Below are 1,153,433 nucleotides of genomic sequence, written 5' to 3' on the forward strand. Positions count from 1 at the left end.
TTGGCACATAGTAAGCACTTAAAAAATACGTTATTATTATTATTCTCTGTGCCTCAGTTAACTCATCTGTAAAATAGGGATTTAAACTATGAGCCCCACCTGGGACAACCTGATTATCTTGTTCCCGCCCCAGTACTTAGAACAGTGCTTTGCACATAGTAAATGCTTAACAAATATCATTATTATTATTATACAAGATAATCATATCCCACATGGGTTTCACAATCTAAGTAGGAGGGAGATTGGAATTGAATCCCCATTTTCCAGATGAGGAACTGAGGCACAAAAAAGTTAGGTGCCGTGCCCAAGGTCACACAGTAGACAAGTGAGCAGGGAGCAGCATGGCCCAGTGGAAACAACACAGGGCTGGGAGTCAGAGGACAAATACCACAGCTACTAAGTGATGGAGCCAGGCATTATTATTATTATGGTATTGGTTAAGTGCTTATTATGTGCCAAGCACTGTTTTAAGCGCTAGGGTAGACAAAAGGTAATCAGGTTGTCCTACGTGGGGCTCTCAGTCTTAATCCCCATTTCACAGATGAGGGCAATGAGGAGAAGTTAAACAGCTTGCCCAAGGTCACACAGCGACAAGTGGCGGAGCTGGAATTAGAACCCACGTCATCTGACTCCCAAACCCATGCTCTTCCCACTAAGCCACACTGCTTCTCTACAGAACCAAGGACCTCTGGCTCCTAGGCCCGTACTCTTTCTACTGGGCCACACTGCTATCTTCCCCACTGACTTCTCGATTTCTCAAGGGCAAGGACCATGTATGTCTGTTCTGTCAATTCTCCAAGTACCTTGTGCAGTACTTTCAAATACTGCGTGTTCAATTAATACCACTGCTAGCACATCAACAGTCTCTTGTGTTGCTGCAGCTCAGCACCACTGTCACCACTGCCACTGGCTTCCCAATTTCTCCACCCACTTCCAGGTCCTAATAATAATAATAATTATGGTATTTAAGCATTACTATGTGACAAGCACTGTTCTAAGCCCTAGGGTAGATACAAGGTAATCAGGTTGGACACAGTCCTTGTCCCACATGGGGCTCACAGTCTCAATCCCCATTTTACAGATGAGGTAACTGAAGCATGGAGAAGTTAAGTGACTTACCCAAGGTCACATAGCAGATATGTGACAAAGCAGGAATTAGAACCCACATCCTCTGACTCCCAGGCCCAGGCTCTTTCCACTGGGGGGGAGAGGGGGATCACCTTAAGAATTCAAGGCATCTCGTGGCAATAGCTGTGACTGCACTGACTGTTTGACTTGACTTTACCTGCCCCTGCTGCTCAATTCTGCAACCAGGATGTCTTTGTAGATAAGTTTATAGAGGAAGCAGCATGGCATAGTGTATAGAGCACGGGCCTGGGAGTCGGAAGGTCATGGGTTCTAATCACAGATCTGCCACTTGTCTGTTGTGTGACCTTGGGCAGGTCATTTCACTTCTCTGTGCCTCAATTACCTCATCTGTAAAATGGGGATTGAGACTGTGAGCCCCATGTGGGACAGAGTCCAACCTGATTTGATTGTACCCATCCCAGCACTTAGTACAGTGCCTGGCACATAGTAAGCACTTAAATATGGTAATTATTGATTATTATTATTATAAATTGGTCCGGTTAAGTGTGGAAGTGTGTTTTTCCTGTAAATTACTGTGTGCCTCACTCCTTCAGTTCACTTTAGTTTGGCTCTGTGGATTATCATGCTTCTCTAGAAGCCACTTTGGTTAAACAGCCTTCATTTTACAACTTATTTAGGAAGCCAGGCAGACAAGGGAACCCTTAATGAAGAATTGCTTCAAGCTCAATTGCTTCCCTTCACCTTGAAGGTGTGTGCCTTCCAAATTTACAGAGGTATGCAATGAACCTATTGGGGTTTAAAAGGGCAATGAGGAAATAATTTGACTGTCAAGTGATATCTCTCCACTCTCCCATATTATAAATTTTGGGGAAAAGAACCTTTATTACAATTAATAACTTGGGTGCAAAAATGTAATTTCATTAATGGGCCTATTCTTTTAAATGGTGAGCCTATCCCATAGTTTCATTTCCCAAGGAGGTATGAGATACAATAAAGAGTGGATGTTTTGACCAAATTATTCTTTTAATATGTTGTTTCTCAAGTGTGTGTGTGTGTGTCTGTGTGTGTGTGGTGGGGGTGGGGGACCTGAAGTGAAAGGAGAAAGGAAAAGGGAGAAAAAGTGGAACTGAGGGAAAGGAGTGGAATGGTGGATGGAATAACAATAATAATAATAATTGTGGCATTGTTAAGTGCTTATTATGTGATAGGCACTGTACTAAGGACTGGGGTGGATACAAGCAAATCTGGTTGGACACAGTCCCTTTCCCACATGGGGCTAACAGTTAATTCCCATTTTACAGATGAGGTAGCTGAGGCACAGAGAAGTAAAGTGACTTGCCCAAGGCCATACAGCAGACAAGTGGTGGAGCTGGAATTAGAACCTGTGATCTTCTGACACCCAGGCCCGTATTCTATCCACTATGCCATGGAAGAAAAGGGAAAGAAAGAGAGCAGTGAATGCTGGCTAGATGGTTTTGGTTACAGGGAGGAGAGGAAAAAGTGGCACAGTAAAAAAAAATAAAAAGGGGTGGGAAATATTTCCAGAGTTGATGGCTGAAGGCAGGAGAAAACCACCACCAAAACTGCCATTTTGAGGTGGAGTCACAGCCAGTCTATGGTTCACCACAGAGTTAGGAAGATGCTTTTATTGAGTCTGGAGCCAGCACCCTGCTCCTCAGGTCACATGATATCAAGTCGAGAGCATAAATACATTACCTAAGTGGCAGGATCAAAAGAGTTTGATATAAGTTCCAGAGCAGAAGTGCATATGATTTCTTAAGGAGGAAAAAAGAAAGTAGCAGGAGGAATAAGGAAAACATAATTGGAGAAACTTTGTAGGTATCTGTAATTTATTTATATTCATGTCTGTTTCTCCCTTAGACTGTAAGTTCGTTGTGGGCAGGGAATGTTTCTACCAACTCTATTAGGTTGTTATATTGTACTCTCCCAAGCACTAAGTAGAGTGCTCTGCATGCAGTAAGTGCTCAATAAATAAGATTGACTGATTGGCCCAAAAGCCTGGTGAAAAAAATCACTTCTTGACAAACTGCCCTGTGCTCAGCTACTACGTCTGTAGATTTTGCCTGGTAGAACCTCTCTGGCCCCACCCTCATCCTCACCCTACCCTCCCCATTCTTGAGTTGTCACTGAGAAGGCTTTTCTGTCCCCAACTCATCACAGCCCATACTCTCCTCCTCCTCCTCCAACCCCAAGCTCTCCTCACCTCCCTGGGGCAGACAAAGTGAGGTTAAAAGAAGAAACCAAGAAAAATGCAAGCAGGAACATACAGATTAGGCCAAGGAAAAAGTCATGGGGCAGGAAAAAAAGGCAAATAAACAGAGCTGAAGGAGATGGAGGAACTAAGTTCTGAACCGTCAACTCTACCATCAATTCCTAGAAAAATTCAGAAACAAGTAGAGGGACCAGAGATGTGCCCAGAGTTCAGCACAACACAAAGACTGGAGTGGAGAGAGAAGAGGGAAAGGAAGAGGCCAAAAGCCAAAATAAGCAGGAGGTTGAGAAGAGAGGAAAATGACACATGTTTTTAAATTGACACTACAAAGTGACCTCATAAGCTGAAGGGGGAGGTATGGGATGTTTTGCTAATACAAGAAACCTGGTTGTAGACTCAAGAAAACATGAAACAAGCCAAAGACTAACTCCCTGAGGGCAAGGATCATGTCTACTTAATCTATTTTATTCTCCCAAGGATTTAGTATAGTGTTCTGCACACAGTAAGCATTCAATAACTACCAGGGATTGACTGAGATGTGCACATGGGGTGCATTAAGGGGGGGCAATTCATAAGAGGAAGTGTTATCAAGTAAGGTGTTTTTTTTTAATAACCCATAATATAAAAATGAGGAGGGTGGTAGAATCTTGGGTGGGGAGGAATCTTTTAATGGACTTTACATGGAGAAGAAATAAACTTCCTGTTATTTACATCTATGCCCAGACATAAACCATGAGAGATGTGAACTTTTTAAAATGAAGCTGCCTTTTTTTTTTTTAAAATGAACTCCAAGCAGGGCCATCTTAAGAAGAAATTTTGATTGCAGGATGAATCAAACATTGTGGAAAGATCAAATGTTGATGAGAAGGATTGGGCAGCAGGCAAGACATCTGGAGGCAATTTGTCAAAAAACTAAAGGCACTGCCGATCAAGGCAGATGCCTCACCTATAAAGAGGGGAAGTTGGCCAGTAGAATTGGTAAAATATATGTGCAGGAGAGGGTGGAGGTTACAGGATATGAGGTGAGAGAAACTTGTTTCTCAGACTGTTCCGTGATTAATGTCACTGTGAACTTCGGGGTTAAAGTAAAATTTGGGAAATGGATTTGGAGGATGGGCACAGACTCTGAGATAGAAAAAAAAGGCAGAAAGGTCATAAAAATGAATAAAAGGGCAAGAGGTTTTTATTAAATCACTATAAAAAAATCAGAGTGGTGGGAAAAACTAACCCTTCCAATTGTTTAAATGTTCAGTAGGTTGTAACTGTTCTAACCAAGCACAGCTCAGTTTGGAGTGGTGAAGAGCCAAAGAACTGTTCCTTCTAGCAATGGTGAACTGGCTATTTCAAGAAGTATTATGGCCTAGTAGAAAGATCCTGGACCTGAGAGTCAGAGGACCTGGGTTCTAATTCCACTCTGCCACTGGCCTGCTGTGTGACCTTGGGCAAATAACTTTACTTCTTTGTGCCTCAGTTTCCCCATCTGTAAAATGGGGATTAACTCCTACTCTGACTGTGAGCCCAATGTGGGACCGAGACTGTATCTGACCTGATTATCTTGTATCTACCCCAGAACATTGAACAGGGCTTGATAAGTGCTTAACAAATATCATTATTATTATTGTAGGGTTAATTTTTACTGAATTTGCCTGGTTCTCTCATCTTGGGTGTCTGTCCTCAACCATTTAGACTATGAGTCACCTCTTGGGTAGGGCCTCTATCTGATTCAGTGTCCTTCTACCTTTTCCTAGTGCACAAAAGTGAGTTCTTAATAAATCCAAGAAACAATAATAACATGATATTGATGTGTTGTGGAAAAATTGTGTTGTGTTGTGGAATGCAGAATTGTTTAAGGAGAGGTAGGGAGGGAGGAAGATGGGATTGTGAAAAAGGCCATGGGAGATTGGCAAAGAAATTGAAGGGAATAGGGTCAAACAGTTCAACTGTGTTTCCAGATATTTTAACATAAATATTTGCATGAATGGCTTTTATTGGGTGATTTCTGTAATAACAGAAGAAAAAAATAAAGAAGAAGTGTCATCAGGTACTTATAAAGAGCTTCCAGTCTCTGCTACAGAGTGGCTTATGTTGGGACAGGATGAAAATACATATTTTTTTTCCAACACTTGGCAACACAGGGAGGGAGAGGAGGGAGACAAAGTGTGAAGGGAGAAAGAACAGGTGAAGACACAGGTATAACAGTGTGATGCAAGTTCAGAGACTAGCAGGGAAGAAACAGAGGTGGGAAGAGGCAGAAAAGAAAAGAAAAAAAGCAAATAGAGGAAGGGGGAGAAAAATTTAATCTTGAAGCTGATGTGGGGGCTAAGAGGTGGGCAAAGGAAATAATATACAATCAAAATGTGCAAAAAAAGAGGAGTCTTTCTATTGAAAAAAGTATATGATGGGTAAAAGAGGATGAAAAGGGTTAAGTATTGCAGAGTTTTATGAGATAAAGGAAAAGCATATATGGGAATATTTTTTAAAAAACATACCAATTCTCCAATCCTTGTTTTAGCAATAATCCTGTAATGTGGATTTTAGTAATACCTAAATAAGTAAATTTCCTGAACTACAACTCTAGCTCTGACTTCTCTCTCACTATTCAATCTCTCATTTCCTCTTGCCTCTACTCATATGGTCAGTTCTTCCAACTCAACATCTTTCCTCCTAAACCTTCTGGTCCTCACAATTTTTCCATCTCTATAGGTAATAGACTTGCTCCCTTTGTTCTCCCCTCTCCTAATCCCACAGCACTTATGTACATATCTGTAATTTATTTATACTGTATCCCATTTCCCCCCCAATTCCCCACCCCGGCTCTAGACTATAAGCTCGTTGTGGGCAGGGGAGGAGATGTGTCTGTTTATTATATTGTACTCTCCAAAGTGATTAGTGCAGTGCTCTGCACATGATAAGCCCTCAATAAATATGATTGAAAGTAATACCACTATTCTCCCTACCCCAGAAACCACAGTCTTACTGTCACTTTTTTTTTAACAGCATTTAAGTCCCCACTATGTGCCAGGCATTGTACTAAGTGCTGGGGTAGATATAAACTAACATGGATGGGCACAGTCCATGGCCCACATGGGGCTCATTTTACAGATGGGGTAACTGAAGCACAGAGAAGTGAAGAGACTTGCCCAAAGTCACACAGCAGAAAAGCGGCAGCAGAGCCAGAATTTAGAACCCAGGTCCTTCTGACTCCCAGGCCCATTCTCTATCCACTAGACCATGCTGCTAGAATTTTAAATAAGTTCTGCTGTTAAATCCTGTCAATTCTTCCTTCAAAACACCAGATCTCAACCCTACCCACCTTCAAAACTCTCCTAAAATCCCACCTTCTCCATTCCCTCCCACAAGTCATAGCAACACAATAGCCACTCCTAGCAATTGCATATATTATTTATAACCCACCTCAGCACTTGCATTTAAATGTATATTCAATTATACAGTTACTTATTCTGGTTTATCCTAGGGCTACTCTTTGTTAATATTTTTATGTCTCTCTCTACTCCATTAGGTCATAAGCTTTTTATGGCAAGGAATATGCCCTGTGCATCCTTCATACTTTCCCCAATCAGTGGTCTTTATTGAGTGCTTACTGTGTGCACAGTATACCCTATCAAACACTCGGTAAAGACAATTGATTGATTAGGGAAAAGTACAACAAAGTTGGTAGATGTGATCTCTGCCCACAAGGAGTTTACAGTCTACTTGGGGAGACAGAAATTAAAATATATTAGGGATAGTTGAATAAGTTGAATTTAAGAATATTTAGAGAAGTACTGGGCTGGGGGCCGAGAAGAAGAATCAAAGTGCTTAAGAGGCACACATCCAAGTTCATAGTCAACACTGAGGATAGGGCAGATGTGTGGGAAGGCCTCATGGAAGAGATGTAATTTTAGGAGATTTTTGAATGTGGGGAAAGTGGTGGACTGTCAGCTATCATGGGGGGGATGGAGTTCCAGGCCCAAGAGACAACGTGGGCAAGGGGTCAGTGGCAGGATACTTGAGGTCTATGTACAAGGAGTAGGTTGGCATTAGATGAGTGGAGTATGTGCAGTTGGGCTATGGTAGGTAATCAGCAAGATAGGAGGGGTAGAGCTGACAATGTCTTAAAACTGATGGTAAGGAATTTGATGTGGAGGTGGATGGACAGCCACTGGATATTTTTGAGGAGTGGTTCTGAATTGTTTTTTGGGAAAAATGATCTGGGCAACAGAGTAAACTATGCCCTGGAGAGAGGAAGAGACAGATTGCAGGGAAGTCAATGAAGAGGCTGACTCAGTTTTTAAAGTGGGATATGATAAGGGCTTGGGTCAGTAGAGTAGCAGTTTGAATGGAGAAGAAAGGGCAAATTTTAACAATACAGTGAAGGTGAAACCGACAGGGTTTCACGACAAATTGAATGTGAGAGATGAGCCGAGGACAATGCCAAAGTTACAGACTTGTTAGGTGAGGAGGATAGTGGTGTTGCCTACAATGATGGGAAAGACCAGGGATGGGCAGGGTTTTGGTGGGAAAATGAGTTTTACATTGGACAAGTTTAAGATGTCAGTGGGACATCCAAGTAGAAAGGTCCTGAGGAAATGAGAAATTGCTGAGGACAGTGTTTAGTAAGTGCTCTATAAATATTATTACTAAGGTTAGTCCTGTTAATTCTCATTTGCCTATTTCTGACTCTGAAATCTGCTTTTTGAACATCCTCTTACAACACCCACCTGCCCTGCCATCAGCCTGTTTGACTTGGATCCGCCCCCGATCCGATTAAAGTGTAAGCCCGTGATTAGACTGTAAGCCCGTCAAAGGGCAGGGACTGTATCTGTTACCGATTTGTACATTCCAAGTGCTTAGTACAATGCTCTGCACATAGTAAGCGCTCAATAAATACTATTGAATGAATATCTGTAATTTATTTATATTCATGTCTGTCTCCCCCTTTAGACTGGAAATTCATTGTGGGTAGGGAACATACCTACTAAATCTGTTACACTGTACTCTCCCAAGTGCTTAGTACAGTGCTCTGCACACAATAAGCCTCAATAAACATGATTGATTGACTTGCAGATCTTCAAAATGTCTTAGATCCAGGTTCCACACCTCAAAACCACAATTACAACCCAAGAGGAATTCTGTGAAAGCTTATCTCCCAGGATTAATAATGGAGTAACCAGAGAAAAGTTCACAATCACTCTTGTTATTATTAACCACCACCATAGTCTCAGACACAAAGGCTTAGCTAAATATACAGCAAGAAAAAAAGGGAAAGAGGGATCAGATTCAAATTTTCAGTAATTATATAGGCTTCAACAAATATACAACCTTCTATAAACACACTAGCAAACTTCCATAAATACCCAAAGTTCTATAAATTCTCTTGAGCAAATTACTCACAATTCTCCATTTTGGTCAGAGGAAACTCCATGTCATTTAAGCCCCACCTCATAAAAAGCATAATGAGTCAGCAAAAAGTTAGAAAGCTCTTCTCTCCTGGTGCCTGGTTGATTGGCCTCCCAGCAGGCTTCAATCTCCTGGAGAATTCTGAGAAATGTAATTATGCTAAATCCTGGGAATTTCAATTCCCTTTGGACTTAGTTTTTGCTTCCAAAAGAGGCCTGAATATTTGCATCTAACCCTGTTTTAGGTGTCCTGCTCTGCCCTCTGTCTGCTGGACCAGCCCACTTTGCCTGCAATCTGCCCAAGTCTCTGCCCGCCTGATACTTATCTGTTTTTATTCCAAATCTTTGCTCCATCTGGCTTTACCCTTTTTTTCTGGGCTACTGGGCTTCATTAGTATTTCACCAGCTGCTTCTGATACTCAAGTCTATACAAGGTCAATAATTCATATGGAGATCCTGAAATCAAATAGGCCTCTGGCCTATTTAGTTGAGGAAAATTCCTTGTTATGAGGTATGAAAGAGATCCAAATGAGATCACAGGATCATAGTAAAACAATTCTGGGGACTTGAGAAGCAGCAGGGCCTAATGGAAAGAGCACAGGCTTGGGAGTCGGAGGACCTCGGTTCTAATCCTGCCTCCTCCACTTGTCTGGGACCTTGGGTAAGTCACTTCACTTCTCTGTACTTCAGTTGCCTCATTTGTAAAATGGGCCCCACATGAGACAGGGACTGTGTCCAACCCAATCACCTTGTAACTACCCCAGAACTTAGAACAGTCATGGGCCCACAGCAAGTGCTTAACAAAAGCACAATTCTGGGGGCTTGGTAGGGCTTTTTAATCTACTTCAAATGATTTGAGTTAGTAGCAGTGTTTTTTCTCCTGTGCTCAGGCTGGTTTCCCAAAGGTAATTTCCTATATATTGTGGCTGGTCCCAGATATTTTCCCTTTCCTCCTATATTAAGTGTCAACACTGAGGTAGGCACAAATGACAATCCCTTGGGGTCAACTGTTTGTAAACCTGATCAGGACTCAGAGGCACTGACTATAGTCAGGATGATTTTTATCTGAAAAACACCTCATGAAGGACAGCTCTAAGTAGTTGCCAAAATATTTATCTGCTCTCACGTCTTTATTATTTCTTTGGTATGTTCCCCCAAGCACCTAGTAGAGTGCTCCATCCACATTAGATGCTCAATAAATATTGCTGATGAGAATAAACAGGCTTCCAAAATGTTTTTGTGTCTGACAGTACATTATCCATGCCTGGCTTTCATTTTGGATGGGGAAATCATGGTTTTGTGTTTATCAAACACTGAAATATAGAAACTTAAAATCACAGAGAAAGGACTTTAGAAATCAACAAAAACATTTTGATACGATATTCACATTAAAAGTATTGTATTATTTAAGCACAATCATTTCTGGAGATGATCAGAGGATGTTTCTAACTCATTTCTTAGTGGAGAAATAGCTTAGTTTAAAAATCTCAAGATCTAAAGGGAAAATCACTTTAAAGCTTTAAACTCCTCCTGAAATGCAGACACAAATTTAAACTAGTTTATTAAGACTATGAATGTATTACTTAAATCACCAAGCATCACAAGCAATCCAAACATTAGAACAGGTATTCTCACTCTTTCATTCTTGCTGTAGTACCTCCTATAAGATTTATAAATGCCTGACATAAAATTTATGTAATGTAGTTTGCCTCTTGACAGAGTATCCATCATAAAGAAATGGATTTTAAAAGAAAACCCATAAGGCATCTCCTCTATATGGAAATCTTTGCTAGAAATTATCTTAAATGAATAAACACATTAAAGGATATCATTTTAATGAGCAACTAAAATAAATGATACTGTTTATTTGGATTATTGTGCTCAGTAGAATTTTTTTTTACTGAATTCCAAATTAGGTGCAAGTTAGCTTTATGTTGGTTTGCTTATTTTCCATTTTATGTATTCACCTTTTGTGTAGTATTTGAGCAGTTCATTGACAGCAATCTGAAGCTGCCATACAACTTATTTCTGGGAAAAAGAACTTTCTTATTCTCAATAAAAACAGAAACAACCTGAAATCAATGCAAGCAGTAAGCACAGTGTCTCTCTCCAGGATACATTTTCAGATTATAATTAGCTATGAGGGTCTTTTCTATTCAAGAACCTCAAAATGCTTCAACAGAAGATAATATATTTTTAACCAAAAATGAATGTGAGTATAGTTAGTAGCATGACTATACATATATGAAACCCAATTAAAATGCACAAGCAAAGATCATTATAGCTAATGAAAGTCAGAAGTGATCAGAGATGGTGAAATTAATTCCTTAGGCAGATATACAAGCTTCCTTTCTTTTATGAGAAAATGTCAACAAAATGTGCATTGTTGTAATGTGAGGAAGTATCCATCTCAGTAGAAAGATTCATAAAATGTTCCATCCCATTAAAAAATATATCCCAATCATACCTGAGCTTAAATATGGTTATGATGTTTTGTATGGACACTTAGGTTTAAGTGTCTCTTACAAGAAAGTGCAAAGAAGATGGGGAAGAAGGGTATTTTGTAGGGGGTCATCAACAATTTGTTTTGAATTGATTGGATTCAACAAGCATTCAGTTCTAAAGCAGAGAACCAGTGTGAGAAAACATGCATTGCAGCTTCTAATCTCTGGAAATGAAGCATTTCTTTCTCTATCAAAAAAGAAGAGGAGGAAAAAGATAAGCAAGCTTGGAAGGCTGCTTTCAAAGCCTGCCACAGAATAATGATTTATGGTGTGTCATGCTAACAGTGATCTTTGTCAAAGAGGTAGAGCAGGATGATGCATGTGGCCAACAAAGTGGTAATGACTCCAATTGACCATAATCAATATCTGAAATATGGAGAGAGACAGTGGCACTACTAAAAAATACATATTACAGGGAGAAGGATTTATGGAGGACTAAGCATATTTCTGGATGGGTGCAAAGCTTTGAAACTCCATGTTAGCTTTCTGAAAAAGAAATAAATGGCATCTTTCACATTAACATTCCAATTTTAATTCCTAAACATCTCTGATGTAAGGCTTATTGATTTTTCCTTCAAGTAACCACAGCAAATAGCAGATAGCTGTGAAGTGGGAGAGAAGCAGTATGGCCTAGAGGAGACAAGCACAGGTCTGGGAGTCAGTAGGACTGGGGTTCTAATCCTGGCTTTGCCAATTGCTTGCTATGTGACCTTGGGCAAGTCACTTAATTTCTCTGTGCCTCAGTTTCCTCAACTAAAAATGGGGATTAATTACCTGCTCTGCCTCCTACTTAGACTGGGAGCCTCATGTGGGGACTGGAACAATTAATTAACTTTCACCTACCCAGCGCTTAGAACAGTATTTGACACATAGTAAATGCTTAACAAATGCCAGAAAAAAGGGAAGAGAGAAGCAGAGAAGGAACAGGAGAAAAGCAGGGAAGGAACTTGCTTCCTTATATACACTACTGTGCCATCTTGAAAGGAAATGTATAATGTTTATTTCTTGAAAGGTAAAGAGCTTATTCTTTCCACAACTATGTTAGCTTGTATTGCATTTGGGAAGCTTGCTAAGCTTCTTGCTTTGAGATAGATAAATCAGGTAAATGCAATGATAATGACTCTCCTTTCAAGAAGAAAATATTCAGCAACCTAGAACCCATGTCCTAAAACCTCCATCTTCTCTAGCAATCAAGAGAGTGGGAAACTGTTGGGTATTTTAAGAAATGGATAAGGCAGAATACTTTTTTTTAAGTAAATAGCATAGTTCTTCTCTCCTTTAATGGGTTGTCCTTGTCTGATTCTTTGAAAGCAAGGCAAGCTGCAGGTAACTGAAACACAACCACAGCATTTCACCATAGCAGTTTGTATTTGACAGACATTTCTTTCATGGCAGCTTTAGCTGTGGAAATATCTGGTTTCTATCCCTTTTCACTTTCCTCAGTCCTCCCCCAATAACAAGCATTTTTCTTCTCATGTTGATGTGTGCTTCAGCCACATTCAAAGGTTTGCCAGAATGTGACTAACCTTTCCCAGACTACCCATGTATAGAAACCTGTCGGATATTAGTTCTTGGCCAATTTGATGCTTCAGGGTATCTAGTCTTCATTTCTCATTGATAGTTCAAAGAAACAATAGAAATTTTTATGTTCATCTTTGATCATTTTTAGTCTTTGAACTGGATTCTCCCAGGGCCTAAGTAATTTTGGGACTATTAAATGAATAAGATTTGGAAACTGTATTAGTTATTCAGTCAGCATGTTAGTTATCTGTATATATTGTGTGACTACTGAGTGGAAAACACTGTTCTAAACTCGTGGGAGCATATTGAAAAAGGTAGGTAGACAGCCCCTGCCCTCAAGGAGCCTCACATCTAACGGGATTGAATATAGAGATAAGAAACAGGAAGATGAACATAGATATAATTAGTAACAAAAATAGGTCAAAAAAGAATAAACAAATAAGTGGAATAAATAAGCTAATAAATAAGCTAATATACCCATAAATGCCAAGGACAGCTGATGGGATGACCTGGAAGCCTCCTGGAAGAACAAGATGTGTAGGATAGTTTTGAAAGTGGGGAGAGAGATGTGTTTGATGGGTTTGATGGGGGAAGGGGGTATTCAAGGCAGGGGGAAGGGTGTGCACAATGGGTTGGAGAAGGGAGAGTTGACATTGAGGAACAATGATAGGATTACCTTGAGAGAGCAAAGAGCATAGTGGGATAAAAATGCAGTCGGGTAATAAGGAATTAGTTGGTGGAGAGTCATGAATCCATAGGTCTGTTTAATGTGAAGGTTTTTGAGGAGGGGAGTAATATATTTTGAAGCAGCATTGCCTAGTGGATAAAGCACGGGCCTGGGAGGCAGAAGGACCTGCGTGCGTTCTAATTCTGGCTCCACCACTTGTCTGACCTTGGACAAGTCACTTGGCTTCTCCGTACCTCAGTTACCTCATCTGTAAAATGGGGATTAAGACTGTGAGGGCCAAGTGGGACATGGACTGTGTCCAACCTGATTAGCTTGTATCTGCCCCAGTGCTTAGTACAGTGCCTGGCACATTGTAAGTGCTTAACAAATGCCACAGGAAAAAAATGATGTTTTAGGAAGATAGGACAGAAGAGTGTAGACTTAAGGGAGGAGAGACTGAGGCTGGGAGACCAATAAGCCAGGGAGTGATGGTGATGGGGTCTCCTGTTGTGAACAACAGATGAGTCTCAGTCCTGAGACTTTAGGACTGAGAACCTGCACAAAGGAAAGGAAAGTCAAAACATAATAGAATAAGTGCTTAGTACATTGCTCTGCACACAGTAGATGCTCAATAAATTCCATTAATTGGCACAGTAGGAATTATACACAGTGCTTCTCACATTGACTGACTACAATATCTCCATAAGAATTTTGAAAACATTTAAAACAGAGTTATAGCAGAGTTCAATTTTTAGAATACTTCATATCACTTCACTCCCCCACTTCAAAGCCTTATTAAAGGCACATCCCCAAGAAGCCTTCCCTGACTAAGCCCTACTCTTCTCTTCTTCCACTCCCTTCGGCATCTCCGTGATTTGCTCCCTTCATTCATCCCCACAGCATATATCTATATATATCTATATATATCTATATATATCTATATATATGCAATTTATTTATATAGATTAATATCTATCTCCTCCTCTAGAGTATGAGCTGGTTGTGGGCAGGGAATGTGTCTGTTTGTTTTTATATTGTACTCTCCCAAGTGCTTAGTACAGTGCTTTGCACACAGTAAGCATTCAATGAACGAATGCTCTGCACAAGATAAGCACTCAATAAATATGATCGAATGAATAAATCATTCATGAGTACAGCCTATCTGAATAAAAGGAGATGTGGATCCACTAAAAAACAAACTAAAACCCCCCACTGATCACCACTCAGAAATATATAAGTTCCTTTGGGGAAATGTACAAGATATTTCCAAATTTCTCAGTGGCCTGCCAGAATTATTGCAGGGTCCAGGGTTTGGCTAATTAAATTGCTTTTTAAAATGACCTCTGCCTAATAAAGACCTCTTGGACAGGATATTTGTTTTTGAAGAAAAATCACCAAATGGGACCACATTTCCATTTAAATATCCTGTGAATTGCCTGTAGTAAGAGCTGCATGAAAAATTGAAGGACTTCACCCATGGAGAGAGATTCTAAATAGGCATTTATTCAAGATGACATCAGTGCAATTGATTGTTACAGTCCTGAAAAGTACAGTCAATTTAGGTGTTTACTGAAAATGGTAAAAGACATTTAGACAATTGAAAGGCTGAATGCACTTTCCATTTTTCCAAATAATGCACATTTGTACCCATACAGCTATGATTTCTATCAAATATTTTCTTTCCAGGAACAGTGTAAGGAGGCTCTATAGCTGATTAAAACTAGGCCAAAACCCATTCTGTGCTGCTAAGGGGAAGAGGAGCACTTCATTTGAATCTTTTAAAAGCTCAGTTTTAGTAGAGCATACAATCAAGACCTGAATCAAATTACAAAGCAACACAAGTCTGAGAAAGATGGGAGACCATTCCTCTTGTTGACAGCATAATTTGGGATCACATTCCAAAGAAGACTTAAAGGCGCCTCTCCTCTCTAGGAAAACAGCAACTTCCTTTTCACTTTGGGGGTGGGGGAGTGGCGCGGCTAAAATGGACCACTGTAAAGAATCCTTCTTGTCTCTTCTCACTGTTCAGCATTTTCTACTGTAGAAAATTAAACTATTGTTGCTCTAATTAGCTAGTGTGTTAGGCAACTGCTCAAATTATCAAAATTATTCTCTCATGAAAAGAATAATAAAGGAAGCTTCTTTGCTTTTTTGCATAGAAGATAACAAAGAAGAATCATTGGCTTTTCTCTTCTGACCAATAGGCATTTTGTTAAACTTGGGACTCATACAGAAGCATGGATGCCGATTGATTTTTTTCAAACCAGAAATGACTTTCATGTAGGTTAGAAACATAAACACTGGCCTCTTCACTGATATCAAACATACTGGAGGGCCTCACAGCATTTTTTTTTCAATACATCCCATTATGGTGTATTCAAACTAGATTGGTTTGTTAAACTTTCACAAGACTTGCTTCCAAAACCTCAAATGTGTTTCACTAGAAATTAGTGGGGACTTGAAGAAAGGGATTTTGACTACCTGGGCTCTCCAGAGGCCCGACAAACCTACGCTATTTTTGTTTCCTCTTCAGGTATTGTCCTTTACATGGTTCCTTTTATTTTGATTTACTGTTGCTGGGGGCTTTTTCATTTATTTCTTTGTTTGGCTTGAGTGAGTGCCATATTCAGCAATGGTTTAGACAGATAAGGGTGCAACAATATCTGTTTGCCTACTGTTCCTCAGTCACAGAGCGCAGTCACATGAAGGGGGCAGGACCACTGAGATGAGGGAATATAGGTAGTTCAACAGAACTCTCATGACTCCTGGAAAGACAAAGCAAGTGCTTGTCTTGCTGATGGGAAAATAACCTTCTCCCACTCCCTGATATTATCTAAGTAGACAGCCTAATATTGGACTCCCATTGCTGTCTTTTGGTAGCATCCTTGGTGTCAGAGCAGCCCTATTTATAAATGGATTGCTCTCTCATCCTTGACATGGGGCTTAAAAAAGGGGCCAAAGTCTTTTCATGTTTACAGGATGGAAGAAATTGCCTTTTCTGTCACACCCAGACATCATACTGATGAAATCTCACTATCAGGAGTGGCGATTTTAAATACAAAGGAACCAGGTAGTTAGATATTCAGCATTCAGAGAAGCAGCGTGGCTCAGTGGAAAGAGCACGGGCTTGGGAGTCAGAGATCATGGGTTCAAATCCTGGCTCTGCCCCTTGTCAGCTGTGTGACTGTGGGCAAGTCACTTAACTTATCTGTGCCTCAGTTACCTCATCTGTAAAATGAGGATTAAGACTGTGAGCCTCACATGGGACAACCTGATTACCCTGTATCTACCCCAGCACTTAGAACAGTGCTCTGCACATAGTGAGTGCTTAACAAATACCAACATTATTATTACTATATAATTTCCTTCCCTGAGAGACAAGAAACAGAGATTGTTATTTCTGGTTTGTATCTACTTTGGTGGAGATATTGAGAGCCAGAGACCCCGCCAAGCTTCTCACTTGGGCTTCTCCCAAGTTCCTGGTAAAAAGCTCTGCACAAAGTGGACATGTTCATGAAAAATAGGAATACTACTGTTACTGCCTGCACTGGCTGGTTTGACCAACCCACGCCTTCCTTCTCACCATCAAAACTCTTCCTTCAGACATATTTTTCCATTGTCTTCCTAGAATAGGCAAAGATATTGCTTGATCTTTTAGACCTTGCTGTCTCCTTTCCATCCTCGTTCCCTTCCAGATATTTTTACAGATGAGAAGAAAGATTCATTCAGAATATCTTCTGTAAGTGGAATGTACAAATATTTGAGATGGAAGAGGAGAAAGGGATAGGACCCTGATGGACTGTCTTCTTGGGTGAGAAATGGACAGGTGCTCCAAAAAATAAAATCTGGTCTATTATCAAATGGAGATGAACAAAAGAAGAAGTTAACAGGTTGCCTTGAACCTTTAGAAAAATATGCATTTGAAGTAATACCTAAAACATTACCAAATTAAGGAAAACAGATGGATTATTTTTTCTTTTGAAAAAAGCATGGAAAACCAACCACCAGCACTGAAATAAAAATTGTGGTAGGATAAGTGCCCTACTACAATGGCAAGAGGCTCTGGTTTGAAGGGTGATACAGTTTGCACGGAACATATTTCAAAACGTTTCCTTCCTAGTCTAGAGCATTCCAATGATGTTGAAAGGTTTATCCTTTCTTTACTTTTGTCAAATGTCCCCATTTATAATTTCCTTACAAAGGCAGGACTGAAGGGTTTGAGTGCCTCAAAACTGCTTTCTCTACTAGCTTTCAGAACGTCTCATTCCTGGTCTTTATTAGTAAAAGCATAGAAATATTTACTGTGTAGAACATCAGCTTCTATTGAGAAACACTCAGAGGAAAAAGAATAGTGGATTGATGAATGCAGTGTTGACTCCACACACCATTCCATGAAAAGTAATCGCTGCCTGTTGCAGAAAATGTAAAGAAAAGTCATATGTGTTTATTTCATCTTTGAATTTCACAGACATCATGATGAGATTCTAGAGCTAAGAGAAAGAGACTTAAGAGGCTTGCTGTTTGGATGCCAAAAACCATAAAAGTTTTCTTATTCATCTATCTAATCCTAGCGACACATGATGAATTACTAGCATTAATCTATCTAACAATATCAGGCTTCAGAACTTGTGAGCCATATGTTCATGTCACTGCTTTTTGTAAATAGATTATTCTAAATATGCATTGATCTGGCACATTTCATTATTATTTATCAAAATGTTCTCTTGTCTTCTAACACATATTAATAACAATAATAGAGAATAATACTAAGTACTAACCATGCAGGGAGATTCCAAAATACATATTTAGTTTGCAAATTTAATGAATGCTATTTGTAATCATTAAAAAAAAAACCCAAAACATCATTTTTCTTCTCAAGTACAGCTACAAAAACAGCCTTAAATCTATTAGATTGCCCCATACTCTATCTAGGTGGGCATGACCAAGGGAAGGTGAAAATATAGCTGCATGTAAGGTGCATCATTTATTTCAGTAGGTCTCGGAAGCATTGTGGTCTAGTGGAAAGATCTTGTCCTAGGTTCTAATCCCTGCTCCACCATTTCTCTGCTGTGTGACCTTGGGCAACTTCTCTATACCTCAGTCTCCTCATCTGTAAAATGGGGATTCAATACCTGTTCTTCCTCCTACTTAGACTGTGACCCTAGTGTGGGACAGGGATTTGTTCAACCTGATTATCTTGTATTTACCCCCGCGCTTAGAATAGTGTTTGGGATCTACTAAGCACTTAATATAAATACTGCAATTATCATTTGTATGTGTGTCTACACCAAAACTATCTGTATTTTTATCCTTTGTGCTCCTTTGACATTTATGTGTTTACTAGCAGAGTTGCCTTACCTTACCTGGGGTTGGGAAGACAAAGGGCAGGACCTGCCCCACGGACACCTTATTACACCCAAATACTCAGCCACTCACACACACACACATACACACACACACACACACACACACACACACTTTAAGGGTAAGGAACCACATTGTCTGGGGTGGAGAGGAGAGAGCAACAGTGACAGAGGGACAGATAAAACAAGGGATGGGGAACAGCAAGTCAGAGAGAAGAGACAGGGGAAGGGACAGAAAGGAAAAGATAACATGTCCAAAACTGAGCTCCTTATCTTCCCTCCCAAGCCCTGTCCTCTTCCTGACTTCCCCATCACTGTGACCATCTTTCCCGTCTCTCAAGCCTGCAATCGTGGTGTCATCCTTGACTCAGCTCTCTCATTCACCCCACACATCCAATCCATCACCAAGACCTGCCGGTCTCACCTTTATAATATCACCAAGATCCGCCCTTTCCTCTCCACCCAAATGGCTATCTTACTGGTACAAGCTCTCATAATATCCCGGCTGGATTACTGTGTCAGCTTTCTCTCTGATCTCCCTTCCTCCTGTCTCTCCCCGCTCCAGTCGATTCTTCATTCCGCTGCCCGGCTCATCTTCCTGCAGAAACGCTCTGGGTATGTCACTCCCCTTCTTAAAAACCTCCAGTGGTTGCCTATCAACCTCCGCACAAAACAAAAACTTCTCACTCTAGGCTTCAAGGCTCTCCATCACCTCCCCCCTGCTACCTCTCCTCTCTTCTCTCTTTCTACTGCCCACCCCGCAGGCTCCACTCCTCTGCCACCCACCTCCTCACCGTCCCCTGTTCTCGCCTATCCTGCCGTTGACCCCTGAGCCACATCCTCCCGCTGTCCTGGAATGCCCTCCCTCCTCACCTCTGCCAAACTAACTCTCTTCCCCTCTTCAAAGCCCTACTGAGAGCTCACCTCCTCCAAGAGGCCTTCCCAGACTGAACTTCCCCTTTTCCCTCTGCTCCCTCTGCTCCCCCTCTACCCCCCCTTTATCTCCCCTCAGCTAAGCCCCCTTTTCCCCCCTTTCCCTCTGCTCCTCCCCCTCTCCCTTCCCCTCCCTTCAGCACTGTGCTCATCTGCTCATTTGTATATATTTTTATTACCCTATTTATTTTGTTAATGAGATGTACATCCCCTTGATTCTATTTATTGCTATTGTTTTTGTCTGTCTCCCCCAATTAGACCGTAAGCCCATCAATGGGCAGGGATTGTCTCTATCTGTTGCCGAATTGTACATTCCAAGTGCTTAGTACAGTGCTCTGCACATAGTAAGTGCTCAATAAATACTGTTGAATGAATGAGTGAATGAAAAGATAGGGATAGAAGAGGAGAAATTAATTAGTGGTATTTATTGAGTGTTTACTGTATGCAGAACATTGTGCTAAACGCTTGGGAGAGTATAATGCAACAGAATTGGTAGACAGTTTTTCTGTGCACAACAAGCTTACAGTCTAGAAAGTGAAAGAGGAAAAACAAGGGAGACTGAAAGACTGGATTCCTAAAAAGAGGTCTAATTTGTTGTTCAATGACCTGTCATGAAATTGGAATTATCTACTCTGGAATCCTCATCCTTCAGAAAACTACTTGACAATTCAAATATATTCATCTACCTTAGTATATACTCTTCTCATGCATCTAGATCAATCAATAGTATTTATTGAGCTCTTACTGTGTGCAGAACATTGTACTAAGTGCTTAGGAGAGTGCAATATAACAGAGTTGGTATACAGGTTTCCTGTCCAAAATGAGCTTACAGTCTAGAGGGGGGATACAGACATTAATATAAAGAAATGACAAATATAAACATGAGTGCTGTGGGGAGGAGAGAAGGGTGAATAAAGGGTGCAAATCTAAATGCAAGCGTGACAGAGAAACGAGTGGGAGAAGAGGAAATGAGGGCACACTCAGGAAGGGCTTCTTGGAGGAGATATGCTTTTAATAAGATTGAACTATAGACTGAAATGGATATGTTTTTGCCATCTTAAAAGAGGTAGCAGTAAAGATGGACAGACAGGAATGTTCCAGTTCTTCTTATTAGGGTAGTCCCTGATGACAGTAGACACTGCTGTCATAAGCACTGGTGTAGATACAAGTTTATCAGGCCAGATACAGTCCTTCTCCCACATGGGGCTCACAGTCTAAGTAGGAGGGAGAACAGGTATTGAAATTCCCATTTTGTAGTTGAGGAAATTGAGGCACAGAGAAGCAGTTTAGCCTGGTGGAGAGAGGATGGGAGTCAGAAGGCCCTGTGTCCTAATCCCAGCTCCACCACTTGTCTGCTCTGTGACCTTAGGCAAGTCACTTAATTTCTCTGTGCCTCCATTACCACATTTGTAAAATAGGGATTAAGAGTGTGAGCCCCATGTGGAATATGGACTGTGTCCAATAGCTTGTATCATCTCCAGTGCTCAGTACAGTGCCTGACACATAGTAAATGCTTAACAAATACCATAAAAACAAACAAAAACACCCAGAGAAGTGACTTGTCCACGGTCACATAGACAAGTGGAAGATCCAAGCTTAGAACCCAGGTCCCCTGGCTCCCAGACCCATGCTTTATTCATTAGGCCATGCTGCTTCCCAGGGCAGACCCCTAACTTTCTCCACAGCTTTTGCATTCCTCTCAGATTCTTCTGAACACAGGCATCACATCCTAGCTGTAGAAATCAGAGGCAAGAATCAAGATGGATGCAGCCCTGGAGGCTGAAAATCAAAATACTGGACATAAAGGTATCATCTAGGGTCATATCCATAACCAGTGGTGACAGATCAGCTGAAATCCAGACTTTCGGGTATAAAACTGGTTTAATGGCCACCATAGTTCGTAGCTGTTCCCTGATCTTCACATTGGAAAAGTTTATCTTTAAGAGAAGGATTGTCTACAGGAGACGGAAACTACTGCAGCAGAGATCAAAGGTTGAAAGCACAGCGTTCAAGCAGAAGAGAGCTTGACACAGGTTCACGGCTAAATGGTGTTGCCGAAGTTTGCAAGTGACGGTGAGGCCAACCCCAAGATGGCTGCCTTCATGTCACGTGAACAATTCCAAGATGGCTGCCTTCGTGTCACATGACCCATTCAAACTTCACACGCACGCCAACCTTGCGCGGGCTGGTCGGGTGGGACAGGAATCATTACGGGAACCGGTCAGGTGTCATGTGATCACAGAAGTGCTTACTGACTGGTTACTGCTCCTGCATTTCCAGCCCCCATTAGGCGCCCTGCATGAGCGTCGGGTTCTGCTGTACCAATAAAGCTGGGGGGCAGCCTCAGATCAGGGCAGCAGTACCCCACCAGGGTGAACAGGCTGCTCGCCACTTTCCTACTGCCTTTCTCTTTGACTCATTCTCTCGGAGTCTCTTGTCTCTTCATCGACTAAATGAACCCAAACCCATTCCTGTAGATAACAATAGTTCATTTGCTGGGGGGGAGGGGGCACCCAGGTTGGCTTCCTTCCTGACATAGAGTGAAGTCCCATCCCCTGCAGAAGCGGGGGAGAGTGAGCCAAATCAGGAATCACTGTGTCTTGGAGCCCCCACGCCAACTGGGACACCAGAATGGGTCAATGCCAGGTCCAGTTTTCTTTGTGCTACCTAATACCATGGGAATGAAGCCCCCTTCATCCCCATACCCACAAACACCACGGGAGTTCAGGGTAGACAGAAGCCAACTACAGAAAATGTTCGAACAAAATTGGGAGGGTTGTGGCTGTTTCTCTTTCAATCAGAAACTCCTTACCATCAACTTTAAAGCACTGAATCGACTCTCCCCAGCTTACCTCACCTCATCGATCTCCTAGTACAGTCCAACTTGCACACTTTGCTCCCCTAGTGTCAGTTTACACACTGTGCCCCAATCTCATCTATCTTGCCACCGATCCCTCTCCCATGTCCTCCCCCTAGCCTGGAATTCCCTCGCCCTCCATATATACCAGACCACCACTCTCCCCCCTTCAAAGAATTATTACAATCCCATCTCCTCCAAAAGGCCTTCCGTGATTAAACCCTCATTTCATTCAGTCAGTCAATCATATTTATTGAGAGCTTACTGTGTGCAGAGCATTGTACTAAGCATTTGGGTGAGTACAATATAACAAACACATTCCCTGCCCACAACAAGCTTACAGGCTAGAGGGGGAGACAGACATTAATATAAATGAATAAATTACAGGCATGTACATAGGTGCTGTGGGCTGGGAGGGGGGATGAATAAAGGGAGCAAGTCAGGGTGGTGCAGAAGGGAGTGGGAGAAGAGGAAAGGTGGGCTTAGTCAGGGAAGACATCTTGGAAGAGATGTGCCATCAGTCTCTGGCTCCCTCTCCCTTCTTAATCATCTATGCACTTGAATCTGTGATTTGGGGGCATTTGGTATTCGTCCTATCCTCAATCCCACAGCATTTATGTACATCTCTTTAAATTATATATTTTAAATTATTTTATATTACTATCTGTCTTCCCCTCTAGACTGTAAGCTCATTGTGGGCAAGGAACACATCTGCTAACTCTGCTTTACTGTACTCTCCTAAGTGCTCTAAACATAGTAAGCACTCAATAAATACCATTGATCAATTGAGTGCTTTCTCACCAAGGATTATTTACCTAGGATGGTGAAATACCTGAAGAAAGTTGTATACAGCTTGCATATTTTACTCAGTAATTTTGATGGTTGAATTTTGAATATTTTCAATGGCTGCTTGGATGATATGCTTATTGTTCTTCGAACCTGCCCTCCCCTACTTAACCTGTGAGCCCTTTGTGTGCCAGAGACCATGTGTGAATTTTTTTGTATAATAATAATAATAATAATGTTGGTATTTGTTAAGCGCTTACTATGTGCAGAGTACTGTTCTAAGTGGGGAGTAGATACAGGGTAATCAGGTTGTCCCACGTGAGGCTCACAGTCTTAATCCCCATTTTACAGATGAGGTAAGTGAGGCACAGAGAAGTTAAGTGACTTGCCCACAGTCACACAGCTGCCAAGATTCGAACCCATGACCTCTGACTCCCAAGCCCATGCTCTTTCCATTGTGCTACGCTGCTTCATCCCTGTGCTGAGAACATAGCTTTACATATTGCAAGGTCTGATAAATAACAGGAATAGTAGTACTAAATCACTTATTTCATTCATAAAACTTGTAGCGATTGGCTTCCTTATCAATAAAGATGCACAACACTCCATCTCTGTTTAAAAATAACACAGTGATTTCACTAAGTCCAAGAGCACATAATGATATTTAAATTATTTCAAAAACTACTGAAATTCTGTTCCTGGGTACTCCCTTCCATTTCAACCTCTCACAGGAGCTGTTTGAAATCACCTTGTCTTGTCATATACCAAGTTCAAGTAGGTAGCCAATCCAAATAGGTAATCAATCCATTATATTTATTGAATGCTTACTGTGTGCAGAGCACTGCACTAAGCGCTTGGGAGAGAACAATACAACAATATAACAGACACATTCCCTGCTCACAATGAGCTCCCAGCAATTCTTGTCTGAAGCACTTGTTCACACTTTCCAAGTTTTTGAGTTCTGCAAACAGTTAAAAAAGACAAGAAGGAATAAAGTTGGACAGCATTAAAGAGACAGAGACCCAGGAGCAAATGCAGAGAACTACACATATTGGGAGAGACACAAATACAGACAGAGAAGCCAACACAGAGACCTCTGTGCTCAGAGACACTGTGACAGCAAGAGAGAAAGGGGGAGGAGAGGCAGGTGAAACAGATGCATCATCATCAGTGGTATTTACTGAGCACCTACTCTGTGCAGAGCATTGTACTAAGTGCTTGGGAGAGTATAATACAACAGAGTTGGAAAACATGTTCCCTGCCCATAATGAGCTTACAGTCTAGAGGTAAGCATAATAATAATGTTGGTATTTGTTAAGTGCTTACTATGTGTAGAGCACTGTTCTAAGCGCTGGGGTATACAGGGTAATCAGGTTGTCCCACATGAGGCTCACAGTCTTAATCCCCATTTTACAGATGAGGTAACTGAGGCACAGAGAAGTTAAGTGACTTGCCCACAGTCACACAGCTGACAAGTGGCAGAGCCGGGATTCGAAGCCATGACCCCTGACTCCCAAGCCTGGGCTCTTTCCACTGAGCCATGCTGTTTCTCTAAGCATGTACACATACTCCCCCCGACTCTCCTCCCTCACCCCCCCAACACACACACTGTAAAATATACACACTTACACATACAGGAACCCTCCAGGTTATAATCATTTATGTACGCTCTCTTCCTCTCCCCACCCCCTTCTCCCTGTGCCCTCTTCCACAACAGCTGGGAAAGTACCATGTTGATATTCCATCCCCATCCCGGTGGTAGCAGTGGAGAAAGAAACAACTCGGTGCCTCCTCTCTCACTGCTGCTCCTTGCAACACAACTTGCTACAAGGAGCTGTTACTGCTCAAATGCACTGTGAGACTATTTGGCACATGATTCCCTGCACTGGAAAGTCCCAGAGAGCAGACTGTGGAAGTGAAAGGGCAGTGGGAGTAGTAGACCAGGGAAGCTCAACTGGACTATCTTCACCTTTATCACTGATCCAATATTGCTGTTAACCCCGGGCAAAACGTCCTGTCACTACTACTCCAGCTGCTATGGAATTTTCCCTCCACCCAAGCCAAATGCTGGGGCCTTTAATAGAGCCACTGGCTATTTTTCAAGTGGTGAGATCAAGCCTGGCTTCAGATGATAAGTGAGGTAAAATACTGCCTCAGGTTGTGATGGGACAGAAGTAGCCAAGTGAGACTTTTTAAATATCAGTCAGTCAATCAGTGGTATTTAGTGAGTGCTTACTGTGTGCAGAGCACTAGATTAAGCGCTTGGGAGAGTACAATGCAACCAAATTGGTAGGCACAATCTACAATATAGAGGGGGAGACAGATATTAAAAGAAATTGCAGACAGGGGAAGTGGCAGAGGATAAAGATTTGTACATAAGTCTTGTGGGTGGGGTATCAAAAGACAGCTACCTGGCCGTACTCGAAGAAGGTGGCAGAACCTCTGCCTTTCTCAAAGATGGCAGCAGGATGGAGCATAAGTTAAGCTGTCCGGGGCCTTTGGTTAAAGTGCATCTGCGGGGAGAGCAGCGCAACACACTTCCACAAAATGTTGCATATGATGTCTCTGTTTTTCGTCACATCCTCCCGTAGCTTGAGATGATGGGGTCAGGCAAAATCAATCAATCAGTGGTATTTATAGAGTGCTTACTGTGTGCAGAGCACTGTATTAAGTGCTTGGGAGACTACACTAGAACAGAGTTGGTAGACTGTTGTAGCAGGGGTGGCCCTTTTGGCCCCCCATAGGGCAATAGAATATTGGAAGCAATAGAATATTGGAAGTCAATCCTGTCTGGGATAGGAATTTACAGTTGTAGTCAGGCCAATCCGGGCACATTAATCAAGACAGAAAAGTGCACAACTTGTGCTGGAACCTGTACCCTTTTGTGAGCCCGGAACCAGTGAGTTGAGACCAATGCAAACTGGTGAGAAGCTATAGAACCATATAGGAGCACGTGGAGGTAAGGTTCCTTCAACACCCATTTTTTTATGGTTTCTGTTAAGCACTTACTATGTGCCAGGCACTGTACTAAATGCTGTGGTAGATTCAGGCTAATCAGGATGGACACAATCCCTGTCCCACCTGGGACTCACAATTTTAATCCCCATTTTACATATGAGGTACCTGAGGCACAAAGCAGGGAAATGACTTGCCCAAGGTCACCGAAGTGGCAGAGCTGGGTTTAGAACCTAGGTCCTTCTGACTCCCAGGCCCCTGCTCTATCCTCTAGGCCATGCTGCTTCTCTTAATCATCCAACTGCAATGACTAGATTACATCCCAGGCCAGAGGGCAGTGTAGGACTGAGGTAATAATTCAAATGATTCAGGCAGAAATATCACTAAACATCTAGATCATTGTCTTAATTACCTCAGAGATTTAAAAAAAAGGCCTTAGTCTTGGAATCCCAGAAACCTGGGACTGGGAAGAAGCACAGTAGGTCATTTATCACTGGATTAATTTCATGAATTAATCTATACCGATTTACAAATGGATACCAAATTCCTTCCCCTCAGGGCAACTGAGGTGCAGTTCCCAAATCTTTCTTGATTTTTGCTTGACTTTTTGACTTTTCTCCTCCAGAGTATATCCTACTACTGTAAATAGGTTTGATTTTTTTAAATTATCAATAGTGTTCAAATGTAGTTTTGATTTACTGGGCTCTTAACTGAAATTATATTAGTGCATGACCTTATAAGAAACAAGGACTGCCAATAGTAAAATATACCACACATGGCTTTTGTCATTGCCTCTCCCCTAATCCCAAAAACATTTATTTTTCTTGTTCTTCATGTGTATTCAATTGGGGAATTTTCTTAGATCCCATACAACAGTCTGAGTTTTGGGCCCAGATTTTCCTGAACAGCTATACATTTTTACAGTCTGCTGGATTGTAAACTCCTCGAAGATGGGGTTTGTGTCTACCATTTTGACTGTACCCTTCCAACCCCTTAGTACAGTGCTCTGCACACAGGAAGTGCTCAATAAATGCCAGCAATTGAATGATTTTTCATTTCAAAAAAACTAATTAAAGAGTTTTAAGGTAATTCTTGCCCTCATGTCTGTAAGATCATTAAGGGCAGGAAATGTGACTGTTAATTCTGTTGTATTGTACTCTCCCAAGCACTTAGAACAGTTCTCTGTCCACTATGGACTGTTCTAAGTGCTTGGGAGAGTACAATAAATACCACTGATTGATTGATTGATGTCTGAAACAAGATGATTACTTATAACTGGCTGTGGTGCATTTTTCTTTGAAGCATTTTTTTTTTTTACTAGCCAGGTGTAGTCTTTACTTGGAAAGACTTCAGCTATCTAAACATCATATTCTTGCAAAGACCTTCAGACTCTTAAGGCTTGTTCCGTTTCTTAGATCTTGAGCAAAGATATTTTGAACTTTTTCAAAGAGTGGTGTTTAAACACACACTCAGGCACAATTAATGATTTGAAAATTTACTTCCTACCACATCAAAATACTTAATGTAATTTTGACAACAGGCCAGAAATACCCTACTAAAACCATGAGGAAAATTTTCAGCATGGTTTTGATGCTTTGTGATACTTTCATAATGCATTTTAATAATCCTGACCATCTCATTTTTCTTCTCTAATAATGAATATTAATAATTGTTCCAGGTATACTGTCTAGTCTCATTTCTATTCTCTTATGGGAGCTTCATCACATGAGCAATTTGGCTAAAATAAGATTCAAGCAGTTTCTAAGCTGGCACAAAATGAGAATACTAATATAAAAAGCAGTTTCAGGAAAAGAGGGAGGCGTAGTGGAATTAAAGTAGGCATCTTGACATCGGGCAATATAATACCAAATGTAGATAAGTGTCAGCCTTATCAAAAGATTGTTGAGGGACTTCAATCCTGTAAAGTGTTGGAGAGATTTTGAATAAATGAGGCAAAACAGTTATTGTAATTCATCTATCATCTACTAAGCACCTGTGTGCAGAGCTCTGTAGAAAGTGCTGATGAAATTAGAAGGAAAGATAGAGCAGATCAGAAACATTATTTAATGGGATGTTAAAAAGAGAGACCCCCTACCATTTCTCTGTCACTTGATACCATATTTTATACCTCATCCCTTGATTTTCCAAGTAGTATAAAATAGATATAACCAGACTGGATAATGACATTGGTCCAATATAATGAATAAAAGTCAAGACCTACTAAAATCCATTGATAGCAAAGGAGACTCAATTGCTGTGATGTAAGGGGCTCATTCAGACTATCTCAATAAGCTTGATCAATTTGATCCAGGTTTTGAAAGGGCTGAAACTAAGGGGAACTGTAATTATTGAGTAAGTAGGATTTATCCAGCAGAGGGCAGCAGCACATCCATACAATGATTTTATCTTTTTATTGGTAAAAAGTACAAAGAGCCATAGATTAACCTTAAGCAATTATTCATTCATTCAATAGTATTTATTGAGCGCTTACTAAGTGCAGAGCACTGTACTAAGCGCTTGGAATGAACAAGTCGGCAACAGATAGAGACAGTCCCTGCCATTTGACGGGCTTACCGTCTAATCGGGGGAGACAGGCAGACAAGAACAATGGCAGTAAATAGAGTCAAGGGGAAGAACATCTCATAAAAACAATGGCAACTAAATAGAATCAAGGCGATGTACAAAATAAATAGGGTAATGAAAATATATACAGTTGAGCAGACGAATACAGTGCTGAGGGGATGGGAAGGGAGAGGGGGAGGAGCAGAGGGAAATGGGGGGAAAAGAGGGTTAAGCTGCGGAGAGGTGAAGGGGGGGTGGTAGAGGGAGTAGAGGGAGAAGGGGAGCTCAGTCTGGGAAGGCCTCTTGGAGGAGGTGAGTTTTAAGTAGGGTTTTGAAGAGGGGAAGAGAATTAGTTTGGCGGAGGTGAGGAGGGAGGGCATTCCAGGACCGCGGGAGGACGTGGCCCTGGGGTCGACGGCGGGATAGGCGAGACCGAGGGACGGTGAGGAGGTGGGCGGCAGAGGAGCGGAGCGTGCGGGGTGGGTGGTAGAAAGAGAGAAGGGAAGAGAGGTAGGAAGGGGCAAGGTGATGGAGAGCCTTGAAGCCTAGAGTGAGGAGTTTTTGTTTGGAGCGGAGGTTGATAGGCAACCACTGGAGTTGTTTAAGAAGGGGAGTGACATGCCCAGATCATTTCTGCAGGAAGATGAGCCAGGCAGCGGAGTGAAGAATAGACTGGAGCGGGGTGAGAGAGGAGGAAGGGAGATCAGAGAGAAGGCTGACACAGTAGTCTAGCCGGGATATAACGAGAGCCTGTAGCAGTAAGGTAGCCGTTTGGGTGGAGAGGAAAGGGCGGATCTTGGCGATATTATAAAGGTGAAACTGGCAGGTCTTGGTAACGGATAGGATGTGTGGGGTGAACGAGCGGGACGAGTCAAGGATGACACCGAGATTGCGGGCCTGAGAGATGGGAAGGATGGTCGTGCCATCCACGGTGATAGGGAAGTCTGGGAGAGGACCGGGCTTGGGAGGGAAGACGAGGAGGTCAGTCTTGCTCATGTTGAGTTTTAGGTGGCGGGCCGACATCCAGGTGAAGACATCGTGGAGGCAGGAGGAGATGCGAGCTTGAAGGGAGGGGGAGAGGACAGGGGCAGAGATGTAGATCTGCGTGTCATCTGCGTAGAGATGGTAGTCAAAGCTGTGAGAGTGAATGAGTTCACCGAGGGAGTGAGTGTAAATGGAGAACAGAAGAGGGCCAAGAACTGACCCTTGAGGAACTCCAACAGTTAAAGGATGGGAGGGGGAGGAGGCACCAGCGAAGGAGACCGAGAATGACCGGCCAGAGAGGTGAGAGGAGAACCAGGAGAGGATGGAGTCCGTGAAGCCAAGGTGAGATAAGGTATGGAGGAGGAGGGGATGGTCGACAGTGTCAAAGGCAGCAGAGAGGTCAAGGAGGATTAGAATGGAGTAGGAGCCATTGGATTTGGCAAGAAGGAGGTCATGGGTGACCTTAGAGAGAGCAGTCTCGGTAGAGTGAAGGGGACAGAAGCCAGATTGGAGGGGGTCCAGGAGAGAATGGGAGTTAAGGAATTCTAAGCATTGATTGTAGACGACTCATTCTAGGATTTTGGAAAGGAAGGGTAGTAGGGAGATAGGGCGATAACTGGAGGGGGAAGTGAGGCCAGAGAGGTGGGTGGCAGTACTGATGACAATAAACAATAACAAGCTAAATCACTAATATAGCAACATGGTACAGTAAGATACAATACAATAGTGTTAATAACCAGGCGATGACCAGGGTCGGGGGATGACCCGACCCTACCCGATCAGACTCAAAGTCAAGCGGCCAGCGGCCGAGAGAGTCCCAGAGCTCATGACCAAATGTCCCTGAGGCGGCGGAGGGGGCCCTGAGGTTGTCCGGGGTGGGTTGCGGCCATGGGCGGCGGCTAAGGTAAGGTAACACGGTGAGAACAAGGACATCGTCGCCCGGGGCGGGGGCAGGGGAGATGAATCACCTCAAGCGGGAAGAGGGAGTGAGGGCTTCCCAAAATGGCCACCTCAGGCAGAGTGGGGGCTTCCCAAAATGGCCGCCTCGGGTGGAGTGGGGGAGCGGTTGGGGACCACAATGTCCCCAGGCCCGAGCAGGGGGACACAATGTCCCCAGAAGACACAATGTCCCTAGGGCTGAGCAGGGGAGCACAATGTCCCCAGGGTCGAGAAGGGGAGCGCAATGTTCCCAGGCCCGAGCAGGGGGAGGTTGAATGGGAGCTGGTGGCTGGGGGTCTGTAGGGGCGAAGATCCTTAGTGTCGGAGTTCCCGAGCGGGGGTGCAGAGGTCCAGGTTGGGAAAGGATGAGGCGGCCGCGGGTCCGGGCGGTCCAAGGCTCAGCTCCCCGGGGGAGGTGGAGGAGGCGCAGATGAGTCGGCAAGCGGCAGGCGAAGGGGGGGGCTTGTCGGGAATTGGGGCCGGGCGGGCCAAGGCTGCGCCTCAGGGGAGCAGAGATCCCGAGCCCACGTGGTGATGGCTCCAAGGGTCCGGGCAATGACAAGGCTCAGCTTCCCGGGAGAGAGGGGCGGTCTCGGAGTGGATGAGTCGGCGGTTGGTGGCCAAAAAGCAGCTGAAGTCGGCGGTCGGTGGCCAAAAAGCAGCTAAAGTCAGCGGTTGGTGGCCAAAAGGCTGCTAAAGAGCTAGCCTGGAAATGGGGGGGCAGGCAGTCCAAGGAATCGCCGCCTGGGAGGGGAGCTCCCGAGTCCATGTGGTGGCCGATTCGGTTGGGAAGAGGGGGACCGGCGGTCTAAGACTCACCCCCAGGGGAGCAGAGATCCCGAGCCTACGTGGTAATGGCTACAAGGCTCCAGCCGATGACAAGGCTCAGCTTCCCGGGAGAGAGGGGCGGTCTTGGCGTGGATGAGTTGGTGGTCGGCGGCCAAAAAGCTGCTAAAGTCCGCGGTTGGTGGCCAAGAAGGCTGCTAAAGAGCTAGCCAGGAAATGGGGGGCAGGCAGCCCAAGGAACCGCCGCCTGGGAGGAGAGCTCCCGAGTCCATGTGGTGGCCGATTCGGCTGGGAAGAGGGGGACCGGCGGTCTAAGACTCACCCCCAAATTATTCATACCACCACTCTTGTGTCAGGTAGGACTGCACCTAAACTACCTTACAAATATGGGTAGCTTCCATATTCTTACCTCTGGAAAGGTAAGAGCTTTTCTTCTGTCTGGAATAGCAGCGTGGCCTAATGGATAGAGCACAGGCCTCAGGGTCAGGAGGACCTAGATTCTAATTTCAGCTCCGCCACTTGTCTGCTGTGTGATGTTGGGCAAGTCAGTTAACTTCTCTGTGCCTCAGTTACCTTGTCTGTAAAATGGGGGTTAAACGCTTAACTTCTCTGTGCCTCAGTTCCCTCATCTGTAAAATGGGGATTAAGACTGTGAGCCCCACGTGGGACAACCTGATTCCCCTGTGTTTACCCCAGCGCTTAGAACAGTGCTCTGCACATAGTAAGCGCTTAACAAATACCAACATTATTATTATTAAATCCCATGTGGGACTTGGACTGTGTCCAAGTCGATTAGCTTGGATTTACCCCAGTGCTTAGTACAGTGCCTAGCATGTAGTAGGCGCTTAACAAATACCATTAATAATTTTTAAAAAAAACATATCGCCTCACTCCACCACATCTTTCATTCGCCTGACTCTACTGTCAGGAAATTCTTCCTCATAGCTAACGTAAGCCATTCATCATCCATTTAGAGAAAATATATATTTTTTTCTCTCTCCAATTTCTTGTTAGAAAGTCCAAATTATTACGGGATCTTTTTCTAAGCCTGGGCCTAAATTTACCTTTCGGGAGAGGAACACAAAGGGATGAAAATGTGAGAGATGCAGGAGCGGTGGAATTTGGGGATGGCCTGACGGTTTACAAATGCTATTCTGATCAGGGGGCCCCTAAGTAAATTATTTCTACTTCTATCACATATAATTCTAAAACTTTGGAGTCCTATTAAAATTGCTTTAAAGTGAAGCTTGAACCTGTCACAGATGAAAATGAAAGAACTGTAGATACTGTCACCAAGTAATACATTTTTAATGGCAATGGTCTCAAAAACCACTTTTGAGACTGGGGTTTCAAAGTGAATTGGCAAGTTTCTTAATGGCCATTTTCAGATCCATCTCCCTTCACATATCCCAAGAGTACTTTGCTTTGACTGAGCAGTTTTTAATATTTGTCATAAGATAGCAGTAGAATTCAAAACAAAATGAAAAATATCTTGCTTTCCACTAGCTTGCTGTTGGCAATGAATACACTTGCATTACAATTTGGTACTTTTGTTAGATGCTGAAGCTCAGTTTTCACTGAAAGGCAGTGATCTCCAACAGTTACAAATTCTAGTCCAAATTCTTTTCTACATTTGGAGATGTGGTTAAATGCTGTATTCCTAGCAGATGTCTTTCAAATTAAAAAAAATGTAATTTCAACTCTGAATTTATTTTAGTGTTCCACAAGGACTTTTGCAAAATGGTTTTAAAATATAAAGATTGCTAAAAAGCCAAATTGAGAAAAGAAATTAGAGGAAACATCTGCAAAAGTTTTTCTACTCTTTCAGAATTTCAGGAATGTTTATGTAACATTCATCTCAGTGCAGATGAAATAAAGTGCACTGAATTATGTAGTGCTTCAAAATCAAAAACTGAAACCCTCTAGGTACAATTGAGCAAAGCATCCAGGGAACTGTGGCAACCTTATGGTTCTTGTTATGAAGTAATGTAAAAGCCTGGTTTTATTAAACTTTTAGCAGCCATGCATTTTTAATTCATCCTTAAGAGTGCTGAGTCCTTTAATTCTGTTATTGAACTTGTTAAAAAAATGAATAGATAAGTGGCATTAAATTTAGTACAAAGGAAAAAAATTGGACTGTTTAGGTACTAAAATCAAAGATTACAATAGAACAGAGTGCTATTAAGTTCCTCCATATGCAGGCTGTTGTGTTAAGAACTACACAGAAAATATTACAGCAGTCCTGCATTAATGCATTAAACGTTTCTCAAGACACTTTATTCTTGGGCTGTGTCTTAAACAAAACGGTCTTGAGTGGACAAGAAATCCCAGATGATAAAGATGAAAAGAAAGAAATTTGATACTCTTAATGGTGTCCAATGAGATCCAGAGAGATTATATTCTTCCAGACAAAAGGCTCAGTTGAAGAAAAAAAATTAAAAAGGATTTCAGAATAACTCTTAATGAGTGTTAAAAAGAATCCAATAATGGGTAAAACATATAGCTATATTAAACCTTTCCTTTGCAACATGTCTACTGATAGTAATTCAACCATATATCAGTAAAATTGTTTTCTGTCAAAGCTAAGGCCTCTAAGACCTTTTCTCATCTCTCAAAAAATGAATTCTTTAACCCCACCCCCAGTGTATGAGAGGTGGGGGAGGGCTCAAAAACTACATGATTCTGACTTAAATAATTGTTTAAAACATATTAAACATTGCTTAGTACATTTCAAAGAAATATCTATATGTTCGGGTTCCTTAAGCAGTAACCGAATATGATACAGATGATCAAGTGAGGAAGATGGATAGAGTAGAATTAATTATATTTTTCACAGCCTACTGGAACCTGAGAAAAATAGTCAATCAAGTAGTTATTTGCAATCTAAATATAGTGTTACAAACATCAACAGAATCTACCAACTCTGTTTCGTTGTCCTCTTCCAAGCGCTTAGTTCAGGGCTCTGCACACAGCAAGTGTTCAATAAATATGACTGATTGATTGGGCATCGTGGGCTCCTCCTCCCCCTCCCATCCCCTAACTGTAGGGGTTCCTCAAGGGTCAATTTTTGGTCCCCTTCTGTTCTCCATCTACACTCACTCCCTTGGTGAACTCATTCACTCCCAAGGCTTCAACTATCATCTCTATGCAGACGACACCCAAATCTACATCTCCTCCCCTGTTCTCTCTCCCTCCCTCCCTCAAGGCTCGTATCTCCTCCTGCCTTCAGGACATGTCCACCTAGATGTCTGCCCGCCACCTAAAACTCAACATGTCTAAGACTGAGCTCCTTACCTTCCCTCCCAAACCCTGTCCTCTCCCTGACTTTCCCATCACAGGACAGCACTGCCATCCTTCCCATCTCACAAGCCTGCAACCTTGGTGTCATCCTAGACTCCACTCTTCCATTCACCCCACACATCCAATCCATCACCAAGACCTGCCAGTCTCACCTTCACAACATCGCCAAGATCCGCTCTTTCCTCTCCATCCAAACAGCTACCTTGTTGGTACAATTTCTCATCTTATCCTGACAGGCTTACAGCATCAGCCTCCTGTCTGATCTCCCAATCTCCTGTCTCTTCCTGCTTCAGTCTATACTTCACTCTGCTGCCTGGATTATTTTTCTACAGAAACGCTCTGGACGTGTCACCCCCATCCTCGACAATCTCCAGTGGTTTCCCATCAATCTTCACATGAAGCAAACTCCTCATTCTTGGCTTCAAAGCTCTCCATCACCTTGCTCCCTCCTACCTCACTTCTCTCTTTCTACAGCCCAGCCCGCACATTCCACTCCTCTACCGCTAACCTCTTCACTGTGCCTCGTTTTTGCCTGTCCCACCGTCAACCCCTGGCTCACGTCCTACCTCTGGCCTGGAATGCCCTCCCTCTTCACATCTGCCAAACTAGCTCTCTTCACCCCTTCAAAGCCCTACTGAGAGCCCAACTCCTCCAGGAGGCCTTCCCAGCCTGAGCCCCCCTTTTCCTCTGCTCCTCCTCCCCTCCCCATCGTCCCTACTCCCTCCCTCTGCTCTACCCTTCCCCACCCCATAGCACTTGTGTATATTTGTACATATTATTCTATTTATTTTATTAATGATGTGTATATATCTGTAATTCTATTTATCTATTTTGATGCTACTAATGCCTGTCTACTTGTTTTGTTGTCTGTCTCCCCCTTGTAGACTGGGAGCCCATTGTTGGGTAGGGATTGTCTCTGTTGCCGAATTGTACTTTCCATGCACTTAGTACAGTGCTCTGCACACAGTAAGTGCTCAAAAAATACAATCAAATGAATGAATGAATGAAAAGCCTTTACTATGCAACAACTTGCACATGTTGCTGTGCTAAGATTCTGAGATTGCTTCAGGAAGGCATGACTAGTCGTGTCAGAGCTGGAGTTCCCTGGGTGATCCATTCCCCGTCAAAAGTGGTGTAAAGAAGGATGCATAGTGGGCTGGTCCTGTTCAGTATACTTTACACGGCTGTGTTAGAAGATGCAGGTGTTATAATACACTTCTGTTCCACTGAGAAACTCTTCAAACTCAAAAATCTCTGAACAACATCTAAAGTTCTAGAGACAGTCATTTGAGATATGCTATGTACCGATGATTTGCGACTCATACTGGAGTAGTCATACAAATGATTGTAAACTACTTTTCTGAATCGGACTAAGGCAAAACTGAGCTAATATATCAGCCTGCAACAGGGAAACCATACACACTAACAAAATTCAATATTAGAAGCACAGAGCTAACCAGTCACAGAATTCTAGTACCTGTGCAGCACAGTGACCAACAATATAACAGTAGACAGTCAATCAATCAGCAGTATTTATCAAGAGCTTACTAAGTGCAGAGCACAGTGCTAAGCACTTGGGGCGGTACAATATAACAGATTTAGCAGACATGTTCCCTGCCCATAACAAGTTCACTGACTATAATCAATATAAAATGGCAAGAAAGGGTCACAATGATCAGCCTTCTGTCACTGAAGCTACGCTCACCTCCCACAGCTTTCTGGGTCAGACATGTGAGGAGATTAGACACCACATGAATAGTTTCTCTCTGGAGCAGCTCTTTTTTGCAAGCGTTTTGTATGGATTATGAGACGAGGAGTCAGTCTCCCTACTCATGTTTCCCTCTTTTGTCAAACAAATCCATGCCCTCAACATCATCTTTTTCACAAAACTCAACTCCCTCACCCCTCTCTCCCTTTGTGTATCTCGCACCACCAACCCCAGTCCTAGATCACCTTCATCATGCTTCATCTGCTTTTGCACTCATGCCATAGAGAACTATTGGTAGAATATGGATACTCACTTCTGCCATTTCAAATTCCTCCTCACCTTCTCAGCGATATTACTTCTCTTCTGTCATCAATTCCCATGACCATTACCCCCACCAACAATTCCAGACATTAAACTCCCTCCTGAAACTCCCAATGCCCTCCCTTTCACCTTCCAACTACGAAATCAAAACTATTGGCAGGAACTCCACAAAAATCTCCCCCTCACCTTCCTATATCCTCCTACTATCACTTCGGTCCTTCCATACCACTTAAGCAGTTGGGTACTCCCATAGCATTTATGTGCATATCTTTATACTCTTTTAATTCCTCCTCTATGTAATTTATTTTAATGTCTGTTTCCCCCACTAGAGTGCAAGATCCTTGAGACCAGGGACCATGTTTACAATAGAAGGAGACACAGTCTCTGCCCACATGGAGTTCAGAGTCTAGTGAAGCCATACAATAATTTACAAAGAGGAGGAAGGGCTCAAATAGTAGAATATGTAAAAAGTGTATTAATAGTCTTTTTAACCTTATTATTATTATTATTAGATTGTGAGCACCTTGAGACTGAGGGAGTGTCTAATTTTCACTTACTGTATTGTACTTTCCCAAGCACTTAGTACAGTGCTTTGCACACAGTAAGCGCTCAATAAATATGATTGAATAAATGAATGAAAGAAGGAGAAGGAGCGGGTAGGTTAGGGGGGATTGATCATTTTTGAGGATGGGTTTTAGAGGGGCTCAATAGCTGATAAATTGAGAGGTACTTCTCAGATTAGCTGGGGGATATATCTCATGTTTATATTCAGAAAGATACCTTGATCGATGAAAAAAGTGACCAAGTTGCCCATGTAGTGACTGGAGTTCTGGAGCCGATTCAACTAGTTTCTGGGAGTTTTGCCAACAAATCGTTCAAGACTAAAAGGAGAGGGAAAGGAGTAGTTTTATCAACTGACTGTGCTCTATTTATAAATATCTTTAAAAGAGGAATCTCAAAGACTGATCCTCAACATGTAGAGATCATCTGACCTCTTCCTATGTCCCACCATAGTACGTAACAATCTCAACACCTTCCTTTTGTATTAGGGCACCACAATTACATGAGCTGGCCCTGCCTATTATCATGCCAACCATAACCCTTAATATATTGGCCTTCCTACTATCCCCGCCTGTGTCTATTTGCATCTGTCTCTCAAGTCTCCAATGACCTTCTTACGGACGGGTCCAACAGACTCTGCTCTGTCCTAATCCTCCTTGACCATCTCTGTTGCCTTGGACACTTTTGACCACTCCTCCAGGAAGCCTTCTCTGAGTAAATTCCAACATCCCCAAATGGTAACAACCCAACAGCCATCTTGAGCCTTTTTGCATTTATATCCCCCTTCAGCATTCAGATGGGGTGTGTTTTAGTGACCATTATTAATATATAATTCAGGCTTGCCTTGTCTTGTCTCATGCTGTTGAGTCATCTCCGACCCATAGTGACTCCATGGATACATCTCTCCCAGAACACCCCATCTCCATATGCAATTGTTCTGGTAGTGTATCCATAGTTTTCTGGGTAAAAATACAGATATGGTTTACCATTGCCTTCTTCTGCACAGTAAACTTGAGTCTCTGCCCTCGACTCTCTCCCATGCTGCTGCTGCCCAGCATAGGTTAGTTTTGACTTGTAGCACATTGCCTTCCACTCGCTAGCCAATGCCCAAGTTAGGAATGGAATGGGTAGCCTCTGCTTGACCCTCTCGTAGCTGAGACTGGTAGAGTAATGGAAGCTCTGCAGGTGCGATCCTGAGAGGGGATAATTCAGGCTAGTGAAACCTCTAAAACATCCCTTCTGCAGCCTGAATGTTAAATCCAATAAAATGCTTACATTTAAAATTGTCAATTCATAAAAATTAAACATTTAAAAATATACTTTATTCCATATTCTAAAAAATCAGGAAAATAAGTGCATCCTTAAAAAGAATATAAGTTTTGATATTTATCAATCAATCGTATTTACTGAGTGCATACTATGTGTAGAGCACTGTACTAAATCCTTGGAATAGTACAATATAACAGTTGGTAGAAATGTTCCCTGCCCACAATGAGTTTACAGTCCAGAGGGGGAGAAAGACATTAATAAAATTTATAATATATAATTTAAAGACATGAATAAATTAAAAGGGGACCTCACACATTGCTCTTTCCTCCTGTCTTTGTGAGCTTTTATATTAGAGTATTCAAATACAGAACTCTGGTGTAGCTAAAAGCTGCTCTGAGCACAACTAGACCCTGCTAGTGTTGCACCAGCTTAAATTTAATTTAAACAAATAGTGTCCTCTGTCTTTTTACATCTATCCAAGCCACCCCGAAGCAGCGTGGTTTAGCGGAAAGAGCACGGGCTTGGGAGTCAGAGGTTGTGGGTTCTAATCCCGGATCTGCCATTTATCGACTGTGTGACTTTGGGCAAGTCACTTAACTTCTCTGTGCCTCAGTTACCTCATCTGTAAAATGGGGATTAAGACTGTGACCCCCATGTGGGACAACCCAATTACCTTGTATCTACCCCAGCGCTTAGAACAGTGCTTGGCACATAGTTAATGCTTAACAAATACCATAATTATTATCAATTATTATTATGACCACTTCCTGAGGTAGTAAACCTGAAAATAATCCCAGGGATTAGAATGGAGAAAGCCTAGAAGGCAGTAAAACAGACCCAATAGGTGGGATCACCTAATCTGGTACCTCTTTCCATTAACAGGTCCAGCCCCAGGTCACTCCCAAGACCCTAGGGATAAAAATCAATGAAACTAAATAAATCTTATAATTAATGATTAATTAATTAATTAATCATTAATTATAATTAATTATTATAATAAAATATCATTGATTAATTAGCTGTAATGGTGCTAAAACACTAGAGTGGGCTACCAAAGGAGGTGGTGAGGGTTTCATTGTAGATCCACTGATACCCTGATACAGTGGCCATTTGTAACAACATTTTATCCACTTTTCCTAGCAGGTCTGTAACTTCTTGCTTGAGTTTCTTTCCTTTTTTTCTTTCAATTTGTGTAAAGGAAAGAAGTACTCAAAGTCAATTTCAGTGTTTGCTCTGAAGTTTTGTGTGAATCTTTTCCATAATATCTATATCTTTTTTAGAGTCTCATGATTCATTCAATTGACTAATTTTTGTTTTTCAAAATGTTTTCAAAGTTATACTGCTTCTGGTAGAAATTTTAAATTCCTCTCAAAATTTCAAAATCAAACTGAAATGCAGACTTTAATCATTCTAACATGTCCATTGCAGCCCATCAAAAAGTTATGACCTTACTTTTGAGTTTCTCAGGTTTCATGGCTTTGAGTCAGACCTTTAATACTGTGTGAATTTGATTCTCTGTGGCTTTAATAGTCACCTATGAATTAGTAGCCTACGAACAAATAGCCATATCATTTTCTACTTGAAAAGCTTCTAATTCTGTCATTAAACATTTTCTGCACATGGATCATACTAATAGGTCACAGAATGCTTATACATTAAATTAAAATTTAAGGGACAGGTATCATTGATACCAAAAGGGTCCCCACCTCGAAAGCCAGAGCTCTGTGAAATTACTAAAGGAATTGCTTCACTTGTTCAAGATGGCAGAAATCCTCTACCAAAATTAATGGCATATTCCTTGCAATAATTTTGAATGCATTTGTCCAGATTTATGAAGTGCAGGCTAGCCACTACAAGTCATCTTCTCAATCCTTTGAAGGACAAGGAAGGGGTAGGGCTAAATGAATCAGAAACAGATGAAAAATAAAATCCAAGTTTTTATGTCAACAATGATAAAAATCTGCACACAGATAAAGTCTTCAGGAAAAAAAAACACCTATATATTTTAGACAAGTCCATCTTTAGTTGTCATTTTCAGAATTTATAGCTGGATTGTCTCTATTGCTGAATTATACTTTCCAAATGCTTAGTACAGTGCTCTGCACACAGTAAGAACTCAGTAAATACAATTGAATGAAGAGAGGGGAAAACAAACGTATACTCAACTCAGCTCCACATTTATGCAGAAGGAAGCTTATATTTTCAGATTATTAAACTTTACTTCTAAGGAAATTAACTTTGTCATGCATACAATATTATTGAACTGCTTAAATTATTACCTAAGATTTTCAAAATCATGTTCCCGAGAGGAAAGCATGGAATTCGGTATGATGCCTACTTAATTTCAAGTTTTAATCAGCCTATAATAAAAACAAATCAGGAATTATTCCATTTTAGCTCCCAATAATGTCAATAAAGAACATCCACCACTAAGATTAAACTTTCCCTAACTTTTGCTTCCTTTTATAGGCATCATATTTTATTCTTATAGGGTATCTTTCTCTTGTGTACTTCAATAGAACAGAATTTTTAAAAACTGACAGAAAGAAGGCAAAGATATTCCTTTTTACTTTAAACAGGAGAGGAAGTTTCAGACATTTCTACATCTTATTGCAAAATCCAAACAGAATGCAGATTTACTATTCAACACCAAGAGGAAGGATTCAGTTTTCAGCCATCCTATTGAAGGCACTCAATCAACTCTCCCCCTTCCCCCTAACCACACTCCTCATCCACTACAACCCAGCCCAAGCAATTCACTCTTCTAATCTACCAATCTAATCACTCTCCCTTGCTTTCACCTTACCTGCCACTGAAACCTTGCTCACTTCCTCCCTCCTGCCTGGAACTCTCTCCCACTATCTGACAGAACAGCATTCTCCCCATTTTCAAAGCCTTTCTCTTCCAGGAAGCCTTCCCAGACTTCTCACCTGCCCCCCACCCTGTTTTCCCTCCCTATTGCCTCGCCCATGCACTTAGTCCCACCCCATATGCACTTAGGTACTCCCCCACACTCTCATCCCCACCTACACTGGATTTATGTCCAACTTTATTAGCTTATATCTATCCCAGTGCTTAGTACAGTGCCTGACATATAGTAAGCACTTTACAAATACCATAATAATAATGATAATAATGATTTATGTACACCTCCTTATAATCAGTTGTTTCCCTTACCTCTTCAATTAGACTGTAAGCTCCTCATGGTCAGGGATTGTGTCTACCAACTGTACCATACTCTCCCAAGTGCTGAGTACAGTACTTCCCAGACTGAGCTCCTCTTCTCCCTCTACTCCCTCTACTACCCCCCCCTTCACCTCTCCGCAGCTTAACCCTCTTTTCCCCCCATTTCCCTCTGCTCCTCCTCCTCTCCCTTCCCATCCCCTCAGCACTGTACTCGTCTGCTCAACTGTATATATTTTCTTTACCCTATTTATTTTGTTAATGAAATGTACATCGCCTTGATTCTATTTAGTTGCCATTGTTTTTACGAGATGTTCTTCCCCTTGACTCTATTTATTGCCATTGTTCTTGTCTGTCCGTCTCCCCCGATTAGACTGTAAGCCCGTCAAACGGCAGGGACTGTCTCTATCTGTTGCCAACTTGTTCATTCCAATCGCTTAGTACAGTGCTCTGCACATAGTAAGCGCTCAATAAATACTATTGAATGAATGAATGAATACTTGGAACAAAGTAAGTGCTCAAAAAAATACCAGTGATTGATTGATTACAACAACCAACAAAAAATCATTTGGGAAATACTTACAGAAATCATTTGACTCTTTGTTTTCATCTATCATTCCATAAATACAACTTGTAGCTTGATTTAGTGAGAGAAGAACCAACACAATCATTTACAAACAAAATCCAGTCATCATAGGTAATACAGTAAAACAGACCCAAGTTTGGGGAGTGCACATATTACCAAATAAAACAAAACAAAAAAAATTGACTCACAGTTTATGGAAACCTCAGATTGACTCACATTTACTTAAGGCCAAGTGCTGCTATCTTGACTATTTTCTTGTAGTTTTCATGGTCCTCGATGTTGAATCCATAGCTTTCTCTTTGGGGTTGGATACCTGCAGACTCTGTAAGACCATGCAGTCCCGCTCAACCATAAGCTCTTTAAAGGGAAGGCGGAATAGAGAGGCCTGTTGGACCCAGCTGGAGTAGATTTGGACTGAAATAATAGAGGCCAGATGGGAGCAGTGTGAGGGCAAGCTCCACAAGTGACAGAAGATGTGGCCTCTGTGGGAGAAGGGAAATCCCTGGCGTCTTAACTCAGGCCAGAGGAGGAGAGAGAGCCAAGAAGCTAGGTGAGAAGTGATGTTTCTGACTATTATCTATGTACAGCACCTACTAAACCGAGAACATGGTGTCCAAATGATTTCAATGCAGTTGTAAGGGTTGCACGCTTCAGTTATGTTCCCCAAGCTATTTACTAGTACTCTCCACTCCACACAAAGACTCTGGATGGAATGACAGTGCTTTATCCCATTATCCTTTATGTTCTTTTAAAACCTAAAGGCAATTCCTAGTGATATCATCTGTGATATGCAGCCTGGACATGTAAGTCATATAGGAAGTCTAAAAATGTGGTAATAATGCTGCATAATAAAATGTGGTCCCATTTTAGTTTAATATATGCTCATTATGCTTCCTTTGTGCCAAGGTGGTACAGCTCAGTATACTATTCAACCCCAAGTCAAATCGTGTAAATTTAACATGCCTTTCTTGTGCGTCCAACAATGTCTTGTTTTTTTGCAGTCCATCAAAACTATATTGGGAAGCAGCGTTGTCTAGTGGAGAGAGCATAGGCCTAGGAGTCAGAGGAACTGGGTTCTAATGCCTGCTCTGCCAGTTGTCTGCTGTGTGACCTTGGGCGAGTCACTTTAACTTCTCTGTGCCTCCATTTCCCTAACTGTAAAATGGGGATTCAGTACCTGTTCTCCCTCCTACTTGGACTGTGAGCCTCATGTAGAAGAGGGACCGCGTCCAATGTGATTAATTTGTATCCACCCCAGTGCTTAGGACAGTGCTTGACACATTGTGTTTGCTTAACAAATACCATAATAAATAAATGTTTAAAAACATGTAGAAATTCAGTTCAAATCATGCTGTGTTAAAAGGAATTATGGCACCTGCAGAAATAGTTTTGGGGAGCCAGTGACCCAGGGGAGGGGGCAAGACTGATGCTTGGAAGTTAGGGAGGTCTGGCATCCTACGCTCTTGTGGTTCCCAAGAAACTTCCTAGGCAGAGAGGATGAACTTCTAGTTGGAAGAATGTGGGGAGGACAGTGGTGATTAGTAGTGAATGAAAATAAGACACCAGCAACCATCATCTTGAGATCAACAAGAAAGATGAGGCTGTTACTGCTGTGTTTTGCTTTCTTTCCTTCTAATGGGGACTACAAAGAAGTCAGTAAAAACTCCTGGTGTTGGCTATTTTTAAGTTTTTCAGGTACATGATGTGTCATGACACTGTTATTACTGCTTGACACTATAAAATCTACCACATGCCACGATCAGCAGTTCAACTTTTCTCGTCGAGCAAAAATATGAAACAGGGATATTGATGGTCTTCTTCAGAGATGGAGGTTTGTGCCAGAAAAGAGTTTCCAGTCACAGCAGGAATAAATATATATTCAATTCTTTCCTTAAAAAAAAAAATCACTGAGAGATCAGGGAAGAAGCATGCCATTACCATGATTCAGCCCAGAGTATCCTTCTCACAACTGGTCTCAGTCCCCCAACAGAGAAACGCCAACTTGAAGTCCAAGGGTGTTTTGTCTGTATTATGAGGGGAAAAAAAATCAATCAATTAATTGGAACCATTCAAAAATTTGCCGCTGGGCAAAAACGACAGCCAGTTAGTCCCTTTGAATATGGAGTCCTCCAGACAATCAGGCTGGCCTGCATAGAACCTTTATGTGCCCCTCACACCCAGGAGCACTGTAAGATGGAACCTCCATAAATATTTAGAATGAGGTGGGAGTTGCTGTTTTTGGAGTATGAATGAAGGACCAAACCCTTAGTACAGTGCTTTGCACACAGTAAGCACTCAATAAATATGAATGAATGACAAGATGGAAAAATATGATTTTTAATGCTAAATTATCCATTCTTTTGGGTATTTATCTTTCTTCCATGTAGCCTACTCATGAGCAGGTAGTTTTTGATTTACATGCTTTTGTATGACTAAGCAACTAAATGGTGCTGTACATGAAGCAGGGATGCGACGAAGTTTTTTTTAAATCAAAAGTCAGCTAAGTATACCATCTTTCAGTTTCTTGTTTAATATAATCTTTTGGCTCTTTTTACTACTATAATCTTACACTATTGACTTTATTATTATTTTTATTATGGTACTTAAGTGTTTACTATGTGCTAAGCACTGTTCTAAGCACTGGGGCACATACAAGTTAATCAGGTAGGTTATAGTCCCTATCCCACATGGGATTGAGTCTAAGTAGGAAGGAGACATTAAAAACTGAAAGAAAGATGGACATATCAGGAGAGTATCCATAAATACAGACCAGGGAATATAAATTCAGAGTAAAGGAATATTTCTCAAAATGGAGAAATGTAAGTTAACAGCCTGAAACATGTTAAACATGGTTTCTGCATTCATTTTCTTGGAAGAGCTGCTATCCATTTTGTTTTGTGGAATAAGCTGAGGAAGGGTATGTGGTACTAGTTAGTTCCTATTGTGCCAGAAAAAAAAATAAAAGAATAAACTGAAAAGAGCTAATACCGGATGACAACTCTTTAGTACCAGTGAAATTCAGGCAACAAGATGACCCTTATACAAGTTATTTTTACTTGCCACTATAATATCAGATTTCAGGCTGTTAATAAAACCAGATGGAATGGAACTATAATTGGGAATTTTAGTGCTGGAGTACATGTTTCTGAGAATGTTCTTGCATTTAAGAGTCCTCATGTCACTGGTGTTAGCGTGGGGACAAGTTACGTATTCACATACACAGACTCTTAGAGTGTGCAATATTTACTTCCATGAAGCGCAGAGCTGTAAATCATTACACTCATTTTCTATGTATCCTTGCTCCTTCATTCCGATGTTTTCCCTATCTCCATATCTCCAAGCAATAACTTGCTTAGACCTGGTGCTCTTGTGCGCTGTGGGCAGTATAAATCAGTAAAGCAAATAAAGGACTGTGAGTATATTGTTTTTGACCCTGTAATCCCTTCTTTTAAATAGGTTGTTCCTGTGTCACATCATGACCAACCATCTTTATTGCTTATTTAAATTCTCTAATGAAATGGTCATGGTGCTCATTGTTTATTTATGAGGGAGACGGCCTCATTCTAAATTCTAATTCAATCTTCAGCCCCTGTTAGTAGGCTAGGAGCTATAATGACTGCAGAAGAAATGTTCATTGCCTCGGATGGAGCTATTAAAAGAAAACTGTTCCCAACGAAATTCTTATCTCCTGATGGGGTAGCTGAATTACTATAAATTATGAAAGAGGAAATTGCAAATGTGTCTTGCTTTTCCTTTTATTGGAGGAATTGTTTTATCACAACTGTCAAGTAAAGCATACACCTATTTTGAAAGCTTTTTACATCTTTGAATTAAAGACAAATGGGGAAATAAGAGGCTGTTCAATTGCGCAGGCAAATAGGGCTGACAGTTTTAGCATGGAAAGGCATTCACACATGTAATCACTAGGGAAAAAGAGACAGTGAGACAAAGAGATCACTGGAAATCAGGTCCAAGAATGGTGGATGATAATAACTGTAGTATTTGGTAGTATTTGCTTAGAACAGTGATTGGCACATAGCGCTTAATGAATACCATCATCATCATCATCACTGTGCAAAGCACAGGAGTAAATGCTGTATAATTAGGTTGGATTCAGTCGCTGTCCCATAGGGGCTCTCAATCTAAGGGGGAAGGAAAATGGGTATTTAATCCCATTTTACAGATGAGAAAACAGGGGAACAGAGAGACAAAATGACTTGCTAAAGTCACACAGCCGGCAGAGTTGAGAATAGAACACTACTTTAAGGAAGCTACTTATGGCTTATTGGAGTTCATTATTCCTAAGGCCAAGGATAAAAAGATCAGTCGAAGGTATTTACTGATCACCTATTGTATGCACTTAGTCCCACCTCTTAAGCCCTTAGGAACATTCCCCTCCCTCACAACACTTATGTACCTATCCTGATACTCAGTTGCTTCCCCTGGCTATGCTGTATTTTAATGCCCATCTCCCTCAGACTGTAAGCTCCTTGAGAGCAGAGATTGTGATTGTCACTTGCATTGTACTTTCCCAAGTGCTTAGGACAGTGCTCTGCATAGGTAAACACTCAGTAAATACCACTGACTGATAGATTGATGAGGTCAACAGTAATAAGAAACACATTTCCTATGTTGTCTACCAGTGCAGCGTGGCTTAGTGGAAAGAGCACTAGCTTGGGAGTCAGAGGACATAGGTTCTAATTCCGCCTCTGCCACTTGTCTGCTGTGTGACCTTGGGCAAGCCACTTAACTTCTCTGTGCCTCAGAGAAGCAGCGTGGCTCAGTGGAAAGAGCACGGGCTTTGGAGTCAGAGTTCATGGGCTCGAATCCTGGCTCGGCCACTTGTCAGCTGTGTGACTTTGGGCAAGTCACTTAACTTCTCTGTGCCTCAGTTACCTCATCTGTAAAATGGGGATTAAGACTGTGAGCCCCACGTGGGACAAGCTGATTCCCCTGTGTCTACCCCAGCGCTTAGAACAGTGTTCGGCACGTAGTAAGTGCTTAACAAATACCAACATTATTGTATCTACCCCTGCGCTTAGAACAGTGCTGGGCACATAGTAAGCGCTTAACGAATACCATCATCATCATCAATGCCCAACCAAGGACTGGGCCAATCCTAGGGGGGTGATCTCCTCATGGAATTGGCATTATAGGGCTGAAGCTCACAGCTTTTGTGGCTGGCTTTGCTTTTCACATGTCCCAAGCAGCATAGCCGTATTCAAGTTGAACACAGCTTTTATGTAGGAAACTGATTAGGTTCCTGAAATCAGAATTTGTTGGTTATGGCACCAATGTGGGGATCACAGCTCTGGAAAAGTTTGGACAGCCCTAGAACCCAGTGAGAGTCCTCTCACCTCTAGACGAGCTGTGCAAGCTGGGTGATGGTGGAGCCACGTGGCTGACCAGCCTCAGGAGCCGCCTCATGGAGCCAGAACTACCATCTTCGGCCTCCACCACCCTTTGTCACTACCACTACCAGCAGCTACCATCCAGTTAGCCCATTCTGGGCTTCTAGGCACAGCCTAACCTTTAGTTAGCCACAAAGGTTTCAAAAGACGGTAGAGATGGCATGGTAACAAAGGATGAATAACCTCACTTTCTTTAGCTTTTCTCCCTCACTCTTCTTCCCCACCTTCCTGTTCCCCTTCTCTCTCCTGCCTGCCCATGCTCCATTTCCCTTGGCCCCACCCACTTCAAACCCTGTCCCACTTGTATCTAAGGTGGCCAAAATCCTGCTTACCTTTGTCTCACTAACTGGTCCAGACAGGCAGCCTAATGGGTGGTATAAGGGCAAGTTGGAGGTCTTAGGGAGAATCCAGAGCCTCCTCTTTAATCAGTCATTGGTATTTGAGTGCAAAAGACTGTTCTGAGACTTGGAAGGGGTAACCTCAAGGAGCTCACAATTTAATGGGAAGTTGCATGGCCTAGTAGATACAGCACGTGCCTGGGTGTCAAAAGGATGTGGGTTCTAATTCCTCCTCTGCCACTTGTCTGCTGTGTGGCTCTGAGCAAGTCACCAAACTTCTCTGTGCCTCAATTACCTCATCTGCAAAATGAGGAATGAAGCTGTGAGCCCCATGTGGGGCATGGACTGTGTCCAACTTGATTAGCGTGCATCTATCCCAATGCTTAGTACAGTGTCTGAAGCAGCATGGCTCAGTGGAAAGAGCACGGGCTTTGGAGTCAGGGCTCATGAGTTCGAATCCCAGCTCTGCCACTTGTCGGCTGTGTGACTGTGGGCAAGTCACTTAACTTCTCTGTGCCTCAGTTCCCTCATCTGTAAAATGGGGATTAAGACTGTGAGCCCCACGTGGGACAACCTGATTCCCCTATGTCTACCCCAGCGCTTAGAACAGTGCTCGGCATATAGTAAGCGCTTAACAAATACCAACATTATTACATAATGAGTGCTTAGTATATATCATTAAAATAAATAAAAGAAATAGAAAAATTCTGTTCCAATTTACTTCTACATTCAAAATGAAAAGGTGGCACTGCTGCCTCTTGGGGTGATTGAGTATCCTGGGCCCAATCTGGAACCTCATGAACTACCAGGCAGCCTCTTTCCTCCCCTTGAAGAGCATGGAGTGAGGCACTCCCCAAACCTCCCAAGGAAGGTACAGAGAAATTTACGACTAGACAACCAGCAGTCCACATTACCATGAGGGCTCCAAGGGCCCATGGGAGTCCAAACCATCCAGTGTTCAGGGCAGCCTCCTCCTCCCCGCCATTGAACATCATGGAATGAAGCCTGGTTCTATGACTTATAAAATGTTATATATGTTCTGGCAGTTTGTAACCCTGGACTGTTGGCCTGCACAAAGGGTTCCACTTGTATATTTTACTAATGATATTTTTGATTGTTGAGTTGTAATTTCTTTTCAGAATTTTAATTATAATCTTATTGTTATATTTGTCCTCTCCCACTTAGATGGTGAGCTCTAATGAGCCAGGGATCATGACTTACTTGATTTTCTTGTAATTATTACAGTAGGTGGTTTGCACATCGCAAGTGCTTAATTTCCAGTAATTTTGTTACTACTGATAATAATACTAATGATGTGCACAGACGGATCTTGAGGTCAATAAAGTTCTATTCAGGTGAAACTATACAGATTCCTAATGCCAGGGAGGAAACTGTTGAAGAAGATTTGCTTGCTCTTAATTAGATAGCAAGAGGGCACATTCTGCCACCATTGTTCCTTAGAGACAGCAGAGGGAGCCCATGCTCAATGGGTGATTTTCAAAATTTCTTTAAATAAACTTAGGCATCAGTGATTCAAGAGCTGATTTATCCAACTGGGGAGTAGCATGGGCCCTTCAGTTTTCTGCCTCTCTCCCTCTGAATTTCCTTTCTGTGCAGTTCAGTTCTCCAGAATACCTCCACCAGTGGATAGGTAGGGAAGAATGACTGTAAATCATTTCCCTAATTCAGCCAGGTTAGTTCAAAGAAAACCCAGGTGGTGTATCAACCTGCACCAAGGAGGCCTTACCCATCCCCAAAATCAATATAAGCAGCTAAACTCTATTACAGAATTCTGTTACCTAGGCAGAGTCCTGACCAATGTTGTACCAATGATCAAGAAGGTCAGCACATCCTTTGGGGGTTGTCAAACTAAATGGGGTGGCCATTTGGTATCAGGTTTCAGCCAAGCAAAAGGGTGTTCAGTAGTGCTCTAGACTGTAAGCTTACTGTAGTCAGGGAATATGTCTACCAACTCTGTTGAAGCACTTAGTACAGTGCTCTGCACACAATAAGCACTCAATAAATACAACAGAATGAATGAAATACTCTCCCTAGCACTTAGTACAGTGTTCTATACACAGTAAGCGCTCAGTAAATACCATTGGTGATGGTGAGGATGATAGTGCCGTCCAACCTTCTCTAGAGCTGTGAGACTTGTACCCCACATAGGTGCCATAGCCAGCAAATTGAGCAATTCCATCTGTGTCATTTACAGGCCATACTCAATACCAAATGGCAAGACAAGATCATGAACAATGAATTCTGGAACTTAATCAGTTTTCTGCATCAAAGCTATACTGACTTCAACACAGCTACTCTGGGTGGGACACATTAGAAGAATGGAAATCAGTAGAATATCTAAAAAAAATACCTGCTGCATGGAGAGATGAAATTGGAAAATCAAATGCAAGGAGGGCAGCGGAAATGTTTTAAGAACATGTCAAATGAAGCTTTGGGCAATGCTGCATCCCATCTGAAAACTGGGAGTCAATTGCTGAGGATGGACCAGCATCAGGTACTGCTGCCAAGAAAGTGGTTCTTTTCAAGCAAAAGCTTCATAAAGAATGAGAGACCCAGAGGCAAGGGAGAAAATAGTGCCAGGTGCAGCAGATATTAAATATAATGACACAACAAGGGATAGCCTTTTCGAATGCAGAATGTCTCAGTTTGACCATTTCAGTCACCCACACATTCATAGGTGAATTTCATAGTCATTGGTGTTTCCTTCAGATACGAAGGATAGCTTTATGAGGCAGAGAAGGGGACTCAAAATCCATTTAAATCTGTTAATTTGCTAACTGTTCTGGTAAAACTTTGAAGGAATTTATTGGCTAAAATGAGTCAAGCTTGGAAAAGGGGCTGGGAGCTGCAGGAGGGTGTGGAACATTTATTTATTAGTATTTATTAGTGCTTACTGTGTGCAGAGCACTATACTAAGCATTTGGTGGAGAGTACAATATAACAAAGTTGGTAGACACATTCCCTACCCACAATGAGCTTTCTGTCATTGGCCTTCTCCCCTCCTCTCTCCCATCTTACATGCCCCTGTTCCCTTCTTGATATAGGGTTGATAAAGCACAAGAGGCTAGAGAGAGGGTACACATTCTCAGAAGGAAGCCTAACTTTGGGGGTTCACCTACCAAATCCAAAAGACCCAATAAGAAGCATGCAGTCCACAAGTTTGGGTAGGATTATCCTGATTTAACCCATTCCTGCAAGAAGTCTGATGAAAAGTTTTATTTATAAAGACAAGTACTTAATGTTTCTAAAATCTTAGTGTGGCCTTATTTGCAGAGGTGTGGCAATCAGAAAGTTTAAATAACTCCTGTAAGAGAATTGTGGCTATCATACACAGACTAAACATTGAAGGAAAATTTAAACCCCTATTTGGGAAAGAGGCTGGGAGCAGGAGTAAGGTCAGTGTTTCCTTTTCCCTAAAGTAGACCTCCTTTCCCCCATTGTCAAAACTTATTGGACAAAAAATATTTTTCTATTAGCGAATGCATATAGTTTGGTTTTATGATTGCCATCTAACCCTCACACTCTTATTTCCCTACAGTTGAAATTATGTGCACTCTGAAATAAATTGCAAGAACAAGTGAAAAAACAAAAACATTTCTGCCCTTCGGGACAAGCCCTTCAAATTCCACCTACAATGATGGCAGTGTTCAATGAAAAATGATAGAGAGCTCACTTTATTAGAAAATGGGTACTTCTCAGCATTTATCATGATCATAAATAAAAATGTCAAGGTTTATCAAACCAGGATATCTGTGTTTAAAGGAGAACTGATAAGGAGACAAAGCATGCTAGTTATCTCTACTTCATTTCCCTACATGAGGGAAGGTTACTGAAATAACTTTCCCAAACTGTAAAGGTGCAAGCCCAGCACAAATAGCCAGTTTAATGTACTATTCTCTTTCTCCTTTAAATTGATTATGACTAACAAAGAAAGGTGGGTCATTTAGTCTATATTTTCTATTGGAGTGAAATGGGATTTCTCTCACTGTGACTGTTTTTGTAATTGTCTAAATTATATTTGTAGAATCTGAATTATAAATTAAAGTGTGATGAAACCCAGAACATTTCCAACTGTAAGTACCCTGATAACTAGCCAAGGCGCCATTTTGTTTTTATATTTTGTTTCCATTTTCAACATTTTAGTAACTGGAAACAGAAATAAGACTGCTGTAAATTCACCCTTATATTCTGGATGCTTGAGCATTTCCTGATAAGGCTTATATAGATAACAGTCACATGTGGTCATTTCCTTGGATTTTCGAACATATTAAAATTCAACAATTTCCTTTTTCTCTGACAAACTATGGAAAAAAACAGCATGGAATTTTTACAAACATGACCAGTTGGACAGGTTGATAATTAAGTCAGTGGAAGAAGGCAATGGTAAACAACTTCCGTATTTTTACCAAGAAAACCCTATGGATATACTACCAGAACAATTGCAGATGGAGGTGGGGTCTGGGAGAGATGTGTCCATGTCACTGCTATGGGTCAGAGATGACTTGATGGCCTAAGACAAGACATTATTTTTATAGGTGTTTTAGCCCCATTTTTAGCCTCCCTTTTAAATGTTGTATATTCATAAATGCTTCAAATTTGTTTTTGCATGAAATACAAACAGTGATTTGTGAATTTAAGCTAAAATACTACTACATCCACAGTGCTCACTGTTAGATCCACTTTCCTTCCTACTGATTATCTTTCCAAGTAGTGGTTTATCAAAAATAATCATAATAATAATAATAATGGTATTTGTTAAGCATGTACTATGTGCCAAGTACTGTTCTAAGGTTTATGCAGTAGCTGAGGTAGTTCTGCTGTTCAGAGCAGTTGGCTGGCCCTAGAGGGTATCTATAGTCATAACGGTGTTTAAAAGGGGCAGTAAAAACAAGAATTCCTCTATTCAAAAAGGTGAAAAGGATATCTTTTTTAATAACCTAATTCCATGAAAATCCTATGTAAATACAACTTTGATAAACTAAAAGCACCAGTATAGGCTACAGCTAAAAAATATATTGCAGAGCTAAATATGAAAGCCCTTTCTAATAATGCATGCTAAATAGGAGTCAACATAAGGAAATGGTTTTATACCAGCGTACACTCAGGCCTTTTAAACTGGAATGGAATATTAATCTCTTACCATGTGTCTCCTTGAATAATGCCTACATTAAGCAGGGTTTGGTTATGGGCTGGCTACATTTTCCCCAAAATCTCTCTCCTGTCCTTAATCACCAGTGCAGTTCTAGAATATTTCTCAGAGATGCTCTTCTTGCCTATCAACGCTCTCTGGTTTCTCCATTATGTTTTCTTCATTTTTTTTCTTTCAATTCACCATATACCCCAGATAAAGCAAATATAAACTGTACCAATTACATGAGACAAACACTCTCCTCCTAAAGTCACGAACTCATTCCACCTCCTGAGAAATAGAAAAATGGCTAAGCAGAATGAAGAAGTTTTACTCCAATCTTAAAAATTACACAACTTGGAGTCTGAATACACCATGAATATACTAGCTCTCCTTCCCAAATTCAGTTTTGAATGAATTAGCACAGTTATATTGTTACTCTCCTAAGTGCTCAGTACACACATTAAGTGCTCAATAAATACCACTGCTTGACTGATATGGTCAGTGGTGTGACCAGAGGAGATGGATTTAGAGAGTAGATAGGAGACTTCTTCTGGGAAACAGCAGAGAAGTTGGAGAAAGACAAGACAGGGATAATGGAGATGATGCAGAAATTTTGGGAAGTTCTTGCCTGATGGTTTCAATTTTGCTTGCAAAGTAGTTGGCAAGGATGGTTAGGGAGCGTAGGGGAGGAAGTACTTGAGAATAATAATGCTTGTATATTTTAAGCACTTGTCAAGCACTGTTCTAAGCACTGGGGTAGATACAAACTAATCAGGTTGGCCACACGGGGCTCAGTCTTAATCCCCATTTTAACAGATGAGGTGACTGAGGCCCAGAGAAGTCAAGTGACTTGTACAAGGTCATACAGCAGACAAGTGCTGGAGCCGGGATTAGAACCCAGATCTTTCTTACTCCCAAACTCGTGTTCTATCCACTAGGCCTTGCTGCTTCTCATAGTTAAGAAAAGTAGTATTTAAGAAGGTAGTTAAAAGTTTCAAATTGTTGACTGGAGTTGTGGGCATGGGGTTCTATGTGGGAGGAATAGAAGAGTTGTTCAGCAGAATATAGAGCTGAATGATAGCAGGGCAGCGTAAACTTGTGATGGCAGAATTTGGAATTGTGCCAGGATTTCCACCACCTTCCTTCAACTGTGTTACCACGGAGCAAAGGAAATGGGCTGTGCAGGTGACCAAAGACAAAGGGGGTGGAGGTTGAGGGGGGCAAGTTAAGAAGCAGCATAGTTTAATGGATAGAGCATGGGCCTGGGAGTCAGGGGACATGGGTTCTAATCCATGCTCTGCCGCTTGTCTTCTGTCTGACCTTGGGCAAGTTGACAACTTCTCTGTGCCTCATCTACCTCAACTGTAAAATGGCAATTAAGGCTGTAAACCCTATGTGGGACATAAACTGGCTCCAACCTGATTATCTTGTATTTCCCCCAGTGCTTAATATAGTGCCTGGCACATAGTAAGCACTTAAATACAATTTTTAAAAAAGTTGATCTCGGCAGATTGAAGAGAATGTATTTTCACATTAAGGGAGGGGAAGGTGGGCATGGAGTCCAGAGGGGGTGTGACAGCCAGAGCCTAGATGTTGCCTGGGAAGGGATTGGACAAGGTGGCAGATGAGGAGGTTGTGGACAAAGAGTGGTAAATCAGAGTTGGTGAGGATAGAGACTGTGCAGTGTTTCCAGGGAATGTGTCTGTTAGTGCAGTGCACACAGTAAGCTCTCAGTAATACAATTAACTGACTGTTTCTGAAAATTAGATCTAGTGTGTGTCTGTACTGATGAGTGGCTGAGGTAGGGTGAACCCGGCGGTCAGCAGAATTGAGAAGTGAAAGGAAACATGGCTGGAAGGTCAGAGAGATCGTTCAGATGAAAGTTGAAATCTGCAAGGATACGAGTCAGAGAAGGGAGTGAACATTAGGAAAGCAAGAAAGACAGCAAAATCAGTCAGAAGCACAGAGATGGGACCAGGAGAGTGTCGTAGATAATGGCGACTAGTAGAGGATGGTAAAAATGATTGACGTGGGATCCAAGGAGGAGAGAGAGGAGGGAAGAAAGAGTGAAAGTGACCCTGGGGAGCTAGGAACAGGCCAACTCCCTTCGCTTTCTCTAAGAAATGGGGAGAGTGGGAGAGTGGGAGAATGCGAGAGATTGACAATGGTAAGGGAGACCATGAGATCAAGTGAGACACATTTCTGTAATTTATTTATTCATACTAATGTCTGTCTCTTCCCCCTCTAGACTGTAAGCTCGTTGTGGGCAGGGAATGTGCCTGTTCATTGTTGTATTGTACTCTCCCAAGCATTTAGCACTGTGCTCTGCACACAGTAAGCACTCAGTAAATACGATTGAATGAATGAATGAACAAGTCTCGGATATGACAAGGAGGAGGAATGGCAAGAAAGGTGAAAAGGATTTGTCCACAGTGGAGTAAGTCTTCCACACACAACAAAGAAATGGAGCTGGGGGAGGGGAAGGTAGAAGGCAAGGAAAACAGGGATAGGTAGGAGAAGTCAGATGGGAGAGGTGTGACAGGCTGAGTGGTGTTTTGGGGGATGGATAGTTTGAGGCGACAATGAGAGCGAAGAACAGGGAAGTGGAGAAAGGAAAGGAGCAAGTCAGATCATAGAAGGCAGACTGTCCAGTACAAACTTTGATCGATCGATTAATTAGGGAAGCATCATAGCCCAGTGGAAAGAGCATGGGCCTGGGAGTTGGTCTCAACTCTGCCACTTCCCTGCTGTGTGACTTTGGGCAAGTCACTTAACCTTTCTGTGCCTTCGCTTCCTCATCTGTAAAATGGGGATTCAATGCCTGTCCTTGCTCCTACTTAAGACTGAGCCCCATGTGGGGCAGCAACTGATTATTTTGTATCTACCCCAGCACTTAGTAAGTGCTTGGCATAAAATGCTTAACAAATATGATTATTATTGTTGTTATTCATTCAATAGTATTTATTGAGCGCTTACTATGTGCCGAGCACTGTACTAAACGCTTGGAATGAACAAGTCGGCAACAGATAGAGACAGTCCCTGCCGTTTGACGGGCTTACAGTCTAATCGGGGGAGACGGACAGACAAGAACAATGGCAATAAATAGAGTCAAGGGGAAGAACATCTCGTAAAAACAATGGCAACTAAATAGAATCAAGGCAATGTACAATTCATTAACAAAATAAATAGGGTAATGGAAATATATACAGTTGAGCGGACGAGTACAGTGCTGTGGGGATGGGAAGGGAGAGGGGGAGGAGCAGAGGGAAAAGGGGAAAAAGAGGGTTTTTAGCTGCGGAGAGGTAAAGGGGGGGTGGCAGAGGGAGTAGAGGGAGAAGAGGAGCTCAGTCTGGGAAGGCCTCTTGGAGGAAGTGAGTTTTAAGTAGGGTTTTCAAGAGGGGAAGAGAATCAGTTTGGCGGAGGTGAGGAGGGAGGGCGTTCCAGGACCATGGGAGGACGTGGTCCAGGGGTCGACGGCGGGATAGGCGAGACCGAGGGACGGTGAGGAGGTGGGCGGCAGAGGAGCGGAGCATGCGGGGTGGGTGGTAGAAAGAGAGAAGGGAGGAGAGGTAGGAAGGGGCAAGGTGATGGAGAGCCTTGAAGCCTAGAGTGAGGAGTTTTTGTTTGGAGCGGAGGTTGATAGGCAACCACTGGAGTTGTTTAAGAAGGGGAGTGACATGCCCAGATCGTTTCTGCAGGAAGATGAGCCGGGCAGCGGAGTGAAGAATAGACCGGAGCGGGGCGAGAGAGGAGGAAGGGAGATCAGAGAGAAGGCTGACACAGTAGTCCAGCCCGGATATAACGAGAGCCTGTAGCAGTAAGGTAGCCGTTTGGGTGGAGAGGAAAGGGCGGATCTTGGCGATATTGTAGAGGTGAAACCAGCAGGTCTTGGTAACGGATAGGATGTGTGGGGTGAACGAGAGAGACGAGTCAAGGATGACACCGAGATTGCGGGCCTGAGAGACGGGAAGGATGGTCGTGCCATCCACGGTGATAGAGAAGTCTGGGAGAGGACCGGGTTTGGGAGGGAAGATGAGGAGCTCAGTCTTGCTCATGTTGAGTTATTAGGGAAGCAGCATGGCTTAGTGGATAGAGGACTGGCCTGGGAGTTAGAAGGACCTGGGTTCTAATCCCAGCTCTGCCATATGCCTGCTATGTGTCCTTGGACAAATCATTTAACTTCTCTGGGCCCTCATCTGTAAAACAGGGATTAGAAGTGTGAGCCCCATGTGGGACAGGGACTGTGTCCAACCTGATTAACTTATATCTACTCCATGCTTAGAACAGTGTTGACACATAGTAAGCACTTAATAAGTACCATAATTATTACTATCATTATTATTACTGGACATAAAAATGGCCTGTCTGCCTTTGTGACCTTGGGCAAGTCACTTCACTGGGCCTCAGTTCCCTCACCTGCTAAATGGGGATTCAATACCTGTTCTCCCTCCTAGACTATGAGCCCCATGTGGGACCTAATTAACTTGTATCTACCCCAGAGCTCAGTACAGTGCTTGGCACATAGTAAGCACTTGACAAGAACTGCAATTATTATTGATTCGAGGGGCTTACAATTCGAAGGGTTGGTTTCCATACCGACATGTTTTTCTATTGACTTTCTACACCGAAATCACTGCACTGAAATCATTTTGAGTGTTGCTACTTTTTTTTTTCCATTTAAAAAAATTCTGCATTACTGAACTTCTACAGTTGGGCTTTGCCATTTTGCTGACTCTGGCTCTTGATGCTTGCTTCTTATCACCACCACTGCTCACTCACCTGCCACCACTGCTTGCTAGCTAGCCTCCTCTAGTCCTTCCTTTTTAGTTAGAATTTCTTTTCATTCATTCATTCAATCATATTTATTGAGTGCTTACTGTGTGCAGAGCACTATACTAAGCGCTTGGAAAGTACAATTCAGCAACAGAGACAACCCCTACCCAACAACGGGCTCACAGTCTAGAAGGGAGGAGACAGACAACAAAAGAATACAAAACAAGTAAACAGGCAATGACAGCATAAATATGATTAAATAGATTAAATTTATGATTAAATAGAATTATAGATATATACACAATTATACAATTATACATTTATGTATTTATGTATATTTATGTATTTATGTACATATATATATATACAATTATATAGATATATAATTATAGATATATAGATATAGCGAAGCAGCGTGGCTCAGTGGAAAGAGCACGGGCTTTGGAGTCAGGGCTCATGAGTTCAAATCCCAGCTCTGCCACTTGTCGGCTGTGTGACTGTGGGCAAGTCACTTAACTTCTCTGTGCCTCAGTTCCCTCATCTGTAAAATGGGGATTAAGACTGTGAGCCCCACGAGGGACAACCTGATTCCCCTATGTCTACCCCAGCGCTTAGAACAGTGCTCGGCACATAGTAAGCGCTTAACAAATACCAACTTTATTAGAGAAGCAGCGTGGCTCAGTGGAAAGAGCACGGGCTTTGGAGTCAGGGCTCATGAGTTCGAATCCCAGCTCTGCCACTTGTCGGCTGTGTGACTGTGGGCAAGTCACTTCACTTCTCTGTGCCTCAGTTCCCTCATCTGTAAAATGGGGATTAAGACTGTGAGCCCCACGAGGGACAACCTGATTCCCCTATGTCTACCCCAGCGCTTAGAACAGTGCTCGGCACATAGTAAGCGCTTAACAAATACCAACTTTATTAGAGAAGCAGCGTGGCTCAGTGGAAAGAGCACGGGCTTTGGAGTCAGGGCTCATGAGTTCGAATCCCAGCTCTGCCACTTGTCGGCTGTGTGACTGTGGGCAAGTCACTTCACTTCTCTGTGCCTCAGTTCCCTCATCTGTAAAATGGGGATTAAGACTGTGAGCCCCACGTGGGACAACCTGACTCCCCTATGTCTACCCCAGCGCTTAGAACAGTGCTCGGCACATAGTAAGCGCTTAACAAATACCAACATTATTATTACACATCATTAATAAAATAAATATAATAATAAATATGTAAATATATACATAAGTGCTGTGGGGATGGGGGTAGAGCAGAGGGAGGGAGTCGGGGCTTTGGGGAAGGGAGGAGGAACAGAGGAAAAGGGGGTTTAGTCTATAAGCTCATTATGGGCAGGGAACGTTTCTGCTAATTCTGTTGTACTGTACTCTCCTAAGTGCTTAAAACGGTGTTCTGCATCTAGTAAGCACTCAATAAACATTACTGATTGATTGATTTTCCTTCACTATTTCTGCCACTTCTGAGGCTGTTGCACTTTGCCAGTGGCTTTAAATAATACTAGCATGATTCAAAATCAGGTCTGCTTCATTTTGACCAATTATTGTGGTATAACAAGCCACTTGTAAACGAGAGCAGCTCTATAATTAGTGGCAGTGGAGAAGCTGTAGTGGCATTGGCAAAGGAAGAACCTCTCTTCCTGGAAACTCTCTTCAGCCTGAGGTTTAAGATCCAGTACAGAAGCAGTGTTGTCTAGTGGGTAGAGCATGGCCCTAGGAGTCAGAGGACCCGGGATCTAATACTGGATTTGCCACTTGTCTGCTGTGTGGCCTTGGGCAAGTCACTTAACTTCTCTGTGCCTCGGTTCCCTCATCTGCACAATGGGGATTAAGATTGTGAACCCCATGTGGGACATGGACTGTGTCCAACCTGATTTTCTCATATCTAGCCCAGAGCTTAGTACAGTGCCTGGCATGTAGCGCTTAACAAATACCACCCCCCCAAAAAAAAAGTACAGGCAGTCCTCAGACCTGACACCATTCATTCCTGAAAATCATGCCTTAAGTCAAAATACAATAATAATACAATACTTTATATCATAATGATAATAAAACAACTTGGAACTGATTTTTGAATTTATAACTGATACTATGAATGTAAGACTGGCTACCCAGATTACCCAGAATTGAGTACTCAATCAATACGAGAAGCAGTGTGGCTTAGTGGAAAGAGCACGGGCTTGGGAATGAGAGGTCGTGGGTTCTAATCCTGGTTCTGCTACTTGTCAGCTGTGTGACATTGGGCAAGTGACTTAACTTCTCTGTGCCTCAGTTACCTCATCTGTAAAATGGGGATTAAGACTGTGACCCCAATGTGGGACAACCTGAATACCTTATATCTGCCCCATGCTTAGAATAGTACTTGGCATGTAGTAAGCATTTAACAAATACCATTAGTAGAATTATTATTATATAAATAATGGAGTTACATCCATGTATTCATATTGAATCAGAGACGTTCCATGAGGCGGTAGCTGACTTTAACTTCATCATTAGTAAAATGGAGATGTCTACATTCCCTAGTGACTCCTCCTGGTGATCAAGTAACCCCACCCTGCCCATCCCCCAGGCTCTCCTGCCCTCTTGAAACTTTCCCTCTCTTTTCCCCTCCCATCACAGATTTTAAAATTATTTCCCCCTTTCCCAATGGCTCCCACATGCCCCCCAGATCTAGTGCCAAAAAGAGCACTAGTGATGGAGAGAAGCAGCATGGCATAGTGGCAGGCCTGGGAGTCAGAAGGTCATGGGTTCTAATCCTGACTATGCCACTTGTCTGCTGTATGACCCTGGGCAAATCACTTCACTTCTCTGTGCCTCAGTTACCTCATCTGTAAAATGGAGATTGAGATTGTGAGTCCCACGTGGGACAAAGGACTGTGTCCAACTCGATTTGCCTGTATCCACCCCAGTGCTTAGTAAAGTGCCTGGCACATAATAAGCGCTTAACAAATACCATAATTATCATTATTCTTATTATTAAAGTTAAAATTGATTTGTTGCTAAGTTGAAAGAGGGCACAAATTTAGAAATGCCATTTAACCTAACTTAAAACTATAGACCGAGGACTGCCTGCACTCTTCTGGTTTTTATCCTACCTCTCATCTCTCCTCACTTTCTGATTCCATTCCTTCTCCTCATCTTTTAACTGCAGATATTCCTCTGAACTCAGTTTTGGACACTACTCTTTTTACTTTGCACTTATTCTCACTGGGAGTGCATGGTTTCAACTGGAAAAGGCCGACAAGATGATAAGAGGGAATGGAAAAGCTTTCATATGAGGATTGACTGAATAAAGTAGGAAAAATGAAAGCTTAACAGCGACCTGCTTGGAACTTTAAAAATCATCAAAGCGTAACATGGAATTGTTTTTCACAGAACCTCACAACACGCGGGCAACAAGATGCACATTGAAGCTTGATGGTAGTTCAAAACAAGCAAAAGGAAACACTTCTTCACACAGTGGGCAGTAAACATCTGGAATTCATTGCCACAGGAATTTGTGTGGGCTGAAAATATCAGTAAATTTTGGAAGGGCTTGAAGAAATTTATGCATGAGGCATCCTTAATGACTTACAAGAGGAAAAGTTGGGGACATTAGATGGAACATCCATAACCTGTCTTTAAAGCAATCAATCAACTTCCCCACTCCTACTTATCCACTTTCTTCTCTCGCTACACTGTACCTCACATGCTTCAAGTCAACCTGCTCACTGTGCTTTGTTCCTGTCTCTCCTGCCCCTGACTACCTTATACTCACACTTTCCCTACCACCTAGAACTCCCTCCCCCTTACCTTCTAGCAGATCACTACTCAACCCATATTCAAATCCCTTCTGAAATCACACCTTCTCTTTCTGGAGCCTTTCAATCAGTCAATCAGTGCTATTTATTTAGTGCTTACAGTATATGGCACACGGCGCTAAGTAGTTGGGAAAGTAAAATCCATAGTTTATTTAGATTAATGTCTGTTTCCCTCTCTAGAGTTTACACCTTCCCGCTTCCACCACTTGTCTGCTGGGTGACCTTGGGTAAGTCATTTAAGATCTCTGTGTCTCAGTTACCTCATCTATAAAATGGGGATTATGACTATGAGCAACCTGATTATCTTGTATCTACCCTAGCTCTTTTCAGTGCCTGGCACACAGTAAGCACTTAAAAAATACCATTAAATAAAAGGGATGGGGGGAATGGCATCTTTAGGGAAGGAGAAACAACAGAGCCTACCTGTCAACGGCTTAGGGGCTTAGTCATGGAAGGCCTTTGTGAGATATGATTTGAGTAAGACTTTGAAGGTGAGGAGAGTGGTGATTTATCACATATGAAGGGGGAGGGAGTTCCAGGCCAAAGTGGGGATGTAGGTAAGGGGTCAGTGGTAAGATGGACGAGATCGAGATACAGTGAGTCGGTTAGTGTTAAAGGAGTGAAGTGGGTAGGCTGGGTTGTAGTACCTCAGCGAGTTAAGGTAGGATGGAGAGAGGTGATTGAGTGCCTCAACGGCTATGGTAGGGAGTTGTTGTTTGAGGCAGAGGTAGATAGGCAACCACTGGAGGTTTTTGAGGAATGGGGAGACAGACTGAACTTTCTTTTTAGAAGAATGATCCGGGCAGTAGAGTCAAGTATGGACTTGAGAGGGGAAAGAAGGAAGGGAGAGAGGTCAGCGAGGAGGCTGATCTAGTAGTCAAGATAGACTATGATAAGTGGATCAGTATAGCAGCAGTTTAGATGGAGAGGAAAGGGCAGGTTCTAGAGATCTTGTGAAAGTTGAACCAACAGGATTTGGTTCCAGACTGAATAATGGGGTTGAATGAGGGAGATGAGTTAGGGATAATGATAAAGTTATGGGATTGAGAGACAGAGAGGCTGGTGGTGTTGTCTACACTGATGGAAAAGTCAAGGGGAGGAAGGGCTTGGGTGGGAAGATGAGGTATTCTGTTTTGGACATGTTAAGTTTGAAGTGTTGGCCGGGCATCCAGGTTGAGATGTCTTGAAGGAAAGAGGAAATTCAAGACTGCAGAAAAGGAGAGGTCAGGGCTGGAGAGGTAGATTTGGGAATCATCCACTTAGAGATGGTTGTTGAAGCCCTGGGAATGGATGAGTTCTCCAAGGGAGTGGGTATAGGTGGAGAATAGAAGGGAACCCAGAACTGAGCCTTGAGGAACTCCCCCTCCACCCCGCGCCCAGTTAGAGGGTGGGAGGCAGAGAAGGAGCCCGCAAAAGAGACTGAAAAGGTGCAGAGAGATGGGAGAACCAGGAAAGAACAGTATCAGTGAAACCGGAGCCCATTACCAGCCTTGTCATGTTAGTGCAGCTGCTTTCCCAGGCCCCTAGTAACCAGGGTTGACTCAAATTCCTCATTTGGAAAAAAAAATAAATCTGACAGAATCCCTCCTCCCAACTAGCTGAGGTGCCTGTTGAGTAGATCAGGTCATTACTCTCATTTATTTGTTTACTCATTCAATCTTATTTACTGAATGCTTACTGTGTGTAGCACACTGTACTAAGTGCTTGGGAGAGTACAATATAACAATAAACATGACACATTCCCTGCCCACAACAAACTTATAGTTTAGAGGGAGTTTACAGTCTAGAGGAAAGGAAAACTTGGTTCCACTAGGGCTCAAACCCAGGACCTTTAACATGTAAAGCGGATGTCTAGTGGTTATCTCCATTACTTGGTGGAACTACTCTCCTCTTCAGCCTGGACTTTTTCTGGTCTGTTCAGCAGGCATCTCCCAGGGAACCCACCCTCATGGGACCTAAACCCTCAGCCAGAAGAGGAAGAGGAGGAGGAGAATGCTACTGGGAAGTTGAATGTGTCATTACAAGAGCCTGGATGTCCTTGTGGATAAGGTCCTAGGTCCTAGTGTACTCTGGCAGGTGGAGGAGGATACTGGAGATTCAGGGGGAGCTTTCTCTCCTCTTTCTGCACTGCCACTGGCCAATGACAACATATGCAGCATGGCATGATATCATATATTACATGGGTGGCCCTGCAAATAATAATAATTGTAGTATTCATTGAGCACTTACTACATGCCAGGTACTGTACTAAGCGCTGGGGTGGATACATACAAATCGGGTTGGACAGAGTCCCTGTCCCATGTGGGGCTCACAATCTTAATCCCCATTTTATAGATAGCTGAGGCACTGAAGAGTTAAGTGACTTGCCCAAGGTCACACAACAGACAAATGGGATTAGAAAGCAGGAACCTCTGACTCCCAAGCCGGTGCTCTATCCACTAGGCCTTGCTGTTTCTCCTAGCAAAAACTAATTAGTCTTGGGCTCAAGCAGGGCTTTACCCACTAGAAAGGGAGAGAAAGAGGTTAGAGCTAGAGAGGTAGATTTGGGATTCATCACCATAGAGATGGTTGTTGAAGCCCTGGGAATGGATGAGTTCTCCAAGGGAGTGAGTATAGGTGGAGAGTAGAAGGGGACCCAGAACTGAATTAGAACTAGACTGGGTCCAAAAGGTCTGTGGAGGTTGTTGAATGGCTTAGCCCCACCTATCTCTGTCTTAATCATTGAGTAATTGTCCCCATGCCCCCCCTCTCACTCTACCTTGCCCCAGGCAAGTTGCCTCTATTTGACCCAGGTTGATATAAGATTCATATTTTTTAGTCCATACTCTTTTTGAATTTAAATTTACAGTTGTTTAGCAGACTCTCTCCTTTCATTCTTCCTAATTTGCCCCACTCATTCTTCCAGCTCCTTCCCAATCCTTGGAGCACCTGAGCCTTATTTCAGTCACTGAAATTAGGACCATTTTCCAGAAGCTGCTGAGTGGAAGCCTAGTTATCCTGATATTTAAAACACTCTACTTCTCATGGTAAAAGAGTCAGTTATTAGTCATGTCAGCCTTTTATATGGTAGTGCCATTGCCTGAAATATTTGAAGTCTTTCCCCAAATAACTTCCAATTCCTTTGCCTAAACAAAATGGCATGCAGACAGTCCGTGAATTAATCAATTTCAAATTAGCAAGAATAATAATAATCACAATGATGATATTTGTTAAGCACTTACTATGTGTTAAATACATAGTAAGCATTTATCTTTTATCTTTTACCTACCCCAGCACTTAGCACAGTGCCTGGCACACAGTGAGCACTTAAATATTGTTTTTAAAAAAGCACTGTTCTAAGCACTGGGGTAGATATAACTTAACTATGTCAGACACAGTCCCTGTTCCACATGGAGCTCACAATCTAAGTAGGAGGGAAGGCAGGTACTGAATCCCCATTTTACAGATGAGGAAACTGAGGCACAGAGAAGTTAATAGACTTGCCCAAGGTCACACAACAGCCAATTGGTAGGGTTATGATTAGAACCCAGGTCCTCTGACTCTCAAACCCATGCTCTTTCCACTAGGCCATGATGCTTCCTACAACAAATGGCACTTCCAAATTTTCTAAATTTATACCGTTTTGGTTGATTAGTTTTAGTTGATTTAGTCCCTCTTAGGACAAAGACTGCATCCAGCCTGATAATCCTGACCTGCCTCAATGTTAGCATATAATAAGCACTTAATAGCATTATTAAGCTGATTATTAGTCAACCAATCAATAGTATTTGAGCACTTACTGTGTGCAGAGCACTGTATAAAGAGCTTGGGAGTGTATAATATGACAATATAATAGACACATTCCCTGCCCAAAATGAGCATACAGTCTAGAGGGGGAGATAGACATTAATATAAAGTACAGATACATATATAAGTGTAGTGGGGCTGGGATGGGGGCAGTTAATAAAGGGAGCAAGTCTGGGTGACACAGAAGGGAGTGGGAGAAATGGAAATGAGAGCTTAGTCAGGGAAGGCTTCTTGGAAGAGATGTGCCTTTAACGATGCTTTGAAGGTGGGGAGAGTAATTGTCTGTCAGATATGAAGGGGGAGGGCATTCCAGGCTAGAGGCAGGACGTGGGTGAGAGGCTGGCAGTAGACGAGATCAAGATACAGTGAGTAGGTTGGCATTAGAGGATCACTGTTTGGGCCGAGTTGTAGTAGGGGAGTAGAGAGGTGAGGTAGGAGGGGAGGCAAGGTGATGAGCTTTAAAGCTGATGGTAAGGAGTTTCTGTATGATGCAGAGGTAGATGGGCAAGCACTGGAAGTTCTTGAAGAGTGGGAAAACATGGCCTGAATGGTTCTGTAGAAAAACAATCTGGCCAGCCGAGTGAAGTATGGATTGGAGAGGGGAGATACAGAAGGCAGGGAGATCAGCAAAGGAGGCTGATATAGTAATCATGGGACAAGGTAAATGTTTGGATTAACATGGTAGCAGTTTGGATGTAGAGGAAAAGGCAGATTTTAGAGATGTGAAAGTTGAACTAACAGGATTTATGATAGATTAAATATGTGGGTTGAATGAGAGAGAGGATTCAAGGATAACACCAAGGTTACGGACTTTTGATTAGCTTGTATCTACACCAGCACTTAGTACAGTGCCTGGCACATAGTAAGCACTTAAATACCATAAAAAATTATCAGGTATTACAACTACATAAGTTTGAGCTTTACAACACTAATCTTCTTTATGGTGGTAGAGCTATTTACTGCCTGCAGTAAAGTACTTCACTCAGGTGGTAGACTGGGAAAATGCAGAAAAAAGGGGAAAAAATTAAAGTTATGATAGTTGGTGAAAAAGCTGGAAATCAATCAATGGCATTTATTGAGTGCTTATTATGTACAGAGCCCTGTACTAAGCACTTGGTAGAGTATGATGCAACTGAATTAGCAGATACATTCCCTGCCCATAACAAGCTAGTTTAAAGAGAGTTGCACTTGGATCTGTGCCCTTTGGACTCTGATAATCGCCCCACCCCCAACTCCACAGCACTTATATAAATATATCTTTTAATTCTATATTATAAATTATTCATTCACATTAACATCTGTCTCTCCCTCCAAACTGTAAACTCGTTATGGGCAGGGAACGTGTGTGCTAATTGCTGTACTGTACTCTCCCAGGCGCTTGGTACAGTGCTTTGTTCTTAGTAAGCACTCAATAAATACCACTGACTGATTGGCTGGGCAGAGGGCCCAGAGTGGGAGAAGCTACAGGATTGGTGCTACAGGATTGAGAGGTAAAGCTACCAAAGAGATTTGATAGGTTTAGTTCACTTCATATGAAGTGAAAGTCGGCTACCCTTTCACTCATTCAGCATGCATGGCTCAGTGGAAATAGCACGGGTTTGGGAGTCAGAGGTCCTGGGTTCAAATCCCTGATCTGCCACTTGTCAGCTGTGTGACTGTGGGCAAGTCACTTAACTTCTCTGTGCCTCAGTTACCTCATCTGTAAAATGGGGATTAAGACTCTGAGCCTCACGCGGGACAACCTGATTACCCTGTATCTATCCCAGCGCTTAGGACAGTGCTCTGCACATAGTAAGCGCTTAACAAATACCAACATTATTATTATTCATTCAATTGTATTTATTGAGCACTGATTGTGTGCAGAGCACTGTACTAAGCACTCGGGAGAGTACAACAATAAACAGACACATTACCCCACCCACAACAAACTTACAGTCTAGCGACAAGTTCACAGTATCTTGGAACCTCTGAACTCAATATCAATACATGAATGTAGCTATGCTATTCATCTATAACTGAGTATACAACCGTGAACAGTTCTGGCATAAATACGGTATCTGGCTGTACAGGAACCAATGCCTCATTTATAACATCGTTCCTATGAGAAAAGCCATTCCATTGTACAACATTTCCATTTAAGTTAATGTTCTCAGGAACCAATTGTGTTAAGTCTAAGGACTATTCTGCTTAGACATTTTCCCTAGAAGACTCATTTTAACATCTCTCTCTATATGTGTCACATTAACTCAAGCACTAGGGGTGGAGAGAAAGCCCTTTGCTATTCCTCAGTATTTGCTGCTTTTCATTTTCTTCCATGTCCTAACAATGGAAAGTTACTTTTTAAAACAAAAAAGTAAAAAAGTGACAATGCTTCTTCCTGTGGTGTACCTTAGTACAGTTAATGGAGCTTATGAAAGAGTGAAACATCTGCCTTCTCTCTGCATACATCCCAGCACAGAAACAAATGGTCACTTAATTAAATTAATGGCTGGCAAATCTTGAGCAATTAGGAGGAAATTTCTTCAGATTGAGTGTAGCAGGCCCCTGGAATCTTTGGGCCTTCAGAGGTCCAAAGACTATAGTCAAATGCCAGTTTATCCAAGCTAATTGGGACTAAAGATCCTTTGGCTAATTGACAGTTAAGATGACTGGCACTCACTTATCCACTGAGCCAGTGGAGGTTTCCAATTGCTTGCCCACCCCTTCCCTCACTGATTCTGCATTTGTTGGGCTAATTTGTTGCTTGATCTCTTCCTTTCTTTCTGCCAACTCCTGTGTGTATACTGTTAAATATTTCAACTTGCTAGGGAATTGCTTGAATGAGTAAAAACAAATATTCTGGGCCAGAGGAGGACCAAACCAGATAGTTTATAATAATAATAATTATTATTATTATTGTGGTATTTGTTAAGTGCTTACTGTGTGCCAGGCACTGTACGAAGCACTGGGGTGGATACAGGCAAATTGGGTAGGACACAGTCCCTATCATTTGTTCATTCAATCATATCTATCGAGCGCTTACTATAATAATAATAATAATGATGGCATTTGTAAGCGCTTACTATGTGCCGAGCACTGTTTAAAGCGCTGGGGTAGATACAAGGTAGATACATGGTTGTCCCATGTGGGGCTCACAGTCTTAATCCCCATTTTACAGATGAGGTAACTGAGGCACAGAGAAGTCAAGTGACTTGCCCAAAGTCACACAGCTGATAAGTGGTGGAGCCGGGATTAGAACCCATGACCTTTGACTCCCAAGACCTTGCTCTTTCCACTAAGTCATGCTGCTTGTGTGCAGGGCACTGTACTAAGAGCTTGGGAGAATACAGTGTAACAATAAACAGACACATTCCCTGCCCACAAGGAGTTTAAAGTCTAGAGGGGGAGACAGACATTAATATAAATAAATTGCAGATTTGTACATATGTGCTGTGGGGCTTGGGGTAAGGGAAGAATAAAGGGAGCAAGTCAAGGCGACGCAGAAGGGAGTGGGAGAAGAGGAAAGGAGGGCTTAGTCAGGGAAGGCTTGGGACTCCCAGTCTCAATCCCCATTTTACAGATGAACTAACTGAGGCCCAGAGAAGTGAAATGACTTGTCCAAGGTCACATAGCAGACAAGTGGCAGAGCCAAAATTAGAACCCATGACCTTCTGACTCCCAGCCTCATGCTTCACTAGGCCATGCTGCTCCTCTATTTTCTGTGCTTGCATCTATTTTTAGTTTGGATGACCAGAAGTTCAGGTGATCAGCATTAATTGCATTCATTAAGGTGTTGGGAAACCCCTAAACTAACAATAATTGATTATGGTATTTGTAAGGTGCTTACTATGTATCAAGCACTGGTCAAAGCACTGGGGTAGATACAGGTTTATCAGGTCAGACACAGTCCCTGCCCACTTGGGGCTCACAATCTGAGTAGGCAGGAGAACAGGTAGCGAATCACGATTTTACAGATTTGGAAACTGAGGCACAGAACAGTTAAGTGATTTGCCCAAGGTTGCAGAGCAGGCAAGTGGCACAGCTGGGATTAGAGTCCAGGTCTTTGGACTCTCAGCCCTTTCCACCAGGCCATGCTGCTCCTACAAATAGAAACAGCACAGCCTAGTGGATAGGGTGCAGGGCTGGGAGTCAGAAGGACTTGGGTTCTAATCCCTGCTCTGTCACTTGTCTGCTCTGTGACCTTGGGCAAGTCACTTAACTTCTCTGTGCCTCAGTTTCCTCATCTGTAAAATGAAGATTAAGACTGTGAGCCCCATGTTGGACAGAGACTGTGTCCAACTTGATTAGCTTATATCTACCCCAGTACTTAGTACAGTGCCTGGCACACAGTAAGCACTTAACTCATTTGTATATATTTTTATTACCCTATTTATTTTGTTCATGAGGTGTACATTCCCTTGATTCTATTTATCGTGATTATGTTGTCTTGTTTTTGTCCATCTGTCTCCCTCGATTAGACTATGAGCCCGTCATTGGGCAACAATTGTCTCTATCTGTAGCCGAATTGTACATTCCAAGCACTTAGTACAGTGCTCTGCACATAGTAAGCACTCAATAAATACTATTGAATGAATGAAGTACAATTAAAAAAAAAATCCAGCCTGTGACATATCAGAGGTAAAGTGATAACACCTGGGAAAAGGAAAGAATTCCATGATCCTATTTGTGGGTAAGGTATACTTGGAAAGAAAAGGATAAGCCTTCTTTAAATCAATAGGCCATAGACTGGTTCAAAAGAAGGTAATGGTATGATATGTTGTAACATTCTCTTTTTGGCTTGCGAATATTTTTTTCTTGATAAACTGGCACATTCTGGCAGCAGAAGCACCAGAGAAGCAGCGTGGCGCAGTGGAAAGAGCACAGGCTTTGGAGTCAAGGCTCATGAGTTTGAATCCCAGCTCTGCCACTTGTCAGCTATGTGACTGTGGGCAAGTCACTTAACTTCTCTGTGCCTCAGTTCCCTCATCTGTAAAATGGGGATTAAGACTGTGAGCCCCACGTGGGACAACCTGATTCCCCTGTGTTTACCCCAGCGCTTAGAACAGTGCTCTGCACATAGTAAGCACTTAACAAATACCAACATTATTATTATTATTATTATTATTATTGTTTATGGGTAAAAATTCTGCTGGTAAAATTACTCATACATGGTCTAGAATTAATCAGTCCTTGAAAACAAGAACTGCTAAGTGAAAATATTATGCTCCTCTATCAGGTCCATTCCTAATATATTTATATCAAGAGAAAGCATTCCTGATAGATATGCTATGATATATGAAGGGAGAGTTCTAATGTTCTCAGCTCTACAGCTAGATAACTTATGGGGTAAATCTATGGTTATTGTAGTAAGCCAAATGAACCAAGCTTATGACTTCAAATCACCCTAGGCTAATAGCAAACCTTGATTAATGAAAATTACCAGCAATAAATAGTTCATAGGGATTACAGCTTAAACCATAATTTTAAAAATCATGGCAGAAACATTTTGGAATCAAGATAAAGTTTGGAATCGGTGAAAAATGTAAAGCATATATGTCTTTGATACAGAGTATGGGAAACAGATGGGAATGATTCCTTGTACAATACAGCACTGCAGAGTCCAAAAAATTTTTAACTGAATAACCCTGATGTACTTTGAATGTTACAATCCAACCTGATAGAAAATACACTATAGGATACTATAGCCCTTATGGATATATCTGGAATTTATTTCAATGCCTGTCTCTCCCTCTAGACAGTCAGCTCCTTGTGGGCAGGGAAAATGTCTACCAACTTGGTTGTTTGTATCATACTCTCCAAGTGCTTAGTCCAGAGGTCTGCACACAGTAAGCACTCAAATACCACTGACTGATTGATTGAGACCTCACTGTAATGTCAACGCAGTAACTAAACACATTTTAAAGGAACTCAATCATATGGTGGTATGACCTAATAAAATGTGACTATCTAGTGATCCTCTTAAATTCCTCTTCTGTATGCCCTGCTTACCCTATGCTAATGGTTATCTTTTTCTCTCCTTCAAAGTAAATATCTACTCAGTGAAACCCCCAAATGTCACATGCTTTTACAGGAAAAAATAATTGAATTTTCCAGCCTGGCTTATGAAGTGCATGTACTTTGCCCAAACCATGTAACACTCAAGGGTACAGCTTAAAAATATGTACCCACACTGAGATAGGATTTCCACAGGTAAAATAAATGGTTTCATAAACAGCGTGGAATGGATTGTCAGGATATTTCCTCAGTCACACCCACCATGAGTAGCATCATCTTCTAACCTGAAAAACAGATGATATATATGCACATATGAAAAGCTGAGTTGATCATCCAGATAAATCAAGCCCCTAAAACCACTAATGAAGGGGAGAGAAAAAAAAGAGCAGTTTTAGGCCCTGAATTGTCCAGACTGATGGTCTACATCACTGTGGTCAATAAGATCTTGGAATATATTAGAAAATATTGATTGTTCAGGGTCTGAAATGCAATTATGAAAGTTCGGCTACATTATCAAACATATTTTGATGCTGCCTCTTTGATAGGAATGAGTAGCACGAAGCTGTTCAAACTTTAAGGCAACTCAATATGTGACTATTACCCTTGTTGATAAGGACTCCCAGTGGTTACTCCAGCAAGCCCTGATCTGGGGTTGATCCAAACTGGCATCGTATATATAGCATGGACCTGGGAGTCATTAAGTCCTGGGTTCTAATCCTGACTCTGCCATATGTCTACTGTGTGACCTTAAGTCACTTAACTTCTCTGGGACTCAGTTCCCTCATCTGTAAAATGGGGATTAAGAGTTTGAGCCCCATGTGGGACAGGGACAGTGTCCAACCTGATTAATTTGTATCTATCCCAATGCTTAGAACAGCACTTGGCACATAGTAAATGCTTAGCAAGTATCATAATTACTATTATTATTATTCAAAATAGCCCTCCTAGTCAAATTTGAGTCCCCTGAACATGTTAACCATGGAAGAATTATCAAAGGATAGGAATCGATGATGTTTACAGATCCTGATGGACTATCTCCAAATGTGGACTTTGGCAAAAATATTCTAGAACAGTGGAGCAGATCATTGTGTGACCTCTGCTCAGTTTTACATAAAACTTGAACGTTCTGAATCTCCAAAAAATAATGGGAAAGAAGGCTCATGGAAGATCACTCACACTAACATAGCTCTCCTCTTCTCATGATGCACATAGTGTATATAAAACAAAGGGTCATTGTTTAACTGTGCTAGTTAAAGGTTAATTATGAAGTTTACATTTGGCTGTTAAAATGTTCAGGATAGTTTCACACACACGTACACACAGCACCCCCTCAACCTGTCTCTCTTCTTTCTCTTACCTTGCCCTCTTACACACATTCTTATCTCTCTACAGAGGAATACTCATCAAAGCCAACTCTGCCATCTCTCACTGTCAGCGAGATAAAGAAAACTTTCAAAAAAAAATAAAAATCCAGAGGGTTATAGTCCCCCTAAATCTTCCAGTGTCTCTTTCCCTGCTATCTCACAGTGCCCCAACTTTGGTATGCATTATAAGGAAGACTATTTCCAGGGCTCAGTCATGCTAATAGAAAAGTTGTTCGTGGTTCTTTTACATCAGCCTATAAAATGAAAGCATATGAAAGCATTCATCACCCCTATTAGTAGCTTGTTAGGTATGTTTAGGAGACAAAGAGCCTGCTGTTTTTTGTTCTTCCTAGTTTGGGACAAGGCTCTGGAAACAGTTCCAAATAATCTCCGGGGGAATAAGGATCAATGTCACGCAGACAAAACAAGCAATCTTGAAAAACACTAAGTAAAAACACGAGTCGTCAAATGATTCGGGTTAAGACCGCCAATAAAAACTGGATGTGGGGAGCTTAATATTTTAGTCATTTATACTTGTATTGGTAAATGAGGGTTTTTCTTTACTTGAAAAAAACATTAAAAAAAGATTTGATCATTTTATTCAGTTTTAACGATCTTAATTATAGCCATGATTTCTGGCTTAACTCCAAAAAAAATTAGAAAAAAAGTGCTGGCAATTAGTCCTTTATAGAACCCAGTGACATGTACAGTTGAAAAGACTGTTTGAAATATAACATTTAAATACAAATTAGATTTTTAAATCGCCTTTCTAAGGCAACTCAGTAACTTTATTCTGATTTGCCTTCAACTCATTCAATAATGACATTAAAATGTTTAAGAAAATCCAGGAAGACAGTATCAGCAAACCCAAATCCAGTGATATATGATGCTTTGGCAAAGTATTTTTGTTGAAAAGCTGAGTGGAATCCAGATCTGATAAAAAACACTGTATCCATCTTTACCTCCAGCTTCTTTTCAAGTTTCAATCAAAATGTCACTGTTAAAATTATTTTTCTTCCCACTGCTTTGATACTCTCTGCCCCTTTCTCAAGCCCTCCACTGGTTCCTACCAATCCCTGCACTCAAGCCCATTCCAACTGTGCCAACTCCCTCTTTCATCATTAAAACATATTTAGCAATCAATTTACCAAGCAATGGTATTTGAGGGCTTACTGTGTACAGAACACTGTACTAAGCGCTTACAAGGGAATGTGTTTATTGTTATATTGTACTCACCCAAGCACTTGGTTCAGTGCTCTGCATGCAGTAAGCGCTCAATAAATATGACTGACTGAATGAATCAGTCAAGAATTGGTAGATGCATTCCCTGCTTAGAGTGCTAAGTCCTGGGCCAAAACTGTGATTCCAAGCCATTCTTCCCATCCACACTCCCTGGTGCTGCAGATAATAATAATAATGGTATTGGTTAAGCATTTATTATGTGCCAAGCACTGTTCTCCCCAAATGTACAAATGGAATTTTGGGGTTTTTTTTGTTTGTTTGGTCACTATAATTCTAAAAAATCTAGAGAAATCACCCCTGCCCATGTACTCCATTCAAGGTCCCCATTGGCTCATTCAACAGCTCGTATTTCTACCCCTTCATCAATGTGTTCCTTATGGGACTCTGGGAGAATCCTCTACTTGCCATCTTCCCAGCAAGTAGTCCTTGACTCAGAACTTACGTGAAATGCCTCCTCCTCTTTAGAATGTATTAGTTGGATGGACATGATGCTGTACACAATAGTGAATCATATTTATTGAGTGTTTACTGTGTGCAGAGCACTGTACTAACCACTTGAAAGAGTGCAATATAACAATAAACAGACATATTCCCTGCTCACAACAAGCTTACAGTCTAGAGGGAACTAGTAAAAAGACATGATCCCTGGAAGACTTTTACTCTCATACTTATCCATCTTGCTTATTTGTCTGCAAGTTTTTTGTCCCCTAAATAAATGAAAGGGAGTTTACATCTACATTTTAAAAAAATGATTTTATAGCTTTTTCTATCTTGGAGGGTTGGGGTTTTCATTCTTACAGACACAGAGTGAGGAAGTATGGAAGGAAGGGGATAGGTCGCAGGATTCATGGCTGTATTTATTTTAATGTCTGCTAAAGGCTTGTAAACTCCCTGTGGTCAGTGAACAAGTCTATTATGTTCTATACTCCCAAGGACTTAGTCTAGTGCTTTGCACACTTTAAGCACTCAATAAATACCACTGATGAGAGTAGGGAAAGTGGCCTGAGGAAATCTGGGGACCAAGTATAGAGGCAGAAATATAAATGCCAAAAGCAGACATTTTTACTTTCCATGGATGAACTTGCACAGTTGTGCTACAGGCTCTGCTTCCGGTTGTTCCTAAGCAGCTGGAGAAATCCTCCCTTCTAAATTGTGGGTGCTACCTGATCACAGTCTCTTACCTTTGGAAGAGAATGATTACATTTTGATGATGTTCATTCATTCATTCGATAGTATTTATTGAGCGCTTACTATGTGCAGAGCACTGTACTAAGTGCTTGGAATGAACAAGTCGGCAACAGATAGAGACAGTCCCTGCCGTTTGATGGGCTTACAGTCTAATCGGGGGAGACAGACAGACAAGAACAATGGCAATAAATAGAGTCAAGGGGAAGAACATCTTCTAAAAACAATGGCAACTAAATAGAATCAAGGCGATGTACATTTCATTAACAAAATAAATAGGGTAATGAAAATATATACAGTTGAGCAGACGAGTACAGTGCTGAGGGGATGGGAAGGGAGAGGGGGAGGAGCAGAGGGAGATGGGGGGAAAAGAGGGTTAAGCTGCGGAGAGGTGAAGGGGGGTGGTAGAGGGAGTAGAGGGAGAAGGGGAGCTCAGTCTGGGAAGGCCTCTTGGAAGAGGTGAGTTTTAAGTAGGGTTTTGAAGAGGGGAAGAGAATTAGCCTGGCGGAGGTGAGGAGGGAGGGCATTCCAGGACCGCGGGAGGACGTGGCCCAGGGGTCGACGGCGGGATAGGCAAGACCGAGGGACAGTGAGGAGGTGGGTGGTAGAGGAGTGGAGCGTGCGGGGTGGGCAGTAGAAAGAGAGAAGGGAGGAGAGGTAGGAAGGGGCAAGGTGATGGAGAGTCCTGAAGCCTAGAGTGAGGAGTTTTTGTTTGGAGCGGGGGTTGATAGGCAACCACTGGAGGTGTTTAAGAAGGGGAGTGACATACCCAGATCATTTCTGCAGGAAGATGAGCCGGGCAGCAGAGTGAAGAATAGACTGGAGCGGGGTGAGAGAGGAGGAAGGGAGATCAGAGAGAAGGCTGATACAGTAGTCTAGCCGGGATATAACGAGAGCCTGTAGCAGTAAGGTAGCCATTTGGGTGGAGAGGAAAGGGCGGATCTTGGCGATATTGTAAAGGTGAAACCGGCAGGTCTTGGTAACGGATCGGATGTGTGGGGTGAACGAGAGAGACGAGTCAAGGATGACACCGAGATTGCGGGCCTGAGAGACAGGAAGGATGGTCGTGCCATCCACGGTGATAGGGAAGTCTGGGAGAGGACCGGGCTTGGGAGGGAAGATGAGGAGCTCAGTCTTGCTCATGTTGAGTTTTAGGTGGCGGACAGACATCCAGGTGGAGACATCCTGGAGGCAGGAGGAGATGCGAGTCTGAAGGGAGCGGGAGAGGACAGGGGCAGAGATGTAGATCTCTGTGTCATCTGCATAGAGATGGTAGTCAAAGCCGTGAGAGTGAATGAGTTCACCAAGGGAGTGAGTGTAAATGGAGAACAGAAGAAGGCCAAGAACTGACCCTTGAGGAACTCCAACAGTTAAAGGATGGGAGGGGGAGGAGGCGCCTGCGAAGGAGACCGAGAATGACCAGCCAGAGAGATAAGAGGAGAACCAGGAGAGGACGGAGTCCGTGAAGCCAACGTGAGATAAGGTGTGGAGGAGGAGGGGATGGTCGACAGTGTCAAAGGCAGCAGAGAGGTCAAGGAGGATTAGAATGGAGTAGGACCCATTGGATTTGGCAAGAAGGAGGTCATGGGTGACCTTAGAGAGAGCAGTCTCGGTAGAGCGGAGGGGACGGAAGCCAGATTGGAGGGGGTCCAGGAGAGAATGGGAGTTAAGGAATTCTAAGCAGCGATTGTAGACGACTCATTCTAGGATTTTGGAAAGGAAGGGTAGTAGGGAGATATGGCGATAGCTGGAAGGGGAAGTGGGGTCAAGAGCGGGTTTTTTTAGGATGGGGGAGACGTGGGCATGTTTGAAGGCAGAGGGGAAGGAGCCATTGGAGATTGAGTGGTTAAAAATAGAAGTTAAGGAAGGGAGGAGGGCAGGGGCGATGTTTTTAATAAGGTGATAGGGAATGGGGTCCGAGGCACAGGTGGAGGAGGTGGCACTTGCGAGGAGGGAGGAGATCTCCTCTGAGGATACTGCTGGGAAGGATGGAAAAGTAGGGGAGAGGGTTGGTGTGGGGGAGGGGAGAGGCGGAGGGGTGACTTTGGGGAGCTCAGACCTGATTGTGTTGATTTTTGTGATCAGGTAGGTGGCCAGATATTCATAGTAGTTCCTGAATACTACAATTCAAATGTCAGACCATTTTAATAAACAACAGCAGGAGAAACTGACAAACATTTAACCGCATTATTGATGTGTTAGAGTATTTCTCTCCTGCTTATGCATGTGGTAGAAAATGGTACCTTGATAATATAATGAAAACTTCAATTAAATATTCTCTAAAGCCATATCCATTCTGATTTATTTTAAATGTGCAAAGTACTGATTACATTTCAGACTTTGAGGATAGGTAGTTTGATACCTCTTGATTTCCATTAGCAGGACTTGAATACACATGCCAGTTCTGACATTCACAAACATGAGTTTAGCTTTTAATTAACTTTAAATCCACTAGATTTATATTGTATTGAATTATAATATACTAAAGTGAAGGAAGATGCTGAATTTACCTCAAACAAGATGGATTTCAAAACGTAATCTGCAAATAGAGTGAAAGAGGGCATCTTGGCATATTTTTGAACTGGCAAAAACTGCAGTAGCTTACATTATTCAGTGAGTAATGTAATGTTAATGCACACTTATTGCCAGAGGGAGAGAACCCTCGATTTTAATCATTTTGCAATGCACTTGCATCAGCTATTACAGATTCGTCAACTGCCATAAATGAATAGCAATTTGATTCATTCTCTCATTTTGGGCTAACTATATTTTTCATCTGCAGCATAAGCAATTTAAAAATGGAATCTACTTAGGAATAAATAAAAAAGCACCCATTCAGAGAAATTCTGAGCATCTTTTTGACATGGCAGACTGCTGTAAGTGTGCCGTGGTGAACAACATTAAATTCTAAAACATTGGTTTCCAAAAGCCTTCTTTAATGCAAAGATCCATTTCATTCAAAAGATTTTTGTACTAAAAGGAATGCATAACTGATGAAATTTGGTTTATACATCTTACTCCCAGTGGTCTCATAGGCATTTTCACTGAGTCTGAACCAACACAGACAGTTTTAGTAGCTTTTGAGAAAAAAAAAATCCAATTCATGTGGTTTGAGTGTTTGCTTGTTGTTGTTTTTTGTATCAGTGATACTTAAACCTGAAAGAGATAGTACATTTTCTAATAGGCTACAAAAAGGTATCATGAACTGAATCGATGCAGTCTTATGAACGAGAACTAAGTGGAATTTATGTAGCAAGCAGTGACCTTCATCCTGTCTCACAATATAGTGTGGCTTTGCTTCGAATGAAATTGGCAAATGAAATCACCCCAAATGAATGATAACCAAAATGAATTTGAGATGAAAGTAAACCAAGAACAGGTTCATCTGCACCATTTACCTCCAGAGCGCACAATAATTTATACAGAAAATGCAGTCTATTCTTAGAGCAGGATGTCCTGATTTATAGATTTTGCATCTGTTTCACATAAAGTGGCTTAAGTAGAACAACCTCCTATGTTGTAGCAAAACAGAGAACATTTTTCATAAATCTTTCTACCTAGAAGATATGTTCTGCTAAATTTCTGTTAAAGCCAGTGAGATCTTTCCATTCCACAAACCATGTCCAGAATTTTTTACCCCATTAAAACCCATCTACGCCAAGATCTCTCCCCTAATTCCCAATACCTCATGTCACATCAACTCAGAACCCACCCTTAACATTTATTTATATTCATTTATTTATTCAGCTTTCTCACCCTGGTAAATTTGTGTTACTATCTTTTATACTCTTTTCCTTCCTCCTGCCCCCATTAATTGTATATAATTTAATTCTGCTTCATTCCCCATTAAACTGTAAGAACCCAGATGGTAGGGATCGTGTCTACTGCTTTTAGCCTCCTGTCCCAAGGCCTGAGCTCTTTACACAATAGTTACTCGATAAGTACTGATTGTGATTATCGGCATAGAAAACATATTTTAACATTTCAGTTTGTTTTATTTAAAACATCATGTCTGAGAAACGTGTTCCAATTGTTCTCCTTTTCAAAAGCAGTTCCTGCAAGTTAAAAGCATTACAAGTAGTTACTTTTTAAATCATGCCTAAATAATCCCATGGAAATTATTAGAAACCTTCAAAAGCCTGATTGTTTCCTTAAACATTATTTTAGGATTTTTCTTGTCACAATAATGCATTTTTGTCTCATCAAATGAGTAGTGTGTTATCTATTCAAATGTAAAAAAAGATAATTATTTTTAAACGAGAAATTACTTAAGCCAACATAATGACACAATGAATGATTTGGAACAGTGGGCAATGGCCTCAGTTACCTACCATTCAGTACTGACACTAAAATAAAATCATATTGCACACTTAATGAATTGGCTATGCTATTCATTCTTTTCTAATCACTGTCTTTGTCTACATTAGAAGGAATATAATTCAAAAAAATCTGGCCTGACCTGCACAATTGATCAATGGCATTTACCAAGTCCCTGCTGGGGGTGAAGCACTGTACTAAGCACTTGGGTGAGTACAACACATTCTCTGCCCTAAAGGATTTTACAATCTAATGGATCACAGAAGGAGGGATTAAGTGGCTCTCCCATAGAAGGTGAGTTAGCTCTTTCAGACTCCTAAAGGGAGTTTGAAAGTGCTCCCACTATAGACATGCTCCCACTATAGACATAATGCACTCCCCAAATGAGGTACCATTCTTTGCCATTCTAAGTACTACTGTAAGCTCATGGTTGGCAGGGAATATGTCTGTTTATTGTTGTATTGTACTCTCCCAAGCACTTAGTACAGTGTTCTGCACAGGGTAAGCACAACAATAAATACAATTGATTGATTGAGAGTGTTGAGCAGAGCCATCAGAAAAATCATTCTGGTGCTTTGCCAAATTGGGCCTCTTGCTCCTCTAGACAGCCCCTCTTGAAGGCTGATCTTGGCCAAGGTCTTCATGCTAGGGGAGCTGTTCTGAGTATTAACAATAGGAATAATGATGATGAGAGTGGGATTCATCAAGCACTTTACATGCGCTGGGGTAGATATAAGGTAATCAGACCACATCTAGTTGCCTATTCCAAATGGATCTCACAATCTAAAAGTTGTGGAGAGCAATTTTGCAAGTACATCCTGGAAGATAAAGTGTTGCTTTGTGGATGCCCCTCCCTTTCCAATGCCCCTGACTTCCAGCCGTCCATCACCCTCTGACTCCCTTCCAAGTGGGGCCTAACTATACTCTGCCTTTGCCAACTTCCCTGGCTGAGTCATTACAGAATGCTTAGAACGCCTTCCCCCTTTATATCCCACAGACGGTGCCATAATCCTTTGGAAAGAGAGTAAACTGGATTTTAGAAAAGCAGCCTGGCACACCTGTAAATAAAACGACAGTCCCTGGGGGATCAACTTTCAGCCTGGGAATTTCCGGAAAGCAAACTGGTCTGAAGGGCTGGGAAACAGGACACCCAGGTCTAGCCCTCAGGGACCCGTTTTCCCCCAAGGTGGAGGAGGTCACTGGAGCTGGGTGGCTAGCCGCCCCTTAGGGCCCTACCTACCTACCTGTTGACTTGTTTTGATGTCTGTCTCCCCCCTTATAGACTGTGAGTCCGTTGTGGGCAGGGATTGTCTCTACTGCTCAATTGTACTTCCCAAGCACTTAGTACAGTGCTCTGCACACAGTAAGCACTCAATAAATCCGAGTGAATGAATGAATAGTGGATAGAGCACAGACCTGGGCGTCATAAGGTCATGGGTTCTAATTCTGCCTCCGCCACTTGTCTCCTGTGCGACCTGGGGAAAGTTACTTTACCTTTCTGTGCCTCAGTTACCTCATCTGTAAAATGGGGATTGAGACTATGAGGCCCACGATGGGGCCAGGTACTGTGTCCCACCCAATTATCTTGTATCAACCCCAGTGCTTAGTACTGTGCCTGGCACATAGTAAGTGCTTAACAAATACCATTATTATTACTATTATTATTAATAAAGACCTACTCCTGAATTTTGCCCAGGTGAGACTCCAAAGGAAGTGACATTTGGTCATGAGCTCCAGGACTCTCCCAGCCGCTAGCCACTTGACTTTGAGTTTGATCGGGTCGACCCCCGACCCTGATCATCGTCCGCTTATTAACACTATTGTATTGTATCATACTGTATCATGTTGCTATATTACCGATTTCGCTTGTTATTATTTATTGTTGTCAGTGCTGCCACCCACCTCTCTGGCCTCACCAGCCGCTTGACTTTGAGTTTGATCAGGTCGACCCTTAATCAAGTCGACCCCTGACCCTGGTCATCGCCCGTTTATTAACACTATTGTAGTGTATCATACTGTGAGAAGCAGCGTGGCGCAGTGGAAAGAGCACGGGCTTTGGAGTCAGGGCTCATGAGTTCGAATCCCAGCTCTGCCACTTGTCAGCTGTGTGACTGTGGGCAAGTCACTTAACTTCTCTGTGCCTCAGTTCCCTCATCTGTAAAATGGGGATTAACTGTGAGCCCCACATGGGACAACCTGATTCCCCTGTGTTTACCCCAGCGCTTAGAACAGTGCTCGGCACACAGTAAGCGCTTAACAAATACCAACATTATTATTATTATTATTATGTTGCTATATTACCGATTTCGCTTGTTACTGTTTATTGTTGTCAGTGCTGCCTCCCACCTCTCTGGCCTCATCATGTCCCTCCACCCCCCCTCCTCCCTCCCACCCCTTCCTATCCTCCCCTTCCCCTTCCCCTCTCTCGCTCAGCTCTTTCCCGCTCTCTCCTCTGCCTCCTCCCCCCCTCCTCTCCCCCGCCCTAGAACCCCGCTTTACCAGTGCTACCCCTCTTCCCCCTCCCCCTACTCTCCCCCCTACCAAACCCCCTCCTCACCCCCTCCCCCCTTCCCTCTTCCCCACCCACGCCCCATCCCAGTCCTCCTGTCCCACCGCTACCCCTCATCCCCCTCTCCCCGTCCAGGGCCCCGCCACCTCCTTCCCATCCAAACCCTCCCCTCCCCATGCTCTCCCCCCTCTCCCCCGCGTGCACCCACAGCTACTTTCAAGTGTGGCCTCTGGAACCCCCGCTCCATTACAGGTAAACTACCTTTCATCCATGATCTTTTCCTTTCCTGCTCTCTCCTCCTCCTCGCCCTTTCGGAAACGTGGCTCACTCCCGAAGACACAGTCTCCGCCGCTGCTCTCTCCAGTGGAGACCTCTCCTTCTCCCACTCCCCCAGACTCACCGGAAAGGGAGGAGGCATCGGCTTCCTCCTCTCACCCCGTTGCCGCTTCCGCACTATCCCTCCTCCCCCCTCCCTCTCCTTCCCCTCCTTCGAAGCCCATGTCATTCGCCTCTACCACCCCCTCCAGATACTTGTTGCTGTCATCTACCACCCTCCTGGTCCCACCTCCGACTTCTTCAACCACCTTGACCCCTTCCTCACCTTCCTTCTCTCCTTCTCTCTGCCCACTCTGATCCTCGGAGACTTCAACATCCACATGGATGTACCCGATGACTCCTCTGCCGCCCGCCTGCTATCCCTCCTCGACTCTGCCGACCTCCTGCTCCACCATACCGCGCCCACTCACCGACTAGGTCACACCCTCGATCTCGTCATCTCCTACCGCTGCACTATCTCCTCCCTTACCAACTCTGAAATCCCTCTCTCTGACCACAACCTTCTCACCTGCCTCATCTCTCACACTCCCTCCGCCTGCAAATCTTTGCTACTCCCCCACAGAGACCTCCGCTCTCTTGATCCCATCCGTCTCTCCAAAAGCATCTCTCCTCACCTTGCCGCTCTGTCCTCACTTCCCACACTCGATGATCAGGTCTCCACTCTCAGCTCCACCCTCTCTACTCATCTCAACTCTCTCGCCCCCCTTTCCCTGCGCCGCTCTCGCTCCACTAACCCACAGCCCTGGATCACCTCCTCTGTCTGCCCCCTACGCTCCTTTGCTCGAGCTGCCGAGCGCTGCTGGCGAAAGTTCAAGCACCAAGCCGACCTCATACATTTCAAATTTATCCTTTCCTGCCTTAACTCTGCCCTCTCCTCCACCAGGCAAAACTACTTCTCCTCCCTCATCGGCACCCATGCCCGTCACCCCCACGAATTGTTCCAGACCTTTAACTCTCTCCTTAGGCCCCCTGTTCCTCCCCCGCCCCCATCCCTCACCTCCAATGATCTGGCCACCTACGTCATCACAAAAATCAACACAATCAGGTCTGAGCTCCCCAAAATTACCTTTCCCCCTCTCCCCTCCCCCCACCAACCCTCTCCCCTTCTTTCCCATCCTTCCCTGCAGTATTCTCAGAGGTGATCTACTCCCTCCTCGCAAGTGCCACCCCTCCACCTGCGCCTCGGACCCCATTCCCGCTCACCTTATAAAAACCATCGCCCCTGCCCTCCTCCCTTCCTTAACTTCTATTTTTAACCACTCACTCTCCAATGGCTCCTTTCCCTCTGCCTTCAAACATGCCCACATCTCCCCCATCCTAAAAAAACCCGCTCTCAAGCCCACTTCCCCTTCCAGTTATCGCCCTATCTCCCTACTACCCTTCCTTTCCAAAATCCTAGAACGAGTCGTCTACACTCGCTGTTTAGAATTCCTTAACTCCCATTCTCTCCTGGACCCCCTCCAATCTGGCTTCTGTCCCCTCCACTCTACCGAGACTGCTCTCTCTAAGGTCACCCAGGACCTCCTTCTTGCCAAATCCAATGGCTCCTACTCCATTCTAATCCTCCTTGACCTCTCAGCTGCCTTTGACATGGTCGACCACCCCCTCCTCCTCCACACCTTATCTCACGTTGGCTTCACGGACTCTGTCCTCTCCTGGTTCTCCTCTTACCTCTCTGGCTGGTCATTCTCGGTCTCCTTCACAGGCGTCTCCTCCCCCTCCCATCCTTTAACTGTTGGAGTTCCTCAAGGGTCAGTTCTTGGCCCTCTTCTGTTCTCCATTTACACTCCCTCCCTTGGGGAACTCATTCGCTCTCACGGCTTTGACTACCATATCTACGCAGATGACACAGAGATCTACATCTCTGCCCCTGTCCTCTCCCCCTCTCTTCAGGCTCGCATCTTCTCCTGCCTCCAAGTTGTCTCCACCTGGATGTCGGCCCGCCACCTAAAACTCAACATGAGCAAGACTGAGCTCCTCATCTTCCCTCCCAAGCCCGGTCCTCTCCCAGACTTCCCTATCACCGTGGATGGCACGACCATCCTTCCCGTCTCTCAGGCCCGCAATCTCGGTGTCATCCTTGACTCGTCTCTCTCGTTCACCCCACACATCCGATCCGTTACCAAGACCTGCCGGTTTCACTTTTACAATATCGCCAAGATCCGCCCTTTCCTCTCCACCCAAATGGCTACCTTACTGCTACAGGATCTCGTTATATCCCGGCTAGACTACTGTATCAGCCTTCTCTCTGATCTCCCTTCCTCCTCTCTCGCCCCGCTCCGGTCTATTCTTCACTCCGCTGCCCGGCTTATCTTCCTGCAGAAATGATCTGGGCATGTCACTCCCCTTCTTAAACACCTCCAGTGGTTGCCTATCAACCCCCGCTCCAAACAAAAACTCCTCACTCTAGGCTTCAGGACTCTCCATCACCTTGCCCCTTCCTACCTCTCCTCCCTTCTCTCTTTCTACTGCCCACCCCACACGCTCCACTCCTCTGCCACCCACCTCCTCACTGTCCCTCGGTCTTGCCTATCCCGCCGTCGACCCCTGGGCCACGTCCTCCCGCGGTCCTGGAATGCCCTCCCTCCTCACCTCAGACAATCTAATTCTCTTCCCCTCTTCAAATCCCTACTTAAAACTCACCTCCTCCAAGAGGCCTTCCCAGACTGAGCACCCCCTTTTTCCCTCTGCTCCCTCTACCTCCCCTTCACCTCTCCGCCGCTAAACCCTCTTCCCCCCCCTTCCCTCTCCTCCTCCCCCTCTCCCGTCCCACCCCCTCAGCACTGTACTCGTCCGCTCGACTGTATATATCTTTATCACCCTATTTATTTTGTTTATTTTGTTTAATGAGATGTACATCACCCTGATTCTATTTAGTTGCCATTGTTTTTATGAGATGTTCATCCCCTTGACTCTATTCACTGCCATTGTTCTTGTCTGCCTGTCTTCCCCAATTAGACTGTAAGCCCGTCAAAGGACAGGGACTGTCTCTATCTGTTGCCGACTTGTACATTCCAAGTGCTTAGTACAGTGCTCTGCACATAGTAAGTGCTCAATAAATACTATTGAATGAATGAATTTTAGCCTCTGTAAATTTGACTCAGACCCATATCACATCTATTAATGTGAATTAATAGTAGAATTATTGAAAAAAGGAGACCATTAAATGTATTTGTATTTCTTTGAGGAATAATAAAGTACAGTTCATTGATCTGATTTTTTAAGTTCATTTATTCATTCAATCATATTTGAGTGCTTACTGTGTGCAGAGCACTGTAATAAGCACTTGGAAAGTACAATTCAGCAATAGAGAGAGACAATCCCTGCCCACACCGGGTTTACAGTCTAGAAGTTCTTAGGGCTCATGATTTTGTAGAACTTAGACTGGTGAGTGTTAAAGTGCAGTAGCTATATTCCCAACACCAGACCTACTGAAACAATTTTCAGGGCTCCTTTCCACTGGCCCCAGGGGTGGAAGTAAGGTGGCATCGTCCAGAACAGAACCCTGGTAAAAGATAAGTCCTAGGTTGACAGTTCTGGGTGGAATTGTTTTAAAGCAAAAGTATTTTAATTTATTTTCCAATGCCAATCCAAGTCACTATCTAGGGGAAAAAAATCCTCTAGCTACAGTTCTTAAAAGAATGCTAGCAGATGGGAGCAGTGGGTGTGGCTGTATATCTGCATATGAATATCTTTGTGTATAGGTAAAGCCTTTGTATTTTCTGTGTGCCTTGTGTGGGATGCTCCTTGTTGAGCTGCTTTGGCTGATATTTCATCCATGTTTCTCTGTACATCTTCAGGATGACAAGCAATCTCACAAATTACACAAACTGAAAATGTGAAGCCTCTAGATCAGGCATCTCTCACCCACATCCTGCCTCTGTCCTGGAATGCCCTCCCTCTTCATATCCGACAATTACTCTCCACCCCTTCAAAGTCTTATTGAAGGCACATCTCCTGACTAAGCCTTCATTTCTTCTTGTTCCACTCCCTTCTGCCTTGCCCTTGCAGTTTAATTTGCACCCTTTATTCACTTGTCCCTCAGTCCTGCAGCACTTATGTACATAGCTTTAATTTGTCTATATTAATACTTGTCTCCCCCTCTAGACTATAAAGTAGTAGAGGGCAGGGACCATGTCTACCAACTGTTATACGGTAATCTCCCAAGAATTTAGTACCCTACTCTGCACACAGTAAGTGCTCAAATACAATGGATGGATGGATTGATTGATCTAACTTGAGGCTACATATGTGAGGTTCAATGAGGCCCATATAGGAGTTATGGCCCAGCTGTAAGGAAGCAGGAGGAGAGCCAGGAGCCAGAGTGACCCATCCCCCACCTTTGTTGGCAACTCACAAGGAAAGTGAAACAATGATAACTGTGGTATTATTAAGCGTTTACTATGAGCCAAGTACCGCAATAATAATAATAATAATGGTGTTTGTTAAGCATTCACTATGTGCCAGGCACTGTTCTAAGCACTGGGATAGATACAAAATAATTGGGTTGGACACAGTCCCTGTCCCACATGGGGCTCACAGTCTTAATCTCCATTTGACAGATGAGGGAACAGGCACAGAGAAGTTAAGTGACTTGCCCAAGGTCACACAGCAGATATGTGGCAGAGCCTCTAATTCCCAGGCCCATGCTTTTTTAACTAATAATACTCTACTTTTTATTAGAACTCATTTTTAAGTGACATTCAAAGACCAGATTACACATTCTTTTTTTTTTTAATGGAATTTGTTACATGCTTACTATGTGCCAGGTACTGTTTTAAATGCTGGAGTAGCTGGCTCCACCACTTGTCAGCTGTGTGACTTTAGGCAAGTCACTTAACTCCTCTGTGCCTCAGTTATCTCATCTGTAAAATGGGGATTAAGACTGTGAGCCCAATGTGGGACAACCTGATTACCATGTATCCCCTCTCCCCAGTGGTTAGAACAGTGCTTGGCACATAGTAAGCGCTTAACAAATACCATCATTATTGTACAAGCTAATCAGATTGGACATTCTCCCCATTCCCATGGGGCTCACAGTCTTAATCCCCATTTTACAGATAAGGTAACTGAGGTACAGAGAAGTAAAATGACTTGCCCAAGTAACACAGTGAACATGTGCCAGAGCTGGGATTAGAACCCAGTTCTTCTGACTCCCAGGCCTGTTCTCTATCCACTAGTCCATGCTGTTTCTCATTATTCCTGATACTGAGTGTCCACAGCAGGCTAAGAGTCCTTACAGCTGGCTTCAAGGTTCTACACCAATTCATCGCACTTTACTAAATATCTGCTCTCTTCAACTGTCTCTCCAAATATCTGCTCTCGTGCATATATGTACATATTATTCTATTTATTTTATTAATGATGTGTATATATAATTCTATTTATATTCATGCTCTTGATGCCTGTCTACTTGTTTTGTTGTCTGTCTCCCCCGTTCTAAACTGTTAGCCCGTTGTTGGGTAGGGATTGTCTCTATTTATTGCCAAATTGTACTTTCCAAGCACTTAGTACAGTGCTCTGCACACAGTAAGCACTCAATAAATATGATTGAATGAAATTCAACTGCTACCACTCAACCCATTTCCTCTCAAGCTAACCATCTCACTTAATTGCACCTTCATTTGCCTCTCTCACAATGTTCCCCCACCTTGGAAGTCCCGCATCCCCAAATCCATCAGAACACAGCCCTCCCCATATTCCAAAATTTCCTGAAAGCCCACTTCCTCTAACAAGCCTGCCATCTACAGCACTTCTGTACATATTTAGACATGTTATATATTCAATTCTTCATTCAATTATTTATTTTGATGACTCTATAAATACTTATGTCTGCCTCCCCCATTAGAGTGGAAGCTCCTGTGGTTAGGGAATGTATCACTTGCTTATTTTGTACTTCCCAAGGGCTTAGTACAGTGCATTGCACCCAGTGGGCACTCAATAAATATCACTATTATTATCATTATCATTATTACTACTACTACTGTAAGAATACCCTTAGGAAAAGCCACACATTTTAAAAGTAACAAACTAAACTCATAAAACACTCTTTGAAAATAACCACTGAAATGAAAATGATTTATATTTCTCCCTGCCACTACTCTCCCAGATTCAGTTCAGTCATCAGTTTGAAACTGCATTTAATTTGGACCAGCACATAAAACCGACATCTCCCAGTAATGGATCAATCTGCACTCTCATCCCAGGAGGATCGGGGAGGTGGAGAGTTGGGGATTAGGAGTAAAATGGAAGATGGTGGTTTGTTTTAGGTTTAGCCCCAGCCCAGATTAAATTTTGGCTTGAAACCATGAGAGGGCAAATATTTCCAAAATTATTTTTCCTGAAGATAAGGAAAGTCCAAGATTATCCTCTGCGACATTTGTATATAAGGAACAAATATTAAATTGAAAATAGGACAATACTAAACTGAGAGAAGGAAAGGAGAAATAATGGCTGGGATACATTCCAATATGCAAAATGTTGACACTTAGTCATGTACTATTTAGTGATGGATATATATTTTCCAGATCAATTCTTTGGATTCTAAGAAACCAAATTAACTTAATCTTCACAGCTTTCCTGAATGACTTTTATACCAAATAAAGCCAAGATGACAAAATTCAGCTGAAGGAAGTCAACCAAGAGTTGATATTATTAACCAGTAAGGGTTTTTTGGGGTATAAAACCATTTAAATATGGACTTGCTCAAATTACAGACTGTGTTACAATGCTATTCCACAAGTGACTGAAGCAGAGCTAACTGAGAAAGCAGCCATTCAAGTCATAATTCAGAAACAGCAATGAAACAGGATCTATAGAAAAAAAATCACCAGCACTTAATGAGAATCAGATGCAATGTAATATAAACTGCAGGGTATATTCTGAGCTCAATGCCCAGGGAATTACTTATAGAAACAGAATAGAATTTGATTTTACTCAGGACTTTTCAAACCAAAAATACCCAAAAGGTACTTTCCAAAAGAATGCTAATCACTGCTAGTGCAGTGACCCTTTAGGCAAACAGGGTAATCGTTATCCACTGGACATTAACTCACCTTTAGCCTTGGACAATAAAACAGGTTCTTTAGAGGAACCCTGTTCTCCAGGAAGTGGGGATGTGTGTGTGTGTGTGTGTGTGTGTGTGTGTGTGTGTGGTGGGAGGGGTGGGGGGGGGGGTGCGTGTGCTTAACACTATAGAATATGCACTCTTTTGCAGAGGGCGCAACACAAGGCAGGCAGTTTAATATTTACTTTGAATAATGGCAGCTGAACACTGCAACATTTCTCCTATGGGCTTCATGGAACAACACAAAAGCATATTCATTCAATCGTATTTATTGGGTGCTCACTGTGTGCAGAACACTATACCAAGCACTTGGGAGAATACAACACAACACAAGGCATTCAACACAATTCAAGGCATTTTTTTGCTTTGTTGAGGGCCCAGAACCCTTTTCATTCCAGTTTGGGCCCCCCAGCCTTTGCATTGCAGGTTTGGACCCGAACCCTTTTTGATCAAGAGAGTCTAGTCTTGAGCTTTCTTTAATGGTTAGGAATGGAGTCAAGCCAGTACTTCACTCCTGGGGGAAAAAAAAAAAAGACTTCAAATGTACCCACTTTAGCTCGATCCAAGTTAGCAATTTTGTCCAATTTTGCTTCTTACCAAGTGACATTAAAAACACCCTGTTGGTCTTATTTTACCTAGTCTTCCTGGCTGATTGCAGTTCTGTTCAATTCTGTGGCTTCATTAGCCTTCATTAGATCATTTATTCATATGTATAGTGAGAAGAAGAGAATTTCAGGATCATTGTCTATTGTACTTTTATCTCCCTGCCCCAAGCTAGAGTGTTTTCCTAACCCAGAAACTTTTTCCTTCCAAGCATTCACAAACCTTCAAGGTTGAAATGAATGACGAATGTATCTCACTTGGCAGAATGCCAAACTTTCTTTCATAGCAATTTCACAAGAAGCAAAATAAGGATGGTAAAATTATATATAGGAAATTTTTCTCATGGCCAAAAAAAAAGTGATATTTCACCTTTAGACACCACTTTGGTCATGGAATATCTCCTAACTTTATAATTAGTAGCTTAATGTTTCATTAAATTTTGGCCACATGCTATAGAGGAGAGATGGGAAATCTACTACAGCCTCTCAGACTTTTCTTTATTGTTTCATAATAGAGCAGTTGCACCTAGATTTACTCTGCACTTCATTCTGTAAACAAACTTTAAACCTGCATGTCACATTGAATTGAGCCTTAGTTTGCATGCTTAAATGATTGGCAAATTATTAAAAAATTACAGCTACTTTCTGCTCTCTTGTAAAGCAAGTATGTAAATAAAAAACAAATTGTTTGGTTTAAGGCTGCCAGAAAGAAAGAATGCTTATTAGAGAAAGATAACAGATGCAACTATCTAGTAATAATTTACTTAACACTCATCTTTTGAAAACAATGCAAAATTGACATTTTAAAATTTAGACGAAAATGATTTTTTTTTAAAGTTATGCTTGGGAGACTCTGTTCTTCCATAACATACATTTTCACTACCCAATCAGGAAGAATGTTGTAAGGGAGTTAAAGGAACACACATAACAATAAAATAAACCATTTTGGAAATAGCATGTCACAGTGTCAGTCAGTGATTGGTATGCATGCATTTGGCATAGGAATTGGTGAGTACTGCAGGGAAAGTTTTCCTTCAAGTGGGGTTGAAGGATGCACCCTTAGCATTATAGAAGTGGTTGTTCCTGAGAGTTGTTAAAAAAAAAATCACTCCCCCTTTGATTTGTGCATCTAATTCCCTGATCCTCAGAACTAAGTTATTGTTGGTAAAAAATAACAATAATAATAATAATTGTGGTATTTCCCAAGCACCGAACTAACTGCTGGAGATACAAAATAATCAGATCATTCATTCAATCTCATTTATTGAGTGCTTACTGTGTGCAGAGCACTGTACTAAATGCTTGGGAAAGTACAATACAGTAATAGAGAGAGACAGTCCCTGCTTACAACGAGCTCACAGCCTAGAGGCGGGGGAGGCAGACATTAATACAAGGAAACAGACGTCAATACAAATAAATAAAATTACAGATATATACATAAGTGTTGTGGGGCCGGGCGGGGGGGAGAGCTAAGAGAGCAAGTCAGGGTGACAAGGAAGGAGTGGGGGATGACGAAAAGTGGGAGTTAGTTTGGGAAGGCCTCTTGGAAGAGATGTACCTTCAGTAAGGCTTTGAGGGGGTCCCTGTTCCACACCAGGCATGCAGTCTTAGTCTAAGAGAGAACAGGTACCAAATCCTCATTTTACAAATGAGGAAAATGAGGCAAAGAGAATTTAACTGACTTGCCCAAGGTCACACAGCAGGCAAGTGGCAGAGTCGGGATCAGATCAGATCTAAGAAGCAGCGTGACTTAGTGGATAAAACAAGGGTCTGGGAGCCAGAAAGAATTGTGTTGTAATGTCAGCTCTGCCACCTGTCTGCTTTGGGCAAGTCACTTTTCTGTATCTCAGTTACCTTATCTGTAAAATGGGGATTAAGACTGAGAGCCCTATATGGGTTAGGGGCCGTCCGATCCAATTACCTTGAATCTGCCTTAGTGCAGTGCTTAGCACATAGTAGGTGGGGAAGCAGTGGGGAAGCAGCGTGGCGCAGTGGAAAGAGCTTGGGCTTCGGAGTCAGAGGTCATGGGTTCGACTCCCGGCTCTGCCACTTGTCAGCTGTGTTACTGTGGGCAAGTCACTTCACTTCTCTGGGCCTCAGTTACCTCATCTGTAAAATGGGGATTAACTGTGAGCCTCACGTGGGACAACCTGATTATCCTGTATCTACCCCAGCGCTTAGAACGGTGCTCTGCACATAGTAAGCGCTTAACAAATACCAACATTAATTAAACAAATACTACAACTATTACAATTATTATTACTAGGTTCTCTGACTCCCAGGTCCCGGATCTTTCCACTAGAGCATGCTGCTTCAGAAGACATTTTTGTGCTGCACTTATTACCTTCAAGGCACAGAGATAGATGCACCAAAACTTCAATACTGTCCTTCGGTTCGGTAATCAAAGGCACTGGATAGGCTTTCAGCAACCTGGTCAACCTCAATGAGGAACATGTCACTTCGTAGTCATAGAGCTGGTAGACAGGCAAGCCAAAGCTCAATTCCTGCTGTGGATCCCTTAACTACCACTAGATGTGGCAAATGAGAAGTAGCGTGACCTAGCGGATAGAGTACGGGCCTGGAAGTCAGAAGGACCTGGGTTCTAATCTCAGCTCCTCCACTTGTCTGCTGTTTGGTGTTGGGCAAGTCACTTCACTTCTCTGGGCCTCAGTTACCTCATCTGTAAAACGGGTATTGAGACTGGGAGCCCAATGTGGGACAGGGACTGTGTCCAACACGATTACCTTATATCTTCCCCAGCGCTTAGTACAGTGACTGGCCCATAGTAAGCACTTGACAAATACCATATTTATTATTATATTGAGCTTTATACTCAACAGGACCTATGCACACCAAAACACAGAATCCCCAAATTGGCCTGTTAACTGGTGTTACATAAGGAAACCTGGGCACATGAAGGGAGGAGTGAGAAGGGAGCAAAGCAAAAGAGAACCTTGGGAAAATGCACTTTATCACAGCCAACATTCCACATAATGTGACAAGTTGGATTTAAAATGCACTTAAGATCGATGACAGAGAGAGAGGGAGAGAGAGGGAGAGAGAGAGGGCTCCCAAGAAATGTTAACTGTAACAACTTCAAGGTGATGCTGTACCCACATGCCCTGTCACAAACTTGTGATACTTTTGAAAGAAAGGCCTAAATGGTTACCTTGATGTGATGACTATACCTAAACAAGGGAGCACTCAAATTCTACTGCCTAGTGGAAAGAGCACGGGCTTGGGAGTCAGAGGTCGTGGGTTCTAATCCTGGCTCCACTTGTCAGCTGTGTGACCTTGGGCAAGCCACTTAACTTCTCTGTGCCTCAGTTACCTCATCTGTAAAATGGGGATTAAGACTGTGAGCCCCACCTGGGACAAATTGATTACCTTGTATCTCCCCCAGCACTTAGAATAGTGCTTGGCACATAGTAAGTGCTTAACAAATACCAACATTATATTGGTATTGCTATTACTACCAGCACTGCTATTACAACTACTACTACTACTAATAATAATAATGACTGTGGTATTTGTTAAGCACTTACTATATGCAAAGCACTGTACTAAGTGCTGGGGTAGATGCAAGACAATCAGGTCCCACATGGGGCTTACAGTTTAAGTAGAGGGAGAACAGGTATTGAATCCCCATTTTGCAGGTGAGGGAACTGAGGCACAGTGGAGTTAAGTGACTTGCCCAAGGTCACACAGTAGGTATGTGGCAGAGCCAGGAACAGAACCCTGGTCTGTGGCTTTTCCACTAGACCATGCTGCTTCCTTTACTACTATGACTACTATCACTAATCTTTTCACAGACTACCACTTATCGGCTTACCACATATGGGTTGTTCATCTTAAATTAATTAAGGTGCTTTAGTATCTGGAAACTTTTAATGGCAGTAGGGGGAAAATACTAGCAAATACATTCTTTGATTTCTACAGAATTCTTTCCTTCTTAAAGTGCTTCCACCTGTATTTCCCCTAAAATCCTACCTGAACATTGGAGAGGGGGTTATTGGGTACTCAACAGTAAAGTACAATGGAACGTTCAACCAAACTGTGGAGATTAGAGGCTAGAATCCAGGGGAGTGGAGAATATGAACAGTGTTGCTAAAGTAAAAGAAATAACACAGCCATAGGGCACTAAAGCTGGCCACCTAAAAACTCTGTTGTAAAAGTTTGCCAAAAGAGTAACCCAAAGTATTAGCCTGGGAAAATGGGAGTGGACTTTGGTGTCGGCCTCTATTGTATCGTAGTCCATTCCCATTTTCCCAGGCTACTCCTGGGAGTGGACTGGGAGTCAGAGGACCCAAGTTCTAACCCCAGCTCCACAGCTTGCCTCCTGTGTGACCTTTTGCATGTCACTTCACTTCTTAGTACCTCAGTTTCCTCATCTGTCAAATGGGGATTCAGTATCTGGTCTCCCTTCTACTTAGATTGTGAGTTCAATGTGGGACAGGGACTATGTCCAACCTATCTTGTATCCACCCCAAAACTTAGTACAGTGCTTGACATATAGTAAGCGCATAAAAAATACCATCATTATTCAATCAATAATATTTAGAGTACTTACTGTGTGCAAAGCACTGTACTAAGCACTTGGGAGAATACAATATAGCAGAAGTGGTAGACATTCCCTGTCCACAGTGAGCTTATGGTCTAGAGGGGAAATTGTTATGAATTAATGATAGCAATAATAAATTATTATTGGGAGTAATATGGAGGGAAGTACACAATGCAGTTGACAAAGGCCATAAAAATGATGAAAATCTGGTTTGTAACACAAACCCTGTTTATCCTACACACTTGCAGATGTGGCTTTAGAAGAAGTGAAAATGTTTAATGCAGGAACTATGCATTTGAGAATACAGAACCATCAGCTATGTTTTAGTAAAACAGAATAAACAGAGCCCAAGTCGGAGATACTGGATTTATCGTGAAGAACATGATGTCATTGATAAAAAGTTGTGACATCACTCCTTCAAGAATAGTGACACTCATCCTTCACATCAGTGATCACAGCACTTTTAAAATAACTTGAGTGCCAAGCCCAGAGTCAGAGGACGAATAAACTCATGAGTTATACTAGGAAGTGTAAAATGTGAATCAAGAGATACCAACATGTGCCATGATAAAAGTAGATTTCAATGCTATAATGAGCCCTAAAGTGTGGAAATGTGGAAATGGGCCAAGGAGTGAGAAGTTCAATGTGTTGCTTTTGTGATGCCAAATATCTGTATGAAATATACACAATGTATCAAAAAGAAAAGCAAAGTCTGTAGAGCTTGAGAGCCCCAAAGAAACAGCATGGCCTAGTGGAAAGGGCAGACTTAGAGCCAGTAGATCTGAGTTATCTGGACTATAAAGGCATTGTGGGCAGGGAACATGTCTACCTACTCTGTTTTATTGTACTCTCCCAAGCACTTAGTACAGTGCTCTGCACACAATAAGCATTTAGTGAACACAATTGACCGACCGATTGATTGAGGTGTAATGCTGGCTCCATCACTTGCCTGCTATGTGACCTAGGGCAAGTCACTTAACTTCTCTGTAACTCAGTTTTTTCATCTGTAAAAATGGGGATTAAATACCTGTTCTCCCATCCCCTTTGAGTCCCACGTGAGACAAGAATGTTTCTTATATTCTTATATTGTATCTACCCCAATACTTTATACTGCTTGGCATATCATAAGTGCTGAAATATCACAGTTTTTATTATTACATACTATCAGACACGGAGAACACCTTTTCCAATGTCTCAGTAGTATATCAAAGTATCATTTGCTCTGGCTCAAACCATCAATTACTGCATTTTAAGATATGAATTGTGTTTATCCAAGAACATCAAATTAAAAAAGCTAAGTTATCAATGTGGGAAATACCAGTTTCATCAAGAGGCTGCAAAACAAATACACACATCATACCCTGAAAATATGTCTGCCTTATGAATATGACTATTATACTGTATTTCTAACACACCCTCAATTCATTAAGTAAAAACATAACATTATGTTTTTATTTAATGAATTGAGAGTGTGTAAGAAATACAGCATAATAGTGAAATCATAATGAAAACACCACTGGAAAGAGTTAAGAAAGAGACACTTAAAATTATTTCAAAAAGGATTCACGTAGAAATTAACCAAAAAAACTGAGTAATACAAGGCATTTTAAAGAGGATTAAAGACTATTATGGAGAGGTCATTCAAGAAGGTGAGAGTAAGAGTAGAAAATAAAGAGGGTTTGAAGAGAGTAAAAATAGGGAAATAAGCTAGATATAGAGTATTTAAGATGGATTAAAAGATAAAATGAAAAAAAGAATAAAACAAAATATTTACAAATTCTCCAATGACCTTTAATAATCTCAAGTCAGGGTAAAGCACATTCAGCCAGAGAGAAACTGGAAGCAATCTGGGAAATTATTTGGGTATAAGCTGAATTTTTGGAAACCCAGACTGAATTTCTCAAAATCAGGAAAATATCTGATTTTAAGAGCTAGCATGATGAGTCAACATATGCTTCATGAATAATCACACTCTGATAAAATAAAAAGAACAAAGCAATACCATGGGTGAAGAAAAGAGGCTCTGAAGAACTTTAAACCTCTGGCAACCTTTTTGTGCCGAAGAGCCAAACAAAATGAAACTTTTGAGCAACTGGTGCACAAAGAGCCTATCACACAATTGGTAGCCCTCCTCACGTGACTTGGTGTCATTGCATCACACTGTCCACTGTCCAATGTGATGTCACTGCACTGTGCAGCTTGCTTCATAGCAGCAGCTGTTGTTGACAATGGGGAAGGGAGGAAAAGAGGATGAAAGGAAGAAGGGGAAGAAGTGGCAGGAAAGGGAAGAAAAGAAGAGAAAGGGAAGGGGAATGAAGGGGAGGGGATGGAAGAAGGGAGAGTAGGGAAGGAAGATCTCACATCTCCCTACCCTATTTTCCTCCAGCTACTGCAACTTGAGCACTTTTGCAGCACCTTAACACTTAACACACCTTCCCTCTTCACCAGTCAGAAGCAAATACATCTCTTTACACTCTCCCATATCTGTCTTCCCCACTAAATTCTAAGCTAAATCAATCAACAGTACTTGAGGGCTTAGTGTGTGCAGCACTCTGTACAAAGCACTTGGGGGAGTATGACAGAGTTCATAGATAAATTCCCTGCCCCATATTCTAGAGGGGAAGACAGACATTTAAATAAATTATGGTTATGAACATAAGTGTTCTGGGTCTGAGGGTGAGGTGAACATCAAGTGCTTACAGGGTAAAGATCCAAGTACCTAAGTGATGTAGAAGGGATGTCCAGGAAGCCCTTCTGGAGGAGATGTGATTTTAGGAGGGCTTTGATGGTGGGGAAGAGTGGTGGACTGTTACATATGAAGGAGGAGAGAGTTCCAGGCCAGAGGGAGGATGTGGGCAAGGAGTCAATGGTGAGATAGATGAGGCAGAGATTCAGGTAAGTAAAGTAGGACGGGGTGAGCCGATTGAGTGCCTTAAAGTCAGTGGGCAGGGATTCTGTCTACTAATACTATTGTACTCTCCAAAATAGTACAGTGCTCTGCACACAAATTCTCAATAAATACTATTGCTTGGTCAAATGCTTGGAGAGGAGGGGAGAAGGAAAGGAGAGGAAAATGGGAGAAGCAGGAAGGGTAGGACCAGTGCAGTGGGCCAGCACCCCTTTCCTTGCTCCCCCTTTCTTCCCCTTGCATCAGGGCTCCACCTTCACCACCCAGAACCACCAGTGGAGAACAGAGGCCCTTCACTTACTTCACACAGGGTTTGCAATGGAGTTTCCAGACACAGGCAGGGTTCCCCCGATTAGACTGTGAGCCCGTCATTGGGCAGGGATTGTCTCTATCTGTTGCCGAATTGTACATTCCAAGTGCTTAGTACAGTGCTCTGCACATAGTAAGCGCTTAATAAATACTACTGAATGAATGAATGACTGAATATTCTCCCCAGCTTGTCTTATCCTGTGACTAGCAACAGGCTTCACCTATGGATTCCCCTCCCTCCAGCTGATTCAAGGGTCAGTCAGTCATGTCTATCAAGCACTTACTGTGTGCAGAGCACTGTACTGAGCAACTAGCAGAGAGTTTATAGACATGACCTCTGCCCACAAGGAGCTTACAGTCTAGGGGGTGTTGGACATTAATACAAGGAATTCCCTCCCCGGGAAGTACAAGGAGAGAATTTCCTCATCCAAATAGCAGAGGGTTGAGCAGCATTTTTCCATCCTCAATCAGGGTGAGCTCGTTGTGGGCAGGCAATGTGTTTGTTTATTATTGTATTGTATAATTTCAAGCACTTAATACAGTGCTGTGTACACACTAAGTGCTCAATAAATATGATTGAATGACCCTAGCTCCTTGGGGACACTGAGGCAGGAAATCAAATGTCTTATCCAGCAGAGAGTCCTGGGTGGGCTGCCTGCTGCTGATTCCTCTAACCTTTCTATCATTTCTGCACCTGAAGTGACGAGCTGGACAGAGCCCAGGGACCCCGTTCCATTTACTTCAGCTTTTATGTAGCTTTTAGGTTGGGGCTGCTGTGCCATGCATGGCAGTGACTCTGCATGTTATAGGGTATTCAGTGGGGTCTTCCTCTTATCACAAGGACATCCTTGAGAGCCGCAGTTAGTTTCATGAAGAACCAAGTATAATAATAAAAATAATGAGGTTTCTTTAATGGTACTTGGTAAGCGATACTATGTGCAGGCACTATACTAAGACTGAGAAGCAGCGTGGCTTAGTGGAAAGAGCCGGGGCTTGGGAGTCAGAGGTCGTGGGTTCTAATTCCAGCTCCACCTCTTGTCAGCCATGTGACTTTGGGCAAGTCACTTAACTTTTCTGTGCCCACAGTTACCTCATCTGTAAAGTGGGGATTAAGACTGTGAGCTCCACATGGGACAACCTGATAACCTTGTATCTATCCCAGCATTTAGAACAGTGCTAGGCATATAGTAAGTACTTAATAAATACCATTATTATTATTTCACTCCCATGGCTTCAACTATCATTTCTAAGCAGATGACACCCAAATCTACATCTCCTCCCCTGTTCTCTCCCCCTCCCTGCAGGCTCATATCTCCTCCTGCCTCTAGAACATCTCCACCTGGATGTCTGTCCGCCACCTAAAACTCAACATGTCTAAGACCGAGCCCTTATCTTCCCCCCCAAACCCTGTCCTCTCCCTGACTTCCCTGTCACTGTGGACGGCACTACCATCTTTCCCATCTCACAGGCCCGCAGCCTTAGTGTCATCCTTGACTCTGATCTCTCATTTACCCCGAACATCCAATCCGTCACCAACACCTACCGGTCTCACCTTCACAATATCGCCAAGAACCGCCCTTTCCTCTCCATCCAAACTGCTACAGTGCTGGTACAAGCTCTCATACTATCCCGACTGGATTATTGTGTCAGCCTCCTCTCTGATCTCCCATCCTCCTGTCTCTCCCCACTCCAGTCTATTCTTCATTCCGCTGCCCGGATCATCTTCCTACAGAAACGCTCTGGGCATGTCACTCTCCTCCTCAAAAACCTCCAGTGGATGCCTATCAACCTTTGCACAAAACAAAAATTCCTCTATCTTGGTTGCTTGCCAGCTGTGTGTCTTTTGGCAAGTCACTTAACTTCTCTGTGCCTTAGTTACCTCATCTGTAAAATGGGGATTAAAACTGAGCCCCACGTGGAACAACCTGATCACCTTGTATCCCCCAGTGCTTAGAACAGTGCTTTGCATATAGTAAGCACTTAACAAATACAATTTTTTTCCAAAGCTCTCCATCATCTTGCCCCATCCTACCTCACCTCACTTCTTTCTACTGCCCTCCCCGTGCACTCTGCTCCTCTGCCACTCACCTCCTCACGGTTCCCCGTTCACGCCTGTCCCACCGTTGACCTCTGGCCCACGTTCTACCGCTGTCCTGGAATGCCCTCCCTCCTCACATCTGCCAAACTAACTCTCTGCCCCTCTTTAAAGCCCTACTGAGAACTCACCTCCTCCAGGAGGCCATCCCAGACTGAGCCCTCCCTTTCCCTCTGCTCTTCCTCCCCTCCCCATCCCCCCCTCCTACCCTCTGCTCTTCCCCCTTCCCCTCCCCTCAGCACTGTTCATATTTGTATATATTATTTATTACCCTATTTTGTTAATGATGTGTATACCTCTATGATTCTATTTATCTTGATGATGTCTGCGCTAGACTGCTTGTTTTGTTCTGTTTTGCTTTGCTATCTGTCTCCCTCATTTAGATTGTGAGCCCGTTATTGAGCAGGGATTGTCTCTATCTTTTGCCGAATTGTGCACTCCAAGCGCTTAGTACAGTGCTCTGCACATAGTAAGCGCTCAATAAATACTATTGAATGATTGGGGTAGATGCGAGATAATCGTGTGGGACATGGTCCCTGTCCCACAAGGAGCTCATAGCTTGAGTAGAAGGGAGAACAGGTATTGAATCCTCATTAGACAGATGAGGAAACTGTGGTTCAGAAAAGTGAAGTGACTTGCCTAAGGTCACAGAGCAGGCAAGTGGCAAAGCCAGTCAGTCAATCATATTCATTGAGTGCTTACTGTGTGCAGAGCACTGTACTAAGCGATTGAGAGAACACAACAATAAACAGATACATTCCCTGCCCTTCTCCACTCTCTTTTGAGGAGCAGCGTGCCTTAGTGGGTAGAGCATTGTTCTGTGAGTCAGAAGGACCTGGGTGCTAACTCTGGCTCTGCCACTTGTCTGCTGTGTTACCTTGGGCAAGGTATTTAGCTTCTTTGACTCAGTTCCCTCATCTGTAAAATTTGAATCAAGACTGTGAGCCCTATGTGGGACAGAGACTGTGTCCAACCCAATTACCTTCTAACTACCCCAGTGATTAGAAGAGTGCCTGGCACATAGTAAGCACTTAAATACCATTATTATTAATTATTCTACTAGGCCACACTCCTTATAGGTACAGCTCTAGAGCCATAAACTGTGACCCTTGCTTTAAACTATAATTCAATAATTCTCCCTTCCAAAACTCTTCATCTACATGACTAAAAACTGCACACCAGCCAGAGAACCAGACCACCTATTCAGGACAGTCATCTACTGATCGTGTCCACTTCCTTCAGAAAAGAAACCAGATACCAAATCCCAGTTTACTTTGAATTTGCCAAATGCAAGAAATCAGCCAGCTCAGTGGAATTCAGTGCTGTTTTCGATCTTCTCACCAAAACTGGAATGGACTCAACAGATTTAGACTTCCAAAAAGAGATGAATTGCAGAATGGAAACTAATGATTCAACAGACAATGCTTGGGTAAAACCTACACAGAGGAATCAGGCAGTGGAAGATAATCTCCTCAAAGCTGCTCATAAAGGATTGGTTTTGCTCCCTATCAAACTCAATTAGGAAAGGGAAATCGGATTAATAGTGAATATTTGAAATACGTCCCCTCCCTGACATAGTTCTATTACTGTCAATTCCGGTATAGCCTCATCAGGGCTTAGTTCAGTGCTTAGCACAATGTAAGTGCTTAATAAATGTTTCTGATGACAGTGGTGTTATATTTTTAGCAGTGCTGCAGAAGAGGAAAGGAAAATGTCATAACTGCAACTGCAGTCTCATGGAATTGAGTCAGAGGTGAAACTTTTGCAGGCTAAATGGATATACACTGAATCTTGCCTGGAAGGAATTTATGAGGAAAACCTATGTCTACTAAGATGAGGAATAAATATGGCCAACACATATGATGGCAAAAGCAGCAGGAGGATCATCAAAGACATGCTGTATATTAATCAAAAACAAGGTGAGCAGATAATATCATTCACAGATGGTCTTCCTGCTAACAGATCACATCCCGTGAAACAGAGAGGTATGTTTGGCAGGCCAAGAATACTTAAGGGCAGATTCACTGCTAAAACATTTTAGGCAGAGATGGATACAGGGACCTTGAAACAGAACATACTGGTGTGTCGGTGCATTTTTAGAGGGGCAGATAGTTCAAGGATCCCCTAAAGATCCCTCTAAAAAACAGAAATTTTGGCCATCCTCATTTTACAGATGGGAAAAACTAAGGAACAGAATGATTAAGCGGCTTGCTCAAAGTTACTTGGTGGACAGAGCCAATACTTAAACCCCAATTTCTTGATTCCCATCCCAGAGCTTTATCCACTAGAACTAGATTATGCAGTTATATTCTATTAAACGTGTGCACTGACACACCTCCATAGAAGATGAGTCTCACCTTCAGCTTCCTAGGGCCTAAAAACACACCTTGGGCTGAAATATTTAAATATGACCAATATGTATTTTTAGGCATAAATTAGCTCTGTCATACAATAATAATGGTATTTGTTAAGCACTTACTATGTGCCAAGCACTGTTTTAAGCTCTGGGGTAGATACAAGGTAATTAAGTTGTCCCACGTGGGGCTCACAGTCTTAATCGCCATTTTACAGATGAGGTAACTGAGGCACAGAGAAGTTAAGTGACTTGCCCAAAGTCACACAGCTGATAAGTGGCAGAGCGAGGATTAGAACCCATGACCTCTGACTCCCAAGCCCATGCTTTTTCCATTAAGCCACACTGCTTCATTTGCACTTTATCTGCATTTGTACATATGAACATGGGCCCAAAGCCACATTGTGCATCTTTTTTCTGGGGTCTGTTGTCCATCATCTTGGAGGAAGCAGCATTGCTTAGTGGATAGAACACGGGCCTAATCGATAAAGCAGGGACCTGGGAATCAGAAGGACCTGGGTTCTAATTCCAGTTACCTGATGAGTGACCTTGGGCAAATCACTTCACTTCTCTGGGCTTCCTTTCCCTCATCTGCAAAATAGGGATGAAGACTAGGAGCCCCATGTGGGACAGGGACTGTGTCCAACCTGATGAGCTTGCATCTACCCTAGCGCTTAGAACAATACCTGGCACATAGTAAGCACTCCACAAATAGCATAAAAAAGAAAAAGGACCTGGGTTCTAATCCTCATTCTGACATTTGTCTGCTGTATGACCTTAGGCGAGTCACTTCTCTGTGCCTGTGCCTCATCTGTAAAATGGGGATTAACACTGGGATTCCCTTGTGGGACATGCACTGTGTCCAACCAGATTATCTGTATCTACCCCAGCATTTAGAACAGTGCCTGGCACACAGTAAGCACTTAACAAATACCATTTAAAAAAAGGCCCAGTATAAAGCATTAATGAAATAAGGCAGTGCAACAGACAGTTATACATTGAAGACCAGAAAGGGATTTAAGGGGAAAATGTCACAAGCCCCCGGTTCATTCCTGCCAGGACCCTCCTGGAATTGGGGGAGCCTCAGTGACACATAGTAGAAATCAAACCACACCTCTGATCACCAAGGCTACTGTAAAAGTTTTACCAACCTGCAAGGGAGTGACACATACACTCACTTCACTCCATCAAGGGTCCAATACCAGTCTGTGGTCAAAGGAGCCTATTCTGCCAATGCTGCTTCTTCCTGCTTCCAAGTGCTGCTCTTCTACTATTCTCATAAAAATTTACTTCCTTTCCATACTCCTGTGCTACCTCCAAATTCCCCCTGTGCGATTCAAAATGAGTGCCTTTTATCTGTCTTAGGTGTGGCAGCTGAGTCTCTACTTGACAGTCATTGATTGGTCCAGGCCTGTTACCGGGTAGAACAGGGAGTGAAAGCCACACCTCACTCCATACTCCGACCCCACAGGCCAGCAATCACCTGCTTCAGGTAGAGCTCATCGGTGGCTTTGCAAAGTCTCTTCTTTGTTGCTGTTCACGGGATCGTAAACAGTCATTAATAAGGCAATTTATTGTGGGCTCACCACAGAAAATGGATTGAATGCTTGGGAAAACTTGCCCAAGTGACAGCCCCGATGACAAAGTGTGTCCCAACCCAGTTTTTTAATATTTAAGATCTGAGAAAACATCATAAAGACAAGGCTGGTTTCCTTCCTTACATCCTAGATCACAGCTTGGATAGCCCTTTTGACATTATGGCACATCTGCTCTGCTAAGGGCAGATGGAGAGTTGAATAAGACAGCCAGGTAGATAATGGAAATATTGATATCCTCATCAGATTCTCAGTGCTCACAGGCAAGTTAATGACTTTTTAAAATGGTATTTGTTAAGCGCTTACTAAGTGCCAGGCACTGTTCTAAGTACTGGGGTAGGTAAAAGTTAATCAATTTGGACATAGTCCTTGTCCCATATGGGGCTCACAGTCTTAATCCGTATTTTATAGATGAAGTAACTGAGGCACAGAGAAGTTTGGTGACTTGCCCAAGGTCACACTGCATACATGTGGCAGAGCAGGGATTAGTACTCACCTCCTTCTGACTCTGAGTCCTGGGCTCTAGCCACTAGCCCACACAGCTTCTGCTTCTCACATATGTATCATGAAACGCGAAGATATAACTCCCGTGAAAGCAGCACCATTCTTCCCATAAGTTTTATGAGCAAGCTACAGTTCAAAGAAAACAAGTATCGCAAATTTGGTGTGAAATGCTATCAATCATCAGTTACAAAGCGCCTAAAATCTAAAGAAGGTAAACACAGGGAATTTCAATAGAGCACCATGATTCTTTTTACAAAGTCAACAAAAGAGTTATTTTTCTGAAAAAGAAATGTAGCCCAACATTCAGCAAAACATCAAAAGTTGGAGTAAGAATTTAATATGGGATGTGTCCATAGTAGCTCTTCTTTGAAAACAACACAGAAAATTACCTACAACCCCACCCCCATTCCCACCCCCCTCAAAACCACCAAGACTTTTCTAGTCTCGTGATTCATTGAAAACCTTTAAACTCTGCTCAAAATTTGCTAAGAAATGAACATTTCAGAAAGCAAAGGCCCTTATTTCACAAGTAAGCACTGCTGTACTGAGATGTCAAGAGATCAGATCTAAGCAATCGGTGGAAATCGTGCCAAAAGGATGTATTTGCTTCTACATGAGAAAACACAAGATAATTAAACTCAAACATGCTGTCACTTATTTTAAGTCTATAGGAATGAAAATGAAATTTTATGTCATTTTGGAAAAATCATTTATTATCTTATAAAAATATTTTCAGAGCAAATGTTGATTTCCTGTAAACACAGTATCTTGCTCAGAGCAAAAAAAGTACATCAAGAACAAGCAATGTTAATATAATTATTTCATATCAAATCCCCAAGTTGAGAATAATATAATAATGATGCTGTCATTTTTAGCAGCTGTTTATTGCACAAAATCCAACATTATACTAGCATTTCTTTAAACATCAAAAATTCAGGGGTACAAATACAACATGCTGCTGCTGGGGCTGCATTAAATGATGCCTTGTTGTGATCAGATATTAGAAGCTTGATGTTTAACTGTGAACTTAACTGGGTTGGGGCAATAAATGGAACATTCTATCAATTTTCAGATTTTATTGGCATTCCCCGAGTGATTGTCTCCTTTTGCTGAGGAATTCTTTGTATTGGGTCCACATCAGGAGCGATTTGAAAAGAAGTGGAAATCAATGGCTTTATGAGTGACCTGACATGTTGTAATTAGATTCATTACTAAAATGGACCTGAAATATTTTGGCTTGACTTCTTTTGTTCCATACCCATTTCCACACAGTGCAGTGAAGAGTTTTGATCAGGAAAGTCTGCTGATTGACCCACCATTCCACTGTCCTGACTTGCAAAACATTTTGTTGTTTAAGAATACGATTTATATGTCAAATTACACCTGCTTCTCACAAGGGGAAAGGAATTCAAACCGTAGTTCTGGATTTGGGAAAAATCACATTACATGAGGTGAGGCTTGGTTGTGAAATGAGCAAATTACTCATACACACCTCAGGGGGATAATGCAAGAGATAATTAACATTTATGAACTGAATTCAGTCCTCCACATAAAAGGAACCATTTCAGTGCATCACACAACCATTTTGGTAGCAGGTTGGGGCTCCACTTTGTGCACTTCCTTCAGGATCATCATTTTAAATGAGTTGTTCCTCCTGATTTTGGGCAGCCAGTTGCTATTGTTAGCTGCATTTCACAGATAAGAAAGCTGAGGGACAGGGAGGTTAAGTAAGGCACCCATGGCTACAAAGAATATCTGTGACAAAGAAGTTAAGAGATGTCACATTGGCACTCATGCAAAGCACTCAGTCATGCTTCTTCTCTCGATCTGAGAGAAGCCTGAAGCAGAGATTACCCCCACTGCCTATATTAATGCAGAAAGGAATCCATCTTCCCATTCTCTTCTTTCTCCTATCTGCAATTTATTTTGTATCTGTCACCCCTGTTAGACTGTAAGCTCCTTGAGGGTAGGGGTTGTGTCTAACTCTATTGAATGTCTCCAAGTGCTTCATATGGGGCTTTGCAAAGAGTATTTGTACAATAAATACTATTGATTGATAGGAACCCTGGCTGGTTACTGGCTCATTTTCCCTCAATCTTGTCTATCACGCCTCCGACCCCTTGTCCACGTCCCACCTCTGGCCTGGAACTCCCTCCCCCTTCATATCTGTCAGATTATCACTCTCCCCACCTTCAGAGCCTTATTAAAAACACATCTAAGCCCTCATTTCCTCTTCTCCCACTCCCTTCTGCATCACTCTTTCACTTGGATTTGCACCCTTTATTCACCCCACCCTCAGCCTCACAGCATTGCAATCAATCAATCATATTTATTGAGAGTTTACTGTGTGTAGAACACTGTACTAAGTACTTGGGAGAATACAATATAAGAGTTGGTAGATATGTTCCCTGACCATAACAAGCTTACAGTCTAGCAGAAGAAACATTAATTTAAATAAATTACAGATATGTACAGAAGTCTCCCCCTCTAGACTGTACACTCCTTGTGGACAGAGAACATGTCTACCAGTCCTGTTGTATTCTCCCAACCACTTAGTACAATGCTCTGCATATAGTAAGCACTTAATATGATTAACTGATTAGGAAAGCCAAAAGTTTCTAATCAATCAACATCTTGAGCAACAGCAGCATTTACTAAGGGCCTATTGTCGACAGAAGCACTTTTATATTAATAATAATAACTGTGGTATTTGTTAAGCACTTACTAAGTGGTAGACACTGTACTGAGTGCTGGGGTGGGCACAAGTAAATCGGGTTGGACACAGTCCCTGTTGTATATGGGGCTCATTCATTCATTCAATAGTATTTATTGAGCACTTACTATGTGCAGAGCACTGTACTAAGCGCTTGGAATGTACAAATCGGTAACAGAGACAGTCCCTGCCCTTTGATGGGCTTACAGTCTAATCGGGGGAGACGGGCAGACAAGAACAATAGCAATAAATAGAATCAAGGGGATGAACATCTCATTAAAACAATAGCAAATAAATAGAATCAAGGCAATGTACATTTCATTAACAAAATGCTCACGGTTTCAAACCCCATTTTGCAGGTGGGGATTACAACTGAGGCTCAGAGAATTGAAGTAACTTGCCCAAGGTCACACAGCAGACAAGTGGCAGAGCCGGGATTGGAACCCATGACCTTCTAACTCCCAGGCCCATCCTCTATCCACTACGCCATGCTGCTCCTCAAGGAGTTTATAATCTAATGTGGAGACAGAAAGATAAAGATAGTACTCGATAAAAATAATGGGAAAAACATGGTAAGAAAAAATGGTCAAGACAAAAATAAGTAAAAAATGAATGATTTAAATGAGTGGGCTAAATACATTTATATTTATTATTATATTTACATAGGTGCTACTGGTGGTTTCTACCCAGTCAGCCACAAACTCAAGGAGCAAACAAATAGAGAATGGGCCCAGGGGAGCTTCAGGGAGGAGCAGCTGGGAGTCAAGAGAGGAGTCAGCAGAGCTAGGCTCCTTTGGGTTGAGTCTTTCCTTTTTTTAAAAAAAAATTGGTTAAATGTTGTTAAGTGTTATGTGCCGAGAACTGTAGTAAGCACAGGGGTATGTATAAGATCATCAGGTTGGACACAGTCTTAATCTCCATTTTCCAGATGAGGGAACAGAGGCCCAGAGAAGTTATGTGATTTGCCCAAGGTCACACAGCAGGCAAGTGGAGGAGCCAGGATTAGAACCCAGGTCTTTCTGACTCCCAGGCCCGTGTTCTTTCCACTAAGCCACATTGCTTCCACCCACAGGTTTCTCTGGGCTGGTTGTCTCTTGCTTCAGTTTCCACTATCACCACTGTTTCACCTCTGCATGTGATTCAGTGGAGGCCTTAGCCTTATTTTGTTATTATTACCATCATTATTACTAATAAAAAATACCAAATGGAAACCAAAAGATTAGTATTTTCTCCTAGCCGGATTAGAATATTCCAGCCAGTGAAACAAGAAATTGGGGACAAGAATCCAACAAAAGGATGGGAGCTACTCAGTTTATTGGATCAGGTGCTACATGTAGGACTAACTGCCCCTGAAGGCAGTTTTCATTTGTGCACCTTGTCCAAACTGCTCCTGAGCTCTTGAGGAGAAAGCAAGCCTCAGGGAAAGAGAGACTATCTGGATTTAAAGGAGATAAATGGGGCATAGCTTCCTGCTGCCATCCCTGTGCCCTCTGCTTCCAAGGAGTGGGTCACTACAGGATAGACCAAAGCGCCAGACAATCATATATATTGAGCGCTTATTGTGTGCAGAGCACTGTACTAAGCACTTGGGAGAGTAAACAGTATAATAGACTCATTCACTGCTCACTATGAGCTTACAGTTGAGAGGGGGAGACAGACATTAATATAAATAAATAAATGAATTACAGAGATATACATAAGTGCCGTGGGGCTGGGAGGGGCGATGAATAAAGGGTGACGCAGAAGGGAGCTGAAGAAAAGGAAAAGGGCTTCATCAGGGAAGTCTTCTTCCTTCACATCCCACAGAGCACTATTCTCCCTATCTTTAAAGTCCTACTAAAACCCCATCTCCTCCAGGGAGCCTTCCCTGACTAATCTCTCAATTCCCTACCCTATTTCCCTCCTGACTACCCCATAAGCATCTAGGTACACATCCCAACCTATAGCACTTACATACATATCTTTACACTAACTTGTTTTCCCTACAAATTTATTTTAATGCCTGTCTCTCATGCTAGATTGTAACAAACTCTCTGAAGGGCAGGAATTGTGTCTATTTACTCTACTGAACTTTCAAGTGCTTAGTATACTGCTTCAGACAGAGTAAATGCTCAGTAAAATGCCACTGGTTGAGAATGCAATAGTAGGAAATTCAACTACCAATCAATCAATCCTATTTATCAAGCACTTATTGTGTGCAGAGCTGTGTATTAAGCACTTGAGAGGGTACAATGTAATAGAGTTGGTAGACATGTTCTAAACACAAAGACAATTTGAAAATATTTCATATGTTGGATGCAAAGACAGTGAATCTGTTGGCTAGAGACTGGAGAAGAGTCAACTGCTGTGGTACATTTAGACTATCCATGATATAGGGGAGTGAAGGAAGGAAGTCTTAGAGACCACATTTAGGTTTCTAGGCAGGAGTCTGAAGTCTAGGACCTCCACGGGAGCATCCAATTGAAGGGCTTGAAAGGCAAGCAGAGCTCCACTATCTCAATATGTTGTTAGTTAGTTAAGTGCTTGCCAAAGTGCCCATTAAGGAAAATTCTCCATGTCTGACACTGTGCACGACCATTTTTGCTGCTGATGTTCTGTGTTGTAACCAAGCAGATATACACTGTCGAAAGAACGTTCCTTCATTCTGCTGGCACATTCTATCCCAAACATTTAGTAATAATTCACATTCTAGGAGAATTCAGTGAATTCATTAAGTGGTCAATATGTACCAAACTCCATGCTAAGTACTGTGGTTAATGCAAGATAAATACATTAGACCCGATCCCTGTCCTACAAGGGACTCACAGTCTGCCTGGATAATGGTGCAAAGAGGAAGGATATAGATATATTAAGGGCTGGAGGACCATTAGGGACAAGTGGAACTTTTTCAAGAAGGATATTATTCTACCTGTACCAAAAAGGCTCAATGCTGCTGACACTAAAAATTAAAAAAACTAGGGGGAAGCCAGTGAGTGTAGTGTAAGCGCATAGTGGGCAGGGAACATTACTATGAACTCTTGTTATATTGTACTCTCCCAAGTGTTTAGTACTTGAATGAACCCAACCCCAGGAGGAAGGCCATGAGAGAGCTAAGGGGTGAGAGGGAACAGCAGTAAGAGGAGTCTAGAGAGAATCCAATGATATTTTTGAGGCAAAAGAGGAGGACAAATTACACTGCTTATGAAACAGAGAAATTGGCAGATGTGGAAATCAGCCAAAAATAAAGTCCAAATATATGAATGCTCCTTCATTAATCCTAATTGTCTAAAAAATAAAATGGGTGAATTGGAATGGTTGACAGCAGTGAGAAATTTAGGACCATTGCAAGCTAACCCACTCATTAGGCCTCATTCTTTGTCTCACTGCCAACCTCTTGCTCACATCTTTACTCCTGACAGCTTCCTTTCTCCCTTTCTCCTCTCCCTAAACACCTGGCAGACCACTACTCTTTGAGGACCTTCTGAAATAACATATCCTCCAGTAGACCTTCCCTGACTAATTTCTCATCTCCATCCACAATTTCCCCTCCATTGCTGTCACTTCAGCATTTTGCAGATCAGGGAACTAAGGCACAGAGAAGCTAAGTGACTTGCAGACAAGTGGCAGAACTGGGATTACAACCCAAGTCCTCTGATTCCCAGGCCCATGCTCTTTCCATTAGACCATGCTGCCTCCTCTGGCTTGATCATAATTTCTTCTTCTCTGTTCCTTTCCCAACTCTATTATATCGTTCATATGATTCAAGCAATTAATCAGTGGTATTTATTGAGAGCTTACAATATGCAGAGCACTGTACTAAGCTCTGGAAGCATAATATAATAGGATTAGCACTGACCAGAACTGTACACAGTAATCCAGGGAGCAAAATAAAATAGCATAATGTCTCTTTGGGGGATCCCCAGAATAAGAGGAGATTGAATTCCCTCCACAAACAAATACTGGATATATTGAAAAACCAAACTTGCACCTGTTCATTTTTATTACTAGGTTAGTGTACCCATGCAGAAAGAGGAGAGACCTTTGTATTTATTGAGCACTTACTGTGTGCAGAACACTGTACTAAGTGCTTAGGAAGGTACAGTATAACAGAGTTGGTAGACACATTCCCTCCCCACAACGAGCTTATGGGTGACTCATTAAGAAACCGAGACTGTAAACCAGAATTCACTCAGAGCCTCAAATTGGAATGAGGGGTTACTAGTAGTCAGAGCTGGTTTTAGGGGTGATCAAAAGAGGTGGTTGCCTGGGGCCACCAATTTGAGGAGTCTGACATTTCTTGGCTCATTCCCTCACCTCTGCAAGTAGATGAGTCCCTATGGGGTCTTCCTACTTCTCCCAGAACACCCAAGTGCGCAGCCGTTTGTCTAGTAGCTCCTTCCAACCTGCATTTTATAAGCACCCACAGCTCTAGGGTATGACAGATAGTGAGGGCGGTTGGGAAAGTGGAACTACTTTCTGCTGCAAGAGTCCCATTCTGCTGGGAGCCTGTGGAACCACAGACTCCCAGGATTGATGCTGGAAAGGGACAGTTTATGGGCCTGGGAGTTAGAAGGACCTGGGTTCTAATTGTGGTTCTGCCGCTTGTCTGCTGTCTGACCTTGGGCAAATCACTTAAATTTTCTGTGCCTCACCTCATTTGTAAAATGGGGATTAATACTGTGAGCCCCATGAGGGACATGGACTATGTCCAACCCGATTAGCTTGTATATAGCTTGTATCTTTAAAGCACTCAATCACCTTGCCCCCTCCTGCCTCACCTTCTACTACAACCCTGTCCGTACACTTCCCTCCTCTAATAACCTTCTCACTGTGCCTCGATCTTGTCTATTTCACCCCTGACTGCTTGCCCACATCCTGCTTCTGGCCTAGAATGCTCTTCCTCTTCAAATCCAACAGGCAATTAATCTCCTCCCGTTCAAAGCCTTACTGAAGGCACATCTCCTCCAAGAGGCCTTCCCTAAGCCCCTCCTTTCCTCTTTTCCTTCTCCCTCCTGCATCACCCTGACTTGCCCCCTTTCTTCATCCCGTCCCAGCCCCTCAGCAACTTTTGTACATATCTGTAATTTATTTGTATTAATGCCAATCTATCCCCCTCTAGACTGTAAGCTTGTTGTGGGCAGGGAATGTGTCTGTTTATTGTTGTACTCTCCCAAGTGCTTAGTACAGGGTTCTACACACAGTAAGTTTGCAATAAATATGATTAATAAATGAATCTACCTGAGTGCTTAGTACAGTGCCTGGGACACAGTAAGCTCTTAACAAATACCATTAACCCCTGCAAAAAACCCCCAAAACAAAAACCAGAAGTATTAAAGTGCCAGGTAGGTTTGTGCCTTAAACCTCGGCTCCTAATCCCTCTGGCCTGAGGCTCCCAAGTATCAACCTTCCTGGGCCACCAAACTACTTGCACCAACCCTTCCAGAACATAAACCATGAACACTAGCTTTGGTTTAGAAGTTCAGTAACAGGACTCCAGGTATAGCTTTGCCGATTTATTTCCTTTTCACCCCTGTCCTTTTATTTCAGAGAGGGTAGAAGCAGCAGCAGCTTTGCAGTCTCTCCAGCTGCTTCTGACCTCTTTCATAAGCAAGAAGGAAAACCAGGAATATTAGCTAGCAGACACAACCTTTTCCATCCTGGGGTCTTTTTTCACCTTCCTCTCAACCATCAGAAATTTAGGACGCTTTCAGTCCATTAGCAGTTGGCACTTGGTTGTTTCTCCTTACCTCAGACTCTGTCTCTCACTATCCTCTTCCTGGGAAAACTTTCTCCCCACTCCCAGGCAGCTTGCAAATCTCCAAACCCTACCAAAAATCCCTCTGTACAATAAATTACTTTTTCCTTTTCCAGCTCTCAGTGGGGAGAGGGGAGCCTTAAAGGGACAGCAGCCTACCAAAGTTATACGACTGTGCATGCAGTAAGGAGTTGGAGATTGGTGGGAAGTGAATTTTGAAGCATGGGAATAGTTTATTTGATCCAAAAATGTTCAGCCCGTACTGATAGTTGTGAAACAAATGTGCCCTTTTAACATCATTCAACCCAAAATCCAAGAATCACACCAGTAACATTCATGACCTCCTAGTACCCAAAAGGCAGAAACTGTGAGAAGCTCTACATATTTCCAAACAGGCTTTCTATTGTAGTTGCTGGATACTTTGTGACAGCACTCTGAAGGCAGCTCCAGAGGACAGAATAAGGCTACAGTGCTGCTTAGTGTGAACTTACAAAATGATATATTAGAAGCTTAACCCATGGGTCAAATAGCTCCTGTTCACACAAACACACATACACATGTATTTATATCACTGTCCTTCACTTTCGAAGATGATCCTGCTGATGGAAAGATCCTATACACTTGTGAAAATGTGACTGAAAAGACACACACACACATCCTCTCACACTATTTGCACGGGAAGGCTAGATCCTTGCTGCATTAATGAGTTTGTCTTGTACAGGATCTATCTGTTTTTGAGACTGCCTCTTGGCATCCTGATCTTTGAAAAGCCTTTGTTAAAGGAGAGCAACTCAGCTCCCGATTACTGCACACCAGGCTGGTCTGTCCACTGCATGCTCAGCTATCATATATATATATGTATATTTACAGCAAAACTTGAAAACATACTCTCCTGCTCCTTTGAGTATCGTTAACTATTTTCTCAAAGTTCAACAACTCTGTGGGCCTTTTCTTTACCTACCGCTGAAATGAGATGTGTGATTTCAGTCACTGATGAGCTATCAGATTACAATTTCCAGACCACAAAATACTCCACCTCTATTTGTTGATGATACTTTATTTTTGGATGTGCTAAAGCTTTGCAAAGGCAGGAGCTACATTTAACTCGCGGACAAAGTCAATCCTGTGCGCAGGGTTGGTAAACAGCTTTAGTATCCTCCAGGGTGAAAGGCACAATAAGAAATTCAAGTTGTTTGTTATTCCAGAAAGCTGCAATAGAAGCAATGTTGCAGCAATGAATTAGCACACATAAAATTTACAAGCCTCATAACTGTTCCCAAGATGTTTGCTAAATCTTAGTTTAAGGTACAGGATGGTCCAGTGACAGGCAATAAATCTGAGGCTGGCATTCTCTCAGAGGAACTATAAATTTTTTCATTTTTGGAGATCATTGCAGGTGTTCCATTAGTTGGCAGTGATAAATATATATATATATATACATATAAAAATTATCCAAGTATGTATTTTGTAAAAAAATCAATTGCTCTAGGATGATATATTTCTTACTAACATTCCATCTGACAAAAATACCACACACACACACACACACACACACACACACACACACACAGAGTTGGAATGATCTAGAAGACAAAAAGGCATTGCCTCATTGAGCCCGTTCATCTGGGGGCCCTTTCAAGAAGTTTTCCCACCTTTGTCAGAGTAAGTCACCGACACCCAGGGAGTTGAGAGGCAGGGTAGGAAGTGACCAACCTACCTAGCCAACCCAACTTGAGGTGGAAACAACAGTTCTGCAATGGAATTAAGGGCAGCTCTCAGAGCCACTGGACAAAACCCATAATTTCCAGGTTTCTGGCATTAGCTCTGAATATCTGTGGGATTTCAGGTCCCTCTTTGCTTCTACCATGGTTGTCTTGAAAAGTCCCATTTTTTAAAAACTCTCCATGTGACCTATACAATAGCTGAATGATAATGAAATACTAGTGGATCATTCCCAAAATAAAAATATTCTCTTTCTTTTAAATCAACAGTAAACTGACTGATGGGTTCATTACACCACCCATTTGACTGGGGAAATGTCAATCAGCTGTATTAGCCCAAGGAAACTGCTTTTACACGGAACCATTTTTTTCTCCAGCCTTAAGCTAAAGTCCAGTTCTTTAATAATGTTTCTTCCTCCAAATCTAAGTTAGTGGTTCACTACCAGAGTATAAATGCATCCTAAACTAAATGCATCCCCCAAGTTTTAGGTCAGTTAGTTACATAGAGTTCCAATGATGCAGTTGATTGAAAATGTGGTAGTTGGTCAACAATGCAGTTTAGATACACAAATCCAATATCGAAGAGATGCAAGTCACACACAAGGAAGTTTTAATAAGTGAAAAATGAAAGCCCCACCAATGATGTTCGTTGTCATTAGATGCACTTATGTACATATCCTTATACTCTCCCATTCCCCTATCAGTAATTTATTTTAATGTTGGTCTCCCCATCTAAACTGTTAGTTCCTTGTGAACAGGGAACATGTCTACCAACTCTACTGTATTCTTCTCTCCCATGCACCTCACACAATGGCATACAAGCAGTGCTCAATAAATACTATTGATTGATGCATCGTTAGTTTGACAGCATGAATGAGACAAGTCAATCACATTGTGTTTCGATTTTTGAGTTCATACTGATAGGTCAGGGGTGGCTAACTCTCAGGAATTGAAAAGTCTAAACCAATAACAGTTGTTCCAATCCTTCCGGCCCTTTGTGAAGACAGAATGACCATTGATAATGGTGGAGGGAAAATGTTGCTCCAGACATTGTCTAAAAATCATCAGACAGAAGAATTCTAGTTTAATCTGAAAGAAAAAGAGAAAAGCTAAATTCAAGTTTCTCATATTTGAACTGCAGGAGAAGGCTTCTGCAGTGGAAGCTAGGAACCCTTCCAAAGGGGCAGTTAACATGACCGTAGCCAAAACTCACACTGCTACTGTAAAAAAAAAAATCACTCAACCAAATGACCAGGTCCTAATTTATCTCCCCAGACCTCATCTCCCCACAACTCTGAAGTTACAGCAGTTAGACTTTCTTTGACCTGAGCCTAGATACTGAATCACATGAAAACGGTAGAGTACACACTGAATAGAGAGGGAAGGACAGAGAAATAAAGAGAAAGAGAATGACAGAGAGAAAGACAAAGAAAGAGAGGGAGAAAGAGAGGGGGAGAAAGGGAGAAAGTATGCAAGAGTGTGATGGAAGAGGATAGGGTTAGTAGGTATCTGCCTTGGTTGGTTCTCATTGATGGATAGAAAAAACACCCAAGGAGAAGGAGACAGCAGTTTTACAGTACAGAAAGAATAAACTGGAGCTCATACTGACCTTTCTTACTTACCAGGGAGACAGAGGTCAGTGGGTGTGTTTCCAGCAAGCCAGGTAAATAATGATTTATGACCTAATTATATATAGAAATCATTATGTGGCATTCAGAAGAATTTCTATCCACCATCTTCTTCTGTCTCACGAAAAGTTTCATTTTTCTCCTTCTTCTGCCATATCACAGGTTAAAAAACCTTAAAGGAACTTTATAAGGCCCTTTGGGGGGATATTTGGGATACTGTTCTGTTCCATAAATCAACTGGAAGGTTCCATAGCAAATGCATGAAGACATAGCAGTCATTTGGTATCATAGGTTACTCACCTTCAAAGAGAAGGAAAGAAGCACTAGGTCTAGTTATCTCGGGGCAGTGGGGGTGGGGGAGTGAGAGGGGTGTGTGTGTGGGGGTGAAGACTCCACCCATCAATTTCAGCCTGTGATCTTTGGCTGGAAATAAAGTGAGTCAATTACAAAGCACAGAAGCATTTGTCTATCTCTGTGGAAGGGGGATTTTCTACAACCTGGGGAATCCTTTGTGGTCCTTAACTCTGCTGCACGGATCATCTTTCTCAAAAAAACATTCAGTTCATATCACCCCACCCCTCAAAAACCCATCTACCTCCTTGTCCAACAAAACCACCTTATTATCAGCGTTAAAGTACTCAATCTGCTCTTCTCCTCCTACTTTTGCCTCTCTGATCTTCTAGTTCAACCCAACCCACACACTCGGCTCCACTAACCCTAAGCTACCTTCTTTACCTCTAACTTATTTATCCTGCCACCAAGCCCTTACCCACATTCTCCCTAAGACCTGGAACTCCCTCCCCTTTCATATCATAAAAGTTTCAAAAAGATACACATTTTCATAATTGGAGAAGTGAAACAAGTCCAAGTCACTTTGTAGCATAAACTGATGCACAGACCCAGCTCAGTAGTTCTTACCTTCCCTTAAAGCCAGTGTAGTATTTAAATAAAGAACTATGATATTTTCAATTTGGCTGCCAGCTGTATCAGTGATCCAAACTAGAAAATGCAGAGCAGAAACTCAGTGTACCTCAGTTGCAATTCTAGCTCTGCCATCAACTTCTTATGAGATCATAAGAAAATCAACTAATTTAATGCTAACATGCCACATGGGAACATTGTGAGGAAAAACTAATGAAAGCGATTGGGAAAACCCACAGATATATAAAGGGCCAGCTGTGGTTCATTATTATTATTTTTGCTCTTTTACTATTTTGTACTATGAGCAAGATTTTTGGTGCTCTTTCATCCTAGGGAATTACAATTCCAAGGAGGCATATTTCCAAAGGGGCAATATCTCTTTCAACATGAGCTAACTAATTGGTCTGGGCCATTTGAACCAGAAATATACTACCTATTGTTTTCTTGTTACACTCTGAGACAAGATGAGGAAGCTTTATATTCACATTGTGCGTGACTTTAACCACAATGCAGTAGTCTATTAATGGCCCTATTTAACAGATCTCTGAGTAACATAATATGATTATAAAACTGAACTTCATCTCTTACCTTTTAAAATATTGTTAAAATAAATTAGAGGACGCTATGAGCCCTTGAGGAAGGCCTCTAATTTGAGGCTCATATTTACATTTTGCTGTCATCCCAGGTGAAAGCAATCTACCATTTGGTGCACTTAACTCGGGAAAATACAGCCCTATATTCTTGGGCAGACTCAGTTCAAGCCTATGACTAGATTTAAACTATTTTAAATGAAAGCTTCTGGGTTTGATTCTATACTGTATATATTCTATATTTAATGACTGCCTTGGCCCATAGTCTGTGAGCTCCTTGTAGGCCGGAATAGTGTCTGCCAAATCTGTTGTATTATACTCTCCCAAGTGGTTTTTACAGTGCTCTGCATACAATAAGCACTCAATAAATACCATCAATTGATTGATTCCACATACATAACAGGGAACAACTAATCCACCAGAAGGATATCAGGAAAAGTCCAGTGGGTCAGTAACTTTGTGACCAGTGTGGGCTGTCTCTGGCTCCAAGCAGCTCTAGCTGTGAGCTTGAAGCAAGCATGGAGCACTCAGAGCCATTTAGAGGCAGGCAGTAGATGGAATTTAAGTAGTCTTTTAGTTCTGAAACTCTACTTCTCTTCCTTTCCCTTCATTCTCTTATTGAGTATTCCCATGAGAGTTTTAGAGTCAATCCAGATCGGCATTTATATGCAATTATAGAGTACTTTATTAACACAAATATAGGTCACTGCTGGGCTACTGGAAATTTAAGATTATTTACAAAGCAAAAACAAATGGTTGGGAGTCTAAATCACCACTGCATTCGATTTTAGGTTCTATTACCATGAAAAAGTTAGAGTAATAATTTGGGGAGGGGGGTTTAATGGGCTGTCTCCTTCAGTCTGTGGGCAGGGAAATGTCTACCAAATCTGTTATATTGTACTCTCCCAAACGCTTAGTACAGTGTTCTCCGCACAATAAGTGCTCAGTAAATACCATTGATTCATTCATTCATTCAATCGCATTTATTGAGCTCTTACTGTGTGCAGAGCCCTGTACTAAGTGCTTGGGAGAGTACAATATAACAATAAACAGACACATTCCCTGCTGACAATGAGCTTACAGTCTAGAGGGGTGAAGACAGATGTCAATACAAGTAAATAAAAATACAGATATGTACATAAGTGTTGTGGAGCTGAGGAGGGGAAGAGCAAAGGGAACAAGTCAGGGTGATGCAGAAGGGAGTGGGAGATGAGGAAAAGTGGGGCTTAGTCTGGGATGGCCTCTTGGAGGAGATGTGCCTTCAATAAGGCTTTGAAGGCGGGGAGAGTAATTGTCTAGCGGATTTGAGGAAGGAGGGCATTCCAGGCCAAAGACAGGACGTGGGCCAGGGGTCAGTGGTGAAACAGGCAAGATCGAGGCACAGTGAGAAAGTTAGCACTATTCATTCATTCATTCAATAGTATTTATTGAGCGCTTACTATGGGCAGAGCACTGTACTAAGAGCTTGGAATGTACAATTCGGCAACAGAGAGAGACAATCCCTGTCCAATGACGGGCTCACAGTCTAAACGGGGGAGACAGACAGCAAAGCAAAACAAATCAAAACAAGGCAATATCATCAAGACAAATAGAATCATGGAGATATACACCCCATTAACAAAATAAATAGGGTAATAAATACTATATACAAATAAGCACAGTGCTGAGGGGAGGGGAAGGGGGAAGAGCAGAGGGTAGGGGAGAAGGGGAGGGGAGAAGGAGCAGAGGGAAAGGGGGGCTCAGTCTGGGAAGGTGAGCTCTCAGTAGGGCTTTGAAGTGTGGAAGAGAGTTAGTTTGGCGGATGTGAGGAGGGAGGGCATTCGAGGACAGCAGTGGACGTGGACCAGGGGTCGACGGCGGGACAGGCGCAAACGGGGGACTGTGAGGAGGTGAGCAGCAGAGGAGTGGAGTGTACGGGGTGGGCAGTAGAAAGAGAGAAGGGAGGTGAGGTAGGAGGGGGCAAGGTGATGGAGAGCTTTGAAGCCAAGAGTGAGGAGTTTTTGTTTTGTGCGAAGGTTGATAGGCAACCACTGGAGGTTTTTGAGGAGGGGAGTGACATGTCCTGAACGTTTTCGTAGGAAAATGATCCAGGCAGCAGAGTGAAGTATGGACTGGAGTGGGGAGAGACAGGAGGCTGGGAGGTCAGCTAGGAGGTTGATACAGTAATCCAGGAAGGATAGGATGGGTGATTGTATTAACATGGTAGCAGTTTGGATGGAGAGGAAAGGGCAGATTTTAGTGATGCTGTGAATGTGGGAATGATAGGATTTAGTGATGGTTTGAATATGTGGGTTGAATGACAAATAGTCAAGGATAATGCCAAGGTTACGGGCTTGTGAGACAGGAAGGATGGTGGTGCCATCTACATTGATGGGAAAGTCAGGGGGAGGACAGGGTTTGGGTGGGAAGAAAAGGAGCTCTGTTTTGAACATGTTAAGCTTGAGGTGACAGGGGGACATCCAAATAGAGATGTCTTGAAGGCAGAAGGAGATGTGTGACTGGAGAGAGGGAGATACATCATGGCTGGAGTTGTAGATTTGGTTATCATCCTCATAGAGGTGGTAGTTGAAGCCATGGAAGCAAATAAGTTCTTCAAGGGAGTGAGTGTAAGTGGAGAATAGAAGAAGACCCAGAACTGAACCTCTAGGAACCCCCACAGTTAAGGAGTGGGAGGCAGAGGAGGAGCCTATAAAGGAAATTGAGAATGAATGATCAGAGAGTTAAGAGGAGAACGAGGACAGGACAGAGTCAGTGAAGCCTAGTTTGGATAATGTTTCCAGGAGAAGGGGATGTTCCACAGTGTCGAAGGCAGCTGAGAGATCGAGGAGGATTAGGATGGAGTAGAGGCCATTGGATTTGGCAAGAAGGATTGATTGATTGATTAATGGATTATCTTTCCCATCTCTAATATTCACTTTTGTTATAAAGAATCTGGCTCACTGGTAAGGGAAGGGAAGTGAGAAGGGGTAAGAAGTAACAGGAAACAACTGCAGAGTGAAAATAGTTCTGCCATAACGTGTTTTCACTAAGCATTTTGACTAGAACTCTGTGAGAGAACTAAGAAATGTTCAACAACAACGCAAGCCTATTTGGCTACAACATGTCATGGTGTCAGCAGAATGCACACGCATTGGATAGAATGAATGAGCACTACAGTACAGGTTTTCCTTAATGTGGGGTTTTGCAAGAATGTCCAATTATAGGAGATCTGAGTCACTCCTGTTAAAGGTAATAATACTTATTTTAAAGATTTGAAAGTTATATGGGAAGAAACTTTATGTTATTGATAATTATATACAAATTATACTAATAAATTCAAATGATCCTATATTTCACACATACTCACAGCCCTTTAAAAAATCCTGAGGGAGATCAATATTTAAAATGATTGCACATCCCTTGGTTCTGTAACCCTTCTCAGTGCCTGAGGTTCCAAGACTGACTATTTCTCAGTCCTCCAGACTTCAGTCTACATTTACCCTTAGGAAGTGAGCTATGGAACCAGTCCCAGATTTAGTTCCTGCTCTTAGGGCTCCTTTCCTAGGTATTACTATGCCAGATCATCCTTTGCTGCATTGATAGGGTTGGAGAAAGCAGGGTTTCATTATTGCAGCTCTCCAATGCTATCTTAGGTGTACCTAGGACTTAAAAGCATAGAAACATTGTTGACCTGTCAATGTTCATAACCCAGAAAAGTTGAAGACAGAAAGCACTCTTCCTTATTCTAGTGACAGTTTTGTGACTAGTGTCTTGAAGACACAAAGAACTCATATTTAATGCTCCTCAGATGAAAGTCTTAAAGGAAGATCAAAGTCAAAATGTATGCTCTCCAGGTCAGGATATAGAACTAAGTAGTTATCAAACTCCATTTCATAGTTACTATATATTCAATTGTGTTTCTCGTATTTTAACATCCAGGCTCAGCTTCAGGTTTCAGCTCTGTAGGCAAGGCTTGTTTTTTGGTTTTGTTGTTGTCGTTGATATGGGAAAATTTCAGAAGGAAAGAAGCCTAAAATATTTGGTTTAAAAAATTTATCTGAGTCACATATTTACTTGTAAGCTCCCTCTTAATAGTCTAAGGAAGATCACTCTCCCCACTTTCAAAACCTTCCTGAAGGCCCACCTACTCCAAGAGGCCTTCTCTGACTAAGCCCTCATTTCTTCTTCTCCCACTCCCTTGTGAGTCATCCGTGCATTTGGATTTGCACCTTTATTCACCCCTCCCTCAGCCCCACAACATTTATGATTATATCTCTCTAGACTGTAAGCTCATTGCGGGCAGGGAATGTCACTGTTTATTGATGTATTGTACTTTCCCAAGCACTGAGTACCGCGCTCTGCACACAGTAAATGCTCAATAAATACGATTAAATGAATATCCATAATTTATATATTTATGTTCATGTCTGTCTCCTCCTCTAGACTGCAAGCTTGTTGTGGACAGGGAATGTGTCTACAAACTGTGTTATAATCATCCACTAAGCACTCAAATACCATTGATTGATAGAATCTGTTTTGGGAAGTGGATTATTTTTTCCCCCTAGTTAGAACATCTACATGAAAGGGTCACATTTTGCTGAGGTGTTTAGAAGTTGCTGCTACTGTTCAAACACCATCTAAACACCATTATTAGTCATTGTTGTAAGGAACCTGTATACTTCTACTGCATCTCACAGACAAGATCTTCCTAAATATTTGAAATTAATCCAGAGGTGATTTAAAAATATGTCATCCATAGGCCAGAGTTACAAATCTTAACATCTCCATTGTGTGTCCTTTCTTTCCACCACCAAAAGCCACGTCCTTGTAAGTAAATCTATCATTGAATCAATCTTCTTGGTGACTATGATGGAGAGTCCTTATCCTACTCTGGTAAAACATTAAATTATCCAAAGTACTAATGGCAAATGCGACACTCGGAGAAGTTAAATTAGTGGCATCAAATCATTCATGAGGAACTGGCAGATTTGTATCTAGAATTCTAACCACCAGACTAAATTTCCTCCCTAAAAAGGTCACATACTTAGAAATTCAGCTTCACATCTCACTCTTGACATTTAGTTGGAAACCCATTAAATGATGAAATAGAGACGGCAGACCATGACTAGCTAAAAAGAGTGGATAGACACATAAGGAACTTGTTTGGTAGATTGGTGAATGACAGAAAAGGTTTCAACAGGAAAGATTTGGGAAACAATGTTGTACCATCCCCAGGGTAAGACTAAAAGACATATGCTTCAGAGAAGCTTGTAAGCAATTAAAATGTAAAGGGAGATTTATAATGTGGGGGTTTTGTTCAGGAAGAGCCTTGTGTTATGGGAAAATTGTATTAGAGTAACTCTTGATTCAGTGGGAATTAATGAGTTAGGCTTTGAAGATGCAGCCATAACTGATGATTTTTGCTCCAAATAACTATAGCATTGTAGGTACACCACCAAGCTTTACATAATTGGTACTCATTTTTATTATATTAAATGCTGTAAAATTGCAAAACACAAAGAATTCTCTGGAATAGTGTACTAAGGCTGAGGCAGTGGTTAGGAAATATGGCAGCATCATGCTTGGACTGGGCACACACACAGTCATTTCTTCCTACACTGATCTTGTGCTAAATTGTGAATCATGTTGTACCAGACTAGGCTATTACTTTGGGAAGACCGCCTTGCTAATTCTTCCACTGTATTATATCCAAATTGCATAAACACATGTTATTATAGAACTGGGAGTATTTGTAATTTAGGCCAAGCACCTAGTAGAGTACTCTGGACATAGTAGGTGTTAAATAAAATCTGATGATGATAATGATGAGAATATCTTTAGGAGAATTCACTATTACAATTGGCTTGATTGAGAGTCTCCTAGAATTGATAATCTTTACTTAGGAAGATGTCACTTTCTCCATAAGTAGGCACTTTCTACTCATAGGCTTTTCAGTGAATCATTTCTTCTCACTTTACACTTATTTTACACTCTGATCAATTAGCTGATAGTATTTATTGAGTACCTACTGTGTGCAGGCCACTGTACTCTGCACTTGAGAGAGTACAATAGTGGCAGAAGACATAATCTCTGCCCTCAAGGCATTTATAATCTAACAAGGGAGATAGACCCAGAATAAGGGAGAAAGAAAAGAATGGCAAGATGGATATGTGGGAAAACAAGTACATAAGAAGTGCAACCAGTGGCTGTGGGTGCATAAATCCTGAAGTGCGAATGTACAGAAAGGATATGGACTGGGGAGAAGAAAAATTAGTCAGGGAAGACCTCAAAGTAGGTAGAATTCCAGAAGGGCTTTGAAGATGGGGAGACCTGCAGTCTTGTGGATTTGAAGTTGGAGGGAATTTTGGGGAGGAAGGAGGGTGTGAGCAAGGGGTCAGAGGCAGGAGACTTGAGAATCAGACACAGTGAGAAGGTGTGCTTGGGAGGAATGAAGAACTTCTGCTTGGGTATAGTTCGAGACAAAAAAGTTCATAAAGAGGAAGGAGAAAGATGATGGAGTGCCTTAAAGGTAATGGAGAGGAATGACTATGTGATCTAGAGAGGAATGGATAACCATTGAAGGTTTTTGAGAAATGGGTAGATGTGTACAGAATGACCTTTTAGAAAAAGGATCTGGACAGTGTAGTAGGGTATTGACTGAAGCGAGAAGGGCTGGAGACAGGGAAACTTGTGAGGAGGCTACTACTAGACTGTAAGCACCTCCTCTAGATTGTAAGGTCCTTGAGTCTACCAGCTGTTGTTCTGTACTCTCCCAAGCACTTAGTATAGTGTGTCAGTAGGTCAGTAGGTGCTGAAGAGAAGCAGTGTGGCTTAGTGGAAAGAGCATGGGCCTGGGAGTCAGAGGACCTGGGTTCTAATCCTGCTCAGTCAATTGCTCTGCCAATTGCTTGTTTCTCTGTGCCTCAGTTTCCTCAACTATAAAATGGGGATTCAATACCTATTGTCCCTCTTACTTAAGATTGTGAGCCCTCATGCAGGACAGGGACTGTGTCCAACCTAATTAACTTGTACCTACCCCAGTGTTTAGAACAGGGTTTGACACATAGTAAGCATTTAACAAGTACCATAAAACAAATAAATACTACTCATTGATAATGATTAGTCTAGTGCATGAGTGCCTGTACCAGATTTGGATGAAGATAAAGGGGCATCTCTTGGAAATGTCGAGAAGGAAAAGAAAAGATTATATTTAGCCATAGATTGAATGTGAGAGTTGAAAAAGAGCTAGGAGTTTAGGTTGCAGGCTTTGGAGAAAGAGAGGATGGTAGTGTTGTCAGCTGTGATGGGAAAGTTAGATGGAGGACAAGATTTGGAAGGGAAGATGAGTTCCATTTTAGACCTATTGACCTTGGGTGTCAGTGGGACATCCTTGTAGAGATGAACTGGAGGCAAAAGGAAATGAAATATTGCACAGGGGGTTAGAGGTCAGATTAACAAGATAGATTGGGAGTTAGCTGCATAACGATAAACTCTCCAAGGAAGTGAGTGTTAAGAGATGAGTAGGAACCTTTAGGGTCACTCATAATTAGAGGGTGAGAGGCAGAAGAGGAGCCAGTGAAAGAGACTGGAAATGAGCAGCCAGAGAGGTAGGAGGAGAACCAGGAGAGAAGTATCTTAGTAAATTAAAGATTGGCTAGCATTTCCAGGATAGGTGAGTGACCTACAGGGTAAAATGAAGCTGAAAAGTCAAGGCAAATTAGGAAAGAATGGAGCCTAGTACATTTGGCAAGGATAACATTGGTGACCTTGGAGAGTGATACCCCAGTGGAATGAAGGGGGTGGGAACCAGATTGTAGTGGGTCAAAAGGGGGTTTGGAGGAGAGGGAGTATAGATAGTGGGTGTAAACAACCTGTGTGAGGAGTTTGGACAGGAACTGAAGCAAGGATATAGGGCAATAGCTGGAGGAGTACAGTGGGATCCAGAGAGCGCACTTTTGGTATGGGGAAACGAGCATTTTTGAAAGGAGGAAAGAGGAAACCATGAGAGAATGAGCAGTTCAAAGTGGCTAAAAGGAAGAACAGTGAGAGGAAGTGTTTTCAGGTTTGAGAAGCAGCATGGCCCAGTGGAAAGAGCATGGGCCTGGGAGTTAGAGGACTGGGTTCTAATTCCGGCTTCACTACTTGTCTATTGCGTGACCTTGGGCAAGTCACAACTTCTCTGTTCCTCAGTTACCTCATCTGTAAAATGGGGATTAAAACTGGATCAGCAACCATGCTGATCCAAGCACTTATCCTATCCTGCCTTGACTACTATATTTGCCTCCCAGTGGACTGCTCTGCCTCCTATCTCTCCCCACTCCAGTCCATACTTAACTCTGTGGCACAGATCATTTTTCTTAAAAAAGTTATTATTATATAAATGTCCATGTCTCCCTTTAGACTGTGTTTGTTGGGGGCAGGGAATATGTCTGCCAAATCTGATGGTGTTGAGGATGATGATGACGGTGGAGAGGAGCCCCATGTGGAACATGGATGGTGTCCAACTTGATTAACTTAAATCTAACTCAGCCATTCATTCATTCATTCAATTGTATTTACTGATAGCTTTCTATGTTCAGGGCACTGTACTAAGTGCTTGGAATGTACAATTCGGCAACAGATAGAGACAGTCCCTGCCCAACAACAGGCTCACAGTCTAAACGGGGGAGGCAAACAACAAAACAAAACATAAAACAAAACAAGTAGTCTGATGTAAATATCATCAAGATAAATAGAATCATAGATATATACACATCATTAATAAAATAGAGTAATAAATAATATGTACAAATATGCACAATGCTGTGGGGAGGGGAAGGGGGAAGAGCAGAGGGTGGGGGGGAAGAGGGGGGAGGAAGAGCAGAGGGAAAGGGAGGGCTCAGTCTGGGAAGGTCTCCTGGAGGAGGTGAGCTCTCAGTAGGGCTTTGAAGAGGGGAAGAGAGTTAGTTTGGCGGATGTGAGGAGGGAGGGCATTCCAGGAGAGCGGTAGGACGTGGGCCAGGGGTCGACAGCGGGACAGGCACGAACGAGGGACCGTGAGGAGGTGAGCAGCAGAGGAGCGGCATGTACTGGGTGGGCTGTAGAAAGAGAGAAGGGAGGTGAGGTAGGAGGGGGCAAGGTGATGGAGAGCTCTGAAGCCAAGAGTGAGGAGTTTTTGTTTCATGCGAAGGTTGATAGGCAACCACTGGAGGTTTTTGAGGAGGGGAGTGACATGCCCAGAGCATTTCTATAGGAAGATGATCTGGGCAGCGGAATGAAGAATAGATTGGAGTGGGGAGAGGCAGGAGGATGGGAGATCAGAGAGGAGGCTGACACAATAATCCAGCCGGGATATTATGAGAGCTTGTACTGACACTGTAGCAGTTTGGATGGAGAGGAAAGGGTGGATCTTGGTGATATTGTGAAGGTGAGACTGGCAGGTTTTGGTGATGGATTGGATGGGTGGGGTGAATGAGATAGCAGAGTCAAGGATGACACTAAGGTTGTGGGCCAGTGAGACGGGAAGGATGGTAGTGCCGTCCACAGTGACAGGAATCAGGGAGAGGACAGGGTTTGGGAAGGAAGATAAGGATCTCAGCACTTAGTACAGTACTGGGCATATATTAAGTGCTTTACAAATACCATAAAAAAATGGGATGGAATGGGGTTAGAGGCACATATCAAAGGGGTAGATTTATAAAGCTGATCAAAGATGTCTTTGGAGATGCCTAGGAAGGATAAAAGAGGAGACATATGGGTACTGGAGAGTTGGGGGGATGAGAAGACTTTGAGGAGCTCACACCTGACACTTTCAATGTAATTAACAAAATAGTTGATGAGGTGGTCATCAGGAGAAAGAAGGTGATAGAGAAACTGGGGGCTTAGGAGTCAGTTAAAGATCTGGAATAAACAAGGGGGGAAATGGGCATGGGAGTTGATGAGGGAGAAGTAATGTTGCTCGGCAAAAGAAAGGGGAGAGTTGTAGCAAGTGAGGGAGAATTTGAAGTGGCAGCTGTTGGTGTAGTGTCTGGGTTTTCATCAATAGTGCTCTGCGGCATGAGCATCGGAGTGGAGGTAACTGATTGCAGGGGTGACACAGAGCTGGACACTGGCAGGGTTAGAACAGTGAAGGGACAAGTGGGCAAAGGAGTTGCGACTAATGGAGAGGGCTGATGGTGTGTTCATTCATGTCAGTTCCACCAGCTCTATGACACCAGCATCCTCCCTGTCCCAGAAGACTGCATCAGCAGTGTGTGCTCTAAGCTCCTCCTCTAGGGAAGCAGCGTGGCTCACTGGAAAGAGCACAGGCTTTGGAGTCAGAGGTCATGGGTTCGAACCCCGGCTCTACCACTTGTCAGCTGTGTGACTTTGGGCAAGTCACTTAACTTCTCGGGGCCTCAGTTACCTCATCTGTAAAATGGGGATTAAGACTGTGAGCCCCACGTGGGACAACCTGATTCCCCTGTGTCTACCCCAGCGCTTAGAACAGTGCTCGGCACACAGTAAGCGCTTAACAAACACCAACATTATTATTATTATTATTATTAGACTGTACTCTCCTTGTGGGCAGGAATCATGTCTTGCAACTCTGTTGTGCTGTACTCTCAAGTACTTAGTATAGTGCTCTACACACAGTAAACACTCAAATACCATTCTTTGAATTTCATCCTTGACTCTTTGCTATTGTCCATCCTCATTCACGAGACTGCAAAATACCACATGTTATTACTACACAACATTTCCCTTATCCACCTATTTCTCTCCACCCAGATTGCTACTACCTTAGTCCAAGATCTCATCACATACAGCATGGCTATTGTAATAAATTCCTCACCGTTCTCCCTGCCTCCAGCCTTTCCCCCCTCTAATCTATCACTCATCTCACAGATCCAAAATTCTTAAATCTCCCCAATGACTTCCCATTTTCCTCTGCACAAAAACTCCTCATGATTGGCTTCAAGTCTTTCTACCAACTTTCCGCATCTTACATGCCATCTCTCTTTCCCTGCTACCCTCCAGATCATTCTCTTGATTCCTTCCAAGCTAACCTTCTAAATTATCTTACTCTCTATTTCTCTGCCTTCATCCCTCACCCACACTGTTCCACCACCCTGGCACTCCCTCTCCCTACTAATCGGACACACCACAGCTCTCCCCACATTCAAGGACTTCCTAAAACCACATCTCTTCTAACAAGCCTTTCCCAATTAACTCCCCAAATCAAAGTCACATCCACCCATCAGCCACCTCTAACATGGACAGATTTATTTATACTCTGCCACAGCATTTATATGTTTGGTTGGTTGAAGTCTTCCCCCAGGAAAGTGAAAGCTCCTTGGGGGCAGGGAATATGTCTCATGCTTCTATTGTACTTTTCCAAGTGCTTAGTGCTGTACACTGCACTCAGTGAAGGCTCAATAAATACCTTTATTACTACCACTAGTATTCACTGTCTCCATCTTTTCCACTCTTCCTTTTATTTTTGAAAGAACACCTAAATTTCTATTTTCTAAAATGCTGTACTGAGCACATCACTCCCCTCCTCAAAAATTTCTAATGGTTCTCTATTGCTTCTGATAAAACCAAAACTTTTCACCATCTCTTTCGAGAGTCTTCATCAGTTGCCCCCTTCTTACCTCTCTGTTCGTTGCTTCACCTATGTCCCAACTCATAAGCCTCACTCTTCCCAAATAAATCTTCTAACTTTTCATCACTTTCTCACCTTGGATACACTATTTACATATTTCTCCCTGCCTGGGACGCCCTGCTCTTTTTAACTTTACCAAACCACATTTCTCCTTTTCTTGAACACCTTCCCAAAAGTCATCTCCTACAGGAGACATCCCAATTAATTCCCACCTTAGCCTTCTTCCCCTTAGCCCCACAGCACTCAATCTGATTCAGTCTGCTATTGATTTATATATCCACATATATTTATTACTCGTATCTACCCTCGTACTATTTTACTTACGGTATACTCACCAGCTTGTCTTCCCCATTAGACTGTGAGCCCAAGGGTAGGGATTGCATCCTATATTTCTGAATGTCTCCCAAGTGCTCCAGTGCTCTGAGTATAACAGGATAAATAAATGATGACAGTGAAGATGATTCTTAGTCACATCAGGCTGTTTTCCAGGGTGCACTCATTCTCTGCCCAGACTTGGTCATGCAGGCACTCTGCCTGCTATGATTACTCACCTTCACCACAGCTCCTGCTTCCCACCATTGCTCTCAGTTCCAAACTGAAGGGCTTGGAGGATGGGTATCTTCATTTGCCATCAGTGAAAAGGAAAAAAGCACTGAGATTTGAGGTAAAACCACAGAGCATCCCTCCACATCTTTAAAAGCTTATTTCATTTGGTTAACAAGAAGTGTGGGCAGGAGTGATGGATAGAACAAGGGAGAAGATGCTGATGGAGCAATAAGAGGGGAAGGGAGAGGTAGTATTTGGGTTAATTGGAGAGGAAAAGCAATTAGGGTCCATTTTAGAATTAGTGCCAGAAGAATTGCAGTCTGGGTGCTTTATATGTACAAAATGTACAGCATATTTTCTCATTTTTTAAAGACTTTCCCATTTTCTTTATAACTTTACCAATAAGACCACTAGGGAATGAGACAGTTAATAGTCTCTAACTATTTTAACTTGGAGTATTTCCAAGTAGAAATGGCTCACAAGGACCTCATGGGACCCCATTGCTGCTATTGTATTTCTGGACAACAGGGGAGTAGCAGCTGTTTAGAGGTGCTTGTGACTCCCAGGGAGAAGGGATTGGATTTACTTGCTAACAACCTTCAATATCACTCCACCAGCTGTTTCTTTCTTACCTTTCTGCTCTCTTCACTCACTACAGTCCAGCTCATACTCTTCCCTCCTCTCAAACTATCTTAGCTATACACAGATCAATCAATGGTACTTCATAAGCATTTACTAGTAAGCACTTGGGAGAGTACAATACAACAGAATTAGCAGACATGTTCCCTGCCCATAACGAGTTTACAGTCTAGAGCACTACTCTCCTTTCTCTGACCAATTATAAACAACTTTCCTCCATTTCTGGAACTCCCTCCCACCTCAAATCCACCAAAGCACATTCCTTCTCACTTTCAATTCCTTTCTTAAAAAGTCACCTCTTCCAGGAAGCATTCCTTGACTAATTATGGCATCTCATCATCCATGATTAGCACTCATGTGTATAATCTACAATCTCAGGCTTAGCGGTTAGAGCCTGGGCCTGAGAGACAGAAGGACCTGGGTTCTAATCTGGCTCTACCACACCTGCTCTGTGACATTGGGCAAGTCACATAGCTTCTCTGGGCTCAGTTACCTCATCTGTAAAGTGGGGATTAAAAGTGTGAACCCCATGTGTGAAGGGATCTGTGTCCAATCTTCCCCCTCCTATCTCACTTTGCTACTCTCCTACTGCAACCCAGCCCACATACTTAGCTCATCTAAAGATAGAGAAGCAGGGTGGCTTAGTGGAAAGAGCCGGGCTTGGGAGTCAGAGGTTGTGGGTTCTAATCCTGGATCTGCCACTTGTCGGCTGTGTGACCTTGGGCAAATCACTTACTTTCTCTGTGCCTCAGTTCCCTCATCTGTAAAAATGGGGGTTGAAAAAAATGTGAGCCCCACGTGGAACAATCTGATTACCCTGTGTCTACCCCAGCACTTAGAACAGTGCTCTGCACATAGTAAGCACTTTATAAATACCATAATTATTATTATTAAACTTCTCACTGTGCCTCAATCTCATTTAGCTCATTGCTGACTCTTCACCCACATCCTGTCTTTGGCATGAAACGGCCTCCCTCCTTAAATCTGACAGACAATTACTCTCCCCCTCTTCAAAGCCTTATTGAAGACACATCTCCAAGAGGCCTTCCCTGACTAAGCCCTTCTTTCCTCTTCTCCCACTCCCTTCTGTGTCGCCCTGACTTGCTCCCTTTATTCATCCCCCCTCCCAGCCCCTCAGCATTTATATAAATGCCTGTAATTTTTTATATAAATGTCTGCCTCCCCCTCTAGACTTTAAGCTCGTAGTGGGCAGGGAATGTGTCTGCTTATTGTTGTACTGTACTCTCCCAAACACTTAGTACAGTGCTCTGCACACAATAAGTGTTCAATGAATACAATTGAATGAATAACTTGTATCTCCCCAGCACTTAGAACAGTGCTTGGTACATAGTAAGCATTTAACAAGTGCTATTATTATTATTTACTATATTATTATATAGTCACACCTATCTCTAGCTAAATTTCAGTTAGTGGCATCAGCTTCAGATACAAATGACAATTCTCTCTCTCGCTCTCTCTCTATATCGTATACACACACATCACTCCAAGATCACCCTAAAAATCGCCAGATTATTTAAAAAAAATCCTATATTGAAGATCAGGTGAGACCATTCCTAACACTAGATCTGTTTCCCAGATTATTTTAAGAAGTCTGGGATAATTATCATTTGGAATACTGTTTATTCCAAAGCATTCTCTGTACTACAAAAGTTCCTCTCTTTTGCTCTCTTCATAATCAATAAAAACAACAGTGATCATTTACTAAGCAATGTTGCAGATTTTAAAAAAAGAAAATTATGTCAGATACAGTCCCTGTTCCACACAGGGCTCCCTAAGAGCAAAGAGAAAGCATAGCTCTTATCCCTATTTTACAGATAAGGAAACTGAGCCTTAAATAGGTAAAGTGACTCGACAAAGGTCACAGCAGGTTTGGCGCAGAAGTGGGATAGACCCTCCCTTTTCCTGACCCCCAGGACCATGCTCTTAGGGACAAAGAGAGTACAATATTATAGGACTATACTCTGGGCAGGACTGATTCAAGATATTTTAGTGACCTTGACAAAAGAAAGGGCAGAAAGTTGAGCCAAGGAGAGACACAGAAGTCAGAATGAGAAAAGAGAGACCCCTCTAGTGGAACAGTACAATGGACCTATTTTGTAAATGTAGTAGAGCCAGACACCTGTAGTAAAGAAAAACCATAAGTAGAGACTCATTTTCATGTTGGAAGTTTGAGCATTAAGGAGCAGCACTGTCAGGACTGGTTTTATTTGGTCCTTATCAAAGAGCAACTCCTGATCACTGGAATCCTAGCTCTCCAATAGCTGTTTCCACCTTACCTTTCACCCTCATCACCCACTACAACTGAGCTCATTATTCTTCACTCCTCCCAAGCTAAGGTCCTCACTGTATCTAGCTCTCATCTGTTCCCTTCTCTGTGTCCCATTATTTATGTTCTTCCCCCTGCCTAGAACTTCCTTCTCCTTCAAATATGCCAGACCATAGCCCACCCCACTCTCAAAGATGTGCTGAAAGGTTACTTCCTCCAGGAAGCATTCCCCATCTAATCCCTACTTCCCCTGGTCATTTCAACCTGTTACCACCCTTAGCATTTATGCATATATTAGTTTATTCCATTTGTTTGTATTTTTCTTTCCTTTTTTGGCTTATTTTTGCTACCAGGTTTATCATGTGCCCCTGTTCCCCCTATATGTATACAATTGTGTTATGATGTTTTCCCTTTTAAATAATTAGGTCTTCAAGGTTAGGGATGTTTTCACTTTTTTTAATATCATATGCTCCCAAATATATGCTGTGGGCTCTGCACACAAGTGCTCAATAAATACAAATGACTGAATGGGACGCCCCACTGTCCTCTTCCCCATCTATTTTACAGGAAGCATCTTACCAGTTCTGGGAGTATTTCCCAAGATTCATTAAAAGTATGCTCCCTAAGAATTCAGAGAGGTCCAAAGGAGACATCTGCACCTCAAAAATATTCAAAATAAAAGATGGAAGCACCACACAAAAGAAATGATGGGGTGATTTCTAGCCAAAAAAATGAGGTTTTTTTTTCATCCACTAAAGTTGCCCCCTAAGAAGGGGTAGCTCTTTAAGGAACTGTTCATTAAGACAAGGAAAGCACATGACACTCACATGGACCCCAGATGGGCTCAAGCTGTCACCAAGGCAAACTGTGCCTCTTGAGAGAAAGATAGAACAACATGCTAACCCTGACCAGCTTCCCTAGCTATTCTGGACGACACCCTGATCTAGGATAATCTCACCAGAAGAGGTGAAAAGGGAGAAGTTTCTTTCCAACTGCTGGGAAAATCTGCTGGATAAACTAATTTCCCTGTGCCCATACTCTCTGTCAGCTCGGGGTTGGCCTCTGATTCAGAGTCCAAAGGAGACAGAGCTGGCAACGTGACTGACAGCAGGGCTGGCCACTAGCCTAGTGCAGTAAAGCAGCTTAGGACAGAGAGAGTACAGTATGTGTCCAGAAGGATAAGCAAATCCAAGCCCACCCACCCAGACATCTTCAGATTAAACCAAAATCCAGATTAATTTTGCTTTTTTTAAAAAATAGGGGCAAGATTTTAACCCTTCAGAAAATTGCTGGATTGAGGTATCTGTGGGAGAAGGGAATAAACCAAGGAAAAGGAGGTCGCTTGTGTTTCCTATGGAATGACTTTAGGACCCAGAGGAAGGAAGGCAAACTGGAATCTCGCTCTTAGAAGAAGAACGGGAAGGGGGGGGGGGGGGGAGGAGAGAGAGAGAAGGAGAGTGGTGGCAAAACGCATGCGCGTGCGTTTACTATAGCCGACCAAGGAGCTGTAGAACGGAATAGAATGAAATGTAACAAAACAAGCCGAGTCTTTGTATCTACTTAAAGGGACCGCTGCTACTTCCCTCCTTCCAACCTTTTAATGTTGGACAATCATTTTCTATTGATTGGAAAGTCAGATTGGAAAGTCGTAGGAAGGGAAGGCAATTTTTCTGTTACCTCGAGGCAGCCCAGGAGCAAGAGCGAGCCCAGGAGTCAGAGAGGAAGGTACAGCATTTAAAGTAAGAAAGAAAAAAAAAAGCCAGCCCCGAGTGGACTCTCGTCATTGGGGCAACCCAACCAGCGGTGTAACGTGGATCCAAAAGGACTGGAATGCAAACAAAGATCGCAGCCGGGAGTGGAAGGAGCGAAAAAGAGCTAAGAAAGTTTTTTTTTTTTATGATGGCTTGAGTGTGGTTACGTTTGGGAGGAGAGCCTGAAAAGTTTCTTTCTTCTAACTCTTAATTTGCGGGGAGCTTTGGGGAAACGCTTATGTGAGCCAACCGACGACGTGGGCTGCTGCTGCCGGGGGCCACCTGTTTCGCGTTCCTTTTAACTTTTGCGGGACAGATCACGATGTCGAAAGTGATCCAGAAGAAGAATCACTGGACGACCAAGGTGCATCAGTGCACCGTGAGCCGGGGGTCCAAGGGCGAGTTGTGCCTGACGGTCCTGGGGGGAGCGGAATATGGAGAGTTCCCCTACGTGGGAGCAGTGGAGCAGGGGCAGACGGGGCTTTCCAACTGCGATGGGCAACTGAGCGAAGGAGAACTCCTGCTGGAAGTGCAAGGGATCCGGGTGTCGGGCTTACCTCGCTATGACGTGCTGGGAGTTATCAACAGCTGCAAGGAGTCTGTCACCTTGAAAGCCGTAAGACAAGGTAAAGGCAGGCGCGTCCACAGTCCCTCCCCCAACACTTACTCCTGGCTTTTCAAAGGGAAACTGAGACGCTAATGGGGGGGGGAGGGGGGGTGTCCCTGAGCGCTCTCTCCCTTGCTGATCCCCCCCTCTCTCCAGGTAACGTTACCCCGCAGGGAGGTATTGTGAACTCGAGGAGGGAGTTGCATCCTGCTCAGGAAAAATAAGTTTTCACCTGTTCTGGGGGTTTCTCAGAGGAGGAGGGAGGTTGGGATGGGACACCGTAGAACCGTTCGAGGGGCTGGGAAGATGGATAATGCAAGGGAAACCTGATCAACCTCTCGCCTACCGCCTCGGCCGTAGAGTCCTTTAGCAAGCCGGGGCATCTCTGCTTAGGTCGGGTTAGCGTCGCCGCTTCGTCCGGCAGGAAAGTTGGGAAAGGGGGGAGCTGTAGATGGCGCCTCGGGTACAAGGGGGTGGGGCGGGCCACGAATGCCCGGTTTGGAACGGCTGGCCCTACACTGGACTCTCTCAGCTGGGAACTTGTGCCGCCTTCTCCTCGCTCCTCGGTCCTGGCACTGCAGCCAGGAGTCACCCGACCTCCTTACCAGCGTCTAACGACAGATGGGGGTCAGTCGGCTCCCGGATGATTTTGCCTTCTTCATCCCCTTGCCCTCTCCCACGCATGCGTCTCCTGATCTTTCTCGCCAAGCTGTCTGACTGCTACCTCCCGGACACGACACCCAAAGCAGCAGTGCATAACAACAGAGAAGCAGTGTAGCCTAGTGGATAGAGCACGGGCCTGGAAGTCAGAAGGACCTGGGTTCTAATCCCGGATCTGCCGCTTGTCTGCTGGGGGAACCTTGGGCTAGTCACTTACCTTCTCTGGGCCTAGGCTACCTCCCCGCTTCTAGACTGCGAGCCCGTTGTTGGGGGCATTGTCTCTGTTGCTGAACTGTACTTTCCAAGCGCTTAGTACAGTGCTCCGCACACAGTAAGCACTCAATAAATACGATTGATTGAATGAATGAACATAATAAACGCTTAACAAATACCATTTTTAAAAAAAAGTCGAAGTTTCTCCCCTGCTAGAATAGACCCTCACCTCAGGAAATAAGGATGAGGGTTCTGAGTCAGACCAGTAGATGTTTTTCTGTGAAAGCTAGGAGGACGGTGTGGCGAGGAGCTTGGGGGGACACCACTAGCTTTCTGAATCAGATTCTTTCAGGGGAATGCAGCCCCTTGAGTTGTCAAAAAGCAATACCCAACGTCTTCCCTTAAATCATCTGCTGGGCTTAGACCGCCTTTTTTTTTTTCCTATCTTCAGCCAGATAAGAAAGTTGATTCCAAAAGTACTCCAGCCCCGGCTAATGATGAAATACCTTGAAACGTTGCTGTTCGTTGGAGTTAAAGGAATGTACACGAGATAGATGAAGGCAGGTTGTAGAATGCTGGCAAGAGAATGTGAAAGGAAAACTTGTCCGTTCGTACCCCCACCGTCCCTCCCCCGCCCTTTGCTCAAAAAATACCACTGTGTTTTGTGAGGAGAGGGAACGATTGGGTCTAAACTATTCAAGAAAGCAAACACTTGTAATCTTCCTGAAACAAGGCATTTAGATAAAAGACATTTTCTAGATTGTTGTGGTTTTGAAAGATAACAGATAACCACCGAGAAGCCACTTCACATCTTTGATTACAGAATGGGCACTTAACAGGATTCCACGGCGGATCTGGTTAAGGCAGATTTTCTAGTTTTCACAGGGAGTAGATTTGAGGCTCAGGAAACTGTAGCAGCTATGCAGGGTATTGGGATTAGAGAGAGTTTTGAAATACGCACAGGAGAACATTAAATGGGAATACCTGAGGGTCTTTATGGAGTCGTGCAGTTGAAGTTCCGTATTTGGGAAGGTAATGAGGTCTAACTTCCTGCCCTGGGAGCTGAGTGTTCCCCAGTCTTTTGTTCATTTACAGTGTGACCTAGGGTGAGTTGCTGAGTCTATGTAGGGACAGTTTTCCCAACAGAAAAATAAAGAAGAATAATTCCTGTAACCTCACCCCACTAAGAGAAAGGAAGTTATTGGAAGGCTGACTTCTTGGGTGAAACACTAGGGTTTTTGGCTTATTGATATCATGTGAATAAAATTAAGAAAGTTGAAAATGGGTAGAAAGGAAGATTGAAGACTCGAATACTGTAATTGCAAACATTAGTGCTTCATGGGATAGTTATCCAGCAACAGTAAGCCTTTATAGCACTTTCAGGAACCATTAAGAGGAATCTGAGTCACTAAGGGTGGGTTTGGTTGCTCTATTAATCTTCCTTTTTTTCTTATCGGGATTATAATGTACTCTTTATTATTGTTACACAAAATCTACACTCCTGCCTTTTGACTGTATCAAAATAAAACTATTACAACCTTGTGGCTTGTGCCCTCTTATACAGGATTATATCTTTTACCTATGACTGTGCATTGTTGGCAGTATGTAAATGTCAAGATTGCATCATGAAAGAAATTTATTTGGCTGTCATAATGGACCACTGGAAAAAAAAATTTCAAAACAGTATGCAAAGAATATTATTTGGATCTTAAGAATGGATACAATATCTCCTGTGCTTAAAAGGACAGAAATCCCTCTATGCAGTAGGAGTGAGGACCGAAAAAAGAGAGTAGAGTGGATGAACAAAACTGAGGAAAAGCAGCATATGAAATAGAGGGAATTCAAAGAAAGTGCCCTTTCCTTCTCCTCTAGCTTCATTTACAGTGGGGAGCTTCATACAGTAGATATTTAATGATAGTAATAAGGTGTAGCGGCCTCAGAGTGAAGGCTGGCTGGTGGAGGATGGAAAGAGGAAAAGGAGGTCAGATTAATTACAGCTGACATCTCAGTTACTAATTGGCTAAGTGCCATTTTGGCAATAGAAAAAAAGTATTTAGATGGATTTCCAAGCTTAATTGCTAAATTTCTGGACATACCATGTGGTGGGAGGTTTGTAAGTCACCAAAACCATCACAGAAGAGGACCAAATGAGCATAGAACAGGTCTAAATTTGGGGAAATTCCAGACATTTAGAAGAAAGGAAATTGTGTGTGTCTCTTCTTTTAAATACCTGAAAGTTAGGGTGAATGTGTACACTGCATATTGTAGTTCAGTGCTGAATAAAGCACCCCTCACACCTACTTAGAAGTAATCAGACATCAGGAAAGGCCAGTCATACTTTCTTGATTTCTGTTCTGCTTAGTGAATGGCCTAAAAAAGAGAACATATTGGGGTCACTACGGCAGTGGTATGACAGACAGGATTGAACTGGTCTTTCAGGACTGTTGAAGGAAGTTTTTTGTGCATCTGTAAACACATCATCTGGCTATGTTGGCACGGCTGCTCCAAAAGTCGCTCGATTGATTGATTTATTTTATGGTATTTAAGTGCCTAGTATGTGCCAGGCACTATACTAAGTGCTGGGGTAGATAAAAGCTAATCAGGTTGGACACAGTCCCTGTCCCACATGGGGCTCACAGCATTAATCCCTTTTATACAGATTTAGTAACTGGAGCACAGAGAAGTTGAATGACTTGCCCAAGGCAAACAGCAGGCTAGTGGCAGAGCCCCGATTAAAACCCAGTCTTCTGACTCCCAGGACTACACATGGAAGCCTGGCTATGATATAACCCCCAAATAATCTGAACTTTTGTGTTTGGGGTGTAGAATATGCACATTAGAATTTGGGTTGCTCCCAGTGTGCTTGCCTCAACCTCAGAATTAAAATTCGTGAGGCACCTGGAAACTGAAACGTCCACTTTATCCCCATAATTCCCACCCTCACATTCATTGAGGTCCCCTTACAGACCTGCCCTGGAGCCTGAAACACCCTGTTTCACCCCTGAATTGACACCTTTACAGTCCAATATAAATCTAGTCACCCACACGGAATCAAAGATCAAGATGATTCATATAGGTCGACCATCCCCTCCTCCTCCATACCTTATCTCACCTTGGCTTCACGGACTCTGTCCTCTCCTGGTTCTCCTCTTACCTCTCTGGCCGGTCATTCTTGGTCTCCTTCACTGGAGCCTCCTCCCCCTCCCATCCTTTAACTGTTGGAGTTCCTCAAGGGTCAGTTCTTGGCCCTCTTCTGTTCTCCATTTACACTCACTCCCTCGGTGAACTCATTCGCTCTCACAGCTTTGACTACCATCTCTACGCAGATGACACGCAGATCTACATCTCCGCCCCTGTCCTCTCCCCCTCCCTTCAGGCTCGCATCTCCTCCTGCCTCCAGGATGTCTCCACCTGGATGTCGGCCCGCCACCTAAAACTCAACATGAGCAAGACTGAGCTCCTCATCTTCCCTCCCAAGCCCGGTCCTCTCCCAGACTTCTCTATCACCGTGGATGGCACGACCATCCTTCCCATCTCTCAGGCCCGCAATCTCGGTGTCATCCTTGACTCGTCCCGCTCGTTCACCCCACACATCCTATCCGTTACCAAGACCTGCCGGTTTCACCTCTACAATATCGCCAAGATCCGCCCTTTCCTCTCCACCCAAACGACTACCTTACTATTACGGGCTCTCGTTATATCCCGGCTAGACTACTGTGTCAGCCTTCTCTCTGACCTCCCTTCCTCCTCTCTCGCCCCGCTCCGGTCTATTCTTCACTCCGCTGCCCGGCTCATCTTCCTGCAGAAACGATCTGGGCATGTCACTCCCCTTCTTAAACAACTCCAGTGGTTGCCTATCGACCTCCGCTCCAAACAAAAACTCCTCACTCTGGGCTTCAAGGCTCTCCATCACCTTGCCCCTTCCTACCTCTCCTCCCTTCTCTCTTTCTACCGCCCACCCCGCACGCTCCGCTCCTCTGCCGCCCACCTCCTCACCGTCCCTCGGTCTCGACTATCCCGCCGTCGACCCCTGGGTCACGTCCTCCCGCGGTCCTGGAACGCCCTCCCTCCTCACCTCCGCCAAACTGATTCTCTTTCCCTCTTCAAAACCCTACTTAAAAATCACCTCCTCCAAGAGGCGTTCCCAGACTGAGCTCCTCTTCCCCCTCTACTCCCTCTGCCATCCCCCCTTTACCTCTCCGCAGCTAAAGCCTCATTTTCCCCTTTTCCCTCTGCTCCTCCACCTCTCCCTTCCCATCCCCACAGCACTGTACTCGTCCGCTCAACTGTATATATTTTCGTTACCCTATTTATTTTGTTAATGAATTGTACATCGCCTTGATTCTATTTAGTTGCCATTGTTTTTACGAGATGTTCTACCCCTCGTCGCTGTTTATTGCCATTGTTCTTGTCTGTCTTTATTGCCATTGTTCTTGTCTGTCCGTCTCCCCCGATTAGACTGTAAGCCCGTCAAACGGCAGGGACTGTCTCTATCTGTTGCCGACTTGTTCATCCCAAGCGCTTAGTACAGTGCTCTGCACATAGTAAGCACTCAATAAATACTATTGAATGAATGAATGAATGAATATAAGGCCTTTGAGCCATGTTTGAATTTGCTTTGACAGAGCAGAGGTTATATACTTTGAATGTCCTGAATCCTCTTTGACAATAATGTATTTTTTTTCTTCTTTGGGAGGTGGGGGGGAGGGGAATGGAAAACAGGGAGGAAGAAGTTAGCCTTTGGGCTCACTTTTCACTGTTGGTATCTCTTTAAAGCAATTTATTCTCTGATAAGATTTCCCTATCATTAAGGTTCACTGTGAGCATATAGTGTTCCTTTCACATAATGAAGGGTGTGTGGTTGGATGGAGGGTAACTAGAAATGGCTGTTCGACAGCAACAGGTTACTCTATCATCTTTCCTCCATTTACAGCCTGACTATATAATTTAGGTCCGGTAAAAAGGAACGCTACTCAAATTGTCGGGAGACTTGGCTTCTAGGTTCTCCTTTTATTTGGCTAACGTTCACATACCCCTTCTCAGTGTGCTTGACCCCTGTCTGCCTAATCACGCCGTGCACTCTGTGCCCCAGCAGGAGCATAACTGGCAGGGAAGAGAGATTGTGACAGTCGCTGAGCAACCCACTAGCACTGTAATCGGTTCTTGTTTTTTTTTTTGTTTTGTTTGTTTTATGTTTTTACTATTTGTTAAGCATCAATTAAGTGCTAGGGTAAGCACAAGATATTCAGATTGGACACAATCCATGTTCCACATGGAGCTCAAAGTCTTAATCTCCATTTTACAGATGAGGTAACTGAGCCACAGAGAAATTAAGTGATTTACCCAAGTTCACACAGCAGACAAGTGGCAGAGCAGGGATTGGAATACAGATCCCCTGACTCCCAGGCCTGGGGTCTTTCCACTAGGTTATGCTGCTTCTCTGTGCAGGTTCTTGGTTCTAAAGACTGAGGGCCAAGATCCATATGTTGTTCCTAATAGGGGACTAGACTATATCATCACATAATTTATGTTTGAAACTGAGGTAAGGGAAGAAGGCTCTGGTCTGCTCCACTGCTAGCTAACTTCAACTCTGTATGCCATGGTAGGATGGAAGGCACAGACTAAGTAGTAGAGCCCAAAATCAAGGCAGAGCCAACCAAACTGAGATTGAGGTATACAGATAGCCTCTTAGTTTACGATGATTTAACACCTCCCCCACCAAAAAAAGAAAAAAAATCCCAGTTGCATTCAAAATACGGAATTATTTTCATTTAAATTGGCTGAGTTGATAGCAACACTTGTCTTGATACAAGTGATGTGATGGAATGTGTTTTTTCAGAATGGCAACTGGAACTTTGTACAAAGTGTCTTTTCCCAGATTAAATTTCTTGCCCTGAAATGTTTGTTGGAATCCATCCACTTCATTCAACCTCTCTCACAGACAGGTATGTTTTACCATGCCTTCTCCTTATTTTACCTTTTGAGCATCTCAATTAGATGACATATCTTTGTGCTCATTGGAAATCTGAACGTTTCTATAGCAAATGAACTGGGTGTTTCATTTTAAACATAATTTTTTTCCTTTACTTTCCTGAGAGCAACTCATTTCACAGGATATTTCAAGGCCAGTCTTTTCTTTTCCTTTTTTACTTCTTGATTACTTGACAGTGTTTAAGCGTATATGCTTGTTGCCACTACAAACCAGGTATTTGCTAAAGAAAACTACCCAATTTGAATCCTCTGTGCTCTTTTCTTTCATGCATGGTTCTTATTTTCCCCATTGCAATGACAAAAATCAATATGTGTGCAGTTGAATGTGAGATCAGAAGATCTGTCTGTGTGAAATTCAACCTATTCTCAAATTGGAGGGTGGGAAAGGAAACCATAAAAGGTCTTTTTTTTTCTTTGTATTTTTCAAACTCCAGATTCAGGGCATACAACCCAATTTTGCTAAGCAGTAAATGTTCCGATTTTACCATTAGCTGCAGTATGGTATTTAGAAAAATATATTAACTTGATCCCTTGATGAATCTTAAATATGGTAAGAGCACAATATCTAGTGGCATTCATTATACAGTCACTTGAGGAATAGCTGAATCGATTCCATCCAGGAATGACAGTAAAATCATGTCCTCCCTAGCATTCCATTATCTCCTCATCACTATAACTTGAGGAGTTGTTTTCTAAACCCTGCTTTTTTTTATACAAAACATTATCATCTTTTAATGCGATGAGGACATGCAAATTAATAGAGACTGATTTTGTATGCACTGGGAAGGCTTTCAGATAAGTTAAGGGTTAACATCAAGATCCTAATTGGTTACTGCATAACTAACTGCCATTTTATGCAGCTTAGATGTGAGTGAGCTACATAACCATGAAATGTGTGCAATGTATTTTTGTCTCTCTGCCCATAAACTCTCAGTACATGCAGTAGGGTTAAGGATACAAGTTGAAGAATGCACTTTATTTTCCAATAGTGAATTCTTTCCTTCTGGTTTTGGTAAATATTTTAATTGTGGAATAATAATCTTTGAGCCAACAACTGAGTAGGTACTGTTCAAAACCTAGAAATAGGAACAGTCCCTGCCCAATTAAATTTTCTACTGAACATTTATAGTGGATACGGTTCTGCTAAATTAAATCAAGATCTGTGAATTTTAAGTTTTTTTTGTAATCTCATGGTTCTAGGTTTAATCAATTAATGGTGCTTTGTGCAGAGCACTGTACTACTACTAATAATAATAATTACAGTATTTGTTAAGTACTTACTCTGTTCCAAGCACTGTTCTATGTACTGGTGCTTGGGAGAGTACAACAGAATTAGCAGACATGTTCCTTGCCCATAACGAACTTATAGTCCTGACTGCTTAAATCTAGATCTCTTGGATATAATAATTGAACTCATGATACTTCAGACATGTTGTCATTTTTAAAATTCAAAAGTGTCTCCATAATGGAAACAAATCTGTAGTAGGCAAAGAGTATCAAACTTTTGAAGTTAACACACACCCTGTGCATGAACTTTTCTGTTCCCAGTCGCCAGTGAATTTAGAATGAGTCGCATAAGAAGGCTACATTGTGATTGCTTTGAATTGTAATATTAGTGCTATTCATTGTAAAAAATTACATTTAAGCATTCTTATGAATGTTTATTTTTTTAAACATCATGAGAAACCTAGGGTCTTTAGGAGCTGCAGGATTATAGAACAGTTAAATGACAATTTCAGAATAATATGCAGTGTTTCTATATTCTTGAGATGTAAGGTGTTAACCACCATAAAGTCCTTTTAAAATGATCCCGTGAATGTTAATATGTTCATAAAATGTTTCAGACTAACACTTAAAACATTCCATTTTAAAGCACGGGGGATATACGGAAGCCCATTCTGATTTTTGCAGACGTGAGGCACTTCAACTAGTTCCTGAAGGAACTTGTGGTATTTTGGTAAGTGTGTTTGAGTAGATCAGGTCCCAAATTTCTTGACATTTGCACATCTTCTGGCTGGAGTACAGGAGAAGAAATCCTCACCTCCCAACCCTGAAGAGGATTGGAGTCAATAACTGCCTTATTAAAGGCACTTCTCCTCCAAGAGGCCTTCCCTAAGACCCCATCTCCTCTCTCTCATCCTTGCCCTTGGGTTTGCTCCCTTTATTCACCCCTCCCTCAGCACTTACATACATATCTGTATTTTATTTACATTCATATCTGTCTCCCCCCTAGACTGTAAACTCCTTGTGGGCAGGAAGCATGTCTACCAACTCTGTTGTACTCTCCCAAGCACTTAGTACAGTGCTCTGCTTTAATACAGTGCTCTGTATTTAAGGGCTCAATAAATACAATTGATTGAATCAGCCATGGCTGGGAGGGGCAGAGATCTTGGTAATGCTGAGGCTGTAGACCCTTTACAATTTTTCCCGTACAGTAAGGGAGAATGCCTTGGCATTAAATGGCTTAGGAAGCCATGCCAGCCTATCACCTCTGCATATGGTTGAAAGATGACAGGTTTACTTTCACAACATTCCTAAATGCCATCCATGGGAACCAAGGTGTCAAGGCATGCCTTGAGGGGCCAAGAGAGTGCTATCCTTTCCTAGAAGGTGGAAGATTGGACTTGTAGGGAAGCTGCATGGCCTAATGTAAAGAGCACAAACCTAAGAGTCAGAGGACCTGGGTTCTAATCCCAGATCTGCCAATTGCTTGCCGTGTAGCCTTGTGCAAGTCACTTGATTTTTCTGTGCTTCAGTTTCCCCCGATGTAAAATGGAGATTCAGAACCTTTTCTCCTTTCCACTTAGACTATGAACCCCATGTGGGACAATGGCTCTTTCCAACCTAATTAATATGTTCCTACCCCAGAGCTTAGAACAGTGCTGGACACATAGTAAGTGCTTAACAAATACCATTATTATTCCTAATCCTGGCTCCACCTCTTGTCTGTTGTGTGACTTGGGGCAAGTCACTTAACTTCTCTGTGCCTGATTCCTCAACTGTAAAATGGGGATTAAATTCTATTCCCTCCTAATTAGACTGTGAGCTCCATATGGGACAGGGACTGTGTCCAATTTGATAATCTTGAATCTACCACAGTGCTTAAAACAGTGCTTGACACATAACAAGCGCTTAATAAGTACCATCATTATTATTACTATTGTTTGACAGGTTGGTCTAAGAAATCAAACGGACATTCCTAAACTGATCCCTGGCCTAGGGCACAGACCAAGAATATCCAAACCCTGCATCTCGAGATGTCTGTGGCCCTTTCAAAAAGAAAGAATTGCTCTGGAAGAACTCTTTGTGGCTCCTAGGCTCCTTGGCTCCCAGACAAGTTTCCTCCTCTTTCCCCTCTTCCCCCCTAATTACCCCTCCACATCCACACCCAACTGTGTCACACTGGGACCTTCTTGACCTAGTTCCTCTCTCCACCCATTACTCCAAAGCTAATTTCCCTCTTCTCCCCTCCTTCCTTGATGATCTATTTAAAAGGTGTAATGCTAGCAATAAAAAGTCTGGGAGCTTTGGTAAATGGCAGGCAGGAAAAGGAAGTGCTTAAGCAGGGTGCCAGGCAAGTTCTTGAGTCTGTGAGGTTCCCTTCCTCCCAGCTGTTTAACTTGCAGCCCATAGTTCTGAAGATGATTTTATGCTGCACTTTCTTTGGTTACCTCAGAAATTTAGAGGAGGCTAGTAATGGGCTACTTAATTTCTTGGCCTTGGGAATCTATGTAGTTTCCACCAATGTGCCTTATATGGCATGCCATGGGTCTTGTTTCATACTTCCTGAAGATCCTGTGAGCTAAAATACCCGTAACTTATTTTAAAGACCAATCATATGCCATATTTTTATATAATGACGTAAGATTGGTGTTTGCCAGTTGTAGCATTTTGAACTGTAAAGAAAATATTGAATTGAATTTGTGCTCAGGGCCTTATAAGGCTTTATTCTGACCAGATGTGTGCCCTGAATAAATCCAATTCCTGTGTATGTAGTTCAGATAGAAAGGCAGTGGAATGCATCTCTTTAGTTTTCATTTAAATGAAATCATTATTTCACCACCTGGATCTTTGGCCAAATGTCAGAGTCTACATCTGAAACAGAGTGTGTTCATTTCCTCTTGCAGCTACAAGCATGTTTAAATTTGTGACTTTACTTGAGGCTTAAAACTGCATATTAAAAAGAATCTCAGTTGTGGCATATGCCCATTTTTCTACCAAGAGCACCTGACCCCAAATCCCAATATTCTTTTCAAATGCAGAAAAAAACCCCTATGAATGATTCTATTTAGTTGCCATTGTTTTTACGAGATGTTCTTCCCCTTGACTCTATTGCCATTGTTCTTGTCTGTCCATCTCCCCCGATTAGACTGTAAGCCCGTCAAACGGCAGGGACTGTCTCTATCTGTTGCCGACTTGGTCATCCCAAGCGCTTAGTACAGTGCTCTGCACATAGTAAGCGCTCAATAAATACTATTGAATTGAATGAATGAATGAATGATTATAAACTCACCTGTAAACTGCAGCACACACCTTAAAGGATCCAGCTACCTTGAAGATCTCATTCTACCATATGCAACACAGGATCCTGAAGACTGAAGCTCTATTATAGTGTTATAATAAGTGCTTACAGTGTTTTGCACACAGTAAGTGCTCAATAAATACCATTGATTAATTGGGGCATTCTTACTGACATTTTTCAAATTCTGTCTAAATGGAAATGGAAGGTGGACATTTTGCATGAAGGGGAGTTGCAGAATTTTTCCTTAAACACTCCCCTTCCTCCACCCCTGCCCCCCCACGAACTGCCACCTTGAGACCTAGGTGCTAGACCCATCTTTTTAAAATGAAATTTTAGTAAGTTTTTTTTTGGTATATCTTGGTCATGGCTGCTATTCTCTTTATTTTAATTGATTCCCATTTTCATTTTTTGTTCTCAGATGCTTTTATCAAAAAATGCAAAATTAAAACTTTTTTAAATATGGAATTTGTTAAGTGCTTACTATGTGCCAGGCACTGTACTAGGCACTGGGGTAGATACAACAGATAGATGAACAGATATTCCTGTTCCGCACAGGGCTCACAGTCTTAATTTCCATTTTACAGATGAGGTCACTGAGGCACAGAGAAGTGACTTGCCCAGAGTAACACCGCAGACATGTGGTGGAGCGGGGATTAAAACCCAGGCCTATGCTCTTTCCACTAGGCCATGCTGCTTCTCTACTTAAACTTAAAACTCAAAATGAAACTTGTGTATTTTAAAGCATTTGAGAGTAAAAACAGGTGTGGTACTTTGTGGTGTAAGTCTGTGTTTATTCCATCACTGGGACTGAAAGAAATTTACATCTGTGGCTAGGTAAAATGATCAAGTTGCTGAATCTTTCCCTCCATATATCCTGTTCTTGCCTTCTTCCTGTTCTTCCCCTGTGACCCCAAACTAAAGTGCTCCGGAGAAAGGCCGTCCCTATATTGGTCTTTCTGGGAAGGCAGTACCTTGTAGGTCTGTACAAGTCATAGTTAGGACTGTGCGGCTCATGCCAATTAGTAAAGTGGCTATAAAAGGTGCCCAACTATTTTTGTGTGGAGGAGCCTATTTTAAAATTATTATTATTATTTTTATTCAGTCTCACAACCAGGGAAACCATTGGACCATCAAAAGCATCCTCCTTCAAAAGACTAAGAGCAGTGTATTTCTCTTGTGTCTTTTTTTTTTCTGTCACTCTCAACCTCCCCCCCCCCCCCCGCCCCCATTCCTTTCTGCGTGTGTGTGTGTGTGTGTGCGCGCGCGAGATTTCCTGGGGGATTTCTTGAATTTCAAGTCATGAAAAGGAAAAACATGGTTGAAGTTTTTCTGCAGTACAATAGTTTATTTGCCTTTTTAAAAGAAAGTGATGACTGTAAGGCAAATGTGAGCTCCGCAGGAAGGAACTTTATCGTCCAAGACAATACAATTACAAAGGGTGAGGCTGGGTCACCGAACGTTCTCATTCCAGCTTCCAAAACCAGAATAATTTAGTGTGACACAAATTGGAAAAATGGAGACTGGATACATGCTGAGCTTTGGTTTTCTCCTCCTAGGGAACTCTGAGCTACTAAATTCTTCTTCGGAGGATGATGATGATGATGATATCCTTAGGGCTGCCTGGCAAATGGCTTTATTTCAATTGCTAATTTCATTCATTTTATTACCTGTGTATCTTCTAGAGGGAGGGGATCTTTTCCACCGGGCCCCCTAAGGGCTATTCCTTATTGAGCAGTGCTTAAACCTTGATCATTTTAGACTGTTTGGATTGGGGAGAGGTAAGCACTCAATAAATACAATTAATGATTTGACATTTCTCATTGCTGCTTATTGGGCAATGCCAATTGGGCAATAAAAAATCCGCTTAACTTCCCTGTGCCTCAGTTGGCCCCTCTTTAAGACGAGGGAGCAGATGGTTTTATTTCAGCGGGGTTATGAGGCAGTGGAAGAAAAGTTCTATATCAATGGCTAATGTCTTGAGCTCCTTACTTTCACTCTGTGAGAAATGGAGACTACAATCATTCTATTTTAATTCCTGTTTGGCTTTTTTAAATACTATTTTTATGGCTGTATCTCTTTTTTCCGAGTCAGGAAAAAATCATCTACTCTTCTTAATCATCTCCTACCACTACTACCACTCACACTGCTTTGGTGCTGGGACTCTGTACGCACTTTTGTGGGTATTTAGGACAGAGAGATATGGTTGAATCTCGAAGACTTACTCAATGTAATTTGGTTAATCGACAAAATGTGGTGGATTATTTATATTTATTTATATTATTTATAATGGATATTTATTGAGCATAGTCTTGGGAGTCAGAGGACCTAGGCCCTAATCTCAGCTCTGCCACTAACCTACTGTGTGACTTTAGGCAAGCCACTTAACTTCTCTGTGCCTCAGGTCCTTCATGCCCAAAATGGGGATTCAGTACCCGTTCTCCCTCCTACTTAAATTGTGAGCCCATGTGGGGCCTGATGATCTTGTATCTACCCCAGTGCTTAGAACAGTGCTTGGCACATAGTAAGGGTTTAACAAATATCACAATTAGGGTAGTAGCACTTGGATCATTTAAGGAATTCTGTTAAGCGCTGATAGAGCCATTCGGAGCATTCAAACACCTGAGAGAAAATTAGACTTTCTGTAATGGAGACAGGTGTCTTCTCTTCATTTTTTCATCAACAAACTACAGAGCCCATCATTTTTTATCTTAATCTGCTACTCCACCCTTCTTATGTTCAAACAGAAGATGCTACTGTGTATTATATGGCCAGTAGCAGCCCCCACCTACTCTTTACATATTGGTTTCTGTAGGGAACTCCTTGGAGTTGGAAAATTGGCTTGAGCGTTCAGTTCCCAGTGTGCACAGCTGCTTTTTTTAATTATTTTTTTTGTCATATTCGTTAAGCACATACTATGTGCTAGGCACTGTACTAAATGCTGGGGGTGGATACATAATAAAAAATAATTATGGTATTTAAGCCCTTAACTATGTGCCAAGCATTGTACTAAGCGCTGGGGTGGGTACAAGCAGATCGGGTTGGACACAGTCCCTGTCCCACGTGGGGCTCACAGTCTCAATACCCATTTTACAGGCGAGGTAACTGAGGCCCAGAGAAGTTAAGTGACTTGCCCAAAGTCACACAACTGACAAGTAGCGGAGTCGTGATTAGAACCCATGACCTCTGATTCCCAAGCCCGGTTTCTTTCCACCGAGCCACACTGCTTCTCATAGCTAATCAGTTTGGGCACAGTCCATGTTCCACATGGGGCTCACAATCTTAACCCCCACTTTACAGATTCATTCATTCAATAGTATTTATTGAGCGCTTACTATGTGTAGAGCACTGTACTAAGCGCTTCGAATGAACAAGTCGGCAACAGATAGAGACAGTCCCTGCTGTTTGACGGGCTTACAGTCTAATCGGGGGAGACAGGCAGACAAGAACCATGGCAATAAATAGAGTCAAGGGGAAGAACATCTCATAAAAACAATGGCAACTAAATAGAATCAGGGTGATGTACATCTCATTAAACAAAATAAATAGGGTGATAAAGATATATACAGTTGAGCGGACGAGTACAGTGCTGAGGGGGGTGGGACAGGAGAGGGAAAGGGGGGAGAAGAGGGTTTAGCTGCAGAGAGGTGAAGGGGGGGTAGAGGGAGCAGAGGGAAAAAGGGGGGAGCTCAGTCTGGGAAGGACCTCTTGGAGGAGGTGAGCTTTAAGTAGGGATTTGAAGAGGGGAAGAGAATTAGATTGTCGGAGGTGAGGAGGGAGGGCATTCCAGGACCGCAGGAGGTCGTGGCCCAGGGGTCGACAGCGGGATAGGCGAGACTGAGGGACGGTGAGGAGGTGGGCGGCAGAGGAGCGGAGCGTGCGGGGTGGGCAGTAGAAAGAGAGAAGGGAGGAGAGGTAGGAAGGGGCAAGGTGATGGAGAGCCTTGAAGCCTAGAGTGAGGAGTTTTTGTTTGGAGCGGAGGTTGATAGGCAACCACTGGAGGTGTTTAAGAAGTGGAGTGACATGCCCAGATCGTTTCTGCAGGAAGATGAGCCGGGCAGCGGAGTGAAGAATAGACTGGAGCGGGGCGAGAGAGGAGGAAGGGAGATCAGAGAGAAGGCTGACACGGTAGTCTAGCCGGGATATAACAAGAGCCTGTAGCAAGTAAGGTAGCCGTTTGGGTGGAGAGGAAACTTAGTTTCAGATAAGAGGAAACTCAGTTGCAGATGAGGTAACTCAGTTACAGATGAGGTAACTGAGGCCCAAAGAAGTGAAGTGACTTACCTAAGGTCTCACAAAGCAGACCAGTGGTGGAGCTGAAATTAGAACCAAGGTCCTTCTGACTCCCAGGCCTGTGCTCTATCCATTACGCCGCACTGCTTTGTTTCCTTCCAAGAAGATGGGCTGAAATTTCTTATTCTTTTCCTACCTTAGTTTGTAGCCTGACCTTTCCTCTGATTAGCTGGACAACTTTGAAGACAACATCATTTACCTGGACTTCCAGGACATAGCTCAAGAGACAGGGAATAGTTTTGAGTGGATCTAGCCCTCCATTTCAAAAGGTCAGAAACATTAACCATACCCATGCCTTGGCCTTTGTAATAGTTTTATGAATTATGTTAGTGCCTGCATTCTTTTATGACTGTTCAATATCACCAGCAGGAAAGGGTTGAGACTTTCAAAAATTTATTATTCTAATTTTGTCGGGTTTTTAAAATATATATTGGGGGTTTATTGCATTTAATCTACTCTGTGTCTACCTGCTTAACTTTTTGATTTTTTAAAAAAGGACATCCATCCTCTCTGTTAGACTTTATGGAGCCTAGTTTGCTAGACAAAATTATAGTGCTTACTTAATGGAAATGTAATGCTAAATATACAGTATTTATTCCTCGGTATATTTCCAGGGTCATTTATTTAAAGATTAGATGTAATCATTGAACACAGATGAAGAAATATGACAGTTGAAGACCAATGACTTAAAATTTTTAGGTAAAATGTTCAGTGTTCAAGATAGTCCTAGTTTGCACAATTTAGTGTCTTGTTTTACAATTTTGCAACTACCCTTAATGTTAGAACAGTTATCTCTTTCAACTTTTTGCTTTCAAGAGATTGGTGTTAGCAGCTAATGCCAAAAATGCACAAGTCGTCTACTGTGTAATCCAGCGCTTAGAACAGTGCTTTGCACATACTAAGCGCTTAACAAATACCATCATTATTATTATTATTATTATTTTTATCCTACATTGATGTTTTTCAGAATGCACAAACAAGTCTTCCCGTAATTTACCCTATAAGGTTGGCCACCCATCTGACTGTGACAGCTGTCAGATGATATATTCAGGTCTGATAGCAACTTTGTCAGTTTCGATTAGGATTTGGAGGGCCCAGGTTTTGTTTTTTTTAATTTAATATTTGTTAAGCACTTACTATGTGCCATCCACTATTCTAAGCGTTGGGGTAGGTACAAGAAAATTGGGTTGGACACAGTCCCTGTTCCACACGAGGCTCACTTTCTAAGGTAGAGAGAGTGAGATTTAATCCTTACTTTACAGATGAGAAAACTGAGACACAGAAAAATTAAGTGACTTGCCCACGGTCACACAGCAGGTATGTGGCGGATCCAGGATTAGAATCCAGGTCATCTGACTCCTGGGCCTGTGCTCTTTCCACGCTGCTTCTCAGAAGAAATGGCAAAGCACTATTGTTCCCATTCTGCAGGGAACGTATCTACTGTCGCTGATATAGTTTACTCTCCCAAGTACAGTACTTTACACACAGAGAGTGCTCAACAAATAGGATTGATTGTATTTCTTGACCACTTACTCTGTTCAGGCCAATGCGTTATGGATGGGAGAGTCCAATAATATATGATCCATGTCCTCGAGTATACAATCTAGCAGGGGAGAAACACTACAATAAACTACAAGTAGGGAGGAGGGAGGCAGAGGGGAAAGCTAACTTAATCATTCTTTTCTGTTCTCTTCATTCCCACTGTTGATCACTTATTGACACTGTCACCTCAAATTCCCTCCACCTTCATATCCAGTGGAACACAACTCACCCCCATCTTCAAAGCCCTTCTAAAATCACGGATCCTGGAGGCCTTAACCAGTTAATTCCCATTTGTGGCAACTACCCTTTCAATGCTTTGGTGCTATCTAAGTAACTTCTCTTGGGAAAAAAGAGGAGGAGTTTTACAGAAGCATCTTCTGTAAAACTTGGGCTTGGCTTGGTGCCAGTTCAGGGAAATCTCAAAGATTTTCCCCCTCCCTTTTTCTTTACCCCTCAGTTTCTCCTCATCCCTCCCATTCACCCTCTCATTATTTGACCAAGTTGTATAGTAATAGTAATGAAAGTGGTATTTGTTAAGCACTCACTATATGCCAAGCACTGTACTAAGCCCTGGAGTAGATAAAAGATAATTAGATCAGTCACAGTCTAAGGGGGGAGGCAGAAATGAGGAAAGTGAGGCACAGAGAAGTTGAGACCTTCTCAAGGCCACACAGCAGGCAAGTAGTAGAACCAGGATTAGATAGAACTCAGGTTCCCTGGCCCCCAGGTCTTTGTTCTTGCCATTAGGTCTTATTACTTCCCAATATGCCATCCCCGACCTCATCTGACCACCATCCAATATTTGAGACCACAACAAATTGTACTGTCTGCCAGGTCTTAGGCGTACAAAATTTCCACTTTCAGTCTCTGCAGCCAAAGCACAGAGCGGAATTGACAATGCGATAAATGAAACCAGCAACTGAGTGCAGCTACCAACACTGCCAGCTGTTCAGAGATCCTGCCACCATGAGTCCTAGAGAAAGGCAACTGACAGGAACATTAGGGAGCAGGTTGCAGTGGCTGTGCACAGCACTGCTCCTCTTTCTCCATGCTGTATTTAGCGGGACTTTTTTCTTTTTTTTTTTGCCTCCTACAACTACCCCATACTTGGCCATTGGCCCTAGAAGCCTTCCCCCACTTTTTTGAGCTTGAGAAAATGCAGCTCTATCTAGATATAAGCAAATAGTGATATTTTTTCTCCTATTACAATCCTCCCCTTGATCCTCCAAAGCTATAACTTGAAGTAATAAAGCAAAATTAGGGAAAAAGAAAAATTTAGAATGAATCTTCAAATGATCCCTTAGGCTCCCCAAGAAGTGTGGGAAGCTATGCCTGTGAAGACTGGACAAACCACTGGAGAGCTTTTAGAGAACGATTTTTATCTTGGTAAGAGAGATGGACTAGATAGAAGGTGTCTATTTACACTTTTTTTTATTCCTTCCCTTTCCTTATCTATAAAAGGTTTATTTATGAATGTGGACAAATATAAGGTACAGGCAGCACTCCAAGTTACAACACAATCAGTTCCTGAAAACTGTCTTTAGCCAAAATATGTCAGAACTAATTTTCTCATACAATGGAGTCTGTCATCAAAAATGACCAATGAGCCTCGACCGGAGATTGTGGGGCTGAGAACCTGGGCAAGCGAATTGATTACAGTGATTTTTTTTTGAAAATGGTATTTGTTAAGTGCTTACTATATGCCAGGCAGTGTACTAAGTGCTGGGTAGATACAAAATAATCAGGTTGGACATAGTCCCCTCCCTACATAGAGTTAGCAGTCTTAATCCCCATTTTACAGAGGGGTAACTGAGGTGCAGATGTGAAGTGACTTGCTCAAGGTCACACAGCAGACAAGTGGCAGAGCTGGGATTAGAACCCAGGTCTTTCTGACTCCCATGCTCTATCCAGTGTCACTCAAACTCTTTCATTTCTAGACTGCAAACTCCTGTGAGTCGGAAACATGTCTGCCAACTGTTATAGTCTACTCTTCCAAGCGTTTAGTACAGTGCTCTACATGCAGCTCATTAAATACGATTGATCGATTGATCCCTGCCAGTCTTGTTTCTGTTAGGGCACTGAGTGAAATGAGTGAGTGAGTAGGGTGGGCAAAGATGTGGCCTACTGCAAAATGCATGCAAAGGTTTTTGTTTTGTTTTGTTTTTTAAATATAAGACCCATTTTCTGGCCAAGGTGGCAGCCTTTATGGACAAAGTGACCCTTGTCAGAAGTAATGAGCGGCAGGATAAAATAGTTCATAAAGCCCTCCACTGAAAGGATGTCATGAAAAAAACATCTGGAACTTTAGCAATCTGGTTTGCTCCTTTCTCTCCAGTGTCCTTAGGAGGGAGAGGTCTTGATGGGCCTTTGACTCATTCTCCCACTTGGCATTTTGGATTGAAAGCTAGTTGAGTGGAAACCAAACTAAACTCCCTGCTTTTGTATGTTAAATGGAATTGCTAAAATCCAAAGAGAGCCTCCGGGGAATTGTTTATATGGTGTTTGTGGGGCCGCCAGCCAGGGCAAGGCAACTACATTCACATTGCTGGAATCCATAGATAAAAAAGACTCCACTAAACCTGTAGGAGATGAATCGATAGCAGCCTAAGCCAAGGTTATGGGCTCGTGAGACAGGAAGAGTGGCGGTGCCGTCTACAGTGATGGGAAAGTCATGGGGAGGACAGGGTTTCGGTGGAAATATAAAGAATTCTCTTTTGGACATGTTAAACGTCAACCTTGAGGTGAGGGAGGGCATCGAAGTAGAGATGTCTTGAAGACAGAAGGAAACGTGAAACTGCAGAAGGGAGAGAGATCAGGGTGTATACTCCTTAAGCACTTAGATGCTAACCTACAACACTTATGAACCTGTCCTCATACTCTTCCACTTCCCTTATCTGTAATTTATTTTAATGTCCGTCCCCCCGTACACTGTAAGCTCGCTGTGGGCAATAATTGAGTCTACCAACCCTAGGATGATGATGATGATAATAATTGTGGTATTTAAGTGTTTACTATGTGCCAGGCACTGTTCTAAGCGCAGGGGTAGATACAATATAATTGGATTTACACAGTCCCTGTCCCACGTAGGGCTCACAGTCTTGATCCCTATTTTAAAGATAAGGGAACTGAGGCACAGAGAAACTCGGATTAGAACCCAGGTCCTCTGACTCCCAGTCCAGTGCTCTTGCCTCTAGGCTATGCTGCTTCTCAATGTTAAATGTTGTTTTTCAGGCAGCAGAATTCTTGCCGTCAACCACTACTTAGAAAGCAATTAAGAAGTTTTACATTAGCTCTTGCACAATTTCCCTCTGGCATAGACATAAGGCTTAACCTCACTGAAATATTTGGATTGTGCTTGAGAAGAGTAGGGTTAGGGGTTTTACAAGCAGCTTACTGATTCCGTTTGTTCATTATTCAGGCCCTTTGTTTTGCCACCGCCTCTTTCTGCTGTTGCCTTTTGGCCATTTTGCCTTCATTAGCATCTCCATCGGAGCATGGGAAAAGAAAGGAAAAGGAAGTCGAGGAATTTTAGTCTGTTAGCAACTCTGGTAGTATTTTGGTGTGGAAGGAGGTCACAAAGATTGGTTCAGATGAGGTCTCTGGATAGTTGTGGATTTCTTTAAGCTTTTATTTGTATGAATAAAATTAAAGTTTAGTACATTAGTATTTCACTACAATCTAGATTGCTTTCTGTATATGGCAATTGTGAGGCATAATCCCTCACATTTTTAGAGGCTGGAACAGGGAGGCAGAAAGTAGACGGTGAGAAGTAAGGCAGATGCATTAGCTAACCAGGACTTTAGAAGGGCATTCAAACAGAAAATGAGGTATTCTATAAAGCACCAGAACAGAAGAACTCCAAAGCAGGCAGTATTAGAGGGAAGGAAGTTAGAGTGAACTGATTTTTATTAGCTGTATCAATTACTCTTTTGCTGGTTGTATATTTGGTATGAGATTATAAATCCCTTGAGGACAAGGGCTGTGTCGTTTACTCCTACTTTGCATTCCCAAATGTCTAGTCCAGAGCTCTGCACTCAGTCTTTAAATTAAGATGTTGATAACACGATTAGGAAACTTTTGTAGGGAGTAACTGAAGAAGCTAGAAATTTAGGCTCTTGTGCTCTCACTTTCTCCCTTCCCTTCTCTCTTTTTCTCCCCATCTATTTTATAGGCATATAAATACCTGTCATTTTCATTAGTAGTATTTACTGAAGGCCTGTTGTGTGCAGAGTATTGTACCAAGCTTGGGGGACTACAATAGAATTAGTAAACATGATCCCTATCATCAAGGGGTTTACAATTCAGTGGGGGAAACCCACACCAAAATTATTTACAGATGGGAAGAAGGAAAAGGGGATATGCATAGGAATTAGTGCATTAGTGATAGATTATGTGAGAGGTTCTTCAAACTGCAAGTGTTTCTGTTTGTGAGTATGTGTGCATGTCCATGGTGGAGTTGCGCTGAAGTGGCAGTTGAGGGATATAATAATATGGTGGTATTTGATAAGGGAGGAGGCATCGGCTTCCTCCTCTCGCCCCGATGCCGCTTCCGCACTATCCCTCCTCCCCCCTCCCTCTCCTTCCCCTCCTTCGAAGCCCATAACATTCGCCTCTACCACCCACTCCAGTTACTTGTCGCCGTCATCTACCGCCCTCCCGGTCCCACCTCCGACTTCTTCAACCACCTTGACCCCTTTCTCACCTTCCTTCTCTCCTTCTCTCTGCCCACTCTGATCCTTGGAGACTTCAACATCCATACGGATGTACCCGACGACTCCTCTGCCGCCCGCCTGCTATCCCTCCTCGACTCTGCCGACCTCCTCCTCCACCATACCGCGCCCACTCACCGACTCGGTCACACCCTCGATCTCGTCATCTCCTACTGCTGCACTATCTCCTCACTCACCAACTCTGAAATCCCTCTCTCGGACCATAACCTTCTCACCTGCCTCATCTCTCACACTCCCTCCCCCTGCAAATCTTCGCTACTGCCCCACAGAGACCTCCGCTCTCTCGATCCCATCCGTCTTTCCAATAGCATCTCGCCTCACCTTGCCGCCCTGTCCTCTCTTCCCACTCTCGACGATCAGGTCTCCGCTCTCAACTCCACCCTCACTACTCATCTCGACTCTCTCGCCCCCCTTTCCCTCCGCCGCTCTCGCGCCACTAACCCACAGCCCTGGATCACCTCCTCCGTCCGCCTCCTACGCTCCTATGCTCGAGCTGCTGAGCGCCGCTGGCGAAAGTCCAAGCACCAAGCCGACCTCACACACTTCAAATTTATCCTTTCCTGCCTTAACTCTGCCCTCTCCTCCGCCAGGCAAAGCTTCTTCTCCTCCCTCATCGACACCCATGCCCGTCACCCCCGCCGATTGTTCCGGACCTTTAACTCTCTCCTTAGGCCCCCTGTTCCTCCCCCTCCCCCATCTCTCACCCCTAATGATCTGGCCACCTATTTCCTCACGAAAATCAACACGATCAGGTCTGAGCTCCCCAAAGTCACCCCTCCGCCTCTCCCCTCCCCCCCAACAACCCCCTCCCCTACTTTCCCATCCTTCCCTGCAGTATCCTCAGAGGAGATCTCCTCCCTCCTCGCAAGTGCCACCCCCTCCACCTGCGCCTCGGACCCCATTCCCTCTCACCTTCTTAAAACCATCGCCCTGCCCTCCTCCCTTCCTTAACTTCTATTTTTAACCACTCAATCTCCAAGGGCTCCTTCCCCTCTGCCTTCAAACACGCCCACGTCTCCCCCATCCTAAAAAAACCCGCTCTTGACCCCACTTCCCCCTCCAGTTATCGTCCTATCTCCCTACTACCCTTCCTTTCCAAAATCTTAGAACGAGTCGTCTACAATCGATGCCTAGAATTCCTTAACTCCCATTCTCTCCTAGACCCCCTCCAATCTGGCTTCCGTCCCCTCCACTCTACCGAGACTGCTCTCTCTAAGGTCACCCATGACCTCCTTCTTGCCAAATCCAATGGCTCCTACTCCATTCTGATCCTCCTTGACCTCTCTGCTGCCTTTGACACTGTCGACCATCCCCTCCTCCTCCGTACCTTATCTCACCTTGGCTTCACGGACTCTGTCCTCTCCTGGTTCTCCTCTTACCTCTCTGGCCGATCATTCTCGGTCTCCTACGCTGGAGCCTCCTCCCCCTCCCATCCTTTAACTGTTGGAGTTCCTCAAGGGTCAGTTCTTGGCCCTCTTCTGTTCTCCATTTACACTCACTCCCTCGGTGAACTCATTCGCTCTCACGGCTTTGACTACCATCTCTACGCAGATGACACGCAGATCTACATCTCCGCCCCTGTCCTCTCCCCCTCCCTTCAGGCTCGCATCTCCTCCTGCCTCCGGGACGTCTCCACCTGGATGTCTGCCCGCCACCTAAAACTCAACATGAGCAAGACTGAGCTCCTCATCTTCCCTCCCAAGCCCGGTCCGCTCCCAGACTTCTCCATCACCGTGGATGGCACGACCATCCTTCCCGTCCCGCAGGCCCGCAATCTCGGTGTCATCCTTGACTCGTCCCTCTCGTTCACCCCACACATCCTATCCGTTACCAAGACCTGCCGGTTTCACCTCTACAATATCGCCAAGATCCGCCCTTTCCTCTCCACCCAAACGGCTACCTTACTGTTACGGGCTCTCGTTATAGCCCGGCTAGACTACTGTGTCAGCCTTCTCTCTGACCTCCCTTCCTCCTCTCTCGCCCCGCTCCGGTCTATTCTTCACTCCGCTGCCCGGCTCATCTTCCTGCAGAAACGATCTGGGCATGTCACTCCCCTTCTTAAACAACTCCAGTGGTTGCCTATCGACCTCCGCTCCAAACAAAAACTCCTCACTCTAGGCTTCAAGGCTCTCCATCACCTTGCCCCTTCCTACCTCTCCTCCCTTCTCTCTTTCTACCGCCCACCCCGCACGCTCCGCTCCTCTGCCGCCCACCTCCTCGCCGTCCCTCGGTCTCGCCTATCCCGCCGTCGACCCCTGGGTCACGTCCTCCCGCGGTCCTGGAACGCCCTCCCTCCTCACCTCCGCCAAACTGATTCTCTTTCCCTCTTCAAAACCTTACTTAAAAATCACCTCCTCCAAGAGGCGTTCCCAGACTGAGCTCCTCTTCCCCCTCTACTCCCTCTGCCATCCCCCCTTTACGTCTCCGCAGCTAAAGCCTCATTTTCCCCTTTTCCTTCTGCTCCTCCACCTCTCCCTTCCCATCCCCACAGCACTGTACTCGTCCGCTCAACTGTATATATTTTCGTTACCCTATTTATTTTGTTAATGAATTGTACATCGCCTTGATTCTATTTAGTTGCCATTGTTTTTACGAGATGTTCTTCCCCTTGACGCTGTTTAGTGCCATTGTTCTTGTCTGTCCGTCTCCCCCGATTAGACTGTAAGCCCGTCAAACGGCAGGGACTGTCTCTATCTGTTGCCGACTTGTTCATCCCAAGCGCTTAGTACAGTGCTCTGCACATAGTAAGCGCTCAATAAATACTATTGAATGAATAAACAGAAGGCAGATGTTATCAGTTTTGAATCACTTTGGACACTACATTTTATAAGCAGTCACTACAAAATACGCATAGGATGACAACAAAAAAGACCAAACAATTTAACAGGCTTATAGTGATTTTTTTTCAATCAAAAGTCCACAGAAAATTTTACCAGCTCACACACACACACAAAAAAAATCAATGGTATTTATTGAGCACTTGCTATGTGCAGAGCACTATACTATGCACTTGGATGAGTACAATACAGAGTTAGCAGACACATTCCCTCCCCATAACAAGCTTACAGTCTAGAAAGAGAGACAGATGTTAATAGAATTAAATAATTTGTAATGTATACTTTAAATATATGTACACAAGTGCTGTGGGGTTGAGGGTGAGGCGAATATCAAATGCCCAAAGGTCACAGATCCAACTGCAGAGATAATGCAGAAGGGAGAAGACTATGCAGAAGAGAATTCTGCCAGTTTCTCCCTTACAATAAAATCGCAGCAATGATGAATCTGTTGGCAGAGAACATCAGAAGCCTAGAACACCACACACAAAAAAAGAGATATACAAAAAATGTCAGTGCTTACAAGGCACTTATTTTAATTACAAATTTTACTTGTCTGCAGCCTAGGACAGAGAAAAGTGAGATTCTCTCCTTCTGACCACCTATTCCCCTCCTTTTATAAATGACCTGATTTCTTGTCAGGTCATTCTGGGCCTAATGGTCTATTCTCATGTGTCTGCATGTGTGCCCATAGCTGAAAGAATTTCTATCTGGAAAATGAAAGCTATCTTGCACATGTACTTGATGAATTCCCATCATTGCTTATACCATATGGAAGGGAATGTCAGTCACAAGTCATCTCATCAGCCACACTCACACAAATGGATAATAATCTCACTGTCAGTTACGTCAGCTTCGAACCCAAGGCAGATTTTAAGTGAAAATGTTCACAAATCCATTTCTGCCTTTTGACAAGACTTGCTGCTTCTCTGCCAGCTCTTTCTCCTTTGACTCAAAAATGAAAACAGTGCCTGGCTCTCCAGCCTCTTCATGTCAATAAAGGGAATTTCATTAGTGCTCTTCAAATAGAACATTTACATCAGTACTTGCTCAAAAGCAAACTCATTCTTATTAACAATTCTTGATACACAGAGTGGTTCTTGCAAAATAGAAACAGCCACAACAGGATAAATTGTTCTTTTGCATTTTGTAAGCAGAGAAAGGATCACCCATTATCGTATGTGATCATAGATCATAAGGAATCATTTCAACCCCCCAAAAAAACAAACTCTAAAAAGGTCCAAATTGGCCTGGAGGGAGAGATGATATTCAGTGGTTACTGGGGTATCTGTTGTTGTGGTATGGAGTTAAAAATGTTCATATCTGTTTAAGCAAATGTTGCCAGGAATAAAATGGTACAATATAAATCCCAACACATCAAAGCCAACCTTATTCACTTCAAATTTATCCTTTCCTACCTTAACTCTGCCCACTCCTTTGCCAGGCAAAACTACTTTTCTTCCCTCATTGATGCCCACGTCCATCACCCCGCCAATTGTTCCGGACTTTTAACTCTCTCCTCAGGCCCCCTGTTCCTCCCTGTCCCCCATCCCTGACCCCCAATGATCTGGCCACCTACTTCATTACGAAAATTAACACTATCAGGTCTGAGCTCCCCAAAGTCACCCCTCCTCCTTCTCCATCCCCCCCACTCCCAACTTTCTCCCCTACTTTTCCATCCTTCCCTCCAGTAACCTCAGAGGAGATCTCCTCCCTCCTCGCAAGTGCCACCCCCTCCACCTGTGCTTTGGATCCCATTCCGACTCACCTTATAAAAATGATCGCCCCTTCCCTCCTCCCCTCCTTAACTTCTATCTTTAACTACTCACTCTCCAATGGATTCTTCCCCTCTGCCTTCAAACATGCCCATGTCTCCCCCATCCTAAAAAAAACCCTCTCTCGACCCCACTTCCCCTTCCAGTTATCTCCCTCCTACCCTTCCTTTCCAAACTCCTAGAACGAGTCATCTACACTCGCTGCCTTGAATTCCTCAACTCCAACTCCTGGACCTCCTCCAATCTGGCTTCTGTCCCCTCTCCTCTACCGAAACTGCCCTCTCAAAGGTCACCTATGACCTCCTTCTTGCCGTAAACAATGGCTCCTACTCTATTCCAATTCTCCTCAACCTCTCAGAAGCCTTTGACATGTCGACCAACCCCTTCTCCTCCACACCTAATCTCACCTTGGGTTCACGGACTCTGTCCTCTTCTGGTTCTCCTCTTATCTTTCTAGCCGTTCATTCTTAGTCTCCTTCGCAGGCTCCTTCTTCCCCTCCCACCCACTAACTGTAGGGGTTCCTCAAGGGTCAGTTCTTGGCCCTCTTCTGTTCTCCTTCTATACTCACTCCCTTGGTGAACTCATTCACTCCAACGGCTTCAACTTTCATCTCTACACAGATGACACCCATATCTACATCTCCTCCCCAGTTCTCTCCCCCTCCCTCCAAGCTCATATCTCCTCCTGCCTCCAGGATGTCTCCACCTGGATGTCTGCCCGCCACTTAAAACTCAACATGTCTTAGACCGAGCTCCTTATCTTCCCTCCCAAACCCTGTCCTATCCCTGACTTCCTTGTCACTGTGGACAGCACTACCATCCTTCCCGTCTCACAAGCCCACAACCTTGGTGTCGTCCTTGACTCAGCTCTCTCATTCACCCCACACATCCAATCCGTCACCAATACCTGCCGGTCTCACCTTCACAGTATCATCAAGATCCGCCCTTTCCTCTCCATCCAAACTGCTATTGTGCTGATACAAGCTCTCATACTATCCCGACTAGATTATTGTGACAGCTTCCTCTCTGATCTCCCATCCTCCTGTCTCTCCCCACTCCAGTCTATTCTGCATTCCGCTGCCCGGATCATCTTCTTACAGAAACGCTCTGGGCATGTCACTCCCCTCCTCAAAAACCTCCAGTGGTTGCCTATCAACCTTCGCACGAAAAAAAAACTCCTCACTCTTGCCTTCAAAGCTCTCCATCACGTTGCCCCCTCCTTCCTCACCTCCCTTCTCTCTTTCTACTGCCCACCCCTACACTCCGCTCCTCTGCCGCTCACCTCCTCATGGTCCCCCTTTCACGCCTATCCCGCCGTCGACCCCTGGCCCATGTCCTACCACTGTCCTGGAATGCCCTCCCCAATGCCCTCCCCTCTCCCATTTGCCAAACTAACTCTCTTCCCCTCTTTAAAGCCCTACTGAGAACTCACCTCCTCCAGGAGTCCTTCCCAGACTGAGCCCCCCTTTCCCTCTCCTCCTCCTCCCCTCCCCATTCACCCTTCTCCTACCTTGTGCTCTTCCCCCTTTCCCTCCCCTCAGCACTGTGCTCATTTGTATATATTACTTATTACCCTATTTATTTTGTTAATGATATGTATATCTCCTTGATTCTATTTATCTTGATCATGTTGTCTTGTTTTGTTTTGTTCTGTTTCATTTTGCTGTCTGTCTCCCCCGTTTAGACTGTGAGCCCGTTATTGGGCAGGGATTATCTCTATCTGTTGCCGAACTGTACATTCCAAGTGCTTAGTACAGTGCTCTGCACATAGTAAGTGCTCAATAAATACTACTGAATGAATGAATTGAATGAACCAAAAGGCTTTAGCAGAAAATCATGCAGAAAATATTCTTTCCATCATGAGAATTTTAGCAATGAGGAAAAAAAATGGAGGTCTGACAACATGAGAAAGTATCAAAGGACAAAATGTTGCACGAAATTAAGAGCTTGCAGATCAGCGTGATAATGGCAAAGATGCTAAACAAGCAAAGAGAGATAGAAAAAAAAAATAAAGATGCATTGAGTTTTTTCCTTTAAGAGACTTTTTTCAAATTTCCTCATGAAATGTCTATAACTTATACAAGGCTGAAGAAATAAGCACAAATATTTTCACAGTCCTAGAACAAAGATATCAGACTTAACACAAAAAGCCCATTTCTCCCCCAAATTATGAACTGGTCTTCAAGGAAAAAAAGAAAGGACTATTTACAAAGATCTTAAATTTAAAAGTGTATGTCTTAAGTGAGTTGTGGAGCCTTTAGACAGTACAGCATAGCTGATGTCTGATTTTACAATGTACTGCTCACTCCAATTGGCCATGGGTCTAAGAAATATACCAAGCTATCTGTAAGTGTATTCAGTGTGGAAGAAACTATTAAAACTCACCTGAGAGGCTAGCCTCATGGTTGGAAATCAAGATTAGAGCCCACTTACTTTTCTGTTTCTAAAAAATCATATCCATATATTGTTTTATGGGTAAAACTAGATATAATTTGACACTTGCATGTACAAGTAAATTGCACCCGTGTGCACAATTGCTACATAGCCTTCAAAACAAAAACTACCAACTTGCTCACCTTACCCAAAACTACATCATTTATACCCACCACTCTCCACCATGGCATAGTAGATTGAGAACAGGCCTGGGAGTCAGAAGGTCATGGGTTCTAATTCCAGGCTCTGCCACTTGTCTGCTCTGTGACCTTGGGCAAGTCACTTCACTCCTCTGGGCCTTAGTTACCTCATCTGTAAAATGGGAATTGAGCCTGTGAGCCCCATGTGGGACACAGACTGTGTCCAACCTGATTAGCTTGTATCTACCCCAGGCTTAGTATAGTGCCTGGAACATAGTAAGCACTTAAATACTACAATTATTATAAATTGAGATAATTAAACAGTTTTATACTTTTGCACATTTGATCTGCTTGCTATGTTAGTGTGGGAAAAGATTTTTAAAAAGCAAAGATGGCAAGAGTAGCTGTCACTGATATTGGAAAGGAAAAATGAAAATGAACAATACCGTGAGTGCTGAATATCAAAAGTAATGTTTTTGGCCTTTTAACAATAGAGTCACAAAACATATCATAGATACCAAGCCAAATTCCCATCTTCTTCCCAGAACTCTCCTCAGGGCTCTAGAGTCACTCTCTTGAATGAATGCAGGTCTCCATTAAGTCAGCAAGACTCCAGTGGCCATCTTTTTCACTGCCACTGAGTTTACAGGGATTGTTTTCCTTTCCCAAAGATATGCAAAGAAATCTTCACTGGCAAACACTAGCGACTGGGTGTGAAGATGATACACAGTCAGTAATGGAAAGCAAAAGTAGTGCACAACTACTTCCTTCATGTTTTACATGTGTAGAAGACCTGGATTTTTAGAAACAAATATGCAAATTTCTTTATTATTTTTTTCAATCAATGGTATTTATTGAGTGCTTATTATGTGCAGAGCACTGTCTTAAGCGCTTGAGGAGGCAGCGTGGCCTAGTAGAGTACGAGACTGGGAGTCAGAAGGACCTGGGTTCTGCCTCCACCACTTGTCTATGTGACCTTGGGCAAGTCACTTCACTTCTCTGTGCCTCAGTTACCTCAACTGTAAAATGGGAGTTAAGACTGTGAGACCTATGGGACAGGTACTGTGTCCAACCCGATTAGCATGCATCTACCCCAGTGCTTAGTACAGTGCTTGGCACATAGTAAGCACTTAAATTCTACAGTTATTATTATTATTATTGGGAGCAGCTTTATATTTTTATATCTGGGAAGCTTTCTAGAATGAATCCATAAAAAAGTCAATAAAAGTTACGGTTGAAGATGAAGATACTGCTTTCCTGAGTCCCTGGCAGTGAATAATACACCATTTCAATCAATCAGTAGTATTTATGGGGGAGTAAAATACAACAGAGTTGGTAGATACAGCCCCTGCACATAAGGAGCTTACAGTCTAAAGAGGGAAACAGGGCTGAGGGTGGGGTGAATATCAAATGCTAAAAGGGTACAGATCCAAGTGCATTGGCAAAACAGAAGGGAGTGGGAGTAGGGAAAATGAGAGCTTAGTTGGGGAGGGCTCTTGGAGGAGATGGGATTTTAATAAGTCTTTGAAGATAGGGAGAGTGGTCTGCCCTATATGAAGGGGGAAGGAATTCCAGGCCAGAGGAAGAACATGGGCAAGGGGCTGGTGAGATAGAGGAGATCAACTTACAGTGAGCAGGTTGATGGTAGAGGAATAAAATGCAGGCTAAGTGGTAGTAGAAAACTCAGCAAGGTAAGGTAGGAGATGGGGGAGAGCTAATTGAGTGCTTTAAAACCAATGGTAAGGAGTTACTGTTTGATGCATTTTTTTCTAAGTGTGCTCGCTAATCTTAAACTTGATTTAAGAGTCTACCAATTTGCCAGATATGCAAATAAGGCTCATTTAAAGCAGCCTGGCCTAGTGGAAAGAGCATAGGCCTAGAAGTCTAAATAGTGGCTCTGCCACTTGCCTGGTAGTAGGCCCTGGGAAAGTAAAATTCCCTGTGCCTCAGTTTTCCTCATCTTTAAAATGGGGATCGAATACCTGTCCCCCCCCCCTTTAGACTGTGAAGCCCACATGGGACAGGACTCAATCAATGGTATTTATTGAGCACTTACTATATGTAGATCACTTTATCAAGTACTGGGGAGAGTATAATACAGGAACTGAGTCCAACCTGATTATCTGATATCTACTCCAGATCTTGGCAGATAGTAAGTGCTTAGCAAATACAATTACTATCTATAATTCCCAGGAACACCCCTGGAACACTTCTTCTCGATGGACATTACATTGGCAATTCACCAGTCCTCCAGTACAATGGTGGTTTGTAAGGGTAGATTACAAACTTTTGCCAGGAATCCTGCAGGACCTGTTTCTCTATTGTATTATATTTTCCCAAGGTATTACTGTGTTCAGAGCACTGAACCAAGTGCTCGAATACCACTGATTGACACTGAATGAGAGGGTGAAAAAAATAAAATCAAAAGGTTAGAAGATTTCTTTGCCCCCAACACTTATGGGAAATGGGGGCTTACCAATAAGTGTCCCAGAATATCTCCATAGAGCAGACCCTGCTGGGCTCTCATCCAGTCTGTATACTGTTGTGAGACATTCACATTCACTGAACCAATCACTGGGGTCTGTGACCATGGACCAGATTATCTCTGTAAGCATCTCACATCACATCCCTCAGCCACAGACAACAAACACACATACTTTAACCTACCATCTCTCTTACAGTGGTGCTATAAGTTTGAGCAAGATCAGGCGAGACACTGTGGATGGGTGAGCACAAATCATCATTTTTCAAAAACTAAAATGTGATGCCTACTGATAGTGGGATAGTTCATACCTAGAACTCAAGAGAGTCTAATACAAGTACGTTATCCAGGCTATCAGTCAGGTAGTCGCTGAAGAGGGAGCCATGTCATAATAATAATAATATTGATAATAATTGTAGCATTTAAGTGCTTACCATGTGCCAGGGACTGTTCTGAGCACTGGGGTGGATACAAGCAAATCAGGCTGGGCACAGTCCCTGTCCCTTGTGGGGCTCACAGTGCCATTTCAGCAGGACCCTGGATGTCTGAGCAGCCCTACTTAGGAATATACTGCTTGCCTTGAATGGAAGCAGCATGGTCTAGTGGATAGAACATGGCCCTGAGAATCAGAAGGTCATGGGTTCTAATCCTGGCCTGCTACTTGTCTGCTGTGTGACTTAGGACAAGTCACTTCACTTCTCTGGGCCTCACTTACCTCATCTGTAAAATGGTGATTAAGACTGTGAGCACTGTGTGGGACAGGGACTGTGTCCAACCCAATTTGCTTATATCCCCACCGGCGGTTAGTATAGTGCTTGGCATATTCTAAGTGGCCGGTTTCACCTTTACAATATCGCCATGATCCGCCCTTTCCTCTCCACCCAAACGGCTACCTTACTGCTACGGGCTCTCGTTATATCCCGGCTAGACTACTGTGTCAGCCTTCTCTCTGACCTCCCTTCCTCCTCTCTCACCCCGCTCCAGTCTATTCTTCACTCCGCTGCCCGGCTCATCTTCCTGCAGAAACGATCTGGGCATGTCACTCCCCTTCTTAAACAACTCCAGTGGTTGCCTATCGACCTCCGCTCCAAATAAAAACTCCTCACTCTAGGCTTCAAGGCTCTCCATCACCTTGCCCCTTCCTACCTCTCCTCCCTTCTCTCTTTCTACCACCCACCCCGCACACTCCGCTCCTCTGCCGCCCACCTCCTCACCATCCCTCGGTCTCGCCTATCCCGCCATCAACCTCTGGGCCACATCCTCCCGCATTCCTGGAATGGCCTCCCTCCTCACCTCCGCCAAACTGATTCTCTTCCCCTCTTCAAAACCCTACTTAAAACTCACCTCCTCCAAGAGGCCTTCCCAGACTGAGCTCCTCTTCTCCCTCTACTCCCTCTACCACCCCCCCTTCACCTCTCTGCAGCTAAACCCTCTTTTCCCCCTTTCCCTCTGCTCCTCCCCCTCTCCCTTCCCATCCCCACAGCACTGTACTCGTCCACTCAACTGTATATATTTCCATTACCCTATTTATTTTGTTAATGAATTGTACATTGCCTTGATTCTATTTAGTTGCCATTGTTTTTACGAGATGTTCTTCCCCTTGACTCTATTTATTGCCATTGTTCTTGTCTGTCCGTCTCCCCCGATTAGACTGTAAGCCCGTCAAACGGCAGGGACTGTCTCTATCTGTTGCCAACTTGTTCATTCCAAGCGCTTAGTACAGTGCTCTGCACATAGTAAGCGCTCAATAAATACTATTGAATGAATGAATGGTTAACAAATACCACAATTATTAGTATTATTATGGAAGCTATGTGATGATGAAAACAGTCTTTAGCCTAGAAGAACAACTACAATTGTACCTGGCCAATTGCCAGTTCACACAAAAAGTTGAGATCGCAGCACTGTGAGATTTCCCAAGATCTCAGTACAGTGTATAGCACCCAGTGGGTGCTTAAAAACACCAGTAATACTACCAGATTACCAGACAGCCAGTTCACAGAGCTAGGCGTTGGACCACTGCCTATTGGAGAGGTCTTCCCACTTCAGATTCAGCTCATGGGAGATATCCCACAGTCACTAATATTGGGCCTACCAAGTCTGACAAGAAGTACAAGCTGTGCCTGCACCTGGAACAAAAAGGCTTTGCCACCATCAGAATATATGCTCCTACTGTGATAAAGAAAAATACCATTTCTACCAAAAAAAAAAGTTAGTCTCATTGCCAGAATGCCAACATCAAATATACTGAAGTTGCACAGCCTAGTGAAAATAGAATAGGCATGGAAGACAGAGGACCTGGGTTCTAATCCTGCCTCTGCCATTTGCCTGTTGTATGACCTTGGGAAATCACTTTACTTCTCTGCCTCAGTGGCCTCATCTATAAAATGGGGATTTAATAGATCTTTCTCCCACTCCCTTAAGATTGTGAGCCCTAGGTGGGACAAGTATCAGGTCTGAGCTTATCACCCTGTATCTACCCCAGAGCTTAGTACAGTGCTTGGCACATAGTGAGTGCTTAACAAATCCCATTACAATAGCCATTATGATTAGTTCTACAGGAGACTGTAATGCTACAGTTGGCATCAATACCAAGAATCAGCATAGTCTAATGAGCAGCAGCATGGCCTGGTGGAATAAGCCTGGACCTGGGAACCATAGGACGTAGATTCTAATCCCCATACTGCCCATTACCTGCTGTGTGACCTTGAGCAAGTGACTTAACTTCTCTGTGCCTCAGTTCCCTCAAATCTATGTTGGCATCAAAGACCTAAAGACTGTTATAGAATTCCATTGCACAGGTAGCACACTGACCAACATTAGACAGTATAGTAGAAAATGGAATCAAGAAAACCAGGATCAACGTGGGGAAGGAGAAGGAGAGATGGAAGAAGAGAAAGGCTCTGAAGTCACTCAGAAAAGCAGAGGTGGGACCAGGAGGGTTTACAGATGACTGCAGATAGTAACTGTAGTGGTGGTAGAGACTTCAAAGAAAGAGAAAATAATGGATGAAGTTAAAGGGAAGGCAGCATTGCCTAATGGATAGAGCAAGGGTCTGGGAGTAGGAGGATATGGGTTCTAATCCCCACTCAACCATTTACCTGCTGGGGGACCGTGGGCAAGTCACTTAACTTCTCTGTGCCTCAGTTTCCTCACCTGCAAAACAGGGATTCAATACCCTCCTGCTTAGATCGTGGGCCCCATATGGGATGTGAATATTTTGTGTCTATCCTAGCACTTAGTACAGTGTTTGGCACTTTATAAATACCACAATTATTTAAATGGGCATTAGGGGATCAAGGAGCAGGCCAACTCTTCCACCTTATCCAGTGAATGGAAGAAGGTGAGTGGCAGGGGGGATGGTATAACCTGGAATGATCCAGGTCTCAAGGATAGTGAGGAGGAGAGGTGATTAGGCTGGGAACAGACCAAGGATGAAAGGGAGTTTGCCCATACTGGAGCAGAAATTCCACGGGCTGCATTTAGCTGGGGGTTGTAGGATAGGAGGCAGGTTGGGAGTTAAGCTGACAGTGCATTGCAGGGAAAGGGTGATGCTTCATAGCTCCTCTGGTGAAAGGAGATGGATTTCTTTCTCCCAGTGTGTTTTTCTTGGGCACATGAAATTGTCTCTGGGCCATAGTCAGTCAGTGAGCAGACATACACACACCTTTATTTCACAAACACTTAGGGCACAGGAACTGCGAGGGAGGAAGACTGCAAGAGTAGGGCCCTAAAACTCCACTACCGAGCTGTTGTTTTTTTAAATGCTCTTTGTTAAGCACTTACTACGTGCCAGGCAAGGTACTAGGCGCTGAAGTAGCTACAAGCTAATCAGTCTGGACACATTTTAATCCCCATGCTACATCTGACAGACAACCATTCTCCTCCACTTTAAAACCTATTGAAGGCACATCTCCTCCAAGAGGCCTCCCCAAACTATGCATCACTTTTCCTCATCTCCCACCCTTCTGAGTTACCTGTAATTTCATTTAACCCTTTGCACTTCCCCTCTCCCAGTCTCAAAGCACTTATATACATATCTGTAATTTTATTTACTTATATTGATGTCTGTCTCCTCCAGTCTAGACTGTGAGCTCATTGTGGGCAGGGAATGTCACTGCTTTTTGTTGTATTGAACTTTCCCAAGTGCCTAGTACAGTGCTCTGCACACAGTAAGCACTCAATAAATATGATTGAATGAATGAATGAAGATGAAGAAACTGAGACACAGTTGTCCACGGTCACATAGCAGACAAGCGATGGAGCCGGGATTAGAACCCAGGTCCTTCTGACTCTCAGGCCTGTGCTCTATCCACTAGGCCATGCTGCTTCTATCTGCCAAACAACAGCTAATTGTTTGGCAATTACAACAACAACAAAAACAAAACAACAACAAAACAAAAACAAAACAAACAACAACAAAACAAAAACAAAACAAAAAAACAACAACAAAAACTGTTGCAAACTCAAAGGGGTGGGAAGGCTTCTACAAGCATGAAGCCCAGTTCAAATTAATCACTAAACTGTTCAATGAATCACTGAACCAGCCCAGTTTTTTGTGTTTGTTTCCCCCCCCCCCCCCCCAGCACCTCCATTCAATAAACCCAGTGGCCAGACACCCTCTTTCATTTTAGGTAAAGCCCATTTGACATTGTTAGTCATGACAAACCTTTTGTACCCTTTTATCATTGTAATCTGACACACTCTCAATCATAAACACAGAGCTTATAATGTACACAAAACTTGGCATTAAATGCACCAATGGAAGGGCTGGGCACCCATGAAATGGAACACCTCATCTCCTCAACAAACGAACTCTCCATCTACTTACACTGTGCTCTCTAGTTCCTTAAAGGGGTAACATCCATTCCAACTCCTCTATCAGAACATTATTGATGTGAAAGTAGTAGAATGGAAGCATCCTGGAAATAGCAGAGTGGGGAAATAGCAGGAAAAAATATGGAATGCTTCACGAATTTGTGTATTATTCCCACACAAGGGCCATGCTAATCTTCTCTGTAAAGTTCCGATTTTAGTATATTTGCTGCCAGAGCAAGCACATTTTGAGGCATAGAGAATCATTTTACTGTGATTAGACTGTGAGCCGTCACTGGGTAGGGATTGTCTCTTATCTGTTGCCGAATTGTACATTCCAAGCACTTAGTACAGTGCTCTGCACATAGTAAGCGCTCAGTAAATACCATTGAATGAATTGTAACCACTCCAAGGAATAATGTAAACTTTAAATATATCATTTTATCAAATACCAAAGAAAGATGGAGATCTCTAATTAATAGTGTTTATTGCATTTGAATCTGTGCCTTTTGGGCATTTGGTATTCGCCCCACCCTCAGTACCTATGTACACAGTTTTAAATTATTAGACAGTAAACTCATTGTGGGCAGGAAATGTGTCTGTTGTTTCGTACTCGCCCAAGCACTTAGTACAGTGGTCTGCACAGAGTAAGCACTCAATATGATTGAATGAATTACATTAATGTCTGCCTCCCTCACTAGGCTGTCTACAGACATGGAACATGTCTACCAACTCTGTTGTACTGCACTTTCCCAAGCACTTAATACAGTGCTCTGCACATAGCAAGCACTCAGTAAATACTATTGACTGATCGAGCACCTACCCTATGCAGAGAATACTGTACTAAGCATTTGGGAAACTTCAATTAAGTGATGCAGACTCATTTTTTTGGTTTTAAGGTGATTCTACTAGAGGTCCAAGCCATACCAGTTCTAAAAGGTTTACAATAAAAGCATAATCTACTGCTCTTGAAAAGGAGGTTTGCCATCTACAGGAGTCAGAAGACCTGGGTTCTAATCCCAACACTTGAGCAAATTACAAGTTCTCTGTCTCAATTTCTTCATCTATAAAATGGGAATTAATATAACTGTTCTTGCTCCCCTTGCTTCATTAATTCAATCACATTTATTGAGCATTTACTGTGTGCACGACACTTGTACTAAGTGCTTGGGAGAGTATAAGAATAAACACACTCCTGCAAAACCCATGTGGGACAGGGACTGGGTCCAACCTGATTATCATATACTGTAAGCCCATCAGTGGGCAGGGATTGTCTCTATCTGTTGCCAAATGGTACATTCCAAGTGCTTAGTACAGTGCTCTGCACATAGTAAGTGCTCAATAGTACTATTGAATGAATGAATATATCTACCCCAGCACTTAGTACAGTGCTTGGCACATAGTAAACGCTTAAATATATCACAAATAATAACAGTATTAAGGCCAGCAAAGTTAGTGGCCACTACGCTTCCTCAATATAAGAAACCTAAAAACATAAAACAAAGGCAACTCTTGACAACCTGAAAAGATTAACAAGTCCATGAAATTAGAGACACACAATGGACACATTTTATGAGGCAAAATGAAACTCTCAAGCAGCATTATAAAGGAGTGTTTTATGAAGTGAGCAATGGCCTATGAGAAAGACAAGCCAGGTTCATGAATTTTTGGAGCTCTCAGAGTGCTAGATGCTACCTTTCCTATAAAGCAAAGATGGCCAAACTGCACCCATGCATTTGATTTAAAGAGTTTCCATGGTGCTCACAGACTGCTCAATTAGAGTTTCTTTACAAAGCAACTTTCTGGTAGGGGTCTCCAGGGTCTTTTACAAGGTGTTATCCCCAGTTATATAGGTGAGGCTTAACACAACATAAATCACATCTCCTCCAGGCAGTCGTCCCTGATTAATTCATTTAATTGTTATTTATTGATCATTTACTGGGTGCAGAGTACTGTACAGGTGCTTGGGAGAGTACAATACCACAGAGTTGGCAGACAGGTTTCCTCTCTATAAAGAGCTTACAGTCAAGAAGGGAGAGATAGACATTAAAATGAATTACAGATATGTATTCATTCATTCAATAGTATTTATTGAGCGCTTACTATGTGCAGAGCACTGTACTAAGCGCTTCGAATGAACAAGTCGGCAACAGATAGAGACAGTCCCTGCTGTTTGACGGGCTTACAGTCTAATCGGGGGAGACAGACAGACAAGAACAATGGCAATAAATAGAGTTAAGGGGAAGAACATCTCGTAAAAACAATGGCAACTAAATAGAATCAAGGTGATGTACATTTCATTAACAAAATAAATAGGGTAATGAAAATATATACAGTTGAGCAGATGAGTACAGTGCTGAGGGGATGGGAAGGGAGAGGGGGAGGAGCAGAGGGAAATGGGGGGAAAAGAGGGTTAAGCTGCGGAGAGGGGAAGGGGGGCGGTAGAGGGAGTAGAGGGAGAAGGGGAGCTCAGTCTGGGAACGCCTCTTGGAGGAGGTGAGTTTTAAGAAGAGTTTTGAAGAGGGGAAGAGAATTACTTTGGCGGAGGTGAGGAGGGAGGGCATTCCAGGACCACGGGAGGATGTGGCCCAGGGGTCGATGGAGGGATAGGCGAGACCGAGGGACGGTGAGGAGATGGGCGGCAGAGGAGCAGAGTGTGCGGGGTGGGCAGTAGAACGAGAGAAGGGAGGAGAGGTAGGAAGGGGCAAGGTGATGGAGAGCCTTGAAGTCTAGAGTGAGGAGTTTTTGTTTGGAGCGGAGGTTGATAGGCAACCACTGGAGGTGTTTAAGAAGGGGAGTGACATGCCCAGAGCGTTTCTGCAGGAAGATGAGCCGGGCAGCAGAGTGAAGAATAGACTGGAGCGGGGTGAGAGAGGAGGAAGGGAGATCAGAGAGAAGGCTGATACAGTAGTCTAGCCGGGATATAACGAGAGCCTGTAGCAGTAAGGTAGCCATTTGGGTGGAGAGGAAAGGGCGGATCTTGGCGATATTGTAAAGGTGAAACCGGCAGGTCTTGGTAACGGATAGGATGTGTGGGGTGAACGAGATAGACGAGTCAAAGATGACACCGAGATTGCGGGCCTGAGAGACGGGAAGGATGGTTGTGCCATCCACGGTGATAGGGAAGTCTGGGAGAAGACCGGGTTTGGGAGGGAAGATGAGGAGCTCAGTCTTGCTCATGTTGAGTTTTAGGTGGCGGACAGACATCCAGGTGGAGACATCCTGGAGGCAGGAGGAGATGCGAACCTGAAAAGAGGGGGAGAGGACAGGGGCAGAGATGAGAAGCAGCGTGGCTCAGTGGAAAGAGCACGGGCTTTGGAGTCAGGGCTCATGAGTTCGAATCCCAGCTCTGCCACTTGTCGGCTGTGTGACTGTGGGCAAGTCACTTAACTTCTCTGTGCCTCAGTTCCCTCATCTGTAAAATGGGGATTAAGACTGTGAGCCCCACGTGGGACAACCTGATTCCCCTATGTCTACCCCAGCGCTTAGAACAGTGCTTGGCACATAGTAAGCGCTTAACAAATACCAACATTATTATTATTATTAGATGTAGATCTGTGTGTCATCTGCGTAGAGATGGTAGTCAAAGCCGTGAGAGCGAATGAGTTCACCAAGGGAGTGAGTGTAAATGGAGAACAGAAGAGGGCCAAGAACTGACCCCTGAGGAACTCCAACAGTTAAAGGATGGGAGGGGGAGGAGGCGCCTGCGAAGGAGACTGACCGGCCAGAGGGATAAGAGGAGAACCAGGAGAGGACGAGTCGGTAAAGCCAAGGTGAGATAAGGTTTGGAGGAGGGGATGGTCCCGCGCCTAGGTTCTATCAGCTAAGCAACACTGCTTCTCTAAGAGTGACTGACTGATCAAAGTATGGCAGGTAGGTTGGCGATAGAGGAGTAAAGAGGGCTATGTTGTCATAGGAAATCAGTGAAGTAAGATAGAAGGCAGAGAGCTGACAGTGTATTAAAAGCTAATGGTTGGTTAAGGAGTTTCTGTTTGATACTGAGGTTGACAGGTGACCACTGGAGGTTATTGAGGATTGGGGAAGACAGTGCCAGAACTTTCTGTAGAAAAATGATCTGGGAAGCAGAGAGAAGTAAGCACTGAAGCGGAGAGAGACAGGAGGAAGAGAGGTCAGAGAAGGGGCTGATGTAAGAGTCAAGGTGGGATCAGTGCTTAGCTCAGCAGAGGAACAGTTAGGATCTAGAGGAAAGGGTGGATTTCAGTGATGTTGTGAAGGTAAAACAACAGGATTTGGTGACAGATTGAATATGTCGGTGGAATGAGAGAAAGGAGTTGACAATGCCAAGACCGTGGGCTGGGAGACAGAGAGTATTGTGGTGGTGTTTATGGTGATGGGAAAGAGAGGGGCAGGACAGGGTTTGGGAAGGAAAATGAGGAGTTCCATTTTAGGTGTCAGCAGGATATCAATAATAATATAATGATAATATTATATTAATAATAATATTAATAATAATCGTGGTATTTGTTAAGCACTTACTGTGTGTCAGGCACTGTACTAAGCACAGGGGTGGAGACAAGCAAATCAAGTTGGACAGTCTCCCACATGGTCTCACAGTCTCAATCCCCATTTTACAGAGAAGTAAAGTGACTTGCCTAAGGTCACACAGCAGACAAGTGGCAGAACTGGAATTGGAACCCATGACCTTCTGACACCCAGGCCCGCGCTCTATTCACTATGCTATGTTGCTTCGCGAAAGCAGCATGTCTTGAAAGCAGGAGGAAATGTGAGACTGCAGAGAATAATAGTGTTGGTATTTGTTAAGCGCTTACTATGTGCAGAGCACTGTTCTAAGCGCTGGAGTAGATACAGGGTAATCGGGTTGTCCCATTTGAGACTCACAGTTAATCCCCATTTTACAGATGAGGTAACTGAGGCACAGTGAAGTGAAGTGACTTGCTCACAGTCACACAGCTGACAAGTGGCAGAGCCGGGATTCAAACCCATGACCTCTGACTCCCAAGCCCAGGCTCTTTCCACTGAGCCATGCTGCTTCTCAGGGCTGGAGAGGTAGATTTAGGTATCATCTGGGTAGAGATGGAGTTGAAGCTGTGGGAGTGAATGAGTTCTCTAAGGGACTGGGTGTGGATGGACAACAGAAGGGGACTCAGAAATGAGCCTTGAGGAGCTCCTACATAAGCCTCTTAGGGGCAGAGAACATGTCTACCACCTCGGTTAAATTGTACTCTCCCAAGTGTTCTGCACAAACTAAATGCTCAGTAAATACAATTGATTGATTAGAGGATAGGAGACAGAAGAGGGGCCTGCAAAAAGGGATTGAGAAGGAGCAGTGGGGGGAAAGGAGGACCTGGGTTCTAATTCCAGCTTCTGCCACTTACTAGCTGTCTGACTTTGGGCAAGTCGCTTAACTCCTCTGTGCCTCAGTTCCCCCACTTGCAAGATGAGGGCTCAATACCTGTTCTCCTTTTCACTATGAATGTGGGTTGTATCTACCCCAGTGCTTGGCACATGGTAAGTGCTTATCATTCATTCAATATTCATTCATTCATTCAATAGTATTTATTGAGCGCTTACTATGTGCAGAGCACTGTACTAAGCGCTTGGGATGAACAAGTCGGCAACAGATAGAGACAGTCCCTGCCGTTTGACGGGCTTACAGTCTAATCGGGGGAGACGGACAGACAAGAACAATGGCACTAAACAGCGTCAAGGGGAAGAACATCTCGTAAAAACAATGGCAACTAAATAGAATCAAGGCGATGTACAATTCATTAACAAAATAAATAGGGTAACGAAAATATATACAGTTGAGCGGACGGGTACAGTGCTGTGGGGATGGGAAGGGAGAGGTGGAGGAGCAGAGGGAAAAGGGGAAAATGAGGCTTTAGCTGCGGAGAGGTAAAGGGGGGATGGCAGAGGGAGTAGAGGGGGAAGAGGAGCTCAGTCTGGGAAGGCCTCTTGGAGGAGGTGATTTTTAAGTAAGGTTTTGAAGAGGGAAAGAGAATCAGTTTGGCGGAGGTGAGGAGGGAGGGCGTTCCAGGACCCGCGGGAGGACGTGACCCAGGGGTCGACGGCGGGATAGGCGAGACCGAGGGACGGCGAGGAGGTGGGCGGCAGAGGAGCGGAGCGTGCGGGGTGGGCGGTAGAAAGAGAGAAGGGAGGAGAGGTAGGAAGGGGCGAGGTGATGGAGAGCCTTGAAGCCTAGAGTGAGGAGTTTTTGTTTGGAGCGGAGGTCGATAGGCAACCACTGGAGTTGTTTAAGAAGGGGAGTGACATGCCCAGATCATTTCTGCAGGAAGATGAGCCGGGCAGCGGAGTGAAGAATAGACCGGAGCGGGGCGAGAGAGGAGGAAGGGAGGTCAGAGAGAAGGCTGACACAGTAGTCTAGCCGGGATATAACGAGAGCCCGTAATAGTAAGGTAGCCGTTTGGGTGGAGAGGAAAGGGCGGATCTTGGCGATATTGTAGAGGTGAAACCGGCAGGTCTTGGTAACGGATAGGATGTGTGGGGTGAACGAGAGGGACGAGTCAAGGATGACACCGAGATTGCGGGCCTGCGGGACGGGAAGGATGGTCGTGCCATCCACGGTGATGGAGAAGTCTGGGAGCGGACCGGGCTTGGGAGGGAAGATGAGGAGCTCAGTCTTGCTCATGTTGAGTTTTAGGTGGCGGGCAGACATCCAGGTGGAGACGTCCCGGAGGCAGGAGGAGATGCGAGCCTGAAGGGAGGGGGAGAGGACAGGGGCGGAGATGTAGATCTGCGTGTCATCTGCGTAGAGATGGTAGTCAAAGCCGTGAGAGCGAATGAGTTCACCGAGGGAGTGAGTGTAAATGGAGAACAGAAGAGGGCCAAGAACTGACCCTTGAGGAACTCCAACAGTTAAAGGATGGGAGGGGGAGGAGGCTCCAGCGTAGGAGACCGAGAATGATCGGCCAGAGAGGTAAGAGGAGAACCAGGAGAGGACAGAGTCCGTGAAGCCAAGGTGAGATAAGGTACGGAGGAGGAGGGGATGGTCGACAGTGTCAAAGGCAGCAGAGAGGTCAAGGAGGATCAGAATGGAGTAGGAGCCATTGGATTTGGCAAGAAGGAGGTCATGGGTGACCTTAGAGAGAGCAGTCTCGGTAGAGTGGAGGGGACGGAAGCCAGATTGGAGGGGGTCTAGGAGAGAATGGGAGTTAAGGAATTCTAGGCATCGATTGTAGACGACTCGTTCTAAGATTTTGGAAAGGAAGGGTAGTAGGGAGATAGGACGATAACTGGAGGGGGAAGTGGGGTCAAGAGCGGGTTTTTTTAGGATGGGGGAGACGTGGGCGTGTTTGAAGGCAGAGGGGAAGGAGCCCTTGGAGATTGAGTGGTTAAAAATAGAAGTTAAGGAAGGGAGGAGGGCAGGGGCGATGGTTTTAAGAAGGTGAGAGGGAATGGGGTCCGAGGCGCAGGTGGAGGGGGTGGCACTTGCGAGGAGGGAGGAGATCTCCTCTGAGGATACTGCAGGGAAGGATGGGAAAGTAGGGGAGGGGGTTGTTGGGGGGGGAGGGGAGAGGCGGAGGGGTGACTTTGGGGAGCTCAGACCTGATCGTGTTGATTTTCGTGAGGAAATAGGTGGCCAGATCATTAGGGGTGAGAGATGGGGGAGGGGGAGGAACAGGGGGCCTAAGGAGAGAGTTAAAGGTCCGGAACAATCGGCGGGGGTGACGGGCATGGGTGTCGATGAGGGAGGAGAAGAAGCTTTGCCTGGCGGAGGAGAGGGCAGAGTTAAGGCAGGAAAGGATAAATTTGAAGTGTGTGAGGTCGGCTTGGTGCTTGGACTTTCGCCAGCGGCGCTCAGCAGCTCGAGCATAGGAGCGTAGGAGGCGGACGGAGGAGGTGATCCAGGGCTGTGGGTTAGTGGCGCGAGAGCGGCGGAGGGAAAGGGGGGCGAGAGAGTCGAGATGAGTAGTGAGGGTGGAGTTGAGAGCGGAGACCTGATCGTCGAGAGTGGGAAGAGAGGACAGGGCGGCAAGGTGAGGCGAGATGCTATTGGAAAGACGGATGGGATCGAGAGAGCGGAGGTCTCTGTGGGGCAGTAGCGAAGATTTGCAGGGGGAGGGAGTGTGAGAGATGAGGCAGGTGAGAAGGTTATGGTCCGAGAGAGGGATTTCAGAGTTGGTGAGTGAGGAGATAGTGCAGCAGTAGGAGATGACGAGATCGAGGGTGTGACCGAGTCGGTGAGTGGGCGCGGTATGGTGGAGGAGGAGGTCGGCAGAGTCGAGGAGGGATAGCAGGCGGGCGGCAGAGGAGTCGTCGGGTACATCCGTATGGATGTTGAAGTCTCCAAGGATCAGAGTGGGCAGAGAGAAGGAGAGAAGGAAGGTGAGAAAGGGGTCAAGGTGGTTGAAGAAGTCGGAGGTGGGACCGGGAGGGCGGTAGATGACGGCGACAAGTAACTGGAGTGGGTGGTAGAGGCGAATGATATGGGCTTCGAAGGAGGGGAAGGAGAGGGAGGGGGGAGGAGGGATAGTGCGGAAGCGGCATCGGGGCGAGAGGAGGAAGCCGACGCCTCCTCCCTTACCGGTGAGTCTGGGGGAGTGGGAGAAGGAGAGGCCTCCGCTGGAGAGAGCGGCGGCGGAGACCGTGTCTTCGGGAGAGAGCCACGTTTCCGAAAGGGCGAGGAGGAGGAGAGAGCGGGAGAGGAAAAGGTCATGGATGAAAGGTAGCTTGCCTGTAACAGAGCGGGGGTTCCAGAGGCCACACTTGAAAGTAGCTGTGGGTGCAAGGGGAGGAGGGGGGGAGGGGCGGGGGGAGGGGAGGGTTTGGATGGGAAGGAGGTGGCGGGGCCCTGGACGAGGAGAGGGGGATGAGGGGTGGCGGTGGGACAAGAGGACTGGGATGGGGCGTGGGTGGGGAAGAGAGAAGGGGGGAGGGGGTGAAGAGGGGGTTAGGTGGGGGGAAGAGTAGGGGGAGGGGGAAGAGGGGTAGCGCTGGTAAAGTGGGGTTCTAGGGCGGGAGAGAGGAGGGGGGGAGGAGACAGAGGAGAGAGCGGGAAAGAGCTGAGCGAGAGAGGGGAAGGGGAAGGGGAAGGGGAGGATAGGAAGGGGCGGGAGGGGGGAGGGTGGGAGGAGGGACATGGCGAGGCCAGAGAGCTGGGTGGCAACACTGACAATAAACAGTAATAAACGAAATCGGTAATATAGCAACATGATACAATATGATACAGTACAGTGGTGCTAATATAGCAACATGATACAGTATGATACAATATCGTCGTGTTAATAAAAGGGGTGATGACCAGGGTCGGGGGTAGACTCGATTAAGGGGCGACCTGATCAAATTCAAAATCTGACGACAATCTAATTGTCTGGCATTTTTGGTATTACTGAAGTTTTGAAAATTTTTTAAGAAAGAACTATTGGATGTTTCCTTTGGGATAATTTGTGAAGGATGGGAGGAGAAGAGAAAGCTATGGTGTATACTGCCTAATTGCCCTCCCTTTGAGCTCTTCTAATTTTGCCTGCTTGCCTTTCAAGCCATTGGGATCACCCCCAGTTTCCTCCCTGTCTGACTTCTGCCCACCCAGAGCCACGGTTGGGCCCAAACCTCTCTGGGCTTTACTCCATTCCCATGAAGCTGTGGATGGTGGTGAAAGACGGGTCTGGTGGGATGTGTGTGTGTGTATTGAGTTGTTTGTTAGTTTTAACTTAAACAATATCTGACAGCTTTTAAGCTTTCTCATCTAGTTCTCATGCTTCTCCAGGCTTGGAGTCTGTTATGTTCTCTGACCACTCATTTAGTCATCTCTCTCTTCTTGCCAAATCGCTCCATCTGGCATCTCACACTGCTTTTGTCAAAGGTTCATATGTGTGTGGATGGGGAGAAGGGAAGAAAGGTAGGAAAGAAGGTAGCATAGCATGATGTTGCCATATGGAATGGGAAGGGAGTGGCAAAATTTTCCTCACTTCAGGGTGGACAAATGTCTGAAGTCGGCCCTATAGGCAGGCATGCAAAGAAAAAACAATGAATAGGCTAACCTTGGTGGAAGGTGGGATTGACATTACCTCAGTTTCCTCATCAACAAAATGAGGATTAAATCCTGCTCCCTCCTACTTAGACTACTTGAAGGATAGGGACCATGTCCACAATCTGATTACGTTGTACCTATCCCAGCACTTAATTAGTGCTTGGTGCAGCAATCAGTCAATCAGTGGTATTTATTAAGTGCTTACTGTGTGCTGAACACTGTACTAAGTGCTTGGGGAAGTGCAATATAACAATATAACAGACATATTCTCTAACCGCAACAAGCTTACGGTCTAGAGCACTTTAATAAATACCATAATTATTATTCTAATGGAAAATTCTGTTCAGTGTGCATGGACCACAAGTAAAGGATGCACCTTTTTGAGAACTGATGGTGTAGACTGTTTTGTCAAAAGGGAATTTCGAGTGTAGATGGACTCTCCAAAAGAAAATAAACTTTCTTATGGGACAGGATCCATGTCTAATGCCCACCTATGTACCCTTTCCCAGTGCATAGTACACTGCCCTGCACACAGTAAGAACTTAATGAATACTTCTACTGCTATTAATGTAGACAAATCCTAAGGCTCCGCGGGTGGCTTGGATGTACTCAGGTACAACTAGATGTTAAATATGGTCCAAATGGGTATCTTTGGGACGTGATCATGTGCACACACATTAAACTTAAAGATATCTGGAGTGAAAAGACACATAAAACATCAGAAGGGATGTTTTCCTCCTGTGTGTCATTCTCTCTTTAAAGTAAATACATTATAATTATTTTTTCATTCAATGGATCAAGTAATGGAAATACATTGACAGTTCTCCTGAGAAACTGTATATCTTCAAAGTTTAAACCGTATATCTTCAAAGTTTACTGCCTCAATTTTATGAGCTTCAAGGCTTTTTTGCACTGGATGAAAGGAATACTGTCATAAAAATTGCTGTCTTAGGTATTTTGGGTTGTACTCAGCATTTTAAAAAGAAGCTGAAGAAAAGTAATCAGATGGCTTCAATCCATAACCTGCAAAAGGACCAAGTCAGGCAATTGGTGGGTTTTTTTAGTCACTGAGACCTGAAATGACAGAGATTGGATTTGATGCTACATTCAGGTATAATTCAAAGGAAGTTAAAAATAGTTGCGCATGAACTCAGTGATTTCTCCTACCAAAGGCTTTGCAAAACACTTTTTTTTCCTCTGTTTGGTGAGACTTTCACTGGCCAAAATCCCAGAATTCAAAAGTGAAGTTTGGCCCACAATATTTTTAAATTGGTTATGCTATCACTGAGTTCCTTGGTTCATTTTTCTTTCTCATGAAACTGACAGCTAAGGCAGCACTTTGTCATTCTAAGCACAACACATACAAAATGGAATTGGCTTATGGATACATTTTTTCTGGCTTAGGCCTTGTTAGAATTTATGTATATAACATATATAGGTATGTTTGTACCTAAAGAGATTGCAGATTTGGGCTCATTCATTTGAAGATTAAATCTTTGTTTTGTCAAAAAAAACTTGGAGACCCCTTGAAGTTACGGATTTTGAGCCTCAGACAGAATGGGATAGGATGAATGGAAGTCTTGAGTTCTTCTGTTGCCTGCCCTTATCCCAGTAATGTAGATGGCAGGATTTTTTAACTGGATTGAGGAAAAAGGAGAGGGAAGAGGAGTCCTAGAAGCACTAAGGATGCAAAAGTGTGAACGAGAAGCAATGAGAAGGGAAGTTGGCTGAAGGAAGAGACAAAGCAGAAAAGGGATTATGCTAGGCAGGAGAGGAATGATTCTTTAAGTGAAATTTATAATGAATAATATGGGGAAATTGGGATTTTGGTGGGACTTTGAAAACTGCTCCTTAAAGAATAGGGAAATTTGGTGGTTGCTAAAATAAATGTTTATTAAAGAAGTGTTATAGAAGGTTAACTGTACCTCTCACCTAATTCTTCCACTTTCATTCCATGCTTATATCTTTGGTGCACAAGTGCTGGAGATGGCTAATGGTTTTATATGACTGGGGATGCTGGGAATTCCATGGGAAAGGGATGTTAGATGAGATGGATTTTGATGAGGTCTTTGAATATGGGGAAGGCTGTGATGTGTTGGATTTTTTGGGGGGGGTGGGTGTTGCAAGATGGCAGAAAGTGTAAGCATGGGATGGAAGTAGAAGAATTGGCTGTGAAGTACAGTTAATTTCTTCTAGATTGTAAACTCCCTGAGGGTAGGGATTGTGTCTACCAACACTCTTATACTCTCTCAAGTGCTTATGACAGTGCTCTGCACCCAGATGCTCAATAAATATTACTGATTGATGGCCCAACTAAAACTCTTTGGGTTCTGTGCTTGTGTATTTATTTATCTGCACCAAACCCTGAAGGGCCATTTTCAGTGATGTATAACAGAGCTCAAGACCAGGTGATCCAGCAGAGTAAGCATAGACTTAAGTGTCTCAAATGGCATATCCTAGTTCTGACTCATTTATTTTCTGTCTGGCAAGTCAGAGTATAAACATGTTCTCATCTGTGTAGGGAAATGTGTGGAACTACCAGATATGGATGTTGTCAAGTTGGTATCATTAAATGGCATAAATACAACTGTATGGTAACTGCTTACAAAAATGTAAGATTTAAAATTTTTACTGTAGTTATTTAATGCAGAATCTAATTTAATGCAGAGGTCTAGCCATTTGTACCAATAACCTCGCTTTTAACCCAGAAAGAATGCTATAAAAGTTTCCCCAGAGTTCCACCCAGCTTCATTTTCCTTGCCATATGCTGCAGTGTCTATTGCTGAGTCTGCCAGGGAGCACTTAGCAAATAGCAGGAAGCGTGGGAGTTCCACACCCAATTATGACAGACATGAGTGCCTAGGAACAAGCCAGCAGAAAAGTTAGTTCTCAGACTGGGTGGGTTACTTATGTTTTGGGTTGATTTGCTTTTGGGTTTGTGGTTTACCACTAATTTTTTCCATTGAAGAGAAAACTGGTGTGGCCATCCTGTCTTCTTTATCCTAATAATTATGACATTTATTATCCTGAGCAACTGTGTAACCTATGAGTCTGTGATTTTTGTAGGCTTGTAGGGGGTGAGAATTTTATTAACAAGGAAACTACTATTGTTTCCATTTTAATTTAGGGACTAGAGGTGTTTGTGTGAAATGTAAAGCATCAATTTTTTTATTTTTTTAGAGAAAGATATTACAGTTCAAAAAGTAGTATTGAGAATCAGCATCATGTAGTGGATAGAGCATGGACCTGGGAGTCAGAAGGTCATGGGTACTAATCCCAGCTCTGACACTTGTCTGCTGTGTGACCTTGGGTAAGTCATTTCATTATTCTGCACCGCAGTTACCTCATCTGTAAAATGGGAAGTGAGACTGTGAGCCCCAAGTGGGACAGGGACTGTGTCCAACCCAATTTGCTTGTATCCACCCCAGCACTTAGTACAGTGCCTGGCACATAATATGTGCTTAACAAATATGATAATTATTATTATTATTATTAGTACTGAGTGCTCACTGTATGCAGGTCACTCTACTAAGCACTTGGGAGAGTTGGTAGACAGGTTCCCCATCCACAATGAGCTTACAGTCTAGTGGGGGATGACAGATATTAATGTAAATAAATAATTTATAGATAGGTACATAAGTGTGTGGGGGGGGGGCGTGAATACCAAATGCCCAAAGTGCATCCAAGTGCGTAGATGACTCAGAAGGGAGAAGGAGCTGGGGAAAAGACTGTTAACCAGAGAAGGCCTCTTGGAGGAGATATGACTTTAAGAAGGCTTTGTAGGCGGGGAGAGTGGTAGTCTTGTGTATATGGAGGGGGGAGGGTATTCCAGACCAAGGACGAGGTCGGCAGTGAGACAGATGAGATCGAAGTACAGTGAGTAAGCTGGCACTAGGCGAGCGAAGAATGGGGCCTAGTCTGTAGTAGGAGAGCAGTAGGACGGGGGCAAGCTGATTGAGTGAGTGATTTAAAGCTGATAGTAAGGAGTTTCTGTTTGATGCTGAGGTGGATGGGCAACTATCGGAGTTTTTTGAGGATGAGGAGATGTGGACTGAACTTTTTCTTAGAAAAAAATATCTGGGCAGCAAAGTGAAGAAAGGACTGGAGTGGGGATACAGGAGGCAGGAAGATCAGCGAGGACGCAGATGCAGTAGTCAAGGTGGGATTGGATAAGTGTTTGGATCAGTTTAGTAGCAGTTTGGATGTAGGGGAAAGGGTGGATTTTACAGATTGGGGTAATGGCAGAGTATAGAGATATGTACATATGTGCTGTAGGGCTGTGGTGAATAAGAAAGTGCTTAAATTCAAATCCATATACAAATCTCCAAATTGAAATTAGCTTTATTCCAGCATTTTATGGGCACCCATTTAGGTGAAGTTCTCTGAAAACAAATGCACCTGAAAAATTGCAAATGGGAGTAGTGAGCCCTACATGTGGAATTAACATTTAGCTGGATGAGAAGTGGAGTCTACTAGACTGTGACACCCTAGGAATTCATTTTCAGTGTTTTAATAATTCATCGCTTCCCTCTTATCGGTGGATAACCTCAGGCAGATGTTTCTTTGTACTCATTATGTAGGTTTTGAGCACACTGCCTCAGTTGTGTCGATTCTTCATACTGATCTTAAGATCTTCAAGCAGGGTAGCTCTTTATAAGAAGTTTCAGAGCATTAAATCCCCAAGGGAAAAGATTAGGAAGAATGTGACCCTCTAGTCAGGCTTTAACTGTACTATTTTTAAAAGTTAAAATAAACTTCATTTTCTTGTGACCAAAACTGCCAAACATTTTTAGTCCAAGTCTGCCATATTTTGGGAAGTTGGGGGCCACTTACCTAATAATAACTCATTAAGTATTGATGGTAGCTAAGCATCTTATGGTATATGATCTATCTTTAGTCCATATTCTATCTGTTTTTTATGTAACACTTTTCTCTACTTCCTGTAATAATAAAAATAATGGTACTCATTTTTTTTAATGGTATTTGTTAAGCACTTACTATGTGCCAGGGACTGTACTAAGCACTAAGGTAGATATAAACTAATCAGGTTGGACACAGTCCCTGTCCCACATGGGGCTCCCAGTCTCAATCCTCATTTTACATATGAGACAACTGTTAAGTGCTTACTTCGCGCCAAGGACTGTGCTAATCGCTGGGGTGGATGTAAGATAATCAGGTTGATGCAGTTCCTGTCCCACAGGCTAATAGTCCAAGTAGGAGGGAGTAGGATTTAATCCTGATTTTATAGATGAGGAAACGGAGGCACAGAGAAGTTGTGATTTGCCCAAAGTCACACAGCAAACAAGTGGCGGAGCTGGAATTGTAACTGAAGGCCCCTGACTCCCAGGACCATGCTCTTTCCAATAGTCAATATTTTTTTTTAAATTTGTTACGCTCTTACTAGTGTCAAACACTGTTCCAAGTACTGGAGTAGGTACAAGTTAATTAGGTCAAACACAGTCGGTGTCCCTCATGGGACCTGCAGTCTAAGTAGGAGGGAGAAGAAGTATTTAATCACCATTTTACAGTTGAAGAAACTGAGACACCAAGAAGTTAAGTGACTTGCTCAAGATCACACAGCATGCAATTGGCAGAGCTGGAATTAGAAGCCAGGTCCTTTGACTCCCAGGCCTTACTCTTTCCACTGTAGGCCACGCTGCTTCCTGAGAACTTATTCTTCCACTTATTGTGAAGCTTAGAAAGAAGGCATTCCCAGAGAAGACAAGGAACAGCAAAATTTGCTGTGAGAACTTAATGCTTGTTTTAATGAAGCCGATATTCAAAGGGAGGAAAATATTTAGCAAATACTTCTGGAACATTTTGGCATAAATTTATCAGTAAAGAATTTTTTTAAATGCATATGGTTCATCAGTCAAGTTCTATAAACTACATTTTTTATCTCCAGATGCTTTGTGAAAATAGGTTCATATGAAGGCTCAGTTTGGATAATTAGCACTCTTTTGGAGACAGGCCTTTTCGCATACATTTGCAATAAGATGGTTATATCGTGTTAAATGTGTTTTTTGCCATTACCTACAGTAAATATTTGTAGAGATCAAACAGTCTTGGGGTACCAGCTTTTCTGTAAAAACTAAGGCACAATGTTATTAAATGTCTATAGTTAGTGTACATTTAAAGTAATTACTTTCTTGGAGGACTAAACACTTTACCATGTGATTTAATGAAAAAAAGCTACAAGAATTCACGCCTTATTGATTTTTCTCTCCAAAGAGAAAACATTTTCATCAAATATTTTGTTGCCATACTAATTCCCCAGAGCTTAAAATTGAGATAGAAAGGCAAATTGGTATATGTGACTTAGGCTGGGTTGCATATATGTTAAATCTAATTTCACAAGGTAGAAATCCCAGAAAAGGGGGTGGGAGAGAGAGGAGATGCCAAATTTTTTTTTTCAACATTTGTGTAAATATTTACCATGGATTGAATCTCTTCCCTCCCCCGCCCTCCCCTCCCCCCCAATCCCAAATAAGAAAAGGCAGGATCAGCAAGTAAAAGAAGATAAGCAGTATGGTATAGTGGCCTGGGAGTCAGAAGATCATGAGTTCTAATCCCAGCTTTGCCATGCATCAGCTGTGTAACATTGGGCAAGTCACTTCTCTGTGCCGCAGTTACCTCATCTATAAATGAGGATTGAGAATGTGAGTCCCATGTGGGACCAGAACTGAGTCCAACCCGATTAGCTTGAATCCACCCCAGCGCTTAGTACAGTGCCTGGCACACAGTAAGTGCTTAACAAATACTGTAATAATTTTTATTCATTTATAAGCGTGGGGAAAATGCAAAATTTGGCTCTGGTTATGCTTTTCCCATTCTCAGTAGTAACCCCCAAAATAAACACCATCTATTTAGTTAGACTAAGTTTTGAATTACTTGCATACAGTAATAATAATTGCGGTATTTGTTAAGCACTTTCAATGTGCCAGGCACTGTTCTAAGCTCTGGGGGAGATACACACTGCACTAGACCACACTGCACATGTATGTGCAATAGTGTTGTGAAATTCACCTTCATACATGTGCTAAACACCTAAAAAGTCTTTCCTTGGGGGAAAGACTGAAGTTAACATATTAACATTTAATACACAATGCCCCTGTCAAGCTATACATCAAAGCAAGATGGCTTTCTCCATTCCACTTAAAGATAATTAATCCCTTATTGGACTTTCATAGTTGTTGCTTTTCCTGTCTTCATACCCCTCTGTCTTCAGTAATGCTATGCTTTCACTTCATCTTCCTTAACAATGGTAAATTCCGGCACAGATTTGCTAGTAGATAAGGCAAATTTCATATTTCATTTCTAAGCCCCTGAAGAGGGGTTGAGGGGGAGGGATGTTACTTTTTTCCTTTTATCTCAGGGGAAAGACAGGTAGAGGGAGATGGAAAGACATGCTTAAGATCAAAACCTTACTACTAGGTTTTCTAACTCTTAAATTTATGCCACCACATGAAACTTGGTTGAGACTCATTCCATTTAGATCCTCAACTTTCAAAGTCATCACTTGATCATCTTCCCCAAGATTGGAGCTCAGCATTCAAACAGATGAGCCTACACAAGCAAAGTTTCATTTTTTTCAAAAGCATTTTCCGAAGAATAACTGCATGACTCTTGCTGCTTTAATAAAAAATATGGGGAAAATAAATCTTTTACATTAATGTAAAATAGTTTTGGAAAGGTCCTCCTGCAACATAAAGGGAAAATAATATTTTCTTTTGGGGGGCTATTTTAGGGATATTTTCATTGTTATAAAGTTATAGTGATGAAAAAGAAGCATGCTACTGTAGAGAAGAACATATCCAGAGAACAAAACTGATCCTGCACAGGACAGTGTAAGGTCTGTACTGGCCCGTGGGTATTGTATATATGCTTTGGGTGCCCCTCTCCTACCGTTGAGGTGAAGGCATTATTGAGGTGAGTTGGGGCACAACTGAAGATGTGTGGGAGAGTGAAGATCTCTTAATGCAGATATCTGTCTCTCTTGCCTCTCCCTACCACTGTTGAAGATACCACCACCCAAAGTGGCAGTGATGTTCTTGAGCAGGACATGTGTGCAATTAGGGGACATAGACGTAGGGAGAAGCAGTGCAAGATGCTATTTATTGAGTCATTCATTCAATCATATATATTGAGCGCCTACTGTGTGCAGAGCACAGTACTAAGCTCTGGGGAGAGTACAGTAGAACAATAAACAGACACATTCCTTCCCCACAATGAGCTTACAGTCTAAATGGGGAGACAGACATTAATATAAACAAATTACAGATCTGTACATAAGTGTTGTGGGGCTGGAAGGAGGTATGAATAAAGGGAGCAAGTCAGGGCGATACAGAAAGGAGTGGGAGAAGAGGAAAGAATTTATATCAGGACCCCCTGATAAGTACATCACAATGCATATGTCTAGCCACAGCCTTGGAGAAATCTTTTTCACTAGGGATCAGAAGTCCAGGCAAGAGAAGCTATTCTTCTGAAAACTGGAATGGTAATAAATATGAGTTTTCATTCTAAGCACCTATAGCATGTATACATTTCTTTAAGTATAATTCAAATTTTTTTTATCACTCTATCCAGCTTTGCAAAATAAGGAAGAAATATAACATCAGTGCTGGTTTGAAACTTCATGAGTGTGTTTGAGAATCAAGTAACAGTTTTGCTCATAGGGTTTTAGAGACTTCTGCCAAATATGGACAAACTTGAACTACAGAGTAACTTTTTGGCAGGCAACCATACTAAATGCCGGTCATCCCTGAGGAAACTGCAAACCTTTTTTTAATGTAAGATGTCTTGGTTGAACTGGCAATTATTTAGCTTTTTCATTTTTTATTTTATTTTCATAAATCAAATGGGTTAACCAGGCAAGGCTTCTCCCTTGGACAAAAAGACCCATCTTAAAATATAAGCTTTACTATAATTAACACTCAATATTAAATATAAATATGAATAGCAAATATATTAAACATAAAATTCCATATTTTTTAAATCTTAAAGGAAATTCATAATCTTCACGAATGAAGTAGTTTGAGAAATCTTGATAATGAAAATAATGGTAATCTTGCTAAATGGATATCTATTCACCCCAAAAAACATACAAATATAGAGCACACCTTTATATAATGGAGAACATATATTGATTACTGTATGGTTAATTATTATCAGTTCCTAACTGCGGGATATTTCCCTAATGCTTGAATTGAACAGCAGCTGCTAATTACCCACTGTCCTCTAAACCCTTCCTGATTACGGTTTGTAATGATGATGCTGTCTTCAAACTGGATTATTACTGCAACTCATGATTCATTTGCATGATAGGCTCGCAAATAATAGTCCCACCAATTAACGTCAAGAGCTGATTGCTGCAGGATTATTTCACTAATGGAGGAAAATGGTTGAATAAAGACCTTCTCTGTTACCATCTGTTGTTGGGCTCCATGGTGATACCTGAGTTTGTTTTCTTTGGGCCCATTGGCCTCATTATTGAAAAGACAATTGTGTCTCCCTTAACCTTGGTCTCTAGTGATTTCAAAAATAGCAGCAACCACTGTTCCAGTGAAGAAGAATAGGGTTATGAAATGGGAAGCTGTGGCTATTCTACTGCCCTGATATTCAGGGATGTCTGTGGATGCAAAGGTTTGAGTGAAGTTCTCACATGTTTCCTATTACTGACTCAAGTAACTGTTTGTTTAATTGTGGTAAATCCACTATTGTGAGTTTAAAGCCGAAAGAGAGCTTTTTTTCTTGCAAAAGGTTCCAGAATGAACAAGCCAGGGTTGTACAGACCTTATTTTTTTTTCCTGGACTAGATTAAGGCTCTGATGACTCCAAGCTAAAGGAAGCCTAAGAAATCCTCTCTCCCCTGCAACAAACCTTGGAGTATGTGTATATCTTAGTACAGAATAGTAGCCACAGAGGAAGAGAGTTGGGGAATGATGTTTTGAGGGTTGGGAGGGAGCTAACCGAATGGGCTTGGGATGGTCCCTTGAAAGAATTGGTGATACCAATATATTTGCTGAGTTGTTAAAATAACTCTGAGGATATGCATACCAAAGCAAGCGCCATGCCATTTTTCCGGAACTGGCCGTCTCCCGTGCTTCATACTTGACTTGAGCAGTAAAGGAGAGCTGATTGGATTACTGAGGCAGTACAAGAAAATTTGGCCCAGTGGCCCTGTAGCAACTGGCAATTCTAGGACTATCAGTATTAGTTCCAGGTTTTCAATTGATGCTGAACGATCCTGGACACCCCACTTGACTACTCCATTTTTTTCATCTGTAAAGTGTTTTTGACCACAGCCAAAATATGAATTAACAAAAAAAAAATCAATCTGATTTTTGTAATGGTGTTTGCTAAACACTTACTGTGTGTCAAACACTGTTCTAAGCACTGGGGTAGGTACAAGTGAATTAGGTTGGACATAGACTATAAGCCCCGTGCAGGAAAGGGACTAAGTGGGCTGGAGAACAGGCTAAATGAGGCACAGAGAAGTTAAGTGACTTGCCTAAAGTCACACAGCAAGCATTTACCAGAGCTGGAATTAGAACCTAGATCTTCTGACTCCCAGGCTTGTGCTCTTTCCAGTAGGCAATGCTACTTCATTTTTCTTTTTGCTTAGTTATTTTCCAGTCAAAAATGCAGGTATCCACAGAAGAGGTAGTGAAATGTAAAGGGATATCACCCCAAAGGACATAATTATAACATTGTTTTTTCCAAAGACCAGCAATGTGCCAGTCAAGAGGAGGTATCCAAATAAGCATGTTTCCTGATAAACACATTTCTTATTTTATTAAACACTTATACATTAGCTTTCCTCTGATAAGCAATTCCTATCCCTTTATTTTCTGGCTAAAATACTTACTATTGATGTTCCCTCTGTTTTCTCATGACCCCTGTTGAAATGGCTACAACAAAATAAGTTCTTCTTTTTAATCAATCAGTGGTATTTATTGAGCATTTACTATTGGTGGAGCACTATACTAAGTGCTTATCTTAATAAGGGTAGAAAAGAGCTAGTGCCTGAGATGATATCCCTTTCTGAAATGAAGAAAACAACACTATTTGAGTTAGTAGTTAAAATGTCTGCTGTGTGACCTTTGGCAAGTCACTGAATTTCTCTGTCTCCACTTGTTGTGGGCAGGGAATGTGTCTGTTTATTGTTATATTGTATTCTCCCAAGTATTTAGTACAGTGCTTTGCACATAGTAAGAGTTTAATAAACACAAATGAATGAATGAATGGATTAAATCCTACTCCCTATACTTACTGTGAGTCCCATGTGGCACAGGGACTATGTTCAACCTGAATATCTTGTATCTATCCTAGCACTTATTACAGTGCTTGGCACATAGTATTGTGCCTAACAAATACCATAATTACTATAATCTTTAATACATTAATTACTATAAACTCTTGCCTTTTTTGCTTTTGAATTTTTTCAGAGATCTCTTGATTTAAACATGGTTAAAGTAATGTCATAAGGATGACTTGTTTCATTACTATACATTTCCCCTTCTGCCTCAACATTCGAACAATCAACTAATTGTATTCAAGCACCTACAGTGCACAAAACTCTGTGTTATGAGCTTTGGAGAGTACAATAGAAGCAAGACACAGGTTACCTGCCCACAGGAGCTTACAATATAATGCAGGTGAGGCACAAAATTAATTTACACATAGGAGGAAGAGTAGAATGGAAAAATGGATCAGTTAATAAATGCCCAAGTAGTAAAAATTGGTATATAACAAAAGCATTACTGGCAACTGTGAGTGCCTAAATGTTGAGGTGATAGTTTGGGTTGGAGGCTCAATCAGTTAGTTGGAGCACTGTACTAAGCACTTGGGAAAGTATAATATAACAGTTGGTAGGCATGTTCCCTGCCCACAAGGACCTTACAGTTTAAAGGCTATGACCTGGAGAGAAAACATTTAATCCAGAAAAGCCTCCTGGAGGAGGTGGACTTTCAGGAAGGATTTGCAGATGGGGCATTTGAAGAGGGAAGGAGCTCCAGGCAGAAAGAGGTGAGAGAATGGAAAACAAGACATAGTGAGAAGGTGAGCTTGGAAAGAAAGAAGGGTGTGAGCTGGAGTGGGGTGAGGGAAGAGAATAGGTAAATAGAAAAAAACTGATGGAGTGCCTTAAAATTTCTGCTTGATGGGGAGAATAGGTAACTACTGATGACTTTTTAGGAGTGGAGAAATATGTAGAATGGCACTTCAGAAAAATGATCTGGGGTGTGAATTGCAAGTCTTTCCTTCTCATGTTTTCTTTCAAAAACTTAAATGGACCTGGAAATGTTGCTTCTTGCCCTATTTATAAAGGGGTCCTCCAGATTGAAGAAAGTAAGCAGGAACCTTAACTGGGGTAAACTGGAGTTCTAATCTGTTGTGCATGGAAGGAGATCTAGGGCAGCCTTCCTCAGACATCCTCTCCTCCAACATATCTGGGACTATGCCTATCGTATTCAGAAACTTACTTGAAAAATTTGGCCATATAAGCTGAATAGGTATATTATCATTTTAAAAGCTTCGCATATATCTAAGAGGGATTAAAATAGCCAACTGCTGTCCCAGGATGTAGCATTTCATATTTATTAACCACCTGCTCAGAGGAAATGGCACATTGTTTCAGAACAATGAAGGATTTGCAAACACAAAGTTGTTTGGCAGGAAAGACAATAACTGAACATTCAGAATTAGATTCTGTTTTTTTGATTTCAGTCCAACTGTATCTGAGTCCAGGTGAAAAGGATTGTCTCTGAGTAGAAAATTCACTGATTGGTAATTTGAAAGTTGGTCTGGAAAGTCCCTCAAGCACCATTCACAATGTGACTTGATTTACCAAGGAAAGGACCAGTGGTTAGAGAATGTAGTTTTAGCTATTGTATCATAAGCTGAGGGTTCATCTCCTTTTTCTTTATATTTACCCTTGGAGCAAGGAGTGAGTATTTTTAGTTTTTTATTTCAATATGAATTATTCTTCCCTAGAAACAGAATTCAGGATGTCTATTCCATTCATACAAGGAAATCCTGATGAAGTTGAAAATATTTATTTCAAATGTACTGAGCATTTGAAGCCTGTTTTCAGAAGATTCCAATTTGTGCTTGTTGCTCTTTGACAAAATTTATAGTTGGGTGGAAAAATTCCAGGGGCCACTCTGCTGATTAAAATTTCACCTAGGCCACACAATTCCATTGCCAAGGCTGAAGCTCACATTCTAGCAGGGAATTACCACCCCACCATCCCTTTTCAGAGGAAGTTTCTGATGAACACCTGGTTGGGATGGTTTGTTAAAGTCTTGAGACCATGTGCCTGATAGTCCTGAAACTGGAAAGCAGTAACACAATGGAACTCTGAAGCTGGAAGGGTGGGGGAGGTTGCTTATAAGAATGACTTGTGGAGATTTCTCAACTTCTGTAAGAGGTCTTAATAGCCAAACCATCTGCATCTTAACGTTAAATGATCTTGTCATTGGCTCTCGTGTTTCTCTCCTGTACTCTGCAGGTTATAGGCTGTTAGTAAATGTCATAACTACTATTCCTCCTGAACTAGTCTCCTAAAATCACATCTCCTCCAAGAGGCCTTCCGTGACTAAGCCCTCATTCACCCTATTTCCCCTTCCCTCCCTGTTGACTATGCACTTGGCTGTGTACACCTTGAGCACTTTGATACCCACTCCAGCCCCACAGCACTTATGTACATATCCTTATATTGTATTATTTCTCCTACTCATAATTTATATAGAATTTGTATTAATGTCTATCTCCTGCTGAACTCCATAAGCTCTTTATGGGCAGATATCACATCTACCAACTCTGTCATTTTGTCTTCCCAAGACCTTAGTGGGGTGCTGTGCACATGTGAAGCAAATGATTGATTGAATGCCATTTTCTCTTCCCTAGCGATGTGGAGTAATGCAAACTTGACTGTGTTTAATTATCTAGGCTTTATTTTCTCACCCAGTAATGTTCATCACACCCCCTTGTGAATATGGGTGTTAGAACAAATGCAATTATATTTGCAAAGCTCTTTGAGTCTCTTAGATGAAATCTGCTAGATAAGTACAGCCAGGATTGCTATTAATGTTATCTATGGATGGGTGGTGTCTTGCGCTTAGGGATTCTGCACTGGAGTCAAAGCTGTTTTATTACTAGAACAGAGGTATATAATTAAGTTAGAAGGATGCTATAGGGCTCAGCAGACCTAAAATTCGATCTCTCTGGATTGTTTCTCCCGGTGCCAGAGAACACATTACACTATCCTTCAGGAGAGCTACCTTTGCATACAATAAGATCCAAGCAACCTCAGGAAAGAGGAGTTGGTTCTTTTCTTGTCTTATGCCATTGAATCAGGGGACTCCAAATCACAGCAGAAATTCAGTGGAGTAGGCTGCTTTTGAGGTGCAGTCACTAATTTTGGAGGGCTCTTTTCATAATGTTTTAGGAAACATTTTAAATTAAACCTTCAGGCCATGTTGTTAGATTCTCGAAGGTTCTTATGGGATATGTCAAATCCTATATTTCAGGCGGAAACATTACCATCAGATTTTTAGGAGTATTATGCTGCTTTAATTGCTGGGTGGTCTTTGTAAAGGAAAGGAGAAATCTGGTACTGTCAAATTTGATTTGGTGAAGATTACTTGACAAGGAGATTTGTGGAAATCATTTAGTATCATATAAATGCAGCATTAATTTCACTGTGCAATTTCAAAACCTTGTATGTACCCCAGTGCTTAGCACACAGTAAGCACTTAATAGTTGTCTTTTTAAAAAACGTTTTTAGCAAGGACATCAACTTAAATATAGGTGGGTGGTGCAAAAAGAAGCAGTAGGGGAAAGAGCACAGACCTGGGAGTCAGAAGACCTGGGTTCTAATCCCAGCTCTGCCACTTGCCTGTTACAACCTTGGGCAAGCCACGAATTCTCTGTACCTCAGTTTCCTCAGCTGCAAAATAGGGATGAAATTCCTGTTCTCCCTCCTATTTAGACTCTGAGCTCTGTGTAGGACAGGGACTGTGTCTGACCTGATTAACTTGTATCTATTCCAGGCTTAGAACAGTACTTGATATGTAGTAAATGCTTAACAACTACCATAAAAAAGTTGGTGCTACTTTGTACATCAAGAAGGATTAGCATGTGTGCATGTTCTTTTTCCTCTCTCACCTTGATAGTTGTCAGTCTGATAGTTCATCTATTTTCTTGAAGATAGTGAATATGGTTGAATTTTTGATATCCTTTGTGATCTCTTCAGTGTATTCTATGTATAAGGAAAAGTTCATGTAAATGCTGAAGTACTGTATCACTTCCATGACTATGTATCTCAACAGATCACTGTTAGATTGAGGTGATTTTTTTTCCATTTTATGTGGCTTTATCTTCGATGGTAGAATGTGTATTCAGGAGGCTGCCAAACATTTTCTTCTTGTCTATGGTGACAGTGGAGCTAGCTTTGCTATTCAGAAGTGCTGTAGAGGTATGTTTGGGGCTGTGAAGCTTCTTTAGTGAGGCATAGAAATAATTGTGACTGTGTAGTCTTGGATCTCTTCAGTTTTGGCCACCTCTTGTCTCACAGGCCTCTAATTTATTGGCATGTTACAAAGTGGACTTTTCTACACCTTTCTTTGATCAGGGTCTTGACATACCATAAGTGAGATTGCATTACAGAAAGAGGCCAACAGGTAGAATGTGTCTCAGTTAAAATGAAAGGCAAGAGGAACATGACAGTAGGATTTTAAAACTGGCCTCCAAAACAGAAAGATGAGGTGAATAAAGACTTCTTTGGTCAACTCACGTTTTATGTCAGTATTAGGTGGGGATGGGAGATATCAATCAGTGGTCTTTATTGAGAAGCACAGTGGCTTAGTGGAAAGAGCACAGGCTTGAGAGTCAGAGGTCATGGAATCCTGGTTCCACCACTTGTCAGCTGTGTGACTTTGGGCAAGTAACTTCTCTATGCCTCAGTAAAATGGGGATCAAGACTGTGAGCCCTTCAGGAGGCAAACTGATTACCTTGTATCTACCCCAGCACTTGACACATAGTAAGTGCTTAACAAATACTATCATTATTATTGCACTCTTATCTGGTGCAGAACACTGTACTAAGCACTTGGGGGAGTACAGTACAACAGAGTTGGTAGACAAGATCTCTGCTCACAAGGAAGAGGGGGAGACAGATATTAAAATTACAGATAGGGGAAAAGGCAAAGTATAAGGATTTGTACATAAGTTCTATGAGGGTGGGGTGAATATCAAGTGCTTAAAGGGTACAGATTCAAGTGCATAGGTGATGCAGACGGGAAGATGAACAGGGAAGGGAAATGAAGGCTTGGTCAGAAAAGACCTTGTGGAGAAGATGGCTTTTAATAAGGGTTTAAAAATGGGGAGGGTAGCAGACTGTTGAATATGATGAGAGAGGGAGTTCCAACCCCTAACTAGGTCACTTTCTTTATTTGATCTGTACAAGCAGTTGAGAGTCTAAAGGTGGGTGGATAATATCTTTGAAGCAATCCCAAGATAGTTGAATTCAGGATTTTATGGGGAAATAAATAAGCAAGATGAAGTAAATTAGCCTAAAGAAATTTTAGTAGGCTTTAGGACACTTGTAGGATGGATCTGAAGATACTGAAATTGAAGAAAACAGGTTGTTTTCTAGAAAGACAGTTTTTCATGACCCAAACCAACTATGTCAATGTAGTACAACAACAATGTGGATAACTCGATACTAAATTTGTTAAACCAAGAACTCTTGAGGGGAGTGAAGGTAAATGGAAAAATTACCAGTAATAGAAAATTGGGCCGGAAAACTAAAAAGAATGAAGACAGAATGATTGTTTCAGAATCAGATTTAGAAAAGGAAATGTCTGAAAGGCAGTGTAACTAAGCATAAGGCTTAAAAGGGGAAAAAGTATTTGTTTCATTTAAGTAAAAGGCAGGTTGGCAGAACGAACTAGAACTGGGGAAGAAACAGTTCTAGAACAACCTTACAAAAGTGGCTGTATTTAAGTTAGCAGGACCTGATAGCCTGCATCCTAAAGAATTGTGGCAAGGGGCTATTGTCCCCCACTTTCCTTACCTTTTGCTCCTCTAACACCAACCTATTCACAGTACCTTGATCCTGTCCGTCTTGCTGCTGACTCCTTGCTCAAGTACTCCCTCTCTCATCATATCCAACAGTCTGCGACTCTCCCCAACTTCAAACCCTTATTAAAAACCATCTTCTCCATAAGGTCTTTTCTGACCAAGCCTTCATTTCCCTTCCCTATTCATCCTCCTTAGAAGAGTACAAAATTTTAGGAAGCAACCAAATTTAATCCCCTATGATAGTCAGAATTACTTTGGACAGTTTTAAACTTGGGTGAAACTGGACTAGTGTCAAAAGTGACAAAGAATGGACCGGAGAATAGGTCATATGAAGAATGACATATATGCCTGTCTACTTGCTTTGTTTTGTTGTCTGTCTCCCCCCTTCTAGACTGTGAGCCTGATGTTGGGTAGGGATTGTCTCTGTTGCTGAATTGTACTTTCCAAGTGCTTAGTACAGTGCTCTGCACACAGTAAGTGCTCAGTAAATACAATTTAATTAATTGAATGAATGAAAAGAAATGTTAAAAGAATTAGGATGTTTTTGTCTGGAGAAAAGAAGACTCAGGGTTGATGCAATTGTTTTCAAGTATATGTTTTTTACAGGGAGGATGCTAACTAGTTTTGTGGAAAATAAGAGGACTGAAAAAGAATAATTATAAGATGGAATGATTTTGGTTGGTTTGATGAAAGACAGAAACTTGAACATCTTTGTTTATATTAATGTTTGTCTCCCTCTCTAGACTGTAAGCTTGTTATGGGCAGGGAACATCTCCGCTAATTATTTTGTATTGTATTCTACCAAGTGCTCAGTACAGTGCCCTGCACATAGTAAGTGTTCTATGAATACCACTGAGTGAAGAAATAGAAGTTGACAGAACATAAAATAGGTGGTATCCATGCACAGATGTAATAGGTTCCCTGGAAGTAAAGTGTCATGAGAAGGCAAAAGGCAGCAAAGAAGCTCCCAAGCAAGAGTGTGGAGTTTCCATCCTGAGACCCCTAAGAAAAAAATAAATCATATTTATTAAGCACTTATTGTGTGCAGAGCACTATACTAAGTGCTTGGGAGAGTACAATATAACAGAGTTGGTAGACATGTTCTCTCACCACAGCAAGTTTACAGTCTAGAGGGGGAAACAGACATTAATATAAATAAATTCAATTACAGCTGTGTACATAAGTGCTGTGGGGCTGAGGAAGGGATGTATAAATGGTACAAATCCAAATGTAAGGGTGACACAGAAGGGAATGGGAGAGGAGGAAATGAGGGCTTAGTCAGGGAAGGCCTCTTGGAGGAGATGTGCTTTTAATAAGGCTTTGAAGGTGGGGAGAGTGATCGTCTGTGGGATGCAAAGAATAAGGGGATTGCAGGACATGGGCAAGGGGTTGGTGGAGAAATAGATGAGAGAGCAGTACAGTGAGTAGGTTGGTATTAGTATGCGGGCTGGGTTGTAGTAGGAAATTAGGGAGGTACCGTAAGAAGGTGCAAGGTGACTGCGTGCTTTAAAGCCTTATAGAAAGGGGTTTCTGTTTGATGCAGAAGTTCTTGAGGAGGGTGGAAACATGGACTGAATGGTTTTGTAGAAAAATGATCTGGGCAGCAGAGTGAAGTATGGATTTAAGATGAGAGAGATAGAAGACAGGGAGGTCAGCAAGGAGGCTAGTGCACTAATCAAGGAGGGATAGGATAAGCACTTGTAATAATGTGGTAGCAGTTTGGACAGAAAAGAGAAGGTGGATTTTAGTGATGTTGTAAAGGTTGAACTGATAGGATTTGGTGACAGATTGAATATGTGGGTTGAATGAGAGAGTTGTCCAGTCTAATGCCAAGGTTACGGGCTTGTGAGACAGGGAGAATGGTGGTGCTAACCACAGTGATGGGGAAGTCAGGGAGAGGGCAAGGTTTGGGCAGGAAGATAAGGAGTTCTGTTTTAGACATGTTAAGTTTGAGGCATTGACGGGATATCCAAGTAGATTTGTCCTGATGGCAGTAGGAAATAGGAGACCGCAGAAAAGGAGAGCGATCAGGGCTGAAGATGTAGATTTGGGAATCATCTGCATAGATGTAGATTTGGGAATCATCTTGTAGATGAAGCCATGGGAATGAATGAGTTCTCTAAGGGAGTGAGTATAGATGGAGAATAGAAGGAGACCCAGAAATGAGCCTTGAAAGACTCCCACAGTTAAGGGGTGGGAGGCAGAGGAGGAGCCTGAGAAACAAACTGAGAATGAGTGACCAGAGATATAGGAGGAGAACCAGGAGAGGACAGTGTCAGTGAAGCCACGGTCAGATAATGTTTCCAGGCTAAGGGGATGGTCGACAGTGTAGAAGATATCTGAGAGATTGAGGAGGATTAGGATGAAGTAGAGGGAATTGATTTGGCAGAAAGGAGATCATTGGTGACCTTTTGAGAGGGCAGTTTCGGTGGAATGAAGGGGGCAAAAGCTGAAGTGGAGGAGAGGAAGTAGAGGCAGCCAGTGTAGACAGCTTGCTCAAGGATATTAGATATTATATAAGATAAAGAAGAAAGAAGCCATCAGTCCTGGGTGGTTTATTATTCACTAGCCTGGGGGCAGGGTACTGGATTTGACAGTCTCTCCAGGTCCTTGAGCATTATGGTCCTATGATGTGATAGATATAATCATTGCCACTGGGCTAGAAGAGAAGTGAATGTCAAGGCTTTTCTTTTTGACCCCTGCTTTGAGGATTGTAAGTCTTAAAACAAACCAAAGATTAGAGAAAGGAAGAATATCTTAAAAGTCACAACTTTCACCGAGACCTCTTCTGGTGTTTTGAGGTGACTGTAAAAGAAAGATGGAACAATTGAGATTTATGGATCTCTTCAGGGAAGTGCTGACTTTCATTGCCATGACAGCCTGAGCCTCTAAAGAAGTTCATCACAGCTTCTTCTGGGTTGCTGGGTTACGTTGCTTTGAGGAAAAACAGAAACTGCCTTGAGTAATAAGAATAGCTAAAACCACATATCCCACAGAAATTACAGCCAACTTTTGTTAAAGGAAACAGATTTAACCACCAGTATCATTTTCATTGGATGCTGTTTTGATTGAACAACAGGCTACTTCCCAACACTTTTTTTCCTGTGTATCTAGACCTCAAAGATGATTTTTTTCTTCTTTGATGATAGAAATGTTCATGGAAAGAGAGATTCCTAGGAAGAAGTGGCATGTGACACTAGTCATGGTTCATTTGGTTAAATTGCCATGAGATAAAACCAGGTTTTGGGTTTTTTTATTTGTTTTTAAGAGTTTCCATTTATCCAGTCACTTATATTTGGATTATAATGAATGGACTAAATTTGGTTATTCTCATTTAACCTGCCTTGTTTTTCAAGAAAAATATAATCCAAAAAGTCAATTCTTGGACTTACTGATCCCTTCTCCTTAAACTGTAAATCTTACCCTCATAAGGACAGGACAGGGACCTGATTAACTTATATATATCCAAGTCCTTGGTACTTAATAAAGGATTTAACAAATGCCATTATCATCATTCATTCATTCAATTGTATTTATTGAGTGCTTACTGTGTGCAGAGCACTGTACTAAGTGCTTGGGAAAGTACAATACAATAATAAACAGACACATTCCCTGCCCACAATGAGTTTACAGTCTAGAAGGGGGATACAGACATCAATACAAATAAATAAATTACAGATCTGTACATAAGCGCTGTGGCGCTGGAAGGGGAGAAGATAAAAGCGAGTAAGACAGGGTGACACAGATGGGAATGGGAGAAGAGAAAAGAAGAGGCCAAGTCTGGGAAGCCCTCTTGGAGGAGATGTGCTTTTAATAAGGCTTTGAAGAGGGGTGAGAGTAATTGTCTGTCGGATTTGAGGAGGGAGGGCATTCCAGGCCAGAGGCAGATTGTGGGTCAGGAGTTGGCTGTGAGGCAGGCAAAACAAGTGATAGTGAGAAGGTTAGCATTAGAGCAGCAAAATGTGCAGGCTGGGTTGGAGAAGGAAAGTAGCTAGGTGAGGTAGGAGGGGGCAAATGACGGAGTGTTTTAAAGCCAATGGTGAGGAGTTTTTGTTTAATGTGGAGGAGGATGGGCAACCACTGGAGTTTTTTGAGGAGTGGGGTGCTATGTCCCCACTGTTTTTGTAGAAAAATATCCAGACAGCAGAGTGAAGTATGGACTGGACTGGGGAGAGACAGGAGGCTGGGAGGTCATCAAGGAGGCTGATGCAGTAATCCAGAAGGGATAAGATGAGTGATTGTATTAACGTGGTAGCAGTTTAGATGGAGAGAAAAAGGCGGATTTTCATCTTGCAACACAGATACGAATTAATACATTATTTCTCTTTTAAACTTGAGCTTATAATCAGTATTCCATATCTATGAAAGGTGACAAGGCTGAGAGCTATTCTTGTTCTTGTATTTTACCTAACTCCATTTTGTAAACAATTGAGGGGATGCTATTAAGCACAAAAAATATGATCCTATGTCCTCTGCAAATTACTGAAAAACCCACATGCATCTAAAGCAAAAATATATTTTTCCACCTAAAATTATGATTTTAGTTAGTGAAATTATGGATGTATTGTAACTCTGATCAGGGAATGGACGTTTGCAAATGAAGCTTCCTATAGGAAGATGCCCTATGGTTTGTGGTTTGGTTAACTTGGAAAGAGCTTGCACCTTATGAATGGATCGTTTGAATCAACAGTTCCATGTTTAAACAAAGCAATAATCACCTTTCCATGTCTCCCATTTAAGGGTTTCATTGTAGACATTTAGAACTGTTTTCTGGGTAACCCATGCTTCTGGTTTAAGTGCATTTTCTCTAGTTCGTTTGGAAATTTCTGCCTTGTTCAGAATGCTATACCAAGTTTGATAAAATGGGTTTCAAAAAAAACACCAAACAATGCAGCTTTGTGGCTATCACCATGCATTTGCACACAGTGGCTCAAGGCACACAGTTAATGATATTGGCTTGGCGGACAAGTAACCAGATGCCTGTGTGAAAGATCTGGGACAGACTGAAGTTAGTTTACAGGTGGACTGGTATGCTTCTATCATCTTTGTATTGCTGAAGTGGTAATTATGCTCAAAATATTTGAATGCCACCCTACTCAAACTGGGTTTTACTTTAAGGACATTGGAATAAACAAAGAGCAGAAAACACGTAAAATATAGTTTTCCACTTAATTGTTGAGTCTCTAAATAGCTGTTGATTTCTTCCCAAAAGGATTATATTCAAGTTAATCCCAATTTTAAAATGTCACCTAAGGCATTAAGCATCAATTAAACTAATTTGCCACAAATCAACCTTGGATGAATTAATTAAGAGATGAAGGAAGCATGCCCCATGTAGTATGAAATAGAAAAAGAACAACTCAGGGTAATATGCATATATAAAAGCAAAACTGACCAATTTAATTAGTAAACTGGTGGTGTTTTGCACCATGATGTATGGTGTCATGGATTAGTATTTTTTTGCAGCTACTATCATGGAAAGAAAATCTCTATCAGTTCTTAATTTTGGCCTAACGTTTAAAAGGAATGGGGTATCTTAAAAATCGGTCTGGTGAATTAATATACTTTGTTTAAATACTCTAGTTTTAAAAATAAGATAAAATTTTGTCTTTGCTAGAAAATTCTGTTGCAAGATTTTAGGTGTGCTGTGGGCAAAAAGAAAAGCTAGATTGCAATTTCTTGAAGACAAAAATAATTATTTAATGTAGCTAATTTCTCTTTTTGTGCATTTACAATATAAACCAGGTGGTTGCAGGGTTTTTACAATTGCAAAAATAAACATGCTTCTCAGAGTTCTTAGTTTGAAGTCTCAGAGCTTAGTTACAGATTTTAAGATGGCTTAATGAGGATCTGGGAACAATTATGTTCATTATAGCCTCACAGTAGATAGACAGGTATTATTGCTCTGTGCTTCTAATTCCCAAGATTGGAGCACTCTATAAAACAGTAAATTCTCTGTTTCTTTAATAAGCAAGAGATTATTAATTGTGTCTACCAACTCTATTGTACTCTCCCAAGCATTTAGTACAGTGCCCTGCACACAATAAGCACTCAATAAATACCATTGATTAATGTTATGGGGGCTTATATTGTTGGGAATATTTCTTCATAGCTGAATGTGGTAAGCACTGATCCTGGCTATTTGGCCATCAAGAACAATTCATTTTTAATGACCCTAATGAGCATTTTGTGACTAAAATGATTTTAAATCAACTAATAAAAATTAGACTTTTTCTTCTCTTTCCTCCTCCCTAACTGCTGTAACACACTCATTAATTTTTGCTGAGTGAATTGTATAGCAGTCTTATTTTTCCTGGGAAAATGTTTACTATTTCTCTAAGAAAATCAGGAAAACCAGATGGCATTTTAAGCTTCAAATCACACAATGTCTTGCTTGCAGCAAGTAAGGCATTTCGAGGTCAGCTTCACAAGCTCTACCACAGGACAGCAAATGATAAATGAAAGGTTCTGGTCATAGGTACCAGTTCCATGGGGCAATGGCAGTGATAGCCCCTGGCAGCTGTTGCAGCTGAACTCCCAACCTTGCATATCTCAGGTCTCTGAGTATTTTCCAAGTGAGGCTGGTAAGGCCCAAGATGGTGACTTTCTGGCTTGGTCAGCCCTTTGAATGCTGCCCCTCTTAAGTCCCTGATACTCCAAAACTCCGGGCCACATTTTCCCCCCTACATTTGAAATGAAATGTTTTGTTTTGTGTTTATGGTATTTAAGTGCTTACTATGTGCCAGGCACTGTACCGAGCAGTTGGGGTAGATATAAGCTAATCAGGTTGGACTCAGTCCATGTCCCACATGGGGCTCACAGTTTTCATCCCCATTTTACAGATGAGGTAACTGAGGCACAGAGAAATTAAGTAAATTGCCCAAAGTCACACAGCAGACAAGTGTTGGAGCTGGGAGTAGAACCCCACTCCTTCTGACTCCCAGGCCCGTGCTCTATCCCCTAGGCCTTACCGATACTAATTGCTGTTTCATGTTGGCACCTATTGTGAGAAGACATTTTTCTTTGTTTCAGATAGGTACCACAGATGAAATACTAAATAAGAAAAATAAGACTAACTGGGCCAAAGTTGGAGGGTAGAGGAGGGAGGGAAGAGTGCAGTGGTGGAAACTTTTTATAAAGAACTGTGTGTGTGTGTGTGTGTATGTGTCTGTGCAAGTGTGCTAAGCTTTAGTGTTATCTTCCTGGTGTCTACTAGTCTTTTTCTATCTTTAAATCTGCCTAATGCAAATGGAAATGTGTATCGGTTTCTTCTCCCCCTCCCATTCACCCCATCCATTGAGCATCTTGCTCTCCTTTAAGGTGCTCACAGCAGACTCTTTCACACTGAAGTATCTCTCCACTGATGCCACACTCCACATGTGCTAGACAATCCAGCAACTGTACTTACCTTCCCAAGGGCATCGCTTTCTTTGCCTTCTTTACAAATTGCTTACTCACTTTTCACTTAAAGGCTACAATTAAGGACAGTTACGTCAGGTGAAAAATGTAGAGCACTGTGATTGGCTGGTAATGGCATGAAACACAGTGTGATGGGAATATCAGGATGATCACTGAAAACTAGAAGTGACCTAAATACCTGAACTAACAAGGCACATTTAGAAAACTGAAGATGGAAATGAATCCACTATCCAAGGATACCATATATACTGGAAACTTAAAAAAAGTGAATAGCAACTCCCAAATGAAAAAGCATCATAAACAAGCAAGACTGCAATGTTTCTTTTCTTATGAAATTAAACCAAAAAATGCAAGCCCACTTTCTTTATAAACTGTCATGCTTTCCTTCCAGAGGCATTTGAGAATTGGAAACATGAAGTCTTAACATTACTGGCCTGTGATGAGTGAAAATCAATCAATGGTATTTATTGAGCACTTTCTGTATGCAGAGCACTGTTCTAAACACTTGGGAGAGTACAGTAGTGTAAGTAGACACGATGCAGCTAGTCCCATGATTTTGTGGTGTGCATGCCTTTGAAAATGGCATTAGTATATTATCTCCAGAGGAGAGAAAAGGGAAGGAAAAGACATAAATATGGCATGTGATAGTACTAGAAATGACTAGATTGTATCTGCTGAGACATTCCTACCTCTCATGATAGCAATTTGGTCCTTTTACAATTTTTGATGAGCTCCATGAAAGTCAGTGGCCCCTCTCTAACCATAATTCATTGTCTTGCATTATCCTTTTTTTCCTTTATAAGTAGATTTAGTGGGATTAGATAGAGTTCTATAGCTGAAGATTAATGCATTTTACTGTGCAACACAGATCTAGCAGAGGTTCCACTTGGGAATAGTGTTCTAGATGAATAGATTACCTTTTTTGACATGGATAGGCAATGGGATTCGAGAAAGCTGCCGAAGTGCATTTCAGTTCTGTTGGTCTTGAGCCACTGGGGAAAAAAGGAAAACTAACTCGTCTTTGGCACTTGCCAAGATAGTTTGACCGAGTATTTTTTTTTCAGTTTATGCAGTGCTGGAGATGTATTCTGCATCTATTAAAGCAAGGGAAATTAATGGTTTTTAAACAACCCATTCATTTTATAATGGGTTAAATGAGTTTTTCTAGTAATATTAGGTTGAGTCAGTGTAGAGCTCCGTGTTCTAATCCAATTGCTGCACTAAATTATCAAATCCATTTCCCTTGTTCGAGTAGCATATGGTCCATGACATACTGCAGCCTGCACAGTCAAATGGTAACACATAATTTAATCTGTCCTTTTCACCTTGATTTTGTTTTCAGGCAGTGTCTTCCAGTAACATTTCTTTTGCTAATAAGTTGGTGCTTTTCCTTTTGTTCTTCAAGAGAAACTCATAAATAAACCAGTGGTACCTAAACATTTCTTAATGTTTTGTCCTTTCCATTGAGTACCAAAAGGGTATCTTCCAATTCATCCTTGAGTTCAAGTGAATATTTGACCTCTGCCCCACGACAAGTTAGATGATCACTTCCCTAAAGAGGGAGCAATGAAGCAGAGAAGCAGCATGGCCTAATGGACAGAGCCTGGGCCTGAGAGTCAGAAAAACTTAGTTCTATTCCTGTCTCTGCCATTTGCCTGCTGTGTGACCTTGCATAAATCACTTAGCTTCTCAGTAACTCGGTTTCCTCAACTGTAAAATGAATATTCAATACCTGTTCCCACTCCCACTTACTGTGAATACCATGTGGGACAGGCACTGCATCCCATCTGATTTACTTGTATCTACCACAGTGCTTAGAACAGTACTTGGCACATAATATGTGCTTAACAAGTACCATTTTAAAAAATGGTATCTACTCCAACATTTAGTAAATGCTTAACAAAATACCATTATTATTATTGTTAAAAAAATTCTGCATTTGTTTCCCCACTCCTCAAAAACCTCCACTGTTTGCCCACCCATCACCATCTGGAGCAAACCCCTTACCATCAGCTTTAAGACAAGATCAGCTCTCCCTCCTATCTTACCTCGCTGATCTCCTGTTACAAGCCAGCCGGCACAACAAACCACCTTACTGTGCCATGATCTCTTTTTTCCTCACCATCGGCTCCTTGTTCATACCTTTCCTCCTGCCTGCCCTTCTAAAGTTACATTACATTTGCTCCAGGAGACTTTCCCCATTCACTCTCATTTTTCCCCATCCTGTTTCCCTAGCTGCTACCACTCCAGCACTCCCATTTCACCTAGACACTGGGGTAAACATCTTTAATATTTATTTTAGCATCTATCTCCCTCACTGGATTGTAAGCTCCTTGAGTGCAGGGATCAGTTCTCAATGGTACTTTCCCAATCAACCAATGGTACTTTCCCAATCAACCAATAGTACTTTTTGAGCACTTAGTGTGTGCAGATCACTATACTAAGTGCTTAGGAGAGTACAATGAAATAGAGTTGGTACACAAGTTTCCTGCCCACAAGGAATTTATAGTCTAGAGAGAGAGGCAGGCGTTAAAATAAATTACAGATATGTACATAATTGCTGGGAGTGGGATGAATATCAAGTGCTTAAAGAATACAAATCCAAGTGCAAAGGTGATGCAGAAAGAAGAGGGAGTGGGGAAAATGAGGGCTTAGTTGGGGAAGGCCTCTTGGAGGACATGTGATTTTAGTAAGGCATTGAAGATGGAGAGAGATGGATACAACAGATGGTGATCTGTTGTATATGAAGGGGGAGGGAGTTCCAGGCTAGAGGGAGGATGCAGGCAAGGGATCAGTGGAGAGATAGATTAAATCAAGGTACAGTGAATAGAAGGTAAATCAAGGTACAGTGAATAGAAGGTAAATCAAGGTGCAGTGAATTAAATCAAGGTACATTAGATGAGCCTATGCTCTTTATATTGGACTACACTGTTTCTCTATATGATTGGGAAATTACAAAAAATAGTTGGTATTTGTTAAGGGCTTACTATGTGCCAAGCACTGTTAAAGAATGTTCTCCTTAGAACGCAAAGCTGTTTAGGCTTGGCGTGCTACATTATTGAAGAAACTGCTTGGGCACATAGACAGCATTAGAAATGGGTGACTACTACAGCCCAAGGGTTTTTGTTTTTTCTTTTTCTTTTTCTCTCTTGCTCTTTTTTAAACACAAGCTTTTTCAAGAACCCAACCCTGGCATTATAGAGAAGTGAGTGTAGTTTTACAAATTGTTTATATCCTCATGCATAATTAAAGAAGGTCCTATTTGCTCAGGTTTTCAGCCTGTTGCTTCTACAGTGCCCGGGAGGCAGAAGGGTGATGTTTTAGAGAAGTGCTTGGTGAGGTTTAGATAACCCTTGTGATTAGGAAACTTTTCTGCCATCTGTGGTGGGATTAGGTAAACTCTTAAACTCCTCATATGTTTTGGAGAATAGGTGAATAATGTACCTGCATTTGGTGAAGAAAATATTTGGGATATTTGCTCTGTTCTGAGGATTGTGTTGTCTCTTTTCTAAATTCGTAGAGTTATATCCATGCACAGAGGTAAAATAGGGGAAACAGGTGCAGATAACTATCAAAATGGTTTCTCTAATGTGGAGTGCAGGCTCATAAAATGGTTTGGCTCCTTATCTCTTGACCTGAGCCCAACTGGAAAGAACATTAGATCAGCTGGACTTAATTTGATTGTGGAAACAGCATCAAAATGGACAATTTAGTGAGTCCATGAGAAGTAAATTTCCTTATTTGCCTGATTCTTAGAGTCTGTTCAGTGGGAATAGAGGTGTGAAACTGCTCTCAAAAAATGAACACAGAGCAATGAGACAACCACAATAAACAGTGAAAAATTATGATTTGAAAAGTATTGACAGAGATTCTCTTTTCTTGCCTGAAAATAGAAGCATATTTATAGACCCATCATACTGCTGCATTAAAATGTTGGGATGGCTGGATGCTCCCTGTGGGCAGGGCAAGTGTCTACCAACTATTGAATTGTACTCTCCCAAATGCTTAGTACATTTTTCTGCATGCAGTTAAGCGCTTAATAAGTATCATTGCTTGTGGTATTTTGAGCAAGTTTCCCCCTGCCCCCTGGTGTTCAGTGGTTTATAAAAGCAAGAAAAACCTCATGTTTTGTGCCTTGTTACGATGTCATAAAACTATTTTTCCTCTTAGGTTCTCTGATTCCTATTTAGAATCCAGAGAACAAATTAAATTCTGTATCTCACTAGCGGCATTTCAACCTTCCTAAGGTATACATTCTCCATATTCCCAATATGTTATCCTAACGCGAATCTACAGTGATTCTTCAATTTTGTGACACTGATTTTCATGGGTCCCATAATAAAGTATCAAACATAGAGTACCTAGATTGAAAATATAGTTAGTTCTCCCACATTGTGTATTTTCAATATGAGATATAGGTAATGTTCCTACAAAAACCACATGCCTATTTTGGTAGAAGACACTGTCATATTGGATGATTCTGTTGTGTGTGTGTGTGTGTGCATGCATGTGGCATAAGTCAATGCATTAATATCATAATGCTAGTTTTACTTGTTGTAGACCTGACCATAGTTGAAACATCTTATTATCTAATGCTCAGATTTCTAGAGTTGAATGTTGAACCCACCAACCACAACCCCGCTATGTGCAAAAACCCCACTTCTAAATTGTTCCTATCAATTTTTTTTCATAGTGGCATATGGGCCATGGATGAAAGGCCTCTTTTTCTGAGTAAACATATGCCACCCATAGGTGGGACCTGCAGTTTCCAGTAAAGGAAGTGAGTCCATCTTTCACTGACATGAATTCATATCCTTGGAAGTGGAAAAAAGGCTTAGCTATGTAAACTGCCAGTCCCAATCTCATCAATGGGAGTTAACTTGGCTAAAAATGGAGTCTCTCATTAATAGCTAGTGACTTGATCAGAAAAAGAAGTCAAAAGGAATTTTCCTTCAGTGGGAACTGGAAGTCCTATTGATGGGAAATCAATGATTGTTCTTTGGTGAGTTCATTTTGTTTTTCAAATCAAAAGCAAAAGCAAGTTTTTGATAGTTGAACTATATCTGTCTTGGATGAAATGTTATGATTTATCCCTTGTTATGACCATAACCCCTTACAAGAGAGCTATGTGCCATTATGGTCATGTTATTAGGAGGAAAGTGACAGAATTTTTTTTTCATAGTATTTGTTAAGCTCTTACTATGTGTCAAGAACTGTTCTAAGCACTGGGCTAGATACAAGTTAATCAGGTTGGACACAGTTCCTGTCCCACATGGGGCTCATGGTCTAAGTACAAGGGAGAAGAGTTAATGAATCCCCATTTTGCAGTTGCGGAAACCGAGACACAGAAAGGTTAAGTGACTTGACCAAGGTCACACAGCAGGCAAATGGTGGAGCCAGGATCAGAACCCAGGCCCTCTGAATCCCAGACCCCTGCTTTATTCACTAGGCCATGCAAGAAGTGGGATTGATTGCATTTTCACATCATAAAGACTACTTGAGGGCAGGGATCTAGTCTCCTAATGCCTAGTTCTTTCCCAAGTGCTTAGTATAATGCTTTACACACAGTAGGTACTCAAATACTATTGTCTGATAAGAGGAGTTAGGGCGGTGAGGTAGAAAGAGTATGGGGACTGGGAATCACAGAGCACAGGTTCTAGGCCCAGCTCTGACACAGGCCTGCTCTGCATCCTTGGACAAGTTACTTAGCCTTTCTAGCATCAGTTTTGCATCTGTAAAATTGTGATGCTAATCTCTGCCGCACCCTACTTCACAGAGATGTTGTAAGGAGAAGAATAAATAATGTGGAAAGTGCTTTTGGAGAAACAGCATGGCCTAGTGGATAGAGAACTGGCCTGGGAGTCAGAAGATCTGGGGTCTAATTCCAGATCCATCACTGGTCTGTTGTGTGACCTTTGGCAAGTCATTTAACTTCTCTATGCCTCAATTACCTCTTCTGTAAAATGGGGATTAAGATTGTGAACCCTATGTGGGTCAGGGACTGTGTCCAACCTGATTAGCTTGTATCTACACCAGCACTTAGTACAGTGCCTAGCACATAGTAAGTGCTTAACAAATACCATAAAAAGCACTGAATCAATTCAAGATATCTTTAAATTCAGAATAACTTTAAATTGAAACCAAGTGGGATGCCCATGCAAAATGTGAAATCATTGAATCTGTTCATATATTTCCACATATGCTGAATGGGATTAATAATTCCCATCTACCAGGTGAGTTTTGACAAAATGCACTGCAAGGAAGTGGCATTCTGAAGAGAATTTTGGGAAAAGTCATAAATTGTTATGAAATAAAACACCTTTTTATTCTTGAAATCAATTTCCAGGTTAATTTAAGAACATCAAAAACTAGTGGTTCTTTGACTATTTCCATATGCAAATAGAAACTGAAACCAGATAGTTGTCTGCTCATTGTCATATTTTTTTTTTGATGGTTCATTTAGATTAGCAAAACCTATTTCCTCTTATTTGCCTACAGGATAGAATGAGGGAGGAGGGTGGGGAGTTGACAGTTTTTTTTTTTTACAGTTGGGGTTGCTGGAACAGCTTTGAATTCTATGTAGTTCAGAGAAATAGCTATTTTAAAATCCTGCAATTCTTGATAACAAATTTCGTGTATGGATGGGCAGCTTGGTTTAGAGCTTGTGGGGTGGTGAGTTTAGTGGTGGTTGAATCAGACAGGGAGTGCTAGCCTAGGAGGTTGAAAGCCAGTGAAAGAGACTGAAATGTGAGGAGCCTCGTCCTTCTGCCTCTCTTCAGCTTCCTTAGCTCAGCTCCAGACTCCCCATCCTTGCTATTACTTGGGGAAAATGTCCAGACAGATTTAGAATGTCAGGAATTCCTGATGCATGTGCCAGAATTTCTGATAACTGACCCACATCCTTAATATAATAGGAGGAAATGAGCATTATTGATTATTACCCAGCAAAAAGCATGTATGATTAATTTTTTTGGAGGTCAAACCTCAGATCAAGGGCATAATTCATTTCTCAGGTGACTCCCAAGTGCTCTGCTTTGCCGGGGAATTTGGTTTAAGTTTCTTTTGTTTACAGTGCACAGTTCATTCATTATATTTATCAGCAAGAAAATGTTTTCAGTGCAGCAGAGATTAAGGGTGATAAAGGTGGGGGGGCGTGGGGGGGAGAGAAGAAGGAAGCACTTAATTATTAAAATGATTGCAGCCTTTGTTGTAAACTAGTGCAACTCATTGCAATTGTGTGATAAATCAGTACTACTTACTCAAAGACATTCTTTCTCACACAAACACTTGGGTTTTTTTGTTATGTTTCCTAAATTACTTAGCATACTGATGTTCTCAAAAACTGTAATCTGAAGGTAACAATGCTTAGTACATAATTGCTTTTAATAGAAATTTTGTAATTGCTATGAGCATGGTCTCAGAAAATACAGAATCTGGCAGTTAAGGTCCATGTGAATCTTTTATCAGTCAAAATCATTTACGGAACATGCAGTTGAGTACAGGCACTGTAATTTACCTAGCAAGTCTTGTACGTTTGATGATTTAGGAATAAAAGCAGCATGGCCTAATGAATGGAACATGGGCCTGGGAGTCAGAAGGACCTGGGTTCTATTTCCAGCTCTGCCTCTTGTCTGCTGTGTGACCTTGGATAAGTCACTTAACTTCTCTGTTCCTCAGTTACCTCTTCTTTAAAATGGGGATTAAGACTGTGAACCCCATGTGGGACACGGACTGTGTCCAGCCTGATTAGTTTGTATCTACCCCCAGTGCTTAGTAAAGTGTGTGGCACATAGAGCTCAATGAAATATATATATATATATATATTATATATGTGTGTATGAATACGTGTAAAGCAAATTTTTGTTAAATCAATGTAGTAAATGAGAATGCTTTGGTGTTCATTTTTTGATGAGAAAAATATACATGATCAATTAAACATCAAACCAGCACCATTCTGGAGCTCTTAAAGCATTAGGTGACTGATACACAGGCAGTTTTTGTTCTCATCTCCCCACCATTTCTCAGGAACCTTTAGTAAAATAAAACCTTATTCACTGTTCTCTCATACCCTTTAGAATTACAACCCATTAGGAAAATTATTTTCCTCAGAGCTGGTCTGAGTGGATTTTGCATTTGTAACATTGATTACCCTCTCCCTAACGATGGTCCAGAATGTGTGTCAGTAAAATAGTAAAAGCAGCTGCTGTATAGTGAGCTGAAATGGGGTGACCAAAAGCAAGAGGGACAGAAGTACTCTAAAGGACAGGGTAAAGCACAGGCCCAGAAATTTGGGAGATTCATTCATTCATTCAATTGTATTGAGTGCTTATTGCATGCAAAGCACTGTACTGAGCACTTGAGAGAGTACAGTCTAATAATAGGCACATTCCCTGCCCACAGTGAGTTTCCAATTTAGAGGGGATAACTTCACAGTTTGGTGCATGCTAAACAAAGAAGTAACTTTTTTTTCTTCCAAGCTGAAACTTGGAAAAGATTGAGAGATGGTGCAAACACATCTCTGGTTATACCTGATGTCCTTGGGATTGGTTTTTTTCAACCATGCTTGCACCAGTAGATATTTTTCTTTAAATACATAGGATAACTTTCACTACCCTTCCATCTCTGCAGAATAAGTGCAGGTGGAACAAATGGAAGTTATCTTCCTGCAGAAAAAGGCAAGAGGAATGGATTGTTTGGGAGGCAGTAAGGAGCTGTATGCCGGTCAAATCGTGATAATATGGGACTCATGGTTGCTGCTTCCAGAGCACCACAAGGTCAAGAAATCAGAAATATAGATGGGGTGTGGCTTAAATGGCTTGTGTTTCTCCCCACCCCCCTTTTACTCAGATGTCTGCCATACACACCACCTTTTTGACTCTTCTTGTTCTCGGATTAGCACTGTCCTCATTTATGTTATTTATAATAGCACCATTTACAAATGAACATAAAATTGGGTATTACCATCTAGCCTTTTCTTTCCCTTCATGCCATGAAGCAGTGTGACCTGGTGGAAAGGACAAGGACCTGGGTTCTAATTTTGTCTCTGCCACTTGTCTGCTGTTTGATCTTGGAAAAGCCATGTAACTTCCCTGTACCTCAGTTGCCCCATTTGTAAAATGGGGATTGCATAGTTCTCCCTCTGACTTAGACTCTGAGCCCCATATAGGGACTGTGTCCAACTTAATTGTCTTGTATCTTCCCCACACTTAGTACAGTGCCTGGCACATAGTTGGCACTTAAAAATGCCTTTTAAAAAAAGTATTACAATTATCATTAATCCCAGTTCCACCATTTGCATGTTGAGTGACATTGAGCAGGCAACTAACTTCACTGTACCTCAGTTTTCCCATCTGTAAAATGGGGATTCAGTGCCTGTTTTTATGTGGGACAGGGACTGTACCTGATCTGATTAAGTGCTTACTATTTTCCAAGCACTGGGGAAGATACAATTACCTCTCATTATTATTATTATTATTATTATTATTATAATCAACTTTGAATAAAACAAATAATTAGTGACAGTCTATATATGAGATTTTTGTTAATCACCATATTAAATGCATACTCCTTTAACAAGGTGTCTCTTGAAGGGACACATTGCTCAACTTGCAATAAAAACAAGTGATGAATCCTGGTCCAAAATGTGTTAGTGCAGGTCCAGTCTTCTTTCCTCTTCCCATCCCATTCCAAGTGGTCTGAAAGCAGTAATGCCAGCTGAATATGAAAATATAATCAAATGCAACTTGTGAGTCATTGCCTGGTGTCAGTGGAAGCACATGTAACCGGGATTATTCAGTCATGTCACACTGAGTTCAGCCACAGAACCTCCTGCAAGCACAGAGCCACCTCATTTCCATGTTGCTTGTTGGCAAATACAAACACTTTGAGAATGTTTAAACTATTTGAATGACTCACGAGAAAGGAAAGTGTAGATATGGAGTTTTAGATTTTTTTTTTTGTTTTTGCTTGTTAGCCTATTTTCTTACTAGCAAACTATCAAGTTCAGAAAATTGATGGGAAGAATCAGCCATACTGCATTAAAAAATACAGTTTGAAACTTATGTCATGAGAAAGTATACATTTCATTTTATTTTCTCAATAAAGCTATAAAATAAGACAATTTTGTACCCACTTTTCAGAAATAGTAACCGAGGCAATTAGAGATATGCCCAAGGGCACACATTGGTAGAACTAGGACTAAGAACCAGTTTCAGGGATTTAATTCAAAGGTCTGGTCATGTTTTCATTTCACTGACTGTTAGCTCATTGTGGGCAGGAAATGTGCCTGTTATATTGATGTTTGTACTCCTCCAAGAATGAGGTACAGTGCCCTACACAGTCAGTGCTCAATAAATATGATTGATTGACACAAGAAGAGATCCCTGAAACTCCATTTTGCCATAGAGTTGCATATTTTAGCAGTAAATACTGCCTTTGCTATGGTAGTAGACACACAGATCAGTAACCCTGTTTTTATGAGGGAATAGCTCAGATTTTTAAATATTTCTTTTCACACCTATCTTCAGAAAATTATTTCAAGGTGATTAAAAAGCAATTCAGAAATGATATGATACTTCTATTCTTTTCAAGTGTATATCCAGAGAGGAGACCAATTTTATTTGCTGAGAGACCCTAGCAAGAGGTCAGGAGTTTGTTAGGACTCTTAAGATGTCTCTGCTGTCTTTATTTCCATCTAATTCACCGTCATTTACTATAATTCGGCTCCTTCTGCTCTTTATTGTAATAATTGTGGTATTTGTTAAACCATTAGGTGCTGGGGTAGATACAAGATAATCAAGTTGGACACTCTGTCCTTCATTGGGTGTACAATCTAAATAGGAGGGAAAACAAGTATTTATTGTCCATTTTACAGGTGAGGAAACTGAGGTACAAAGAAGTTAAATGACTTGTCCAAGGTCGCAAAGCAGGCAATGGCAGATCTGGGATTAGAACCCAGGTCCTCTGACTCCCAGACCTGTGCTCTTCCCATTAGGCCACAGTACTCATTACCTTCAATTGTTCAGTCTCTGATGGCTCCTTTCCTTTCTGCCTTCAAGCATGCTCAAGTCTACCTCTTATCAAAAAAAAAAAAAAAGCCTCTTCTAGGCTTTCTCTCATGGGCAGAGAGCATATCTACTACCAAGTCTGTTATACTGTACTTTCCCATGATGTTAATCCAGTCCGCTGCATACAGAAATTGCTCAGTAAATATAACTGATTGGATCCAACTGCACCTTATAACTATCACCCTATTTCCCACCTCCCATTCCTGTCCAAACTGGATAAATTATACACACCTACCTCCACTTCCTTTCTTCCAACTGCCCTTTTGAGCCATCTAAAATCTGGCTTCTTCCCACTTTACTTCACTGGAACTACACTCCCTAAGATTGTTCCGGACCTTTAACTCTCTCCTTAGGCCCCCTGTTCCTCCCCCTCCCCCATCTCTCACCCCCAATGATCTGGCCACCTATTTCCTCACGAAAATCAACACAATCAGGTCTGAGCTCCCCAAAGTCACCCCTCCGCCTCTCCCCTCCCCCCCACCAACCCTCTCCCCTACTTTCCCATCCTTCCCTGCAGTATCCTCAGAGGAGTTCTCCTCCCTCCTCTCAAGTGCCACCCCCTCCACCTGCGCCTCGGACCCCATTCCCTCTCACCTTATTAAAACCATCGCCCCTGCCCTCCTACCTTCCTTAACTTCTATTTTTAACCACTCAATCTCCAATGGCTCCTTCCCCTCTGCCTTCAAACATGCCCACGTCTCCCCCATCCTAAAAAAACCCGCTCTTGACCCCACTTCCCCCTCCAGTTATCGCCCTATCTCCCTACTACCCTTCCTTTCCAAAATCCTAGAATGAATCGTCTACAATCGATGCTTAGAATTCCTTAACTCCCATTCTCTCCTAGACCCCCTCCAATCTGGCTTCCGTCCCCTCCACTCTACCGAGACTGCTCTCTCTAAGGTCACCCGTGACCTCCTTCTTGCCAAATCCGATGGCTCCTACTCCATTCTAATCCTCCTTGACCTCTCTGCTGCCTTTGACACTGTCGACCATCCCCTCCTCCTCCATACCTTATCTCACCTTGGCTTCACGGACTCTGTCCTCTCCTGGTTCTCCTCTTACCTCTCTGGCCGGTCATTCTCGGTCTCCTTCGCTGGAGCCTCCTCCCCTTCCCCTCCTTTAACTGTTGGAGTTCCTCAAGGGTCAGTTCTTGGCCCTCTTCTGTTCTCCATTTACACTCACTCCCTCGGTGAACTCATTCGCTGTCACGGCTTTGACTACCATCTCTACGCAGATGACATGCAGATCTACCTCTCCGCCCCTGTCCTCTCCCCATCCCTTCAGGCTCGCATCTCCTCCTGCCTCCAGGACGTCTCCACCTGGATGTCGCACCTAAAACTCAACATGAGCAAGACTGAGCTCCTCATCTTCCCTCCCAAGCCCGGTCCTCTCCCAGACTTCTCTATCACCGTCGATGGCACGACCATCCTTCCCGTCTCTCAGGCCCGCAATCTCGGTGTCATCCTTGACTTGTCTCTCTCATTCACCCCACACATCCTATCCGTTACCAAGACCTGCCGGTTTCACCTCTACAATATCGCCAAGATCCGCCCTTTCCTCTCCACCCAAACGGCTACCTTACTGTTACAGGCTCTCGTTATATCCCGGCTAGACTACTGTGTCAGCCTTCTCTCTGACCTCCCTTCCTCCTCTCTCGCCCCGCTCCGGTCTATTCTTCACTCCGCTGCCCGGCTCATCTTCCTGCAGAAACGATCTGGGCATGTCACTCCCCTTCTTAAACAACTCCAGTGGTTGCCTATCAACCTCCGCTCCAAACAAAAACTCCTCACTCTAGGCTTCAAGGCTCTCCATCACCTTGCCCCTTCCTACCTCTCCTCCCTTCTCTCTTTCTACCGCCCACCCCGCACGCTCCGCTCCTCTGCCGCCCACCTCCTCACCGTCCCTCGGTCTCGCCTATCCCGCTGTCGACCCCTGGGTCACGTCCTCCCGCGGTCCTGGAACGCCCTCCCTCTTCACCTCCGCCAAACTGATTCTCTTCCCCTCTTCAAAACCCTACTTAAAACTCACCTCCTCCAAGAGGCGTTCCCAGACTGAGCTCCTCTTCCCCCTCTACTCCCTCTGCCACCCCCCCTTTACCTCTCCGCAGCTAAACCCTCTTTTTCCCCTTTTCCCTCTGCTCCTCCACCTCTCCCTTCCCATCCCCACAGCACTGTACTTGTCCGCTCAACTGTATATATTTCCATTACCCTATTTATTTTGTTAATGAATTGTACATTGATTCTATTTAGTTGCCATTGTTTTTACGAGATGTTCTTCCCCTTGACTCTATTTATTGCCATTGTTCTTGTCTGTCCATCTCCCCCGATTAGACTGTAAGCCCGTCAAACGGCAGGGACTGTCTCTATCTGTTGCCGACTTGTTCATTCCAAGCGCTTAGTACAGTGCTCTGCACATAGTAAGCGCTCAATAAATACTATTGAATGAATGAATGAAAGGTTATTGGTGACCAAGTCTAATTGTGGCATTTGTTAAGCACTTACTATGTGACAGGCACTGTATAAGCACTGGAGTAGGTACATGATAATAGGGTTGGACACAGTCCCTTGTCCCACATAGGGTTCACAGTCTTAACCCTCATTTAACAGATGAGGTAACTGAGGCCCAGAGAGGTGAAATGACATGCCCAAGGTCACACAACAGATAAATGGTGGAACAGGGATTAGAACTCAGGTCCTCTGACTCCCAGGCCCATGTTTTTTCCATTAGGCAATGCTGCTTCTCTAATTGGTGCCAAGTCCAATGACCTCTACTTGATCCTAATCATCTTTGATCTCTCAGCTTCCTTTGACATGATGGATCACTCTGTCATCCTAAATGCTATCTAATCTTGGTTTCTTCAGCACAGTTCTCTCTTGACTTTCTTCCTACCTCTCTGGCCACTTTTTCAGTGGCTTTTAGTGGCTTCTCTTCTACTGCTCAGCCCCTAACTGTGGGTGTCCTTCAAGGTTCTATACTGCATCCCCTTAGGAAGATCATTCTCTCCCATCTCTGCAGATGCCTCCCAAATCTGTGTCCCTAACTTGACCTCTTTCTCTATGTACAATCTTGCATTTCCCTTGCCCTAATAGGTCATCTCCTTATGGCATCTCACACAGGCACGTGAAACTCATATATCAAACTGAAGTCCTCATCTTCCCCCACAAATTTTCTCCACCTAACCTTCTTATCACAGTCAACAGTGCTACCATCCTCCCTGTTCCTGAAGCTCACAAGCTCATGACATCTATCATCCTTGATTCTGGACTATGTGCCAGGCACTATACTAAGCACAAGGGTAGATACAAGTTACTCAGGTTAGATGCAGCCCCTCTCCCACATGAGGCTCACAGTCTTAATCCCCATTTTACAGATGAGGTAACTGAGGCCCAGAGAAGTGAAGTGACTTGCCAAGATCACAAAGTAGACAAGTGGCAGAGCTGGGATTAGAACCCAGGTCCTTCTGACTCCCAGGCCCCTGCTCTAACCATTAGCCCATGCTGCTTCTCTAGGCTGCTTCTGTTTCAAATCTCATTTTCAGTCTTTTGCTAAGTCCTTTTGGCTTTTCCTCCACAGTTCTCAGATCTCTTCCTTCTTCCCCATCCAAGTGTCAGGTGCTTGTCATCCTGGCTTTACTACTGTTTCAGCTTCTTCCTATATTTCTTACTGTGTGCCAAGCACTGTAATGAGCACTGGAGAGGATACAGGTAAATCAGGTTGGACACAGTCCCTGTCTCACATGGGGCTCACAGTCTTCATCCCCATTTTACAGATGAGGTAACTGAGGACCAGAGAAGTAAAGTGACTTGCTCACGGTCACACAGCAGACAAGTGGTGGATCCAGGATTAGAACCCATGACCTTCTGACTTCCAGGCCCGTGCTCTATCCACTACACCATGCTGGTACAGGGGAAGTGGTGTGGTGAATAAGAAGAGCACCAGTCTAGAAGTCAGAGGACCCAGGCTTGAGTCCAAGCTGTGCTGTTAACCTGCCATGTGACTGTGGGTGAGTCACTTAACTTCCCTGTAGCTCAGCTTCCCCATCAGTAAAATGGGGATAATAATACCTATTTTGTCTCCCTACCTCTTAGGGTTGTTGTGAGGGTTGAAATGAACTAATGAACGTGAGAGTGCTTTGGGAATAAAAGTGCTATAGTACACCAAATTTGAGAAGTAGCATGGCTTAGTGGCTAGAGCATGGGCCAAGGAGTCAGAAGGTCATGGGTTCTAAATCGAGCTCCTCCACTTGTCTGCTGTTTGTCCCTGGGCAAATCACTTCACTTTTCTGTGCTTCAGTTACCTCATCTGTAAAATGGGGAATGAGACGGTGGGCTCCACAGGGGACAGGAACTGCGTCCAACTTGATTTGCTTGTATCCATCCCAGTGCTTAGTACAGTGCCTGGAACATAGTAAGTGCTTAACAAATGCCATCATTATTGTTATTATTACAGAATAGACGATCGCTAGACAAAAGGGCCCTAAGGCCCGGCAGTGGAAGCAGAGCTGGGCTCCCCTCCAAAGAAGGAGGAAAGACCAAGGGGAGTAGGACCAAGTCCAGAATAGATAACCACCTGGTGAAAGGGACTCCAAGGCCAGGCAAGACCCCCCTGCACCATGAACAGCAGAAACTGAGCTTGGCTTCCCTCCAAAAAGGGAGGAAAGACAGAGGAGAGTAGGAAGACGAGGACAGAAAAGATAACCAATGATCTGGATAAAGAAACCCCCAAGGCCAAATAGAACCTCTCCCCATGAGAGTTGAAACCATGTGAGCAAATGAGTTCTCTTAATCAGTGGGTGTAGATGGAGAATAGGAGGGGAACCAGAACTGACCATGAGAGACACCCACAGTTAGGGGGTGGGAGGCAGATGAGCGGCCAGAAAGATAGGAGGTGAACCAGGAGAGGGCATCATTAATCATATTTATTGCACGCTTACTGTGTGCAGAGCACTGTACTAAGCTCTTGGGAGAGTACAATATAACAATATACAGAGTCACTAGACACATTCCCTGCCCGCAACAAACTTACATTCTAAGAGGGAGACAGACACCATTGCTTCTACTTCTATTATACCATCTCCCATGCTTAGTACAGTGTTTTGCACACAGGCACTCAGTATTATTAACTGAGTAAAAGGATGCCCATTTTCCAATAGCCTCTGAGAAAATTCTCAAGCGGAACTATGGTTGGTCATGTAATGTTCATTTGAAGGACCTCCTCAATGTCAAAATGAGAAAAAAAAATTGTCTAGACAACACTTTCTTCCTATCTAGAAAAGCCTTCCCAAGAGCTGGTCCATTTGATTAAGTCAAATCCAAACTTAATTAAAATTTAAACTTGCCTGGCAGAGAGAGCTTGCTTCAACTTCAACTAGTGCAATTACAAATCTCAAGCAGAGAAACAGAAAAATTATTTGTGAACATAATTTGTTCAGAGTCTGGGTCACAGTGCTGCTTGCCCTAAAATCCACTCTATATCTTCGTGTAATAATACTCGAGATTTGACATACTAGACAACCCTACTAGCACCTTACAAAGACCCTATTTGCTCTGTAATGGGGAAGACTGATTTCCTATTCACAGGGCGAAACATCTTTTTATAGCATGAGCTATTGTACCTTGATGTCACCTGTTTGGCCGTCGACCTCTCGCCCATATCCTGCTTCTGGCCTGGAATGCCCACCCTCTTCATATCTGACAGATGATCTCTCTCCCACCTTTAAAGCCTTATTAAAAGCACATCTCTTACAAGAGGCCTTCCCCGACTAAGCCCTCATTTCCTCTTCTCCCACTCCCTTCTATGTTGCCTTTGCACTTTGTTTTGCCCCCTTTGTCCTCTTCTCCCTCATTCCTACAGCACTTATGTACCTGTCTGGAATTTATCCTTTATCCTTTATTTTAGTGTGTATCCCCCTCTAAACTGTAAGCTCATGGGCAGTGAACATGTCTACTAACTCTGTTATATTTTATCTCCCAAGTGCGCATTACAGTTCCCTGCACAGGATAAATGTTCAATAAATACAATTGGTTGTGGAGAATGTTGTGCTCCAACACAGGGAAGCAGCGTGGCTCAGTGGAAAGAGCCTGGACTTCGGAGTCAGAGGTCATGGGTTTGACTCCCGGCTCTGCCACTTGTCAGCTGTGTGACTGTGGGCAAGTCACTTAACTTCTCTGTGCCTCAGTACCTCATCTGTAAAATGGGGATTAACTGTGAGCCTCACGTGGGACAACCTGATTACCCTGTATCTACCCCAGCGCTTAGAACAGTGCTCTGCATATAGTAAGCGCTTAACAAATACCAACATTAATTTCTTAGAAGTTTAATGGTTCAACAAAATGCCAAATTTTACATTATCCTGCTAGGATAGAAGTGTGTTTTTCAGCCCCAGTGAATATATTGGTAAATGATATTCTTGGTCTCTTTCTGGAGAAGATTAGTGATATATTTTTCTTTTGTTTTCCAAGTCAATTTTCATCTTTTTATGAATGGAAATTTTAAAAATATGGCTGGATGGTGAAGTGATCCCCCAACATGTCTGTTATTGCTTGTTTAGATTGTCAGGATAAAAAAAAAAACTTCCTGGGTGCCTGTTTTTCCTCCATACTTTATTTTTAGGTGAAGGGTATGAATATTCCTGCCCATTTTCTAACATTTTTCCATTGCAATTTTATACCTTCTTTGTTGAGGTCAGGGAACCAGAGACTTTGGACTGGATTAGCTTATTGATCCTCAGGTCACAGGTCAAAGCTCTGTCTCAATGGGACTGGAGTTTAAGCAGGATTTCTGTAAGGCTCCAGCCACCTCCCCTCCTGTTTTTTTCAAATGGAAAAGGTTGTCATAGAATACTAGAATTCCAAGCACGATTTCAAAAAAACAAACCTATAATTCAGATGGAGGTGGTAGTCTTCTTCTGTATAACAAAGCTTAAAACATAAACATTCTTAGCAGGATTGACATGGGGAGGAGAAAAGAACCATACCTCAGTCTCATTTGTAAACTGAACAAAAATTAGCCTGTTAACTGGTATTTTGCTTACACTTTTATCAGTCCAGTAGTGAAAAAGAAACTTCAACACTTCCACAACTGATAGGAGAAGAAAAAAATATCAGTGGCTCTTGGTTAGTTTGCTCTGGGGATTGGAATGTAACTGTGAAAATTGAATGGTTAATGATTATGTTTTGTTTATCCCAAAAGGTTTCAAATTTATTGAGACGAGATTCTCTAAGCCTTAGAAGCAAAGTGAGCAGAGTTTCATGGATTGAAAATGATTGTTTACTCTCATTCTCCAGTTTGAGCATAGGTTCAGAGTTCTTTTTTATGTTCTCCTGCATTTATATTGAGGTATCTGGATTAACAATGTATTATTGATGCACCCAGCCATAGAGGAGCTAACAGTACTGATTCATTCAATCATTCAATCATACTGAGCACCTTCTGTGTGCAGAGCATTGTACTAAGGCTTGGGAGAGTACAATATAACAATAAACAGACATATTCCCAGCTCACAAGGAGCTTGCACATACCTTAGAAAATCAGAGATGGTCAGTTAACTTAGAGTGTGAGCACTAGGCTTCAAAGCCTCCAATTCTGCTTTGTTCACTACAAATTAGTTTCTAACAATTCAGTTTCTGAGAGAAATTAAGGAAAATGACTACAGATTTGTCAAAGTATGGACCTAGTTGTTTTAGAATTTGCTTGGGCCCCCAAATATTAAGTGTACCATGCATATTGACATGTTTTCTTATAAATTATTCCCTTTTTTGCCCTTGTATGTGGGGCATTATGTAAGAGAGGGGTTGCTTGTAAAGTGTTTGTTGAGAGGAAATGAAGTCATTCAGTTTAGAATGACAGTGACCATAGGTGCTTATATCACCTCATAAGGTGGAAGTCAATCTGCCAAAAAAAGCTCACATTTTGGTAAAATAAATCTTAAAATATCATATATATCACTATTCCTTGAATGTATCAATCCCTAAAGATGCTTGCCTTGAATAAGTTCCCTCTAGTTGCACACAATAAATCCTCAATAAATAAATTGAGCATTTGCTATGTGAAACACTTCCAAAATCATGGGAAACCTTATTTTGACAAATTTTACCTGAGTGCTTGAAGTGTTAATAAATCAAAACTTTCCTATGTTAAGGAATTGTTTAAAAAAGAAATCTGTATCTGGCCTTCTCTGTGCTTAACTTTCAGCATTACAAACCTTCATTTGTTCACAGAAATAAAGAATGTAGCCTTGTACACCTGCATCCCTGGATACACCTGTCTAACTAGTTTCATCTGGGAGGAAATTTTACTGCTGAGTTGTTTAGACAGGCGGTGTCTCTCAGCCTTGGCAACAGAAGGTAAACAGACTGGACTCATAGAAACAGACTTTTCTGTGTTCTCTCTTGCCCTTAGATTGAGAGGGCTGGTGTTATGAAGTTGAAACTTGTCTTATCTCAAAACTCTGATTCTGCCTAGGAATTTTCTAGATAAGGGGATTGAAAAAGCCAAGCAATGTATCAGTTGTTCTAAGTTGATGAGTTTTCATTTGCTTTATAGCTAAAGTGTTTTATTTTTAATAGATTTACAAAACCTGTTTGTAAGTGGCCACCTCTTGAAACAACTTCATTGCATGAACTATTTAAGGTTTTCCACAAATTACTTAGGGTAATATAAGCTCAAAACTGAATGAATACAAGTTAGCTCGAAGCTAATAAGGAAAAAATTGAGCTTCTTGGCTGTTTGCATAGCAGTTATCATGGACTGCTGGGAAATATTTTCAATACCTTTATGAAATATCAAAATGATTTTTTGTTGGATTTTTCTCTTTGTGGAACTCCAATAAATTGAATACTCTGGAATAGATTGTCAAGTAACATTTGCACTGCAAGAAGATTAATAGAACTGTTTTCCCTGTGTTTGTTTTTCAACACATCTTCCTGCCTTTCCTGTTGCCTGTGCAGAGCAAAAGTATCGGAAAAAAACAAGGTCTTCCTTGTAAAATTGGTTTGACCGTGGTGGAAAACAGGAATCATGAGTCATAGGTTCCAAATGAATACTAATAGAGAAAAGTAAAATGACATACAAAAGGTGGGTCACCTCCAGAGTCAGGAAGAAAGCTGCATTGACAAAGTTTCGGGTGATTAAGTGGGTGGCTGTACGATTGGGTGAATTTTGAAGTTTAAAAATGAAGTGCTCTAATTTGAATTTTCTGCTCTTTCTGACATACTACAGAATATTTGCGTAGAGGAAAGAAAAGTGGAGAAGAGTGGAGGGATTTTCAAAGTGTCAGAAGAGTTTGTTCATGTTTATTATTAAATAATAATTTATTTAACTATAAATATATTTATTATCAGTAATGGTAATAACTGTGGTATTCATTAAGCACTTACTATTTGCCAAACACTGTCCTAAGCACTAGGGACATAAAGCAAAATACCAGTTAACGGCTAATTAGGTCATCAGGTTGGACACAGTCCCTGTCCCACACAGAGCACACAGTTGAGGTTAGTAGGAAGAACAAGCTGAAAAGCAACATGGCCAAGTGGAAAGAGCATGGGCCAGGAGTCAGAGGGCTTGGGTTTTGATCCTGGCTCAACACTTGTCTGCTGTGTGACATTGGGCAAATCATGTAACTTCTCTGTGCCTCCGTTTCCTCACCTACAAAATGAAGATTCAAAGCCTGTTCTCCCTCCTACTTAGATTGTGAGCCCCATGTGGGAACTGTTTATTGTGGCTCAGTGGAAAGAGCCCAGGCTTGGGAGTCAGAGGTCATGGGTTCGAATCCAGACTCTGCCACTTGTCAGCTATGTGACTGTGGGCAAGTCACTTCACTTCTCTGTGCCTCAGTTCCCTCATCTGGTAAATGGGGATTAACTGTGAGTCTCACGTGGGACAACCTGATGACCCTGTATCTTCCCCAGCGCTTAGAACAGTGCTCTGCACAAATACCAAATACCAACATTATTATTATCTACCCTAGCACTTAATATTGTGCTTATTAGCACATAGGAAGCCCCTAACGTATACCGCAATCATTATTGAATCCCCATTTTGGAGATGAGGAAACTGAGGCATAGAGAAGTTACGTGTCTTGCCTAAGGTCACAACATAAAGTGGTGGTGGTGGGATTAGAACCGAGGTCCTCTTAAATTCCAAGCCTGTGATTTTTGAACTAGGCTCTTCTGCTTTATAAATTATCTGTTCTGAATCGAACAAATGTGTAGCCTACGCAATATTACTTCTAGGATGATAGAGTTTATCAGCTGGAAAAGCTAAGAGTAGCCTTCAGGATTTAATATCCATTCGTGTAAAGAAAAGAGCCACATTTTTTGCCTTGTGCTATCCTTTGGTTTGTTTTTCAAATATGACAATAATTGAATTGCATTCATATGTGGATTCCAGTTTCATGTTTGATTTCCATGACAAAATTATCATCATTGCCAGATCATGCAGTTTAATTTGGCTTACACATTGTCCTTATAGTAATGAATGTCCTGGACTAGTTACCTGATAATCGAGCTCTTCATTTTCCTCTCTCCCACTGCCGGACCTTTTGCTCATGCCTCCCCCACTAAATGGAACTTCCTCCCTTTTCAGATCTGACAGACCACAGCTCTCCATGTCTTCAAAGCTCCTTTGAGATGATCTCTCCTCCAGGAGGTCTTTCTTAATTCATTTCTATTTTTTCTATTTTATATACCCCAATTGCCACTTCAGCCCTTCCATGATACCTAAACACTTAGGTTATCGACACCCTCATAGCACTTGCATGTATTTCCCCTTTTTGTAATTTAAATATCTGTTCTTCCCCCAGCTTGGCTTGACTCGACTCAGTTCTACCTTCAAAACATGGTTAAAATTCACCATTTCCGCTCCATCCAAACTGCTACCACACTGATCCAAGCACTGATCCTAGTTTTCCTTCATTAGGGCACCAGCCTCCTTGCCTCCAGTCTCTCTCCTTTCCAATTCATACTTCACTCTGCTGCCCAGATCATTTGTCTAAAAAAATATTCAATCCATGTTTCCCCACTCCTTAAGAACCTCCAGTGGTTGTCAATCCACCTCCACATCAAACAGAAATTCCTTAACATCAGCTATAAAGTACTCAATCACCTCGCCTCTTCACATCTTACTCCGCCATGCCCTCTCACTTCGCTGCTCTAAATGCCAACCTACTCACGATACTTCACTTTTGCCCATCGTGCATCCAAACCCTCATCCCACTATCTACTTTTGGTCTGAAATTTCTTCCCCTCTTCATATTTGACAAGCACTCTCTCTACCTTCAAAGCGTATTAAAATCACATCTCTTCCAAGAGGAGTTTACTAACAAAACTCTCAATTCCCCTACTCCCTCTCCCTTCTGCATTGCCCATACACTTGGATCTGTACCCTTTATTCATCCCACCCTCAGCCCAACAGCACTTGATAACTGTGGTACTTGTTAAGCGCTTTCTATGTGCCAGGCACTGTACTAAAAGCTGGGGTAGGTACAGGATAATTGGGTTGGACTCAGTCCTTGTCACACATAGGACTCACAGTCTTAATCCCTGCACCTCAGTTACCTTATCTGTAAAGTGGGGAAGTTAGATTTGCCCAAGGTCACCCAGGAGACATGTGGCAGAGCCGAGAATAGAACCCAGGTCCTCTGACTCTCAGGTCCGAGCTTTTTCCATTAGACCACAATGATATCTGTAATTTAATGTCTGTCTTCCCCTGTAGACTCTAAGCTTCTTGTGGGCAGGGAATGTGCCTACCAGCTATGATACATTGTACTCTCCCAAGCACTTAGTACAGTGCTCTGCACAAAGTAAGTGATCAAAAAATACTATTGATTGACTGGATAAACCTTGAGGATAGGGATCTTGTCTCCTACCTTTTCTATTTTTCTATGATCTTAGTACAGTCACCTGCAAACCGCAGGGGTCCAATAAATGCTGTTTATTGCCATAGTTCCTTCCCCCACTCTCCTTGCATGTTGTGAAACAAAGATACTTAGAAATCTGAGACGCTGTTTATTCAGAAGATGAGTAGATTGAAGAATATCCATCTCTCTGGTATATAATAAGCACTTAATAAATGCTATCATTGTTATTATTAGACTAAACCCCTTGTGGTTTGGGGTTCCATTATGTGACACTACTGTACTCTCCAAAGCATTTAGTACAGTGCTCTGTAAATGATAGTTGCTCAATAAATATTATTGATTGTCTAGTTTGTTCAGTATGATATCACAGACCTGGAATGGATTTGAGAGTTGTTTCTTAAATCCCATTTAACCCTTACACTACTTAGATTAAAATACAGAGCTTTTGACACATAGCTCCCTAATCAATCAGTTAATCATATTTATTGAGTTTTTACTGTGTACAGAGCACTGTACTAAGTGCTTGGGAGAGTACAGTATAATAGAGTTGGTAGGCATATTCTATGCCCACAGCGAACTTACCAAATCAATTCTAGTTTGCTGAATATGCAAAGTTAAGAAGCTTTCTATTTTAGGCATATTCAGACAGGTTTCACATAGTCAGGAATCAGGTGGTTTTGCCAAAAATTTGCTTCCTGGGTGTAATTCTTAGATTAATGTACTCTCTAGAAATTATGACATTGTGGCCATTATTCAAAAACGTTGCAGTAACTAAATGCTGAGAGAAAAATCTAGTTATATGACCAGTATCCAGAAATTATGCTTTCAGAATTAGACATAATATAATGGAGTCTCTTTTGTCCATTAAATTTTAATTGGTGTAGGTAGATTAAACCCCTGGCTGCAATGTTTTGCACTCAATAATAACAATAACTCTTTGTGACCACCCACAGTGTTATTTATGTATAATGTTTGCACCATATGGGTAGCAAGTTGTACATTTGTTGTAACATGGAATATTCCACGTTACAACAAGTAAAATGTATTTTAAATTAACTCAGTAAACTCTGTTCTTACGACCTTGTAATCAAAATATCATTTAGGCCAATTTGTTCTTGTTCGAGAACACACATTTTCTGCTGTGGCATATGTGGCTTCCTTAATTTGATTTATCTTAATTTAGTTCACATTTTCAAAACAAGATCCCATAAATTTTAAAACCAAATCCAGAAATGTTAATCCCATTATAAAGTTACAAACATATTTTAGAGGTAAAGTAAACAGAATACATGTGGATTTTAGTCTGATGGCACAACTTTAAAAGCAAGTATTTCACAAGTATGCATTTAAATTTTAAACTAGCTTTTTAGTGAATGTTAGTGGACATTTTACTATAATAAAAGTAAGAGAAGATACATTACAGGTTGCTAAAAATGCTATTTTAGGTTATTTTTCTGCAAAAACTCCAAATATCACTTATTGGTAAAGAATTTGTTATATTGTGGTGTTGCACTCTCCTAAGCAATTAGTACAGTGCCCAGCACCCAGTAAGTGTTTAATAAATATAATTGATTTTGAAAGTGTAATTTTTGATAGTGTGAAGTAGAATTGCATTTATATTCAGTTTCTCAAGGAATCATAACCCACGTGAATTATTATAAATTAAGGAAGGTCTGTGTGTGTGTTTGTGTGTGTGTATACACCTTAGAAAATCATTTCCAAGATGAAAATCTGTCATTGATTCTTTCAGTCGTATTTATTGAGTGCTTACTGTGTGCAGAGCACTGTACTAAGGGCTTGGAAAGTACAATTCAGCAGTAGAGAGAATTCCTGCCCACAATGGGCTTACAGTCTACAAGGGGGGAGGCAGACATCAAAACAAGTAAACAAGCATCAACTATATCAATATAAATAGAATTATAGACATATACATATCAAAACAAGTAAACAGGCATTAATATAAATAAATAGAATTATAGATATGTACATATATGCACAAGTGCTGTGGGGCAGGGAAGGGGGTAGAGCAAAGGGAATGAGTTGGGACACTGGGGAAGGGAAGGGGAGCTGAGGAAAAGGGGACTTTGTCTGGGCAGGCCTCTTGGAGGAGGTGAGCCTTCAGTAGGTCTTTGAAGGGGGGAAGTGTGATTGGCGGATTTGAGGAGGGAGGTCATTCTAGGCCAGAGGTAGGATGTGGGTCAGGGATCGACGGTAGGACAGACAAGAAGGAGGCTCAGTGAGGAGGTTAGCAGCAGAGGAGCAGAATGTGTGAGCTGGGATGTAGAAGGAGAGTAGTGAGGTAAGTTAGGAGGAGGCAAATTGATGGAGTGCTTTGAAGCCAATATTGACAAGTTTTTGCTTGATAAGGAGGTTGATAGGCAACCCCTGGAGATTTTTGAGGAGGAGGGTGACATACCCAGAACGTTTCTGTAGAAAGTTAACTCAGGCAGCAGAGTGAAGTGTAGACTGAAGTGGGGAGAGACAGGAGGTTGGGAGATCAGAAAGGATGCTGATGCAGTAATCCATTTGGGATATGATGTGATTGTACTAATGTAGTAGTGGTTTAGATGGAGAGGAAATGGCAGATCTTGGCGATACTGTGAAGGTGAGACCGGCAGGCTTTGGTGATAGATTGGATATGTGGGGTGAATGAAAGAACAGAGTCAAGGATGACACCAAGGTAGTGGGCTTGTGAGACAGGAAAGATGGTAGTGCTGTCCACAGGGATGGGAAAGTCAAGAAGAGGACAGGATTTGGGAGGAAAGATAAGAAGCTCTGTCTTGGACACGTTGAGTTTTAGGTAGCAGGACGACATCCAAGTAGAGATGTCCTGCAGGCACGAAGAGATGCGAGCCTGGAAGGGAGGAGAGAGAACAGGGGAGGAGATATATATTTGGGTATCATCCGTGTAGACATGATAGTTGAAGCCATGGGAATGAATGAGTTCACCAACGGAGTGAGTGTAGATGGAGAATAGAATGACACCAAGAACTGACCCTTAATCCCTACAGTTAGGGGATGGGAGGGGGAGGAGGAGCTCGTGGAGGAGACTGAAAATCAGTGGCCAGAGAGATAAGAAGAGAACCAGAAGAGAACAGAGTCAGTGAAGCAAAGGTTGGATAACATGTTGAGGAGAAGGGGTTGGTCGACAGTGTCAAAGGCAGCTGAGAGGTCAAGGAGGATTAGGATGGAGTAGGAGCCATTGGATTTGGCAAGAAGGGAGGTGATTCATTCATTCATTCATTCAATAGTATTTATTGAGCGCTTACTATGTGCAGAACACTGTACTAAGCGCTTGGAATGAACAAGTGGGCAACAGATAGAGACAGTCCCTGCCGTTTGACGGGCTTACAGTCTAATTGGGGGAGACGGACAGACAAGAACAATGGCAATAAATAGAGTCAAGGGGAAGAACATCTCGTAAAAACAATGGCAACTAAATAGAATCAAGGCGATGTACAATTCATTAACAAAATAAATGGGGTAAAGAAAATATATACAGTTGAGCAGACGAGTACAGTGCTGAAGGGATGGGAAGGGAGAGGGGGAGGAGCAGAGGGAAATGGGGGGAAAAGAGGGTTAAGCTGCGGAGAGGTGAAGGGGGGGTGGTAGAGGGAGTAAAGGGAGAAGGGGAGCTCAGTCTGGGAAGGCCTCTTGGAGGAGGTACGTTCTAAGTAGGGTTTTGAAGAGGGGAAGAGAATACGTTTGGCGGAGGTGAGGAGGGAGGGCGTTCCAGGACCGCGGGAGGACGTGGCCCAGGGGTCGACGGCGGGATAGGCGAGACCGAGGGATGGTGAGGAGGTGGGCGGCAGAGGAGCGGAGTGTGCGGGGTGGGCAGTAGAAAGAGAGAAGGGAGGAGAGGTAGGAAGGGGCAAGGTGATGGAGAGCCTTGAAGCCTAGAGTGAGGAGTTTTTGTTTGGAGCGGAGGTTGATAGGCAACCACTGGAGTTGTTTAAGAAGGGGAATGACATGCCCAGATCGTTTCTGCAGGAAGATGAGCCGGGCAGCGGAGTGAAGAATAGACTGGAGCGGGGCGAGAGAGGAGGAAGGGAGATCAGAGAGAAGGCTGACACAGTAGTCCAGCCCGGATATAACGAGATCCTGTAGCAGTAAGGGAGCCGTTTGGGTGGAGAGGAAAGGGCGGATCTTGGCGATATTGTAAAGGTGAAACTGGCAGGTCCTGGTAACAGATAGGATGTGTGGGTTGAACGAGAGAGACGAGTCAAGGATGACACCGAGATTGCGGGCCTGAGAGACGGGAAGGATGGTTGTGCCATCCACGGTGATAGGGAAGTCTGGGAGAGGACCGGGTTTGGGAGGGAAGATGAGGAGCTCAGTCTTGCTCATGTTGAGTTTTAGGTGGCGGGCCGACATCCAGGTGGAGACCTCCTGGAGGCAGGAGGAGATGCGAGCCTGAAGGGAGGGGGAGAGGATGGGGCGGAGATGTAGATCTGTGTGTCATCTGCGTAGAGATGGTAGTCAAAGCCATGGGTGACCTTTGAGAGGGTGGTTTCAGTGGAGTGGACAGGAAAGAAACCAGATTGGAGAGATTCCAGGAGAGGGTTGGAGTTGAGGAATTCGAGGCAGCTAGTGTAGATGACTCTCTCTAGGAGTTTGGAAAGAAAGGGTAGGAGGGAGATAGGGTGATAAATGGAACGGGCTGTGGGGTCAAGAAAGGATTTTTTAGGATGGGGAGACTTGGGCATGTTTGAAGGCAGAGAGGAAGAAGCGGTGAATGTTTAGTGTATTGATATTTAATTTCATTTAGGGGGATTTATATTGATGTCCTCAACATGTTTTTCTTCTTTTCAAACTCTTGAACCACACTTAACAGTGGAGAGTCACTGTTTGTGGTCATAAAGACAAGGCTTATTCTCTTAGTTGATGGCTTGTTTATTTTCTGGAACTTTGTTTTAAAAGAAACTTGTGTCCTTGATTCTTTTGTCCCTTTATGCCCCTTTAAAAATTATTTTAAATAGCAATAATATGAAAAATTGTATTTATGTATAAGATGTTCAGTCTAGCTAACATAATGTTTGTAAAGTAAAATTTTACTTGGCAATGATTTGCAAATTAAAATTAATTTGAATAATGTACTGATGAGAAAAAAATTTAAATTTAGGAATTTAGTGACTACTTTACTTTCATTGTTATGCCATCTTAGATTTTCATCAAGAGCATAATTGTACAAATATATCACTTTCACACAACCCTCTGTCCTATCCTATTTCATCCTAGCATTAAAAAAAGTATATATAGTTTACTGCTTCCAATCCTTGCTTGGTTATTCTTTTCTTTGGATTGGTCTTACCACTTTTCGTTGCTCTCTTACCTAATTGTCTCTGGTGGTAGCTCTTTCTCAGAATCCATCTTGGAGTGGAAGCAGGAAGAGTAACAAATTGATGATTGGAGGTCTTTTTGAAGTCTTAAATATCACAATATTTTGAAGAAATAATAGCTGTACAACAGTCAGTTGCCAATGATGCAAATTTTCATGTTTCTAGAATGAAAAGAGCTCCCTTTTCATCATATTTTATTCTTACACTTTTCTTATAACCATGAGAGTATTTTTGAAAGATCTCAAATAGGCAGTCCAAAAGATTACAGCAAAATTTTAATACTAAAAATCCACAAATGATATGATCAATTCAGTAAGACACATAAATAAGCAGTTTGAAGGAAGGGTAGAGATCAGCAAGTAACCAGATGTTCAAATGAGTTGCATATTCATATCTGTCCCATTCTTGGCCTTTTTTTGCTCTTTGCCAATAAAGTGAAGTGGATTACAATCCCTCTACCCTACCACTTTATCCCTATCTTCTTCCCCATTCGTTGAATTAGTAGTGTACAAAGTGATATTGAGGTGGACATTTGTGTTCTAACAATGGGAAATATTTACTGAGAAATAATATGCCTCTGAGGGTAGGGATGCCCATTCATCTATGACTGGATAATACTCTTTTTGTTGTTGTCCATTTGCAGATTGATGAGAAGCAGGAAAGTTAATAGGATCAGTCCAAATCACTGTAAGAGGCAGGCTTCCTATGCTAGAAATGACTTGCAGAAGGAGATTCCTGCTAAGGAAATAGCATCTCCAGAGCCATGTTCAGAACAAACAGGGCAAAGTATTGCCACTTAGTTAATGCTTGGAAACAATTCTGTGCAAATTAACTCGTGAAAAAAGGGTATTTGAAATCTATTAGCATTTACATAGCCCTTTTCAACTCTAATGTGCTGAGTAATGTTAACTAATAAATTCCTGTTAGGTTACCATGGTAAAAGGTACTGAAAGCTTCCACAGAAAGCCTGTCCCACTGTCAAACCCTGGCCCACATCTTACCTCTGACTTGGAATGCCCTCCCTCCTTACATCTGCCAAACTAACTCTCTTCCCCTCTTCAAAGCCCTACTGAGGGCTCACCTCCTCCAGGAGGCTGTCCCAGTTTGAGCCCGCCCTTTCCCTCTGCTCCTCCCCTCCCCATTGCCACTGCTCCCTCCTGCTCTACCCCCTCCCCCTGCCCACAGCACTTGTGTATATTTGTACATATTTATTACTCTATTTTATTAATGATGTGTATATAGCTATGATTCTCTTTATCTATTTTGATGGTATTGATTCCTGTCTATTTGTTTTGTTTTGTTTGGTTGTCTGTCTCCCTCCCCCTTCTAGACTGTGAGCCCGTTGTTGGGTAGGGATTGTCTCTATCTGTTGCCGAATTGTACTTTCCAAGCGCTTAGTACGGTGCTCTGCAAACAGTAAGCACTCAGTAAATACGACTGATTGAATGAATGAATGTGGGTAGGGAATGTGTCTACCAATTCGGTTGTTGTATTCTTCCAACGGTTAGTACAGTGCTCTGCACACAGCAAGTGCTCATTAAATACGACTGATTGATAGTGGGAAAATTAGGAGTGTTAGCAGGTACATCAAGGAGGGCAACCATCACACAGTATCGCATAGCATCCTGTTGCCACTGTAAGAGAAAGAAGGCTGGGCTGGATGGACCATCGTGACTCTTGACCCAGTAATTACCCCATTGCTTAATGTGGTACTTTGCAAATGATAAGCACTTATTAAATACCATTACTATTACCCAATAAAGGCATTTCTGATGTTCTTTTGGAAAACTGATTGTGTTGGTTTAACCACTATTAAAGCTTATTGCTGCTGGCTTTCATTTTTCATGGCCCCTGTAGGAGGTTTTGTGTTACTGATTTTGAGGTCCTACTTTCTGTCCATCGAGGTATTGTTGAATTAGTTTCAAAGTTGTGAGGTTTTTTGCAGGGGTGCTATTTACCTCAGTCTTGTCTTTTACCACTGACCTCTGGCCTGGAACTCCCTCCCCCTTTGTATATGGCAGATCACATTCTTCCCACTTTCACAGCCTTATTAAAATCACATCCCCTCCAAGAGGACTTCCCCAACTAAGCCCTCATTTCCCCTACTCCCTCTCCTTTCTACGTGGTATAGGGAAGTGGGACTCGGAAACTTTTCCAAAATGACCATGTTTCACAAATCGATTTGGTGAGGTTGAACCCCGGAATTAATGCTTCCTAGGCTTGATTTAGAGATGGGAATGTTTAAGGAGCGGAACTTCTGCAGTGGCAGATAGTTCTGCTCTATCAGCTCTTTGTCTTCTCACATGGTCTCTCTTCTTCTACTCCACCCCAGCTCACACTCTTCATTCAGTCATTCATTTGTACTTATTGAGAGCTTACTGTGGCGTCTTAATAATAATAATAATAATGTTGGTATTTGTTAAGCACTTACTATGTGCAGAGCACTGTTCTAAGCGCTGGGGTAGACACAGGGGAATCAGGTTGTCCTATGTGGGGCTCACAGTCTTAATCCCCATTTTACAGATGAGGTAACTGCGGCACAGAGAAGTTAAGTGACTTGCCCACAGTCACACAGCTAACAAGTGGCAGAGCCGGGATTCAAACCCATGACCTATGACTCCAAAGCCCGTTCTCTTTCCACTGAGCCACGCTGCTTCCTCTCATCATGACTTTCCCATGTCCAACCCTTGTCGAGTGCTTTTCCTCCTGCCCCCCTGCATAGAACTTCCTCACATTCACATTTGTTAATTTGTGCTACTATTGTACTGGTGATTTTGTTGGATTTTTTTTGCTTACAGTGAAAGCGCAAGGGAGACTAAGGATTAATCATCATGGTGATACAATGTATCATGGTCTTATCTAAAAGTGTTTAGAGATTTCTTTCTGTGTGGGCATTGTATCTAAGGCTCTAGAAATTTAATAAAAGTGGCCTTGCAGAGAACTGTAAGACTACAGCCAGAAGCAATTCATGATGGATTCACAGTAAAGAAGATTGACTTTTATTGAATTTTACCCTTTATACATCTTCTCTAGAGGTTGAGTGAGTGAAAAACAAAATATTTTTATGTCAAACTGTAAAGCTAAAAAGAAATAATCTTTTTTTTTAAAGCTAAAGAGTTATAACACAATAATATTGTGTTTTCTGTGCCTAGTTGGAGTCTCGCTAACTAATTAGTTAAACATGACAGGATATTACACTAGAAAAGTGTTCCTGCTATTAACCTATGTTTTTTTGTTGCCTCCTTGATAAATGCTATGCAGCTATACTCATTTATAAACATTGCATAGGAGGCAAGCAGGATTTTCCTTTGTCTCTGTGGAGAGCTTTTCCACTGTACCTTTCCTTTTGTCCCCATAAAATGATTTTAGTGATGTGGTCTTATTTCAGGAAATGCGTAACTAGCCTCTCTTAGGAATACTAAAAATATGTCATTTTTCTCCAGAAAGATAAATACATCCTCAGGTCTCTGATAATTATGTTGTCCCTCCTAAGCCACCTCAAAAGCATATATGCTCAAATGATACAGCTGAATGAATGAATGAAGTTCTTTGGGGGGAGTCTAGATTTTTTGATCCATTTAACAGTGATTACTCAGTTTCCCAAATCTGAAAATGGATGTTTTAAGTCAAAATTATGAGAGTGAGGCTGCAGTAGGATGCCATCTGAAAGATGTTCAGTGTGCTGGCTTCAAACATAGCCACAGGCAAAGCAACCAGGGCAGGGAAGAATTTCAATCCATTTTCAAGCCTTCTAAAGAGGGAATGGAAAGACTTCTGGAAAAAGTATCCACAACCTTCCTTAGGAACTCATCCCAGTATTTTACAGCCATCGTGATCATCAAATTCTTCTTCTGAGTTAATCTAAATCCCTCATGGCTTTCCATCTTTATCTGGTCACAAACCTGTCATAAACTTAATCAATCAATAGTATTTAATGAGATGTTTCTTTGTGCAGAGCCCTGTACTAAGCGCTTGGGAAAGTACACTAGAGATAGTTCACATGATCCCTGGATTGCATTATATCATAAAAATTTCTCTGGAAAATTTTAAAAGGAAAATTAGGAGGTATAAAGGAATTTAGGATGGGCTGTGCTTCAAGACCAGTGATACAGCAAATGGATATGCATCCAAATGCCACAGGTTGAGGTGATTTCCTGCCACAGGTCACATGCCTGGACCAAAGCAGCCAGGGTTGGCTGGTGAGGGAATCCATTTGGGCTCCCAGGGACAAAATATCATTCTGGATGCAGCCGGGCCAACTAGAGGAAAAAGCTGACCTCTAAACAATTTCCTGATAAAAATGAAGGGATTTCCTTAGCTCAGTGCTCTGTGTGTTGGCATTCTGAACCCTACAAAAGGTTCAGGCCTTGGGAACTAGAGACAATGCTTGCTAAATAGAGATCTAATACAAAGGAATAGAGAGAGTGAGTAATGATACAGAGAGCAACTTGTTAACCACAAACCCTTCAGAATCATTTCTCACATTTACGGAAAACTGCCCTTGCTTTGACAACTCTGTGAAAATGGAAAATAAGCTACTATCAGAATTCAGAGTCTTTGAAATTATTTATTTTGATAGTTTGCTTTTCTGAAATGATTACTTTCTTAATGTATCCAAATTGCTGGCTTTGCTGTTGACAAATATTGCCAACCTGCTTTTCTTCAGAAAAAGAGGTGCTGAGTGCTGCTTAGTGAAATAAATCAATCAAGACTTTGCATTTTTCCAGGGATTTCTGGTGGTGTGGCTGACAAATGGAACTATAGTAAACTGACCATATCTTTCTTCTCCCCTCTTAATCCTCCTTGCTATCTGTGGGAATTGGTGCATTTGTAATGTGAGACTCAATGTCTGGGAATTGCTCATTTGTTTCCCATCTACTGAGGAAAATTTGCAACCTAATTTTTTGAAATTTCATTGAAAGAGTCCAGCCCAATTTAAAAAAGACTTAAGTACTGAATCACTACACGCCCCCCTCCCCCCAACTCCACCCCCAAACTGCTTAAAGTACATTATTGTTACATTATGGAGAATAATTTTTCTGGACTAGACAAATGGAATGCATGTTCACACCTCTTGTATCATCATCCATCGCTTATTTAGTGCTGTATTTGACAGAGGGATTTAGAGAAAAGCCCTATTCTCAGAGAGCTCACAATGTGGTATTTGTTAAGCATTCATTATGTACCAAGCACTGTTTTTGGAGCTGGGATACATATACGATAATCAGGTTGGACAAAGCCCCTATCCCTCCTGGGCTCACGGTCTAAGCTTTTTAATCCCTATTTTATTAGATGAGGAAACTGAAGCACAGAACAATGAAGTGACTAGCCCAAGGACATACAACCAGCAAGTGGCAGAGCAGGGATTAGAACCAAGGTTATCTGATTCCTAGGATACTAGGCTACCTGCTTCATAAGGAGACAAACATTGGTACAGTTAATAGATCAACATTAAAGATTGCAAATTTCAAAAATTCATTCAATAGTATTTATTGAGCACTTACTGTGTTCAGAGCACTGTACTAGGTGCTTGAGAGAGTACAATACAACAATAAACAGACATTCCCTGCCCACAATGAGCTTACAGTCTAGAGGGGTAGGGGGGCAGGCACTAATATAAATAAATCAATTATAGCTATGTACATAAGTGTCATGGCTCCTCTCATGAAACCACTGCTGTATGGGGATATATAGGAAAAATGGATAGCAGTAAGTAACCCCCAAACACCTGTTATATAGTGAGCTGAAATGTGGAAAGCATTCACTAAAGATTCATTAAAGCAAAACAATATGGCACAGCTGTGGACTCTTGAGAGGGGCAGCAGTAAAAGACAGACTCCCTGGTGTACAATAATTAGAAATGGGGTGACTCAAAGCAAAGGCTTTAAGTAGATCATGACCTCAAAGGGGAAATAGAAAATGGTGCTAGTTACTGCTGTTAGCAAACCCGAATATGCAACGAGGGACAATCATTTACTGGTATGTAGTACTGAAGGAATTGTTGGTTGCACCTTATCAACCTTGTTCTTAAACATTGCTGAAACCTGATTGTCAGTACTCATTTTGGAGCCCTGAAGAATGGTGCACTTGTGCCCTCTCTCTCACTCTCTCACTCATATAGCCTAAAAAAGTAACCAGTTGCTAATTAAAAGCCAGTAAGAACATGATAGTTTTATTGTCTCTAATAGTGAAGTACTGTGCTAGTTGGCATGCCTAATGCACACCTGAGCCTACATACTCAAAAAATATATGCAAAAAATAGGGAAGGAGTGAGCAGGTTTTCTGCAGAGTAGGAACAACCACAAGCAATGACAACACAGGCTTGCCCATTACACCTACACACTTGTGTTTTCTAAGAGATTTTACCAATTTTAATCTCAAATTCTTGCATACCACACAGACCAAAATGTTGGTAAGCATGGTCTTCACAATCTTTGGGTAGAATTGCCTTTTAGGAGAATAAATCAGGATTTCACTCATCCAAGTTGACTCTCGTATTGTCAACTGAGATATTGGAGGAAGGGAGGGAGGCATTGGCTACCTCTCTGGGTCCTGGAGACCAGGGGAGGCAGAAAGCCACTTTTCCACTCCTTTGTCTTCATGATCTATCCAGTGCACCTTGCCCAAAGTCCCACTGCCGACAATTGGCTGGGCTGGGGTTAGAACCCAGGTCCTTCTGATTCCTAGGCCAATGCTCTCTCCATTAAGTCATGCTGCTTCATTCAGATTCTGGCTCCTGACGTTTTTGTGACCTGACTGAGGTACATTTGTGGTTTATGACAGGAAACTCCATACATCTATGGTGAAATATAATTATTATGGTTTTAAAGTTTATTTATTAATCTATTTCAAAATCCCTGTGTTTCTCAAGTTGGTATTTCATTGGGAAGAGTAACTCAGATTTGGCATAGAAGTAAAAGCTGAGAGAGTCAAAGTTACCTATTGACTATAATTTATATGAATTGCCTTGACTTCTTGATAATACTTCTTGATATTTGTCCCTTACCTTTGGGATGATTGAAATTTACTCATTTATTAAGTATAACAAACAAAATTTGATTTTGAGCATGACTGATGTAGAAAAATGTAGAAAAAAATCCAGTGTGTGTTGCCTTATTCTTTATCTGATAAACTGAAAGGCATCATTTGCTAGGTTCCTTTGCGCTTCATTTTTTCAGTAACATAGGATTTTTACCAAAGAAACTCAACGCAAATCACACCTTTATTCAAAGTTGTTTCAGTCATTTCCAATATTTAGTTAAAACACCTACCTTTCCATCAAGAAACATGAAGCTGAAAAGATTGCATTGTTTTACTTTAAAGACAAAATGATTGACATACCCCCACTGCTTTCACTTTTCGTGCATAACAACTTCTATTGTTATTCCTTACTGATTTGAAAAGGTAGAATTTTAAAATGTGAAGTACTCACTTTCTAAAGGCAAATTGGCACACTTGTCAGAAGAATATAACTATAAAAATTAGAGCTGGGAAAATAACCAAGAAAACCAGACCTGTAAAAGTAGATTTAATGTAATTCCTTTTTGGAAGTCCTCTTTTTTAATGCAACCAATTTTTTGGACATGCAGAATTAATAGACTCAGCAGTCAATTTATATTAAAAGTGTGGTACTAAGAAGTATCGAAAGTATATTTCCTTAAAATTTAGAATCTTCAAAAGTGGTGGATTGTTCTTTCCTGGGCCAGGAACCAAGGGCAAGGTGAGATTTCTTCCTATGCTAATTAGCATTATTAAGGTCACATTTCTTCCAAGATGCCTTCCCCGTATTAAGCCCCCGTTTTTCCCTTGCTCCCTCTCCCTTCTGTGACATCTATGCACTTGGATCTGTGATCTTTAGACATTGGATAATCACCCCATCCCCAACCCCACAGCATTTATGTGCATATCTTTAAATTATATGTTATGTATTACTCATTTATTTATATTAATGTCTGTCTCCTCCCTCTAGACTGTAAACTCATTATGGTCAGGGAATGTGTCTGCTAATTCTACCATTCAATCACATGTATTGAGCATTTACTGAGTGCAGAGTACTGTACTAAGCACTTGGGAGAGTACAATTGAACAATAAACAGACACACTCCTTGCCTCCAATGAGCTTATGGTGTAGAGGGGTGAGACAGACATCAATAAAAATAAATATGTACATAAATGGTGTGGGATTGGGAGGGAGGAAGAGTAAAGGGAGCATGACACAGAAAGAGATGAGTAAAGGGGGAGTCTTAGTCTGGAAAGCCTTCTTGGTGTTGTGCCATCCTTCAATAAAGCTTTGAAGGTGGCGGGAGTAATGACAGAGCATGGGCTTGAAAGTCAGAAAGTCATGGGTTCTAATTCTGGCTCCACCACTTGTCTGCTGTGTGACCTTGGGCAAATCACTTCACTCCTCTGGGCCTCAGTTACCTCATCTGTAAAATGGGGCTTGAGATTGTGAGCCCCATATGGGACATGGACGGTGTCCAACCTGATTACCTTGTATCTACCTTATCACTTAGAGCAGTTCTTGGTGCATAATAAGTGCTTAAAAAAACCTCATCATTATTATTATTATCATTATTGTTATTATTATTTGAAGAGGGAGGGCATTCCAGGCCAGAGTCAGGATATGGGTGAGAGGTCAGTGGTAAGATAGGTGAGATCAAGGCACAGTGAGAAGGTTAGCACTAGAGGAGCAAAGTATGCGGGCTGGGTTGTAGAAGAAGCGAAGCAAGGTGAGGTAGGAGGGGGCAAAGTGATGGAGTGCTTTAAAGCCAATGGTGAGGAGTTTATTTTTGATATGGAGGTGGATGGGCAACCACTGGAGTCTTTTAATGAGGAGCAGGGTGACATGTCCTGAACGTTTCTGTAGAAAAATGATCCAGGCAGCAGAGTGAAGTATGGAATGGAGTGGAGAGAGACAGGAGGCTGGGAGGTCAGCAAGGAGGCTGATGCAATAATCTAGGAGGGATAGGTTGAGTGCCTGAGGTGACAGGAGGACATCCAAGTAGAGATGTCTTGAAAAATAATGATAATTAAGGTATTTGTAAAGTGCTTATTATGTGCCAGGCACTGTGCTAAGACTGGGATAGATACAAGGTAATCAGGTTGGACACAGTACCTGCTCCAGATAGAGCTCACAGTCTTAATCCCCATTTTACCGATGAAGTAACTGAGGCCCAGAGAAGTTGAATGACTTGTCTAAGGTCACACAGCAGACAAGTCCTCTAACTCCCAAGCCTGTGCTCTTGCCATCCACCCTCAGCATTAACCTATACACATATTCAGTTATTCATTTGGTCACTTCATCCCAATATACTGGTAATTCTAACCACCACATCCTTGTTCTTGCTCCTGCTATGCCTACATGATTAACATCTGCCTGTCTCACCCAATGAGGCTATAGGCCCCACTACTCCCACAGCGGGGATCATGGCTTTGGCACATGGCTGCACTAACCAGAATAGTAAGCACTAAAATACCATCGACTGATTTGACTAACAATTAAACTCAATACAGACCAGTGCAGCCATAAGGTCCTGCCTGGTTAAAACTTGGCTTATGAACCTAATCTGGAAGAAGTGTGACTTAGATAACATTGTAGCGCTACTTATATCCATAGTCAATTTTCTCTTGATCAAAGAGGTCATTTCTTGGCACTGAATCCCCAGTTTTCTCTTCATCTAATTGTGTAGTTCAATAACAGTTTTGAATAAGCACAAATTCAATAGTCCTTATATTCAAATAATATCCAAGTCATCCACTAATGAAAATTGGAATCTCATAGTCCTCCCATCTATGCAGCCCAGGATGTTCAGCTCTTGGGTTTATGCAGGTATTATTATGGAGCCTCAAACCTGACCTAAACTCCAAGGTGTCTGCTGCAATAAGCATCTTCTTGCTTTAAAGGACCAGGATGCAGCCTTTGATAATGGCAGCTTTATTTGATTGCCACAAACAGCCTTCCAACGTGGCTACATTATTTCTACCACCTTTCAACAGGAGCTTGATGACCTGCTGAAATAGCCTACACCTGTTTTGAGTGGATAGAGCCCTGGCAGGTGAGAACAAATCAGCCACTGGGCAACCTTTCTACTTGTGTTGGACCCATTTTCCTTCATTTCGAGGACATGGGAGAAGAGCCGAGTTGGCTCCAGGAAACTGCTTCTTCCCAAATTCCAATGAAATAAGGAACACCATTGTCTGGAGCTGGTTCTCAGTCACTCAATGAGTGACCAAGGCTGGTGACCTGACACAGACAATTGACGGCCCTGGGGAGTTGGCACGGTTCTACACCTCTCAACATATGGGCTGAAAGGATTGTGAACTTTCTCCCAAAGTGCAGTGTAGTCTGGCAGCCAGTACAGTATTGATATTGACAAACACCAACAGTCATTATGACTAGTGTATGCAACTTTACATTAACACAAACAAAAAACAAAATGCAGTATCAATATTGACAAATATCAGCTGTCATTGTGACTAGAATATGCAACTTTACACTAACCCAAACTAAAACAACAACCCAAAAACCCACAGATGTTTTCTATGCCTGGATTGCAGATCTAGCCTAAAAGCTAATGCCCAAAAGTGGTTAGGTTAATTTGAGTTATCTATCACAATACACCAGAGGTCACAGTGGAAGTTGGAAAGCAAAATAACTTAGTTTATTAGTGGTAGATAATGGATTTCTTCATATTATATTTTATTGAAACCATAGCATTATCCACAGGGCCTCAGAATTTGATTCAAGCAGTGCAAAATATGGCCTGCCCCTCAAAAGAAGTACAATTTACTTTAGATAAGGGCATGTGTTAGGAAGACCAATTGGTTTCCAAGCATATTTCACCTCTGGTGTGAAAACATCCTTGGGTTGCTATAACTACTACTAATTAATAATAATAATGATATTTGTTAAGGACATACTATGCGCCAAGCTCTGTTATAAGAGCTGGGATAAATACAAGGTAATCAGGTTGTCCCACATGGGGCTCACACTTTTAATCCCCATTTTACAGATGAGATAACTGAGGCACAGAGAAGTTAAGTGATTTGTCCAAGGTCACACAGAAAACAAGTGGCAAAGGTGGGATTAGAACCTACATCCTCTGACTTCCAAGCCCTTGGTCTTTCCACTAAGCCATGCTGCTTCTCTGGTACTTATGGTACTTACTAATATTATATTATTTACCAAGCACTCACTGTGCTAACAGCTGGGGTAGATACAAGATAATGTAGTTGAACATAGTCCCTTGTCCCACATGGGGGCTCATTGTCTAAGTAGAAGAGAGTAGGATTTAAATAATAATAATGGTATTTGTTAAGCACTCATTATGTGCAAGGCACTGTACTAAGCACTGGATGGATACAATCAAGTTGGGCTGGACATAGCCCCGGTCTCATGTGGGGCTTAATCTCAATTCCCATTTTACAGATGAGGTAACTGAGGTCCAGAGAAGTGATGTGCCCAAGGTCACACAGCAGACAAGTGGTGGAGCAGGGATTAGAAAACATGACCTTCTGACTCCCAGACCTATATTCTATCCACTATGCCATGCTGCTTCTGTAAAAAGTCTATCATGCCATCTGTAAAAAATCCATTTTACAGATGAGGAAACTGAGGCCCAGAAGTTAAGTGACTTTTCCAAGGTCCCACAGTAGACAAGTGGCAGAGCCAGCATTAGAACCCACATCCTGTGACTTAGGGTCCATGCTTCTTCCACTAAGCCACACTGCTTCCCTGAAAGAGGACTGAAACAATGTAAGGAAATACAAAATTTGAGAGTCAATTCCATACAAAGGGGACTCAGTGTACATGGAACAAGAGCTTCAGCTACTTACTGCTCCAGCTCCCTAGAGCATTTAACTGCAAGGTTAACTTCATCAATATGCCTCATTTTAACATCTTTTGGCCACAATCCCAGGGTATAGTGTTAATTCTTCCACCATGCCACAATCTAATAATGTTGGTATTTGTTAAGCGCTTACTATGTGCCGAGCACTGTACTAAGCACTGGGGTAGACACAGGGGAATCAGGTTGTCCCACGTAGGGCTCACAGTCTTAATCCTCATTTTACAGATGAGGTAACTGAGGCACAGAGAAATTAAGTGACTTGCCCACAGTCACACAGCTGACAAGTGGCAGAGCCGGGAGTCGAACCCATGACCTCTGACTCCGAAGCCCAGGCTCTTTCCACTGAGCCACGCTGCTTCCCTTAATCTATGGGTATGATTACTCTAGTGCTTACAAGAAATGCTAGGGTGATGCAGATAGCACACCTGTAGGAATCACTGTGCCAACTAAATGCTAGATATTTACCAACTCACAATTATCTGGGATTGATGAGAGAGTTAGGGGCATATCCAAGCCTGCAAATTATTTTCCTTTTCCATCTTCTTGTTGGCACTTCTTCTGAAGGGTAGGTATGTGAAATGAAAAATCTGAAACTACAAACTGTCAATTTGATTACTTTTTGGAAGAGAAGATTTTAGAAAATTAGCCCTGAAAGGGACCTCAAGACATCAACTGATCCAGCCCCAATCCTGTCCCGCCTCATTTTTTTTTTGAAAAAGGTATTCGTTAAGCACTTACTATGTATCAGGCACTGTACTAAGCTTTGTCATAGATACAAGATAATCATTTTGGGCACCGCCCCTGTTCCACATGGGGCTCACAGTCTTAATCCCCCTTTTACAGATGAAGTAACTGAGGCACCGCAAAGTGACTTGCCCAGGATCACACAGCAGACAAGTGGAGGGGCCAGGATTGGAACCCAGATCTTTCTGCCTCTCAGGTCTGTTCTCTGTCCATTAGGCTATGCTGCTGTCCCTTGCTCAGGTGAATAAGTAAACCCAGAAATTAAGTTCATATTTTTCCTTAAAATTCTCCAGAGATGAGACCACAATTCCCCTTGGTATGCCCTGCCAACATTTTATTTTCCCAAGAATCAAGAAGTTAAATCTCATGTTGTACTAGCCTCAGTTTTCTCATCTGTTAAAGAGGATTCAATATTTAACCTCCCTCCTACTTAGACTGTGAGCCCCATGTGGGATGGGAACTGTGTCCAACCTGATTACCTAGGATCCACCTCAGTGCTTGGCACATAGTAGGTCCTTAAACACAACACTTATGTATTTTAGTTGTATGTCTTTCATCATTCCATTGAGACTGGAGTCAAAAGTTTCCAGTGTGCTCTATCTGTTGAAATCTAATTATCCCTTCTCTGCTCTAAGCCTCTTTGATCTTTCTAATGCTAGAAACTCTACCCAGTCTTGTTTTATCAACACAACACTTTTCCAGTTTCCTTTGCTGGCTTCTCTTTCCCTCCTCACCTTTTATGGGTGTTTCTTGGGATTTTCTGCTCTACTTACTTTACACTCACACTCTAGGGAGGTTCATTGTTTGCATGGTTTCCATTACCACTCTGTCTAGATGACTCCCAAATCTCCATCTTTAGCTCTGACCTCTCACCTGATTTTCCATCTATATTTCTTCCTGCCTTTGAGGCATCTCTATTTGCCAGCACCTTAAACTTACAGCACTTATAACTGAACTCTTCTTCATTAACACTCTCATCTTTCTAACTTTCCCACACCAAGATAATAATAGTAGTTGTCATATTTGATAAGCACTTACTATGGGGAGCAGCATGGCCTAGTGGAAAGATCACAGCCCTGGGACTGAGAGGACCTGAGTTCTAACTGAGCTCGTTGCCTGCTGTGTGATCTTGGGCAAGTCACTTAACTTTTCTGTAACTCAGTTTTTCATCTTTAAAATGAAGATTCAATACCTGTTTCCCTGCCCTAGACTGTGAGCCCCATGTGGGAAGGGGGCTGTGCCTGACCTAACTTGACGGGACAAATATTGTGATAATAAAGTGCCAAGGACTGTACTAAAGCACTGGGGTAGTTACAAAGTAATCAGGTGAGACACTTCTTGTGCCACACGGGGTTCACAGTCTAAGTAGGACAGAGAACAGGTATCGAATCCCCATTTTGCAGTTGCTTCTTGTCCCAAAAGTTCACAACCTTGGTGGCAACTTTGGCTCCTCTTTATCATTTACCTCTATCTGCAAGTTCTACCAGTACTTTCTGGGCAATTTTTCTTAGATCCTCTCCTTTCACCCCTCCTCTTATCACTATCCCGATACATACACTGATCCTCTCCTGGCTTAATTATTGTAAGAGCCTCCTTACTGGTCTCCCTTCTTCAGTCTTCCTTCAGGGGAAGCAGCGAGGCTTGGTGGACAGATAGATACGCATTAATTTGGTAGTTGAAGCCATGGGAGTGAATGAGTTTTCCATGGGAATGGCTGTAGATGGAGAAGAGAAGAGGAGCCAGACCTGACTCTTGAGGGACCCCCACAGTTAGGGGGTGGGAGGCAGAGGAGGAGCCCGCAAAAGAGACTGATGATGATCGATGATGCTCCTTTGTTCATATTCACTAGTCCTGCTTCTTGCTTCCCCTGCCCCTTTCATTCAAGTCCCATCCTCTACCAATTTAGAAATAAGTCCGTACCACTGTCTCTCTCACTCAACTGAAGTGGGCGATTGAGTAATAGAGAGAACAAAGAAACCAACAACAACACACAGTAGCCTCTTTGATCAATACTAACTAGTTTATTATGATATAGTTAAATGGGAACAGTTCAAAATCATGTAACAGGATTCAAATCTTGCCTGTGGTTCTGTTTGTTCATAAAAATAAAAATCTATTATATAATCTAGATCAGTCTGGGTGTCCTCAGTGTAGCTAACATTTGCTGGAAAAATGTTTTCATCTGAGACCCCCTCCAGCGCAGGAGTTGGTTGAGATTGCCTCAGAATTATAGAAGTGTTTTGAACAGTGCTCTTCATGGTCACAATGAGTAAGATTGATTTAGGCAGACTGCTTTTGTAGGCAGACTGAATATTTAGGTTATGCTCGCTTTCATAACTGGTCATTCATTTATTCAATTGTATTTATTGAGTGCTTACTCTGTGCAGAGCACTGTAATAAGCGCTTGGAAAGTGCAATAAAGCAAATAGGATAAAAATTTTGAGATACAGTAATTAAACATTTTATCCAGGCCATTTTGAGGCCAAATGGCAAAGTAAGAACGGGGGGGCACTATATCTATTGTTCTTTTTAAAGTAAGAACATAGTCACCCTACCATAACAAAGAATTCAATTTAAATATTTTAAATGTAGTTAGCAGAAATATTTATGGTTTTGGGTCTAATGATGAGGGAACTAAAGCATAAAGCCTGCACAGCAATTTAGGGTCCTATTAAGTTCCTAAATGGTATCTAGTTTCAATATGGGGACCCATATAACTAGTAGGGGAGCTTGGTTTTGGTTCATTTGACTTTCATTTTCTTTTTTTTCTGTTCATTGATGTGCTGTGGATTTCTAATAGAAGACTATCCTTCTTCTGATACTTTGTTATGCCATAATGCATATTTTCATGATGTGTTTGGGCTAGAACATTGGTAAGGAATTAGGGAACATTCTTTAGATAATACAAGTGTGTGTGGGCAGAGCATGCCATGGTAGTAAAGGAAAATGCCAGTGTGCATGCGCTGTAGTGCTAGTTTTCCTTAACATCGACTTTTGCAAGAGCACAATCCCCACATTATTGGGATGAGAATCAGGAGCACCTGTAATAGGTCTACTTATTTATCATTCTATTTTAGAGTTTGGAAGGACTCTATGACCCCAAGTTACTGAATGCTGTGGTAATGGTTTCTATCTAGTAAATGATAACTTCTTTAACAAAGCTTATGTTGTGAAGATCTCTCTCAGAATATACTACCTTGACATGATGCCAGGGCTCTGGAAGTCAGAGTGATACATTTTTAAAGTTAACAGGTTTAATTTTTAGGTGCTACTTGTAGTTTTCTGAATAAGATCATTATGGGGAGGACTGTTTCCATTATAACTCGACCTTTTCAACTGAGCTAATAATAATAATAATGTTGGTAGTTAAGCGCTTACTATGTGCCAAGCACTGTTCTAAGTGCTGGGGTAGATGCAAGGTAATCGGGTTGTCCCACGTGGGGCTCGTAGTCTTCATCCCCATTTTACAGATGAGGTAACTGAGGCACAGAGAAGTTAAGTGACTTGCCCAAGGTAACACAGCTGACAAGTGGCAGAGTCGCAATTAGAGCCCATGACCTAAGCCCAGTCAGACCTAAGTCTGACTCCCAAGCCCAGGCTCTTTCCACTGAGCCTCTCTGCTAGAGATTTAAGACCGTAAGCTTGTCCTCTAGACTGTAAGCTCATTATGGGCAGGGAACATGTCTGCTAATTCTGCTATATTGTACTCTCCCAAGCACTTAGTACGGTGTTCTGCATACCATAAGTGCTCAATAAATACCACTGATTGTTTGAGGTATTCTCTATTAGTTCTCCTGGCTCTGAGAGTTAATCTCCTGTTATGCAACAATGCAGGAATCAAGAGTATGATCCCAGGCAACAGCAGTGAAGCCGCTTTGGGAAGTCTTGATCACAGTGGTTTATTAGTGCAGCCACAAACAAAATAATCAAACAAAAATTAAAATGATAAATGATCTACTGGAAGACTTTACAGATAGAGTTCTTGCCTCAGTCACCTCAATCAGTGACCATGTTTAGGAGAGAATGTGGAGGCAGATAATTTCATCCAGGGAAATCTTGTATGACTCAATCAATCAGTGGTATTGAACACTTTTTGTGTGCAGAGCACTGTATTAAGCACTGGGGAGAGTATGATATGGGAGTTTGTTAATCTCCAGTCTAAACTAATATTATTAGACCATCCTAGGAATTCTCACATGACAATCCATTCATATTCACTGTAGTCCCACATTAGTAATTATATGTGGAGCTACTAGAGCACAGAAATATCTGTGGCCTGCAGTTTTAAATTGATAATTCATGAACAGTATGGGTCTTTGTTTCTTCAGCAATAAACATTAATACATTAATTGGATATTCCTTAAAATGAAAAAAGAAGTTTTTTCTAACCACTCATTGAAGCAATTTACACTTGAGAAATATGCAGTTATTAAATCATCTGCCTGTAGTGAAACCAAAAGCAAACAGGCATGATGCTAGTAGAATGGTGTCAGTGTGTAAAACCCACCACACATTTTAGAACCTCAGTCTAAGGTCACTGCAGAGACTTGAGGGAGAAATCTAAATACAGAAGAGATATAAGACCTTGCAACATTAATTCCTGCTTTATGTGAGTTGGGAATGCTTTTCAGTCTTTCTGAAACACTTGGTGAAGAATTGGCCCATCATTTGGTGGGTTAATTCAGTAATCTTACATGTCCAAATGGCTGTTTCCTCAAGAGTTTTCAGGATCAGTATTACAATGTCTGCCAAATCTGCATTGCAGAATTCTGTGATGGTTTGAATTGCAATAAAATACAAATATTGGCAATAGTTGTAAAATTATGAGAGATTTGGCAAAGGTTTCTATTAAAAGAGCAAAATTGCAGCCCATTTTTATTCAGTGTTTAGAAAAATTGCATGCAGCATATCATATAGGCTGTCATTTTGGATATAATGTTTGCGCCTATAAATCTTCATATAGACTCTGCAACTGAGCAAATATTTTTAATGCTTGGTGTAGATTTTTTGTTTGTTTTAAAAGGGAGCATAAAGGATAAGATGCACCAGATTTAATCACATCCTGTTTTGGAGGAAAATGTGTTAATGCCTAAGGGAGATAATGCAATGCAAGATAAAGAACGATTAGGGTTTCACTTGACACTTATTAGGGCCTTAAGAAAAAAATAAAAGATACCAAGGATCTCTAAACTATTTGTGTTCAGTACTGCCAGAAATAGATTAGAATTCACATATGTTCTGCTACACTCTGTTAGAAGAAATAATATGTTTTGGGTAATGAAGCTTAGAACATCATGTTTCGTTTCAGGTCTTAATTACAAAGATAGGAGGCTTGGAGAAGATTTCTTTTTACTGATAAAGTGGTTTCAGTTGATTCTCCAGCATAAGGGTTACAGAAATAGAAATTACTTCAACATTTCTTGGTGATATTCCCATAGGCATGGACGTATTTTAATAAATTAATGAAATTAAAGGAGAAACCGGGAGCAGGAAAGGTATCGTGGTCTAGTGGATAGAGCACGGGCCTGGTAGTCAGAAGGACCTTGATTCTAATCCCAGCTCCACCACCTGTCTGCTCTGTGACCTTGGGCAAGTCACTTTACTTCTCTGTGCCTCAATTAACTCATCTGTAAAATGGAGATTAAGGCTGTGAGCCCCATGTGGGACAGTGATCCTGTCCAACCTGATTATCATGTGTCTACCCCAGCACTTAGTAAAGTGCCTGGCACTTAAGAAATACCATAAAAAAATACCTTGAATTATTTATTCATTAGAGTCAAGTCTGTACTGCTAGATAGTGCTTGTCCTCAGGGGGAGTAACAAAAATGCACTAAATAACTCCTCCAGGATACTAGTCGTTAAAATATCCCAATCAACATCCCAATCAAATTTGCATGAGCAGTGCAAATTTCAGTCAATCAGTGATATTTATTGAGTTCTTCCAGTGTGCAGAGCACCGTACTGTGTATGCACTTGGGAGAATACAGTACATTCTTCCCTTGGGGGAGGCAGACATTAATGAAATAAATGAATTGCAGATATGTACATAAGTACTGTGGGGCTGCAGCTGAGCCAAATACCAAGTTCCCAAAGGGTGTAGATCCAAGTGCAGAGACGACAAAGTAGAAGGGAGAGGGAGTCGGGGGAAAGGAGGGCTTAATGATGAGAGAGCGTGCTGTATGCAGAACCACTGTACAAAGTGCTTGGGAAGCTGCAGATTTTGGGGGCTGTGCCCCAGTGTTAAATTAGGGTAAACCAAAAGGGCTAATAATAATAATTATAATGGTGATATACGTTAAGCGCTTACCATGTGCCAGGCACTGTACTAAGTGCTGGAAAAGATACAAGCAAATTGGTTTGGACACAGTTCCTGTCCCACATGGGGCTCAGGATCTAGAAGAATTGGGTGCAGTTTTGGGAAACTGCACTTCAGCACCCTTCCCAAACTCCTTTACCCAAGAACTCTCCCTTGGGTCTACCACTGGGGATTTCCCAGGGTGGGTTTGTATGCTTGATACCCCTACACTCTCCCCTTCCCATATTGCCTCCAGAAGCAGCAGGGGGAGCCAGAGTGGTAGTCTTCTCTGCTGCCTCCTGGTTCTTCTTCCTGGGTTCCATGGAGCACTAATTGGCCAAGAAATGCCTTCCAGGGAGCTTTGGGGAGTCAGGCTGTGGATCCAGGCACTCCACTATCCACCCCTGCTGTACTTACTGCCTCTGGAAAAACAGCACAGATTCCCAGAGCTCTCTTTGAGTCAGTTCTGTTTATTTCTCAGTTGGCAATGCCAGGGGGTGCTCTGGGAAGAAGACAGGTAAATTCGCTGTATTAGTCTGGGCCCTTGCTGTCCGCAAAGGGGCATGGGTACCACAGTGCACAGGGAGTGATCTCGTAGGCTGTATACACCTTGGACCTCCTGCTGTGTCATATTACCTGCAACTGGCAATGTGGGAGTCCCGGGGACTTGCAGGGTCCTTCAATCTTTCTGAGGGACGTGGTGGGCCCTGTCTTCACTCATTCAGTAGTATTTATTGAACGCTCACTAAGTGCAAAGCACTGTAGTAAGCTCTTGGGAGAGTCCAATATAGCAATAAACAGACATTTTCCCTGCCCACAATGACCTGGGTTGTCTGGATCTATGGTCCATCATATTGCTTGTGTATCTGGAACACTCGGTGTCCTTTGCCCATCTTTACCTGGGTTAAATCTAACATCAGTGACAGGATGGTATTCAAGAAAGCTCACAACTCTCCCTCCTGAGATTAATGAGAAGAAATGTGGTCTAGTGGAAAGAGGATGGACCTGGGAGTCAGAGGACCCAGGTTCCAATCTTGCCTCTGCCACATGCTTGCTGTGTGACCTTGGGCAAGTCACTTAACTTCTCTGTACTTTGGATCACCTGTTCTCCCTCCTACTTAGACTGCAAGCCCCAAGTGGGACAGGGACTGTATCTGACCTCATGACTTGTACCTACCCCAGCATTTAGAACAGTGTTTGATGCACAGTAAGCACTTAACAAATACCATAAAAAAATGAATGACCCATCCTCTTCCTCATCAAACCAACCATATTTTGGGTGCCTCCTAAGTGCAGAGGGTTATCCTAAGTGCTTGAGAACACATACAACTAGAAGTAAAAAATGTGCTCCCTGACCTCCCTGGGTGAGGCAGTGGATGCAAAACTTACCAAGAAAGCTTTCTCTATGCTTAGGGGATAGTTTTTTTTTTGTTTTTTTTCTAAGCAATTGTACCTGACTCAAACAAGAAATGACTCAAACAAGAAATGACTTGTTTCTTTTTAAGACTATGGGGTTGTCTGTTGAGAATGACAGAGGAACTTTATAATCAAGCACTGGGGTAGATACAGGTTAATCAGGTAGGATACAGTCCCTGTGCCACATGGGCCCAACAGCCTAAGTAGGAGGGAGAACAGGTATTGAATCCCCCATTTTACAAGTTAGGAAACTGAGGCACCGAGAAGTGATTTGCCCAAGGTAACAGAGTAACTGGCAGAGCCAGAATTAGAACCCAGGTCCTCTGACTTTCAGGCTTATGCTCTTCCACTAGGCCACACTGCTTCTCATTTTGTTCCTGAGACTTCAGGTTGAAGAACGCACGTACAGGAGCTAATGGATACTAGCCATAATGGTTTTGCACAGCACCCCTCCCACTCTCTCATCCCTGTCAGTCACTCAAACAATGGTATTTTAAAAAATTTTTTAATGGCAGTTGTTAAGCGCTTACTATGTGTCAAACACTGTTTTAAGCACTGGGGTAAATACAAATTAATTAGGTTGGACATAGTCCCTGACCTGCATGGAATTCACTGTCTAAGTAGGAGGGAAAGCAGGAGAACTGAGGCACAGAGAAGTTGTGACTTGTCCAAGGTCACAAAGCAAGCATTTGGCAAAGCTGGGATTAGAACCCACTCTGACTTCCAGGCCTGTGCTCTTTTCACTAGGCCATGCTGCTTTATTGAGCACTTAGTATGTGCAGAACACTGTACTAAGCACTTGGAAGAATACAATGTAACAGAGTTGGAAAACATGATCCCTGCCCATACTGAGCTAATAGTCTAGAATAGTGTTGTTGTTGCTGGGGTGTGAAGTTCAAGGAGTGAGTAAGCCAGCAGGGTGCAGCATATTATGAGGAGCAGGTAAAGATTTTTATATCTTATCCTGAGCAGGACCCATTTCTGGCCAAAGTAAACTTCAGCATAGGGCTGCCCTGCCACACCACCATAATCCAATACATGCTTCTAAATTCCTTGAGGGCAGGGACCATGTCTCCCAACTCCATTTTACTCTCCCAAGTGTTTAGTAGAGTACTTGGCATAGAGTAAGGCTCAATAAGTACTATTGATTAATTGAAGTGGTTGCCTTGGTAGCTACTTTTGCCAGGTAATTTTCAGAATCACATTTGAGTTTGTTCACCATGCAGAATGTCCTAGTGGTCAATAAGTCAATGATATTCATTGAGTGCTTACTTTGTACAGAGCACTGTACCAAGCTCTTGTCAGAGTACAATATAGCAGAATTAGCAGGCATGCTCCCTGCCCATAATGAGTTTACAGACCTTCACCATTGATGGCATAGCTCCAGCAGGTAGAACCCAGATTGGGCAGGTGTGGAGACAGGATTAGAACCCTCATCCTTTGACTCCCAGGCCTGGACTCTTTCCACTAGACCACACTGCTTCCCTGGCCCACAAGGAGCTCATGCTCTCTCTGCACTGGCTAACTGCTCGCCTGCAGTTTTCTCCTATACAACATCTCCTGCCTTCACTTGTTCCTCACCTTCTAGATGGCCACCTCCCCCTCTAGACTGTAAACTCATGGGCAGGAAACTTGTCTGCCATTCTGTTATATTGTACTCTCCACAGGGCTTAGTACATTAGTAAGGTCACAGTAAGCAATCAATAAATGCTATTGTTGATGATATTTAGAACTTCCGCCTATTGATTCCCAGAGCCATGGTCTTCCCACTCCACAAATGTTTTAAGAAAAGCAGAGGCAAAATGTTTTCTTCAGAAGTTTTCTCACTTATCACATAATCTTTGCCCACATAAAGGCTTAAAATACACAAAGTTAATGGTAAGACAGCTGATACTTTCCATTAGAATAACTTATCAGAGTTGATTTTTTTTTCTAATCAATTGTTAATTCAGAAGCAGCAAGGTCTAGCGGAAAGGGCACGGGCCTGGGAGTCTGTGGACCTGGGTTCTAATCTTAGCTCTCACTTGCCTGTCATTTGACATGGGCAAGTCACTTAACTTCTCTGTACCTCAGTTTCCCCCTCTGTAAAATGGGGACTAAATACCTCCTCTCCTTCCTACTTTCATTCAATCATATTTATTGAGCACTTACTGTGTGCAGAGCACTGAACTAAGCACTCTTTGACTGTGAGCCGCATGTGGGGCAGGGACTTTGTCCTACCTGATTATCTTGTATTTACCCCAGTGCTTAGTACAGTGCTTGGCACATTATTCATTCATTCATTCAATAGTATTTATTGAGCGCTTACTATGTGCAGAGCACTGTACTAAGCGCTTGGGATGAACAAGTCGGCAACAGATAGAGACAGTCCCTACCGTTTGACGGGCTTACAGTCTAATCGGGGGAGACGGACAGACAAGAACAATGGCACTAAACAGCGTCAAGAGGAAGAACATCTCGTAAAAACAATGGCAACTAAATAGAATCAAGGCGATGTACAATTCATTAACAAAATAAATAGGGTAACGAAAATATATACAGTTGAGCGGACGGGTACAGTGCTGTGGGGATGGGAAGGGAGAGGTGGAGGAGCAGAGGGAAAAGGGGAAAATGAGGCTTTAGCTGCGGAGAGGTAAAGGGGGGATGGCAGAGGGAGTAGAGGGGGAAGAGGAGCTCAGTCTGGGAACGCCTCTTGGAGGAGGTGATTTTTAAGTAAGGTTTTGAAGAGGGAAAGAGAATCAGTTTGGCGGAGGTGAGGAGGGAGGGCGTTCCAGGACCGCGGGAGGACGTGACCCAGGGGTCGACGGCGGGATAGGCGAGACCGAGGGACGGTGAGGTGGGCAGCAGAGGAGCGGAGCGTGTGGGGTGGGCGGTAGAAAGAGAGAAAGGAGGAGAGGTAGGAAGGGGCAAGGTGATGGAGAGCCTTGAAGCCTAGAGTGAGGAGTTTTTGTTTGGAGCGGAGGTTGATAGGCAACCACTGGAGTTGTTTAAGAAGGGGAGTGACATGCCCAGATCGTTTCTGCAGGAAGATGAGCCGGGCAGCGGAGTGAAGAATAGACCAGAGCGGGGCGAGAGAGGAGGAAGGGAGGTCAGAGAGAAGGCTGACACAGTAGTCTAGCCGGGATATAACGAGAGCCCGTAATAGTAAGGTAGCCGTTTGGGTGGAGAGGAAAGGGCGGATCTTGGCGATATTGTAGAGGTGAAACCGGCAGGTCTTGGTAACAGATAGGATGTGTGGGGTGAACGAGAGGGACGAGTCAAGGATGACACCGAGATTGCGGGCCTGCGGGACGGGAAGGATGGTCGTGCCATCCACGGTGATAGAGAAGTCTGGGAGCGGACCGGGTTTGGGAGGGAAGATGAGGAGCTCAGTCTTGCTCATGTTGAGTTTTAGGTGGCGGGCCGACATCCAGGTGGAGACGTCCCGGAGGCAGGAGGAGATGCGAGCCTGAAGGGAGGGGGAGAGGACAGGGGCGGAGATGTAGATCTGCGTGTCATCTGCGTAGAGATGGTAGTCAAAGCCGTGAGAGCGGATGAGTTCACCGAGGGAGTGAGTGTAAATGGAGAACAGAAGAGGGCCAAGAACTGACCCTTGAGGAACTCCAACAGTTAAAGGATGGGAGGGGGAGGAGGCTCCAGCGTAGGAGACCGAGAATGATGGCCAGAGAGGTAAGAGGAGAACCAGGAGAGGACAGAGTCCGTGAAGCCAAGGTGAGATAAGGTATGGAGGAGGAGGGGATGGTCGACAGTGTCAAAGGCAGCAGAGAGGTCAAGGAGGATCAGAATGGAGTAGGAGCCATTGGATTTGGCAAGAAGGAGATCATGGGTGACCTTAGAGAGAGCAGTCTCGGTAGAGTGGAGGGGACGGAAGCCAGATTGGAGGGGGTCTAGGAGAGAATGGGAGTTAAGGAATTCTAGGCATCGATTGTAGACGACTCATTCTAGGATTTTGGAAAAGAAGGGTAGTAGGGAGATAGGACGATAACTGGAGGGGGAAGTGGGGTCAAGAGCGGGTTTTTTTAGGATGGGGGAGACGTGGGCATGTTTGAAGGCAGAGGGGAAGGAGCCCTTGGAGATTGAGTGGTTAAAAATAGAAGTTAAGGAAGGGAGGAGGGCAGGGGCGATGGTTTTAAGAAGGTGAGAGGGAATGGGGTCCGAGGCGCAGGTGGAGGGGGTGGCACTTGCGAGGAGGGAGGAGATCTCCTCTGAGGATACTGCAGGGAAGGATGGGAAAGTAGGGGAGGGGGTTGGTGGGGGGGAGGGGAGAGGCGGAGGGGTGACTTTGGGGAGCTCAGACCTGATCGTGTTGATTTTCGTGAGGAAATAGGTGGCCAGATCATTGGGGGTGAGAGATGGGGGAGGGGGAGGAACAGGGGGCCTAAGGAGAGAGTTAAAGGTCCGGAACAATCGGCGGGGGTGACGGGCATGGGTGTCGATGAGGGAGGAGAAGAAGCTTTGCCTGGCGGAGGAGAGGGCAGAGTTAAGGCAGGAAAGGATAAATTTGAAGTGTGTGAGGTCGGCTTGGTGCTTGGACTTTCGCCAGCAGCGCTCAGCAGCTCGAGCATAGGAGCGTAGGAGGTGGACGGAGGAGGTGATCCAGGGCTGTGGGTTAGTGGAGCGAGAGCGGCGGAGGGAAAGGGGGGCGAGAGAGTCAAGATGAGTAGAGAGGGTGGAGTTGAGAGCGGAGACCCGCTCGTCGAGAGTGGGAAGAGAGGACAGGGCGGCAAGGTGAGGAGAGATGCTATTGGAAAGACGGATGGGATCGAGAGAGCGGAGGTCTCTGTGGGGCAGTAGCGAAGATTTGCAGGGGGAGGGAGTGTGAGAGATGAGGCAGGTGAGAAGGTTATGGTCAGAGAGAGGGATTTCAGAGTCGGTGAGGGAGGAGATAGTGCAGCGGTAGGAGATGACGAGATCGAGGGTGTGACCGAGTCGGTGAGTGGGCGCGGTATGGTGGAGGAGGAGGTCGGCAGAGTCGAGGAGGGATAGCAGGCGGGCGGCAGAGGAGTCGTCGGGTACATCCGTATGGATGTTGAAGTCTCCAAGGATCAGAGTGGGCAGAGAGAAGGAGAGAAGGAAGGTGAGAAAGGGGTCAAGGTGGTTGAAGAAGTCGGAGGTGGGACCGGGAGGGCGGTAGATGATGGCGACAAGTAACTGGAGTGGGTGGTAGAGGCGAATGATATGGGCTTCGAAGGAGGGGAAGGAGAGGGAGGGGGGAGGAGGGATAGTGCGGAAGCGGCAACGGGGCGAGAGGAGGAAGCCGACGCCTCCTCCCTTACCGGTGAGTCTGGGGGAGTGGGAGAAGGAGAGGCCTCCGCTGGAGAGAGCGGCGGCGGAGACCGTGTCTTCGGGAGAGAGCCACGTTTCCGAAAGGGCGAGGAGGAGGAGAGAGCAGGAGAGGAAAAGGTCATGGATGAAAGGTAGCTTGCCTGTAATAGAGCGGGGGTTCCAGAGGCCACACTTGAAAGTAGCTGTGGGTGCAAGGGGAGGAGGGGGGGAAGGGCGGGGGGAGGGGAGGATCTGGATGGGAAGGAGGTGGTGGGGCCCTGGATGGAGAGAGGGGGATGAGGGGTGGCGGTGGGACAAGAGGACTGGGATTGGGCATGGGTGGGGAAGAGAGAAGGGGGGAGGGGGTGAAGAGGGGGTTTGGTGGGGGGAAGAGTAGGGGGAGGGGGAAGAGGGGTAGCGCTGGTAAAGTGGGGTTCTAGGGCGGGAGAGGGGAGGGGGGGAGGAGACAGAGGAGAGAACGGGAAAGAGCTGAGCAAGAGAGGGGAAGGGGAAGGGGAGGATAGGAAGGGGCGGGAGGGGGGAGGGGGGGTGGAGGGACATGGCGAGGCCAGAGAGGTGGGTGGCAGCACTGACAACAATAAACAGTAATAAACGAAATCGGTAATATAGCAACATGATACAGTATGATACAATACGGTAGTGCTAATATAGCAACATGACACAGTATGATACAATATAGTCGTGTTAATAAAAGGGGCGATGACCAGGGTCGGGGGTAGACTCGATTAAGGGGCGACCTGATCAGACTCAAAGTCTGACGACAATAAACAATAACAAGCGAGATCGCTAATATAGCAACATGCTACAGTAAGGCACACTACAATAGTGTTAATAAGCAGGCGATGACCAGGGTCGGGGGACGAGCTGACCCTACCCGATCAGACTCAAAGTCAAGCGGCCAGCGGCCGAGAGAGTCCCAGAGCTCATGACCAAATGTCCCTGTGGCGGCGGGGGGGCCCTGAGGTTGTCCGGGGTGGGTGGCGGCCGTGGGCGGCGGTTAAGGTGAGGTAACATGGTGAGAACAAGGACGTCGTCGCCCGGGGCGGGGGCGGGAGAGATGAATCACCTCAAGAGGGAAGAGGGAGTGAGGCCTTCCCAAAATGGCCGCCTCAGGCAGAGTGGGGGCTTCCCAAAATGGCCGCCTCGGGCGGAGTGGGGGAGCGGTTGGGGAGCACAATGTCCCCGGGCCCGAGCAGGGGGACACAAACATTAGTAAGTTCTAAACAAACATAATAATAATTAATGTTATTATATCATTATGGCTAAAGGACATTTTCCAGCCAGGAAGCCCAGTTTTCCCCTTTGACTTAGAAAATCAGAGAACCACTAGCTATTTTTCTCTGCTGCACCAACCCCCCAAAACATTGAAATTTGGTATTTGGTACTTCAAAAGAAAATTGAAGAACTAATTCCTCCTATGAAATTACCTCCTCACTAGCCATAGTGTCTTTTATAGGCTGAGTAAATACCTTCTTAGCACCTAACAGTGTCATCTTTGAATTCTTTATTTACGTTCATGTCTCTCTCCTCTAGACTGTAACCTTGTTGTGGGCAGGGATAGGATCTGCCAACTCTGTTGTAATGTACTCTCCCAAGTGCTTAGAATGGTGCTCTGCACAAAGTAAGCATTCAGTGAATACCACTGATGATGAGCTCATTTTTTTTTTTTAACTTTCAAGCCACCAATGGTATTTATTGAGTGCTTACTGTTTACCGTGCACTGTAACAAGTGCTTTGGAGACTTAAGTCGAGGAAATAGACACAATCCCTACCCTCAAGAAATTTGCAATCTAGTCAGAGGGAGAGCAACGTTAAATGACAGTAGGAGAAGTAACTGAGTATAAAGAGTTATATCTAAGTGCTGTGGGGGTGGCCTAGTGGGGGAGATGTAGGGAAAAATCACAAGTGCTTAGGGGATAGGAACCCAAGTGCAAAGCTGATGCAAAAGAAAGGGAGAATTGGTTGTGGAAATGAGGGATTTGTCAGGGAAGGCTTCCTGGAGAAGGGGTGATTTTAATAGGACTTTGAAGATGGAGAAAATGGTGTTCTGTTAAATGTGAAGAGAGAGGGAGGTTCTAGGCAGGAGGGAGAGCATTCTTGGTAACTTGGGGTTGAAAAGAGAAAATCGTTCGGGAATAAACAGAGGTGATTGTGCTGGCCTGCATTCTGAATCAGAGTGTGATGGACATAAAAATGTTATTGAACATTTGCTTGGTGGTGAAGCTTTTTTTCTTCCCATCCATGCTTTGATGGGGGAAAAGTGAGCGTAGATCAGAATAAAAATTCTCAAAAAAGTTCTCAAAAGCCATCAGACTTCATGTATCTTGTTCTTGTTCTGTCAAAACTGCTTACAAATATTTATGTTTATTGTCACTCATTCTACATAATTCAGTGCAAGAATAAACACATGGTTGTGCACTAACTCCTTGCAAAAATAACTGTCTAGGGCTGTTTAGATTGCTGCAAAGTGCTAAATTCAGAAATAAAGTAAATGGAGAAAAGCCATACATATTTGTGATGGACAATGATGGTTTCTCATTCTTCTACATCTTTTAGCATGATTTAATGCACACTCTTGGCAATCGGCTGATCCATATGAACAGTGTTTATGGAGTGCCAATTGTGTTAAAAGTATTGTAGTAGGCATTTGAGAAACATACTGAAGCACTGAAATTCACAACAGCAAAGCTCGGACCTTCACTGTGGGCAGTGAGTGGGCAGAAACCTGGATGCATCCTGCCAATGCCTCCGTGTCAGCAGGGCTCTAGGTTCTGTGAAGGTGAGGGTGGCATGAAACTTGTATACCCGCTACTTCGGGAGTGAAATCCCACCCTTCATAGGTGCAGATGGAACATACCTGTACAACCTTCTGAACACTGGCAAGAATGTGGTGGTTTGGCCCTGCTTGGAGTGGTGAGGAGGCTGTAAGCTAGTTATGGACAGGGAACGTCTCTACCAACTCTGTTATACTGTACTCTCCCAAGTGCTTAGTACAGTGCTCTGGACACATTAAGCGCTCAGTAAATACGATTGTTTGATTGAGACCAAGGACTCCCAGAAATAATCTAGTTTATCTTTGACTTGTTGATTTTTTTTAACCCGTTATTTTTTGCTTTTTGTGGCTGTCCTTTTAGATTGTGATGCTCTGGTGGGTCAAGGACCACCTCTTTATAGGTTAATCATAAGAATTGAATCAATAACATTACTGGGTTGAAGTGTTATGAAGTAAAATATGCTGTCCCTGCCCTCAAAGAACTTATGCTCTAATGAGCAATCAATACTTAGGAGTTAGATACACGTGAATAAATAAGTAAGCAAATAAATACGTGAGTGCTTAGGTTACAATGGAATGGATGGTTTGACAAAGAAGGTGAAGATATTTCTTGTAGAGGAGTGACCTTTTAGAAGGGCTGTGCAAGCTGGGTGGGATGTGTTCAGTGAAGCTAAACCTATCAATCTCTCTGGCCCCTCAATCCTGGTCTCTTTCGCCGGCTCCTCCTCTCCCCTCTTCCCTGCCCCTCCCTCCCCCCCCCCACCAATTTAGGGAGGTCCTCAAAATTTAGTTCTGGGTCCCATTCTATTTGTTCACGAATTGTACAATTGAATGAATTAATGAATGAATGGTCCATGTACAGCCGCTCCCTCAGGGAACTCATTCATTCCCATGGCTTCAGCTACCACCTCTATGCTTGGCTTAGTGGAAAGAGCATGGGCTTGGGAGTCAGAGGTCATGGGTTCTGATCCCGACTCTGCCACCTATCTAATGTGTGACCTTGGGCAAGTCACTTAGCTTCTCTGGGCCTCAGTTACCTCATCTGTGAAAATTGGGATTAAAAAATGTGAGCCCCACTTAGGACAATCTGATTACCCTGTATCTACCCCAGCGCTTAGAACAGTGCCCTGCACATAGTAAGCGCTTAACAAATACCATAATTAATTAATTATGCAGATGCTTCCCAAATCTAGGTCTCCACCCTGATCTATCTCCCTCTCTGCAGTCTTCCATTTCCTTCAGCTTTCAAGACATCTCTACTTGAATGTCCCGTCGACACCTCAACTTTCACATATCCCAAACAGAGCTCCTTATCTTCCCGCCCATACCATGCCCTCCCCCTGATTTTCCCATCACTGTAGACAGCACCACCATCCTTCCTGTCTTACAAGCCTGTAACCTCATCATTTTTCTTGACTCTTTCATTCAACCCACATATACAATCTATTACTAAATCCTGTCGGTTCAACATTCACAACATCTTTAAAATACATCCTTTTATCTCCCATCCAAACTAGAACTTCACTAATCCAAGCACTTATCCTACTCCCCCTTGATTACTCTATCAGCCTTCTTGCTGACCTCCCTGCCGCCTGTCTCTCCCTACTCCAGTTCATTCTACATTCTACAAAAATGTTCAGTCCATGTTTCTCCACTCCTCAAGAACATCCAGTGGTTGCCCGTCCACTTCCACATCAAACCAACTCCTTGCCATTGGCTTTAAAGCACTCAATCCCCTTGCCCCATCCTTTCTCACCTCACTGCTCTCCTATATGTATATAGAAAGAATCAATCAATACTTTTCAGTGTCATGTGCAGAGTACTTCACCCAGTACTTAGGAGAATACAATAGAGTTAGTAGACGTGACCCCTGACCTCAAGAAGCTTATAGATAAGGTTTGCTAGTCTTATGGGGAGTGAATCGAAGGTTAATTTGCTTGTCTTATGGGGAGTGAATCCAAGGTTTGGGAGTAAAGAATTCACATGCCATACTATGGTGCTATGCTTAGTAGTTACAGTATTTATTGAGTGTCCATTTGGTATGATGCACTGTACTGAGCATTTGGGAAGTACAAAATAATGAAATGGCAAGTTAGCTGCCCACTAGGTGCTCACACTCAAATAGGGGAGACAAATGTAAAAGTATTTACAGCTAGCATGGTCTAAAGGAATCAGTTGAGCATAGATTGAGTGCAAAGGAGTGTGCAAATAAGTTTACAAGTGCTAGTTGGACCCTAAATTGCACAAAGAGTTGGCATTAAATAGTCCATTCCTGTATATAAAGTAAATGGTTTGATTAGACCTAGAAATAGAGTAATGTACTTTCAGATCATATGTAAATGTCAGTTTATTGTTGTATCGTACTTTCCCAAGACCTTAGTACAGTGTTCTGCACACAGTAAGCACCCAATAAATGTGTTTGAATGAATGAATGAATGAAATGGCCAGTTTTTATTAAAGACATGAGCTGCCTTGGTATATCTCTGTGAATGAATTCTTGCCTTACCCTTTGCATTTAGACTGTAACTGGCAGGAGACCATTAATGCTTGTTGTGTCTGTCAAGGCAGAAACATTATGAAATGGGGTGAAAAGTTGACAGTGACATTCTGACTTCTTAAAACCACATTTCATTTGAAAGCCCAAAATGTGAAGGAGGAATAACCAGTGGATGTAGTGGAAGATTTTTCTTGGATCCCTTGGAATATCTGTATGACTGAGTTCGCGACTTAATTTACACCAAATGGTGGAAACATGAGGGCCAATGCAGGCACTAATTTAGGAGTGCTGTACAGTAATTGTTTCAAAGTTTAAAGTTGTCCACCATCTCACTTTATCTGCTCGGACCAAGAAGGGGTCGTGGAGAGAAGAAAAGGAATAAAAATGATTGGATGATTGCGGATGGAAAAGCTAGGTGAGGATCATAACAAAAACGATTGAGTGAAGGATTCTGGAAGCTGCAGCTTCCCAGGCATGATGATAATGAGTTAGGCTACTGCAGATTGTGCTTGTTTACAACTTTGCACCTGTGTCAAATTGTTCTTGCAGATTTTTTTTCCTCCTAAGGGGAGCTGTTGACCTTCAGGGTGTGGTGAACAAACCCATTCTTATTACTCAATTTTTTGATAATAATATATTCCCTGATAGTCCTTTTGTAGTGTTATTCACTTAGGCTGTAATGAATGAATCCAGATAATGAGAGCATTTTGGAGTGATACATATATCAAATGATGGTGAGTTCCACATTTGGAGTAATCTAATTCCAGGCAGGATTGCTATCTGTGTCCATCTCGCCTCATCTGGGGATTGGCTGGTGCTGATGTTCAATTCAACTGGGCTAGCCTATTAGTAGCCAAGCACCAAGTACCCAACTCTGAGAGTGAGAGAAAATGGAAGCAGGAGAGGATATGAAAGTATTAAACAAAGTAGAAGAATGGAATGGAGGGATAAAGCGTTACACAATGAGGAAAGAAAAAGAGGAATATTGAAAGGTGAAGTGAATATGAGTAGAGACACATCGAAAAGGTAGAGTATAGGGAGAGGAATACTATGACAGAGAGAGGGACAAATAAGTAGGTAGAGGCAGCACTGTTTTTTTTAAGGTATTTGTTAAGCACTTATGTGCCAGGCACTGTTCTGAGCACTAGGGTAGATACAAGCTAATGAGGTTGGACAGAGCCTAGGCTATGCAGCTTCAGAGGTGGGGAAAAAATTGCTGCCTCTTTCCCTTAAATATGACACTATTATGTTTTACTCTGTGTGTTACTTTGAGTATGCAACATAATGTAGCATGGTGTAGTGGATAGAGCATGGGTCTGGGAGTCAGAAGATCATGGGTTCTAATCCCAGTTCAGCCACTTATCTGATGTGAGACCTAGAGCAAGTCACTTCACTTCTTTGTGCCTCAGTTACCTCATCTGTAAAATGGGGATTGAGACTGTGAGCCCCATATGGGACAGGAACTGTGTCCCACCCAATTTGCTTGTATCCACCCCAGCACTTAGTACAGTGCCTGGCAGATAGTAAGTGCTTAACAAATACCATTAGCATTATTATAATTATTACTATTATTATGTCACATGGACATTGTCCCGACTTTAGAGAGTTTCTCCAGGTGGGACCCCTGCACCTCTCTCTGCCCCTCCTCACCAACCCTCTTAACCCTCTTAACACCTGCGTCGCTTCCAATTTGAGAGGAGTGAGGCTGGTGGCGGGGGGAGGGGGAGCTTTCAAATTTTCAATGGTGACTATATCTCAGCTTCAAGGCTCTCCATCACCTTGCCCCTTCCTACCTCTCTTCCCTTCTCTCTTTCTACCGCCCACCCCGCACGCTCCGCTCCTCTGCCGCCCACCTCCTCACCGTCCCTCAGTCTCACCTATCCTGCTGTCGACCCCTGGGCCACGTCCTCCCACGGTCCTGGAATGCCATCCCTCCTCACTTCCGTCAATCTAATTCTCTTCCCCTCTTCAAATCCCTACTTAAAGCTCACCTCCTCCAAGATGCCTTCCCAGACTGAGCTCCCTCCTTTTTTCCCTCTGCTCCATCTACCCTCCCCCTTCACCTCTCCGCAGCTAAACCCTCTTCTCCCCCCTTTCCCTCTCCTCCCCCTCTCCCGTCCCACCCCCTCAGCACTGTACTCATCCGCTCAACTGTATATATCATCACCCTATTTATTTTGTTTATTTTGTTTAATGAGATGTACATCACCTTGATTCCATTTATTTGCCATTGTTTTTATGAGATGTTCTTCCCCTTGACTCTATTTATTGCCATTGTTCTTGTCTGCCTGTCTCCCCCTATTAGACTGTAAGCCCGTCAAAGGGCAGGGATTGTATCTGTTGCCAATTTGTACATTTCAAGCGCTTAGTACAGTGCTCTGCACATAGTAAGTGCTCAATAAATACTATTGAATGAATATCTCTCTCATGGTGCACCCCAAGGTGGCTGCCTCACTCATTGTCTGAAGCTGATCATAGGTACAGATCAAATGAGAGAAGATGACTCATGGGTAAACTGATCTAGATTAACTGAGGTAGACTAGCAGGTAAACTAAACAAGAATCCATGGAGAGAGGAGAGATTTACAAAGAGAGGGCAAAGACCAAGGGCACTGGGATAGAGATCAAGGAAAACTATAGCATCTATTTAAAGCAGGAAAAAAAAGTCATTATTTTTGCTAGTAATGTAAGCATTTTAAAAAAATGCTACGGAATTCACTGAAGACTTCTAATTCTCTGCTTCTATTGAAAACCACTTTCCATCAACTTGGCCTTCTATGCCCTAAGAATGGTGATGTGATTCTAGGCCAGGAAAAGGAAGAGGCCTTTGAAATACCATTGCATAACATAGTAACAAGGAAAAAGTAACTGGATGCATAAGGGGAGGAACAAAATAAACATTTTGCTGGAATATATATGTCAAGCTATCCAGACCCATTGAGCATCTCAACTTGAGAAATTAGAGGGAGAAAAAGAAAAAAGGAAAGCCTATTATTCCCTAAGAGCAGGAAAAGCTCAATTTTAAACAAATTTAGCTGAGTTTTCATTTTCTTCTAATAAACTGTCTTATTTTTTAAGACAAAAGAATATTAATGGGGTGTTTCAAAAGTCCCATAAACACTTATAAAGCTCCAAATAGTTTGGTAAACCTCTCTCACCACCCAAGTTGTTTTACAGTCACAAATGTGTATGAAGTTACTTGTGTAGGGAATAAATCGGCTTGGCCTTAGTGGCTGGCAATCTCTGTTAGCTATGTTATATGACTGTCAGACTTCTATGTTCCGGACCCCATGGATATTTGCTTCTCTTATGTGTTGGTAAAGTGTGTTTTTCTTCTGTATGTTTAACATAGCAGGCTTTTCCTAGAGGTCCCCAGTGAAGTGAAATAGCAACAGTTTGATCAGGAGCATGTACCTTAGGTTATTCATTCATTCATTCAATAGTATTTATTGAGTGCGTACTATGTGCAGAACACTGTACTAAGTGCTTGGAATGTACAATTCAGCAACAGATAGAGACAACCCTGCCCATTGACGGGCTCACAGTCTAATCGGGGGAGATAGACGGACAAAAACAAGACAACTTAATCACGATAAATAGAATCAAGGGGATGTACACCTCATTAACAAAATAAATAGGGTAATAAAAATATATACAAATGAGCACAGTGCTGAGGGGAGGGGAAAGGAGGGGGGAGGAGCAGAGGGAAAGGGGGGCAAGGGGGCTTAGCTGAGGGGAGGTGAAAGGGGAGCAGAGGGAAAAGGGGAAGCTCAGTCTGGGAAGGTCTCTTGGAGGAGGTGAGCTCGCAGTAGGGCTTTGAAGAGGGGAAGAGAGTTAGTTTGGCTGAGGTGAGGAGGGAGGGCATTCCAAGACAGTGGTAGAATGTGGGCCAGAAAATATATGGAACGCTTCTCGAATTCATAAAAACGTAAATAAGTGAACTTCCATGGTGGTGGGAACAATGGTCCAGGATTGGGGAGAGGGAAGAGGAATGTCAGGGAAGAGAGTTTCCCTTACTCTCCCCCCCCCCCCCACCCTCCGACCCCCTGTCATGTCCACCTCTTAATCACTGGTATTTGAGTGCTTATGTGCAGAGCACTGTATTAAGTGCTTGGGACAGTACAATACATGGTCCCTGCCCATAACATGCTTACAGTCTGCTCTTCCTCTCTTTGGTCCCTCCCTTAACTCACAATGTAATCCTGACACCAGTAATCAATATTCATACCAGTCCCCAGCTTTGGAGGAGTATTAAGCAAAGAAGTGTACTGGCTTCGTACAGTGAGCCGTGCCCACAGTGTAGGAGTCCAGCTACCTTCAGCCAGTCATTTGGGTCCCTCACACGGTTCTAGTTTTTTTTTTTTTTGCCGCGCAGATTATCCAAGTGATGATCAGAAATCAAAAGTAGTGGCAGCAGACAGAAATAATCATGGGAATGGCACAGCTATTGGCACTAGGATTAGTGCTCCAGTTATGTCAAGGGGTTGGCTTTGCAGTCAGAATGGCTTGGAGTGGGGACCGTGATGCATTTGTTATCTGATATCCAGTTGCACTCCTGCCCCAGTAACCACAGTGATCATTGGATCAAGGAATTGTCAGTCTTTCACTTCTGCACATTTGGAAAGAGCCTGCTAGGAATGATCAGTTATAAATCCCACACAGATACTGCTCCAATAACAAAATGAAATGTTCTTGTATATTTTTATTCATTGAGTCCAAGTGTGCTGGTCTCTTCCCCTATCTCCCTCTCTCCTTCTCTCCCCCTTCTTTTTCTCTCCCATTTCTTTCTTTCCCCTTCTTGCTTTCTTGCTTCCTCTCTCCCTCTTGCTTTCTTACCCTCTCATTTTCACTTTCTCATCCTTCTCTCTTTCTTACCCCATCTCTCTATCTCTCCCCTTCTCTCCCCTCTTTCTCTGCCTTTCTCCCCTCTCTGTCTCTCCCTTCTCTTTATCTCCCCCTCATTCTTTCTCTCCCTCTCTCTTTCCCTCTTCTCTCTCCCTCCTCTTTCCCCCTTCCCACTCTCTTTCCCCCACTGTCTTCCCCCTCTCTCCCACTCTCTTTTCCTTTATCTCTCCTTCTGTTTCCCCCCTCTCTCCCTCTCTCCACTCTCTCCCCCTCTAACTCTCCCACTCTCCCCTTTTCTTATTCTCTCTCCCTGTCTCTCTCTCTCTCTCTTTCCCCTTCATTCTCCTTGTCCTGCTCCCTTGCTCTCCTACTGTCCCTCCCTCCTCACCCTCTCTTCACTGCACACTCCCTCACACACTACCAACCAGGTGTTTCTAGTATGTCAATTCTTATCTCACCATACTTAGATCTAACAAAGGTGAAATTTGTAAAACTGGTTTTGATGACCGTTGACTTGACACACATTTGTGTGGTCTCTCTGTGCTTTCCCCCTTTTCAGTTTGCTGGGGAACACTAAAATATGTGCGTCTCCCAAATGGATTCTCATTTTGGGGGTGATGGAGGGTCGTGGAAAGGGTCTTTCTAGAGCCAATATCAAGTTCCATTCACGTTAGATTTCATTCGATGACATAGAATCAGGTAACTAATGAGTGTGTTTGAGGAAGTGGATTTGACTGGTCAAGTGTTCCATTTGCAATCTCTTAAAATTTGGTAATGAATCCATCACAGAAACCATGCTGGGCTCTTAGTCATTCCACGTGTGACTTTTATCAAATGATTTTCATTTGATTTCCATGTTAGGAAGTCATGTATCTGTTACGGGATGTTTGCTTCCAAAGTTCTAAAGACTGCCTAATAATCCTATGACTTGATTGCCTTCAAATCTAAACCTCAGATAGATGGAACTTGATTCAAATTCTCTGTTGGATTTGCTCCCTAATTGTTGATTGTATTAAATTATTAATACTAAATAGTTTTATCTCTGCCTCTCCTGTCTTTCTCTTGAGATTAATAATACTGTTCAAAAGTGAATACTGACTGTTTTCACTGTATCTGTGTTACAAGAAAAGGGTGTGTGTTGAATTTGGCTCTACAACAATGTCCTGAGCATGCTCAGTTCCTGTACTCAGGAAAGAAGATTTTTTTAAGCCCCTCCCAAATCTCGTAGTTTGAGGGAATGCTCTGGCTGAGGATCACAAATTAAACTAAGAGGAAGGGAGACAGATCCAGGTAAGACACTTTTTTAAAAACACTTTTGTTTAAAAACAAGTTTGTACTAAGGAAAGGCAAGATCTTGTGTACATTCCTGTGAAAGGAGCATGAACATTGTACTGAGGAATGAATGAATTGTAGAATTCTTTAATTTGGCTCTTCGGTGACTGTCACAGCAATCTAAAATCAATTTATATGTTACCCCTTGTTCAGTTTCATTTTGTATTTCATTGTTAGGAAGCCATCTTGACATATAGATTTTGATATAGTATTTTAAGTTGTGTTTCTATTCCAGAATGGTGTCAGGTAGGGAACTTTAAACCAATCAGATACAAAGGCTTCACTGCAAGGTAGATACCCTGGAGCAAGGAGAGCTCTTCCCTTGCTTGTGTAAACTAGAGAGAAAATTGTTTTTTCCTTCCCGGTTTGCTTTTTTGAGTTTTCTTTAATATCACAACTACAGGTTTCATTCAATCAATGGTATTTATTGAGCTCTTACTGCATGCAGAACAATGCAGTCATTAAACAATGCAAATTCAGGTGCTATAACTCAGTTTTTGTTAGTAGGAAAGTATGTTGTTTTGGTCTTTTCAGGTAACTAAAAGAAAAATCCCAAGTATGCAGTATTCAAAATTGCTTTGAACAATTAAAAAAAATATGGTATAGAAACTGAAGAACAAACCAAACCAAAATTCCTGAGGGTAAAGTCGTTTTGACACAATGGAAGTGTTCACTTTTGACCTAGCAGAGTTTTGATTTACAAATATGAGTAGAAAGAATATAGGTAAAATACTATTTTAAAAGCAGTGGTATGAGGCTCCTTTAGGTTCTTGAACAGTGGTGTTTTCAGTTGAGGGGTTTATTTTACCACATTGAGAAGAGGCAGGAATGTGTAAACAACAGCTAAATTGTATATTTTTTGTGGCGGCAAAATCTTTTACTTCATCACAGGAAACATTCATGAAAGTGGGCAAGATATTCATTCATTCATTCCATCATATTTATTGAGCACTTACTGTGTGCAAAGCACTGATCTAAGTGCTTGAGAGAGTACAATATAACAATAAACAGACATACTCCCTGCCCATGACGAGCATTTGTAATGGCATTTTAGAACTTGCACAGACATTGAAAATATAACTGATTAAGTATCTGCCCATAACTGGGGATTTACTATGTATGTAGTACTACACAGTTGGTAGACATGTTCCCTCTCCACAAGGAGGTCACAGTCTAGAGGGGGAGACTTTATCTTATATATTAGGTTTCATATTGGTAGAATGACCCTAATGGTGAAGAACTCAATAATTAGTTGAAGGGAATATTTGTTTTGATGTGTAGTACTGTATATTAGAATCCCAGTATATTATATGCTAGAGGTGGAGATGGGGAGAGCATAGACAGTGAGTGGAAAGCCAAACACATCTCCAAAACTTTATTTTGAACAATAAGTTCACTATTTTCTTATCAAATAATTTTAGCAGGGCTGCTAACTGTGATCATGATTTAATCTCTCTTTATTTCTCTTGCCTATCTTTTGGTTAAGGTGCTAAAGGGAGATGAAATTGTTTAAAGGCAGGAAGTCCGAAGAAGAAGGAAAAAGAAAGTCCTGGATCAATCAATCAATTGTATATATTGAACGCTATATGCAGAGCACTGACCTAAGCATTTGGGAGAGTTGGTAGGCACGTTCCCTGCCCACAACAAACTAAGTCACTAACAGCGTTATTCACCTATGAGTGATTCTCATTTGATTATAGATCATTCCATCATTCTGTGGCATCGGATAGATCCTTCTTCCATTGTAGGAATCAATCAATTGGAAAGATTTAGACATGGACAGAAGCATGTCTATATCCTTACCTGTCCACAGGGAGCTTACACTGTAATGGGGAGAGAAACATAAAAGTCTTTAAAAATCAGAATAATCAGAATAAATGTTCTGAAAAAATATATGTGTTGTGGGAGGTTATAAATAAATATACAAGTACTAGAGGTGGTCGATAGATTGCTATGATTTGGGATGTTTATCCTCAAGATCTGTGAAAAAGAGATTGCTTTTTAAAATTACACGCAGCTCTGCCAGAGGGTGTATTTTCCCAACACGTGTTAGGTACTGCGTAGTCAAGAAATTAGGGAAATGTTCACTTGACATCCCAGCCTGTTTGGATAGACTGTGACGCAGGTTCAGCAGAATGAGTTGTGTGAGGCATCAGACATTATGAACACTACAGTCTGAGTTGTCTGTAACATGGAGAAGCAGCGTGGCTCAGTGGAAAGAGCACGGGCTTTGGAGTCAGGGCTCATGAGTTCGAATCCCAGCTCTGCCACTTGTTGGCTGTGTGACTGTGGGCATTCATTCATTCATTCAATAGTATTTATTGAGCGCTTACTATGTGCAGAGCACTGTACTAAGCGCTTGGGATGAACAGGTCGGCAACAGATAGAGACAGTCCCTGCCGTTTGATGGGCTTACAGTCTAATCGGGGGAGACGGACAGACAAGAACAATGGCACTAAACAGCGTCAAGGGGAAGAACATCTCGTAAAAACAATGGCAACTAAATAGAATCAAGGCGATGTACAATTCATTAACAAAATAAATAGGGTAACGAAAATATATACAGTTGAGCGGACGGGTACGGTGCTGTGGGGATGGGAAGGGAGAGGTGGAGGAGCAGAGGGAAAAGGGGAAAATGAGGCTTTAGCTGCGGAGAGGTAAAGGGGGGATGGCAGAGGGAGTAGAGGGGGAAGAGGAGCTCAGTCTGGGAACGCCTCTTGGAGGAGGTGATTTTTAAGTAAGGTTTTGAAGAGGGAAAGAGAATCAGTTTGGCGGAGGTGAGGAGGGAGGGCGTTCCAGGACCGCGGGAGGACGTGACCCAGGGGTCGACGGCGGGATAGGCGAGACCGAGGGACGGTGAGGAGGTGGGCGGCAGAGGAGCGGAGCGTGCGGGGTGGGCGGTAGAAAGAGAGAAGGGAGGAGAGGTAGGAAGGGGCAAGGTGATGGAGAGCCTTGAAGCCTAGAGTGAGGAGTTTTTGTTTGGAGCGGAGGTCGATAGGCAACCACTGGAGTTGTTTAAGAAGGGGAGTGACATGCCCAGATCGTTTCTGCAGGAAGATGAGCCAGTCACTTAACTTCTCTGTGCCTCAGTTCCCTCATCTGTAAAATGGGGATTAAGACTGTGAGCCCCACGTGGGACAGCCTGATTCCCCTATGTCTACCCCAGCGCTTAGAACAGTGCTCGGCACATAGTAAGCGCTTAACAAATACCAACATTATTATGAGGTTTTGTGAGACTGCAACCTCCACATTTTAAGAGAATTGCTTCCTACCCCTTGAGAAATAGGGTCAAAAATTACTTAGGTCTAGACATGTTCAAACTCTCTCACTGTGGAATAGATTAACATGTTACTTGTTGGGCAAAACTAACTGAGGAAAGTTATTTTTAATTTGCTTTACCTAACATGCCTCAACCCATTTCCTCAGGTCTAATTAAAAATTGCACAGATGCTCAGACTTGTTGAAATGTATTTGAAATAGATGGACAGTATTGCCTGGGGTTGAATCGGTTGACCTGCACAAATTTAGAAAAAGATGTAAATGTCGGGGAAGTGGGAGTGTCCTGGCTAAAGTGCTCCACCTCACATCGACTCTCAGCCACTCGTGTATTCCATTGCCTGGACTTAAATGTATGGGCAAGAACACGCCTAGTACTTGTAATATAAGTGTCTCTGGAGGTTAGGGGACTTTATCTCTCCTAGCTTACTCATATTCAGAATTACCAGAGAGAAGAGAAAAGCACACACACTTACCAGGGTGTTATAATATTCCAATTTTGGGTAAATATAAGGTGGACCTTTTAATAGGAATCAAATTACAACTCACCCTGTGTTCTTTTGCTTATGTGCTGAAGCATCTGTGTCAAGATCTTGGCTTGAAATGAGTTCCATTGCATAAAAACTGGATGTTACTGCCCTTTCCCCCATCTGCTTTTCTGTTATTGCTGCTTGTATCTGACCTATTCTGACCTAGGTGGGTTAGCTATTAGAAGTTAATGCATTTCCATATTTCTCATAGTTTCTAAAATGATCCAATTTAATAATAATAATAATGCTGGTATTTGTTAAGCGCTTACTATGTGCAAAGCACTGTTCTAAGCGCTGGGGGATACAAGGTGATAAGGTTGTCCCATGTTGGGCTCACAATCTTCATCCCCATTTTACAGATGAGGGAACTGAGGCATGTTAAGTGACTTGCCCAAAGTCACACAGCTGACAAGTGGCAGAGCCGGGATTCAAACCCATGACCTCTGACTCACAAGCCCGGGCTCTTTCCATTGAGCCACGCTGCTTCTCAAATAATAGCATTTGTTAAGCGCTTACTATGTGCCAAGCACTGTTCTAAGTGCTGGGGGGATACAAGGTAAGCAGGTTGTCCCACATGGGGCTTACAGTCTTAATTGAGTCTTGAGAAGCAGCGTGGTTCAATGGAAAGAGCCCAGGTTTGGGAGTCAGAGGTCATGGATTCGAATCCTGGCTCTGCCACTTGTCAGCTGTGTGACTGTGGGCAAGTCACTTAACTTCTCTGTGCCTCAGTCACCTCATCTGTAAAAATGGGAATTAACTGTGAGCCTCATGTGGGACAAACTGATTACCCTGTATCTTCCCCAGCACTTAGAACAGTGCTCTGCACATAATAAGCACTTAACAAATACCAATATCATTATTATTATTAGTATTATTAATCCCCTTTTACAGATGAGCGAACTGAGGCCTGGAGAAGTGAAGTGACTTGCCCAAAGTCACACAGCTGAGACTTACTGACTTTGTGATAGGGGTTATCATTTCAGGTTAGACGTGATTGCAGCAAAAGCAGGCTCATAATGGACAGTTATATGGTATTAATCAAAATTGTAGAAAATAAATCCTCCCCCTCCCATCACTGGGGCAGAATTCACCTACTAGTTTCTAGAGAACAAATTCCCATTCTTATAATTTTGTCAGAGATGCCAATGCCTCCCTTCTTCCTTCCCTGACCATCATCTTTTCGATGGCTCCTTCCTCACTGCTTTTAAGTATGCCTGTGATTCTTTATCCTAAAAAGAAAACAAACCCCAACTTTCCCATGACCACCCCCCTGGCACCCTCTGGTTATTGCTCCATCTCCCTCCTACCATTCCTTTCCAAACTTCTCGATCAAGATGTTTACAACTGCTGCCTCAACATACTCTCCTTCAATTCTCTCCTTGACCCCCTCAAATCTGGCTTCTACCCTCTCCATTCCACTCCACAGAAAATGCCCTCTCTGAGGTCTCCAGTGGCCTCTACTTCATCCTTTTCCTCTTCAACCTCTTAGCTCCCTTTGACATGATATAGACTACTCATTTCTCTTGGACACATGATCTAACTTTGGTTTCTTTGACCCTGTTCAGTCGTGGTTCTCCTCCTCTCTCTGGCCTCTACTCCTAAGTGTCTTTTGTTGCCTTTTCCTTTGCCTCCCACCCACTAACTGTGGGAGTGCCTCAAGTTCTGGCTTCCCTTCTATTCTCCATCTACATCCACTCCCTCAAAGAACTCATTCGCTCCCACAGCTTCAACGTCTATCAATATGTGGATGATTCCTAAGTCTATCTCTCCTGCCCTGATCACTTTCTTTCTCTGCAGTCTCGTATTTCCTCCTGCTGTCAGAAGATCTCTACTTGGATGTTCCACTGAAGCCTCAAACATAACATGTCCCAAACTAAACTTATCTTCCCACCCAAACCATGGCCTCCTGGAGACTTTTCCATCAGTGTATACAGCATTACCATCCTCTGTCTCACAAGCCCCAAACCCTGGCATTATGCTTGACTCATCACTCTCATTCAACCCGCATATCAATCTGTCATCAAATTCTGTCTGTTCTACCTTCACAACATGTCTACAATATACCACTTCCTCCCCATACAAACTGCTACCTATGCTGATTCAAGCATGTCTCATATCCCACCTTAGCTACTGCATCATCTTCCTCACTGACCTCGCTTGCCTCCTGTCTCTCCCCTTTCCAGTTTATACTTTGCTGCCTAGATCATTTTTTTAAAGAAGTTCACTCCATATCTCCCCATGCCTCAAAATACTTCATTTGGTTGTCCACATAGAACAGGAAGTCTTTACTATCCACTTTAAGGAACTCATCATTCCTTCTGTCATACCTCACTTTGCTGATTACAAGCCCACATACCTCACTCCACTAACACCAGACTACACAATGTAGCTCAGTTTTGTCTATCTCGATGAATCCATCAAAGGTTTTTATAGAGTGCTTACTATATGCCAAGCCCTCAAGTAGTAAGTGCATGGGAAAGTACAGTAGAGTTGGTAGACATGTTCCCTGCCCACAAAGAGCTTACAGTCTACAGCGGGAGACAGTCATATAAATAAATTAATTACAGATAATTACCTAAGTGCTGTGGGCTGAGGAAGGGATGCCTATCAACCAGTCATATTTATTGAGGGCTTGCTCTGTGTGGAGCACTGTACTGAGCGCTTGAGAGAGTACAACACAAGTAGCAGGCATGTTCCCTGCCCATAATGAGTTTACAGTCTAGAGGGGGAGACAGACATTAATATGGATATATGAATAAATTATAATATATAATTTAAAGATGTGCTGTGGGTTGGAGGTGGAGCGAATATCGATTATCCAAAGGTCACAGATCGAAGTGCATAGATGATGCAGAAGGGAGAGTGAGCTGAGGAAAAGAAGGCTTAATTGGGGAAGGCCTCTTGGAGCAGATGTGACCTTAATAATGCTTTGAAGGTGGAGGGAGTGGTGGTCTGGAAGGGGAGGGAGTTCCAGGCTAGGGGGAGGAAGTGGAAAAGGGGTTGATGGCGAACTAGACAAGATCGGGGTACAGTGAGTAAGCTGGCGCTAGAGGAGCGGAGTGTGTGGGATGGGCTGTATAGTAGGAGATGAGTGGGGTGAGATAGGATGGGCCAAGCTAATTTTCTTAGTAGAATATTCTCTAGGGTTTTCACACAGTGTTAAAGAAAAATATGATTCTCCCACTTGACCTCACTATAAAATTGGTAAGGAGTTTCTGTTTGATTTAGAGGAGGATGGGCAGCATTGGTGGTTCTTGAGGAGTGGGGAGACATGGACTGAATATTTTTGTTGATAAGTGATCCTTGTAGTAGAGTGAAGTATGGATTGGAGTGGGGAGAGTCAGGAGGCAGGGAGGTCAACGAGGAGTCAAGGTGGGACAAGGTGGGTTGGGATAAGTGCTTGGATCAGCATGGTAGCAGTTTGGATGGAGAGGAAATGGCAGATTTTAGAAATGTTTAGATAGAACCAACAGGATTTGGTGACAGATTGAATAAATTTATCAGCATCCTTTCAAAGTGAACATGCAAATAGAAATCTTTTTTCCTGTTTAAAAGCCTTGGAACACATAGTGGGTTCTCAGTATCAAGAGATTGAAGACCCAGGCTAGGATTAAATAGGTGGCAAGAGGAAGGGTATTTAAGGATTCTGCCACCAACAAAGACTCTGGACCAACCTTGTTATAGTTTTACTGTCTCATTGTCAGGTTTAGATCCACAAATTACCAGTTCTGGAATATTTGTAGGAAGAGAGTATATGCTTAGAACAGTGCTTGGCACATGGTAACTGCTTAACAAATACCATTATTATTATCATTATTACATCATCTAGAAGCAGAAAGTCCAGTTTACTGCCAGCAAACAATAAGCCCTAGTTTTTCATTCACTAAGGTGAAAATGGACCTAGATAGATAAACTCAGGGATGTGGTGGCTAGCATTTTAGACCTAGATTTCTCTTATTATTTAAATTCTTCACATTCATTTTTACATTAGTGGCAAACCGTTTCCTTGTTTTTTTTTGCGAGAGGAGCATCACACATAACCAATGCACATTTAGCCTTTTGAAAATGGGTTTTTCTACCGTTGCCCAAAAATCTGTTTGCCTGCCACCACTTGTAAACTCAGTGGATTCTGCTTTCTTATCTGAACTAGAGGTGTAGTGAATGAATGTTTTCTAGTACCTTTCTAGAATCTTAGTATAGTCGATATATAGAGTTAAGGAATTTCTGAAATATTATCAGGCTTCCAGGGAGATGTTAATTGCCACTGTTGGATTCTCTTGCTTAATGTCAAATGCAATTTGATTATTAAAGAGTTATTTCAACCGCTCAAGGATTTAGAGGAAAATGAACTGGTAATACAAAACTATATCCATTTATATATGCCTGTATTTAACACAGAGGATAATTTTGCAACATTGATGATGAGATATTTACCACTATTAAAATACTTTCAGAATGATGTCAGCCATTAACTGCAATCTTGGCACTTAAAGAGACAATTAATTTAGATTAAGGTATTCCTTCAAAGCAGTAAGAAAAGCAGTAGAATGAGTGCTCATTAATCATCAAAAACATTTTAAGGGCCCCATCAAACTAAAGGAATGGTGGTGGTTGGGAGTGGGAGTGGGGGAAAGAGAAGCTGTGGGAATTGTAATAGCGGCTGTTGGGAAAATAGAAGCAGGCTAGGGGAACTGGAAGAAGAATCAATCAGTCAATCAGTGGTATTTATTGAGCGCTTATTATGTGCAGAGCAGTGTACTAAATGCTTGGGTGAGTACAATACAGCAGAATTAGCAGATACTTTCCCTACCCATAACAAGCTTGCAGTCCTGAGACTGGAGTGCTGGTGAGAGATCCAGCCTCTTTGTGACTGCCCTCATTCAAATGAGTATTTGACATTTGAGTTTATCCCAGACCCCTCTGCTTCTCGGGGGCAGCTACAAGTCAGTCAATCAAACATATATTTTGAACACCCACTGGATGCGGAGCCCTGTTCTATGCGCTTTGGAGAGTACAATATAACAATAAATAGGCACATTCCGTGCCCACAACGAGCTTACAGTCTAGAGGGGGAGATACAGGATCTATGTGGGAAAGTAAAGTAGCTAAAACAAGTGTTGGGGAAGAACTGAGTGTGTTGTCCAAAATATAATAGTTAATTGTGGAGAAAATGGAATTTCGAGTGTACTCAGTATTAGGGCTTGTGCCCCTTTATAATTTCAGGGCCCCGATCCAGGAAAATAATGAAGCTCCAGAATGGTAGCTACAGACATAAGCCATTTTTATAACTAGTTATTGCATATTAATCACACAGAATCTTTGGCCATAGATTCACAAAGAAACAGGTGTTTTATAGTGAGGTTAAGTGGGAGAATCATATTTTTATTTAAACACTATGTGAAAACCCTAGAAAATGTTCTTTTAAGAAAATCCTTAAATTGGCTGCATTCACAATACAATTTTTATGGGCTGTGTTTCTTTTAAGAGTAGCTGTTTTTGATGATAATTGTGTTTTATCTGGGAATGTAATTATCTTGGGTATGTGTTATTGTGATCTTATGTCAGAGTGCCATGGAAACAATAAGCCTTCATTAGGGAAAGCATTCATATTGCACCTTTTTATTAGACCAGGAATCTGGAATTATGCAAATAGATGCAACATGAAATATCTATTGTGAAATTCAAAATACTAGGAGGTCATATAGTTTGAACTGGTTCTATTAAGGCATTTGTTAATTAGGGTTGAGAACCCCATTACACATCTTGGCACTGAACAAAACTTGTAAATTGTTTTATAAGGTTAGCTAAGTTGCTCAACTGCAGTATGTCCAGTGCAGAAATTATTGGGTGTGCTTTGCACTGAGATTCGTTTTTCAGAGTCTTTCAGCTGAGTAGTTCCCTAATTTAAACAGGACCTATATGCTCGTTGTGAGCAGGGAATGTCACTGTTTGTGGTTGTATTGTACTTTCCCAAGTGCTCTGTACAGTGCTCTGCACACAGGAAGCACTTAATAAATATGATTGAATGAATGACTAGCTAGCATTGCTGCTTTTTTTTTTAAGAAAAATCCTGAAATGAAAAGACATTGTTCGATGCTAGTAGTAACCTCTGTGGTGACTGTGGTGATGGTGATGATGCCTTTATCCAATGATTTGTAGTCTAAATGTCTACCTTTAGGATTTTTACCTTCCCAGTTCTTTTCCCTGGGTTCATCCCTGGGTGCATAAATACCTCACAGTATGTTCTAATAGTATGGCAAATTCCTCATTCCCCTCTCCCCCTTCACAGGCAACATAAACATGCAGAAGCATGCACACAGTCTCTTGAGAACACAGTAAAAAACTTTGGTTTAATCCCCAGCTATAATTAATGAAAGCTTCATAGTTTTACACAGTGAATCATCAACTGTTAACATTATTTGATGCTTGAAAATACTACTGAAATTTGAGAACAGTTTTTATTGGTTTCAAGGGAGATTCTATTTGGATATGCAGCTACTAAACTTTAATGTTGGTATTTGTTAAGCGCTTACTATGTGCAGAGCACTGTTCTAAGCGCTGGGGAGATACAGGGTAATCGGGTTGCCCCACGTGAGGCTCACAGTTAATCCCCATTTTACAGATGAGGCAACTGAGGCACAGAGAAGTTAAGTGACTTGCCCAAGGTCACACAGCTGCCAAGTGGCAGAGCTGGGATTCGAACCCATGACCTCTGACTCCCAAGCCCGGGCTCTTGCCACTGAGCCACTCTGCTTCTCTAAGTTGTTCTCAGTTGTTGTTATCATTGTTGTCTTATTTGTTGGCGTTTTTTTCGGTTGGGAGAGTACACACACGAAGCTCGCAATAAATACCATTGATTGATTAATCAGGTGTTATCGTTTGGGTATTATTGGTTGAAAGCTTGTTTAATGGTGAGTTGATATTAAATACTCAACATGATGGGGTGCCAAGATGCAATTTCAAAGTACAAATGTGAAACAGCACAGCCTAATATAAAGATCATGGGCCTGGGAGTCAGAGGACCTGGGTTCTAATCTTGGCTTTGCCACGTGCCTGCTGCGTGACCTTAACTTTTCTGTGCCTCAGTTTACTCATCTGCATAATGGGGATTCATTACACATTCTCCCACCTACTTAGGCCATGAGCCTAGAGTGGGCAGGGACTGTGTCCAATCTAATTTTCTGGTAGCTCGTTGTGGGCAGGTAATGTGTCTGTTTATTGTTATGCTCTCCCCAAGCACTTAGTACAGTGCTTTGCACACAATAAGCACTCAATAAATACAATTGAATGAGTATCTACCCTAGCGCTTAATACAGTTCTCAGCCCATAGTAAGCTGTTAACAAATACCACTATCATTATTATTATTATTATTATTATTATTATGATTCAGTGCCCCGTTATACTTGCGTGGAGAACAACTTTATCATAAGGGGATTTCTGGGATACCAATGAAGTCCTTTTTAATCCCTTTGAATGCACGGTTCTGGTTCAGGTCTTGTTATTCATTCATTCATTCAGTCGTATTTATTGAGCGCTTACTGTGTGCAGAGCACTGTACTAAGTGCTTGGAGTGTACAATTCGGCAAGAGATAGAGACAATCCCTGCCCAACAACAGGCTCACAGTTAATTTAGGGATCATATTGTTTAAAATCTTATTATAAAAGTTGGAATTTCATGTGGAGATTAGGGACAGCACACTAACCCCACTTATCCAAATTAACATGGGTGAATAGGTGAGCCCACTTGTGTGTATTTGTATAGTTACCGGAAAATCAGTTACACTTATTCTGCTTCACTTAAATGGTATTTATGGAGTGCTTACTAGCCTATGACCACCATAGAGAGCCTGGGGTATGCTCAGGTGATGATGATCAACTTCATTTGGACCTCAGTGGCTTCAGTTTAATTGTTTGACTTTGACCTGCACGTGAACAGAGGACCATTGCTAACTGCAATTATAGGTGCGAGATGGGCTCTGATTCTGGCTGTGATATAAAGGGCATCCTCGTGGCTCAGTGGAAAGAGCACGGCTTGGGAGTCAGAGGTCATGGGTTCAAATCTTGGCTCTGCCACTTGTCAGCTGTGTGACTGTGGGCAAGTCACTTAACTTCTCTGTGCCTCAGTTACCTCATCTGTAAAATGGGGATTAAGAGTGTGAGCCTCATGTGGGACAACCTGATTGCCCTATATACCCCAGTGCTTAGAACAGTGCTCTGCACATAGTAAGCACTTAACAAATACCAACATTATTATTATTCTTTGGCATGATGGACCAGCTAAAGGTCTATACTGGTCTTTAACGTAGCCTCTTGTAGAAACACATTGTAGAAGCCCAGTATGGGGGTTACATCAGCATAGATAAAAGGGAAAAGTTGGCCTTGCAGGATATAGGTTAAGGTAGGCATTTTAAGAAGGTGGGGTTCAGAGGGAAAGGTCTGCTGGCTCCAGAAAGTAATGGAGGAACTGTATTTCCCAAAAGATTTAAAGGTTGCAACTCTCAGTTTGAAAAACATATGAATATATAATTCAGTTGCTCTCAGATTCTGTACCATCTGGGTTAAATAAGCAACTATAGATATGTATTTTCAGCATATATAAAAATCCTTCTACTTCCCAATTATTTCTTCCTATTTACTTTCTTCCAGAAATAGAAAATGTAAAGCTTTAACTCTTAATAGTTTGCTTTATTTAAATTTAGTTTAATTTTTAAGTTACCCATAAAGGAGTTCTTGTGACATTTTGTCATTTTACTTCTAGAATTTACATTCTTCCTAATCCAGTTTTTAATTACATTTTATAAAATGCTTCTCATTTAAAAATAGGGTATTTTCATAATCCATGCATATACATATTGCAAGTGTACTGTTTTCTGTCACATGGTTATGAATTGTAATGTCTTTAGAATATTTCTTCTTAATAGTTTTAGCAGAATGCAAGCATCAAATAGTTTTTTTTTTTATTGAGTGCCTACTGTGTGCAGAGCTTTGTACTAAGTGCTTGAGATTGTATAATACAGTAGAGTTGGTAGACACCATTTCTGCCTTCAGGGGGTTTTCAACCTAGCAGACAGGAAAGTAAGTTATAGATAGGAAATTTCAGATAGGAGCAAGTAATAGATTATTAGATTAGAGACACAGGTTCGCCTAGTGGATAAAGGATGGGCCTGGGAGTCAGAAGGACCTGGGTTTTAATTCTGGCTCGGCCACTTATCTGCTGTGTGACCTTGGGGAAGTCACTTCACTTCTGTGCTTCAGTTAAAGCACAGAAACAGGGATTAAGACTGTGAGCCCTTTGTGGGACAGGGATTGTGTCCAACCTGAGAACCTTGTATCTACCCCAGGGCTTAGATCATGCCCAATGCATAATAAGCACTTAACAAATACCATTTAAAAATTTATAAAGATATGTGCATAGGTGCTATGGAGAGGTGAGGGGATTTGTGGTAACTTCATTGTTTGTAGGGTGCAGAAGTGTTGAAATGGCAGCTGGGGAGATTAGAGGTTGATAGGAGAAGGCTTCCGAGAAGAGATGTGATTTCTGAAGGTTTTGAAGGTAGGGCAATGGTCTGTTAGATGTGAGGAAGGAGAGAATTGCAGACAGGAAAGAGGATATAAGCAACAGGTCATTAGCAGGGAAAACAACAATGAGGCCCAATGAGTAGGCTAGCTTGAGGGGAACTAAAAGGGTGAGCAAGACTGCAGTGGAGGAAAAGGGTGGATAGGTAGGAGGGAGAGAACTGATTGAGTAACTTAGAGCCAGGGGTCAGAGAGGAATGGGCAACCATTGGAGTTCTTTGAGCAGTGGGTTCACTTAAGTAGAATGATATTTTAGGTAAATGATATAGGCAGCAGAGCGAATTTGGAGATTTGGGAGATTGGGTTTGGGAGATTTGCCTAAGGGAGGTGTTAAGCCAACCATTAGGAAGTTCTTTTAATAGCAAATGTTTGAAATTTATGGCACTGGTAGAAAGCATGGTGAGGACAGAGAAAGTATTCCTAGTATATATAACCTCCAAGGTCCCTGTTCAGTAATTATGAAAAGGGTGTGTGTGTGTGTGTGTGTGTTAACACACACACAATATATATAGATAATATTTTTTCATGAAGATATGCTTGGTCCTTCGTGTAATACATGCAACCCACCATGAATTTGATGACCATTCCATTACCGTACAGTGGTGGACATAACAAGTACCAAAGAGAATACACCTCAGGTTCTTGATTCACAACAGGTCCTCTTTATTTAAGCATCTCTCTGCATCCTCAAGGCAGAGCTCACCATTGCAACATAACCCAGTAGCCCTAACTCAGTCACTATGAGAACATTGCCTCTTTATGTGCTACAAACTCCTCCCAAAGCCTCTTTAAACTAAATGCCCCAATTCCAGGCCTTTTGCCCTTTCCTCAATCCCCATTTACCACCACCCCCACCACCAACTGCCACTTGCAAACAAAAGCACTATAGCTCTTGAGGTTAACCTCAATTCAGCTTGTGGTTAGGAAGCAATAAAAATATGGGCACCCCAGCAGGGACTATCCTGGCCCAGGTATGACCAGATTTACTCATCTCCTCACATCCAAGTATCCATACCGACCAGCTGCAACCCTGGCCTTTGGTGCCACTGAATTTTTTTTTCATTCTACTCTGTTGAACAATTACAGTAATCCTAGTCCAGGAATTAATAGTCTGTCCCCACCTTTGGGTGACTCCCAAGGCTAAGAGATTGACATCAGGAAATGTGGGGCAGGAAATCTAGCTCTTCCACTGGAAGGGCACCTACCTTTCTTCCTCACCCTCGAAAACATATCTGCCTCTGCCTGAAAGTGATATTTTTCCTTCCATGTGCCATTTTTCCAGGATATTATAACCCAAGGAAATGGGGGGAGGAGTCCTACAGAGAAGGGTGTCACTGGAACCAATCAGGCATATTTATTGAGTGCTTACTGTGTGCAGGATGCTGTACTAAGCATTTGGGAGAATACAAACAACAATATAACAGGCATATTCCCTGTCCATGATGAGCTTGCAGTCAGTAGGAGGCGGCTGACATTAATATAAATAAATTACGGATATATACATAAGTGCTGTGGGGCTGGGGGTGAGGGTGGCGATTAAAGGGAGCAAGTCAGGGCAACACAGAAGGGAATGGGAAAAGAGGAAATAAGGGCTTAGTCAGGGAAGGCCTCTTAGAGGATATGTGCCTTCAATAAGGCTTTTAAGGTGGGGAAAACAATTGCTTGTCAGATATGAAAGGGGACGGCATTCCAGGCCAGAGGCAGGACATGCCTGAGAGGTTGGCCACTAGATAGATGAGATCGAGCTACAGTGAGTAGGTTGGCATTAGAGGAGTGAAGCATACAGGCTGGGTTGTAGTAGGAGAGTAGCAAGGTGAGGTAGAAGGGGGGCAAGGTGATTGAGTGATTTAAAACCAATGGTAAGGAGTTTCTGTTTGATGCAGAGGTGGATGGACAAGCACTGGAGGTTGTTGAGGATTGGGAAAACATGGACTGAATGTTTTTGTAGAAAGAAGATCTGGGCAGCAGAGCATAGAGTGATGTGGGGAGAGACAGGAAGCAGGGAGGTCAGCAAGGGGACTGATATAGTAATCAAGGCAGGTAGGATAATTGCTTGGATTAACGTGGAAGCAGTTTGTATGGAGAAGAAAGGATGGATTTTAGCGATGTTCTGAAGGTGAACTGATAGGACTTAGTGATAGATTGAATATGTGGGTTGAAAGAGAGAGAGAAGTCAAGGATAATGCCAAGGTTACAGGCTTATGATATAGGAAGGATGATGGTCCTGTACAGTGATGGGAAAGTCATAGGGAGAATAGTATTTGGGTGGGAAGATAAGGAGTTCTGTTTTGGATGTTAAGCTTGAGTTGATGGCTGGACATCCAAGTAGAGATGTCTTGAAGGTAGGAGGAAATGGAAGGCCGCAGAGAGGGAGCGAGATGAGGGCTGGAGATATAGATTTGGGAATTGTTCACATAGAGGTGGTAGTTGAAGTCATGGGAACAAATGAATTCTCCAAGGGAGTGGTTGTAGATGGAGAATAGAAGAGGACCCAGAACTGAATCTTGAGGGACACCCGCAGTTAGGAGTGGGAGGCAGACGAGGAGCCCGTGAAGAGACTGAGAATGTGAGGTCATAGAAATAGGAGGAGAACCAGGAGAAGATAGTGTCAGTGAAGCCTAGTGTTTTCAGGAGAAGGGGGTGGTCAACAGTGTTGAAGGCAGCTGAGAGCTCAAGAATTGAGAAGAGGCTATTTGCTTTGGCAAGAAAGAGATCATTTGTGACCTTTGAGAGGGTGGTTTCTGTGGAGTGAAGGGGATGGAAACTAGATTGGAGGGGATCAAGGAGAGAACTGATAGAGAGGAAGTGGAGGCAAGGTGTGTAGATAACTCACTCAAGGAGTTTAGAGAATGATAGAGGGAGTTGGGGTGATAAATGGATGGGGAGACATGAGCATGTTTGAAGGCAGCGGGGAAGCAGCCATTGGAGAGAAAACAGTTGAAGATGGTGGTCAGGGAGAGAAGAAGGGAAGGAGCAAGTGTTTTGATAAGGTATGAAGGGATGAGGTCAGATGTGCTGGTGGACTTTGAGAGAAGGCAGGCCACCTCCTCTTGAGATACTGCTGGGTAGGATGGAAGAGTTGAAGGGGCAGAAAGAGGGAGAGAGTGGAGAGGAGCAGAGGAGATTTTAGGGAGATGACCCCTGATAGTTTCAATTTTTTCATTAAAATAGGTAAAGCCATGTTATTAGGGGCAAAGGATAGGAGAAGTGGGGGGACGGGGGTTTGAGGAGGGAGTTAAACATCTGGAACAACTGGTTAGGGTAATGGGAATGGGTATAATTTCTTTCAACCTTCCATCAGCTAAATGTAGATATAAGTCCAATGCTCATGATTGGAAAATGTGCCTGTGATACCATTTCTGTGGCATTGTAAAATGTCCCCTGAGAATCTTTTGTCTTTTGACCCTATAAAAATGAAAAGGTAAGAGCAGTGTGGGGGTTGATAATAACCTATTTTAATAAATCATATGTTTTTTATGGGAGTACCTTTTCAACTCAACTGGAAAATAAAATTGTTTTAACATGTGTGTCTGATTATGGAGGGTCTTTCTACTTATTATAACTTTATTAACTATATATATCCAATCTCAACATCTTGGTCAATAGCCCATTTATTTTTTTCATTTTTCTCCTTGTTGGTTGATGAGCATAGTCTTTAACCAATTAAGGAGAAATCACTGACTGTATGGATGGATGTGTGCTTTGTTGTCTATTGAAGCATTGTCTATCTCCTAAGGCTGCTATAGTGTTGCCCAAATAAAATATTCAGTATTTAACAAGCTAAAAGTACTGCATTAGTACTTCCTAACAAAAATATCCCTTCAAACATCTGCCTTACCCATGTAATAGGTGTGCAAAGTTTTAAATGGTAGCAAAGAATTATAAAAACAAGATAGGATCCACACCTATTTCCCAGTTCACTGACTAAATGCCCCTTATAAAATACTAGCTTCCTTATATTTAATTGGTTCACACATTATTGGGAAATTAAATGAAAAATTTTAATTGTCTAAAAAAGTCATTTGATCATCTTACCTTTTCCTTTTGTGAATTTTCCCCCATTACTCTTAGCTGTATTCTCTTGTACTAAGCTACATGCTTTATTCTCCCATACAGGCCCTTGTTCTTCCCTGTATTCCTACTTTATTTCAGAGCTCTTCAGTTTGCTTCTTTTTAAATTAACACCAGTCATTTCTATTGCATATTTCTTCCATTATATGAATATGCCTATTTCTGTTCATGTTTCCTATGATAATGAATCCACCTTTCTAAATCACAGTTTTACACAGATCATTGGCTGTTTGATAACAAATGTTCCTTTCTGATAAATTACATTGTCTTGTCTTATGCTGTCTAGTCATTTCCAACCCATAGGGACTCCATGGACACATCTATCCCAGAATGTCCCACCTCCATCTGCAATTGTTCTGGTAGTGTATCCATAGAGTTTTCTTGGTACAAATACAGAAGTGGTTTACCACTGCCTTTTTTCTCAGTAAACCTGAGTCTCCAGCTTTGACTCTCTCCCATGTCCCTGCTGCCCAGCACAGGTGAGTTTTGACTTGTAGTAGATTGCCTTCCAGTCACTAGCCACTGCCCAAGGTAGGATTGGAATGGGTATGGCCCTGCTTGACTCCTTCTTGCAGTTGAGACGGGTAGAGTACTGGAAATTCTCCAGGTGCCATCCTAAGAGGGGAATAAGCTGCATTAGCTGCCAGTTATATTGTAGATGATAATAATGTTGGTATTTGTTAAGCGCTTACTATGTGCTAAGCACTGTTCTAAGGGCTGGGGTAGATACAGGGTCATCATGTGGGGCTCACAGTCCTAATCCCCATTTTACAGATGAGGTAACTGAGGCCCAGAGAAGTTAAGTGACTTGCCCAAAGTCACACAGCTGACAAGTGGCGGAGGCGGCATTAGAACCCATGACCTCTGACTCCCAAGCCCATGCTCTTTCCACTAAGCCACACTAGATGCTTTGATCCAATTAGCTAGCCTCTATCACCCTAGATAATAATCAGATTTACTGCTTTTTTGCACTCTGTATTTTGTGCTAGTTTCTGTCTCCTCCCCACCTGAACCTTACTTGGTTTTTTAATCTCTTAATGCAGTAATATTCTTTTTCTTTTTTTGTTCTTGGAGTAAGGAATTAAAATGCCTAGAACCTTATATATTTTTGATAACTTTCTTTTCAACTATGATTTATTATAAATTGGAACCATACTAATTTCTGCAGCCTTCTTTTTTGGAGTCACTTATTACCAAATTATTAAGATAAATCCATTAGGATAAAAAAATTCTTATTTCAGCCATATTTTTACTTCTGTTTGAAACGAGGGTGTCAACAAGAAGAAAATTCTGGTATTTCAGGGCAACATGAGAGTTAAGGGCCTATAGCAATCGTAGTTCCAGTTTACAGCAATGAGCACCCAATTGAAGAATCTGATGCCAGTGTTTGAAGCTAACCACTTCTGAGCCAATATTTAATTTTATTTCAACCAATGGAATGTTTGTAATTTAATGATTGACACATTCCATTTTAACTGGGTGGTCCATTTACATATACACTGGTCTTTCAGTTTGATGACAGGTTACCTGAGGTTTAATGGAATTCCAGGAAGAGTTCATTTTTATTATAAAGGATGATGTTAATTCTGTTCTCCCCCTCTAGACTATAAGCTCTTTTGGTCAGGGAATGTGTCTTTTCATTGTTACATTGTGCTCTCCCAAGCACTTAGTACAGTATGCTTAGTACAGTGCTCGGCACACAGTAAGTGCTCAAAAAATATGATTGAATGAATGAATGTGTTCTGCAAACAGTAAGCGCTCAATAAATACGACTGAATGATTTACTTTCATAACAATGTTTTGAACTCTTACCTTTACCTCCTTTTGAAATATCAGTTGCGTTCTTTATTGATTTGCCTTGGAAATGTCAGTTTTGAATTCTGAAGGTTGATTGGCTTTAGTATTATATTCCATTTCATTCTGATTATAAATGATATGTTCCTGTGATCTGAGTTTGTCTTTTTTAGATAAGTGGACTTTAGACTGCGTGAATTGTAATTTTAATAATGAAACTAGATTGTTTGCTTCTAAAATAGTGGATTTGCTCTATTTAAGAGCAGGGACAGGAACTGGGCCAGAGCACTCAGACTTTGCCATGAAGAATAGTTTTTACTGAGCACATACTGTGTGCAAAGCACTGTACTAAGTGCTTGGGGGAATACAATAGAGTTGGAAGACAAGTTCCCTGTTTTCAAGGAGCTCACAGTGCAGTTGGGGAAGCAGTGTGGCTTAGTGGCAAGAGCACGGGCTTGGGAGTCAGAGGATGTGGGTTCTAATTCCCCCTTGGCCATTTGTCTGCTGTGTGACCTTGGGCAAGCCACTTAACTTCTCTGTGTCTGAGTTACCTCATCTGTAAAATTGGGATTAAGACTGTGAGCCCCATGTGGGACAACCTGATGACCTTGTATCTACCCTAGCACGTAGAACAGTGGTTGGCACATAGTAAGTGCTTAACAAATAACATAATTATAAATTATATGTGGAAAAAAGAGAATGGGCAAATGGATATGTGACTATGCAAATGCTTGAATAGAGTATGTAAATTTATATGTATAAAAGTGCTGTGGGTGTTTTGAGAGCACAAGTGTGGAAGTGACACAAAAGAGCTGAGGTGGTATTTGGGAGGGTATATAACTTAGGGAGCAGAGCTATTAAATATTCTTATTACATTTCTGGCTGATTTTGGTAAAAATAAGCATCTGGTCTTGGTTCAGGAATCATTCCCCCATTTATAAAATTGTTCTTATGAGAAAATTGCTTCCAATTTGCAGTGTTTTGATTTGGCAAGATTTGAATCCAAGGATTGCCTGTATAGTGAATAAAACTGGTCACATTAAGCTAATAAGGGTCTGACAGGAGTAGAGTAGAAAGGAGCACTGCATAGAGGATAAAGCACAAAACTGGGAATTGGAAAACCTGGGTTCTAATCCCAGCTCCACCACACGCCTGCTCTGTGACCTTGGACAAGTAACCTAGTTTCCCTGCCCCTCAGTCTCCTCATCCCTTAAGTGGAGATAAAATACCTGTTGTCCCTCCCTTTTAGATTGTGAACCACATGTGGGACATGACTGTGTCCTATATGATTACCTTATTTCTACCCAAGTGCTTAGCATAGTGCTTGACACAAGTTTATAAATGCCATCTATAATTTTTACTGCATATTGACTCTTTCTAATGATGATACTACACCACTGACTCATATACTTTCCCAAGCACTTAGTAGAGTGCTCTGCCCAGAGTAAGTGCTCAATAAATACGATTGAACATTCAGCTTGTTCTTAACAATGTGGCATTTAGATCCTTTTCTTCTGAATATAGCCATTCTTTCTCCATCTCCTTGAGAACTTTATACACTGTACTGAACTTTCACCTTCCACTTCAATCACATTAGGAATATGAATTGAATTAAAATGACTGTTCTAATTTCAATTTGGTCCTAATGAGGTGTTTTTTTATGGTATTTGTTAAGTGCTTACTATGTGCCAGGCACTGTACTGTACTAAGCGCTGGGGTAGTTACAAGTTCAGAGTCACTTCATGTTGTATCGTTGCGTAGTGATGCTGCCACATTCACAGCATGACCTGTGAGCTGCTCAGAGTCTACCAGAGAAGCAGCATGGCATAGTGGATAGAGCACAAACAAGCCTGGGAGTCAGAAGGTCATGAGTTCTAATCCTGACTCCACCACTGACTAATCCTCCTCTTGTGTGCTGCGTGACCTTGGGTAAGTCACTTTACTTCTCTGGGTCTTAGTTACCTCATCTGTAAAATGGGGAATGAGACTCTGAGCCCCACATGGAACAGGGACTGGGTCCAACCAAATTTGCTTGTATCCACCCCACCACTTAGTACAGTTCCTGGCACATAATAAGCACTTAACAAGACTGTGAGCCCGTTGCTGGGTAGGGATTGTCTCTATCTCTTGCTGAATTGTACTTTCCACGTGCTTAGTACGACACTCTGCACACAGTAAGCCCTCAATAAATATGATTGAATGAATGAAATACCACAATTATTATTATTATTTACCATCCAACCCCAATAGGGCTCAGTCAGGAACTGGTTGGGAGGTGGTGGTGTTTGCTCAGAATTGCCCATCCTCTGAATCAGAATGCAGATAATTCTTTAGGTTAATGTTAAGGGACACGAGTGCTAAAAATAGTGTTTTCTGGAAGAGCTGGAAAACCCTGGCCCTATTCAGTTGTAGGCAGAATGCTTCAGTTGTGTTACCAATGGTCTGCATCACACTGGGCAAGAATACTGGTGTTGCGCTAGAGCATACCCTCGTTTTTCCTTTATTCCTCCTGGCCCATGCTTCTAGGCAAAAGGAAGTGGCACAACTTCCCTTTTTTCTACTCTCTGTGGCAACAGGACATACCTTTCCCCTCTTAACCATTAGTATTTGTGGATTGTTCACTTAACAGGCAAGGGGCCAGCAAAGAGGCAGTAATGTATTTTCTTGGACCTAGGATGCAAGTGGATATGCGATTCTCTCGCAAAGGCACGGACTCTCTTGGATGCCATCTCCCCATCAGCACCATTGCCTAGGAACAAAAGGGCAACTCTGTTAGTCCCAGAGGATTGATTGCTCTCCTGTTTGCTCCAGCACTGTAGCTAAGTGTTCTGTGTGGGTGCCTCTTTAATTTCTATGTAGGCACACCCCACAAGTGACATGTCTTAATTGGGTCACCAACTCTCTTGCCCTTCTGGAATGCTTCTGTTAGTTCATGTGTCCTGCCCCTGGCACCATTCGTTTTCTTCTGGATTTTGTTGCTAATTAATATTGCGATGTAGCAGTGGTGTGCTTTTGTGGTGCGCCACTGAGCTAGCTTAATGTGATGAAGTGACTTTTAATTTGTGTGTACCAGTTTGAGCGTGGTGCTCTGGGGCCTCTGGGAAGGAAAGGTTCAACAGAAAGGAACTGATACTTCTATGTATACAATGTGGAGGAGATGGAAATGCCTGTTTCTGAAATTGTTTTTATCATTTCGTTCTAGGATAATCATTGCCCATACCTTGTCCTCTACCCAAAGAGTCTTGGCTACTATGTGCCCAGAAGCCAGCAGCAGATATTGAATAAAACCCTCTTAAGTTTTTTTTTCCTTAGCTCAACAGAATATATTGTATTTTCATGTTTCTTCCGTAGGGTAGACTGCCCTGCATTGTATTCGTTCTCCAGGAACAGCTTCTTTTCCCCTGTTAGTGTAACTAAGAAAAACCCATCTAAAGAATTCTTCTCAACTCTGCCCTTCTATTTTCCTAACATTTTGATGGCTTAGAAAAACAATAAGTGGACTGTGTTCCTCTACAATTTGCTTCATCTTTGCTTCAGATTTCAGTGCCATAGCGATGACTTTTCATGGTATAAATGATTTAGTTTTGATACTCTGATCCTCTGCCCTTGGGTCTTGAATACCTTGCATGAAGGTTTGGAACAGATCTGTTATTTGTAGAAAAAACTAATAGTTGACATTCTTAGGCAGCCTTTCCTAATCCTGTTGCTTATTTTGCATGTTGGAAGATGGCATCATGCTGAGCTCTTCCTAACCAGCTACTGATTAGTGTACTGAATCTCAGAAGTTTTCTTCAGAGATATTTAGCCTATGTGGCGATCTAGTTCACAGGCATCAAGCGTCTCCAAGGGCATGCTAGTTGAGGTGGGGACTGATTGAAAGGATGTTTATCCTGCTGAGAGAAGTTTTAACTTTCTTTGCACAAAGCCTTTTCACCTGATATTTTGAAATGATTTTACCAGCTGCAAAAAGGAGCACACTATTCTTCCAGCTTTCAACCCGACACCAGATGATCACTTTTGTGCCGAACTCTGAGTTCTGTCTTGGAGTTCAGAGGATCAGAGTACCTAATTTCAGTTCTTGCATCAACAAGTTTGGAAACTTTCATGAGACATCCAGTCCAGGAGTCTCTGGTGAATTGATAGAGCTGACTCATCACCAATTAAATGCTGCCCTGTTGGGGATTGCCTTGTTTATCAAGACAGTTTTTTGTTTTGTTTTTTTTTAAAAGAGGTATTGATGGCATAGCAAGAGCTTGGAAACAGTGCCAGTATTTACTTTCATCACTCAATCACTCAGCTGAATCTGAAGCCCAAGTAATAAAGCATAGGTCGGATGAAAAAATGAAACCAGTGCCTTCCCTCCAGAAGTGTTTTTAGATACATTTGGAAGCAATGTGAGATGTTTTAAATGTGGCAGCTTCTGGTAAGAGCACACCATTAAATCATTGCACTGGGCATTCCTGTGGGCCCTGGTCATAAGTAAGATTTCCAGCTATTTGTAAGCTTACTGACAGGCTGCAAGTGAAGTGAAATATTTAAACTGTCAGAAAACGAATATGCACTACTGTTGTGTAACATATGTATTTTGTTCCCAATGAGGTTTCTGAATTTTTCTGATTATTGTTTGCTCCTTTTTCTCCCCCTCCCCAGAAACTATAACTGGCCAATAATTAGGACTTGTTTTTAGAAGGCGAGAAAGTGCCAGATTTGTTTCATCTTGATTAGTTAGTAAGTGTCCTCACAGTTCAGGAAGTGATTCTTGTTTGTATGCCTCAACTTTTCTCAGATAGGTGTGTGTGTGTCTGTCTCTCCCTCACTTTGCCAACGTGGGCAACAGTTTTGTGATGTTGCACCCCACTTTTCAATATTTCTGGGTGCTTGATGTATATGTGGGTAAAGTGAATGAGCAGGGCTGTTTTAAAAAATCCAAACAATAGCTTACACTCACTCGCCTAGATTTCTGGAAAGTTGAGGTGCTTATTTTTTTTTTAACTCCACCTTCACTCTGGTTCACTTAAAAAGATGTAAAAATGTGTCTAAGAGTAGTGTTGACTCCATGGGCACTCAGTATATATCAAATTTAGTTGGCCATTATCATTTCAAGGCACTAGCAAGGAAAAATGTGAATTCTGAAAACTTCCTTAGATACATATAGAACCTTTCTCCCTAGTACCATACCTTTCTGTGTGAGATATCATTGTAGCATCATTTAGGTAAGAAAGAACATACTTGTTTTGGTGGGGGGAAGTAAGGAGAACTTGCCAGTGGCTCTCTTTTTTCCTTAGGAGGTTTATTTAGCAGAGCTGAACATACTAACAGAAAAGAATTAGAAAAGTCAGCGGTTCCATGTGTACCACTGATTGAGTCTTGGGAAAGTTAACACTTGATGATTTCTAACACAACACACCTAAATAAGATTTCTATGTCAGTAGTGTTGTCTTCAAAGATGGACAGCCATGAGTTGGTATCGTACTCTATTACATGATGTGCTACCCCTGTAAAATTTAGTCAGATCCTTAGCACCTACCTTTTGGGGGATGATGTTTTCAAGCTATCACATACTTCCTTCTCTGCCCAACCTCAAAACATATTTTGTCATCCTTTCTCTGCTTTCCACCATGCAGCATGAGAAACTGTACAGCCTAGATGGAAAAAGAGCATGGGCTGGGAGTCAGAGGACCTGGGTTCTAATCGCAACCCTGCCACTCATCTGCTGTGTGACCTTGAGCAAGTCACTTTACTTCTCTGGGCCTAAATTTCCTCTTCTGTAAAATGGGGATTCAATGCTGTTCTCCCTCTTACTGTGAGTCCCATGTGGGACAGGGATTGGGTTTGACCTGATTAACTTGTATCTACTCTAGTGCATAGAACAGTGTTTGACACTGAGTGCTTAAGAAATACAATAATAATAATGATAATTATTGCTATTATTATTTTGCAGTATAGTCCACTGTAACATCAGTTAATTTTTCAGGTTTAACAGTTCTCCTTCACAGGGCCACACCTAGGCCTATCTAATTGCAACACAAGTATCATTAGCAGGTTAGAAATGAAGCCTTGTGCTTGTTGTGCTGGTAAATGTATTCCCAATCATTATAGGCATTTATTGAAATCATGGGCTGAAGCCCATGGCAGTAATAAATGTTTGGTATTCTTGCTGGCATAAATAGCTTTTTCCAAGAAGAGGTGTATTTAATGAAGAATGAGTAGCACAATTTGTAAAAGTGGCACAGTCAGTTGTAATGATAGCAAATGATGCTGTGCATGGTTGCCTGGGCCCCAGCAAAATATGTCATAGTGACTTAATGTTTTTTTCTCAACAAACATTTGAGAAAATGTTTCCCCCCCCCCCCCCCCCCCCCCCGCAAAATCAACATGCGGGCTGAAGCCTTTGATGGACAGGCTCGACATTGCAGACAACTTCCGGTTGCTCTCCCCTTCTCTGTGATTGGCACCTGACTTGATGACAGGTGCCTCTTTTCCCCACCTTCTATGAAGGTTAGCCACCCCTTCATTCAATCGTGCCCAAGGACAACATGCCACTCGTTCCAATGAGGAATTCAAACCTCATCTGCTAATGGCACAGCTTATCTTTTCTGACAGCCTTGATGCTCTCGGGTGGAGAGAGGATGGATGGAAGCTAAGAGAAAAAATGCACAAGTTGCCAACAAACAGTTATGTTTCCCTTGACTTTGTTACATGCAGTCAGAGCATATTAGGTAATAGCAGCTTGAATGGAAGTCTGCTTTCAGCCATTTGGGTTTTTTGTTGTTGTTGCTTTTGTGTCCTCTTTGGTGGCAAAGCAAATGATTTAGAGTGCAGACAGCTTAGGAGCAATATCCCCTGGTTGAGGGCAGCCACCTCCAAGACAATGGTTTTTAACATTCTGAAATGTAATGGTAAATGTATAGGTTACTCTATACATTTTCTTTTATTGTTGCCTGTGTTTTTATATTGGTTACAGGTGAGGAAAGGAAGACACAAATTGGCTAGATGACTCCTCCACTGTCACAAATTGTTTTCAGCCTCAGGACTGAGAATTGGAGTTGTTGCTTATGCTACTGAATCAGGGCTACCCTGCAGCACTTCAGAGAAAACTGTGGTTTCCTCATCGTCCTGATAACATTATCTCTAAATGCAGAGAAAACTGTGGTTTCCTCATCGTCCTGATAACATTATCTCTAAATGCTCACAGTGTGGCATGGGGATGGCATTTGATTTTTCCCCTTCTGTATTTGGCTAGTTTTCCATCTCGTAACTCTTAAAAAATAGCAATGAATCTATTATACGCCTTGGTTTTTCATTCATTAATCCACTGATGAACTGATGGAATTCATGCAGTGTTTGGAAGAGTCTGTGGTGGATAACAGCTAGCCAACTTCCAGTGGAAACGTTTGAAGGCTGGAGATTTTGTGCAAACACTGCTGCCTGCTTTTCTTCACCTTCCATTCTTTGTTGGGTGTTTCTCTTTTGCAATATGTTTTGCAAAGCTGTCCTTTGTAAAGTTAGATTAATTAGTAATATTTTAAGATAAGTGAAGCCTGACTGCTGCTCAGCATGTCCTGTGCTGGTTCCATGTAGTTATTTGACCAGGTGTCAGAACAAGTCAGCCAGCTCTGTATTGCTCGCTCCAGGTTTGAACACTTCTTTTCATTCCTGAGCTTTAACTCTTCTAACCGCCATTAGTTCATTAGTTGCCATGGAGTCCTTCCTCCTTTGCCCTGTTTCAAGAGACAGTGTGCAACATAAGGGTAGAGCTTTGAGAAATTAATTCAACCTTTTCAGCAGGAAAGAATTTTAGAATAATAATAATGTTGGTATTTGCTAAGTGCTTACTATGTGCCAAGCACTGTTGTAAGCACTGCAGTAGATGCAAGGTCATGAGATTGTCCCACGTGGGGCTCACAGTCTTTCCTAATCCCCATTTTACAGATGAGGAAACTGAGGCCCAGAGAAGTCAAGTGACTTGCCCAAAGTCACACAGCCGACAAATGGCGGAGGTGGGATTAGAACCCATGACCTCTGACTCCCACGCCCATGCTCTTTCCACTAAGCCATGCTGCTTCTCAATAATAACCGTGGTTTTTATTAAGCACTAACTGTGTGCCATGCACTGTACTAAATAGTGGGGTAGATATAAGATAATCCAGATGGTCACAGTCCTTGACCCAAATGGGGCTCACAGTCTAAGTAGGAGGGTGAACAGTGAGCCCATTTCTGGAGTGTGAGCCTGTTGTTGGGTAGGAATTGTCTTGTTGCCGAATTGTACTTTCCAAGCGCTTAGTAAATATGATTGAATGAGTGAATGAATTGTGCAGGGGAGGGAACTGAGGCCCAGAGAAGTTAAGAGACTTGCCCAGGGTCACCCAGCAGACAAGCGACAGAGCTGGGATGAAAACCCAGGTCCTCTAGTCCCAGGCCTGTGCTTTTCCCACTAGGCCATGCTGCTTCTTGTGGTGCACCTGCACCTTCTTAGAAGGTTTAGGAACTCTGTTGTATCTTAATATCTTAATATCTCAGGGACTTGGGCCTCTCTCAGATAATGTTTCCAGAATGGGGAAGTGAATTGAAACTTAATGGAGTACAGATTGGGGCATAAGAAGAGAAAATATAATTTTGATTTAGAGATATCACTTAGAGGGACCCAGGGGTTAGTTACTTGGTTAGCTGCTTTGTTTTCCTACCTGAGGTGAACTTTTAGTTTGCAAGTGCTGGCTGGCATAACATCCCTGGATTGTGCTTAAACACAATATGGATCATTAAGAGGGGACGTTTCGGTTATATTGTTGTGTTGCACTCTCCCAAGTGCTTAATACATTGTTCTGCACACAGTAAGCACTAAATAAATACCATTGATTGATTGATAGGAGACGTTATCCTGTTTTCAGGACACTTGGATTAATACTATATTGATTTTCCCTGCTGCAGACCTGGCCTCAAAAAAATGAGGTGTTAAAGTTTAAAAATCAAATGGCTGAGTCAGTGTCAGAACTCAAGTATTTTCTCACTCCCAGGGCATTTTCTGAGACCTTCTTCCATTAGCGGCAGAACACATAACCTTAGCAGCTGATGGTCTCACCCAATCCAGGAGGTTATACCTCAAGTAAATTTTGCTGACATTTGCTACAGTCTTTTTCTCCTTAAAGAAAGGACTGTGTTAGAATTTAGCATATCTTATCCTTTTCCAAGTTTCAAGTACTTCTGCAACCTAGCCCTCACACTTTGCTCCTCTGATGCCAAATTTCTCACTGAACCTCGATCTTGTCTGTCTGTCATGGACCCCTTGCCCACATTCTCCCTCTGGCCTGGAACTCCATTCACCTGCATCAATGACAGATGAACACTCTCTCCACCTTCAAATCCTTATTAAGATCACATCCCCTCCAAGAGTTCTTCCCCGATTAAACCCCCTTTTCCTCTACTCCTTCTCTCTTCTGTGTCATCTACAAACTTGGAGTTGTAGCCTTTAAGCACTTGATATTCACCCCACCCTCAGCACTTATATACATATCCATAATTTATTTTAATGTCTGCTTTCCCTTCTAGATTGTAAGATCTTGGTGGTCAGGGAACCTGTCTACCAACTCTTTTGTACTCTACTCTCCCAAGTGCTGAGAACAGTGCTCCGCACACAGTAAATACTCAGTAAATAGCACTGATTGATAAGGGGCATAGTATTGGGCTTAAGTGTTCTTTCTTTGGGAAATAAAGTGGACCAAACATGGTATAGAAAATTTGAATTTTTAGAAATCTTGAATTTTGCTCTACTGTAGCAGTTATGATTACAGTTAATGCTTTTGACATTCTGTGAATGACATTCAGCTGCTGAGATTCACCCGAACCAAACCATTAGTTAAAGGACACCTAGGGTCCCATTTTCTCTGCACTTTTACTCTTGGCATATGTCAATTTTAGTGTATTTTAAGTATGCATGATGTGCAGCACATTGTTCTTTGAAATGTTTCAAGAGTATATCAAGGTCTCTGTACCTGGTCTGTATCTCAAATCCCTCTTCTGTGGTAATAGGATGGTATGTTTCAAAGGGAAGAAAGACTATGTGGGCGGGGCGGAGGAGGAGAAGGAGTGGAATCAGAGAAAGTGAGCAAGTGGCATATATTCTCTAATCTCTTCCCCCAGAAACCTATCCTTTCACCCTAGAAGTCTTAATGAATCTAGATAAAACACAAACAGTTGCATCTTGGGAGAGCTGTCTAATTTAAGGAAACCAGGCATCCAGATTGCACCAAGATGGTTGCATCTCTTAGGATTTTATCCCTCCACTCTATAGGCCCAAGGAAGGTTAGGTTAAAGGGGCCCACAAATTGGCTGAGGTGGTGAGAAAGAACCCATTTGCTGTGGTGATGATGGTGCATCAGTGAGGAGGCAACCACCCCTACCATTCATTCATTCACTCAATAGTATATTGCTGCCACCATCACTAACAAGTTGAATCAGTTGTTCTGGTTCAACGACACCTGAAAAATCTCACCCAGCCACTTTGGAAACTCCCATGCCCAGGTGTGGCCAGGTTGCTGTGTTGATTGCTGCTGGCTTTCCCTGCTGCAACTGCCCTGCTGCAACTGCCCAGGCCAGGGGCGGGGACAGCATTAGCCTGCCTCTGAAGCTTTTTGCTAGCATCCTGCTGTCAGAGCTTGGGCAGTGACAATGGCTGGTATCTCCCTGGGGAGGTTGTGATCCATGCTTCTTCTGGGATGTGGTCGGTGGCCTCAGTAGCAAGCCCTGGACCACATGTAGATGCCCCAGGTGGTATGTTTTTATGTGTGTGTGTGTTTGTAAGCTATGACCTCACCCCTGCCTTCCAAACCCATTTTTTAACCTCCGTATCATCTGTCTTCCATAACTCTTGTGCATTGTAAACACCGTTTGTTTCTTTCTCATTATTCTGCTCAGTCCAGTCATCTTTTTCCTTTCCCCTTCTGTCACTCTTTTTTTCCTTTCTCTGTCTGAACAACTCTGGCCCTTCATTTTTCTTCTCTTTTCAGCCCCGTTCCCTGTTCCACTTTGAGCTGTCCAAATCTGGTCATGTAATTAGAGCAGTAAGACTAAATCATGCACAAAAGACATTATATGAAAAACATCCTTAAAAATCCTGCACAATTTGTGCAATTTACTCTCCAGTACATGCAGTTTGGCTGAATGTTCCTGGAAGACATCTTTGGTTGCAATCCCACGCCTCAGTGACCTTTGAAAATGTAGCTAAATTCACATAGTGGTGATAATCCATCAGTGGTATTCATTGAGTATACCTTATGTAAAGCACTGTATTAAGTGCTTGGGAGAGTATAATACAATAGAATTGGTAAGCATGATCCTTACCCAGAAGTGTGTGTGTGTGTGTGTGTGTAAAATAGCAGTTAAAATTACCTTAGAATATATCCTGAGTATAAAACATTGCCCCTCTCCTTCTCTGCAGCCTCACATTTCCTCCTGGCCTCAGGACAACTCTACTTGGATGTCCCACCGACACCTCAAACTTAACATGCCCAAAACAGAACTCCTCATCTTTCCACCCAAAATGTGTCATGCTCCTGTCTTTCCCATTACTGTAAAAAAAAAAAAAAAAAAAAACCCAAAAGCCATCACTATCCTCCTTGTCGTAGAGGCCTGTAACCTTGGCATTATTCTCGACTCATCTTTCTCATTCAACCCAATATTCAATCTCTCACCAAATCCTGTCAGTTCCACCTTCACAGCATTGCTAATATCTATCCTTTGTTCTCTATCCAAACTGCTAGCATGCTGATCCAAGCACTTATCCTATCTCACTTTGATTATGCATCAGCCTCCTTGCTCATTTCCCTGCTTCCTGTCTCATTCATTCATTCATTCAATCATATTTATTGAGTGCTTACTAAGTGCAAAGCACTGTCTCTCCCCACTCGAGTCCTTACATTCTCTGCTGCCCAGATCATTTTTCTAAAAAAAAGTTCAGTTCACACCTCCCTACTCCTCAAAAACCTCTAATGGTTGCCCATCCACCACCACATCAAACAGAAACTCCTTACCATCGGCAATAAAGCCCACAGTCACCTTGCCCCCTCCTATCTTACCTCCCTGATTTCCTCATACAACCTAGCCCACACATTTTATTCCTCTAAAGTCAACCTACTCACTGAACTTCAAACTCATCTATCTCCCTGCTGGCCCTTCACCCCCATCCTCCCTCTGGTGTGGAATTTCCTCCCCCTTAATATATGACAGTCCACCAGTCTCCCCACCTTCAGAGGTTTATTCAAATCACATGCCTTCCAAGAGGCCTTCCCCAATTAATCCCCAATTTCCCCTACTCCCTCTCCCTTCTGCATCATCTATGCACTTGAATTTGCCCCTTTAAGCACTCGATATTTACCACCCCCCCCCACTAGCCCCACAGCACTTATGTACTTATGTACTTATGCACTTATGTACTTATGACGAAGCAGCGCGGCTCAGTGGAAAGAGGACGGGCTTTGGAGTCAGAGGTCCTGGGTTCGAATGCCGGCTCGGCCACTTGTCAGCTGTGTGACTTTGGGCAAGTCACTTAACTTCTTGGTGCCTCAGTTACCTCATCTGTAAAATGGGGATTAAGACTGTGAGCCCCACGTGGGACAACCTGATTCCCTTGTGTCTACCCCAGCACTTAGAACAGTGCTCGGCACATAGTAAGCGCTTAACAAATACCAACATTATTATTATTATTATTACTTATCCAAAATCTATTTCAACATCTGTCTTCCCTTCTAGACTGTAAGCTCCTGGTGGCCAGGGAACATATCTACCAACTCTATTGACTGTACTTTCTCAAGGGCGTAGTGCAGTGCTCTGCACAGAGTAAGACTCCATAAATACCAGTGATTAATCGGTTGTCAGTCTAGCCCCTGTCATGACCAAGTCTTTCTAACCACAGCTGGAAGACAAAATAAAAGAGAGGTATAGACTAAGGCACCATGGGGGAGAGAGGCCCTCAGTGATCTTACATTTTAGAGAAAACAGTAAAGATTCAATTCAGTTAATTATTCAGTTTATTTAGTGCCTACTATGTACAAAGCACTATATTACGTGTTGAGGGAGGACAATAGAAATAATGGAAAAGATCCCTGACCATGAGTAACCTAATGCAGATGACACCCAAATTTACATCTCCTCCCCTGTTCTCTCCCCCTCCCTCCAGGCTGGTATCTCCTCCTGCCTTCAGGACATCTCCACCTGGATGTCTGCCCACCACCTAAAACTTAACATGTCTAAGACCGAGCTCCTTATCTTCCCTCCCAAACCCTGTCCTCTCCCTGACTTCCCTGTCACTGTGGACGGCACTACCATCCGTCCCGTCTCACAGGCCTGCAACCTTAGTGTCATCCTTGACCCTGCTCTCTCATTTCACCCCACACATCCAATCCGTCTACCAACACCTGCCGGTCTCACCTTCACAATATCGCCAAGAACCGCCCTTTCCTCTCCATCCAAACTGCTACAGTGCTGGTACAAGCTCTCATGATATCCTGCCTGGATTATTGTGTCAGCCTCCTCTTTGATCTCCCATCCTCCTGTCTCTCCCCACTCCAGTCTATTCTTCATTCCACTGCCCAGATCATCTTCCTACAGAAACGCTCTGGGCATGTCACTCCCCTCCTCAAAAACCTCCAGTGGTTGCCTATCAACCTTCGCACGAAACACAAGCACCTCACTTTTGGCTTCAAAGCTCTCCATCACCTTGCCCCGCCTACCTCACCTCCCTTCTCTCTTTCCACTGCCCTCCCTGTACACTCTGCTCCTCTGCTGCTCACCTCCTCACTTGTGTATTCATATAATATGCCATTTGTATTCCATTTGTATTCCTAGGATGATGATACTCTCAAAGAATATTGCCTTTTTTCTGTGGATAAAGTTGAAAAGCAGCCCTTTTTGTTTTGTGTATTTGTAAAGTGTGTCTTTTGTTGTGCTTTTCATTCATTCATTAATATTAAGCACTTACTGTGTGCAGAGCACTTTACTAAGCACTTGGGAGAGTACACTACAACAATAAACAGTCATGTTTTCTGCCCACAACGAGCTTACAGTCAAGAGGAGCGGAGACAGACATCAATACAAATAACATTACAGAGTGCTGTGGGCCTGGGAGGGGGGAAGAGGAAAGGGAGCAAGTCAGTGTGACACAGAGGGGAGTGGGAGATGAGGAAAAGTGGGATTTAGTCTGGGAAGGCCTCTTGGAGGAGATGTGCCTTCAATAAGGCTTTGAAGTGGGGGAGAGTAATTGGGTTTGAGGAGGTGAGATCGAGGCACAGTGAGAAGGGTAGCACTAGAGTAGTGAAGTGCGTGGGCTGGGTTATAGAAGGCGAGAAGTGAGGTAAGGCAGGAAGAGTCTTTAAAGCCAATGGTGAGGAGAGTTTGTTTTATATGGAGGTGAATGGGCAACCACTGGAATTTTTTTGAGGAATGGGGTGACATGTTTGGAACGTTTTTGTAAAAAAATGTTGCAGGCAGTAGAGTGAAGTATGAAATGGAGCGGGGAGAGGCAGGAGGCTGGGAGGTCAGCAAGGAGGCTGATGCAGTAATCCAGGCAGGACAGGATGAGTGATTGTATTAATGTGGTAGCAGTTTGGATGGAGAGTGATCATAATAGCCTAGCACTGAAATTTCCTGAATGTGTAGGAATGAAAGTAATGCCATTTCTGAGCTCATTCAGTGTTCTGTCTCCTATAATAGCTGTAAAAGATGCTTGGAGAAAGAGTGTGATGCTCCTGTGCTTGACATCCATTTTTCAAGAAGAACCACGCAGTTCAGGTTGGCCAGATCCTAGGCTGCTCAATCCTCCGTTGCCACCTCCCAAGAATCCAGTGTTTTTCCATATTGCTTGAGGTTGTGTTAGCAGTGTCTTTAAAATCTTTCTCCTGCCCTTCCATTTGCACTTCAGCAGCTGCTTTGTTATCTTTCTGTCATCAGATATCTCTATTGTATGCCTTATTACCGTGCTTCATTCCTTTTAGTCTACTGCAGTATTTCAGGACCTCAACTGGGGTCCTGTCTTGCTCGTTAGATATGGTGCAACAGAAGAAATGCTGATGTGACTGCTCAAGAGTTTGGATTCTGATGCATCTTTGGATGGTCTAAGTCCTGCAGATATATAGAAAAAGTTGGACATTACGTTTTTTCTTCCAGTTTGGATCTGTGTATCCTTTAAGCACTTGATGCAATGTTAGCTCCACACTTGGGTCATTTTCCACAATGACATACCTGTCCTCTTCATGGGCCATTTCATTTTTTGGGTCTATCAATGACAGTATGCACTGAGGCCAATCCTCCCCTATATGAGGGGATTTATAGGAAGAAATGTTAGGATTTTAGGAAAGAATCTGAGATAATAATCTCTTGTCCCCAGTGATCATTCCTCAAGGATTACTCTGTTGGAGGAGCTAAAACCCTACCTGCTACCAGGTTCTTCAATGAAAACATCTGTCCTGGGCTTCACACCCAGGGGACTATGTCCCTCTCATCAAGAAGACCTCTGGACAGCTGTTGCCATATCAGGGAGGGGGAGGTACGAGTGGTATGGTGCCTAAATGACCAGCCTCTCTCACTCCTGTGTGCATCAGCCAATTAGGTCCCTCTCCAGAGGCTTGAGAAGACTGGTAGAGTGCTCTTCCTCTCCTTACCTCTTCCCTACCACCCTCCCACCTTAAACCAATGGGAGCTGTAGGGAGTTAGTGGTTCCAGGTGTCTTCTCTATTTCCCCCCACACCCCACTTTGGGAGCCCTGCCCTTGTTTGTCTGCAGATGGGGGATTTCCCTGGGCTGTGTGCATATTCTGCCTTTGGGACTTTGTGAAATCTGCTACCTTCATAGAGAAGATCCTGTAGACAATATAGATTTGACCGATAAGGGAATCACCTCAGCTTTCCCTTAGAAATACACCTTTTTCCCCTCTAGATAAATGATAGTGTCTGGTAAAAATGAAACTTACCACCTACTTCCCCCTAGTGGAAAGATTAATTTTTTTTTTTAAATTCAGAAACTCAGCCATTGATTGACTGTGTTCCACCCAATTTGCTTGTATCCACCACAGTGCTTAGTACAATGCCTGGCACACAGTAAGCGTTTAAAAAATGCCACAGTTATTATTATTATTACATCCACCTTGACCAACAGCATACACTTGCACACAGCTATTACCTCCAACAAAAACTCTTTACCATCGTCTTTAAGGCACTCAATCAGCTCTCTCCCTCCTACTTGACCTTGCTGATCTCCTACCGCAACCCAATCTGCTCGCTCTGCTCCACTCATACAAACCTACTCTTCACCTCAGTCTTGTCTCTTGCTGCCGACACCTTGCCCACATCTCCGTCTGGCCTGGAACTCCTTCCCCTTTCATGTCTAATAGTCCCCCAGTCTCCCCACTTTCAAAACCCATCAAAAATCCCATCTCCTCCAAGAGGTCTTCCCTGACTAAACTTTCATTTAGTTCCCCACCCATTCTCCTCTCTGTCACCTACACACTTGGACCTGTATCCTGTGAGCACTTGGTATTCACCCCACCCTCAGCCAGGCAGCACTTATGTACATAAACATACCACTCTGCCATTCCCCTTTCTGAAATTAATTTTAATGTCTTTCACCTGTCTAGACTGCAAAATTCTTGTGGGCAGGGATTATATCTACCAACTCTATTGTATTGTACTTTCCCAAGCCCCTACTACAGTGCTTTGCATAAAGTAATCACTCAATAAATACAGTTCACTGTATTTATTGAGAAGCAGCATGGTGTAGTGGGTAGAGCGTGGGCCTCGGAGTTGGTAGGACCCACTTTCTAATACTGGTTCTGCCACTTGTCTGCTGTGTGACCTTGGGCAAGTCACTTCTCTGTGCCTGGGACACGGAGTGTGTCCAACCTGATTAGCTTGTATCTATCCCAGTGTTTAGTACAGTGTCTGGTGTGGAGCAAGTGTTTACCAAATAGCATTAAAAAAAGTCCTGCCTGATTAGATTGGCTCTACTCCAGCACTTAATACAGAGCCTGGAACATAGTAAGTGCTTAAAAAAAAATTAAAAAAATGATTGACACCACATTGTGTTCTATTAGAGAAGCAGCATGGCTCAGTGGAAAGAGCGTGAGCTTGGGAGTCAGAGGTCACGGGTTCTAATCCCGGCTCTGCCACTAGTCAGCTGTGTTAACTTGGGTAAGTCACTTAACTTCTCTGTGCCTCAGTTACCTCATCTGTCAAATGGGGATTAAAACTGTGAGCCCCATGTGGGACCTGATCACATTGTATCCCCCAGCACTTAGAACAGTGCTCTGCACATAGTAAGTGCTTAACAAATACCACAAATACCACAATTTATTCAGAGTGACAGTGTTGGGTGAATAATCCCTCAGCTGTATTTTTTCTAAAATGCAGAGCCATCACATGTGTTTTAGCTGTTTCATGCATTCATTCAATTGTATTTATTGAGCGCTTACTGTGTGCAGAGCACTGTACTAAGCGCTTGGAAAGTACAATTCAGCAACAAATAGGGACAATCCCTACCCAACAATGGGCTCACAGTCTAGAAGTGGGGAGACAAGCATTAAAACAAGTAAACAAGCATCAATAGCATCCATATAAATAAATAGAATTATAGATATGTACACATCATTAATAAAAAAATTAGAATAAATATGTACATATATACACAAGTGCTGTGGGGTGGGGAGGAGGGTAGAGCAGAGGGATGGACTCGGGGCAATAGGGAGGGGAGGAGGAGCAGAGGAAAAAGGGGGACTCAGTCTGGCAAGACCTCCTGGAGGAGGTGAGCTTTCAGTAGGGTTTTGAAGAGGGGAAGTGTGCTAGTTTGGCAGATGTGAGGAGGGAGGGCATTCTAGGCCAGAGGTAGGACGTGGGCCTAGGGTCAATGGCGGGACAGGCAAGAACGAGGCACAGTGAGGAGGTTAGCGGCAGAGGAGCAGAGTGTGGGGGCTGGGCTGTAGAAGGAGAGAAGGGAAATGAGGTAGGAGGGGGCAAGGTGATGGAGAACTTTCAAGCCAATAGTAAGGAGTTGTTTAATAAAATTCCATCTCGAATAAAGCAAGTTCATTGACCTTTTAATCCAATTACAATCCTATATTTTAAAGTGAAATAAATCAGTTCAATTGGATAATACATGTTTGATAAACCTATTGAAAATGCTACTTTCCTTAAATAATCAAATGTGCTTCTCAGTTATCTTCTATTCATTTTAATTAAAGATTGGTAGTCAGCCTTGTTGAAGTGTTTTATCATCATAAGTTGAGCAGTAATAGGCTCCAAGGGGGAAAACTAATGAACTTCAATACAAAATTAGATTCACAATCAATAGGTGGTCTACTGGAGCATCTGAGTTGTATCATGTAGAACCCTGCAGGTGGTTTGGGAAAAGGCAGGATGTTCTGCTGTATAATAACAGAATCATATCAGTGATAGGACTTGAAAGGGAACTTCCCAGTTTCGCTACCATTAGAGTTAATAAGACTAAATAAACTAATGCTTCTCTACTAATTCTATTGTACTCTCCCAAACTCTTAGTACAATGCTCTGCATACAGTAGGAACTCAGTGAATGCTAGTGATAGGATTAATTATGCAGGATACCTGATTCATTTGGTGATTAAATTGTGGTGAGGGTAGTTATTTGAGGAAATGTGTCCACAGCATTGAGATTCAGTTGAGGAGCTGAAGCTGCTCATCAAAATGAAAATGGGAGGTTACTTTTGCCCTTTTCTTTGTGTCTCTGGAACTGAGTGAGGAAAAGGACCTTCACCAGGTGGTGCTTAGCATTTTCTCATCCACAGGGATAGACTTTTTATTTAATGTTCTGTCTTTCTACCAAAGAGTTATGTGAACACTTTGCTTTTTCTTTTTTTTTAATTTGGCATTTGTCCATCTCCCAGACATAATGTTATCATCAATATTGGAAGTCTAGAGTCTTAAATCTGTATTTGATTTATGATTTGACATGCTAAAATTATTTCTTAGCTGATATGTTTTTTGTACTAATTGTGAAACAAAATGAAGCCCTAATTTATCTCATGGTTACCTTTTGCAGTTATCCCACTGTGATCAGTGCCGAGGTCCAAATGTGGAGATCTTGAAAAAGGATTAAGCAGCTATTTGGTTTAAAAAAAATGCTCATAACTTTTTATGTTCAGTTGCTTTTTGATGAAAGAGTATTTTGGATGAAAGGTAAAACTTCATTCCCTTTGGTGAGGAATAGGACAACACAGTCTAGCTGGAAGAGGAACTCAGTATACCTGTCAATGAAAAGGGAAGAGATGGTGATTTTATAAATACTCCAGAATAGAGTTTATGGTGTGAAATATATGCCCTAACCTGACAGATAGGCAATATTGCATTTGGCATGCTGACGAATCATACTTTAAATATTCGTTTATAATGAAAACATTAAACAACAATGTTCTATTCAGCTTGGATTTTCAGATACAGGCTGAAGCATAGTTATTATTCCTAATCATGTTTCAGCCTAAGCCAATCTGCGCAACTCGTAGAGGAGATCAAAGGCCCAAACATCTGGTGAGTCATACTGTGCCCATTAGCAACAGGAAAGATGCTCACCACTTTCCAGCACATACTGAAGAGAGAATGGTTTATGTAACTGCCTGCAACTGAAGTAAAAATAGAGTTAGCTCATAATGGTAGTGAAATCTACCAGGCTCTGTCTTCTTTTCCTAAAAGTGCATGTGTCGATTTCTTTGAGATTCAAGCGTTCCATCCTGAGGCCTGGGCATGGCAGTGCTTCTAAAGCTGGTTTCTAAAATCACAAGGAAGTTGCCTTTCAAGTCTAGACAGACAGAAGTATCACCATCAGATCTTTATTTGCTGATTTTTGTCGCATGAGTTTTTTTAAAGCCAAAAATCAAGTCAGCTGATAGGCCAAGACAATAATGACATTCTTTTTTCAACTCTGTAAGAGTGAACGTGGGTTGAAGTAAGGGCATGAGAAATAGAATGAGGGTGGCTTGAGGTATATGGGAGAGACACCTGGAGCCAACCTCAGCATGTCAAATGGATTCTCTAGCTGGTAAATATGATGGGTGACAGAAGCTTTGCTAGGATAAGCAAGGTGCAACTTTTCTTTATATTGTTTTGCCCCCTGTCTCCCCCCCCCTTAATTTAAAAAGTGCCTGTTTCCAATTTTCAGCCTCCTGTTTCATGCTTCAGGGTTAAATGAATAAAGCCATTGCACATGTGCAACTAAATAAGGGTCAAATGGTCAGCTCATCTCTGCCCTTAACTAGCCAGTGGCCTTTGTGGCAGTCGGGAAAGAGAAGGGAGACTTAGGGAATAACTATACTTTGGTCTGAATATTTCTTCCACCTGGGAACTAAAAGTTCATATAATTCCATTTAAGGTGACTAAAGAAGTAGTGAGGATGGGTATGAATTTGAATTACCTCCTTAGCATTTTTTGTGAACACACAGATGGTCTCCCATCAAAGCTACTGAAAGGGCGAGAAGACTGAAATGATTTAACATGGTTGATCCTAGGGGAAGAAGCAAACAGGAACCTTTGCAAATACTCAGTAAACACCCAATAATTACCACTCATTGGTATAGCATACCAGTATATTGGTACATTTTTAAAAAAGTACTATTCTAAACCTATCAGAAAATGTTCACCAAGATGCAGCCATTTGTGATACCACCATATTTTCAGGGAACATAGCCCTGTTGTATTGTGGAGTATGCTCAGAGTATGTTTATAAGATCCCATTGTATTTCAAAGTGACTTAGCTATTCAGAGTTGAGCTAGGTGTCATGTGTCTTACAGGCAACCTCTGGGAGCAGGGAAATTTTCATTCATTCATTCAATAGTATTTATTGAGCGCTTACTATGTGCAGACCACTGTACTAAGCACTTGGAATGTACCAATCGGCAACAGATACAGTCCCTGCCCTTTGATGGGCTTACAGTCTAATCGGAGACAGACAGACAAGAACAATGGCAATAAATAGAGTCAAGGGGAAGAACATATAAAAACAATAGCAAATGAATAGAATCAGGGTGATGTACATCTCATTAAACAAAATAAATAGGGTATTGAAGATATATACAGCTGAGCAGACGAGTACAGTGCTGAGGGGGTGGGACGGGAGAGGCGGAGGAGGAGAGAGAAAGGAGGGAGAAGAGGGTTTAGCTGCGGAGAGGTGAAGGGGGGGTAGAGGGAGCAGAGGGAAAAAGGGGGGAGCTCAGTCTGGGAAGGCCTCTTGGAGGAGGTGAGTTTTAAGTAGGGATTTGAAGAGGGGAAGAGAATTAGATTGACAGAGGTGAGGAGGGAGGGCATTCCAGGACCGTGGGAGGATATGGCCCAGGGATCGACGGAGGGATAGGCAAGACCGAGGGACGGTGAGGAGGTGGGCGGCAGAGGAGCGGAGCGTGCGGGGTGGGCAGTAGAAAGAGAGAAGGGAGGAGAGGTAGGAAGGGGCAAGGTGATGGAGAGCCTTGAAGCCTAGAGTGAGGAGTTTTTGTTTTGAGCGGAGGTTGATAAGCAACCACTGGAGGTGTTTAAGAAGGGGAGTGACATGCCCAGAACGTTTCTGCAGGAAGATGAGCCGGGCAGCGGAGTGAAGAATAGACTGGAGCGGGGCGAGAGAGGAGGAAGGGAGATCAGAGAGAAGGCTGACACAGTAGTCTAGCCGGGATATAACAAGAGCCTGTAGCAGTAAGGTAGCCGTTTGGGTGGAGAGGAAAGGGCGGATCTTGGCAATATTGTAAAGGTGAAACCGGCAAGTCTTGGTAATGGATAGGATGTGTGGGGTGAACGAGAGAGACGAGTCAAAGATGACACAGAGATTGCGGGCCTGAGAGACAGGAAGGATGGTCGTACCATCCACGGTGATAAGGAAGTCTGGGAGAGAACCGGGCTTGGGAGGGAGGATGAGGAGCTCAGTCTTGCTCATGTTGAGTTTTAGGTGGCGGGCAGACATCCAGGTGGAGACATCCTGGAGGCAGGAGGAGATGCGAGCCTGAAGGGAGGGGGAGAGGACAGGGGCGGAGATGTAGATCTGCGTGTCATCTGCGTAGAGATGGTAGTCAAAGCTGTGAGAGCGAATGAGTTCACCAAGGGAGTGAGTGTAAATGGAGAACAGAAGAGGGCCAAGAACTGACCCCTGAGGAACTCCAACAGTTGAAGGATGGGAGGAGGAGGAGGCACCTGCGAAGGAGACTGAGAATGACCGGCCAGAGAGGTAAGAGGAGAACCAGGAGAGGACGGAGTCCGTGAAGCCAAGGTGAGATAAGGTGTGGAGGAGGAGGGGATGGTCGACCGTGTCAAAGGCAGCTGAGAGGTCAAGGAGGATTAGAATGGAGTAGGAGCCATTGGATTTGGCAAGAAGGAGGTCATGGGTGACCTTAGAGAGAGCAGTCTCGGTAGAGTTTAGGGGACAGAAGCCAGATTGGAGGTGGTCCAGGGGAGAATGGGAGTTAAGGAATTCTAAGCAGCGTGGGGTAGATTCAGGAACTGTCTCTTGAGAAGAGACCTGTATTCCTAACAGAGTAGTTTTATTGAGACCTCATCTGCCCTAGTTTTGTACCAGTGGACACCTCCGCACCCTCCAAACACCTGGCTGTATGAAACTTTTATTTTTGTTCTTTGCTTGGAACTGCAAAACTCTTTGAAGAGCAAGAGCTCCAGTTTGGAAGCTTGACACTAGCAGGGAGTGTTAAGGATTTTAGAATGATTGAGTAAAGAAACCTAGACATAAAGTGGGAACTGCGTCAAAAGCTATGTGTGAAGGTGCTCACACAGGAGGGGGCTTAAGTCGTATCCTGCTCTTAGGGGCAGGCACCAATGGCTCTTATAAGCACCTCCCCTGTCCTGCATGTCTGGAACTTTTCATTTTTAGCATTGTGCAATGTAGTGGCATACTTTGAAGGAAGGACTAACAATCAGCCGCAGCTCCTAATGGAGCTCACTTCTTTCAACTTGCTTCAGGGCCCTAATTTTAAATTTAGGCCACTGGTGGAAACTCAGGGAAATGATTGCTACAGATGACTAGTTGGTTGTTAATCTTCACAACGCTTTTAACGTCTTATAAAATTAAGCACAAATCCCCCATCACCATGCATTTGAGAATTGTCCCAGCCCTTCCACATTTTAATCATCACTACTTTCTAATGATCCTTTAATGACTTAGCAGCAAAAACATAACTGCAGCCTGTACTATACCACCAATTAAACATACCCAAATTGACGAGATGCAAATTTCCAAGACTGGTGTCATGATTACGAGGAATTTGATTGATATTGAAAATCAACACCAGAGGTGTTGTGATCCATCAGTGGGATTTATTGAGCACTTACTGTATGCAGAGCACTGTAGTATAGTTTTGGGAGAGTACAATATAACTGAGTTGGTAGGCATCCATTCATTCATTCAATAGTATTTATTGAGCACTTACTATGTGCAGAACACTGTACTAAGCACTTGGAATGTATAAATCAGCAACAGATAGAGACAGTCCCTGCCCATTGATGGGCTTACGGTCTAATCGGGGGAGACAGACAGACAAAAACAATAGCAATAAATAGAATCAAGGGGATGAACATCTCATTAAAACAGTAGCAATAAATAGAATCAAGGTGATGTACATCTCATTAATAAAATAAATAGGGTAATAAAAATGTATACAATTGAGTGGATGAGCACAGGTCTGAGGGGAGGGGAAGGGAGAGGGGGAGGAGCAGAGGGAAAAGGGGGAAAAGAGGGCTTAGCTGAGGGGAGGTAAAGGGGGGCAGAGAGGCAGCAGAGGGAGCAGAGGGAAAAGGGGAAGCTCAGTCTGGGAAGGCCTCTTGGAGGAGGTGAGCTCTCAGTAGGGCTTTGAAGAGGGGAAGAGAATTAGTTTGGCGGAGGTGAGGAGGGAGGGCATTCCAGGACAGCGGGAGGACGTGGGCCAGGGGTCGACGGCGGGATAGGCGAGAACGGGGGACAGTGAGGAGGTGGGCGGCAGAGGAGCGGAACCTACGGGGTGGGCAGTAGTAAGAGAGAAGGGAGGAGAGCTAGGAGGGGGCAAGGTGATGGATAGCCTTGAAGACTAGAGTGAGAAGTTTTTGTTTCATGCGGAGGTTGATAGGCAACCACTGGAGGTTTTTAAGAAGGGGAGTGACATGTCCAAAGCGTTTCTGCAGGAAGATGAGCCGGGCAGCGGAATAAAGAATAGACTGGAGCGGGGAGAGACAGGAGGAGGGGATATCAGAGAGAAGGCTAACACAATAATCCAGCCGGGATATTATGAGAGCCTGTACCAGTATGAGAGCCTGTACCAGCATGCTTGCAGCCCTCAGGGAGCTTAACGGTCTAGAGCAGGAGACAGACATTAGATAGGTCTTTTATTCAGTTCTGTTAGAACAAAATCTCTGATATAATTTCTCACGCAATTTTCTGATCAGTGTTCATGCTGTGTGGTCACAGTACGTTCTTCCTCCGAGCGTAGAGAGAGCTGTTGTCCATGCTGGGATGTGACAACAGAGATGGGTTTGAAATCTAATATTTGTCAGTGATGTTGCCTTGTGTTATCTTATGTGAACCATGCAGTCTTGGCTGCTGCCCTACAACAGAGAGCTGGGCTTACAACTACTGATTGTTGAATAGGATTTTCAACCACAAAAATGCAAAATTCACAGATAAAGCAAAAATAAAGAGTATTCTGTATTAAGTACAACATAAATCAATTGTCTTGAAGCTTTCTTCTTCTTGGTTTATGTTGATTTTTATGTATTGAAAATATAGTACTTGCCTTATTGTGAATGCCTCTGTTCATTTTCTTTACGAGAGCTGTTTTGGGCAGGGAATGTGTCTGTTATATTGTTATACTGTATTCTCCCAAGAGCTTATTTCAGTACTCTTCCCACAGTAAGTACTCAATAAATACGATTGATTGACATACTAAGAGCAAGACAAAGTGCTATCTCTAGGATTTTAATGACTCTCCATGAATTTAGCTGATACTTGTAATATATGCCGGGCAATGCTGTTTTGTTATCCACTTTATTATTTTGAGCATTAAGGAGTCTTTGAATAGATCAACTTATTAAATGGGTACTTAGTAGATTTTTATTAATTTGTACACAGGTAAAGTGTTGGGCCTGAATGAAGAACAGTTGCGGGATCTAATTACCAGCAAAAAAAAAAAGAAGAAGGTTCTGCTCAATAAATGCATACAATCCCCAAGCCATAAATTCTTCCACCAGAGTAGCACCTGTGAATCCATGGCTAGTGCAAAAAAGCAATAGGTTAAGAAAAAAGAGAGATTGGAAGAGTTTTGTCATGATGGCATAAGGTGTGAAAACCTGTGACTGGCTAGGATCTTGACTTGAAAAGCTGTGGAATTGTGAAGCAGTGTGACCTAGTGGCAAGAGCCCAGGCTCGGGAGTCAGAGGACGTGGGTTCTAATCCTGGCCCCACCACCTGTGTGCTCTGTGACCTTGGGCAAGTTACTTAATAATAATGTTGGTATTTGTTAAGCGCTTATTATGTACAGAGCACTGTTCTAAGCTTTGGGGTAGACACAGGGGAATCAGGTCGACCCACGTAGGGCTCACAGTCTTAATCCCCATTTTACAGATGAGGGAACTGAGGCACAGAGAAGTTAAATGACTTGTCCCTCTCTGTGCCTCAGTTACCTCATCTGTAAAATGGGGATTATGAATTGTGAGCTCCATGTGGGACCACCTGATTACCTTGTATCTACCCCGGTGCTTAGAACAGTGCTTGGCACATAATAAGTGCTTAACAAATAACATCATTATTATAGAAGGGAAATAATTGAATCAAGAAGCACAAGAGGTCATGTGATGGACTCCACTCAGAGAGGAAAGATTTCTAAATGAAAAGCCCTTAGTGTGAGATGGTTACTATTATGATAGGTTGGTTGAAGCGAAGGCTGCACAGTAGATGTGAAAATATAGGGGAAAAATGAAAAATAGCAGAGGCGGTAAAATCGATAGTATTTTTAGACTTCTAGGCCAGATTTCAGCCTTGTTCTATCTCCACTGAAATGAAGGAAACCTTGGAAGGGGTGCATACTAATAGTTAAATATCCACAATATTCATAATAAGAGTAATTGTGGTATTCGTTAAGCACTTACTGTATGCCAGGTACTGTCCTAAGCACTGGGGTAGATACAAGCAAATGGGGTTGGGCACCGTCCCTGCCCCACATTGGGCTCACAATCTTAATCCCCATTTTTACATATGAGGTAATTGAGGCCCAGAGAAGTAAAGTGACTTACCCAAGATCACACAGCAGGCAAGTGGCGGACGCGGCATTAAAATCCAGGTCCTTCTGAATCCTAGGCCTGTGTTCTATCCCCCAGGCCATGCTGCTTCTCATCTAATCTAGGGACAGCTTGACAACATCCCTTATTTTGCCAGTTGTGGAAAACGACTAAAAAAACAATATTGTGTCAAGTCAATTTTAATGTTTCTCTTCGAGGTTAATGCATTCGATAAGAACACTGCATAATTATTTTGGGTAGTTAACCCAAAGAGAAACACTACCATGCAGTTGCTCCATACACTCTGTTGCCATTCCTGGACCCAGAACCTTGGCTGGGTTGAACCTTTGGGCTGATAGACTGATAGAATTTCTTGAGTTATGCTAAGGTAGAGTGCCTAGTTGGCACCAAGATTCTTTCCAAACTGAAGGTCTACCAGACCTGAACCCACCACAAGTGCCGCTTAAAATTCATAGTGCCGTCCTTATGCCCTACTCAGGAGTAAGACAGAATCACAAACAGTGACATTCCAGAAATATGGGTAAACCCACCAGTCCTGAAACAGTCTTCATTGAATCAAGCCTTCAATGGATGGGACAAATGGGGAGAATATCAACATCAGGGTACTGAAATAATTGGTAGATAGTGAGCTGAAGGTGAGCAAATCCTTAAACAAGGAGAATAGAGCAATCACTTTAGAGACTAGTAGTAATAATTGTGTTATTTGCCAAGTGAGTACTACGATCCAAGGACTGTATTGAGCACTGGAGTAGCTACAAGATAATCAGGTCCCACCTGGGACTCACAGTCCAAATAGGAGGGAGAACGAGGTCTTGAATACCCATTTTGCACCTGAGTGAACCGAGGCACAGAGAAGTGGAGTAAACTGCCCAAGGTCACACAACAAGCAGGTGGCTGATCTGGGATCATAACCAGGTCGACTGAATTCCAGGCCCTTGCTCTTTCCACGTAGCTGTGCTTCAGTGACATACACCTCAGGTAGCTGTGGTACAGTCTTGGACTGGGGGAGACAGCAGCAGAAGAAAGATTATCCTGGTATACTCATTTCTTCTGTAATGTATTAATTGTATTCTTAAAGGGCCTCTTATTTTAGGAAAATCATGTTATAATAACCTTTGATTCTATGGAATTTTGTAGATTCAAGTGTATGTTGTCTGATGATGACACCATGACTGACATTTTCTGATACAAATTCCTTTGTTATTACTAAATCCACTGCTAGCAGAGTACTTTACACCCTTGCTACTTTTATTTTGCTCTTTAAAAAACTGTAATCATTGCTGAACTTCAAAGAAAAATAAAGCTGAGGCAGAAATTTCGCAGCATCTGGCCTTAACCGACACCATTTGCAAACACACAACTGTTCTTTCCTACACAGGATATACTTGAACCAATTTGTGAATTCTTATTCCTGAAAAGACTCATGCTGTGCGAAGAACACCCCCTAATTCTTCCATTATGCTATTTCTAAACAGTGTAATGATAAGACATGTTGTAGCAGAACTGACTCTATGGCATCAAAATTAGATGACTCTTAAGTAAAGGCTTTGAGAAAATAAAAACTACCATATGGGTAACATTGCCAACAGGGACCATCTTTACATAGACATAATGTGACGGAAATTGTCCACATACATATTGGTTTCCTCGGCCGTGGTCAATTCACACTGATAAATCTCAGTGCTAAGTAACATCCCCTTCAAATGCTGTAGGATAGCTTGTGTGTTCACTTCTTTTCCAGGAAGGTGAAAACAAAATAATTTCACATTTTTACCTCTTACAAATAAAAAAAGTGAATGATAGATATTTAGTTGAAAACCTGAATCCTTTCATATGGTTAATTCATAATATAATTATATAGGTCAAAGTAGAACAGCAGGCATTGGAAAGTTTATGGAGAAGGATGGTGAACATATTAAAAATACTTAAAAGCCCTGAAAAGGAGAATCACAACCCTATTCTCTCTTCTAAACAATGGAAGAATGAGATTAAATCTTACTTGGTAAAGGAAACCTGCTTTTTTTTACATTCTTATTAAATAATTGGTGTTACTGAGAGTTTACTTTGTGCTAAGCACTTGGGAAAGTACACTAATGTTGGTATACACGATCCTTGCACTCAAGGAGCTCACAGCCTAACAGAGGTGACAGACATTAGAGTAAATTACAAGTAAGGGAAGCAACCCAATGTAAGGATATGTACATAAGTGCTGTGGGGGGCTCCGGGGGAGGAGGAGCACCTCAGTGTGTAAGGGGTGGGACTAAGTGCATCGGAGAGGCAGTAGAGAAGACAGATAGGGCAGAGGGATGACAGTTTAGTCTGGAAAGGCTTCTTGAAGGCTGTATGATGACAGTAGGGCTTTGAAGATTGGGAGAGTGCTGGTCGGTTGGATATACTAGTAGAAGGGGGGATGTGAGTAAGTGGTTGATGGCATGTGAGGTGAGAGCGAGGGGCACTTCTAAGTCTAGTGCTTAATCCACACCAAGGAAAGTATGTATAGTAATAATTGTATTATTTGTTAAGGGCCTTCCTAGTGATTAATCCACACCAAGAAAAGTATGTATAATAATAGTAATTGTGTTAGTTGTTAGGAGCCAAGCACTGTGCTAAGAACTGGGGTAGGTACAAGATAATCAGGTTGGGCACAATCCCTGTCCCCCATGGTGCTCATAGTAAAAGGGGAGAGAGAACAGGTATGGAACCCCCATTTTATAGATGAGGGAATTGAGGCATAGAGAAGTTCAGCCACTTGCCCAAGAGGCAAGTGAAGGAGCTGAGAAGCAGCATGGCCAAGTGGATAGAGCACAGACCTGGGAGTCAGAAGGACCTGGGTTCTAATCCCAGATCCGCTATTTGCCTACTCTGTGATCTTTGGCAAGTCATTTCACTTCTTTGTGCCTCAGTTACCTCATCTGTAAATTGGGTATGAAGACTGTGAGCCCCATGTGGGACATGAACTGCATCCAACCTATCTAGCTAGTATCTACCCCAGTAGATACTTAGAACACTGGCTGGCCCCTAGTAAGCACTTAACAAATACCATAAAAAAAAAAAGCTGGGATTAGAATCCAGGTTGCCTGATTCCCAAACCCATGCTCTTTGCCGTCGGTCACACTGGTTTTTTGAAGCTGGAGGTAGGGATGTCAGCGAGGAGGCTGATGCAGTAATTGAGATGGGATAGGACAAGTGCTTGAACCAGTCTGGTGACAGTTTGTATCGAGAGAAGAGAGTGAATTGTGGAAATGGAATTAACAAGATTTAGTGACTGACTGAATATGCAGGTTGAAGGAGAGAGATAAATTGAGGATTAGGCCAATGGCGCAGGCTTGTGATACAGGAAAAATGGTAGTGCTGTCTTCAGTAATGGGAAATTTGGAGGGAGGAGTTTGAGAGGGAGTCAATGGTATTTATTGGAGGTATTATGTGGAGCACTGTAGTAAGCCCTTAGGAGAGTACAATATAAAAGATGAAGAATTCAGTTTTGGACATGTTGAAATTGAGTTCATAGTGGGGCATCCATTGGCGTCCCTGAAGGTGGGGGAAATGCAAGTTTGCAGAGGAGAAAGGATGGGGCTGGAGAAGTAGATTTGGGAGTCACCCACATAGAGATGGTACTTGAATCTGAGGGAGCAAATGAGTCCTCCAAGGGAGGGGGCCTGGAACTGAACCTTGAGGGATGCCCACAGAGGGTGGGAGGCAGAGGAGGAGCCTGCGAAAGAGACAAAGTGGTGATCAGAGAGAAATATGATCCACATTTCTTTTGTTTTCATCTCCTTCTGTGGTGAGCTTTTGCTGGCTTATATTTCAGCTTCATTTCATTTGAATCTTCAGGAATAAATCCTATTTCTCTTGGCAGCCCCGAACAACAAGTAGGAGATGGACTGTTGTGGAGTTAAGCCCCCATTTCTCCAAATACGATGGCTTGGATAATCATGATGACTTATTGCACTTAGCAGGTCATAGTGTTCCTGCCACCAGAAAGTGAGAGATGAGAAGATTATTTATTGATTTTTGTGAGAAAGTATAGCAGGCTGAATCCGTATATGAAGGTACACATTTTACATTTTTCTCAAGCAGGTGAAAAGTTCAGAGAAATACATAACTGAGCCATTCATAATCAAAAAAATCATTTTTAATCTATTACTTTAGAAGTCAATAAAAAACCCAAAGTGGTGACACTCACAGGATTCAACTGTCTGAATTCAGGCAAGACTAATGTCCAGCCACTTGATCTGTTGTTTCATTTATTTCCAGGCATTTGGCTTGACTTGATATGTCTCCTTCTCGCAATACTAAATCTACCAAAAATGTTGATAATTCAATCAGGAGTGGGCCTTGTCGTTTAAACTCAGTGCCTACAGTCTCACAATCATTCTTTCTGTTCCAAATCTCTGTTTCTATAATGCATAAGTAATGGAGAGAAAACTAAAAGGTAGCCAGTCTGATGGGGGAGTCTTATCAATTTGAAGTGATTTTGTCCAGGCATAGTCGAGATTATTCTAAAGATGCTTATAAATAGTGGGCAGACTTGTTGGTACTTTGAGATTTGTTTTATTGATTGCTAATGATTAGGATTTAGAGTATTCTTCTAAGCTAAGTCACCTTAAATCAGTTTATTGATATCTGCAGCAGACTGATGGAAAGATCATATCGTTTACGTAAAGCAGAAACAAACAAGACGATTAATGAAATCTGTAAGGGAAAAGCAGTATGGTGGGTGAATAAAAGGGAATGCATTTCTGGTTCAGTGCATATTGGGGGAGGGACAGAGTCTATGTGGGTTAGTCAGTGCTAGAATTGTAAATATAAGTTTTAAAATCTGCCAAATAATGGCCTATAAATACTTTGTCAAGTAAGATCATCCTCATTTACATTTAAATAGTTTAGATTTCTTAGGGTAATGTTCTCTGCGTGATATACAAATGTAATATCAATGCAAATATGAGAGTAAATGCCATACTTACAGCTATTAATGTTTTGGATACAGTCATGCATTTTCAAAAATTGACATGGCATAAATGATCTTTATCATACTTATAAGATTTACTTGTAGAATGTGTGGAAATAAAAGCAAAGGGGGTAAAAATTCAGAGGACAAGAAAATGTATTGACCTTGTGCTAGGTGTGAGAGGTTTTCAAAATGCCTGAACTGCATTAACTGGTTGTAGAGCTAGCCTTCATATTTGAAGATAATATTTCTGATGGTGATATCCTCTCCTAGTTAATGGGTGTGACTGAAAAGACAAACCATTCCATATAGTGTGCCCATGAACATTTTCCTATGTTGTATTGATGTGTTTGTTACTTGTAGTACCTGTTGCTATTTTCATTTTTCTCTCTTCTGAGAGTCCAGAGGAGAGAAAACCCTTTTCCTAATTGTTTTATGCTAAACTAGTGTGCTACAGGTTTGTTTTTTTTAATGGTATTTGTTAAGCGCTTTCCATGTGTCTGGCAGTGTACTAAGTGCCAGGATAGGTCCAAGCTAATCAGGTTGGACACAGTCCCTTTCCCTCGTGGGGATGACAGTCTTAATCCCCTTTTACAGATTGCGTGGTTACAGAGGTAACTGAATCACAGAGAAGTGAAGCAACTTGTCCAAGGTTACACAGCAGACAAGTGGTGGAGCCAGGATCAGAACCCTTGACCTTCTGACTTGCAGGCTGTTGCTCTATCCATTTGGCCATGCTGTTTCTCAGAGAGAGTTTTTGTCTCCTTACAATTTGCTGCTGTACTATTTGGGTTTTATACTGGGCAGTCCAATTTCCAGCTGATTTATCCCCTTTTTGATACCAGTATGGGAGCTGGAGCTTTTATGTCTGAACCTCAAAATTTAATCTCTGAGCCTCTGTCTACTGCTGCTCCAGATGCTGAATTCAGAAACTCCAGTGTGGATATGAATTTCCTAACAACCTAAGAGGGGAATGGAATGGCTCTGAAGCATGTGGCGGAGGCCAGTGATCTCTCCAAAGAAATCCTCTAGAATCAGCCAAACTTAGCCACTTTTCTGCAAAATGGCACACTGGGGCATCATCCCTTTATCCTGAATGCCCAGCATAATGTGTCATGTCTTCTTGGTCTCCTTGTCTGGAATTCACAAGGTCCATCAGAGGCCACTTTATATCTAACATTTGAGAGTGGGCTTCACCATGTTAAGGTGTTCATTCTGCCTTAACTGGTCTGTCAGATATGAAGGGGGAGGGAGATCCAGGTCAGAGGGAAAACATGGGCAAAGGATTGGTGGTGAAACAGACAAGACTGAGGTATAGCGAGTAGGTTGACATTGGAAGAGTGAAATGAGCCGGCTGGGTTGAATTGTACATTCCAAGCGCTTAGTACAGTGCTCTGCACATAGTAAGCGCTCAATAAATACTATTGAATGAATGAATGAGTAGGAAATCAGAGAGGTAAGATAAGATGGGGCAAGGTGATTGAGAGCTATAAAGCCAGTTTCTGGTGGATGTGGAGGTGGATGGGCAGCCACTGGAGCTTCTTTAGGGGTGGGGAAACATGGACTGAACTTTTTTTTAGAAAAATGATCCGGGCAGCCTTTGCCCACATCCTCCCTCTCCCCTGGAATTCCCTCTGCTTTCATATCTGATAGACCACCACTCTAGCTACCTTCACAGCCTTATTAAAATCACATCTCCTCCAAGAGGCCTTCCCTGACTAAGCCTTCATTTCCCCTACTCCCTCTCCCTTCTTTGTTGCCCTAGTACTTGAATTTGTATCCTTCAAGCCAATGATATTCACCTCACCCTCAACCCCACAGCACTTAATATGTATTCGTAATTTAATGTCTACCAACTGGGTTATATTATACTCTCTGAAATGCTTAATACAGTGCTCTGCATACAATAAGCACTCCATTTCAACAGTTCCTTGACTATCTTGCCATCTATTCGATCTTCAACTCTCCCATCCAGTGAATCTATTGTGTGTTGCACTGTAATTTATTTTAGTGCCTGTGTCTCCTGCTTGATTGTAAGATCCTCAAGGGCAGGGAATTTGTGTAATTCTATTGATCTGAGTCCTGCATTCAATAGAGGGAGTTCCAGGGGAGAGGGAGGATGTGTATTATTGATTAATTGGATCAATGCTGCAATCTAGCTATATTCCAGGACTTCATTGTTGGTGATCCCGATAGGCAAAGGTTTTTTTTTAAAAAAAAACGGAAAATAAGGAGCCAGAAACAGGTTTGATGTGGGACAAAAACACAAGTCAACAGGGATCTATCCTTACTTGAAAACTATGCCAGAAGTATCATCATCAGTGAAACTTAATGAGTGCTTACTGTGTTGAGAGCACTGTAAGCAGTGTGGCCAAGTGGATACAGCACAGGCCTGGGAATCAGAAAGACCTGGGTTCTAATCCCTGCTCTGCCACTTGTCTGTGTGTGACTTTGGGCAAGTCACTTTGCTTCTCTGTGCCTCAGTTACCTCATCCGTAAAATGGGGATTAAGACATGAGGGACAGGGACTGTGTCCAACCCAATTTGCTTTTATCCACTACAGCGCTTAGTACAGTGCCTGGTACATAGTAAGTGCTTAAGAAAGACCATAATTATTGTGATTGCCATCATTATTGAAAAAACCACATAGTTTTTCATAGATTCATTCACATGTGCAATATCTCACAGATTGTAGTATCATCTTCAAAAATGAGGAGGATGTAGATATGTAGATACTTATCATCTATGTTTATGTTGTAGATTCAACCTTTGAATGGTTGACATGCATGTTTATGGTTGACATGCATGTATCTTGGCTAGTGCCAGATCTTTTCTACCTGACCCTTTTAAATATTTGAAAACAGATCTGTTCACCAATACCTGGTTTACTAACTGACACTGCTAACCATTTTGTCTGAAGCTTCATTCAATCTAGGCTAAAAGAGTTTTTCTTTTTCTACTTCACATCTTTCATGCTGTTTCCATTTTTTACATTTTTTCTTAGTAGACCACATTCCTATGATTTTTTTTTTAATGACTGAATTTCAAGTCCGGGAGTAATTTATTACTTCTCTTGTTCCAGTGTTTTGGCAGAACTCTTAACTGGAAGCATACCAAAAAAACAAAGAATTAGAGGCCAACTAAAAACTATATTAGGGAATAAGTGGTCCATTTCCTATCCTTTAGAAGCAGAGTATTTATATACGAGATATTAGTTGGAGGAGGTATAATATGCCCAACTCCTTTATTCTATTTGGTTTAGAAAATCAAAATACCTCAAAAATATTCAGACTTTTATTCTGCAGTTTATAGTATAAATGAGTGGAGTGGGAAATGACCACTCAAAGGAGTTAAATATAATGATATATCAATTTATTAAAAAAAATTGTGGTATTTAAGTGCTTATGTGTCAAGCACTGTACTGGCATAGATAGAAGATAATCAGGTTGGACCCAATTTCTGTCCTAAGTGGGGCTCACAGTCTAACTAGAAGGAAGAACAGGTATTTTGTCCCCATTTTACAAATGAGGAAAGTTACCTGCCCAATTTCACCAAACAGGCAAGTGGCCGAGGTGAGATTAGAATCTAGGTCCCCTGACTCCCAGGCCCATGCTCTTTCCACTAGGCCATACTGTTTTTAAGCCTATGCTTTTCTGAAAATTACAGGGGTATGAAGCCAGTCCAATCAATCAGTATCAATCAGTGACATTTATTGAGCGCTTACTGTGTGTGGAGCACTGTACGACATGCTTGGGAGAGTGGAATACAACATAGTTGGTAGGCTCATTTCCTGCCCACAGTGAGCTTACTATCTAGAGAGATCCATAAATCAAAAACGTTGAGGACATGTCAACCGCACCCCCCCCCCCCAACACTCAAAAATCTCCAGTGTTTGCCCATCCACCTCCATATCAAACAAAAACTCCTCACCATTGGCTTTAAAGCATTCCATCACCTTGCCACCTACTACCTCACCTCACTTCTCTCCTACAACCCAGCCTGCACAGTTTGATCCTCTACTGCTAACCTTCTCACTGTGCCTTGCTCTCACCCATCTTGCCACCGCCCCCTGACCCACGTCCTGCCTCTGGCCTGGAATGCCTTCCCTTCTCAAATCCAAGAGACAATACTATCCCCTTCTTCAAAGCCTTATTGAAGGCACATCTCCTCCAAGAGGCCTTTCCATATGAAGCCCCAATTTTTCTCATCTCCCACTCCTTTCTGCATTGTCCTGACTTGCTGCCTTTACTCTCTCCCCCCCCAGCCCCCAGCCCCACAGAAATCATGTATATATCTGTAATTGTATTTATTTGTATTGATGTCTGTCTCTCCCCCTCTAGACTGTGAGGGCATTGTGGGCTGGGAGTGTCACTGTTTATTGTGGTATTGTACTTTCCCAAGCACTTAGTACAGTGTTATGCACACAATAAACGCTTAAGAAATATGAATGAATGAATGAAATTTACTTAAATTAGAGCTATAGTAAAAAATAGAAAAATTGCAAATACAAAAGCAGGATATAGTTAAATGTGGTCTGAATCAAATGTTTTACTACGGTCATAATGCCACTGTTATATCAGTATTTCAAGTATTATGATATTCATTGTGGCCAAGGATGAACTGACTGTTTTTTAATGGTATTTAAGTGACTACTTTGTTCCAGGTGCCATACTAAGCACTGGAGTAGATACAGATAATCAGGTTGGACACAGTCCATGTCCCACGTGGGGCTCAGTCTTAATCTCCATTTTGCAGATGAGGTAACTGAGCCAGGATAAGAACCCAGGTCCTCTGACTACCAGGCCTATGCTCCTTCCACCAGGCCACCCTGCTTCTCAACTTTAGAATTACTGTGAAAATCTAGTCTCTGTGTGTGTCAATTTTTTCTTGTTTTTGTCTTTGATTTCCAGCTTGAATGTTAGCTTGTGGTGTTGGCAATCAAAGCATTATTGACTATGGAAAGAATGGAAAGAACATGTTGATGGAATAAGCTTCAAATGACAAAATGAACAGGACTGACGAGGAGTGTAAAGTTAACAGGGAAAAATATCATAGCTACTGATTAGAGAGTGTCTAAATTCCCCCCTCCACCCTCTGACTGGACAAGAAATTCCATTATGCAGATGAAAACCATTCAGGCAGACCAAGGCTTAGTTTAAATTGTCTTGAAACTCATCTGCTCTGTTTGAACTGGGAAGCAGATGGGCTGTTGTCACCACATGCTAAAATTATGTTAATTAATATATTATGAAACTGACTACAGATGAAGATATATTTTTTGCGAGCTTGTGATTTTCAGTATTTCTGGAAGATGAATTTGGGGTGAATTCTGGTTGATTTACTTTCACAATTTTCAGCATTGGACTCTAAAATAGCTTTAAGGAAAGATATGTTGCTTGTTTCTCTGCTCTTGCAACTGAAGATATTTTTCTGATTGTACCACGGCCAATTAAAAGGATCTGAAGGTAATTAATTTGAACTCTACATAAATATGATGTTTAGGCTTCAAACTATTGATCTATCTCTTGCTTCATTTTATCTCTCACTGAGAATTGAATGTTTGTTGTCTTATGCATTGGCTCCTTTTGTCATTTATGTATATCTCGGGATATGAATTTTGTATTACAGTATTTGGAGGTGATGGCAACAAAAACATTACCATTAGTTGTGGAGTAAAGTGAAGCTAATACATTTGGTTAGAATACCCTTAATTATAATCCTCTCCATCTCCCAACTCCAGTTCATCCCATAAAAGTGCTAAAATATGTTTGAAAAGATATCCTAGTATACTGTTGCACTTTGATTTTTATTTCTTTCAAGAAAATGAGAGTAGTTTCTAAATGCTAAGGGAACCTTGAAAAAAAACCCTTTTGAAATATTATTTTGGGTTTGAGGGGCAGAGAATAAAATAGTGGAGTTACACAATAAACTCTATTGCTCAATATCTAGTGTGCACAAAATCTGTAGAAAGTAAATCATTTCTTAAAGCCCCTCTAGTTTATCTTGAATTATAGAAAGTGAAAACAAAGGGTTTGTGTTAGAACCTCAAAGTGAATTGCTGAGTGTTTTTGAAGGGCTACCGGGGAATCAGGACAGTTGAGTTATTCCAGCTTAGGATACTGAGTCAGTGAATGTAAGAAAAGATGGAGAAATAGCAGGAGGGGCAAGTTGAGCAGGAAATACAACATTTTCTTTTTCTTACAGCAACTGTATCCCTAACCTGGGATATTTAGGTTTTGTAAGGCCATAAAATGATGTCCATTAGTCTGCTCCTTATTTTTCAGCTTTCTAAAAATGATCCAAGGGTGGAAATTTTCAAATGGTTTCCCTGGATAGAATCATGTATAATTTGAGTCAAATCTATTTTAAAGTGAAAATCCCTCATCTCTTTTTAGGTTTTCAAAGAAAGTTGCTATCCTTTCTCCCTTTTTTTATGCACAGCTCACTGTCAGCCATTTTGGAAAAGTGCCACGCTCCTTTCAGGAAGTGTCTTGTGGTCATTTAGTATCTGTTGAATCTTCAGAATTTCTTTGTAAATATCTCTGCTGATTGGTCCCCCTGAGAAGAGGGAAAGGGGCATATTGTTTCTCTTCTGTTCCTAGTTATTTTCACAATTTAAAACATTTTCACATGCCTGCTATAAGATTTAGTTATTGAAGTACAAGAAGAAAAATTGTGGCTCTAATATTTATGCTTCCTGCTTAAGAAGCCTAAACATCAAATGTTAATTTTGAAATGAAATTTACATGAGCAGTTTGGTTCGGAAGGAAACTGAGTGTATGTGAGTCTTCCATTTCTGCCTAACACTGAACATATGAAATAAGACGTTGAAAGTCCTTGGCAAAAGATTGGGTCTGATTAGGGCAGCATATGGACATAATTCTCCTAATGAGGGCTGCTATGATAGAGTGTGTTAGCTCTATTCATGCAATTTTCCTAAAAGCTTTCCAGTGCCTTTCATATGGTTTTAACTGCCATAGAAGAGAAAGTGAGTTAGGGTCACTGGGCTGCCTTGATTTTTTTCCATTCATGCAGCCCTCTTCATTGGTTTACATTAATTTAAGATGGAAAGCGGGTAGATCACAAATGTTCTGGATTGTTTTGGCACTTGCTAGGAATGTTTGAACCACAGAGGAAATGAAAAAAAAAGCCAGACATGATGCAAAAACGAACTCCAATCATGCGAAGGACACTAGATAAGGTAATTCAAAATCCTCTCCCTTCTGAGCTCTCATAAGTATCTAGGACAGTACATATCTGGGACACTGTAAGTATCTACATCTCCTCCCCTGTTCTCTCCTCCTCCTTCCAGGCTCGTATCTCCTCCTGCCTCCACGATGTCTCCACCTGGATGTCTGCCCGCCACCTAAAACTCAACATGTCTAAAACTGAGCTCCTTATCTTCCCTCCCAAACCCTGTCCTCTCCCTGACTTACCTGTCACTGTGGACGACACGACCATCCTTTCCGTCTCACAGGCCCGCAACCTTGGTGTCATCCTTGACTGAGCTCTCTCATTCACCGCACACATCCAATCCGTCACCAACACCTACCGGTCTCACCTTTACAATATTGCCAAGATCCGCCCTTTCCTCTCCATCCAAACGGCTATCATGCTGGTACAAGCTCTCATAATATCCTGATTGGATTATTGTGTCAGCCTTCTCTCTGATCTCCCTTCCTCCTCTTTCTCCCCACTCCAGTCTATTCTTCATTCTGCTGCCCGGATCATCTTCCTACAGAAACACTCTGGGCGTGTCACTCACCTCCTCAAAAACCTCCAGTGGTTGCCTATCAACCTCTGCATGAATCAAAAACTCCTCACTCTTGGCTTCAAAGCTCTCCATCACCCTGCCCCCTCCTACCTCACCTCACTTCTCTTCCTCACTGTCCCTTGTTCACGCCTATCCCGCCATCGACCCTGGCCCGTGTCCTACTGCTGTACTGAAATGCCCTCCCTTCTCACGTCCGCCAAACTAACTCTCTTCCCCTCTTCAAAGCCCTACTGAGAGCTCACCTCCTCCAAGAGGCCTTCCCAGACTGAGCCCCCCCCTTTCCCTCTGCTCCCCCCACCCTTGCTCCTCCCCTTTCCCCCTTCCTCTCCCCTCAGCACTGTGCTCATTTGTATGTATTATTTATTGCCCTATTTATTTTGTTAACGAGGTGTACACCCCCTTGATTCTATTTATCTTGATAATGTTGTCTTCTTTTTGTTTTGTTCTGTTTTGCTCTGCTGTCTGTCTCCCTGGTTTAGACTGCGTGCCCATCATTGGTCAGAGGTTGTGTCTATCTGTTGCTGAGCTGTATATTCCAAGCACTTAGTACAGTGCTCTGCAGATAGTAAGTGCTCAATAAATACTATTGAATGAATGAATGAATGGGACTCCAGAAACAAATGACAAAATGAGATGGTGATAGACTATCATCACATTTGGAAGGGAGTTGATTGATTCAGGGTAATTTGATTCAATCAATTAATCATATTTATTGAGCACTTACTGTGTGCAGAGCACTGTTCTAAGTGCTTGGGAGAGTACAATATAACAGATATGGTAGACACATTTCCAGCCCACAGCAAGCTTACAGTCTAAAGGGAGAGACAGCAATTAATATAAATAAATTGCAGATATGTACATATGTGCTGTGGGACTGAGCGAGGGTGCAAATTCAAGTGGAAGGACAATACACAAGCGAATGGTAGTAGATGAAATGAGGGCTTATTCAGGGAAAGCCTCTTGGAGGAGATGTGCTTTTAATATGGTTTTGAAGGTGGAGAGAGTGATCAACTGAATGTGATGAGGGAGGGCATTCCAAGCCAGAGGCAGGGTGTGGGTGAGAGGTTGGTGGAGACATAGACGAGATCGGGGTATAGTGAGTAAATTGGCGTTAAAGGAGCACAGTGTGTTTGCTGGGTTGTAGGAGGAGGGCAGTGAGGTAAGGTAGGTGGGACAAGGTGATTGAGTGCTTTAAAGCTGCTGGTAAGGAGTTTCTGTTTGATGCGGAAGTGAACAAGCAACCACTGGAAGTTCCAATTTCAGGTTTAGCAGAATCATTGGCTCATCTATGAAAAATCAGTATGCATGTACATATCTTAAAAAATTCTTACAAAACACAAAATTAGTGGGCATTTTTTTTCTTTGCAATCTTTTGTTAACTTTAACAGTTAAGAGAAAAGCACTCGGATAAATTTTCAGTTGCATTTATTGTATGAAGTAATGTGTATTATATACTGTATTGTGGAAGAACCCACAAAATGAATTAAAGGAGATGAATGACAAGAAGGGAGTGAAATTTGTAGGCAGGGAAGTGTATTATGGCTTTCTTATTTGTACAGAGTTAACCTGGAACTTTGTGAGAGGGGAATGGCAGTTAATGACTAATTTCCTGTAAACTGGTATTAGCCTTCTTCTTAATAACAGGTGGGCTTTGGATTTTCCAGTTTTTGCCAAGATCAGAATCAATCATAATATGTGGAGTCCAGGATAAAGCACATACACTTGCATTCACAGATGCAGTCTCCCTGCTGGCCGTACCATCTTCAAACTCTATAGAGTTTTGATTATCTTATTTGAAAAGAATATAGAAAAACTGCAGAGAATCCAAAAAAACCACTGGAGGAACTTAACAGTTCTCTCCCTTCTTACAAGAGGAGCAGGGAAGCAAGGGACAAAATGAACAGGCCAAATTGTTTGGAGCCCAACCCTAAGAGCTGGGACCCATCTGCTGAGAAGTGATAGTGGACACCACCCAGGTGATGTTGAACAGATGAATTTCCCAAGAGAGCAGGCAAAATGAAAGGAATGAAGGAACCAGAACTCAGCCTTTCAGGGCACCTACAGTCAAAGGGAAAACAAGAGGAAAAAGAATCAGCAAAGAAAACTGGGAAGGAATAGTTAATAATAATAGTAATGATAGTAATTATGGAACTTGTTGAATGCTTTCTATGTGCCACATACTGTTCTGAGCACTGGGATAGATATAAGTTAATCAGGTTGGACACAGTCCCTGTCCCATCTGGGGCTCACATTCTTAATCCCCATTTTACAGGTGAGGGAACTGAGGCACAGAGAAGTTAAGTGACTTGCCCAGTATCACACAGCAGACTTGGAGAGCTATGAAGAAAGCCAAAACCAGTTTCTAGGATGAGAAACTGGCCAAAAGCAGCAGAAAGGTCAAGGTGGATTAGGACAAAGCAGAGATTAGATTTCCTGGAAGGGGGTCATTGGAAACCTCCGTGAGGGTGGTCTTGGAGATTAGTTCTTCCAAATATTTTTATGTTCTGTACCCTATCCAAATATGCATCGTTAGACAAAGGAGTTGAAAACAGAATCAAGAAGACCAGCATATCCTTTGGATGAAAAACAGGATGCAGCGATAATGGGGCTTCAGCCTTCATATTAATCAAAAGGTCTACAGAGCTGTGTATAACCATCTGTTTGGCTGTTTCCTGGGATTTCTCTAAAATAGCAGTTTTATGGAACATGCGTTGCATTTAGTGCAGAATAATTGCTACTGTATATAACAGCTTAGCAGCTATATCATTTTCCTTTATCTGAAAAATTTGCTCTTACAACAATGAAGATTTGTTTTTGTTTGGGTGCTGATTAGATTCTACTGTGATTCAATTGTAGGGTCCACATGCTGAACTATTTGGCTATTGTTGTGGTTTTCTGAGGATATGTTTTGTTTTGAGTGTTTGAGTGTGTGTATATGTTCACACTGTGCATACACCACAGCAATATATGAAGATAGCATTGTGTTCATTTCAAATCTCAGAATTATGCTTGTCAATGATTAGCTATTCATTATGTTTGAAGAATTGACCTTATAGAACAGTGCAAAATACATCCTGGACTGTAGAGAAACAATTGATATTCATCAAGGTTTTTATTTCATTAAGCAGTGTTTCTTATATTTTGTTTTAATTTTAAATGATAGTTGTGGTATTTAAGTGCTTACCATGTGTCAAGCGCTATACTAAGCGCAGGTCTAGGTACAGGGTAATTGGACTGGGCACAGTCCCTCTCCTACATGGGTCTCACTGTCTAAGTAGAAGGGAGGACAAGTATTAAGTCTCCATTTTATAAATGAGGAAACTGAAGCACAGAGATGTTAAGTGATCGGCCAATGGCCACAGAGCAAAGTGAAGTCATATTAGAACCCAGGTCCTGATTCTCAGTCCTGTGCTCTTTTTACTAGGCCATGCTGCTTTTCAGTAGGCATTTAAGTTTTGTTCCATTAAATATTTTTTAAAACTAGCCTCATGATCACAAGACTTCACTTGAAGTATGAGAAGCAACATGGCCTCTCCTCCCTTCTCTCTTTCTACTGCCCACCCCGCACGCTCCGCTCCTCTGCCGCCCACCTCCTCACCGTCCCTTGGTCTCACCTATCCCACCGTCGACCCCTGGGCCAAGTCCTCCCGCGGTCCTGGAATGCCCTCCCTTCTCACCTCCACCAAACTAATTCTCTTCCCTTCTTCAAAACCCAACTTAAAACTCACCTCCTCCAAGAGGCCTTCCCAGACTGAGCTCCCCTTCTCCCTCTACTCTCTCTACCGCCCCCCCTTCACCTCTCTGCAGCTTAACCCTCTTTTCCCCCCATTTCCCTCTGCTCCTCCCCCTGTCCCTTCCCATCCCCTCAGCACTGTACTCGTCTGCTCAACTGTATATATTTTCATTACCCTATTCATTTTGTTAATGAAATGTACATCGCCTTGATTGTTTTTACGAGATGTTCTTCCCCTTGACTCTATTTATTGCCATTGTTCTTGTCTGTCCGTCTCCCCCGATTAGACTGTAAGCCCGTCAAACGGCAGGGACTGTCTCTATCTGTTGCCGACTTGTTCATCCCAAGCACTTAGTACAGTGCTCTGCACATAGTAAGCGCTCAATAAATACTATTGAATATTTAGTTGCCATTGTTTTTATGAGATGTTCTTCCCCTTGACTCTATTTATTGCCATTGTTCTTGTCTGTCTGTCTCCCCCGATTAGACTGTAAGCCCGTCAAACGGCAGGGACTGTCTCTATCTGTTGCTGACTTGTTCATTCGAAGCGCTTAGTACAGTGCTCTGCACATAGTAAGTGCTCAATAAATACTATTGAATGAATGAAAAAGCATAGACATGTGAGTCAGGGAATGTGGGTGGTTCTCCTAACGCTACCACTTGCCTGCTGTGTGACCTTGGGCAATTTCCCTGTGTCTCGCTTGCCTCAGCTATAAAAATGGCAGTATAATATCTCTTTTCCCTACCACTTAGACTGTGACTATGTCTGATCTGCCTATAGTGTATCTACCCAGTGCTTAGTACAGTGCTTGGCACATATTAAGTGCTTACCAAATACCACAACTATTGTTGTTGTGATCGTGATTATTAAGTAAATCCCTTGAGATCAAATTTTCCGCACAAGTAGAAAAGAAAGGTATCAACTCAATTTTGTTTTTCAATGCATAGTTCTTTCAGGATTTATCAAGGCATAATATAAAAAACAAACAATATATTTTTTTTCAGAAAATGCAATACAGGCTTTTGTTTTTTAAAAAATTGAATGAATGAATTTACTTATATTTTATTGGCTAAATGTAATTCAATATAATATGAAATTCAGGAAGTGAAAAAAAATCAACAGTTGATCATTTGAGTTCTATTTTATTGACCTGAGAATGAAATTATTTGTATGGGTAAACAAATTTTTCTTGTCAGAATAATATAGGTCATTGGCATAAAGCACTTTAGTTATAATAAAAGAATATTAAGTTTCTGTGTTAGAGGGTGGGTGGTGAGGTGAAGGGACAGGGTGCTTTAAAAGTGAGGTTAAATTGGAAGTGAGAATATTTGAATTGGAGCAAAAAAAGATTTTAAACAACCACAGATTAAATTTTCCTTTCTCAGCCATACTTTGGCTACTACAAAGTTACTTGGATTGGGCATAAATATTGTTTGCAAAAATTGAAACTGCATCATCCATATATCACAAAGTTTTTCAGTTTCTAACCCGATTACTACCTACCTACACTTCTGTGTCTTGGAATTTCAAGAAAGTGTGAACATCCATGACCCAAGTATGAAATACTGTAGGTTAAGGGAGCTGAAGATATTGATGGCTGACCAATCACTGGATTGGGTATGAGATCAAAATGAAAGTGATATTGTCCCAAGTGATCAAAAAAACACTAGGATGTTTCAAATCTGATCACATATAGCAAGGTGAATATGGGTTCTGAAAATAATTGGAATGGCATTCCACTCTCTTTTAGTGTTTGTGTGCTTCAGTTTCAAAGATAAGCCTTCTATTTGTGAAGGGTTTTTTTTTAAATCCTGTGTGGCAGAAAAGACTGGTGTGACTGACAAACCTTTCTGCACTGAACACATGTACAGAATGTCCTTTGCTGTGCCTGTTGTGTGGGTTATGTATGGTGTCAGGTCCTGCTTTCACTTTTTCCTCTTAGAATCACTATCTTCCTGGAGCTCCTCTTCAAAAGAGCCCCCTCATTCCTAATTGTCACTTGTCAGACAAGTCTGTCCACCATCATTTTTCTCAGTCTGTAGTTATGCTGCATCTCCCAATATTAGCATAGGGTATCCTTAAAATGTTGCTTTTTTCCCTCCTGCCCTTTTTGTTAGTTCTCCCCTAAACTTTAGGTTCATGATACCAAAGCTTCTTACAGCCATCTATTTTCATGAGTCCAGTTCTAAAAAAGTCTGTCCTGATGACCATTGCTTTATAGCTGTCAAATTGACTTGGCTGTCAAACAGTGGTATGTGTGTATCTGAATAAAGAGTGTGTGTGTGTGTGTGTGTATGAAAACAGAAACAATAAAATGCTAAATGGTCCCCTTTATATTTAAGTGCTGTTTGTTTCCACTGCATCATGAATTATTATGAGTATTCTTTCTCTTAAAGATATAGGATAAATTGGGGTTTGATATATTGGTATATTTTTATTGCTGTAGCAGTCAGATGTAGCATCTGTGATAAATCCAGGTTCACAGCCACAAAAAAAGGTTGGACACTACAACTGCTTTGAATGCTAAAGATATCTTGGCACTGACTGCACTTTTTTAAAAAATGGTATTTAAGTACTTACTATGTGTCAGGCACTGTACTAAGTGCTGGGGCATATACAAGCTAACCAGGTTGGACACAGTCCCTGTCTCACATGGGGCACACAGTCTTAATCCCCATTTTAAAGAGATATAGATATCTGAGATATAGAAAAGTGAAGTGACTTGCCCAAGGTCACACAACAAATGCATGGCAGAGTCGGAATTAAAATCCAGGTCCCTCTGAATCCCAGGTTCGTGCTCTATCTGCAAGGACACACTGCTTCTTTTTCTGTCAGATTCTCGAAGTACACACTAGAGTTGCCCAAATGATCAGAATGCTATTCTGAGCCCATACTCACTGTTGCATCCTCAAGTATTGCTGCATAGACTAGGTTGAACAAGACTGGTTCTACTATACACCCCTGCTTTAGATGGTATAATGGGGAAAGGATAAAACAAGGATCATCCAATCTGACAGGACCGTTTTGGAATGCAGTCTACCAGCATTGAAGCAATACTCTTTTTTACAACTTTGCTGGAAGACAGTGAGGAGAATAATTTCCCCCGCTGCCCTCCCCGCCCCAAACATACACATTTGACTCCTACCCCATCCCTTCTCATCTTCTGACAATGTTCATATCTACTCTTATTCATTTTCTGATCAGCATCTTCAACTGCTTGCTCTGTAATGGCTCCTTCCCCTCTGCTATCAAACACACCCACATCTTCCCTGTCCTAACCCCCCCCCCCCAAAGCCTGTTAGTCCAACTATTGCCCCATCTCCCTTCTCCCATTCCTGTCCAAACTGCTTGAACAGGTTATTTATTCATTCATTCATTCAATCATAGTTATTGAGTGTTTATTGAGTGCAAATCACTGTACGATGTGCTTTCACTGTATTAAGAGCTTGTATCTAATGCTTCCACATCTCCACTAAGACTGCTCTCTCCAAGGTCTCCAATGACCTCTTTCTTGCCAGAACCTGCCAGTAATAGATTCTTCTCTATCCTATTTTCCTCATTCTTTCTGTTTCCTTTTGTCAGGGTGGGTTGCTTTCTTCACCTGGAAATTCCATCTGACTCTGGCTTTCCCATTGGATGTAGAAATGCACATTTTTCAATTTTTGGTGCTCAGACTCCTTGTGTCACAAACTGTGCTGCTGAGTTCCATGGGTCAGACATTGCCAAATTTCACATTAACCTGCCAGGGGAATGCCAAGGATCGGCAGCAAGTGGAACTATTAAGATCCCCTGGGGAAACACTCCAGGATTGTGCAAAAATTGTGTACTTCCAGAAAATGGCACTGGTGGCATCATCTCTTGATGCTGTGTGCTTGGCGTGACATGTACAGCATCATGTATATCTTCTCGTCCAGTATGTGGGAGGGCTGTCAGTGACTGCCCTACTTATCCATCACACTTGCACACAAGGATGAAATCTCACTATCCATCATGTCATCTTCAGAGCTAAAGAGGCCTCCACCTATACTCTACTAGTATTTCAGGTTTCAGGCTGCCCATATTCATGCATTCCTCTCCAGTTTTAAGGCACATGCTTTGAGATTCGCCATTTGAAAACAGAGGGAAACTGTATAGTGCCCTTCTGCTTTAGAGGATGTTGCTCATTGCTATAGCCCTGAAGGAGCAAGGGAGGATCACAAGGAGTGGGTATGGAAAAAATAAATTGGAAAGAGCTGAGAACACACTGGGCCAACTCAAAAATAATAGACCAGACTTTGTACCGCTATGGGAATATCTTGGCGTGCAACTTGGCTACAGCATTTTGCTGTCTACATTTCTAGCAATATGTTTAGGGAATAGTTAGTGAGGTGATATGATTGAGCAAAGAAAAGTGAAAGACTGGGATTAGAGATCCACTGCTTCACTTTCTGTTTTCTTCACATAAAACACAGCAGTGCTGGTAAGAAAAACCACCAGACAGATCTTTGGGCCAGTGACTTAACTCAGGGAGATGAAAATGTTTTTCTATTTGCCTTTAAAAGCAGGCTCCAAGACATTGCAGTTAATGAAGCACTTGCTGTATCCTTTTTCCATTATTAATTTTCAGATAAATTTTATTTAAAACTTCACAGTCTTTCTATAGCTAAGAATAGGGTGAGTGCAGTGCCCCTTTTATTTCTAAGTATCCTAGTGTTTTTCTTTTCCCAACTCTTCATACCATTCACAGTTTTGTGAGAGTGAGCCTGTACTAAGTAGTCAAATTCATGATCTTAAGTAAATTAACCTAAAATTCATGTCATCAATGTGTGATCATTTTATATTTTGTGAATTTCTCGTTTGTCCTCCGTTTACACAATAAATTGATTATGGTAAGGATTGAAAAGGTGAGGAGGTCCACAAAGAGTTAATGCTTCTATAGGAGTAATGACTGTCAGCCTCAGCAGCCTAAGAGAGAGGCATTTAAATATGTGAATGAAAAGCACAAGACAAAAATTAGCATGCTCTGAATTGTTTGCATTTTATTTCCAGCTTTCTCACTTTTAAAAATATCCTATTTGGTTTTTCAAGTGTTAAGATTAAAATTCCATAAAGCAATACTGGTACCTTGGAGTTTCATTTCTGACAATTCGAGAGCTCTATTTCAAGCTATTATTTGCAAGTCTGAAGTTATTAGTCATAGTATTTGTTACGGGCTTACTGTGTGCACAGCCATGTACTAAGCGTTGGGAAAGAATATGCAGGGGAAACTTGAGCACTGTAGTCACTTGGTGAGTGAACACAACAAACCAGAATATTTCTCAGTCTTGAGGAGCAGAGAGTGGGCAGGGGACTGGCAACAGGTGGCCTGGAACTCTCTCAGAGTCTGGTTCTATAGGTGGGTTGGTGGGATGGCCCCATTTCTCTCACCCCCGCTCCCCACCAAACCACATTAGTGAAGATCATCTACCTCTGCAAGCTTTCCTTTGGGGATATTGGAAAAGTTGTGGAGATCTGGCCTTTGCTGACATGTTAATTTTACTGTTGTTGTACTTGAATTAATTTGCTGTTAGGGTTTTTTTGTCGTTGCTTTTCCTGTGTGATTGCTCTTCCCTCCTGTACATTCTTGGAATCATACTTCACTTACCAAAGGAGCTTAATAAATGTTATTATTGATTGACTAGGGAGAGGACTAGGGATTGATTGGTGACAGGGAAGAAACAGAAAAACATTTCCATCCCCTGAGTTAAGTCACTGGTCCAAAGATCTGTTTGGTGGTTTGGGGGATGGGAAGGGTCAGTTTTGGAGAGGATGAGCAACACATTTTTTTTTAAATGGTATTCGTTAAGTGCTTACTATGTGCCAGGAACTGTTCTAAGCATTGGGGTAGATAGTGTATGCTGTGCACACAGTAAGCGCTCAATAAATGTGTTTGAATGAATGAAGTTAATCGGGTTGGACACAGCCCGTGTCTCATGTGGGGCTCCTAGTCTTTATCCCTATTTTAAAGATGCTCATTGAGGGCAGGAAATTTGCCTGTCATTGTGATATTGTATTCTTCCAAGTCCTGGTACAGTGCTCTGCATACAGTAAGCACCCAGTAAATACAGTTGATTGATTGATACCGATGAGGTAACTGAGGCACAGAGAAGTTAAGGGACTTGCCGAAGGACACACAGCAGACAAGTGGCAGAGCTGGGACTAGGACCCAGGTCTTCTGACTCCTAGGCCCATGCTCTTTTCATTAGGTTATGCCGCTTCTCACAGTTCTAAGTGAGGCTTTCCCCTGACCTATTTAAACCTTTGCTTATCAAATGGAATTTAACTGTAGCTCCTTACTTAGGCAGCACACTGGTCACAGTGCATCAAAAGACAAGGAAGTTGACCATCAAATCCAAGAGGCCAACAGTGGAATTTAGGTTAGGTGGTGGGTTTAGGATTTGCCTCACTTGTGTTATTTTTATTTAGAAATAAAGTTGTCCCTGCCTGTAACCACATTATGCACCTTGAGTCCCCCCCCTTGCTTTACCCGTTGAGGACTGAGAGGTTCAAACAAGTTTTTTTTTTTTTTTAATGGTATCTGCCTGGCAGTGTACTAAGCACTGGCGCAGATACAAACTTATCAAGTGGGACACAGTTCCTGTCTCAAATGGTGCTCAGAGTCTTAATCCCCATTTTACAGATGACATAACTGAGGGGCAGATAAATTAAATTACTTGCACAAGGTCACACAGCAGACAAGTGGTAGAGCCAGAATTAGAACCCAGGTCCTTTTGAATCCCAGGCCCATGCTCTTTCCATTTGGCTAAGCTGCTATTTCACTCAGACATCTGACTGTGTTTTATTCTCTCTAAGGAATCCATTTCAGATTAATTTTTCCTTTGTCAGAGATCCTTCTGCACTTAAATTTTATGAATAATCAGAAGAGTAGGCGACCTATTCACTATATTTACTTCCATTTTTCTTACTGCATCTTTCAACATGGCTTCCTAGGTGAGTCCTAATCCCAAACCCTGCTTTATTCCATTAGGGATGGGGAAAGATTAGACAAGGCAAATTTGATGGGCTTAACCCTAGCATTATATAGGGAGACCACATAGCAGAAGATTGACTTATCACACAGCAATTGAAAATTCATTCATTCAGTTGTATTTATTGAGCACCTACTATGTGCAGAGCACTGTACTAAGTGCTTGGGAAAGAACAACAGTAAACAGACACATTCCCTGCCTACAATGAGCTTACAGTCTAAGGGGGGGGGAAGACAGACATTAACTGTTCAACCTGATGAACTTATATCTCCTCCACCGCTTAGGACAGTGCTTGACACATAGTAAGCACTTATACTAGTGCACTTATACTATTATTATTGTTGTTATTATGTTATTACTATTATGCACTCAATAAATGCCTTTCATTGATTGGGGCCAGGTGCTGCAAGTAGCAAATACATCATTCAACCATAAAATAATTTTTATATGCTCACAGTATGAAATGGGTTGTTTAACACGGATAGGTGTTTAACCTATCCTGCCTCATTGATATAATTTCTCCATCCTGGTCCAATTTGTATGTGAAAGACAGCTTTGCTACTACTTTGGTCATTAGGAATTTAATCCATTACAGTGATGGAAATGAGGTATAATGTTAAGGCTCTATTTGTACTCTCCCACTTTATTATTTTTTGTGTTTGCAATTGAAGGGTATAGCATCTCATTGTTATAATAGCTCTTATTCTGCACAAGGTCACTTGGTGCTCCTAAGAGATGTTCAAATCTCTGTTGGTGTTCCTGTTTTACAAATGTTTCTCTGAGGTTAAATATCTATATCATTGTGAATTCTTTCTGTAGTCCATTTTTGTCTACCAACTCTGTTATATTGACTCTCTCAAGCACTTAATGCAGTGCTCTGCACACAGTAAACGTTCAGTAAGTATGTAAGTATAAGATCCCGCCTGGATTATTGCATCAGCCTCCTCTCTGATCTCCCATCCTCCTGTCTCTCCCCGCTCCAGTCTATACTTCATTCTGCTGCCTAGATTATCTTTCTATAGAAATGCTCTGGGCATGTCACTCCCCTCTTCAAAAACCTCCAGTGTTTGCCTGTCAACCTTTGCATGAAACAAAAACTCCTCACTATTTTCTTCAAAGCTCTCCATCACCTGGCCGCCTCCTACCTCACCTCCCTTCTCTCCTTCTACAGCCCACCCTGTACACTCCACTCCTCTGATGCTAACCTCCTCACTGTGCCTCATTCTCGTCTGTCCCGCCCTCAACCCCTGCCTGGCCCACATCCTACCACTGACCTGGAATGCCTTCCCTCCTCATATCCGCCAAACTAACTCTCTTCCCCTCTTCAAAGCCCTACTGAGAGCTCACCTGTTCCATGAGGCCTTCCCAGACCGAGCCTTCCTTTTCCCTCTGCCCCTCTTTCCCTCCCCATTCCTCCTATTCCCTCCCTCTGCACTACCCCTTCCCCTCCCCACAGCACTTGTGCATATTTGTATATGTTAATTCTCTATTTTATTATTGATGTGGATATATCTATGGCTCTATTTATCTTGATGGTATTGATGCCTGACTACTTGTTTTGTTTTGTTGTCTGTCTCCCCATTTTAGACTGTGAGCCCATTGTTGGTCAGGGATCGTCTCTATCTGTTGCAGAATTGTACATTCCAAGCGCTAAGTATAGTGCTCTGCATACAGTAATCACTCAATAAACATAATTGAATGAATGATTGTTTGATTCTCTTTCTTCATCCTCATCAGTTTTTAGTGTCTTTGGTGTGCTGTGTTGTGGGGGACATATAAATGAAGTAGAAAATGTGATCCTTTAATCTTATGATATTCTTTTGGTATGACAGTTGTGCAAACCTATAATGTATAATCCCATTTTCAGCAGAGGTATTTCATTCATTCATTCAATAGTATTTATTGAGCGCTTACTATGTGCAGAGCACTGTACTAAGCGCTTGGAATGTACAAATCGGCAACAGATAGAGACAGTCCCTGCCCTTTGACGGGCTTACAGTCTAATCGGGGGAGACAGGCAGACAAGAACAATGGCAATAAATAGAGTCAAGGGGAAGAACATCTCATAAAAACAATGGCAAATAAATAGAATCAGGGTGATATACATCTCATTAAACAAAATAAACAAAATAAATAGGGTGATGAAGATATATACAGTTGAGCGGACGAGTACAGTGCTGAGGGGGTGGGACGGGAGGGGGAAGGAGAGGAAAAGGGGGGAGAAGAGGGTTTAGCTGCGGAGAGGTGAAGGGGGAGGGTAGAGGGAGCAGAGGGAAAAAGCGGGGAGCTCAGTCTGGAAAGGCCTCTTGGAGGAGGTGAGCTTTAAGTAGGGATTTGAAGAGGGGAAGAGAATTAGATTGATGGAGGTGAGGAGGGAGGGCATTCCAGGACCGCGGGAGGACGTGACTGCGGGATAGGCGAGACCGAGGGATGGTGAGGAGGTGGGCGGCAGAGAAGCGGAGCGTGTGGGGTGGGCGGTAGAAAGAGAGAAGGGAGGAGAGGTAGGAAGGGGCAAGGTGATGGAGAGCCTTGAAGCCTAGAGTGAGGAGTTTTTGTTTTGAGCGGAGGTTGATAGGCAACCACTGGAGTTGTTTAAGAAGGGGAGTGACATGCCCAGAACATTTCTGCAGGAAGATGAGCCGTGCAGCGGAGTGAAGAATAGACTGGAGCGAGGCGAGAGAGGAGGAAGGGAGATCAGAGAGAAGGCTGACACAGTAGTCTAGCCGGGATATAACGAGAGCCCGTAGCAGTAAGGTAGCCGTTTGGGTGGAGAGGAAAGGGCGGATCTTGGCGATATTGTAAAGGTGAAACCAGCAGGTCTTGGTAACGGATCGGATATGTGGGGTAAACGAGAGAGATGAGTCAAAGATGACACCAAGGTTGCGGACCTGTGAGACGAGAGGGATGGTCGTACCATCCACGGTGATAAGGAAGTCTGGGAGAGGACCGGGCTTGGGAGGGAAGATGAGGAGCTCAGTCTTGTTCATGTTGAGTTTTAGGTGGCGGGCAGACATCCAGGTGGAAGCGTCCTGGAGGCAGGAGGAGATGCGAGCCTGAAGGGAGGGGGAGAGGACAGGGGCAGAGATGTAGATCTATGTGTCATCTGCGTAGAGATGGTAGTCAAAGCTGTGAGAGCGAATGAGTTCACCAAGGGAGTGAGTGTAAATGGAGAACAGAAGAGGGCCAAGAACTGACCCCTGAGGAACTCCAACAGTTAAAGGATGGGAGGGGGAGGAGGCACCTGCGAAGGAGCCCGATGACCGGCCAGAGAGATAAGAGGAGAACCAGGAGAGGACGGAGTCCGTGAAGCCAAGGTGAGATAAGGTGTGGAGGAGGAGGGGATGGTTGACCGTGTCAAAGGCAGCTGAGAGGTCAAGGAGGAGTAGAATGGAGTAGGAGCCATTGGATTTGGCAAGAAGAAGGTCATGGGTGACCTTAGAGAGAGCAGTCTCGGTAGAGTGGAGGGGACGGAAGCCACATTGGAGGGGGTCCAGAAGAGAATGGGAGTTAAGGAATTCTAAGCATCGATTGTAGACGACTCGTTCTAGGATTTTGGAAAGGAAGGGTAGCAGGGAGATAGGGCGATAACTGGAGGGGGAAGTGGGGTCAAGAGCGGGTTTTTTTAGGATGGGGGAGACATGGGCATGTTTGAAGGCAGAGCGGAAGGAGCCATTGGAGATTGAGTGGTTAAAGATAGAAGTTAAGGAAGGGAGAAGGGCAGGGGCAATGGTTTTTATAAGGTGAGTGGGAATGGGGTCCGAGGTGCAGGTGGAGGGGGTGGCACTTGTGAGGAGGGAGGAGATCTCCTCTGAGGATACTGCAGGGAAGGATGAGAAAGTAGGGGAGAGGGTTGGTGGGGGGGGAGGGGAGAAGGGGAGGGGTGACTTTGAGGAGCTCAGACCTGATTGTGTTGATTTTTGTGATGAAGTAGGTGGCCAGATCATTGAGGGTGAGAGATGGGGGAGGGGGAGGAACGGGGGCCTAAGGAGAGAGTTAAAGGTCCGAAACAATTGGCAGGGGTGACGGGCATGGGTGTCGATGAGGGAGGAGAAGAAGTTTTGCCTGGCGGAGGAGAGGGCAGAGTTAAGGCAGGAAAGGATAAATTTGAAATTTATGAGGTCGGCTTGGTGCTTGGACATTCGCCAGCAGCGCTCGGCAGCTCGAGCATAGGAGCGTAGGAGGAGGACAGAGGAGGTGATCCAGGGCTGTGCCCTGTGTACCTCTAGTAATGAGGTACTAGAAAAAAAAGGTTAGAACTAGAATATTTTTTTTTTGCATGTGTGTCTTTGCACATAAATGTTCATTTATGAAGGACAAGGATTTCTATTTTGTTACAATATGAGCTACAAAATGGAAACTTTAGTTTTGGAAGAGACAATGGATTCATGTGCTAATGTGGGCTTTTATTTTAGACATCCTGAACTGAAATAACGAAAACATGCCCTCCGTTCCTGGGAAGAAAAGGAGTGCCTGCAGCCAGCTTTTCTCAGAGAAACAGCCTGTGCTATTCTAGAAACTAAGGGCAATCTTCTCAAACCAGAAGAGAGGCGACAGTTTCATCTATATTCCTCTTACTAACCCATTATGGACCTCTCAGAAATCAGGGGTAGGCCTTGTATTATAGGCTTCCTAATGATATCTGTTTCTCAGTTTTCTTCGAGGAAGTTGGACTAGTAAGTGAAAAATGGCAGTCAGTGGTAGGCTGATATTCCCTGAGGCCAAGATGAAAATGCACCAGCAGAGCAGAACAGGAGCTCAATTTCTGAATCCCAACCTTGCCCTGACCTGCACAGGATTGACAATTCTGCCTGCACTCTCCCTTACCGTGTGCACATCTTAGCTTTTGAGCCCAACCATGTCTCATTGCTTCATTCTTCCTATACAAATAGTACTATTTAAAAATTTGCTTTCCCTTTTTTCTCATCCTTCGAATAAAGTGAATAATAAAATTGCCATAAACAGCATACAAAAGCAGCAGTTGCCATTTTGGATGTCATGGTTATTAAAAAGCTTTTTGGTAGTGCTGTTCTAAGGCAAGGTGTCTAAAGTAGCATCTCCTCATAAAAGCCTGTTAGGGAGCTTCATTAGTTCTTACAGAGCCAGTGTTTTAGAAAGTGGAGGAGGAATTCAGAGAGCAGAGCACTTCAGCCAATCTGGAAGAGGAGAGCGTGGTCTGACCTTTTGTTGATTTTTGTTTTTTTTTCCCCAAACATGGAATTGCATAAACATCTCTGGATTTTATGGATTTGGCTCTCACATGGAGAAGCAGCGTGACCTTAGTAGATGGAGCATGGTCTGAGAGTCAGAAGGACCTGGGTTCTAATCCTGGCTCGGCCACATGTCTGCTATAGTGACCTTGGGCACGTCACGTAACTTCTCTGTGCCTCAGTTACCTCATCTGTAAAATGGGGATTAAGAGAGTGAGCCCCATGTGGTTCAGGGACTGTGTCTAACCTGATTAACTTGTACCTACTTCAGCACTTAGAACAGTGGTTGTCACATAGTACGTGCTTAACAAGTACCATCATCATCATGAGCATTTCTGGTACTGACTTGAATTGGCCAGAAATCGTCGACTCAGAGATTCATTCATTCATTCATTCATTCAGTAGTATTTATTGAGCGCTTACTATGTGCAGAGCACTGTACTAAGCGCTTGGGATGAACAAGTCGGCAACAGATAGAGACAGTCCCTGCCGTTTGACGGGCTTACAGTCTAATCGGGGGAGATGGACAGACAAGAACAATGGCAATAAATAGAGTCAAGGGGAAGAACATCTCGTAAAAACAATGGCAACTAAATAGAGTCAAGGCGATGTACAATTCATTAACAAAATAAATAGGGTAATGAAAATATATACAGTTGAGGCTTTCTCACCTGTACTTGTCAGATTTTCCAACCTACTTGCGTCATTGTAGGTTATAATGGTGGTAGTTGTTTATTGTAGTGGATGCTGCCTGTCTCTTTCCTCAGTGAATTTGGTTAAACCTTCTCTCTTCACCTCCTGTCTTTCTCTTTGATTAAGTGATTCTATGCTGGTTGATATAGAAATAATTGCAGAGAATGGGAGCTTTGGGAAGGGTTGGAGTAGCTCAGTCAATCAATCAATGGTATTTATTGAGCACTTACTGCATGCAGAACACTCTACTAAGCACTTGGGAGAGTACATTACAACAGATTTGTAGACATATAATCCCTGCCCACAAGAAGCTTAGCTCATAGAAATATGGGTACCTGCGTTGCTCATCTGGAGTAATTGCTTATTAGGCATAACAAGAATAATTATTATCATGCTTCCTCTCCACCATTTTTTTTCAATTCTGTTGAATGGTTGGAGATGATCACTTGAGATGGAGGAGAAAAGTGAGCAAGCATAGGAAATGCCTAAGTACTACCTCATATTTTACATGGATTCGTTGGGCTGATTTTGTAGGAGACCAGTGTGGGCTAATGGATAGAGCACAGGCCTGAGAGTCAGAAGGACCTGGCTTCTTATTCCAGCTCTGCCACTTGTCTGCTGGGTGACCAGGCAAACCATTTAACTTCTCTGTGCCTCAGTTACCTCATCTGTAAAATAGAGATGAAGATTGGAGCCCCATGTGGGACATGGACAATGTCCAATGTGATTAGCTTGTATCTACCCCTGTGCTTGGTACAGTGCCTGGCATATAGTAAGTGCTTAACAAATACCATTTTTTCCCTCTAGACTGAAAGCTCATTATGGGCAGGGACCATGTCTACTAATTGGGTTGTGTTGTACTCTTCCAAGTACTTAGTACAGTTCTCCGCACATAATAAGAACTCAATAAATACCATTGATTGAGAAGTACACAAAAAAAACAACCAAATATAGTTCATCTAGAGGTACCATTAGCACATCATTTTACTCCTATTGAAAACTATCTGCTGTTACTATTTAAAATAATAATAATTTTGGTATTTGTTAAGTGCTTACTATGTGCCAGGCACTGTATTAAGCACTGGGGTGGATAAAAGAAAATCGGATTGGACAGAGTCTCTGTTCCACATGGGGCTCAGAATCTTAATCCCAATTTTACACGTGAGGTAAGTGAGACACAGAGAAGTGAAATGATTTACCTGTGACTCATCAAGCACTAGAATAGTCTGACGGAGTACATAAACCAAGTCCTTGTTTTCAGGGAAACTAAAATTTTAAATGATGGAAGATGGGCTTATTGGAGCAGGCCATTCAAACTGAATTTATCATTGGTTATTGGTTCCTCTTTCACCAGTGGTTTTTGAATAGTTGGATTTAGAATAAGTTGGGCTATGCGACCCATTTCTTCCCTAATACATACTTTCATTGCACAGTTGCGATGAAATACATGGGAGTATTAGGGAACTTCCCCTTCCCATGGGTTCTGTTCTGGTGTCACACAAACCACAAATTGGTACAAATAGATTCTGTGTAGGAAGAAATGGTTGACACATGAATGTGGCGTCAGTCAAGATGTGATGCTGCTATGCTTCCCAGCTTGTTTCAGGCTCTATGCACTTTATGTTACTTTGTATATTTGCAGCTTTACAGTATCACTACTTTACAGAGTGGCAAGGTTGTAAGTCATGTCAGTCATGCTGCCATCTTTGGGGAAAAAAATTATTCCATTTAACCCATTAATTCCCATCAAATTCTTTTTATTCAGAAACTTGCATTAGAGGATTTTTTTTCCAAGAATTCAACCACTACATCTTAGCAGAAATGATTGTATTAACTCAAATTGTCAACCAATTGTCACTCCATTATTCCAAAATAGCATTGATAGTATGGAGGTCTGAGATCAGCTGCACATATTTCATTTTTAAACATGCATGTTTGAGTTTATAAAGTGAAAGGAATTCTTGCTTCCTGAACTCAAATTCCTGTGGGACAACTGGGTCCCTGTTAATTGTTGCATTATTCAATGTTCAAACATCAAAGCCTATTGAAATATGAGGTTGGCTTGATGATAGACTGAAGAGTAAAGCAGGTTTCTTCTAAGGAAACCATCTTGGCTGATGATCTATTAATGGGAACATTGATGGCAGCACTCTGAATGTGAATAGACCAGAGGAATAAGAAAAAAATAGGTTTAGGATAATACTAACTCATTCCTTGAGAAAAGAATTATGATATTTAACCCTAAAAAGCAGTACTCTCATTGTGGGCAGGAAAATTGTTTATTGTGTTATTGTATTCTCCCAAATGCTTAGTTCAGTGATCTGCACACAGTAGTTGTTCAATAAATATGATTGAATGAATGCATGAAAGTAATTGAAACTGCACAGTAGAAGCCTATTTAGTGAGTTTATTAATATACTTTGTTCATTTGTGTAGGACCAAAACTATTTATGATGGTGATCTTGACAGCTTGCTTCTATATTACAGTATACTGTAGTATACGTGTATTGCCGGTATGTAATCTAGTTTAGTTCTAGAATATTAAAGAAGTGTGGAACAGAGTATGTAATGTTTAATAATGGTGGTGGGAAGGAATTATTTAAAATACTGCCTTGTCATCACTGAAAACCTCATTTAACAATTACCATATTTAATATATATTTTTGTTTTGGGACAGGGATTTCAGTAATCAGGTCTGATTTGGATCTTTCAACAAAATTCTAAGAACTCTGAAAACAGAGTAGCAAGGGTGAAAGAAAGAAAAGATGAAAAGTGAAGCAATAAAAATGAGGGGGTAATGAAATGTATATACCAACTATATTACTCTATTATTCTTAACAGTGTCTTCATGGCTTAAGGTTGCTATTGTGGTTAGAAAATTCGCATGCAGTGTCTATGAAGAAAGTACCCTCTTGTGGTGGCATAAAGCATTTCTTCACGTTATTTGCTGCTGTTACTAATTATGGTATTTGTTAAGCACTTACTGTGTGCCAAACATAGTGTCGATGGGATTTAACATTATTATAATGCAAATACGATAAAATTCGTGTCCAATTTAGGTGATTTCATAAACAAAATCCTAAAATGATTGACACTGCCCAATGATCTCCATTTTCTGATTTATTGCAAAAATTCAAGAGAAATAAAAACAGAACCTGGCCAACAGATAGTGTTGTTTGCACATCCTTCCAACAAAGTGTTAAGCTTATATTCTAAGCCAATTCTAAGACAATTCCAGAAACTAAGCCTTCTAGTAAAAGGGACATGATAAAGATAGCCTTCCAATACCAAATGGTTTGTTTACTATCTTGATCTTTGTCAGAATGACCAAAAAGGGCTTTTAAGGCCTATAACTTCCCTGGCCTGAGGAATATTGTTGTCCAAAAGACAATTATTGCAATTGCTTCTTATCTAAGTATCTCAATGGGATGCTATATAGAATCTGCAGCACCCAGTTGGGGTGTTTTCAGTATTACTGTATTCAGTTCTATATCTTTCCCAAATTCAAATCCAGATTAAAAATGAGAACACATTCAAAAGGTCTATAACATCAAAATGAAACAACTTTCATATTCACTTTATTTCTGTGTCTTTTAAAATATCTCAGTCCAGAGATTTAACATTTTAGCATGTAATCTAATATACTCCACTAGGTTTTCCAGATTTAAAGTTGAAAGTAACTAAAATGATCTGCTTCCAGTACATTATTTTAGACCATTGTTCATCATTATTTCGGCCACTTCTTAATGGGTAATTCTAAAATGCCTGCTCTTAAAGGCTAACCTTCAAAATTGTATTTTGGAAAAATGCCTCATCTTAGATGTTGACTTTGATAAATTCTGCACATATTTAAGAGAAAAAAATGTATTCCATCTCCATTATTTTCTCTAGTTCTAACACTGAATGAGTATGTAGATCTCTCTGATCTCCCTTCCTCCTCTCTCGCCTCGCTCTAGTCTATTCTTTACTCCGCTGCCCGGCTCATCTTCCTGCAAAAACGTTCTGGGCATGTCGCTCCCCTTCTTAAACAACTCCAGTGGTTGCCTATCAACCTCCGCTCCAAACAAAAACTCCTCACTCTAGGCTTCAAGGCTCTCCATCACCTTGCCCCTTCCTACCTCTCCTCCCTTCTCTCTTTCTACTGCCCACCCCACACGCTCCGCTCCTCTGCCGCCCACCTCCTCACTGTCCCTCGGTCTCACCTATCCTGCCGTCGACCCCTGGGCCACGTCCTCCCGCGGTCCTGGAATGCCCTCCCTCCTCACCTCCATCAATCTAATTCTCTTCCCCTCTTCAAATCCCTACCTAAAGCTCACCTCCTCCAAGAGGACTTCCCCGACTGAGCTCCCCGCTTTTTCCCTCTGCTCCCTCTACCCTCCCCCTTCACCTCTCCGCAGCTAAACCCTCTTCTCCCCCCTTTCCCTCTCCTCCCCCTCTCCCATCCCACCCCCTCAGCACTGTACTCGTCCGCTCAACTGTATATATCTTCATCACCCTATTTATTTTGTTTATTTTGTTTAATGAGATGTATATCACCCTGATTCTATTTATTTGCCATTGTTTTTATGAGATGTTCTTCCCCTTGACTCTATTTATTGCCATTGTTCTTGTCTGCCTGTCTCCCCCGATTAGACTGTAAGCCCGTCAAAGGGCAGGGACTGTCTCTATCTGTTGCCGATTTGTACATTCCAAGCACTTAGTACAGTGCTCTGCACATAGTAAGCGCTCAATAAATACTATTGAATGAATGAATGTAGTATATGCCAGTGGTGGCCAAGATTCATGAAGTGAAAGAGCCACATCCCCGAAACATAATATGGCTAAAAACTGAGGTTTGTTTTTTTTTTAAGTGGCTTTAACTAGAACGGTGAGAGGCATTCAGGGTGGGAGGGTAGGGTTAGGAGATAGTAGGTGTGAGTGGCAGAGAGCAGGTGTTCCTGGCCTTAGTGGGGGGAATGGGGAAGGGATAGAAGGTGGAAATAAACAGGTGCGATCAAGAGACAAGTGGGACAGTGGCTGGGGGCTGGGCCAAGCACCTCATGCCTCTGTGACTTAGGCACTTGTGAGCAGGAACACTGCTGTGAAACGGCTAGAGTGGTGATACACTTCAGCCTGCCACAGCAGTGGCAAAATTCTAAGTAATTGACCATGCGTTACCTGACTTTTCATCCAGAGTTGCACAGCAAGGAAAGAAGAGCCCATCACTCCGTCAGTCAATCAATTGGACTGTGGTATTTGTTAAGCATTTATATGTGCCAGGCACTGCGCTAAGAGTTGGGGTGGCTACAAGAAAATCGGGTTGGGCATAGTCCCACATGGGGCTGACAGTCTCAATCCCCATTTTGCAGATGAGGCAATTGAGGCACAGAGAAGTGAAGTGGCTTGCCCAAGGTCACACAGTAGACAAGTGGCAGAGCCAGGGAGAGTACAACACAACAGTATAACAGGCACATTCCCTGCCCATGTGGCATGTGAGCTTTAACTTGCCCACAGCTGGTAAAATGCTTTCACTCACTTTGTTTCTTTCTCTTGTGCAGGAAAACATTCAGAGAATCCCAAGTTTGTATCTTCCAGGTGGTTTCCTTTTTAGTGAAATTTTTGTCCTTCAAGATACACTTTGTAAACTGCATTGTCAATGATAATCAGTAAGCCTTCCAAGACTTAATGCTATTGTTTCAAAAAACAAATACATTACCATCTCCTGAGCTATATGTTTTGGAGCTCTGTAAAGGAGTCGAGGGTTTTTTGTTTTGTTTTTTTTTGGCTGTTGTTGTTGTGTTCACATTTTGTAGGTAAAATCAAGAGATTGTTCCAGAAACAGATTTCTGGATCCAAAAATTTTAGAGTGATTTTAAGGCACATATCTATTATTATGTAACTCCACAGTACCCATTTGAAATGTCATCCTTCAATCATAAAAGTACTTGATGATAAGAGAAGGAGTGTGGCCTAGTGGAAAGAGCATGGGCTTGGGAGTCAGAGGACATGGGTAATCATAACGATGGTATTTGTTAAGTGCTTACTATGTGCCAAGCAGTGTTCTACATTCTGGGGTAGATACAAGGTAATCAGATTGTCCCATGTGGGGCTCACAGTCTTAATCCCCATTTTGCAGATGAGGTAACTGAGGTACAGAGAACTTAAAGTGACTTGCCCAAAGTCACACAGAAGACAGGTGGTGGAGCTGAGATTATAACCCATGACCTCTGACTCCCAAGCCCATGCCCTTTCCACTAAGCCACGCTACGTTTCCAGCTCTGCCACTTGTCTGCTGTGTGACCTTAGGCAAGCCACTTAACTTCTCTGTGCCTCAGTTACCTCATCTATAAATTGGGGATTAAGACTGTGAACCCCATATGGGACAACCTGATTACCTTGTACCTACCCCAGTGCTTAGAACAGTGCTTGGCACATAGTAAGTGCTTAACAAATACCATAGTTATTACTATAAAAGCACGGGCCAATACAACAGTAATTGGAAAATGGTATTGTTATGTTACAAACTCATTATATAGTAACAGCTTTGGTTATTTGGAGTTTTTGAAGAATGGGCAGAGGGGGGTGTCAGCTTGTTAAATTTGCTGGTTATCTAAAAGCCAGGACTGCCCAGGGACTAATCACACAGAGCAAAATCTAGCCCTAGGAAGAAAGACAGTAGAGGATATTTGCTAATCACAATAACAGGTGAACAAATCCTACTAAGACTCTGAGATCTTTGATAATTATGCAGAGGCTCAAGTAATGTCACTTCAGAAGCCCCAGTAAGTATTGTTAAGAGCAGTCCAGTGAGCACCTGGCCTTACTTAGGGTCAGCAGATTCCCGATCAGATTTTTGGGTAATTTCCAGTAGCATCCCAACTGTCTTACATTGTACTCTCCCAAGTGCTTACTGCCCAATACATACCATATGTTTTCATACACCTTAGCACTTCTCAATTGATATTGACTTACTCTTCCATACCTTTGATATCAGCAAGTGTACCATTTGTGAATTCCTTTTTTCTGTTAGCCTCCCTTGTTAGATTATATAACCCTTAAGATCAGAGAGTTTCCTACTCAGTTGTACTCTCCCAAGCACTTCATACCATTCCCAGTAAACAGGTACTCAATATTATTGTGTGTGTGTGTGATTGTGTGTGTGTATGCCCGTGTATCAATCAATGGCATTTAATGAGTGGTTACTATGTGCAAGAGCACTGTACTAAGCACTTGGGAGAGTATAATACAATAGAATTAGCAGAAACATTCCCTGCCCATAATGAGCTCACAGTCTAGATATGTCCTTTGTATTTGAAGAAGACATCACTGACAATGAAATTCACCTATGAGTGTATTTGTGACTAAAAAGGCCACTGTGGGACTCAGAGTCCCAGCTATATTGTACACAAAAAAGGAGGTCCCATGCCATGTTGTCATGCTTAGAGTTTGTAGCTTCTAATGCTCTTTTCTCTTTTGCCTGCTTGCCCCTCAAACAACCTCTTCCCTCTTGATAGTAGCATGCCTTATGTTTGGCCCTAAGTTCCCTGTTCAAAGCTGGGATGCAGTATTGTCTGAGCTATGTGTTGCTTTGTATTTAAAAGGTTTCCTCTTATTGCTTTGGATATCTCAATTTTAGCTCTTCCATGCAGCAGTTATTTGGGTATCTTATTACATTTCATTCTCCTCAAGTATCCCACCTAGTATATCCAGGTTAAGGTGAGCTTAGCTTTGATGTTAGGAAATTAGCTACATTTCAGAATTTCATTGTTTGTGAGCTATTGATTTATTGATTGATGCCCAGAAATTGCAATTAAAAAGAATGTTTACAAATCAAGGTTATACCCTGCTAGGACCTTAGGGAAAGGTTATCCCCAAGTCATAGACATGAGTGGTGTGAGCCAGCATACTAATGGGTAGTGAACTGAAGCAGTTTGCTATTCAGATTAGCAGAGAGTTTATGCAAACACTTTGGAGAGGATTCAAATTCCTTAATCCACATGGTAATAGTCAACCAAGGATGCCCCTTATGGGGGAATTCTGGTTGGTTAGAGCTCTTCAGTTGCTTGGTGCTGGAGAAAGCAGCTTTTCAATATGTGCAAAAGCATCAATGTTTACAATTAAAAAAGTCACTCCCTGTCCCGTGTTGATCTGGTCTAGGCTCTTTCAGAAACTAATCCGGACTTTCTTGTATCAATTTAAGATGAGCACCAATCAATTTGTTCGCCTCTAGTTGGAGAATAGGGCTGCTCGTATTAATGTTGGCCATGTCACAGACACATGATGGAAGAGGTCATATCTGCAGTAATGTGTGCCAAAGCATAAATTTAATAGTTGAGCAGAATGAGAGACTCAGTAAGTTGCTATTCTGTGGAATTTAAGAACTTTTACACTGCTTAGTGCAATTCATTTGAAAGTCAATGACTGGTAACCATCCCCTTGATGTGCTCCTCCAGTCCTTAGAACCTTTTAGCAATTTTGTTTTGTCTGTGTGTGACTAGCTGTGTTGAGAGTTGGTTTAAAAAACTAATTGCAAAACCATAAAACTGAAAGTGAATTCATACATTTCTTGATGCATTTTCAAATCTTGCTACTTTAAAATGTCGGAATAGAGGAACAGGGATAGACATTTAGTGCGAAGCATTCTTTTATTAAATCTATATGGGAAGTGTATATTTTCATGTATAAAATATGTATATGCAATTCACTGTACAAATGTTGACTAGTAATGCAGCCAGGTTCCCCGATAATGTTATCCCTGTGTTAAATATTGATAGCTGTTTTATGAATAAACAGGTCTATTTGAATAGATCTTGGATCAATTTTCCTATAATATTTATTCCTAAGTAACTAGGAAGTAAGTCTAGTGGCTAGAGTCTTAACTCCCTTTTAATGCTCCCCAGAAAGTGGGTATAATGGTAATTGGATTTTTCTTTCATGGCTAGTTCAGTCACATATAAATGAGGGTATGGAAAATACTTTTTGAACTCTTTCGTAGTTAATAAGTTGCATATAAAAATATTGCCAGTGTATGAATGAAATATCCAAAGGTTCAGTGTAAACAAAAAAATTTGAAATCTAGAAAGGAGGGTTTGATGGAAGAGATTGAATGACCCTTTGTTCATGAATCACACAAATGTCTTTCAGCTGCTTCTGGCTTTAGGCAGCATGTATGCATGTTTTACGTTAAAGCTGTGGTTACATTGAGGGGCACTGGTTTTCGGTGTTGTCATATTTTTTTTTTCATTTTGATGGTCTAAATCTGGCATCAATTATTTTAGCAGCGTGTCACCCCCAAATTCTTATGGGGTTGCCCAGAACCCTTGGGGTTGCCAAGAAAATTAAATATTCTAGTAAAGTCTTAAAATTGCTCCAGATGTCCTCTTATATCTGAGAAATCAGCCTTTACAAAAATGATTTGAAATGTACAAACAAACTAATCTGTTTGACAGAATAAGTCGTATTTTTTTAAGAGGAGATACATATGTTTTACTGCATATTCTGGAACATATAAGCCATGAAAGATATTTCAGGAAACAATATTTGGCTTCATTATCTTTGCACCCTGTAATTTTTTAGACACTGTGAAATTTGAGGATTTGATTAGTAGAAGACAGTTGAATAGAGCAGCCCTGCAAAGGTGTCTGTGTTTGCACTGTATGCCATTCACCTGATGGATATGCAGATTTTTACTGGTGATCTTAGAGAATGCTGTTTTGTATATTCCCTTGAGGAAGGAGAGTCAACCAACCAGTCAGTCAATCATATTTATTAAGCACTTACTGTGTGCAGAGCACTGTACTAAACACTTGGGAGAGTGCAGTATAACAGAGTTGGTAGATGCGGTTCTTGTCCACAAAGAGCTTATGGTCTAGAAGGGGAGACAGACATTAATATGAATAAATAAATTACAGATATGGACATAAGTGCTGTGCGGCTGAGGTGGGGAACAAATCAGAGCAACACGGAAGGAAGTGGGAGAAGAGGAAATGAGGGCTTAGAGTAGGCCTCTTGCAGGAGATATGCCTTCAATAAGACTTTGAGGGTGGGGAGAGTAATTGTCTTTTGGATATGAAGAGGGAGGACGTTCCAGGCCAGAGGAAGGTTCCAGGCCAGGGTGAGAGGTTGTCGGTGAGATAGACGAGATCGAGGTACAGAGAGTAGGTTGGCCCCAGAGGAGCGAAGTGTGCGGGCTGAGTTGTAGCAGGAGAGCAGAGAAGTGAGGTAGGAGGGGGCAAGGTGAGTGAGTGCTTTAAAAGCCGATGGTAAGGAGTTTCAGTTTGATATGGAGGTGGTTGAGCAACCACTGGAGGTTCTTGGGTAATGGGGAAACATGGATTGAACGTTTTTGTAGAAAAATAATCTGGGCAGCAGAGTGAACCATGGACTGGAGTGAGGAGAGACAGGAGGCAGGGAGGTCAACAAGGAGACTGATACAGTAATCAAGGAGGGATATGATAATTGCTTGGATTAACATGGTAGCAGTTTGGATGGAGAGGAAAGGGCAGATTTTAGTGATGCCGTGAATGTTGAACCAACAGTATTTAGTGATAGATTGAATATGTGGGTTGAATGCGAGAGATGAGTCAAGGATAATGTGAAGGTTATGGGCTTGTGAGACAGGAAGTATTGTGGTGCGCTCTCCAGTGATGGGAAAGTCCAGCGGGGGTGGGGGGAACAGGGTTTGGGTGGGAAGATGAGGAGTTCTGTTTTAGGCATGTTAAGTTTGAGGTGTTGGCTGAGACATCCAGGTAAAGATGTCTTGAAGGCAGGAGGAAATGTGAGACTGCAGAGAGGGAGAGAGATCAGCGCTGGAGGGGTAGGCTAGGGAAGCATCCACTTGCAGGTGGTAGTTGAATCCATGGGAGTGAATGAATTCTCCAAGGGAGTGGGTGTAGATGGAGAATATAAAGCGACCCAGAATTGAACCTTGAGGGACTCCCACAGTTAGGGGGTGGAAGGCAGAGAATAGATTAGTTAAATATACCTTGCACCCACAGAGATATTACAGTGAGTTTGATATTTCAGTTTAGTTTATTTTGAGTGGCCAATCCCCCTCCTACTCCCCCCAGCCAAGTCATCAGGCTAATTAATATCTTCCCTAAAATGGTTCATCTATTCAAGGGGCGGTAACTATTTGGACTGGATGGGCCACTTAATGAGTTTTAGTAAACTGTCTAGGGCTACATGTCTGCTATTCACAATTAATAAAGAAGGTTATGTATTTTATAAAGACCCCTTCATGTCATGTCCACTTAAAATTACAACGTGTATACATTTTATATCATATATATGTAATTTATATACATTATACACAATGTATATACATTTCATACAAGGCAAATGAGTTTTCATGTGCATTGTAGTCATTCATCATTGTATTTTAGTTGAAGCATTTTGGCTAAAGGATCCAGTTTATTATAACATGCTTTGACTAAGAACCAGTGTTCACCTACATCTTTAAATGTAAGTATAAATGTAAACTATGTATTCTATGAGGTTATTTTTTCCATTTTGCTTGTACCTTTGAGGCTATCCTTGTTCCACTGTTCCCTTGAGGTTCATAAGTAATTCTCATTAAAAGAAACCCGCACTACAATTTAAAATAAATTCTAATCATTATCACTAATTACAAAAAGGAAGTAATTGAACATTAGTGCCATGAAATATAATTGAAGAATAACTGTCAAATGGGAACCTGATAACTGAATAGTCCGAGAGAATAGGAAACTTGAAAATGTCGAGCCAAAGAATAATTGGGAAACAAATCAGTCTGGGGATATTTCATTGGGCGACCAACAGTAGTAGTAATAATAGTATTTATTAAGTACTTAACTGTGTTCAGGACTGTACTAAGAACTAGGAAATAATACACAATGGGAGTTAGGCATGGTCCTTTAGGGGGCCTCACAATCCAAAAATGAAAAGAGACAGAGGGGACTGGCAACCGACTCTGCCGCTTGTCAGCTCTGTGACCTTGGGCAAGTCACTTAACTTCTCTGTGTCTCAGTTACCTCATCTGTAAAATGGGGCTGAAGGCTGTGAGCCCTACGTGGGACAACCTGATTACCTTGTATCTACCCCAGTGCTTAGGACAGTGCTTGGCACATAGTAAGCCCTTAACAAATACCAACGTCATAATTATCATCATTATTATTAGATAAATAAGGAGAGATAAAACACAGTACTAAGTGCTTTTGCATAAAGACAAAACAGAGCTCAGTAGGGCACTGTGGGAAGCAGCATGGCCTAGTGGAAAGAGCTCAGGCCTGGGAGTCAGAGGACCTGGGTTCTAAACCCAGGTCTGCAATTTATCTTCTTCCTGACCTTGGGCAAATCATTTAACTTCTCTGTGTCTCAGTTCCCTCATCTGCAAAATGGGGATTCAATACTTGTGCTCCCGCCTGATTATTTCCCTCTAGACTGTAAGCTCACTGTGGACAGTGTGTCTACCAGCTCTGCTGTACTGTCCCAAGCACTTAGTACAGTGCTCTGCACACAGTAAGTGCTCAGTAAATGTGATATGATTGATTGTGGCTAGAAGAGCAGAATTTCAGGCTCCTTGTGGCTCAGAGTTCGCAATCACAATCATGGCCATAGTGACCACTACAGCAGCAGCCACCTCAGCCCTTGTGGAGGTGGGGTAATACCACGACTTCTTTTCTCTGTCCTGGCAGGATAGTAAAATGCAAGTCAACATGCTGGTGAATGGTGTAAGATCCTGGGGAGGCTGCATGGCACTCGGGACAGTAAGGGCCCTGGGAGCCGTGATGTGGGGTGACATGTCCCCTGAGGAGTCACTTGGCTCCTGGTGGTGGAGGTCTGGGGTGCATGTGGCCCATGGTGCCCATGGCATGTCAGAAGCGGAGCCTTGGGAATCAGAATGGAGGGATGGCAAAGCACCCATCAGGTGGTTGCGTGTTGGAGTGTTACCATTTCCATGTTCAACATCTTACATATTAGTTCTCTTTACCCGCTACCCACTCACTCCCTGTCTTTTCTCCTTCCGAGCTCATCTTCCAACTGTACGATGATCTCTGTTTGCCTGTGTCCAACTCCTGGCTCATTTTGTTCTCCCTACCAGGAACTCCCTCCCCGTTCAATATGCCAGGCCACAGCACTTCCCATTTTCTAAGTCAGTCAGTTATATTTATTGAGTGTTTACTGTGTGCAGAACACTGTAGTAAGTGCTTGGGAGAGTATAATATAGGAATATGACAGTCACATTCCCTTCTAACAGTGAGCGTACAGGCTAGGTGTTGGGGGACAGACAGTCCTATTAACATCCCATGCCTTCCAAGAAGCCCTCCCTGATTTAATTCTGTACAACCCAAACTGCATAAACCCAATAGGTATGTATTTTACCCATCCTTAATAATAATAATAATAATAATGATAATAATGTTGGTATTTGTTAAGCACTTACTATGTGCCAAGCACATTTCTAAGCACTGGGTGAAATACAAGGTAATCAGGTTGTCCCAGGTGGGGCTCACATTCTTCATCCCCATTCCTCAGATGAGGTCACTGAGGCACAGAGAAGTTATGTGACTTGCCCAAGGTCACACAGCTAAGTGGCAGAGGCAGGATTAGAACCCACGACCTCTGACTCCCAAGCCCGTGCTCTTTCCACTGAGCCACGCTGCTTCCTTAGAACTTATGTATTTACGTATTTTCAGAGCAGAGTACTGCTGTTGGTCCAGTGTCCACTGCCCTGGGAATCAGGAGACCTGGGTTCTAGTCTAGATTCAGCCTGCTGGGGCTCTGCCATCAGTGAAGAAGGTTTCTGACCAAAGGACCACCTAGGGAGTTTTGTGAGAGAGACAGGCCCAGCAAGAATCTCGAAAAATGGTGGGCTCCAAGACTGCTACGCCACAACATCAGCACTATGCTGAGCTCACTTTGGCCCTGAATTGGTCCTGCATGTAAAAAACAAAACACAAAGAAAACCTCATGTGCTGCAAACCCTGTCCAAAATGACTGGTAGGGATGAGAGAGTCTGATTTGTTTCGCCACTCTCATGATAGTCAATTTATTAATGCAAATTCTCAGGCCTGAAGTTGTTTCCAGTGTCCTGCTTGGGTAACAGGACTGTCCTGCTAGGTAACTAATTAATAATAATAATAATAATGTTGGTATTTGTTAAGCGCTTACTTTGTGCCGAGCACTGTTCTAAGTGCTGGGGTAGACACAGGGGAATCAGTTTGTCCCACATGGGGCTCACAGTCTTAGTCCCCATTTTACAGATGAGGTAACTGAGGCACAGAGAAGTTAAGTGACTTGCCCAAAGTCACCCTTGATGGTGTTTATTGAGCATACTTAATATACTGCATTAAGATTTGGGAACCATAATCAATAATGAAATATCTTGATTAGCATTTACGAACCCAAAATAAGCATGATCATGCTCATGACATCACAGTTAAAAGAACAAGGAGGTCTTTCACAGTATTCATTTTAGTGAACTGAAGGTGGGAAGTTAAATAGTAGAAGTGTCTGTATGTGTCTTGAGGATGCTGGTGACTATCAGACTGCATCAGTGTTGACCAACCTTTGTGAAGAAATGGCTGAAAGGGAAGTGTTTCCCAGGTAATGATGCTTATGGATACTTCCCAGAAGTGAAGCTGGTTGAGGAATGAATAGGGAAGCAGTGTTCCTAGTGCATAGAGCATGAGCCTGGGAGTCAGAAGGATGTGAGTTCTAAAATCAGCTTTGTCACTTGTCTGCCATGTTACCTTGGGCAAATCACATAACTTCCCTGTACCTCATCTGTTACCTCATCTGTAAAATGGGAATTAAGACTGTGAGATCCATGTAGGACAGGGACTGTGTCCAACCTGATGAACTTGTATCTACCCCAGCACTTAGTACAGTGCCTGGCATATAGTAAGTGCTTTAACAAATAACATAAGAAAGAAAGAAAGGAACATCTGAAGTCCAGTGGGGTATTGAAAGGTGAAATGACTGCTCGCCTGGGTGAAATTCCTGCACGAGAGGTTCTAGGCCAAGCACTCTACAACCTGGAGTAAAACTCTTTAAAGTGTGATGGTTTCACTCCACCTGCCAGTCTATGATTGCATATCCCCATAGTGAGGTTCCTGAGAGCAATAATGTCAAATGCCTGTAAATCACAATATTCCAGTCGTGGGACTCTGGAACTTGAAGTTGAGTTGATACAAAGAGAATGTAAGACTTGCTAAATTACAAAAATGTTTTGCTCATCCTAGTAAAACAAACTAAAATGTGTTTAAGGAACAAGGCATTTTCTTAATTTTAGGCAAAGTAAGGACCCTAAAGGACTAAAGCAATTGATACCACTTATATCCTCTAGACTGCAAGCTCACTCTGGGCAGGGAATGGGTCTACAAACTCTGTTATATTGTTATTTTGTACTCTCATAAGAGCTTAGTACAATGTTCTGCACACACTAAATGCTCAGTAAATACAATTGATTGATTGATTATTGTGCTCTTTGGGATATTCTCTATAAATGCAAGGAAGCATTATGGATTCCACATTCCTTTCCAAAGGATATAAATGCTAAGTCTGAGAGCCTCTTTTTCTCTTCTTGTACTTCACGTTTCTTTGAGCTGTAAATGGAAATCAACTCCTGAAATAGGGGGCAAAGTGGAAGACAAGTGATCACTCTACCGATCACTAGAGTGGAGTGATCACTCTCCACTCTACCGAGACTGCTCTCTCAAAGGTCACCCATGACCTCCTTCTTGCCAAATCCAATGGCTCATACTCTATCCTAATCCTCCTTGACCTCTCAGCTGCCTTTGACACTGTAGACCATCCCCTTCTCCTCCACACCTTATCTCGCCTTGGCTTCATGGACTCCGTCCTCGCCTGGTTCTCCTCTTATCTTTCTGGCTGTTCATTCTCGGTCTCCTTCGCAGGCTCCTCCTCCCCCTCCCATCCTCTAACTGTAGGAGTTCCTCAAGGGTCAGTTCTTGGCCCTCTTCTGTTCTCCATCTACACTCACTCCCTTGGTGAACTCATTCGCTCTCATGGCTTCAACTATCATCTCTATGCAGATGACACACAAATCTACATCTCTGCCCCATCCTCTCCCCCTCCCTTCAGGCTCCTAGCTCCTCCTGCCTCCAGGATGTCTCTACCTGGATGTCTGCCCGCCACCTAAAACTCAGCATGTCAAAAATGATCTCCTTATCTTCTCTCCCAAGCCCTGTCCTCTTCCTGACTTCCCTATCACTGTGGATGGTATGACCATCCTTCCCGTCTCTCAAGCCCGCAACCGTGGTGTCATCCTTGACTCAGCTCTCTCATTCACTCCACACATCCAATCCGTCACCAAGACCTGCCGGTCTCACCTTTATAATATTGCCAAGATCCGCCCTTTCCTCGCCACTCAAACGGCTATCTTACTGGTACAGGCTCTCATAATATCCCGGCTGGATTGTTGTGTCAGCCTTCTCTCTGAGCTCCCTTCCTCCTGTCTCTCCCCGCTCCAGTCTATTCTTCATTCTGCTGCCCGACTCATCTTCCTGCAGAAACGCTCTGGGCATGTCACTCCCCTTCTTAAAAACCTCCAGTGGTTGCCTATCAACCTCCGCTCAAAACAAAAACTTCTCACTCTAGGCTTCAAGGCTCTCCATCACCTTGCCCCCTCGCACCTCTCCTCCCTTCTGTTTCTACTGCCCACCCCATAGGCTCTGCTCCTCTCCCGCCCACCTCCTCACTGTCCCCTGTTCTTGCCTATCCCGCCGTCAATCCCTGGCCCATGTCCTCCCACTGTTCTGGAATACCCTCCCTCCTCACCTCCGCCAAACTAATTCTCTTCCCCTCTTCAAAGCCCAACTGAGAGCTCACCTCCTCCAAGAGGCCTTCCCAGACTGAGCTTCCCCATTTCCCTCTGCTCCCTCTGCTGCCTCTCTGCTCCCCCTTCATCTCCCCCCAGCTAAGCCCCCTTTCCCCCCCTTTCCCTCTGCTCCTCCCCCTCTCTCTTTCCCTCCCCTCAGCACTGTGCCCGTCCGCTCATTTGTATATATTTTTATTACCCTATTTATTTTGTTAATGAGATGTACATCCCCTTGATTCTATTTATTGCTATTGTTTTTGTCTGTCTGTCTCCCCCCGATTAGACTGTAAACCCGTCAGTGGGCAGGGATTGTCTCTATCTGTTGCCGAATTGTACATTCCAAGCGCTTAGTACAGTGCTCTGCACATAGTAAGCACTCAGTAAATACTATTGAATGAATGAATGAATGATCATAACACAAATGGAGTCAATGCTATGTCTCCAGTATAAATTGAGGCAATAATACTTTTTTAAGTGAACAAATGAGATGTCTTCGTCATAGCATGCCAGTGATTTGAATGCTAAAATGGATACTTGTCAGTACTTCTGCAATTTTGGTATCTTTCTTTTGCCATGCATAGCCTCACCTGGTATCATTCTGACATTTGGACAGAGTTTAGCTGCCTTTGGAGACTGAGAAGAACTACCACCACCTTCCTCGTCAGAGTAGGCTTTTAGAAGGAAAATGATATGAAAGGTCTTTTCCCTCACCTCCCTTTTTCTCTTTTCCCTGCCTCCTTCCCTGTCTCCCCACCCCACACTCAATGCTTTCTTCTCCCTCTCTTCCCTCCTCCCTTTGCCTCCCTCCCCTTCCTTCCCTCTCCCTCTCTCCTTCCTAGCTAATTACCTGTGGAAACATTAACAAGTTCACTATAGTCGACTCTGCAGCAAAAATACCCTGGGTCCTGATCTCTTAATTGAATTTTAGGCTAATCTTTCTTTTCTGGTAAAGATGCTAAAAGTGTAACCTGTTTTGGTTGTAAATTATTTAATAGATATGACTAAAGTCATTTCATCCCTCAGTTGAATTCATTATGTGGAACTGCAGAAGCCATGGTTTTTGCCAGAAAGTATTTTAACTTACTGCAGCTTGATTACAATAGGTTGTTTTATGTTCAAATAAAGCAAAAGATCAAACTTGATTAAGGTGAATGGCCTCATTATCATTCCTGGAATCTGGTATGGCAGACCCACTGTAGTTACATTAATTTCATTGCCTCATGATAATGTGTTTTCTTTAATAAAGTTAAGGCATTCACCTTATCATATATCTCCCCTTCACAGTCTGAGGGTTATTGGTAATTTATTCTCCACTTGCAACAGTGACAGTTTTTAAAACAAAGCTTTGAAAGTTATTGTTGTTCCTAAAAACTAGTTGTTTTTGATGATTTCTAAATTATGCCAAAGTTGTGTGGCAGACATGTTGTTAAACTGGGTGTATTTTAGAAGAAAGTGATGAATTGCTGGCATATAAGCACATAGTACGGTGTAAGACTAAGCCCTCAATAAATATACCATTGATGATTCTATCCCTGTTTCTGCCCTCTCCCTTTCTTCTTTCCCCTTCTCTGCCTTCACTGTCATTATATTGAAGAGGAATTTTTTGTTCACATTGTCTTTTGCCCTGGAGATAGTGTTGCTGGACTGTACTTAGCTATGTGGCTTCAATCTGCATTATGCAAAGTCACTATTTCCTGAAATGCCTTGATTTAGGAGATAGTTTCAGAGGCACTGGGGTCTATTCTGTCCACTGATTAAATTGTTAATTAGTAATAAATTAGATGTTTAGGGCTCACTGGGGTGATAATGCACTAAATGACTCATGGTGGCCCAGGGTGTAAATCTATTTCAGCAGTCACTTAAAGTTCTAGTACTTTAGCAGGGAGGGATTTAGGCACTCAGATATGGATCAAGATGAGGAAGGGGTCTTTAACTCAGTAGTCTTCTGAAATATTAGCAATTTCAGAGATTGTGTTTGACTATACTGATCCACTAATTCTCACGTGGCTCCTTATAGACTGTGGCTATTTGTTAAGGTGGACATGTCAAAAAAGTCATTTTTGACCAGAAAATTCACTGGACTTGAACTTAAATGAGGTATTCACCTTAGGACCCTTTGTCTAAAATATACTGAAGTTAGAAATTACCCATTTGGAGCCTCCTCTCTCCTTTGAGGAATTCTCCCACCTCCTATCAAAATCCCCTCCCCCCCCACCTGCACTTCTAACCCCATCCCTTCACACCTTATCAAAACACTTACTCCCTCTCTTCTCTCCCCCCACCCCACCCAAACTTCTACCTTTCCTCTTCAAACTCCTTGAGTGAGTTGTCTACAGCCGCTGCCTCAAGTTCCTCTCCTCCGATTCTCTCCATGAGCCCTTCCAATCTGGCTTCCACCTCCTTCATGCCACTGAAACTACTCTCTCAAAGGTTACCAGTGATTTACTCTATCCTAATCCTTCTCGATCTCTCAGCTGCCTTTGACACTGTGGACCACCTCCTTCTCTTGGAAAAATTATCCAACTTTGGCTTCACTGACACTGTCCTCTCCTGGTTCTCCTATCTCTCTGGCTGCTCATTCTTAGTCTCTTTCACGAGCTCCTCTTCTGCCTCCCTCCCCCTAGCTGTGGGAGTCCCTCAAGGCTCAGTTCTGGATCCCCTTCTAGTCTCCATCTACACCCACTCCCTTGGAGAATTCATTAGCTCCCTTGGCTTCAACTACCACCTCTATGCAGATGATTCCTAAATCTGCATCTCCAGCCCTGATCTCTCCCCTTCTCTGCAGTCTTTCATTTCCCCGGCCTTCAGGACATCTCTACTTGGCTGTCCCACTGAAACCTCAAACTTAACCCATGCAAAATGGAACTCCTCATCTTGCCACCCAAACACCATCTTCCCCATGACTTTCCCATCACTGTAGACAGCACCCCCATTCTCCCTGTCTCACAGGCCTGTATTCTGGACACTATCACTCCGGAATGAAAAGCATGTCAGTTTCTGTCAGCAATTCATAAACTATTGTACTCGAAAAGGAAATGGAACTAAAAGGCAGTGAGGATTCGAACCCAAGGTGGTGACGCAAGCAAGGAAAGTAACACTCAGAGACAGTGTTGGATAGATCAGAAAAGGGAGGAAGGTGACCGAGTGCCCGTTCACCTCTGGAGAGGTACTAGTGACACAAAGGCCCCCTCTCCTGTTTGGCTGTGCCTTTATTTGCAACGTATAGGAGAAGTAGCCAATCACAAAAGAACTCGGACAAGTGTGTTTTCTTCAACGACAAAAGAGACTCTTCAAGCAGGCCTTATCTGTTTTGGGTAAGAAGCAATCTCCTGTCCAAGCAGGCCTTATCTGTTTTGGGAAAGAAGCAATCTCCTGTCCCCGGGAATTTGGAATTTGCAGATGTGATATACATCCCACCTGAAATGGGGAACTTCCTGAGACAAAAACAGAGTCATTTAGATCAAGAGCTGCTATGCTCAGAATGCTGTTTTTAACAATCCCCCTTTTGATCCCAGCAGGGCCCAGACCCTGTGGACATCACATGTCCCTCCTCGAGGTACAAAGGTCTTCCTCAAGAAACGGCACCTATGGGGAGCTGTAGGTCTTGTCCAAGCGCTGGGTGATCTCGAGAAGGTCTTCCCATGGGAGGGGTGCTCCTGACGGGCGCAACAGCATTGGGCGCAACAGCATTATCGATTGGGCTGCCTTTTGGAAACACAGCTTTAGAAGATGAATGACACAGCAAACCAGGAAAAGGGCACATATAATAGGGAGGACAAAGGCAATTAGTCCACTGGTCAAATTTCCCAGCCAAGCAGGCATATACGAGAGTCCCAACCAATCCCACCAGGACCCAGAAGCGCAGTCACGCTGGGAAGGCAGGCGACCCATTTAAGTTGTGATTTTCTGAACGTCAGTCTCTATGTGACTCGACTCATCCCGGTAGAGAGAAACAACAGGACTGGTTTAGGACCATGCAGACCCCTCCCTGATTGGCGAGGAGTAGGTCTAAGGCCATTCGGTTCTGTAGGGCCACACGGGACAAGGAACTCACCTCCGACTGAAGGGCGGTGATGACGTCTCCTGTGTAGCTGGCTAACAGACGGAGCTCAGCAGAGAGATTGAAAAGAGAGCGAGAGAGACTTTCCATGCCCACAGTGGGGAAAAAGACCAAGAGCAAAGGCATGCCATCCATAAAAAGAGAGGTTTTGATGTACAGACAGTCCTGGAACAATAACCCCTAAGGCACAAATTCCAGGATTCTCAGTTAAATTGCTGAGGGTCCTGTGCTCCAAAGAGAATCGGGCAATTCTCCAAGTTCAGTGGTCCTCGGGGAGTTTCTTGGTGCCTGGACTACCAGGACCTTAGCTGCATTGTCCTGTTTCATAGTCTCTACATGACGAGCAATCCTTCTGAGTTCGGTAAGGGGTTTAGAACTCCATCCGGGAATAAATTTATCAAAATAATTAGAAAATTTCCCTTGTTTAACAAAGGCGGTAGCCAGAGCCCTGACGTCCTGATCATTATCCAAATTCAACTGTACTAAAGTCTCAGCCGCTTCACTTAATCGATTAAAGAATTCATCTGAGGTCTCTATGTCCTTCTGCCTCAGCCCATTAAAGGAATCCCAATCGGGAGGTTTTCTACCTATCTCCTGAATGGCGATTAATAGGGTCTGACGAGCCTGTGTAAGGTGCTGCCAGTCTCCTTCTTCATTCAAGTTCCAATTAGGATCTGCAACTGGCCAAGCCACATGGGGCTGGCCTTCACCTTCTAATCTTCGGTCTGGGCGCGTATACGCTGCCTCTCATCTCTAGTAAAAAAAGTTCCAACAGCTCCTCTACATCTGCCCAGGTTGGAGAATGGGTCCTAAAGATGCCCACAACTCATCTATGGACCTCCATAGGATTTTGGGCGAAGGGAGGAGTATTCTGTTGCCACAACAACAGTGTCTGGGGCTGGAATGGGATATGGGAAGGAAGGGAAGTAACGATTAACTGTCCACGCTCAACAGGGATCTGTTGATGAGATACCTGTACCAGGGCCGTGACTGCGGGAGGTGGATGCATCGGTGGGAGGTAGGACGGTGGGGAAGGGCTAAGTGAGGGGACAGTGGGCAACTGAGGATATAGTCCAGGTGGCTGAGAAGAACTGCACCCAAGAATAGACGTTTTAGGGGTGGCTAGTGCTTCTGGAACACTGGCAGGATTTTCTCTTGTTCCCGCCTCAGCCCATAAATACCAGTAACACATATCCCCAGCACGAGAGACACATAGGATCACCCGGAGTCTTTTGAGAATTTGAGGATCAAACGAACCTCCTTCAGGCCAGATATAATGGCCGGTTTGATCTTGAAACTGGGTCCATACTTTATGACACTGCAAGAATTTTTTTTCGTCATTCCTTTTTCTACCGGAAGGACACCCTCGTCCCACAACTTCTGCAGTTTAGTTAAACACTCATTAGGCTTACTGTGACCTGACCCCATACTGATCAACGGTCCCGCCTAAATGATTAGGATCCTGGGATGTCTCTCAGACCCTACCCTGGGACGTCTCCCAGACCCTGGGATGTCTCCCAGACCCTAGTGAAACGTCTTTCACTAGAAACCCTCCAACCCTACACCGGGAGGAGAACCCTTTCCCTATTTCCGGGAAAGAAACATCACTTACCCGCTCTCTGACGGGTGCTCCTAATTAAGCAGAACCAGGTCAAAGGAGGGAGGGAGGATCCAGGCCCTAAAAGCGGATCCCTTAGACTTACAATTGTGCTCTAGGTGGATTCACCATCCCCTCTCTGATCCATTCTGCATTGAAGTTGGTCACGGCACGAGGGTCCCTTCGTGGTCGCCAAGAAACTGTACTCGAAAAGGGATTGGAACTAAAAGGCAGTGAGGATTCGAACCCAAGGTGGTGACGCAAGCAAGGAAAGTAACACTCAGAGACAGTGTTGGATAGATCACTTAGTCATTTAGATCAAGAGCTGCTATGCTCAGAATGCTGTTTTTAACACTATTATTTGGTTATTCTCAGGTAGGGACATGCTGAGGGATACCTGGCATATAAGGGAGGTTTAATTATAAAGGACCAATATAGTCGGTTTTCCCTCTAATTCTAGCTCAGCATGTGTATTGCTGGTGAATGAGCTGATTGCATATGTAAGCAATTGTGAGCACTCAATGCTGCTGCTACTACTGTGAATATGACTACGACACTACTATCAATCAGTGGTTTTTATTGAGCATTCACTGTGTGCAGAGCACAGTACTAAGTTCTTGGGAGAGTACAATGCAACAGAGTTGATAGACATTATTATTATCATTATTATGGGAACAAGGACCCCTGAGTTTGGTAACCTGTTGTGATGTCAGCCTTCATGAAGTTGTTTAACTCTTCATTTAACATGAAGAGAAATAGCACTCACCTATCTGAAGATTAATTAAATTTGTGAAGTGCCTTGCAGATGGAACAGTGCTAAGAAAGTCTTGGTTAATTAGTATTAAATACTTTAGGAAAAAAATCAAATATCCGTAGTTGTTAATTAAACAAGTGGAGAAATATTAGGCATATTTCAACTTGCTCTATTTATCTCAATTAAAAAAGGGAACTTGGAAGTGGCTATGAAGTTATGAATGAAATGGCACCTTTTTATATGTGTGTAATGGAAGTAATTACAACATTACAGAATGTATTTGCTATTTCAAAAAGAAGAGGGAGTAACTACAATGTATTTACCATTCAGATGGTAATTTTATAGTTCATTCATTCATTCAATTGCATTTATTGAGCACTTACTATGTGCAGAACACTGTACTAAGTGCTTGGAATGTACAATTCTGCAACAGATAGAGACAATCCCTGCCCAACATCAGGCTCACAGTCTAAAAGGGGGAGACAGACAGCAAAACAAAACAAGTAGACAGGCATCAATGCCATCAAAATAGATAAATAGAATCATAGGTATATACACATCATTAATAAAATAAATAATATATGCAAATATACACAAGTGCTGTGGAGGGGAAGGGGGTAGAGCAGAGGGAGGGAGTAGGGGCAATGGGGAGGGGAGGAGGAGCAGAGGGAAAGGGAGGGCTTAGTCTGGGAAGGCCTCCTGCAGGAGGTGGGCTCTCAGTAGAGCTTTGAATAGGGGAAGAGAATTTGGTGGTTGTGAGGAGGGAGGGCATTCCAGGTCAGTGGTAGGATGTGGGCCAGGGTTGATAGCAGGACAGGCGAGAACGAGGCACAGAGAGGAGGTGAGTGGCAGAGGAGCACAGTGTACAGGGTGGGCAGTAGAATGAGAGAAGGGAGGTGATGTGTGGGGGGCAAGGTGATGGAGAGCTTTGAAGCCAACAGTGAAAAGTTTTTGCTTCATGTGAAGGTTGATAGGCAAACACTGGAGATTTTTGAGGAGGGGTGTGACATGCCCAGAGTGTTTCTATAGAAAGATAACCCGGGCAGCGGAGTGAAGTGTAGACTGAAGTAGGGAGAGACAGGAGGATGGGAGATCAGAGAGGAGTCTGATGCAATAATCCAGTCGAGATATTATGACAGACTGTACCAGCAAGCTAGCAGTTTGGATGGAGATGAAAGAGTGGATCTTGGCGATGTTGTGAAGGTGAGACCGGCAGGTTTTGGTGGTGGATTGGATGTGTGGGGTGAATGAGAGAGCAGAGTCAAGGATGACACCAAGTTTGCGGGCTTGTGAGACAGGAAGGATGATAGTGCTGTCCACAGTGATGGGAATGTCAGAGAAGGGACAGGGTTTGGGAGGGAAGATAAGGAGCTCAGTCTTGGAGCTCAGTCAACCAGTAGTTGAAGTATTGGTTATAGATAGTATATTTGCCAACTGGTTTTTCAGTCATATAGCTTCTGTCTGCCATTGCCAACTGAATGGAGAAAAAGAGAAGTCATATTGCCAATAGATGGGAAATTAATTCTCAAACCTGGGAATGACTCACTTTCTTGGGTTTAGTTCAGTTCCTCCCGTGCTGTAATCTAATGGAAAATGCCCAACATTCAGGTTTCCAATAATTTCCTTCTCTTCCTCTCTCAAATGTATAATTGTTTCTCAAGGTCCTAGTTCTTATGGGAAACTTGCTTTTAAAAATTAGAACTCCCTTTTTAGAAAAGGCTCAATTCACTGCCAGACAGCATCCTTCTTAAAATGGTCTGACTGAGCGTTTCTGCACCTGCTTCTTCCTCTTTTGGCAACCAAGCATTTTGTATATTGGCCTCATTGACCAAGACCTCCAAGACTCCCTGCCCGTTATGTTTTAAATAAAGTGATACATCCTTCCGTATTTAGCAAGGATTTTAATGTAGTAAGTGCAGGTACCATCCCAAAGGTAAGTGGTTGGTCAAGGCTGTTCAAAGTGGGATCTCCATGGAAAGTGTGCGTTTTGGATATATTTCATGCCCTAGGGATATATTTGCTCACAGAAACGGTACAGTGATGAGTCATTCGGGGACTTACCCTTTTTGTAATGAGCATTAAGCGGTTGTCACTTTCAGTCAGTCAATTGATCAGTGGTGTTTATTGAGCCCCCTCTCAGGGTCACACCTGGAGATTTTCCAGTACTCTACCAGTCTTGACTCTGGGAGGGAGAGTCAAGCAGAGGCATATCCATTCCATTCCTAGCTTGGGCAGAGCCTTGTGAGTGGAAGGCAATCTGCTACAAGTCAAAACTCACCTGTGCTGGGCAACAGCAACATGGGAGAGAGTTGAGGATGGAGACTCATGTTTACTGCACTGAAGGAGGCAGTGGTAAACCACTCCATATATTTACCAAGAAAACTCAATGAATGCTCTACCCGAATGATTGCAGATGGAGGTGGGCGTTCTTAGAGAGGTGTCCATTGCATCGCTTTGGGTCGGAAATGACTTGACAGCATAAGACAAGACAATTTATTAAGGACTTACTTTGTGCAGAGCACTGTAGTGAGCATCTGGGAGAGTACAGTACAACAGAGTTGGAAGACACTTTCCCTGTCCACAAGGAGCTACAGTACAGAAGGCTAATAATGGCATTTGGTAATGGAATTTAGTAAGTGATGACTATGTGTAGATAGCACTGTTCTAAGCATTGAGGTAGTTACAAGTTAATCATATGTATTGAGTGCATACTGCAAGCAGAGCACTGTACTGAGCACTTGGAAGAGTACAGCACAACAATATAATAGACACATTCCCTGCACACAATGAGCTTACAGTCTAGAAGGGGAGACAGACATTAACATAAATAAGTTATGGATATGTACATAAGTGCTATGGGGCTGGGAGGTGTGGCGAGTAAAGGGAGCCAGTCAGGGCAATACAGAAGGGAGTGGGAGAAGAGGAAAGGTGGGGGGCTAGTCAGGGAAGGCCTCTTGAAGGAGATGTTCCTTCATTAAGGCTTTGAAGGTGGGGAGAGTAATTCTGTTGAATTTGAGGAGGGAGGGTGTTCCAGGCCAGAGGCAGGATGTAGGTGAGGGGTTGGCTGCAAGATAGGCAAGAACAAGGTACAGTGAGCAGGTTGACATTAGTGGAGTGAAGTGAGTGGTCTGGATTGTAGTAGGAGAGTAGTTAGGTGAGGTAGGAGGGAGCAAAGTGATTGAGTCCTTTAAAGCATATGGTAAGGAGTTGCTGTTTGATGTGGAGGTGGATGGACAACCACTGGAGGTTCTTGAGGAGTTGGGAAACATAGACTGATCATTTCTGTAGAAAAATCATCCAGGCAGCAGAGTGAAGTATGGACTGAAGTGGGGAGAGAGAGGAGGCAGGGAGGTTAGCAAGGAGGCTGATACAGTAATCAAAAGGGGATAGGATAATCGCTTGGATTAATGTGGTAGCAGTTTGGATGGAGAGGAATGGATGGATTTTAGCGATGTACGAAGGTTGAACTGACAAGAGTTAGCGATAGATTGAGTATGTAGGTTAAATGAGAGAGACGAGTCAAGGATAATGCCAAGGTTACCGGCTTGTGAGACAGGAAGGATGGTGGTGCTGTCTATCTACAGTGATGGGAATATCAGGGGGAAGACAAGGTTTGAGTGGGAAGTTAAGGAGTTCTGTTTTGGATGTGTTAAATTTGAGGTGACAACAGGACATACAAGTATAGGGGTTTTGAAGGCAGGAGGAAATGCGAGACTGCAAAGAGAGAGAGAGATCCTGGCTGGAGATGTAGATTTTGGTATCATCAGCAGAGATTGTAGTTGACGCCATGAGAGCAAATTGGTTCTCCAAGGGAGTGGCTGTAATTGGAGAATAGAAGGGGACCCAGAATTTAACCTTGAGGGAGGGACCTCCACAGCTAGGGTGTGGGAGGCAGAAGAGGAGCCCACAAAAGAGACAGAATGAGAAGCCAAATGGCTCAGTGGAAAGAGCCCGGGCTTTGGAGTCAGAGGTCATGAGTTCGAATCCCGGCTCTGCCACTTGTCAGCTGTGTGACTGTGGGCAAGTCACTTAACTTCTCTGGGCCTCAGTTACCTCATCTGTAAAATGGGGATTAAGACTGTGAGCCCCATGTGGGACAACCCGATTCCCCTATGTCTACCCCAGCGCTTAGAACAGTGCTCGGCACATAGTAAGCGCTTAACAAATACCAACATTATTATTAAGCCAAAGAGGTGGGAGGAGAACCAGGAAAGGACAGTAATCATTTCGGACTGAGTCCCTGTCGCACATGGGGCTCACCGTTTAACTAGGAGAGAGGGAGGAATATTTAATGCTCATTTTACTATGAGAAAACTGTTAGAATGGCTAGAATGGACACTTTCCATTCCACTTTCCATTTCCCCTCTAGACTGTAAGCCCATTGTGGGCAGGGAATGTGTCAGTTAATTGTTGTGTTGTATTCTCCAAAGCACTAAGTACAGTGCTCTGCACACAGTATGCGCTCAATAAATACGATTGACTGACTGACTGACTTTAATGTATACTAGATAGAACCCGTGTCCTTATGGCCTTCACTAGTGCAAGTATTTGAGCGTTCCTTGAAAGTGGGCTCATGGTCCTTGGGAACCTTTGATACTCATTTTAACAACCAAAGAAAAAAATGCAGGGCAGATTGCCTAAAGTGGTGGCTTCCTCCTGAGAGTACTGATTTTGATATTGTGCTTACTCGTTTTTTCTTGTAAGCCCTCGGTACTCTACTTGCACTCTCAGGACACTGAAATGAAATTCCTATGTGAGCTTAGGTATTAAAGAAAGAATGAGCACTATGGAGGTAATACATTGCAAGATGGATGGGTTTCAGATTTAGTGTTCTCCACTGGCTACTCTGAATTTCAAATTCTAGGGTGCGGGATGAGAAACTCTGAGTAGCTGCCAATGAAAATGGCCTTCAGTGAGATATTCATGATTCTTTAATTTTTTATTTCATTTTATTAATTTTTTAATTTTTTTATTAATTTTCAATATAAGAAAATACTTGAACGGTGATTGTTCTGTGGATGGCCTGCCTAAACCTATGCAGGGAGCTTTCAAGTGGCTTTTATCCCTCAGCCACATGGGAATGCAATCATAAGCTGAGAAATTTAGCACTTAGAAAAACTGTAATAACTTACTGAAAATATTCCAAGACTCTCCTATTGATTACCTGAGCGCTTTGTGGCAATTAGGAATAGAATTCCCACCTTATTTCCTAAGGAATGGGGCCAGAGTCATAAGGCAACACTCACTTTGTGCTGCAGTGCTGGCCTATTTAGGTATTTGATTTGAAGAAAAAGCCATTTTCTGAAATATCCTTCCATTATTCATGTCTTATTCTTCCCCCTCCCTCCCGCCCCCAACACACACCTGACTTGTTTTCACAAGGACTTGGAAGCTCAGTAATCTTTGAAAGGAGTGGTAGAAATGGATTGCACATCTTACTAAATGGTATTGGTAAAGGAAGACAATCTGTGTTATCTACAGCCATCACTAGCATCTGTTTTTACCTGATTAGTTTAAATTGTGTATTCTGGACTCATTTTCAGACTATTAATGAGGAGCAACTATCCATGGAGTAATGACTTCTATTATAGCACTTTATATTCATTTTGTAGGTTGGTTATAACAAACTGCTGATCCGTTCTCATGTGTGCTTCCTACCCATCTTCCTTTTCAGGTATTTTTTGGCTCTTGTACTAAAATTAAGAGCCATAGACCAAGAAGAAATATTACATTGCTGCTTGCTGGAATTTTTTAACTAGTTTTCCAAATATGATTAAGAAATTTTGCTTCTCTCACTTCCAAATAACTGTCTCAGTAAAATAACTGGAATGAAGATCCTTGAAACCATCATCCTCCCTGTCTCACAAGCCTGTAACCTTGGCATTAGCCCCGACTCATCTCTTTCACTCAACCCACACATTCAATTTATCACCAAATCTTTTCAGTTGTACTGGAACAGCGTCTCCACAAGTCACCCTTTCCTCTCCATCCAGACTGTTTGTATGCTGATAATAATAATAATTGTGGTACTTTTAAGCACTTACTGTGTGTCAGGCACTGTACTAAGCGCTGAAGTAGATACAAAATAATTGGTTCAGAGTAGCCCATGTCCCACATAGGGCTCACAGTCTTAATCCCCATTTTACAGGTGAGGTAACTGAGACACAGAGAAGTAAAGTGACTTGCCCAAGGTCACCCAGCAGGCAAGTGCCAGAGCTGGGATTAGAACCCAGGTCCTCTGACTCCCAAGCCTGTGCTCTTTTCTACTAGGCACTTATCACATCCTACCTTGATTACTGCATCGATTTCCTCACTGACCTCCCTGCCTCCTGTCTCTCCTCTCTCTAGTCTATATTCCACTCTGTTCTTTTTCTGAAAGAACGATCAGTGCATATTTTCCTTAAGAACCTCCAGTGATTGCCCATTCACCTCCACATCAAACAGAAACTCCATACCATCTGCTTTAAGGCACTAGATCAGCTCATCCCTTCCTTCCTTACCCCACTGATCTCCTACTACAACCCAGCCCGCACACTTCGCTCCTCTAATGTCAATCTACTCTCTGTACCCCAAACTTGTCTATCCTGCCACCGCTCCTTTTGCTATATCCTCCATCACCTGGAGCACCCTCTCCCTTCATATCTGACAATTTATCACTTTCCCCATCTTCAAAACCCTCCTAAAAATCTCATCTCCTCCAAGAGCCGTACCCTGACTAACTCTCATTTCCCCTACCTGCCCTCACTCTGCATCGCCTATACACTTGGCTGTGTACCCTTTTAGCACTATGATACTGACCCCAGCCTCACCATACTTATGCACATATCCTTGCATTCTATTTCCCCTATCTTTAACTTTTTTTTAATATTTGTTCCCCCCAACTCCCAACCCTAGTAGACTGTAAGCTTCTTGTAGCCAGCAGATTGTGTCTATCAATTCTATTGTATTGTACTTTCCCAAGTGCTTAGTTATAGTGCTTTGCACAAAGTATGTGCTCAGTAAATTACCACTTATTGATTGATTGACTCCATATATAGATCAGGAATCTACAAAATAGCTAAAATTGAGAATTTAAGCTTTTTCAGGCTACTGATTCCATTCAGTTCAGTTGGGTTCTATAGAGATAATAATCTAAATTGCTTCACCTAGTGGTTTTAAATAAAACCCTCCCTCTCCATATAAATATAGATAGATCTTGCACATGTGTACAGCGTGGCTCAGTGGAAAGAGCACGGGCTTTGGAGTCAGAGGTCATGGGTTCGAATCCCGGCTCGGCCACTTGTCAGCTGTGTGAATTTGGGCAAGTCACTTAACTTCTCGGTGCCTCAGTTCCCTCATCTGTAAAATGGGGATTAAGATTGTGAGCCCCAAGTGGGACAACCTGATTCCCCTGTGTCTACCCCAGCGCTTAGAACAGTGCTTGGCACATAGTAAGTGCTTAACAAATACCAACATTCATTTTTTATTTATGTGTATATATAGAACCAACCTCCATAATGAAAATACCACTACTGATGGTCGTATTTCACACATCATATAGCTTATTGTCAACAGGAAAGACTTACACATTCTAAACTTGAAATGATCGAAGGACACACTTTGTGGAGCCATATTCAATTCGAGTGAGCAGTGCATTTCCTTATTAGATTTGTCACCTGTCTAGGACATCTCCAAAAGGGATCATGATCTCATCAGCAGCCCCCCAATCACACTTTCCCAGAAAGACTACTCTTCCTGAGATTTTAAGGGGTTTCTTTCTCCTAGGTGTCCAAAAGGTCTTGTCCTCTCTTATGCTGTCGAGTTGTCTCCGACCCATAGCGATGCCATGGACTCATCTCTCCCAGAATGCCCCACCCCCATTTGCAATTGTTCTGGTAGTGTATCCGAAGAGTTTTCTTGGTAAAAATACAGAGTGATTTACCATTGCCTCCTTCAGCACAGTAAACCTGAGTCTCTGCCCTTGACTCTCCCATGCCGCTACTGCCCAGCACAGGTGAGTTTTGACTTGTAGAAGATTGCCTTCCACTCGCTAAAAACTGCCCAAGGTAGGAATGGAATGGATATGCCTCTGCTTGACTCTCCCTCCTTAGTTAAGACTGGTAGAGTACTGGAAACTCTCCAGGTGTAACCCTGAGAGGGGTGTATAAAAAGTAGTAGTCATAATTAATAATCACGTGGTATTTGTTAAGCACTCACTATTATGCCAAGCCTTGTACTAATTGCTCGGGTAAAGACAAGATAATTAGTATGTTCACAGTTCCTGTCCTTCATGGTGTTCCTAGTCTAAGTAGGAGGGAGAACAGGTATTGAATCCCCATTCACAGATGAGGAAATTGAGACACAGAGAAGTTAAGTGATTTGCTCAGAGTAACAAAGCAGTAAGTGTTAGAGCCAGGATTAGAACCCAGGTCCTCTGACTCCAAGGCCCATGCCCTTCCCACCAAGCCATGCAACCTCATCCTTGGAGATGGAGGTGGCTCTTTCCATCAGCAGTAAAATTATAAATTTTGAAACATTTTCCCACCGTTTTGCAGGGCCTTTTATGAAACATAACAAATTTTTTTGAATGTATACTGTCACGGCTATATAACCAGTTATTAATTTATTGAATCTTCTGTAGTAACCTTTTTAGTGTTTTGAGAGCTTGTGATTGAATGGAGTTTATGGTAGGTTAGGGTGCTACTGATTGTGAAATCGTGTCCTTGGACCCTATAATTGCTAATCTTGTCCTGCCATCTGAGGTTGATTGTGACTTGCAGGTGGTTCAAGGAACTGGATGTCCACAATTTTTTTAGTCATAATTAGGATAGTACTGCAGTTTTACAAACCTGTAATTTTGTTTGACTGATGCATTGTTGATGATAAATTTTCATTTTGTTATGTATCTGTGCTTTGTTGAATAATATAGATTCTAGGTTGCAGAATTTGATGACAACATTGTTTTGCATTCTTAAAATTGGTGGACAGGTATGGTATTCAAGTGCTTACTATGTCCCAAGCATCATACTAAGCACTGGGGTAGATACAAGATAATCAGGTTAGACACAGTCCCTGCCCCACATGGGACTCACAGTCTATGTAAAAGGGAATAAATTTAATCTTCATTTTACAGATGAGGAAACAGAGGCACAGAGTAGTTATATAAAATGACTTCCCCAAGGTCACACAGCAAGCAAGTGGCAGAGCCAGGTGTGGAATCCAGATTCTCTGACTCTCAGGCCTGTGCTCTTTCCACTAGACCACACTGCATCCCATCCATATACAAAACCTATGAAGACAATTAAATAATTAAATTTCTCTAGAAGTCCCTGTACATAACACAACTTAACTTTTTTGTTTTTACTTCTATGCATTATTTTGCCTAGTTCTCTTAAGCAGTAACATATGAATTTTACTCCCAAATGTCTAGTGGGTAGCTCTTTTTCTATTTTATTTACCTAATTACAAATGGTAACTGATGATGTTAGTTACTATAGCACACTATTTACAAAATTAAATAATAATGATAAAAGAGGACATTTTCCGTGGGATTATTACTTGCTAAAGAGACAAAACTCTGCTCACTGATGTTGGTTCAAGTGTCTTACTCTTGAGGTGCTAAATGCTAACCGGAGGGTTGCATAAAGGACTTCAATTACAAGAAGAGAATGTTTGGTTAGTCATAAGGAAGAATTTCTTGACTTTAAGGTGATAAAATACACTGGAAAGGTTGTGGAATCGCTATCCCTGGAGGCATTTGAAAAAGAGATGATTAGTCATCTCTTTTGGATGGTTTAGGTGTTTAGCTCCTTAAGACAGTGGACCTTTTGAGCTTTCTAACAGACTTATTGATGGGGTGAGATCTGGTACCATTCATCTACCTCAAGTAGTTGTAATCAATCAATGTGCAGAGCACTGTACTGAGTGCTTGGGAGACTACAATATAGTTGGTAGACCAGATCCCTGCCCTCAAGGAGCTTTCCATTTAGTTGCAGTTTGTCAACCAGGTGGGTATACTCAAGTCAGGGTTCCTGAGGTGGGCTCTGAGATAGAAGTAATAGTATGTGATTCTCAAGACATTAGGTTCTTTTGCAGAGGGGAGTTCCCACAGATGTGCTTTTGGAACAAGAGATTTGTAACAGAGGAGATTCAGGGAGAAACTGGTAAAAAAAGATAATAATACACATGTGGCTATTACAAATCCATGTATAGTTACAGCAAAATTGTACAGTGAAATTAGAGTTTGTTTTACAATGTCGCACTTCAAAAGAGACTTTACCTAACCTTGGCTTCACGGACTCCATCCTCTCCTTGTTCTCCTGTTATCTCTCTGTCTGTTCATTCTTGGTCTCCTTCACAGGCTCCTCCTCCCCCTCCCATCCGCTAACTGTAGGGGTTCCTCAAGGGTCAGTCCTTGGCCCTCTTCTGTTCTCCATCTATACTCACTCCCTTGATGAACTCATTTGCTCCCATGGCTTCAACTATCATCTCTAGGCAGATGACACCCCAATCTACATCTCCTCCCCAGTTCTCTCCCCCTCCCTCCAGGCTCGAATCTCCTCCTGCCTTCAGGACATCTCCACCTGGATGTCTGCCTGCCACCTAAAACTCAACATGACTAAGACTGAGCTTCTTATCTTCCCTCCCAAACCCTGTCCTCTCCCTGACTTCCCTGTCACTGTGGACAGCACTACCATCCTTCCCGTCTCACAGGCCTGCAACCTTGGTGTTGTCCTTGACTCAGCTCTCTCATTCACCCCACACATCCAATCCATCACCAAAACCTGTCGGTCTCACCTGCACAATATCTCCAAGGTCTCCATTTCTTCTCCATCCTAACTGCTACCTTGCTAGTACAAGCTCTCATGATATCCCGACTGGATTATTGTGTCAGCCTCCTCACTGATCTCCCATCCTCCTGTCTCTCCCCACTTCAATCTATTCTTCATTCTGCTGCCCGGATCATCTTCCTACAGAAATGCTCTGGGCATGACACTCCCCTCCTCAAAAACCTCCAGTGGTTGCCTATCAACCTTTGCATGAAACAAACACTCCTCACTTTTGGCTTCAAAGCTCTCCATCGCCTTGTCCCTGCTACCTCACCTCCCTTCTCTCTTTCTACAGCCCACCCTGTATACTCCACTCCTCTGCCCCTCATCTCCTCCGGTCCCCCATTTGCTCCTGTCCCACCATCGACCCCTGGCCCATGTCCTACCACTGTCCTGGAATGCCCTCCCTCCTCACATCCGCCAAACTAACTCTCTTCCCCTCTTCAAAGCCCTACTGAGAGCTCACCTCTTCCAGGAGGCTTTCCCAGACTGAGCACCCCCTTTCCCTCTGCTCCTCCTCCCCTCCCCATTCACCCTTCTCCTACCTTGTGCTCTTCCCCCTTCCCCTCAGCACTGTGCGTATTTGTATATATTATTTTTTACTCTATTTATTTTGTTAATGATGTGTATATATCTATGATTCTATATATCTTGATGATATCTACGCAAGACTACTTGTTATATTTTGTTCTGTTTTGCTTTGCTGTCTGTCTCCCCCTTTTAGACTGTAAGCCCTTTATTGGGCAGGGATTGTCTCTATCTGTTGCCGAATTGTACATTCCAAGTGCTTAGTACAGTGTTTTGCACATAGTAAGCACTCAATAAATACTATTAAATGAATGAATGAAAAGAGAAGCAGTGTGGGCTAATGGATGGAGCATGGCCTGGGAATCTGTCCTACTGATTCTAATCCAGGCTTTGCTATGTGTCAGTTGTATCACCATGGGCAAGTCACTTCATTCATTTATTCATTCAATTGTATTTATTGAGCGCTTACTGTGTGCAGAGCACTGTACTAAGCACTTGGAAAGTACAGTTCGGCAACAGATAGAGACAATCCCTACCTAACACTTCTCTGCCGTTCGGTTACCTCATCTGTAAAATGGGGATTAAGACTGTGAGCTCTATGTGGGACAGGGACTGTGTTTAACCGGATTACTTTTTATATACCGTAGCTCATAGCACTTAACAAATACCATAAAAAACAACAAAAAACTATATGCTAAAGGAACAAAGAGCAATTCAAACAGCATTTATGTACATAATCTCTAAATTATATATTATAAAGTATTATTTATTTATATTGATGTCTGTGTTCTCCTGTAGATTATAAACTTGTGGGGGGAGGGGGGGGTTGTTGTTTTAAATGGTGTCTGTTAAATTCTTACTATGTGCCAGGCACTGTACTAAGTGCTGGGTTAGATACAAGCTAATCAGGTTGGACACAGTCTTAATCCTCATTTTACAGATGAAGTTACTGAGGCCCATAGAAATGAAGTAACTTGCCCACGGTCAAACAGCAGTCACTGGATTAGAGCCCGCATTAGAACCTATGTCCTTCTGACTCCCAGGCCCATGTTCTATCACTAGATAATGCTCCTTCCCACGCTTCTCTTTGAGGGTAGGGAACATGTATACCAACTCTATTATATATAGCAGCGTGGCTCAGTGGAAAGAGCCTGGGCTTCGGAGTCAGGGGTCATGGGTCCGACTCCCAGCTCTGCCACTTGTCAGCTGTGTGACTGTGGGCAAGTCAGTTAAATTCTCTGTGCCTCAGTTACCTCATCTGTAAAATGGAGATTAACTGTAAGCCTCACGTGGGACAACCTGATTACCCTGATTACCCTGTATCTACCCCAGCACTTAAAACAGTGCTCTGCACATAGTAAGTGCTTAACAAATACCAACATTATTACTCTCCCAGGTACTTAATACAATGCACACAGTAAGTGCTCAGTAAGCACCATTGATCAATGGATTGATCTGATTACTAACATTTTGTAATTAAAAAAAAATAATCAGTGGTAGTTATGTATTTGCAAGAAAAATGTATAAGCCACCTTTACTTCTCATTCTCCTTTTTTGAAAGAGAAAGAGAAACTTGGGGCTATATTTATTTGCTCATTCACTCCCACAGCTTCAACTGTCATCTCTACACAGATGACACCCAAATCTACATGTTCTCCCTCCCTCCCTCCAGGCTCGTATCTCCTCCCGCCTTCAGGAAATCTCCACCTGGATGTTTCCCTGCCACCTAAAACTCAACATATCTAAGACTGAGCTCCTTATCTTCCCTCCCAAACCCTGTCCTCTCCCTGATTTTCCCATCATTGTGGACGGCACTACCATCCTTCCCGTCTCAGAAGCCCGCAACCTTGGTGTCATCCTTGACTCTGCTCTCTCATTCACCCCACACATCCAATCCATCACCAAAACCTGCAGGTCTCACCTTCACAACAACGCCAAGATCCACCCTTTCCTCTCCATCCAAACTGCTACCTTGCCGGTACAATCTCTCATAATATCCCAACTGGATTATTGCATCAACCTCCTCTCTAATCTTTCATCCTCTTGTCTCTCCCCACTTCAATCTATACTTCATTTCGCTGTCCGGGTTATCTTTCTACAGAAACGCTCTGGGCACTGGTCACTCCCCTCCTCAAAAATCTCCAGTGTTTGCCTATCAACCTTCGCATGAAGCAAAAACTCCTCACTGTTGGCTTCAAAGCTCTCCATCACCTTGCCCCCTCCTACATCACCTCCCTTCTCTCCTTCCACAGCCCACCCCATACACTGCGCTCCTCTGCCGCTAACCTCCTCACTGTGCCTCGTTCTCGCCTGTCCCGTGGTCGACCCCTGGCCCACCTCCTTCCTTTGATCTGGAATGCCCTCCCTCCTCACATCCACCAAACTATAACTCTCTTCCCTTCTTCAGAGCCCTACTGAGAGCCCACCTCCTCCAAGAGGCCTTCCCAGACTGAGTCCTCCCATTACCTCTGCTCCTCCTTCCCTCCCAGTTGCCCCTACTCCCTCTCTTTGCTCTACCCCCTTCCCCTCCCCACAACACTTGTGTATATTTGTACATATTTATGACTCTATTAATTTTATTAATGATGTGTATATATCTATGATTCTATTTATTTTGATGATATTGATGCTTGTCTACTTGTTATGTTTTGTTGTCTGTCTCCCCCTTCTAGACTGTCAGCCTGTTGTTGGGTAGGGATTGTCTCTGTTGTCGAATTGTATTTTCCCAGCACTTAGTACAGTGCTCTGCACACAGTAAGCCCTCAATAAATACAATTGAATGAATGAATGAATTTAATGCTGATTCTCCACATGAGACTCTTTAGGAGTTTTTGGGGGGGTTTTTTGCAGGCGATTAAGACCATCTATTTTATCTACTATAGTACTTTATAGAAGCAACTCAAGTAAGGTTGTGAGATTAATCTCGTAAGATTCATGAAACTCTAGAAGTACTTAAGTGAGTAATTTTTTGAGGATCTTCTTAATTTGGCACCAGGTCATCAAACTCTTCAGACCTTTGCTATCTATGTAAGGATCAAGGTGATTAGTCATCAGAGAGCAGCCCCCAAGTCTATTATTAGTGAGTTGAGTTTCTGGCACTCTTCTGAAAAGATTGAGTGTTAGCCAAACACTAAAATCAGTTGAAAACATGACAAAGCAGCCACAAAAAGTCACTTTGGACAGAAATCTTATGGAGATGGGGCTCCTCTCTCTTCCTGCTAGGAAGCAATTAGTTTAATTAGTGAACTCTTAAGCATGAATTCAGACCAATAAAACTGATGCTCTTTGTGTGCCAGTTCAAACTGATATTCAATCTGCTGTGAAAATTAAAGAATTGAACCAATGGGGGAGATAGGAAAGTTTTGCTTTCAAGTTTATTGATAGGCCGAATTTGGGTAGAGATTTTTTTTTAACTATAGAAGATACCCTGATTGCCTCAGAAATTGTTTTGATGACAAATTACAGAAAGAGATTGGTCTTGAGTGAAATTCGATAAATTTTATAGTCTCAACTAAAAGCAGGTTACTTATAGAAATACGTTGAGGGACTAAAATATGGAACATAAAATTTTACCATTAGAAGTAGAAGCTCCACCTACCATTTGTATAATTGGATAAGTAAAGAATGCAAATTAGAGTTTGTGAACCATCTCTGGAGTAGTCTATTTGGCAAAGCTTTGCTAATTTGAAATGTAAAGGACTGGGAAAAAGTGGGACTTGAGTGTCTCTGTTGTATTGAAAAACAATAGGCTAGCTGGCTAATAGCCATTATTTTCAACTATTTGAAAGAGAGGTTAATGAGGTTAGCGTATTGATTTGTTCACAGGCAAGGGTGTGCTTTAGTTTCATTATTCAGGTTCTCTGATTTGGGTAGCTTTCATTACCATTCCCTGGGTATCTTATTTTTGTGATTGACAAGACAAAGCATTAAAAAAACAGTTACAAATTATGGGCATGTGAGTGTGCATTGGGGAGTTTTTATTTTAGAGTGAAATTAAGTATTTGAACATTTTCTGAACAGGTATATATGTTATGCTTATATGTTATCCTAATAGCTAAATTTACTAGTCACCTACTTCAGTTGCTAAATTCAAAATTAAATATCACCTCTCATCTTTTCATTTTTCTCTTCCCCATGCTCCTCTTTTATTCCTCCCACCTTTGGATAAACAACAAACATTATGCTTTTGTCATTAAAACAATTTGAATGAAATAAAAATGAATTCCCACATTTTTTAAATCTATGTTTAATTATCCTTTGTATTCCAAAGTAGCACCACTGATGGTGATGTTTGCCTATGGTACAACTGTGAAGAAATTCATAGGAATAGCATTTGCAAATCACTAGCAAACTAAGAAAATGGAAATCAATTGGCAATCACAGCATAGTGATATAACGAAAGCATATTCATTACCCCCACTTGCTTTGCTATTAATTTGTTTACATCAAATCTGCCTTTTTTGTTTTGCCAAAGTGGGGAGCAAAAGTACTTGAATACCAGGTTGACTTTGCATTTATTACATATAACTGCCCATTTCTTGTTGCTCCTTTTGAAAATATTGAGACTGCTTTAGAAATTAGCTTCCTTATGATCATTTCTTTATAAATAACACTAACACACATAATGCACCTTTACAGTGCCAGTTTTCTGAAAGGTGTGGAAATATCTTTTCTGCACTTAAGCGAGAGCTGTAGGTTCTTGGGAACAAAACAATTCAATGATCATAAAATCTGGTGAATGTTTTTGTTTAAATCTCTGAATATAAGTAAGTCTTTGATGGATATTTTAAATAGTTACCTTTTCTTTTTTGTCACTAATGATCCTTTTATTTTTTTTCCCAGCAAGTGTTACTAAGAGCGGGAAAGGAAATTAATTTTTAATGCACCATTGTCTTTGGAACATAGATGTTGGTTTGCATGTTGAATTGATATGTGTGGTGGTTTTCAAACTAAGTCAGCCTACAAAATAGGGTTTGTTAGCTTCTACTTACTTCTCTGTGCCTCAGTTACCTCATCTGTAAAATGGGGAGTAACTGTGAGTCTCATGTTGGACAACCTGATTACCCTGTATCTACCCCAGCGCTTAGAACAGTGCTCTGCACATAGTAAGTGCTTAAATACCAACATTATTATTACTCTGAAGTGATTGGTAAAGGTTTGTGTGCATAATAAGAATCCTTACTTTGCTAGTTTTGCTTTATTATATGTTGGGGATCAGTGTCTGAATGGCAAAAAGTACATAAAATAGGAATTTGAACCCATTATATTATAGTGGCATTTGTTCCATGCTTACTATGTGCCAATCACTGTACTAAGCACTGGGGTGGATATAAACTAATTGAGTTGGACACAGTCCATATCCCACATGGGGCTCACAGACTTAACCCCCATTTTACAGATGAGGTAACTGAGGCCCATAGAAGTTAAGTGATTTGTCCAAGGTCACACAGCAGACAACTGGCAGAGACAGGATTAGAACCCAAGACCTTATGACTTTGAGGACCGTGCTCTATCCACTAGGACATGCTGCTTCCCATTCACCTATTAGTGAGCCCAGTTTCCCCAGGGCCTAAGTTTATTACCTGATAGTAAAATGGTCATTTGGAGAGGAGTAACTAGCTCTTTTCCTACTACTTGGAAGCTATTTAATACCTTGCAATATATTTGCACACTCCAAATCCACCCCTTCCCCTCCCCACCCCCTGAGGCCTGAAACAGTTAGTGCTCCTCCTAACGTGCACAGTTTAGTATCAGGGTGTAAACTTTGAACACAGGGAATATTGGGCTCACAAATTCTAGTAATTATTTATCATCTTAAAATAATTTTGAACAATTGCAGTTTAGAGGGAATTGTTTACATTCTACTTTAAAATGAAAAACTATTAATGAATATGAGTGAATTTTAATAATTTGAGAAGCAGTGTGGCCTAATGGATTGAGCATGGGCCTGGAAGTCAAAAAGATCTGGGTTCTAATCCCAGCTCTGCCACTTGACTGCTGTGTGACCTTGGGCAAGTCACTTCATTTCTCTATATCTCAGTTACTGCATCTGTAAAATGGGGTTTAAGACTTTGAGCCTTATGTGGGACAGGGACTATGTCCAACCTGATCATTGTTTAGTACAGTGCCTGTCACATAGGAAGTGCCATAAAAGAAAATGTCAAATATTCTCATGATAGGCTAGGAATCTACTTTTATGTTGACAATTCTGGCTATTTTCAGCTAGGGATCCACAAATAGGTTTCTCAGTATTAGCCCTCATTTTGTTGGAATTACCTGTTCCATCCAAGTCTTATTGAAATGAAAAGAACACTTTTTTCCTATTCTTTTGAAAGGCAGCATTGTTCACTTTCCAGGAAATGATCTTTTTTTTTTTTTAAGAACGACATTGAATTCAGCCAAATTTTTCTTAAGGTTCTATCACTAGCAGCTTCATATCCTTAAATAGGAAAGTAGCACATAATGTAGTACATATGAAAGTAGTATCCTTACATAGGAAAATAGGCTGTGACACCCAGTTTCCCTTCTCTATGTGACATGTCAAAACAAAATCAAAATATTAACTTTCTCTGAAGATTATAGTGAGCGCTCAGAAGATACGATTGTATGAATGAATGAATGATAATTTTTTTCTAATGCTTTAATTGGCCACCAGGGAGCAGAACTGGTCTGTTTCAGTAATGGAAAAACTACCAGCATAGCACGTACCCTATGAAGCTCTTTACAAGCGCTATGGCAGACAGTCTTAAGAGATGGAATCAGAGAAGCTTATGGTTTCCAAAAGCCTGATGAGTTCATCTAGTCCAGCTTCTCGCCTTTCAGACAGAGGCACACTTTTCATTCATTCAATAGTATTTATTGAGTGCTTACTATGTGCAGAGCACTGTACTAAGCGCTTGGAATGTACAATTCGGCAACAGATAGAGACAATCCCTGCCCACTGACGGGCTTACAGTCTAATCGGGGGGAGACAGACAGACAAAAACAATAGCAATAAATAGAATCAAGGGGATGTACATCTCATTAACAAAATAAATAGGGTAATAAAAGTATATACAAATGAGCGGATGGGCACAGTGCTGAGGGGAGGGGAAGAGAGAGGGGGAGGAGCAGAGGGAAAGGGGGGGAAAGGGGGCTTAGCTGGGGGGAGATAAAGGGGGGAGCAGAGAGGCAGCAGAGGGAGCAGAGGGAAATGGGGAAGCTCAGTCTGGGAAGGCCTCTTGGAGGAGGTGAGCTCTCAGTTGGGCTTTGAAGAGGGGAAGAGAATTAGTTTGGCGGAGGTGAGGAGGGAGGGTATTCCAGAACAGTGGGAGGACATGGGCCAGGGATTGATGGCGGGATAGGCAAGAACAGGGGACAGTGAGGAGGTGGGCGGGAGAGGAGCAGAGCCTAAGGGGTGGGTAGTAGAAACAGAAGGGAGGAGAGGTGCGAGGGGGCAAGGTGATGGAGAGCCTTGAAGCCTAGAGTGAGAAGTTTTTGTTTTGAGCGGAGGTTGATAGGCAACCACTGGAGGTTTTTAAGAAGGGGAGTGACATGCCCAGAGCGTTTCTGCAGGAAGATGAGTCGGGCAGCAGAATGAAGAATAGACTGGAGCGGGGAGAGACAGGAGGAAGGGAGCTCAGAGAGAAGGCTTACACAATAATCCAGCCGGGATATTATGAGAGCCTGTACCAGTAAGATAGCAGTTTGGGTGGCGAGGATAGGGCGGATCTTGGCAATATTATAAAGGTGAGACCGGCAGGTCTTGGTGACAGATTGGATGTGTGGAATGAATGAGAGAGCTGAGTCAAGGATGACACCACGGTTGCGGGCTTGAGAGACGGGAAGGATGGTCATACCATCCACAGTGATAGGGAAGTCAGGAAGAGGACAGGGCTTGGGAGGGAAGATAAGGAGCTCAGTTTTGGACATGTTGAGTTTTAGGTGGCGGGCAGACATCCAGGTAGAGGCGTCCTGGAGGCAGGAGGAGCTAGGAGCCTGAAGGGAGGGGGAGAGGACGGGGCAGAGATGTAGATCTATGTGTCATCTGCATAGAGATGATAGTTGAAACCATGAGAGCGAATGAGTTCACCAAGGGAGTGAGTGTAGATGGAGAACAGAAGAGGGCCAAGAACTGACCCTTGAGGAACTCCCATGGGTTCTAATCCTGGCTCCACCACTTATCAGCTGTGTGATCTTGGGCAAGTCACTTAACTTCTCTGTGCCTCAGTTACCTCATCTGTAAAATGGGGATGAAGACTGTGAGCCCTAAGTGGGACAACCTGATTACCCTTGTATCTACCCCAGCGCTTAGAACAGTGCTTGGCACATAGTAAACGCTTAACAAATACCAACATGGTGAAGCAGCGTGGCTTAGTGGAAAGAGCACGGGCTTGGGAGACAGAGGTTAGAGGATGGGAAGGGGAGGAGGAGCATGCGAAGGAGACGGAGAATGAACAGCCAGAAAGATAAGAGGAGAACCAGGCAAGGACGGAGTCCGTGAAGCCAAGGTGAGAGAAGGTGTGGAGGAGAAGGGGATGGTCTACACTTGAGCATCCTCAGCAAATTTCAGCGAAGATTTCATAGCTTCATAGTTTATCAACTCTGTTGTATTGTACTGTCCCAGGCACTTAGTACAGTGCTCTGCAACAGTAAGCGCTCAATAAATACCATTGATTGGTAATGTTAACATCTCTGGTGATCGGAAATTCATTATTTGCATCCTAAATGTCCTGATGATTCAGGTAAAGCCCATTTCCTGTTGTTCAGTCTTCAGTGGAAGTAGAGAATAACTATTCTCCTTCTAGCTATATAATGTCCTTTCAACAATTCAAGACTATCATTAAACCTCTCTATACATTAGGACCATTTATAAAGGCATGGTGAATAACGGTACCCTTAACAGTTCTTCACAAGTCTTAATTTCTAATTTTATAATCCTCCAAACCTTTTCTAAATACCCCGGATCTCATTTTAGTTGGAATGCCTGGAATAGGAGACAGTAGTCAAATAAGCACCCAACCAAGGCTAGTTATAATAGCATCCTATGGTTGTCTTCCCACAATGATGCTTCTTTTTATATGTGTGCCATTGTTCTTTTTTTTAGTCTAGTTCTACATTGTTCAATTGAGTTCAGTTTGTTATTCACTATGATGCAGAGATCTTTTAATATTTCATTTCTGAAATTTTACATATCCAAACCCACCCCAACTTGTATTTTTGCACTTTTTCTTATTTTGCCAGGTACATTTACCTGCCCTTATATCTAACTGAACTTCATTCTATTTATTCTACTACTCTAATATACCAGTCTCTCTTTCCTTTAATGGTACTTGTTAAGCACTTACTATATACCAAGCACTGTACTAATATAGAAGATAATCAGGTTGGACACAGTCCCTGTCCCACGTGGGGCTCACAGTCTTATCTTATTCATCAAAATGCTGGCCATCTCTACCCTCTGGTTGCTGTCACCTGGCAATTGAATGAGTGTTATCCCTCTTGTCATTGTCCAGGTGATTGGTACAATCAGCCCTGGGTTGCCTATAATTGTTCAACACTCCTTGATAATGTCCTCCAGGGTAACACTCATATAATGGTTACCTCTCATTGGACTTGATCGTCAGCCAGTTGTGCATTTACTTCAAAGTTAAGTGGTTGAGGCCATATATTCACAGTTTAGTGATTATCAGAAAGAGCAATAAAGCAATCAGTGGTATTTATTGAGCACTTACTGTTTGCAGAACACTGTACCAAGGGCTAGGGAGAGTATAATATAGGCAGAGTCCCTGCCCACAAAGATCTTCCTTAGGATCTAATGAAGTGGAATCAAGAGGTTTGTTGGCATCAGCATGGACAGTGTCCATCACTGCTTCTCAATCTAACAGATTTATCACTGTTCTCCTTATACCCTCATTGTAGTTAATTTCCGAGTACAGTTTTAAGTGTCGTGTTCATTATGCTTACTCTCGTAATAAATCAGTTGCTGAAAAATCCAGAGCTCCACCGGCAAACTGCAGCAATATTTCCAATATGTATCTAAGTACAATTGTAATTCAGGTCCTGGAAGTTTAGAAATGGTACAGGCTTTTATTGCAATGCAAGTGGAGGGCTTGGGCATTTGTCTGATGGTTTCCCCTCTACATTGTAACCTCGTTGTGGTCAGGGAAAGTGTATATCAACTCTATTATATTGTGCTCTCCTGAGCTCTTAGTACAATGCTCTGCATATGGTACTCAGTAAATACAATCGATTGATTGAGTGATCGTTTCATCTGATATCCAATGGAATGTGTTTCCTTTTCAGTGTTAAATAAAAATGTTTCAACCCGACTTGTTTAAGTCTATTTGTGTTCCAACCATATCAATTGTACTGTTGTCTTTATTCAGAAATACAACACCTCATACTTTGTGAAGAAAAAAGGTACCAGAACTGTTGTATCCATAACTCTACAAAAATGGATGAAGCAAACCACATCTTAGTCAAATTAACCTAACCCTAACCTAACCAAAACTACAGCTAACCCAAATTGGAAGGTTATTCAGTGGTTAAAGATTTGAAGGAGGATTTCAGTGTCAATTTGACTTTCTGATTGCTTTTTCCTGAAACTGATAAATTATGGTATTAACTACTGTCAAATCTAAATAATCTTGGCTACAGTAATTTCCTACATCTGCATTATTCACACACGTATGCATACACACACACACACACACACACACACACACACATATACACAAGACATGTATATGTTCACTTGTTAGGAATGTTTACATTCAAAATGGGTTTAAGTAAAGTGGAAAAATATGCACCAAATTAGAAATATCTTACATTGCCAAGTCTACATGTCAAATGTAAAAAAACTGATTATACATGTGGCTAAAGATACTAAATTATATCAACCAATGCAGAGTAAATGTACCTCTATGTTATTTGTTTATGTTTTTCAGGTAAGAAATTATGTTTTGTTAACCATCACTGCTTAGGAGACTTGACAGATGCTGCCTTCTTGTGTTCATTTGTAAACTGCCAAATTAAGCACGGTATACTAGCCTGCAAAATTAGGGATTCTGATTGTAAGTAAAAAAACTATTAATTTGTAATATGGTGGAGACAATTTTAAAGTTGAGGCTCAGGAATATTTTGGATAACAAATGAATATGTGCTATATATGGTAGATCTAGAAGCAACATCTAAGGGAGAGAGATCCATTTATCAAAACAAGGTGAGATTTGAGATTATGTTGCTGAAATCTTTACTTTCAGATATAGAACTTAAATAAGAAGTCACATTATTACATTCCATTAGGGATGATTACTTGAATAATACATTGCGATGTATTAAAGTCATTATTCTTTGATGCCGAAGATGTAACAGAGATTGTATTTACACAGGGCATGCATGTTTTTTGAAGAGACTTTTCCAGTAGAAAAATTGTGAAATTTGTGAAATACCAACATCAAGTTAGTAGGGATTGTGCCTTACCAACAAAGTCCTTATTCTCGTTATTAATAGCAACAACAAAATGATAATTATGGTATTTGTTAAGCATTTACTATGTTTCAGACACTGTACTAATCACTGAGGTGGATACAAGCAAGTTGGATTGGACACAGTACCTGTCCCACATGGCTCCCAGTGTTAATCTCCATTTTACAAATGAGGTACATGCCACTGTTTCTGTGCTTTGGTCTCTCAATTCAGACCTCAGACTTCATTTCAAGGCTTTAATCAGTCAAAGACCTGTGAAGCCTGAAAAGCAGCATGGCCTAGTGGAAAGAGCGCACGTCTGGAACCTGGGTTCTAATTGTGCTCTGCCCCTGCTTGCTGTGTGACCTCATGCAAGTCACTTAACCTCTCCGTGCATGTTACCTCATCTCCAAAATGGGAAATAAATACCTCTTCTTCCTCCTATTTAGACCCTGAGCCCCATAAAGGACAGGGACTGTAGCCAACCTGATTAACTTTTATCTACCCTAGTGCTTAGAACAGTGTTTGGCATGTAGTAAGTTCTTAGTATACTGTAATTATTATTATCTTTCCACTAGGCCATCCTGCTTCCTATTAGTGATAGAATACCATCATTGAATTGCATCACATCTATTCAGCCTCCCTCTGCTGCCTTTTCTGAACCTAAATTCTCACGCTTCCGTCCTCCCTCTTGCTCTGCCCGCCTCCCAAACCTCCACATCTCAGTTCTTGGGACAAAGTCAAGGCCACAGGCACCTGCTCACAAGAGCTGGGGAGTCCCAGTGATCTCCCATTAAGATTTGTTGATATATAATCAATCAATTGTATTTACTGAGTGCTTACTGTGTGCAGAACACTGTACTAAGTGCTTGGGAGAGTACAAGACAACAATATAACAGACATGGAGCCCTGGTGTGGGAGTCAGAGAACATGGATTCTAATCCTGGCTCTGCCACATGTCTACTGTGTGACCTTAGGCAAGTCACTTCACTTCTCTGTGTCTCAGTTACCTAATCTGTAAAATGGGGATTAAGACAAACCTGATTAGCTTGTATCTACCCCAGAATTTAGAACAATGCTTGGCACATAGTAAGTGCTTAACAAATACCACAGTTATTATTATTATATTCCCTGCCCACTATTAGCTTTCAGTCTAGAGTGGGGCTTACAAGACTGAGGGTGCACTAATGTGAGCTGGGGAGGAGAAGGCTAGTGGTGCTATTAGTCATTCATTCATTCAGTTGTATTTATTGAGCGCTTACTGTGAGCAGACCACTGTACTAAACACTTGGAAAGTACAATGTGTTCGGACTGAATGATATCAAGGGAAGAGGCTAGTAGTTGGGAGATAGAGTCTTTAAACCAGCAGCCCACAGCCTCATCTCTCAGGGATTCCACCATCCTCGATCGCAGGCTGGGCTGAACAGGTTAGGTGTATGCTCACAGAAAGCCAAATGTTACCACCAGGCTCAGTGCAGAGAAAGCGTGGGGCTAAATGAGGGAGAGCCAGTTGGGCTAGGGAGACTGCTTCTTTGCTTAGCTCTGCCTAATAGCCGGAGCTTTGACACTGATTCTTTCAGCAGTCTCAGCCTCTTGGTTGCTGCAGCATCTGCATCCATTACTTCACTCATCCAAGATCTTTCGTTCCCTCTACCCTAACAGATTTTATAGGGATCTGGGGTGGAGTCCTCTATGCAGATGATTTCCAAATCTGCATCTCCAATCTCTCCATCTCTAATTTCCCACTACCACCTCCCATACAGTTCGCTTCTCTCACACCAACCTACTCTGCCACTTGTCTGCTGTGTGACCTTGGGCAAACCACTTAACTTCTGTGCCTCAGTTACTTCATCTGTAAAATGAGGATTAAGGCTGTGAGCCCCACGTGGGACAACTGATTATCTTGTAACTACCTCAGTGCTTAGATCAGTGCTTGGCACATAGTAAGCGCTCAACAAAAACCATAATTATTATTACCTCAGTCTCATCTGTCTCACTGTCAGCCCCTTGCTCACATCCTCCCTCCTGCCTGGAATGCTCTCTCTCTTCACATCTGACAAGCTATCACTCTCTCATCTTCATAGCTTTACTGAAATGACACATTCTTTAAAAGGCTTTCCCTCATTAATACTTAATTTCCTGCATTAAAAAATACCATAAACAACAACAAAAATATTCTCATGGAGCAAGTTGACCATTATATTTTAAATTGCCATGAAGAATTGCAGAAACAAATGGCGGATGATAGGAAACGTATAAGCTATTGTAAAATATAAGAAAGTCAGGCTGCCTTTCCAGCAGATAAAAAAAAAACCCCTCAGGCTTCATGTGGCACTATTTGCATTGCATTTTGCACCTTGGGAGACCTTTATTTAATACCATAAAAACATTCTCTTTTCTTTGGTTTATTGAAAAATATCACAAAGTTCTTTAGGGAGTGATTTTTTTGAAATGTCAAAATGTTTTTAGTTCAAACCCACAAAAACACTTGGAAAAAAAATCACAATTCTTTAGACCTTCATAGAATGAAGGTCTAATGCCTTGTATATATGTGGATGCCTATTTATAGTACTAATTATTCCATTTTAAAAAGAATATAGTCTTTTTAGCCATTTTCTTACATATGGATGGAAAAAACACTCAGTAGGGCCATCTTAGAAGGTTATATACATGCCTAATCTTACCATGAAAGTAGGAAAATCTAGGAATGGTTATATGGCACTAGTGGCCATATTTTGCTTTCTGAAGAAGAGAAACAATCTTGGAAGCCCTAATAAGCTAAGCATAATGATTATATTAATATCTGACAGTGGAGGCAATGTAAACATCTTCAGGTTTCACTTTGGGTAGTACTGAGTGTTGGACTGATTCATTCCAACCGTTTTACTAAAGATAAAATTAATGTTTTGGAAAGTGGCATCCAAACCACCAAGACCGTGGCTGTCTTTTTTTTAATAGTATTTGTTAAGCACTTACTTTGCACTAGCCACTGTTCTAAGTGCTGAGGTGGGCACAGTCTCTGTCCCGTATGGGGGTTACGGTCTTAATCCCCATTTTACAGAAGAGTAACTGAGGCACAGAGAAGTGAAGTGACTTTCCCAGGGTCACACAGCAGACAAGTGGAAGAGTTGGGATTAGAACCGGCCCGTGCTCTTTCCACTAGGCCATGTTGCTTGATTCTCCAGGTCAAATTCCTGGAGAATGAAGACACATGTAAGAAACTTTGCATTGGCATTGAACCAGTCCAATTAGAGCAAGAAACCCATCTGTTTCCACCAGTCTGCCCACTGAGTTAGAACTTTTGAAAGGTTAAGATTGACCAGGTAAAAAAATATATTGCACACCCAAATAAAAGCATAACACACATAGCATATGGCCAGTCCTTTCTAATTTATTGTATCTTTTTGAATCTCCTATAAAGCAATAATCCCATTGAGTCCTGTTCCATTTTTGAACAAGATGTTTGTTTTTGGAGAAATGACTTTGCTCTTAAAACGGGAAGAGAGTTTAAACCAATTTTCAGACCAACAGAAGTGAAAATAAGGGTAAGGCTAGGACCTACCTCCTTAATGGTTCCTCTCTGGAGCGGACCAATCATTACCACAAAGATTTGTAATAGCCACAGAAATAAGACCTTGTAACAGAATTTGTCAATAGATTTGTGGTTTCACTGCTGCCATGTCTTCCTTGGTGGTATTTTCCTGTTTTTCCTTGTGGTTTCCTGATTGAAAAAAGACGTGGGCCAGCTGTTTTAAAGATACTGAACTAGATTTTATTTTTCTATATGATACCGCTTCATTGAGAAACTAAAACAAAGCATCCCAGTATGAAACTGGAGGAAGACGTAAACCATTTTTAATTTAGAGCATCTGTTCCTATTAATACTATATTCTTTCACTGACTAGACCTCAAGCCAGTAGTTCCAAAGATTAATTATTTTTCCTTAGTGATTACTTTATTGTCTTCTTGATTTGGGATGTCCTTGTATCAGGAATTTCTAGTTAGCAATTAAAATTGAGATGGGAATTAGCTCTTTAAGCTAGTTTTACAAATCACATAAGCATTTTGTCTTAGAGAAATGATTTATAGCAAACAAGTCTTAAAGAATGCTGTTTTGATTACCCATGTATCTTTAAAGTTGATTTTTAAGGGAAAAATAAGCATTTTGGAGAATTGATTATACATAGCTACAAGGAAGTTGTAATCCTTCTGTACATTCTTTAATCATTCTTAAATACATGGTATGTTTAGCCAACCACGATTTTAAAGATGAAATACCCTGTATTTATGCAAAAAAGCAATATTCATTAGACTAGGCTAGAGGGGCAACATTTGGGGAGAGAAAGGACAAGATGAGAAAGGAGGAGATTGCTTTGTATGTGTTACTCTATGCTATATATTGTACGTGTTTTAAAAAAAAATTTATTTGTTCAAAATTCAAAAACTTCTGGCTTCCAGCATTTGTTCCCCAGCCTCAAAAGCTTGCATTACCTCCCCCAAGTTTACCAATTCCATCATTGTTTTTAGTTATGGATCCTCAAATAAGTAGGCTATTACTATCCAGTGCTACCAAGAGTATTCCATGAAATTGTAACCTCATGGCGACATGCCCTAACCTGATTTTAATCCCTGAGCTTTTGGGCAAGTGCTAATTCGCAGTCTTCTATTTTAGTAAATATGGATTTCGTAAAGCCAAAAGCAGTATGCTTACCTGTAGTATTTAGAATCATTGAATCACCAGTGGATCTGGGTCAAGTGTTTTTTATCAACAGCATCTTGCACTGTGGTCAGCATTTCATCATAGTTAGCTATCCTTTTCATCTTCAACCTGATCCTAGCTCCAGAGGTTAATAATCCAGTATTTCTATTCTTTGCAGAACATCTGCCCTACTGAAAATTCTTACTTCTGCATAAGATATCAAGCCTAGGGATAGGAACTTCTTCCTCGGGTTGCCACCTGCCGATAACCTGCCCCTAGGGTTGCTGTGTCCTGCTTCTGTGTCCTTCACACTGTTGAGCAGCACAGTAGCAAATGCCAAGCAGAAATATGGAGTAGCAAGACAGGCTGTAATTCTGAGAATCAGCATGGCCTAGTGGATAGAGCGTGGGCCTGGAAGTCAGAAGGACCTGGGTTCTAATTCTGGCTCCGCCACTTTTCTGCTGTGTGATCTTGGGCAAGACACTTCACTTCTTACTTTACCTCATCTGTAAAATGGGAATTACCTCATCTGTGAGCCCCATGTGGGACATGGACTGTGTCCAGCCTGATTAACTTGTATCTACCCCAGTGCCAGGCACATAGTAAGTGCTTAACAAATAGCTATTTTTTAAAAAGCAGAACTCTGGCAGCTCCTTGTGGGCAGAGAACATATTCATTGATTCTGTTACTTTTCACTTTCCCAAGTGCTTATTATAGTGCTCTGCACACTGTAAGCACTCAATAACTGATTGATTGATTCACAGTTGTGTTGAAAGATGATATACCAGATTGAGCGGTCTGAGACTGAATAATAATTTTGGCAATTAAGTGCTTATTACATACCAAGCAATGTACTTAGCACTGAGGCAGGTACAAGACAATCAGGTTGGACAAAGTCCTTGTCCAACATGGGTCACACAGAATAAGTAGGAGGGAAAAGAGGTATCGAATCCACATTTTACGTATGAGGCAACTGAAACACAGAGAAGTTATGTGACTTACATGAGGTCTCACAGCAGGCAGGTGGCAGAGCCAGGATACGAACCCAGGTCCTCTGAGTCCCAGGACCATGCTTCTTCCACTAGACCATGAGAAGCAGCATCGCCTAGTGGATAGAGCGTGGGCCTGGGAGTCAAAAGGGCCTGGATTCTAATCCTGGCTCTGCCACTCATCTGCTCTGTGACCTTGGGAAAGTCACTTAACTTCTCTGTGCCTCAGTTACCTCCTCTGTAAAATGGACATTATAACTGTGAGCTCCATATGGAACAGGGACTGCCTCCAACCTGATTATCTTGTATCTACCCCAGCACTCAATACAGTGTCTGGAACATAGTAAGCACTTAACAAATCCTATTATTATTATTATTACTATTAGGCTACTTTGCTACATAAATCTGCTGTAACTGAAACTGCAGTCATTTCTCATTTTTCATATCTGCACTAGAGGTAATCTAATCCCGATTAGACTGTAAACCCGTCAAACGGCAGGGACTGTCTCTATCTGTTGCCAACTTGTTCATCCCAAGCGCTTAGTACAGTGCTCTGCACATAGTAAGCGCTCAATAAATACTATTGAATAGAGCTGAAAGAGAACTAATTATACTCATTCTTAGTATTTACACCTCCAGGAAACCTATTTTTGTGTGTTTAATACCTAAAGAAACCATATCACTGTAGTTTGCCACAATCTTTTATCTGTTGTTTCTTTAGAGTAGGATGTGAGGCAGATGTTGAAAATACAAGAGCGTATATTGTTGGTGAAGCCATGTCTTAATTTTTAGTTGAAAATAAGGCCTCTATAACATTGGCAACAACAAAAAATTAAATCCAACACTATGCTTAATTAAATGATTCAGTACGCTAAGCTTCCCTATATAGTCAAATATCGGCACTAGGGAGCTTGGTATTTGTGCTAATTTACTTTTGCTCCCTTTGCTGCAATTCTTTCATTCCAAGTCTTCCCTGCAATACTGTATTTCCAGTGATGATTAAAGGGATAAAAAATCAGTCGTAAGAGGAGCAGCTTGTGAGACTTTGGTATTTGATATTCAGTACAACTTTTAGGAACTGAGGAAACTGCTCAAGAAATTGAATGTGAAGTCTGTTGTAGGGTCATGCCTCACAGTAATAAAGAAGGTAGGATATTACAATTTGCTTTGTAGGCCTTCAGCTTGATCTGAAGCTCAGTGTAACATTAGAGTACACTCAACTTCCCCCAAATCACTTTGTCTGTCTGTGTATTGCTAGTTTGATGCCTAACCAGCAGAGTAACATCATTTAGCTCTGGATTAATGAAGAAAATGTTTGGTTGTACAAAGACGTTCCTGGTGCACCTTGGAACATAATTTTAGCCTTCTTGGGTTTATTGTCAATCCACCATGCTTTGCTGGTTCCATAAATCAGATCGTAATTAGTTCTGTGTTTTATGCGCATGTCTGCTACCAGAGCTCAGATAGCAGCATATAACTTGATTTGCTGAATAGTTCTAGGTCTCTTGTAGCCTGTTAAGATGAGAGTGGCACTGAGATGGCAGAAAATGTATCCCAAAACCAGCATTCTGGTTCCTTCCTTACATCCTCAAGCATTCCCTTAGAGAAGAAGCTAAATGTAACAAAACCTGTTATAAAACCGATTTTACTCTATTGGTGGTAGAGAAAAGGTCAGACCAGACCTTGATCTCTGATAAGATAGGTCATGTCAATGTGGAACAACCATAAGATCTCCATAAACTCCTCAGGATAGACAGCTTTGTTTACTATCTGAGCCTGTCACTACTGGTGTTGTGTGTTTTGATATAATCTAATAATAATTGTGGTATCTGTTAAGCACTTACTACATACCAAGCACTGTACCAAGCCCAGGAGTTGGACACAGTCCTTGTCCCACACCGGGCTCACAATCTAAGTAGGAGGGTGAACAGGTATTGAATTTCCATTTTACGAAGGAGGAAACTGAAGCCCAGAGAAGTTGGGTGACTTGTCCAAGGTCACACAGCAGATAAGTGGCAGAGTTGAAATTGGAACCCAGATCCTCTAACTCTCAGGCCATGATCTTTCCACTATGCCACACTGCTTCTCAAATTCTATATAGAACTATAACCCTTTTCGTACATTTGGGGTTTTATTTTAGTTTTTATTTTTATGATACACATATAACATCTCAGCACCATGATGTATTATTTTTTCAGTAATATTACTCCTTTCCATTGTGTGCAAATATTTGGCATTGAGGTATATAAGCACTTATTGATCAGCATTTAAGTGCCTGGGTGCTTGGAGTGTAAAACTTTGAAGGCAGAATCCCTGGCCTTTGAAGAGCTTAAAAAACACTCAGCATCACTGTTACCAGTTGGTATACATAGGAAAGGTAAGGTCTATTTACTTATTTCAAGATATTACAACTTGAGTATCAATATAAACCCTATCCAAATCTTGGTTTTGATATGAGGACACTATATAGGAGAGAGAAAAATGATGGCATACACAGGTCATTAGGGAAAAAAAAAATTCACTTTGGGGGTAACATCCAAGGGCTCTTTACAGAGTTGAATGAAGCAAGATCTTCCAAAGACAATATAATACATTTAAACTTTCAGATACTGTATTCCAGATTCTACTGAGGACTGGAAATACTGAGAATTGCTCAGTAAATGGTAGTGGAAGGGTAAGGAAAACAATAAAATACTGGGAAAAGGTACATGGATGAAATAATAACTTGGTGCCTGGTCTCCAAGGGAATCACAACCAGGAGAGCAACCATCATTCAGGCCCTACATGCATGATCTTGCCACTCAGAGACTGAAAAAAAGGTTGGAGGGACCATGAACCTGATCTAGTAGTGCCACTGCTTATTAGCTGAAATGAGTATATATTTCATCAGCTATTTTTTTTTAAAACTTGGACAATAGAATCCCTGGTAAGCTTCACTTTTTCGGGGCTTTCCTGTCAAACTCAGAGTGTCTAATCTCCTTACCTCATTGGGGCTCAGAATTCCTCTTTGTATGTAACCATAGTGTCTACCTAGATTAGCAGTCCCTTGCAGGGGTCAGGCCTGCCCACCTCTTTCTTTTATCCTCTCCTCCTACTTGTTAGTTGAGTCTTGCTTTGGGGTTTAGCTGAGAGCTGAGGATGTGAGGCCATTTATGTGTGATGACTCACAGAAATCAGTCAATCAATCATATTTATTGTTTGTTTTGTTTTATGGTATTTGTTAAACTCTTAGTATGTGTCAAGCATTGTTCTAAGCCCTGGGGTAAATACAGGTTTATCAGGTTGGACATAGTCCCTGTCCCACATGGGGCTCACAGTCTCAATAGGAGAAAGTAGGATTTAATCCCTATTTTACAGTTGAGGAAACTGAGGTACAGAGAAGTTAAGCAACTTGCCCAAGATCACTCAGCAAGCAATTGGCAGAGCCAGGTCTTTTGACTCCCAGGCCCATGTTCTTTCCACTAGGACATGCTGCTTATTTATTAAGTGCTTACTGCATGCACAGCACAGTACTAAGCACTCGGGTGAGTACAGTATAACAATATAACAGAGTTGATGGGCAGGTTCCTTGCCAACACTGAGCTTACAGTTCAGAGGGGGAGACAGACATTAACATAAAGAAATTACAGATATGTACATGAGTGCTAATTCCATATCTGTCTGTGGGGATATATTTATATGACTCTCTTCATCCCTAAGACAGGCCCAACCAAATCTGGACCAGAGGCAGAGCAAGTGCAAGAGGCAGAAGACCCAGTGGCAGGTGGCAGGAAGGAGTGTAGCACATTGAGAAATGCGCAGAAAGGTCTTCTAAATGCAGGACCCACATATGGTCGAAGTGACCGCAGCGAAGTGTCACTATTGTATCATAGTGCCTTAACCCAATGAATGGTTGCCTTGGTAGCTGCTATGGTATCTGCTGCTGACATTAGCCAGCTACTTTCCAGGATTCCTACTAGGCCTGGCCACCTCACAGTACACTCTAGGTGTTCCTTTGGTCAGGACTGAAGGGGTAGCTCTGGTAGGCACTTCTCTACTTATAGATCTGGGCTATAGCCCTCTTTTACTAATTCCTAGGTTTGTGCTCCTCCTACTGGACGAAGGGTAACCTGCACACAGTAGAAGCTTGATTAATTCTGCTGCTGTTGAGGAGAAAAGGCCTGTTATTTATTGACTGACCATATAGGAATCTGGGCTTTTACCTACTTGATTAATGATACCTTTAACTGGGCAGATGAGCAACTCTGGGATTTGTTTCTGAGAGATGGAGCAGAAATATACTTGTTTGTTGAAAATGCCTTTCTTAAATCCAAAGTATCAGTCTCAAATTGTTAGAATAATTGTGGTGCCTGTGAAGTACTTACTCTGCACCAAGCACTGTGCTAAATGCTGGGATAGATGCAGTGCAGTAGGATCAGACACAGTCCCACATGAAAAGTGGATTTGACCCTGAGGAATGCAAGAAAAGCTGTTGTGATGCAGGATGGAAAAAGATCAGTTTGACATTTTAACAATAATAATGAAATAGACAAATCTGATTCGAATGAAATCGCACAACTCAGAAGTTCACTTGATTAAAAATGCATTTCCCATTATGAGATTCTGACATGGGGAACAATGGAGAGGAAATCCAGCCTGGGTAATTTTTGTCTCACATCAGGTTCACAGTCTGAGAGGGAGAACAGATATCTTATCCCCATTTTTATAGTTGAGGAAACTGAGCCCAGAAAATTAAGTGACTTGCCCAAAGTCACAGAGCAGGCGGGTGGTGGATCTGGGATTAGGACCCAGGTCTCCTGACTCTCAAGTGTATATTTATCCCACAAGGGCATACTGCTTTTCTCACACTGAGCTTTGTTACCAGATCAGATAGATAGTTCCGCCTTAAAGGCTGGATCTGTTTGTTTGTAAATGAATAAATTCGAATGAAACTTGGATGCTTTGTATTCATTCATAAGGTGCACAAAATCCTGTGATTAAATTTAGTATTTTGTTAAAATTATCTGGCATAAATATTTAATTGATGCATTTGCTGTCATTCGATTATTCTATAGCACGATTCGTGCCTGACACAAGTACAAAACCTAGTTTTTATAATGAATTTTAATGGCCAAATGCTCCTGCATGTTTTGAAACTGAGTGTACTTTAGCCAGCCGTACCCCTCCCCCCCGCCCCCCATGAGAAGTGGATGTGACCCTGAGAAAGAGGTTGTGATGCAGGACAGGAAAAGATCAGCTCTGCATTTAACTATAGCAGTGAAATAGATAAAGTTGATCTGGGTGAAATCTTAAAACTCAGCAGTTCACTTAATTAAAAATGCATTTTACATTATGAGGTTCTGACATATGGAACAATAGAGAGGAAATCCAGCTAGTATAATTTTTCTTTTTTTTAAAAAAAAACAGCCCAAAACTATGCTAGGGAGAAGATTTTTGGTAAAGAGAAGATGGGTGATACTACCAGGGGAAGGAGGGGCAGAACAAACCCTTATATAGACTTCTTCCTTTCAGCAATCAATAGCCTTTGGGTTATTACTGAAGAATCAATCAATTGTATTCATTGAGTCATTGCTGTGTGCAGAGCAGTGTACTAGGAGGTACAATATAAAAGAGTTGTAGACACATTCCCTACCCACAAGGAGCTTACAGTCAGTCTAGAGGGAGAGACAGATATCAATATAAATAAATAAATTATGGAAATGTACTTAAGTGCTGTGCAGGGGAGGGTGGGCTGAATAAAGGGTGCAAATCCAAGTGCAAGAACAACTCAGAAGGTAGTGGGAGAAGAGGAAATAAGGGCCTAGTCGGGGAAAGCTCTTGGATGAGGTGTGCTATTAATAAGGCTTGGAAGGTGGGGAGAGGGATTGTCTGTAGGACATGAAGGGAGAGGGAGTTACAGGCCAGAGGCAGGACATGAGCAAGAGGTCAGTGGTGAGACAGATGAGATGGAGGTAGAGTGAGTGGGCCCTCTGGGGAGATCCAGATTTCAGTGATAATGAAGAGCAGTGAATGCCTGGTTCAGGAACAGGTCAAGGACTGGATCTCATATTTGATTAAAAAAAAATTCCCCCCAAAAATAGAAAGACAAAAATTAACCAACTACGAACAACAAAGCAAGAAATGCATCAACATCTTGTGGATCATCCTGATTTTAAGAAACCAGAGACCCACAACTGACTGTGACCAATAAGATAATAATAATGTTGGTATCTGTTAAGCGCTTACTATGTGCAGAGCACTGTTCTAAGCGCTGGGGTAGATACAGGGGAATCAGGTTGTTCATTCATTCAATAGTATTTATTGAGCGCTTACTATGTGCAGAGCACTGTACTAAGCACTTGGGATGAACAAATCGGCAACAGATAGAGACAGTCCCGCCGTTTGACGGGCTTACAAGTCTAATCGGGGGAGACGGACAGACAAGAACAATGGCAATAAATAGAGTCAAGGGGAAGAACATCTCGTAAAAACAATGGCAACTAAATAGAATCAAGGCGATGTACAATTCATTAACAAAATAAATAGGGTAACGAAAATATATACAGTTGAGCGGACGAGTACAGTGATGTGGGGATGGGAAGGGAGAGGTGGAGGAGCAGAGGGAAAAGGGGAAAAAGAGGGTTAAGCTGCGGGGAGGTAAAGGGGGGATGGCAGAGGGAGTAGAGGGAGAAGAGGAGCTCAGTCTGGGAACGCCTCTTGGAGGAGGTGAGTTTTAAGTAGGGTTTTGAAGAGGGAAAGAGAATCAGTTTGGCGGAGGTGAGGAGGGAGGGCGTTCCAGGACCGCGGGAGGACGTGACCCAGGGGTCGACGGGATAGGCGAGACCGAGGGACGGTGAGGAGGTGGGCGGCGGAGGAGCAGAGCGTGCGGGGTGGGTGGTAGAAAGAGAGAAAGGAGGAGAGGTAGGAAGGGGCAAGGTGATGGAGAGCCTTGAAGCCTAGAGTGAGGAGTTTTTGTTTGGAGCGGAGGTTGATAGGCAACCACTGGAGTTGTTTAAGAAGGGGAGTGACATGCCCAGATCGTTTCTGCAGGAAGATGAGCCGGGCAGCGGAGTGAAGAATAGACTGGAGCGGGGCGAGAGAGGAGGAAGGGAGGTCAGAGAGAAGGCTGACACAGTAGTCTAGCCGGGATATAACGAGAGCCCGTAACAGTAAGGTAGCCGTTTGGGTGGAGAGGAAAGGGCGGATCTTGGCGATATTGTAGAGGTGAAACCGGCAGGTCTTGGTAACGGATAGGATGTGTGGGGTGAACGAGAGAGATGAGTCAAGGTTGTCCCACGTGGCGCTCACAGTCTTAATCCCCATTTTACAGAGGAGGTAACTGAGGCACAGAAAAGTTAAATGACTTGCCCACAGTCACACAGCTGACAAGTGGCAGAGCAGAGATTCGAACCCATGACCTCTGACTCCAAAGCCCGTGCTCTTTCCACTGAGCCATGAGAAGCAGCGGCTCAGTGGAAAGAGCACGGGCTTGGGACTCGGGGTCATGGGTTATAATCCCGGCTCAGCCCCCTTCAGCTGTGTGACTTTGGTCAAGTCACCTCACTTCTTGGTGCCTCAGTTACCTCATCTGTAAAATGGGGATTAAGACTGTGAGCCCCACGTGGGACAACTCGATAACCTTGTCTCTACCCCAGTGCTTAGAACAGTGCTTGGCACATAATAAGCACTTAACAAATGCCGTCATTATTATTATTATAAGATATGCATGCTAAACTGAGAAACGTGGGCAGGGAATGTGTCTGTTATATTGATTCATTGTACTCTCCAGAGTGCTTAGTATACTGCTCTGCACATGTAAGCACTCAATAAATAAGGCTGATTGATTGATTGATTGAATGATTGAGCAATTGTGGCATGCTATAGCTAAAGATATTCTGGAATATGCTGACCACTACCAAACTGGAGATTTTTACCCATCGCTAAAGAAGCTTTATGGTCCCACAAATATAGCAAAGACTGAGGCTTTTATTTAATGTAATTATACAATGACTCATCATCATCATCAAAGGTATTTATTGAGCATTTACTCTGTGCAGAGCAGTGTACAACAGAGTTGGTAGGCATGTTCCCTGCCCATAATGAGCTTATGACCTAGAGGGAGGGAGGCATTAATATAGATGAATAAATAATTTATTTCAAAAGAGTATTTTCAAAAGAAAGACTGTCATAAAAATATGCAAGTTAATTTCAATTTGATGTGAAATTAGTGGAGCAATTAAGTTGTAATAATAATAAAAAAAGTGACGTTATCAACAAAATCCCCAGTGGGTGGCAGTATGCTAGGCTTTTGACCAGGACAGCTGATTTTAGTCTCCGGTTGGTTTCCATGGTGATGATTGCAGCTTTAATCGGGCTTGTGTAGAAATGAAGCAAAGAAAAGAGGCCAATATTGCATTAAAGCAGCAGCTGAACAGCCCAGAGCTGTCACTCTGACCACAATGAGCAGCAACCACTGCAAGTAAGCATGTAATATAATCAGGAATTGTGACTACTGAAAGAGCCATCTTGTATGTTTTCCCCTTCCTTAAAACTGCTGAGAGTTATCTGTAAGCTCACTGTGGTCGGGAACATGTTTACCAACTTGAGAAGCAGCGTGGCTCAGTGGAAAGAGCATGGGCTTTGGAGTCAGGGCTCATGAGTTCGAATCCCAGCTCTGCCACTTGTTGGCTGTGTGACTGTGGGCAAGTCACTTAACTTCTCTGTGCCTCAGTTCCCTCATCTGTAAAATGGGGATTAAGACTGTGAGCCCCATGTGGGACAACCTGATTCCCCTATGTCTACCCCAGCGCTTAGAACAGTGCTTGGCACATAGTAAGCGCTTAACAAATACCAACATTATTATTATTACCAACTCTGTTGTATTTTACTCTCTCAAGTGCTTAATGCAGTGCTCTTCACACAGTAAGTGCTCAATTAATAACATTGATGATGACATCTGGCTAACTGAAGGGGCCGAAAGGTAAAAGCAAAGCAAACTTAGTAGTTATATGTATGATAGTGTTCACCCACCTTTTCTCCAAGAAGATTCAGTTTTAAGGTTTTTATATTAGATCACCGAAGGTGCAGCGATTTTCAATTCAAAGACAGTCATTTAAGTGATTTTGAAGTTCCTAGAACCATTCTTTGTTTGCCCTTTCTATAAATTCTTCAGTAAGCACTTGGCTTGTCAGTTAATTAAGAAAGAATCAATTTTCTTAGTCTTGAAATTAGTTATTTTGGAGGTGTAATTAACTTAGTCTTTGCCAGATTCCTGTTTCTGCTAACAGTTCTGAAAGTGGATAATTCTTGTATTGACTGATTCCCTATGAGCAGGGGAGATGCATCGACTATTGGGCTGCAGAACATAGCTCTTTCCCTGTCAAAAATGGAACAATCGACTAGAGTTGGAAGACTTAAGCAATCAGGGACCAATATTTAGATGTAATTGCCGATTTGAAAATTTGGAATTCCTAAAGGTACTATTAAGCCAAATATCACTCTGGTAGGGAAGTGAGGGACAGGAATACAGGGGAAGAAAATTTGTGAGCTTGCAAATTATCATGGAATCTCATTTACAAGGCTAAGAATCAAAATTGGTTAGGATTCATTCCATCTTCATGAGCCCTTACTGTGGATATTTTAATGATTTGCTTATGTCCTATATGAACTAACAGCAGCTAGATCCCAGGCTCCAAACTAGCATTATATTGAATGGCTCCAAAGCATATGATTGAAGGAAATTGAGATTAGCAGCACTAGCAAGCTGATGACCGATTTCATCAATTTAATAATAATTGAGCAAGTACCTTGTGATTAGCGATGGGTTATATATATAAAAAAGATATAGTGTCTGTCATTTTGGGGCTGCAGAATGCTTTACTGAGAACCTGTACCTGGAGGTTGACAATTTGAGAATATACATTTCCGGGAAGTTCATGTCATTTTGGTTAACTGTTATATTTGATATTATCTCTGGCTTTGTTATTTCTTGCCAGTCTAGTTCAATAAGTATTATCTGATAGTAATGCAGCTGCATTTGAAAGCTTAGATTCAATTTTTAAAATATAACTTTTATGAAAGAAGATGTTGAGAAAGGGAAGGAGGAGGAGGTGGGTAGTAGATAGTAACCTGGGTGTTGGGGACAGGAATGGCAGCTGTATTTGAGCACATGCCTGCATCATTTGTTACCATTCGTCTGCCTTGCTACCTTGTCCCATTAAGAGAACCAAGTCTCTGCCAGGAAGTCTCACTCAAGGGGCTCAGAGCCTTGGGCCTAGGATACATTATGGTGCCATCCAAGATTCTCTTGAGTGCTTCTTTTTTTTTCTCCTTTCCTCTAGTTTACTTCCCCACTCTCCCATGCTACTGTAAGCACAATGATCAGAGCTAGGTAGACTTCTTGAGTGGCTGGGTGGTTAACATACTATAATTACTATAAATTATTATCTGGGATTGGAGAGGATGGGGAGAGCAGGAACGTAATAGCAGGGACAGCAGGGGAACAGCTCAGAGCCAGCATATCCCTAAATGTAGGTTACAGTGAATGTATGATGTAGAACTTTTTATTATGGTATTTTTAATCCATCTTTATTGGCTTCCTGAGAGAATACTGTTAGTCTTCATTTACTGGTTTTTATGGGCTTTGGTGGTTGTGCCTACAGAATTCCCTTGGTTTTCATAGGCTTTGGGGAGTTGGCTTAGTACAGAGCAACTCTGTCACTCAATAAATTGTATTTAGTGAGTGCTTACTGTGTGCAGAGCACTGTACTAAGCACTTGGCCACTTTCAATACAACAGAGCTGGTTAATTAGATCCCTGTCCACAATGAATTTACAATCTAAATTGGGGGAGACTAGATTAAAATAGATTATAGAGAGGGGTAGGAGCGGAAGTATAGGAATATGTACATAAATGCTGTGGGGCAGGAGGGGAGTAGCAGAGTACTTAGGGGGGACAGATCCAAATGCCTAGGTGGTACAGAAGGGTGGGGAAATAAGGGCTTTGTCAGTTAAGGCCTCTAGCAGGAGATATGACTTTAATAAGGCTTTAAAGGTGGGGAGAGTGGTGGTCTTTTGGATATGAAGGCAGGAGTGAAGCCGTGAGCAAGGGGCTGGCGATGAGACAAAGGCGATTGAGGCACAGTGTGTAGGTTGGTGTTAGCGGAGTCGAGTGTGAGGGCTGGATTGTAGTATGACACAAGCAAGGTTAGGGATTAAAGGGAGAACTAATTGAATGTCTGGAATCCAGTGGTGAGGCATTTCTGCTTTATGCTGGGATGGATGGGAAGCCATTGGAGGATTTTGAGGAATGGAGAGATAAGTACAGAATGATTTTTTTTAGAAAAATGATCTGGTTAGCAGAGTGAAATATGGACTGAAGTGGGGAGAGGCTGGAAGAAGGAAGGTCAGCAAAGAGGGTTTTGAGGAAGGAGTCATGTCTGAAACTCTCTGGGAATTACACTAATCAATCAACCAGTGGTATTTACTAAATACTTACAATGTGCAAAACAATGTATTAAACGCATCGTAGAGTACCATTCAGTAGAGTTGGTAGACGTGGTCCCTGCCCACAAGGAGTTTACAGACTATTGAATTATACCCGCTGTCTTCAGCCCATTAGATTGTAGCCTCCTTGAAGACAGGGACTACCACATCTTCTACTTCTTTTATAATCTGTTCCCCCGTCCTGCTTGTCTAGTACAGCATTCCACACAGAGTAGGTGCTCAAAATACCCTGTTAACCACCAGAGAGATGATACAGCAGTGTGTCTGACTCATAAATAGTAAAGCCTGGCCATTAACTTTACCCAAAGTGACAAATTAGAAAAAAATCCTTACAATAAATCCTCCTGCAGGAGAAGAATGATGGCAGGTTTTCCAAGTAGCTGCTGAATTGGGAACTTAATGGAGGCATGCAAGCAGTGAGGACAGACAACTGATTTAAAGATAGTGTGAAGCAGTCTTAATATAACATAGCTGTATACCGATGGGAGCCACTGTAGTAGACAGATCAATCTGGAGCATGGCCCAGCAGAAAGAGCACAGGCCTGGGCATCCGAGGGCCTGGGCTCCAACTCTGGCTCCGCCAAATACCTGCTGTGTGATCCTGGGCAAGTTTCTTAACTTCTCTGTGTCTCAGTTTCCTCATCTGTAAAATGGGGATTAAATACCTGTTCTCCCTCCTACTTAGACAGTGAGCCCCGTGTGGGTCACGGACTGTGTCCAACATGGCTAACTTGTATCTACCCCATTGCTTAGAACAGTGTTTGGCACATAGTAAGTCCTTAATGAATTCCATATTTAATTAAACTTGGGGTGGGAACTGGTCTTTAGTGGTGGCTTTGTGAAGATTGGGATAAGAAGGAGTCTCAAAACCCCACAGATTCTGAATGGGGAAATGCATTTGTGCCGTAAGGAACTATATGCACACACAATGTGGAAAAGAGTTTCAATTGAATATTGATCTCACAAATAAATTTTACACCTATGATTTTATATATGTATACATATATATATATTTATCAATATATCACTTTGCATATTGGACCTACCCCTCTTGGGACTTCCGTATTATAGCAGTTGTTTAATTATACTTTTATACCATGTGGATGTATATTTAAAAATAAGCAATAAAAAGTATCTCAATATTTTAAAATCCATAATTTCTATCATTTTTATTGCGAATGCTATATTATCAGATATTTGCTTCAAGAATTAGTTGGACTGTAATTCAGAATTAACGGTGGAACCATACTACTATACATTAGTCAAAATGATGTGCCAATGATTTTCAGTATCTACTCTGAAGAAGATCTTAGGGGTCTGTTTTAGAACATCAATATTTTATTGAGTTTGTTTCTTTCAATACATTCATGAAAATGCAATTAGAAATCTTACTCAAAGAGTTTTCCAAATGTATTGAGAAGAAGAAACTTTTAATTGTTGGCCAGTGAAAGTATTTTCTCTCTGCTGTTCCAGGGAGTGTCTTTGCCAGTTCAGCAGTTCATTTTGATTGTTTTCAAAATGTGCCCATTATTTTCACTTTGGTATATCAACTCTGAAGAATATGAAAAGTAAGATTGGTTATTATTGGTAGTGATAGAATATTTAACTATAAGCTTACGAAAAGTAAATTTTGGTTTCATCATATGAACCCTGGCAATTATTATTGATAGGTAAATAGGACATTTGCCCCATGATCCAGCATCTGTCCAGACTTATAGAATGGAAGATTTTCTGCAGTATCTACATTTTCATTCTTGAAACTCCTTCATAATTTGCTCTATTTCCTTTCTAACCATTAAAAGAGGGTCACTCCCTTTAGCCTGCAACATACATATGATGTCTTAGGGAGTGAATATTTCAGTGTATATTTAAATACTTGCCTTCTCTAATGCATTGGTACAAACGATGAGAAAATCGAACTGTATTTATATGTGGAATTTCACTTATAACTCTTGATATCTAAAAAAATGGGGTGAAGGGAGGGGGTTGGGGGAAGGGAAGGGTAGAACTCTGTCCCATAGCAGGCGATGCAAATGTTTCCATATATAACCTCATTCAGGTCCCCTCAATCCATTTAGTTTGACAGGAGAATAAACAGACATGCCTGCTAGATGTTTGTTTAGTGTTCACCATTGCAGCTTGGCCCCTTTGTTTAATCTGTGATTGAATGTTTTGTTATTCATTTCATCTCTTTGGCCTTTAACAAAAAGTAGTAATTGAGGTCACCTACTCTCTAAATTATTCTGTATTCCACTTTGTGATTAGAAATTTACTTTCTCTTTAAAAAGATGATGAGGGAATATTTTAGTGCCTGTGTTATCTACAGTTTTAATTGCTCTTTTGTGTTATTGGAAACTGATCTTAGAAGATCCTTCTTTCTTTGTCTTTAAGTCTACATTTCTTTCTCCTATTTTCCTACATCTTATGCACATACTTGTCTACAAAGAAAAATATGATGGAATCAGAATTTGAGTTCACACTAAAGTCTGGAGTGCTTGCTTTAATGCATGCAGACTGACCTGAGTACTTAAGAAAGTACAATAGAGGGGGTGGACATGATCCCTGACCTCAAGAAACTTTTATGTCTTAACTGTCTCTTTCCAGGGTTCAGCCAAAGCCTGAGGAGACACAGGTTGTATTGCCCAGTAGCTTGATCATTCACTAAGTACGGTGTGGCTAGCACTAGGGCCACCTTGCTCTTGAATGGCAGCCAGGCAGAGAGTTCACTGTGGATGAGTAGATTATCAATCAATCCTTTAGGTTCTTGTGCATCCCCCTACCCCATTATGTGACCAGGTGATGTCATGCTACCTATGGCATCACAGACTGAACTGAGCCAAACTAAGCTTAGAGAGAGGGGAGGACCTGGAAACTTCCCTTCTTTGGGACCCTGCAGGCTTTGAACTCTGTCTTGCTCAGAACCCTGGTGGAGCCAGTGAACCTATTGAGAAGCGGTGTGGCCTAATGGATAGAGCCCGGGTATGGGCCTGAGAATCAGAAAGACCTGTATTCTCATCCCAGTTCTGCCATTTGTCTGCTGTGTGTCCTTGGGCAAGTCACCTTACTTCTCTATGCCTCAGTTGCCTCATCTGTAAAATGGGGATTAAGACTGTGAGCCTCACGTGAGACAGCCTGATTACCCTGTATCTACCCCAGCGCATAGTAAATATTAACAAATTCCACAATCATTGCCTCTTGAGACTGTAAGTTTGTTGTGTGTAGGGAACATGTCTGCCAACTCTGTTATAGTGTACTCTCCCAGACCCTTAGTACAGTGCTCTGTGCACTGTAAGCACTCAGTAAATATGATTGATTGATTGGCTGATCACATGCCCACCATATAGCAAAGTTAGTAGTACTCACTGGAGCCTGTAAGTTCATCAGGCCACTTGCTCCAGTCCTGGACAGGTCCTGCTGGGCCCTGGATGATGGGATAGGTGCCAGGCCGTGGGTTGATGGGCTAGATGCCAGGTCCATTGTGACGGGGAGCAGGATCATTGGCCCCTTTTCTTTCCAACACAGTGTGACCACATTTCCTGGCTCAGTCCCTGCTCTGCCCACTAGTAGCTGAGCTCTGGGCACCAGCTACCCCACTCCTAGAAAATCCCCGTGGGCAGCAAGACATGTCACTTGGGCACCAGAATGGGTACTGATAGCCCAGCTAACCTTTCCTCTTCTCAGTGTAGCTGAATCTTTCTGATTTTCCTCCCAGAAGTCTGCAGCGCATTGTCATAGACCCACAAATCCTTTGGCTGGTCCCACTAAGGCAGCCTGACCTGATTTCCACCACCCACTCCTTGCATTTCCCCTTTCCCTTCATCACCCACCATTGCCCACCTCCCTGACCCCATGCCACACCACACTGCTCTTCCTTGTCAGACTGCTGGGGAGCACCAGAGTCACCAGCGGGAAAAGAAAAGAGAGAGGGAAATCAGCGATCCAGTGGCCCTTAAAAGGAATGCTTGGCCTGGGACATACACAAGGGCCCCACCGCTGCCTCTGGCTCTTTGGCTTGTTCTACTGCCAGAGGATTCTCCTGCAGCCCCTACTAGTAAATGCATGAGTTGGAGCAGTGCCCAAAACTTCTGCCCCAGCCTTGAGCATGGCCAAGTCCTCTTGGTATCTGTCTCCCCTCAGCCCAGGTATGCAGCCTGGATTGCTAAAGATGCAGTCTCCCAGGCCTGTGGGGAGCCTGTGCCTAGTGGGTCTACTTACCACTGCCTGGATAAAAAGTAAAAAAAAAAAAAAAAGGCCCAAATATACTCTGGACAGAGATGCATTTATTTTAAGGGGAAGTGGAAGGAATGCTGAGGAAGGGAGGATTAATGAAAAATAAAACAAAGATGGCTGCCTCACATGCACAGAATGGAGGGGTTTCTGCCTGGTGGCCATCTTTATGTCATCTGGTCTGGGCCCCATCTTAATACTGTCCCAAGTGCTGACCTTCTCTAGTGGCTCTTGAGTTTGCCCCTGTCATTATCACTTACCTTGCTTACTATCTTAGGCTGGTCCTGTCCAATAGCCAAGATGCCATTAAAAGTTCTCCACAGGCCTTCCTCACTGGGGCAGCAACTTCCAGTCTGTCATTTAAGTTATGTCCTTTTTGGAAAATAAGCATTTTAGGCCTTTTAGGCAACAGGATCATGTTAATAGTCAAAAATTGTGGGTTGTTTTTGTTTTTTGTTTTGCAATCTCTTTGGTAAAACAAGGTGAATTCTAAAATGATTATTTTGCAATCTAGTTATGGATTTTTCCTTAAATCCATAACAGGAAATGTTACTGCATCCACAACACGAATCAAGGGTGTTTAGAAAAATGAATTTACCAAGGTTTCTGATTCAGCAAAAGCTGGCATGTCTTTGTAATGGAATCTAACCTTTTTTTTTTTGTTTGTTTGAATGTGAAGTGTTGGCTGAAATGGATATATCTATTGGAACCATTTAGAGGAGCATTTGAACATAAGAACATAAGAAAAGCCATTACCAGGTCAGGCCGATGGTGTCTCTAGCAGAGTATTCTGTCTCCCATAGTGATATTAAGAGGCTTGCTGGAGCAGTGTCATTTCAATTCAGTGGATTCCTGGGTAAGTTGAAAAAGCTGACCCTATGTTGAAAGACACTCTTCACATGACCAAGCAATTGGATAAAAGGATATGTGTATCTATCTTTAATTTGAAATAAGTATAGTGGGTATCCAGAGAATCATTTTTATATTATCTAAGCAACTAACTAGCAAATGGAGGGTGGAGGGTGCTGTATCATCAATAAGCACTGATTAACTGATGGATGAAATCATCATGTATTTTTGTGGTGCTGGTTTCTGCTTTCCAAGGCTACAGTGGGGTTCCCTAGGGTATCTGATTTCCTGGACATCTTGGGCCTAACCCCTCCACCCTGGCCCCCCCCCCCCCCCCATGCACACATGCACGCACGCACACACGCACGCACACATGCACGCACGCACACAATTCTCTCCCTTCCCACCTGCCACAATTCTTTTAAAAATTAGCTCGGGATAAGATGAATTGAGGTGGGGCTGTTAAATCTTTAACCAGGAGTTAAAACAAGGAAAAGGCTGAGGTTGGAAATGTTGCCATTCTAGACTTTGGAGGATTTTAAATTCACATTTTAACCCTTACTCCCATAGGTGCAGGTGTGAGACATTGACATTGGCTTGGCTCTATAACCACATCTGTTGTTCAGCTCTCACTCTCCTCTGATATTTGCTTGGCTTTGCAAGCAGCTCTACAACTAATGGGCCAGACATTACAAATTTCAGCATGCCATGCCCCCTCCACATCACTGTGCAGTGGGAGGATGCCTGCAAAGCTCTCCCTCCATTCTGCTGTCACCCATGTTAATGCTTAATATTTATGTCCTTGCCATCTTGTTGATCAGCTGGTAAATAGCTAGCGAATGTCTTCTTTTTGCATCACTCTACATGTCTCAGTGGGCTCTGCATCATGTGCTGATATGAAAGGATAGGAATCTTACCCTTTTTCACAATCCTGCCACAGTGACTGCTGCCGCTTCTTGCCCAAGAAGAACCCAGGTGATTTATTTTGGGGGTTGCTATTCGTGACATAGCCTTGTTGAGTTTTCTTTTAGGCCCATCTAAGCAAGGGAACCAAGAGTGGTCATCAGGCTGTGCAGGGCAATTATCAAGTGTTTTCACCCACCCAGTAGAATTCTTGGCACCTGCCCCAAGTCCAGACAGACTTTATTTCCCGAATCCCAATGTTTGGAATTCAATTGCATCTTTGACTTCTGGCATTGAACGTGTCCCCAGAAATTCATATGTGCTTATTCTTGAAAGATTAGATAGCTTGAATCTAACAGGACTAAGCATCCTGATTATAGTGGGATAACCAAATCACTCACCAACTTAGCATCCGTTTCCCTTGTTACTTTTGTATTTAATTCTTTATACAACTTCTCCTGTAATTCATTCAATAGTATTTATTGAGCGCTTACTATGTGCAGAGCACTGTACTAAGCGCTTGGGATGAACAAGTCGGCAACAGATAGAGACAGTCCCTGCCGTTTATGTGGAGGTGAAATTCTTGCAGAACCCCAACTTAAGGAAAACTCTAACTGTACTGAGAAACAGTTTGGCTTAGTGGATAGAGCTTGGACCTGGGAGTCAGAAGACCTATATTCCAATCCTAGCTCCTCCACTTGTCTGCTGTGTGACCTTGGGGAAGTCACTTTATTTCTATGTGTCTTAGTTCCTCCATCTGCAAAATGGAGATTCAATTCCTGTTGTCCTTCCTACTTAGACTGTAAGCCCCATATGGGTCCTGAGAATCTTATATCTACCCCAGCGCTTAGTAGAGTGCTTGTCACATAGTGACTGCTTAACAGATACCACAGTTATTACTATATTATTATTACCCATGCGGCTTGTTTACTCCAGATAACAGTGTCTCCCCTGCTGTTCTCTTCTAAGGAGATCCCACCTTTTCACAATCTCCTTCACCATGAAAGGAGGAGGAAAGCTTCTCCTCACCTCCAAATGCCACTTTGGCACCATTCTCCCCTATCCCTTCTCCATCTGTCACCATATCTTCCTTTACAACCCATATCATCTGACTCTATCACCCACTCTAATTACTATTTGCTGTCATATGCTGTCCCCAGGGTCCACCTCCAATTTCCCAAAGGATTTTTATGCCTTTCTCACCTTCTGCCTCTTCTCCTCTTTTCATACACTGATCCTCAAATAATTCAGTTTCCTTCTGGATGCTCCTGATAACTTGCCACCTTCCTGCTATCTCTTATTCCTCAACTCCACTGAACTCCTCCTCTCTCCTACCTCACCCACTCACCAACTTGGACATGTGGTGGATCTTATTATCACTGGTCATTCCACAACTTTGAAGTCCCACTCTCTTTTCATTTTTCAATATAACAGTATTCGTTAAGCATTTACAGACCCTCCCCTACTTTGGGCTCACAGTCTAAGATGGAGGAAGAACACATATTTAATTTCCCATTTTATGGACGAGAAAGCTGAGGTACAGAAGATGTGACGGGCCCAAAGTCACAAAGTGGGTGTCTGTGGAGCTGGGATTAGAATCCTGGTCCCTTGATTCCCAGACCTCTGTTTTTTCCACAGTCACACTGCTTCTTTCAGACCAGAAAGCCCTAAACCTCTTCCTCCCACACCTTCTCTCTCCCCAATTTACTGTAACCTGTCTTTCCCTGATCTCTACATCCCCTCCACTATCACAGGTTATCATTCCCCCTTTGGATTCTCTACCCAGCGCCTACTCTTTTGATACACAAATCCACACAACTCCACCTTCTCCACCGAACTCAACTTCCTCACCCCACTGTCCTTGAGTCTATCTTGCACCACCAACCCCAACCCTGGTTCATCTCCACAGGACACTTCCTTTGTTTCTGCACTTGTACCGCAGCCTGAGGAAATCCAGGCATCAGGCCAACTTCAGCCATCTCAGATTCATCCTCATCAGCTGTAACTCTTCCCTCTCCTCCAATCAGCGTCACTGTTTCTCTTCCCTTATTGACTTATGTCCTCATCTTGCCCCTGATGACCTCTGATTCAAGCAAAGTCATTCAAATATAAGTTCATTTGAGTGTTTGGGGACGTATCCAGAAGTTATTGTAGCTACTGAATCCTGCAATCTAACTTCCACTCTGCCAACTCCCTCCTTGACCCTCAACAATTCTGCTTTCCTGGCTTCCACCACTAACCACCTTCTTTATAAATGTAACATTCTCTACTCCACCCTCTTCCTTGTGGCTGCCTTCAATACTGTGGACTACTCTCCTCTCCTTGAAGCACTATCTGTCTTTGACTTTTCTGACAGTTCTCCCCTGCTTTTCCCTCTACATCTTTGGCTGACTCTTCTTGGTCTCTTTTTCTGACTCTTACTCTGCCTCCAACTCCCTAACTGTGGGTGTCCTTCAAGCCCATTCACTTCAACTCACCTGCCTTATACTTCTTGCTCCTGCCCTCCATTCTGCTTGGATGGCCTCCCTGTTCACATGCAGTATATCACTGTTCTCCCCATATTCAAAGCCTTTCTGAAATTGTATCTTCCCTAGGAGGCCTTCCCTGATTAATTTACTATCTTCCCATCCTATATTCCCCCTCAACTGCCACTTCAGCACCTCCATATCATCTAAGCAGTTGGGCACTCACTATCCTTGTAGCCCTAAATGCATGTCTTAGGTACTATACTACTTCCTCATATCTGTCATTTAATGTGGTGTCTAACTCCCTTGCCAGATTGTAAGTCCTTTGAGGGCAGGAATCATGCCTACTAATTCTATTGACTTTCCTGCCTGCTTAGAATGGTACTCTTCACACAGTAGGTGCTCAATAAATACTATTGATCAGTGTATTGATTAATTGAATAACTTTTGCCTGGCTCAGCACAGCACTGTGTGCGGGGAGACTGATGTGATTGGAACAACATTCCATAATTCTGCTAGCCAAAATATAGGCCGCTATACCCGAAATATAGGCAGGTATTTCTTTAAGACCTCTATCTACTGAGACAAGGGAGAGGAACATTGGGAAGGCAAATTGGTGGGCTTTTTTGACACAGCTGCGAGAGAGTCAGGATAAGCAATCCGCTTTGCAGGACATAACAAGGGGCTGTGAAAGTGAGGGTTGAGCAAACTGCAGAAGACAAACAAGAGGCCACAGCCCAAAAAATAGGTTGCAAAGCTGCTGAGGGGCAAATGTGCAAATATTGAAGGAGAAGGAAGAAAGGAGAATGAGGCTAAAAGGCTGTGGAATGGAATGAGATAAACAGAAGGCAACTATTTTGAGGTTCTGTCTCATGTCTGAAGTGATCGCTTTGGATGGGTATGGTGATTTGTGTGTCTTCTCTAGATATAGGTGAATATTTATGTGTATATAATTTTCCTCCACATTCCCCTGGAAACTCTCTTTTCCTGGAACCCTTCTTTCCCCTTAGTAATTTAGAAAATTAGATTTGTAAAATGGGGATTAAGACTGTGAGCTCCATGTGGGACAAGGACTGTGTCCAACCTGATTTGTTTGTATCCACCCCAGTTTTTAGTACAGTGTTTGGCACATAGCAAGGGCCTAACACATACCACAATTATTATTATTAACAATCGTGGCCGATTTGATGCATTGGCCTATTTAATAGAGAAGAAACTTGTAGTGTTTTGGTCCTCCCCAGATGAGTATTCATCTTTTTTGCATACTTTTTGCTTACATTCTCTGCTAATTTGATTTACAAGCAGCCTCATTCTCCCTTTACATCCCACTTCCATCTTTATTTCTCCATCCCTCTAGACCTTGTTTCCATCTAAAGAATTCTGGTCACCATGGTGACTCTCATGATCTCTAGCACTTTCATTTCCTCAATCCAATGAAGAGAATTAGGGTTTCATTCAAGTGTAAAAGGTCAGGCATTCAACAATATCCATGCTTCCCAAATTCTTTCCCCACACTTAACTTGGATAGTTGTGATAGTGTGTTACACAATGTGTTACCTTATTTGGATAACCTTTATCTTGGATTGATTATTCAAAGTCAGAGTAATTAAATAGAAATTGGAATTGGTGCAATTGAATTTGGTAATCATAAAATGCTTAAATGGATTATGTACAAGCATCATCAGAGACTTTTCAGCATTATTCTCTATTGCTGGAGTTCTGCTGTGAATGATTAAGTTTCCTTAAGGGAGTAACAGCATTGCTGGTATTGATTTTCTTTAATATTTCTTTGATATTTCTCATTTAGTGGACTTGAAGGGGCTCTATTTCTCTTTAATTAGAAATTCAGTGCATGTGACTTATCGTATAGGAGTGGAGGAAAACAGTTCCTTTACAAACTACAGAGTAGAAAATATGCAATATTAAAAGAACAGTTTGTAAGCATACTTTCTTGATATTTAAAATAGCATTTTATTATCTTTTCATAATCTTATGGAATTAGGAAAAGATAATAAAATGCTATTTGAATGGGCCTCAATAAGACCATAAGGATGCAAATCCTATTTCATTAGAAAATTATAGTAATTCTCAGATACTCATGGAGACTTTTATAAAAATCAGATTGAAAGTTATGTCCATTATTCGTGTCAGATAACTTGTTCCACTTTCTGACCAACCATAACACCTTTCTTTCCTTCCTGTGGTTTTTTTTATGGTATTTGGTAAGCACTTACTATGTTCCAGGCACTGTTCTAACCACTGGGGTAGATACAGTGTAATCAAGTTGGACACAGTCCCTGTCCCATGTGAGGCTCACAGTCTTAATCCCCATGTTACAGGTGAGGTAACTGAAGCACAGATAAGTGAAGTGACTTACCCAATGTCATACAGCAGACAAGTGGTGGAGCCAGGACTACAACCCACATCCTTCTTTCTCCCAGTCCCACTTTATATCCACCGTGCCGCACTGCTTTGCATTTGCTCACTTCCTTCACCTGCCCTGATGCTTCGGGACTTCCACCACTATGTTCATAATCCCTCTGACCCTCCACAACGTGCTTCTTTACGCTATTCAACTTTGCCAACCTCTTGCTTCACCCTATTTGAGCCATATATTAGCTTGGGCACACAAAAAATAGGCTTCAAGGCTCTCCATCACCTTGCCCCTTCCTACCTCTTCTCCCTTCTCTCTTTCTACTGCCCACCCCGCACGCTCCGCTCCTCTGCCACCCACCTCCTCACCATCCCTAGTCTTGCCTATCCCACCGTCGACCCCTGGGCCACGTCCTCCCGCGGTCCTGGAATGCCCTCCCTCCTCACCTCAGACAATCTAATTCTCTTCCCCTCTTCAAATCCCTACTTAAAACTCACCTCCTCCAAGAGCCTTCCCAGACTGAGCTCCCCCCTTTTTCCCTCTGCTCCCTCTACCCCCCCCACCTCTTCGCAGCTAAACCCTCTTCTCCCCCCTTTCCCTCTCCTCCTCCCCCCTCCCATCCCACCCCCGCAGCACTGTACTCGTCCGCTCTGACTGTATATATCTTTATCACCCTATTTATTTTGTTTATTTTGTTTAATGAGATGTACATCACCCTGATTCTATTTAGTTGCCATTGTTTTTATGAGATGTTCTTCCCCTTGACTCTATTTATTGCCATTGTTCTTGTCTGCCTGTCTCCCCCAATTAGACTGTAAGCCCGTCAAAGGGCAGGGACTGTCTCTATCTGTTGCCGACTTGTACATTCCAAGTGCTTAGTGCAGTGCTCTGCACATAGTAAGCGCTCAATAAATACTATTGAGATGAATAGATCTCATCATCTCTAGACATTACTCCATCTCTAGTCTCACCAACTCCAGTCTCTCACTGTTCATCCACAGCCTTCTGACCTGCCACCACACTCCCTTCACCTCCAAATTCTGTCCACATCCTCTCCAATCACCTCCAAATTCTGTCCATATCCTCTCCAGTTACCTTTCGATTTTGGACCCGCTCCAACTGTTCTAGGTGGTTACACTTCTTGGAAGACCTACCAATCATCACATCTCTTGTTGTCCATTGTAGGCAGGGAATGGGTCTACCAACTCTGTTATGTTATACTCTCTCATGCACTTAGTTCAGTGCTCTGAACATATAAGCGCTCAATAAATACGATTGATTGATGCTAATATCCACACTGTCAATACCCCTCTCTCCATTGAACTCAGTTCCCCTGTCTCCCTGTCTCTCCAATGCTCTTGAGCCACATACCTCCAGCCCTAGACCACCCCCACAGTTCGTTTCTATCATTCTTACACTCATACAGCCGAGCACTGCTGGAGAGAGTCCAGGCACCAGGCTGACTTCTGCTACTTCAGATTCACTCTGTCTTTAATTCAGGTCTGTCTTCTGCTTTTTACCTATTCTGTTTATCTTGCATTGATTTCCAAACCTGCAGACCCCACCAATCATTTCAGACTTTTAACTCCATCCCTAATGGGATGACCCCTTGATGACCTTCCAAGTACTTTGTTGGTCAGTCAGTCAATCGTATTCATTGAGTGCTTACTGTGTGAAGAGCGCTGTCTAAAAAATAAATTACCGTACTTGTTAAGTGCTTACTATGTGCCAGGCACTGTACTAAGTACTGGGGTAGATACAAGTTGATTAGGTTGGACACAGTCCCTGTCTGTCCCACATGGGACTCATACTCTTAATCCCCATTTTACAGGTGAGGCAACTAAGGCACAGATAAGTGAAGTGACTTACTTAAGGTCACACAGCAGACATGTGGAGGAGCTGGGATTAAAACCCCATTCCCTCTGACTCCCAGGTTTATGCTGTATCCACTAAGTTATACTGCTTCTCCAGCGCTGTACTAGGCACTTGGGCGAGTATAATACAACAATAAACAGACATATTCCCTGCCCACTATGAGTTTACAGTCTAGAGGGGGAGACAGACATTAATATAGTTGAATAAATTACATTGGTAAAATATAAACCATTAAAAGTGAACTTTCCATGGCCCCTCCCTTACTTTCTCTCTGCTAAATTACCCCATCCCCCCCATCTCTTCTGCTTCCCAGCCTCATCTCAGGAGATTCCTTTCTAATCCTCCACTGCCTCCGACCCCATGCCTTCTCATCTCCTCATTCTCACCCTTCTTCGTGGCCTTCAAACATGCTCAAGTCTCCTGAATGACTTCCTGGCCAGCAGCGAATCCCAATACCCACATTCAAGACACATTTGACAAAGATGGAGTTTTGTGTGGTTTGCTACCTAATATGCCTAGTGGTTAGGAAGAAGCAGGCCCCTCTCTCAAATATCCCCAAGCCAGAGCAAGAGTTAGTCACAAGCAGTCCATTTTGGCTGCCTCAGAGGGAGCGACCCCTCTCTTACTCACACACATATAGCTTTATACACAGTTTGCCCTTTGCCATGCAGGTATCCAGCACCTGCATTTTGTTTCTTCATGGTAAGTCCCTAATGCCTGAAAGCACCCATGTTTCATGTCCTGTGTATCACCAGTCAGTGCACACTGTCCTGGGTCTTCCTCCAGGGCCAGTCTTGCCAGTCTTGAGGGACTGGGCCTGGACTTTTGACAACATGCTTCAGAGATGTTTGAGTCATCAGCTTCCCATTAGATTCTCATGGCTCCCTGCCCCCCCACTCTGCCCCCCCCCCCCCCCCGACTCAGAGCTGGGCTTGTAGAGGGCATCCCCAGATATCAAGAGGGACATTTCTAAGTGTTTGTGTACAGTTTTGGGCTAGGGGGTAACTCATCAGAAGTTTTTCTTTTTCTTTTTTTTTTTTTTAAGACAAAGGAAAAACTCTTCATCAGACACACACGCACACTATCGCTCTCTCTTATTCAAACATACACACACACACACACACACACACACACACGTACGTACTTTGCACCAACTATCTTGAACTCTGCAGTCAGGATTTTGGCCCCTTTGCTCCATTAAGGCTGCGTTTTCTGAAGTCACCGATGATCTCCTCATAGAGAAATCAAATAGCTACTAGTGTCATAATCCTCTTCAACCTCTTGTTGGTCTTCTAAACTGTTGACTACCCTCTTCTCCTTGTAATACTATCAGATCTTGATTTTGTGGCTGTTGTACCTACCTTATTGCCCTGTTACCTCTATGAACCTCCTAGGTTCATTTCCTGGCCCCTCATCCACTGGAACCAATCTGGTTTCCCTTTCTTTTCATTCTACACCCTCTCTTTCAGGAAGCTCATCCACTATTATGATAATAATAATAATGATGATATTTGTTAAGTGCTAAGTGCCAAGCACTGTTCTAAGCGCAGGGGTAGATACAAGGTTCTCATGTTGTCCCACATGGGGCTCCCAGTCTTAATCCCCATTTTACAGATGAGGTAACTGAGGCACAGAGAATTAAGTGACTTGCCCAAAGTCACACAGCTGACAAGTGGTGGAGGTGGGATAAAAACCCACGACCTCTGACTCCCAAGCCCGTGCTCTTTCCACTAAGCCACACTTTTGATACTACCTCTAGGAGGATGACTTCCAAATCTAACTGCTTCTCTAGCCTTGACCTGTTTTCTGCTCTTCAATCCTACATTTCTCATGCCTCCAAGACATTGCCACTTCGATGTCGGCCTGACACATCAAACTCAACATATCCAAAGACTGTACCTTTTCCTTCCTGCTTGTCCAAACCCTCCTTAACTGTTCCATCTTCATCAATATACCACTGTCCTCCCTGTTTCAGAAGCCCTCAACCTTGGTGTCATCCTCTTTCGGCAGGCACATTCAATCAACCACTAAGTTCTACCAATTATTTCTTCACTTAATTTTCCAGATCTACATCTTCCTCTCCACCTAAACAGCCACCATGGATCAAACTCTCATCATAACACAATTAAACCCCTCACTGATCTTCCAGCCTCTCTCCTTTCCAGTCCATTCTCCACTGGATTTATCTTCATGAAAGGTCTCCAAACACGTCACTCCCTTTCTCAAAGGCCTACGATGATTGTTCATAATCAGCCACATCAAATCAAACCTGATTATGAAATTTGTTTTCCAATCATCTAAAATCACCCTGGAATCATCTAATCAAACCCACCTGTGCCCATTTTGTGTCGGGAAATAAAGGAAAGCATTTTTAAAATGTCTCAATTTGGCCCAACATAGGAAGGAAAAATATGTTTTGCATCTGTTGTACTTTCCAAATAACTTAGTACAGTGTGTCATATTCAGGAGTTGCTCAATATATACCATGAACCAGGACTGATTAGCTGTTGGGCCAAACAGACATTTTAAATTAATTTGGGATTTGATGGGACCACAGAGGAGTGAGTACAATATTTGAAAGTGGCTGAGTAGAGAAGAGAAATGAGAAATTACTAGGAAAGAAGAGCAGTGAGGAGATCACAGTTCTGAAGGAAGTACAGGAAGTCCTTCTAACAATGCATTTAGATTCTGACAACTGTGTCTGAAGTTGAAGTGCACTGGAAACCATTTTTCCAGAAAAACAATGTTACAAATGGGAGCTTGGTGAGTGAGCCAAGACTGGAAACTGTCTTCTTATCCACATTATCCTAGATTGTGTGTGCAATTATAGGTGAGTAATGCAGGTACTTTAATGTATTTTATGTTGTCAATAGCAATCATATTGACATAATTGTATAAAAAAGCAAAAATATAGTACATAAGGAGATATAGTACAGTATTAAACTCTATATTGTGAATTGTCTCTATTTTTCATCAAAACCTAGTGACATTTAAAACCCTTTACTTCTTCCACTCCCTCCCCCACCCCATCACAAAATGGGCTCAGGTGGGTTTGATTAAATGATTCCAGGGTGATTTGAGATGATTCAAAGAGACTTTTTAAAGGGCTGTAGCTGGCATCTTCCCAAGTATCCTACCACTGTTTTTTTTCTGAAGTTTTTGTCTGTATCAGGCAGTTGCTGTCCCTGTTGCCTTCTGCCTTCTGGTCCTGCCCCATTCCAGCCCCCTGGCTTAGCAGCACAAGGGGAGCCTGGCTGCGGCAGTGACAGTGAGTGTGCATGGGAGGAGCTAATTCAGAGTTTGGAAAGTGCTGTTGATTTTACCTCAGACTGTAAAGGATAGAAGGAAGAAAAAAGCTATTTGATCCCTTCTGCAAAAGACTTTGTTTATTACTTCTATTTGCCCACGCAAATTCACACTAAAAAAAAAAAGTTGGAATAAGCAATCAAGTGTGTTTATTGAGTGCTTACTGGGAGCGGAGCACTGAACTAAGCACTTGGTGAGTACAATATCAGTAGACATGGAGCTTACAGTCTAGAGGGGAAGATAGACATTAAAATAAATTTTGGATATGCATGTGGGTTTTGTGGGGTGAATAAAGGATACAAATCTAAGTGTAAAGGCAGTACAGAAGGGAGAGGGAGTAGGGGAAAAGAGGGTTTAGTTGGAGAAGGCATCTTGGAGGAGATGTGTTTTTAATAAGGGTTTGAAGGTTGGGAGAGTGATGGTCTGTCGGATATGAAGGGGAAGGGTGTTCCAGGCCAGTGGCAGATTGTAAGTTTGTTGTGGGCAGGGAATGTGTTTGTTTATTGTTAGTGCACTCTCCCCAGTGCTTAGTACAGTGCTTTGCACACATTAAGCACTTAATCAATAGGATTGATTGACTAATGACATAAAATTCTTAGTTAAAAATCTTATAAACTCCATTGATTTCTTCATCAAAATTTGCAACCTTTATTCTAAAGTTAGTTTAATATAAATTCATATGGCAACTAAAATTACTCAACCTGGGGATGTCCCCAAAGTCCTGAGGATGATTGTGGATGTAAAATTCAACCTGAATTTGTGTTGGTACTTTTGACTTGAAATTCTGATCATTTTCAGAATTGAGGAGTAGATATCTGAGAGACTGTATTAATTTAGAGCAGTTTTTCATATCAGAAAATTTTAGGGAAGGGAGATGAATTAGGGACATAAGGGAGATGAGTAGTCAGGGTAACTTTATAGATTAATATGTGGGCATAATGGTGAGGGAGGGTGTCTTGAACAGGGTATAAATGATTAGAAGATCAGGATAGTGAGAAATGAAGGGATGAAATTTAGGAAAGATAATGTTCTATTAAAAGTCAATCACCAATATATTGGAATAAACAACAATGAGTTTGAGTTGGGACATTTGAAAATGATCAATGGTATTTAGCACTTACTGTGTGCAGAGAACTGTACTAAACATTGTGGAGAGTACAATACAATAAAGTAAGAAGACCCAATCCCAGCCCTCAAGGAGCTTGCAGTCTTTAGAGAGAGACAGGCATTCAAATAAATTTAGGTAGGGGAAGCAGCAGAATTTAAAGAGATGCACGTAAGAGCTGTGGGATTTTTGTGAAATAACTTCTTTACCAATCTGAGCACAAAAGTTGTCCCATGTTTACTTTGAAGATAGTATATCTTTTAACATTTTACACGGTTACTTGGGTCTAGAGTAGTAGATCCTGTTAACCTTTTTTCTAGTTACAGTTAATGTGGCTCTATAAAGTGTTTTTTGAAGGATGATTTACCAAGAAGTCTTCAAAAACATATTTTGCCATTATAAGGACTTAAAGTTTAATTTACATAATGCTTGAGGTTTGAGGTTCTCCTTGTCAAATCCAACGGCCTCTATTCCATCCTAAATCACCTCGACCTCTTAGCTGTCTTCAACATTGTGGACCACCCACTTCTCCTGGAAATGTTATCCAACTTTGGCTTGACTGACTCTGTTCTCTCCTGGTTCCCCTCTTATCTCTCTGGCCATTCATTCTCAGTCTCCTTCACGGACTCCTCCTCTGCCTCCCACCCCCTATCTGTGGGCATCCCACAAGGTTCAGTTCTGGGTCTCCTTCTATTTTCCATCTACCCCCACTCCCTTGGAGAAGTCATTTGCTCCCATGGCTTCAACTACCACCTCTATGCAGATGATATCCAAATCTGCATCTCCAGCCCAGATCTTTCTCCCTCTCTCCAGTCTCACATCTCCTCCTGCCTTCAAGACATCTCTACTTGGATGTCCTCCCATCATCTCCGCGTGGCTCACTGGAAAGAGCACGGGCTTTGGAGTCAGAAGTCATGGGTTCGAACCCCGGCTCTACCACTTGTCAGCTGTGTGACTTTGGGCAAGTCACTTAACTTCTCGGTGCCTCAGTTACCTCATCTGTAAAATGGGGATTAAGACTGTGAGCCCCACGTGGGACAACCTGATTCCCCTGTGTCTACCCCAGCGCTTAGAACAGTGCTCGGCACATAGTAAGCGCTTAACAAATACCAACATCATTATTATTATTATCTCCTGAAAGAGGATCACTTATTGATTGCTCTACTCTCCTTCACATGCCATTATCAGCATTCTTATGACCTAACAATATTTGCTATTGATTTATTTATCCATATATGTTTATTTGTATGTACTTTGAAATCATTCAACTGTTGTTTCATCTCTTTATTTTGATCTGTCTCCCTCCATTTGACGCTAAGCTCTTCAAGGGCCAAGATTTTACAGCCTTACCTAATTGAAAGGGTACATGTCTGGGAATCAGAGGACATGGCATTCTTTTTTTTTCTTTTGTATTTAAGTGCTTACTCTGTGCTAGACACTGTAATAAGCATTGGGGTAGATACAAGCTAATCAAGTTGGACACAGTCCATGTCCCACATGGGGCTAACAGTTTTTTTTCCCCATTTTACAGATGAGTAAACTGAGGCACAGAGAAGTTGTGATTTTCCCAAGTCACAGAGCACACAAGTGGCTTCTAATCCCAGCTTTGCCTCTTGCCTGTTTTGTGACCTTGGCCAACTCACTTGACTTCTCTGTGGATCAGTTTCTTCATTCTGTAAAATAGGAATTAAATGAATGTTCTGCCTCCTACTTAGATTATAAACCCGTTGAGGGACAGGGGCTGTGTCTGACCTATTTATCTTATATCTACTCCAGTGCTTAGTACAGTGCTCAACGCATAGTAAGCACTCAACAAAGACCGCTGTTGTTGTTCCTATTATTATTATTATCAAGATCCTACTGCAGTGAGCTCTGCATATAATAGGTACTCTGTAAATACTGTTAACGATAGTGATAATGGACAACTTGAATAAAATTGATCATAAAATTGATCATAGATGATTCCTTTGAAAATCCCAGATCCCAGAATGACATTTCCACGTTTCCCACCACGTTTACCACCGTATCCATTGTCAGAGACCTTATGAAATGTGACCCTTGGTGACTCTTACTCTTTTCAGTCTCTACCAACTGTAAGGAAGTACTCCCTTATTTGCACATACCTTAGGGGTCAGAATAAGGGCAGTAAGCTTTGTGGCTGACCTTAAAAAACAAACATCTGAATCAAGAAGGAGACTGTGAACTTTCTGCTTTGCTTCTTGGAAAAAAAAGTAAATATTGAATTGCAGTATCCAAGATTCTGGCAAGAGTTTGTGTTTGCCAGAGAAAATCAGCAAAAGATGCTTAGGCTTTAAGTTATGATCCTTTGAAACCTGTCTGGCTAATGTAAATCTTGGTGTGCTGTTTCTCTGGGAACAGTAGATCCAGGGGATTTTATTTAATACTGATATCCCTCTACTTACAGATCCCACCTAATAATGGAAATTTTTTATCCTTAATCTCCTTTGCAGATTGTAATAAGATTCAGACCAGTGACCTTTTAGAATTGATGGAGAGGGAGATGCAGAATGTCTTTGTCTTGCATTCTGTGTACTGGAAAAGGTATTTTTTATTTGACGTAACATAATAAGGCAATTTGTATTTTAAGAGGGCTTTACCATGTGTATAATCATATCACTTACTGATAGCTGTGCAGTAGCTAAGGAGTTGCCTCTGTCTCTATTCGAAGACCTGAGATTCTTCTCTAAAAATAATGTTTGGACTAATATGTGTTGTACAGGAAAAGCGTTCTAGTACAGGTACGTTGATCTGTAATGACATAGGGTTCATCTTGTTCTACCATATTTGAATATTTCAAGTGACAGTGGAAATTCTTGTTGAAAATTCTAGTTAGTAGCCACATATGCAGATGCTATGCCTCTAAAACAAATCAGAAAACTTTCCCCTAATAACTGAATCTTGTGAAGTTTTAGGGCAGCGCAGAGCAGATAGTTACGGGTCATATGGGTTTGTGTTTTCTCTCTCACTCATCCATATACCTCTAATTGTTTGTTCAGCATGCTCAAAAACCTACAGAATTTAGATATTTGGAGAGTAATATCAAAAATGGAGGAAAGTGTGTGTGGGCATGCACTCTCTTTCCCTCTGTCATTCTCCTTCCCTCTGTTTCTCTCCATTTTTGATGCTACTAATGCTGAAATCCTTTGCATACATGTGGGTATGGCAGTAAGACAACAGTCAATTCTCCAATATGTGCTGTGTTCATACATTTGCTACCTACAGGCCTGTCTCTGTTTTGATACTGCTTTTTGGCATTGCAATCTTTGCAGAGTTTCAGCTCTAGGATAGTAATTAACCTTTTGATTGCTGCCCTCCAGGTTTGTTTGTCTGCTGTGGTGTTGGGAGAAGCTATGTAACAATAGGTCTTTAAAATATTTATTCTGCCCTCTGTGCTTGTATATGTCTTTTATCAGTTCCCCAAACAGCAGCTGCTTGGATATCCACTATCACCCATTCACTAGCACTGCAAAAAACTGCAACACATTTTCAATGAATGGGACATGTGAAGAGAATGGGTGATAGTGCTTAGCTGCTGTTGGGCAAACTTTACACTGTGAGCCCATTGTTGGGCAGGGATTGTCTCTATCTATTGCCAAATTGTACATTCCAAGCACTTAGGACAGTGTTCTGCACATAGTAAGTGTTCAATAAATACTATTGAATGAATGAATGAAAGGAGACATATACAAGCACAGAAGGCAGAACCAATATTTTAGAGTCCTAGAACAAGACTTCATGATTGATGCTCTTGCCCTGCCATTTGCTGTCATGTAGGTGACAGTGATAAAGCAAACCCAGAAATGAGATCGATCAATCCACTAGGAGTGCTTACTGTGCACAGAGCACTGTACTAAGTGCTTAGTAGAATCCAATACAATAGAGTTGGTAGACACGATCCCTTCCCACTAGGATATATGCCTTCAGTTCTATCCAGATCTTACAGACATGTAGAAGGTTGTCCATTCCTACAGTTGACCATCCCTACAGCTCTATAGACCTTTAATTTGAAGTGGAATGTCCTGTCATTGTGAACTCTGTTGTCAGTCTCCCAAAAGGCACACTGGCCTCATTGTGCCTTTGTCTATCAGAACATTGTTGGATACTGTAGTGCCTAAGCAGCAAAATTTATGGACAGCATTAGGTTCTGTATCATCAAAGAGAATCTTTGACAGCTTGCTAGCTTCCTGGGTACATAACCTTTTTTGAGTTTTTTTCTCCAAATTTATGGTCCATCCTTCAGAAGTAATTCATAATCATTAATATGTCTTTTATGTGTGCCTCAAGAACACAGTCACTAGAGTCAGCATTTAGGGGGTGATTCTTTGAAAGTGTTTTTAGACTTTTAGACTTGAGTTGGAAGTGTTTCCTGTTGGATTGGAAGCACACTTTGACTTCAGCTCACAGACCCCTCATTGCATTCCCAAGCATGGTAGCCTTGAACAGGACTATAATCTACTACACTGCATTGCTTTAATTGGGTGGTGATGGGTCAGTAAGAACACCCTCAACTCCAACTGGACCACTCATACTGTCTTGGAGTGTTCTTAAGAGCTTGTTGAACTTCTCAGGGTAACTACATGAGCTTAGTATGTGCCAAGCACTATTCTAAGCACTGGGATAAATACAAGTTCATCAGTCCTGTTTGTTGATGGTATTTAATTCCTTTCCATGTCTCTGAAAATGACCTAGAGATCTTGGAGTTAGGCTATACTCTTCTCCTGTATCAGTGTTGCTGCAAATATATAGTCTGCTCTGATGTTTTGTCCTGAAACCCTGTTGGGATTCATATTGGACATGGCTATCCATTTTCTTCAGTAGCCTTTCCAAAATGATTATATTCTAGTTAGTTCCCTATTGCGAATGGTGACTTCAACTCTGACCCTGCAGAGTAGAGCTGTAGATTATCTGCAGTCACATTTGTCTTTTCTTTTCAATTATCCCCTTTGGGAACAATTAAAATTGCCTTTTGGAAAATACGTTTTGTGATTCACTATTATTACAAGATTTTACATACCTTGCATTACAGGATTTAACATAGTCATTTCTGCCATAACTATGTTTTCACTCTGAAATTTGGAAAGATAGAGGAGCAAAGCTACCATGATGGGGCTGTGGATTGGCTATACCAGTTGGGGTTCTGCCAGAAATGCAATTTCAGGCATATACGGGAACCCTGTTATCGGTTCACCATTAACATCTCAAAGGGAACCACTGAAAATATTAAAAATTCATTGTTTATGGAAAATTGATTGTAAGCAGTGCAGGTTGGTTCATTATGAGGGTACTGATAAGTATCAGGTATCAAAATAAGGTCAGAAAAGAAGGGAAATGTGTAGTTTAAGCTTTATGAGGCCAGAACTTGAAAGAAACAAGTTTTATTAAAGCTTCTTTTGTCTTCCACAACCTTTTTGGATTTCACCTGGTGTTGTAGAAACCATGTAGTATTTAAGTTGTTTTCAGACCCATGCAAAATAACTTCTAGGCCTACTTTCAGTTTTATAGCTCAAGTTTCATATTTTGTTCACCCCCTCCCGTTTACCACATTCTACCATGTTAGTATTTCCACCCCACCCCTCAAGAATTCTGCCAATTCCTGTTGAGTTCTCCTTTGACTGTTTCCTCCTCTTTCTATTCCTTATATCTCTACCCCAGTTTCGGATCTCCCTAGCCTGGTATCCCACCCAGCCCCATAATTTGAGCTACAGAAGCCCTCACACAAACTACAGGGATTCCTCAGGACTGAACATAAGGAGTCATAGTGACTTGTCAAGGAGTCAGTATAGATGCCGGTGTGCTACCATTGTCACAGTAAGTGCCATAGCAACCCCAGTGTTCTGTTTCATTTGAAATGTAGTTACCATGAGCTGGTTGTTTAGGTAGGATGCTTAAAGAAAGAGGTGAGGAATATTGTAGTCAAGATGGAATAATGGTAAAATAGCATTAGAAAGGGTAAAAGTGTTAAAGACCTGGTTTGAGGCAAAAGGAAAGAATTGAAGTTATGAAAAAGAGAGGAGATAATCCAACAGGAAAAATAAAAAGCGCTGTTCTACAATAGCCACCTTCAAGATTGGGCAAGAATGCATATCATATGGCTAATTACATTATGCTGTCACTGTTATGAAGATTTGGCCAGGGAGTAAATAACAATGCTGTCATCAGTTGCTTGCCCTGAATCTTTTGATGCAATAAATTCAATTTAATGTGGAACATTACTACAATTTGGGAGAAGATTCTGTTTTGTAATTGTATCTTGGGATGGTTTAAGTATAATCCTACCTGAAGACAGTCCCATTATCCCTTATTTAAGCCAAACGTTTAGGTTAATGTTTAAACCTCTGGTAAATTATAGGAAGACCCTTTCCTTTACTCAATTGATTATTAGTGCCCATTTCTTGAGCTTTCTTCCTAGGGTAACAAGGAGGATCTAGAAATGTGGGTAGTGATTAAAAAGATCTCAGTGAATTTTTTCGCTCCACCTAGTTTAGTATACCTGGTAGAGTGCAAGTACAAGTACAGTTGTTTAAACATTGCAGATTAGCAGTTGAATTAGACATATGAATTAACGATAACTTAATATTTAGTGATGCTGAAATTGAGGTCTTAAACCTCTTTTTAATAATGCTTGTTCATGCCCCAAGGGATTGGGCACACTTCTTCCATGAGAGGCCAACACTGCAGTTCATGTAGAACTAGAAAAATTGTCTTTCTGTGGTGATGTAGGGGCAGAACTGCCTGGAAACTGGATAACCTGTATGATTTCTTGAGGCCCCTTCCAGAACTGTAATTCTATCACTGTTTGTCTTCTCCAAGTGTTTGTTTCATTGGAATACTCTTCCAGAGATCTGATCCAGATATGTAGACTTGTTTAAAATTACCTTTATAGATGAGTCAGTAAAAGAATCAAGTGAGAGAGCCAGAGCTATGCCAGCAGGGATGTGGATGAAGCACTGGGTGTAGAACCTGAAAATAAAAAAGTAGTGTGACCCAGTAGAAAAAGCATAGGCTTGGGAGCCAGAGGACCTGGAGTCCAATCCTGGCTCTACTACTTTCCTTCAGGGTGACCTTGGACAAGTCACCTAACTTGTCTGTGCCTCAGTTTCCTCAACTATAACATGGGGACTTAATAATTGGTGTCCTAAATAGACTGTGAGCCCCATGTGAGACAGGGACTATTGTCGTGCATCTACCTTAGCGCTTCGTACAGTGCTTGGCACATAATAAGCACTTAAAAACCCCACTATTATTATTTTTTGTTTTTATTTATATTTTATTTATTTTTAAAATTATTGTTATTATTATTATTACTTGGACAATAAAAGAAAGGTGAAACCCAGGAGGTACTTGGGGTCTACGTTCTCAGCTATCATGGCTAAGTGGAAAGAGCATGGGGTGGGAGTCAGAGAACGTGGGTCTAATACTGGCTCCATCACTTGACTGCTTTGTGACCTTGGGCAAACCATTTAACTTCTCTGTGCCTCAGGAACTAATCTGTAAAATGGGGATTATTATTATTATTATTAATGATAATAATAATGGTATTTGTTAAGTGCTTACTATGTGCCAAGCACTGTTATAAACCCTGGGGTGGATGCAAGGTAATCAGGTTGTCCCACATGGGGCTTACAGTCTTAATCTCCATTTTACAGATGAGGTAACTGAGGCACAGTAAAGTGAAGCGACTTGCCCAAGGTCACACAGTAGACAAGTGGCGGAGTCGGCATTAGAACCCATATCCTCTGACTGCCAAGCCTGTGCTAGATTGTGAGCCCCATGTGGGACAACCTGATTACCTTGTGTCTACCCCAGTGCTTAGAATAGTGTTTGGCACATAGTGAACCACTTAACACATGCCGTATTTATTATTATTATTATTATGTTGTTTTAGTAAATCATATTCTCTAGTGTATGTGGAAATCTAACAATAACTAGGGCAAGTATTAGCAGTTGAGCGGGTGAAACACTAAAACTATGTCTGGCTGTTGATTAGACTCTTCATTGGAAATCTCTGATAAAGGGTATACTAGTCTTTAGAGGGCACTTAGATAAATAATTGTGTGCAACCACACTTAGTAATTCCTCCTTAGTTTCTAATGCATTTTCTTCAAAGCCTCTGGCTCAGAAAGCTACACAGCAATCATTGCTGACATACCAGTAGAATGGTCATTGAAATTGATTGCTATGTTCCTAAACAAAGATTCATTGGTATGGTGCTGTAAGTTAAAATCTTAAAATGATGAATAAATAACCAAACACCCCACAAATGTATCTTTGAAATGTGCTTAGGGTTGCAAAAGCCTCCTTATATCAGATTTGTAGTTTATCAAAAGCTAACATGTGTGAGGCACATGAAAATCTTGTTCCTGCCATTAGGACTGTTCCCAACAGCTTCCCTGAATAAGAACTAAGGCATGTATCATTTTATGGAAAAAGTAGGTAGAATGTTTTATATCTCTAAGAGACTGTTATGGGGAAATGTTTTTGGTAGGTTTCTCTTTATTGATCATACCAATATTTTGGTCACCTAATATTGTCAGTCAGGGCTCATGAGTTCGAATCCCAGCTCTGCCACTTGTCAGCTGTGTGACTGTGGGCAAGTCACTTAACCTCTCTGTGCCTCAGTTCCCTCATCTGTAAAATGGGGATTAAGACTGTGAGCCCCACGTGGGACAACCTGATTCCCCTGTGTCTACCCCAGCGCTTAGAACAGTGCTCTGCACATAGTAAGTGCTTAACAAATACCAACATTATTATTGTCAGTGGTAATATGGTTCACAAATATGTCTTGTGAATATTAATATTTCTATTTTGGTGATACAAAATAATTTTGCTTCACTTAGGTTTCTGTAAAACAGATCACTAAAGGATATTTGTTGCCTGGCACATAGTGCTTAACAAATACCATAATTATTATATGCAAGCTCGCTCTCTCTCGCTCGCTTTCTCCATATATCTCTATCTCCATATATACGTAGATCAATGTGTATGTTTGTGCCATACAGAGCTGTCTGTTACCGAGCCTCTTGTAATTCTGGAGGGGGCTGAAGAGTTCTAGGGGACAAATATAAGTCTGAGTTTTGAGGGAGAAATTGGTTGAAGCCTAGTCTGGCACAGACTTCCAAGCCTTTGTCCTAGAGCCACACTCCTATAAGCAGGAGCTTGTCTGGGTACTGTGAAGCAAGATGTCCACTTAAAAGTCTGTATTTCAAGGAAATAACCAAATAATAATAAACATTAAAAACCCCAAAAGGTAGTCACCCCTCTCCCCTTAGGGTTCCAAGAGTAGGTGGGGTCTGTCTGTACCCAGTTCATTGTTGAACCATGTCTTTCAGATAAGCAGCATGGCCTAGTGGATAGAACATGGGCCTGGGAGTTGGAAGGACTTAAGGTCTAATTCCGGCTCCACCACTTGCCTGCTGTGTGACCTTGGGCAAGTCACTTCACAAGTAACTGTGCTTCAGTTACCTCATCTGTAAAATCAGAATTAAGACTGTGAACCCCATGTGGGATAGGGACTATGTCCAACCTAATTACCTCGTATCCACCCCAGCACTTAGAACAGTGCCTGGCACATAGTAAGCACTTAACAAATACTATAAAAATGAAAAGACTGGCAAGGAAGCTGATAGAGTTGTCCAGCCATGATATGACTAGAGTTTGTACCATAGTAGGTTGCTGTTTGGGAGGATTAGATGGGGAGGATCCTATCCGATCAGTATTTTGGTCAGTATTTTGATCAGTATCAGTATTCTGTGTGGAAGACAGATGAAGTCAGGAAGTTCAGTAAGAAAGCTTTACTTAATTGCAGCCTGATTTGATTAGGGCTTGTATCTGGGTTGTGGTATAAATGTGGAGAAAGTAGGGGCGGATCAGTAAACATTATTTGATATCCATATTCTTAAATATGTGATCTGAAACAAGTTCCCAAGCTTCATCAATACCTCTGAGTTTCAAATGATGGGAATGTTCTTAGTTACTAGCTGATCATCAGAAGCTGTAGTTAGAATCTGGGCATTAAAATGGAGAAGGGAAAATGAGTCTAGCACATTAGCTATGGAAGCTTTATGTTCTCATAGAGCAGACATGGGAAAGGCTTGAATATTTGAAGAACGGGAGAAAGGGACAGAACTGGGATTATCCAAAAGACAAGTGGAATATTAGCATGTACTAAATTATATATTTCCATTCAAGCTATTGCTACTTGAAAATGTGGCGTAGCTAAAATGTTGCTGTTAGCACTATTTTTTAACTTGCTACTTCTTTTTTTTTTACCTGGCAAACTATCTAGCTGGAAATACATGACTTGTTCATTTTCCCTTTTATTTAATGTATCAACATTGAACAAGCTTAACTCTTTATTTGTTTAGAAGCCCCTTGAGGTAGAGGTAAATATAATCTTTTTGTGAAGTGGCCCAATTTCTGCCCCCAGTAATGAAATTTTAAATGTTAATGATCACATTTGTGCCAAGCCATGAAAGCCAAGTGAACCAGATCTAGGTACACTTTCTACCTTACTACATAAAATCTGAATTATCATTTGAATAAAAACCATTTGGGCATCCTTGCCTGAATTATGGAATATATATATATATACATATATATATATATTTTTTTTTCCCTGCCTGCTTTTAGGGATCCTTCTTGGAAAAATGGTGAATAAGAGTAATTTTCTCTTTGGCTGCTTGAACAATAGTCTGATTTGTTAAGTGGCAAGAGGGCTTTGAATTAGATTCTTTAGACAAACCAAATTCTCCCTTGAGTAGAAGACAGCGAATATTTCCCTTTTTGAATGTAATCAGAAACCCAGTTGACCACTGAAGTTTATTTAAAGAAAAGGTTTGTTGAGGTTATCTCTTTGAGTCAGGTTTCCAAGTAATATACCATAAGAAGAGGAATATAAATTGTAATGTCTGTTCCAGCAACAGACGTAAACTTTAATTGAAAGCCCTTCTTTTTGTTGAAGATGTTTGGCTCCTTCATTTGGAGTAAAAAAGATGTAAAGCTCGTTAGGGAAAAACACACACATTATGCGGAGAATACTAACAGTTCTTTGTATATTTTCAGTCATGTCATGTTAGGAAACAGAATTGAAGTTATTTTCCCAGGGCCAGATTACAGAGTGGAGTAGAGTCTTAATGGAGAGATTGTCCAGGGGCCCCAGGCTTCTGCAGATCTTTGTGGGACACTGGAATAAATGGAGTGAACAGGAAGGACAGAAGAAGGGCTTCTGCTGATTCTCATCCTCCTCTTCTTTTTCTGTTCCCCCCGTTCCGAGACACTGAGTGTGATGAATTGCTTGGCCCATCCCATCGTCCCACTTGTTGGTGAGGCAAGGGATTCTGCATTATGTAGTATTTAAACTGCTGTTCTGTATAGGCCCCAATTTAAGGACCCACCCCAATGATTATGAGCCCACCCTCCAGCTGAGCCCCTAAACGATATCTGATTGGTCTGATTGGGATCTGATTGGTCCAGCTGGGCTTCAGTACAGATGGGGTAAGATATGGCTGTTAATTGTACATGTCTGGAGTTTGTCTTCCTGGCAGACCCACCTGGAAATAATAGCTCATGTGTACTGAGATGCTGAAGCCACTTCACTTGCCTAGAGCCAGGGTCCTTTCTGTTCAGAGTCTGCTGGTAGATGAAGCACAGTCCATTGCACCACAGCTGAAACTTTTCTGTGATCCAGCTTCCAGAGTGGACCCATGTGTATTGCAGAGCTGTAGTCCAAGGGCCAGCTCTGACATGGAAACATTGTGCCTATGCATTCCCAAGGGTAGCCATTGGACTGGTTTGATGCTGGGCAGTCTGGATTTTAGCAAGTTTTTCCCCTGTCCCGATGCCACTGTGTATATCTGGGAAGAGTGGGGGAGGTGTTGGCAAAGGGGTATGCAATAGTCTTGATTGCCATCAATGGCTACCCTATCCCCTCTCTTCCCCTCTATACACTGCAATTACCCTGGGAACTGGCTAGGCAAAGGGGAGACTAGTATGGAATTTTGGCTAATGTGTGTGGGGCCTCTTACCCAAACCTAGGTTACACCCTTCTAACATAAGGGCACTATAATGCCCAACTGTTATGAGGCCAACATTTCAAATTCCAATCTGAAAGATTTCAAGAGCCATGATAATAGGTTGCGTATATATTTCCAGAAATAAAGACCAAGGCCAAGGTAGGTGGCACCTTAGATGATGAGAACTACAATCCACCTCAGAAATGACATACATCTTAGAGGAAAATTGGTGTTAGACCCTAAGAAATACTTGGTTGACGAGAAATGAAACAAGACTGAGGAATGGCTGAGAAAGTGCTATATAATAATGAAGATGGGCAGTTTCATCTTGATGTGGATTACCTATTTGGACTGAAGATTAGCTGGTTCCTAAATCTTCAGTAATATGTCAGTGGAGGTATGAAATAGGTGCATTTTAATTAAAAGTTGTTAAATTGATAGCCAGAGGGTTGAAAAATTCAGTGAATACTGAATTCAGGGTACTGAATTTAACAGACTGCTAATGTTGAATTTTCAAGATAGAAAAGAAATGCTACAGCAACCAATAATTTACTTTGTAGAGAAGAAACATCATAGGCAACAAACTGTAAAAGAAACATGCATTGAAATTCAAACAAAAGATCAGACATAGGATCTCTTTCAGGACCCCAGACAAAGGTAGAAATGCAAAGCTCTGAACTTCCTAGAGGGAGTAAAAGGTAAAAGGAAAGACTGGAAAGGTGGCAGGATGGAAGGGAGCTAAGCAGAGAAGAGCCAATAGACCTGGCCTAATAGGAGGCTATTGCCTCCAAATTGGAAAGCACTGGGTAAGGTAATAGTATTTTTCAAGGGGGGGTGGAACAAAAATGCAAGAAGTAATAATTATAATGATTAATAATTATAATATTTAGTAAGTGCTTGCTATGTGCCAAGCACTGTACTAAGCTCGGGTGGATGCAAGCAAACCAGGTTGGACATAGTCCCTGTCTCACATGGGGCTCACAGTCTGAATCCCCATTTTACAGATGAGGTAACTGAGGCCCAGAGATGTGAAATGACTTGCCCAAGGTCACACAGCAGACAAGTGGCGGAGGCAGGATTAGAACCCAGAGCTTCTGACTCCCAGGCTCATGTTCTATCTACAACAGAGTAAGACAAAGAAGGGAGACAGAAACAAAGATGTGTGCAAGGGTGATAAACACGATAAACACAACACATGCAAACATAGAATCACTCAACCCATTAATGATTATAAGAATATTTGTAGTTGTAGTGTTTGTTAAGCACTTACTATGTGCTGAGTGCTCTTCTAAAGCCAGGGAGAGATGCAAGATAATCAGATTGGATGCTGCCTCTTTCCCACATGGGGTTTACAGTCTATGAGGGAAAGAGACCAGGTATTTTATCCCCATTTTGTAGATGAGGAAAGTGAGGCACAGAGAAGTTAAAGTGACTTGCGCAAGATCACACAACAGGCAAGGAGCAGAGCTGGGATTAGAACTCAGGGCCTCTGACTCCATGTCCTGTGCTTTTTCCACTGGGCCATGCAGCATGTGGAGGGAGAGGAAGAGGGAGAAGGAGATCGGGAGGGGCTGCCGGGCTGTCCTTCTTTCCATAGCACAACTCTGTGATTTTTGCTGCATTCATCACAGGTTTTTATCTAGAGGTTTCTGGTGTGATCTCTCCCTCTACAGTTAAGCAGTGGTAGATTCTGCTGTCCCCCTCTGGGCTTATTGCAACTGTTGTCTCGGCCCATATCAGATCTGAAGGGAGTCCCACCACCATTTTTTTTTGGATAAAGGACGGTTCTGCTTTTGGAGTTAGTCTAGTGTCTGTCTTAGATTTTTACTTAAAACTCAACCATATGGAGAGTTTCATTTAACCTTTGATTGTATTCCTAAAAGAATATTGTCATTTAATTTTCCTCTGGATTCTTGCATTTCAATGGTCCATTCTGCATGAGAGACACCTGCTGGATAAATGTATGCTAGGAGGATTAGGACGCATCGGTACATAATGCTCTTCCCCAAGATAATTTCAGACTCTTATCTTTCAAGATCCTGCCGGCCTGCTGCTTGAGTACTTTGGCACTACAGCTTCAGAATGTAAATGTGTTTCTTTTCCCTCCTTCCTCTTGGCCTTCCTGATTCTGAATCCAAAACATATCAGGAATGCAGATTACAGGGTCTATAGGAAGCTTAACGTTTATTTATTGACACAGAATACATCTGTTGGGATGTAGTGATGAGATTAATCCTCATTTTTAATATTTGATTTAGGACTGATTAATAGCTTCAAGCTTTTACCCTGGTATGAATCCAGACTACTAATGTACAGAAGAACTACAGAGTCTTGCATTATTCAGGAAAGTAGAAGATGTATTTCTAGTAGGCAACCAATAAAAACCAGAGCAGTGGGTTGTGGATGGAATCCAAGTGCTTGAATGGTCAAGTGCAGAGGAATTTATAATTAATTGATCACAGTCAGTTACAGATTTCTTCTCTCTAGACTTTGTATGATCCTTGTGGCCAGGGCAGGACTCTACTTACTATCTTATATTGTACCCTCCCAAGTGCATAGCACAGTGCACTGCATCCACACTAAACACTCAATAAGTATGATTGATTGATTAATCTTGTTGGAATGTTTTCGTACATTTCCAGAGTATGGTGAGGGCAGTGATCTTAAAAAATAGTAGTGCGCTCTCCCACCTAGAAAAGGCAGAGCTAAGGAATTAACACTCTAGATGGAAGAGATGGTTTGAATAATAGTTCAGGAGAATGGGGGAGGAGAAACAGAAGAGTCTATTTATTTGAACAGACTACTCCTCCCTCCATTCAAATAGGCTTTTCTTGAATGGACTTTCAAGAGCGGTCAAGGGTTTGGAAAAATTCCTTGAATGACATTATCATGAGATGGAAAACCTCATTGGGTGGGTAGAATTAGTCTTGCTCATTAAAGCAGTTTACTTGTTCTACCTTTCTAAGGTTCATGCTTCCAAGGGTACAAGATGGAGGGAGGCCCCATGCCAAGCTCATTTGGATAATAATAATAATGGTATTTGTTAAGTCCATACTATATCCCAAGCTCTGTTCTAAGTCCTGGGGTAGATACAAGGTAATTCAGGTTGGACACAGTCCCTCTCCCATATGGGGCTCACATTCTTGATCCCCATTTTACAGATGAAGCAATTGAGGCCCAGAGAAGTGAAGTGACTTGTCCGGGTCAAACAGCTGATTAGTGACAGAGCAAGGATTAGAACCCACTTTCTCTGACTCCCAAACCTGTATTCTTGCGACTAGGCCACACTGCTTCTCTAAGCAATGTGGAGTTGTCACCTCTGCAAAAGTAAGTCTAGTGATAGAAGGAAGAACCAGGATTAGGTGGTGTTGTTCCCCATTGGGAGCAGTTAGTCTTTGGAATTAACCAAGGATACAAATCGACCAGAATTATAGATGCATCCAATGCAAAGCAAAACTCTTAATCATTCCAGAGTTGCATGGTACCTGCAGTCCTCTCTCCAGGCCCTTGATGTATTAAGAAAATCTTCCACCTTCTAGATTGGAGACCAAAACCAAAACCAGCTCTCTATGAGCTATATTTGGTACAGTATTAATAAATTATACATTATGCTTGTAGTACCATTGTAGCAATACCACTAAGCAAAATTTAGGCCCCCTTATATCATTTAGCATTGTGGTGTATCTATGTGATTTGTTCCAATTTTGAAATCCAATATGCCTTCTATATTTGCTGCTTTTAAATGTGGCTCAGTGGAAAGAGCACGGGCTTTGGAGTCAGGGCTCATGAGTTCGAATCCCAGCTCTGCCACTTGGCTGTGTGACTGTGGGCAAGTCACTTAACTTCTCTGTGCCTCAGTTCCCTCATCTGTAAAATGGGGATTAAGACTGTGAGCCCCATGTGGGACAACCTGATTACCTTGTCATCGCCCCCACCCCCTCCAGTGCTTAGAAGAGTGCTTGGTACATAGTAAGCGCTTAACAAATGCCATCATTATTATTGTTATTATTGACTAAGTAGACATGTTACCTGCCCAAAAGGAGCTTACAGTCTAAAGGCGGAGGCAGACATTAATATCAATAAATACATTACGGATATGTGCATAAGTGCTATGGGGCTGACGGTGGGGTAAAGGGTGCAAAGCCAAGTGCAAGGGCCGATGCAGAAGGAAGAGGAAGTAAAGGAATTGAGAGCTTGGTTGGAAGGCCTCTTGGAGGCAATGTGTTTTAAATAAGGCTTGAAGGTGGGGCGACTGATGTCTGTCAGGTATTATTCATTCATTCATTCAATAGTATTTATTGAGCGCTTACTGTGTGCAGAGCACTGTACTAAGTGCTTGGAATGTACAAATCGGTAACAGATAGAGACAGTCCCTGCCCTTTGACGGGCTTACAGTCTAATTGGAGGAGACAAACAGACAAAAACAATAGCAATAAATACAATCAAGGGGATGAACATCTCATTAAAACAATAGCAAATGAATAGAATCAAGGTGATGTACATCTCATTAACAAAATAAATAGGGTAATGAAAATATATACAGTTGAGCGGACGAGTACAGTGCTGAGGGGAGGAGAAGGGAGAGGGGGAGGAGCAGAGGGAAAGGGGGGAAAAGAGGGCTTAGCTGAGGGGAGATGAAGGGGGGTATAGGGGGAGCAGAGGGAGCAGAGGGAAAAGGGGAAGCTCAGTCTGGGAAGGCCTCGTGGAGGAGGTGAGCTCTAAGTAGGGCTTTGACGAGAGGAAGAGAATTAGTTTGGCGGAGGTGAGGAGGGAGGGCATTCCAGGACTGTGGGAGGACGTGGCCCAGGGGTCGAAGGCAGGATAGGCGAGAACGGGGGATGGTGAGGAGGTGGGCGGCAGAGGAGCGGAGCTTGCGGGGTGGGCAATGGAAAGATAGAAGGGAGGAGAGGTAGGAGGGGGCAAGGTGATGGAGAGCCTTGAAGCCTAGAGTGGGAAGTTTTTGTTTCATGCGGAGGTTGATAGGCAACCACTGGAGGTGTTTAAGAAGGGGAGTGACATGCCCAGAGCATTTCTCCAGGAAGATGAGCCGGGCAGCAGAGTGAAAAATAGACTGGAGTGGGGAGAGACAGGAGGAAAAGAGATCAGAGAGAAGGCTGACACGATAATCTAGCCGGTATATAACGAGAGCCTGTAACAGTAAGATAGCCGTTTGGGTGGAGAGGAAAGGGTGGATCTTGACGATATTGTAAAGGTGAGACCAGCAGGTTTTGGTGATGGATTAGATGTGTGGGGTGAATAAGAGAGCTGAGTCAAAGATGACACCGAGGTTGCGGGCCTGAGAGACAGGAAGGATGGTCGTACCATCCACAGTGATAGGGAAGTCAGGAAGAGGACAGGGCTTGGGTGGGAAGATAAGGAGCTCAGTTTTGACCATGTTGAGTTTTAGGTGGCGGGCAGACATCCAGGTAGAGATGTCTTGGAGGCAGGAGGAGATAGGAGCCTGAAGGGACGGGGAGAGGACCAGGGCAGAGATGTAGATCTGTGTGTCATCTGCATAGAGATGATGGTTGAAGCCGTGAGAACGAATGAGTTCACCAAGGGAGTGAGTGTAGATGGAGAACAGAAGCAGGCCAAGAATGGACCGTTGAGGAACCCCAACAGTTAGAGGATGGGAGGGGGAGGAGGAGCCTGGGAAGGAGACCGAGAATGACCGGCCAGAGAGATACCAGGAGAGGGCGGAGTCCGTGACGCCAAGGTGAGATAAGGTATGGAGGAGAAGGGGATGGTCAACAGTGTCAAAGGCAGCTGAGAGGTCAAGGAGGAATAGGATAGAGTAGGAGCCATTGGATTTGGCAAGAAGGAGGTCATGGGTGACAGAGAGAGCAGTCTCGGTAGAGTGGAGGGGACCAAAGCCAGATTGGAGGGGGTCATCTCATTCTAGGAGCTTGGAAAGGAAGGGTAGTAGGGAGATAGGGCGATAACTGGAAGGGGAAGTGGGGTCGAGAGAGGGTTTTTTTAGGATGGGGGAAACATGGGCATGTTTGTAGGCAGAAGGGAAGAAGCCATTGGAGAGTGAGCAGTTAAAGATATAAGTTAAGGAGGGGAAGAGGGCAGGAGCGGTGGTTTTTATTAGGTGAGTGGTAATGGGGTCCAAGGCACAGGTGGAGGGGGTGGCACTTGCGAGTAGAGAGGAGATCTCCTCTGAGGGTACTGCAGGGAAGGATGGGAAAGTAGGGGAGAGGGTTGGGGGGGGAGGTAGGACGGGGAGGGCTGACTTTGGGGAGCTCAGACCTGACTGTGTTAATTTTCGTGATGAAGTAGGTGGCCAGATCATTGGGGGTGAGGGATGGGGGACGGGGAGGAACAGGGGCCGGAGGGGGCTTCAGGCCAGAAACAGGATGTGGGCGAGGGGCCAGCGGTGAGGTAGATGAGATAGACAGGATCAAGGTATGGTGAGTAGTTTGATGTCCTCTCGTGTTCCTATCCCAGAGTCAAAGATAATTTTAAAATTATACATAAAATAACTAGGGTAAAGTAACCTTGAGATCGTTGCCTTTAATTTAAGCCTTATTAAAATCACATCTCCCAGAGGTCTTCTTTTCCCCTACTCCCTCTCTCTTCTGTGTTCACCTTCACAGCATTTATATACACATCTGTAATTTATTAATTTCTGCCTCCCCCTCTAGACTGTGAGCTCCTTAAAGGCAGGAAACATATATACCAACACCATTGTATTGTAGTCTCCCAAGCACTTAGTACAGTGTTCAGCATACAGTAAGCACTCAAATACCATTCATTGATTGACTGACTCGTAACAGACATTAAAACAGATTAGTTTGGAAAATGCACTTTCTGTTGTTTAAAGTACTAGTTCATCAACAATATCCTCATTTTATCTTTAACTTTTAACTAGTGTTCACAGGTATAGTAATTGTAGCCTTACCGAGTTTAGCTGCAAATTTCCCTTTGATTGCTAACTCTACCATTAATTGCAGGACTCAGGTTGTGTAAAGATTTTTGTATAGAACTACCCACACTTATAACTAGTAAGTGTAGAGAAAAACATATTCTATGATGCAGCCATATTTGATAGATCTGTTTTAGAAGAATACAATGTGGCTGTATCATTGGGTATGCCTGAACGTAGTAAACCCTATTTCGAAGCTGTTCCTGGTTTTTTGAAACTGGATTTTCAGTGAAGCAGCAGTCATTTTGTATCAAGTGAGTTTGTATACTGAGAATTGCATCCTAGCTTTCTCAAAAGTGAGATGGAAATTACTGTTACTGACTGAGGGTGCATTAACTAGATAGGGACTATATCTGTTCCTCAGCCACCAATCAAATAATCAATAGCTTTTATTGAGCATTTACTGTGTCCAGAGAACTGTACTAAGTGCTTAGGTGAGTGTAATAGAAGTAAAGGACAAGGTCCTGGAGCTAGCAACATGTTTTTTTTTTCCTTCATTTTCTCTACAGGGAAGAATCTGTCGGATTCTTTTTTGGCTAAATTGCCTAATGGCTGCAAGTGATAGAGAAAAGATGTTTAAAACATGGTTCACTCTTTCTCCTTTAGGAATTGATTAAAATATTGATGTATCATATAAACAGATAAAAAGATTCAGATGTTTTTCTGTGTGTTTTTATGGAAGACAATAGCCAAATAAATATGAGATATCAAACTCTTCGATTGGAAACAGTCCCACTGCCCAGACTGACGTTGGTCATTCCAAATTTTACTGTATTTCTCTCCCTATTGCTCATCTGTTCATTATATTTCCCTCCATATTGCATCATCCAAGTATTCAAGTCCTTACCTGCTAAGGACTTTTGATACTCATTTCCTGACCCACCCCTCTCCCCCCACCACAGCACACTTTCTGCAACACAAAAGAGGCAAGAAAGTTTTAAAAATAAGAATATGTTCATCAAGTGAGGATGTATTTTTTTTCCTTTAGTATTAAATGGACTAAACAGTTCTCTTGCCTAAGCTGAGTGGATAGCTTTGGTGAGGAGGTCATGTGATGCTTCATTACTGGTGAACTGACTGGTTCACAACAGGCAAATGGCAGAGTTGGGATCAGAACCCTGGCCTTCTGACTTCCAGGCCCTTGCTCTTTCCTGTAGACCACTCTGCTTTATTTTTTTATCTATTTATTTATATTAATGTCTGTTTCCCCCTCTAGACTGTGAGCTTGTTGTGGGCAGGAATGTGTCTGTTATATTGTATTCTCCCAAAACTTAGTACAATGCTTTGCACACAGTAAGTGTTCAATAAATACGATTGAATGAATGAATGAATGAATGAATGGCTCACTAGACTCCCATTGATGTTAGCTATGGCTCATGATAGCCTCATCAAGAACTTAGTCAATGCTTTTCTGGAAGTTCAGGTCTCATGGCCCCATAGAAGGCTGGATGCTACTATAGTTTGATATGAGGTTTGATGCCCCATTTTGCTCCTACTCTGGCAGTCTCCCATAGCATCTATTGGTTGTCTTAAAGTAGGATTCAATGACTCCATTCAACTTTGTCTTACATTACTTGTGGATATACTTTTCCTCGTTCAGAATGGTCGTTGGCCTTCTGGCCTATTTCAATCTAACCTGCTGTGTCAACTCTACATAGTGCTTACAATCATCTGTGTGTCTGTGTGTGTGCACTACCAGAGACCAGAGTTATCAGACCATAGAAATTAGCACTTTTGATGAGGCTCATAACCTGCTGAGTTGGTAGATGATCCAAGTACAGTATTTATATTGGAATCACTTTCCCCAAGGGAAATATCTACCTTAATTTAAGATGAGTCAGACGGTAACCCTTAGGTTTATATAAAGGTTTTTAATCATCATGTGGTCTACTCCTGAATGAACTCAGTGGTGAGATATCAGAAGGCAGGAAAGTCCACAAGTCCAAGATGGAAAATGGAGATGGGATGGGATGGCCTCCCGTGTGTGCTGTGTTGTAATGAGGGGATGAACTTTGTGTACTAGATCATCAAAAACATTGAAATATATAGTAATTGGTTTCTGAGGGAACTGGGGGCTACAAGGATGATTGATCTAGAGTGCATAAAAGAATCAAAGGAAAGTCAGAGAGCATAAAACTGACAAACACTGAGCAGATCATATTGGTGGATTGGTCTGTCGGTCTCTGTGGCTTTGCTAGCAATTATAATGAAGATGAAGATTGTTAGTAATTAACTGTGGACAGAAGAGCCCTTAAGGCTCCACATGAAACACACATAAATTAACATTGAGAATACAGATACTATTTCTGATTGATACTATTTCATTCCCATTTCCCTCCCCAGTTATTCCAGACATTTAACTCCCTCCTCGAAACCCCGTCCTTTCCCTCGCTGCCACCCCCTCTCCCCTGCCTCCCCCATCTCTTGCTCTTAATGACCTGGCCACCTACTTTATTGGGAAAATCAAAACTGTCAGGCATGATCTCCCTAAAATTTCCCCTGCCCTTCCCCAGTCCCTCCCTCCTCTTGAACCTCCTTCAACTCTCCCATCTTTCCTAGCAGTGTCTCAAGAGAGTATCTACTGTTTTCTGTAAAAACCCACCCCCGCTACCTGTGCATCTGAGTGCAACCCTTCACACCTTATCAGAACACTTTCCACCTCTCTTTTTCCCTCCCACCACCATCTTCAACTGTTCACTCTCCAATGACTTCTTCCCCACTGCTTTCAAATATGCCCATGTTTCTCGTATCCTAAAAAAACCCTCCCTTGACCCCACAACTCCCTCCAGTTATCACCCCATCAACCTCTTAACCATTCCTCTCCAAACTCCTCCACAATATCGCTAAAATCCATCCTTTCCTCTCCATCCAAACTGTTGCCACATTAATTGAAGCACTTATCCTGTCCCTCCTTTATTACTTTATCAGCCTCCTAGCTGACCTCCCTGCCTCCTGTCTCTCCCCCACTCCAGTCCTTATTTCACTTAGCTATCCGGATCATTTTTCTAGAAAAACATTCAGTCCATGCTTCCCCACTCCTCTAGGACCTCCGGTGGTTGCCCATCCACCCCTGCATCAAATAGAAACTCTTTACCATCGACTTTAAAGCACTCGGTCACCTTGCCCCCTTCTACTTCACCTCGTTACTCTCCTATTACAACCCAGACTGCACACTTTGCTCCTCTAATGGCAACCTACTCACTGTATTTCTATCCCGCCTATCTTGCCGCTGACCCCTCACCCACATCCTGCTTCTGGTCTGGAATGCTCTCCCTCTTCATATCTGACAGATAATTACTCTTTCCCTCTTCAAAGCCTAATTGAAGGCACATCTCCTCCAAGAAGCCTTCCCTGACTAAGCCTTCTTTTACTTTTTTTCCACTCACTTCTGCCTTTTGTGTTGCCCTGACATGCTCTCTTTATTCATCTCCCCTCCCATCCCCACAACACTTATGTCCACATCTATAATTAATTTAATTAATGTCTGTTTCCCCCTCTAGGCTGTATGCTTGTTTTGGGCAGGGAATGTGTCTGTTTTACTGTACTCTCCCAAGTGCTTACAGTGTTCTGCACACAGTAAGACCCCAATAAATACGACTAATTATTGGTTAATTGATTTCTTTTTAAGAGATTTGATTCTTATGTCTTAGTCATATGAACTGATTTGGTTATCCTACCTGCCTTATAACATTTTTTTGAAGTGAAGCAATTTAAATAATTGAAATGAAAATCCAATAGTGTTCAATTATTATGAAATTCCAATAGTCAATTCCTCCCCTGCTCTTCAGGAAATTCCCAATGCTGTACTCTCCCGCCTGGGGATTCCCCACTCCACTGCTCTACCAACTGCTATCTCATGGTTCTCTTCCCTGCATTCTTGAACCTTGCTTCTCCCTTCTGCCTAGGGATTCCTATTCTCATAATCCTCTGTATATGGGGTGGGTTCCCTCCCTTTCTTATCCCTCCCTTTCTTATCCCTCCCTTTATTCCCCTCCCCTGTTTTGATTTTAATGGTATTTGTTAAACACTTACTAAGTGCTAGGCACTGTCCTAAACACTGGGGTAGATGCAAGCTCATCAGGTTGGACACAGTCCATGTCCCACATGGGGTTCACAGTCTTAATCCCCATTTTACACATAAGGTAACTGAGGCCCAGAGAAGTGAAGTGACTTCACCAAGGTGACGCAGCAAAGTGGTGGAGCCGGTATTAGAACCCAAATCCTTCTGACTCCCGGTCCAGTGCTCTATCCACTAGACCATGCGACTTCTTGTCCTTGAAGGACTTCCCCATTTATCTCTCTTTCCTTCCTCACTGGGATTCCCAGAGGCAGTAGCAAAACCGGCAATATACATTGCATCATCTGGGTAATTAATCTTTCTCATTTCATTCATTCAATCGTATTTATTGAGCACTTACTGAGTGCAGAGCACTGTACTTAGTGCTTGGAAAGTACAATTCAGCAACAGAGATAGTCCCTGCCCACAACGGGCTCACAGTTTAAGAAGGGGGGAGACAGACATAAAAACAAGTAAACAGACTTCAATAATATCAATATAAATAAATGGAATTATAGATATATATACACATCAAAACAAGTGAACGGGCAGTAATATAAATAGAATTATATATATGTGCATAAATACTCAAGTACTCTGGGGCGGGGAGGAGAGGTAGAGCAAAGGGAGCAAGTCGGGGTGTTGGGGGGGAGGGGGAACTGAGGAAAAGGGGGGCTTAGTCTGGGTCTTCAGTAGGGCTTTGAAGGAGGGAAATGTGATTGTTGGGTAGATTGGAGGAGGAAGGGCGTTCCAGGCCAGGGGTAGGACGTGGGCTAGGGGTTGACAGCGGGACAGGTGTGAAGGAGGCACAGTGAGAACTGTGATTAACTGTATATAACCCAGTGCTTTGTACAATACTTCGCACATAGTACATGACATATTGCCACATGACATAGTGAGAAGCAGCATGGCGTAGTGGATAGAGCATGGGTCTGGGAGTCAGAAGGTCATGGATTCTAATCCCAGTTCTGCCACTTGTCTGTGTGTGACCATGGGCAAGTCACTTCACTTCTCTGGGCCTCAAATACCTCATCTGAAAAATGGGGATTGAGACTGTGAGCCTTACATTGGACAGGGACTGTGTCCAATGCAATTTGCTTGTATCCCCCCCTGCGCTTAGTACAGTGCCTGGCACATAGTAAGTGCTTAAATACCATAATTATTATTTTTTTTTTCTTCTTCCCTTATTTTTCCTCTCCTGTGGGAAGGCTTGGAGGATGGAGCATTCAGTAATATTTATCATAACAGAAAGTCAGTAACAAATGCTACTTGAATACTGTAGTAATATTCTTTTTAACAAAAGATGTGGAAAAAAGTGAGTTTATGTTGCAAGATGAAGAGAATAGAAACTGTTTGAGTAGTGAATCAGAGGAACATATTGCCCAGGTTACACGGTCTTATGTGGAATATTTTGAAGAGCAGATAGTCAAATGTTTTCAAGATGATTCATAGGCATTCTATTCACAACATAAGGAAAATAGAAACCAAGTGGACTTTCCTATTATTACTCTAAGGCAAAATATATACAGTATTAAATGTTCAAACCAATTAAGGTGAAAAATAAAGATGCTTATTTTGTCCTGAAAATATACTTAAATCAATACTAGATGGTACCACAGGAATGAGGACTTTAATTTGTCAGTCAATCAATGGTATTTATTGAGCACTTTGTGTGTGCAGAGCAATCAATCAATGATATTTATTGAACACTTACTGTGTGCAGAACACTGTACTAAGCACTTCAGAGAATACAAAACAGCAATATAACAGATACGTTCCCTGCCCACAATGAGCTTACAGTTTAGAGCACTGTACTAAGTGCTTGGGAAAGTACAGTACAACAGAATTGTCCTGCCCGTCATGAATCTACAGTCTAGAAGGGAGATATACAGTCATGTGAATAGATAATGTATAATATATAATTTAAAGTTATGTACATAAGTGCTGTGGGGTTGGGGGGTGGGTTGATTATCAAATGTCCAAAGGTCACAATACAGAGAACTGTACTAAATGCTTGGGAGAGTACAATAGAGTTGGTGGACATGTTCCCTGTCACAGTGAGCTTACGCATAGTTGGGCCTTGAAAGTAAAAACAAACCCACCCCAAAATGGGTTTTTCTCTCAATTACATTTTAAAATGCCTATCACTTTCACCTCCATCTGTAGAGTTATTGAGCTATAAGCAACCTGGAGAGATCATTTTGTTCCATCCCTTGCCTCCAGGCAGGTGAATACCTACATCATCCAGGACATGTGCCAGTCTGTTTTTGTTTGTTTTTTTTTTTTAGTGAGGTTGGACACTTTAATTTAGCAACCTGGGCTCCAAAACAGTTATTCACTCTAATGTTAAATTATGGAACCACAACAGTGTCGAGATACAACATGGCCAAGTGGAAAGGGCAAAGGCCTGGAAGTCAGAAGACTTAGGTTCCAGTCTCAGCTCCTCCACTTACCTGCTATGTGAGAAATTAAACAAATCACTTAACTTCTCTGTGCCTCAGTTTCCTCATTTGTAAAATGAGAATTAAATATTTGTTCCTCTCCTATTTACAATGTGAGCCCTGGGTGGAACAGGGACCATGTACAACTATATTAACTATATATACCCCAGTGCTTTGCACAGTGCTTGGCACATAGTATGTGCAGAACAAATATCATCATCATTATTATCATCATTATTATTATTATCACTATTACAGTAAAAAAATTGGCCAAGTGCATAAACAATCGAGAGAAATCTACAGAAATATTTGACCCCAAATTCCCTCTTTTTCTTCCCATTCCTTAATGTAAGTTCTGTCCATTAGTATCATAAGTACATATACATTTGAGAAGATTGCCCTCTCTGAAGAAATAGGTGTGATGTATTAATAGGTGTGATGTACACATACACACACACGTACATACACATACACACTTTGATTCATTGTTCTATTTAACCTGCAGTTGATACCTATTCTCAGCTGATGGTGTGTTTAAGTACATTATGCTTCTTTAAATTTGGTTTGTTAAAAATTGTACCATTTTTGTATTACTTGTTTTTTTTTGTGGCACTGTGATCTTGGTAGAAATTTTGCTGTGCCTTTCTGTTTAGTTTGAAAGTTGGCATATGTCTTTTCTCTTTGGAGTGAAAATATTCATGAGTTTAAGTAGATATTTTTCTCCCAGTTTGTTTCTGTTTAATTGTAAACGTGCAGTGTATAATAAAATGCTTAATCCCTAATAATGTCAGGTTTATACCTTTAGTAGTAGGAAATCATTTATCTTGCAATTTACATATGGTAATAGAGGCACCACTTGAAATTTGCTTCTCTCCACAACCTATCTAGATTCTAGGCAGGGACCGAGTAGGCTTTCAAACTAGTGGAAATATTATAAAATATAAATATAACTATAATATAAACTAATGGAAATCATGGAAACCAGTATGGTGGCATCTGTATTTCTGTTTTAAATTGACTGAGAGCACTAGGCATAGTTTTATCACAAGCCAAAGCCAACTGATTTTTAATTTTTGATCAATCAGGATTTAGATTTTAAATATCAACTCCATTTCCCCAAGAAACTTGATTTCTTGAGGGTGCTTCATGTGTCAAGAAGCAAATTGCTATGTCCTCAAATGTTTGAATATTTTCTCTTTTTGGGAAAAAAACCTTTCAACTTGCAAATGAAGAGTGGTATATGATTTAACCACATGCTGTAGGCACCACATTGAGTCCATCAGTAGCAGCCTGTGGCCCCAGCTGCTTACCTGCCTGCATGTAAAGTTTGTGTATGACCTCCTGGAAGGATTTTTCTAAGTATCTTAGTGTGCCCATATATGTGAAATTGACACTATTTAAAAAAAAAACTACCAATTGATTGTATTTATTGAACGTTTATGGTGTACAGAGCACTATACTAAGTACTTGGGAGAGTGCATTATAATAGAGTTGGTAGACATATTCCCTGCCATCTATGAGTTTACAGTTTAGAGAAGAGCTAACAGTTTAGAGAAGAGTCTAGTTTCTAGACGTCTAGAGACATCTTATGATCTAGAGAAATGGAGAAGGAGGGGAAGTGGAGATACTAGGGTGCTGGGTTTTCCAACTGTGCTGGGGTCCCAGAGGTTGCAAATCTCATACCCTGTTTCCCTTATTCCCTGTGGTAAGGTATGTTTAGAAACCAATGGGGAATCTGAATTCAGGGCTTCGGGTGTTGAACTTTAGGGCTGAAGATGTCTGGGGAATTCTTTGAACGAGGTCCAGAACTAGAGTGTTGACACTTACAGATGCTAATATGGCCCACAGATATGGTGAGGACGTACTGTCCTAAGTGAATGAGTTAATTGGAAAACCTGAGAGTAAGAGTACCATTTCTTGAAATTGCCCTGGACACATGTTCTTGTCTTGTTAATTTCATGATCATTTATATATTTAATGTCAGCAACTTTTAGTGTAAGCTGTCTACTAAGTGACATCTGTAAAACGCTTATGGTAATTTCATATTCTATTTTATTCTTTATTATTGCATTTTTGGTTTTCTCCCCCTGTTTCTTCAATGACCTTTGCATACTCCTTTGCTTTTGTTTGTTCTCTCAGTTCATCTATCCCTTATCCCTAGTCCTCTAATAATACTGTCTTCCCTAAATGTCACCTCTTTTTGTCTCTGTCCCTTTCCTCTTCTCCTATGCTTACCTTTTTCTCTTCTCCCTAAATCTTGCATTTTTCTACCCATCTATCTTTGTTTCCAGAGCATGAGAAATGCCATTGTTAGGTCAGACTAGTGTTTCATTCAGCCCAGTATTGCATCTCTGAAATGGCAGTCCTTTAAATTTAGCCATGTACTATTTATTATACCTAACTGTTAACTCTCCCACCCCGCACTTTACAGTTCTGTTTAAATGTAGTCTCTGGAACTCTTGCTCCATCATGGGCAAACTCCCCTTTATACTCAGCCTGTTTCTGACCCAGTTACTTCTCCTTCTCATCATCACTGAAACCTGGCTCATTCTAGAAGACACGGTCTCCCTTGCCACTCTCTTTTCCAAGGGGACTGCATCTTCTTCCACTCCTACCCACTTAATAAGAAAGGAAGAAGCGTGAGGGGTAAATCTATTCCTTGACCCACTATGATGATTTTGCACTGTCTTCCAACACTAAATCCTTAACCTTCTCTACCTTTATCTGTCTGTACCAACCCACTAAGATGACTAAATGCTGCCATCTACCACCTTCCATTTTTTGAGTTATTTTGATCCTTTCACACCTTCCTTCTCTCCTTCGTCCCCTGAGTCCCCAGCCACCCTCTTCCTCAACTCCATTAACCCCATGCTCCACTCCACCTGGCCCACTCACCAGGTTGGATACACTGGATGTTGTCATCATAGTCACTGAACAATCTTTAACCTCACCAACATGCAAATCCCACTCTCTGACCACTAACAGCTAACCTACCTTGTCTCTTACACCTCTGTTCACCAAACAATTGTCCCTTCTCCCCACAGAGATTGCCCATCTCATGATGGCTTCCACTCATAGTAATAATAATAATAATAATAATGATGATGCTATTTGTTAGGTGTTTACTATGTGCCAAGCACTGTTCTAAGCTTTGGGGTAGATACAAGGTAATCAGGTTGTCCAATGTGGGGTTCCCAATCTTACTCCCCATTTTACAGAAGAGGTAACTGAGGCACAGAGAAGTTAAGTGACTTGCCGAAGGTCACTCAGCAGACAAGTGGCAGAGTCTGGATTAGAACCCATGACCTCTGACTCCCAAGCTCGTGCTCTTGCTACTAGGCCACACTGCTTCTCATACCAGGCCATCATGGCCCATTTAGACTCCCTACCTAAACTTCTCTCTCTCTCTCTTTTGGTGGACAAATCCACTCCTTCATCTCCACCCTCTGCCAAACTCAACACTCTCACTTCCTGTTCTTCTGTCTGTCTTACACTACCAACCCCCAGCCCTGATCATCTCCACAGTACACTTCCTCCACTCCTGAGCTCGTTTTGTGTTAACAGTGCTGTTAACAGAAATCCAGAAAACATGCTGACTTCATTTCAACTTCATCCTCACCTGCTATATCTCTGAAACCTCTTATGCTCAACAATGCTGAAGGCTCTGTTCTGGAAACCATTCGCAATTCCTGTTTGTCTTTTAGTGCTTCTCCATTGTTCTGCCTCAAGTGGTCTGCAGGGCTCAAATATCATCACTTAACCTGCAAAAGTTGCATTCCAGGTATGGTTTCATCTTTCCCAGAATGCTTTTCTGCTGCTTCACACTGACTTGCTCCATCACCTCATCCTCAGGAAACTCACCCCATTACATTCCAATCTTGCATAAGCTGGTGTTGCAGTCCCACTGTGTCCAGTCTGTCTCTTCACCATCTCCTATGCTAGGTCTTGTAGTACCTGTGCTTGATTTTGTAGTGCCAGCCCGAGCAGCATGGCTTAGGGGATAGAGTGTGGGTCTGGCAGTTCTAATCCCAGCTTCGCTACGTGTGTGACCTTGGGCAAATAACTTAACCTCTCTGGCTCTCGGTGGGCCTCAGTTACGTCATCTATAAAATGGGGATTAAGAGTGTCAGCCCCATATGGGACAGGGACTGTATTAACTTGTACCTACCTCAGCACTTAGATCAGTGCTCGGCATATAGTAAGTACCTAATAAGTGCTATTATTATTACTGTTATTATTATCATTGTTATTATTGTTTAATCATCTAACATATCCAGCCTCTTGGTTTCAGACCCACCCAGACTTTTCTCTCCAACCCCTAGCACCTCCAACCTCACTACCGAGACTGCTCTCTCTAAGGTCACCCATGACCTCCTTCTTGCCAAATCCAATGGCTCCTACTCCATTCTAATCCTCCTTGACCTCTCTGCTGCCTTTGACACTGTCGACCATCCCCTCCTCCTCCATACCTTATCTCACCTTGGCTTCACAGACTCTGTCCTCTCCTGGTTCTCCTCTTACCTCTCTGGCCGGTCATTCTCGGTCTCCTTCGCTGGCGCCTCCTCCCCCTCCCATCCTTTAAGTGTTGGAGTTCCTCAAGGGTCAGTTCTTGGCCCTCTTCTGTTCTCCATTTACACTCACTCCCTTGGTGAACTCATTCGCTCTCACGGCTTTGACTACCATCTCTACGCAGATGACACGCAGATCTACATCTCCGCCCCTGTCCTCTCGCCCTCCCTTCAGGCTCGCATCTCCTCCTGCCTCCAGGATGTCTCCACCTGGATGTCTGCCCACCACCTAAAACTCAACATGAGCAAGACTGAGCTCCTCATCTTCCCTCCCAAACCCGGTCCTCTCCCAGACTTCCCTATCACCGTGGATGGCACGACCATTCTTCCCGTCTCTCGGGCCCGCAATCTCGGTGTCATCCTTGACTCGTCTCTCTCGTTCACCCCACACATCCTATCCGTTACCGAGACCTGCCGGTTTCACCTTTACAATATCGCCAAGATCCACCCTTTCCTCTCCACCCAAACGGCTACCTTACTGCTACGGGCTCTCGTTATATCCCGGCTAGACTACTGTGTCAGCCTTCTCTCTGAGCTCCCTTCCTCCTCTCTGGCCCCGCTCCAGTCTATTCTTCACTCCGCTGCCCGGCTCATCTTCCTGCAGAAACGCTCTGGGCATGTCACTCCCCTTCTTAAACAACTCCAGTGGTTGCCTATCAACCTCCGCTCAAAACAAAAACTCCTCACTCTAGGCTTCAAGGCTCTCCATCACCTTGCCCCTTCCTACCTCTCCTCCCTTCTCTCTTTCTACCGCCCACCCCGCACGCTCCGCTCCTCTGCCGCCCACCTCCTCACCGTCCCTCGGTCTCGCCTATCCCGCTGTCGACCCCTGGGCCACGTCCTCCCGCGGTCCTGGAACGCCCTCCCTCCTCACCTCCGCCAAACTGATTCTCTTCACCTCTTCAAAACCCTACTTAAAACTCACCTCCTCCAAGAGGCCTTCCCAGACTGAGCTCCTCTTCTCCCTCTACCACCCCCCCTTCACCTCTCTGCAGCTTAACCCTCTTTTCCCCCCATTTCCCTCTGCTCCTCCCCCTCTCCCTTCCCATCCCCTCAGCACTGTACTCGTCCACTCAACTGTATATATTTTCATTACCCTATTTATTTTGTTAATGAAATGTACATCACCTTGATTCTATTTAGTTGCCATTGTTTTTACGAGATGTTCTTCCCCTTGACTCTATTCATTGCCATTGTTCTTGTCTGTCCATCTCCCCCGATTAGACTGTAAGCCCGTCAAACGGCAGGGACTGTCTCTATCTGTTGCCGACTTGTTCATTCCAAGCGCTTAGTACAGTGCTCTGCACATAGTAAGCGCTCAATAAATACTATTGAATGAGCTTTTCTTATCACATCTATACCAGAACACTTGTTTAACCTGCTGACATGCACACAAAGAGATGGATAACTATACTCCATATATTTTAGATATGCTTCCTTCAAGCAGTGGAATTTATCTTTGTTGCACTGTCCCTCAGAATGAAGCTGTAAGAACTACTAACATCTGTCTGAATGTTCTTTTCAAGGTTAACTTGATCATAAAGATCCTAGTTCTGAAGTCTTGTCAACTTCACTTATTGGTTTATGCTTCAAGAACGAAAATTAACACACACACACACACACACACACACACACACACACATTTCACTAAAATAAATTCCAAATGCCAATCTGAAAAATGAAGTAATAGTAACAATGATTTAAAGGGGTTTTGGACATTCCAGGAACATTTCTCCTAATGCCCTGCCAGAGCAATGAGCAAACATGGTGTTACCAGGACTTTAGACTGAATCAGGGCATTGCTATATTCTTATTTATGCACCAGGAACCAGAAACTGAAGGCTGGGACCATTCTAGGTTAATGCTTCTATTTGGGCCACTGAAGTCACTTGTGCGGCTCTTCTCTTTGTACAGGAAGAGCTCATCTTTTCTAGCAAGAGTAAGAAATGTCTAAACAGCATAGGGTTCCCATCTTTTATCTGGATGCTCTTCATTTGAACTCAGATTGTAGGTGCTAAGATTCAGTCATTACGATGAATGCTGGAGAAGGCTAATTAATCATGCATCACCCTGATCTGCTGCCTTATTCCCCCCTCTCTCAGCCTCACAGCACATATGTACATATCCCTAATTTATTTATTTGTATTAATTATCTATTATGTAGACCCTAAGCTTGTTTTGGGTAAGGAATGTGTCTCCCAACTGTTATATTGAATTGGTGATATTTGTTGAGTGCTTATTATGTGCAGAGCACTTTACTAAGTGCTTGGGAGAATACAATACAACAAAATTAGCAGCTACATTAATAATAATAATAATAATGTTGGTATTTGTTAAGCGCTTACTATGTGCCAAGCACTGTTCTAAGCGCTGGGGTAGACACAGGGGAATCAGGTTGTCCCACGTGGGGCTCACAGTCTTAATCCCCATTTTACAGATGAGGTAACTGAGGCACCGAGAAGTTAAGTGACTTGCCCAAAGTCACACAGCTGACAAGTGGTAGAGCCGGGGTTCGAACCCATGACCTCTGACTCCAAAGCCCGTGCTCTTTCCAGTGAGCCACGCTTTCCTTACCCATAACAAGCTTACAGTCTAGAGGGGGAAACAGACATTAAGTGTATGTCTCTTATGATGCAGGTTAGAACCATTATGACAAAGATTGCCCTGTGATGAGGAGGCTTTTAGTTCCACAAACCATTTGGTTGAAATGTGAACAGTTACAACCCTAGGAAAGCTCCACCAGATGGTGCTTATGGGCCAAAGTGAATTGTTCGTCAGCATTTGGAAGAAGCACAATCTAATAATAATAATAATTATGGTAATTGTTAAGTGCTTACTATGTGCCAAGCACTGAAGTGCTGGGGTAGATACAAGTTTATCAGGTTGGACACAGTCCGGGTCCCACATGGGGCTTACATTCTTAATCCCCATTTTACAGATGAGATGACTGAGGCCCAGAGAAGTTAAGTGAGTTGCCCAAGGTCACACAGCAGTCATGTGGCAGGGCCAGAATTAGAACCCAGGTCCTTCTGACTTCTAAGCCAGTGCTCTATCCACTAAGCCATGCTACAAAAAAAGTGTTAAGTCAATCTGGACTGTTGGAAAGGCAAACAATGGTAGCTAAATTTCATCCAAGCTACTACTTGGATGAGCACTGACTTTCCCTATTGTAAGAAAAATAATCGAAATGCATGGTTGACATTGTGGGCTCTGTCTGATTTACAGAATACCACACAGCATAATGCATTCAAATGCATCAGTGACCATTTTTTCATCACAGTCTCTCTATTCCTTGCTTTTCTGGACCATCCCCCCAAACACAGTAATGGCAAGTGTGGTTAGCACTGCTGTTGCCATATTTATTGTCCCCTTAAGAATCAGTAGTGACCTACCTGTCACAAACCCCACTGGCGCCAGAGGTCAGGGATAGTGGGATTGAGATCATGCTATGTGTGTTTTCTAAGTGTGATCCTTTCTCATGCCCTTATCCCCTTCCAGCTTGCCCATCACCCTGCCTGCAACATTTAGACAGACAGAATGATGGCACCTCTATGTATAGAATTGGCCTTTGAGTTGGCATTCTGGGTTAAATCTTGAGCCTTGGTAGATGGTGAATTGGAAAGGAATTTATTTAAGGTGGAGGGGGAATTGCTTCCTCTGTGATGCTTGAATGACTCATATTGTTGGTAACTTGGATGACTTTTTCTTCATTCTGTTTTGAGTTTTACGTTACTGGTACTTCCTCCTATTGTCACATCACTTATTTGGTACACCATGAAAAATAAACTAAATACAGGAATGAAAATGTTTGTTTTGTCTGGCTGATAGAAGCAGTTATTTTTTCCTTTTCTTTCAACCCCTATTACACTTCTTGAAATATGAGGTAATAATGACAAAAAACTTCAAAAGAACAACAACTATCTTAAATATCATTCCTGAAATCTCAAATTCAAGGAATCATTTTTGAATTACAACTAAGTGATCTATATGTGAATTTGGGTCTCATTCAACCTACCGATTGTGAAATCATATACCTAGTGATTGATTAGGAGGACTCACTTGGTTGTTTTTTGTTTTATTTTCCTCCTTCTTACTCCAGAACTTCCCCTTGGTCTTTTCCCTGCCTATTAATATCTCCAGCAGATGGAGGAGAGTATGGTAAGAATGAGTGCTTACTACATGCAAGCACTATACTAACTGCTGAATAAAATGGTGAATGAATCTCAAGTCGGTCAACTTCTACTTGTTAATAGTTCTGGCCAAAGTATAAACCAAAATGAAAATTAGGATAATTATGGATTTTAGCTATTCCCCAATATCAAAGGATAATTAAGATTGGATGGATTCAGATGAAAATAACATCTCATGTTCTGAAGATATTATTGGCTTTATTACATAAACTGTTTAAGTAATGCCACAGCACTGTCCAGCCCAATATGTTTGTTAAGTGTCCAGTAATGGACAGATCTGTTCAATGGTAATTTTAGGGGGCATATGCTGTTGTAATGAGCAAGTTCTTGTTAACACACAATGTAAATAGAAAATGATTTAGGAAGCATTAGTTTCATTTCAAGATCTGTAACACATGGCTTTTCCCCCTATCCAAAACTTGGGAATTCATCACTTCGTGATATCACTTAGCCTACTGGAGAGAGCACAGGCCTGGGAATCATAAGGACCTGGCTTCTAGTCCCGGATCTGTCAAGTGCTTGCTGTGTGACCTTGGGCAAGTCAGTTAACTTCTCTGTGCCTCAGTTTCCTCAATTGTTAAATGGGGATAGGATACCTGTTCTCCCTCCTACTTAGACTGTGAGCCCCATTGCAGGACAGGGACAGTGTCCAACCTAATTATCTTGTATGTACTCCAGTGTTAGAATAGTGTTTGACACATAGTAAGTGCTTAGCAAACACTATGAAATTAAAAAAAAACTCTCTGCTCCAAACCTAAATCTCACCACACCCACCTCCCCCTTGATTCCAGGTTTCCTTATCTCCCTTTTCTCAGGTCCCTACCTCTTATTCCCATTCCCTCTCCTCATCCCAGGCTTGATCTCTTGACCCATGAAAGCAGGATTTCCCTCTATTGCATCTGTTCAATTGTAAATTCTTTGAAGACAGGGACTTTGTATGGTATCTCTTTTGTATGTTTCCAAGTCTCTATCATTAGAGTGCTCCACTGCTGCTGTTGCTGTGCTTATTGATTTCTGATTTTCTGATTTCCTATGAACTGTGAGCTGGATCTCAGGGAAGCTGAAATCTTTCAAGAAAAAAACAAGAAGAAGCTTATTAAAAGCCAGTGTGAATATATATTTTGTGGATGGTATTATTCCTTTAATGACTTGAGGGTTTGATAAGTTATAATTATGGAAAGGAAACTGCTGAATTTTAATCAGCAATCTCTTCAACTGAGGTTGTTTTAAACAATGGCCCTTTTTAGTGCTATGTGCCCAGTCGAAGTACGTACAAACACTTTTCTAGGAGACCCATAAATTTTGAAAGTCTGCAAGACCTTAATTTGAGGTTTCCTTTGGAAATATTTTTGTTAGTAAAAGTATAGTTATAATCAGAATCAAATTTTTTTCTGACTGTTTCATTCTTTTGTGGGTTTATTTTATATATTTTTTCTGCAAAAAAGGAATTATAGGCAGCAATTAATAAAATTGCATTCTTTGAGATTCAAATAAAAAATGAGATGCAAATAATAATTTTTTGTCCTTTAAATGTTTTAAGGTCTTAGCAAATTTAAAGCTACCCGAACTACCACAAAGTAAGAAGATGCAAGTATGCAAGGTGGAAATTATTTAAAATACATTTTCATAAGAGAAGTTATAAATAGGTTCTTTATTACCTTCTCCCTGTACTCTTTTAGGTAGTTGTTTATGCTAGTTTGTGTACTGGATGGGCTGCTATCTAGTTAGAAACAGTTTTGAGATGAGCAGAAAATTTGAATAATGCTTCCACTTGGTTATTTACTTAAAAAGAAGGCTTACCATAATTTTCTTATTCACTATAGAAAGCAAAGTAATTATTTTGCTTCATCTCCTATTTTCATGACTTCAGTGCACTATAGAAGATGCTTCAAAGAACATTTCACAATTTTCACATTTTCCACCCAAGCCCTGTCCTTCATTCCCCTTTTTTGAAAAAAAGGTATTGCAAGAGTTACAACTGTCCTGAATGCCACATTAATACAATGAATCATGCCTCCCTTCTCATCTAGACCATGTGGAAGAGGCGGAGGAGAAGGGGTTTAGTGCAGGTGGATTTTATTTCCATTGGAATTGTATCCTTTCCTTTGGAACGAGATTAGTTGCATTATGCTGACAAACACTGATAAAACACATATGCTAATTTTAGTCTCTTAGAGAATTCAGAATACATGGCTGTATGTTCAGCAGTATTGAATTTTAATGTACCAACACTGTCCACCTGGTTAGTATTGGTTGCTCAGTTGGGAAATAAATTTCTAACCTTTAGAAATGATTCTCATCCAGTGTATTTATCTCAGATTTCCTTAGTTCATATAGGTTCACTGAACTATGGTTAGTCTAGAAGTGACAACCTTTGTGTTTAAACAAGTAAAGCAATAGGCCTGTTTCGTGTAGACTGAATAGTTTTTGAAAATGAAGCCCTCAAAGTTTTGTTTTTAATGATGGTTTTGAAAACAGCATGTGACTCTTTGTAACCAGATTCAAATTAGACTTTAATGCAAGCAAAACCTGAGGGTTCACTTTATACACAAGATAAAGCATCCCCCAAAACTTGGAGGGTAAATAAAGCAAAAGCTATTAGTTTAAGTATTAAAATACTCAGAACCAAATAGCCCTATGCTGCTGTTCAGATTTCCCACAAGGTTAATGAGAGGAACATATGTTTCAGAGCTTCTCTCAGTATATTGAGGAATCATGTTCCAGAGCTTCTCTCAATATATTGAGGAATATTTTCTCAATTTTGTTGGTAGAGTGGGATTTATCTTTTTGAGGTGTGGGTTTGATTATTGCTTGATAAAATTTTTGTTATGAAAGTGAAATCCAAACTTTTTTTATAGACTGTGATATATTTGGTCTTGGAGCTTTCCATAGTATTAGAATCTTTGAGGATTTAAAACAGGCTATGTTGAATTCACACAAAATAAAAAGAGTATACAGAATTTTTGGTTCTTAAATGATGTTACCTTCAGTCATCTCCAACAACAGGGTTGTTTCCTCTGAATAAAATGATATAAATGTACAACTTTCAATGTCTTTTGAAAAGAGCATTTTTTTCTTTACAAAGAATTCTTTTTTCTGTTGCATTTTAAAAATAAAATGATAAACTCTGTTTTCTATTTTTCTCTTTCCTCTGGAGACAGCAGTGAAGGAATCACATTTTATGCCACCATCAGAGACTGTAGGGTATTTTTCCCCCCATAGCCCTGCACCCTCTCCTTCTAGAACTAAGCTTTCAAACTGTTAAAATGCAGATGAGTTTAATCACAAAAAAGAGAGACTCCCACTGGTTATGCTTTCACATTGGTGGGAGAACCTCTTGAAGGCAATAAAGCTGGAGAATAAAGAGCTGTTAGTAACAGTTGCAGCTGTGCTTGCTGTTCCAAGGGGAAGACAGTTGTCGCTTTTCAAAAAAAATATAAAAAAAAGAGGATGATAAAAATGTCTGTTAAAATTTCTGTTCTTCAAATATGACTACTCTCTATCCTATGCATTTTTTAAATTGTCCACTTTTAAGGAAAGTCAACAACAAATAGCTTTGTCATATCTCTGGCAACTGATGCTGGTGTCTGAAGCACTAGAGATATAATGGAATTGCAGGTTTGTTTGTTTTTATTCTTTCCTACTGTGTTCATTTCTGGTTTGATTCTGTTTCATTCTTAAGTCCTTTAGAACAAAGATCTAAGAGAGTCTATTTCTAAGTGAAAGAAAATGATGTTTATTTGACCCAGCATGAAAAAAAAATCATTATGTTATTAAGTAGCATTTGTAGCGCTTAAGAATATTTTTTCGCAGGAAATATTTCTCACTGACTAGAAAATCATGAAGTCACCCAACTTTGAATATTAAAACCTGACCTTTCCTTCGCTACAGTCTTGTATTTCCTCCTACCTTCAGGACACTCTACTTGGATGTCCTGTGGACACCTGAAACAAAACATAACACGTCCAAAATAGACTTCCTCATTTTTCCACCCAAGCCCTGTCGTTCATTCCCCTGTTTTGAAAAAAAGGTATTTGTTAAATACTTACAACATTTCAAGCACTGTTCTAAGCAAGTCAATCGGGTGGGGCACAGTCCTTTTTTAGTGATATTTCTTGAGCACTTACTATGTGCCAGACATTGTACTAAGCGCTGGGGTTGATGCAAGCTAATCAGTTCCTGTCCCACGTGGTGCTCACAGTCCACCCCACCTGAGACTGACCAGTCCAAGTAGGAGGGAGAATGGTTATTCAATCCCCATTTTACAGGTAAGACACTGAGGCACAGAGTAGTTAAGTGACTTTTCATTCACTCATTCATTCAATAGTATTTATTGAGTGCTTACTATGTGCAGAGCACTGTACTAAGCGCTTGGAATGTACAAATCGGCAACAGATACAGTCCCTGCCCTTTGACGGGCTTACAGTCTAATCGGGGGAGACAGGCAGACAAGAACAATGGCAATAAATAGAGTCAAGGGGAAGAACATCTCATAAAAACAATGGCAACTAAATAGAATCAGGGTGATGTACATCTCATTAAACAAAATAAACAAAATAAATCTGGTGATGAAGATATATACAGTTGAGCGGACAAGTACAGTGCTGAGGGGGTGGGAGGGAAGAGGGGGAGGAGAGGGAAAGGGGGGAGAAGAGGGTTTAGCTGCGGAGAGGTGAAGGGGGAGGGTAGAGGGAGCAGAGGGAAAAGGTGGGGAGCTCAGTCTGGGAAGGCCTCTTGGAGGAGGTGAGCTTTAGGTAGGAATTTGAAGAGGGGAAGAGAATTAGATTGACGGAGGTGAGGAGGGAGGGCATTCCAGGACCGCGGGAGGACGTGGCCCAGGTGTCGACGGCGGGATAGGCGAGACCGAGGGACGGTGAAGAGGTGGGCAGCAGAGGAGCGGAGCGTGCGGGGTGGGCAGTAGAAAGAGAGAAGGCAGGAAGGGGCAAGGTGATGGAGAGTCTTGAAGTCTAGAGTGAGGAGTTTTTATTTTGAGCAGAGGTTGATAGACAACCACTGGAGGTGTTTAAGAAGGGGAGTGACATGCCCAGATCGTTTCTGCAGGAAGATGAGCCGGGCAGCGGAGTGAAGAATAGACTGGAGCGGGGCGAGAGAGGAGGAAGGGAGATCAGTCAGTCTTCCAAGTGACTTAACTTGGAAGAGCAGCATGGCTCAGTGGAAAGAGCATGGGCTTGGGAGTCAGAGGTCATGGGTTCTAGTCCCAACTCCGCTACTTGTCAACTGTGTGACTTTGGGCAAGTCACTTAACTTCTCTGTGCCTCAGTTACCTCATCTGTAAAATGGGGATGAAGACTGTGAGCCCCACGTGGGACAACCTGATAACCTTGTATCCTCCCCAGCACTTAGAACAGTGCTTCACACATAGTAAATGCTTAACAAATACCATCATTATTATTATTATTATTATTACTTACCCAAACTCACACAGCAGGCAATTGGCAGAGCTGGGATTAGAATCCAGGTCCTATGATTCCCAGGCCCATCTGACATCTGATTTTAGAAGGTTTTGAGGAGTGGGAAGAGTGGTGAACTGTCATATATGAGGGGAGAGGGAGTTCCAAGCAGAGGGAGGATGCGGGCAAGGAATTGGGGGAGAAATAGGCGAGATTGAGATACAGTGAGTAGGTTGTATTAGAGGAGCAAAGCATGCTGGCTGGTTTATAGTAGGAAATCAGCAAGGTAAGGTAGGAGGGAGAGAGTTGATTGAGTGCCTTATAGCTAATGGCAAGGAGTTTCTGTTTGATGAATAGGTGGGATGGGCAACTACTGGAGGCTCTTGTGGAGAGGGGAAATAGACCAAATGTTTTGAAGAAAAATGACCCAGACAGCAGAGGGAACTAAGGACTCAAATGAGGAGAGAGGAGTCAGGGAGATCAGTGAAGAGGCTGTTGCAGTAGTCAAGGCAAGATATAAATGTTATATTAATGTGGTAGTAGTTTAGATGGAGAGGAAGGGCAGATTTTAGAGGTTATGAAGGTTCCTGATGTTTTTTGCACTGATATTGTTTAAGCACTTTGGAGGTAATGCTGAATTTGGAACTTTTCCATGTTCACATTACCCCTTTCATAGCTTTTTAGTTTTTCTTGAGTCTATTAAGTAAGGATGTAGATTTTAATATATGTTTATATATACACATTCATGTATCATGTATGAACTGTAAATAAGCCTACATTGATAGGTAGGAGATGAAAAGAGCTTGCAATAATGAGTTCATCATTTTAAAAGTCAACAGAGATGTTATATGAACTTTATAGACAATTTTAAAGACAATTTTAGTAGATGAGAAAATGCTGACTTCAAAGGCAAAGGAAAAAAGAGAACATATTATTTCTTAAATACTTTAGAAATAATATGAAACATTATTACTACTTCTGTTGAAAGGTGTAGGTATAGAAAAGCATGTGCCACCATAATGGAAAATCAATTAAAGTGTCTTATATCTGTAGAAACTTACATTGAACAAAATGGAGAATTTTAACTGCAGGTAATATCTTGACATACCCAAGGAGTAATCTGTTTCTTTGTAGTGTATGAAACAAAAGCTCTCAGGACTGATTAAGTATCTCAGCTCTGCTTTCTTCATTACTCATTCTGAACACCACTTTTGGATGGAATGAGTGCACTGTTTTCAAGTGCACAATAAAAATCATTCTTGGTTCTTTGAAAATGTTAGGTTGCTTTCTTCTTGCACATGCTGGGTCTCTGGTATAATGAAATAGAGGGAAGGCAGAGAATTAAATTACTCATTCACTGATGTGAAGTCAGTTGATTCATGATGTAGCAGGTGCCTGATGTACAATTTCTGACGGAGTGGCTTTGATACATATGTACAGCTCTCATGGTTTGGAATTTAAACAGGTGGCAAATGAAAAAAACTTGAGGTACAAGTTGTTCCAAATATAAGACCAGTATAAATGGAAATTTGAAATCATTAGTGTGAGAACACTGTAAGGCACTACGAGGTTAGTCCAATCCAGTGGAAAGAGCCTGGGCTTCGGAGTCAGAGGTCATGGGTTCGATTCCTGGCTATGTCACTTGTCAGCTGTGTGACTGTGGGCAAGTCACTTAACTTCTCTGTGCCTCAGTTACCTCATCTGTAAAATGGGGATTAACTGTGAGCCTCATGTGGGACAACCTGATTACCCTGTATCTCCCCCAGTGCTTAGAACAGTGCTCTTCACATAGTAAGCGCTTAACAAATACCAACATCATTATTATTATTACTTGCTGATGGACAATTGCTTTCACCTTTGGTAATTTCTGATTTGCTACTTCCTAACTCCAATAGCCTACAATCTTGAAGTGTCTTAGTCACTGCCATTATATACCTTTCCTGGGAAAAATTTTGGTTTAGCCAAATGTGAGCTATTTGTTGCTTTAAGTGTGGATACATATTATAGTGACGCTGTGAGATGAGTTGAATTGGAAAATAAAAATAAGATGGGCAAAAATAGACTTCCATCTTGGAGTATTTGGTCCCACCTCTGATCCCCATGCCCCAGGAATACTTTCTTTGTCTCAAGATCTTGGTTTATCGATCTTTGTTAAGCTTAGCATTCCCTCTTGTGTTGACTGCAAATTAAGCTGCTCTATCTGCTGCTGTTGACTCTGTCTGCTACTCTGTCACTATCTTTGTGACTAAGATAGACTATGTCTTTAAAACATTTGTTCCACCCTCCCTGCTTTCATGTGTTCCATTTCAATCTACTGTACCCATTGAAACACCTTCAGTGGAGGCAACAGTATTTATCTAGCACCTATCACATCCAGAGAACTATAGAAATGCAGAGAAACTGTGGCCCTGGGGAAAATGCAAGAGAAATGAAAGATTCAATCCCTACCTGTGAGGCATTTACAATCCAGTGGTGTTTCGAAGATTTTGAGAAAGTTCCCTCAATTTATGTCTGCCCTGCCCTGCTAGGCTGGGTTGCAATGAATGTAAACTCTATAATGAACTGATGGCATTCCAGGACCTCGTTGTTGTTAATCGCGGGTTGCCATTTTATGGGAGGTATGGCTTGACAAAACTGCTCAAAAAGTGAATGTGCCTTCTTTGATAAGTCTGGGTTCCCTGCCCTGCCCTGTATATTTAGACTGTGAGCCCAAAGAGAGCCAGGAATCATCTCATTTTCATCTATCATTCTTTTCCAGTGTTTAGTGCAGTGTTTTGTACACAGGAAGTGCTTTAAAAATGCTGCTGCTATTATTACTTCTAGTTCTTTGTTGCACCTACAATTCGAACTTTGCCATCCATACCATATTGGGTATCCTTGGAATTTTGGTAATCTCAGGACATCTAAATTTGCTTACCAGTGGCCATAATTGTGGTGTCGCTCCAGACAAGTTATTTAACATCTCTGAGTCTCAGTTTCCTCATCTGTAAAATGGGGATAATCATTTTGGCTTCTTTCTCATGGGAATATTAAGCTTCTTGAAGGCAAGGATTAGGTATAATAATTTTTTTATGGTATTTGTTAAGCACTTACTAAGTGCCAGGCACTATACTAAGCACTGGGGAAGATACAAGCTTATCAGGTTGGACATAGTCTCTGCCCCTCGTGGGGCTCACAGTTTTTATTCTCCATTTTATGAAGTAACTGAGACACAGAGAGGTTAAGTGGCTTACCCAAGGACACACAGGAGACTAGTGGCAGAGCCAGGATTAGAACCTGGGTCTTTCTGATTCCCAGGCCTGAGCTCTATTCACTAGGCCACGTTGCTTCTCTTTTGTAGTCTGCCAAGTGTGTAGTGTTGTGACCTGCACACAGTGGGTGCTCAATTAATACTATTGATTGATCGGAGGATGTGAAATGCTCTTGAAAAATAGAAGGTCTATGAATAGAAGATGGTACTATAACGTGGTGGTATGGTGTCACTGGTTTTTATAAGATCCACAAATACACTATTGAATTCTGGGTATTGGATCCTGAAGTTTTCCTTTATCAGTAGTGCTGCAAAACTATGTCTGCTGTGTTGTGTTTTGGCCTGAAGTCACATTGGGATTAAGGGAAAGCATGGTTATTGCTATTCTATAGTAGCTTGTTCAGACATATTCTTGCTAGAATTTTCCCAGCAATAGGGAGCAGTGAGACATCATGGGAATTTTCAGGTTTGGCTGCCAAATTTCCTTTTGAAGATGTTGATTATGGCAAAATCTTTAAAGACTTGTGGCATTTCTCAGTGGTGAAGAAAAGCTGTTTCAAAGCAAGGGAGCCTTGCTCTTCCTTTTAACCCTGAGTGCTCACCCATTCTGCCAGAATGCATGTTTTCACTATGTGTTTTGCCTAGAACTTCGTGCACCACTAGCCTGTTTGGAATCAGGAAGCTGCAGTGTCAGAAGAACCAGTGTATGCCTATGGCATTGGTGAACATGAGCACTACAGCCTGAGTCTTCCTTATCATGGATTTTGTTAGAATGCAAACCCTACCTTGTAGAAAAGTTGGGTGTTTAGCAATTTTAACAGCACATAATCTTTGGTAATCAGAGCCTCTGTAAGATACTGACCAGGGCTCACTTTCTTGGCTATGCCCCAGAGTAATGTTTGAATGTAAGAAGGCAGGTATCTTTATAAATCTAGGAAAAATCTACTTAGTTTTGTGCTTTCCTGTATATCTGGAAACCACTTAAAATGAGAGTTTAATATTGGCAAAATGACCTCCAAAACCATTGGAATTATTAATCAAAGAGCAGAGGTCACTGCAAAAGTCCAGTTTCTCCTGCCATTTAAATGTCCATACAAGGGAGACAGTATTAGAAAGCAAACAATAAATGGAACTGCAAAATAGAAAATATCAACCTAGAAAGAAAGCTTACTGTTGGAGAAATAGCAATGGTAAATGGAGGAACCAAATACTAAATTTAAGCCAAGGAAAGATTTTTAAAAAGTTTTCCCCTCTAGTTTTGTCAAATGTATTCCTTGCCATATTATGTTAAGACTTGTTCTGCTAAAGCTAAGCAGCACCTTCTGCTTCTTCAAGCTCATTTGGCTTTCACAACTCAAACACTAAGCCCTTGTTTTGAAACAAAAGCTTTCTCTGGAAATAGATGGAGGTGAGCATTTAACTTTTAAATAAGTAATTCCTATTACATGAATGATAACTTTTTTCAGTGTAAGCTGCCTTTTTAGTACTAGGTTTTTTCCTTGTTTCATTTGAGCAACTGCCTAGTCAAGAAACTTTTTAAGCTTAAGGAGAAAAGCAAATGTTAACCCAATCCATTTGGGGTTAGAACATATAAAGGAAAATATGCAATGTAACCAACTTTTCAAGTCCTAGCCTGGCTTTAGTTGTGCAAATAAAAACAGTATAACTGAAATATAGATTAATAGGCCTTTTATATCCACCACCTATAGATAATATACATTTCTAGGACCTAATATTGTGAAATTACACATATAACCTAATGTAGGCTACTTTGGCTAAGAAGGACTTTCTGTGTTTCAGTAGTACCTTATTTCTCTGACAAATGTTTTTGGTTCCTTTTTACAATCTGGAATATGTCGGTGGTTTGTATGCTTAATCATGGAATTTGAAAATATATACATATCTTTAAATCTGTAAATTATGTATTTATATCAATGTCTGTCCCCCATCTAGACTGTAAGCTCATTGTGGGCAGAGAATGTGTCTGCCAACTCTGTTGCATTCTAATCTCCCAAGTGCTTAATACAGTGCTCTGCACATAGTAAGCACTTAATATATGCCAGTGATTATTATCTGAAGAGATATGCAACTAAAACTTTGGCTGCTTCTTGCTTGATCCATTCTTTAAAAATATGCTGAAAAGAAGGTATTCCACAATGGAATGTTGGAAACTTTTGGAAACTGTTGCTGGCATTATTTTAATATTTGAAGCTTAACAAGAATGTATATTCACTGAGTAGCAGACTTCTTGTTCAATGATCAGATTGGGTGTTAGAGATCAGTCGTCAAAATGATGATCCCATTAATGAAGCTTCCATTGCAGTGGTGAGTAGTTTCATGAGACCTTCTGTTCCTTTATTCTTTTAACTTCACTAGTTGTCCCTGAACTTTCTAATGGGCTGGCACCTCGTTCCACTTCAAGAATTCAGGCCTGTCCTTGGTATTTTCATTTCAACCCTGAAGTGTCCTGCATTTGTGCTCTCAGCAGGTCCTTTTTCTCACCTTGCTCTTTGGCTGTCAGTTACAGACATTTGAAAACCTAGTTCATCCCCTCCCATGTGTTTGATGTTTGTTCTTCAAAGAAAGGAATACCTGAACCAAATGTAAGTAATAGACAACTTTCCTCAAAAATTGGTATGGATGTGAAAAGTGTAGCTGAAACATCATAAAAGCCATGGAAGTAAACAGAAGTTAGTCCTCCAACTCAAAGGGGAAATTTTATATTGTGTTAATTTTTTTTTTCCTAGCAATGTCATTATTCCAGAACTGGAAACCCAACTCTGTTTAACATTGAGTAAAATAGACCTGGATTCTAATCAAGAAAATGGATTATAACAATATTTGTGCTCTCCCCACCATTATCTACATTGATAATTTTAAAATACTAATTTTTCCCTTGAAAATACTAATGCTCATTCTCTCTCCTTCCAATTTTTTGGATGAAAAACTCCCCCAAAATTTCTTCCTAGAAAATAATGGAGGAGACAGCATACATTGAGTACTTTGGACTAGATATGGCTTTGCTATAAATTGAGGAGCTCAAGTATATTTCTTATAGTCATGTTGAATTATCATTTAAATTCTGAATTATACATCTTCGCTCAACAGGTTAAGAGCTGCCTGAAAATATATGTATACCAGGAAAGCTGTTCTCAGCTTTTTCTTTTAGAATAACTTAGAAAACTTGGAATCGAATCCTCAATCAGATGCTTACTCTCATCCCACTCGCTTTAAGGTTAGATTCACTATAGAGGAGTGAATGGTATCTTGTTTCTCTGACAAATTTCTTCGGTCCCTTTGTATTAATCTGGAGTGTGCCAGTGATTTGAATGCTTAATCGTGGAATTTGAAAATATGGTCTTATTAGCTCATTTGGTGTCTTGTGGCACAGGTTCTAAAATGTTATTTTAGGAGTTTGTTCTGTAGGAAATATATTCTGCTAAATGAGGAAGCACTAGCTGAAAGGATGTTGCAACTTCACTTTTATTATTATACTGGATTCAGAAATCCTGAAAAAAAATATTTAGAGGAGTTAATAGTGAAAGAAAGTGAACAGTGAGGTCAGTGTTCTAAGGATTGAATTTGCTTTTGTTGTGTTATTACTGGTAGTCCATGTTCAAACTAATCATTATGGCCTTTCTTTAAGAAAGAAGTTAGGAATTATACTCATTTTATAGACAAGTCCTGTCCTATACACCCTGTAGAAACTAAAATACTTGTTTGGGTAATGATGATTTGTCAGGGACAAAGATGATGGAGCTAGAAATAAAGAGAGTTCTTGACTCTTATTGCTTGACCCACACCAAGCAAGGTATATAAATAATAATAATAATAATAATTGTGGTATTTAAGTGCTCACTAAGTGCCAAGCACGGTATTAAGCACTGGGGAAGATATAGTCACATCCCATATAGAGCTCTAAGTCTAAATAGGAGGGAGAACAGGTATTGAATCCCCATTTTACAGATAAGAAACTGTGACACAGAGAAGGTAACATAGCAGGCAGATGGCATAGTTGGGATTAGGACCTAGGCCCTCTGACTTCCATGCCCGTGCTCCCCTAGACCATGCTGCCTGCCTCCCTATATGCATATTTCTATCCAGCAAATTGAAAGTAATCTTTTCACTAATGGCATATGTGTTTGTGGTGCTCTTCACTTATACACCTTCCCCTAATAATAATAATAATAGTGGTATTTGTTAAATGTGTACTGTCTGCCAAGTTCCATGCTAAGTGCTGGAATAGATACAAGAAAATTAGGGAAGACATAGTCCCTGTTCCAGATGGGGCTCCCAGTCTATATGTTCCCAGCTAGTATAAATGGGTATGTGAGTACTATCTGATACAGTGATTAGGAATGGTACACAGATCTCAATTAGTTTGCAGATGTGTGTATGGAAAATGTAGCCTGTTTTACTTCTTTGTTTTATTCATTGAACATCCTTATTAGAGATTTAAAAAAAAAACACCCCACTGTGAGCAGAATAGTTGAGGTAAATAGTATATATAATACAGATAGGATATCCTTCAATTATAGTTACAGCCTAATCACCACCACGATCTTGTGGATAGTTATTTTTGTGTGTGCGAAGAATGTTTATATGTGTATTCTACAAATGTCTTCCCTAATCTTAGCAGAAAGATTTTCCAATGTATTTTTTGTCAGGAGTCTAAAATGTTTATTTAAAAAGGTTATCTGCGTTCTGTTTTCAAGGGGAAAAAAATCACACACAAAGGCGGCTAGCTATGCATTGCTGACCACTGCAGATCTTGGTTTGAAAAGTAGTCAACTAGGATAAGGACTTTAAAAAGCCTCTTGCTTTTGGGATCAGATTTTGTGTTTTTAGGCCCTCAGAAATCTGTTTTGATGTTTATTTGGGCTGTCTCCCAGATAATACAGAAGCCAAGAGCTTTGAACGGAGCCAGTTAAAAATTTATCCTGTGTTCTTGGGCGTGTTAAAAGGGAGGAGTGAAAGGGTGTACTAGACTTGTTTTACTCTGCTTGCTGGAGGAGGTGAGGGGGGCTGGGGAAGTTTTAGTGATTTTTTTTCTTGCTTGCCAGCGTGTCTGACTCCTATTCAGGACAAATATCTGCTAAGAAAGATGTTGAGTTATGACCTTAAAGTCCCATCAGTGTTGAAACTGAGCTGGCAGATGTGATACACTTGACTTACATAAATCATTCTCTTTTGTTGTGGCTGGCATATGGCCAGTGAGTGTCCTAATTATTGAATGGCTTTTATAGCCCCATTATTTATAATCACTTTTGAATAGCAGCTGGAAGACTAGCATGGAATGAAATGAAAGAGTTCAGAAATATTATCATTTGTGTAGCAGCTACTGGGATTAGAAATATTTGATGATATTGTTTGAGCACATGCTCTAGTTGAATGAGAAACCCACTCTACCTTGTATTTGTTGGCTCCTCTAATGAGCTATTGTTTAGGGATAAGTTTGACTAGCAGTGGATTTATTATAATAGTGAAAATATGTGATATCTACTAGAACACTCCACAGGATTTCAGTATGCACACTAATATGAAAAGTTTATAAATGTTTGTTGTCAGAATATAGCTTTTCACAGCTGATGGTGGCAGTGATGATGAGCTGGTTAGTTGCTCTGTGCCTTTGTTTATCTGTTGGTTTGTTTGAATTTGTCATCATCCCAGTGCCTTTCTGCTTCCTGTTTCTATGTTTGCTAATTACACATTGGGTTAAACGGGCATTTTTCACAGAGCACTAATAAGTAGAGTGTATTTGCTGAGCTCAGACAAGACTGATGCAAAGGGAAATAATTGCATTTCTGTTTGAGAGTTGCTACCTGATAACTAGTGTTTTCCAAGAACATTTCCTTTGCTTTGGCTGGGGTTTAGTTAAATCTGTTAATTTTAAGTCACCGGTTGCTGTTTTAAAATCTGGTCAGAGAAAGGAAGCTCTTGGATATTTATAGTAGTGGTCTTCCTATGTTATGGAAGTCTTTTCATTCTTGGCCTCCCAGTTCCATCTCCTCTGACTTCAGATTTGATGAGACCCTTTTCACAGCAAAAGCAAAATGTCACTAGCCAGTCTTTTTTCTAGGTGTGCACTTTGCCCTTATTTTCAGTTGGAACACCTGCCAAGTGGTTGTATTTCACAGCTGCCCTGTAAGCCTTTACATTCTTATGGGTTCGTGCCAGTAGTGATTGAGAGAGCATCCTTCAGATTCCCCTTTCACTCAGTCTTTGGCAAATTTAGACATCTTGCAGGAGAGAGGAATTGTGTTGCTGCTCCACTAATGGGAAATGGTCCTTGTCTCTTCAAATCTATTAGGCAAGTGAAAGGTTGCCACTGGTCTGTGCTCTATGGTTTAGGAAGAGATTGTGATCAGATACCAATGTGTAAATGCGATAGTGTGAGATTTCTAATGTAGGTCAGAGGCCATAGTGTTTTGGCCTCAACCTATTGCTGCATGAATGTGATTTGACAGTTTGGGACTTAGCTATGCCAGTCTCTGATAATAAATGGATGGGGAGGAGGAGAGGGGGCAGAAACAGCTGCGGTAATTACTATAAACGTTCAAGGCTGTAGAATGCCAATTGGATCCCAGATTGCACTGGTATAAAAACAGATTAAAAACATTTAAACACTTAATTGTCTGCAGAATATATGTCATGAGGCTCAAGAGTACAATGTTTAAATCCTGCCTGAAGATGTTCTGCCTATATAGAAGGTCCATTCACCTGAATGACTAGCTGAGCATTAGCATACTTGTTCTCTGAGAGCCTCATCCAGCTTACTAGATGCTCTTAGGATTCCATTTAAACAGGAGCTCCATTCAAGTGAGGAGATGGAAGTTTAGAAAGGTAGCTGGCCTCAATTCAGCACTCATGGAAAGCAACTTATAGTTGTAAATGTTTCTCATCTGGTGACTTTGACAATGTATAACTACTTGAGAAAAATTATGGAGTTGGGAACTGAGAGAATCGTGTTTTAGAAACATTTATCAACTTGCTGAACATTTAAAAGACTTTGGGGCAGAAGGTTGAGAGATGGTGGAGAGTGAGTAAAACACAGGCTTCTACTCAGACCTCTTAATTAATTCATGGATAAGTAAACTCATGTATAACATGTTGGATCAGTGAAATCTTCCCACTTTGAGCTCAGAAAACTTCACCCTTAAGCCTCATTCCCTTGATCTACTCCTGCAGATGGCTCTTCTGCTGGGCCCAAAAGGTTATCTGACTGAAGCTCTGCTAGACTCAAACAAAGAGTGACTCTAGGACTGTCTTTTCAAAGTGCTCAGCCTTCCGTCTTCCAGGTTTCAAACCCAGGAACTGTCTGCAGAAGTTTCTTTTCTGCTCTCAATTGTCTGAATGGTCGGAGGGCTGGAAATTTATTATTGCTGGAAGCAAGTTCACATAAGCAATATTACTTTCCCCTCATGGGTGTATTTTCTTAATGATTTCCTTCTTTGATTCATTTCTTTTTCTACTCTGAAATATTATTCTACTAACATGGTTTAACAGCAAAAATATAGTATAAAGGTCATAGCTGATGTTATAATGGACAAAGTGGATATGAGCAATTAAAGAGGGTGAGCTGAGCTACTTCATTTTCAGTTTTTAATTCATTTTTTTTTTCTGGAGGATGGAATTTATTTGGAAAAAAATGATACACCATTGGAAGAGAAAAAACAGACAAGGAGGACAGGAAATAAAAAAGGTTTCCTGAAATGTGACCAAAGGTTTTTATGCTAGGATGTCCATCTGTGTGAGCAATTAACTGTAAACAATTACATCTTTGCTTTCATCATTGTACTTCAATTTCTAAAACATTCTTCCTCTTTTCTATCACCATTGTAGATTTTCATCATTTGTTTTTTAAAAAGCAGAAAGATACAATCTCTGTACTACTGGTATGAATCTGGTCTTTGCTAAACTGATGAGATTATCACCTGTTTAAAACTACGTGATGTGCAGATTTATTTGTTTTCTGCCTTTGACGTGTTTTTGTCAGTCCAACAATTGATGCCAGTATGATAGGAATGTGAAAGACAAGAAACTCACCTTTTCATGGAACATTTAGGACGTGTAAGATCACACAAGTTTCTATTCTGCTTACCCACTTGCTTAAAATTCATATTTTCTATAGGAAGTAACCCAGCAATGTCCCTGTAAGCCTTCAAACCCTCATTTCCCCAACCTACCCTCCCCTCTGTGTTGCACTTATATACAAATTCCTATTTCCCCTATCTGTAAGTTATTTTAATGTTAGCCTCCTTTTGTAGTTTGTAAGCTCCTCATGGGCAGGAATTCTAACTACCAAATCGTATTTTACTTTCCCAAGCTTTTAGTACAGTGCTCTTAACATAGTAAATGCTCAATGAATACCATTGATTGATTGAAAAATGTGGGGATAATTTATTTCCAAATTTAGCATTGGGGGTTCTTAAATTTTAATTTTAGTAAAAGCATGGAACAAAAGAAGAGATCTTGCTACTAGACACAGTCTCATGTTTCATTTCTTCATTAGAGCAAATAATTTATCACAGTTTGAAAACATGCTGTTGCTATTTTGACCTTATATCAACCTCATTTGTGAATATTTATTTTTGTTTGGTAGTAGAATTTTCAGAACATGACATTATGATAAGACATATGTTTAATTCATGATAGTGAGAAAAGTGCACATCCACATAAAGGAAGAGTATGCCCTATTCATACCAAAAGCTCTAGCCAAACTCACTGTGATACCTCTAAAGATTTAATACTATAAGGCTCTCAAATTTGAAGACAAGAAAGCAATATAGTTCCATTTGTAGCAATGGTGTGGCTCATATCACACCTACTAATAAAAGGATAATAAATGACATTCACCCTCATTTGTTTAAGTTTAATTATTACCAAGGTCTATAATACTAATTCACAAGCTTTTATGGGCAGAGAGATTGAAAGAAACAAATTACTGTGTTATAGGAGAGAAACCAGCTTTTGTGAAGTGATTCACTACCCTGCTCAAAGCTCATTAGTGTGAGCTCGACTGCACTGATAAAAATGGCTTCCGTTTAGCTTCCAGAACAGTATCTGGAATTGGAATTCTTGAATAAAGTGGTGAAAACGATAACATGGTGGAATTTGTTTTTATCAAATATTTCCAAAGTCAGATTTAAAAACATTATACTTCCACCTTTTTGTGAGTGATTGCTAAATGGATAATTTGTTTATGGATTTAGAGTAAACGTCGAAGGAAAAGCCCAATAATGTTCACATTCTTTATAAATCAGAGATGCTGACCCAACACGAATTTGCTTGCATTATTATCTCATAATACAAACCATTTTAGTACATTTAATATTTTGACATGTAGGAAAAACTGAACTAAAGCAAAAAGCATCTGAATTTGGGATTATCTAAAGAGCATCATTTTTTTCTAGTTATTTCAGAATTGCTACTGTTTAGGTGGACTTTATTAAGGAACATATTCATTAGGATTGGATGATTCAAAGAATGATTGATTTGGTGATTTCTCGTTCAGTAACATTTAATAAAGTATAATTAAGTCTTAGTACCTACCAATTATTTGATGGAACATTACAACAAAACAAAAAAGAAAATGTTCCTTTGCTACAGAGACTGGGGTGCGTTTGTGTATGTGTGTGTGTGTGTATACACATATACACATATACAAGTGGTATATATATATATGTATATGTATAGGATTGGATGAAGATGAATGGGGAGTAAAGATTAGAGGAATGAATATAAACAACCTTCGTTATACTGATGATACAACACTACCAGCAGAAAGTGAAGAAGATTTGAAGGGCTTATTATTAAAAGTTAAGAAACAGAACAAAAAGATGGACTTTTATTTGAATGTTAAGAAAACATATATCATGACAACTGGAAGTTTTAACACATTTGTACCGGATGGAGAGAAGACTGAAATAGTTGACAATTTTTCCTCTCCTGTGATCAATAATCAATAATAAAAGAAATAGTACCCAAGAAATACACTGAAGATTAATGTTAAGAAGACTTACTATGTAGAGCCTGGAAAAAGTCATGAAATGTGCTGATTTAACAATCGCCACAAAAATGTCAACTCTGTGGTGTTTCCAGTGACGATGTATGGAACCAAAAGCTGGACAGTGAAAAAAACAGGATAGAAAGCACATCGATTCTTTTGAAATGTGGTGTTGGCGAAGGCTTTTACAAATACCATGGATTGCCTGAGCAACAAACAAATGGATTTTGGAGTGAATTAAACCAAAGTGGTCCTTGGAAGGCCAAATGACTCAGATTAGTGTATTTGGGATACATAATCAGGATGACTAATTCTCTGGAAAAGACACTAAGGCTAGGAAAAGTCCAGGGAAAATGTGGAAGAGGCAGACCAGCAGCTAGATGGATAAATTCCATAACAACGATAATGGAAGAACCATTAGAAAGGTTGTGGATTATGGCAGAGGACAGGATGTTCTGGAGAAAGTAGATCCATGGAGTCGCTATGAATAGGAAACGACTCAACGTCAGTTAATAATATATACACAGTGATATATATATACCACTTGTGTGTATACACATAGATAGACATATGTATATAATGAATGCTCTGTGTATACATATATATGTGTATATAGCATGCATTATATATACATATGTGTCCTTTTGGTATTAAGATAAGTACTGTGAAATTATCTCAGTATATTTAGATCCCCCGTACCATCTAAATATTGCCCTCTTTTCTTACTACCATTCCTATCCTAGAATAGGTCTTTTTCGTTCATTCATTCATTCAATAGTATTTATTGAGCACTTACTATGTGCAGAGCACTGTACTAAATGCTTGGAATGTACAAATCGGTAACAGATAGAGACAGTCCCTGCCCTTTGACGGACTTACAGTCTAATCGGGGGAGACAGACAGACAAGAACAATGGCAATAAATAGAATCAAGGGGAAGAACATCTCATTAAAGAAGTCTTTTTCACGAGTCCCTATTGTGTCTTCCACCCTGTAACTGTGGTGTTTCTCAAGACTCTGTCCTAGGTTCCCTATTCTTCTCACTTTATACTCAGTCCCATGGGGAGCTCGTCCACTCCAGTGCTTTCAGGTATCGTTCTGTGCAGAAGACTCTCAAATTTAATAATAATAATAATGTTGGTAATCGGGTTGTCCCATTTGAGGCTCACAGTTAATCCCCATTTTACAGATGAGGTAACTGAGGCACAGAGAAGTGAAGTGACTTGCCCACAGTCACACAGCTGACAAGTGGCAGAGCCGGGAGTCGAACCCATGACCTCTGACTCCGAAGCCCAGGCTCTTTCCACTGAGCCACACTGCTCCCTAATCTATCTCACTAGGTTAAATCTATCTCGCTAGTTTAGATCTCCTTCTGTCTATCTCACTTTTCCTTTTTCCAGTAAGCCATCTTCATACAGACATCCTGTTGGTACCTCAAGCTCAATATGTCAAAAATTGAACTCCTCATCTTCTCTCCCAAATCCTGTTTTCTGTCTAACTTTCCCCTCCATTATCCACTTGACTTCTAATTCTGCAACCTTGGCATAATCCTTGACTCCTCACTTTCTTTCAATTTTCACATTCAGGCTGCTGCTAAATCCTGTGATTTTTTTTTCAGCCACATTTCCTATAGTTGTCCTTCCTGCTCCATCTAAATGGTCCAAACAGTTACCACATCCCAGCTAGACTACCGTATCCGTCTCCTCACAGATCTTTCTGGCTCCAGCCTCACCTCTCTCCAGTCCATGCTTCACTCCACTGCTTGGATCATCATTCTGTACACAACTTTCCTTTCCTCACAAGCTTTCAGTGTTTACCTATTGCTCTCCGTAGCATATAAAAACACTTATCCATTGGCTTTAAGGCACTCCATCAGCTCACTCCTTATCTGCCCACTTATTTCTCTTACTAAAACCCAGGTCACACTCTCCATTTTTCCAAGATCACCTTCTCACTGTACCTCATTCCCAAGTCTCCTGCCTCCATTCCTGGCCTCATGTCCTTCCTCTTGCCTGGAACTCCCTTTCTGCCAGTTCTCCTCTCCCCAGTTTCAAAGGACTCCTGAAATCCTATCTCTCCCAGGAAGCCTTTCCTGATTAGTTTTTTTCCCAGGTTACATCCTTCTGTCATCTTTGCACTTTTTAATCACCTCAGCACTTTTGCACTCAAAAAATGCCATTGCACTTTTGATTTAAATACTGTACTATCTAAGCAGATCTTCCTCCCTTCTGTAAGTCATTATGTGGCTGTTTCCTAGGAGTTAAAAGTACAAATTGATTCATACTGGAACTGGGGCTGGGTAACACTTGCCACCTCCCTTCTTCCCTCCCTAACTACCATCTTCAACTGTTCACTTTCCAATGGCTTCTTCCCCACTGCTTGGATGTCCCTCAAGGTTAGGTTCTGGGTCCCCTTCTTTTCTCCATCTCCACCCACTCCCTTGGAAAACTCATTCGTTCACACGGCTTCAACTATCACCTCTATGCTGATGACACCCAAATCTACGTCTCCAACCCTAATATTTTTCCTCTCTGCAGACTCGCACTTCCTCCTGCCTTCAAGACATTTCTACTTGGATGTCCCTCTGTCACCTCAAACTTAATATGGCTAAAACTGAACTTCTTACCTTCCCACCCAAACCCTGTCCTCCTGCTCACTTTCCCATCACTGTTGATGACATCACCACCCTTCCTTTGTTGCTGAATTGTACTATTTGTTGCTGAATTGTACTATCCAAGTGCTTAGTACAGTGTTTTGCACACAGTAAGCCCTCAATAAATATGATTGAATGGATGAATGAACAAGCCCGTAACCTTGGCATTATCCTTGACTCCTCTCTTGTTCTACCCACATATTCAAGCCATCACTAAATCCTGTCAGTTCTACCTTCACAACATCACCAAAATCTCCTTCCTCTCTGTCCAAACTGCTACCATGTTAATGCAAGCACTTATCCTATCCCCCCTTGATTATTGTATCAGCCTCTTTGCTGACCTCCCTAAGACTCTACCTTAACCTGGCAGCTGAAAGAGTTGGACCAGCATTTCCCCAAGGAGTAGTCCCTGCACTGTGCCATACCTCCTTTCTGTGGGAGCCAAGAGCTGCCTGGCACCCCAGTTCAGCACCTGCTTCACAGCCTTGGACATAGGCTGGTGCTGCAACAGAGCCAAGTCTTCTCCCTTGCATACATGACTGTGAGAGGCATCCTAGCCCAGGCCTTGGTCTAGGAAGCTTGACTTGGCACCGGAAAAAACAACAAAGTACCCTCTTTAAAAATATTCAAACCAGAACAGGTGATATGACACTTTGTTCTTTTACCAACACCCCATTCTGAACCATTTCACTTTAATTTCACCCCTGCTGTCTTCTCCACTAGAGTGTAAGATTTTTGTGGGCAGGAATCGTGTCTCTTCTACCTATCCCCAGTGCTTAATATAATGCTCTTCCCACAGGAACTCCATAAATACTACTTATTGATTCATGGATGCAGATTAAGGAGGCACTACCTTATAGAAGACTGTGGAGCCACTTGAGAGTTACATAATGGAAAAACCTGGAGTTATCTACTGAAACCAAAGTTGACTTTAAAAAACAACAACACCTGAACTTTTACTAAAAAAAGGTTCCATTCTCCCACTTGGTGTTCTTTGTGTTTACATATATTCATATATATATATATATATATATATATATATATATATTTTAAACTTAGATTTCTAGGGAAGTTGGAAGGCTGGAAAAATATGACAGATTATCACTCTTGCAATTTATTCTTTCACTGGATCACTGCCCTTGACAATTAGGAGAAGATTTTTAGACAAATTCCCTGAGTAATTGGCAATTAATTTTAGATGAGATGCCAAAACTACAGTACTTTTACACGAACGGTAAGGTTAAGGGTTTTTTTCTCTCAAATGTCATGCAACACAGACTAAATTTTAACAGGCAGCAATGGTAACTCTGCCCTTTTACCATCTTGTTTTCTGATATTGGATCCTAGACCATGTAGACTTTCCATCTTTGCATCAGAAATCTTCACTGCGGTATTCTCATTTGGAATCATGACCTGTGAATACAGGTTACCCTAGTATATACGTAATTCAAGGGAATTGAATAGGAAAGCTTTCTTCTAAATTTTGAAAGTTAGAAGTAAATCTCTCAGTGTACATCTATTCATTTCTACCTTTCTCCTCCAATATTGTTTTGGGAGGTATGTTTGTCTATATATAAGGGCAACTCTGGGAATATACAGAAAGAAAACTCAAAATAGAACTCACTAAGCTTCATCCTTCAGAAGACATTTTAAACAAATTCAGCTGTAGAAGCCTAGGAAGGAACAGAACAAAGGAAGGAAAGCAATAAGGAGAGAGGAAGCAGTGAGTTGAGGAGCCAGGGATTGGTGATACAGAAGGCCTGCATAGAGAAATAAAAGTTGATGGCAGCATGCAAGTCCACATGCACTTCAAATTTGAGCCAGGCCTGTTTCCAGTCTGTTTTAGCACTTTTTAGGGTCAGTACTAGAGTAAGCTGTGGTTGAGGCAGCCTTGTTGGGCTGAATACAATCTGGGACTGGAGTGAACTTGGCTTCATGAGATTCAAAATTTCTTACATGTATAAGACTCCATCCATTCATGCAATCATATTAACAGAGAACTTCAAAATAAACAGACACATTCCCTGCCCATAACGAGCTTACAGTCTAGAGAGGAGACAGGCATTAATACGAATAAATAAACAAATAACTGACTCTAACACAGGTCAGTCCAGACTGATTCTTCTACCCTTCCACCCTTGGGAAATCTGAGCCAGAGGTTGAGACAAAAGTTCCAGATTTCTTTTGCCTTTTATCCTCGCTGGCATCATGTTGGCTTCTATTTCACATATTCGCTCTAGCCAGTTCCAGCTGTTAAAGACGCTTCTTCACAGAGGAAGCACAACCTGAATTTCAGAACTACTTCAAGATTATCTGTCTTCCGAGACCTAACTGAGGAGAAGGCAAAGGATACAGAACAAGTTGGAAGTGTGTTTGTGAGGGATTCACTCTGGAATTGAGTGAAATTTTATGGTGTCTATGATGTCATCATATTACACTGTGCTCTTGGCATAGCATGTATGACATTACCTGCATCTCTATGTCCAGAATGGCTAAACATGGCTACCCTAACCCCCATCTAGAACCTTTGGAACACTGATGGATGTTGGGTGGATTCAGTCACTCTTAAATAAAAGTAAGCATTATTTATTTTTTATCCAAACCATTGGCCAATTCACTCAAGGCCATATCCTTCCACTGCTTCATTCTTCACTTTTGCAAAACCCATGGGATGAGCCTATCACTATCGCCTGTCTGTATTGATATAGTGCTTATATGTGAAAGTTCCGTGGATGAGCTATTCTTATATCAGAATCTCACTTTCTGTGTATTGTCTTTGCTCAGACTGTGAGCCTGTGTGAGACAGGGCCTGTGACTGACCTGATTATCTTGTACCTACCCCAGTGCTTAGTACTGTGCTTGACACAGAGTTAGTGCTTAACAAATACCACAAGTATTATTATTTTTATTGTTATTGTTACATAGGTTGGACTCTGTATGCTCTACATCTGAGAAAGAAGATTAATGGTAGGACCTCAAAACATGGGCCATGTTAGCCTCTTGGCTTTGTAAGAATCCATGTGTCTCTTTTTTTTATGGTATTTGTTAAGCACTTACTATGTATCAATCACTATTCTAAGCACTAGAGTAGGTACAAGTTAATCAGGTTGGGCATAGTCCCTGTCCCTCATGGGGCTCACATTCTCTATTTTCTTGTCTGTAAATTTTATCTAACCAATCTTTGCCAGTCTTTACTATCACAGTCGGGATCATTTTCCTTTGGATATATCAGCAGCCTTAAGTGATGGATGAACGCAGCTGATAGTACTATTTTTTCAATAGACAAAATTTTGAGTAATCAATTTTTAGTTGGATTGTAATAGTTATATGCCTGCTATTCTTATTGTGCTCCCCAGATGTAGTAACAGTAGACTGCCTTCTTATGACATCTGCTTCTTCTCTATTCGCTGAATTGAACAAATGAAGTGAGAAATTGCAAGCTGTTTTAAGAGCAGCAGAAGGAACCAATGGCCAGTCAAATAAAATAGGGAGTTATCTAGGGATTATTTCTTATGGAAGTGGAGATGGAAAGAATGCATATTTTTATGGGACAAAGGAGGTTAATGGCAGGAATGAATGAAAATGTAGCTCTGTTAATAGGAGACAAAATAATGCAGAGTAGATGTGCAGTAAATGTCAACAATGTAAATGTAGAGAGTTTTTTAAGCAGCCAACCCACTTACTACTTTCACTACCAAAATGCTATGCGGAGCTGTCTAGCTCCTGGTTTGGGGGTTCAGTATTATGGGGGACACTCACTCTCCCAACCTCCTGATCCTACATCATACATCTAGGTTTTGACTGAGATCCCCTAAATCTTTTGGTGTAAAAAAAAAAAAAAAGCCTAGCTTGTGCTTATTTGTGAAGAAAAACCAACACCAAAAGATTAAATTACTATGTGATAATTGAGGTGGAATTATTTTGAAGCACTCATCTTGGATATGATCTAAAAAAGTCTGTTTTATTTGCAGGAAGTAGATTGAACAAAGATCTGAGACACTTTCTCAATCAGCGGTTTCAGAAAGGATCCCCCGATCATGAACTGCAGCAGACCATAAGAGATAACCTTTATCGCCATGCTGTGCCTTGTAAGTATTTGGAATTATATGCCTCACTGGGTAAGGTGGAAGGAAAAACAGATGGGATTTGTAGAAGACAACCAAGTGATCTAGACAGGCAACTATAGATGTGTCAATTGAAGACAGCTGAGTAGCAGGAAAGACCACTTTAAAGGATGACATTGATGGTTGAAGGAGATGAGCTTTATATCTTTTCTCTCCTCATTCCAACCATTTGCCAGTTCTTTTCCCTCTTCGGGGCTGGTGCCGAAGTAAATCCACTCGCCAGTGTGCAGAATGGATTTGGAGTGCCTCCTCCAGGTGTCCTTATAATTAACCATTCAAACTTATTCAGGTTGCATTTACTTCAAATAGCAATCACTCAGTGTATCCTGGGTGTATCCTGGCCTTGCATTTGCCAAAAGGGAGAGGTTTATCATTCTTTCAGTGGCATGGAGGGAATAGTGTTTTTGGGGTTTTGAATAACTTAGATGAGCAAGGCCTCCAAGAGTGAGCAGAGCAACAGACTGCAGCCTATGAGTCACTCTGTGCTGCCCCATTAGGAAGTCAGCTATGGCAGTCTAGTGGCTGCTAAATCTGGATTTGGGGGACCAGATCCCAAATTTCACCAAGACTTTTGGACTTGAACTGGGTTGGATCAGGCCCCAGATCCTAATCCCTGGAGAGCTCTAGCACTTGGAAGTAATAAAAATAGTTAATTTCAGTGGAATTTTACTATCCTCTTCCCAACAATTTAATATCTCTTATAGACCATGGGGGGTGTGTGGGGAATGTATTTTGGGTGAGGGTGGGGTGGTTAGTAAAATAAATTAATGGACAAGGACTTAATAATGGGATACTGGAAGTAAATAAATTATGGTATTTGTTATGTGCTTACTATGTGCCAAGCACTGTACTAAGTGCTGGGGTGGATACAAGCAAATCAGGTTGGACACAGTCTACATCTCCAAAAGGTAGTCTACATCTCTAATAGGTACTTAGAGATGTAAAGGAGAAAGATGAATACAGAGGGAACATCTCTAACCATTAGGCGATATGTAAAAGAGAATGGCCATCATATTATCCCCACCTTCAAAGCCATATTAAAATCACATCTCCTCCAAATACAATTGATTGGTTGATCCAGAAAACAGAATACTGGGCTAGATGGACCATTTGCTGGACCCGGTAATAGTATTTTTTATTTTCTTTCATTCTACCTTTTTGGAATTAAGCTGCTTAGTCTTCAGTAGCTAGAGCCAAACTGGCATTTAGAGTCCAAATCAGATTGATTAAGGTCAGAATTAGATATTCAAATTTTATTTAATTTTGTTGAACAACTTAGATTTCAATAAGTGCCGCTCACTAGTACAGCTTCCCAGTTGTGTTGTAGATGAATAAGACTCGTGGTGAAAAATACTTTGTTTTGGTAGATGTTCTTAGTCTTTAAGAGTCTTAAGCTGCAAAATTCCATTTGGTTTGAGTTTTTTCAGAGATATCCCTCCCATTAGATTGCAGGGCTGTAGCTTGAATGGAGTTCTGCAGAGTCCATTTGCTGCAGAATCCTGATTCTTCCCTATGTGATTTTTTTTTCCCCTTCCTACTTAAATTCCAATTTAAGAATCTAGGAATGAGGCAAATGAACATAATTCTGTTAAAGTATTTGCTGGGATTCCAAGGTTACATTTTGAAGTGCTTTCCATTGATTCTTTCCCCTGAGTTATTGGATTTGACTGTGAGCTAAACTGCTTGATTTTAAACTTACCAAAGGCTTTGATTTAGGAATTGGAGTAACCATGATTTCAGCCTTTTAAGGAAGGCTGGAAAATGTATTTAGTTTTTGTATGTATGGTTCTATCTATATTCACATTTCATTTATGTCACAGAGTACTAGGAGAGGTGATTAATTTATCAAGAAACGTTATTCCTCCTAAGAGAAAAATCTCATTTATAAGATAACGTTTTGTATTCCTTTCCTAAATGGTGAAAAAATTCAGAAAGGACTGTTTCCGGATGTGGTGGTAATGTTAAAACTACACAACTGAGCCATAATAAAGGTCCCAAAAGCAGGGTGACTTGCAATACTGGCTTAAGATCTAACGATTAATCTAGCTGCATACTTGTATACTGTGATTCTTTAGTTCATGTGACTGTTAAATCCAAAGCTCTGGACCTATCTCTAAGACTAATGGATTAAGAAGTCTTGTATTTTGAAAATGGAATTTTCTACTGATTATGTGGTAAACATTCCATAAGAGCACAGGGTCCATCGAACTGAGCATGCTTGAGCTACCTACAGCTGATACGGCACCGCTAATACCAGGGCTTTGATTTTTCTTATAAGAATGAATCAGAATTCATTCATGGTGGAAGTAGAAAACACACTATCAGTGCTCAATAAATGCCAACCATCAACAACAAAGAGAGGGTGTTGGAAGCTAGGAACCACTAAGTAAGGGTTTTAGGAGCCATTTTGTCCTCAACTACACCAAAGGATAGCCTTCTAGCTTTAGTAGCTGGGGCAGGATACAACAGTTAAAAGAGGTGATGATTACTAATGTATAGTTTGGCTACGTGGGGCTGGGGAAAAACCGGTTCTTTACCCCAGACCTGAAGGGATTTCTCCATGTATCCTTAAAACTTAGAATCAGATCCCTAGTAACCTAATGTGCATAAAGTCATAATTTTTCCAGTCTCATCCTCTTCCTCTAAGTGGAAGATAGTTACATAGCAGCATGAGAAAGATATCATTAATTTGTCTTTCCCACTTCAAAACCAAAGCAAATGTAAAAGAAGTGAGGAAGAGACTGGAATCTGGACCAACAACTAATTGTCACAAGTGTGGAGCATGAGAAAAGCAGATTCAGTTTCTGAGGTTTTACAAGTACTGTTCTCCTTCCCTGGGTATAAAAGATAAACTGTAAAGTGACTGTACTTGGAAAATCAATAAGGATATTAATAAAAACATGCATCCAATTTTCAAGCAAATTTACATCTACTGTTTTTCTTAAATATCCTATATTTTTCTTCTTTATTTATTGCTGCAATCAATCAATTGTATTCAATGAATACAATACAGTACTGTCCATCCGTGCTCTTTCTACTAGGCCTTTCTATTTCTTTTGACTCCACCTGTTTCCTTTGTTTCCCATCTTGGAAGTAGTCCTAATGGAAGCATCTTTACTAGACATTTGAATTTTTTTCCCCCAAAGTTCATTCCTCTGCAACAGCAGATGTCCCTGCTGCATCTCTTTAGTCTAGCAACAAACACAATGAAATCATGAATAGCATTTCATTTTACTTAATATCCCCTGGAGAAAATTTGAGCTTAGAAGAGGCTGACTGCCCTTAAGATATCCACATAGAGTTGGCATACCAACCCATACCGTATTATTCAGATTTCTTTGTACTTTATCCAGTATTATGTAACGTAGCATTTTTTTGCCTTCCTGTCTATAGCGACATTGGCTGATAGAGGCAAGTTGAGTTGGCCTCTTTGCTTAAAGCATTTATCTTACATGGGTTTGCCATTTTTTGTACAGCTCTGAAGAACTTATCCAGCACTTCATGAAGAACTTATCCAGCACTGGATCTCTGTAATACAGAGAGCATGTCCAGACCATCGTGAAACTTCTCTTTTCTCACTGTTCACCTGGAATTCTTCTGTCTTAATTCTTTCATCTTTCAAAGGCATATTTGTATCAGCTAGTTGAAGAAATGGCAGGTATATAGGCTGAGTGCTTTGCTGTTCAAGTTCTTGCATGATACTCCTAAAATTACATGAGAAATTAATCATCTATGAGAATAAAGTAAAAAAGGTTCATAAATTAAATCAATAACTAGTGTGTTACAATGGTTAAATCCCCATATACTTAAAATAAATATTTGAAAATTTAGACAACTTTTGAAACCTGGAGATTAGTTAGGACATACAGCTGCAGAAGTAGTTCATTCCTACTAGTGCGGATCTTGATTTTAAAATAAAAATGTTCAAGCTAATTTCTAAGTTGATGAAAGATAGCTGTAGCCCTGAATTTAGATGGCCTTGAAATCCATGGATTTTTGCAGAGCTTAGTGATATCCACTGAACAGATCATAGAAATGTCCAGGGAATGTTACTTACCTTGCATTCCTGGACCTCCACTTAGGCCACATTGGGCCCATTTTAGAATTAAGTAAAGCTTGAGTCTCTACATCCATGTCACTGAACAAGATTGATTGCCTATCAACCTCCGTATCAAACCAAAACTCCTCACTATTGGCTTTAAAACTCTTCATCACCTTGCCCGTTCTTACCTCACCTCCCTTCTCTCCTTCTGTATCCCAGCCCTCACAGTGTGCTCCTCTGGTGCTAACCTTCTCACTGTACCTCGATCTCGCCTATCTCACCACCGACCCCTGGCCCGTGTCCTGCCTCTGTCCTGAAATGCCCTCCCTCCCCAAATCCACCAAACAATCACTCTTCCCCCCTTAAAAGCCCTACTGAAGGCGCACCTCCTCCAAGAGGTCTTCCCAGATTAAGGCCCCTTTTCTTCAGCTCCCCCTCCCTTCTGCATCACCTCGACTCTTTTCCTTTGCTTTTTCCCCCTTCCCCCGCCATAGTACTCATGTATATATTTATATATCTATAATTCTACTTATTAATATTGATGCCTGTTTACTTGTTTTGATGTCTGTTTTCACCCCCACCCCCCGACCCCATCTAGAGTGTAAGCCCGTTGTGGGCAGGGATTGTCTCTCTTTATTGCTGTATTGTATTTTCCAGCACTTAGTGCAGTGTTTTGCACACAGTAAGAGCTCAGTAAATACAACTGAATGAATGAATCTTTTGTAGAAAGAACACTAGTGTTTGGGTGATAGGTCTACTGCCAAGAAAGCTCACACCACCATTCTGGTTAGAAGTGTGGTCACATCTTGTGGACGTTTAAGTTTGTAGGGTTAACAGTGAATTAAAATTTTTCCAGAATGGAACTGGTCTGACTTTTCCTTTTCTTTCTCCAGATCAATTCATTTGATTCTTCTATTGCTGCTCCTTTAGGACACTGTGTGCCTTGAGATTTATTCAGACAGTGAGTTCTGAGTTGAAGGACTTTGGCAGCTACAGTCAAGTTCTTGTTTTTATTATTGCTTGTATTCATTCATTCAATTGTATTTATTGAGTGCTTACTGTGTGCAAAATACTGTACTAAGTGATTGGGAGAGTACAATATAACAATAAACAGACACATTCCCTGGCCACAACAAGTTTACAGTCTAGATTAGTATGCCAAAACAGTGGTCATAGTCCAGAAGGGCAAAAGAGTAAAAAAGTAGAGGAATAGAGGAACACAAGATAGAGAATACAGGAATACACTCACCCTTGTAAGTGTATTTAGGGTTAGTTAGCTTTTGTGAATCAAAGCTTAAAAACTTGTTCATATGTGTTGATTTGGTTTCAGTGTAAAAGTCATTTTTTTCCATCATTGAATAAAATGATTTCAGATCATGGCAAGCTATTAAGTACGTATACTTAATATAGAACAGCGTGTTCCATGGTTAGGCTTCTAATATCTCCATTCAGTAGCAAAGTTAATATATTTAATTGCTTTTAGATGTCATTTTTCATTGCGATTTGTTGAAATTTTAAAGTAATTTATGAATGTACGTGGAACTTTCCATGTTATCCTTATACCCTTTCAATTTTTGTATCAATTAAATTTCACCATGTGCTAATTTCTTAGGTAAATAGTGAATCAGGAAAATGATACAGAATATAAAACAGCGTGGCTCAATGGAAAGAGCCTGGGCTTGGGAGTCAGAGTTCATGGGTTCGAATCCCGACTTTGCCACTTGTCAGCTGTGTGACTGTGGGCAAGTCACTTAACTTATCTGTGCCTCAGTTCCCTCATCTGTAAAATGGGGTTTAACTGTGAGTCTCACGTGGGACAACCTGGTTACCCTGTGTCTACCCCAGTGCTTAGAACAGTGCTCTGCCCATAGTAAGCACTTAACAAATACCAACATTAGTTCAAGGACTCCTTTTTAACAAAACTGTTAGATAATGAACTTTCAAATTCCTTCTGTAATATATACATTCACACACACACACACACACACACACACACACACACGTGTGTATATAGTAAATAGAGTAAATTCTCCATTTAGTATTGAATTTCCTTAACATTAGGTTATTTTCCAAATCTGAATTCCTAATGGGCTTGCTGAGAGAAGGAGTTGGAGAAGACTTTCCTTAAGAGGACCTAGAAAGTACATAATACATAAACCTAGCCCTGCTGTTGAACCAGTGGAAAGACCATGGGTCTGGGAATGAGGATACCTGGGTTTTAGTCCCAGATCTACATTTAGAGAATGTCTGTTGGGGCTGTCTTAAGCAACATAAGGTTGATTATGCTATATGTGTAGCATAAGAATTCAACTAGCTATGAGTTCTAATACATATTTTGTTGCCCAAGATATACTTCTCCCAAGCAATATACAGAAAAACCAGGTTTATGTTCGTTTGCAAACTGCAATGCTTGAAAATTGTATATGCCAGATTGAATCCACTGCAGTTAGATAATTGGTAGAGTAGTAAAGTATCTTTGTGCTTTACTTTTTGGGGGGCCTAATTTAGGAATAAAAAATTGAGCTGTCAAATATAATTAGAGAATAGAGTTCTTCTAATGAGCATGGAGTATTTGAAAAATGCTAGTTTATTCCAATAATAATACATTTTTTTCTTCACTCAGTATCTTTCCTCATAGAATGCAAAACGCTTGGCAAACTTATTTTGTTATACTCCATGACAACTTTAGGAGGTAGGTATGTGGTCATTTTACTGCAACCTTTCCCAGGAAGAAAAGATGGTGTTTATCCAGTCAGTCAATTAGTCCATGGTTTTTATTGAGCCCTTACTGTGTGCAGAGCACTCTACAAATTGTTTGGGAGACTACAGTAGAACAGAGTTGGCAGACATGTTCCCAGCCCACAAGGAAGTTACAGTCTAGAAAGATCACAGTAGGAAGAGATGGAGCTCAGCATAGAACCAAGGTAGATTTGGAACCTTAGCTCTTGTATATGAAGTCAGTTTCCTTACCCTTGCCTACCTTATTGGGTAGACTGAACCAAAATTTTAGAATCAAAGTTTGGCAGCTCAGACTTTTATTGATTTATTGTATGTAGTGGATGTTCTATCTCTCAGCCTGAACAATAATCAGTTCATGGCAAATGCAGCTGGGTGGCACATAGACATGCAGCCACAGTGTTTGCCCATAAAGACTTTGCCTTCTACAATCCTATTACCAAATGTCTGGCTCAATCCCACCTCACCCTCTCACCAACTTGGAAACATGCTCGATATCATCATTTCCAGTCACCTTACAATCTCTACCCTCACCAACTCTGAAATTCCATTCTCTGACTTCATCCTCCTCACCTATCCCCTGGCAAAGTTGCCCCATTCCCCTACGGAGTTCTCCAATATCTCAACCCCCTCCAATTTTCCAGTCATTATGCCTCATTTGTTCTCCAAACCCAAACTATGCTTTTGAAGCATAAATACACACACTCAACTCCACCCTCTCTACTGAACTCAACTCCCTTTCTCCCTTGTCCATACCACCAAGCAGCAGCCCTGGATGACCTCCATTGTATGCTTCCTCCACTCTTCTTCTTAAGCTGCACTTTGCTGCTCGCAGAAATTCAGACCTAGTCAATCTCAATATCATCCTCACCTACCCTAACTCTGCCTGTCAACAATATTTTTCTATCCTTACTGACACATTGTCCACACCAGCTGTTTCAGACTTTTAACTTCCTCCTCAAGTTCCCATCCCTCTGACTCCCCATTTCACCCCTAATAACCTTGCCACCTAATTTGTTGAAATAAATGAAACCATCAGGAGTGAGCTCCCTAAAATAATAATGTTGGCATTTGTTAAGCGCTTACTATATGCAGAGCACTGTTCTAAGCGCTGGGGTAGATACAGGGGAATGAGGTTGTCCCACGTGAGGCTCACAGTCTTCATCCCCATTTTACAGATGAGGGAACTGAGGCACTGACTTGCCCACAGTCACACAACTGACAAGGGGCAGAGTCGGGATATGAACCCATGACCTCTGACTCCCAAGCTCGGGCTCTTTCCACTGAGCCACGCTGCCCCACCCCAGGCCCCCTTCTGCCTCCCCCTTCCTCGATTCTTTCATACTTCTCAGCAGTGTGGCAAAAGGAGGTCTCTTTCCTCTTCTTAAATCTTCCCCATTCCTTTGCCCCTCATTAAAATCCTTGCCTCCTCCCTTCTTCCCTCCCTGACCACCATCCTCAACTGCTCAGTCTCCAATGGCTCTTTCCCCACTGCTTTCAAACATCCTCATGTATCTCCTATCCTAGAAAAAACCCTCTCTTGACCCATGGATCCCTCCAGTTATTGCCACATCTCCCTCTTACTATTCCTCTCCAAACTCCTGGAGCAAGTTGTTTACACCCACTTGCCTCCACTTGCTCTCCTTGAAACCTTGCAGTCTGGCTTCCTCCCCCTTCACTCTGCTGAAAATGCCCTCTCTAAGGTCACCAACGACCTCCTTCTTGCCAAATCCACAGATGAAGTAACTGAGGCACCAAGTAGTTAAGTTACTTGCCCAAGGTTACACAGCAGGCAAGTGGCCGAGCTGGGATTACACCCAGGTCCTTTGATTCCCAGGTCCACATTCTTTACCCCTTTACCCCAGGTCACACAGATTTAAGGCACTCAAATAATCTTACTCTCTCCTATCTTATTTCAATGATCTCCTACTACAACCCAGCCCACACTCTCTGCTCCTCTAATGCCAACCTACTTACTCCCTGTACCTTGATCTCATCTACCCTCCGCCGACCCCTTGCTCACATACACCAGTGGCCCTGGAACTCCCTCCCCCCTTCCTATATAATAGACCACGTTCATAACCCTCCTAAAATCACATCTCCTGCAAGAGGCCTTTCCTGTCTAAGCCCTCACTTCCCATAACTACCCTTCCTTCCACATCATCAATGCACTTGGGTCTCTACCCCTTACACTCTTTAATTTTCACCCCACTCCCTCAGCACTCTCATACAGAAACTTATTTGAAATTATTTTAATGGCTGCCTCCTACCCCCAGTCTTCAAATTCCTTGTGGGCAGGGACTGTGCCTTCTTATATTGTACTCTCCCAAGTGCTTTGTACAGTCCACTGCACATGGAAAGCGTTCAATAAATAGCAGTGATTGATTAATTGATTCTGTTGATGTGAAATTGCTGTTGAGGTGAGGCACTCTAAAAACATAAAGGGGCCCGCATTAGATACCTTGCCATTTATTAACATTAAGGACCTCTGGCATTATCAGAATAGTCCATTTAGTATTCAAAGCTCTCATGTTTTACCCTCATTAATCCTGAGTTGATGACCATCCATCAGTCTTCCCAAATGGATATCACTGGAGAAGTCCTGACTTAATGAGAAATTTGGCTGCTTATGTCAACAATCACCCACCAAAGTTTGAACTGTGTATCATCAGTAATGATAAACTCCTCCTTACAGTCATTTCAACTCTTTTTTTATGGTATTTGTTAAGCGCTTATATTTTCCAGGGTACTTTACTAAGTGTTGGGGTAGATAAAGCTAAGCACATTGGACACACTCCATTTCCCACATGGAGCTCTCGGTCTTATCCCCATTCTACAGATGAGGTAATAGGCCCAAAGAAGTCAAGTTACTTGCCCTCGGTCACACAGCAGACAAGTGTCAGAATGGATTCTAAGAATTCTGTTGCATTTGAGGTTGCATTTCATGGTTTGTGGCACATCTTGGTTCATGCCATCTTTATAGTAAATTATCTTATTGGGAAATTCTCTGGCTTGTATAGAAATGCACCGTAAAAATTGCATTTGGAAACACATTTTAAATAATGCATCTTGAAGAGCTATGTGTGAGAGTGGTAATTTGTGTCTGGCAGTCAAGGAGGTGTCAGAACCAAAAAATCAAAAGATAGCTTTAATCTTGATTTAGGAATGAAGTAATAAGTTAGGAAAAATATTGTAGAATCGATTATATGTAACAGATTTAGGGATGAAATTGAAGCGGCCCTATGTCCCACCAACACCTCAAATTTAACATATCCCAAACGGATCTCTTCAGCTTCCCACCTCAAACCCTCTTTCTGCATGATAAACTAGAATTCTCAAAATCTGTCTGACAGTTTATAATAAAGTATCTATTTTATTATAATGGGTTTTATGGTTTTATTCAGACCAAGGCAGGGCAAATATGCCACCTGATCCCAGGTGATCCATTATGAATTAAAGCATGGCTTTCTTGTGCTTTCAACTATATATGTTCATTCAATAGTATTTATTGAGTGCTTACTATGTGCAGAGCACTGTACTAAGCACTTGGAATGTACAATTCAGCAACAGATAGACAATCCCTGCCCAATGATGGGTTCACAGTCTAATTGGGGGAGACAGACGGCAGAGCAAAACAGAACGAAACAAAAACAAGACAACATTATCACGATAAATAGAATCAAGGGGAAGTACACCTCATTAACAAAATAAATAGAGTAATAAATAATATGTACAAATGAGCACAGTGCTGCGGGGAGGGGAAGGGGGAGGAGGAGCAGAGGGAAAAGGGGCTTAGCTGAGGGGAGGTGAAGGGGGGAAGGGGGAGGAGGAGAGGGTGGAGGGGGAGCAGAGGGAGCAGAGGGAAAAGAGGTAGCTCAGTCTGGGAAGGCCTCTTGGACGAGGTAAACTCTAAGTAGGGCTTTGAAGAGGGGAAGAGAGTTAGTTTGGTGGAGATGAGGAGGGAGGGCATTCCAGGACAGTGGTAGGATGTGGGCCAGAGGTCGACGGCGGGATAGGTGTGAATGGGGGACAGTGAGGAGGTGAGCAGCAGAGGAGCAGAGTATATGGGGTGGGCTGTAGAAAGAGAGAAGGGAGGTGAGGTAGGAGGGAGCAAGGTGATGGAGAGCTTTGAAGCCAAGAGTGAGGAGTTTTTGTTTCATGCGAAGGTTGATAGGCAACCAATGGAGGTTTTTGAGGAGGGGACATGCCCAGAGCATTTCTGTAGGAAGATGATCCGGGCAGTGGAATGAAGAATAGACTGAAGTGGGGAGAGACAGGAGGAAGGGAGATCAGAGAGGAGGCTGACACAATAATCCAGTTGGGATATCATGAGAGCCTGTAAGAGCGAGGTAGCAGTTTGGATGGAGAAGAAAGGGTGGATCTTGGCGATATTGTACAGGTGAGACCGGCAGGTTTTGGTGACGGATTGGATGTGTGGGGTGAATGAGAAAGCAGAGTCAAGAATTCATTCAATAGTATTTACTGAGCGCTTAGTATGTGCAGAGCACTGTACTAAGCGCTTGGGATGAACAAGTCGGCAACAGATAGAGACAGTCCCTGCCGTTTGATGGGCTTACAGTCTAATCGGGGGAGATGGACAGACAAGAACAATGGCAATAAATAGAGTCAAGGGGAAGAACATCTCGTAAAAACAATGGCAACTAAATAGAATCAAGGCGATGTACAATTCATTAACAAAATAAATAGGGTAATGGAAATATATACAGTTGAGCGGACGAGTACAGTGCTGTGGGGAGGGGAAGGGAGAGGTGGAGGAGCAGAGGGAAAGGGGGAAAAGAGGGTTTAGCTGCGGAGAGGTGAAGGGGGGTGGTAGAGGGAGTAGAGGGAGAAGGGAGCTCAGTCTGGGAAGGCCTCTTGGAGGAGGTGAGTTTTAAGTAGGGTTTTGAAGAGGGGAAGAAAATCAGTTTGGCGGAGGTGAGGAGGGAGGGCGTTCCAGGACCGCGGGAGGACGTGGCCCAGGGGTCGACGGTGGGATAGGCGAGACCGAGGGACAGTAGGAGGTGGGCGGCAGAGGAGCGGAGCGTGCGGGGTGGGTGGTAGAAAGAGAGAAGGGAGGAGAGGTAGGAAGGGGCAAGGTGATGTAGAGCCTTGAAGCCTAGAGTGAGGAGTTTTTGTTTGGAGCGGAGGTTGATAGGCAACCACTGGAGTTGTTTAAGAAGGGGAGTGACATGCCCAGATCGTTTCTGCAGGAAGATGAGCCGGGAAGCGGAGTGAAGAATAGACCGGAGCGGGGCGAGAGAGGAGGAAGGGAGGTCAGAGAGAAGGCTGACACAGTAGTCTAGCCGGGATATAACGAGAGCCCGTAGCAGTAAGGTAGTCGTTTGGGTGGAGAGGAAAGGGCGGATCTTGGCGATATTGTAGAGGTGAAACCAGCAGGTCTTGGTAACGGATAGGATGTGTGGGGTGAACGAGAGAGACGAGTCAAGGATGACACCGAGATTGCGGGCCTGAGAGACGGGAAGGATGGTCGTGCCATCCACGGTGATAGAGAAGTCTGGGAGAGGACCGGGTTTGGGAGGGAAGATGAGGAGCTCAGTCTTGCTCATGTTGAGTTTTAGGTGGCGGGCCGACATCCAGGTGGAGACGTCCCGGAGGCAGGAGGAGATGCGAGCCTGAAGGGAGGGGGAGAGGACGGGGTGGAGATGTAGATCTGCGTGTCATCTGCGTAGAGATGGTAGTCAAAGCCATGAGAGCGAATGAGTTCACCGAGGGAGTGGGTGAAAATGGAGAACAGAAGAGGGCCAAGAACTGACCCTTGAGGAACTCCAACAGTTAAAGGATGGGAGGGGGAGGAGGCTCCAGTGAAGGAGACCGAGAATGACCGGCCAGAGAGGTAAGAGGAGAACCAGGAGAGGACGGAGTCCGTGAAGCCAAGGTGAGATAAGGTATATAGTATATATAAGAATGACACCTAGGTTGCGGGCTTGTGAGACGGGAAGGATGGTCGTGCCGTCCACAGTGACGGGGAAGTCAGGAAGAGGACAGGGTTTGGGATGGAAGATAAGGAGCTTAGTTTTGGACATGTTGAGTTTTAGGTGGCAGGCAGACATCCAGGTGGAGACATCCTGAAGGCAGGAGGAAATACGGGCCTGAAGGGAGGAGGAGAGAACAGGGGAGAAGCATCATAAATATGTGTATATTTCATGCAGTAGCACAGCCATGCCACAGAAATACAGCTCAAGTCGTACTATGTTGTGATATCTTTGGGCATGTGTAGACATTGTGTAGGAGGGACATGGATTGGAGGTTAGGTTGGATGTACATGTGTGGGAGGTGCCTGGCACCATGTAGTCTTGTGTCTGCTCCATTAACCCCTTGGGAAGGAAGGAAGAGGTCTGAATCAATGGAAGATTCATAGGAGATGAAAATAGGATTCTGGCAGCAAGGGACCTCATTGTCAGATCAGTAACAAAGATGATGGCTGTTACTGGTGGTGTCCTACTTTTTTCCCCACTATTGGGAATTTGGAAAACTTGCGGATATAGGCTATATCCAGGACTTTTTAATGTATATTATGTTGCACTGGGAGAGGGCAACAGAATCGAGGATGATACCAAGATGGTGGGCTTCTGAGACAGGGAGAATGGTGGTGGTGTTGACTGAGATGGGAAAGAATAGGAATTCAATTTTGGATACGTTGAATTTCACTTGCTGATAAGACATCCAAGTGGAGATGTTTTGCAAGCAAAAAGAGGTGTGGAATTGCAGATCAGGACTGGAGAGAGGGATTTGGGAATCATCCACATAGATTTGGAAGCTAAAACCATGTGATTGAATGAGCTCCCCGAGGAAGCCTCCTTGCTCGATCCTAGCCTCTCGTCTCTCCCTGCTTCAATCTCCTTATACTATACAGTGCTGCATGGATCATCTTCTTGAAGCATTGCTCAGCTAGCATCTCTTCTCTCCTTAAAGTCCTATGCTGGCCTCCTGTGTCACTTCTCATTTCCCCTACTCCCTCTCCCTTCTGCATTGCCTGTGCACTTGGATCTGTATCCTTTAAGCTCTTGATATTCATCCACCCCTGCAGCACTTATGTACATATCCACCCTCTCATTTCCGCTATCTGTAAACTAAAATAGAATTATTCAATGTCTGCTCCTCCCTCTAGACTGTAAGATCTTTGAGGGCAGGAGATGAGTCTACCAACTCTACCGTATTATACTCTCCCAAGAGCCTAGTACAGTACTCGGCACTCAGTAAGAGCTCAAAAAATACCCCTAATTGATAGATTAGCTTTGAAGTTAATAATAATTTGTCTTAGATATTATTAAAAAGATGTGTTCTGTTTTGTGGTCAGGAAAAAACAGTAACTTCAATATCATTATTTTTTTATGCTCTGGCCCTTATTCCAGTCATGTATTCAGCCTAAATAATGTCAGATTTATTGGGACATTTTTGGTGCTTCCCTTCTTTCCAATTAAGCGCTTAAATTTTCAGATGAACATAATTTTGAGTTCATATTATGAATTAACTGCCATGGCCAATAGAACACTTTCAGTGCACAGATGTGTTGAGTAGAGTTTGTTGCAGTAGTCCAGAGAATATTCCTGATTGGGACTTTGTCATTTGTAGTTATATTTTATGACTATCAGCTTACCTCTTTCAATCAATCAGTGGTATTTATTGAGCACTTACTGTGTGAGAGCACTTTACTAAGCGCTTGGGAGAGTAAAATGTAACAGAGTTGGTAGGCATGTTATAAACTTGCACAGTATATAATTTGATTGTAAATATCCCTTGTTACAAATCTTTAGCAAGTTAAGAATAAAGGAAAGTGAAGCACCTGTTAGTTTTCGTCTTTTCAAAATCTAGACCAGGGAAATATATACCACTTACCAAACATAATTATGCTCATGATCACAGAAGTCCTTCTTATAAAGACTAGGGATATAATCTGTTTCTTTGTGTTTGTTTTCTAGTTGGGAAAATATAGTCTTCAAAACACAAATTAAAAATAATTTATATTCTTGTCAAGTACATTTTCAATCCACATAGAAGACATTTTTCTTTTCTCTACAGCAGATTGGTAGGCTTCATCCTTGAATACATATAGAAAAAAAAGTTCCCCTGCTTTCTTTTTATGAAGTAAATAGCTTTAGTATTTTTCCCTTTGGTACAGTATCCATGTAGCATCATCTGGAAAGAACAATTTAATTTGCTCTGTGAAATCGCTTTCTAGTGGAAAAACTAATAAAATGTAAATTCTATTTTTCAACATTAGGTTTAAGGCTAAAGACTTCTCAAGATATCATCTAGGATCTACTTCTCTTTTCTTTAGTTTCTCAATGTGATTATTTAAGCTGGTGATGTAAAATCTTAACTGCATTATGTCCAACTTGAGTAAAGCTAATTTCAGAACTTTTTTTCTTTCCACCAAAAAAACAAAATAATTCAATTCTGATGACATTTAATCTTTTTAAATGTAGATACAAAGATCAAATGACATGAACGTCACCATTTTACAATGTATACTACTCATAGAAGGCAGCCCTAGTCATTCTTTTTACAGCGAGAGCCTGCATTAGGTGACCCTGCCTCCTGTAGCAGTTCAAATGCAGGTCAAGGTCAGCATGTGTGCTTTTCCCAACAACTGTACTTTAGTGTTCGATTCTACTATGTCTGTTTCCAAGCTCTCTAAGAAGTGAAATGTTGGGATTTTCTAAATTTGATGGCTTAGGAGGATGCCTCCCAAGTAAGCATTGTAAGCACCAATGACTCTTTGGGAATAATAGATGCCAAGGTATAAGCGCGCATGGAAGTAGTTTGCTCTCCTCAAATACTGAAAGTGTGTTATTACTTTAACACAGAAGCAGCGTCGCTCAATGGAAAGAGTACGGGCTTGGGAGTCAGGGGTCATGGGTTCTAATTGTGGCTCTGCCACTTGTCAGCTGTGTGACTTTGGGCAAGTCACTTAACCACTCTGTGCCTCAGTTACCTCATCTGTAAAATGGGGATTAAGACTGTGAGCCCAAAGTGGGAAAACCTGATCACCTTGTATCCCCCTCAGTGCTTAGAATAATGCTTTGCACATAGTAAGCGCTTAACAAATACCATCATCATCAGTATTATTATTATTATTTCTACTAAGTTCCTTGAGGTCAGAAAACATATTTATGCCTTAAAACATATTCTAGGTATCTACTTTGTGGCCTAATATAGACTAGTTGACTGCCTGATTGATGTGTAGTGGTAATAAAATTCACTTTGCTTTTCATTGTAATTAGCCTGTGGTGGTTTGTTTTGGAGAGAGGCAAGTAGACAGTAGTTGCATTAGGTGGTTCATTTTCTTGGTTTTGTTTTTTGTTTTTTTTTAATCAAAGACTACTTTAACATGATTCAATTTTGGGAATTGACTTGTGTGATTGTCAAATACATCTGTTGTCTGTATCATCCTGCTACCTCCAAGGTCCTGCTCAGCCCCCACCCCCCCCGACCCCCCCCTTAAATCCCAGAAGATCTTAGACCCAACCTTTAGACAACACTGGCCAAATTTACAGCGTTTTTTTCCCCCATCTTCCCCTAAAAGGGGTGTTGGTTGCTTTCATATTTCTCTCCAGTCATTAGGAGTCCTCTGCCCAGCCTTAAGGTATTGCTCAACTTGGCCAGAACAGTCACTGTCATAGTGCAACACAAAGCATGGATTATCTTCAGAATTCTAGGAAGCCAGCCGCTCAAATGCTTGAATTCTTCCATAGAAGATATTTTTTGGCAAACTTAAAACACCCTGAGATGTAAGATCCAAACCCAGGGAAAATTTTTGTAATGTAAAAATGGCAGGATATGTTTACAGATTTAAAGGGAAAAATTTTGAACTAAAGGGAAAGGTAAAAGACAAAAATCTCTGCATTCAAGTAGACAGAAGTGTTTCCGTTCCTATGGGTTTTATTCTTGATCGTTAATATTACAGTCCATATTCAGTGGCTTCCTTTTTAAAAATGGAAGCGCTGGGGAAGAGATAAGACAGTAAGAGAGACAGAAAAACCTACAAAGAAGAGAAGCAGAGTTACAGTACCTTATCTTGGAATATGCCTGTTGAAAATGGAGTGCTGCATTTGCTACCGACAGAATTCTATCCCCTTTTTAGTGTCTTGAAAACAGGACAGTACCATTTTCATGGTTTCCCTGGGCACAGCCTCACCATTAGAAAGGCAAATGCAATTGAGAAATTAAAAATAAGGAGGGGAAATCAGTGCCCTGCTAACTCCCATTCCTTCGTACCTAGGTGCCTTTTAATCCTCTGGCCTACATATTCAGCAGGCTCTAGGAATAGAGGAACTGTGATGTAATGCTCTTTTCTCACACTCCCAGCTTAAATACAGATGGAAATTGTTGTCATGTGTTAGAAATGTCGCCAATAATATAAAAGGCGCAGGCTTCTGCATTTTCCCTTTTGCACTGTCAGCTGCTCCTGCCAGCTTATTCTTCTCTCTCAAACCTTTTGTCATATGGCAGAAATCCTGATGCAAGTAAGCCCTGTCCTCCCCCACTTCACATATGATCCCTGCATTTTTGATTTCCTTCTGCCGCAGTACTGAGGATCATTACATACCACGACTTAAGGCAAGACCTTACAACGTAAGGATTAATCTTGTATTTGTTGCGTGAATTTCGGAGGACTCAGGCAAGTGCAAGCGTTTCCTTTTTCTCCTCTACTCCTTCCGCCTCCCTCCCCCACTCCATCCCCCCATCCCCAACCACGGCCCCCACCCTCCAGATGCTAGCCCTAAATGCAAAGTAGGAAATCTGGTAGCAATACCAGCATTAACTTAACAAACCCAGAGGTTTATCAGCCTCAGGTTTTTGTGTAAATGGAGATTTGAGGAGGAAATAGAAAGAGTGGATGGGGGTGGAGAGGGGGGGTTAGTGGAGGAAAAATCTAACAGTTGTAGTCCAGCCTGGGAGGACAGATGGCTAGAACTGCTTTTTAATTCATCCAGCAGGCTTTACGTGAGGCCCATTCGCAAATGGGTGTGCTATGAAAAGAGAGGTCAATGGGCACAAATAGGCTGAGATCAGGACCAGATGCCTACCAAACAATGGGGCTTTTGAAAGAAATTCAGGAGGAAGTGTGGCGCTTGCTTTGTATTGCCTCTGCATTGCAGGTTGGAATTGGGCAGCTACATTTTAATGAAGTGCATTCCAAAGTGTGGTTGTCAGCCTAGGCTATTGAAAAGAGACATGTCTGAAAAGCAAGGGTATTGGGCAGGGGTGGAATGAGCTACTGATGGATTGTAAAGGAGGGGAAGAATGCTGCCTTGGTGTTCTGAGGGCTGAGGCAGAGGAGAGGCAATACATCCCTTTACAGCAGGTGTGGGTAAATGTATGTTCTAGCATTGTTTGGCTTTTAACTTAGGAAGGAGAAAGAGAAAAAGAGAGAAAGAAAACAAACTGCTCTACAAATTCACTGTTGCTGAACACAAATTCCTTTGCACTTAGGAAGCTTTGCCTTTTCCAAGGGAAGTAGAGAAAAAAGGTCTAATTTCTCTTTCTAGCAAGAAAGGAAGGGCAGCACATTGAAAGATTATGTTTTCTGGACATGAATGCATTCTCTCTAGATAAAAAGGTATGTGTCTGTAGGCATTTTGAAGGATTCAGTTAGAAAAGAAAGACTATGTCTGGGGTCTCTAGAACTATGTGCTTGTAGGTTGCATATGTATTCAGACTTGTAAGTGAATGGGCAAAGCAGGAGGAGCCTGGACATTTCCTTAAAGGGCCGGTAGACCTAGGTTACATGCTTCCCCCCCCTCCACTTGTGTCCTTAAGTTTCACTGACCTAAGTACAAGACCAGAAACCAGCTGAATTTGTGAACAGAACTCGCAGTTCCAGGACTCTAGTTTATATGCCCGTAGCATATATCATATATTATTAGACGATGTGGGTTTGTACTTGATTGGAAGTGAGGTTAGGGGCAATGCAGTATATTGCACATAAATTGAAAATGTATCTTTCCCTCACATTTGGTGACTGTTTGCTACCTGACATGGCAGTACCTTGACTAAATATCTTTTTTATGAAGGTTCTGATGGCTCTTCTGGAATGTAACTAATGCATATAGTCACAGCCATATTTGGGAATGCAGAAAAAAACTGAAGCCTTTTGATTGCAGATCAAACATTTTTACATTTTCTTGTCTATTTAAATTTGTATTTTTTTAATTCCCTAGGCTGTATCATATATCACCACTGTTTTTGAAGAAAGAAAATATGTGAAAAGATTATTTGTTGGGTTTTTTTTTCTTGTACTGCACTGCTTCTTTGGGGGAAAAATGTATTCTTTTTTGTAATTTTGGTTCAATACTTAGTAATGATGACTAGGTAGTTAATGTGGTTTGGGATTATTTTTGTGGTTTGATTTTTATTAGAATTCGATGGTCAGGTTAACCTGATCTTCGTAAAAGAGTCTAGTGCTGCTTAAAGCAGTAGCAGAATTATGCAGTCTTCACAACTTCATATCCTCCTACCTGCTGAGCAGACAGAAATGCAACTTTCTTTTACTGTCATGGCTTTTTTCCCTTTTCCCACCCAAGTTCTTGGAGAGAAATCAGAGAAGCCCACATGAAAATCTAGCTTTCAGCACTGAAACTATGAACTTTACCTTGTATGCCCAAGTAGTTGTACCTTAATCTGATTTACCATGATCCTTTCTCTCTTCCTAGTTTCACTACTGGGGGTTTTCAATTTTTTTTCCTCCAAATGATTTGATGTATTTTGGGAAAGCATTGAAAGAGAGGATTAACCATTTTTCCATCCTGTTTGTTCCATTCTGTTTAATTGCAGTCCTTCACTTGGTCAGAAAATGACCCCTAGATCAGTGTATGTTTATTCTCAGACAAAGCTGCACTCGCTGCTATATGTAGCTGGTTAACTGGAGTTTTGCCTGTTGCCAAACATAGCAATGACCTCTCTAGGGAGATCAACATTCCTAACTTCCTATTAAGTGAGTCAGGTAGCAGAGTAATAGCAAGTTGGTTTTGGAATTCCTACTAAGAACTGAATTGTACATCGCCTTGATTCTATTTAGTTGCCATTGTTTTTACGAGATGTTTTTCCCCTTGACGCTGTTTATTGCCATTGTTCTTGTCTGTCCGTCTCCCCCGATTAGACTGTAAGCCCGTCAAACGTCAGGGACTGTCTCTATCTGTTGCTGACTTGTTCATCCCAAGCGCTTAGTACAGTGCTCTGCACATAGTAAGCGCTCAATAAATACTATTGAATGAATGGGGACTGCTCAAATGTCTTACTCAGTAGCTATCAGATAATCAACTCAAATTTCTAGTACCATAAAGCAGCCCATGGCAGAGCACTAAGTAAACAAAATCAACTCTAGAAGCCCTCCAAGTTACTGCTGCTTTCCATCCTCTTCTTACTTCCCAGTATCACAAATTTACTTGCTTTCCATCTTAAAGGTGGAAATATTTTACATCTTTTTATTTTTACATTTTACACATGCAAATGGAAAACCTAAGAGGCTGTTTGAGGTTTCTATAAGCACAGTGGTTATTCTTGTTGCTTCAGATAGGAAACAATCACATCCAAAAGGGGCTCCAAAAGGACTTGGAATGCTCCCACTTCTATCCTTGCTTCCTTTCCTTTTTGATATGAGTGTGAGAAAGTATTGAAGGCATCAATAAGGGAGACCAGGGCAGAGGTCACCTTACAAAAGTTTTAGTGGTAGTGCTTTCTTGGTGTGGGGCATTGCACTAGGGACTTGAGATGTACTAAATTACCTGCCTAGAAGTAGCTTATGCTCTTCCAGGAGAGACAACCATAATAAGAATATTATTCAACTGAACAAAATTAATAATTGAATTAATTGGGGAAGGATGGTTGAAGGAGAGGGAGGTAAAATAGTTGTCACCACTGAATACTCTGAATTGGTCAGAGGCCATGCCCTGTTGGATATTGGCTGGGAGAGCTAGGCCATGAAAGGGCAGGAAGACCAGTTGGGAAGAATAGGAGAGGGTTGATTTGGCAGAAGTGTTGGAATCTGAGAGTATGGAGTCACCGGGGAAACTGGTGTGAGAAAAAGGTGGCAGAACTCCAGGAGGGGAGATAGACTGGTTCTGTTGACAGGAAGAATGAAAGGGGCAAGGATAAGTTCAGAGACAGCTGAGCATATTGTGGGTATTTCTACTCTGTATAAATCAAGAGTGTGAAAAGAGGTTCAGTTGGAGCTTCTTCCCTTAGCTATGAGCCAGTAACTACTTAGTGGAATTCAGTCAGTCAGTCAGTGGTAGTAGTTATTGAGCTCTTACTGTGTGCAAAGTACTGAACTAAGAACTTGGCTGAGTACAATGCAGTAGAGTTAGAATTACTGTTATTATTATTATTATTAGTAGTAGTTTATTATTTGTTAAGCACTTATATGTGCCAGGCACTGTACTAAGCACTGGGGTAGATACAATCAAATTGGGTTGGACACAGCACCTGTCCCATGCGGGGCTCACAGTCTCAATCTCCATTTTACAGATGAGGTAACTGAGGCACAGAGAAGTCAAGTGACTTTGCCAAGGTCACACTTGTACCCATGCATCAAGATCTGACTGTCTTTTAGAACTGTAGAAATGCCAGAGAATGAATCAATTGAATCAAGCAAAACTCCACGAATTGATCCAGTTGTTGACCTTTTTTCTTTTATTTTTCAGAGCGATTGTCAGGGTGATAATCATAAATTCCCCATTATGTTTATTCTTTAAAAAAATACTTCTGTTGGCAATCAAATGCAAAATATTTGAGCGTAAGCGCATCACTTGCAGTTGTACTAATACCCTCCAACAGTAGGGTAACTGTCAGAGCATTTTAAAAAGTCTGTTGGAAAGAAAAAAAGCAGCAAGTCAAGCCATTAATTCAGTAATTCAACAGATTAAATGGAGCAGGGTTCTTGACTCTGTGTCTGACAACACTATAGCTCATTGAATTTCAGTCATTTAAAGCAGTAAAATACAACAGCCTGAGATCTTGCCTTCACTTAACAAGTTCAGGTTGATGTCTTATCGACAGCACTTTGTGCATTTTCAGATTTTTTTTTCTCTTGGATACCCACACCAGAGAATAATGCATACTCAGTATATTTTTCATAGTGTTGTTGCCTGTCATTTTATTCTGTAATATGGGATTCCATATTTAGAAAATTGACACTTCATTATTATCGTTTCCTCCTGAATATTCTATCAAATGTGATGTCTGGTTCACTATGCTTTCTAGCTGAAGCTTTTCTGGAGTGGCTTCTGCATACTTGAGAAGGATTTCCCTCTTGGTATTAATATTTATTAATGTTTTGATAGGCTGTCAAATACATGCACAAAAAAGGAGATGAAAACCTTATGCAATTTATTTTTACCTTTTTTTGACCATAGAGAACATTCTTGAAATTGAAAGATGGGAATAATAAATTACTGATTTAAAACTAGTGTGTAGTGAATTTTGATTAATTATTGTTATACAGGAAGACACTATCTAGGCTGTGAGGCATGGAAAGGAGCACCCTTTTCAGTAACTTTAAGGACACCAGAACAAATCAATGGCACTTACTTATAGAGCGCTTACTGTGGGCAGAGCACTGTACTAAGCACTAAGTACAGTACAACACAATTGGCAGACACGTTCCCTGCCCACAATGAGCTTACTGTTAAGAGAGGAGACAGGCATTAATATAAGTAAATAATTTATGACTATATATTGTTTTAACATAACATACTCTTGTTCTACAATCAAGTCGAACAAAACATAATTCACACATTGTTCATGAAAAATGATATAGCCCTCTTTCACCATGGACTTTTGGGTCTTTTCACATCTAGTTCTGAATATATGCATGTGCTTTTCTAGGACAGGGCTAAGCGCTTAGTACAGTGGTCTGCACACAGTAAGCGCTCAATAAATATGATTGAATGAACCTTATGAAAATTTGAGCCAGATGTATCAATATGTTCCAAATGTTCAAATGGAAGTTGGAAGTTCTCCTGTAAGGCCATAAGTGATGTTATTTTTAATTAAACAAATTGCTATATTTACAAAGAATTATCAGAATTGTTTTTAAAGGTAGATGTAGTGCTCTAAAACCAAAATGTGCTTCTCTCCCCAATTTTTAGTTCTATAAAACACAACATAACCTTAAAATTACTACTAAGCAATTACCTTCAATTATCTGCACTAATGGAGAGGTATCTGTATGCAGATAATTGAAAATCAAAGAGTCATTTGCTTCTCTAGAAGGAAAAATACTGACTGTTAAATCTGGGGTTGTGTTCTGTGCCGATTTTAGGGCTCACCAGGACACCTACAAAAGACAGCATAGATCTTCACACACAGTTTAACTAGAGAGAGCCAGTAAATGACTGGGAAAATTTGAGTCACTCTTGTCGGGCGTCAGAGTAATTTTAAACATAGCTCGTGACAAGTGCTCATCTTTTTACTATGAGGTAAGCTTAGCTGTATTTTCACATGAAACATAAGCTGAGTAGTTGTGGGCATTCATGTGTGCACCTGTGCCTATAAACATGTTTGTGCATGTGTGATGGTCCCTTTGGTGGCAGGGAGGCCACCTCTGAAGGATATATATCTATATTTAATGGTACTTGTTGAGCACTTACTATGTGCCAAGCACTTTACTAAATAATAATAATAATTATGGTATTTGTTAAGCGCTTACTATGTGCAAAGCACTGTTCTAAGCACTGGTGTTGGTACAAGGTAATCGGATTGTCCCACGTGGGACTCACAGTCTTCATCCCCATTTTACAGATGAAGTAATTGAGGCACAGAGAAGTTAAGTGACTTGCCCAAAGTCACAGAGCTGATAAGTAGTGGAGCAGGGATTAGAACCCATGACCTCTGACTACCAAGCCTGTGCTCTTTCCACTAAGCCACGCTGCTTTGGGCTAAAGGTTGGGGTAGATGCAAGATAATCAGGTTGGGCACAGTCCCCATCCCACATGGGGCTCACCATCTATGTAGCAGTGAGTAGGATTTAAATCTGAGCTAATTGAGGCACAGGGAAGTTAAGTGACTTGCCCAAGATCACACTGCAGAAAAGTGGCACAGCCAGGATATTTGTTTGGAGAAGAGGATGGGGGGCGATTATGGCTATAGTGGAAGCAATATAGTCATAAAGGCTTCATTAGAAGTGGTGAAAATGTCTCTAAGGGATTCACTGAGACAAATTAAATATATGACAATATGTCAAAATATTACATTTTATTACTGAAATGATAATATTTAAGATTGAACATATATTTAATTTCCTATATTTCCATTCTGAAAGAGATATGATGGAAAGTTCATCTTAAATTCAACCTTATGTTGGGTTCATGGTGATCATTGACTAGCTCAGGGGTCAGCAACCTATTTCTGCAAAAGAGCCAAGCAAACTGTACATTATTCTCACCTCTCTCAGCAGCGACCTCTTGCTCATGCTTCCTTCCTGCCTGGATCTCCCTCCTTCTTATATCTGGAAGACCACTGTATTCCTCATCTTCAAAGCCCATCTAAAATCACTTCTCCAGGAGGCCTTTCCTGAATCATCTCTCATCTCCCCACCCTATTTCCCACTCCTACTGATAGCTCATATGTACATTTCTTCATATTCAGTTGTTTCCCCTATTTGTAATTTATTTTAGTGGCTTTTTTTCCCCCATCAGATTGTAAATTCCCTGGGCAGGGATCATGTACTCTCCCAAGCACTCAGTACAGTGCTCTGCACATAACACTCAGTAAATACAATGAGTCGATTGAATGACTAAGACTTTAAACTTATATATCAAGTAATTATGTTTGAGCTATTCTTAGATTGAGTAGCAGGGCTAATAGTATCTTTCCAAGCAGTATTTTGTCCAATACTGTGCTCTAAAGAGATCTTCCCAGACTAAATCCTTTATTCCCCTATAACCGTGCTTCGCTCTGTGTGAAACTACAAAGTTGGCTGTGTACCCCTTCAGCACTTTGATGCTCATCCCATCCCCAGGACTTACATAAATATTCCTATATTCTATTTTAATATCAGTCTCCCCCTTTAGACTGTAAGCTCCTTATGGGCAGGGATCATGTCTGTCAACTCTTTTGTAGTATACTTTCCCAAACTTTTAGTATAGTGCTCTACATACAGTAAAGTCTCAGTAAATACCATTGATGGAGTGATTGATGAAAGTGAAAATATCAAAATATATTTAGGTTGTTGTAATTAATAGAAGCTTGTCACAGCACCCAGAACCAAAGGAAATAAGGCAATAAACCTAAGATAATCAGGCAGCTGGTCTAAAAGATAGTGATTATATCCAGTCCTCCCCACCCACAATCAATTTACTTTTTGCTAGACTTTCAAGGGAAGTGATTTTTGAGAGAATGCTCAAACAGATAGATACTTAGATAAAATGTAATAGAAGGAGGTAATGGAGACAGACGGGTAATAGTTGAATCAAATTTTCACATTTCTAATGATTTTTGAGAACATTTACAAGGCTTCATTGTACATTCATCCCTGTCCAAGCAGTTAATGAGAGACTTGTCGGGGAAGACTTTAAAAAAGCACATATTTCCCTTGAAGGAGAACTTTTGAATTACCATTCACAAAAAGAACAGTCTGTTCTTTCATATTGACAACTTGTATTTGTAGTTGTTGAATCAGGGAGTTAGCTAGCACCATCAAAGTGACAGGTATAGTTGATTGTGATTTTTCTGTGAAATTGCCTTAGGTTTCTAGAATCAAGCACAGAATATAATGTCCAAATGTTTTTCAGTCTTCAGTAGGTGCTATTTGGGACCTATCTGGAAGCATCTTTCTACTAAATTTCTTTCTTTTCCTACCCTATCAAACACCTGATTTCAATCAGGTAGAGAACCAGCTGGTAGGAATCAGGATATTGAGTTTTTGGTGCAGCTCCAATGCTGAAGCAAAGGGTAGGTAGAGCCAGTGCGGTTAGATGGGAGATGAAACAATATTGCAACAGACTGTTTATCTGGAGCAGCGACAGGCGAAACAGGAAGGTGAACAAGCTGGCATTGGGTCAGGCAAAATGGTCAACTAGCAGGAAGCAAACAGGAATCAGTGGGGAGGAAAGGGGTAACAACCTCTTACTGAGACGCACCATGGCCTAGTGGATAGAGCACAGACATGGGAATCTGAGGGACCTGGGTTCTAATCCTGACCACCACTTGCCTGCTGTGTGACCTTGGGCAAGTCACTTCATTTCTCTGTGCCTCAGTTACCTCATCTGTAAAATGGGGAATAAGACTGTGGCTTGGATTATGTCCAATCTTATTATCTTGTATGTACTTCAGTGCTCAGAACAGTGCAGTACACATACTGTAAAAAAAAACACCTAACAAGCAAAATAACCTCAATCATCTGGCCCTGAGAGCACTTTGGAGAGTTCAGTAGAATTAGTACACTCCCAGTTTAAATATAAATGGAAATTGCTGTCATGAGTTAAAAATGTTGCCCAAAACATAGTAGATGCAGAATGGCATTCAGGATTAATAGTATTTATTGAGTGCTTGCTGCATGCAGAGCTCTGTACTAAGCACTTGAGTGCATATAATATAAAAAAAAATTGGTAGGCACATTCCCTGCCCACAAGCACATACAGTCTAGAGGATGGGATCTGACAGATCCTGGTTATTAACCCTTGGTGCAGTCACTGAATTTGGGTGCCTGACACCTATTTATATCAATCCCATCAATCACTAATAGTATTTAATGAGTGCTTATTGTGGGCAGAGCACTTTTCGGAAGAGTACAGTGGGTTTAGGAGACACAATCCCTGCCTTCACGGAGCTTTTACAATCTCCCCTTCACTCATTTAACAGATAGCTACATAAGAATAGGAGTTAATATCAACTATTTTCTCAGAAAAAATTGAAAGGCTCTTATCCTTAGTTTGCAGGTTTTAATGTGCATCATTTTAAAAAGAATAATTCATGAGACTGCGTTTAAATAGTCTCCATTCTAATTGCAACAACTCCTTCCTGTTTTTTACATGCCTAAAACACCTGTGTACTTAATTCACTATTGTTTCCTAGTATACCTAACATTCTTTTGCTTTAGTTAGTAAAAGGCCAAGACTTTAACGGGGTCAAATTCAAGATTGAATGATTCACACATGTAACCTCCTGAGTTTCTGTTCTTGAAAACTGACACAGAAACTGAGAGAATACAATGTCTCCAGTGGTTTCCCATTTTTATTCTTACACTTTTCACTTCATTCTTTGAATTGCCTGCTGTATGGGTTTTCAGAGAAACGTCTGTAGCCAGATGAGCCACAGATCTTGTGCTTCCTTCACTGAAAAGAGAAGAAGGAAAAGGGTCTTCAGCTTCCAGGAAAGAACTGACCAGCATATGGACTACAATCTTTCTTTCACCCTCAGGCTGTATTAGCTGCATTCACCAGTTAAGTGCTATTTTAAATCACTACCTGATTAGGTACTAGTATTTATTTTCTCTCTCTCCCTCTCTCGGCCTGTACTATAATAAATAGCTGTGAATGCCTGAGAAATAATAGCAGGAAAGTCAAAATTTGTATCTTTTCACAAGCACGTAGTATCAAATTTTGAGGAAAGGTCGGCCAGTTGCTTATACCAATGAGAAGTTGGCTCCCTTTAGGCCCAAGTTGGACCAAAGAAATATTACCAATTATCAGTTGACTAAATAATTGACTGTCCTCTCAGGTTCACACCTGAAGAGTTTCCAGTACTCTACCAGTCTTGACTACAGGAGGAAGAGTCAAGCAGAGGCATACCCATTTCATTCCTAGCTTGGGTAGTGGCTAGCTAGTAGAAGATAATCTGATATGTCAAAACTCCCCTGTGCTGGACAGCAGCGGCATGAGAGAGAGTCGAGGGAGGAGACTCAAGTTTACTGTGTGGTAGAAAACAATGGTAAGCCACTTCTGTATTTTTACCAAGATACTCTACCGGAACAATTGCAGATGGAGGTGGGGTGTTATGTGAGAGATGTGTCCGTGGTGTCACTGTGGGTCGGAGACGACTCGACCAGCACAAGACAAGACAAATAATTGACTAACTAAATAGGGGTCAGTCTGAACAAAGCCCTTGAAATTAAGTTTCAGTATCAGTTCTCTGTACAATTGAATATTATTTAGAGTATAAAAATGCTCCACTGTCCCACAGTGTTTCCTCTTTTTGCTTTCCAGTGTATTAAACATATACAAGTATATATATATATATACTTGTATATACCTATACAGCATTCATATTAGAAGATGGCACCACTTAATGGTGAAATTCACCTATAAAGTGCCTGGCACTGAAAAGCATAATGCAGAACCCACAATCTCACCACAGTGGATGCACAAAAAGGTGATCCTTTGTTGTGTTATCGTGTTTGATGTTTTCAGCACTTGGCACCATTTTCCATTGTATCCTTCTGTCTCATTCCTTGCAAAGCTTTTGCTTGAAAAGAGCTGCTCTTTTCTTGATAGAGTGTCATGCTGGCATATTCTTAGCAGTTTAGTCCCAGCTTTAAGATGGGATGCAGCATAGTCTGAGGCTTTGTTTTAAATGTGTCCTAAAATATTTTCCCTACCCTCCTTGCTTTTGATTTCCTATTTACAGCTTTCTATATTGCAGTTGTTTGGGAATTCTGCTGTCATGCCTTCTCCTCATGTATCTCACCCAGTATAGCTATGTTGAGGTGATCATGTTTCAATGCTGGGAGACTGACTTAGTTCCAGACATTGTTATGATCCTGACTTCCCATTTGATAGTACATAAATACAACTAACAATTCTGCAGTTGCTAGAAAAGGTATTTTTATGGTATTTCTTAAGCGCTTACTATGTGCTAGGCACTGTACTAAGCACTGGGATAGATGCAAGCTAATCAGGTTGGACACAGTCCATGTCGCACTTGGGGTTCACAGTGTTAATCCCCATTTTATATGAAGTAAAACTCAGGCCCAGAAAAGTTAACTGATAACTGACTTGTCCAAGGTCACAAAGCCAACTAATGTCTAATTATTGCCCAATCTAATATGTGCTTTTCAATATTTTATAGCTATTTTTTTATTATAATTTGAACTGATTTCCAATCTCTAGACCTTGTTCACTTATGCCAGGCGATCGTATCCCACTTGGACTCCTACCCAACCTCCCATTTCTTGAGGCATGCCCGCAACACCACTTCTTGGTTGAAACTCAACTCCCTCACCGCCCACCACCCGCTCTCCCTCCATTGGTTTCACAAAACATGATCCGGCCCTGGAACACCTCCACAGTACACCTTCTCAATCCTGAGCTCATGCCATAGAGCACTTTTGATAGAAATCCAGGCCCCATGCTGACTTCAGCCACTTCAAATTCACCATTGCTTGCTACAACACTGCTCTCTCTTCTGCTTGGCTACATGTTCTTTTTTAGTTACATTCACTAAGTGTATTTTACTTTTTTATGGTAAGTGCTTACTAGGTGCCAAGCATTTGGGTAGATACAAGATAATGAAGTTGGGCACAGTCCCTTTCCAGTATGGGGGTCACAGTCTAAGTTGGGCAAGGAATGTGTCTGCTATTGTTATATTGTACTCTCCCAAGTGCTTAGTATAGTGCTCTGCACACAGTAAGTGCTCAATAAATATGATTGAATGAAAGGAAGGCGGATTTAATCCCCATTTTGCAGATGAGAGAACTGGGGCACAGAGAAGGTCACACAGCAGACAAGTGATGGAGCTGTGATTAGAACCCAGGTCCTCTAACTTCCAGGCCCATGCTCTTTCCACTAGGCCAATGCCATTTCTTGACTGCTACTGCATTGAATATAGTAATGTAAAGTTGCAAAAACACAAAGCAACATAAAGCATGGTTCAGTAAGGCTGATAGAGTTCCATAAGGCTGAGGGAGAGACTGGGAGCGACACACTGTGAATGACACCACTAAGCATGTGCACAACTCCTTTTTTGGATGCAGAGTCCCTACTTACACTAAGGGAACTCCCAATTGTCAGAAGAACTTATAATTCTTAGTAGCATTCTATCTAAATCATATACTGTAAGAACTCAGTATACAATAGATCCCAAGATCTTAGAGAATCCTCATGGCCTAGTGAATAGAGCATGAGTCAGAAGAACCTTGATTTGAATTCTGGCTCTGCCACTTGTCTGCTTTGTGACCTTGGGCAAGTCACTTAACTTTTCTGTGCTTCAATTACTTCATCTGTAAAATGGGAATTAAGATTGTGGTCTATGTCAGACAGGGACTGTGTCCAACTTGACTAGCTTGTATCTACCTCAGTGCTTAGTAGAGTGCCTGGCATATAGTATGCGCTTAACAAATACCATAAAAAAAGCCATGGAACCTAGCCTAAGCAGGGCAAAGTGCCATTTATCTTTGTAGGACAAATACCACTTCTCAGAAGTCATTCCAATCCATATTTCATTCTGCTGCCCAGATCATTTTTCTTAAAAAAAAAAATTCAGTTCACATCACATCACCTCTCTAGAATCTCCAGTAATTGTCCATCCATCTCTGCATCAATCAAAAACTCTTTTTCATCACCTTTAAAACACTCAATCAGCTCTCCCCCTCCTATCTTACCTCACTGATCTCCTTCTACAGCACAGCCCGTACACTTCACTCCTCTGTCGCCAACTTAATCACCATACCATTATCTCATCTATCTTGATGCAGACCTCTTGCCCACATTCTCCCTTGTGTCCAACCTGATTAGCTGTGTCCAACTAAATTAGGTTGTATCTAGCCCAGTGCTTAGTACAGTGCCTGTCACATAGTAAGCACATAACAAATACAAAGAAAAAGTACTCTCCAGTTTCAGTGATTTTTTTTTCCCTCCAGTCACATCTTTTTCATGGCTGTTAAATTCAGTTGCTTGTCTGTTCATTTCATTGAAAGAAATTCTATCTTTCTTTGAAAAGAATATCACGAAACTTAAAGGTGCTGTTTGGAATGTACTCACTTTTTAAAAAAAACTTGAATTCTTTTCTTTGAGGAGTCCACCGACATCCAAAACTTTTTAAACTTTTGCGAGTGGTTTTGGTGTTTAATTTTGTGATGATGCCTAAGGCTTTTTCTTTCCTTATCTTTTGTGCCTCAAATTGACAAAAACATGTGGTCAATAAGGGTGATGTCCCTGATTGAATTTTAGAGATAAAAGCAAAGCTATTGCTTTCACCCCCATGGTAGTTGTTTCTGGCTTCTCAATCTTGCTCATTCCAGATACATGACAAAAATTGTGAGCTCCTCAGCATGAAAGAATAGCCTGAATCAGTCCTTTCCGGCCTGTCAGCTCTTTGAAACCTGACTGCAGCTCATGCCAAGCTTTGTTCCCTTTTCTCCACTGCTCTCAAAGTGAAAATTGGCACCTACAGGGAAAAATAAGTCCAGATGTAGAAAAATAAGATCTGGAGTAGATTTAAAACTAGGTGACCATTTTTTGTTTAATCAATAGGAATTTTTTTTTTAAATAGTATTTGTTAAGCACTTTTGTGCCAGGCACTGTTCTAAGCTCTGGAGTAGATAAAGCTAATTGATTTGGACACAGTCCCTGACCTACATGGGGCTAACAGTCTTAATCCCCATTTTACAGATGAGGTAACTGAGTCATAGAGAAGTGAAATGACTTTCTCAAGGTCACACAGCAGACAATTGGCAGAGCCAGGATTAGAACCCAGGCCCTTCTGACTCCCAGACCCATGCTTTATTCACTAGGCCAAGATGCTTCCCTATTCTGATATTGCCTTTTACAGTGGAAGTTGCTGGTGCCTGTCTTCAAAATCTTCATTGACCTGTAACCAAATGTGGGAATAGAAATGGTTTGCTCATTTGTATGAACTGAAAAATTTGCATAGTGGTGAGCTCAGGAGAGCTCAGAACTCCATTTGTCACATTTCAACTGAACCTAAACCTCACATTAGCACAGTTGTGTATCTGCCCTAACTATACTCCAGTGACCTGAATAATTTAGGGAGATTTCGGTAGGCATGCAGGTAATAACTTCAATCTCATCAAGTGACTTGGAACTCAGTAGACATGATTTTCGATAACAGATCTAGAACAGGATAGCCATTCCATCAGTGTATAAAGAAGGCTTATTGGGAAGTGGCTTGCGAGGCTATTTCCTTGGCCAGCAACCTGCCAGATACCTTTGATGGGGAAGAGAAATCTCCCAAGAATCCAAATTGGAGCCTGCAGAGGTGGAACAGCAAGAGGCATTTTCTTGTCTCTTTTTCAGGCTGGAACCTCCCACAGCTGGTAGTTTCTAAATAGTTTTTACTGTGAAAATGCTGGTATTTTGACTTCCTGCTATTTTTATCAAATACAATATGCCCAAGAACAAAACAGAGCCCTGTTGCAGTGTGAGTTCTCTGGCAGAAATGGTGGAATTCCATCTTTGGATACACTTATGAGAATGGGGAAAGAAGAGAAACATGGGTTTTGGCACTTAGGAAATGAAAACTGGTATTTGCACATAGATTTGCTGCCAGAGACCCTGCATCTTGGCAGTTTAAGGTCCTGGGAAATCTGTAACAGTTGATGGGGTCTTACCACTTACAGACAGTCAAAATTAATCTCTAAAATATTTATAACTAATAATTATAAAAACTGGCAGCAGCATGAACCATCTTTTACGTGGCTACAGGAAATGAAAATTACCAAGTAACAAACGAAGCAAGCCCAAATCACAGATTGCTGGCAAAGCTCAGCTAACAAATCTATAATGCCCCTGGGCATATGAATCAGATATAAAATTTCCTTTTAAATCAATGGAAGGCAATTCAGTCAATCAGTTGTATTTATTGAGTGCTTACCTTGGGCAGAACACTGTAATAAGCGCTTGGGGGAGTATAGTATAACAGAGTTGGTAGACTCATTCCCTGCCTACAATGAGATTACAGTCTACAGTCAGACATTGATATAACTAAATAAATTACGGATCTGTACATAAGTGCTGTTTGGGCTGAGGGAAGGGTGAATAAAAGGTGCAAATCCAAGTGTAGATTTTATCCAGAAGTCCATTTGGGAAAGGATGGAAGTGGCGTGAGAAGCAGCGTGGCTCAGAGGAAAGAGCCCAGGCTTGGGAGTCAAAGGTCATGAGTTCTAATTCCAGGTCCGCCACTTGTCAGCTGTGTGACCTTGGGCAAGTCACTTAACTTCTCTGTGCCTCAGTTACCTCATCTGTAAAATGGGGATGAAGACTGTGAGCCCTACGTGGGACAACCTGATTACCTTATATCTACCCCAGTGCTCAGAAGGTCATGGGTTACAATTCCAGTTCTGCCACCTGTCTGCTGTGTGACCTTAGGCAAGTCACTTTACTTCTCTGTAAAATGGGGATTGAGACTGTGAGACCATGTGGGAGAGAGACTGTCCAACTTGATTTGCTTGTCTCCACCCCTGTGCTTAGTACAGTGCCTGGCACACAGTAAGTGCTTAACAAATACCACAATTATCATTATTATTATTATTAATATAATATAATTATATTATTATTGATATCCTGCTGACACCTAAAATGGAACTCCTCATTTTCCTAACCAAACCCTGTCCTACCCCTCTCTTTCCCATCACCATAAACACCACCACAATACTCTCTATCTCCCAGCCCATGGTCTTGGCATTGTCAACTCCTTTCTCTCATTCCACTGACATATTCAATCTGTCACCAAATCCTGTTGCTTTACCTTCACAACATCAATAAAATCCACCCTTTCCTCTAGATCCTAACTGTTCCTCTGCTGAGCTAAGCACTGATCCCACCTTGACTCCTACATCAGCCCCTTCTCTGACCTCTCTTCCTCCTGTCTCTCTCCGCTTCAGTGCTTACTTCTCTCTGCTTCCCAGATCATTCTTCTACAGAAAGTTCTGGCACTGTCTTCCCCAATCCTCAATAACCTCCAGTGGTCACCTGTCAACCTCAGTATCAAACAGAAACTCCTTAACCAACCATTAGCTTTTAATACACTGTCAGCTCTCTGCCTTCTATCTTATTTCACTGATTTCCTATGATAACATAGCCCATACACTTTACTCCTCTATCGCCAACCTACCTGCCATACTTTGATCAGTCAGTCACTCTTAGAGAAGCAGTGTTGCTTAGCTGATAGAACTCAGGTGTGGGACCATTCTCTCCTCCTCCACACCTTATCTCTCCTTGGCTTCGCGGACTCTGTCCTCTCCTGGTTCTCCTCTTATCTCTCTGGCCGGTCATTCTCGGTCTCCTTCGCAGGCGCCTCCTCCCCCTCCCATCCTTTAACTGTTGGAGTTCCTCAAGGGTCAGTTCTTGGTCCTCTTCTTTTCTCCATTTACACTCACTCCCTTGGTGAACTCATTCGCTCTCACGGCTTTGACTACCATCTCTACGCAGATGACACACAGATCTACATCTCTGCCCCTGTCCTCTCCCCCTCTTTTCAGGCTCGCATCTCCTCCTGCCTCCAGAATGTCTCCACCTGGATGTCGGCCCACCACCTAAAACTCAACATGACCAAAACTGAGCTCCTCATCTTCCCTCCCAAGCCCGGTCCTTTGCCAGACTTCCCTATCACCGTGGATGGCACGACCATCCTTCCCATCTCTCAGGCCCGCAATCTCGGGGTCATCTTTGACTCGTCTCTCTCGTTCACCCCACACATCCTATCCATTACCAAGACCTGCCGGTTTCACCTTTACAATATCGCCAAGATCCGCCCTTTCCTCTCCACCCAAACGGCTACCTTACTGCTACAGGCTCTTGTTATATCCCAGCTAGACTACTGTGTCAGCCTTCTCTCTGATCTCCCTTCCTCCTCTCTGGCCCCACTCCAGTCTATTCTTCACGCCGCTGCCCGGCTCATCTTCCTGCAGAAACGCTCTGAGCATGTCACTCCCCTTCTTAAACACCTCCAGTGGTTGCCTATCAACCTCTGCTCCAAACAAAAACTCCTCACTCTAGGCTTCAAGGCTCTCCATCACCTTGCCCCTTCCTACCTCTCCTCCCTTCTCTCTTTCTACTGCCCACCCCGCACGCTCCGCTCCTCTGCCGCCCACCTCCTCACCGTCCCTCGGTCTCGCCTATCCCGCCGTCGACCCCTGGGCCACGTCCTCCCGTGGTCCTGGAATGCCCTCCCTCCTCTCCTCCGCCAAACTAATTCTCTTCCCCTCTTCAAAACCCTACTTAAAACTCACCTCCTCCAAGAGGCCTTCCCAGACTGAGCTCCCCTTCTCCCTCTACTCCCTCTACCACCCCCCCCTTCACCTCTCTGCAGCTTAACCCTCTTTTCCCCCCATTTCCCTCTGCTCCTCCCCCTCTCCCTTCCCATCCCCTCAGCACTGTAGTCATCTGCTCAACTGTATATATTTTCATTACCCTATTTATTTTGTTAATGAAATGTACATTGCCTTGATTCTATTTAGTTGCCATTGTTTTTATGAGATGTTCTTCCCCTTGACTCTATTTATTGCCATTGTTCTTGTCTGTCTGTCTCCCCGAATTAGACTGTAAGCCCATCAAACGGCAGGGACTGTCTCTATCTGTTGCCGACTTGTTCATTCCAAGCGCTTAGTACAGTGCTCTGCACATAGTAAGCGCTCAATAAATACTATTGAATGAATGAATAGAACAGTGCTTTAGTAAGCACTTTACAAATACCAAAATTATTATTATTAGTAGTAATAGTGACATTATGACTCTATTGTGGTACCTTCATTGGATTGGAATTGTTAGCATCACACTGACTCCAGCATGAAGATGTTGACATCAGCACTGCCTCATTGCTGTTATTCTGGCCTAGCATTGGCTCTAGGCTGGATGCCATTATGTGGCTCAATGGGACTAGTTTGTGTGCCTAACTAGAACTTAATGAATCAATGTGTAGAGGCAGCACAGTGATGTTGCCTGGTAGTAAGCCTGAAGTAAACAGAGGGTATGTACCAGCCAACACGACCAAATAGTATAGCTGGTATAACAGAATTTTAACGTGGACATCAAATTCAACTACCTTGACAGATTCATGAAGAAGGAGCAAAACAGATCAAAAAATAGTCCCTGTGGCTTTGGGAGATTTACCATTGTCATCCACAGCAGTAGTCATATTTATTAAATGCCAACTGGGTACAGAGTCGTAGTAATGGTATGTATTGAGTACCCCCAAAGTTCAATGCACTATACTAGGCACTTGGAAAAATACAAGAGCAGTACAGGACACACATCCTGCCCCTTAGGTGCTTTCACTCTAACTGGGAAGACAGACATAAAGATATTTAAGTACTATATTACGCACTTGCAATTGTGCCATAGAAATAAAAAATGAATTTTTTGCCTTTGATAAATTTACAATCTATGGGGAAGACAAAAGAGCACAGATCACCAGATGAATAAAGGAGCCAGAAAATAGATGAAAATAAGAGGAACAAGTAAACAAATTGAGAATTAATAACATGATGGTTTGACATGAGCAAGAAGTGCAGACTTAGTCAGGGAATGACTCCTGGAGTAGGTGATTCCTTAGCAAAGCTTTGAAGGTGGGGAACTACAAAATGTACAGAAGGGAGGTGGATAATCATGAGCCATCAAGCATCAGTCAAATTTAAGGTCTTTAAAGCTGCAGTGATGTCCACAATTCCGTATGACAGAGACCTGAACATACCAAAAAAAATGTTTGCCTTCTTAAGCAGTTCCATCAGTGATATCTATGAAGTCTTGCACAACATTAAGGGACAAAACGAAATTAACAACAATGAGGTCCTGGAAGTCAAAACCTGAATCTGAGAATCTGCTCTGTGGTGAACTAAAAGCAAGGAGAACAGAATAAATGCCTTAACATGAAGAAGAACAGTCTCAAAAATATGATATAGTAGTGGACTGTTGGGGCATTGCCACAGAAACAAGACTAGTCTAACACTAGTAATAATAATATTTATTCATGCAGGAGCCAAAGTGTGTGGAGCACTACCAAATCTTGGAAAGACTCCATCAAACAATGATATTTACTGAGCCCTTTACTGTGTGCAAAGCACTGTAATAAGCACTTGGGATACCATTATAGAGTAGGTTGCGCAGACATATACCATCAGGGAGTTTACAATCTAGCAGAATACACAGATGAGCTAGAGGGGCACACTCTAAGAATCAATCAATCAGTTGTATTTATTGAGTACTTACTGTGTGCAGAGCACTGTCTTAAGTGCCTGGGAGAGTACAATACAACAGATTTGGTAGACATGTTCCCTGATAATAATAATTGTGGAATTTGTTAAGCGCTTACTATGTGTCAGGCACTGTTCTAGGCACTGGCTTTGATACAAGATAATAATAATAATGGTATTTGTTAAGTGCTTCCTATGTGCCAAGCACTGTTCTAAGCGCTGGGGTAGATACAGGGTAATCAGGTTGTCCCACATGGGGCTCACACTTTTAATCCCCATTTTACAGATGAGGGAACTGAGGCACAGAGAAATTAAGTGACTTGCCCAAGGTCACACAGCAGATAAATGGAGGAGCCGGGATTAGAACCCACGTGCTCTGACTTCCAAGCCCGGGCTCTTTCCACTAAGCCATGTTGTTTTTTTAAGTTGGACACACACAGTCCCTGTCCCTTATAGGGTTCACAGATGAGGTAACTGAGGCATAAAGAAGTCAAGCGACTTGCTCAGGATCAACACAATGGACAAGTAGCAGAGCTGGGACTAGAACCCAAGTCCTTCTGACTTCCAGGCCCATGCTTTATCCACTAGGCCACACTGATTCCATGCCCACAAGGAGCTTACAGTCTAGCTGGCAAGATGGACATTAATATAAATAAATTAGAATGTGTGTTTAATTGCTGTGGGGCTGAGGATGGGGTGAATATCAAGTGCTTAAAGGGTACAAATCCAAGTGCACTGAAGACATGGAAGGAAAAGGGAGCCGGGAAAAAGAGTGTTTAATTGGGTAAGACTTCTTGAATGAGATGTGACCTTAAGAATAGGACGGCATAGAGGAGCTGGCAATACACACATCAGAAATGATGAAACAGAAACATTAAATGTAAGGACAATGATAAATATGACAGGGGCAGGAAGGTTTCAGGCTTCTCACAGCCCAGACAACAGTCATAGAACTTGCAGCTGCAGCTGTGTCTGACTTCAACATTCTAAAGGTTGAGAAGGTCTCATACTGCCCTTTGAGCCCTTCCCTGGAAGGAGCAAAGGTCAATGGGAATCTTGGTGGAATATGAGTGGGGAAGCTTCTCCTGTTTACTAGTAGAGAAGGGTGGGGTGATGTTATTGCTGCTGCTACTGCTGTCTAAAACCCAATGGGCAGCAGTCCTTGAGCTGAGACATGACGATTAGGATCAATCATATTTATTGAGCACTTACTGTGTGCAGAGCACTGTACTAAATACTTGGGAGAGTACAATATAACAGAGAGTACAATATAACAGAGTTGGTAGACACATTCCCTGCCTACAACAAGGTTATAGTTGGATGATCCCAAAAAGCAGTCTCAAAAATAGAGCCTCACTAGGTAATCAAGGATTGTTTATTTACTTATGGTATTTGTTAAGCATTTATTATGTATCAGGCACTGATTTAAACACTGAGGTAGATGCAAATTAATCAGGTTGGACAAAGTTCCTGTCTACGTGGGGCTCACAGTAAATGTAAGAAGATGAAAAGCAGCAGGGCTTAGTGGAAAGAGTACGGGCTTGGGAGTCAGAGGACGTGGGTTCTAATCCTGCCTCTGCCACTTGTCTGCTGTGTGAACTTGGGCAAGTCACTTCACTTCTGTGCTTCAGTTACCTCATCTGTAAAATGGGGATGAAGCCCTACATGAGACAACCTGATTACTTTGTATCTACCCCAGTGCTTAGAACAGTGTTTGGCACATAGTAAGCGCTTACCATAAAGAAAAAAATGTGTTTTGAATCCCCATTTTACCATTGAGGAAACTGAGGCACAGAGAAGTTGAGTGACTTACCCAGGGTCACACAGCAGGCAACTGGCAGAGCCAGGATTAGAAGTTAAGTCCTTGAACTCCCCTCCCCAGGCTCTTTTCACTAAGCCATACTGCTTCCCCAAAGGATCTCCCTTTACATGCATTGAATGTGGAATATATTGTTGGTTGTGGATTGCTCTTGTCATCAATACTCTCACACAGTAGTAGGATCTCACTATTGGTAGCAACATCTTTTAACATGAAAGATAGCTCTGTGTGTGTGTGTGTGTGTGTGTGTGTGTGTGTGTGTGCGTGCATGTGTGAATAGAAGCATAGTTACTGGAGAAGTATTTGTATATGGTTCTATATATATATATGCTCAAAAAGCTGTTTCTTTTTGACATTATCCTTGAGTGTGACTTCAGTAGCATTGTCAGGAAATCAATGAAAAATTACATTAGACATCTGAATTCCAGATTTATTTTTTTAAGTCTGTGGCCTTACAATGTGTCCTGTGTAAAATCTGGAAACGTATGTCCTCGAGGGAGTAAAGTTGAAACTGAATTCAAATAAGTTTCTCCCTTCTTTCCAAAGCAAAAGCAGAAGATAACTTTTGTATTATGTATTTATATAATGTTCCTGCAAAATTGGTTGCATGCACTCAGAATCTTCTTTAAATTACAAAATTTTTAAAAGGGAAATCAAAACTTCCTTTCAGCTTTCAGTCAAAAACTTGCTGCTTTTTTAATAATGAAAATTTCCAGATAGTTATCCCTGGATGTGGGTTTTTACATTTTGTATTTTTATTTTCCAGGAGCCATTTCAAATTGATAGTTACTTACAGAAAATAGTCCAATATATGTCTTCATAATAAATGGTCATCAAGACTGATTATTCTGTTAGGCAGTAATCATAGAAGCATGATGTTAAGCACAATAATTTCTAATATTTAAAATTCAGATTAAAATGTATGTGAATATAGGAAAATGGTTTTTAATGTTCAAAACCAAGGGAGCTGGAAATTTAGGTGTGATGAATGATCTAATTCTAGGATTTATAACAATTGGCTACTGGGAAAAGTTTACATTTTATTTAAGGGTTTTGTATATCTTTTATTGAAACATGACTGCTAAAAGGACCCGGAAACAGCAGGTCATATAAGAATGAATTGGAATTTAGACCAACTTAGACTGAAGTCATTATTGTCTAGGAAATTTGGACCTTTTTATATTTGTACTTTTTCGTTTGTTTGGGTGGTGAATAACATTGGTGGTTTTAGGTTGCAGTCTTGCTTAATTCGTCTGCTTCCTTTCACTTGATTTCATTTTCTAGCCCAGAGGATATGGAAAATTGCCAACCTCTATTTCTTTTTCTTCATTGAAGTTACCAGTATCTGGTCAGTTTCCATTGCACAATTTAATTTTTCCTTTCAAATTGAACTGATTAAATGTATTATTGAAGGTGGTAAAATCTCAGAGAAGCACATAATGCCAAAGCAGAAAAGTCCTAATAAAATACCTAGATGTAGAAACCTAAGGTTGTTGCTTATAATAGCCTTAGATGGTCTTTATCTTGATAGGAACATAAAAAAGTCAGTACTAGGTCAGATCAAAAGTCCATCTAGACCAGTCTCTATAGGAGTTAGCAAAATGGTTCGAGGAGTAGTGTGGTGGTGGCCCTCCTTGTTACCCATCTTAGTGGTTAGGGATATCCCTTTAAACATCCCCAACTTTCCTTTCCACATCTCTAGATTTCCCTACAATAACCCTTTATGGAATGGAATTCTCATCCACAAATTTATCAAAACCCACTGTGAACCTATGATACTTTTGGGCTGCACAACATCATATGGTGTCAAATTCCATACATGTGCAGGGGGAAAAGGTGTGTTGTTTTATTTATTTCAACCTTCTTTTGTTTATTTGAATCTACAAATTTCAATACAAATTCATAACCGTTTACCCCAGTGTTGGAAGATTAGGGGAACAATGTTTACTCTGTCAACTTGCTGTATCACTTTATAAACTTTAATCATATCACTTAACCTCTTCGGTTAATACTCCTGTATAAGCTGTTTTACTCCTCTTATTCTACTTTCTTCAACTCTATTGAACTTTTTAAAATCAATCAAATTTACTGAGCACTTACTGTACCAGGGACTTGGTAATGGATGATACAACAAGGGTTGGTAGACATGTTCCCTGCGCACAAGGATCTTATAGTCTAGAGAATGTAACCAAAAAATGCTTTCAGTGTTCCTGGAGTGAGCAGGATTTTTTTTAAATCAAATTTTGTATTCCTATCATGGTTTTCTGTAATGGCAAAATACACCTTTTGTTTTGTTTTTTTATTACATCATTGGTTGATCTTTTTGGCTGTCACCATATTGAACCGGTGATTTGAAAGAAGAATCCTCAATGACCCTGAGGTCTATTTCTTGAGCCCTGACTAATAGCTCAGCTTTGTGATGTCTTCCTACACTTTATCACTGTCTGCATGCGATTTAGTACAGAAAGGCTTAGTGCAAATTTGGAGATTTCACTTTGTCTTGCAGAACATTTATGAAGTTACTAAACAAAATTAACCCTAGCCAGATCGCTAGAAGATGCCACTATGTATACATCTCTGTCCCCCAAATTAAGCAATCATTCCTTCACAGTCAGTCCTTTCTTTTGGCTCATTTTCTGTCCAGACTGATTACAAAATGTGTAAATGTATTTGAAGGCTTTTTGAAAGATCAAAGTATATTATGCATGTATGTTGACTTGTCCCACCTCAATAATTGAAAGAAACAAAAAAAGATATAGGATTCATTTTTTTTTGCTGGGTAGCCTTGCCTCTGATTTGAAGCAGGGAAAATTAGTTTCCTGAAGATCAGGAAATAAAAGGTATTCAGGATGCGATATTAGGGAACTCCCCCCCCCCCCCCCCCCCCCAAACACACAAAAGGACTCACAAATACGTATAGTGCAGTAGATGAAGCCAGTGTTTTATATACCCATCCATGTTGGACAAGTGACCATTGAAAGATCAAGGCTGTAGAAATTAGAGATGTTGATACTAGATGACATAAATAGGACAAACCTTAGGCTACTAAAACGTAGAGTAACAAAACCTATGAAATGGACTGTTTTTTAATATAAGTAGCTAATGGTCTGTATGAAATGTTTGGGAGGGTATAATAGAGTTCAATCAATCACACTGATTCAGTGCTTACTGTGTACAGAGCACTGTACTAAGTGCTTGGAAGAGTACAGTATAGCAGATTTGGTTGACGTGATTCCTGCAAAAGGTAATTATGTACCGAGCACTGTTCTAAGCACTGAAATAGGTACAAATTAATCAGGGTGGGGACAGTCCCTGTCCAACATAGGGGCTCACAGTCTTAAGTAGTAGGGAGTAGGATTTAATCTCCATTTTCCCATTTTCCAGATGAGGTAACTGAGGCATAGAGAAGTTAAGTGTCTTGCTCAAGTTTACACAGCAGACACATGGTTGGTCTGGAATTAGAACCCAGAACCTCTGACTCCCAGGCATGTGTTATTTCCACTAGGCCACATTGCTGAATGTGTTATAATGTGAATATTGCAGAAAATAATGAACTTCAAGCATAATGACCTTACTGATGGCAAAATTTACCCATAGGTGTAAGTGTGTCTGAAAAGGTCAATTCAGGACTGACAGTCTGGACAACACCAAAACCCAAGGGTCTTGTTTGCTGTTTCCAGTGCCCAGTGATGTTTTTCTTTTTCCTTCATTCTCATTTTCTTCTTGCATCTTTAATCGAATGGCATTTTGTTGCTTTCTACATTTCTTCTAAATTGTTGGGGGAAGTCACGTAGTCTAGAGTTGCACTACAGTGCTACTACTGTAACTATTGTGACTAGTTTCTATTGTTACTATTCTTCTAAAAGTGAGTTCCTACAATGCAAATGCACACATCCTGCCTCTTGCCAGGAACTCCCTCCCTTCTTCATTTCTGACAGACAATTAATCTCCCCCTCTTCAAAGCCTTATTGAAGGCACATCTCCTCTGAGAGGCCTTCCCTGACTAAACCTTATTTTCCTTTTCTTCCACTCTCTTCTGTGTCACTCTGACCTGCTCCCTTTACTCATCCTCCCCTCCAAGCTCCACAGCACTTATGTACATATCTGTAATTTATTTATATTAATGTCTGTCTCTCCCTCTAAACTGTAAGTTCATTGTGGGTAGGGAGCATGGTCTGTTTTATCATTATAATATATGCTCCCAAGAACTTAGTATAGTGCTCTGCACATAGTAAACCCTCAGTAAATAGGATTGATTGATTGCTTGATTAGTGTCATCCTGAGAGCATGGCAATAAATGTTGATGATGATGCTAATGATGATGACTTAATCTCCAACTGGAAACTATGGTCGATGCTTCATCCTGGTTCTGAAACTTCAGGACTGAAAACTTGTGCAGAGGAATTGATTATTAAGCTATTGGCTTGTGTGGTTTCTCATACTTTCCCTTGAGGATGGGTGCCCATCCTATGGGTGGCCATACATCGCCACATCAAACATAAACTCCTTATTATTGGCTTTAAAGCATTCAGTCGTCTTCCCCCTCCTACCTTACCTCTCCGATTTCCTGCTACAACCCAGCATGCACACTTTGTTCCCCTAACACCAACCTATGTTTTGTACCTCAACCTTCTCTGTCTCTCTGCCAACCCCTTGCCCATGTCCTCCCTTGGACCTGGCACTCCCTCCTCCTTCATGTATGACAGACCATGAATCTCCCCACTTTGACAGCCTTATTGATATCATATCTACTTCAAGAGGCCATTGTGGATTAAGCTCTCATTTCTCCTACTCTTTCTCCCTTCTGTTTCACCTGTGCACTTGGATCTGTACCCTTTAACCACCTGCTATTCACCTAAGTCCCACAGCACTCATGTACATAACAGTAATTTATGTTATTATCTGTCTCCCCCTCTATACTGTAAGCTCTTTGTGGACAGGGAACGTGTCTACCAACTCTCTTGTACTCTACTCTCCCAAGCACTTAGTACAGTGCTCTGCACACAGTAAATACTCACAAAATTCCATTGATTGATTTATTGCTTAGGAGAATAAAAACTTAAATGCATAGGTGACATTTTATTTTTACTCTCCTTTTATTTTTACTCTCCATAACCTCCTTAGTGTTTCAGAGAGCCATTTTCCCAGCTATCTACAGGCATTTTTATGTCCAAGAATATTCAAGATAATAATAATAATAACAGTGGAATTTGTTAAGCACATACTATATGCCAAGCACTTTACTAAGCGCCAGGGTAGATACAAAATAATTAGATCCCATGTCCCACATGGGGCTCACAGTTTAAGTGGGAGGGAGAACAGGCATTGAGTCTCCATTTTATAGATGAGGAAACTAAGGCGCAGAGAAATTAAGTGGCTTGCACAATTTCAGACAGCTCAAGTAGGAGAGCTGGGATCAGAACCCAGGTCCCTTGACTCCTGGGCATGTGCTCTTTCACTAGACCACCCTGCTTCTCATATAGTAATCAAGATAATTACATTCCCCAGTGGTTTTCACAGTGGAAATTGTCTGACTCAATAATGGGGTGAAACCAAGTCAGGGCACAGACTACATCCCTATTCCTGACCATACATTTCTCAATATCTGCTACTTGTCCCTGAAGGGTGATTAGGCAAGAAGATTGGGGTGGATCACTGAAGACCATCACCTCTGGAAAACAGTTCCAGCATCTGTCTTGCTGTCAGGTGGTTTCCCTCTAAACAAAAGTCCTAAGCAACTAGGTGGCTCAGGATTTTGATTGTCCACCCATTGATGAGGAGTAGAGACATTTGGTGATAGCTCAGGTGCCTGAGCAGTTCAATTTAAGAACATACTTCTCATTCCAAAGGGTATTGCCAGCTTTATCAAAAACAAAACCACCTTGCCAGAAGACCTCACCTGGTAAGCTTTTACCTTGCATAGCACTTGCTCCTAGAACCTTAATGCCTAGAAAGCAAACAATTATTACATCATGGAACATCAGGACACTGCTGAACACTGATTACATATCTGTCTCCATATCTATTACTTGTGAACTGGTCAGGTGCAGAGTTGACATAGTGGCATTGAGCACTAGTCTGTCTAGACTTTAATCTCACTGTGGGCAGGGAAGGTGTCTACCAATTCTGTTATGTTGTACTCTTCCAAGTGCTTTGTACAGTGCTCTACACACAATAAGCACTCAATAAATTTGATTACTGATTGAATACATTGATTAAGACTAGGGTCCCTCATGAAAGTAAGCTCAAAGAAATGTTTCCAAGTACAACTTCTGGGGTGGTCTCTCCTCTTAATAATAATAATAATGATAATGATAACAATGTTGGCATTTGTTAAGTGCGTTAAGACTATCAAAGCAACATGGCCTAATGGATAGAGCATGGGCCTGGGAATCAGAAGGACCTAGGTTCTAATTCTGGCTCTGCCACTCATCTGCTGTGTGACTGTGGGTGAGTCACTTAACTGCTCTGTGCCTCAGTTACCTCATCTGTAGAATGGAGATTAAGACTGTGAGCCCCACGTGGGACGTAAAACTGTGTCCACCCTGATTAGCTTGTATCTAACCCAGCACTTAGTATAATGCCTGTAACATAGAAAGCACTTAACAAATACCGTAAAAAAATGACTAGTAGTAATGTAGAGAAAAATTATTGAAATATCTGAATAGACTATAGCAATCCAACAATCATGGGAGATTTCAAGGCACCAGTGGGTAGCGACACTGAAATATGGGGAAAAAAAAGCATGTGGCTTTTTTGGATTGGAAAGCCCAATAGCAATGGTCAACATCTATCAGTCAGTTGTATTTATTGAACACTTACTGTGTGCAGAGCACTGTACTATGCGCTTGGGAGAGTGTAATATAACAGTAAACAGACACTTTCCCTCCCCACAGTGACTTAGAGTGAATATGTCAAACACCAGCTTGTTAACTTCAACACTCTCTTCCTGCCTTCTAAATAAGAGAAAGACATCTTAGATGTACCCAAGATCTAACTAAGCAGTGGCATCTCAAAAGTTATATTGTTATCTTTCAGCAGACTTGAAAGATGTATGGATCGCTACAGCCATGCATGGAGCTGAGTCCTGGGCTGACCATTGATTCATATGCTCCAAACTCAGGCCATCAGCACAATAAAGAATAATTATAAGAAGAGTAAAGAAATCTGTAAAACACCATGTGACATCACAGCAGCCCTATTGAAATACAGATTGTGAACAGCTAAGGACAACTTCTCAGAGATACTATGCATCAGGCAGTTATTCAGACTGTGGGTATGATAAGGAGACGGCCTCAAGGCTGATTTGATATCAACAACTCAGAAATGGAAAAGCAATCAAAAAATTTGTCAGCTATATCTTGTAACTCCTGTGAAATGGAGGGCTATAAGTGTCTGATATGCATATCCCTGAAGAGATGCAGAGATATGCTGACCCACTACCAAACTTAGGACTTTACTGATGAGTAAAGGGAAGCAGTGTGGCCAGATGGATGAAGCACAAGTCTGGCAGTTAGAAGACTTGGGTTCTAAGCCCAGCTCTGCTACTTGTCTGCTGTGTGATCTTGAGCAAGCCACTTCTCTGTGCTTCAGTTACCTCATCTGTAAAATGGTGATTAAGATTGTGAGCCCCCTGTGGGACATGAACTGTGTCCAGTCTGATTAGTTTATATAATAATAATAATGTTAGTACTTGTTAAGTGCTTACTATGTGCAGAGCACTGTTCTAAGCACTGGGTAGATACAGGGTAATCAGGTTGTCCATCTATGCTAGTGCTTAGTACACTCCCTGGCACATAGTAAGTGCTTAACAAGTACCATAAAAAGAAGAATATGAGAAGGCTTATGGCTTCCAAAAACTGCATCAGTATAGTAAAGGTCTGTGGTTGTGAGACCTGGACCCCACCAGCTGTGAAGCCATGCTCATGCAAAGACATAGGAAAATGAGAAACAATAGAATACCTTAACAGCTGAAAGTGGGAAACCAAAAACAAGGAGGGCAGAGGAACCATTTTAAGAACACGGTAAAACAAAGTCACTGACAATGCTGCATCTCAGCTTAAAACTGGGAGTCAGTTGCTAAGGATAGGCCGGCATGGCACATTGCCATTGAGAAAGGAGTGGCTCTCTTCAAGCAAAAGCTCCATATGGAATGAGAGACAAGGAGCCAAAAGAGAAAACATTGTCAAACGCTTGTGAACATTAGCTATAACAACACAACGGGAGGCAGACGTTTTGTGTGCACAATATGGCTAGGACTATGGGTCCCACATTGGTCTTTCCAACCACACATGCACTCATAGGTGAACTTCATCAGCAGCAGAATCTTCTTCTAATGTGACAACTATATGCCCCTGTACTGATGAAAATTACACATGGAATCCCCTTCACCACAAAGAGGGAATCTTATGCAAATGGTAAGAATGCTATAATGAGTACATGAACAGCCTTTTCCTCATCAAGGAAAACATACTTTGAAGTATAGAAAACAAGCCAAAATGCAAAACATGACCTTACCTCCAATCTGATGAAGTACCAAAATGTAGGCAAAGAGGGACATCGAAGAGGGAGGCAGAATGCAATTCCAATACAATGGAAACCTTGTAGCTCAACAAGCTATAAGCATCATTAAAAGTCTTTGATAGATGACTTGGAAATTGTATCCGACTATATTTTGAAGTACATACAAGACAAGACATACTAATGATTACATGTCATTTTGCAGATTCTGTCCAGGGGTATGGACTGACAATAAGTAGGAAGAAAATTGAAGTTATACATCAGCCTACAGTAAGGAAATATTACACACACAACAAGGGATTTTCTTCAACAACACAAAATATATTACTGTTATGGAATTTGGCTACCTAGGCAGTGAACTATCCTGCGATGCACGGATAGACAAAAATTTCATGCTAGATAAATGCAAGATATAAAGTGCAAATTGACACACACATATACAAAAATTTCATGCTAGATAAATGCAAGACATAAAGTGCAAATTGACACACACACATATATATATATATATATATCTGGAATAGGTTGTTTTCTTAGTCAGTAACTAGACTTCTTGAAAAAAGTGGGAATCAGTATGGCCTAGAGGAAAGAGCACAGGTCTGGGAGTCAGAGGATCTAGGTTCTAATCCTGGCTCAGCTGCTTACCTGCTGTGTGATCTTGGGCAATTAACTTTAACTTTTCTGGGCCTCATTTACCTCATCTGCAAAATGGGAATTCAATACCTGTTCGACCTCTTACTTCTCTTTAAGCCCTCTGATTGTCTTGTTGCTTAGTACAGTGCTTGGCATATAGTAAATCCTTAACAAATACTGCAATTATTGTTATTGTTATTATTAAAAATCATTTTAAAGCACTTTCCAAAAGCACTTAATTTTTAAAATTGTACATGTGTAAACTTAATTTAAAAAACATTTCAAAAGAAATTTCTACTCTAGGTATATTTTTGAGCCTTTGTGCACTAAGCCTTCTCATTAAATTATTCTGCCTTTAAAAAGTATCAATTTTTTCCACTTAGTTGGGAACAGCCAATTGTACACATTTTCTCCTTCTGCTAAGCACAGTGTTTTGTGAGATTCAGTATGCAGAGTTATAATCATAGCTAAAGCTTCATTTTACTGAAAGGCAGAATTATGAGCATTTTGGGTTACTTATCTCCATTTTCTCAAAAATATTTAAAGAGTATTTTAATTTTCCTATGAGCCATTGATTGCAAATCTCCATGCCCTGCTTTACAGCTTACTTCAGTTCTATTTTCACTGTGATGCACATGCCAGTAAGAAACCAGGGACAGTCAGACATTTCTGTAGCAGCTGTCTTGGCTTTCAACAATTACAGAGTGATTCAGAATTCCAGGAGCCACTGTCATCCCAAATTCATAGCAGTGGAAACACAGAAGCAATTTTTGTCAGGCTACCACTATATTTGGAGGTACAGGCTCAATTTAGACGGGGTGAAAGGGAGGACCACCAGAATGAGGGATGGCTAATGTTGCATCTACCCAGATGTATGTGATAAGTGTTGTACTGAAAAATGTAAGATGAGTCCTAACCATTCTAACAGTTCCCCTGAAGAAATTCTGAACCCATAAGCATACAACCATGAAATAATAACCAAGAAATACAACCATTGTCCATAAGAGGTGGAATCAGATGCCCATCATCCCAGGACATGTGATCATTTATGATGTTCAAAAAACTGGCTGGGATTAGTTGTTGTTATTCATGGTTATTCAGACTGCCCTTGTGGAAAAAGAAGGACAGAACTCAGTTACAAAAGATAGATTATGATCATTTAGGGTAACAAATCAAATTATGCATTGCAGATTTTACTACTTTCGAGATTGGAGTTAGTTTTCACTTGCAATTGACCTTTGTTTGCATCCTTTATAGACCTGATGCTGCTTTAGCTCCCATTGTTTGTAAATTACTATAAATCTGGCCATCCTATAAGCCTAGTAATAGTAGTTATGATATCAAGCACTTGTTTTATGCTAAGCATTAGGCTTGACACTGGGGTAAATGCAAGATAATTGGCTCAGACACAGTCCCTGTCCTGTTGGGGGGCACACACTCTAAGTAGGAGTAGACAGATGACAGGACGGTTTGAGCACATTTAAGAAGAAAGTCTTAAAAATTCAAGAATTACAAATACAAAAGTCAAAAAATAACTTTACAACAAGTAAATAAATAGTACTTGGAGAGGGGAACCTCAGGATCCACCACTCGAGGCAGCAATCAGCGTGGCTTAATGGATAAAGCTCAGGCCTGGGAATCAGAAGGACATGGGTTCTAATTTTGGCTCCTCCATGGGTCTGCTGTGTGACCTTGGGCAAGTCACTTAACTTCTCTGGGACTCAGTTACCTCATCTGTAAAATGGGGATTAAGCATGTGAGCCCAGTTTGGGCCAGGACTGTGTCCAACCTGATTAAATTGTATCTACCCCAATGCCTAGAACAGTGCTTGGCATATAGTAAGTGCTTAACAAGCACCATACTTATTATTATTAATTCTTAGAACTGCCATGGCTTTTCCAGTATTCTATATGAGCTCTAAAGCCAACTGTCAATTACTGTGGTCTGCAGAGGCAGAGGGGGGAGCTGATCTAGGCCAGGAACAGTCTTGTTGACCTGGGAGCATGTAATTTTAAAGGGACCCCAGGTCAAGTGGATTTCCTGTGGTTTCTACCCATCTTTCAATCCTGCAGGTGATGGAGCCTTTGTCTTGGTGGTGTGTAGTGGCAATGAAGTGGCCTCCAGGCATGGATTTCCCTAAGTATGGATCTCCTCAGTGGGAAATTGAGACAATTATTAGGTAAATTCAAACAAAAGTATCTTGTTCTCAAGGAGAAAAGCCTTTGGGATATATTTTATCCCAGTTATTGTTTTATATCACCAAATTCACTGGATAATTGCTCATCTCTCCACTGAGTGTTGTCTCTAACACTAACGTTCTATTAGTGTGCTGGTTGACAGAGTGTTTAGTTGTTAAGAGCTATTTCAATGTTGATAAAAACAATAGTGATATCAATCAAAAACATTCTGACAAACAGTCCCTTCTACTTATGGTTGTTAAATATTAAGCTACCTAGTACATTGAAAATGTTAAGCAAATAAATCTTTTAATTTCTTAGAGAAAAGATTGTCCATAGACATTAATTCCTAGGATATGTGGGAATAATATGATTATCTACAGCTTAGTGAGCTGAATTTTGTTAGAATCAGAGATTGGATGACATCCTGTTTGGGCTTCATTGTCCACAGTTATTCCAAATTTATGCAGGGAGATATTTATAAAAAATTCTGTGGTTTTCATCCCATTCATTCCCCTGCCATCTAATGTCTCTTCAGCTTGGTAGAGCTATTCAGCAAGCTAGAAAGATGGGAGGGAACCAAAACTAATGGTAGAGGACAGCAGTGGGAACAACAAAATTAGAGCATTAGGAAAAGCACTTTGCTCTCATTCCTTAACATAGATGTTTTTCATTAATTTGTAGTTACCCATCTATTTCTAGATTAATTCCAAACTAAAATGTATTAATGTCACTTGTATTAGTGACAGTATTTATTAAGAATTTACTGCATACAGAGTGCTGCACTAGGCACTGGGATAAAATAAATAAATGAGAATTACACAGTCCAGGGCTAACAATCTAAAAATAAAGTGGGGGAAGATTTGAAGACCTGGCAGAATAGGAAAGATGAGGTTCTTGTGGGCAGGGAATGTGCCTCCCAACTCTGTTATATGATACTCTCTCCCAAGCCCTTAGTACAGTGCTCTGCACACAGCAGGTGTTCAATAAATATGATCAATTGATTTAGATAGTATGCCTACTTGGACTGTGAGCCGCATGTGGGACAGGGACCTGTCCAGCCTGATTAACTTGTATCTACCCCAGTACTTAGAGCAGTGCTTGGCATAGAGTAAGTGCTTACCAAAAATAATAATAATAATATAAATACCAATCAATGTAAAAAACAAAGTTCAGAGTTCAACAAGTCCAGTGATAAAGAGAACCTGAAGGGGCTCAGCATACTACATTGAGAGTCCAGTCATATCCAAAGTTTCCCAAAGTTCTAAACTCTTTAGGTGCTGCACATTGTCATTGCCTAAATTATCCAGGATCTTGTATACACAGGGCATTTTGAGACCTGAAGCCCTGGTTGGTTGCTACAGGAAGGCGGCATGGGTTCTGGGAGGGTTTTTCTATGTCTCAGTAGGCTTGTCTATCTCTGTATATTTTGTCTCAACTAATACTGAATATGAGTGACTGGATTGTTATTGAACCCTATTATGATTGCATGTGTTGTATCATGAATATTGGGTGAGATGACAATTACAGTAAGTTTGGCTAATGCATTGTATTTTTACAAGGCTAGAATTAGGACTTTTCAATTTCGAAAAATCCAGGTGTATTTCATTGAGTAGACTGGTGCCTTTCATAGAAGAATCACATTTTTCTGGGAGATCTCTTACTCATACTTCCAATTATTCACTTAAGCTACATAGATAGCAAAGTTAAATAAGTGCCATCTTGGGACTGGAACAAAGTCACTGTTCCAGTATAGACCTGGGCTGGTTGCAGTCCTTTTTTAACTGCAGGCTTCATTTGTCATTTTATTTGGTTATTTTTACTCCTGTCTGAAAAGTGAGCTAGCTCTTTGTTCTATTCCAGGAATGACAGCATGACTGTTCTATGAACAGATTCCTACCTACTGCCTACTTTTAGCTGGGGATTTAAGATAGTAAGTGTGGGGAAAAGCACTCAGCTGAAGCAGCTAAGGATATGGGGTTGGGTACTCTAGTAAGTTATGGGATTGGCTGTACATTCATGAGAGCCAATGTTTTCTCCTGAAAACTGTATTTTCTGGAGAGCTAGTTTGCCATTTACCAACAGCGCACATTGATAACTCAGTGTTGCAATCCATTAGAGTTGTGCATGTTGGTCTGGTGCGAATTTTTAGAGGCTGCAATCCACATTAACTTTCAAAAGAATTAAGCTCTGACGTCAATTCCAGTGAAATACAGGGTTTTTTCATTCTCTTAAATTTCTCACTCCATCAGGATATCACCTTTCTTTTTCAGTGTTTTAATGTAAGGGTTTTCAACCTATGCTTCTGTTTTCTCAACGTTTCGTGTGCCTTACTTTTGGATCAGCAGAAAGAGGACTGCTCTGGGAGTCATGAGACTTGGGTAGTTTGGATTCTGCCTGTAGCTGGGCAATGTGCAGAAAAGCCACACATGCAATCCGTAATGTATCACACCTATGCCCGTCTACTTACCCACTTGTTGGACTCCATGCTCCAGTGGGAACCTAACTGGCAGGGAAGAGAGAGTGGCTCCTGTTGCTTTAGGCAATAATCACATGCCTCCTTACCCTATCAATGTATCCATAACCTGGGACATTCTTAAGGTTGAACTAGCCCTTCCCAAGATGGCCACTGTGCATGTGCAATATCCCAGGATGTTCACCTGGATGCATGGTTAGTAGGGGCAGGCATGACAGTCAGAGTGACTTGCTGTCTGCTCTCTCTCTCATGTATTCATTCACTCTTGTTCAATTTCTTTCTTGTCCTGTCCCTATGGCCAGGGTTGGAGTGTTGCAGTAAGTGCACAGGAGTGAGACAGTGAGATATTGTCTGCTGGCTTTCAGTCCCTGCTGGTGAAAGTCAAGTTCTCTAGACTGTAAGCTCACTGTGGCCAGGAAATTTGTCTGTTTACTGTTGTACTCTCCCAAGTGCTTAGTACAGTGCTCTGCACGTAGTAAGTGCTCAATGAATATGAATGAGTGAATGAAACTTAGCTGGGGACTGCTGATGCCCACAGCTTCCCCTCCCCTCTCAGTGAAGGAGGGTCCTCCCAGATCCTGTTCCCCTACTGAAATCTCCGTTGAGGTTTGGTGGAGACAAAAGGCCACACTCATTTCTGACTTCAAATCTGGGTTTGGAGGCCTGGGCCACCCTGGCATCAGAAGAATCCTGATTCAGTTTGCTCTATGGGTAAGTTGGATAGAAAGATATCTTTTCACCTGGGGAAGGGAAGGGGTCTCTCTGGTTAATAGTGGACAGAGATGGGGAGCAGTGATAGAGTGTATTTGCCCAGTGGGTGGCAGGTCTTCCAATTCCCGGCACGTTCTCTGGCATTGAATCTTGGGTGGTTAATGGACAGTGGACAGAGGTCAAGATAGACAATTACATCTATTGCTCTTTACCACTCTTTTGCCCTCTTATAGTGGGTAATGTCTCTTCAGCTAATCAACGTATAATCTTTTATCCCCAAATATTTCAATTATTTAGACAAACTTTAAGTAGGTCATATGGCCAGATAAGAACTTTTTCTGGTATTACCCATTTTTACCTGATTTCTACTTCCTGATTGTTTTTTGAGAAGCAGCGTGGCTCAGTGGAAAGAGCATGGGCTTTGGAGTCAGGGCTCATGAGTTCGAATCCCAGCTCTGCCACTTGTCAGCTGTGTGACTGTGGGCAAGTCACTTAACTTCTCTGTGCCTCAGTTCCCTCATCTGTAAAATGGGGATTAAGACTGTGAGCCCCACGTGGGACAAGCTGATTCCCCTCTGTCTATCCCAGCGCTTAGAACAGTGCTCGGCACATAGTAAGCGCTTAACAAATACCAACATTATTATTATTATTATTATTTTGATTTTTTAATTCAATTAAACACTCCTAGAACATTTGTTTCTGTTCTCAAAGCTTTCTGAATGTCTGTTGGCATCTGTTGCTCACCTAGGCATTCCATTTTGAAGGAATTGCACTTTACAGACCAATTCCATTGACATTAGATATTTAGCAGGCAAATTGCCCATCTTTCAAAGGATATAAAATTTCCCAAATAAAACTGAATCCCTCATTCCTAAATGAGAACTTTTGTCTCCTGCCTGTGATGAAAGACCTTGCTATTTTAGGGCTAGTGAAGTCCCTGTTCTTAACCGAGAAAGAGACAATAATCATCTTCATCGTTGATATACTTTGTTAGTCTTCCCATTTCTCTTATTTTTGAAAGGCTATGACAGGATAAAATGCAATCTGCCCAGACTATGATCAGATGTTATTTTATAGTTATTAATTGACTCTTGTGTGACTATGCAATTTAGTGCCAGGTGTTCTGTCATGTAAAAGCATTTCAAAGAGTAGCTAAAGGGGGTTAAGGCTGTGGGTATAAAAGTAGTTTGCATGGAAAGCTTTTATTCATTGTAACTAAATTATACTGTTCCCGGGAAGTCTAATTCCTCACTATCTAATGCCACTTTACTCTGAGCTGTGCTGAATTGTAAATTGTGCAATACCTTACTGGATTGAAACCTGTGGGTTGAATTTTTACCCAATGCTATGACTAACCCAGATCAAGTGTTTTCAGATGGTACTCACTGGTACTCAGCCAAGAAAAATGTAAACTTGTTCTGATTTGCCAAGAATTTCTGCTTTTTCTAACAGTATGTCAGTGTTTGTTTTGTAATTTTTATGAGAATTTAAAGACAGGAAAGTGCTGACAGGTAATTCTATGTATTTCTCTTCTGGTTGCCAGTGCATGTCTTTAAAAACTGAAAATCAATGAAATTATTTCTGTTTTGGCTTCATTTTTCAAGTGACATGTTCCAGTAGGAAAGAAGGTGTCTATTTTTGTTACTTCAGGTCTGGGGTAGGTGATTCGTCTGGCTGGAGTGCTACTCAATAAGTATAGTAAACTCAGGCCACACATTTAAAATATTTTGAGTTCATAATGCATGACATTTATTGTATAAAGACCCTTTCATGTTGTTTCCGTACAAATTTACAACACGTATAAACATGATAATAAACTTTATACAAGAATTCTCCTGTGAAATGGTGATATGATAGATCTTTGCTTTTGTTAGATAATAATAATGATAATTGTGGTATTTTTTAAGTGCTTACTATGTGCCAGGCACTGAACTAAGCACTGGGGAAAATAAAAGCAAATCAGGGTGGACACAGTCCCTGTCCCACATGGGGTCCACAGTCTTAATCCCCATTTTATAGATGAGGTAACTGAGGCCCCGAGAAGTGAAGTAACTTGCCCAAGGTCACGCAGCAGATATGTGGCAGAGCAGGGGTTAGAACCCTTCTGACTCCTAGGCCTGTGCTCTATCTACTAGGCCATTCTGCTTCTAGATGTGTAGTAGTGGTCCAGATAAGAGTAGCTGGCTGATCGAATATGGTATCTGAGCCACATTTTTCCCACCTGTCTTGCCACCTGATGAATGGCTAGAGGGAATCCAATTTGGGGGCTGGTTTGGTAGGAGCTGCCATGACTGTTGTGGCAGCATTAGTAGAGTTAGGGAGTCCAGTATGCAGTGGCAGCAACGGTACTGGTAAGTGAAGAAGGAGAGACTTGCTCTCACTTGCCACTCTGGCTGCTGCGGCCATCTCTTCCATGGCCTCCTTCCCAGGAGTTTCCAGAAAGGCAAAATTATACCGAGGGCCATCATACCACACCAAAAACCACTGGACAGCAGCTCGATGAGTTGAGTAGTGGTGGCAGGATCAACGGCTCCAGAAAGGCTCCTCTAGATTTTCAGCTCATTGTGGACAGGGATTGTTTCTACCAACTCTGTCATATTGTACTCTCCTGAGCACTTAGTAGAGTGCTCTGCACACAGTGAGTGCTCAATAATTCCTGTGGGTTGATTGATGATTCCAAATGGTGAGCAATAGTGAGAAAGGGGTTACTTGATATCACAATTTTCCATACTTGGCATCCTGTGATTTAGTTTGGAAAGCAGACTAAATGACCCATTATGTATTCTGGCAAAACAGACTCCAAAGAAAGTATATATAAATGTTTATTTGGTGCATAATCTCTTAAGATGTCATACCTTTGACATGTAGGAGAAGTGTATGATGTATTTAAAAATTATTTTAGAGGCAAAATGAGAATTCACTTCCTTTAATATTAGCAGTATCTCCTACTCTTAAAAATAACACCACTGATTCATGAAGTCACTGAAAGAAACCAACCCCACAAACTACACAACTTGGGTGGCCTATTCAAATTTGATGTTAAAACACCCTCCAGCTAGTCAAAACAAAAACTTCTAAATTAGTATTATTATACTCTATGTAACTGATACAAATTGTTAGACTTAATGTTCAGGCTGTCTTTGGGAGGTTTCTAATATACAGTGCCATTTATTTAGCTAGAATGAGTGGGTGCATGACTGGTGGGAACATAAATGGGAGCTTCTCTTTCTCTGGGTCCCAATCATCGGGAAGAGCACTGACTTTGCCTAACACTGAATGAAAATTGGTTTTGCTGATCCAACTCTGCTTTGAATTCTTTGCCCACTCATCTTTATTCTGCATCCGGCCCATTCAAATCTAATGAATTATCAGGAGATTCAGCTAAATCCTCTAGAGAATTGCTGAAGCGTAGACATAACCTATGGGAAATTAAAGAGAGGAATTTTTTTTAAAAAAAAGACCATTGAAATGTTTGAATAGTAATGCTTTTGAATGCACTGGCTCTGAAGTCCTGTCAGAAGATGAAACTATTTGTTCTTACATTTGTGGATAACAGTTCTGAGTGTGCCATGAGGCTCGCTCTAGTGCCTTCCCTGGAGGATTGGAGCCTTATTCTGGGAAAACCATTATGTGCCCTTAAATTAACAAAAGTGACCCCAAGTAGATTTCCTTATTCCTGGAATCTGGGCACCTGGGACTAGCAAGGTCAAAGGGATCTAAATGATCTTATGCATAACATTTCCCCAGGATTTGGGGAATATATCTCCTAGAATGCCAATTTACTTCCCCTCCAAATTGAAATGCAGACATGTGTCTGAGCTTCTCCGATGTCTTGTTTCCCATAGGTAGGGGTTCTACACTGTGGTAGACTGAAATTTGATTTCTTTACCCTGCCGTTGTTGCCGACTCACCTGCCAGGTGCTAGATCTGGGAGGAAGAATCCCAGAGCTCATCTAATGTTAGGTGGTCACTGAGATCATTCTAATGAAATCTTATGATTTAGAGTGCTGCCTGATGACAATAAGAAATTGTTTTCTTACCCATACACGATCAGCTCTTACTGATGGAAGGACAGGGTGTTCTGGCTTTCCCCTGGTGATTAGGTAGCAAATAAAATATATAGACCAGTAATCTGTCTTATTAGAGAGTCTATGTTTTCTTTTAAGTAGGTTTTCTCTCTCCCTTTTCTTCCAAACTCTAATAATTTCCCAAACCTGGCATTTTGGACCCAACTTTGTGACAGAGAAATGAGATTTATGAATGTTTTATACAGAAATTAAGAAAAATGTATACAGTATCTACCAAAGTAGCACCTTGTTGAGAAGGTATTTTAGAGATCTTACAATGTGAAAAATTAGTGACTCTTCTGTGTTTAATAATCAGCTATATATTGATGCCATTTCAAGGGCAAGGAGTGCAGGTCATGAGAATTAGATAAATGTAGGATTTGTTTGAGGAAAGCATATTGCCATAAACAAGAGCAGCTATTTTACCACATAGCCCACTGCTTGTTTTCTTAGAGACATTTATTCATGGCATTGAAGAGAGAGATTTGGATTTTTTCTGGTTGCAAGCCAGCTTCAAAAGACAAGATGCTTTCCTCCTGCACACTTCTCCCCATTTGAAAATCAGAAAGCTTTGAAGATTTGGATTCCAGTTGTGCTTTCCTAAACTTCCATCTTCAGAGTGCTTAAAGAAAGTTTCTATTTCTTATCTGCCTTATTCTTTTGTTTTCACCCAGAAACTTGTCCCACTCCTAAGACTAGATGTTTAAGAATTGATTGATGATTAGGAAGGCAGAAAGATATATTTGTCAAAACACTTCTTAATTCCTGTCAGTTCAGGTTATCCAATTATTTTTCATCTGCAACTGAATCCTAATTTTTTATTAATGGTATTTGTTGAGTGTTTACTATGTGTCAAATACTGTTCTAAGCCTTGGGGTAAATACAAATTGATTAGGTTGGACACAGTCTCTGTCCCGCATGGGGCTCACAGTCTAAGTAGCAGGGAGAATAGGTATCCCTATTTTACAGTTGAGGAAACTGAGGCACAGAGAAGTTAAGTGACTTGCCAAGGTCACACTTCAAGCAATTGTTAGAGGTGGGATTAGAACCTAGATCCTTCTGACTCCCAGGACCATGCTCTCTCCACTAGGCTATGCTGCTTCTCCAATCCTACTTACAAGTATTTTTGTTATTTTGTGTTGTGTTTTTTTTGGGGGGGAGGGAATTGAGGATTGTCATAGCAAGAATCTAGAAGTTCTATAGATAGTTCCAATCAGTTAATAGTATCTATTGATCAGCTACTGTATGCACTGTGTGCAGAGTACTGTATTAAGCACTAGTATGTGTGCTCCCTATCCTCAGGAGTTTACATTCTAGCAGGGAATCAAACATTAAAATAAGTTGTAGATAGAATGAAGTAATAGAGTACCAAGATGTGTCTATAAGTGCAATAGAGGGTTATGAGAATTTAAACGTTTAGCTGGTATGGAAGTGCTGATGAGGCAGTTGGGGAAATATAAAGTGAGGAGTTTAGAAATTAATCTGAAAGGCTTCCTGGAAAGGATGTGACTTCCAAAGGGCTTTTGAGAAGAGCAGTGATCTGTTGGATATGAGCGGGGAAGGAATTCCAGTCAGGAATGAGGGCATCAGCAAGAGGTTGGTATTTGGGGGATGGGGGAGGAGATGAGAATGAGACACATTGAGAGGAAAAAAGTGTGAGCTGGGATGTAGTGGGAGAAGAGAGTGGATAAGTAGGAGGAAGAGAGAAATGACAGAGTGCCTTAAAGACAGTGCTTTCCAAGACTGGTGGCCTGATGCAATAAATTGAAATTGAAAATCACCTTTGTGCTAACAAGGATTCAAAAATTTCCCCACGTGGATATTTTCTCATTGCATAAGTTAGTTAGGTCCAATAATTGGGGAAATTGGGAGAAACTTTGTGGGGAAGTCTGATGTATTCAAATTCATCTTTTTCCCCTAAAAGAAGCCCAGTTTTGCCCCCAGTTTTGTTTTTGGGGTTTTTTTGTCTGTGTCCACATGTGTGCATAGTGGGTTGGGGTAGTGGTCTTCCTTAGCATGTTTTCCAAAATCTCAGATGAACCAATCTAGTTAAACACAAAGTATTTTCAATCAACTATTTTTTTCTTTGTTACACTATGCAGTGAAATGTCCTTGGGCTACCAGTTCATAGATAGCTTAGTTATTTTCCATTTATGCTGTTACTAGATGTGATTTGAAATTTCAACTAAAATACCTAGTTTATGAGGCAATAAACCTGGTCTAAAGTAATGGGTTAAGAAAGAGACCCATGAGTTGAAATTACTTTATTATTTTTTCCCCCCGCAAACTGAAGAAATAAAGAAGGAAATCTTTCAGGGGTTCTAAACATACCTGGGTCCAAGGAACCTCCCTTCCTCCTCTTATCAGACAGACAATTCCTCTCCCCACCTTTAAAGTCATTGAAGGTACATCTCCTCCAAGAAGCCTTCCCTGACTAAGTCCTCCTCTCTTCTCCCACTCCTTTCTGTGTCACCTTGACTTGCTCCCTTTAATTCATTCCCCCCTCCCAGCCCCACAGCACTTATGTATATTTTATTTATTTATTCATTTATTTATTTATTCATTTATTCATTTATTCATTCATTTATTTATTTATTTATTTATTTATATTGTCTGTCTCCCTCTATAGGGAGCTCGCTGTGGGCAGGGTATGTGTCTGTTAATTGTTATATTGTACTCTCACAAGCCCTTAATACAGTGCTTTGCACACAGTAAGCACTCAATAAATAGGATTGAATAAATGAAAGGAAGAGGTGAGTTTGGTCAAGATATTCATTTGGGACTAAAGCAAACTTACCAGCTGGAAGTAGTTATTATGTAGTAGATCTTTTGAAGCAAGAATAATTTTATTTCAAGTCTGAATCTCTTTAGGTCTTTTGCCTCAGCCATATCTCAGTTTATCTGGGTAGAACCTTAAAAGACTATGGAGAATGGGAAAAATAGTGCTCTCTCTCTCCTCCCCTGCTTCCCCCTCCTGCTTGCAGCTTTCTCCCCCACCCTCCCCTTCTCCCCACCCCAGACTGTTGGCAGTCAGGATCATGTGATCTACACAGTGGGTGATGTGAAAGCCTTGTTTATCCGAAGGCCATGTGGAGGTGGGCGGGTGCACACCAGGGGGACAGAGGGACAGGAGAGCTTGCTTCACATGAGAGCTGGCGTGTGAATAGCTCACATTGACTGAGCTGTCTAACGGGGCAGGACGACTAATTTGCTGTGCCTGTGGGTTTGATAAAAGAAGCAGCTGCTGGTAAGTGCTTGCTCAGATGCATGGAGATGAGGCAGAGGATAAACTGCAAAGGAAACTAAGCTTTCCCTCCCCCCCCCGGCCCCAACATCTTTGGAATCTTACTTCTTCCTCCGTGAAGTTGCATAAAATCAGGTAACTGTTTCAGTTCATGCTTGTATTTTGTCCTGGCTTCTGGGAATGTCAGAAGGAATGACTGAATGGAATGAATGAATGAATGAACGAATGAACAAACGAACGAACGGAACATGTTGTGGACCGGGAGGCTGCAGGTCCTAGTTTCCCGATCTAAAGGAAACCTATTTAGATGATCATCTTCCACCTGAAAATCCAGCTGTTGTGATGTTATGCAGCCCTAACAGCAGCACCACTGGAATTTTTCCATGAACTTAAAACCAGCCCGAGCTCAGTACTTCGTGTTTGCATCTAATGATGCACCAGCCAGCCATGTTTTCAGTGCAGTTATCTATCCACACAGTGCTAGGTTTTGCTGAGAATGTAAGGGTGTCCGTTGCCAGTGAGGCACCGGGGCCCTGACACTTTTTTCTATAAGAAGGTATCAGTAAAGATAAAAAGAAATCAGTTTTCTCTACACACTGGGATGTTTGGAGTCTGTTTTCAAGGATTTACTTTGGCCGAAATATATGAGGGAAGTGTTTCTCTATTCCGTCCTCCCCCCTTGCTTCATTTGTCTGTTTCTAGTTAATTTGCTGTTTTTCTTCCATTGCCTGCATTTTTTCGTAAGTGTTGTTGAATCAAACCTGAGCTCAGCTGGAGAAAATGGAGAGACAGAAAGAATAAAAAGGATGGCCTTTTGTGTTGAGCTCTATTGTGCAGCTTTGCATCCCCCTTTACCCCCCTTCTTTTCCACACACAGCTCCCAGAGGGAACACCAGCAGTCCTTAGTTAACTGCCCACTGCCTGCAGAAACAGGTTCACAGAATGGAGGGCCAATGTTCTGCGTCTGCTTATAGTGTGAGAAAGATGGTAAATCGGGTTCAGAATCTGCAAACTGGAAAATGCTGTTCAATAACTGAATGTGTACTATCTGCAGGGATTAACCCTATTTCCCAGCAAGCTTATTTCTCTGGCTCCTGCTGACTGGAAATATGTCTGAGTTGAGAAGCATGCATTCCTATGATAAGCAAAGATAGTGAGGTGGGATTTTGCGGGGAGGAGGGACAGAGAGGGCTTAACCCTTTTCAGAATAAGATTGATTCAGCTTAATGAATACCGAGGAAATAACTGAAAGCATTTAAATATAATTGTCACTTTATTAGTGCAATGGTAGACTATTTCATATGAACTTGGTACTCCGTGACTTAGAAATGCCCATTTACATCTATAAGAATCCTGTTGTTAAATTTCCCATACTATTACTCATACTGTTTTATGTCTCTACACCATGTGATGTGTTTCAATGCCAATTTTTTGGGAGGATAAATTGTAGTTCCTTATTTGATAACCTGGGATGGATGGGGGACATTTAATAGTGACATTTTGGCTCAAACCTTCCAAATGTGTGCCATGAACAATAGCTCTCGTAGCCATTGAATACGAGACCAATTGTGGAAAGTTACTTCTTGGTAGAAAGTTAAGCACTTTGGAAGGGACATTCACAGTTTCAGACCGTTAGAGATCTATTTACTACATTGCTGCAGTGCATAGACAATGTATGCAGCACTGCACTAAACAGTCCCCTAGCGGTATGAAAAAGTGAATGCTTCTCCCAAAACTGACTAACTTGCTACAAGGGCGAAAACTTGCACAAGGGAAGAATTGGGTTGACGTACTCTTTGGAATACAACGTTTCTATAGGTGACATTCATTTTTCTTCGTAGATTATATAGGTACAAAAATTGACGATTGTAGGTCCTCAAGCATTCATGAACCCAACGTTATGAAGTTTAATATGTAGGCTATTCTATTAAGTCCTCCCTATTCATCTAGGTGTAAGGTTGGGAAGATTTCCAAGTTAATTTTAGGGAATTACTTGCCCACTTGGCATCATAAGCCTGATAAAAAGTTGGCTTGACTAGGATAGTTCCTTTGTCCTAGTCCCATAAAGATGAATATCCTAAATTATAATGGAGAAATGGAGACCTGCCATAGGAAAACTGTCCCAGCACCAGGCTCCTTACTGAAATTTGGATTCTTCAGATAGGAAAATGCAAATATATGTCATTTAATGAAAGACATTTACGGACATTTCATCATGGTTCCCAACACGTTGCCAATATAACTATTTCGTTGGGTCAAAATGTTCATTTATGGGCACCGAAGTGTTTGGAATTAGGATTGGCTTGTAATTAAAACCAGGGTCTGGCCAATTCCCCCGGTTCAAAGCTTAGTTCAGCACTGATGTCCACTGAAAAGCTATTCAGCATATCTGCCTCAATTCCCTCAGTTGTGAATGTCCCCATGATAAACCTTAATGTGTATTGTTAAGAATGCTTGTAACCCTCTTCAAAGGAGATGCTTAGTAATTAGAATTTCTTATTCCATAATCTTTATCCAAGTCTTCTCTAGAGAGAGATCACTCCTCAAAAATTTGGGGAAGACATTTTATTGACAGTATACAGTCCAGGGGTATTAATCAGATTGGGGGGGGAAAGGAAACACATAGGAACACCATTTTAGGACCTCCTGCCCCAACCAGTTTCTGAATCAGTAAAAAACCCACAAATGATTCAGTGCTATTACCAGAATAAATCATTGCCATTTCTATCTCACACACACTCTCTCTCTCTCTCTCTCTCTCTCTCTCTCTCTCTCTCTCTCCAGCTACCTTATTTTCTAGTGGGGGAAAAACACAAACACAATTTAAATAAAACTGGACAAAAAGATGGCTGCTTTCCATTCAAAGGAAAATAGCACAGAAATACACTCGAGATGCCATTTCTTGTAGCTGAGCCCATAGGCATCATTATAGAGGGGACTATGTGAACTTAGAACTCCCTCTTGAGAAATGCCAGAGCACAGAAACGAAAATACTATTGGAAAGCAATCCCGATTGTGTCTTGGCAAAGTGTATCTATTACTGAAACATCTTTCTCAAGGAGCAGCCCTAAAAATGTCCCATTTACCTTAGTTGAGAGATGGTGACAGTAGACTGTTATCTGATAGGCAGGTTTAAGGGAGAAAATTCAGCTATTATATTTTCTGCACCTTCTAGTCATCATAACTCATGTCAAAGTCAGTCATTTCCTTCTAAAGAGTGTTGTGAAATTTTAGTGATACTATATTTCATCGAAAAAATAAGTTTTTTTTTAATGATGAAGGTAAAATTCAACCTCATTAATTACCTCCTTCCACCCATCACACTAGTTTTAGTGTAATTTTAATGGTAATATGCTGAATCATTGCTGGTGACCCAGAGTCACCAATTTAGCAGGGGTCTCTTTCCCTCTTATATGGGTCCAGCAATAATGAGAAGCTTTGATCATAAAACCATGGCAAGAGAAATCCCCTGTCTTCTGCTTTAACGTGTTATCTATACGTGAATATCTGGTGGCTGGGTTTAAGAGGCCAAGTGGAGATGCATTCTTAGCTCTTTCTCCACCCCCCACCCACCTCCCCATCCTTAATGATCCCGGCGTTCACCGAGTGTTAGCCTGCTACAACTAAACCTCTTTTTAATGAAGCACTTCCAAAACAGCACTGAAGATAGAAGCACTGAGCCATGCAATACCTCAGAATTACACCGCATGCCCTATGGATCACAATCACAAAATATTAATCAGATTGCTGGGTGTCACAGCCCCCTTGTTAAAGGGAACAAACACATTTACACCACCAAATGATTTGAGTCGTCAAAAAATTAGTAAAAGCAATTAGCTGTCTCTTGTTCAATTAGGTTTTAATACAAATATTTTAGAATTAATAATATTTCCAGGTGAGGGTTTGACTTCCAAGCACAGTGTCAATGTCCTTTGCATTCAAAATGATGCTATTGATGGTGAAATTTTTATGACTGTACCTGTGTGTATGTGATGGATAAGACCAATGTGTGATGGACAATCCCTTCCACATTGCGTGCATATAAAGATTGCCCCTTGCTGCCTTTACTATCCACCATACTTGGCACAATTTTTGTTTCTCCCTCTTGGTGTCAGTATCTTCCTGAAATCTTAGTTCCCAAAATTATTTGCCAGGTTGATCTGTCTTCAGCTGTCTCACAGTCTTCCACCATGATCAATCAATCTACCTTATTTATTGAGTGCTTACTGTGTGCAGAGCACTGTACTAAGAGCTTGGAAGACCACAATGTAATGGAGTTGGTAGGCAAGTTCCCTGCCCACAGTGAGCTTACAGTCTAGAGGGGGAGATGCCACACTGAAGATTTGCTTCACTGTGTCCTAAAAACTTTCTTCTGTAAACCTTGCTAATGATTTCCTCATTTCAGCTCACCAGAGAGCAGCTGTTTGAGTATCCTGCTGTTGTCCATTTTTCACACATGTCCTGCTCAGGGAAGGTGTGATGTGTCAAGCCTAGCTTTGATGAATTCCAGGGCCTGATTGATTGTTATCATATCTTGCCATTTGATGTTTTATTGCACATAGGTGGCATTGGTAGAACTGCTCTACAAATCCAATGTGGTAAGCCCCCATCCCAGAGCCATAAAGAAGGTTGGACAGGGAAGTTGTTCTCTAAAGTTTCAGTCTGGTTAAAACATGATACCATGCTGGTGCCTCATTCCATCAGTCTTCCAAATAGCATACTAACCTTCTAGTCTTTGATTTTTGCATCATTGAAGATAATGGATTGCCTAGGTAGCAGAATCCAGTGGCAACATTCAATTCTGTGCTGCTGATAGATATTCTTATAAATACCTTGCTTGGTATATCATTAATTTGAAGACAGAGATTTTCACTCTGTAGCATTTGACTCATTCTGATAAGCAGACCATAACCACCTACATACTTTTCTTGTATGTATGCTCCCAGAACACATTGATTAGCATATAGGCCAGTTCCTTAGTCAATTAATAATACTTATTGAGCACTTACAGTGTGCCCAACACTGTACTAAGTGCTTGGGAGAGTGCAATAGTGTAGTAAATGTCATCACTGACCTCAGTCAGCCCAGCCTATATTGCTCCCGTAATACTAACCTACTCGCTGTCCCTTGCTGTCAGCCTCACCTATTGTCATGACCCTTTGCTCGCGTCCTTCGTCCTGATGGGAACTCCCCCTCACTTCAAATCCAACATACCAGCACTCCTCAAATCTTCAAAGCCCCTACTGAAATCTTATTTCCTCCAGGAAACCTTCTCTGACTAACCTCTCATTTCCTCACCCTGTTTGTCCTCCCTACTACCTCACCCATGCACTTAGTTCTGCCCCCTTATAGCACTTAGATGCTTGTTCCATATCCTTTTACTTGGTTGATTCCCCTCCTTGTAATTTATTTTAATGTCATCCCCACTAGATTGTATGATCCCTGGAGACAGGGATTCCAATTACTTAGTGGAGTGTTTTGTACAAAGGAAGCACTCAATAAATACCACTGATTGATTAATTGACCTCAAGGAGATTGCAATCTGGCAGGGGAGAAAGACATTGAAATAATTTACAGGTAGGTGGAAGGAAAATGTCAGTATATGAGTTAGTGTTTAACTATTAGTGTATGTAAGCTTTGTACACAAATGCTACAGGATTGTGAGAATTTAAGTGCTTGGTGGTGAGGAAGTACTGAAGTGGCACTTTGGGGGATATAATCAGGGGAGATCAGAAATTCATTCAGGCAGGTCTCCATAAATAGATGTGATTTCAGAAGTGCTTTGAAGGTGGGGAGAGCTGTTATCTGTTGAATTTGAAAGGAGAGGGTGCTCCAAGCACTGAAATGAAATGAAAATAAGGCTTGAGAGAAGGAAGAAGGGTGATCAGGGGCCTAGGGGGATAAGTAGAAAGCTGTTAGGGTACTGTAAAGCCAATGGGCAGTAGTTTATGCTTGATTCCAAGAGAAATGGGTAGCTATTTGAGGTTTTTGAAGAGTGGATAGGCATGCACAAAATGATGTTTTAGAAAAATAATTCAGTGACTTTGGATGATGCGTCCACCCTTTTGAGTTAAAAGATTTTCCCAGAAGTTTGAAATCACATTCTGACACCAGCTTCCAAATTCTTTGCTGTGGTGGTCTTAAACATGGCTGCGTAGAATAGGTTGAACAAGATGGGTAGTGAAGATTGAGTCTTCCTTCAGGAAAGGTAGTTCAGCCGTAGTGAAAACTATAGACATCTTTTTTTTTTGCTTAGGCTGAAAACAAAGTCTTTGTAGGTTTCAATTAAGTAGCCTGCAGGTTGGACATCAGTGCCTAGTACAGTGCTTGGCACATTGTAAATGTTTAACAAATGCCACTTTTGTTATTATTATTACTTGCACTTTAGACTCTATGACTACCAAAGCCTTTAACTATGCCATTAGATATAGTTTCTCTTTCATATTTCTATGTTTTCTTTTACTTTGGAGAGTACTACTTGAACAAAGAAAATAATAAATGTTGCAGGTGGAGTTATAAAAGGGGTAGCTTAGTATAGCGATTTCAGGAAGGGTTATTCTTTTTTTATTACACAGCATCTATCAAGGGGAGTGATAAGTGTTACTTACTAACCATGAAATTCAAAATAATTTATTTCCAAGGGTACCCATTTAAATAACCCACTGTACTGTACTTTTATCAGTGACCCACTACTGTCAGTATTTGATGGAATAGAAGCAGTTTCCTTTTTGGCATCAGGAATTGTATCTCATTGTAATTTTCTTTCTCCAATGGTAAAGGGTTGTGTGTGTTTGTGTGTCTTAGTAATTGGGACCTACAGACATTGTTTTTTGGGTTTTTTTTAAAGAATGATTCCAACATTTGATATGAGCTGGTGCCACCATTTTAACTCTGAAACTACTTCATTGTTGGAGAGTGTTGAGTTGCCTTCTCTTGGCAGATTTATATTTTTTGCCAGTTTGTTGGGGTTTGAATATATTGACTTGAAAAGCCACCGAATATTCTTGGTATCAATTTATAGATGGCTAGAACATTTAAGTTATTTTGTTAGGGAGGCAAATTGCAACCTAGCTGCTTGTTCATTGCAATATTGAGGTGTAAAATAGTGTCCACCATATAAATCCCTGGGAAAAGGCTAGATTTGGCAGTTGAAATTGCAGCAGCATATCTTTTTTCTTTTTTAACTTGCTTGAAATTTATTGGCTGATCCATATAGTGGTTTCAGTTTGTGTAATCTTTTTCATAGCACTATCAAGACATCTGCCTTGAAATCCTACTACTCAGCTACTAAAGCTTCGGGGCTAAAATTTAGGAAACCTGTACCATAGTTCATTTGGGAGTGAGGGTTTCCTACAAATCCTTTCAATGAATGAGACTCAATACTACAGCCATGGTAGTATATGCCTCGGTTTAAAAGAAATCAGGCAACAAGATTAATGGAAAAAAAATTGAGCCTTGAAGAACTCAAAGATTCTTGGCCTTGGCCTTCCTTTTGACTCATTTATTGCTGGAGTTAAATTATTGGGTAACTTTGAATGTACTCTCCACAAACACCAGTGGTTCTCTGGTCTTGTGGTACAGGAGGTAGGAGACAGGAGTTGCGTGTATTTGGGAGTGAGAGGCAGGACAACTGGGAAATATGCAAAAATACACATATTGTAGAGCGCCTAATATACATTTTTTGTTAGGCTGCCCATATTTTGGGTCAATCAGACCATTTAATTTCACATTTAAAAAAGTCCAGCAGATTATAAATTCTCTTGAACTGCTCTAGTGATTTTACTTGTCCCTCCTCATTGCAGAAAACTCTCAATTTGTCTCCTAATATGCTCCTTCTGGTTTGCATTCTTGTGGACTGTGTAACCTGATATTTTTCACTGTAAAGTGTTTAAACATTATTGCCCCTTATTGTAATTCTTATATACTGTACTTGTGAGGTTGATAGAAATTATATTGTATTGGGGTAACAAGAGACCCTCATTTCCATTAAAAGCTTCAGAAGACCTTGGGCAAGTGATATAGCTTCTCTGTGTCTGTTCACCTGTAAAACAGTATTTCAACACCTAGTCTCCATCACATTTAGACTATGAACTCTATTTGGGACAGAGTCTTTGTCTGACCTAATTATCTTTCATCTACACCAGTGCTTAGTACAACAGTGCTTGGCACATACTAAGTGCTTAATAAATACCACAATTATTATTATGAGTCAGAGGTAAAAATGAAAAAACATCATCAGGCGCTGCCAAACAACAATCATGATAGAACAAGAGATAGTCTTGGTGTGCACACAGGAAGGTTAGGACTGTGGGTCCAGCACCAGCCTTTTCAGCCACACATGCACCCAAAGGTGAACCTTGCTCAAATTTGTAATCCAGAAAGGAATGCTATAAATGGTCAAATCTTATTGTTGGTGAAAAAAAGTTTAACTAGAATCCATTGGCATAATAATTGATCATTAGTAATTATGACAAATATTAAGTGCTTGCTCTATGCTTGTAAAGTACATTTATATCGTTGGCATGGGACTTGGTGTCTAGGAAATACATCCTTTTCTATTCTTCATATGCTAACTAGTTAGTCAGTTGTATTTATTGAGCACTTACAGTCCGCAGAGCATTGTACTAAGTGCTTGAGAGAGTACAACACAGCAATAAATAGACAAGTTCCCTGCCCACAGTGAGCTTTCAATTTGGAGGAGCTTACAGTCTAAAGGACTGTTGTAAGTGTGTATTCTTAAAGTATGTATTCTAGTTGTAATTGTATTCTCAAAGTATTGCTGTAGTTTATTTAGCATATGTTTCCCTCCAGTTCCTGTTATTGACATCATAAGCCTAAGGCTCAGAGTCCTAAAGTGTGACTATTGGCTAAAAAATATTAAAATGATACTTTTTGTGCTCTTAAATTATCTACTGATACTTTTAGAGCTATCACCAAAAAGTGTTTTCTTTCTAAAGGTGGATACTATATTCAATGAAGAGATAAGTACCTTAGTGCAAATAATGAACAGCCAGTATCCATTATTAGTTTAACAACTCCTTTTTATTTTGATGTTAACCTTGCTATACACAGGTTTTGGAATGATGGGAAATACCCCCAATTTGGGGTAGAGTTGATTTTACCGATTGAAGAGTAATTTCTTCATTACGTAACTGAAAATGATATTTCAGCTATCTTTTATGGTTCTTTTCATACAGCTTATGTTGTGTTTTCTTGATTTCCAAGAGCTCTGAAGGATGTTATAATTAGAACTAGTTCAAATTAGCATAAATCCGCCTGGCGGTAATTTCTGTATCTGTCAGAAAGCTCTCCAAATTGTACGGATATGTTTTCTGAAGAGAAAAGCTCCATGAAACCTAAGTGGACTTTCTCCAATGAAACTTGCTTTGTTAGCTGGGAATCATGAGTCAGGTATATGCTTTGTTCCATTATTTTTTTTCCTGCCAGAATCTGCATGAGACAAACGTAACATTAAGGTCCAGCTTAACATTACTAGAATTTCATTGCAAATATATGATAAAATTTTTGAAGTTCCATACACTCTAGTCTCCCCTCCAAAATTGTCATAAATATTTTGACCAGTTTGTGAACAAGCATCAGGCTTTTAAAGCTTTGGATCTACACCTAAGTCTAAGGAGGTCTCTAGCTCCATTTTTCACAGTTTGGCAGACACCTATCACCTGCAGAGGGCCATGTTTTTAAAGTCCACACTTGAGTCATATCAGGTCAGGTACTTAAGTTGGCTAAATTTGACAAGTAAAATATAAATTTCTTAACCTTTTGATAACTTATGGTATTAATTTGGCTCTTCAAAGTAAATGTTTTTGATGGGCTAAATATGGCATTTGTTTCTCTTGCTTTTTTATTCAATTTTCAATCACTTGTATTTATTTAGCGCTTACTGTGTGCAGAGCACTGTACTAAGTGCTTAGGCGGGTACAATATAACAGATGGTAGACATGTTCCTTGCCTACAAGGAGCATAAAGTCTGGAGGAAGCTTACAGTTCTGATTACTGCTTTTCTTTTTTTTTCTGTAAGAAATCTAATTCCAATTATTTTGGCCACTTCCACGACTTTACTGGCACCCAAGATCCCACCTCAAATGAGCACACATTTTTCATCCCCTTAACTTCCTAAAGAACCAGACCTATAAAAGCCAGGTTTTCTAAGATGATTTCCCCTGGGATTCCCATCCAAGCTAAGCCCTACTTTCTGTGTAGATTTGACATACGGTGGAATCTTTGGGAATCTTGCCAAAGTTCTTATTATGAGTCCATGTCTCATTTCACCAAGCTTCAACTTTAAATCTTAAAAAAAAAATATTTGCTGACTCTCTTCAGTTGGTTGCTGAATCGATCAAACTCATTTCTGGTGAGCCTTTAGTTCTTTTCCCCCTTTTGTTATTCTACTAATGGTTTCATTTGTGACTAGTACTTTCAATCAGTTCTGAAAATCACAAGGAAATGAACATTTTTGATGGTTTGGGGCATTTGGAGTGGACCATGATTGAAGTTTACAAAATCATGAACAAGTGAACACAGACTCATTGACTTCAAATTCTATAATAGCTTGACTAGGGAGCGCCCCCTGTTACTGTTCTATGGGTCTGTTTACCCCCATTTAGATTGTGACCCCAGGTAAGGGGGTCACATTTGTTTACTTGGTAATTACCTCAGCACTTAGCATGGTCTTTTGCTTATTGTAATTGCTTAATAAATACCATCACTACTGCTTCTACCCTTGGAGCTGAAAGGTATGTAGGTTAAAAGCCAACAGAAAAAAAAAATAAACATTTTAACTCAGAGGTTGATAGACATACGGAAAAACTGCCACAGGACCTTGTGCCGAGTGTTAGTATGTTCAAGAATGGGTTAGGTAAATCATTGGATGAAAGGTTCATAATGTGGTGTTGGTTTTTTTTTTAATGGAAATATCAAGGTGATGACCACCTATTAGGCATAGGAGAGGATTGGCTCCCTGAAATTGGGACTGTAGGGCATAGCTATCAGCTTCTTTAGCACAGTGAGAAGTGAAAAGTAGTGTGTCCTAGTGGTAAGAGCATGGGCCTGGGAGCCAGAAGACCTGGGTTCTATTCCCAACTCTGCCACTTACTTGCTATATAACTTTGGGCAAGTCCCTTAACTTCCCTGTGCCTCGGTTTCCTCAACTGTAAAGTGAGGATTAAATTTTACTCCCTCCTTAGACTGTGGGTCCCATGTGGGGCAGGGAGTGTGTTCAACCTGATAAATTTGTATCGGTCATAGTGCTTAGAACAGTGCCTGACACATAATAAGCACTTAACAGATACCATTAAAAAAACACACCTGGGGCTGGCCAGGAAGCTGCAGCTAGCCCTGTCCTGAGAGTCAGAAGGACCTGGGCTCTAATCCTGACTCTGCCACTTGTCTGTTGTGTGACCTTGGGCAATTGACTTCACTTCTCTGGGCTCAGTTCCCTCATCTGTAAAATAGGATTAAAACTGTGAGCCCTATGTGGGATGGGGATTGTGTCCAACCCAATTGTCTTGTATCTACCCCAGCACTTATAACAGTGCCTGGCGTATAGTAAACGCTTAACAAATATGATTATTATTGTTATTGAGAGTAGAGATTAACTTCCCTTGTAAATGAGTACTGCAGTCTTTGAAGAGAAAGCAGAGAGCAGGCTCTAAGGAAGATTTTGGGCTTTATTAATCATTCAAACAGTGGTATTCATTGAGTGCTTACTGTGTGCAGAGCATAGTACTAGGTCTTTGGGATAGTACAACAGAATTGGTAGGCCCATTCCCTGCCCACATATCACAAAAAATGTGTTTCCTATTCTAATTCTCATTGAAACCAGGATGGGCTAATATGAATGACCATTAATGGGGAATACTATTTTCAAAGTTTTTCTTTTTTTCAGGGAGCACAATAAGCCTTTATTTTCAGGAGAAAGTTGAGACTACTTATGGTTGGTTGGTATTGTATGTGATATCAAACTGGACTTCAGGCTATTTTAAAATTGGACCTGAAAATAAAAATAGAAGGTTATTCAGGTTATTTGGCCTGGGGGTGTAAGATAGAGCATCCTGCTTATAACATATTCTTGTTCTCAATTCTCTTAAAAGTAGAAATAAATTCCAAAACAATATGAAAGCTTCAGGTTCTAGATTTTTGGGTAAAATGTGATCCATTACTGAAAGTACTAGAAGATTAAAAGAGATTTCTATTAAATACTAAACAGTGTGTGTTGGGAGGTAAGGGGGGGAGGGACTTTGCCCTTAATAACAATGATGGTAAGCACTTTTTATGTGCCAAGCACTATTCTAAGTGCTGGAGTAGATACAAGGTAATCAGGTTATCCCACGTGGGGCTCAGTCTTAATCCCCACTTTACAGATAAGGTAACTGAGGCACGGAGAAGGTAAGTGATTTACCCAAAGTCACACAGTTGACAAGTGGCAAGCCGGGATAAGACCTCACGACCTCTGACTCCCAAGGCCCTGCTCTTTCCACTAAAGCCACGCTGCTTCTCACATTTTATCTTTATATCTTCCAGTTGAACACTGTTTGTTCTAACAGATTACCTGAATGTAGATCTTATTTTGAGCTCCCTGAGATATTATCTGAGGCAAGTCTTTAGAGTACTATGAAAGAGCTCTGTGAAGGAGAAATTAGGCTTATAGTCACCATCCATCTACTCCTATAACATAGGTGACATTGGCATCTTAAATTAAATGAGTATTCAGAGCTGCCTGCAGCACTCTGAAGATTATTTTGAAAAAAATAATGTATGCTTCAGCTTCATTTCATAGTTTGCCTTGAGTATTACATTGTTTATAAGCAAATGGAAGATGTATGCACTCTTCTAAAAGGAAATGTGGGTAGAAATTTCTGAAAAGGAGAGATTAGGTGTTAGGTGGGAACAGATTCAGGGAGACAAAATCTGGAAGGGCAAAAAATGGCAGAAGTTTCAACTTGAACAAGCTTATTGTAAACAATCCAAACTACAACTTCATGTTGATAGACTTTGAGCTACCAGGCATGCATGACTCAAGCAAGAGTTCATAAAATCATTTTCAATTTTTTCCCCAAATTATCACTCAGGTGGCAGCATTCAGAAATAAAAAATAAGGGAAGCACCCAGGGCTGAATAAGTCAAGTCGGGGCCCTGGGCTGAGCTGTTTAGTTTGGCACCCCATCATGTGACCCTCACTGGGGAAATCACAGCACCACTGGCCAGAGTGGCAATAGAGATGTAGGTGATCTGGGATCAGGAGGCCTTTTGTCTGGGAGTAGGGGAGAGAAGTGCCCGTTAGAGGAAGGAGGAGGTTAAGGAGGAGGTTCAGGAGGAGCCCTGACCAAGTGCCACCACTTCCTCCTTTCCTCTCCATATAGCACCCTAACGCTGGGCTGGGGGAGGAAGACTGAGGGGACGTTCTCCGCCACCCTTCTTCCCACCAGGCAGAGTGACAACCAGCAGCTGGAATGAGTTAACACAGTGAAGCAAAAACACACCTCCACTCCACTTAAACATCAAACATACTCTTCTATTCACTATCAGCTTAATTACCTCTCCCAACCAAATAATCAACAAGATTTCTCTTGAAGAAAAGGGGCTAGGGTGGTGATTAGCACTTATTTGTGTTAGTCAAGGATGGGCAGAGACAGAGATTTATATAGGAACTCCTGGGGGCAGGAAGGCTCCTCTCTCCTGCTGCCCCATTCCTTGCTATATGAAGAGCAGCATCCCCTTTAAAATCCAGACAAGCCAGCACAAGATGTGTAATAAATTCCAGGTGTGTGTTAGGGGCAGGCAGGGAGGAGTGAGGAGGAAGGGATAAACGTCAATATCAATGCAAACATATAAAATCGAATGTATGTCTTGTCACCACATTTTCGGGAGGTTATAGCAAAGCTCGAAAAGGTAGAGAGAAGGGGTACCAGAAGGGAAATCACAATTATCAGGAGGAAATCCCAAACCAAAGCCAGACCAAAAAGATGAGGACTTATCCACCTGTAAAGACAAAGGCTGAAAGTTTTCAAAGTCATGAAGGGTGTGGATAAGGCAAACATAGAATTCAACAAATTTTGAAATTACAGGACTAGGAGTATTCAAATGAAGCTTGAAGATGGCAAGCCTAAAACAAAACAAACACAGTGGTTGAGGAAGTAGTGGAAGCAGGAAGTGAAGTGTTTGGATAAATTGTTAGATGACTGCTCCATATTAGAGAACTAGAGGGGAATACTTAGAGATACTAGAAGTCTTAAAATGAGTTTCTGTAAATCCATGTTTCTTTATAAACACGATCCATAGGTCTTGTTGGATTATTACAAAAATTAGGGAGACAGCATGGCCTTGTGGAAAGGGCTTGGCCTGGGAGTCAGAGGACTGATGTTATAATCCCAACCTTGCCTTGTGCCTGCTGTGTGACCTTGGGCAAATCACTTTGCTTCTCTGTGCCTCAGTTACCTCATCTATAAAATGAGGAGGAAATCCTCCTCCCTCTGACTTACACTGTGTGCCCCATGTGGGTCAGAGACTATGTCCAACTTGACTGTCTTGTATCTTTGTCAACGCTTACAGTGCTTGGTATATAGTAAGCAGGTAGCAAGTACCTTAAAAAAAATAGGGTTAGAAGGGATGTTGGATGTCATGAGGGCAACCATCACACAGTTCCTCCAAGTAGCATTTGGGTGCCAGAGTCAAACCTAGCATACATTTGTGCCAGTGGTCTGATCTAGAATGATATAGCTAATATGAGGATCAAACTGGCCTAGGGCATATAAAGAAGTGTGACAGGAAAATCAATCAATAGTGTTTATTGAGCGCTTACTGTTTGTAGAGCACTATACTGAGCTCTTGGGAGAGTATAATACAGTAGACACATTCCCTGCTCACAGCCAGCTTATGGCCTACAGAATAGGTTGAAGGATTTGTGGTCGTGTGCCATTGAGTGCTACTAAGGGAGAGAGGAATGGATTCAGAATGATGTGATTGAATAAATGTTTTAGCATCCCCAGATCTTTGGGTAACTGCTTGTAGTTTGAGGGAGGAAATCCAGGAAAATTTCAGCCTATGTTGCAGATAATTTATAGTGGGTAATCTAAGGAATTTTTGCTGTCTTTTTCTACTTATCAAAAAAATAGTGGACTTGAAGGTACAGTTATTTATTTAAGTAAAAGGCCCAGGAAAAGAAACTTTAAATTGAACAGTAATTTTTAAATAGGTGCTAATTGGTATAATTAATTTCTGTGAAGAGTTAAATAATTTAATTGGAAACTAGTGCTGCAGTGATCTACAATCCAGAATCCAGTAAGTATACTTATGTTAATATTCCAAAGAGAACTGAGAATTAGATCATAAACTATTCTCACATACTGATGCTGATGCATTGTGAAATGTGGCTGCTTGTTTTGGAATAGAGGATGCTTCTCCCTTGATATTACAGCAGAGTAAACACCACAGAAGCAGTGATCCAGAAAAAACCTTATTTATGATATTGCAGATGAAGATAGCTTCTAAAATCAGAGAGAACTAAACTATAATGATAGTTATGGTTAGTAAAGTCCATTAGTTGCTTTTGTCCCTATGCTGAAGTAGTAGTGTTTTCATTATTATTTTCTGCCTAGTATTGGAAGACAGACTTTTCTTCTCCTTACTCCACTCTTCCTTCTTTCCATTTGTCCTGAATTTTTCACAGTCAGCTGGTGGGTAGCAATTGATAATTGATGTTAAAACTGGGAACAAACATCTGTTTGTTTGATTTCTGTTTTATTTCCTAAACTTTAGAGTGTTAGGGGAATATTTATTTACCCACCTATCCACACAATGTCAATTCCATTGAAGTAGCCTACAGATAATTCTTTGCTCAGGTAGTTTAGAAATTCACCTTTCTGATCATGTATTTATGAGAAGTACCATGGCATAGTGGGTAGAGCCCAGGCCTGGGAGTCAGAAGGTCATGGGTTATAATCTCGGTTACACCACTTGTCTGCTGTGTGACCTTGGAAAAATCATTTAACTTCTCTGTGCCTCAGTCACCTCATCTGTAAAATGGGGATTGAGATTGTGAGCCCCACGTGGGATAGGGACTGTGTGTCTACCCCGATTTGCTTGTATCCACCCCAGCGCTTAGTGTGTGGCACGTAGTAAGTGCTTAACAAATACCATAGTTATTATTATTTTTATGTATTTCTTTAAATCAGTCAATCAGTGGCCCAGAGCACTATAGTAAATGTTTGGGAGAGTACACTATAACAGATAAGAATATGGGTAAAGTGTAGAGTTTTGGCGGATGGAGAGATGTGAGTTTGGCTTTTCTATTTGGAGAAATTGTGTGCGTAGTATGTTATTAGAGTAATTGTACCTTGTAGCCGTAAAGAGGATAGTTTCATTATAAAATTCTTGTTTTAATACTATCATTATAGCAGCTGTATAGCCTATGAACTAATTTGAATGCAGATAAGTATGTCCTGACAGCTTGGTAGCGCAATTACCATATAACATACGTTACTAGAAGGAACCGAAGCTGGAGGTGTTCTCATGGGACTAACTTCCCTGACTTTGTTCACTGTAAAATGATATACAAGTAAGCAGGAGACATTTTGGTGATGCCCCATTTATTTTAGGTGCAATAACTTCCTGAAGTTACATGAACTGCTGCAGCCATTTTGAGTGAAGTGAAAAAGGTTTCAACAACTTTTCCCTATTTAAAAATAAGTAAAAAGGAGCCTGTGAAATCAGAATATGAAAACACACCCTACTCAGTGTTAAATATTATTTAGCAGATTTCAAATTTTCCAAACATGAGTCGCAAAAACAATTTAGAATTTGAAATATTAAAAGCTTTCATTTTACAAAGTGAGTTTTGATGATAACTCTTCAAAGATAAATCAGATGGCATTCTCTGCACCCAGTATTCCTACGAAGGGGTTCCCAGCCTCCTTCCAGTTCTACCCCAAAGTTGAGAGTAGTTTAGTCTTTTTTCAGTGCTTTAGCTAGATCATCAACTCCAGCAGAACAGGGAGCATATCTCCTGGTTCTTTGGCACTCACCCAAGCACTTAGAACAGTGCTGGGTAAACAGTAAGTGCTCAATAAATGCTATTTCATTGAATACCCTTGCCCTGGACAGATAGCCATTTCATTCAACTTGAAAAAAAATTCACAACTTGTTTGAAAAATAGGAAAACGTTTTTCGGATGGCTTTTTTTCTCTTCCCAGGATTCAATTTTAGATATTAATATTAAATCAAATTCAAAAGACAATTCTAACATTAATTTTAAGGGGAAACTGTTATATTTGCCTTCCCCTTGACTTTTTGCACACTTGATATTTGCCTCACCCCCATCCCCACAGGACTTATATACAGATCTTTAAATTATAAACTATAATAAATTATATACTATAAATTGCTTATTTATTCATATTAATGTCTGTTTCCCACTCTAGACTGTAAACTTGTTATGGGCAGGGAATGTATCCACTCATTCCGTTGTATCGTACTCTCCCATGTGCTTAGTACAGTGCTCTGCACATACTAAACACTCAATTAATATGATTGATTAATTTCCTTACCCTGCCCCCTCTATTCCCCTTCAGAATAGAGGCTTCAACCCAGAAGCCCTTCAGAAAAGCTTCATTTATGTTTCAGGTCAATGCAGATTAAAGATAGATCTCCCCCAGTCCTTCTGTAGAGGGATAGCTGTGTTGTAATGAAGCAATTTAGAATCTTGCAATTATCTATAGGATCCTCTTTTGAAGCAACATCTGTAGGCACCATGAAATTATACTGATTTAAAAAAAACACTCCAAGTTAAACAATTGGGAATCAACCAGAAATTGTTACCTTACCATGCAGTGGAGCGGTGATATATTGTACAATAGTTAACTGGAAAGAACTCTAAGGGTTATAGTGTATATAAGGGTCACAGACTCTTTAGGCTGTTGATTGTTTGGAGTAGTCTGAAACAAACATTGTTTAGCTTGTGCTGTTGGTCTGGGAAGTGCTTAGAGACTCTCCAGGGATGGATGGCCATGAATAAGGGAGCCACTTCAACTCCATTATGGAACTACTAAGAGAGGAGAAAAAAATTATTCTAATTTGTGATTGATTACAGAAACCTGGAAACAGGATACAAAGTCATCATCTTCAACTCAAACTCACAAACTTAAGTCTTGGGTTCTTTTATATTTTGGAGTGAAAAATAAGTTGTGGACAAGGAGGCTAAGTGGGAGATGGTCTTATAAAGTGGGATTTTGGTTACAGATAAAATGAAAGGAATATTGGAAATGCAAGAAAAATTATTCTGAGGTAAGGTTTTGATTTTGAAATCAGTTCCTAGGTTATGCATCTTGGTTGAATCTTCTTAATAATTTGTTGTTTTGAAAGTGCCTCCAATCATCATTATGCATAGTACAAGTCTCCTATTTAATAGTGAGAAAGAGAAACTTTGTTATCCATGTGGAGAATGCTCAGAAGCGCCCTAGTGTGACACCTATAATGCACACCTGCTGGACTTTCTTTTGAAAAGATTCCTTACCAACATTCTCATTTCTTTCTTTATCATGGCCATTTAAGTTGTGACCACTTAAATAATATTTTTATATGAAGAATAACAAAATTGTGGCTTATGGTTTGCAAGGAGGATGAGCTAAGTGTAGGTCTGGTCTAGGGCAGTAAACAAAGAGTTTATAGGTGCTCCCACTGAATATGAGAAGTGGTAGATGTGTCCATGGTGTTGCTATGGGTCGGAGAGGACTCAACAGCATAAGACTACACAGATGTGTGTATGTTAAAGGCCTCCTGGTATTTTACAGGAAATAGGTATTAGTCATTAGTGTTTTTTTTCAAATTATATGTGATTATTCTAGGGCTCTTTTCACCCCTTTATGTCAGCATTTCTTTTTGAACCTCTATTTTCAGTTCTTGAAGACAGCTAGAAAAGAATTCTTATTCTGGAATGTCTATATCCCTGTCTTATCTTTGTATTCCTTCATTCTTGCTTCTCCTGAAGTTGTGAGATATTGCCTCAGTGACCAAATAGGTCCATTCCGTAAAACATCTGCTGAAACGTGTATTAATGCATTTGTCAACATAAATGGTAATTAATTACTGGGCAAGTTACTCAGGGAGAAGGTGTGGAATTTCTGTCTTTGGGAAAATTTCAAAATAGGACAGATAGGCAGCTGACTGAGATGACTTCTTTTGAAATCTTTTCCAGTTGCATTATTCTGTGACCTTAGGCAAGTACTATATGCTCCCTGCATTTCTGCTCTCTTCCAGGGAATGAAGAATACACTCCTAATTATAACTTACTTATTGCAAAAAATAATTGATCAGAATTATAGTGAAGCACTCCACAGATATATTATGTCTACTAGTGTATCCTAGTGGAAAGAGTACTGGGACTAGGAATCAGAGGACCTGGGTTCTAATCCTGGCTTTGCCACTTTCCTGCTATGTGACCTTGGATAAATCACTTAACTTGCAAAATGTAGATTCAATATGTACTCTTTCTTCCTCCCACTTAGACTGTGACCCTATGTGGGTCAAGGACTGTGTCTAACCAGATGATCTTGTATCTACCCCAGTGCCTAGTACAGTGCAGAATGTAAGGTCCTTGAGAACAGAACCCATATCTCTTGCTTCTGCTGTACTTTTCCAAGTGCTTGGTGAAATGCTCTGCATATACTAGGCACTCAAGTACTATTAATTGATTAATAGATATTATTAAACATTGTATTATGCTTCAGTAATGTAAATTTTCAGAGTGTTGCTCAATAACAATGTATTTCTATATTTTGGAGTTAAAATGACAATTTTTCTTAATAAACTAATGGGGCATTAATGCAGTCCTTCAAATTTGGACAGGAATATAGCATTTTGATTTAATACAAATGTTTTACAGACCAGACCAAGTGGAAAAGCATGAATTTTTCAGGAAGCTAATTCGCAAAGCACATATACTTAAAAATATAGACTTTCAGCATTCCTGAGTAGTAAAGTAATTTTTATTTCATATAGTTCATTTCCAAAAAATTATATAACATCTTCCTGCCAATATTTTGTAATTGACACTTTTAATGATTCATCTGCAAAATAGTTAAGCATTTTACACAGCAAGAACCTAAATTTCATATAGTCTGAGCTAGTAGTAATTTTCTTTAAGCACTCTACTTTCTTGATCACCTTTCCACAAAGTATCTTAAAAGCTGGGTGTTAGAGGAGCTTTTGCTATGTTTCTGTTAACATAAAGTTGTTTTCCAAAGCAACCACAATAAGGTCTTCCTCAAAAGATGAACATTACTGACTCTGATCTCATTATCGGTTCAAAGTTAGCAAAACAATAAAATTGATGCTTCTGTTTGTAGATACCAAGATCTGTGGTCGATTTTTGTTTTTGCCTCTGATGTCTGTAGTGGCATTTGCTGTAATTATAAGCAGCAAGAATCTGTATTCACAGAAACTAATAAATTTGTACAGTAATAGTTTGTTGAGCTCAACTGAGGTGGATAAAACATTTGGCAAAAAAAAATAATAATTGGGGAACAGCAGGTGACATTCTTAAACCTTTGTCAAAGTATTGAGCCTGAGGTGGGAATTATTCAGTTGGCTGTTTCCAAATAGACTCCATTTGTTTAGGCTTTGTCTGTTTGAAAGTTTTTGATGAGGAGAGGTTTGGCAGATATTCATGGGAGATCTTAATAAAATCCAGTCATGCCTTGTTGAAGGAAACTTGACTAGGGCACATTATTCTCCTGTAACTAACTCAGCACGCATCTGAGCACTTGGTTTAATTGAAATGAGTGAGCTGTGTTATACAGTGCTTCCATTCAAATAATGAACAGAAATATGATTCCATCTAAGAAAATCCCAAAGAATTCTCATTGATCCTCCACCCTACCACTATGTCATAAGGGACTTGGATACAGAACTAGGTTTTAATATCTTAAAAGGTATTTCTTAGTAATCCCCAATGATGATACCATTCTATCCCTTGTATGTTACATCCTCAGAAGTGCTGGAGCATTGGACATCTTGACTAAGACCATGAGCAGTTTTAGCCTCTAAATAGGCAGATGCACATTGTTAACCACAAATCAGAATGAATTGCTTAATCACAATTTTTTCATATGCTTATATTTTTTTCAATCTTTTTTTGGACCACAGGAACACATCAATGTGCTTTCTATTATTTCCTTTGGGGACATTAGACTCTGCCTAGTGCCCCTTCACTTAACACTTGATGTTTTTAGCATGTAAATTGGGATTACTTGCCATGATTATTAGTACTATTGTTATTTCTGGTAAGTTGAATGCTTACTGTGTGCCAAGCACTATACTAAGCTGTGGGGAAAGTTTCAAGGATGACCATTCAGAAACCTTCACTGGCCTACAGGGGACTCACAGTCTTGGACTATAAATGCCATTCCTGTTTCCTGTCACAAACTTTGATTTGTAAATCTGTACCCACCCAATCCCCACACACCCCCTATTTTTAATGGGATGTAAGTGCTTACTGTGTGCCAGGCACTCTACTGAGCTCTGGGGTAGATACAAGGTAATCAGGTTGGACACAGTCCATGTCCTATATGGGGCTCACAGTCTTAATCCCCATTTTACAGATGAGGTAACTGAGGCACAGAGACATTAAGCTGCTTGCTCAAGGTCATACAGCAAACAGGTGGCGGAGCCAGGGTTAGAATCCAGGGCCTTCTAACTCCCAGGCCTATGCTCTATTCACTTAGATCATCCTGCTTCTCAATTACCCCTAGTAATTTGGAGGATGTTAATAGGGAGTCAGTGTGATTGCAAGTGATGGAAAAAATTTATAGGAATTAATATTACCAACCAAAAGAGTATCAAAGATTGTTTTGTGTTTGCAGGGGATAATAACAAATGTTATTGCCTGTAGTTGAGAATTCCAAAAACTTTAATTATAGCATCTATCAAGCATTTACTGAGTGCTGAATGTTGAGGTAGATACAGGGTTACAAAATATGACACCGTCCCTATTCCAAACGTGGCTCACAGTCTCTTTTATCCACATTTTAAAGATGAGAAAACTAAGTGTTAGAAAAGTTATGTGACGTGCTCAAGGTAACACTATAGGTCAGTGGCTGAGCTGGAACTCAAACTTGAGTCTCTAAACTCCCAATCACATGCGTTAGGACTAAGGTCACAGTAGAAAGAAATGCTATCAATCTCCTTTTTTCCCCCCTACTGTGTTAAGGAATGCTAAAACCACTCATCACACAATTGAGTGTTATAACATAAAATATACTTAAAGGCTTCTTGGATTTGATATTCAGAGCTTGGTTTAGGATGCCAGCAGCTTGAAGCAAGGCAGGATTGGGACCCCCTCAGAACTGCACTGGACCTTTATCAGAACTTGAGAATGGGACTGAAGGAGAAGAAAGGTTTGAAAAGTAGAGGAGCCTATTCTTCTGCTACATTACTTTCTTGACTTTGAGTAGCTTCTTGGATTGAAGGCAGTTATAGGGGTGGAACAGAAATAAAGGGACTTTATTGCAGTCCTGTACAGCGGTTTTTGCATTGCACCAATGATAATTCAGCCCTGGCATCCATCTACAAGAAAAGATTAGTACAGAAATGAAATTTGAACATTGCTAAGCCTTTTCAAGGTAAATTTATACTGTCTGTATTAGAAAATGAAGTGGAACAATATTAGCAATGCTGAAACTATTTGGAATGAATACTTAAAATTTGCTATTAACTGAGAGGTACATAGCCTCCTACTAAGTACCTTTCAAAAGTGTATAAGTGATGGAATCTCTGCTCACAAGGTGCTAACAGTCTGATGGAGAAGCAGTGTGGCCTAGTGAGAAAAGCATATGACTGGGAGTCAGAAGACCTGTGTTCTGATCCTACCTCTGCCACTTGTCCCCTGTGTGATCTTGGGCAAGTTGCTTGGTGCCTTAGTTTCCTCATCTGTAAAATGGGAATTAATTTTCTCCTTCCTTAGATTGTGAGCCCCATGTAGGACAGAGACTTTGTCTGCTCTGATTGTACCTACCCCAGGGCTTGGCAGAGTGCTTGGCACATAATAAGCACGCCATCATTATTTAGAAAGTTGAAACATTTTGTAACCCTGAAGCAGTTATCTTCAGTAGTGAGCTCTTGCAAGCAAGTGGAATTTTTCCAGCCATGTTGAATATCTATCTGCCTGTCTACACATGACTCAAAAGTGTGATCCGAGACCAAAAAGTTCTAATGTATTATGAATACTTTTTTCCTAAGGGAAAGGTGTTTTACAGTTCTCAATTCTCTTCTTTTTTGCCTTTCCTTTTTTTTTTCCATTTTATTCTTTGGCTGTGATGGCAAATGCAGAAATCATTTTGTTACTCACTCTCCTCATTTGGAGCGATGCATAGTCATAGGTTCACTCCCAAAATGCTCTATAGGATGTTGTATTTGGACATTTTTAGCTAGTTATTGAATATGAATTGTGTTGAGAACCCATTTATCAATCTTTAGGTCACATTGCTTCTGTTACAGTAGTCTTCCCTTTCCTCTTTTAGGAATCCTAACAACTTGGAAGCTTGTTGCCTCATTTATTGAAGGCTTTGACTTTTTGTTACCCTCTGGTTATATTTTTAGTTTCACAGAACAATAATTTGATCATTGCAAATAATTGTTATAAACAAGTAAATAAGACCAGTGTCATGAAATCAGCCCTTAAGTCCTTTATGAAATGATTTCAGTTTTTAAATATTACTGGTTATTCTCTCCTGCCAGTACACATAAATGTGACTGACCCTAATGGAAACTGCATCCCAAGTATTACAAGGAGAAAAGATTATATTTTATGGTTGAACGTAGTCACAGTGCACAGTGAAAGCTAACGAAGAAAGAGCTAGAGTCGTATATTTCAAATAGGTGAAGAAATGGTATTGCATTATATTTGTTATAGAAATTGTGAAAAATATGAAATTATTACCTATGATGCACATTTGTTCACAGAGTAAATTGTGGTGATATTTAGAGTGTTGCTAGTTTTAGAATAACTAGGAAGAGGAGCAATGTGACCTAGTGGATTAAACCCAGACCTGGGAGCCAGAAGACCTGGGTTCTAATCTCGGCTCTGTCACTTGCCTGCTATATGACCTAGGGCAACTCCCTTATCTTCTGTGCCTCAGTTTCTTCCTCTGTAAAATGGGGATTTTACTTGTTCTCCCTTCTACTTGACTGTGAGCTCCAGGTAGGAGAGGAACTGTGTCCCTCCTGATTAACTTGTATCTACCCCAGCACTTGTGACAGTGCTTGACACAAATACCATTGATTGATTGATAGTAAGCACTTAACAAATTCCACACAAAGAAGAGCTGAATCAAGGGAAAAGCCACGAGTTTCCAAGGCTAATGTGATTTGACTAGGCTCACTGTCAGTCATGTTTGAGAAGGTTGGTCTTCAGGTGATTTAGGAACATTTTACAGTAGGTTTGCCTTATTATTTTCTAAGTACCCAGTAGGCCCAGAGGATTATTGAGGTGAATTAGAAAGGCATAGAACTGATGCAGAATTTCTACAAATGAAATCTAAAGAGAAGTAGTTTCTGGAACATAACATAATTGATGAACTTAATGTAAATTGAATTAATTTTCTGAGTGGTTCTTAAGTGGAGTTTAAAGACAATATCTTTCTAATGATATTGCTGTATAGGAAGTATTTCTCCTACAGTGAGAAGCACATTTGGTGCAGAACATTTTTATTTATGACACTGTCAACAAAGTTTTCCCCCCACTGTCTACATTAGTGTTCCTCAGCAGATGTTTAGAAGCATTAATAATTGTTTTTTCCTCATCACCTTTAAAAGCTGCCTAATTTGGCTTAACAGTCAGTGAAAAATAATAATTAATGTGACTCATCCATCTAGAAAGCATAATGCATAACAAAAATGAGCTGTAATGGTGGCAAGAGAAATGCTGTAGATAATGGTAGAGTCTAATTTTCCATTGAGGAATGAAGTGATCAGAATGAAGACCATTCCAGTTAAGCAAGCTTAGATCACTTGGCAGCATTATGGTGGCATTTTTTTTTTATTGTGACATATTAGCTTCAGTGATAATTGGCAAACTTTAGATAAGATAATGGATGAGCCCAGAGTGAATAAAAGATGTGAATTCTGTTTCCTGGGAAGTTGCTGCTATCAGAAACGGCGGCAGAAGAGTCCAAGTGTTTATGAACAAAAGCAGAGCTCCAAGTAAAAAAAAAATCAAAAATAGATGCAATCTGGCCACTGATTGTTAAGAAATTTATGTGTTGTTGACTGAGCAGAAACTCCATTTTAACCTAGCCAGTCTAAATGCCTTTTCTCCTGAGTGTGTCTAGCAGCTCTATTATTATTGGTGCTCTTTTCATCTCCACTGAACTGTATTTCTTTAGAGGGAAACTATCAGGTTCTAAAAATGACCACCTAATTGGGCTTCAGAAATGGCTGAATGTTCATTTAAGGAAGCTGTAGTATATTCATGTGATAATCATTTAGCTAAATTTATTGTTATCATTACTGACTAGCAAGCACTACAAGGACCGTACTCAGTACTGGGGTAAATACTACAATTAATGACATGGTCCCTACCCCTCAGAAGGTCCAAAATCTAAGTGAGGGAATATAGACACATAGCACAATAATAATTATGAACAATAATGTGTTGCAAAGAAGAGCAAATTAAACATAAAACAATACAAATCAAGAACATTTAAATAAGTACCCTGAACAGTAATTGAGGGGACTCCTCACCTTCCCAGAAACAGTCCCTTGGTAATAAATTGCTATGACATTCCAAAGGTTCGTAAGGCAGGCTTCACACCAATGGTACCAGGTGGGAGGAGAGAGATGTCCCTCCATGAACGCTGGTGGTCACAGTTGTTTAGGAACCCTGGCCCACATGAATCTGTGTCTAAGGGTGGGGTGGGATGAAGGGATAGGTTTTTTCAGTACTGGAGAGACTCTCCTGTTTTGTAAATGCAAGACTGGGTTGATGATTTCAAGTGGATGCTTGGCACACTCAAGCAATGATGCTAATGGGCTCCATTCTGTCCTAATCCTCCTCAACCTCTTGGCTCCTTTCTAACTGTTGACTATCCCCTTCCTTCTCCTCCAATCTCCCCCTTCCCCCCTACCACTCCTCTCCCTCATCCTAGAAACTCACCAGCCTTGGCTTTGACAACAATACAGTGCTTTTATAATTCTACAACTGCTCCTTTTCAGCTACCTTCTATGTCCCTTCTCTTTAATGGTGAGTATCCTGCAAATCTGACATCTGGGTTTTCTACTCCTCTCTGTCTATACTCATTCTCTCAAAGGAGCTCATTTGCTCAGTATGGATGACTCCCAAATCTACCCATCCAATTTGTGTGGTAAAGTCCAATTTTATTCAACCTATTTTATACATCTGTGTTTGAAAGGCAACAAGACCTGGCAGCTAATGTTAGAATCATTTTTCAATGTTCCAGGAAACACTTCTGTTTCAACAGTGTATGAGCATCACTGAAAATCTTGAATGAATAAGTGTTCTATGCTGATAACTTTTGGAGTTACAGGTGCACAAAAAAACCCACCACATGCAAATGATCATGAAGAACCTTGAGGAATCACAAAGTGTTTTGTCTAACCATTAAGATGAAGAAGACTAAGATTATATATTATCCTACACCTGGAAATGCCTGCATGTAACCAGCAATTTCTAGTATTGAGCAATGTTTTCTGCAACATAGGCTGTATAACGTTCAGTATTAAATGACTAGACAATGAAGTTGAAATCACAATTAGGAAAGCTATGGTGTCCTTGGGAGAGTGACAGTATGATTCCAATATAGCATCCAGATTCAAACTAACCTGAAGGTGTATAGGAGAGCTCTGATTCTCACCCTTGTGTGGCTGAGTCTTGCACCATGTTATCAGTTTTATTTCTTTGCTTTGTTCACTACCAAATGGAACTTTATCCTCCCATTACACTGTATCTTGCTCACTTGTTCTTCTCAAATTAAACTACTCCCAGTCTTTGCACTCCCACCTCTGACTTCTTTCTCACATTCTTCCTCACACCTGGAACTCTCTTCCCCCCTTCAAATCTGTCCAAGCACAATTCTCCCATCTTTGAAGACTTTTTGAAATCCAACTTCCTCCAGTAGGGCTTCTCAAGTTAATTTTTCTTCTGCCCACATCAAACTCTCCCAAATATCACCTCAGCACTTTTGCACCCCCATGCTCTTATGCATTTACAAATTATCCAGAACATTTCTGCTTGTAACTAATTTATGTACTTTACTATTTAAACACATCCCTATATCCAGCTTTTCACTCTCATTTTCTTGCTTTCTGTATTTTTTTAAATTTGTCTCGCCCCACCCTCTCCTAACTAAACTATAAACTCCTTCTAACTCTTGGACTTTTCCAAACATTTAGCACAGTGTTCTCCACAGAGTGATTGTTCATTGAATACTATCGATTGACTGGTTCATGGCAAGAAAGGACTGGAGCAAGAAGGTCTTTGACTATGATCAGTCCACCCGCAATGAGGCAATAATAATAATAATAATTACGGTATTTAAGTGCTTATTATGTGCTAAGCACTGTTCTAAGCACTGGGGTAGATAAAGAGGAATCAGGTTGTCCCACATGGGGGTCACAGTTTTAATCACCATTTTACAGATGAGGTAACTGAGGCACAGAGAAGTTAAGTGACTTGCCCAAGGCCACACAGCAGACAAGTGGCAGAGGTGAGATTAGAACCCACGTCCTCTGACTCCCATACCCATGCTATTTCCACTAAGCCAGCGCTGGTAATCACACTAGAGCTAGGAAAATGGATGAAAACAGGATATTCAGATACTTGGAATACATGAGCTGAAGTGGAGTATTTGTAACTATAACCTGGAGGAAAGCAATATAGCTTTGGAAAGCTAATCTATTTAGGTCAGAAGTGGGTATGTATCTCATTTTGTTTCCTGATAAATTTGAAATCTCTGTAGATTACCATGCAAAGCAATTGCTATGTTAGCTGTTCCTTTTCTAGGCTGCAGATGGTTGGTCTTTAACATCTGTTGGTTAGCAGCTGTGATCCCAGTTATGGGTGCATACCAGTTAATGAGCTCTGCCTCAAAGAGGTGAGAATCATGCTCACACCCTGGTCTGGACAAGCCTACTTTTGGCTCTCAATGATCCTTTCCCTTTCCTCGGTCTTTCCCCTTTTCATGGTTCAATAAATTAATCAATCTCCAGTGCTAAGCACAACAACGAATTAGTCGACATGCTCCCTGCCCTCAAGTAGAAGCAGCGAAGCCTGGTGGATAGAGCATGGACCTGAGAGTCAGAAGGACCTGGGTTCTAATCCTGACCACCACTTGTCTGCTTTGTGAGCTTGGACAAATAATCACTTAACTTCTCTGTTTCTAAGTCATCTGTAAAATGGGTATTAAGACTGTGCACCCCGTGTGGAACATGGACGGTGTCCAACCTGATTAGCTTGTATCTACCTCAGCACTTAGTACAGTGCCTGACATATAGCACTTAACAAATGCCATAAAAAATTGCACCTGTAATGTAGTCATAGAAATAAAGTACACAAGAAGGAGAAATATAATAGTTATATAAGATATATGCAAAAGTGCCATGGAGGTTGTGAGTACTATGTGCTTTAGGTGGTGCAGAAGTAGAACAGCAGCATGGCTAAGTGGAAAGGAAATGGGCCTGAGAGTCAGAGAACCTGAGTTCTAATCGTGGTTCCACCACTTGCCTGCTGTGAGACCTTGGGCAAGTCACTTCACTTCTCTGGGACCCAGTTTCTTCATCTGTAAAATGGGGGTTAAATACCTGTTCTCTCTGCCCCCTAGACTGTGAGCTCCATGTGGGACTGTGTCCAATCTACTTATATTGTAGTTACCCCAGTGCTTAGTGCAGTGCTTGGCACATAGTGAGCACTAAGCACATATGATTATTATTATGGTTTTTATTATTATTAAATGTTCAAGAGTCAGTAGTGGAGATATAAGCAGGAAAGATTCTTGTCCTTTTTTACTCCTCTTTCTTTCCTCTTCCGTTGTCACAAAAACTGCTCTTTTAAAGATCCCTGCTGGCTCCTTCTTTTAACAGTCCCCGTTGCCTGAGCTCTGTCTTAATCATTTCGGAAGAAATACGATCCCAAAGTATTTTTATTTTCTGTTCTTCCATTTCAGAATTTCTTCAGGTGTGATTATGCGAATGTAGGAGTGAGTCTTGATATGGATGTGCACATACTTGTAAAATGGATTTTCATTTCAGAATTGTATATAAACCTCCACTGTACTAAGGATGACATTTAAAAGATAGAAGTGTACATGAAATATAGTGCTGCATGCATTTATTTGGTTGTGCATTTGGGAGTTTGCTGTCAAAATTAAGACTCTTAAAATCTGCTGGCAAGCCTAATATAATGGTTGAATGTGCCTGGATGATGCTATCACATTTAACAATCTCATCAATGATTGTGTGTGTTTTTTCCTTGAACTATTGTTTAGATGGGGTGGGACATTAAGGCATTCTTTTAATGGTAAAATTTACTAAAAAAAAAAGCCCCAAGTATTGGAAGAAAATATCTTCTGTTATTTGAAGAAAAATGGTTCTGTAAACTTCAGGTAACATGAACTTAGTAAGCAACACATTTTATTTGTGCTTCTGGTTTCATGAGAATTGAAAACAGTTCATTTTCAAAGTGCCATTGAAGTCTTGATGACTGCCATATTTCTGTATCTAAAAGAAAGGATTAAAGTGAACATTTTATACATGTGAATGGAACAGACATTTGTAATGAGGACAGTAAGCAGGACGAATAGACATTGCCTGTAGGCACAGATCAACTCAGCGGTCTAACACCTATTTATTTACTGCCATTCTCTGAACTACTTTGTGTGTGTGTATCTATATCTGTATGTAGATATGTAGAGAGAGAGAGAGAGAGTCATTTAAACATTTATTCTAATTACACTGTTCAATATTTTTGTCTTTCTGCCATGTTGACTGTAAACTTCATCTGGTAATGGAAGTGTCTGTACAAAGCACCTAGTACAGTATGTTGCAGGTAGTAGGCACCTTATAAACATCATTATCACTATTTATATTGCTACTATTCCTGCTTTGAATAAAGGCTCCAATTTTTAATGGAATACCATTGGCTTTAAATAAAAGTAATCATATGATCCAAATTGCAAAAACAAATATAACTCCTCCAAGACCTTTGACACTAATGACAGCTTATCAGTTTGATGTATGAGAATATTGTCTGAAGACCAATCAGGTGCAATGACTGCAAGACAATGAAGCTTTTTTCCCCCTAAAATAGATAATTAAAATGACTGGACTTTTCAGTCTTGTTCTTCTATTACCCTGAACAGGATTCTGATTCATGTAGAGGAGGAGCATCAGTGACTATTAACATAAAAATAAGAAATGCTAAACTGGGCCAGGCTAATGGTCCATCAAGCATAGAATGTCTCTAGCAGTGCTAACAAAAGATGCTTAGAGGAACAGTTTGATGCTTGCACAAATGGGCATTCATCTTCATATTTAGAATATGTCATTTTACATCCCAAACACTTCCCTCTAATGGTGGTCCTGTCATTAATGTATCAATTGAGTCCTTCTTGAACTTATAACAACCCTAAACTTTTCTTTGACCTTCCTAACATTCTTTCTCCAAACATAATTTGCTCCCAACTATCTAGCTATATCATCTCTCTGTCTGTCTCTCTACACACACACACACACACACACACACACACACATACTCACAAAGTCTCTCCCCCCTGCTCCCCCTCCCCCGCAAATGGCCTAGTGTTCTTTCATCTGCCACTTATGTGCTGTGTAAACTTGGAGAAGTCACATGTCTTTTCTATATCTCAGTCCCCTCATCTGCAAAATAAGTTTTCAATGCTTGCTTTCCCTCCTACTTAGACTGTGAACTCCATATGGGATCTGATTATCTTGCATCTACCCCAGTGCTTAGTAAAGTGTTTGGTACATAGTAAACCCTTAAGAAATACCACAATTATCACAATTATCACATATAATATCATATAATTGTATTTTTCAATTGTATTTATTGAGTGCTTACTATGTGCAGAACACTCTTGTATGTGCTTGGGAGAGTACTACATATATATGTGTATATATATATACACACACACACGATAATTTTGGTATTTGTCTATATGATATAGATAGACATACAATTCAATTTATTTAATGTTGGTATTTGTTAAGCGCTTACTATGTGCCGAGCACTGTTCTAAGCGCTGGGGTAGACACAAGGGAATCAGGTTGTCCCACGTGGGGCTCACAGTCTTAATCCCCATTTTACAGATGAGGTAACTGAGGCACCGAGAAGTTAAGTGACTTGCCCAAAGTCACACAGCTGACAAACGGCCAAGCCGGGATTTTATTTTGACTGCTCTAGTTTCAAATATTTCTTTGCTTGTCACCCATATTTGAGTGTAAGCATGTTGTGGAAAGGTAATGTGTCATTTTGTTAGTCTATAATTCCCACAGGCATCACTTCAAGTTTGCACTTAATAAATGCTACTATTTCTACTACTACTACCTCTCATCTATGAATTTACCCAAACCTTTGTTGAAGCTATTGCTGTTTTCTATCTCCACAACTTTCTGATAAGTTCCATATTCTTACTACTACCAGTAAAGGAATGTTTCCTTTTATTTGTTACATACTTTTCAGCATCAATGTATGCCTCCTAGTATACATAGATGAACAGCTATTTTGAATTCACTCCCGCTCTCTCCTCTGTCTCCTCCCCCCCTCCTCTCTCCCGCCCTAGAACCCCACTTTACCAGCGCTACCCCTCTTCCCCCTCCCCCTACTCTTCCCCCCACCTAACCCCCTCTTCACCCCCTCCCCCCTTCTCTCTTCCCCACCCACGCCCCATCCCAGTCCTCTTGTCCCACCGCCACCCCTCATCCCCCTCTCCTCGTCCAGGGCCCCGCCACCTCCTTCCCATCCAAACCCTCCCCTCCCCCCGCCCCTCCCCCCCTCCTCCCCTTGCACCCACAGCTACTTTCAAGTGTGGCCTCTGGAACCCCCGCTCTGTTACAGGCAAGCTACCTTTCATCCATGACCTTTTCCTCTCCCGCTCTCTCCTCCTCCTCGCCCTTTCGGAAACGTGGCTCTCTCCCGAAGACACGGTCTCCGCCGCCGCTCTCTCCAGCGGAGGCCTCTCCTTCTCCCACTCCCCCAGACTCACCGGTAAGGGAGGAGGCGTCGGCTTCCTCCTCTCGCCCCGATGCCGCTTCCGCACTATCCCTCCTCCCCCCTCCCTCTCCTTCCCCTCCTTCGAAGCCCATGCTCTCTCTAAGGTCACCCATGACCTCCTTCTTGCCAAATCCAATGGCTCCTACTCCATTCTAATCCTCCTTGACCTCTCTGCTGCCTTTGACACTGTCGACCATCCCCTCCTCCTCCGTACCTTATCTCACCTTGGCTTCACGGACTCTGTCCTCTCCTGGTTCTCCTCTTACCTCTCTGGCCGATCATTCTCGGTCTCCTACGCTGGAGCCTCCTCCCCCTCCCATCCTTTAACTGTTGGAGTTCCTCAAGGGTCAGTTCTTGGCCCTCTTCTGTTCTCCATTTACACTCACTCCCTCGGTGAACTCATCCGCTCTCACGGCTTTGACTACCATCTCTACGCAGATGACACGCAGATCTACATCTCCGCCCCTGTCCTCTCCCCCTCCCTTCAGGCTCGCATCTCCTCCTGCCTCCGGGACGTCTCCACCTGGATGTCTGCCCGCCACCTAAAACTCAACATGAGCAAGACTGAGCTCCTCATCTTCCCTCCCAAGCCCGGTCCGCTCCCAGACTTCTCCATCACCGTGGATGGCACGACCATCCTTCCCGTCCCGCAGGCCCGCAATCTCGGTGTCATCCTTGACTCGTCCCTCTCGTTCACCCCACACATCCTATCCGTTACCAAGACCTGCCGGTTTCACCTCTACAATATCGCCAAGATCCGCCCTTTCCTCTCCACCCAAACGGCTACCTTACTATTACGGGCTCTCGTTATATCCCGGCTAGACTACTGTGTCAGCCTTCTCTCTGACCTCCCTTCCTCCTCTCTCGCCCCGCTCCGGTCTATTCTTCACTCCGCTGCCCGGCTCATCTTCCTGCAGAAACGATCTGGGCATGTCACTCCCCTTCTTAAACAACTCCAGTGGTTGCCTATCGACCTCCGCTCCAAACAAAAACTCCTCACTCTAGGCTTCAAGGCTCTCCATCACCTTGCCCCTTCCTACCTCTCCTCCCTTCTCTCTTTCTACCGCCCACCCCGCACGCTCCGCTCCTCTGCCGCCCACCTCCTCGCCGTCCCTCGGTCTCGCCTATCCCGCCGTCGACCCCTGGGTCACGTCCTCCCGCGGTCCTGGAACGCCCTCCCTCCTCACCTCCGCCAAACTGATTCTCTTTCCCTCTTCAAAACCTTACTTAAAAATCACCTCCTCCAAGAGGCCTTCCCAGACTGAGCTCCTCTTCCCCCTCTACTCCCTCTGCCATCCCCCCTTTACGTCTCCGCAGCTAAAGCCTCATTTTCCCCTTTTCCCTCTGCTCCTCCACCTCTCCCTTCCCATCCCCACAGCACTGTACCCGTCCGCTCAACTGTATATATTTTCGTTACCCTATTTATTTTGTTAATGAATTGTACATCGCCTTGATTCTATTTAGTTGCCATTGTTTTTACGAGATGTTCTTCCCCTTGACGCTGTTTAGTGCCATTGTTCTTGTCTGTCCGTCTCCCCCGATTAGACTGTAAGCCCGTCAAACGGCAGGGACTGTCTCTATCTGTTGCCGACTTGTTCATCCCAAGCGCTTAGTACAGTGCTCTGCACATAGTAAGCGCTCAATAAATACTATTGAATGAATGAATGAATGAATTCACCCTTTCCATACCATTCATATTTCCTCTGTGTTCAGTTCTCTAGAGTGAAGAGGTTTAGTCTAATCAATCTAGCCTCATGTGAGAGCTGCCCCTCCTCTCATCATTTTAGTCATCCGTCAATAAATCAATCAGTCATATTTGTTTGATTCCACTTGCCCTTGAACTTGGATTTGCACCCTTTATTAGGCCCTCAGTCCCACAATACTTATGTACATATCCTTAATTCAATTATATTAATTTCTGTCTCTCCTTCTAGACTTTAAGCTCTTTGTGGGCAGGGAGCATGTCTACCAGCACTCTCCCAAACACTTAGTACAGTGCTCTGCACACATTAAGTACTCAATAAATAAAAATATAATTGGTTGAATGATTACTGTGTGTTCAGAGGCAGAACATGGGTGAGGGGTTAGAGGTGAGAGATGAGATTAAGGTACAGTTGGTTGGTGTTAGAGGAGTGGGCTAGCTTGTAGTAGGAAATCAGCAAGGTAAGTTAGGAAGGGACAAAGTGACTGAATGTTTTAAAGCCAATGTTAAAGAGTTTCTGTTGGATGTAGAGGTGAATGGGCAACCACTGGAAATTCTTGAGGAGTGGGGAAACATGGATTGAATTTTTTTTTTTAATGATCCAGGCAGCAGAATGAAGTATGGACTGTAATGGGGGGAGACAGAAGGCAGGAAGGTCAGCATGGAAGCTGATTCAGTAATCAAGGCAGGATATGATAAGTTCTTGGATCAGGGGAGTAGCAGTGTGGATGGAGAAGAAAAGTCAGTTTTTAGTGCTTATGATAGTTGAACTGACAGGATTTGGTGACAGAGTGAATGCGTGGATTGGATTCATTCATTCATTCAATCGTATTTATTGAGCACTTACTGTTTGCAGAGCACTGTACTAAGTGCTTGGAATGTACAATTCGACAATAGATAGAGACAATCCCTGCCCAACAACGGACTCACAGTCTAAAAGGGGGAGACAGACAGCAAAACAAAACAAGTAGTCAGGCATCAATGATGAGACCGGTGGGTTGAGGAGAATGCTTGTGGGACAAGGAGAATGGTGGTGATGTCTACAGGGATGAGAAAGTTTTAGGAGGGGGCAGAGTTTGTGTGGAAAGATGAGTTCTGTTTTAGACATGTTAGATTTGAGGTGTTGGTGAGACATTCAAATAGAGATGGCCTGAAGGCAGAAGGGAATGTACAAATATGTCCTCTTTGCATGGAATACTGTAGATGGGGAATTACCATTGTTTATAAGCTTTAACAAGCACACTTTTTGTTTTATTTTCTACACCATTCGTGCTGATGCCCAGCAGAACATAGCATGAGATTCTTGTAGAGTGATGATAAAATGCTAAACAGGCAGTGAATCACACATTAACAATCTGGCCTTCTCATCATTCAGACATAGATTGGGTATTTTGTCAACACTGGTGCTCTGGTGGGCAGTTTGGTAGTAATAAGAATGTGTATTGGAAAATAGGAAGTTCCTTTATCTCACTACAGTGAACCATTCTGTTGCACATTTCAGCCATCTACGTATAAGAATTTTTGTAAAATAGTAAGAGAGAAAGCATGCCCTCTGGACAGGTCTGACCTCAGCAAGGTTTTGTGCTTTGTGAAGTTTTATTGAAAGGTCACCCTCTGCCATTCCTCAAAAAATAGGCCACCCTCATTAAATATACTAAAAGTTTATGGACCATAAAATGTGCACAAGGAGCAAGTAACTGCTCATGCTTTGCACTACTGACTTATTGATTCTGCTTGTTATACTTTAGGGCACACCTCAAATTAATTAGGTAAATTGTGATCTAAATATCAGTTCAAATAGTGTAGTTAGATTAACTATGATCTATATATTCATTTCAAGTAATGTGTAGGTAGGTTAACATAATCAAATAAATTGGCCTTTTGTTTCAAACTTTGGCCACCATGTAGTTAAAAGAATTTGTTGCAGTGTCGTCTTCACGATATGCTCTCAGAGATGACACAGTGTTGAGTACCTCTCACTGTACCTCAATCTCATCTAACTCACCACCGACCTCTGGCCTACGTCCCACCTCTGGCCTGGAATGCCCTCCCTCTTCATATCTGACATGTAATTACTCTCCCCTCCTTCAAAGTCTTATTGAAGGCACATCTCCTCCAAGAGGCCTTCCCTGACTAAGCCCTCCTTTCCTCTTCTCCCACTCGCTTCTGTGTCGCCTTGACTTGCTCCCTTTATTCAATCTCCCCTCAGAGTCCCACACCACTTATGTACACATCTGTAATTTTATTTATTCATATCAATGTCTCTCTTCACCTCTAGACTATAAGCTTGCTGTGGGCAGGGAATGTGTCTGTTATATTGTGCTCTCCCAAGCTCTTAGTAAAGTGTTCTGCAAACAGTAAGCACTCAATAAATACAACTGAGTATGAGGGTAATGAGAATTTTACATTGTATCAGTTGCTGCTTCTCCTTACCCATGGCAGGTGCTGGGGTTCTCTGCTGTACCGAGGACTTCATCTTGGGAAGTATTTAGGGTTAAGTATTTGAGCAGTTGAAATAACGTGAAGAGGAATAATTCAATCAATAAATGGTATTTATTGAGCACCTACTGTGTGCAGAGCACTGTACTAAGGACTTGGGAAAGTGCAGTATGTACAATATGTAGAGTTGATGTGAACCTTGCCCACAGGGAGCTTACAGTCTACAGGAGAAGACAGTTAGTAAAATAAATTACAGATAGGGGAAATAGGAATGTATAAGGGTAAATATTTAAGTGCTGTGGGGCTGGGATGAGTATCAAAGGGTCTAAGGGGTACTTAACCAGTTGCATAGTCAAAGTAGAGGAGAAGGCAAGTAGGGGAAATGCGGGCTTAGTCGGAGAAGGCCTATTAAAGGAGATATGTTTTTAGGAGGGTTTTGAAGGTGGGGAGAGTGGTGGTCTGCCAGGTTTTGAAGGGAGAGGGAGTTCCAGGCCCAAAAGAGGACATGGGCAAGAGATAGGCAGCAGAATGAATGAGATCTAGGTACAGAGGGGAGGTTGGCATTAGAGGAGCAGTGTATGAACTGGGTTATAGTAAGAGATCATCTAGGTAAGGTAGGAGGGGGAGAGATGAGTGTGTGCTTTAAAACCATTAATGAGGAGTTTCTGTTTGATGTGGAGATGGATGGGTAACCACTGTGTGTTTGTGAGAAATGGAGAGATACCGACTGAACTCTTTTTCAGAAAAATGATTCTGGCAGCAAAGTATGGACTGAAGAGGAGCAAGAAATGGAAAGATCAGCGAGAAGGTTGAAATGTTTGTGTTGGATAACCCTGTATGTGTTTGTAGCATGACAAGGGAAGTGTGGATTTGTGTGAATATATCCATCACCTCTACGTCTCTGGCTTTCTAACCCCACTGCACCCTCATCTACTCCTGCCTAAACTCTTTGAAATGGTGCTACACACACACACATGCACACACTTTCTCTCTATCACTCTAACTCTCTCTATTTCCTTCCTATGAACACTATTTCGAGGCTGCTGCATTCTGGATTTTACACTCATCAATTTCCTGGCACTGCATTCACCATTGTCTTCAATAACCTTCCTTTGCTAAAATGCAGTGGACTCTGTCTGAATCCTCTTTGACCTCTTGGATGTTTTCCAGACTACTGACAGTCCTCTCCTCCCAGAAACACTCTCTTGCCTAGGTATTGCTGACAGCACTTTTTTGGTTCCATTCTTATCTCTGATTGTTCCTTCTTAATTTCCTTTGCTGCTCCTTTTTTCTCCCCTCACTCTAACTGTGAGTATTCCACAAGTCTCAGTCCTAAATTTTCTACTCTTAATAATTAATTATGGTACTTGTTAAATGCATACTATGTGACAAGTGCTGGGGTAGATACAAGATAATCAAGTTGGACACAGTCCCTGTCCTGCATGGGGTTCCTAGTCTAATAATAATAATAATAATGGTATTCGTTAAGCTCTTACTGTGTGTGAAGCACTGTTCTAAGTAGGAAGGAGTGGGATTTGATCTCCATTTTACAGATGAGGAAACTGAGGCACAGAGTTCATTCATTCATTGTCATTTTTGTTGAATGTGTGTAGAGCATGGTACTAAGCACGTGGGAGAGTACAGTGCAACAGTAAACAGACACATTCCCTGCCCACAATGACCTTACAATCTGGGGGGCCGGAAGGGGGAGACATACATTAACATAAATAAATACATTTCAGATATGTACATAAGTGCTCTCCTTCGTAGATTATGAGTTCTGTGTGGGGCAGACTGTGTCTGATATGATTAACTTATATCTATCCAAACACTTATGTACTGGGCATATATTAAGCATTTAAATACCATAATTATGATTGAATTCTCCTGGCTGGATTGCTGCATCAACTTTTTCTCATTACTCTCTAAGATTCAAGCCTCTCCCTTAATCATGAGTCAGGTGCCTGGTTTGTCATTTGAAAGTACCATTCAGAAAGACACCACTTTCCCTATCAAAATCTTCCAGTGGCTCCCCCTTTCTTTTGGCAGAAAAGAAAACCCCTCACCATTGGATTCATGAGTTTCCTCTAACTTTGTCACCCCCTACCTATCCACTCACTTCTCCTGCTAAATCCCACTTCTTGGTCTTCACTCCTTCCAAGCTCACCTTTCATCTTGCTTTTGTCTCTGTCATGGGACCATCTCCCTGCTCATCTTCTGAAACTTTATTTGTATTGATCCCCATCTCCTCCCCTCTAGACTATAAGCTTGTTATGGGCAGGGAATGTCACTGTTTATTGTTGAATTGTACTTTCCCAGGTGTTCAGTTCTCTGCACACAGTAAGCACACAGTAAATATGATTGAATAAATGAATGAATCTATCCCTTCCTTCAAAACTCTCATTAAATGTCATCTTCTCCAAAAGTCTTTTCTGGCTAATCCTCCATCATTTTGCTCATCCCACCCGATCAGCACACAGCATTCTTAAATCTACTTCTTATTCAGTTTCTTACTTATGATAATAAAAAAAATACTTTGAATCATCTCTTTAATCTGTTGTATCATTTCTTTCTGCATATGTCCCCCATTAGGTGCTAATTAAGTTCTTTGAGGGTCGGTGGTATTTCTTATTTCTATCATCTATTTCTCAAGGAACATTTGTAAAAGCTTCATTCATGTGAACTTTTAAAGATGGTTTACTGTGCAAGAACTGATAACACGTAGATGGTCTGTAGTACATTAAAAGTGAATCACACTTTAGGTACTGCAGGAAACACAAGGTGAAAACGTATAAAGGAAGACTAATGTTTTTAAAAGCCTGGCCCCCTACATCCTTCTGTATGAATCAAAATAAGGTTATTTCTGTGCTGTTTTTAAAATGTCTGTGTCATCAGTAGACCCACAGCAGATGGGGGGCCAAAAATCATACTATACACGTATAAGGTTGTGTGTGAAATTTCCCTTGCATAGATGCTTCTGCGTTAGGTGGCAGGAAGAAGTTGGTGATTTTAATATGTTGGCCCAGAGAAAAGAAATAGAATTTGTTTTACTCCTCTTACTGTCAGGGAGTAACCCTTCTGGCTTTGTTGTAAGTGTGGTTTGTAATCATTGTATGCATCCCAGATGGCTCATGAAAACCCTTTGAAATGCCATCTGCCAGGCGTGTGTCCAGCCTGGCAGCCTGTCATTCTGTTACAAGAAAAGAGGAGGTGGGGCTTCAATCCCCATTGCTGCCTTATATTGCTTCTTTGAATGGGACTCGGTAGCATTTGCTACAACGGAAGGCCCGAAAGTAGGTTTCACAGGAAATAGCAGAGTAAACATCTGAGGACTAGTCCCTTTGAAAGACAGCTGTGTAGAAAGGTTTTATCTGAAGAATAAACCCTAAAATTTTGGGGGATGGAGATTTAAACCCTATCCGTGATTGTTGAAAACAATTCCGAGGAGGGGGAAATCATTCACTCTGGCATTTTTATTTTGCATTAATAAATGCAGTTCTTAAAGTCTCAGCCCTTCTTAAGGCATTTTCTGTGTCCTTGTTTGAAAGTAATTTCTTTGGCTTTTTTGTGTCATTTTCAGGAAATGTCCAATTATCTTGCACCTTTTACCTACCCACAGTGTTTGGCACATAGTAAGTGTTTAACAAATATCATTACCATTTGACAAATATCATAACCATTTGAATGAAGTTGAGGGAAGATTAAAAATACATCCAGAATAAGTCAAAATAATGATAAATGTATAATTTTGACAAAACCAACTACATCTATTGCTTGTACTTTCAGAATTATGAAAAAGAGAGAAATTGAGCAGGGTGTTTTGACAGATGTTATTGAAATGGGAAACAATGAAATAATTATTATCAGCCCTTATGAACTATTTTGTGCAAGTAGCTGTAAGGAAAACATAAAAGATACAGTCCTTGCTTCCCAGAAACTTGCATCCCAAATAAAGACAGACTGCATCAAAGGTTATGATAGGAAAATCTCCCTGATACTGAGATAGCAAATGTTAAAAAAGGTTTTAGCATTTGTTAGGTCTGATTTTTTATTATTACTATAATTAATATTATTGTTATTAGTTGCTAACCTTAGCAAATCATGCAGCAGGTTTTTACATTTTATCAAGTGACATTTGGACATCAATGAGGAGGGAGAAGTGTTCCTGAAAATGAGGAAGTAATGAGGACCTAACGGATGTGAAGAGTGGTGGCACCAATGTGAATCAAGAACCGTGATTACTAAATGAGGTTTTTTTCATTTTAAATAAGAAGCTGGAGAGGAAGATGCACATTCCTGTTCTTCATTTGGAACAGTGACATGAATTAATTGTAATGAAACATATTTTATCTCAAATTAGGAAGAATCATTTCCAAGGGCATGTCTCCTTGCAAACTGGATGATAACTTAAAATTCATGAGCGCTGTTTATCCCTTTGGATAAATATAGAAAAGAATAGTTTTCCAGAAGATAAGTTCAGTCTTTATTGGTATCTTCGTAGATGAATTTCCTCTGCTCATTGAGGACAAACCACTGCCATGCTATGTACAGTAACTTCCCTACTTCAGGTCTTGTTCAATAGCCTCTTGAGCACTGACAGATGTTTTACAGAGGCTGTGGGTTTCCTTTGAATGCCCTGGAGTGACTGTCACAGTAAAATGAAGCAATTTTATTTTCCAGGACTTTGTGTGATTAACTATGAAAGCAGCTCTGAAAACTTCATTTTACTGACCAGGTAATGCTTTGCATAGGCATTTTTGGACTTTCCCATTTACTCACTGATGGTGTCCTGTGCATTCATATTTCCACTTTAGGCACAACCCGTCCTCCCCGAGAAGGAGAAGTGCCTGGTGTGGACTACAATTTTCTCACGGTGAAAGAGTTCCTGGATCTTGAGCAGAGTGGAACTCTCCTAGAAGTTGGAACTTATGAAGGTCTGATCAGTGATTTGAAAATCATTTGCCTGTCCTCCTGTTGGATTTCCATTTTCCTGATTGATGTATATGTTCTCTTACTTTCATGTGTTGGGGAATAATATTTCTGACCCTACATAGCTCATCTTTATTCTGAAGGATTGTGGTCCTTTTACTTGGAATCCCATCTCATTTTATGTGATTCTGAAGATCGTTCACTTGGCTGCAGGTTACAGGGTTTTGTGGAGTTGATTGTGGGATGATGATGAGAAAAGGACAATGTATTTGGCGGGTGAGGAAGGGGAAGCAGGGAGTGAGATTTAGTATGTGTATAATTGATTGGAAAAACATTTCTCTACTTTTCAATTCAAATGTCCTTTTTTATTGTAACACTGAGGTGTGTAATCATCAAGCTTGCACATGTCTATGATCTATGTCCAACTCATGTATAGCAGACCTACAGATTCAATTTGTGTAGATTCAACTAAAATCTACACAAATTGGGATGCTGTGTGTCCTAGTGGAAAGACCATGGACCTGGGCGTCAGAGGATCTGGGTTCTAATCCTAGTTCTACCACTTGTCTGCTGTGTGACCCTGGGCTAGTCATTTAACTTCTGTGTCTCAGCTCATCTGTAAAGTGGGTATTAAGACTTTCATTCATTCATTCAGTAGTATTTATTGAGCGCTTACTATGTGCAGAGCACTGTACTAAGTGCTTGGAATGTACAATTTGGCAACAGATAGAGACAATCCCTGCCCAATGACGGGCTCACAGTGTAAACGGGGGAGGCAGACAGCAAAGCAAAACAGAACAAAACAAAAGCAAGACAACATCATCAAGATAAATAGAATCAAGGAGATATATACCTCATTAACAAAATAAATAGGGTAATAAATAATATGTACAAATGAGCACAGTGCTGAGGGGAGGGGAAGGGGGAAGAGCAGAATGTGGGGGGTAGGGGAAGGAAGGGGGAGCAAAGGGAAAGGGGGCTCAATCTGGGAAGGCCTCCTAGAGGAGGTGAGCTCTCAGTAGGGCTTTGAAGAGGGGAAGAGAGTTAGTTTAGCTAATATTGGTATTTGTTAAGTGCTTACTATGTTCCAAGCACTGTTCTAAGCACTGGGGTAGATACAAGGTAATCAGGTTGTCCCATGTGGGGCTCACAGTCTTCATCCCCATTTTCCTGATGAGGGAACTGAGGCCCAGAGAAGTTAAGTGACTTGCCCAAGGTCACACAGCTGACAAGTGGTGGAGCTGGGATTAGAACCCACGACCTCTGCCTCCCAAGCCCGGGCTCTTTCCACTGAGCCACGCTGCTGCTTCTCTTATATCCACCAGCACTTAAAACAGTGCCTGGGACATAGTAAGCACTTAACAAATACATCATTTTTTAATTTTAAAATTGTTCAATAGTGTTCCTTCTTGCCTGCTCTCCCATGAAAAAGTGTATTGATGGTGAGCAATTGGCACACTTATTCGTGGAAGATTGGATTGTGTGCAAACCATACATTACAATTAGGAGAATTGAAGATGCAACCACATAAAATTTGGCTAGGGGTGAATCCCTCAAAGACCAAATGACAGTCATTTTTAAGGATCTATCAGTGATATTTACTGCGTGCTTACTGTGTGCAGAGAACTGTAGGAAAGTGCTTGGAGGAATAAAATTTAATAGAATTGAAAGCCACCACCCCTGCTTACAAGGAGTTTACAGTCTACTCATGTAAAAGATGAAGAATGCAAAGAAGTGGAAAGCTACATCTACCATAGCCAGGAAATAAGGTGAGCATTTGATGACTGGTATTTAAGTGATTACTGTCTTCCAGGCACTGTACTAAACACTGGGGTGGATACAAGCAAATCAGATTGGACACAGTCCTTGTCCCATGTGGGGCTCATAGTCTCAATCCCCACTTTACAGATGGTGCAATTGAAGCACAGAGAAGTGACGTGATTTGCCCAAGGCCACACACCATACAAGGCGGGATTAGAACCCATACCTTCTTACTCCCAGGCACATGCTCTATCCACTGCGCCATCCTGCTTCCTCAACTTTTAACAGTGCATGCAGTAGGAGGAGGAAGTCATCGTGTATCAATCAGTCATTGTGTATCTGTCTGCACTAAGTTCTTGAGAGACTGTAACAAGGTTGGTAGACCCATTCCCTGACTACAAGTAGTTTACAATCCAGAGGGCTTCAGTTTCAGTAGACTCAGATTTTTGGGCAAAGAACTATCTGCAAAGAAGACAAGAAAACTCCATTGCTTTCTTAATGGTGCATCAATAAGAATGTTATGGAACAGTGAGCCCAGAGGGAGTGGTGGTTGTAACCCAAAGAGTAATGGAAACATATGAGCAAAGTCTCACTTTTAGAACACATTCCAAAGATAATAGAAAGCAGACAGATTCAAAAACATGTCAAAAGCCATATGCAAATCAAAGAGAAGACAGGTGGGCCATGCAGCTCCCAAATGGGACAACATTCCTTCATTCCTTCATTCATTCATTCATTCAATCATATTTATTGGGCACTTACTGTGTGCAGAGCACTGTACTAAGCACTTGGAAAAGTACAATGCAACAATAAACAGTGACATTCCCTGCACACAATGAGCTCACAGTCTAGAGTGGGGGAGACAGATATCAATACAAATTAAATAAAATTACAGATATGTACATAAGTGCTTTGGGTCTAGGAGAGGGGAGGAGCAAAGGGATAAATAAAATTACAGATATATAAATAAGTGCTTTGGAGATGGGAGGGGGAATGTCTGGAATGCTTTTGTAGAAAAATGATCCGGGCAGCAGAGTGAAGTATGGACTGGAGTGGGGAGAGACAGGAGGCTGATGCAGAGATCCAGGAGGGATAGGATGAGTGATTGTATTAACAACAGGTAGGCTTCCTGCCCAAGAACCCAAATTGGGTGTGCAAAATATTTGATGAGATGAACGGAGCAGACCTGAGACAATAAAATAATGTATTGTTGATTTCTGTTCATGGAGAAATGAACGGGGATGAGCTGGATTAAAAGATAAATAGATAAACTGTAACACTGGACATTGACGTTAAACAGCAATGATGCAATTAGAAAAGTCAGCCGAGTTTGTTAATTCCCACTTGAGATAAGCATCCACACTTCTTTTTGAAATAGAAGTGGCAGGTAATAAATTGTACAGCATGCTTACTCTAAAATGTAAGCTTCTTGTAGGCAGAGATCATGTCAACCAACTCTGTTGTATTATACTAAGTACTTAGAACAGTACTTTGTCCACAATGACCACTCAAGAAGCAGGGTGGGAAGCAGTGTAGCCTAGTGGAAAAGTCATGGGCCTCGGGAGCCAGAGGATCTAGGTTCTAATCCCAGCTCTGCCACTTGTCTGCAGTGTGATCTTGGGCAAGTAGCGAAACTTCTCTGTGCCTTAGTTTCTTCAACTTTAAAATAGGGTTTCAATACCTGTTCCCTCTCCTACTTGACTGTGAGTCCCATGTGGGATAGGGACTCTGTCCTATTTGATTAATTTATATCTACCCCAGCCCTTATAACAGTACTTGACTCATAATAAGAGCTTAACAAATGCAATTTTAAAAAAAGAAAGCATTGATTGCAAACTCAGAAGGGCTTGGAGACTGTCTGAATGAAGGGAAGCACGATGTTGCTTGTGCTACTAATTACAGAATGAAGTTCTAGAGGGGTTCTATTCCCAACTCCACAACTTCAGTCAATCAATGGTATTTATTGAGTGCTTACTATCTGCAAAGCACTGTTCTAAGCATTTAGGAAGGTACAATGCAACAGAGTTGGTAGACTCAATCTCTGCCCCCAAGAAGCTTACATTCTAGAGGAAGCATGCTGTTTAATTTATGATTAGCTGCCACCTGTGTGCTGTGTGATCTTGGGCAAGTTGCTTTAAGTTCTCTGTGCCTCAGTTACCTAAATCTCTGAAATGGGGATTAAGACTGTGAGCCCTATGTGAGACACGCAGTGTGTCCAACCTGATGATCATATATCTACCCTAGTGCATAGTAATACTGCCTGGCGGATAGTAAGCATTTAACAAATACCATTAAAAAATTAGATCAGCAGTTTGTAAATGATTATCATTATTGCTGCCTCGCAATTTAGTTTGACTCCTCTCCGAGTTGATGAGATTAAATGACACCAGTTGAAAATGTCAGTAATACTCTCAAGTCCTGACCATAAACTGGATAATGTGTGTGTGTGTGAGTGTGTGTGTGTGTGTGTGTGTGTTGTCTTTCTTTTTCCTAATTATGGCACTAAGCTAATTCAGCACCGGTGCTTGAAAAAGAGGAGCTGAACTGTCGCTCTGTTGCCTCCCTTTTGATTTGTTCCCTTTTGATATTTTCAGTTAGAAAGATGAGATGAGTTGCTTTCTAATTTAGCTGTTGGGAATTTTGAGGGATGAGTTTACAGGGGATGAGCTATTCCCTAGGACAGTTCTAAACATAACTAATTTACTGATGACTGAGAAAGAGACTGATTAAACAGCTACTGCCTTTCAAAGGTCTTATCTCAGCAAGAAAGGGTAAAGGCAAGATAACATTGCTGATTTGCCTTACTGAGTGGCCTATCTATGCATATTATATGAGTAGGTGTGTTGCTGTACAATAATATTATTGTTTTCCTGTCAGAAAACACCAGGGACCAGGATACACATGATAAGGATAGGTAGAAGTGGAAAGAATCAGAAAGGCTGCCATGAGATTTGGAGTCATGAACCATGACTACCTCATTGATATACTGGATCTCTTTGGAGAAACTAGGGGATAAGGAATGGAGTACCCCATATGAGTGACAGAGCATTCAGTTGAGACTCAAAGATAAGGTGAAGCTCCTTGTGTGCTTACAAAAATTTGGGTGAGTATGGGTGTGACACAAAGATGGACCACCTGCATGGAAGAGCCTTGCAGCCTGGGTGAATGTGTATTTTAGTTACTAATCATCCAGAGTATTCGCTATGTCCTGTACCAAACAGGTTAAGCATATCATTCTTAATTATGTACGCAAGCATTTAAGTAAGTAAACAAGCACTGATCAAATGCATAATTATTCAGAGAGAATACTGTTTGCGTCTCGGTGAAGGGAGAGATTGGGTCATAATCTTTCCATAGAATCTTGAACTACGTGCTTACTATGGGAAAGATGTTTTCTCAGTTTCTGTGATGGTCTTATGTCCCTTGTTTAATAGAATTTGTGCCTGATTTATTTATGTATAGTAACATCTGTCTTCCCACCTAGACTGTCTCCTACCCAGCCCACATACTTCACTCATCTAACGCTAACCTTCTCACTGTACCTCGATCTAGTCTATCTTGCTACTGACCTCTTATCCATGTCCTGCCTCTGGCTTGGAATGTCCTCCCTTCTCATATCTAATAGGCAAATACTCCCTCTGCCCCCTTTAAAACCTTATTGAAGGCAATCTCTTCCAAGAGGCCTTCCCTGACTAAGCCCTCCTTTCTTTTCCCACTCCCTTCTGCATCACCCTGACCAGCTCCTTTTATTCATCCCCCGCTCCAGACCCACAGCACTTATGTACATATCTGTAATTTATTTATATTAATGCCTGTCTCCCCCTTCTAGACTCTAAGCTCATTGTGTGCGGGGAATGTGTCTGTTTAATGTAATATTGTACTCTCCCAAGTGCTTAGTGGAGTGCTCTGCACACAGTAAGCGATCAATGTATATGATTTGCTAACTGACTATAAGCCAGTTGTGGGCAGGGAACATGTCTACCAACTCTGTTATATTGTAATAATAATGTTGGTATTTGTTAAGCGCTTACTATGTGCAGAGCACTGTTCTAAGTGCTGGGGTAGTTACAAGGTCATCAGGTTGTCCCACGTGAGGCTCACAGTCTCCATCCCCATTTTGCAGATGAGGGAACTGAGGCCAGAGAAGTGAAGTGACCTGCCCACAGTCACACAACTGACAAGTGGCAGAGTCGGGATTCAAACCCAAGACCTCTGACTCCCATGCCCGGGCTCTTTCCACTGAGCCACGCTCAGTACAGTGCTCTGTACACTGTAACCACTCAGAAAATTCAATTGATTGTGTTTGGGCAGCATGGCAGAGTTGGGGAAGATTGGGCATATTTTCCCATGATTCTTCCATGAGGGCAGCTGCTTCATTCCCCTCCAACTGCTTTCATATTGGCCCCATGAGGCTCTTTTTGGAAAATGAGTATAGCGAGAGGCTAGCCATTATATCTAGATACCCTGAAATCAGTCTTGTCTATAAGAGGCATGCATAAGCTTGGTTCCGGCAGATTGAATGGAAAGAAATTGAGATTCTAATGTTGTCCCAGCAACCTCAAGGAGAGAACAAGGCTTTTGTGTGAAAGCCAAGGAGTAAATATACTCATTTCTATAAAGTGGTGATTGAAGGAGGATTGATAGTTCTACCAATATTTTGCCATGACAAATGCAGGACCAGAAAGACCAGACGGTCATACAAATCTTCCCCTATTCTTCCCCTATTTATTTTAATATCTGTCTATCCCAGGAGATTGTAAACTCTTTTCTTTTGCTTTTTAAGTACTTACTATATGCAAGGCACTGTATTAAGTGCTGGGTTAGATACAAGCTAATCAGGTTGAACACAGTCCATGTCCCACATGGGGCTCACAGTATCATCATGTTACAGGTAAGGTAACTGAGGCACAGAGAAGTTAAGTGAAAGCAGGGAACAAACCATATTGTGTATACTGTCCTGAGTGCTGAATATAGTGCTCTGCACAGAGTCACTACTCAATAAATACCATTGATTGATTGATTAATTCTAAAATGAAGAAAAAATTTGGGATGGTATGTAACTTAAAAGTTTATTCTTAGTTCAGGATCCTGACAAGGAGCACAGTACCTCAGCCCAGTGGATAGTGCACAGGCCTGGGAGTCAGAGAACCTGGGTTTTGCTCCACTCTGCTGCTGCTGTGTGATCTTGGGCAAGTCAGTTAACTTCTCTCTGCCTTAGTTACCTCATCAATAAAATAGGGATTAAGGTAGTGAGCCCCTTGTGGAACATGGACTGTGTCCAACCTGATTAACTTATAACTACTCCAGTACCTAATACAGTGCCTGTCAAAGAGTAAGCACTAAACAAATAGCATGAATAAAAATATCTATGGAAAGCTTTTTAATTTCTGATGTATCTCAAATAACTGAAGGGGCATTCAGCACCATTCATTAATAATCATAAAATCTCACCAACCATCCAAGAGAAATCCAGAGAGGGTAGAAGAGAAGTGGCATTTCTGATTTTATTAAAGGCTCTCTGGGTGAATTCAGTGAATAGAAAAGAGAAACCCATCCCTTCCCTTTCTGCTAATCAGAAAATGTATTCCACCCCTGAAATGTTATTTGGCTGTTCTTAGATTAGTGATTCTTTTTTGAAAAACTCTTGAGTTCTTGCTACCTGGTGTCTGTTAAACTGTCTTCATCTTAATGATGATAATAATAGTAATAATTGTGGTATTTGGTAAGCCCTTACTATGTGCCAAGTACTGTACTAAGAGCTGGGGTAGAGACACGATTATTAGGTCCTACATGGGGCTCACGGTCTAAGTAAGAGGAAGAAGTATTGAATCCCAATTTTTCAGATGAGAAGTGAAGTGACTTGCCTGACTTGTCCGAGGTCTTCTGACTCCCAGACCAATGCTCTTTCCACTAGGCCATGCTGCTTATTCTTGAAGGTCAGTAACTGACATTTAAAATGTAGACACTGGAAGCTGTCCTTGTAAGCATCAGTTGAGAACATCAAGCCTATGTCTTCTTTTCCAATTGCTCCAACTATATTATCTTTAAATACTGCACTATTAATGTTAAGCTCTTTATATTAATTTTGGTTCATAGAAGTTGTTTCTCACTAGTACTCATCACTTGATCATGAATCATGTATTTGGAACATAGTCCGTTTTCATTTTAGTTCACTTGTTTATTTCCTGATTTTCCTGGCTTGATTTTTTTCGATAGGACAGCAGTTTCTCTTATCTCAAGAAATTGCTACTTTTCATTAAATCCATCACTTGTGTTTTAGCAGCAATTTCAGCTGCCCCGGGAATGCGTAACCTATTCCTTCAGTCATATAAATAGGATAATGTCCTACATTTAACCCATTTTTAATGAAAACTATTCAATTAAGATAAAATAGAGACATACTTCAGGCCATAAAACCTGTAGTGGATATATTTACTAGGGCACATGCTCCTACATCAAAAATATGTAAATATATAGTTGAGATTTTCAAAGGAGTGGGGTTTTCATTTCAGGATGCTGCTTTGTTCAATTAAATTATCTGGATTCAAATTTAGGAGGTGTTTAATAAGAGGGTAATTTGACATTGTGGACCTCCCCCTTCTCCTGGAAACACTGTCTAACCTTGGTTTGACTGGCACAGCTCTCTCCCATATCTTCTCTTACCTCTGACTAATGCTTCTCAATCTTTTTTTGTTTCACTTTGTCTCCCATACTTAACTGTGGATTTCCTTCAAGGCTCTGTTCTAGGTCCCCTTCTCCTCTCCATTTATACTCACTCCTTTGAGGAGCTCATCCACTCCTGGTTGAGGTGTACATCCCCTTGATTCTATTTATCGTGATAATGTTGTCTTGTTTTTATTTTATTCTGTTTTGTTCTGCTGTCTCCCCCGATTAGACTGTGAGCCTGTCATTGGGCAGGAATTGTCTCTATCTGTTGCCAAATTGTACATTCCAAGCGCTTAGTACAGTGCTCTGCATATAATAAGCACTCAATAAATACTATTGAATGAATGAATCCACTCCCACAACATATAGTCTGTGTAACCAACTCCCACATTTATCTCACTGGCCCAGACCTCGCTCCTCAGTTAATCAAAAGTATTCACTGAGTACCTACTACTACTAATGATAATTATAGTATTTGTTAAGAACTTTACTATGTGCCAAGCACTGTAGTAAGTGCTGGGGTGGATATAAGCAAATTGGGTTGGACACGGTCCCTGTCCCACATTGGGCTCACAGTCTTGATCCCCATTTTACAGAAGAGGTAACTGAGGCACAGAGAAGTGAAGTGACTTGCCCAAGGTCACACAACAAACAAGTGGCCGGGATTAGAATCCTTGACCTTCTGACTCCCAGGCCTGTGCTCTATACACTACACCATGCCGCTTCTCTGCACACGTACTGTGTGTAGAGCATGGAACTTAGTGATTGGGAAATTACAATATAAAAGAGTTGGTAGACATGTTCCCTGCCCACAAAGAGCTTACAGCCTAAAGGGGGAGACAGACATTAAAATAATGAATTATGGATATGAACATAAGAGAAATAACGTGCCCTAGAGAGGCGAGCCCAGGCCTGGGAGTCAGAAGAACCTGGTTTCAATCCTGGCTCAGCCACTTGTCTGCTGTGTTAACTTGGGCAAGGCACTTTACTTCTCTATGCCTCAGTTACCTCATCTGTAAAATGTAGATTAAGAATGTAATCCCTTTGTGGTACGTGAACTCTGTCCAACCTGATTACCTTGATTGTAACCCAGTGCTTAGAACACTGCCTGGCACATAGTAAAAACTTAACAAATACCATTTTTTTTAAAAGTGCAGTGGGATTTAGCGTGGATTGAATAAAGGGTACAGATCCAGAATCAATTGCATAGGTGACATAGAATGGAAAGGGAGTTGGGGACATGAGGGCTCTGTTGGGGAAGGCCTCTTGAAGGAGATGTCATTTTAGTAGGGCTTTGAAGGTAGGGAGAGGCAGGATATGGGTAGGAAGATGAGTTCTGTTTTGGACATGTAAAGTTTGAGGAGTCAGAGGATCATCTAAATAGAGATGTCTGAAGGCAGGAGGAAATGTGAGACAGCAGAAAAGGAGAGAGGTCAAGGCTGGAGATGTAGATTTGGGAATTATCTGCATAGAGATGGTAGTTGAAGCTATGGGAGCAAATGAGTTCTCCAAGAGAGTGGGTGTAGATGCAGAATAGAAGGGGATCCAGAACTGGTAGAGGGTGGGAGGCAGAGGAGGAGCCTACGAAACAGACTGAGAAGGAAGAGCTAGAGAGATAATAGGAGAACCAGGGGAGGACAGTGACAGCAAAGCCATGTTTAGATAAAGTTTCCAAAAGAAGGGGATTGTCCATAGTGTTGATGGCAGCTGACTGGTCTGGGTGATTAGTATGGAGTAGGGGTAGTTGGATTTGGCAAGGTCAGTGTGACCTTAGGGCAGTTTCCATGGAGTGAAATGAGCAAAATCCAGTTTGAAGAGGTTCAAGGAGAGGAAGTGGAAGTGGTGAGGGTAGACTCCTTGCTCAAATTATTTTGAGAGGAATGGTAGGGAAGGAGATGTAGTGCTAATTTTAGCAATCTTGCGTTTCTTTATATCTCTGCATGGATGTATCACTGATTCTTCAAGCTCTCTCAGTATGTACAAAGCTGAACTCCTCATCTCCCCTCCCAAATACTCTCTGCCTCCTAACTTTCCCATCTCCATTGACCACTCATCATCCTGATTATCTGGTATCTACCCTAGCACTTAGTACAGTGCCTGGCACATACTAAGTACTTAACAAATACCATTAAAGCCAAACAAAACAAAATCTACTCCATTTCTCAAGCGAAGAACCTTGGCATATCGTGACTCATCTTTCTCTTTCAACTCTCAAACTCTGTCACCAAATCCCGTGCACTACTCCTGTGCACTATTTCCAGGATCTGCTCCTCTCTATCTAAGCAGCCACCTCGGTGGTCCAGGCATTTGTCGTCTGCTGGCTTTACTTTATTCTCCAGTCCATACTTTATTCTGTTACCCAGATCACTTTTCTGAAATATCCTTCAGCACATCCTCAATAACCTTAAATGTCTTCCCATTCCTTGTCACTGTAGTTTAGACTATAAGCTCCTTGTGGGCAGGGAACGTGTCTACCAACTCTCTTATATTGTACACTCCCAAACAGTTAGTACATTGCTTGCTCTGCCCACAGCTAGGGCTCAATAAACATGATTTATTCGAGTCAAGCTGAAACTCCTGACCATTGGTCAATCAATTATCTTCCCTCTACTTATCTATTATCCCTTTGCACTGTTGATTTAGCTTTCATTATGTTATCTTTCTACTGAAGTGCTAACTCATGTAAATATCCCATGCTCTTCTTCTTATCAGTAATTTATTTTAGTGTCCTGGGCATTTTCCCAGTGTCCTATAGGTTAAGAGGATGTAAAAGTAATAATAACAATAATTATGGTATTTGTTAAGCACTTACTGTGTGCCAGAAACTGTACTAAACACTAGGGTAGATACAAGCAAAACAGGTTGGACACAGTCCCTGTCCTACATAGGGTTCACAGTCTCAATCCCATTTGACAGATGAGACAGCTGAGGCACAGAGAAGTGAAGTGACTTGCCCGTTAAGAGTAGGAGCAAAACCCATGCCTCAGTCTGTTGTTAAGCAAAATGTTCTTCATAGAGTGTCATCCTCAATGCCCGAAGGTGTATTAAGGAGAATATTGAAGTGTTGTTGCCATCTCTTTAGAAGTCCATCTTTGTGTTGAGTTTGGAGATGTATCGACTCTTGAGTGGTGCTGTGTTGCTTTGTGAAATCACATATATGTTCTTTGAGTATGATTAGAAATTCTTGGAATTTAACATGGCATCAAAATTCAGATCAAACTGAGTAGGTATAAAGAGGGCAATTATGGTAGCAAAAAATTACAAGCAAGAAAGGAATCCGGAAGAGACGGTAACAACTTTCAACATTCTCTTTGACACACCTTCTACTATTAAAGATGAGATCCTTTAAAACAATGTAAATCTTCTAACATGCAAGGACATGGCACTTTATAATAATAATAAGAAGAATATTAATAATTGTGCTAAGTGTCAAGTACTGTTCTAAGCGCTGATCAACACAATCAGGTCTGAGCTCCCCAAAGTCACCGCTCCCCCTCTCCCCTCCCCCCCACCAACCCTCTCCCCTACTTTCCCATCCTTCCCTGCAGTATCCTCAGAGGAGATCTCCTCCCTCCTCGCAAGTGCCACCTCCTCCACCTGTGCCTCGGACCCCATTCCCGCTCACCTTATAAAAAACATCACCCCTGCCCTCCTCCCTTCCTTAACTTCTATTTTTAACCACTCAATCTCCAATGGCTCCTTCCCCTCTGCGTTCAAACATGCCCACGTCTCCCCCATCCTAAAAAAACCCGCTCTTGACCCCACCTCCGCTTCCAGTTATCGCCCTATCTCCCTGCTGCCCTTCCTTTCCAAAATCCTAGAACGAGTCGTCTACAATCGCTGCTTAGAATTCCTTAACTCCCATTCTCTCCTGGACCCCCTCTAATCTGGCTTCCGTCCCCTCCACTCTACCAAGACTGCTCTCTCTAAGGTCACCCATGACCTCCTTCTTGCCAAATCCAATGGCTCCTACTCCATTCTAATCCTCCTTGACCTCTCAGCTGCCATTGACACGGTCGACCATCCCCTCCTCCTCCACACCTTATCTCACCTTGGCTTCACGGACTCCGTCCTCTCCTGGTTCTCCTCTTATCTCTCTGGCCGGTCATTCTCGGTCTCCTTCGCAGGTGCCTCCTCCCCGTCCCATCCTTTAACTGTGGAAGTTCCTCAAGGGTCAGTTCTTGGCCCTCTTCTGTTCTCCATTTACACTCACTCCCTTGGTGAACTCATTCGCTCTCACGGCTTTGACTACCATCTCTACGCAGATGACACACAGATCTACATCTCTGCCCCGTCCTCTCCCCGTCCCTTCAGGCTCGCATCTCCTCCTGCCTCCAGGATGTCTCCACCTGGATGTCGGCCCACCACCTAAAACTCAACATGAGCAAGACTTAGCTCCTCATCTTCCCTCCCAAGCCCGGACCTCTCCCAGACTTCCCTATCACTGTGGATGGCACGACCATCCTTCCCGTCTCTCAGGCCCGCAATCTCGGTGTCATCTTTGACTCGTCTCTCTCGTTCACCCCACACATCCTATCCATTACCAAGACCTGCCGGTTTCACCTTTATAATATCGCCAAGATCCGCCCTTTCCTCTCCACCCAAACGGCTACCTTACTGCTACAGGCTCTTGTTATATCCCGGCTAGACTACTGTGTCAGCCTTCTCTCTGATCTCCCTTCCTCCTCTCTGGCCCCGCTCCAGTCTATTCTTCACTCTGCTGCCCGGCTCCTCTTCCTGCAGAAACGCTCTGGGCATGTCACTCCCCTTCTTAAACACCTCCAGTGGTTGCCTATCAACCTCCGCTCCAAACAAAAACTCCTCACTCTTGGCTTCAAGGCTCTCCATCACCTTGCCCCTTCCTACCTCTCCTCCCTTCTCTCTTTCTGCTGCCCACCCCGCACGCTCCACTCCTCTGCTGCCCACCTCCTCACCGTCCCTCGGTCTCGCCTATCCCACCGTCGACCCCTGGGCCACGTCCTCCTGTGGTCCTGGAATGCCCTCCCTTCTCACCTCAGACAATCTAATTTTCTTCCCCTCTTCAAATCCCTACTTCATTGAATAGTATTTATTGAGCGCTTACTATGTGCAGAGCACTGTACTAAGCGCTTGGAATGAACAAGTCGGCAACAGATAGAGACAGTCCCTGCCATTTGACGGGCTTACAGTCTAATCGGGGGAGACGGACAGACAAGAACGATGGCGATAAATAGAGTCAAGGGGAAGAACATCTCGTAAAAACAATGGCAACTAAATAGAATCAAGGCAATGTACAATTCATTAACAAAATAAATAGGGTAATGGAAATATATACAGTTGAGCGGACAAGTACAGTGCTGTGGGGATGGGAAGGGAGAGGTGGAGGAGCAGAGGGAAAGGGGGAAAAGAGGGTTTAGCTACAGAGAGGTAAAGGGGGGGTGACAGAGGGAGTAGAGGGAGAAGAGGAGCTCAGTCTGGGAAGGCCTCTTGGAGGAGGTGAGTTTTAAGTAGGGTTTTGAAGAGGGGAAGAGAATCAGTTTGGCGGAGGTGAGGAGGGAGGGCGTTCCAGGACCGCGGGAGGACGTGGCCCAGGGGTCGACGGCGGGATGGGCAAGACCGAGGGATGGTGAGGAGGTGGGCAGTAGAGGAGCGGAGCATGCGGGGTGGGTGGTAGAAAGAGAGAAGGGAGGAGAGGTAGGAAGGGGCAAGGTGATGGAGAGCCTTGAAGCCTAGAGTGAGGAGTTTTTGTTTGGAGCGGAGGTTGATAAGCAACCACTGGAGTTGTTTAAGAAGGGGAGTGACATGCCCAGATCGTTTCTGCAGGAAGATGAGCTGGGCAGCCGAGTGAAGAATAGACTGGAGCGGGGCGAGAGAGGAGGAAGGGAGGTCAGAGAAAAGGCTGACACAGTAGTCTAGCCGGGATAGAACGAGAGCCTGTAGCAGTAAGGTAGCCGTTTGGGTGGAGAGGAAAGGGCGGATCTTGGCGATATTGTAAAGGTGAAACCGGCAGGTCTTGGTAACGGATAGGATGTGTGGGGTGAACGAGAGAGACAAGTCAAGGATGACACCGAGATTGCGGTCCTGAGAGACGGGAAGGATGGTCGTGCCATCCACGGTGATAGAGAAGTCTGGGAGAGGACCGTGTTTGGGAGGGAAGATGAGGAGCTCAGTCTTGCTCATGTTGAGTTTTAGGTGGCGGGCCGACATCCAAGTGGAGACGTCCTGGAGGCAGGAGGAGATGCGAGCCTGAAGGGAGGGGGAGAGGACAGGGGCGGAGATGTAGATCTGCGTGTCATCTGCGTAGAGATGGTAGTCAAAGCCGTGAGAGCGAATGAGTTCACCAAGGGAGTGAGTGTAAATGGAGAACAGAAGAGGGCCAAGAACTGACCCTTGAGGAACTCCAACAGTTAAAGGATGGGAGGGGGAGGAGGCGCCAGTGAAGGAGACCGAGAATGACCGGCCAGAGAGGTAAGAGGAGAACCAGGAGAGGACAGAGTCCGTGAAGCCAAGGTGAGATAAGGTATGAAGGAGGAGGGGATAGTCGACAGTGTCAAAGGCAGCAGAGAGGTCAAGGAGGATTAGAATGGAGTAGGAGCCATTGGATTTGGCAAGAAGGAGGTCATGGGTGACCTTAGAGAGAGCAGTCTCGGTAGAGTGGAGGGGACGGAAGCCAGATTGGAGGGGGTCTAGGAGAGAATGGGAGTTAAGGAATTCTAAGCATCGATTGTAGACGACTCGTTCTAGGATTTTGGAAAGGAAGGGTAGCAGGAAGATAGAGCGATAACTGGAGGGGGAAGTGGGGTCAAGAGCGGGTTTTTTCAGGATGGGGGAGACGTGGGCATGTTTGAAGGCAGCGGGGAAGGAGCCATTGGAGATTGAGTGGTTAAAAATAGAAGTTAAGGAAGGGAGGAGGGCAGGGGCGATGGTTTTAAGAAGGTGAGAGGGAATGGGGTCCAACGCGCAGGTGGAGGGGGTGGCACTTGCGAGGAGGGAGGAAATCTCCTCTGAGGATACTGCAGGGAAGGATGGGAAAGTAGGGGAGAGGGTTGGTGGGGGGGAGGGGAGAGGTGGAGGGGTGACTTTGGGGAGCTCAGACCTGATTGTGTTGATTTTCGTGAGGAAATAGGTGGCCAGATCATTGGGGGTGAGAGATGTGGGAGGGGGAGGAACAGGGGGCCTAAGGAGAGAGTTAAAGGTCCGGAACAATCGGCGGGGGTGATGGGCATGGGTGTCGATGAGGGAGGAGAAGAAGTTTTGCCTGGCGGAGGAGAGAGCAGAGTTAAGGCAGGAAAGGATAAATTTGAAGTGTGTGAGGTCGGCTTGGTGCTTGGACTTTCGCCAGCAGCGCTCAGCAGCTCGAGCATAGGAGCGTAGGAGGCGGACAGAGGAGGTGATCCAGGGCTGTGGGTTAGTGGAGCGAGAGCGGCGGAAGGAAAGGGGGGCGAGAGAGTCGAGATGAGTAGAGAGGGTGGAGTTGAGAGCGGAGACCTGATCATCGAGAGTGGGAAGTGAGGACAGGGCGGCAAGGTGAGGAGAGATGCTTTTGGAAAGACAGATGGGATCGAGAGAGCAGAGGTCTCTGTGGGGCAGTAGCGAAGATTTGCAGGGGGAGGGAGTGTGAGAGATGAGGCAGGTGAGAAGGTTATGGTCAGAGAGAGGGATTTCAGAGTTGGTGAGGGAGGAGATAGTGCAGCGGTAGGAGATGACGAGATCGAGGGTGTGACCGAGTCGGTGAGTGGGCGCGGTATGGTGGAGGAGGAGGTCGGCAGAGTCGAGGAGGGATAGCAGGCGGGCGGCAGAGGAGTTGTTGGGTACATCCATATGGATGTTGAAGTCTCCAAGGATCAGAGTGGGCAGAGAGAAGGAGAGAAGGAAGGTGAGAAAGGGGTCAAGGTGGTTGAAGAAGTCGCAGGTGGGACCGGGAGGGCGGTAGATGACAGCGACAAGTATCTGAAGGGGATGGTAGAGATGAATGATATGGGCTTCGAAGGAGGGGAAGGAGAGGGAGGGGGGAGGAGGGATAGTGCGGAAGCGGCAACGGGGCGAGAGGAGGAAGCCGACGCCTCCTCCCTTACCGGTGAGTCTGGGGGAGTGGGAGAAGGAGAGGCCTCCGCTGGAGAGGGCGGCGGCGGAGACCGTGTCTTCGGGAGAGAGCCACATTTCTGAAAGGGCGAGGAGGAGGAGAGAGCGGGAGAGGAAAAGGTCATGGACGAAAGGTAGCTTACTTGTAATAGAGTGGGGGTTCCAGAGGCCACACTTGAAAGTAGCTGTGGGTGCAAGGGGGGGTGGGGGGGAAGGGCGGGGGGAGGGGAGGGTTTGGATGGGAAGGAGGTGGCGGGGCCCTGGACGGGGAGAGGGGGATGAGGGGTAGCGGTGGGACAAGAGGACTGGGATGGGGCGTGGGTGGGGAAGAGAGAAGGGGGGAGGGGGTGAGGAGGGGGTTTGGTGGGGGGAAGAGTAGGGGGAGGGGGAAGAGGGGTAGCGCTGGTAAAGTGGGTTTCTAGGGCGGGGGAGGGGAGGGGGGAGGAGACAGAGGAGAGAGCGGGAAAGAGCTGAGTGAGAGAGGGGAAGGGGAAGGGGAGGATAGGAAGGGGCGGGAGGGGGGAGGGGGGAAGGAGGGAAATGGCGGGGTCAGAGAGGTGGATGGCAGCACTGACAACAATAAACAGTAACAAACGAAATCGGTAATATAGCAACATGATACAGTATGATACAATACAGTAGTGCTAATATAGCAACATGATACAGTATGATACAATATAGTAGTGTTAATAAGTGGGCGATGACCAGGGTCGGGGGGGGGGGGGCGGTAGGCTCCATTAAGGGGCGACCTGATCAAACTCAAAGTCAGGCGGCTGGTGAGGCCAGAGAGGTGGGTGGCAGCACTGACGACAATAAACAATAACAAGCGAAATCGCTAATATAGCAACATGGTACAGTAAGACACAATACAATAGTGTTAATAAGCAGGCGATGACCAGGGTCGGGGGACAAGCTGACCCTACCCGATCAGACTCAAAGTCAAGCGGCCAGAGGCCGAGAGAGTCCGAAAACTCACCTCCTCCAAGAGGCCTTCCCAGACTGAGCTCCCCCCTTTTTCCCTCTGCTCCCTCTACCCCCCCTTCACCTCTCCACAGCTAAACCCTCTTCTCCCCCCTTCCCTCTCCTCCTCCCCCTCTCCCATCCCACTCCCTCAGCACTGTACTCATTCGCTCCACTGTATATATCTTTACCACCCTATTTATTTTGTTTATTTTGTTTAATGAGATGTACATCACCCTGATTCTATTTAGTTGCCATTGTTTTTATGAGATGTTCTTCCCCTTGACTCTATTTATTGCCACTGTTCTTGTCTGCCTGTCTTCCCCAATTAGACTGTAAGCCAGTCAAAGGGCAGGGACTGTCTCTATCTGTTGCCAACTTGTTCATTCCAAGCGCTTAGTACAGTGCTGTGCACATAGTAAGCACTCAAATAAATACTATTGAATGAATGAATGAATAAAAAGCGCTGGGGTAGATTGAAAGTAATCAAAATGGACAGAGTCCCTGCCCTACCTGGGTCCCCCAGTCTAAATAGGAGAGAAAACAGGTACTGAGTGCCCATTTTCTTGTCAAATGATGTCGAGTCATCACCGACCCATAGCGACGCCATGGACACATCTCTCCCAGAATGCCTCACCTCCATCTGCAAGCATTCTGGCAGTGTATCCATAGAGTTTTCTTGGTAAAAATATGGAAGTGATTTACCATTGCCTCATCCTGCTCAGTAAACTTGAGTCTTCACCCTCAACTTTCTCCCATGCCACTGCTGCTCAGCACAGGTGAGTTTTGACTTGTAGCAGATTATCTTCCACTTGCTAGCCACTGCCCAAGCTAGGAATGAATTGGATATGCCTCTGCTTGACTCTTCCTCCGTAGTCGAGACTGGTAGAGTACTAGAAACTCTCCAGGTGCAACCCTGAGAGTGGAATGCCCATTTAACGACAGAGGACACTGAGGCACAGAGACGTTAAGTGACTTCGCCAAGGTCACACAACTGGCAAGTGGTGGAGGACGGATTAGAATCCAGGTCCTCTGACTCCAAGGCCTGTGCCCTTTCCACTAGCACATGCAGCTCCTCTGTCTCAACTTGTGCAAACTGCAGAAGAAACTGCTGCAGCAGCGCCAGAAAAAATAGTAAAACACCTGGATTTGATGGCATAACCACTGAGCTGTACAGGCATGGGGAGACCCAAAGCAAGGAGGGTAGAGAAATGTTTTGAGGTATGACAAAATGAAGCCACATCTCAGCTGAAAACTTGGAAAAAACTTTGTCACATCCCAGTCAAGAAAGGTGCATATCTTCTCAAGTAAATGCTTTTTAAGGATGATGACACTTGAAGGCAAAAGAAGAACAGCACTCAGTGCTACAGACAAGATACGTGGTAGCACAGCACTCAGTCAATTGTATTCACTGAGTGCTTATTATGTGCCGAGCACTGTCCTAAGTGCTTGGGAGAGTGCAATATAACAATAAATAGACACATTCCCTGTTCACAACTAGCAGAGGATGGTCTTTGTGTAAGGTGTGGTCTGAACCCTGCCCCAGACCACATGTAAACTCCTCATGGGCAGCAAATATGTCCACCAAATCTGTATCATACTATCCCACGTGCCTTGTTCTGTGCTCTGCACTCAGAAAACGTTTTATAAATTCTGTTCGTTAATTGATTGATTGACCATAGGCCTTTTCTGCCACACAGTCAAAAGGTCATAGGTTCTAATCCCGGCTCTGCTGCGTTCTCTTGTGTGACTTTGGGCAAGTCACTTCATTTCACTGGGCTTCAGTTACCCCATCTGTAAAATGGACATTGAGACTGTGAGCCCAACGTGGAACATGGACTGTGTCCATCCTGATTTGCTTGTGTCCACCCCAGCAGTTGGAACAGTGGCCAGAACAGAAGCAGCATGGCTTAATGGATAGAGCACGGGCTTGAGAGTCAGAGGACATGGGTTCTAATCCCTGCTCCACCACTTGTCTGCTATTCACTCATTCATTCAGTAGTATTCATTGAGTGCTTACTATGTGCAGATTACTGTACTAAGTGCTTGGAATGTACAATTTGGCAACAGAGGCAATCCCTGCCCAGTGACAGGCTCACAGTCTAAATGGGAGAGACAAACAGCAAAGCAAAGCAAAACAGAACAAATCAAAAACAAGAAAACATCATCAAGTTAAATAGAATCAAGGAGATATACACCTTATTAACAAAATAAATAGGGTAATAAATAATATATGCAAATGAGAACAGTGCTGAGGGGAGAGAAAGGGGAAGAGCAGAGGGTGGGGGGGGAGGGGAAAGAGAGCAGAGGAAAAAGGGGGGCTCAATCTGGGAAGGCCTCCTAGAGGAGGTGAGCTCTTAGTAGAGCTTTGAAGAGGGGAAGAGAGTTAGTTTGGCAGACGTGAGGAGGGAGGGCATTCCAGGACAGTGGTAGGACGTGGGCCAGGGGTCGACAGCAGGATAGGCGTGAACAGGGGACAGTGAGGAGGTGAGCGGCAGAGGAGCGGAGTGTATGAGGTGGGCAGTAGAAAGAGAGAAAGGAGGTGAGGTAGGAGGGGGCAAGGTGATAGATAGCTTTGAAGCCAAGAGTGAGGAGTTTTTGTTTCGTGCGAAGGTTGATAGGCAACCACTGGAGGTTTTTGAGGAAGGGAGTGACATGCCCAGAGCATTTCTGCAGGAAGATGATCTGGGCAGCAGAATGAAGAATAGAGTGGAGTGGGGAGAGACAGGAGGAAGGGAGATCAGAGAGGAGGCTGGCACAATAATCCAGTTGGGTTATTATGAGATCTTGTATCAGCACGTTAGCAGTTTGGATGGAGAAGAAAGGGCGGATCTTGGCGATATTGTGAAAGTGAGACCAGCAGGTGTTAATGATGGATTGGCTGTGTGGGGTGAATGAGAGAGCTGAGTCAAGGACAACACCAAGGTTGCAGGCCTGTGAGATGGGAAGGATGGTAGTGCTGTCCACAGTGATGGGGAAGTCAGGGAGAGGACAGGGTTTGGAAGGGAAGATAAGGAGCTCAGTTTGAGATATTCTGAGTTTTAGGTGGTGAGTAGACATCACATCCAGGTGGAGATGTCCTGGAGGCAGTTGGAGATACGAGCCTGGAGGGTACACCATGTGGATGTTGAAGTCTCCGAGGATCAGAGTGGTCAGGGAGAAGGAGAGAAGGAAGATGAGAAAGGGGTCAAGGTGGTTAAAGAAGTTGGAGGTGAGACCGGAGAGTGGTAGATGACAGCTATAAGAATCTGGAGGGGGTGGTAGAGGTGAATGATATGGGCTTCAAAGGACGGGAAGGGAGGGAAGGGGGAGGAGGGATAGTGCAGAAGCGGCACTGGGGTGCAAGAAGGAAGCTGACGCCTCCTTCTTTCCCGGTGATTCTGGGGGAGTGGGAGAAGGAGAGGCCTCCACTGGAGAGAGCAGCAGAAGAGACCATGTTCTCAGGGGTGAGCCAGGTCTCCATAAGGGCGAGGCGGAGGAGAGAGCAGGAAAGGAAAAGGTCAAGGATGAAAGGGATCTTACCTATAATGGAGTGGGGATTCCATAGGCCACACTTGGCAGCAGCTGTGGGGGGGGAGGAGGAGGGAGGGGGAAGGGAGCAGGGGTGAGGAGGGTTTGTATGGCAATGAGATGGCGGGGAGAGGGGGATGAGGGGTGGAGATGGGACAGGAGAACTGGGATGGGACGTGGGCAGGGAAGGGGGAATGGAAGGGGGTGGGGGGAGGGGGTTTGGTGGGGAAGAGCGCAAGTGGAGGGGGATGGGGGTGGCGCTGGTAAAGTGGGAATCTAGGGAGGGGGTGGGGAGGAGAGGAAGAGGCAGAGGAAAGTGCGGGAAAGAGCTGGGCGGGAGAGGGGATGGGGAAGGTGATGATTGGGTGTGGCAGTTGGTGGGGGTGGAAGGTAATGGTGAAGTCAGTGAGGTACGTGGCAGCACTGAGAACAATTAACAACATGCGTTAGTAATATAGTAATATGATACAATAAAATGTTATTAATGATGACCATGTGATGACCAGGAACGAATGTTAACTTGTCTATGGGAAGCAGCGTGGCTCAGTGGAAAGAGCACGGGCTTTGGAGTCAGGGCTCATGAGTTCGAATCCCAGCTCTGCCACTTGTCGGCTGTGTGACTGTGGGCAAGTCACTTAACTTCTCTGTGCCTCAGTTCCCTCATCTGTAAAATGGGGATGAAGACTGTGAGCCCCACGTGGGACAACCTGATTCTTCTATGTCTATCCCAGCGCTTAGAACAGTGCTCGGCACATAGTAAGCGCTTAACAAATACCAACATTATTATTATGGGTCTATCAGGTTAAAATCAAAAGGCTAGCGGCAAGGACAGTCCTGGGGCTCGTGGTCCAAATGTCTCTGAGGTGGCGGAGGGAGCCCTATGGATGTCTTATTTGGAGAAGGGTGGAGCTGTTGTTGGGGATAGAGGAGGGGAAACTCATGGGGAGAGTAGATAACCAAGCAACATGGGCGGGGGAGTAGGTATGGGCACAGGTAGCAGCTAGAAGTAACACAGTGAGAACAAGGGCAATGTTGTCCGGGGTGGTGCAGGGGGAGAGAATCAATCAGAGCACAGGGGAGGAGGGAGTGAGGGCTCCCCAAAGGATGGCTGTGTCGGGGGAGGGGGCAGTTGGAGATGTAATGTCCCACGGCCAGCGGGGGGAGGTGGGGGCAGGAGAGCACAGTGTCCCACTACTCTCGGTCGGGGGGGTGGTGGTACTGGGAAGTACACTGGCTCATGGTCTGGATTTGCTACTTGGACGGGCTTCGAGGGGGTGCTGGACCAGGGTGGTTGGAAGTAGGAAGGTCAGGGAGAGATGGGGGAAGGTCTGGGAGCTATGTGACCTTGGGCAAGCCACTTAGCTTCTCTGTGCCTTTACCGAAAATGGCATGAGAAACAATGAATGGCAAAGAGAAATGATGATAAATGGTAGTTATATCAGGTTACCCCCATTATGACAGCCAGCAACTTAAAAATCTGGCCTGGATGGCACTATTTGTGTTATTTGTTAAATTTACTATGTGCCAAAGCACTCTACAAAGCACTGGGATAGATACAAAATCATTAGATTAGGCACAGCCTCTGTACCCCATTAGTCTCATAGTCTTGGGGGGAGGGAGGACCTGTAAAGAACCCCCAGTTTAGAAATGAAGAAACTGGGGCATAGGGCAATTGAAAGACAGCAGGCAAATGGTAGAGTCTGGAATAGAACCCAGTTCCCCTGATTCCCAAGTCCTTGTTCTTTCCACTAGGCAGGTTGCATTTGTTCACATTTGCCCTTATTATCTTTTTTAAAACAGAAAGGCATATACACATAATGAAAATTCAATTTATGGTGTCACAAAGAAATTGAGGCTTGATCTTTCATTTCCTAAATGGTCCAACCTTTCTATTAGGAAACCTTTCTTCAGAGCCGAAGCAGGACTGGGATGAAGCTGCTGGACTTCCCCCTGTAGACTGTAAGCTCTTGTGGGCAGGGAACGTCTACTGTTACATTGTACTCTCTCAACCACTCAGTACAGGGCTCTGCCCCCAGCAAGCACTCAATAAATACAATTGATTGATTCATTGGACAAGGAGGGAAACAGCAAGGTGGGAGGGATGATTTCTCACCCTCTCTCCTTGCCACCCATTGTTTCTACCACTGCTTGGAGGCAACCACAAAAGCATTAGAGGAAATGAGGCCAAAGGAAGTCCAGATTTCCCTTTTGCACCATTCCATTGCCATGATTCCTTTAGCTGACTTTGACTTCTGAGTTCATGTATACTTTAATCATGGGCTGCGGCATGAAAGTCATGAGAACCAGCGTGGTTTAGTGGAAAGAGCATGGGCTTGGGAGTCAGAGGTTTTGGTTTCTAATCCCAACTCCACCATTGGGGCAAGTCACTTAACTTCTCTGTGCTTCAGTTACCTCATCTATAAAATGGGGATTAAGACTGTGAGCCCCAGGTGGGACAACCTGATTACCTTGTATCTACCCCTGCCTTAGAACTGTGCTTGGCACATAGTAAGCACTTAACAAATACCATAATCATTAACAAATACCATAATTATTATTTTCATATACATCTGTTTGTGAATTTCATCATTGGAGACATATTTGAGCATGAAGTACTTTGCTAGAGCTACAGAAGAAGGGACAATTTAAATAACCCTGACTAGCAAAATGCATTGTTTCATGAAAAACTATTGGAGAGAATAAGCTCCCAACAAAATACCATTTCCTGTCAACAACCTTCAGTGTTTCACAGGGCAAATACTAGAGTGTTTCACAAGCTTAACTTTAGTGATCTTTGATTCTCACTTTCTTTACATGAAGTTCTGAGGCCCATTTAAAATTTCATATCTTTAATTATATTGTTCTTATTCATCTATATAAAGGCATGCACAGAAAGTGAAGTTGTGTTGGAAAAGTTGATGTGATTCATTCATTCATTCAACTCATTCAATCGTGTTTATTGAGCACTTACTGTGTCCCGAGCACTGTACTCAGCGTTTGGAATGTTCAGTTTGGCAACAGATAGAGACAATCCCTGCCCAACAACGGGCTCAAAGTCTAAAGACAGACAGCAGAACAAAACAAGTAGACAGGCATCAATACCATCAAAATAGATAAATAGAATCATAGATATATACACATCATTAATAAAATAGAGTAATAAATAATATATACAAATATACACAAAAGCTGTGGGGAGGGGAAGGGGGTAGAGCAGAGGGAGGGAGAATTAAATCAGGTCACCTAATGCAAAACTTCTCTTGAAATGAGATAGGTAAAAATGGATGCAAGCTAGTTTTCAAATTATTCACTGCCGCTGTGCTGTTGTTATAAAGCTATTATAGAATGTTGCTATAAAGTTATTATGTAATATAGTATTGTTTTTACATCATTTTAGAACTCATTGTGTATCTCAATATACATATATTAAAAACTTAAAATGAGCTTGGGATGCTGCAGAGAGATCAATGAAAGTGATTTGTTTCTTGTAGCCATTGCTTATTGAGGACCAAGAATAGAATTCCAAAAATTTCTTAAATTAAGAATTTTGTTTAAGTGCTTACTATGTGCCAATCACTGGGATAGGTACAGAATAATCAGTTGCCATGATAGTTGTTTTTTTTTTAACTATCATATTGGTGCCTTGAAAATGTCATACTTACGTATTTCCTTTCATAATTCCTCCTAACCCAATTTTTGAGAAGGAAATCAAATATACTTTTTTTAAGCAGTGATAGTGCCATGTGCCACATTTGGGTAGAGGGGTAGGGTCAGAATGCTGAGCAATACAGGCTTACAGAGACTTGTGAACTCCATGGTAGAAAGATAAGGGTCCAGATATAGGCTTGTGGAAATGAGCAAACTCCCCTCCTTTACTCTTTTTTTTTCCTGCTCCTCTTGTTACTTGAGTAAATTCCTTACAGAATAGCCCCTCCCTCCATTTTAAGGTGGTAAAATATATACAAATACTGGGGCAATTTTGTGAATAAAGCCAGTAAAACTAAGTGGTGGGGGTTTTGTTGGGTGGTTTTTTTTTTTTGGCAATGCTGCATGAACTTTTCAATTGTGGTTCTTTTATTTCTCTCTTTGGAGGGATGGTGTTTATAGAGCAAAAATGGCCACTTTTAAGAGGCACCAATGTGAATACATGAGAACTTTCCTTAAGGGTTTGACAAGTGGCATTCTTGCCAGACAGATACCAGAAATCAAAGAGCTGCCACGTGGTGTCCACTCTCTTTTGGGAAAGTTTCTTGTAAGGCAAGATTACTTTCTTTAAGATGCCCTGACCCCTCTTGAAAGGTTATCTCAGCCTCTCATAAAGCTTTTCATAATGATTTTTTAAAAAAAAAATTCTGCAGCACTCTAATTTTGAAACAGTGTTGTGAGGGTGCATATATGTAAAAAAGTGACTAATTGAAATTCAAATGTAATGAGATGAAGTTTTGCTATTCATCCCAGTTGCCTTTGTTTTAATCTTGTATGCTCCCTGCACCTAAACAATGCAGCCCTCATTTTTGCTTCTGATTTGAGCACAAAAAACTGAAAAGGAAACAACATCTTTTTCTAGTTCATTCCAAACATGAAAAGCAGTTTATTCTGGCTTTTGAGTTCATTTTATTGTGTGCAGAGAGGTTTGGATGTAAAACCTGTATTTTTTTTTTAAATCTGACTCTTTTCAAATATGCAAATGTGTCTCTGTCACCTAGGTAACTATTATGGAACACCCAAGCCTCCCAGCCAATCCATCAGTGGGAAACTGATTTCCACTAATGCTCTGCAAAACCTTCAGTCCGGCTCCAACCAGTCAACCCCGAAGAGAACCAAGTCCTACAATGATATGCAAAATGCTGGCATAGTGCATGCAGAAAATGATGATGATGATGATGATGATGTTCCTGAAATGAACAGTAGCTTTACAGGTAAAGCCAACTAATTATTTGCTTCTTGTGACCCGATACAATTTGGTTTCCCCTTTCTTTCGTTTCTTCTTTTTACAAGAGGAGCCTTGCAGAGTTACCAGAGTTCTGAGTCTAACTGTAGCATACTTTGGTCCACACTGGTTCTTTACGGTAATCATTCTAATAATATTGAAAAATGCCGAAAGGTATTTATGGAAGAGGACAGTAAGTAATGTTCATGTTTTTAACCCACTTCTCCTTCTAGTCCTTAAAATATTACTACCAATGGCTTTATTTTTTTTTCTTGACATACTTTTAATGGTATTTATTAAGCGCTTACTATGTGCCGGGTACTGTGTTAAGTGCTGTGGTAGCTAAAAGATAATCGAGTTGGATAGAGTCCAGTTGAATTGGACATATACCCAGGACATATGTGGTGTCTTTGGGGAGAAACTATTGAGATTCTTTGACAGTTGAATAGCAAATGTTACTTTGTTGACAGCTAATGATAGGCTATGCCTTTTTTGCAGCAGGCCATAATGAAAAAGGATAGGCTATGAAAAAGTTGAAGCAATGTACTGATTTTTCAACCTTCTCTAAACCTTAATTTTTTAATATTTTAAAAGACATCTTCTCTCATCAGTATGTTAGGTGATAACTTCTAAACAAGTTGGCTTATTTCATAGCATATCCATATTCTTTTTTCTTTTGTCATTATAATGTATCTAGTTGCCAATGTGTCCTATCATTCTCCCCACAGCAAAGGATCATGTAGGTTTCCTTTGCCAAGAAAAATAATTGAGAACTTATGTCATGAAGTAATGCACTCTGCCATGTACAGGCTTCTGAGTACAAACAGCTCCATTCTTGGCTAGTACGTAAATGATATGTTTTAATGCCTAAACCTGGAGGGTTTGGGGCCTTCATTGAACAGGAGAGAACAATCCCCAGAATAATTCAGAGAGCATAGAAATGGAACTGAGACTCAATTGATCAACCAGTGGTATTTGAGTGCTTACTGTGTGTAGAACTCTGTACCAAGCACTTGGGAGAAAGGTAGGAATAAGACTGCATAGATGGTAGCGGCTCTATCACAGTCTCTTTGGAACACTTTGCATTACACTGATGAGGCCCCAGGTGATGTGGAGAATCTGTTAAGGGTGCCAACATCATTGGAGCTCTATGTCTGAGCCATGAAGGATGAAAAGACTTCCATGCCTGATGGTGTTTGTGCCTATAAAAACACCAAAGTGACATGGGGCCTAGCTGTCTGACTGGGTGCTTCCTAACTCTGTGAAACACTGAGTTCTTCTCTTAGTGTTTGTGAGAAACAGTCTTTTAAAATAGAAGCTAACAAAAACCAACCTGTAGGTGATTATCAGGATATGTTTCTCTGCTGCACTCCTGTATATAATTGTTATGCAAAGCTTTAAGGCTTTTTTTAATCACTAAGAACAAGAGGCACAGAGAAGTGAATTGACTTGCCCAAGGTCACACAGCAGAGGGGAGACAGAGTTGGGATTAGAACCCAGGTCCTCTGACCCCCAGGCCTGTGCTCTTTCTACTAAGCCACACTGCTTCTCATTAATCCCAGCTCTGCCACCTGCCTGCTGTGTGACCTTGGGTAAGTCACTTCACTTTTCTGTGCCTCAGTTTCCTCATCTGGAAAATGGAGATTAAGATTGTGAGCCCCATGTTGGACAGGGACTGTGTCCAACCTGATTAACATATCTCATAGTAAGCATAGTAAGTGCTTAACAAATACCACAATTATATCATTATTATCATAATTATAAATAATACTGAGGAATCATATAAGGATCTCCAGCTAGGCTCAGTTGGTGGAGGCAGGGAAAAAGGTTAACATGTTCTCTTTGGTAGTGGTAAGGCTTTTCCTATCCTACGTTTCTTAGCCTAGGTATTTCCTGCGTTGCTGTTGTCATTTATTGAGTGTGCTTACTCTATGTTTTTAATCTCTACATTAATGAGGGTTCCATGCAGTGAGGACAGATATTCCCAGTTACAATGTCCTCAGTCCAAAGAGGTTCCAGAAATGAAGCCCTGAGAACTTAGAATTGGAAATACCATTTATTTTGTGTAACTCTGTAGCAAACCAATAATCTACATGTTTCACTATCCATATCCCTGCTCCTGGCAGTGCCAGGGATGCAGGTCTGCATTTTCATTTCTCATTAAAACTCTTCCATGCCAAAGTTGAATTTCTCCTAGTCCCTGGTCCTGTGGGCCTGTGCTGATTTGTGTGTCCTTAGTACTCTAGCTATGCTAAGTCTTTCACAGAAGATCATTTTTGTTCAGTTTGCGTAGAGTAGGATCACAGAACACCTCAGGAGCCAAGGGAGGATTGGAATCTTGTTTTCCAAAGACCCATTTCAGGGCATGTTAATGTTACTGTACCTTCCTCTCAGTCTAAAGCAATCTATTTAAGCTGTATTATAAAGAAAGAAAACATGTAGCTCCCTCTAAAATGTAAGCTCGTTATGGGATTGTGTCCCAAGTGCTTAGGTACAGTGCGCCACACACAGTAAGCACTCAGTAAATATGATTGATTGATATAGCTGCCAAACATGAAACCAGCAATTGGGATCATTTCGGATTAGCTTGAGAAGTGAAACGTTTTATAGGAAACTAAGATCACCTAGAATATGCCTTATATTTCTGGATTTTTGTGCCACCACTTTCCTCATTTCAGAAAACTGAGCACAATTTAGAATGGAACTGAAATATCTATTCAAAGGATAGCTAAGGAATTTACAATATGTTAAAAGTTAAGCCTTTTTGGAAAGGAAACTAAATTGAGGTTTTCCTCATTTCCAGTTCTGGAATAACCTTTCACTTTTCCAGTTACCTTCTGCCTCTTATCTTTTAGTCACCTGGAACCCATAGATTTGGGCGACATGAAATTATTCTGAGATGTTATGTTTTCAGGACCGAATTGAAGGGACCTAAATTAACTTTTTTTTAATGGTATTTGTTAAGCACTTACTATGTGCTGGACCCTACTAAGTGGTGGGGTAGATACAAGATAAATTGGACACAGTCCTTGTCCCACATAGAGCTCACAGTCTTCACCCCCATTTTATAGATAAGGTAACTGAGGCACAGAGAAGTGAAGCAGCTAGTCTAAGGTCACACAGCAGACAAGTGGCAGAGCTGGGTTTACAACCCAGATCCTCTGATTCCCAGGTCCATGCTCTTCCCACTAAACCACACTGCTTCACAGACAGTTTTTCAAAATTTGTGTTTCTTTAGCCAATTCCTGTATGGAAAATATAGGTGGTTGGAATATGAAATGTCACTCATTTAAGTATCTGTCCTTTTTGAAGATAATTATGTATCACATGTGCTTGAAATCCCAGGGAACTTAAGATGTCTGTTTTCTCCCCTTCTACTGCCCCATTTGCAGTCCTGTTTTCTGTCTCTGGCTTTTCTTCCAATCATTTTGTCCCTTTCATTCTGCATCATACTGTGGTGAGAGTTCCTATTGTGAGCTTCCATCCTGTTTTTTCAACCCCTCTTAGATTTATTTGCTGCATTATCTATCACACCCCCTTCTCTCTCCATTCATTCTGAAGTGGTTTGAGGTCACACATGCACAAAATACTTTCTGCCCTTCACCCATTCCTTTCCTGCCCCATGTTCAGTTGAGGTGTGATAAGCCTCTTTGGTCTTAGACAATAATGAAGATGAGGATTTATTTCTGCATAGTTTCTTGTTATCCATTCTAAATTCTTTGAAGATTGGTGATATGGTGCTGCTTGATTTACTTTTTTACTTTCCCTCTTCCTTTTTCTTCCTCTACAGACTCTATTTATACTTGTGAACTATTTCCTGTACATACCTCTTTGACACAAGATGTAGATGTTCCTCCTTTTAATATTTTTTTCTGCTTCTTGTCAGCATCAGCAGTAGAATTACTGTGAAGATGTAAAATAGCAGGTCTTGAAAGTTTTTGAAAAAAAAATCTGTTAAATGAATATTCAGTAACATTGAGATATGCACTGGGAGTATACAAAATGTCATTTTGGCTGTTTTGATATCACTCTGACCTTCAACTTGTCTCTAATAAATGAGAAGTTTGAGAGACTACATAATTCATTCCATTTGGTAATGACACAGGTCATATAATTTCCCCTAATCTTCTTCATGCTGGGGAGTTAATTGCACCAACCTCCATATTAAATGACTTTGCTCACTAAGATTTCTTGTTTCCATGTTTTTATTCTGTTTATTCAGTTATCTTAGTAGTAGATGATTCATTTAAGTCTTCAGGTCTTTGCAACCTATACTAAAAATATTGAAATGAACTAATGCAAACTTTAGACCACGTAGCAATTGCTACTAAGTTATTCATATCACCCCCTCTTCTTTTCTCTTCATATTTTTCCTACTAAGAAAAAAAACTGAAAGTAAAGGACCAGAGAGCAATTAGAGGGTGGGTTTTCATGGTCTGCTCAGCTGATGAGTCCTCTGGAGTTTAATAATGTTGGTATTTGTTAAGCACTTACTATGTGCCGAGCACTGTTCTAAGCACTGGGGTAGACACAGGGGAATCAGGTTGTCCCACGTGGGGCTAACAGTCTTAATCCCCATTTTACAGATGAGGTTTAGTTTAGTTTAGTTTGAATGTGTTGGTTGAGGGGAGGGCCCTTCAACATGATTCTGATAGTTCAGGCCCTTTTTATTCTTAAAGATGAGTACTTACAAGCTATATTTGTCTTGAATTGTTTTTCACTTTTTCCTTTTTGGATGAAGAAATATTTCTCTTAATGTGTCTAAATAATAGTGGGATCATTTTAATGCTTCCAAATGACATGTGTTAAATAAAATGCCAGCCCCCCCAACCATGAAGTAGATAGTATGATCCTCTAATTTTGAACTGTGCTAATATCATGTATCCCTTTTTTCATGTTTCAACAGCAGATTCTGGTGATCAAGACGAGCACAATACCCAAAGTACAAGAGAGACCACCCAACCACCTGCTGTTAATAGTGTCACATCTGTTCCCATCACGGAATCATCTCAGAAACTCCCTCAATACCTACCTCTTTCCGCAGAGGAAAACTTAGGTCCTCTACCTGAAAATTGGGAGATGGCCTACACTGAGAATGGAGAAGTCTATTTTATAGAGTAAATTGTACACTAATTTTTTTGTGTATGTGTGTGTGTGTGTGTGGGTGTGTGAGAAGAAAAAACCACAATATTTATCTGCCTTCAGGGGCTGTGATTGTGAATTTTTTTCAGAAGATTTTCTTGTTAGCTTCTGAATTAATACCCCACTGATAGCATTCCTAAGGGAGATTGGATGGGCAATTTTGGTTTTGCATAAATCATAGCCAATAATGATTCTGTCCTGTTAAATTCAAGGCAGATGCCAGATATTTTCCAAATAATTTCAGTGTTAGTAAGAGGTTCATCCATTCATTCATTCAATTGTATTTATTGAGCGCTTGCTGTGTGCAGAGCACTGTACTAAGCACTTAGGAGATACAATATAACAATAAACAAACACATTCCCTGCCCACAACAAGCTTACAGTCTAGAGGGGGAGATAGACATTAATATAAATATAAAAAATACAGATATATAGACATTAATATAAATACATTACAGATATATAAATAAATTACAGATGAGGTGAAGGTGAACAGTGTTTACAGAGAAGGAGTTGAAGATACAGGTGAAGGTGATGACCAGGAGTAACTTGCAACCAGACATTTTAGGACTTGATTCTCTTCCCAAGTGGCAGAGGGAAAATATCTGTCTCTTCACCAAAATGAAAGGTGCCTTTCATGTCACAGGATGCTGGTTATTCAATTTACTTGACAGCATTGGTTCATTATTGGTAATTTTTAATATGGAGTTGATAGCAATATAGTTCTAATCTCTAAGAATAAAAAGCAGCAGCAAGTTCAGGTTTTTGCATGTTAATATTTTTGCAGTTTGTACTCTTCGGCATTTGGTGGTATCCGCCCCACCCTCAGCCCCACAACACCTATGCATGTATCTATAAACTATTTATATTGTCTGTCTCCCCCTATGCACTGTAAGCTTCTTGTGGGCAGGGAATGTGTCTACCAACTCTGCTGTATTGTACTCTCAAGTTTTTAGTACAGTGCTCTGCACACAGTAAGCTCGCAATATATACCCCTGATGAATTGTCTGCAGTAGTTCATGAAAATTCAGTAGTGTTAAAAACAGGGAAATGTAATGTGGCTATCCTGGCACGGAAAGCTTTTTTTGGGAAGCCCTAATTCTTCTTGGAGGAATCAAAACTTAATCCGCAAGCAAAATTGCCTTGCAGTGATGATAAAGATGAGGCTTAGTGTTTTGGAATTACTAACCCCATTCAGGATCCCATTGCAAGGTCTGTGTAGGACCCAGTCATGGCAGAACCAAATTAACAAACAAGAGATCATGATCAAATTTGGGATTTAATTAATATCACAAATCTGGAAAAGGTGACAGAAAATATTCAAGTGGAGGTTTACAAGTTATTATTTAAAGCCACTGAGGTTTAAGACTTTCAGGCCCAAGCTGATGATCTGGCTGCCAGAAGTCAAACACTCTGTGTTTCAGCCATGCAGTTGGTTGCTGAGAGCTTCCTTGGGGAAAGTGCTGAGAAAAAGGGTTTAGTTGAACCACACATTAAACTAATGACCAAATTAACTTGCTCCAGCTACCCCACAGTTACAGTTTTCATAGAGAGAAATATTTTAACACATGAAACTCCTCTTCTGGTGAGTCTTGACAGAGAGCAGGCAAGAGCAGATATCACAACTGACAGCTCCACCAGCCTGACTTCCCTTTGCTCTGCCCTCATGACAGCTTGACTCCAAGGGAGTGTGGCATTTTCCCATTATTGGCATAGGAGCCAACCTCCTCCCAGAATGTTCCAAACTATATACATATATATATATATAGAGAGAGAGAGAGAAAGAGAGCGTTTGTGTTGATGATGATGTGGGGAAAGTGGTTGGAAAGGGTTTGTTACTCTACCAGGAAAGTGAACTTGTTGTCTAATGCCCATTATCTAATTCAGTTCATTATCTCTTCTGCAATAATAATAATAATGGTATTTGTTAAGCGCTTACTATGTGCCAGGCACTGTTCTAAACTTTGGGGTAGATACAAGGTTATCAGGTTGTCCCACGTGGGGCTCAATCCCCGTTTTACAGATGAGGTAACTGAGGCACAGAGAAGTTAAGTGATTTGCCCGAAGTCACACAGCTGACAAGTGGCAGAGCCGGGTTTCAAACCCACTATCTCTGACTCCCAAGCCCGGGGTCTTTCCACTAAGCCATGCTGCTTCTCCACCTCTTCCATTTCAATCAGTCAATTGTGTTTACTGAGCACCTAGTATGTGCAGAGTGCTTTACTAAACGTTTGGGAGACTATAGTAGTCATGATCTCTGCCCTCAAGGAGCTTACAATATAGGTGGAGAGACAGTCACTGAAATAATTTACAGATAGGTGGATATGAAGAGAATACTTTTCATATCTTTTTAATATATAGGGAGAAATGGATATATATATGAGTTGTCATTATTTGTATAAATGCTATAGGCAGTTTTACCATTTCTTATCTTGGATGCACATCTAAAGTTCTTATTAGATCTGGTGGGTGATGAATGGTATTGAAAGATAAATTGGATATCATGCTCAGTGATTAGAAAGAAGATTGAAATGCCTTCATTCAGTTTACAACACTGAAAGGTCTCACCCACACATTTAAAGAAGAATGAATTGGAGGGAACAAGGGAAGCCTTTTCAAATGCAAGACTTCTGTCCACACATCATATATCTGGATAAACTCCTTTCATTAATTTGCATTGGCTGACAAAGAAAGTTGTGATACTGAAAAGCTATTTCAAATATTTTCAGAGCTTTTCTTTGTTTATGCCAACTTTAAATGAACCAAACCCTTGTGAAATTTCCCCATTTGTAAGACCAAACCTCTCAGATCATAATTAGTAGGAATGTGTAAATTTCCTAACTTGTTTACTTGGCTGAAGTCCTTTCATTCCAGTAGTTTTGGAATGCTTGCAACACTTTAATGAACTATGTTAGGGTTTTCAAAGTACTTGAATAAATTAGAGTGCTCTCATTCATTCTACAGGAGAATTACCCTACTATACAATGGCTCAAATGTCAGCTTTCAGTCTTATTTACAGTGTTTGGGTCTTGCGTTTCCTCCCATCTTCAGGACATCTCTACTTGAATGCTCTGCCAATTCCACAAACCCAATATGTCCAAAACAGAGCTTGTCGTCTTCCCATCCAAACCCTCTTCTCCTGACTTTCTCATCACTGTAGGTAGCACCATCATCCTTCCTGTCTCACAGGCCCATAATCTTGACACTATCCTCGACTCATCTCTCTGATTTAACCTACATAATCAGTCTGTCACCAAATCCTGCCTCGACTATTGTGTCAGCCCTCTCGCTGACCTCGCTGACACCAGTCTCTCCTCCCTCCAGTCCTTTCTTCACTCTGCTGCCCTGATCACTTTTCTAAAATAATTGTACCACACACATTCTCCCACTCCATGAAAACCTTCAAGGGTTGCCATCCATCTTTTCATAGAACAGAAACTCCTTACCATTGGCTTTAAAACACTCAATATGCTGTCCCCCTTCCTACCTAACCTCACCCTTCTCATACTACACCCAGCCTACATACTTCACTCCTCTAATACCAACCTATTTACTATGCCTATATCTTGTCTCTCTCACCGTTGACACCCTGCTAACATCCTCTCTCCTGCCCAGAACTCCCCCCACCCCAATATCCAACAGATCACCACTCTCCCCATCTTCAAAGCCCTACTAAAATCATATCTCCTCGAAGAAGCCTTCCCTGACTAATTTCTCATCTTCCTTCCTTTTGCATTGCCTATGTACTTGGGTCTGTATCTCCTAAGCACTTTGATACTCACTCCACTCCCACCCCCTAGCAGTTATGTACATATCCTTCTGCTCTACTGATTCTCGTCTCTGTAATTCATTTTAATATTTGTTTCTCTCTCTAGATTGTAAGCTCCTTGAGGTCAAGGATCTTTTCTACCAACTCTATTGTACTGTATTCTCCCAAGCATTTAGTACAGTTCTCCACACACAGGAAGCACCATTATAGATTGATATGTTCTGCCTTGAAAATGAGCATGGCCAACTAGTGGGAAGAGATTCCTCCTCACTAGGTATTTGAAAACTCCTCAAACACTGTCGAACTTATATTCCCACCTCAGTGACCTCTCTCTAATGAGAAATATAGGTCTAAGAGAATTAAATATCTGTGAGAAGGTATGAAGATGAATGGCTTGAATATCTTTCCCAAATTAAGCATAAATAAAAACTGCAGGTCCCATTATACTCTTAAAACGCACAGTCACTTGAAAAGGAAAACATTTCAATTGGTTACATTTACTGAGCATTTTCTGTGTGCAGAGAACTATGCTAAGTGCTTGAGAGTGTACAGTATAAGAGAAATGGTCGACACATTCCCTGCCCACAAGGGGTTTACAGTCTAGAGGGGGAGATAAAATGTTAAAATGAATTATGGATATGTGCATAAGTGTTGTGGGGCTGAGGATGAGGTAAATAAAGAGTTCAAATCCAGTGCAAGGGTGAAACAGAAGGTAGAGGGAGTAGAAAAAATGAGGGCTTAGTTGGGGAAGACCTCTTGGAGGACATGTGATTTTAATAAGGTTTTGGAGATGGGGAGAGTTTTGGTCTGTCACACATGAAGGGGAAGGGAGTTCTGAGCCAGAGACAGGATGTGGGTGAGGGGGTCAGTGGTGAGATAGAGAGATTGTTGGTGTTAGAGGAGTGAAGTGAGCATGCTGGGTTTTAGTAGGAAATTAGCGACGTAAGATAGAAGCAGTCAAGGTGATTGAGTGCTTTAAAGCAGTCACCCTCTTAGTGGACACTAAGTTCTCTTATAATGCAATGGTCACACTCTCGACAAACCAGAGAATTTGTGGTATAGTACACACATCTAAAAGATGCCACAAACATGCACCCAATTGTTTCTTCTGACACTGCAGAAGACTCTAGATTGTAAGCTTCTACATTCATTTGCTTAATACAGTGCCTGGCACAGAGTACTTAACAAATACCATAATTAAATCAAATTTATTGAGCGCTTACTGTGTGTGAAGCACTGTACTAAGCACCCGGAAGAGTAAACTTTGATAATAGACACCCAAAACCAGCTTATATAGGTCTGCTAATTCTGTGTATTGTACTCTCCCAAGCGTTTAGTACAGTGATCTGCTCATAGTAAGTACTCAAATACGATTGATTGATTGAATCACCTTCTATCCAGATAGACACCCATTGTAACCATTCCTGTGTGTTCCCTAACAGAAGTGAAAATGCATGTTATGGGAGAACTGAGTTTATTATGAAAAGAGATAAGCAAGAAAACTTTCTTTCTAAAGATGAAGCAGTACTTAAAATTCCTTCTTGGTCCCCAGTTAGGATGATCTTTTAGGCTTCATACTGAAATCGTTACAAATATGTCTGTTCACTACAATCACCCTAACCTCTTAGAATCAATGTTAGACCATGCAAAGTGATGCGCTTTTGGGATGTGCAACATGATTATGCCTTCAGTTTGGTTGAACAACTGAAGGCAGTGTGTTTCTGTAATTGGTACTTTAGCTATAATTTGTTAACAAAGGTCATATTTCCATTTCTGGTTTGCAGCCATAACACTAAAACAACATCTTGGCTAGATCCTCGGTGCCTGAACAAACAGCAAAAGCCTTTGGAAGAATGTGAAGATGATGGTAAGGGTCTGAGAAATGTTAAATAAAATTAAATTCATGCTTTATCTTATTTGCAAACTTTAAAATGGCTGTTTAACTGGGACTAATTGGCAATATGAGGGCTTCAAAATTTGTGGGGATGATTTCCTATGAGAAAAACAGGTTTGACTCTAAGAGAAAAATCATCTTGGTTTGTACAAGCATTCACAAGGAAAGCTATTGTAGAGCTACTGGTTTTTGTATAGCTCTGGAGAAGCAGAATCATGGAATTGGCAAAATCCTTGCTCTAAGGACTTATTTGGATGTGAGACTAAAGGTATCTGGGTTTATTCAGGGAAATTTGTGTGGCTTTAATGGTCTTGGCTTTATTAAACAGTTCAACTCCCTACTCTCCCTGACATGTCCTGTCATCACTTAGTTTGGAAGAACTTTCTGCTGAAGATAATTACTGAGTTGTGGGGAAACACATTAAACTTGCAAGCTGATTGAACCTGTTCAAATTGGTCCAAAGACAGGAGTTATTTTAGTGTGGCACCGTCTAGTAGCTAGGAGGATTTTGTTCAAGATGAAATCATTTTGACATGTTGGTCTTCTTCTAGGGTGTTTTTCTCCCCAGCTGTGGTCAGGTTAGGAATAACACTTCAAAGGGGATAAACATTAGCTATCTATGGGTTTAAAACCCATGGGGGATTTAGGAGCTGTCCATCAGAGAGGGCTTTTTCCTTTGGGTGGAACTTTTGAATTTCCTACACTTTCCTGTTCCAGCTACTAGAGGGTACTACAACAATCTTATTCAATTGAATTGAATTCAATTGAAGGATTCAATTTCTGAAAATTTTCATAGAAGCTCAGTTTGTAGACATCATGAAATCAAGTGAGTGCTGTAAAGCCGATGGTAAGGAGTTTGTTTTGGATGTTGAGGTGGATGGGCAACCACTGGAGGTTTGTGAGGAGTGGGGACATATGGACTGCATGTTTCTTCAGAAAAAGGACCAAGGCAACAGAGTGAAGTGTGGGCTGGAGAGGGGAGAGTTACAATATAGGAAAGTCAGGAAGGAGGCTGTTGCAGTAGTCAAGGCAGGAAATGAGTGCTTGCATCAGCAAGGTAGCAGTTTGGATGGAAAGGCAAGGTAAGACTCTAAAGATAATAATAATAGTATTTGTTAAGCATTTACTATGTATTGAACACAGTTCTAAATTCTGGAGTTGATACAAGATCATCATGTTGAACAGAGTCAAATTATGTGAAGATAGAACTGATATGATTTTGTGATAGAGTGAATGTGCAGTTGAGAGAGATGATCGAGAATAATGCCAAGGTTATGGACTTGTGAGCCAGGGAGGATGGTGGTGCTATATACAGTGATGGAAAAGTCAGGAGGAGGATAGGGTTTGAGTGGGAAGATGAGGGCCAACTTAAATTCTGTAAACAAAATGCAGTGATAGATCAAGCTGAAGCCTTGCAAGCCTATGTACATGTGGTCCTGTACAGTAGTAAGCTTTGTTTTCTAGAAGGTAAAGCATACTCATAGTTTGCTTTTTATGGTATTTGTTAGGTACTTACTATGTGCCAAGAACTGTTCTAAGCACTGGGGTAAATACAAGCTAATCAGGTTGGACATAGCCTGTGTCCCAGATGGGGCTCACACTCTTAATCCCCATTTTACAGATGAGGTTACTGAGGCACAGAGAAAGTGAAGTGACTTGTTTAAAGTCACATAGCAGACAAGTGGTTTAGCCGGTATTAGAACCCAGGTCCTTCTGACTCCAGGCCAGTGCTCTAACCATTAGGCCATTATTTTATTTTAAATGTGAAGTGTTTACTATGTGCCAAACCCTGTTCTAAGCGCTCGAGTAGGTACAAGTCAATTAGGTGAACACAGTTCCTGTCCCACCTGGGGCTCATAGTTTTAAGGATATAAATATGAAATTGATATACTTTACCATAAATGGGCGCCATCCTCCATACACTCCAGGGAACACCTGATATCCATGAAAAGATGAGAGAAGAACCATCTACATACTTTCCTCTCCCTTACCTTTTTCTCTTCACTCAAGCTTACCCCAGATTGTGAGGACACGTTGGCAATCCTTTTAGAGTGGGACCTTCACCACTCTGGTGCTGGCCAGCAAAGCATCACTGAGTTGAATAAAGTGAGGGAAAGGTCTGCTTGAAGAGGTTGGAGAGGGCAGATAGAGGGTGAGGTTTGTATGTTCTCAACACACCACTACTCCTGACCTCAGTTTTACCCCCATAGCAGGACAGTGCTGCTCCACTTGGTGCAGCTTGTAAGCTCAGGATCCACCCAGGGGTAGATGGAAATTCAGGTTTATTGAAATGTGGAAACATTTACTTAATTGATGATGATGTTAATAATGGTAATAATAACTGTGGTATTTGTTAAGTGCTTACTGTGTGCCAAGCACTGTACTAAGTGCTAGTGTGGATACAAGCTAATCAAGTTGGACACAGTTCTTGTCCCACATGGGGCTCACAGTTTCGGAAGGAGAACAGGAATTGAATTCCCATTTTACAGATCAATCATATTTATTCAGCATTTACAGTATATTAAGCTCTTGGGAGAGTACAATATAACAGTATAACAGACACAGTCCCTGCCCACAACAGGCTTACAGCCTAGAGTGCAAATTGATGAGGAAACAGAGCGCAGAGAAGTTAAGTGATTTGCCCAAGGTCACAGAGCAGGCCGATGGTGGAGCCGGGATAAGATCCCAGGTCCTCTGACTCCTAGCTCTCTGCTCTTCCCACTCACCATGCTGCTAGAAACTATCGTATCGTCTCGATCATCAGGATTGAGGTATAAGGTTAGAATTTTGGCTTAATCTGATGCATGCTTTTTGTAGATTTCCCATTCCAAGGATGTCAGCTAACTTCCCATGATATATGTTTGGCTACAAGCCCTGAAAACAAAAAGTGTGCAGTAGTTATAGCAGCAAGTTCAAAGTTAGGAAGAAAGCCAGGGTCTTTCTTTTTCTGATTTGAACACCTATTTAGGGACTCTAATTGACTTTTCCTAGGCTTTCACTTCTCCAGGTAATGATTCCTTCTTCATGAACTAACTCAAGTGATGATGTGGTCATAAATGAAGTACTGTGAAAAGTTAGGATGATATGACTTCTATGTATACAAAAAGTACAATGCACACTTACACTAATGTTTCCTCAATTGGATGTGAACCTACAAAAACACTTCAAGCACTACAAAAACACTACAAAAAATTGGTAGGATTTTGGAATGCCTACTTGTGCATAACACTGTACTAAGTGCTTAAGAGAAGAAATTATTGTTAGGAGACATGATCTCTATCTGCACAAAATGAATTACAGATAGGAGGAAGAAAAGAAGAAGAGATGAATATCTGGATGAGTAAGTCCTTAAGTGGTAGAGAATACAAGTTGATAAGGACAGATATGCTATGGATGGCCATCAATGAATGAGTGCAGAGATGGTGCAAATCACTCAATCAATGGTATTTGAGTGCTTACTGTGTGCAGATCACTGAACTAAGTGCTTGGGTGAGTACAGTACAACAGAGTTGTTAGTCACATTCCCTGCCCGCAAGAAAATTACATTCTAGGGTTCTGAAGATGGTAGTTGGAAGGATAAGAGAAGACACAAATTAATCTTGGAAAGCTTCCTGGATGAGGTAGAATTTCAGAAGGGGTTTAAAAATGAGAACTGTGGGTCCCCCGTCTTTCAAATGAAGGATTTTAACAGAATGGTTGAAAGAAAGAACTCTGAAATCTACCCATGTTCAAAGGGAAAATTCTTCAGATGAAAGATTATTTTAAGTGCCCCAAATCCATTAAAAGTAGTGTAATGTATGCCTAGAAATGTACTCAAGGAATCATTTCCCTAAGGAAGAAGCAACATTATTTTCAATAAAAGCAGAACTAACTAGCTGGTTGAATGAGCAAGTAATTACAAAATATAGTTGGAAGCACTATGATTTAATGTTCCTCCAATAGGAAATGGTCAGTAATCCTCTCCATTGGTTTTTCAATTCATTAAAGTACACCACTGGACGTTATTTACTGTTCAGTGAGTTCACTGTGAAGAAATCAAAAGACTGATGTATTGCTTTGCTTTTTTGTGTTAAATCCTTGCAGTCTGATTACTAGTATAACTATTGAATAGATGATACACAGTGAACTAATGAACATTTTCATTTAATAACTTGCATTGCAGTAAGGAATTATTTTGCATTCCTTGAGATTTGGTTGGCAATTCCAGCCAATATTTTCATTACCTACTGGACACTGCCATGAACATATAAAGTGTGGCATCACAAAATTTAGGCCCCCTGTTCCTCTCCCTCCCCCATCTCTCACCCCCAATGATCTGGCCACCTATTTCCTCACAAAATTCAACACAATCAGGTCTGAGCTCCCCAAAGTCACCCCTCCGCCTCTCCCCTCCCCCCCACCAACCTTCTCCCCTACTTTCCCATCCTTCCCTGCAGTATCCTCAGAGGAGATCTCCTCCCTCCTCGCAAGTGCCACCCCCTCCACCTGCGCCTTGGACCCCATTCCCTCTCACCTTCTACCACTTGTCAGCTGTGTGACTTTGGGCAAGTCACTTAACTTCTCGGTGCCTCAGTTACCTCATCTGTAAAATGGGGATTAAGACTGTGAGCCCCACGTGGGACAACCTGATTCCCCTGTGTCTACCCCAGTGCTTAGAACAGTGCTTGGCACATAGTAAGCGCTTAACAAATACCAACATTATTATTATTATTATTACCTTATTAAAACCATCGCCCCTGCCCTCCTCCCTTCCTTAACTTCTATTTTTAACCACTCAATCTCCAATGGCTCCTTCCCCACTGCCTTCAAACATGCCCACGTCTCCCCCATCCTAAAAAAACCCTCTCTCGACCCCACTTCCCCTTCCAGTTATCGCCCTATCTCCCTACTACCCTTCCTTACCAAAATCCTAGAACGAGTCATCTACAATCGATGCTTAGAATTCCTTAACTCCCATTCTCTCCTAGACCCCGTCCAATCTGGCTTCCGTCCCCTCCACTCTACTGAGACTGCTCTCTATAAGGTCACCCATGACCTCCTTCTTGCCAAATCCAATGGCTCCTACTCCATTCTAATCCTCCTTGACCTCTCTGCTGCCTTTGACACTGTCGACCATCCCCTCCTCCTTCATACCTTATCTCACCTTGGCTTCACGGACTCCGTCCTCTCCTGGTTCTCCTCTTACCTCTCTGGCCGGTCATTCTCGATCTCCTTCACTGGCGCCTCCTCCCCCTCCCATCCTTTAACTGTTGGAGTTCCTCAAGGGTCAGTTCTTGGCCCTCTTCTGTTCTCCATTTACACTCACTCCCTTGGTGAACTCATTCGCTCTCACGGCTTTGACTACCATCTCTACGCAGATGACACACAGATCTACATCTCCGCCCCTGTCCTCTCCCCCTCCCTTCAGGCTCGCATCTCCTCCTGCCTCCGGGACGTCTCCACTTGGATGTCGGCCCGCCACCTAAAACTCAACATGAGCAAGACTGAGCTCCTCATCTTCCCTCCCAAGCCCGGTCCTCTCCCAGACTTCTCTATCACCGTGGATGGCACGACCATCCTTCCTGTCTCTCAGGCCCGCAATCTCGGTGTCATCCTTGACTCGTCTCTCTCGTTCACCCCACACATCCTATCCGTTACCAAGACCTGCCGGTTTCACCTTTACAATATCACCAAGATCCGCCCTTTCCTCTCCACCCAAACGGCTACCTTACTGCTACAGGCTCTTGTTATATCCCGGCTAGACTACTGTGTCAGCCTTCTCTCTGATCTCCCTTCCTCCTCTCTGGCCCCGCTCCAGTCTATTCTTCACTCTGCTGCCCGGCTCCTCTTCCTGCAGAAACGCTCTGGGCATGTCACTCCCCTTCTTCAACACCTCCAGTGGTTGCCTATCAACCTCCGCTCCAAACAAAAACTCCTCACTCTAGGCTTCAAGGCTCTCCATCACCTTGCCCCTTCCTACCTCTCCTCCCTTCTCTCTTTCTACCGCCCACCCCGCACGCTCCGCTCCTCTGCCGCCCACCTCCTCACCGTCCCTCGGTCTCGCCTTTCCCGCCGTCGACCCCTGGGCCACATCCTCCCGCGGTCCTGGAACGCCCTCCCTCCTCACCTCCGCCAAACTGATTCTCTTCCCCTCTTCAAAACCCTACTTAAAACTCACCTCCTCCAAGAGGCCTTCCCAGACTGAGCTCCTCTTCTCCCTCTACTCCCTCTACCACCCCCCCTTACCTCTCCGCAGCTAAACCCTCTTTTCCCCCTTTCCCTCTGCTCCTCCACCTCTCCCTTCCCATCCCCACAGCACTGTACTTGTCCGCTCAACTGTATATATTTCCATTACCCTATTTATTTTGTTAATGAATTGTACATTGCCTTGATTCTATTTAGTTGCCATTGTTTTTACGAGATGTTCTTCCCCTTGACTCTATTTATTGCCATCGTTCTTGTCTGTCCGTCTCCCCCGATTAGACTGTAAGCCCGTCAAACGGCAGGGACTGTCTCTATCTGTTACCGACTTGTTCATTCCAAGCGCTTAGTACAGTGCTCTGCACATAGTAAGCGCTCAATAAATACTATTGAATGAATGAATGAAAAGTTATCCATAGTTTGGGAAGAAGTCTCATAGACTTAATTGGATCCTGGTATATTTGCATGCCAGTTTTCATTTTGTCTGGAGTTTGCTTTCTTCACATTGTCTTCTCTCAGTCCTGGAACTCCCTCCCTCTTCAAATATGACAGTCCACCATTCTTTAAACCTTCAAAACCCTCCTAAAATCCATCTCCTCCAAGAGGCTTTCCCAAACTAAGCCATTTATTTCCCCTATTCATCTCCCCTCTGAATCAATTGTGCACTTGGCTGTTTACCCTTAAGCACTTTGATGCTCACCCCAGCCCAGAGTACTTATTTAAATTTTCTTATACTCTCCCCTATCTGTAATCTAACTGTACAGGGAACATGTCTACTAACTCTGCTGTATTGTGGTCTCCCAAGAGCTTAGTACAGTGCCCTCCACATAATAAATTCTCATAAATACCATTGTTTGATTGAATGATTGATCAGATTGATAAATAAAATAATAATAGTAAATATTGTCATTCAGTCATTTTTTTTAAATTTGTATTTTTGTTCTGTTCTCTTCAGCCAATTTTTCCCCTTTTGGCTGATTCAGGGAATGTGTTTGTTATATATTGTTATACTGTACTCTTCCAAGCATTGAGTACACTAAGTGATCAATAAACATGATTGATTGCCATATTTAAATTTCACATAGTACATTTGCTCATGCAAATGTACATCCTTAGACAAATTTGAATTTATTTTTCTACCTCAGAAATGAAAACAAACCAGCAAATGTGGACAAACACCCCTCGCGGCACCCCCTCCTCCCCGACACACACACAAGATTTTCACCTGTCCCATAACATAAGGAGCATTTGTGTGCACTGGTATCCATCTGTGAGCTTATTTAATAAGGTGAGCACTGAAAGTGCTAGGTAACATATACCCACTATTCAGTGTAATTTGAAATTTAATGAAACATTTTAGTGTACTTTCATCAGGGCCCTAATATGGTTGATCATCCTGGAGAATTGGAATTTTCCAAAGCCATTTCACCCTGATGGGTCTTACTGTTGATCCTGGAATTCAATGTGTTTCTCAGCCTTTACCCTGATTTTCTAGCTGTCCTTGATTAGTAGAATTCAGTATTCCCATTCTCTTTTTAAAACTGCACTGCATTCAAGTTTGTATTAAATGCCACATTCTCAATTTAGCCTCCCCTTTAATTTTTCAGACAGTAATATTACTTATAAGTAATGCCTTAATTTTGACTGTAATCATTTAGCTGATGAGGGATGATGGAGAATTAAAAGGAATAATATTAGAGGTCTAGCAGTTTTGTTCATTTGAAATGAGATCAGTGATCATTGACTTCCCTCTCAAAATGTTTAAACTACAAAGAGATTTGTCATCTTTTGCAACCAATCAAATCCGCTTCTGACATGAAGGTAAATGATCCATATAATTATTTTGCCAATACAAGTGCTTGCAATTTTCATTATGTACAATGGGGTTGTAAATATTCCAAACCTGAAGATGAGGTCAGCAAAAAATGCAGGTAAGGTCTAGATCAAGGGTTTTATGCACTACTGTTTTTCTGAAGGAATTTTCTTTCTTGGTGCTGGTGTCTGAATTTTTCTTTTCATATTTTCTGCCTCCTTTCCTGCTCTTCCTTTGGAGAAGAAGGGGTACACACCGAGGAATTGGACAGTGAACTAGGTAAATTACCCATCTATCCTTTTGCTCCATGATTTTGACTGCATCTGCTTAAGTCTTTAGTGAATTGCCTAATCCCTTTGTATCATTATTTTTCATCTTTCCAGTTGTGATTTTCATTCAGGCTTATCATTTGAAAGGTCAATCTGTAACCAAATATTTCTGGATGCAGATTCCACAGAAATGATGTTAAATCCATATTTGAAAGAGAAGTTCTCAGTGAATGTGACTCAAGAGAAGGGCAAAAAGTAGGCTAGGGCCATGGGGGTGGGAGTGGGAGATAAAAGTCCTAAGGTATAGACATGTCCCTGGCATTGGCTTAGACAAGGCAATTAATGTCTCTAAAAATCCATTTCTAGAGTTTGGCATCTGCTTGATCAAGTTAATAATACCTGCACTTTCCACCTAATGGGGGTTTGAAGACAAATGAGATCTCTGGTTTATGAACTCTCTGAATAAAGGAACTAGGCATGTTAATCTCAATAGGAATTATAGAATTTATCAGGGTTTGGGAAGCAAACTAAGAATTTACAATTTGGCTATTTTGCCTTATTTGCCATATTCTATAATAAATAATAGGTCTAGTATATTTCTCAGTTTGTGAATACTATTTTTTTAACATCTCGTGATCTTTTAATACTGATGGAGCTATGAAAAATTTGGCAGCATTTATAAGATGGCTTCAAGAGCTGTAAGACAATACATTGCATTCAGATTTTCTGCCAACTCTTTATGGGGGAAGAAGGACTGTTGTTCCTTGAGAACTAAGAGTTAAAATTCTCCAAGGGTTTGGGTTTCTTTTGTTTGTTTAGGTTTTGTTCTGTTTTCCACAAAGTTATTTTACTATAAAATTATTCTTTGGTTCCTTGGACCCTATTTCATCTTTGTTGTGGATTGATATTCCAGCATCAGTCAATACGTATCGATTAGCCTAGTTAAAAAATAAACAAAGAAGCTGTTCTGTGGTCACTGTGTGGTTGGAATGTCACTGAAACTAACTCCTTATATTAACAGAGTTGGAGATAAATTAGGGAGAACCTATTTGTCAATTTCAGCAATATACTGCTAAAGTAATAAAAAAGGACAGCACTAGATCTTCATGCCAAAACACATTGTGTTAATCATTTTGTCAAGCCAACTGAAATCACACTGCGAAGTTCATGGGAAGCAGTGTGGTCTAGTGGAAAAAGCACAGGCCTGGGAGTCAGAGCACGAGTGTTCTAAATCCCTGTTCCAACACCTGCCTGCTGTGACCTGGGACAAATCCCTTATCTTCTGTGCCTCAGTTTACTCATCTGTAAAATGGGGATTCAGTACCCATTCTCCCTCTTACTTAGATTGTGCACCAGATGAGGGACAGAGGCTGTGGCCAGCCAATTAATTCTATCTCCTCCAGTGCTTGACACACGGTAAGCACTGAAATTCATAATGATTATTATTATGTGCACAAATGAATAGATGAACAGAGAAGGGATCGACTCTTCAGGCAATAATAATAATAATAATGTTGGTATTTGTTAAGCGCTTACTATGTGCCGAGCACTGTTCTAAGCGCTGGGATAGACATAGGGGAATTAGGTTGTCCCATGTGGGGCTCACAGTCTTAATCCCCATTTTACAGATGAGGGAACTGAGGCACAGAGAAGTTAAGTGACTTGCCCACAGTCACACAGCCGACAAGTGGCAGAGCCGGGATTCAAACTCATGAGCCCTGACTCCAAAGCCCATGCTCTTTCCACTGAGCCACGCTGCTTCTCTATTGATACATGGATACATAAGATTAGCTTTACATATGATCAAAGTGAAGAAGAAAATTTTCAGTGCAGTGCTATTAATAGGTAGTCAGTAACATTTTACCTGGTTAGAAGCTGCCATTGTGTTTTTAGGGAAGTATTAGAATCTCACCAGTGGCTTTCAATACTGAAATTCAGTCCTGTGCTTTTAATTTAAGGAAACTCTTTAATCTCATCACTTCAACTGTCATATCAAAAAGATGGAAACACCTAGAGAGATGAAGCATCTATCTCCATCACCCACCATTTTCACTGCACTTCAAGACACATTGAATCCATTCTTTAATTTGTTTTTCTTCAAACATCACTTTGTGAGATGGAAGGCAGTGTGGATATCAGCCAAATAGAGATGATGGGCATCATAGATATTGATGAAATAAAACAGAAATTATCAAATAATAATTATGGTATTTGTTAAGTGCTTACTATGTGCCAGGCACTGTTGTAAGTGCTGGGGGAGATGCAATATATTTGGGTTGGACACAGTCCCTGTCCCCTATAGGGCTTATGGTGTTAATTCCCATTTCACAGATGAGGAAACTGAGGCCCAAAGAAGTGAAGTGATTTGCCCAAGGTTGCATAGCAGAAAGGTGGCAGAGTCAGGATTGGAATCCAGGTCCTTATGACTTCCAAGCCCCTGCTCTTTCCACTAGACCACACTGCTTCTCAAATAAGTAGTACTTAGCTAATATAGACAGCCCAAGCTTCTAGCCATAGTTAAAGTAGGAAGTACCACTGCCTTGGTGCAGTAGGTAGAGCACTGCTCTGGAAGTCAGGAGACCTGGGTTCTAGTCCTGGTTCTGTTTGTAGCTGTCTAAGGTGGGTGAAGACCACACATACGAATGGCAGTGTGTTGCAGCCCTCTCTGCCTCCTTGCTCACTGCACTCTCTATCCCATCGGGAACATGGCTGGCAAGACTGAGAGAGAGAGAGAGAGTGGTGCTGCACAAATTACTAGCACTGTGATCAGTTCCTTTGTGTAGGTTCTCAGTTCTGATGTCTCGGGACTGAGGCTAATTTACTGTTCCTGATGGGGGAGATGCCATAATCAGTTGTAGGATGTGCAGAGTGTCTCCCCATTGTCATTGGCGATAATCCTGCTTTTATTCACAGGTCTGTCTACTGTTTTCTAAAATATTTCTGACTTCAGACAATGATTTCTGACTTCAGCAAATCATCTGGTTTTCTAGGGACAATGGATTTTCAGATGTGAAAATATAATATTTCACTATAATTCATCCCCCAGAAGTGATTTGTAAGTGTAGTTTTTTTGAGACAGAGCATTTGTCAATAGAGTTAGGGTTTGTAAAGCATATAGCATGGGAGGTATCAACACTGCCATCCTGACAGTTTCAAGGATTTACAATTCCACTGAAAAATCATTCTGGGCAATAAACTTTCTCTTGGCTCCAACTTTACTCGCTTGAATTTTTGAACAATAGAAATCCACAACTGTGTTAATGAGTTACTGGAAAGGAGTCAATTGGTTTTCATACCATTTGTCATTTCTAAACCATGATCTAAAGAAAAAAAAAAATTCTGTGATGTGAGCTAAGTAAAGTTGACTTTGAACTCTAAAATAAATGTCTTCATTTTTTCTTTTGGTAATGAATAGTGATTTGGAAGCCAAAATACTGAGTCATGCAACATTTCCCTTTTGTGATGAGAATAATCTTGTTTATGTATTTGAAAGAGATTAGCAGTGGCCTCCAAAATTCAGGACCTTCAAAATTAAGAAGGTGTTGCAGCTCTCTTCCAGCATTGCCCCAAACCTGCCCCAAAAGACAGGGTATCTGGGCTGTTATTAAAGATTTCCAGGAAAGGTGAAGCCACAATGACTGCCTAATGACTGTTAGACTTAGGAAACATTTTCTTTAAAGAACTAGTTATTTGATATTAGTTCTTCATTCAGTCGCATTTATTGAGCGCTTACTGTGTGCAGAGAACTGTACTAAGCGCTTGGGAAGTACAATTCCTCTTTGGGTACAGGGTCTTCCTTCCAGTTCTCTTGTTACTATTTACTTTCTTCACCAAAACTGCAGTGGTTGCTATCCTACAGTCTTACCTGAAGCCAACCTACATAGGTATTAAATATTTTAAGCAATAAAAAGATTTCTTCTTGTAATCACCATCATAAATTCTAAAGAATTTGAAAATTCATCTTTAAATGTAAATTAATTTAATTTTACCTGAGGCACTGGAAAATCTTTGTGGCTTTTTTCCAAAAGAAATGTTTCCTATTATCCTCTGATGGGAGTATTTTTTATTGTTATTTCAAAGAAACCAAGATATTCGGTGTAAACCTACAAGAAATACCATTCCCATGAAATATATATTTTTTAATATATAAATTGGAAGCTTAAATCCTTCCCTGAATCACCAGGATACTCATGTTCTGTTTCCTGGTGATCAAATTCAAGAGATCCAAAGGCATAAATGAAGGAAACCACATTGAAAAAAGTGTGATTTAGCTCAACAGAACCTGCTGTGTTCCAAAAAATCTATGCTTAACCTATGGGTCTAATGATTTCTTCTGCTTAACTCCAGAATAAACAGGGATGGAGAACCACATTTACATTTTTTAAATTTCCAGATTTCTCACCTTACAAGCCAAGTTGTTTTTCTGATCCATTTTAGTTTAAATGGTAATTTTCAACTTCTGAGGAGAAAGTGATTTCCAACAATATTCCTTTTGCAAGGATCCCAAGATATCTGTTTTTGTTAAAATAATTTATAGCAATGTTAATATTTGCAGATTGGCCCTGGCTTGCATATAAGGGCTTGTGTCTCAAGGAATGAAAAGACTTTAAATACTTGATAAACTTAAAAAAAAGTTGTGGTCTTTTTTGGGGGGAGTTGGGGAGAGAAGGAGATGGGGGACATGGAATAAAAACCCATCTCTGGGTTTGCAAATAAGAACATATGGAGCAAAATCCATGAAATTATTTTATTTTGATGTTCAGCCAAATCTGAATGAGAACATAAACTTTGAGTAATTAGTTTGTGTCTGTATGTGTTCTTGAATTCATTCTGGAATTATCCATAGCTTATTACATCAGTGTAGTGAAGTCTCTGAGTACTAAGCCCTGTGTCATTCTTCTAATGAATGGATCACTATTTTCATCTGGTTGGATATGTGACACCTTACTTTTAATAAGATAGTAGAGTTTAGCATTTCAAAATCCAGAGCATTTAGAGTCATATCTATTCCTCTTTCCAGGTTCATTGCAATTGTTACACTTAGTAAGCTTCTTCCTCATTGGATGCAGTTTCAAGATAAGCTTAATTTGCAATTCATTTGCATGCATATGATAAGAGGATGTTTAAGGGTAGCCTCATTATGATAATCATTATTAGGTAAGAAAAAAGCAATAAAATTCAGCACTACATACTTGAATAATTCATGAGAGGATCACAAGTAAATGTATTCAGAGAAACATTTTGTTGTCCTACAGAGAAAATTATGGAGATGGTGCCATTTCCACTGCCATTTTGCAGCCCAGATTAAGAGGCCAGGCCAGAGAAGCAGTTTGGCCTAGTGGAAAGAGTATCGGCCTGGGTGTCAAGGGAGCTGGGTTCTAATCCCAGCTATGCTACTTACCTGCTGTGTGACCCTGGGCAAGTTACCCAATTTCTGTGATTCATCAGCTGTAAAATGGGGATAAAATACCTCTTTTTTAAAATGGTATTTAAGTGCTTACTATGTGCCAGGCACTGTTCTAAATTCTGGGGTAGATACAAGGTAATGAGATTGGGTACAGTCCATATCCCACGTGGGGCTCACAGTCTTAATCCCCATTTTACAGATGAGGAAACTGAGGTGCAGAGATGTGAAGTGACTTGCCCAAGGCCATACATTAGACAAGTGGTGGAGTCAGGATTAGGACCCAGGCCTTTCTGTCTCCCAGGCCTGCGCTCTAACCACTGAGCCATGCTCTTCCCTCTTCTCCCTCTCTTTTAGATTCTGAGCTCCATGTGAGACCATCTGACCTGATTGTATTGTGTCTAACTCTACACTTAGTACAGTATTTGGCACAATAAAAACAATTAACAAGAACCATTATCATCATCATTATCTTTACTGTCTTCTACTCCATTCAATCATATTTGAGTGCTTACTGTCTGCAGAGCTCTAGTAGTTTGACCTCTTGAACTTCCTCCCACCAAGATGAAAGCCTGCAGACAGTAGTTCCAGATTCAAACCCAACCCTTGGTGAAATCTTGGTGGAATACTGTCTCACACTTTAAATTATAACTCCCTGAGGGCAGGGACTGGATTTAATCATTATTATGTATTTCTAACAGCCTAGTCATTGTGCTAGTGCACAGTACTTTTGTTTAACCACCTGAAGTAATAAAATGCATTTTATGTCACCTAATCTATTTAGGAGAGGTGCTCAAGTCATTATCTAATCAGTAGAAACTAAATTAGAAATAATGAAAACTCATTTTGATTAGCTGCAATTAGTCCCCAAACTCAGCCCCTTCAAAAGACTGGCCTCTGATAATGAATACAACAATCTGGATTTACTTCCATTAGTTAGTTTATTTCTTAATATAGTTAAAAAAAAACTGAGGTGAAAATTAGAAACATTTGAACATTAAGAACAAAGTTACAGATTTTTCATTCAAAAATGATTTAATATATTACTTGGATTGTTTGTATTCACATTGGCTCAAAACACCAATGTACATTGAAATGCTATTCACTTAATATAATCATGAAATAAGCATTATGCACATTTTCCTTTTATTAAGATAGTTTTAATGTGGATTTAAGTGTTCCCATTTTACTCTTCTTATGTAATTTTTGGTATATGTGATTCAGCTTCACATAGTGCTCTGTTCTCAAACTTGTATATATATTTTTTTTCAGAATTACCTGCTGGGTGGGAAAAGATCGAAGACCCTGTTTATGGTGTCTACTATGTAGAGTAAGTTGTGTTTGGAAAATTACATTTTGGTTTCTGAGAGAGGCAAGCAGCAAAACGTCTTCTCGTAAAAGTATTTGATTTAATGCAGTAATACTTAGCTGCCACTCTAAATGGTAGAAGAAAATATCAAGTGAACAAATCAGTTAGTGAATAAAAGTTAGCAAAACAAAAATATCAATATTCTCATAAGGAAGATGAGTTTAAAAGAATGTGTTGTCTCTGGATAGGCATGTTTATATGATGAAAGGTTCACTTCAGCTAACTTTCTCTGTGAAGGTCAGGCTTGGCAGTAGGTTTTCATAGAGTACATAAATTCTGAAAAATAGGATTATTTAGGTAAGAAATACAAAATGAAGTAATTGGTGAAAATTATTGTCTTAAATATTTCAGTGACTGCTATAGTGGCCTTGAGGGCCTACTTAGAATTGACGAAAAACAAAGTTAAAGAAGTCTTCTTAGAAGACTGGACAAACATCCTCGAATGTCTGATAAATTCAGAGTTTCCTTCTTTGTCTCTTATCTCCCTTTACAATAAAATTTCCTTGAGAACAGGTCCTATACCACTTCCTCTTTTATCACTTAACTGCTACCTATCTCCATACAGATGACTCCCAAATATACCTTAGTAAATCTGATCAGTCACCTACCTCACAGTCTTCCATTTCTTCCAGACTCCAGAACATTTTCATGTGGATGATCCACCAGCACCTTAAAGTGACAAAAACCAAACTCCTCATCTTCCTCTAAATCTCTTTCCTAGTTTCCCATCATTGTCAACAAGATCACAATCCTGCTGCCCTTTAACCTCCTAAGCCTCCCACCCCCTAACTGTAGGAATCCCTCAAAGTTCAGTTCTGAATCCCCTTCTACTCTCAATCTAAAGCCACTCCCCTGGAGAATTTATTCACTCCCATAGCTTCAACTACCACCTCTAAGTGGATGATTCCCAAATCTACGCCTCCAGCCCTGATCTCTCACCCTCTCTGCAGTCTTACATTTTCTCTTGCCTTCAGGACATCTTCACTTGGATGTCCTGCTGACACCTCAAACTTAATATGTCCAAAACAGAACTCCTTATCTTCCCACCCAAGTCCTGTCCTCCCTTTGATTTTCCCATCACTGTAGACAGTACCATCTTCCTTCCTTCTTCCTGTCTCACATGCCCATAACCTCGGTGGTGTTCTTGATTCAGCTTTCTCATTCAACGCACATAATCCTGTCGGTTCAACCTTCACATCTCCAGAATCCACCCTTTCCTCTCAATCCCAACTGCTACCACATTAATCCAAGCATGAATCCTATCCCACCTTGGTTACTATATCAGCCTCCTTGCTGACCTCCTGCCTCCTGTCTCACCCCAGTCCATACTTCACTCTGGTGTCCAGATCATTTTTCTACAAAATGTACAGTCCATGTTTCCCTCTCCTCAAGAACCCCCAATAGTTGCCCACCCACCTCCGCATCAAACAGAAACTCCTTACTATTGACTTTAAAGCACTCCATCACCTTGCCCACTGCTACCTCACCTCTCTGCTCTCCTACTACAACCAACCCACGAAATCTCTCCTCTAATGCCAACCTGTTCACTGTACCTTGATCTCATCTGTCTCGCCGCCGACTTCTATCCCCCGTCCTGCCTCTGTTCTGGAATGCCCTCCTTCTCCATATCTGACAATTGCTCTCTTACCATCAAGCACTTAGTACAGTACTTTGCACATAGTAAGTCCTCAATAATTATGATTAATAATAATTAATAATACCTTCAAAACTTATTGAAAGCAAATCTCCTCCAAGAGACCTTCCCTGCCTAAGACAGACCTCATTTCCTCTTTTCCCACTCTTCTGCATTGCCCTGATTTGCTTCCTTTATTCACCCTTCTCAGTTCCACAACACTTAAGTACATATCCATAATGTATTCATTTATATCAATGTCTGTCTCCCCATCTAGACTATAGACTTGTTGTGGTGGACTTCTGTGTGGGCCTCTTTTCTGGTCTCCATGTCTCCAGACAGCCTCCTCTTCATCTATCCTACACTCAACTGCCTGGATCAACATATTAGAGCATCATTCAGAATGCATCACTCCCCTCCTCAAAAACTTCCTTTGGTTATCCATTTATCTCAACATCAAACAGATATTCCTGATGTTGATTTCACTGCTGCCCATCAGCTCTCTCCTTAACTTTCCATTCTGTTCTCCTGCTTCACTCCAGTTGGCTTCATTATTTACAGGCAAACTTTCTAACTATACTTTGATTGTGATGCTCCAGTATCTATTCCATTGCTCATACCCTTTCCCCTATCTAGGATTCCCTCCCCATTTAAATATAACAGACCACATCCTTTCCTACCTCTAAATCCTTCTAAAAATCTACCTTCTCCAGAGGCATTACTTGAATAATCCCCAACTCCCATTCTATCATCATCCCATCAGACACCCATTGAACTTCTTGTAAGTATTGGTTATTCAATTCCATTTATGTATGAGATTTTTGCTTGTTTTTATTTTTATCCATTATATCTAGGATTTTCTCTTATTCTATTCTTATTCTGTTACACTATGTAACTGTATCCCTGCCATTATATTGTAAAATACTTAGGACAGAGACTGTATCTGTTACTTTGTCTTTACAGCGCTCTGTTTGCAGTAGGTTCTTAATAAGTACTAATGATGATGGTGATGATGAATACCATGCAGTCAACCCAGAAGTCATCTATAAATGTCAGATGGAAATAAAAGAAAATAAAACCACAAGAGAAAATATTTAAAAATGCCCTTATACTGTGATCTTGGTAATCATCAACGGTGTTTACTGAGTGCTTACTATGTGCAGAACACTGTACTAAACACTTGGGAGAGTACATCAGAGTTGGTAGACATGTTCCTTGCTCACAGTAGGAAATATGCATGTTTACTAATATTAATAATGTAACAATGATGAATTAGATTACTGGCATGCATTCTTTTATTCTTCCCACAGTAAGCTAACATTGGCATACTACTATTGTTAATTCAAAAAATTACATGAGTTGTAAGCTGATTTTGGGGAGGGAACATTTCTACAAACTCTGTTATAATCTACCCTCCCAAGTGATTAGTATAGTGCCCTGAACACAGTTAGCACTCAATAAATACAATTGATTGAGTTAAATTGGTTAGGTGTCCTGAGTTGAGTAGGGTGGTTATGAAATTTTGGCCAGCATTCTACCACTGAAATGATATCCAGCAGGAATATTAAGGTCCCACTTTAAGCCTGAGTGAAGGTATCTGTGTAGGTGTCAGGGAGTCAGTCTTGTCACTGCTATGACAAACAGTTGAGGGTGACCACAGCAGCATCAGGGAAGCCTTTGATAAAAAAGCAGCCTTTCCCACTGCTTATCTGCCCACATCATGTTCTCTCCATCTGACTGTGACTCATGACTTCCATGTAACAGCCCATGATTAAAGTAGACATGAACTCAAAAGTCAAAGTCAGCAAAATGAATCATGGCAATGGAATGGTGCAATAGGGAAATCTGGACATTCTTTGGCCTCACTTCCTCTAATGCTTCTGTGGTTGCCACCAAGCACCAGTGGTAGTAACAATGGCTATAACAATGGATAAATCATCCCTCCCAATCCTGCTGTTTCCCTCCTTATCCAATGAATCAATCAATCGTATTTATTGAGTGCTTGGTGGGTGCAGAGCACTGTACCGAGTGGTTTGGAGAATACAGTGTAACAGAGTTAGTAGACATGTTCCCTCCCCATAGGAGCTTACAGTCTAGAGGGGGAAGTCGAGCAGCTTCATCCCGGTCCTGCTTCTGCTCTGAAGAAGGGTTTCCTAATAGAAAGATTGCATCATTTAGGAAATGAAAGATCAAGCCTCGATTTCCTTGTGACATCATAAATTGAATTTTCATTATGTGCATATGCCTTCCTATTTTAGAAAGGATAATAGGAGCAAATGTGAACAAATGCAGCATGCCCTAGTGGAAAGAGCACACACTTGGAAATCAGGGGACCTGGGTTCTATTCCAGACTCTACCATTTGCCTGCTGTCTTTCAACTGCCTTATGCCTCAGTTTCTTCAACTGTAAATTGAGGGTTCATTACAGGTCCTCCCTCCCACTGAGACTATGAGACTCATGGGGTACAGAGGCCATGTCCAATGTAACCATTTCATATCTATCTCAGTGCTTAGTACAGTGCATGGCATATAGTAAGCTTAACAAATGACACAAATGGTGACATACAGGCCAGATTTTTAAGTTGCTGGCTGTCATAATGTGGGTAACCTGATATAAGTACCATTTATCATCTTTCCTCTTTGCCATTGTTTCCCATGCCATTTTAGATTTGACGTCTATTAGTTAGGGGCCATTCCATAGAATGAAACGGAGAACAAAGAAGTGCCAACTGGGCCTGAATGGCTCAGTAACAGTTAGATCTCCTTAAAGTTTGCTACATCATCCTCACTGATGAAGCAGTGAAAATTTATCTCTGAAATGTGACTTTTAGAAATATATATAACATTGTGATTAAAGGCATAATGGATTTATATTGATATTATAGTCATCTCCATTTAAAGAGCAATTTTCAAACAACTACTGCTTATAGAGCACTGAACTAGGTTTTTAGGAACTGTACAGAAGTATGTCAGTCAATCGTAGTCAATCATACTGAGCGCTTACTGTGTGCAAAGCACTATACTAAGTGCTTGGGAGAGTATAATATATCAATAATTAGACACATTCCCTGCCCATAACAAGCTTACAGTCTAGAAGGGGAGACAGACATTAATATATATGAATAAATTACAGGTATAATAAGTAAATTACAGATATAAGGCATGAGTCCTCCCCTCAAGTAGTTTATAAGCTTATATTTTTACATTGATTGGGAATTAAAAATGAGCTAAATTTTCCAAGTGCTTGAAATAATTCCCTGGTAAGAAATTATGCACTTTGTAAGGAAACATTTAGGAAATTGCAGTAATGTATTCACAGTGTTTGCAGCAGTACAACAGATATTAAATAATATCTCATCCTGATCATTCTGTTGTTATAGGCTTCCCCCCCCCCAAGAACATATTTTTATATTTAGCCTCAAAGCAAAATTACATATATGTTTCCTGGAAGGTCCTATTCCACTACATATTTTCTTAAGTTAGCCTCACTTGGGCTAAACAATTGACAAAAACCTAACTGAAAACTTTCCCCCCTCATGTAAAAGTAATGTAATGTATGTGAAACCTGACAGTTGATATCTCTGCTGATTTTCAAAATTTAACTTACTGAGCTACAGAATGAATCCCTCTCTGGGAATCTGACTAAACATGGATGGTCTCCCCCTCTACACTGTAAGCTCATTGTGGGCAGGAAAAGTATCTACCAACTCTCTTGTATTCTCCCAAGTGCTTAGTACAGTGGTCCACACAAAGGGAATGCTCAATAAATATGATGATGATGATGGTGGTGGCGGTGGTGAGGCTTTTTGAAATTGTATAGAAAGAAAGAGTCATGCTTCTTTCTTGATGCCTTTTTTTTTTAACAATAGACTACTGTTGGTTTATTTAAACAGATTATCCATTCACAGATTCTTCACAACAAATAACATGTTGACTAACTGACTAAGTGTTTAGGGACAAGTACGTGAGCGGCAGCCCACATGCCTCATTAGGCTTTTTGCCCTCTTTTGGATCAGAGGAATTTCTAGTCTGGCTAACGTTTTGTTTGACAGATGAAATTGTTCCCTCATTTACTGTGATCTGTATTCTTCACCAGCCACATCAACAGGAAGACACAATATGAAAATCCTGTTCTGGAAGCCAAACGGAAGAAACAGCTTGAGCAGCAGCAGCAGCAACCAGAAGGTTGGCACTCACAGAGAGCATTTTTGCTGGGTTGTTTGCTAAACAGAACCCGTGTTCCCTTGAAGCTTACACCCCCATGTGGTCAAATGTGTCCTTTATGAATACACTGCCACTATGGACCCAGAGATTTTTCGGGAATAACGCATGTGCTTAATGATAGGAAAAGCTAGTTTTAATGTTTAATCTCTATGATCTTACCTGGCTAAAGATCTTTTCCTCTTTCAAAAAGAGGTGACTGTTTTAGTATCGGCCTTCTAAGTCTAAATAAGTATTTGAATTCTGGAACTTCTGTGTTCACTGTGAAAACAGAGGTTAGTTTCAATATAGACTTCCTGTTTTTCAGTTCTTAATGTCTGGAAGTCAGCTAAGGCTAGTAACATCATCTACTTTTTTTAAAAAAACTAGACACAGAACCAGTAAAGCATAAACCCAATAGATAGAGCAGACAGATGGGTGTATAAACTAAATATTTTATTTTTTATTTATATTTGTCCTTGAGCTTTAAAGCAATTTTTTCTTCATTGTCCCTCATTGCTGAATAGATAAAATTTTATTCTCCAACCCAGTCTCCTTTTATTGCCTTTTTGCTTGAGCTGGGAAGAACTGGTAGCATTATGGCGGTTGGAGTGGGGTGTGGGACTGTGTTTGTGAAGGGAAATGCATTATTAAGTCCCTGAAACAAATGATGTTAGGACAAAACCTCCTTTGGCCATTCCTGGGGCTTAGTTTAGAATCTTCCGAGTGATTAGGTCACTTCCTGGGGAGTGGTGGTAAAATATCCCACTTGGTTTATATTCCATGAAATGTAGATTGGTAGCTGTGTAATGAAGTGATTGAAATCCAATCTCAGCCCCTAAAGACATCTGAGCTGCAGCAGTTCAGCCTGCTCTGTGTAATGGGGAGAGACCCAATCTGGAAAGTGTAATGAAACTGAGGTTCTGGAGATTTCCCCAGCCAAAGGAGAGAGGACCTTCTTCTCCACACCTAGTGTGCTCCCCTTGGACCAGGTTTTATTACCTGGGTTCTGTTATCACACACCCTGGAATCCCATCTGCTGATCTGGATAGAAGGAGAACGTTTTCAATTGCCCTGTTACACCTATTTCTTCAGGAAGTAGAACTGGGGTGTTTCCTGTGTTCCCTGATCTATAATCAATCTATACAAAGCCCTTGGGAGTGTACACTGTAATAGAGTTGGTAGAAATGTTCCCTTCAAATGTGAACATCTAGCTATTGAATGTGCACCTGGCCACTTTGATTTTTGACACCCTGGGATGTGTTTGCCGATTTAACCTCTTGAGAAAATCAAACAGTGCCTTCTTTCTCTTTTATTGCCTAGAATGGACAGAAGAACATTCATCCCTCCCTCCTCCTGTTCTTCCAAGCCACTCTGCAAGCAACCAGGAACCTGTCAGAGAAGCTCCAGTTCAAGGTAACATTGTAAATCATCACCTACTGATTTTGAGTGGCATCTAAATAATGACCCATGCTTTTTTTTTAGTAGCACCTTATCATAACCTAAACTCTATTAATTTGGCTGTTGAGAACTGTAAGAGAACCCTATGAATTGTTCAGTAGCTACTGTTTACCACATAATGACAGCCAACAAGGCTCACTAGCAAAAAGATTTGAGGACTTACCGAGCTCTCTTCCCATATCTGCAAAATCAGTTAGTATTCACTGTTGAGAATGAAAGTTGCTGACAACCAAAGTTTGTTAGCATGGCATTTGGGATCAGTGTGAAACCTCATACTCATTGATGAGCAGCAGGTATATTAGCCACTTCAAAATACTGCCCTAAAGAGTCAAATCGACTGAGTGGCAATTGTGTGAACTAAAGCTCTCCCCCCAACAGCCAGACTTCTTGCACAAGTTTTACAGTTATGGTTAAATGATCTTGGTATACTCTTAAAACCTAAGTCACCAATTGGCACCTGAGACTACCCCATTTTAAAAAGTGAAAGATTTAGAAAGAAATCTACTTTATTCAGCCCTCACTCCTTATCAAAACAGAAAGCCCCCTCTGTTCTGAAAAGGAAAAGCGAGGTAAAGAAGCAGCTAACCCTGAGAAGAGAGAGGGGATAGACAGGTTTGTGAAGAAAATCGCACTCAACTATGTTTAATGTATTTGTGGTGGCCTCGGCTGGAGTTAATGAGAAAGCTGTAGAATTCCTCCTCTTTTGCTTTCACAAAAAGCTCAGGGATCTCGCCAGATAAAAAAAAAAAGAAAAAGAATTACTTCAAACCCTTATTTGCCCAGAAATATGCAGGTATAAGTCTAGAGGCATATGAGTACAGAAACCTGGGATCCAGGAGATGGTGCTCCTGCTGTGAAAAAAGAAGAATGGAGTATAGTAGCCTCTAAAGATTTTTCCAGCCATATAATTTTCTTAAATTCTATTACTCTTCACTACACCTCTGATGTCTTAGGACAACTAGGGGCAGTGTTTTTTGAAGGGCTGAAAAGTGGTACTGCTGTCGTCATCTAAGACGTTAGGGAAGATGCTGAATATATACGACAGTCACACATATGATATGCTAATGAACAATATTTTCCACTGCATGGAACTGATTTTTAGTGTTGCTCAAAACAAAAGTGCCATTTTAACCATTTGAAGGTGTACTTCCAAAACTTTGCAGATCATAATCTGTACAATCATAGTCAGCTCATAATATATAATAGACTAAGCTTATTTTCCACCCATTAAGGAGAAGAGGGAGTGTGAACACTGTGCTCCTGTAAACTTCTTGGTTTACGTGATTTACTGAGGGGCCATCATACTGTATTTGTATTAGTCTCCAAAACTGGGCACAGTGGAGACAGGACCAGAAAATTCTTGAACCCTGAATTCTAGGCATCCTGCATTTCTTGTATTCGCTTAATGGATAAACAGATAAAGCCTGGCTACTGGCTGATTCTGAGCTGCTAAAAACACAGTTCCTGAGGGACATCCAGCACATTCTTCCATTTCCTGATCATGAGCCTAGGTGAATAGCAGAATGTAGAGAGGAGCAGGAGACTTTACTTCTCTCTGCTCCTGGTGGGTGCAAAAATCACAGTACTATACATACAGGAGGATTCCACCCTAATGTGGTTTTATTCACGCCAGCAATAGGTTAGGACTTTTTTATTTTTTTCAAACCTTTTTACCCTTCATTCTGTAAATATGAAAGCTAGTACATATATTTGTAAAGATCCAAATGTCACTCAGAAGAGTCAGTGTTAAGATTTTCATTCTGTAATCAATTAGGCTTCCTTATAGTTTCATGTTCTAAAAGCATATTTTTCTTTTTAATAATGGATCATCATCAACAAATTAATTTTTTGAGCACCTATTTTGTGCAGAGCACTGTTCTGGGGGCATGGAGAATTTCAAAAGAAAACTGAGTTTATGTAGTAACAGCCTAATGGGGAAAACAGATCAACTGCCATATGAACATGCACTTAGCTAAAGAGTAAGGACTAAGGGAATCAACTGGGAGTACAAATAACAGAATACAGATGGTAGGTGTGTAGTAGAAACTAAGTAGTGGGTCTCCCCAAATAGGTGATATGGCTGGAGCCAGCGGAAGAGTAGATGATTCTGGGAAGACCTCATCTGTGAGGTAGATTTTCAGTAGAGGTTTGAAGAGGGTTATAGTTGAGCAAAGCTATGTGGAGAAGGTATTCAAATTGGGAAGAATGGAATGTAGTTATGTAGAAGCCAAGCATTGGATGCTGAGTGGACAGGTTTGCTCTGGCACAGCAGAGAGTATCTTGAAAGAAGAGGGCAGCTAGTTTTGAGGAGCAACTTTGTGAAGTCCTTGAGGTTCATGGTCAGGAACTTTAATTAGTATGTTGCTATCAGTGATTTTCTAGTCTTTGTTGGTTCAGAGTGACTCGAGCAAATCAGCACTCGAGAGCTGATTCTTGCTGCTGAGAGTCCAGGGTGAAATGAGTCCAGAGGCAGGGAGGCCAGCAAGGCTGAATTGATTAACATGGCAAGGGAACAGTTGTCAGGATCAGGTGATGTATTGCATGAGAATGGCAAATGAGAGGAGTCAGGGAGACTCCAAGGTTACAAGGGTGGGAGGGAGGAAGAATGGTGACAGTGATAGGCTAAGAAATAGCTTTCATTTCTGACATATTAGGTTTGAAAATGTGGCAGATGACAGGGAGACAGATTTCCAAGTGGAAATTTCCCAGAGGCAGGGAGAAATAAGAGTTAGTAGGGAAAAAAAGGTAAGATGTCAAAATCATCTGCAAGGATATTGTAGTTGTCTCTGTGCTGACTGATGAGCCTCCTTAAAGATTGAGGAGAAATTTAAAATTGCAAAAGACTCTGCTAAGAAACTATCTAAACTGTCAAAATTGAGGGTTTGAGCAGATTGTCTGGCTGCCAAATTTTGCCAAGAATTGGGATTTGGATAGCGGTGAAGATCAACAAGCCAACTTGGATAGTCCTCACCACCCACATTAAAAGGTGAGGAAAGGAAGAGTTACAAGTAAAGGGAAATAAGAGCAGAGGTCAGATATGAAGGAGAACCACCCAAAGAACCGGGTCCCTTGCATCCTAGACCAGAAGGATTTTGAGGAGGAAAAGGTGTTCATTAGTGTCAGGCAACAAGATCAAGGAGTATTAGACTTGAGAAGAGAAATGTTTTAATCTTTTCAGAACCAAATCATCATGCTGACACTTATTCCTCTGCACATGGCCTACTTAAAGTACTCCTGCATTGATGTTTAGCATTTGTTAACCTCTTTTCAGATATTTGCTACTTTTTCCTCTCTATCACCTCCTTCTCCTCCTCCTCTGTTTCATTTTCTTTAGCTATCCAGGCATTCTGTTACTGACCTGTGAAAGTTGATACTATGGCAACTTGGTATCAAGGGCAAGGAGAGGGAACAGCATGTGGGGCAGCTGCTGCCCCACATAGCAGGAGGAGAAGAAGGAGGAGGAGGAGGGCAGAAAGGGATCTAGAGGAACTAGCCTCCGGCTTTGGAGGTCATCCCTTTCCCCTTCTCCATCCCCAACCCTCTCCTAGTCCTGCTGTGAAAATGGATAGGCAGCTTCCAGTGTCCCTTCCACTTTCTTCCCAGCCCAAGAAAGGCCTCTTTTGTGGGTCTCATGAATAGAGGTTGTCAGGAGGCATCACAGCCAGTGCTGGTGGGTTGGTCAGTGGTTTGTCTGAGAAGCCAAAGACCACTACCAAACCAGGGAGACCAGAGAGGCTTTGAGAACAGGGGGGACTCCTCTTTCCTCCTCCCCACACAGTTCCTCCTCCACACTCACCACAGTGGCAGCACTGAAGAGGATTTGGTTGGGGAGGGTGGGGTAAAGGCACATGAAAATTGGTGCCATCCATCTGAGGGCAAAATTGAAGCGGTCTGACCTTGTCCATCTTACTCATTGAGGTATTTACTTGCATTTATATTGACCTGTGTTATATTCACCTGGTGTACAGTAGAGGCTCTGCTATCCTCACCCAACCATTAGAGTGTAAGCTCCTCAAGAGCAGGGACTTTGTGTGTTCCCAAGTGATTTGTACAGTACTCTGCACCCAGTAGGCACTCAATAAATGCTTTTGATGATGATTCACGTGCTCTCATACTCCCTTAGACTCTCCGTCATATGCACATGTCTGATCTTATATTTCCTACCCTTGTCTGTAAAAGAGAACCAGCATTTAACAGACAGTACTATCACTTGATATTTGTATCACCTCTGACACCAAGTCACTTCTTTTTTTAGAGAAGAGGTACAACTATGGCTAGTCCATTCTCCCACTAGGGCCAGGTTTATGAAGGAAACAACATTCATCAGCGAGTTGCACCAGCAAAATGATAACACTCCAGGCAGTTTACTACTTTTGGTATATCATAACATCAAAAGAAAAAAAAAAATATATATATATATATATATATATATATATATATATATATATGTTTTCAGAAGTCTTCATTTCCTAATACCATACACACTTGCCACATATGCCAGCAACTGGATCCCTCGGAAGATCTAATTCATTAGATGACATGTAACAGAGGGAGACAGGTAATTTTTTCCAGGATCCTGGTCAGGGCCTAATGGAATCCTCCAAATAATCGGGGGACCAACTTGATGATCACATTCAACTAAAACTCACCATTACAAACTGGGAGATCTAGGCCAGGTCAGGCATGCTTTAGACAGTAGAAAATCCATTGATTTCAAAGGTGGGAATAGGTCGCTTCAGCTCATCAATTGGGTAATCCCTTCAGGATATGCTTGAGGACTCAGAGCTGCAAAGGCTTCAGGGCTGGCCTGCTAGAAACCAGATGGGTTCTCCCGCTGTTCACCTGCTCCCTGTCCCTGCTTTTCCCCACCATCACTACAAGAGGGGCATCTGGGCAGATCAGAACATCCCTTTCACCCTTTTCTTCCTCTGCTAGAGGAGCAAACTGCAATCCCAGAAGGTAAGTCATATATTCCTTCTGCATAGGGCAGGGAAGGAGGTCATAATTGCCCCCTACCCTCTCCACCCTAGCTAATAGGGTACCTTCAACCCTCCTTTAGACTGCAGGTTGCCTGAAAGCTCCCACCTTTTCCTTCTTCCAGTCCTGCCAAAGCTGGGATGTGAGCAAGGGGCGCTTCCCTGCCTGGGGAACCTCTGACCTCCCTCCCTTCCAAATCCCCTTTCCCCATCTACGATTTCTCTCCACCATGTTCCTATCTCTGGATTTCTCCTGTTTCATTCCAGGCTCCCTGGTAGGCAGTGGGGGTGATAAGGAGCTCTCAGCTGACATCTCACCCTTTCCTTTTTGGGAGGGGGGAGGGGAGGCGTGCAGACTCATTTTTAGAGTGCTCGCCACCCCTCACCCAGGATCAAGCTAAGGCCCAACACCTCCTGGTCCCCACTCTGTGCCCTATGCTGCCTGTTCCCTCATGGTGTGGGTACAGGAAGGACCCCAGCCTCCCCTTTAGGGGAGACCCTTCCTGAGCCATATGCCCCTCCCTCTGCCCCTGCCCCATTCACTTCCTTAAGCTACATTTCTGCATTGCTCTGCTGTCCCATCTGGCGACCCTGTGCCCAATTTGGCCTTTAGCCCCTCCGGGGCTTTATCCTCTGCCTAGGTACGCTGTTCTGTTCCCGGCATGGGCAACGAGAAGGCTTTCCCGGCAGAGCCAGCCATCTTGGCTGGTGGTGGCTATTTGGGGCACTCTTCACATGGGAGTCAGAAGCCACACTGGTTTCCTCCCAAGTGGGTGGCAGCAGAGTAGGTGCAGGTAGCTGCCCGCGTTCCATGCCGGGGTGTGTTTGTGTTCCCCACCCCTCCTCCATCCCCTCTTCCCTCATCCCTGCTCTCAGGAAGGAGGAAAATCTTAAACCCCTTAAATGTCCACAAGGCATTCAGGGAGCAGGAGCTGCAGACACAAAAACGTTTTTCCACAGTTCCTGTCCCCTTCCTGGAATCAGAGTTGGGGAGGGGAGCTCTTGGGAGGAAGCTCCCCAACCCGGGGACTGGAGGACAGGCCACATGGGAAAAGGGACCCTCGAAGGGAGGGTCCTAGGAGAGGAGCCCCAACTTTGTTTAAACAATGAGGAAGAAAAGGAGAGAATCCCTTTCTCCTCTAGGCACCTCTCCTTTATGCCATAGTGGCTTGCCTATTCCAGCCTCGGGGCTATAGACTAACCCCTAACTGCTCCAGCCACTTCCTCCTACCATAGGCTCCAGGGCGTCGATCGCTAAATCAGCAGCCCACGAGTACCTGTCCTGTGGATTACGGCTCTACAAAGACCAGGGGGACAACTGCAGGCATCGCACGGACCACACTGCACTGCTGGAGTCCGATGCATCCCTGCCGCCCTCGGGAACCCCTGACGAGGTAAGCCGCTCTGCGCCGACCACAGCACCAGCTGACCCCGTCACAGGCCTCTCAGGCCTAGCCACAGCCTCTACTTCCTCCACCCCACCAGAGGTCACTGCAGCCGCGGGAACTCCCATGCAGGCCCTTTCCAATTGCTGCACGACTTGCTCAAGGAGCTGATCACCTGGGTGGTGACTCAGCTGACCCCCACCAGCTCACTGCCACCAGCCCCGCCTACCTGACTGACACTTCACCCGACAGGATCGAGGCTGCAGCAGTTCATGAAAAACCATTACACTCTCCAAGTGCTCAGTGCTGCAAGAGATGCAGAGCATATACCTCATCGTCCGGGATATAGCTTCTGCTCCTCCTCTTTGCCAAGTGGCAAATCGGCTAAGGAAGAGGGCCCTGTTGCATCTTCCTCCCACTGAATAGATGACCAAAGTTCTGTCTGCATTGGCACACCCCAAGGTAACTTAGAGATGATGGAGATTTGTGCCCTCAAGAGGAACAGACCGAGGCAAACCTGGAGTAAAATATTCTGATATGGGAGTACTTGGCTAGATTTCTGAGCATCCATACCAGCATTATTGAGTGCCTACTTTGACCACAACACTGTTTTAAGTGCTTGGGAAAATTAAAATAGAAGAAAAAAACCTTGTCCCTGCCCACAAGGAGTTTACAGTCCAATGATTGCTACTAATTTCGACTCAGAGCCATGCCATTGAGAATAACCTCAGCCCTCTTCTCCTCCTCCTCCTGCTCCTGTTCTTCCTTCTCCCCCACTCCCTACCCCTGTGTGTATTAATTAAATGTCTGAGAACCCCTCTAATCAAGCGTTGGAAGTAAGGAAACTATGTCTTCCCATATCTCTTCACTTGGCTCATTAAGAACCAATCAGAGCAGCCACCCAAGGCATTTTTCACATGACTGGGATACAAACTAATCCCTCCCAAAATTGCAACTCCCCTAAACCAATCAATGACCTTAATTAGGCCCAACTTCAGCCATTCTAGATCATGGCCTCCCTATCAACTAACAGAGCCAAAGACACATGGGTCACAAGGCTCCCCACTCTGTTCTCCGAGAAAACTCAGTCCAATTCTTCATCCTTTTAGGGATAATGACAAGTACCTTAGGCATCATACCACTGCTTGGTACAGTGGTCTTCTCACAGTAGGTGCTCAATATATGCTGATGATGCTGATGATACCTCAGGTTCAAAGACCCCAGCTAGCCCTGAAGGCTCAATGGTCACAGGCATCTCAGTGATTATCAACCAAGATTGGAATCAACCACATAGTGAGTGACTCCTTATGGAGGTGGACACTAACTTGGAATTTCACACCTGGGAATTTCTCCCAGAATCCCCAGTTGAGAGCAATGCTCACTATAGAGGTGACCAAAGGGGAAAAGGATTGCAAAGGACTTCACTCCTCATGGAGACAAAACCCCACATCACTATCTGGAGTACAAGCGTTTTTGAATGGCCTTAAGACTTTCAGAAACCCTCGGCACTAATACATCATGCCTTGAACAGACAATCAGACGACAGAGTCCTCAATCATCAGGCAGAGGATCTTGCCACAGGTTACCATGCAAGGGACCCAGAAAGCCTCTGAGTAGGCATTAGAAAATGGAACCTCACTAACCAGCTCTGACCAGGTGGACACACTGAACATGGAGTCGGTAAACTGCTGTGAATAGTAAAATATCACAATAACCTGTTCCTGTTCTCATGGCAGGATAGTTCTAAGATAGACCTATGCACCATGAGAGAGAGAACAGGTGTGCTCACAACTCCAACCCCAGCATCAGGGCCACCAACACCTTCAATTATTCACCTTCACCTTCAACTGGGAAGGGACTTCTTCATGTGGCTCCTCAAATCTCCTCATTTCACAGACATGCACAAAGCTGGTCCACCAAGAGTGAAACATTAGCCAGTTTCCCTCTTCTTCAGGGGAGAGGTGTGCACCATGCTCAAGTCAAGAAGCAGCCCACAGGGAAAACACAGGATTACAAATGGCAGAAGTGTGCCCTTTCCTAACTGGAACCCTTCTTGGATCCAACAAATCTGCAAGCACCTTGTGCTACCTGGGACCATCTAGGTTCAGAACATCGAAGATCATAGTTCCCTTGGCCACATTCTCCTCCTTCCACAAAACAATGTGAGAAAGAGCCTCCCTGCCTCCATTTCTCAAGTCTCTGGTTTACGAGGCCAAAGTTGAGGTTGCACAAAGCCCAAACATCGACCTTACAGAGCTGACCCACGAATCCTGCAGACTGCTGCACTCCTGCCCTCAAAAGTTCCTAACATGGAAGAATCTGATTCTGATAATCTCGACAGCAGTGAGATGGATCAGTGACTCCTGGTATTCAGTCCTGCCCTCCTGTTTCCAAATCTGGAAAGGCTGAGGCATCCTGCGCACAAACCCAACTTTCTCCCCAAGGTCACAACATAACCAGCAAGTCATCTCCTAGTCTCCTTTTCATGTCCACTCTGGGGCAAAAGGTGGAGGCAGTTTGGTGCATTCCTGACTTGTTGGTACAAGTCCAGTTCATCAACAGAGGCCAGTATTCATAAAATGTAGCCTGTCAGTAACTCACTGACTGGCTGGATAGAATTCCACTCTGACAAAGCTGACATGCAATTTGACTGGCAGAGTGATGTCCTACTCGATCAGGGAATGGGCCACCACAACCAAGGATGACTGCAATACGTTAATAAGCAAGGTAATGCAGTGCCTCAGGGTGGCCCATTTCATGAGCATTTGCCAGGTATAACTTTCTCTCTCTCAACACAGCTCCACACCAGGAAATCCATCTGAGCCACTCAGTCCTTCAACCCCTGCTTCAGTAATGGCCTAGAATTGATCACCCGGGGCACCCCATTAGGCTACGTTTCTACCTGGTTGTTGAGTTGCCAAGGGGGTCGACAAGCACGTGGATATAGTGCATTTCGATTTTCCAGATGCTTTCATGGGGTTCCATAGGAAGAGCTCTTAAAAAAATAAAAGGAGAGTAATTATGGGAGTGGACGACATGTTCTGCTGGGATAGAAAACTAGCCAAAAGCTAAGAAGTAAAGAGATAAGCAGTCGCTTTTTGTGATGGAGAGGTGCAAATAGTGGGGTTCCCCAGGAATCGGTGATAGGACCGGTTTTGTTTGATAGCTTCATAAATGATCTGGAAGGCAGTGTGTGCCATGAAATTGCCAAGTGTGCAGCTGACACTAAACTCTTTCAGGTTGTGACATGCCATGCTGATGGTGAAAGGCTGGAGGAAGATCGCATAAAGCTGAGTGAGTGGTGAAAAAAATCGCATATGAGCTTTAGTATAAGCAAATACAAGGTAATGCACCTCGGGAACGAAAATGCAAATTACAACTCCACGATGATGGGCTCGGAGCTGTCAGTCACAATTCAGGAAAGTGATCGCAGGGTCATTGCTGACTGTTTTTTAAGTCACCAGTTCAATGGGAAACAGCAGCCAAGAGGCCAGCCAGAAGCTGGGCATCATCAGGCAAGGGATGTAAATGAAAAACCAAAGACATACTTGCCCATTATATAAAGCCAGGGTGCACCCACACCTGTGTGCAATTCTGGTCGATACAACTTAGGAAGGACATAATGGCACTGGAGAAGGTACAGAAAAGGGCAACCATGCTGATCGGGGGGATGGAGAACCTTCCTTGTGAGGATAGACTGAAAGAGTTAGGACTCTTCAGGCTGAGAGGGGACATAATTGAAGGCAACAAAATCATGAAGGGTGTGGACAGGACAAAGAGGGAATTGTTTTTCCCAAAGTCCACACCACCATCCCCACCTGAGTGGGCCCAGGTTTCCTGGCAGGCCAGCCCTGAAGCTTGTGCAGCTCTCAGTCCTCAAGCATACCCTGAAGGGATTACCCAATTGTGATGAGCTGATGGCACCACACGCCTTTGGAGAACCAAGGTTACAGGTAAATAACCTCTATTTTGGTGTTCAAATATTCCCAGGGCAAATTTCATGCTGAGAGTCAACCTCAGTTATGGGGAGCATGCCATTTAGGTAAGACCGATATATTTGGAGCCAGAGAATCCTGCCTCCAAGTCCATCCGAGAAACTTGGACTTCACCTGTTAGTTTGTGTTTCCGCCTCTCCCAGGGTTCTCTCTACCGCCGCTTCCCCCAACTTCCCCTTAGCATCACCTCCTTGGCCATTTGGAAGCACATTCAGCAAAGTGGCCTCTGCAGCCAAAATATCCTTTCCATTAGTCCCATCACTGCTGTATTGCACAAGAAGTAATGATAGCAATCCCTCCATAATAGGCTGGTTAATGAGTCAGATGCTGTTAACATTATTAAGGCACAGGCAGATTCCTTTACATTTTTTCAGCCTGCCCTTAGCTTTGCCCCTTTGCACACAAGATTAAATGAATCCAATAAGTACATGCTTTTTCTAACACATTTGTGAGTTCTCTTGATGCTCATAGTTTTAGGCTGATTTATGCTGTTATTGTCTTTCATCTTCACTCTACTAGCTCACTCACACACACACATACACACACAAAAAATCACAAAGGAAGGGTGCAAGAAAAGGGATCAGAGATCCTGTTTGCATTATTATGAGTTTTCTCAGAAGAGTGATTATCATTAGGAAAAAATTTCAATCCTAAAATCCATGACTCTCTAATACTGCAGTGTCTTCTACTACTTAGCTATCCTTTAACAACTTGGAAGCTTTAGCTTGGGATGCTTTAATGTATTGTGGCTTATCTGCCTCAGGAACATAAGCCAATTATGTTTTTACAGCAGTTGTAAATCAAGATTTTGAATTTAGCTAATCTAACTCTTTTTTGTAGTATTTGTTAAACACTTACTATGTGCCAGGTACTGTTCTTAGTCCTGGGGTATATATCAGCTAATCATGTTGGACACAGTCCCTCTTCCATATGGGGCCCACAGTCTTAATCCCTATTCTATAGATGAGGGAACTCAAGCAGAGAAAAGTGAAGTGACTTGCCTGAGGTCATCCAGCAGACAAGTGGTGGAGTTGGGACTAGAACCCAGCTCCTTCTGACTCCCAAGACCTTGCTCTACCCAGTATACCATGTAGATGTTTTAGTGATTGCCTCAGTGGTTTAGATCATTTGAAGATATTGGTCTCCTATGATTTCAGTACTAGCCACTAACTTCTAAGAGGATGGAGGGGTCGCAGTTGCTTCGCTTTCCTGTTCACATAGGTCTTTCATAATTCCAGTTGTGGGTAAGGACTAGCCCAAAAGGAAGTGATAATGGAGTGACCATTGTGGGCTATTTTAGAAACTTTTTAAGACTTAGAAACTTTGAAAAATACCCAAATTTCAAAAATTGAATATGTGCCCAGTTATGTTCTAATGTTCCAGGCATATTTTACAATTTAAAAATAGCTCCTCTTACTGGGTGTCTGACTAATTTTTAAAAAAATAATTTTTGATGTTAGAATGAAAGGATGTAAAGGTAAGATGGCTTGAAGGGAAGACTGGAACTGAGAAATAACTTTTAAAGTGTATATAGGCAGAAAAAGTTTTCCTGGAGCCCTAATTATTGGGACAATTAACAAAACCCACCCATATAGTTAGCAGGCCCTATTCAAAAGATACAGAGAACTGGAATAAGGAAGCTAACCCAAAAAGGACTTGAAAAGCTTAGAGCGGAGCCTGGGAGCTTACAAATGGTGTGGCTGAACTTAGTCCGCTTTTAGTCAGTGCTTCAGTCAGTTCCTTTTTCTTCAGGAGTAATACATTCTCAGCCTCTTCTCAAGACTTAAGAGTTATTGTAAATGCCATTGGTGGTTCTAAAATCTGCTACTGGAATGACATATGGGATATGTCAGTGTTGTCAGCATGTATTTTTAAGAATTGGCCATTTTGATCTTGGCTGGTAACTAACCATGTTCATGTTTAGGAGTTTATGGCTATCTTAGGTCCTTCCAACCCCTTAAAGGCTCTTGGGCTGTATGTGCAGGAATTAAAGGTTTTTAAGAACTTGTTCTTTTCATTTTGCATTGAAACAAAAGTTGTATTCCATAATGGGAACCAAACCCCAGACAACATGTTAGGAGCCCATATTATGAAATCAAAATTCCCATTTTTGTTTTAATTGGCTTTGTGTTCATGTGAAGTGTGCATTTCTAAAGGAAAATCAGGAGGTACAAAGTCATTCAAACTGAAACCTGATGCCATTTTACTTCACTTTGAATGTATGTTTTACTACCCTTTGAGCTGTGCCTGTGACCCTTATATCATCAGTACACTTGTTCCTGAAATGGAAGGAGAGTTCTTTAAAAAAAAAAAACAACAGATGAGAGGTTACACAGGTACCTTTGGGTGCACTTAGGGGTAGCACAATTTTTAATTGCATTTTCTGTTTGTTCCCTGTATAACTCATAAGATTTTTTTTTTGTCCCTTTCCATTTTGTCTTAGGCAAACCCTTTTTTACAAGAAATCCATCAGAGCTGAAAGGCAAGTTCATTCACACGAAACTAAGAAAAAGTAGCAGAGGCTTTGGCTTCACTGTTGTTGGAGGGGATGAGCCTGATGAATTTCTTCAGATCAAAAGTTTGGTGCTGGATGGTCCTGCTGCATTGGATGGCAAGATGGAGACAGGTAAAGAAAATAGAGGGGACAGAGCATGCAGTGATGATGATTACCACTTGGAAACATTGTAGGAGTAGGTGGGTATGTGATGATAAGTAGTGTCAGAATTTTGCAGTCAATAGTTCTAAATTGAACCCCTGCATTAAACTCTATCAGACAATTGGGCTACATTTAGTTCTCTAATATGATAATTTACTTAATCTCTTGATTTTATTTCCGAGCCTATTACATCACCTAAGCATTTGAATCCTCTCTCCCTAGGCAATTAGGTACTCACCCCACTTTACCCTTCCAGACCTCCATCCCCGCCCCCATAGCACTTACACAAGTCTTTCATTCATTCATTCCATAGTATTTATTGAGCGCTTACTATGTGCAGAGCACTGTACTAAGCGCTTGGAATGTACAATTTGGCAACAGATAGAGACAATTCCTGCCCAATGATGGGCTCACAGTCTAAACGGGGGAGACAGACAGCAAAGCAAAACAGAGCAAAACAAAACAAGATATCATTGAGATGAATAGAATCAAGGAGATATACACCTCATTAACAAAATAGATAGGGTAATAAAAATATATATACAAATGAGCACAGTGCTGAGGGGAGGGGAAGGGGAAAGAACAGGGCGGGGAGGACTCTAATCTCTGTTGCCTTCCCATACCTGTCATTTATTTTAGTGTCTGTCTCCCCTGCTAGATTGTAAAGTCCTTGACAGCAGAGATCATCTCTAACTAACTGGACTCTTCCCTCCCAAGGGCTTAGTACAGTTTGCTGCCTAGAGGAAGCGCACAATGAATATTATGGATTGATTGATCTTGAATAAATTTGTTACATATTTGTATTCATGCAAGGTACATTGGCAGAAAAAGAATGCATTCCTCATCCAAAATGAAAAGAATATGGTCATCTAAGAAAAGTGGGAGAACGGTCTCTTTGTGAGGTCTCCCAGATTAGGTTTCAACTTGGCCACAGAGTGATGGGTGGGTGACTTTTGTTTTACATGCCGAGAGTCTCACTGAACTGAATTCTCATTTCAATTCTCTTTTCTCTGCAGGAGACGTGATCGTCAGTGTGAATGACACCTGTGTGCTGGGGCATACCCATGCTCAAGTTGTCAAAATATTTCAATCCATTCCAATTGGTGCCAGTGTGGACCTTGAACTTTGCCGAGGTTACCCGTTGCCTTTTGACCCAGATGACCCCAATACGAGCCTGGTGACATCAGTGGCCATTTTAGATAAAGAGCCAATCATTGTGAATGGGCAGGAAAGTTATGATTCTCCAGCTAGCCACAGCAGCAAAACAGGAAAGGTAAATGGCACGAAGGAGCCAAGGCCCAGCAGTCCTGCTGAAGTGTCTGCAAACAGTTCCCATGGCTACGCCAATGATACTGTGTCCTTGGCTTCCTCTATTGCAACCCAGCCTGAACTTATAACAGTTCATATAGTCAAAGGGCCCATGGGATTTGGTTTTACTATAGCAGATAGTCCAGGTGGTGGAGGTCAAAGAGTAAAACAAATTGTTGACAGCCCTCGGTGCAGAGGCCTCAAGGAAGGAGATCTTATAGTTGAAGTCAATAAGAAGAATGTGCAGAACCTTACTCACAACCAAGTGGTGGATATGCTGATTGAATGTCCCAAAGGAAGAGAAGTGACATTATTGGTTCAACGAGGAGGTAGGTTTGTTTATTTTATTCTCTCAATTTTCTCTCTTTCACCTTAAAAGCTAAGAAACCCTTTCAAGATCTATCTCTGATACTACTGAATATTAGCCATTCTAATTTTTCATGAGGAGGCTGTTAACAGAATGGCTATCCTCCTTTAAGTATAATACACCTATTCAGTAAAGGAAGAGTGCTGCCTCTATTTACTTTAATGTGAATCCAACTCCTTAGATAAACAGACCCCATAGTACTTGGGTACATCCTGCTTCATCTTAAGCTTCTTGAGGACGAGGACCGTGTCTCTTCCTTCTGATGACCTTTCCCTAGCACTTAACACAATGCTCTCTACATAGTAGGCACCCAATCGATATAATTGATTGAGTCACCCCAAATCCCTTTTTTGGATCACTTATCCTTAATGTGATGAAAGTGGAATGGGATCCATTCTCTCTTCTGAGCTGCGTTCAATCTGCTTGGAAAATACAGTGATAGTAATTGTCGTATTTAAGCACTTTTTATATGACAAGCACTGTTCTAAGCACTGAGGTCGATACAAGTTAATCAGAGTACACACAGCCCTTGTCCCACATGGGGCTCACAGTCTACGCAGGAGGGAGAACAGGCATTGACTCCCCATTTTACAGATGAGATAATGGCTCAGAGAAGTTAAGCAATTTGCCTAAAGTTGCACAGCAGACATCTGGCAGGGCCAGGATTAGTACCCACATCCTCTGACTCCAGGCCTGTGCTCCTTCCATTATGCCATACTGCTTCTTTGAGGCCCACTTGAGGCCCATTTCTAAAAATAAGTTGCAAACAACTCTCAGTTCACTAAAATGTCTCTTCACCTTTGCTCCTTTGCCAATGTGATTAATCTCACAAAATATTATTTTGTCTTTTCTCTCACTCTGGGTATTTACCCTCAGTCATGGTGTTAGGCCTAATAATATTTTGTGATTTCAATACCCGTAATCTTTTTATCATCTCATTACCATGTGTTAGCGTTCCATCACATTCTGCTTTATCAACTGAGTGCTTGGCTTTACATTTCTTCTCTCTCCTTCCAAAAACTTTGTTCCATAACAACTAATGAGAATTAGAAATATATATTACTGTGGTGCGTTTGAAAAAAAAGATCTAGAACCTGAAAGAATTAAAATCGCTGTTTGGATCATCATCATCTTCATCTTGAATATACAACTTGTCTTATGGTTAGTTTATGTAGAACAATGATCTTGGTGGAGCAAATGTCTGCAGATGACTTGAAGAGAAGTGGGGAATGGAGGTGAAAAGGGCCCTGCTTTTATCTAAAAACTTTTACATTTTTCCTTTGGGGAGATATTTCTTCTCCCTTCACTCCCCTGCTAACTTTTAGCTTCTGCTTTGAGTGTGACCCTTTTAGATAAGGAGTTATACAGCAACAGCCTCATTCTAAAAATAGTGTGGTTATGCCCTGTGGTGCAGGTACACTTGGGGAAGGGACAAGGAGGCAGAGATTACCCTCCCCACTTTCAAATGCTTACTAAAAATCACATCTCCTCCAAGAGGCTTTCCCCAACGAAGCCACCATTTTCTCGTCTCCCATATACTTCTGGTCCCCTTGCACTTGGATTTGAACCTTTTATTCACTCCTCCCTCAGCCCCACAGCACTTATGTACATATCTATAATTTATTTATATTAATGTCTGTCTCTCCCACTAGACTGTAAGCCCCTTTTGGGCAGGAAACATGTCTACCAACTCCATCTTATTGATCTTTTCCCAGCACTTAGAACAGTGTTCTGCACAAAGTAAGTGCTCAATATCTATGATTGATGAGGAGTGATGAGGGAGGTACCATTCTAGAGATGAGAGCCTTGGAGCAGCAGTATCAATCTGGCTACAGATATCAATAGGTCTACTTATGGAGCCCTGGAGGCCTAAGGACCATATTTAGCAAAATGCTGATGGGTGAGATAGAAAAAGTGTGGTATGTGTCAAACATGTTCTTATGTGCCAAATATTAACTAAGCACTAGGGTAGATATGAGATATTGAAGTTGAACACAGTCCCTGTCCCACATGTGGCTCACAGTTTAAGGGAGAACAAGCATTTAATCCCCATTCTACAGATGAGGAGACTGAGGTGATCTCAGGTGAGCGAAGTGTACGGCAATACCTATTTACAAAATTACTGGGATTCTGAACCTTGAATTGTATTAGCTAATTACCAATTGTAAATTAATATTTTCTGCAAGTATTCACACACTTTCCCTTTTGTATTTAAAAACACCGCTGATGGAGATTTTACCAATGTGTGTGAATGTGGCTAACACTGATGCAAAACTGACAAGCCCTTACATATGCTTGTAAAGATTTTATCTCGCTGTACCAGCATATTCATTTAGCCACTGTGCCTGGCACTGCACCACTTTTCCTCTCCCATTGTCATGACCATGTCGAAGTATCCATCCTATGAGAGTTTCACCATATTCTAAATACATGCCAAGCTGACCTGTCTGTGGATGCTGCTGTCTCAACCATGTTCACCAGTGTGCCGCATTGTTTAAGGTTTTGTATCATTGTGTCTTTCAAAATTTCTTCTGTCCTCCCCAATTGACATCTCCCCTGAATGTGATCCAAAGCTTGTAAATCAAAACCATTCCATGGAATACTGTGCATCCCTGGAGAGGGTATTCGCATGTAGCCCATTACAGCACGACTGAAGAATAGAGATGGCTCCCCCCGCTCACAGATGAAGGTCTTAAATAGGTGGCCATATGGCTTCAATGATTTTTTTGTTAGCACTTACTATGTGTCAAACACTGTCTTGAGCACTGGGGTAGGTACAAATCAATTAGATCGGACACAGTCCCCTTCCTGCTTGGAGCTCACAGTCTTAGTAGGAGGGAGAACTGGTACTGATTCACCATTTTACAGTTGAGGAGACAGAGGCACAGAAAAGTTAAGTGACTTGCCCTAGGTCACACAGCTAGCAATTGGCTGAGCAGTTGGCAGAGCCAGGATTAAAACTCAGGTCCTCTGACTCCCAGGCCTGTGCTCTTTCCACTAGGCCACCCTGATGCTCCAATAATCTTCTTAACACACCTTCCTCTCCTTCATTCATTCATTCATTCATTCATTCATTCATTCATTCATATTTATTGAGTGCTTACTGCATGCAGAACATCTTTGAAGATGATGTTCTATGAAAAATGGATTCCCTACCAACATGTGAAGGCCAGCCTTCCATTCTAACACAAAAGCAGTACCCCCACATTCCTGATTATGTCACCCCTAAGGCACCATAGCACTAATATGTTTATCTGATGATTATGGATCATTTAGTTGCTTGCTTTGGTTTTTCTCATTTTAAATCTATATTCTTCCATTTTACTTTTTTTTATATTCATCTATTTATGTCAGCTTATCTCCTTCATTAGATTGAATGGGCCTGGGAGTCAGAAGGTCATGGGTTCAAATCCTAGCTGCACCACCTGTCTTCTGTGTGACCTTGGGCAAGTCATTTCACTTCTCTGTGCCTCAGTTACCTCATCTGTAAAATGGATATTTGAGGCTCTGGTCCCTACATGGGACAGAAACTGTGTCCAATCCGATTTGCTTGTATCCACCCCAGTGCTTAGCATAGTGTGTGGCACATAATAAGCACTTAACAAATACCTTAATAATTATTATTATTATTATTATCAAGGCAGGGATGGGGTATTTTACTTATTTACTATGCACAGTTCCAAGAACCTACAGTTCCAATGCTCCATCACGGTAGTTGCTAAATGAATGCTGTGGTTGATAATGAACACTTAAATGAAACCATTCCTGCAGTCAGAGCCACAAAGAAGTGTAAAAGCTCCTTGATCTGATGGTATATTTGGCAAGTCACTTCAATTCTCTGTGCCTCAGTTCCCTCTTATGTAAAATGGGGATTAAGATGGGGAGCCCCATGTGCGACGGGGCCAGTGTCCAACCTGATTTGCTCATATCAACCCCAGCACTTGGGACAGTGCCTGGCACATAGTAAGCACTTAAGTAGCACAATTACTATTATTATTATTATACTAAATGGGAATCTGCAAGCAAGAAGGGGTTGTGCTGCCTGGACACCTACACAGATTCTTTTTCAACATGTAGAACATATGCTGAAGAAATGCTACAGATCTTCTGCACCTCTTGGAAACCCTTCCAACTCAACAGACGTTAGGCACCAATCAAAGTCGTAGAGACAATCATTCAAAAACTGTTGTGTGCAGATGATTGCACCCTAGAGAGACACATCCAGGAAAACATGCTAATGATTATAAATCACTTTACAGAATCATGCAGAAAACTGAGATGATAGATCAAGTGATGATCAGCATCCTCCCGGGAAGCCATGTACAAAACCAAGCTTGCTATTGACAACACAGAGCTAAATACTGTTACAGAAGTCTGTTACCTATACAGCTCCCTGGCTGACAATAAATGCTAGACAAGGAGGCTGAAAAGTAAATCAAGAAGGCCTGCCACAGAGCATGGTGGCAGCATGATAATAATAACAATAATAATGTGGCTCACAGTCTAAGAGGGAGGGAGAGTAGACCTTGAATCCTCATTTTTACAGGGGAGGAAGCTGAGGCACAGAAAAGTGAAGTGTCTTGCCCAAGGTCACACAGTAGACAAGTGGCAGAGCTGAAATTAGACCCAGTTCCTTCTGACTCCCAGACCCGTGCTCTATTCAATAGGCCATGCTGCTTCCAGAGAGGTCGAGAGCAGAGCAGCATGGCACTGCTATAAAGATACTGAAAATATGTATTAAGTGCTTACCATGTGTCAAGCACTGTATTAAGTGCTGGGGTAGATGCAAGATAATCGGGTCAAACACAGTTCCTCTCCCACATGGGGCTCACAGTCTAAGACAGAGGGAGAATGGGTCTTGAATCTTCATTTTACAGGGGAGAAACTGAGGCACAGAGCAGTTAAATGACTTGTGCAAGGTCACACAGCAGAGAAGTGGCAGAGCTGGGATTAGAACCCAGGTATCCTGATTCCCAGGCCAGTGCTCTTTCCATTAGAGTGTAAGCCCATCATTGGGCAGGGATTGTCTCTATCTGTTGCCGAATTGTACATTCCAAGCGCTTAGTACAGTGCTCTGCACATAGTAAGCGCTCTATAAATACTATTTAATGAATTAGAGAACACAACTTCTCATCTTGGTATCAGGCTCTAGAACAAAACTAAAGGACTAGGAATTTGTAATGTGTTGTCCAACTCCAGGTTGCAAGATCTGGAGCTCACAAAGGCTCCACATTTGGCTCCTTGAGCAGTTCCGTCAGTAATTTATGAGCCAAACTCAGTATACAATTGCAAGAAAGGGTCACAGACAATGAGGTTCTGAAACTTAGTTCTGAGATTGCTCTATGGAGATGCAAAATTGGGATGCCAAAAGCAAGGAAAGAAGAAATGTTTTTAAAAACTTGGTAAAAAAATAAAAGGGCCTCAGGGAGTGCTGCCTAGGTTTTTGTTTTTTTTGTAATAACATTTGTTAAACTCTTAGAACTTACTATGGGCCAAGCACATAGGCACAGGGATAGAGACAAGATTATTGGTTCGAACACAGTTCTTGCCCTGTGCGGGGCTCAGAGTCTTAATACCCATTTTACAGATAACAGAATTAAGGCACAGAGAAGTGAAGTGACTTGCCCAAGGTCACGCAGCAGACAAGTGGTGGAGCCTAAATTAGAACCCAGGTTCTTCTGATTCCTAGTCCTGGGCTCTTTCCACTAGACCCCGCTGCTTCCATAGTTGCAAAGGATAGACCAGCATGGCACACTGCTATCAAGAAAGGAGTGGCTCCTTTTAAGCAAAAGCTTTTTAAGGAACCAGAGACAAGCAGCAAAAGATAAAACAGTGCTTGTTACCCCAAACATCAAACATGACATCACAAGGGACAGGTATTTTGTGGCATACTGTGGCTTAAATTGGGAAAATACTAATAATAATGATGGCATTTATTAAATGCTTCCTATGTGCCAAGCACTGAACTAGGCAATGGGCTAGCTATAGTATAATCGGATTGGACACGGTCCCTATCCCCAGAAGATAACAGTCGAAGAGAGAGGAAGAACATCTATTTTAGCCCCATTTAACAGGTGAGAAAAACGAGGTATAAAGAATATAAGTGACTTCTCCAAAATCAAACAGCAGGGCAAGTGGCAGACCCGAGATTAGAACTCAGGTCTTCTGACTTCCAGTCCCATGTTATTTCTACTGGACCATGCAAAACAGGATCATAAATGAGATGTGCCACACAGTCGGACAATGAACACCAAAGCAGTTCTTGCCACACTACTTGATCTTTGGTGGGACATGTGCAGGCCTCAGTAGCCCTTACCTAACTTTCTAGCGGGTGAGAGAGGGAGAAACCCCAATTTGTCAAGCTTCCACAGCCTTGGGCAACACATGGATTTATCGACCAGTGCCACCCACAAACCTGTATGCACATTCACAAAATATTGTACATGCAGAACCCGAAGGTACCTTCCAGAGTGCTTTCCAGAAGACAACACACCCTCATTCTGTAGTATTCAAAAACAGGTTGGTCACATATTTATAGTTCTTTACAAGGCTGAAAAGAAAAGTAGTCCTTGTTCAAGAACTCTTATTTTGAATTGCCTTAATAAAAACAATCCAGGAATCACTATGGTTGGATTTTTTTCTTAAATCCTCAGACCTCCTTTTCAGGAACTATTTTGCCTTGTTTCTGCCAGCTTTCTTATAGGGAATGTTGGATCGAGAAACAGTCACTATTTATTTTGGTGTAATTCGAGAAACCCTGTGTGTCTGCAGTCCTGGTTAAACTCCTTTTCAGTCACTTGAGCTTCTTCTTGTTTCCTCTGGATGTCCTCTCCTCCTCCTCCCTCTGGTGTCCAGTAAAGATACTGCGGAATCAGGATTTGGGCATTTGCATTCTGACAGAATTTCTAAATTGCCATTCCCCTAACAGTGAAAGCAGTGCAAAGACTTATTAGCAATTACCCCAAATTATGTCAGTACCCAGTAGGGGTTATGAATAACTCCAAAATCTAGTGAATAACCAAACTCTGGCAGTTTTGCTCTACTTCTTTAAAGCAAAGCTTTGTAACCAGATGAAGCTCCTTTTCACTGTTAAGGAGATTTTCAAGTGAAGATTTCATGCACTGCAATTGTTAAACTTTTGCCTTTTCAAGAGTAGAAAATAAAAATCAACCTCAATTATAGTATTCAAAATGGATCATATTTCTGGTCTAAAAGTATTTTATCTCCCAGTGTAAGAACATCTTTTTTTATTCCACTTCCTTTCTGTAAAACCTTTAATGTGATAAAACTAGGTTTCATAAATGCAATTTTGTGAGCACAGTTATTCAGTGGCTTACAGAGCATGGAGTTAATCCATTTGCCCTCCTTCTCAAACATTTCTCTGAAAAACCAGTGGCTCAAACGAGCATCATATTGTAGAGCGAGAGCAAGGGAAGAGGAGAGAGAGGGGAAAACAATCGTGAATGCAGAATTGTTAGGAGTTAATCTGGGTTCTACATGCTATCAGATCAACTACCGATTTATTCTGTGGTCTTTGACTGGACATTCTGGGCCTGTTTTGTCTTGAGTGAAGTGGGAACATTAATAGCTGTCATCAGCTTTAGGGAATGAGTGAGGGAAATATACTCATATTTACTTTTAGAGTTTTCCAATTTCATTTGTTGGAAACTACTTCAGGGGCAAAGTATAAAATTGTTGAAAATAAATTTTGAGAATTTGAAGATAGGCTCATACATAATAATTTTTAATGGTATTTAAACGCTTACCATATGCCAGACACTGTACTAAGCACTAGGATAGCTATACACTAACCAGGTTGGACACAGTCCCTGTCCCACATAGGGTGCTCAGTCTTAATTCCCATTTTTCAGATGAGGTAACTAGGATACAGAAAAGTGAAGTGACTTGCCCAAGGTCACATGGCAGACAAGTGGCAGAGATGGGATTAGAACCAGGTCTTCGGAATCCCAGGCCCATGCTTTAACCACTAGGCAACACTACTTCTGGTAATTGAAGAATTCCCACATTGTTGCTTTTCACTGGAAGTGCAGTCTGCCTGTGAAAATAAGTCCAAGGCATAGATGAATAAATGGAGTTCTGGGTATAAAGGACAAATTTTGACTATCATTCTCATCATAAGTACTAAAGATATTTAGTTCATTAAATTTGATTGAGGGAAAAAAGCAATATCTAATCTCATGTCATTAACATTAACTCTACTTTTAATTTTTCCCCCCAATGATGCAAAACCATCCTAATTAGAGCTGCAGTGAGCTGTTTGTCAGGTAGTTGAACTCCTGTGATCAAGTCATTCTTTCTGGTTTGCCCTTCAGGCCTTCCCAGAAGAGTGATGTAAAAAGTTCACCACTTAAGTGTTTAGTTGCTACATCAACACCAACTGCCCAAACAGAGCTGCAGTTCATGATTTAGTGATGATGGATCAAGTGGTAACCTATTGTATGAATTGGTGTCAATGGGTTAAAGTAGTAGAGAATGGCAAAGAGTGTTTGAACTTTTGACATTTCTTTTGAGCATCTGGTGGGGCCTATTCTAGTTGTCTTGAAAAACATTCTTGATGGTAGCAGAGTCATGTATCAGTTTGGTTTTGTAAAGACTATGGGTTTGGAGCCACCATCTTAGAATTGATCACTGTGGTAGCTCATCCTTCTTCATGTCTTGTTATTTTTAATCCTTTGAGAGCCTTTCCCACCTTGATTTCTGAATCAGCTTCCTTGCCAACTTCCCTGCCTCCTCTCTCTCCCCACCCTCATCCATCCAGTCCATACTTCACTCTGCTGCCTGGATCATTCTTCTACAAAATCATTCAGTCCATGTCTACCCACTTCTCAAGAACCTCCAGTGGTTGCCCATCTACCTGTGCATCAAACAGAAGCTCCTTTCCATTGGCTTTAAAACACTCACCTTGCCCCTCTCTTACCTCACTGATTTCCTACTACCACCCGGCCTACTCACTGTACCTTGATTTCATCTGTCTCATCACCGATCCCTTGCCCACATCCTGCCTATGGCCTGTAACTTCTTCCCCCTTAGTATCCGACAGACATATACTCTCCCCACCTTCAAAAACTTATTACAGTCTCATCTCCAAGAGGCCTTCTTCGACTTCTAAAGATCCTCTGCTTCCTCTCCCTTCTGCATTGCCCTGGCGTGGCATAGTGGATAGAGCATGGGACTGGGAGTCAGAAGGTCATGGGCTCTAATCCTGCCCTCTTCTGCTTGTCTGCTGTGTGACCTTGGGCAAGTCACTTCACTTTTCTGGGCCTCAGTTACCTAATTAGTAAAATGTGGATTGAGACTGTGAGCCCCAAGTGGGACAGTGTCTGTGTCCAAACCAATTTGCTTGTATCCACCCCAATGGTAAATACAGTGCCTGGTATATAGTAAGTGCTTAACAAATTCCACAATTATTAATAATAATTATTATTCAGTCAGACCCACAGCAATTATGTACATATCCATAACTTATTTGTCTATATGAATATCTGTGTCCCCCCTCCAGAACTGGCAGGAAGTGTGTCTACCAAATATGTTATACTGTACTTTCCAAAGTGCTTAGTACAGTGCTCTGCAAGTGCTCAGTAAATGTAATTGATTCAATCAATGAATCACGTTTATTGCATGCTTACTGCTCAGTGCGGTGCTTGGGAAAGTACAATATAACAATATAGATACATTCCCTGCCCACAACAGATTGATCGATTTATTTGAGTGTGACCAAAATGGAATACAGACAAATGGTTCTTGAGTAGAAAGTTTTGGTTTTTGAAGAATGAAGGTGAAGTGTATGTAGTGAATTGATTTTTCTTTAAATAATAATTGAAGCAATGTAACAGAGAATCAGGCAAGCAAGGGATTCAGCAAATCATTTTTTGAAAGATAATAAAAGCAGGATTGCATCCTAAATGCTTGCCCCAGCGACTTCACCCATTTGTCGCATATTCTTATATCTATTCTAATATGTATGTTCTCCAGGTTGATATAATTTCTTTAGACAAAAACACCTCAAACCCTTTATCTTCTTTTTCTTTTTATAATGCAGAAAATGGTCAGCTAATCTTGGACTACTTATAATGGTCCTGTACCTTCCATTCCATTATCATTTACCTTTATTGTTAAAAAAAGTGCATATCACACTCTTCCCTTTGAAAGCTGCTTCTGCTTTTTTGGTTTTTTTTCTTTAGCACATCAAACTGGGGATTTGCTTAAGCAGTTGTAGTGGTGTAGAAATTAAGAGACAGGATTGCGCTCAATTTTATATTGCTTAGGGTTTTCTTAATTATAAGTGATTTACATTTTAAGTTACCATTCATTCATATACTTTTTTTTCTGCCTTATCTCTATCTGATCATTTTTGTCTTCATGTGACTCAGATCTTTCATTCATTCATTGAGTCGTATTTATTAAGTGCTTACTGTGTACAGAGCACTGTACTAAGCACTTGGGAAAGTACAATACAGCAATAAACACTGACAGTCCCTTCCCACAATGAGCTCACCGTCTAGTGGGGGTGGGGACAGACCAATACAAATAAACAGACATCAATATAAATAAATAGAATTACTGACAAATACATAAGTGCTGTGGGGCAGGGGAGCAAGGAGAGCAAAGGGAACAGGTCAGGGTGACGCAGAAGGGAATGGGAGGTGAGGGAGGAAAGGTGGATCTTAGTCAGGGAAGGCTTCTTGGAGGCCTTGACATTTTAAGAGCAAGATTCGCACTTGACTTTATATTTACAGTTAAAATTGATTTCTGGGGCCTTCTTCACTAATGTCAAATTGCCTTATGCTATCATCTGTTTTCAAATGTACCATTCTATTTAGATAATGATACCTAAAGGTGGTTTTCCAGCTAGTCTATATCACAAAAGCATCTCTTCTGAGTCTTTTTGTTTGGGAAAAATGACTGAGTACTCCATTGCACATGATGTAGGTGTAAAGATAGTTCCTTGCTAATGTGCATGCATTTGCTTTATACAAGGCTTATCACTGTTTTTGAGATCACCTCTTGACATCCTGATCTTTGCAAAGCCTCTGGCTGAGTGGAGTAACCCCTCTCCTGATTGAGGCCCTTTCAAACCTGTTTCCTCTTCTGTGGTGGTCTATAAATTAACTGCCATAAGTACATTATTTGAAAGAATGCTTCATTATGCTTTTAAAACATCTGTCCTCCCTGTCTGTGTTTACCTTCTTTCAACTAAGCAATCCATAACTTTTGGAATATCAGTTCGACAACAGTAGCAGCTGTTTTGCTGGCGAGGATCGCTTCAATGGCCAGTGACCGTACTTTGTTACAGGACTCAGTGGTTAATGATCTTACCTACCTACCTATAAAATCCCACCATTTGTTGCTCATGAGGCTCGTAGGTGATGTGGGTGAACTGCTCAAGAATCTGGGTGTATCATCAGTGATAAGTCAAGGTTTCACAACCAAACAGAAGGTTGGGGACAACTGCAGCTTAGAGACCATTAACTTAAATGAAGCTTGATGCCTTGCATTCATTAAACGCTGGCTTGTCAAACTGCCAAAAAAAAAAATGCTGGCTTTCCAGTTCTGTTTTTCACTACCCAGACTATCTGTGCATCATCGGATAGGGTATTGCCTAACTAGGTAATATGGAGACCACATTAAGTTATGTAGTGGCAATGAAAATCTTTAGTTGTGTGTAGGGTTTCCTAGGTGTAGGCTAATGCATGACCTTAGTTTTCTTCAGGATTGTTGTCAGTTTTAGCATTGGCCCTACTGAATGAAGCTGTTTCATTAATCATATGCATGTCCTCTTGGGGTGTACTTTCATAGGATTCAGCAGCTTACAGTAGTTCTCGGATGACTGCCTCAATGACTCCAAGACTTTCAATGATGCTTGTAGCCGGTTGAGTTAGAAAAATTTCCATTTGGGTCAGTAATTATTAAACACTGACCATCCTATGGACACAGGAAGTTCAGAAAGCTTTCTTAAAAGATTCCTTTGACTTAAATGGAAAAAAATTGAGATAATAATTATGGAATTTTTTAAGCACTTACTTTGTGTCATGCACTAATAGTAAGCACTGGGGTGGATACAAATGAGTTGGGTTGGGCACAGTCTGTCCCATGTGAGGCTCACAGCCTCAATCCCCATTTTACATTTAAGGTTACCGAGGCCCAGAAAAGTGAAGTCATTTGCCCAAGGTCACACAGCAGGCAAGTGGCGGAGTCAGAATTAGAACCCATGACCTTCTGACTCCCCGGCCCACATTCTATCTACTAAAGAAGAGATTTCCTTTTTATCAATCAAATCCTGCTTTGTCTGGGTACTAATCTTTGAAATGGTCTTCTAATTAAGGAAAGATCAATCAGTTGTATTTATTGAACGTTTATTGTGTGCAGCAGACTGTCCTAAGTGCTTGGGAAAGTATGATATAATAGGGTTAGTAGATACAATCCCTGTCCACAAAGAGCTTACAATCTGGAGGTAGGTAGGTTCTGAATGGAGGTTTGAAGAGAGTTGATTGCCTGAAATAAATACTAGATGAGATCAAACTATTTGTAAACTCCCTGAGAGTAGGGATTGTGTCTACATGTTATGTTGTACTCTCCCAAGAGATTAAACTATAAAATCAGTGTGGGCTGGGTAAGCCCCTTGTTGTCTCTATCTGTTGCCAAACTGTACATTCCAAGAGCTTAGTACAGTGCTCTGCACACAGTAAGCGCTCAATACATACGATTGAATGAATGAATGAACTCTGATATATTGTTATATTCTATTCACCCAAGCACTTAGGACAGTCTCTCAAAATTGACTGTTGATAACATCAGATCTGGAAGCCAATAATTGAGAAAAGCACTCTTTCTTGCAGCTCCCTTCGAACACCTACATCGCTATAGTAATTCATTTGCAATAAACAACTCTCTTTCTTGCTTGCTTCATTTTGTAGTTCCGACAATTATTTTTACAACTGTAAGGAACACCACTGTTTGTCAATTAGTCCTCAACTTGGGACAATTTGAGCTGTCTATAAATTGTTCTTTCTATTTGCTGGGTGTCTTATTAATTGTATTTATTGAGCACTTACTGTGTACAGAGCACTGTACTCAGTGCTTGGGAGAGTACAATATAGCAATATAACACATTCACTGTCCACAGTGAATAATGCAGTAAAGTAAAATTCAGTGATAGCTGCATTAATGCATGATGGGTAGTTCTAAAGGCTAAAATGATTACTTAAATTAGTGTGTTTTGAGGGGTATATGTCATGATGCCAAAGTGGCTATTAAGCAGTTGGGTAATTGACTTCACTGGGATGGCAAAATGATATTCACCTTAGAGAAATGAGCCTCATGCTTTGCAAAATATTATAGTAGTGTCAAATTGCAGCAAAGTAACGGTTTTAGCAGTATCTTTAGGTTTAACTCAGTTAAAATCGTTTAAGTAACTTGAGGGTTTACCAGAAGAAAATACTCTTTTCATTGGGATTTTATTTTTTTCGAGTGCCAGCTTTTAAAGCTGCTTTAATAAATTCATTTTTAAGCCTTGTGATTTCCCCAAGACTATAACTATTTGATTAAAAGGTTTATTTGTGTTCAATTTGATTGTCACTGTTATCATTAAACCAGGGGAACCAGAGCACACAAAGGTGCATGGTGTGATTCTTTTTCAGATTTGATGAGATTAAACACAAGGTGGCACAGCAGAACTTTCCACCATGCATTAAACCTGGCCGTTTAACCAGAGGTGCCTGGAAGTAAATCACCAGTAAATCAAGGAATAAGTAGTGGGTCAGGAATTTTAGAAAATTAATACAGTGGAAAAAAACAAACTACTTTTCTTTCATCCTGGTAGCAAAATTGAATTTTGCTTGCATCCTGTGGTGTGGTACACTAACATGGGGAACAACAAGAGGATGCATCAAAGCTCTGCCCTTTGGGAGTCCAGAATCCAAACATTGCTTCAGTGGCCCGACACCTGACTACAAAGTACTTTTGGTAGCCCTAATAACTTGTCCCCTCCATGATGATTTAGCTTATGAAGTGAAGATGCACTTTTTGACCCTTTCCCCATCACCATTGGAGCAAAGCAGAGCTATGTAGCAGGATGAGTTCTGCTCTATCAATCAGTCATTCTATGGTATGTATTGAGTACTTACTGTATGCAGAGCACAAAGATCTTGGGAGAATACAATACAACAGAGCTGGCAAACAGGTTCCCTGCCCACAAGAAGCATACAGTCTATTTGTTCTTTTTCCTTATGCTTGAGAATGTGACAAGAGAGATGGAAGCTTGTGCAAGAATACACCTTTGAGCCACTGGTTATATTCATCCAATTCACAGGCTTTGACCATCACTAAAAGTCATTCAGGGAGTGCTGATTGCTGACCCTTTTCTAAAGGGACATATAGAAGAAGATGCACAGAGAAGCAGTGTGGCTTAGTGGAAAGAGCATGGGTTTGGGAGTCAGAGGTCATGGGTTCTAATCCCTGCTCCACCACTTGTCAACTGTGTAACTTTGGGCAAGTCACTTAGCTTCTCTGTGCCTCAGTTACCTCATCTGTAAAATGGGATTAAGACTGTGAGCCCCATGTGGGACAACCTGATTACCTTGTATCTACCCCAGCGCTTAGAACAGTGCTTGGCACATAGTAAGCAGTTAACAAATAGCATCATTATTATTATAATTATGAATCATTTGGTAATATTTATTGAAGGCCTATTTGGTTCAGTACTAAGCTCTTGGAAGAAATCAAACAGATCACAGCCTAACAAGGGAGACAGACAAAAAATAATTCAGAGACAGGGGAAGACTAGATACAGAGTGAAAAATTAATGCTCAGCTAGTGTATGATATCTAGGATAATTGACTGGGGAGAAGAAAAGGATTCAGGAATCCTGTAACTAGTTGTAACCCCATCACAGAGTTTGGACAGTACCATAAGTACCATGTCTGATAATATGTCCAAAGAATACTAATACATCAGTCATATTTATTGAGTGCTTACTGTATGTAGAGCACTGTACTTAGCCCTTCGGAGAGTACATATAATATGACAGAGTTAGTAAACACTTTGCCTGCCCACAATGAGCTTACAGTATAGAGAAGCAGCATTGCTCAGTGGAAAGAGCATGGGCTTGGGAGTCAGATGTCATGGGTTCTAATCCCGGCTCTGCTGCTTGTCAGCTGTGTGACTTTGGGCAAATCACTTAACTTCTCTGTGTCTCAGTTCCCTCATCTGTAAAATGGGGATTAAGACTGTGAGCCCCATGTGGGACAACATGATCACCTTGTATCTCCCCAGTGCTTAGAACAGTGCTTTGCACATAGTAAGCACTTAAATATTATTATTATTATTAGAGGGAAAAAATATCTGTATGAGAAGAGAATGCTAGTATGAATATCAGCAGCTTCGAAAGTCATGTAATTTTTCATAATTGGTTGAAAAACAGTTTTGTTCCCCACAAGGACTAGGATCAAACACCAGTGAATTTGTGAGATCCTCTATCTCTTTGTGCTCCAGTGGGTTTGGATGGTCATGTGACCCTCTCAAGGCACCCAGAGAGCTAATAGCCTGGACTAGTTGGGAAACTAAGATCTGGCAATCAGTAGAATTTTTGCTTGGGCAATTTGAACTCGTGGTTTTGTTTTAGGCATATTTTGGTTGATTTTATTAGGGAGATATGGGCACACAGATCGGGTGGAGATGTTGTGGTGGGCAAGGCAGGATTCAGTGGAAGATGGGACACTTTTTTTTACATTGTTAGCCCCTTAAGGATAGGGATTATGTGTAATTCCCACCTGTGTATTCTCTTCCATTGCTCAGTACAGTACTCTGCACACAGCAAGTGCTTATAATAAAAAAATTATAAAGACAATTGTGGTATTTGTTATACGCTTACCATGTGCCAAGCACTGTTCTAAGCACTGTGATAGATACAAGGTAGTTGGGTGGGACACAGTCCCTGTCCTACATGGGGCTCACAGTCTCAATTCCCATTTTACAGATGAGGTAACTGAGGCCCCAAGAAGGTAAGTGATGACTTGCCCAAGGTCACTCAACAGACATATGGCGGAACTGGGATAGAACCCACATCCTCTGACTCCCAGTCCCATGGTCTTTCTACTAGGCCACACCACTTCCCTGCTGCTTATTAGCTTCTATGAGTACAGTTTGCTCATCGGACCATTAATCTGACTCTCTCCAGTTTCTCTTACAGTTCTGAGGAGAATAATGTGCACAGGCTGCACTTTGTTCAGCTATGCTAAAATTATGGTGCTTCTTTGGGGGTTTTTGCTACTTCAAGGACATGGGCAAAAATTAGCCAACCTACTAAAAATGACTAAAACACACCTGAAGTGAAGAAGACTGTCGATAGTATAATTTACCACCTTCTTCCCCTCGCCAGAATTCTTTTGCTGGGTTAAAACTGGAAAATTCACACATCAGGGAGGGCAAATGGTCCAGTGGAAAGAGCAATGGATTGCAAGTCAGGAGAGCTGAGCTCTAGTTCCAGCACTACCACTGCCCTGCTGTGCAATGCTGGGCAAGTCACTCAAACTCTCTGGGCCTCATCTGCAAAATAGGGACGAGATCCTTCCTCTCCCTCCCTAATTAAGGAAGTGCTTAATAAGTATCATAATTCAAATTATGCTTAGAGAAAACAATCATTAATTAATAAGTTGCTTTTATTATTTATTTTTTATGGTATTTGTTAACACTTATTATGTGCCAGGAACTGTACTAAGCACTGGGGTAAATACAAGATAATAAGGATGAACACAGTTCCTGTCCCACATGGAGTTCACAGTCTTAATCCTCATTTTCCAGATGAGGTAACTGCGGCACAGAGAAGTTAAGTGACTGCCCCAAGATCACACAGAAGACAAGTGGTGGAATCAGGATAAGAACCCAGGTCCTTCTGACTCCCAGGCCCTTGCTCTAGCCACTAGGCCATGCTGCTTTTCCAAGATTATTGCATACAAAATTCCAGAAGTCTATGTAATAAAACCACATAAAAACGTATTTTCTTGCAGCATGACCAAATGATGTTCTCTGGAAGAGATCATTCATTCATTCAATTGTATTTATTGCACGCTTACTGTGTGCAGAGCACTGTACTAAGCTCTTGGAAAGTACAATTTGGCAACCTATAGATAATGATTACTATGGTCATTATTATGGCATTTAAGTGCTTCCTATGTGTCAATACTAAAGTTCTTTTCCAATCTACTCTGGAAAAATAATGTTGGTATTTGTTAAGCGCTTACTACATGCAGAGCACTGTTCTAAGCGCTGGGGTAGATACAGGGGAATGAGGTTGTCCCACGTGGGGCTCACAGTCTTCATCCCCATTTTACAGATGAGGGAACTGAGGCACAGAGAAGTGAAGTGACTTGCCCACAGTCACACAGCTGACAAGGGGCAGAGTCGGGATCCAAGACACAGAATTTAAGCCTGTCATTAAATTCTGATACCTAGGCAATATTCATTCAATCGTATTTATTGAGCACTTACTGTGTGCAGAGCACTGTACTAAGTGCTTGGAATGTACAATTCCATACCAGATAAAGACAATCCCTGCCCAACAACGGGCTTGGTATGTTATCCAATAATGCATGGGTAGACAAAGAAGTAGAGCTTGTGGGTGCTAGGTGGGAGAGGAGCAAAGATAAGTAGCAAGCAGAGAGAGAGCTCATTGAGTGCCTTGGAACTGATGATGAGGAGTTTCTGTTGGATGCAGACATGGATGGACAAACTTTGGAGGTACTTGAGGAGTGGGAAGAAAGGCACAGAATTACTTTTTTAGAAAATGATTCAGATAGCGGTGATATATGGACTGGAAGAGGGGAGACACAGAAGACAGAGGCCAAGAAGGGATATGATAAATGCTTGAACCAGTGTGTTAGCAATTGGAATGGAAAGGAAGAAATGAAATCTGTAGAAGTTATGGAGATAGACTTGACATTATTTAGTGACTGACTGAATGTACAGGTTGAATTAAATGAGTTAAAGGTAATGCCAAGCTTTGGGGTTTGTAAGACAGGGAGAGTGACAGTGTTGTCACAATGATGGGAAAGTCAGAGAGTTTGGGACAGAAAATGAGAAGTTCAGTTTTGGATATGCTGAGTTTGAAGTGATCTAGGTAGAGATATCCTGAAGGCAGGAGGAAGTGTGAGCTTGCCAAGGGTTGGAGAAGTTGGAGCTGGGGATGTAAATTTGGGAGTCATTCACGTAGTGATGGTAGTTTTAGCTGTGGGAGTGAATGAACTCCCCACAAATCTGTCCTGTTTCCTGATGGAGACCTCCAATTTTTTGACCCCATCCAATTTTCTCAAGTCGTCTTTCTCCATTTAGTCTCTGTAGATGGCACCACCATATTTTCTGTCTCAAAAGCCCATAAGCTTGGCATTATCTTCTACTTTTCTCTCTCATTCAACCCACATGGGTAGAGATGGAGAATAGAGGAGGGACTCCTAATTGAGACTTGAAGAACCCCTATAGTTAGAATGTGGGATGCAGAGAAGTTGTTGGCAAAAGACACTGAGGAGCGGCCAGAGATTTAAGAGGAGGACCAGGAGAAGAGAGTGTTAGAGAAACCAGAGTCAGGTGGTGTTTTCAGAAGAACAGCATAGTCCACAGTGTTAAAGTTAACTGAGAGATCAAGGAAAATTAATTTGGCAATAAGAAGGTCATTGGTGACTTGGAGAGAGTAGTTTCAGTGGATTAAAGGGAGTGGAAGCCAGATTGCAGGGGGCTCCAAAAGGGAGTTGGAGAGGAAGCAGTGGGAGTAAACAACTCATTCAAGGAGTTTGGAGAGGAATGATAGGAGGGAGCTGAAGGGATACCTGGAAGGAGCAGTGGGGTCAGGGTAGGGTTTTTTTTAGGATAGTCGATGTATTTTGGATGTGATCCCTACCCACAAGCAGCTTACAGTCTACAGAAGGCAGAGACGAAGGAGCCATTGGAGAGATTGGTTAAGATAATAGCCAAAGATGGAAGAAGGATGGGCACAGTTGTTTTAATAAGGTGCGAAGGGCTGGTTTTGGAGGTGCAGTTGTGTGTGTGGTCTTAGTTTTTGAAAGGAGATGGGAGATCTCTTTTTGGGAGATGGCTGGGAAGGATGAGGGAGTGGATGTGGGGGTCAGACAGGTCAGGGACCTAGGGAGGTAAAGGGATTTGGAGGAGTTATTATCTCATGGTTTCAATTTTGTCGATGAAGTAGATGGCAAGGTCGCTGGGGGAGAGAGATGGGAGAGGTGGAGGCAGTTGGGGTTTAAACATGTTTGTATGCCTCATTACTGACCCTTTTTGAAAATAAGGCAGGTGGGGAAGAAAAGGTTGTGAACCTGTTAGTCTGGAAAACAAGGTTTCTTTTAGAAGCTGAGAGTTTTCATAGATGAGGAATTGAACTGAAAAAAACAAACTCAGAATTATAAATTACATTTTCAATCCATATTCTAAGACTGAAGCTGGAAGCAGTCCTCATTTAATTCTTCATTGTGTTGGATTATTTCTAAATAAGGTACTTTTACATTATTGATGAAAACATACTATATCTGATATATAGTATGTACAGTTGCCCTTCAGTTTGCTGCTGACAGTGAGATTGTATCCATGGCAATGGGTATCACATGAGAATCTTTTGCACATTTGCATACTCTGCCCCTCAAAGTACAGTAGTGCACCTTTTTTTTTTATCCCCGTGCCGTTTGGGGTGAATATTGGTAAGACATCATTGGTTTAGAGAAGAAAAGTATACCCTACCACCAGCAGGATGTGCAGTAGAGTTGTTTATACAGTAGTCATGATCGTTTGCATGAGTCATCCGCACTCTCTGCCTGGTCTCCAATTGCCCAGTACCCAATGTTAACCAAGATAACTGGTAGGGAGTCTGTGGTCATAGTACAGAATATACACAGTAAATAATGGAGATTAGAACACTCTGATAATACCTTTGAAAATTACCAGCTATTGCTTATTGCTCTGGGTAGAACCAGTGGTACATTTTTATCTTTTTTTTCTGCACTATTTAAATCTCTCTATCCACCCCCACCCCCTTCCTGACATGGGGAATACTAAAGAGGTTGTTACCATATGGCATTAAAGGTGTGCCTAATATAGCCACAATATTTTCCCCTCAAAAGTCAATTGTCACTGAAGGAAGCTCATAATTTTGCTAGCATAGTATCATAGTTCAAAGCTAAGTGACCTAAATTATCTACTGAATATTTTTGGACTTCTGACTAACAAAGATATTTCAATGTTGTTTGAGAAAATTGCCCAAGTGCTAATAGTTTCCAAAATAGCATCCCCCTGAACAAAGTCCTCTGTTCAAAGATTATGTAGCCTTGTAAACTGATCCTACAACTCTGAAATATGCTTTTAGTCATTGCTTCCAAAGACCATTCTTTTTCAGATTTGACAGGCTCTGGACATGTTGAGTACTTGATCACTTTGCTGAAGTTGTCAGTAGGACTCTTTGTGCCTTACATGATGTCAGTTTTTCTGAAGTGACTGTGTAATCACCGATTCATCTTACCCAGGCCTCTGAATAGGCATCTGATGTTAATGACTTTGAGGCACTTCTAACCTTTACCAGATGTGAGATCTGACACTGAGGTGAAATGTTCTTTATCCCATTAATAGTTGCCAGTATCCCAAACCATCCATTTTTTCTCAGGACATATTTATTAGGCGACATGTATAACATAATTGAAATAGACTTATCATGTAGAAATGTAAAGCCTGAATGAGCATCTTCTTAGTCTTCTTAACAAATGCCAATTGACACACCATCTATTTTATTACTTTGAAGCTACTTAACTGAGACACTTGAAGTATGACTGTATTTCTTAATTATAATTACCAATTGTCCAGTGCTTCATTATTATCGTTAAGAACTAATCAAAAAGTAATATATTTTTGCTTTCCAGAGCCACTGGGTCTCGTGCTACTGGTAGTGATAGTCTGTGCACTGAGAAACTTATGCCACAGGGTTGATAATAACAAATTAGTCTCAAAATGAAGGAAGGAAAAAAAATTCCCTAATTCAGCATTTCAGAAATTGCCATCCTATATTTTGTTTCATGGTTCATTTTCTTTCAAGTGGCCCTGAAATTCTCTGGTGGAAACTTAGCCTTGCCTTTATTTGGATGCAAGATGATAATGTTATTTTAAAGTCACCATCAGGAGGTTTTCAGAATTTTTTTCCCTTTCCCTGTAATCCCTCTCTGCCTCATTCCAACCCCACCTAAATCTGATTGTTATGGTGCTATGGTAGTTATGGTACTAAAGGATTTTCATTTTCTTTTGACTTTCTAGCATTTGATTTTTACAACTTGGTGTAGTAAGAAGCAGCATGGCCTAGTGGAAAGAGCATGTGCCTGGACATCAGAGGATCTGCGTTCTAATCTTGCTCTGCTACGTGTCTGCTGTATGACCCTAGACAAGTCCCTTAATTTCTCTGTGCCTTAGCTTCTTCAACTGTAAAATGAATGAAATTTTACTCCCTCTTACTTAAACTGTGAGCTTCTTGTGGGACAGGGACTAAGTCCAACCTGACTAACTTGTATTTACCCGAGAGCTTAGAAGAGTACTTGGCACATAGTAGGCCCTTAACAAGTACCTTAATTGAATTAAATTAATTGATAAACTTAAGTATATTTAATGGCTATTCTTCGTACATCAAAAATTAGATGCCCAAGATTTACGTTTTTTTAATACTATTTATAGTCATTGGTATTATTTAAATCTGTGGGTTTGCAGTTCTAAATCTGCACATTGATTTTTATGTTGCTAGGTAAATGGTAGTTTTTATTTGGATTCAGTGTCTTTCTTCTAGCTCATAATTTAGATTCTGGATGATACCCTACCATTTTTATTGAGCAGAGAATAGGAAAAAAAGTTCTCAACCAACTTGGCCAAAAATGTTATCCTTTAATGTATCCTCTAATGTATTTTTTCCATAGTGCATTTTTTATTTGTACCTTCCTAATTTGTCAGGTTCTTTCTAAGAATTGTAACTCAGAAAAAAACAAGGCTGAATCAAACAAATAACCTTTTCCATTTTGCTCTCCTACTTTGGGTCTGCTCATCAGGCTGTCTGTTTGAGAAAATATAATGAGGTTTATTGATTGGAAATGAAAACCCAATGTGATAAACCCCAAATAAGAAATTGAATTTGTATGTTCTTTCCTTCTGTACCTCACTTCTTCGTTTCAACCACACAGAGGACAGTGCTAATGATAGCACTGCACATCCCCCCCCTCCAAATCTTATCTCCCTGCTTTCCTTTGACAACCCAGCCTGCACACCTCACTCTTTTAATGCCAATCTATTCACTGTACCTCGATCTCATCTATCTCACCACCAACCCTTCACCCACATCCTGCCTCTGGCCTGGAATGTCCTTCCTCTTCATATCTAACAGACGATCACTTCTCCCCACCTTTGAAGTCTAATTAAAAGCATATTTCTTCTATGAGGCCTTCCCCGACCAAGCCCTCATTTCCTCTTCTCCCACTCCCTTATGTGTTGCCCTTATGCTTGAATGTTCACCCTTCATCTGCCCCTCCCTCAGCCCCACAGCACTACTGTACATAACTAATTTATTTATACAAATGTCTGTCTCCCCCCAGACTATAAACTCATTGTGGAGAGGGAATGTGTCTACCAACTCTTGTTATATTGTACTCTCCCAAGTGCTTAGTACAGTGCTCTGCACAAAGTAAGAGCTCAAAAAATATAATCAATTGATTGATAGGGCAAGTGTGTTGCTGATGTGCAGTTATTTTTGAACATTTAAAGCAACTTTATGAAGTAAAGCATCAATAGTCTGTAAGGCAATTTTTAAAAGATCCCAAGTCCTATTATAGAAAGAACATGTTAGAATATGTGTTCTAATGAAATGTTCTAATACATATTCTAATGAAAGACTGAATACAGTATGAATACCCCTCTGCCCTGACTCATGGTATGGCCCTAGGCTTGCCTTTTAATCTACATGTTTCCCTTAGATTGGAGAGCCTGTTTACTTTTTATGCACAATAGATTTCTCTGGATTTCACTGTTATTGCTCCTTACTCAACTGAATACCTGTCCACTTTAGAGGAAAGTCCAAGTGTGGAATAGAATATGTGGCTATGAGAATCTCAGCCAGGACAAGAATAAATATTTTCATTCTCAGGTGTTTTTGCAGTGTTTTAGAGGGAGATCAAAATTGCTTAGCAGAGGCTCTCATTAATCCTGCATTATCCAGATGAGGATAGGAGGGGGCAATTATTATTTACATTTGAAGTCTGTGACCCACTTCTTAATTACAATCCAGTGCTCTGTCCACTAGATCTCATTACCATTCTAACCTGCATACTTTCTGCGTTTCCAATAAACGGCAGTGTTTTGGAAAATGTGTCACTACAGTCCACTTGAGATTATTGTGATTCATCAGTGATGACTGGGAAAAGGGATATGTAGAAACTACATATGATCTTTAAACAGTTAGTTCCAGTCCTCCCTGACCTCTCAGCTTGGGTGTTCCCCATTGTCTTCTAAACAGCCAGTCCCTTTCTTGGAGAAAGAGCTATGGGACCATAGGAAAAGGAGTTTGGACTAAGAATTTTTCCTAAAGAGACTACTTTCTCAGAAGCAAGGGCTGTTCCCTATTCCTAAACCAGAACAGGAACTAGACAAATCTTATAAATAATGCCATTTTTTTCCTGCACTACCTGGGGAAAGAGCTTTAAATACAGTATTTTGATCTCTTCTGTTCTTGCTACTGGCTTATTGGTTTCCCTCTCTGTTGTGATGATGGGAATAGACTTTAGATGGTAATCACAACCCATTGAGTTGGAGGAGTTTTCCATAGGATTGGAAGCCTAGTGACACCAGCTTCCAGATCTCTATTCTGTCCTCAAGCAAGGCAGCATTGAATAAGTGGAATAGGATGGGATATCTACCCAGTCCTTGGATTTGGAAAATTTCAGGCAGGGCACCTTCATTCGGAATTCACTCTTAATGATACCACCCTGGTTTAACCTTAAGAATTTAGTGAACTTCTTAGGGCAGCAAAGTTTGCTTAGCTGTTTCCAGAGCCCAGATGGTTGATAGTGTTAAATGAATTTATTGATCTCTGAATATGGGATAGAGACAGGGCCACCCAGTGGAAAGAGCATGGCACTGGGAGTCAGATCCAGCTTCTAGTCTCAGCTCTGTCACTGTCCTGCTGTGTACCCTTGGGCAAGTTGTTTTGCATGTGACTTGTAAGACTTCAGTTGTTGATTTGCTCCCCCATCCACCTCCTAGGTGAAGCTACCCTTTTGTTCTTTAATGAGCTAGTTTAGCTCAAAAAGGCAGGTGTTACTTCCTTCCACAAACTTTGATTTTCATTAGCAACGTAATGTTGAAAAATTTTTATAACTGGAAATATTGCACATTTATATATCCATCCCACGGCAAGTCACTGACATTATTGCATGTGTGGCACCATAAATGATTTCTGTCAAATGCTAATTACCACTTGCTCCAGAGTAAAGTTTGGCCCAAAACAATATCATTCTAAAATTCTTAGGCCTTAGAGGGACCATTCTAACAATAGCTTTGAATAAGTGTGTTCTATCATTTTTCAACTATTTAAAATCATTCTGAATATGCAGCTGAAACTAATTATAAATTGCAAGAATATGGATAGTTGCATTGTTCATTGTCAAATTTTAATATCTTAAAATACAGGTGTCTTTAAACCAAATCTCTGATATGATTTGAATAAGGAGTTCAAAGAGGTGCATTCTCTTGAGTTTAACCACCAGGAGAATAATTTAGAGGCTACAGACTAAGTAGTGTGGCCTAATGGAAAGAGCACCAGCCTGGGAATCAGAAGTACTGAGTTCTAATCCTGGCTTCTTTTGTTAGGGCAGGTGACAATTTTTTTTAGTACTTAATAAGCATTTACCATGTGCCCAACCCTGTGCTAAGTGCTGAAGTAGATACAAGATAATAAGATTGGACACGATCCCTCTCCCACATGGAATCATGATCTAAAAGGTAGGAAAAGCAGGTCTCCCACCCCCATTTTACAGATGAGGAAACTGAGGCATAGAGAGGCTAAGTGACTTGCTCAAAGCCAGACATCAGGCCAATGGCAGAGCTAGGATTAGAACCCAGGACTCCTGAATCCCAGACCCATGATCTTTCCACTAGAAAACTATTTAATCTTAGTTCTTAATTTATTGAGACAGTAGGAAAATCAGCAAAGCCAAAATTGAAGTCTTGTTTGATGTGTGCAAGTGTTACTCTTTCCCACGTCACCCAGCTATACATTTAAATAATAATAATAATGATTATAGTATTTGTTAAGCGCTTACTATGTGCCAAGCACTGTAATAAGTGCTGGGGTGGATACAAGCAAATCAGGTTGGATACAGTCCCTTTCCCATGTGGGGCTCTAAGTCTCAATCCCCATTTTACAGATGAGGTAACTGAGGCACAGAGAAGTGAAGTGATTTGCCCAAGGTCACACAGCAGACGTGGCAGAGCTGGGATTAGAACCCATGATCTTTTGACTCCCAGGCCTGTGCTGTATCCTCTATGCCATGCTAGACTGGGCTATGCTTATTGCCCATATGCTTATTGTTGTATGCTTGAAAATCTCCAAGTTAAGGAAAATTGGCATTATAGTAGTCACTGTCCATTACTGTGGACATAGAGTGTGCTGTATCCAAACAGGCTTGCATTGTCAGGAGGTCATTGCTTAAATTATTTCTAGTCATTATTGAGTATGTAATGGTAGGTATTATGAAGAGTGGGTGGATTTCACGTAATATTTATTGAATGCTTACTGTGTGCAGAGTATTGTACTAAGCACTTAGGAAAACTTTGTCAGTCACTACAATAGAAGTTGGTAGACATGTTCCCTGCCTACAAGGAAATTAAAGTCTAGATGGGGAGACACTTGTTAATATAAATAAAAAATTATAGATATGTACATAAGTGCTGTGGGACTGAGGATATCAAGTGCTTAAAGGGTACAGATCCAAATGTCTAGGCAATGTAGAAGGGAGAGGTAGTGTAGGAAATGAAGACTTAGGGAAGGCCTCTTGGAGGAGATATGTTTTTAATAAGGCTTTGAAAATGGCTAGAGTGATGATCTGTCATATATGGGGCTGCGTGGGTAGGTGTTTATAGGCCAGAGGGAGGACATGGTAAAGGTGTCAGGGGTGAGATAGATGAGAGCTAGGTACAGTAAGTATGTTGGCATTAAAGGAGCCAAGTGAGCAGGCTGGGTTCTAGTAGGAAATCAGTGAGGTAAGGTAGGAGAGGGCAAGCTGACTGAGCTTTAAAGCCGGTGGTAAGAAGTTTCTCTCTGATGTGGAAGTGAATGGGCAACCGTTGAAGGTTTTGGAGGATTGGGGAGATGTGAATTGACTTTTTATTTTAGAAAAATTCTCCAGGTAGCAGAGTGAAGTAAGGACTGTCTAGCATGGAGCAAGGCAGGGAGGTCAATTATTAGGTTGATGCAGTAGTCAAGGTGGGATATGATGAAATGCTTGGATCAGCAAAGCAGCAGTGTGGTTGGAGAGGAAAGGGAAGATTTAAGCATTGTTGTGAAGGTAGAAATGACATGATTTGGTGATGGCTTGAATGAGAGAGATGAGTCGAGAATTATGCCAAGGTTACAGGCTTGTAAGGTCATTGTGGACAGGGAACTTTAGTGGGGAGAGCAAGGGCTTTGGAGTCAGAGGTCGTGGATTCTAATCCTGGCTCTACCACTTGCCAGCTGTGTGACTTTGGGCAAGTCACTTGACTTCTCTGTGCCTCAATTCCTTCATCTGTAAAATGGGGATTAAGACTGAGCCCAGTCTCCGCTCTCAACTCCACCCTCTCTACTCATCTCGACTCTCTCGCCCCCCTTTCCCTCCGCCGCTCTCGCTCCACTAACCCACAGCCCTGGATCACCTCCTCCGTCCGCCTCCTACGCTCCTATGCTCGAGCTGCTGAGCGCTGCTGGCGAAAGTCCAAGCACCAAGCCGACCTCACACACTTCAAATTTATCCTTTCCTGCCTTAACTCTGCCCTCTCCTCCGCCAGGCAAAGCTTCTTCTCCTCCCTCATCGACACCCATGCCCGTCACCCCCACCGATTGTTCCGGACCTTTAACTCTCTCCTTAGGCCCCCTGTTCCTCCCCCTCCCCCATCTCTCACCCCCAATGATCTGGCCACCTATTTCCTCACGAAAATCAACACGATCAGGTCTGAGCTCCCCAAAGTCACCCCTCCGCCTCTCCCCTCCCCCCCACCAACCCCCTCCCCTACTTTCCCATCCTTCCCTGCAGTATCCTCAGAGGAGATCTCCTCCCTCCTCGCAAGTGCCACCCCCTCCACCTGCGCCTCGGACCCCATTCCCTCTCACCTTCTTAAAACCATCGCCCCTGCCCTCCTCCCTTCCTTAACTTCTATTTTTAACCACTCAATCTCCAAGGGCTCCTTCCCCTCTGCCTTCAAACATGCCCACGTCTCCCCCATCCTAAAAAAACCCGCTCTTGACCCCACTTCCCCCTCCAGTTATCGTCCTATCTCCCTACTACCCTTCCTTTCCAAAATCCTAGAACGAGTCATCTACAATCGATGCTTAGAATTCCTTAACTCCCATTCTCTCCTAGACCCCCTCCAATCTGGCTTCCGTCCCCTCCACTCTACCGATACTGCTCTCTCTAAAGTCACCCATGACCTCCTTCTTGCCAAATCCAATGGCTCCTACTCCATTCTGATCCTCCTTGACCTCTCTGCTGCCTTTGACACTGTCAACCATCCCCTCCTCCTCCATACCTTATCTCACCTTGGCTTCACGGACTCTGTCCTCTCCTGGTTCTCCTCTTACCTCTCTGGCCGGTCATTCTTGGTCTCCTTCGCTGGAGCCTCCTCCCCCTCCCATCCTTTAACTGTTGGAGTTCCTCAAGGGTCAGTTCTTGGCCCTCTTCTGTTCTCCATTTACACTCACTCCCTCGGTGAACTCATTCGCTCTCACGGCTTTGACTACCATCTCTACGCAGATGACACGCAGATCTACATCTCCGCCCCTGTCCTCTCCCCCTCCCTTCAGGCTCGCATCTCCTCCTGCCTCCAGGACATCTCCACCTGGATGTCGGCCCACCACCTAAAACTCAACATGAGCAAGACTGAGCTCCTCATCTTCCCTCCCAAACCCGGTCCTCTCCCAGACTTCTCTATCACCGTGGATGGCACGACCATCCTTCCCGTCTCTCAGGCCCGCAATCTTGGTGTCATCCTTGACTCGTCCCTCTCGTTCACCCCACACATCCTATCCGTTACCGAGACCTGCCGGTTTCACCTCTACAATATCGCCAAGATCCGCCCTTTCCTCTCCACCCAAACGGCTACCTTACTGTTACGGGCTCTCGTTATATCCCGGCTAGACTACTGTGTCAGCCTTCTCTCTGACCTCCCTTCCTCCTCTCTCGCCCCACTCCGGTCTATTCTTCACTCCGCTGCCCGGCTCATCTTCCTGCAGAAACGATCTGGGCATGTCACTCCCCTTCTTAAACAACTCCAGTGGTTGCCTATCGACCTCCGCTCCAAACAAAAACTCCTCACTCTAGGCTTCAAGGCTCTCTATCACCTTGCCCCTTCTTACCTCTCCTCCCTTCTCTCTTTCTACCGCCCACCCCGCACGCTCCGCTCCTCTGCCGCCCACCTCCTCACCGTCCCTCGGTCTCGCCTATCCCGCCGTCGACCCCCGGGTCACGTCCTCCCGCCGTCCTGGAACGCCCTCCCTCCTCACCTCCGCCAAACTGATTCTCTTTCCCTCTTCAAAACCCTACTTAAAAATCACCTCCTCCAAGAGGCGTTCCCAGACTGAGCTCCTCTTCCCCCTCTACTCCCTCTGCCATCCCCCCTTTACCTCTCCGCAGCTAAAGCCTCATTTTCCCCTTTTCCCTCTGCTCCTCCACCTCTCCCTTCCCATCCCCACAGCACTGTACTCGTCCGCTCAACTGTATATATTTTCGTTACCCTATTTATTTTGTTAATGAATTGTACATCGCCTTGATTCTATTTAGTTGCCATTGTTTTTATGAGATGTTCTACCCCTTGACGCTGTTTATTGCCATTGTTCTTGTCTGTCCGTCTCCCCCGATTAGACTGTAAGCCCGTCAAACGGCAGGGACTGTCTCTATCTGTTGCCGACTTGTTCATCCCAAGCGCTTAGTACAGTGCTCTGCACATAGTAAGCGCTCAATAAATACTATTGAATGAATGAATGAATGAAAACCTGATAGCCTTGTATCTATCCCAGTGCTTAGAACAGTGCTTGGCACGTAGTAAGTGCTTAACAAATGCCATCATTGTTATTATTATTATTACCAACTCTGATGTATTGTACTCTCCTAAATGCTTAGTACAGTGCTCTTCACATAGTACAGTGTTCAATAAATAGAATTGATCAATTAAAAGGGAGGATGATGATGTCTACAGTGATGGAAAGACAGGGAGGACAGGTTTCAATGGGAAGATAACTAGGGATATCATATTTGTAGATGAAGCTTGCTGATATTCTGATTTCATTTTCTGATTCCAATCTCCACGTGTGTTTCTCCTGGGTCAGAGTTAGTTTGTAGTCCAGTTTAGCGACTTGTTTCTGCAGAGTTGACCTCACTCTACATAAAGACTTTTGGATCATTTTCCCTCTAGACTATAAGTCATTATGGGTAGGGAATGTGTCTGTTTATTGTTAGACTGTATTCTCCCAAGCACTTAGTACAGTGCTCTGCACACAGTATGCACTCAATAAGTATGATTGACTAACTAAAAAAGGAAGCTGAAGTTTCCAGTGAAAATTATTTAGATTAAAAATTCATTAATGTTCTTCAGATTATCTGCATTTTAGTAGTTTTATATGTGTGTTGAAAAATGCCTCACATGAACTTTAATTTCAGACTGGATATCATTTATCTCTTCTCTCCTCTTTAAATTCTTATTCCTCTCATGTTTCATGTTTCCTGACAATAGACATTTTGCTACTCCTGGAAGTGGGAGGGAGCAATACCCTTTCAGTTGGTCCTTGCCATCCAATGAACACTAGATAGCTAACGGACAAGCTCAAAAATTATGATTACCTTTCTTTCCAGTTCTCCATTTCAATTATTTCTTCTCCAGCACTACTGATATTTACTATTAAAATTGTCTGTCTCGTATCCAAACCTCATGCCTCCTAATCCATTACAGGAAATCTAGAGTTATTTCCCACTAGAATGATCAAAACCAGCTTGGATGACTATCGGGAAATAAAAGTGTATGAAATCTAGAATGCTTTAGATATCCAAAATCAATTTAGAGCTAACTCAGAGTCACATTAATAAATTCTTCTCTGCTGTTGAAAGATCATCTATCTTTCTTTTGGTGCTCATCCTGTGTTTTCTCCAAAGCAAACATGCAAATGTACATTTGCAGTTCTTGAAACAGATAATCCATTTTTAGCAAGCACTTTTCAAATAAACTTGCTTCCCGTCTGCTCTTCTGGTTAGTTTGATAAAATTGACAAGCAGATTGTGTCAAAAGGAAATATCCTGATCTTAATTGTAAGTTAAATCTCCCTTAATCCAAGAGAGCATTTGAGATTCTGTCCAAGTGTTCAATTTCCCAGGCCGCTGAGGTCTGTGAATTTCTTTCCCCAGCCTCCAGGCTGCTGCAGCACAAGTCAGCATAGCTAATGCAGATAGATCTTTCTGTCTCTCTGTCTGTCTGTCTCTGTCTATCCCTCTTCCTCTCTCTCCTATCCCGTTTCCCTCTCTGCCTCTCTATTTTCTCTTTCCCTCCCACTCTCCCTCCCCCATTCCTTTTTCTGATCCATCTCCCCCTACCTACCACCACCACCACCACTCTCTCTCTCTCTCTCTCTCTCTTTCCCAGCTTTGATTCGTTATGAATAGACTGGTAACTCTAGTGCTAGGAAGAAATCTGACATAACTCTGAAGATGTCCATATTATGATGAAACACCTTGGGATTTTTTTAAGGAAAAGGTAATAATTATATTCTAATGTTTATTTTTCCCTTGTTGCCATTTTTCAGGACTGCCAGTCCCAAAGAGGAGCCCAAAGTCGGTAAGTACTTCTTAGCTACTCTATTCTTGGGTCTGGGGGATTGGTTTATTTACTTGGCTTTGCTGTATGTGTTTTGAGGTGGTTCAGAGCAAAAGGGGATTATAGATAATTTTATTAAATTGTGGGTATCTATTTGGTGAAGCAGAGATTGTTTTGAATCGCAGGGAGGAGATTTGAAAGCAAGTTGTAACGGTCAAAATGAAACATGACAGAAAATAAAAACTCTCCTTCCAGCTGATGAGTTTTTGAGCTGCTTTAACTTGAAATAAATGGCACTGATGCCTTTGAATGAGGCTCCACCTTTTCTCCAAGTAATGCTCCTCTCCATCTTGTTCCTAGCTTTGAACATTTTGTTATTCATTCACTGGGTTTTTTCAGGCTGCAGAAAATGAATTATTTACAAAATAAAAATCTCATAGGTTTTAAAAATAAAGATTCTCAGTTTACATTTTATGGAGGATAGCATTTGGTGCCATTGCCTTGAGAATGAGATGTTTCCCAGCTAGGTAATAAATCCTTTGTTGTTTTCCTGATTTTAGCAGCATTATGCTGCAGATGTGGGATCCTTTTAAAAAAATTCAATATTTCACTGTCCCTTTCTAATCAGGTTTCCCTGTAGGACTGTTACCTATTTGACATGTTAGCTAATAGCCTAAGAGGTTATAGTAGGAAGTACTATAATGAAAGCTCAGCTCTCAGGGCATTGCTAATAAAAGAGTATCTTTTTCATGTTAAATTTATTATGTGATGTTAGGACTTTCTGATTCTTTGAAATAAGGTTAAGAAGAGTATATCTATCTGCTGAAGATTTTTGGAGATTGTTTTATTTAAGCTCTCAGCCTGTGAAACCTTATAAAACTTTGTAGGCTGCCTGCTAAAAGCGTAGCTAACTACAACTGATTTTGCTTCTTCTCTTTGCAAAAACCCTTGAGAGAGAGAGAGAGAGAGGCAAGGTTATTAGGAAAATAAAATGAAGTGTCTGATGTTTTTTGTCTCAATGTACATTTTCTATTAATCCAAAGAGAACACCCTAAAATAATGTGATTCCAGTGGCTTAGAGCTGTGCTGATAATGTCACATGATTTAAGGCCTCTAATATTGTCAGTTTGCATTAATATTGAGACTGGCAAGTTCAGTTTTTTGCTCACACTTAAAGCACAAAAATGCCGGATCGTGTGTGTGTGCTTTCTGTGACAGCCAAAGATTAATGTGGCCTTTGGCAAAATAGAAAAAAAAATGTGTAAAATGTGCTTTGAGGGCCACAAATTAATGTGACACAAATTTTCCCTTTAGCCAAGAAACATATATTGATGTATGGAATTACTTATAACCACATGGGAAATAAACAGTATACATTCTGAGCAGAATCTATTTGCAGTTTTTAAAAGGTAGCAAGAAATCAGGTAAAATGGAATCTGCCTATTCATTTTAGATCATGTTGAACATTTTCCTCATGAAAATCATTCATGTAGAGTTATTTGCATTTCTTCCTTATCTAATGTCCTTTTATTCTACTGAGAGGGTATCGGACAGGTGTTGAGGTGGGCTCTTCAAATAATTTAGAAGTCTAGTTACAGAGTTTATAATAGGGGTTATTTTTGTTAAAAACTATTTCATTAGTAGCAAGCATATTGCTTGTGCAGAGTTCATGGGGAGAAAAAGCCTCCTTAACTGCTTTGCACACAGCGTGATTACTGTTAATTACCTCAATCCAAGATAGTAATATTGTTGTTCTAGAAAAAAAAGAGTTGTTCCTGATCACACTTGAAACAGGCCATTTTCTGAGGTAGCCCTGAGCTGGAGGTTATGACTTTCCTCGTGTACATCCTTGTTCCTGTCTTAAATCTTTTCTTAAATAGTAAAGGGACTGTATTTGACATATTTACTCTTCCTGGCTTCTATGATTAATGTGATCCATTTACAGATTGGTTTCTATGTTAATGAGACTTCCTTTTTCTAATTTATTTTTTGCTTTCAATTTCTGTATTTCATCATACCATGGAGAAGAAAATAGTTGCAGAAGTTCCTAGTAGGGCAAGTGAGAGGACAGCAGGTGAAAAGGCAGAAGGATATTAGTTGTAATCATTTCTTAGGGGCAATGTGGTAGACTCTACATACCATGGATGTTGTAATGTAAAATTGCCAACAGTTATGGAACTTTCTTTGCTAGTCAGTGGTCATTCCAGCAGTATATCAGCTTGATGATGTTTACCTTGAGTAGTAGTTTTGAGCATATTTTTAATACTGTCCTTAGGTTTCTAGGAGAAAAGAGGAAAATGTGTTTTTGTCTTTGTTTTCCTTTTTTTTCTTTTCCTATAAGAATAATTGTATTAAGATGTTGAAATTGTATTTGTACACATATATAGGGCAGGGGCAATACACTTTAAATGAATAGGAGACAAAATGTGGTTTTCAGTGTAAGCCATGTTATTTCTGCTTTAATGTATTGAAAAAACAAAATGAACTTCCCAGAATATTTCAGCCTGTTCCCTGAATCCCGGTGCTTCCTCCCAACCCTGTAACAAATGACAGTGGCTTAAAACTGTATGTGGAATGAAGAGTCAAGGGTCAGAGTAGTGTTGATCAGCAATAAACATAGATGATTGGAGACATCTCATTTAGCCAATAGCTACCACCTCCTCTCCATCAAAATATTTTGCCACAGCCTCTAATAAATGTCTAGATTGCTTGGTTTCATTTTTATTTTACTGCTGACTTTGTCAGCGCCTTGAATGAAGGACTAATGAGTAGTAAAATGAATGATGTGACAGGATGGGAGAAGCTGGATGAACCATTAAAAAAAAAAAGAAAAAAGATTCTTACCTCAAAGCCAGACATTTCACTACTGCTTCTCATATAACACAAAACATCCTGAACAACAGTGTCAAGGCTCTCCATCAGCTGATCCCCTCCTAGCTATCTGTTCTTATTTTCTGCTACAATCAGTTCAAGCTTTTCACTCCTCCCAAGCCAACCTCCTACCTGCTTCTCAAATTTAACTTCCCCACTTCCAAACCACTGCTTTCACCATTCCCTCTACCTGGAATGCCCTAGGCAATAGGTCTCTCCCTTCCCACCTTCCTCAAAAGTCACCTCCTTCAGGAGACATTCCCTTATTAATCCCCCTAATTGTTCTTTCATTTTCCTTGACACTCATGTGTTTTATTAACCTTTATTATTAATGTCAACTATCTCACCCAGCTGTGGTATAATTTGTCAATAATTATTGCCTTGCCGATTCAATTCTAAGATCCAGGAGGGCAAGAATTACATCTTTAATTTGTATGATGACTAAGTGCCTAGTACAGTGCTCTGCATGTAGTAAGTACTTAGTATGTATTGTTGTACTGGTGAGACCATCCTCACACATAAATTCCTCTTTCCTGAACCCACATACTCATAGAGGGCTTTATCGGATTTTTCCAAAGTTTTGTATGAACTTAAATGCACTTTCTTGTACAATCAGTGCACTTCCTCTCATCTCTTCTGCTTTTTTGTCCCCCTTCTCCCATCCCACTCCCCCATTACTTTCCCCAGAAGCATTTCATTGTATCAAGGACTCCCCTAACTATGGGGGTCCCTCAAGGTTCAGTTCTGGGTGCCCTTCTATTTTCCATCTTCACTCCCTCCCTTGGAGAACTCATTCACTCCCATAGCTTCAACTACCATCTCTATGTGGATGATTCCCAAATCCACTTCTCCAGCCTAGCTCTCTCTCCTTCACTGTAGTCTCATATTTCCTCCTGCCTTCGGGGCATCTCTACTTGGATGACCCTCCAACATCTCAGCTTAACATGCCCAAAGCAGAACTCCTCATCTTCTCACCCAAACCCTGTCCTCCCCCTTTCTTTCCCATCACTGTAGTTAGCATCACCATCCTCCCTGTCTCAAAAGCCCATAACCTTGGCATTATCCTCAACTCATCTCTCCCATTCAATCCACATATTAAAGATGTCACCATATTCTGTTGGTTCTAAATTCCCTATATTTCTGCATTCACAATATTGCTAAAATCTGCCCTTTCCTATCAATCAATGAATGGTATTTATTGAGCACTTACTATGTGCAAAGCACCATAGTAAGTGCTTGGGAGAGTACAATACAACAGAATTAGCAGACACATTACCTGCCTATAATGAGCTTACAGTTTAGAGTGGGGGACAGGCATTAAAATGAATAAATAATTTATAATATATAATGTAAAGATATGTACATAAGTGCTGTGTGGGGTTGGGAGAGGAAAGAATGTCAAATATCCAAAGGTCACAGATCCAAGTGCATATACAATGCAGAAGGGAGAGCGAGCCAGGGAAAAGAGATCTTAATCAAGGAAGATCTCTTGGAGGAGGTGAGACCTTAATAATACTTTGAGTGTGGAGAGAGTTAGAACCTGGCATATATGGAGGTGGAGGGAGTTCCAGGATAGGGGGAGGACTTGGGAAAGGGATCCACAGCGAGATAGATGAGAGCAGGGCACAATGAGTAAGCTGGCACTAGAGGAGTGGAGTGTGCAGGCTAGGCTGTAGAAGGAAATGAGTGAGGTTACGTAGGATGAGGTAAGCTGATTAAGTGCTTTAAAGCGATTGGTAAGGAGTTTTTGTTTGATATGGAGGTGGATGGCTGTAAGCCCGTCAAACGGCAGGGACTGTCTCTATCTGTTGCCGACTTGTTCATTCCAAGCGCTTAGTACATTGCTCTGCACATAGTAAGCACTCAATAAATACTATTGAATGAATATTGGAGGTTCTTGAGGAGTGGGAAGATATGGACTGCAAATTTTGTTGAATAAATGATCTGTGCAGCAGAGTGAAGTATGGACTGGAGTGGGGAGAGAGACGAGGCCGGGAGATCAACGAGGAAGCTGATGCAGTAGTCAAGGTGGGATAGGATAAGTGCTTGGATAAGCATGGTAGTAGTTTGGATGGAGAGGAAAAGGCAGATTTTAGCAATGTTGTGAATTGAAGGTTGAACCATCAGGATTTGGTGACAGATTGAATATGTGGGTGGAATGAGAGATGAGTTGAGGATAGTGGTGTTTTCTACAGTGATGGGAAAGATGGGGGAGGACCAGGTTTTGTGGGAGAAGATAAGGAGTTTAGTTTTGGACATGTTTAATGTCTCCATACAAACTGCTTATATGCTGACCCAAGCACTTATACTATCCCACTTAGCCTCTTACTGACCTCCCTGCCTCCTGTCTCTCCCCACCCCAATCTATACAGTCCATACTTCACTCTAGTGCCTGGATTATTTTCATAAATAAACATTCAGTCCACATTCCCCACTTCTCAAGGCCCTACGGTGATTGCCTAGCCATCTCTGCATCAAACAGAATTTCCTTACAATTGGCTTGCAGTCACCTTGTCCCCTCCTGTTTTACCATGCTGATTTCCTACTACAACCCAGCATTCTCACTTCTCTAACACTAACCACCTCACAGTACCTTGATCTTGCCTAATCTTGCTGCTGACCCCTCAGCCACCTCCCACTTCTGGCCTGGAGCTCCCTCCACCTTTCTATCCAGTGGATCAGCACTTTCCCCACCTTCCAAGCCTTATTAAAATTACATCTCTTTTAAGAGGCCTTCCCCAGACAAGCCCTTATTCCCCCTACTCCCTCGCCCTTCTGCACCACCCTTGTACTTGGATTTGTACCCTTTAAGCACTTGATACTCACCCCACCCTCAGACCCACAGCATTTATGTACATATCCTTAATGTATTTAATAACTATCTTTCCCTCCAGACTGTAGCCCCCCTTTTTTTTTCTCCAATGGTATATGTTAAACATGTACAATATGCCAGGCGCTCTACAAAGCACTGGGGTAGCTACAAACTAATCAGGTTGGATACAGTCCATTACCCACATGGGGTTCATAGTATTAATCCCCATTTTATAGACGAGAGAACTGAAGGCCAGAGAAGTTAAGTGACTTGACCAAGGTCACACAGTAGACAAGTGGCAGAGCCAGGAGCAGAACACAGGTCCTTCTAACTCCCAGACTCATGCTCTATCCATTAGGCCATGCTGCCTCCTTGTGGGCAGGGACCATGTCTACCAACTCTGTTTTATTGTAGTTACCTAAGCACTTAGTACAGTGCTCTGTGCACAATATGTGCTCAATAAGTAATTAGTAGAATTAGCAGTTAAGACACTAAAGCTGAAATGAGAAAATACTTCAAAGGAAGGATTTGGATAGCTGTTTCCCAAACGTGACTTGAGCTTGATGCACTCTGAAACTCATTTTCATAACATTGCCCTAACAGATCATTAGAACGCCCTCCCTCCTCACCTCCGCCAAACTGATTCTCTTTCCCTCTTCAAAACCCTACTTAAAAATCACCTCCTCCAAGAGGCATTCCCAGACTGAGCTCCTCTTCCCCCTCTACTCCCTCTGCCATCCCCCCTTTACCTCTCCGCAGCTAAAGCCTCATTTTCCCCTTTTCCCTCTGCTCCTCCACCTCTCCCTTCCCATCCCCACAGCACTGTACTTGTCCGCTCAACTGTATATATTTTCGTTACCCTATTTATTTTGTTAATGAATTGTACATCGCCTTGATTCTATTTAGTTGCCATTGTTTTTATGAGACGTTCTACCCCTTGACGCTGTTTATTGCCATTGTTCTTGTCTGTCCGTCTCCCCCGATTAGACTGTAAGCCCGTCAAACGGCAGGGACTGTCTCTATCTGTTGCCGACTTGTTCATCCCAAGCGCTTAGTACAGTGCTCTGCACATAGTAAGCGCTCAATAAATAAATACTATTGAATTAGGACAGATCACGCTCCTAGGCAGAAGAGGTATTGTACCTTGTTACTCTCAGGACCACTAGGTTTGGGCATCTGCTTCAACAGGCATTTTCCTTTTAGGATTTATGGTCATAAAGATATCAGTTCAAGGGGGTACTTTTCATTTTAACAGGGCAACTCCTTTGGAAATTTCCCAAAGTTCACATTTTTTTCCTCCCTCCTATTGGTTTGTTTATTTCCCCAAGCCTCACTGAACTTGAAAATATTAGACTTGCCAAGCAGCTAGGAATGCACCAAGCTATAACGCACCAAAGATCACTACATTTCTATGAATTTAATCTTTGAGGTTATTTGAACGTCATAAACTCTACTATGTCATAAACTCGGTGGGGCAGTCTCATTCTAGCTAATGCTAAGGGAGATATAATAGAGCAAAACCTTCAGAGTAAGAGATGAAAAAGTGTCCTGTTGCAGTGCCAAATAAGATAACCAACAAGATGACTCTTGTTTGAGGCCAGTGTAAAATGTTGCCTGTCTTCCAGTACGCCCATTAGATTGTAAGCTCTTCGCAGGCATTGAATCTTCTTATTCTATTGTGCTCTCCCAAGTGCTTAGTAGTACAACGATCTGCATAGAGTAAGTACTTAATAATTTCTGTAGATTAATAAACTTTAAAGGACAATGTGATGAGACAAGTTAGCACTCATTTTTTTTTCTTAAAAGCCTGTTTAGCACTTTCTGTTCACATTGCAGGGAACGGTGGTGCCATAAAACCCCAACGCTCTAATTAGATCTCAAATATAGATTTCCATTTTAGGTTGAAATACTCTAAGTTATTAATGTCAGAAAATAATTGAAATGAGGTGATCTAAATGAAGGTTTTATTGGCAGATATGGGAAGGAACATCCCTATTTGTTGTTCTCTTCAGGGTGTATGTCACTCAGAAATATTTTAATTTTAGTTCTGTTTATAACAATGCTTACAGTGCATTATTCACAGAAAACTGTTTATTTTTATTTACTGCCAATGAAAGCTGAAATTTAGAAATTAAGGATTAGCATAGAAGTTCATCATGACTAAAATAGTTCTTTTATGCTTTTCATAAAGCATACAAAGTTGTGTGGAAAATTGGTTTCTAATGGCTGTCTATGCAGCCCAAATTGGTAAATGATAATAATAATAATAATAATTGTGGTATATGTTAAATGCTTACCATGTGCCAAGCTCTGTACTAAGCACTGGGGCAGAAGCAAGATCATCAGGTCCCAGATGGGGCTCGAGTCTAAAGTAGGCAGGAGAAGAGATATTGAATCCCCATTTTGCAGATGAGGGATCAGAGGCATAGAGATGTTAAGCGACTGGCAGACAAGTAGACAAGTGATGGAGTCAGAATTAGAACCCAGGTTCTCTGACTCCCAGGCCCATGCTCTTTCCACTAGGCCATGCTGCTTCCCGTGATTTTGTAGTTATTTGGTCTATATAGATAGCCCTAATGAACAATGCAGATCTCAAAATAGATTTTTGAGGATGTGAGTGATCTGGTTAAGCTTCCTGAATAGAACAAATTGACCAGGCAGCTGCCTAATAGGCCACTTTCCTTGTGCTGTTGCAAACCCGGGCAATATGTGGCTTTTTTATGTACACTGAAAGGAAAAACAGTTGGAAATGGTTGAAAGTTAAGTAAGAACATTGTTTGAACAGTCTGCTTGAGTAGAACTCAAAAACATTGAGTTTGAATAAGACTGCTAGGATGTATCCATGCAACTTGCTCCAGTTGCCCTTTATTTCTCTCTTGAGGACTTAATCCTTTTAACACTTTTCCCAACACCCAGGAGAACAATTTAGTATTAGTAATGTCAGAGATGAGTCAGTGATGTTTTATGTGAGAGTATTATTTATGACTTCCAAGTATGAAACTATCATAAGGTAGCATGCTCCTTCTTGTACCCTCTTAGGAGCAATATGATTTAGATGGAGAATTGAAATCAACAAAAAGGGGAAAAAAAATCTCAAAATTCAGACCACTTTGGTTGTTTGCAGAGTACTGTTCACTCTGATCTACCATAGACAGTTTTCTTCAATTCCTAACCTCAATGTCCAGGAACAATGCTAAGGAGTTCCAAGAGACATTACGTAACTTTGAAGTGAATTTTGTATTCTTATAAGCTGCTGAAATAAAAGTGTGGGAATCTAAAATTTATTATTTATCAGTGGATATGGTAGCTGGGCAGAATGAATGCTGAAGTGTCGGTTTATTTAGCTCCATTCTGAGCAGCTAATTTCAATTCTGACCCTCTTTTACATGGTGACTTTTAAAGTATGCTCCTTTAAAACAACTGAGGAAATAAAACCACACAGCGTTAATGTAACCCGCTCTTTCAAAAAGAGCAAAACAGTGTGTGGCTGTTATCAGTATGTTTTTCCTGATTTAAATTCTCATGTGTTCAATTTATAGAAAACATTCTTGCAGAAAAAAAATGTTAAAAGATCAATGATTTGTTCCCAAATCTCAGCTTTTAAACATAGTCAATATTCAAATTAGTTAGCCCTTGTGCAGCAAATCTAACCATTGAGGCTTTCATTCATTCATTGATTGTCATATTTATTGAGCACTTACTGTGTGCAGAGCACTGTGTTAAACGCTTGGAAAGTACAATTCAGCAACAAATAGAGACAATCCCTAGCCAACAACAGGCTCACAGTCTAGAAAACTTTCTAGACTTTCTTCTAGTAGTCCCTGTAAAGAAATTGAACTTTTTCTCTTCCCAGTTTTCCCAGGTTTGAGGCAGCAATCCTGAAACTGGAAAAAAAAATGCTGGGATGGGGATAACTGAGCAGGGAAGATGAGTCAGTCCTGGAGAATGGGGAGCGAGAAGTTGAAAAACATATACCTGGCAGGGAGACTGGAAGGTCTTGGTAGAAAGAGGGGCAAGAAGTTGGAGAGTCAGTGCTGTAATGAAGATTTTGGTTGTTAAGTTGCTTAAGAGCAAAGGCTTTACCAATTTTTTATAGAATCTTAGGGCAGTAAGAAACCTTGAAAGGTCACTTAGTCTATTTTCCTCCCTTCTTAATTCATTCTCCTGAAATCTTGAAAAGAACAGTAAGTCAGCCTCCAAAAGAATCCCCAATTAGAAAGCATAATATCCCATGGCCCCCCGTCCTTCCTAAAAATGCTTCAAAATAATTGGCAGCATCTTTTTTAAGCTTGTCCACTGATGCTAGGTTTTAATGAGCTTCCTCCATAATATAATTTAATTGGAATTTTTTTTACCTTTTTTAATACTGTTGGTGCTCGTGGATCTAATGGAACTAAGTGACACATGATACAAGGATAGCCTAATTGAAATCTTCCAAAGCAAATAACATTGAAACATATGTTTTGATGGCTGCATTGCAGCCAGCAACAGGTGGATGATCCTTTATATCAGGGTTTGGTATCCATGCCGAGTGGGTTATGTGAAACGACGGTGCTCGTTTCTTTTTATTAAATAACCCTACACACCAGATTGGGAACTAGGTATGTACTTTGCATTATTAATAACTGTGTCATTTATTAAGTGCTTACTATGTGTTAAGCACTGGGGTAGATACAAGGTTATGAGATTGGACACAGTTCCTGCCATTCAGTGAGAGAGCTCCTAATCTATCTTATCACCATTTTACAGATGAGGAAACCGAGGCTCAAGGCAGTTAAGTGACTTGCTCATGGTTACCCAGTAGGCCAGTGACAGCTGGGACTCCAACACAAGTCTCATCTTTCCCAGTCCTGTGTGCTTTCCCTAAAATGTAGTCCCTGGCCTCTGGGAACTTATCTAATACACATGACAGAAAGACAAGTGTCATTTTGCACTTGTCTAAAATGCAAGGGAGAAGAGGTGGGAGGTGTAGTTTGAGCCTTGGTTCTGTGTCTCCTGACTTTTATAGGGTGAAAAATCAAGCCATTTGTGTCATTTTGTATAGCTTAACAACTTAGAAATGATTATATCAAAGCCGATTCCTCTTGTAACAAACCGTTGTGGTGTATTAGCCAGCCATTCTGTAGTGTAATTTTGTTTTCTTTAATTCCACAACATAGAGACCAGTAGGTTTTGTGATTATATGCTTTCCTTTTTACACGCCCATCTACCTCTCTCTCAATCACCAGGGAACTTATCTGCACCACATGTTAACTGTTAAAGGTAGAAGCCAAAACATTATATATTTATGTATGTGTATGCAAAAATGCTGAACAAAGAGAAAATGATGGAAAAACACCCACATGAAAACCAATAATAACCTTCTGTTCTTTTCTTCTCACTTGCTTACATACAGCAACCGCTGGAAAGGAAAGACAGCCAAAACAGTTCTCAGCATAGTGTTTCTAGTCACCGCAGCACCCACACTGCTTCTCCCATACACAGCACTCAGGTGCTTCCTGACTACACTACGGCCGAAGGACCAGCAGTGGACCTAACAGAAAATTCTGGACAGAAAAAACCAGATCCATTCAAAATCTGGGCTCAGTCCAGGAGCATGTATGAAAGCCGACGTGAGTATACCACAGATTTCTATGGTAGCTTACTATTGTTCTGACTTTAGTGGTAATCATTTTCCTCTTTTAGGCATCACTGCTTTAACTATTTTAGATGTTTTTTGAAAAGATGTGATTTACAGTTTAAGTGAATGTATGCAAATAAAGTTCTAAGGATAAAGATGCAAAAGATCTGCCAAGTTGAATCTGCTGGAAATGCACAGGGAATTAATGTCATTTTGGGGTTGTGTTTTTGTTTTTAAGGAATTTGCTGTTCAAATAAAAGGATTGAATGAAGTTTAGGGTTTTTTTAGAAAAATTCAGTTTAGAGAAGTGAAGATGTTTGCTTTTTCATCAATCATTTTTTGAGCTGTGAGTCAGATGTGTTTTGAGGTCACATTCTTTTTTTCATTATCAACAGTAGTAGCTATGATATGCAATAGAACATAAAATTATTTTTTGTCATCAAGATAAGGAGTAGAAAATTAGATGCTTTTTGCTCTGTTTTTGATTTTTTAAAATGCAGGGTGTTTTTACAGGATATCATTCTATTGATTCAAGACCCAAAACCTACAGTGTGTTGCGTTTCGCTTCGTTTCTATTTCTGAAAAAGCAGCATTTTACAATATATCTTATGTTCTCTTTTGAGGGAAACACAATATTTGCTTCATTTTCATTTCTCTACTTTATGAGGCAGGTTTCAAAGATTATTTGTCAAAATTTATTTTAAGAATAAGGTCTGGATCTTGGGAAAAGTAGACTGAGATTGATCGTTTCTCCAAAGACAGTTACAGTCAGTCCAACTTTAATTGTTGTTAGTTACAGTTAGTTGTAGTTATAGAAGTATTTACTGTCTACTGTGTGCAGAGCACCTGGTATGAAACATCTTGGGAAGTTATTCATTGCTTTCTCCATAAAACAGGAACATCTTGAAACTCAGACTTAGGATCTTCCCAAGTTTAGGATTTGAGGATTGGCCTCATCATTCTTCTCAAGACACTTCTCAAGGGAAGTGTCACTGCCTTTCTCCTGATATAGTACTTAGAATGAAATAGAATCCATCTAAAGCGCTCAAGTAATTACTACATAGATAAAAAGTCAGTTAATGCAAGGAGACAGTTATTGATTCTCCTAAAGTGTGTATATAGAATAGGCAAAGACCTTACTGAAAGCGAAATCCCTGCAACCAACAGTATCACTGCAGTATCAACCTGCAGCCATCCCAGGGCATCAACCCCGTGTTCATTTCTGTGCCTGCGTCCTTTCAAAGGTGTTTGAAATAAGTGTGGTGGTTTCTTTTTAAGAAGTTTAATAATCCTTTTTCTGGACACCCTGTTGATTTCTGGAAAGATCACCCCCTGGGGTATAATGAGATCCTTTAGTCCGTAATGCCTTTCAAACTTTCAATTTTGGGAGACTGATGTTGGAGGAATCAAGGTGGAGGACTAAAGAATATGAAGAGGATGAAGAAGGCTCACAGAAGGAAGTGGACCGAGAGAAAAATAAGAGAGATAGGTTTTTGATTTCTGGTGGTATATGTGAAATGTGTGAAAATATTAGTAGCAGAAAGAATACATCGTTTTAAAATTTCTCTGTCAGGAAAAACTTTCATGGGTTAAGTTAAAAGACTTTGAGGTTATACGAGAGGAGTAGTTAAACAGCAATGTCATATGCTTTACAAATAGTTCCTTACTTAAAAGAAGTTAATCACGCAGTGCAACAGTTTAATTTCAGTTGACTTCCAAGCTGTCTCTTTATTGACCTGGGCCCAGGTTTGTGCTATAATGATAAACACTTGGATTGGATTCAATATATAATCTTGTCTGTGATACAGTAAACTGTGCATAGAAATGCTGGGGCACAGTAGAGTGGATTGCTTGCTGCTACAGTACTCTTGTTTAAAAGCAAGCCTATAGGCTAAGTGCCTTTTTTTGTCTTTGAGGAAAGAAAGATTCTTGAAATTAAGGCCTGCAATCCAGCTTCTCTAATTTTGCTAGAAAATTAAAGTTCTTATGCTAAAGCCAAGCCCTTTGTCCATCGGACTTAGCCAAAGTGGCAACAAATATGAAAAACATTTTCACTTCCTCTGTAGCGCCGGGTACCTAAATAATTAGAATGGCTCAGTGGAAAGAGCCCGGGCTTGGGAGTCAGAGGTTATGAGTTTGAATCCTGGCTCTGCCACTCGTCAGCTGTGTGACTGTGGGCAAGTCACTTAACTTCTCTGGGCCTCAGTTCCCTCATCTGTAAAATGGGGATTAAAACTGTGAGCCTCACGTGGGACAACGTGATTACCCTGTATCTACCCCAGTGCTTAGAACAGTGCTCTGCACACAGCAAGTGCTTAACAAATACCAACATTATTATTATTATTATTATTATTATTAATTAGTTTAAACAAATGTTGAGATTGAAGAACAATTAGTCCCTCACTCCTTAATCAATCCATCAATCAATGGTATTTACTGATCTCAAGCTGTATGCAGAGCACTGTACTAAGTGCTTGGGAGAGTACAGTATAACAGAGTTATAACAAAGCGATGCTATTTCCTGATCTCTGCCCACTCAAGATTTAAAGGTGGCCACGTACCATCCCCTGGGTAGCCATCCCTCAGTTTCTTCTTCTCTGTCCAATCTCCACTCTCTTCAGTTTCTGCTCCATTCAGAGTTGGTAGCCTTCATACAGCGAGTGTAAAGTTCAGAGAATATCCTCCTTAGAGAGGATAATGAAGGTTTGCAGTAGTGAAAAGCCCCAGTAAAGCTTTCTAGGAAGTCCTGAAAAGGAATTGTAGAATGACTTTTGTCCCCTAATGGGCAGTCTACCTTATCCACAGTTCCATCATACCAGCCTTTTAAATGATTGCTACGGATGTTCTGCGTCTGCACACATTGGGAAGGTTGCAGTTTGTCTGTTAAATTTGACAAATGGTTTATTTTCAAGGCAGACATTAAAAACTGGCAAAGCACTCAATGAAAAGAAGGATAATTGAATAGTCTGCCACAGTGAAGTGATTGTAGTTTATCATCACACTTTTCATTGAAAAAATATTGTAGACTGTGCTTTTTGCATTTCACTTTATTATTAAAGTTAATTTCAAGATTAACCCAATCAGCTATCAACATGTTTTTACATGACCTGATTGCTTTGCTTACCGTATCCTGAATGTGGCCATATGTCAAAACAGTGACAAAATGAATTAATCTGAATTGCAGATATGTTAATGAATCCCTTTAATGAGCATCAATATTTAATTAAAAGTTAAGGCAAACACTGTAAAACAATTTTGTAGCTCACTAAAAAAACCTGGTCACCTTTTTATTATTTTAACTTCATTTCTGATCACAAACTGTTTTGGCAAATTGAATTTTTAAAATGTTAGGGTTAGCTGAGCTATAATGTGTAATACTACACTAATAAGGATTTTGAAAGAAAGTAACATCAAATACAATTAAGTGTATGCTAATCAGAATGACTATTTAAAATATATTACTTAAAATCCTTTTAAATAATTTTATTCACAGAACACAATGCTCACAGTGACTTTGTTCATGCACAGAGAACACATACCCTGAAGTTTAGAAATATATAAACTCTTTTAGCATGGTGAATTTCAAGAGTCTAGTGGTTCAAGTAGGCTCTTATAATAATAGTACCTTGAATTTTCTATAGATTTCATTTTTCCTGAAGCACTTTATCATGGATTATCTCATCTTTGTCCCCACGACATCACTGTGAGGTAAAGAAGGACAATTTTCATTAATAATATTATTATTATTATTTTTCCCAGTTTGCAGATGAAGAAACTTAAGTATAGATAATATGAAGTGACTTGCCCAAGGTCACACAGCAGGCTAGAGTCAGAGCCGAGTGTAGAGCCCAGCTCCTCCTACTCCCAGATCTGTGCTATTTCCTGATCTCTGCCCACTCAAGATTTAAAGGAGGCCACATACCATCCCCTGGGCAGGCATCCCTCAGTTTCTTCTTCTTCCCTGCCCAACCCTCCACTCTCTTCAGTTTCTGCTTCATTCAGAGGCATGGAACCAACTAGGACCCTGTCAACAAATCCTTAAGGCTTCAGAGCTGTGATCAAGGTGATGAATCCTTCATTCAGGCAGTTCTCCTCTAAAGTGGGGGTCGTATACTTGACGAACTTCTCCGTTTTAAAAATTTGGGCTTTAATACTCAACCCATTCATATCCAACACTGCTTCATGTTCTATCTGGGCAGATACATGTTGGGAAAATATTCTTGATTTCTGCCCCCATGTTCTATCTAACATGCAGAGTAAAACACATTTTGTGGAAGAACCGACCATAATCATACGTGTAGTTATGGTTTAACTTTTATCTTTCATGTGAAGAGGCATTGTTACACACATAGCTGTTGTTGCTTGTATAATAGTCCTTTTATTAGGCTTCAATGATCTGTCATTCATTTTGGCAATTTTGCAGGGCATAGATCAGACAAGTACATTTTATAAAACTTAAAAAAAAAAGGATTTTGATAAAACTGTAGCATAACAGGCTTGCCACAATCCTCTAAAAATATCTCACATGGAAATGTTCTGTATATTGGTCATTAACAATGTGAAAAGATTTAAAGACCCTAAAGATGATAATTTCCTGCGATTCCTAACGTTATTTTGTAAATTCTAGTTTTATTGCATTTCCCAAAAAGGATCAGGTAATATGATATCAACTGTTTTCTTCTTTCTTTATTCTCTTTTTTGAAAATAAGTCAATAAATCCACAGGCTTCATTGAATCCATAGTAGCCATGACTTTTACAATAATATGTATGAAAGCTGAACTGCACATTGCACATCAATCAAAATTAAATTAATATGGAATAAAAAGATACATTAAGGATTGCAAAATTGTAAAATTAATATTACAGCTATGTCACCTTCGCCTGCATCGGGATTGAGCAAGGGTGAAAGAGAGAGAGAAATCAATACCACGAATTTTGGAGAATGTAAGAGTAAGAACCAGTTGAAAACTTTATTTCTGTATTGTCTTGCATCCTGTTTGATGTTTCTAACATTCTGGAAGGGGAGAGAGCCTTATCAGTCAGGAAAAAGGTGGGGAGAAAAGTCACAGAACGGAGTGATGAGGGGAGAACGTGCCTTGGATCCTCCCATCAACAAACTGGAGATCTGACACAGCAAGTTGTATGTGTGTCCATTGCATTTGAAAAGGAGTTACTCACTGTGAAGTTCACCCTGGAAGCAAGTGGCTCTGTTCCTTGTCATTTCCAAAAAAGTCTTTGTATTGCTTTTTGCAGTTTTGCCATTGTGTATGGGATGATGTTACGAGGTTGTTTACTGGACAACAGTTATTTAAAAAAATAGAAACCTTGATCTAGCCCCTAAGCATTTGTAATGGTTTCTTTTGACGAAGGCTATGATCACATACATAGGAATCAAGATGCCATGCCAAAGTCCTCACTTCAAATTGATTTTTAATTGTCTGGAAAGAGAGGCTAGAATATTGATTTTAAAAGACAAACTGAACATTTTTTTCTGCTGAGAAAAGAAAGCATTGATTCAGAAATATGTGATTTCACCTCTTCAGTGGTCAAATTTGATTGATGAGATTTTTATTCGCTTGATCTCTATTTTGGCAAACTTCCTATAAAGAGTTATAAAAAGACTTTCTTTTATCATAGTCCCTGTGAATTAACCTATCGTCTGTTTGTGCTTGTTTGTGTTTCTCATCCTGAGCATTTCAAATTCTGGATACCATTTAAGATCACTCAAGTAGCAGAAAACTCTAAATTCTTTTGCATTAGAATTTTAAGCTTCAGTTATTCTTTTTGTTGCCCTGGTCTAAAGCCTGTGATAAGCTCAAGCCTATTATATCCATGCTTTCCCAGGCTTTTCTCTATCAGTAAATGAGGGACATAAGGCAAACATTTGCTACATTTGGTGTCCCCATGGGGTTGACAAATGTGCATGTGTGAAAAGATGTTGAAAATATGGGTCCAGGCTGGAGTTCTCTGCAGAAACCATTTTGTTTCTCCCAGGCAGTATAGATACTTCAAAGGATTTATCCATACTCTTCCAGAAATCCTGTGATGTATTGGAAAGAACTAGTGATATATTTTGGTGGTATATTATGCTTGACAACTGAAGACCAAAACATAACCTGATTTAATATATTGTTGAAATTACGTTGTTACAAAAGCCTCCTCTTAACTACACCTATCCTTCAGCCAGCTAGTTTATATGATTAAAAGTAAAATTACTGTCCTTTTGCATGTTTAAGACCATAGTTTTCTGTAATTGTGCACATAGGCTGATTTTGTAGCTTAGTTATATGTTACATAGGGTTATACAGTTTAGTTATAAGTTATCTGTAATTACAATGAGAAAGCATTGTGTTGAAACAGCATAAATGAAGTCATAGTATTTAAATGGCTGAAACAGAAATATAAGAATCAAATGCCTATTACCCATTCATTTGAACATTTTGTTACCATGCAATCTAATTTGTGATATTGGATAGCATTTAAAATTCCTTAGTGAGCCATTGGAAAAATAGCAAAAAGACCCCATTTATCCTTAGTGATCTTTTTTTTTTATGGTATCTGTTAAATGCATACTATATGTCAACTGCTGTTCTAAGCCCTGGGGTAGATACAAGATAATCAGGTTGGACACAGTCCCAGTCCTACATAGGGCTCACATTTTGAAGGAAATTTTCCTACTTTGGGTCTTCAAGGCCTGAAAAGAACATAGATGGGGTTAAAAAAGGAGATATTGGCTTCATGTAAACACTCTTCTAATGTCCCGCCCAACGTCTTTAAGACCTGAAGAGAAATATATGAAGCTGGAAAAGGAAGAAGTTGCTTCATGCAGACACATCTCCTGAGCATTAGTCCACTTCAAGTCTTCAAGGCCTTTTAATTGAGAGTGATTCAAGATTATCCGAGGTGGAAAAGGAGAGGTTTGCTTCATGCAGACAACGTTCTGCTTTTATTCTTCTACCTCAGGTCTTCAAGGCCTGAAAAGAAAATATTTGAGGTGGAAAAAGAGAAATTTGCTTTTTGCAAAATCTCTCCCATCAGTGTGTCCACCTAAGATCTTCAAGACCTGATGAGAAAGTATATGAACTGGAAAAGGAGAAATTTTCTTCTTCCAGAAATGTCTCCTGAAAAAAACTGCACCTGCAGCCTTCAAGGCCTTTTAATTGAGAATGAATGAATAAGGAATTTACTTATTTTGATGCTATTGATGCCTGTCTGCTTGCTTTGTTTTGTTTTGTTGTCTGTCTCCCCCTTTCTAGACTTCAAGCCTGTTGTTGGGTAGGGATTGTCTCTATTTATTCCTGAATTGTACTTTCCAAGAGCTTAGTACGGTGCTCTGCACACAGTAAGCGCTCAATAAATACGGTTGAATGAATGAATGAATACAGTTGAATGAATGAATGAAGGGAGAAGGATTTTATCCCCATTTTCCAGATGAGATAACTGAAGCACAGGGAAGTTAAGTGAGTTGCCCAGTGTCACATACCAGACAAGTGACAGAACCAGGGTTAGAATCTAGGTCTTTTGACTCCCAGGCCCATAATGTTTCTACTAGGTCATGTTGCTTCCCTATAAGCTTTCAGAATGCAATTCCCAGTGTTGTGAACATGTCAGGGGGCATTTCAGTAAATTAAAAACATTAAAAAGTTTAGAAGAAATTTCTTTAAAGTCATTTAAGATTTTTGAATGGAAAAATTTTAAATATTGAATTGGGCAGTGACAGATTTACCTTTGAGTCCTGTTTGATTGTGAAGTGATATTATAATCTTAATTTATATATTTCACAAAAACAAGAAATGTCATTTGAAAGTAGAATTTACAATAAGGCCTTTGTATTTTAATGGACTCTTTGGCTGTTAAAAATAGAAAAATAGAATATCATTGCTTGCAATGTAACACTGAAAATACTAAATGAATCTGCAAGTCTATTTCATTCTTCTATCAGGTAATAGAAATGCATTTTAGTAACAAGAAATGTAAGTTTAGATCCAAAAACCCTTACTTCTGTTTGACTTCCTTGTGTAGAGAAATGTTGCTCTTGTGACAGTATCATAGTATGTCAAAGTGTAAGTTTTCCTTGGCATTTGCATCCTGTCTATAGATAATCTATATAATCTTGGAAACATTTTGTTAAAATGCCAAACAAACTTATATATGAAAAATTAACAATAACTGGTATTGTTAATGCCAGTATGAAGTATACCACTTTTATCTTTCCAAAAGTATTTTCACAGTGATCATCTAATTTTAACACGACATCTCTGTGAAGTAACAGAGGAAACTGAAGATCAGAGAGGTTTCGTCCCTTGCCCAAGATCACACAGTTGACCAGGAGCAGAGCTAAGAGTAAAACTCAGGTTTTCTGATTCCCACTTCCATGCTCTTTCTACAAGAGCCTCACATATCTTAAAATATACAAACCTGAACTGTTTTATGGAAATAGAAGTCACTTAACTCGGAGAAGCAGCGTGGCTCAGTGGAAAGAGCATGGGCTTTGGAGTCAGGGCTCATGAGTTCGAAACCCAGCTCTGCCACTTGTCGGCTGTGTGACTATGGGCAAGTCACTTAACTTCTCTGTGCCTCAGTTCCCTCATCTGTAAAATGGGGATTAAGACTGTGAGCCCCACGTGGGACAACCTGATTCCCCTGTGTCTACCCCAGCGCTTAGAACAGTGCTCGGCACATAGTAAGCGCTTAACAAATACCAACAAATACCAACATTATTAACTTCTCTGTGTCTCAGTTACCTCATCTGTAAAATGGGGATTAGCTGTGAGCCTCACGTGGGACCACCTGATTTCTTTGTATCTACCCCAGTGCTTAGAACAGTGCTCTGCACATAGTAAGCGCTTAACAAATACCAACATTATTAATAGAAAATAGCTTCCTTTTTAAAATGATCTCAATCTCTTCTTGATTATATACTCTGATTTTAAAATGATCATTAGATTAATCATTGATAACTAGTGCTGCTAAATCCTCAAAACAGCACCAACATTTCATAGGTTTCTGTCACTTATGTTTGCTCTGTTTCATTAAATCATCACTACTTACACTTAGAAGCTGACAACTTAATGAGGGCTAATTCTCCTTTCTCAAACACTAGCTTCAAAGAGAACTTGGAGAGTGAGGTCAGAGTGGGAGAAATATGCAGAGTAGAATTATAATGTAAAAAACATTTTGGCTAGGTTTTATTAGACATTAAATGATCAGTTGTTTTAAAAAGGTGTTGGTAAACAAGGTCATCAAGTCTATCAGGGCCCTACTCTGCTGTCTTTCATCCAGCATCCTGTATCAATTCTCAGTTGGTCCATTTTTCCCCCACTTTTGTGTTGCAATGCTTTAATCTATTTGTGCCACCTCTATTACTCACTTCATTTTTATCACCTTTCGTAGGAGAGAGAATGGATATGACCCTTGAGAATGTGGAGCTTCTACAGGTAGAAATAATACATTTTCTCCTTTATTCAGTTCCAGATTATCAAGAACAGGATATCTTCCTATGGAGAAAAGAAACTGGATTTGGATTTAGGATCCTGGGTGGAAATGAGCCTGGAGAACCTGTAAGTGCTTAATGAAATTTTGTTTTCTTTTTTTTTAGTACCATTTTCTAAGTATCTGAAGCTCTCATGTAGCAAGGTTAACTAAAATGTTTATTCAAGTGGCTTTTTTGAGCGTGAAAGTAATTTGTTGTTTGTTAGGAAGGTAATTTGCCATTCAGATAAAGTGTCAATGTGGAATTTCTGCCAACTATCTAAATGTATGGAAAATGACAGTGGCACCTGTGACTTTAATCATAGGTTAGCCATGCTAAGAAAAATTGAAACCTATTGTAAGTCAAAGTTGCTCTCACAGGTTGACGATGTCACAGAACTACTTGGCATTTATATAAAATTACCCAAACCAATAGAATCCTCTTTCAGCATTTATAAATTCAGTGTAGCAGTTGTCATCTTAGTAGTTATGGTTGACATTAAAAGGTGTGACTATTAGCCTGAAGTACACTGTGTCTTCTATGTGTAAATTACTGGTCTTCCATCAGAAGATCATTTTTAAGAGTAGTAATCATGTTTAGGTAATGGTATTTGGGCAAATATAGTGCACACATTATTCTGCACAAAGTAAGCCCATAGTAAGTGCTGTTGATGATGACGATGATGATGATGTTGCTGTAAACTGGCCACTTTTGTCAGCTCTTGTGCTTACATGATGCATTCAATTTAATAATTTAATAGATTTATATTGGTCACATTGTACCACTGGGTGCTGCTGATGCTGATGGTCGCTTAAAGTCTGGAGATGAACTGATCTGTGTGGATGGAACACCAGTGGTTGGGAAATCTCACCAACTTGTAGTCCAACTTATGCAGCAAGCTGCCAAACAAGGTCATGTCAATCTCACTGTGAGGCGCAAAGTAGTGTATGCAGGTAAGTTTCTAACATATGAATTTGGACAGTGGGAATATTTTATCTTGACAATTTGGATCCATGTACGTAACATAGAGCTCTTTACTTGTCTGCCTCCCCAAACATTGAGTCTGATTGAGTTCTATATTCATACCAGAAAGTACGCATTTCTTTTAAGAGAAGGAAAATAAGCTTCACTGTTACCACAAATCTGCAAAATCACCATCAGGTAGAAGTACTTTTAATGTGGTATCAGTATGTAGTATCCAAAGGCTACTTGAATAACCATTCCTTAGTTTCCTCGTTTGGCTCCACTACTCAGTCTTCTTCACTGAAGATATAATAAGGTCTCATCTAATGTGAGAAGGACGTTCCCTTTGAACCTCAGGATAATTTGCTTTTGAAAAGTTAGATATAGTGCATGTAGAGTAAAATGAAAAATATATATTGTGCAGATATGACTAAAATCAAAACTAAAGAATGTTTGACATGCATATCTTTACAGATCACACAATGACTCAGTTGATTTCCAGCAGTTGGAAGTTCAATAAGACAGCTTGGATACTAAGGAAAGAGTGTGTAGTGTTTGCTTATTGTCTTGCACATGGCGTCAGAATCGTGTGAATAAAATGTTTTGACATGGGCATATTAATTACCCATATTTTGACAAGTGTAATCAAATTTGTGTTGAACAACAATTTACCCTATTTAAGGAGAGATAGTAAATAGACGTTTAAGGTCATTGGGAGTCAGGAAGAGTGTAGCTTCCAATTAAAAGAACGGGGGAAATAAACTAGAAATAAGTTCATTAAAGAGATTGACAGTTTTCTCTAGCTAAGAGTCACTGTCCTAATTTTTCCATCCTAAAGTATTGGAAATATTGGTGAGATTACTTGCAAGTGTTACCTATTCACCAGCGTAGTGAAAGATTATTGCCTCCTGGAAATATTTGGGTTGCAAGATAAGATGATTTAAACTTTTTGATTATGGAAAGAGATGGACAGTGAGCCAGAAACTCTAAATGTATGTCTCCTAGCAAAAGCTTGATTTTAAAAGATAGAGAAGACTACTTCAAGCCCACATATTGTACCTGATAGCATGCTGGAAGATGCTAAAACCCCTTGCTAAAGGGGCAAGAAAGTGTTTTCTGTGTGTGTACTGGTAACACACAGGTTATCCCTATAATAATTATAATGATGATGATAATAGTGATATTTGTTAAGCGCTTCCAATGTGCCAAGCATTTTACTGAGTGCTAGAGTAGATCCAAGATAATCAGGTCCCACATGGGACTCACAGTTTAAGTAGAAGGGAGAACAGATGTTGAATCCCCATTCTGCAAATGAGGGACCTGAGGCACAGAGAACTTAAATGACTTGCCCAAGATCACACAGCAGGTAAGCGGCAGAGCCGGTATTAGAATCTAGGTCCTCCGACTCCAAGGTCTGAGCTCCTTCCTCTAGGCCATGCTGCTTCCCTGACTTTTCCAACTTTTCTCTTCTTTAATCAAATAAGTTTGGACTACTACATCTGTGAAATTATTTGTATACATGTACTGATATAACAACACACTCTACAGAGTTTCCAAGTTCAAGTCTTACTACTATTTTGTGGTGAGACCCAAAGACCTGCACAGTAAATCTAAGGACCTCCCTCAAAAACCTCACAGAAAGCAGGAGTGTGCCACAGTTGTCTGCCGAGTTAGACTCTTCTGTTCCATTGCCACAGATTGCATCCTTATTAATTGTTAATTTGTTAAGCACTTTCCGGGTGTCAGGCACTGTACTAAGCTCTGGGGTGGATACAAGCAAATCAGGTTGGACACAGTCCCTGTCCCATATGAGGCTCACAGTCTCAATGCCCATTTTACAGGTGAGGTAACTGAAGCACAGAGAAGTGAATTGACTTGTCTAAGGTCACACAGCAGACAAGTGGCAGAGCTGGGATTAGAACCCATGACCTTCTGACTCCCAGGCCTGTGGTCTACCCAGTACTCCATGCTGCTTTTCTATAGTTATGGTATTTTTTTAAGTGCTTACTATGTGCCAGGCACTGTACTAAGCACTGGGATGGATACAAACAAACTGGGTTGGACACAGTTCTTGTCGCATGTGGGGTTCACCATCTCAATCCCCATTTTACGGATGAGGTAACTGAGGCACAGAGAAATGAAGTGACTTGCCCAAGGTCACACAGCAGACAAGTGGCTGAGCTGGGATTAGCACCCATGACCTTCTGATTTCCACGCCCATGCTCCATTCACTATGCCATGCTGCTTCTCCCACTTGCTGTGTGCCCTATTGGTTATAGAAAGAGTTCAGTACAATCTATTATCAATGCATTGAAAAATAAATTATGCTTATTTCCCTCTGACTACAGGTTACCCTAAATCAAAGTCCTGGGCAGGTAAGCAGGTCAGGATTTTAACCCATTGTCACTGAAGAGAGAGCAGTAACCCGCAGTATGTGAACAATCCCTTTTCAGAATACACTGCTAACCCTTAAAAGGTTCCCTGCAATCAACTGTCTCATCCAAACCGGACTTTAATTTTATAATGCAAAACAGAAGGGAAATGACCAATTGCAATCATGTCATGGGACATCATACTAATCTTACCCTTACTGCTGAAACAGCTCTTTGTTCCTATCATTAGTGTATCTCCCATATCTCCCACAATAGTAATTAATAATAATTATGATACTTGCTAAGCGCTTACTATGTGCCAAGCACTGGGGTAGGTACATGTTCATTAGGTAGGACATAGTCCCTGACCCACATGGGTCTTACTGTCTAATGAGTAGGATTTAATCCCCATTTTTAAAGATGGAGTAACTGAGGCACATAGAAGTTAAGTGACTTACCCAAAGTTGCAGAGAAGACGTGGCAGAGCCAGCATTAGAACCTAAGTCCTCTGAGTCCCAGGCCCGTGCTCTTTCCACTAGACCACACTTCTTCCTGAAATGAAATGAAAGATTCTGCAATTATATGGACAGATTTAATCCCTACATTCCTGCACCTGACATACTAATTGTCATGAGGAAATCTGGTGAAGGTTGCCAACCAACTGTAAATTAATTCAGCTAGTGCAGGTGTCAATAAAGGGGCTGGAGCCTACCCAGCTAAAGCCTTGATTAATATTTCAATGCCTGTCAATACCATGGTGGGCTTTCATTACCATGGTGGGCTTCATGTTGCCACTCTACCCCAGCACTTTTGGCAGCTGCTGAGGTGGTCACAGCTGCTTGAATTTGCCAATAGTTGGCAACCCTGAGTACAGTGCCTGGGTTGCTAGTGATGCCAGAATGGTGGAGAAGCAGGTTGGGAAAAATCATTTGACCACATGACATTGTAGCGTTGGCTAGTAGTGTCTTTTTCTGCTCACCAAAGATGCAAAACATAGGTCTGTAGTTTTCAAAAATCATTGTCCAACTCTCAAATAAGAGAAAAATATCCTGAATGCTCCCTAAATCTATACAGTGACCTATCATTGTTTCTGTTCTGTATGGCAGCATGACTTACAAGTTACTAGCAATATGTCTTTTTGGGATGCAGGACCTGGGAAAACTTATGCCTATAACAATGCAAATGCTGGGCAGGGCTCCAGAAAGGGAGGAAAACATCTGAGTCTCTACCTTGAGGGATGTGAGCAGGGGCTGTTTGTTAGAGAGATAGTGGGAAATGAGAGGGGAGATGCTAGAGATGGTGTGGGGAAGGAGAGAAAGGGAATACAGCTCATGCAGTAGTTCTGGCTGGTGCACAATTAGGGGTGCCTTCCATTGAGCAGAAGCTGCTGGAAGACTGTGATACTAAGAAAGAATCAAAAACAGCACCAGGAAAATGGGCAAATGCAGCAACCCAACGAGAAAAATCTTTGTGTGCACAATGTGGATAAGCCTGTCAGTGGCACAGCAGTCTTTTCAGGCACACCAGCATACCAGAATCAGATTCATAATCAGTAGGATCTTCTTCAAACCCAAAATTGCTCTTACACTCCCTCCCTCCCTCTTTCCCTTCCTTCCTCCCTCTCTTTCTATCTCTCTTACTCTCTCTCTTTCTCTCTTCACCATTCCCATCTATCATTTTTTTTTACTCTCTCCCTTTCTCAATCCCCCTTTTAACTCTGATGAGGAGAAATTATTGGAAACCAAGTATCATAGCAAAAGTTTTGGCACTACAGATTTACCCTTTGATTTTTTAGGTCAGCTATTTGGAAATTTTGCAAATGAGTAAAAGGCCTGTACAAACAGAAAGAGGATGATGTACAATTTGCACAGTGTAATCTTTCTCTTTGAGACTGATCTTTTAAATTAGGATTTAAATGTTTTTATATTGAAGGGATTTTTAATATTTGGTGTCATGTATGTAGAAGCATTTCTGAAATAAGCTTAGTTCTTATTCTAAACTTGACACTAAATATTGAGCAAAAAGTTGTGGGTTGGCACAAAATACAACCAAGATGAATCATAATATTGTTAATAGAGGTTTGTTTGGCCCTTTTTAAAGTAGGGGATTCAGAAATAATGATCCTTCAATATGATTAAGGCATTAAAGGAACTACAAGGCAAGAGCCTAGTCATCTGTCAAAGTGCATGATTAGGATTAGGATAGGAACATTATTAGAAAACTTGTGTAAGAGAAAGAAGCAGACTGTTAAAGAAGGTGAGAAAATCTTTTACAATGTTGATAGGTCCTAGATGATACCAATGGGTTTTACAGTGCAAAGGATTACAGTAGTTTTAATAACATAATAAAAACATGACCGGGTGGCTAATCTATTTTATATATATATATAAAATTTAAGGAGATATTGAAGCTTGAACGAAGTATGCCATTTACAGAGCTTCCTTGTCTGTCAGTAAAGAACCCAGTAGTTGTGTGTTCTGATCCTCAGAATGCATCCATTCATAGAAATTTTGCTTGCCTGACATACACAGAATATGCAGTAGTATGAGTTATTTAGAACAGCGAGCCTTGCTAATTAAGACAGCATTTAATGAATGGTGAATGCAGAATAGACAGTGGATTTCCCCTATATCTCTCCTCTGATTTCATGGGAGAAAATTGTCACATATGTCACTTATTGCTTCATTTTTATCTGGACCACAAAGGGCAGTATATCAAAGTCAGTCCAGAGAAACACAGGGCACCTTTTTTTGTTGTTGCAGTTCCCAAAACTGAGAATGAGGTACCCTCCCCGGCTTCTTCTCACCACAGCAGCAATCAACCGGCTTCCCTGACTGAAGAGAAACGTACACCTCAGGGAAGCCAAAATTCCTTGAACACTGTGAGCTCGGGCAGTGGCAGCACCAGTGGGATCGGCAGTGGAGGTGGGGGCGGCAGCGGGGTAGTTAGCACCGTTGTGCAACCATATGATGTGGAGATCCGCAGGGGAGAAAATGAAGGCTTTGGTTTTGTCATCGTTTCTTCAGTGAGCAGGCCAGAGGCAGGGACCACTTTTGGTAAGTGCTGGCAATTTTTCCCCATGGACTGATGGACATGATTTAGAGTGCAGTGATGCAAAGAAATAGTGAAATAAGCCCCAAAATTAAATTATGTGAATATGATTCATTTTAAGTAATTCCATTCTTGTATGTCTTTATGTAGTAGGTGTTTCCGTCTTGAATCCTATTTTCTATGATGTACATTTGCACAAATATGCACGCGCACACACGCACACACACATAACACAGAAACCCCACAAACCTCACATTCAAATGCCAAGTGGTATTTAAGATTTGAGTAATGCCAACTGTTATGACAATACCTTCCAGGCTTTAGCTCTGGGCCTTTTGCCAGGTGTTGCAGTGATGTTCCCAGTGCTGTATCATTTGTATCAATAGCATGGAGGGGACATTCAAAGAGAAGCAGCTATTTTTTAATTTTTTTATTATAACAGGAAATATATTAGGAATTTAGAAATGAAGACACACAGATTTCCCTCAAATTACAGGAGTTTTCTTTGTTGAAGATTAGTTGCAGTAGCAACTGATAAAATTGAATTCATGATGACGTGAATTCAAATGGGAGAGAGGGACAAAGAGGTTTATGTAATTTGGCAAAGGACAGTTCAGGAGCTGGCTGCTAAAGAACCACTCTAGGCTCTTAATTTGTGAAAGAGATTGATCTCTACTGAGGGTTGAGTGATAGTGGTGGCACCCTCCTGCTTGATAATAGTCCTTTTTATTTCTCATTTGAGGGAAATGTCAGTACTCGCACATGTATCCCTGTAGTAGATGAACGTGCCTTTACTAAGACACTTGGAACCAACCTTACAAATTAGAATTCACTTAATACATTATGGATGAATATCCTGAAGTGAAGTGTAACTTTTATTCCTGGCATTCAATAGATTTGATATCTGCACATTAGATGATTTTTCTAGAAAGGCAATATAACTGCGATTTCCCCTAGAAGTCACCATTGCTCACATTTATTAACCATTTTATTATCTTGTAGGTAGAAATGGAAATTTTAAGTGGAAGTGGGATTTCTCTTCTCTCATTTTACCCTCGACTGTTGTTTTCCTTTGGCCTGAACAATAAGCAAATCAAGCCTTTTCTAATACTCTGCATGAGATGCTGCCTCTCAACTTGGTGGTGCTTGCCTCATATCTATAGCTTCATGCCTTTCTCATATGAGTAAATCATAGAGATGGGCTGAAATTTTTTTCCAAACTTACATCCAAATATAGATCCATTATATTCTGCCCTGCAGGTACTGATTTGTTGCTGATAGACCAGATAATTACAACTCTGTTTCTGAGCCTTTCCCCAGCATATACCAGTTGATGTGAGCAGGGTCATCTTGCTAAAATTAAAAGAAGTTTAAATCAGTTTATATACATCCTCTGTCTGAATCTACTCATTTTTTTATGATGAAAGCACCTTCTCAATTGACATCATTAATTCCCTGTAATCCTTAAAATAGAGTAGCTCTTTGGTTCAAGTATCTCTAAAGTTACCCATGCTTCAAAATATGCATATTTATGCAATCATTTACCCTGGAACTCAAGGTGATTCAGCCAGAAATGCTTTTTCAGGCTGTCAACCACATTTTCACTTGTAGTTAAGTTATTGTTGGGTATTTGAATTGGCTATGGCTTCCAAAGGCAAAACAAACCAGCCTGCTTAAATGTACATTTCTGCTTTGTCCACAGAGTGGATGGACAGTATTTGAAGAAAATGTGCTTAAGGGATATTGAAATAGTTTGAACTCAGCTAGCTTATCAGTAATGTATTTGCCCTATATTATACTTATGTAGATGCTAAATTTCCAATTCCAATTTTAAACTTGAGAGATATTTACTCAGATGACTCCTTCTCTAAAAGATTGGAAGAGGTGGAAAGTAAGCAAGTATTTTGAGGAATCTTTGTGATCTATGTTGGTCTTTGCTTGGGGATTGCTCTTGGCCCATCTCTTAGAGTTATGTGACTGCCAAATGCTTTCTTCATTCACAATATTCACAGTGGAAAAGAGAATGTCTTACTGCTTACATTTGTAACATTTTCGGAGTGGATATCTGTGGTGACAGGGGAATCTGTTTCCTTATTAGACATAGAATGAATTCTTTCTAAATTGAGAAAGAACAAAACATTGGCAGAAGTTTGGACAGGACCTGGCATAAATGAAAATAGGACACAATGCATTGACCCAGAAGGGCGAAGAAATTGTTTAAATTATCAGTTTCAAGTTCAAAGTCCAGAAATACACTAGTGGTGGGTTGTTTCAAGTTCATAGTCCAGAAATACACCAGGGGTGGGTTATTTCTGGACTGCTCAATGTATTTGTAACCATTTAAGTGGGGGAGGGAGAGGGAGAGAGCAAGAGAGAGAGAGTTTTCTCTCAAATTGGTCAACTACCTATAGTAAATGTCTGCCTCTGCCACACAATTACATGTGACTTACATACAGTTGCTTGCCAATGTTTTGATCAGCACAAAACTCTCCTTAATAACTTTTGCTTGGTGCTTTAATTAATTAACCCTTAACCTTCTCTTTCCCTTTTCAACCCCTTTTCTCCTTTTTCCTTCACTGTATTCCATGTAACTTTAAAAACAATCATTTTTTAAAACTCAATACAAAAGCAGGAAATGCATGTGTGGCCATGCCTCACAAAATAGGTCGCATTATTGAGGGAAGCCCCGCAGACCGCTGTGGCAAGCTGAAAGTAGGAGACCGGATTTTGGCCGTTAATGGATGTTCCATCACCAACAAATCACATTCAGACATTGTCAACTTAATCAAGGAAGCAGGAAACACAGTTACCCTGCGCATCATTCCAGGGGATGGTAAAGTATATCTAATTTCTCTTTTTCTCCCTTGCTCATATTCTCAGAAAGGAGTAGTGTTGATTTAGAGGTAGCATATCTGTTTCTTCATGAGGCAATCAGTGTGATTAGAGCACAGTTCTTCCTCTGATTTAGATATCTATATCATGGGGTGTGCCAGTGACTCAAAGTTGGTTTAGCAATAGAAACCTGCACCATTTTTCACCTTGCCCATGCCCCTTTTTGTTTTAAATATTGTTTAAATTATGTATAAATCCATAATTTATTTATATTAATGTCTGTCTCCCCCTTCAGCTCATTGTGGGCAGGGAACATATCTAATGATTCTACTTTATTACACTCTCCCAAGTGCTCTGCACACAGTAAGGGCTCAATAAGTATGATTGATTGAGTAAATGTAACAGTGCCACTCTGGAACTGATGTGGATTTTAAAGTGTGAAATGGTAAAATCTAACAAACATTTTAAAGCCCTTGATGGATTTGAGAGCTCATACTGTGTTCAACACAAAGTTTAAGTGATGCTTGTTAATAAGCTTTGTTAATGCAAAGGTCATGTTATCTTGAGAGCAAGGGTTCAGAACATTTTTAAAATAGTTTGCCTTATTCTCTGCAGCACAGGGTCATTCCCAAATAAGCTCACCCTGACCAAGGGTAAACTTATTGATTTTTGGAAGTGAATGAGAGCAGGAAGGAACTAACTTCTCAGCTCACTTGGGGCCTCAGCAATAGATAGAGCTGATACTCTGCCCATAGCGTTGCAAAGAAAATGACTTTGAAATATGAGACATTTAGACTAATGAATAAAATCAGGTAGCTCTGGTCCCTAAATTCTGAAATTCAATTACTGGCATTTTGTGACCAAAACGACCTGAGTGCAAAGCTTCCTGAAGAAAGGTGAAGTGCTTGCCCCTTCTTTTCTCTCCCTTTTCCTAATTTTTATAATGTTTCTTCTTGTTCAGCATTATGCTGATGCAACATTTCTTCTGTTGTGATATGCATTCCTCAGAAGGAAATTGTGGTTTATAGATGATTAAGTTGTTCAAGTTCTAGTTCTGTAGAAATAGAAACCAATTAGAAATAAGGAATAGTTTTATCAGTAGCTTTCCAAATGCTAAATAAGTAGTTTAAAAAACAGATCAGAGAGTTAACAGTTTCTATACTCAGTAACTTCAGAGGAACTGTACTTCAGAGTAAGTGACACACATACATACTTTACCCAAAAGGGTAAAATGTTTCTGTCATAAATACTATGAATGAAATGATGTGGGAGGATAAAATGGCTCCTGAAATGATGGTCTTTTTCTTTCTTAAAAGGTGATCTTAGTAAATTTAAATTTACTATCTACTGCAAGTCCATGCACCATTTACCACTTTAAAACATGACCTGACAATTTGAAAGTAATCACCAGCTCAGAAATATAAGGTCTTACTTGAAAAGGATCAAGGAAACCAGAATTTCCCAGAAAGCTAACTTCCTTCTAGACTATAAGCTCCTTGTGCATTGGCAACATGTCTACCAAATCAGTTATATTTGTACTCTTTCAAGTTCTTGGTACAGTGCTTTAGGCACAGTAGTTGCACCCTAAATGCAATTGATTGGTGGATTCAACTGTCATAGGAAATTAATAGGAAAGCATCTCATCACTTCCTAAGGAAGTAGTTGGCATCATTCTGGACATTAGCAATTATTCTTGGTAATTATGGAAGCCTGTGAAATATTGCTGGCAAATGAAGTGCTCATCTCCAAAAAATGGGGAAGAGTGCTACCAAGAAATTTATTTACTAATCCACATAAAGACAATAAAGTAATTCTTCAAATAATTTGCAAACAGCTAGTAGTAATATATAATAGCCATTATAGCCTTGGGGAATGCAATTTTGTTAGACCAGAACTACGAAACAGTCATAATTATAGTGTATAGTTGAGAGATGACCAAAGTCTCCTGAGGTCTTTGTTCAGGTCTTTAATTTGGGGCTTTACCTTATCAATAACTTCATCATAGAATAGTCTTAAACTTCTTCAATCAGTGTAAGCTCCCTGTAGGCAGGAATGTGTCTATCTACTCTGTTATATTGTACTCTCCCAAGCGTTTTGCACAATGCTCCACACCCAGTAAGTGCTCAGTAAATATTATTGATATTAGGGTATAAATTAAACCAATCATGTTCATCCTGCCATTTTCCAAAATATCAGAACATAGTTAAAATTCATGCTTTGGCTAATATTAGGCTCTCTACTTACAAGCTAGTTCTTCATCCAGTTTATTAATGTATTTAGTGTCTGCTCTCCATTATTCCTTATTTCATTCCCCAAAATACAACATGCCAAAACTTTGTCCTCATATTTTTTTACATTTTCTATGCTCATTAATTAGTTTTTTCCTCTCTTCCTCTCCCTCCTCCCCATTTTACTCTGTCCCTTTCTCTTTCTGCCTACTTTTTCTCTCATCCCTTCTCCCCACTCCTTTTTCTCCCCAACACTTATGAGGAAGGCAGTAAGTACAATAGTAACCAAGACACAAAAGGGTGGAGCCCCTGCTAACACTGAACTGAGGGATTACACAAAATACTAACCCAACACTCTTGAATTTCACTGTTAGCATAAATAATTCTAGTGAAAGTAAAAGCAATAATTAAATTTTGTTAAGAACTGTAATCCATTTTTTCCCAATATTGATTTACTTCTCACAGATAAATGCCAATTCCCAGCTACCATGCAATTCTCTTATATTTTGAAAGGCATGCAAATTCAGGTACATGAGATTTTGTGGGCTAAAGGTATCATAAGCTGGAACAAAGTTTTTGTGTGTGCTACATCCCTTTTCCTAGTCACCATCCTCTTCTTTGAAAGTGTTTATTGAGCATCGACTAGATGCAGAACACTGTATGAGTTGCTCTGGGAAACAGATAAGACAGGTAAAAGACATGATCCCTCAAAGTAGAATGTAATCACTTATGGCTGAAGTTATATCCCCTTTATCCAAAGACACTATTATGAGGCTTTGGACTTTCATAGCATCTCTCCTCCCACATGCTCAAAGCTCCTTTCTACTTCATATATATCACCACATATATCCTTACAATATCCCTGTGAGGCAAAGTCTTATCTTGCCTTATGCGGTCGAGTCATTTCTGACCCATAGCAACACCATGGACACATCTCTCCCAGAATGCCCCACCTCCATCCGCAATCATTCTGGTAGAATATCCATAGAGTTTTCTTGGTAAAAATACAGAAGTGCTTTACCATTGCATCCTTTTTACGCATTAAGTTTGAGTCTCCGCCCTCGACTCTCTCCCATTCCGCTGCTGCCCAGCACAGGGGGGTTTTGACCTGAAGCAGATTGCCTTCCACTCGCTAGCCACTGGCCAAACTAGCAATGGAATGGGTATGCCTCTGCTTTACTATCCCTCCTGTTGTCAAGACTGGTGGAGTACTGGAAACTCTCCAGGTGCCACCATGAGAGGGCATGAGGCAGAGTAGTGAAGGTTAAATAATATGCTCACACAGGGTGTCTATGCCAGAGCCAGGGCTAAATTTAAGTGTTAGGGAATGTGTCTACCAACTGTGGTATGCTATATTGTACTCTCCCTAGAGCTTAGTACAGTGCTCTGTACACAGTAAGTGTTCAATAAATACAATCGATTGATTGATTAATAGTCATGATTGTGAGTCTCTTTCTCTAACCAATAAATGGCCCTGCCTTCAAAAACTCTTCTAATATAAGCACCTGTGCTTGTTACTTCTCATTCGTTAGAGAACATGGAACAACCTAGATTAAACTTGTGAAATTGGCCCTTAATCTGTGCAAGATAAAAGTAGAGAAAAAGGGAAAATAAGCAGTGGGTCATAACTAAACATGAACTTTCTTTCCCCAACATGTTTAAATATTCATGGTTTCAAATTTTCTAATGCTTATTCAAATATTTATTGCATAGGTATTATGTATTGAAATATTTATGGCATGAATAATTCGGTCCTTTGTTGCTTTGCTTGGTTTTGTAATAGAGAATTATATAACCAGGTTTGGTGATGCTAACATACGAAAAAGGTTTGAATGGGTATTTGGTATCATGTTTTATATCCAAAACCTAAGTGCAAATTGATATTTAAAAAATCCATGTCTTTATTTAGGGCAGCAGCATTACAGTAGTGTTGCTGGAGAAATCCAATATGCTTTGACTAGTATTCTATAACTGTGGAAAGTGTAACAATAACTCTTATGATCCAAACCAGAGACCTCAAGTTGTCACCTATCAGCAAAATATATAGGATTTTTTTTAATAGGACGTGACTGAAAATAGCTTCTCTCTCCACCTCTCCAGGAGCTATTTTAAGCAGATGAACAATAAAGAAAGGAAGTTGCTTTTTTTGGAGAACATTTCAGCAAACACTATTCTCTGTTTAAAGATTGAATGCATAAGTGAATGAATAAGTTAATTAAATACATTTTCATAAGTTTATTTTTCCAGTCCTTATTATTCATGATGTAATGGCAGTGCCATGAAAATCAGTATCTAAGTGATGAAAGTATTTTTGACACTCTTAGCCTCACCCCTATGAGCTAAAAAATAGTATTCCTTTGGTAGCTGCTTTTAGTCTTATATCCCAATATTTAAGGGAGAGCTTTTCCTTCTACAAAGCAGTATACTGCTAGGGAGCTTATTATATATGACTTTACATCATGATTGAATTGGTGACAGTGGTGCAGCAGACTGTAGGTATCAGTTGCTAATAAATGATGTCCCTTCCTTATTCTTTATTGTTATTATTACTATTATTATATTTATAATAATATTGTAAATTACCAAAGATAATATATTTATCATTGATTCAGGCACATATTTTCTATTCCCACCTAAATAAGAGCACTTTCAGAGAAGAATGCAGGTAGTTAAACAGAGACATGAAAACCCAGGATAAAAAACTTTCTGAAATATGCATTCTTCAGTCACATTAAATAGATGATGTCCTACTTTTTTATTGTTTCCCTTAGTTCCCAGTTTTCCTCCAGGTGTTCTCTCTTTATAATATTTCTCCCCTATCCTTGTACTCTTCTTGTTCTCTCTGTCTCCGGTTTCTCTGTATTTGTCTAAGTGTGTCTCAGTCTGGCTGTGTCTTTAGGTAAGCATGTTTCTTTTAGGACCTGGCTTGAGATTTTGCCCAGTCCATTTTGGGTTTTTTGTGAGTTTCTGTATATGCTATGTAAGAAAGAGCACAAGAAATGCCATTTGGGGATCAGACCAATGGTCCATGTACTTCAGTATTCTGTCACTAATAGTAGCAACTTGAAGCTTGGAAGAAAATGTGTCCTCGCTATCATTCAATCTAATGGCTAAGGCTGTACCGTCAAACTTCCTTAATGTTCTCTCTAGTTATCAAGTGGGGACCACTTATATAAGAATGCATCCAAACCCCCTCAAAGCCTACTGATATTTTCAGCATGCACAACTTTCTGTGGTAATGAAGTCTATTAGCCAACTTTAAGCTTTCTGGTGTGCACGTGTCCTATTGTTGTAGGACAACTATTGTTGTTATTATTGTTGTACAGCTGTTGTATGATGAACAGTAGTTGTGTTTTTGCCTATCCACTCCCTTTGTCATCTTGTGAACTTTAATTATCTTCCCCTCTCAACCTTTATCTTTCCAGATGGAAGAGTCCTAACTTTTTCAGCCTATTATTATCCCACCCCTCTAATCACCTTGCTTGCCCTTTTCTATACCTTCTTCTGCCCCTTCCTAAAATGCAGTCAGCAGAAATACACCCAGTATTCCAAGTGTAATCATATAATCTTGCCAAATCCAACATCCTCTACTTCATCCTAAGTCTCCTCGACCTCTCAGCTGCCTTCGACACTGTGGACCACCCCTTTCTCCTGGAAATGTTATCCACCCTTGGCTTCACTGACTCTGTCCTCTCCTGGTTCTCCACTTATCTCTCTGGCTATTCATTCTCAGTCTCTTTCCCAGGCTCTTCCTCTGCCTCCCACTATTTAACTGTGAGGCTCCCTCAAGGTTCAGTTCTAAGTCCCCTTCTATTCTCCATCCACGTCCACTCCCTTGGAGAACTCATTCGCTCCCATAGCTTCAACTACCACCTCTATGCAGATGATATCCAAATCTACATCTCCAGCCTTGATCTCTCTCCCTCTCTCCAGTCTCACATCTCCTCCTGCCTTCAAGGCATCTCTACTTGGGTGTTCTCCTGTCACCTCAAACTTAACATGTCCAAAACAGAGCTCCTTATCTTCCCACCCAAACCCTGTCCTTCCCCTGACTTTCCCATCACTGAAGATGGCAACTCCATCCTTCCTGTCTCACAAGCCAGTAACCTTGGCATTATCCTTGACTCCTCTCAGTCATTCAACAACATATTCAGTCCATCACCAAATCCTGTTGGTCCCACCTTCACAACATCACTAAAATTCACTCTTTCCTTTCCATCTAAACTGCTACAACATTAATACAGTCATTCATCCTGTCCCTCCTTACTCCAGTCCTGCTCACTCTGCTGTGTGGATCATTTTTCTACAAAAAAGTTCAGGACATATCATCCCCCTCCTCAAAAAACTCCAGTGGTTGCCTATCCACTTCCATTTCAAATGAAAATTCCTCACAATTGGTTGAGAAGCAGCGTGGCTTAGTGGAAAGAGCACGGGCTTGGGAATCCGAGGTCATGGGTTCTAATCCCAGCTCTGCCACTTGTCAGCTGTGTGACTTTGGGCAAGTTGCTTCACTTTTCTGTGCCTTCATTACCTCATCTGTAAAATGGGGATTACGACTGTGAGCCCCACGTGGGACAACCTAATTACCTTGTATCTACCCCAGAGCTTATAACAGTGCTTGGTACATAGTAAGCACTTAACAAATACAGTTATTATTATTACTATTATTTTAAAGCACTCCATCACCTTGCCCCCTCCTACCTCATCTTGCTTCTCTCCTTCCACAACCCTACCTGCAAACTTTTTCCTGTAGTGCTAACCTTCTCATTGTACCTCAGTCTTGCCTGTCTTGCCACCAACCCCTAGCCCACATCCTGCCCCTGGCCTAGAATGCCCTCCCTCCTCAAAACAGACAGACAATTCCCTCCCCCTCCCCAAAGCTTTATTGAAGGCACATCTCCTTCCCAAACTAAAATAAGAGGCCTTCACAGACTAAGCCCCACTTTTCCTCATTTCTCACTCCCTTCTGCGTCACCCTTGACTTGCCCCCTTTGCTCTTCCCTCCTCCCAGCCCCACAGTACTTATGTACATATCTGTAATTTTATTTATTTGTACTGATGTCTGTCTCTTCCCCCTCTAGACTGTAAGCTAGCTGTGGGCAGGGAATGTCACTGTTTATTGTTGTGTTGTACTTTTTCCAAGTGCCTAGTACAGTGTTCTGCACACAGTAAGTGCTCAATAAATAAGAATGAATTAATGAAAGATTTTATAAGGGGGCAAAAGTGTTTGTTGTCTTTTCTTTGTCTTTCCTTCTGTTACTCAGCATTTTGATTAAGCTTTTTAGATATTGCTGCACATTACCCAAAGCCTCAAGTGTCTTGTTTCTAAGTTTTGATTGATAGCTTAGAGCCCAGCATCATGTAGTTGCAGTTTGGATTATGTTAGCCTAAAAGCATTACCTTGCTTTGGCTCAAACTTGTCACTTGTCACTTTTCCCTCCCAAGCCCGGTCCTCTCCCAGACTTCCCTATCACCGTGGATGGCACGACCATCCTTCCCGTCTCTCAGGCCCGCAATCTCGGTGTCCTCTTTGACTCATCTCTCTCGTTCACCCCACACATCCTATCCGCTACCAAGACCTGTCGGTTTCACCTTTACAATATCGCCAAGATCCATCCTTTCCTCTCCACCCAAACGGCTACCTTACTGCTACAGGTCTTGTTATATCCCAGCTAGACTACTGTGTCAGCCTTCTCTCTGATCTCCCTTCCTCCTCTCTCGCCCCGCTCCAGTCTATTCTTCACTCCGCTGCCCGGCTCATCTTCCTGTAGAAACGCTCTGGGCATGTCACTCCCCTTCTTAAACACCTCCAGTGGTTGCCTATCAACCTCCGCTCCAAACAAAAACTCCTCACTCTAGGCTTCAAGGCTCTCCATCTCCTTGCCCCTTCCTACCTCTCCTCCCTTCTCTCTTTCTACTGCCCACCCCGCACGCTCCGCTCCTCTGCCGCCCACCTCCTCACCGTCCCTTGGTCTCCCCTATCCTGCCGTCGACCCCTGGGCCATGTCCTCCTGCGGTCCTGGAATGCCCTCCCTCCTCACCTCCGCCAGGCTAATTCTCTTCCCTTCTTCAAAACCCTACTTAAAACTCACCTCTTCCAAGAGGCCTTCCCAGACTGAGCTCCCCTTCTCCCTCTACTCCCTCTACCACCCCCCCTTCACCTCTCCGCAGCTTAACCTTCTTTTCCCCTCATCTCCCTCTGCTCCTCCCCCTCTCCCTTCCCATCCCCTCAGCACTGTACTCATCTGCTCAACTGTATATATTTACATTACCCTATTTATTTTGTTAATGAAATGTACATCGCCTTGATTCTATTTAGTTGCCATTGCTTTTACGAGATGTTCTTCCCCTTGACTCTATTTATTGCCATTGTTCTTGTCTGTCTGTCTCCCCCGATTAGACTGTAAGCCCGTCAAACGGCAGGGACTGTCTCTATCTGTTGCCAACTTGTTTATTCCAAGTGCTTAGTACAGTGCTCTGCACATAGTAAGCGCTCAATAAATACTATTGAATGAATGAATGAATGAATGAATGAATGAACTTTTCTTCACACTTGGTGGTTCCAGTGTGTATGTGTTTTTCCCATATTTGTGCCTATGTTGTCATGAGCCTGAATTTCCATATGTGATTGTGTTCCCATTCGCATATCCTGTATATCAAAAGTAACCTCTTTGCATGTGTTTATGTATGTATGTGTGTGTGCGTGTGTGTGTGTATGTATGTGTGTTCACAAATTTGGGTTTTGAAGGAGGAATTCTGAAACTTCAGACACCCATATTTACTACTCCCCTCTCCAAATTAATTATATTGGAATCCCACTCCTTTCTGGGGCCAAGAGAGGCTCTGAACCCTGCCAACAAGAATGTACTGTCAAGGCGTCAGAGCACCTCCCAGTCATACTACTACACCCAGCATGTCAGTCACAATCCAAGAAAGCAAGCTCATATTTTTTCCATCAATCCCAAAAAGTCCAAGCAAATTTTGGGCATCCCAGGAAAGGCATAAAAGGGACTGGGCTCCCAAAATTACTCGGTCAGGCAACATTGGAGGGTGAGAGAAGTCAGAGGCATCAGCTTTCAGCAACATACATCATACTATGCACCTTCTGCTGAAGGTGATTGACATTGTAGTGAGGGAGTGTCCCCTTCATGTGTGGGCATCATTCAAATAACACTTCATTCATTTGAATAAGCAGCAAATTACCGATATACACAAATCAGGAAATCTGTTTTTCAGGTAATCTAGTATGAACAAAACCACAGTTCGTATTTATTTGTAAAACAAAGTTCAAAGTCTAAAGCGAATTTGTTACTGAACAGTCATTTGTAGTCAAAAGCTATTTCAACAGAGTGCCTGGAGGCCAGAGGTCATGGCAGTGTTGTTGAGTGGGTGAAAGGGGGTGGTGGGGGAAAAGGGTTTCTGAAGCTTTCTTCCTCCTACTTAGACTGCGAGCCCCATATAGGACAGGGAATGTGTCCAACTGGTTTATATTGTATCTATTATCAGGGCTTAATATATTGCCAGGTACACAGTAAGAACTTAACAAATGCCACAGTGATTGTGCAATGCAGCCTACTGAGCTGTGTCCAGACCCAATCCTGGTCCCAGAAAGGGGTAGGAGTTTTATATCTCTAATGGGTTATGGTGTGAGGCCAAAAAGGATACTTTTAGATGTCTCTATATGGCCCATATCCAGGGCTGGGAAATCTGGGAAAGCCATGCTATCCTTTTTGCCTATTCTTCATCCAGTCAGGGAACAGTACTGGGTTCTGTCCATCGTGGATGGGCTTTGTGCGTCAATGTATTGACTGTTGAGATCCCCACTTTTATATCATGAATGTGCAAGTCACCTACATTTTTTCATCTCTTAATTTCTCCATCTGTAAAATGGAGATGACATTATATGCCTCCACCTACTTCACTGACATTCTATGAACACATTGTCAACATTAAATGACCTCAGATAGGATCTTCAAAAATGTGGTCCTGGCTATTTGAGGAGAAGGGATATCAGCCAAGCACTGGTGAATAGTGAGCTGTAATAGAGCATGTGCAAGCAAGAATACAAAAAAAACCCCTTCCAAGTCCTGATCATTCATCCTCTCAAACAGTGCAATACAGCAGAGGATTACTGGGAGACAGTAGCAATAAAATCTGACCATGGTGAGTGATAATTAGGAAACCATAGCTTTCCTCAAGCTGAATATTCAGAAAGATAGGGAGAAGATTTGAAAATGATGCCAGGTGCAACCAGGGGGAAATACATCAGATCAAGAAAAATCTTGAGCTGCCCTCTGTATGGGATAGATAGTCGGCCATACCCATACACCTAATTAAGACCACACCATCAGGAAGCTTATCTCGGAATACAAAGAACACCTATATTATAGCAGAAAAAAAGACCAAGTACCCAAGAAGGTATTTTGAGTTCTTTGGAGCAAAAGTTTCAATCCAAGGATTCATATTATAAATACAAAACAAATGTATTTATGTGGAGTAGATTTCAATTTATTTAATGCATAGTGATCAGTTTTTGACTTCCTTTGTATTTTATTGTCAGAAAACTGACTTGAGGCTTAAGACTTTCAGGAGTGTTATATAAGGAAACCAGAAATGTCTTGCTATTTAATTGTGTTGCATTTCTTGTTGGCTCATTACAATGATTCAGAATGTAGGGTTCGGTGAATATGCCCAATGAGCCAGTTACTGGCTGGCTGTTAAGCTGTCTCAGAAACTGCATTAATTTTTTCAGGCCAGTAGGTTGCACTGACACAGCAGTTTTTTAAATGGCACTTAAGTGGTCTGAAAGAGTTAATGCAGCCTCCAGAAAGGTGAAATCTGGCTCAACAATATGTAGATTGGGATGTGATCCAGTGAATACACAGTAAAACTTTATCCCCCCCCCCCCCCCTTTTTCTGATTATCTCCTTGTCTGTAGTAAGGCTAAGCAGTTGCCAGTGAGAACAGGAAGTTTTCTGCCTCTTCCACTGAATCCTTCCCACTGTCTCCCAATTTCTCCTGTCATCCTGTAGTGTTTATTTACTGCAGTAAAGAGCAATTGCTTCCTTTTATGTAAATTAGCCATAGAGAGAGGAAAAGGACCAAGTAAGACTATTGGTAGGCATATGCAGCTAGGGAGGGTACCAGTGAAATCTGGTACCAAATAGCAAAGGGTAGCAGTGGACTTTGGAAGGTCATTGTAGCAGAAAAACCAGCTTGGAGAGTGCTGCTCAACATGGGGATTGTTTACTTGACAAGAGACTTTGGTAGGATCAGGGGATTAAGTTAGATTCAAAACCTGCAACAGATGCTGCAAATTGCAAATGTGTCAGTGCACCAAAAGACAATCTTTATAGGTGTGCAGTGTAGAATGGAATGTCAGGCATGAATAGATCCTAAAGGACACAACTTCCCAACTGTACCCAAGTGCATTTATAGGACTTTATCATTAATAGGACTATCAACCAATCAATCCATCAGTGGTATTGAGCGCTTACTGTGTGCAGTGCACTGAACTAAGTCCTTAGGAGAGTACAGCATAACTGATTATTTGAATATGAAGGACAATTATGAATCCATAGTAATCTGGAAAATACATTCATGAATTTGATGATGACAATACTTTGCTAACTTGGGAAGAACATCAATTTACATAAAGTAAGATAATCACTTAGTAGTACATCTTGATTTATAGTTACATTGAATGCCCCAACTGTAGGTTTTAAAATTACACTTTCAGGAATAATACTAGACAAGATGCAATACCGCATTCAAAGTTATATTTTGTGCCAGATATCAAAAGAAGCAGGGCAAAAATCAAACATTATTTAAGGTTTTAACAGACTTCCTATTTTAAAAGTTCAGGGGGGCAGAATCTGGCTCAACAATTTGCAGTTGGGATGTGATCCAGTGAATACACAGTAAAACTTTCCTAATGTTTTTTTCTTATTATCTCCTTGGATCTGTTTGTAGTTAGTTTGTGGGCAAAAATAGACTGTAATAAATATATGTCCAGAAAATAGCAGAAAGTGTAATTAGACCATAATATCTTTATTCTGTTAATTCTAACACCCAAGGTACCCTTCAAATATGGTTTCAGTGATAAAGTTATTTAACATTTAACATGGCATCTCTTGAATAGGGAGGGGCATACTGAAACAAACTACTACAAAGTTCATGTTAATGATTTCTTTATCAAAGATTTTCCATTATGTGGAAGATTTAAGAGGCAACATCATATAATGTCTTAGAAGGTTCATTGCTACCTGGTCACCTAATTGAGTTTTGAATTTAGAAATTTTAGAAACAATATTTTGCAGAGTGTTGAATATATGGTACCACAGCCTAAGATGGCATTCCTTTAACAAATTCATGACATTCATTCAATTACTGTCCCTTTATTTTCTTTGATCTGTTAAAATTTGTTCTCTGATTCAGCTCCTTTCTTATACCATATACTGTCATATTCTTCAGAATCCTCTAATGCCACGTTGTTGACTAATGCGGAAAAGATTGCAACCATCACCACCACTCATACGCCACAGCAGGCACCACAAGAGGCTAGGTTTGTTGAAAGCTTTCTATTGTGTTAAAAAATGGACATTTTGAATAGGTTGCTGACTCTCTTTTGGTATGGTTGCCAATTGTTTTATTTCTTTCTCTTCATTTGAACAGGAATAACGCCAAACCAAAGCAAGAATCTCAATTTGAATTCAAAGCTCCCCAGGCAGCACAGGTAAGAGCCCTATCTCTAATTTGCTTTGGTTACTTAGCACGTTTGCTTCCAATTTCAGTTATTTTTGCAAGGTGTTTGAAAAACATATTGTTTAGGAAAAAATAATATCTTGTGAGGTATATGTTTACCAAGCATAGTCACACCCACCTAAGTTGTCTAGGAAATGTGTCTTTATGGATAGTCATGCAAGTTGACAGCCTGAAAAGTAGCAGCCAGAGAAAGAGCAAAGCCTACTGATGGCAGGTATAATGTAGGTATTTATGGCAAGAGAATGTGTTCTGTGGCAGTGGTTTCCCAATTCTGTGTGACTTAGAAAACAGATTTAGAAGACATTGAAATTAACTCTTCAGGAGAGAGAGGATGAACTTCAACTGTTGTAATTATTCCTTAACATCTCTGTTCTTGTTTGGGCAAGTGGAGAGGTGAAGTATAATCTTGAATGAAATAAATCAGGTTACATCAGTCTTCTGTGGATGATCCTATTTGTTTTTTTGTTTTGTTTTGTTTTTTGTTTTGTGTTTTTTGCAGCAGGACCAAGATTTTTATACTGTTGAACTGGAGAGAGGAGCTAAAGGCTTTGGCTTTAGCCTGCGAGGTGGCAGAGAGTATAATATGGATCTTTATGTGTTGCGGTTAGCAGAAGACGGTCCAGCTGAGAGATGTGGCAAGATGAGTGTACGTACCAAAAGGAACTTGCACAGTCTGATCTTTCATGATTAATATATATGCATCAATTCCTTGAGGTGTCAGTACTATTATTTGGATTCTGTTAATAGTAGGAAGTAAAATCAATCAAGAATATTCATTGAGAGCTTACTCTGTGTAGAGCATTGTACTAAGCACTTGGGAGAGTACAATTTAACAATATGACAGTGAGCTTACAGTCTAGTGGGGGAGATACACATTAATATAAATAGATGTACTACAGATACGTAAATAAGTGCTATGGGGCTGGGTGGGGGGGATGAATAAAGGGAGCAAGTCAGGGTGATGCAGAAGGGAGTGGAAGAAAAGGAAATGAGATGCATATACTTTCTTTACTATTTACTCACTTTCTTAGTCCTTTCTTAGTTTATATCCCCCACTATAATGTTAACTGCTTGGGAGCTGGGGCTCAGTGGAAAGAGCCCGGGCTTGGGAGTCGGAGGTCACGAGTTTGAATCCCGGCTCTGCCACTTGGCAGCTGTGTGACTGTGGGCAAGTCACTTAACTTCTCTGGGCCTCAGTTACCTCATCTGTAAAATGGGGATGAAGACTGTGAGCCCCACGTGGGACAACCTGATGACCCTGTATCTACCCAGTGCTTAGAACAGTGCTCTGCACATAGTAAGTGCTTAACAAATACCAACATTATTATTATTCTGTGCTTCCCAAGCACCTAGAACATTGACTGCAAAGCATCAGGTGGGCACTCAGTCAGTGCTACTGCTAGTTCAGTAAGGATACAATTTCCCTGAAAGCCATGAAGAATGGAGTCAACAGAGAGCTGAGCACCCAAAATAGTAGAAAGCAGGATGGACTAGAAAAAAAAGGTAACCTGGGGTTCACCTATAGGAGATAGAGAGTGGGAAGAAATTGGGGTAAGGTAATTGGGCTTTTTCAGCTCTCTCAAGTGAAGTTCATCATACCCAACAAGCAGTTCACATCTATAGGATTTTGAGTTTCCAAATATATTGGTTACTAGGAACTTGATATAGCCCTGGAAACACTTCTGCATCATAAGGAACAGAAAATCATGAGAGATAGGATAAACCTCTGCCCTGTTTTGTAGCTTGAAAATGAGGAGTCATCAAGTTCCACTGTGGCTGAGGATTCCCACACAGTTCTCGTGCCAAGAAGCTGCACAACCCTGCTCTTGGCTTTGTGTCCAGGCTTTCCTTATCCAGGAAATTGGTTCCTTGCTGTGTGTCTAGTTACTTAGGTATCTGGCAGAGTGACTATCTTCCCATGCTTGGTTCCCCAGGAGACCTAAATGTCGCATAATAATAATGTTGGTATTTGTTAAGCGCTTACTATGTGCAGAGCACTGTTCTAAGCGCTGGGGTAGATACAGGGTAATCAGGTTGTCCCACGTGAGGCTCACAGTTAACCCCCATTTTACAGATGAGGTAACTGAGGCACAGAGAAGTTAAGTGATTTGCCCATAGTCACACAGCTGACAAGTGGCAGAGCCGGGATAAGTTCTATTATCACTAGTGTGATACTTCCCACAAAAGGATGCTCAATTATGTTGACATTGTGTGAGAATTATGTTAGAGCAACAAACAGTTTTATGAAGAAATATGTATTTTTTAAGGTCAGTCATATTTATTGAGCGCTTACTATGTGCAGATCACTGTAATAAGCGTTTAGGAGAGTACAATACAACAGATTTGGCAGACACATTCCCTGATAGATCTTAAGCAAATTCTACAGTTTGTCAGAGTTATCAAAGGCCTCCAAAATCTCTTATTCCAGTATCTTTCCCCTATGTCTGAAACAAACACATGATAATGCATTACAGAACTGTGAAATTTTAATTTGATGCATTGTTTCTCATTTTTTCTTAAATATGTTCGCTGAATATATTTATGAATATCTGAAATATCCTGTGCTGCTGCGTTCAGCATTTTGAGGGGACATTGTTTTGGAATTTGGTGAGCATTCCTCTGCTTCCACCACTCTTCCTGCTTCCCCTCAGTCAACATCGCTGACTACTCAAACTAGAATGGAATGGCTGGAACTCTGTGGCCAGACACTAGCAGAAATTGGTCTATCATAAAAATTGGGTTAAAGATGACATTTTGAGTTAATGGCTCAATTTTGAATGTGTTTTGAATTATGAAAACTTCTGTAATGTTTTTTGCCTCTTATGCAGTCCATTTTCCTACTGGAGCATAATCTTCCTCAGTCTACTGTGTTAAAGGGCATAAATATTAGGCAAATATGTCATATCAGAAAGGTCAGTTCCATTATCTATGTAGTTACATGCTTTCCTCCTTTCTTGCTGAGCTAAATTTGAGATTTAAATTTCAACCAATTGAATCATAATTTGGAGATGCTAATCTAAAGATAAGAAGATAATAATGATAATAATAATGTTGGTATTTGTTAAGCACTTACTTTGTGCAGAGCACTGTTCTAAGCACTGGGGTAGATACAGGGTACTCAGGTTGTCCCACGTGAGGCTCACAGACTTAATCCACAATTTACAGATGAGGTAACTGAGACCCAGAGAAGTGAAGTGACTTGCCCACAGTCACACAACTGACAAGTGGCAGAGATGGGATTTGAGAAATAACAGATAATCCAGACTCCAATATTCAAAGTTCGCTTTGTTTAAAAAAATCATTTGATGGTCTTTTTCAGATGTGCAGCATAATTCACTGAGCTGTCCAAAGCAGAATAGAGATTGAGACCCTCAAACATTTACAAGAACTTTCATAAAAAACAAGAATTGCTGGCATTGGCAGTTCATTTTTTTTTCTTTTTTCTCTCTCTCTTCATAGAGTAGAGGGGGGAAAAAAAAGCCCATAACTCATTCTAAATGATAGGCAAAGTTCAATAAATACACTCATCTAATTATCAGTTACCAGAGAGAAATCAGGGCTGATGAGGAGACTCCCCCCATATTCCTATGTGCAATTAGCAAATCAGTGGGAGGCAGAAAGACTTTGAAAGAATCACTGAAGAAGAGAAAAATAAAAGCGAGCAGAGAGCATATGATGAGAGATGATTTTGTTTGGTGAACAAAAGCAACATTTGTTAAGCTCAAGGTAAAAGCTTATTAACCCACTGTCATTGGGGAAATTAACTTGCATATATTTACTTGTGCAGTGTTCAAATAATTATCTATCTAAAGTAGCAAGAACTGGATCCCATAGTTCATATATATAATAATAATAATAATAATAGTGGTATTTGCTAAGCACTTACTATGTGCCACTGTTCTAAGTGCTGGGGGGCGATACAAGGTGATCAGGTTGTCCCACGTGGAGCTCACAGTCTTTATCCTCATTTTACAGATGAGGGAACTGAGGCACAGAGAAGTTAAGTGACTTGCCCAAAGTCACACAGCTGACAAGCGGCGGAGGTGGGAATAGAACCCATGACCTCTCACTCTCAAGCCCATGCTCTTTCCACTGAGCCATGCTGCTTACACACACACACACACACACACACACACACACACACACACACACACACAGTATTTGTTAAGTGCTTACTATGTGCTAGGCACTGTACTAAGCACTGGGGTAGATACCAGCTAATCAGATTGGATACAGTCCCTGTCCCACATGGAGCTGTCTTAATCCCCATTTTCCAGATGAGGTAACTGAGGCACAGAGTGGCTTGCCCAAGGTCACACAGCAGACAAGTGGCAGAGCCATAATTAGAACCCAGGCCCTTCTGACTCCCAGGGCTGTGCTCTATCTACTAGGCAAGCTGCTTCTCAATATTCTGGAAGTCTGTTTTGGGTGTAAAGGGACTTGTGATGGGCAAAGAATTTGCTGCAGAAACACTCATTTCTGTTTTATTTTGTTTTTCTTTACTTCCTCAGCTTACTCCCCTGTTGACTTTGGGACATTATCTATTTGCATTCTGTGTCCTATAACAAGTAACTTATTAAAGATAATCTGTGTACCTATTTTAGTTGTAGTATTTGTTACTCATATATAGTTATGATATGCTCTCTTATTTTTGATGCTTTGATGGTGTTTTTTTACCATTGGCAGATTGGTGATGAAATTTTGGAGATCAACGGAGAAACCACGAAGAACATGAAGCACGCTCGGGCTATAGAACTGATTAAGAATGGTGGCCGGAGAGTCCGCCTGTTTCTGAAACGTGGAGATGGCTCAGTACCAGAATATGGTGGGTCAAACTATGAAAACATTCCTTTCCTTCCTGGCATCACTCCATGAATTTGTCTCCAGAGCTGCAGAAGGAAATCCTTTTTGTTTTTCCTTTTCACCAGTGTCTTATCAAGCTTTTGCAACTTGTGATTAATTGCCTCGCTTGTTCTGAAATCTCTACGCATTTCATCCTTTGCTTGCTTCACGGACTGGGGTGCGGTGTAAGGCGAGCTCATCACAAGCACCATATTCTGGTGATCAAAGAGAGTGTTTTGTCTAGTCAACACAAGCAAGAAAGAATGTTTGTCGAACTGTGCCAAACCGTTTCTCGATGGTTCAACTGTTAGCACAAAATGACTTTATTCAGTTATGAGGTAGAAGATTGGGTTTTCTGAGTGGTAGGTTGAGGCACAAATGTTTTCTCTTTTGGTTTTGTTTCGATTTTTGTTAAATAGGTGTCTGTATTCAGAGGCATGAATTCTGAGATGGCTTAGTTGTTTTGATCATCTTAAAATGCTGTATATCATAAAATCCTCATCCCTCTCCTTCAGATTCAGACCACTTGAGCCTATTGTCATAAAAATGTCTACTAGTACTTAGTTATACATTTGAAATGGTAACAGATGAATCAGACTCCTAGCGATTGCCTGGAAAGAACCATGCTTCTAAACTACTGTGAGGAATGCTAAAATATCATTAAGATTCCGTTATCATGGCTATAAATATGAACTGAATAGACAGCAATTATCATGATTTTGTGTTCTTATAAGAAATTATTGTATATCATTATAATTACATCATATTTATTTGAGATATTTGTTGAAATCTATGCCCTAGATGTAGGGCTGTTCCCAACCAAAGGTCTTTGAAGTTTCTATAGAAACGGTGATGGAAAGATGTACCCTTATACTTTTTTCCCCTTTTTAGGGATATTGTTGTTCCGACCCATTTCCTAAAGTCCTCTGAATGGTTCATGATTGAATTTTGAATTTGCTCAGATGTTTTGACCTAGTGCAACTCACACTTTAGGATTGCCTTTTTGATCCTGTGGTGTAGGCTATTTTAGCGGGTGCAAAAATATTATGGACTATAAAAGGGATTGGAAGGAGGTCCTATAAAAATTTCTAAATGGAACTAGTGAAATATTTAGCAACATTAAAATGTAAAGGCTGTGATTATATCTCTGTTATTGAGCCTCTTACCAATAGGTTTGATAATGGCACTGAAACTGTGTAATGTTCTTTCTACTCTTTGTCTTCCCTTCGTTCCTTATGGCTGTACTATACCATTTGATAGTCATCAAAAATGCCTTGTAAAGCAAGAGCTTCACATCTCAAAACATATGTCTGTTGCACTGAGGATGAAAATCCAACCCCAACAAAAATGTTCTTTTGGCTCAAAATAAAGCTCATGAAATATGCAGTTTTCAAGGAAGGGTTTACTATGCCAGGGTTGTGCTGCTGTAACACTTACATGTATCGTTTGGGCTTTGTCTCCTCAAATCTATTGATTACAGTCACACTATGTTAAGTTCCAATATTTTTCTTACCTAATTGGAATATGCTTCTCTATGAGGCTGTCTATTTTTGTATAGTTTTTTGTACTTACTTTAAATGTTGTCGACTTCAGGGGAGGGCTTTTGGTTCATTGTTAATGCTCTTCATGTCAGCCTGTGCCACTGTTTCTGTTGTTTTAAAAATGGATGCCTGGTTATTGAGTCACCTTTGAAATGTCTACTTATGTCACTATTATAATTGCTGTCTCTGCAGCCTTATTTGGGTGTGGACTAGACTGTCTGATTGGACAAATAAACTTTCTTGACCCTAAGATAATTATGCAGATTTTTTTCTTTCATCTTTGTTCATAGGGAATCTAAATGTTCTACTTTTCTCTTTCTCTTTCTCTCTTACTGTTCTTGGTGCTGGGCTCTTCCTTCCTCAGCGATGATACCTCCTAATATCGCTGCATGTATGAGAAATGACAAGCTCGGGGAGCCTTGCTTCTACCTTATGGGCCATAATCAAACTACGGTTTGTAGCTAAATCAATATTAGGTGTTTCTGTGCTGTGGCCTAATTCCCTCATTGCTTCTGCTTTGCTATATTTTTATATGTATGGCAATTCATTCTGAGCACCCTGCATTCTTTGAATTGTAAGTACCTGACTGATTATGTTTAAGCCTTGCCCTTACTTACACTGTAACTAAGTTGCAAGAAGCTCAAAGCTTGCAGCTATGGATTAAGACTTCAAAACCATCCATCAGCCAATTTTTAAACCTAAATTAAAAAAAAATATATTAGTTTGTTCCCTGCCCCTCAGTTTATTACCAGTAGTGGCCCACACACAAGTCTGAGTTTAACAAGCTTTATGTCATGGTTTGCCCTTAGGCAAAAATGGAATAGTAAGCATTTTTCCCACCTTGATGGGGAAATGAAATGATGCAGTACCAGACAATTGGATTGGCATTTGGTTGCTTAGCATTCTGTAGCTGTCATCAAGATAATAATAAATATCTTAAATTGGGGATGGACGGAGACCATTCATGAAATAGTCTGAGTATTTAATGCTCACAAAACTGCCTTATAAAAGATACATCTGCCTCCCACTTTCTCCCAGCAACTACAGAAATAATATACCATGTTGCAATCAATCCTTTATGAGCAACTATCCCAAATGGGGCAGTGAGTGTAATTGAATGTTAGCTGCAGGAAACTTGTATTGCTTTAGAGCAGGAGTGAGTGATTATTTTGGCCAGGGACCACTTTTCTTGTTACTATGTAAGTGGCTGCCCAATAGTGAAGAGTAGGGAGTGACAGGGATAGTAGGGTGGATTTGAAATGCCTTTCCACCCATGGTAGCTCCTTCCTGACTCCCAGCCAGCTGCGGTTACAGTTAGTAACCCCCTGGTCTTGGGGTCACGTCATGCCAGGAGGTTACTACCAGCATCCACGGCTGAAATGGAGCAAGGTAGGATCCCAACGTGAGGTGAATTAAATTGCTTGGTGGACATGTCTGGCCTACCCCTGCCTCAGAATGTCTTACTTAGTTGGTTTAAATGTAACCAGTCAGTTAATGTACTGACCGCTCATTCTGCACAGAGCACTATGTAACTTATATAAGTGTGTAATATGCTTTAATGGCCACTTGGATATGTCATTTAAAAATATTTGTATCAAACTTTAATGATTTTTTAAAATATTATCCAGAACTATTATCCCTTTGGAATTTAATCATCTTTGTCCTTGGCCTTACTGAAACTAAATATAATCCACCTTATAAATGGTACATCAGGAGACCAGATGAACACAATTATATTTTTCTGCACATTTCAATCAAAAACTTCCTGTCAGGCAACTCTTGTTTAAAAACAATTGTGTTTTTAAGAAAAATTAAATTTGAGTACTTATCATTATAGTCCTTTCCTGGAACCAATTGCATTGTTAAAACTTAAAGTTCTTTAACATTTTAATGAAAGCCAATGGTCTTTGCATCCTTTATGCCTCAAATAATTGTAAATTATAAAAAATACTCGGGGGGGGGAAATTGATGAGGTTCAGGGAATCACAAATACTAATCTATAACCCCAAATGTTTGCAGTTATTTGTAATTTAACAAAGCTTCAGATAGCTTCAAAATTACTGACTGTTTTAACAGTTGTTTGTTTTTGTCACTAATGAAGTCTGACACATAGTAAATGGAACCCCAACCCAAATCCACTTGTACCAAACTTTTTGCTCTTATTTTTTCAGACCCCAGCAGTGACAGGAACAGCCCCACCACAGGTCCACAAAATGTACCGGAAATGAAAAATGTCCCATCTGACAGACGACTACACTCATCATTGGAGTTCAGTTATCCACCAGACATCCACACATCATCACAACATGGGGACAAGCGGGCATATGTCAAAGACACAAAAGGCAGCAAAAAGTATAGCCGACAAACCAATGAACACCACACTTGGAATGGAACTTCGAAAAGCAATGACAGTGGACACGGCAGAACAAAGGAGAGGAAGTCGGATGGCCGAAGAGAAACACCACTTGAGAGGGTGGTGGGAAATGGAGCAAAAAAGAGATCTCCAGAAAAGAGGAGGGAAGGAACCAGGAGTGCTGATAATACTTTGGAACGGAGAGAAAAGTATGACAGCAGGAGAGATGTTTCTCCTGAGAGGAGGAGAGAGACATCCCCAACTCGTCGAAGAGATGGGTCACCAAGCAGACGGAGAAGATCACTTGAAAGATTCTTGGATCAAAGGAAATCTCCAGACCAGAAGAGAGACAGCTCTCCTGGAAGGCGGGCAAAATCCACAGATAGAAGGAGGGAGAGGTCACCTGACAGGAGGAGCAAAGACGAAAAACTCAGTTATAGAGAAAGGGAAGAACGTAATCTAAAATATGATACCAGTAGAAGTTCTAGGCAGCCCCCTGAACAGAGAAGGAGGCCATATAAAGAATGCAGCACAGATCTCAGTATCTGAGGTATTGAGTCACATTCCAGCCTTTAAGTGTTAAAGGTTCTAAGAGGGAAACCAACATTAAGTTGTTTAGGTTTTTTCACAGTAAAACATCTGACGCCTGATTATCTAATAAATAGCATCAATCATTTTATGCAGATAAAATCTTATAACAAAATATATGAGAAGTGTTGTGCCTGATGTATAATATTAAAGAAAGTATTTTGAAATGGATATTTTTTGGAAAATTACTTGCCAAATGCTGATCCGAAAGAATATAAAACTGTGTTTTTAAAACACTGTAGGTCTTTTGAGGATTGTTCCTTTATTGGGTTACTTTTCCTATTCTATCTAAATGAGATGGTATCTCAATAAAGGAATTATATTATACTCTCCCAAGCGCTTAGTTCAGTGCTTTGCACACAGTAAGCGCTCAATAAATATGATTGAATGAATGAATATATTGATGTTTAGTTTGATCCAGATTATGTAGTGATTTCCTGCCATGCTCTACTTAAGAATTTTTGACTGAGGGAATGGGAAGGAACAAGCCATGTTTTATTAGCAGGAGCTGAGAATTCCTCCTGAAGGAATTGACAGAAATATTCCCCAAATTAAGTAAACTGTTGGAAGAGACTACTATTTCAATGAAGGATATTTACACAAAAATACACAGCACAAGGAGATTTATCTTCATGATTTTTAGGTTATTCAGGAAACAGCTTATATTTTTCCTGATCCTTAGGATATGAGGAGACAGGGGCTGCAAGCTGCCATGTCTGTAACACAAATATAGACCATCACACTCATTGGAGTTGATAACTCTTAATGATAGTTCACTAAGGAAGTGCTTCTGCAGTTCAATTCAACTGCTAAAAGTATATAGACAAAATTCTGCAAATGCGTGGCTTTGTTTGGAATAAGGATAGTGGATTGGAAGGGAGTGGGGGTGAGAATAGCTATCCTAAAAGATAGGGTCCTTTTGCTTGGTCTATTCCATTGGGTGTTTTTTTGCCAAATTGAGCCCCCCACCTCTCTCCCCCTCTCTTCTCTCTCTCTCCTCTGTCTCTCCCCTCCCCCTCAAAATATATGTTGTATTTCACTGGCTCAGACTTTTTATACTAGCAGAGTGCACTTCATAAAAAATTGATAAAGAATATCCAAGATACCCAAGATGTTTTAAGATTCATAAAGAAACAATCAGTAGAGTGATAGATCTGGTTGTGAAATCTACCTACTGGTTTTCCTATAATTTGAATCTCTGGACAGCAGTAAAAATGCAAGGGTTTTTCTTCTAAATTGTATTTTTAAAGTTGCAAAATTGTGTGGTAAAGTCTGCTGTAGTATTGGTAAAAGATTTTAATGGATTACTGCCTAGCTGAGCCAAAATGTTTGCCATTACTGTTGGACCACTAAAGTAAACTGCTGCTTACAGTGCATTGGTGTGTACATGTAATACTGTTTGACATTTTCCATACAAACACAAAGCATTGCAAGTCTATCACTGTTGTTGCCATGGTACTGTAAAAAAAAAAAAAGATGGCCAATCATTGTGTGTACAGAGTTTAAATTGTAATTAATAGAGCCTGTTGAAGAAAACTGTTGCCTTTTTTCTTGTATAAAAGAGAATTTATGACAAAATTTAGCTGTGAGGAATGTGATGTGTTTATATTTCTGAAAATGGAAAAATTAATTCATGGGGATATATTTTAATGTAAACTGAATCAGGTATGTAAAGCTGTTTTAAAATGGGAAACTATATATGTAATTCTAAAGCTTTTGTTGTTTTGGATATCATTTATTCCTTCATGGTGGGCCTGCTTGTGTATTATTAAGCCCTTGTATGCATTCTATGTCCTTCAATCATCACTTCTTGCAATCTGCTTTAGACATAATGCTCTATTCTGTGTTGCTGAAAAGCAGTATGTGGGCCAATCTTTTTATAAAACACTATGCATATATAAATACTTCATTGTTCATAGCTTTATTTGATTTATGGGTTTATACATAACAGTATAAGTAAAGGTAGATGTGGATTTACCCAGTACAAGCTTCTTTCCTTGAAACAGACACAATGTACATTATTTAGCTATAAAGGAGAAGAAAGTCTGTGAATGCTATTTTTATGATCAAATAAAGTTTTCCATGCAAAGCATACATATGACTGAAGTAGTTAGATTAAGGAAGAGCACAACTGAATAATGATGTTTTTGCCCAACTTTTAACAAAGCATTGAATTAGAGAGTTCATTCAAAACCATCACTGGCTAGAATTGTACTCCTCAGTTTAAGAAAAATGGAGTTTTAAACATCTACTACTCCCAGTCCTACTTTTGAGATTTTATGACAGAAGAGGGCTTCTCAGTTGGTCCTGATGTTGAAATCACATTTTACAATTTGGCCTCAAAGGAATAGTCCCAATTCTCAAAAAAAAACCCAAAACCTAAAAACCATGGGCTATCAACTTAGACCTAGAAAGATTTTAAGTGTGACAATTTGGTCATCATAACCCAAGTTCATATCCTGTGTTGGGATAGCTGTTCTATATAAAATTAATGCATGATGTAGAACAGATATTCCCTGAAGTAATGTAATATTCAATTGGACATTTATTCCTGTGATTGTATGTTTAAATTAAGCCAGCTAATTTTTTTCCCCCATTACACAGTTGATACATGAAAGGATGTTAGGGTGGAAGCATAGTACCCTACTTGTATTTTTTAAGTTTTAATTTTTTGTGAGAGGTTTTTTTAATACATTTTTACTGTAAAAATACATGGATATGTATGTGTTCCGTAACAAGTATTGCCTCTGAATTTGTATCTTGTCGTCTTTAGTTTGTCTACTTCCGGTAGAAATTCAGGTTAAATAGTCAAGAGCAGTCAATTGGGAACAAGTGATTCAAACTAAATAAAACACCACAGTACTGAAAACATGAACAGATGATTAATTCACTAGTTATACATGCAATGCAGGGCAGTCACGTAAGCTGAGTGCATCATAAGAAAGATCTGCATCATGAGACTTGCTTCATATATGCTATTTTGTTTCACATGTCATAGATAGTCTGATCTTTAATATTTGAACATGTTGTAGAATTCTCATTAGAGGAGAAAAAGGATACTGTTCCATTAATGATTTTGATACCTTTTCCCAATCATAATTATGATGGTAACTATGACTACAGACATTACCTATCCTACCATGCTTTTGTAAGTACTCTCCTGGGATAGCATTATTGATTTTTAATACATTATTTTTCTACACTTTGACAGCACCATGAAGATGGTTTAAAGAAGTCCACCTCAGTGTAAGGACTTCTCTTCTCCTTCCTTTGTAATATTTTCTAAGTTCAATTGAGTGATTAAAAGCAGTTTCAGTCTAGTACTAGATGATGATATCTATTAAGCATGGATAATGGAAGATCAATTCCCTCACTGCCAGGGTTACCGCCTGCTAAGACCAAATGGGATTCCTTCTGCTGTACACTTAGTGTGGCAACTACCCATGTTTATGGAAATTGAAATCTTTACAGGCTTTTAGGACATGATTGATTTTAGATGGTTTTTACAAATTGTACATGAAATTATGGATGGTTGGCAACATCGAAAAATGCCTTTTGGCAAATGGGATGTGAAAGATGACACTTTAAGAATGAAGTGCTATATTTGCATATATGTGTATGTATATATTTTGAATTAGATCTTTTTGTCTATATATATATGTATATATATACATGTATATATGTATGTATATAGACAAAAAAATCTAATTCAAAATCTTCACTGGTGCATATATACACTGTTATATTATCATAAAGATATTTTGTGTTTTTTTATCACTGGTTTTCAATATATTGGTATTTGCCAGTGGATCTGCATCTTGGGAACACATTAATGCCTTCCCTAATTAAACCCTGTTTTCCCCTACCCCCTCTCCCTTCTATTCAGTTCAGATCCAAGTCACCTATGCACTTGGATCTGTGCCCTTGTGATATTCACCTCACCCTCACCCCTACAGCACTCATATATATATCCATTATTTATATCAATGTCTGTCTCCTGCTGTAGGCTGTAAGCTCCTTGTGGACAGGGAATAGATCTACCAACTCTGTTGTACTCTCCCAACTGCTTAGTACAGTGCTCTACACACAACACTCAATAAATACCATTGGTTGATTGTACTTTACATTCCTTATGGGAAACTCTACTTTGTTCAGTAGTCTTTCTCTTAATACTGAATTTTTTTAGAACCAAATGAGTGCTAACAGGATATAGCATAAAATAATTGAACCTAAACTGTGACTGTCTAGGAGAATACGTACAAACTGCCCTTTTTTTCCTACTAAAACCGCCCTAGAGTTGCTGATTTAAGCATCTGGGCTGACTGAGAGGCAGTGGTAGGTGATCAATAATCCTCAATAATGTTGGCTGTGGAGATAAGAACTGGAAGACATTAAAGAGCTATTTAGAAGAGAGTGGCTTTTTAAAATCTTATCCTTCCATGCATCTTCTAGTTTGCTATCCTACTACCCTCCAGTAATTGTTTTTGCTGTTTATTGGGCACCTCCTGTGAATGTCACCTCTCCTGCACTGAAGGTTCAAACAAACTTCTGCATTAAACCCCTCAACCCCTCCCTGCCTCCCACCAATAAAAGCCCAAGATATAAATAGCCCCCAAAATCTGAATGCGTAACTATAATCTGTTTTTTTTTTTTTAATGTGTCATTGGTGGGGTTAGTCTTTCCCATTATATGTACTGTTCAGTTATTTGTTTCATGTGAATTCAGTCAGTGACTTTGAGAACACTTAGCGCATTCTTTTTCATCCCTGTGGTTTGGGTGTGTTTTTGAATCTTCATACAGAACTAAGTTCTGGACACTCAAATGTATATATTTCTTATATATTCCTTTTTTATGGTATTTGTTAAGTGCTTACTATATGCCAGGCATGGTACTAAGATCTGGGGGTAGATACAAGCTAATCAGTTTGGACCAGAGTCCATGTCTCACATGGGGTTTGCAGTCATAATCCCCATTTTACAGATGAGATAACTGAGGCCCAGAGAAGTTAAGTGATGTGCCCAAGGTCATGTAGGACATGTGTCTGAGCTAGGATTAGAACCCAGGTCCTTTTGACTCCTAGGCCTGTGCTCTATCCATTAGATCATGCTGCTTCCTTCACTTCACTTTGTCATGCTTTGCTTTGCTTATTGTGCCGCAGTTCTTTTATTAAAGTAAGCATCCAGTATTGGTTCCTGACTGCCTGTACCATAGAAATGCACTGTATAGTCCATATAATATGCAATTTCTTAGACTCCATAATATCTACCCAAAAAAGATATGTAAGGCACAATTCTAGATGGCATATCATGTCATCTGCTTGTGTGACACTGCAATCATTCTGGGACTGCCTTTTATAATAGTCTGTTATAAGCCAGAGTAAAGCTTCTTTTAAAAGAAAAAAATCACCTGGAGGAATGTTAATCTAAGAAAAACATGACTCATATTTGGACTTAACCTAGCAATTCTTTAATATTTGGGGCATATGTACTGTTAAATGACACAAAAAGACTATAAGAACAAATTATTGTATAAAATGTACCTTCTGTATAGATGGTTGATATTCCTTCAGGAGAGGTCATCCTACAGTAGAACAATGTTAATACTAAACAATCAATCATTGGCGTGTTTTGAGTGCCTATATAATGCAAAGCAATGACTTAAGTACTTGGGAAAGTACAATGGAAGCAAAATACATTTGCCTATGCACTTGAGTTTCTACTCCTTATGCACTCTGATTTTCACCTCACCCCCATCTCCATAGCACTTATGTACATATCCTTATACCCTGACATTTCTTGACTCTGTAATTTCTTTTAGTTTCTGTCTCCCCCTTGAGTCTGTAAGCTTCTTTTGGGCTGGGATCATGTTTACCTGAGAAGCAGCGTGGCTCAGTGGAAAGAGCATGGGCTTTGGAGTCAGAGGTCATGGGTTCAAATCCCGGCTCTGCCACTTGTCAGCTGTGTGACTCTGGGCAAGTCACTTAACTTCTCTGTGCCTCAGTTACCTCATCTGTAAAATGGGGATGAAGACTGTGAGCCCCACGTGGGACAACCTGATTCCCCTGTGTCTACACCAGCGCTTAGAACAGTGCTCTGCACATAGTAAGTGCTTAACAAATACCAACATTATTATTATTTTGTACTTTCCCAAACACCAAGTACAGTGCTCTGCACACAGTAAAGGTCAATAAATGCCACTGATGGATTGACAAGGGGCTTACAGTCTAATTGCTTGTTTAGGAGTTGAACTTGAAGCATCAATTTGCTGTACTGGAATTACCCTGTTTATAGTTCTGGGCATTACCCAATCAATCAATCAATGACTTTGTGGAGAGCACAGTATTAAACATTTGGGAGAGTACAGTAGAATCAAATTGTTAGACATGATCCCTACCCTCAAGGAGCTTATGGCCTATCATTATGACTAAGACAGCAGTAAGTCTATTTTATATGTGTAGGGCTCAATTCACTGGTTAGTAGAAATTGAATCTGAGGGCCAAAATACAGAAAGTTTTTCAAATAATGGAACAAAGAATTCTACCCAATGTATATCCTTAGGAAAATTTGCTGTCCATTATGCTCCAAGTACCTACTACAATATACCTGCCCCTGTAAAAGATGTTAAAAAATGTCTCCTTGGCAGGCCACACCCCACATGTATATTCACATCAACTATTTATAATATTTAGAATCTAGCCATTTTAATGAGTATATTTTTATTTAATATATGATAAGCTCTCATAGTTGCTACCCATTATGAATAGCACATCATATGAATTGTTGGGGCTTTCAAATAGCCTAGCCGTCTCTCACTTTGGCCCTGTCTTAGGCGAACCAGCCATGTTTTCAGTATAAAACAATTCTGATTTTATCCTTATTTATTCATAAAATCATAGAATTTAACAAACATTTATGCAGATATCTAGCTTATCCTTGCTGTGCCAGGGATGAAGGAATAGTCCTGAAATGACCCAATTAGCTTGGTGTCATTTTGAAATATCTCCTTTCACTGGTCAACTTCATTGTCAGGAGGCTCTTCCTTACATCTAATGTGAATCCATCAGGGGGGCATTCCAACCCCATATCCACATTTTCCTGTCATAGGTGTTAGTCAATCGTATTTATTGAGTGCTTACTGTGTGAAGAACACTGTACTAAGCACTTGGAAGAATACAATATAGCAATGGTAACAGACTCCTTCCCTGCCCACAATGAGCTTACAGTCTAGAGGTGCTACTGATGGCCATAGCACTCTAAGTTATTATTATCATTACTATTATTATCATTATTATATTTAAGCACTTACTATGCACCAAGCACTATACTGAGCTAGGGTAGATACAAGATAATCAGGTTGGATACAGGTCCATGTCCCCACATGGAACCCACAATCTAAGGGGAAAGGAAGAACAGGTACTGAATCTCTATTTTACAGATGAGGAAACTGAGGCATAGAGAAGTTAAGTGCGTTGCCCAAGGTCACACAGCAGACAAGGAGCAGAGCAGGAATTAGAACCCATGTCCTCTGACTCAGGCCCGTACTCCTTCCATTAGGCCACCACTGTCTTTTGGTACACAATAGGTTACTTGGTGTCTCTTCAATCACTGTCTCTTTCGTCTGAAAAACCCAGATAATCCTAGTGAAATGGGACTGTGCTGGTGTGTAAAAGGGTCATCTCATGAATTAGAATCACGTTGCTATCTTACCTGAAAAAGAAGCACTTTTAAATCACCCCTGATCAGAAATATGAAAGCTATCAATCATGCTCTGATGAGTCTTAAGAATCCAAAATAGTGTTTATAGTTTTTCAGGTTTGGCTTCTAGGCCTCCCCTTATTTTTAGATGTAGATTTGGACTGCAAATAATTACCTGTCAATTCCTTTAACATAAGCAAGCCATAAAACACATAAAATAATTTTTATAAATAATGTTCTTACAATCATAGGCAATGTCTAGAAGCTACGCCTATAAACCAATGCAGACTAGCAATTCAAGAGTGCTTCAGTGATTTCATGAAACACATCTGTAAAGAAGCAGGACTTGAGTGCCTCACTGCCGGGCCTCCCCCAGAAACACCTGCAGTTCCCAGCTTAGAGAAGCAGAAATACTTGAGAGAATAGCTGAAGGTGTGGGAATGTAAAATTTAGTCTTCTGAAAGCTGTGTAACTCAAATGCAAAAACTAGAAGAGGTAGAGAAATTCAAATAGCAGAAAAATTGCAGGATGATTGACCAAATTTTAAAATCCTTTTATCTACAAACCTGGAAAGGAAAAGTGTTTGATTCTGAAGAGATGTGTTCAAAACTGATTTTTTTTTATTCCTCAGACAAGTGTCTATATAGGATATAAAAAAATTAATGTTTCTGCTGACAGTTTCTTCTGATCTATTATTTTAGTTTCCTTAATGGGTCGCCTGATTGTCAATCTGAAACATGAGAAACAGTGCATTAGATTGGTTACATTATTGGATGATTCTGTGAAAACAGTTAAATCTCCTAGGAAGTAATTTGTTCCTCTTTCTTTCTTAGCTATTCTGTCCAATTACTAGGTCTCCCTGTTTCAAAATATTTTTCTTGGGACAGTTTTCATTGTTTTGTGTGTACTGTGCTTTTTCCAAAGCTTCTCATCATTTTCGCCCCCTCATTTTTTGTCCCTCTTTTGATGGATTTCACTGAGATTTCAATCTTGTGAACCCCGAGAGCTGTCTTTAGAGAATGAAAACACAATGTTATTTTTCATATCAATGTGCAGGAAAGAATTTGTTTCCTCCTAATGGGAGGTTTTTTTCTCTGATGCAGTGTACTTTAGGTCGGTGGTTCATCTTGTCTGAAAATTTTCACATGCCCCTGTTTTCTTGAAAAATGCCTTAGCTTGTGGAATTCTTCAGTCATTTAAATTTTACATTTCTATCATTTGTTTCTGATCTAGTTATTATGAATTCAAAATAAACCACATCTTCCAAAATCAGAAGCTATTAGGTTGTAAACTAGATAGTCATTCATGCTTTTCAGGAGGTCTGACCCTTGACTGTATGACTTCAGCACCAGATGCCTTTGTATCAGTATTTTTATTTTTAAGTGGTCTTTAAGTGCCTACTATGTGAAAAACACTATACTAAACACTCCAGTAGGTATCAGATTGTCAGATCCATCCACTTGGCTCTTACCACCATGTTCTGTGGCTCAAAACAGCATCCACCTACAGAGCAGCCTGGGAAGGGAGCTAATGTGTGGGTGGGGGGAATCAGAAGTTCCATGGGGCAAACAATCTGGAAGAGTTTTTTTATGGTTTTTGCTAAGTGCTTACTATGTGCCTGGCTCTGTATTAAGTACTGGGCTAGATACAAGCTAGTCAAGTTGGACACAGTCCATTTCTCACATGGGCCTCATGGACTAAATCCCCATTTTACAGATTGAATAAACTTTTCCCTGCCCACAATGCACTTACAGTCTAGAGGAAGGAGACAGACATCAATACAAATAAATAAAATTACAGGTATGTTCATAAGTGCCGTGGGGTTGGGAGAGGGGAAGAGCAAAGGGAGTAAGGCAGGGCGATGCAGAAGGGAGTGGGAGATGAGGAAAAACAGGGCTTAGTTGGGGAAGGCCACTTGCAGGAGATGTTCCTTTAATAAGGCTTTGAAGGTGGGGAGAGTAATTGTCAGATTTGAAGAAGGAGGGCATTCTAGGCCAGAGGCACGACTTGAGCTGGGATCGGCAGCGAGACAGGTGAGATCGAGGCACAGTGAGAAGGTTAGCACTAGAGGAGCGAAGTGTGAGAGCAGGACTGTAGAAGGAGAAAAGCAAGGTGAGGTAGGAAGGGCCAAGGTAGTGGAGTGCTGTAAAGCCAAAGGTGAGGAATATTTGTTTGATGTGGAGTTGAATGGACAACCACTGGAGTTTTTTGAGGAGCAGGGTGATTTGTCTTGAAAGTTTTTGTAGAAAAATGACTTCAGCAAAATGATGCTTCTGAAAGTTTATATGTCATGTGGTGTTCCTAGTGTAACACAGATGATGTATCTGACTGGCAGCCATGAAGACCATCAGTATTTCCTAGGGAAAGAAGGACAAGGAGACAAAAGAGAAGACAGCATCCAGCACCTCAAACATTATGTACAGCAATACAATGAGCAGTGTGGTCTAATGGATGGAGCCAGAGGCCTGGGAGTCAGAAGAATCTAGATTCTGATCCCAGCCCTTTTACTTGTCTGCTGTGTGACCTTGGACAAGTCACTTAACTCCTCTGTGCCTCAGATACCTCCTCTGTAAAATAGGGTTTAAGTCTATGAGCCCCATGTGGGACATGGACTGTTTCAATCCTGATTAGCTTGTATCTACTCCAGTGCTTAGTACAGTGCCTGGCATTTAGCAAGCACTTAGCAGATACCATAAATAGTAATAATAAAAAACCCAGCAAAGCACATCTTTTTCATGCACAATATGACTGATACTATGGATCTCATATTGGACTTTTTCAGTCACATACACATTCATAGGTGAACATCACCATCAGTGATGTCTTCTTCCAATACGAAAGACAAAAAGACAACTATATGTGTATGTATACATATATATATATATATACACACATATATATATATATGCATATGAGACATATATTGAACAAAAAGACAAACATAACTGATTTGTAAAACATACCAACTATTTAGTTAGTTATTTATGTGGTACATTGGAAAAAAAATGATTGTGCACTGATCGTTACACAGCATTTCAAAGTGTCTTGTTTTTAATCTTAGAGTCATTTATGCACTGGAAACCTGGCTTGTTAAAATTTCTACATTATGGGCAAACTTGATTGCTTATATACTACACACAGAATTATTTAATTCAAGACTAGAACTTAGCTTGTTGACCTAAAGGCCTACTGGGTGGATGTTAATAAGAGCACATTATCGTAGGTGTTCAGATGGCTTGAAAATATTTGCCATGTGTTTAGTTGGAAAGTAAGATTTGCAGGGACACAAATGGAAGAAGGGAGCTAGTGAGTAATGTCACAGGGTTAGAGCTACATTATGATTTAACTCTCCCTCTCCAGCAAACTAGGAATTGCTATGGGGGAACAGGTAACACGGGGAAAAATCATTAGCCAAGCAGCAATTAAACAGGCAATGTGGCTTAGTGGAAACACCATGGACAAGGGAGTCAGAGGATCTGGGTTCTAAATCTGCTCTGCCACTTAACCATAATAATAATTGTTGTATTTGTTAAGTGCTTACTATGTGCCAAGCACTGTCCTAAATACTGAGGTAGATATAAGATAATCAGCTTCCACATGGGGCTCACAGTGTAAGTAGATGGGAGAGCAGGTAAAGAGTCCCCAGTTTGCAGATGAGGGAACTGAAGTTAAGTTAAGTGAAGTTAAGTGTCAGCAGGTACATGGTGGAGCTGGGATTAGAACCCAGGACCTCTGACTCCCAGGCCTGTGCTCTTTATGCTAGGTCATGCTTCTTCTTGCTGTGCTTTCTTGGGCAAGTCACTTAACTTCTCTTTGCCTCAGTTACCTCACCTGTAAAATGGGTATTAAGACCGTGAGGCCCATGTGGGATGTGGACTGTGTCTAAACTGATTACCTTGTACATACCCCATGCTTATAACAGTGCTTGACACAAAGTAAGCGCTTAACAAATACCATTATTATTATTATTATTATTGATAAAAAATTCTTGCAATTCTTCTAAATGACATTGTGGGTTAATGAGATCAACATGTGATACTAAATAGTACTGATAATGGTATTTATTGAATAATCACTATGTTCAATGCACTATACTAAGCATTAATGAAGGTACAACAGAAACATAAGAAATGTTCCCTACCCACAAGGAGCTTACACTCTAATGGGGCAAGAGGTATAACAATTCCTATAAATAGCATAATCAGAATAAATAACAATACAATAACAATAACAATTGATTGAACATATATTCCCAAGTACTGAGGAAGAGTATCAATTTGGATACACTAGAGGTGAATATTGTTAATATGACTCACAACATTAAGACTCAATAAGGGAAAACTTGTCAGACAATGTGGGATTTTAGGATAGCTTTGAAAGTGAAGATAGCTGTGGTTGTTGCATAAGGTCGGGGAGGGAGGTCCAAGCTGGGGAAATAGTGTGAATGCAGTTATGGAGGTGGAAAAGTATAATGCAAAGTTCAGTTAGAAGTTAGAAAGAATGAAGAAAGCGAGCTGGTGAGTTGGATGTGAAGAGATTTGATGTGTAAATTGAAAGAGTTGATAGAGAACCTTAAGTTTTATCATGAGAATTTTTTTTTTTGATGTAGAGGGAATTAACCACTGGAGTGTTTTGAGGAGAGAGATGTATGCTGATTAATACTATTGAATGAACTCTTCAAGATGATCTATAGCAGCAAGGTTCAATATTGATTTGAAAAGGGAATGGCTGGAGGCAGGAAGACTAGTGAGGAAGATGAAACAGTAGTCTAGCAAAGATACGATGAGCTTATATCAAGTTGGTAGATGTTTGGAGGAAGATGAATGGTCAGAAAATGATGTGAAGGAAGCTTGGAAAAGATTTAACAGTTGATTGACTATACAAGTTGAAAAAGTGTGGAATAGAGGATTGCTCCCCTTGCAAGATCGCACCTGAAGAGTTTCCAGTACTCTACCATCTCAGCTACAGGAAGGCGAGTCAAGCACAGGCATACCCATTCCATTCCTAGCTTGGGCAGTGGCTAGCAAGTGGAAGGCAATCTGCTACAAGTCGAAATTCACCTGTGCTAGACAGCAGCGGCAAGGGGGAGAGTTGATGGCAAAGACTCAAGTTTACTGCATGGAAGAAAGCAATGGTAAACCACTTCTGTATTTTTACCAAGAAAACTCTATGGATACACTACCAGAATGATTGCAGATGGAGGTGGGGCATTCTGGGAAAGATGTCTCCATGGAGTCTCTATTGTTTGGAAATGTTTTGACAGCTTACGACAAGATAAGACATGAGGATTACACGAGGTCGTGTGCTTCTGGGAAATGGAGAATGGTAGTGTTATCAACAGAGGTGAAAATTTAGGAGAAAGAGTAAGTTTAGAAATAAAAATGAATAGTTCAGTTTTAGACATGCTAAATTTGAGGTGCTGGAAGATATCCTATTTGGAGATGTCTAGGAAGCAAGAAGAGATATACAATTGAGGGGTAGATGAGAGGTAGATTGGTAGTCATCTGCATATATGTGGTAGTGGTAGCCATTTGAGTGAATGTGCTTCTCAAGAGAGGGGGTGTAAAGCGAGAAATATAAAAGACCCAGAACACAGCTTTTTGGAACACCTGTGATCAGGAGATGAGAAGCAGAAAAGAATCCAGTGAACAAAACCAAGGAGTGGTCAGAGTCATAGAAGAACCAAGTTAATACCCGGCCAGCAAAACCAAGGCCTAAGGAGCTAGTCCATAGTTATAAAAAATAGCCGAGAATCCTAGGAGGATAAGGACAAAGTAGAGCCCATTGTACTTTGTAATGAGGAGGTCACTAGGGGACTTAGAGTGAAGGGATCTAACACTTGATTACAGTGGATCAAGATGGAGTCTCCCAGAAAGGACATTGGATAAGCCTCAGCCCTGAGACATCAGGATGAAGCAATTGATTATCGTGCTAGTGACTTGCAATAGCATCACTTACATTCTCTCATCCTTGATAGTCTAGTAACCTCTGGAGCAACAGTGCACTGAACAAGTAGTTGGGCAGGGGTACAGAACAATGAACCTATACATGTGCAGTCTTTGTTCAAAACCTAGAAAAGACAAAGCAAGGACTAACTCTGGTCTCCTGCTTCTTAGAAGAGAGTTTTTCTACTGGACCATCTGCAGGATCAGTGAATTAAGAAGAGAGTTGATGGAGAGGAAATGAAAGCAGCAAGGGGGCATACAACTCATTCCAGGATTTTGCATAAGAATGGCAGTAGGGTGGTAAGGTGACAGTGGCCTTTTTTTACTATGGGTATAACTTGATATCGGTCACTTATTTCATTTTCTATTTTCATTATATAGGGATCTTGGTTCACAGTCTCAGAAATCAATTGTGGAGGCACTTTAAATTCAATTTCAAATAGTGTTTCACAGTGACAAGGATTAATTGGCAAATTAATTGGCACAGTGACAAGAATTAATTGCAAACTGCCTGTCACGTTATTTGCAGAATAGTAGTAAGATAATTTATTAAGCACTTACTTTGTGCAGAGCACTGCACTAAGCTTTGAGAAGGAATACCCAACTGGAAATTTGATAGTGTACCTGATCCTCAAGGGACTCACAGTCAAAGAATGTATGAGGCGAGAGGACTGAAGCATGACACGTCAAGGGAGATTAAACAACAAAATGCTAAAACAACATAAAAAGACAGATACATGAAATAAAAGGAAAAATCAGCAGGGAGCTGTGGCTAGAGCAGTAATTCAAACTCCTCATGGCTCAGAGTCCAAGGGACACCCATAGCCACAGCAGCCATCAGCCATTCTGAGGTTTTGTAGAGACCTTATGCTGTAGATACTGTTCTCTTTCCTGCCAGGGCGTGGAAGGCAGGACATTCTTCAGTAGCTCAGAGGAAAGTCAATTCTAGTTCCCTGGAACAGAGGAGAGAGGAAAGCCATCCACAAATTATGTATATTTTGCACTTTTCCCATGTAACTATCGGTTTTGATCCTAACTACTCTCTAGCATTGATTCATGTTCCACCAAAAATGGCTCTGCCAATATTTTGGAGTACGTTGTGGCAGTGGATGAAAAGCATAAAACCTCATTTGTGGCTGTTTTGGGTTTTTTTTTTTTAATCTTTAGCCTGAAAGGAAAAGAGAGGAAGCCAAAAGGTATAATTTAAGTTCTGTGCCAACCGTGGGCCATTAACATCCTAAATGAATATATTTCTTATTTTTTGTGGAGGTCCTTGAAAGGTCTTCCCTTTACTGCTTCAGCCTCTTAGAAATTGTTTGCTGATTCTGCTTAACGGTGACCCTGTTAAACAAGTTTTGATACATTTAGCTCTTTCAGACTGCTTTTGTTGTGGAAAAGTAGCGACAGGTTTGCTTGGCATTAAGGTAAACTTATGTAGTTTTATTAAATGAGAATGTACAGACTTAAGGGGGCCTTATAAACTTAATCAGTAGATGTCTTTGAAAAGACCTAGCAATCATTACATTTTTAACCCCCTCCCTGAAACCACAGAGAGGGTCTGCCAAGACCCCAGCAAAGAGCCTCCTGTGTCATTCCATAGTTAAAGAATCCTTACAGGATCCTGTAGTGTTGCCTAATGGATAAAGCACAGGACTGGGAGTCAGAGGACCTCGGTTCTAATCCTGGCTCTGCCGCTTGTCTGTTGGGCAACCTTGGGCAAGTCACTGAACTTCCCAGTGCCTCAGGTACCTCATCTGTAAAATAAGGATAAAGACTGTGAGCCCCATGTGAGAGATGGACTGTGCTTAGTACAGTGGAAAGATCATGGGCTTGGGAGTCAGAGGTCATGGTTTCTAATCCCGCCTCTGCCTATTGTCTGCTGTGTGACCTTGGACAAGCCACTTAACTTCTCTGTGCCTCAGTTACCTCGTGTAAAATGGAGATTAAAACTGTGATCCCCACATGGGAAAACCTGATTACCTTGTGATTACCCCAGTGCTTAGAACAGTGCTTGGCACATAGTAAGTGCTTACCAAATATTATTAATTATTATTACAGTACCTGGCTCACAGTAAGTTCTTAGCAATTACCATAAAAACAAAAGTGTCAAGAAAATGATCATGCTTTAACTTCAGTAACTATAAAAATTAAGTAAATCTCTCCTGAGCCACAACAGGGTGAGTAGTACTTTACTATCTATTTCTTCACCCTTCTCTCTGGAACTGTCCTTTTATAATTATTCAAATGCTTTTCAATATGGGTTCTCTATTCAGATGTGAACAGTCTGAAAAGACTAAGAAACATCTTTATCCATGTGGTTTACTAACATACTCATATTCATAATGAAGTCATTCTTATTGAGAGCCCTTATTGGGCTACACATTTACAGTGCCTTTTTAGGTTCTACTGTGATCTCAACCATCAATTATTAAATATTCAGAAGTACAGTAGTTCCTTAATGCAGATAGATATACCTAAAGATAACTCATTTAGTAGCAAATTCAGCATTTGAGAACTATTGTTTCAATGGGAAATAAGAGGATGCTTTCCAACTCATTTCACCAAATTGCCTATTGGCTCTGAACATGCATATAACAATATACCTCAGTTAATGAGAATCAGAAATCTTACCCTGAGCCATAGACACAGGAACTCATTTAAAGGAACTGGGAATGGCTTTGTAAAAGCCTTAAGCCTCCTAGTCTACATCTTAAGAGTGATCCATATGTATAAGCCCAATATTCACAAGCAAGAGTTTAATTAGAGGAGAACTGGAATTAGCAGGTAAAAGGGAAACTTGCAGCAGCAAGTCCAAGCCTTTATTTGCTGGCCTAAAATTTTCCCACAAAAGTTCCAGTAGTGACAAAGGCACACCCCACACACCAAAAAAAACCTAGAATCATAGGGGCAGAGCAGCAGTGGAGCTTTATTTTTAAAGTCCCACACCTGAGTAGACAGAAACCATGGGGAAAGTCTTTCTGGGGAGCCTTGCTATTACCGGTTCTTTTCAAAAGCAAGGAAATGTGCTTCTCCTTCTGGGAAATGTAATCTCCTTCAGGATGATACTTAGCCCAAACTCCACTTCCCCTCGGTCTCTTAGCTCTACCTCCAAAAAAAGGTTGGAGTGCTTATAAGACATTGCATCCCAACACTTGCCACCTTGTGACCTACAGGATCATAAGCCAAAGCAACACTCTGATGGCATGTCAGTATGCCCGATGACTCCCAGCCACCTTCTTTCTTTCAGCTCCATGGACTTTCGGCTCCACCCCATCTCACCCATTCACCAACATGGACATCCACTGGATCACAACATCACTAGCCATTCCACCATGTCTGAGCTCACCAATTCTGATTTACTAGTCAGCAATCAAAACCTCCTAACCTGTCTTCTCAGACACACAAATTGTTTTCTATCCTCACCTGCCCCACTTGGGCTCCTTGCTCTTGATGCGCCAATCAGAGTCCTAAACACCACCATTTCCACCAAACTCAGATCTCTTATCCCTCTCTCCCGTTGTGGCCCTTGCATCACCAGCCCTGAATTAACTCCACAGGGCACTTCTTCCTCTTCTTTTTTCATGCTACAGAGAGCAGAAATCCAGGCACTAGGCTACTTCAGCCATTTCAAATTCATCCTTCCCTTCTCTAACTATGCTTTTTCTTCTACAGATTAACAGTACTTCTCCTTCACAGAGAAGCAACATGACCTACCTAGTGGAAAGAGCATGGGCCTGGAGTCAGGAAAGTCAGGGACTTCAGTTCTAGTCTTGGTTCTGCCACTTGCCTATTGTTTGATCTTGGGCAAGTTGCTTAATCTCTGTGTTTCAGTTTCCTCACCTGCGAAATGGGGTTAAAAACCTATTCTCCTTCCTCCTTAGACTGTGAGCCCCATGTGAGAGATGAACTGGGTCAGATCCGCTTTGATATTTCATATGCTGTAGTACTTAGTACAGTGCTTGGCATATAATTATTGCTTAACCAATACCACCATTATCATCATTATTATCTACCATGTCCAGTGCCCCTGCAACTATTCCAGACATTTATTTCCCTCCAGAACATCCAGTATCCTCACCTCCTCCTGTTGTCCTCCCTCTCTCAACTCACCCTTCAAACAATGAGTGGTATTTCTACAGAAACGCTTTGGACATGTCACTCCCCTCCTCAAAAATCTCCAGTGGTTGCCTATCAACCTTCGCATGAAGCAAAAACTCCTCACTCTTGGCTTCAAAGCTCTCCATCACCTTTCCCCCTCCTACCTCACTTCCCTTCTCTCCATCTACAGCCCACCCAGCACACTCCACTCCTCTGCTGCTAACCTCCTCACTCTGCCTTGTTCTCGCCTATCCCGCCGTCGACCCCTGGCCCACATCCTACCTCTGACCTGGAATACCCTCTCTCCTCACATCCGCCAAACTAACTCTCTTCCCCACGTCAAAGCCCTACTGAGGGCTCACCTCCTCCGAGAGGCCTTCCCAGATTGAGCCTTCCCTTTCCCTCTGCTCCTCCTCTCCTCCCCATTGCCCCTACTCCCTCCCTCTGCTCTACCCCTTCCCCTCCCCACAGCACTTGTGTATATTTCTACATATTTATTACTCTATTTTATTAATGATGTGTATATATCTATGATTCCGTTTATCTATTTTGATGGTATTGATGCCTGACAACTTTTGTTTTTGTCTGTCTCCCCCTTCTAAACTGTGAGCCCGTTGGTAGGTGGGGATTGTCTCTATTTGTTACCAAATTGTACTTTCCAAGCGCTTAGTACAATGCTCTGCACACAGTAAGCACTCAATAAATACGATTGAATGAATGAATGAATTTATTGGGTACGTAATGCTTGCAGAGCACTGAACTAAACACTTGGGAGAGTACTATTCAGTAGAATTGTTAGACTTGATCCTTGCCCACAAGGAGATTACAGACTAGAAGGGGAGGCAGGCATTAAAATAAATTAGAGATAGGGGAAATGGTAGAGGATATGCATATAAGTGCTACAGGGCTGGGTGTGGGGTGACTGTCAAAGTGCTTTAGGGGTCCACACCCATGTGCATAGGCAATACAGAGAGGAGAGTGAAAAGGGTGGGGAACTGAGGGATTAGTCAGAGATGGCCTCTAGGAGGAGATGTGATTTTAGGAGGGCTTTGAAGGAGCTGAAAATGGTCATCTGTTGGAAATGAAAGAGACTGGGTTCTGGGCCAGAGGGAGGGCATGAGCAAAGGGTCAGTGGTGATATAGACAACATCTAAATACAGTGATGAGTGGGCTGGTGTTGAATGAAACAAAGTGTGTGGACTGGGTTGTTGATTAGCGAGATGGTTTTAAAACTAATGGTAAGGAGTTTGTGTTTCATGTGGAGATGGATGAAACTGTTTGAAGAGTGGGAAGAATCAGCTTTTCATAAAAATGATCTGAGCAGTCGAGTGAAGTATGGACTGATATGGGGAGAGTCAGGAAGGACAGCAAGGAGGCTAATGCAATAGTCGAGGCAGGATATGGTAAGTCCTTGGATCAGCATGATAGCAGTTTGGATGAAGAGGAAGAGGAGGGTTCTAAACATGTTGTGAAAATAGAACTGACACGATTTGGTAATCAATCAATAGTATTTATTAATAATAATAATAATAATGTTGGTATTTGTTAAGCGCTTACTATGTGCAGAGCACTGTTCTAAGCGCTGGGGTAGACACAGGGGAATCAGGTTGTCCCACGTGGGGCTCACAGTCTTAATCCCCATTTTACAGATGAGGTAACTGAGGCACAGAGAAGTTAAGTGACTTGCCCACAGTCACACAGCTGACAAGTGGCAGAGCTGGGATTCGAACTCATGACCCCTGACTCCAAAGCCCATGCTCTTTCCACTGAGCCACGCTGCTTCTCATTATTGATTATTGATTGCTTGTTTATTTGTTTATTTATTTATTTATTTATTTATTTATTTATTTATTTATTTATTTATTTGTTTGATTGATTGATTGTTTATTGATTGCTTACTGTGTGCAGTACACTGTACTAAGCTCTTGGGCTAATACAGTACAACAGAGTTGGTAGAATATGCAGGTTGAATGAAAGATAAATCAAGAACCATGCCAAGGTCATGGGCTTGAGAGACAGGGAGAATGATGGTGCTGTCTACAATAATATTAAAGTCAGTCGGAGAACAGGGTATGGATAGGAAGATGAGGAGTTTTATTTTGGATGTGTTAGGTTTGAGGTGTTGGAAGGACAACCAGGTAGAGATCTCCTGAAGGCAGAAGGAAATGTGAGACTGCCAAGTAGGAGAGAGGTCAGGGCTGGAGAGGTAGATTTGGGAATCATCCTTGTAGACATGGTAGTTGAAGCTCTGGGAGTGAATGAGTTCTCCAAGGGAGTGGGTGTAGATGGAGAATAGAAGGGAATCCAGAACTGAGCCTTGAAGGACTCTCAGAGTTAGGGGGTCTGAGGCAGAGGAGGACCCTGCAAAAGATACTGAGAAGAATGACCAGAGAGGTAGGAAGAGAATGAGGAGAGGGCAATGTCAATGAAGCCAAGGTTATATAGTTTTTCCTGAAGAAGGGGGTGGTCTGTAGTCTTGAAGGCTGCTGAGACGTCAAGGAAGATAAGCATGGAGTAGAGGACTCTGGATTTTACAAGGAGTTTAATGGTGACCTTAGAGAGGGCAGTTTCCGTGGAGTGAAACAGGAGGAAAGCAAATGGCAGAGGGTTAAGGAGAAACTTGGAGGAGAGGAAGTGGAGGTGGCAGGTGTAAACAACTCATTCAAGGAATTTGGAAAAGAAAGGGATGGTGGTCATGGAGAGAAGAATGGAGTGGACAACTTTTAAAAATGGAGAGGTATTGTTGCTGGGCAGAGAAGAGGGCAGAATTATAGCAGGTAGGGGTAAGTTTGAGATGGACAATAGCCTGATGTCAGGATTTCTGCCAGCAGCACTCCACAAATCAAGCACAAGAGCAGAGGAAGCATAGTGTGAAGTGATCCATGGCTATGGGTTGGTGGTATGAAATCAATGGAGGGACAGGGGATTGAGGGAGTTGAGAAACAGCATGACCTAGGGGAAAGAGCACAGGCTTGGGAGTCAGAGAACCTGAATTCTAATCCCAGCTCTGCCACTTTTCTGTGTGACCTTGGACAAGTTACTTAAGTGCTCTTTGCCTCAGTTTCCTCATGTGTAAAATGAGAATTCAATACCTGTTCTGCCTTTTCCTTAGACTGTGAGCTTCATGTGGAACAGAAACCATGTCCAACCTGATTATCTTGTATCTACACCAGTACTTAGTACATAATCAGTGCTTAAAATGTACCATAATCATTATTGTTCAGTGGAGAGGGTGGAGTTGAGGGCTTAGATTTATGCATTAAGAGAAGGTAGGTTGGATATGGAGACCAAATGGAGCATGATGACTGGAAAATTGGAGAAGGTCAAGAGATCAGAGGTCTCTGCGGATGTTGAGTACATGAGAAAGAAGGCAGGTGAGGAGATTATGGTCGAAGAGTGGAATTTGAGTTGATGAGGTTGGAGATTGTACAGTGATTAGGGATAATGAAATCAAGCATGTGTCCAAGTTGGTTAGTGGGTGGGATGGGATGGACAGTAAGTCAGTGGAGTTGCATGAGAGGAAGTGGGAAGAGGAAGCGTTATCAGGAACATCAGTTTGGATATTGATGTCCCAGAGGATCAGGGTAGAGACAGAGAAAGAACATGAGAAAGGGATTAAAATGGTTCAGAAAGTTGGAAGTGGGGCCTGAGGGCAGTAGATAACTGTGACTAGTAACTGGAGTGGGTGGTAGAGGTAAATGAAATGGGCTTCCAAGGCAGGAAATGAAAGGGATCAGGGAGATGGTGTGGTGTGAAAATAGCATTGAGGAGCAAGAAGGATGCCAACTTTTTCTCAGTGAGTCTTGGAAAGTGGGAGAAGATGAGACCCCCTAGTGAAACCGGCAGTGATTTCAGTGATTGCGAGTAGAAGTGATTGGGTCAGGAACAGGTCATTATAAGCTCATTGTTGGCAGGGAGTTTGTAATATATTGTATTCTCCCAAGCACTTACTGTGTGCAGAGCACTGTACTAAGTGCTCAATAAATGTGATTGACTGACTGACTGAAGGGAAGCTTTCTCATGACGGAATGGAGTTCCACAGATAGCACTTGGCTGTGTCTGTGGGACATGGGAGGTAGGCAGGAGATGGCTTGAGAAGTTGGATCGGAATGAGCTGTACTGGTAGAGGGAGTGGGTAGGTACAATGATGGGGTGATTAGAGAGAGAGGTAGGGGATTAAGGGGACATGGTAATGTCAGAGAGGTTTAAGGATTTTAAGAGAGATTGCCAGCAGCAGTAGCTGCTTAATCTGGTGTTTCCTGTGATTAATCAAGGGACTGAATGCAGGTCATGTTAGGTGGGAGAGAAGGAACTCACCTCGTCAGGGAGATCTTTGGGATCCTTGAGAGTAAAGAGGTGAATGTTGAGATTAAACAGCTGGCTGTTGGTATGTAATAAGGACAGTTTCTTACCTCTGTGTCAGACAGCTTAACCTAGTCTGAGTTTTCTGCTGTGTATTTAGGTTGGGCAGCATGTGGAGTGGGAAAATGGAGAGATGCAGGAAGGAATGGCTGCTTCTCCACTCCAACAACTAGGGAGTGAATCATAGGCAGAAGGCAGTGGTTCGGATGTCAGATCAGGCTAGCTGATCAGGAACCAACACTCTGTGCAATGGCTGGTTCTTGGCTCCTCACCTCGGTCCAAGATCTGCCTGGGGGCTTTGCTTTACTCTAGTCCAGTAATGCTTCATATCTGTTGGGGAGGGAATTTCCCTTCCAATTTCAGTCTGGGACACAGTAAGTGATCAATAAATACGATTGATTAAGTGGAAGAGAGGAGGATTTAATCCCCATTTTACAAATGAGGTAATTGAGGCACTGAGAACTTAAGTGACATACCCAAGATCACAAAGCAGACAAATAGCAGAGCCAGGATTAGAACACAGGTCCTTCTGACTCCCAGGACCATGTTCTATCTACTAGGCCATGCTGTTTTCTGCTTCCAGTCCCTGGTTCTGGCTCTGGTTCTTGATGATCTAGCCAATTACTTCATTAGGCATGAGCTCCCCAAGGTCTTTCTCACCTCTCCAACTCCTCCCTCTAATGTCTCCATCCACTCTCATATTTCCGGGCCATCCCTCAAGAGAATATTTCTTTTCAGCTTTCAAAACTGACTCTTTCACTTTCTAAAACAGTTCCCTCTCTGACTGCCAGCTGCAACTGCTCACTTTCTGATGGCTTCTTCCCCTCTGCCTTCAAATACTCCCACATCTCTTCTATTCCCTCTAGACTGTAAGCTCCTTTAGGGCAGGGCACATGTCTACCATCTCTGTTATATTGGACTCTCCCAAGCTCTTAGGACACTTCACACAGTAAGCACTCAATAAATACAATGGATTGATTAATCCCCACCAAACCATCACTGGACTATAGTACACCCTCCAGCTATCATCCCATTTCCCTTCTCCTATTCCTATCCAGGCTTCTCAAAGGGTCATAGACATAGACACATAGACAGACTTACATAGACATAGTGCGTATTGCCTCCTCTCCCTCTCCTCCAACTCATTTCTTGACCCTCTATAACTGATTTCTGCTGTCTTCATTTGACTGAGACCACTCTCTCCAACATAACCAATGGTCTCCTGTATGCCAAATCTAAGAAGCAGCATGGCCCAGTGGTATGGGCCTGGGAGTCAAAGGATCTGGGTTTTAACAGGGGAGAGTGATTGTTTACTCTGATTTCTCTTCCAATTCTCCACCAGGGCTCAGATATAAAATGTTTCCTTTCACAGGGTAGAACTATAGTGTAGCCAAGGTCTAATGTGACATCTCTGTGACTTTAAGTACAGAGAGATTTTCACTCTCTAAGAGAGGGAGATGGGCAAAACACAAACTTGTTGTATTTCTCTCTCTCCCCTCCCCTCTAGCCCCACCCTGAAAGTCTCTCATAAGATTACTAGTGAATTAGACTTTTCATCTATAATTTTTTTCTCCCTAAACCATTTACATATGAATCCTTCTTTGAGTTGGAGAATCTTCGGTATTCCAAAATAAATAATTCAGTGGTTAAATTGGTAATATAGAGAAAATTTCTGCAGTGGACAGCTATATTGCTAATAAGAGGTATTAAATAATTGTTTCAATTACATTAATAACGTTTAAATTTGTACCTGGTGTTATCAGATGAGACACAATCCCTATCCAACACAAGTCTCACAATCTTTCTTATCCCCATTTTATTGGTGACAAAACTGAGGCCTAGAGAGGTTAAGTGATTTGCCCAAGGTTACACAGCAGGTCAGTGGCAGAGATAAGATTAGAACCCAGGCCAACAGACTCCCAATCCCATGCTCCTTCCATAAGGTCATACAATGCATTGGATTTTTACAATAATCTTGATATTGATAGCTCAAACCATTTCTTCAATTAATACTGCATTCCTCTGAAACCAAATCACCCCTGGATTTAAGATAATCCTTTAAAATATGAGGTAGCAGAGAGAAAAATATTTTTCCAAATACATAATTCATTTAATTTTCCTATTAAAGTAAATTTCAGCTAAACTGATGATTTATGGGAAAAAAGATATCTTTATAGTCTTTATAACCCAGATGCAGGATGGTAAGATCCAATTTTCTGAAGTTCTGGGCGAACTTTCCCACTGTGAGCTCACTGTGGGCAATGAATGTGTCTGTTATATTGTTGTGTTGTATTCTCCCAAGCCCTTAGTACAGTGCTCTGCACACAGTAAGTGCTCAATAAATATGATTGATTGATTGTTAGAAACAGAAACCAGACAATAATCTCTGTCACCTTAAGCTAGAGACATACATGGGACAGAAACCTTAAACTGGCCCAGACCAACAAAGAGCCAACTTTATCACGGTGTCCTCAATACCACCAATCTGGAAATGAGCCAGGTAAGATTGGAAGTGGCTGGAAAAGTGTTACTAGTTCTGAAGCCATGGCTGGATTAATGCAGGGTCTCATGGGGCTGAAGCCCAGAAGCCATGAGCACTGATGGCCCCCTCAAATCCCGACAATGCAGCCCCTCAGTTACATAAATTGCTCAAGGCCCTCAAGTGTGGCCTAATGGAGCACACTTTCTCACCAATCAATCAAGGCATAACTCCCTCAATGTCTTGCAGCTCTGGCCTACTGCCAGTGACACCATGCAGACAAGTTCAGGAACTACAGCCCTCAACCATGGAGGGAGCCGTAGATCCGGATCAGAAGCCCCAAGCTCAGCTTTGGTAAGTCCCTGTACCTGCAGGGAGATCAGTGGCAAAGTAGGATCAACCCTTCACCTGTCCTCTCCTCCCTTTACCCTGCCCCCAGATCCCTTGGCAGGGAGAGATTCTATCTAGATGGAGCCACACCAACTGAAGCCAAGAAAGCTCCTGCCCCAGGACCTAAATGCTAATAGCCCTTTGATTGATTATAAATAGAATCATGTACAGGAGAGTGATAAATCACCACTGGCCTGGAAAGTTGGTGGTAGGGTAGAAGTCGAGAGAGGCCTTTTTCTGGGTTCCAGTCAATTAAACTGGAGAGATGGCACCAATGTTGTCATATACAGTGTGACAATGATGTCTCATGTCAAATGGGGGACCACACAAAATCCATTAGCCCTGAGTCCAAGGGGCAGTTAACATGTCATAAGGTGTAGTTCTTGTGAAGTTGTCTCCTAGGCTGCTAGCTCATGTGAACCACCCTCTGGAAGCAACTTTCCAATCACTTCCAGTTTAGTGATGCTCAATTTGGACTCGGTAGCATCTCAGTCCATGCTTCAAAGTGAGGGCTGGGGAGCTACCTGAGCCCCGCTCCAGGCTGTGCCAAAACTTATCTACAGCTGGGGAAAGCTGCTTTTAAGTCTGCCTCTTACCAGATCTTAATAATTATAATAATTGTGGTATTTGTTAAGCACTTACTGTATGCCAGGCACTGTACTAAGTGCTGGGGTAGATAAAAGGGAATCAGTTCAACACCGTCCCTGTCCCACATGGGGCTCACAGTCTTCATCTCCATTTTACAGATGAGGTAAATGACTTCCCCAAAGTCACACAGCAGACAAGTGACAGAGCCAGTATTAGGACCCAGGCCCTCTGACTCTTTTCACTAAGTTATGCTACTTTGAGTTTGCCTCTTACTTTCTAAAACTCTGCCCTTTCTTCCAGAGATCAACAGTACTTCTCCCTTGTAGGAAAGCAACATGACCTACCTAGTGGAAAGAGCTTGGGCCTGAGGGACCTAGGTTCTAATCCTGGTTCTGCCACTGACTTGTTGTCTGGGAAAGTCGTTTCTATGAGCCTCAGTTTTCCCATTTGTAAAATGGGGATTCTGTACCTGTTATTCCTTACCCTTAGACTGTGAGCCCAATGTGGGATAAGGACAGTGTTTGTCCTGATTGTCTTATAGCTACCCCAGCACTTAGTACAGTGCTTGGCACATAGTAAGTGTTTAACAAATTCCATTATCATCATCAGGAGAAAGAGAGGATGACTTGGTTCCATTTCCAACCCTAGAAGAGACTCAAAGGATCCCTTAAATCCTTTCCAAAAATCAGAAAATGGGACATAGGCAACCTCTTCTCTCTTGCAGTAGGCTAAATATAACCCTCTCCAGTCCAAAGAAATGAACCACAGGAAATAGGTTATTAATAATAACACTACTAATAATTGTGGTATTCAGTAAGTACTTACTATGTGCCAAGCATTGTACTGAACACTGGGATAGATAGAAGGTAATTGAGTCAGACACAGTCCATGTCCCACATGGGGCTTACAATCTGATAGGAGGGAAAACAGGTTTTTAATTCCCACATTATGGATAAGGAAACTGAAGCACAGAGAAGTTAAGTGACTTACTCAATGTCACACAGCTGGTAAGTGGTGGAGCCGGGATTAGAACCCATCTTGGTGCTTCAAAGTTAAACCATTGTTTTGATCTGTGACCTGATTATCAGAAGTAAGCAACCGCAGTTCCTCACTGCCTCATACATCTAAGTGGATCAAACCTACAAAGTCACCAGCCTAGCAGCATAGGAGCAGAGCCGGGGAAGAGGAAGCATGGGTCATTCTGTGATTTCCCTGTTCCTACCCATCCTGGAGTGGCTCTATATTCACCACACCCCTCCCAACCTCCTCTCTGTCCTCCAGAAGATCATCGGCACAAAAGACCCAGAACCTCTCTGCACTTTCTCAGTGTCCTTCAGTAGGTGACTCTAGGCTCAAGAGGACATGCCATTGACTATAAACATCTTTGTCAAGTCAGCCAAGAGTTATGAGCTATTATATCTAAGAAAAACCAAGGAGATGTGTTGACCTGCACCAAGGAAGCTATTTGTGCAACCAGAGTGTGTTGGAAACAGAAATCTAAACACTACTACAGAACTCTGTTACCAAGGCAGCAAATTTTGTTACCAATGCATCACGCTGACCAAAGTCAACAGTCAGTCAGTTAATTATATTTATTGAGTGCTTACTGTGTTCATACCACTGTACAAAGAGCTTGGGATACTACAGTATACCAATAAACGGACACATTCTCTGCCCACAATGAGCTGACGGTCCCAATAATATCCACACATCCTTTGGCAGGCTGTCAAACAGAAAGTGGTAGCAGCATAGCATCAGGCTTCAGACCAAGCTAAAGGTCTATAGAGCTGTAGAGTTATCCTGCCTCCCTTATGACTATGTTCTACACTGGCTTAGCCCAGGAAAAGGGGTGTTTCTGAGGTACCTGGGTTCTTCTGCCCCATGCCTTCTAGATAATACAATGAAAAGTCTGAACTTTTATAGTGTACCAATAATTTACTATTTGGACCCAACCCAGCCTTTCTTAATGGGCTTTCCTGTGCTTAGTTGCATTTGGCCATTAAGACTTAAATCTCTTTCATCTCTTCCTTCACAGACACACGCATATTCATGGACACTTAAATTGGGAAACAGAGGAGTATAAAATCCTAAAAACAGTTTCATTCTGTCATGATTTCTTTGCTACATCTAGGGCTAATTGCTTATTTAACCTTGAACTCTTTATGTCTTTACAGTTAGTGACCAATCTCCTCAAGCTCCATTTTAGTAATGACAAGGGGAATATACTGTATATAATAATAATGGAACTTGTTAAATGCTTTACTATGTGCCAATCACTGGAGTAGATGTGAGAAAATCCGGTTGGACACAACCCCTGTCCCATTTGGGGCTCACAGTCTAAGTAGGAGGAGGATATTTTAATTCCTATTTTACAGATGAGATAACTGAGACCCAGAGAAGGAAGTGACTTGTCCAAGGTCACACAGCAGACAAGAATTAATGTAGATATTACAATACAGGTCCTCTGACTCCCAGGCCATGCTGCTTACCTAAATAATGTGAATACCTGCCTCTTACTTAGTGTAAAGTAGTCAGTGTTCTTTCTTCCTGTAAAGGAGAATAGCCCAAAGAACTCTTAAATCTAGCTCCTTGAATTTTCTCTATTTTAAATATTTATTTTTCATCTTTTGTTCAAGTAATTTGACATATTTTTTAATCTCTTACACAGTCTGGCTTTGATGTCACATGCACTTAGTTTTTTTTGGTTTTTTCCATTCATTAGCTCAAATAATTTGAATGCATCTCTTAATGAATTTATAAATCATTACCTTCTTGGGAATCTCTGGATCAAGGAGAATTGGTGAATGAAGCTTGTGTTTTCAAAGATGTAATATTGTACACCAAGGCCTCCTACTGAGATACACAGAAGAGTGGGCGTTATTTCCTATTGTCTGCATTTTTGAAGGCTGAATTCTTAGATTGAGACAAACTGTCCTCTTCCTAAATTTTGTGTAGTGAGTGATTATAATTGACCCTGTACATCTCAAAATAAGCCCCTACATATTCACCCAATGTGAGCCCAATTTATGCTAGGCAAATAGATTGGAATGCTCATTGCATTCATTTTAGCCTGCTAGTTCTCTCCATATGGGAAGGCAGAGGGGCAAACATTAAGGGTGTTGGTAAATTTTCTATATTTTCTTGTACAGGTCTGGCTTTAAGATTAGACAATAAGCCTAAGGTAATTAGTCGATGTGAAAAGCCAGCAGAAAGCTTTAATTCACCAGTGCCCTAAGTCATTGTTTCCTCCTTTTTCCAAAACCAGGTCCTCAACTCCAAATGATAGATCTTTTTTTCCAATTGGTTTGGAAATTCTGTAGCTACAGCCCTCTTTGGATTCTGAAATGTGATACCGAACTTACCGTGTGAATTTTTTTGGACACTAATTGTTTTGGGGGCAGAAATGGTTGAACCAGTCTGTTTTTATTTTCTGGCTAAGATTGTCTTTTGTATATGATTTCTGCTTTATTTTTACCACATGAATGAAACTTTTAGTAATGCTCATTTTTCTCAAGTAATAGTAGTTTGCAGAAGAGGATAAGACTGACATTACAGTCTTTTCTTTCTGTGACACGGTCAGTACTAAATTAAATAAGCCAAATTTGAAATGTTCAAAGTTGTTCTCCCCATCTTCATGGGATTAGACAATTACTGGATGACTCAATAGATTTCTAGATTAGTTACTTTGTCAAATTTGACTTCCATCCCCTTCATTCCACATAAATTGCCCTCTCCAAGGTCACAAAAAATCTCCTTCTTGCCAAATCCAGTGGCTTCTAATCCATCCTAATCCTCCTCAACCTCTCAGCTGCCCTCAGTACTGTCGACCACCCCCTTCAACATTATCCAAACTCAGCTTCCCTGACACTTTCCTCTCCTGGTTTTCCTCCTATCTCTCTGGCCTCTCATTCTCAATCTCATCAATGACTCCTCCTCTGCCTCCAACTCCCGAATTGTGGGTGTCACCCAAGGTTCAGTTCTGGGTCCTCATCTATCCTCCATCTACACCCACTCCCGTGGAGAACTCATTCACTCCCATGATTTCTACTACCAACTCTATGAGGATGATTCCCAAATGTACATCTCCAGCCCTGATTTCTCTCCCTCTTCATTGTCTAGCATTTCCTTCTGCCTTCAAGACATCTCTATTTGGATGTCCTCCAGTCACCTCAAAAATTAACATGTCAAAAACAGAACACCTTATCTTCCCACTCTAACCCTGTCTTCTCCCTGACTTTCCCATCACAGTAGACAGCACCACCATCCTTCCTGTCTTACAAGCCCATGACCTTGGCATTATCCTTGACTCCTCTCTCTTATTCAACCCACATATTCGACCTATCACTAAATCCTATTGGTCCAACATTCAAAGCACTGCTAAAATCCATCCTTTCCTCTCCGTCCAAACTGCTAACATGTTAATCCAAGCATTTATCCTTTTCAGCCTTGATTACTGTATCAGATTCCTTGCTGACCTCCCTGCCACTGTCTCTCCCCATTCCAGTCCATACTTCACTTTCCTGCCCAGATCATTACAAAAACATTCAGGCCATGTTTGCCCACTCCTCAAGAACTTCCAGATATTGACCATCCACCTCTGCATCAGAAAGAAACTCCTTACCATCAGCTTTAAAGCACTAAATCACTTTGCCCCCTCCTACCTCACTTTGCTATTCTACTACAACCCATTCCCTATATCCAACAGGATAAAGCAGGACTGTGTTTATCTGCTCTGTTGAAAGTACTATATGCTTCCATAGTGGATGCTGCAAAAAGGAACCTGGAACCTAAGGTATCTGTCCTCTGGAATACCGCCTTAGTCTTCTTCAGGATTGTTATCCACTCTTTAGTGCTATGTCCTGATAATAATCCTGAAGAAGACTAAGGAGGTATTCCAGTCAAATCAAAGATAATATTAGACCAGTAAGCTTTTGCTTATAGAGATTGATGGGATTGCTTGATTGAATTACATGGAAAAGGTATTAAACATAATAAGAACATAGGCCATTTATATTCAGAGAAATCATGGGGAAATGAGGGGACATAGATGTTGTCCAAGATAATTTTGCTAACTCTGCAAAGGCCACATTAATTGTGGCTGAACTAGGTTCCCAAACAGATATCAAAGGAGTGATATACAGTATGAGGTTTACAGAATGAAATTTAAAGTCACCAAGAGTTAAAACTGTGAATGTGGAACCAGCATTCCTGATTACAGAAGCCATTCACTATGTGGCTCAATCAGGGGTATTTATCAAATGCTTACTGTGTGCAGAATACTCTACTAAGCTTTGGGAGAATGCAATACAACAGAGTTGGTAGACATGTTCCCTGCCCACAAGAAGTAAGCTTTTGTTAGAAAAGAGTGGAAAGGCTTTAGACAAAAATAACACCAAATTAGCTCACCTTAGAAAAAATGACTTGAGCACATAGAAAGCAGGGACAAACCGCTTGATTTACCTTAATCTGCCCAACAGCTATCAGAAAGAAGTAACTCCAGACCATTTCTGAGTTGAGTAAGTTTTGATTTAAGAGTGAAGGTCTCTCATCACATTTTCAGTCCCTTGATGTAGTCTATTTTTCACTGACGCTTGGTCATCAAAGTAGTGTCCAACGATGTGGGTTGAAGACTACAGAGAAAAAGTTTCTCACCCATTCAATTACATGTCTCTCCAGGTTGTCATTGCACTTCACAAGATCTATGCTTGATTGTGCTCTCAGTTCCAGGGGAACAAGGCACTTTATCAGATGCCGATTGCTTCCCAGAAAGATTAAGCTGTTACTGTTCAGCACCCTAATTTAACAGAGTTTAATTCTCTTTGTGCTGGTGGAGAATCAAACTAATATCTCAATGTACTATCAAGCAGTTTCAGCCTTACAAGCTTTGTAAATATGCACAACTTCCTTTACAACGTATGGAGTTAATTGCCCAGCACATAACCTACATAAAAGACTTGTGAAAAATGCCATTAATATGTATGTAGAGAGGTTATTAAGGATAAAATGGAATTATGAGAAATATGTCATCATGTAGTTGAGGAAAGCAAAGAAAGGGCTTATTAAAATGTGACATTCTAAAATGAAAAGAGGCCAAGTGCTTCTATTGGAGGCACAAGAAACCAAGTAATGTTTCTCTGGCTGGAAAAGAACAGGGGTGAAAAAATGCACTTTTTCCTAAATAAATAGCTGAACTGCCCCTAATTCATAGAAACTTCAGCTGTTTTTGCAAGGTTTCACTTACTATTTGTTTCTTTCCTTATTTAACAAGGTTAAAATTAGGTCAGCCTACACAGTAACTTGCTGCAACTGTAACCATGATGATAGCCTAAAGTGATCTTTAGGTCTTTTGTCAATATGGTTGTATTTACAGTCTTTCACATAGATTTTAAATGCCATGTAATTCAGAAAGAACTGAAGGAAGAATAGGGAAGAGAAAGATACACTCTTGCAGATGAGTAAGTACCAAAAGAAAACCTAATACAAACAGTAGAATCAATGGTATTTATTGAACACTTACTATATACAGAGGACTGTACTAAGCTCTTGGTACAATACAACAGAATTAGCAGACACATTCTCCGCCCATAAGGAGCTTACAATCTGCTACTGGGCTTTTACTTTAATGCCGTCTCATGGCAATTATGTTTCCATTGCAGACACACTAATTGTTTCATCCACTCCAGAATAGCCTACATATGTTAAATTATCATACTGTTGTTCCTTTCAAGCTACCTCTAATCCCCATTAGGCCATATTAAACATTTTTGAAAGCCTTCAAAGATTTAATGGTCAGTGACTCATAGACTCATAGTTCATTTAGACTCCCCTTCCCCTAAGGCGCTTTTGTCCAATGCAAGGGTCAGGAGATTATTGGAGTAATGCATGGGTTATAGGGAAATGCCAATGAGACTGGATAGAATGGGACATGAGATGGGATATCTGCATTGAAAAGGATTTGTTTTGAAACATCCAGAAATTTTAATCACATAAATACTACTCTATTGAGCTTAAGTTTGTAAAATTAAAAAGTGTTCTGAAAGTGTCATGCCATTTGAGATTCCGCTTAACAGAGTGGAAGCTCAGAGTGTTGCAATGGGGAGTCACTAGGGCACAAAAAGGGGACCCCCAGGGAATGCTTAGTGGGTATAGAGATGTGATAACAGAGGTGATTTTAGGGTATCCTGAGATATTCTTTCCACTTGGGGATTTTTCAGGAATAGTGCAGATCATTTGGGGGAAGGCTTCTGGGATAGAATTGTATATCAATCAATCAATCATATTTATTGAGTGCTCACTGTGTGAAGAGCATTGTACTAAACAATTGGGAAAGTACAATATAACACAGTTCCCTGCCCACAATGAGTTTACATCTAGAGGGATATACGGGGAGAGGAAGGGGAGAAGAGGTAGCATCAGGTATAAATCACTTGAGTCACTGTCAGGATTCATTCATTCATTCAATCATATTAATTGAGCACTTACTTTATGCAGAGCACTGTACTAAGCGTTTGGAAAGTACAGTTCGGCAACAAATAGAAACAATCCCTACCCAACAATGGGCTCACAGTCTAGAAGGGGAAACAGACAAAAACAAAACAAAGCAATTAGACAGGCATCAATAGCATCAATATAAATAAATGGAATTAGACATATATGTATATCATTAATAAAAGAAATAGAATAATACAATAATAAATATGTACATATATACACAAGTGCTGTGGGGCAGGTAGAGGGGTAGAGCAGAGGGAGGGAGTAGGAGTGATGCTGCGGAGCACTTCTGCCTTCCCTGGACATAAGCAAAGGAGAAGAAGACATGGTGGGTTGGTTGTCTGAAGTGCATCCCTAGAGATGCTCATACTTGATCCTTCCCTCCTTGCTTCTGCTGGTGTCTTTTTGCACTACTGAAAAACTGAAGGGGAAAAAACAGGGAACTGAATTGTAAAAAATGATTATAAGGAAACAAGATTGAGCAAATAAATTTCCCATAAAACTCGAGCTGTATTTGGGAAGCTGAAAATATTTGCCACTTATGAACTGTGCAGATGCCAAAATCTCTGTTACCTTGTTTTTTGTTTTGTTTTGTTTTTGTTTTGTTTTTTCCAATTCTGTGGTTTGATTTTGCTAATTCAATTGACGTTTCTGGTGTAGAACACAGCATGTCAGGAGTGTCCAAAGAACTCTCCATATGTAATTGCAAATCATTACCCATACATACCCAGAAGAGAACACTTGGCAGAGGTGCTTATTTCACTGATGACCCAGCAAAGGTTGATCTCATTCAGCATATGCTAAGGAAGAAAGGACCATTAATGGTAGATAGATCGGAACACATTAGTGCTTTTTACTCAGGGTTAATTTGACACTTCCAGCGATCTTATTGAAATGCAACTCTCTTGAACATCAAGGTGCTTACATTTGTAAATTTAAAGAGCTATATGATTGTACCATCTGGAGTTACTGCTGAGGGGAGCTGAAGTACAATTCTAAGACAGCAGGCTACCTGTTGTGGCTCTTCAGTCACTTAGAGAATTAAGATCTGTCTCTATGTTTATTTTAGCCTGGAACAACAGTGTTTTGCTTACTCAGGTGTTTTAAGCCTTATAACTCTCACTTTGTCTTGCTGGGCCTGCAAATTAGGCTCTGCAGTGGTTGCTTATTCTTCCACAAACTGGAGGGTATTTGCTCATAGAAAAACTAGAGACTATTTGCTCAGGGAGAGATTACTTGGCTCTCTGGTTTGGAGTGGTACTGTTGCTCTAGTAAAAAAGAAACTCAGAAAAGTAAAGGCAGGATGTTTTTGATGAAGGTAGAGGGAAGGTGAGGATTTAGAAAGGCTTTGTTGCATTTATTAAAAGGACTGTTGACTCAAAAACTCCCACTCTCCACACCCAACCTTTTTAGGTGGAAACAGATGTCATTCCATAACTCTGAGCTGAGAGAGTACTATAAAGGGCAGAAAAAGACAAATGATTCTGGTGTGTAAATGTAACCGTATGGCTGGGCTTTTTTTTTCTTTTTTGCATGTAATCATGCTTCTTCAATAGTGATTGAAAAGCACTAAATAATCTAGCTTTTGAAAGCAATTCCCATGCACAAAATTCAGAGTACAAACCCAAGCCCATGTTTGTACTGAAAGAGATAACTGAATCATCTCAGCAGGGGAATAGAAAACGCTGCACATCAAAATGGAAGTTATCTGAAGCATTAGTGAGATGTATTGCAACAATCCCTACACAGGATGATATTGCAGACCCAGAGTATCCTGTGGGGTTGCTGCACTACAATTCAGTGTTTACTGACATAGCCAGATCAAGTTGCTGATGTGTCTGGGGCAGAGAAAACTGGTGGCTAAAATCCACCCTCTTTTGCCCTTCCTGAAGTGTAAGTGCTCCTGCCTAGAGATGTGAACCCCTATCCATGGCACTACTAGAGCAATTTTGAGCCCCAGAGCATCTCTGGCTGAGGTAAGAGCCTTCTGCCTTCCCTGGACATAAGCAAAGGAGAAGAAGACATGGTGGGTTGGTTGTTTGAAGTGCATCCCTAGAGATGCTCATACTTGATCCTTCCCTCCTTGCTTCTGCTGGTGTCTTTTTGCACTACTGAAAAACTGAAGGGGAAAAAACAGGGAACTGAATTGTAAAAAATGATTATAAGGAAACAAGATTGAGCAAATAAATTTCCCATAAAACTCGAGCTGTATTTGGGAAGCTGAAAACATTTGCCACTTATGAACTAAGTGGCAGGATCCTGTTCCTAAGGAGATGGGCCTGGGACAGCTGACCCTTTTGCTGAACAGCTAAAACAGGTCTTCTTGTATCAAGGAGCAAAGATATATCAAATCACGGACCTCTCCAATAACTGAAAAGACAGGGCAGGACCATAATGAGGTGATCTATGTCCCAGTTTGTCTACAGTGCCTCTTATGGATGGATATTTATTCTTTAACAACTTGAGAAAAGGCACTTAAAAATATCTGAGCTACATACTCGGTTGGCCTGTAAGTTTTTGTGTGCTCTCACTCATCTGCTTCAACAAATGGCATCATTAAGCATGAATATGAACATTCATACCATCAAGTTGAGTGATGCATGTCAGTGGGAATTAAAAGGAAGATTAATTAAATTTTGCTACCCCCCCCACCGACACTCTATTAAAAAATTAAGAAAAGAAATTTCAAAATGGAAATTTAATGTCCACATGAATTATAGTAAACAAAAGGATTTTTTCAAATAAATAATTTGATGCACATTTCACCTAATGTAGGAGCCATCCTATCCTCTAACTTAAACAATCAGTGACAGAGTGAATTACTCATTTAACAAGTTAAATTAGGAGAATACTGGTGACTGTTATGTAAGAAATCCAAGTGTAATTATTCAGCCACAGTGTGTTATAATAGAAGACTAATTGCTAATCAAAAATATAAGTAAGAGATGCAAATTAATTCATGTGAAAGCTGGTCATCACTAGGAAGAATTTTTTGTGCTTCTAAAGGAAATTTGGGGGTGAGAGGCTGGGGCTTAAGGTAATGGTAAAGCTGATTTGCATTTCTAAAGTCATAAAATCCAAACTTGGATGACGTTTGTAATTTCATCTAGCCCTCTTTTTTTTGAGAACAAACTATGCTGATTCTTTCTGCAATGTAAATGCCAAATATGCAGCTGTTATTGGGTCTTTGGAGAGTATTGTGGAATAGACCTATGTTATTAAATGGAAAATTTAAGATTTTGCATGGGTGTGTTTAACAGACCTCATTTTTAAGAAAACATGTTCAAAAATGTGTTTACAAACTCTCATGGCCAAAAGTACATCATCTGAGAAAAAACCCAGAATTTTAATTCATTTGAGGAAAGACCTGTCTCTTTTTTTTCTAATTCCCTGGGAACAATTTATTCATAGATGTGTTATAGGTGCAGGTGGGTGGATTCATGAAGAAATGGGAATTTGTTATATCTTTTATGTAATCTGAATTTCACTTTAGATTTACTGGGTTTCGACTGCAGCTTGAACATATGACCGCAATGATTCACATATTATAAAAAGCTGTCGGATTAATCCAAACACAAGGATTGCTTTGCAGCATGTTCAGATAAAACACTTACCAAGTTCTGCATTCACTAAGTAAACACTAAAAGAACAGTGGCAGAAGTGCCTGGAAGTGGGTGAGGGTAGCCATGGCAACTGCTGTAAATTTGGGTGGCAGTGGGCTTCCAGTGGGATTCCCTCTGGCTGTTAGATTGCCTGGGGTGGCAGAGGGCCCCTGGTGTCCTTTCTGTGACTGTTAGGTTCCCTGGATTTGTAGAGGGGCTTCTTATGCTGTCAGTTGGCCTGGAGTAGAAGAGGGACCCTGGGGCCCTTCCTTTGTATGTCAGGTAGTCTAGGGGGGCTTCCTTCAACTGTGAGGTGGCCTGAGTTTAAAGAGGGCCCCATGGTGGCATCCTGCAGCTGTGGGGTGGTCTGTGGTGGCAAAGAGACCCAGAGGTCTTCCTGTGTCGGTCAGGTGGCGTGAGATGACAGAGGGCTGACTGTGGGTCTGTAGATATTTTATCTCTACCTGTGGAGGTTTGGTTAGCATTTATTTGGTTAATTCCACCAGAACTCAACTGCCAAGAATGTCAATGTCACCAATGTAAATATTTTTACATCAGAATATTTGCAGACAGAGATGTAAAATCACCTTCCACAAAGCCCGTTAAAAGAAGGAACACGCAGCAGAAATATTCCTTGGCTCAGAACTAAGCATTTTCTATGGCTTCCCTCCTCCCCTGCAAATTGGACAAAATACCCAGAGAATTTTAATTGAGAGGAAGAGGAGTGGACTCCCTACAGTAGCAGAAGTACCAAGGAGTACATCTTTGTATGCCCAAATCACAATTTTTCTGACAGTGTACCTGAAGGGTAACTGTTCTTGGAGAAGTGCTACCAGATCACAGATGAAAGGGAACAATGTCACCCAAAAATGTGCAAGGGGAAAAGAATGTGAAAATGGGGATAGTGGGGAAAAGAATAGGCAGTGTGGAAATGGGACAAAGCAGCCAAGTCATAAAGTGACTGGTTTAAAACTAGAGGATAGGATGAGGTGGCAACCTCTGTTTCATCTCCATACCCTCCACTAGCCATTCCAATGCATTACTCAGTTTCCCCATCATTAGCCATGAGCCTTCCTTCACCAATCCCTTTTCTTGTCTCTCCATTATCTCTCTCCTTTCTGTTGTTGTTCTCCTCCCTGGTGTTTTCTAATAGTAATTGTAATTGAGTGCCTAATGAGTGAAATGCATTATATTAAGTGCTCAAGAAGTAAAACAGAAAGAAAAAAAGACACATTTCCTGCCCACAAGAAGTTTACAATCTACAGGACTATATTATATCATTTTTTTTTCCTTCCCAGTCCTTAGCTTAGTTTGCTTCTTGCCCTGCATTTTTACTCTCTTTGATGGTGAATAAAATTGTGTTAATGGTCCTGCAAATACATTCATTCAATCATATTTTTGAGCACTTACTGTGTGCAGAGCACTGTACAAAGTGCTTGGAAAGTACGATCTGGCAACAGAGACAATCCCTACCCAACAACAGGCTCACAGTCTAGAAGGGGGAGACAGACAACAAAACAAAACAACTAGACAGGCATCACTACCATCAAAATAGATAAATAGAACCATAGATAAATGCACATGGCTAAAGTCATATTGCACCACTCAGTCTGAGGCTGAAAGTGGGTAAATTGCCATAGCTGTAGATGGAGGATTGCCCATTCATTCATTCATTCAATTGTATTTATTGAGCACTTACTGCTTGCTGAGCACTGAACTAATTGCTGGGAAAGTACAATTTGGCAACAAATAGAGACAATTCTTACCCAACAATGGGCCTAGACTTGGTCATTACTCCAAATCTAGGTATTGTGCCCATTCTGTAAGTGGTTACCATCTTGTCCCCTTTGGTCACTTTTGCCTCATCTTGGACAACTCAGTCCCTTCCATGATCTTCTTTATAATCGGATTAGGCAACCCCTACCTTCACCCCTTATTCTACCCTGGTTGTTTGAATCACTCTCTGTCACCACTTCCCCCATACTCCAGTTTGGTGCCCTCTAATTCCACTCCGGCCCACTCATTAACATTCTATCCCTCATCCATCTACACTTGAACAGGCACTCCTCACTGATTTGTGGTCCTTTAATCCCAAAATGCCCAATATTTCCTTGAGGATACTCATTGCCCCACTTCTCCCACTTTCCAGCTACTTTCTGACCTCCTGTCGCTCCCTCTTCCACTCCTGATGTGGGCATTCCCAATTCTGTTGTCTCCAAACTGGAGAAGGAAGAACTCTGGATGACTGTCTCAAAGGCTTTGAGTGATGTTCATAGTAGGCAAATGGAGTAGTAGTAAAACAATCTAATATTTTTAATTGGCAATAACCTTTGAAATTCTCCAGAGTCTTAGGAGCCTAAGTCTTGTTAGAAGCAGCATGGCTTAGTGGAAAGAGCATGAGCTTGGGAGTCAGAGGATGTAGGATCTAATCCCAGCTCTGTCACTTGTATGCTGTGTGACCTTGGGCAAGTCACTTAACCTCTCTGTGTCTCAGTTACCTCATCTGTAAAATGGGGTTAAGACTGTGAGCCCCACATGGGACAACCTGATTACCTTGTATCTACCCTGGTGCTTAGAACAGGGCTTGACACATAGTAAGCACTTAACAAATACCATTATTATTATTATTATTGTTAGGACTAGCATTAGCTCTCTTAAAAAGTCAAGCACAGCTACTTCCTCACTTTTTTTACTTTCCCTAAAACTGGAAAAAAAAGGGTGAAATAAACAAAGTAAAGATTTGATAACAGAATTTAAGAAAATATTCATGAACTTGGAAAATGTGGAAGTAACTGGAATAGTAGGAATAGGATATATACTTTTAAAACTTCTTAAGCAAAAAGTTCCATTTGTCCTCTAATTGAACTCCAATTGCAATAGTCAGAGTTGTCACCTGTCAAGCATTTAGCTTAGGTAAACACAGTTTTAGTTAAACTCATTCTCTAGGATCTCTTTCACCTTTAATGTATTGATAGAGTAATCTGTGCATCTTTATTGGCACCTAGTAAGCAGTGTTGCTGTGCACTCCCTGCCAAAACCTTCCAGAATTAATCTCTCCAAACACAATTCAGAAATTGGTTGATTATGTGCCACTGTTTTTCAATTATTTCCAAAACAACTAAGTTCTACTATCTAATAGGCTAGTAAATATTAAAGTAAATCTCTTTGCAATTCATTGCAGTCTGTATGTCGAAGAACTTCCCCAAGACTGGAAGCATACTGATGAAATAATTACCTCCCTAGTTTATTCTCTCTCTTCTTCCCCTTATTTAGAAGCATCCTCATTTTTTTTCCCTATAACTGCCTGGCATCATTTTGATTCCCATATCTAGTTCATAAAGTCAATAAGATTCTCCATCCTGTGAACATGGGCCTTTGTAGATTAGTTAATCTTCATCTTTTAAATCCATTCATTTCTTTACATTTTATGCCTGGATCAGTGTCATTTTTACTCACTTCCTGATATTTAATTCAATGGGGTATGGTCTGCAATGAAATGTGTGTGGGTTACTAACAAAAGCAATTGATTTTTTTTTTAACTGATTGTTTCAAGAATGTTTCCTTGAGGAAACTTCAGGCAGCAACGTATCATATAGATTGGAAAATAGAAATGTGAACTCCTTTTGAAGATTTGTATATAGGTAGTGAGAAGGTACTATCTTGAGAAGTTCTGAAGGGAAAAACTGATTTAGGCTATATTTAAGTGTAGGAAATAACGGGATTTTGTTTTTAGGTATGCCTTATAGAAACCATTCATTTTGTCCTTTGGGAGTCACCAGTGTGTTTGTGGGGATCCAAGATGAATAGGAAATATGACATCTGATTCAGTGGTAATTGAAAACAATTAGTACGACTAAACAAGCCAAGAGGGCTGCCATCAGGAACCATTACTAAGTTTAAAATTCCCTCACAAGAGTTGAGGGAGGAAATAATCTGTCTGCTCAGATAATGAAGCTAACATGCTGAATGAAGAATGACAAAATTGTCCAAAATAAATACGTTCCTTCAGGACAGGTGATTAAAAAAACCAGACCCACACTCCCTACAGGTAATAATAAATTATGCTGAAAAATAGTGAGTCAAGATTTTGATTATATTTGTAGTGCAGAAAGGTGGACAATTTGTGATTCAAAGGGTGTATACATAATACAGATATGTTAACATCAGGGTTTGGTAGCATAGAGATAGCTTTAAGGACTGAATTCATCCATTAAAGGCTTACAGTGACTTTGCATCCAAGCCACCAAACTTTGGAGGCTGTGGTAGTCTGGGTTTTGGTTGAAGCCTCGAATGCATCCTTTTCCCCAAAAAATGTTTACCAAATCCTTCAACAACAAAATGAGGTAGGATTCATTGACATTTGAAAATGGGAGGTTCAAAACATACAAAAGGAATCTTCACCCAATAAGTAATAAATATTTAGTATGTTACCAAAGGCTCAACCATACTTTTTGTGTTCATTGAGAGCATCCTGTGTGCAGAATGCTGTACTAAGCGCTTGGGATAATACAGTATAACAGAGTTGGTAGATGGTACATGGTCTCTGCCCACAAAGAGCTTACAGTTTAGAGGGGAAAATGATGTTGTACTGGTCAAGAATACCAGAAAAGTCAAAAGGGAGATTTAGGTAAATTCATAGAGGAGTGGTCCATAATGGGTTACTAGAGTAAAGGTTAGGGATATAGATGTTAAAAATTAGGGATGTTAGTGGGAACATACCTAATCATTAGGATGGATGTCAAGCAGGTCAACCTTTACACTGTTCTTCCAAGCATTTTGTTGTCACTTTAGAGACAGAATACTGAACTGAATGGACTATTGGTCTAACCTAGTAATTATTATTACTAAGAAGTGGCTTCGAGTTGTTTCCAATTCACAGAGACTCTATGGATATATTTTCTCCAGAACATCCTGTCTTCTATCATAATCTATAACCTTGCTAATGGTTCTTCAATTATTGTTGTTATGGTTTCTATCCATCTAGCTGCTAGTCTGCCTCTTCCACGTTTTCCCTGTACTTTTCCTAGCATTAGTGTCTTCTGCAGAGAATTAGTCCTCCTGGTCATGTGTCCAAAATATGCTAATCGAAATCGAGTCATTTAGCCTTCCTAAGATCACTTTGGGTTAATTTGCTCCAAAATCCATTTGTTTGTTTTTAGGGCCATCCATGGTATTCGTAAAAGCCTTCTCCAACACCACATTTCAAAAGAAACAATGCTCTTTCTATCCTATTACCCAATAATAGCATAGTGAAAATTTGTCAATCAATTAATCAAGCAACCGATTAATTAGTCAATAGTATTTTGTGCCTGCCATGTACAAAGCACTGTCCCAAGTGTTTGGGGGAGTTCAGTAGATTCATTCCTGTCCTCGAAGGGCTTACCTTCTAATAGAAAAGACAGGCAGACAAGTTATTTACAAATAGTAGGATTAAGAGGAGGAACAAAGAAGAAGTAATGGCAGGAGTATGGAAAGATGAATAAATAGTGTGTGCATATGGGGCAAAATATACAAGTATTAAGGATAGTTGTGTATACAGAAGTGCTAAGAGTGGTTATTGCCTTGACATCACCTGATAAAGTGGAAATTAATTGGGAAAAAGCCTCCTGAAATAGATGGGACTTCAGGAAGTCTTTGAAGATGGGAAGGGAGTTCCAGAAAGGGAAGAACATGAGCAAGGGCAGATGTGGCAGAGTGAAGAGTGAGGCAGACTCTGCTACTTGCCTGCTGTATGACCTTGGACAAGTCACTTAACTTGTCTGTGCCTCAATTTTCTCATCTGTAAAATGAGGATAAAATGGGTTTTTTCTTGCCCTCTTAGACTGTGAGCTTAGGAAGAGACAGGGACTATATCAGATCTGACTATCTTGTATCTACCCCAGCGCACAGCACAGTTTTTGGCACATAGTAAGTGCTTAATAAATACATTATAATTACTATCATTATTAAAGGTTAACTTGGGAGGAATGAAAAGCCCTCTAGGGAGATAAATAGGTAACCATCAGAGTTTTTTTAGAAGTGGAAAGACATGTGCTGAATGAAGTTTTAGAAAGATGATGCAGAAGCAGACTTTAGCTGAGATTGAAGTGGAAAGAGTTTGGAGGCAAAGAAATCAGTGAGAAGACTGATGCAGTAATCTAGTTGGGAAATGACAAGAGCTTGAACCAGGGTAGTGGTTGTTTAGTTAGAATGGAAGGTGTGGATATGGGAAATACTGTGGAAGAGAAACCAGCAGGACTTATCTATAGACTGAATGTGAGAGCTAGAGGGCAGTGAGGAATCAAAGATGACCACCTTGAGGACAGGGGAGCTTGGTGGTGGTCTCGATAGAGATGGAAACTATAAGAGGAAGAATGACTTTTAGAGGGAAGATGAGAAATTCATTTTTAGTCATGTAGAGTTTGAGGAGGCAGTGGTGACATCCTGAAGGCAAGAAGAAATGTGAGATTGTAAAACTGGTGTGAAATGAGGGACTAGTGAGAGAGATTTGGGAATCATCTGCATAGTGGTTATAGGTAAAGGCATGTGAGTAGATCGGCTGCCCTAGAGAGTCAGTGTATATATAAGGGTAAGAGACGGAGATCCAGAACAGAGTCTTATGGGATACCTTCAACTAGGGGATGAGTGAAGAGAAACAGAAATAACAGATGAGACAGAGGAGTAATAAGAAAGGTAGGAGGAGAACCAGGTGAGTACTTTCTCAGTGGAACCAAGGTTTGGATAGCATATCCAGGACAAGGGACTGATGGAAAGTGTTGAAAGCAGCCTAGGGGTCGAGGAGGGTTAGGATGAAATGGAATCTATTAGACCTGGCTCTGAGGTGAATTACTGCCCTGGGAATTCTTACTGCTTCATATTCAAACTTATGATTTAGGCATGGGATCAATCACCTGGTTCAGCTCTAGCCACAGCCTTACTGCAGTTACTACCATGCTGCTTTTCTGCCTCTCAAATTTAGGATATATTCTAACTGCTCTTCAGTTTTAAAATGATTGGACACATGCCAACTTCAAATTGAACCATAAATTGAGACAAGAAGGGATTGGATATATTGGGTCAGGAGAGAGGCACCTACTTAAGAAATGGACCAGTACTGACCCAAATTTAGCTATGGCCTGGCATGGACCCTTGTACTGCTTCACTAGGACAGTCCATCTCCGTTCTTTTTAGCCCCACAAACACAAGCACTTTCCTCCCACCCCCTTCCCTTCCCTCTTCCCTGCCCACGTCCCATCCCAGTTCTCCTGTCCCATCGCCACCTCTCATCTCCCTCTCCCCGCCCAGGACCCCGCCACCTCATCCCCGTCCAAACCCTCCCCTCCCCCTGATCCCTTTCCCCTCCTTCCTCCTCCCCCACAGCTGCCGCCAAGTGTGACCTATGGAATCCCCGCTCCTTGGTAGGTAAACTCCCTTTCATCCTTGACTTTTTCCTTTCCCGCTCTCTCCTCCTCGCCCTTACAGAGACCTGGCTCACCCCTGAGGACACGGTCTCTTCTGCTGCTCTCTCCAGCGGAGGCCTCTCCTTCTCCCACTCCCCCAGACTCACCAGGAAAGGAGGAGGCGTCGGCTTCCTTCTCGCACCCCAATGCCGCTTCCACAGTATTCCTCCTCCCCCTTCCCTCTCCTTTCCCTCCTTTGAAGCCCATATAATTCGCCTCTACCACCCCCTTCAGATTCTTGTAGCTGTCATCTACCACTCCCCGGTCCCACCTCCAACTTCTTTAACCACCTTGACCCCTTTCTCACCTTCCTTCTCTCCTTCTCCCTGCCCACTCTGATCCTCGGAGACTTCAACATCCACATGGATGTATCCGGTGACCCCTCTCCCGCCCGCCTGCTATCACTCCTTGACTCTGCCAACCTCCTGCTCCACCACACCTCACCCACTCACCAACTTGTTCACACCCTCAATCTCATCATCTCTCACTGCTGCACTATCTTCACCCTCATCAAGTCTGAAATCTCTCTCTCTGACCATAACCTTCTCACCTGCCTCCTCTCTCACACTCCCTCCCCCTGCAAATCTGTATTACTGCCTCACAGAGACCTCCGCTCTCTTGACCTAACCCATCTCTCTCAAAGCATCACACCCCACCTTGCCCCCATCCTCTCTTCCCACTCTCGATGATCAAATTACTGCTCTCAATTCCACACTCTATACTCAATTCAACTCACTTGCTCCCCTTTCCCTCCACCGCTCTCACTCTACTAACCCGCAGCCCTGGATCTCTGCCTCTGTCCACCTCCTTCACTCTTATGCTCGAGCTGCTGAGTGCTGCTGGCAAAAGTCTAAGCACCAAGCCAACCTTATTCACTTCAAATATAGCCTTTCCTGCCTTAACTCTGCCCTCTCCTATGCCAGGCAAAACTACTTTTCTTCCCTCATTGACGCCCATGCCCATCACCCCCGCCAATTGTCGGACTTTTAACTCTCTCCTCAGGCCCCCTGTTTCTCCCCCTCCCCCATCCCTCACCCCCAACAATCTGGCAACCTACTTGATTACGAAAATTAACACTGTCAGGTCTGAGCTCCCCAAAGTCAGCCCTCCCCCTTCTCCATCCACCCACATTTCCAACCCTCTCCCCTACTTTCCCATCCTTCCCTGCAGTATCCTCAGAGGAGATCTCCTCCCTCCTCGCAAGTGCCACCCCCTCCACCTGTGCTTCGGACCCCATTCCCGCTCACCTTATAAAAACTATCGCCCCTGCCCTCCTCCTCTCCTTAACTTCTATCTTTAACCACTCACTCTCCAATGGCTTCTTCCCCTCCGCCTTCAAACATGCCCATGTCTCCCCCATCCTAAAAAAACCCTCTCTTGACCCCACTATCCCTTCCAGTTATCAGCCTATCTCCCTGCTACCCTTCCTTTCCAAACTCCTAGAATGAGTTGTCTACAGTCAACTGTAGACAACTGAGAAGCAGCGTGGCTCAGTGGAAAGAGCACGGGCTTTGGAGTCAGGGCTCATGAGTTAGAATCCCAGCTCTGCCACTTGTCAGCTGTGTGACTGTGGGCAAGTCACTTAACTTCTCTGTGCCTCAGTTCCCTCATCTGTAAAATGGAGATGAAGACTGTGAGCCCCACGTGGGACAACCTGATTCCCCTATGTCTACCCCAGCGCTTAGAACAGTGCTCGGCACATAGTAAGCGCTTAACAAATACCAACATTATCATTATTATTACAGTCACTGCCTTGAATTACTCAACTCCAACTCTCTCCTGGACCCCCTCCAATCTGGCTTCCGTCCCCTCCACTCCACCGAAACTACCCTCTCAAAGGTCACCCATGACCTCCTTCCTGCCAAATCCAATGGCTTCTACTCAATCCTAATCCTCCTCAACCTCTCAGATGCCTTAGACACTCGACCATCCCCTTCCTTCTCCACACTTTATCTCACCTTGGCTTCACGGACTTCATCCTCTCCTGGTTTTCCTCTTATCTTTCTGGCTGTTCATTCTCAGTCTCCTTCGCGGGCTCCTCCTCCCCCTCCCATCCACTAACTGTAGGGATTCCTCAAGGGTCAGTTCTTGGCCCTCTTCTGTTCTCCATCTATACTCACTCCCTTAGTGAACTCATTCGCTCCCACAGCTTCAACTATCATCTTTACGCAGATGACACCCAAATCTACATCTCCTCCCCGGTTCTCTCCCCCTCCCTCCCGGCTCGTATCTCCTCCGGCCTCCAGGACGTCTCCACCTGGATGTCTGCCCGCCACCTAAAACTCAACATGTCTAAAACTGAGCTCCTAATCTTCCCTCCCAAACCCTGTCCTCTCCCTGACTTCCCTGTCACTGTGGATGGCACTACCATCCTTCCCGTCTCACATGCCCGCAACCCTGGTGTCATCCTTGACTTAGCTCTCTCATTCACCCCACACATCCAATCTGTGACCAACACCTGCTGGTCTCACCTTCACAATATCGCCAAGATCCTCCCTTTCCTCTCCATCCAAACTGCTATTGTGCTGGTACAAGATCTCATAATATCCCAACTGGATTATTGTGTCAGCCTCCTCTCAGATCTCCCTTCCTCCTGTCTCTCCCCACTCCAGTCTATTCTTCATTCTGCTGCCCGGATCATCTTCCTACAGAAACACTCTGGGTATGTCACTCCCCTCCTTAAAAACCTCCAGTGATTGCCTATCAACCTTCGCATGAAAAAAAACAAACTCCTCACTCTTGGCTTCAAAGCTCTCCATCACCTTGCCCCTCCTACTTCACCTCCCTCCTCTCTTTCTACTGCCCACCCCATGCACTCCACTCCTCTGCCCCTCACCTCCTCACAGTCCCCCTTTCAGGCCTGTCCCACCGTCGACCCCTGGCCCACATCCTACCGCTGTCCTGGAATGTCCTCCCTCCTCACCTCTGCCAAATTTTCTTCACCTCTTCAAAGCCCTACTGAGAGCTCACCTCCTCCAGGAGGCTTTCCCAGACTGAGCCCCCCCTTTCCCTCTGCTCCCCCTCCCCACCCCTCCCCTTCCACCCTCTGCTCTTCCCCCTTCCCCTCCTCTCAGCACTGTGCTCATTTGTATATATTATTACCCTAGTCAGTTTTAATGAGGTGTATATCTCCTTGATTTTATTCATCCTGATGATGTTGTCTTGTTTTGTTCTGTTTTGCTTTGCTGTCTGTCTCCCCCATTTAGACTGTGAGCCCATCATTGGGCAGGGATTGTCTCTATCTGTTGCAGAACTGTACATTCCAAGCACTTAGTACAGTGCTCTGCACATAGTAAGCGCTCAATAAATACTATTGAATGAATGAATAAATGAACAAGCACTTTCCTCTTCTCCCACTCCCTTCTGCATCACACTGACTTGCTCCCTTTGTTCATTTCCCTGCCCTCCCCTCTGCCCCAAGCCTCATAGCACATGTATGTATCTGTAATTTATTTATATTAATGTCTGTCTCCCCTCTAGACTGAAAGCTCACTGTGGTAGGGAATGTGTCTACCAACTCTGTTATGTTGCTATTTTATACTTGCCTAAGTACTTAATACAGTGCTTTGCATACAGTAAGCTCTCAATAAAGTAAGATTGACTGATTGATTCCTGGGGATGGAGTGAGCCAAGGTGGCACAAGTGGGTGTCCAGCATAAATTATTGACTGCCTTGGAAATGTATACTGTCTAACAAGTTAAAGGGGTAACCACTCTAAGAGTCAGGAAGCTGAGCTTTGCTACAGGCCCACAATGTGTTCAGCTAATCAATCAACCAGTCATATTTATTTAGTGCTTACTATGTGCAGGGTACTGTACTAAGCATTTGGGGAGAGTACAGCACAGCAATATTAACAGACACATTCCCTGCCCACAGTGAGCTTACAGTTTAGAGTGGAAGACAGGTGAGAGGTTGTGTCTGTTTGTCATATTGTACTCTCCCAAGTGCTTAATACAGGGCTTTGCACACAGTAAGTGCTCAATAAATATGACTGAAAATAAAGAAAGAAACATTATTATAAATAAACTACAGATATGTACATAAGTACTGTGGGGCTGTGGGGAGGTGGGATGGGGATGAATAAAGGGAACAAGTGAAGAAAACACAGAAGAGAGTGGGAAAAGAGGAAATGGCTTAGTCAGGAAAGGTAAGTCTTTTAACTTTTCCTTAACTTTTCCTCTTCCATTTCCCTCCTTGTCATGCATATTAAGTGATTAATGTCGCTGAACTCTGAGTGTTCCATGAAAGAGATTGTGGCTGGTTCCTCAGGCTACTTAGAAGCAAAGAGTGTTAGTAGAAAATAATGGCATGATTATCTAGGGCCTGCTCCATCTCTGTTCACATAGTGTGTTCTTGTTTAGCAACTTGGATCTCTTCCTTATTAATGACTTTGGAAACTAGGATCCAGAAGTTTGTAACAGTTATGGTCCTCTTTTCGGGGGCCAAGAGTTGTTGGCCCTAAAAAACATACTTAGAAGATTACAAAGCTAATGTGTAAGACTCCATGTTAACCAAGACAATGAAATGGTGGAAGAACTGAGGCCAGGGGCTCCTATCCAAACGTTTGATCTATTATTTTATTGCTGACCTAATGAGTTTTTCATAACCAGATGATTTTGGCATTAGTTCATTCAACAAGCTATTTTCTGTAGAAGCGATTGTAATGGAAGAACCAGTTCCACCCAGATAATTTGGGAAGTTATTGCTTTGAAGAGCTTAATTTGAGACATCCTGGGTCTAGCTGCTGCACACCAGATGCCCTTTATTTTATAAAGAACTGGTCAGGTTTGGGTTTAAATTCTTTTCAAGTTTATTAAATGCTCAAATGCTACATTTTAATTTTTTCACATTTCTTGAAAATGCTTTCATCAAGACTCTGAATTAACCATCGATGTCCATTGCATTTTTCCTAATTGGTTTTTTTTAAACTGTTTTAAGAAGTAGTCTTGATTCTATTTATTGCCATTGTTTTTGTCTGCCTGTCTTCCCCGATTAGAGTGTAAGCCCGTCAAAGGGCAGGGACTGTCTCTATCTGTTACCGATTTGTACATTCCAAGTGCTTAGTACAGTGCTCTGCACATAGTAAGCGCTCAATAAATACTAATGAATGAATGAAGTAGTGCTATTAAATTCTAGCTTTCTTAGAATACTTAGAAGAGAGTAAAATGGTCTTAAGAACTTCTATTCCTCCTGAAAATTGAGAAATGTCCATGATACATCTTTCAAAGTTCTCCTGAGTTTTTCAATCACTCAAACGATGGTATTTCTTGAGCGATTACTATATCCAGAGAACAATTTTAAGTGCTTGGAAAAGTACAGCACAATAGAGTTGGTAGGCACAAAACCTGCCCACAAGGAGCTTACAGTCTAGTGGGGAAGACAAACTTAAAATAAATTGCAGAAAAGGAAAATAGTAGAGTGTAAGCTATGTACATAAGTGCTGTGGGGCTGAGGGTGGGGTGATTAGTGCTTAAGGGGCACAGAGTAGAGTGCATAGCTGGCAGAGGGGAGGGGGAATAAGGGAAATAAAAGCTTAGTCAGGGATGTCCTCTTGGAGGAGATCTGATTTTAATGAGACTTTGAAGGTGTGAAGAAGTCTGTCGGATGTGAAAGAGTAGGGAGTTTCAGGCCAGAGGGAGGGTGGTGAAATACACAAGTTTTACATGCAGAGAGTAGATTGGCATTAAAGTAATAAAGTGTGTGGGCGGGATTGTATAGGAGTTCAGTGAGGCAAAGTAGGAGGGAGGCTCGTTGTGGGCAGGGATTGTCTCTAATTGTGGCTGAATTGTACTTTCCAAGTACTTAGTACAGGGCTCTGCACACAGTAAGCACTTAATAAATACGATTGACTGATTGATGTGGGAGAGAGGTAGGCAGTGAGATAGGCCAGATCAAGGTACAGTGAGTAGGTTGGTATTAGAGAAGGGCAGTGTGTGGGTTGGATTGTACTACAGTGAGGTAAGGTAGGAGGGGGCAAGGTTGTTGAATGCTTTAAACTGGATGGTAAGGAGTTTCTGGTGATGCAGATGTGGATGAGCTACCACTGGAGTTTCTTGAGGAGTAGTGAAACATGGACTAAACATTTTTGTAGAAAAAAATGATCTGGGCAGAAGAATGAAATATGGACTGGAGTGGGGAGAGATAGGAGGCAGGGAGGTCAGCAAGGAGGCTGATACAATAATCAAGGTGAGGTAGGATTAGTGTTTGGATTAACATGGTAGCAGTTTGGAAGGAGAGGAAAGAGTGGACTTTAGTGATGTTGTGAAGGTTGAACTGATAGGATTTAGTGACATTTAAATGTATGGGTTGAATGAGAGATGAGTAGAGGATAATGCCAAGGTAACAGGCTTGTGAGACAGGAAGGAGGGTGGCACTGTCTACAGTGATGGGAAAACCAGGGGGAGGACAGGATTTGCATGGGAAGATAAAGAGTTCATGTTTTGGAAAAGTTAAGTTTGAGGTGTCAGTGGGTTATCCAAGTAGAGATGTCTTGAAGGCAGGAGTAAATGAAAGACTGCAGAGAGGGAGAGAAACCAGGGCTGGAATGTAGATTTGGGAATCATCCTCATAGAGATGGTAGCTGAAGCCAAGGAAGTGAATGAGTTCTTCAAGGCAGTTGGTGTATATGAAGAAGAGAAGAGGACCCAGAATTGAATTGTGAGGGACTCCCCAGATTAAGGGGATGGGAGGCAGAGGAGGACCCCACAAAAGATTCTAATAATGAGTGGCCAGAGAGATAGGAGGAGAACCAGAAGAGGACAGTGTCAGTGAAGACAAGGTTGGATAATGTTTCCAGGAGAAGTGAGTGGTCGACAGTATCAAAGGCAGATGAGAGGTCAAGGTGGATTAGGATTACCTAGAGGCTGTTGGATATGGCAAGAAGGAGATCCTTCTTTGTAACCTTTGAAAGGGTGGTTTCTGTGGAGTGAGGGAGATAAAAGCCAGAACGGAGGTGATCAAGGAGAGAATTGGAGAAGAAGAACTCATGACAGTGGGTGTAAACAACTTGCTCAAGGAGTTTGGAGAGGAATGGTAAGAGGTAGATGGGGTGGTAACTGGAGGGAGCGATGGATTCAAGGGAGAGTTCTTTTAGGATGGGGAGACACGAGCATGTTCGAAAGCAGTAGAGAGAAGACCATTAGAGAGAGAAAAATTCAAGATGGTAGTCAGGGACAGAATAATAATAATAATAATAATGATGGCATTTGTTAAGCACCTACTATGTGTCAGTCACTGTTCTAAGCACTGGTGTGGATGCCAGCAAATCATGTTGGACACAATCTCTGTCATTTATGGGGCTCACAGTCTTAATCCCCATTTTACAAATGAAGTAACTGAGGCACAGAGAAGTGAAGTGTCTTGCCTGAGGTCACACAGCAGATGAGTGGTGGAGCCGGGATTAGAGCCAAGGTCTTCTGACTCCCAGGCCTGTGCTCTATCCACTAGGAAGAGGGCAAGTGCTTTGATAAGGTGTGAAAGAATGGGGTCAAATGTACAGGTGGAGGAGATGGATTTTGAAAGAATGCAGGAGATCTCCTCTTGACATACTGCTGGGTAAAATGGAGAGCTGTAGAAGGGGCAGGAGTAAGGAGGGACTGGAGAGGAGCAGGGAAGATTTTAGGGAGATTACTCCTGGTAGTTTTGATTTTCTCAATAAAGTAGATGGTCAGGTCATTAGGTGCAAGAGATGGGAGAGGCGGTTGGCGGCAGGAGATTTGAGAAGGGAGTTAAACATTTGGAACAATTGGCAAGAGCCAATAAGGATGGAGAAATAATTTTTCCTGACAGTGGAGAGGGAAAAATTATGGTTAAATTAAACTCTGGTTAAAGCATACAAGGATGAACTTGCATGGATGAGGTCAGCCTGATATCTAGACTTTCACCAGCAGTGTTCTGCGGCTTGTGCACAGAAACAAAGGAAGCAGACTGTGGAGGTGATCCAGAGCTGTGGGATAGTGGTACAAGATCGACGAAGGGATAGGGGATTGAGTGAGTGGAATTCAGTAATATTGAAGGCATTAATTTGGTCATCAAGGGAAGGAAGTTTGGGTATAGAGGCTAAATTGAACATGATGACTTGGGAAAATTAGATGGGGTCAAAAGATCTGAGGTCTTTGTAGGAGGAACAGGACAAATTTAGGAGGAGGAGGTATGTGGGGAGCAAGGCAGGTAAGGAGGTTGTGGTCAGATAGAGGAATTTCAGGGTTGGTGAGGGTCGAGATTGTAGAGTGACTAGAGATGAGATTTAGTGTGTGACCAAGTTGGTGAGTGGGAGAGCGGTGGTGGAGCAGGAGGTCAGTGGAGTTGAGGAATGATAATAATGATAATAATAATAATTACGGTATTTGTTAAGCCCTTAATATGTGCCAAGCACTGTACTAAGCGCTGGGGTAGATACAAGGTGATCAGGTTGTCCCACGTGGGGGCTCACAGTCTTAACATCCATTTTTACAAATGAGGCAACTGAGGCACAGAGAAGTTAAGTGGCTTGCCCAAGGTCACACAGCAGACAAGTGGTGGAGGCGGGATTAGAACCCATGACCTCTGACTCCCAAGCCCGTGCTCTTTCCACTAAGTCACGCTGATAGAATGCGAGCAGTGGAATGGTCATCAGGAACATCTATGTGGATATTGAAGTCTCCACGGATCAGTATAGGGATGGAGAAACAGAAAAAGGAATGTAAGAAAGGAATCAAAATGATTCAAAGAGTTGGAGGTGGGGCCTGGGGTGTGGTAGATGACCATGACTAGTATCTGGCTTGGGTAATAGAATCGGATGATATGGGCTTTGAAGGAAAGGAATGGGGAAGGTGGAATGGTGATAAAGTGACATTGGGGAGCAAGAAAGAAGCCGACTCTGCCCCCCTTCCCAGGGATTCTGGGGGAAAAAATGAAGTCCCCTCTAGAAGGAGTGTCAGGGGAGACAGTGTCACCTGTGGAGAGCCAGGTTTCAGTGATGGCGAGGAAGAAGAGTGACTGATGAGGAAGAGGTTGAGGATGAAGAGCGCTTCCCCTTGAGGGAGTGGAGGTTCCACAAGCCTCACTTGGCTGAGGCTATGGGGGAGGGTGCTGGAGAAATGGTTGGGTTGGATGGGAGTGAGCTGACAGGGGCTGGCATGGAGAGAGGGGGATAAGGGATTTCACAGGCTTTGCTTCTCTAAAGCTAACACTCCTACAGTGCTTCCTTCAAAACAATTTTCTACCTCCCACCTCTTGCTCATGCCCTTCCCCCTGCCTGGAACTCCCTTCTCCTTTATACCCTTCAGTCCACCACTCTCCCAAACTTCATGCCCTAAGAAATCACATCCCTTCCAGGAAACCTTCCCTAATGAATATTTCTTCTCCTCAGGTTGTATCTTCCTTCAACCACTTCACTACACCTATGCTAATTGCATACTTATGCACCTGTAGCAAATCTGCCTATATCTATTTACCCTATGACAAACACTCATATACATATCCATTATTCCTTTCTCCTTTTTTGTGACTGTCTTCCCCATTTAACTGTAAACTCCTTGGGGCAGGGATCATGTCTTCTGACTATTGTAGTCTCACACATTCTTAGTACATAGTCGGTTCTTTTGTAATAGTATTGATTAATTGTTTTATTTTAACTCTTGAATTATTGTTACTAGTACTTTGGATAATGCTCATAGTCTGGTCAATTCACTATTGGAACAAAAAGGTTTTTTCCATCTTTAAAACAAGAGGATACCTTTTACTAGATACTGTCTTACATTTCTTTATGGATAAACTATTTCTTTCTGATGGTGAATTAAGGGATGATTCATCACCACGCCCACCCTCCAGAACCCCTTTCTGAACCAGATTGGATCTGAACCTCTGGGAACTGTTCTGGACTCAGAAGACTCTCAGTGGTTGAGGCACAAGGAAGTTTTAGAGGGAGTTCACCATTCTGTGGATTCATACTAGAAATCTAAATGACCCTCTTTCATATGACCTGTAATGAGCTAAAAAGATCAAAAGTAACAGAGGGATTATAAAGGAATGTGTAAAAGGACTCACTAAGTTTCAACAGTGGAATGGAAATGATCTTAGACACACTTAAAGACACACAGTCCCAAATAGCTACTATGAATGTATGCTTATTAATAGTGTAATGGCTGAGCATAAGAGCATATACAATTCCATTAATGGACAAGAAAAATGGTATACCCAGCTCAGTATTTTGTCTCTAATAGAGACAGCAGGACTCGTGGAGAGAGAATGAATGGTAGTTGTTCCCTGACATCCATCTAAATGGTTTGAGATCTTACATCTACCATCCCTAACTTTCTCTCTAGTAACCCAATTTGCATAACTTTATGGAAGTGTTTAATATGTCATGTCATCTTAGGCTGTTTAGCCGGTTTACAAATCATTCAGAGAAGCAGTTTTCTCCTTGCCTGTCTGTCCATTGTTATGTGTACTGTGTGTTTCAATCACTTGTCTAAACAAGGTTCATTGATGCTACAGCAGTATTGGGTCTTGGAACTTTACTCCCTCTGCCACCCCCCCTTTACCTCTCCGCAGCTAAACCCTCTTTTTCCCCTTTTCCCTCTGCTCCTCCACCTCTCTCTTCCCATCCCCACAGCACTGTACTCGTCCGCTCAACTGTATATATTTCCATTACCCTATTTATTTTGTTAATGAATTGTACATCGCCTTGATTCTATTTAGTTGCCATTGTTTTTACGAGATGTTCTTCCCCTTGACTCTATTTATTGCCATTGTTCTTGTCTGTCCATCTCCCCCGATTAGACTGTAAGCCCGTCAAACGGCAGGGACTGTCTCTGTTGCCGACTTGTTCATCCCAAGCGCTTAGTACAGTGCTCTGCACATAGTAAGCGCTCAATAAATACCACTGAATGAACTTTATATAAGGGAAAACATGTAACTGAAGAACAACAGGCAAATTGCACACCACTGTAGGTCCTAGGCTGAATCTTCATTAGCTTCACAATGGGACTGGATGAAATTCAGTGTGTGCCTGGTTTTACTAACCTAACTGGTTCAGGAAACAAATCTTTTCCAAATGAGATGGTGATTATTTTGCTAGCAGTTTGAAAATGAGAGCTTCACTGAGAGGATAAGAAATAAGTATGATCTTTTTGGTTAACAACAGATTCTATTTTTGGAGGAATTGAAAACAGGTGGGTGAGAAAGCAGAGTGTACTTCAAATGTTCATGAAAATCCATTGACCTTTCCCAGCTGGAGTGACATCATGTCATTCATAGGTAAGCAATTCTGCTGTCAACTTCCCTGTAGGCGTACAGCCTCAAAACCAAGAGGTTAGATTTCAGGTCAAATGCTATCTCGTGACCTCCTGAGCCAGCAGGCAGAACTCGGAAGTGAGGATGGGACACCGCCCCCACAACCGAAACTGCCAGATTGACAGCCCAAACTGGGAATACAGAAGGTGCCCCTCGCCCCCATGCCAATTAAATTAGGAATGGAGGAGGGGGGAGGGCAGAGATTGGATAAACTGAGGCCAGAAGCTGGAATGGCCTAAGGGCACAGGTGATAAATACCTGCCGCCTCTAAACTTCTGTGCAGAGGAATGGGACTTACAGCAGCCGGCTGCAGGTCACCTCTGTCCAGAGCGTGAGAAGGCCGCTCTGCCTGCACCAAGTGAGGAGCCGTGGGATGGGTGAGTGTCCTGTCCTGCTGAGCGCTCGTGGGGTTGGAAGCCAGATGCTTCACCATGGGTATGTAACATTTAAATGGATTTGATGTCTAAGTGGGTGCCTCCCCAGAGGGACGTGAATATGGTGGGAGCTAGCCGCCTCACCAAGTGTGAGTAGCACATAAGTGGATTTAATGACTAAGTGGGTGCCTCCCAAGTGGGATGTGAACAAGGTGGGAGCTAGCCGCCTCACCAAGTGCAAGTAACCTTAAGTGATTAACACAAAACTGGGTTTAATGCATAAATGTATGTAACTCATAAGTGTATGTAACTCATTGGTGTTTAACGCATAAGTGTATTTAACGCAAAGGTGGATTCCTCCTGGGTGGGGCGAGCACATGGTGGGAGCCAGCTGCCTCACCACGTTGTGAGTAAATCATAAGTGGGCTCGGGTGTCCGGCCACACGCGAGTAACATACCAGTGTATTCCTCCTGTTAGGGAAGCTTTGACATCATATTTCTTCCGAAAGGGAAGGCCGATTTGTCACATCTAAATAATTAATTCAATTCACCCCGCAGAATAAATTCTATACAAAACTCAGGTTTTCCATCCCTAGTCCTTCTCTCTCTCCCTCTCTCTCTCTCTCTCTCTCTCTCTCTCTCTCTCTCGCTGCACCGATTCCGAAAGAACCTGTCCCCGGCGATGGGTGACATAACACTGCAGTTGTCCCCGACTTCTCTCTCTGTGCATTACCTCAAGAATGTTGTAGTCCACCAGTCACCCTCCCTATTTCTGGTCACCACACCTTGAGGGCTCTGCCTCCTCCCTGCCCCCGTTACCCCGGCCAGAGCAAGGGCCTGTCCTCTGCCCGACCTATGGATCTACTTTCCGGGCTTCCGTGGCCAGCCGGGAGAGGATATCAGTTCCTTGTGGTCAGGGGAGGGACAATGCTGGAGGGCACGGCCTCCACCATCACTCCACCACCACGCGCCCCGGAAGGGATGCAGGGAAGGTTGGGGTCAAATGGGGACGTATGGTGAGGGCCAAGGAGTGGTATGTGCCAAGGTGGACCTGGGCACCGGCTAAAGCAAGGTCAAAATGCCACCGGTGACGTAACCTTTCTGGCCAGAGGGGGCAGGGCGGAAAGATAGGTATTCAGTGCCGACCCAATAAGGTATGGAAGGGGAGGGAGCGGAAGGGGTGGAGATTGAACAGGACGGAAGTTGGGACCACCCAAACCACAGGTAATAAATACCTGTCACCTCTGGTGCTCTGTTCTATTGGAGGATCACAGCAGTAGCAACAGCCACCCATGTGTCTTTCCCTGCCCAGAGCGCTAGACGCCTATTCTGCCACCAGGACCAACGCACAGAAACAGGGATGGCAGGACAGGGGAGTTTAACGCATAAGTGGGTTTGGTGCATAAGTGGGTAACACATAAGTGAGTGTACCGCATATGTGAGTTTAGTGCATAAGTGGGTAGCGTATAAGCGAGTGTAACTCATAAGTGAGTTTAACGCCTACATGAGTGTAACGCATAAGTAAGTCTAAGGCATAAATGGGTTCAGCACTTAAGTAGACTGAACGACTAAGTGGATTCCTCCCGAGTGGGTGTGCACATGGTGAGAGCTAGCCGTCTCACCATGTGCAAGCAGTGCATACATGAACTTAACGCATAAGTGGGCTTTAACGTGCAAGTGGGTTTAACACCTAAGCGGGTTCCTCCTGAGTGGGTGCACACATGGTGGGAACTAGCCACCTCACCACGTTGTGAGTAAACCATAAGCAAATTCTGCCTGGGTGGGCCCAGGTGTCCACCCATACACGAGTAACAGTGTATTCCTCCCGTTAGGGAAGCTCTAACACTATATTCCCCGAAGGGGAAGCTTTAACACCGTATTTCTCCCAAAAGGGAAGGCCGATTGTTGTGTCTAAATAATTAATTAATTCAATTAACCCCGCGGAATAAATTCTATACACAATTCAGGTTTTCCATCCCCGGCCTCTCTCTCTCTCCCACGCCACACCGATTCCGAAAGAACCTTTCCCCGGTGACAGGTGACACTGGCACCAAACCAAGAACTACTGGGACTATTATCTCTAAATTAGCAAGTCAGAGACGGGAAAGAGTGCCAGCTCTATCCACTGGCCCAGGATGAGCCAGGAGCCATAAATATTGGAGAGGGAAAGATTGAACAGAACAGCTAGAAGGAGAGGAGGGATTCAGACGCTCCTTCAGTCTGGAGACTGCTGCAAATTAAGATGATATAGTTGGCAATGCAAAAAAGTTAATGTAACTTTGACATTTTTACATTATCAAAATGTTTTCTAAACCCTGGCAAGCTGTCAACCCTTGCAACACTAATTTAAATCCCAGAGAAATAACTGTACTGTCACAATGAGTTCTGAAATAGTTGACACACATGTACTCAACTGGGGCTCAAGGTATCTTGATGACTTTAGCTGGATTTTTGAGTTCAACAAAATTTGGTGTGATACGCCAAGCCTGGAGCTCAGCTACTGAGGTTGGGATCCACTAATTGTAATCAGGCAATCAGAGAATACAATATATTGGTGTTCCAAGGAAGCACAAGCCTGTTTCATATTTCTTCTTTAGTACTAGACTAGTGCTTATTAACACTATTGCATTGTATCATACTGTACCATGTTGCTATATTACCGATTTCGCTTGTTATTGTTTATTGTCGTCAGTGCTGCCTCCCACCACTCTGGCCTCACCAGCCACTTGACTTTGAGTTGTATCAGCTCGGCCCTTAATCAAACCTACCCCCGACCCTGGTCATCGCCTGCTTATTAACACTATTGTATTGTATCATACTGTATCGTGTTGCTATATTACCGATTTGGTTTGTTACTGTTTATTGTTGTCAGTGCTGCCACCCACCTCTCTGGCCTCACCATGTCCCTCCTCCCCCCCTCCTCCTGCCCGCCCCTTCCTATCCTCCCCTTCCCCTTCCCCTCTCTCGCTCAGCTCTTTCCCGCTCTCTCCTCTGCCTCCTCCCCCTCCCCCGCCCTAGAACCCCACTTTACCAGCGCTATCCCTCTTCCCCCTCCCCCTACTCTCCCCCCCATAAAACCCCTTCCTCACCCCCTCCCCCCTTCCCTCTTCCCCACCCACGCCCCATCCCAGTCCTCCTGTCCCACCGCTACCCCTCATCCCCCTCTCCCCGTCCAGGGCCCCGCCACCTCCTTCCCATCCAAACCTTCCCCTCCCCCCACTCTCCCCCTCTTATCCCTTGCACCCACAGCTACTTTCAAGTGTGGCCTCTGGAACCCCCGCTCCATTACAAGTAAGCTACCTTTCGTCCATGACCTTTTCCTTTCCCGCTCTCTCCTCCTCCTCGCTTATTCGGAAACGTGGCTCACTCCCGAAGACATGGTCTCTGCCGCTGCTCTCTCCAGCAGAGACCTCTCCTTCTCCCACTCCCCCAGACTCACCAGAAAGGGAGGAGGCGTCGGCTTCCTCCTCTCACCCCGTTGCCGCTTCCGGACTATCCCTCCTCCCCCCTCCCTCTCTTTCCCCTCCTTCGAAGCCCATATCATTCACCTCTACCACCCCTTCCAGATACTTGTCGCTGTCATCTACCACCCTCCTGGTCCCACCTCCGACTTCTTCAACCACCTAGACCCCCTTCTCACCTTCCTTCTCTCCTTCTCTCTGCCCACTCTGATCCTCGGAGACTTCAACATCCATATGGATGTACCCGATGACTCCTCTGCTGCCCGCCTGCTATCCCTCCTCGACTCTGCCGACCTCCTCCTCCACCATACCGCACCCACTCACCGACTCGGTCACACCCTCGATCTCGTCATCTCCTACCGCTGCACTATCTCCTCCCTCACCAACTCTGAAATCCCTCTCTCTGACCATAACCTTCTCACCTGCCTCATCTCTCACACGCCCTCCCCCTGAAAATCTTTGCTACTGCCCCACAAAGACCTCCACTCTCTTGATCCCATCCATCTTTCCAAAAGCATCTCTCCTCACCTTGCCGCCCTGTCCTCACTTCCCACTTTCGATGATCAGGTCTCCGCTCTCAACTCCACCCTCTCTACTCATCTCAACTCTCTCGCCCCCTTTCCCTCCGCCACTCTCGCTCCACTAACCCACAGCCCTGGATCACCTCCTCTGTCCGTCTCCTACGCTCCTATTCTCGAGCTGCTGAGCGCTGCTGGCGAAAGTCCAAGCACCAATCCGACCTCACAAACTTCAAATTTATCCTTTCCTGCCTTAACTCTGCCCTCTCCTCTGCCAGGCAAAACTTCTTCTCCTCCCTCATTGACATCCACGCCCATCACCCCGCCAATTGTTCCGGAACTTTAACTCTCTCCTTAGGCCACCTGTTCCTCCCCCTCCCCCATCTCTCACCCCCAATGATCTGGCCACCTACTTCATCACAAAAATCAACACAATCAGGTCTGAGCTCCCCAAAGTCACCCTTTCCCTCTCCCCTCCTCCCCACCAACCCTCTCCCCTACTTTTCCATCCTTCCCTCCAGTATCCTCAGAGGAGATCTCCTCCCTCCTCGCGAGTGCCACCCCCTCCACCTGCGCCTCGGACCCCATTCCCGCTCACCTCTTAAAAAACATCGCCCCTGCCCTCCTCCCTTCCTTAACTTCTATTTTTAACCACTCAATCTCCAATGGCTCCTTCCCCTCTGCCTTCAAACATGCCCACGTCTCCCCCATCCTAAAAAAACCCTCTCTCGACCCCACTTCCCCTTCCAGTTATCGCCCTATCTCCCTACTACCTTTCCTTTCCAAAATCCTAGAACGAGTCGTCTACAATCGCTGCTTAGAATTCCTTAACTCCCATTCTCTCCTGGACCGACTCCAATCTGGCTTCCGTCCCCTCCACTCTACCAAGACTGCTCTCTCTAAGGTCACCCATGACCTTCTTCTTGCCAAATCCAATGGCTCCTACTCCATTCTAATCCTCCTTGACCTCTCTGCTGCCTTTGACACTGTTGACCATCCCCTCCTCCTCCACATTTTATCTCACCTCGGCTTCACGGACTCCGTCCTCTCCTGGTGCTCCTCTTATCTCTCTGGCCAGTCATTCTCGGTCTCCTTCGCAGGCGCCTCCTCCCCCTCCCATCCTTTAACTGTTGGAGTTCCTCAAGGGTCAGTTCTTGGCCCTCTTCTGTTCTCCATTTACATTCACTCCCTTGGTGAACTCATTCGCTCTCACGGCTTTGACTACCATCTCTACGCAGATGACACGCAGATCTACATCTCTGCCCCTGTCCTCTCCCCCTCTCTTCAGGCTCGCATCTCCTCCTGCCTCCAGGATGTCTCCATCTGGATGTCGGCCCACTACCTAAATCTCAACATGAGCAAGACTGAGCTCCTCATCTTCCCTCCCAAGCCCCGTCCTCTCCCAGACTTCCCTATCACCGTGGATGGTACGACCATCCTTCCCGTCTCTCAGGCCCGCAATCTCGGTGTCATCTTTGACTCGTCTCTCTCATTCACCCCACACATCCTATCCGTTACCAAGACCTGTCGGTTTCACCTTTACAATATCGCCAAGATCCGCCCTTTCCTCTCCACCCAAACGGCTACCTTACTGCTACAGGGTCTTGTTATGTCCTGGCTAGACTACTGTGGAAGCCTTCTCTCTGATCTCCCTTCCTCCTCTCTGGCCCCGCTCCAGTCTATTCTTCACTCTGCTGCCTGGCTCATCTTCCTGCAGAAACTCTCTGGGCATGTCACTCCCCTTCTTAAAAACCTCCAGTGGTTGCCTATCAACCTCCGCTTCAAACAAAAACTCCTCACTCTAGGCTTCAAAGCTCTCCATCACCTTGCCCCTTCCTACCTCTCCTCCCTTCTCTCTTTCTACTGCCCACACCACATGCTCCGCTCCTCTGCTGCCCACCTCCTCACCGTCCCTTGGTCTCGCCTATCCCACCGTCGACCCCTGGGCCACATCCTCCCGCGGTCCTGGAATGCCCTCCCTCCTCACCTCTGCCAGGCTAATTCTCTTCCCCTCTTCAAAACCCTACTTAAAACTCACCTCCTCCAAGAGGCCTTCCCAGACTGAGCTCCCCTTCTCCCTCTACTCCCTCTACCATCCCCCCTTCACCTCTCCGCAGCTTAACCCTCTTTTCCCCCCATCTCCCTCTGCTCCTCCCCCTCTCCCTTCCCATCCCCTCAGCACTGTACTCGTCTGCTCAACTGTACATTTTTACATTACCCTATTTATTTTGTTAATGAAATGTACATCGCCTTGATTCTATTTAGTTGCCATTGTTTTTACGAGATGTTCTTCCCCTTGACTCTATTTATTGCCATCGTTCTTGTCTGTCCGTCTCCCCCAATTAGACTGTAAGCCCCTCAAACGGCAGGGACTGTCTCTATCTGTTGCCGACTTGTTCATTCCAAGCGCTTAGTACAGTGCTCTGCACATAGTAAGCGCTCAATAAATACTATTGAATGAATGAATGAATACTAGATACTAGTACTAAACTACCTATCTTAGGGAAGAGCTGGTCTCTTCTCCTAAGAAGGCACTGTCTGCAGCAAAAACAGAAGAGAAATGTCTTTCCCTCGATTGCATTTCCCCTTCTGTTTCAGCCATAAAACATTGTGAGCAGTCTTTTCAGTGCCATATTTACCCTTGGCAGCTTCTGGTGGTTTACTGTGTTGGCAAAAGAAGGATATGATTGGGAAACATTAAAAGTAGAATGTTCAGTAATATTTGGCAGTATGGGGAATGGTGAAAAACTTTAAGCCATTGCATCTTTTTTTCTGTCACTGATTACCAAAAGAATTACGAGATAATAAATGAACACTAGAGCTGAGTTTTTAATGTACTCAGCATGCATTGTGCAAATGCTCTGGAGCCAAACTATTTTCTGAGAAAATTTCCAACCCCCAGGGTGTATTCCACCAAGAGGAATTTAAGGTGAATAAGTTAACTGCTGTGCATCCTGGGGAGAGTGGTGAATGGAGTTAATCTGGAAGGATTTTAGATTCAGTTGGTTAAAGTAAGAAATTGACCTAAACCCAGGAACACTGTCATTTGTTGTCATACTTGAAAAAAATTTAAGACTAGATTATGCATTCTCCTTCAAGAAACCATGTCATCAACCCAAAAGACACAATTCTCACATAGTGTGGCTCAGTGGAAAGAGAATGGGTTTGGGAGTCAGAGGTCATGGATTCTAATCCCAGCTCTGCCACTTGTTAGCTGTGTGACTTTGAGCAAGTCACTTCACTTCTCTGTGCCTCAGTTATCTCATCTGTAAAGGGGGATTAAGACTGTGAGCCCCACGTGGGACAACCTGATCACCGTGTATCCTACCCAGCACTTAGAACAGTCCTTTGCACATAGTAAGCACTTAAGAAATACCATCATTATTATTATCACCTGAGGCTTTTAGATAATTTAGCAAAGGAATCACTTCGAATGCTGGCAATTTATATTGGCCATATTAGTGCAGGGATTTAAATCTTCAGTGGTACATTTCTCATTCCTGGAGTGGCAAACTAATATTTCATGTAGCCCTTTGTTGTGACAATGACAGTTATTAGAAGGTTTATGGCCTTCTTTTGATTATTTAAAATCAATTAATTGAAAGTATTTATTAAGCACCCACTGTGTATAGAGTCCTATACCAAGTGCTTGGAACAGTATAATAGAATTAGTAGATTCGTTAGAAATTAATTGGGGAAGGCCTCCTGGACAAGATGTGATTTCAGAAAGCCTTTGAAAATGGTAAGGGCTGTGGACTGTCAAATTTGAAAGAGGAAGAAATTCCAGGCAGAGGAGAAAATGTGAGTTAGAGGTCAGTAACAGGAGGGAAGAGAATGTGACAGTGAACAATGTGGTGAGCCCACAACTAGCTGCCTTATTAGTGACTGTGATCCCGTGAACAACAACAAGGATGACACTGGTAAAGGCATTGATGGGCTTTAACTAAAACAGGTGATTGCTGGCCTGTGGGGGTGAAGCATGGAGGGAGGCGTGGCTTTCTCTCCCTGCTCTATCTGGAAACAGGCCTGGATCAATCAATGACTGCCATGTAAAGCCACAGCTGCATCGTCTAAGGCAGATAAAAGGTGGTTGTGTTGAATTGTGTAGAGGGCCATGCAGAAACAGTAAGAGAAGGAGCTGAGGGCACATACAGAGGAAGGCACCTGGAGTGGAAGCAGCAGAATGCAACAGCACTAGGAAGCAGAAAGCAGAAGCACTGGCAGACCAGGCTTCTTTGTCCACAGACTAGTATTGGACACTTGGTGGAGTGACTGCATGTGTGTGTCACTCCTTTGTATGCTGGTAAAACAAAGTAAAAACTTTCCACAGTAACGTTGGTAATCAGAGGTGTGGTTTGAACTCTACTATGTGTCACTGAGGCTCCCCTGCTCCAGGAAGGTTCTGGTTGGTATGAACCAGTAGCTTGTAACAGGCAGGTTATATTGAGAGAAACTAAGAGTGCAAGATGGGCTATAGTAGGAGAAGAGAGTGGCAAAGTAGGATGGAGAGAATTAATTGAATGCTTTAAAGAGTGGTCAGAAGTTTCTGCTTAATACAGTGCTCTGCACACAGTAAGTGCTCAGTATATATGATTGAGAGAAATGGGTTTTTGAGGTGTGGGGAGATGTGGATTGACTGTTTTTGGTTATTTTGTTTTTAATTTTTTTTAAATGATCCAGGCAGCAGGATGGAGTAGAGACTGGATAGAGGAGAAACTGAGAGACTGGATGCAGGGAATTCAGGGAAGAGGCTGGTACAGTATCAAACTAGAATATGACAAGTGCCTATACCAGCATAAGTCATTATTTGGAAAAAGAGAAATAGGCATATCTTCAAAATGTTGGAGAAGAAAAACCAACAGGATTTGGTGACAAGCTGAATATGGTCATTGAAAGAGAAAACAGTCAAGGATGATGTAGAGGTTAGGCAAACTTGACAGGTGGGAAAGATGTTAACACTGCCAACTGGAATGGCAAAATTAGGTGGAGGAGAGAATCTGGGAGTGAGGATAAACTCAATTTGGACATGTTGAGCATTAGGCTCTGAAGTGGCATCCATTTTGGATTTGTGCTGGAGATAGGAGGAAATGTGAGACTGCAGATTAGACGATAGGTCAGGGCTAATGAGGTGTATATAAAGGTGGTAGTTGAAGCTATGGAACTAGATGTACTCCCCAAGGGTGTAGGTGAAAAGGTAAGCCCTTGCCTAATCTGGCTTTCACCAAAGCTTGCTATGTTTGAAGCCTGATTTTTTTTAATTTTTTTAAAATGTGATATTTTGAATGTAGGACTGGAATAAGCTGAGCAATTAATATAATTTTTTTCACTTCTAGTGCAATGTTCCCCAGAGATTTGTTTCTAGATAAGGAGAGGGAGAAATGTGATCTTTTTGTTCAGAGATCCTTATGAGAAAAATGACAAAAAAGAATCACGGAAAGCATCAGACATAGCTACAGGCAAGAAGCAGAGTGGGCTTATTGACCTTGCTGTGTATGCTGTAGTTGTTATGGCAACAGACTAGTGAAATTGTGGTTGCTAAGGCACTCTGAACTAAAGCAAATGCTAGCATGTACTGGTCATCCTGTTCCCCAAATGTTAAAATCCACCAAAGTGAATCAGAAAAATATAGTCAGAGTAATTACCTAAAATGACTGAGTAGCATGTTTGTCATAGCTGGGCCTCTTGAGTACATATTCTTCTGCTTACAGATTTTATTCATCATTACCTTTTTAAAACTAAAAGAAAGTGTGCTTGGCCATGTTCAAATCTCATATTTCCAGAGCACCACTTAATTTACTAAAACAGATCATTATAAAAGGGTGATGTAGTCACATTTGCAAGTCATTACTTCCTGAAAGGTCAATAAAATTAGCAGAAATTCCTGGAAGAAATAAATTTCTCATTTAGCTATGTGATCCCCTCTACTGTAACTTGGCCCAGTGGCAAACCCACCAGGAGGTTATACCTATCTCAAGAATACTCATCCCTGGTTGCCCAGACAGGAGGTAGTTAGTGGTTCAAATGTTCACTTCCTCCCTTGATAGCCCATCCCTTCCTTGATTCTGGTAAAATACAGGTCATCTAATAGGTATTGACCAAGCAAGACCGTGATATCTACCAAAATGTTTAGCACAAGAGATTGACTTCAGGTTTTCAGGCAGTACCATTTGCTATTTACTTATGGAATTGGAATTACTGTCCATGAGGAAGACTTCTTAATTTTATTGGTAATGAAACACTGAAGCAGACTACAGAGGAAGGTTGGGGATTCTCCTTACTTGAAGAACTGTAAAGAAATATGGTGTGTGTGTGTATATATATAATGGTATTTGTAAAGTGCTTACTATATGCCAAGCCCTGTTCCAAGCACCAGGGTAGATACAAGGTAATCAGGATGTCCCATGTGGGGCTCACAGTCTTAATCCCCATTTTACAGATGAGGTAACTGAGGCACAGAGAAGTTAAATGACTTGCCTGAAGTCACACAGCTGACAAGTAGTGGAGCTGGGATTAACACATATGACCTGTGACTCCCAAGCCTGTGCTCTTTCCACTGAGCCACACTGTGTGTGTGTGTGTGTATATACACACACATAAGTATTTGTCCACTGATAATATAGATGACTTGTTGATGCCCTTTCCAGCTCAGTGAGTTTAGATTTACCATTTGCACTTTGAAGGGGAATATGGTTATAAAATGTTTTTAGTTATGTTAGAAATTCAAATGTTAATAAACATGTATTATGTGCCAGGAGCATCAGAGTTGAATGAATATAAGGCAGTTTATTTCACACCCTAACATAAAATATGCTTTTGCATAAATATGTGTAGCTGTCATTTGTTGATGACTGTACTCTTAAAGCACACATCAGAAGAAATGCAGATGATTATGAACAGTTTAACAATTATCTTAGGCCTGACAATGAGCATAAAGAAAACTGAAGTTCCACACCAGCCTACATCTGTGCTGCAATATAAACAAGCAAAAATTCTCATCAATACAGAACTTTAAGACTGTTACCTAGGCAGTATACTATGCAGCAATGTGCAGATAAAAATTCTGATTTCCTAATTCATTTTCTAAAAACCAGCATGACCTTTGGAGAAATCTGCTCACCCAAGCTCTTAATACAGCGCTCTGCAACAGTAAGTGCTCAAAAAATACTATCGATTTAACTGAAGAGAGAAATCAGCAAGATGAAGGAAATAAATGTTACCATATATGAATGATAGTTCTAGAATTTAAGTTCTTATTGGGTGCTAAGCACTGGGGTTGATACAATGTAAGCAGATTGAACATAGTTCCTGTCCCTCATGGGGGCTCACAGTCTTATTGGGAGGGAGAACAGATATGTAACTTATTCCCATTTTATGGATGAGGTAACTGAGGTATAGAAAAGTTCAGTGATTTGCCCAAGGTTATACAGCACAAGTGGCTGAGCCAGAATTAGAGCCCAGGTCCTCTGACACCCAGCCCCATTCTTTCTATTAAGCTTTTTGAGCATTATTTGAAAAGACTGATTGAGTAGCCTAAGAGGTGAAGAAGTACAAGAATGCTGCCTGGTCTTTTAAAAAGAGGGTTCTCTAGGCTCAGGAATAAAACTCAGCATATCTGGGTATAGAAAGGACAAGAGGGCTCATTAAACACCATTAGAGTTACACCCATAATTCAACAGATATCTGAAGGGGAAATGAGAAAATTGCAAAAAGTACTTCAGTTCAGAGCTATATTTTCAAGGATCCAGTAAAGTCCAATTTCTGAGAGGGAAGTCATTCTGAAGATGGCAAGTGAAAACAGAATGATCCTTCGAGTAAAGCAATTAAGACCTGCACTTGGATCTATGACTTGTGGACATTAGATATTTGCCCCAACCCCACAGCACTTATGTACATTTTATAAATAATTCATATTAATGTCTGACTCCTCTCCTAGACTAGAAGCTCTTTATGGGCAGGGAGCATGTCTGCAAATTCTGCTGTACTGTACTCTCCGAAGCTCTCAGTACAGTGCTCTCAACATATTAAGCACTCAATAAATAACCACTGATTGAGTAAAATACCTGTAGTACATGCTAAGTTTGAAACCCCTATTACACACAGGGAATCTTAAGCAACAGCATAGGTGTGTGTATTTGTGAGTAGACACTCTTCTCACCATTTTACTTTTTTTTTCCACTTTTTCAGTTGCCCTGCTCACCTTGTCTGTCTTCTGCTCTCTCTTCCTCTTTTTCTCTTACTCACAGGGAGGACTTCAGAAGTAAGTAAAATGAGTCATATATAGCAGGAGAGGTGGCACACCTCCTGACACACTCAAGATGGCCACTGCTTGAGATCTAAAAAATGCCATTGGACCAGGACCACTCTTTCACAGGCATCCTGGCACCTGCTTCTGATGTGGTGCATAAATGATGGCCATCTTCATTACATTCTAGACTGTAAGCTCATTCTAAACTTGTGGACCAGAAATGGCTCTACCAACTCTGTTAGTACAGTGCTCTGCACAGAGTAAGTGCTCAGTAAATCGATTCATTGATTAACTTTTGTTGGTAGGACACCCATGAGCAAAATAAGGCTTAATCAATCAATGGCATTTATTGATCACACAAGCTTACTACACACTGTAAGTGATCAATAAATACCACTGATGGGTTTGATTAAACCCTTACTGTGTGCAGAGAGAGCACTATACTAGGCACTTGGGAGAATACAATATATTGGAGGTGGTAGACCAAATCTGTATCCACAGGTAGTTTACGATCAGTCTATATATGTGAAGAGCATGGTAGGGTCTTTTGATCTTGCATCCGTCTCTTCATTCCCATTCACATATCTCAATAAGACCTCACCATCAATAGCTTCATCTTCACATAAGGACATCTATGTAGAGAAAAGTGCATCAGGCAGACTAGCTGTGTGGCAATTTGGGGTGGAATTGCTCTCCTTGAGCAGCAGCTGTAGAGGTGTTAGAACACCAAGAGACAGAATTGTCTTATGCTGTCAAGTTGTCTTCAATCATATTTATTGAGCGCTTATTGTGTGCAGAGCACTGTACTAAGCCCTTGGGAAAGTACAACACAGCAACAAAGAGTAACAATCTCTGCCCACAATGAGGTCACAGACTATACGGTGCGGGGGCTGGGGGGGGGAAGCCTATGGGCCTCCGACCTCTAGCGACAGCATGGACACATCTCTCCCAGAACTCCCCACCTCCATCTGTAATTGTTCTGGTAGGGTATCCATAGAGTTTTCTTGATTAAAAATATTGAAGTGGTTTACCATTGCCTCCTTCCGTGCAGTAAACTTGAGTCTCCATCCTCAACTCTCTCCCATGCCGCTATTGCCCAGCACAGGAAAGTTGACTTGTAGCAGATTACCTTCCACTGGCCAAGATAGGGATGGAATGGGTATGCCTCTGCTTGACTCTCCCTCCTGAAATCGAGACTAATAGAGTACTGGAAACGCTCCAGGAGCAAACCCTGAGAGGGGAAGAGACAGAATGGTCATAATAATAACTGTGGTATTTGTTAAGCACTTACTGTGTCAAGCATTATACTAAGTGCTGGGGTAGATATAATCAGGTCCCACATAAGGCTTACAATCTAAGTAGGAGGGAGAACAGCTACTGAATCCCCATTTTGTAGATGAGGGAACTGAGGCCCAGAGAACTGAAGTGACTTGCCCAAGGGCACACAGCAGAAAAATGTTGGGTCTCTTATTCCCAGGCCTATGCTCTTTGCACTAGGCCTCGCTGCTTCTCAGAAAACAATGAGGTATTTCAAGTCTCATTCACAGGAATGAAGATGATTTCACTCACACAGGTCCTTGCTAGGTTTTAACTGTTAGTATTAGATGCAGAAACTTCCAGCTGTGGAGGAATGCTCAGGAGGGGGAGGAAAGAAGAAAGGGTGAATGACAAGGACAACTGAAAATTGGTAAGTGCTATCTCAAATTTGGTCACACTCTGGTTCTGAGGTCCCTAGGCAGCCTGGTGGATGATAATATCAAGGGAGCTTGAGGCAAGAAGATCAGTGTGTGTGTCAAGGGAAAGCTTTTTGCCTCTGACTCCCATCAATCCTTGGGATTCATCTGGGCTCAAAATGAAATGTACAACTATAAGGAGGGGAAAGCAAGAGTAAATATAGGCAAGATACCCACCACTACTGGCATGCAATCAAGCATTTATAGTGAAGAGTAGTTTGTCATTACTCAGTCAAGCTCAACGAATTCTAAGTTAAACCAGGGTCTTGGTGGGGTAAGGAAATTAAAGTCTTTAAAAATCATGTTATAATAATAATTTGGTATTTGTTAAGCATTTACTGTGGGCCGAGCACTGTTCTAAGTGCTGGGGTGGATACAGGGTGATTAGGTTGTCCCATGTGAGACTCACAGTCTTAATCCCCATTTTCCAGATGAAGTAACTGAGGCACAGAGAAGTGAAGTGACTTGCCCACAGTCACACAGCTGACAAGTGGCAGAGCGGGGATTAGAACCCATGACTTCTGAGTCCCAAGCCTGGGCTCTTTCCACTGAGCCATGCTGCTTCTCTAATGTTATCTAATGTTATCTACCTGTAGTAATCTCCCAGTGTTAGATAATTAAAGCTTAATTAGAAAATGCTTAGCAAAGTAAAGTTCTGCTTTGGACCTAAATATCCTGATGAATTGCTCCTTATTATTTGAAGGGAATAAATAACACAATCAAAGTGGCTCCCTGCCCTTGTGTCATTTCCATTTTTGGAGCAACCCTGCTGGTGGGGAAAACTAATTCTGGCTGAAACAATCACACAAGCATATTTCATCTCTGTGTTTCTGGAATAACAACTGAGGATAAGGGGAGGCCAAGGGTATCTGGCAGTTTAAAGACTGATTTCAGTTTTTTGATACTGGAAAATCTGAGTGTTCCAAGAACTGGGCCTGGGAGTTCACTAGAGAAGAAATGTGTTTTAGAGTTTTCCAGTGGCCAACTCATAGTAACAATGGGACTAAGTTTACTGTTTCGTTTCTGAGGTCAGATGTTCTCCAAGAACTGCTTCATCATGCTCCTAAGGACAGTGACTACTGCACTGAGACTTCAGTGAGTACACTATCTCAATGTCACAGTTAATAGATTGGAATTGATTTGCACTAAGTAATCCATTTCCTGGGTTCTAGGTTTGAATATCATCCAGTTTCATTATGCTGTAGCAATCTTATAGAGGAATGAATAGTCTATTGAATGCCATATGGACTCAAAGAACTTTGCCTTTTCAAGTTTGAACAGATTCCATTATGCCCCCTTTGGTAGCCAAGTATGGTACCCAGAAGCAACTAAATCATTAACACAATTCAGATTTTGAATGAACAAATATCCAGCCCATCACCCCTCTTAAAATCCTAAACATGAGCTGAGCTTTGGGAAGCAGCATGGCCTAGTGGATAGAACACGGGCCTGAGTGTCAGAAGGACATGGGTTCTAATCCCCACTCTGCCACTTGTTTGTGTGACCTTGGGCAAGTTACATAACTTCTCTGTGCCTGTTACCTCAGCTGTAAAATGGGGATTCAGATTGTGTGCCCCATGTAGGACAGGGACTATGTCCAACCCAATTTTCTTGTATTCACCCCTGTGCTTAGAACAGTGCCTGGAACATAGTAAGCACTTAAATGCCAAGATTATTATCAATGATCACCTTATTAGCTCACTGTTCTGTATTTTACACCCAGAGAGCTACTCCCCACTGCTGCCAGCTGTCTCACTTCTGTAGCCTTTTGAGCCATATGGGAGGGAGCAGAGAAGTTGGGATTTGACCCTTTTCTGACAAATATGCTGGAGTTCTAGCCCACTATTGGCTTCTGGGAGATAGCAAACTCTGTTGGCTGGCATTACTCCTCATCTGGCACCCAATTAGTTAATCAGTGACATTTATTGAGCATCTCCTGTGTGCACTAGGCTAAACATCAATAGCAGGTGTCTTTTTTCACTGTCAAAATCAGTTTCAGGCACTGTTCCATTTGTAAAGAGGAAATGGCTGCCTTCCAGAGGAAATGGTGTTCCTGGCCTAGATAATGGGATATAGTGTGTTCAGTTATCACCACAGTGCACCTATCTTCCCAGACAGCAACCCTTGTTTCTTTTGTGATTTAAAATCAGTTCTGAATGCTTATCCCTAATATGAATGCATTGCTTGTTGGTTAGTTCAGCCCCAACGTATTACCATAAATTTAAGATACTTTCTGCACCATTTCAATTAACATGTTGGCTTAGTACTTGCATCAGAATGGCCAAGCACAGTCAGTATTTAATTGATTTAATTTGCATGTCTCATTTTGGAAGTTATACATTGAAATCTACCCTGAGGCAGTTTTTGACCATTGCCTTATCCTTTGTGAATTATAAAATTAACTTTGCTAAAAATGCCCCCGCTACTTAAGTATTTACTTCACTCAAGTATTTTAATGCACATTTAATACTACTAGAGAAGACTTTGGCACAATTGGAAAATAACTACCAACTTTTGAAGGCTTCTGGTAATGACTAAACTTTAAAAAGCCAACGACTGACCTTATCTGTGCCCTGTCCTATACGTGACATTTCTGAGAATAATTCTGTAGCAGGGAAGATGCTCTGGGTTTAATAGTAAAGAAGATAGCACCAGTCTCTCTCCTCCCACCTCTTTTCCAGCACAGAGTGCACTTCCTAGCAATATCCTTTGGCAAGCACAAAAAATTTCCACACTGGAGATTTCACAAGTCCCTAACTAATTTAATGTTCTGTCTTAGATTGTCTTTTTTTTAAAATGGTGTTTAAGTGCTTACTATGTGTCAGGCACTGTAGTAAGCACATGGGTAGCTATAAGATAAGTAAATTGGACACAATTCCTGCCCCATGTGGGGCTCACAGTTTTAATCCCCATTATACAGATGAGGTAACCCCTGGCCCACATCCTCCTGCTGTCCTGGAATGCCCTCCCTCCTCACCTCTGCCAAACTAACTCTCTTCCCCTCTTCAAAGCCCTACTGAGAGCTCACCTCCTCCAAGAGGCCTTCCCAGACTGAGCTTCCCCTTTTCCCTCTGCTGCCTCTCTGCCTCTCTCTTCACCTCCCCTCAGCTAAGCCCCCTTTCCCTCTGCTCCTCCCCCTCTCCCTTCCCCTCTCCTCAGCACTGTGCTCATCTGCTCATTTGTATATATTTTTATTACCCTATTTATTTTGTTAATGAGATATACATCCTCTTGATTCTATTTATTGCTATTGTTTTTGTCTGTCTGTCTCCCCTGATTAGACTATAAGCCCGTCAGTGGGCAGGGATTGTCTTTATCTGTTGCCGAATTGTACATTCCAAGTGCTTAGTACAGTGCTCTGCACATAGTAAGCGCTCAATAAATACTATTGAATGAAAGTAACTGAAGCACAGAGAAGTTAAGTGATTTGCCCAAGGTCACACAGACATTTGGCAGAGCGAGGATTAGAACACAGCTTCTTCTGACTCCCAGGCCCATACTCTATCCACACCGCTCTTCTACTTTGAAGGAAGTATTCCATTCTTGACTTTGGAAAGAGAAAAGCTAGAATTCTGAACCCTGTATTTATTAAGTTCTTAGTTCATAGAATCATTTAGAACAAATTGGAACAATGGTCAGCATCATCCCTCCTATCACGGGCTTGCATTGCAGAGCACTGATGGCAAAAATCCGGACTGACTTTGCCCATTCCGAAGTCATCCTCACTTCTAACTGCACAACAGAACTTCTCCCTTACTGACTCCCATGCCCATTGCCATTGCCACTGTTTCTGACTTTTCAATCCATCCTTAAAGTCCTTATCCCCACAACACCCATCACTTGCCCCCAATGACCTGGTTAACTCTTTCACTGACAAAATTTAATTATCCACCAGGCATGAATATTCAAAAATTCCATGAACTCCAGTATCACCCTCACCTCCATCCATAAGCTCTCTCATCCTTCTTTGCCATCTCTCAAGAGATCTCCTGCCTCCTCTCAAAATCTATCCCCTTCACTTGCCCCTCCAACTCCATCCCTGGACACCTTATCAAAAAACTTGACCCCTCCATCCTATCCCACCCTGACTGCCATCCAATGACTCCTTCCCTTCTGCTTTCAAACATATTCAAGTATCTCCTACCCTAAAAAAAAAGCACTCTTGACCCCACAGCACCCTACAGTTATCACTCCATAACCTTCCCACCACTCCTTTACAAGCTCACCTTCTGCCACCATTTCCTAATCAAAATGATGGTATTTGCTAAGCACTTACCATGTGCCAAGTACTGTTCTAAGTGCTGGGGTATATATAAGGTAATCAGGTTGTCCCATGTGGGGCTCACAGTCTTAAGCCCCACTTTGCAGATGAGGTAACTGAGGCACAGAGAAGATAAGTGACTTGCCCAAGGTCACACAGCTGACAAGTGGTGGAGCCGGGATTAGAAACCACAACCTCTGACTCCCAAGCCCATGCTCTTTCCACTACGCCAAGCTCTCTCCTCAATCCCTATAATTTGGCTTCCAACCTCTCCACTCCAATGAAACTGCCCTCTCCAAGGTCACCTGTGACCTCTACCTTGCCAAATCCAATACTCAACTTCATCAACTGTCGATTCAACTGCTGAGAGTCAGACCCCTCAGCTGCCTTCAACATTATGGACAACCACCCCCTTCTCCTAGGAAACACTATCTAATGTTAGCTTTCATTGATATTGACCTTTCCTGGTTCTCTTCCACTGTCTCTGACCACTCCTTCTCAGTCTTTTTCAGATTCCTCCTTTGCCTCCTATCCTCTAACTGTGAGAATCCCTCAAGGCTCAGTTCTAGGCCCCCTTCTAGTCTCCAACTACATCCACTCCCTTAGATAACTCATTCACTCCTATGGCTTCAACTACTTCTCCAGCCCTTCATCTGGTAGTCCTGCCAACAGTTCAAACTATACATGTCTAAAAGAGAACTCATACCATCCAAACCTTTGCTTCCATTCAACTTTCCCATTACTCTTGGCAATGTCCCCATATTCCCTGTCTTGCAAACTGAAAACCTTGACATTATCTTTAACTCATCTCTCTTTAGCAATCCACGTATTCCATCTGTCATTAAATACTGTATGTCTTCCTCTTATGTGTGTCCTTTGGTAAGTCACTTCACTTCTCTGTGCCTCAGTTACCTCATCTGTAAAATGTGGATTGAGACTGAGAGTCCCACGTGGAACAGGAACTATGTCCAACTTGATTTGCTTGTATCCACCCCAGCGCTTAGTACAATGCTTGGCACATAGTAAGCACTTAACAAATACCATTATTATTATTATTATACAAACTTGACTACTGCATCAGCCTCCTCTCTGACTTCCCTCACAAGTCCATACTTCATTCTGCTGCCCAGATCACTTTTCTGAAACATCATTCTACACATCTCTACTCCTCAAAAAGCTTCCTGTGGTTGCCCATCTATCTCTGTGTCAAGCAGAAATTCCTTCCCATTAGCTTTAAAACACTGTCAGCTCTCTCTCTCCTACTTTACTAATCTCCCACTATAATCAAACCAGCACACTTCACTTCTCTAACACCAACCTTCTTTTTCAGCCTTGATTTCATTTATCTGCCATTGACCATTTGCTTATGCCCTCCCATCAGAACTCCCTCCCCTTTCATATCCCACAGATATCTTCAAAGCCCTGCTAAAATTATATTGCCTCCAAGAGATCTTCTCTGACTAAACCCTCATTTCCTCACTCTATTGCCCTCCCCTCTACATTGCCTATGCTCCTGGGTATACCTCTTAAACACTTTGATATTCATCTTATCACTAGAGTACTTATGTACATATTCTCATACTGTTGTTTCCCCTTGTTGTACTTGGCTTTATTCTCTGTAAGTCCTTGTAGTCAGATCATGTCTACCAATTGTATTGTGCTCTTTCAATTGCTTAGTATAGTGTCCTGCACACACCAAGCACTCAACACATACCATTGATTTCCAATCACATGCTTGGATACTGTGTGTTTTGGTTAGGAGAAGTTGAATCGTGTTGACAGAAACATGATTTTTTAAAATGAGACCTGGCTGGGGAGTCACACTCAGTTCATCCATAATGCATGTGGTTTCCCTATGTGATTTGGGTGGAACATGGTTAGGGAATTAGAGTGCATTCTTATTTACAGTTCATGTTTTTCTGGAAGGACCTCGTTGCAATATTAGACCAAATATTTGTGCACACCCAATATGGTCTTCATGCCAAAACACAGCAAAGAAGACAAGAATATTGCAGACAGGGAAAGTGGAGGGTATAACATAAAGACTTAGATACAAAAGCATTTGACCCCAGTAGTAGACTATGGTCCTGGCAATTACTGAGCAAATTTTGCTACACTAGGTACTTAGTTGAGTACATGATATTGTCAATTGAGTCGGAGTTTAAAATTCAAGTCTGACCACCTTGCCATCAACACTGGAGTAAAGGGGAGCTGGGAGGTAGGTTTGATCCTGTTCTATTCTACACTGTCATGTTTGAGGAAGAAACAAGGGAACAGTTAGCTGGAGGCTGAATATGCTTCTATAGCTTATAGGCATCATTAAAAGTCTTTGACATAGACTTTTTAGAAGAATTTACCCAAGGAAACATGCACAAGATTATAAATCACTTTGCAGAATCAGTACTGTCCTATGATTTGACAATAAACTGAAAAAAAAAAGTGTGGATATTAACCAGCCCATACCCAGGAAACACTATGCACGAGCCCAAAACTTTCCTTGATGAGACACTATTTAATACTATTACCAAATTTTGTTACCTAGGCAGTACACTATTCAATGATATACCAATAGACCAAGAAGTAGAAAATAAAATTTAAAAGGCCAGGATGGATTTTGGAAGATTGAAAGGTGGAGATTAGTATCAAGTGTACATCAAACAGTATGGCCTAGTGGCTTTGGAGTCAGAGGGTCTAGCTCCACCACTTGCCTGCTGTTTGACCTTGGGCAAGTCACTTAATTTCTCTGTGCTTCAGTTTCTTCATCTGTAAAATGGGAATTGAATACCTGTTCTCCCCCTTACTGTGAGCCCCATGTGGGAGAGGGACTGTGTTTGACATGGTTATCTTGTACCTGCCGCAGTGTTTAGTATGGTGTTTGGCACGTAGTAAGTGCTTAACAAATGCTATTACTATTATAATAATACTACTAATAATTGTTATAATTATCAAGCTTCATACTAGATTGAGGCTGGGATTGGTTTGGGGGGGGGGGTGTCCAACCTTTTATGTGGTAGTGAGATCTGACCTACTGCCAAAGTCACATTGTTTCCTGAGTAGTTTCAGTGCTCCAGCACTTAGAACAGTCCTTGGCACATAGTAAGCGCTTAACAAATACCATAATTATTATTAGTCATACTGAACATCAAGTTGCTGGAGAAAATGACCAACAAAGAGGTCCTGAAACAGAGTTGACACACATGCACTGAAGCAATGCTCACAGAAAGTCAGCTTTGCCGGTCAGCACATATGATCAATGGCATTTATTGAGCACTTATCATGAGCAGAGCACTGTACTAAGCACTTGGGAAAGTACAAGATGTCCAACTTGGAAGATAGGTTTCTTACAAAGAAATTATAGCAGCTCAAGAGTGGGTTCTCCATGACCCAGCAGGGATTGCTGTGCTCTCAGTTGTCTCTGAGCTGGATGATCAGAGCGTAGTCGCCTGGGCAGTGACTGGTTGTGGACCCCAAAGAACTCAGCAGGGGTTTAGGTCCGACTTCTTCAACCACCTAGACCCCTTCCTCATCTTCCTTCTCTCCTTCTCTCTGCCCACTCTGATCCTCGGAGACTTCAACATCCACATGGATGTACCCGATGACTCCTCTGCCGCCCGCCTGCTATCCCTCTTCGACTCTGCCAACCTCCTGCTCCACCATACCACGGCCACTCACTGACTGGGCCACACCCTTGATCTCGTCATCTCCTACCGCTGCACTATCTCCTCCCTCACCAACTCTGAAATCCCTCTCTCATAACCTTCTCACCTGCCTCATCTCTCACACTTCCTCCCCCTGCAAATCTCTGCTACTCCCCCACAGAGACCTCCGCTCTCTTGATCCTATCTGTCTTTCCAAAAGCATCTCTCCTCACCTTGCCCCCCGTCCTCACTTCCCACTATCGATGATCAGGTCTCCGCTCTCAACTCCACCCTCTCTACTCATCTCAACTCTCTTGCCCCCCTTTCCCTCCGCCACTCTCGCTCCACTAACCCACAGCCCTGGATCACCTCCTCTGTTCTCATCCTCCGCTCCTATGCTTGAGCTGCTAAGTGCTGCTGGCGAAAGTCGAAGCACCACGCCGACCTCACACACTTCAAATTTATCCTTTCCTGCCTTAACTCTGTCCCCTCCTCCGCCAGGCAAAACTACTTCTCCTCCTTCATCGACACCCATGCCCGTCACCCCCGCCAATTGTTCCGGACCTTTAACTCTCTCCTTAGGCCCCCTGTTCCTCCCCCTCCTCTCACCCCCAATGATCTGGCCACCTACTTCATCACAAAATTGAACACAATCAGGTCTGAGCTCCCCAAAGTCACCCCTTCCCTCTCCCCTCCTCCCCACCAACCCTCTCCCCTACTTTTCCATCCTTCCCTCCAGTATCCTCAGAGGAGATCTCCTCCCTTCTCGCAAGTGCCACCCCCTCCACCTGCGCCTCGGACCCCATTCCCGCTCACCTTATAAAAACCATCGCCCCTGCCCTCCTCCCTTCCTTAACTTCTATCTTTAACCACTCAATCTCCAATGGCTCCTTCCCCTCTGCCTTTAAACATGCCCATGTCTCCCCCATCCTAAAAAACCCCTCTCTTGACTCCACTTCCCCTTTCAGTTATCACCCTATCTCCCTACTATCCTTCCTTTCCCAAATCCTAGAATGAGTCATCTACACTCGCTGCTTAGAATTCCTAAACTCCCATTCTCTCCTGGACCCCCTCCAATCTGGCTTCCGTCCCCTCCACTCTACCAAGACTGCTCTCTCTAAGGCAACCCATGACCTCCTTCTTGCCAAATCCAATGGCTCCTACTCCATTCTAATCCTCCTTGACCTCTCAGCTGCCTTCGACACTGTCGACCATCCCCTCCTCCTCCATACCTTATCTCACATTGGCTTCACGGACTCCGTCCTCTCCTGGTTCTCCTCTTCTCTCTCTGGCCGCTCATTCTCAGTCTCCTTCGCAGGCGCCTCCTTCCCCTCCCATACTTTGTTGGAGTTCCTCAGGGGTCAGTTCTTGGCCCTCTTCTATTCTCCATTTACACTCACTCCCTTGGTGAACTCATTCGCTTTCACGGCTTTGACTACCATCTCTATGCAGATGACATGCAGATCTACATCTCTGCCCCTGTCCTCTCCCCCTCCCTTCAGGCTCACATCTCCTCCTGCCTCCAGGATGTCTCCACCTGGATGTCGGCCCGTCACCTAAAAATCAACATGAGCAAGACTGAGCTCCTCATCTTCCCTCCCAAACCCGTTCCCCTCCCAGACTTCCCCATCACCGTGGATGGTACGACCATCCTTCCTGTCTCTCAAGCCCGCAACCTCGGTGTCATCTTTGACTCATCTCTCTCGTTCACCCCACACATCCTATCCGTTACCAAGACCTGCCGGTCTCACCTTTACAATATCGCCAAGATCCACCCTTTCCTCTCCACCCAAACGGCTACCTTACTGCTACAGGCTCTCGTTATATCCCGGCTAGACTACTGTGTCAGCCTTCTCTCTGATCTCCCTTCCTCCTCTCTGGCCCTGCTCCAGTCTATTCTTCACTCTGCTGCCCGGCTCATCTTCCTGCAGAAACGTTCTGGGCATGTCACTCCCCTTCTTAAACACCTCCAGTGGTTGCCTATCAACCTCTGCTGAAAACAAAAACTCCTCATTCTAGGCTTCAAGGCTCTCCATCACCTTGCCCCTTCCTACCTCTTCTCCCTTCTCTCTTTCTACTGCCCACCCCGCACGCTGCGCTCCTCTGCCGCCCACCTCCTCACCGTCCCTCGGTCTCGCCTATCCCACCGTCGACCCCTGGGCCAAGTCCTCCCGCGGTCCTGGAACGCCCTCCCTCCTCACTTCCGACAATCTAATTTTCTTCCCCTCTTCAAATCCCTACTTAAAGCTCACCTCCTCCAAGAGGCATTCCCAGACTGAGCTCCCCCCTTTTTCCCTCTGCTCCCTCTACCCCCCCTACCTCTCCGCAGCTAAACCCTCTTCTCCCCCCTTTCCCTCTCCTCCTCCCCCCTCCCGTCCCACCCCCTCAGCACTGTACTCGTCCGCTCAACTGTATATATCTTCATCACCCTATTTATTTTGTTTAATGAGATGTACATCACCCTGATTCTATTTATTTGCCATTGTTTTTATTAGATGTTCTTCCCCCAGACTCTATTTATTGCCATTGTTCTTGTCTGCCTGTCTCCCCCGATTAGACTGTAAACCCATCAAAGGGCGGGGACTGTCTCTATCTGTTACCGATTTGAACCTCTCATGCCTGATCTCTTATCATTTTTCTTTCAATAATTTCCAAGCATCTATGATTAAAATGCCTCTTTTTAATGCAAAACCTGTTATCAATAAGTTTTTTTATTTTTAAACATTTACAAATGATTTCCGATTTGCCTTAACTGCTATTTTCTGTTGGTCATCTTATAATGCAATCGATTAGACTGTAAGCCTGTCATTGGGCAGGGATTGTCTCTAACTGTTGCCGAATTGTACATTCCAAGTGCTTAGTACAGTGCTCTGCACATAGTAAGCACTCAAATACTATTGAATGAATGAATGCAATCAGCCAATTCACGTTTGCATTGCATCCAAGATGCCATCTTTGATTTTTTTCAGAAGTAATCCATTTTCAAGAGGAGCAACCTCAAGGGACCATATTTCATGGGGAATAGTGTGAAAAAATTTTGCACGTCAAGAAGAACAAGAAAATCTGGGCTTCCATTGGTGCCATTCACTAGGGAATGACTTTTTCACCAACAAAACTGCTTTAAGCTTTGTGAAGGCCATCATTCTGTATCATGATGGAAGAAAATTATTTCTCATGCTACAGATAAAAGATTCAGTATTGGAAAGAATCTGGTTTCGATGGCTGGAAGGGTATTGTTTTATCTCTGGAGGGAAATTCTTTAGAAGCACACAAATGTCCAAAGGTAATGAAGTTTCTTACTCTTAATTTTAATTTATCATATTTGAGTTAAGACCCTGGATTTCATTTCTATTATTGATCTAGGGAAAATTTTTAATGGACAGAAAGGTTTTTCTGTGACACTAAATATGAAGGATTGACAAAAATCAGGCAGGTTGAAAGTCATTACGGGTTTTCATCTGCATCTTCATATATAGCAAACCTGCATGGTCAAAGCCCACTCAGTGACAGCAATTGAAAGATATACTTTGGGACAGTGAGCAGCAATTTAGGATGTGCTTCAGGATTTTGAGGGAAGATGATTATGAAAAGTAGGGAATCCAATCAGTCAGGCTATGGGCTGGGCACTTAATAATAATAATAATAATGTTGGTATTTGTTAAGCGCTTACTATGTGCCGAGCACTGTTCTAAGCGCTGGGGTAGACACAGGGGAATCAGGTTGTCCCACGTGGGGCTCACAGTCTTAATGCCCATTTTACAGATGAGGGAACTGAGGCACCGAGAAGTTAAGTGACTTGCCCAAAGTCACACAGCTGACAAGTGGCCGAGCTGGGATTCGAACCCATGACTTCTGACTCCAAAGCCCGTGCTCTTTCCACTGAGCCACGCTGCTTCTCTACTTAACAACTTAAACAGTTGCTCTGGAATAATCCACAAGAATTTAAAATGTTTCCCAATAAATGTAGAGAAAGTTCAGAGAGTTCTCATACTATTTTCATTCTCAACCTAAAAAGAGACCCTAGAAGAACACCATGAGATAGAGAAACTTGTTTTTAACAGCAACCGTGAAGTGGAAAGAGCAGGGGCCTGGGAGTCAGGTCATGGATTCTAGTCCCGGCTCCTCCACTTGTCTGCTGTGACCTTGGGCAAGTCACTTCACTTCTCTGGGCCTCATTTACCTCATACTGTGATACCCATGTGGACATGAACTGTGTCCAACCTGATTATCTTGTATCTACTCCAGTGCTTAGAACAGTGACTTGGAACATATTAGCTTCACTAATTCTTGGATGAACAATTCCCTAATAATCTAGCCAACACAAAGGGTAAAAATGTGTTATCACTGAACTAAATGTATATGCATGACTGCCAAAGAAGCCATAAACACCAATTATCTATTGGGGAATTCAGATCTCAAGATGGGAAAGGATCATTGCATTCATACTCTCTTAAGCTTAGAATTCTTCTAGACTCCAATTGTAATCATTGCAAGTCTTCAGGAGGTTAAATAAAATACAATAAAATGCAGTAATTGGTATCCAGCGGCCAGCGTTGTTCACTGAATCTAGTATTAAAAAAGGACTGTTAGTGTTGACAGTTCAAGTCAGACTTAATTGATATAAGGGTTATGTACTTCAAAAGTTTAGTGTTTTACAGCTGGGTAGTTTACCTTTTAATTAACTCTACATCAACTCTCTTTGATCTGTGCAATGGCTCAGAAAAAACAGTCTGGCCTATGTTTCTCCAGGTGATTCATGGCCATCCTAATTTCTCCTGAGTATACAGGTTGGAATTACAATAGGGACAGTCTTCCAGGTGAATGTTGTATGGCCTACCTCTTTGCCTTTTGAACTGGCTAGCGCCCCCAGATCAATATTAACTGTCACCATTCTAGGAGACAGCTTTCAGTTTCAGACAGAGTTTAAAGGGCTCTTTGGAAAGTGATTAAAAGGTATAGACTAGGGAATTAATAAATTTTAGTAGGCTTGATCTAAACAAGGGAGGTGCATAAACTATACAGAAGGTTTAGAAACTAAGATGGCTGGTTGTGAAATCATGCTTGCTGACATGTACATCTCTGTGTTGTCTGTAAATTAAAGGGTGTACTTAAATAATTCCTCTGTGATGTCTTCCAGATAGTTGTTGAGACATTGGACAGGGGTAAGTGAATTGACAAAATCAGTTTGACGCAGGTGACTCTAAGATAAAAGTCCTATCAATCAGTGGTTTTTATTGAACGTTGTATTAACCACTTGGCAGAGTATATACAATACAACAGAGTTAGTAGATAAGTTCCCAGCCTATTTGCTGTCAGACATTGACTGCACCAGCAGTACCTTTCTGTACCTGAGAACTAAGACAGAGTGGGACTTTCAGAAAACTGCATTGCAACTTCCAAATCAAATGAAGGATGATATTGGGATGCCAAGCAGAAGAGGGCTAAGGCTATGAAATGAAAGCAAAATAAAAATGCATGTAGCTAAAAACATTATAACTCAGTTCATACTTTCATTGGTACATCTGAAGAGTGAAGATGGCTCCAGTCTCATCACAGACAAAGAGTTCAAGTTTATTTCACTGCTCTCCTCAATACACTCTCGATGGTTGAAGTTGTGAACCCTAAAGCATATAAAACCTTAAAAAAAGGTGAAGACATTATACTCATCCAGATATAAGGGAAGTCACTGCAGAGTCAGAACCATGAAAAGTAGTGGAGCACCTGGACCGATGATAAGCCTGATGAGCTGTACTAGTGTGGAGGAGACAACCTACTTAAACACTATACAACAGCGTGGCTCAGTGGAAAGAGCATGGGCTTGGGAGTCAGAGGTCATGAGATCGAATCCCAGCTCTGCCACTTGGCAGCTGTGTGACTGTGGGTGAGTCACTTAACTTCTCTGTGCCTCAGTTCCCTCATCTGTAAAATGGGGATGAAGACTGTGAGCCCCACGTGGGACAACCTGATTCCTCTGTGTCTACCCCAGCGCTTAGAACAGTGCTCTGCACATAGTAAGCGCTTAACAAATACCAACATTATACAAGCTCTTCTTTAACATACAGATCACTGAGGCTATACCGTCTTCAAAAAGAAAGGCAATAGGTAAAATTTTAGCAAGTAGCAAGGCATCGCATTACACTCCATTGTGGAAAGAGCATGGACTTGGGAGTCAAAGGACATGGGTTCTAATCCTAGCTCCACCACTTGTCTGTTGTGTGACCTTAGGCAAGACACTTAACTTCTCTGTGACTCAGTTATCTCATCTGTAAAGTGTGTGCCCCACGTGGGACAACCTGATTACCCTGTTTCTATTCCAGGACTTAGAACAGTGCTTGGTGCCTGGTAAACACTTAACAAATACCATTATTATTATTATTATAAGATCCTTACCAGTGTACTCCTGAATTGACTAGTAAAGAACATCATTGATCAAATGCTCTGGATTCAATCATATTTATCAAGCACTTGCTGTATGCAGAGCACTGTCCTAAGCACTTGGGAGAGTTCAGTATAACAAATATAACAATATAACAGAGTTGGTAGAAATGTTCCCTGATCCAAATGAGTTTTCCATCTAGAGGGGGAGAGAGACATTTTAATATAAATAAACTAAGGATCTGTACAGAAGTGTTGTAGGTCTGAGGGAGGGGTGAAAAAAGAGCAAATACAAGGTGTGATGTAGAAGAGAGTGGCAGAAGAGGAAATGAGGGTTTTAGTCAGGGAAGGCTTTTTGGAGGAGATGTGCCTTCAATAAGGCTTTGAAAGTGGGGAGAGAATTTGTGTTGGATATGAAGAGGGAGGGTGTTCCAGGCCAGAGGCAGGATGTGGATTGAGAGGTCAGCTTTGAAATAGATGAGATTGAGGTAGAGTGAGTAGGTATTAGAAGAGCAAAATGTGCCAGCTGGATTGCAGTATGGGAACAATGAGGTGAGGTAGGAGGGGTCAAGGTGATTGAGTGCTTTAAAGTCAATGGTAAGGAATTTCTGTAGGATGTGGAGGTGGATGGGTAACCAGTGGAGGTTCTTGAGGAGTGGGGAAATATGGCCTGAAAGCTTTTGTAGTAAAATGATCGGGGCAGCCGAGTGGGGTGGGACAGTGGACTGGAGTGGGGAGAGACAGGAGTCATGGAAACTGATAGAGTAATTAAGGATGTACAGTGGACATGATCTTTGCTGCACTTCAGATACAGGAAAATGTGAGGAAGAGTACCATTCATTCATTCAGTAGTATTTATTGAGTACTGTGTGTAGAGTTCTTGGGAGCTTTACAACAATAAACATTGACATTCCCTACCCACAGTGAGCTTACAGTCTGGGAGGGGAGGTAGACATCAAAACAAATAAAATTATTGATATGTACTTAAGTGTTGTGGGGGTGGGAGGGGGAAGAGCAAAGAGAGTGAGTCAGGGCAATGCAGGAGGGAGTGGTAGATGAGGAAAAGTGGAGCTTAGTCTGGGAAGGCCTCTTGGAGTTGTCCCTTCAATAAGGCTATGATAAAGGGGAGAATAATTGTCAGATTTGAGGAGGGAAGGTGTTCCAGGATGGAAGCGGGATGTGGGCACGGGGTTGGTAGTGGGAGAGATGAGATCAAGGCACAGTGAGAAGGTTAGCACTAGAGGAATGAAGTGTAGAGGCTGGGCTGTAGGAGAGAGGTGAGGTAGGAGGGGGCAAGGTGATTTAAAGTCAATGGTAAGGAATTTCTGTAGGATGTGGAGGTGGATGGGCAGCTATTGGAGTTTTTTGAGGAGCAGGGCATTAAGTCCTGAACTTTTTTGTAGAAAAATGATCCAGGCAGCAGAGTGAAGTATGGACTGGAATGGGGATAGATAGGAGGCTGGGAGGTCAGCAAGGAGGTTGATGCAGTAATCCAGGCGGGATAGGATGAGTTATTATATTAGTGTGGTAGCAGTTTGGATGGAGAAGAAAGGGTGGATTTTAGCTATGCTGTGAAGGTGGGACTGACAGGATTTAGTGGTGTATTAAATATGTGGGTTGAATGAGAGAGAGGAATAAGGATAACCATAAGGATATTACAGGCTTGTGAGATGGGAAGGATGGTGGTGCCATCTACAGTGATGAGAAAGTCAGGGGGAGGACAGGGTTTGTGTCGGAAAATTAGGAGCTCTATTCTGTCCATGTTTAGTTTGAGGTGACTGGAGGACATCCAAGTAGAGATAACTTGAAGGTAGAAGGAGGTGCAAGATTGGAGAGAGAGCAGGGCTGGAGATGTAGATTTGGGTACCAGAACTTCTACACAGTATCAGACTCCAGATTAAACTGAGTCTACAGAGCTGAAGTGCTGTCCAATCTCCTCTACAGCTGAAAGACCTAGACCTCACATTGGTGCCCCTTGAGCAGCTCCATCAATGTTATTTACAGACTATACTCACCATCAAATGTAAAGGCAGGAACACAAACAATCAAGTTTTGAAACAGAGACTGTCCCCCAGCATTGAAGCTCTGATCACCTCAACATAACTCTGTTGGGTGGGATACTTGATCTGAATGAACCACAGCAGAATGCTGTAACAGTTGCTCCTTTTGAGAGTTGAAAATGGATAACTGAAACCAAGCAGAGCAGAGGAAATGTTTCAAGAATACAGTAAAATCAAACCTCAGGCAATGCTGCAACCCAGCTGAAAACTGGGAGTCAATTGCCAGTACGACTGCTATCAAGAAAGGAAGGGCTCTTTTAAAACAATGGCTGTGTAAGTATTGAGGCAAAAACATAAACACTCTCAAACACTGCAAACATTTGATATATCAATCCAATAAGGGGTCAGCTGTTTTGTGCACACAATGTGGCCAATGTCATTGAAGCCCAGGTTGGATAATGTTTCCAGGAGAAGGGGGTGGTCCACAGTGTCAAAGGCAGTTGAAAGATGGGAGATTAGGATGGAGTTGAAGCCTTTGGACTGGGTAAGAAGGTCATTGGTGACCTTGGAGAAGACAATTTCCATGGAGTGAAGGGGGCAGAAACCAGATTGGAGGGGGTTTAGGAGGTAATTGGAGGAGGGGAAGTAGAGGTAGTAGATGCTCAAGGAGTTTGGAGAGGAATGGTAGGAGGGAGAAGGGGCAATAACTGGAGGGAGCCATGGGGTCAAGGAAGGGGTTATTTTAGGGTAGGAGAGACACAAGCATGTTTGAAAGCAGTGGGGAAGAAGCCATTGAAAAGAGAACAGTTGAAGATGGCAGTCAGGGAAGGAAGAAGGGAAGGAGCAAATGTTTTGATAAGGTGTGAAGGAATAGGGTCAGAAGTGCAGGTTTAGGGGGTAAATTTTGCATGTAGGTGAGAGATCTCAGATTCAGCTGGGAAAGATGGGGGACTCAAAGAGGGCACAGGAAGAGGGAGGGACTGAAGAGGATCAGGGGAGATTTTAGGGGATCACCCCCAGTGGCTTCAATTTTATCAGTAAAGTAGATGGTCTGGTCATTAGGCAAAAGAGAGGGGAGGAGGCACAGGGACAGGAGATTTGAGAAAGAGTTAAATGTCTGGAACCACAGTTGTGAGCAATGGGCATGGGAGTCAAATGCCAAATTGCTTACCAAAATATTACATAATTGGAAACACTTATTGTTCGGGACTAATCATGGAGGTAAAATTGGTTACTTAGGAGCCCTTAAAATGTCAGGCATATTTCTAAGGAGGAATACAAAAGAAATTTAGAATATTAAATGTAGGACTTTTCCAATTATTCTAAGACCAGGCAGTTCTTGACTTCACATCTGAAAGGTATCATGTAGTACTTGGAAAAGTTCAATAGTGAACTACAAAAAAAATAGAAAAAGGTGGGAAATCAAATCTATGAGGAAAGGTTATAATAAACTTTAAAGGAGGAAGCTGGGAGCTAAGGGATCTACATTAAGGACTGAACAAGAGACAATGCACTTAAACTACGGAGAAAGGATTTATGTTAGTAGGAAGAATTTTGTCATAGAGTTTGAGCAGTGGTCAATGCTACCAAAAGAAGTTATGGAATCTTCTCCTTTGAAAATACTCAGAAATAAAGGTCAGAGTCTTATGTGTTTGGGATGGTTTAAGTGAGGTCCTGTCTGAATATAGACTGCTGGAATAGATAGACTCTTGAAATTCCTTCCATCCCTAGAAATACACCTAGTGTCTCAGTGGGTTCTTAATTAGTGTTATTCTGATTAAAATGAATGTTATCTTGTTGGTTTCCTTTCTTCCTTCTGGATACTAGTCCAGGACTTGAAGTTTTAACCATCTTTTTTTAAAAGTTCAGTTAGTCATATGGACTAGCATATGACTAAATCATATGGGCCAACCACACACATACATTTTTATAGCTGTCCTTTGGATTTGAAGATGACTTCCCAGATGGTGAGATTTTTATTCATGGGTGCAAGTATGGCTTATATTCTCAGTGAGAGACAGACAATTCCACATCATATGCCTATAAAAATTTCCCCTTTCTGCACTTCACATTTGTTATCTTCTGTGCCCAGTCCCAGTTTTCAATTATGCTCTTTGTGTTACCATTTTCTCAAAGCCTCTGCTATAGTCACTCCATTTCTAATTGCTGTACAGCAAACTGGATCTCATATAGTACTGCCTCCCAACTATCACTGTGTGACTCATGGCTATATAACATTGAGGTTTTGCTCTTTCGTCTTTAAAACGCTGCTTCTGTTCACCCTTTTAGGGTTACCTCATTTCCACTCAATATAGAGCAGTTTGGGGGCATGCTGCAGCTGTCCATCCTCCTTATGTCCCATCATAGCTGTGACTACACCAAGTTTGCTTCTATTATGATGGGCTTAACATGTTTGAGAATTACATTATTTGTGATCCCAACTTGAGATGTGATGTTAACTTGGGAGCGTGGGTAGCACTGATTGAACTAATCTGAAAGCCAAATTTATGGCATTTGGGGTGGGTCCAGTTCTCACTAGTCTGAGGCTATGAGGCTGGATCTTATAATTGCTCAAGAGGCTTTCAGTTTGCTCTAAATTCAAATGCATTGTTGGCACCTCATTCTGACTTTGACTCCCAAAAGACAAACTAAACTTCTTGATTTAGTTTGCTATGGTTTTGTCTATCCATGAATTTTGGACAGTGCAGAATTTAGTGACAGCATTCAGCAGTGTATTGCTGATGAAAGCCCAAAAATTGACTTGCAAATGTAAGCTGGTTTATACCCTTGAGCATCTTTAAATTATTTGCTGGTCTGAAGTACTTTGTTGGTTGTGAAAAGTGGATCATAATTGTCTATACATCATCTTGTGTACATGATTTCATAGCACAGTACTTAAGCTGTAAGAGTGATTCAAGAAATTTTAATGATGCTTCTGGCTTGTTGAGTTGGTACTGTCTTTATCCATATATTCCTCTTCATATATTATTGGTTTGTTTTGCTAGGTATGGCCTTATGATTTTCAGCCTTGGTGTTCCAGTGTGTGTTGCCAGTGGTCTTTAGCTTGATCTGTAGTCCACAATGTAGGCTTTCATAAGCATCCCTTTCTCGCTTTTATCAGGGTCATGAGAATCTGCACTTTGCAGATCCTCAGGATGGATATCAGTTCGGTAAAAACTCCTTTTGTATTCTTGCAGAACTTTTCTTTTCTTTTAGAGATATAATGTGGGAAGTGAAGTGGTAGAAGAAAAAATTTAGTTGTTCTGTAGTGATGCATCCATTTGTACTTTTGTCCTTTGTCTACTCTTTTTTTTTCTAACACTCCAGACATTGAAAGCCTTTTTGAAGTATTCCTATCAGATGCAATCAGCTTCCTCTTTCTTTTCTGGATGCTTAGCAAGTGAACACTGTTAGTGTGTTGTTGTTATGCCTGATCCACATTATCGTAGGTACCTTTAACAGTAAGAGTCCCTCTGGATCTTCTTCTCTTCTAACTTTACACTTATTCTTTGGACTAGCTCATCCCCTCACATGATTTTAACTTCCATCTCTAGGTAGATGACTTCATCTCAAATGTGGCTCTCTCGACTGCTCTCTAAACTTGTACTTTCCTTTTATGGAATTTGTTAAGCATGTACTATATGCCTTGTGCTGTACTAAACACAGGTAGATGCAAGCTAATCAGGTTGGACACAGTCCCTATCCCACTGGGGGCTCACATTCATCTCCATTATACAGAGAGGGAATTGAGACCCAGAGAAGTTAAATGACTTGACAAAGACAGACAAGTGGTAGAACTGGGATTAGAACCCAGGTCTTTCTGACTCCCAGACCTGTGCTTTATCCACTAGGCCATGCTGTTTCTCTGATTTCATCCTGATTTAGGTACTTCAGCACATCATTCATCCACCAACACCTAAAGCCTAAACATACGTAAAACTCTCCCAAGTGCTTGGAGAAGCAGCATGGCTCAGTGGAAAGAGCACGGTCTTAGGAGTCAGCGGTCATGGGTTCTAATCCTGGTTCCACCACCTGTCAGCTGTGTGACTTTGGGCAAGTCACTTAACTTCTCGGTGCCTTAGTTACCTCATCTGTAAAATGGGAATTAAGACTGTGAGCCTCACGTGGGACAACCTGATTACCCTTTATCTACCCCAGTGCTTAGAACAGTGCTTGGCACTTAGTAAGCACTTAACAAATACCAACATTATTATTATTATTACAGAGCTCTGCATGCTATAAGCATGAATAACTACCATTGATTAATTCAACTCATATTCCCTCCCCAAATCTTTCTCATTACTTTCTCATCACTGTAGCAACATCATCATTCCAAGATTTAGCTCTTCTCCATTCTTAGTCATTCTCTGGGAGAAACCCTAATTAATGTCTAACTGAATCACTGTAACAGCCTCCTTATTTATCTCGCTACCTGCAGCCTTTTCCATTTCCATATGTGTATGTATATATATCTATATATATGAATATATATATATATACAAAAAAAAATTATGATATTTGTTAAGCACTTACTTTGTGCCAGGCAAGCACTGGGATGAATACAAGCAAATGAGGTTGGACACAGTCACTGTCCCATGTGGCGCTCACAGTCTCAATCCCCATTTTACAGATGAGGTAACTGAGGCACAGAGAAGTGACTTGCCCGAGGTCACACAGCAGACAAGTGGTGGAGCCAGAATTAGAACCCATGACCTTCTGACTCCCAGGCTCATGCTCTATCCACTATGCCATGCTGCTTCTTTAAAAAAAAATAAATTGTTTATATATATATATATAAAACCACTTATTGTCTCTCACAAAGGACAAGAGATCCTGTTGACTGACTGAAGGTTCCCTATCAGATGACTCCTTCACATTTAGCTTCTCCTTTTTTCTGCTACACCCCAACTCATGTTCTTCACTCCTCCCAGACAAATCTCCTAACTATTCTCAACTCTCCCATGTTCTATCTACCACTCAGGCTATTCCCCAGTCTGAAACACTCTCCCTGCAGTCAACTTTCCCAGGTCTCTCCTGTCTTATAAAGCCCTATTGAATATTCACCTTGCCAAACCATACCTTTTATTAGTATTCCTATTATATGATTATGAATCCTATACTATACATTTATTATATATATGTGTGTGTGTGTACAGTGCCTGGCACAAAGTAAGTGCTTAAATCTATTATTATTATTATATACATGTCTGGGGTTTTTAATGTAATTTTACTTTTTTATGGTATTTGTTAATCACTTACTTTGTGCTAGACACTGTACTAAGTGCTGGGGTCGATACAAGCTAATCAGGTTGGACAAAGTCCATGTCTCACATGGGGTTCAAATACTTAATCCCCATTTTAAAGATGAGGTAACTGAGGCAGAGAAAAGGTCACATAGCAGACAAGTGGCAGGACAAGATTAGAACCCAAGTTCTTCTGACTCACAGGCCCATGCTCTTTCCACTTGGCTACGCTGCCAGTGACCCAGCATTTGAATATACCCTGATAATAGGGACTAGGCTTAATGCTACCTTCGTAAATTCCTAGTGTTTAGCACAGTGCTTTTCATGTTGTATAAGCTTCATAAATATTACTGTTAATAATGAAAATATGGCTTCTGAAAGTCTACCTCCTGCATGAGGCAATCCCTGACTTATTCCCTCACTTCTCGGTGACACCAGTCCTTCAAGCACCTCAATGGTTCTATGGTATTGTTTGTTCAAATATTAATTATTCAGGTATCCACCAATTCATTTTTATTTAAATCTACTTTAGTGATCTTCTAAGTATTAGAGTTTCAGCTCCTTGTCCTACCCATTAGCTGTAAGCACCTCAAAGGTAGGATTTTCCTTTATAGACATTTTTCCTTATACTTTATTCATTTCCTTGCCCACAACAAGCTTACAGTCTAGAGGGAAAGGAACACGTCTACCAACTCTTTTATACTGTACTCTCCCTTACATTTAGTATAGTCCTCTGCACACAGTAAGCACTCAATAAATATGTATGATTGATTGATTACTATTTCAGAATGTCCCCAAGCACTTGTAAAATGCTCCACTCAAAGAATACTGTTGGTTAATGACGTACTCTTTTTCTCAGTCCTGGGGTGCCTAATGGGTCATTAAAAGGCTTGAAGTGAACATGCAGTAAATACAGAAATACAATTTTTCTCTTTAAAAACAATTCTGACTACTGTGCAAATGAACAGGATAGTCCAGTTAACACATGCATCTATTAGTGTTACAAAAACAACGCCTATTCTACTTAAAATACTATGTTATCATTGGAAAAATATTGTATCAAATTCTACTTGGAAAGACATGTTATATCATTACCTGTAAATGATTATGATCATGGATATATCTGAGATTATTTTAGAAAAATGAAATGAGACAAGTAAGCACGCTCAACACTACATGATATATTAGGAATAATAGTAAGGGACAAGAACTTCACAAATGTAAATAGTAGTTATAATTCATACCACAAACTGATTTGTCCTTTAAAATATGCAGTTTGATCCAAATTCCTGAAATAAAATGACACCAAGAAAGTTTAATAACCTGGAACAAATCAGTGAATGAGTTTTTTTTTTCCCTTGGTGAAACACATAGTTTCTTCATACAATTATTTGTACTATGCCAGGGGGCTTAAGAACAGCTTCTCTATCTTTTTCTCTTGGTTTCAAATAGACTAGTTTGTAACAAAAATAGATTATACCAAGTTCTCTGAGTTATTAAATTTGACAATAATAACAGGCCCTATACGTTTGTACTGAAATCAAGGGAAATGGAATGAAATGAGGAGATATGCTGCTGGAAAAATATGAAAAAAGTGAAGGTTAGATGGTTGATCGCTAAGAACAATGAGTTCTGCCATGGTTATGTGGATATTTTCACCTATCTCTAGGATGATATGTCATCCCTCCCTGCCCCAATTCTATCCTCAAAAATAAACTGAGAAACAATACCAGAGATACGTCATTAACTAGATGATTCTCTTTAGGGGGAAAAAAATGTATCTTTGAGAAGAAAAGGTCTCTTGGAGGAGTTAAAGAAATGTTTAATTAGATATGTGGGAGAAAAGATGTAAAGGTTGAACAGCCTACACAAGTCAACTTTTGTTTTAGAAATCTAATGAAAAGCTGGTGTATTTAATATGCCTTATTCTTCTTTTCTAGGGATTTTTATTAGCTGTACTTAGTGATGCTGCTAACTCTGAAATACTGGTCTAAATTTCAAAACTTAGGAATCAGCTTACTTGTTAATGGGTGACATAGATGACAATGGGTAATGGCAGTAAAGCTATGATGAGAGTAGTGGGAGCTGTGGTGGGAAGACCACTAGAGATAGCTGGTAAGAGTTGACCCAAGGGAAAGTGAAGACGATAGGGAGGAGAATCTGCATAGCCTAGTGGAAATAACATGGGCCTGGGAGTCAGAAGACCTGTCAAATGTGTGCTGTGTGACCTTAGGCAAATTACTCAACTTCTCTGTGTCTCAGGTCTTCTGTTCTCCCTCCTACTTAAACTGTTAGCTCCATGCAGGACAGGGACTGTGTCCATCCTAATTCACTTGTATCTACCCAAGCACTTAGATCAGTAAGTGCTTAACAAATACAATAAAAAAGTGGTGAGAGACCAGGCTGTGAGGGGTCCAGCTGTATTAGACTCCCTGTAAATTGTCATAACTGAATGTCTCCTTGGCCCTCTTGGAGCTCTCTTGGGCCAGGTAAGATCCTTAAAGGCAGTGTCCATGATTTTTACTTCTGATGTACTCTCTCAGGTACTTAGTATGGTGATCTACCCATGGTAGACACTCAATAAATGTCCTTGAGAGTTTCAACATCATCATCAATGGTATTCATTGAGCTCTTATTTTGTGAAGAGCACCGTACTGAACACTTAGGAGGATACAATACAACAGAGTTGGCAGACACATTCCTGCTCACAATGAATTTACAGCCTAGAGGGAGGAGGCAGACATTAATAGAAATAAATTATTTATAATATGTAATTTAAAGATAGGCAAATAAGTGCTGTGGGTTTGAGGGTGGGATGAATCTCAAATGCTCAAATCTCATTGTGGTACTACTGGCTTTCCTATTCCTGGTCCTGACTTGTGTCTGTTGACTTATGTTATATCACCTGTACTGAGATTTATCAATAGTAATTATTAAACTCTGGACAGAGCACTGTAATAATATGACACCAAGAAAGTTTAATAACCTGGAAAGACTAGGGAGACTATGATAGAATTGGAAGACACAATCCATGTCATCAAAGAGCTTACAGTCTAGCATGGGAAACAGAGACAAGATAATTTACAGATAGAAGAAAAGAAAAGAAAAATGGAATATGTAAATAAGGGGTTAATATGAAGTAGACAGAACTTATTATTGGTCTCAAAGAGTTTTTCATTGTTGTTACAAAGATCTTTGACAAAAGCAGTACATAAAACTGTTATATTAAAATATCTTAAACTACTAGCACATTGTTTTGCCTCCTACAGACTGCATGCAGTTGGGGACCTAGTAATGCTGAAAGTTAACCCTTGATCCAGTTACAAGGCCTGGGTCTTTGATACCTTAACGTAATAGTTTTCCTGTACTTTTAAAATCAATTTAGTATCACAGACCCCTCCCCACCAGCACATGGAAGAGTACACCACCACAGAGTTGGTAGACACATTACCTGCTCACTATGAGCTTACATTCTAGAGGGTCTCAAGGCACCCATCCTTCTCACAGGCAGAAACCGTGGGATCCTAGCCAGGACAGCCTGCACTTGACCTGCCAATGTGGAGGGCAAATTAGAGGGGAAAAAGAAGAAAAAAAAGGTGAGAGACTAGGCTGTGAGGGGTCCACTTGGACTCCAAGGTTGAAAGAACGAGAGACAGAGATGATGGTGATTTTATGTGTCAAAGGTGATGGAAAGTTAGGAAGAGTTTAGAAGAAAAAAATGAGTTCCATTTGATACATGTTTAAATTTATCTTTAAATTTTTAGTGAATCAGCCTGAAAAAGATGTTCTAGAGAGACAAAGAAGCTGGTGAGAGGTCAAGCCTTCGTGTAAATTTAGAAGTCATTGCTCTAGGTGGTAATTGAAACCAGTTGAGGGATGAGATAGCCAAGTAAAGCAGTAGGAATTGAGAAGAGCAGAAAACCCAGGGTTGAGCCCTGAGTGTTAAAGGGTAAAGCAAGAATGAGGAAAAGAGAAATGAAGAGCGATTAGAGAGCTTAAAGTATTGTGTCCCTGAAACCAAGGCTGGAAATAATTTCAAGGATGAGAGAGATCAAGGAAGATTAGAATGGTGAGGGAAACATCAGTGGTCTTTAATGTATAGTTGTGGCGGGGGGGCGTGGGGGAGTATTCTAGTAAAGGGATCAAAAAGAGAAAAAGAACAGTCAACTTTCCTATTGTAGTTACCAACAGCACTGTCCTCCCTGTTTCTATGCCTTGGCATCAATTCCTTCCTGTCTTTCAACTTTCATATTCAAGTCTGTTGCTAAATCCTGCTCTCTTTTTTTCTCCACAACATTTCCCAGATTCTCCCCTTCATTTCCACCCATATGGCAACCATCCTCTTATGGGCTCTTATAATATCCCAATTAGACTACTGAATCAATCTCCTCTCTAGGCTCCTGTCTTCAGTATCCACACAGTCTGTAGCACAGATCATCTTTCTAAAATGTTGTTAAATTTAGGCTTCTCCACTCCTCAAAAACTGACAGTTACATTTTTCTCTACATCTAGCAAAAACTCCTGAATGCTGATTTCAAGTCTCTATCAACTCTTTCTCAGACATATCAGGGTTCTTATAATATCCCAACTAGACTACTGAATCAATCTCCTCTCTAGTCTCCTGTCTTCAGTATCCACACAATCTGTAGCCCAGATCATCTTTCTAAAATGTTGTTAAATTTAGGCTTCTCCACTCCTCAAAAACTGACTTCAATGCAGACTTCAAGTCTCTATCAACTCTTTCTCAGACATATCAGCTCTGTTCACTTGCTATACTGCAGCCTGCACTCTTTGCTCCTTCCAAGCTGTCTTACTCTGCCTCACCCTTAATTCTCCTGCTTTTACTCCCTCACCCACACCCTTCTTCTTGCCTGGGACTCAATTCACCTTTTGAATCCAACAGACCTCAAATCTCCCTGTCTCTAAGCCCTTCTGAAATCACATATCCTCTAGGAGGCTTTCCCTCATTCATCTCTCATTTCCCCATTTTATATTCACCAACAGCCACTTCAGCACTTCTGTATTACCTGAAAACTTGGGAACTCACAACCACCCATAGAATTAATGTTCATAGTTTGCCTAATAATAATAATTGTGGTATTTAAGTGCCTACTATGTGCCAGGCACTGTACTAAGCGCTGGGGTAGATACAACGTAATTGGGTTGGACACAGTTCCTGTTCCATATTGGGCTCACAGTCTTAATCCCCATTTTACAGATGAGGTAACTGAGGCACAGAGAAGTGAAATAACTTGCCCAAGGTCACACAGCAGACAAGTGGCAGAGCTGGGATTAGAATCCAGATCTTTCTTACTTCCAGTGCTCTATCCACTGTGATCTTGTGTTACGTCCACTTACCTACTTGGTGATCTTGTGTTACCCCCACTTACCTGCCATGTGACCTTGGGCAAGTATCTAAACATCTCTCTGCCTCAGTTCTTTAATCTAAAAAATAGGGATTCAATCAATGTCAATTCTACCTCCTACTTAGACTGTGAGCCTCATGCGGGACCTGATTGTAGTGTATATGCCCTAGCACTTAGTACTGTGCTTGGCACACAGTAAGCACTTAACAAATACCACAATTATTATTATTGTTATTATTATTGTTGTAGCTTACATGCCCTATTGCTTAAGCACTTAACTTGTATAGAATCCACCTTTCTCCTCTGTCTCTAAATTATTTTAGGGTCTATCATCCTAACTAGATTGTTATCTCATTTAGGGGAGGGATCATGTCTATTAACTGTATTTTACTCTTCACACAGTGCTATGCAAATGGTAGATGTTCAGTAAACACTATTCATTGATTGAGCCTCTGTTCATAGTCCGCACTCAGTAAATACCATTGATTGATTAATCTCCTTCTTTCCATGTGACATCAATCCAACAAAATGTCCTTAGCATTTCTGTTGATGCACCTATCCTTAGGTACATCACTACTAAATTTTAATTTATGTTCTATTTGTCCTGCCATATTGGTGCTATCAAATGTAGCATTATTCTTTTATCTGTTCTATTTGTAAATAATTTGTGTCTTTCTGATTTGCTGATTAGATTATAAACTTGAGTTCAGGTATCTTATCTTCTACTTTCATTGTATTTCCCCAAGTGTTTACTACAATACTCTGCACACAGCTAGTGCTCAAGAAATGCTATTGATTGATTAAAAGAGAGGAATTGCGATAGTAGGTATATTCATCTCTATTGAGGAATTTAGAGATGAACAGGAAAGGGTTAAAAAGGTCACTAGCCATGGATTATAAAGTAAACAAGGGAGACAATCAAGAGAACGTGGTGGTGTGGACAATATAACCATTTTCGAAGTCTTGTGATATAAAACATGACTAGAGAATGTCAGTTAACTTCTGCTCTGTTGAGTTAATTTGCATCTATGTGTTTATGCCCATACAGAGATTAATTATGATTCACATTCATAGCAGAACAGCACTGAAAACAAGAGTGCCAGGGAGAAGCCTGCATGTGTAAAGGTCCTTTGATTTCCTTAGTCTTTCATGAAATATGACGTTTGGCTGTTCCAGTTAGAAAAAATAAATGTGAAGAAGTGAAATAATGGAGGATCACAGTGTGAATACTAAATTGCATGAATAATAATTTCTGTACACTGCTGCCATATCTGCCTGCCTAATCATCCAATTGGGCATAATGATGCAGTACTCAGAGTGTGTTCAGAAATCAGCTCTTTGAAATTTTCCTTGTTCAGCCCTCCCACATGGGGTTAGTGAAAAATCACTCTACAGAAGTGATCTTTAAAAGGTCAAAAAAATTATACAGGAATTCTTGAAGGCACTTTAAAGCAGTTTCTTATGGTGGGAGACATGTATTTAAGGTGATTTTCAGAGTGAGTTGTGCTGTGTTCTATCAAACCTTTCAGACAAGATAATGACACATAAAGACAGGGGACAAAATACCTACTTATTTTCCTCTGTATTGACTTATCTGTCGAGAGATCTCTTGCAGGATTGGGACCACAGGCATCTAAGGAGCATGTCAAACTAGTTTTGTACAGCTTGCAGCAGGGAGTGAGGTACCTTTTAACTATTTGATGAGAATGAGGATGCAGCTGTGGCTTTCAGCCCCCTACTGCCTTAAATGGCTGCGGGAGTATGGGGCAGAGTATTGGAGTACACTTGCATCCTAAAGATTCTAGCCTATTCCTAGCTCTCATCTACCCCACATCCACTCATCCTTCTTAGCCCTCTCTAGAGGAAGTCTGCTGTCTGCTGTGGAAATCCATTCTCTCCATCATCTCCTAACTCCACCCCTTCACACCTTATAAAAACATTTGTGCCTATTCTTCTTCTCTTTAACTGCCATCTTCAACTGCTCACTCTCTGATGGCTCCTTTCTCCCTGCCCTCATAAATGACCTGGTCTCCCCTTTCTTAAAAATTATTCTCTGGACCTCACTCCACCATGCAAGTATTGCCCCCATCTCTCTCTCATTCTTCTCTAAACATCTCAGATGGGTTGTTCATATCCACTGCCTCCATAAGGCCTTCCTTCCTCTAGCCAGTAAGCTCGTTGTGGGCAGAGAACATGTCTAACAACTCAGTTATATTGGACTCTCCCAAGCACTTAATACAGTGCTCTGCACAAAGTAAGTGCTTAATAAATACAATTGATTAATCGATTGACTCTCTCATTTCTCACCCTTTGTTAACTGCTTCATCCCCCAAACTCTTGGGTAACTCACACTCTGCTATAATATTTATGTACATATATTCTGTGGGCAGGAAATATGTCCGTTATATTGTTACAATGTACTCTCCTAAGTACTTAGTACAGTGCTCTGCACTCAGTAAGCACTCAATAAATATTGATTGATATCTTTAAATTCTATGTCTTCCTGCTACTTGTTATTGATTTTAGTGCCTGTCTCCTTTGCTAGCTTGTCAGCTCCTTGAGGGCAAGGATATGTTTAGTAATTCTATTGCACTCTTCCAAGTGCTCAGTGACTGCACACGGTAGACAATCCACGAATACTAGTGGTTGGTTGATAATGTCTGCTGTTGCAAAGGACACACAGAGATATTCTGTTCCAAGGCCACAGCCCATACCTCTAATCCTACCGAGTTTTGTTTCTGTCTTTATCTTGTCTTCGTGTTTTGTTTCATCTCTCCCTATATCTCTGCAAACAGACCCTTCTCCCTTTTTTTTTATTTTTAGATTTTGAGCCCCCAAGGGACGAGGACCATGTCTAATTCCCACATGTGTATTCTTTCCCACTGTCTAGTACAGTGCACTGCCCACAGCAAAGTAAATAACTACTATTACTACTACTACTCTTCACGGACAAAGACTGTTGGCCTGCAAATTTTCAGGTGCCTGATACCATTCTTCACATATAGTAGTCCATCTAAGTACTGTTGATAATGATTTTCTGTCATATCTATGTATATCTTGCAGTTCCCAATAAGGCTTAATCATCTTATTTAGCCTTCACCAATGGAAACCATTTCATAGCAGTCCCTCTTGGATGGGTTATGAGATTGGGAATAAAAAAAAAATCAAAATTTATTGTCATCTCGAAGATGATCAGAGGAAGATGAGTTTATTGATATTTTGAAAATTAAAATGCATCTTTCTCATTGAAGACCTCTTACTTAATAAAGCACAAGAGGGCAGTAGTACGTTAAATTAGACTATATAAAGATGTATTAGAGTAGTTGCCCTAGAGGGCTGATAAGATTAATCATGGTTCTGGAAATGAACTTACTGTACCGGGGCAAAGGGAGTAGTGAGCTTCAGTCAGTGAAGTGAATAATGGAAGAACTGAGCTTCTACTTCTTTCATCTATTAAACAGTGGGCCACATTTCAAGTCAAATTCTAAATGATTCTTATAAAGAAAAAGCTTCTTCATGTCTTCTTCAGGGTTGCCTCCTTAGGAATATTTTTTAGAGACTTCTTAAATTTTTAGTAGTAGTGCATGTTTTGGCAACCATTTGTTATTTCTCAAGAAAGTGAAGCCTAGGAAAAAAATCATTTAAAGAAGGTTGGGTAATGGTAAAGGTTAAAAGGTAAAAACCTAGAGGATAGTTTCTGTGACTGCCTCTCTTAAATACATTCTTAACCTTTGCTTGAAAATAACAGAGGTCTACATATGCAAAGTGAAGTGGAGACTTGATAATTATCCGGTTAATTTAATCTATATAGATAGTCCAATGGTGTAACTCAAATAATCCACTTGAGTCTGAACTTTCAGATTGATTGTCAACATGGAGCAATTTAACTGTGTAATGGTCAGCTTTCCACTTCACCCCGGAGTATAGTCATTTTGATTGCTAGTTTGATTCAATTAATTATTCAATTGTCCCTTATCTGAATCCATGTTATCTGACTTTGTATATTCCTGCAGGTCTCCATATCTATCACATCTCCTACTACAACCCAACCCACACACTTCTCTCCTCACTGTACCTCAATTTCATCTGTCTCACCCGTCTCCTTGACCACATCCTCTCTCTGGTCTGAAAATTCATGTTCAACTCCTAAACAAGTAAATCTATTAGATTTGTAAGGCCCTTGTCAATCAATTGTATTTATTAGCATTTACTGTGTGCAGAGCACTGTACTAAGTGCTTGGGAAGGTGGAATATCATAGAATTGGTGGACATGACCCCTGTCCTCAAGGAATTTACAGTCTGGAGGTGGGGAGAAGCATTAAAAAAATTACAGATAGGCAAAATGGTAGGGAATAGGTATTGTACATAAGAGTTAAGATCACCTGGCCTCCCACACACGATTCTTACTTGGATCACTTAGAAACAAAATGATGGACTAGCTTATGTTCAGCAGTTAGAAATGTGGTAATCAGTCATATTTATCGATCCCTTAATGTGCTCTGTGATGTAAACTCATTATAGGCAGGGAACGTGTCTGCTAATTTTGTTGTACTGTACTCTCCCAAGCGGTTAGTAAGTGCTCAATAAATATGATTCATTGAATGATGTGGAGGTGGATGGGGAAAGCTTGTTGTGGGCAGGGAACATGTCTGCCAATTCTGAGTATTTTCCTGTCCCAAGTGCTTAGTACAGTACTCTGCACATAGTAAGCACTCCATAAATACCACTGATAATGATGATCGTATTTTTAGAAAAATGACCCAGGCAGCGGAGTGAAGTATGGAAACTATTAGAGAAGAGGCTTAGAAACAATCAAGATACATTGGGTAGAGATGAGAAATAGAAACAAAACTCACACCAGATACTTTGGGTAGCACATGCAACAGTACAGCATGGGGTAATGTTTTTTTGTATGTGACACTGAAGAGGTTGTTAGTAATTTATCAATCTCCTATCAGTAAAAATCTCATCACTAGCATCATCTTCTAGACCGTGAGCCTGTTGTCGGGTAGGAATTGTCTGTCTGTTGCCAAATTGTATTTTCCCAGTGCTTAGTATAGCGCTCCGCACACAGTAAGCACTCAATAAATATGATTGAATAAATGAAACTTTGCATTAGAATGACAGCTATGTGTGTGTGTGTGGGGGGGTGTATATTTTTATTGAGAATATCATTTAAAACCTCAGCTGTTTCAGCACTACCATTGAGTACACTAATATAAAAAAATAGATATGAAATATATAATAAAATCAACCCATTTTTAAAATGCCCTCTTAATCACTTTAATATTGCAATCTTAAAAGCAATGTGTGTTTATAATCACCATCACCTTATACACTCTAAACTCACTAGCACTGCATTGAAAAAAAGCATCCAAAGTAACAAAATGGCTTAATGTTAACTTTCTGTAGAATACAGATGTTCTATGGCAACACTACAGCAACTCTACTGGAGCAAAGAACACCAGCTACAAGTACTGATTTGAAAGGAAAGTCGGCACTTCTCCTCTATATTGCCTACCCGGCAACCACCAAGACCTTGGCAGATAGACAAAAGGTACATTTGTAAAAGAGCCAGAATTTGGGGGTCTGCCTTAAGTCATTCATTATCTCTTATTTGTCTAAGAAATCATTGTCTGGGGGTGTTTAGGACTCTTAATGGAAATTTTGCTCCCCTGGACAAATCACTCAAATCTTTTATGCTTCTATTTTGTTGTAAGATTCATAGCCCTCAGTAATTTCTGTATGCCAAACAACAGGTACCACTTTCCACAACACTTGGGAATTTTTGAGTTCATGCTAATGATTTTGGAAGCCTCAGAAAGCTACTCCATATATACGGGCTTAGACTGACAGCAATCCAAAAGTAGCGTTTCTTAGTAATTTCCATTTATTTCACTCCAATTCTGAAAAGGTGGGCCACATTTGGAATGGAGAAGAAAGCAGGAAAGACAGAGACAGAGAAACTGAGAAGGAGACAAATAGAAATGCACAACTCTCATACAACCAGAAGCTCCCCTCCCACACACACACACTTTCTCATTCTCACACATAATTCCCTAAGTGTGGAATAAATATGGTCTAGAGAAAAGAGCACTGAACTGGGAGCCAGAAGACCAAGATTCAAATTCTAGTTCTGCCACTGGCCTGCTGTATGGCCTTGGACATGTCACTTAACATTTCTGTGCCTCAGTTTCTCCATCTGTAGATTGGGGTGGGGATAAGATCCCTACCTGATATCTGTATGTTTTAGAGTGTGAGTTCCAAGTGGGGCAGGAACTGTGTATGATTCGATGTTGTTGTATATATCTCCAACATTTAGATTAGTGATTGGCATATAGTTATGGAGCAACCCTTCAAGAACAATAGAGAAGCATCAGTGTTATAATTCAGGACAAAGAACCTTTGCCAAAGAATTACAGAACACTACAAGTGAGTAGGTGGGCAGGACAACAAGATGTTGCACAGTGCATGCTAATGTTTGGATGTGAAGGACCCATTTGTGGCCAGAGACCAAGGCATAGTGCCAATACTATGCAATAGCACCATAACCCTGGGGGGTGGTTGTCTTGGTAGCTGCTGAAATCTTTGTCTCTCCCTTTAGCCAGCTATTTTTTTCCAGATTCTTGCTGAGCCTGTCCTTCTCATGGAATGCCAAGCATGGAATAATTCTGGAACAGCCCATCGGGCTGTTCACGAGAAGCAGCATGGCCTAGTGGATCTAGCACGGACCTGGGAATCAGAAGGACCTGGGTTTTAACCCTGGCTCTACCACTTGACTGCTGTGTGACCTTGGGTAAATCACTTAACTTCTCTGTGCCTCAGTTACCTCATCTGTAAAATGGGGATTAAGACTGTGAGCCCCATGTGGGACATGGACTGTGTCCAACCTGATTAACTTGTTTCTATCCCAGTGCTTAACAAATACCATGAAAAAAAAGTGACCACCCTTAGAAGAATTCTCAAGATGAATAAGAATAATATCCTGGTTGGAAAACATTTCATTTCTCTGCTTTGTTTTTTCTTGTAAAAACACTCAAATAGAAGCAGTGAAAATAGGGACACTTTCAATCTAATAGGTGGAAAAAAGCTACTTGGTAGGTGGTAGCTGAATTGTGTCAGATGTGATTCTGAGCCAAAAATTGTGCATAAGCCATTGGTGGACTGGGCAAAGAGATTGAAAGCAATAACTAAAGAAAAACAGCCATGCACTTTGGGGGAAAAAGGAACAGTAGTTATTATGGATCACAAGAAAATGAATAGTAAAAATTCAATTAATTGTATTTATTAAGTGCTTACTGTGTGCAGAGTACTGTATTAAGCGCTTGGGAGAATACAATGTAATGGAGTTAGTAGACATGTCCCCTACCCAAAATGAGCTTACAGTCTAGAGGGGGAGACCAATGTTAATATACATGAATAAATTTTTAAAAAATTGTTTGTTATAAGAACAACTTTTGATGGATTATAAGATCTGCAAAATCAATCAGTCGTATTTACTGAGTGCTTACTATGTCCAGAGCACTGTATTAAGTGCTTGGGACAGTGCAACAGAATTAGCAGATACATTCCCTGCCCATAACAAGCTTACAGTCAAAATGCCACTGGAAAGTACAAACTCAATAACCCTTTCTATTTGAAACACTGTAATTCTGAAAGGTGAATGTTCTTTCTAATTTCCTTTATTTATTGAATGGAAAGTTGTACACATAAAATTCCTTAAAATTACAAACTTTTCAAGATCAAGGGCTAAATCAAGTGCATCTTTTGGAAAGCAGAATGGCCTAGTAGAAAGCAAATGGGCCTGGAAGTCAGAGGACCTAGATTCTAATCCCAGCTATGCCACTTGTCTGCTGTGTGATCTTAGGCAAGTCATTGGACTTCTCTGAGTCTCATTCATCATCTATAAAATGGGAATTAAGTCCCGCTCCTTCCTAATTAGACTGGAAACCGCATATAACTTTGGTATTTAAGCACTTACTATATGCTAAGCATGATACAAAGTGCTGGGCTAGATAGAAAATAATCAGGTCCCACATATGGAGCTTACATTCTAAGTAGGAGGGAACTGAGTCACAGAGAAGTTAAGTGACTTGCCCAAGGTCACTCAGCATAAATTTGGTGGACATGGGATTAGAAGCCAGGTCCTCATGCTCTTTCCCCTAGGTCATGTTGCTTCCCATGTGGTACAGGGACTGTGTCTGACCTGATTAGCTTGTATCTTTCCTAGAACTTAGTAGGGTGTTCAGCACATAGTAAACAATAAATACCATAATTATTATCATCATTATCCTTTTAACTCTCAAATTATCTCAAAGACTAATCTGCATACTGAGGATTCTCAGTAAATACCACTGACTCATGCTCTACCAAAAGCAAATAAATTAGGTTATCTTCCATTATGGATAAAAAGGAAATAAAATTGAACAGTTTAGTTATATCAAAGTGCAGCAAATAAGAACTGAGACAGCAATCTTGGGATGAGAGAGTTGAGCTTTTGACTGGATCCAACTTTACTGTGTATCCAGGAAATACTTGTGTGTTTTTTATAATAACCATTCTTAGGACATTGTAAGCAGGTAGATTTTGTGATATTGTCAAGAACCCATCATTCTGCTGTAAAAAAGTCTAAGCTCTCTCCCTTTCTTAAATTACTTGAGGTAGCTTTACTGGCTTCCCTTTTAAGAGGGACCTGGTCTTTTGATTAGATGGCATACAATAGGGAGGCCTCTCTTCTTGGGGGAGGATCTAGCTTCATGGGCAGCTAGGTGACCATTTGTCTGGTTTTGGAGATGCAGCATGGTGTAGCAGATAGAGCACGGGCCTGGGAGTCAGAAAGTCATGGGTTTTAATCCCAGTTTTGCCATTTGTCTGCTGTGTGACCTTGGGCAAGTCACTTTGCTTCTCTGGGCCTCAGTTCCCTCATCAGAAAAATGGATATTGAGACTGTGAGCCCCATGTGGGCTAGAGACTGTGTCCAACCTGATGAGCTTGCATCTATTCCAGTGTTTAGTACAGTACCTAGCACATACGTTACGGTAAGCTCTTAACAAATACCATAATTATTACTACACTGGACAGGCCAGTTTTCAGCTGGACTGTCCCCTCCCTGGTTCCAATATGGATACTTTTCTATCCATTTTGAAATTTTCGATGTTGAATCTCCCTCCCCCATGACTCCTTCCAGTGAGTTCTGTGGTTTGGATGCAGCATCAGATTTCATAATGACCTGGGGAGGGAATGCTAAGGCTTTGGAGCAAGTGAGGGATTCAGGTGGTTTCCCCTGAGAAATTTGCATACTTCTGGAAATGGCAGCTGTGACATCATCCCATTAAACTGTGTGCTCAGCATAAAGCTGGTGACATCTCATTGTCCAGTACACATGGGAGACCATCTGTAACCATTCTATAGGTAGCTACTCTATAACCAAGAAAACCTTTTGTCAGAAATTTCCTTTCTGGGTAGTGGGGTGGTTGGCTCTACTAACAGGAAGACTTACAAACAGATCTCTGGATTAGTTCATCCTTCTCTTCTTCAAATGCTGTCTAGTCATTGCCAACCCACAACGACTCCATGAACACACCCTCTTCAAACATCCCATCTTCTAGTTCATCCTTACCTGCTATAATTCTGGCCTTTCTTCTACACAGAAACATTATTTCTCCCTCATTAACTCTTAGGCTCACTGTCTCCACCAATTATCAAGCAATCAATCCATCATATTTATTGAGCTCTTACTGTGTGTAGAGCACGATACAAAGTGCTTGGAGAGGGTACAGTATAATAGAGTTGGTAGACCCATTCCTGGTCCACAAAGGAACATATCCGGAACTTTAATTCTCTTCTGAAGCACCCAGGCCCCATATTGTGCCCCCTGGTACCCCAACCTTCTGGCTCTGACAATCTTATACACTTATTTTTTGCCAGAATTGAAGCCATTAGGTTTGAGCTTCCCAGTTTTCCCCTCAAGTCCCCAACTGTTGCCCAACCCTGCATTCACTTTATCATCCTTCCCAACCAGATCTCACATCTGGCCAAGATAGTGTACTAGACTTGCAGTCATAAATCTTGGTTGTATTTCCTGCTCTGTCATTACTGTTCGTTGAACATAGGATAAATCACTTCACATTTCTCTAACATAAATTCTAGCCCTAGAAATGATGATTTTGCCACTTTTGTATCTCTCAGAGCTGGGAAGTAATGTTTGTCAAGTATTTTGTATGTGCCTCCCTTCCCATGTCCTGCTGGAAAGAGTTCCAAAGGGAACACCTCAGAAGGCCTGGAGTATATTGATATGCTGTGACTCTTTGCCTCAGATAATGATTTTCTGGAAAAGGTCATTATTTCACATAACAGCACAGGTTGCCAATTAACCCTAAATATGGTTACTATTTTGTGGTTAGTAGTTGATTCTTATTAAGGCTGTTCTCTTATAAATATTTATATTATGGTGCATAGTTAGAAATATAGTGATTGGTACATAATAAACTGATAAATAACTAGGCTGGTAAATCTTATTTCAATGCCTTTGGAGAAACTTCATTCCTCAAGTTTGAGTAATACTATATGTCAGCTGCCTGTTTTGTTTGACCACAATGTTTATTTAGTATAGGCTGTTTCTTAATGTTAAATGAGCTTTGATGAAGTACACATAATGCACTTGGCTTGCCCGATCTTCCTTGGCTAAATATTATCATGAACTAACATGTAGCACATTAGATCAGTAATAAGTACAGTTCAGTGTGGGTGACAAATTTAGATCTAAAGCCATCTGATAATAGGCCTGAAGTTTTCAATTTAACTTGAGGTGGGGAGAAGCAATCAATCATATTTATTGAGCGCTTACTGTGTCCAGGGCACTGTCCTGAGCACTTGAGAGAGTACAATGCAACAATATAACAAGGTTGGTAGACACATTCCCTGTCCACAAAGAGCCTACAGTTTAGAGGGGGAGACCAACATTGATATAAATAAATTACACATATGGACATAAGTGCTTGTGGGGCTGAGGAGTGCGGGGGTGAATAAAGGGAGCAAATCAGGATGAGGCAGAAGGGAATGGGAGAAGAGGAAATGAGGGCTTAGTCAGGGAAGGCCTCCTGAAGGAGATACGCCTTGGATAAGTCTTTGAAGGTGGGGAAAATAATTGTTAGATATGAAGAGGGAGAGCATTCCAGGTCAGAGGCAGGATGTGGGTGAGAGGTCGGTGATAGATAAAATCGCAGTACAGTGAGTAGGTTGGCATTAGAAGAGCGAGTGTGCAGTCTGGATTGAAGTAGGAGAGCAGTGAGGTGAGGTAGGGAGCAAGGTGATCAAGTGCTCTAAAGCAGATGATGAGGAACAAGGTTAGGAGATGGTAAGAAGAACCTTCTTACATTTGACAATTTCCTTGAATGAGCCAGATTTCTTCACTTGTTGGTGAGAAACACTGCTTCATTGACTGCTATGCCTTTTCCTATCTCTTGTTAAATGGAGAAGCAGTGTGACTAAGTGGAAAGAGTTTGTGCCTGGGAGTCAGAGGACCTGAGTTCTAATTCTAGCTCTGCTACTTGTCTGCTGTGTGACCTTGGGCAAGTCACTTCACTTCTCTGTGCCTCAGTTGCTTATCTGTAAAATGGGGATTAAATCCTCCTCCCTCATACCTAGACTGTGAGCCCCATATGGGAGAGGGACTCTGTCCAATCTGATAACCTTGTCTCTATCCCAGTAACTAGAAAAATGCTTGGCACATAGTAAGTACTTAACAAATACCATAATAATAATAGTTATTGTTATTAACTTCAGATTTTCATTAATGTACATTAATTTAGCCAAAATAAACATATTTATACAGTCTTCCTTTCCCACTGCAACATAGATACTAACTTCACTCTTCTAATACAAATCTACTCACTTACTCAACCTTGTTTGTCTCACCACTGACCCCTTGCTTACATGGTTAGCATGGTTCCCTGACAAGTGGGACCAATGGCTGTAGCAATGTCAATAAGTTGGGTAATTGAATTAATCAAAGATATTTATTGAATGCTTACTATGTACAGAGCACTGTATTAAGCACTTGGGAGAGTATACTAGAGTAAGTAGACATGATCCCTGGCCTCAGGGAGTTTATAATTTAGCAGAGAAGACAAACATTGCAATCAATTACAGTCATGGAGAAACCAAATATAAAGAAATATGTGTTGTAGGGGTGGAGTTTGTTTCCCATGTTTCACGTGGGTCAGGAAGGAGTATGGGAATGGGAAAGGAAGGACAGAGATAAAACTAGGAAAAGCTCCATCTCACCCTCCCCAAACTACAAATCTCCAGAAAATGGGGGATCCTACTTGAACAACAGGCAGCATGGCCTAGTGGAAAGAGGACGGGCATGGAAGTCAGAGGACCTAGATTCTAATCCTGGACAAGTCACTTAACTTCTCTGTGCCTCATTTCCCTCACCTGCAAAATGGGAATTCAATCCTTGTTCTCCCTCCTACTTATATTGTCAGCCCTGTGTGGGACCTGATTATCTCACTCAGTACAGTACCTGATACAGAGTCAGCACTTAACAAATTCCATAAACATTACTTCCCCTTATTGTTAATTAATTTATCTGTCTCGTCCTCTAGAATATAAATTCATGGAAGGATTCATGGATCATGCATGCTAATTCTGTTATACTTTCCCAAGCACTTGGTACAATGCTCTGCACACACAGAAGTCCAGGAAATGCTTTTGATTGATTGACTGAATTTCTACTGGTACTTAATATCTCACAAGGAGTTTAGCCTGATCCTTTAAAAATTCTATTAAATTGTTAATGCTGTTCTGAGCATTTTTATAATACACATTTTGACACATGGCTCCTTAAAAATATAGAGTAGAAGAAGCTACCTCTAATCTAGTAAATCAGAAAAAGATAAATAGAGTGAGGACCAAAGTGCTTTCTGACTTCTGGTTTTCAAAATACTCAGACCAAAGACAATCCTAATTTTCCAGATATGGTTATAGGTATAACAACATTTCATGTGAGAGCAAGTAGACCAATAGAGCCCCATAAATAAAGGACTTTTGGATAGAATTCACTTCATGCTCTCTGAAGGATTGAACTCCAGGAACAGATGAAGTTTGAGAACACTCGGCTATGCTCTTTGGGTAGAGGAAGGGAATTGAAAAACACTAGACTGGACAATTGAAATTGTTGCAAGGCTTTGTTAAGATGAATGTAATTTTTAAGACATGGCTTTATTATTAAGAAAAAAAACCATGGTGTTAAATTACAAATGGGTAAAAGAAGTTTAATGCTTGGAGCTGCCTTTGGGTAGCTAATAAATAATAACTGTGATATTTGTTAAGTGCTTACTACATGGTAAGCACAGTACTGAGTGCTGCATGGGTACAAGATAATCAAATTGGACTTGCAGCAGCCAGCTGCAGGTTGCCTTTGTCCAGAGCGTGAGAAGGCTGCTCTGCCTGCACCTGTAGGGACCCGTGACCATTAGTGAGGTCACGTGGTGACCATCAGTGAGGACCCGTGGGATGCTAATTGCTGCCACATGACCTCGGGACCTCTACTCCCTTGGAGCCGCGCTACCAGACTTCAATGACCTGCCCTCGGGCTTATGGTCAGCTCCCCAACCCGGACTTCTGCACCGCCGCCCAAGGACTCTGACACTGAGGATCCCTCCCTCACCAACGCTGAAATTCCTCTCTTGGACCATAACCTTCTCACCTACCTCATCTCTCACACTCTCTCCCCCTACAAATCTGTATTACTTCCCCACAGAGACCTTGGCTCTCTTGATTCCATCCGTCTCTCCAAAAGCATTTCTCATTCATTCAGTAGTATTTATTTAGCGCTTATGATGTGCAGAGCACTGTACTAAGCGATTGGAATGTAGAATTTGGCAACGGATGGAGACAATCCCTGCCCAGTAACAGGCTCATAGTCTAGAGAGAAGCAGTGTGGCTCAGTGGAAAGAGCACGGGCTTTGGAGTCAGAGGTCATGGGTTTGAATACTGGCTCAGCCACTTGTCAGCTGTGTGACTTTGGGCAAGTCACTTAACTTCTCGGTGCCTCAGTTACCTCATCTGTAAAAGGGGGATTAAGACTGTGAGCCCCACGTGGGACAACCTGATTCCCCTGTGTCTATCCCAGCGCTTAGAACAGTGCTCGGCACATAGTAAGCGCTTAACAAATACCAACATTATTAAACGGGGAATACTAACATCCATAATGTATTCAATAGTATTTATTCAATAGTATTTACTGAGCGCTTACTATGTGCAGAGCACTGTACTAAGCGCTTGGAATGTATAATTCGGCAACAGATAGAGACAATCCTTGCCCATTGATGGGCTTACAGTCTAATCGGGGGAGACAGACAGACAAAAACAATAGCAGTAAATAGAATTAAGGGGATGTGCATCTCATTAAAACAATAGCAATAAATAGAATCAAGGGGATATACATCTCATTAACAAAATAAATAGGGTAATAATAGATACAAATGAGCAGACGAGCACAGTGCTGAGGGGAGGGGAAGGGAGAGGGGGAGGAGCAGAGGGAAAGGGGGGGAAAAGGGGGCTTAGCTGAGGGGAGGTGAAGGGGAGGGCAGAGAGGCAGCAGAGGGAGCAGAGGGAAAAGGGGAAGCTCAGTCTGGGAAGGCCTCTTGGAGGAGGTGAGCTCTCAGTAGGGCTTTGAAGAGGGGAAGAGAATTAGTATGGTGGAGGTGAGGAAGGAGGACAATCCAGGACAGCGGGAGGACATGGCCCAGGGGTCGACGGCGGGATAGGCAGGAACGGGGGATGGTGAGGAGGTGGGCAGCAGAGGAGTGGAGCATGTGAGGTGGGCAGTAGCAAGAGAGAAGGGAGGAGAGGTAGGAGGGGGCAAGGTGATGGAGAGCCTTGAAGCCCAGAGTGAGAAGTTTTTGTTTTGTGCGGCGGTTGATAGGTAATCATTGGAGGATTTTAAGGAGGGGAGTGACAAGCCCAGAGCATTTCTGCAGGAAGATGATCCGGGCAGCAGAATGAAGAATAGACAGGAGTGGGGAGAGACAGGAGGAAGGGAGAACAGAGAGAAGGCTGACACAATAATCCAGCCGGGATATAATGAGAGCTTGTACCAGTAAGATAGCCATTTGGATGGAGAGGAAAGGGCAGATCTTGGCGATATTATAAAGGTGAGACCGGCAGGCATTGGTGAGGGATTGGATGTGTGGGGTGAATGAGAGAGCTGAGTCAAGGATGACACCAAGGTTGCGGGCTTGAGAGACGGGAAGGATGGTCGTACCATCCACGGTGACAGGGAAGTCAGGAAGAGGACAGGGCTTGAGACAGAAGATAAGGAGCTCAGTTTTGGACATGTTGAGTTTAAGGTGGCGGGCAGACATCCAGGTGGAGACGTCCTGGAGGCAGGAGGAGATACGAGCCTGAAGGGAGGGGGAGAGGACAGGAGCAAAGATGTAGATTTGGGTGTCATCTGCATAGAGATGATAGTTGAGGCCGTGAGAGCGAATGAGTTCACCAAGGGAGTGAATGTAGATGGAGAACAGAAGAGGGCCAAGAACTGACCCTTGAGGAACTCCTACAGTTAGAGGATGGGAGGGGGAGGAGGAGCCTGCAAATGAGACTGAGAATGAGCGGTCAGAAAGATAAGAGAAGAACCAAGAGAGAACGGAGTCCGAGAAGCCAAGGTGAGATAAGGTGTGAAGGAGAAAGGGATGGTTGAGAGTGTAAAAAGCAGCTGAGAGGTCAAGGAGGATTAGGATAGAGTAGGAGCCATTAGATTTGGCAAGAAGAAGGTCATGGGTGACCTTAGAGAGAGCAGTCTCGGTAGAGTGGAGGGGATGGAAGCCAGATTGGAGGGGGTCCAGGAGAGAATGGGAGTTAAGGAATTCTAAGCAGCGAGTGTAGACGACTTGTTCTAGGATTTTGGAAAGGAAGGGTAGTAGGGAGATAGGGCGATAACTGGAAGGGGAAGTGGGGTCGAGAGCGGGTCTTTTTAGGATGGGGGAGACATGGGCATGTTTGAAGGCAGAGGGGAAGAAGCCATTTGTGAGTGAGCGGTTGAAGATAGAAGTTAAGGAGGGGAGGAAGGAAGGGGCTATGGTTTTTATAAGGTGAGCGGGAATGGGGTGAGAAGGACAGGTGGAGTGGGTGGCACTTGCGAGGAGGCAGGAGATCTCCTCTGAGGATACCACAGGGAAGGATGGGAAAGTAGGGGAGAGGGTTGGGAGGTGGGGGGAAGCAGAAGGGGGAGGGGTCACTTTGGAGAGCTCAGACCTGATTGTGTTAATTTTTGTGATGAAGTAGGTGGCCAGATCATTGGGGGTGAGGGATGGGGGATGGGGAGGAACAGGGGGCCTGAGGAAAGAATTAAAATTCCAGAACAATTGGTGGGGGTGACGGGCATGGGCGTCAATGAGGGAAGAAAAGTAGTTTTGCCTGGCGGAGGAGAGGGCAGAGTTAAGGCAGAAAAGGCTAAATTTGAAATGGATAAGGTTGGCTTGGTGCTTGGACCTTCGCCAGCAGCGCTCAGCAGCTCTAGCATAAGAGCGAAGGAGGTGGACAGAGGCAGAGATCCAGGGTTGTGGGTTAGTGGAGCGAGAGTGATGGAGGGAAAGGGGGGCGAGTGAGTTGAGATGAGTAGAGAGGGTGGAGTTGAGAGCGGTAACCTGATCATCGAGAGTGGGAAGAGAGGATAGGGAGGCAAGGCACACTCACTCCCTTGGTGAACTCATTTGCTCTCACGGCTTCAACTATCATCTCTATGCAGATGACACCCCATTCCCGCTCACCTTATAAAAACCGTCGCCCCTTCCCTCCTCCCCTCCTTAACGTCTTATCTTTAACCGCTCACTCTCCAATGGCTTCTTCCCCTCTGCCTTCAAACATGCCCATGTCTCCCCCATCCTAAAAAAACCCTCTCTCGACCCAACTTCCCCTTCCAGTTATCGCCCTATCTCCCTACTACCCTTCCTTTCCAAGCTCCTAGAACGAGTCGTCTACACTTGCTGCCTAGAATTCCTTAACTCCAATTTTCTCCTGGACCCCCTCCAATCTGGCTTCCATCCCCTCCACTCTACCGAGATTGCTCTCTCAAAGGTCACCCATGACCTCCTTCTTGCCAAATCCAATGGCTCCTACTCTATCCTAATCCGCCTTGACCTCTCAGCTGCTTTTTACACTCTCAGTCATCCCCTTGTCCTTCACACCTTATCTCACCTTGGCTTTGCGGACTCCGTCCTCTGCTGGTTCTCCTCTTATCTTTCTGACCGTTCATTCTCAGTCTCATTTGCAGGCTCCTCCTCCCCCTCCCATCCTCTAACTGTAGGGGTTCCTCAAGGATCAGTTCTTGGCCCTCTTCTGTTCTCCATCTACACTCACTCCCTTGGTGAACTCATTCGCTCCCATGGCTTCAACTATCATCTCTATTCATTCATTCATTCAATAGTATTTATTGAGCGCTTACTATGTGCAGAGCACTGTACTAAGCACTTGGAATGAACAAGTCGGCAACAGATAGAGACAGTCCCTGCTGTTTGATGGGCTTACAGTCTAATCGGGGGAGACAGACAGACAAGAACAATGGCAATAAATAGAGTCAGGGGGAAGAACATCTCGTAAAAACAATGGCAACTAAATAGAATCAAGGTGATGTACATTTCATTAACAAAATAAATAGGGTAATGAAAATATATACAGTTGAGCAGACGAGTACAGTGCTGAGGGGATGGGAAGGGAGAGGGGGAGGAGCAGAGGGAAATGGGGGGAAAAGAGGGTTAAGCTGCGGAGAAGTGAAGGGGGGGTGGTAGAGGGAGTAGAGGGAGAAGGGGAACTCAGTCTGGGAAGGCCTCTTGGAGGAGGTGAGTTTTAAGTAGGGTTTTGAAGAAGGGAAGAGAATCAGTTTGGCGGAGGTGAGGAGGGAGGGCGTTCCAGGACCGCGGGAGGATGTGGCCCAGGGGTCAACAGTGGGATAGGCGAGACCGAGGGACGGTGAGGAGGTGGGCAGCAGAGGAGCGGAGCGTGCAGGGTGGGCAGTAGAAAGAGAGAAAGGAGGAGAGGTAGGAATAGGCAAGGTGATGGAGAGCCTTGAAGCCTAGAGTGAAGAGTTTTTGTTTGGAGCCGAGGTTGATAGGCAACCACTGGAGGTGTTTGAGAAGGGGAGTGACATGCCCAGATGGTTTCTGCAGGAAGATGAGCCGGGCAGCGGAGTGAAGAATAGACTGGAGCAGGGCGAGAGAAGAGGAAGGGAGATCAGAGAGAAGGCTGACACAGTAGTCTAGTCGGGATATAACAAGAGCCCATAGCAGTAAGGTAGCCGTTTGGGTGGAGAGGAAAGGGTGGATCTTGGCGATATTGTAAAGGTGAAACTGGCAGGTCTTGGTAACGAATGGGATGTGTGGGGTGAACGAGAGAGACGAGTCAAGGATGACACCGAGATTGCGGGCCTGAGAGACAGGAAGGATGGTCGTGCCATCCACAGTGATAGGGAAGTCTGGGAGAGGACCGGGCTTGGGAGGGAAGATGAGGAGCTCAGTCTTGCTCATGTTGAGTTTTAGGTGGCAGGCCGACATCCAGGTGGAGACATCCTGGAGGCAGGAGGAGATGCAAGCATGCAGATAACACCCAAATCTACATCTCCTCCCCTTTTCTCTCCTCCTCCCTTCAGGCTCGTATCTCCTCCTGCCTCCAAGACTTCTCCACCCGGATGTCTGCCCGACACCTAAAACTCAACATGTCCAAAACTGAGCTCCTTATCTTCCCTCCCAAGCCCTGTCCTCTTCCTGACTTCCCTGTCACCGTGGATGGTACGACCATCCTTCCCGTCTCTCAAGCCCGCAACCTTGGTGTCATCCTTGACTCAGCTCTTTCATTCACCCCACACATCCAATCCCTCACCAATGCCTGCCGGTCTCACCTTTATAATATCGCCAAGATCTGCCCTCTCCTCTCCATCCAAATGGCTATCTTACTGGTACAAGCTCTCACTCTATCCCGGCTGGATTATTGTGTCAGCCTTCTCTCTGATCTCCCTTCCTCCTGTCACTCCCCGCTCCTGTCTATTCTTCATTCCGCTGCCCAGATCATCTTCCTGCAGAAATGCTCTGGGCTTGTCACTCCCCTCCTTAAAATACTCCAGTGGTTGCCTATCAACCTCCGCACGAAACAAAAACTTCTCACTCTGGGCTTCAAGGTTCTCCATCACCTTGCCCCCTCCTACCTCTTCTCCCTTCTCTCTTGCTACTGCCCACCCCACATGCTCCGCTCCTCTGCTGCCTACCTCCTCACCATCCCCCGTTCATGCCTATCCCACCGTCAACCCCTGGACCATGTCTTCCCACTGTCCTGGAATGCCCTCCCTCCTCACCTCCGCCGAACTAACTCTCTTCCCCTCTTCAAAGCCCTACTGAGGGCTCACCTCCTCCAAGAGGCCTTCCCAGACTGAGCTTCCCCTTTTCCCTCTACTCCCTCTCTGCCCCCCTTCAGCTCTCCTCAGCTAAGCCTCCTTTCCCCCTCTTTCTGTATGCTCCACTCCCTCTCCTTTCCCTTCCCCTCAGCATTGTGCTCATTTGTATAAATTCTTATTACCCTATTTATTTTGTTAATGAGGTATACATATCCTTGATTCTATTTATCGTGATTAAGTGGTCTTGTTTTTGTCTGTCTGTTTCCCCCCGATTAGACTGTAAGCCCGTCAGTGGGCAGGGATTGTCTCTATCTGTTGCCAAATTGTACATTCCAAGCGCTTAGTACAGTGCTGTGCTCATAATAAGCACTCAATAAATACTATTGAATGAATGAATCAGACACAGTCCTTGTCCCAGGGGGTTCACAGTTTATGGGAGAGGGTGAACAGGCATTTAGTCCTCATTTTGTCTTGTCTTATGCTGTTGAGTTGTCTCCAACCAGTAGTGTCACCACAGACACATCTCTCTCAGAATGCCCCACCTCTATCTGCAATCGTTCTGATAGTGTATCCATATAGTTTTCTTGGTAAAAATATGGCAGTGATTTACCAATACCTTCTTCCACAAAGTAAACTTGAGTCTCTGCCCTCAGCTTTCTCCCGTGCCACTGATGCATAGCACAGATGAGTTTTGACTTGTAGCAGATTGCTTTCTACTCGCTAGCCACTGCCCAAGCTAGGAATGGAATGGTTATGCCTCTGCTTTACTCTCCCTCCCATAGTCGAGACTGGTAGAGTACTGGAAACTCCAGGTGCGATCCTGAGAGGGGAATCTCCATTTTACAGTTGAGGAAACTGAGTCCCAGAGAAGTTAAATGACTTGCCCAAGGTCACACTTCCAGCATGTGATAGAGCCAGAATCTCGTGGCTTAGTGGAAAGACCATGGTCTTGGTAGTCAGAGGATGTGATTCTAATCCCACCTCTGCCACTTTTCTGCTGTGTGACCTTGGGCAAGTCACTTAACTTCTCTGTGCCTCAGTTACCTCATCTGTAAAATGGGGATTGAAATTGTAAGCCCCACTTGGGACAACTTGATTACCCTATATCTACCTCAGTGCTTAGAACCGTGTTTGGCACTTAGTAAGTAGTTAACAAATACCATAATTACTACTATTATTATTAGAAACCAAGCCCTCTTACTCCCGGACCTGTACTTTTTTCCATCAGGTTTTACAATACATGATGTTTGATGTTTCCTTTCATTCACTCTCCTAGTTTAGCCCTGTAAAAGAGGTTGTCCCTCCCTCACTGCTCATTTGGTATTTTTCATTCTTGTATTAATGTATCAAACAGTTGTCAATTTCCTCTTCACCTGCACCATACCTGAGCAACATACCGATATACAGTATGTACTGATCAGTTGTTACAGGCGTATTAGGGTTTGGAAGGGAAATTTGACTATGCACAGCAGTGGTATGTACTGTCAAAGCATTGAAAAGTTGATTTCCATCATTTTCTCTGTAGTGATATTATACATTACATTTCTATGGGATGGTTTAAGCATGTTTTCACCTGCTGAGAGTCTGGAAATGAAGTCTTCAAAGACAAGCAGATTCCCAGAGTTAAACTCTATGAATCACTGTTTATTGATTTTCCTCACTCTCATGTTGTTAGGGATAGCTTTATTTAGTAAATGTCAACTGCTTTTCTGTTCATTCTTTGCCTTAGATATAAATATCGGTTGCTGATGCTGACACTAGTTAGTCACATCTGAAAGAGACCTCCATATCAACCTTTTCACAGTACATCTTTTGAATTGGCAGATCCTCATCCTGAATCATAGAGAATGTAAACATTTCAGGTGAAAGTCTGTAGGTATTTCATAGGCCTAATGCATTTACTTTCTAAAGACACTGTAAGGTTAGCAACTTTCAGAAAGATAGACACCAATTCAGCTCTTCTGATATGCTATATTTAAGGTTGACATTGCTTTTTCTCAAAGAGATGAGATCATTTTAGGGTGGAAATCATGTGTTTCAGAACTTAATAGGTAGGCTTCAGAGTTCCTTGAGAATACTGAGCCAGAAGGTGGTTATTATGGGAAAATTTTATCCGTTCATCCATTATTTTTCAGTTCTGTAATGGGTCAGAATTTAATGGCTTAATACCATGATGAGAGTAAGTGGTAACTTATAATGGGGTCACACTCTTTGTCCTCAGCTTGCCACTCAGTCACAGAAGTTCTTAGGAAAGGCTGCATCTTTCCTTTAATATTTCTGTTGTTTTATCTCTTTGAGAGGTCTTTTTGTGCAGCGTAGACTTGTCCATCATGAGGGGTATGTTCCTGGCATTTGGTAAAATTTGCATGCCAGAAGTTAAAGAATACACTGAATAAAAAAGAATACTCCTACCACACCTAGCATTGAAGTAGCATGGTGTAGTGGACAGAGCATGGGCCTGGGAGTCAGAAGGTTCTAATCCCGCCTCTGCCACTTTTCTGCCAAGTGACCTTGGGCAAGTCACTTCACTTTTCTGTGCCTCAGTTCCCTCATCTGTAAAATGGGAATTGAAACTATGATCCCCACATGGGACCGGGACTGTGTCCAAACGTTTTGCTTGTATCCACCCCAGTGCTTAGTACAGTGTTTTTCACAAAGTAAGTGCTTAACGAATACCATTGTAAAACCCAGCCCGCTCACTTCGCTCCTCTGATGCCAAGCTTCTCACTGTACCTCGATACAATCTATTTCACCACCAACCTCTCACTCACATCCTGCCTCTGGTCCAGAACGCCCTTCCTCTTCATATCTGACAGACAATTACTCTTCCCATCTTCAAGGGCTTATTGAAGGCACATCTCCTCCAAGAGACATTCCCTGCTTTTCTCTTCTCCCACTCCCTTCTGTGTGGACTTAAGTTGCTCCCTTTATTCATCACCCCTCCCAGCTCCACAGCACTCATGTACCTATCTGTAATTTGATTTATTTATATTAATGTCTGTCTCCCCCTCTAGACTGTAAGCTTGTTGTGGGCAGGGAATGTGTTTTTATTGTTATACTGTACTACCCCAAGCTCTTAGTAGAGTGCTCTGCACATAGGAAGTGTTCAATAAATATGACTGACTGACTACACTGCACATAATGTGAAAAGTATTTTCTTGTGTGGACTTATAAGCTTTAAAAGTAATGTTGTACTGCACATACATTAACTAATAAAGCATACAATAACTAGTGTTTGGCTGAGGTATTACAAGACAGGATGGGCAGAATACACATTTATGGGTAAAACTAACAGTGTGTCTGTTCTGTCAGTCAGTCAATTGTATGTATTGAGTCCTTAGTGTGTGTAGAGCAGTATACTAACTGTTTGGGAAAGTACGGTATAACAGTATAACAGATATATTCCCTGCCCACAACAAGCTTACAGTCAAGGGGGGTTCTCTCAACCATGACTCTAAAACCGTGTATATTTAAATTTTATTCTTTCTGGAAACATTGCATTCACATATATTTCCACATACGTAACAAGTTTGTTTTGCTGATGTCCATATTAGAAGAATATTTTTTTAAAATGGTATTTGTTAAGCGCTTACTATGTGCCAGGTTGAGAAGGATTAGAGTGTAGTAGAGGCCATTGGATTTGGTCGGAAAGAGGTAATTGGTAAATTTAGAGGAGTTTCTTTGGACTGGAGGGAGTGGAAGCTAGATTACAAAGGATCAAGGGGAGAACTGGAGGAGATGAAGTGGAGGCAGCAGGAGTAAACAACTTTCTTGAGGAGTTTGGAAAGGAATATTAAGAAGGAGATAGGAAAATAACTGGAGAATGTGGTGGTCAAGGGAGGATTTATTTTTTTTGGTTGGGGATACATTAATATGTTTGATAGCAGTGGGGAAGGAGCCATTGGAAAGTGAATGGTTGAAGGCGGTGGTCACTGAAGGAAGAAACTGTTTAAATAAAGTGTGAAGGGTTGGGGTTGGAGGTGCAGGTGGAGGGGGTAAATTTTTAAAGGAGGTGGGAGTTCTCCTGAAATGGTGCTGGCAAAATTGGGAGGGTAAAGAAATGGTCTTAGTAAATTTACTTTTTCACTGCTTTCTAAAATTAGAGAATCAAAATCTAGCAGGAGGAAAAGTAGATTGTTCTGATTGAAATCAATCAATCATATTTATTGAGCTCTTACTGTGTGCAGAGCACACTGTTTAAAGTGCTTGGGAAAGTACAATATAACAGAGTTGGTAGACACATTCCCAACCCACAGTGAGTTTAGTAAAAGTCCAAATGATGAATGACTTCAGTGGATTTTAAAATGTGCATATTCCAATGTTTATATATTAATGACTAAACAGAGTCCCTGCCTTCTGATCCGTGTTATATATTTTCTACCTTGCTGTGCCTGCCATATCATTAACGTGTCAGGCTTTTAAGGGCCAAGACTGTATCCTTTCTTTCTATTTGCCTAGACTGTAAGCTTGTTGTGGGCAGGGAATGTGTTTGTTACATGGTTATATTGTACTCTCCCAAGCGCTTAGTACAGTGGTCTGCACACAGTAAGCACTCAATAAATACTATTGGCTGACTGAGTATTGTACTCTCCCCTTGCCCTTAGTTCAGTACTCTTCATAGGTTAAGGGCTCAGTAAATATTATTGATTGATTGCTAGATAAGGTGGTGGCTAGGATGTGAGGCCTGTGAAACGTTTCCCAGATCTCCAGTCATAACAGGGTTAATAGTTTGATGGAGAGGATACCTTTCTGGTATCATGGGTCATATTGTCCTTGTCATCTTGTACTGGTAGAAGGGAAATGGCAAAATGGGTGGGTCTTTCACTCCTGCAGCTGTAACTCCAATCCTAGTTGACCTTGCAAAGTAATAAAGAGCGTGGCTTAGTGGAAAGAGCATGGGTTTGGGAGTCAGAGATCATGTTTTTGAATCCTGTTCTGCCACTTGTCAGCTTTGTGACCTTGAGCAAGTCACTTCACTTCTCTGGGCCTCAGTTACCTCATCTGCAAAATGGGAATTGAGACTGTGAGCCTCACGTGGGACAGGGACTATGTCCAACCCAATTTGCTTGTATCCATCCCAGTGCTTAGTACAGTGCCTGGCACATAGTAAGCGCTTAACAAATACCATTATTATTATAATTATTATTATCCAAATAGTAACATTTTGCAATTTGAAAATCCCTTACTGAATAGGAATCCTACTTGGAAGATCCATCAAAAACGTAAGCAAGAATGTTAGCCTAAATTATTGGCATCTGTTTATTTTCTGGCTATTTGGTTTAGAAGACTCGTGAAGTTCTAAAAGCTGCTCAAATTTCTTCAAAGCAAGGACAGAAAAAAAATTAAACACTGATTGAAGAATAGTCTCAAATAACATTAGAGTGACAACCTCAGACAGACCAGCCTAGTGTGTGGAAATCTCTCCTAAAAGGAGAGATTTCAGGAAAAGCGGGCTGGAAAATTGCCAAAGGCAGTGAACAATTCTCTGTCCCCTCTTATTTTGTATGATGCCACATCTTACACTGTGGGTTTGAGGATCAGAGGACCTGAGTTCTAATCCCCACTTGGTAACGTCTGCTGTGTGACCTTGGGCAAGTCATTTAATTTCTCTGTGCCTCAGTTATTTCATCTGTAAAATGGGGATTAAGACCATGAGCCCCATGTGGGACAGGGACTGTGTCCAATCTGATTGTCTTGGATCTACCCCAGCACTTATTACAGTGACCAGCACATAGTAAATGCTTAACAAATGCCATAAAAAAGTGCAATGTAATAACCGTGTGGCAGTCCATTTGATTCCCCTGCCCCCCGAGCCTAAAGCATTTCTTGGGGGAACCCCTAAACCACCCCCAATAGTCCAGTCACTGTGTTCCCCTATCAGCTCACTGTTAGCATGTTTGCCCCTCTAAGCACTTGAACATTTTTAATCATCCGCAGCCCTATGCTTTTTCCCCTGCCATGCGGCACCATCCACTCCAGAGGTTCCATCCTGAGGTGATATTTTATCCCATGGGAGATCTGAAGCAGGTCCTGTTGGCAGATATTTCAAGCAGCTAATGTATCAGTGCAACCATGGACTATCTTGATGTGCGTACTGTGTATACAGGGTGATGAGCCTGCCAGTTGCCAGTTATTCTTTTCAATTCTACTTGATCGCATGACTAGGATCCCACTATCGGTCCTGATGATTTTTCATTCAAAAGAGAACAAAGTTTATATACAAGGAAAACTTACTGGTAGTTGAGAGACACTTATCGGTTCTTTGGAAAAAGACACTTAGAAATCAAAGAATTACTATTGTCCTAAAATTACAATCTTTTGGCATGCAAATTCAGAACAGCACAAAATTTGCATAGCATCACTAAACAGAGAGAAATAGATGTTAACTAGCTTAAGATATATCACGCTACAATAGGTGTTGAAATGATTGCTGGGCAGCCACTAACCTACAGGATACATTCTCAGCAGAAATACCCAAAATAGTCACATCCACAACTCTTTGTCAGCATGAAATAGAAAACAATGATAGCTAACACCCAGCTAACACAATTAAAATCTTTTGCTTGCTTTAAAACTAATGAGCAAAGGAGCTACTGCATCTATTTTAACTTGAAGCTTCGTGTGTTTAAAAACAATTTGGGCCCTGTTTACTGTTCCTGAAATCCACCCTCATTAACTGAAAGAAATGTGTTGGTCCTAATAAGGTGGACTCTGTTTAATATATTTTTCATGAATTCAGCAAATATCCTGAAATTAGAAGTCTGAATAAACTGTTAAGAGTATGTAACCCAGCTGTAGTATGTCACGTTCACCAAGTATATTCAACAGCCATCAAATTAACAAAGGATGATAGGCTGAAAGTTTTTGGCATCTGGCTTTTTTCTGTCTCTTCAGTTTTGACAAATCGTGAAGTCCTAAAAGCTGCTCATGTTTCTTCAGAGCATACACCAATAACTCATAAGCCATATCAGGCTAAAGCTGGATGTTACTTTATTAATTGTTCAAAATATCTGGATCAATTCTTTCACATCCAGATTAAAACCTCTTGGGAAAATCACAATAGAATACGGTGGCACAATGACATGGCAGTTACAGGTTCCATCATGAGCTATTTACTGCTGATATATTATCTGTTCCTAGTCTTTTTTCTTCCACATCCAAAATGAGATCCTCATCCCTAGACTCAATTTTAAAACTAGGTTATATTGGCAATGCAACAGCAGCCTCCTGAATTCAAAGGAAGAGCAAGCCTTGCCTGGGAGTGGGGAGGAGAGGAGAGTGTGGTCTGCTATGCTCTCCTGCCAGTAAACATGATAATCAGGATAGAACTCCAATACAGCTCAATGTGGCCAAGAAATAGTTATTGATTAATTTAGAGTATTGCAATGATAGGGAACTTGATTTTTTGGCAGAGAGAGTAGATTTAGGATTCACTTACCCCGGGACTAACTTATAGCAATCAATCATATTTACTGAGCACTGACTGTGTGAAGAGCACTGTACTAGGCACTTGGGAGAGTGCAATATGACAGCACTAGTATGCAAATTTCCTGCTCATAGTGAGCTTGCAGCCTAGAGGAATATCTTGGGTCAAATGGAGGTTGGTCTGGCAACCACTAAAACTCCAGTGGTTGCCCATCCATCTCCGCATCAAACAAAAACTCGTCACCATTGGCTTTAAAGCACTCCATCACCTTGCCTGCTCCTACCTTACCACACCCCACACACTTCATTCTTCTAATGCTAACTTTCTCACTGTGCCTCAATATCGCTCATCTTGTTACCGACTGCTCACCGACATGCTGCTTCTAGTCTTTATCGCCCTCTCTCCTCAAATCCAACACACAATTACTCTCCCCGCTTCAAAGTCTTATGATGAAGGCACATCTTCTACAGGAGGCGTGGCCTGACTAAGCCCCACTTTCCTTTCATTCATTCAATAGTATTAATTGAGCGCTTACTATGTGCAGAGCACTGTACTAAGCGCTTGGAATGTACAAGTCGGCAACAGATAGAGACAGTTCCTGTCGTTTGACGGGCTTACAGTCTAATCAGGGGAGACAGACAGACAAGAACAGTGGCAATAAATAGAGTCAAGGGGAAATACATCTCATAAAAACAATGGCAAATAGAATCAGGGTGATGTACATCTCATTAAACAAAATAAACAAATAAATAGGGTGATAAAGATATATACAGTCGAGCGGATGAATACAGTGCTGAAGGGGTGGGAGGGGAGAGGGGGAGGAAGAGAGGAAAAAGAGGGGAGAAGAGGGTTTAGCTGCGGAGAGGTAAAGGGGGATAGAGAGAGCAGAGGGAAAAAGGGGGGAGCTCAGCCTTCCCAGACTGGGAGCTCAGTCTGGGAAGGCCTCTTGGAGGAGTTGAGTTTTAAGTAGGGATTTGAAGAGGGGAAGAGAATTAGATTGTCTGAGGTGAGGAGGGAGGGCGTTCCAGGACCGCGGGAGGATGTGGCCCAGGGGTCGACGGCAGGATAGGCGAGACCGAGGGACGGTGAGGAGGTGGGCGGCAGAGGAGCGGAGCGTGTGGGGTGGGCAGTAGAAAGAGAGAAGGGAGGAGAGGTTGGAAGGGGCAAGGTGATGGAGAGCCTTGAAGCCTAGAGTGAGGAGTTTTTGTTTGGAGCGGAGGTTGATAGACAACCACTGGAGTTGTTTAAGAAGGGGAGTGACATGCCCAGATTGTTTCTGCAGGAAGATGAGCCGGGCAGCGGAGTGAAGAATAGACCAGAGCGGGGCGAGAGAGGAGGAAGGGAGGTCAGAGAGAAGGCTGACACAGTAGTCTAGCCGGGATATAACAAGAGCCCGTAACAGTAAGGTAGTCGTTTGGGTGGAGAGGAAAGGGCGGATCTTGGCGATATTGTAGAGGTGAAACCGGCAGGTCTTGGTAACGGATAGGATGTGTGGGGTGAACGAGAGAGACGAGTCAAGGATGACACCGAGATTGCGGGTCTGAGAGATGGGAAGGATGGTCGTGCCATCGACGGTGATAGAGAAGTCTGGGAGCGGACCGGGTTTGGGAGGGAAGATGAGGAGCTCAGTCTTGCTCATGTTGATTTTTAGGTGACGGGCCGACATCCAGGTGGAGATGTCCTGGAGGCAGGAGGAGATGCGAGCCTGAAGGGAGGGGGAGAGGACAGGGGCAGAGATGTAGATCTGCATGTCATCTGCATAGAGATGGTAGTCAAAGCCATGAGAGCGAATGAGTTCACCAAGGGAATGAGTGTAAATGGAGAACAGAAGAGGGCCAAGAACTGACCCTTGAGGAACTCCAACAGTTAAAGGATGGGAGGGGGAGGAGGAGCCTGCGAAGGAGACCGAGAATGACCGGCCAGAGAGATAAGAGGAGAACCAGGAGAGGACGGAGTTCGTGAAGCCGAGGTGAGATAAGGTGTGGAGGAGGAGGGGATGGTCGACAGTTTCAAAGGTAGCTGAAAGGTCAAGGAGGATTAGAATGGAGTAGGAGCCATTGGATTTGGCAAGAAGAAGGTCATGGGTGACCTTAGAGAGAGCAGTCTCGGTAGAGTGGAGGGGACAGAAGCCAGATTGGAGGGGGTCCAGGAGAGAATGGGAGTTAAGGAATTCTAAGCAGCCAGTGTAGATGACTCGTTCTAGGATTTTGGAAAGGAGGGGTAGTAGGGAGATAGGGCGATAACTGGAAGGGGAAGTGGGGTCGAGAGCGGGTTTTTTTAGGATGGGGGAGACGTGGGCATGTTTGAAGGCAGAGGGGAAGGAGCCATTGGAGAGTGAGTGGTTAAAAATAGAAGTTAAGAAAGGGAGGAGGGCAGGGGCGATGGTTTTAAGAAGGTGAGAGGGAATGGGGTCCAAGGCGCAGGTGGAGGGGGTGGCACTTGCGAGGAGGGAGGAGATCTCCTCTGAGGATACTGCAGGGAAGGATGGGAAAGTAGGGGAGGGGGTTGGTGGGGGGGAGGGGAGAGGCGGAGGGGTGACTTTGGGGAGCTCAGACCTGATTGTGTTGATTTTCGTGAGGAAATAGGTGGCCAGATCATTGGGGGTGAGAGATGGGGGAGGGGGAGGAACAGGGGGCCTAAGGAGAGAGTTAAAGGTCCAGAACAATCGGCGGGGGTGACGGGCATGGGTGTCGATGAGGGAGGAGAAGAAGTTTTGCCTGGCGGAGGAGAGGGCAGAGTTAAGGCAGGAAAGGATAAATTTGAAGTGTGTGAGGTCGGCTTGGTGCTTGGACTTTCGCCAGCAGCGCTCAGCAGCTCGAGCATAGGAGTGTAGGAGGCGGACAGAGGAGGTGATCCAGGGCTGTGGGTTAGTGGAGCGAGAGCGGCGGAGGGAAAGGGGGGCGAGAGAGCAGAGATGAGTAGAGAGGGTGGAGTTGAGAGCGGAGACCTGATCATCGAGAGTGGGAAGTGAGGACAGGGCGGCAAGGTGAGGAGAGATGCTATTGGAAAGATGGATGGGATCGAGAGAGCGGAGGTCTCTGTGGGGCAGTATCGAAGATTTGCAGGGGGAGGGAGTGTGAGAGATGAGGCAGGTGAGAAGGTTATGGTCAGAGAGAGGGATTTCAGAGTTGGTGAGGGAGGAGATAGTGCAGCGGTAGGAGATGACGAGATCGAGGGTGTGACCGAGTCGGTGAGTGGGCGCGGTATGGTGGAGGAGGAGGTCGGCAGAGTCGAGGAGGGATAGCAGGCGGGCGGCAGAGGAGTCGTCAGGTACATCCATATGGATGTTGAAGTCTCCGTGGATCAGAATGGGCAGAGAGAAGGAGAGAAGGAAGGTGAGAAAGGGGTCAAGGTGGTTGAAGAAGTCGGAGGTGGGACCGGGAGGGCGGTAGATGACAGCGACAAGTAACTGGAGGGGGTGGTAGAGGCGAATGATATGGGCTTCGAAGGAGGGGAAGGAGAGGGTGGGGGGAGGAGGGATAGTGCGGAAGTGGCAGCGGGGCGAGAGGAGGAAGCCGACGCCTCCTCCCTTACCGGTGAGTCTGGGGGAGTGGGAGAAGGAGAGGCCTCCGCTGGAGAGAGCGGCGGCGGAGACCGTGTCTTCGGGAGAGAGCCACGTTTCTGAGCGGGCGAGGAGGAGGAGAGAGCGGGAGAGGAAAAGGTCATGGACGAAAGGTAGCTTACCTGTAAGAGAGTAGGGGTTCCAGAGGCCACACTTGAAAGTAGCTGTGGGTGCAAGGGGGGGAGGGGGGAAAGGGCGGGGGGAAGGGAGGGTTTGGATGGGAAGGAGGTGGCGGGGCCCTGGACGGGGAGAGGGGGATGAGGGGTAGCGGTCGGACAGGAGGACTGGGATGGGGCGTGGGTGGGGAAGAGAGAAGGGGGGAGGGGGTGAAGAGGGGGTTTGGTGGGGGGAAGAGTAGGGGGAGGGGGAAGAGGGGTAGCGCTGGTAAAGTGGGGTTCTAGGGCGGGAGAGGGGAGGGGGGAGGAGACAGAGGAGAGAACGGGAAAGAGCTGAGCAAGAGAGGGGAAGGGGAAGGGGAGGATAGGAAGGGGCGGGAGGGGGGAGGGGGGGAGGAGGGACATGGCGAGGCCAGAGAGGTGGGTGGCAGCACTGACAATAATAAACAGTAATAAACGAAATCGGTAATATAGCAACATGATACAGTATGATACAATATAGTTGTGTTAATAAAAGGGCGATGACCAGGGTCGGGGGTAGACTCGATTAAGGGGCGACCTGATCAAACTCAAAGTCTGACGACAATAAACAATAACAAGCGAAATCGCTAATATAGCAACATGGTACAGTAAGACACACTACAATAGTGTTAATAAGCAGGTGATGACCAGGGTCGGGGGACGAGCCGACCCTACCCGATCAGACTCAAAGTCAAGCGGCCAGCGGCCGAGAGAGTCCCAGAGCTCATGACCAAATGTCCCTGTGGCGGCGGGGGGGCCCTGAGGTTGTCAGAGAAGCAGCGTGGCTCAGTGGACAGAGCATGGGCTTTGGAGTCAGGGCTCATGAGTTCGAATCCCAGCTCTGCCACTTGTCGGCTGTGTGACTGTGGGCAAGTCACTTAACTTCTCTGTGCCTCAGTTCCCTCGTCTGTAAAATGGGGATTAAGATTGTGAGCCCCACGTGGGACAACCTGATTCCCCTATGTCTACCCCAGTGCTTAGAACAGTGCTCGGCACATAGTAAGCGCTTAACAAATACCAACATTATTATTATTATTGTCCGGGGTGGGTGGCGGCCGTAGGCGGCGGCTAAGGTAAGGTAACATGGTGAGAACAAGGTCGTCGTCGCCCGGGGCGGGGGCGGGAGACATGAATCGCCTCAAGAGGGAAGAGGGAGTGAGGCCTTCCCAAAATGGCCGCCTCAGGCAGAGTGGGGGCTTCCCAAAATGGCCACCTCGGGCGGAGTGGGGGAGCGGTTGGGGAGCACAATGTCCAGGTAGCAAAAGGCTGAGGCGGGCGCGGGTCCGGGCGGTCCGAGGCTCAGCTCCCCGGTGGAGGGGGAGGAAGCGCAGATGAGTCGGCGAGCGGTAGGCGAAGGGGGGCTTGTCGGGAATCGGGGCCGGGCGGGCCGAGGCTGCGCCTCAGGGGAGCAGAGATCCCGAGCCCACGAGGTAATGGCTCCAAGGCTCCAGGCGATGACAAGGCTCAGCTTCCCGGGAGAGGGGGGTGGTCTCGGCGTGGATGAGTCGGCGGTCGGCGGCCAATAAGCTGCTAAAGTTGGCGGTCGGTGGCCAAAAGGCTGAAGAGAGCTAGCTTGGGAACGGGGGGCAGTGTTAATAAGCGGACGATGACCAGGGTCGAGGGTCGACTTGATTAAGGGTCGACCTGATCAAACTCAAAGTCAAGCAGCTGGTGAGACCAGAGAGGTGGGTGGCAGCACTGACAACAATAAACAATAAGCGAAATCGGTAATATAGCAACATGATACAGTATGATACAATACAATAGTGTTAATAATCGGGCGATGACCAGGGTCAGGGGTCGACCTGATTAAACTCAAAATCAAGCGGCTAGCAGCCAGGAGAGTCCCGGAGCTCATGACCAAATGTCTCAGAGGCGACAGTGGGAGCCCTGAGGTTGTCCGGGGATGGGGGGGGGGGGGGGTGGCGGTGTTGCGGGCGTAGGTGGCGTCTAAGGTAAGGTAACACGGTGAGGACAAGGACATCGTCGCCCGGGGCGGGGGAGGGAGAGATGAATCACCTCACGGGGTACGAGGGAGTGAGGCCTTCCCAAAATGGCCGCTTCAGGCGGAGTGGAGGAGGGGAGCGGTTGGGGAGCACAATGTCCCCGGGCCTGAGCAGGGGGACACAATGTCCCCAGGCCCGAGCAGGGGAGCACACTGTCCCTGGGCCCGAGCAGGGGAGCACAATGTCCCCGGACCCGAGCAGGGGAGCACACTGTCCCTGGGCCCGAGCAGGGGAGCACAATGTCCCCGGGCCCGAGCAGGGGAGCACACTGTCCCTGGGCCCGAGCAGGGGAGCACAATGTCCCCAGGGTCGGGCGGAGGGCAGAATGGGGGCTGGTGGCTGGGGGTCTGTGGGGGCGGGGAGGGGCGGGGGGGAAAGATCCTTAGTGTCAGAGTCCTTGAGCGGGGGTGCGAGGTCCAGGTTGGGAAAGGATGAGGTGGGCGCGGGTCCGGGCGGTCCAAGGCGCAGCTCCCCGGGGGAGGCGGTGGAGGCGCGGATGAGTCGGCGAGCGGCAGGCGAAGGGGGGAGCTTGTCGGGAATCGGGCCCGGGCGCTCCAAGGCTGCGCCCCAGGGGCGCAGAGATCCCCAGCCCACGTGGTGATGGCTCCGAGGGTCCGGGCGGTGACAAGGCACAGCTTCCCGGGAGATAGAGGCGGTCCCGGCGTGGATGAGTCGGCAGTCGGTGGCCAAAAAGCAGCTAAAGTCGGCGGTCGGCGGCCAAACAGGCTGCTAAAGAGCTAGCCTGGAAATGGGGGCCGGGCAGTCCAAGGAACCACTGCCTGGGAGGAGAGCTCCCGAGTCCATGTGGTGGCCGAATCAGTTGGGAACAAGGGGACCATCCTCTTCTCCGACTCCCTTTTGCATCGTCCTGATTTGCTCCCTTTGTTCTTTCCTCCTCCCAGCCCCACAGCACTTATGTATGTATCTGTAATTTTTTTTTATGTTAATGTCTGTCTCCCCCACTCTAGACTGTAAGCTTATTGTGGGCAAGGGAATATGTTTGTGGTTGTATTGTACTCTCCCACGTGCTTAATACAGTGCTCTGCACACAGTAAGCGCTCAACAGATGCAATTGAATGAATCAGTGAATGAACTGTCCTTTTACTGTGAGTGCCCCTGAAGATTCCATTCTCAGCCCATCTCTGTCAGTCTTTCAGAGAGATCATCTGCTCTCATGGCTTCAGCTATCACCTCACAATCGACTTATAGTTCACCACCGGGCACCAACTAACCTAACTGCTCTTTTCCATCTGCTAGCCCCCAACTTGTCTTTATTCCACCCAAGCTAACATTCTTTGCCTCGACTCCCCAGCCTCCGTCCCCTTGCTTATGCTGTTACCCCAGCTTTGCGCTCCCTCCCTTTCCGCGTCAGACAGATCACGGCCCTTCCCGTGTTTAATGACCTCCTAAAATCCCATCTCCTCTTACAAGCTTTTTCACTACTCTAGTTCAAAATATTTTTTAGGCTTGTCTCCCCCATAAAAGTTGAAAGCTGCATGTGGTCAGGGAACATGTCATTCATATATTCTGCACCACCCAAGCACATAACATAGTAGGTGCTCAATAAAAGCTGCTACTACTCCTACTACTGATATTACTATCACTACTACAGCTTCTACTATTGAGGGCATGGGACTCTGAGAGAGGGATAAATGCTTCTTTGGGATGGGTGGGAATAGATTTGTCAGAGAGCAGCCTGGGAGGAAGTACAGGAGGCTCCTTGCTCTCCTGCTTGGGAACCCCTGTTATATTTTTATTGGTCCCCATAATCTATGAGTCAGTGTCTAACTTTCTCCCACTCGCACAATGTCCAGATGACACATAATCCAGGAAGAGGAGTGTATTCTGGGGGAGGGAAGCATAAGAGAGTATTGGCTGACCAGACACCAAGCCATCAAAGTTGGGAATGCTATTCCCTTATAAGAGGAGAATAGATTTAGACCAGAGATCACTCTTTAGAAGGTAAAGGATATTCCCAATTAGACTGAAACGGCTTGAAAATAGGTCAAATCTTGTTGAAACTATTTTGTGGTGACCCTTTAATTTAACCATATCCATTCATTCCTTTCAATTTAGAAAAATCCTCTTTAAAAGTGGTGAAAGAGTTTCTATAAACTCTGAAAAATTACTGTTTCCTCTACAAATGAATATATTTTGCTACTCATGGATCATCTATGGCAATGCTCAGGCATTGATCCCATGATTAATATCATTCAAAATGGATGAACTTTGCAGACATATACTTTGGTAAAAGGAGAAAAAATGGATCTGAATCTGACTTTGCTGTGCATCTGTCTCTTTTAACCAGAATGGTCTGCTCTAGCCCCAGGTCTTCCACCCCTTTCTCCCTGTCCCTGCATCCTATTATACATTTTGCTCTGCAAGATGACTGATGACCAAAGTAAATTGTCTATTATTTGATGGTTCAGTGGGTTGGAAATTGTGGTGCAATAGCAGTTGGTTTCAAATCTTGTCTTTTGTAACAGTGGTGCTGCCAGAGTTAGACTGACTCTATAATGTCTGCCAGAACTATGTTACGTGTTAGAACTCTGTGGTTTTCCCATCTACAAAATGCGGTCTTGATGACTTTCCTGACCCTGAACAATATATGACCTATGCACTCGATTTTCAGATTTTATTTCATTTCATGTCTCTTGATGGAAAACATTTTACGCCAAGTTTTTATTCCTTTGAAACATTCTTTGCCCAAGGGCTATACCACAAAATGTTGAGTTTGGAGTCTTTTATTCTTACAAGGTTTCTTTAGTAAAAGAGATATGTGTCACTGCCAGCTCAGAATGGCCTATTGGATTATCATCGTACTTCATCTGATGATGACAGTGCCAGGTTTTAGAGAACCATTGCTTCTCTGAAACTTCAAAGGGTTGTACAAACTAACAATTGGTAGTATTTATTGAGCACCTACTGTGCCTAGAGTTTGAACTAAGAACGTGAGAGAGTACAGAAGAAGCTAAAGATATGGCCCCTGCCCTCTAAGAGCTGGCAGTCTTAATTGAGAAATGGGTATATAAATAATTTATAAATAGTGGGAACAGGAGGAAGGACAAGGATACAAGTGGGAGTAGTGAGAGTATGATAGGATGAAATAGATGAATAAATAAGTAGTCTAGGTACACTAATATATAGGCCTATACATAAGTGCTGAGGAAGGGTTCCAATACAAATGTGCTAAGGGAGGCTGTTGGGTTGAAGTAATTTGGGGTGGTGGGAAGTAATCAGGGAGGGCTTCCTGGAGGAGGTGAATTTTAAGGGAAGTTTTGAAAGTGGGGAGAGCTGTGTAGTCTGTTAGATTTGAAGGGAGAGGGATTTGCGGGCAGGGGCAACATGCTAAGCAAGAGGTCAGAGGCAGGAGAAGCGAGAATGTGGTACAGTTAGAAAGTTAGCGTAGAAGGAGTGAAGTATGCGAGCTGACTAGTAGTAGGTGGAGAGAACTGATTCTAAGATGGAGGAAGCTGGCAGAGAGCTTAAGACCAACAGTAAAGATATTTTGCTAGATGTGGATTGAAATAGCTACCTACTGGAGATGTATCAATAGTGGAGAGTTGTGTGCCCAACAAATCTCACTACTCTCAGTAAGGTGCGTAGATCACATACGTTAGTAACTGAAAATATATGCCACTATACAAATAGAAAGTTGTTTTTCTGTGTCACAGATAATGATACCAATAGTGAGGTGCTATTCATGTCTAAGTGTGTCTGAAAGGACCAATCAACCCCCAACATGCTCCTCTGCATTTAATGCACATTGTCAGTTCCTAGCCACACTGATGCATTTGCCCCTTGACTCTGTATGACAGCCTTGGATTCTGGATTGCTAATGTTAATCTTTGCTTGTATGTAGAATTTCCCTGGTGAAGCCTGGAAAGCCAGTCAAGGTGCTGAATCTCCAAAGTGATCATCTGCAAAAAGAGAAATTGTTTACAGGCATTTGTTTAAGATTGAGGAGTAAATCTGTAGTATAGCTGGGCTATGCAGAACAAGGCATATGTCTAATTCCCCTGAAAATGAACTTCATAATTGTAAATAATTGCATTTCATATATTTGGCAAATACTCTCAATTTAACTTCTTATAGGTATTTATTTCTTTGAGAAAAACACATTTTTTAGACTGGAATGTAGTGCAATTTGAAATTTACTATTTTCTTCCCTTCATCAGTTCAATATTTTCCATTCAGTTGATTCTTTCCCTTGTGTTATCAAATAATAACTAAGTTCTCTTCAAAGTTTGATAAGTGACTGTGACAACAGTGATGGGTTTGTTATCTGTTATTATTTTTCTGAAGGAACACATCAACAGCCAGAGGCTTTATGAAGTAATTAGTGGTTAGGAGGAGCCAGGCATATGCATTTCTTAACATGAAAAGGAATCAAAGAGCCATTAATGTCAATGAAATTATGTCCCAGTGGACTATGTTCATTACTAATTGACCACTGAACCCCTGAACGAGCAGCCAAAAGAGATGCTGTGAGTATTTTTTAAGTGGGTGACCAGTAGCAAATGATCTAAATGACTTTGATCAAAATGTCACCTTTTATGTGGGGATTTGGAGATATAACAACTAAAATAAAACTTTGTTTTAATGTAAACCAACACAGTGCTGGGCAATCTGTGTGTTCTCAGTCTAGTTGTCCATTTTTGAAGATGAAAATACTGGTAACGAGATGCTATTCAGGAATGAATATGGCTGAAAAGATTCACCTACTGACACTCCCTTCTGCTTTATGTGTAGGTAAAGTTAGTCTATTGCAGCGCTAATGCATTTGTTCTCTAGACTGCATCTTCACCTTTTCATTACATTTTCTATTTCTTTGTGTATCTGTGCAATGTTATATAATGCTGTTTGGATCATTGTTAATGACAACATTACATTTTCCTTTGCCACAAAAATCTTAGAGTAGACTTCCCCAGAACTGCTAAAAACTTCAGTTTTCTTCAAACATATTGTCAGTCCAGATCACTGTGATGGATCTACAAAGTAGGTCAGAATCATTTGTAAGGCTTCCTTTGTATGTTCTCACTACCATCCGCCTCACCGTGAATGAAACAGGAACAGGCAAGAGAGTGGAGATAGTTCAGTGCAAACTATGACCACTACTCCCAAAACCAAGCACGTGCATGACCAACTGGTGGTGAGATATGCCTGCCCCTTTTAACAATTTGAATATGAGCGATGTTTCCCCCGAAAACCAAATATAGCAAGTTGCCTTACTGTGTATTCGCTGCTGTATTTTCATGGACACATTGGGCAGATGTGCAAGAGATTCTCTCTGAGACACTCACACCAATGGCTGCAGCTATGAATATACCTTTCAAGTCCTGCAGCAGTTAATGATATTCTGTAAGAGGCCACTGTTTACATTCAGGGTGCACTGATGTTCTTTTCTCATCTGGGAGACAGAAGGTAGTCATTGGTAATTATAAACTGATGTTTGGCACATTTGCTGTGGAGAAGCAGCATGGCTTAGTGGAAAGAGCATGGGCTTTGGAATCAGAGGACATGAGTTCTAATGCTGGCTCTGCCACATGGTTGCTGGGTGACCTTAACTTGTGCCTCAGTTACCTCATCTGTAAAATGGGGATTAAGACTTGGAGCCCCACGTGGGACAACCTGATTACCTTGTATCTACCCCAGTGCTTGAAACAGTGCTTGGCATATAGTGAGTACTTAACCAATGCCATAATCATCATCAAATGGTATTTTATTTTACTCTCCTTTGGGTGTCCAGTGACTTTTTTTCATGATGCAACAGACTGCAAGCTCAGGGATTGTGTTGGTGAGCTCTGTTGTACTGTACTCTCCCAAGGGCTTAGTACAGCACTCTACACATGGTGCCCAGTAAATACTAATGATGGATCAGTGATAGAATGACCAATATTCTGGGCCACCTACATGCACAGGACTTGTGTTTAGGGTAGGGAAGGGAGTAGTTTCCTATCAGTAGACTATGTGCTTTAGCCCAGTCTCCATATGCTAGCAGATCTGGGTTAAGGGTAGAGACTGTGGCTGTGGGGCAGGATACCTCTGTACTGCCTCTGAAGCAGCAGGCATCGTTATACCCACATCCGTTTTTATGTCGTTGTTCAGTCTGACATGTCTGTCACAAATTCTTGGAGTATTTTCTACTCATTAAGGAGAGGAAGTTATATAAGCAATTAGGTGTGTTCATGCCCCATAGGAAAGTCAGCCTGTAGGTGCCTGGGAACCAGTTACCTGATGACTAATGAAGATTTAGAGGGCAACAGATAATGGAGAAGCGGCAATGGCCACAGAAATAAATAGGCCTGAAATTGAAGGGTCAGTGAGAAGAATTCTTAGAAACGTCCTTTAAATTTTGTCCTTCCACTGCAGCCCTTCTTCTGCCCCCATCATGCTCCATCTTGAAGGAGTGGAGATAGGGTGAGGTCAAATGTTTCCCCAGCATTTTCGGCTCTCTTTACTGAACTATCCATCTCTCTGCCTCTCGCCTCCTCCATAACCTGCTCTATTTTAAAGCTGCTCAAATCCTCTGCCTTATAGTTCAAACCAAACTGCAGACCATTCTGTGATTTAAGAATTACCCAATTACACCTCTCTCACATTTAAATAGCCACCATCTACTCAGCAAAGGGGACAGTGTTATCATCACCATCATCATTACAAGCTGCATCACATATTATTTACCAAGTATGTGGCTCTCCCCTTCCCTTAGAGCTCAAGGTAATAAAGTGCTGGGCTCAATTACAGAACATTCTCTCTCTGCACTTTCTCTTATTTGCCAATTAAACCAGGCTCTTGCATGGTTCAACCAGAGAATCACTCCCTGGGAAATGAGGGCCCCCTCCATGCCTACCCTCGGCCTGTCCCTCTTTAAGAGAAGTCACGGAAGAGGAGCAGAACAAATAGTGTGTGCTTGAGAGAGATGATTGAGAGAGGTTGAATACTCAAAAACCACACCTATGCACGTTCCATAGGTTAGACTGTTGGACCCTCAGCACTAGCCACAGTTCTCGGACCTATTATTTTGCAAAAAACAAAAGCACTGCCCATAAACATCTTTGCTGTGGGAAAAGATAGGGAACTATTGATAATGATACTTTGTTCTTCCTGTGCATATTGTTCCTTCAGAAAGCTATTGACTATAAAATGTCTGCACACGAAGGACAAAATACATCAATCAATCAATGATATTAAGAATTGTAATAATAATAATAATGGTACTTAAGTGCTTACTATGTGCCAAGCACTGTTTTAAGCACTGAGGTAGATATAAGATAATCAGGTAGGACACAGTCCGTGTCCCACATGGGGCTTACAGTCTTAATCCCCATTTTACAGATGAGGTAAATGTGGCCCAGAGAAGTGAAATGGTCACAAAGTAGACATTAGGTGGAGCCAGGATTAGAACCCAGGTCCTCTGACTCCCAGGCCCATGCTCTATCCATAAAACCATGCTGTTTCTCTATTTATTTATTTATTTATTTATTTATTGAGCACTTACTGTGTTCAGAGATTGGAGCCCGGGCTTGGGAGTCAGAGATCATGGGTTTGAATCCCAGCTCTGCCACTTGTCAGCTGTGTGACTGCGGGCAAGTCACTTGACTTCTCTGTGCCTCAGTTCCCTCATCTGTAAAATGGGGATTAAGACTGTGAGCCTCACGTGGGACAACCTAATTATCCTGTACCTACCCTAGCGCTTAGAACAGTGCTCTGCACATAGTAAGCACTTAACAAATACCAACATTATTATTATTGGGAGAGTACAATACACCTGTTGCGACTAGTTTCAGAGGATGAAAAGTACATGGAATTTGTTACCACAGGAAGGTTTGCAACCTCTAAATATCAGAAAGTTTAAGAAGGGTTTGGAGAAATTCATGAACAAGAAGTCCAAAATGGGTTGCTAGGAAAGAGAGAAATTTGGGGAGACGTAAGCCCAGTGTGGGGAAGGATTGTCCATCTCTATTGCTGAATTGTACTTTCCAAGCGCTTAGTACAGCACTCTGCACACAGTAAATGCTCCATAAGTACAACTGAATCAATGGTACGTCCATAGGCATTAGGAAGGATGCAAAGTGCACCAAGTCATCTTTGAAAACAAAGAACAGTTATATTTAGGCTAGATGAAATATTAGTAATAATGATGGTATTTGTTAAGCGCTTACTATGTGCCGAGCACTGTTCTAAGCGCTGGGGTAGACACAGGGGAATCAGGTTGTCCCACGTGGGGCTCACAGACTTCATCCCCATTTTACAGATGAGGTAACTGAGGCACAGAGAAGTGAAGCGACTTGCCCACAGTCACACAGCTGGCAAGTGGCAGAGCCGGGATTTGAACTCATGACCTCTGACTCCAAAGCCCGGGCTCTTTCCACTGAGCCACGCTGCTTCTCGTAGTCTAACCCAGTCTAACCCAGGATGGCATTTTGGTGTGTGAGTGTGTATGTTTGTTGGGGGTAGCTATGCTCCCATTTTCCCAGGTTGTGTAGAGTACTTTCTGGGGAGAGAGAAGGAATTGGGGAGCAGACCTTAACAGAGTGGAGCAGGAAGGCATTTTCTACCTCTTCCCAAGCACCCATCCTCCTTGCTAACCATGTGCAAAGTAACTCCCCCATCCAGCATAAGCGGTGAGAAGAGCAGACCACCTTCAAGGTCAGGGAATGTATCTGAATCAATTGAAGGGGTTTTCCCAATCCTGAATTTTCTACTACTCACCTTCTAATCATTTTAGAAATCATAGTAATTCACTGTGGTAAAATAAGCAATGCATCATCACCTTGAAGATCCTTATGACTCTGATGAAAGGGGTGTTCATCAAAGCATACATAATGGAATGCAGACCAACTAAGAAGCATGTGCCACGAGCAGTGGAATGTCAAGGCCAAAGCTATACTACAGTGAGAAAAATCAAGGCAAGAACTACTAAGCATCCTTGAAGTGCGTATATGCATGCATACCCCACTTAAAGCATGCCTGGCAAACAACCAGGGAATCATAAAGAAATTTCAACAAAAGTAGAAATCTACTCAACATACCTTTGATCATGCCACAGAGAATAGTTGATCATTATTATTATTATATATTTGTTAAGCACTTACCATGTGTCATTCATTCAATTGTGTTTATTGAGTGCTTACTATGTGCAGAGCACTGTCAGGCACTATTCTAAGTGCTGGAGTAGATACAAGTTAATCAGGTTGGACACAGTCTCTGTTCCACATCATCTCGACTCTCTCGCCCCCCTTTCCCTCCGCCGCTCTCGCTCCACTAACCCACAGCCCTGGATCACCTCCTCCGTCCACCTCCTACGCTCCTATGCTCGAGCTGCTGAGCGCTGCTGGCGAAAGTCCAAGCACCAAGCCGACCTCACACACTTCAAATTTATCCTTTCCTGCCTTAACTCTGCCCTCTCCTCCACCAGGCAAAGCTTCTTCTCCTCCCTCATCGACACCCATGCCCGTCACCCCCGCCGATTGTTCCGGACCTTTAACTCTCTCCTTAGGCCCCCTGTTCCTCCCCCTCCCCCATCTCTCACCCCCAATGATCTGGCCACCTATTTCCTCACGAAAATCAACACGATCAGGTCTGAGCTCCCCAAAGTCACCCCTCCGCCTCTCCCCTCCCCCCCACCGACCCCCTCCCCTACTTTCCCATCCTTCCCTGCAGTATCCTCAGAGGAGATCTCCTCCCTCCTCGCAAGTGCCACCCCCTCCACCTGCGCCTCGGACCCCATTCCCTCTCACCTTCTTAAAACCATCGCCCCTGCCCTCCTCCCTTCCTTAACTTCTATTTTTAACCACTCAATCTCCAAGGGCTCCTTCCCCTCTGCCTTCAAACATGCCCACGTCTCCCCCATCCTAAAAAAACCCGCTCTTGACCCCACTTACCCCTCCAGTTATCGTCCTATCTCCCTACTACCCTTCCTTTCCAAAATCCTAGAACGAGTCATCTACACTGGCTGCTTAGAATTCCTTAACTCCCATTCTCTCCTAGACCCCCTCCAATCTGGCTTCCGTCCCCTCCACTCTACCGAGACTGCTCTCTCTCAGGTCACTCATGACCTCCTTCTTGCCAAATCCAATGGCTCCTACTCCATTCTGATCCTCCTTGACCTCTCTGCTGCCTTTGACACTGTCGACCATCCCCTCCTCCTCCATACCTTATCTCACCTTGGCTTCACAGACTCTGTCCTCTCCTGGTTCTCCTCTTACCTCTCTGGCCGATCATTCTCGGTCTCCTACGCTGGAGCCTCCTCCCCCTCCCATCCTTTAACTGTTGGAGTTCCTCAAGGGTCAGTTCTTGGCCCTCTTCTGTTCTCCATTTACACTCACTCCCTCGGTGAACTCATCCGCTCTCACGGCTTTGACTACCATCTCTACGCAGATGACACGCAGATCTACATCTCCGCCCCTGTCCTCTCCCCCTCCCTTCAGGCTCGCATCTCCTCCTGCCTCCGGGACGTCTCCACCTGGATGTCGGCCCGCCACCTAAAACTCAACATGAGCAAGACTGAGCTCCTCATCTTCCCTCCCAAACCCGGTCCGCTCCCAGACTTCTCTATCACCGTGGATGGCACGACCATCCTTCCCGTCCCGCAGGCCCGCAATCTCGGTGTCATCCTTGACTTGTCTTCTCGTTCACCCCACACATCCTATCCGTTACCAAGACCTGCCGGTTTCACTTTTACAATATCGCCAAGATCCGCCCTTTCCTCTCCACCCAAACGGCTACCTTACTGCTACAGGCTCTCGTTATATCCCGGCTAGACTACTGTGTCAGCCTTCTCTCTGACCTCCCTTCCTCCTCTCTCGCCCTGCTCCAGTCTATTCTTCTCTCCGCTGCCCAACTCATCTTCCTGCAGAAACGATCTGGGCATCTCACTCCCCTTCTTAAACACCTCCAGTGGTTTCCTATCAACCTCTGCTCCAAACAAAAACTCCTCACTCTAGGCTTCAAGGCTCTCCATTACCTTGCCCCTTCCTACCTCTCCTCCCTTCTCTCTTTCTACCGCCCACCCCGCACGCTCCGCTCCTCTGCCGCCCACCTCCTCACCGTCCCTCGGTCTCGCCTATCCCGCCGTTGACCCCTGGGTCACGTCCTCCTGCGGTCCTGGAACGCCCTCCCTCCTCACCTCCGCCAAACTGATTCTCTTTCCCTCTTCAAAACCTTACTTAAAAATCACCTCCTCCAAGAGGCGTTCCCAGACTGAGCTCCTCTTCCCCCTCTACCCCCTCTGCCATCCCCCCTTTACCTCTCCGCAGCTTAAGCCTCATTTTCCCCTTTTCCCTCTGCTCCTCCACCTCTCCCTTCCCATCCCCACAGCACTGTACTTGTCCACTCAACTGTATATATTTTCGTTACCCTATTTATTTTGTTAATGAATTGTACATCGCCTTGATTCTATTTAGTTGCCATTGTTTTTACGAGATGTTCTTCCCCTTGACGCTGTTTAGTGCCATTGTTCTTGTCTGTCCGTCTCCCCCGATTAGACTGTAAGCCCGTCAAACAGCAGGGACTGTCTCTATCTGTTGCCGACTTGTTCATCCCAAGCGCTTAGTACAGTGCTCTGCACATAGTAAGCGCTCAATAAATACTATTGAATGAACATGGGACTTAAAGTATAAGTAGTTGGGGGAACAGGCATGGAATCCTCATTTTACAGTTGAGGAAACTGAGGCCCCAAGAAGTTAAGTGAATTGCCCAAGGTCACACAGCAAGTCATTAGCAGAGCAGAGATTAGAACCCAGGTCCTCTGACTTGCAGACCCGTGCTCTTTGTGCTAGGCCATGATGCTTCTCATGAACATGTGAAGACATGGCTTTCACTCTAACACTTATTGAAGTCACCAAAGCAATTAGGGCCATGACTAACTTCAGAAGGCATACCTCCTGAGGTCTATGAGCAGGGAAGAAATATGATTTCTGTTAAGTCTTTCCCTTTCTATATTAAATACTGCTAAAATGATGCTGGATTTCAAGAAGTTTCGAGAAACAGCATGGCATAGTGGATAGAGCATGGGCTTGAGAGTCACAAAGTTGTGGGTTCTCATTCCAGCTCTTCCACCTATCTGCAGTGTGACCTTGGGCAAGTCACTTCACTTCTCTGTGCCTCAGTTACTTCATCTGTAACATGGGGATTGAGGCTGTGAGCCCCATGTAGGACAGGGACTGTGCCCCACCTGATTTGCTTGTATCCACCCCAGGGCTTAGTACAGTGCCTGGCACAAAGTAAATGCTTAACAAATATCACAGTTGTTGTTAAGAAGAAAATCAAAAGAATTGACTGCAGAGACTCTCATGGAATCTCACTGCTTTCCAGTGCTGGGAAGACCCTAGCCAGAGTCCTCCAGGATCTACTATTGAAGAACATCATTAGCTAGATTCTCTCAAAATTGCAGTGTGGCTTTAGATCACAATTGAACATAGCCAATGTAATCTTTGCTGCAAAGCAGCTTAAGGAGAAGTGGAGGGAAACAAATTGAGATCTTTATAAAGTATCCATAGGTCTACACGAGCTTTGGTAGATTTGGCACTGGGCTGCCCTGACAACTTTATATTATAGGATTGCTCCATAATGAGAATGAATGACAACAGTTTATCCAAACAGGTGATCTATTCTGAACTGATATAGGACAACTGTCAAACAAGCTGGACAGAAAAAATGCATTAAACGCAAAATGAGACAAAAGTTTACATGCTGTGGCATAGCTGAGGGCAGCTGGAAGACAATGGGAGAATTCAGGTCAGCCTGGCATACAGCTGGGAAGATCATAATGTCAATAGGGAGAATTGAAAATTATACCAGGCACTGTAGGAAACAAATGCAAAATTGTGACAAGGCAATCTTTAAATGCACACAATATGGGAGAGATTGCCTTTTCAGCCACGCTTGCAGAAAGAGTTGATATTCTCACCATCATGTGCATTCCCGTCGAATCTAAAGAATATGCGTGTGTGTATGTGTGTATGCATATAACATTTTTTTTCATTCTAGAAGGAGAAGTCACCAACAGTAAAATTCACCTCTGAATGTCTGTGTAACTGAAAAGCCCAATTCAGAACCTACATTTCCAGCCATATTATGCACACAAAAGTTTGTCTCATTATATTGTCATGCTTGAGGTTTGTAATACCCGGTGCTGTTTTTGCCTTTATCACTCCTTCTGAAGCTTTTGCTCAGAGAGTCTCCTTTCTTGATAGCAGAGCACTGTCTTGGTCTCCCCTCAGCAATTGACTAACAGTTATCAGCTGGAATGCAACATTGTCTGAGACTTTATTTTACTATGTCCTTAAAATGCTTCCTCTATCCTCCTTATTTTCTGTTCTAGAATTTCAGTTCAGTCTATAACAATTGTTTGGATATCTTGCAGTCATTCAGTCTCCTCAAGTGTCCCAACCAGCCAAGCTCTATTAAGGCAAGCATAGTTTCACTGCTAGGAGACCGACTTCAATCCAGAAATGCACTGTTTGTAATCCTTAAATCCCCTCCCCAACCCTCCCCAATACACACACCTATATATGGAGTAAGAAATATCCATAATAATGTTGGTATTTGTTAAGTGCTTACTATGTGCAGAGCACTGTTCTAAGTGCTGGGGTAGATAAAGGTAATCAGGTTGTCCCACATGAGGCTCACAGTCTTAATCCCCATTTTACAGATGAGGTAACTGAGGCACAGAGAAGTTAAGTGATTTGCCCAGAGTCACACAGCTGACAAGTGGCATATCTGGGGTTCGAACCCATGACTTCTGACTCCCAAGCCCGTGCTCTTTCCACTGAGCCACACTGATGTTCTGTGCTCATGTGTCTCATTCAGCAAAGATTTTCATAGTGAGCATTTTTATTATTCCAAAGGTTCTTAATAGTTTTGCTTCTGGTGTTCCCTCCCGAGTGTACTTAGTACTCTATTAGCGCTCCATAAATGTCAATTATTGATTGTCTCTTCCCTCTCTAGACTTCACTCTGCTACTTGGCTCATCTTTCTAAAGTGGCTCACAGAACAGAGTTCTCTACTCATCAAAAACTTCAAATCATAATGATAGTATTTGTTAAGTGCTTACTATGTGCCAAGCACTGTTGAATGAAACCCTCCTTGCCCCATAGATTCCAAAATTCTGATTCACCAAATCTTGTCTATACCACTTTGGAATCAGCTGAGTATACTGCCCTTATATGATAAAGAGTGAATTACAGGCAGCCTTGTTAGAATGCTGTGCCTCACAAATAATTTTTTTCCTTGTTTTGTCAACCATAAACACACTGACTCTCATGTTTTTGGAGGTGCATCCTTGAACTGGAATTAAAAGTGTTTGTAATTCCACCAGGAGCAACACTTGATTATATAAGAAAATACATGAGTCAAGATAAACAGAATCATTAACTATGTAACATGGCTACCCTTTTTATTTACCTTGGCCTAATGCTCTGGTATAAATGTATTTCTCATATTCTCTCAGCGTTCTATTTCTGACACATGTTTAACATTCCAAAGTTCATGAAGCTGCTTTTTATGGTTTATGTTCCCCAGTTTTCTTTGGGACATTCATAATTTGCATAACACTACATCTGATCCTTGAAGAATACATTACACAAAATTTTGAAAAGCGGATTTAGTCTCTTACCATGATGAAAAGCAGACTAGTAGTATTTCTTTTCAAACTGTCCCAAAGCTACACCTCAGGGAACTATATTTTACAGCTAAGGTTTTCTGAAAATTTGAAATTTAGATGAAGATATTGAACAGTCAATAGATCTGTCATGGTGAGGCATAAACCAGCATTGTCAAAACAATGTAAACTGAAATTGTCCCCAGGAGAATATTATAATCAATCAGTTGTATTTATTGAGTCTGTACTATGTGCACCCTCTCTCAGGGTCGCACCTGGAGAGTTTCCAGTACTTTACTAGTCTCAACTGTGGAAGGGAGAGTCAAGCAGAGGCATACCCATTCCATTCCTAGCTTGAGCAGTGGCTAGAGAGTGGAAGGCAATCTGCTACAAGGCAAAACTCCCCTGTTCTGGGCAGCAGTGGTATTGGAGAGAGTTGAGGGTGGAGACTCAAGTTTACTGTGCAGAAGGAGGCAGTGGTAAGCCACTTCCATATTTTTATCAAGAAAACTCTATGGATGCACTACCAGAACAATTGCAGATGGAGGTGGGGTGTTATGGGAAAGATGCGTCCATGGTGTCGCTATGGGTCGGTGACTCAACAGCATAAGACAGGACTATGTACACGGCTTTGTACTAAGCACTTGGGAGAGTACAATACAGCAGAACTAGCAGGCACGTAGCCTGCCCATAATGAGCTTAGGTTGTCCTTTGTTAAGTAATTATAAATCATAGGCTTGTAGGGGTAGTAGAGCTTGTAATTCAATAGCACAGCATGGTATGTGTATGTTTGTATGTGTGTGTGTATTTTATGAGTGTTCTGTAAACACCTTCATTCCGTAAAGCCAATTTTATTTGTACTTGATTTCTATATTTCAACTTGCAGCAAAAAAATACTTATTTAGGACATTGTGGTGAATAGGGCTTTTCGTTGAGAGAAATATATATTTGCTTTGGAATTTGGGCCCCCTGCCAGGGACACAGAACTTTAACTTTTTAATATGTTTTGTTGCTAAGCAATCAGGCTGAAAAGATTAATAATAATTGCTATATCTTCCTATTTTTCTTGCAGGTTGTTAGGGACAATGATTGTGAAGATCACCATGACCACCATTTGCTTAGGGGAAAACTTCAGTAGTTGTGGGTAGTCTATGATCTTAAGAATGAGGAAAAAAATTCAGGGCAGTATATATCTGCAATCAGAAACAAAACCAATCAAGCAGAGAAAGAAAAATATAAGGGAAGCAAATTAAAACATTCACCTAGATTAAGGTTTCTTGATTAAAATGATCAGACAGGCAAAATGATGCATTTTGGACTTTATCTCCTTAAAGCTGGGAGAAAAGTAATGGTAATTGTCTCAGTTGTAATCTAGTGGGGGAAAGCCAATTCATATTGTGGTGAGTTTTCCTCCATTCAGCGAAGATCAGGAAGCACCTGCTATTTGTATAGCAGTGAACGATTAATTTAGAAGACGTTAGTTCCATGTTTCTGAGAAATGTGTAACCTGAATGGGTAGCAAAGAAAAATGCATACATGATTTTTATACCGAATGTTCTTTAAATATTAAAATAGCCAAAATTCAGTAAAGCATGGAGTACGATAGGAAAGGTGAAGGTCTGTTGGCAATAGTCTCACTGAGTTGGTCATAAGACTTCAGGTTATCCTAAAATCCTGTCTGCGCAGTACCCTGGGAGCTCATGAGTCTTGAGATTTCTTACAATAATTGAATTATTTATTAAATGCTTACTAAACACCTAATTAGTGGGGCAGATAAAAGATAACTGAAACAGACATAGTCCTGTTCACAATCTAAGGGGCAGAAAGAGCAGGTATCATATCCCAATTTAACGGATGAGGAAACTGAGGCCCAGAGAAGTTAAATTCATTCAATCATATTTTATTGAGCACTTACTGAGTGCAGAGCACTGTACTAGGTGATTGGAATGTACAATTTGCCAACAGATATAGACAATCTCTTCCCAACAACGGGCTCACAGTCTAAAGGTGACCTGCCCAAAATCATACTGCAGGCCAGTAGCAGGAGCTGGGACTAGAACCTGGGTCTACTGACTCACAGACCCATGCTCCTTCCACTAAGTCTCACTAACGTCTTCATTTTTAATTTTCTTTCTCAAAGTTGTGTGGGATGGTACTCAAACCAACTCTATTTGTAATCTCTAAGGAAAATGAGGACCTCCACTTCAGTGGAGAATAAGCCCCAGAAGTTGTTGTTGGGTTGGGAGGGGAGAGCAAGTAACCTGAGGATGTCAATCAGACTCTAAAATTTCCACTTGGGACCGCCAATAAGATTTCTCACTCCAACTGAGAGTGGAGCACACTTAATATGGGTGGAGTGGAGTATAGAGTTGGGGAAGAGTAGAGATCTTACTAAAATATTACTTTTTAAAAAAATTCTGGCAGTATTCAAGGTGATATAATTGTAAATTCTACCTTGTAAATGCTCTGAAGGTTGCAGATCATACTGAAATTTTTTGCCCCTTATGTTGAGGCAATAAAATGCCTTCAACTAATCTGAAATGGATTTTTTCAAACGATACAAATAGCAATAAATATGTTTCTGAAGGCATTGCGCATGTCCGAGTGTAAGAATAAGCAATGATGAATGGTAAAAATCAACCCATGGTGTGTGCCTGCAGAAACAGTTCCAGACTTCACGAACTTAGAACATTCATCAGATTCTTTTTTTTCCCCTATGAAGGCTTAACTGTCCCCAAACTAGATGTTTCTTAACATTTGAGGTATTGCATTACAGTAATGTCAGCACCAGGAAGCCAGTTTTCTGTTATATGGTTATTTATGTGATTCTTGGGGTTAAGATTTTGTTTCTTTGAAAGAAAAGCAAGCCTAGTCTTATTATAAAGCTAAATAATGGTGAGTGACAATTGCTCCTCATGAAAATATGAAGTTACATTAAAGGTCATCAAGATCTCCTTGCTGAAGCACATGCAACATTTCTGATTCAGCTACAGTATTTTTTTCAATTTATTTTGAATGGTATTTGATAAGCACTTACTATGTGTCAGGCACTGTACTAAGCACTGGGGTAGGTACAAGCCAATCAAGTTGGACACAGTCCATGGCCCACATGGGGCTCACAGTCTTTATCCCCATTTTACAGATGAGGTAACTGAGGCCCAGAGAAATTAAGTGACTTGCCCAAGGTCACACGGCAGACAAGTGGTGAAGCTGGGATTAGAACTCAGGTCCTTCTCACTCCCAGGCCTGTTTCTAACCACTTAGCCATGCTGCTTCTCCACTACACTCAGTTGTGCTCAAATAACTAATGACTGGTGGACTCTGGCAACTCAAAAGTTCAAAAATATTGGCTATTATTCTCGATGCTTATCTGAGATATTCTGATAGTTTTGTCCTAGAAATCATCTGAGATTGTCAGTGAAATCTTAGTTTTGATTTAGGCTTGAACCACTATGAGAACTTCCTTGCTCTAAATCTGTGAGCAGGGTCAAACTATGACAGAAATGATCAGGCAGATTTTCTTTTCAGGCCTCTGGGTAGGACTTCCAGAAGTGAGCCTGTGGTGAGGACCTAGGGTCCTTGGAGAAAAAGATGGTAGGGGAGGGAGACTGAATAGAAGCCGTATTCAGAGCAACCTGGGAGGAATGGCAGGGAATAATGAAGTGGATTGGAGCAATTGGGAGGGTACTTAAGAACAATACTCGAGGTTCAGGTAGAATTTGGTGGATTTATGTTCCCACCCAAACCCTGTCTTCCCCTTGACTTTTCCATCGCTGTAGACAGCACCACCATCATTCCAGTCTCACAAACCCAGAAACTTGGCATTATACTTCTCTCTCTCATTCAATCCACATATTCTGTCTATTACTAAATCTGTCAGTTCAGCCTTCACAGCATCACTAAAATCCACCTTTTTCTCTCCATCCAAACTGCTACCATGTTAATCCAAGCATTTATCCTAACCCACCCTGATTCCTGTATCAGCCTTGTGACTGACCTCCCTTCCTCTTGTCTCTCCCCAAACCAGTCCATACTTTACTCTGCTGCCCAGATCATTTTTCTACAGAAACATTCAATCCATGTTTCTCCACTTCTCAAAAACCTCCAGTGACTTCCCACCCACCTCTGCCTCAAACAAAAGCTCCTTACCATCAGCTTTAGAGCACTCAATCACCTTACCTCCTCTACCTCACCTCATTACCCTCCTACTATAATCCAGCCCACACACTTGGTTCCTCTAATGTCAACCTATTCCCTGTACCTTGATCTCTTCTATCTTGCTGCCGACCTCTCACCTAAGTCCTGCATCTGGACTGGAACACCCTACCTCTTCATATCTGAAAGACAATTAACTCTGCCCACCTTCAAAGCCCTATTGAAAGTACATCTCCAAGAGGCCTTTTCTGACTTTGCACTCATTTCCCTTTCTCCCACTCCCTTATCTGCTCCCTTTATTCACGGCATATATATATATATATATGCAATTCAATTATTCATATTAATATCTGTCTCCCTCTCTAGACTGTAAGCTTGATGTGGGCAGGGAATGTATCTGTTATATTGTACTCTCCCAAAAGTTTAGTAAAGTGCTCTGCACACTGTAAGTGCTCAATAAATTCAGTCAATCAAGTGTATTTATTGAGTGCTTACTGTTTTCAGGGCACTGTACTAAGCACTTGGGAGAGTGCAATAGCATAGACTTGTTAGACAAGGTCTCTGCTCCAAGAGAAGCGGCATGGCTAAGAGAAGCAGCATGGCTTAGTGGAAAGAGCATGGGTTTGGGAGTCAGAAGATGTGGGTTCTAATCCTGGCCTGCCACCTGACTGCTGTCTGACCTTGGGCAAGTCATTTTACTTCTCTGGGTCTCAGTTACTTCATCTGTCAAATGGGGATTAAAAGTGTGAGCCCCACGTGGGACAACCTGATTACCCTGTATCTATCCCAATGCTTAGAACAGTGCTTGGCACATAGTAAACACTTAAATGCTATATTATTATTAAGACACTTACAATCTAGAGGAAGCACTTAGAATATCATGGCTTTACTGTTGCATTAACTTCTTTGTTGGCCGCTGTGCTTTCAGCCTCCCCTCCATCCACCGACATATACTCTATGCTGCTGCTCTGGTTATCTTACTGGAACTTCAGTTGGCACCCATCTCTCCATTCACAAAACCCTCCACTGGATTCCCATGTCCCTCTCTTGAGACAAAAGCTCCTTACACTTGGCTTAAAGTCTCTCAATTCACTTGTCTCATGTTACATATCTGCTCTCTTCACCTGTTCTTCACCAACTAACCTAACCACACCTTGCGCTTGACTTTTCCTCTTAAATCCCTTTGCCCATGCTGTTCACTCAGCCTGGAACTTCTTCCTCCACGGTCTTTAGAGTAGCATCCAGATCCCTTTAACCTTGGCTTGATCCTAAAGTTCTCCAATTCTTCTCTTCCTGGGATAAGCAGGTTTGAGAATCTCTGCCTAGGAATCCCAAATCCCTGCACCTCTACTGCAGCCACTACTCCTTGTCTTCAGCCTAGACCTCTCCATAAAGACTAGGGGATCATGTAGGGACTAGCCTATCATTCCCTCTCATAAATCTGGATATAGGAAGTTTGTGGATTAAGTTTTCCCTCCCCCTCCCTAGGTTTCCCAGGTCCATGTATCTCCTCAGCACCAACGACTTCTCCAGCCTTACCACAGGCAGATACAAAAATTGGAGATCTCAATAACTTTTAACAGACGTCCTGCAAGTACTCTAAACACATTAATACATTAATTAGGTAGCAAATAAGCAGAATTCCTGTCCAAATCACCTTTCCCTTGTCTTGTCCTATGCTGTCAAGTCATCTTGGACCCGTAGCGACTCCATGGGCACATCTCTCCCAGAACGTACCACTCTCCATCTGCAATCATTTTGGTAGTGGATCCATAGAGTTTTCTTGGTAAAGATGTGGAAATGGTTTACTGTTGCCTTCTTCCGTGCAGTAAACTTGAGTCTCCACCCTCGCCTACCTGCCCTGGCTATGTCTTTCCTCATTCTTTGCTCTGATTGGTTGAGTTTCAGGTTCAGACCATGGAAGACATTATTAGTAGCTGTTTAATTAGACATTCTACAGGGAGGGGCAGTTGGGAGTCTTCAGTGTGGAGACTAGTTAGTGTGACCCTACAGCAGGGTACATGTCACTTTTCTGTTTGCTAATTCACACGTGCTTAATGCAGTACAATGCTGTGCACTGAGTACCCATTAGGTATTCAAGAAATACTAAATTACTACTACTACTAATCTCCTGGCTAGATTGTAAGCTCACTGAGAGCAGGGTTCATGTTTACTTACTTAGTTGTACTTTCTGCCAAGTGCTTAGAACAGTGCTCTGCATAGAGTAAGTGCTCAGTAAATGCCACTGATTGACTGAATTATTTCCCAGGGTCCATTTTTTTGAGCCTTTCCACTGGCCACCCAGACTCACCACACTGGAGTTTCATGCTAGCCTGTGTAACCTCCCTCAGGTGCACTGCCTTAGTAATGGAACCAGTAAAAACTGCTCTTTACCAGCGATTGCATCAAAATTACAATAATAATGGTGACGGTATTTGTGAAGCACTTACTATGTGCCAAGCACTGTGTTAAGCACTGGGGTGGATAAAGCAAATCCAGTTGGACACAGTCCCTGTCCCACGTGGGTCTCACAGTCTCAATCTCCATTTTACAGATGTTAACTGAGGCCCAGAAAAATGAAGTGACTTGCCCAAGGTCACACAGCAGACCTGTGGTGAAGCTGGGATTTAGACAAATGGAAAGGGCTTCCAAAAATTGCTGATTGTTTCAAAAGCACTGATTTGATATGGCTGGAAAAGGTTAAGCGAATTTCATTTCTTGGCAAAATTAGGATCAATTTTGGATAACGATGCTTGTTGGATCTGACGTTATGTCAGTTAATTGACATCTTTGTCTCCATAAAATCTGGTTGTTGGTTTTCTCATTACATTGCTTTACAGTGAACAGAAAAAACCTTGATCAGAGAGAAAGTTATATAAAAGCAACTACTCACCATTTTCCATGATAAAATGTAAAGCCGCATGGATCTATATAGACAGAAACCCTTTCCCAATTGAAAATAAGTCTTCTGAATCATCTTGTATTTTCTTTGGAAATAAAGGTCCTTTTTGGTATTGAAGTGAGCAATTCCATGCCTGTTTAACTCCTGCCCAATCATTTTATCTTTCATTTCCTCCCTTTGTACTCTTTTGGGTATATAGCACAACAGTTGTGAGTCCCAGATAAAATGAAGTAATTTCTCAGATTTATAGGAAGAGAGGAATCAAAATCAAAGGTTTGAATCAAAGGGGCTTGTACTTGCTGAAGTTTTAGAGAAATCACATGAGAACCTAGAAAATGTAACAAGAATCCTTGGAAGAAAAACAAGAGAGATAAAAAGAACCAATTTTTAACAAGAGATATTCATTTAGTAACCACTAGAAACCACTAACAAGTAATTAGATAGCTGTACAGAAACACAAAAGTAATGGTTGTTGTGACTTTACCAAAATTAAAACTTTTTTGGGGTCTCAGCTTTTGTATTTCCCATGAAGATAAAAGGCAAATGTTCAAAAAATCTCCTTTTCTCCTAGGAAATGTTCTTTGGGCACAGATTATGTTAAAATATTAAATCTTTTTAGTAAACAAAAGAGGGTTCTAATGACAATACCACAGGCTTAATTTTCAAAGTAAATTTGCCCTTAGAAACCACTGTCTTTAATAGAATGTTCATGAAATTAATCAAAATTTTGTGAATATGGAATTATGTAAAAGCTTCCCAGTGCCAAAAAAAGTACATCAAGTATTCAAGAGTTGTAAGCATTGAAAAATCTAAACATGGAATGGATGGTTGTTTGGCAAATTCTTATCCTGGCCATGCCCTTAAGGTCAGTCAATCAGGAAAATGACTGCTGAAATCTGTCTCTAATTAATGACTGAAAAGACAAAATAGCACTCTGTTGCCTCCATTCCATTCTGCCTTTTGAAGTCCTTCTTTATTAATTTATCAATGTTTTTGTGACGGGTCAATTGGATTTGACTTGATACCTGGGGCCTAATTTTGCCCTTTCCAGTTTAAATATTCTTTAAGTGCTCTCCAGAGCCTTCACTAAGTGCTTCTCTAATAGGCACTCAATAAATACTGTTGTTAATGATGGTGCTCTATGTCCTCCCTTTACTTGATTGTCTCTAATTTTGCCTTAATTTGGTCACACTGTTTGAACACGAGGTAATATTTCATTTTTTTGATTATCTATAACATAATTGTCATGGTAATATCATCAACTGAAGTCTAGTTGAAGACCTGGGGTTCAGTCTTATCACTGGGAAAGGTCTAAGGTGGGATTAAGAATTCTGTTTTTGGCTTGGTGGGTGGAAAAGAATCCCTTAGCTGTAGAACCCTACTGTCAGTTGGTGGCGATGATGAAGGAAGAGAGTATGTGGACTATTTTATATATCTGTGGTGTATATATGTGTATGTATGTCAGGATCTACATATCTTTGTATATATTAGTGATCTACAAGGCTGTGTCTCTGTATACCTGTGTATATTCCCTTGTCTCCTGCTTCACTCTCTTTGTCTCTCTTTATATCCCCCAAACCACTTGTGTGTCCCTTCTTTTTTTTGTCCCCAGTTGCTCTCTCTTTGTCTCTCCCTTTTGTCCAACAAGCCTCTTGTTTGTCCCCTTGCATCTTTTCTATTTTTTTTTTGTCTCTATCTCTTTTCCTCTGTCATTATCCCTCTGTGCCTAGTCTCAGGCTGACCAACCGAGCCAATGAACTAATCCTTCTGCCAAGTCCTAAATCTGCTTCACTGGGATCCATCTACCAGGTGCTGTAAAAAAAATCAGGGCTACTTATTCACTCAAGGCCCACCTTAGCTTTCTCAAACAATCTATTTCAATATGTCATATCCGGGTTTCCATTTTGGTAGGATTCTCTTTGTTTTAGTTTTACCTTGAGGTTTATTTCCTCTGATTTGGCTTGCTTTTATTCTATCACAGTTATCTTTGATAGACTTCAGTGGTCTCACATAGAGTTCTTCCTCAAATCATTGGTTTATTCAAAAATAAGAAAACCAGTGAGTATGAAATTTCAAACCTTCAAACTTCCAGGATACACTCAAATTATCTTTAATTGGAATTGTAAAGTATTTGAAAATCAGTGAACTTTCCTCTATGCTCCTTCCTCAATTGTCCTGCAATTGAGAAGCAGCATGACCTAGGGAGAAACAGCCTGGCCTAGTGGAAAGAGCACCAACTTGGGAGCAAGAGGGCCTGAGTTCTAATCCTGCCTCCACTAGTGGCCTGCTATGTGGCCTTGAGCAAGGCTCTTAACTTCTCTGTGCCTCAATTTCCTCAACTGCAAAATGGGGATTCAGTACCTGTTCTCCCTCCTACTAGACTGTGAGTCTCATATGGGACAGGGACTGTGTCTGACCTGATTAGCTTGTATCTACCCCAGCACTTAGAACATTGCTTTATGCATAGTAAAAAATTCAGCACTTTAACTTTATAGTACATTATAGCATTAGAAAAATGTTCCATCTGGCAAGTAGTTTACTTAGCTCGCTGTGGGTAAGGAACATGTCTACCAACTCTATTATATTGTACTCTCCCAAGTGCTTAGTACAGTTCTCTCCACATGGAAAGCACTCAATTAATACAATTGATTGTTTGGCTGATTGATTTGGGACATTTATCACCTAATTATAGAGTAAGTTAACTGTAATCAATGACAGAGGTGAAAATGAATTATTAGTTATATTACTAGGAGAAAATGTCTAAAAGTAAATATCTAAAATATATTAACTTTATATTTTATTTTTTTGTTTTTGTGAAAAGGAGCCAAGGGTATACCAAGTGGGTTCTAGATGATCAAGAGATTAGAAAAGACTATGTTGCCATTTGCCCACAGAGGCCTGATTCTCTATGAAACTGACAAATGTGAAGCATTGTGTTTAATAGATAAAAAGGAATAACTCCAGTATTTTCTATCATCAGGACAATATTATATTTGGCTCCCAGAATGTGTTTGATTTCATCTGAAGTAAATGAACACAAGGATGAAAATAAATGAAATCTTTTCTGTTGGTCGAATTGTGAGTGCCATTAATGAGAGGGTAATTAGCAATTATTTTCCTTCAGAGTAAATGTTACAACTTTTCATTGCAACATCTGTATTCCTTCAGTTTTCTCCAGTGATACATACAGTGAGTTGCTAACAGGCACAGTAGACTGTGTAATTCTATTATATGCACTGGGGGTTTGGAATCTTAATAAATATATGCTATTTGTCTAACATTGGCTGTTTATCCTCTGCATTTTAAAATGACTCTGTTGCCAATGTTGCTGTCCATAAGCATGAGCGATCATTTCTTGTAGTCTATTTTATGCTAATTATATTCATGGTTTGTCTTCTGCCTAGCAGCTGTGGCCTCCGTTTGTAGGGCCTGCACTGTGTGTGGTTCATCCTATCGGTCTCTTGGGAAGTTCAGTATTGTTTCTCAGATGGTGCAAGCCCAACTTGGGTGGCAGCAACTTCATATGGCCTGTCTTCTGTGGTCCTTCCCAGCAGTCAGTAGGAACACCAGGTTGTTTCAAGTTGCTTTTGAAAAATTCCAAGTTCCATTGCCCTTCAGGTGATAAGGCATCTTTTCATTGGTCTGATAATCCTTGCTTTTGGGGTTCAGGGTTTTTCTCTGGCTGTATTCCTGCCATTATTCCAGCTCATCCCATCAACCTGACTCAGGTTTCTTCTACTTTCATCTATCTGTCAAGTGACCAACCAATCGATAACAACATCTATTACATGCTTTCAATATGCGAACGCAGTGTCACCATTATTACTCACACACTGAGAGCTCTTAATAGATGGGCTCTAAATCTTTGGCAGGCTTTCTTCTCCTTCCCTCTGCTATTGTGGAGGGCAGGACATGGCTGCTGTCATCTCTTGTAGAGGGTAGAGGTATTCCTACCCCTGAGACCTCCCAGACATGTCCCAGAGCACCTGATTAAATAACACATTTTGAAACATGGCTTATATTTTTCTAGGTAACTTGAACTATGAGGTATTTTGAAGCCCTGTTGATCATATTTATTGTCACTGAAAAAGAGTATAGTTGCATCAAATTTGTACCTCCTCCATGTCATTTTCTAGTTCCTCTTCCACCTCTCATTCTTCAACTGCAGGTTGTCCCATAAGGCTCTGTTCTGGATCCCATATTCTTCTCTCTAACACTCACTTCCTTGGAGAGTGGCTTTAACTTACATGGTTTTAACTGCCACTTCTCTGTGAATGATTTCCAAATCTACCTGTCCAATTCCAACCTCTCATCTACTTACAGTCACGTAATCACCTGCATTCAGGGCATATCTATGAAGGTACCCTATCAACACTTTAAATTCAACTTGCCCTCACAGGAACTTTTTATCTTCCCTCCCAAAATTTGTACTACCATCATTTCTATCTCCGTGAGTAATGCTACCATTTTCCCTTTTCTGGAACATACTAACCTTAGCATCATCTTCAGTCATCCTATCCAGTCAACTGTTCAATTTTGCCAATTCTTCCTTTATGACGTTTCCCAGACACATCTCTTCCTCTCCACTGAAACAGCTAACTGGCAGTCCAAACTCTGGCCGTATCAATCAATGGTACTTAGTCAGTAGTATTTATTGAACACTTACATTGTGTACAGCATGGTACTAAGTGCTTGGGAGAAGACAAATTTGGTAGATGCATTCCCTGCCCACAGTGAGTTTATAGCTTTAACACAATCAGGCTCTAGCATCTACCTTCTTTCTACTTTCTTTGCTCCCAGCTACGCAGCTTAGATCCATATTCCATGCTACCCAGCTTAGATCCAAATTCCATGCTGCTGCATAAATCAGCTTCTTGCACTGTCCCTAAGCACACATTTTTCCACTTCTCAGAAACCTCCAATGGTTACCCATCTTCCTCTGCATCAGCTACTCTTGGTTTTGAGGATCTCTACATCTTCCATATTAGCTCTCTTCACCCACTTCTTCCCACCCATTTCTCAAACTCTTTGCTCTTCCTAAGATCCCCATCTAACTCTTTTTCGACTCTCTCACCTACAACCCCTAGCTCATGCTGCTTCCCCAGCCAGGGAGCTACCTTAATTCTGTTGTTTTCAGCTGTTTTGTCCTTATGTGTTGTATGTACTGCTTCCTCTTGGTATTTGTTCTTCCTCCAGCTTTCATTAAATCATTTTTATCAGCCTTCTATATTAGATTATAAATTTAAGGTCAGGGAACATGTTTCCAGCTACCACTGTACTCTTTCAAGTACAGTGCATAGCACTCAGTACTCAAAAAAATGCCATTGATTGATTGGTTAATCACATTTACTGCCACTAAAATTTGGACAGAATGGATGGTACAATTAAGTTTTTCACAGGCCTCTTAGTACAGGAAAGAAAAGAGACTGTTAGAGAATTTTGCCTTTTAACCTGCTGTTTATCGGAGAATAATAATAATAATGATTGTGGTATTTGTTGAGCACTTACTGTGTGCCAAGCACTAAGTGCTGAGGAAGATAAAAGATAATCAGGTCAGACACAGTCCTTGTCCCACATAGGGCTCCCAGTCCAAGTCAGAGGGAGATCAGGTACAGAATCTCCATTTTTCAGATGTGGTAACTGAGACCCAGAGAAGTTAAGTAACTTGCCCAAGGTCATACAGCAAGCACTTGGCAGAGCTGGGATTAGAACTCAGGTCCTCTGTCTCCCAGGCTCGTGTTCTTTCCATTTATTCATTTGTTTTTTAATCGTATTTATTGAGTGCTTACTGTGTAAAAGAGCACTGTACTAAGCTTTTGGGAGAGTACAATGTAACAATAAACAGACACATTCCTGCCCACAACTAGCTAACAGTCTAGAGACAGTAGAGACTCCACTAGGCCATGCTGGGAAAGTGTAAAAGACTTAACCATAATTCAGGAAACATATGTATCTCAGTACTCATATATTTAAATTGACACCTGGACTGAAAGAATCCAAGTTTTGTTAATGTCCTCTGCAGTTCTTGCTGGAGGTACAGGAAGATGGGGTGTGGTGAGGGTTAATTTGTTCTGCTTGAAGTGAGGGTTTTGGGGGAAAGTGTCATGTTGAAATGACAGGATAAATGGAAACATCTCCTAAGAAAGAGCTAAGTATACTATTTTACTCTAAAGGTTAGCATGGCTTTGATCTAATTTAGATAGTCCAAGGTTAATTGCATTTATAGGAGACATACTGCTCCTTTCATGGTTTTTCCTTTTATATCATTTTGAACTGGTGACAGTAGCTGGAACAGCATGGATCCAGGCCTTTATATCGAGAATTTTACAGGCTAAAATTTCATTTTTGCTCTGAATATGCGCAGGAAAAACTGGAAGCTTGATGCCAACCAACATTTATTCTGCGTGCAGATAACGCTAATGTTTGGAGCAAGCCCACCCATGGAGCCTTCATCTAAGCATGTCCACCCAGCTGTCAGATTGCATTGTGGATCTTTCAATTTTCAGCCACAATTCCTCTCTACTGCTGCTACCCCATTGTGGGGACCTTAAGACAGTCCCTAGAGTTCAGGCTGCTGTCACCAACTGGGTGAACTTCCATGACAATTAGGAGACACAGATGAGGAAGCAGTCTCGTGGGAAAAATTCCTTGTTGGCTCTACCTCAAACTAATGCTTTTCAATCCTTTGTGCTGAATTATACCAAAAAAAAATCCAATCGCCTAATATTGAATGAATAAATCCATTTTGGCCATTAAAAAACATGTGGATTTTGTAAAATGATTTAAATTTACAAAATTAGGTATGCCTAAAGTGACTAGATCTGGGGAGAATCCAGGCAGGTTGGGGACCCTCCACAAAGCAATGAACACATGTGAATGCACATAGGCTTGTATGGTATAGATATGCACATACATCCACTTACACGCTACCAATATTCATGCAGCATCAATAGTTGACACTGCTAGGGCAGAGGGCTGCAAGATGCTACTTGTACAGCAGCCATGGAAGCCAAATCCTGAAGGTTTCTCGTACATCATAGGGCCTCAGAAGCACATGTTAGCGGCTACTTCCAGGATGTGACTGGAAAGTGCTTGTTTAGATGAGTTACTGTTAGCAGGGGGGTGAGGGTGGAGGGGTAGGAAGAGGGGAAGGGGGAAGGGAAGGTCTTACATCCACCTTTCTGCAGCTACTGGGCCACCTTGACTGTTGGGCCCACTCCCACCACCCCAATCATAATCGGTCCTACTAATGGTCTTTCAGTAAAGGGGATGAACCCACCCCCACCCCCCGCAAACTGTGGCCATGCTGCCAGGATACTTGGTCACACTGGATTTGTTCCAATGAGCCTTGATCTATTTCTCAGTATTAAAGATGATTATTTTAAGGTCAAATTGGCCTGACAAATAAGATTCAAATGAAAAGAAACCAACCTTCTCACCTACAAAGAGACAGAATTAAATGATTTACTCTTTAAAAACTGTGTTTACAAATCCAGTGACGGCGGACTAAGAGACAACACATTGTGCATGGCAGCAAACTTGCACCAAAGGTGTTTGTTGATATAAATTATGCCCATTAAGATGCACCTCCTCCTATTCAAAGTAACCCAAAGTTTCATATTTCAGTGTCATCAGCTATTAAATTACAAAGGAGAAAAATAGGGCATCTGCCCAACATTTTTCAAAGCCACAAGAGTCAAGTTTAAGATGTCACCAAGCACATTTTTCATTTATAAAATTGAATTTTAGTTCCTCAGAAAGAATAGCTGAATTTTAACTGTTGACAGCAGGTCATATTTCAGTGAGAGGGTATTTTCCACATTTGCTAATGAGCTCAGTAACCTACTTCAAGAAACTGCCTGGGCAGTACTGTATGGTTCAATAGCATTTTCTACCAAACTCGATGAACTTTATTAAACTTATTTGTGAAGACACTGAGATAAAAATGATCACTGTCAGGGTAGTGAACTGTAATTTGTATTTTTATGGCATACATTGTGTGAGGAATTATGATTCTTTTTTATTTGAGTTGAACATTTCCCCTTATTTCCTCCTCTGTAGAAATCCTTTTGGACAGCAGGGATTTTAGATTTTGAATTGCAGTTCTGTGTTTTGAATATTTGGCCAGCCCCTAGGGAATGAAATTTGGCACTACCTTCTAAACTAGACAAACTATTCACTCAGAAGGGAAAACAGTTAAACAGCTAAGATTCAAATAACAAATGGGTTTCAAAGGTTTTTCTAAAATGATTAGTTTCAAATGCGTACAGAGTTTCAAATTTGTTTCAAATGTGTGCTGCTGAGTTTTCTCATATCTGGTAATTGGAAAAAAATATTGCATTGTAGTCTCTGATGTTGGAAATGGCTTTTAAAAAGTAACCAATGATATACAGATGCCCCCACAACACTGTGGGTGCAACTTTCAAAGAAATAAAAGCAATTCAAGGGCAAGGATCAAGTCTTTTTCCTTTCCTGCATATTCTCCCTGCATCTAATACAGTACAGTACACCCCTTTTGACTGTAAGCTCCCTATAAACTGTAACATTGTTATGGGAAGGGAACGTGTCTACTAATTCTTTTGTAATAATAGTAATTATGGTATTTGATAAGCGCTTATTATGTGCCAAGCACTGTTCTAAGCACTGGAGTAGATACAGGGTAATCAGGTTGTCCCACGTGGGGCTCACAGTTTTAATTCCCATCTTACAGATGAGGAAACTGAGGCATAGAGTAGTAAAGTGCTTTGCCCAAGTTCACACAGCAGCAAGTAGTGGACCAGGATTAGAACCCTCATCCTCTGGCACCCAACCTCTTTCCAGTAAGCCATGCTGCTTCTTTTGTACCTCCTCCTGTTCCCTTCCAAGTGCTTACTACAGTGTTCTGCACATGGTTAAGCACTCAGTAAATATGACTAATTAATTGCTCTGCACACAATAGGCTCTCAAATCTTTTTGATGATAATGAGAATTATGGAGGAGCTCAGCAGTGAAGTGTCAAGTCTAAATAGCGGATTGTTAGTGAAATGGATAGGGTTGCCAACATTGCTTTCATCCCTGAAAAAATCGCACTGTTTGATCCCCAGTGATAGCAGTTCTAAAACTGTGCAAGATGAAGAGCAGTATCTTTCTTCCATGCTAGGCACCACATCTGCTCATCCATTGTGGCATTGACGCTGGCTAATGGTAGCTGGAGGTTATAACTCTATTGGTGTGATTTGATACACACATTTGTTATAATACTACTGGGTGTGAGGTGACAAGACAAGATTAACAATGAGGTTGTGGAACATAATAAGACACCAGGATGAAGTAGTTGCTTCATGTAAAACCAAAAAAGGACACAGGTAATGCTGGAGGGTAGAAAAAAGATTTAAAGACAGAGTGAATCACAGTCTCCAAAAATGAGACAGACCAATGGGCAATTGAGAGATGACGGTGACAAACAGACCAGCCTGGTGGGTGGTAACTAGGTGGGTAATTTGCTCTCCTTGAACAAAGGTTCTGTGAAGATTCAGATACCAAGAGGCACTGCAACATTTCACTGTCTCTCACTTAAAATGGATAATGATATTTTTTGCTCTATAAGGTGACTTGGGGAAATGTTTAATGGACATTAAGATATTTTGAGGTTTGTGTGCCAGGTATGTAAGTCAAAAATCATTGACTTCACCTACGTAATTAGACTTTTTCTTTGAACATGGGCATGTTTTATGGGCCATTACTTTCATCATTACCATCATGGCCAGGACTCATGGAATTTCTAATGGATGCAGTAGTACTTGAGAGTGTACAATAGGAGTATTGCCCTTGGAGACTTATGGTCTAATGGGAAGGACACGCAGATTGAAATGGCAAACATATACTAGAAACAAAAGGCAATGGATAAAAAAGTAGGCACTTAAAAATACATAGAATAAATAAACAGATGAATGTTAAGTGTGGCTTACGAGATGCCATGTCATGAAATGAAATGTCATGAAATGACATGGCCAGGGAGGTGGGAAGTGTCTCCTTGAGGGGGTGGTATGGGTGGATGTGATATGGTGGATTTGAGGAGAGAAGTAGTTCCTTGCAGAGGAAAGGACATATGCAATTGTTTGGAAATAGGAGAGTTGAAAGGGAGGTACAGTGGGAAGGTTAGCTTGGGAAAAGCAAAGGTTCAAACTGGAGTGTAGCACGAGAAGATGGTGGCTAAGTAAAATAGTGAGCGCTGGTGATGAGCCTTAAGTCAGATGTTTAAGGATTTCTATTTTATAAGGAGACAAAATAGTAGCCTTTGGAGGTTTATGCAGGGGGTGGGCGATGTTTTCTGAATGGTTTCTTAGAAGATTGATTCAGGCAATTTTATATCAGACTGAAGAGGGAAGATAGTAGAGGCACGGACTCCAATAAGGATTTTGGTGCAGTAATCCAGCTGGGGAATATGTGAGTAGCTGCATGGAGAGGAAGGGGTGGATCTAGAAAATACCGTGGAGGAAAAACTGACACTCTTTAGAGGTGGGAGGTGAAAGATACAGGAGTCAAAGATGCTACTACTGTATCAGCCTCCTCACAGACCTCCCTGCCTCTTAGCTCTCTCTACTCCAGTCCTTCCTTCACTGCTGCCTGGATGATTTTTATAAAAGAAATATTCAGTTCACATCTCCCGACTTTTCAAGAACCACAAGTGGTTGCCCTTCAACTTTCCATCAAACAGAAATTCTCTAGTATTGGCTTTAAAGCACTCAATCAACTCTTACCTCACTGATCTCCTACTACCATCCAGCCCAGACACTTCACTCTGCTATGCCAAATTACTTACTGCATCTTGATCTCATCCATTTCACCAATAACCCCTTGCCCATGTCCACCCTCAGGCCTGAAATTCCCTCCCCCTTCATATACAATAGACCATCACTCTTTTCACCTTCAAAGTCTTATTCAAATCACTCCTCCTCCAAGAGGAGCACAGAAGCAGCATGGCGTAGTGGAAAGAACATGGGCCTGGGAGTCAGAGGACCTGGGTTCTAATCCCAGTTCTGTCACTTTTCTGCTGTGTGACCTTGGGTACACTTAACTTCTCTGAACCTCAGTTACCTCATCTGTAAAATGGGGATTTAAGACTGTGAGCCCTATGTGGGACTACCCCATCATCTAGTATCTACCCCAGTGCTTAGAATAATAATAATAAAAATTGTGGTATTTATTAAGCATTTACTATGTTCCAGGAACTGTTCTAAGGCTGGGTGTATACAATCAGATCAGGTTGAAAACAGTCCCTGTCCCCAATTGGGCTTGTAGTCTTAATCCCCATTTTATATATGAGGTAACTGAGTCACAGAGAAGTTAAGTGACTTGCCTAAGGTCACACAGAAAACAAGTTGTGGAGCTTGGATTAGAACTCAGGTCCTTCTGAATCCCAGGCCAGTTGACAGAGAATGAGTACAGAGCAAGAACAGAACAAGACCCAGAACAGAGCTTTTTGTGAAGCACCATGGCCTAGTGGAAAGAGTATGGGAGCATAGGCCTGGGAGTCAGAGGACCTGGGATCTAATCCTGGCTCTGACACTTTTCTGCTATGTGATCTTGGGCAAGTCACTTACCTTCTCTGTGCCTCAGTTGCCTCATCTGTAAAATGGGGATTAAGATTGTGAGTCCCATATGGGAGAGGGACTGTATCCAACCTGATTAGCTTGTAATCTACCCCAGCACTTAGTACAGTGTCTGGGACATAGCTAGCACTTAACAAAAACCTTAAAAAAAAACCTCAGTTAAAAGCTGAGGGGACTGAAAAAGAACAGTCGAAGGGGTGGGAAGAGAACCAGTAAAGTACAGTATTAAGGCTGGAAAGAGTTCCTAGGAATAAGGAGTGGTCAATATCTCAGAAGTCAAGGCAGATTTGGACAGAGTAGAGCCCCATTAGGTTTAGTCTGAAAAATGGGTGTTGGTGATCTTCGGTGAGCACAGTCTAAGTGGAACAAAGGAGCAAAATGACTGATTGTAAAGTTGAGAAGAGAGTTGGTTGAGGGGAAGTGACAGTGTGGAATATAAACAATTTGTTGTAGGTGTTTGTATAGGAGTAGGAGCATGGAGATATGACAGGAGCAGACAAGGTCTAGTGGAAAGAGCTTGAGCCTGGGAGTCAGAAAATCTATGTTCTAATCCTGGTTCTGCTATTTGCCTTCTGTGTGACCTTGGGCAAGTCACTTAACTCTCTGTTCCGCAGTTTCCTTATCTGTTAAATGTCTGTTCTCCTTCCTACTTATACTGTGAACCCTATATGGGATAGGGAATATGTCCAACCTGATTAACCAAAGCTCTTAGTAGGGTACAAATAGTAGGGTAATAATAATAATAATGATAATAACAGCTGAAGGGGGTTGTGGGCTGATTTTTGACCCTTATAATGGGAGGGTATAAATGACCTCTTACCTACCTGGTCTCTTCTGCTACACTCTAATTTGTACTCTAGGTTTTTCCTGAGAAAATCTAAACGCTCTCCACTCTCCACTTTGGCAGCTCTAAGCAATTCCTCACACTTTTCCCTCTGCCTAGATTGTTCTCTCTCCTCATCCATGCCAAACAACATTCCTTCTCTCCTTTGAAGGCCTTGTAAAAAGCTATTTTCTTCAGGATGCATTCTTCAATTGATCCCTACCACATTATTATTCCAGTCATGTTCCTCTCAGCCTCCAAAGTACTCTGAACTTATTTGTGTGTTTAATTTATCTACTCTTACACCATTGTAACTATAGCTAAATCAATCATTAAATTGCCAGCTCCTTGAGGAAAGTTTTGTGTCTTATTCGTCTTTGGCATGTCCCTCAAATACCTAATAGGGTCCTTGGCACCCAATAGACACTCAATAAATGCTGTTGATTATGATGATGATGACAATAGACTTGCTTTGTAGAGGCAATACCATGATTCAGCATGGTTTGCTAAACTGGCATTGTTTCTTCCCTGCTTTTTTAATGGTATTTGTTAAATGCTTACTCTATGTCAAACACTCTTCTAAGTGCTGGGGTTGGTACAAGTTAATCAGGTCAGATACAGTCCCTTTTCCACATGAGGCTTACAGTCTAAGTAAAAGAGAAAACAGGTATTTAATCCCCACTTTACAGTTCATTCATTCATTCATTCAATCAATAGTATTTATTGAGTGCTTACTATGTGCAGAGCACTGTACTAAGTGCTTGGAATGAACAAGTCGGCAACAGATAGAGACAGTCCCTGCCCTTTGACGGGCTTACAGTCTAATCGGGGGAGAGTTGAGGAAACAGAGGCAGAGAGAAGTTAAGTGACTTGCTCAAGGTCACACAATAGACATTTGGCAGAGCCAGAATTAAAACCCAGGTCATCTGGCTCCCAGGCCCATGCTTTTTCCACTAGGCAATGCTGCTTCTCATGGTACGTTCCTATCGCGTTTTCAGTCTGTACCTCAACTTGAACCATGGACCGTGGCAGGACCAAAATTGTAGTTCTTACTCTTTCCAAGAGGGAGACCATCAATCAATCAATGGTATTTACTGAGTGCTTGTATTGTACTCTTCCAAGTACTTACTACAGTGCCTTGCACACTGTAAATGCTCAATAAATTCCATTGATTGATTGATAGACAAGATTCTTGCCCACCAGGAGCTTACAGTCTTAGAGTGGGAGACAGCCATTCAAATGAATTATAATAACAATAATGGGACTTGTTAAGCGCTTACTATGTGCCAAACACTGTTCTAAGCGCTGGGGTGGATACAACCTAATCAGGTTGGACACAGTCCCTGTCCCACATGGGACTACAGTCTCAATCCCCATTTTCCAAATGAGGTAACTGAGGCAGAGAGAAGTGAAATGACTTGCCCAAGGTCACATAGTAGACAAGTGGTGGAGCTGGAATTAGAACAGGGCTTTCTGATTCCGAGGTCCGTGCTCTATCTGCCACACCATGCTGCTTCTGTATGGATCATACAGATTACTCTGTATGTTACAGGTTTTTGATCCCATCTTTATTTGTGGGACCATTAATGCCACCCCCCTCCCCAAAGTTCTCTTCTTTTAACTTCTAAAATAAGCTGCAAGTTGTATGGGTAATTTGGAGAAATAAATTTTTAAGTGGTGGTTGTCTGTCTTGCAGATAAACTATTTGCTTGCTTTTGTGTAATGTCTTACTCCCAGGTTGCCTTGGGGGTAGTCCCTGAAATTTTGAAAGGGGTTCCAGAAGAAAAAGCCACACTCTGAAAATAGATTTATGTGCATCAAGTTTTACCCTAATCCTATTCAATTTGAAGAATTTCAGTGCATAATGTTCCTTCAAAATTGACTCATTAAAGGGTTAAGCCTGTTTTTCAAAGTGATGATATTTGGGGGGCACTTTGAGTAATTTCATAATTGCATCATGAAGAGAAGAAAATTGTGAGGCCTAAGTTCAAGAACTTCAGTAGTTCTCAAACTCGGGCAGTACATCTGTGATGTAAAAAGTGTTTCCTGGTGGAAAGTTCCCAGCAATGCCTGAATCATTGGAGACTTTCAAGCCCAGTCACTTACCGCACACTTGCATTTATCCCAAGTCTATGACAATGTCCCATACTGCTGCTGATGTGAAAAATCATACACTATTCTAAACATTCACAGAGGTCCAAGGAGGAGCTTAATATGGCTGAATGTCTTGGGAAAACAAATGACGTCACAGGGGAATTGCAGGGCTTGGAAGACTGACAAGTTGTGTCCTTGCTAGCTATGCAAGAGAAGCCAGAAGAGCATTTATCTCACAGTTTGCTTTTTCTAGCCTCCTGCCAGTCAAAATGAGAACAAATCGCACTAAGCATCTGTCCATAATATGTTTATTCTGTTAATAGCTTAAAAAGCCGAAAAAAAGCTCTAAAGCTCTCCTGTACATGTCAAGAGAATAAGGCCTTATCCCAAGTAGCACTTATTAATCTTCTATATGGCAGTGGTAAAACAGTTATTCAAATTGACAAGAAGGAAATATGCGATAAAATATTTCTTAATCTGGTCCAGGAACTGACCGATTTTAGCGTGGGAACTGAGATGATATACTGCCCAATTCTATGAGAACTGTAGGGGGAGCTATTTTGTTTCTAAATGCATTGCTTGTCCTGCCTTCGCCATACCATTTTCTTTCTCTGTGTTTGAAGCATGTCTCTTTGAAAACGACTTTCATGGCAAAGGAAAGAAAATTAAACCAAACAAAACTGGGCTTTTTTGTATTTATTATCCTAAATGCCAACCTCCCTACTTCCCCCACTCATTTTCACTCCTAAAACTGCTAAACATTTATATTAAACATATTATTTGTATGTTTATAACATTATAATAATATAAACATATTATTTATATGTTTAAGTCTGAAATAGATAACACCAAATGTTCTCTGACATCTTCACTTTTACCTGACCGGTTGTGTAAGAACTCTGTGCATTATGTGTACATTTGAATAAGTAACCTCCTTTAATTGCGAGGCCATAATTGGGGCTGTGAACAACTTATAGAAAATTTCTCCACAAAGGAAAGATCACTTGCCATTCTGAAAACCCTACAATACCTCTGGCAGGTTAGAATGAGAATAGAGTTTCAGTACCAACTCAAAATTCATGGACTTTTAACCTAAATGTGGCTTTTGATATTGCAGAGAAATGAAACTTGTGCCAAAGTGCCTTCAAGTCAGGAAGTAATGACAAAAAACTACATATCTATTTCTTCTGCTTTTTTTGTTAGGTCCCCAGAAGGGAATTGTGAATGATTCTTGAATGAAAGCATATTGCCTTATGCACTGAATATATACAGTATATACAGTATATATATACAGTACAGAATACTGTACAGAATACTCAGATCAGCATAAGCTTCTCTGGTAAAGCAAGAGGCCAGAAGCTAGAGCAAGCCAATTTCTCTGCCACTTACAAAAAAAATTGTTTTGGAATCCATTTATAAATCACAAATGTGATTTTTGTACTAGGCTAAGTAGTTTTTTCTTCACCGATAAATGAAAGCAAGAGAAGAAGAAAATTAAGATCCACTAAAGACCTGCAATATGCTATGAGAGAAAAATGACCTGTATTTCAGTTGAAAGTTTGCTAGAGAATTTTAACGAGTAGGCGCTTACTTTTAGTATATTACTTCAGAGAATAGAATCCTTGCCAAAAGCTTAGTCTTTTAAACTTTTTTACAGCCAAACTTATACAAAATATCTCCAAGTTTGAGAAAATCTCAGCAATACATACATTTAATGTAGGCATTTTTTCCCAACATGACAGTGGAATTTATCCTCAGTAAAGTTGAGGCTTTTTTTATGGTATTAATTGCTTCCTAAGTGCCCAGCAGAGTTCTAAGCAATGGGATAGATACAAAGCAATCAGGTCAGACACAGTCCAAGTCCCACATGGGGTTCATAGTCTAAGTAGAAGAGAGAACAGGTATTGAATCCCCATTTTACAGATGAGGAGACTGAGGCACCAAAAAGTGAAGTGACTTGCCCAAGGTCACATAGGCAAGTGGCTGAGCCAGGATTAGAATTCATGACCTCTGACCCCCCAAGCCCCTGAATTTCCACTAGACCACACTACTTTCCAGCATGTTATAAGTAAAGGTATAAATCAATGTAGATAATTATAAAGTTATTTCCATATAAATGTAAGTTGGAAAGTTTCTGCAATGAGGTAGATGATGTCCTCAGTTGTTTTTGTTTTCATTCTCACTTTGCTTACTTTAGGAGAGTTTATAAAGGTGTAAAATATCAGGATAATAGAGAATAAGCCTCTTTAATCTGGAAAATTTCTAACAGCTCTCTTCACAGAGTGCAGCATATAAATTGGCAGGCTCTCTCAGACCAGATACTCAACTGAAGAAGAGGGTTGGAAATACATCTTCAGCTGGCATGTGGGAAAAGAGGCATCTGGTTCCTTTAAAAAAACGAATCCCTTTACTGGGGAAATTTTACAATTGCCACTTTATGGGCTCAGTCCTCGGCTATGTTTCATATACCACAGTTCTTTTTGTGAAAGTTAAAACCCTTGAATGATTTATATTCTCTGAATAGGTGGGGGAACAATAAAGCAGAATCCTTTTGGCCAGTGGTCACCAATATACAGCTCTTATGTGGAGTTTCTACAATTTGAAGTGAAAACTGGTTTCAAAATATGTATATGGCATCTTGATTGAAAAGATTCTGAGGCAAAAACACTCCTCATCCATGCTGGAAAGAAGCTATTGTGAGGGTAAAGCAACATGGCAGAAGACAATGCACGATGCTATGAGCTGAAGGCCATTGTGCAGACCTAATAGATTTATCAGAAAGAGAAGTGTGTGTGTGATGTTTTCCGGTTCTCAACCTCAAATTCCCTTTGAAACAGCCCCACAGTTATTTTAGGAGCAAGAAAGGAGTGAAAACGTTTTAATCACTCAGTCCATCAATCAGTGGTATTTATTGAGTACTTACTGTGTGCAGATCACTATACTAAGCATTTAGGAACATTGTACTAAGGAGATCTGGTAGATGCAATACCTGCACACAAGAAGTTTTTAGTCTACAAGAGAAGCTCTAAGGATTGAGAGATAAGGTGGCCAAAGCGAAAACAGAGCCAGGAGCTGGAAACATCATGTATGACAACACAACAAGAAACAGCCTTTTTGTGATCACAGAATGGCTGCCACAGTGAGTCCTTCATTAATTTTCTCAGCCACCCACCCCACTCATATGTTATTTTCACCTTTGGTAGTCTTCTTTGAGTATGAAATACAGCTATAAGGCTTACTACATACCTATAAGGTAAGTAGGGAGAGGCAGTTATTATTATCTCCATCTTTATAGATGCCCAAAAAGGTTAAGATGTTAAGTAGTTGCTACTCAGTGTCAGAGATGGGAATTGAACTCAGAACCCTTTTCACTTGATCATATTATGACAGATTTATTTAGAAACTTGCAAACTTAAATATGTCATGGTTTCCAGTAATTCAAAGTTTAGGAAGCAATTTTCAAAGATTGACCTTTAAGCCAGCTTTACTCTGGATTCATACATTGAAGATCAGTTAAGGACCTACCATTTCCATGAATGGACAGTGCAGGATATGAAACCACATTAGATACTGCACATTTCTTCAGATAAGAATAAAATTTATGGGTCATTAGGTCATATGCAAGATCCCTCAGATATTTCTGTGTATCTAGAAAGCTTAAAACTCTCCCTTTAGTTGAAATTATCTTATAGTCTATTTATGGTTTGGCTATCCTTATTGTTAAATTAGCATTTATGAAACACTTTCCTGTTGGGAAATGGAGCCAACACTTATGCTGTAATCTGAATTTCCTCTGGGTATAAATTATGGTGGATTCAGACATAAACATAACATGATAATGCTAATAAAGATTTATTAGCAAGGAACCAAGTGTTTCTTCTGGGTGTGGGGAAGTTTATGATGGTATATCTGAGAATCCAACAGTGACTAACTGCAGAAGGACCAAGGAAGAATAATAATTTCCTGCCCACAGTGTGAGTCAGCTGTTTTGAGAAATGGATTTGAATACCTTGATCTGAAGCCGGTATACTCAGGATGCAATATGGCAACTGAGAACTGTGAAACAAGAAGGGAAAAAAATCAAGTGATTACATTAATTGAGCAGGACTAGTGTGCAGGGTACTGTACTAAGTGCCTAAGAGAGAACTAATATTAGTAATAATAATTATGGTATTTGTTAAGCACTTACTATATCCTGCTTCACTCAGACAATTATGAAGAAAGTGTCAAACAGGCTTCCTTCAATTCTAACTTGTCCAACCCCTCATGAAGTAGCCTAAGAACACTGGTGAATTATTCTGGACAAACAAATTTACTCAGATATTTCCGGAGGCCAGGACAGTTGATGGTGCCTAATGCTATTTTGTAAGATCAACAAAAAAAGATACAACTATCTTGCAGTTGTACTGTGCAGTTTTTTCCTTTATCTGCCAAGCTGCAAAGATCAGAGTCTGGGTTCCAATACCAGCTCTGCCACTGGTCTGCTGTGTGATCTTGGGCAAGTCACATAACTTCTCTGTGCCTTGGTTTCATTATCTGTAAAATGGGCATGAATTCCTACTCCCTACTACTTTGACTGTGAGTCCCATGTGAGACAGGGCCTGTGTCCAATCTGATTGTCTTGTATCCACCCCAACACTTAGAACAGTGCTTGACCCATCTTAAGTGCTTACCAATAACAACAGTGATAATAATTATAACTCTTGCTAGGCAGTTGCCAACAACAGAAAGTGGAGAGATTCCTTTGTAGTTCCCACAGTCAATTCTCTTTTCTTTCCTCTTGAATGGTGATTATGGTTGCATCTCCCCTGTGATCCATATGTTGAGAAAAAGCTCAGGCAGATATCTGAAGATTAGGTTCCTCAGTACTTGTAGATTTCTGTTGGAATGCCATCAGATCCTGGTCCTTTTCCATTTTTCATGGCTTTAACTTCAGAAGTGACTTCCTCAAAAGGTAGGGCTGAAGCTGTGTAATCAATCAATAGTATTTATTGCGTACCTACTGTGGGTACAGTATTGTACAAAGGGCTTGGGAGACTACAATACAATCCATCCGCAAGAAGCATATAATATAGCAGACCAGACAGGAATAAAGTAACTTTTAAATGGGAGAACTACTCAAATCTTAGAGTATGTAAAACAATATGTAAAAAAGCACAACAGGAAATAGTGACAGGGCAAACATGCTACAGAGAAACAAAAATGATGTGATTATGGCAGAGAAGATGCAGCCTGGAGAAAAATAAAATAATTGAGAAGAGCCTCCTGGAAAAGTTGGCATTTTAGAAGGGCTTTGAAGTTGGGGAGAGCAGTAGTCTAATACCTTCAAAACAAAATAGAGATCCAGGCAAGAGGAAGAGTGTAAGCTATGATAGGGAGAGTTGGAAACAGGGCACAGTGAGAAAGTGAGTTTGGAAGAAATGGTGAGTGTAAGAAGTGTAAGTAGGAGAAAAGAATGGATAGGTAAGAGGGAGTGAACTAAGTGCCTTAAAGCCAATTTTCATTTTCTGTCTGATGTGGAGAAGAATGGGTAACTGTTGAAAGGCTTTTGAGTTGAGGCATATGTGCAAAATATTTTAGAAGGATGATCCAAACGGCATTGTGAAGTGTGGCTTGGCAAAGGAAGAGACTGGAAGCAGGGAGTACAGTGAAGGAGCTGACACAGTACTCAGCAAGGATATGATGAGTGTCTGGAACAGGGTGGTGTCATTTTGGATAGAGAGGAAAGAGTAAATCAAGGAAATGATGAGGAAAAACTAATAGGATTTAATAAAAGACTGGATATGAACCTTGAAAGAATGAGGTATCAAAGATAATTTAATGTTGTGGGATTTGTTAACAGAAAGGATGGTGGTGTCAACTGTGATGGGAAAGTTAGATGGAGGAGTGAGTTTGGAAAGGATGAGGAGGAGCTTGGTTTTCCATACACTGAATTTGAGATGCCAAGGTGACATCCATTACTATTTATTTATATTAATGTTTGTCTCCCCCTCTAGACTGTAAACTCCCTTGTGGGCAGGGAATGTGTCTACCAACTCTATTATTTTGTACTCTCCCAAGTGCTAGTACACACTAGCACACAGTACTGCTCTGCACACAGTAAGCACTCAAATAAGATTGATTGGTCCACATTGTAATAGATCTTCTGGTTTTTATGGGCTTCCGCCTCAATGTTTGAAGACATTTTGGGAGTTTGTTGTAGTGTTCCTGCCATTACCCTTGATGAGGGCGGTTCCATTTGCAATTCTCAGTGGCATGGTAGTAGTTTGTATTGGAACATCATAAAAATCCTAGGTTTGGTGGTGGCAAACATATCCCTGAATCCCTACAACTTTCTTCTCCCTCTATTGGTCATACATGTTCCTTAGCTTGACCTGTATGTCCCATCACAGCTTTTTATAGAACTCTGCTATGAAGGGGAGAAGCTGTGATGCTGTGGTGATGCACTTCCTGTTTTTTTGCAAATATATCTTTTTTTACTGCTGAATCATTTTTTTTATCAAACTGATCCTGGTGGTGTCCCTTTGCCATTCCTTCTATCTTGCTGGCTGCTTGATAGACAGTGCCTTTGAGAAGCAGCCATTCATTATCATGGCCATCAGTTTAGCTGAGATTCTATGGTCCAACAGAGCTGCTCTGATATGTTCATTGAGTGACTTGCTGCTTTCTTTTCAAGAAGTTTGACATTTAGGCTTTTGATAATTTTGGATGCCACCTTTCAATGCATTTGATGTAAGATAGCTCAAGTTCAGAGCAAATGAGTCATTCATAAATGATGGGGAACAGGCTCACGGCACCCTGAACAGCTCTTGTTGCAGCTGAAAGAAGGGATATCGCAGCACCAGGGTTTGGAGCTGCAGAGTTTCCATGCAGAGCAGGAGTGGGTCCAGAGATCAGATTGAGTGGGTGTTTCCAGCCTGAAACTCCATGCTCCTCTCACTCATCACTGCCCCATGCACAGTCCAGTGGACAGCCACGGCAACGTGGGTGTAGCTTCTGGCTCTAGCAGCCCATTATCAAGCTGCCAACTCCAATAGCAAAGTACCAGTTGTTGGGACCAAAGCTATGGAAGACAGCAGATGAGTGGCCTGGGTTCGTTGCCTGGGTTCCCTCAGTGGGCAGGGAAGGGAAAGACAGGACCACCAGCTTCATCCCCAGGAAGTCAAGACCAGAGTCAGCTGCTCATGTTGCCCAGGTTCCACTGTTGGGTCCTGGCTGAGAAGCATGGAGAAAGGGGATGGTTAGGGAGGGCCCAGTGTGCAGCAGGAACTGAGTGAAGAAGCAGAGAAGAGCAGATTTCAGGTTGCCACAGAAGCTGTGGGTCTGAAAAGGTAAGATTGGTGAGGGAGGAGGAGAAAGAGCAGACCCAGGAGTGATGGTATCAGAAAGCCAGAAAAGTGGATTTTGGCACCACCAGTTCGGCATTGGCATCACCAATCAACCCAACTAAGGCTATTGAAGAAACCTGGCTTGGAGGGAAGGGCAGCTATATTTCTTCCTCTGAACCCAGCCCTGTAATAGATCCATCCATCCACCAATGACATCTTGAGAGCCAGAGCACCTGGGGTCTACTCCTGGCATCACCACATGCCTGCTGTATGACCTTGGGCAAGTCACTTAATTTCTCTGTGCTTCAGTTTCCTCAACTGCAAAATGGGGATTCAGTACCTGTTATCTCTCCCACTTAGACTGAGAGCGCCATCTGGACAGGAACTGTGTCTGACCTGATTAACTTGTACCTACCTAAGAACTTAGAATAGTGTTTGGCACATAATTAGTGCTTAACAAATGCCATTTAAAAAAAGAGAGAGAGCAGATAGGGATCAGTGTACACTGACCAGATTATCCAAGACAGTTGCAGTTCTGGGTCATATGAATATATTTCCCTTGTGCAGGCCCACTCTTTGACAGGAAGTACCAAGCACTCTAATTAAGGGATTCTCCTGACACTCAACTAGAGCCCCACCCCCACCCTGCCCCAATAAATCTGATAGACTGGCAACAGAAGTTCACAATGGACAGGCTAATGAATTGAGGATGGTTTATTCGATCCTCAGTAGGATCGCTAAGGCATCCACCCTGTTGTCTCAGACAACATCTCAAAAGGGATAACATAATCCCAGAAAGTCTCTGTCCAGGTTCCAGGGTAACCCTGTGGCTAGAACTAGTCTAGCATATTGAATACCTGACATGACAATAAACAAAATTCTAATGTCAGTAGCACAGCTGTGAGTCCATTACGGATCTCTTCTGGAGTGATAGCAGGTTTCCCTCAGGCAGTGCTAATTTGGAGGATGGCCTGGTGGAAAGAGTATAGGACTGGTAGACAGGAGACTTGGATTTGAATTCCATATTTGCCACTGGCCTACTCTGTGACCTCATTTAATCTATCTGGACCTCAGTTTCCTCATCTGTAAAATGTGTATAAGAAAGATTATGAGTCTTGTGTGAGACAAAGACTGTGTCTCATAAACTGGTATCTACCACAGTGCTTAGCACATAATAATAATAATGTTGGTATTTGTTAAGCTCTTACTATGTGCTGAGCACTGTTCTAAGCGCTGGGTAGATACAGGGTAATCAAGTTGTCCCACATGAAGCTCACAGTCTTAATCCCCATTTTACAGATGAGGTAACTAAGGCACCGAGAAGTTAAGTGACTTGCCCAAAGTCACACAGCTAAGTGGAGAAGTTGGGATTAGAACCCACGACCCCAACTCCTCTGGGACCCCTACCAGACAAGGGTTTCTTTCTGGCCAGGCTGACTGGTCTTCAACACAAATAGGTCAACCCCCCCAACTAATGTTATAGCACTCTCAGCCTCAGTTGAATTTCTTTCAAACTTTTCCTTTTTAAGGGGTCCTTTCTAGCCAGTCCCAATACACATGACATAACTTCCTGACTTTACACTGAATACCTAATGAGAAAAGTCAGATTGGATGAAGATGACTGGGGAATAAAGGTCGGAATATAAACAACCTTCATTATGTGATGATACAATCCTACTAGCAGAAAGTGAAGACGACTTGAAGGGCTTATTATTAAAAGTTAAGGAACAGAGCAAAAAGATGGGCCTATATTTGAATGTCAAGAAGACAATGATAATGACAACTAGAGGTTTTAATCGAGCCTACCCCCGACCCTAGTCATCGCCCGCTTATTAACACTACTGTATTGTATCATACTGTATCATGTTGCTATATTACCGATTTCGCTTGTTACTGTTTATTGTTGTCAGTGCTGCCACCCACCTCTCTGGCCTCACCATGTCCCTCCTCCCCCCCTCCTCCCTCCCACCCCTTCCTATCTTCCCCTTCCCCTTCCCCTCTCTCGCTCAGCTCTTTCCCGCTCTCTCCTCTGTCTCCTCCCCGCCTCCCCTCCCCCGCCCTAGAACCCCACTTTACCAGCGCTACCCCTCTTCCCCCTCCCCCTACTCTTCCCCCCACCAAACCCCCTCCTCACCCCTCCCCCCTTCTCTCTTCCCCATCCACGCCCCATCCCAGTCCTCTTGTCCCACCGCTACCCCTCATCCCCCTCTCCCCGTCCAGGGCCCTGCCACCTCTTTCCCATCCAAACCCTCCCCTCCCCCCGCCGTTTCCCCCCTACCCCCCTTGCACCCACAGCTACTTTCAAGTGTGGCCTCTGGAACCCCCGCTCTCTTACAGGTAAGCTACCTTTCGTCCATGACCTTTTCCTCTCCCGCTCTCTCCTCCTCCTCGCCCTTTCGGAAACGTGGCTCTCTCCCGAAGACACGATCTCCGCCGCCGCTCTCTCCAGCGGAGGCCTCTTCTTCTCCCACTCCCCCAGACTCACCGGTAAGGGAGGAGGCGTCGGCTTCCTCCTCTCACCCCGTTGCCGCTTCCGCATTATCCCTCCTCCCCCCCCCGCCTTCCCCTCCTTCGAAGCCCATATCATTCGCCTCTACCACCCCCTCCAGTTACTTGTCGCTGTCATCTACCGCCCTCCCGGTCCCACCTCCGACTTCTTCAACCACCTTGACCCCTTTCTCACCTTCCTTCTCTCCTTCTCTCTGCCCACTCTGATCCTCGGAGACTTCAACATCCATATGGATGTACCCGACGACTCCTCTGCCGCCCGCCTGCTATCCCTCCTTGACTCTGCCGACCTCCTCCTCCACCATACCGCGCCCACTCACCGACTCGGTCACACCCTCGATCTCGTCATCTCCTACCGCTGCACTATCTCCTCCCTCACCAACTCTGAAATCCCTCTCTCTGACCATAACCTTCTCACCTGCCTCATCTCTCACACTCCCTCCCCCTGCAAATCTTTGCTACTGCCCGACAAAGACCTCCACTCTCTTGATCCCATCCATCTTTCCAAAAGCATCTCTCCTCACCTTGCCGCCCTGTCCTCACTTCCCACTTTCGATGATCAGGTCTCCGCTCTCAACTCCACCCTCTCTACTCATCTCGACTCTCTCGCCCCCTTTCCCTCCGCCACTCTCGCTCCACTAACCCACAGCCCTGGATCACCTCCTCTGTCCGCCTCCTACACTCCTATGCTCGAGCTGCTGAGCGCTGCTGGCGAAAGTCCAAGCACCAAGCCGACCTCACACACTTCAAATTTATCCTTTCCTGCCTTAACTCTGCCCTCTCCTCCGCCAGGCAAAACTTCTTCTCCTCCCTCATCGACACCCATGCCCGTCACCCCCGCCGATTGTTCCGGACCTTTAACTCTCTCCTTAGGCCCCCTGTTCCTCCCCCTCCACCATCTCTCACCCCCAATGATCTGGCCACCTATTTCCTCACGAAAATCAACACAATCAGGTCTGAGCTCCCCAAAGTCACCCCTCCGCCTCTCCCCTCCCCCCCACCAACCCTCTCCCCTACTTTCCCATCCTTCCCTGCAGTATCCTCAGAGGAGATCTCCTCCCTCCTCGCAAGTGCCACCCCCTCCACCTGCGCCTCGGACCCCATTCCCTCTCACCTTCTTAAAACCATCGCCCCTGCCCTCCTCCCTTCCTTAACTTCTATTTTTAACCACTCAATCTCCAATGGCTCCTTCCCCTCTGCCTTCAAACATGCCCACGTCTCCCCCATCCTAAAAAAAAAAACCCGCTCTTGACCCCACTTCCCCCTCCAGTTATCGCCCTATCTCCCTACTACCCTTCCTTTCCAAAATCCTAGAACGAGTCGTCTACAATCGATGCTTAGAATTCCTTAACTCCCATTCTCTCCTAGACCCCCTCCAATCTGGCTTCCGTCCCCTCCACTCTACCGAGACTGCTCTCTCTAAGGTAACCCATGACCTCCTTCTTGCCAAATCCAATGGCTCCTACTCCATTCTGATCCTCCTTGACCTCTCTGCTGCCTTTGACACTGTCGACCATCCCCTCCTCCTTCATACCTTATCTCACCTTGGCTTCACGGACCCCGTCCTCTCCTGGTTCTCCTCTTACCTCTCTGGCCGGTCATTCTCGGTCTCCTACGCTGGAGCCTCCTCCCCCTCCCATCCTTTAACTGTTGGAGTTCCTCAAGGGTCAGTTCTTGGCCCTCTTCTGTTCTCCATTTACACTCACTCCCTCGGTGAAGTCATTCGCTCTCACGGCTTTGACTACCATCTCTACGCAGATGACACGCAGATCTACATCTCCGCCCCTGTCCTCTCCCCCTCCCTTCAGGCTCGCATCTCCTCCTGCCTCCAGGACGACTCCACCTGGATGTCAGCCTGCCACCTAAAACTCAACATGAGCAAGACTGAGCTCTTCATCTTCCCTCCCAAACCCGGTCCTCTCCCAGACTTCTCTATCACCGTGGATGCACGACCATCCTTCCCGTCTCTCAGGCCCGCAATCTCGATGTCATCCTTGACTCGTCTTCTCGTTCACCCCACACATCCTATCCGTTACCAAGACCTGCCGGTTTCACTTTTACAATATCGCCAAGATCCGCCCTTTCCTCTCCACCCAAACGGCTACCTTACTGCTACAGGCTCTCGTTATATCCCGGCTAGACTACTGTGTCAGCCTTCTCTCTGACCTCCCTTCCTCCTCTCTCGCCCCGCTCCAGTCTATTCTTCTTTCCGCTGCCCAACTCATCTTCCTGCAGAAACGATCTGGGCATCTCACTCCCCTTCTTAAACACCTCCAGTGGTTTCCTATCAACCTCTGCTCCAAACAAAAACTCCTCACTCTAGGCTTCAAGGCTCTCCATTACCTTGCCCCTTCCTACCTTTCCTCCCTTCTCTCTTTCTACCACCCACCCCGCACGCTCCGCTCCTCCGCCACCCACCTCCTCACCGTCCCTCGGTCTCGCCTATCCCGCCGTCGACCCCTGGGCCACGTCCTCCCGCGGTCCTGGAACGCCCTCCCTCCTCACCTCCGCCAAACTGATTCTCTTCCCCTCTTCAAAACCCTACTTAAAACTCACCTCCTCCAAGAGGCGTTCCCAGACTGAGCTCCTCTTCTCCCTCTACTCCCTCTACCACCCTCCCCTTCACCTCTCCGCAGCTAAACCCTCTTTTCCCCCTTTCCCTCTGCTCCTCCCCCTCTCCCTTCCCATCCCCTCAGCACTGTACTCGTCTGCTCAACTATATATATTTCCATTACCCTATTCATTTTGTTAATGAAATGTACATCGCCTTGATTCTATTTAGTTGCCATTGTTTTTACGAGATGTTCTTCCCCTTGACTCTATTTATTGCCATTGTTCTTGTCTGTCTGTCTCCCCCGATTAGACTGTAAGCCCGTCAAACGGCAGGGACTGTCTCTATCTGTTGCCGACTTGTTCATTCCAAGCGCTTAGTACAGTGCTGTGTACATAGTAAGCGCTCAATAAATACTAGTGAATGAATGAATGAATATGCCAAAGATGAATGTTAGGTAGACTTGCTATGAAGAGCCTGGATAAAGTCATGAAATGTGCTGATGTAACAATCGCCACAAAAATGTCAATTCTGTGGAGTTTTCAGTGACAATGTATGGATCTGAAAGCTGGACAGGGAAAAAACAGAATAGAAAGAACATCAATTCTGTTGAAATGTGGTGTTGGAGAAGGCTTTTGCGAATACCATGGACTGCCTGAAAAACAAACAAATGGATTTTGGAGCAAATTAAACCAAAGTGGTCTTTGGAAGGCCAAATGACTCAACTTAGATTAGCATATTTTGTGCACATAATCAGGAGGACTAATTCTCTGGAGAAGATACTAATGCTAGAAAAGTCCAGGGAAAACGTGGAAGAGGCAAACCAGTAGCTAGATGAATACAGACTATAACAACGATAATGGAAGAACCATTAGAAAGCTTGCGTATTATGGCAGAGGACAGGATGTTCTGTAGAAAGTATATCCATGGAATCGCTATGAATCAGAAACGACTCAACGGCACTTAATAATAACTTCCCCTCCCACTACAGAATTCTTGTATTAATCCCCATATCCTAGGATTGTCATTATCTGGATAGGGAACCATTTCACCTTGTTTACCTTTGCCTTCCCATGAAATTAACTGTGTCTGACGTATTCCCCAGAGCCCATAACCATAGGATGGTATGCAAATCATGTTTCTGTTGGAAAATAGGTCATAAATGCAATCCAGGTGAGGACTCGGTTCAGTCACTAGATGGCAGCATAAAACTCCCTGTAGGTGCCCTGTTATAGTTTTTTTTTCTAAATTTGCCTAGAAAAATCTCTAAAAATCTAGATTCTACTTAGGTTAAAATGAGGCATAGGGGGCTTTACCCTTAATTTTGTATCCTATTCCCTTGGGACACTTGCCTCCAAAAGGAGGATATTTAACAACATTCATTTCATTTATCTCTAGTGTAACTGCCATGTGGGAGAGCATTTGAATCGTAGTGGTAAATAAGAAAAAATTTTTCAACAAAACCTTAGGTGTAATTGCAATATGCTATCTCACAAAACAGTACCAGTGTCTGTGTGTTACTAATTCTGCTGTAATGGATATTACAACGATAGAATCAAAGTCAGGCTGCTTTATCTGTTTACATTTCTCAGAGTAATAGCTATTTCTTTCCAGAATAATTCCACTTCAGATATGTTAGTGGTTGACCAGAGAGATAGCTGGAAGCGTTTGTTCTCTGACTCATAAAAATGGGCCTCCTACATTGCATTTTTAATGAAGGTTTAAATTAAATTAATGAATTTTACATGATAACCTCATTAAGTACACATTATCTCAAATCAGAAATCTTCCGGCACTGCATTCTCTGAATCTCTGTAGTAAAGACATCAAGGAAACCATGACTGACTCTACAGCCACACTTCTTAACTTAATATTATTGGGCCACCACCCACCAGGAATGGGACAGTTTGTCCTGATTAGTGTCTGGCTGGCTGTGATAGATTAAATAACAGCTGGATGCATGGAATTGCCTAGTAACATTTGCTTGATGAAAATATTCTTTAGGGTTAATTCTTTTCTCATGGTGCTTGCCGATTATCTTGTTTTGTCTGCCTCGCTGAGGCTTGGGACAAGAGATAGAATTTTCGTGTCTGAATTTTCTTGAGTGCTGAGCATACTGATAAAGAAAAAGATGCAAAATAACTTTCAATTAGTCAATCAATCATGTTTTGAGAACCTACTATGTGCAGAACACTGTACTAAGTGCTTGAGAGAGTATGAAAGAGTTAGAAGATATGCACCTCCCATTATCAAATATTTTACAATCTAGCTGAGGAGACAGACACTTAAATTACAGATTGGGGGAGTAACAGATTATATCATATATCAGCATAAATGCTTCTGAGGTTGTGGTATGGAGGGGCAGGGCTGGAAATGGGAATATTAAAGTGGGGAGATTAGAGATTACTCTGACTTCCTGGAGGAGATGTGATCTCAGAAGGAATTTGAAAATGGGAAGACCTGGGGATATGAAATGGGGAGGGAGTTTCAGATGGAAGAAGGTTAAGAGCAAGAGGTCAGCAATGGGAGAGATGAAAACAAGGCACAGTGAAGAGATTAAATTCAGTGGAATGAAGATGGTGAATTGGGGTACAGTGGAAGAAGAGAGTGGATAAATAGGAGAGCCATTGATAAGGAGTTTCTGCTTGATGCAGAAAGGAATGGGAAAAAATTGGCAGTTTGTGAGGAGTGGGGAGATGTGGGCAATACAATGATTATTACTATAACAGCCTCCAACTTCTCCCACCTTCAGTCTATAGTACATTCTCCTGCCCAGATGATCTTTCTCAAGTGCCTTTTGGCACAAACACTTGACTTCTCCAAAACTGTCCATGGCTACCCATTTCCCTCCAAATCAAGCAGAAGCTTCCTCCCATTGTGTTCATCGCTCTCCACCAGCTTTCTCTTTCTTATGGAAAAGCTCTTTCACCCACTACTCACAAGTTCAACTTCTCTCTTCCAACTGTATGATGCTTCCAGCTCTTCTGCCTCAGTGCTCGATCATGCTGTTCCCCTTGCCTAAAACTCCATTCTCCTTCAAAACCTTCAGACCATAGCTTTCAAACATCTTCAAGCCCCTCCTAAAATCTAGTCTCTTGCAAGAGGCCTTTCCCAATTAATCCCCATCAACCCAACAGCCTCACTTAGGATTTATCAATCAATTGCTTTTCTAGATAACAGAGTTGGAAGACATGTTTCCTGACTACAAGGAGCTTTCTTATGAACCTACACCCTTCCATAGCAATTATGTAAACATAGCTAGTCAGTTTGAACTTGCCATCCTGACATAAAACTACTACTACCTGTTTCACCCGTGTTTGTTCTCCTGCCCCCTTGATTTATAAATAATGTTTGTCCGCCTTTCTCCTCCACTAGCTTGTAAGCCTCTTGAGGGTAGATGCTATGTCTTTTGTTCCTGGTGTATTCTCCCAAGTGCTAAATACAGTACTCTGCACATAGAGAAGCAGCATAGTCTAGTGTATAGAGCATGAACATGGGAGTCAGAAGGACCTGGATTCTAATCCCAGCTCTGCCACTTGTCTCTAAGACCGCTGTGGGCAGGAAATGTGTGTGCTTATTGTTATTTTTTACTCTCCCATCCACACTCTTCAGCCCAGTCCCCCTGTGCTTAGCAGCACATACTGTGAGATGCCTAGTAGGGAGAATAAGTGTCTTCTGAGGTTCCAAAGGAGAACAACCCTGAGACTTCAACAGTAGCAGACACCACTGTGCCCTCCAGTACTGAAAATAAAAATAATTCCTAACTAAAATGTTAAGAGCTCCCACTGCCTGTCGACACCCCCATTACCACCCCCAGCACTCCCCAACCATCCCAGAGGCAAGGAGATTTGGAATAGGTGGGCGGTAATGATTGAGGTGGTGAGCTAGCTGACTTTTGAGGAAGTAAAACTGTATCAAACCAGCCCCAGAAGAAGATACCATTACAAACAGTCCAGGACCATGGAGCAGAATGACTGTATACTTTAGACTCTAGACTGTAAGCTCGTTGTGGGCAGGGAATGTCACTGTTCATAGCTGTATTGTACTTTCTCAAGTGCTTAGTACAGAGCTCCGCACACAGTAAGCACTCAGTAAATACAATTGAATGAATGAATGAATGAATGCACGAATGAATGCATGAATGAATGAACTGGGAGATGTGTGGGACTGCAGCTGCTGGCAACTAAAGAGAGAGCAGGGACTGGGGCACGGCCTGACAGCGCTCACCCTCAGCCACTCCTCCGCAATTCTTCCCTCATTCATTCATTCATTCATACCAACGAATTTACTGAGTGCTTACTGTGTGTGTAGAGCACTGTACTAAGCTCTTGGAAAGTTCACTACAGCAATAAAAGCTGTATTACAGCAAAAAGTCCCTGCCCACATTGGGCTCACAGTCTAGAGGTGGGGAGAAGACATCAATGCAAATATTCATTCAATATTCATTCATTCAATAGTATTTATTGAGCACTTACTTTGTGCAGAGCACTGTACTAAGCACTTGGAATGTACAATTCGGCAACAGAGACAATCCCTGCCAATGACGGGCTCACAGTCTAAACAGGCATCAATATAAATAAATAGAATTATAGATATGTACATATATATATACATATATATATAAGTGCCATGGGGCGGGGAGAGGGACAAAGAGCAAAGGGAGTGAGTCAGGGTGACATGGAGGGGAGTGGGAGCTGAGGAAGAGTGGGGCTTAGTCTGGGAAGGCCTCTTGGCGGAGGTGAGCCTTCAGTAGGGCTTTGAAGTGGGGAAGAGTGATTGGCAGATTTGAGGGTGGAGGGCATTCCAGGCCAGAGGTAGGATGTGGGCCAGGGGTCGGCAGCGAGACAGGTGAGATTGAGGCACATTGAGAAGGTTAACACCAGAGGAGGTGTGTGGGCTGGGATGTAGAAAGAGAGAAGAGAGGTGAGGTAGGAGGGGGCAAGGTGATGGAGAACTTTAAAGCCAAGTAGTGAGGAGTTTTTGTTTGATACAGAAATGGATAGGCAACCACTGGAAATTTGTGAGAAGGGGGGTGATATGTCTCAAATGTTTCTGTAGAAAGATAATCTGGGCAGCGGAATGAAGCATGGACTGAAGTGGGGGAGGCAGGAGGTTGGGAGGTCAGAAAGGAGGCCGATGCAGTAATCCAGTCAGTATAGGATGAGTGATTTTACTAACATGGTAGCAGTTTGGATGAAGAGAAAAGGGCGAATCAAGGTAATGTTGTGAAGGTGAGACTGACAGGATTTAGTGACAGAATGAATATGTGGGGTGAATGAGAAAGCGGAGTCAAGGATGACACCAAGGTTACGGACTTGTCAGATGGGAAGGATGTTTGTTCCCCCTCCACTGATGCCTCACCCTGAGCTATCTCTACCCGAGAAGGTCCGTTCTGAAACTTTTTCTTGTACTGGAGCTGATTTCAGGCGAGGTCCAGTTGACTTCCAGCCTGGGACCTTCAACAATTTGGTGAGGCATTAAGATACTCAGTGGGCCTAGTAACGATGGAGGGCATTTTTCCTACTTTTATTGTGAAAAATAAAGGGGCCCTCCCACCCCCCCACCCCAAAAAAATCCAACCAACCAAACAAAACCACCCAAAAAGAACAGCAGAAAAAAAAGGTCTCTTTACTAGCCATACAACATGATAACTGACAACACCTACAGTGTGCAGAGGACATTGTGTTAGATGCTCTGCTGACATGCAGAAGTATAAAACATAACCCCTATCTCCCAGGAACTTGTCTTCCTCATTTGATTGTAAGTTCTGCACATAGGAGGTGCAGAATGAATACATTCGCATGGCACCAAAGTTTAGGTTTGAACTCCATAGATTTCAGACAAAACCGGACTTTTCTATTGAACAGAGCCTTAAAAAATTGTTTATTCCATTCAGATTTGTCCATGTTTTGATGAAAAAGAACTAGAGGGTGAACTTGGGTCAATATTTCCTCTTAAATTATGCCAATTATTTTTGAGCTTTTAAGTCAACTTCTTTCCTGAATTGTCAAGAGAGGATTCTTTTTTTTCTATGCTATTCACATTTTCTTGAGTAATTTGGGTAATTAACATCTATCCTCCCATTGTGTCATTCCTTTGTTGTAGTTTCCATTATGCTGCTAAATATTTTCTTTAAAATTCTGATGCATTTGGCATGTAGAACGCTGCTCTATTACTGCTAGCAATAAACAGCACCTTCTGAAAATCCTTGTGCGGTCTTGGATGCAATTTTCAGCCATATTTATGTAACAATGTTATTATATTTCCGTCTTTATTTCTAGGAAGGAATTTTTCCCACAATCTTGTACCAACCCATTCTAAACCCTTGGGCCAGATCATCATATTCTCTGCAATCAACCTAAAGGGTAGTTCTGTGGAACTTATTCAGCTCTGGTGTCAACTTAATGTTAGAGAAATGGTTTCAATGGGGGAGAGAATCATCTGTACAGACCCAGGGAACACCTCTGAAGAATTCTGGGTAAGTAAACTCTTTGAACTCTCTCCCCACCCTATACATTTCCTCTGTTTAGGCAGTGTTGAGAGAGATATGCACAGAAGTCGTGGCTTTGGAGAGGGCTGAGGTTCCTGGGTCTGGGTGGGGGAGACATTTTCCATGTATAAACAAATGTTGGTCTTGCTCTTCCAGAGGGAATTGGTGCCAGGCAAACAGAGGATGATTAAGACTTACATAGACCAAACATTAGACCATCTTTATACTAAATACTGAAGAGGAAAACCAAAAGTACAGTAAGATGATAGGGCTTCTTGTCTTTACAGTCATGTTTCCAACAAATGGAAAGGGACGTTAAGAGTTTAGCCCTGCACTTATTTTTATTATAGTAAAAAAACTGTAAAAATAGATTTGAATGCTGTGTTAAATTTATTTGGAAATTCTGAAAAGTAATCATCAATAAAAGTAAAGTGAAGTAAAACCGAATTTTATGTAAAAAAAATAAAATCTTGCCAACTGAATGTTACCTCCGGGTCCTCATTTCCTCATTTCCTTGTCACATCATCCTTCTTAGCATTTATGTGCATCAGTTAATTCCATCTATTTATTCAGTTTTCATTTCTTTTGATTTTTAGCAGTTGTAGCTTTGTCTTTGCTATTGTTCCTATAGTATGTACACAATTTATATCATCCTGTCTCTCCCATTTGATGCATGCTCCTCCAGGGCAGGTATTATGCCTTTCAGTTTTATCGTGTACTCCCAACTACCTAGAACAGTGTTCTGCACACAGTATGCACTCAAATACTGGTGGAAGTGAGAATAATGATGGTGATGGTGATGCAACAAAGGATCTGGATGTGATATTTTAATATGCTTCCTATCCTGTGGGAAAAGCATTTCAATAGAATAGGTTTTGAGGGTCATAGAAAGTCCCAGAGAAAGCCATCCAGGAATTGCTATTTGAGGATAACTGTACACTAGAGGCACAGACTCAAGAAGATCTACAGACAGTTGACTAGTTTGCAAGGTCAGGCTGTCAGGCGAGACAAACGACAAACCTCAAGAAAACTGAGGTAATGCATCAGTCTGACACACAACCAAAGATTTTCACTGGTCAGATGGAACTGAATGCCATCATAAAATTCTGTTATCTAAGCAGAATACTGGACTACTATGCGATATAGAGAAGGAAGTAGAAAATCAGATTAAGGAGACCAACAAATTCCGTGGGACACTGACAGATTGAAGGTGACTTGGCATTAGGTTTCTTACCAAACTAAAGATGTTCGGAGCTGAAATGAAGTTGAGCCGATAAGCTCAACTTTTTTCACGGTTATGAGAGCTGGGCCCTCAAACGCCAGTTTGATCCTTGATCCTTGAGCAGTTACAACTGTTTCATTTACAGCCCATATTCAACATTAAATGCCCAGACAGGATCACTAACCACCAAGTCCTGGAAAAAAGGCTGTCTACTAGCATTGAAGCCATGCTCACCTCAACCCAGATTCTCAACCGTGACATGTGAGGATGTTCTTTCCAGTGGAGAATGTGTGATGAACCTCGGTCTTGAGACTTCATTCATTCATTCAATAGTATTTATTGAGCGCTTACTATGTGCAGAGCACTGTACTAAGCGCTTGGGATGAGCAAGTCGGCAACAGATAGAGACAGTCCCTGCCGTTTGACGGGCTTACAGTCTAATCGGGGGAGACGGACAGACAAGAACAATGGCACTAAACAGCGTCAAGGGGAAGAACATCTCATAAAAACAATGGCAACTAAATAGAATCAAGGCGATGTACAATTCATTAACAAAATAAATAGGGTAACGAAAATATATACAGTTGAGCGGACGAGTACAGTGCTGTGGGGATGGGAAGGGAGAGGTGGAGGAGCAGAAGGAAAAGGGGAAAATGAGGCTTTAGCTGCGGAGACGTAAAGGGGGGATGGCAGAGGGAGTAGAGGGGGAAGAGGAGCTCAGTCTGGGAACGCCTCTTGGAGGTGACTTCAGGACCAAGAATCTGCACAGAGGAATTGATTATGGTGCTAGTGGTTTGCTCAGTGCCACTTACACTCCCTCATCCCTGCAGGTCATGTTCCCTATGGGATGCCACAGTAAGTAAATTGTTACCTGTCCTGTCTCACCTTGGGCAGAGAAGGTGTGCATGGTTTAGTCGTTAGAGCAAGGGCCTGGGAGTAAGAAGATCATGGGTTCTAATCCTGGCTCTGCCACTTGTTTGCTCTGTGACCCTGGGCAAGTCGCTTCATTTCTTTGTGCCTCAGTTACCTCATCTGTAAAATGGGGATTGAGACAGTGAGCCCCACGTGGGACAGGGACTGTGCCCAACCTGATTTTCTTGTATCTGTGCCATCACTTAGTACAGTGCCTGGCACATAGTAAGCTCTTTACAAATACCATAATTACTATTAGATTAAAAAATAATAATGACTGAATTTTAGAGGAAGATCTGCCCACAGTTTCTGACAGATTTCCAAGCTATTGAAGAGAACCCAAAACAAATAACCAAAGAAGTTGTTGGACTTTAAGAAATACATTTAGAAATAGATGATGCAGATGTCGATGAAGTGATTGCATATCTTTCAGAGGAACTGACCAACAAGGATCTCATCAAGCTCTAACAATTCAATACATTATTACAAGGTGCTGAAACAGATGAAGACGAAATCAGTATTTATATACCACCAGCTAAGATCTAAGGTCTAAAAGTCTTTCACTGACTTTCAAGAAAGATAGATGAATTTACAAATACAATGAAAATGAACACCTTAATGGAAGGAGGAGTAGAAAGATGCCAATTCTGAGGTGCTTTAAGAAGGATCAAGGCTGCTGTTCAAATTACATTGGACAAATTCCTCCAAATTCTTTATAAATCTGGATTAACACTGCAACAGCCACCTCCAGCAAAAACTCATATTTAATATTCAGTTCCTCATCTACTTACTATTGTGATGTTACACTGTGAGTTACTTTTGTAAAGATTAAACAATACTTTAGTGATATTTATCATTATAATATCTAGCATGTAAATTAATTTCCTATTGCTTTTCCAGAAATTCTAGAGTGGAGCCTAATTTATAATATGAATATCTTTGGGAAATTGATCCCTTGATATGGCCAATCCCTACATAACCACATTTTCAAAGAACCCAGCCCCATTATAACATGGTATGCTTGTATGTAGTTTCCAATCTTTTTTATGGCTGTGAGACTTGGACCTATCTCAGGAAGCATATTGGGCTTCTCCTGCAGTATCGCCTGTAAGCCATGTGAGGACATATAACATCAAAGAGCAAGACAGGATTAACAACAGTTAAGTCCCAGAGAACAGTTAACTGACTAGTTCCATGTTGATGCTTAATGTGAGACAGCATTGCTGCATGGAACTTGCGAGGAGAACAGTTGTTAGTAGAATACCTGAACAACTACAGTATGGACAGCTGAACTGGGATTCACATAAGTGAGCAGGGCAGAATTAACTTGCTAAAGACATGATGAATCACAGACTCAAGTAATGAGTTCTACCTTCAGATTTGGCAAGATCAAATACCTTGAGGCAGATTAGAAAAGATATTTGACACTGGTGAGTTTTTCTTAAACTCATCAGCATGACAGGGTAGCATCTTCACACATGTGTGGTGAGATTGGCTTGCACATTAATTATTTCAGCTACAGCCATAAACTATTGGTATATTACAGCTAGTGGTGTCTTCTTTGAATATGGATATTTATGTGTATGTAGACATATATGTAGTAAAATTAACATACAGGGAGACCTTTTGATTTTCTAAAATGCCTATTGTTTTCAGGACATGGTCATAACCCAATATTGCAACTGCAGTCAAAGGGAACTGAAGGAATAGCAGTGAATGTGCATCTGGGCACTTTAAAGGACTCTGAACCTAACAGTTACTGATTTCTTAAAGTGTGGACATGACAGAGGCAATTAGAGCATCCAAAAAAACTATTAAGACAGACTACATTTAGTCATGAAAAGCATCTCTGTTAAACGAAGGACAAAATGCCATGATTTGGTCTCAAACATAAAATCTATTGATTGTTTTTGTGGCACTTGTTCTAGCCATCCCATAACCATTTGGGAAGAGAAAGGGATTGTCTTGATTCAAGATATGCTGAATCTGCAAAATGCTGCTGCTATAAAATATTCATAACAAATAGTGATCAAAATTCTAAAACTGCTATTTTTAAAAATCAGAACCTTAGAGAACCTCCTTCTGTGGAAGGAGACATGGTTACACTGTTTTCCCCTCTCTAAGTACTCTGGTGTCATGGTGTTACTGTTAGTGGAATCTGTTTTCAAAATACAGGCATACCTTATGAATCAGCAGGGTTATAATAATAATAATGTTGGTATTTGTTAAGCGCTTACTATGTGCCAAGCACTGTTCTAAGCGCTGGGGTAGACATAGGGGAATCAGGTTGTCCCACGTGGGGCTCACAGTCTTAATCCCCATTTTACAGATGAGGGAACTGAGGCACAGAGAAGTTAAGTGAAGTTAAGTTAAGGGTTATGTTCCTTGAAAATGTGGTTGTATTGTTGGGGACATTTTCCCATAGACTTACATGTTTCAAATTGAGATCCTTTGCAAAGCCTCTGAAAAAATAATATGAAATTCCTTTATGCTCTATATACTCTTACCTTAAGCATCATTAAACTGTTTAATCCCTTGTTTTTAAGTGGTTCAAAGCAACATGAAATGGAAAGTTGTAGTATAATTATTAAACTTTGCAGGAAACTGTAAAATTAGAAGTCTTTTCTCCTGAGTGTGGTAATGTTTTTTCTACTTTAATGAAGAATTTGTTCAACTTAGAAAAATTGTCTTTTTCTTCTCTTCATAAAGTACCTTGATGTAGACTAGCTCTTTCCAAACACCTCTGCACACTTCTGAACTCCTTTCATTTTTATAAATTCATCTAGCTTTTAGAAAAATTGAGGCAATCATCATAATAATTGTATTATTTGTTAAACACTTGTTATGTACTAAGCACTGTACTAAAGCACTGTTACAAGATAATCAGGTTGGATTTAGTCCCCATTCCACAGGGGCCTCACAGTCTAAAGGAGGGAGAACAGGTATTTAATCCCCATTTTACAGATGAGAAGACTGAGACAGAGAGAGGTTAAGTGACTTGTCCAAGGTCATATAGCAACCAAGTGACAGAGCTGGAATTAGAACCCAGATCCCCTGACTCCCGGGCTCAAGTTTTTTCCACTAGACCACACTAGTAATGGAGAAACCACTACTTCTTCTTTTGTTTTGGCATCGTGCAGTGATACATTGGATGGCCAAAGGATTAAAAGGAAATCACCGTATCCATAGGTTGTATGTATCATGGGGTGATTGTAACTTGAGCTCAGGCAGGGGAATCATTGCACTGTTCTCTCCATGTAGGGAGTTTCTGCCCCTCTTCCCCTTATGCCTGTACTTGATTGTTGATCGATCATCGTCTCATTATAAACATTGGGCTTGTCCTACTTCGAATGCGGATGTCAAATAGAATGTTACCTAACAACTAGCTAAATCCAGTAGGGCCGTAGTACACCTATACTTTGACTCTAAGCCAGCAATCAGTATCTGATTTTCAGGTCTTTGCTTGTTCCACTGCTCTGAATAGGATGGAATATATTATGAAAAAAGTATGAAACTTGATTGCAAAAGGAGGCAGCATAACCATTGGGGAACCTCCTCTTTTCCCCTCTAGTGGCATGGATCCCATCCACCAAATGATTTAATCCTGTCTGCTCCTACTCTCGATGGCTCCCATGTGGCTCCGAGCCATGCCTGGATGTTGTTAGCGGTCATAACCCCTAGCACAGGATGGGTGGGGGTCACTTACTCTTTTAGGGGCTAGCTCAGAAATGGGTAGGACCAACTGCAATGGAAGTGCAACTGCTCTGGCCTTTCAAATCATGCCCTTTTCTTCACTATCAGCTCCTTAGATGGCTCACAAAATGTGAGAAGTAATAATTGTTTAGTCCAGCTCTGTGGAAAGCATTAGTCAGCTTTTTCTCCCAATCCTATCACTGAAGCCAAAGGGAATTTATTGGCTGATGCATCTCCATCTCATGAGACAATGTGGATTCCTTCCATAATAGTTCAGATAGATATTTAAGTTGACGAATGCTGTCAGGCAAAGTTATCAGCTGTAAGATGATACAGACTGTGTCTGCAAAGGCAAGTGAAGTGGAAAAATGAGACAATTGCTGCATATTTCAAGACAAAAAATGTCTGTCATTTCTTTGTTCTAACACACAGCATTTTGCCTACCTGATCAAATTCACACTCAAATTTCCTCTTAATAATAATGATAATTGTGCTATTTGTTGAATACTTACTTGTGCCAAGCACTGTTCTAAACACTGGGGTATTCATTCATTCATTCAATAGTATTTATTGAGCGCTTACTATGTGCATTCATTCATTCAATAGTATTTATTGAGCGCTGTACTAAGCGCTTGGAATGAACAAGTCGGCAACAGATAGAGACAGTCCCTGCCGTTTGACGGGCTTACAGTCTAATCGGGGGAGATACGAGGCAATCAGCTTGGACACAGTCCCCATCCCACATTTATTCATTCATTCGATCATATTTATTGAGCGCTTACTATGAGCAGGGCACTGTACTAAGCGCTTGGAATGTACAATTCAGCAACAGATAGAGGCAATCCCTGCACAACAACAGGCTCACAGTCTAAAATTACAATCTCAATCTTCATTTTACAGGTGAGATAACTGAGGCACAGAGAAGTTAAGTGTCTTGCCCAAGGTTACACAGCAGGCAAGCAGCAGAGCCGGGATTAGAACTCAGGTCCTCTGACTCCCAGGCCTGTGCTCTATCCATTAGGCCACGAAGCTTCCCTTTTCCTTTACAGACACAGTTCAGTGACAGATGTAAGACCAACGAATCATCTTCTCTATAAAACAGTTTATCAAATATGACAGTGGTTTTGAGCAAATGTAAAGTGGAAATTGTTGACTGACTTTTAGCTCCTCTGCTTATTGCTGTTACCTGGAACAAGTAATCTTTGTGTATCTCTTTCCCAAACAATGGATAATAGTTTAAAAAAAAAATCCTGCAAAACATAGTACTTAAAAGAGAGTCCATTGTGGTTATGGGATAGTTGTAAGGCAATTCCAGAGCTGAAGAAGTAGATGGAATTTCCCTTTTCTTTCTCTAGCTCTGAATGCTCCTTCTCCTCCCCCACTATCATTTTGTATCCTGTCCAACCCCTCCAATGGAATACCTCATTTGCTACCTACCCCCATCTGTTGTCACCTCGTTTTTTTCCTCCATCTTGTCTCAATCTTAGTGAGACAGACCGTTTTCACTTGAGAACCCAATCATTTTAAAAACTCTCTCTCGAGCAGGGGATTGGCAACCTATAGTTCTAGAGTCATAACTGGCCCCTTTTGGGGTCAAATGTGGCTCTCAAGTAGGGCCTTGTGCTGAGGGAAGACTCCCAAAACACACAGTGCCATTACTGTGCAAGGCACTGCAGCTGGGACCTACCTAAAAGTTGTCATTGAGAGCCTGGGGCTGTGGGGCTCCATCGAGCCCACTGCTGCCATGGGTGGGGGAAGAGAGGAAGGGCTACAGAGATAAGCAACGGGCAGTCAACCCCTCCTCTGGGCAGAGTGGGTAGATGCTGAATCATTCAGGCAGGGGAATCATTGCACTGTTCTCTCCACATAGGGAGTTTCTACCCCTTCTCAACCCTCGCATCATATGGAGGACAGGAATCCCCACCCACCTGTAGGCTCGTGCAGGCTCAACAGCTCTTCAGTACCAGAAAGAGAATGTCCCAGCTGCTGATCCAGATGCAAGAGGACTCAGAGAGCTTGGAGAGTGAGCGAGAGGAGGGGAAGAGACCAGGTCGGAACAGGAACCCTGGGACACACTTCCCCAGTCCTTGTGCCAGAGCAGCACAGCCTGCTCTCTGATCGCCCTTCCTCCTCTCTCTCCCCGCTCCAGTCTATTATTCACTCCGCTGCCCGGCTCATCTTCCTGCAGAAATGCTCTGGGCATGTCACTCCCCTTCTTAAAAGCCTCCAGTGGTTGCCTATCAACCTCCGCGCAAAACAAAAACTTCTCACTCTAGGCTTCAAGGCTCTCCATCACCTTGCCCTCTCCTACCTCTCCTCCCTTCTCTCTTTCTACTGCCCACGCCACTCGCTCCGCTCCTCTGCCGCCCACCTCCTCACCGTCCCCCGTTCTCACCTATCCCACCGTCGACCCCTGGGCCACATCCTCCCGCCGTCCTGGAACGCCCTCCCTCCTCACCTCAGACAATCTAATTCTCTTCCCCTCTTCAAATCCCTACTTAAAACTCAACTCCTCCAAGAGGCCTTCCCAGACTGAGCTCCCCTTCTCCCTCTACTCCCTCTGCCGCCCCCTTCACCTCTCCGCAGCTAAACCCTCTTTTCCTCCCATTTCCCTCTGCTCCTCCCCCTCTCCCTTCCCATCCCCTCAGCACTGTACTCATCTGCTCAACTGTATATATTTTCATTACCCTATTTATTTTGTTAATGAAATGTACATCGCCTTGATTCTATTTATTTGCTATTGTTTTAATGAGATATTCATCCCCTTGATTCTATTTATTGCTATTGTTCTTGTCTGTCCGTCTCCCCCGATTAGACTCTAAGCCCATCAAAGGGCAGGGACTGTCTCTATCTGTTACCAATTTGTACATTCCAAGCTCTTAATACAGTGCTCTGCACATAATAAGCTCTCAATAAATGCTATTGAATGAATGAATGAATATATGGCCAGAAGGCATGGAATAATAATAACAGTATTTGTTAAGAGCTTACTATGTGCCAAGCACAAGGTAATCAGGTTGTCCCACGTGGGGCTCTCAGTCTTAATTCCCATTTTCCAGATGAGGTAGATGAGGCACAGAGAAGTTAAGTGACTGGCCCAAAGTCACACAGCTGATAAGTGGTGGGGTCGGGATTAGAACCCGTGACCTCTGACTCCCAAGCCTGTGCTCTTTCCACTAAGCCACACTGCTTCTCTGAAGGGAAGGATGGTATCTGCTTAGAATTGGTGAAAGCAGAATCTGCCTGTTCCTGGAAATCTCACAGTAGGTCTCATCCTGTCCTTCTCTGATGGGTCCAGGAAGCAAGGTAGGGCCTCTGCCACTGCTGCTCTAAAGAGGCTGACCCCATGAGTCTTGGATCCCTTGAGAGAGAGGAAGAGAGGGAAGGGGGAAAAGCCTATCTTCTGTCAGTACCAGAACCCCATCTTCTTTCCTCTTTCCATCCCCTTTCCCATCTCCTTGCCTCTCTTCTCTCCTTCTCTCCCCTCTATCCTTCCCCTTTCCCTCCCTTTCTTCTCCCATCCCCTATCCCTTTTCTTCTCTTCCTCCTCCCTTAGTCTCCCCTCCTCTCCCTCCATTCCCCTCTGCCCTTTTCCTTAGTCTCTTTCCTCTTTCCCCTCTTCCCTTTAACTTCCTCCTCCTCTTTCACCTTCCTGTACCCTTTCAGCAGCAACAGCTATTGCTATGAAGCAGCTGGGTGGTGCAGTGATATGCTAACAGTCTAGTGTAATGGCAACACATGCCACAAAGGGATGATTCATAAATTGCTCTATTTGTTCTTTGAGCACCAACTGCTCAAAGGTTTCATTTCACTTTGACAAAAAAAGCACAGTAAGGTTACTGACTCCTAGTGATATGTATTGAGCAGTGACTTTGTGCCAGTCATTGTGCTGAACTCTGGAATAAGAGACAATGCAATCAGATTAGACACAGTCTCTGTGTCAGATGGGGCTCACAGCCTAAGAGGGAGAGAAAATAGTAATCCCCATTTTTCAGGGGAGAAAACTGAGACACAGAGAATTTAATGAGTTGCTCTAGGTCACACAGCAGGCGAGTGGCCGAGTTGGGCTTAGAAACCAAGTTTGACCTTCAGACCTATGCTTTCTCTACTAGGTTATGCTGCTGCTCCACAGCATTAAAATTCTACCACACATTGGTGTAGGAATACTACAAGGGACCTAGGTAGGTCACAGATTAAAAAAAGTTTGAAAAATCCTGACAGATATCCTGTATGGATGAGAACTGATGAAAAAGAAAGAGATGCAGGATTGCCTAATGGATAAAGTATGGGCCTGGAAGTCAGAAGGACCTAGGTTCTAATCCTGGCTCCACCACTTGTCTGCTGTGTGACCTTAGGCAAGTCACTTCACTTCTCTGTACTTCAGTTACCTCATCTGTAATATGGGGATTAAGACTGTGATCCCCATGTGAGACATGGACTATGTCCACCCTGATTTGCTTGCATCTAACCTAGGGCTTAGTTCAGTACCTGGCACACAGTAAGCACTTAACAAATACCATAAAAATGTGGCACACAGTAAATGTAAAAATCTCATGCATATAACTGGGCCCAAATGACTGCCAAGATAAGGTCAAGGCCCATCATGTGAATTGGAGATGGTCATTGTATTACAGGTCCTATGCAGGGCTGGTTTAATATAGGGTTCATGGGCCTGAAGCCTGGGGATTCAATCAGTCATTCAATCAGTGGTATTTATGGAGTGCTTACTTTGTGCAGAGCACTGTACTAAGGACTTGGAAAAATATAATTCAGTGAAGTTGGTGGACATCCTCCCTCCTCACATGGAGCTTGCAGTCTTGAGAAGGGACAGACTTTAAAAGAAATTATGGAGATGCATATAAGTGTTGTGGGGTTGAGGGTAGGGTGAATAGCAAATGCTTAAAGGGTAGAGATCCAAGCACATAGGTGATGCCTAAGAGAGGGAATAGGGAAAATGAGAGTTTAGATGAAGAAGACCTCCAGGTTAAGTAGGGGTGTGCCTCCTCCCCAAACATATCACAATGTAGCCTCTATCTGCATGAGATACCTCTGCTGCTCCAGCCCCCACCCCCATCAAAATCCACCCTCAAACTCAGAAGCCAGATGGAGCACCCTTTCCCTCAACCCTTCTCCTTCTCCCTGCAGCTCTGGTTCACTTCTGGAGATAGAGCAAGCATGTGGAGAGATGCAGTCCTGGTCAACCCAATTCAGTTTAAATAAATTAGGGGAGAGCACCCCTGAGACCTGCAGGAAGAGATGTGAGGGTGGAGGATAGTCCCCCCACTTGTCTTTTTCTAACCTTCCTTCTCCTGGCCCAGAAAACTGGGCTTTGAAGGAGCCAACCCCAGGGAAGCTGCACCAGATGTGGCTGAAAAGCATCGGCCCTGGGACTGTCATTTTAATTGGTCCAGAGCTAGGGATTGGAAATTGGAGTGACACCCAAGGCATGAGAGAGTAGGATGAGAGAGGCCACTGTGGGATTGGGGGAGGCTCCTCCCTGGGCTCTAATCATTTAAACTAATCAGTTAAATTAATTTCAATGCTCTGGAGTGAGAGAGCTCTAACATTGTCATGTGGAGCATGATATAATGATGTTATGGGTCACATGGGGAACCCCACAAAATCCATTAGTCCTGGGCCAACAGGGGACTTCACACAGACCTAGTCCTAAAGACATTTTAGGATAAGGATGGGATTCCCTTAAGATGGGAAAAATTGGGAACCAATGTTTTTAAATTCCACTAAAATATGTTTGACATTGCAAGCAAGACATTTCAATTTGCAGAATCAGTTTTAATACAAAGTGTGGGGTTGTTTAAAAGACAAATGCAAATTTGCCTACTTTAAAAGCAACAACAGGCTCCTCCAATTAATACTTCCATAAATAATGTAAATCTGCAAAATAATTGTGTAGATTGTCAGAGCAGATATATTTGTAAGACTTTAGTATCTGTCGCATTATACTACATACTGGTCCTGCTATTTTTGTATGGGAAAATATTTTCATTCATTGTACTTTCACTTTCCTAATATCTTATTCAATAATTTCTACACCTACAGAATAAGCTATAAATACGCATGTGATACAGAGGTTAGGTTTCAGAATAAATCCTGCTGAGATACTTTCAGATGGTAGACTAGCTGCAGTCAAGACAAAAATCAGATTAATTATTCGCAAAGGTGAAAAAGAATTATAAAACGTTTGATGTTAGAGACTGTAGTTTTTGAATAGACTGCTTTTTAATACTTAAGGCTTAATACTGCTATAACTTGAAGAGTGATTTTGGTTGATTCCCTGAAAATAGAGTCTAAGCAAAGTCTAAGGCCACTGTGTCCTATGATCCAGAAAATTGACCAAAACAATGTAAATATATAAAAAGTAATAAGAAACATAACTAGTATGTTTGCATTTTGTAAACAATAAGCACTCAGTAAATATGATTGATTCATTGGAATTACAGTGTAAATACATGACCAATGACAAAAGGTTTTTTTTAGATTTTTGTATACATATGTAAATTCCATACACAATTTTTGGTAATATAGCAAACAGCTTATTCAGCATAAAGCCACTTTGTTAGAGAAGTTCTTTATTATGTTAATGATAATCATCCATTATCTATGCTAAATGGACTTTACTTAGTCAAAATACCTCAAAGGAAATAATAATAATTGTAGTATTTACTAAGCACTTATTATGTACCAAGCTCTGTACTAAGGTCTGGTGTAGATACAAGATAATCAGGTTCCACAAGGGGCTCCCAGTTTAAATAGGAGGGAGAAGTAGTATTGAATCTCCATTTTGCAGAGGGGGGAACTGAGGCCCAAAGAAGTTAGGTGACTTGCCCAAGGTCACACAACAGACAAGTGGTAGAGCCAGGATTAGAACCCAGGTCCTCTGACTCTCAGGCCTGTGCTCCTTCCATTAGGCTACACTGAAAGGTAGTGCTTATAACTAAGGTAAATTTTGCAGCTTTTGCATCTAGGTGAGAAAATGTCAGCAATACCATCATGATAATTCAATAGTGCTATAGGAAAAGCTTACCTCTCCATCCAAACTGCTACCACATTAATACAATCACTTATCCTATCCTGCCTGAATTACTGCATCAGCCTCCTTGCTGACCTTCCAGCCTCCTCTCTCTCCCCACTCTAGTCCATACTTTGTTGCCCAGATCATTTTTCTACAAAATCGTTCAGGACATGTTACTCCACTCCTCAAAAAATTCCAGGGTTGCCCATCCACCTCCACATCAAACAAAAGCTCCTCACCATTGGCTTTAAAGCACTCTATCACTTTGCCCTCTCATACCTCACCTCGCTACTCTTCTACTACAACCCAGACAGCACACTTCGCTCCTCTAATGCTAACCTTCTCACTGTGCCTCCATCTCCTCTATCTCACTGCCAACTCCCTTGCCCATGTCCTGTCTCTGGCCTGGAACACACTCCTTCCTCAAATCTGACAGGTAATTACTCTCCCCCTTTTCAAAGCCTTATTGAAGGCACATCTCCTCCAAGAGGCCTTCCCTGAGCCCCCTTTTCCTCTTCTCCCACTCGCTTCTATGTCTCCCTGACTTGCTCCCTTTGTTCATCCCCCCTCGCAGCACTTACATACATATCTGTAATTTATCCAATTATATTAATGTCTGACCCTCACTTTAGACTATAAACTCGCTGTGGGCAGGGAATGTGTCTGTTTATTGTTGTATTGTACTCTCCCATGTGCTTAGAACAGTGAGTTGCACACAGTAAGTGCTCAATAAATCCGATTAAATGAATAAAGGAATGAATGAAAAACTGCTTAACTTTGAAATACACAGAAGGCTTTGTCATAGCAGTAGCAAAATCTAAGGAAATATTATATGGAAATCTGTATTGTAATTCGTAATTTATTTATTAATGGGAGAACACTAACCTGAGGATATTATTCTTTGTCATTTGGAGGGGCATGCATTTACAGAAGTTAAGTATACATGGGGTAACAATATACATCAAGTATAACTCTCTCTTTGGAATGATTGGCCATTTAGCAGTTAATCTTTTTTGCCCATATTTATCTTTCATGGGTCACTAGAGGAGTCTTTGAATTTTCATTTGCCATCACTTATGTACCTTAAGGGTTCAGGGGAAGGGTTTATTTGGATCTGAATTGCATGGAGGAATTTCTTTAAACATATAACCATCATATTTCAAGTGAAATTTAGATTTTCTGTCATAATTTTCCAATAACAGTAGCTTTTGAAAGGGAACATATGCTATTAAAATTCAGTCTGATTGGGTCAAAAGCACTGTATGGTTTAGTTCAATTATAGAGCACCAATATCTATTGATATCTATTGGGAAGCAATGTGGTCCAGTGGAAAGAGCATGAGCATGGGAGTCAGAGGACCTGGATTCTAGTTCCAGCTTAATCAATCAATCAATTAATCAATTGTATTTATTGATCACTTAACGTGAGCAGAACACTTGACTAAGCACTTGGGAGAGCACAATATAACAGAATTGGTAGATACGTTCCCTGCCCACAATGAGCTTACAGGCTAGGTGAGGAAACAGACATTAATATGAATAAATAAATCACAGATAAGTGCATAAGTACTGTGGAGCTGATGGGGGCAGTGAATAAAGGGACCAAATCAACGTGATGCAGAAGGGAGTGGGAGAAGAGGAAATAAGAGCTTGGTCAGGGAAGGCCTCTTGGAATGTGGGTTCAATAAGATTTTGAAGGAGGGAGAGTGATCGTCCATTAGATATGAAGAGGGAGGGTGTTTCAGGCCAGAGGCAGGAAGTGGCCAAGAAGTCATCAGCAAGTCAGGTGAGATCAAGGTGTAGAGAGTAGGTTGGCACCAGAGGAGCAAATCGTGCAGGCTGCATTGTAGCAGGAGAGCAGCAAGATGAGATAGAAGGGGGAAAGGTGATTGAGTGCTTTAAAGCCAATGCTAAGGAGTTTCCGTTGGATGCAGAGGTGGATGGAGTAGGTAAACATGGTCTAAACGTTTTCATAGAAAAATGATCTGGCAGCAGAGTGAAGTATGGACTCAGGTGGGGAAGAGACAAGAAGCAGGGAGGTCAGCAAGAAGGCTGATACAGTATTCAATTAATATTCAATATTAATAGGATATGTTCCCTCTCAGAAGTTACTGTTAATGGAAAATTCTGACAGAAAATCTAAATTTCACTTTGAAATATCATGGTCATATATTTAAAGGATAAGTGTTTGGATTAACATGGCAGCAGTTCGGATGGAGAGGAAAGGGCAGATTTTAGCAATGTTGTGATGGTTGAACAGCAGGATTTAATGGTAGATTGTATATGTGGGTTGAATGAGAGAGATGAGTCAAGGATAATGCCAAGGTTATGGGCTCATGAGATGGGAAGGATGGTGGTGCTGTCTACAGTGATAGGAAAATCAGGTGGGAAGAGGGTTTGGGTGGGAAGATAAGGAGTTTTGTTTTGGACATGTTAAGTTGGAGGTGTTGGCGGGACATCCAAGAAGAGATGTCTTGAAGGCAGGAGGAATTGCGAGACTTCAGAGAGGGAGAGAGATCAGGGCTGGAGATGTAGATTTGGAAATCATCTTCATAATAATAATGATGGTATTTGTTGAGCGTTTACTATGTGGCCCGCACTGTACTAAGTGCTGAGGTGGATACAAGCAAAATGGGTAGGACACAGTCCCTGTGCTATCTAGGCTCAGTCTTAATGCCCATTTTACAGATGAGGTAACTGAGGCCCAGAAAAATGAAATGACTTGCCCAAGGCCACACAGCAGACAGTATTAGAACCCATGACCTTTTGACTCATAGACCCATGCTCTATCCACTACGCCAAGTCAGAGCAATACAGAAGGGAGTGGGAGATGAGGAAAGGTGGGGCTTAGTCTGGAAAGGCTTCTTGGAGGAGATGGGCCTTCAATAAGGTTTTGGGGGAGAGAGTCATTGTCTGTCGGGTTTGAGGAGGGAAGGCGTTCCAGGTGGAGAGGTCATCATCCATCCATCCCTGACTCCAGATCCCACGTATCCTCCCCCCAGTTCCTCTCTCCCTACCCCCTCATCCCTGCTAGGCTGAGGCACAGAGAAAGACTCCTCGCTGGCCTCCCTGCCTCCAGCCTCTCCCCAGCTCACAGATTGTTTCCTTGTGTTGCTCAGCTCCTGGGTTCCTGGGGGTAGGTGGGAGGGAGTTGTCCACTAAAGACACAGAGGGCCATGGTGGGTTTAGAGCACAGACTGGAGTCAGAACACAAGGGTCATAGCCCTGGATCCATCCGGGCCTGCTTTGTGACCTCGGGCAAGTCATTCAGGCTCTCTAGACTTCAGTTTCCTCATCTGTGAAGTGGTGACAAGAGCACTGCTCACCCTTCCCTTGATACAGTGAGACCCATGTCGGACAGGGACCATGTCCAATGTGATTGCCATTTTTTGAATATAGTATATGTTAAGTACTTAGTATGTGCCAGGCACTGTACTAAACAGTGGGGTAGATACAAACTCATCAGGTTGGACCATGTCCCCCATGGTCCCCATTTTAGAAAGGAGATACCTGAGGCACTGAGAATTGTATTCCTTGTATGTACTGCAGCGCTTAATCGTATTTACTGTGTGCAGAACTCTGTACTTGGAAAGTACAATTCAGCAATAAAGAGAAACAATCCCTGCCCACAAAAGGCTTACAATCTAGAAGGGGGAGACAGACATCAAAACAAGTAAATGAACATCAATATAAATAAATATAATTATATATATATATATATGTGTATATATATATATATATTTGCTGTGGGGCAGGGGAGGGAAGAACAAAGGGAGTGAGTCAAGGTGACCCGGAGGGAGGGGGAGCTGAGGAAAAGGGGGCTTAGTCTGGGAAGACCTCTTAGAGGAGGTGAGCCTTCAGTAAGGCTTTGAAAGGGGGAAGTGTGTTTGGCGGATTTGAGGAGGGAGGGCATTCCAGGCCAGAGACAGGATGTGGGCCAGGGGTCGGCATTGAGACAGGCAAGATGGAGGTCCAGTGAGAAGGTAGCGGCACCAGAGGAATGGAGTGTGTGGGTTTGGATGGAGAAGGAGAGAAGGGGTGGTACATAGAGACGGTAGTTGAAACTATGGGAGCCAATGAGTTCTCCAGTTCTGCCAGTGTCTGCTGTATGACCTTTGGCAAGTTGCTTAACTTCTCTGTGCTTCAATTTCCTCAACTGTAAAATGGGGATTAAATACCTGTACTCACTTCTACTTTCATTCATTCAATCATATTTATTAAGCACTTACTATGTGCTGAGCACTGTACTAAGTGCTTAGTAGAGTACAAAACAACAGTAAACAGACACATTCTCTGCCCACACTGAGCTTATAGTCTAGCTAGGGGGAGACAGACATCAATAAAAATTAATACATTACAGATATTTACATAAGTGCTGTGGGGCTGGAAGGGAGGAAGAGCAAAGGGAGAAAGTCAGGATGATGCAGAAGGGAGAGAGAAATGAGAAAAGGTGGGGCTTAGTCTGGAAAGGTCTCTTGGAGGATATGTGTCTTCAACGAGGTTTTGAAGGTAGGGAGAATAATTGTCTGTCGGATTTGAGGAGGGAGGGCATTCGAGGCCAGAGGCAGGGTTGGCGGTGAGATAGGCAAGATCAAGGCATAGTGAGAAAGTTACCACTAGAGGAGCAAAGTGTTTGGGCTGAACTGTAGCAGGATAGAAGTAAGGTAAAGTAAGAGGGGGCAAGGTGGTAGTGTGCTTTAAAGGCAATGGTGAGGAGTTTTTGTTTGATGTGGAGTTGGATGGGCAACCACTGGAGTTTTTTGAGAAGCAGTGTGACATGTCCTGAATGTTTTTGTAGAAAACTGATCTGGGCAGCAGAGTGAAATATGGACAGGAGTAGAGAGAGACAGGAGGCTGGGAAGTCAGCAAGGAGGCTGATGCAGTAATCCAGGCGGGATAGGATGAGTGATTGTATTAACATCAGTTTGGATGGAGAGGAGTTTGGATGGAGAGGAAAGGGCAGATTTTAGCTATGTTGTGAAGATAGGACCGACAAGATTTAGTGATGGACTGAATATGTGGGTTGAATGAAAGAGAGGAATCAAAGATAATGCCAAGGTTACGTGCTTGTGAGACAGGAAGGATGGTGGTCCTTCCCAGACTAAGCCCCCTTTTCCTCAGATCCCCCTCCCTTCTGCTTCACCTTGACTCATTTCCTTTGCTCTCCCCCCACCCCTCCCTACCCCACAGCACATGTATATATGTATATATCTATAATTCTATTTATTTATATTGATGCCTGTTTACTTGTTTTGATATCTGTCCCCCCTCCCCCACTCTAGACTGTAAGCCCGTTGTGGGCAGAGATTGTCTCTCTTTATTGGTGTATTGTACTTTCCAAGCGCTTAGTACAGTGGTCTGCACATATTAAGCACTCAATAAATATGAGTGAATGATTGAATGGTGCCATCTACAGTGATGGGAAAGTCAGGGGTAGGACAGGGTTTGAGTGGAAAGATAAGGAGCTCTGTTTTGAACATGTAAGGTATGAGGTGACAGGAGGGCATCTGCCCATGTTGGACAGGGACTGTGGCCAACCTGATTAATTTGTATGCACCCAAGCACTTAGAACAGTGCTTGACATACAGCAAGTGTTTAACAAATACCATAATAAATAAATAAAATAAAAAAATTAATCCCTTACTCTTGTCATGATATTACATTACATTATTACCCACCTTCTCCCAGACACACCCATAACCCCAACGATCCAGTCCCCTGGGAGGCTCTTGATGAGGCTGGGATAATGACTCCTGCAGGAGTTTGCACATCACAGATTCCGAATTCCAAGGTCCCAATCTAGGCATGCTTGTGACTCTCTTCTCCGGAGATCATTTGTTGCATGGCTGTTGGCTCCACGGCCAGCTGCACTGCATTCTGTGTCCTTTCTATCATCTGCCTTTTATCTGGGTTAGTGGTCTTAGTTAATTTGGCTGGAAAAGACTTGGGAGTGGTTTGAACGTCTTCAAGAAGCTGGGTTGTTTGTGTAGTTGGCTAATGAGAAGTTACTTTCTTGTACATCTGGTACACTGTGTGACCTTGGGCAAGTCGCTTATCTTCTCTGCCCACTACTTTCTTCAACTGTTAGGGGATGTAATACTTGTTCTCCCTCCTACTTAAGCTGTGAGCTCCATAAGAGATAGAACATGCATCTGACCTGATTTATTTTGTATCGAGCCCAGTATACTGCATGGCAAAAAATAAGTACTTAAATACCACAATTATTATTATTATTGCAATTTTACCTGGAATATTATTGGGATTACTCTTTAGGATTACTGCATCAGCCTACTTGCTGACTTTCCAGCCACCTGTCTCTCTCTACTCCAGTCCATACTTCACTCTGCTGCCCGGATCATTTTTGCCACTTTTTGATCTGGGAGATTCAGTGGAAATGTGGGAGGGCAAGGTGGTAAATGATCATTCACTCCTTGCTACAGCCTGAATAGCCACTGTAGACCCAATGTCACTTAAAAAAGTGTGTTCAGATATGAGAAGTATAGGGAAATGAACTAGTTCTGGGCTAAAGTTCCTGGGGTCACTCTGGACAAGGTCAGATCTCCTTAGCCTTTTGTAACTTACACTAACATCCCTGCAGCTAAACTGGAATTTGGTTAATTTTTGATTTTTAGAGTGGAACATGGGTGAGCAGGCAACTTTATCTTTAATGTCAACACTTTTGATACTATTAATGAGAGCATTGTTGTGGATCAAAGAAATACATATATACATATGAATAGTTGTCCTCTCTAATAGTAGTAGTAGCAAAAATATTTTTAAGCACCTAATATGTTAAGTGTTAGAACTGTTTTAAATGCTAGGAAAAAAATATGCAAGTGCTCACATCTAAGATTAAGGGGAGAAGGATTTGGTGACAGACACATTTGGAAAGACTGAACAACATAAAAGACAAAGCTCAGAGTCCAACAGGTGGGGTAGTAAAAGGGACCACTGGGTGCTTTAGGGTGCTTTCACCGGGACATCCTATGTCTACTCAACGATCTTTACAATGTCCCAGTCCCAGAGCATGTTGGGAATGAAGGCTCTGGATGGTGTGGTAGGAGGATGGCAGGGGTACCCAGGAGTTTTACTCAGCAGTACCATGGGAAGGAAGGATGAGCAACACACTGCCAGAGCTTGAATACCTCGTTTGCCCATCCACCTCTGCCTCAAATGGAAATTCCTTACCATCAGCTTAAAAGCACTCAATCAGCTAGCCCCCTCCTCCCTTACCTTGCTGATTTTCTTCTGAAACCCAGCCCGTATACTTTGCTTTGCTAATGCCAATTTACCCACTGAACCTCTGTCTCCTCTATCTCACCACCAACCCCTTACCCACATCCTCCCTCTAGCCTGGAACTCCCTCCTCCTTTATATATGACAGACCACCACTCTTCCTACCTACAAAACCCTATTAAAATTGCATTTCCCGGATTAAGTACTTTTTTCCCCTTCTCCCCTTTCCTTCTGCATCACCTATGCACTTGGATCTGTGCCCTTTAAGCACTTCATATTCCCCCTACCCTCAGCCTCATAGCACTTATGTCTTGTCTTATGCCATCGAGTCATCTCCGACCCACAGCAATGCCATGGACACATTTCTCCCAGAACGCCCCACCTCCATCTGCAGTCATTCTGGTAGTGTATCCATAGAGTTTTCTTGGTTAGAATATGGAAGCAGTTTACCATTGCCTCCTTCTGCGCAGTAAACTTGAGTCTCCACCCTCGACTTTCTCCCATGCTGCTGCTGCTCAACACAGGTGAGTTTTGACTTGTAGAAGATTGCCTTCCAATCGCTAGCTAGGAATGGAATAGATATGCCACTGCTTGATTTTCCCTCCCCTAGTCAAGACTGGTTGAGTACTGGAAACTCTCCAGGTGTGACCCTGAGAGGGGAGCACTTATGTACAAATCCATAATTTATTTTAATGTCTGTCTTCCTGCCTATACTGTCAACTCCTTGTAGGCAGGGAACATGTCTACCAACTGTATTGTATTATACTCTCCCAAGTGCTTAGTACAGTGCTCTTAGTACAGTGCTCTTAGTACAGATGCTGATACCATCGATTGATTGAGCGATCAATCATTTGCAGCCCTACAAGTGAAGATGCTGCTGATGGTGACAGTTATTTACGTGTGCAGGTAGTGCTGAACAGACTGATTGATGCATGACTGATGCATGATCAACACGTATAAATTATCCTTGGCTGTGTGGCTAATGAATCAATGGCATTATTGAGGGCTTAATGTGTGCAGAGCACTGTGCTATGCACTTGGGAGAGTAATGTAGAATTAATTGACATGATCACCAGCCTCAAGGAACTAATAATTTTATGGAGTATTTGTGGTACTCATTTCTTTGTAGATTCATAAACTGCCCCAAAACTGCTCCATTGTTTGAGATGGAGCTTCATTGGAATGTTTTCTTCTGCTTGTGGTTGCACTGTTTCCATTTACCATACAGTAATTCCTTGGGTATCTTATTGCATGTATTTTTTTTTCACATGCCCCTGCCAGCAAAGCTTTGTTGGAAAATAAAGTCCAGACCCATGTACTTTTCAGTGTATCACCCCCTGGAACTGGTGCTGTCTTAGTGGAGAAAGTCTTAAATGTTTTTTTTTAATAGACCATCTGTAGAGGACAGGAAGTGGATCTATTGACATTTTAAGCTTAGTGGGGAGAGGGTTTAGTTTGTTCCTATTATTAAAGTTCTTAAGGGTATTTTTTTTTATTAACAGCACATGGAAGCTACCATTGTTATTAGAGGGTATTTCAGGAGAGTTGCCATTCTGAATCACTAGCAGATGCCATCCTCTTGTCCTGGATTGAACTTCTGGATACCTCTGCACTACTTTTTCCAATATTATATTTTCAGGGAGACAAGCACAGGAAGATTTCAGAAGCTTCTTCTCCACCTTTGACCCGCACAAAGCTTTTTATGCCTTGTCCCAGGTTTCTGTGTGTTAAACATGGTTCAATACAGAAGAAGCATTTTTCTATTTGAGGGACAGGAATGCAAGGGGCATGTTTGCCTTTTTCAGAGGAAATTATGGAAGATGCTGTCAGTGTCAGTTCAGTTTGTTCTCAAAGTGCTTTTTAATCACTACCCGATGTCCCTCACTAAGATTGCTTCTTTCAATTTTTCCTCAGGTTTGGTTTTGAAATAAACCTTTGAAGAAATTTGATAGTTGTTTTGGAAATCAAAGCAGAAGAGAACTTAATTGATTATAGCTGTTAAATGCCTAGTTGACCTCGCCATTTGTATCAAGGGACAGATCATGGTGATAGATGGTATGTATTTGTCTACATCATAAAATTTTGTGTAGCAATGAAACCAATCAAAGCTATCAGTCACACCATTTGTTATATATACATTCTGATTTGTTAGCTTTAATGTAAACCCAGTTTTGTTTTTACAATTTAATGTACTCCAATTCTATGAATTTTTATAACATAAATTGTCCAAGCATTTAGTCACTGTTGAAGAAAATAGTTGAAAATCTAGTAACACACAAAGAAATGTCAGTGGTTTTTTTTATGATACTTTTTAAGCACTTATATTATGTATGTGCCAAGCTCTGTTTTAAGCACTGGGGTAGATTCAAGATAAGGTTGGACACATTCCCTGTCCCACATGGGGCTCACAGTCTAAGTAGGAGGGAGTAGGATATAATCCCCATTTTGCAGATGAAGAAACTGAGGCACAGAGAAGTTAAGTGACTTCTCCCAGGACACACAGCCAGCAAGTGGCAAAGCCAGGATTAGAACCCAGATCCTCTGACTCCCAGGGCTGTGCACTTTCCACTAGGTCATGCTGCTTCAGTTCTTTCCCTATTGAGCAATAATAATAATAATTATGGTACTTGAGCGCTTACTATGTGAAGTTTGGACTGGAGGGGGGAGAGACAGGAGGTTGAGAGGTCAGCAAGGAGGCTGATGCAGTAATTTAAGCAGGATAGGATGGGTGATTAGATTAAGGTTATAGCAATTGTTCCTCATGGGGCTCACAGTCCTAATCCCCATTTTGCAGATGAGGTAACTGAGACACAGAGAAGTGAAGTGACTTGCCTAAGTTCATACAGCAGATGTATGGAGGAGCTGAGATTAGAACCCAGGTCCTTCTGACTCCTGGGCCCATGCTCTAACAGTAATAATAATAATAATTATGGCATTTGTTAAGTGCTTTTACTATATACAAAGCACTGTACTAAGTGCTGGGGTGTATAGTAGCAAACTGGGGTGGACATAGTCCCTGTCCCAAATGGGGCTCACAGTCTCAATCCCCATTTTCCAGATGATGTAACTGAGACCCAGAGAAGTGAAGTGACTTGCCCAAGGTTACACAACAGACAAGTTTTGGAGCCAAGGATTAGAGCCCATGACCTTCAGACTCTCAGGCCTATGCTCTGTCTACTACACCATGCTGCTTTTATAAGCATCTGAAGTCAGAGCCCCAAAGAAATGTCTGGTAGCTTCTCGACCCTCTACAGTCCAGTTCTACCTTCTTCACTCCATTGAGAGTGCTCTATCCAAGATCACCAAAGACCTTCTTCATGCCAAAATTTAACAAAATTTTACTCTTAATCCTCAATTCTTTTGGCCATCTTCAATCAATCAGTGGTATTTATTGAACACCTACCTATGTACAGAGCACTTTATTAAGATCTTGGGAGAGTACTGTATTGTACTGAATTAGCAGATATGTTCCCTGCCACTAATGAAGACTGTGGATCACTCCCTTGGAATCACTATTTAACCTTTGTTTTACTGACAGAGTTCACTGCTTATGTCTCTGGCTGCTCCTTCTCACTATTTTTCCCTGGCTTTGTCTCCACCTCCCACGGCCTAAATGTAGGTGTACCTGAAGATCCCTATTCTTCTCACTTTACACTCATGCCCTTGTAGAGCTCATATGCTCCCACAGCTTTAACTACTACAGAAGACTATCAAATCCTACTCATTAACCCTGACCTCTCTTCTCAAATTTCACATTATGTCCTGCCTCCAGAACAGTTTTACATGAATGTCCCGCTGCTGCCTCAAGGGCATTATGTCCAAAACTAATCTCATCTTCCCTCTGAATCCTTTCCACATCTAATGTTACCATCACAGTTGATACCACCACCATCTTCCCCATCTACAAAGTCCAAAACCTTTGTATTATTCTTGACCCTTCCCTCTCTTTTATTCCATATATTCAGTCTTGATACCAAATCCTGTCAGTTTTTCATCCACAACATTACCGGAATCCACCACTTCATCTCCATTCAGATGGCTCCTAAACTGATCTAGTGTCTTGACATACCCTAGCCTGACTACCGCATCAGCCTCCCTGCTGATACATCTGGCTGAAGTCTCTCCCCTCCAGTCTATTCTTCACTCTGTTGCCCAAATCATTTTTTTCAAATTGTCATTCTTCACACCTCTTCCTTTTCCTCAGAACCCTCTGATTGCCAATTCCTCTCTGCATCAAGCAGAAACTCCTAACCAATTGATTTAAGGCACTCAACCACCTTTCTCTCAGTGGAAAGAGCACGGGCTTTGGAGTCAGAGGTCATGGGTTCAAATCCCGGCTCTGCCGCTTGTCAGCTGTGTGACTGTGGGCAAGTCACTTAACTTCTCTGTGCCTCAGTTACCTCATCTGGAAAATGGAGGTTAAGACTGCGAGCCCCACGTAGGACAACCTGATTCCCTTGTGTCTACCCCAGCGCTTAGAACAGTGCTCTGCACATAGTAAGCGCTTAATAAATACCAACATTATTACTCACCTATTCTCTTCTCTCACTGCACCTCAGCTCTCACTCTCTTCTCCTTTCATTGTGCCATGTTGTCATCTTTCTGGCTGTTGACCAATTACTCAAGCCCTCCCTCCTGCCTGGATTCCCCTCCCCCTACACATCAGACAGAACACTGCTATCCTCATCCTCACACCCCTTCTAAAATCATATTTCTTCCATTAGGTCTTTCCCAAGTTATTTCTAATCTCTACTCTTAATATTTTCTTAACTGCCACTTCAGTACTTCCTTGGCACCTAAGAACTTACATACTTAGACTCACCCTGGACTCTTTAGTTAAGTGTTCTGCCTCATTACATAAAAACATCTGTGGCCTAATAGAAAGAGCATGGGCCCGGGAGTCAGATAACCTGGTTTCTAATCTCTCTGCCACTTGTCTGCTGTATGTCCTTGGGCAAGACACCAAACGTCTGTGTGCCTCAGTTCCCTCAACTGTAAAATGAGGATTCAATACCTATTCTCCCTCCTACTTAGACTGTGAGCCCTGATCATCTTGTATCTATCCCAGTGCTTATTACAGTGCTTGGAACATAGTAAGCACTTAACATATACCACAATTATTATTACCTATCCTTGCATCAATGGACGTGCACAGCATTCATTCAATTCTGTGTCACTCAAGAAAAATATTGGTTTGGACTAATATATAACAGATTTGGGCTAGTATACAACATCCCTCTTCTTTGATTTAATTGTCAATGTGTAGATCCAGAATGCTCTGCTAGTTCTTAGACCCAGTTCATCATAATTTGCCTGTCTTCTTGTGTGTGTCTACTTTACAATAATTTGACTTTACCAGTAATAAACAATTGGGATTTATCAGGAAATGATAGATCATACACTCAGTGACACACATTGCAGCAGCAGTAAGAACACAAGTAGGTCTAGCTGTTGGATGATGATATCAATAAAATGTTACTGCTGAGATCTTGGCTAGATCCAAAATTTACTTCTCTTATTTGGTAAGTTAAAAAAAAAACACCTGTTTTGGTGATTAAGAGCTGCTGTTTGGCACATTCATTTCTTTTGGTGGTACTTGTAAAGCCCTTACTATGTGTCAAGCACTATATTAAGCAATGGGACTCAGCTCAGTGGTGTCAATATAATGGAAAAGCTGATTCTCATGGGCCAGGCACCATTAAGGGCAGTGATGCTACAATGTGGAGAAACCTCACTGAACAACCTGACCTTGGTAAGTTAAATAGCAACAGCAAATACAGATAAATCTGTGTTCTAATCCTGGCTTCACCATTTATCTGTTGTGCGACTTGGGACAAGTCACTTAACTTCTCTGTGCCTCACTGTTGATTCTGTATCTGACTAACTCACATACAAGTGATGTTATCCTTATTACACATTTCCTTTCTCAGTATCATATAAAGACAATCACTGTTTTCAGTATGCATTTTGGACAGAAAGCTGCTAGGGGATTAGGAAACTTTGTGACAGTAGGTCAAGTTATGCATTGCAATGTTGGAAGAAATGGTTCTGTGCATGATATTGATGATAATAATTTCAATTATGATATTCATTAAGTGCTTACTGTATCCTAGTACTGTACTAAGTGATGGAGTAGATACTAATATTCAGGTCGGACACACTCCCTGTCCAACGAGGAGTTTCACTGTCCAAAGGAGGAAGAACAGGCATTTAATCTCCAGTTTACAGATGAGGAAACTGAGCCACAGAGAACCTAAGTGACTTGCCCAAAAGTGACTTGCTCATGGTCAGATAGCAGACAAGTGGCAGAGCAAGGATTAGTGCCCAGATCCTCAACTCCCAGGCCCATGCTTTTTCCACTAGGCATTTATTAAGCACTTACTATATTCCAAATACTGTGCTAAACACTGAGATAAATGACAGATAATTAGATCAGATACAATTCCTGTCTCAAATGAGGCTAAGCGCACAGTGTTAGTCAAACTGCATGTTCTATGTTTTGCGTTTTCCTTCATTTGGGGCTCATCGAGAATGTAAGCCCCACATTAATTGTGAAAAGAGTGTACAAACAAAAATAAAACATCAAGAAAACACCAAATCACCAAACACAAAGAAAGTAACAATTGCATCATTGATATTTTCTGCTCTTTGAGAAAAGGCAATATGATTTTTGCTGGAATAACTAGGAGAATGAATGCGTTATAGTAAGGAGACACCTGTTTGTTGGAAAAAATGATAGCCCAAGCAAATAGATATTGGTATTGAATTTCTGTGGAGCAATTGAAAGTTTTCTCCTTCTTTTTAGTTTGCACTTACATGAGACAAACATATTTTTTGCAAAGACTTTCCAGTTGAAAATGCCATTTGCGGCCCGTACCTGCAAGAGTAAAACCTTCAGATAAGGGCATAATCTCTGAACCCTGTCTGGCAAACAAGTCAGATTTCATCAATGCTGTAATGAAACAGGTATATTTGATGATTTTTTTTGGCCCAACTTTCCAGGCACTGATCAGTATTGATGAAGAGATGGTGAGTGACAGCATAAAAAGGCAAAATACCCTCATTTACTACATATTAGGGCAGAGACCCCCTCATCATGTTTGCTTGATAAGAAACACTGAAATGGAATAGACACACAGATTTAAGGGTATTAGCTATAAACTAAAATTATGCTAAATTCACTTTGCTCTTAATGCCACTGGTGCATCTGACTCACTGGTCAATCAATCGGTGTTATTTATTGAGTGCTTACTGTGTGCAGGGCATGTATTAAGTGGGAGGCAGAGTAGTCTAGTGGATAGAGCATGGACCTAGGAGACAGAAGGACCTGGGTTCTAATCCTGGCTCTGCCATGAATCTGCTGTGTGACCTGGGACAAGTCACTTCACTTCTCTATGCCTTAGTTACTTCATCTGTAAAATGGGGATGAAGCCTGTGAACTCTGTGCAGGACAGGGACTGTGTCCAACCCAATTACCTTGTATTCACCCCAGTGCTTAGTATAGTGCCTGGCGCATAGTAAGCTCTTAACAATTACAATAATAATAATAAAAGTAAAAATAATAATTGTGGCCTAGTCATCTGCCCAGTGTACAACCGACAAACAACTATCACCATTCTCCCTGCCCCCATCTCACTGCCAACCTGTTCTGAAATCCTTTGGGGGCATATTTTTGTGGGACTAGGATTGGAAAAGTATGGGAGAATATCATCTCTGTTGAAACACATTAAGCTTTTCTCAATTTTGGAGGCTACCCTGGTTATCTTGCCTCTGAGCTAATTTATCAGTGAGACAGTGCTTGTTCCTTCAAAATTGATATTGTGTTCCATATCCTGGGCTGCATCAGAACAAATCCTTCTACCCTTGACCCTATTTTACTGCAGAGATGTATTTCTGGTGTTGGAAAGTGATTTTCCCCCTGCAACTGCTAGCATCTAGGACATCTAGAGCTTCTAGAACTATTTTATCTTCCTCTGCTCTTTAGTATCTTTTCAATCTTCTTGGGAAGTTTATGTATTGTTTTATTTAATGATCTCATAGGAGTTTGTCAATTTTGGCCCTTTCATATATGTGAAATGTGCTAGGAAATGGGGCTGAGGTTCTTCAGGGACTTAGCAAGAGGTGCCAAATTTGCTGTTTTGAGCCTTATTGGTAGAAAAAGCATTATTTTCTAGGTCCTCCTGCCTTTGTTGGTGACCACCTCTTGGGTTTTACAGTTGGGTAGCAAGTGTGTTGGATGGTGAGTGCATGTGGACTAGAGGACAGTATTAAACAGATAACCATCCTGAAGATTTGGGGTGAAAAACCTTTTATGAGTCCTCCCTGATTGGGATTTGCCTACTTTGAGTTCACTATTCATCAACTGCCTGGGAATCTTGCTATTGTCCAAGTCCTCATGAATTATTCCCATTTAAGTAGACTTTGGTGAGCATTGCCTTAATCCTGGTGAACTGACTGTGTGACAGAACCTTATTGTTTGTAATCTTGATACTGAGTGTGGCGTCTAGGTGATGCTGGTAAAACTGTTCTAGGAGCTGGAAGTGTCTTTCATGGTAGGCCCATGTCTTAACAGACAGCTAAGAGGTTGAACACCATTACAGCTTAAGATAATTTCAAATTGGTATGAAGCTGATGCCCTGATATGGTTAAAATCTGTCAACCTCTCAAAAGTTATTCCGGTCTTCTGGATTCTATCTTGGGCTTTTGTGACAATCTATGGATCACTGTAGAAGAAATCAGTGATAACATTTATTTAAATGTTTAAGTTGGTAAATACCAATGGTTTTCATTAGATTGATTGTCAATTCACATCCCTGTGCCAACTCTGCGAAGCTTTTCATAATCATCCAAGTGTGTCCTTGGGTATGTACCTCAAGATCATGTTTATCAGCTTGCTGCAGCTTCTGAATGACAGTCTTGAAGATGTTCAATGTTGTTCATAGCCTGAGGGAGAAGAGTTACCCAGGAGAAGCGGCTCCAACTTCCACTTGTCATATCCTCTAATAATAATAATAATGTTGGTATTTGTTAAGCGCTTACTATGTGCAGAGCACTGTTCTAAGCGCTGGAGTAGAAACAGTTTGAACAATAATCAACCTACTATCTAGCCCTGCTTTCTAAGTAATGGGGTAAAACTTGATGGTAATAGGGAAAGGGACACCAGAGCATATTCAACTCTTGATGGACCATAATCAGTCCTCTCCTTGTTCATAGATTTCTTAAGTAATGCCATCAGATCCAAATCCTTTTCCATTTTTCATGTCTTTGTAATAGTCACTTCCTCAAATTTTGTAGTTGAGGTCAGGCTTTCGCATTTTCATCACTTTTCTATGCTCTGAAGGGCATGTCAGTGGTGGAAGACATGCTAGGCAGATAATTGTAGTGTTTTTGCCATCTGTAAAAGAATCCCTCTTTATGAGTAAGGAGGATCATTCCATCTGTACTCTTTATTGGTGCGGTGGTAGGAGTGTAAGGCAATTCGGAACTATTTTATGGATGACTAATTATGCTAATTATCTTGTATTGTACTCTCCCAAGTGTTTAGAGCAGTGCTCTGAACATGGTAAGCACTCAATAAATGCCATTGATTGTTTGATTAACTAAAACTCCTTAGTTTGGTGGTGGTCAGTTTTTCTCTGGTTATCTTCAGCTTTAGCAACCCATTACTGATCGTGCATGTTTCTCAACCTTATAGCATATCCTGACGTACGTTTTTGAAGGTCTCTTATGGTTGTAATCATGAGGATCTGCTCAATGTTGATAGTGCATTTCTTGTTTTGATAATCTCTCAGTAATTTACATTCAACTGACTTTTGGGCAGGGAATGTGTCTTCCAATTCTGTTGTATCGTACTCTCCCAAGTGCTTGGTACAATGCCTGGCATACAGTAAGCACTTAATAAATACCATAAAAAATAAAAAAAAACCATCGATAATGACAGTGATTGATGATGAGGTCTCTTTGCCTTGATCACAATCTTGATGACTGCCTGTTAGCCATCTCAAAGAAGTGCCAGTTTCCTGTTCATGTTAGTACTTGTAACTAGTAGTCTGTGTTTCAGTGGAGCTGCTAATGATATCTTCACCAAGAACTTTTCAACTTACTTTGTTCTCCGATTGCTCTCCCTTCCTTCAAAGCATTACTGAAGGTACATCTCCTCCAAGTGGCCTTCTCTAAGCCCTCCTTTCCTCTTCTCCCACTCCCTTCTGCGTCACCTTGACTTGCTTCCTTAATTCATCCCCCCAGCCCCACAGCACTTATGTATATATCATTAATTTATTTATTTATATTAATGTCTGTCTCCCCTTCTAGACTGTAAGTTCGTTAAGAGCAGGGAATGTGTCTGTTCATTGTTATATTGTACTCTCCCAAGCGCTTAGTACAGTGCTCTGCACACAGTTAGTGCTCAATACATATGATTGAATGAATGCTCCCCCAAGTGCTTAGTACAGTGTTCTGCACACAGTAAATGCTCAATAAATAATGATTGACTGACTGACTCCGGGAGCTGGACCTAGCCTATTTTGGTTTGGGCATCACTTTTTGATACAACATTGGGTGTACTGCTAGCTCATGTTGGAGAGTATGAGCTGATAAGTCAGTCTAATTGTTGGTACCTTGCATGGTTCTATATCTTTTACAGATCATCGTTCATCAATCAATCAATAGTATTTATTGAGCCTTTGCTATGTGCAGAGTACTGTATTAAGTGCTTGAGAAAGTACAGTAGAATTAGTAGAATTGATTCCTGACCTCAAGGGTCTTAAAATCTAGTTGTGGAGACAGACACTAAAATAAAATACAGATAGGAGTAAATGATAAAGTATAAAGATATGTCCCCAAGTGCTCAGGAGCATTGTATTTAAGTGCTTCAGTGGTGCCTAAGTGATGAAATGTCATTTGGGGGATATGAGGTAGGGAGATTAAAAAGCAATTGGAGGGAAGGTCTCCAAGAAGGGATATGATTTCAGAAAGACTTTGAAGACGGGGAGAACAGTAGTCTACCAGATGTGAAGGGGGAAGGAGTGAGGGTATGATCAAGAGATCAGAAGTAGGAGAGATGAAAAAAAGGCACAGGGAGTAGGTTGGCTTGTGAGGATTGAAGAATTCCAGCTGGGGTATAGTGGGAGGAGAGAACTGATAAAGTGTCTTAAAGCCAAAAGGCAGGAGTTTCTGCTTGATAGAGTGAGGGACAACCACTGGAGGATTCTGAGGAGTGGAGAGATGTATTCAGAATGAAGGTTTACAAACTGACCTCGGCAGCAGAGGAAATATGGCCTGCAGAGGGGAGAGCCCAGAGTTAGGGAGATCAGCAAGAAGGCTGTTACAGTAGACTGAGATAAGTGCCTCAACCATTGAGGTGGCCTTTTGGGTGAAGAGGAAAGGGGAAGATATTGTCAGAGGAAAATTTAACATGATTTGGTGGCAAACTGAATATGGAGGTTGGAAGTGAGTGGTCAAGGTTAGTGCCAATATTAATGGCTCAAGATATACAGAAGAGGGTGGTATTGATAACTGCAGTGGGAAAGTTAGGAAGAGGCAAGGATTTGGGAAGAGAAGATGAGGTGTTCAGTTTTGGGCATATTGAGCTTGAGGTGCTGGTAGGACATCCATGTGGAGTCATTCTGGCGGCAAAATTGCAGAGGAGAGTGCATCAAGGCTAGTGGTTAGATTTGCTGATGGCAATGATCATAATTTATGAGATGCCAATTTCACGACCTTGGATGCCTCCTTGTCTTTCTTTTATTTGGGTGGTGGAAGTTTGAGTAGGTGATTATGTCCTGATATTCTGCACATTCCCTGAGCACATATGGACCACTACTATTTTCCCCATATTTTACCCACTTTGCCTTGAAATCTCTATAAAGACCAGCTTGTCAAATTTGGAAAATGATGTAGTGAAGCTACACAGATATTTTGCAGACTGTGAGTTTTTCTTCACTGTTATTTGTCACAGTAGGGACTTATGTACAAATGTTAATAGCTTCTGCTTTAGAGGGTAAGCATACAGTCATTAATCCATCACCTGCTTCCAGGCAGATTTAGGACTATTGGAGCAAAGGACATACTGATTACAAATCCAACACCTGGGATAATATTGCAGTGAAGAGGGGAGGCCCTTCCAGAAGATGTATTCAGCACCTGTCTCTGTTAGATGCTCTTTGTTAGTTATTTTCCTCTATGCCATGATGTATACTTTGTATTTGGTCAGTGAACATGCTATGAGTTCTGTCCTCATTTGTAAAAACTCTTTTGTCATTGTCAGATAGTGTCAGAATGTTCCATGATGTAATGTTTATTGTCTTTTTATATATTTGTTTTATTTTTGTTAAAGTCTAGTAAGATTGAATTTTACTAGACATGGTCTAATGATAAGTCTGGGCTGAGTTGTTGTCAGACAATTTTTAGGGCACCTTTTCTTGCCCTTTTTTATTTAGGTGAACCATAAATAATCTAAGATAGTTATTGTCGACTCATTACACTTGGACATGGGCTTCACCAAGAAGCTATACAGATTATTAGTAAAAAATTTGTAAAATCATTAGCAATCTTATACCTCATTTTCAAATACCCAACTGAAATGAAATAGATGAATAAATCTACCTTTGAAAATGTTTTATAGAATACTGTTCCATGCAGTCAGAGACTGTGGTCCAACATTATGAGGGAGAATAGGCAGGAAAGGGAAAGGAATCGAGAGAGGGAGAGAGCTAGGATGAGGAAGAGGAAAAGGCAGAAAGAGACAGTGTTTGATGCACACTCTCTCCTCAGATTCACAAACTCACACTCTGTAACATACACATTCATACTTTCTCTTTCCCATAGATACACATAACAACACTTACACACACACTCAAATTAATCAATCTTATTCATTTAGTGCTCACTGTGTGCAGAGCATTGTACTAAGCATTTGGAAGAGTACAATATAACAGAGTTGATAGACATGTTTCCTGCCCATAATAAGCTTACAGTCTAGAGGGGAGACCAGGCAGTGATATAAATAAATACATTATGGACATGTACATAAGTGTTGTGGGAATGAGGGAGGGGTGAATAAAGGATGAAAACCCAAGTTCAAGGGCAATGCAGAAGGGAGTGGGAGAAGAGGAAATGAGGGTCTAGTCAGGGAAGCCCTCTTGGTGGAGATGTGTCTTCAATAAGGCTTTGAAGCTAAGAGGGTTGCATAACTAATTAGCATACCACACACACACTTACATCAATTGATCTCTCCTTTGGAAAGGTGGTTGGCTGCAGTAGGGGAAAAGAGTTTATTGAGGCAGGAGATGTTAAGGGGATCTTTTCTAGACCCTTCCCTATTCGAGGGGAGAAGTGCATTCCAAATATGGCTGCTCAGAAATCCAAGTGTCACTAAATACCAATATTGCCTTATCAGCAATTGAATGGTCTGTAACCTGGACTATTTCAGCCCTCCCTCTCCTGTCATGCCTCACTGAACAACCCAACCTGCACACTTGGCTCCTCACTGTACTTCGATCTCTCTGTCTTACCACCGACACCTTGCCCGCATCATACCTGTTGCCTGGAACTCCCTCCATTTTCATAGCTGGCAGGCCACCACTCTCCCCACCTTCAAAGCCTTATTAAAATCACATCTCCTCCAAGATGCCTTCCCTGATTAAACCCTTATTTCCCCTATTTCTCCTCCTTTCTGCATCATCTATGCACTTTGATCTGTTCCTCTCAAGCATTTGATTGATATTCACCTCACCCCCAGTCCCATAGTATTTTCATACATATCCTTACTCTCCCATTTATCCAAGCTGTAATTTATTTGAATGTCTGTTTTCCCCTCTAGTCTGTAAACTTCCTGTAGGTGGGGATCGCATCTTCCAACTCTCTTATAGGGTACTCTCCCAAGTGCTTAGCATAGTTTCCCGTGCACAGTAAGCACTCACAAAATTCCATTGATTTATTAATAAGGCTTTAATTCAGTATTATTATTTATTAAAGATAAGCCTCTCCTTGCAAACACTTGAGTTATTTTTCCACTAGTGATAGTGGTTTGTAGTGAACAATCCATATTCTTTCACCCAATCTCCCATATGACCAGCAGCACACATTGAGAGACAGTTGACCAGGATAACTTTATACTGTGTGGCCAAGAGACAGGATATATCTATGTGCCCTTTCCAATATTTTATGTTGCTATTGAGTGTGACAATCACATCCTCAATAAAAACCATTAGAATCCATTTCTTCTTTCCAGGGTGGTGAGTAGGACTGTAGTCCCTCTGAAGAAATGACAGTTCTGCTGGAAGCCCTTTCACTTAAAACTTCAACCAGCCTGAATCTCTGAAAACACAAATGATATTTTTTGACGGAGGTCTATAAAGCACCCAATATCTCCATTGCTGAGATTTGTCCTCATGTGACACTTGGTTTGGCAGTTGAGATGATATGAAATACCTATTTATATCTGTATATCAATCAATCAATCAATCAATTGCATTTATTAAATGCTTACTGTGTGGAGAGCACTGTACTAAGTCTTGAGAGTATACAAGAAAATAGAGTTGGTAGATGTGTTCCTTGCTCACAGTGAGCTTATGGTCTAGAGGGTGACACAGACATAAATGTAAATGAATAAATTATGGATATGTATGTAAGTGCTATGGGGCTGAAGGAGGGGTGAAGAAAGGGTGCATATCCAAATGCAAGAGTGACACCCAAGGGAGTGGGAGAAGTGGAAATGAGGACCTAGTTGGGGAAGGCCTCTTGGAGGATATGTGCTTTTAATAGGGCTTTGAAGGTGGGGTGAGTGATCATCTGTTGGATATGAGGAGGGTGGGTATTCCAGACCAGAGGCAGGGAGTGGGTGAGAGATCAGTAGCAAGATAAACATAATCAAGGTACAGTAATTAGATTGGCATTAGAAAAGTGAAGTGTGCAGACTGGTAGTAGGAAATTGGGGAGATAAAGTAGGTGAGGGCAAGGTGATAGGGTGCTTTAAAGTCGATGGTAAGGAATTTCTGTTTGAGGCAGAGTTGGATTGGTAATCACTGGAGGTTCTTGAGGAGTGAGGAAACATGAACTGAACATTTTTGTAGAAAAATAACTTGGGTAGCAGAGTAAAGTATAGACTGTAGTGGGGAGAGACAGGAGGCTGATGCAGAAATAAAGGTGGTGTAGGTAAGTGCTTGGATTAATGTGGAAACAGTTTGGATGGACAAGAGAGGGTGGATTTTAGTGATGTTGTTAAGGTGGAACTGACTGGATTTGGTGACACTGAATTTGTGGGTTGAATGAGAGAGATGAGTTGAGGGTAACTCCAAGGTTAAGGACTTCTGAGACAGGGAAGATTGTGGTGCTGTCTATAGTGATGGGAAAGTCAGGAGAAAGACAGGGCTTGGGTGGGAAGATGAGGTGTTTTGTTCTGACCCTGTTAAATTTCAGGTGTCAGCAGGACATCCAAGAAGAGATTTCCTGAATGCAGGAGGAAATGTGAGACTGCAGAGAAGAAGAGAGATCAGGGTTGGAGTTGTAGATTTGGGATTCATCCACACAGTGATGATAGTTAAAGCCATAGGAGTGAATGAGTTCTCCAAGGGAGTGGATGTACATGGTGAATAGACTATATAAGATCCAGTGGAAGACATAAAGCCACCGGTAAGGTAATTGCACTTTACAAGTGCTTCCTCCCAGCCCCGCAGGATTTATGTACATATCTGTAATTTATGTAATTTATTTAGTTATATTAATTGTCTCTCTCTCCTTCTAGACTGTAAGTCCATTGTGGGTAGGGAATGTATCTGTTTATTGTTATATTGTACTCTCCCAAGTACTTAGTACAGTTCTCTGCTCACAGCAAGTGCTCCAAAATAAGACTGAATGAATTAAATGAATGAATGAAAGTGCTGAACTGGGAGTTATTGACTGAGTTCTTGACCCCTTACCCTCACCTAAGGACCCCAAGATGCCCCCACAGTGAAAGGATAAGGTTAAGTAGAACCATAGCAAAATATGGCCCTGAGAAGTAGCCTGGTTTACTGGAAAGGGCATGGGCCTGGGAGTCAAAGGGCTTCCTGGTTCCACCACTTGTCTAATGTGCGAATTTGGGCAAGTCACTTAATTTATCTGTGCTTCAATCACCTCACCTGTAAAATTGGGATTAAGACTTTGAGTCCCATGTGGGACATGGACTGAGTCTAACCTGATTAGCTCGTGTCTACCCCAGTGCTTAGTACAGGGCCTGACACATAGTAAGTCCTTAACAAATGCTTTGAAAAATAGGAATAACTTTGCAGGATTTGTGTCTGCCTAAGTCATTTTGGCGGTGCTCAGTTTTGTTCTTAGTATAAGACTCAGGAGAAAATCTCTCTTACATAAAAATAACTAGCTTCTCTGGGCAAGTCTTTGGGGTATGTATCTTTATATTATCCCATCTCATTCTGATCTGTTCATCTGTCTATGGGAGGACAGACTTCCATTTCTCATTTTTTTCTTGGCCTCATTACCTCATGAGTGCATTCCAGCTCTAGATGAAGACTGATGGTTGAAGTTACTTCATACTCTTTTGTTGAAAAGATCTACAGAGAAACCATATGTCCTTTTGCTACTAGAAAATATGAGTAAACATTTCTTGTCACTTGTATTTTCCAAGCCAAATTCTAGGAATTGTTTGGAGCCAATGGCTGTCAGCAAAGTGCTATTTCCTAGGCATACTTTCAACGCCTACTTTTGGAGGAAAATATTACAAAGTAGTCTTTACTGCTTACAGTTTTGCTGCAAGAGATTTACATTTTACTGTACTTCCCTTTTACTATGTCAGGTTAGTTTTGTTGCCAAGATTCATATGCTGCGGGAACACTCATAAAAATAAACTTTGAGATTTTCCATATAAAATATGTTCTATTAAATATATTTTACCATGCTCACACATGTTAAGATTATTATCTCTTCTGAGAGTTGTAGCACTAGCCTTCCCCATAATTGCTGAAGTGGTATATTGCTATATCATAGTTATATTTATTATAAACTAACATCTAAGGAAGTACTTTTTTCTAGCCAATTGAAGTTGACACCAATCTCTCAAGAAGGCACCAAATGAAAAGTAAACTACTTTCTGCTATTACAAGAGTATTTTCTGATCAAGGTATTGTGAATTTCTTTAGGGTCCAAGAGCAAGACAAAAGCTTTAGTGACCATCCCTGATTAAATATTGAATTTGGCTCATGCAGAAACCGTTCGGCCATTAAAGGATCCATAGTGCACCAAGGGCATACAAACAAGTGATAGGAGAGCCCTACCAGGATCAGATTACATAAACATCCTGTGGAGGGATACATCTCCTAACCATAACTACATCTCTAAACTAAATATTGAACTACTCATTTCTGGATGCTGAATTTCTTAGAGTAAACCAAGATGGGGAACTGACCTGGTGGCAGGCAGTAATGCTTCAAAAAAGAGGGACCTTGTGAATAGTTATATAGTGTTTAAATCTACCCAATTTCTCTGAGGATTTTCAACAGAATAGCTTTGAGGGCAGACTGACTACAGTACCTGTTGTCTGATGTTACTTTTGCCTTCTTCATAGATGCCTCCCTTTCATGAAAAGAGCCTTTCTTATTAAGGTTCCTTCCCCTTTTCATGATAGCAACTGCGGCCTTTTTTCTGCAGAAATCAGAACTAAGTTTCCTGGTGTCTGCTGTCTGCTGACTCTCCTACTTCTTCAACTGAGATTTATAATACAGAATGAAAATAACCTGAAGGTCCATAAAAACTGATTTGCATATGATTGAAAAGATATAATAATTTCTTAGGCCTAAAGAAATATGCTACTTCAAGAGTGATGGCTTCAGAGTTGCTTTTTGATATGGCTGCAACTACATTTTTGAGTTCAATCTAAGAGATTTGTATTATTATTTGTATTGCTGTCTGTCTCTTGCTGCCCCCACACCCCCATTCATTCATTCATTCATTCAATCGTATTCATTGAGCGCTTACTGTGTGTAGAGCACTGTACTAAGCCCCCAGACTGCAAGTTTGATGTGGACAGGAATGTCCCACTGTTTATTGTTGAATTGTACTTTCCCAAATGCTTAGTACAGTGCGCCGCACAAAGTAAGAGCTCAATAAATACAATTGAATGACTGCATGAATCAATGAGATTTTTTGGCTTATGAGATAAAGAATTTTCACTTGTTGCCTCTATGAAGTTTATTTCAAACATACCTCTGCTTTGTCATTGAATTAGCTAGTCTCCTGCCACTACTACTGCCAAGAAAGAATCCTATAATGGCCAAAACTTAATGGCTTTGATATCCTTATTCATCAACTATTTTAGTTGCTGATCAATCATTGAGCCAATTAATAGAATTTACTGAGCATCTACTGTGTACAGAGTGCTGTACTAAGCACTTGGGAGATTGCAACAGGAAATCATGATCCCTGTCTTCAGGGAGCTTTCAATCTGGTGGTGAACCAGTCTCTCTTCCAGAGAAAATTGTAACTTGGAGATTCAGTACCTGTTCTCCCTCCTACTTATACTGTATGCCCCACGTGGGTCAGAGACTGTGTCTGACCTGATTGATTTGTATCTACCCCAGTACTTCAAACTGTGCTTGATACATGGTATGTGCTTAACAAATATCATAAAAAATAAAAATAAAAAAGGCAAATGTGCCTATTATGAAGGTATGTGGTGAAGCAGATCCTCTCTCCTTTGGGGATCAGTGTGAAATGAATGGGCAGGAATTATTTCTTGGCCCCCTTTCCTAGCTGACATGCCAGGATGGGAGAGTCCTTTAACTTGGGAGAGTCCTTTAGCTTTGGAAAAATCCCTGAAGGGTGAACAGTTGGCCACTGGCAAGTGAAGGAATTGCCTCAGCTACACAAAACCAAATCACAATTTACAAGGAAGCCTCAAGGAACTAGAAAGGTTATTTTGAAGTTGCTTAAGTGCCCAGCCAAAGAAGGAGGGGAGAGGAAGAGATGGATATTGATCAATGAATCGTTAGGTGGATGACCAAATAGATTTTTTTATCTGAAATATTCTCATTTTCTAATTTTCTCTGGATAAATTATTTCACAAAAAAACTCTATCTAATCATTACCTGGGGGAAGAAATAGAAAGAGAGAGAAAGGAAGGCAGGCAGAGGAGGAATTAATATTAAAGGTCTTGATTGCCATTATGAAAAAGATAAGTTCAAGAACATCTGGGTTCCTTATATTTTTCAGTCTGCAGTCTGTAAATGACCTTTTCAGAAGAAGCAGCCTTTGTTAAATGATGTAGCTTGTTCCAAAATCTGCAGTCTTGAATCTGCCTTCCAATGTCTCAGAATAATGCTTTTGCTGTCAACATGTCACATCATCCAAATGCTATGCTTTTGACAACAGTTTGAAACACTGTATTTTCCTTGCTTATATAAAAACAAACCAGTAGTAATTGTTCCCATATCCCAGATCCCACTGTGATTACAAAGGCTGTAAGTTTCTTCTTTTTTTTCAGTTTCCATTCCTTGCATTTCTGATCCCAAATGCAAGTGCTCGTAGGAATCTATTTGCAGTGACTTTCACTATTTATTTTCTTTCGTGTATCATTTAAGTTATGGAGACATATGGCACCCAGTAGTTGAATGAACTGTACTTTCTATATCTGGTGGAAAGTGCTTGTGAGAATTTCCATTTTCATCTTCTGCCTGCTTAACTCCCAAACAACATGAAAAAACATAATCTTTGTTTTAGGCTTCAAGTCTGTAAAAACAAAAGAAAAATAAATGTATCATAATGTGGCCTTTTTCATGTTCCTGTTTTTCACTCTTAGGTCATGTCCATTAAATTAGTCCTTTTTTGTCTACTATGAACATTTTAGAAAACACCTACATTGCTTATAAAATAGCCTCTGCAATTCCTATGTATTTTTTTCCCCTAATCTGTAAATTTCCACCTTCACTGTTCCTCTGAAGAATCTGTTTAGATATTTTTAAAGGGCCTCCTAACATTCATTATTCATTATTTACATCCTTCCTTCACTCTAGTGGCTTTGATCACTTTTTCTTGGGGGGAAAAAATCAGTAACAGTTTCTTCCCACTCTGTCTTAAACATCCAGAAATCTTCCATACTCGGGAATTTCAACATTTTTAAGGGAACTGTACTTCTGTGGCTCAAGATATCACCTTAAGTTCCCACTATCACAAAAATCCTTTTCATGTACCCCTGCTTCATATCCAGACCTTCCAACATCCAGAAGGAGAACAGTAGCAGGAGCAGCAGCATATTTGTTTCCAATGTTTACCTTAATGGCTGAACCCTTTCAGTGCCTTAAAATACTCCCAGGACTTCATGAATTCCCCTTGACAACCTCTGCTCTATATACAGAAATGTAATGTAAGGTTGCCCCTAGGGACCTGCATGTAGAAACAAATGCAGGGTGCATAGTAATAGCACTTTTGAAAGAAACAGTCTGGCAGAGTAGGCTACCTTAAGGTTGGGTTCTGCTTTAATGGGCTCTTCAAGTTGTTTCCCTGGATTGTAAACTTGTTATGGGCAGGGAATGTGTCTGCTAATTCTATTGTATTGTACTCTTCTACGTGCTTAGTACTGTGCTCTGCACCTAGTAAGCAATCAATAAATACCATTGATTGATTGATTGATTCTAAGAACTGTGGTTGTGTGTCTCTTCTCTTGAGAAGTTCCATGTAGGCAGGGATTTTGTCTCTCAGATCATTTTGTTTAGCACGTAGGCAAATCTGAGAGATAAGCCAATATTGAATGATAGAGTTATCATTCCAGAAAGTCATTCCTTGGGTTGAAATTTGCATTTCTGGTTAAATTCATCTTGTGTTATCAAACCATAATGATACTTAACTTCCCTCCCAAAACCTGTTCTCTCCCTGACTTTCCCATCACTTTGGACAGCACTACCATCCTTCCCGTCTCACAAGCCTGCAACCTTGGTGTCATCCTTGACTCTGCTCTCTCATTCACCCCACACATCCAATCCGTCACCATAATCTGCCGGTCTCACCTTCACAACATTGCCAAGATCCGCCCTTTCCTCTCTATTCAAACTGTCTTGCCGGTACAATCTCTCATAATATCCCGACTGGATTATTGCAACAGCCTCTTCTCTGATCTCCCATCCTCCTGTCTCTCCCCTCTTTAGTCTATACTTCACTCTGCTGCCCAGATTATCTTTCTATAGAAACACTCTGGGCATGTCACTCCCCTCCTCAAAAACCTCCAGTGGTTGCCTATCAACCTTCGCATGAAGCAAAACCTCCTCACTCTTGGCTTCCAAGATCTCCATCACCTGGCCCCCTCCTACCTCACCTCCCTTGTCTCCTTCCACAGCCCACCTCGTACACTCTGCTCCTCTGCTGCTAACCTTCTCAATGTGCCTCGCTCTCGCCTGTCCTGCCATCGACCCCTCGCCCATGTCCTACTACTCATCTGGAATGCCCTCCCTCCTCACATCCACCAAACTAAGTCTCTTCCCCTCTTCAAAGCCCTACTGAGAGCTCACCTCCTCCAGGAGGCCTTCCCAGACTGAGCCCTCTCTTTCCCTCTGCTCCTCCTCCCCCCACCATTGTCTCTACTCCCTCCCTCTGCTCTACCCCCTTCCCCTCCCCACAGCACTTGTGTATATTTGTATATATTGTTTATTACTCTATTTTATTAATGATGTGTATATATCTACGATTCTATTGATGCCTGACTACCTGTTTTGTTTTGCTGTCTGTATCCCCCTTTTATACGGTGAGCCTGTTGTTTGGCAGGGATTGTCTCTGTTTTGCCAAACTGTACATTCCAAGCACTTAGTACAGTGCTCTGCACACAGTAAGAACTCAATAAATACAATTGAATGAATGAATGAATATATGTACTTCTTGCCTGCCTTCCCTGCATCATGTCCGGAATTGTGTATGATGAAAGTGCATATTGTTGTTTTGGGGTAAGTCATTTTCTAATATGCTCTAATTTTAGTTTATCATTCTCTGCCCTCCCTGCACCCCATAAATGGTTAAAGAACTTTTATAATATTAGAGGATATTAGAGGATTATCCCCAAATAAACAAAAACAAAGCTCACAGAAAATAATCTAGTTATTTTCCAAAGGCTCTTCATCAGGGATAAAAAAAGTAGTTGCTGGCTCTCCCTTTAAATCCCACCTCAAATGTATCTGCCACATCAGCCAACTTGTCTGGATCCCTTCTGCATGTTGGAGCTACACTTATCTCTTACTTGTACAGCAAACCTTTCTGCTTTCTTTGGCCTGGGACCTCAGCAAGCTCCAAGCAAGCAAGCAAGTTCCTGGTCGTTCATTCCATTTCAACCACTTCAGTTATGCAAAAGTGATTTCCTACCTAGCAATTTGTTTTTGAATTTCACTTTTTTTTATTCTTCTTCTTCTTATTCAATTATATTGTTGCTATTATTACTAATTATATACTATATTATTATTATACTACATTGTTAATATTATATATTGTTAAGTGTTTATTATGTGTCAAACACCATTCACAGCACTGGGGTAATTAAAGTTAAGCAGGTTGGACACAGTCCCTGTCCCACATGGGACTCACATTCTAAGGGAGAACAGGTATTTAATCCCCATTTTACAGTTGAGGAAACTGAAGCTCAGAGAAGTTAAGTGACTTTCCCAAGTTTACCCAGAAAGCAATTAGCAGAGCTGGGATTAATACCTAGGTCCTCTGAATTCCAGGCCCGTGCTCTTATCATTAGGCCATATTGCTTTTCTATGATAATCAGTAAGCAAATTGCCTAGTGTTTGAGGAAAGATTTCCTGGAAAAGCCTCCACCTTGCTTTCTTTGCTTATCCTGATTCTACAAAGTTGACCAGATCATTTTTTTTATAATGACATCTAAGCTGTTTACTCCTATGGGCTCTATACAAGCTGGTCTCTCCCTTGTTGTTAGGCCATCATCCTCCCTCTCTATTCCCATTATTGAAAATTTTCAGACCACCAAACTGATATCAGCAAGCTGACAACTCATTTAACTGCCAGACCAAGTTTAAGTTCTCATTAATTCTATTGGGCAGAGGCTGGTAACATACTGTACCACCACAAGCAATTCACCTCTCCTTTCTTGAATTTTCCAGGCAAGGTGCCTGAACCTAAGAAGTATCTGTGATGGATTGTTTTTCTTCTTCATTTATTTTGACTCACATAACTGGAGCAGGCCGATCCCAATTCCCTTGATTAATGTATCAACCCTCTCTGTGAGAGTATTAATTTGTCCTCCTAATCACTTGTTCTTTTTGGAAAAACAACTACCCACAATGTGCGTCATCAGATCTCTGTTCACCACTATCTTTCTGAGCCATAAACTCTTCTCTATGCTTTCTGAGTTATATAGCCTCAACTGCTGACCTGTGTTTCTTTACAAACTACATCTAAAGTTAGCATTTGAAGTGATTTGCCAACTTCTTAAACTTTCACTACAGTTCATGTTCAAAATGATCTGATTCTGATTCTGAGAGACTATGATGAAATCAAAGGTAGTAGGTAACAAATTGAGAAAAAATAGAAATTTTAAGACATAGTTTGTGGCCAGTCCTAAAAAGAAAATCTAAAAAAGAGGCAATCACACCTCAGGATGGTTTTTATAGAAAAATTGCTCTTTTCTGAGTAAAGAGGAAGGAAGCTACAGACACCAATGTGTTCTCTGAAACTGAATCAAAAAGTCTTCAACAAATTTATATCAGAGAGACACATGCATAGAAAAAAAAACTAGCCCAGCTCTAATGCATAGCCAGCAGCAAGAAACATTAAGATTAGATGGAATCGTCCATAAGAAATATGCAATTTTTCTATATGAATGGTGTTACTGATTCTATTTCAAAATATTTTTCAAGCCAATATTAGTTTTCACAAAACATGCTAGAGAAATGCAAGAGAAAGGTCCTCTAGCCCCAGAAAATAAAATAATTAGAAGCTATATCTAGGGTAGCTAATTTTCCAGATGATTAGAGCCCCTGAAATTAGAGAATAACAACATTGTAAGTGATCTTGAGCTATCTCCCCCTAGTGTGTAAGCCCCCATGGGCAAGAAATGTATCTACCAACTCCATTATATTCTACTATCCCAAACATTTAGTACAGCGCTGTATACATGAGAAGCAGCATGGCTCAATGGAAAAAGCATGGGCTTGGGAGTCAGAGGTCATGGGTTCTAATCCTGCTTCTGCCACTTGTCAGCTGTGTGACTTTGGGCAAGTCATTTAACTTTTCTGTGCCTCAATTGCCTCATCTGTAAAATGAGGATGAAGACTGTGAGCCCCACGTGGGACAACCTTACCTTGTATCTCTCCCAGTGCTTAGAACAGTGCATGGCACATAGTAAAAGTTTAACAAATACTATAATTTTTTTAATGCATAGTAAGAACTCAATAAATACTATTAATGGAGTGATTGATTGGAAGGGGTTGAGGAAGCTGGGGAGACTGGAAGGTAATATTCTGAAAGTCTGAAGACATCAGAACACCTGTGAGGAAGAAAGGTAGCACAGTTAGTGCATTCACTATTTCATTCATTAATTCAATCATATTTATTGAGTGGTTACTGTGTACAGAGTACTGTAGTAAGCGCTTGGGAGAGTACAATACAGCAATAAACATTCACCTTCCCTGCCCACAATGGGCTTACAGTCAAAGGTTGGGGAGGTAAACATCTATACAAAGAAATAAAATAACAGATATGCACATAAGTGCTGTGGAGCTGGTAGAGGGGAAGAACAAAGGGAGCAAGTCAGGGCAATGCAGATGGGAGTGGGAGATTAGGAAAAGTGGGGCTTTGTCAGGGAAGGCCTCTTGGATGATGTGTGCCCTCAGTAAGGCTTTGAAGGAGGGGAAAGTAATTGTCATTCGAATTTGTGAAGGCAGGGCATTTCAGGCCAGAGACAGGACATGAACCAGGGATCAGTGGTGAGACAGTTGAGATCGAGACACACTGAGAAGGTTAGCACTAGAGCAGTGAAGTGTGAGGACTGGGTTATAGAAGGAGAGAAGTGAGGTGAGGTGAGGTAGAAGGGGGCAAGGTGGTGGAGTGCTTTGAAGCCAATGGTGAGGTTTTGTTTGATGTGGAGGTGGATGGGCAACCACTGGAGTTTTTTGAAGAGTGGGGTGACATGTCCTGAACATTTTTGTAGAAAAATGATCCAGGCAGCAGAGTGAAGTATGGACTGGAGTGGGGAGAGACAGGAGGTTGAGAGGTGGGCAAGGAGGCTGATGCAGTAATCCAGGCTAGATAAGATGAGTGATTGTATTAACACGGTAGCAGTTTGAATGGAGAGGAAAGAGTGAATTTTAGCTATTTTGTGAAGGTGGGACCAACAGGGTTTAGAGATGGATTGAATATGTGGGATTAATGAGAGAGAGGGGAGTCAAGGATAATGCCAAGGTTACAGGCTTGTAAGACAGAAAGGATGATGGTGCTGTCTACAGTGATAGGAAAGTCAAGGGGAGGGCAGGGTTTGAGTGGCAAGAAAAGGAGCTCTGTTTTGGACATGTTAGGTTTAAGGTGAAGAGAGGATATCCAAATAGAGATGTCTTGAAGGCAGAAGGAGATACGAGACTGGAGAGAGGGTAAGAGATCAGGGTTGGAGTTGTAGATTTAGGTGTCATCTGCATAGAGGTGGTAGTTGAAGCCATGGGAGTGAATGAGTTCTCCAAGGGAGTGGGTGTAAATGGAAAATAGAAGGAGGCTCAGAAATGAACTTTGAGGGACCCCCACAGTTAGGAGGTGGGAGGCAGAGGTGGAGCCCATAAAGGAGACTGAGAATGAATAGCCAGAGAGATAAGAGGAGAACCAGGAGAAGACATAGTCAGTGAAGCCAAGGTTGGATAACGTTTCCAGGAGAAGGGGGTGATTCACAGTGTCCGCAGGTGAGAGGTCGAGGAGGAACAGGATGTAGTAGAGGTCATTGATTTGGCAAGAAAGAGATCACTGTTGACCTTTGAGAGCATGGTTTCTGTGGAGTGAAGGAGACAGAAGCCAGATTGGAGAGAGAATTGGAGGAGAGGAATTTGAGACAGCAGGTGTAGACAACTCGCTCAAGGAGCTTGGAGAGGAATGGTAGGAGGGAGATAGGACGATAGCTGGAGGGAGCCGTGGGGTCAAGGGAGGGTTTTTTAAGGATGGGGAGACTTGGGCATGTTTAAAAGCAGTGGGGAAGAAGCCATTGGAGAGTGAGTAGTTGAAGATGGCTGTTAGGGAAGGAAGAAGGGAGTAGGCAAGAGTTTTGATAAGGTGCAAAGGAATGGGGACAGATGCACAGGTGGAGGGGGTGGCTTTTGAGAGGAGGCAGGAGATCTCCTCTAAAGATACTGCTGGGAAGGATGGGAGAATTGAAGAGGGGGCCGGGATGGGGAGGGACTGAGGATGGCGAAGGGTGATTGAAAGGGAGCTCACGCCTGATGGTGTCAATTTTCTTAATAAAATAGGTGGCCAGGTCATTGGGGGCAAGGGATAGGGGAGGTGGGGGGACAAGAGGCCTGAGGAGGAAGTTAAATGTCTGGAACAACTGGCGAGGGCAGTGGGCATAGGTGTCAATAAGGGTGGAGAAATAGTTTTTCCGGTCAGAGGAGAGGGTAGAGTTAAAGCATGCAACAATAAACTTGAAGTGTACAAAGTCAGCCTGATATTTAGATTTCCGCCAGCAGCAATGAGCAACATGCGCACAAGAGCGAAGGAGGCAGAATGTGGAGGTGATCCAAGACTGTGGGTTACTGATATGAGATTGACGAAGGGATAGGGGAGTGACTGAGTTGAGTTCAGTGGGCAGGATAGTGTTGAGAACATCTATTTGGTCATCCAGGGAGGGTAGTATGGGTATGGAGGCTAAGTCGGGAATGATGAGTCAAGAAAATTGGATGGGGTCCAGAGATCGGAGGTATCCGTGGGGGAATAGCACAGATTTATGGGGAGGAGGTGCATGGGAGAGGAGGCCAGTGAGGAGGCTGTGGTTAGAGGGAGGGATTTCAGACTTGGTGAGAGTAGGGGTTGTGCAGCCAAGCCCTTAGTTTAGTACTCTGCATTCAGTAAGTGTTCAATAGATACCATCATTTGATTGATTGATTGATTGATTACTTGGTCCATTCTCCTGTCTACTTGTTGATGGATATTCAAGCACCCAGGACAGACTGTAAGCTTGTTAGGGGCATGGAACATGTCTGCTAATTCTGTGGTACTGTACTCACCCAGGCACTTAGTTCAATGCTCTGCACATAATAAGTGCTCAATAAATACCACTGACTGGTTGTGGAGTAGAAGTGGTTTTATGTCATAGAGTGCCTTGTGAGATCATCAAATTGTGCTGTTTCACTATGATTTTCAGGCTTAATAAACTTAGTAAGCCCTGCCAAACCCTGATTCATTCATTCAATCATATTTATTAAGCGCTTATCCTATCTCCACCTTGGGGTGCAGAGTAAGAGGTGCTTGCAGCTGAATTCACTGAGTCCGTCTCATAGCAGCTGCTCCCAACTCTTGTCCCATCACTCCTGGAGCTGCCGTTTCCCATCTTTTCTCACTGCCCTCCTCTGCTCATACCCACATCACCACTGCAGCCTGCAGCCTGCTACTCTCCTTTTATTCCCTACTCTCTTTCGGCCCCTTCCTGACCATCCCTCCTCCCCACCTCCTAGAAGGGATCCAGAGGCAGCAACAGGGCAATACAGTCAACAGACTCTGGGCTCAGCTTTCCTCCTACCCTACCTTGGGAACCTGTGTCAAGTGCTCAAGAAATATGATTCAATGAATGAATGGATTAAAGTTGAGGCAGATTCTTTGGTCCGTGAATCAGAGGGTGCAGCTAATCACCCCTAGATCTGTGTAGGGCTACAAAGCCACTCCTATCCCTTCTTGATACTGCCATTGAAGGAGCTCAGTCAGTCAACTGATTAATGGTATTTATTGAGTGCTTACTGTATGTAGTGCGTTGTACAAAACTCTTGGGACAGTACAATACACTTGGTAGACAGAATTCCTGCCTTCAAGGATCTTTACAATCTGCAGCATTTACCAGGCCCTATTTTCCCCCTTATGCAGAAGGACTCTCTACCTCTGTTAACAAAATGTCTTCTTGTCTTTTTGCACCAGTGACCCAAAATGGGACAGAGCTATGTGAGAGGTAATGGCAACTTTTAAGGACTAGCTTTCTGGAAATTAGAATAAGGTCAACAGCACATTTGACAAGGTCACAAAAGAAGCATCCTAAAGGGAAGAGGTTGCTTGCCCTGAAATTGAACCAGTGACCTAGAGTTGAATGGGTTTTTGCTTTATTTGATGACAGATCCTCTGAGTCACCTCACCGGTCCACATTTGCAAACTATAGATTGTAGAGTGTTCCATGGATTGTTGATTAACCTTTCCAAGTCACTTGTATAATCCCTTTTGAAAGAGAGAAATGATTTACTGGCACTTCTTATATACAGCCAAGATATAACACACCCTAAATAAAGTATAATCTTCACTAAGATGTCTCAAATTCAGACAATCTCTACTGGTCACAAATTTCAACTCTATAACCCTAATATTGTTTAAAGTTTCCCTTCTTTTAATTTGTTTTTTAGTTTGCTTTTCTCCATGACACACCATCCTTTTGTCTGATTCAAAATCAAGTAAGTGACAGGTTATAATGAAAATTCTGAATGCAATTGTAATTAGAGAAAGCATTCAGTATATGAAATCTTACCACAAGAATGAACAAGAAGAGTCTCCTCCCCCTGAAATGGCCTTAGTTATATTGAGAAGCAAGTGGTTAAGCAGGGGAGGAGAAGACTGAAGGAGGGCCAGGTGATATATTTGTGATTCAGTGCTTTAAAAGAGGGTGTTTGGAGATCTTTTTGGCTTGGTGTAACTTTTAGCTTCTTTTTCTTAGTTGCCTTCAGTAAACCACCAGAATGTTCACTTCCTAAGAGTGATGGGGGAATAATGAGAGGAGGTCTTAAGGTTCTCTATGTTGTGTAGAAGAAATGAATTAGCTATATATTAATATGCACTCATCACTATTTAGACATACTTCATGTATCCAATTCAATATATATTTTCCAAACACTTTTGCTTAAAATGACTTGGATTTGAGGTACTCTTAAAGTGCAGATACAGCACAATGAAATCTATGTTATTGCATTACTGCAATGCACATTTTCCTGCCACCTAAATCTTCATTTGTAGACTCTTCTAAATTTCCATCAGTGTAGACTGGGGTGAGGGTGAGCAGTGAGATTAATCAAGCAATGGTATTTAACGAGAATCTACTGTGTGTAGAGGATTGTGTTAAGTGTTTAGGAGAATACAGTAGAATTGACAGACATGGTTTTTGCCCTTGAGAAGCTTACAGTCTAGCTGGAGAGACAGACACTAAAATAAATTACAGGTAGGAGGAAACAATAGAGTATAAAGATATGTACGTAAGTATTACAGTGGATGGTGAGTGGGGAATGAGCACCCAAGTTCATTCATTCGTTCATTCAATCGTATTCATTGAGTACTTATTGCGCACAGAGCACTGTACTAGGTGCTTGGGATAGTACAATACAAAAATAAACAGACACATTTCCTGTTCACAATGAGCTTACTGTTGTGCCAAAGTACTGAAGTGGCAATTGGGAATAAAGTTAGAGAAAAGATAGATTAATCGGGAAAGACTTCAAAAGGTCTACGAAGATGGAAAGAGCAGTAGTCTGGCAGAAGGGAAGGGAGAGGGAGTTTCAGGTAGAAGGGAAGGCATGAGCAAGAGGTTGATGGTGAGAGAAATGAGAAGGAGGCAGAGGGAGTAGGTTGTGTTGAGAGAAACAGAGGGTTCATCATAGGGTGTAGAGGGAGGAAAGAATGGATAAGTAAGAGCTGATGGAATGCCTCAAAGTGAAAGATTAGAAAGGTTTTTTTAATGGTATTTGTAGGTGCTTACTATGTGGCAGGCACTGTGCTAAGTGCTGGGGTCGATACAAGCTAATCAGGTGGGACATAGCCCTGTCTCATATAGGGCTCACAGTCTTAATCCACATTTTACAGATGAGGTTAAGTGACTTGACCAAGGACATACAGCACATCTGGGATTAGAACCCAGGTCCTTTGGCCGCAGGCCCATGCTCTTTCCACTAGGCCATACAAGTTTCTAGTTGGCCAATAATTAGAAGATTTTGAGGAGTAGTGCAGAATGAAGTTTTAGAAAAACAATATGAGCAGCAGATGACGAGAAGCTCTGGGCCCCCAGAATTAAGTGACTCCTTACTGCCCCTGAGGCCCTGGAAATAGAGAAGCAGCGTGGCTCAGTGGAAAGAGCACGGGCTTTGGAGTCAGAGGGCATGGGTTCGAATCCCAGCTCGGCCACCTGTCAGCTGTGTGACTTTGGGCAAGTCACTTAACTTCTCGGTGCCTCAGTTACCTCATCTGTAAAATGGGGATTAAGACTGTGAGCCCCACGTGGGACAACCTGATTCCCCTGTGTCTACCCCAGCACTTAGAACAGTGCTCGGCACATAGTAAGCGCTTAACAAATACCAACATTAAATAGGAGGGGAGTAGGATGGTTGGAGGGAATAGCTCTCCATGCTTAAATAAATAAAAAAAACTCAACCCTTTTTAAAGGAGCCCTTTACTTCTAAGGTAGGAAAACAGAGGATATATGTACAAATAAAGCTAAAGATGGTGATGTGTGTGTTCGCAGAATCAAGGATGGTGGCAGGGACTCAGCAGCCATCTTGATAAGGAGGCATGATGCAGGTGACATTTTAAATATCCTTAGAGGAGACCATCTTGGGATGTTCAGATGCAATATGTCTCCTTCGTCGGGTGCCACCCTGAGCAATTGCTTACCTTGCTTATTGTCTGAAGCTGGCCCTTATTTTAAGGGAAGAGAAATTAAGGGATGATGAAGGCAGAAAGGGGCAAAAAGCCACACATTTGTGGGTGAAGAATAGGACAACTCTTTCCCCTTTGTTGGCGAGTCAGGTGGAAGGGGGTGGCCAGGGAATTAAACAATTAGGTTATAGGATTGCACAGGCCTGCTCAAAACCCTCCCTCTTCACCCAAACATGGCTGAGATAATCTGGGAGGGGGCTGGCTTCTGGGCCAATAGAGTAAAAAGCTCCACTTTTTACTGAGAGCTGAACTCTCCAGGGGACAGAGCTAGAAAAGTAACTCAGTTTGAAAGCTGGTTGGGCTAGTTTGCTGGAAGGTCCAGTTCTTCTGGTGATCCAGCTAGAAATCTACACATAAGATTGCATTTTTCTCTCCCCAAACTATATCTGGGAAATGAAGGAAGTGGTTCAATCCTGAAGACAGGTAGTGTGGTGTCATGGTCTAAGAAAAGGACAGGGATGTGTGAGCAGAGAGGGTGGTGGGGAAGGTCATGGTGAAGGCCTGAAACATCAAGGACCTCAACTTCTGGTCCCTAATCTTCACATGTTGCCCATTGCATGAAAAAAAGGAGCTGTTCTACTTTAGGGTGCTGGTGCCTCAAGCAATGTCAGATTGGAGGGAGTGGGCTCCTTAGATCCAATCTATGAGAACAGTTGGGGAGCGGGGAGAGGGAGAGGGAGGGAGGTTTGAGGAATGGAGATTCATATATGTCTGCAGGCCCACTAATGTTCTCCATTTACACTCACTCCCTCGGTGAACTCATTCGCTCTCACGGCTTTGACTACCATCTCTACGCAGATGACACGCAGATCTACATCTCCGCCCCTGTCCTCTCCCCCTCCCTTCAGGCTCGCATCTCCTCCTGCCTCCGGGACGTCTCCACCTGGATGTCTGCCCGCCACCTAAAACTCAACATGAGCAAGACTGAGCTCCTCATCTTCCCTCCCAAGCCCGGTCCGCTCCCAGACTTCTCCATCACCGTGGATGGCACGACCATCCTTCCCGTCCCGCAGGCCCGCAATCTCGGTGTCATCCTTGACTCGTCCCTCTCGTTCACCCCACACATCCTATCCGTTACCAAGACCTGCCGGTTTCACCTCTACAATATCGCCAAGATCCGCCCTTTCCTCTCCACCCAAACGGCTACCTTACTATTACGGGCTCTCGTTATATCCCGGCTAGACTACTGTGTCAGCCTTCTCTCTGACCTCCCTTCCTCCTCTCTCGCCCCGCTCCGGTCTATTCTTCACTCCGCTGCCCGGCTCATCTTCCTGCAGAAACGATCTGGGCATGTCACTCCCCTTCTTAAACAACTCCAGTGGTTGCCTATCGACCTCCGCTCCAAACAAAAACTCCTCACTCTAGGCTTCAAGGCTCTCCATCACCTTGCCCCTTCCTACCTCTCCTCCCTTCTCTCTTTCTACCGCTCACCCCGCACGCTCCGCTCCTCTGCCGCCCACCTCCTCGCCGTCCCTCGGTCTCGCCTATCCCGCCGTCGACCCCTGGGTCACGTCCTCCCGCGGTCCTGGAACGCCCTCCCTCCTCACCTCCGCCAAACTGATTCTCTTCCCTCTTCAAAACCTTACTTAAAAATCACCTCCTCCAAGAGGCCTTCCCAGACTGAGCTCCTCTTCCCCCTCTACTCCCTCTGCCATCCCCCCTTTACCTCTCCGCAGCTAAAGCCTCATTTTCCCCTTTTCCCTCTGCTCCTCCACCTCTCCCTTCCCATCCCCACAGCACTGTACCCGTCCGCTCAACTGTATATATTTTCGTTACCCTATTTATTTTGTTAATGAATTGTACATCGCCTTGATTCTATTTAGTTGCCATTGTTTTTACGAGATGTTCTTCCCCTTGACGCTGTTTAGTGCCATTGTTCTTGTCTGTCCGTCTCCCCCGATTAGACTGTAAGCCCGTCAAACGGCAGGGACTGTCTCTATCTGTTGCCGACTTGTTCATCCCAAGCGCTTAGTACAGTGCTCTGCACATAGTAAGCGCTCAATAAATACTATTGAATGAATAACTGGTTTTGAATCAAGAACCCACTTAGAGCCAGGTAGGAGCATGATGCAGATGAAGTAAGAAGCAGTGTGGCCTAGCAGAAAGAGAATGGGCCTTGCAAGCAGTGTGGCCTAGTGGAAAGACAACAGGCCTTGGAGTCACAGGCCCTGGGTTCTGATCCTGGCTCTGGCACTTGCCTGCTATGGGACCTTGGGCAAATCACTTCACTTCTCTTTTTCTCAGATACCTTATCTCTAAAACCAGAATGAAATACTTGTTCTCCCACCCTCTTAGACGGTGGGTTCTATGTGAGACAGGGACAGTCTTCGAACTGATTAGTTCATATCTACCCCAGCACTTAGTAAGGCACTTGGTGCATAGTAAGCAGTCAGTCAGACCATCTCATATTTATTGAGCACTTACTGTGTGCAGAGCACTGTACTATGCACTTGGGAGAGTACAATGCAACAATAAACAGATACATTCCCTGGTCACAATGAGCTTACAGTTTAGGGGACACTTAACAAATACTATAATAATGAATTGATAGAACTTCCCTGAGCCACTCGATCCAATGTCACTCATAAGGGACTAGGCTTTTCCTAGCCTTGGGAAATCCTAGGAATGCAGAGCATAGTGCAATTGCTCCTTGGCACCAAGTTTTAGCTGGCCCTGAAGAAATGCAGGAAAGACAGGAGGCATTGTCCTTCGGGCATAGAAGAGGATAAATTGGATGAAGATGTTCACTAGGGAAGATTAGGGGAGAAGGTATTTCTCCTACATGCCTTGGAGAAGGATGTGAGTTTGTCCTTTCCTAACCCAGGAAAGAGCTGTTTTGGTTGGACCAAGATTAACATGGTTGCTTAATTTCTCAGTTGAAAATAACTTGAGGCTGTTTGCTTTTTGCAGTGCTGGAAAAAGGCCATGTAGTGTCAAGGGTGTGTCTCCTCATGCAAATAGAAACTAATGCCTTAAAAGTATACAAGATGGTGAATTTATTAATTTCTTCAGTTTTACACTTTCCTGCTACTTGTAACATTTACCCTACTCCTCAAAGAAGTATGGGATTGGGGGGGAGGTAATTAAATACAGTAAACATTTTTGGAGGGCAATTTATACTGTCAGTGGAGAGGAGAGTCATCACAACATTTAGATGGCATGGCAAGAGAAGGGGGCTTTTAAACAAAGTACCAATAAAATGAGGTCACTTTAAAAATGGAAACTTCTTGACAGCTACTAGATTCCATAAAGCTTCCTTGTGGTTGGGGAAATGCTTTCATACCACTTAAAGGGTTTAGAATGGTACATTTAGGAAGTGTTTCAAAAATATAAGAATGACAGTCACAACCCGAGTCAGAAAGACTAGACAGAGGCACAGCTGTGTGGCTGGACCCCAAGTTCCACATATGTGGAAGATTAAATAAGAGATGCCCAGTGCACATTAATGCAGAAAATGTCTCCTAGTCTGAAAGAATATCTGTACTTATTAGTGAGTTGATACTAAGTAGTTTGTGTCCAACTTTTCACCTCAATTTGGAAATACTTGAGGCAAATTCACATGTGAAAACAGAAACCTAAGAACAAGGACAGGGATGTGTGAGCAGAGAGGGTGGTGGGGGAGGTCATGGTGAAGGCCTGAAACATCAAGGACCTCAACCTCTGGTCCCTAATCTTCACATGTTGCCCACTGCATGAAAAAGGAGCTGATCTACTTTAGGGTGCTGGTGCCTCAAGCAGTGCCAGATTGGAGGGAGGGGGGTCCTTAGATCCAATCTATGAGAACAGCTGGGAAGCAGGGAGTGGGAGAGGGAGGGAAGTTTGAAGAATGGCGATTCATATATGTGAAAAAAGTGGCTTGTTCTTAAGTACAGTGATAAGCAAAGGGGCTGACGTCGGTTTGGACTTGGTGCAGGTATCCCCCCAAAATGGCCTTTAGATTGGAGAGGGGTGGATACCCCCTCTCTCCAATCCCTTTACCTGTGTAAGCATTATTGGAAGCAGAAGAAGGGGTGGAACTGAAGTATAAATTCTAAAAGAGACTCCTGAGGCTCAGCCGGAGGAAGCAGTTTCATCCTGGCTAGATGCTGACAGGAAGGCTGGATTTTCAGGTCTTTCTCCCTTTCCCTTCCCCCTCTTCTGTTACCCTCCCAAGCTTCCACAGACCAGTTTTGTCTATATAACTCTAAAACAAATGAATTTTTGAAAGACAGCTTTCTTGAAGAATGTGAGTGCTCAACCACATCATAAAAGTTGGATGAGGTCATAGCGTTTGCTGCTACAGAGGGTGCCCAGAGATATTCTCTCCAATAGCCACAGGCTGCACCCCTATCCCATTCGACCATTACACAATGTTTGTTGATGACAAGGGACAGCACAAACTATCACCATTACTGGCAAAGCAAATCAAGTGTATGTCCTGTTGATGGTGGGATAATCCCTTCTCTATCCTAAATAAAACTCGACAATTCTATTGGTCCTGTGATATCGGATGAGACAGCAGCCTGAATGTCAGAGTAGCCCTATTCGCTCTGAGTGGAAAAGGTTCCCTAAACTTTTGTGTCTTACCCAACTTAAAACTGGCTCAATGGGCCTCGTGAACTTTTCAGTTTTGTGCTAAAATGGATGCACAAACAATGCAGAAAGGAGTGTCAGTCAAATGTTAGTCTTTTCAACTGCATTTGTTCCCATGGATAAGTTACTAGTAATAATAATAATTGCGGTCTTTCTTAAGCATTTACTATGTGATAGGCACTGGGGAGGATACAAGCAAATGAGGTTGGACACACTTTGGGTTCCCAGTCTTAATCCCCATTTTACAGATACGGTAACAGGCACAGAGAAGATGAGTGACTTGCCCCAAGTCGCACAGCAAGCAAGGGACAAAGCTGGGATTAGAACTCATGCCTTTCTGACTCCCAGGCCTGTGCTCTGTCCACAGTAGTGTCATCTCCAAAACCAGACGGCCATATACATAATAAAATTATTGTACTTGGTACCCGAGCCAGAATGCAACCGAGAATATGATTACTAATGCACAAGCTACTGTCACCATACAGTAGTCCCATGGCACTTGTGGATTTTCGTGTTCACAATTTCACCTTCCCACTGCCTTTATTCAGCCACAGTCTATGCCAGTATCTTTGAGTGCTGTCATATGAACTTCCACTAGGCCATACTCTTGGCAGAGAAGCAGCATGGCCTAGTGGAAAGAACGAGGTCCACGAAGTCAGAAAACTTGGGGTGTAATCCCTGTTCCACCACTTGTCTGCTGTTTGGCCTTGGGCTATTCACTTAACTTTTCTGTACTTCATTTACCTCAACTGTAAAATGGGGATTAAGACTGTAAGCCCTATGTGGGACAGCAATTATCTTGTATCTACCCCAGAGCTTAGTACAGTGCTTGGCATGTAATAAACTCTTAAAAATACCATTGAAAACCCCCCAAAACTTCTTATTTTTATTAAACAACATAAAAAATTAGATTTTATGGTATCGTAATATACACAGCCACTATATGCAGTTTTATGTCATTTGCAATAAAACCAATTCTCCACAGATATCAAGGGACTACTACTGTTGTCATTTCCTTCACAGAGGACATTTACAATTACAATAGGAATATTTTTCAAATGCAACTATCAATAATAGACTTTTGTTTTTAAATGAGAAGGGAACAAATTGTTGACATTTTGGAAGTACATTAACACTATCAGTTTCTAAGGACATACAATATTAATCTCTTTTACTCCTTTCTCTCTGATAAATTGTTACCAAATTGCACAGCCAAAGCACCTTTTAGGATGTCCCTATGTTTCTGTTGGCGAAACCAAGACACAGAGAAATCACAAAGAACCCTTTCAAGGCACAGAATCTATTGAGGAGATCCTAGGAATTCCCCAAGTGCCTTCTCCTTACACTCCACTTTCTGGTCTTGCGTGAATGAGAAAGAAGGTATTTTATGGACTCAGAGGGTTAGCAAATCACAGGAAATAAGTTTAGAACTTCTGCTAAAAAGGCAAATCTCTCAGTGTCTCCAAAACTGGGCTGGTACTTTGCTAGACTGTACTGGGCATTTTCACTGTAATCCCACAGATACATTCATATGGAGCTGTCAATAGATAATACTCTGGGCTGAAAACATTAATAAGAATTACCTTACCAATAGCACTTTTAAAAAACAGAGTTGAAAGAGAATCAAGGATGCATGAAAAATGAAAGTCTCATGTTTTCAAGGGGCTTTTCTGAACAGAATAAATATTTCTTGCCTTGAATAAATCTCTCAATGGTCTTCATTCTTACGTAGTGTAAATCATATTTCTTGGATGGTTCAACAGCCATCTCACTCCAAGAAGACAATGAAAGGGCTGAAGTGTGTTCAGTGAAAAATGAATTATCAGTCCTTCATCAATTCAAAACTGATAATTGGAAAGCAGAAATAGAATTATTTAAAATATTTCTAGAAATTAATTAATCAGTTTATGGTTTGCACTAGGGAATGTAAATGCATATATGCACCATGTGATAATTTTCTTCCTGCCACAGTACCCTTGTAAAAGCCATTTATGCCTTATATTATTTTCTTTTGTTGCCTGTTTTTAAATAACGAATTCAATTTGCCTGAGTGGTGTAATATGGTATGTTGAACTCTTTATAATCAGCAACATCCACTTTAATAAAAATTACAACCCAAATCTTTTCTGTGGGTTTATAAAATGCTGAGCTAGTAAGGGCAGTAGCTTAAGTAAGAGCAAATTTGTTTTAGACTTTAACCCTTAAGTCTCAGGTTGATTTGAACCTTAATACAGAACAAGAAGAAGATGTCTTGTAGATGATGGTGATGATAATGGTATTTGTCAAGTGCTTACTTTGTGCCAAAAACTGTACTAAATGCTTGGGTAGATACATGATAATCAGGTCATATACAACCCCTGTCCCACTTGGGGCTCACAGTCTAAGTAGGAGGTAGAACAGGTATTCATTCATTGATTCAATAGTATTTATTGAGTGCTTACTATGTGCAGAGCACTGTACCAAGCGCTTGGAATGTACAATTTGGCAACAGTTAGAGACAATCCCTGCCCAATGATGGGCTCACAGTCTAATCGGGGGAGACAGGCAGCAGAGCAAAACAGAACAAAACAAAACAGGACAATATCATGATAAATAGAATCAAGGGATGTACACCTCATTAACAAAATAAATAAGGTAATAAATAATATATACAAATGAGTACAGTGCTGAGGGGAGGGGAAGGGGGAAGGGGGAGGAGCAGAGGGTAGAGAGGGAGCAGAGGGAAAAGGGGGGGCTCAGTCTGGGAAGGCCTCTTGAATCCCTATTTTACAGTTGAGGAAACTGAGGCACAGAGAAGTTAAGTGTCTTGTCTAAGGTCACCCAGCATACATGTGGCAGAGCTGGAATTAGAACCCAAGTCTTCTGACTCCCAGAACTATGCTCTTTCCACTAGACCATACTGCTGTCTTGTAATGAGAACAAGGGACAAGTTTCGATGTTGAGATTTCAGGACTGAGACCTTGTGCCAAAGTAACAGATAGTGATAGTAGTTTGCACTGCACGACCCATACAGTCTCTCTTCCCTCTCAGTGTGTTCTTGCCAGAACATGAAGTGAAACAAATGGGTAGGTGAGCAGAGGTAGCAGGGGGTACAGCACACTGCAAAGTGTGAGGAAAGGTTTCTTTCTTCCATAGAGGATCCATTTATGTCCAAAATGACTACAGTATAGTGTGGATATTCTACTGTAGAGCCATAACCCAACAGGTGGCTGTCTTGGTTGTGGCTGTAATCTTCACTGGCCTTGTTAACCAGTTATTTTTCAGGCATTCCAGTGGACCCATGCACCTAAGCTCCCTAGGTGGTTCTTTGGTTAGAGACTCCTACCACTGATGGCTTAGCCCCAGCAGTCATTTCACTACTGGCAGAGCTGAGATGAGAACCCAGACCTCCTGATTCCCAGATGTGTGCTCTTTCCTCTGGAGAGACTACAGAGCTAGATCAAATAGCAGGATAAGTAAAAGGCATTTGATTTTGTTACATGGTACATTTTAAATTGGGGATTAAGCATGAGGTGAATGAACTGGATCCAGTCAATTGGAGAAATGATGGAGTCATTTCACTGGCTGTCAGGAGATAGCAAAACATGAAATTTATCATTTTCATGTTTATCTCATGAATACTTTAAAGCACATTTATGTACATGGCACTACGGTAAGTATCATATTTACCAAATTAATTTCAAAAGCCATATAGGAAGGGCATAACAAATAGTAATTAACACTTTTTTTTAACTGCCAGGTGCTCTTCTTGGAGTGAGCTGCTCTAAGGAACTGAATTTCAGACATCATGCGTAATCCAGTCTGTAAAAGCACAGACAGTAGAGGATCAAACACAGCTTGAAACCTCTTGAAGAGAGGGAATAGAAAATGCCTCAGAGCTGTCTATCCTGTTGCAAATTTATGGTTTGGTGTCTAGTGAATCTTCAGATTAACACACTCAAACTCCCATTGTCTTATAGCTGGCAAAGGAAAAAGATTGATGTCAACAGTCAAGAAGATTGGCCTGGCTGCTCGGAATAAAGATTTTGCCGTTGCCTCAACCATAGATCAAAAAAGCCTTCCATGATTCTGACAGGCACTGAAAGAGGCTTTGCAAATCATGAAGACTCCTCCAGATCAAGTGTAAAAAACGGGCCAGAAAGAGATGAATTAGTGCCAAGATAGAGTAAGAAGCTATCTAATATTTTAGTCTGGGCACATAATGACTGTTAGTTTGTACTTGTTAAAAACTGGAAAAGGGAGGTTAGTAGCATTCTCAGGGTAAAAGCTATCTTCACAGTCACCGTAGAAGGATTTCATGTGCTTTATGTGTCAATTGAGCAGATCTGGGGCAAGATGCTTGATTTTATTACAAACCCTAATCAGAATTCATCAGTTTGCAGTTTTAAATGGAACCTGAATCATTTGGTTATTTGTTCACCCTGGAGAACTGTAGCTTCCAGTTTCTAAAGAGGAGCAAGAGCTTTTTGAAGATTTATTAAAAATACCAGAAACCTTTCTGGGTATCGGCTATCCTTTTAAAATCACAATGTGATGAAGGATATAGATTTATCCAAAAAGGCAATTATGCTTAAAATTACAGAATGGAATACGTCTGTGGAAGAATCTAGCATGAGCAAATACCCTTTAGGATCCAGAGTTTACATACTGGGTAAGGAGCCACTGAAGACACTCAAGAATACCTGACTTTGAGACACACATCACATTGCATGTTATTTGCTTGGTACTCAATTTATATTCCCGAAGTCATATGCATCATTTTACATGTCTCCATCTGAGGCTCTCTGAATCTTGAGCATTTCTCCAGGGGAATCTCCTGATACTTCCCACCTCCACTCGCTCCAAAGCCATTGCATTCTCCTCACAGGCCCAGTACTTCATCTGAGCTATGGAAATCACTGGCAGGAGCTGCAGGGGAAAGAGATTGAGATTATTAACATAAAAATAGGAGACTTAAAGGTATATGGACAAGGTATACATAGGCTGAAAACTGGACTGTCTGGTATAAAACCAGATCACTGGCCACCCTAATGATGGGGGAGGGTGTGGGCAATAAGGGCTAGATGCCGTTTGCTTTCCATGTATTCCTCAAGCTCCCGCCTTACAGTAACTCTTCATTAGGGCTGCCAGGTGACTCACAGAGAGAACTGAAAGACTAATACTGAAAAAGGGATTCAGTATCAGAATTTGCCTTATGAGATCCTCTCTTGCCTCTCTCCTCCTAAAAAGCACAAGACCAAGTCATTCCCCATGCCCAAGGGTAAAAAGTGGTTTAGAATTTCTCAATCACCAGAATTCCCCTTTAAGAACAGATACTATTTTACATCCACATCTCCTTCCGTGCAAAGATCTCATTTTCCTGTCCCCAGCATGCCCTCACAGTCATCTCACCCATTTTATGAAGTCAAAACACCATTCTCTTTTGTAATTAAACATTGAAGTCTACATATATAAATAAATAGCACACTTGCCTGTACACAGGAAGTTTCTAACATGTTAAAATTTGATGGGTTTTAGTAAAAAGTAAATTACAGTTCCCTTAAGCAGAAACCCAATTCAGTGACATAAATTGGGGATTTTGATTTGCAAAGTTAGTGAACCCTGCTAAGATAAGTTCCACCTCTAAACAGTGTTTCAATTTAAAAACAAAAATATGAGACAATATAGAAAAGCATAGCTCTTTGACATGATATTCAGTGTATGAAAACACCAATCTTGTGTCTTTTTAAGAGGTCAGTTTCTGTCTAGAGCTTCCTTCAGGGCTATTTTATTTCTGAAAAATTCAAGACTTGAAATGTTACAATTTTTCAGATCCATTCCTCATACCCCTTTATCACAATCCTCTATAGGTTTGCTTTTGTAAATTTCTAGAAAATTAGGAATTTTCTAATTAGAAAATTAGAAACCCTAATTTCTTTGATTGGGCTTTCAGATGTAATATTTGGCAATATCTTTCCTTCCCCAGATTCTTTACTTGAAGACAGAAGATGTAGTTGCCAAAGAGAGGGAACATTTTTTCTCTGAAAAGACATCAATAAAGTGCCCTTCACAATGAGATAAAGAAACTCTAACATAGCAATATACCAAGAAATATGGATTAAACAAATACATTTTCCGGAATGTAATGGAGTGCTATGTCATTAGATTGAGGTTAGGTAGTTGATATCCATACCAACCAGGTATTTTTCCTCTGCAGGAAGAAAAAGTTTTCACAAGAGGATTTTGGGATTTTAACCATATTTTGGAGAAACTGGGAATTGGAACATCATTTGGTGTTTGGCCTTGAAGTCTGGTGTCAGGTAAGATATGCTCTTCAGCAAGCCTAAATTATGATTTTTATTTGAGAATACACTCAACTATCATTTTTATTTTTGCACTTCTTAGAGCTGAACTTGCTTGGTTCAAAGATACATAGCTCTTGAAACTAGTTGGGAGTCTCTCTTTTTTGCTTGTCACTTAAAAATACACAGTAGTCTTAAATTCATCAAAGCAACAATCAATACTATTTATAAAGGCCTGTAACTGCACAGCATTTGTTTGGTATAAAGTCTGAAAATGGCTACATCAGCTCTTTCTTCTTCCAAGTAAGGATTTTTTTGGCAGAGGTTTTCTTTATATCTGCATCTCATGTATCTTGCCAAGAGTGGTTCTTTTGAATGAAGCCATAAATATATCAAGACCTTGAGCATCTGTAAGGTCTTTAAAAATTTTCTCGCTCATTATCCTAGCTCTCGTCCTTTCCCCTTCTTTTTCCTTCCTCTCTTCCCGTCACTCTTCTTCATCACCCTCCATTTTCCAATTTGCAATTTTCATTCTTTTTTTTCCTCCTCTTGCTTTTCCTCTTCATATTTCTACACTAGTTACTTGCCTTAAGGGAGTTTTCACTCTTGTTAACCTGGCCCCATTTTCTGTTGAATTTTAAACAACAGAGTTACCACCAAAAGGATAGCCATTTGCAAGAATTTACTACTGTGAGAATGAGCTGGAAAAACATAATCTGGAGGGCCGGTTACATAGGGTGGTGTGGTGCTCAGGTGAAGTGGAAAATTTTCCTGAAATCATGGGCATTCTGTAGAAATAGGCCTACATAACTCACTCTGATGAAGCAACAGTGAATGATGCAGGCTTTTTCTGTTTTTGCTCTAGCTGTGTACTTGATTTACATCTGGCAGAACAATGAATATAGTGATATCTTGATATGGTCTTTTGAATATGCATCAGTAATGAACAGTAATCTCTCTTGCCTTTTCTGCAGCAGGAAGGCTTGTTGAAGTCAACAACCAGCAGTTTGCCACCACAATGCTTTTAAAAATTGAATACATTTAATATTTTGACAGAGTTCAGCACTCCCTCCAACAATACTGCATCTGTGTTAAGAATCACAGCATCCAAAGTGCTAATTAAATGCCACCTCTGTGGGGAAAAAGGCAATGACTCACTTAAATGTCTTAGAAATATTACTGTATATTCAATTTCTGAACAATTTCAAAGTCAGGCAGTATTGCCTGTCACTACATTTAGCTAATGTGACATCAAAGGCAAGAGTGAAATAAAAACAAAATCTTTCATTTTTTGCTTTCATAATAAAAATCACCCACCTTGTTTTCCAAGAAAAAGTGTTATTTCATCTACCCTTTCTTTAAAGAGAAGCAGCACAGTGTAGTGGATAGAGGCACAAGCCTGGGAGTCAGAAGGTCATATGTTCTAATCCTGACTCTGCCACTTGTCTGCTGTTTGACCTAGGGTAAGTCACTTCACTTCTCTGTGCTTCAGTTACCTCGTCTATAAAAAGGGGATCGAGACTGTGAGTCCCACGTTGGACAGGGACTGTGTCCAACTCAATTTGCTTGTACCAACTCCAGTGGTGCTTAGTACAGTGCCTGACACATAGTAAAAGCTTAACAAATACCATAGTTATTATTATTAAAATTTTCCACAAGAGAGTATTGTGTTTTTAATTTTTAGATAACTTTTCTCATTTGCACAAATAACATGATATCTCATATACAGTGATTATTGTGTGCTACTAGGTTGTTCTTGATTCCCTCTTATGCATAGCTATCTAGCATATGCTCAGTACCACAGAATTGAAACTATCAATCAATCATATTTATTGAGTGCTCACTATGTGCAGAGTACTGTACTAAGCACTTGGGAGAGTATATAACAAAGTTGGTAGACACATTCCCTGTCCACAGTGAAATTACCTCATGTACATGGAAGAGAATCAGGACAACAGGGAGCTTATTAGCATGAAATTTATAACATGAAAAGCAGATGTCTGAAATTTTCTAATTGTTAACTGGTGTAAACTATCAGGAGATTAATGTTCATTTATTTCCATGGAATCGGAATTCTTAAAAGGTGATCTAGTTAATTGCCAAGTTTATGGATATCAATGGTTCTCGATACTTTCGTTTGAACTAATCTGGAGACAGATTTTCAACAAGCCATCATAAATGTTACATTTCCTGAAATGTTAATAAAGTGTCATATTATCTTTTTAAGACAGAGCCTCTATATTTGTGGTATATCCAGCCTGTAGTTTGCTGTGACTCCTAGGTCACTTTCTGCTTTTCATTTGTACAGTGTGCTACTCTGCACTTGTTCATTTCTCAAACCTGTCAGGATGTTTTAAAATTTAATCGTGTCTTTCAAGGTTCTAGTCAACATGGTGTCATTCATGAATTTAATCAACATGTTCTCTATTCTATCATGAAAGCCATGATAAAAAAAGAAGTAAATCATACCAACCCCACGACAGACCCCTGCCTAATAACACTCAGTAGGCCAACCCAGGGTGACAGTGAACCATCAGTGACCCACCGCCAACATAACATACACTCATACAATTTGAAACACGTTTTCTTATTTTTTGAAGTATATCATAATTCATGACTTTCTTGATGTCAAGATTCCTTGTATCTGTTGTTTTTTGTCTATAGGCCTGTCACTCAATGTTTGAAGGAAAATAGGACTGGTTGACCTTAGTGGTTCTTCACAAGTTGCATTATTTCCCAGGACAGTATGCTTTGCTAGATGCTTCCAGATTGCTTGCTTTATTTGTTTCCAAATTTCTCCTGTAATGTGGTTGAGCCTCAGTAGCTAATTATGGGGCTATCTTTTACCCATTCTTTGACCTAGGCATTCCTTTTGGGGCTGTCTCACATATTTAATGAATTTTCAAATCTGATAAATTAGTTCTATGAGAACTTCAATCCATTCCTTCAGTATCCTTAGATGCATCAGCTTCAGGACCTGTTCATTAGAAAAAATCCAGTTTTTTAAATTAATCTTTAATCAGTTACATCTCTAGTTTGCCCCAGTATTATAGGTAGCATGCATTCTCATTTTCTAATTGCAGTTAACGATCTTTTTTATAACTTCGTATCTTAAGAATTATGCAAAATCCCTACCTTTTGATTATCATCTGTTATTACTATTTTAAACCCATCTCGACTGTAAGATCCTCCCTCTAGACTATAAGCTCCTTGTGGGCAAGGACCATGTCTATCAACTCTACTCTTTTCTACCAAATGCTTAGGACAGTACGCTGCACACAGTAAGTGCTTAGAAAGTACCATTGATTGATTGATTTATAAAAGTAGAAGCAGCATAGACTAGTGGATAGAGCATATGCCCAGGAGTCAGAAGAACTTTGGTTTTAATCCCGGTACTGCCACTTGTCTGCTGTGTGACCTTGGGCAAGTCATTTAACTTCTCTGTGCCTCAGTTTCCTCATTTGTCAAATGGGGATTAAATCCTTCTCCCTCCCACTTAGACTGTGATCCCTATGTGGGACAGGCACTGTCTACAACCTGATTAACCTGTATCTACCCCAGCGCTTAGAACGATTTTTGACAATAGTAACCACTTACTTGATAAGGAGTATAATAATAACCATAATAATTGCTAGGTTTTACCCGCTCTGAGGTGCCAATGGTGGACCCTCAGACGACATGACTCTACCTGTGCCATTCACTTAAAAGAATCTTTGAATACCTGGCAGAAGAGCTTGGCCCCAACCTCTGGTCGTAGACCTTAATATTATAATGGCCTTTGTCTATATTGCACAAGTTTGTCAACAGTCTCTCCAGCACACCTACACTGTGTTGCCACCTTTTTTCCAGTGAGTTGCTCCATGGCAAGAATGATATTTCCCTTATTTGACTCCTCCCTTTTGGCTATAGACGTTTTTCAAGATTTACAACAGAATATTGACTTCCACCCACCCCTACATCCCCATTATGGAGGCAGCAGGCCTAACAGACTCCTCTAACATAAACCAAGTCATTCATTCTGGGAAACCTATAGAATCTTCAACTTGCTTACAAAGAAACAGAACATACTCTCCACATATTGGAAGGGGAAGCACAACTGTGCTCTCTAAGACTGCACTTAAGGATCATAGCTAAATCCCTTTTTTTTTTCTGGGACTTTCATTTGTAAGAGAATGGATCTGGTTAGATTCATTCATTCATTCATTCAATAGTATTTATTGAGAGCTTACTATGTGCAGAGCACTGTATTAAGCACTTGGAATGTACAATTCGGCAACAGATAGAGACAATCCCTGCCCACTGATGGGCTTACAGTCTAATCGGGGGAGACAGACAGACAAAAACAATAGCAATAAATAGAATCAAGGGATGTACATCTCATTAACAAAATAAATAGGGTAATAAAAATATAGACAAATGAGCGGATGAGCACAGTGCTGAGGGGAGGGGAAGGGAGAGGGGGAAGGAGCAGAGGGAAAGGGGGGGAAAAGGGGCTTAGCTGAGGGGAGGTGAAGGGGGGGTAGAGAGGCAGCAGAGGGAGCAGAGGGAAAAGGGGAACCTCAGTCTGGGAAGGCCTCTTGGAAGAGGTGAGCTCTCAGTAGGGCTTTGAAGGGGGGAAGAGACTTTGGCGGGGGTGAGGATGGAGGGCATTCCAGGAGAGCGGGAGGACGTGGGCCAGGGGTCAATGGCGGGATAGGCGTGAACGGGGGATGGTGAGGAGGTGGGCTGCAGAGGAGCGGAGCCTACAAGGTGGGCAGTAGAATGAAAGAAGGGCGGAGAGGTAGGAGGGGGCAAGGTGATGGAGAGCCTTGAAGCCTAAAGTGAGAAATTTTTGTTTCGTGCGGAGGTTGATAGGCAACTGCTGGAGGTTTTTAAGAAGGGGAGTGACATGCCCAGAGTGTTTCTGTAGGAAGATGATCCAGACAGTGGAATGAAGAATAGACTGGAGTGGGGAGAGACAGGAGGAAGGGAGATCAGAGAGAAGGCTGACACAATAATCCAGCTGGGATATTATGAGCCTGTACCAGTAAGATAGCTGTTTGGGTGGAGAAGAAAGGGCGGATCTTGGGAATGTTATAAAGGTGAGACTGGCAGGTCTTAGTGATGGATTGGATGTGTGGGGTGAATGAGAGAGCTGAGTCAAGGATGACACCAAGGTTGCGGGCTTGAGAGATGGAAAGGATGGTCATACCATCCACAGTGATAGGGAAGTCAGGAAGAGGACAGGGCTTGGGAGGGAAGATGAGGAGCTCAGTTTTGGACATGTTGAGTTTTAGGTGGCAGGCAGACATCCAGGTAGAGACGTCCTGGAGGCAGGAGGAGATACAAGCCTGCAGGAAAGGGAAAAGGACAGGGGCAGAGATGTAGATTTGAGTGTCATCTGCATAGAAATGATAGTTGAAGCCGTGAGAGTGAACGAGTTCACCAAGGGAGTGTGTGTAGATGGAGAACAGAAGAGGGCCAAGAACTGATCCTTGAGGAACTCCTACAGTTAGAGGATGGAAGGGGGAGGAGGAGCCTGCGAAGGAGACCGAAAATGAACCACCAGAAAGATAAGAGGAGAACCAGGAGAGGACGGAGTCCATGAAGCCAAGGTGAGATAAGGTGTGGAGGAGAAGGGGATGGTCTACAGTGTCAAAGGCAGCTGAGAGATCAAGGAGGATTAGGATAGAGTAGGAGTCATTGGATTTGGCAAGAAGGAGGTCATGGGTGACCTTTGAGAGAGCAGTCTCGGTAGAGCGGAAGGGACGGAAGCCAGATTGGAGGGGGTCCAGGAGAGAATTGGAGTTAAGGAATTCTAGGCAGCGAATGTAGACGACTCGTTCTAGGAGTTTGGAAAAGAAGGGTAGTAGGGAGATAGGGTGATAACTGGAAGGGGAAGTGGAGTCGAGGGAGGGTTTTTTTACATGTTTTATCTGGGAAGAACACACTGGCTCTGACCAGCTACAGGCTGCATTTGCTTTTTCATTACATTACCAAGGAAGATAGAAATGATTTAGCCCTGCTGGAAACAAACCAAACTGAATCCCATCATCAACTGAAAGACAAAATAATAATTGTGGTATTTGTTAAGCACTGACTATGTCCACCTGCGCATATGATCCCATCCCTTTGCACCTTATCAAAGTACTTGCCCCCTCCCTTCTTCCTTCCCTAACCACCATCTTCAACTGTTCACTCTCCAATGGGGTCTTCTCCACTGCTTTCAGACATGCTCATGTCTCCCATCTCCTACCACTAAAAGCTGCCCTTTCCTCTCCATCCAAACTGCTACCAGGTTAATCCAAGCAGAACTTTTTATGGTATTTTTTAGCACTCACTATGTACCAGGCAGTGTGCTGAGCACTGGGGTAGATATTACCTAATCAGATCAGACACAGTCCATGGTGCTCACAGTCTTAATCCCCAATGTACAGATAAGCTAACTGAAGGACAGAGAAGTTATATGACTTACTCAAGGTAAATGGGGGAGCCGGGATTAGAACCCAGGTCCTTCTGACTTCCAGGTTCAAGTTCTATCCACTAGCTCTCTCCATTCTGCTTCTGCACTTATCTGCACCATGCTGTGCTTGTCCTATCCCACCTTGATTACTCTATCAGCCTCCTCACTGAACTTCTTGCCTCCTGTCTCTCCCCACTCCATACTTCATTATGCTGTCCAGATCATTTTTCTACAGAACTGTTCAGTCCACGTTTTCCCAATCCTCAAAAACTTCCACTAGTTGCCCATCCACTTCTGCATCAAATGGAAACTCCTTACCATCAGCTTTAAAGCACTCATACACCTTGCCCCCTCCTACCTTACCCGATTTCCTACTACAATCCAGCCCGCACACTTGACTCCTCTAATGCCAACCTACTCACTGTACCTCGACCTTGTCTTTCTCACCACTGCCCTCTTGCCCATGTCCTGCCTCTGGCTTGGAACGCCCTCCTTCATAGCTGAAAATCACTCTCCCCACCTTCAAAACCTAATTTAAAGTGCATATCCTCCAAGAGGGCTTCCTTGACGAATCCCTCATTTCCTCTTCTCCCACTCCTTTCTGCATTGCCCTCACACTTGGATTTGCACCCTTTAACTCACCCCTCCCTCAGTCCCATAGCACCTACATACCTATCTGTTATTTATTTATTTATATTAATGTCTGTCTCCTCTTCTAGATTGTAAATTCATTGGGGGCAGTGAATGTGTTTGCCAACTCTGTTATACTGTACTCTCCCAAGTGCTTAGTACAGTTCTCTGCCCACGGTCTTGTCTTATGCCATTGAGGTGTTTCTGACCCATAGTGACACCATGGACACATCTCTCCCAGAATGCCCCACCTCCATCTGCAATCGTTCTGGTAGTGTATCCGTAGAGTTTTCTTGGTAAAAATACGGAAGTGGTTTACCATTGCCTCCTTCTGCGTAATAAACTTGAATCTCCATTCTTGACTCTCTCCCATGCCGCTGCTGCCCAGCATTGGTGAGTTTGTAGCAGATTACCTTCCATTCACTAGCCACTGCCAAGCTAGGAATGGAATGGACTCTGCTTGACTCTCCCTCCTGTAGTTGAAACTGGTACCACTGATTTATTGATTGATTGATTGTCAAGTACTGTACAAAGCACTGGGGTAGATACAAGATAAACAATTCCCATATGGGGCTCACAGGTTAAGTAGGACGGAGAATAGTTATTGAATCACCATTTTGCAGCTGGGGGAACTGATGCACAGAGTAATTAAGTTTCGTGCCCAAGTTCACACAGTTGCAGATCTGGGATTAGAATCCAGGTCCTCTGACTCCCAGGCCCTTGCTCTTTCCAGCAGGCCACAATGCTTCATTATCATCACTCCATCTAGACAGTAAGCTCCTTGTGGACAGGGAACATGTCTATCAATTTATATTTTACTGTCCCAAGCTCTTAGTACAGTGCTCTGCAAACAGTAGGCCCTCAATAAATGTGACTGATTGATTGATAGACCATCATCATAGTAAGCACTTAACAAATATCACAATTCAATAAATCAATCGATCATATTTATTGAGTGCTTACTATCTACAGAGCACTATATTAAGAATTTGGGAGAGTACAGTATAAAAGAGTTGTTAGACATGTTGCCTGCCCGCAGTGAGCTTACAGTTTATAAGGGTAGTCAGGCATTACTATTTATAAATAAATTACAGACACGTATGTAAGTGCTATGGGGCTGAAGGAGGGGTGATAAAAGGATGCAAATCCAACTGTAGGGGTGCTGCAGAAGGAGGGAGGTAGGAAGGGAGAAGAGAAAATGAGGTCTTAGCAAAAACATCTTGGAGATGTTCTTTTATTAAACCTTTGACGGTGGGGAGGGTGATAACCACAGTTATTCTGTGGTTTGGAGAATTTAACAGGGAAAGGTGTTTCATTCAGAAGGAAGGTTTTGTACAGTAAGTTGAAGGCAGGACTGAAAACGGTTTCTTTCTGGAAATATTCCATAGATAAGTGGACTGTTTTACTTTTGTATGTTTTATGTAAACAGTGCATAAGCCATTCTATCTGCCTAATTGGTTAAAGTATTTTGACACTGATTGGCTTTATCGGTAGTGGCGATGGCTATGCACTGCTAAATGCATTCAATTTTCATATTTTCTTTGCTTCTTCCCAACTGAACTTTTGCTCGAGCTGCCCAATCCACAAACACTGAAGTGGTTTTTCAACTGGAGACAGCAAGCCAAATTGCTTCAAGTGTCTTCTAAACCCCTCAGCTGTGGTCTCTATTTCCTCCTTTCCTCCCTTCCCCCAACTATCATATTAGATTGCACAGTAATAGTAGTGTTAGGCAAACAATGCATAAAAGCACTTTCAATTAAAACTTGGAAACCACTAAGTTGGCTACCTTACTGCCAATATCATTTTTCAACTTTTGTTTAACACAGACTTTTATTATTTTTCAGGAGGAAAAAAGATGTCATATTATCTTATTCATATCACTCCAAGGAAACAATGGAGTTACACATATACTGTATGAAGACAACTTAATTTGATGGATGATTAGCTACCATTGATCAAATACTGGGCTAAATATGATTTTCTGGAAAGGAAGTTACAGACAGACCTCAGAATTATGACTCAATTGCTTCCTGAAAACTGGATCTTAAGTCAAACTGTTACTGCATCTTGTCACAATGTTGCAAATTGGAATCAGTTTTCTTTTAGAAACATTATTTTTAAAAATGGGAGGCTTAGTTTCCTTATTGAAGTTTTCCCTGAATTGTGGAGTCCAACAGTTACCGATGAATAGCATAGCTACATACATGTACAGTTATACCACAAATTACAGCCATTCCATTATTACAAACCCAGTGGATATAACAAGTGTTTGCAATCTTACCTGACACATACATCTGACCATCCCTGATGTTCCTACTGAGTGCTTGTCTTATGCTGTCTAGTCGTCTCTGACCCATAGTGATGCCATGGGCACATATGTCCCAGAATGCACCACCTCCATCTGCAATTGTTCTGGTAGTGTATCCATAGAGTTTTCTTGGTAAAAATACAGAGTGGTTTACCATTGCCTCCTTCCACGAAGTAAACTTGAGTCTCCGCCCTCGACTCTCTCCCACACTTCTGCTGCACAACACAGGTGAGTTTTCACTTGTAGCAGATGGCCTTCCACTCACTAATAACTGTTCATATCCATTCCATATGCCTCTCTGCTTGACTCTCCCTCCCATAGTCTAGACTGGTAGAGTACTGGAAACTATCCAGGTGTGACCCTGAGAGGGGAACTGAGTGCTACAGGTATATAAAACCTCCCTTTCTGGGCTGATTTTAAGCAGTTGACAATGAATAAAAACTGTAGGAAGCTTTGCCTACAATTTGTATCATTTTTTTGAGGTGCTTCAGTGACCACTGAGCAGATGACTAAATATGTTGTCAGAATTCTAGTAAGGAAATCTTTTTACTTCATCTCTATATGTCAAATGCAGGAGAAGTTAAGAGATGAACTACAGGAACACATGACGTCCCATGGACTTTACAAAAGCATCTGGCACCCTCAGTAGACCTAAGTTTCGGCAACTAATGGAAATGTTTGTCTGCCCTAGAAAGTTTAATGAGAATTCAATTTTACTCCACAATCATATGACTAGCTGATTCTCTATTGGAGGGCCTGATTCCCTTTAGTTCTGTTCAACCTATTCTATGCAGCAGATTTTCAAGGACACAATAAGGAATCTGGAAGCTAGTATCAGTCTGATCTTCTTGGAAACTCAGCTCGATAATCTCATAATATCATTGCAGGTTCTTGGATTACTCATAAAGGGGGTCCAATATGCTGGGGACTATGCTGTGTTAGCACACACTCAAGAAGACATGCAAAGGATTATGGGTAACATCTCAGATATGAATTGACAATTGGCCAGAAAATAACAAGTTTACATGCCAGCCCACACTTGACAAATCTTATACACAACCAAGGATCTCCAATGGCAACACAGAACTGAAGGTTGTCACCTAATTATGCTGCTTAAGTAGTACTGTCTGATGTTGCAAAGACGGACAAGAGGAGAGAAAATTGAATCAAGAAGGTTACCATTTACTCTGGTAGACTAACAGAATGAGGTATTGACATAGCATCAACATTTAGACAAAATGAAAGCAGATAGAGCAATTATAGTGTATGACTTCTTCATGGCTGTAAGACCTGAACCTACCAATCAGTCAATCAATCAATTGTATTTAGAGGGCTTACCATGTGCCAGACACTATACTAAGTGCTTGAGAGAGTACATTATAACAGTATATCAGAGTTGGTAGACACGTTCCCTGCCCACAGTGAGCTTACAGTCTAGAGTGGGAGGCAGACATTAATATAAATGAATAAATTATGCATATGTACTTTCTACCACATTTGGCTTGTAGGGAAGTTTTATCATGCAGCATCATGTCATATTTTAAAAGGTAAAACAGGATCCCCCTCTCAGGGTCGCACCTGGAGAGTTTCCAGTACTCTACCAGTCTCGACTACAGGAGGGAGAGCCAAGCAGGGGCATATCCATTCCATTCCTAGCTTGGGCAGTGGCTCGCAAGTGGAAGATAATCTGCCACAAACTCACCTGTGCTGGGAAGCAGCGGCATGGGAGAAAGTCGAGGGTGGAGATTCAAGTTTACTATGTGGAAGGAGGCAATGGTAAACCACTTCCATATTTTTACCAAGAAAACTCTATGGATACATTTCCAGAACTATTGCAGATGGGGTGGAGTGTTCTGGGAGAGATGTGTCCATGGTGTTGCTGTGGGTCAGAGATGACTTGACAGCATAAGACAAAAAAAACAGGATCACAAATAATGAGGTCATGGAATTCATTCAATAGTATTTATTGAGGGCTTACTGTGTGCAGAGCACATGGAATGCAGCTAGACCACCAGTCTTCCGTCAGTGCTTGTCGTAGTACACCTTTGCTTGTTAGAGCATAAGGGGAGAATGGACAGAAGCAAGATACACCAACAGTTGCTCTATGGAGAATTGAAATGAGTTAATCATAACAGGATGAAGTAGAGATATACAGAGTAAAGCAAACCCTCAGTGGTGCAGCACAGCTATAGACTCTTGGGAAAAAAAAAACAACAGTGGAAGACATTCAACCTGTTGCATAGCTACCAGAAAAGGGATGATTGTCTTGGAGTGGAAGCTTCAGGGAGATCATGACACCAAAAGGAAGAAATGGAAAGGGAGCTGGGCACTGTGCATAATAAATATAATAGTCAAGCAATGCATAACCTTTATTTGCATGTGGTGGAAGGAATTGTTAGTCACATTTTAGACTTAGTCCCACTCCTCTTTCTACCCCCAACTTCTCTCTCTGTCTTTCTCTCTCTGCCCCTCTCCATTTCTGTCTTATTTTATTTCCTTCTTTCTGTCATTCTCTCACTCCATATGTGTTGTGTTAAATTGTCAATTAAATACAGCAGAACCATTATGAAAAGGTAAAATAGCATGGAGAGATTGTTTTTTGAGGGTCAATTCAATGCATCCTGGCAGCTTTAAGGATATTTACACTAAGGTAATTTGGTGAATGTTCCTTAATGATAGTAAAGATAAGCACCTGATTTCCTTAGTTTGATTCATTTCATGATTAAAAGTATACTTTATTCTTCTGTGCATACCACAGTACTCCAAAGCATTCTGGAACAGTTTTAAATTGGAAACAACCCCAATACCTGGGATGGAAGGTTTACTTAAAATGTGTTTAAAGACCATCAGCCTTTCTACTGCTAAATCTTCCTATAAAATGCAAGTAGAGTAAAATCAGTAGAACCATAAGCATTAGATCACTCTATTAGATCACTTAAGAACAGATTAGACTGTAAACTATTGCTAAATTCTGTAAGGCCTAGCTCTCTTTCAGAAGAAGGTGCTAGAGGGAAAGAGAGAGTAGTTTGAAGTCAATCAATTAATCAATCCAAGGTATTCATTGACTGCTTGCTGTGTGCTGACCTGATCCTTAGGCACAAGGAGCTTACAGTCTATAGGGGGAGGCAAACATTTAAAGCCTGTCTATCAGAATACTGTCAAACCTGCTCCATGAGCAGAACATGCCCCACAGTCATGCTGTTCCTTTTTGGAGGAGCAACCAGTGGAAAGGATTCATACACATAATGTCTTGGTGCTGAGTGTAAGGAGAAAGGAGGAGAGATTTATTCTCCCCCTACTTAAACCTATAAAGTCATTTCTGCTCAGAATTGCAACAGTATGTTGTCTCCTCCCCTGTGTCTACCCCAGCGCTTAGAACAGTGCTCTGCACATAGTAAGCGCTTAACAAATACCAACATTAATATTATTATTACATAGGAGAAGTGGGTTCAACTAAACCAGTCTGGCTTCCAATCTGGCTTCCGTCCCCTCCACTCTACCAAGACTGCTCTCTCTAAGGTCACCCATGACCTCCTTCTTGCCAAATCCAATGGCTCTTACTCCATTCTAATCCTCCTTGACCTCTCTGCTGCCTTTGACACTGTCGACCATCCCCTCCTCCTCCACACCTTATCTCACCTTGGCTTCACGGACTCCGTCCTCTCCTGGTTCTCCTCTTATCTCTCTGGCCGGTCATTCTCGGTCTCCTTCGCAGGCGCCTCCTCCCCCTCCCATCCTTTAACTGTTGGAGTTCCTCAGGTGTCAGTTCTTGGCCCTCTTCTGTTCTCCATTTACACTCACTTCCTTGGTAAACTCATTCGCTCTCACGGCTTTGACTACCATCTCTATGCAGATGACACACAGATCTACATCCACCTGGATGTCGGCCCGCCACCTAAAACTCAACATGAGCAAGACTGAGCTCCTCATCTTCTCTCCCAAGCCCGGTCCTCTCCCAGACTTCCCTATCACCGTGGATGGCATGACCATCCTTCCCGTCTCTCAGGCTCGCAATCTCGGTGTCATCTTTGACTCGTCTCTCTCATTCACCCCACACATCCTATCCATTACCAAGACCTGCCGGTTTCACCTTTACAATATCGCCAAGATCCGCCCTTTCCTCTCCACCCAAACTGCTACAGGCTCTTGTTATATCCCGGCTACACTACTGTGTCAGCCTTCTCCCTGATCTCCCTTCCTCCTCTCTCACCCCGCTCCAGTCTATTCTTCACTCTACTGCCCGGCTCATCTTCCTGCAGAAAGATCTGGACATGTCACTCCCCTTCTTAAACACCTCCAGTGGTTACCTATCAACCTCCGCTCCAAACAAAAACTCCTCACTCTAGGCTTCAAGGCTCTCCATCACCTTGCCCCTTCCTACCTCTCCTCCCTTCTCTCTTTCTACTGCCCACCCCGCACGCTCCACTCCTCTGCTGCCCACCTCCTCACCATCCCTCGGTTTCGCCTATCCCACCGTTGACCCCTGGGCCACGTCCTCCTGCGGTCCTGGAACGCCCTCCCTCCTCACCTCCGCCAAACTAATTCTCTTCCCCTCTTCAAAACCCTACTTAAAACTCACCTCCTCCAAGAGGCCTTCCCAGACTGAGCTCCCCTTCTCCCTCTACTCCCTCTACCGCCCCCCCCTTCACCTCTCCACAGCTTAACCCTCTTTTCCCCACATTTCCCTCTGCTCCTCCCCCTCTCCCTTCCCATCCCCTCAGCACTGTACTTATCTGCTCAATTGTATATATTTTCATTACCCTATTTATTTTGTTAATTAAATGTACATCGCCTCGATTCTATTTAGTTGCCATTGTTTTTACGAGATGTTCTTCCCCCTTGACTCTATTTATTGCCATTGTTCTTGTCTGTCTGTCTCCTCCGATTAGACTGTAAGCCCATCAAACGGCAGGGACTGTCTCTATCTGTTGCCGACTTGTTCATTCCAAGAGCTTAGTACAGTGCTCTGCACATAGTAAGCGCTCAATAAATACTATTGAATGAATGAATAAACCAGGTTGGGAAGTGATGTATAAAATTATTTGCCCTAGTATTCTTAAAAGTTTCAGGAAAAATTTCCAAATGTCATGAAATGGGTAATGGTAGCATAGTGGCCAAATTTAATCAATCTGTGACTTCGACTAAGTAAAGTGAAGTGGAGGGCAGAGGTGATTGTTTATCCTGATTTAGGATAAAAATGCAGATAACTTTTGCCTGCAATCATCTAATAATAATAATTACGGTATTTTTGTTAAGTGCTTTCTGTTTGCCCAGCACTGAACTAAGCACTGGGGTAGATACAAGGGAATCAATTCCAACATGAGACTCACAGTCTAAGTAAGAGGGAGAACTGGTATTGAATCACCATTTTGCAAATGAGGGAACAGGCACAGAAGCGACTTGTCTAAGGTCATACAGCAGGAAAAGGGCAGAGTCGAGATTAGAACCCAGGTCCTGACTTCCAGGCCCATGCTCTTTGTGCTAGGCCATGCTGATAATTAAGACCAACATGAATGTTTTTTGGTTTGAATATTCCGGATAATTCTCTTCTTGCCTCACTCCACTTGGCTAATGTATACTTGACCTGACCATGCTGACAGGTTCTTACTTTTTTAAGAACTATAAAAGAGTTCTTTCTGTTTTCACATTGTTGTAGTCTGTTTTTCTTCCATTTCAAAGGGAAGTCTGAGAGGCAAGGTTTTGATTATTATTATTCACCATGGCTCAGTGGAAAGAGCATGGGCTGAGGAGTCAGAGGTCATGGGTTCGAATCCTGGCTCTGCCACTTGTCAGCTGTGTGACTGTGGGCAAGTCACTTAACTTCTCTGTGCCTCAGTTACCTCATCTGTAAAATGGGGATTAAGACTGTGAGCCTCACATGGGACAACCTGATTAACCTGTATCTCCTCCAGTGCTTAGAACAGTGCTTTGCACATAGTAAACGCTTAACAAATACCAACATTATTAAAAGTATTTCCCGCTTTCTTTTTCAAAGGCAAGTATGGGAGAAGCTACAGTACAATCATAAAATGTAAACTGGTAATTCATAATATAAGGCCTCAGAGATTGATTCAACTCTTTCAACATAGTCCATCCTGGAAGAATCCTGCATCTCACTCTCCAAATAGATTGTGGCCCTTTCTTAAAAGCATAGTAGATTGCTAGTCCAGGGGATTACAAAGTCAACTCTTCTTCTTCTCACCTGAAGTTTAAATCTCAAAGTGTTAATAGAAACCCTCTCTCTTCATGTATACATGCACTCTGGAACTCAGTCAGTCAACAGTATTTATTGAGCTTGCAATAAGCATAGAGCTTTGGGCTAGGCAATTTGGGCAGATGGAAGACCGAGACAATGCTTAATGTGCATAGATAAGGCTATAAGAGGTTTCAGGGTTAAATATTTTAGAACTTTGCAAAAGCACTGAAAATCCAACACAAGAGGATGTTTAGAAAACTCCTATCAGAGTACAGATAAATTGTAACATGGGAAATGCCTGCCTCCTGATAAATTGGAATGAACTTCAGCAAATAATGTTGTTCATACTACCGCATATATTTAGAGAAAGGCATTTGGACTTCATTCTTTTATTCATTAGACTTAACTCCCTGACATCCATCTGGCCTCTGGATGCTCTTTCTTGTCTCCTTTTGGTTGTAGCTTCTCACTGCTGCTAGATTGCTCTTTTTTTATAATGGTATTTGTTAGGCTCTTACTATGTGCCAAATACTTTACTAAGTGCTGAGTACAAGATACTCAGGTTAGACACAGTCCCTATCCCACTTGGGGGAACATAGTCCAAATAGGAGGGTGTAGGATTTAATCCCCAGTTTACAGATGAGGAAACTGAGGCACAAAGAATGGTATTTGTTGATAGTGGTATTTGTTAAGCACTTACTATGTGCAAAGCACTCTTTTAAGCGCTGGAGGGATACAAGGTAATCAGGTTATCCCACATGGGGCTCACAGTTTTAATCCCCATTTTACAGATGAGGTAACTGAGGCACAGAGAAGTTAAGTGACTTGCCCAAAGTCACACAGCTGGCAAGCGGCAGAGCCGGGATTCGAACCTATGACCTCTGACTCCCAAGCCCCAGCTCTTTACACTGAGCCACACTGCTTCTTTTAAGTGACTTGCCCAAGATCATACAGAAGCCAAGTGATGGGTCTGGGATTAGAACCAGGTCCTCTAACTCCCAGGTCCATGCTCTTTCCACTAGCCCACACTACTTCTTTTTTGTTTGGTTAACTGCACTAGGTTTGGACCCTTGTACTCCAGAGCTCTTATTTCTCCTTCCCCTTTCTTTTTTATCCATCGATGAATTTTTTTTCCTGCACTTTTATTTAAATACTTGAGTAAAGAGAGTTTTCAACAGCTCTTCTGTAATTTACTTTTTGATTTCTGGAAGAGCTCATTTACATTTCCATGTGGTGAAATTTTACAAAGCTCATTAAAACTAGTCTTGCAGGCACATTATTAATCTCTTGCTGTTTACATGTAAGTCATTTCATCCAGTTTTCCAAATGTTTAAATATGTGGTCAAATGTTGTGGTTTACCTCCCTATGTTGTTTAGAAAAAACAAACTGAAACAGCATTGTGTTTCTTTTTTCTTTGGGAGATTTTTTTCACAAACCTGGAGCTTCTTTCTCAAGCTAGAATGACATATATTACATAGCACTCCTGTTAAGAGTATTTTATGCACTATGCCCTCCATAGTTCCAGAACAGCTTGCTGGTGAGCTAGTTAAGGGGACAGAAAATCACTTTCATATTATTAGCTGGATTGAGGTAGCCAGATTTTCAGAAGCCCAAAGAGGAGGGGTCAGGGCCCCCTGGGACTGGGACAAAAAATGGAGGGCAGGAAAAAGTGGGACAAGTAGGGAGAAGGAGAGACCTGGGAAGAGGACTGGGGCTTCGATAGACAGAGGAGGATACACAAATTTAGACAGATGGAAGGGGGAAGTGGAACAGAGTAAGAGAGCAAGGGAGGAAGGTGGGGAAAAAGAGGGGTAACTCATTTCCTACAGCATGGCTTAGTGGATAGAGCACAGGCCTGGGAGTCAGAACGACCTGCGTTCTAATCCCAGCTCTGCCAACTGTCTGCTGAGAGACCTTGGGCAAGTCACTTAACTTGTCTGGGCCTCAGTTACCTCATTTTACAGATGGGGATTAGGAGTGTGAGCCCCATGTGGAACAGAGACTGTGTCTAACCTGATTAACTTGTATCTACCTCAGCCCTTGAAAGAGACCCTGGGACATAGTCAATGCTTAACAAGTACCATAGTTATTATTATTATTATTATTACAACCCCACTCTTCCTCTGCCATCAGCATTCTCCTCCCCAGTCACCTCAGCTTGCCTTCTCCCTTCTCCGACATTCTCCTCTTCTGCTGCTACCACTGCCAATCAAATTAAGGAGCGATGACAGCCTGGCTTTGGCAGAATTTGACATTCCTAGCAGAAATGCCAAATTAGGCTAAAAAGAGCCAATTCTGCTGCGGCTGGGGTGCTGAACAGTGATACTATCAGAACTTCCCTAGTTGGGTAGTTGATGGTGACAGTGGTGGCCAGCGGCAGTGGTAACAACTGTGGTCACCGAGTGCCCCCCAAATTGATCCTTCTGAGCAGGGGCAGTATCTAACCTGATTATATCTTCTATATAACCCAGCACTTAGTACAGTGCTTGGCACACAATGAACATTTAACAAATTCCATGATTATAATTATGAGAAACAGCATGGCCTAGTGGAAAGAGCATAATCTTGGGAGACAGAAGACCGGGGTTCTAATCTTATATCTTGTCTGCTGTGTGACCTTAGGCAAGTCACTTATCTTCTCTGTAATGCACATTCTTCTTCTTTAAAATGGTTTTAAATTGATCAATCATATTTATTGAGCACTTCCTGTGGGCAGAGCACTGTGCTAAGCACTTGGAAGAGAATATAACAGAGTTGACAGGCACATTCCCTGCCCACAATGAGCTTATACTCTAGAAGGGTAGACAAACATTAATATAAATAAATTACACATGAGTGCTGTGGGGCTGAAGGAGGGGTGAATAAAGGGTGCAAATCCAAATGCAAGGATGATGTAAAAGCAGCGCAGCGTGGCTCAGTGGAAAGAGCACGGGCTTTGGAGTCAGAGGTCATGGGTTCGAATCCCGGCTCGGCCACTTGTCAACTGTGTGACTTTGGGCAAGTCACTTAACTTCTCGGTGCCTGAGTTACCTCATCTGTAAAATGGGGATTAAGACTGTGAGCCCCACGTGGGACACGTGGGACACATCTGATTCCCCTGTGTCTACCCCAGCGCTTAGAACAGTGCTCGGCACATAGTAAGCGCTTAACAAATACCAGCATTTATTTATTTTTTTTTAAAAGGGAGTGGGAGAAGAGGAAATGAGGGCTTAGTCATGGAAGGCCTCTTGGAGGAGGTGTTCTTTTAATAAGGTTTGGAAGGTGGAGAGAGTGATCATCTGCCAGATATAAAAGAGGAAGGGCATTCCAGATCAGAGGCAAGAGATGGGCGAGAGGTCAGCGGTGAGATAGACAAGATCAAGGTACAGTGAATAGGTTGGCATACAGCAAGATGTGCAGACTGAGTTGTAGTAGGAAATCAGGGAGGAGTTTCTCTTTGATGCAAAGTTGGATGGGCAATCACTGAAGGTTCTTGAAGAGTAGGGAAACATGGACTGAATGATTTTGTAGAAAAGTGAGCCTGGCAGTGAGCGAAATATGGACTGGAGTGGAGCAAGAGAGGGGGCAGGGAGGTCAGTGAGAAAGCTGATGCAGTAATCAAGGCAGGATAGGGTAAATGATTGGACCAATGTGGTAACAATTTGGATGGAGAGGAAAGGGAGGTTTTTAGTGATGTTGTGAAGGTTGAACGGACAGCATTTGGTGACATGAAATAAATGTGGGCTGAATGAGAGAGATGAGTTAAGGAGAACGTCAAGATTACAGGCTAGTGAAACAGGGAGGATGGTGGTACTGTCAACAGTGATGGGGAAGTCAGGAGGAGGGCAAGGTTTGGGTGGGAAAAGAAGGAGTTCTGTTTTGGGCATTTATAACTGTTTTATTATGAGTATATTCATTCATTTAATCGTATTTATTAAGCACTTACCATGTGCAGAACACCATACTAAGTGCTAGGGAAAGTACAATATAACAATAAACAGTGACACAGGTATACTTCAAAAAGTTTTTTTAAAAGCCACAGAGCAGGAATATTATTTAAATAGGCTGCATATTGCTTTTAACAGGGCAAATGTTTTCTTGCATTATATAAATTAGAGAATGAATAATTCCATCCTATATTGTTGAATCTTTTTAGAGACAAACAGATTGCTCCTTAAGATTCTGAAGTAGTTGCTTAAGAAATGTTGGGTTGTTTTGTTTTTTTCTTGTTTGGTTGGTTTTTTTAATTCTCATTCCCAACTGGAATGGGGAAATGTGGAGGAATATACATTCTTCTATTTTTTTGTATCATTGAAATTTGTAGAGGGTTTGGGTGGGATTCTGTTTAGGAACAGAAATAGGGAAACCAGAAATCTGTAAAGAACTTCTCTCAAAAGATTTCTAGCAGTACTCAAAAGTAAAGGTTTGTCAGTTTGTTTTAGCTTTTAGTGATGAATCCCAAACCCAGGTTACCAAGGTTAATCTGGTCCTTATTGGTAGTGGCAGAAGGTAAAAAATGTTAATGCCATGATAATCCTTTCAGGCAAACTATGCTACATGAAAGCTATCTTCCCATATCTCAAATATGGTATAGAGGAAGATTAGATTCCTTTTTATATTTGTCTGTGAATATAATTTATTGTAGCATTTCTAAAAGTACTAGACCTGATGGTACATAATGATAATATGCTTTCCCATACCTATCTTCAAAATACCCATCTTTATTTTTTTTAATTTTTCGTGGGGGGAAAAGAATATTATAAAGAAATAGAGGTCATTTGACTACTTGAAGTGTGCTTTATATCTGTTTTCACTATTATCTTCCCATCACCTGCATGTTATGTGGTGATGTGCATGGCCTAGGGGAAAGAGCATAGGATTGGGATTAAATTGACAAGTCACTTAATCTCTCTGGGCCTCAATCAGTCAAAGAATGTTATTTATTGAGTGCTTGCTTTGTGCAGAACATTCTACTAAGTGCTTGGAAGAGGGAAAGAGAGGTCTTGGTTTTCTCATCTGGCATTGGGGGTGGGGAGGGTTTGAATGGGAGTGAGTTGGCAGGACTGAGTCTAATCTCATAACCTGTATCTACTCCAGCATTTAGCACATAGTAAATGCTTAATAAATGCTATTATTATTATTATTATTATTTTCACTGAAATATCTTTATTTCAGGCAGTTCTCTAATCTTTGAAATTTTAAGGACTGTGGAAGGGAGATGGAAAAAGGAATTCTGCACACTAGTAAATGTGAGTGAAACTCTTCCAGTAGAATTGAACACCGTAGTCTCCCCTACCTCCTTGTTCTGGGGTGTGAAGGAGACGTAATCAGCTCTCCGACAGAAGATATGCCATTCCTACTCAAAATGGCTTCAAATAGCACCCAGAAAAGGCACATTTCATACCAGCAAACTCCCCTGCCCTACTTCATGCCGGCCCCTTGAAGCTCTTGGTGAAACTACTTAACTAGGACTCTGCTTTTACATTCCAGCGCTACCTCCGTGACTTTATGTGCCCTTTTACCTTTTTAAGAGTTAGGTAACTGGGATTAATTTCTATTTCAATGTCTCCAGCTGTTTTTAATAATTAATTCCTACTTTACTGCTGCAGATTTCCTATTCATTATAGAATTAAAATGAAAATGCCCTAAGGCATTTCACATTCCCTCATTGTCAGCTTTCCTAAGTTAAAGGAAAAAAAACACCTTGAAGTTGCTTCTGGAATTTTCTTTGCCCTTTCAGCTATTTTAGGTCCAAAGCTGATGCACCAGAATTATTATATGCAAGATATTTTTCTATTCTAACCCTATTTATTTTGTTGGCTCAAAGATTAGGCTCACCTCCAAAATGGGCCTAACAGTGTGAATTGTTCAAGAAACTATAAACCCCCCCCCAAATTTTCACTTCCTCTTAATAGCATATTGACTTCTCAGGTTTTGCATGGTGGTAAATTGCTCATTGAGGAGCAATTAAAATGCCCAAGGTAGAAGTTTGCCTTGACCACAGATCTCAATAGCAACAAGTAAAATGAGTTGAGACATTGTTTGAACAGATATGAGTGATCTGGAAAACTACTTAACCTACTTCAAACTCTACTGTGCAACCAAATTCTGTTTTTATATGATTTCTTTCTGCATTTTGGGGAGTTAAATGCCAGTGATTTACATTTCTTTTTCTATAGTCCTCATGTATCATTTTTAAAAACTCATTCCTATTTTCCTTCCAGATCATTCTGCTTCCTATTTCCATACCACCTTACTCTCTCAGAGATCAAGACATTTTAGCAATGTTATATTTAATCCTCACCACATATCTGTGAGGCAGAAAAGTTAGGAATCCTGGTGATCTCATTTTGCAGATGGAAAAACTGAATCAAAGTAAAGTGATTTACCAATGACTGCAATGACAGAGAACACTTTAAGCAGCATTTAGCTGGGCAAATGATTTACATAAATTAAAACATATACCTGTCTATACAGACCACCAAAATTAGAGTAACATTATTACACTGATATAGTAGTTTGCCCCCCACCCAATATACTTTATATATAGAAGTCTTAGAGTAAAGATGTTTAGAATAGTCTTAGGAAACATTTTTCAAAACTGTCCATCTGCCAACACAATTTTTACTGTGCCACCTACCCTTAACAGTGCCAACACTAACTCTTCTATAAACAACCCTCATCTTTCCCCCATCCCTATGTCCCTATGGTTAGACTAAGAAATTCAAGTAAATTTTTTTCATCCATTAATTCATTCAATCATATTTATTGAGTGCTTACTATGTGCAGAGCACTCTCATTTATTTGTCCATGAATGCAAGTTAAAGTTACCCCATTAATTTGACCTGAACTTTCCTCAACGATCTCTGTTGGAAAAAGTTGTATCATTAACAGGACTGCCTTCTAAAAGTCCCGTGCCCTGAGACGATAGTCTTTAGTGCCACCTCCACGTGATAAATGATGTAACCTTTTCAAGACGGCAGCCACATTTTCCTGTACTTTTCCAAATTTGCCTGTGAAGCATTCCCAAGCCCTTTCTTTTTGACCTCCTGTACCACGGAATGCATTGATCCTTTTTAAAGTGGATCTCCAGATTTCCACATCACCTCCCTCTTGTGTTGGAATCTACGAACTATTTCCAAGGCACTGTGACATTTTGTTTCAGTCAGAGAAATGATATCACAGCTTTCTATGAGTGACATTGCAACTTTCTTCAATATAAATCTAATATCTGAAATTCTGGTTCTGTTATCTGCTCAACTAGGGGATATTTCATCCCTGTTTGTTCCACTGATTATGCAATTTTATCTTTGGGCAAGTGTGATTGTTATATACTGTTTGATGATTCAAATTGTACTGCACCCTGGTTACTTTGATGGACACAACAGCCCAATCCCATTTTTCCAGTTCACAACTTCTCTGGCATTTGAGGACAACATCTGCCACAGAGAATTCAGGTGTCAGTCCTTATGCCCTATAATCCTTCTGCCCTATAACCTGTGGTGATGCCTCTACTTTAGCTAGCATGGTACAAACTCTCTGATACGCTGAATCTGAGCTTGACAACATCACAGACTAATTGGACCTAGTGGATCAGGCAGCCTGACACACTTCGCCAGCATGAACCTTTCCACACCCAACAGTGAGTTAGGAAAGAAAATATAATCAGTGAATGCAAGTCAGGTAAATGCTTTACCTGGATCTACACAAATACAGCATCCAGACATGAGACCACATGGACCAGTCCAGGTGTGGCCATGAAAGTCATTCAAGAACAATGCTTGGTGCATAGTAAGCACTTAGCAAGTACTATTATTATCAATTATTAATAATTTGTGACTAACAATAGTAATGGAAAGGAATGATTTCTAATGCATAATGATAAAAAAGCAATAGCAGTTTTTGTTAAGCACTTATGATGTGCCAAGTGCTGAGGTAGATACAAGATAATCAGATTGGACACAATCCCTGTCCCTCATGGGGCTCCCAGTCTAGTGAGTAGGGAGATCAAATGCAGAAACCGAGGCACAGAGAAGTCAAGTGACTTACTCAAGATCACACAGCAGCCAAAAGGTGGAGCCAGGATTAGAACCCAGATTCTCTGACTCCAAAACCTGTGCTCTTTCCACTAGGCGATGCTGATTCAATCCATATTTTTTTATGCTTTTAGTTAGATTTTGCTAAATTTAGCTATTTTTCTCCAAGGCACTTTCCTCTACATGAGAGTAAATAAATACACTTCATGTACCCAATAAAAACAAGTCTTTTCACTATGTAAGCACATTATTGAATGAAAAAGTAAGCCATTTCAAGTATTAAAGAACATTCTGATGCTAACTGCAGAATGGCTTTCCTCTAAACTGATCTCATTCATATGGGTGAGCTAGAAATATAACAAGAGTTTAGAAAATATTTTAATCAGTTGATCTCTGAAATAATAGCTGGTCCGGTGAATGTCTTTGACAACATCCTATTTAAAAACAAGAGAAAAGCTATTTCTAGGTCAGACCAATAGTTCATCCATTCCAGTATTATGCTTCCAAACACACAAACAGGAAATTTGAGAGAATATTGGCTGACCTATTTAATATCCATCCTCATGGTAATAGATATACCATTTAACAGCCTTAATTTTCCCCTCTATATCCCTGATTTTCCCCTTACTGATTAATTAAGGATCACAGGACAATGAATTTATTCAAGACCATCTACCTTCAATCTGCACAACTTCCTGCGAAGAATTCCATATGATTGCCCCTCCAAATTGACTATTATTTTTGAGACGTATTTTTACCTAATGTATTTGAAGCCTTCTCTATTGTCTATAGCTCATTCTATCCTGGAACCAAGTTTTGCTTTTGGTCATCTTATCTAGGTACCTATTTTGTTCTTAACTATTTTAACTGGCAGCATATTCTGGAGTAAGCTCTAAGTCATCTATATTTTTTAAGAGGAATTCTATGAATACAGCAGTTAAGTTTCAAGAAAACTGTTTTAATAGCGATATTGTACTGTTTTATTAATCCTGATTACCCTTTAAAAACGCCAGTGAATGTACATGATGAAAATATGTATGGTGGGGAAGAGGGTGAAAGATGCTACTGTTAAAGTATGGTAATGCAATATATATTTTTTTAACATATCAGCTTTTCACCCATCCAGGAGATTGGAAATAAGTACAGTATTTTATACCCAGAAGCATTCTGATGATATCATATGAGGAACAAAGGGGAGTAAGTATCAGGAATGTTCAGGTTGATTAGAAGAAGCAGAAAATAAATGATATATTAAATGGTAAAAGAAAATAAAGGGAGGGAACAGTCCTTTTGTTTCTAGAATAACATTCAAAAAATGAAAATAGTCCTAGTATTTTTTATGTTTCAGTGAAAATATTTTATGGTAGTTGCAAAGTATTTACCATCGTGATGAGTTTTACTTTCCATGATGAGTTGCCAAAAATTGCCTAACTTTCTTTACAGAGGCATATCTTTCCATTACCTTTATTAAGGCTCCAATAGTTGTCATGGTTAAACCATTAAAATACAAACAAGTAAAGTTTTTTGTTCTGCCACATGTAGCAATGTGCTATTTATTATCTCTTTCTGACTAATCCTCATTTTGTTTTTAATGCTCAGCATTTTCCTTTTTGTGGAGAACCATGGGTTTGGCAGGCATTCAGGGGAAGGATGAAAAATGCTTAGAAACTATTTTAATCCTGAACAGTTAATGTTTGGGGAACAGGTTGAAACATATGTAATATAGACAGTGAAGTATAAGCAATTATCTAGAAAGAGTATTAGGGAAAGGAAACGAAAACCTGATTAGCCATTGGTTTTAATGAAAACACCTTGAATAAGGTCTTCTGTATTTTTCCATGATCATATACTTTATGTCCAAGAATAATATGATATAGCAGAGAGAGTAGGTAGGCAGCAATGAAATAATTTTGGAAATTCAACTGTTTTCAACTCTGGTCAGGCAACCATTTTGCATGTTAAAAAAGATACAGAATAGCAGATGAAAGATGACATGGTTTAGCTATGATACTGGGAGAAGTGTGTCCAACATCCATACAATGTGAAGATAGATGCTTCAGTGAAAGGTTTTTGTCTTGTCAGTATGGTGTTTCTCTCAATTTAATGAACATTCTGTATGGCTCATTGAGACCATTCATGCAGCTTGGTACTTTCATCCCCTTTCCCACAACTCCTGCTCCACAAGTGCTACATTTAGGACTAGTCTGAAAAGCCCCTTGGGGGTAAGGAATGTGTCCCAGCACTACTATATTGTATTCTTCCTAGCACTTATGTCAGTGTTCTGCACCCAGTAAGTGCTCAATAAATGCCACTGATTGATTGATCTCCCACCCACCCCACCAATTATAAGGCTGGAAACAACCCCTTACAGTGTTTTCCCTTCTTCCAACCTTGGCTTTACTGACCTTGTCCTCTCCAGGTTCTCCTCCTATCTCTCTGGATGCTCATTTTCAGTCTTTTTCATGGGCTCCTCCTCTGCCTCCCAAACCTTAACTGTTGGACTCCCTCAAGGCTCAGATCTGGGTCCCCTTCTATTCTTCATCTACACCCACTCCCTTTAGAACTCATTCACTCCCATGGCTTCAACTACTATCTCTATGCAGGTGAGTCCCAAATCTACATTTCTAGCCCTGATCTCTCTCCTTTTCTGCAGTCATGCAATTCCTTCTACCTTCAAGACATCTTGACTTAGATGTTCCTTCAGCACCTCAAATTTAACATGTCTGGAACAGAACTCTTTATCTTCCCACCCAAACCCTGTCATTCCCATGATTTCCCATTACTGAACACAGCACCACCATCCTCCATGTCTCACAAACCCCTAACCTTGGCATTGTCCTTGATTCATCTCTCTCATTTAACCCACATATTAAATCTGTCACCAAATCTGGTCAGCTCAACCTTCACGACATCACTAAAATCCACTGGTTTCCCTCCATCCAAACTGCTACCATGTTAATCCAAGCACTTACCCTATCCCACCTTGATTACTGCATCAGCTTCCTTGCTGACCACCCTGCCCTCTGTCTCTCCCTACTCCATACTTCACTCTGCTGCCCAGATCAGTAATCTACAAAAACATTCAGTCCAAGTTTCCACACTCTATAATCTCCAGTGGTTGCTCATCCAACACCGCCTCAAACAAAAACCCCTTGCCATCAGTTTTAAAACACTCCAATCACCTTACCCCTTCTACCTTAACTCCTTGATTTCCTACTACAAGCCAGTCCACACACTACACTCCTCTAGAGACAACCTACTCACTGTAACTCGTTTTCATCTATCTCACACCTGACCCCTTGCCCACATCCTGCCTCTGGCCTGAAACTCCCTCTGCCTTCATGTGCTACAGACAATCACCCTCTCCACCTTCAAAGCCTTTTTAAAAGCACATTAAGCTCTCATTTCCTCTTTGCCCACTTCCTTCTGTGTTGCCCTTGCACTTGGATTTGCACCCTTTATTCACCCCTCCCTCAGCCCCATAGTACTTATGTAAATATCCATAATTTATTTATTTATATTAATGTCTGTCTCCCCCTCTAGACTGTAAGTTCACTGTGGGGAAGGAAGATGCATACCAATTCTGTTATATTGTACTCTCCCAAGAGCTTAGTACAGTGCTCAATAAATATGATTGAGTTATTGATTCCATCCTTCCCTTCTTCTGCCTTGCCTCTATCTCTTCCTCCCTGATTAACAGCCATGAGAGTGATCCTGCACATAGCATGACATAGAACATAGGGAAAAGCATTGCACTAATACAAAATCAGCTTTTCTTTGCTTTTGTTTAGTATTAGTGAAAAATTATGACAACCAGTGAAACACTATAGGTTTCTATAGGATAAAAATATTTCCCTAAGGAGCAGCTTCTATGAAAATGCAATATATCTGGTATTTGCCTTGTCAAAGCCAGACATATTTTTTTAATTGAATCTTTCCCTGAGAGTACTGATTTTTTTTTCATCTATAATTGGTTTTTTTATGTGAGGGGAAAAAAGCTATGTTTCTCTACTTTTGGGGTTGTCATATTCCTGTAAAAACAATCAACTTTGGCCCATTTATCTTTTGTGACATCAAACTGTGATGTGGGACTTGAATATGTATATGTTAGCAATGTAGATTTTTCATTTCTATAGTCATATGATTCTCAAGTGTTCCACGTTCATTTTCAAGAATATTTCTAAACTGAAGACAACCCTTTAGTCTTTGTTAACTGTGTCCTGGCTGCCTGACTTTTCATGTAATAATTGCTTGCAGGAGAAAAGAAGGAGCATTATGTTGTTTAATATTCTTCAAATCAGATAGATCACAGGGCAACCATGTGTGAAAATAGGCTTCAGCTTGCATCACATTCTGTCTTGGCTTCTTGGAGATTACTAATACATTCATGCAGGAGTGCGTCTCCTGCTAATGGAATAGTGCTTGAGAAAACGATGCTGTAGTTGTGTCTGGCATAAGTAAAAATGTTGTTTTCTGAACAAATTAAAGAATATGATTATCCTACATTATTATCACTATGAAAAATTCTTTGACATTGTAAATGACTTCTCCACTGTATCCTTTCTTAGTGCAAAAGAACAAATAACAATAGTTATTATAGAGTCACTTATAACTCTGCAGACCAATTTTGGCATGAATAGTCTATTCTCAGATGAGACTTGTTTTTGCCTAAATTTCCTATCTAGGTATCATCAACATTCTTCCAGTCTTTCAATTTCATGTTTTTGTTGTTTAAACCTGAGGTGAATCATTTCAAGCCAGAACACTGTGAAGAAGTTCTGAACAAGCTTTCCATCATCAAGGAAAAGGAGGCCCTTTGAAGTGTACAAAGCTGGCCAAACTGTGAAGGCATAACCTAAACTCTGATTTTCAAGGAGGTAGTTTTAAGAATCAGAGCGCTAAACGTGGCAAACTACCAGTATCTGATGGCATTCCTGTTGAAATCTACAAGCAGGGAGGGAACCTAATTACCAAATTACCTAATTATCGGGAGAACCTCCTCCCCCGATTAAACTGTAAGCATATCAGTGGGCAGGGACTGTCTCTGTCTGTTGCCAAGTTGTACATTCCAAGCGCTTAGTACACTGCTCTGCACATAGCACTCAATAAATACTATTGAATGAATGAATGAAAGAAAGAGGAGAAGGCTGATTATGAAAACAATAAGGCATCTCACTGCCCTCCATTGCCTGAAGGATTCCAGATTGAATCCATCTGGACAAGCTACTGGTGAGCATAATCACCTCAACCTCAATGAGGCTTCAGACCAGGACATGGGACAGCAGATAGGATCTTTGCAGCATGACAAATTATGGAAAAATATTAAGTGCAAGAGCAGAACCACAATAAGGCCTCCATGGACTTCACAAACGTTTTTGACACTGTTGAAATTCCAAAGCTCTGGCAACTGCTAGTAAATTAGAATGCTTTGAAAAATTCACCAGGATCCTGCTCCATGGGGGTTGCTTGAGACAGAGTTGAAGATTTGAAGATGCCCTATGTGACCCTTTCCTCTTCATTACTGGAATAAAATAGGGCTGTGTGGTAGCTGCCCCTCTCAGGGCCACACCTCGAGAGTTTCCAGTACTCTACCAGTCTCAACTATGGGAGGGAGAGTCAAGCAGAGGCATAACCATTCCATTCCTAGCTTGGGCAGTGGCTAGCGAGTGGAGGGCAATCGGATACAAGTCAAAACTCACCTGTGCTGGGCAGCAGCGGCATAGGAGAGAGTCTAGGGTGGAGACTCAACTTTACCACATGGAGGGAGGCACTGGTAAACAACTTCCCTATTTTTACCAAGAAAACTCTTCGGATACACTTCCAGAACAACTGCAGGTGGAGGTAGGACATTGTGGGAGAGATGTGTCCATGGCATTCCTGTGGATCTGAGACTACTCGACAGCCTCAGACAAATGTGGTAGCTCCAGTTATATGTCATGCCACCATGGTTGAAGATTCATTCATTCATTCATTCAATAGTATTTATTGAGTGCTTACTATATGCAGAGCACTGTACTAAGCACTTGGAATGTACAGTTCTGCAACAGATAGAGCCAATCCCGGCCCAATAACGGGCTCACAGTCTAACCAGGGGAGACAGACAGCAAAGCAAAACAGAACAAAACAAAACAACATCATCAAGATAAATAGAATCATGGAGATATGCACCTCATTTACAAAATAAATAGGGTAATAAATAATATATACAAATTAGCACAGTGCTGAGGGGAGGGGAAGGGGGGAGAACAGAGGGCGGGGGGGGGGGGAGGGGAGGGGAGGAGGAGCAGAGGGTACTTTAGGAATCTGAAAGCTGGAGTCAGGATACCCTTCTGATCCACTGACTCAATTCCACAGGTACAAATCAACATGGAAGATCTCTGAAACAGTCATCCAGGGACTGCTGTATGCTGTTGTCCATGCTCCTGAGGCACATCAGGAAATGTGATGGATTACAAAACATTTTGTACATTCGATTCAGTGTTATGGGCTGAAGATAAGCTGGAAGAAATTGAGGTTAAGTACCAGCCTACTTTGGAGAAACTTTACACACAACTAAATTCTTCCACTGGCCTCACAGAAGGTAATTTTGTCACCAAATTCTTCCTAGGCACTATAATACCTAATGAAGTACAGATAGCAGGGGAAGTGAAGTATTGAATAAAAAAAACAGCATGATTTTTGACACATCATTGGGCACAGTGTGTTGACAACATGGCACCAACCTCCAGAGCAAGTTGAAGGTCCATAAAGATGTTGTAATACCTAACCTTCCACGTGGCTGTGAGAGTTATAACTCCTACAGAAGATGTATTTAGTTACTGGAGCAGTTTCACCAGTGCCACCTATGAACATGTATTCAACATCAAATGACACAATGCTTACAACAGCACAACTCCACTCAGTGAAATGTATGAGGACAATGGACCATAGCAGGATACCCAAGTAGGCAGCTATATGGTGAACTGAAAAGGGATGCATGAAAGTCAATAGGAAAGAATAAATGTTTTCACAATACAATGAAATACAGTCTCAAGCAATGTGACCTTAGAGTGTTGAGAGAATATATAAGCAGACAGCCTAGCCTCACAGGGAACAACTGAGAAAGGGGTTGCTCTCTAGGAGCAAAAGCTTATCTGCTGTGTGACCTTGCACAAGTCACTTGACTTCTCTGGATCTCAGTTACCTTATCTGTGAAATGGGGATTAAGATTGTGAACCCCATGTGGGACATGGATTGTGTCCAACCTGATTTACTTGTATCTAACTCATTGCTTAGGGCAGAGCTTGGCACATAAGTGCTTAACAAATACCATTTAAAAAATACCGTGATGCCAAAATCACAGATACAGGCCATGTACAGGACAAATCCATTAGCCCATCAAGGAATTATCTTTATGTGCACACAATGTGGAACAGTGTTGGTCACATCATTTATTTTTCAGCCATAATCAAATGCATTGGTAGAACCTCATAATCAGTAGTGTCAGATTCAAAACCAAAGGACTTTATATATATATGCATATAGAAGTTGTAAATTCCTTATTTACTTTCTGGTTTAAACATCTTCTTTCTTCTATTATGATATAATTAAGAATCAAAAACATACAAAACATTTGGATTCTCTTGTATGTGTTCCACATTACTAAGGGAAATTTTTTTCCATGATAATGATGATGGTATTTGCTAAGTGCTTGCTATGTGCCAAGCACTGTTGTAAGTGCTGAGGTAGATACAAGGTAATCAGGTTGTCCCATATGGGGCTCACAGTCTTAATCCCCATTTTACAGATGAGGGAACTGAGGCTCAGAGATGTTAAGTGACTTGCCCAAGGTCACACAGCAGACAAATGATGGAGCCGAAATTAGAACCCATGACCTCTGACTCCCAAGCCCAGGCTCTTTCCACTAATGTTCAAAAAGGTACCATATTTCAACATGCCTACATTCTGTGTTGGAAAAGTAAAATACCTTAAATGAATATAAGAAATGCATTCTGGGTCAGCACTCTAGTATATATGTCTATCAATTATGTATACAATTATCTATTTTAACTACTCTGGTAAAAGCCTTAATTCTTACCTCCCTATTTAGAGTATAAACTCTCTGTGGCCAGGGAATGTGTCACTTCTTTATACTGTACTTCTCAAGTTTCTAGTACAGTACACTGTATCTAGTGTGAGCTCAATTGCTACTACTTCTATTATTACCACTAATTTGTCTCCAACAGTGGCACTGAAAAATTATTGGGGTAATAATGAAACAATTTTCCTCCTTCCATCCATCTTTATAGGTGTGGTTTTACCTTCTCTCATCCCTAGCATTTTCTTCCAATTTACCCATCACGAATCTGTTGTCCATGCACCCAACTAAACATTTCTTCAGCCTTCTAAATTCTCTATATTTTCCCTCTGCTAAATCATTTTGAACCTTTTCATCCATGATTTGCCCTCTTTTTGCATAGCTATAGAAGATACCAATTGCCATAGCAAACATCTGAAATGCTTAAGGTGCAGATTTTTCATTAGGCCAACAAGGCCATGGCTTAGGATAGAAATTTTATGCCGTGGAAAAAGTTGGGGTAACTGCCCTGAACCCTTTGCTACTACTCTGCTACTCCCCAACTGCTCTCCAAACCGCTACCGAATTGCTGTTGAGGGAGAGAGTCCTCATCATAGTGCAAAAGACTACTCCTTTCAATATAATCTCTCCTTGTCTCTTCAATCCTTCTCTCCCCTCTCTCCTTTCTTATTGGAACAGGACAAGGGTAAAGCAAGATTTCTCACTGACTTAGAGATCATTTGCAATTAAAATCTGAATTAATTTATCACTGATTAAACATTTGTCTTATTTGCCTTAAAATAGCCTACAAAAAGAGGATAGTTATTTTATGTGGACAGGGGGAGAATTTAGATGAATTTAGAGAATTTATCTGAGGCATTATTTGCCAAAAAGCGACAAACTCTTCAAATGCTAACTGGGAAAGGAAAAACATGATTCTATATGAGAAGCAGCGTGGCTCAATGGAAAGAGCATGGGTTTTGGAGTCAGAGGTCATGGGTTCAAATCCCGGCTCGGCCACTTGTCAGCTGCGTGACTTTGGGCAAGTCACTTCACTTCTCGGTGCCTCAGTTACCTCATCTGTAAAATGGGGATTAAGACTGTGAGCCCCACGTGGGACAACCTGATTCCCCTGTGTCTATCCCAGCGCTTAGAACAGTGCTCGGCACATAGTAAGCGCTTAACAAATACCAACATTATTATTATTATTATTATGTTTCCAAATGCCTATGTTTTCTCAAATACTGTGTTATTTTAGACAGAAGCCCAAGATTTTATGACTCTGCAAATGTCTCACATACATAAATACATTGTAAGAGAAGATGTCATCTGAAAATAGAATTGTTAACAAGGTCATCATTAATCTTGGTTTCGATAGGGTGGAGAAAAAACAGGAAAGTAGTTTCTTTTGTTTTTGACAGATTTAGAAACTATTTGAACTGGAATCAATTGAGCCATGTGATCAATACTGTACTTTTTCAGTTAAAAAGGTTCTCCTTTTTATATAAGAATAATGTTAAAAAAATATTGAGATCTAAGTGTGTTTTAAAACTCCTTGGAATAACATGTAATTTGCAGTCCAGAGATGATGGAATGGACTGAAAATGTTAACCTTTTGTTTCAGTAATACTAATAGGTCTGATCCTATGGTAAACTAGGAGGTGTAAAATGGTATTTGGGATTAAGTGCCCTGAAGTAAATGAACTCTTTGCATTCTGATAATATTTCCCTCACTGTACCTGATAACAAATCAGGCTTTTAGATTAATTCACTTCAATAATAGGACCCATTTCCTGTCCCTCACTGAATGTGGCTATTGTTTCTTTGAGGCTGTTTTTCTCTGAAGTCTTCTATGGAATATTTTCTTTGTGGGCTGGGGAATGGATCTTTTGCTTTTCTAAATTGCTCAGTAAAGCCTGAGAAAAGGAGGAGGAGGGAGGAAGGAAGAGGAGGAGGGAGAGGTAGAAGAGGAGGAGAGTAAAGAGGAGGACTAACCAATTTTGCAAAATATAAACCCAGGATAAATTCCTCCTGACCTGTGTATATGATCTTCTTAAACTCTGAATCATGGGATTTGATTACCCTTTTCTACAAAGCCTAATGCAAGTGACTTTATTAATTCTTTTCCTTTGGAGAGCAGGAAATAATATTCAGAAGGAATTTCAATCTTGTCTGGATTTATTCATTTTATAAGTTAATGCAATGCTTTAGATATAAAATCATTTCATATAGTTATTTAATGCAGTAAAATCATGGAGAGAGATGTTATGTTAATGAGATGTACATCACCTTGATTCTATTTATTGCTATTGGTTAATGAGATGTCAATCCCCTTGATTCTATTTATTGCTCTTGTTTTTGTCTGTCTGCCTTCCCCGATTAGACTGTAAACCCGGCAGTGGGCAGGGACTGTCTCTATCTGTTGCCCATTTGTACATTCCAAGCGCTTAGTACAGTGCTCTGCACATAGTAAGCGCTCAATAAATGCTATTGAATGAATGAATGAATGAATATATTTTCTGAAATAGAATTGGGGATGAAAGCATCTTCAGTTTGAAAGAAGCTATATTATTTCAACACTCTAGATTTCCAGACTACAATGAAAAATGCAGTAATTTATACTTTTGACAGTCTCCATACATTTTAAATGACTAGGGCAGTGAATTTTATTCATAGTTACTGCAGTTCTCCATTGGTTCAAAACAAGCATTGACTTTCTTACATATCTCCAGAAGCAGCACATTACAAGATTTCTCGACCCTTGTTTAGTTGCTCTTGGTTACAGTACACAACAGTCATTTGGGGTGGGGAGGATCTGGTCCTCAAGCACCCATTATGCAGCCAACTCATCTTTCTGACCAAGAGTTGCATGTGGCTACCCCAGAGCATATCAGGACACTATAGTTCAACAAAAGGACACTTTCTGAAAACAGCACCAGTCAAAATTTGACCTAATGGGTTCATTTCCAAGAGCCAAAACACTCAGCCCTTGTTGGCTTAGGACACTAAATCTGAAATCAGGTCTCTTGGAGATACTACAGTGTCAGTCAGCCAATGCTTACTGTATGCAGAACACTATACTAAGCGTTTGGGAGAGTACAATATAACAATCAACAGACATATTCCCTACAATGGTGAGTCTGAAGTGGAGTGACTGACTTTTTACAAAGTGAAACCAGGCTAGAGGCCATGATTGGGTATACATGGCCTCATACATTGAGGCAGGAATGGAGAATCTGGATTGGTGAGGGCTGACAAGGGGATGTATCCTATACTGACACAGTATGAGTTTCTTTCTCCTTCTTCTCCTCCTCCTCTTCCTTGGCTTTCTCCTCCCTGCCCTCCTCGTGTGGACCTCTGGGGGCTTCTCTGTAGTTATCAAATCTTAAGGCCTGATTGTAATAATGCCTAGGTCATTAGTTCAATCAATCAGTAGGTCAGTCATAGTATTTATTGAGCACTTACAGTGTGTAGAGCACTGTACTAAGCGCTTGGGAGAGTACAGTATAACAATCTAACAGACACATTGCGTACAGGGCACTGTAGTAGTGCCTTGAGATTTTCAACTGTCTGCTAGGCCCCTAGGTGATTAGCTGCATGTGATTGGCTACATGTGATTGGAAACATCTAAGCTGTGCCTGCAGTGTGAATCCACTATGCCTATCTGCATCTGATGTGATTGTTTTATATCCTATGGGGAACAGTGTGGCCTAGTAGCAAGAGCATGGGTTTGGGAGTCAGAAGGACCTGGGTTCTAATCCCTGCTCTGCCATTTGTCCGCTGTGTAACCTTGGGCAAGTCACTCAACTTCTCTGTGCCTGTTACCCCATCTGTAAAATGGGGATTAAGACCGTGAACCCCACGTGGGACTGGAACTATGTCCAACCTGATTACCTTGTATCTACCCCAGCACTTAGAACAGTACTTGGCACATAGTAAGCGCTTAAAAAATACCAAATCATTTTTATTATTATTACTCCAGTGCTCATCACGGTGCTTGATGCACTATGTTCTTTGAAAAAATAGAGAACCCAAGGCCAATTCTGGGACTGAGGGGACATCAAGGCTTCACATGTCTATCTTTATGTATGCAGAGGGAGCTGCTAGAATTTATGCCAACATCATCATAATTATCTTCATCCATAGTGAAGATCTAGTGAAGATCCCAGTTCTCCTATAATGTGTGGACTACATTCATGCAAAACCACATATTTTAGGGAAACTTGCCCTTTCATATCCATCTGTTTTGACACTGGGTACATTTGATAATATGTCACACCAAGCCAAAACTGGCTCACATTGCCAGGAAAATGCTTCTTAGTCCTATACTAGCACTTGAGTCTAAACATGTATTGAGAACACACATTGTAGCAGATCTGAGTATATATAAAGGGGTGTATAGCACTGTCCTATGGCCTATCAAAACCCAGGGTTTCATATGCCATAAGATAGAGAACCAGAGAGAGAGAGAGAAGCAAAGAAGGTGACAATCATTTCTCTATGCAACAATGAAAACTTTGTTAGGCAATAATGAAAGGAGAATGGTAATTGTATGTGAGCTAACAGGGGCAACGAGTGAAATGAGAATGAAAACCTTGCCTGCCTAAAAATTCACAGGCATAGATTTCAACTAGGAAATCAGTTCTTCCCTGGGTTTCTGACCAAAAATCTAATGACCCTACTATACTTAACTCTAAACAGAAATATTCTCCTGCTAAAGTCAACAGTGCACTTGCCCCTATTACAGCTGGCCCCAGTGAGGAGACAAAAAGGTTATATAAGGATTTAGATAGGCTCATTCCATCTTTACTGACATCTGACAAGTTTACTGTAATGCTGCCAAATTGATGTACATTTAGGCAGTGATGTTGAAAAATGAAAAAAAAAATCTGAAGATGGTGAGACCTCAGAGTTAATGAGCAGTAGTCTATCACTGCTCCTCAGTAATTGTGTTAACCAAATAAGAGAAAGAATCTCAAATGGACCCAAGATCCAAGCAGTGGCACTGTGTTGATTATATCATTGTTAGACAGTGACACCTGAAGGATATTGATATTACTACTGCTACATCTGGTGCCGATTGCTGGACTGATCTTTATATGAAAAATTAAACTTTCATTAAAACCATAATTAACAAAGTGAAATCCAAAATATCCAGATAGTCTGATTTTCAAGTTCCTAAACAATGAAAACAATCTGAAAACCGGTATCAGAATATGATACTGGTCTGCTGAGAAAATCTTCCAGTTCGATAGTTTGAAAGCCTCATTTTTTAAGTGTCTGAATCAGACCCTCAGGATTTTCTCAATGCTGATGACTGTGCCTCTGACTGCCTCAGAAGAGGATAATCTGCCATAGACTGACCTTACAAAGGAGATTGAGGTCTTTGTACCGGCTGACACCTATGGACTAGTGGAAAGAGCCTGGGTCTGGGAGTCAGAGGACCTGGGTTCTAATCCTGACTCTGCCACTTGTCTGCTTGGGGAAGTCACTTAACTTCTCTGTGCTTCAGTTTCCTTATCAGTAAAATGGGGATTAAGACCGTGGGACATGGACTGTGAACAACTTAATTAACTTGTATTTACCCCAGCACTTAGTACAGTGCTTGGAACATAGTAGGAAGCAGCATGTCGTAGTAAAATAGAGCTCTGTCCTGCAAGTCAGAAGATCGTGGATTCTAATCCCAGCTCCACCACCTGCCTGTTGTGTAACCTTGGGCAAATCATTTCACCTCTCTGGGCCTCAGTTACTTCATCTGTAAAATGGGGATTGAGACTGTGAGCCTCACATGGGACAGGGTCTGTGTCAATTTGATTTGCTTGTATCCACACCAGCACTTAATGCAGTGCCTAGCACAAGTTAAGCACTTACCAAATGCCACAATTATTATTATTATCATTATTAAATGCTTAAGCAGTCTGACTTAGTAGAAAAACCATGGGCTTGGAAGTCAGAGAATTTAGGTTCTAATCCTGGCTCCACCACTTGTCTGCTGTGTAACCCTGGGCAATTCACTTAACTTTTCTGTGCCTCAGTTACCTCATCTGTAAAAATGGGGATTAAGACTGTGAGCCCCAAATGGGACAACCAGATTACCTTGTATCTACCCCAGCACTTAGAAGAGTGCTTGGCACATAATAAGTGCTTAACAAATACCATAATTATTATTATCACTAAATACCATTAAAACTGAAAAACATACTGTGCCTGCCTATTATCGTGTTTACACCCTTCCATCCTCCAGGAAATCCCTGCCCCTTTATCTCCACCATAGCTGTCCCTTTCTCCAAAACCCTTCTGAAATCTCATCTCTTCCAGGAGGCCTTCCACACTTTAATTTTCCTCTCCTGCAGTTTTATTTCCCCAGATGCCACCTCAGCACTTTGTGCCATCAACACATTTATGCACTCTAAACCAGCACTTTTGTCCATGTCCTATTACTTAAGCACTCACTAACTTACATATCTCTTCTCTTTGTTGGCATCCAACACTGGCCCTTAGTACATATTTATACTCCTATCCTTTGCACTGATGTATATATTTATGTTTTATGAGCATCAATCAGTGGTATTTATTCAGCACTTGTGTGCAGAGCACGATACTAAGTGCTTGGGAAAGTACAATACATTCCCATTCTCTGCCCTACATGTATTTCTTTATTTATCCTTCAAACTATTGAAATCAACAGTTGTCATGTGTTATGATTTCTCTCGCTCCCAGGATTTGCAAATAATTTGTGTCTACCTGCCTTTCCCAGTTAGAGTATAAACTTCTTTAGGGATGGGGCTTTATCTATGACTTTTGTTGTACTCTCCAGTGCTGTCTACAAATGGTGGGCACTCAATAAATATGATTCAATCCATTGCTTTGCACGAAGAATGTACTTAACAAATCAATCAATCATATATATTGAGCACTTACTATGTGCTCAACTGCTTGGGAGGGTACAATATAACGGAGCTGGGAGACACGTTCCCTGCTGAAGATGGTGATAATATAGGGAAGAAATATTTACTTCCCAGACAATTTGAAGGGATTGACTAATGAATGCTTATTTGCAAATAATATGCCATTATTGGTTCAGTTTTTTGTGTGCTATATTTTGCTTTTGTTATATTTTTAGGGATGCCCATATATTTATATCATGTACTGTTGATAAAGTCAGCCATCTCTTAATGCTTGCTCAGCACTAAAAGCCAAGTCCTTCTTTATTTATGTGTTTTTTCCCCTACAATTCCTCAGAATACTACAACAGTAGTTCTTGCAGATCCCAGCCAAGTGGAAGTTTTACACTTACCTATGGGTATGAAAAATTACTTTATTTTAGTATAAAGTGAAGCACATTCAATTAAATCCTCCAGGGAATATGAAATTTAACTTTTATACTATGGACCCCTAATTTTAAAATTAAAGCCTTATATTTGCCTCAGTCCTTGGTAGTCTGTGCTAGTTTGAATCATGGGATCTGAAACTACCTCTACTTTTCCTTTAATCAAAATAACTAGGGAACTTCAAATTAGACCTTTAGTTTTCAAGGTCTTATCCAGGAGGCCTGTACATTAAACTGTACTATACTTAATTTATCTAACTGGGAAGGATAAAGGACTGAGTTAACCTGCTAGGATTTGAACCTGTGGTTCCAGGGAGTCTAAGTATGCCGAAGATAATGCTTAGACAACTAAGCCATTACTCCTGGCAGTAAGCAGGCACAATTTCAGGTCTGTTTAAACTGACAAAGCTTCTTAAGATAAGGGATTACTAAATTCTCCTAAAAGCTGAAGAGTGTCAGTGCCTGTTTCAACAGACTAGGTAGCTTATTCCAAACTCTGCAACAAAACAATGCTGAAAAAGTTCTGCTTGAATACCTTAAATGGGAATTGTGAAGAAAGTTCAATCAACCATGACAATTACAAAAGGAATTATATTCATTCACGATGGCATAGCATTCTTGGTTTACTCTGAGAAAGGAAAGAGGAGAGAGATAATCAAAAGTATTAAATATGCCAGGTGGAACCCTTTTGGATCTCATACTAATCTCTTCTTTGCTTTCAGGAACATGGTAAAGTGGTTAGATTAGTAAATGGCAGCAGGACTACCAGATTGACTTCCCAGACCAATTTGTGATTTCCTGTTTGTCCTTGGATAAATTGTTTTACCAGTCTAAGGAACTTGAATTACCTGTATTTCAATTTATCTATCTGAAATAATAAATACTTCATTAAGGCTTTTGTGATCTTTAAATAATAAGTGTGAAGTATATTCAGATTTGCAGATGACATGTATGCCCTAAGTAGTATCTCTACACTGTAAACTCATCTCTGGACTGTAAATTAGTTGTGGGCAGGGGATGTCTCAACCAACTCTGTTGTACTCTCCCTAGGGCTTAGTCCAGTCCTCTGTACACAGTAAGTGCTCAGTAAATACCACTGATTAAAAGTTTATAATTATTGATTAACCTGACGTAGATTACCTGAGTTCCCTTAGATCTTCATTTATGCATAACTGAGTTGTCTGTCAGACTAAATTTGAAAGCAAAATCTGCCATTGTATATAAAGATATGTTCTTGTAACCTTCTGAATATGATCAAAATACCTTTTTCTCTGTGTGTGGGTTGTCTTACATGAAATAAGGACCATAATGTTCTTTGGGATTAATTTGGTTTAGAGCATAGCATGGGAACAAAAGACAGAATTTATACTTGAATAGAAAAGTGGAGAGTTAATCACTGGGGGCCTGATTTTTAGTCCTTGCTTGGTTAAAAAAATCCCATTGAAATGTGGATGCTCTGATGCCACCAACTGAAAGGGAATCTTCAGTTATATTAATTCAGATCACTGGAGTACCATGTGACTAGAATAATAATAGCAATGTTGGTATTTGTTAAGCGCTTACTATGTGCAGAGCACTGTTCTAAGCGCTGGGGAAGATACAGGGTCATCAGGTTGTCCCACGTGAAGAAGGTGGCCTGAGGCAACTGAAGGGGTGCTCCTCCACCAATTGACCCTTTTGACATTTCTTTCTGCTGAGAATATCTCTTATAAAATAATTTGTTCATTCATTCATTCAGTTTAGAAGCAAATGGTTTGTGTTATAAACGTGGAAGGGAATGGATCAAGACTAGTTTCCAGATTTAGAAACAAACCATATGAAAGGGGAAAGGCAAAGGGAAAATCAGTCCCAAAAAATGGACTTTGCCATATCATCTTTGTCGGTGAGACTGTGGACCCAACTCATCAAAAGAGAGTTCCCAAAATGGTAGACATAGTTCTTGAATTAGCCAAGCCCCTCCCCACCAAATTGTTTGTAAACTGGTCTTTGATACCATCATTTTCTTTTACAAAGCAGGTAGAATGGCTGCTGTAGTAAAATTGAAACCATTATTCCTTCATTCTGGGGTGTTCAGAGATAATGACTCTCCATAAATCATAGGCAGAATGATGCCAGTATGATCCATCATCTAATTACCATAGTATGGGATGCTCTGCTTTATACTAAAGAGGTTATCGTCTCTGCCTGGGCATCAATCCTGGGGAAAAAAAGACCCAGAAACTTGATTATTTCGAGGCCTCATTTATATATGCTTCCACAGATATCTATTTTCCACATTCGCCAGTATTTCTTCTTTGCAGTTCTTCTACCCCACCCAACAGTCAAGTATCCATTAACCTTCATTATTCCCGTAACCTTACTGACTTGTTCAGGTAGTGTTGGTCTCTACAGAGGATGCGCCATTCCTAAAGAAGTTTCCTTTGTTCCTGCTCTTCTCCTCAGAATTATTTAGTTCTAGTTCAGTTCAGGACTTTAGTTTAGGCAACCTTGTCCTCAAATGGCTGAAAGATCATAAGACCATGATGTCATTACTGGATCAGATCAATCTCCATCCCCGTATTCTGTCCCCGACAGTGACAATACAATGCTTAGAGGATGATCTAGTTTGGAGAAAAGTGGAATTCTCCTAAAATCAACCATCTTCAGGTCTACCTTGGGCAGCACTCCAATGAATCTTTGCTCCCAACCCAGACAGAGCTTTACTGAAGACAAATTCAGGGCAATTCAATCCTTAATAAATTGAGGGCCAGGTATGATGCTGGGCACACCATTGATCTTAATAAATGATTCATGAATGATCATTTTGAAAGTTGTCCAGGATCCAGACACACACAGAGACACACACCAGCTATATCTGCGCAACATCATTTTTTTTTAATAGGAACTATTTCTAGTGAAAAATTATTTGTCCACCACCCCTGGAAATATTTCCCCTAATAGGAGATCATTCTCAGCCTGGCTTATATATGTCTTAGAGTTTCTCTATTATCTATGTCAGGTAGCTAATGTTAGTAAAGATTGTACTGCACAAATATCATTAATATATCCTCTAGACTGTAAGTTCCTTGTGGGCAGGAAATGTGTTGTGTCTATTTAACTCTGTTACTTTGTATTTTCCGCAGTGTGCCTACAGTGCTTTGCACACAGTAAGCACTCAAAAAATATTATTGATTGATTGTATTGTACTCTCCTAAGTATTTAATAATAATAATAATGTTGGTATTTGTTAAGCACTTACTATGTGCCAAGCACTGTTCTAAGCACTGGGGAATTTGTTAAATGCTTACTATGAGCCAAGCACTGTTCTAAGCGCTGGGATAGATACAAGGTTATCAGGTTGTCCCACTTGGAGCTCACAGTCTTGATCTCCATTTTACAGATGAAGTAAATGAAGAACAGAAAAATTAAGTGACTTGACCAAAGTCACACAGCTGACAAGTAGTGGAGCCGGGATTAGAACCCATGACTTCTGACTCCCAAGCCCGGGCTCTTTCCACTATGCCATGCTGCTTTACAGTGTTCTGAACAAAGTGCTCAATAATTATCCTAATCACCATTAATCGACTAGTATTTGAAGCCATATTCACTCCTACCACCTCCCAGCCTGCCACAGTTACCTTGACATCAGCAAATCCTCCTGATTGGCAAAGAATATTTTGAGCTCGGCTTCTTCACCAACAAAAAAGGGAATCTTGCACAGATGGCAAGAAAACTTCAGTGATTTTATGGACATTCTTTCCAGTATTGAGGAAGGGACAATATCAAGCACAGAAAATTGGCTAAAGTATACAGGCATGGCTTTAACTCCAGTTTTTGAAGTTTCTGCTCTAGTCAAAGCCAAGGAAAATTAAACAATATTTATTGAGCACCTAGTGTGTGTAGAACTTTGTAGATGGCATCTGAATAAATCCAATAAATGATAAAGACTGCCCCTGCCTTTGAGGAGTTTCCAATTTAATTGTATACATACAGATGAGAGGAAGAAGAAAAACATAGATGCAACTTGCAGCAGCAAGAGTATGTAAATTGTTACATGGTTATTATGGTGTAATAATAATGATAATAATAATAGCAACAGTGCTTGTTAATCATGGATTATGTGCAAATAACTTTGCTAAATTCTGAGGTAGATGCAAGATAATCAGATTGAACACAGACTGGGGGAACAGGTATTTAAGCCTCATTTTATAGATTAGGAAAATGAGGCCCAGAGAAGTTAAGCAACTTACCCAAGGCCACACAGCAGGCAAGTGGCAGATCTGGAATTATAACCCAGTTCCTCTGACACCCACGCCCTTGGGTTTTCCACTAGGCTAAACTGCTTCTTGTCTTTTATTCTGAATTTACATCTGAGGAAACTGGGATAAAGGGATGTTAAGTGACTTGCTCAAGGTCACACAGCAGGCAAATGATAGAGCCAGATCTCTTGACTCCCAATCCCTTTCCACTAAGCCATGCTGCATGTCTCCCTTTCCCTCTTCTTGTCCCTCCCCGCTCCCTCCTTCCCCCTCTCCTTCCCCCTCTTCCTTATGGGAAGCAGCGTGGCTTAGTGGCAAGAGCACAGGGTTGTGAGTCAAAGGTCATTAACTCATTCCTTCAATCATATTTATTGAGCATTTACTGCGCTTACATTCCACAGTGCTTGGAATGTACAATTCGGCAACAGAGACAATTCCTGCCCAACAATGGGCTCACAGTCTAAAATGGGGAGACAGCAAAACAAAACAAGTAGACAGGTTCTAATCCCGACTCCGCCACTTGTCTGCTGTGTGACCTTGGACAAGTCACTTCACTTCTCTGTGCCTCAATTCCCTCATCTGTAAAGTGGGGATTAAGACTATGAGCCCTACATGGGACAACTTGATTACCTTGTATCTACCCCAGTGCTTAGAACAGTGCTTGGCATATAGTAAGCAATTCATAACTACCATTATTATTATTCCTCTCCCTGTTTCTCTCCCTCTCTTTCTCTTTCCCTCTGTCCCTCTCCCTCTCCTTCCTTCTCTCTTTCCCTCTCTCCCTCACTCTCTCTTTCCCACTCCTGCTCTCCCTCTCTTTTCTCCCTCTTTCCATCTCTCTCTCCCCCCATCTCTCCCTTTCTCTCCATCTCTCTTTCTCCATCTCTTTCCCTCTCATTCTTTTTCTCTCACCAGAACATCCTGAAAGGGTTGGTTGTGGTGGTAGTTACCACTAACACAATTGTTTTCCTTTTCTTCAAACTGCCCTCTGCTCCATCTCTCCCTATGAAAGTTTGGGGAAAAGGATAGAAGTGGTCATAGTGAATGGTGGAAGAAGCTGAGTGCAGTGACTTCATCATTCCTGGGCCACCAGGGAACTAGCCCTTAGATAAGCAAGAACTCAGTCCTGGAGCTTGTTGGACCTTTCAGGTTTTCCCGACCTCAACTGGGCTTTAATTATTTGAACTCCGCAGATATGAACTGAACCCAAATTCCAGACCTTTTGAGGTTTATTCATTACTTAACATAGTCTGCTTTCTGGGCACTGAAAAGTAGATAGGTAACCTTCATCATTCATCTTTTCTTTTCCCTCCCCTTGGATTTAAACAGCTTAGTATCTGCAAACAACATATGAGAAACAGATGTCAGAAAGCCAGCTTATGATTCACTAGGTTTGGTCAGGTGAACAAGGGAACAAAGAGAAAGATATGTTTACATTTTGTACAAGATGTTTGTAATGTTCACCAAATGAGATTGGGTACAATATGTAGAGCTGGGATTGCTGTTATTATTTGTTGGTATCTTTGTTATTCTTTGCTAATCATTGTCCTATGTAAATGAGTCAATATAAAAGGTTAGCTGTTTCCAAAAAGTAGGGGAAGATAAGCCATTCAAGGAAGGTGACACACCCCCTAAGAACACCACTATCAGTCCTCTTTCTGGAAATCTGTTTTCTCCCACTTCACTATAGGAATTAAATTATTTGTATGTCAATATAAACAATAACCACAATGTCAGGACTAGGGAAAGATATGAATTCTTATTAATGCAAGCACGTATTTATGGAAATGACATTTAGTGGATCAAGATTGCTTCACCTACCGTTGGCAACCACGACTGAAGTTTCAGGGCTTACAAAATCAGGAAGCAGGCCTACTTAGAAATTTAATGAATCTTGCTTCTTCTCTATTCTCTTTCTGTTTGATTTTCATGGGAAGCTGTGTCTGTGCTGGCTTAAGCTCACACTGATTTATCTAGTGATACTGAGAGTCACAGAAATTAAGTGAGTAGATGACTTCAGGAGGAGGTAAGGTATAGGTAAGCTAAAAACACTTTGGCTAGCTAATGGTTTTTCAAAACTATTTATTTGATTGGACTGTAGACTGATTTGTGTTTCCAAATGTTCTTATCAAAATTTGCTCTTTAATCACTTGAAGGATAAAATCTCCCTCATAAAGTTTTCTAACATAAACAATCTAAACTGAAGTATATTTTCTTTTATCTGAGAACAGCCTGCTGATTATATGAGATGAATGCTGCTGAGATAGGCACTTACTATAACTAGCAGAATGACCCATGCGGCATTCAAGTATGAGAGAATTAGAAGGAGGAGGAGGAATAGGATTTATTAACCCTTCCTTTGTGCAGGGTCCTGTCCTAAGCACTGGGAAAAAACAGAAGTGGGAAGAAAGTATGGGCCCTGTCCCTTGAGGTGGACCCTTTTCTCCCCTATGAATCAATCAATAGTATTTATTGATCACCTACTGTGGGCAGAGCAGTGTACAGAAGTGGCAAGAGCACAGGCTTTGGAGTCAGAGGTCATGAGTTCGAATCCCGGCTCGGCCACTTGTCAGCTGTGTGACTTTGGGCAAGTCACTTCACTTCTCGGTGCCTCAGTTACCTCATCTGTAAAATGGGGATTAAGACTGTGAGCCCCACGTGGGACAACCTGATTCCCCTGTGTCTACCCCAGCGCTTAGAACAGTGCTCGGCACATAGTAAGCGCTTAACAAATACCAACATTATTATTATTACTAAATGCTTGGGAGAGTACAGCGAAATCAGTACACATGATCCCTGCCCAAAGAGAGTGGAGAATTTAGATGGGGAGACAGACACTAAAATAAATTATAAGTAATGGTGCATAAAGATGTGGACATACGTGTTATAGGAGGGTGAGTATTCAAGTGTTCACATGATACAGAAGGGCTGATAAGAGGTAAGACCTGGAAGGCCTACTGGAGTAATTACAATTTCAGAAGGGCTTTGAAATAATAATAATAATAATTGTGCCAGGTACTGTGCTAAGCGCTGGGGTGGATACAAACAAATCAGGTTAGACAGTCTGATTCAAGTGAGGCTCACAGTCTCAATTCCCATTTTACAGATGATGTAACTGAGGTCCAGAGAACTGAAGTGACTTGCCCAAGGTCACCCAGCAGACAATGAAAGTGGGGTGAGCAGTAATCAGTGGGATGTGAAGGGGAAGAGAGTTCCAGCAGGAGGAAGGGTGAGCAAGTGGTCAGTGATGGGAGACATGAGAACAAGGCCCAGCAAGTAGGCTGGCTTGAAAGGAGAGAAGCATGCCAGCTGGGGTGGAGTGGAAGAGATAGGATAAATAGTGGGGAGAGAGCTGATTGAGGGCTTTAAAGCTGATGCTCAAAGGTTTCTAATGTGGAGAGGAATGGGCCATCACTGGATGTTCTTGAGGAGTGGGATGTGGGAAGGGACCTGACAGGAACAACATTTTTTAAAAGTTATCTGAATAATAACAATAATGATGGTATTTGTTAGGCACTTACTATGTGCCAAGCACTGTTCTAAGTGCTGGGGTAGACACAAGATAATCAGGGTGGACACAGTTCCTGTCCCATATAGGGTTCACAGCATGGCTGTAGACTGATTTGTGTTTCCAGAAAGGGCACGGGCTTGGGAGTCAGAGGTCATGGGTTCAAATTCCGGCTCTGCCACTTGTCAGCTGTGTGACTGTGGGCAAGTCACTTAACTTCTCTGTGCCTCAGTTCCCTCATCTGTAAAATGGGGATTAACTGTGAGCCTCATGTGGGACAACCTGATTACCCTGTATCTACCCCAGCGCTTAGAACAGTGCTCTGCACAAAGTAAGTGCTTAACAAATACCAACATTATTAATCCGCCTTTTACAGATGAGGTTACTGAGGCACAGATAAGTTAAGTGACTTGCCCAAGGTCATTCAATCATATCTTTGTGCAGAGCACTGTACTAAGTTCTTGTGAGAGTACAAAACAACAATAAACAGTCAAGTTCCCTGCCTGCAACAAGTTTACAGTCTAGGTGGTCACACATTTGACAAGTGGCAGAGCTGAGATTAGAAACCACATCTTTCTGTCTCCCAAGCCCATGCTTTATCCACTAGGCCATGCTGCTTTGAATGCATTACGGACAAGTGGGGGAGATACTGGAGGGGAGAAGTCAGCAAGGAGGCTGATGCATTATTCAGGTTGGGGTCTGACAATTGACTGGACCAGTGTCTTGGTCCATTTGGATGGAGAGCAAGGGGCAGATTCTATAAATGATATAGGTTAAGAATTGACAAGATTTGGTGACAGACTGAATATGGGACTGGAAAGAGAGGAAGGAGTCAAGGATAGTGCCAGCCAAGGATATCCACATTCACTTAGACACCCCTAAATCCACTTAGCATGAACACATAGCATTTCTCCTCCAGTCATTGCCGCCACGTCGAGTCGGGACCTCCGTTTCCTTGGAACCGCGCCATCAGTCCTCAATGACCTGCCCCTGGGCTTACTGTCAGCTCTCCAACCTGGACTTCTGCACCACCGCTCAAGGACTCCGACATTGAGGATCCCCCCACCCCCCACGCCATCGCAGACCCCACAGCCACCAGATCCACGAATAGCTCCCAGAGCTCCCCACAACTTTCCCTGACCTCGTAGCCCTTCCTGGTAGCAAACCTGAGCCGCAGGACTCTATTCTCCCCAGCACTGCCCCCCACCCCCCAGAGTCATGGGGACATTGTGCTTCCCTGCTCGGGCCTCGGGACATTGTGCTCCCCTGCTTGGGCCTTGGGACATTGTGCTCCCCTGCTCCTCCCATCCCGGGCCTTGGGACATTATGCTCCCCAACCGCCCTCCCCCGACTCCGCCCGGAAGCGGCCATCCTTTGGGAAGCCCTCACTCCCTCCTCCCCCGTGGGGTGATTGATTCCCCCCGCCCCCCTTCCTCTCCCCATCCCGGGGAAACAATGTCCTTGTTCTCACTGTGTTACGTTACCTTAGTCGCCACCTATGCCCGCAGCCCACACGGGACATCCTCAGGGTTCCTGCCGCCGCCTCAGAGACATTTGGACCATGAGCCCCAGGACTCTCCTTGCCGCTAGCCTTTTGACTTTGATTTTGATCAGGTCGACCCTTAGTCAAGTCAACACCCGACCCTGGTCACCACCCGCTTGTTAATAATATTTTATTGTATCATGTTACTATATTACCGCTTTCGCATGTTATCGTTAATTGTTTTCAGTGCTGCCACCTACCTCTCTGGCCTCACCATTTCCTTCCACCGCCCCTCCTCCCATCTGCCCCTCCCAATCCTCTCCTTCCCCTTCCCCTCTCTCGCCCAGCTCTTTCCCGCTGTCTTCTCTGCCTCCTCCCCTTCTCCCCTCCCCCACCCTAGAACCCCACTTTACTAGCGCCTCCCCTCTTCCCCCTCTCCCTATGCTCCTCCCCATCAAACACCCTCCTCCCACCCTCCCTCCTTCCCTCTTCCCCACCCACACCCCATCCCAGTCCTCCTGTCCCACCACCACCCCTCTTCCCCTTCTCCCCGTCCAGGGCCCCACCATCTCATTTCCATCCAAACCCTCCCCTCCCCCCGCTCTCCTTCCTCCCGCCTCTGCACCCACAGCTACTTTCAAGTGTGGCCTCTGGAATCCCCGCTCCATTACAGGTAAACTACCTTTCATCCTTGACCTTTTCCTTTCCCACTCTCTCCTCCTCCTCGCCCTTACGGAGACCTGGCTCACTCCTGAAGACACGGTCTCCACCGTTGCTCTCTCCAGCGGAGGTCTCTCCTTCTCCCACTCCCCCAGACTCACCAGAAAGGGAGGAGGCATCGGCTTCCTTCTCTCACCCTGATGCCGCTTCCTCACTGTCCCTCCTCCCCCTGCCCTCTCCTTCCCCTCCTTTGAAGCCCATATCATTCACCTCTACCACTCCCTCCAGATACTTGTAGACGTCATCTACCACCCTCCTAGTCCCACCACTGACTTCTTCAACCACCTTGACCCATTTCTCACCTTCCTTCTCTCTGCCCACTCTGATCCTCGGAGACTTCAACATCCACATGGATGTACCCGGTGACTCCTCTGCTGCCCACCTGCTATCTCTCCTGGACTCTGCCAACCTCCTGCTCCACCACACCTCGCCCACTCACCAACTTGGTCACACCCTCGATCTCGTCATCTCCTACCGCTGCACTATCTCCTCCCTCACCCACTCTGAAATCCCTCTCTCAGACCATAACCTTCTCACCCGCCTCCTCTCTCACATTCTCTCCCCCTGCAAATCTGTACTACTCCCCCACAGAGACCTCTGCTCTCTTGATCCGATCAATCTCTCCAAAAGCATCTCTCCCCACCTTGCCCCCCGTCCTCTCTTCCCACTCTCGATGATCAGGTTACTGCTCTCAACTCCACCCTTTCTACTCATCTCAACTCTCTCGCCCCCCTTTCCCTCCGGCGCTCTGGCTCCACTAACCCACAGCCCTGGGTCACTGCCTCTGTCCGCTTCCTACCCTCTTATGCTCGAGTTGCTGAGCACTGCTGGCGAAGGTCCAAGCACCAAGCCAACTTTATCCATTCCAAGTTTATCCTTTCCTGTCTTAACTCTGCCCTCTCCTCCGCCAGGCAAAACTTCTTTTCTTCCCTCATTGACACCCATGCCCGTCATCCCCACCAACTGTTCTGGACCTTTAATTCTCTCCTCAGGCCCCCTGCTCCTCCCCCTCCCCCATCCCTCACCCCCAACGATCTGGCCACCTACTTCATCACGAAAATTAACACAATCAGGTCTGAGTTACCCAAAGTCACCCCTCCCCCTTCTGCCTCCACCCCCAACCCTCTCCCCTATTTTCCCATCCTTCCCTGCAGTATCCTCAGAGGAGATCTCCTCCTTCCTCGCAAGTGCCACCCCCTCCACCTGTGCTTCAGACCCCATTCCCGCTCACCTTATAAAAACCATCGCCCCTTCCCTCCTCCCCTCCTTAACTTCTATCTTTAACCGCTCACTCTCCAATGGCTTCTTCCCCTCTGCCTTCAAACATGCCCATGTCTCCCCCATCCTAAAAAAACCCTCTCTCAACTCCACTTCCCCTTCCAGTTATCACCCTATCTCCCTACTACCCTTCCTTTCCAAGCTCCTAGAACGAGTCGTCTACACTCACTGCCTAGAATTCCTTAACTCCAATTCTCTCCTGATCCCCCTCCAATCTGGCTTCCGTCCCCTCCACTCTACCAAGACTGCTCTTTCAAAGGTCACCCCTGACCTCCTTCTTGCCAAATCCAATGGCTCCTACTCTATCCTAATCCTCCTTGACCTCTCAGCTGCCTTTGACACTGTAGACCATCCCCTTCTCCTCCACACCTTATCTCACCTTGGCTTCATGGACTCCATCCTCTCCTGGTTCTCCTCTTATTTTTCTGGCCATTCATTCTCGGTCTCCTTCGCAGGCTCCTCCTCCCCCTCCCATCCTCTAACTGTAGGAGTTCCTCAAGGCTCAGTTCTTGGCCCTCTTCTGTTCTCCATCTACACTCACTCCCTTAGTGAACTCATTTGCTCCCACGGCTTCAACTATCATCTCTATGCAGATGACACACAAATCTACATCTCTGCCCCTGTCCTCTCCCCCTCCCTGCAGGCTTGTATCTCCTCCTGCCTCCAGAACGTCTCTACCTGGATGTCTGCCTGACACCTAAAACTCAACATGTCCAAAACTGAGCTCCTTATCTTCCCTCCCAAGCCCTGTCCTCTTCCTGACTTCCCTATCACTGTGGAAGGTATGACCATCCTTCCCGTCTCTCAAGCCCGCATCCGGATCACTTGGCGTCATCCTTGACTCAGCCAAGACCTGCCGGTCTCACCTTTATAATATTGCCAAGATCCGCCCTTTCCTCGCCATCCAAACGGCTATCTTACTGGTACAGGCTCTCATAATATCCCGGCTGGATTATTGTCAGCCTTCTCTCTGATCTCCCTTCCTCCTGTCTCTCCCCACTCCAGTCTATTCTTCATTCTGCTGCCTGGCTCATCTTCCTGCAGAAACGCTCTGGGCATGTCACTCCCCTTCTTAAAAACCTCCAGTGTTTGCATATCAACCTCTGCACCAAACAAAAACATCTCACTCTAGGCTTCAAGGCTCTCCATCACCTTGCCCCCTCCTACCTCTCCTCCCTTCTTTCTACTGCCCACCCCGAAGGCTCTGCTCCTCTGTCGCCCACCTCCTCACCGTCCCCCGTTCTCGCCTATCCCGCCGTCAACCCCTGGTCCACGTCCTCCCGCTGTCCTGGAATGCCCTCCCTCCTCACCTCCACCAAACTAACTCTCTTCCCTTCTTCAAAGCCCTAACTGAGAGCTCACCTCCTCCAAGAGGCCTTCCCAGACTGAGCTTTCCCTTTTCCCTCTGCTCCCTCTGCTGCCTCTCTGCTCCCCCCTTCACCTCCCCTCAGCTAAGCCCCGTTCCCCCCCCTTCCCTCTGCTCCTCCCCCCCCTCAGCACTGTGCTCGTCCACTCATTTGTATATATTTTTATTACCCTATTCATTATATTAATGAGATATATGTCCCCTTGATTCTATTTATTGCTATTGTTTTTGTCTGTCTGTCTCCCCCGATTAGACTGTAAGCCCATCAGTGGGCAGGGATTGTCTCTATCTGTTGCCGAATTGTACATTCCAAGCACTTAATACAGTGCTCTGCACATAGTAAGTGCTCAATAAATACTATTGAATGAATGAATGAATGAATGAATAGCATGCTCCCTCAGACATCCACCCTCCCAGAGGTGATACATTTATTCACTAAGCATGGAGTGGACTGAGACAATAGGAACAACCAAAGAAGGTAGGTGAAACAACAGCATCTACAGCAGTTAAAATCATTGCTGCTAACACTGTAGTAGTGCTACTGGCTGGACATCATTTCTGCTATATAGGAGCTAGCAAAGGTGGGAATTTGATGATGCATTGGTGGTAGAAATGGCTGCAGCAGTGATGGAATTTTCAGTTACTTTCTCCTTCAGGAATTCAGGATGTCAGGAATTCTGGGTAACCTTTGATGATATAACAATTGCCCACTATGACCTGGGACTATCTGACCCAATCAGTACATTCAGAGATGTGGTCTTTACTCAGAAAAATACTCTTGGCCTTGACTTCTCTTGCCAGAATCCTAAATGTCAAAATGTTTTCTGCCCATTCAAAAAAACAATGTAGGAAGCACCGTGGCTTAATAGAAAGAGCACAGGCTTCAGGCTTCAGAAGACTTGGGTCCTAATCCCAGCTCTGCCACTTGCCTGCTGCAAGTCACTTAATGTCTCTGGGCCTCAGTTTTCTCATCTACGGAATGGTGATTTCAATATTTGTTCTTTCTCCTACTTAGACTGTGAGCCTGATTAACTGGTATCCTCCCCAGAGCTTAGAACAGTGGCCGTTCATTCTCGGTCTCCTTCGTGGGCTTCTCCTCCCCCTCCCATCCACTAACTGTAGGGCTTCCTCAAGGGTAAGTTCTTGGCCCTCTTTTGTTCTCCATCTATACGCACTCTCTTGGTGAACTCATTCGCTCCCACGGCTTCAACTATCATCTCTATGCAGATGACTCACAAATCTACATCTCCTCCCCTGTTCTCTCCCACTCCCTTCAGGCTCATATCTCCTCCTGCCTCCAGGACGTGTCCACCTGGATGTCTGCCCACCACCTAAAACTCAACATGTCCAAAACTGAGCTCCTTATCTTCCCTCCCAAACCCTGTCCTCTTCCTGACTTCCCTGTCACTGTGGATGGCACAGCCATCCTTCCCGTCTCACAAGCTGTCACCTGTCACCGGGGACAGGTTCTTTTGGAATCGGCATGGTGAGAGAGAGAGAGAGAGAGAGAGAGAGAGAGAGAGGCTGGGGATGGAAAACCTGAGTTTTGTATAGAGTTTATTCCGTGGGGCCAATTGAATTAATTAATTATTTAGACACAACAATCGGTCTTCCCTTTGGGGGGAAATATGGTGTTAAAGCTTCCCCTTTGGGAGGAATATGATGTTAGAGCTTCCTTAATGGGAGGAATACACTGGTATGTTACTCGCGTGTGGGCGGACACCTGGGCCCGCCCAGGCAGAGCTCGCTTATGGTTTACTCACAACGTGGTGAGGTGGCTAGTTCCCACCATGTGTGCACCCACTCAGGAGGAACCCACTTAGTCGTTAAACCCACTTGCACATTAAAACCCACTTATGCGTTAGACCCACTTGTACGTTAAAACCCACTTATGCTTTAAGTTCACGTATGAGCTACTTGCACGTGGTGAGGGGGCTAGCTCTCACCATGTGTGCACCCACTTGGGAGGAATCCACTTAAACGTTCAATCTACTTATTGAACTACTTATGCACTGAACCCACTTATGCCTTACACTTACTTGTGCGTTACACTCACGTATGCGTTAAACTCACTTGTGCACTACACTCGCTTATACGCTACCGACTCACACACTAAACTCACATGTGCATTATACTCACTTATACATTACCCACTTATGCACTAAGCTCACATATGCGCTACACTCACTTATACGTTACCCACTTATGCATTAAACCCAGTTATGTGTTACACTCACCCATCCCGCAACTCCTGTTTCTGTGCGTTTGTCCTAGTGGCAGAATGGGTGTCTGGTGCTCTGGGCAGGGAAAGACACGTGGGTGGCTGTTGCTACCGCTGTGATCCTCCAAGAGAGACCAGAGCACCAGAGGCGACAGGTATTTATTACCTGTGGTTTGGGTAGTCCCAACTTCCTTCCTATTCAATCTCCACCCCTTCCGCTCCCTCCCCTTCCATACCTTATTGGGTGGGCACATAGGTGAGGGGCACCTATCTTCCCACCCCATCCCCTCTGGCCAGAGAGGTTACGTCACCGGTGGCATTTTGACCTTGGGGTAGCCGGTGCCCAGGTCCACCTTGGCACACAAACCCGCAACCTTGATAGTATCCTTGACTCAGCTCTCTCATTCACCCCACACATCCAATCCATCACCAATGGCTGCCCATCTCACCTTTACAATATTTCCAAGATCCGCCCTTTCCTCTCCATCCAAATGGCTATCATGCTGGTACAGGCTCTCATAATATCCTGGCTGGATTACTGTGTCAGCCTTCTCTCTGATCTCCCTTCCTCCTGTCTCTCCCCACTCCAGTCTATTCTTCAGTCTGCTGCCCAGATCATCTTCCTACAGAGACGCTCTAGGCATGTCACTCCCCTCCTTAAAAACCTCCAGTGGTTGCCTATCAAACCCCGCACAAAACAAAAACTCCTCAATCTTGGCTTCAAGGCTCTCCATCACCTTGCCCCCTCCTACGTCACCTCCCTTCTCTTTTTCTACTGCCCACCCTGTACACTCCACTCCTCTGCTGCTCACCTCCTCACTGTCCCCCATTCACGCCTTTCCCACCGTCGACCCCGGGCCACGTCCTACCGTTGTCCTATCCTGGAATGCCCTCTGTCCTCACCTCTGCCAAACTAACTCTCTTCCCCTCTTCAAAGCCCTACTGAGAGCTCACCTCCTCCAAGAAGCCTTCCCAGACTGAGCTACCCCCTTTTCCCTCTGCTCCCTCTGTTCCCCCTCTGCTCCCCCTCCCCCCTCTGCTCCTCCTCCTTCCCCCCTCACCTCCCCTTAGCTGAGCCCCCTTTCCCTCTGCTCCTCCCCCTTCCCCCTTCCCCTCCTCTCAGCACTGTGTTCATTTGTATATATTTTTTATTACTGTATTTATTTTGTTAATGAGGTGTACATCCCCTTTATTCTATTTATCGTGATAATGTTGTCTTGTTTTTGTTTCATTCTGTTTTACTCTGCTGTCTGTCTCCCCCAGTTATACTGTGAGCCCATTATTGGGCAGGGATTGTCTCTATCTGTTGCCGAATTGTACATTCCAAGCGCTTAGTACAGTGCTCCGCACATAGTAAGTGTTCAATAAATACTATTGAATGAATGTATGAATATAATATGCTCTTAACAAATACCATAATAATAATCCTAATAATAAGAAACTCACTGACAAAGATTATGCCAGAACGTCAACAACACGGATTGACGCTAAATCCCTCAGCAGAACTTGTGGTTTTGATTTTGCTCTGAGTGCTACAGAATATGCTTTTTCCAAACTAGACAATGCTTCTTTCCTTGATGACTCCACAGTTAGTCCCAGGACTCCTATCTTCTTTCAAAACTACTCCCGAAAGCAAATATGGGCTCCACTCAAACTGAATGTTGATGTAGAGAAATCAAGAACAGAGCAGATGCAGGAGGTACGGAACCTAATATGGGTCATTTAAAGGTAGCACAAGTGTGTGTGTGTGGTTTGGGAAGAGGAGCTGTCAGGGGTTAGGCTATGCTAAGATTTGGGGGCAATATACAGGGATCAATTGCGCTCACTCTCATAATCAAGTTTAAGCAGCATAGCCTAGTGAAAAGGCCATGGGTCTGGGAGTCAGAGCTCCTGGGTTCTAATCTCTTCTCTGCCACCTGTCTGCTGTGTGACTTGAACAAGTCCCTTCATTTCTCTGAGCCTCAATTACCTCATCCATAAAATGGGATTAAGACTGTGAGACTTATGTGGGACAGGGATTGTGTTCAACCTGATTAACTTGTATCTATCCCAGTGCTTAATGCAGTGTCTGGCACACAGTAAGCGCTTAACAAATACCATAAAAAAATCTTACTTTTGGAAGCTTCCAACCTGTTCTTGGTTTAAAGGTACAGTATACGGAGTGGAGGAGTGCCTCAAGACAAGGTTAGGGTAGTGATCATTGAGCTGTAGTGTACCGTGACTATTCTCCCCATTCTTCCCGTTTCTAGCTGGTTTGTTCCCTGTCCATTGCTTATAAGGTCCCTGACACCTTTATGTCTGGTATAGTTATTTTAAGGGACCAGGCTCTCTTTGCCTCAGCTCCCACATCCAGTTTCAGGGTTTGGGAGCAGCATCCCTGTTTATAGGGACCCATGAGGGGAATGCAATTGTTCTGGAACAAAGTGGAGAGCTGAACATCCCTCCTGAGCTCATGTTCTGGCTCCTGAATGTTTGAAAAAGGATTTCTGTATGACATCATTACATGGCATTGTGCAACCTGTGGAGTTCACATAGCATGATATAGGCCTGTTGTTTCCAGATCAGCAAAGGCATGTCCGGTATCTGCCAGTGCCCCCAGTGGCCACCCTTCTATGATGGCCTTTAAGATTTTACTAGACTTCAGGCACTAAGTAAAAATTATTAGTGTTTATGAGAAAGAAGGTCCAAAAATAACTCAGAAAAGTAAGGCTTAGCTGACCAGAATTACATCCCTGAAAATATTCCATTTACCCAGGAAAGGCCATTACGGTCTTTTAAAAAAATGAAACTGCTCTTGAAAATGCAATTGCTGCAATGAAACAACATGGCCTATGGTTAGCAAAACTTATCATAAGAAAAGTATACCATTTTTCCTTGTACCACAGTGAGCCTCCAGGCTATTATCTCATGTTAATAGCACCCCTGTTGTTTCCTTTCTTCTATTCTAAGAAGCCTTTATTGTAGGGGGGAAATGTGCTTTTTTGTGCCAGAGCAAGTTGAGGCTGTCTGGTGAGATTGCTAAAGTTTTCAGCAAAGCTGTGGGGCTCACAGTGATTAATCTGCCATTAGAAGGTTCACTGCCCAATTAGAAATTATTCTTTGCATTTAAAGATTCAAGTTTGAGGTACAGCCATGGGTTGTGCAATAAGGACAATCTTATGGGAGCAATGAGACGTACAATAATTAGCTCTGAAGCTTGAAACAGAGGTGCCGTGGAAACAAGTTTGTTTCTGTGTTCTCAGTGGAGGGTTGTGGAGAGTGTTCAAATCTTAATAAATCAGTCGGGGGTGGGAGACAAAACTTTTTAGGACAAAAGCCCAGCTTTGTGAGTTTTCAGACCAGTAGAAAATGTATTAACATTTGATTCTGGTGGGTTTATCAGTAACACAACTGAAGACATTTTTTGAACAAATTAACCTTTGTATCACATCCCACAGGGTCACACAGTGTGGAAATCACTGATACGTGTCCTTGGAGTAAATTGCAGCACACAAGCACATTACTTATCATTCTGTCCTAGGTGTAGATTATATACTTTCAAAAATGATAAGTGGAATAGCCTTTCAAAAAGATATGTACAAACTGTCCTTGTACAGTTTTCAAGATAAAAAAAAACTTTTAAAAAGTATATGTATTTCCAAGTTGATTCATAGTCACTGACCCTTAGATTAGGTTGTTTAGGCTTAATATTCCTAATTATTGTGTAAACTTCATATCCCCAAGTTTAACCAAGTGGATCATGTATGTTTGTCTTTTTAAAAAACAAAACAAAAAACTCTCTTACTTCACATATTTCACTGCAAAAAAATTCAAACGTGGGACCAGACATTTTTTCTCTGATTATACAGCAGAATGTATGATCATATTTGTCTGTTACAGGGATTTTGAGAGATAAAAATGTCTACTGTAAAGTAAAAAGTGTGCATTATTTGCAAACGGTTGTTGTTGTCACTTACACCATTTAAGTGTTTTATTTTTGAGTTGATCTCAAACTGCAACTTAAGTTCAATTTGTCTGTGACCTAGTATTTTCTAAAAATAAGGTTTTATTATACGAGATACTGGTCCTTTATCATGCAAAAGGATGGCAATTTCACCAGCCTAAATGCATTCATAGACAGAAAAAAAGGTCATGGATTCCGCCCCTCCCCCACCCCCACATAGTTCTTCCAAAAAGCACGTTTTCAAAACTTCTCTAAAGAACATAACCCCTATGTGATAAGAGAACCAAATGCATTCATATGTATAAACACTTTCAGGTCCATGATACTACTGAAAAGACCTATATAAGGTTGACAGTTCCTTTCATATTATGTGCATGGAACTGGAACTGTCTGGAACTGTTTTCGTTTCTCCCTCTTGACTTCACAATCTCCTCAAAGCTTCACTAACTCAGTTTCTGATTGCTCCATTCCAAATAATCAACCAATCAGTGGCTCATATTGAGTGTTTACTGTGTGCTAAGGAATGTGCTCAGAATTTGGGAATGTTACAGTAGAGTAGAGAGCTGGCCAGTTCTCTTCAGCTCTCTCCCAATGGTCCAAACGTGGCTATCACGAACTTTTGGAGGCTTTGCTTACCTATGGCCTTTAAAACATTTATTTTACTCATAATAATAATAATTATAGTACTTGTTAAGCACTTACTATGTGCTAAGCACTGTTCTAAAAGGGATGATATAATTTAATCAGGTTGGACACAGTCCCTGTCCCACATGGGGCTCACACTCCTAGCCCCATTTTGCAGATGACATAACTGAATCCCAGAGAAGTTGGGACTTGCCACACTCAGCAGACATGTAATAGAGCCAGGATTAGAACCTAGGTTATCTGACTCCCAGACCCGTGCTCTATCCCCTAAGTCATGCTGCTTCCTCTGTTTACTGCCAACCCAATTCAGCTCACTATCCAGAAATTTGGGGGTGGGTATCCTGTTTTTGGTACATTCTCCTTATAAATCACTCTAAGGTGGAAAGTCAACCATGAGGCTCTGGTACACTGTCCACGGCAATAGGCCAGAGCTGCAGGGACGAGAGGGATTTCTGCTGTGAGATGAGTAAACATGTTCTAACCAGCCACTCTTCAAGGTGACTTGAGATGGTAGTGGAGGTTGCAGTGGTTGCTGTTGCTCGTGCGGTCACAGGATCTGAACCCCTGGAGCCCATATGCTAAAGCAAGTCAGGTCACAGACAAACCCAGGCCCTTACATACACAAAGATGCAAACTCAGGCCAAGGGACACACTGAGGGCCAAGGGACACACTGATACCCAAGTGACACAGACTGCCAAGGATTAGGGAAGGAGAAAGGAGAAGGAGGCACAGAGGTGAGGAAAATCAGAGTGGGGTGAGGAAGGGGACTGGGTAGGGCTAAAAAGTGGTGGGGCAGAGGAAGAAGGGAGAGGAGGAAAAGGAGAAAAAGTAGAAAGGGGACACAGGAGTATAGGGAAGAAAGAGAAAGGTGGAAAAGGAAAAGAGAGGGAAATAAGCATAGAAATGCTTATTTATCCCATGGTATTCTATCTCCCATAGTGGCAATTAAATTCTTGGAGGACCAGTATGATCACTGACCTTGACACTGATCTTAATTAATCTTAATCCCAAACCAGTCGTTCTGCCTATATTTTCCCTCTAGAAATACACTCTAGGCAACTCATCCACAACCCCTATTGAATCTACTGTTATTTTATTCCATCAACACTTCCTGTGGTAATGCATTCCATATGCTTACCACCAGCTGTTTGGAGTTTTTCCTTTTGTGGGTTTTGAACCTACCACCTTCAGGCTTCACTGGCGGCCCTCATCCTGGTGTTGAGGGATTTGGTAAATGACAGTTTTCTTTTGCCCTTCATGATTTTGTAGACTTGTACTCTCTTTTTGACACGTCCTAGGCTGAGGAATTTTAGGCCATTCAATTTACCCCTTTAAGAAAGCATCTCCATCCCTCTGATCATCTTGGGTTTCCTTCCCTGTACCCTCTCCAACTCCAGGCTTTTCCTCAGTTAAGAACTCTGAGGACAAGCCTGACATGGTGTTATGTAGTGGCAAACCATTGCCTTTGGTTTTGTTTTTGCTCTCCTACAGGTGATGCCCACTAGTCATTTGAACCTTTTAGCTATTGTTGCATATTTACATCAGTAATTTAAAAGCCCAGTCAACTATGACTCCAAAGTCTCTCTCGTGACTCATGGTCGATAGCTCCAACACCAATATCATTTAGTTGTATTTTCGATTATTTAATACTTTCCTTTTCTAAAATTAAATATCCTTAGAGTGGGGATTTTGGGCCTTTCCTTTGTCCTTTCCCCTCCCTTAGCATGGATTTTCAGTTTTTTTGAGTTGTGGTTTGGTGTGCAGTGAGTTGCCAATGCTTGATCTGTAGAGTTCATTTGTTGGAGCCCTTCTGAAACATAAGTGGCTTCTTAGGGCCCATTTGTTCCTCTCTGATTCTTAGGCCTGTTCCCTTAGCAGGAATGCCCTTCATTAGACAATTTAAAAGGGCAAGTGTTCTCTTTTTTGCTATGTTTTTTCCTACCAGTTGTAAGGTGCCAGGTGACAGCAGAGCTTGGCGGTTCCCCATAGAGATGAAAACTACAGCCAGTGCCCATTGTACTGTAACCCATTTAGCTCCAAAGTGACCCTAACCTAGTCCCTCAGCAGAATGGGAGCAGATCACACATTCATTTATTCTAGCGTTCCTTATGTTTGAAGGTCAAATAACACCTGTGTATTCCTTTGAAATAAACTAATTTAGCCTGAATGATTTAGAGGCTTTCAAGCCCAAAAGCCTCAGTGCATTATCAATGGTAAGGTGAGACATTCTTTTGAAAATCCTGCATCCCTCATATAACAGGTAATAGACCCTAGTGCAGCTTTATTAAATGGTGATAAACATTTGACACAGATCATAGGGCATATATAAGACCAGCACTAATAAATAAAAGTAGAACTGATCTCCTTAAGGCAGCCAGAAAAATGAATGCTGGCCCAAGCTCTCAGGTCTGAAAAGGATAGGGGAGTGAGCCTTAGGAGAATTTTAAAAAGGCATTTAATCTTCTCTGCCTCTCCTTTCTATTCCTTTTTGTTAAGTTTTCAGAGAGAGCAATGGTAGAGAGGCTAACAGAGTAGATTTGCCACAAACAAATTCATAGAACCAGGAAGGGAAGGCACATAGAGGGAAGAATGACAGTCGTAACTGTGTATAGGGCCAATTCAATTTTGTGCATCAAATAAAATTTGGGTGGACTAATAGTTTTTGAATTATGTTAGCAAGACTGTCTGAAATTCAGATTTACCCAACCCCGTAAGATTATAGGATCCAATGCAGTATATTTTTTATCAAGTATTGCTTGGTGCCTTTATAGCAAGTACACATTGTGATGGGATTTGGGTAGTCTAGAGAACTGAGAGTATAGATCGTACAAAATCACAATCAGCCATTACTCCCTCAGTTCACTGCCCATGTCCACCTTCTTGAGGAAGTACTAACAATCATTGGAAATGACAAAAGACACCAAGAAGGAAAAAGGAAGGAATCAAAAGTCTTGGATCATCGCAAGCTGAATTACCAGTCCCTGAAAAATTAAAGAGTTAGCTACAGAACTGAACAATACTACTGAGACTAGACCAGGTTCAGGGGGTTCATTATTGGCAGTCCAGTGAAAACTGGAAACCGAGAAGTGAATTTGGAGAAATAGAAGGAAGAATTTACTTTGAGGGAAAAAAAATTATGAAAACATGCTCTTTGGAAGGAGTAGCTAAATAAAAAATGGATCATATAATAAGTGTTAAAAAAATCACTATTTTAGATGTCCAAGTAAAATGTGTGCCAAAGAACAACAAAATAATCATGCAACCAAACAGAAACCCTGTACAAGTAAAAGAGCATCAGAGGGGGAAATCCATTCTTTTAAAAATGCAAAGCTCACTGGTGAGAAGAAGAATGTCCATGAAGAGTAGCAGTGCAAACAGGAACTTAGGAGGGGTCAAAAGTTTGAAGAGCACCTTTCAAGGAATGCAAAAGCATCTGACAAAACATTATTCAAATGTACTCATTTCTGACATTTGTCATGTGCTTATTTTGTGCAAAGCACTGGGCAAAGTTACAAGAATATTAATTTGGACATAGTTCCTACCCCACAGGGCACTCACAATTTAAAAGGCTGAGGGAGGATGGCTACACATAAAATAATGGGACATTTTGGGTATATAATTATATACCTATATAGATATACAAAATACACACACATGCATTTGTGTATATATATATATATGTATATGCATGTATGTATATATAGAAGCAACATGGCTTAGTGGATAAAGCAAGGGTCTGGGAGTCAGAAGGACCTGGGTCTACTCCTGGCTCTGCCACATGTCTGCTGTGTGACCTTGGGCAAGTCACTTAATTCTCTGGGCCTCAGTTACCTCTCTCTAAAATGGGAATTAAGAGTGTGAGTCCCTTGTGGGACGGGGCTGTGTCCAACCTGATTAATTTGCATCTACCCCAGCGCTTAGACTAGTGCTTGGCACATAGCAAGTGCTTAAATACCATTATCATTATTATTATTATTATACACAAATACATCTACACACACATATATATACAAATACAAATCTGACCTTCAAGTTTGAAAAACATGTCACAGTGAAATTTCCTATAGGTGCATTTGTGAAAGCAGTGCATAAAAACAATTTATGTAAAAACAATGATTTGGTAAAAAGAACAAAGAGAAAAGTAGCAGTGCATCACTATAGAGAGTTAATGACCTTAAGCTCCTCACCACTCTAGACAGTGTCATCCCAGTCCAGTGGTCACAACCTCCTTAAGGGTTTAAGTGGTGGGAATGAAGGCTTTTAACTATCCACTCCTCTGGAATTGGTCTTGCCCTAGGCAGAACCAGATCTAAAAAAATTTCAGGCCTGAGGACTCATCTTCCTCAGCAGGCCTCCAAATGGCCCGTGACAAAGATGACAACATATGCACTGCTGCGTAGCAACCTCACACACATATGGAATGATTCCTTCATTGCATTGCAATGTACATGTCCCATTCATATGGTAAATCCTCTCTTCACATATTCCCAAGACCATAACTCTCTCTAGTTTCAAAGCCCTTCTGATAAAATAAAAGAACATATCCAACTCCACAATAGCTCCAATTACTTTAGCAATGGCAGTGACACAAATAACGTGAGGAGGTGGGGGGTTGGAATATGTTGGAGAGTGGCACTGGCATCCCTAGACCATTCATTCATTCATTCAATAGTATTTATTGTGCTATGTGCAGAGCACTGTACTAAGCACTTGGAATGTACAATTCGGCAACAGAGACAATCCCTGCCCAATGACAGGCTCACAGTTCAATTGGGGGAGACAGACAGTAGAGCAAAACATAATGAAACAAAAACAAGACAACATTATCACGATAAATAGAATCAAGGGGATGTATACCTCATTAACAAAATAAATAGGGTCATAAATAATATATACAAATAAGCACAGTGCTGAGGGGAGGGGAAGGGGGGAGGAGCAGAGGGAAAGGGGACTCAGCTGAGGGAGGTAAAGGGGGATGGGGGAGGAGCAGAGGGTAGAGGGGGAGCAGAGGGAAAAGGGGGTAGCTCAGTCTGGGAAGGCCTCTTGGAGGAGGTGAGCTCTCACTAGGACCAGATCTCTGTGGCAGTGGCAGCAGCAGCAGCAACAACATCAGGAGCATCCATGGTGGTGGCAGTGGCAGTGGTGGTAACGGCAGCGGCAGAAGCTGGGCACTCATGGCAGCAGGAAGTTGAGCTATGCTAGTGGAGACACAGTAGGGTTAGAAGATGGTGGAGGCTGTGGGTCAGAGGGTTGCGAGGGAAGTGAAGGTGGGGAGGAGGAAGATGACGGTGGAAGCATGTGCATTAGTGGCATGAGCATTAGTGGCAGTGCTATAGCTGGACTTTCCTATAGTAGTAATGTACTATTGGGAGGGATGGGGCTTTTGAATTCCAGTGTGCCCTCTTGAGCCCGAGGCCTGGGGCTTAAACCCCATGAACCCCTGCAATGATCTGGTCCCGGTCCCAGGTGATAGTAGGTAGAGAGGGAGAGGGAAGCAGTGTGGCTCACTGGAAAGAGCACGGGCTTAGAAGTGAGAGATCATGGGTTCGAATCCCAGCTCTGCCACTTTTCAGCTGTGTGACTGTGGGCAAGTCACTTAACTTCTCTGTGCCTCAGTTCCCTCATCTGTAAAATGGGGATGAAGACTGTGAGCCTCATGTGGGACAATCTGATTACCCTGTATCTACCCCAGCGCTTAGAACAGTGCTCTGCAAATAGTAACTGCTTAATAAATACCAAAAAAAAAAAGTTGCTCTATGGATTAATGCATTCCAATGGTGGAGAATTCTAGGCATTGTGGCTTCAATTTTCTGTCCGCTCCACTCCTATGGTTCAGGACTTTTTTTTTTGTGATTGGTATTTGTAAGCACTTACTATGTGCCAGGCACTGTAGTAAGCACTGGGGGAGATACAAGTTAATCAGGTTGGTAACAGTCCCTGTCCTACATAGGGTTTACAGTCTTAATCCCAGTTTTACAGATGGGCTAACTGAAGCACAGAGAAGTTAAGTGACTTGCCCCAGGTTACACAGCAGAGAAGTGGCAGATCCAATATTAGAACCCAGGCCCTTCTGACTCCCAGGCCACATGCTATTCACTAATAATAATAATAATAATGTTGGTATTTGTTAAGCGCTTACTATGTGCCGAGCACTGTTCTAAGCGCTGGGGTAGACACAGGGGAATCAGGATGTCCCACGTGGGGCTCACAGTCTTCATCCCCATTTTACAGATGAGGGAACTGAGGCCCAGAGAAGTGAAGTGACTTGCCCACAGTCACACAGCTGACAAGTGGCAGAGCTGGGATTCGAACTCATGAGCCCTGACTCCAAAGCCCGAGCTCTTTCCACTGAGCCACGCTGCTTCTCCACTAGGCTCTGCTGCTCCTAGGACTTCTGCCTAGAAGGAGGGATGGTGGATGTTACCCAGTCTTGGAGTACAGCCCTACAGGAAGCCGTCTGTAGAATCAGTAGGGAAATTTGAGGATTATGGGATAAAAGGTGCAGTAAGGGATGAAAAGAAGATAGGTAAGAGGCTCAATGAAAAAATTTTATTCAGCCCTAATTGAGGACATTTTTAGTGGGATTCTTACCCCCAAATTATGTCATAACATCAAATAGGTCAGAGGAACTGGATCAAATTGGTGTATGACTTCACAGAATGCAGGACTGAATGTTATCTACCTGAGGTTTATTAAGGAACTTAAAGGACAAACTGTGGAACTCCTGGCAAATGTGTGTGGTTTCACAGAGCACTATTTTACCAGTGGACTGGCAGAAAGGGTTCCAGAGGTAATTCTGGGGATTAAAGACTTTACCTGGCAAATTTAGGAAAGTCAATAATTAAATTTAGGATCAGCAAGCTCTTAGAAAAACAAAATCTGTTAAGGGGAAGACAACATACTTATATATAAGGGGAAATCATGCCTCACTAATCTGTTGGAGTTCTTTGAATAGGTCAACTAGCATGTGCGTGGAGGGGCATCTAGAGATTAAATATATTTAGATTTCCAAAAGGTCACCAGCGAGGTCCCACACCAAAGACTTGTACAACATGAGAAATCAAGGGATTGGAACCAATGTTCTGCCTGAATAGAGGCCAGGCTAAAAGATAGGAAACAAAAATTAGGAATAAATAGTCATTTTCCTAAACAGAGAAGTGCTAAAGCCAGTTTTGAACAACATCTTCATAAATGATCTAAAAGGTGGGGATGGGGAATGAACAGTGAATTCTCCTAATTTGCAAATGCCACTAAATATTTTCAGGTGGTGAAATGTCATGCAGATGGTGATCAGCTGCAGGAAAACCTCATAAAGCTGAGTGAGCAGGATGAAAAATGGCAGCTTACCTTCAATGTGAGTAAAGGCAATGTAATGCATTTAGATATTAGGGTCAGAACAAACAAAACAAAGCCCTTCTTCACTCAGCAGTTGCTACATAAATGGAATTTGTGAATTTAGAAAGCTGTGCAGCTAAAAAGTGTCAAGTGGTTTAAAAAAGGTTTGGATTAATGGACAAACAGACCACAATGGGTTACTAGAGGAAAATTCAGGCAATGGAGAAGAGAAGGTTAAAGATGTTAGACTGTCCATCCATAAATACTAGAATAGACGTTGAGGAGGGCAATCATTGCATTTTTTTCCCAAGCATCTTGTTTCCAGTGGAGAGTTAAGGAATACTGTGCTGTGTGAATCATTGCTCAGCCTTGGTATTGACAGTGCTTATATTCCCATGCCTGGCACACCAACCTCAGGCTGCACCTGAGCCACTGAGGCCTATGCTAGAGGCTGCAGTATGATATCACTGGCTGCTGATTTCTAGGTGCTGCTCTTCCAACTTGGTAAGTCATCTTCTAGCTGCTTGCTTAGTATCCATTTCAGTAACAGAGATACTATGTGATGACCAGTGCCTATTGTCTGTAATGGAAGCAATTGATCAGTCCATCGATTGTATTCATTGAGTGCTGTGTGCAGAATGCTGTAATAAGTGCTTGGGAGAGTACAAGAAAACAGAGTTGGGAGACATGTTCCCTGCCTACATCAAACTTAGAGTTTAGAGGAAGAGACAGGCATTAAGATAAATAAATTATGTATATGTACATAAGTGATGTGGGGCTAAAAGAGGGCTGAATATCAATTGCTTAAAGGGTACTCAGTCAAATGCATAGGCGATGCAAAAGGGAGAAGGAGTAAAAGTAATGAAGGCTTAGTCAGGGAAGGCCTTTTGGAGAAGTTGACTTTAACAAGGCTTTATAGGTGGGTGGTCTGTCATATTTGAAGGGAGAGGGAGTTCCAGGACAGAGGGAAGATGTGTGCAGCACGTCGACAGTGAGATAGAGATTGAAGTAGAGTGAGTAGGCTGGTGTTAGAGGAATGAAGTGTGCAGGCTGGGTTGAAGTAAGAAATGTGAGGTAAGGTAGGAGGGAGTGAGCTGATTAAATCCTTTAAACCTAATCGTAAGGAGTTTCTGTTTGATGCAGAGTTGGATGGGCAACCACAGGAGATTTTTGAGTAGTGGGAATACACAAATTGAATGTTTCTCTTGAGTTCACTGTCATATTTATTGAGTGCTTACTGTGTGCAGAGCTCAGTACTAAGCACTTGGAATGTACAATTCAGCAACAGAGACAATCCCTGCCCGACAGTGGGCTCACAGTCTTGAGTTTGGTATAAACCTAGCAATAAAGGTAATTGCTCAAACTATGGGACCCTGCACTACCCAGCCAGTATGATAGTCCTGTGAACACAAGAAGATGACAGCCTCTAACTATAGCTAGAATATAAGTTTGGCTACATGACATTTATTGCATAAGGGAATTTTCATTGGATTTAAGCCTAGTTCTGCTCTGAACTTTTAGAGAGCCAGTGAATGTCATCTTGAAGCACATTTAACAACTCACCCACTTGTCAATCAATTAATGGTGTTTGAGTTTCTTCTGAGTTCTAAAGAAGGAGCATGACATGGTGTAAAGAGTGCAGGCCTGGGAGTCAGGGAAACTGAGTTCTAAACCCAGCTCTGCCAAGTATCTGCTGTGTGATCTTGGGCAAGCCACTTAACTACTCTGAGCTTTCTGTTTCCTCATCTGTAAAATGGGGATTAAATACCCATTCTCCTTCCCCACTTAGACCATGAGCCTCATGTGGATAGGTACTTTGTCCTAGCTGCTTATCTGTAACTAAATTCAGAGCTTAGTTCAGTGCCTGGTGCACATCTAACAATAAATCAATCAGTGGTATTGAGCACTTTCTGTGTGCAGAGCCCTGAACTAAGAGTTTAGGAGAAAATAATACAAAAGAGTTAAATATAATAAATCCCCACTCCAAAGAAGCAAAGAGACTAGAAGGGCAACAGACATTAAAATAAAGTACAGATGGAGATGTACATAAGTGCTGCGGAGCTTTGGAAGGGGTAAATATCCAAGTGCTTAAAGAGAACAGATCTAAGTGCACAGGTGACACAGAGGAAGGGGTAAAACAGAGAAGTGAGGGCTGAGTTAGGGAAGGACTCTTGGTAAAGAGGTGATTTTAGTAGGGCTTTGAAAGAGGGATTAGTGATCTGTCAGAAAGGAAGGGGGAGGGAAGGCTGGGCAAAGGGTTGGCAACAAGATTGAGGTACAGTATAAGGTAGTATGATACACTGATCCAAGCACTTATCCTATCTCGCCTTGACTACTGCATCTGCCTTCTTGCAGACCTCCCTGCCTCCTGTTTCTCACCTCTGCAATCCATACTTCACTCTGCTGCACAGGTCATTTTTCTAAAAGAATGTTCAGTCCGCATCTCCCCCTTCTCAAAATCATCTGGTGGTTGCCCATCCACCTCTGCATAAAACAAAAACTTCTCATCATCGTTTTTAAAGCACTCAATCAGCTATCCATCTTCTAACTTATTTCTCTGATTTCCTACTACAACCTAGCCCCAACACTTGGCTCCTCTAAATGCCAACCTGATCTCATTTATCTTGATTTCTTTGCTCACACCCTCCCTCTAGCCTGGAACTTCTTCCCCTTTCATTCATGACAGAATCTCCCTACCTGCAAAGCCTTACTAAAAATCACATCTCCTCTAAGAGACCTTCCCTAACTAAGCCCTCATTTCCCCTAAGCCCTCTCCCTTCTGTGTTGCCTACACACTTGGATCTGTATCCTTTAAGCCTTTGACATTCAATCCACCCTCAGCTCCACAGTACTTGGTACTAAACCATAATTCATTATAATGTCCATCTCCCCAACTAGACTGTAAGCTTCTTTTGGGCAAGGAATGTGTTTACCAACGCTGTTGGACTCTCCCAAGTGCTTAGTACAGTGCTCTGCACAGAGTAAGCACTCAAATTATATTGATTGATTAGTAGTTAAGTCAGGATCTGATAAGTGCTTAGATCAGCATTGTAGCAGTTATGGTAGAGAGGAAGGGGAGGATTCTAAAGATGTTGAGAAGGTAGCAATGACAGAATTTGGTGACAAGCTGAATATGTGGGTTGAATGAGAGAGTCACAAGTTGAGGATAATGCCAAAGTTGAGGGCTTTGAGACAGGGAAATTGGTGGTATTGTCTACCATAATGGAAATGGCTGGTTTGGGTGGCAAGATAAGGATTTTGCCTAATGAGCATTTAACAAATACCACAATTGGTATTATTATCATTATCCTAGTGCAGTGCTTGGCACATAAGGGCTTAACAAAATCACAATTATCATTATCAGTCAATGGTACTGAGCATGTTTACTGAGCACTTACTGTGTGCCGAGCACTGTCGTAACCATTTGCTGTACTAAGTGCTTATTTTTATTTTTATCATTTGGAAGAGTTCAAGAGAAGCAAAGCACATGCTCCCTACTTTCAGAAGCTAACAATTTTGTGGGAGACAGGCAAAAATGCTTTACAGATAGTGATAGCAGAAGGAAGAACGAGGATGAAACAAGCAGCATTACCAACACATCAGGATAAAAAGAGCTGAGAAAATAACTGAACATACATATAAATTTAATTACAAAATGCATACATTAAAGAAATAGAGATGTGCATGAATGCTGAAGGTAGGAGTAAATTATATGAGTGGTAATAGTGGGGGCTAGGTAACTAGGATGTTATGAATTAATACGGGGAAGCTGTCTGCCAATGATGGCATGCTTAGGAGGGCTTTGACAGTGGGGAGAGCTGTGGTCTGGTGGATTTGGAGTGGGGAGGATGGGAGATCCAGCCTGGACCAACTGCATGAGTGAGGGTTCAGAGGCAGGAGATATGAGAATGAGGTACAGTTAGATGGTGATCTTGGGAGGAATGAAGAGTTGTGCACCTGGCTTTTTCACTCCTGTCTCCCTAGAACTAGCAATCATTTTTTTAGTATTTATTGAGCACCCATTTGTCCTAGTGCCCTGTACTAGATGCTTGGCAAGCAGAGAATATGAAAGTAACAGATTCTATTCAATCAGTGGTATTTAGTACTACAGTGTGTGGAACATTGTACTAAGAGCTTGAGAAAGTACAATACAATAGCATTGGAAACAATCCCTACCCTCAAAGAACTTACAATCTAGAGGGGGAGACAGACTTTATAATAAATTACAGAGAGGTGAATTAGCAGAGCATAAAGTCAGGTACATGAAGACCTGGGGCTGAGGGTGGGGTGAGTATTAAAATTCTGAAGAAGTACAGACCCAACTGTTTAGGTGACACAGAAGGGAGGGCAAATAGGATGGAGCAGTGAGAGGTTACTCAGTAAAGGCTTCTTGGAGGAGGTATGATTTTAGTGGGACTTTGAAAATGGGAAGATTGGTGCTCTGTCGGATATGAATGGGGAGGGAGTTCCAGGCAAGGAAGATGTCTATGGTGAGAGAGGTGAGATCAAGGCACAGAAAGTAGGTTGGTGTTAGAGGAGCAAAGTGTGTGGGCTGGGTTGTAGTGGGAGAGGACCAAGTTTAGGTAGGAGGGGTGAGCTGATAAAAGTAACTTGAAGCCAAAGATGTGGAGATGGATGGCAATCATTGGAGATTTTTGAGGAGTGGGGAAATGTGTGCAGAATCTTTTTTAGAAAAATGACGATGGTGAGTGAGTATGGGAGGGGAAGCAGAGAGATCAGTGAGGAGGCTCTTTCAGTAGTCAAGGCAGGATAGAACAAGAGCTTGGATGGAGATGAAGGGGTGGATTCTAGAGATGTGTGAAGGTAGAACTGACAGGATTTGGTGACAGACTGAATATGCGGGTTGAAAAGTCAAATTGAGGTTATTTATGGGCTTATGAGATAGGGAGGATGGTGATATTGCCAACAATGATGGGAAAGTTGGGTACAAGGAGCTTACACTCTAATGAGGGTGACAGACATGAAATATTTAAAATTATAATAGTCAAATAATTGAATGTGCAATTGAATCGCTGTATATAGAATAGTGCTTAGGAGGGGTAGCAATAAATTTATAAGCGATAGAGTTAGCAGATGAGTTTATATGACATAGGATACTGTGTAATTATTCAGGTAAGGCTTGTTGTCAGTGCTGATATTTAAAGAGTTCTTTGAATGTGGGGAGATCTATAGTCTGTTGGATTTGAGAGGAAAGAGAGTTCCAAGCTGGAGTAACAGTACGATCAAGGAGACAGAGGCAGGAGAATGGCGTCTAAGGAACAGTGGGCAGATCTATTCTTCAAGAAGATGATTTGTGCAGTGGTATATTCTTTAGATTCAAGAGAGGAAGGGCTGGAAATTAAGAGACTTGGTGGATGCTGATGCAATGATCCACCCACGATATGGCCAGAGCTTATTACATCAGGGTGGTAGTAGTTTGAATGGAGAGGATGGAGCAGATCTGGGAGCTTTTGGTAAGAAGGGAACCAGCAAATTTTGGCAATAGATTTCATGTAGGTGTCGGAAAGATAGGAGTTGGTGATGTCACTGAGGCTGTGGGTTTCTGGAACAGGGAGGATGGTGGTGTTATTGACTGAGATGGGAAAGTTAGGAAGCATCATGGCCTAGTGGATAGAGCACAGGCCTGGGAGTCAGAAGGACCTGGGTTCTAATCCTGTCTCTGCCACTTGTCTGCTACATCACCTTGGGCAAGTCACTTTACTTCTCTGTGCCTCAGTTAACTCCTCTGTAAAATAGGGTTGAAAACTGTGAGCCCCATGTGGGATATGGACTGTGTCCAACCTATCTAGTATCTACCCCAGCACTTAGTACAGTACCCGGCACATATTAAGTACTTAAAAAATACCTTCCCTCCAAAAAAAAAGGAAGAGAGGTTTGTTAAGGGTGAAAGATAAGTAGCACTACTTTAGACAGTAGCATTTGAGGTGCAGACTATAACTGCCACAGAAGATAATCCTGATTCTGTAGAGAGTGGAGGCCAAGACAGTGGGAGGGAAAGTAGGACTGTAGGAAGTGCTGAGAACAAGGGGTGCTGGGTTGTAATGGCAGAGGGACCATTTCAAACCATGCTTCCCAGACACTGAGAAAAGACACACCAAATACCAACACAAGGTTTTGAGTCTTTTCTGTTCAAACCTTATCCAGTTATTCCTACAAGTTGTAAAAAATTCAAGCCATTCTGAAAGAGAAGTGAAACAATCATCCGCTTTAATATGCTGCCTCAGTTCAGGGTAACATGAAAATGAGGCTAATGAAATTAACCAGGGTAAAAGCACAGTTTCTAAAACTTTCAAAGCACTTAAAGGAGTGTGTTATTAATGAGGAATCTGCTTCACGGGTGGAATTACTAAGGCTTGGGTCATCTCCAAAGTGCAGGACTCCAGATTAATCCCCTTTTAGCCGTTCTTGTAAACCCAGTCTCAAATTAAGCAAAAGAATGTCTAAAGCAGAACAGCTCTGAATAAGCTTTTCTATTTAAAGGGTTTAAGCCCACATCTTTCATAGTAAGCAGCCAGAAACCTTAAAATTCATGCCATAACCTTTCCCTCCACTCAGAGCCTTTTAAACTGTTGGGCAAACTTTAGAATTGTTTACCTCCCTCAGGGGACTCTCCACAGCCATCAAAGAGTCAACTCTAGTAGTCAGAGGAGTCCTCTACAAGAGTTAGAAAATTTTCCTTCTTTTTATCTCTGATTTCTCCTCCTACACCCTGTTACTAGCTAAAAATCACTTTGAAAGTAGTGAGGAGAAAAGGCTGTGTGAGGAATTTGAGCACAAATTAATCATGAAGAGGGTTCAGAGGAGACAAATGTAGGTCTTTTGACTCTCCTGGCTGCCATAGTATTGGGCCTAGCAGCATCTACTACTGTACCGGGCTGCACTTCCCTTTCTACTTTCTTTGCTTTGTGGTCACTGAAACTCTATCAATCTCAAGCAAGATGTCATGTCCCAGGAATGTCCATTAAAACTGGTTGGGATCAAGCAGGATTTTGTGACCGTGGGATCTGTAACTGTAGCAGTTTCTTTAGAAAAAAGAGGTTACTCCAATCACATAGTTTGGTGTCATATTCCCTGGAGGGCAAAATGGGAGGGGAGTGAAAAAGCCTCCATTTTTCACCCTCCAACTTCCATCCTGTCAAAGTCCCTGCAGCTCTCTTGGGATTATGTGGGGTATTTACTAGGGAAGAACACATTCTTTAAGGCTGGTAAGATCCTACAGAGTCCATTATATTATCCTAATAACTGAAAAACTGAATGTTTTCCCCCTGTCACATGAGCATATGTGCTCCAAAAGAGACATATATTTATGAAGAGAAAAAATCTAAAAGGGCCTATCCAGGCTTATAGCAGAGGGGCCAAAATCTAATCGGCTGGTCTTCATAAGAATCAATCAATCAATGATATTTATTCAGTGTTTGCTGTGTTCAGAGCACTGTACTAAACTCTTGGGAAAGTACAATAGAATTGGTAGAAACAAGCCTTGACCTCAAGGACCTTACAATGCATAAGTGGGAAGGGATGTTGAAACTTGGAAAAAACTCATCATACCACAAGGGATTTGAAAACTAGCTCAGTGAGTGTAATGAACATCAGCTTGTAATTACCAATAAGATCTTCCTCCTTCATTAGAATGATAGGAAGGTATCAGGAATGTCCCTAAGGATTACACAGTGTCATCTCAATCAGTCAATGGTATTTACTTAGTGCTTACTGTGTGCATACTAACCACTTGGAAGAGTACATCAGAGTTGTAAGACACATTCCCTGCCTACAACAAACTGTCTCATATTATATCATGAAAGCATCACACTGAGCTCCCTGCCTCTAACTTCCCCACTTTTCCTCCATTCTCCAGGTTGCTGCTCCAATCATCACCCTGAAACATGACTCAGCACATATTTCCCCTCTCCTCCTAACCTCCAATGGTTGCCCATCTCTCTCAACATCAACCATCAGCTTTAGGGCTCTCAACCAGCTCTCTCCACCTTCCTTACCCCCTCTTTTCATCCCCTCCTCCCCTGCTTTCACTTTTTACTCCTTCCAAATCCACCTCCTAGCTGTACTCTGCTCTCACCTTGCCCACCTCCAAACCCTTGCTCACACGGTTCCTGGGCCTGGAACTGCTTCCTCATCCCCACATCTGCCTGACCTCAGCCCTCTCCAGCTTAGTGCTGCAGTCAAAGAAAGGAAAAAGAGTAAAGTGCCAGAATTTGATGGCATTCTCAAAGAAATTCAAAGTCAAATATGAGTTCTACTTTTAAAAAATATGCACAGACCTTGCCTCAATATATAGAACACAGGCAAAATGCTACAAGACTTCAAAGACCACATTGTGAAAAGAAAGGTGAGAGTCTCAATTGTTGAAATCACCACAGAAAGAGTCCTTCTGGTTCACTACTAAAATACATTTCTGACCTTTTATTCCCTGTGTCAGAACCTGAGTTCTAATCCCAGCTTTGACATTTGTCTGCTGTGTGACCTTGGGCAAGTCACAACTTCTCTGTGCCTCAGTAACCTCAACTGTAAAATTCATTCATCTGATCCTATTTATTGAGTGCTTACTGTATGCAGAGTACTGTAATAAGCATTTGGGAGAGTACAATACAACAATGGACACATTCACATTCCCTGTCTACAATGAGCTTACACTCCAGAGCAGAGGAGACAGAAATTCATATAAATAAATTACAGATGTGTACACAAGTGCTGTAGGGCAGGGGGATGAACAACGGGAGCAAGTCAGGGTGACACAGAAGGGAATGGGAGAAGAGGAAAGTGGGACTTAGGGAAGGCCACTTGGAGGACATGTGCCCTCATTCAATCGTAGTTATTGAGTGCTTACTGTTGTGCAGAACACTGTACTAAGCACTTGGGAAAATGTAATGCAGCAATAAAAAACAGCGACATTCCCTGCCCACAACAAGCTTACAGTCTAGAGGGCTTTGAACTAGGGGAGAGTAATTGTCAGATTTGAGGAGGCATTAACAAGGCAGAGGAAGGACGTGGGCTAGGGGTCAGCAGTGAGATAGACGAGGTGGAGGCACAGTAAGAAGGTTAGCATTAGAGGAGCAAAATGTGCCAGCTGGTTTGTAGTAGAAGAGTAGCAAGGTGAGGTAGGAGGGACAAGTGATGGAGTGCTTTAAAGCCAATGGTGAGGAATTTTTGTTTGATGTGGAAGTGGATTGGCAAGCCCTGGAGTTTTTTTGAGGAGTGGGCAAACATGTCCTGAACGTTTTTGCAGAAAAATGATCCAGATAGCAGAGTCGAGTATGAACTGGAGTGGGGAGAGACAGGAGGCTGGAAGGTCAGCAAGGAGGCTGATGCAGTAATCTAGGTGGGGTAGGCTGAGTGATTGTATTAACGTGGTAGCAGTTTGGATGGAGAGGAAAGCTTTTCCTATAGCACTATTGAATTATCATGGTGGTATTGTTGACAAGATTTTCTCACTTAAATCTAACAGCTGCAAAATTCACCTTAGTTATAAGCACTTCCTTTCAGTGTAGCATAATAGAAGGAGCAAAGGCCTGGAGTATGAACTGAAGAGGGGAGAGACAAGAGACTGGGAGGTCAGCAAGGAGGCTGGTGCAGTAATCCAGGTGGATTAGGTTGAGTGATTGTATTAACGTGGTAGCAGTTTGGATGGAGAGGAAAGGGAAGATTTTAGCGATGTGAAGGTGGGACTGACAGGATTTATTGATGGATTGAATATATGTGGGTTGAATGAGAGGTAGGAGTCAAGGATAACACTGAGGTTAGATACTTGTGAGAAAGGAAGGGTGGGGGTGCCATCTACAGTGATGGGTAAGTCATGGGAGGACAGGGTTTGGGTGGGAAGATAAGGAGTTCTGTTTTGGACATGTTATGTTTGAGGTGATAGAACATACAAATAGAGATGTCTTGAAGGCAGGAGGAAATGTGAGACTGCAGAGAAGCAGAGATCAGTGCTGGAGGTGAGATTTTGGTATCATCCTCATAGAGGTGGTAGTTGAAGCCATGTGAGCAAATGAGTTCTCCAAGGGAGTGGGTGTAGATGGAGAATAGAAAGGCACCCAGACGTGAACCTTGAGGGACCCCCAGAGTTAGGGGGTGGGAGGCAGAGGAGGAGCCCTTGAAGGAGCCTGAGGGTAATCTTTTGATGTTGAGTATGGTTCGTAGGTGGTGCTGGTGAAACTGTCCTAGGAGCTGGATACATTTTCTGCAGTAGGCCCACACTTCAGGGTCACAGATGATATTATTGTTATTACTATCACTGTTATATCTTTTAAACATTTGCTCTGTGTCAAACACTGTTCTAAATGCTGGGGTAGAAACAAATTAGTCAGGTTGGTCCTAGTCCCTGTCCCACAAAGGGCTCACAGTCTAAGAGGGAGAGCAGGTATTGAATCCCCATTATGCAGGTGAGGAAACTGAGGCCCAGAGAAGTTGAGTCTCTGGCCAAGGTCACACAGCAGGCAAGTGGCAGAACCGGTATTAAAACTCAGGTGTTCTCTCTTCCAGGCCCTTATTCTTTCCACTAGGCCTTGCTGCTCACCTATGTTTGATACAACCACCTTCTAGATCTTCAACTGGGTATAGGATCCAATAGTTCCATTGTCTTCAAACTCTGTGTTTTAAGTCTTCTAAAAGGTATGCTGTCCTTTTTTGTTCTCTTTATCTTTCCATACATCATTAGACAATATATTGCCTGGGTAGCAGAATTTAGTGGCATTTTTAAGTTTTGTGGTATCAGTGGAACCTTTTGGTTGTGTGCAGCAAGAACCCTACATGTAAGCTGGCTGTGTGACCTTGGGCAAGTCACTTAAATTCTCTGTACCTCAGTTACCTCATCTGTAAAAATGGGGATTAAAAAAAAAATATGAGCCCCACATGGGACGATCTGATTAACCTGTATCTACCCCAGTGCTTCGAACAGTGCTCTGCACATAGTAAGCGCTTAACAAATGCCATAATTATTATTGTTTTTTACTTCTGTTTTCTTCCAGGCTTATTCTCAGCCCATAGCATTGTGCGAAATCTGCAAAGAGATTCAAAATCATTTGCATGTCTTTTATTTTAGCTCCCATTGTATATCACTAGTTTCATTTTCAAGCTTGGCAGCATAGAATAGGTTGAACATGACTGGGTGTACCCTACAGTCCTGCTTCACTCCAGGGCACCTTGGAGTCTGACTCCATCGATTGTTTTATTGTGCCCGAAGATCTTAGTGATTTCTCAGGGCAGCTAGATTTACATAGAAACTTTCAGAAGCCTGGCCTGTTGATGGTGCCAAATCCTTTTTTTAATGTCAGGTGCCCAAACATTAACATCTAAAGGCAGTCTTGGAAGAGAATCAGCTCACCAACACAGATGTACCTTGTCACATCCATTTTGTTGTAAGGGACATGTGAAGAAAATGGATATCACTAAAATAGCCAATTAGCTACTAAATGAACAACTGAAATGATGATGATGATGATGAAGATGATGGTATTCAGTACTTACTGTGTGCCAGTTGCTGTGCAAAGCTCTGGGATAGATTCAAGGTAATCAAATCTCACAGATCTCAAAAATAGAGTAAGCAGAACCTAGATTTTAAAGAATAGTGAACCACAGACTAGAACAATGAAATTTAGCAGTTGATTGTTAGGAGGTACAGCAGACAGACCATCATGAAATAATTTGTTCTCCTTGAAGCTTTAGGAAGAATGCAGCACCAAGAGAAAGATTCAGAAACAATGACAAATACTGCAGATGGCAGATATATTATCATGGCAGGAGACTATCTTTATGTGTACATAATGTAGAGTAGATTTTTTATTAGTCTTTTCAGGTACACATGCAAATATGGATAATATCTCACAGCTATGTCATGTTTGAATATTAATGATACATATGTCCATGATATATATATATAAACATATTTTTTTTTGTATATATTTATATACACACACACATACACACACACTCAGAGTTATTTAGGCCAATTTTGGCCTAGTAATTTGCAATTGATCTATATGCATCTCACTTGTAACTCCAAGATGAGTCCCAAAACAATTAGCATTTATGGATATATAAGGGATTATTCCATATATTCTAAACCTTAAAGTCTCTATTCAACATTTGAGGTTTCTAAGGCCAATTGTTTCCATTCCATTTTTCTTAAAAGTTGACTTTACTTCTGATAAGAATCTCTGGGTCTTGAGTAGCTTCCCATATAAAATTACATGTAGAAATAGAACTTTTATTTAGCTTGAAAAAGTCTGCACTATTAAAAGTGAATTACTTTCCAGTCCCAAGATGTTTTCAACATGTTGGACTCAGTTCCCTTAGTCAGCACATTATATCATGTCTTGGAAGACCTCAGTCAGATTGATTTCTTCAGGTCTTTGTAATATGGTTTTCAATGGCTTATTCTCGAGGATGAAATTGGCTGTTTTCTTTCAGGCCACAGGGTGTGGCAACCCTGGGAAGTGAGGAATTGTGCACCAGAGATTTCAGGCTAGAAAGGTGAATACCATGTACCCAAGTGGTCAATAGAATTTTCCTGGGGCTTGAATTCCTTCCTATTTCCATCCAAGCACAAAACCAGAAGGAGAGCCCAGCAACCCAGAGTTTATAGCCACAAATAAAAGAGAGTGAACAGCTCTTAGTTCAACTGTTGAAAACCAGTCAAAATATTTCCTTATTGTGGGCTCAAATAGCTCCTAGGCCTGGTCCCAAAACACAGAGGGCTTCTTCAGGAATTATTTCCGACGTCGCCTGAACTAGATTTACTTGACAGCTGCATGAACACTCCTGAAACACCCATTTCCTGGGTACGTTATATGAAATTATTTCTCATGAACCTGTTTTTGTCATTACATGGAGACTGAAAAATGGTTTAAGAGAAGCACTATAAAGAGTTGGTACAAGTAACACATGCTAGCTTTTAAACACATACTTTCTGAACACTTGAATTTATCATATTATGCTAAGGTCTTTTATAGTAAAACCTATAAAACTTGGTGGAAAGCTCTAACTAATGCTGAGTTACTTACTAAGAATACTTTATTCTTGATTAAACATAGCTCCCATATTTATTCATTGCATTAGGTACCTAGAATATTTGTTTTCTCCTTCACTGCTTTGACTTTAATTTCATATTTATTGTCCTTTTTTTCCTACCATCAAGTAATCACATTTTCCTCTTAAATCGTTCATCGAGATAAAGAGCTCATAATTTGATTTTAAATTCAAATCACTTTGGTACTACTTCCTTTTCTATCCTGTTATCCTGGTTCTTATTTACACTGATATGGAATGCTTTTTAGAATACCTAATTTAAACCACTTTTTTTTAACCTCTTTCTATTATGAAGTTATTCTAACTGTGGTAGGTGGATATTGTTTGCTAGCCTGACCACAGCTACTTTCACTACATAACTGGGATTTTAGGATTGTTGCACTCATATTTGCTTCCGTTTAATACCCCTAAACAGTTTATTAAATTCAGGCCTATGAGATCTATGCTTTGCAAATAACTGGTCTTAAATTGGGCCTTTCAAATATGGGTTTAAGAACTAACAAAAGGGTCACACTGCCTTTGTTATTGGCTCCCATCCCCTTCTCACCTTGTGTGTTTATAACATTTCTATCTTGCTTGCCCTAAAACATTAACAGAGCCCGTTGTGGGCAGGGATTGTCTCTCTCTTTCTGAATTTTACTTTCCAAGTGCTTAGTACAGTGCTCTGCACACAGTAAGTACTCAATAAATACAATTGAATGAATGAATAAAAAACAATTAGTTGTCAGTAAAAGATGGTTGGTTTTGCATCAGGAGAAATGGAGTTTCAACCAAAATAGGCCATGAATTTTCTCTAACAAAGCCAAAATTGAAATTGGGGTTACCAAAATCCAGTTGATTCCATGACCAGATGCTGTCATTTACTATTCCCCTACTTCTCAGGTTTTTATGATTTAAAACACAGTTCAGTGGAAACTAGTGCTTGACCATCCAGGTGATTGGAGTTCATTTCCATAAAACTTTACCAGGTATATTGTGCTGTGAATTTGCTAGAAATGAAATGAAACTGCAAACTAAATGTGTATCATAATGGCAATTAGAAATGTCTTGTTTTTATGCCAAGTTTATTTAGCGCACAAAAAATAGTGATTTCTGAAATTTTTTATAAACAAAAATGGTAAAACTGCCATATTTAACAATTTACAATTAGAACTAGTAATAAAATCACTTATAAGTTCAACAAATGCATTTCTCTTCCTTAAAGAGAAGTGTTAAGTATTTCTAGAAATGAAATTATTAATGGATTAATATGCCTACTATACCAGGTGACTGAATGAAAGTGTAGTTTTAAAGACTGTCAGCAAAGCTATTTATTGCCTTTTCCTAATGGGATCTGTCTATTCCTTTTCTCTAATCCTTTAAGTAAAGGAATCATTTTTAAATGAAAAGCTGATGGTAAAGACTTAGCATGCAATAGGAAGAGGGAACTTAGGGCAAATGCTTAAGTCCTTATACTTATTTTAAAATAAATTTACTTCATAATTGTCTCTGGGTTTCCACTGAATCCACCAAGCAATCTCCTTGGTTTCTTTAACAGCTATAAATTCCCGTGGGTCTTAACGTAAGCTGGTCAGAGTTTAAGGTTGATTCCTCACTTCCTTTAAGTCTTATCATTTAGATTCCAGGTTGATTAACTTTCCAATCATATAACATATTACAATTGGATAAAGTATGTTAGAGAACTACCAAAGTTAACCCCCCCAGTCAGATTAAAGTAAAAAATAGATGTATGAAAAAGAACAGAAATAGTTAACCTGAAAATAATTTCCTAGTCTTTCAAAGTCAAAGCATAAATATACAAATTCTCCTTTCATTAGTCCCTTAAAACACAACTTTGTAATTTATTCTTCAATGAGTACACTAGTATTTTATTCAGGACAAGTTAAATAAAACATCACTCTTCTGTACTTTGTTGGCTGCCTAGAGTTTCAAGGTTACTCATTTAAAACCAACATTACAATTTTCATCTGGTTTAAATATTCTGTTATTGCCTTTTCACCTCACTTCCTATTTAGATTTTTGCAGCTGCAACATCTCAGACAACTATTGATTCGAGGTCTCCTTGCTAAAGATTGCTAACTTTATTCACAATAATTATATAAATTGCATCTGCTAAAATTTGCTCATACCTTGTTAATGGCTTAAGAAGTATTTTGAATTCCGTCAGATCTGGTGACATTCATTTTTGCCAGCAATTCCAACAGTATTAAGCTCAATTGTACTGTCTAACTGCATCACTACCCTTTAAGTGTCCATAGTTAGTGGAAACTAATCAATCTAGGATATGCTGCAGGAAAACGTAAAGATTACTTTGTTGTACCCCAAGACATCTAAATCCTGAAGAGCCTTATAGGAGGGAGATGCATGTAAAAGTAGCTTTGAGGAACCCTGCTCACGGCTTCCTTCAACCTGATAATGCTTTGCAGAGTTTAAAGAAAGCCTGTTGAAATTGTCCCATGGAACAAAATCAGAGCTTGGAAAGATCTGGGTACTCAGCAGATAACCTGTCTGTTCCGTATTTACTATTAGCATGGAGGGGGTGAGATGAAAAGGACTTTGAAAGAAGAAGTGAGATAGAGGGATAGATCAAGAAGATGAAAAAGGGATAAGACCTACTAAGAAGACTGATTCCAATTCTGCATTCACTCAGAGCCAAATGGCACTACAGTATTGAAAAACTGGGATAGAGGCTCCTTTTTAGCTTAGAACGATCCAAAAGCAATCTGACTAGCTCAATTATTATTCAGTCTCTCACTTTAGGATAGTTTGGTGATTAGATTTCACAATCTATGAAAAATTCGCTTCCTCTTTGTAATTCTTTTGAGGTCTAATACACCCAGCATGGATGTCAGTTCACAAACTGAAGCACAGTCTATAAATCCAGCATTTTCAAATGGTGTTACTTATCTGTTTTCAAGGTTTGGCCTTAAAAGGAAAATCTCTGTTTTACAAGAAATAAGCCTGTGGCCCATTAACTTCACATAATTTAGGACTTCCAGGATGCAGGATGCTATCTGATTACAAAATAAATTAATGCCTGTAGATATGATCTTTTAAACTTCTTTTCACATTCTTTCTAAAAATCATTTTTGTGCGCTATTTTTGTATCTCTCTGTTCATCACTCACGATTGTGTTTGTGGTTTTTATCTGTATCAGTTAGCAAATCAACAGCTCTTTCACTGAAGATTTGAAAAACTGGACACACCATGCCGCTCTCTTATGGGAGCATAAAATCAGTGCTTAGGAAAGGAGTTTTCTGACATTCCAGACTAAAAAGCCTACTCCTTGTCTGACTATTTAAATGTTTTTTACATATGCATCAACCCCCAAAGAGGCAAGAGGTAGGGAAAGATGAACATATTCAAAATGAATTAGTATATAGCATTCACTCTCTCCCTTACATCAGTTAGATTATCTAAAAGCCTTATGTAATCATTAGCCTTCAGATTTCCAGGCTTTTAAAGTAATTTCTAAAAGTCACATTCTGGAAATTCATTCTATTCCCTGAATAAGGAGAAGGTTAGAATTTGATTATAAGATTCCAGGAAATTTATATAATTCAAAATTTAGCTTTTAAACAAAATCATCTAATCAGTGGATTTAAATGACAGAGATACTTCCCACCTCTGTTTCTAAAGGTTAAATTTTATTATTATCATTATTATTCTTCCAACTGATGGCTCAGAGTTTTCATTTGGAATAATTCATGTTCTTTTTGCCATTTTAAGTCCCTAGCTAACAATATGAGAGGCTGCCATTTTTTTTACAACATGTCCCTCAAAGAAATTCCGTCGGTTCTACCCTCTCAACATTTGTAGAATCCACCCCTTCCTCTCCATCCAAACTGCTACCAATGCTGATCCAAGCATTTATCATATCTCGCCTCAACTACTGCATTAGCCTCTTCGCTCACCTCCCTACCTACCCCACTCCAGCCCATACTTCACTCTGTTGCCTGGATCATTTTTCTGAAACATCATTCTGCACATATCTCTCCACTCCTCAAAAGCTTCCAATGGTCACCCATCCAACTCCCCATCAAACAGAAATTCTTCACCATTCACTTTAAAAGTACTAAATATGCTGTCCCCCTCCTATGTATCCTTGCTCTTCACTCCTCTAACACTAATCTACTTACTGCTCCTCAATCTCATCTCTCTCACCACTGACCCTTTGCTCACACCTTCTCTCCTGCCCAGTCCTGCCTCCCCCATTATATCCTATGAACCCCCCATTCTCCCATTTTCAAAGCCTTACTAAAATTGTATCTCCACCAGGAATTCTTCCTTCACTAATATCTCATCTCCCTCCCTTTGGCATCACCTATATACTTGGCTCTGGACCCCTTAAACCCTTTGATGCTCATCATTCCCTCACACCACAGCACTTATGTACATATCCTCAAACTCTGTTGCTTCCCCTATCTATAAATTATTTTACTGTCTGTCTCCCCCACTAGATTGTATGTTCCTTGAGGATTTCTCTCCCCATCCTCTTCCGGCCCAAGTACATTGGATGAGGTGAGATCTTTAAAAAAAGTGAGAAACTATTCTAATGTGGATGATTATCATTCATAACTGCCTCGTTTCAGTTATGGTTACTTCTATTGAAATTCAAATCAACTCTCATTCATAAGTAAAGCAGACCAGGGATAGCATGGATAATTGAAATCCATGGGTAATCCAATACTTTATCTTTGAATTCTTCCTCCTTAATCTCACTGTTATCAAAAAGCAAAACTAAATAATCTGAATTTCACTTCCTGTCATTGTTCTAGGTGGTGCTGCTAATGAATAGTTGAAATGGCCTAAAGGCAACTAGCTAGAGAAAGTGACTTGGGTAATCTATCCCCAAATGAAAAAGCATGGACTATGGATATGAAAATCCTAGCTTAATATAAGGTATTTAGTAGTAATGGAGGTGGTGGCAGTAGTAGTAGTATGACATTCATTAAACACTATTTGCTAAACCCCATGCTAAGCACTTGAGTAAATACCTAAAAGAAGAGACATGGTCCCTGTCACACGTGAGATTCACAATATAGGTTGAAAGTAGTAATGATCTTTTAACCACTCTAACAAATCCCTCTACTTCCAAATTTCACAGGAATTAAGGATTCATGTTCCTTGCTACCCAAGCAAGATTGTTCAGAGTTCAAGGTCTTTAAACAACCAGTAACTATAATCCCAAACCTGAGTTCTCAGACTTTCAGAAGGACTTGGGCTGTAGCGCCTTCACGCCATGTACAATGGGGAAAGCAGGGTGGAACCACTGTGAGAGGAATAGCAGCTGCAGGGTCTTCAAGGTGGAGAAGGGGGCCTGCCCTCCAGGATCAAAGGAGCTACTACCAGAGGAATGGCAGCTGCAGGGTTGTCTCTGCAGAAGTAAGGAAGGGGGAAGGGTGTGTTTGTTCCCTGTTACCTGGTGGCTTTTCCCCTAGTTTCCCTGCAAATCCCCTGGAAAATCCCAGGCGGGGTGGCTGACTGATGGCAAGGGAAGGCACGCTTTCAGAAGAGGGAGTCTGACCGCTTTCTTCTTGCTCCCTGGCCCCTCTTCACTAGCAGTGCCGAAACCAAGCTTTACTAGACTTGGGAAAGGGTATAGTCCCTTTGACAAGGGGCCTCAGAAGGACTAAATCTGTGAGGAATAAACCAAACAGAAGGCTGGCTATCCATATAGTCATATTTGCTTCATGGTACTACAGAGCCCTCTTGAAAGAACCTGTGGATTGCATGGCAATTGCATGAAAGTCCAGGCAATCTTCAGATTTATGACATAATTGATTCCTGAGATTTGCATCATAAATTAGAACATGAATAAGATCTGAATTTTCTTCTATTCATACATACCAAGGTGTTATTTGCAAGATTTGGGAAGATTTTCCTCTTGCTTGGCACTCCCATTCTCAATTTTCTTTGTCTTCAAAATGAACCTTAGTGCAGAGGAGATTTCTGCGGGTCTGGAAAAGGCTGGACTTTTGGCCAACTCCTTCTAATTGTCTAAATGTCATTAGAAATGTAATTTGAGAGGGAAGATACCCTTTGCATCACTTATCTGGATATTGTAGTAGGGAGTAAACTGATAACTCATAGATCTCTGATATAGGAACAAAATGGATGGAACATGGGAACATATTTTCACAAATGAATTTCCTCTATCTTTGTGGTTTCTGAGGTTTCAAAAGAATTTAAACCTTGTGATGTTCAAGTTCATGACAAAATATGACTTCCTGTTTCACAAGCCAGTTTCATTAAAGCCTAGTCTGAGTTTAATTAGAAAAAATAGCTTTTTTAAGTACTATACTTTGATGAATTAAGCATAAATAAAACAAACTTGCATTTCTTTTGAAAATACACAACAGCTCGAATTCAAGGAGAAAATATTTGAGATGAAACTGCTTTAAGGTCAATTCAAGTCCTAAAGCATTGAAAATTATTTGAGATGTGATAAAATGCTAACCTTAGTAGTAGGTTCAATAAAGCATAACAAAAATGTAGGAGGAGGGGTGAGCATTTCCCTATCCTAAAAATGGCAGTAGGAGACAGGCAACTGGAGCCAAATGGAAGGTTCCTGATTCCCTTGACAAAACTCTCCACATGTAAATAAGTCCCTTGTGTTTTCTTACCCTCATCCTGAGATATTACAAGTGATTTGCCTTCTAGGAAGTAACTAGCCTGGTGAGTACAAGAAATGATATGGTGCAATTTGTTCAGCACTTACTGTGTGTCAAACATTTTACCATCTCTGAAGTAGGTACAAGATAATCAGGTTGGACACTGTCCCTGTCCACATGAGGCTCACAGTCTAAGTAGAAGGGGATAGGATTTAATCTCCATTTTACAGATGAGTAAAGTGAGGCACAGAAAAGTTAAATGAATTGCCCAAGGTCACACAGCAGACAGATGGAGGAGCCAGGATAAGAACCCAGGTCCTTTGACTCCTAGGCCCATAGTAGGTCAGACTGTTCTGAATCAGTTAATCACTTCTCACTGAAAATTACCATGCTAAAATAAAAGTTCAAAGAGAACATGACAAAAAACCTAATAATTATGATATTTGTTGAGACCTTACTATGTACCAAGCACTGTTCTAAGCGCTGACCTAGTAGTACAGTCCTCTAAACTGCAAGCTTGTTATGGGCAGGACTATGTCTACTAATCTGTTATATTGTATATTCCCAAGCACTTAGTACAGTACTCTGCACTTAGTGAGCACTCAATAAATACTATTGATAGAAGCTACCATTTAAGTGTTTTCAGCCATGCAGCCAATGATGACTATACCAATCATTACTGCATGTTTCTTAAAGTTGAAAGCTCAGGCTCAAAATATGAAATACTGAGGAAACGTTACAGCATCTCAAAGACACCACCATCATCACAGTAAGCAAAAGGAAACACAAGATGACCTTTTGGATCCACAGTAGCAGCTCACTGTTCAGGTAGGGCTCTTTTGCTATTTCTAGAATTACAACTGATTTTTTGGGCCATAACGTCACAAAAGTAGTGAAGAAACTTTGTCAGTTCAACAGCTCCCAAGTATTATTAACAGTTTTTCAAAATGTTAGAGAGGAGCTGCTGTAGGATGATTCATTCATTCAATCAATTGTATTTATTGAGCACTTACTGTGTGCAAAGTACTGTACTAAGTCTGGCTTCCGTCCCCTCCACTCTACCGAGACTGCTCTCTCTAAGGTCACCCATGACCTCCTTCTTGCCAAATCCAATGGCTCCTACTCCATTCTGATCCTCCTTGACCTCTCTGCTGCCTTTGACACTGTCGACCATCCCCTCCTCCTCCATACCTTATCTCACCTTGGCTTCATAGACTCTGTCCTCTCCTGGTTCTCCTCTTACCTCTCTGGCTGGTCATTCTCGGTCTCCTTCGCTGGCGCCTCCTCCCCCTCCCATCCTTTAACTGTTGGAGGTCCTCAAGGGTCAGTTCTTGGCCCTCTTCTGTTCTCCATTTACACTCACTCCCTCGGTGAACTCATTCGCTCTCACGGCTTTGACTACCATCTCTACGCAGATGACACGCAGATCTACATCTTCGCCCCGTCCTCTCCCCCTCCCTTCAGGCTCGCATCTCCTCCTGCCTCCAGGACGTCTCCACCTGGATGTCGGCCCGCCACCTAAAACTCAACATGAGCAAGACTGAGCTCCTCATCTTCCCTCCCAAACCCGGTCCTCTCCCAGACTTCCCTATCACCGTGGATGGTACGACCATCCTTCCCGTCTCTCAGGCCCGCAATCTCGGTGTCATCCTTGACTCGTCTCTCTCGTTCACCCCACACATCCTATCCGTTACCAAGACCTGCTGGTTTCACCTCTACAATATCGCCAAGATCCGCCCTTTCCTCTCCACCCAAACGGCTACCTTACTGCTACAGGCTCTCGTTATATCCCGGCTAGACTACTGTGTCAGCCTTCTCTCTGACCTCCCTTCCTCCTCTCTCGCCCTGCTCCAGTCTATTCTTCACTCCGCTGCCCGGCTCATCTTCCTGCAGAAACGATCTGGGCCTGTCACTCCCCTTCTTAAACACCTCCAGTGGTTGCCTATCAACCTCCGCTCCAAACAAAAACTCCTCACTCTAGGCTTCCAGGCTCTCCATCACCTTGCCCCTTCCTACCTCTCCTCCCTTCTCTCTTTCTACCACCCACCCTGCACGCTCCGCTCCTCTGCCGCCCACCTCCTCACCGTCCCTCGGTCTCGCCTTTCCCGCCGTCGACCCCTGGGCCACATCCTCCCGCGGTCCTGGAACGCCCTCCCTCCTCACCTCCGCCAAACTGATTCTCTTTCCCTCTTCAAAACCCTACTTAAAACTCACCTCCTCCAAGAGGCCTTCCCAGACTGAGCTCCCCTTCTCCCTCTACTCCCTCTGCCACCCCCCCTTTACCTCTCCGCAGCTAAACCCTCTTTTTCCCCTTTTCCCTCTGCTCCTCCACCTCTCCCTTCCCATCCCCACAGCACTGTACTCGTCCGCTCAACTGTATATATTTCCATTACCCTATTTATTTTGTTAATGAATTGTACATCGCCTTGATTCTATTTAGTTGCCATTGTTTTTACGAGATGTTCTTCCCCTTGACTCTGTTTATTGCCATTGTTCTTGTCTGTCCGTCTACCCCGATTAGACTGTAAACCCGTCAAATGGCAGGGACTGTTCATCCCAAGCGCTTAGTACAGTGCTCTGCACATAGTAAGCACTCAATAAATACTATTGAATGAATACTAAGCACTATGAGAAGACATAAAAGTGATGAAGGATTATTTCAATTATACTTGAGTCCTTACTGAGAAGCAGTGTGGACCTAGTGGAAAGAGCATGGGCCTGGGAGTCGGAGGACCTGTGTTCTAATTCAGGATCTGCTATTTGCTGCTGTGTGACCTTGAACAACCGACTGAACTTCTCTGTGCCTCAGTTCCCTCATCTGCAAAATGGGGATTTAATACCTGCTTTCCCTTCTACTTAAACTGTTAGACTCTACTCAATCATATTTATTGAGTGCTTACTGTGTGCAGAGTTTGTACTAAGCATTTTGGAGAGTACAGTCATATATTGGTCTTTTCAAGCACAACTATAAGCATGCATATAATTTCACCATCAATAGTGTTGTCTTTGAACCCATCAGGCATATATTTATGTATAGATGTATGAGTAATAAATGAGCTCCCACCTTTTTATGTCACCTAGGAGAAGCAGAGTGATCTGATAGAGCAAGGGCCTGGGAGTCAGAAGGACCTGGGTTCTACTCCCAGCTCTGCCACTTGTCTGCTGTGTAACCTTGGGCAAGTCACTTTACTTCTCTGTATTTGTTACCTCTTCTGTAAAATGGGGATTAAGACTGTGAAACTTATGTGGGACAGGAACTGTGTCCAACCTGATTAACTTGTATCTACCCCAGCTCTTAGTACAGTGCCGGGTACATAGTAAGTACTTAAAACTTCACTAGAGAGCCCAAGAAGGTGAGAGACTATTCAGAGATGGCTTCCTGTCCAGAAGCTAGAGACCCCTGGAAAAGAGTAACTCAGGCAACTATATAACAGTCAGGAAAGGAAGTCACCTTATGTGAACTGGGGCTGTTGAGGAGGGGTCCACTAGATGGAAGTAGTGTCAGAGCAGAGCATGCTCATTCAGTCAGCTGCTCTTGCTTTTGGAAGTAGAGTCCTTCTTTGGTTTGGAGACCTTGCTCCCCAGGCCTGCTTAAAGGAGAGTTCCTGTGCCCAGTCTTGCAGGGAGACTGCCTTTGTCAGTAGCATTGACCTAGTGCTAGTTTAAAGGGAGTTCCTATATCAATGACTGCTCAGGTAGTAGTGTCTATAGGTAACTGGAATTATGTTACCCTAATTGAACATTGCCTGGGGTACTTAGGTTGGTGCTTCAGTGATCCTATTACATAGGCCTCAATGGACTACCCTTCACTTATGTTTGTAAGTGTGCCCAATTAGAACTCCCAGCACCCATCAGAGTCCCAGAAATTTGGGTGGGTACTTGAATTAGGCATAAAGAAGATGCTCTAGTGTAGTGGACCTGGCCCTTCCAGACCAAAGTGTGATAGCGGAAGAGTTATGTGTGTGTTGTGTGTGTGTGTGTATATAGATATATATATAGATATATATAATATATTCAATCATATTTACTCAGTGCTTACTGTGAGCAGAGCACTTTACTAAAGGCTTAAATTCTAATGCTTGGTAATTCATATATACATATACATATATGAATTACCAAGCATTAGAATGTTTGTTCCTCTCTATTTCTCTCTTTCTTTTCTCCAGTCACCCCTACTCACCCACACGTTTGCCTTAATACAAAAATATTTCACTCCTGTCCCTGAAATAGGAGAGAAAATTTTCCTTGATCTCTTTTTCATTTCATCCAAATGAGGCCGAATAGAAAATGTGGAGAGCCGCAAGAAGAATGGGATTGTAATTCTCTTGAGCTGGAATTCTTGGAAAAAAATGATAGATTTTACATACGATTTGCTTTAGAATTGTATAGTAACTAAGGTGGCGTTAGGTTAGGACAGTTCTATAGTAGGGAGGACTATAGTTTATTCTACTATATTTTACACTACTTTAGGCCATGTCACATCAAAATCCTACACTTTTAAAAGTGTCTGTATTTGTTTCTGTAAAATGAGGATTAAATATCTGTCCTCTTTCTTATGTAGTTTATGAGTCCATATGGGACAGAGGCTGTGTCCAACCTGATGATCTTGAATCAACCCCAGTGCTTAGTACATCGCTTGGCACACAGTAAGCACTTAACACCATTGTTGTTATTATTACTCAGAGTGGGTAGCTTCAAAGAGTAACATTACCTAGTGACAATTATATTCATAAAAATTTCAATAAGGCATGACTTTGAAGAAATTGATGCAAAAGCTGCAGAGGCCCAATGTGTATTTACATCTGGTGTGAAAATGTGCCATTGAGTTGCAAAGCAAATTTGGTTACCCTGCACAGTTTCCAAGATTCTTAGGCTATTGTGTTTTAGGATTGTCACCTGAATCAGTGTTGAAGTTACCTTGGCATCATCAGACTGAAGCAGGTCTGTGTGATAGGTACAGTTTTGTTAACCTATTCTATGACAGTATGTTCGATAAGGGTTGAAAAATCTGGAATAATATTTCATTTACAATCCTCTAGTAAACTCTTCCTATTCAACAAGGTTCAAACAGCATAAAAACTCTGTGAGGTAATTGTCCAAGAAATCCAGGAGGCTGATGATTGGGTTTTTGAGGCACACAACAAAATAATCAGATGATTATGAATCACACAATGGTATGGATTAAGGTTGTATACTAGTTTACACTTACAACCAAATTATTTCATTGACAACACTGAATTTAGTACTGTCTTTGAATTCGACTGCCGAGGCAGACACTAACCCAAGATGTACAGAAAGACAAAAAAGAAGAAAATATAATTTAAAAATCCTGCATGGCTCTTGGGAAGCTGACAGAGTTTGAAAACAATAATAATGTTGGTATTTGTTAAGCGCTTACTATGTGCAGAACACTGTTCTAAGCACTGGGGGAGATACAGGGTGATCAGGTTGTCCCACATGGGGCTCACAGTCTTCATCCCCATTTTACAGATGAGGTAACTGAGGCACAGAGAACTGTACTAAGCTATTGCGAGAGTCCAGTAGGTATAGGAGACATGATTTCTTCCCACAAAGAGTTTACAGTATAATGAGAAAGACTAGTCTGAGCAGTAATCAGTTTTGTGAAGACTGGGATACTAAGAGGCAGTCTTGAAAACACAGGCTGTCTTTGGAGCAAATGCATCAGTGTAGCAAGAGACCACTTGCATATATAATGTGTAGAAGAGAATGTTGATCATGCATCAGTATTTTCAGTTAACAGTCTCATTCATGAATGGGAAGTCACTATTAGTGTCATCTAAATCAATCAATCCATGGTACTGATTGAGTGCTTACTGTGTTCAGAGTGCTTGGGAGAATATAATGCAATGGAATTGGCTGACGTGATCCCTGCCCTCGAGGGATCTTAATCTAGTAGGATTAAAGACATTCATATACGCCCATATATTTCAAGAATAAAGCATTTTTCATATCTAGTAACTGTACAATCTCTACTGTCACCAATTTTGAAATTCCTCTATCAGACCACAACCTCCTCACCCACACACCCACCCCCAGCAAATCTGTCCTTTTCCCCCACAGAGACCTCAGTTCTTTTGACTCCAATATTCTACAACCATCCTATCCCATTTGGTCTCCATACCCAAACTACCTTCTCCTGATGCACAAATCTACACACTGAATACCACCTTCTCCACTGAACTGAACTCCCTTGCCCCTCTACCGATCTTGTACCACTAACTCACAAACCTGAATCACCTCCTCAATATGCTCCCTCCTCTCCTGTGCCCAAGTTGGAGAAAATCCAGACATCTTTCTGACCTTCTCCACCTTGAATTCATTCTTATCTGCTTCAGTTCAGTCCTCTACACTACCCAACAACAATATTTTCCTTCCTAGTTCGCTCCCATATCCACTGCCCCTGCCAACTATTTCAGACATTTAACTCTCTCCTCAAGCCTCCTGTCCCTCAGCCCCCACCATCACTTTCCCCGAATTACCTGATCACACACTTCATCAACAAAATTGAAACCTTTTTCAATCAACAAAATTGAAACCTCGCTTGTTATTGTTTATTGTCGTCAGACTTTGAATTTGATCAGGTTGCCCCTTAATCGAGTCTATCCCCGACCCTGATCATCGCCCCTTTTATTAACACGACTATATTGTATCATACTGTATCATGTTGCTATATTAGCACTACCGTATTGTATCATACTGTATCATGTTGCTATATTACCGATTTTGTTTATTACTGTTTATTGTTGTCAGTGCTGCCACCCACCTCTCTGGCCTCGCCATGTCCCTCCTCCCCCCCTCCCCCCTCCCGCCCCTTCCTATCCTCCCCTTCCCCTTCCCCTCTCTTGCTCAGCTCTTTCCCGCTCTCTCCTCTGTCTCCTCCCCGCCTCCCCTCTCCCGCCCTAGAACCCCACTTTACCAGCGCTACCCCTCTTCCCCCTCCCCCTACTCTTCCCCCCACCAAACCCCCTCTTCACCCCCTCCCCCCTTCTCTCTTCCCCACCCACGCCCCATCCCAGTCCTCCTGTCCCACTGCTACCCCTCATCCCCCTCTCCCCGTCCAGGGCCCCGCCACCTCCTTCCCATCCAAACCCTCCCTTCCCCCCGCCCTTCCCCTCCTCTCCCCCTTGCACCCACAGCTACTTTCAAGTGTGGCCTCTGGAACCCCCGCTCTCTTACAGGTAAGCTACCTTTCGTCCATGACCTTTTCCTCTCCCGCTCTCTCCTCCTCCTCGCCCTTTCGGAAACGTGGCTCTCTCCCGAAGACACGGTCTCCGCCGCCGCTCTCTCCAGCGGAGGCCTCTCCTTCTCCCACTCCCCCAGACTCACCGGTAAGGGAGGAGGCGGCGGCTTCCTCCTCTCGTCCCGTTGCCGCTTCAGCACTATCCCTCCTCCCCCCACCCTCTCCTTCCCCTCCTTCGAAGCCCATATCATTCGCCTCTACCACCCGCTCCAGTTACTTGTCGCTGTCATCTACCGCCCTCCTGGTCCCACCTCCGACTTCTTCAACCACCTTGACCCCTTTCTCACCTTCCTTCTCTCCTTCTCTCTGCCCACTCTGATCCTCGGAGACTTCAACATCCATATGGATGTACCCGACGACTCTTCTGCCGCCCACCTGCTATCCCTCCTCGACTCTGCCGACCTCCTCCTCCACCATACCGCGCCCACTCACCGACTCGGTCACACCCTCGATCTCGTCATCTCCTACCGCTGCACTATCTCCTCCCTCACCAACTCTGAAATCCCTCTCTCTGACCGTAACCTTCTCACCTGCCTCATCTCTCACACTCCCTCCCCGTGCAAATCTTCGCTACTGCCCCACAGAGACCTCCGCTCTCTCGATCCCATCCGTCTTTCCAATAGCATCTCTCCTCACCTTGCCGCCCTGTCCTCTCTTCCCACTCTCAACGATCAGGTCTCCGCTCTCAACTCCACCCTCTCTACTCATCTCGACTCTCTCGCCCCCCTTTCCCTCCGCCGCTCTCGCTCCACTAACCCACAGCCCTGGATCACCTCCTCCGTCCACCTCCTACGCTCCTATGCTCGAGCTGCTGAGCGCTGCTGGCGAAAGTCCAAGCACCAAGCTGACCTCACACACTTCAAATTTATCCTTTCCTGCCTTAACTCTGCCCTCTCCTCCGCCCGGCAAAGCTTCTTCTCCTCCCTCATCGACACCCATGCCCGTCACCCCCGCCGATTGTTCCGGACCTTTAACTCTCTCCTTAGACCCCCTGTTCCTCCCCCTCCCCCATCTCTCACCCCCAATGATCTGGCCACCTATTTCCTCACGAAAATCAACACAATCAGGTCTGAGCTCCCCAAAGTCACCCCTCCGCCTCTCCCCTCCCCCCCCACCAACCCCCTCCCCTACTTTCCCATCCTTCCCTGCAGTATCTTCAGAGGAGATCTCCTCCCTCCTCGCAAGTGCCACCCCCTCCACCTGCGCCTCGGACCCCATTCCCTCTCACCTTCTTAAAACCATCGCCCCTGCCCTCCTACCTTCCTTAACTTCTATTTTTAACCACTCAATCTCCAAGGGCTCCTTCCCCTCTGCCTTCAAACATGCCCACGTCTCCCCCATTCTAAAAAAACCCGCTCTTGACCCCACTTCCCCCTCCAGTTATCGCCCTATCTCCCTACTACCCTTCCTTTCCAAAATCCTAGAACGAGTCGTCTACAATCGATGCTTAGAATTCCTTAACTCCCATTCTCTCCTAGACCCCCTCCAATCTGGCTTCCGTCCCCTCCACTCTACCGAGACTGCTCTCTCTAAGGTCACCCATGACCTCCTTCTTGCCAAGTCCAATGGCTCCTACTCCATTCTAATCCTCCTTGACCTCTCTGCTGCCTTTGACACTGTCGACCATCCCCTCCTCCTCCATACCTTATCTCACCTTGGCTTCACGGACTCTGTCCTCTCCTGGTTCTCCTCTTACCTCTCTGGCCGGTCATTCTCGGTCCCCTTCGCTGGAGCCTCCTCCCCCTCCCATCCTTTAACTGTTGGAGTTCCTCAAGGGTCAGTTCTTGGCCCTCTTCTGTTCTCCATTTACACTCACTCCCTCGGTGAAGTCATTCGCTCTCACGGCTTTGACTACCATCTCTACGCAGATGACACGCAGATCTACATCTCCGCCCCGTCCTCTCCCCCTCCCTTCAGGCTCGCATCTCCTCCTGCCTCCGGGACGTCTCCACCTGGATGTCGGCCCGCCACCTAAAACTTAACATGAGCAAGACTGAGCTCCTCATCTTCCCTCCCAAACCCGGTCCTCTCCCAGACTTCTCTATCACCGTTGATGGCACGACCATCCTTCCCGTCTCTCAAGCCCGCAATCTCGGTGTCATCCTTGACTCGTCTCTCTCGTTCACCCCACACATCCTATCCGTTACCAAGACCTGCCGGTTTCACCTTTACAATATCGCCAAGATCCACCCTTTCCTCTCCACCCAAACGGCTACCTTACTGTTACAGGCTCTCGTTATATCCCGGCTAGACTACTGTGTCAGCCTTCTCTCTGACCTCCCTTCCTCCTCTTCTCTCGCCCCGCTCCAGTCTATTCTTCACTCCGCTGCCCAGCTCATCTTCCTGCAGAAACGATCTGGGCATGTCACCCCCCTTCTTAAACAACTCCAGTAGTTGCCTATCAACCTCCGCTCCAAACAAAAACTCCTCACTCTAGGCTTCCAGGCTCTCCATCACCTTGCCCCTTCCTACCTCTCCTCCCTTCTCTCTTTCTACCGCCCACCCCGCACGCTCCGCTCCTCTGCCGCCCACCTCCTCACCGTCCCTCGGTCTCGCCTATCCCGCCGTCGACCCCTGGGTCACATCCTCCCGCGGTCCTGGAACGCCCTCCCTCCTCACCTCCGCCAAACTAATTCTCTTTCCCTCTTCAAAACCCTACTTAAAACTCACCTCCTCCAAGAGGCGTTCCCAGACTGAGCTCCTCTTCTCCCTCTACTCCCTCTGCCAACCCCTCTTTACCTCTCCGCAGCTAAACCTTCATTTTCCCCTTTTCCCTCTGCTCCTCCACCTCTCCCTTCCCATCCCCACAGCACTGTACTCGTCCGCTCAACTGTATATATTTTCGTTACCCTATTCATTTTGTTAATGAATTGTACATCGCCTTGATTCTATTTAGTTGCCATTGTTTTTACGAGATGTTCTTCCCCTTGACTCTATTTATTGCCATTGTTCTTGTCTGTCCGTCTCCCCCGATTAGACTGTAAGCCCGTCAAACGGCAGGGACTGTCTCTATCTGTTGCCGACTTGTTCATCCCAAGCGCTTAGTACAGTGCTCTGCACATAGTAAGCGCTCAATAAATACTATTGAATGAATGAACCTTCAGGTGTGATCTTCCTAAAATCTCCCCTGCTCCTCTCCAATTCCCCCCTCCTACTTCATCCTCTTCAAATCTCTGTATATTCCCTGAAGTAACTCAAGATACAATCTCTTGCACTCCCCCTCTCTAAATCTACCCCCTCCACCTGTGCTTCTGATCCCATTCTTTCATACTTTTTTAAAGCACTCGCCTTTTCCCTTCTCTTCATGACTGCCATCTTCAACTGTTCACTTTCCAATGGCTTCTTCCCCACTGCTTTGAAACATGTTTATGTTTCCCCTATCCTAAAACCCATGGCTCCCTTCAATTATCACACCATATCCCTCCTACCCATTTCTCTCCAAACATCTTGAGAGAGTTGTTTATACCCACTGCTTCCACTTCCTCTCCTCCAATTTTCTCCTAGACCACCAATCTGGTTTCTGCTCCCTTTACTCCACAGAAACAACCCTCTCTAAGGTAACCAGTGAGGGCTTTGACCTTTTTCTCATGAAATCTGATGGCCTCTACTCAATCCTAATCCTTTTAGACCTCTCAGCTGCCTTCAACACTATAGACAACCCTCTTTCTCCTTGAAACTTTACCCAAACTTAGATCCTCCGAGACTGTTCTCTCTTGGTTCTCCTTGTCTTGCTCTAACTGCTCCTTCTCAGCTCTTTATCTGGTTTCTCTTCTGCCTTCCACCCTCTGACAGTGGGGATCTCTCAAGGCTAAGTTCTAGGTACCCTTCTATTCTCCATCTACTCCCACTCCCTTAGAGAACTCATTCGTTCCCATGCTTTAGTTATAATCTCTATGTAGATGATTACCAAATCTACATCTCCAGCCGTGACCTCTTTCCTTCCCTGCAATTTGCATCTCCTCCTGCCGTCAGGACATCTCTACATTGATGTCCTGCCGACACCTTAAACTAAACATGCTCAAAACTGAACTCCTTATCTCCCCACACAAACCCTGCCCTCACCCAATCTTTGCCATCACTGCAGACAACATCATTGTCCTGTCTATTTCACAAGCTTGTAATCTTGGCATTGTGCTCAACTCCTCTCTCTCATACCACCCACATACTTAATCTATCACCAAATCCTCTAGGTAGTACCTTCACAACACTGTTAAAATATGCCCTTTCCTCTCCATACAAACTGCTAATGTGTTGACCCAAGCACTTATCCTTTCATTCAATCATATTTATTGAGCATTTACTGTGTGCAGAGCACTGTACCAAGTGCTTGGGAGAATACAATATAACAATAGACACATTCCCTGCCCATCCTATCCTGCCTTAACTACTGCATCAGCCTCTTTGCTGACCTCCTGGCTTTCTGTCTCTCCTGACTCCAGTCCATACTTCTCTGCTGCACGGATCATTTTTCAACAAAAACATTCAGTCAGTGTCTGTCCACTCCTCAAGAACCTCCAGTAGCTGCCCATCCACCTCTATATCAAACAGAAACCCCTTACCATTGGCTTTGAAGCACTCAATCAGTTCATCCTATCCTACTTTAACTCACTCCCACACATTTTGCTCCTCTAATGTCAGCTAACTCATTGTGCCCCAGTTTCATCTATCTTGCTGCCAAGCCCTTTCCCACATCCTCCTCCTAGCCTGGGATTCCCTCCCCCTCCATATAAACTAGGCCACCACTCTTTTCACCTTGAAAGCATTATTAAGGTGACATCTTCCTCCAAGAAGCCCCCCAATTAAACTCTTTTCCCTGGCTCACCCTTCTACATCATCTTTGCATTTGGATTTGTGAGCTTTGAACATTGTATATTTGCCCCACCACCATCCCCACTGCACTTATGTGCATATCTTTAAATTATATATTATGTATTACTTATATTAATGTCTGTCTCCCCTTCTGGACTGTAAGCACCTTATGAACAGAAAATATATCTGCTAATTCTATTGTTTTTTACTTTCCCAAGTGCTTAGTACAGTGCTCTGCACATAGTAAGCACTTAGTAGATACCATCGATTGATAGATATCAGTTGTTCACTTCCTACCCATTCAATGTGGTTTGGGGGTATACAACAGGGCCTGTATGTATGCCTCTTAATCTTTCAGTAGTACCTTGCTGGTGCTGGTGGTGTTTTGTTTTTGTTTTTTTAGTGGTGTTTGTTAATTGCTGATTATATGCCAAATTCTCTTTTAGGCTCTGGGGAGAAACAAGATAATCAGGCTCTCAGTCAAGTAGAAGGAAGAACAGGTATCTTATCCTCATTTTACAGTTGAAAAAACTGAGGCACACAGCAGGCAAGTGGCAGATCCAGGATTAGAACCCAACTCCTCTGACTCCCAGGTCCATGCTTTATGCACTTGACCATACTACTTTTTGTTGGATTGTTTTGGAATTCAACATCTATATCACTCCATATATCTGGCAAATTCAGATTTTCTGGATACAGTAAATATTATTGGAACTGGCTGCCCTGTCTTATGGAGCCTGAAGTAGGAAGGGGTTATTTTCTGGAAAATCCTGGTCACTAATCTGCTTCCCAAGCTCAATGAGCTTGAGGTATGGAATGGAATGTTTTACTCTGGTCATCTCTGAATCCTGGTCAGGCAATAGGTCTACATTACAAATGTAACTTACATTTTAGAATGCATCCTTTCAATGTGGTTGAAAAGCTGCTTTGCAAAATATGCAGTTACTAAAAATGTTCATTTTATTGCCTGAAGCAAATACAAGTCCTTTCCAGTCTATTTTTGACATGGTTTTCCAAAATCACTATCTGAGAAATCCTACAAGAATTTTAAGAGTCAGTGGTGGGGAGAAGGAAAGGGAAGAGATCTGAAGAGTAGAGACTCTCTACCTCTATCCACTACTCTCCTAATTGCCTCTGAGCGGTGCCTTGCCTTGCTCTAAACATCAAGCAAATAAGTCTCTCAGAGACAGATGTGATTTGAAACTAAGGATACTAGAAGTCTCAATTTAGTGGGAAGTCCCAAAACTTTAGATTCTAATGCACTTCCCATTTTAGGATGTATTTGTGCCTAAAAAACCCAAAAGGGAGAAAAATGGTCATCTGAAGTGCCTGCACATTTCAGCTGATGGTAGAGGTCACATAAGGAGGATAAGAGAGTGGGTGGAGGAGAAGAAAGGGTATGTAGGTCCCAGTCCTCTGAGCCTATGACTTTATGGATCTGACTTTTGTTGTAGGCAGGGAATGTGTCTGTTATATTGTTATATTGTACTCTCTCAAGTGCTTAGTCCACCACTCTGCACACAGTAAGCGCTCAATAACTATGATTGAATGACTGATCTTTGAGGCAACTACTACAATCTCCAGATTTGTTATGGGGCTTGGGATTCTGAAGTCAGTGTGGTCTAGTAGGACCCCACCTCTAAGTGAGCAGCAGGGGCTTCACCCACTACCATGAGCCAAGCAGCAGGAGGCCTGTCACACCACCTCCTCTGTCCAGAGCATATGGAATTGAGCCTCCTTTTTCTCAGGGCAGTGTTATTGTTAGGGCCTCAAAACACAGCACCAGGCCTGATCCTTGGGAAAGTGACAATGTCAATGTGTATTCTTCTCTCCCTCCTTTCCCTCTCTCTCCCCTTTTCCAGTCCTGCCCTCCTTGGATCATTGTCAGCCCTTTCGTATTGAAGCTATGCTCACTGCAGGCCTTTTGTATAATACATCAGAGCTGTGAATTCTCTATAGATCATACCTAACTAAAAGAGACTGACCTTCATTTGCCTAGATAGATATAGGGCCAAAGGAAAAAAAGAAAATTCTGAAAACCCTTTTTCTGTCCCTATGAAAAACTTTGGCCTTCTCCACTCTCATGTGCCTTCTGCACTGTCACATAAACGCCCCAGTCTCTGGTGTTAGTGTTTCTATATTCCAAGCACATTTCTAGTGTTATATTTAATAATGATAATAATAATGTTGGTATTTGTTAAGCACTTACTATGTGCTGAGCACTGTTCTAAGCGCTGGGGTAGATACAGGAAAATCAGGTTGTCCCACATGAGGCTCACAGTCTTAATCCCCATTTTACAGATGATGTAACTGAGGCACCGAGAAGTTAAGTGGCTTGCCCAAAGTCACACACCTGAGAGGTGGTGGAGCCAGGATTAGAACCCATGACCTCTAACTCCAAAGTGCTCTTTCCACTGAGCCACGCTGCTTCTCTCCCAAAGCCCCCTTGATAGGCAAGCAGCATGGCATAGTGGATAGACTATGGGCCTGGGAGTCAGAAGGTCATGGGTTCTAATCCCAACTCCTCCACTTGCCTGCTGTGTGACCCTGGGCAAGTCACTTCACTTCTCTGTGTCTCAGTTACCTCATCTGTAAAATGGGGATTGAGACTGTGAGCCTCACGTGGGACAAGGACTGTGCCCAACTCAATTTGATTGTATCCACTTCAGCACCTAGCACAGTGTCTGGCACATAGTAACTGCTTAACAAATGTCACCATCATTATTAATCACCTGGTGGAATATTGCAGAGTATAGCCTGGGCAGGGATCTTGTCTACCAGCTCTTTTGTATTATACTCTCCCAAGCTCTTAGTACAGTGCTCTGCATGTAGTAAGCTCTTAATAAATACCATTAATTGATTACAGAACTGGCATGCCTTCATCTTGTTGACATGTGTGGAGGATAGCTGACTGTAGTCTGAAACAGCATGGAGTAGTGGATAGAGCACAGGCCTGGGAGTCAGAAGGTCAAGAGTTCTAATCCCAGTTCCACCACTTTTCAGCTGTGTGGCCTTGGGCAAGTCACTTCACTTTTCTGTTACCCCAACAGAATTCTGTTAAAATGGGGTTTAAGACTGTGATCCCCAAGAGGGACAGGACTGTGTCCAACCTGATTTGCTTGTACCCACCCCAGGGCTTAGTACAGTGCTTGGCAAATAGTAAGCACTTAACAAATACTACAATCATTATCATTATTACTTTATGATGAATAGATCAAGAGCAATTTAAAACAAGGGAGCTAGAATTGCAATGGCAAACTCTGGAGAAGTTTGGCACCAAGCACTGCCAATGATTAATGGAACAGGAAGATAGCAGAGCTGAAATAGCTCTGGGAAAAGGCAATGGACAGGACTTGAGGCAAAAAGACATTTGCAAATGGGTATTGACCCTATAATAGCAACTACAGGTATCTATAGGGAATTGATAGCTTCTGGCCCCTATGTTGAAAGAACTGTCAACCATAATCTCAATATTCAGCCACACTGGAATCCACAATAAAATGCATTACATGGAGAGTGAGACCTGCAAGCTAATTTGTAAGCATGGTTACCATTCACTGTCATAATTATTTGTAATAATAGAATAATGATGTTAGCAAAACAGTAGTTAAAAACAGTAGTGGGAACCTAGTCTAAAAAACAATATTTATTGAAGAAATTAAGAAATCATCAGGGCATAACATTAAAATCTACTATAAAATACTTTGTGGTTTTTCCCAATAAACATGACTACTTTGAAAAAAAAACAGTTTGAATAAGAAAGTCAGCAAAATGATTAATTTAAAAGATGAGATGTTTAGGTTTTTTTTTAATCTCAATTGCAAAAAGGCCTTGAATTATTATAATCTCCATACAGCCAGGTCATAAATACTTCACACAGTGCCATCTCCTAGGTAAATGTCAAGAGAGAAATTGTCATTCTTGGTAGCCATCTAGGATGGGTGTAAACAGTGTTTCTTAATTAAAAGCAAGCAAAACTGACAATTAATGAAATTCCATAAAAAGGCAGAGAAGTCTAAGATTCCTACAACTTTAGACTTGACAAAAAGAGGTGCTTAATTGAGAAATCTTGTATTAATTCTCAGAAGTTGACCTAAGCCATACAATTCAGCTGGTAAAAATGAAAATGTTTTAAAATATTAGGCACACTCAGGAGAGTGATTATAGAAGAGGGCAGCCTTAACTTTAATTTTCTGCCTTTGCAGATTAATGATGGCTTTAGGCACATCAGACTGAGTTCCTGCTCCTCATTCTCTGGGACATTTCTCCCATAGCAATGCCATCAATCAATCAATCAGTGGTATTTAGTGGGCATTTATTATGTGCAGAATAAGCCACTTTAGGTTTCTGGAATATGAGAATAATATTTACTTAACATTTTAGGAATAGAATAAATGTTGTGTCACTGGCCTTCTTAATATTAGCCTCAAGATGTTTATTTATTTTTGTAAGACTTGAGTATCTGACCTTGCCCCTGAAACTTTTCACTTGCAGGGCTCTGCAATGGACCAAATAATCCAAGTATGAGAAAGGCTCTTCCTTGGAGCCATAGCCAATGCATGTTTCTCAAAGGACTGAAGTTTCAAAATTCTGTAATAACTCTACTACCACCTAGCATAATGACTTCTAAGTTGAATAATTAAGAATATGGGAAAGAAGCAACTACTCAGAAAACGGATTAAACTCCCTCTCTTCTAGCAAGCAAAAATCCACCACCCGCAATCCAATATTGTGGTCTGTTGGAGTATCACTGCCCAATTTCCTTTCAAGGTATTACATGCTCATCTAAACATCTGCTCTCTCTATATTAACTTCCCCTCTGGTAAGTAGTATAGATCACAGATTTTTTCATTGTGGAAGACCACAGTGGCATAAAATGAGGAGGAAAACATAGCTATGTCTGCTATTGAAGAGGTCACAAGAAGATCTTCAATTCCTTGGTGGTGGACTTCACTCCTAATCAGGGCTACTCTGGCTTTGCAGTCATTACTTGGAGATCCTGGTATCAATGCTTGAAAGATGGAGGGGCGTTTGGGCATGAGTAGCTCCTTGACTTCCATCGACTATTCTCCAATTGACAAGTAAGAAACTGCTTGGAGCCAGCAACAGTCAAGATTATCAATCAATGGTATTTATTGAGCACTTACTATGTGTAGAGCACTGAACTAAGAGCTTGGGAGAGCATAATACAACAGAGTTAGCAGACATGTTCCTTGCCCACAGTGAGTTTACAGTCTAGAGGAGGAGACAGACATTAATATAAATAACGTAAAGTATATAATTTAAAGATATGTATATAAGTGCTGTGGGGTTGTGGTTGGGGCAAATATCTGTGGCAAAGCTCACAGATCCAAGTGCATAGATGATGCAGAAAAGAGGAGATGGGGAAAAGAATGTTTAATCTGGGAAGGCCTCTTGGAGGAGCTGTGTCCTTAATAATACTTTGAAGGTGAAAATAGTGGTGGTCTGGTGTATATGGAGGGGGAGGGAATCCCAGGTTAGGGGGAGGATGTGGGAGAGGGGTCGGCAGTGAAATAGATGAGATTAGGGCACAGTGAGTAAGCTGGCACTAGAGGAGCAAGGAGTGAGGGCTGGGCTGTAGCAGATCAGTGAGTTAAACTAGGTTGGGGCAAACTGATTGAGTGCTTTAAAGCCAACAGTAAGGAGTTTCTGTTTGATGGAGAGATGGGGGGGCAGCCATTGGAGGCTCTTTTTTTAAAATGGTATTTGTTAAGCGCTTACTATGTGCCAAGCACTGTTCTAAGGCTCTTGAGGAGTACGGAGACATAGACTGAACTTTTTTTAAAAAAATGATCCATTCTATAGGGTGAAGTATGGACTGGAGTAGGGAGAAACAGGAGGCAGGGAAGTCAGCAAGGCGGCTGATACAGTAGTCAAGGCGAGATAAGATAAGTACTTGGATCAGCATCATGGCAGTTTAGATGGAGAGGAAAGAGCATAATTTAGCAATGTTGTGAAGGTAGATTTGGTGATAGAATGAATAAGTGGGTGAAATGAGAGAGATGAGTCATGGGCAATGCCAAGGTTACAGGCTTGTGAGATAAGGAGGATTGTCTACAGTGATGGGAAATACAGCGGGCAGACAGGGTTTGAGTGGAAAGATAAGGCATTCAGTTGAACTTGACTGAACCAGATCAGCCCAGATTGACCCAAAGGGATTTTCCCAGTATTTTCTGGTAAGGCAGTCTGGCCCTGCTCATAATCCCAGACAACTGCCTTTGTGACTATTGGAAGCCAAATAAGGAATTGTGGATGGCTCAGCACAGTTCATCATCACTGTGACTGGACAATCAACTCAAATTTATTTGTCCTAGCCTAAACAAAATCCAGTGCAAAGTAAATGGCCCTTTTACTGGTTTATTGAACATGGAAGAGGCATTTGGTGACAGCCTAGGTTTCTGAACAGTCCTATATAAGACTGCACTGCTTACCAGAATGGTCATGGGATTAGAAAAAGGTGCTTCAAAAAAAATTCAGCCTCGTCAAACTCAAAACAATCTTACCAAGGATTGTCCCTTGTGAGCATATGCCACTGGAAGTTGGAAAATCTTCTACAATATTAACTTCTTCAGAGGGAAAGGTTGGAGCACTAATTGGGGTTCAGAAGGGGAGTCTCCTCTACCTATGGCCCATCTGGTTCACATGAAGCAGCATGGCCTACTGGAAAGAACACGGGGCTGGGAGTCAGAGGACCTAGGTTCTAATCCTGGCTCTGCCACTTGTCTGCTGTGTGACCTTAGGCAAGTCACTTAACTTCTCTGTGCCTCAATTACCCCATCTGTAAATTGGGAATTTAATCCTATTCCTCCTACTTAGACTGTGAGCCCCATGTGGGACAGGGACTCTGTCCAACCTGATTAACTGATCTCTCCCAATGCTCAAAACAGGGTTTGGCACATGTACATGCTTAAGCACCATAATTATTATTATTGTTTCTGATGCTGCTCAGACACCTGTTTCAGATATCCCTATCTTCCAGCTTGTCCCACACAGCTATAGATTTCCTCTTCCTAATGGGGAATTGACAAGCTTCTCCCTGAGTGTACCAGCCTCCACCCACGGGTTGCAAATAATTTAATTTTGTCTTTTTCCCCTCATTAAATTGTAAGCTCCTTGAGGAACTGAATATATGTCTTGCTACTGATATACTCTCCCAAATACTTATCACAGTGTTTATCACTCATTAAGGTGTATTTGTTGATGCAGATTATGTGGAAGGTCTAATACTGTAATGCTTGATGCTGCAACAAGGAACTTGGAATCTGGAGTTAAACTCTGTTTCTGATCAACCAGGAAGCTCTTTATCGAAAACATCAATCTATGGTAGTTATTTTATATGGAATTTAAGTGCTTACTATGTGTCAGGCACTGTACTAAGTGTTGGGGTAGATACAAGCTGCTCAGGTTAGACACAGTCCCTGTCCCACATGGGGTTCACAGTCTTAATCCCCAGATGAGATAACTGAGGAACAGAAAAGTGAAGGGACTTGCCCAAGGTCACACAACAGATTGGTGGCAGAGCTGGGATTAGAACCCAGGTACTTCTGACTCCCAAGCCTGTGCTCTATCCACCAGGCAATGCTGCTTCTCAGCAGTACTTACTACTGAGTGCTTACTGTGCACAGAGAAACTATACTAACTGCTTGGAGAAAGTACATATAATAGAGTTAGTAGATATGATCCCACTAAATTGTAAGTTCCTGGACAAGAGGGAAGACAAGCATAAAATCACAGAGAGAATAAATTCAGAGTATAACACTATGGGTCTGGGACTGGGAGTGGGGTCAGTGTCAAAATTCTTGGGGTCTTCAGACCCAAGTGAATAGGTGATGCAGAAAGGAAGGAAATAGGGTGTGGAAATTAGAAGGTAGTCAGAGTAGGCTTCCTGGAGAAGATATAATTGTAGTAGAGCTTTGAAGATGGAAAGAGTGGTGGTCTGTCAGATATGAAGAGGGAGGGAGTTCCAGGCAAGAGGGAGGACATGAGTAAGAGTTCAACAGGGAGAGAAGAGATCGAGGTATGAGTCTGTAGGTTGGAGTTAGAGGAGTGAAGTGAGGGCTGGATTTTATGTGGAATAAGATAATGGGGTGGAGCTGATTGAGTGCCTTAAAGCCAAAGGTAAGGGGTTTCTGTTTGATGTGTAGATGGATAGGCAACCATTGCAGGTTTTTGAGGATTGGGGAGATGTATGCAGGATGACATTTAAAAAATGATCCAGGCAGCAGAGTGAAGTAAGGACTGAAGTGGGAGAGACTGTAAGCAGGGAAGTCAGCTAGGAGGCTGATGCAGTAGATGAGGTGGGATAGGATAAATACTTGTACCAGTGTAGTAGCAGTTTGGATGGAGAAGTGACATATTCTTGAAGTATCGTGAAGATAGAACTTACATAAGATAGATAGATAAACTGATGTGTATATATCTATAATTCTATTCATTTATATTGATACCTGTTTACTTGTTTTGATGTCTGCCTCCCCCTTCTAGACTGTAAGTCTGGTGTGGGAAGGGATTGTCTCTCTTTGTTGCTGAATTGTACTTTCCAAGTGCATAGTACAGTGCTCTGCACACGGTAAATGCTCAATAAATATGCCTGAATTAATATTTAAGTTGATGAAAGAGATGAGTTGAGGATAAACCAAGGTTATGGACTTGTGAGACAGGGAGGGTGGTGGTATAGTCTATGGTGATAGGAAATTTGGTGAGGGACAGACTAGATTTGTGTGGGAAGATTTAGGAGTTCTCTTTTGGACATGTTGAGTTGCAGTGTTGGCGGAACATCCAAGTAGAGATGACCTGAAGGCAGAAGAAAATGTGAGACGGTAGAGAAAAGAGGTCAGGGTTGGAGGGGTAGACTTGTGAATCATCTATGTAAAGGTGGTATTTGAAGGCTTAGGAGTGAAGTCTTCAACAGTCATTCAGTAACTCCTGTATAATGACCACTGTGCTCTTGAAACACAAAGTCAAGAAGACATGCATTCATTCATTCATTCAATAGTATTTATTGAGCACTTACTATGTGCAGACCACTGTACTAAGCGCTTGGAGTGTACAATTCGGTAACAGATAGAGACAATCCCTGCCCAATGACAAGCTCACAGTCTAATCGGGGGAGACAGCAAAGCAAAACAGAACAAAACAAAAACAAGACATTATCACAATAAATAGAATAAAGAGGATGTACGCCTCATTAACAGAATAAATAGGGTAAGAAATAATATATACAAATGAGGACAGTGCTGAGGGGAGGAGGGGGAGAGAGAGGAGCAGAGAGTGGGGTGGGGAGGGGAGGGGGAGCAGAGGGGAAGGGGGCTTAGCTGAGGGGAGGTGAAGGGGGCTCAGCTGAGGGGAGGTGAAGGGGGAAGGGGGAGGAGCAGAGGGTGGAGGGGGAGCAGAGAGAAAAGGGGGGGGAGCTTAGTCTGGGAAGGCCTCTTGGAGGAGGTGAGCTCTCAGTAGGGCTTTGAAGAGGGGAAGAGAGTTTGGCAGACGTGAGGAAGGAGGGCATTCCAGGAGAGGACAATGGTAGGACGTGGGCCAGGGGTCGATGGCAGGATAGGCGTGAATGGGGGACAGTGAGGAGGTGAGCGGAAGAGGAGCAGAGTGTATGGGGTGGGCAGTAGAAAGAGAGAAGGGAGGTGAGGTAGGAGGGGACAAGGTGATGGAGAGCTTTGAAGCCAAGAGTGAGGAGTTTTTGTTTCGTGCAGAGGTTGATAGGCAACCACTGGAGTTTTTTAAGGAGGGGAGTGACATGCCCAGAGTGTTTCTGTCAGATGAGTCGGGCAGCAGAATGAAGAATAGACTGGAGTGGGGAGAGACAGGAGGAAGGGAGATCAGAGAGAAGAAGGCTGACACAATAATACAGTCGGAGTATTATGAGAGCTTGTACCAGTATGATAGCCATTTGGATGGAGAGGAAAGGGCGGATCAATCACGTTTATTGGATGCTTACTGAGTACAAAGCACTGTACTGCAGATTATTAAGGTTTCCTTTGCAAAGACAGTAATATGGACTGACCATAAACTAAGGTCATTCTGTGTAAACAACCTGACTTGGATGGGAATTTTAATGTCACATTTATTCTTTAATTAGCTATTATTTCCTTCACTAATTGATTATCTAATGAGAATGTTGTAAGCACATCCATTTTTCTTGTATGTATGTATACGGGTGAGGGAATTTGCTTCATTGCTTTCTCTGCCCTCTTGGTTGCAGTTTGTGTAGAGAGTGGTGGGGCATGAAGGATGGAATGTACAGAATTATATAGCTCCTGGAAGAGAAAAACAATAATGAAGAGCTCTGTTCTGTCATTTGCAATGAAGTATACAAATTACTCAGAGAAATGCCAAATGACAGAATCAATTTTAATTACGTTAGTAAAAAGCCCAAAGGTAACATTTAAATGAAACGTTACTTCAATCCGATGATATGCCGAAATGCAAGAGAAGAACTGATAGTACTCTGTTATTACCCTTGTTTTGTTTGTGAAATTGGCATCAAATATTTCAGTTCCATTTTTACTCCATTGATGTGAAGAAAATTGAGCTTGACACCAATATTAACAATAAAGATTTGCAATATTCCTTTATTAAGGATTAAGCACAAAATCAAGCTAGCTCCCCAAACTTGGAAAAACTGCACAGCATATGCATTATGTCATGTCTGGAAAAGAACTTTCTTTCATTGTCCTTCATTTCCTGGTTATGTGCAAAAATAGTCACTTTTATATGCTTTTTAAATTGTTTTTTAGGGAATATGAAACCCATGAATTTTAGTAGAAGGAAGAAATGGAAAATGAAAGGAGCAAATACTCTTCATCTGAATTTTACCCATCTGACATTATTTTCCATTACTCATAAAAGCAAATATTCACCAGAGAATTAGGAAAAGGTGAAGTAAAAGGGTGACATGATTTCTTTAACCAAATTAAGGATAAATTGAAGATTAAAGACCAACAACTGGAAAATCCTTCTGCATTAAACCTAGACTCTATTCAGAGAAGCAGCATGGCCTGGGAGTCAGAGGACCTGGGTCCTAATCCTGGCTCTGCCACTTGCCTGCTCTGTTACCTTGGGCAAGTTACTTCACTTCTTTGGGCCCAGTTTCCTCATATGTAAAATGGAGATGAAATACCTATCCTTCCTATCCCTTAGACTATAAGTCCCATGTGAGACAGGGATTGTGAGACAGGGATTGTGCCTGACCTGATTATCTTATATCTATCTCAGTGCTTAGAACAGTGCTTGGTACATAGTAAGCCCTTAACAAGTACCAGAATTATTACTATTAGACTCATAAAAAGTGCAAGCTGTTAGTGGCCTTGAGAGAACAATTCTCTCAATAATTCTAATGCTTTTTTAGGAAAATTATTAGCAATTTATTACATGTTGCTGCATCAGCTGCAGATGCCCACATCAATCCTCGACACATCACTGTTCTCAAGGTCAAGGTTTTGAGATGCAGTGTTCTGGGAGGGTATTGAGTGTTTCCATGACTAGCCAAATTAAAGGGGTCATGGTAGGAATCACTTTCCTCAGAGCTGGCTTGGATCTGGTGTATGGTCTGTTCTTTGCCCATCCCTACATTCCCTATTCCTTCCACTGAGAAGATTCTATTCAGTGGTTGAGGATGGAGTATGTGTGTTAGCACTTTTGCCTTCAAAATTAATCTCATCATTTCATTTTAGGATTAAACTTTTAGTGTCGATTCAGCAGAGAGAGGTTTACTTGAAAAATCACAGAAGAGGGTTGCTTGGAACACCCTATTGGTCTAGAGGTAATTGACTACCTATCTCCTTGTCACTTTTCTCATTTTTCTTCTCATTTTTCAGTGCAGGCTGACTTGAAGACATCTAGACTAAGAAAGTCCTTCTTGAAAAATACCTTCATTCATTCAATCATATTTATTGAGCACTTACTGTGTGCAGAGCACTGTACTAAGCATTTGGGAGAGCACAATATAACCTTATCCTAGGGTTCAGAATCTAATAGTTTGGTAGTAAAAAGGGTCAAATGATGGGTTTCTGTGCAAGCTTTTCTTGTTTCAGGAGCTTCTCATTTTCTCACTCGAGTGCTGATCAATCTACAGTGTAACACAAGGTGTGAATAGGGTGATTTTTTGACCCTTTCTGGGGTAAGCAACTTGCTTAACAAACTTCCCAAATAGTTTATATGCCAGGGACGGTACACATCATCTCGATGACTGTGTTCTTTCCCTGTGTTTTTCACATTTTATTTTTCCATTCCCAGTTTCTGCTATTAGCAACAGACCAAATCTCAGAGGACCAAAGAACAATATATCAGTTCCCTCTGTAAAACCAGCTGGTGCTTTCTCTTCATGCAATTAAAGGCGGTGATCAGAGTAATTCCAGGCAGTAGAGTCCCAGTTGCTGGACTCTAAAGCAGGCAGCTTGATTTTGATTTCCTAATAGAGACATGCACCCAAGGAGCAAGAGTAAACAGGGACAGCTGTGGAAAGGCATTTGTTTATGTTCAAATGATCTGATAAACCTAGTCATAGGTCCAGGTGTTTTCCATATCTAAATATCACCTGATGGTATATGTCAGCCCACACTTCCTTCTCCTTTACTATGATCTTTCAAAGCTCATGCTTGCCCCAATACAATTAAATGCTGACATTCACCCTTTTCACATTATTCAACAATTGAGCTTGAAAATGGAGTTTGATTTTCCCAGATTTCCCTCTTGGGCTTTAAAAACAATTACAACAAATGCCTTCACTTCTCTTCCATGAGCCCCTTCACATATTATCCTCTGAAACAACAGGAGCTAATTCAACTAATTAGGCTTCCTTTTCCTGAGAAGACATTAGAGCCGGAAATTCCGTGGTATCATCCTATGAGTCACTTTCAGTGGGTGGAACATCTAGACTAGTATCTAGGCCCCAAGCTATAGCAAACACTAGTGGGTGTACAACCCTCTTCTAGACAAAGATACTCCAAATTCTCTTCACTGAAGATCAACTGAATCTTTAGTCAAAAACCCATATGGGTGGCTCGATTTCTGCAAGTACAAGACAGGCCAGTGTGTAATTTGGGGCCTAAACCATCCTAACAATGTTTTAAATTGTTTCCCAGAAGCCTCCCTTTCTGCTGTTCATTCATTCATTCAATCATATTTATTGAGTGCTTACTGTGTGCAGAGCACTGTACTAAGCACTTGGGAGAGTACAGTATAACAATTAGCAGATACGTTCTCTGCCTACAATGAGCTAACAGTCTAGAGGGGGAGACAGATATTAATATAAATACATTACATATAGGTACCCAAGTGCTGTGGGGCTGGGAAGGGGAATGAATAAAGAAGCAAGTCAGGGCGATCCGAAAGGGAGTGGGAGAAGATTAAATGCAATTTAATAAATATGATTGAATGAAAAGAGGAAAGGCGGGCTTAGGGAAGGCCTCTTGGAGGAGATGTGCCTTCAATAAGGCTTTGAAGGGGTGGAAAGTAACTATCTGTCAGATCTGAGGAAGGAGGGTGTTCCAGGCCAGAGGCAGGACATGGGCAAGGGGTCTGCGGCAGTGTGGCTCAGTGGAACGAGCCCGGGCTTGGAAGGCAGAGGTCATGGGTTCTAATCCCAGCTCAGCCACTTGTCAGCTGTGTGACTTTGGGCAAGTCACTTCACTTCTCTATGCCTCGGTTACCTCATCTGGAAAATGGGGATGAAGACTGTGAGCCCCACGTGGGACAACCTGATCACCTTGTATCCCCTCCCAGTGCTTAGAACAGTGCTTGGCACATAGTAAGCACTTCCCCCCCCCAGTGCTTAGAACAGTGCTTGGCACATAGTAAGCACTTAACACATGCCATCATTATTATTATTATTATTAAGGAGGTACAGTGAGAAGGTTAGCACTAGAGGAGAGAAGTGTGTGGGTTGGGTTGTAGTAGGAAAGTAGTGAAGTAAAGTGGGAGGGGGCAAGGTGATTGAGTGATTTGAAGCCAATGGTGAGGAGTTTTTGTTTGATGTGGAGGTGGTTGGACAACCACTGGAGTTTCTTGAGGAGTGGAGAAACATGGCCTGAACATTTTTGAGAAAAAATAATGATCCAGGCAGCTGCTCTGATTCACTTGTTGTGGACAGGAAATGTCTGTTATATTGTTCTCCCACAAGTGCTTAGTGCAGCTCTGCACAAACTAAGCTTTCAATAAATATGATTAAGTTGCATGAGAATACAAAATTCTCACTGAAACTCTATAGGGCAGGATACGGTGAAAACTTAGCATCTTCTATGACTGACAGTAGGAGCGCTGTCCTCCCTGACCCCCTTGCTCGTAACCTTGAAGTCATTTTGACTCATCTTTCTCATTCACCTTCCACAACCAGTGAGTTTCCAAGTCTTGCCAATTCTCCCTCAGTAATATCTCACAGATCTGCCTCTCCTTCTGCATTCTTATAGCACTGCAGCAGTCTCCCTGCTGGTCTCCCAGTTCTAGTTTCTCCCCACTCCTACTACAGTTAAGAATAATTTTCCTCTAACATCCATATGATTCTGTCATTCACCTAATTGGAAAGCCAGAGTGACTCCCAAGGTTCACTCACCTTCAAACGAAGCTCCTTACCTTTGACTTCATAGCATTCCACAATTTCCCTCAAGCTAATTGCTCTCATCTTTTGCTACACCTCTGCTCATGCATTCCACTCTATCCAAGTAAACTTTTCACATATAATCACTAAGCCATTGTACATGTTATTTTTGGGTTTGGAATGCTCTCCCTCCTCTTTGTTAAACTACACCCTTTAAATCATGGCTAAAGATTAATCTCATTCTCACAACACCAACAGCACTGGACTAGATGAACAATAGTGTTTGAGAATAGACCAGATTCTGATGCTAAAGAAGCTTCCTATTTGTTGGGACTTTTTAGATTAACCCTACCTCCCTTAGATCAATTAGGTCATTACAGCTCTCTTTAGGAAACAAAGAATATAAGCTCCCATTGTCCTCAGTCTTAGGCATTTTTAATGTTTAGGTTAAATGCCATATTTGATTTACATCTATCACATGGTCCCATTTCTTTCAGATTGTAAGCTTCTTGAGAACAAGAGCCATATCTTGTTGTTTCCTTTGTAACTGCCCCTAGTTCCAGGTAAATACTCTTGACTGTAAACATTTCACAGAGGGGATTTGGGATGGGAATTTTGAGCTTGACTAAATGGAGAAAATAATTAAATGAGAATTGGCATTACGTGAAATCATCTTCACCGCTAAAAAAATACAACTCAACGCTACCCTTGTTTGCACTCCTCTCTTTTGAGTCCATGCTGCTAATTCACACTGTCTTTGTTCTTATCCATTATGGATTAGCCCGTTCTGGTTGTCAGGGAGAAATTTCTCCACTCACTACTGGTAGCCGGGCACTTCAGTTGTACACAGTTTCCTCTTCCAATGATCTATGGGCCATTCTGTATTTTTATGTTGGGTCTACATGACCCTCAACAAAGTCTTGGCTCCCTTTGACTATTGTTCTCCACATGATTCAATGCCACCTGAGGATCCTCTTTGTGTTAAGTTGCTTTAGACCCACTTGGGCTAATTTTTCTACCCAGTCCCAGATAAAAGTTTACTGCTAAACTCCAGAAAGCATGTTATGACTTTGGAAGACAAGAGGCTGGCTTCAGCTGCAGTGAAAAGACTGCCAGCATGCACTTCTTTTGGCGGTTTTTGAGCAAACGTGTAAACACAAGTTTTACTGCATGCAGCATCTCCAGTACCTACTCATAGTTCATCTCAGTTCACCATGGTGTTCCCTCCTTGCAATTTTTAGTCTTTTTCTTCAGCTCATTTGAAACTCCAATTGTCCTAATCAGGAATTTTTCAAATATGACTATGGGATAATGCTTGTGCAGCCACAAGGAGAAGCAGATAGATATAGGGGCATAGGCAGAAACTGACAGAGATCGACAGATGGAAATATAGAAGTAGATTCTGACACAGACAATAGGAGATCTGCAAATAGGCATCAAGAATAGTGTGTTTCATACATTTCTGCTCATTTTTCTTTATTTGTCTGAATTTCAAATTGTACAGTCACAACACTTTATTATTATCATTATTATTAGTAATAATAATGATAAAAATAATAATTGTGGTATTTAAGTGTTTACTAGGTGCCAGGCACCATATTAAATGCTGGGGTAGACACAAGATCATCAGGTCACACCCAGTCCATGTCCCACTGGGGGTTCACAGTACTGTCCTAACCTATATTAGGTACTGTCCTAATCCACACCCAGTCCATGTCCCACTGGGGGTTCACACTACTGTCCTAACCTATATTTTTAACTGTTGTTTAATGTATTCAAACTCTGTGTAGTCTAGAAATCTCCAAAAATATTTGGATACAATCTGCAATTACAATTAGGAAATCAAATTTGGAGAGTTAGACATAAATTTGCAAATGAACACCCAGGCACTCGCAACTAGCAAATTGCTTGAAAAGAAAAGTTATGCAATTGTTACATTTTTTATAGCATTTGTTAGGTGCTTACTATGTGTCAAACACTGATCTAAGCACTGGCATAGATACAAGTTAATTAGGTTGGACAGAGTCCTTTTATTGCATGGGGCTCACAGTCTAAGAAGGGCCGGGGGGAGAACTGAGGAACAGAAGGTAAATGATTTGCCCAAGGCCACACATCAAGCATTTGGCAAAGACTGGATTAGAACCCGGTTTCTTTGATTCCCAGACCCATGCTCTTTCTACTATTCCATGCTGCTTCTAATTTAGTTAGAGCTGTGACTATGCACCTAAGTATGCCAAGTATATTCTATAGAGCACAGGGCCTGTGAGTCAGAAGGACCTGGGTTCTAATATGAGTTTTGCCATTGTCTGCTGTGTGGTCTTGGGCAAGTCACTTAACTTCTCTGTGCCTCAGTTACCTCAACTGTAAAATGGGGATTAAGAGTGTGAGCCCCATGTGGGACAGGGACTGTGTCCAACCTGATTAACTTGGATCTACACCAGTGCTTAGTGCTTGGCAGACAGTAAGAGTTTAACAAGTGCTATTATTACTATTACATACCGTGTCATAGACAGCATCTAAGCATGAGTGCTTTCTCCTGCCCTCTCAGTACCTCTATGTGCAAGAATGCTATGTATTGAGCATTCTTCCTAGATAAGAAATGCTAAAGAGGATTGGATTAACACCGGTGCAATGGAATAACCCTTTCAGGCCCCATAGATCTATGGCCTCTAGTGTACAGTTGTTTGGTCACACCAGTATGAGTCATGCCAACTGCATCAGGCTGAGTGACTCAAAGACAGATGTTCCCATACTCTCACACTGTGCCACTTGTCCCTAACTGGCTCTGAGCTGAAGCTGTGCCACTCTAATTGACTTGGGGCCTATTAGCTCAGAGCATGGCTTGGAGCTAGGTAGGAGATGGGTGTCAAGAGGGAAATAGAAAGATTTCCATCCTCAAACCAGATCTCACTAGCCTGGCTCTACTGGGGCCTGTTCTGGACTCTGGGCACCCTTAATTTGGCTCTGAGTTTGAACATTTCAAGTGAGAAAGTAACTGGAAGATCAGTGAAAGGCTGACTGGTTTAAAATCAGCCCTAATTCTGAGACATCTGTATGTTTTTATAAAATTGCCCTGAACTTCTAGAAGAATCTGGACTCAACTCAGTTGTATGATCAGTCTAATCAGATATTCTTGTAAAACAGGCCAAAGTGCATGAAACTGCTGTAGACACACACGTGGGCACGTGCGCGCGCGCACACACACACACACACACAATATCAATCTCCTAGTGTCCTGAAAGAGCAAAGGGCACTCCAGAAGGTGTCTGGCTTGCTCATAGGAAATAACTTGCTCCTTGGCTAGCTATCATCAGAATAGTTAAAAAACATAAGCAATGCCATTTTTGGGTCAGCCCAATATTCTTGTCTCAGACAATGACAAAAGAAGGTGAGCAGAAACCACATGATGGTTCCCCTTCTTGACATCATCTCAAAGTTTAGGAACAGACCTCAAGTTTTTTCTCTACATCTCTAGCTTTCCCTTTAGCAAATGAGTGTGTTCATGAATTGATGCCAACCCCTCTTGAACCCTTTATTATTTTTGACCTGCACAACTTCCTATGGTAATGAATTCCATATGTTTACTACCTGCTAAATGAAGAAGTGTTTCCTTTGATTTGTTTTGACCCTACCACCTTCCAGATTCATTGAGTGCCCCCTTCTCTGGGTGTTTTGAGATTTGGCAAGCAGGAATCCATTTTTTCCCTGTTCACACCTTTCGTGAAATTGTAGATCGCAATCACATTTCCACTAAGTCTTCATCTTTCCAGACTGAAAGTTCTAATCTTTCTCCATACTTAAGCTTCTCCATCCTCCTGATCTTCCTGAGTTCTGTATCTTTCTATGATGTCCTTGCAAATATGTGCTGACCAGAACTGCACACCATATTCCAGGTGCAGACATACCATGGTTTCATATAATGGCAAAACTGTAATTTTTCTCCCTCTTGTTAATGGTGCTCATCATTTGGTTGGCCTTTTGGAAATTCATCAAGATTCTGTGACTGATTGATTGTGGTATGGTTCATCATGTCAGAACTGAAGGTGGACTGTCTGAATTTCGCTGATCTCCTACTACAACCCAATCCACACTCTGCATTCCTCTAACACCAGCCTTCTTATTTGAACCTCAATTTCAACTGTCTAACCAATGACCCCTAGCCCATGTCCTCCCTCTGGTCTGGAACTCACTCCCCTTGATATCCAACAGATCACTTTGCTTCTCACCTTCATAGCCCTACTAAAATCGCACCTCCTCCAAGAGGCCTTCCCTGACTAAGCCCTCATTTCTCCTATTCACTCCCCTTTTCTGCATTGCCTATGCACTTGGCTCTTTTCACCTTGTTATTCACCCCAGCCTCCAGCCCCACAACACTTATGTACTTACCCATTTTCCCTATCAGTAATTTATTTTAATGTCTGTACTCCTTCTGGACTGTAAGCTCCTTGTGGGCAGAGAATGTGTCTGTCAAGTCTATTATATTGTTCTCTCAAAAGTACCTAGAACAGTGCTTGGCACACGGTAAGCATTCATTTAATACCATTGATTGATCATTAGAGTAAACCATCGCCAATGGGTAAAACAGGGTACAGGGTTATGTAGTCCATCCATTTCTGTTTAGCTTATTCTGCACAGCCGTGCTGAAGGATTCAACAAATACATGGCATTAGCATTAGAATATGCTTCTGATCCTTTGGGAAACTTCCCACTCAAAACCTACAAGCACCCACCCAAGGAAACATTTTGTGGATTGTGAAATATTTGCAGAGTCAGCTCTGTGCTATGGGCTAACAATAAGTCTGAAGGAAACTGAGGTAACATAGCTTAAAAACCATACACACCACTGACCATTTTCATTAGTAACAATAAACTAAGTACCACTGCAGAATTCAGTTATCTAGACACTAGTAAGAAATTAAATCAAGAAGGCAAAGCTTGGTTAGCCTTCTTGTATGCTCATCCCTAATGCTTTGGAAGACTGTCAGATCACATATGGCAGCAATATGAATACAAGCTTCAGACCAAATGAAAGATGAGGATAATTGAAATGTCTCAATATTGCCTCCTACCTATGTTCTACAGCTTTGCCAATCTCATTTAACATTTCCTGGTCACAGTCCTCATTCTGGGGAGATGGTCTATTGAACATTCTTATATTAGCTACAAACAGTACACAAGTTTGAAGCAAGTACTAGCAAAGATCTCTTGGGGTGATATTTTTGAAAGTCCCAGCAGTTGCCTTTGAGTAATGGTAAATTTCTATCTAAGGTTATTTTATGGCAGAATTGTATAGATTTTTCTCTGGTTCTCTAATGGGGTGGGATTTTTTCTCGATGAGAAGGAAAATTACTGTTTCTTTCACCTTTACATTTGTAAGATCCTATTGTTCAGGATTCCTAAAAACAAAACACGCTTTCTGTTTAGAGTTAACTTGCCCTAAAATTTAGCCTCTGATTCTGAAGCATTTTAGATTATTAAATAAGGTGTTAAAAACTCTGGACCTTTCTATGAAGAAAATAGTTTGTGGTACAAATCCATTGGCTTCATTCCTTAGCTTTAAGATCATCTTTAATATATACAACTAACACATACCAAACTATGGGTGCATTCTAGAAGTCAAAAGAAGTAAATAAATTCAGTAGTTGACTTTTGCCCAAATTCCCTTTGAAAAGAGGAAGTTAAGTTCTTATCCTCTTTGACACACATAACATATTGCTTATGTTATGCTCTTTTGCTTTATAATGAATTCAATGGAAAAAGCAAAACCAAACAAAGTGTCTTTCTGTTCAGTCCTACATACAATATAAATGAAATTCAAAATATGCAAATAGTGGGAGGAAAACAATGTAATTCTTACAACCACATTCAGAGAATGTTACTTAGAATAAAAATAGTAATGACATGTAAAATAAAGATCAAGTTGTAATGATAAAGCTATAATTAAGTTCTTACTATGTGCCAAGCACTGCACTAAACACTAAGGTAGATACAAGTTATTCAGGTTGGACACTGTAGGAGGGAGTAGGATTTAATCTACATATTACAAATGAGGAAACTGAGACACTGAGAAGTTAAGAACCTTGCCCAGTGTAGGCTGTAGGGAAGTGGCGAAGCCAGGATTAGAACTCCAAGGTCCATGTCTTTCCTCTAGGCCATGCTGCTTCTGCATTTACTCATTGAATTCATTTTTTTTCTCAGCAATTGTGAATCATTCCTCAGTATTATTTTATATGCTCACTTTGGATTTTAAAATATTTGAAATAGTTTTCACCCTTAAAATTGGGCTAGTGCTAGGTAACTCTTTAATCACTGTGTCCAGCCTGATTACCTTGTATCTACCCCAGCACTTAGAACAGTGCTTGGCACATAGTAAGTACTTAGCAAGTACTGTTATTATTATTATTAATTAATACATTTTTGGGTGTTGGGTAGTATATCTTGCAATGTATTTTGAGTGGGCTGGTTTATGAGAAATATTAGTTTTGCAGGTTGAATGAAACCAAAATAAATGGATGTGTAACATTTAAAAGAACAATAAAAAAGGGAGGGAAAACAAGAAAATAGGAGCCACAGGGTTGAGGCGCTCCCTATTCACACCCATTTCCTTCAGCTCATCCAACCAACCAAACTTCTGGTGCAACTAGAAGTTCAGAGTTGGTCAAGAATGTATTTTTTTCAATGACATTTAAAAGCTGTGGTTGATGTAAATGGCAGCTGTATCAATAGTGCTGCCTCTGCCACCTTTTATTTTCCAAGAAGTCCAGGAAGATGAGTCAGAAGAAAAACTGGAAGTGGTTCAGGGAGAGAGAGGAAGGGGGATAAAAGAGAGAGAGAGAGAGAGAGAGAAATTGAGATTTACAGGGTGCCATGTGTGAGCCAAGCATATGGAAATCTTATCTGCCCCTCTGAGGATGGATTGGATTTTCTTATTCATTCTCTCTGTTCCCACCAAGTAATAATAATAGTAGCAACAATAATAACAATAATAAAAATAATACCAACAAGATATACTGATGGTTTCATGAACTCTAGGATCTTAGCTCAGGAAGAGACCTTGAGAGGTTATTAATCAAGGTTCCAGGAAGGCGAGTGTTAAAACCCCACAGGTTTGAAAATTATCATTTTGTTTTTAATGATCTAGAGATGTAGTCTCAGCAAATTCACCCTTGCTAAATTTCCTCTGTTTCAGTTCTGTGTAGACCTGCGGAACAACTGGCCAAGATCCTTCTCATTGCAGTTTATCATACAGTTAAAGGCAGTTTATGTCATCCCCTGGCCTTCTATTTTTTAGGCTACAATCTTCATTCCAGTAACCTTTCCTAATCTATTTTATTCCCCATCCTTGTAACAATTTCATTGCTCTTAAAACAAAAAACAAAAACGGATGCAAGTATTCTCATATTTGGATCCATCCAGATCAGAATTCTATCTCTGACATTGGTAACCAGATGTTAGGAGCAAGCAATTGATGGTTGAGTCCTAACAGTTAAGAATGGACAATCTACAACCTTAAATTTGCCTTCTAAATCCTTACCCATCCTATAGTAACCCATTACTGACTGCTCATCCATGAATTTATCCAAAGCCCTTTTTATCTGCGGATACTTTCATCTGTGGATATGGATTCCATATGCTTACCAACCAGTGTATAGATTAGATGAAGGCTCTTTGTTCATTTATTCATTTGTATTTATTGAGTGCTTACTGTGTGCAGAGCACTATACTAAGCACTTGGGAAAGTACAATTCAATAATATAAACAGATATATTCCCTGCCCACAATGCGCTTACAGCCTAGGGAGGTGATACAATACAATACAAATAAATAAAATACAGATATGTACATAAGTGCAGTGAGGCTGGGAGCGGGGAAGAACAAAAGGAGCAAGTCAGGGTGATGCAGAAAGGAATGGGAGAAGAGGAAAGGGGAAGTCTAGTCTGGGAAGGCTTCTTGGAAGAGATGTACCTTCAATAAGGCTTTGAAGCCGGGAGAGTAATTGTATGTCAGATTTAAGAAGGGAGGGCATTCTAGGCCAGTGGAAGGACACGGGCCGGGTTCGGTGGTGAGACAGGCGAGAGCAAGGCACAGTGAGAAGGTTAGCATTAAAGGAGCAAAACGTGCAGGCTGGTTTGTAGAAGGAGAGCAGAAAAGTGAGATAGGAGGGGGCAAAGTGGTGGTGCTTTAAAGCCAATGGTGAGGAGTTTTTGTTTGATGCAGAGGTGGATGGACAACCATGGAGTTTTTTGAGGAACGGGGTGACATGTCCTGAACATTCACTTCCTCTTAGTAAATGTCATGTCCGAAATTGGACAAAATACTCTACAAGACTGACAAATGCAGAGCGTAGAAGAGGTTTATATTCCAGTTCTTGCATTTCATATCTTATGAACGCGTCTCAGTACCACATTGCTGGATCATATTCAACTTACTTTTCTACTCTATTTAGACGGCTCCCTAAGGAATTCATTCTTTTGTTTGATGGCCTTTACTAAGCTGCACTTTTGCACCTTTCCCACAAGGATGGTGGGAAAACAGGACCTCTGGCATGCCCAGAACATTAGTCCATAGTGTTATCACTCAGGACATCACCATACTTCAGAAGTCTGACCTCTGGAACCTCCACTCTTTGGCTTGACATCACAAGAATTCACCGAGCCTTTTGAGGGGAGGTAGCCTGATTCTGCTCAAATATTTACATTTTTCTTGGAATTTTGCTATTAAAATTAAATGATAACTTATGGAAGTGCGTAAGTGAGAATAATAGATCACTTTGTGTTCACTGATAAAATTAATCGGTCTCTTTTTCAGTGGTCTAGATCTCTAATAGCTTGTATTGATGTCATATAAGGGTTTCTTAATACAAAAAGAAAGGAAATTAATCTTAGTGTACTTTTATCTTCTTTAGGCTGTTCAAATATTTTCTATCCTGGCAATGGAAAATTGTTCCATGAAACCATCTTAGTTTTCTCTAGGGGGATTATTGATTAGAGTACTCTATTGCTGAAAAGGCAGAGGGGCACTTTGGAAAGAGCATGGGCATGGCAGTCAGAGGACTTGGGTTTTAATCCTGGCTCCACCACCTGGCTGCTGTGTGACTTTGGGCAAGTCACTTGCCTTCTCTGCGCCTCAGTATCCTCATCTGTAGAATGAGGAAGAAGATCATCCAATTGTTTTACCAGTAGAATTCAACCATATTTAATTTTACTAAGATAAAGGGGACTGGAGTTAACTTCTTGAAAATGAATCTTAAAATGCCATTTATATTTATTAGAGTTTAATCCTTTCTTCAGTCTTCCTTATTATATTGTGAACTTCTTTATCCCTTGGATCTCTCTTTCTTAATGTCAAAAATCATTAAGAATAGATCTTGGTTACCAATTTCTAGGACTACAACCATTTTTCACCATGAATTTTCCCTTCAAAATTACTTTTGTGGAGTCATGGGGTTTTCTACCACAGATCATTTTGGCTATTACTGGTCAAATATTTCTAATGTTCCATTTTATTGCTTTGAAACCATCATTCAAAAGAATATGAAAATTGAGCATGTTTATTCAAGTGCATTGTTACGAATTTCATTACAAGGGTTGCTCAGTTATTTAGAATGTTTTCTTTTCACAATTATTTATGTCATAAATTGTTCTGAAACCTCCAAAGGAGATAGAGATGATCCAATTGACTTGTCAAAGATTACGTGGTGGGAAAACAGAAGACTTCATCCACTTCTTTGTCTGTTGAGATTTTGGATACATACTAACATTTCATTGTATCACCATAATCAACTGCATTTATTGAGCAGCTACTGTGTGCAGTACTCCATACTTTTCCTTGGGAACACATATTGCATTTAAGACTCAATCCCTGCCCTAGAAGAGTTGACAGTCTGATGGAGGAGAGTAAGTAGCCAAATATATAATAAATAAAAACATAATGGCATAGATATAATTGATAAAAACATAAATAAGCAATTAAACATATGCTTAAATGAATGAATAATGAATAAAAAGATACACAAATGAGGGCTAAGGTAGCTGATGGCTATAGTTAGGGAATGACTAGAGGAGGAGGTTGCTTTTAGTAGAGCTTTGAAGGATTTGGTTTGGTGACTTTACTAGGAAGGGAGTTCCTTACAGAGTGAAAAGCATGAACAACAGTTCAGACAGAAGAGCCCCAAAAAGTAACTAGAAAAGTCTTCTCTTGACCACACCCCATCCTACTCAGCTATCATCACATCTATATTCATTGACATTAACCTGTAGTCACATGTGTGGCTAGAAATGACAATGTGTGACCCATAGTCCCAACCACATCATTCATATGCACAGATTTTCCTTTGGTTTGGGGTTTTTTGTTTTTTTTGTAATGGTATTTGGTAAGCTCTTTTTATTTGCCAGGCACTTTATTAAGCCCTGGGGTAGATACAAGGTAATCAGGTTGGACCCAGTCCATGTCCCACCCACATGGGGCTCAGATTCTTAATCCCTATTTTACAGCAGAGATAATGAGGCACAGAGAAGTTAGGTGACTTGCCCATAGTCACATAGTAGACCTGTGCTTTTTCCACTAGGTGCTGCTTCTTAACAAGTTCTGTTGTGTTTATCATTTGCAGCACCTGCTACTGTTATCATTTTTGCCTTTTTGTGAGCAGAAATTGTGAGAGGATCATGAGACAAAGAGCCACTACTTTCATGATTGCTGTGTAATCATAAATTGCAATGTGCAATGTCTGCCTGTTATCTCCCAGTTTTCCACTGGGATACAATGTTATCTGAGACTTAAAAACGTTTCCTCTGGCTCCCTTGTTTTTGATTGCCCATTTTCAGTACACTGATCATATTGGGGAGGCAGGCAGGTAAATAGTCTTTTCAAATGGTGAGAGCAGGAGAAAGGCTATAACTACTGATAGCAGAAGGATAGGAACAGCTTGGCCTAGTGACAAGAGAATGGACCTAGGTGTCAGAAGACCAGGGTTCTAATCCCAGCTCCTCCAGTTATCTGCTGTGTGACTTTGGGCAATCACTTAACTTCTCTGTGCCTCAGTTTTCTATTCTTTAAAATGAGGATCCATTACCTGCTCTCCCTCCTACTTAAGAGTATGAGCCAAATATTGACTAGGGGCTGTGTCCAACTTGATTATCTTGTATTTATCACAGTGCTTGGCACATAGTAAGTGCTTAACAACTATCATTATTATTAAGGCCTTTCCAGACTTCACCCTTTGTGCGGCACTCAAAAGGCCACCACATTGGTCCAGGTACTTAGGTCCCAGATTGACTACTGTACCATCCTCCTCATGACCTTTCATGTCAGAGTGCAGCTTGAGGCTTCCAAATAATCCACACCAGAATGCTCATTAAGGAAATGATTTTTATGCTAGAACTTTGTTCTGATTTACTTTCTCCTTGAACTATATTAGTAGTAGTACTAATGGTCATAGCATTTGTTGAACACTGGACACAATGCATCATACTAAGCACCTCACCGGTCTCCTCTCTAGAATATGCTACCTATTACCAGGATTATCTTTCAAAAACATTTAATCATCTCTGCACTTCTCAAATGGTTACCATTTGCTCTCTGAATTAAGCAGAAAATCGTAATTATTGGCTTCAAAGCTCTCCACCAGCTTTCCCTCTTACTCATCACCTCTCTTCACCTGTTATTCTCTAGCTTGTGTTTTTTGTTTCTCCCAAGCTAACTTTCTCACTGTGCCTTGTTCGCAGTGGTCTTGATTCTCCTGCCTCTTAGCCTTTGCTAATGCCCTTATTCTTGCCTGGAACTCCCTCCCCTTTGAAGTCCACCAGGCCCCAACTCCCTCCATCCTTAAAGTTTTCTAGAAAAATTCAGAGATGGTCATACCGCTGGGGATTTGTGGGAAGTCAGCATGTGTGGGGGTGGGGGAGGTGCTGAAAGTCAAACTAAGAGGAGCAGAAATTGTGATCTATGGTGTAGTGGGGAAGAGGGAAGGGGAGGGGCGGGGCAGTGGAGACACTTGAACAGTGCTTAGTAATAATTTTAAATATGAGAAGAAATGACCAGGCAATGGAAATTTTTGATGTCTTCCAAATGGTGTTTTTAACAGATGATTTATGCAACTGAAGATGAGAAAGCAAGAAGAAAAGAGACGTGAGTGAAGGAGATCACTAAGAAGGCTGTTATTGTAATCCATGTGGGAATTGAAGCAGGCTTAAACCATGGTAGTGGCAGTGGGATTAGAGAGGAAGAAGCAGATCCATGAAATACAGAGGAAAAATTGGTAGGATTCAGCTTTCAACAACAAAGGAGGTAAATAATAGAGGAGTCAAAGATGACCCCAGAGTTGTGACTTTCTGGGACAGGGAGGATATGTTCTTACCAACAGTAATGGGAAAGTTAGAAGGAGAAGATTTAATAATAATTGTAATAATTGTGGCATTTTTGTTAAGCACTTACTATGGTCCAGGCACTATTTTAAGCGCTGGGGTGGTTACAAGCAAATTGGGTTGGACACAGACCCTGTCTCACATGGGGCTCATGGTCTTAATCCCCATTTTACAGATGAGGTAACTGAGGCACAGAGAAGTTAAGTGACTTGCCCTCCACCACACAGCAGACAAATGGCAGAGTCAGGATTAGAATCCATATCCTTCTGACTCCCAGACCCGTGCTCTATCCACTACAGTGCTTGGCACATAGTAAGTGCTTAACAAATACCAGTATTGTTATTATTATTACACCGTGCTGCTTCTTAAATGGAAAGATGAGGAGTTCTGTCTTTGACATACTGAATTTGAAGTGCTACTGGGGTCATGCAGATGGAGGCAGGTGAGAGAACAGGTCTGGAGATCTAGATTTGAGAGTTACCCTCATAGATGCAAAAGATGAAACCATGAGAATAGATGTCCTCCCCAACAGAATGAGTATAGCTGAATAGAGTGGAGGAGCCAGCACTGAGCCTTGCTGGTATTTGCCGTTAGAAGGTGAGGGAAGCCACGAAAGGATATTGAGAAGAGCAGAGAGTTAGGAAGACTATCAATAGAGTACAATATAGTAAAACCAGGGCCAGAGAATGACTCTAGAAAGGAGTAGTCAATGTAAAAGCAGCCAATTGGTCAAAGAGCATTAGGACTGAGTAGAACTCATTAGACTTAGTAAGAGAAAAGCTCAATGGAGTTTTTGGACTCACAGTGAGGGGAGTAAAATCCCAAATGTGGTGGGTTTTATTTAGTTAATATTTGATGGAGAGAAGCAAAGTCCAGATGAAATATTTGATGGAGAGAAAGTGAAGGCAGAGGGTATTTACAATCTATTTGGAATCTGGACAGGAATGGGAACAGGGAAATGGGGTAATAGCTGGAAGTTTGAGAGATGGTTATTTCAGGTATGGAGGAGAATTATCATCAATGGTATTGAGCACCTACTGTGTGGAATCAATCAATCATATTTATTAATCGTATTTACTGAGTACTTACTATGTGCAGAACACTGTACTAAGCACTTGGGAGAATACAACTTGACAGAATTGGTAGACACATTCCCCATCCACAACCAGCTTATAGTCTAAAATATACGAGAAGGTACATTTTATAGTAACAGGGATTCATCTTATTTAAATTTCATTTTCAAAGTATTTGTATATTTAGTATTTCACATACCTGAACTCAATAACAGGTTTTGGATTTTTTCCACACACCTAGATCTAAAACTCCCAGTACTAAGAAAAGTACTTCATTTTGCAGGAGTAATACTGTATTCGTTAGACTTGAACTTGTGATATAAAGTAACTTTTAGGAAGGATTCTAGGACCAGATGAAATCAGACTCAACCAAATGTGGTCATTCTGTAAATTCCTTAATCTCAAAGCCAAATGCATGAGTCTTCCTCTATTCATGCATTGTAAAGAAATAACATCTGTTTTCCATTAGCATTATCACAGCCTTTGTACACTGTCTTTTGGAATGATTGCACCCAAAGCTAAATGATGTATTGCCAAACCAGCCAATAATTTATTACCAGACACAAAACAAAAGGAGGAAAACTGGTCACTGACAGTTGGAACAGTCATCATAAAATGTGATCCATCATGATGATGATCTTATTTGGTCATGTCTTCTAATCTCTGAAATCTCTAATGGCCAATTTTCTTTGTATTAGTAATCACCTTGTTATTGCTGATACCACACTTCCTGGAAATGATGGAAAGTACTGTGGAAATTTCTCTCCCTCATGGGCCAACAAACAATAATCATAGATTTCAGTTTCCTAAAAGTCTGTTGGTTTTTGAATGATATGGAAAAAAGATACTTTACATTTATTTTTAAAATAATAATTCCCAAACGAGATTTACTAATAAGCATGTCTGGGAAAATGGACAATATTGCAAGCTTCAAGAGAGACTGCATTATGAGAAAGCAATTACCTTCAGCCTGAAGCTTATTTGTGGGCAGGGAATGTGTCTGTTCATTGCTGGACTGTACTCTCCCAAGTGCTTAGTACTATGCTCTGCATACAGTAAATGCTCAATAAATATGATTGAATGAATGAATGAATTTTGGAGAAGCAGCAAGGCTTAGTGGATAGAGTACAGGCCTGGGAGTCAGAAGGACTTTGATTCTAATCCCAACTCCGCCACTCATCTGCTGTATGACCTTGGGCAAGTCACTTAACTTCTCTGTATCTGTTACCTCACCAGTAAAATGGGGATTGGGACTGTAAGCCTCATGTGGGACATGGACTGATTAACTTTTATCTACCCCCAGCGCTTAGTACAGTGCCTGGCACATTGTAAGTGCTTAACAAATACCTTAAAAATGTCCGGAAAACTTTACATATGGGAATTAGGACCATGCCATGGCTTTCTCTTGTACCCATGGCATAATCTTGGGTTCCTTGCTCTCTCAGCGTGCCACCTTTCACTCTGCTACCCAATTGTAAGGAGACTTTTTGTGTTGATTGGCACCATGTCATCACAGTATGTTCACTCTTTCCCATGTATCTGGCACTCTCCCTCATGGCAACAATTTCACCCCAAGACTCCAGCCTCACACAACTGAATTTGTGATGGGTACACTATGGAAAGGCACCAGAGCCCAGATCCATTGAATATAGCATGGGCAGTCTTTAAAAAACAGGACTTGGTGCCCTTCATCATCAGTGGTATTTACTGAGTGCTTACCGTAAGCAGACCACTGGACTAAGCTCTTGGGAGAGTACAGCAGAGTTGATAGAGCTTATAGACCTTCCTCTGCCTCTCTTTCTTTTCTTCCCCTCCCCCCAGCCCTCACCCCCTGGCCCGCAATCTCGGTGTCATCCTTGACTCGTCTCTCTCGTTCACCCCACACATCCTATCAGTTACCAAGACCTGCTGGTTTCACCTCTACAATATCGCCAAGATCCGCCCTTTCCTCTCCACCCAAACGGCTACCTTACTGCTACAGGCTCTCGTTATATCCTGGCTCAGCTCATACAGTGTCAGCCTTCTCTCTGACCTCCCTTCCTCCTCTCTCGCCCCGCTCCAGTCTATTCTTCACTCCGCTACCCGGCTCATCTTCCTGCAGAAATGATCTGGGCATGTCACTCCCCTTCTTAAACAACTCCAGTGGTTGCCTATCAACCTCCGCTCCAAACAAAAACTCCTCACTCTAGGCTTCAAGGCTCTTCATCACCTTGCCCCTTCCTACCTCTCCTCCCTTCTCTCTTTCTACCACCCACCCCGCACGCTCCGCTCCTCTACCGCCCACCTGCTCATCGTCCCTCGGTCTCGCCTTTCCCGCCATCGACCCCTGGGCCATGTCCTCCCGCGGTCCTGGAACGCCCTCCCTCCTCACCTCCGCCAAACTGATTCTCTTCCCCTCTTCAAAACCCTACTTAAAACTCACCTCCTCCAAGAGGCCTTCCCAGACTGAGCTCCTCTTCTCCCTCTACTCCCTCTGCCACCCCCCTTTACCTCTCCACAGCTAAACCCTCTTTTCCCCCTTTCCCTCTGCTCCTCCACCTCTCCCTTCCCATCCCCACAGCACTGTACTCGTCCGCTCAACTGTATATATTTCCATTACCCTATTTATTTTGTTAATGAATTGTACATTGCCTTGATTCTATTTAGTTGCCATTGTTTTTACGAGATGTTCTTCCCCCTGACTCTATTTATCGCCATTGTTCTTGTCTGTCCGTCTCCCCCGATTAGACTGTAAGCCCGCCAAACGGCAGGGACTGTCTCTATCTGTTGCCGACTTGTTCATCCCAAGCGCTTAGTACAGTGCTCTGCACATAGTAAGCGCTCAATAAATACTATTGAATGAATGAATGAATGAATTCCCAGGCCTTGGAAAAATACAGCCTGCCAGAGACCTATTTCTCTTAGAGGCAAAGGATCCATTATCACAAAGTAGTCTGCTGAGGAGGATATCCAATGGCGAGCGGGTTAGCAGTGGGCATGAATACCAAGAAAGAGGAGGAAAACTTTGAGTGAGACTACTCCAGGTGAATTGCTGGGTTGGGGAATGGGGCCAAGATACTGGTGGAGGGGTCAAAGTGGGCCAGAACAATAGTGTGAGAGGCTGGGAGCAGCACCGGCCAAAGCAACAGCAAATTTCCACAATACCAATTCTAGTAAAAGACTTCTACTTAGCTTTAGCTTATGAACCTGCTTCAGTGATTCATTAATTTCTGTGAGAATTGAACACTTAGCTTTGTCTTGTCTACTCCACCTCTTATGAGTCAACAGTCACACATTGTTGTGGATCCGACTCTTAACAGTCAAAATTTCAATACTTTTCCCATCCTGTTAAGAACATCATCATCTGGATCAACATGAATTTCTCACCAACCTCTCATTACCATTCTTAAAACATATCCTACTTGGGGTCTGGAATCTGTGAGTTTCAGTGTGGCTGAGTCTTTGGAAAAAACTGAATGGCTAATAATGAAAGTCAGGGGCCCAAGATTACAACATTGTATAAGCTATAAAAATTAATTTCCTGTTTCTAATATAGAGTCTGACACAAAATTGACTCCTTGGAGATAACTATTTCTGCAGTTGTGACACTTTCCTGTTATGACCTTGCCATTCAAGGACCTATAGTGACTTATTGCAGAAAATTAGAAAGCTAAATGTCCTCTTCAAAAAGCAGTTGTGAAAGGTGACAGAGGTAATGAATTTCTTTCCTAACTTCCTCATTACAGTTGTATTACATTAACTTCACTCTCAGAGATCCAGTTTAATCATTCTTCTTATTGCGGCATTCATTAAGCATTAACTGTGTGACAAGCACTTTACTAAGTGCTGGGGTAGATAGAGAATTGGGCTAGATACAGTCCCTGTCTCACCCAGGGCTCACAGTCTAGATAGGAGGGAGAACAGGTATTGAATCCCAATTTTACAGATGATGAAACTGAGGCACAGAGAAATTAAATCACTTGCTAAAGGTCTTATAGCAGGCAAGTGGTGGAGTCAGGATCAGAGCCCAAGGTCCCTGGCTTCCACTAAGCCATACTGTTTCCCATAGAGATTCACATATTCCACAGAGTTAGCTTAACAGAAGGTGGAATTTTTCATTTAGGGAAAGGCACGTGTCTTTTCTTTGACACCTCTATAACTCTTTCATTGTGGGAGAATTCATTAACTCTTTCAATGCTCAAATATGTTTATGGATGTTTATGTTTAAGCGACAGTGGTTTTTTTTGTTTCCTATAAGAAATTCATATATTTTGAGTTTCATGGCCAATCAGGAGCTAGTCTGAAGTTTCTTGGGCATCAACTACTGCTTTTGTCCACAAGCTGGAAATCCTGGAGACACAAACTGTTATTTAATCTCTATATTTATTGTCTTTATCTTTGGCTAGAGCAATGTTATTAAAGACAGCAATCAAGTCTACATAGTTTGGGGGAATTTCTTGAAATCGCCTTTATGACCCTAAAATGTAGAGGATAAAACTTAGCCAAGTTCATATCGGTAGGGCTATAGTGCATGCAGACAAGTATAATGTTTTGAGCTCTTCTACACCTATTCCTACCTCTAAGCCTGCAGACTTTGACTGCTTTTCACCATTCTCTTTGTTCTACCATCAGTTCTCATGAAAATGTTGGCCTTTTTTTATTTCTTGGCTGCTTTTGTCCTTCTTCCTCTCTCTTTTGGCTGTCCGTTCACAGCAGCAGCCTGATTCATTCATTCAATAGTATTTATTGAGCGCTTACTATGTGCAGATCACTGTACTAAGTGCTTGGAATGTCCAATTCGATGCTCTGAAGGTAGGGAGTGAGGGGAATTAAAAGGTGGTCCCCTTCTGTTCTCCATCTATACTCACTCCCTTGGTGAACTCAATCGCTCCCACGGCTTCAACTATTATCTCTATGTGGGTGATACCCAAATCTACATCTCCTCCCCTGTTTTCTCTCCCTCCCTCCAGGCTCTCATCTCCTCCTGCCTACAGGACATCTCCACCTGGATGTCCTCCCACCACCTAAAACTAAACATGTCCAAGAATGATCTCCTTATCTTCCCTCCCAAACTCTATCCTCTCACCGACTTTCCCATCACTGTGGACAGCACTAATGGCGTTTGTTAAGCGCTTACTATGTGCCAAGCACTGTTCTAATCGCTGGGGTTGATACAAGGTAAGCAGGTTGTTCCACCTGGGGCTCACAGTCTTCATCCCTATTTTACAGATGAGGTAACTGAGACACAGAGAAGTTAAGTGACTTGCCCAAAGTCACACAGCTGATAAGTGGCGGAGCTGGGATTAGAACCCATGACCTCTGACTCCCAAACCCGGGCTCTTTCCACTAAGCCACGCTGTTTCTCGCACTACCATCTCACAAGCCCACAACCTTGGTGTCATCCTTGACTCTGCTCTCTCTTTCACCTCACATATCCAATCCATCACCAAAACCAAGAAAAAACTCCTCACTATTGGCTTCAAAGCTCTCCATCACCTTGCCCGCTCTTACCTCACCTCCCTTCTCTCCTTCTGCAGCCCAGCCCTCACACTCCACTCTTCTGCTGCTAACCTCCTCACTGTGTCTCGTTCTTGCCTGTCCGGCCATTGACCCCTGGCCCACATCCTTCCTCTAGCCCGGAATCCCTCCCTCCTCACATCCGCCAAACTAGCACACTTCTCCCTTCAAAGCCCTACTGAAAGCTTACCTCCTGCAGGCCTTCCCAGGCTGAGCACCCCTTTTCCTCTGCTCCTCCTCCCCTCCCCATTGCCCCTACTCCCTCCCTCTGCTCTACCCACCTCCCCATCCCACAACACTTGTGCATATATGTACATATTTATTATTCTATTTATTTTATTAATGATGTGTATATATCTATAATTCTATTCAACTGTCTACTTGTTTTGTTGTCTGTCTCCCCCCTTCTAGACTATGAGCCCGTTGTTGGGTAGGGATTATCTCTATTTGTTGGCAAATTGTACTTTCCAAGTGCTTAATACAGTGCTGTGGACACTGTAAGCACTCAATGAATACAATTGAATGAATGAATGAATAAATGTCCCCTCTTCCACAAGGACTGTAAAAAGTGAGGGAAATGTAAAAATGTTCCCTCTGCCATACAGGATGCAAAAGGCACCTCTTATTGTAGATTACACTTGGGTCATTTGTTCTGTGTTTATTTTGTGCAAAGTCCAGGAGCAAGGCAATATAAAATAGTAGTTTAATGCCCTGATGTAAAGACAATATAACGATATATTGATCTAGGCTCTGGTCCACAGGGTGCTCCCAATCTGAAAAGGGAGTAGAGGGAAAAACCACTGAGAGACAAACAAGAACAAAAATAAACATGGGGTTTTCAACCAAATGGATTTGAAGCACTCCTTGCTACCTTGTGAGAAAAAAGTAACTGCAAATCTTCTTTCATTTAGAGTAAAATTAGGCTACAAATGCTTGTGTTACATAAGAGACCAGAGGTCTTAACACTTTTTTTTTTACAATGGTTACTTCTTTTACTTCATACAAACTTAGCCAGATTGTTTAAACTAGCAGGACAATAGAATTATAGACATTCAAGATCAGACCTTTTTTGAGGTTGATTTTTTTTACTTCACTTTTTTTGCATCAAATTTTTAGAGGGCCCCTAACTAGACATGCCTCTCATGTCTCATTATGTAGGGTTTACCACTGTGTGGCCCAATCTCCATTCTGATGTGTGGCATTTATCTGGATCGTTTAAATCCAAAACATCTTTTACCCCAATTATATGAATAATTCAAGCCAAAGCATTTTTAGAGGGGTGATTTGTCCATGAATGTTATAGCTTACTCCAAATGTTAAAAATGAGATAAAATCTAAATGAGTAGATGAGCTGTAATATGTTTTATGGAGGCCTAATAGAATCCTAAAAATACTGTGAGCATAGTGAAATGTAATTCCAAAACACAAATATGTTGTAGATATTTTATACATACATATACAGATACAGATTATATGTATGTATGGGTATATGTAATATACCTATTTGCCTATATACATATATATATATACACATATATGCACGCACACACACATATATATGTATATATATATATATATATATATATACACACACACACACACACACACACACATCAGTTTGAAAGATGTCCCTACCAATGGGAAAGTTTATCCTTGTATGCCGGTCAGGCTTATAAATTGATGTGAGATTGAAATTCCCACTGCATCATGTGCTTGTTTGTATGTGGATAATCTAAAACAGTGTAGCTGGAAGGGGCTTATATTTGCCTTCAGGAAGGAGCAATACTAAGCTACTAAATGTATTTCCCACCTCCTTGGCTGTGGCTACATGGGGAAATTTAATGAAGTAGAAAATATATAGCATCTCTCTGTGCCTTAACTTGCTGATGAAATTGTGAACTAATGGCAAAAAGGGAGAATTTATGCTAGTAATTTTGATGTCAGGCTAGACTACATTTATCCCCTCATCTCTGGGCATGGACCTTTATTGGACAGAACCAGTAACCAGTAACACCTAACTGATTTTTTGTGTTCACTAAGATTGGTGATGGTCTCTGAGAGACATCATCTTCTAATTGAGACTGTCCCTGACTCAGGGATAAACACGATTGGAGTTTCATTCAATCAATTGTATTTATTGAGCATTTACAGTATGCAGAGCACTGTACTAAGTGTTTGGGAGAGTACAATGCAAAAAAAAAACAACCAACAGACACATTTCCTTCCCCCAGTGAGTTTACAATCTAGACGGGGGGAGACAGACAACTTTTTAAAGAGTTGTAGATGGTTTTTGAACTTCCAATGAAGAGTTTGTCTTGTCTTGGTCTGCTTGGCACCTCCCAAATGTTTGGACTGAAGAAATTGGTCTCGATACAGCAAGATACGGAATCAGGGAAGTGAAGTGTAGTTTGACTTCAAGGCAGCCGCATGGCACCAAGGCTTCTGGAGTGGGGCCTACAGAGGGACTGCTGGAACAGAGCCCCACAAGCATTAATCTTGTCAGCCCAGCTCCGCCACTGTGTTACTTTGGGCAAGTCACTTAACTTCTCTGTGCCTCAGTTATCTGTAAAATGGGGATTAAGACTGTGAGCCCCACATGGGACAACCTAATTACCTTGTATCTACCCCAGTGCTTAGAACAATGCTTGCCACATAGTAAGCACTTTACAAATACCATCATCATCACCAACACAGGGCAAGTGCTGCTAATATGCTATAAGTGAATAAGCATGGTAGAAAGCAAAAGTATTAGGGTGAGCTGGTGATAGGCATAACTTTTTGCTTTGAGTAATGTCTTTATGTTGCTTTACTGATTGCTTTATTTGCCTGCCCAATTGACAGTTGATATCCCTACGTTCCCTCCGCACAATACCCCCAGCCTCTTTCCTGATATCGGGTCTATATTTAACGCTTTTCCTCCAAACAGGAACCTCAATTCATTTAGGGTCCTTTGCCAATGTCCTTAAGACAAAATCATCTCCACTCATAGTGAGACCACTGTTATCAGTTCTTGGTACAGTGCTTGGCACACAGTAAGATGCTCAATAAATATGAATGAATGAATTGGAGCCTTTCTGTTTCTTTGAAGGGTCTAATTGGAGATGATCTCTGTCTGAATGGAAAGGGTAACTAGTTCATTCATTCATTAAATTCATTCAGTTGTATTTATTGAGCGCTTACTGTGTGCAGACCACTGTACTAAGTGCTTGGGAAAGCAAAATACAATAATGAACAGTAACATTCCCTGCCCACAGCAAGCTCAGTAAATAAAGGGGGATGTTCCAGAGGGATTGAAAATTCCTGAATTCAGTCTCTCATTTAGGATTCATGGGATGGGCCTGGAGGTGATAGGTGACTCCCAAAACATTAATCCTGTTGGGATGACACAATCTGTACTGATATCAGGTTAGGCTCCAATATTAGGTTTGCTCTGTATATATTAAAACCAAAAGTAAATTTTCCTACCAAAACATCTTTGGAAAATCAATGACCTAAGCAATGATACTGGTATTTTTTTTCCCAGGAACACACAGCAAGTCAGGTTTAGAATGCAGAGCCCCTAACCTCTCATACTGGGCTCCTTCCACTGGTTCAAGGGCCTCCATGGAGCTTAGTATGGACACCCACTGTCCTCAGAGCACTGTATTAAGCACTGTGAGGGAATCGCGGGAGTATGAGACACAGCTGCCATTCTCACCCCTATATGGAGTGGCTCTTGTTAGGAATTCAAAACCTAAATATATGTAGTACTTAGCAAGCAGCTTGAAAAATGCCATTTGTGTTTTGTATGATTTTTTTTTTTTAACCCAATGTATAGATTGCCTCAGGTTTGCTCCAACCTTAGCCTGATTGAGCACCTGGCTGACATTTCTGTTTGTAACCTGAAACTATGCCAAAAAGTTCAACCTAAAATAAAATTTAAAGGAGACTTACTTCTGATAATGAGCACACTTGAGCAGGGCTGGAGATTCCGTTCAGATGCTTATCAACAATAACTGGAACCTCTCCGTAATGGAAATCTCATGAGATCTCTTATCTTCTGCATTTCATTTAGAGTAGAATGTTGTGAAAATAGTTTCTCAACTGTAGCCATCAGGAAAAATATTAGAATGTTTGTCTTTTGGTAAGTTCCCATCTGTTTGCTTCAGAAAGAAAAAAACTGGAACTGAAAAGAATGCAGTATTTTACAGCTTTTTTTCCGTCTATGAGAGAAGTTAGGATCCAAACAGGGTAAGAATTATTCTTCTGATAATTGCTACAAAATAATAGAGAATCTTACATTCCTTCATTAGTATTTGGCACCAGATTATATACAAAGCCTGATAGTGATATAGATTGCAATTAGTTCAACATTGAGGATTAGGCTATTAGAACGAAGAAAATCCAACTTTTTTTGCAAAAAAGCATGTCTTTCTAATAGATGTGGGACATATTAGCTCATGAAATTGAACCCCACTGCTCTCTGATGAATAATTATGCTTATTGTATCATGAAAACTAAAGCATGCCCTATCTTTGTACCTTTCATTTTTCATGCTTTCATTTTTTTAGATCTGTGTATTATTCCATAAATTTAGTGTAAGAAGTGGATAAGTTCATAAAATAACACCATGCTCCAAAAGATGTTTTAGTTTCTGAGCTTCTCAATATCAGATGAGGACCCTTACTTTGAGTAGACTGGGTAATCTTCAGGGACTGATGACTAATTTGAGGCCTTTTCAAAGGTTAATGGAAAATGACCATGTCAATCATCACATTTCTGAATCCCAAGATGTTTTAGGCTGAGTTGGTACTTTAGCTTCCTTTCAGTCTTGTCAGTGATACAGTGGTATTTTAAGAGTGATCCGGCCTAAAGTAGCAGATTGACTAGAAGACATCTCAAGGTCTTTTCTTTAGCTTCAAGGGTTTGTGATTCTCTTCTAACTCTTTTTGAGTTCTAAATACTTAAGACAGTGTTCTGCATACTAAGTACTATTCTGTAATTCTACCTTTGCCTGGTGAAATACCTTAGTCTCGGGAAACCTTATTCAAATCATAATCATTTGTACTTATTGAGTGCTTACTGTGTGCAGAGCACTGAACTAAGTGTTTGGGAGAGTACAATATAACAGAGTTGTTAGACATGTTCCCTGCCCATGAGGAAATTACAGTCTAGAAGACTCTTCATAGTTCTTTTCTAACTGCTAATGGTTTTGCTTTATGTGACATGTTTATCCAAAATGGTTTAAGAATGAGACGTCTAAAAGTATTTTTAAAATGAGTTACTCTGAGTGGGAAAAAAAAGGGACTGTTACAGAAGACAATATTTCAGAAATACCACAGCTGTTAAAATATACCACCAGTAACCAAACACTTGTCCCAGGACATTCTTAGGCTAGGGTCTGTATGCGTGCAAGCTTGCATGTGTGTATGTGTGTGCATTTTTGTGTGTGTGTGCACACATGCTAGGGAGCTTTGTCAAGCACCTTGGGTAGTCAATGCTCAGTATCTAAACTTATTGGGGGTCAAGAATGCCACCAAAAATGGTAACCCACAGAAAATATAAAATCCTCTTTTTTCAATCACACCAGAGTAGCTGGCAAAGGAGTAAAACTAAATTTTTGAGCTTCATTGCCTCTTTGTCACTGGGTGAAGTACACCCAGTACTTCCAACACATGTTTTTACAAGGCATTTTGACTAGAATGCTATTAGGAAATTAGGAAGCATTATTCTGGTAATGTGCATCTGTCTAGATAGTGTGATGTGATGTTGGGTGCATGCACATGGTCCCGGTCAGGGCACATGTGGTATAGCGAGGGTGGCCACTCTAGGGTTTTTTTTACTGGATCATCCGATTTTCAGATGACCTGTCCCCTGTAAGGTTCTGATCAAGTACCAGATGCTATGTGTGTGGTGTGTTTTTTTTATGTTGTAAGTGTTTTGTTTTTTTAATGTACAGCACTGAGCCTTCCTCCTCCACTGGTCCTGCCACTGAGTCCACTGGTCGGACTCTGCATCAGACTTTACACTGACCTTGGTCTTTTAAAATCTCTTGTACAACTTACTGTCCTTTTTGAGTTCTATGGTATGTCTTCCACAGAACAGAGAGTTGTGGATTTAGTTCAAGATGGTTTTCCCAACTGCGGCTGTGGATTGGGAAGAGGGAAATGGTGAGGGCAGAGTTAATTGATCAAACAATCGTATTTACGGAGCACTTATTGTATACAGAGCACTGTACAAAGTCCTTGGGAGAGGACAATATGACAATATGACAAGACACAGTCCCTGTCCACAACGAGCTTACAGTCTAGAGGGGGAGACAGACAATTTAAATTTTAAAAAATGACAGCTATGTACGTTAGTGTTGTGGAGCTGAGGGGGGGGGTGAATAAAGTGAGCAAATCAGGGTGACAGAGAAGGGAGTGGGAAAAGAGGAAATGAGGGCTTAGTTAGGAAAGGCCTCTGGAGATGTATCTTTAATGAGTCCTTGAAGGTGGGGAGAGTGATTGCCTCTCAGAAATGAAGAGGGAGGGTGTTCCAGAAGCAGGTCATGGGAAAGAGTTCAGTGACAAGATATACAAGATGGAGGTATAGGGAATAGGTTGGCATTAGTGGAGTGAAGTGTGTGGGCTGGGTTGTAGTAGGAGAATAGTGAGGTGAGGTAGGAGGAGGCAAGGTGATTGGCTGCTTTAAAGAAGTGTTTCTTTTGACTGTGTCACAAGTTTGGAAAGTCCTGCGGGTTTGATGCTGAGGCCTGACAGGCCAGCAGTACTGGTGATGATTGGCAGAACAAAGATCAGGTCTACATTAGTAGATTATCAGGAAAATTCAAGCCCCAGTTTCCCCTGAAATATCCAAGTAATTAAGGTCTAACTATTGTAAAGCCAGAGTTATGCCAATGATTTTACTGATGTACCCTAAGCCCAAAAAGTACCAAATGGCACCATGTAAATATTCATTACTGCGTGTCAACATATGCACCCTTTAGCTAGGTCAGTAGTTTTTGGAACCCTTGACCTCCTGGGTGTGCAGGATGAGGTAAGTTCTGTGGAATTTTTCTTGCTTTTTTTAAAAGATTGTCTGCTACTTAGTCCTGGCTGTCTTCTCAGGATGATTTACTAAAGCAAATAGTATCTGAAAGAAATAACAACTTTAATCCATACCAAACTCTTCATGCTCCTGGTGAAATATGGAGATAGCTTTATTTTGTGTGGCTGGGGTGATTGTTCTCCTGGTATCTGCTGCTCCATTTCTACTTCTCAATTGTAACATTTTTTTTAAACTGATTTATGTGACACTTAGAAACCAGAAGCCAGAACAGCCTGTTCCTTTGCTCTGTACTATTAACATAAATATGCACACACAAACCATTTGTATCTGGTTCCTTCTAACTTGAGGGGTTTTTTCATCCTTCTCCAAAAAAGCCCTTAAGGAGGGAGTGCTTTTAGGAAAACAGGAATGAAAAGGCAAAAAGGACAAGGAGTTATGAAGAGACAATGTCAACCAAGAGTGTAAGATTAAAGCCAATATCAAAGTAAAAACTAGAAATGTATATTGTCCTAAAAGGGTTCTTCCTAAGTAGATTATGAAAAGACTATAATATGGTAGTTCATTAAAGAGGGCTTGGAAGGTAGCTGAAAAGCTTGATTTGCCAGCCTCCTGCAGTAGTTTCATGGTATCAAGTTATAGAAAAGCCAGACTTAGGCAGTGGAGGAATTTATTTAGGGGTGCTAATAAAATAGAGGCACTGAAGTAAAATATGCAGTATGATTTATCCATTTAAGAACAGGTGGCTTAATCATAATCATTTTGAAGTAATGAAGCCACTGAAACCTTTTCTGCGTTTTCTCCATTCTTTCTTTTTTCTTAGAGACATCTGGATATGGAATCTCCTCCTTCCTTAGGGATTTTAAAAACAAAATTGACCACTCTCTCTTTCTGGATGTTTAGAATACCATCCTGAAGCCAGGACATTGCCTAGAAAACCTTTTGTGAATGTCTTCCAGCCTTGCTATTCTGCAAAATGCCAACTGCTTCCCATGGCTTTGAAAAGTTTCTAGTTAGCACTTTTTAAACTGGAATTAGAACTTTCTGAAGAGAGACCTTGTTATACTGCGCTCTCTTCCCTGATTTCTTCAAAAACAGCACAAAGCTTCTGGTGTCACACTCCTGAACCCTGCATTGAGTGTGGGCTATCAAATTTTTTGGCATCTTTCGGGCATTTCTATCTCAACACTTTCACAGATTGATCACTCTGCACTTTACTAGTGCAGTTCTATCCAGGATTCTAACAGTTAAATGGAAAGGCACAGGACCCTATCCTGCTGATAGAAATCAAGAACACATTTCCCCAGAGGCATCTGGGATGTGAGTGGGGGAGGAGAGGTTGTATTGTCTGCCTGCTTTTCCCCTCTCCAACCTAGGCCTCCCCACTTCGCTTCCCTGAATGACATCCTGACCCCTTTTCCCATTGCCTACCCAAAACAAATACCTTTCAGAAAAGGTTCCAGAATTGAACTCCTGCTCAATTTAAGCCCCAATAATACCTGTCACATACTTACTTGAGTATCATTTAAGAATCAAATCTTTTATACATTTTAATTCTTGTTTCAAATCCCTTAAACTCCCACGCTTCTGTACTTCCAAAACCTACGCTAAGGACTGTGCGTGCATTGACGACTTAACCATCTGTTTGTAGAGTGCTTACTCAAAGACTCTTTTCAGTTTGTCCAGACTATTCCCAGATTAGGATGCTTTGTGTTTGTAAATGCACATCTTTTTTTTTTCTATGCATACTTCATGGACACAGAAAACTTTGAAACAAGCTAGAAAGTTGTAAGTTAGGATAATCTTTCGTTCTTAATCATGTTTTTCTTAATTTATCATTTTGTTGTACACTATCAAAAGTGGAGCCAATTGAATTAGTGATATAGATCAGTGTTTCTTAAATTCTAGGTCTCTGGGGTTTTCATGGAGTCCACCATCCTCCCTGTCTCACAAGCCCATAACCTTAGCATTATCCTTGAATCATCTCTTCTCATTCAACCCACATATTCAATCTGTCACCAAATCCCGTCGGCTCAACCTTCATGACACTTCGAAAATCCACCCTTTCCTCTCCATCCAAACTGCTACCACATTAATTCATTCAATAGTATTTATTAAGTGCTTACTGTGTGCAGAGCACTGTACTAAGCACTTGGCCAATCAATTATCCTATCCCACCTTGATCACTGCATCAAGCCTCCCTGCTAACCCTCTGCTTTTTGTCTCTCCCCAGTCCAGTCCATACTTCACTTTGCTGTCCGGATCATTTTTCTACAAAATCATTCTGTCCATGTTTCTCCACTCCTCAAGAACCTCCAGGGGTTGCCCATTCACCTCCACATCAAAGAGAAACTCCTAAGTCTTTGTGTCGAAGCATAATTCTGTCTTCATATGGGTGTCTATTTCTGTGCCCGTGTGTGTAGGTCTGTCTGAATCCTTGGTCTCTCCATATCTTTGTAAGAGTGTTTCTGTGCATCTATTAATTTTTTCATGCCTATGTTCAGGAAAGGACCTCAGTTTGATTTGCTCTTTCATGCATTCATTCATTTATTGAACGCTTACAGTGTGCACAGCACTGTACTAAATACTTGGGAGAGTACAATACAATAATAAACAGACACATTCTCTGCCCACAACGACCCCCTGCCCCCATGGCCCAGTCAGGAAGTTGGAATGGGAGTGAGATGACCGTATGGCAGACCAAGCTCAGTCTTCTGTCTTCTTCCTTTATTGGCAAGAGGTAGACTTCAAAGCCACTGAAGCACATAATGAGGCTTCAAAACTCACAGATAAGGCCCGTCTGTTGTGTCAATCAGAGAGGGGTCAATTTTCTCTTTATTTGCCTATTCTGGCTGGGGGGCAGCAGTCCAAAGCCAACATTGCCCAGCAGTATGCTTTCTAGAAAGTTGCAAATCAGTTGCATGTTGGTCATCAATGTATCAGTCAATGTATGTATCATTTAATGAGCATTTACAGTGCTCTTCACAAAGCACTTGGGAGTCTAGAATATACTAGAGTTGGTAGGCCCAATCCCTCCCACAAGGAGCTCATAGATGACCTTTTTTTTTTTTTTGAGTGGGGGTGGTGGGTGTCATGATGGAATGGGAGCTAAGCTTCTGAGGAGCAGAAAGAGATGAGAAATGGGAAAGAGGAGAAGGGAGAGGTGTGAACTTCTGGGCCACCAGTCCATCATAGTTAGTGGTGTCAGAGACTGTACTAGCAGTAGTGGCTGTGGCAGCAAGCAACCTATCAATCAGTCATATTTATTGAGCACTAGCTGTATGCAGAGCACTGTACTGAGTGCTAGGGAGAGAACAATAGAACAGATTTGGTAGACACATTCCCGGCCCACAACTAGCTTACAGTCTGGAAGAGACAACTGCCATTAATATAAATAAATTATGGACATGTACATAAGACCTGTGGGGCTGAGGGAGGAATGAAAAGGGAGCATTCCAAGTGAAAGAGCAATGCAGAAGGGAGTGGGCGAAGAAGAAATGAGGACTGAGTCAAGGAAGGCTTCTTGGAGGAGATGTGCCTTCAATAAGGTTTTGAAGGTTGGGAGAGTAATTATTGGATATAAGGGAAGGTGTTCCAGGCCAGAGGCAGGATGTGGGAGAGAGGTTGGCGGCAAGATAGATGGTAATGTGCCTGCTTATTGTTATTTTGTACTCTCCCAAGCACTTAATACAGTGCTCTGCTCACAGTAAGCACACAATAAATACTACTGAATAAATGAATGAATGAGATAGAGGAATGAAGTGGGAGGACAGGGTTGTGTAGCAGGAGAGTAGTGAGGTGAAGTGGAAGGAGGCAAGGTGATTAAGTAATATAAAGCCAATGATAAGGAGTTTGATGCAGAGGTGGATGGGCAACCACTGGATATTCTCGAGGATTGGGGAAACATGTACTGAATGTTTTTTCTAAAAAAAATAATCTAAGTAGCAGAGTGAAGCATGGACTGGAATGGGAAGAGACAGAAGGCAGGGAGGTCAGCAAAGAGGCTGATGCAGTATTCAAGATGGAATAGGATAAGTGCTTGGATCAACATGGTAGAAATTTGGATGGAGAGGAAAGGGATGCTTTTCAATATAGGCAGGGAATGTGTCTACCAACTCTGTGGTATTGTATTCTCTCATGCGCTTAGTACAGTGCCCTGCACACAATAAGCACTCAATAAATATGATTGATTTAGCAATGTGAATATTGAACTGACAGGATTTAGTGACAAATTAAATATGTAGGTTGAATGAAAGAGATGAGTCGAGGATAATGCCAAGATTATGGGATTGTGAGACAGGAAGAATAGTGGTGTTGTCTACAGTGATGGGAAAGTCAGGGGGAGAATAGGGTTTGGTGGGAAGATAAGGAATTCTGTTTTAGACATGTTTAGTTTGAAGTATTGATAGAATAGCCAAGTAGAGATGTCCTGAAGGCAGGAGGAAATAAGAGATTACAGAGAAGGAGAAAGATCAGAACTGGAGGTGAAGATTTGGGACTTAACTGCATGGAGATGGTAGGTGAAGCCATGGGAATGAATGAGTTCTCCAAGGGAGTGGGTGTAGATGGAAAACAGGAAAGGACCCAAAACTGAACTTGAGGGACTCCCACAGTTAGGGTGTGGGAGGCATAGGAGAAGACCACAAAAGAGACTGAGAATGAGCATCCAGAGAGATAGGAGACCCAGAAGAGGACAGTGTCAGTGAAGCGCTTAGTACAGTGCTTTGCACACAGTAAGTACTCAATAAATAGAATTAAATGAATGAATGTAACTGAGGTTGGATGATGTTTCCAGGAGAAGGGAGTGGTCGATAGTGTCGAAAGCAGCTGAGTGGTCGAGGAGGATTAGGATGGAGTAGAAGCTGGTAGGATTTGGCAAGAAGGGAATCAAGTGTGACCTCTGAGAGGGTGGTTTCTGTGCAAAGAAGGGGAGGATGTAAGCCAGATTGGAGGGAGTCAAGGAGAAAATTGGAGGAAAGGCACTGGAGACAGTGGGTATAAACAATTCACAATTTGCTCAAAGAGTTTGGAGAGGAATGGTAGGAGAGAGGTGGGGTGATAACTGGAGGGAGCCGTGGGGTCAAGGGAGGGGTTTTCTTTAGTTAAGGGAGACATGAGCATGTTTAAAAGCAGTGGAGAAAAAGCCACCGGAAAGCAAACAACAGTGCATGCTGCCACAGCTAAATCTGCCCTTTTCAGGCCATTGCTGGGAAGTTTCAGCACTGTCAGAAACACTTCAACTGTGGCTGAAACTCCAAGAAATATTCCTGGATGGGCAGCTTCAGTGGCAGAGGTGAAGATACAGTGGCTGTTGTTATTGCCCAAGAAAGAGAAAACAGACTTAAGAAGGTAGGTTCTCCTCCCAAAGGCTGCCACCCCTGGGACATTTATTTCCCTCTCACCATCCTGGGTGAACATGGGACCCTTGTAGGCCATGCTAGAAGCCTTTTAATTGGTTAGAGAAAACCCAAGCATCATAATTGTCCTGCCTAAAGCAGGACATCTGGTCACATTAATCACTTTAATGTCATCACTTGGATTGAACTGAACCTGGGACTGAGGGTGGGATGGTGAATAAGCATGCATGTAATGAAAGAAAAAAGGATGGATTCTAGGATAGAGAGTGTATTTAGCCCAACTAAATACAGACCTGAAGTCTTAACTCCCCAATGCATCTCTTGAGACCCTAATGTAGATGATGTGGCTGAAATAATGAATCCCTCTACTTGTTTCCTGTTCTGTAAAATGGAGATGTCTACAACAGTTGCCAGCGCAGCCACCCAAGGCATGTCATAAACAGCCTGTGTAGGTAATTTGCTTTGAAAGTTAAAACAGTTCAAGGAAAAAACAAAACAGCAAGCAACAAGACAAGCTTTAAGCATGGACAAAGACGGCACTTGGCAGCCGCTGCAGGAGGAGGGGTGACGCCCAGAAAGTGTGCCTCAGCAGGATCACACAAGTTTAGTGTAATGCTTAAATCCTCAGCTCACAGCACTTAAGCTGCTGCCAAAATGCTGGAGAAGATCTGTAGGAGCCATGTCATGGCACCTGTGCTCTACTCAATCCATATTTGACCAAGAAGATACCATTTGGATGCTTTTTTTCCCCCACCCTATGTGAACATACACACTGTTTAGAACAAAGACTTCTTTTCTGTTGATTTCTCTATCCCTGCTATCTCCTGGGATGGGAAAAATGCTGGGTCTGCATGATCAATCAGTAAATCATATTTATTTAGCTCTTACTTTTTGCAGAGCATTGAGAGAGTATAACAGAGTTGGTAGACATATTCCCTGCTCACATTGAACTTACAGTCTAGAGAGAAACAAATGAAAGAAACTCAAGGAAATTACCGTTGTAACAAATATTTCAATCCATGACACTGTATTTTACAAAGGATACAGCAGGGCTGGAGCAGATAAAGGGATGGTAAGCAAAAGTATCAGGGGAATGGAAACACTTCCATATGAGGATAAATGGAAAGGGTTAGTTAAGATTTTCAGCCTAGAAAGATGTAGATGGAGTGGAAGTGATTGCAGTTTACAAATCATGACAGGATTTTACAAAATGGACAGGAAAAATACAGTTAAATTCCAAAACATCGGAGTGGACATAATGTGAATGCTTGGGTTCAAATGAATCACTTCTTAATACATCAAGTGTTGAACACAGAATTTATTGCCACACTTAGACATGTAGGCAGAATATAGCCGTACGTTTAGGGGGCGTTGAGAGAAATGAGTCGTTGAATAACCAATATTGGGAGACGGAAAGTTAGGGAAGGAAAGATTTGGATTGTTAGATGATGCATCTATATATGTTAGGATGGAGGTCAAGGAGTTTGAACAATCACATGTCTTCCAAGTATCCTGTTGCCACTTTAGAAGGCAATATTGGGCTGAGTTGTCCTTTGGTATGACCCAATAATGGCATTACTTATGTTCTTAGGTTCTTGTGGTGGGCTAAAATTGGATATGAACTTTTAAAAGACAGAGTAAAATGCAACTCTTACACCATTATAGCAGCAATCTCGGGGCGGGGGTGAGGGGGCGCAACATAAGCAGACAGACCAATCTGATCTGATTGTGTAGCAATAAAGAATGGCTTTGCTTCCCTTGAACAGAAGCTATGGGAAAATTAGGTAAACCAGGAGATAGATTTACAAGTCCTGGCAGGTGCCATAAGGGGCAAATGCCTCAGTTTCGCAAAGGAGAGTCTTTATGCTTGCAGAGTGCACTGTGGATTTGGATCCAGGCCCCCATTCATGGCTAGAATTTCACTACCAGAAGCCTCGTTTTTGAAAACGAAGGACAACTATAGTTATACACTCCAGGAATCTCTTACTGAGTCTTGTGAGGTGCAGGACAGAGAGTTAAAATAGGCTCCCTGGGTTCCTATCTAATATATGAAAAAGATCTCATTAGATTGCTACCCAACAAAAATTATGTTCTGAAAAGGAAAATTCCCTAGCCATAACCAAAATGATTTCTTCTGTTTCAGAAATTTTTCAAAGTTTTCAGCCTTTCCCAATCTAACCAGAAAATGGCAAATGTGGTGTTTTGTGCCAGTGCCATCAGTCCATCCTTTTGGAAATTTTAGTCAGGGTAGTCACGTTCAGATTCATTCCATTTAATTTGAGGAAACTGACCTTCAGTACTTGAAGCATAAATAATGTTGAATATTCAAGCACCAGAGATAGTTCTAATGTATAATCTAATCCTCCCATACCCTAAGAATACAATGAGAGCTTGGAAAAGGCATTTAAAGTTAATTCAAGTTTAAAAATGTTCACACATTTTCTTACTCTTTTCTTCATTTTTATAAAAACCTGAGGTGTGCCTTGGGTGTGGGGGGCTGGATCTTCAATAGTTAACAAAAGAGTGGGGAAGCACCAATGTTCTAGATAAAATGATTTGTTTGTGTTTTTGCTGAATAATCATATCTTTAAGGAAGAGTAACTCATAGCCAAAGCTTTCCAAGACTGAAGTATTATGAAAATAAGATTTGGACTTTGCTGCTTAAATACATACTGAAGAGTTGGTTAGGGGGCAAAGTATCTATTTGGTTTTTTTCTTGCTAAGCATAGAAAACTCCAGGTCTACATCTTATCTGCCTCTATTGGGAATATTCTTCCCTCCCTTCCCACAGAAGAGGTGGGATAAGGCAGGGCTTGATGAGTAGACAGACAACAAGTAAGGAAAATTATACTCAACCTGTCAATCTTTCTACAGTGACATCATCTACCCCATAGAAATGTGGAAATTGAGTCAGTTCCAGTATTCACCGTAGTTATATCTTTTCAGATTTGGTATGTGTGGCCTTAGAATCATTTAAAAATTAGTGCAGTGTAATGGATGTGGGACTTCAGATCACAGATCAGCTTTAGACATTAAAGGCAAACATGTTCTTCTTTGGGAGCTTTCATGTTTACTTATATCTGCAAATTAAACATTTTTACCCCTCTAACTATAAATCCAAGCCAAGTGGTACTTTGCCTATTTGGCACAAAGAAGAAATATACAAGTCTAGCTTTGTAGGTAATGGTGAGTCACTGTTTCAGCCTAAAGTTAAAAAAAAAACTTTAATACTAGAGAATATTCTATATAGTTTCTGGAATAGTTAAACACCAAGTGTTACATTTTTAAAGGGACAGCAACCAGGCTTTGCTATCGTACACAGCAGTCTTATACCTGAAGTGTAAGCTCACTGTGGTCAGGGAACGTGTCTTCCAACTCTGTTGCATTGTACTCTCCCAGGAACTTAGTACAGTGCTTTGCACACAGTAAGTGCTCAGTAAATACTATCGACTAATTTGCAGACTCAAGAAGGGATTGAGCAGTGACTTGCAGGTGTAAATGGTTACTTACTCCATAGTCTGCAGATGCAACTCTATGTCCCTGAATATTTCTGACTCCAATCATTGGGTGATGATTGTGGGTCCTGTGGGTCCTGCATTAGCCTCTTAAACCACATACACAGTCTTCTCTTCCACTTATGGATTTATTTATGCCTGACCTTAGCACTTTTGTATAGATGTATACTCAATTGAACATTAAATTTCATTTATTTGGATTCCACAGCTTGTGAATTTTCCTTTGCCTGTCTCCCATGTTAGAACATAAACTTGTTATAGGCAGGGAACATGCCTTGAGCTTCTATTGTACTCCCCCAAATGCTTTGTATATTGCACTGAAGCAGCATGCCTTAGTGGAAAGAATAGGGGTTTGGGAGTTAGAGGACGTGGGTTCTAATCCCAGCTCTGCCACTTGTCTATTGTGTGACCTTGGACAAGCCACTTAACTTTTGTGTGCCTCGGTTACCTCATCTGTAAAATGGGGATTAAGACTGTGAGCCCCACATGGGACAACTTGATTACCAGCAAGACCAGTGTCATTTTACATGTTGGTTTAACTTATGCTTCTTTGTATTCTATGGTTGAATTCTAATTTTTTTGTATTTTTTTCCCAAAGTGTACAGCATGTTTTCCATGTGTTCTTTGGGCTATTTGGTGAATGTAGGTATCTGGGAAATGAATCATAAGAGAAGTTCCTTGTTTTAGAGCACCCGCCCCCCCAACCTGTCAGTAAGTTAGTGAATGGAATTTGAGAAGCAGTGTGGCCTAATGGAAAAAGTACAGACCTGGGAGTCAGAAGGTCTGCATTTTAATCCTGACTCTGCCATTTACCTGCTATGACCTTGGGCAAGTTACTTAACTTCTCTAGGCCTCAGTTTCTGCATTGGTAAAGTTGGGATTCACTACCTGTTCTCGCTCCTATTTAGTCTGTGAATCCCAGGTAGGACAGGGACTGTATAACCTGATTATCTTGTATCTACTATGGTGCTTCACACATAGTAAGCTCTTAAATACTATTATAATTGTCATTATTATTATTATCATTGTTATTATCATAACCCCAGTTAAATCCTTGGGACGTTAAGCACAGTACTCATTTAGGTCACACTCTTTACAGCATAACAGATACAGGAAACTATCAAGGAGCAACACCAATATCACCATACTGTTTTCTTAGATCTGACAAAAGTGTTTGACATCATGAACAGACCAAGGCTCTGGCAACTGTTTAGCAAATCCAGCTGTCCTGAGATCCTTGTGTTACTCTACAACAGTATGATTGGTCAGGTCAGAGTTGGAAGATGCCCTGTCTGACCCTTTCCCCATCACCATTGGAGTCAGGCAGGGCTGCATAGTAGGTCTGGTCTTGTTATTCGATGCTGCTCTGCTTAAGGATGCCACAAGAGAAGATGGAAACTAGAGTCAGAATGTACTTAAAATCTATTGGGAAAACTTTCAGCTCAGTAGGCAATGAGCATCATCAAAAGTTTTCGACACCATTATTCATTGTAAAATTTCTTAGAAATGTAGTGGTTCAGTTTTCATTTGCCCTGGCAATAATTAGAATACAATGGTATTGTTTTCTGAGTGTGTTTATGAGATTGGTTTATGGTGCGGTGATATCCCCTCTAGCGGATAGTAAGTTTGGCTGTATAAATATTTGCTCTTGTAAAACTTGAAAATTGGATGGTTAATATTCCTTCAACTCAGAATTAGGCTATGAATCACATTATCCCACTATTGGAATTAAAAAATGATTTTCAATCTATTAAAAATATTTAAGTATTTTATTTTTGTTAGTCTATCACACTTTACACGGCTAATTGCAAAGATGTGTTAATGTAGAGAAGCAGTGTGGCTCAGTGGAAAGAGCATGGGCTTTGGAGGCAGAGGTCATGAGTTCGAATCCCAGCTCTGCCACCTGTCAGCTGTGTGACCGTGGGCAAGTCACTTAACTTCTCTGTGCCTCAGTTACCTCATCTGTAAAATGGGGATTAAGACTGTGAGCCCCACGTGGGACATCCTGATTCCCCTGTGTCTACCCCAGCGCTTAGAACAGTGCTCGGCACATAGTAAGCGCTTAACAAATACCAACATTATTATTATTAATGTTGAAAATAATTCAGCTGATGATGACCTGAAAGGATTCATTTGGCATTAATTCTCTAAGACATAAGACACAAATAGGGAATCAGCGTGGCCTAGTGGCTACAGCACAGGTTGGGAAGTCAGAAGGACCTAGGTTCTAATCCCAGCTCTACCACTTACCTTCACTTCACTTCACTACTCTGTGCCTCAGTTACCTCCTCTGTAAAATGGGGATTAAGACTGTGAGCCCCATGTGGGACATGGACTCTGTACAACCTGATTACTTTGTATCTACCCTTGTGCTTAAAACAATGCCTGGCACATAGTAAGTGCTTAACAAATACCCTTAAAAAAGTTCACTTGGCACCCTGCAGCCAACAAATCTCTGACTGGCAAAGGACATAGGATGGGAATTCTGTATATAAAAATGAAAGTGGAACTTTAAACTGTATCTTATTGAAAGGTCCACTAGGGTGATAATGCAAGCTAGATCCAATGTGTTCTAGTTAGAAGAAGCTACAGCTCTACTCCATCAATTTCAGGGATTTGTACTCTTTACACAGGCACAGTCGTTAAAACAAAAAGAGTAAATTAGAGGGCTTTTGAAGCTATTTTAGTAGTTTGAGCTAATTATAGACACTTTACCCATTTATCATTTGGTTAGGTGGAGTTATTACCTTATACAAGCATTTCAAAAGCAAAATAATAATACAGTGGAACTCTACATTCCTTAAGCTCAGTGGTCCATCCATCCAATACTCTGTCTCCAACAGTGGCAACAAAGGAAGCTGAAACAAAAAAAAAAAGTGTTGACATCACCCTTCACAGGCACGGATGTACCATCTAGCATCCCTGACTTTCTCTCTAATAACTAATTATGGACACATAATTTACCATATATTTACCCACGCCTTCTTGAATCTGTTGATATTTTATGACCATATAATTTCCTGTAGTAACAAATCCCATATGCACTTATTTCTCTAGCAGCTGCTACAATCTATGAGATTTGCTGTAGGAGTAGTAAATTTAAATGAACCAGGGGACTGCAGAGGTGACAAGTTCCTGCTCCTGGAATAGGTGGAAGATGCTGTCTGATGTTGACAACAGGGCAGGCTGTTCCAGAGGGTGGACCCAGAGTTAGGCAATAAAGTAAGTCAAGTGGTTGTCTCGGGGTAGCACATAGTGAGGGCTGCTGAGGCCTGCTTCCTGTCACACTCAAGATTGCAGCCTCTAGGGATATTTAAGATGGTGCACAATCTAGGACCCGCATCAAGATGGCTTCCTTGCATGCACAGAGGTCCCACCACAACCCCTGTAACTTTGTGCATGCATGGCAGCCATCTTTGTTTCATTTAACAGTCATCCACCCTTCTTCCTCGAATCCTCTGCCATCACTGAACTTAAAGCTCTGTCACAAGGTTATTGGGCTCTTGCCTCTTGGCACAGATGGTTCTGGAGCCACCATTGCTAGAGGTAGTGCATACATAGTGGTTGCCAAAAAAATTTATGTTGGGACCACTACGTTTAAATGCAATTATGGGCATCTAAGATGAATTCCATGCTGCAGTTAATAATAAATGTGGTATTTGTTAAAGTTTGTACCAAGCAGTGTTCTGAGTGCTACAGTTAGTGGAAAGAGCACGGGCCTGGAAGTCAGAAGTCATGGGTTCAAATCCCTGCTCTGCCACTTGTCTGTTGTGACCTTGGGCAAGTCACTTAACTTCTTTGTGCCTCAGTTCCCTCATCTGTAAAATGGGGATTAAGATTGTGAGCCCCACGTGGGACAACCTGATTACCTTGTATCTATCCCAGAGCTTAGAACAGGGTTTAACACATAGTAAGTGTTTAACAAATACCATTATTATTATTACAAGGTAAGCAGATCAGACCCGGTCCCCATCCCACAAAGAATTATAGTCTAAGGGAACAGGAGAACGGGTATTGAATCCCCATTTGACAAATGAGGAACCTGAGATACAGAGTAGCTAAGTGACTTGCCCATAGTCACACCCAGGCAAGTGGTGGAACCATGATTAGAATATAACCCTACATTCTATCCACTAGGCCTTGCTTCTATGCTGCCAGAATGCCCCATAATACCTTTAGACTGTAAGCTCCTTGTGGGCAGGGAACATGTCTACAAACTCTGTTGTACTCTCCCAAGCACTTAGTACAGTGTTCTGGACACAGTAAGTGCTCAATAAATATCTTTGAATGATAGAATAATAATCCTTTAAAGAGATCTCTTTATATCTGAGTGACCAAAAATGTTTTCCACAAGCCTTGTTTATCTTTTCAAATGCTTTATTTATGAAGTGCTCTCTTAGAATATGAAAAAAACCAAAGAACCACCTTCAAAGGTGGACATTTCAAGTTCATTTTTATTCCCATCCTTCCTCTGTGATATAAACCTACTTAAAAGTGTTCTTTTGATGCCACCCTCAGAGATAGAATCCTTTTCCTAAAGGCTTACCTGACTCTAACACCTCCAAGTTTCCCTTTAATAACTAGAACCTAATGTTTGTGAATTTATGTAAACCTTTCTTGAGCCTTCTTTTATCCATAAATTCCTTGATAATATCCTTAACTGTTTCTTGTAAATAACCAATTTTTTCCTCAGTTTAACTTTGCTGGGCAAACTTTTGCCTAGAGAATCCCCTTTTATTAAGGAGATGCTATGCATTCTAGTAGTGATAGTTGTAGTAGTTGTAGTAAATATGAGTATCCATTGTGTGCAATGCATTGTATCTAGCAATTGGGAAAATACAACAGAAGCACGAGACACATTCCCTGCTCACAAGGAGCTTACACTCTAAGGGGAGGGATAGTAAAAAAAATTACTATTGTGGTAAATTGCTGGTACAATTAATATATGTGCATGTAAGTGGGGAGGGAGGGTATAAATATGTAAGTTCTAGAAATCCTTTCATGCAATCTAATCTTCACGATCTTTTGCACCAATATGAGGACTCTTAGCACACTGCCTCAGTACTTAACACAGTGCCTGGCACATAGAAAATGCTTAACAAATACCATTATTATATTTCTGTCAGGACCTTTTTCTAGTTCCTCCTAATTAAACCCTGATGCTGTTCTTTGGCCCTATGGTTTTCTCCTGTTTTCACATGAGCAACTGCTTGAATATTTCAATCCCATTCTTAAATCATTCCTAGGAGGAAGAAAAAGAACAGGGGAACAGAGATGGATCTTAAATTATAAGTGACAGAGTGAGGGCAAAAACTCAGGCCATGCTATTGCCTTTTGCTTTCCTACCACCTTCAAACCAGCATTCCTGAGAATAGGCATTGCCTAGGATAGAAACTTAACCTCATAAAAAAAAAAAATCATGATTCTGGATTTTCCTGTTGGCATATTGTAGTGGGTCTACTCTTTCTCATGTGGGAAGCAGCAGACCATCACACATACATCATAGTCCTTGAAATAGTGATGGTTCCCATCTGGCTGGGGAACAGAGACTTCCTAAAACTCTCTGGTGACATCCTCTGTCCATTTATAGGTGGTAATCTGACCACAGCCTGTGAACCATCACATCCCAAATAAATCCTATTTGTGAGAAGTTACAAAATATCCCTTGTCAAGTAGGATTAATTATATAGTGAATTGTTCTCTCTGTGTTTCTCCTGGAGTAACCAATGTAAAAGGTTCTCGTCTTTAGCAAAGACTTCTGTTTCCAATGTAGAGACACATTATCAACCATTGCTTTGCCTCAAAAATATCAACATGGCTAAAACCAAAGCAAATATTCTCAATGAGTACAGAATCAGTAAAGCAGGTGTTGCTACCAAATTCAACAATGTAGAAAATCACTTTTCCTGAAAATATTTCTGCAGCAATGCTGACCAATATACTTATTTATGCACCATCCCTTGTTTTCTGGGTGTGTGGCCCTTCCCTATGGAGATGGCAGTTAAACCCACCAATACCATTTTAACCCAGAATCTTGAGCAAACAATTCAAGTCCTAGAGATACTGGGGTTCTAACCCACTCCTCCACAAGTGACCTGAGTGTGAAGCCCCCTGTGATCTTTCCAAATGAAATGTTTGAACTAACCATTAAAATCGCCCAGCATTGTGTTACTTGTGGAGCCATAACACTTTAGGATGGTAAGACTTCCACCACTGGGGGAATGCTTGAGGTAATATTGATTTGGAGGTTTGATGGCATTCTAAAATTTGACACTATATAGCCTTCAGATAGTGCCAAAATGCTTTTAAGTTGTCCATTATGGTTCTTGGATACAGAGGAGTGATTCAGCCATAGCTAAAATGAATATTTTTTTTCTAAATGACTAAATGTCTAATGTCTACATTTTTTCTAAATAGTTGAATTTTCTTCATTGTTGAAAAGTGCAGTGGAGCTTCTCATATGCTGGGTTTTTGCTGTTATTAAAATCAATTCAAAGCAGTATTGGCATCTGAAGAAGCTTGAGAGGATTGAGTTGGGAAACTTCTTATGCAATGACTATTTCTTCGTGGTTTATTTTTATGGTGATAAAATTAAGTGATTCAAAAATCCAGGAGAGATTAACTAAACAAACTTGGTTGTTATTTTGAGCCTTAAGAAATACAAAATCCTTAATTGCTAACAACTGTACATTGTATTATCTCCACTCAGCTAAAAGTCATATTAATTGCCACTCCCACCTCCCATTAAGCAACATAACCATGGGCTTCTTCCATGAATTGCCGACAGAGTTTCTGGCATATTATTCCTTTGTATTTAGATCCCATTGAGTGCTCAAATGTCATCTATGATAGAGTCCCTTCTTATCCCTGTGGAATTGGTTGTGTGAATGATTCCTGTGGAATTGGTCCCTCTTGGGCTTTGGCACATAGTGTGTCTTCACCTGAGGGATATTTCTTCATTTTTTTTTTTTTACAATTAATTGAATGATAAGTTTATGGAAAGTGGTACATTGTGATTCCTCACAACCCAGTTTTGGAAAATAACACTAATGCAGGGCTCATCAAATATATCCATTCACATTGCTTCAACCTGGGCTTCAGCTTTCATTACACAGTCTATTCCCACTGGGCTAAATAAAGTGGCTTAAATGAGGATGCGAGAAACAAAAAGATTGTCATCACTCTCTCCCAGAGAGAAAATCAACTGTTCCCACTCAAATGGCCAAATCACCAAACATCACTAAAATGCTTGTTCAAAATTGTTGCCTGGATTATATTATACTACTAGTCACTTCTGTTTACAATTCAAAGTCTTTAATTTCTAGTTTTCTGTGGTCTGGTTTGTGAAAGGGGTGGAATTTTCCCCCTTTAGAAACTTTTAGAGGCTCAGTTCTGGGTTCCCTTCTATTCTCCATCTCCACCCACTCTCTTGGAGAACTCATTCACTTCCATGGCTTCAAATACCATCTCTATACAAATGACTCCCAACCCTACATCTCCAATCTTCACCTCTCTCCTTCTCTGCAGTCTTTCGTTTCCTCCATCATGAGGTCAACTCTACTTGGATGTACTGCCTATACCTCAAATTTAACGTGTCCAAAATAGAACTCCTTATCATTCCACCAAAACCGTGTCTTTCTCATTACTTTTAAATCACAGTAGATAGTACCACCATCTTCCTTATCTCAAGCCCGTAGCCTTGGCATTATCCTCGATGCATCTCTCTCATTCAACATACATATTCAATCTGTCACCAAGTCCTGTCAGCTCGATCTTCACAACATTAATAAAACTTGCCTTTCCTCTCCATCCAAACTGCTATCTCATTAATCTAAGCAACTATCCTATTCTGCCTTGATTACCACATCAGCCTTCTTACTGACCTCCCTGCCTCCTGTCTTTCCCCATCCCAGTCCAAATTTCATTCTACCAACCAGATCATTTATTTATGAAACCATTCAGTTCATGTATCCCGACTCCTCAAGAACCTCCAGTGGTTGCCCAGCCAGCTTCGCATTAAACCAAAACTCCTTACCATCTGCTTAAAAGCAATCACCTTGCTCCCTCCTAACTTACCTCACTGCTTTCCTACTTCTACCCAGTCCATACACTTCACTCCTCTAATGCCAAGCTACTAAATGTACTTTGATCTCATTTATCTTGCCACCAACCTCTAACCCACATCCTGCCTCCAGCCTGGAATGCCCTCTCTTTACATATCTTACAGATGATCACTCTCCCCACCTTCAACACCTTTTAAAAGCACAACTCCTTCAAGAGGCCTTTCCTGATTAAATCCTCATTTCCTCTTCTCCCACTCCCTTCTGTGTCACCTTTGCAGTTGGATTTGCAACATTTATTCATCCCTCCCTCAGCCCCACAGCACTTATTTACATATCTGTAATTTATTTATGATAATGTCTGTCTCCCCCTCTAGTCTGTAAGCTAGTTGTGGGCAGGGAACATTTTTTTCAACTCTGTTGTATTGTACTCTCCCAAGAGCTTAGTACAGTGCTCTACACACAGTAAATGCTCAATAAATATGATTGATTTTAAGATCGAGACAAGTAGAGTACCTGGACAAGAGGTGTGAATGTTCCTTAGCATCCCAACAGCTCGATTATCCTTGTAAATTCAAGAGAATGATAGCAATGCACCCCTCATGCCTCCTTCCTCTCCAACCCTAGCTTATAGCAAGTTAGCAAGTCCCAAATGAAGCCACAGTTGTTGGGAACTTACAGGCGGCTAGGCTAGGAGACAAACCTTGTTACTTCTAGACTGTAAACTTGTTGTGAGCAGGGAATGTCTGCTTAGAGTTATATTAAACTCACTCAGAAGGTGCTCAGTAAATATTGAATGAATGAATGACTATCAATGTTTTTCCTCCACAGGTGCTTGCTGGTTCTTCCTGGACTAAACCCCTTTTTGGCAGTTTTGCACTGGGGTTCAGTGACAAGGGGAAGTTCTGCCTGTGCTCAGTGGTTTCCATGGTTGTTGGAACTATAACTCCCAACACCTCATAAAAAGGGACTGTGATTCTTAGGATTACTAGGATAGCACTCTTCATTTCCTGTATGTCAGGACAGTTGGGTGCTGTAATACTGCTTTTATAGTGTACGACTGGAAATAACTCGGGGCACTCCTGCTCATCTTGGAGATTTATTTGCCAGGTGGTTGAAATCACTTCTTGAAACCTGCTACAATGTGTCCTCAATTGTGCAGTTTTTCTTCCCCTCCTGGTCCAGCAGAACTCAGGTTCCTTGATTGGTAGGATCTGGTTCAGAGCATGCCTCTCTTGTGTGTGCTAGATGATAGGAGGAGTTCATTTGGCTATTATAGAAATATGTCTTGCATTTGTTTTTCATGCAATGTGAGCACCTAGAGGCATTTTGCAAAAATATAGGACTCTCTCAGCTGTCAGTAGCATGCTGCCCTAATCCCATTTTGGTTAATTGTTCAGACTTTGGTTAATAAGGGAATGATTTCAAAGGGAGAGGATTTAAGGAGCCAATTCCTTTATTGAGAACTTCAACAGACTGTAAGCTCCTTGAGGGCAGGGGTTTATTGTATTGTTCTCTCCCAAAGGCTTAGTACAGTGGTCAGCATACAGGAAGCACTCAATTCCATTGATGTGTTTCATTGCTAGGCCACTCCTCAGTGCCCACATCTGATCTGGAATCATGCCTACCCTGAAAAGATTGCTTTTCAGTGGAAAAAAAAATTTAACCTAAATCTGCAAAAGCTAAAACTAAAATTGGGGACCAACCTAACATTAATAGGGGTTCCTTCATGCAAATAAGGGTAATGTTTCTTCAGTCATAGACAGTACAACCAGTTCTCCTATGTTGCTGGGATCACATTCTTAATGAAACCCAAATTAAGGAAAACTCAGATGACATACCTTGATGGATACCACAGGTGTACAACCATTTTTCTGACATATCACATTTTTTATGATATTTGTTAAGTGCTTATTATGTGCCAGGCACTGTTCTAAGCACTGGGGTAGATACAAAGTAATCAGGTTGGACACAGTCCATGTCCTTTGTGGGGCTCACAGTTTGAACCCCCATTTTACAGTTGAGGTAACTGAGTCACAGGGAAGTTAGGTGATTTGCCCAAGGTCACATAGCATACAAGTGGTGGAGCTGGGATTAGAACCCAGGTCCTTCTGGCTCTCAGGCCTACAATCTTTCCAGACCCTCATGTAGTCATAAGAATATTTGTTAAATCGCCAAAGTACATAGTGAAAATTCTTCACTTTAAGAGAACTGACTATACCACTACTGTTGTCCTATACCACTACTGTTGTCTCATAGCCTGCCCCAGAAAGCAGAGTTCTGCTTGAGCCAAAAATTATTGGCCCCACCCTATTCATCCTATGTTAGTCTTCGCTCATGCCTAGCATGCTGTGGAGTCCCAAGGCAAGCCATCACCTCAGGGTGCAATGCCAGAGGCAGCAGGGCTGCCCCTCACAAAGATGGCAGTGTCAGGTTTGAGGTTAATTCAAGTTCAAAAACAGAGCAGTCCTCTAGCTCTTCTAAATGATGGCAGCCATGTAGCTCCTTAAAGAAGGCAGCCACACACCCTTCAGAAAGGAAGTGAAAGGGTGGAAGTGATCCATTTAAGGAACATAAGTTGGAGTCTTGAAGCTGAGCTGCCTGAGGCACTCAAGGAGTAGCTGTGGAAGTGACAGCGGAGGAACGCTCTTCTACTAAATGTTGTGTGATATCATTATGTTGTGGTATATGCCCACGCAGGATAATGTAATGAATGGGGAGGAGACTGATTTTTTTTTCCCTGCTTAAGGTTGACTGAATGAAGTCAGGTATAAGCAGAAGTGACCCAGTTGGGTGATAGGAACACTAAGGTAACACAACCATATATCTCTGGATCCTTTATATTGTATGCCATTTAGGCGAGTAATTAGAAAAGTACTAAACAAAAAAAAATAAATCAGGACTAAATAAAACAGTACACTTCAATGCATTTATCTAATTAAAGACTGAGTTTCATGATTGATGACAGCATCTTAGATTGTAGAAACTCTTAGTCCCAAATGAAGGAAACATGTCTTAAGAGCTATTCATTTCCCTAATTGAAAGGAAGTAGAGAACTATGGCTTTAGAGTAAGTGCTGGGAATTGATGTGAACAGAGGAAATTGAGTAACTTTAAAAGAGTGGAAATGCCTGGAATTTAAATTTGAGTCCAAATTAAAAAGAAAAATAATTCATCATTATACCTGCACTCAACTAAAGTGGCAGAGAAGTGGCATGCATTAGTGAATAAAGCACAAGCCAGGGAGCCAGAAGGTCATGGGTTCTAATCCTGGCTCCATCACTTGTCTGCTTGTGACCTTGGGCAAGTCACTTCACTTTTCTCTGCCTCAGTTCCCTCATTTGTAAAATGGGGATTGAGACTGTGAGCCCCACGTGGGACAAGGGACTGTATCCAACCCAATTTGCTTATATCCATCCCAGCACTTAGTACAGTGTCTGGCACATAGTAAGCATTTAACAAAAACCATAATTACTATTATTATTATTTTTAAATGGCACAGAAGTGCAGGAGAGGGTTAATTGCCCCTCAGAGCAGGTGTCAATTAATCTGAGCATTTCCATATCAATTGGACTGAACAAAAGACAGGGGGATAAATTAACCTCAAACATTTGGTCCTAAGTGCTCCCTCGTCAGTATCGTAAAATGCCAGAGGCTCCGCAAGTGTTTTTTAGGAGTTATGATTATGTACGTGAAAAAAAGCAATGCTATTACTGGAACAGATCATTGATATATACAGTTCAGTATTCTGTCAGTGGCAACCGGGTGCTTGGAAGAATGGTGTGATGGTTGCTCTTCTTGACATCATCCTAAGATTTAAGAATGTGTCATCTAGTCTATCAGGGCTCCCAGGACCCCTACTCAGTGCTCTCTGCTTAAATTTGCTTCCCACCCAGTGTATGCAGTTAGTTTTGAACCAACCCCTTTAAGTTTCGATGGGTGGCCCCTTGTCCTGTTTCTGGACATCATTTCTATTTTTTCCCAGGTCCACTCCTCCATGATTATACAGACTTCAATCATGTTCCTTCTCGGTCTTTGTCTTTCCCAACTGAAGAGCCCTCATCTTCTCTATCCTCAAATGGAAGGTTTTCCATCCCCTGATCATCTTGCACCTTTTCTCTGTACCTTCTTCAAATCTATCAGGTCCTTCCTAGAAGGCAAAGTAACAGCATAACTGCTCTCAGTTTTTCAAGGTGTTTTGGTAGTGTGGTTTTATATAAAGTAGCAGGCTATGCCCATTGTTTAATTTTCTGTGTCTGACTTATCTTGTATCTACCCTAGTGCTTGGCACATAAGAAGTGCTTAACAAATATCTTTTTTTATTATCATTATTGTCCTTTTCCTGGTGGGTCCCAGCATTTGGTTGGCCTTTCTGATTGCAATTGCATATTGGAGGAATCGTTTATAAGAGCAATCAGCAATAGCTCAGAGATCATAACTGATGTCAGATAACCATAAATAATGTATGCCAATAACTATTTTAAGAGGTGCATATGAAACTGCCTTTCTTGTCTCAGAAGACATTTCAGATGAAAATATCCAAGATAGCTAGCTATCTTAGATCGGCTTGATGGGGGTGGCCCAAAAAGGCAGGAAAGGAGACAGAATAATAGAGGCAGCAAGAGCCAGAACCAGAGATGAGAGCAACAGAGAAAGTCTAAGCCTAAGTCTAGTACAGCTGCATACACTCACATAGGCAGCAATTATGCAGCTGCCAGGATTTTCTTCATCACTGCCATTCATATTACAGCAGTTGGGAGCTTTCCATGGCAAGCTGTATCCTGGAGATCTCTGGCATTGCCAGTAATACAGCAGTGTGACTGTGCTAAAAACCTCCAAGAAACAATTCAGGAACAGAAGCGGTTCCTTAGAAAGAGGAGGAGGAGGAGGAGGAGGAGGAGGAGGTGGCAGAGGAGGAAAAGGAAGCTGAGCAGCATCTCATCCACTCTCCGGCTGATACACCACTGGGTTCCGATTGTGTTTCCTCCCACATCGTTGAAAATGAGGCCTCAAAGGGTCCCATGAAGGCTTTTTGATTTGAGGAATATGACCCCAAATTTTGTGTCTATTACAAATCTAACACAGGACATCTGATCACTTTAAAAATACCTCACAACTCCCTTAGGTGTGATACACTGACACTCCGGAACAGACTTAGTCATGAAATGAAGAAGCATTCTTGGTTTCTAGGAAGACAACAACTCATCATTCAGTGATTTCAAGTCCATTATTTGAACTATTTATATTTTTCTCTATAGATACCATTAAATCAAAATGTCCCCCAGAGTTGCATATTACTCAGGCAACAGCGATATTTGGAAAGGAAACCTTAAAAAGATGAGTTAATCAAAATGATGATGCAGCAAACATTGGTTTAATTTAAATGTGAGTAGTTCAGCTAACAAGAAATCCATGTCATTTAGTCAGACTTCTTATGTAACAGATTAGCTGCAGTTTCCAAATGTTTGTGCCTCAACAGGTATCTTCTGTATTGGGTTACTAAAGGAGACAACACCTTAAAGTGGAGGAATTAGCAATCCCTCCAGCAGACAGTTGGCAATCATTTTGAAGTAAATCAAGATTTATTGTACTCTGAAGGCAGAAAATATGGGTGCCAGATGGTGGCTTGCAAAAGTGAAAACTATGAAATATACCAGGCCCTCTCTTGCTAGGTAAAGAACATGTTTTCATGCTTATTGGGTCATCCTTGAGGAAATTCTGAAAGTAATAAGTTCATCTGAGATGACTAGCTCCAAAAAATGTATATGTGGGATAATCCATTTGTTTTAAGTTATTAAAGGAAGGCAGACCTCCTGCGACTAAGAAATATGCTGGGATTTTAACGTTGTATAAGGGCCAGTTGTGTAAGGGCCTTAAAGGGCAAAGACCATGTTTTTTACTTTATTTGTATTCTCCCTAACACCTAGTGAAGTCTTCTGTACATTCGTTCAATCGTATTTATTGAGGCCTTACCAGGTGCAGAGCACTGTACTAAGTGCTAGGGAGAGTACAATACAATAAACAGACACATTCCTTGCCCACAACGAGCTTACATGGTATGTGCTTAGTAAATGTGATCATACTGAATGAACGGGAATCTCGAATAAATCAGATTGGTCAGTGACCATACTAATTTATTTTAGTATATCTAGCAGGTGTTTAACTTTTGTAGGTAAATCAGTCTTGGCATTAGTAATTCTCCCATACCCCTTTAATGCTTAACTCTGAAGAGGGTCAGGGTAAGAAGCACTGCCTATTTTCCACATATCATTGCTGCCTATATTTCAACAGCCAGAGGAAAGAGAAGACATCGTTGTTATAATGGAGGGGAATGGGAATTGACTGCTCCAGAGTGGCCTAAGAGCACTTGGGAATGAAATCCCAACTGCCGTGTTGTTCATATTTCTTCCAGTTGCTCAGTCATCTCAATCCAGTGGGCAATCAGGAAAGAAGATAGACCACCAGACAATGAAAGTTTGAGATTTCACTTGCGTAAATCACACACAAGTCTTTTTCAATACCACTTGTGTACATAAATTAAAAGTCCCCTTCAGCAGGGGCATCACCAATCCTTGCAAAACCCTGCTGCATTACGGAAAACTCATGTGGCAAAGTCATCTGGGAAGCACCGAGGCCTAGTGAAAAGAGCATTGGCCTGGAAATCAGAGGACCTGGGGTTCTAATCCCCACTCTGTCACTTGCCTGCTGTGTGACCTTGGTCAAGTCACTTAACTTGTCTGTGTCTCAGTTTCCTCATCTGCAAAATGGGGATTCAATAGTTATTCTCCCTCCCATGTGGGACAGGGACTTTGTCCAACCTCATGATCTTGTATCTAACTCATCACTTTGCATAGTGCTTGGCAGATAGTAAGTGCTTAAAAAAACACAGCTAGTGTCTGCTGTGTGACCTTGGGCAAGTCACTTCCCTTCTATTTGCCTCAGTTACCTCATCTGCAAAATGGGGATTAAGACTGAGCCCAGTGTGGGACAGGGACTGTAACCAACCCAAATACATTGTATCTTTCTCAGTGCTTAGTACAGGGCCTGGCACATAGTCAGTGCCTAACATATGCCACAATTAATATTATCATTATTATCATTATCTGTTTACATGCCATATGAACACAAGCCATTTGATCCAACACCTCAGCAACCTGTGTCCAAACAGG

At 41.9% G+C, this 1,153,433-nt stretch overlaps 1 protein-coding gene, 1 long non-coding RNA gene and 7 other non-coding genes across 36 annotated transcripts; 4 read left to right on the plus strand and 5 right to left on the minus strand.

The window, feature by feature from the left end:
- Nucleotides 1-116,129: 116,129 nt before the first annotated feature.
- LOC120638060 lies at nt 116,130-135,445 on the minus strand. Its single transcript, XR_005659523.1, has 4 exons — nt 135,398-135,445; nt 130,169-130,236; nt 129,953-130,037; nt 116,130-116,555 (listed from the first exon to the last, which is right to left on the minus strand). It is a non-coding gene; the product is annotated as an uncharacterized LOC120638060 (long non-coding RNA).
- MAGI1 (membrane associated guanylate kinase, WW and PDZ domain containing 1) lies at nt 134,551-748,156 on the plus strand. 28 transcript variants are annotated; one of them, XM_029050080.2, is made up of 27 exons: nt 134,551-135,466; nt 486,302-486,418; nt 588,192-588,311; nt 613,971-614,183; nt 619,101-619,311; nt 624,890-624,972; nt 633,233-633,271; nt 639,938-639,995; nt 645,763-645,851; nt 647,190-647,282; nt 653,540-653,697; nt 656,928-656,982; nt 660,127-660,309; nt 661,356-661,976; nt 693,084-693,115; nt 704,173-704,389; nt 709,265-709,348; nt 713,867-713,958; nt 714,631-714,823; nt 719,968-720,261; nt 722,886-723,089; nt 735,790-735,880; nt 735,991-736,051; nt 736,580-736,726; nt 740,767-740,905; nt 742,828-742,916; nt 744,635-744,771. In XM_029050080.2, the coding sequence occupies exons 1-27, from the start codon at nt 135,163-135,165 to the stop codon at nt 744,689-744,691; spliced, it is 4,044 nt and encodes a 1,347-aa protein (XP_028905913.1). In that variant the 5' UTR covers nt 134,551-135,162; the 3' UTR covers nt 744,692-744,771. The 28 variants fall into 28 exon arrangements, with proteins under 28 accessions (XP_028905913.1, XP_028905914.1, XP_028905894.1 ...); XM_029050081.2 differs by having other exon boundaries at nt 736,583-736,726; XM_029050061.2 differs by lacking the exon at nt 742,828-742,916 and having other exon boundaries at nt 744,635-748,156.
- LOC114806957 lies at nt 172,013-172,115 on the minus strand. Its single transcript, XR_003755010.1, has one exon. It is a non-coding gene; the product is annotated as a U6 spliceosomal RNA (small nuclear RNA).
- LOC114807099 lies at nt 371,867-372,004 on the plus strand. The gene has a single exon (XR_003755152.1). It is a non-coding gene; the product is annotated as a small nucleolar RNA SNORA7 (small nucleolar RNA).
- Nucleotides 606,544-606,680, minus strand: LOC114806779. Its single transcript, XR_003754841.1, has one exon. It is a non-coding gene; the product is annotated as a small nucleolar RNA SNORA7 (small nucleolar RNA).
- Nucleotides 726,423-726,560, minus strand: LOC114807252. The gene has a single exon (XR_003755303.1). It is a non-coding gene; the product is annotated as a small nucleolar RNA SNORA7 (small nucleolar RNA).
- A 113,908-nt stretch (nt 748,157-862,064) lies between the features above and the next one.
- On the minus strand, nt 862,065-862,200 carry LOC114807225. Its single transcript, XR_003755277.1, has one exon. It is a non-coding gene; the product is annotated as a small nucleolar RNA SNORA7 (small nucleolar RNA).
- Nucleotides 862,201-889,363: 27,163 nt separating this feature from the next.
- LOC114807080 lies at nt 889,364-889,501 on the plus strand. Its single transcript, XR_003755133.1, has one exon. It is a non-coding gene; the product is annotated as a small nucleolar RNA SNORA7 (small nucleolar RNA).
- Nucleotides 889,502-1,002,291: 112,790 nt separating this feature from the next.
- LOC114806887 lies at nt 1,002,292-1,002,429 on the plus strand. Its single transcript, XR_003754942.1, has one exon. It is a non-coding gene; the product is annotated as a small nucleolar RNA SNORA7 (small nucleolar RNA).
- The last annotated feature ends 151,004 nt before the right edge of the window (nt 1,002,430-1,153,433 follow it).

This window comes from Ornithorhynchus anatinus, chromosome X1 (assembly GCF_004115215.2).
Source record: "Ornithorhynchus anatinus isolate Pmale09 chromosome X1, mOrnAna1.pri.v4, whole genome shotgun sequence".
Classification (NCBI taxonomy): domain Eukaryota; kingdom Metazoa; phylum Chordata; class Mammalia; order Monotremata; family Ornithorhynchidae; genus Ornithorhynchus; species Ornithorhynchus anatinus.

What these genes read in the sequence shown, in the direction of transcription:
- MAGI1 (XM_029050061.2), top strand. Translation starts at nt 135,163, where the DNA reads ATGTCGAAAGTGATCCAGAAGAAGAATCACTGGACGACCAAGGTGCAT. An exon ending in AATGAACAGTAGCTTTACAG is followed by an intron (nt 614,184 to 619,100) that starts GTAAAGCCAACT and finishes ATGTTTCAACAG; the next exon opens with CAGATTCTGGTGATCAAGAC. An exon ending in ATTATTGGTTCAACGAGGAG is followed by an intron (nt 661,977 to 693,083) that starts GTAGGTTTGTTT and finishes GCCATTTTTCAG; the next exon opens with GACTGCCAGTCCCAAAGAGG.